This window comes from Rattus norvegicus, chromosome 14, assembly GCF_021556685.1.
Source record: "Rattus norvegicus strain SHRSP/BbbUtx chromosome 14, alternate assembly SHRSP_T2T, whole genome shotgun sequence".
NCBI lineage: Eukaryota > Metazoa > Chordata > Mammalia > Rodentia > Muridae > Rattus > Rattus norvegicus.
In genome coordinates, this window is record NC_141547.1 from 10,531,730 (window position 1) to 11,685,162 (window position 1,153,433).

The window sequence follows — 1,153,433 nt, forward strand, 5'->3', positions numbered from 1 at the left end:
ATGTAGGTTTATGTATGTAACAGCATACAGGAGACTCACAGCCTCTGGGGAGCTGATACCCCTAGGGAGTCGGGATCTAACGTCCTCTGGATACAAATTGAAGAATAGACCCTCACTGTACCACTCACTCTGCAGAGAAACCGCCCTTGTCCTTGTGAATCTGCTACAGGCATTCCTCTGGGAGGAGGAAGAACTTGTTATAGGAGATCTCGCAACACCAGAGCACAGCAAACTGCGGTGGGTGAGTGGATCTATTTATATTTAGAAAACCATAACGCATGCCTCGGGATACTGTGTCTAAAAGGCCACAGGAGAGTATTAAATTACCTGCTTGAATAACCAAGAGAGCTTCCTGCTAAAGCCTCAGATTCAGGAGGTACAATCTCTGTCCCTTGAAACTCGGGTTCAGCCCCTGTCCCCAGCATGCATCACGTACAGTGGACTGACTAGATGAGAGTTAAGGCTCCAGAGTCCTGGAAGAGCACGCGGCCACGCAGCCCTTGGGTCACGTGTCATGTAGAAGGGCACCGCTGTGACACCAGAGAGCATGGCCAGGATGTGTGTGTGCCCCTTTGCGCTCTGGAGGGGAAGGCAGGAGAGAGACCCAGCAAGGGAGATTAAGAGCCTGCAGTGAAGCAGGCTGGAGGCACAGGGGTAGAGAGGGAAGGCGATGATGAATACCCCCTCAACTTTCCTCTCCCTCGGCCCACACACTTGAAATAGAAATAATAACACAACCAACCACCCGCTAGCATCCACGATGTTATCGCCCTACTTAAGTTGCCTCACTCCGGAGGTTCGGGGTATAAAGTGCAGACTGTCGCCGTCGCCGCAGGCCGGCTCCGGAGTACAGGTTCGCGCCGGCGCGGGTGACCCCACCTTCAAGGAAGAGGGCTCCCGGCTCTCCCACGCCACGCCGGGCTGACCCCCGCCCTCCTCCGTCCCTCCTCTCCTGCGAGCTCCCTCCTCCCTCCCGCGCGCCTCCTTCTCTCGGCGGCCCCCGCAGAGCAGCTAGGCGGCAGCACCCACGTCGCCGCAGCTCCCGCCCGCAGCGCGCCCGCCGCGTCCCCGGCTCCCACGCAGCGCGAGCGGCGGCGCCAGCAGCCCGGACCCCGCACGGTGCGCACGGCGCGTCGGGGCTGAGCTGAGCTGAGCCCGGCTGGGGCCGCAGAGGAGCGGCGTGGCGGAGGACGCCGAGACGCTGCGGCCGCGCGGAGGGGACGAGCTGCGCACTTGGAAAGTTACCCGGCGGCCTGGTGAGGCTGGGGGCCTCGGGTACCCGGGGGGCTCGCGACGAGGGATGGGACTGGGGACACGAGGGTGCCGCTGGGCGTGCGTTGCGCGTTGTGCACCTCTCCCACACCCAGCCGGTCTCTCATGCTGCTTGCATGGGGACATGTGGACGCGCGTTTCTTCCTCTCCCTGTGGCGCGGGTGGCTCTATACAGCAGTTGGGTTTAGAGCGCAATGGGGCTGCAGCGTCCTTTGGGCTGTGCTGGGACTGGGGGCTCAGGGGGGGGGTGCTGTCATGATGTGCCACCTTGGTTTGGTTCTCCAAGGTCTGAATAGCTGATTGCACACAAGATTCCAGCAAGGACTTTTCAAGTGCTTGCAAACTTGTTTGGGTGTCTTGTCACTCAGCACTCAGAGGCGCCTGCACATTTCTGCATATCCTCATGAAGAAGCAAAGAGAGCAAACAGACGCTATTAAAACAACAGAGCCACTTTGGCCCTGGGAGAAAAAGATGGGTTCAAGTATGAAGACAGAGCAGGGAGGCTAGAGCTGAGAACAGAACTAGTCTGGGGGACCATTAGAAAGGGTGACCCTCACTATGCTTATCTTGTTTCCAAAGTTCTGTAGGAAAGGGGCTTTTTTTTTTTTTTTCTTAAAGAGTGTAACATCCACCTGCTCCCTGCCACACCCCCATACGCACGAGCGCCTTAGAAACCATTTCTCATCTTAGCGAGTTTCTATTTAGCTCACGGGGAAGGCGTACATCCCACAGAATACACAACAGCTGCTGCTCGTGTTGCGTTTTGCACACCGGGCTAGTGAGGTGCTGGGGTGAGGAATTCCCTTTGGAGACTTAGGCTGTCTTTCTGCATCGCAACATGCCATAACTCAGAGTAAACAATTTGCAAGGACAATACCCGCGAACCCAGTGTTTACCAGTCCTTGACTCCAGGCAGGCCTCTGTATCCACAGGATGCAATTGAGAACTCTCTGTAGAAGGAGAGCAGGCACATGCTGCCCGGCTGTTGGCCAAGCCCTGTAGTCTCCTGTTGTCAGTTTCTCTGTGTTGTTTTCCGATTGTCCCCTCTTTTCCTATGTTTTCATTTTTTTCCAGCTTCCTCGGTTCCTTGTCTTGAACTTATCAATGCTTTTATTTCTACTATTGTAAAAAAGATCTCCGCATGCCCCTTTAATGCCATCCCGAAGTCCCAACTCTGGCTTCAGCTCTTTCCACAGGACTTTTAAATGCAGTCTATCTTCAGTCTGCCGAAATGTATAACCCCTGATCTTTTCCCTCCGATCTCCCTTTCTTTGACACTTCTGGGATTTGAGCTGTGGCCTGCCCATCTCTTGAAATGTCTATTTCCAAGCTGTCTAGCAGACTTCTGTCATTCCTACAGTGTTTCCTTATCCTTTTCTGTTTTGACTTCTCCCACAAATTATATTTTCACAGGTGTGGCATGTCCACACGGGGCCATGTAGGTATTTCTTTCCTACCCCTCTCCGTGGTCTCATCAGTTCATGTGAATTCAAATCCTAACCTCTGTAGAATTGGCCTGACTTCTTTTTTATTAACTGATTTATATATTTACATCCCAAATGCTGCTCCCCCTCCCAGTTCCTCCCTCAGAGAGTCTCTCCCCCCACCCCTCCCCTTCTCCTCTGAGAGGGTGGACCCCTCTGGGTATTTCCTCACCCTGGCACATCAAGTCTTTGCCAGATTAAGGGCCTCCTCTCCTGCTGAGGCCAGACAAGGCAGCCATGGAGACTGAGCTGTCTGCTACATATGTGCAAGGGGCCATGTGTGTTCTTTGATTGGTGGTTCAGTTTCTGAGAGCTCCCACGAGTCTAGGTTTGTTGACTTGGTTGATATTCTTGGGATGTTCCCTTCTCCTTCAGGGCCTTCAGCCCCTACCCTACCCTTGAACTCTTCCATAAGTGTCCCTGACCTCCATCCATCCAGTATTTGACTGTTGGTATCTGTTCAGTCTGCTGCTGAGGGAGTCTCCCAGAGGACAGTTATGCTAGGTTCCTGTATGCAAGCCTAACAGAGTATCATTAATAACGTCAGAGATTGGCGTTTGCCCATGGGAGGGGTTTTGAGTTGGGCGGTTACCGGTTGGCCTTTTCCTTCAGTCTCTGCTTCATCCTTGTGTTTCTTTTAGATAGGACAAATTTTGGGTCAAAAGTTTTGTGATGCGTTCATATCCTTATCCCTTCACTAGGGTCCTCTGGCCACAGTCCTTTGAGTCCGTGGGGAGTATCGTGGGTATTCTGTACTTTATGGCTAATATCCTCTTGTCAGTGAGTACATACCATGCCTATCCATTTGGGACTGGGTTACCTAACTGAGGATAATATTTTCTAGTTCCATCCAGTTGCCTGCAAAACTCATTATGTCCTTGTTCTTAATAGCCAAATATTATTCCATTGTGTAAAGGAATCACATTTTCTGTATCCATTCTTCGGTTGAGGGACACCTGGGTTGTTTCCAGTTTTTGGCTATTATGAATAAAGCTGCTATGGACACAGTGGAGAACATGTCCTTGTGGTGTGATGGGCCGTCTTTTGGGTGTATGCCTAGGAGTGGTATAGCTGGGTCTTCAGGTAGAACGATTTCCAATTTTCTGAGAAATCGCCAGATTGATTTTCTGAGTGGTCGTACCAGTTTGCTATCCCACCGGCAATGGAGAAGTGTTCCCCTTTCTTCACATTCTCACCAGCATGTGCTGTCTCTTGAGATTGTGATCTTAGTCATTCTGATTGATGTAAGGTAGAATCTCAGGCTTTCTTCTTTTCTTTGTATAGGCATCTCCATCTTGTTGGCCCATGACCAACTCCCCACATCTGAGCTGAGTTTCTTCTCAGCTCCTTCTGTGTGACTCCTCCCTCCTGTGTGACTCCTCCCTCCTGTGTGACTCCTCCCTCCTTCTGTGTGACACCTCCCTCCTGTGTGACTCCTCCCTCCTTCTGTGTGACTCCTCCCTCCTGTGTGACTCCTCCCTCATGTGTGACTCCTCCCTTCTTCTGTGTGACACCTCCCTCCTGTTTGACTCCTCCCTCCTGTGTGACTCCTCCCTCCTGTGTGACTCCTCTCTCCTTCTGTGTGACTCTTTTCTCCTTTGTGACTCTCTCCTCTTTCTTTGTGACTCTTCCCTCCTTTGTGACTCCTCCCTCCTCCTGTGTCTCCTCCCTCCTTCTGTTGTTGTCATGGAGGATCACTGTAGATGGTGCTCCATGGAACATGTATCACTAAGTGAATGAATAACGGAAGTCTCACCTTCCCCCAACCCGTCCAAAATTAAAACATTGGGACTGACTTGCCCCACTGTCTCCTGGGCAATTAGAGACCCCACCCTGAATTTGATTCTCAATTGCCTCTGTATTTTAAAACTATTTTTAAAAAATTGAGATTATAATATAATCACAACATTTCTTCCTTTTTCCCTTTCCAAAAGCTCTCATCTACCCTTCCTGTTCACCTTTAAACTCATGACCTTGTTTTTCACTGTTACTGCATGATAGATCATAAAATATAATATGAGACATATGATTTATATGATATATGTAACCTGTTCAGTCCACATATAGTTATATGTATGTGTGTTCACTTACAGTATGTAGATTTTCAGGCCTGGCCCTTTGGCATGGGACAACAAATGGGTATGCTCTTGTGGGGTGTCCTGGTCACATGTTCCAGGCCAGGTAGTCCGGCTGGGAACTGATTCTAACACCTACCATTCTCAATTATGAGATTTACCAGGGTTTTGAATCTGCTTCCCCCTTACCAGTTTTGTCTGGTGGCATAGGTCCACTTGCCCCCACGTGCTCTCCCTTGGGGAAACTCTCCTTAGTTCCTGTAGCTCTTTGTGTAGCTATCCCTCTTTACTTTAATAGCTTCTTACCACAGCTCCTTTCTCTCTAATCTAAGAGTCAGATTTTCAAGCTGCAGTTCCTGGTGTGTCACTAATCCCAGGGAGCCTGCTCAGTCTCCACTCCTCTGTTCACCACTGCTATGAGTCTTAGGCTCTTCCTTTCATTTGATTTCCAGTCCCTTATTACTGCTCACTGCACTTCTGTGCTTGTAAATGTACACAGGTTCTGAGCATGTCCAAAATTAAACTGGTGCTCTGTCTCCCAAGTCTACTCCTCATGCTGGCCAACGTCATCACCTCTCATCCGGTTGCCACAAGGTGAAGCATGAGGTCCTTACTCCCCTTCTTCCCTTTGAGTTCTATCTGCTGTAAAGTCCTGATTTGTGCCTGCCAGCCCACATGCCTGCCTTTATGGCGTATGTGCTTGTGAAGCATTCCCTCCCCACCAGAGGAGCTGAGTGGAGTGCTACTCAACTTTTCAACATACAGGATACATAGTGTTCATAAAACTCATGCTGTGGCTTCTGCTGGGGGATGGATTCTTCCACGGCTAGCTGGTAGTGGCTGGGGCATTGGAATGAGAAGCTCACATGGTTGTGAACGAAGAGGAAGGCATTCTCAATATCAAGATGGTGTGCATAGAAAAAACAGCAGCGGATTCCGTGCTGAGTCCCCATGTCCATGGTCACAGGGCACGGGGAAGAAGCTTGTAATGGTGGCTCTGATAGGGGACTTGGCTGTTTGTCACAGGGTCAATGCTGTATGGGTTGCTTCAGGGAAAAGAAGCAGGGCTTTAGGTACTCCGTGACGGTTACTCATTTTCTAAAAGATCTCTGGAGAGAAAGACAAATGGCAGGGTCATAGACCAATGTATCATTTTTCACATAACCTTAGAATGTTATCTAAGGAAGCCAGCACACCCCCCTCCTCCAACATCAAGCTGAACCGCCAATATGATAAAAAGTAATCTATTCTGCTTCTCATGATTTATTGAAGGAGAGGAAATTGCGGTTACCTGGAACCATCACTTCTGTGAAATCTTCTGTGGAAATGTCTTCCTCCTCCTAGTTACCATGGCGATGGTCTCTCTGTTCCCTAGTTCAAGAGAGAGAATAGGTCTGAGACTCTGGGCTGGCTTTAATCTCGTAAGCACTTCTCCCCTGGCTGGGTGCAGTTGCCTTTGTTTTACTCCCCCCTGAGCTTTCTTCGTTTGGTTTCATGGCTATTCCAGGAGCGCTGTCTTCTAAAGGACAGATATGACTATACAGCTTGAAAAAGAACTTGGCTTGCATTAAAACCCAGATACCATAATAAGGCATGTGCATCTCAGTTCCTTACTCCAGCAGATCCCTTCTTTTTAGCTTGTTACTCATTACTTTCCTTCCGCCCATCAGCCACTTAGCCCATTTCCTCAGTGAGTTAGGCTTCTGGTTTCCCTGCGTTTTATTTCAAAGTAAGTGCTCTAAGTAATAGACACTCTACTTGGGGAACACTTTTAGGTTTGTAGAAAAGTCCAGTGCCTCTATACCGCCCCCTTCAGTGGCCTTTGTTCCTAACAACATTAAAAACAGATTTAGAAAAATGTTTCAAGTTTGTTTTTATTGATGCACACGTGCCCGTGTTGGAGCGCATGTGTGCTGTACACGTGTGGTGCTCACAGAGGCCAGAAGAGGGCGTCAGAGCCTCTGGGGATGCAGTTGCTGCCCACGGTGAACTGCTTGTGTGGGTGCTGGGAACCGAAATCTGGTCCTCAGGATGCGTAGCAAGGGCTGTTAACCTGTGAGCCCTCATAACACCTTGCAGCAGTGTGATCTATATCAGTGTTTGTTACAAGTGATGAACCGATATGGATATATTACTAACTAAAGCCTATCATGATAATTGGGTCCATTTTTGTATTGTATATGCCATGGGTTGGGACAAAATGCACAGTAAGGCATATCTATCATTGTGGGAGCATTCAGAATCGTTTCAATGTCACAAGCGCCGTGGCGTTTAACTTGTTTGTTCCTCTCTTTCATGCTCTCCATGGGGCTTGACAGACATCTTTTCACTCTCTACACCTTTTCTATTTCCCATCATGCTGTGCAGTTGGACTCAGACAGTTTGTTGAACTGTCCCAGTTGGCTTCTTCATTTAGTAATGTTTCTGAAGTTCCTCTATGTCTTCTCTCTCCTCTCTCTCTCTCTCCCTCTCTCTCTCTCTCTCTCTCTCTCTCTCTCTCTCTCTATCTATCTATCTATCTCTCTCTCACATGCTGTTCCTTATTCTTGAAATTCTGGTAAATTGATGGACAATAGTTTCTTTGATAACCAACAGGACATGGTTGCTTCAAAGTTGCATCAACCTTGAACAAAGCTGACAGTTTTGAGGAAGCCACGTGACTCCTGTTGGGCAATCACAGGGAGGCTTGATTACCTGAGTAACAAAAGCCTACTCTGTCTTCCTAGGTGATTGTATCACCCTATGTGGCCTCTGATCACACCAACCTTCCTGTCAGTCCATACCCTGCCAGCTTCAGTGTGCTCTGTACTGTGGACTGTGGCCACCGTGTCTCGATATCTCCAGTTAGTTTGACATTATCTGATCACAGCTGACCGTGTCTCCTCCCGCTTTTCTTTGCTCTCTATGAACTTTGGTGAGACATCTGCTCTGGTCTTTCCCCATTTTCAGCCTTGTTTAAATTGTTGTGTGTTGAGAACACCTCCTTTACTTGCTCCACTACCCCATTCTCTTCTTTTGCAGAGTTTTCAGTTGTAACAAAGTATAAACATAGCAATGTCTCCTTTCATAAATTAATTGTAGAAAATTTTAAAAACTTTTAAAAGTTACCACTGAATCCAAGACCATCTGGACTCTTCTAGGTTTGAGAGTTCTGTGTTTAGACCCATGATCTACTCTCAGGTTAAATTTTGTAAAAGTTGTGAAGTCTGTGCTTAGGTGATTTCCTTCGTTGCCTGCATGTGGCTCTCAAATATGCCCTGTTCTCCATCCGATTCCCTTAGCTCTTTCTTCAAGGGTCAGATATGCAGCATTGGAGGTCACTTCTGGGCTGCTCTGCTCCATTGATCTCTGTGGCAATTGTCTCACCAGGGCTCTCACAGCCGCTCTCCTCTTCATACCCTCTCAATATTTGTAGCCTTGCTGTGAGCACAGTGTGGGCTAGAGTCAGCACTCTGAGTGCTCTCCTTTAACAGCTTGCTTATTTGGTGTAATTTTTAATCAATACATTTTGTTTTGATTGAGATAAGCCATTCCCTTGAGTAAATAATGCTAACAGCAATAGTGCTATTTAATATCCATTAAGCCATAATGACATACGCCAAGAACAGTGCTAAATTCTTATCATTATCTATGTCATATGACCCTCTAAGAATTTTATGTGATGTGCAAATTGTTTTACCTATTTGTCCATCTGTCTGTCTACGTGTCCATCTGTCTTTCTACATGTCCATCTGTCTGTCTATCTGTCCATCCATCTATCTCTTCTCTTCTTATCATTAAAGCCTAGGAAATGTTCTAAGGACCCAGAAAACTAGTTAAAAGTTCTTAGATATGGATTCTGGCTCTGCAGGCTGAGCCATCCCTCTGTGTGTGTGTGTGTGTGTGTGTGTGTGTGTGTGTGTGTGTATCTTTTATGTATATGTGAGTGTGAGTATCTATGTGTGCAGGTGTGTGACTCTCCCTGTGTGTGTCTGTGTATGTGTGTCTCTCTCTGTGTATCAGTGTGTGGTTGGTGTGTGTGTGTGTGTGTGTATCTGTGTGCGTATGTGTGTCTGTGTCTTTGTGTCTGTGTGTATATGTATCTGTGTGTATCTGTGTCTCACTGTGTTTATCTGTGTGTATGTGTGTGTGTGCATCTCTATTTGTGCTTGTGTATGTGTCTGTTCATGTGGATGCATTTCTATCAGACTCTAGATGAGTAGAGGGAGCAACAACTATCTAGACCAGAGCCATGCTTACGTTTTTTAAACTACTCGAGAGCTAAAGGAAAGCAGACAGCAGAGCCACATTTTGCCACACGGACTGCCAGGTGTGACTCAGCCCACGCGTCTTTGCTCTGTGAGTGGCTTCTTCTGCAGAAGGAGAATCAGGATAAGGATGGACACTGTGGTTTTATCCTCTTCTCTTGCTGAATGCCATGGCTTCCTCGCCTCTCTCTCTCTCCCCTCCGTGACTGTGAGGTGTATCCCCTCTCCAGTGCGTACTGTCGTGCCTTCAGAGGTAACTCAGTGAGCCTTTTTATTTAAAAATTTCTCTTCAGTATATGAGACTAAGTAGACTCTACACTAAGAAGTTGACGAACTTGAGGAGACCCAGAAATTATCGATAGGATTTTTTTTTGTCATTCAGACTGTTTTCTCACCTCCAGCCTTTTGGTAGAGCTCCTCTCATGTTTGATGTTGTTGTTTGTTTGTTTGTTTGTTCCATAATGTGTGTTCTTTTCTCAATGGGATGTAATGTGCAGGAAGAGTAAGGTCTCACTCCCACAAGGGAATATTTGTATCTTTAAGGACCTCTTGTTTGGAAGGTATCCGGTCCCTTAGACTTCTGCCCCGTGCACAGAAACTCAATTCTGTGTTTTCCTTCTATAGAGACATATAAACCCACCTCTAGCCCGCACTGCTAAAAGAGCCCTCTGTGTACCTCATGTCTCCTACATGTTTTGTATCACACAGGGATGCTTTGCAGTCTTCACCATGACCCTTACGGGGTGGAGAGAAATGTACTCATTGTATAGACACAAAGGTGAAATTGGAGATGCCATGTAACTTAGAGAAGGTTTGGAAAGGGTGGGTTTCTTCCTCCCCTTGCGCATCTTGAATCTGTTGCTCAAGTTAAACTGGGCTTTTAGTCTCTAAAGTCATTTCTTACTACGTTACCCACTGTCCCTTAAAGTAAAAATGATTTTAATAACCCGTAACTGCTAGACGGACGGAGCAACAGCCCACAGCTCAATTCTTCCCGTGGCTGGCAACCCGTGTTTGAGAAATTGCCTTCCTTAGTGACAGCTAAGGAGCGCACAGTGTGAATCTAATCAGGTTTTATGTGGCCGGAGACTCGAAACCTTGCTTTAGGGGTAGCAAAATGTAAGCAGGTGGAGTGGGAGCTCCTGCCAGCCTGAAAGACCTAGTAACTTGTTTAAGTCAGTGACTCGAAAGGTAAGCTCTGATTTCTTCTTCTTTTAGGAATTCTAAACACGCCACAGGGTTTTTATAGTTTCCGAGGTGACCTCAGGGAAACAGAGGAGATGGTACTGGGGATAGGACGGCTAATGCTCTATATTTAATTGTGCTTCAGGTTTGTAAAGTGATTGGATTGGTACTGATGTTTCTTTGTCCCTATACAGCAATGATTCTAGACTGTTCCGTATTTAGGGTGTTATAACTTTTTATTATTAATCCAAGTGTTAATATCCATGGATATACTTCGCAGAGTATATGGTACTCCGGGCTCAGCATACAGTTGCTTCACGGATACAGAATGAGTCATTTGTTCAATATTAGATTTAAATCTGTTTATGCTTGCCGCGTCCTCTGTAAGACAATTCTGTGATTATTCCCTTACCTCTCCCTGGCTGAAAATGGTTGTTCACAAACCACAAAGTCCGCCTAGAAAACGGCTCAGGGCCGCAGGACAGAAACTTGTACACATGCTAATTTCAGAGGCCTTTGGGAGTGCCTTTCAGAATATCACTCAAGGTAACGCTCAAGCCTCAAACTAGTCTGACGAATTGTTTATTCTGGATCCAAGTCCGTGCCGTCTCTAAATTCTTCTCTCTCTATCTTTCTATGTGATGTTAATGGGGAAGGATAACAAATGCTGCCCCACGAACAGAAGCTTTAGGGTTATGCCTGCTCCGTGCTTGCCATTGTGGAAGCAACTCTGCATAGACTTAGGTTTACTAATGGCTGCTTCCAGAGAGAATCCACTGTTAAAAGACGAACCACTTCCTGTTCCTGACTTGATCTTGTGCTGCTTCCATTGGCTGGCGGCATCTGTTTAAAGTCCGAAGACAGTTAACCTTTCGCGTCTTTGTCAGCCTCCGTAGAAGCCACGATTGATCTGGCGGAACTCGTGAAATCCAGTCAACATCTTTGTTTCTCCCTGAGCTAGAAATCTGAAGGGGAGAGCTGGAAAACGCGTATCTGTAAACTTCAGTTTTGATCCTCTGTTTCTGATTGAATAAGGTCAGAATTAATCCAAATGTTTTTCACAGTCGATGCACGGTTTCCCGGACTAAGGCATCCAATAAGGCAATGCTTGGCGGACAGAGAGGAGTCAGTTAGGACAGCATCTGCTGCACTTCAGCTGTGCGAATTCTGCTGTCATGGGATTTTTGCCCACATAGGTTTATGACTTATGCGGATGATTAACTCTTAAAAACGATTTTCTTTTTCAATCTTTAATGATGTGTAGGCTCCCGTGAGTGCAGTGCTAACAGAGGCCAGCAGGGGGCATTGGATCGCTGGAAGCTGGAGTTACAGGTGGTTGTCAGCAGTTGCTACTCTTAACTGCTAAGACATTATCTCCAGCCAGCCCTGATTTACTTTTTTAAAAAATTCACTATTATTTATGTGGAATTGGCTTGGTAAACCTAAACGTGCTACTTGGTTCCCATTGAAGTAATAGCATCAACGAAATAGAATGTTTGTTGCCAGACTTTTGGATTTATAGTGTATGTTAAAATAAATGCAAAGCTTGGAAAACCCCAGGAATCCCACTGCCTCTACCTTCCCAGCACTGGGATTAGAGGCCTAACTGGGTCTTCATGCCTGCACGTTAAGCACTTCCTCAATTATCTCCCCAGCCCTGCCGTGAGGAGATATCCCCATCTCTTTTGCAAATATATGTGGTATTCATATATGTGTGTGCATGTTCGTGTGTGTGTGTGTGTGTGTGTGTGTGTGTGCACTTGCAGGAATTCACATAACGTGTCTGGACCTAGGCAAGCCAGAAGTTGATGTTAGGTGTTGTAAATTTATTTCTACTTTTTTGAAGTGTGGTCTCTCACCCAAACTAGGAGCTCACCCATTTGGATAGTCTCCTTACACAACTCACTCCAGTTGTCTCCTGTCTCAGTACCCTGGACACTGGGAATACAGTCAGGCTGCCCTGTCTACCCAGAATTCATGTGGGTACTAACTTAGTGCTTCACCCACTGAACTGTCTTTCCCTCCATGAAGATATTCTTAAGAAAAGAATCGGAGCATCACAGCATGGGCTGTCACTTTTTGTACAACTTGGCTTGGGGACCCAACGTGAAGGATGAGGAAGAAACTTCATACTGATGTTTTCTTCTCAGGGATCGCGGTTCCAAGTTTTTAACGCCAGCATTGGCAGAAAGACAACACTTACTAGTGTACCAGGCAAGAGCACATTGCTAACAGAGCAACACGGGGTCTGTCTCTACCCTGTGAGGAATGCAGATGTGTGATTTCTAAATCAAGGGGAGCTTTAAAAAAAAAAACTGTAGCCCAGTGGATACGGTGGGAGTCGTGATATTTTTTTCAAGCCTCTCTCCATAGATGTGGCTGCTCCTTTGCCTTTAATTTCCGCCATGGTGACAATCCAAACTCAGCCCTGTTAGGAGGCTTTTGACAACTATCCAGAGAGTAGCACTGGAAGAGTAGGTGACGAGGGTCAGTTGTAGAGAATGCTCAAGTGTGACGCCTGGGCTGCTGAGAGACAGGGGAGAATGAACCCAAGTGCTAACCGCTCTCTGTAGAGGGATAGAGGAGCTCTGTCATTCGTTTCCTCTGTAGGAATGGAGGGTTTTATTGCTCACGAAGGGATGATGACTACTGCGCGTCTGGAAAGGAGAGGGCTGTTCGAAAGTGGAACGCCCCTTGCTCACCCCCAGTTCTGTGCCCTCCCGTAGGTTCCTGAGCAACATGGGAAATGGTTCAGTGAAACCCAAGCATTCGAAGCACCCAGACGGCCAGTCAGGGAACCTCAGCAATGAAGCCCTGCGGAGCAAAGTGGCAGAGCTGGAGCGCGAGGTGAAGAGGAAGGATGCAGAACTTCAGGAGCGCGAGTACCACCTGAAGGAGCTTCGGGAGCAGCTGGCTAAGCAGACCGTGGCCATTGCGGAGCTCACCGAGGAGCTGCAGAGCAAGTGCATCCAGCTGAACAAGCTGCAGGATGTTATCCACGTGCAGGGAGGAAGCCCACTGCAGGCCTCTCCCGACAAAGTGCCTCTGGATGTTCACCGCAAGACCTCAGGCTTGGTCTCCCTCCACAGCAGGAGGGGGGCGAAGGCTGGAGTGTCTGCAGAGCCCACAAGCCGGACCTATGACCTCAACAAGCCCCCTGAGTTCTCCTTTGAGAAAGCGAGGGTCAGGAAGGATTCCAGGTAAGAAGTTTCTATGCCCTGTGCATTCAAGTGGCCCTCGCAGTAGGAAAGACCAGCGAGGTGTCCATGAAGCTTGCTTCCAAAATGGCGGGGGGGGGGGGACGGGGAGCATGGAACCCTCAGTTGTAGGTAAAGAGAGTTTTGTGGAGAATGTATCTCTTATCATGCAGCTTTTACTTCAGATCTGGAATTGCCCCCTGGAAGCTGAGGTATATAGATTCTGAGACAGGTTCAACTGAGGGGCCAGATTTGGAAGATGCCATCTCTGTTCCCTTGACACTCCCAGAGAATGGAAGATCACTTAGGAAGTGTGCATGTGTCTTCCTAAGGATGCAGACTTAACAGTACACACAGTGCAGTGGGGGCCGAACACGCACAGCAAAGCTGGCTTCCTAGCCGCTGGTCTGTGAGAGCCCTGAGGACCACGATGGGTGCTCGAGGGAGGATAACCTCATCCATTCACTGCACAGTTCCTGTTGAGCGCTGCTCCTGCCAGCCACCATAATGGCTGCTTAAGATAAACAAACAGATCTGTCCATCTCATGGGGAGAGATAGCACAGAGAGAGACGGATGAGGACTGTATAATTATTAATTGGGATAAATGACAGTGAACAGAAGTGCTGTCAGAGGGGCTGGGAGGCGTTGAGAGAACTGGGCTTGTCATAGAGGCCCAGCTGATGGATGAGGTGACCTTTAGCTGAGACACAAAGGACAGAACTGGTGGAAATTAGGTGAAAAGAGCAAAGGGAACAGATTAAAAGTTGGAATTGATTTCTAAAACCAGACTGCTTTCCCTCTCGGTGTCTTAAATCAACATGCAGTAAGCATGCATATTTATATGAGCAGTATGATATTTTAACATAGGCATATATATGGTGGGGATTGACGAAATTGGGAATTTAGGGTTTGTGTGTTCTTATGATGTATTTATGTTTGGGGGTGAAATTTTGAAATTTTGAGAGGAGATATAGAATTTCTCCACTGCTTTCTTCTTAAGTGTTTGCCAGTGCGTATTTAGGAGTACGGTTCTGACTAAAGTTTGATTTCCTGATTAGGAGAGAAAGGTTAGTCATGATCTCCTTTTGTGTGGCCTTTCCATAGGCGCTCGTTAATTGACACCAACTCTTCGCCTTGGTGCCGTCTTGGGCAGAGCCTGCCACTCTGTGCAAGATCTGTGAAATTAAATCAAATTTTAATTTACTCACAGGCGCAAGTAACATAAATCAAGACGAAACACCCGACTTAAACAAATAGTTGACCGATCTTGACAACAGAATTAGGAAGGGAGGCTTAATTCCTCAGTTTGTTGACAGTAGCCGGAACAGTGACTGATCAGTAAATACCTAGAAGGGAAAGAGTCATGCTGTGTCATTAATCATAAAATTCCGTAGCTGAAAAAAAAAATCTGATTAATATCAGTCATTACAATGGCTTTGTGGATGGAGTCCAAAGTTTTATTATTAGTTGGTTTAGAAGGGTCTTATCTATTTACGCCTTTCAACATAGTAATTATTCTAGTGGCGTGGGTTTATAAGTTATAGTTATTATGAACATAGGCATATTTTCAGAACTTGTATATCACCTGCCATTGTTTATAACAGACTATGTGTTTTGATATATGAATGTACACTTATTGACTCTATACTGTGTCACTGTACGCATGCGGACGTTACGTGGGCATAAGTAATAGATTATTTACTGCCATCCCCAAATCTCCTCAAACCGAAGCTGGCTTTATATATAGGACAGTACTGAGCAAACTTAGAACAAGGCTGCCTTTGGCTTTCTCTCTACATAAGCCACTATGCCCCTCCTCTTGAAACCAAGGATTTGTTTATTTGCTTGGTCCAAAGACCTACATTCACCTTGAGTCAAAGCTAATCTAGAGCTGAGTGACGAGAGACAAAAGTGTTCCTCTGCGTTGCTGGTTAGCCCGGTTATTACGTGGTAAAAAAATTATCATTTATGCACGTACTGTGGGTGGCCCTGGCGCTGTTTGCATTTTGATGCTAATTGAGCTTCCCCAACAGGGGCTGCCTAGGAGGAGGAGTGAAAGGCTACTCAGGTGTCCTCATTTTAATTGTGAAACTAAGGCTAGAGCTTTTGATTGGGCAGTGGAAGGGAGGGTGGAGCTGAGGAGTTGGGGGAAGAGAGAGAGGGAGAAGGGAGAAGACAGAGGAAGAAGAGGTGGAAGGAAGATGGAGCTGAAGCACATGGCCTGGAGGAATCACAAGTTAGAAGGGATTTCATAGAAGGGAGTAGAGTAGTGCAGCCATGGATCTGCCCGGTTTAGGCAGGCAGCTTGCATTCATGCTATTTGAGCTGTGTTTTCCTTGCACAGGCTTGTCTGGGTTGGAGAATTCACCACAACACTTAGGATTTTCAAGCCAATCCCCTATGTATTTCCTTCTGTGCATCATGAAGGGGTCACAGAAAAGGCAAGGCAGTGTGCCTCTGAGTGAGGCTTATCAATGATTCCTCTTACCCCAGTGACAAGCCGGATGGGTACACGTCTATGTGTAGGTCAGGATAAAGAAGGCACTGGTTGATTGATTGATTGATTTTTGTGCAATACTGGAGATAAAAGGTGAATTGATTTTTTTAAAAAAAATGATTAGTCCTAAATAGAACAGCAGATAAGCCATGCACTAATAACTCTCATGTACGTTGACAGAGCCTTGAGGTCATAGGCAAGCTCCTTAAGAAGAATATGGGTCCACCATCCCTCAGCGGCCAGCTTGTGTCTCGGCTTTACTTGATAAGTGTCCAAAGGCATTCTCCTTCAGTCCGAAATAACCGTTTAAGCCCAGCTAACTCAGTTCATAGAGGTAATCTTATAGTGTTTCAGAAGTATTCACCAGTAACAATTCATTTTCCCATTCCTAAACACCCCGACAAATTCTGAACGTCTTGTAGGCAGTTTATAAAGATGTTTTATAAGAAACAATGTTCTGGAAGTCAGAGCGCTATGAATACAAGGGTGTTGCTCACTAATGGGCCCTGTATACACAGCCCATGGATTTGGCCACTTTCTGCACAGAACCTGCTAGAGATGTAAGACTGCAGTCACTTAAAATGGCTCCTCTGTTCACTCCTAGGCACTCACAGTTTATTCACTGAGCTTCTCTAATATTTCCTGGATGGACTGAAATCTAAACTCATACCTAACATATATGGATGGCTCTCCACGCATGCCCAGAAAGCTGATGAATATCGTGTGATATTTTCTTTTAAAAGAATACCTTTGTAAACAGAGGTCTCCCAAAATTAATAGCTTAGGGATCTATGAACCGCTATGAAAACCAGAGGATAAATTTTGATGGAATGACAAGAACTTCAAAGTTCAGTTTTGATAACCCACAAGGATCTGTCGCTCAAAACACCCCCCAGCCGGTGGCTTTTGAGATCTCTATTCAGCCACACTGTGACTGAAGAGGGAACATCACTGATTTCAAGGGGGTCTCAGCTCAGGCCAGCTTTGTTGACCTGGGTGTGCTAAACATAACTTTTAGAGTTTGAAGAGGTCTAGAAAGTTCAACGATTTGCTCTTAAGGATTAGGCTCTACAGTGGTTCAGTGCTATCTCGTAGGACTTGGTACAGTGACTGAAAGGCTCTGTAACCTGTGCTGTCCAGCGTAATAGCCAGTAGTCAAACATGGCTCTTGGTTGTTTGAAAGGTGGGTGACGCCTGCAAGGAAATGAAATTTTTCAACCTCCGTTACTTGTAGTTATGTACCTACATGTGCGTGGAGAGTACTAGTTGCTGCCATTCTAGAATATGTGTTTTCTGTTGCTGTCGTTGCCGTTGATGGAATTGTGTGACCTCTGTGGACTTTGGGAACACTTTATAGATAAAGTAAGAGCAGTTTTAGGCCCAGCCCCAGAAAATGTGAATGCTCCAGACAGACTGAGGTGATCACAGAGCAGAATTTCTGTGAAGCGGCTCTGGATGTGCGTGCGTGGTACTTTGTAGTCATTTGGCACTGAGCCTGTGGACCAGTTTAGATCTTCAAATGCAGACAGCTGAGTAGGCATGCCGTCTGTCTCTGCTGTAGGCACCCAGGTTTATCAGAGCATCCTAATTCCTGACTTAGACTATTAGGCGTTTTGGTCTCAGAGTCCAGTGTAATGTAAGTGAGCACCAGAAGACCTTGGAGCTCGGGGGAGCTTAGGGATTACCTCACGTTACTGGGAAGAGTATGGAAGGCACACGTCGACATTACAAAATATACCACAGTGGGCGGTGAACTCAGACTGGATTCTAGGATTGACTTAGAGACCTCTGATCTACCCACATAGGTCATTCCCTCAGTTCAGGTCCCACAATGCTTTGTAATAACTAACTCCACCGGTTAGTAATGGTGCCTCCTCCCTCTTCTGTGTAGAACTGAGTAGGACTTGTGCATTGCACCGATGATTATCATCAGCTACATCCTAAGAGAGGCCTGTGAGTAAAGGGTGTGGAGAATGGATTTGGCCCAGGCCATGTTGGACACGGCAGAGCACACGCGGTTCTGTGAATGAATCCTGTGCTTTTCAAGGCTGAAACCAGGAAAGGGCTCGGTATTTTTGTCCATGTCTGACTTGCCATGAGCACCAAGGTAGCTGTGCATGCAGAGGTCGGGCCAGTTACTGGAACGAAGTTTCCTGTTTCCGTAGATGTTGCTTAGCAAACTCCAGCATTGGCAGAGCAAAAATTAGAAGCTCATGCTGAATGTCTGGTGGAGCACAGGCACATTTATCAGAGACATCTGGCAAGTGGCTGCTATGAGCGCCTTTTGCTAAGAACGCTTAAACTATCATTTGAAACTATTGTTCCTCTGTGAAAAGGAAAGATTAAAACAAAGGCTTGCCCTGGGTTTCAGACGTGGATTCCAGTTTTGGGGAGGACAATTAGTTTTGTTTGTCACTCCCACCCCAGGGGATGAATAGGTAAAAGTGGAAATCACTGGTGAATCATACGCTGGAGCAAGATGGGGGACGGGGCGAGGGAGAGTGTGCCGTTCTCATTTGTACTTCCTTTCCGAAGGAGAACTGTAAGTGTGCATCAGAGACCCGGGCTTCCCTCACTCAACAGGAGAGTTCTTATGGGAAGAAATAATGGTGATCTATTAGCAAATGTGTGCTAGTCACCAGGCTGGTGCTTCATGAACATAGGGACACGTAATACAGCAACCTTTGTAGATAGTCGCTCCCCTACTTTACATACCACACACACACACACACACACACGCACGGACACACACACACATGCATGCATAGGCACAAGCACTTGCACACATGCATGCACACACATATGCACATGCTTGCACAGGCATAAGCACTTGCACACACTCATACACACACACACTATAACTATGTGCTAGTCACAGTCTGGTGTCCCCAAATAGAGACATGTAATACAGCAACCTTTGTAGATAGTCACTCCCCTGCTTTACATATTACACACACACACACACACACACACACACTCGTACACGCACATGCACACACACATAAGCACATGCTTGCACAGGCACAAGCATGCACATACACGCATGCACACACACACACACACACAATGTGTGCTAGTCTCAAGTCTAAACACTGCATAGTTGCAGAGAAATGTTAACGCTTGCAACAACTTCGTAGATCATCACAACCCACTTTACAGGTGAGAAATCTGGGCCGTGAGGCATGACGTCACTCACTTAAGGGTGCAGAGTTCTACATTTCCGCACAGGAATTCAAAGGCCCCAAAGCGGCTCCAACTTCTGCTCTGCCAGATCTTTTTTTCAAAATTAGAATTAGAAGAGGGCTTCCCATAGTTTGGTTGAAAATGCTTGCAGTAAACTAACTACCAAATAATAATAAATAGATTGTTTAAATGCTATAATTAGCAAGGCAACACAAAACACCACCAGGAAAATCCCTCTCTTTGTTTCTCCAAGAAAAATTACACTTGCAGCAAGGGCTTCTCTGAAATAAGTTCAGAGCACCAGGAATTTGTGTGGGATGAGGGTTGAGGGGCCGAGGTAGTAACTTAGGCGTCTTTATCCAAGAGCTTTCAACAAGCAATTACGAATGTTTGGGGTGAACTCTAGACTTTTACCTATCAAGTCTGGTAGTTAAAAAGTTGGTGTCTATGCTTAAAACAGTGCTAGCATAACCTCCCTATTTAGCGTAGCAAATGCTGGATCGCTCAGTCCAATGGGGGCCTGGGAAAACAGAAATCCAATTGTTTGATCTGATTGCTAGAAGCCATGGGTGATGATTGCCAAGTGCCATGTGTGCTGGAAGGCGTCCGTGTGTTTGGAAACAGAGGTTATGATTTATAACAATAATGCTTGCATAGACACCCAGATCCAAGCTAGCTGCTGAGGAATGGGATCAGGGAACAAAGCTATTGGTTAACTATTAGCCGCTGGTTCTTTCTCTTCCACACAGTATCTCTTGGATGCTTTGGACTTGCCTACTCAGGTATGTGTGCTTTCTCTGTTGTACCAAAGGTGAAGTTAAAGCTCAGGGTATTTGTCACTAGAATGAAGCTTGTAGTGTTGGCAGATTGTTGAAGCAGGTTTGCAGTGTGGGGCTACCTGATGTCTAATTATATTCTCAATCAGATGCAGCATGAATAGCATCCCGTAGGTTTGTATAACCAGGCTTGAGGGTTTTTACAGGGCTGGGGTGAATGAGGGGTACCCTTAAGTTTTATAGAAAAAGAAAGGTTAAGTACAGGGGAGTTTTAAATGTGTCTAGAATTCAATGCAGCTGGCTTGTCATCTAAAAGCAGTTAAATGAATGCATGACCTTTCCAAGAGCTGGCATCTGGCCTCTCTCACTTCCAGCCACTTCTCTCTAGGAAACCCAGGGCTCTGCGTGAGAGCATTCCGTCTCTTCGTCTCTGTCCTCAATGCTTACGTGCTCTGCTTTATTCCTTTCTACCCATTATTCCTTCTCACCACAACCCCGACTTCCAGCCTGTCAGCAGCCAGGTGCTAGGAAAAATATGTAACAGAGCCTCAGAAGATGCCCAGGATTTGAAACCTGACTGTTTTGAACAGTCTGACGTTGGAGCGCTCATATCTAAGCGCCGTGATAACCCTGAGGACACTACCCCACGTACCTCATTCTCACGATGAAACACTGTGTTATTTTTATACTACCCAGAAACCATATCGATTCTAACCAATAGCTTCTGGTTACGGCAGGCAGTGAGATGGCGCTGCAATCACACATGCGAATCAATCCTTATTTACCGAATACTGAATCAATGAAGCTCAATCCTTTAAATATAATTAAGCCACCGTTACCGTTGTGACCTCACAGAGTGCCTCACAAGGTCGTGGTTGTCACCTGAGGTTCCTTTTTAAAAACATTTTTACTCTTTGAGGATTTCATAGGTGTGTCTCAGTCATACTCCTTCTGTTTCCTCCCAGATCCAACCCCTCACCCTCCCACATCCTCCTCCTACAACCACCGCAATATCCCTTCCATATCCACCCCTACATCCACTCCTCCCCAAATCGGTTCCCTCTTCCTTTTTTCTTTTATTAACTCATAGGCTCCAGTCTGCACTGTCCATACACTCACGAGTATGGGACTGTGCACTGGAGAATGGTCAACTGACCAGGAGCCACAGCCCTAGAGAAAACCAACTGGACTCTTCCCCAGAAGCCACCACTACCCATAGCACCTTAGTTAAGAGTCGGACTCACAAGTCCCTTCCCACCCCATTCAAGAATGTTGGCTGGCTTCATCTGGTGTGGGCAGGCAACCATATCTTTGGTGAGTTCAGGAGGGCAGTAGTCCCATCGTGTCCAGAAGACAGTGTTTTGCAATGTTCCCCCCAACCCCCAACTCTTACAATCTCACTCTCCTTTGCGATGGCCCCTGAACCTTGAGGACATGGTGTATTCTAGAGGTCCCAAATGTGGATGAGCATCCCAAAGAAGCTTGTTCTCTGAGCCTTGTAGAATTCCGAGCTTCTGCATTAACGACTATCCGTACCAAGACATTTCCCTAATGAGGCCCGAGACCTGCACTCATCTGTGGGTAGAGAGGCACCCATCTGGAAGGCAGTTTGATATTATGCACATTTACTAAAATAATAGTACTCCACTCACTACTAGAGAGCTACCGAATCACAGCTGCTTGGCTAGACTTGCAGTACCTTGAGTCTAACCGAAAACATTCACATCACTATTGCAGCCATGGGCGTATACCTTGCCACATGGATCATTGTTGCACAAACACAGGATTCACAGCTGGTTAAGAGTCTTGACCCTCCCCTGCAACTGCCCTCGTGGCCTTCATGGCACTTTCAAGTTAACACAGACACAGCTGAATCCCAGCTATTTTGACACACATTTTATTTTGCCTCCTCGCTCCACAATCTGTCGGTTCTGTAGACCTTCTTGGTCATATGGGTTTGGAGCCGTGTAGGCCGGCTTAAACCCCTGTCTTGGAGGCCTGGGTAGGAGCTTGTAGCTAATCTTAATGACAGCTTTCCGTGTCTTCTGAGACAGAATGTGTTTTCCTCATACTTTTCCCCCCCTCATAATCAGTCTGTTCTAGACAGTGCATGTTTCCTGGCTGGGTACACATAGAAGACAACAGTAGAAACCATGCCGTTGAGGAGCCAGTACCCCCTGCACCAGCCTGCTCTATGGGTCAGAGGGAAGCATTGCTCCAGCCCTGGTCTCACAAACACTGTAGTCTCTGTAAGCCAATACCGCTCCCTGCCTGACTTCTAAGATTTAAACAGCAATCCAGGTCTGAGGCAAGAAGAGCTAAGTCAAGGTCAAAGCTCTCCGGTGTCTAGACTCCATTGAAGCACCTTCTTTGCAAAGCAAACCTTCCTCATCCTGTGATGACGCCTCCTGCTTCAAGGTCTCATTTTAAAATAATCTGTCTTTGAAGTATTTTTTAGTTTTAGTTATAAATATTTCAGGGCATTCTTAACTGGCAGGTGTCTTTTTCTTTGTCTAGAACCAGCTGGAGGATGCTTTATATATAATGTATATTAAAGTATGAGTGGTCAGGAAGTCCCATGTCCCTTTAAGCCTCCCAGTCTTAGGTTCTTTCATATCAGCTCAACGGGGGGCTGTGTGTTGGGGGATAATTTCCTAGCAGCAGTCTTGGCAATCTTTTCAGAAGTTTTAGACCATGCTCCCAGGTAGGAAGGAAAAAAGACACTGGTGCTCTCAACCCCCCATTCCCCTTTCCACATGAGAATAGGGACAAGGAACTAAGGAGACACCAGAAGAGGTTACTGCTTAAAACGTCTTGGGACTAGGGACTCAGAGAAATACAAGTAATAAATCCCCTCACAATTTGCAATGTAAACTACATGTATTTGCTACCTCAGAGCATTTTTCGCAGGTCACAAGGCTGCAGTGGAAGGGTCAGTCAGCTGTGCTTTTTTTTCTAGTACCTTCTAGGCCAGTGGTTCTCAACCTACCTAGTGCTTTGACCGCTTAGTACACCTCCCCATGTTGTGGTGAACCTCAACCATGACATTATTTTTGTCACTACTTCATAACTGCAATTTTGCTACTCTTACGAATCGTAATGTAAATATTTAGGATATCTGATATGCAAGCTCCATGGAGGTTGTGACCCCAGGTTAGGAATCACTGTTCTGGAAGGTTCTTTTCCAAGCTCATATAACTGTTGTAGAATTAAGTGCATTGTGGGTACTGGACCAAGGGCCTAGATTTCTTACTGGTTTCAGCTGAGGGCTGAGCCCAGCGACTTAGACCTGTTGAGAGGTCCCTGTGGTATGTGTCTCTCTCAGGCCTCCTTACAACAATTTCTTTGTGGCGGTTGGGGAGTCTCTTTACAGTTGGCTTAGATGTGCTCATAAAACCCTGGGGTGGCCTTCCACTATTGTGTGTTTTGTTGGCAAGGAAAAGGTCCTTGGATCTGCCCCACTGTATGGCAAGGTGTTATATAAGGACATGAAGTAGAAGCCACACTAAACTCTTTACTTCTTTGAGGTGAGACTCTCTGGTCAAAATGGCCCTGTGGGTGTATAAGGCACGTGTAAGAGGTTCAACATCATCCAGTCATACGTCCATGTTCCTGTCATCCCCAGAGCCAAATGATAGGAACCACTTAATATTTATCACTGGATGAAGACAGAAACAGAATGCAGCATGCAGAATCTTAACAAGACGTTATACCTCAGGCTATAACAAAAATGAACCCTTAAGACATTATACTAAGTGAAATAGATCAGGCTCAAGAAGGAAAATGTTGTATAGTTCCACTTATGAGCTATCCGAAGTAGTCAAAATTTAGAGTTATAAAGTAGAGCGTAGCGGGGGGGCAGAACAGAGAGATCGAGTGTGTAATGGGTGTGAGCTGGAAGCAATTGAGTTACAGACAATGGGAATAAGTTTAATGCTAATGAACTGTGCATTCAAGTAGTTCAGGGGCACATTTTACATAGTATGTGCTTGGTCACATCATAAAGACATATTCTAGGACTGATGAACAGTGTTCTCCCAAATGCCAGGGCATGCTGCAAGTTCCAGATGGGGGCTGGGAGGAGAGAGAAGGGAGTCAGGCTGTTCTCAGTGCTGCACCCATTTGTTATACCGTGAAAGAGAGTACAATATGTCAACGTGCTACAGTAAACATCGTATTAGTCAGCTACCTGATTGCTTACCTGACAAGCATATACATTTGTTACGTATCTTGTTGTTTTCTGTATCTTCCCCTTCCTCCTGGTCTTGCAGAAGGATAGAGGGAAGGATGAGATCCCGTGTTCATATCTAAAACACTTCAGAAGAAGATTTTTATATTATTTTTTAATGTGTGTGTGTACACATATGTGGGCAAAGCACCTTTAACCCACTGAGCCATCTCATTGGCCAACAGCTATAGTTCTCAAGTAGAGCTGTCGTCACTGGGGGGATTATTTTTAAAGGTATCTGGGTCTAGCCCTGGGAGAGGCTGATTAAATCGGTTTGAGGTGAGAGAGCCCAGGCTTATGATATCAGATTTATAAACACTGCTCGCTGCTAGCACTGAGAACCCCTGCGTTACGAGGATGTGCCCCCACCCCCACTGACTTCCAAAATAATCAGCTGAATGATCTAAGATCAGTGCTAATTAGATACTTAGAACTGTTTACCATTTATACCTAATTACCGTGGCGCATCAGTGCATGCATATCATCCAGTGCGTCATGCTAGCCTTCTTGTAGATTTTGGTTGTTTTCAACATTTCATTATTAATCTGTGTTCTTTGATACTCATGGGGAAAGAGCCATCTGCAGAGGCCCGAGAGAGAGCCCGAGAAGTGTTTGTTGTGAGCAGGAAATAACAGCTACGTGATTGACTTAGAACCTGGCTTGATTACATGGTCGGTAGGTAAGGGGATTCACAGGAGAAAGTCCCTGCCTGTTTTCTGGTTACTCCTAGAATGACCTCGTCCCTTCCTGGGCTGGTTTATAGTTTATAAACACATACGTTGATTAGGTATCTTTTTGCTGTTTTATCTATCAAAAATCTACGGTTCTGATACAAAACCAAGGAAACAAAACTGTGTACGTTCTGTTTATCAGTTGTATCCATTTATTAGGTGACTGAAATAATTTTTACCCATTCTTGCCCTCATGTCTATACTATATAAACAAAGGGAAGAAATTTGAATGTTTCCCAGTTTTCTCAGTATCATCAAATTCCTAGTATGTGCCAGGTACATCTTGAGAGGTTGAGGAATAGGTCGAGGGAGGAAAACGTGATGATCAAAAACTCCATGATCTGAGTCTCTTTAGGGAAATTAAATTTATTTCCCCCATGTGCGGCGGCGAATACTCTGCTGAAAGAGATAGGCATAAGGAAAGAAGGGGCTTAAAAAAATAGCAAGATATTTTGTTTCCTTTGAAACAAGTTCTCACCATGTAGCCCAGGCTGGCCTTGAACTCAGTAATCTATTTCTACCTCCAGACTTCTGGGAATACAGGTGTGCACCACCACACCCAGACTTAGTGGATGTGCTGCCTAAGGGAGCACACACCACACCCAGCCTGAAGAGAAGCTCTCAAGCTGGGTAGACCATAGGGATATAAAGTGGGCCAGCACATTTGGGAACAGCAAACAGCTCAGTGGGTGTGGATACCCCAAGATGGGAGGAAACTGGTCAAGCAGAGGGGTTGAACCGTCAGGCATTTTAGCAACATTTTGAAGTGATTTCTCTGAGAGTATATGGGCATAGCCTAGGTCAAGATTGTAAGGTTTAGCAGTTCTCAGTCTTTCCGTTGGTGGGGAGAAGCTGATTCACCCAGGTAATAGCTAACCCTTGAGTAGTATATTTTATGTCCCAGGTACTGTTCTTGCTGCATTATGCTATTAAATAATCTAATTCTCAGAAATCCTACGACCTGTGGACCGTGTTTATTGTTCCTTACAGCTTAGAGAATCCAAGAGGCAAGGTGATGTGCCAAGCTTCCAGAGTTCATAATGGGAGACCTTAGAGTCAAGCTCTGGCATCCCCGTTCACGATCTTGTGTCCATAGGAAGTGTGCCCTATGGATGACTCTTACTGGATTGGATAGTTGAGCTGTGAAATACAATGCCATACAATGTAGGATGTAGACACAGAGCTGATGCTTGTGAGAAAGACTTGGTGGGAAGAGAGCAGACAAGGGCTATTGGCCAAACCTCGAGTAAAGAAGCTCACTGGGTAACATGGTCTGACCAAACTGGAGAACAGAGGGCTCTGATATCCAGGGTACAGAAGGTGGCCTATGACCCCAGTAGTGAGAAACGTTGGGTGGACTTTGACAAATGGAATTACCTGGGCCAACTTAGACGCTGGGAGTTTATGGCTTCAAGGAATGTTGATTAAATAGATTGGTGCCATAAACGGATTACGAAAGGCTGTGAGGTGCCCTCAGATGGGTATGAGTTTGAGATCCTCCTCACCGGGGGAACTTTGGACAGAGCAGAATGTCTTAGGAACGCTCCTGTGGTTTGCAGAACCTTCCTTTCCAGAGAAACATGCTATAATTGCTCCTGTTGCCCAACTGCTGGTGCTGCTACGCATCAAGGATTTGCTGCCGTGTAATCAGACTTCATGTGCAGAATATTCCCGTGGGACAGGTGTGGGTGCCGTGCCCTAACCACAGGCGATCTACCCACAATTTAGAGGGTTAAGCAGCCGCTCCAAGGACGTGAAGTTGGGAGATGGCAGAGCTCACACACAAAGTGAGCGGTTTCTGGTTCCTGAGCCACGTACATTTTAAATTAGTTTGGGAGCAGTGGTGGTTCTGGGGAGATGGTTCGGTGGCTAAAGTACTTGTCTGGGAAGCTTGAGGCCATGAGTTCAGGTCCCTAGCACCCAAGTAACAACCCAGGGGCATGTTTAATATCTTACTCTAATGGAGCCATAGATCACAACTCGACAGGCTCTGAAACTTTTTTCTTTATGTAGCCAAACTCACTCACGCCCTATACAGTGGTGCTTTAGAATTATCGTCGCTGTGTAGTGACTTGTGTGACTCTACCTAACGGACCAATTCTCTACCGGACATTTGGCGTTACAACGCACATGGTCACTGCCGCCATGTCTTTTGTGCGTGAATGTCTGACATCTGGTGGAGGTGAACAGAGAAATAAATAGCTTGACGGTACGGTGTTTCTAAATTGGAATTTAGCACAGACAGCCATGTTTCCAAAATGGCTAAACAAGCTGATACTCCCCACCCCCATCAACCTAAGTGTACTATCTTTCTTTAAGTTCTCTGAGGTACTTGGGAACTTTAGCAATTTCCACCTTACTCGTTCTGGTGAACATGTTGCAATGTTCCATTGTGGCTTTCCTGTGCTCTTCCTTCCCAATTAAAACGGATGAGTGTTTTCTGATCTGTTTTCCACCAGTGTGTGTTTTGGCCTATCATAGCCCTGTATCATGGCTGCTACCCTTTATCATGTATTTCTGCACTTCTAGGCCGGTTCCTCGACTTTGAATTTTATACCAAACGTCTTTTGGTCCATCTTACATATTAGTTATTTTGATATATGGCAATTATTTACATAATGTTCCATTTTCTTTGATTTTCTGAGACCATGGTTTAACCTTTTTATAGCTATAAGAGTTTTAGAATCAGCTTCCCAATTCTCAAAAAAAAAAATGATTAGATTGTTATCAGCTAGGAAACAGTTGACATCATTAAGCATTTTATTTTAGGGATCAGTAAGACAGATCAGTGAAGAAAAGCACTTGGCCCAATGCCTGCTGACTTGAATTTGACCTCTGAAGCCCACATAGAGGTAGAAGAGAGAGCCAGTTATACAGAATTGTCCTTTGATCTCCACGTGGGTGACGTGTGCACTTAATAAGTTATCATCTTAGAAGGGTGACACACACACACACACACACACACACACACACTCAAGAAAGTGTCATTTTAACATTCAGTTTTAGATTAAGAACCTCATTATATGGCTCTGCTTTTAATATTTATCCTTCCTCCTGCTGCCACTTCTCTCTTGGAAAGAGCAAAGTCTTCTCTGGAATCCAGTGGGAAACGGGAGAGCGTGTAACAGGCTTTGTGTTTGTGTGCATTGTGAAGCCTTCGGTGACATCCCTCAGAGCTAGTACTCAGGTCAAAGGTCAAGAGTGCTGCGCCAGGCCATGCAAATGTTGCTTCCTCCACGGCCAGGGCGGATTTTTTTGTTTTGTTTTGTTTTGTTTTTTTCAATTTTCTACTCATGTCTTTCTTTACTTCCTTAACTTTCAAGCCCCAAACCTTCTTAGAGGAAATAGAAATAAACAAGTAGATGTTTTTTTTTCCTTTATTGTATACATATATTAAGTAGTGAAATAAGCGCTATGCGATTTATATGATTATCCATATCTATATCCATATCTATATGTATGTAACATATACAAATGATTTGTGTTTATTTTGTAATTTAATTTTTTAGTCTCATTGAAATTTATATTTTTTTGCATCTATTAAAAATCGATTTTTTCTCATATAATAAATCTGTATTTCGGTTTTCCCTTCCTCTCCTCCCTCTACAGCATGTTGCTTGGAGGTTTTCATAGGACCTGTTTGACCAACAATCAGATATAATTCATTCCCAGTGCTGGATGCTTCATTTGGTGATGAGAAGCGTCCAGTTGGGCGCTGTGTCCCCTATTATGTGGTGATTTCAGTTAGATCTCCCTCATGCATGTATATCTTTCAGGAGGCTTCTCAGACTAGGTTTCCATACTATCCCTCAATGGTTCTTTCTTTTAGCTGTCTCTTCCTGTATCGTCCTCTCTGTCCTCTGTCCTTCCTTCTGCACCTGACTCTCCCATTCCAGTCCCCCATACATACCCCCCGTTCATCCTCTACTGTCTCGATTCCATATCACCTTCCTAGCCCAATCTGGCCATTTTCCCTACTCCACACCTACCCTCTGTGGTTCTGTTTTGCAGATTGGTTACCTTTGACTTAAGAGCTAATATCCACATATAAGCAAATACACACACCTCTGTCTCCCTGGGTCTGTGACATCCCACTCAGGATGCAAATTTTGCAATGTCATCTTTTTTAACAGCTCAATAATACTTCACTGTGTAAGTGTGCCACACTTTCTTTACCCACGTCTCTCTGCTGTGGACATCTAGGTTGTTTCCAGTTCCTGGCTGTTATGAATAGAGTCACAGTGAACATGGTTTCACAAGTGACCTTGTAGAGGATTGACGCATCCTATGGCTTATGCCGAAGATGGCTGGGTCTTGAGTTAGATTGGTTCCCATCTTTCTGAGGAACAACACGTTGACGTCCAAAGTAGCTGTAAAAGTTGGTGCTCCCACCAGCAATAGCTTAATGCTCCTCACATCCTCGCCAACATGAGCTGTCATTTGTTTTCTCGGTCGTAGACATTCTGATGTGTATAAGATGAAATCTCAAAGTAGTTTTTATTTGCATTTACCTGATGACTAAGGGTGACGAAGGTCATTTTAAATGTTTCTCAGCCCTCTGAGTTTCCTCTTTCCACACTTCTCTTTTCAGATCTGCGCTCCATATTTCAATGGGGTTGTTTGTTTTCTTGGTGTCCAGTGTTTTTCATTCTTGACACACGGTCGGGATTAGCCCTCTGTCGGATGTGTTCCTGGTTAAACTCTCTTTCTATTCTGTGGAAGAGTAAGGTCTGTGTGACGGGCCCTGGAGAGGGGGCGGAGAAGGAGAAAAGGCTGCAGCAGCTGCCCTGCTGCTGAGCTGACTGGAGAACTGGAGGTTACTGGAGAATTGGGTTTGGAGGCAAGGAGGGAGGAGATCTGTAGTTAGCCTATTGCTGCTTGGGCCCGGTGTTCTGCTCTTTCTTTTAATAGCATGTAGTAGTTTCCTGTGTGGAGGAATTGTCTACCTTAGATATAATCCTACTAGCTTGTGATTTAAGTTCTATCTTCAGTGACGCCATTTTACAATTTTTATTTAATTGTTCGACTATTCATGGGATATGGGAATATAATTGAATTTATACCTTGCTTTTGTACGAAGGCAGACACTGTTGAAAGTTTTGGTTTCCCTTCATTTTTTCACTACCACAGCCATGTCTTTTGGAATGAGTGACACTTACTTTCTCCTGTTGCTATGTCTACATCTTTGATGTTCTCCTTTGTTTATCCTTTTAAAAAGAATCATCTATTTATTTTATGTATTATGTAAGTACACTGTGGCTATCTTCAGACACACCAGAAAGAGGGCATCGGATCCCTTTACAGATGGTTGTGAGCTACCATGTGGTTGCTGGGAATTGAACTCGGGACCTCTGGAAGAGCAGTCAGTGAGTGCTCTTACCCATCTCTCTGAACCATCTCTACAACCCTTGCTTATCTTTCTTAAGGGCCTTATAAAATTTACTCAAATGTCCAGTTCCTGTCAGACTTTAGTGTCACATTGCTGACTGAAATGTGGAACCTTTCAACCATTACTGTTGGCTAACATTTGGAGCAACCTCCCAAGGGTCCTCGGTCTAATACAATACTGCCTGTCATTGGACGGATGCTTCCAGTCCCCTCAGCTCACTAAAAAGTTTTCTTGCTTCGTTTATCAATACGTTCAAGATTCCTGTCCATTCTTGATTTGCTGAGAGCAGTTTTTTTTTTTTTTTTTTTTTTTTTTTTTTGGTTCTTTCTTTTTTTCGGAGCTGGGGACCGAACCCAGGGCCTTGCGCTTCCTAGGTAAGCGCTCTACCACTGAGCTAAATCCCCAGCCCCTGCTGAGAGCAGTTTTAAATTTAAAAATAATTACAGGTGTTTAATTTTATCAATGCCTTTAAAATATCTAATTAGATTTGGTATAATTTTTTTTGCCTCTTTGTTCCTTTCATGTGGCTAATTGCTTTAATTTTCTTGAGACAGAGTCTCCTCTGTAGCTCTGGCTGGTCCCAGACCTGCCATCTGACTCAGCTCTTGGGTGTTGGGACTGCAGGCACTGCCATTACACTGACTACATTCATTACTTTTCAACCTCAATATTTATCTGAAATACTTTGTTTTACTTTTTCACATTTATGTTTTTAGAAATAATTAATAAAAAATAATATTTTTTACCTTGGGTTATTAATATTATTTTTGCATCAGACTCTCTAGTCCTAAAATGAGTTGTGTAAAGTGTCTCTTTCCTGTCTTCTGGGGAAAAAATTGTGTGATAATATTATTCTTTCTTCAAATATCTGGGAATTTTAACGGTAGTTATTGGAATCAATAATTTTGAGGAGATAGGTTTTAATTTTGTATTCCATTTCTTTATTATTGAGTTTTCTATTTCTTGTTGAAGGGATGGTTCTCATTTCCCGGATTAGCCACATCTCCCCTGCGGCCGCCATCTTGCCAGCAATTTAGCCATTTCAGCTGTGCATTAGTCTAACAACAGATGTTTATATTGGCTTGTTGACTCCCTTCACTCTATAGCCCCCGTTCTCTTTCCTCCCTCCCTCTCCCTCTGTGTCCCTCTTCCTCTTCCTCCCCAACTTCTTTCAACTTGCTTTTCTTTCCTTGTTTCTCCTTTCTATGGCTTGTGTGCATGCAAACATTAGGGGGTCTTACTTTGTAATACCAACTTGCTTCGAATGGATGTCCTCCTGCCTCAGCCTCCCAAGTACTAGGATTACAGACAGGCACCATGGCCCTCTGTGATTTTCTTTGACATGGAGACAACTCATTTATAATCTCTAATCTTTTCTATTTCATACCTAAAGGTTTCTATCTATGCTCCATTTTAACTAGATTCCTTGTGATCGAACAGTATCCATGGCATATTTAAACTGTGTTGCTCAACTCTCACACATGTGAGGATTTTGTGGCTTTTTTGGGTTTTCAATTTCTGTGTAGTGTACAGGATTTAAAGAAGAGACTGTGTGGAAATGTGTGGAAGCTTTGTGTTTTCTCCCCCAGGGTTTAGCATGAGATTAATCTCCACGAAGGTTGGTGCAACACTTAAAAGGTGTTGCATTTGAATGCAGACTTAAAATATCAACGGACTCTAGAGCTTAAGTAAACTTTCATAGCCAATGGTTTAGATATGACTTCCAACTACTGTGTCTACTTGGCTTTCAGAGAGAGGTGTTAAAGTATCCAGATGTTTTTGTGGGAGTCTTGTCAATCTCTGTTTTGAATGTCGTTGCTGTGAGTTTGATGCAGTCTTCCTAGGTGCATGCCTCCCCAGCCTTTCAACCGATGCTCTCATCAGGAAACAGCACAAATTCTCTTTAACAGGTACCAACATATCCCATATCTTCCCATTTCCTGTTCGTGGAGCATTTGTTGAATGCATAACGTGCGTGGTATTGTTGTATGTATAGCATACATGGTATTGTTATATGAATAGCAAGCGTGGTATTCTTTCTGTTATCAGCTTCATAACTCTGTCTTCTCACTAAAATATTTGCTACACTGGCACGTCATGTAATTATACAACTGTTGATTTAAACCTAATACGTTACTGTTTGTTAACCTGCTTTCTTATCGTGTCGTTTCCTTGCGCTGACTAACTATATATATTCTATTGCAATATTTTTAGCATTTTATTTGAATATCCCCTGATTAATCTTGTAAGGAGTGTTCTAAATTATAGCATGCCTCGGTAATTTATAAGCGCTCCACGTTCCGCTTTTATTAATTTCTGGACCTTCTATTACGTTAACTCCTTCTGTCTCCTCTATGTCTTGTCTATCTCATATATTTATTTATTATATATTTTATGCTGCCCAAGGTATCCCTGTTTTATAAAGACAGCCTTTCTTTCATCACCCACACACTTAACTACTCTGTGGCTTTTCCTTCTCTGTAACATCTGTCGGTTCTCATTGGGCATCACATCCCTCATGTACGAGCCTTCCACTCTTACCCGTCCTTTGCCAATGGGAAAACAGTTTGAAAAGGCATTCATTTCGCTTTCACTCTTGAAGGCTGTGTTCAGGGCAGCGAGACTGAATGGGCTCTGTGGGGCATTCAGAGACTCTCTATTGTGCTCTGGCTTCCATTATTTCAGCTGAAGAGTAAATTAGTCCTGTTGTTGGTCATTTGAAGGTTATGTGTCTCTCTTATATGTGGCTGCTGGGTTTTTATTTTTTTTCACTCTTCCGATTGTATTTTGTTTTCAGAAGTTCAACTTTGATGGGCCTAGATATAGTTTTAATTTAAAATCTATTCTTAGCATCATCATTAGTGTGTGTGTGCATGCGTGTGTGTGTGTGTGTGTGTGTGTGTGTGTGTGGTGTGTGTGTGTGCGCGCTAGCGCATAGGATGTAAGGGAATAGGGGTGCATGGCATAGCTTGTTTGTACAAGTCAGAAGACTACTTTCAGGGGTCAGTTCTCTGCTCCCACATTGGGTTCTAGGAATTAAACTCAGTGCTTTTATTCCCTTTTATCTACCTCATGGCCTAGACATAGTTTTAATTGTATTTGGTCTGGGGTTTATAGGGCATCTTTTTTGTGGCTTGATGCCTTTTAATTGATCTAATGGCAGTATGGAATATGATCAATTAAATATAGTTGACTGTGCTGGCGAGTTTTAGGTCAGCCAGACACAAGCTAGAGCCACAGGGAAGAGGGAATTTCAACTGAGAAGATGCTGCCAGCAGATTGGTCTGTAGGCAAACTCGTGATGCATATTCTTAATCGGTGACTGATTTGGGAGGGCCCAGCTCACTGTGGACTGCGCCACCCCCTGGGCAGATGGTCCTGGGTTCTATGAGAATGCAGGCTGATTCGGCCATGGGGAAAAGTCTCTAAGAAACACTCATCCATGGTCACTACACTACTTCCCGCCTCCATGTTCCGGCCTTGAGCTCCTGCTCTGAGTTCCTTGAATGGTGGACTACAAGCCACACATAAAACAAACCATTTTCTCCCCAAGGTGACTTCGCTCATGGTGTTTTATTGCAGCAATAGAAACTCAACTAAAACACTGAGTTTCAATTGCCGAGGACAAAAATGCACGAGATATAAATGGACTAAAGGAGAAAAAGTTGATTTTGTTAAGTGTGTAAGAAGTTTCAGTCAGATAAGGCCATCCTCTGCTACATATGTGGCTGGAGCCATGGGTCCCTCCATGTGTACTGTCTGGTTGGTGCTTTAGTCCCTGGGAGCTCTGGGGACTCTTGGGAGGTGAGGCCTTGGTCCTATGGAGGCTCAATGCTGCAGCGTAGGGAATGCTAGGGTGAACTGAGTGGGTGGGTGGGTCCCTAATAGAAATAGGGAGGAGAGAGCTGGGATATGGGGTTTTTGGAAGAAGGGGGATAACATTTGAAATGTAAATAAATAGCCAATTAAAATTTAAAAAACAGAAGAGGTTTCAGTCAATGCCCAGCTGACTCTGTTTCTTCTGGGTCATCAGTGAGATAAAATATAATGGGGGAGGCCGTGGTGCAGCAAAGTTTCCCACCTCATGGCAGAGGAGAAGCTTAGAACATAGCTGAGATTAGTTCTGGTGAGTCTTTGTCCTATTACCATATCTCTGCTAGTCTCAATAGCGGAACCTATCGTCTGTCTGTCTGTCTGTCTGTCTGTCTGTCTGTCTGTCATCACTTACCTGTCATCTGTCTCATCTTTTGTTCTTGCTTTGTGGGAACAGAGAAAGTTGTGTAGATAATTAGTGGGTCTACCATAGTTGAACACCGAATTGGAAAAGTTTGTGTCCATGAGTGTGTGTGATGCTTGTGTGAGTTTGTATCTGGTCGTGCAGACAGATCGGAGCAGAAATCAGAGGTCACTGTGAAGTGGCCTCCTTGGTTGCTTTCCATTTTTACTATTTACTTGTTTAGAGACAGGGTCTCTTCTGAACCTGGGGTTTATCAATTCGTTTGGTCATGTCTGCCTATCTCCATCCCGGTACTGTGGTGAAGGACACATGCTACTCTACCTGGATTTTCCATGGTTGGTAGGATCCAAACTCAAAACTGTATGTTTTATGAAATATATAGATTACCAACTGAACCATCTTTCCATACTGCTCGCATTCTTTTTTTATTACTTAATTTTATTTTTTATTTATTCCCTTTACATTCTGCTCACTGCCCCCCTCCCGGTCACTCCCTCCCAAATCCTTCCCCCTCTCCTTCTCCTCTTGACCCCTCTGGGTATCTCCCACCTGGCAGTTCAAATCTCTGAGAGGCTAGGTGCTTCCTCTCCCACTGAGGACAGACCAGGCAGGCCAGCTAGAAGAATGTATCGCATGTACAGACAACAGTTTTTGGGATAGCCCCAGCTCCAATTGTTTGAACTGATATGAAGACCAAGTTATTCGTATTCTTTAAGGCTGCTGTCTGTGTCCTGTGTGTTAGAAAAAAAATTGAATAATGCATGGATACAAGTATACTGGGAGTAGGAAGGAGGATTTGTGAATTGGCTGACAACTCAGGACCTGGGAGGGACTTTTGGTTGATGGATAAGATATAAGTACCTTGAGAAGAAACTAAGCGAAGCTGGAGGAGAAAATGTCTTCTGCTCTTTAAGGCAAAGCTGACAGAAATAGGAGCTGATAATACGGAGTTCTTTCATAAAAGGATTGATTCAAGAAAAGATTGGTGTAAAAAAAAAAGACAATTAGTGTATTTTAAAATACTGATCTTATCGCTTCTCGGCCTTTTGGCTAAGATCAAGTGTAAAATACTGATTTTCCTCTAGACACAGGGTATTTCACAACATTTCTATAGGATGTTAACAGAAGTCAGTGTACAAAGAAATACATTAAAATTTTTTAATTTTTAATTTTTTAAATACCATTCTAACATATTTACTTACTGGTAGGCGTTTTTGAACTTTTAAATTCTGGTTTATGAACTTCCAGAGTTGGTTAAACTCAGGACACTTTGGCATCAGTGTTGTTTCTAAGAACACATGCTGGGCAAATGGGGTATGGGGGCGCAGAGGCAACACACGTGGGAAATCTGCACAGGCATCGGAATCTGTACAGGCGTCAGAACTCCACTGGTGTGGAACTTTTTGTATGATATCCATATCTTGTACTGGAGCCAAAAACCTTATCTAACAAAAGTTTACCCTTAGTATATATTAGCTGAGGGCTAGTTTATGAGTACATTTATTTATTTATGTTAATGGATAAAGGAGAGTCTGGACGAAACACCCAACATTTTGTTCCTAGCAAGATTAGTTTCATAATATAGTACAGGGTGACCTGAAAGGTAAGGCCCCAAGAAACTTAAATCTCAGTGAAGAAGCTGTTAACTTTATAGTCTAGAACCATAAATTGTTCTTATGCTAAAGGGACATCATTGAAATTAAAAATAAAAAGGGCAGCTGTAATTCTTTTGTAAAGAGAATTAGCACATCTAGATATCATAGTAACATACAATATACAGAAATTATATTAGAATATTCTTCAGTTTAAAGAAAAATGAAATCACTAACTTAGTAGGAAACAGAAGGGCATGCTGTAGAGTATCAATCAAGGTCATGCAATCCCCAAAGAAAAACAACTTAGATCCCCCTCATCCATGGATCAGACTGTCATGTATGCATGTGTGTAGAAACAAATATGTGTATGGCCACAGTGAAGCACTTAGAAGGAGATGCTAGAGGGTTACAGAAGTTGATGAGGAAGAATAGTGTTCAGATAAAGGGGACAGGAACACAAAAGATGCTACCAAGCTAATTGCTCTTCTAGTTCCAACTCCGGCATGGTGTTTCATGGCGGGTAAGTGCACAGAAACATAATTGCTACTGAAGGCCTGAAGCCCTAAGTGAAGCTCCCTGACTTCAGAATGACTATTCTGTCAACAAGTCAAGGGAATGTAGAGAGTCTGGATCTGGGGGGAGTTGAAATTCAAGAGTTCGCTTGAATGAATATTTTATTGCAGCTGCATGATGCTTATCTTTGTGGCCAGTAAAAGCAGTTTTTGTACTTGAAACAGAGTTGACAAAATTCTGTGATGGTTTAGATGAAAGAGAAGGGACTTCTTAAGGTGACCACTGGGTTTGGATGGCTCTGAGGATAGAGAAGGTACTTTAAAGAGGAAGGGGTTCCTACCGAGGAGCTTGTCTGCTTCCTTTCCATGGCTTCGTGATTTGATGAGGTTACGAGGAAAGTTACTCATTTCAGGAAGTCTTTAACCTGTGTTTGAAAACTGTAGAGGAAAGGGCTACTGGTCTCCTAATAGGAAAAAAAAACCCTACTGTTAAAAGGCACTGGAATGAATGTTGCAGGGCGGAAAAGACCATTAAAAGTTACACTGACAGTGAATGGAATATGTAAAAATTCCCACAGCGCATGAAGCATCTTTCCCTCCCGCTCAATACTTTGTAACAGCTAAGACAGAGTATGTTAATTAGAACATTTGAAACACATGGCAATTGAGTAACTATTTTGAGCTGCCTCCTTTCGCTAACAGAAGGCAGTGGATTCTAGGATTGTCAATAAGTAAGACTTTAATTTGGGCAGTGAAAAAAGAGTGTAGCATTGGAAACGGAGTTCTTGTCTGGTCCAGTCATGCCTAGAAAAACATCCTCAAGCAAACCCTGACGTCCACCCCCTCCAACCCATGTCAATCAAACCTAAGGAGCCAGCTTTTGTCTTCAGAAGGTAATGGGAGGAGGTGGACTTATCAGAGAGGGCAGATTAACAGACTCAGATTTAAAGTCTAGGAAGAGTAAATTTCTCCCTCCTCTTCTCCTTCTTTGCAAACATGGGAATAGTAACTACTTGAAGAACTAAATAGGATATAAAGGAGCACTGGCACTGGCACCGTGTGTGCATAGGAGCACCCATGCACCAGTGAAGGATTTGTCATCTCACAAACACAACTTCCTCCTGCTTTCCAGACCTGCTTCCATTCGACAACCGTATGGCATGGGAACTTTTCATTGAGAGATGGGATTATACATGATAATTAAATTGATATCATAACTCAGAAAAATATTCGAGATATTCTTAAGAGTTTGGCACATGATATATTGGTGAAGTTTTAGGTGAGACCAGGGAACAGATACGTCCTTGCAAAAAAAAAAAAATGATAAACACGTAGATCTGAAGACTGTCATCAAAACACAGAATGAAGTGCATCTTTCATGCTCTCCTCTTGTTGAAATGACCATTCGTTTTCTGTTCTCGTACAACAGTGAGAAAAAACTTATCACAGACGCCCTGAATAAGAACCAGTTTCTGAAGAGACTGGATCCGCAGCAGATCAAAGACATGGTGGAATGCATGTACGGGAGAAACTATCAACAGGGCAGTTACATCGTTAAGCAAGGGGAACCTGGAAACCACATCTTTGTGCTGGCCGGTGAGTTTTACAGGTTTTGTCCTTTTTCTTTTTGAGTTCCCATATGAATGTTTTGGTTTATTTTGGCTGTTTTGCAGACATCTTAAAAAACAAAACCAACTTGCTCTGTTTGTAGAAACTAAACAGATTGACTGTGCGTGAGGAGGACATTGATGATGTAGTCACAGCAGTGGTCGATGTCCACGGAATATACTGTGTGGATCACCCCACTGAGCACTTGATAAAAGAGGTCCCATTCCGTCTCTTATCTCTCTTAAAGCAGTGAGCACAGCTCTTTTCATGTAATCAGTGGGATCGATATCCCATCCCCTGGAGGTTAAATCGCATATCCAAGGCCTCACTGCGCAGAAATGGAAAATGTAAAGTGCAGACAGGAAGCCAGACTCAAGGCTCCACACTTAGAGGGCTGGCTGCTTATTGAAAAGTATTTCTTCAAAATGTAGGTGTTTGGGTTGACACGTTTGCCATGGTTACCAAGGAGAGTTTAATTTTTGTGGTTTCGGAATTCACTTGGGTTATAGACCAATGATTTCAAAGAATAATTTAAGTTTTTTTCTAACAAGCAGATCAAGTGCCCTATCTATTAAACTGTTGTTTTTATACCCATTTATTCTCCAGGCTTGATGATCATTTGAACACACACAGTTGGGAGATAGTAACAGACCCATGGATGAATCTTAAATGCTTGATAATTTTTAAATATAAAGAAGCAAGAAATTTGCCTGGTTAGGGATTAAAGTTATTGACTGTCATGGGAAGTTCTGAATTGCCTCAACTTTTTGAGTCTTAGGAAAGAAAGTTAAACTTCCTTACCCAGGTAGCATGGCATTCTGATTGATGCTGCAAACTTCTACCTCAAAGTGTGGTTCCCAATAATCTAAACAATCAAACCCCGTTACTTTCTCTGCTTCCCGCGGCCTTAAAAGTTGCCTACCTAAGCAAATTAATGAGCTTGTATTTTCCCGTCCGACACCCTCCAAGGATTGCGTTTTCGTACATTGATTCTAAAAGCCTATCTGTTTTTAAAATTGTTTGTGCATTATTTGTTACACAATCTTTAAAGGTAACTTCGACATGGTTCTGTCACTCCAGAGTGATTGTTCTACCCCTGTCGTGAGTTATAGTCTTAATTTAGTCCAGCCTTCGATCTTTACAGGGAGAGGTGACCCACAGTGGTTCTTTCTTCTCACAGCTTTTTTTTCCCTTGGCCATCGCACGTCTATTTTAGCATCACGAGAGCGTTTTGGCAGGAGAAGACAGGTCATTAAGTCAACAAATATTTATGGAACCTGCTGAGAGAGCCCAAGAAAGTCATGACAGTTCCATCCTGTTCCTTGCCAGTGACTCTGATGAAAGACTTGTGGAAAGAAGAGGTTAGACAGGAGTCAGTAGCACCACAGCTGTTGAGCCCAGGCAGACAGCACACATGGAAGCGAAGACTCAATGCTTTCTTACATGAATTAATTACGGTGGCATCGAAGGACTGAATTGCCTGCCTTAATTATCTGCCTGAGCAAATTAATTTGATAATTGGAATTCTCCCCTTTATAAGAGATAGCCTGAATGGCAAATACCACAGCATACTAAACTCTTGGTATTCCACATAATTCTTCAGTATTTCTCAAATCCTATGAGCCATAACCAATTAAGGAAAGAACCCAGACATGTATTAGGATCCAGGATTGCAACCCCAAGTGGTTTCGATGTAGCTAGAATTGGCTGTAATAAGAAATCCCTAAATGGTAAGTGTAATGAGTGGAATTTAGAACCAAAAGAAAAAGATTTTCTTTTCTGTTAGAATATTATTCTATCCCAGTAAACATCCTTGTTTCTCTGGTCTGGACCCTGCAATAGTTTCTGGGATAATGTCTCTTCTCATATCAGATTGGTTAAATTGAGTGGACGACACAGGATGACATAGTGACCCAAGTTTGTTGAGAGCAGGACAAAGACGGCCATTGCTTCTTGCCCCCAGATTTCTTCCTTTAATATAGCAGACATTTTAGAGGAGGTTTTGCTTGACGAGGCAAGAAAATGGTTTCCAGGACAAAACACCTGTAGGCAGTTTGCCTGGCACTGTTTTCTCCACCTCAGCTTTGTGGAGGTGCAGATGTATAGGCATATACGATGGTGAGGGGTTCAGCAGCTGAGGACCATCAAGTCACTTATCCAGGGTTACACAACCAATAGCAAATGCAAACCAGGTGTAGAATTAGGTGGCTTGACCCAACAGTCAGAACATCATGGCTCTGACGAGTCTTCCTTCCATGAAGTTAGGTCACTTAGGAATCTAGTTAATGCCAGAGTGGTTAAAAGATCAGGCCTGGAACCCAATCTGCCAATCACTGACCTCCAGAAGATTGGGTTCCAGGCCTGATCTTTTAACCACTCTGGCATTAACTAGATTCCTAAGTGACCTAACTTCATGCTCTGCAGGCTGTCTGGTTCTTTTCGTCTTCTTTATGGAACCCAGGTATATTCTGGTGATTTGTGTTTTTCTCAAACTCTGTTTGATAGAGGGTAGACTGGAGGTGTTCCAAGGAGAGAAATTGCTGTCGTCCATCCCAATGTGGACCACGTTTGGGGAGCTGGCTATTTTGTATAATTGTACGCGGACTGCCTCTGTGAAAGGTAAGAGGAGATGAGCTGCCCAAATTCACTACTGCGTCCACTGTTGGCTCCTGAGCCGAGCTTGTGGACTTTCTCTCTCATTTTGCCCCATTAAACTCTTGTTGATAAAAAATACAATTCCAACAAGAAGATTTATATGGGAGCTTTGATACAAGCGATTAGCTCAGAAGAACTTTTCCTAGGCTGGGGATGACTCAGTAGGGAAAACACTTGACTTGGCATCATAGGGAACAGAGGTCCATCCCTAGACTCTGTAAGTGTCAGGGTGCCCGAAGAGCCTTCAGTCCCAGTGCTGGAGGGGTGACGACAGAGGGATGCCTGGGCTTCATGGCCAGACAGTCTAGCCTAATTGGTGAGAACCAGGACAGTCATAATCTGATTCAGAGCAGAGAGGTAGAGTTATTGAGGATGACACCTAAGGCTCTCTTCCGGCCTTGCAAACACACATACGTACATGCACACCTACACAGGTGCAGGCACCCATCTGTGTGTGCACACCTGTCCCTGCACAGAAGCGCAGAAGCGAACCTACATAAGCGCACACACATGTCTGTGCATTAGAAAAGAGAAAAAAGAAAAAAAGAAAAGTTTCACCCCCAAACCTGAAGAATAACCAAACTGGGGCGGGGATACATTTCTTAAGCAAGAATATTGAATGACTGGTTCCATTTGACTCCGAAGCTTGGTGAACCATAGGTTTGTGTTATTATTCTTTTTATTGTGTTTTTAAAATCTTTTTAATACTTTTATTTTTGAAGTGTTTGCTTGTTTTGCTTTACGTGTATGAATGTTTTCCCTGCATCCGGGAACGTGCACCATGTGCAGTCTCCGTCCCTAGGCTTCTGGATGATTGTGAGCTGCCAGGGGATGGGGAACCACACCTGGGTCCTCTGCAAGAGCAGCCAGTGCTCTTAACCACAGAGCCGTCCCTGCAGCCTATGCTTTTACATCTTCCAATCATAATGTATTTAAACCTCTTTTTCCCCCCAAGATGTTCCCTATCAGTTTGGATATCATGCTGGCTTTTAATTCTCCCATATAAAAAAATCCCCCCCCCCCGAATTTTCTTTTGTTTTATCTTTAAAAATCGTTTGTGTCCATTGTATAGGAAAGTAACTGTAGAGATGTTTAGATGGCCTTGGCTCTCAGGCATCAGTGTCTAAACATCATAGGAAGACACGCATTCACACACGTGCACACAGACTTTTAGTTTCCAGTTACCTGCCTATGAACTCTTTATGGGTCTTTGCTGGCTGGTTGGCGTGATTCAAGAGCACACCCTGTGAAACGTGGTGGACTCAGTGCACAGCTAGAAATTGCAGACAAGCTATTTGAATATTATCCTACCTAAAATATCATCAGAAAAGAAATCTCCTACCCACTTCCGAGTCACGGTAGATTTCAGAACTGAAGTCGTAGGAAACTACCCACAGTGTCATTATTTCCTTTCATTCGTGTGCTTAATACTACATTTCCAATAAATAAGTGACTACTCACCGATTAAACACTTTGGAATGTTTTTGTCTGGCGCTAAACACTGTCGTATTGTTTTCTTGAATTTTCTAAAGCTATTACCAATGTTAAAACTTGGGCTCTCGATAGAGAGGTTTTCCAGAACATTATGAGGAGAACAGCGCAAGCCAGGGATGAGGAATACAGAAACTTCCTCAGAAGGTAAGAGTAACCGCGTGGCGGGTGAAAGTGCGGAGGTTGGTATGCAGGGTGGGTTTTGCCGCCGTAATGATTTCCTTAATGGCTTCCCTCCCATTTAAGCAGTTTCTATAGAGAAAACTCGCTGAAAAGGGCAGTAGACACTAAAACTTGTATTTCCTTCCTATTAGCTTGTATGCTGAATTATTTTCTTGCTGTTCCCTTTAGTTTTAGTATTGAAGGGGCCATAGTGTAAAAAACATGCAGAAACACCTTAAAAACATTCACCGGGTTTGTTCACTGGGCTTTGAAAAACATTTATGATCTAGGGCTAACTCATCTAACATTGATTTTAGTTACCTTAATTACATTTTGTTATTTATTTAATTGCATGCACACTCACTTACATGTGTGCCTCATCATGTGTTCAAGTCAGAGGACCACGTCCAGACACGCAGTTCCTTGGGATCCAACCCAGGTGATCAGTCCACGCCTCAAGCTCCTTTATACGCTGAGCCCTTTCACCAGCCCCACCTGGATTATTAAGATGAATTCATTGAACTTCCCTTACTCTGCAGGTGACTTTGTTTCTCTCATTTGCAAAGCCACACTACCTTCTGAGCAACCATGATTTGTAGCAGCTTAAAACAAAACGTTACAAGCTGCCACCCTGATGGCACAGATACTGGGACAGTTCATTTTGTAAAATGCTCTGTGCCTCAGCACAGTGTGTAAGGAAGCACATGTCTGCAAAATTTCAAAAGCGAGCTTAAGGAGATAGCCGTTTTTTGAGAGAGCACACTCTTCCATGTTCAGTAGTTTTGCATCCGAGAGTTTGGACAGCCTCTGCATTGGGGACACAGCATGTGATAAAATGTCCTTAGGATACGCGCAACACTAATTATGCATCATGTGACTTCCAGTAGTAGGTTTCCAGCTCTTCCTAAGTACGGTCTAGTGATGTGACCTTCCATACACAGCCTGAAAAGCCAGTTGTGTTCCGGCCGCCTACACCTAGCATTTGGTTGGGGATCGTAGGCACGAACACGTTGAATTCAGCAGAACATAGCCAGTGTGCAGAATCTTGCAGAACATCTCCCTGGCGTACGCCGGCAGAGACAATAATGACTCCCGACAAAGAGTTGCAATAATGAGAAGCAGATGTCTCATCTCTAGGCATCATGGACCTTAGCCGTCATGTGGTGGGATCCACCTAAATATAGGTGATCTCAAAATTCTGCAGCGGAATGTCACAGAACAGCATTGAGAGTAAGCCACACTTAGGGACGATTTAGAGAGAAAAAAAAGGTACAGGAATAAACCAATGGCCACAGGATGTAGGTGAACTGTCCGAGATAAAACCTCAACCATTCCACAGAGCCACGATCCCCTTGGAACCTAGCGTACTCTGAGTTAAAGGAGCCTAGAGAACCAACCGGCACCATTTCTTTTCTCAAACCTTCTTTTTGTTATTTTCATTCATCCATTCAACAAATATTTATTTCTGCACACCAAACATTGTGGATTCAGTGGTGAACAAGGTAAACCTGACCCCCGTCCACACGGAGGGGAAAGGAACTGAGATTTCGCCTCATCTGTTTACCTGCCACTCCCAAAGGTGACAGGCTTACTATTCATGGATCCCAGTTTGGACCAGAAGGGAAACTTTCATAAACTTGTGGAAATCGAGTTCTGGTTGTTTTTTGCCATTTCAACAGGGGGGCAGTACTCTGGAGTAATGCAGTTTTTTTCTTCTTTGTTTCATTATATATAATAGGCTCTTTTTATATGTGGAGTGTAATGTACAAGGACTGTAGTATACATGTAAATCACAAAACCTCATAAAGCTAACAATCCCATTAGGAAATACATCCAAAGGAAATGAAGTCAGTATGTTGGAGGAGACATCTGTGTCTCCATGTTCTTTGCAGCACCGTCCAGAATAACCAGGAAATGGATACAATCTAATTGACCATCAGCCATGGATGGATAAAGAAAATGTGGTACATAGAATGGAAGAATGTTTAAGCATAAAAATAAGACTAAAACTTGTTATTTGGGATGACTCAAAGTGGGGAATGTTCTGTTTATTGAAATGGGCTAGGCATAGACAGACAAGTAGTGCTTAATCTCTCTCAGATGTAGGCTGAGAGAGTTCATTGCGTAGATGCTAAGAGCAGAGCGGTATTTCCCAGATGCTTACAACAGGGGTGGGAAAAAGTTGACCAGCGGGTGTGAGGCTAGAGGTGGGCAGGAGTATGAAGTTGTGCTATTGTACCGTACGGTGACTATACATGATAACAATGTAATGCATATCTTAAAAAAGCTGGGAGGAAGAAGCCCGAATGTTTTTCCCATAAGAAAATAATAAATTCTTGGGGAGTATGTGTTTACCCGTATTTAAACATTGCACATATGTATATGTGTATAGAAACATTGCAAAGAACCTTATAAATATGTCCAATTTTATACATATATTCCAATCAGAATAAATTTAAATGAATGAATAAGAAGTATTCTAAGTGGATTATAACATTGTCCTTATATAATCAGTGAAGTTAGTGATGTCTTCCCCTCTCCTCTCCTCCCGAATTTGGAAGTTTAGTGACTATTCCTTAGCTATTCTTTGTGTTTGTGGCATGATTTAACCCATGTTGAACTTGATAAGAATGGTGTTATTTTTCCAACCCGTTCGTTCTTTACCCGTCTCCATGTATGTTCCCAAGCTGGGCTCACTCTGGCGTTCTGCGATTCCAGTGCACCAGTGTAGGCATTCTTACACATCTTACTCGTGTTTTCTGGCCTAGCCCTTCATGCTACATGTTGTGCATGAATCTGCATAGAGCTCCCTGCCTTCCCGAGATTTAGTCATGGGTTTCGGGAATGGCGGAATATTTCCTGCAAGAGTGTCAGATGGTAGATGGTAAGAAAGAAAAATGACGTCAACGGTCTCAAATAAAAATGTGTGAAATAAAAATGGACTCAGGAAAGCAGTCCAATCATATAGATTAGTTAATCACACTGAGGAAAATTTGCGATTTTTTTTTAAAAAGAATAATGGGTTTCAGTATTCTGTTTCAAATGTTCCCGTTACCTGACTCTGGAAATATTGGTTTAAAAAGACAGCACAGTAGGATTAATAATCAAAGAATGTGTCACTGGTAATTTTCATGTTCTCATGGATTCGGTTTTTACCTAATAATTGAAAGGAGTTAGATGAAAATCTGACCTTCGTCTTGAATAGAGTAAGTCATCTGGTCTATAAGAGACGTGGAGACGTAGAAGCCCACTTTTCAGATACGAGCCACTCAGCACACCAACAACAGTGTGAGCTGCGTCCCCTGAGTGGTGGGTGTGGCTGTTCCCTTTGTATCATGCCGACACCTTCATTTCTGCACCTATGGCAAATGCCTGGAATAGCACAGTATATATGAACCACTTCCCACTGTTATTTATGTGATTTTAATTGTTTGGATGCTTACATTGGAAAAACTGAAGTGCCTTGTACTATAATATTGTGCAAATATAAGGATTTAGAATCTGTATGCAATATATATATATATATATATATATATTTAAGACATAATTAGGTGAGAGCTAGGGGTGGTGTTGGATGGCTGTAATCTTAGTGCTTACAAGACCGAAGCAGGGGGATCATGAGTTCAGGGGTAGCCTGGACTACATTGTGAGACTCTATCTCGAAAATTTTTTTTTAATTAAAAAGAGATAATTAATTTAAAATTTCTTTTTAATTTTGAAGTGTCTCCTTGTTGAAGAATTTACCTGAAGACAAACTAACCAAGATTATTGACTGCTTGGAAGTGGTAAGAAATTTTAAATAAAAAGCAAGTACCATTAGCTCTTAGATCTAGTCATATTATTAGTACCGTAAATGAATAGAGAGGGAAAAATGGGAGAGCATTAAACTCCGGAGACCAGGAGCCATGTCCAGTCCTGAGAAATCTTAGGCCAACTCACACTGAGATAAGGGGCCAGCCAGTTAGGTAGCCTTGGAACTTGTAGGAAGAAATTTGCATGTGTAAAGTGAAATTTGATTTACATATTTTAATCTTTTTAGTACATTTCATACAACTAATCTGCCTTACTCTAGAGGCATTTGATTTTCTCCAATTAACATCACAATCCCTCGCTGAGTTTTCACAATATAAAGGAGTCAGCGAGGCGTAATTAGGAAGCAGGGTACAAAAAGGGCGAGCTGGTACTGTGGGGGAGGTGCCCAAAAGCCAGACCCGGAAGCAGTCTATGCTCAGCGCTGGGGGCCATGGGAACAGATTTGAAGAGCTCACGCTTGAGTACTTTACCTATTTCAATATCTAGAGGCAAGTGGCAGATTGGAAAGCATTCAAAAGCTTATTCCTGGCATCCCCCAGATGGCTGGTTTTAGTTTAAGATTCATCAAGCCTTATTGTGAGAAAATGATTTTATAATGTACCTTGTTTTTTTTTTTTTTTTTAATGATACACGTTTTATATAAACCTCTTCAGATCTCAAAGATTTCAACCGAAAGCAAATAGCCTCTTTCGCTTTCTTGGGGGGCCCGTTTCATTGAAACCAAAACGACCTTTCAGAAATTAAGAGGAGGTAGGGGGTTGGTGGCAATATCGTTGCTGGGTGTGAGGCTTATAAAGAGCTGCTTTCAGTGGCAACAGAGTTAAAAAAAAATCACGCCCATCTGTTGACAAATTCATGCCCCTGTCAATCATAACATACAGTGCAAACACCTATGTGTTGAGAGAGAAGCTGGGGCTATTTTATTCTAAATTTAAGCAACACCAGTAATGATTCCATGTATAGTCGCAAAGTCCAGCAAATAGTTTAGCAAGGGCAGGCCATGCCTTACCTCCTGTCCCCTAGGACTTCAAATATAAAGTCAGATTCAACAAGCCCCTGTACCCTGCATTCCTTTGGGATTTTTCCCAATGTAACATAAAACAATTACAGATGTTACAAATTAATAATTCATCCTAGTTTCTTAGGGTTTTTCCCTTTCAGCCCAGAGAAGCCCTGTATGTACATATTTTGTTGTTGTTGTTGACCAAAAGAAAATCTGTTTTTAATATACTACTAATAGAGTGGTTTCACCAGAGGGGAATTCAGTGCTTATATAGGGAATATGAGAACTTGGCATCATTAGAAATAAATGGTCAATTAGACATATTCATAGCGGCCATAGGCGGCAGCCACAGAATACATAGATGGGTCTCGATACAGTATTAATTAGCACACAGTTCAAGTTTGCAAGCTTCATCCTTTAAAACACCCTAGGAATGCTTGACTACCTCTCAGCCCCTGCAGACAGCAGCACCATGTATAAAGGGCTCTTTATTCACACCTGGGAAACAAACGCATCCCTGTGATGTGCGAAAATTCTCAGCTGTGGAAGTGATTAGCAAGGAAGTAATGCAGTCTGTTTAGTTCCGAGAAAAGTGTGCAACCCAGATCCTCACCACAGTCAACCCCCCTAGTGCCGAGAGTTGTGAGGAAGCACTGGCTGAGTTCCCTGCAACTCATCTCCGCGGTTTTTTGAGGAAGGAGGTGTCTGAAAGGCTGCTTAGAGATTGGTAGGGAAGCTGGTTTTTCTTTGTGTGTGGGGAAGAAAGGTGGAGAAAGGGGGATGAGAGTTTCAGGTACCAAGCTGTAGAGCTGTCAGGTTCCAAAGAAACTCAGTACTAACTGGTGCCTTTTAGCATGACAAAGTTCAGGACCACCAGTCACAGGGTGGATCCTTTCAGCTCTTCTCATTCCAGCCTCTAAACTTCTCCAGCCCAGCCAGGGGCAGGGCTTCCGGGGGCGGGACTTCCAGAACTTTCCCGTTCCTATGAACTTTGCCATTTAGGCAACTGGCTCTTTTGATCCTTATTCATTCCCCACCTGCACCCCACCCCATCCCCACCCCCAGTTCCTGGTGTGCCCTCTCTTTCTTATCCTCTTTCACTCTTCTCTCTGTTTTCATGACCCTGTGGTTCAGTTATGTCAGTCTCCTTCTGTCTCTCCTTGCTCTGGATTCTTCCAGATACCTTTGGCGCTACCCTCCCTCACATCTACAATAAAACCTGTCTCCTCTACCATACCTAGAAACGAACACATCCTCATTTTCATTCAGATCCTTTGTGCTTAAGACATCAACAGTGAACTCCAACACCAAGTGGCTCTGATAGTTCAGTTTTTTATCAGCCTTTTTGAACACATGTCTCCCAGAGCATTGAGTTTGGGAGGCAGCCATCTTCTGGAAGCCTCCGCTCACATTCTGACCAGAACGCAAGTAGGAATAACGGCACACAGTTACTGCTATGCTTTCGGATTCATCTAATGACAGTCTTAAAGGAGGAGTGGTGGTAACAGTGGATGATTAATAAAAACTCTAGTGTGCCTTGTATAGCTTGGGCAGTCAGTCATGAAGAAGACAGGGGAGGCAAGAATATCTGCTTCTATGTCAGCAACAGGGCAAAGCACGGAATTTGTGTAGGGCAGAGCCCTAGAATCTGACCCCTGTGGTCCTTAGACTTGACACCATGGTACCTACCTTTGCACCTTTCCTAGATCCCCTGTTGCGGCAGGGGAGGTGAGGTTTAGTAATGTGAATGCCTTCATCCTCCTGCAGATCTGGGTTGCCAATAGGAAGACAGATTCCCAGGGGCTGCCCCACGCTTAGTAAACCAGAAACTGGTAGAGAATGCCAATTTCACAATTTAGCGTTTCACCAACGGCATCCCTACGCTCATTAGGGTTTGAGAAGTACTGAGGGATGAGAAACCTGCTTTGTAGGGTGCCCTGGTGGTCTGCCTCTTCTTTCCCGAGATTCCCACTTTTAATCAGGTTTGGCAAAGCCTCTGCATGTGTGTGTTATCCGTACTTTGGGTAAGTGCTCTCTGTGTGTTATCTGTAGTGTGGGTGAGTGTGCAGGTGTGAACACAGGTGTGTTTGCACGTGAAAGGAGGTCAGAGGACAACTGTGGGTGTTATTTCTTGGGCGCCAATCCCCCTTTCTCTTGAACAGGGTCTCGCATTGGCCTGAATGCATAGATTACACTAAGCTGACTGGCCAGTGAGCCTTAGGAATCCACTTGCCCCAGCCTCCATAGTACTGGGATTACAACAAGCACCCCCATATCTAGTTTGCAAAAATGTAGACTCTGAGGGATCAAACTCAGGTACTCATGCTTGTGTAAGCACCTTACAGCCTGAAGTATCCCCCCAGGGGTGCAAACAAGTTTTTAGAATGAGTTGTACCTGTGTGCTTCTGTGTATGTATGTGCATGTGCGTATGTCACATCTTGCCCTTCATCAACACTTCTTTTCGGTGAAGGTTGGTAGCACCACCTCTATATTGTAAGGAAGTCTAGGCTTTGATTTTCCTCCGCCACTCCTGAGTTTCTTCCCAGTTATTATATTATGCTTTCTGTACAGAACCTCAATTTCTTGCCTTTTGCCACATCAGCACAAGAGTCATGTCTTCTCACAGTGAAAAGTCATGCCTGTAGGGGCCACTGTCCATTTGTATTGTTTTCTAGTCTGCTCTCAAATTCATTTCCTTCTTTTTATTTTTTTTTCACGTTTGTTATAGCTCTCTTCGGGCTCCTGGGTGTCTTCCTTTAAAGACTCCTTTTCAGGCCAGGGGCCTTGGGTAGTGGATCAACACTAATTCACGGAAGCAATTTGGTGGAACAGTTTTGCCAATATCAAAGGATCAAGTGTAGCTACGGTTTCAAAGACAGTTTCAATTTTACATAAGTGTCTATGTGTGTGTACCTTGATGGGTGTATCGAGCAAACATGTGAAGTGAATTCCTTATTACGGGGAAAATGCTAGAAAACCAACTTTGCACAGGGCAGAGCCCATGGCTTCTTGGTCTTCTAAGGGACCCTTTGCAACGTAACCACAGGACAGTCACCGCACTGTTTGCCCTTCTCTTTTTGGTTGTGCCCGGGCCTGTCTGGCTTCATTCCCCAGTTGACAAATACTGGGTAGTCTAAGACCACAGCCGGTTCTCACCGGTCTGACCTATTTCCACAGCCTTTCCTGATCCATGAGTTACTGTCCACACACTGGGAGGTATTATTTGCCTTCCTTCCATGGTTTGAGGTGACAAAGAAGCATTCCCGGGATGATTCCACTGGGGAAGCTGCCCTTTCAGAAATAATAAGGCTCTTTCTCAATGCCCCCTTTCAAGCTTGCCCCCTCTGAACTTGCTGGTTGTCAGGAATTAAGACCACACCTCTGCCCATGGTTTCCAAATAATCGAAGAACAGTCTGGTTAGTCCATCAGAAACTTCTTCTGTTGTTTTTGCTCCATGTGGGTGATGGGGACCAAGAACGAAATGGGGATAAGGGACATCGAGAACAGACCCTCAGCCATGAAAGGACACTGCCACTTTACTGAAGCGACTGGTATTTTAGTTGCAGAAGGAGGACATCTTGGATTGCAGGGGTGTGGTAATGGAACGTCTCCAGAGAGAAGACTTCTGAAAAAATATGAAATAAGAAAAAAAAAGAAGGAGCTGGACTAAGCAAAGCGAATGTAAAACCTCATTGTTTGTGTAAAAGAGAATTCGCCTCTCGTTCACAGACCAGTCTAGACGGCACGTTGGGGTCACCCAGACATCTGGAGATGTAAACTGGTGGCTACTTTGCCACCATCATTTAGCAAATGGTTTCCAAGGTCCCTCTAGGCCATGAAAGATTAAAGATGTTCACCTGGACTGGTTCATGTGTCTGGCTCAGAAGTGAGATAAAAACCTCTGCCTTATCCTTTAGGACATAGTTTAACCATGTGGTTAATAATAACAACAGAAGCATCACTTCCACTGGTAGCTATAGATGACTCTGAGAACCAGCTTGCAGTCTTGTCATGGAGATCAATAGTCGCTAGGTGCCTGGTGTGTACCAAAAATTCTACCGCGTACTTCATGAACATTTCTACTTTTTCCTCAGACAGTGCTGGGTGCAGTAGATACAGAAGAGCAAATTTAGGTCCAGAGATGTGACAGTAAAGCATATCCCACCGAACCTTTCCTTGATACATCAGTTATTAAATACATATTTACTGTGTTTAAGATGTCCCCAATGTTTCAGAAAACATTGTTGTATGGGGATATATAGAATTGTACTCACACATGGCCACACCCATTCCCTTGTTGTCTAGATGGGTTGAAGGCCTTGAAAGAAGAGAATCATTCTATGTAGAACCAGAAGTGGAAACTAGGGGAGAATCCATGAGTAAGAATCTTACATGCCATGCTTGTTCTAAGATGTCAAGGGGACTGCAGCAGGCAGAGGCCTCCAAGAGCTCAGAGAAGCCCGGCTGACTCCTCACTGACAGCCAAGAAGGAAATGCCATCTTCCCCACAAGAGAGTTCAGCCAGCCATCATAGGGAACTTGAAGCAGATTTCCTCTACCTGGAGGTTTCAGGATAGAACACACCCCCTCTAATACCTTCAACCCAATCTTAAAAGGCCTCAAGCAGCTGCTCTCCTCTGTCCTTGGGCTTTCTGATCTGCAGAAACATTGAGCTGACCAGAGGGAGTTGCTCTAAGGCCCTGGGTCTGTGCTTGTTAGTTTTAGAAGCTACCGAAAGCTCACACACTTCTATAGCTTTGAGGGTCAAGGTTCTTGGCTGATCTATTCATTTAAAAGCAATTCCATGTAGAACTGTGCTTAGGATCTGGTCCTTTTGGCTTCATGTGTCTTTCTGAGACATGTTGAAATGTCTAAATAAGTGTATACAATGCTATGAGAATAAAAGATGTATTCATTGATGTGAGGAGTAATAATCAGTCCATAAAGATTTGTTCTATTACACTTTGGTCATTTTGTTTAAATGACCAGGAAGGCTTTGAAAAGCAAATGTGTTAAGACAGATTTAACTTAGGACTTATTTTCCAGTCTAAAGGAGACAAATGAGGGAAATTATGTTGTCAATTTTGCTGCAGAAATCATTTTGCTTGTGGAAATCACTAAGAAATCTACCTTACTTGTCTGAATTGAGACAACGTCAAACTAAGACAACATAGAAGAGATTAGTATGATCTGTCTGTGTCCCATGATCCTGGGCTGCTCTTTTGCTCTGACAAGTGGATACTTCTCTCTCGCCAAGAAGTCTCAAATCACACAACTATGTGTGAAAGACAGAAAAAGTAATGTAAAAAAGAAGAAAGAAGTGATTTTGCACTTTCATGAGGATAAATCAACCCTAATGCCAGAATTTGCACACATAGGTTCTGATGTTGCTGGGACCTTTTCTGATGAAGATCTTTTAGAAGCAATGCACACAGCAGAGAGGTCTGTTGTGCACAGGAACTCTTTCTAGGAGTCGTTGTTCCACAAAGAGTTAGAAACAGCGACTGCCTCTCCGCATACCCACTGGGAATGTTTTCAAGCTATCATGCAATCATGTGTTCCTTTCTGAACCTTTGACCTACCCTTTAGACAGTTACTAGACATGGCGGTTCAGCCAGAGGTGAGGTCACACTGTATCTCTGGCTGTCGCCTTGTTCTCCCTTCTCACCGTATCTCTGCCCTCCCTAACTGAAAGTGAATATTGCAAGTGAAGGTTCTCTGATAAAAGATAAGAGTAAGCAAAGTGTTCTAGCTGATCAATAAAGCAATGCCCTTTAGTTTTACCACAGCATTAATGGCAGGTAGGGTAAGCTCACAGGCAGTCCACACTCAAAGACACAAAGGGTTCAGTTCCTGGGTGTTTTCAGTCATAGACACTCACTGGATCTTGTGTTCTGTTTGTTTTTCTTCATCCCAATAGGAATACTATGACAAAGGAGATTATATCATCAGAGAAGGAGAGGAAGGGAGCACCTTTTTCATCTTGGCAAAAGGAAAGGTAAATTCTAAGTCAAGTTTAAGTCATAAAAGCTGTGCTGGATTCAGTGTCGTGGTGCTCTATGTGGCTGTGGAGGGAGGGCTTTGAGATATCTCGGTTAGCATCTCTGGGTTTCTCTCAGAGGCCCAGGTTTGGAGATGAGCGCGCAGGATACTCCTGATTGACCACAGATGACATATGGAGGCCTCACTGTGTGTAATGTCTATGATGGCTGGTTTATTTCTAGAGTCCTCTTTTAGGAATGAGTATCTATCTGATTGTCAGTTGAGTGGGGCTAGAATAATGTTTTAATATAACAGATATGATGAAGAATTCAGGAGAACGAACTCAACGTGCAAAGTCTCACTCTTCGAGAGAATTTCAAAATATTAATTCATAGTGACATAAATGGTGTCATAAAATCAATCATGAACTCTAGCCAATGTGAAAGGGACTAAGGAATAATCCTAGCTCCAACAGAGAACATTGTTAAGTTTGAGTCTCTATGCCGTACCCGCCTAGCTTGTGGGTCCCTATGAAATGGGCACTGAGTTGTGAGCCTTTCCAAGGCATCATTGTTTTGGAGGTCCATATGAGATAGCCTACCTGTGGACAGACTTCAAACCAATTCTTGACTAAGTCATCAAGTCTGTTAGAATTTTTGAAGCAACAAAAATCCCTATAAGACTATCATCATTTGCTTTGAGGATCTCTCAGTAAGGATCACGGGATTTACATTCTTAAAATTGTCCTTTGGAGCCGGCCGTAGTGGCTCACACCTTTAATCCCAGCAATTGGGGGGCAAAGGGAAGCAGACCTCCAAGTTTGAGACAAGCCTGGTCTACATGGTGAGTTCCTGGACAGCCAGGAGAACACAAAGAAACCCCGTCCCCCCAAAACAAAATAAATAAAAATACAAATAAAAACTGACTTCGGGAGTTGATCTGAATGGTTGGTCTGGGAAGAGATTCTCCTGCTACAGAGACTTGTCTCATACCTGCCTGAACCAGAGCAGTGTAGTGCGTTGTCCTGACAACTGTACCACTAATGCGGCCTCTTCTTTTCCCTCTTTCCCATAGTTCTGCAAGTGTGCGTGATGGCTGTGCATTCAGAACCCTCATTTACTTTGGTCTCTGCTTTGATCTCTTTGTCTAGGTGAAAGTCACACAGAGCACAGAGGGCCATGATCAGCCACAGTTGATCAAAACACTGCAGAAAGGAGAGTACTTTGGAGAAAAGGCTCTGATCAGGTGAGTCCACGGATTCATGCATCATGCTCAGACACGAGTCTGTTCGTGTTTTCCACGTCAAAACTGCCCACACGCCAATTTTGCACAGGAAGAAACTGGAAAGTCTTACAACAAGTCTTAGATCCAAATGGTGTTAGATTGACTCTTAGCTTAAAAACATTAGCAAAAGAATGTAAAGCGAGGAAGTTATTAGCCTAACAACATTAGTGCAAGGTATTATGTTTCTGTGGTTTGCAAAAGTATCCTGCTCAACAATTTTCTTTTTTATTAAAATGTGAAAAGAGAGCTGGCAAGAAGGGCCAGTGGGTGGAGGGGCTTGCAGCCAAATCTAAGGACCTGAGTTTGATCCCCAGAAACAGCATGGTGGAAGGAGAGAACTGGCTCCCCTAGACTGTCTTCTGACTTCTCTCTCTCTCTCTCTCTCTCTCTCTCTCTCTCTCTCTCTCTCTCTCTCACGCACACACTAAATAACTTAACAGAATCTTTTAAAAAGTCACAACAGCTTTTCACACGCTGGGCATGTCTAAAACATCATGTCAAAAACAATTTTTAGGGACTTTCTTATGAGTTCGATTTGCAAGTCTTAGCATCAGCTCAGAATAGTGCCTTTGAAATTTCTGTGTGACCCATCTGTCTTTTGAACTATAGGCTTATTTACAATTGACCTAAGTTATGGAAATATGTTTTTAAAAGCTGATAAGTGGCTCAAGAGAAACCTTGTACTTCTTTAAACAAACGAACCCCCATGTATAAAGAAATATATATATATATATTTCCTAAATAAAAAGTAGCTTCATAAAATAACAAGATGGAGTTCAGAGAAAGACATTTTCGGAATAATGTGTTTTTAAGTGAATAATTCACAGTTATTTAGGAATCTCTTAAATTTTATATTACCACCAAATGGTTTTATTGCAAGTTTACGTTTGAAAAAAAGAGCTATTGAGGAACAGGTTCTTTCTGCTCCATGTTCTTCCCTTTCACCCATGAAATTCCTGTTCGTCTAATTTGCATGACAGGCTGCATAATTACCGCAGGAGAGAGAGAAAGCGCTCCAAAATTACCCAGAGACACATCTGATTATCTAAAACTCTTACATCTCTTATTTTTCAAAGAAAGCTCAAACAGTAAAACATAATAAATTGGGCTTTAGCTGTTATGCAAGCAATTTTGGAGTAGAATTTAGAGACAGGCTGATTTTTTCCTTTCTTAATTTCTAGCTGGTAATAAACTTACTTTGATAATAATGAGATTACCTCATTTTTCTGCGCTATCATAATTATCTTCCCACGTTCAAGCAAAACAAATAAGCCGTGCAGATAGGAAAGAGTCTGTAAATGGAGTATAGATATTAAGTTTCTCTTGAGAGCTAGTGTGCTCTCTGGCTTTGCTGGACCTGAAGCAATTTGTGCTGTCTGTTGCAGCTAGCCAATTATAGTTCTTTCCCTATAGGAAACACAAGGGTTTATGTTTAAACTAGACAGCTAGCTCCCCAATGCATCTGAAAAGCACAGAGCTAAAACGAATGGGAAGGAAATGTGGATACAAATATTTTTCCCTTTTTTGCACATTTTTATGACCCCATTCTTTAGAGTTGCTGACTGCAGCTCTCGGTCTTCCTTCCATTTATGTTTCCAAAATGACATTGAATGGTCTCGGGAGTTCTTTCAGAATTTTATTCATAAAAATAAATCCATGGCACTTAACATGCGGTTACTTTGAAGGCACATGTGGGACCCTGTTGTGGTGTGTGCCGAGAATGATCCTTGTGACATTCATGGAGTGCACGTGGAACTCGAATGCCTTAAGCATTCTCTTGCTTTGAACTCACCACCCAAGGCCATGTCCGTACCTACATCTGTGTGAGTCCACAAGTGCTTGGTTCTCTCTACTCTGCTTCTGTTTCTACCACTTACTCATACCTCTGTCTCTGGTCTGCTTTTAATTGCTTGGGTAAAACTGATCCAAAGCTGCCCTACCTCTGCCTAAAATTCCCTGAGGCTCAATTATTTCCACTGATAGATATCCTCTAGCAGGAACCCTATAACTGAAGACAAACTGTCAACTTTATAAGGTGGGTTTTGAATCATCTAGAAAGAAAGGGGGCTCCTTGGGCACACAGGAGATGGGCTGCACGGGTTTTCTCCGTGCTCCCACTAAGGGCATGCGAAGGAATACATGGTTGGCATTTTTAATGGAATTGTCTAGAGCTGTCGATATGATGTCCACATTTTGTTAGTACTCCTGAGTTACTCTGAGTCTCTCGGCACTGGATACTATGCCTGTGCCTTTCCTTAGACTCTAATTTCTAATTGTTCTTCGAACGAATACATTAGCCAAAGCCACTGAAGAAATACTTTACCTGATTCTTGACCCTTCAATATTACTTAGACATTTACACTGCCTTCAGATCCTATGTAATGACTCATTATATCTACGAGATCCGTGGTGAGGGTCTGTATTCCATTATGTACAGGAAAGGTAGCGGTGTTAATTATGCTATGGTTCATCCTCATGAGATACTAATTTTAGAGATTTTTCCTGAGGGGTGAAAAATATCCATTTTATATCCTATGACATGAAGGTGTTTCTGTATTCAGTTAATCTGTTTCTATGACTCTGCACTCACTCCTGGATTCCATCTTGACTGGTTTGCTGTAGGGCATGCACTGGACCATTTCCCAGTACATTTCCCTGATCTGTTGGTCTCTGTGCTGCCTCCTTGTTCACTCTCGATTCTCCTTTGATAGGGGAGAGCTTGTCTGACTGTGACAAACACCAATGAGATTCCGCATCACGGCTGCTGGTGATTCTTCCAAGCTCCCAGCACAGTTACCGTCCTTGAATTCTTTGTGTACATAACCTTCATTGGGACGCATTTCAAATCCATTTCTTAAAAGGGCTGGGTATAAAATACCATGCTATTAAAAAAAAATCCGCTGTAGTCTTTGAATGGTTTAGCTGCTGAGTGTGAATTCACATAAAGTTGCAGGTCCCCTAACCAAAACAGACTTTTAACTTCTAGTTGTGGTGCAAGCTGACTTTCTCTGTTTCATTTGCAGTGATGATGTCAGATCGGCCAATATAATCGCGGAAGAAAATGATGTCGCATGCCTCGTGATCGACCGAGAGTGAGTGTCCCAGTGTCAGAGAAGGCAGGCACCTGTTACTTTCCAAGACTTGGCATCTGTTACTCCAAGCCCTCTCTGTTTTCAGATCCATCACTGCTTGGAAATGCTGGCCAATGCTCAGCTGCACGTACATGCCATTAAAATTCATGAGCAGGAACCGGGCCTTCTGATCCGAGTCTGTCTCTGCAGTGGCAGATGCTGGCAGGCTAAATATTTTGTGTGCAAAGTTGATACATAATTATCAGCAATGGGCTGGTTTAAATTCTGTCTTTCAGGGAGCTCAGTTTGTGAGTGCTTTCATGGATTTATTTATGTGTCTGTGGGCACGCCATACGTGGGCAAGTCTCCAAGGAGACAAGAAGAGCTTCAGATCCTTGGAGCTGGGGCTACAGGATGTTGCGATCCACCTGGTGTGGGTTCTGGTAACCAAATATGGGTCCTTTACATGAATAGCTAACTATTGAGCCATCTCCTCAGTCCAGAATCTTCCTGTGAATTAAAAAAAAATTAGTCACTATTGTGGTAAAAATATAAAACAAGTGGAATCGTTCTTATGTGTACCCAGGCGGTCTCACACCCTCGCTAGCTCAAGGCTCCAGTGGGCCATCGGAACCAGTGTTAGTTTATCTCAGCGGCTCGATGCTGTCCCTGAGTACTTTCTGATCTGTTGTTCGTGAGCCATTCTAATGTGGCACCCTGTCAGGCCTCCCTGATCTCACTCACAGCTCTCTTGTCAGGTTTCCACCATGCCAGGCATACACATCCTAATTCTGTGTCCGGCCAGGTGCATCCTGCCACCATGCGTTCTCTTGAACTCAATTAAGTCATCACATGAAAGAACACATCACACAATATCCTCTGATCCAATTGATAAGATATAATTTGCCCATCTAGACAGCACACAATCCTGTACACATCCATCCCTTAAGAATAGTCATAATAACCTGTAACTATGCACAGAGGAGAATCTTAACGTCTGCCCCCATGTTCTCTCAGCTGCCTCCCCCTCACTCTGACTCCTCCCTCTCCTTCTAAAACCTCTGTTCCCGCCTCCCTTCCTTCTTGTCCAGTGACAGGTTTCATCGTTTCTTGTCTTTGGCTTCATAATGACATCAACCTACACTTTTAAGTATCATTCCAGAGAGGCAGGGCCAACTGTACTAATTTTGTAATAATATGCACCAATATTGATATCATTCTTAGGTTACTCTTTTAAAACAAGTCTCTCTTTCTATCCCTCTCTACTTCAAAGGCCATTTGAACCTGGCTCCTTGGACCCTTCATTAATCAGTTAAATATTCACTGGTAATATAGCCAAGCCAAAGAATAGAACTCACATAGACAAAAACTGAACCGTGTTCTGGGTACAGCCATAGTGTCATCAAAGAAATAAGACATACTCCTGTGACATATTAACTTATTCCATAACTTATCACAAAGCAGTTTAAAAGTTGAAACAAACATTCAGATAGCTTTGTGTGTGTTCCTGCACTGAGTAAAACTCTCCCGCTTGGGGGATGGTTCAGGGCTCTGTGTGTGTGTGTGTGTGTGTGTGTGTGTGTGTGTGTGTGTGTATGTGTATGTGTGTGTATGTGTGTGTGAGTGTGTGTGTTTGTGTGTGTGCATGTATGTGTGTGTGCATGTATGTGTGCATGTGTGTGCATGTGTGTGTGAGTGTGTGTGTTTGTGTGTGTGTGCATGTATGTGTGTGTGCATGTATGTGTGTATGTGCATGTGTGTGTATGTGTGTGTGCATGTGTGTGTCTGTATGTGTGTATGTGTGTGTGAGTGTGTGTATGTGTGTGTGAGTGTGTGTGTTTGTGTGTGCATGTATGTGTGTGCATGTATGTGTGTATGTGAATGTGTGTGTATGTGTGTGTGCATGTGTGTATATGTGTGTGTATGTGTGTGTGAGTGTGTGTGTATGTGTGTGTATGTGAGTGTGTGTATGTGTGTGTGCACGTGTGTGTATGTGAGTGTGTGTATGTGTGTGTGCGTGCGTGTGTGTGTGTGTGTGTGTGTGTGTGTGTGTGTGTGTGTATACGAGCATTTAGGAAATCTTAGGGCTTAGAGGATAGCTCAGCCAACAAAGTGCTTGCTGTGTAACCACAAGGACTTGAATTCTATCCCCAGAAACCACATACGAATTTTAGACACTGGGACATATGCTTATAACCCCACCACTAGGAATGTAGAGGGAGTCAATTTATCTCTGGAACTTGCTAGCCAACCAGCTGAATCTAATTGGCAGGCTCTAAGCCAACATGACACCCCATCCTAAAGGTGGACAGCTCTTGAATAATCACACCCAAGCTTAGGCCGCCACAGGTATACCCCTCCCCTCCACACACACACATAGAAACACACAGATAAATAAATGGGAACGGAGAGTGTCAAATTGTCTTGATACCTTCATGACGTACCGCTTTGTCTCATTCTATTTAGAACATTCAACCAAACTGTCGGGACATTTGATGAACTCCAAAAATACCTTGAGGGGTATGTGGCCACCCTGAACCGTGACGATGAAAAGAGACACGCAAAGTAAGTGAGACGAGGTTTCCCTGAGAGCGGTGACAGGGACAGGAGTGCTTGTCCATGCACCCTTGCTAGAGGATTCTGGAGACACTTTCCACTCTAGGATGGGGAGTTTTTAAGCCTCTTAAGTAAACACTGCGAGCGTTGAGTAGGAATTTGAGAGAATTTTTCTGATAAAGGGAATACTTTAGAATGGATTTTTTTCTTTGAAAGTTTCCAAGGATGTATTTGTGAGTAGGAAGACGTTGGATTGAGTTGACTACTTCAAATTAGTAATAGGGTTTTTTTTTTAAATATAGGGAACTTTTGTATATTTTTGTTACACTAAAATTTTATTGTAATATTTTTGTGCTGAGAATTAAACCTACGACCTCATACATCAAAGATATGCTCTCCCCCCACCACACACACACACACAATATGCTAACCTTAAGGCATATGAGGGAAGACTGAAGCTTATGCTCTCGAGACAGGCTTCTGGTGAGGTACACTCAAAATTTCCAGAAAGAGTAAATTTTGAGTTAAAGCATTCAATCAGCACTTCATTTCTCCCTAAGATATGCACCTTCAATCTCTGTGCCTACAGCCTTTTAGAATAACATTTCACCCATGCAGAAGTCAGAACAGTTGGCTTTAATTCAGGGACGAGACAGGTGTTTATGAACAGCAGCGCTTAGATGTAAAATGAGAAGTGCATGTTCTCATCTCACAAAGCAGTCGTTCTGCCTAAGGCACAAAACTCTTCACTGTCGAACAGCAGAAATTCTCAGTGTGGCCTTTGGGAATGACAAACGTGACTGGTTTCATTCTCTTCCATGGACTCCTCTGCTGGTTTATTGATTAACAGGGATTTTTTTTTTTGAGATGTGTTTCAAATGCTCCAAATCCCTCCATTTCACTCGCATTGAATTTGACTTTTGTCCCACCGAGTGACCCCAGGTCTGTTCAAATGCATCCCTGTCAAAAGTTGAGACAGTCCTATTGGCACCAATGGGCCGTGTGAGAGTAGACTTTGTGACTGGCAGGATACCGGCACCATCAGCATACATGTGTGTGTGTGTGACTTCTCGCTTCTCTCTTCAGGCGCTCCATGTCTAGCTGGAAGTTGTCCAAAGCCCTTTCTCTGGAGATGATTCAGCTGAAAGAGAAGGTGGCCAGATTCTCCTCAACCTCCCCATTCCAGAACCTTGAGATTATCGCAACACTGGGCGTTGGTGGGTTCGGAAGAGTGGAGCTTGTAAGGGGTTTACGTTTCAAGCATCTGAGAGAAGCATTTTGATTTTTTTGTTTGTTCTGTTTTATATCCCAGCTTAGGTTGGAGCAATATCTGAGTTATCATTGGTATCTTAAAGAGTTCTGAATCTGAGGAAGTAAACGTTTTCCATCTATTTGTGCTCGCAACTAGTAATTAAGTGATCTCTTACATCACATCCCGTGATGAATCCTTCTTGACAGTAATTATTGGAGAATGTACCAAATAGGCATTCTGAAAGATTATGAAGTGTAAAAAAAATGTATTTCATAACAACCACTCACATGTGCGTAGGTGTGTACAGTCAAACACAGTATCTCACTGCAGTGGCCAGCAGAAATACCCTAGGTGGGATCCTTAATATTACAGTCATATCCTTAAGCAACCCTACTTCTGTGCTTGGCTTTCATTACCATGTTTTGGGGTTGTGTAAAAAATTTCCATCAGAGAAACAGGAAAGAAGGAAAAAGCAAAAGGATGCTTGAAGAGCAGCCTTCCGCAGCACTCAACAGACAGCTGGGAGCCACGGCCTGGTATCAGCGAGCACCGCTTTTCTGTGCTAATAATAATATCCTAATAATCAGCTCCCAAGAAGTAGCAGAGGTCCTGGGTTAGACCAAGTGTTCTGAGGAAACCTTGGAATACATATCTGTGCTCTTGTGGGGTGCAGATGGCTCTGAGCCTCTGGCAATCACCAAGTCCTTCTTTGTCCCGGGGATTTTTAACAGTTCACTGTACAGTGACCTCCAGGAGCTACCTCGAGGCCTTTGTCTGCAGGATGGGTGGACATTAGCAGCTGTGGAATGCTGCTCCAGACCCCGAGAGAACAGGTCACACCCACTCCAGACTCATCTCTGAAGGAGGAAGGGAAAAACACTTCCCTCACAGGGCGAAGAATATTTGTAATGCGTCTTATGCCCTGTACAGATATTCTCCACCCAAGAGCCAAGCTAAAAGACTGAATTAACCATGCTGAGATCTTCTTTCCTGCATAACAACTACTGGAGACGTAATTCCTCCAGCCATTTAAAACTCTGTAGACATCATAAATGATAATTATAAATATGATGAGAATATTTTCTGCTTCTGGATTTTTATACCTATCAGAAAAAAATAGTTTTCAATCTTGATATACCCTAAAGAATATGTTCTCCTTTTTGCATACAGACAAGGCCCTCTTTTACTTTCTAATGCCAATTTCAACCATGATGGATATATACACTTCTATTACCTGATACGTCCGATGGACTTTGGAGATATGCATAATACAATCGAGGAAATGAATTTCTACTTTTAACTAATTTAAATTTAAATAACCTCATACAATTAGTAGGCTGGCCCACTGAGTAGGACAGACACAGAATTAATTTGATATGAGTTTTTGTGAAAATTAGAGGTGACTATTAAGAAGTCAGAAGCCTTGGCAATTCTTAGCGAAGTTGATCATGCTACACAATGAAAACTAAAGATTTCTGTCCATGAAATTTAATGAGAATCTGTTTTCTTACTTCAGTAGAAAAATTTTAGAACCAGGTTATATGAAGTATTTTGAAAATGATTAGAAGTGTATAATGTTATATAGAAATCAATTCTAGAGAGATACATGGTTAAAAGCTTACATACTCTTTAAAAGTAAATTAAATTAATTTAACTCTTGTTAATTAATAGGTTATCTTGCATATTGCAAATTGCTGTGATACATTAAGTATGAGAATGCTTCCATCTCTCACATAGGTTAAAGTTAAAAATGAGAACATCGCTTTTGCCATGAAGTGTATAAGGAAGAAGCACATTGTTGACACTAAACAGCAGGAACATGTCTACTCCGAGAAGAGGATCCTGGAGGAGCTGTGTTCTCCCTTCATCGTGAAGTGAGTGGGCAGTGGGCACTCCAGGACGTGCTCTCTGAGTTCTCCTATGGGATCTTGGGTAGGAGTTTCCAACTGGTCCTATCCTAAGGAAACCTTGCTAACGTGCACACATGTATACACGTGTGTGTGTGTGTGGTGTGTCTCTGTGTCTGTGCTTGTGTCTCTGTGTGTGTCTCTGTGTGTCTCTCTGTTGGTAGTGTGTATCTGTGTCTCTGTGTGTGTCTGTGCATGTCTGTGTGTGTCTGTGTATATGTGTGTTTCTGTGTGTGTCTCTGGGTGTTTCTGTGTGTCTCTCTGTATGTAGTGTGTATCTGTGTCTCTGTGTGTCTCTCTGTGTGTCTGTGCATATCTGTGTGTGTGTGTATATGTGTGTGTGTCTCTCTCTATGTCTCTCTCTCTCTGTATCTCTCTGTGTGTGTGTGTGTGTACCTCCCTACCCCTCCTCTCTCTGTGTGTGTGTCTCTGTGTGTACCTCCCTACCCCTCCTCTCTCTCTCTCTCTCTCTCTCTCTCTCTCTCTGTGTGTGTGTGTGTGTGTGTGTGTGTGTGTGTGTGTGTGTAGGGTATATTATAAAGTAGTTGAAGCTAATGTAGAGTTGGGAAGGAGGAAACAAGGATCCGCCCCGGGTGAGCAGATGGTAAACCTCTGCAGGAAAGGCATTTGGCCACACACAGTTACCAAAGAGGGCCATACCCGGTCCTGGAAGCTCCAAGCTCCAAAGTGCCCATCTCCTGGCAGTTATTCCCTTATGCTCTGTACCTGTGAGCAGCTTGGCAGAGATACTCTCTAGGCCATCGCCCTCTTCACTTGCATACCCATGGGCCACCCATATAACCAGTTTAAGTTTTCATCTACTTCTTAACGATCCCTAAGTGAAGCTTTGGTGATTTCTGGTGATGTGTAGCCTACTGGAAAGACCAAATAGGTGGGACATGTGGCATCTAGCCTGGACTCTAGCTCTGGGGCCCCACTCTGAAATGCTTTTACTCTCTGACAAGCCTGGTACTGTGCGCACGGCCCAGGATGACCCTGAACTCACAGAAACCTTCCTGCTCCTGAATGCTGTGATTGTAAATGTGTGCACCGTACCCAGCTCCCGAAGGATGACTTAGTGCAGTTCCCAGTGCTGTGCACTGTCTGTCAGCTGCTTCCCTCTGGGTCTGGTATACCCGAGACAAGTGTCAGCGCCTCCCCCTCTCCTTCTCACTTCCCACCATTCCGTCCCCATCCTCCTCCTCCTCTCTCTCACTCTTCCTTCCTTCCTTTTAGCTTATGTGTATGAATGTCTGCCTGCGTGTATGTATGTGTACTATATGCATGGCTAGTGTCCACCCAGGCCAAAAGGAAGGCGATGGAACTGGTGTTATAGATGACTGTGAGCTGCTCTGTGGCTACTGGGAACCGAACCTACATCTTTTGTGAGAGCAGCAAGGGGTGAGCCATCTTTCCAGCCCCTAAGACAGATTCTTCTTGAACTCTAAGCAACTGAAAATGTTTGCCCCCGAGTGTTGAATGCGGCATTACTGTCCAGGCACACCACTGCAGGTCTGAGGCTCCCCTGCCCCAGCTTCGATTACTCGATTATGGGGGTCTGTTCAGGCTCTCATACCTAAGCTTGGAGTATGGAGGCCTGTTAGGCATGCCATCTCTGTCCTTCTCATGCATCGTTTTTAATGCTCAGAATCACTATACCCACCATCTAATCTCCAGAGGTTGGCCGAGGGCAGCAGAGCTCCTAACAGACCGGCCTTTGTTGAACCCGGATCCTACACACACTCCTCACCCAGACTGCCCTTCACTTCTAGGCGTCCTTGCCAAGTCGTTCCCCACTAGCCTTACTACTTCAAAGTCTGTCCCCTAGTCTAGTTCCAATACTAGCTAACCAATTAGGGGGCATACAACATGCATATAATGACCTGCTAGGCAAGGTACTTATCATATGGACAGGCCTGTGGCGTTGGGGAAGGAGGACAGCCCCTATTTGAGAGGTGGCGTGACGAGCGTCTTTGTGGTGAAGGCGGTCTGGAAATGGAGATGAGGAAGTTCAGTGGGCAGAGGCAGAGCTGTGTGAGTACAAGATGAAGTCAGAGGTCCACGGAATAACCAGAGAGGCTTCGGTGAGACGCCCTGTGCAGCTGTTGGATGTTGTCTTAGGGTTTTACTGCCGTGAATAGACACCATGATCAAGGCAACTCTTATAAAGGACAACATTTAATTGGGGCTGGCTTTCAGGTTCAGAGGTTCAGTCCATTATCATCAAGGCTGGATTATGGCAGCATCCAGGCAGGCCTGGTGCAGGAGGAGCTGAGAGTTCTACATCTTCATCTGAAGGCTGCTAGCAGAAGACTGTTTGCTTCCCAGGAGCTAGGATGAGGGTCTTAAAGCTCACACCCACAGTGGCGCAGCACTTCTTCCAACAAGGCCACACCTCTTAACAGTGCCACTCTCTGGGCTAAGCATATTCAAATCACCACAGATGTCTGTGTGACAATGGAAGTGATTGTCCCTTGCGAACGTTACTGAAGTTAGAGCTCCTCCAGCCTCAAAGATTTTAGAGCTACATTTCTAAGCATTTGCTTACTCTGTCTCCACAGATTGTATCGTACTTTCAAGGACAATAAATACGTATACATGCTTCTGGAGGCCTGCTTAGGTGGGGAGCTCTGGAGTATATTAAGGGACAGGTAAGGAAAAGGTCTGCAAGCGACCACTCTTATCAACTCACATCTGGGCTGGGCTGTGAGGACGGTACTCTGGTACCATCGTAGGAGAATGTTCTCACTACACAGAACCAGGTAGTAATTGGCGTGTTCTGTTAGCTAACATTACAGAAGTAACATGCGGGTCTCGTAATCTGTCCTCCTGGTATATGGGCTGAAGGGTTTCAGGCATATGGCATGTACGAGCTATCTAAGGTCACATGGATGGGAAGAGGCAGGCTCAGGTTCAGAATACTAAAATGGGATGTGGTGGAGAGTGGTCAGGCCTTCACCGGACAAAGCAGAATGGGATGCCTACAAGGTTTTGGTTTCATGAAAGGAGTGATGTTGGCAGTCATAATGCAGATGGTACGAAGCAGCTTCTATGTAGAAGGCATAGTGGTAGAAGTTTGAAAGTTCCTAGACAATATGGGATTTTGCGTGTCGAAGGCTATAAGTATGAACTCTAGGAAAAAAAATAAGTTCAGAATTATCTGAAGGAAGAGGGTAATATTAAAATATCCCGCTAATTGGAAAGCTAAATAACCACAGAGAAGTTAGGAGTTTGTAAGGAGGTGGTAAATCAAAGGACGCCCTATGAATGACAAAGACTGACTCAGAAGGGCAGAGAGGTGTGGAAAGGCAAGGTGGGAGAGCTGTAGACTTTTGAGCTGCTGAAAGCAAGTAGACAAGGGCACCGGGAGAGCGATGTGAGGAGGGCATGCTGCAATAGATAGGAGAGTCGTTGACTGGCCAGCCCTTAGATAGCCTTCTTTGGCACAGTGGTTCTCAACCCCGTCTGGGGGACGCAATCACATGCAGAGCTCTTACAAGCCAAGAACGTTTTGTGATATCATCACATGTCGAGATTCACTTTCCTGGGGTGTGATTCAGTCAACTATTTGTTTAAAGGCTAATCAGTGCTCTCATGGCCAAGACCCACTGAGCTAGGGATGTAAGTAAATGAATGCCAGGTTAAGAATTTGTGCACACAACCACATGTAAATTACAATATGGTCTAGATGCTTAGTACGGCACCGAGGACATCAGAGTATTAAGAAGAGAAACTGTGTCATTGCAGAGGCAGCTTCGATGAACCCACCTCCAAATTCTGTGTGGCCTGCGTGACAGAAGCATTCGATTATCTACACCGACTAGGCATTATCTACAGAGACCTGAAGCCAGAGAACTTAATTCTGGATGCCGATGGCTACCTTAAGTTGGTAAGGCGCATCCTCTTACTCAGAGGAACATGTGAGGCATTTCCGCAACAGCATTGTGCTGTAGTGGCAATCTCTTTTTTGGTTTTGGTGCAACTGCTACTTTTTACTCTGAGGGACTTGGCCCTGGAATACTTTATGCTTAACCCTGTGAGCAATGCTATGAGTATATTCTATTTAAATATGTTTTATGTATGGGTGGTTTGCATATTTGTGTGTGCTGTGTACTCATGCCTGTGCCTGAAGAGTCAGAAGAGGGTGTCAAATACCCTGGAGCTGCCATGTGGGTGCTAGGAACTGACCTCTGCCTTCTGAAAAAGCAGCCAATGCGCTTAACCTCTGAGCAGTTTCCCCATTAACTATGCATACGTTCTTTTATGCCACAGTGCTCCAACCATGTCTACTACTCTTTCTGAAGATTCACATCATGGAATGTCTTTTGAATTTGTTAGTATCACTTAATCATTTTTTTTTTAAAATTTTTTATCATATATATAAGTTCACTGTTGCTGTCTGCAGACACACCAGAAAAGCACATCAGATCTCATTACAGATGGTTGTAAGCCACCATGGGGTTGCTGGGAATTGAACTCAAGACCTCTGGAAGAGCAGTCAGTGCTCTTAACCACTGAGCCATCTCTCCAGCCCTCACATAATCATTTTTTGTTTGGTGCTGCATATAGGAACTGCCTTGTGAGGAATAAAGAAGTGAGTGTGACTTCTGTCTCAAGGGATCCACTTTCTAAGTAGGGAGAGAAGGAAACATGTGGCCACTGGTAGCTATTTTGAAATCTTTCTACTTGTTCACATAGGAAGTCAGCATTCAGAAGCTACGAGGTCATCTTTCCTTGCTAACCATCTCTGTGGACCATTTATTCCTTGCAGACCCCATAAGACCATAAAAGGCATACACTTCTTTCAGGGAGATGCTAATAGAAATTGGTGTTCAAACTGAGGGAAAATAAAGCCACTTTGGATTTCAGGAAGAAAGCCTACAGGATGGGAAACCGAAGTGGCTTTCTGGCATCCATTTTGATAGCTCCTCAAAGATATCTAACCACATCTGAACTTAACCACTTGCAAAGATACTGCCACCTTGGGGCTTCAATGTGGGGAGATAACATTACTTACTGATCAGTTATCAGACACAGAGGCTATGTTAAAACTTTTAACAGTGAATCTGCTTGATAATGTATGAGATCAGTTTAATTGGTGTAATCTCGAAATTTAGCCCAAGTGATTAAATTTGTTATGTCTAGTTTCTAAGAGATCGTTTCCTATGAGATAAAATAAGAGGCCTTTCATGTGAAACCTGGCTCACTCCCAAGAGACATTTTGATCCATTCAAGCTTTATTTTGTCCATGAAAGACAGCTTTCAGAACTGGCAAGGTACGAACACAAGACTTCACAATTCGTCCATTGACTGTGACTCCCCCAAGTCTTTAGGGAAACTCTTTGGAATATTGTAGAAGAAAGAAAAACTATCATGAAGGCTGAAGACTGCTTATTAAATGTATCTCTTACTTTTCACAGTTGTTCTCCCAAAACTCTCGGACAGCATATTTAATATTTCTAGAACTAGATGGCAGTGACTTCCTCTTTGCTCTTATTATATAGCCTTCACATTTATTTATCAATAGGCAAAATAAACAGTTAGTGGTTTGAAAAGGTCAGTGTTGAATTTTCAATTACCAATTATATTTTGAACTGGATATCCTGAATAGACAAAATGTTTGGAAATACCAGATAAGACACGAAGAGGAGTGTTGGGAATGCACGGAGGGGTTCCACAGACAACATAGGAGTTCCTTTGGGGCTGGGGAAGAGGATAGAATAGTAGTGGGCGGTTATTACATTGCACACAGAAGTTACAGCAGTTACCTCATCTGAGCAAAACCAGTCCCAGTGCTGTCATCAAAGCTGCATGCTCAAGCAAGTCTAAATGACCTAGAATTCTGATTTAGTGGCCGTGTCACTGAGGAATAAGAGGTCAACCCTCAGATCTGGGATATAAAAAATTTGTGGGAAAATGAGCTAGAGAAGAACTCTCGTCAGAGGCAGGACCCAAACAGGTTAAACAAATATCAGAGTTATAAAGACGGTGCGCACAGACAGACATACTTACGTCATCATTAGCTCATGGGAGAGTAATTAAAAGAATTCTTGGCCACAAGCTGCTCTTAACGAAAAAAAATCCAAGCAAGAATTTAAATGAGGAGGGACCCATGCTGGAGCCATGCCCAAGGTCCTAGGCACCACTGCAGATTCTTTTAAAAAGAATTTTCTGTCAATTCAGGACACAAAGAACTCCTGGAGGTGACGTTCCAGGGAAGACACGCTCTTGCTAGATACATTAATAATAAATGGACGAGAAAAAATACTAAGTATCATGGGCATTAGTTGGCAAGAGAATGAAGAGCAGTAGATGTTTAAGCTCTGGGCTCTCAAAGAAGATCTAAGAAGCCTGGAGAAACTGTCTGCTGAGAAAATAAGACTATAATATTCATTAAATAGACAATGGGAGTTCTTACGTGTGGTGGAGTAGCTTGGGTCGGACCACCCTTGTGTGACTAATTTATGTATAAAATGTGAAGTCACTGGGGAGCCATCAAAGCAAATAAAGACCTAAGCCTTGATAAAGGGTGTCCTGATAGGTGAGACCCACGTTTTAAAATGGCTGCATAGCCGTTTATTGAGAATATGCCTCGGTATATGAGGGATTAGGATTAAGCCTAATTTAACATCATAGCCAATGAGCGACTTTGAACAGTTTCTCATTAGATTGAGAACAAAAAGATTATCTGATCTTACACTGTTAACATGGTAATAGGTTTCAGCAAATGAAATAAACCAAGAAAGGACAACAGAAGGCCCCAAGTCAGAAAATGAAATAAATGACCTCTTGTTATTTGACTGTAGCATGAATTTTTATTTATTATTATTTTATTATCATTTATTCATTATTTAGAGAAGGCTAAAAGCATCCAAAAAAGAGCTTAGAGTGTGTAAGGGAAGCACTGTTGGCCCCAAATCAACACACAAGTAAAATTCTCTTTTTTATATAGTAGCGATAAAAAGTTCTAAATGAAATAAAATGGCACTTATAAAATATTACACAAATTATAAAATGTTATATTAAAATGGTATCATCATTATGAAAAATTAACAAGGTTTATTTACACAGTATAATATAGTAGCTCTTCACTGGAAATCGTTAAATAATAAATAAATGGTAGTATAGAATATGTTCACGATTTGTAGAAAGTAAGAGTGTATCAAGAAAAATTTGTATGAAGATGTTGGTTTTTCCAAATTGATTTATGTGACTTTTGTGCCTGTGCAATCAAACCTGTCTTGTAAGACCTGCTCTTTGATGTCACGAGCTGGTACTTTACCGTCTTCTTTTGGTCACACAGAGCGAGTACTTGTTTTCTGTGGGAGAAGAGTCCCTGAATTCCAGGGCACCGTCAGGGTTCCCGTGGATATTGGCTTCTGTAGTAGGGAAATCCAGAATTTAGACAAAGTGAATCGTAGAAGAGAAAGGCCAGTAGGTATAAACAGAAAGAAATAAACGGGGCGGGGACATCAGGGAGTGGAGAGAGTTTCAGCTGACAACTTACCAGCAACAAAAGAAGCCAGAATTCAGTAGAAAATCATGCTAAAAATTCTGAACACGAATAACTGACAAAGTTTAATTCTAAGCCCAGAGAAACCATTTTTCAGAAAGGGCGCAATGAGATATTTAGACAAAGACGAGAGCTGTTTGCTACATAAAAAAGGATATGATTATGGAAGGGTAAAATATGATGTCCCATCCCCCAAAGAGAGTCCAAGGCAGCAGGAGTGGTGACCACTGGACAATGGTAAATCTGTCAGCTCGTCAAACATTAGGGTATAAATCGGCCGCACTGTAACGCATCACATTAGAACAAGAAAACGCAAGCTAACTCAACAGCGGTAGCATATAAACTTAAAGTAGGGGTCTCTGAAATTAAAATAGGAGGATAAAATGTCATCGTCAAAGAAGGCAGCAAGAAGAAACAGGAGAGCCGGGGGGGGGGGGGGGGAGCAAAGAATATAAATTAGGAAATTAGAGAGAAAATCCAAGATATGGGAATGAACTAAACTCTCCAGAATTAAAAAAAAGAATTGTCAAATAAAATTATAAAACAGAAAATAAAAAATCAGATATATGCTATCTGCAACGGAAAGGCTTAAACAATGAGGTGCAGGAAACTGGAATTAAGGATGAAAAAGATGTGTCTGGAAATGCTGAGTCATTCAAAATCAGGCTTCACTGTTTCTTTGTCAGGGAAGAAATATTCCTAAAGGTGAAACGATACCATATTATGAGATGGCGCACAGTTCATCGAGCTCATAGAAAAAGTCAGGTTTTTCAAAGTGTTTTCCAATTAGGTTCTTCAAAAGTAAACAATACACCGGCAGAATTAGGGGCACATACAGCTACAGACATTTTAATGTACCACTCAAAAGTTAATATCATAAAATACCACAGCACTAGGAGATGCATAGAACACAAGTAACAAACTTGACCTCGTAGGCCTGTGAAATGTTGTTCCCAGTAGGTTGATGAGTGCCCATGAGAGACATTTTAGCAACTGCTGGGTCACTAAGCATGCTTCATTCAGCAGAGAAAAATACAGGGACTGGGCTGTTGGCAGAAAGCCCTGTAGAACTGTATTGACTGAGGGTTCCCGAGGTGGTTGAATGGATTGGCAGTGGTCGGGGTACCTGCCATCAGCATGGTAGTAGTCACAGGGTCCTTGTAGCAATGACCTTGGCCACACTGAAAATTTCATGGGAAGTTAGGCATCTAATGAAGGTTAAGTAAGAAAAAAAGCATAAAATGAAATTATGGTCAAGTTCTTAGGACCTCCTGGTCTAGGTTCATTGCTAGATGTTTGTTTTGAAGCTAGTGAGTGGGAATGTTCCCACGATTTTTTCCAATGTGTTTTATTGTTTTATTGATTGATTTCTGGGTTTGTAAGTTGGTTTCGTATCTTACCACTTTGCTGAAATTAATTATTCCTAGAAGTTTTCTGGTAGAAAATTCGGGATCCTTTATGTATACTATCACATCATCTACTAAAAAGGATGGTTTGAGTTCTTCCTAGTCTGTGAGTTTCCTTGTGCTTTCCTTCTCTCGTCTTATTCCTCAAGCTAAACCTTCAAAAACTCTGTTGACGAGTAATGGGGTTGGCCAACCGTCCTGTCTCATTCCTGACTGGAAGAGGATTCCTTTCAACCTTTCTCTATCCAGGATGACGTTGGCTGTGGGTTTGTCATAGGAAGCCTTTACTTTGCTGAAATACATTCTCTTCGGTCCTGCTCTCTGGAACTTTTATCATGATGTCATGCTGCATTTTGTCAAAGGCCTTTCATACATTTACTGAGTCATACTATTTTTGCCTTCACAATCTACTTAGATGCTTCATTATACCTCCAAACTTCTGTGTGTTGAACCATCTTACTTCTAAGATGAAAGAAAAGACTACACTAGATGATTTTTTTAAAAAAAATATGACTGTTTTCAGTTTGAAAATGAAAAAAAAGGGAAGTAAAACATAGACACTCTGAGGAAAAAAATACCTAAGTAATAGAAAAGCTAAGATTCGGAGCTCCGTGTCTTAGAGTGTCGTAAGAGTGTGCCCGTTGCTGATAATTACAGACACAGCTGTGTGAAGAATGAAGACGCCATTCTGTTCTTCCCCCTCAGTCCTGAGTGAAATGGGCGTTCACTTTTTGTTAGTTGGTGTCGTTTCACTGAATTGTCCTTACCTAGATTCTACCTAGGTCCCAGTTGCCTTCACCAATTCACCACATTAAGTACAGATTGAAGAACCAGAGGATCACGGATATCTCACACATGTCTCTCCCTCACACACGCCATAGTTTATTTCTTCAGTCTTGTTTCCCTTTCCAAGCCAAGGAAGGCCAATGAAGCCAATACGTTACAAACGTACGTGTGCATGAAAGGAAAGGGATGCACTAGTGCACATTTCAACTCTAAGCTGGGTCCGGTAGTGAATACCTGGACACGGCTGGTGTCAGGAGCCTCAGTGTAGAGGGAAGTGTGTAGGTCATAAAAACATCAGCCGCAGTGTCAACATTGAGCATATCTTACATTTTCTTACGCAGGACTCTAAGTAAAACTAAGTCATTCTATTGTCCCACCTGTACAAAACAGAAACCAGCAAGTAATCTGGGTGGAGTTTTAAAGACATCAAAATAACTCAACAGTTAGTGGAGAAAATGTTAATAGTCTGCAACCAGGTGAGAGAATATTCTAATGAGGAGCGAACTAGAAATATCTAGGAGGACCAGAAGATAAATAGGAAAGCAGGAAATGCCAGTGAACAGGTATCCAACTTTAGAAGTTAAAATGATAGAAGACCATGAATGGAATTAAGAGGGAAATAAGATTCACAAAGCTAAAGCTGATTGAAAATATTGATAAAGTTAACAAATCTCCCGTTCATTTTAGTTATGTTTCTATCACTGTTATACAACACCACGACCAAGGCGACTTATCAAAGGAAGCATTTGTTTTGGGACTTCCATTCAGAGCGCTAGATGGCAGAGCCAATGCCTGGTGGTTGGGACAGCTGAGAAATTGCATCCTGTTCTACAGGTTGGAGGTAGAAAGAGAGAGACTGAGAATGCTCTCTCTTGAAACTTCATTGCCCACCCACAGTGATTCACCTCCTCCAACCAGGTCATGCCCCTCCCCTTTCCCAAACAGTTCTACCAGCTGAGGACCAAGTATTCAAATACACGAGTCTAGGTGGACCATTCTTGTTCAAACCGCATTGCGATCCCTGTCCCCCACAGCGCAAAATGCATTTAACCCAACTTCAAAAGTCCCCATGGTCTTTTAGTCTCTTCCCAGTTTAAACTCCAAAGTCACGTCTGAGACTCAAGGCAATGTCTTCATTCTAACCCACCAACCCCCCCTCCCGCCCCTGTAAAATAAAACATCGAAGTACATACTGGCAACGCACGGTGGCATAGACTATACATTACCATTGTAGAAGAGGGGAATGGCGGCCGAGTGAAGAAATACTGAACCAAAGCCAAGCCTGAAACTCAGAGGGGGCATCTCCAAATCCTCTAACTCCATGTCTGACATTGGAGGGCTTAGATGGCTCCAGCATGGAGGATAGAGAGACCCTTCCCCACCCTCCCCTGCTGTCCCCTGCTCCCTTTCCAGCTGGTTCAGTTCCACTCCCTGACCGCAGCTCTCCTTTTTTTTTTAAAATTTATTTAATACTTAATAATAATTCTTTGGTTTCCGACCACAGCTCTCCTTAGCAGAAAGGCTCTGGCTTCTGCACCATCTTGGGTTCTCCAATCAATCTAGGCTTTTGCTTTCACAGTTTCTTCACACAATGGCCCCTCAGGCCCTCCACACTCGGACTCCTCTGCCACCTACCTCCCTGTCCTTAGTGGCTCTCTGTGGCCATGAAGGAAGATTCCTCGACTCCATTTCTTGTGTATCTTTCGTGGCTCTAAAGGCAGAACCACATGTCCAGACCTGCCAAATCTGGTACCGCTTGAAGTGGAGGCTGCTTCTCTGGAATCATCCATGCAGGCGGAAACTCTCCTCTGCTTCTCTTTACAGAAGCAGAGCTTTCCTTTTGACAAGTTGGGGGCTTAGCTGGGTAGGGTCTTACACTGAGGATGCCCACATTTTGCTCGACTTCATATGAGGCCTTTCCTTACTCTTCTCATCTCTTTCAACATAAGCCATTAAATCCCTTGTGTTCTTTCTTACTTCAAACAGTCCGTTTTGTATTTCCGTTCACCTCACTTACTATTCTTCACCGTAGACCTTCATAGGAGTCTACACATGACCATGCAGCAAAGCCCATTGTAGGCTGTTTCGACATCTTCTTTGCTAAGGGAATACAATACTTTTCAATTTAGCCTCAGACAGGTTCTTAGGACAAGGACAGAAAGCAGCTACGTTCTTTGCGAAAATACCACAAGAACTGTCCCTAGCCCAGTTACTAGTTGTGTTTCCTCTTGAGACTGAGGTAGGATTCCACTGTCTATGTGACTGTCACGGACTTCCGGGATCCTGCTAGGATGTCTCACTTCTTAAGCCTCACTTAGTGAGTTCAACCCTTCCCCCGTCCAGAGTCCCACTGTCGTCCACATTTCTCCGAAAATTGGCATGGCCGGGCCTGTCACAGCAGTAGCTCACTTCCTGCCACCAATTTCTGTCATGGCTACTCTTTTATTGCTGCGATAAAACACCACGGCCAAAGCAACTTATAAAATAAAGCGTTTAATTTGTGGTTTAAAAGTTCCAGAAGGTTAGAGTCTGCGACAGGAGGGCAAAATCACAGTGGAAACAGATGAGTGCCTACGTCTTAATCCACAAATTGGAGGCGAAGACACTGGGAATGGTGGAATTCTTTTAGCATCTCAAAGCTGACCCCCAGTGATACACCATTAACAAGGCCATAATCCTCTGATAGTTCCAGCAACTAGGACTATGCATTCAAAGTACTGGAGCCTGGGGGTGGACATTCTCTTTCAAACCACCACACTGCCTCAAAGAAAATAGGGTCTACAGAAAAATTCTCTTATAGATGAATATTAGCAAGGTTTATGTGGGCTAGAGAGGTAACTTCCAATGTGTTGGGTAACTTTACACTGTATATGTAATCTCAGATGTCCATAAAACATATACAAAATATCTAGATAAAATGATCTAAGGAAAAATAAAACAGTCCTATTAAAATGTTATTAATTTAAGGGATTTTACAGTTCATCTTACAAGGATTCCTTGCAAGAACAGTAAAAGACCAGTTGCTCTCACTTTAAGAAGCTACTCAATGTAAATTTAATTATTCAAGGAAATCTCCTTTAAAAGCCAAATTGACATTCCCTCTCATTCATGAACCTAGTGCATACATTAAAATATTAGCAACTGATCATTAAAACAAATCACAAATTCATTACAGATACCATACCAGGTTAGATATATTTGTGGATTGTAAACACAGTTTAACCTGAGATGTTTCATAGAAAGAGCCTTTCGTTTTCTGGTTCTGTGTGTAAAGAACTTGGAAGTTACCCCTCTCTTGTAAGGAGCAGGTCAGACACGACAGTCAGCATCCCTTCTGGGATCTGTAAGACAGAGGTGACAAGGCACGTGTTTCTGAGCTTGAGAAGGATCACGGAGGTCACAGTGTGCAGGAGCAGGAGCAGAAGCCTCGGGGCTGGAAACCTTCGTGGGTACTCACACTTCATGGCTTTGTCCTACTGAGCTTGGCTGATTTTTCTCAGCAAACAGAACAGATTTCCTTAGGCTTCTTTCAAGGAGTGTAAGAGAGGGGCTGTTTTGAAATGAGACAGTGCACTTTATTCTCCCTGATGAGGAATGCCTCGGGAGAAACTCAGAGCCAGGGCCTAGCCTGATAGGCTATTATCAGAGCCAAACTGACCTGCGAGAAGAGAAGGGTACCAACTCCAACCCCACTCAAGCTATTCTGCCTCGCCTAAGGGGGAAGAAGTCAGGGAAATATTTGCTAAGTTCACATGGCAGAAACTTGGTTCACTAAAGAACCAGGGCCTAACTGCAGAGGCATCGAGGAGACTCTTTCTCCTTGGAACTATCACCCAGGACCATTCATAGTCGCTCCTTTGGCGATGCTCTCCATAGCTGGCTCTCCGGTACATATTATACGGTACATATGGATATGATATGAGGTGATTAAAGGACAAAATGGTAAGTTGAAGAGGCAGAGCCTGCCTCAGAACTAGGCAAGAATTGTCAGAATTTAACACAGCCACAGTTAACATACTGAAGGGTTTAAGGGACAATCCAGGTACCTTATAAGAACAGACGGGTAATGTAAGTAAAGATATTAATCCTAAAGGGAAAAAAAAACGACAAAAAATAGATAAATAATAAAAGTAGCTGTTATGAGACTGTTAGCAGACTAGGTAAGGCTGACATAAGGATCTCTGGATTTGAGGATTATCTGAAGAAATTTTAAAAGTCCAAGAGAGCAGATACTGTAAAACAGGCAAACCAACCAACCAACCAACCAACCAACCAATCAACCCAAAAGCAGACCTAGTCACGGGCTGTGGAACTGAAGGGTGTTTCCTAACCGGAGGAGACTGAGATGAGAAGGGAGAGGACAAAGGGGACAGAAGCCGTGCTGGAAGCAGCATGGGCAAAAGTCAGCTATAGGTCCACACAGATGCACAGGGTGGAGCACGTGAGGGAAATGGGATGGCGACAAGGATAGTTACAAGGACGGGAAAGAAGAGTCAGGGGGTGCTCTCATTATGCCTGTGAATGGCACTGTGTTAACTGAGTGTGTGAAGGCAGTGGTAGTGTGTGTTCACAACCACATGGTGATAATGTGTGCTCACAACCACACGGCATTGAACGGGTAACCGGTAGCAGAAAGACAAACTCATTTGGTGCAAGCACACTTACACACATCATTTAGGTATCTTTGTTTTGTTTTTGTTTTTGTTTTGTTTTGTTTTCCTGTTGGTGTGGTAAAATTCTCTTATGAAAGCAACTTAAAGGAGAAAGTTTTACCCTGGATCACAGTTTTTAGGCTTCAGTGAGTTATAGTGGGGAAGCCAAGACAAAAGAACTCAAAACAGATGATCATATCAGAACCACAACCAGGAAGCAGAAGTCAATAAACGCATGCTGCCACAGAATTCCCTTCTCCACTGATGTTGTCCATGATCCCAATCAGGGAGTGGTGCTGTTCACAAGATACAGGCCTTACCACAACAGTTAATGCAACCAAGACAATCCCCACATGCTTGCCCAGAGGCCCATATCTCAGGTGATTCCAAATTCTGTGTCATTGACAACACTAGCCACCACAATGGGTCAATAAAGAGGTCTCATAATTGTGTTTTAAAATATTCTGATTCAAATAAGCATGAAAACCCAAGCTATCGTAAGCTGTATAATGCTCCCCAAAGCACCGTTGATAGAGAGACATAAAGCATTGAATGCCATATTAAAAAGGAGAAGGATCAAAAAATCAACCATACACATTCCCGACTGAGGGAATACCATACCAAAACAGAAGCAAAACCTCACGTTCTTTAGACTGGAAGATAATTGAAAATAACCGGTGATCTTGCAATTGAAAACAGAAAATTCCTAGAGGAAAAGCTAATCATTTCAAAGACTGATGCTTTGATGTGATTTAAAAAAATCAATAAATCCCAAGATTAAACATTAAGGGAAAGAAGAGGAGACTCACAAATTAGTTTCTCAAAAGAATATTACAAAATGATATTATTGCATGGATATGGAGATGGCGATAAACAAATTCTGTCAATAGCCCATGGGGTCGAGAGCTTAGATTAAATGAGCAAATTCTTGAGAAGACGTTGTCTTCCAACTGTTAGGAGAAATAAAACATAAATAAGGAGAGCAAAGGTGATCCATAAACAAAGACAGTTGTTTAAAAAAAATGACGCTGTAGTTATGGTCCACCTAAGACCCACCCCAAGTAACCCACACATCGAACCCACATCCTGCATAAGAACTAGGTAAAAGTCAATCACAGAGATAAGCATTGCATAATAAATCATAGGGCCCCTGAAAATAACATAGCGTAACATCTGGATGGCCTTGAGAATGGTGAAGCCTTCGTAAACACATATGAAGGGCTATGATCTATGAGAGAAATAATCGGTAAGCTAGACTTCACTGAAATTAAAGCGAGGCCAAAGTCCAGAGAAAAACATTTTTAAGAGATATATCAGATAAGGGCTCATTGCAAAAAAAAATGTACAAAAATACTTAAAACAAAATTGCAAACAACTTGATTAAAGATAGACTAATGACGTCTATGGACAGCTTACCACAGAAAATTACAGATGGGAAAGAGGCATATGGGAAATATGAAGCTATAGATCATTGGGGAGTTAGACACTAAATCAGCACACCGCCACCACATGCATGGTATGGTGGCTAAAGTGTAGAACATGGAGGACCCCAAGCACTGAAGAATGTGGGTGGTTTGGAATTCTCATTCAGTACTGGAGAGTGTGAATGGTACCGCTCCCTTGACAGATAGGTTAGTTTCTTAACAAACTGGACACACATGGACCAATCACACAATTATATTCTCTGTACCTACTGAAGAGCGATAGAAACTATGATCACCTAAGGACCTGGACATAAATGTTTATAGCTTTACCATAATTGCTGAATCTCAGAGCAACTAAGATATCACTAGTGGGTTTATGGGTTTATCGTAGTGCTAAACTGGGAATAAACTATGGTAAAACCAGTTTAACCTGGATTTTTTTTTTATGGAAAACTATTCAACTCTAGAATCAAATGAGTTCTTAACTCATGAGAGGCCTTGCTGTAACTTTAAATGCTGTTAGCAAGGAAAGTAAAGCCCTGCTTGAAATGCTTCATGCTGTGTTACTTCAAGTGTAAGACATTTTGTAAAAAGGAAAATTATTGGAGACAGTGGAAAGATTAGTAGCGGCTAAGATGTAGGATATGGGAGAGGCATAAGTCTGGATAGTTTGGGATAGTAAAATTACTCAGTGCTGTATATAATGAGACACACATGATTATATATATTTTCAAGCCTACAAAATATACATCAATTATGAACCCTAATATAAAGAGGGGACATTTGGGAATGATGACTTGTTAACACTGGGTGGTTCCTCATTTGCAAAAACTGTCCTGCTGTGGACAGACAGACAGACAGAATATGAAGCCCAAGAAGTAGGGAATTTGGGAAAATCTGGGAAGAGTTGGGGGGGGGGTTTCCTGTGTGGAAAGGATATAATCAAAGTACATTGTGTGAAAAAAATAAAAAAGTTTTAAAATCATTACTGGACATTCTACCTAATGCAGTAAGATGTAAATATATTTAAAAGACACACTGAAAAGTCGCAACAAAATTTATCAGATTGATTGATTCTTTATAGAAGAATCCAGATTTTATAAAAGCAGTCTTTACAGTTCAATGGAGGGCTTGCAGTATGGTTGCAGGGCGTCTTGGTACACAGCGTACTTTAAAATAACCAGAAAGAGAGTCAATGGGGACACAAATGCCACTTGCAAAATGAAACAGTGTACCTAGGACTGAGTGTGGTAAAGTGTTCACAGCTTTACTGAGAAACTTGCAAAGTTTTATAGAAAGACATTTAAAAGAGCAAAACTAATAGATGGGGTGGTTCATGCCCTCTTCTGGGCAGAACTACACAATTTCTCAGCCCTCTTTCTGGGTCATTGTGACCAAGTGACATAGTTGTAGCTTGTGCAATCACAGCCATGCTGTGCACACCACTAAGTTCTGGCTTACAGACGTCTTATGAAGTCCGTACTCTTTCTGACTTGTCAACAAAGACAGACAACTAGAGTTGGCAGAGCCTTAAAATTGAAATCTGTGTCCCTGAATCATGGCTTCAAGATCCTTTTACGTCCCAGGAAAAGCCATTATGTGAGTAAGAATTAATTAATGTATAGTTGAAACTTAATGTCTTCCTGAATCTATTTTTATACTAGCCAGCATTACTTACCCCGACTCAGACAGATGCGTCATGTTTAAATACAGGAAGACTTCTCTTCCTTGAGGTACTCTGTCAGCTGATCTACAGTCTGATATCCTTCTAATAAAATTTCCACCAGAGCTTTTATGATTCTTGCTTGGCAAGCTGATGCTAGAAATTTATGTCAGGATACCCAAGCACTCAGAATAGCCAAAGTATTTATGAGGCCACATAAGGAAACCAAGGTAAGAAGAAGTTGTAGCCTCAGTTATGTGTGCTGATCATAGCTAGAATACTTCAGCAGAGGAAGTTCAAGTTGGAACTTCATCCTCACAGAGAGTAATTAATTGTCAATTAAATGGTGTTACAATGTAAATAGACTTGATTGTACAAATGCACCACTATCGGCTTGAATGAAAAAAAATCATGTTATCCAAAATAGGTATGATAATGCTGATCTAAAAATTAAAAAACTAGAGGCAGTATTGTATTTGCGATATCAAATGTGTGGTAAAGTTAGAAATGAACGGGGCCAATTGATAGGTATGTGTGTGTAAGCTTGGGTGGTCGCTTGGCAATGGGCAAGAACACACGGGTAAGGGTTTCTATCTCAGTTCTCTTCTTGTTACTGAACTGGTGGTGCACGGGGGGCCTCTGATTCTCTTGCATTTGTGTCCTATTTTTTTATGTATCAAGAATTTCCTCATGTAAAATATGAAAATATTCACTGGGCTCCAACCATTTTCTGCTGACACAGCATGACTACCTTATTTGCTGGTGGGACCAAGCTTGTCCCATCAATAAGCAGAGCCCATGCAGCTACCTCTCCTTCAAAAATATCTTCTGCCTTGACTGACCTTTGCTATCCAAAGGCATGTGATTCTGAGGTATGTTCAGTAGTAAAGAACGTGGAAGGAGAGAGACGTAGGCCCATGATTCAGGGTAACCTTCGAGGAGATGATACAAGGAGATGAGTCTCAACGTATTTTCCTAATTCAGCCTTGTGAATCAAGTCTTTCCCCTTCTCTTGCCCAAGTCAGCGCTCCGTTTCTGTGAATCTCTCCGCCCCATGGAGAAGTCAAATTTCATAAAAGGCTTCTCTACTTGTACCTCAGCCTCTCTTCCTGTCTCTTAGGGGAAAGCACCATTGCTGTCCATTAGAGGAGGATGTTAAATCAATTGCAGGAGTTGGCAGAAAGACAGAGATTCCATTTTACCTCATCTAGCCCGAGGTAAAGACGGTGCCCTAAACATGCCACATAAATACTTTTCTGGAATGTTACGTCTCCGTGAGTCATCTGTCTTAATTAGGCTAGTCACTTTGTGCCCATTTCTGTGTGACTGAAACAATATCTGAGAAATGTTGCTAACCCAAAGAGAAACTTGTGAGAGAAGGAAGGTCATTGTTAATGGATGCCAGTTCTGAGAAGTCCCGTGCTAATTTTTCTTTTTCTGAATGACACAGCCACAGCTCCAGGTTTGGAAGTATCTCAAATCCTTCTAGTTTATTTCAGCCACCATAAATATGTTTGAAACCTCTCAGCTCAATCCCATCCATCCTTAGTGGTGGAAATTTAATTCAGACAGTTTTTTTTTTGAAAAAACTGTGCATAGCTTTTCTAGAGATCCCTAAAAGTCTAGGTTTTGGTCTTGCAGAGTTTGAAAACAAAGGGAGAGGATCCCAACCTTTTTCTTCCCATGATCTCTTGAGGACATAAATCGTACCCTTTCTTCCAAAAGTCTTTTCATGGTTTTCAAACCCATGCAGACCTGTGTGTACTTTCTGCCTCCCCTTCCTCCATGGATGACAGTAGAGTCACGTTGACCTTGGCAGGATTTGAACTGCCTACCAGCATTTGCCTCTCAAGCCTTGGTGCTGTCTCTCCCTCCCTCCTGGCCGGACCCTCTCTCTCACATATTGATCGAACTCCTCTTATTCCATTCAGATACCTGTTCAAATCTGCTCAAGTGTACCTCATGAACTGTGTTTTCCTGGCCCTCCTAAGTATGGTGAATCCATCTTGTTCTCTGCACAGAAATCTTCTGTTTGCTTCTCCACAGAATGTCTTGTCACGTGACAATATATCATCATTATGATATGTTTCCATGATCGTCGCTTTTCTTTTCTTTTTGATACAAACTTAAGAGCTAAAGCTGTGTGTGTCCTGGTACCTGGTAGAGGATGGTCTTCACCGAGTGCCTCTGAATAAAGGAAAGTTGAACTTCCTCCCTGCTGCCCAGAGGAGTGTGCGGTCTCCTTGGTGCAGCCCTGGTACTGAGGTGGGGTGGGGGTGGGGCAGCTTGCTTCTTATAGAAAACGCACAGAACTTAACATAGAAAATCTGGATTCTTCTGCATTAGTGACACAACTTTGGGTAGCTCTGAATGCCAGGGTATTTTGGCCAAATGTATCAGATCAAAGTTGGTATGAACCGAGTAGATAAAGAAAGGGGTACAATTTTATAAATCTTGGAGTGTTAATATAATTATTACCGGTTTGTTGAGCCAATATACAAACATTGCAACACCATACTGGCAATTCAAATTAAAATGTATTATTTTAAAAATTAGAATAGCTCTCCTAAACAGCCAATGAGCTTCTAGTAATTCTTAAAAGGGAAATAAAATGCAATTAAAAAACAGTCTAGAAGCTGTTATAACCCAACTAAGTACAGCGTTTTGTGTGGGCATATATACAATTGCAGCTGTATTCGCCACTTTCTCACCTCTTAAATTTCCTTATAAAATTAGTCAGGACTTTCATTATTGCTTCTTTCTCTGAGGAATATGTAGCTGTTCTCATCTCAGCTGGTTGCAGACTTTAATTTTATAATATTCCCAGTCACCTCTCAGATTTAATTTTCGTGAGTCATGCTTCGTAGATAAAGGCAAACAGAAAAAGCCCATTTTGAGTCGTGTCATTTGCAATCCTTTCTTTCTTTCGCTAACGAAATTTTTTCTACTTCTGTGGTGAGTACGAGTCTCAGAAAAAAGGGAGAGTTTCTAAGGACTTCTTTAACGGAAAATGGATGCTTTAAACATGACTCTTTGAACAGGCAAATGAGTTAGATGGTTCGTGGCTCTTGCTTGTCAATGTGGGGGTCTCATTCTGATATTTGCTTTCTCTGTTTTGGATCATTGATATGTTATTGAAATTACCCATGTGCAACAAAGCTATTGAAATGGGTATGGTGAGCCCAGAAACAATGTCTATGCCTGTTACCTGAGGGAGGTAAAGAAGGTTAAAATGCAAATAGTGCACATTAGAGATGATTAACTCACTTCCCTGTGTGAAGAGGTGAGCCAATCCACAGGACTGGATTTCAGTTACACACACTACCTCATTCAGCAACAGGCTGCTGAATCCCTGGCCGCCTCCTCCTCTTCCTCCTCCTCTTCCTCCTCTTCTTCCTTCTTCTTCTTCCTCTTTCTCTTCCTCCTCTTTCTCCTCCTCCTCTTTCTCCTCCTCCTCTTCCTCCTCTTCCTCTTCCTCTTCTTCTTCCTCTCTCTCTCTCTCTCATCTGTTCTACAGAGTTCATTGATTAAAAGCTTGGAAAAATGAGAGACTAAAATGGGAACCCTTGACTCCTTACTACAGGAGAGTTCCTAACCTGAGTCAGGGACAACCTGGAGTGTTACCTCCCCGTGGTACCCACATTCTCCCAGCCCTACCTCCCAAACATTCTAGGATGTTAGCTTTTTCTTCTCACTATGAGTTTGTACTTTCTTCCCTGTTGTGTATCAGAGGATGTTGTGTGGACTTTGTGTGCATAAGTTGGCCCAGTACTCTGAGCTTCTCATGGTCAGCTTCATATGATAAGCATGAAGCAAAAATCTAAGCTAGAGTGGGTGCTGACTACTTTTTTCAGAACATGTAAGTTAATAATCTACCACCCTCCTCGCTAGTGGGGATCAGAAGTGTTTGGAGATCAAAGCGGACTAGGCAAAGATGCTGGGGCTGTGCCGTGGGATGCAGAAATAGTTGGTACATGCTATGAACACTGCATCTTTAGAACAGGCAGAGGTCTTACCCTCTTCTTAGCAATGAGCTCTTTCCCAAACTCTCAACTTTGCTATTATTTTAATCCTTGGAGGAGTTTTACAGATAACTGTTTCTATTATTTCCCCCACCCTTCTTCAGTCCATCAGATAAGCCACTGAATTAAAATAGGCTTTAGTCCTGTTTGCTGGAAGCCTAAGAATGAAGTTGAATTGTCTTCAAGAGTAATGTGGTACATATAATGGAACCTTTCCCAACAACTTGATTAACACAGGATCTACTGTGTGTGTGTGTGTGTGTGTGTGTGTGTGTGTGTGTGTGTGTGTGTGTGTGTTATGTTTTGAAGCAAAGTTTGGGCTTGTAATAAAGCTCATACAAATTAGCAGAAACTTAGAAGCAGCTAAGTTTTATAACATCCTCAGTTTTCTTTGATATTCTGCCTTAGGTTGACTTTGGATTCGCTAAGAAGATTGGCTCTGGGCAGAAAACGTGGACATTCTGTGGGACTCCAGAGTATGTGGCCCCCGAGGTCATTCTTAACAAAGGACATGACTTCAGTGTGGATTTCTGGTCCCTGGGGATTTTGGTCTATGAGCTTCTAACGGGCAAGTAAGTGTGAACCAGCGTCTTAGTCCAGTCTCATTCTGCTTCATCTTCAGAGAAAAATAATTCACTAATGATAAAAAATACACAATATGAAATCTACCTATCTGAAGATATTTTTAAGAATGTTGCTTTTTTCCTTTTCATATTGCTTCAAACACAGGGCTTGAATAGGAAGTTTAAAACAGAACGGAATCAGAAAGCCAAGGCAGAGGAGAATAGAGTTCTTATGGTTTACCCAAAGTGGCAAGTTTCATTGTTACAGAAACACATTCAGTGTGAGAAAGTTTCATAATCCAGAAATAGAAACAATGAAAACTTTGGGATTTGTTAGAATGTCTTTCTTTTTAAACAAATGATGAAAGCTGTTTTCCTAGTTCAGTAAAACTCATTGATCAGTCAAACTAAATTTAGCTGCCATCTTCCCCAGATGTCCTTAACCAGGAATGCTAAGGAGAAAGCTAGGATGCTGAATTTAAAATTTAAATCACCTGACAACTCCTTACAGGGTGCTAATGGACAGAACCAAGGCACAGCATGGGTTTCAGCAGTTAGGAGTGACTTGTCATTTGCCAAGAGATTAAAAAGCTGGGGTTACGGACTCTGCATCCCCAAATATTCAACACAGTACAGTGTGCGTGATCATCCACAAATACACATAACACATGTACACATGCAATACAAGAAAGTCCACATTCGTAAAACATTCCACTGCTACCAAGCACATATACGCATAACCTAGTTTAGTTTTCTAACACCCGTGAGAAAGATAAGGTAGGAATTTTTATTATTTCTGATTATTTTATGATTTAAAATTTACAAGCTAGACAACTAGGTCACAAAGCTAACTGCCTGAGATCAGTAACTTGATTCCAGGTCTCCTGACTCTGTCTGTGACGTACTTTTCCATGACACACGCGTGCTTTATGACCCTTTATAGCCAACTGTGTTCGACGTCATTAGTGCCAGAGACATTCGCACTAGGAATTGTGTAATTGCTGCTGAGATGAACCCATTAGTGTGGAAATAAACATCAACATGCATGTGAAAAAGACATTTCATAGAATCTTCTCGAACTTTCTTCTTTTTGTGCAACAGTAAGGACCTAACTAGGGCTTTACACGTTCTAAAGACGCAGTCTACCAGTGAGCAGTGTTCTTAACTGTTCAAAGTGCTGCAAGTCTCAATATTCAATAAAAAAATGTTAAAACACCCGTGGATCGCACCTCTGTCCACACACACTGGGGAAACAGATGTGAAAATCTGTACCTTATCTGGACCACTATTCATTACCTATAGCTGTGTTCAAATACTCATCCTTTGAGATTTAGGTGGAGGAATGGAATTTTCCAGGCAGTCGTTGAGAAGGACAAATCGTCTAAGGTGTGGAGGACCCTGTGCTGTTTCCAATATTTCTTTTTGCTCATCTTAGAGGTTTCTAGGGGAGAGGTACCGGCCTGGGGGTTCTTGGAGCTTCTGGAAAATCCTCGTCATCTGGGAAATGTGCCGTGCAAAGTAGCAAAATATATTGGGGAAATAACAAAGGAAGAGAAAGCACAGAGGCTTGGAATTGCTAAGGGGGCCTCAAACCATCATAAAGAAGTTAGGAAGGCAGTTTGCTAGACATCTTCAGGGCAGAAGACAAGTCCGTGTTTAGTGTCCTGATCCAGTGTCTCGGGATGTCAGGGAAAGAACACTGTGGAAATAACAACCCAGCTGCAAGCCTAAGTCGTATGCCTGCCTCTGTGTGTGGCGAAGATCCCGAACCAATGGCTTTCCCTCCAGCTTCATTCTCTTCACAGGGGCGGCATAGGTCGCTGTAAACGCGGTGCATTTCCTTTGCTTTAAGTCTTTCTTATTTTATTTTATTGTGCCAAAGGTGAGTATGGTTGGTTTCCAAGCAGCACAGGGCATAGACAACCGAGTAGTGAGATCGCATGTAATTTTCCAAACTTAAAACTTCTAAGACACAAAACTGTCTTAGAAATCCAGGCGATATATGAATTGCCATGCTACCTGCTTCGCTGGCCACATCTCACACACTCTTTACCCGGCAGGACATTCTCTCAAGTATTCTTCTCTTGGGTGCTTAACAGGGCCCCCTTCTCCCTCCTCATCCTCCGGTGACAGCTCCTTCTCTGTATTCATTTCTGAGTTTTCTCATTTTCCTGAGAGTTTCACATTGGACCGGTCAGACCTTGGCCTCTTTTCCAATTGACACTCATTGGGTCATACCCTCAAGTCCTGCAGCCATAAACCTTACAAGATGGCCCAAGTCATACTTCCTTAGTGTTTTTCCTCCATGCTGGGCTCATAAACCTAATGGCCTGCCTGTCAGTTCCTTGTGGCTCTGGGACATAGCCGTGACCCTTTCCCCTGTAACAAGCTGCACCACCACTGAGTCAGCCAACTTTCCATTGCTGTGTCACTAACGCAAGGTCACTTACGAGTAAGAAAAGATTTACTCTGGTTCCGCATTTCAGTCTCACTGAGCCTGTAGATTTGAGAACATGGTATAGCATGACAGGAGTGTGTGGCAAAGGAGGTCTGTCACTATATGGTGGCCAGGACACAAGGAGGAAAAGACGAGCACCCCAATATTCCAGTCAAGGTCATCTCTCCAGTGGCCCTTCTTCTGGCCTCATTCCCCAAAAGTTCCACTACGTCTCTATTCTGCGGGATAACCCGGACCCATATTACAACACTCACCTCTTCCCTAGTTTGTCCGTCTTAGAGAAAACGGTTCTAATCTCGGGCACTGTAGGCAAGCATCATTCGTGGTTTCCTTTTCTCGCTTCCCCCACCCCATTCACTACGTCAGCACATCCTGTTAGAGTCATCATTAGTCTTAGCCCAGGCTATACAACGAAATTCTACAAACTGGTGGCTTTTTTAGAGCTCATTTGTTTCTTACCGTTTGGGAGCTCTAATGAGGGCTCCCTTTTAGTCGTAGAGCTCTTATGGCATCCTCACCAGGAAAGAGCTGGACAGCCAGCATCCTGTCTCAGAAGCTCACCAATCCTACTCACAGATGGCCGCACCCTCAACCTAATTAGCTTTATAAAATCCCATGTGCCGTCACTTCAAGAGTATGGCTCCAACGTATAAATCGGACCAAGGGACATAATTAGTACAGCCCACGGACTAGGTAGAGCCATGTCTATTTCACTACCTCCAGCACTGCTTCCCACAGTCAGCCTGCCAGCTTCATCCCGTAGTAGATTTTATTTTTTTTTATTACAAAACAGAAGACCGGAGTGACTCTAAGTTCTACCACTGACTCAGATCCGTGCCCAGCCCCTTACTGTAGCCCATGGGATACACAGGACGCTGCTGTAATCCTTCAGGCTCCTAGAAGCTTACTCATTTTGCCATTTACACTGCCCACTCCTGTCCACTCCTGCCACATACTTCCTGTCTCAGAACTCAGTGACCACAAACAAGGCAACTCTGTGTCCCATCTGCTCCCTCTGTCCTCTGAGACTTCTCCTTTGTCAGCTTAGAGGGGAGGCTTTTCCTACTCACCTTTTTTTTTTTTTTTTTCCGGAGCTGGGGACCGAACCCAGGGCCTTGCACTTCCTAGGTAAGCGCTCTACCACTGAGCTAAATCCCCAGCCCCTCCTACTCACCTTCTTACACACACACACACACACACACACACACACACACACACACACACACACACACAGAGAGATGGAAATCACATCCACCTCCACCCCCCTTCTCCTTTTACCTTCTTTTTTAGGGCTTATGACTGCTTGACATTACCTATGCCTATCATTCAAGTGATGAGCTTGGAGGAAATTCCCTGAAGGCTTCTCCACAATGCACCACAATTTGTTGTAAAGTAACTAAGAAGGGAGGAGGTGATTGGAGGACAGAACAGAGTGGAAAGAGAAGTAGGAAAAGAGTAGTCTGTCCCAGAAGCCTCCTAGACTGTCGCTGAAGTATGTTTTATTTTGTGTCTTTTCCAGCCCTCCCTTTTCTGGGATAGACCAAATGATGACCTACAATTTGATTCTCAAAGGGATCGAGAAAATGGATTTTCCTAGAAAGATAACAAGGCGACCCGAGGATTTGATCCGGAGGCTTTGCAGGTAAGAATGACCGTGGGCGACACCTCTCTGTGGAGGAAGTGTGAAGGCTTCCGCTACCTGTGCAGTGAGTGAATGCTTCACAGTTAGCTTTTGTGTGTCCACGACTTGAACATCTTGTGTTGCTGCTGTAATTGAAGAAAGTGTTTTAAGTTAAAAAATATTTTTTGAAAAATGTTTGCATGTATGTATGTGCACGGGTGCGTGCCTGGTGCCTTTGGAGGCCAGGTGATGTCATCGCAGCTGGAATTGGAGCTATTAACGGTTGTGAGCTGTCATGTGGGTGCTGAGGACCAGGACAGTCCCTCTGGAAGAGCAGCAAATTCCCTTAACCAGAGCTGAGCCACGTCTCTAGCTCCACAGTATTCTTCATTCCTTTTCATTTTTTTAACAGCTTTCAAGAAAAGATTTTTATTTATTTTTATTTCGTGTTTATGGGTATTTTGCTTGCTTGTATCTCTATCTACCATGTGCATTCCATAGAAGACAAAGGAGGGTGCTGTGTCCTCCTGGGCTGGCATTAGAGACAGCTGTGAGCTGCTCTATGGGTGGTGGGACTTGAACTTGAGTCCTCTGGAAGAACAGTCAGTGTTCTGACCCACTGAGCTATCACTCCAGCCCCTTAATTGTCTTTAAGAAAATGTACTTTTGGGGTTGGGGATTTAGCTCAGTGGTAGAGCGCTTGCCTAGCAAGTGCAAGGCCCTGGGTTCGGTCCCCAGCTCCGGAAAAAAAAAGAAAAAAAAAAAAAAAAGAAAATGTACTCTTCCAATCTTCTTTTAAAGTCAGCCTTCGGCTCACTATTGAAAACATCATTTTTCTGGGAAACATTGGAGTCTCCCAGAGCTTTGTTTCGTTTGTTCAAACTGCTGTGCCCCTGCCCCACCTTTGAAGACATTTTTGAAGGATTTAACATCAGCAAATCTAGAACATCAAACCTGGTTTGGGAATTGCAACTAGGAAAGCCTACCCACTTCTAAGATTGCAGCTTAGGCATAGAGAAACCCTAACACACTTCCCAGGTTTCCTAGCAGAGTTTGCAGCTAGGTTTGCAGGCTAACATTTATTCACGGTGTAGCCACAGCTCGTGGGAAGAGCTGATATATCCAGACACACAGCTGCCGCTCCTCCATGGAAACCCCATGACTTTGTTTTCTCCCTGTCCTCAAGTGGCTGAGCTGCAGTAGGATCGGATGAAGGTTATTGAGTGAATGAAGTTAAACACAAACATTACCCTTTAATATAAAAACCACTCGTATCTTGATACTACAATCTTCTTCCATAAACTATTTTAGGCAAAACCCAACAGAAAGGCTGGGGAACCTGAAGAATGGGATCAACGACATAAAGAAACACAGGTACCGATTTTCTTTGTTGCTGGGATAAGCATAGAAATATATAGAATAAACAGGTGTCTTAGATAGGGTTTCTTTTGCTGTGATAAAAGCAATCTAGGGAGTAAAAGGTGTATTTCAGCTTACAGCTTGTAGTCCGTCATCCAGGGGAACTCAAGGCAGCAACCTGGAGGCAGGGGCTGATGGAGAGGCCATGGAGGGATGCTGCCTACTGGTTTGCTCATAGGCTAACATGGTGGGGAGCATTTTCCTCAGTTGGGGTTCTCTCTTCCCAACTGATCTTACATGGTATCAGGCTGACATACAGGCCACCCATCCGTATATAAGATGACCATGATGGGTTCTCTCAGGAGACCGCCATGCTCAGTTACAGGCTTTCCACTTTTGGGTGTTTCAGGGTTCAGGTTTTCTTTGTACTTTGCTAGTTATAGTTGCCCGAATAGGTCATAATATGCTTTCCTTAATACTGGGGTTCATGTCAAACATGAGCTAAGTTATTTTACAAGCTATAAAATCACACCATTGAGTCACAGAAACAGTTTTGCATCTACAGTTTATCATCATCATCACCACCACCACCATCATCACCATCACCACCACCACCATTATCATCATATTAATAACCTGGCTTCTGTAAGGGAACTAAAGAATAGTTTTGGCTTTGAATTTGTAAACAGAGCAGGGTCTAATTCTTGTAGAGGTGTAGAAGAGAAAGATGCAGCTTAACCCATTATTAAACATCACCGACTAATGCGTTTTTTACTTTACCGTGCTGTAACAATGTAGAAACTACTCAGTTACTATGTTACTATGTAACTATAGTAGGAACTATGGCAGGAACTATGTATGGCAGGATCCTACCCTGGCCTCACCTAGGTCCTCAATCCTTACAACTCCATTAAAAGAATTCACCAGAGACAAAGTATAGTATAAAAGATAGGGAACAAGTATTACCCTGTGAGGTGGCACATCAAGGGATAAGAGTGTGCAGCGGCCAAAGGGACCATTGCAAAGCAGAGAGCCTCGTGTCTCTGTGAGGGCAGACGGTGGGCAGCAGGATCACTGACTGCTTCTGCCTCTATGTGTAGGTATGCTCGATGCCTGTTTCTTAAGTCACGTGAACAGACAGATTTCCTGAGGGGCGTTTTCCTGTCCAGACTGACAAACTCTCTCGGGTTCTGTCTTACAGGAAGGGAAATGGGTTGCCAAGGCTCCTGCTGGCTAGCGATCTTACAAGGTTTGAGGCTTCTGGATCTTGTTTGAGGTGGTGTTAACTGCTTTCAGGGCAGTTCAGGAGGTCACGTCTCCAGGGGCAGAGAAATGACTCTGGTCATTTAAAAGTAATTGAAGTCCTACAGCTCTGGTCCTTGGCTTGACAGGCTGTGCACTGTGAAGCAGGAGTCCAGCTCCAGAGTCCTTAAAGCCTGCTAATGTCTAGACATCTCCTCCCTAGAAACCGTATCCTGACTCCTTAAAACCTTTTCTGCAGCAAGTGATGAATAACGTGCTCTCTCGATAAGATGTCAAACGGAACCACAGCACCCAAGACCAGGAGAGCAGTTGACTGTGGTAATACTTACCATGGTTGGTAGTTTTAGGTTGTTAAAACCTCTTTTATTTATTTTCAAATTACATCAGTTTCTGCCTGTGTGTGATTTATTGTAAGTCATCCCCAGCCCATCTCAGTTATAACTAAAACTACATATTCATTTAAAATATAGTTTCCCTTGAGGGATTCTCCAAGCTCTCCAAGTTTATTTTTCTGTTGATGTCCATTGATTTGCACAGACCCACAATTCGGAGTCATCTCATGGTGACCCAGCATTCTCCCTTAATAGCTTTTAGACCCCTGACAACTTCCTTGTCGTCCCCTCTAATTTGATCAAATATTCAAATGTGGCACTTTGAACCTTTAGGACTTGTGATTTCAAAGTCAATATTTGGCAGATCCTAGAGTTTTCAGGATGTTTTCATCTTGCTTATAACCAACAGAGAAAATAATCACCTGTGGCTGTGGTTTGATGGTCCACATATAAATGCGAGAATGTTATTATCGTAAGCCTTTGGATATGCCGATGTGCTCCCTTTCAGAAATGAAAACATCTCTGTTTTATTCCTCTCGGATTGGGGGCTGACGTTTCTGTGTGTATGTGCTGGGAGTCAAGATAAAATCTGGAGTCCCATGCATGTTTAACACATGCATTCCCCGAAAGCCATGCCCCTGTACTCTGCTGGTATAGTTCACTGAGGAATCAGGGGAGAGTCAGCAGCCTGGACACAAAAGGAGGCGGCTACTTGTTCTCCTTGGCTTCAGCTGCAAAATGAAAACTCCTAAGCTGCCAGTCTTGCTGCCTGATTTCATGATCTCCCTCACAATAAAGCCGTGTGTTCACCATTGAGAAACCAAGCTCCCCCACGGGGTGAATGAGAAAGAAAGGGAGGGAGGGAGGGAAGGAGAGAGACAGCAGGGGGAGACAGAAGACAGACTTATTTGGAACTTCATAGACAACAAACTGCTTGTAATACTTTATTCACTCTCTGGGTCGCCTTCCGTTAAAGGTAGAGAAACACTGTTCTAGATAAACGCTCATTATTTGTCTTCAAACCCCATTTATCTTCTGCTTGGACCCCACACTTGCTGCCAGTGTCTATTCTCATTACAGAATGACATATAAACACACCATTCATATTGACAGGCAGCCTGCCAGTTAGAGTGATTCTTATTCTGTTGTCCCCACGCCCCCCTGATTTTAATCTAGGAGTTGTCATGCTTTCATGCTTTGCTGTGGGGTGGTTGGAAAACAGAAGTGGTCTTAAGTGCTGATAAGCTCCGGTCTTAGCCTGTTCCTCAGTTCACCTGCTCATTCAGAAGCACCAGGTGCATTGTGGTGGGATAGGCAAGCACCTGACATGATTTGGCTTTTCCTTTCAGTGAAGTTGATTGGTCCATTCTCTAGAAAAAGGAGGCTTTCTTCTACCACACAGGGCTTCAGAGGCAGCGTGCAGGGGACAGTTGGCAAGAGACAACAGATCGCATGGCATTCTCTGAACTGAAAAACAGGATTTCATCCTAATTTTCTCTATTCCTGGAGCTATTTTTTTCTAAGCCACCGAGCTAGGGGATACGTTCAGGGTGTATGTGTGTCTTTGTCTGCTTAGGGTGTGTTGTGGGGGTTGTGTGTATCTACATGTGCCCAGGGTGTGTGTGGGGTGTGTGTATCTGTGTGTGCTCAGGGTGTGTGTGAGGTGTGTGTGTCTGTGTGTGTTCAGGGTGTGTGTGGGGTGTGTGTGGGGTATGTATGTCTATGTGTGCTCAAGGTATCTGTGTGTGTGTGTGTGTGTGTGTGTGTGTGTGTGTCTCTAGATCAGCAGTCTAGTCTCAGTCTTGGTTCATGACCCCCACAAAGGTTGCAAATCAGATATCCTGAATGTCAAATATTTACCTTATGATTCATAACAGTGCAAAATTACAGTTATGAAATAGCAACAAAAATAATTCAATGGTTGGGGGTCACCACAACATGAGGAACTGTATTAAGTAAAGGTTTGCAGCATCAGGACGGTTGAGAACCACTGTTCTAGATAAAAAGCTTTTTAAACTTCATGCAAACCTCCCAAGTCTATAGCTTTGTTACCACCCAGGATATTCTTAAAATTCAACAACAACAGTCTTTTAGGGGCTGGAATGGTTGAGAACACAAACCGCTCTTGCAGATGACATGAGTTCAATTCCTAGCACCCATGCCAGCAGCCCACAACCACCTCTAAGTCCTGCTCCAGGAGATCTGACACCCTTTTCTGGGCTTCTTGGACACACACACACACACACACACACACACACACACACACACACGCATGCACACACCCATCCACTCCCCACACACTTTAACATAATAAAGTAAACCTTAAACAAAATATCTTTAATGTTTGTGTTAGATTCTCCTACTCCTCTGTAAAACAAAATTAATTTTTAAAAGAAAACTTTTCATTCTGGCTTTGAATTAAAACCAAAGTATGCCTGATGCAGTAAAAATAAAAAATTAAAACAACAACAACAACAACATTTTTCTATCAGTTCCCGAGAGCCGGATTCGCTCGCTCAGCCTGCTACTCTGCCATGGGGTCCACAAGCCACCCATTCCCAGCCATCTCTTTTTTAGCCTCCCTTTCCACGAGGTCCCCTAGGCAGTAGTTACCACCCCCCCCCTCTCTCTCTCTCTTTCACACACACACACACACACACACACACACACACACACACACACACACACACATCTGGTTCTGCTGGCCCTGCACGTTCTCACTCTGGGCACATGGGCAACAGAACCAGATCCGCAAGCTCCAAACTGCCTCTCAGCCATTTCTTTCACACACTGTCCTCTTTAGCCTGGCAAAATCAAAGTTCTAGAAACTTGTAATTTAGCAATTAGATTTATATGTTAAATTCTCAATCCACAATACATCCACACAATAAATTTACAACCAATTGATAAGGATATAAACCGCCCACCTAGATAAGATAAATTTGCCTATGGAAATCCATCCCAGCTACCTTGGCAATTCAGGATCACCCAGATCTGGGTCATCCTTGATTCTCCTCCTTCCTCCTCTTTCCCTCCTTACAAAAGCTTTGTCCCTGCCTCACTCTCTATTGTCCAATCATGTGTTGCCTTGACATCAACCTACAGATGCCTAGGCATAGCATTTACTCTATCAATAAATATGCCTAGTTTGTGTGTCCTTTATTAAATCACCTTCTGTGTGTGTGTGTGTGTGTGTGTGTGTGTGTGTGTGTGTGTGTGTAGCTAACCAAGAAACAAGGCTTCTTTCCCAAAGACGAGGAAAGGCTGGGGAACCTGGGTGGATGTAATTATGCAATCCTGAAAGGAGATAAACCAAGCACCTTACCCTGACATTTGAGAACAGTGTCTGTACATCTCCCCAGAGCAATTTCTGTTGTGTCCCTGTCAGTGCAGCTCTGCTGAATGTTGCTCTCTTATCAGAGTGTGCCACACCCGCACTGCATACAACACAGCCTGTCTCCTGCATTGCATATGCTGCAGCCTGTCATAGGACACCGGGATTAACTCAATGGCCACTCGCCCTAAGCAAATGCTGCTGTTGGTCAGATTGCAACAAGCACCCTAAGAAGTGCAAGGCCATTTTCCTCGCTAGAACATTAATCACTAGAGATCCTTGGATTAAAAAGCGTTGTAAGTTGTGCTAAGAGTAGTTCCTGATTTGGGTGGCAAAGATGATCATCCTACAGAAATAGGTACCAAGAAATGTCTGCAGAGGGAGCCCAGCTCCGTGTCAAGTCTGATGGGATCATCTTGGAGAAAACCTAGGTGCTTTCACACAGGACAGAGGATAGGCCGACAGGAGCTAACGTCGTCGTCTGACCCCTGCGTTTTACTCTAGTAAGAACTTCTACTGATATGGTGCCTGAAGTGGAAGGCATGCGTTCCTACTCCATTACCAAACTTAGACTTGGACTGGGAAATCCAGCTAAGGGCTAAGCCAAAACTAACTCTGAAGTGAGGGAAGGCTGTGGAAGAAGGGAGGAGACTTGGCTTCTGGTATGGCTGAGAGAAGCCAGTGAGAGGCTCTTGAAGGTCTCCTGCCCTTGGCCGCCACCACTCACAGCGCTGCGCCCCCCTTTGGTCATTCTCCAGATGGCTGCAGTTACCTTTCGAGAACCAGATTGTACGATTCCTCGGCATTTTGTAATGGCTTTCTATCACGCCAAACTTACTGTGCCCTAAACTCCAACAAAGCCCCCTAACATGACCTGGCATTTCGCTGTGTCTTTGCTGTCTTTCGCCATCTTCGTTTTTACAATTTACTTAAGTTGTTTTTAACCATGTTTTAATTGATTCTTGGAGAACGTCATACCATGGATTTTGATCACATACACCCTTCAGGACCCCTCTTGAATCCACCCTTTTTACTCTCGACTTTACCCATCCGGCTTTGCGTTTTCCTCATCTTTAACCCGTCAACTCCAATTTGGTAAGACCTGCCCTGGAGCGTGATTGACTTAAGAAAACTGACTCTCTGTCCTCCCAGCAGCCACCATTTGCCAATACCTCCTTGAATGGGATGCTTGCTTCCCTCCCTCCCTCCTCCATGCTGGACTTCATCTCTCAAAGATCGTCTGCATGCTGTTACAATCACCATGCATTTCAGACAGACAAATCCTCTGTCACACTGTTTCCTTGAAGTTATTCACCGCCTCTGACCCTAATGATCTTTCCTCCCTATTTTCTTCACAGTTTGTATCTCAGCTGACTCCTGCCCCTTCCATCTAGGAGGTCCTTGCTGCAGAATCCTGCATGACTTCTCCCATCTCTTCACTCTTTAAACACCACCCCAACTGGAAGCGACCCTTCCGAGCTTGCCCCTTCCCACCACCACCTACCACTCTGTTCTCTTTCACCTTCCTGGAACTTACTAGTGTCTCGATTTAAATCTAGCAATTTGTCTACCGCCTTACCAAGATAAAAACATTAGATATTTTTTCATACTTGGGACAAGTTGTCGTTCCCTAGTGTTTGCTCCCCAGCTAAATCGACATCAGTAGCCTAATAACTAATGATCAGTATGCAGAGAGTAGCCTTACTCCGTGTTCTTTGTAAGATTCTAAGAGGCAGAGCAGTGGGTCTCTAGGAGAAGGGAGGCCTCCCAACGTCTGCTATGACACGTAAGACCAGACACACCTTTTTACATTAATGATATAACGTGAATAAGAAATTCCAGCCGTCAGCTTGACACAGTATCCCCACACGTCACTCACTGCAGCGCCTGGCTGCTGAGTCTGTAGACACTGGAGGACGTGGAGTGGAGGAAGCTGAGGCAGAGTGCTCAGGAGAAAATGGTCGGATGGACTGATGAAAGACTCCTGGGGCCATTGTTCCTCCAAAGCGAAGGAGAGGAGCAGGCTGAGTTGGAGAGGAAGTTGGGTCACAGGATGCGTTTTGTTGTTGTAAGAATGAAGTCGTTTCTGGATGATAATCGAGCAGCGACAGCAGTGACGGTGAAGGATGAGAGAACCACAGCAATAACCAGAGACAAAGTCATGGAGCCCGTAGCAGAGACACTGGCATTAGGAAGCCCATTCGTGGCTCAGGACAGAAGGCAATGCGGGGGTGGGGTGCAAGTAGACTGAAGATGGATTGCAGATGATTTTGTTTAATGGGCCTTCCCAGTTTTGCCCTGTTGTGCTTTTGTTTCTCGTCATAACTCTCAGTGAATTAAGAATCAAGAGTAGCATCTAAAGCAGTGATTCTCGATCTACGGCTCACAATCCACCCCCTTGGGGCTGAGCGACCCTTTTACACTCGCCCAAGACCATCAGAAAACACAGATATCTACATTACGATTCATAACAGTAGCAAGATTACAGTTAACAGATAGCAATGGAATAATTTGATGGTTGGGGGTCACCACAACATGAGGGACTATAGGAAAGGGTCCCAGCATTAGGAAGGTTGAGAACCACTGGGACTGGATAGCTCTGTGGTTAAGAGTATTGGCGCTCTTGCTGAGGACCTGGATTCAGTGCCCAGCACCCACACGGTAGCTCACAGCCTTCCATAACTTTGATTCAGGGGAACTTGACACCCTTTTCGGAGCCAAATATGCTCAGAAGAGGGTGCACGTGTTCATGAGCCTGCATGTGTGCAGGCAAAAAGGAAACCTGTACATGTAAAGTAGATAAATCTTATACAGATGGGAATGAAGTTCTGAAGGTCCAAGAAGGTGATACCCTATCTGCTCTGAACCCAAGTGAGACAGGGAAATGTCTAGGGTGGTTGCTGGGCAGTGGGAATGCCCATAGTCATGGGTTGAATATGAAATGGGTCAAGACAACCTTCCCTGTTAACTTCAGCTGCACTTTCGCAGGTAGGGAGTGACATAATGGATTGACAGATGTACTCTCACATGCTAATCATAGACTGTGAGTAATATCCTCTGTATTTCTCTCATTTTAGGTGGTTAAACGGTTTCAATTGGGAGGGGTTGAAAGCACGGAGCCTTCCCTCACCTTTACGAAGAGAGGTATGGTATTTGCTGAAACACCCCTGCGATTAGTTTCTAGGAGCAAGTTTTTTAAAATAAATTTTGAGGGGGGGAAGAGGGAGGGAGAGAGGGAGGGACAGAGGAGGGAGGAAAGGGGGAGAGAGGGAGGGAGGGAAGGGGGAGAGAGAGCACATACATAAGAGATTTTAGATTTTTAAAAAATACTTCTTATTAGGTGAGTTTGTCCTACTAATTTTTTTTTCGGAACTGGGGACCGAACCCAGGGCCTTGCGGTTGCTAAGCAAGCGCTCTACCACTGAGCTAAATCCCCAACCCCTTGTCCTACTAATTGTGATCTAGAGACTTAAATAGTGTGGTTGGGACTGGAGCACAGACTCAGTGGGAAAGGTGCTTAACACATGAGCATGAAGATCTAATACCTGCATAAGAAGGCGTGCACTGTAGTGTGTACCTGCATAAGAAGGTGTGCACTGTAGTGTATCTGCATAAGAAGCTGTGCACATAGTGTGTATCTGCATAAGAAGCTGTGCACATAGTGTATGTGTCTGCACAAGAAGCTATGCACTGTAGTGTGTGTGCATGCATAAGAAGGTGTGTACTGTTGTGTGTGTGCATAAGAAGCTGTGCACGTAGTGTGTGTGTCTACAATCCTAATGCTGGGGAGACAGAGACAAGTGGATCCTGGGAACTCACCAGTGATGAGCTCCAGCTTCAGTGAGGGACACTGCCCCAAAATGTAAGGTAGAATGTAATTGAGTAACGATGCCTGACATCAGCCTCTGGCATCCACAGGCAAGTACACACACAGGCAGTGTGCAGGATAACCCACACATGCATCCGCAAGCACACATATGCTCATAAACACACACAAATGAAATAATAGAATTGCCTGTGGGATGTTCACTAGGGTCACCTCTCAGGAATCAATGATATGCCAATATCACTTAAGTCCCAGAGCAGTTAGAAGCGCTCAGGTACACAGATGAAATGTAATTTATTGTTAATTACAATAAGACTCTTGTAATATATTCGCCATGTGACAACACATGCTATTAAAAAATGTAATTATAGCTATACCTAAGAGAAATACTACTGTTATTTCAGAAATAGAGAAAATAAACTGAAATATAAGGCACTTAAAGAAAGATCAAGAATCATGGTCAATTATAAACCTATTTTCCATTAAAAGGAGAATTAGGTGTTCTATAATTTGTTTTAAGTAAAGAATTTCAAACCATGGTTACAAATAGTTTAATACCACAGTCATTTAATTTTCCTGGTGACATTTCAGTACTGCTTAGATTTGGGCTTGTCCATTTATTTCCTATTTTGCATACTTTACAGGGATAGAGTAACTGTTCAAATCCAATACTGGCAAGAAACTTAAATGGAAGAGGAACTCTGATGGATTTTAATATTTAAAACCTTTTTTTGTTTTGACAACATCCCTTAACTTGATACAGGAAGGTAGATCGTATTCATTTTACCTTTTCTTTAGAAAATAATTCCTCCTGTTGCGTAGCTCCTGACGCATGTGACCAACAATAAAATCACGTGCTTCTAATGAGATGATCTCACTGTGGGGAGACGGTGACACGGTGCAGATGAGTGGCTCTCTTTTCTATGTCATGTGTGATGTGTGATGTATGTGATAGGCTCCGGTGTGAAGTCAGCACTCAGGTAGGACAAGCTACACCTGGATGTACTGTCACGCTTGGTCACCTTGGTCCTCACCTTTGTTCTGTCCTTTTTCCATTAGCTCAGTGGCCCCATAGATCACAGCTACTTTGACAAGTATCCTCCTGAAAAGGGGGTGCCTCCGGATGAAATGTCAGGCTGGGATAAGGACTTCTGACAGGAGAGAAAACGACGCCGCTGTGGAAGAGGACCGTGAGGATCGGTGACACGATGCTGATTATCCCTCTCTTCAAAGCATTGTTAGATCTCCCGGAAGACAATGGCAGAAAAGAAAACCCTGATAGACAGGGAAGGAGAGTGGCCGGATGTGGTTCTGAATGAGAATGTGTCCTTTAGATGCTGTGAATTATTCCTGTATTCCATTCCGTATTTGTCTAAAGATGTCAAAGTTTGTTCCTTTCCATTTCCATGGTCCAATCCATTTTCGTTGGCATAGCACAGTTTTCTCTCAAATCAGTTGCTCCCTCCAAATCAAACTCTCCTGCCTAGAATCCTAATAATATTAATATGGCTTTTGTTCTTGAGCACCTAAGTTATCCAGATAGAAGGAAGACTACAGAACAACGTTAGAAGAATCACTCCAGGGCTCAGCAGACACCAGGGACTTCCTCCTCCGATTGTGGTTTCCAGACATCTTGGAAAGTCAATAGAAGACCATGAATTTTATTTTCTTTCAACTTAACAGATACACTAATATATTTTCCGATGTTATTGAGGCAAAAGGAAACATTTGGATATTAATGAGTAGTGCCAGTTACTAAAGAAGGCCAGTCAATCAAATCAGATAATCATATCATTTTTAATAAAAAATAGAAAAAATAAAGCAAAAACCATTCCTTTTCCTTTGACCAGTTGCGATACTGCAGAACTTACCAAAAACTTTGTTAAAAATAGTTTGGAAAGTGTGGCTAAGTGATGGGCCTTCGGGAAGGTTTAACTTAGGTTAAAAAAAATATTTCCACTACCAAAGTTGAAAACTCAGTGGAATAAAATCCTAAGGACATTTCCTTCCCACCGAAGACAAAGCATAACGAACCCTGACAGCTAAAGTTGCTGACTCCTGCAATCTCTGAGATACTTCGTTCAATCCTGTTACTACTGCTATTAGTAAACCCAAAGTATAGAAAGACCACGTGGGATTTTTAACGAGAAGCCCATTGGCGAATGTTGAGACTCGCAATCACTGTAGAGGTAATGGTTTTGCTTGAAGGAGGCAATCAAGTCTTGTATATAGAGAGAACCCAGGATACTGAGGGTGTGATGGGATTTTAGAAGGAAAATGAACGCCCAGAAGCTGGCTTTGTCCTGTTGCCTCTTGGCGATCTTCCAATCTGGAAGTGAGAGAAAAGCTTCCAGTGCACTGGACTCCTGTCCCTGAAAGCTTTCCTGGTGTTTGTAGATGTCCCACTTCTCCCTTTCCTTCCAAACTGATGGCAGATGTCCCTGTATGTTCCTCGTCTGGAAGAGGAGAGACAGTATCGTGATTCATGTATCATTCACGCTTCTGATTGTATTTTCATATGATATATTCTATGTGAAAAGAAAACCGTCCATTCCACAGACACATCTCCATTCTTTAGAGAAAGTCAGCTGTCTGTCTCATGAAGACTGAAGCCAGAGAAGCAAAGCCCAGAATGAGAAAGTGCATCCTTAAGAAATTATATTTACACATTTAGAGTCCTATGCTGAACCAAAGAGTTTCGTTTCTCGGGATAGATTTTTAAAGATTATGTATTGTATATAGAAAAGCCATTTTTAATAGGGTTAATATAACATGCTTAAAGAATTTCTAAAGTCTAAAAGTATCTTATTTGCATTTGGTTTCTATGTACTATATGTTTTTCCATGTATATATTTTATAATTACCAACATATGCAGGTAGAAAACTGATCTATTCGATGGCCATTAAGACTGTACAGTTATAGTAACAATGGTTTTCTCAAGAGTGTCTCATTATTGTAATTGAAAAGACAAATCCAACATGTAGAGAGTTAAAACACACCTCAGAGGTTAATTTTTTTTTCTGAGTGGCCATACCATATATAATTCCCACACATGATTTAATGTGTTTCCTTTATAAAGAGGAGGATGTATGAGAATGAATTATCATTTAATCTCAACTTGATTTCTAACTCAGTGACCTGGGGAAAATGATTTGTCTTTGGGTACTAGCTTCCTACTTGTAGAACAAAGACTAGGTACAGTGGTCCCTACAGACAGATCCTGCTGGTATTTGTGAAGTGGTCCTTGCTACATCGGTGGAAGCTACTGTTACTATCTCTGTTGAAATTAAAGCGGCCTTAATAACTATTTAGTTTTGAACCATGTGTGTCAATGGTGTCTATGTGCAAAACTTTGAGTTAAGCCTCTGCAGTAAAGATGGTTGATCAAACTTTGGTGTATAGAAAGCATTCATTAGTCATCACCAAAATGAAGTGCTCTACCGAAGTGACTTACATTTAAAATTTATGGGTTAAAGATACACACACACACACACACACACACACACACACACACACGAATGGGAAGTTATCCCTATATGTGTAAAAGCCATCATATCTTTAATCATTAAATCATTTCTAATTTCTCTTTTCTAGGATGTTACTGTATTTTTTCTTCATCAGATTTTACCTAAGTATTGATATCTGAAGGATGGTAAAAATCCAGAAAAGAAAGGATGAGACCTAGATTTTTTTTAACCATAAATCGCATCTTTGCTCATCAGTCATTTTAATATATACACTTAAAATGTTGAAACATGAGACCTAAGTACTCGTAGTGGCAGATCCCTGAGAATAACCACTCAAAAATGTGTGCATGTGCTTCTCAACCTAATAATACACCCCAATCTTGCCTGTCAGACACCACACTAGAAGCACTTAAATGCACTGTCTCATGCACATAAGAATCTCCAGATTCTATCCCACACCAACTGTTGACTGTTCCCAAATCCCCATATTGGCCTTAAATACTTACTATGTTCCTAAATACTGATAACATTCCTAAATACTGATAACATTCCTAAATACTGATAACATTCCTAAATACTTATTACATTCCTAAATACTTATTACATCCCTAAATACTTATTACATTCCTAAATACTTATTACATTCCTAAATACTTATTACATTCCTAAATACTTATTACATCCCTAAATACTTATTACATCCCTAAATACTTATTACATCCCTAAATACTTATTACACTCCTAAATATTTATTACATTCCTAAATACTTATTATATCCCTAAATACTTATTACACTCCTAAATATTTATTACATCCCTAAATGCATATTACATTCCTAAATACTTATTATACTCCTAAATGCTTATTACATTCCTAAATACTTCTTGCATTCCTGATTTCCTTGTAATGCTTTTGCCTGGACAACTGCCCATTGATGTACATGTCTAATAAATTATCCCTAAACTTAGAGCACTCACCCAGAAGCATCATTTTGTCTCTTAGATCCTTCGTGCCAGGGGATGTAGACAGGTAGCAATGGAAGATGAGGGGTCTATACCACAGCATTGGAGGGCGCCAGAGTGCCTGAGCTGGACCTTCTCAATGGCCAGCACTGCACCAGTTAGCCTATGCTTGCTGCCTCAAGGATTTGGAGTCTTTAGGCTAGATACATCTATAGCAGCACTGGAATCCAAAAAGGAATGTTCTAGACGAGACAGAAGCTCTGTATGAAGTCAGAAGTAGTCTAAATCACTTCTGCTTTATTCTAGTGATGGAAATGCACGTCCACCCAGACGTGAAGGAAGAGTACATAGATGTGAATTCTTTTTTTTTTTTAATCTTTATTAACTTGAGTATTTCTTATTTACATTTCGATTGTTATTCCCTTTCCTGGTTTCCGGGCCAACATCTCCCTAACCTCTCCCCCTCCCCTTCTATATTAGTGTTCCCCTCCCCATTCTCCCCCCATTACCACCCTCCCCCCCAACAATCCCGTTCACTGGGGGTTCAGTTTTGGCAGGACCAAGGGCTTCCCCTTCCACTGGTGCTCTTACTAGGCTATTCATTGCTACCTATGAGGTTGGAGCCCAGGGTCAGTCCATGTATAGTCTTTGGGTAGTGGCTTAGTCCCTGGAAGCTCTGGTTGCTTGGCATTGTTGTTCATATGGGGTCTCAAGCCCCTTCAAGCTCTTCCAGTTCTTTCTCTGATTCCTTCAATGGGGGTCCCGTTCTCAGTTCAGAGGTTTGCTGCTGGCATTCGCCTATGTATTTGCTGTATTCTGGGTGTGACCCTCAGGAGAGATCTACATCGGGTTCCTGTCAGCCTGCACTTCTTTGCTTCATCCATCTTATCTAGTTTGGTGGCTGTATATGTATGGGCCACATGTGGGGCAGACTCTGAATGGGTGTTCCTTCTGCCTCTGTTTTAAACGTTGCCTCCCTATTACCTGCCAAGGGTATTCTTGTTCTCCTTTTAAAGAAGGAGTGAAGCATTCGCATTTTGGTCATCCATCTTGAGTCTCATGTGTTCTGTGCATCTAGAGCAATTCAAGCATTTGGGCTAATAGCCACTTATCAATGAGTGCATACCATATGTGTTTTTCTGTGATTGGGTTACCTCACTCAGGATGATATTTTCCAGTTCCATCCATTTGCCTATGAATTTAAGCAAGTAAAAGATCTGTACAATAAGAACTTCAAGCCTCTGAAGAAAGAAATTGAAGAAGACCTCAGAAGATGGAAAGATCTCCCATGCTCATGGATTGGCAGGATTAATATAGTAAAAATGGCCATTTTACCAAAAGTGATCTACAGATTCAATGCAATCCTCATCAAAATACCAATCCAATTCTTCAAATTTGCAAATTCATCTGGAATAACAAAAAACCCAGGATAGCTAAAACTATCCTCAACAATAAAAGAACTTCTGGGGGAATCACTATCTTTGAACTCAAGCAGTATTACAGAGCAATAGTGATAAAAACTGTATGGTATTGGTACATAGACAGACAGATAGACCAGTGGAATAGAATTGAAGACCCAGAAATGAACACACCTATGGTCACTTGATTTTTGACAAAGGAGCCAAAACCATCCAATGGAAAAAAGATAGCATTTTCAGCAAATGGTGCTGGTTCAACTGAAGGTCAGCATGTAGAAGAATGCAGATCGATCCATGCTTATCACCCTGTACAAAGCTTAAGTCCAAGTGGATCAAGGACCTCCACATCAAACCAGATACACTCAAACTAATAGAAGAAAAACTAGGGAAGCATCTGGAACACATGGGCACTGGAGAAAATTTCCTGAACAAGATACCAATGGCTTATGCTCTAAGATCAAGAATCGACAAATGGTATCTCATAAAACTACAAAGCTTCTGTAAGGCAAAGGACACTGTGGCTAGGACAAAATGACAGATCTTTACCAATCCTACAACAGATAGAGGGCTTATATCCAAAATGTACAAAGAACTCAAGAAGTTAGACTGCAGGGAGACAAATAACCCTATTAAAAAATGGAGTTCAGAGCTAAACAAAGAATTCATAGCTGAGGAATGCTGAATGGCTGAGAAACACCTAAAGAAATGTTCAACATCTTTAGTCATAAGGGAAATGCAAATCAAAACAACCCTGAGATTTCACCTCACACCAGTGAGAATGGCAAAGATCAAAAACTCAGGTGACAGCAAATGCTGAATTCTTAATGAAGTAAGTTTTCAAAACCTAAGTAGCAAGTCTTACAACAACCACAATCCACTTCCCGGCCAGGTACTGCATGACTTCCATATGCAAAACAAATCCATTCCCTCTCAGGAGCTTCTGTAAATATATCATCAGGCTCAGCATCCAGGATCTTGTCATCTGAATCCTTATTCAGGTGCGGATGGAGGCCCCCGGGTGCATCTCCTTGAGTATATTCTTTCAAGGCTCAAAGCCTTGCAAACAAGTAAATGAGCCATCTTCCCTGGACACTCACAGCACCCCATGGCGAAACGATGAAAGGCCACCTCTTTGCATCTTTGTGTAGGACACAGTGGATGGTGTAGGCTCTGGCTCACTCTGAGAGACGTATTCAACCTGCAGCCAGTGGGCTGCATCATCTCACAATAGCTCTTAGTCTGCCTCAGCACATGTGTGGGGGTCAATGTAGTGATCCAATATCAAAGGGTTGGACACCCCTGAATACCACAATTCTGGTTTCTGGGCCTGACTTGGGGTGCCATTTTGTGCTCTGGTGTTACCTAGGAATTGTTCTTCAGTTATTTGCCGTACGTGAATTCACAATGAACTCTATTAGACACATGTTCCGTCAATGACTGGACAGCACATGCTTGAGACATTTTAAAATCTATTTAAAAATGCTGTCTCAAGCAGCTTCAAAAACATCCCGAGAGCTCCTTTATTGTGATGTCTGCTCTTTCTAATACTCTCTTCTTGGAGATGTGTGGAATTCTCACACTGGGGAGGCAGACCTAATAGGACCAGGAATTCAAGATCACCATTGCCTACTTCGTGAGTTCAAGACCAACCAGGGTGTCATGAGACCATATCACCAAAAACTGAAATTATTCACCAACAAAAAATTCATTCTTCTTTAGATTTGCCCAAAGCTCCTAACTTCCTGTTAATAATCAGAAAGGAGAAGCAACAATAAAGCAGACACAAAACAGGGTCGTTGAGTTCTTGAGGGAAAACTGATAATTTGAACACAACACATGACCATAAACTGGAGCTTGCATCTGGCTTTCACAATGACCAAATCTTGTCACGTTAAGTGAACCACAGCTTATACAATACACAAACCTTTGTTACATCTTCCTTACTTGAGATTTAAAAACACTAGAGGCAGGGTGGGAATCAGTCTGTCTGGACCAAAGTCACAGGCCTGATGGCTACTTCTCCCAAGGTGAGCCCTCTGGTCACCAGCCCTGTGGCTTTGCAGCAGTATTGTAGAAAGGATGTCTAGAGGAACACACTTCAGCTTTAGCTAAGTTAACAGAGCACAAAATAGCTTGTTTTCAAAACCAGTAAATAGATAATACATGACTGTCCCCCTCTACATAGCTTTCTTATTTAATTTGCGTTTTTAACCAATGAGGCTTCCTTTTTTTTCTATCTAATATTTATTAACATTTGTGGAGGACATCAGCATCATATTCAGTAGGAAACAACAATAGTAAGTTGACTTAGGTGATCGACGTGCAAACTCTAAATTGAATTATAGCTGCGCCATTTTGAATTTTAGAAGGCAAAAGGAAGATCTTTTATTCAGTGTTTAGTGGATGGATTTGAATTTAAAATTATAAAGGGAAAACAACGTGAAATTTGTAAACTTCTTTGGTGAGGGATGCAAATAGACACGCACTGAACAGGAGCTAAGAGCTGGTGGAAATGTGTTGCAGTTAAGAAAGACCCTGTCCAGTCTTCAGTCCTGGGGCTCTATGCAGAAAATGGGGGCTTCCTCTCCAGGTGAGAAAGCTTGGGTGTACAAGAACACACACTGACTGGGAGACAACTACGTAACCCTGATATTTAAATTGCAAGAAGAGCCTTGGGTTGGAATGGATCATGAATGCTAGGGTCTGGAGCAGCCCTCTGTCTGCACTGGACTCTTCTTAATTTTTTTTTAAATTTCAAGCATGAATGCTGTATTTACATCATTTCCACTCTTCCCTCTCCTTACTCCAACTCCACTCATGTTCCCCCATTCTTGAGATGTGTGTGTGTGTGTGTGTGTGTGTGTGTGTGTGTGTGTGTGTGTAATACCTAATGAGTTCCACTAGTGTTTTCACAGAGCATGGTGGATGGGTTATTTACAGATGCATGGCACTTTACCAGTGGCTATACCACTGAGGAGACTGTCTCTCAACCATTAACTGCCTAGACATCTTCCAGGAAGGGTAGGGCCTTGTGAGCCCTTGCTCCTCCATGACAGGGTGTTCATGGGTCTACTTTAGCATAGGGCTTGAGGTAATCACATCTGCTATGGGTTCATGAGTACAACAGGAAATCTGCCCAGAGGACATTAGACTACCCAGTAGTCTACCCCTTCTACAAGCTCCCAGACTCTTTCTGATGTGACTCTCTCACCGGAGAACCTCTTAGACAAATGAGTAGTGGACATGACGAGAGAGGCTAAGCTGTCTTCATAGATTTTCCTAATAATTACTAAGAGAGTGCTTATGCTGCAGGACTTGTTCCAGACAGTGAGGATAAGAAGGGGGCAAAGCTCACAGTCCTAACACATGACTGTGTTTGTCAGATAAGGATACTCACGCAATGATCCCCCTCCATCGACGACCATAAAATCCCTTTATCTCGTGCTCTGTCTTACGCACTTATTGTATATTTTGTTTCAAAGAATAAAACCAACTCTAAAAAATTAACTTGCATCATAGATGTAGGCCAGATAGCAAATCCTTAAAGTAATAATTTAATAATAATAATAATAATGATAAATGTCTAATATCTTCAGCTTTCACTACAACAAATCAGTGTGTAGGCGGCTAACTGTGGTAACCTCTTCCATACCTGTATAACAACGGATTCCTTGATTTTTTTTTTTGAATCTGCATCTTAGAGTTAAATCTTTATAGACTTATGTTAACTTTGTTTCTTAGGTATCCTTACTGATATATATTTTTTAATTTCTTTGATTTATTTAAAATGTAATTATATCATTTCCCCTCCCTGTTTTGTCTCCTCATTTCTTCCCTGTCTGCCCTCTCCCTCCCAAATTCATGGACTCCTTCTCTTTGATCATTGTTGTTAAGTGTCCTGTTGATGGGTTACGACAAAGGTTGAAGTTGTACTTCTGATAGACTTCTGCTCTCCCACCTTCTTCCAAAGCCTGAGTCAGAGATCTCCTGACACTGCCTGTCCTCTGATAAATACGTAAGCATAAATAACGAATAGTTTGATAAACTGATATACGTGCTCAGTTAGTCACTCAACTGCACCAGACCCAGTTCCAGGAGTTGGATGGTCAGCAGTGAACATCTTCTATTTCTACAGTGCAGCACAGACTGTAATGGCTAGGACATGAGGATAGAAACAGTGAAGATTAGTCTAACACAGAATTTGTGTATAGAGAAAGACAGTACATCCTCGTTAGTGGACTGCACTCCTAAGTAAGGAGAATTTAAAGTCTTATCTTGTTTAAAAACAATTGACTCAATTGGACGAGTCCCTCCAGGGAAGTGGTTCTCAAATTTCTGTGTGGAAGTTGACAGACACATCTAAGCACAAGTTTCACCCCAATTGGCATGGGCCTGGCTCCATGGGAAATGCGGGTCTTTTAACTGTGAAGTCATGTAACTACTGCTCTATGAAAGCTTTCATCCCTTTGAGACAAAAAAAAAAAAAATCTTGGGTTCAAACTGAGTAGGTCTTTTCATTATACTCCTTACCAACATAGAGGAAGTGTTTAAGGCAACATGGCTGCAGTCAGCGTGATGCCCAAGTCTCTGACTGGAAAAATTTACCTCTTGTTTTCTCTGGTGGGCCAGTGCCTCCTTCAGTCATACATATTCCCCTTGGTTATTGTTGGAACGAGAGACGCTTAGGCCTAATTCTGTCTCTTTTAGCTCCAGATGAGGTCTGCTTTGCATTACCCTACAAAGCCACCTGCTACTCGCTAAGGGCACTCTCTCTGACGAGCTCCATAGCCAGGCCCCATGAGAGTTACATGCTCTGATTTTACAGGTTAGGCCCTCTCAGATCTACTGCATCTACCAAAGTTATTACACAGCAGTTCCTTCGGGAGAAGCCTATGAGGAACCCCAAGATAGAAAGAGGCCTGGTTTTGTTCATTTAATCCTTCAGTTCCCTGGGAGGAAGCATCCTCCTCCTTCTGCTCTGTTCAGAATGCCTTTACATACATAAAACTTTCAGGTCTTTTCTACAAAGTGTCATCATTTAAATAGTAAAGGAAGAGATAAGCAAATCTAAGGCAACCTCCCTTGGGACCAAAGCTTTGACTTCGACTTTCCAAAGCTTACAGTACCTTGGGGTTTTTCAGAGAGAGCCTTCCAGAACTGATGCCAATGGCCAATGGGATGCTTCTAACCAAAGAACAAGGATTATTTTCAAAATGGAAAACCAAGATCTCATTATTCATTTAAGAAAACTATTTCTCTTTTATATAAATATACCAGAGACTTTCATCACAGGGATGAATCCCATTAAACAAGATCTTAGGATACAGTGTGGATGAGCAGCTGGGAGACTGGAAGTGGTCAGGAGAGGCGTGCGTGGATGATGTCTGAGCCAAGCCTGAACGGTGAGGAGAAGCGAGGTTAGACTACCAAGAGTTCTGAGCCCAGAAACCAAATGCAGGAGCTGCAGGTGTTCATGAATCCACTGTGTTTCAGGAAGGAAGAGAAGCCTTGCAGGTCTCCAGTTGTGAGGCTTAGAAAAGCAGATGCTCCTGCTGAGAGCTCTCCTGACACCGAGAGTCCTGAAGGCTTTGAGTTTCACCCCAGATGAATGGGAAGCCATGTCATTTTTCCCATTTGAAGCAGAAGAGGAATCTAACTGGATATGTGTTTATTTCTTTTCTGAATCTGCTCATTTAAAAATATTTTAATAGTATAAATTAATGGGTGAGATGCGATAATACATGCACGTCACGGTAAAGTTTAAAAAAGGTTTCTTTTATCAGGCACTACTGTCAGCTTCGTAGGGCCACATGACATCTGTGGGACATCTTCATCTCAGTCAACAAAGCGTCTCACCCACTCTGCTCCATCCCGTATCACACTGCCGATGGCTTCTCCCTGAGCCTGGCAGCAATCTCTCTACTCATCTAGTTTCCAAGGCAGTTTGCCACCCTGCCAGACACACATCCCAATTCCATGGTGGCACAGTGTGTCCAGTCACCACACACTCTATGAATTCAATTAAATCGCCACGTGAAAGAACACACAACACAATAATCTCTGACCCAATTGATAAGATATAATTTGCTCATCGAGACGTAGAAAGCCCTGTACACATCCATCCCTTAAGAATATTCATAACAACCTGTAAATGTGTAGAGAGAAATCTTAACATCAGCTGCCATGTTCTCTTGACTGCTCCCTCTCCTCTCACTCCAGTCTCCTCCTCCTCTAAAACTTTTCTCCCACCCACCCTTCCTTCTCATCCAATGACAGGCCTTGTTCTATCCTGTACCTGCCTTCCCCTAAATAATGACATCAACCTACACATGCATACACGCATACGTACACATATACGTTCTATCTTGTACCTGTCTTCCCCTAAATAATGACATCAACCTACACATGCATACACACATACGTACACATATACATGCACACATATATACGGTATATACTTAACATTTCCATGTTCTTATCATGACTTCCTGTTCCACTTATTTTTCCCTAGTAAGTAATACAGTAGACTCTAGGTTGCTGTGGACTACAGTCCCTCCCTGTTATCTGGGAGGCTGGAAGTCACTGCTGGGCATATTTAGGCCCCTGCTATCTAACCCCCCTCCTTTCCCTCCTAATTCTAGCACCTAGTACCCCTGTTTTGCATTACTCTCTGCTTTTCTTACACTTCACACTTGAAGGAGAGTGTGTGGAATTTATCTTTCTCCTTCTGGTTTATATATTTAACACAACGCTTTTCAGGTGCAAGCATTCGGTACCATTGATACAATGCTATTTTTTATGCTTGAATAATATTTCATTATGGCAAAAATATTATCATTCTTATTTTTTACTTCTTAGTACAGCTAATGGTAAGGTTCAACCTAAGTTGATTGATAAAGTGAAATCTCTCACAGGTAATAAATGAACACAAGTCCTGGAAAATAGGCTACATTTTAAAGATTTTTCATATCTCTGCTTATTCCACCATTTCTTCACATTTATGTTTTTAGCGATCGCTGTGATGTGGTATCCTTCGGCAGGACATGAATGGGGAGTGGTGACAGCATTCAGGCTGGTCAGCTGTCTGTTGAGTTACTTGGTTCAGTGAGACACAGATGGACTTAGGACCAGAACAGAGCATTCAGTGGTCATGAACGAGCTTGGTGAGTGGGTAGAGCTCTACCTAGAGAGAGAAGAGAGAGGTGTGAGACTAGAAAAATGGAGGAGCTGGGTCTGTGTGTGGGGGTGGGGTGGGGTGGAATTCAGAGCTTTCAACGTGTAGGGTAAATATGTATGTATAATATATACTATATATATAGTTACTATATATATATATATATATATATATATATATATATATTGTTGTGGTTTGTCCTGAAGTTATCTGTATTTTGATGCTAATTCCACTGCTCCAAGGACAGCTGTCTAGTCACATACTCAGAACTCAGGTGACTTCACCAGAACCACCTCCCCATTGAATTTGTAAAGTACAGGTGAGGGGCAGGTACAGGATAGAAGGAGGCCTGTTATTGGAGGAGAAGGAAGGATGGGCGGGAGAGAAGTTTAAAGGAAGAGGAGGAGACTAGGACAGAGAGGGAGAGAAAGGAAGACGGAGAGAGGGGAGAAGCCATGGCAGGTGATGTTAAGATTCTGCTCTGTGTATTTACAGGTTGTTATCAATGTTCCTAAGGGATGGATGGTATCTGGCTTTGTATGTTTAAGTGGGCAATTATATCTTACCAATTGGGTCAAAGATTATTGTGTTGTGTGTTCTTTTATGTGAGGGTTTGAGTGTAGGAAAGTGTGTGGCTGGGATGTGTTTCCGCCAAGATATCTAGCAGATATCTTGGGACACCACGGTACAGGACCCAGTGAGGTAAAAGACAACCTTTACTTTTTATTTTTATATTTTTACAACAGTACACACACACACACACACACACACACACACACACACACATATATACACACACACACAACGCACATGTGTGGATGTGTATGCCTGTGCATAGGAGAGTCTTTCCCCTTCTAATAACAACTTGTAAAGCATGGCCTTGGCTACTTCTCAGATAGAGTTGCAGGATACTGGTGGCCATAACCGTACAATGTTACAGAGATAGAGACAGTGGTAGAGATAGACAGAGAGATAGAGATAGATAGGGAGAGAGAGAGAGAGAGAGAGGGAGAGAGAGAGAGAGAGAGAGAGAGAGAGAGAGAGAGAGAGACCCTTTTTCAGTACTGACTAGACAGGCAGTGTGCAGGGAGATGAGGAGGGGTTCTATCCGGTTTCCTCCTTTTGGAATGTTGCCTTGCTTCCACACATTTATTGATCCCATCGCTGAATGTGTGAAGAAACTTGACCCGAGGGAGAAAAAAGGAATTTCTATATTTCAAATGTGTGTAAGCTAATCATTTTAAATATCTACTGTGTGCTTAATGGTGATCCAAGGGTTACAATAAAGTTGCTTAGAAAGTTAGGCCACCAATACCACCGAAATGTACGTAGTGTACTGTTAGAAACTGAGAGACACAAAACCTTGCACCATAACTGAAGGCTGCTGAGAAAGTTCCTGCTAATGTCTATTCACCAAAATGAACCTCCGATTAGGTTTCAGACACAGAACAACAGAGAGAACACCATCCTACAAAGAATCATTAAGTCCATTTCCATATCAAAGAACCTGCCCCCAAGGGGCAGAACAAGGTGAAACACTGGAGCTCCACCTTCTGTAAGTCCTGATCTGCCTTTAATTCTACTGAACTCCGATCAAGACAAGCACAATTGGGCCAGGTGGGCAAGATGAAACAACTGTTCAGAAAGAACAATACCAATGAATTTGAATAGTTACAGCAACTTTTAGTGTGTTAATCTCCCATCTATCCAAGTAACAAGACTTGCCATCTCCAGCCTGTGCTTAAAACTGTTCAAAGTGTTGGGACTAGGATCTGAGGAAGATTTGAGGATGACACTGTGTCATTGTAATCCATAATCCATATATAAGTTAGAAAATCTATTTGGGAAGCCAGAGCCAGAGGCATACCTATTTTTAAAAGTGGTTTTCTTTATTAATCTCTAAGGTTTATTAATTCTAGAATATTCTGACTACCATAGGCTCATGACATCTCTGTCTAAATACAGTAAATACTCTTACTGTGACTCTCTTGTATAATCAAGAATCATATTAGACAATTCCAACATACTATGGCATATAATATACATTCCCATTCCAAAATGGAGGAATGATGGTCTAGCAAGGAAAGATTGGATCAAAACAAGACTGAAACTGAGCCCAAAATCTATCAAATCCTTCATGTCTGGTACCTGGGGATTCAAGTTCAAGGGGTTTATGTGATTCTGTGCCTTCAGCCTCATTGACCACAACAAATACTCTTTTTGGGGGCTGGCTCCACTCCCTGTAAGCAGCCCTTCTCAGCAGATGTTCCACTGGTCTGCCATCATCTTGTCACAACCTATGTGTCTTAGTCAGGGTTTCTATTCCTGCACAAACATCATGACCAAGAAGCAAGTTGGGGAGGAAAGAATTTATTCAGCTTACACTTCCACATTGCTGTTCATCACCAAAGGAAGAAGCCAGGACTGGAACTCAAGCAGGTCAGGAAGCAGGAGCTGATGCAGAGGCCATGGAGGGATGTTGCTTACTGGCTTGCTTCCCCTGGCTTGCTCAGCTTGCTTTCTTATAGAACCCAAGACTACCAGCTCAAGGCCAACACCACCTGCAATAGGCTCTCCCAACCTTGATCACTAATTGAAAAAAAATGCTTTACAGCTGGATCTCATGAAGGCATTTCCTCAAGGAAGGCTCCTTTCTCTGTGATAACTCCAGCTTGTGTCAAGTTGACACAAAAAACCAGGCAGTACACTATGCTACTAAGGACCAGCCTCAGCTTGGAGAGGGGTTCTGAGAGAAGGAGTGTCTGGGAGCAGCAAAACAGATGACTCAAAGTCAAATCGTGGATACAAGCTGACAGCCTATGTTTTGATCAAGATAGCTCTCTCTGGTTGAGACAACTCTCTACTTCTAAAAGCTCTCTGGATAGCTCATGGGTTTTCTGACCAAAGTCAGAAATGCTGCTATAAAAATTCTTGAATTTTTCTAACCATGTCAAAAATTCTGTTAGAAAAATTCTAAAAGTAATTCTTGGGTTTTCTGATGAAAATCCAAAAGCCAGAAACATTCTAAAGGAGTTGTGTTCAATCTTCAAATAACCTTCTCTGGATAACTGCTAGAAAACATGCTAAAAGAGCTGTGTTCACTCTCTAAGTAATTCTTGGGTCAGAAATCCTGTTAGAAAATTTTCTAAAAGAGCTATGAAAATTTCTAAAAGAACTGTGCTTGCTCTCCATGGTTTTTCCAACCAAAATCAGAAATACTGTTAGAAAAAATTATTGAAGACTTATATTCATTCTCCAAAGATCTCCAGATAGCTCAGCTCTTACTAGAAGAAATTCTAAAGAACTGCTATTGTCTGCTGCTATCTCATCTCATGAGACCAAAAGCCTACTTTTTAAAATTTATATATTAATTCAATCATTTATTCTAGGTTCCCTCTTGACCATCCCACAAATCAGGATTCTATGACCATAGCCTCTTAACTCAGGAAAAGGACAGCAAGTACATTTTTTTTACATTACAAAAGAATTCAGAAATCTATCTGCCTTTATAACTTAGCTGAGTGGTACCTTGTCCTGAGATTACAATTCCGACCATGCCTAGACCTAAATTTGTTCTGTCCCAGGCTGACCTTGAACTCATGAATCTACTGCCTTTGTATCTGCCTGACTTTGTATCTTTCTGACAAGCTGGCTCATAGTTGCCTCTGTTTTTTAAGGTCCAGAAAGACCCCCATATATTGCATCCTTATATTTTACATAGTTGAGAAGTTAAATATTCAAATTCATGTTTTCAGAGTTTTTTCCGACAGCCTTAAGGTCTGTCCTGAAGATCACAGCATTCTATCATTTTGCTGAGATATAGACACACCCTAACTTTCCAGACTTATGTTCTCTGATTATCAGGGAGTCATTAACCTTGGCAGAGAAGACATTTCTTGAAGGAGGAATGTGAAACTATATATTATTACAAAAATAAGACTTATGCTCACAGCAACCACCAACACTCATGGAGGCCCATACCCTGTTGGCTCTGCTCCAGGGTCAGGAAGCCATATCATACTGATCCCTATGTGTCCAAGCCAGACTCAGCACTATGCTTCACCTTCACAGCTCTATAAAATGCCCAGTCAGAGCCTCCTCTCAGAGACTCCAACCTTGCCACATGTTGCCTGTTTTCATCAGATCTCTAAAACCATGGAGACAGAATCTCATTTTGTATATTTTCAAGCAGTGCCTCATGGGAGATATTGTCAGGTTCCTCTAGCAGCTCAGGGAGAGCTTGCTTTCTTGGACCTCAGTTTAAGCAGCTTCTGTGTACTGATACTAACGAAAAGAATTCTTAGCTTCTAGAAACAGGGAAGGCTTCAGCTCAGGCTCTCCTCTTTTATGAATTGAAGCCATGGCTGGGGAAACATTCCTCTCAAGGCAGTGTTTCCTATTGGTTCAGTGCAGAACTGTTTCTTGGGTCTGTGGATTACAGCATGAACAGGAAGCTTCTCTTTAATGGTGATAAACTAACAGTTGCTGCCTCCTTTTTAGCATATAACTTAGCTGCTATATTTTTCTAGTGTTTTTTTCCCCTCTTTAAACCACATATTTGATTCTTTTTCCCCTTCACCTGTTTCTCTGTAGACCTACCTAGGAGCACTCAGTGATTAACTATGCTACAAACTCAATGATGTCTTGATGAGGTCTACTCTAAATTCCCAGGAGAGGGTTGGAATGCAGATTCCTTGCTACACATCACATAGCTGGCCACTAGCCAGATTGCTGATAGATTTCCTTGTGCTTACAAACCTCCTGAGATGAACTTCCACTTCCTGCACTATTCTAAGTATTCCTGTCTTACAAGCCCCCACATAAGAGCCTCCCAAGTTATGAAGTCATGCCCACAGTATTTAATGGCCTTTCTATCCAAAGTTCCAAAGACTTTGACATCCTCCAAAACCCAGTCACCTCCACAACTCTGCTTTCCTGGAACTTTTCTATATCAGCTACTTTTATATTGGTATGATAAGAAATGATTACCATTTAGGAGTCTCGATTGAGTGTCCCTTTTGTCTGCTAGTTAACAAATTAAGAGGTAGAAAAAAAATCTTGAGTACAACAGGTACGTCAATGAGAAATCCACAGATCTCATCTTAAAGGAAGTAAAAGTTTATTCTGGAGACAGTTTGGGTGAACACAGCCCAGGAATACAGATTTTGAATACCCCAAATTCTATGTCACGCAACATGGGAACAGTTCAAAGTTCCATAGAACAAACAATGTTATAATCAAGGCAAGTTTAAAACTCATTGGAGGATACATCATAATAGTGATTACTGTGGTATTGGAAAGTTTCTTGTTAGTCTGTGAAGATAATAGATTTCAAAAAGTTTTTATCAATTAGTCATTGGACATTAGTCTGACACAAAAATGGTTTAGGAAAGGCTGTTTGGTATGCCTGATGAAACTAACCCTAGATAAGGTAATTAGCCTGTCGACCTGCTGCATTCCAAACTCACGCAGTTATAAGCAGTCTTTGAAGACACAGCTTCTGTCCAGGAACTCCTGTTCAGAGGTATCAGTGGGGATGGAGTGGGGGGGGGGCACAGACACAGGAGACAGCAACGAGCAGAATCAGCCAGAAAAGAAAGGCTATCGGTAGGGTGAAGAAACACAGCACTGCACAAAGAGAAAACCCTCTGAAAAGCACAAGAGGGACTCAGGAAGCAGAAGGTCAGTCTTTCTTTAAGGGTTGGGGGCTCTAAGGATCTTTGAAGGTTCTTCCTCCTCTAATTTAAGATTTGAACAAAGACAGGGCAGCTGATAGGCCCACAAGTTTGGAGTGAACATGCCCTGGTCTGACCTTGAACTTGGCCTATCACAGGCCAGAAGGTCTTTCTGGCAGGAGAAAAAGAATGGAAACTTTAAACCAAAGCCATAGAAAATGGAGGGTAGTTGAGCATAGTACATCTCCAGACAGGAAACAGAGAAAGAGAACAGAAAATATAGCCAAGCTGTAAAACCATCTTTAGTGACAGACTCTCTGGCAATGCTCTACTTCTAAAGGTCCCATCAGCTTCCTAAGTAATCTCTCCATCTGAGGACCAAGTGTCTCAAACTCATCTTCTAACTGTACCTTTTAAATGTTCACTGGAACAAGACAGAACTGAGGATGTTTCACATACAAATGAAGGAACCAGCTTTAATTTCTAGCTTACTTTGCTAGTAAACATTTCTTACACTGAAAACCAACATTTATTAATATTTTTCAACAGTTTTAGCGCTAAAGCACACAATGATGCTCACAGCAATTGAAATGGATTCTACAGAATGTCTGCACGTTACAGATTTTCTTTCCAGGATTCTATTATTTTGTACAGAATCCCGATAAGTTGGCCTTCGTTCAGTATACTTTTTATATTATATAGGAATGTTATATATAATGTAAAGGTCATTGTATAATACTTGGAGAAAAAAGTCATTTTCACAACCATTCTGACTCACCTGTCACCTTAGGTGACACCTCTCTCTGGCTCCGGTCAGCATCCCCCTGATGACCATCTCTTTTCTCACCTGTGGCCATTTCTTATTCATCTTTTGGAGAAATTCCCCTTTTCCACTTTTTAATTGGGTTCCTGTGTTTTTCTATTAAGTAATAAGATTCAAATAATTAAACTCCAAATAAAAGAAGAGACCTTGCAACTGGTATCACAGAAATGTGTCAATGACGAACAATTCTATAAACTGAACATCTTAGAAGAAATGGATAAACTCTTAGAATCATATACATCATCCAGACTAACTCATGAAAGAATAGAAAATCTGAAGAAATAAACAATTGAAGAGACTTAACACAACCTAACACAAATCTAGACATGCGTGGGAAGAGGAAATCTATTGGGGAATTCTCACCGTCAGATTGGCCTGTGAATATGTCTATGGGGACATTTAATTGGTTGTTAGTTGATGTAGGAGGGTCCTGCTCCCCGTGAATGGTAATATCTCTGGGCAGGTAAGTCTAGGATCTCTAGGAAAGAAAGCTGAGTAGTTCAGAAAAAGCAAGTCAGTAGACACCAACCTCTGTTGGTTTTAGCTTCAAGAGCCTCTCTTGGCATCCCTTAAGTGTGGAGTAACATCTGTGAGCTAAAATAAAGCCATTCTTCTCCCAGCTGTGTTTTGGTTAGTGTTTTATCACAGCAACAAAAAGCGAACTAATACAGGGAGATTGGATTAACAATAAAAGCCTTTCGCTAAGGAAAGCCAAGAATCAAATAGTTTTCTGGTGATTTCGTCAGACTTTTAAAAACACTTAGCAGCAATATTTATCAAGATTGTCCAAAAGTTGATGATAAAGAGTAAAATATTTCCAAAATCATGTCATGGTTCAGCATTACTACCATACCAAAGCCAACCACACAAGACGAAGACAACTAGAGGCCAATATCCCTGATGGATATAAATTTAAAAATCCACAACAAGTTTAGCAAGCCAAATTTAGATTGGCTATATGTAAATTGATTAATATGAATCACCTTGTCAACAGAACGAAGGATAAAACCACATGATTATCTCAATAAATGCAGAAAAAGCATTACATCATTTGACTCCCTTCACTATAAACAAACCAACAAAAAGTAACTATTTATAGCTCGAACCGACTTCAAAAGCTACACATGACAGACTTACTGCACATCATTCTAAGACCAGGGACGATGTAAAAATGCCTATTTGTCCCACCTCTAATCCCAATAGTAGTAGAAGTACTTCTTAGCCAGAGCTATGAGGCAGAAAAAGAAACAGAAGACATCCAAATTGAAAAAGAAGGAGTAAAATTGTTTCCCTGTGCAGATGGCATGACCGTATATTCAGAAAACCCTTGGTACCATCAAGCAGGAACAGATATGTAACTAACAAGCACATTCAGTGACGTTTCTAGCTATACAGTCATGCTATTAAAATCATTGTTGCATAGTCAATCTTGAGTCTCTGCCCTCCTCCGTTTCCAATTACCCACTCCCATCCCATCCCCAGCTCCATAGCAGACCACATGTAGGAGATTGCCTTCTCTCCAATTTTACTCCCTATGGACACTGCTAAGTCTCCTTCCTGTGGACCCGTTCAAACTCACACACCCCAATTCTAGCACATTCATATATTGTTAAAATCTGCTCCCAATACCCACAAAGGACTCAGAAGTACTCCCTAATGTTGAAGTAAAAACAAAACAGTGTTTCTTTTATACCTCACCATAGGGCCATATGGCATCTGTGGGATATTTTCATCTCAGTCAGCAAAGCATCTTACCTGCTAAGTTCCACCCCATCTCACACTGTCCATGGCTACTCTCTGAGCCCTGCAGCAATCTCTCTACCCATCTAGTTCCCAATGAAGGTCGCTGCCATGCCAGTTTCATACACATCCCAATTCCATGGTGGGCTTGGTGCATGCTGTCACCACACATTCTCTTGAACTCAATTAAGTCATCACATGAAAGAACACAGCACACAATAACCTCTGATCTAATTGATAAGATATAATTAGCCCATCTAGACAGCACAAAATCCTGTACACAATCATCCCTTAAAAATATTCATATCAACCTATATCTATGTGTAGAGGAGAATCTCAACAACATCCGCCACCAGCCATGTTATCCCAGCTCTTCCTCCCCTGCTTCTCCTCCCTCTCTTTTTCTTTCTAAAACATTTCTCCCACCCATCCTTCCTTCTCATCCAATGAGAGGCCTCATTCTATCCTGTACCTGCCTTCCTGCATAATGACATCAACCTACACCCTAACAGGCAACACATACTACAGCATGTTCCTAAAATCCAGAAACCAAGGATCCAAACAAACAAAGACAAGACCACATATCATTACCTAGAATCACAATCATCCTAAACCTGGATGCCTAGATACCAGTTCAAAAACAATCATTTTCAACCAAGACAATATGCCTCTACCAAAGGCCAGCAACCCCACTACAGTAGGCCATGAGAAATATAATATACTTGAAGCACAGGGCAAGGGCTACAAATTAGCTATTATGAATTTACTTAATGACCTCAAAGATGATGTGAATAAATCCATTAATAAAGTCTGTGAAAATACAAACAATGGGACAAAATGATAAAAATGAAGACAGACAAAATAAACAAAAGCAGTTCAAGACATGATGGCAGAAATAGAAACACTAAAGAAAATCCAAACTCAGATAAATCAGAAATGAAAACTTTAGGAAGTCAAACAGCAACCTTTGAGGTAAGTCTCACCAACAGAGTACAAAAGATAGGAAACATTGAATTGAAGACAAGATAGAAGAAATGAATACTTCAGTCAGAGAAAATGTTAAATCTAAAATAATCCAGGCACAAAATATCCAGGAAATGTTGGAGACTAAGAAAAGGTCAAATCTATGAATAATAGAAAGGGAGGAAGGAGAAGAAACCAACATCAAAGGTACAGAAAATAATTTCAGCAAAATCAAAGAAGAAAAAGTCCTTAAACTCGAAGAAGAGGATGTCTATCAAGGTACAAGAAGCACACAGAATATCAAATAGAATGGAAAAGAAAAGAAATTCTCTTGGCACATAAAAATCAAAAAACTAAACATACAGAATATTAATAGCTGTAAGAGAAAAAGACCAAGTATCATCTATAGGCAGACCCATTAGAATGACACCTAACTATCTCAGTGAAGACATAAAAGCCAGAAGGGTCTTTGCTCATGTTCTACAAACTCTAAGACACTAGAGATGCCAGCCCAGATTACTATACCCAGCAAAACTTTCAATCACCTAAGATAGAGAGAGAAAAACATTTCATGAAAAACAAACAAACAAACAAAATTTAAGCAGTGTCTGTCTCCAAAGCCAGCTCTATATAAGATACTAGAAGGAAAACTGCAACTTAAAGAGGTTAATCACATCCAAGAAAGCACAAGAAACAATCCCAGATCAGCAAATTAAAAGATAGGGGAAGCACACCATAATAACAAAATAAATAACAGTAATAAAAAAAAACACTGCTCATTGATATTTGCGTTCCTTAATTCCTCAACTAAAAGAAACAGATTAATGTATTGGATTTTTTTTTTAAAAAAGGGAAACTTTCTTCTGCCGTGTCCAAGAAACATGCCTCAATAACAAGGATAGACATCTTCTCGGGTTAAAAAAATGGAAAAAGTAGTGCAAGCAAATGGACCCATAAGTAAGCCAGTGAAACTCATTTCAATATCTTACAAAATGTACTTTAAAACAAAACTAATCTGATTAAATAGGGAATTACTTTACATTCTCATCAAAGGAAACCACGAAGAGGAGAATATTACAATTCTAGCCACCTACTCCCCCAATACAAGGACACCCAAGTTTGTAACAGAAGCACTGCTACGGCTAAAATCACATATTGACCCTCATACAGTTAAAGTGGGTGACTTCAGTATGTCACTTTCTCTCACAGGTCACCCAGACAAAAACTAAACAGAGAAATTCTAGAGCTAACTGGCAAATGGACCTAGTAAATATATGCAGAACATTTCATTGAAACACAAAAGAATATACCTTCTTTGCACCAATTTATGAAGCTGTCTCCACAGCTGACCATATACTTTAATATAAAGCAAGTCTTAACAGACACAAGAAAATTAATGTAACACTCTGCATTCTATCCAGCCACCACAGGTTAAAGCTGGACATCAACAACAACATTTTGAAAGCTTACAAACCCATGGAAACAGAACAACTCATTACTAAATGAAAAATGTGTCAAGGTAGAAATTTAGGAGGGAAGAACCTTTTAGAACTGACTGCAAATGTAAACACAACTTACACAAGCCTACGGGACACAATGAAGGCAGCTCACGGCACTAAGAGTCCACATAACAGACTACAGAGAAATCATGTTAATAACTTAATGGCATACTTGAAAAGCTCTAGTACAGAAAGAAGAAATAACACCCCAAAGGAAAAGATGACAAGAAATAAACTCAAGGTTGAAATAAAAAATGAAAACAAAAACTATAAAAGAATCGATGAAATGAAGAATTGTTTTTTTTTTTTGAGAAAATCAGTATGATTGCACTTGGACATATTAACTAAAAGATGGAGAGACAGGATTCAACTTAAGAAAAACAGAGACAAAAAAGAGGATATAGCAACAGATACCAAAGAAATCCAGGGAATAAAAAGGGCATTCTTTAAAATCTGTACTCCACCAAGCTGGATAATCTAAAAGAAATGGATAATTATCTTGACAAAGACCACCTACCCCAAAATTAGATAAGTAATTTAAACAGATCTATAAGACCTAGTGAAATAGGTGTTGTAATTAAAAGCCTACCGACCCAGAACTACCAGGATGATATGGATTCAGTTCACAATTCTGTTGGACTTTCAAAGAAGAACCAATGCCAGCCAATACTTCTCAAATTGTTTTGAAAATAGAAAAAGAATGAACACTGTCTGACTATTTTTTTACAGGGCTGTAATTGCCATGATACCCAAATGACATAAAGATCCAACTAGGGAATTACAGGCCAATTTTCTTTAAGAATATAAATACAAAACTTTCTAATAAATACTCACAAAATAAATCCAAGAACACGTCAAAAAGATCATCCACTGTAACTAAGTAAATCTCATTCCAGAGACTCAGGGATGGGTCAACATATGCAATTGATAAATGTAACCCATATAAACCGAGTGAAAGACAAAAAACACACATTAATCTCACTGATACGGAAAAGGACTTTGGCAAAATCCAACACCCCTTCATGATTAGGGAGAGATTGGGGATACAAGACACGTACTTTAAAATAATAATGGGAGTTTACAGAAAGAACACAGCCAGCATCAACTGAAAGGAAGAGAAACTCAAAGCATATCCACTAAAATGCAGAACAAGACAAGGATGACCACTCTCTCTGTACCTATTTAGTATTAGCACTGGAAGTCTTAGCTAATGTGCTAAGACAACTGAAGGAGATCCAGGGGACACAATTTGGAAGGGAAGAAGCCAAAGTATCTTCATTTGCAGATGATATAATCTTACAGATAAACTCCACCAGGAAACGTCCACAGCTGATAAACACCCATTCAACTGCATACAGAATTAACACAACAAAACATTTGTCCTGTAGACAAATGAACTGAGGAAGAAGCCAGGGAAACAACGCCTTTCACAGTAGCCTCAGTATCTCTGGTTAATTAGAAACAAACAAGCGAAAGACTTCTATGATAAAAGTTTCGTGTCTTTGAAGAAAGAAATTGCAGAAGGTATCAGAAGGTGTAAAGATCATAAACATGGATCAGTAGGATTAATATAGTATGAATGCACATCCAATGAGAAGCAATGTTTCCATAGTATATCATTTATTGTCATCGTCATCATCGTCGTCGTCCTCGTCATCATCTAGATGAATGTTTTTCTAATGAGAGTGAGCAGAAGAGGTGTGGATTTACGTGGGCTTGAAGGTGCAAAGGATCTGGCATGGGAGATGGGAGAGGGGAGTTGTAATCAGAATATATCGTATGAAACGTATCTGTTTTCAAATTAAAAACGAATGATGTAAAAATAAAATTCTTTTCCCATTCGCATTAAGGAAGACGATTTAAAAAGGAATCAGGGGGCTGGGGATTTAGCTCAGCGGTAGAGCGCTTGCCTAGGAAGCGCAAGGTCCTGGGTTCGGTCCCCAGCTCCGGAAAAAAAGAACCTAAATAAATAAATAAATAAATAAATAAATAAATAAAAAAGGAATCAGGCAAGCCATCTCATTTTCAAATAGCGCCAAAACAGAAATTATTTGAGAATCAATGTAAATGAAGAGGTTGAAGAACTGTACAAGAAAAGCTACAGAACCCAAACTGAGGACAACACAAGTACACGGAAAGATAACCTGTGCTCGAGAACTGCTTGAAATGCCCCTAGTGATAGAAGCTACCCATGGTTTCTCTGCAACCCCCCCCCCCCCCATTGAAATCCTAAAGGGATTTTCCTCAGAAAGAGATAAGAAAATGCTTCAACTCACAGGGAACTATAGAAGACTTGAGCAAGGAAGTCTTAAGAAAGAAGAAAAAAATAAAAATCAAAGTAGCAGACTTTTGACTTTCAGAACCTCGTGCAGTCACATGGCTTACGGTGTATGCAAGCAGACACATTGATTGACGGAACCAAATAGGAAGCCTTAATAAACCACACCCACCAATCATCAATATTTAATAAGGGTGCCGATAATGCTTGGTCTGGAAGGATAGTTTCTTCAGCAAATTGCATTGGAAGTGCTAGACATCTGTGTCCAAAATTAGCTGCATTTTACCGCAAACACAAAAATAAACTCAAAATGAATTAAAGATTTAAGCAAGACCTGAAGCCATGTACATCCTTAAATGAGCACATAAGGAAAAGATTCAAGTAATGTGCCATCAAACTGAAAGCTTCCGAATGCTGCACACACAGTGGGGTGGGAGAGCAGCTCAGAATTGGGGAGAAATATTTGGAACTGCATATATGGTAGTGGGGTGCTATTCAAGATATCCGAACCAGGGTTCTCAACTTTCCTAATACTGGAACCCTTTAATACAATTCTTCACGTTATGGTGACCCCCCCAGCCATAAAATTATTTTTGTTGCTACTTCATAATAGTAATTTTGCTACTGTCATAAATTGTAATGTAAATATTTGCATTTTCTTGTGGTCTTAGAGACCCACAGATTGAGAACCACTGGTCTAATGGATTCAAGCTTAATAGTGCGGTGACACTAACATGTCTCCTCAATAGATATGTACTCATGTCATGTCTGTCTTTCACAGCGGTACTCAGAATGGTGAAGTTCTCACCTTGCTCATTGTTGAACTTCCCCGAATATTTTTAAGTCTAGTTGTCCCAAGCAAAAGTGGGCCAGCAAACTTACTTCCTACTTTCACACAGGGCTTACTGATAGTCCTGCCTATGTAGTTTCTGTTCATACATATAGTATGCAAATAAGAAAATGAGCACATGATAGATTTTAATAGATTTTAATGTTTAACACAGTATTGTCTTCTCAGGGAATATAGTCATGGCCAACCCGATTTCCCAGGCCAATCTTAAGACGCTGTGCTACTCATGTGCCAAATGATTGGTTTCTTGGCCAAGCCTGCCTTTAACCTCTTGATTATTCTAAAAGGAATTCATGTAAACATGAATTCAGGGATCCCTGTATCACTTGTTATGAAGTTGAGTTCTTTGGCTCAAGTACCGTTTAGATGTATTGTAGGATGATGTCATTATGCAGGTGAAGGCAGGTACAAGATAGAACGAGGCCTGTCATTGGGCGAGAAGGAAGGATGGGTGGGAGAAAAGCTTTAGAGAGAAGGAGATTGGAACTGAGGAGAAGACGGAGAAGCAGCAGAGAGAACACAGAGGTGGATGTTAAGATTCCTCTCTGTACATGTACAGGTTGTTATGAATACTTTTAAGGGATGGATGTGTACAGGGCTCTGTATGTCCAGGTGGGCAATTATATCTTATCAGTTGGATCAGAGGTTATTGTGTTGTGTGTTCTTTCATGTGGCGATTTAAGTTCAAAAGAGTATGTGGTGGTTGGAGACACTAAGCCACCATGGAATTGGGATGTGTATGTCTGGCATGGTGGCAACCTCTCTTGGGAACTAGATGGGTAGAGAGATTATTGCCAGGCTCAAAGAGAAGCCATCAGCAGTGTGATATGGGATAGAGCAAAGCGGGTGAGAGGCTTTGCTGACTCAGATGAAAATATCTACCAGATACCTTGGGGCACTATGGTGCTGGACCGAGTGTGGGGTAAAAGACGCAATTTTATTTTAATTTGTACAGCAACAATGTGTTATTAGAAATTTAATAATGTTGTGATATAAAAGTGTAAAATTTTTTCAATTCTAAGTCAGAAATAGGGTAACTTGATGGAGCCTAGACAATCTGCTTTTATACAGGTGACTGCTCAGGGCTGGAAGTGAAGGCCCATGCTCTCCCGGACCTTCTGTCTGTCACATTTCACTCGTGATTGGAGTTCGTAGCTCTGCATGATTGTTTTTCTTATTCTGAGAACAAGCCACACAGCAGAGAGACAGAGAGGAACATATTTTGTCAGCATCTGAGCACCACTGCAAAGCTTCACTGAAGACCTTCACCAACGAATAATTATCTCATGGTAAAGAAACCCAACCCTGTTGAACCAGGGCATCACTGTTTCACGCAAAAGCATGAACTGTGTTTGTCTCCATCTAATAACTGGACTCCCTCTAGTGGTACAAGAGAAAGCTAAGGTCTGGCTGCTCAGACACAGAGACTTCCAACCAAAGTAAACAGACTGGAGGGTGGTAAGAGTCCACTGCTGTTGTTGGAAGATCCGTGAGATGAACTAAATAACAGGATTTCAAACTTCCACACGAGGAGCTCCGACACCTCTCTTTTGTGACTGCTTTTGCTGACTTAAGCCTGCCCCATAGGAACAGCTGTTGTGAGGGGAGACTTTATTGTTGTTTGAATCCAGGAAGAATCATGAAGTGAATACAGGTGAACGTCAGGAGAAATGTCTACTGTTTGATCAAAGGCCCGGTCCGTTAATCGACGGGTGTGTGGGACAGGTCCAGGTCCCTGCTGTTAGAACTGTAAAGGCAAAGAACAAAGTTTTCTTCCTCTCCATCACTTAGTAACTGCCAAGTGCTGTACTAGGTGCATTGTGGGGCACCATGGGTTTACAGTTCAAGGGAATAGATAAAATTTTAATGTAAATATCTAAAACACATTAGAGGAAGTATTAAATTTCATAGCCAGATGGCCACAGGAGTTACTCCTAGAGCACTAAGGATGAAGTATTTACTTTTAGTGGTAGAATGATGAGACACCCTTCATACTGATCTGTAGCAGTGACTAATCTATTTGTATCCATGCCTGTGTCTATAACTTGTCTATGAGTGTATATACATATATAGGTATACGTATAAAATCAATAAGAGAAAAACCTAGTGCCCATAAAAAATTAGCTGGCCTCTTGGGAGCAATAGTTTTAACAAACAAAGAATTCTTATGTATGAAAACAAAAATACCAATCTCTTACTAACAATAAAAGAACTACAGATAATAATGTATATAGCAAATGCATTTCAGTTTACTAGAAATTACATAAATTAAGTATACTAATTAGTTAAATTAGTTTTAGTTACTATTTAACTATTCAGTTAAGTTAACCAAGTGCTGTTGATAGAGGGAACAACAAAGGGGTTCAATCTCTTCAGACCACAGAAGGTCTAGTTCACCAGTGAAAAATGCTCTTTTTGGACCCGCTAGGCACTGTAGTGAGGTTCCACACCTTAGGGGATAAGAAAGAAACATGTACAGACAGGAAGCCTCACTCAGAGGGACATACCAACACATCTCCATGGTAAGAGCACACACCCCCGTCTACATTCTAAACATGTACGTACAGGCTCCATAGGGCCCGGTGTTATTCAGGTTCAAGTGTAAGAGCTGAGAAAATGACTAAGGATCGCTGCCCCTACATAAGGAGAGGGTAGAGAAGGCACAGGAACCCATGGGCCTTCTCTCTCTACACCCGAAGTCTCTCTGATTCCATCCTGTCGTCCCAATCAATATACTAAGCTCTCGACTTCTCCGAGATGGGATTCTCTGTTCTTAATCTTGTGGCCAAAGTTACTGTAGTGGAGCCAGGCAGGATTGTTCTGGAATCCTAGTGTTAGCATTAGCCTTATGGCATTATGTCATTCTACTTAAGAAACAGACAGGATGGTTTAAGTATAATGCCTAGCACAGAGCCAGTGTTTCGGAATTGAAAAAATCAAACCATTCTCTGTATTGAAGTGAAGCAAGAACCATCCTCTATTAATCAGACGTTGGCTGGCTATATGATTTATTAAACAAATAAGATCATTTTTGACAGTGAACGTGTGTTCGCTTTAGTTATGCCAAGGCACAAATGAAATCTGGAACCGTCTCTGGGAAAGTTAAAATGGTCACGCTGGTTAGAAGATTATTAACGTAATGCCTTCAATAGTATGCGTATTTACAATGGCTGGTGCTTTAAGGTCAGATTGAATCTGGACAGTTTACTTAGGAGCAATGGTTTGGGAGACTCTGATAACTTTCTGAGTATGTGTATATTATACCACATCCCTGGGGCCTAGAATATTGTACATGATAAATAAACGTTTAGTGAATCCGTGTCCAGATGTCCCCAAACAATTTGTTCCAGCCGCCAGGAAATCAAGGAGGCAACTACTCCAACAGTCAGTCTAAGACAGCAACAGCCATCTCTACTGTCCAGGTGGGAAGGATAGCGTTTGCAGATTGCAATTCTCTACACAACATCCTGAGACTTTTTGAGGAAAGTAGAAAAACACTTGGCTTTCTTGGTTCTCTGTGGACTCTGTCTGCCTGCTGAGTCACATGTTGAATCTACTAGACAATGACCCTTTTAGGGCAGGCACCACCAGGGACTCCTTTGTGTTTGTATCCCGAGAGAGCACACAGCAGAGAGCCCAATAAATACTTGCAGAGTTAAGAAATAGTAATAATGAAATAATTGTAAAAATATAAACAATCAAAAAATAAAAGGCACACTGTAGTTTGCCATACGGTTTTAGAAATTTCATTTACCTTTGGGGCTCAACTTCATAGCCATAGGAAGATAGGTAATAAAACCCCCTGCATTTCAGTCGGCATCATAAGTCATACACATTACTAAGAGAGTACGTTTCTATCTCACCGTGTGCTTCATGCTGTTAAATTTGGGTCTGGAAGAATCATAGCTTAAATATAAATTTTGTGAAGGCATCTAAGTCTTATAATCCAGCACTGTAATGGCTAAACTCAACATTGTGAAAAAAATGAGTGTTGCCTACTGTCCAATGCATGAAAGACATCACCATCACATAGTTCATGTGTAAGATTACTTCAAGGATTTAGCATTCTGTTATTTTTTAGTAATGTTTTGTTTGATAATATCATAACACCGGAAGCATATTGTGGTTCCAAGTTCTATGATTTTTAAATTTCTAATTAAGTTGATAATGCTCATAAGATAAAAACATAGCATTCACATTCCTACTCACAATGAGGAAAAGAGAAAACCTTATGTGGTTCAGACTATTGGGCATGATAGAGAATTGGTAGATTAAATAAACAGAAATTGATACATGTTAAAAGCTACCTACTGATACAACACGCTTTCATAAACACAAAATGCACACCAATAAGAATAAATGATGGGTTGTTGTCATGTCTTCCTGAATTATTGTGAATGGCATTGGTTTCTTACCATGATATTTGGGTTCTCATGGAGGCTCATTATCTGGCTGATTCAAGAGGACTCTGATAGTCCAAAAGCTTCCACTCTTTCTCCACCAGAAAATCAGAATGTAAGTGCATCAGCCAAGATTGAAGGGATTGAATGAAAACTTGTCAAGAGTGGGACGATGCCTCTGGTAGCTGTGTGCTTGACTACATTTGGGAATGAAGGACCCACCTAGAAAGAAACACTAGACAAAGAGCCATCAGCACATTCTAAGCCAAGGAAGAAGTCAGAACATCTTGAAGTTGGTTGTTATCTTTAGAAGAGTTTCATTTTTTTTCCTCTTTAGAAAAAAAATTATCCTACAAAATGCAAGTTTCCTTATGTCATTTGCATACACATTTGCATATTGTTTGATCCCTTTGACCTCCTCCCTCCATTTCATGACCTTACCTCCAATCCTCACTCTACTTTTCTGCCCTCAGTGGTCCCCCTTGCACTTTCATGACCTTTGTGTCCTAGTGCCTGCCCTCCCCACGTGCCTCCTTTAAGCTCTCCTTGTCTGTCTCTCATAGGCCCTTCCCACACTTACTCCACTTACATATCTAACCATTTAGAAACTAGGATGCACATGAGGAAGCACATGTGGCGTTTGTCTTTTGGACCCTGGGTTCTCTCACTTAATATTTTCTAGTTCCATCAATTTTCCTGAAATTTACATAACTCCTTATTTCTTCAAAGCTGAAATTCCATTATTCGTTTGTATTACACTTTCATTATCCACTCACCTGTCAATGAATCTAGGACATCCCCTTTTCACAGTTGTAAAACGAGAGGCAGTAAACACGTGGGTGTGCGAGCACCTCTGTAGCAGGGTGTATTGCATTTCTAGCCTTTAGAGCTGCTTCCCATTGATTTACATGTAGCCCCACCAGACTGCCCTCCAACCACAGAGAATGATTTCCCTCTCCTCACACCCCTGCCAGCACTTATCCTTTGGGAGGACAGAGTCCCAAGGTATTTTTACCTGAGTTTTTCTGATTGACAGTGCCTTTAATTAATTAAAAATATCTTTGATCATTTACATTTCCTCTTTCATCCTTCCATGTATTGATTAGCAGTTTTTCTTTCTTTCTCTTTCTTTTCTGTTGGCTTCCCCCACCCCCACCAGGTCTTTACATATTCTAGATGCTAACTCTCAGATAAAGAGCTAGGAAAGAGTGTCTCTCATTGTGTAGGGCATTTACTCTACTGATAATCTCTTTCGCTGTCCAGAATGTTTTTACATTTCATATAACCCCACTTGTCAATTTCTGGGGCTATTCCCTATGCTGTTCATTAGCCACACCTGCGGTGGTTTGAATGAGAGTGGCACTGCTAGGAGGTGTGGCCTTGTTGGAGAAAGTGTGTCCATGTCGGGGTGGGTTCTGGAGGCCTCCTCCTATGCTCAAGCTCACCCAGTATTAAAGATCCAGTTTCTCCCCACTGCTTTTGAATCAAGATGCCGAACTCTCAGCGCCTTCTCCATCACCATGTCTGCTTGCGTGCTGCCATGCTTCCTGCTATGGTGATAATAGACTAAACCTCTAAACTGTAAGCCACCCCCAGTGAAATGTTGTCCTTTATAAGAGTTGCCTTGGTCATGGTGTCTCTTCATAGCAATGGAAACACTAACTAAGACAACACCTGTATTCCAAAGTGCTTTTCCCATGACTTCCTTTTGCACTTTCAGCATGTTAGACCTCAAATTAAGGGATCTGTGGTCTACTTAAATTTATTTTCATTCAGGTCCCGTTGGTCTACACATCTGTTTTTGTGTCAATCACAATTACCTTTGTCATTTCAGTTTTGTAGCATAATTAAACAATCCTAAGAATCCAGGGGATAGAGGAAGGAGCTGAGAAAATAAAATGCCTTTGTCAGCCTATCTAAACTTAGAGAGAGAAATAGACATTAAAACACAGAAAGCATTTTAGATGCAAAGCAAACATGAGAAGAAAAGAATCTCTATATCATATCATAGTAGAGTTGTCAAAAATACAAAACAAAGCAAAAATATTTAAAGCTGTAAAAGTGAAATACCAACTAGCATACAGTGATCAAAATGCTAAAATAACATTAGTTATTAATTATCTAACACTAAAAGCCAGAAATCATATACTTTAAAGCTTTTGAAATTAACTGTCAGCTAAGATTGATGCACCCAACAAGATTATCTATTAAAATAGATGGGGAAATTGGAATGTTTTAAGATAAATACAACTTAGGGCAATTCATGACAGTTGAGACAGCACTTCAGAAAATGCATAGCAGAATTCTATGTACAAGGGAAGAAAAATAATGGTTTAAGACACAAGAATGCAGGAAAGAATACATTCATGAGAGCAATAGACAGTAAGAGGAGGACAGGGAAGAAAACAATCAGGTCCAGCACAGCAAACTAGGAAACATCCAGCACTATTAAGAGGGAAAAGAAAGTCTACTAACTAATCAATCAGAGAATGATCTACCAGCTAACCAATCAGAGAAAGAGATATCAACTAATCAATCAGAGAATGATCTACCAGTTAACCAATCAGAGGAAGATCTACTAGCTAACCAATCAGAGGAAGATCTACCAACTAATCAATCAGAGAGTGGTCTACCAGCTAACAAATCGGAGAAAGATCTACCAGCTAACAAATCAGAGAAAGATCTACCAGCTAATCAACCAGAGAAAGATCTACCAGCTAACCAATCAGAGAAAGAGCTACCAGCTAACCAATCAGAGAAAGAGCTACCAGCTAACCAGTCAGAGAATGATCTACCAGCTATCCAATCAGAGAAAGAGCTGCCAGATAACCAATCAGAGAAAGAGCTGCCAGCTAACCAATCAGAGAAAGAGCTGCCAGCTAACCAGTCAGAGAATGATCTATCAGCTAACCAATCAGAGAAAGAGCTGCCAGATAACCAATCAGAGAGAGAGCTGCCAGCTAACCAATCAGAGAAAGAGCTTCCAGTTAACCAATCAGAGAAAGATCTACCAGCTAACCAATCAAAATGATAAAGAACATAACAAACTGCAGCCGATGTCTTCTGTTTACTTCCCTTGCCTTCCCAAGCACACTATGAAGACACCTCAACTTTGACATTTTACATTTACAAATCTATCTAGCTCCCCTCATTGCTCAGTATTTCCATATCAAACATCTTATTTATGTTTCTGAAATTTCACTCAAGACTCTAGTGGGAATACCGATAAATGAATCTTACTATATTATACATATTGTGAAAACAACTAAGACCTAGCCCATGGTGTAGGAATCCTGTGAGTTTCATTCTCAGTGACAGATACAGAAACAGTTTCAGTCAGCTGTCTTGTATGTTTTGTGCCTTTAAAAAGTTGTGTTGTTTTTTAAGAATATAGAGGAATGTAAGTCCTCGGAAAGCAGAAAGTAACTCTATCTCTGGGTAACTGAAGCTCAAGACTCCCCTTGTAAATCTGCGGCTTTCTGGGCAAACATTCAACCTCGCATGGAGAACCAGCTGGAGAGTTTAAAATGAACTGTCTTTGTTTAGTTTAGACTCATGATGTTCTATTTCTGCCTGGGAAATAGTTACCTTTCTGACCAAACTATTTGTAAGTGTTTATTATGTGTTTTGATATCCCCAAAAGAAGTAGATGAAAATTTGGGGGAACATTTCCCAGTTTTGTAAAATATACACTGAAATTGTATTTTACGTAATAATTTTACATACATAGGAATGCATATAGTATGATTTTTCTTGTACAACCTTTTACACTGTTGTGGCTAGCACCTTTGTGTTGTCCAGCCATTTGCCTGGATAACTAAGTTGAGATGGTATCAAAAATGGATTGAAATAACTGCTGATGAAAACCAGAGCAAAGTGATTTAATATTGGTTATCTATCTCTCTGCCTATTTACCTGCACGTATCATTTTTAAGACAGTATCTCAAGTAGCCCAGGCTGGCCTCAAACTCTCTATAGAATGAAGCATGACCTAGACCTGTCTGTCACTAGCCCTAGGGGGATAAGATTACAGAGTCTGGCCACCACAACTGGATTATATACATTCTCTTGTTGTTGTTATATTTCTTCTTGTTGTTGTTTTGACACAGGCCACTGTTTCGTGGCTCTGATTGTCTGTAAATTCCCTATGTGCACCAGATGAACTTGAACTCACGGCAGTCTTCCTGCCTTGGTTCCCCTAGTCCTGCTATTACAGATAGCATATATCTATGAATTGAAGTCATATATGTAATGATAAGTATGCCGAATGGTGAGATGTCCTTTATTCTGCCTTAGGAAACTGATTAAGTCAGTTGCATACACTATCACATTAAACCTCATCAAAACCACATGAGGCAGGCATTTAAAATAACATTTTTAATCAATTCTTTGAGAATTTCATACCCTTAGTTTGATAATGGTCACTCTCTACCTCCCACCAACTCCTCACAAATTTAACTCCACCTTACCACTTTAGTCACCATACAGAAGCAACCTACTGGTTAGTTAGAAAACTAACTCTGCCCCTTTCAGAAACTATCGATTGCCATTAACTCCTCAGCTAGGGATGGGACTTCATGCTTGCCCACCCCTGGCCCATGCTGGGATTTGGTCTGGCTCTGGCTTGCACAGGTCTTATACATGCTATCCTTAATATTGTAAGGTTATGCCTACAATTGTCCTATTGTGTCCTGAGGACACTGTCTCACTGTCATCGTCCGCCTCTCACCATCTTTTCTGCCCTCTTCTGTGATGATTCCTGAGGAGAGGGGTAGGATACAGATGTCCCATTTAGGGCTGAGCAGGCTGAAGCTTATTCTATGCACAGCGGTCAGTCGTGTGTCCCTTCTGTTAATCACCAGCCGTTACGAGCTGAAGCTTCTCTAATGGTGTTTGAGAGATGGTTGAATCTAGAGGTACAGCAGTAAGTCATTAGGACCTGGGTTCATACTATGTCCGTTTAGCAGAAGGATAGCACTAGGTTCTTTCCTAACCCTCACGGCCTGTCTCGCCTCACGTTCTCGGCCCTGATAGTGGTGCCAGGTAAGGGCCTTCTTGTGAATCAGGCCTTCAATCCAATCACAAAGTGCTCGGTGACTCCCGTAATATTTGTGACACTGTTGTCCAGGTGACCTATTTTGCCGGGCTAGTCTTTATTGTAGCTCCACAGGGTCCACAGCTGGATTATAGTGATGAATAGCTTTTTACTTTGGATGTGTGCCTGGCAACTTCCAGCACTACGAAAGCTGGGATGAACCTTCCAGGTAGGTACCAGCTTGACTTCTCCATGTTTTATGATTCAAGTGTTTGGTATCACCAGCAATGGGGTCTTGTCGTCAAGTTCTGAAGGGCAAACAAGAGCAATAATAGTGTAATTTAGGGGCATTTATGAGTCCCCAGTGACCTACGTTTGTTACCAAAAGAGGTAATCCACCTCTACCACTAGACTGTACTTTCTGGCATTGGTATTATACTTCTGTTATTTTGCAGAAGTATATATATATATATACTTGTTATATATATATAATTCCACCTATCTTTCAATGAAGAAAAGCAAGGTCTTTTCTCCCAAGAATTCCTGTGTTTTTCAAATTGCATTTTGTAATCTATGCTATGGAACACTGTTTTTTTTTATTTTTGTGTACTTTTACATATGCATTTCACAGAAATACACACACACACGCACACACACACACACACACACACACACACACACGCACACACACACAGAGTTTAGAATGCTTTTATAACCATAGGCTTTCATATGAGGTTTTTAATTTAGAGTTTGTTTCCTTTCCCCATGCTTGATCCTCTATTCTGGCCTCCCATCCCCCACCTCATTGAACCTTTCCTGCCCCATTATTCCACAATCCCCCTTTATATCAATGCATCCTATCTTCACTCCCCATAATCCCTTTCCAGTTTTCTGACATCTATGAGTTTTTCCACATAAAAAACCCCGCCCATCTAAAGACCCAAAGCTATTACCCACATGTGAAAGGAAACAATATTTGTCTTTATCTGAGTTGCTTTATTCAGGATGGGTATGTCCAGCTCCAACCATCTGCCTTCAAATTTCATTTTTTCTTAAAAGATGAATGTTTCATTGCAAAGATACAGTATGGTTTTATTGTCCCTTCATCAGCTGGCAGACATCGAGAGATTGTCTCATTATAGTGAATAGAGCAGTAATAAACATGGATGAACAAGTGCCCATGTAGTAGGACGATGGGATAGCTGGATCCTGGGGTATATTCCCTTCTTTCCACCTGGGAAAACTTTGCCAGTTTGCAATCCCACTGCCTCCTCTTTTCCACCTCTTCACCATTAATCGTCTTTTGCTTTTCAATCCAACCTGACTGGGGTAAGATGAAATCTCAAAGGGGCGTCAACTTTCATTTGCGTGATGACCTAAGCACTAAGTTCAATAATGTCTTTGAAAAAAATTCTGAGCATTTTTTATTTCGACTTTTGAGTGGAGTGCTCTCCATTTCCTTATTTGCCTTGTTTTTTTTTTTTTTTTTTAAACTGGGCTCCTCTCTCTCTCTCTCTCTCTCTCCCCCTTTTTTTAGTTTTTCAAGTTCTTTGTGTAATCTTAATTCTAACCTCCCTTTGGGAGGTTGGTAAAGAGTTGTAAGATAAATGAAGCTATGTGAGATCAAGAAATGCACTGAGAATCAGTAAGCGCCTCTAGTCCCAGCTGGCCGGGGATTTACTGCATCACAGTGCATAGGCTCAGACTGAAGGCTGAGAAGGGTCGGAGAGTGCATTTTATTTCACAACCTCAGGCCAATTTTTAATGAAAGAGCACTTTGCAGTTTAAACAGCATCACAAAGACCAGACTAGCTAAACTTAGACCTTAACATTCTACCATGACGATATGTGTTAATCACGGACGCAGAAACAAAGTTATCATTGAGATAGTAAGCCAGACAATTAGGGGGAAGAATTAAAATCCTAAATATCCATCACCTATGTAGAATTTATTGTTTAAAGAGGGAAGAAACCTTTAAGTGAATCAAGGTAAAGGCTTCTAATTGCAAAAGCTCAAGATCCCCCTTCGGGTGTGTCTGGATATTCTAAGATGCTGACCGTCTTTTATGCATTAGAAGTTAGGGATGCTCTGTTCATTGAAAACTTGATTCCTTTGAAAGATTTAACTTTGTATCTCAGTGTATTTCCTTTTTTTCCAAATGTCATACAGTGAGAAACATTCTTAAAAACTTTTCTCAGGAAAAAAGCAAAGAAGAGAAAAAAACGATCAATTAAGCAGTTTTTATTTTTGCAATATAGGATGAGAGGTCTTTGTTACTGGAGGAAAATGACACAAGTTCAATAAAGCGTAACACGTCGGTGGTGAAGGTCCCTTCACAGTTACACTGCCACGGCCTTGGGATGGCCTTGACTAAGGAACTAAATGTCATGTCCTCTCTAGGAACAATGGTAAAGAAAAGACTTTTTTCTCACCTAGTAAGGAAGAAAATCATTACCAATATAGAAAGGCAACAGTCATTAAATAAATTAAAAGCATCTTTAAACTTTTTCCATATACATATAATATATATTCCAATTGCCATTGACTGTACAAGCATTAAATTTCCAACTAATACATTTACAGAAACTTGTGTGAAAAGCTGAAGGGAAAGTTTTGTCTTTAGAAAGGGGAATCATTTTATCACTCAAAAGCTACATTAAAATACTGAGAAATCAGATTTGCCCCGGATTTCTTACTTAGTTGTTTATTCATCCTATGCGTCAGGAATGCATAGCTATTTTCTAGACCAACCTTGATTCAACATGTTTAGACGTTTGCTACTCGGTAGCACAGAGAAAGTGTAAAGCTTCAAGATTAACTGAATAGTGTAGTTACATAAACATTGTATAAGTCAGGCTGGTGACATTGTTACTCATGATTTTTTATGAAATATTAAATGGGCAATACAAGTTTTATACAGAGATAGTAAAACATTACCTTAGTGAATAAATGACCATCGGCTAATACGTAGCTAGGTAGGGTAGGATTTAACCTGGAATACTGCAATCCTGAGGTCCAGGCATTCAATCTTCCAGTTTCGTTCTACAACATTAAGTTCCTTAAATTATATATTATTCACACAGGTTACAATGAAGAATTCTTAAAATACTGCATGGCTACAGGGAATTCCCTCAGCTGGAATTCCAGAAGACAGTTATCAGGAAAAGAATGCATAGATTTGAGTCAGATGGAGTCTGCTGCAAATGGGAAGTGGACATGGGATCCTCCCCTAACCAAGAACCTGCCTGCAATTTATACCCGCCTGCAGAGGAAAAATTAGTTTGCTCCAATCGAGTGTTACTGGGTTTATTAACCACATTTCATGGTAAGTTCTATGCCTAGGAATAAATGGTCAAAATAAACCAACTCAGTGGGACTTTTGTAGACTTTAAAAAAAAAAAAGAATTATTTTCTTAAATGTGTGTTTGACTGTCTGTCTGTCTCTGTCTCTGTTTCTGTCTTGGTCACAGTTTCTGTCTCACTCTACCTGTCTGTCTGCTTCTCTGTCTCTCTCTGTCTCTCTGTCTCTCTGTCTCTGTCTCTGTCTCTGTCTGTCTCTCTCTCTGTGTTGTGTGTGTGTGTGTGTGTGTGTGTGTGTCTGTGTGTGTGTATGTAAGAATGTCTAGGACATGGTTTGAGAGAGAATACAGGAAGAATGATGTTGAGAAGGGAGAGAGACAGAAATAGAGATAAGGCAAGATGATTTTATTTAGGAAATAGCATTTCAAAATGTAATGCTTTTCCCCATCAACCCCAAAACTGTATGGGAGAGTTCTTAAGATCTTGTATGGAAATTTGTACCCAACACATTGCAAACTAGGCACTTATTTAATATTGCACTTAAATAAAGTCTTATCAATTAAAACGCTGGCCAATTTACTTTAATTCCCTCTGCTAGGAGTCATTCTTTTCCCATGTACATGTATGTCACTGTACCTCCGACTTAGAACACGCCGAGGTTGGCCGGCAGCCGTTTAGAGCAGTCAGTGACCTCTATCTGCCACATTGCCAAGAAGTTGTCACAGCTCAACGTACGCTGCTTTCAGCATGCTAGCCACTCATCAAAACGCAACATTAATTAGTCAGCACTCGAGAACTTTTAGCATCAAGAAGACTTGACCACACTGCAGGTTTAATACACACACCAAAAAAGTAGGAATTGATTTATTTTAAAAGGCAACAGAAATATGAATATAAAAAGCTGAGAAGTGAAACAAAGAATTGCTTCGGTTTGGGGCTGGTATATCGTTAGGAAAAGCCAAATTAAGAGTCTCATCAAATCTACTCAGGGAAGCAAATTTTATTTGATGAAAGACCCATGAATATGAAGCATGGTGTTTCTGTTCTGTATTCTGATTTCAAGTTTGTCTGGGATTTATTCCCCCACTGGAGTTTGAATCCACATTCAACTTTATGTTAAATCAACTTTATGTTAAATCAATCCTCCTCTGGAATGATCCAGAGGAACCCAGGAACTTTGGTCCTTGAACTCAGTCTTTCAAACCCTCTGTGTCTCATTGAGAGTTAGAACTATTCCCCACTATGGTATGGCCTTTCAAAGTGGGAAGAGCCTTGCCTGGCCATTTTATGTGGTAGCCTTGGGGTAGAACACCGCACAGTGCATTTGTTGACCTCGTTTGTGAACAGAGGTACTTGTAGTCGCTCCGTCTCTGCTTAATCATCACCCCTGAAAGATGATGTATGGAACAGTTCACCATCATCTTCAGCTCCCACTGAACCCATCAGCCTCCTGCTTTACTCATGCAGGTTGCAGCATTGCACACTCAACCAGTGTTTCATAATGACTGGGCAGCTGTAGACAGCTACAGGCAGAGATAGGAAAAAAGAAACCCATGTTTTGATCTCATACAGGCTCTGAAATGAAGTACTTATACCTAACCATCACATTATATCTAATCATTGTGTCAGAGTGACCTAAGATCAGAAGTGTCCTCAGAGACAAAGCCACCAGCTCTCCACAACCTGAAATCACTTCTATCTTTCAAGTAATCGCATTTACCAAAAGATCTTTAAAGGTTTTCAGTGTGTGTGTGTGTGTGTGTGTGTGTGTGTGTGTGTGTGTGTGTGTGCGTGTGTGAGTGTATATGTGTGTGCGTGTGTGTCTGTGTGTGTGTGTGTAGAGGTCAAAGGATAATTTGTGGGAGCTGGTTCTCTCCTTCCACCATGTGGGGTCCAGGAATGGTTGGGTAGCAAGTACCGTTACCCACTGAGATAAACAACTTTCAAAGGGAGAAATCAAAGATGGCGTACTTATGGCAAGTGGAAATAGAAATAAAGGGTGTCCAGGTTGACTCTCTTTCCTAGTGAATAATTTTCAGCAAGCCTTGATGGAGGAGAGGCTCCATGACTGAGGACAGTATCTTGATCTCTGTGCAGAAGAGACTAGACGTAGCTGTGGAACATGATATTCACCACAAGAGAGCAATTCGACCGGTCATTTCTAAGAACAGCTTGTGAACCCCAACATCTATGAACAACGTCACATGAAGACATAGCATAATAGCAAGAAAACTGGAAAGCCAATAACTTCAGGAAGCACTTCCTAAATTAGCTTAGAGCAAATGATGTTATGTGTAGGGGAAAAACAAAAACAAAAACAGAGAGATACAGAAAAACTACAACTGGAGTCTCAAAGATGAAGCCTCTGGCTCTCTTCTTCTGGGAGTCAAGGCAATGAAAGCATCTGCAATTCCAGTCAGTGACAAGTCCCTCTTGGCACAGGCTCTTGGATCATGCCATCGTTACTGGATGGCGCTGGCCAGAATATGATATTGACACAACAAAGGAATGCCGTGAGGATGGAGCCATCGAATCACATTAAGGAAACATTTTTTTTTTCCTACAAGAGGTACAGCGGGCTGGCACACTGGCCCTCTGCACACTAGCTTGGCTCACATGGTGATTGTGGAGAAAAATGGAGGATAAACAAGTCTCAGAAACCTTCCCCTTGAACACCAAAGTCAGATGGGCATTTAGCGGTTGCTCGCTTCTCAGGAGCCTAAGGCAAGAAACCTAGTGAAAGCATCCCAAGAATTCTATCTGCTTCCCTTTAGTCTTTATGTGAGTAGCGCAAATGATAAGTTATTGCTGTCCCTTCCCGCCTAGTCTTAAAGCCCAATACAAAAATAAGTCGATGTGTTCTCTAACACTTCTAAAAACAGTTTGAGTAATGATTTTTGTTATGTGATTAAGAAAAAACAAAATAGACGTCCACATTTACCAAAATCTTACTTTTAGTTACATTCGAAGGGAAAAAAAAGACAGTCCGGCTTTGTTTGGTGGAAATCTTCGATCTCTTTGTTCATTTTCTTTCTGCTATAAAACATCTTTTGGGACAAAATGCATTGGCAGTGCAAAAGACAAAAATAAAAGTCCATAAAACCCAATTAATGATTGAATGGAGCGTTTGAGTGTGTTCTCTGCTAGGTTATCTACAAGCACAAGAGTCTACTGTCATGTTAGGATAGACTTTGAGGACCACATTCTTGTTCTCGTCAAAGAACAAGATGCTGAGCGAGGACATCTTCTCCGGAACACAGCAGGGCTCAGGAATCCCAGAGACGACCCCCACGGCTCTCACTATGCTCTGGATGGTGGCGTGATTTGATGGCTTCAAAGACTGGAAAGAGAAATAAAAGCAAACATGTTAGGTAAAAACGTTCTCCTTGGTTCTCATCGCACACAACGGAACTGTTTGAACAGACCCAGAAAGGCCTACATCACTGAATATTCAGCCCAAACTCGTCTACCTCCAAGGATGTATCATCTATAAAGGGCCTCCTACGGTCTGGGGAATTTTGTAGGTGGAGCCTTTAATCTTCACAACAAATTGGTCATAATTTTTTTTTCCTCCCAGAGACTCAGAAAGCTAAATGACATGTCTTGAAGTCCAACAGCTGGTAAGTACAATGAATCTTTGAACTCCATTCTGTTTGCAGGAATCGTTTAATTAGAAACAACTTAGCCCCCAACCATGGAATTAATGTATTCTCCATGTTTTTAATTAAAACAACAACAGCAGCAGCAACAGCAACAACAACAACAACAACAACAAAATTGTCCCTGATCCTCTAACCTTTAAAGAACTCCAATAAACACACTGAGACGAACCATCATCAATATAAAGGGGAATTTGTACACTGTTATTAAAATTAACCTAGGTGGAATAGCTATTTATTTATTATTTATTTATTTATTTGTTTGTTTGTTTGTTTGTTTGTTGTCAAAAGGATTACTCTTTGGTTACTATTTCATTCATATTCAATTATCCAGCTCAGACTACAGACTGGGGCTGACAAGACCACACCATTGACCACTGGGAGGCGCTGTTGCTCCACGGGCAATATAAGAGGTGGCTTGGCAGTCGACGATGGAATGATATTCCCAAATATTCCTTTGGGAATCAAGTATGGGGGTCTGAGCTTTTCACATGGATGACAGAAGTTTGATCAAGGAAGCCTTGATTAAATCCCTTCCCTGAGAAAATAGGATGCGTTTTACTTAGAAAGCTATGTAAGCTTTCTAAGCTATGTACCCTCCCTAGAAGCATAGAAAACAGTCCCACTTGCAAGCCCAGAGTGGTCAGAAGTACTCCAGAAGAGAAGACACAATACCTGGAAACACAATTCTCCTGGTATAATTGTTCCTAGGTGGATGTACTTAGTTTTGATTTAAATACATTTAGAAACATAAATTTGAGGACTGAGGTTGGCCTGGGTTTGATTCCCCAGCTGCCATTCAAAAGAAAAAAAAAAGAAAGAAAGAGAGAAAGAAAGAAAGAAAGAGAGAAAGAAAGAAAGAGAGAGAGAAAGAAAGAGAGAAAGAAAGAAAGAAAAAAGGAAGAAAAGAAAGAAAGGAAAGAAAGAAAGAGAGAGAGAGAGAGAGAAAGAAAGAAAGAAAGAAAGAAAGAAAGAAAGAAAGAAAGAAAGAAAGACAGACTAACCATGTGGTACAATCCTGCAATCCTAACTTAGGGGTTCGAGGCCAGCCTCAGCTACACAGGTAACTGAAACTCATCCGGGATTACATGAGGTTCTCTGCTAAAAGAAAACCAAACAACAAAACAGGGCAGGATAATTTGCCAAAAGTGGACAATATTATTTCAGCTAAAACTCAGAGCCTTTTGGATCCATGAACTGGGGACTTGAATTCCCAGCCTGAATTCAGAATGGGAACATGGAGAAGCTGAGGGGGTTAAGGGTGCATCCAGGCCAACGGAGAAGAAAGTGATGTGGAAAGCTGATGTGTTTTCGGAAAATCAGAGCAAGTCAGTGAGAGGATGGGGCTGGCAGAAGAAGGGAAATCTGCATCACTCCATCTTTTAATTTCAGTGAAAATTACTACACTACACTTCGATTTCCGTGAAAGAATTTTTAAAAACTACTGTCAACAGTACAAGACTGTTTCTACTCTTGGTTCCTAGTAACTTGAAGGACGACTTTTTTTTTTTTTTTTAAATCGATTTAATTGGCTAATTAAATGGTTAAATGGTTAATCAGTTCTAATTGGGTACAAGACGAGGTATTCCCACCTTAACGTTCTAACAACGTATTCTCCTAGTGTTTGTACTTTACTTGTTGTTTGCCCTGTACTAAAATGAGTTTACTTTACTGGATGAAAATTATTAGGAAAAAATATGGGGATCAAAAGAGAGTTTGAGAATCTATGAAAATGTCACCGTGATTCCGGTTATTCCACATAATTAATATTTATGAATAAAAACAGAAGACCTCCACGAGTCCATGTAGTCTACAGGAATGGCGTCTAGCATTGTCACACAGCAGGGCACATGCTGGCATTAACATTATTGGTTTCTGTTGACTGAAAGCCATTAGAAAGATTCAGTCTTCCAGACAGCTTGCTGCTAAAGGATGAGAGGTCGTTAAAGCCAGTTTTTCTGTCATTATTCTTTACGGTTAATGTTTAATGCCCGGGTGTCATGTAGTATGGTGGCCTTAATTAAATGAGTGCATGAGAGTTGGTTATGACTATGCAGCCTCTCCCTCGGCGCCTAGAATAGTGTATCCAGAGGCCACAGCACTATTGTTAAATGGCTGAAATACTTAGAAGAAACAGTACAGCCTCCGTTTTACCGGATTGGGAGGAATAAATCCTATCAACAAAAATAAAAGATTCTGCGCAAGTGACTTGGTGTAGATATGGAAAAAATTCATGGGTGTTACCTAGGGAAAATTCCTGTCTTTCTTTTCCCCTTTCTCTCTTTCTATCCAAGTTAGAAATGAATATCTGAGTCCTTTCCAGTGGGCTCACCAGAATCAGGCCGTTGGTTCTGGGGTGTTTTGTATTAGGGACCTCTCAGATGACCAGGGAGGATCCTCTATTTTCTTGCTATGGGATTCTCTGATGGAGCTACCCTTACTAGAAACAGTCACATCATGCATAAACGATCCATGCTGTCATTTGCTGTTGTGAGGCATGCTGCCAGTAAGACTGGACGCCTTCCAGCTAGGATCATGTTTCTCGTGACTCTCTCTTCTAAGCTTAGAGCTGACACCAGTCAAAAGTGTAACTCTGAGCTCCTCCCTGCACCCATCACACTTTTTAACGATGGGGTGAGCCTTCGCCCATCATTCAGGTGCCACTCTGCTGAGGTCTGTCAAGTTTCGTGTTCATGGTGTCCATCTCCGTGACCGAGGCTACAACTGGAAGATCTTTAAGGGTCTATCATTTTGCATTCATCCAATGGGAACCTCTTTATATGGAATGCTCGGTTCAGTGATGTGTTAACTAACTCTGTGCCTTTGCTGTCCCCAGCTTTCACACAGTTCCTTGCAGAAAGAATTTCATTCCTATAACCCTTGTTGGTTTCTTGGATCTCTGTCAGGAACAATGGCTCAATCACTTTCATTGGAAATTTCTGTTTTCCACTGCTGTGAAGGTGGTGAGGGGAGGCGGAAGCACAGAACTTGGCTCTGCCCATCTGGTATTTTTTCATCATATGGCGTCCTTCCGAGAGTCCTTCTCAGGGAGAACAGATTGGTCACATAAGAGCTGGAAATCAGGGGGGAAAAAATCCTAACTGTTGTGTCTGTGAATGAGATCTACGGTGGCCAGGCTTATACACCTGCCAAGCTGTGGATGCTGTCCTCTAGTTAAATCTGATCACAGTACATTAGAAGGGGAGAGTATGTCATCGGCTGAGAGCTTCATTCCTGACCTGGGCCACGAGTTTCCTCTACACTATTTCAGTCCAGCCTGCATGGGTGTGATGGCCCAGAAACTATCTAATTGGAATCAGGGAAAGGGCAAAGCCTGGAATTCGGGAAAGGCAGAGCACAGCTGTTCTGAATTATAGAGCAGGTTGTCGACTTTTGCAGACAAAGAACCCCACGGTATAACCCAGGTTTTCGCCCAGGAGGCCAAAAATCGGGAGGCCCCTCAACAGAGGGATCTGGCCTGGGAGAACTTCCCCCTGAGGCAAAATGTATCTCTAGAGTCAGAGAGCTCTTTGGCTCTTCAGTCAGCCCACATGTGCAGTGCTGATTTGATGAGAGCCCTTCATTTTCCTCTGCTGCTGCTCTGACTACATTTTTATTTAAATACCCCATTCTGGGATGGGGCATCATGCTAGCAGTGCTACATATTAACCCACCCCTTCCTTTAAATCACATTTCCTGAACTCCCTTGTTACTGTACTGACTGAAAGATACAAAGTCACGAGAGCTTAAAGGGAACCCCTAGTGCACGTTAATTCTACACAAGGCAACACCAAACTTCCACTCTCAACTTGGCCAAGGGAAATCTCAACCTCAGAGAAAAGACCTCCACATGCATCCCTGCTACAGGCTGCCAATTTCGAGCTTCAATAAATATAATGAGTCTCATTACTACCACAGGTTCTCTTTTCATTCTGTTCTCCCCCAGGATGAAGACCCCTGGAAGAGCTCGTGGGCTGTTGAACCCAGGGGGAGAATCCTCTTTTCAAATTGGCGATGCTCGGGGGCTGAATGTTACAAAACCTTTCTTGATTCATGGCTTTCCTTTGCACAGTTGCCTTCCCTGCACAGAGCTTCCTCAGACACCAGTGTAATTAACTCGACTCTGCCACTTGGTCTCCTCAATGGCCACTCACTGGAGCAACAGCAGATAGTTACAGAATGCCCGCTCAACGGAGGATATTCTAGTACTTCATTTCTTTCTGTGTTGAGGGAAAATTAATATGTAGACTGTTTTATCGACTTGTCTAAGAGGCCGTTATTGTTCAGTCGTGTGGAACCAACATCCAAGCCAAAGGGAACTAACTACCAAGGCTGCTGCTGTTCCAGAGACTTCTGTGAACCAGCAACTTAACCTCGGACACCGTTAGGTGTGCAGAATCCACTGTAGCCTCCACGTCACATGCACGGCATCAGATTCTATGTAGTAACGAGATTCCAAGCAGCTTGACTCCCGATATGACCAACCATGATTAGTTAATTCTGCAGACGCTTTAACTGCTCTCCTTAAGTTTATCTCTGTGGTTATCAACTTATCCCCTGGTAACTTGAAGGTATGATTTCTTTTCATCTCTAGGAACCATCGTAAAGTTCTTCTAAGGAGACAGTGGGTTCACAAACAGCAAAAGGAAGTACATCGAAGCCAAGGGGCACACGTTGGGAAAGACTAGAGAGGTGGGAACGCCTAGAGTTGGGGGATGAGAAGCAAAGGGACCGGGCATCGCTATTTGTGTGGTTTCTGGAGCCTGGAGACTGGAGTGAGGAAGGAAAAAAAGACTTTTTTGTCTAAGCTACCTAGAAGAAATTCATCTTGTGGGACTAAGGGCAGATGGTTACTTGGACAAACCCTAAGACCTACCTAAAATCAGTCACTCTGACTTAAAGTCAACTTTGGATTACATCCCTGCTCCTCAGTGTCACAAAGCAAGCCACGTTGTAAGATAGGACACATCTCTGTTTTGTCCTTTCATCATCTTCGTTACACTCAAGATTCTCAGTGTCATCCCAGTTGAACAAACTTTGTCTGAGCAGTAAAGATCCTTTACGATTCTTTAAGTAAGATAGGACACTTGACATAGCTCTGAATTCATTATCCTTACTTTATATTTGGATTCTTTTTTAAAGAATTATTTATCGTTCATGTATATATATATATATTTATACATATACATATACACGTATATGTATATATATATTTATATACGTGTGTGTGTGTGTGTGTGTGTGTGTCTGTGTGTGGTTTGTTTGCATGCAAACCAGAGGAGGCCATTAAATCCCATTACAGAGGGTTGTGAGCCACCATGTGGTTGCTGGGAATTGAATTCAGGACCTCTGGAAGAGGAGCCAGTGGTCAGAACGGAGCCATTTCCCATTTCTTTACCACCCCTCCCATATTTGGATTTTTAAAATAAGACATCAGCACCTCCCCACCCCCACGGAAAGGACAGCTTCGTAGGGAATGTACAAAGCTCATCCTTCTGAGACAACTAATGAGGAAGATTGGATTTCGGATGGGTTGCTGGCCCAGAGGCCAACCTGGCCTTGTGAATAGCCCTGTCTACGTGCATGCCAGTTCGTGATTCTAGGAGTAGACCATAGAATATCACACGCTAATAAAGACCCCTGAAGTGAAACTGACAGTCTAAGAGGCAAAGGGACATTTTTTTTTCTATTTTTAGACAGCAGCAAGGAACTGATTCATATTTTATTAGAATCGTGCTTTTATTCCTTTTCTAAATCCGGTCCGTTTGGTCACTGTATGGCGCAGTGGAGATTTAAGCTGTCCTAAGCCGATATGCAAGCACAGCGCTAAGTTTAGCTGGAGGCGGGAGGGCGTGGCTAACTTTTGCCACGGGGTGTACTGTTGAGAGAAAGGGGATCTGCCCTGTGGACTTGCCTTGGAGGAGAGTTGTTGGAGACATAAGAACTGCTGAGAATATGCTGATATAAAATGCAGTCCCCGACGCTTCAGAAATATACAAAGGTAATTTCGGACAGGGCGAGAGGGACTGGAAAGAAGTTACCATTGCATCCTGTTTTGCCTTCGGCAGTCAAGCAAATGAGAGAAGCATCTGCTGGGTTTCAAGCCAATTCACCTGTCCAGACCCTGATCTTGACCTGCACCGGGACAGCTCAGTCCATGAGAAACCACTTATCTAGCAGTACTCTACAACAGAACGCCACACTCATTAGCCCCACCTCTTGCTCGCCACACCCATTAGCCCCGCCTCTTGCTCCCACAATACCCCTCCACCACTGGAACACCGCTCGCAGGTCAACTTCTGGCATCTGGGGTCTGCTCACTGTGGACAGGTGTATCTTTACAAGTGACCGACCACATGGCTGGATGTATGCCATGTTTGGAAACAAACAAAAAAAATGCATATCGTGCACATATGCTTTTCGTAGACTTCATACCTCGTATAATGCTTAATAATCATCAAAGAAAACCCACGCATAACCACATTGCCCATTTGGTCAGACTTTAGAATGTAGTAAATAAAGGTCAGAGTGGAGGTTTTTAGATGAAAACATACTCTTACACACTCTTCTACCCCGTGAAAAATAAAGTGAGCGCACGAGGAAGGACGGCGGCTACCTTTGGCATGGGGAACTGGCAGGCTCCGGAGCAATAGTAGGCATCAAATGACTTGGGGGAGATAATCCATTCGCTCCAGCCAATATCGGCAAAGTCCACTTTAAGGTACCTGCGGGCACAGTTCCGAGGCTCGATCCACTGCTTTCGCCTCGCCTTCTTCAGTGTCTGCTCATCAAACTGCAGTGTCTGTCCCTTTTGATGAGGCCCTTTCCTCTGTTTCTTTTTGCTCCGGCTCTTTTCAGGAGGCTGAGTCTGAAGGCTCTTGTAAGGCTTTCTCTCCTCCCACACTCCAGCCTCCTTGTACTGATACTCGGCCCCAGGGAGCTCGTTGTTCTGCAATGGCAACAAGATCCCAGTAGAGCGCTTCTTCCTCCTCTCAACAGAGAGGGCTTCTCTGACGTGGCTATCCAGTCTGGGCACAGTTCCTGCTGTGAAATCGCGGTGTCTCTGTAGGCTAGATACCACGCTTTCAGGCTCACAAATGGCGGCATCGTTGGCATACACCAAGATATAAGGTTCCGGGAAAAGCAGCATCCTCTTGGGAAGCTCGTGTGCTCTGGAGGTAATGTTAAATCCTATGAGAAACTCCTCGTCTTGCTTGGCCTTCCGTAAGAGCTGAGTGATGTCTTTTGACAGCCAAGACATGCTGTCTCTATAAGGTTTGGCCGTATCTACTGACAGATGACCCAAGAGCTGGCTTTGGTTGGATTGGAGGGTCCATGCAGAGAGGTCTATCTGGATGTGTTGTCTCTGGCTGTCATGGGAACAACCTTGGGATTCTGGACAGTTCACACTGGTGTTCACCAATTCTCCAATGTAGAAATACAGTGTGGCTGACAAAATGTTCTCAGACTTGGTTAGAGAAGTCAGATTAAAAGTGTGCAAGCCCTTTCTTTGAAGAGTTCCTAGGAGAGAAGAAAAGAGAAACAGGAACTACTATTTTATACAGCATTCAAAATTCAACTCCAAATAAATCAGAGCATGAAATGCAACAGCTAAAGCCATGAAATCCTCAGAGGAAGGGAACATGGGGGGAGAAAAATCTTCATGACTTTAGACTTGGTAAAAGATCTACTCATATGGATCCAAATGCATTCAGCAAAAGGGAAAATAGATCAACAAATAAAAGTTTAAAAGTAAAAGGGACTTTATTGAAGTTAGGATGTTTGTACATCAAAGTTAAGTACCAAGGAAATGGAAGGATAAGCTACAGGATGTGATAAAAAAAAAAGTTTGCTGTAAAGTTCTTGCTGTCTGTGTATCTAAACGTTTAGTAGCCAGAATACAATATGCTAGTAACAGTTTTAATTCAACAACAGAGATACGGATGTGTGCAGAGGATTTAGAAAGATATATCTCCTATCTATCTATCTATCTATCTATCTATCTATCTATCTATCTATCTTCTATCTGTCTTCTATCTATCTATCTATCTATCTATCTATCTATCTATCCATCTATCTATCTATAAAATATATACAAGTGACTGGTACGGGTGTGAAAGCATGTAGAAACTCATCAGGGAAATAAAACCTAAAACCTCAATCATGTGATACATACCATAGTAGTGTGGCTATCACAAACCACAACAAAAACCTTCAAATACCAGAGAGATTCGGGAAAGAAACTGGAACTCCTTCTAATTATTAGAGTGGCTATAAATCGATTCAGTTGCTGTTGAAAACACTTTAGTACTTCCTTTAAAAACCCAACAGGAAATTAACATATGATAAGACAGTTCCTCAGAAACCTGAGACAGGCAAGCACTCAAATAAGTGTCTTCTCAGTGGCCAAGGGTAGTAACGGTCCAAACGGTCATGATCGATACCTATGACTTCTCTAAGCTAGGTACCGTGCTGTCTGGCTCAGAAATGGCAGCGACATTGGTGCATACCACGATAAAAGGCTCCTGGCCTTCCGTAAGAGCTGAGTGATACAGCCAAAACACAATATCGCTACATGGGTTGACCAGACAGACAGATGACCCAAGAGCTGGCTTTTGGTTGATGGGGAGATAGCAATTTGTGGTGCATTTATGAAGCAGACCACTGTTTCTGTGAAGAAGGGACACCAGTATGTGTTAAAAATGTGGACGGGCCTGGAAAAGTTCAGCAAGACAGAGAAATCACATGCCAAAACTCAGCGAATGTTCAATTTCATTTGCACTCGTTACCCAAAATAGGCAAACCCATAATGCTAGGAGCAGAGGCGCTCACTCAGGGTAAAGGGGACAGGGAATGAGCAAAGCAAGTCCTTAAGGGTTCCGAGGCTTTTTTTCAGGTTTGGTGGAGATGTTGGGAAACAGGTCAGAGTTTGCAACAGTGCAGCGTCCTGAAGACATTAATTCCCGCTTAATCATCCGTTCCCTTTAAAATACTTAATTTCGTGTTGTGTGAGTTCGGTGCAGAAGAGCAAGGAGGGGTACACAGTAGTGTTTGGAGGGGGAAAACAGAATGGATTCTGTGCAGCTTCTTGAGTTTGGGGGATTTCTCTTAGGAAAACTCTCCAAGCTGACAGGAGTTAATTTAAAAGGCAGAAAAGAGCACAGCAAAGATCGATCAGCTTCTCTAGTTTGTTTGTTCTTTGCTGTAGCGCCACAAATGTGTGGAAACTATAGTACACTAGTAGACTTAGTGTGTGCATGGTAGCGGGTGATGTGCGAGCTCTGGAGAACACCAAGATGGATGTCTGTGGACTGTGCCCCATCACAGCTGCCTCTGTGATCCATTTCATCAACCTCCTAGTGCAAGCACAGGGTTTTGAGTTTGAACTGGGTTTAGTTATGGACTCGGTCCTTTGTTAGCTTTGCAATTCTGGGCGAGGTAATGTTCTCATTCACCAAAATGGAGAGACTATTACAACAGACACTTAAAACTGCTTTTGGATAAAGAACATGGACTCCCCATTGGGTCACGAGACCCCTGAGAGCGTTCTGAAAACCTTTGCATCAATGTTTCGTCTCTCCTTTACTCTGATCAGATTCCTGGCCAATGGGACCCAGGCTTGTTACTGGCTGAGGGGCTGTCAGCCTGAAATCTGGTGGTGCAGGTTGACAAAGCCCAAATGTACTCAACCTGCCTCATCCCCCTTCGAGTATGAAGGCACAGAGAAAAGAGTAAATAATGTGTTTCACTGCCAGCTTTTCCAGTGACACATTCTTAACCCCTTCTCCAAAGGGGCCTTGCAGGTCTCCAGTCAGAATCCTAGACATGGAGTCACATAGAATTCCAGCAACAGGGAAACCTTACAGGCCAGTTGAACTTTATGGTGGGGTTATCACCTAAAAACGGAACCATCGACTCACTGTGGTGGAGGCTGAAACTGTTCCTATACCCCTATAGGAGAAATCATTTTGGGAAACATTGTTGTCTGAAGGTCAGCATTGAATTCAAACTCTAAACGTAAATAGTTCAAGAAAAGTGACTGACGGTGATAAAGCACATTTCTCATTCTTATAAGTGAGAAATACATAACAGAAGGAGCGGGGAGCCAGTCCTCGAAGATCACCTAGTGAATTCCGGCTAGGCTGAGGCTGGACCGGAAGAATCCCGCCCCTGGGGTCTGTCTCAGAGAGCCCGCCTCCATGCACTTGTTCCACATACATACTTACTTCAGAAACACACACGCAATCATGAAATTATGTTCTTGATCAAAACCACGTTTCAGCAAAAACAAAACATTTTTATAAAGACGTGGAGACTTAAAATGAGTTCATCAGGTCCCCAAGCGTGGGGGAAGTGCAATGGGAAACATATTTTGTTCATTTTTAACATTGTGTGAAGCAAAAGGAGAAAACTTCCATTTGTACACATTTGTATGATCCATGACACTCGGGTAATATCTTACAGACCTCTGTAACAAAGCCACGGGCATCAAACTATCCAGGGGCTCTGCCCTTAATTCAGCCCAGCCACCACAACATATACTTTTACCCAAACCCCTCGTAGCTGAGGGGCATTTAAAATGCAAGCAAGAGAACACACCCTGTTTCTAGTACGTGGCAATGAAAAGGTTACCCACAAACACACTAGCAGGGGGGATGGACGAGCGCTCAAGGGTGGGGTGTCATCGTCTCACTTGGTAGGCTCATCTTGCGTCTTCCTGTCACATCCCATCTCTGAATGTTACATTTCTTTCAAGCACATTTCTCCTTGCCTTGTAACCTGCTGTCATTTATCCGCCACCACCCATCTCCGACCTTCAGTCCCGATTGCCTCTCGGAATTCTGTCGCATTGCCTTCTCCCACCTCCCTCAGTTCAGTCCAGTGCATTATTTCGAAGTCTCAGCCTCAGGACCAAGGCTCAGATACACTGTAGCCAATGCCTAAGCTCCCAGGGTGCTGGACTCTTCACCTCTAAAGCAAACGTAGCAGTCCTAACTAGAGAGCTATTGTGAGAATTGGTTAAAAGAACTCCCGGAAAGCACACAGTACGCAGGCTCGTTAAACATCAGCTAACCAGAACTGCACTGTCTGGGATGGTCGTGTCTAATTGATACACACTGGAAGTACGCCATACTCCCTGAATTTCAAAGCCCTCATACAAACAAGGATGCAGTGTGTCGCACGCATCTACTCAAGAGTTTCATGGGGTCAAACAAACGAGCAGATAGCAATAGTTCAGTGTCTTATAAATGCTGCTAAGGAATCTCCCACCATGGCCATGAAAGAAACTCTTGAAAGCTGGAAAGAAGAAGGGGGTTCAGTGGGAGAAAGAAGAGAGACAAGACAGAGTCACTTGGGGTAAAAATGATCGATTAAAATTCTTTCTATATGGTAGGAAATTGTGAGAGTAAAAGTTTGGAGAGATAAATGCTCCCTATGTGAGGTCCCAGGTGATTACTGAGAATTTATTTTCTGATTCTTTCTACTTTTAGGTCTTAAAGTAATTTAACTTTCCAAATAATTTTACTGCACTAGGATCTCAAACTCCAGCTCAGGCTTGACTGGAACTTAGTTTCGCACCGAACTCAAGCAGCAGGCCTCCTGCCTCAGCCTTTGAGATGCTGGGACTATAGACATGATCCAACTCATCCAACCTTCAAACAACTGCTTCCTTGAAATGAAAAAAAAATTAGGAAATTTGCGTGTGTTTGTGTTTATCCACGGTTCTTGCACACTTAGGTATCTAAGTTTAAATATCAGCGAGAGGAAAGTATTTAATATCCACATTTGTCTTCTTGCATACGCAGACACGTGGATTTAAAATGTCTTAATCACAAATTGAAAATGGACTTTAATGCTATTCTAAGTGTCAATAGCATTGCAATATGAATAAGAAAGATGGACTTTATCAGCTTACAAAATTAGCTCACGCACCCTCAGTCACCTAATAGCAACTGAACGCTGCACCTAATGAATACCCGGGCAGCAGTGTGCTTAATCCTGACACTATCATCTTAACCACTGATTAATTACTGGAGAGGAGTAACTGAGAAGGTGATGGGGATGAAGGGTTTGGGAAGTGCATCACAGCTTCCAGTGGAATAAATAAAGAGTATCTGACAGGGAGAAAGAATAAAAGGGCTGATACTCAAGGATTGTTGGCTTTCTTTTAATTTTTAATTAAACACATTTTTCAAATGTTATCATTTACTTAATTTTATTTTACGTGCATGGGTATTTTGTCTGTATGTACTCCTATGCACTGTTTTGTGTGCCTGATGCCTGTGAGTTCTGAAGAGGGCTTCAGATACCTTGGAAGTAGAATGGCAGACAGTTGTAAGTAATTCCCAGGTCCCCTGGAAAAGAACCCAGTTTTCTTAGCCACGGAGGTGCCTCTCCATTAAAATATAACTGTATCGCTTCTCCCCTGACACTTCCTTTCTCCAACCCCTTCAATGTCCCGCCTTCCAAGTCTTCTCAGGTGCTCTTAGCCTGGATATGTTTCTGTCAACTTGATCCAGGCTGGAGTTATCTGAGAGGAAGTAGTATTAATTTAAGAAAATGCCTCCGTAAGATTGGGCTGCAGGTAGCCCTGCGGAACATTTTCTTATTTAGTGATAGGAGAGGGCCCAGCCCATGTGGGTGGCACCATTCCCAGGTTAGTGGTCCTGGAATAAAGCAGGCTGAACAAGCCATGGGGAGCAAGTCAGTGAGCAGCACCTCTCCACGGCCCCTGCATCAGCTCCTGCCTCCAGGTTCCTGCCCTGTGTGAGTTCCTGTCCTGACATCCTTGATGATGGAGCCAAAATAAACCCTTTCCTTCCCAAGTTGCTTTGGTCATAATGTTTCATCACGCAATGGTAACCATGACTACTAAGATACCCCCTAACTTTCAAAATGACAGGCTCCTTCCCTTTGATTATGGACACACACACACACACACACACACACACACACACACACACACACCATACAACCTGCGGAGTCCATTTTTGGTGTGTGTGTGTGTCAGGGCAGCCCATGTTGTATTGGATAATGGGTTAGGGAGCATATCCCTGGAAGAGGTTTATTCCCCTCTCTCAGCAGTCATTAGTTCCCTATAGTTCTTGTCTCTGGGTAGGCCCTGCGACATGTTCTTCCTTCCATGTGAGCATATATATTGACATTGTTATTATTTAGCACTTGCATGTGCAGCCCACCTCTAATAGAAGACCCTACGGCCTTCTGGCTTCTGTAAATGTTCTTCCTCCTTTCCCACAATGTTCCCTGAGAAATGGGTGCCGGTCACGTGACATATGTATCCGCGGGCTTAGGAATCTCCACGATCTGCTAATCTCCCCTCTGTGTCTAGCTGTAGTTCTACAGTGGCCTCCATTTGTTGTAGGGAGGAGCTTCGTTGCTTAGAAGTGATAACTACATATTTTAAGAGGTATCGGTCCCCGCTGGAGCTAGGGGTTGTGAGGCGCCAGGTTGGAGGGGAGGGCTGTGCTAGGAAGCAAACTCTAATCCTAGCCAAGAGCAAGACGACACACTTTTGAGTCTCTAAGCCGTCTCCCCAGCCCCATAATTGTTTTTGGTTGTGAGAGGCTTCAGAAAGATCAGGCTGCGTCTTTCCAAGACTGTAGGTGAGACTGGCATCTGAGTCTTAGCTGAATAGGGGCTGGTTCCGAAGTCACGTAAGACACGACTCTGACTTAACTGTGAAGCGTCGATGGGGCATTCAGGGACGCAGTCATAAGTCTACTGCTATTGGAGATTCCTCACATTGTGGCAAAGGGTCTTCGGGAACCGAGAATGTCTTAGTACTCTTGCAAAATACAGTAAAAACCCAGCAGGTTTCTTTCCAAGGAGACTGGTGGCTGTTTTGTTTTTTTAATTAAAAAAAAAATACATCTACCAATAGGTGGCGCCATTCTCATTCTATTTGGTGGCAACTCGGAACTGCACTTGGGTCTGTGTGGCCAATTACAACCTTGTGTTCTGACTCTAAATCATATCTGAGAACCGGATGGTGGTTTCTGTGCTGGAGCTTGAACCTAGGGTCTTGAGCAAGCCAGGTAAGCCTCTCCACTGAGTGCCGGGATGTTTTTTGCCTCGAAAGCAAAGGCAGGCGTTATCTTGACAATCCATTCCCTTGTCTAGAACCTTGTCCCTGTGACTCCTTCCTGATTCCTTCCTGACAAGGCCGGTTCCTTACCGACAGGGTCATGGTTTGCTCTGTACTATCCTAACTTTAGGGTAGGGCTTGAACCCTCGGCAGAATTCATTAAGTGCCTTTTATCTTGTTGTGTAAAGGAACATACCAGGTTTTTTCACTCACTACAGATTGAAGGGCACAGCAGTCAGCTGTTGGAAGTGGGGCTGGGGTTGTTTGTTACTTGTAGAGATCATTCTAAGGGGGTTGGCCGTTAAACAAAGGTGGAAGATGCATTTCTGTTTTTATCTGAAAACCAAAACCGAAAAAACTGAGCTTAGGGGATGGACTCTTATTTGAGGGGGGTGGGGAGGCTTGTAATTAGGCTCTAATTTAGGGAGTCTCAGGACCATTTCTGTGCAGCCACCCTCTGTGACTAGCTGAGACAGTATCTCAGGAGCTGAGTAAAGGAAGTTACCGTTCAGACTGACCCACACAGACCATCTTCAAAGGGAATTAACAGATCCAATGAAAAACTTTCTATGAGAAGTCTGATTTTAAGGCAAATAAACTGAAAGAAAGCTTGTGACTAGTTAAATCCCCAGGAAGGAGGGAAAAAAATCTTTCAATCATACTGAAAATATGTAATTAGGCAGAGAATTCCACACCCACTCCCTGTTTGTTTCTCCAAAGGAAGTTGAGTTGCTAGAAAGGTCCAGTGCCTCGGGTGGGGGATGCAGGTGGGGGGAGTACACCGAAGTCACTGGTAACTTAGGTTGCCCCTCTCCAGGCTGCCTCTCTTGTTCTGACAGAGGCTCTGAAACAAACACAAATCATGGCACTTTGTGTTGTTTTGAGGTCTCAGTCAAATGAGTAAGTTTTGGGGGGGGGATCCCCAAACAGCCATTCTCTATGTCCTGAGCAAAACACCAGCCAAAGATGAGATAATGTATGTTTCCCTAGAATGGAAAAAATGTTCACTAATTGTTTACGTGCCCAGAGCCTTCACCCAAGGGTATTCCTAGACTGTGAACTCCCCAGGGAGCGGGGCAGACAGGTCCTGCAGCTCTTTGGAGCCTATTGCTTCCATATACAATCTGTGTCACCCACAGACTGGGGATCGTTGGTTCAACTTGTTACAAAGACAACTGTTAAATTTACCAAGTTCAAGTGTTTTCTACTTAACACCGAAGGGAAGAGTTTGTCAAGTTCAGATTCCCCAAAGCTGATAAAAACCGTACTTAGTCTGAACACCTCTACTTTTTCCTTCTTGTTCATCTTAAAAAAAAAAAAAAAGAATGACGTAAAGGAGATATTTTATGAAGTAGAATATGTTCTCATTTTCCATGTTAATGGTAACATGCCCTGGTGGAAGTTATTTTAAGGCTAATTTATTTTTAAAGATGGCGTTCTTGGAAGGTAGCTTTGCTCCTCTCTTCTCTGATCTTGCAACTTAGACACTGTGTTCAATTCAACTGTCAGGCTTACTGAGTTCAAACCAATGGCAAACTGTGGCAGGACCCCCCAAATCGTGAAGGCAAAATGAGATAGAAACCCTGCTTCCAAAGGCTGACAAGGTAAGTAAATCCTTGCTCTCTTCTCTCTCACTTTAACACAGCTATAGGGTGGGAAACCCTCTGCAGGTGTGAGAGAGAGGCCCGCCATTTGGATACATCCCTTCTGTGGAAGCCTCCGTGAGGAACAAAGTAGCCATTTTTCAAGGTAGAGATTTTTTTTTTCATCTCTAAAAGAGGCTCATGAGTGGAATGACCTTGGTGTTTGTCGGATCTTCCTTCAACCTACTTCATGGGCTTCTTCTCATGGCAACAGTAACCTTGGCTAGATCATTAGAAATACTATCACTTAAAGTGCTTGGGGAAAATTATCACACTGTATTACTAACTTCAGCTAATTCTCTTTATTTTCCTAAGTAAGGGGCTGTCAAATCATATATATGTGTGTGTGTGTGTGTGTGTGAGATGTGGTGTGTGTGTGTGTGGTGTGATGTGTATGTGTGTGATGTGGTATGTGTGTGTGTGATGTGGTATGTGTGTGTGTGATGTGTGTGTGTGTGTGGTGTGATGTGGTATGTGTGTGTGTGTGTGTGTGTGTGTGTGTATGATTTGTTGTTGTTTTTTGGCCCTCTCCTTTTAAACAGCTAGAGTTTGAAATACTATTATTAATTTTTCTTTCACAGCACCTTATAGTGACATTGCATGACTAATGTGAATATTGGTCTGAGTGTAGCTGCTGAACTCAGGCCTTAACTGAGCTAAATCATTTTCACCAACAAGAAGATTTTCTTTTTCAGTTGCCTAAGCTGAAGAATTAGATTTAAACCCCGGTCCTGGCTATCCTGCTAGTCCTTCTAACACTGCTAGTCTTCATTCCTCATCTGTGAAACTGGCAAGCCACGCTAGGGTCTGTTTCCCAGGAAAAAAAGAGGGAAACTCGATTGAAAAAGAAAAGTCTAAGAAGCGTTTAGAATCCTGGAGTATTCTTCATATGTTTCAGAAGCTTTTCTGTCCTAGCTTCCCATTAAAGCATAGCTGCAGCTCCAACGTTGGGAATAAGCATGCGTTTGTGAGCGCAGTGCATTGTGGGATGTTGTCAACACAGAGAACTCATCTTACTGTGCAATCCATGCTATTCCAAACCCATTTTCCAACAAGTGGCTAGTTCTGTCTTACCCCTGGTGGCTGAACAAAGCAGGGCTGTCAAGATTTTTTTTAATAGATTTTTTTGGGGTGCTGGTTAGTCTAATGGCGTGGGGCGTGGATCAACAGCATGGAGCTCATGGAGGACATTCTGAAGCAAGTTATGGGGCTAGAGATGGGGTCTGTGCTGTTGCCTAGCATGTGGGAGCTTCTGAGCCCCGAGGAGCACCGTTCTGCAGTGGACCCAGAATGCTCAGGCTTCACAGAATAAATCCTTACTGAAACGTGGGTCACTATTCTTTTTCCTGTCTTATTCAGCTCCTTAGATGACATTGCAGTGGACAAAGGGAATGCCTACGAGTGCCATGGTGAGCCTCTCTTTGGAAAGTGCATTATGCTTTAATGATAGGAAGGTTGTGAACATTGCATATCTGTCTTTCTCACCCATAGGGTGTTTGTGACTAATGGGTTTATTCAGAGGAAAGAGGCCTGACCAGTCAGCCTATGGAGGGCAGATGGTCCATCTTCTCAACACCCAGCTTGAGGGGATTTGACACCTTCACCTGGCTTCCAAGGGCACCAAGATACATCATGGCATTCTCTCACACAAACAACACATGCCTTCTCATTCTCTCTCTCTCTCTCTCTCTCTCTCTCTCTCTCTCTCTCTCTCTCTCTCACACACACACACACACACACATTCCATTTAATGACACAATTCATAACATAATCATAAGAATTCAAGCTTCCTCATACTATTACCACAGTAAAATGCTGAAGATACTAATTACCAGGATTTGCAAATTCAACGAAAGGGAAAACCATCAAATTTTGGGGATAAAAGTTCTGTACCATCGTGTAGCACAGATGTAGGGTTAGATCATAGCCGGTGAACATGATAGTATTTCTGTTAAATACAGCATACACTGGAGATAAATAAAGGACTTGCCAGAGGTCTTGGGTGGATGTTTCTTTCATCAAGGCATGAGTGCTGGCCCAGGTGCTAGTGAGGCAGTACATACTCCCCCTACTGTATTGCTCCCCAAATAAGGTAACTTCCCCCTGTCAAGCTATTGTGGAGGCTCTAAAACAAACAAAAAACAACTGCAGAGAAGAAAACCATGAGAGAAAACCAATCCAGAGGAGAAGTAGGAGATGAGATGAGATGCAATGACACAGACGCCCAGCTACAGAAGTTTATAACCTGGAGAAAAGAAGACATGGCAGTGACAAATGGATCTGCATCTAAGAAGTGATGCTGTGATTCCATACCCCTACCACCACCACAGTGAAGTGAGAGTCCAGCTTGTTTTGCAGAGTGACGGTCACTGAATTTTGTAGATCTACCTTTTATGGTGAGTCGGGAATGCTTTTAACCCAGTGTTTTTCCAACTAGACGTCCTAGGGCCACAATTCTCAGAAGGTTTGTTTGAGGAAAAAGAAAAAAAATTGTTCTTTTAAGGGGAGAACACCCATTAAGGGGACTGATAGGTTCCACAGTGTTCATTCTTTTCAACTCATTTGACCTTGGCACCCAGTTTTATACAATACCTTCCAGAGACCTCTTTCTGTAAAGTTTTCTTTTATAAAATAAGATTGGCCAAACTAGATAAGATGGATGAAGCAAAGAAGTGCAGGCTGACAGGAACCAGATATAGATCTCTCCTGAGAGACACAGCCAGAATATGGCAAATACACAGGTGAATGCCATCATTAAACCACTGAATTTAGAACGGGGCCCCCTGTTGAAGGAATCAGAGAAAGGACTGAAAGAGCTGAAGGTGTTTGAGACCCCATAAGAACAACAATGCCAACCAACCAGAGCTTCCAGGGACTAAGCCACTACCCAAAGACTATACATGCACTGACCCTGGACTCTGACCCCATAGGTATCAATGAATAGCCTAGTAAGAGCACCAGTGGAAGGGGAAGCCCTGGGTCCTGCCAAGACTGAACCCCCAGTGAATGTGATTGTTGGGGGGAGGGCGGTAAGGGGAGGAGGATGGGGAGGGGAACACCCACACAGAAGGGGAGGGGGAGGGGCTGGGGGGATGTTTACTTGGAAACTGGGAAAGGTAATAACAATTGAAATGTAAATAAGAAATAACCAATTTAATAAAGATGGAGAAAAGGAAAAAAAAACAAAAAACAGAACAACAACAACAACAACAAAAAGATCGGGTCACTTGAAACAATGGACTTTGAAATTAGCTTTGTACGCTGAAACTTTGTCCAGAAGATATAATACCCATTTCTGCTTCCATGAAAGGACCTGTTCCCTTCCCTCCATCTTTCTAATGCAAAAGTTTATCATGCAGAAATCCTTAAACGTAGATTTGTCCTTCATATTTCTAATTTAAAATATTTGAAGCAATTGAACAAGCACTTACGACCTTCCATGACTCGGCTAAGGTATGTCTTCCTCTCAGTCCCTTATTATGCATAGATTTTAGTGCAAAAAATTTAGGAAATCATCTGCTCGAATGAATTATCAGCTTAGGATTTTTTTTCACATTGACCTCCGTGGGTCTCCTGGGACCTTTGAGTGTGTGTAACTTTACTACAAAGGTACATTTGGTTTTTTTTTTTTAAATCTAATTCATTCTCTTTTTCCTTTCCACCCAGCATGAATAATCGAGAATTCATGGTATTATGGATTTTTTAAATGTCAGGGATTGTAAAGCTGTCTTGCCTATTACAGTAAAACTTCATTAGAGGCTATCATGTATTCAAAGTAGTGTGTAATTCAAAGCAGCTGCACGTCCCTGCTCCTCTCTTCCAGATGTGCTGTTGCCCTCTAAATAAAAACGCCATACCATCCAAGGATTCTACAGCTTCAAGCCTTGTTTCTAGGTGCCTGGAATCTTGATAACTGTATCCTAATAAAGTTACTGTATTCTATTGCCATAATACAACAACAACAGCAGCAACAACAGCAGCAACAGCAACAGCAACAGCAGCAGCAACAGCAGCAGCAAAGGGAAAGCACTTTCCCACTAATCCACGTATTCTTCAGAACGCTGGCCTCTAGTCAAGTAATGCTTTTTCAGGCCTGTACTATATATCAACTTTCCTAGAGCCTTATGGGTTAGCATTGCTCTTTAGAAATATGCCAAAATTACAGTTCTTTATATCGAAATGTTCTGGTTCACAGTAGGTAAGAATCCTCTGTCCTTTTCCGCTGGGGCCAAACATTCACTTGGGAGTCTGTGTTAGTTCAATATTTCCTTCTTTTATTCATGAAGGCAATATATATATTTTCTTAAAGATGGTGCATATACACTGGAGTGTAATCTTTTTATAGTTGCATATCATAAATAGTGATAGTTTTAAAATAAGAAAGCCAAGCTTCCATTGCTTTTCTTAGAGACGTTATGAGTAAGACAAGTAAGATCAAGTGACTGTGGAAACAAGAAGCACAAATTATGTACTGTAAAAGATCAGGACAGGAAAAACCCTCAGGAAAAATACTAGCCAATGATAAACTTAATCCAAAACTATAATAAAAGCTAATTCTGTGCCCTTCTGTCTCTGGATGATGTGTTTCTGTCAGCCTGGACGTCTTTGCCATCCCTAGTTGTGTGAGTCCCTTTTTACAAAGGAAATGATAAAATTCACTTTTACATAAACCCTTACATATCAGAAGAAAGCCTTATAAGGCTCCAAGCTTATGGTTTTGGCCCACCGACCTCCTGGAGCTGAGAGAGGAGAACAGAGGTTAGCAGAAAGTGTGTTTAGCTGCCACCCACCATCAGGGAAGTAATCAGAGGGAGACCACAGCAGATAAATTTCAGATATTCTAGGTTTAGAACAGTACATGATTTTAATCAGGTGTGTTCCAAGAGCAAATGGCTATGACTCAGATTGAATAAGCACTCTCTCGGAGAGCCTGGCAGACCCGTGGGCACTCCATATACAGAGAGAGCACAGGCACCTGACCTCCCACAAACCTGTAACGTCTTTGGAAGAGGAACTTAAGCATGTTGGACTGGAGAAACCAATCTAATTTATTAACCCCAAAGGCCTCTCTTACCTACCTCAACTCCGGCCACCAAGTGAAGGGTGTGTCTGGGATACTGGTACTGATGAAGGGAGAGGAAAGCACCAAGGCTTCATCACCTTCCCGGAGTCCTGCCTGTTACAGCCAGACAGGTCTTATAACAAAATCCTTCCACTGTGTGAGCAGCTAAACACTGTTGGAAAGAGTCCAACCTGAGCCACTTCTCCAGGAGTCTCCAAGGAGGTAACCTGATTTTCAGCTTACACACACACACACACACACACACACACACACACACAGAGAGAGAGAGAGAGAGAGAGAGAGAGAGAGAGAGAGAGAGAGGAGAGAGACAGACACACACACAGACACACACACACACACACAGACACATTTCACATAGACACAGACACACACACACACACAGACACACACACACACACACACACACACACGCCCCAATAACAACAGTGCCTACATTTGATGAATAAGTCATTAAGACAGTTTGCAGGATGCTAAAAGATTACGTAGCCTTGTATATATGTTCCAAGGGGTGATCTACCATTCCAAGGGAGTGTCTGGCCTCTGCTACAGAGTTTATCCGGTGATGGTATAAGACACCACAGTGGACACTGGAATTACAATGGGTAGCACAAGCAAAAGCCGGACAGTATTAAGTTCTTACCCAGGACTTCCTCAGTCTAAAATCAGCAGCTAAACGGTATGTGTGAAAGAGACAAAAAGTCCAGTTTTACTTTCAACCATTGTGACACACGCTAAACATAGATCTGTCGATAAAAAAATGGCTTGTCACTTGGATTTCTCAACTAGTCCCTGGGAGCATAAGCAAATAGAAATATCGAAGCCAGCTATTTTAAATCTTCCTTACTGCCACCTGCCTTGCCAACCCACCAGCTTCCTTCCAGATCTCGTTAGTCCCACACTGTTCTTTTGCTCAGCTCTGCCCTCGGCGATGCGTTAATGTAAACAGACGGGTGGGTCACTGGTGTCAGGGCTATGAGAGCCGTCTGTCTCTTCAAGTGGCTATGATGCTAAGTACCAGGCAGGATAGGTTTCGGTGTCCCCAGAAGAGGACAGCTCTTTTCGGATCCTGCCAGTGGTGGGTCTGTGGAACAAGTGAAATCTGGCTTAGCCCGGCTTCTAGCTAAAGACGTCTCTGCATTAAAAGCATAACTCACATTTATTGTAAATGGCCCTGTGCCCGTGAGCTCCAGAGTGAATTCGCAGTGGCGAGCAAGGGCTTTCCTTGATGGATATCCCCCTCCCCGCCCCCAGTCCCTGACTGGGTGAGGTCGGAAGAAAATTCATCTAGGGATTTGGGCAAACTGGAGAGAGCTCTGGAGACACAGCTAGAGACCCCCCTGAATATTCCTGACTGTTCCTCAACAAGTCTGGAAGGTAGACTTTGCCATCACCTTTCCCTCAATCCTGAAGGTAATGTACACACACCCTAGTGCATCCCTAGAGCACACCAACAGTGAGTATCCAGAAAATTTGCCCTCAAGCTGTTAGAGAAAGCTGTTAGCTTCAGCAACAGGAGCTGGCAGGCTTGGGCTGGGGTGGCGTTAAGCCATGAATTTCAGCCTCAAGGATCTGTGTTGAGAAAAAAACCGGGAAGATGAGATTTTCATCGCTGATACTAAGAGGTGTTTATCCTCCACCGGCGGTCCCTTCCCAAGCTAACTCTTCCCAGCTTGGACCACGCAAGACTTATTTGCCCAGATGGGTTAGGAATAATCTAAACACTCAAGCACCTGGTTTTGTTTGTGTGTTTGCCACTAGGGGACTATCGAGAGGAAAGTGTCAGATATAGCAACACAAAGGTCGCAGAGTTAAGAGTGAGTGCTGTGTCTGGAGTAGTGCCTGTTGAGTGCGCTTTTTCTCTCTAGGCCCAGGGCTGGCATAAAATAGCATTCACTTCGCTCTAAGCGCTGCCAAGGCCGGTCGGAGGGAATTTCCGCTGAGCAGTTTAATCATCAGCATAAGATCTCCGTTGGGTGCCCGGAAGAGGGCTTCTGGACACTGGGTGTCGTCCCTTCGCTTCTTCCCTGCCGCACCTCTCTAACTAAGCCCTGTCACTGTCCCAGCTTTTCTTCCACTTTCTTGTCTCAGCTGGGCTCAAACTGGGCTTATCCGGACCGCCCCTGGTGCATTCCGAGAGGGAGGAGGGGGACGGGAGGGCAGCATCCAGGAAAGGTCCCTACCGTGTACTGAGGGAGACGGCGGCGGAGTGGCACGGCGGGAGGAGCTGCCCTCTGCACCCCCGGGCGGGATGGGCTCCCTCTCCTCCCCACTCACCTGCGGCTGCGGCTCTGAAGCTACGAACCGTGTTACCGCCATGCAGGGGTTGGGGACCCGGGAGCTGCGAGCCCGGTGTCCGGGTAGCCTGGGCTCTGTTGCTGCCGCTGTACCTGTCATAGAGCCACAGCATATGCTCTGACACCTTGTCGTGAGGCCTCAGGTCCGGGCTCGGGCCACCACCTGTCATGCGGTCGCTTGACTCAGTCCCGCGGAGTCCCGGGAGGTGCAAATTTGGTCTCTGTCCCTGTGCCAGGTTCAGGCAGAAACAACCTAGCCACAGACACAGCAGCCCGCGAGCCCCAGCCATAGTCAAGTCCCGTTGTCGTGCCGCGCTACTTCGGGTCGCCGTCGTCCGGGACACTCTGGAGAAGGAAGGGACTGTAGTAGAGCCGGGGTGGCGCTCCAGCTGCGGAGCGGGCGCCGGGAGCCCGGCACAGCTGGCGCGGGGCCGCGACGCGAGGGTCGGCAGGTGGGCTCTGGGTGGCAGCCGCACCCGCTCAGCTCCGCTCACCGGCCGGTCCGAGGGCGGAAGGTCTGGGCGAGCGCAGACGAGTTGTCAAGCGCGGGTTCTCCCTTCCGCGCCACCTGAGACTCGGGAACACCCGGCCGCTATGGGGATCTGGATCTGCGCTCCACCAGCCTGGGACGCGCGCCCGGGCGGGGTGTGCGCGGTCGCAGCCAGCTGAGTTCTCAGAGGACGTGGTGTGTGTGTGTGTGTGTGTGTGTGTGTGTGTGTGTGTGTGTGTGTGTGTGTGTGTGTGTGTGTGTGTAGAGACACAGAGAGACAGAGAGACACACACACACACACAGAGACAGAGAGACAGAGACAGAGAGACAGACTGGTTCTGTTCCTTCTTGCCCTGATCCGATCTGTCTGGTCCGCCTGTGGCCAAGTTCTCCCTCTAGCCTCTAGCTGGACCTCCTAAGGCAGCTGGGACAGGACTACCTCCAGAAGAGAGAGAAGCCTGGAGCGAAGTAACCAGGGAACCAGAACCAGAAGGGTAGGGAGAGAGGAGGGAGGGCGCACGGGGAGGGGCAGGTGGCGCTGGTGAGAGGAGGATGGAGGAAGAGTAGGAGGGACTTTTTAAAAAATCTGAGCACAGTGGCTACATTCCTGCTAGCAAAAGGGCAGAGGCAAACAGAAGAGTTTCTTCCCATTTTGTTTTTTGTTTGTTTTGCTTTTGTCCCCTTTGTTGTGGAAATTTTTTTGCTATTGTAGTTTGCTTTGTATTCCTGTATTCCCATTCCAAATAAAATCACTGCTACATGAACAGCACACTTGGCTTCTTTGCTGGGATGCTTGGGAGGGCTGTGGACCCAGACACCTGTGCCGTCCTAGAGCTTACTGGTCACAGTATCTCTTCTTCATAGACATCCTCGTCTTCTTCAGAGGGGATAAGATGAAATTTCACCCCGTGTTTTAAAAAGATAAGCTAACTACCACAGGCCCGCTCGAGCTCCGTCAGAGCCCCCTCTCACAAAGGTTTCTTGAAGACGGCCGATGTGAGTATGTGTACCCGTCTTCAGGCAGAACCTGGTGTGCACACTTGGGTGTAACTAGTTCTGATGTCCAAGCTATCCCAGCAGCCTATGGTTCAAAGAGACATTAAACTGTTGTTAGCCAGCACTGTGGCTGCAAACATCATATCCTCGGTACTTGTCATCCCCAATGTCCAGACAAGGTTTCACTGTGTAGCCAAGGCTGGCTTTGAACTCAGACTCCTACAGCTTCAGCCTCCCCGGCGTTTGTGATATAATCATGGGCCGTAGGTATTGTTTTCACAGAATCATCAAAACAAAGTCCAAGTTGCAGACTGAAAGACTGACAGAAAAGGCGATACCAAACAGGTGGCAGAACTGAACCCCAAACCCTGGGAGTCTGACTTCCTCTCTGGGATCACCACACTCTTAAGGATGGAAGTTGGAAGTAGCATTTAAGTTGGCTTGACCCTTGCCATTGTTCCTGGGAGTAGGACTCTCAATCAATGTCCCATCTCTGGGGCATTGACTTTTTTTTTTTTTTTTTAAAGAAATAGGTTCGCGGGTCACACTGAGCCTTTAAAGTTTAGTTTCTCCTTTATTGGTGAATAATAATGAATCCTCTCAGACTTTTGTTGAAATAATATTAGGAATCAGTACTCGGTGAGGGGCACATGTCTAGTCTTTAGTAGAGACTCAATCCTTTCTCTCCCAAATTTATCCCAAGTGCAGACCACAGTCTCCCCACCCAGCCACTTCTCAACCCACTGTTCTGCTGTTTGAATTTTGCCCTAGGCCACCCCGGGAACAGCTCTGCAGATAATAACATTTACTTCACGAGTGGTCGAGAGGCTCGTGTGGGTGAGCTTCGCCTGGCATAGAACACATAATAGCTTTTGTGATTAATAATAAAAACCTAATTGCAAAATGCAATAGGCACTGGGAGCTAACCCTGTGATTTCCCCTGTGAGCCTTTGCGTTCCCGCCCCTTCCTGCTCTTTCTCAGTTGTGTGAAGTGTTCTCGAAGTTTCACGCTTTGCCTTGAAGCAATGCCAGATGAGGAAGAAAACCCTCCATTCTTCCTGCCTAAGGTGGTCACTGTGACCTCACAGTATATGGTTTCTTGCAGCCAGAGCCCTCAGTGTGAATGGTCTATCCTCTGTCTCTTGGTGTCTCCAAGGAACTGTCTCCCTCGGGCCTTTAACCCTGGTTCATATTTTCACTGCACAATTTGTTGCCCTATAATCTCTTTTGATTTGTACGGAGTGACAGCATGGGGACTGGAAATGACAGCATACCTGCATGCCTCCACCCATTCCTAACTGAATAAACTTTCACTTCTCTGTGTGTGTATTTTCTCCTTAGGCCTAATAAATAGGACACTGCTGCAGTCCTAGGACTCAGGAGGCCCAGTATTTGGGGTATTGTACAAAGGAAGCCAGAAAATGCTATATGTGAGTTCAAAGCCACACACACAATCATATATATATATATATATGTATATATATATATATGTATCACACACACATATATATATACATACACACAATCATATATATATCACATATATTTTATTATATATGTGTGTGTGTATATATATATATACACACACTTGCACACTATGTGCAATCATATACTAAAATCCCCCTATCAGAAAGGTTATTGAATACCCACTATGGCATGGCTAGGGCAGTTGTGATAACCCACATACGATTTTCACTAACGATTCTCTGTGGGTAGAGAGGAGGCATTTTGAGGAGCAGGCAGCCCATGAGGCCCCACCCTGCTCCCCGTGGAAATGTAAGTGGTTAGTGATTTGGGGGCCAGGCCTCTTCTTTGATGTAGCTACTTGTAAGTTGCTCAGGCTCTTGAAGATAGCCCCTTCCCCTCACTCCTATCCGTAACCACTGTTAGATGAGCTGGAGTGGACAGAGTTGTTTGTGTTGTTCTGTCACTGGTACCCTGAGGTGAACCCTCCTCCATTCCCGCAGCCCCAGGAGAGTGAACGTCCCGTCATGTAAGGCTGCATTTGCAGCGCTGGGGCCTGGCTCCTATCTCTTTCACGTCTCCATCTTTGTTTCATCCCTCCAGCAAACTCTTTAGCATTTGTTTCGATCGCGACAACTTAATTTAGTGTGGAGACTAAGAAGATGATGTCATAATGGTGTCTCTTCCTGGGAAGAGTCTTCCAGGGACGCGAGATATTAACTTTGCAAAAATTGATGTGATTTTGATCGACTGAGTGATTTTTTTTTTCTGTTAACCGTAGAAGACGCACTACGTGGAAAGGGTGACATTTGAACACTTTCAAAGTTAAGAAGGAGATTTTTCCAAGGAATTTTAGATAGCATATTCCACGCAGAGGAAGAGCCTCATCTACCTAGGGGTGGAGAGGCCATTCTTACACACTGCCTTTGCCCCTCGCCCAACGTCCTCGCCGCGTGTCCTCAGTGAGGTTACAGTAACTGTGCTCTCTTATTTAGCTATCAGGACAGCTATAAATGACATTGTTGACTTTAGCTTCTCTACAGGGCTTTGGTACCCACTTTGAATAAATTATTGGATACCCTGCTGATGCCATGAATTTTGCTATATGAAAAAGGAAACACATCATGTCTACCCCGGAGGCACAGTCCTGCTTGAAAACTTTTTTTTTCTTTTTTTCGGAGCTGGGGACCGAACCCAGGGTCTTGCGTTTGCTAGGCAAGCGCTCTACCACTGAGCTAAATCCCCAACGTGCTTGAAAACTTTTATGAGTGACAGTGTTCTTTCTCCATCAGTCACCCGGGTCCCATGTCCTGGTCTCTTACCTGACATTTCTTAGACCATCACGTGGAGTCCATAGAGAGATCTGTTTCAAACGTTTCTCCTATCCACTGTATCCACCTGATTTATTTCTGTTGCAACCTCTTTCATTGAGCTACTGGTTTATTTTAAAACAGATTAGTTTTTATAATCTCAGAAGTGGACCTGAGGGTTTTTATTTTTTATTTTTTATCTCAAGTGTACTTGGTTTCTATTGCTTTGTAAGAAATCAGCACGAACACAGAGGCTTACCCAATGCCCACTTATCACCTCATGGGTCTAGAGTGCAGGCTGGCGGGTGCAAGGTTGGGGTGGGGTTTTCTGCTCTGGGGCTCAGAGCAAAACTTAGTCATTTTGGAGTTCTCATTTGAGGGCTCTGGACACAAGTCTTTTTCTGAATCCATCTGTTTCCCAGCATTCTGTTGTGCTGGTATGTGATCAGAGTCTCATCCAGCTGGCTGATTGCCAGGGGTTGTATCAACTCTGGAAGGTGCCAGCCTTTTCCATGATTCCGTCCCTTCTGTCTTTGACAAGCGGTGAAGAGTTTCTTGTATGTTAACTGTGGTACTTCTAATCTCTTTCTACAGAAAAACAAACAAACAAACAAAACAAAAGAACAACAAAACCCAAAGTGAAACAAAAGCAAAGATAAAAAAATTCTTTTAGGGAGTTTACCTGAGGTTAGGCCCACCAATAGTCATCCCCATTTTTTAAGGACAACTTTGGCATTCGATGCAAGCCACTTACCTCAGTGAAATACTCTCATAGCCACAGGTTCTGCCCATTCAAAATGGAGAGCTCCCTTAAAGTCCCAGGTCACTAAGAGCTATTTTAGAATGCTGGCTGCTATGGTATCCAAGTAGCCAGCTACTAGATTTGTGCTCCCCTAACAGTCCATTCTTATTGTAAACTCTCTCCCAAAGGCAATGCAGGCTACACATGACCAACCACATTAAAAACAAAATCAAGTCAAGACCTCAGGTTTGTACTCAAGCCTTTAGGATTTTCCCTCAACTTAAGTTTTGGGCATTTCTCTTTCTTTTCTCAAACATTTCCACTCCCTCGGACCCAGTAGATGATTGTTCGAACTTTCTCCACTTGCTGGTGCCTTTGCCTGCTTTGTCTATGGGGTTTCATCTGTCTGAAAATGTGATTTCCTCCATGGAGCTCCTTCATGGAGTCCAATCCTTCTGTCTGAAGATGCGTTAGTGATCACATCCTCACAGACCTTGGTACTTCTCCTACAGTGCTGAAGAGCTGTTTGCACTGCCCATTTGCTTTCATAAAGCAAGACCATTTTCATTAAAATAATAATAATAATAATAATAATAATAATAATAATAATAATAATAATGATGATAATAATAATAATAAACATACCCAGCTCTCTCAGTGAGAGGTACCAGGATCTGACCACTGAATTTCCACCTGCACCACTGTTTTCTTGTGAATTCCTCTATGCACAGAATGCAGGGGGTGCTGTGCTGTGTACTCTGCAGGGGGGTACTACTGTGCTATGTTCTTTTCACTCATCCTGGCCCATGCTTAACACGCACTTCACCCTCCTTTGGGTCATAGCATTGTCACATTGGGATTTGCAAATTAAATTTACTAAAGGATCATGGGAATAAACACACTAATAGCAACATACAACTATCTGTCTTACATGACATTTCCCCCTCTGGTTTTCTGTCTACTAAAAATATGACAAAAATTTGTGTGTGTGTGTGTGTGTGTGTGTGTGTGTGTGTGTGTGTGTTGTCTGACTGTACGAGTGTATAGCATGTATGCAGGTGCCTGAGGAGGTCATAGGGGCATCCAGTCTCCTCTGGATTCGGGTCTTCCAGAAGAATCGAAAGTGTTCTTATCCACTAAGCCATCTTTTTGGCTCTGGTTTTCTGCCTTTGGGCGTTTTTCTTTGCACTCTCTGCCTTTTCAGCAGTTTTGTGATATTTCCAGATGCAGGACACGCTACCTGGTGGTGGCACAGCTGGGGACAAAGTGAAAACTTATGGGATTTTAAGTCTAGAGCCAAGACAGTAAGACAAGGAGACTCAGGGGCAGATGTTCCTCTCCCACTTGTTTGTAAATCTTCATTGAGCCCATGCTATGAACCATACACACAGTATTCTAGAAGCTTCCAAAGACTTCCTACATTGAGCATAGGGTCCTAAAACATGGAGAAGTTTCCTCAAATTAACAGAAAAGTCACAGAAACACTGTGAAGATAATAAACCAGAGTTGTAGGATCAAGGGCTGGGTGGAGAGTAGAGCACTGCTCTGTGATACTGAGGTCAAGAGAGGATTTGAGTGAAAACTTGGATGATATGAAAGGCAGGTGCAAGAAATCTGCTCAGACAAGCTGATCGATGAGCGAGTACGGCTTGCTAGATGTCTTCTAGAGACCAGTCCCCACTTTTGCCTACTAGCATCATCTAGTGACAATCTCTCACTCTCTAAAACTTGGCATAAAAGTGTTAGTCATCCTGGATCTATTCTCTGATTTATAGAGCAACATCGAAAGAGAATGGAAGGCAGTTTTGGGAGTGGGGAGAGTTAGTTTTAGCTTCGCATCAACTTTGGTTAATCTTTGATGTAGGGATTGATTGTCTAACTCTTCCTCTTGCTGCTTCCAACGGGGCTCCTTCTACAGGCCTGCCTTCTATGGGAATACTTATATATTCCATAGGGATATTTGCTGACTCAATAAGACTGAATGATGACACATGGAATGGGTGTCCCATTAAATCTGCCCAACTCATTTGTTTATCTTAGAAGATGCACTGAATTAAAATCATTTTCATGTTCTTATAAAATAAAACAATATGACCTCCCATGTGTTTACTTTCCCCGTTTATAAAATCCACTCGACTTGTTTTCAATTAAGGCATTCCTTAAAGTTTAAATGATATGAAAATTAAAGATGACTAAACAAATATAATAAGAAAGAAGAATTAGTCAGTTCCTCGAGGGCACGCGCTGTGTTTTATATATTTCTCCATCACCCATAGTCACGGGACTCAAACAAAACCAAAATTAGCATTTTAGAACATACTTTCCACTCACACTTTTTCTTTGCCTAGGGTGGAGACTATTTCTGTGTGTTGATTATATCTTTATAATCATATAGTATTTGACTTTTTCTAGTTAATTAAAAATAGAAATTAGGAGGGCAGTATGTCTCTTTATACGGTATTTCATTAACAAATCAGAACAACAGGCACACACAGTTTCATACCCGAGCGTCCTTCTTGACTGTACTTTTGTTTATGTTACCGAATTTTACATTTTCCAAGTCTTACTCCTAAAAACAGTGCTACAAGAGTTTATCGCAACGTCCATCAAAAACACTTGCACCAATTGCTGGTTCCCATCAATGACATATTTTGAGTCAAGCCTTAGTCATATTAAAGGGAGTCTTTTTTTTTGTGCTCAGTAACTCACGAGCCTGGAAGGATTAGGTTCGGAGCTGTTTGCACGGTTTTCCTCATGCTGCCTGTGGACTCTGCCTTCTGAATGCACTCACAAGCCTAACCGGTGTCTTCCCACAGACTGTTCAAGTGGTAGATTTTACCTAAAAGCTGTTCTTATATTCTCAACAGCCTCTGATAGGCCTTCCTTCAACAGTGGTGTTCCCCCTCCTCTCTTTCGCTCTCTCTGTCTCTCTTTCCCTCTCCCCATTGTCTGCCTGTCTTTGTCTCTGTTTCCCTGGGTCACTGTCCATCTGTCTCTGTCTCTGTCTGTCTGTCTCTCATGGCTGCCTCTCTCTCTCCTGTCTGTGTGTCTCTCCATATCTTATTTTGTCTTTTTTTTCCCCAGAGCTAAGGACTGAACCCAGGGCCTTGTGTTTGCTAGACAAGCGCTCTACCACTGAGCTAAATCCCCAAACCCTCTCCATATCTTTATGGCCAGTTCCATAAGTAGTTGTTTTAGTGTGTGTGTGTGTGTGTGTGTGTGTGTGTGTGTGTGTGTGTGTGTGTGTGTGTCTGTGTGTGTGTGTCTGTGTCTCTCTGTCTCTGTGTCTCTCTGTCTCTGTGTCTCTCTCTGTCTCTGTATCTCTGTCCTATCTCTCTGTCTCTCTCATGTGTGTCTGTCTATTTGTCTTTTCATTTCTTTATGGCCAGTTCTGTAAATAGTCGTTTTAGTGTGTGTGTCTCTTAACCTTAGAAATAGTAACTTTTAAAACGATCTTTTAAGAGCTCATCTCTCTTTTCACCTCATTCCTATGATGGTTATTTCCTGAAATAAGTTTCAAAACAGGAACATGTGATACATATTTTATAGGTGGCAATTGTGCCACACATGATTCAATGATCATTTCCATTCTTATTTCTGCTTTGGTTTCTCTCATGTGGGAGGAGCTGGAAGACTGTCTTTAAATTTTTTTAAAGATTTATTTATGTATTATATATAAGTACACTGTAGCTGTTTTCAGACACACCAGAAGAGGGCATCAGATCTTATTACAGATGGTTGTGAGCCAGCATGTGGGTGCTGAGAATCAAACTCAGGATCTTTGGAAGAGCAGCCAGTGCTCTTAACCTCTGAGCCCTCTCTCCAGCTCCAGAAGATCTCATATAGCTGAGTCCTGCAGTTCTCTCTCTCTTCCTCACTGTCTCCATGTTCCTCTCTTTAGCCTCTTCCCCATCTTCAGCCTCCCACACTACCTGTAAATGCTGTGGGACAGGGCATAGAGGAAGATACTGACCTCCTGGATCTGGAGCTGAGCCACTGAGGGACGTGATCTCATCCAGGATCCATTCATTAGCTTCTCAGCCTCTTGACTCCAGGGGTAGCTGCTCAGATGACCCACGTAAAACCTTAACAAGACCTGTTAAAGTTGCTGAGGAACGATGACAGCGGCTTTAGGTACATAGACGGATGGGGCAGGGAGACTATTTCACCTGTTCCTTTTGCTTCAGAGTTTCCAGGTAAATCTCTGGCATATCTTCCTTGAGGGGAGTCACTTGAAGCTGCCCCTGGATGTCTGCCCATAGAAAAGCAAACAGCTATCCATGAGCACAGATGATCCCCTACCTACAATTTTCCTGCCCAGTTTTTCAATGTTTGGACTCTGAGGTTAATTCTTGCCTTACAAAATTAAGATCAACATAACTCTGGCACGAGCCAGCCCATGCAAACAAGTCTCTTCTTTCTTTTGTGTCTGGGCAATGAAGAGTGATTGCATAGGCACTATATAAATATTTCAAGTATCCATGTTGTCAGTCCTGGTAACGATGGCTATAATCGGGGCAGAAGTCCTGAAAGGCACTGGGGGGAGCTCAGTGGGATCTGACCAGATGGGAATTACAATGAAGTAGAACTGAAAAATCCTACACAGTGTAGTTCACAGGAGAACGGGCTGTAGCTGGTCTGGTTCCATAATCCCACTATTTTCAACATGTGACACGTTTTTATTGAATTGTCTGTTTCGAAAGTAGTACAGGTAAATGCGATTTCCTTACCTTTGTTACTAGTTTGGTATATACCTTTGAACTCTGACACTTCAGGTTCGTCTGTTCAACTCATTGACAAGAATCACCCCTCACACATGTCTGTCCTGTGGTGGCTGTTCTTGCTTTAGCGACCTTACAGCACATTTCCCTGGAATGAGACCCAGGGGTAGAGTTCAACCAGAAGTACCAACCTTGTCCCGATTGGCCAGCCTCAGAGGCCACTTGTTCCATGGGGCTTACTGCACGACTCCAGATGGTTTTAATGGGATGCATAAGCATGTGAGAGCTAGTAACGGCATGAATGGGCAAACGAGTGCACGCACATCTCTCCTGAGAGCTGGCTTCCGAAGGAGTCCTGCCAGGAAAGCTCTTTGCCTGTTTGCTGTTTGGTGAATCACTATTGAAGGGTGGCTGAGAGGAGGACAGTCAGCGAGGACACAGTCAGTGAGTGATTCCTCTTCCATGTCAGGAGAAGGCAAGACAGAGAGAACTTTCTCTTTTACTCTTCTTCTTTTACCTGGTTGTAACTTTGTGCCTTGTGTCTATAGCAGATGTTTATTCCCTTTTAGCAAAAACAAACTCCATTTCACATCTCCTTCAGAAGAAAGAAACATCTTGGCATCAACACAGTGATTCAGGCCTGCTCTCAGCATTTCTCCCTCCAGGTTCAGTGGTTCTTTACAACGTAAAACTTTTCTCTAAATCACTGACATGATTGTCCTAAAGATGTGGAAGGGGTTCCTCAGACCCCCAACTTCCTAGTGCCAGCCTTTCTCTTGGATCATATATAAGAGACTTTTCTATTTAAAATTAATTAAGAACATCTACTACGAGTCACAGCCAAAGGCAGAGGCAACTAAGAATTTTCCTGGTGGCTTCAAATTTTTGTCTAAGAAGGGATTGTTAAATGTTGTCAATCTCCTTGGGGATACCACAGAAAAATGCCTATCCTGCAGCATGAGAGAAAGCCCAGCAGTGGCAGGGTTTGTATTGTGTTTCCAGAGGATATACCAGGAAACAATTCACTTGCAAACAAAAGGTGGGTACAAAAACTGGATCCATACAGTATTAGAAATCTTCCCTTCCTGCCAGGGTGGCACAGTCAGAAGCATTGTCCCAGCATCACACAAAAGAAGCTCCATTGTTTTCACTTTTCTCTTTAACTTAAAGTGAGACCTCCCATTCTGACTGACACAGGAGGAAGTTTCTTAGTGGAGATGGTCTCTAGGAATCAAGGTCCTGGGTGCAGAGCCCCTGGGTAGGACACTTTGTGCTTTCAGGACAGGAGCAAGTTGTACGTCAGAGAGTCAACAAGTTCCTTTTCTTTGGCTCTTGTCATGCATCCAGCCTTCAAAAGCCCCCCAATAAAACAGAGATATTCCTGGGAAGGCTAACACCTTGAGCACTATCTACTGGTATCAGTTAACACCTTATAGGAAACTTAGGAGTGTTGCCAAAACTTTGTATAGGAGGAAAGGGAAGTAGGAACCGTGCCCAGCATGGAGGATTGGCTCCTTCCGTGCTCTCAAGTCAGGATCAGCCTGGCTCAAGGTCTTGGAACAAGTGAACCCTGTCTTACCTCAGTGGCCTTGGACAAGTGAGTTCTTCAGCTAAGCTGGTTCCTAGTTTACCTGTTAATTGGAGAGCATAATTATTTTTTATCTCGTGAAGGGTGTTGGGAGAATTTATGGTCTATAAAACATTTGAGATTTTCTGTGTGAGGCAGTTCACAAGTACAAAGTATTATTATTTGTTTTATGATGGGACTGTAAACGGGATTAGGCAGCCTGCAGAATGTTGATATGTAGAGGAATTGCTTTACCTGTATTCTGCAGAGAGCTGGGTCTACTTGTATCTGTAACCAGGTCATGGTAGAAGTCCTACTAAATGAAGAGGAATGTAGGTTAGGTCCTAGTGTTAAAGCGACGCTGTTGGGTTTTATAACCCAGCGCAGGTGTTTTATGGCATTCCTTATCTATGAGTAATATCCGAATGTGAAGCCTAGCCCAGCTCAAAGTCAGTGTGAGGAGGAATTTTTATTTTTCAGTCCTGTGAAAAAGTGAGAAGTGTGTCTTTTCTTTCTCTGTAGTCATCGCTATCTCTGTGCTCGCTAGCAAGACATACTGACATCTATCTGAACTGGCTTAGACTTACTGCTCTTTTTCATCTTCTCACGAGGAAAGCCTGGTCTAGAAGACCCAAGATGACATCTTCCTCAGTAGTTACTCAGGAATCCATAGCGATTCCCCAGGGACCAACATTTGACATCTGAACTTCTCGTTCCAAAGGTTGAGAACGTTTATCAGTCTACTCTGTCAGCTTCGCTTTCCTTTCCGTTTTCCCATAAATTCAGAACATCTAATCTATTTTGTAACAAATAGCCCAACCTCTGGGGTCAGCCCCATGATTCCGACGGCAATCTGAGAACTTTGAAAAGCCTTTGGTGCATAGCGACTGCTGAGTAGGGCTGTTTAATGCATGGATAAATCATTTCAAACCTGAAATCCCTTCCCCACTTCTTTCTTCTAATCTGTATTTCTTCAGCTCTCAGAATTTGATTTCTCGGATGTCTTTCTGATTCAGTGGGTTAGATCAGTGGATACACACGTGTGCTTAATTACTGGCTCTCCCTGACCACTCCCACGTGAGTACTGTGCTCATCCTATTGTTCCTCTGATTTTCTGTTTAAAACTGCTTTTGACTTAATGTATACATGACCTGTCTTGTGTGAGAGAACAAGCTTAGATGTCAAATCTGAGCCTTGGATTTCTTCCAGTATCTAAATGTGATATTATTAGTTTAATCGAGTATCTCTCATTTACTGGAGAGAGTACTTATCTCCCTAAGGCACAGGTCCACTGTGTAACCCACACACGCACATGCACACTACCATGAAAAGTTAATATCATTTAACTTGTAATTATCTTGATAACTTGGACCAGAGATCATCAGAGAATTCTAAGAATCTATATAACACTATTATTCCCTCTTAATAGACAGGTGCTGCAGATGGCGCTACCTGAGAAGATCATGCCCAGTTTGCTTAGCATGTCTCACACAAGCAATGCCTTATGCAACCCAAGATGGTTGGTTGTTCAGTGTATATGTTAGGGGTGTTCTAGGGAATTGGAAAAAAATAGGAAAGGTAAGGAGACATGCGGAGGGGGTGGGGCAAACATATTTAGTCTGAAAATATGAAACTTCTCCAAAACCCAAAACTTTTTGAGTTCCAACAGATGTTAAAACAAACAAATAAAAAAAATTAAACAGAAAACTACCACCAACAAAACCTTTGAGATCCTTCAGTACTTACCGTTTCAGCTTTGGATTGGGGATGATCAGCTGGTGAGATCTACAAATATTTCAAAATCTAAATCCCCAGAAAAGTCTACTCACAAGCACTTCGTATAAGGGACATGCCGTCTCCATCTACCTATCATCTCTCCATATCGGAATACTTATATATCTATAGTCCCCTCTACTGTGCGCTCTCTCTAGTTCTCTCTCTTTCTCTCTGGTTCTCTCTCTCTCTCTCTCTCTCTCTCTCTCTCTCTCTCTCTCTCTCTCTCTCTCCTGCACTCTCCCCCCTCCCCTGCCTCGTTCTCTTTCATAAGGATTTGACCGTCATGGCTGCACGGCTGGCAAGTAGGCCAGTATCATGGAAGCTAGAGAAGGAAGTGTCTGCTGTGGTTTGAGAAAACATTGTTCTTTCCTCAGAAAACCTCAGTCTTTGCTCTTAATACCCTTTTTCTGGTCAGATGGAATCAGGGTAATTTGCACTATTGGAAGACAGTTAATTCTCCGTGTTAATCCCACTTACCAGTCATAAATAACACAGCGGTGTCTAGATATTGTTTCGATAAAACAAGTAGGTACCATGACCTAGCAAAGTTAATGTAACATTGGATGTGACTGAGTCCTATCTTTAATGGTTTTGTTTTTTTGTTTTTGTCTTTTTTTTTTTTTTTGGAAACTTGTAAAGTCTCCAACACTATGTCATGAGAAAATGGATGAGAACATATTTAAGAAGAAAATGGACAAAAATGTTGATATTCACAGTGTCCTTTACAGTGCCTGACATAGGAAGACGAGAACTATCCATACATTTGATGTAGAATTGTGTTTAAATAGCTGCCTTCCAATTAGACGGCACCCAGTTTATCTGAAAGTGTATGTCAAGCAGAGAGCTGTGGAGAGAGGGTTGCCATCTATGTACTGTGTATCTCATCCATGTGAAAGAATTGTCTTCTCAACCTTAGTTCTTAAGCTGTGTACCAAAGGACAGTTAGGGTAGAGAGGCAATTAAGGAATATATATATATATATATATATATATATATATATATATTCACACTGTGATTTGAAAGACTCTATTAATATGAGGTATTGCCATTTAAGTCTATAATAAACTTCTTTTTAAAATTGTTCATAGAGCCAGGTGGTAGTGGTATATGCCTTTAATCCCAGTGCTCAGGAGCAGGCAGATGTCTGTGAGTTCAAGGCCAGCCTGGTTTACAGAGCAAGTTCCAGGAGAGCCAGACCTACACAGAGAAACTCTGTGTCAAACAAACAAACAAACAACTGAAAAAAATTGTGTATAAGACCAAAAAAAAAAAAAAAGATGTGAAGAGACTAGAGTTAGTCAGGATCTCGGTTCACATCTCTAGTGCCTATGTCAAAGCAAGGCAGAGCAGCAAGTGCCTGCAAGCCCAGTACTGGGGTGGTGGAGACAGGAGGATATCTGGTTTGCCAGCCACCCAGCCCATCTAATTGTGAGCACCAGTTTTATTGAGAGACCCTATCTCTAAAGCTAAGGTGGAGATTGAAGACACCCAGTGATGACTTCTGGCTTCTGCACGCATGCGTGCAATCTACACACATATGAACACATGTACATGCTACCTCCAACGTGAAAATGATGCCTATTGGAGCTTTCATTCATACTGACGCATTTGAGGATACATGCATGAAGCTATTCCCTGAAGTGGTGGCCTATGTATGTTCTATAACTTAACCATTATGTATAGAAGTTTTCTCTCTGACTCTTGTATTGAAATGAATATTTAATATAGAGTCAATCCTCTGTCATTTCAAGTACTTAGCACGTTATTTTTATTAACTGATCTTTGTACACACAGCCAACTTTCAGATGTATTCATCTTGTATAGACTGTCTCTGTCTGTTGATTCATCTTATGTCATTGTACTATGATGATCAGCACCTTGACTGGCTCTCCCTTCTGTGTACCTTGTCCTGAGTCTGAAAGGACACATAGAATCCTGTGTTTCTATTTAGTGTTTGGATTTGGTTCTTATTTAGCCTGCGATGGCTACAGAGACATTAGTCACTTTCATCTGCAAACATTTTTACTGACCATGTAAGAGGTCTGTTTATTTCAGTGTCACCTGTGCTAGCCATGTCTCAATCCTTGGTGTCCACATTCTGCCAGTGAGGTAATCAGGCTTGGAGGAGTTAGTTGATATCTTAAGGGCAGAAAGAAAATGAGGCAAAGGTTATCTTTTGAACACAGCCACTCAGCTTCCAAAACCTGTGCTTCGAGTCCTGACGTCACACAATTTGCAGAAGGGTGTTAAGGCTAAAGACTTTGGTTATCACTGAGTTAGTTACTTCCTAGAAGCAAACTCCATTTGCTCTCTAAATCTCCATCTCTTTATCAACAGTAGCAACAGATACAATCTCAGTATTTGTCTTTCACAGATTCTGTGTCTGTAAATTTACCTACCTGCTGAAATTAATTGTGAATACTTGACCAAGGATGGGACACTTCTGAAGCCACTGGTGTGCATGCCCAGAGGGGTGAGAACTATGAGCTGTACACCAGGGGACATGGCCGAGGCAATCCTCTATTTCTTACTCAGCTGGTGCTATAAACAGCTGTCCTTTCCCACATGGTCTTTTGTGCTCTTTGTTAGTGCCTTTGTGGTTTAGAACAACCTCCAAGCATAATACTACAGTGCTGGCCAATGTGTTTGAGCCTGAGAGGGGTGCAGTGTATTAGAGAAAGAGAGCATTGGATACACTTCATTCAAGCATGAGGGACAGAGCTGCTGGCCGAGCTCAGCGGTAATGACTCAACGGCATATATTAGATAAGAAGCCTTTGAATAGAAACCCACATAAAATCAAGTCATATACCAATTGCTTGATGGAAATATTATGGCCAGAGGCTCCCTGTGTGATGAGGATTTGGTGGACACCAGCTCAATGTCCATCATAACTTTAGAGAGCAAAACTACTTCGAAAATGATAATTCGTTCTTTTGTCATTTAAGCCTCATACAGATTAAGATAACACAATGTGTTTTGCAAAACGTAAGAACTCAGTAAATTATTGTTGGCTGCTTTCTGACACTCCAGTATCACTGTAACTTAGAGGTCATTTAGTGCAGCTCTTACAACGGTGTTCCCTTTGCTACCCCCCAAAGGCGCCTTTATAAACACAAGTTGCAACTCTTCCAAAGAAGTCACAGATGTCACTGGAAGAGGAGAGGAGGAGAATATTGAGCACACCCTCCCCATCAGATGTGCAGAAAAAGGGGATGCACAACAGAACCAAGCCCCCATACCCACCTCCGTGTGCTTGCCGCTCTGGTTCACATCAAAAGGATGAACCGTGAATAAAATAAATCGGTAAGTTTCTATGTGTCCACACTGCAGAATGAGATCGTCTGTAGGTTTTAAAGCTGACTCATCAAGACCCTTTGAGAAGAGAAACCATGAATGAAGCACTGAGAAAGCCTAGAGGAACTCAGGCCCTGGGAGAAATCCTGATTTTACAGGACACTGTTTTAGAATTGCCTATATCTGTTTCTCCTTCTCAGAAATTCGTGTTAGGATGAAGGTCATACTTAGTTCTTTAAATCCCTTTTGAATTTCGCTTAAAATATTTCTTTTTAAGATGAGGACAATTTCTTGGTGTCTTCAATTCTGCTGCCTTCTTCTCAAAAGCTATAGAGACTGAATGGATGCTGCAGTGGTGAAGAGTCTGCTCTTCCAGAGAGCCGAGGTGAGTCCAAGCGCCCACCACCATCTGTAATTCCTATGTCAGACACGCTCTTCTGACCCCTGAAGGACCAGGCTCACACAAGGTGTATATACATACATAAACGTAAGTAAATTATCTAGACATTATTTGCTGGAAAAAGACTTTTTAATTGAAGATTTACAAGATCACTTTCAAATGAAAATTATCTTTCAGTGCTTTTTTAAAAGATTTATTGTTCTTTATGAGTATTCTTCTGCATGCATATCTGTGTGCCTGGTGTCTGTGAAGCCCAGAGGAATGCCTCGGTTCACTGGTACTGGAGGTATAGGCAGTTGTAATAAGCTTCTGTGTGGGTGCTGGGGAGTTGGGCAGGGATCCTGTACGAGAAGAGTCAGGTACCCTTAACTTCTTTGGTATCTCTCCAGCCCCTAGGCCAATGTATTTTACTGTGCTGACCATGAGTTCTTCCGTTACCACCCCACTGGGAAAGACAACCTCGGTAGATGAACCAAGCAGACGCCTGTTCAACTGGAGAGCCTAAGACTGGATTTGACTCTCTCCAGGAAATTTCCACAGCCCAGGAGGGATTTCTGGCCTTCTCTGGTGTTGTGCTCTGCATGCATAGATGTACTGTGTTCCACTGTTTTCAGTCTTCTTTCTTTTTCTGTCTTTCTCTCTTTCTCTCTTTCTTTCTTTCTTTCTTTCTTTCTTTTCTTTCTTTCTATCTTCCTATCATTCATTCATTCATTCATTCATTCATTCATGGCTATTGCTTAGCCTAAAGAACTCTTGTTGAATGAATGAAAAAATGAACAAGTTTGAGGCCCCAACTTTGTACTTAGTACAACATGGTGTCCTTTTCTTACTTAAGTCATTCAGCTAGTAGAACAGAGTTAGGAGAAAACAATTGCTCTTTGTTTTGTTTGTTTGTTTTATTTTTTTCCTTATCTGATATTACTTAAAGTTTATTTTTTGCCTTTTAAAGTCAGGTTTCTGATCCCTAAGGCCCAGCTGTGTTCTGAAACGGAGACGTACTCTGTGAAAGGGCCTTCTGGAGAATAAATAAGGGATTGGTCTGAGGGGTGTTGCTCTTATGATTCTGGCAGGTTGAGGCTGCGCTACAGGGGAGTCAACAGTAGGTAGCCCCCGTCCCACCTTTGTCCTCAGGGGCTGGGGAGCTGTGGTCCTTCTAGCTTGCCTTTTCTCTTACTGTTTGGAGAAAGACTGAGTGAATTTACTCTCTTGGCTTTCTCTGCTTAGAATGATTCATTCATTTAAACTAAGAAATTATTTCCTATCATGTAGACTTTTCTACAAAACCTTCCTTTCCATTTTTTTACTTTCTTTCCTCTTTTGTCACATGCCCAAGCTGCTTATAAATCTTGTCAGCTTGGTAAATACCTGGTCTGTTTATTAGTTTTCTACTACTACTACTACTACTACTACTACTACTACTACTACTACTACTACTGTTATTATTGTTATTATTATTATTATTATTATTATTATTATTGGTATATTTATTCCTCAACACAAATGGTCTACTGACCATTTCTTTGCCCTCAAGCCATGTTAACACAAGAACCGTAGATGGCAGTCTTCAAACCTCTTCAGTCTCTCAACCTGCCCTCCTACCCATCCACTTGATAAGCAGCTAGCCCAGTTCTCTCTCTCTAATGTAAACTGGTCATGACTTTACTCTGAGCAAAGCCACACTGACTGCTGGTCATTGCCCACTTCAGTAAGGAAAGAGGACCTCAGCACATCCGGGTGTCCGCACGGATGCTCTTCTGATCTAATGACAAAGTAGACACTGTGCCTATCCTTGCTCACCGCTCTGTGGTCAGGATTCAGCCTGGCCTACAGCATAGTGCTTATGGATAATGTTTGGTTGGATAAATCAATTTCAAAGAGTAAAACTGTCTTTTAACTGTTATTTGATTTAAATTTGATTCATACATAAAATATCTAATTCTATGAAACTTCTCATACCTATGCACTCACATAGACACTGTATCTACAAGGAAACATACATGCATTTAGATTTCATTCCTATTATTCCTCTATCATCTATTATCTATCTATCTATCTATCTATCTATCTATCTATCTATCTATCATATATCCATATATCACCTGTCATTTATGTATGTATCTAAGTATCTACTTATCATCTATGTATCTATTTAGCTATTATCTATGTATCTATCATCTATTGTTCTATCATCTATCTATCCATATATCATCTATTTATCTATGTATCTATCATATCTATGTATCATCCACTTATCTATCATCTATGTATCTATATCTATCATCTGTCTATCTCTATCTATCTATCTATCTATCTATCATCTGTCTATCTATCTATTTATCTATCTTAATCCATCCATTCATTTTTAACATTTTGCTTTTATCTGTTGAATGTTCAAGAAACAACAATGATGCCTAACGTTTCTGGATTCATAAGCCGGCCCGACCATTGCTTTTCTTCAGATTTCAGGAGGCTTTAGAGTAGGGAAATGATGTCAGGGTGGCGGTTATTCATTTTTTCTATCCCCTTTTCCCACAGACACACTGCTAGCGAAGTCTTTGGTTTCATCTGCTGCCGCCGTGTAGTTGGCAGGAAGACTCCTCCGTGTTGCCTCCGACAGCCATTTCTCTTCTGTTGTGTCCCCCGTGATGCTACTGTTCTGCTGCAGACTTCCCTGAGATTGCGTCATCTACAGGAGGAAGTACCAGACTCTTGTCCCAGGCACAGTGAAGATCAGCTCTGTCGCTGTTGCTTCTCCCAGTTCTCCACTGTTGACCGCTCTGCCCACTACAGCAGACTTTTTTCCTGGATGCTACAAAGCCGGGCTCAGCTGTGACTTTTTAATTAGCTCTCCTGGGATGAGCTTGTCGGCTTTTTATACTTCTTTTTGGTCCTTTTATTCCTTGTTCCCCTCTCTTCTTCATGTCCTCCCTGCATGTTTGTGGTCTGGCCTCACATCTGCCCTTGGCCCAGGGGGCAGTTTCCAGCTCTGGGTATTGTCTATTTTCTTTCTTTTTTTTTTTTCCTTTTGTTTTTTAAAAGAAGATGGCCCTCATGACAGAAAATACACATCTGCATTTCAATAGCAAGTCCTGGATATGTTTAGAAAATACCACCCACATGTAATGAATATTTAACCTAGGAAGTTCTGGTTATGCTTCCTGTCCGTCCACCCCTGAAAATCCTTCAGCTATGGGCAAAGGACCGTGTTTTTCAGACCCGGTCAGCCCGGCTATGAGGGCATGTGAAGGTTACAAGAGCCCTGACTAACACCGTGTGCTCCTTGCACTTTGACCCTGTGATGACTGCTCAGGGTGGTAACTGTTGGTTCACACCTTGTTCCACATGAACCATCCAGTGCTTGACCCACAGGAGGAAACGTTGACTCCTTCTTACTCCACACCTGATCCCGAGAGTTTCAGTCCCTCCAGAGAACGAGGAACGAAAACTCTCTTGCTTCTTCCTGTGTCCTAGGGCCCATTTCCACTCTGCTCTTAACTTCATCTGGCATCTGGAGACAGGAACAAGATTTAGTGGGAGAAAAACCGGCCAAATAGTAGGTTTTTTTTTTTTTTTTTAAGGAGTAAAACAAAAATTATGTATATGTTTGTGTACTTCAGAGATCTCATAAGAAAAATCACAAGGCACTTTGGAGTTGGAAGGATTGTGAATTCTTTTTATTTTGATAAGTATTTTTCTAAGGAAGAAACAGAGGTTCAGAGAGATTGTCATTCTTCTAACAAACAAAGCACACACCCAACCAATTATTCTGCTGTTTCTATCTACTCACTTTGCTCTTGGATTCGGCACGTTGGTCTCGTACTGTCGGCTTCTGGACCTATGAGAAGTCAATTTAATTATTTACAAACTATGCAAGTCTGTGAAGGGTTTTGTTGCAATGGCACCAAGTAGGAAACTCCTTCAGAAGGGAATCTTGTTGGATATTCTCTTTAAAGTGCTGCTGTTGTCCAGTGAGTCGTTCAGTCCCAACTCAATCATTCCTGTTTCTTTTTCCCCCTTTTCTGTGTATCTGATTTCCTGATGATGCACACGCTAGTTGACTGCATGCTTGGTTATCCAGCAGGACGGAACGTCTGAACATTTTTTCTTTTTATAGATAATCAACTTCGATTTAGGCTTGAGGCAATGTTGTAGCACATTTTACTTTTTAATTAGCATACATTGTCTGGGTTCACCAGAAAGGGGAAAACCGTTGACTGGATTGTCATTAGAAACCAAACATTAAGGGAAAGCAAAGGGAGAGGAGAGGGTGGGGAGGAGAGAAGTTCTTGTACCTTTAGTTTGTTTATTAAGCTAAGTCAAACATTTCAAGAAGAAACATTGTCTGCTTCCCAATGTTAACTGAGGTCACAGCAACCTAGGCCTTGGAAGATTCAAATCACATTGTGCCTGTAGCTCACAGACACCCAGTACAACACCAGGGAGCGAATGAACAGTGTGGAGAGCTCGGGCTGGGTGGGGCTTAAGGTCTTGATGCAACAGAGTAGACTCCATAGGCAGAGCTCTCTTCTCATCATTGCTGCTCTCGGCTCTCGCCTCCAGGTGACGTAGATCTTCAAGGCAATAGTTTAAAACTAAAATGTAGTAAACTACAAAGTGGAAACAGTAGAGTGCATTACCAGCCCAATCCTAATGCTCTGTCTTTTGCCTCTCTGTCCGCACCATTTTCTAATGTATTTTCAGTTGTAGGTTCATCCCTTTTCTTTGGAGCTGTTTATTATTTGGAGATTAAATTTTATTTTATTTTTCATTGAGGAATAGTTCATGGGGGGTTATAGTGTCCTGACAAAACTATTTGTAGCTATGGCTGGAAATTTTGCCTTAGTTGTCCAAGGAGCCATTTTTGTTTTTATTTTGATTATTTTTAATTTTTCCCCAAAGCAAACTGTATTCCTTTCTTTTGTTGAGAGTAGATGTTTTTCCACACTACGTATTCTTCTGATTACTGCTTCTGTAATTCCCTGTTGTGGCTCCCAAGTCCTCCCCTCCTCTCCCACCTGGATGCAGGCCCTTTCTGTTTCTCCTCAGAAAACGAACAAGCATCCAAGGAATAGACAAACAAACAAACAACAAATTAACCAACCAACCCAAACCAACCCAAAAAACAGATCAGACTAAACAACCAAACAGAAAAAAACCAAAGGCCCAGACTGTCTCCAATCTCTCCTCCTTTTCATCTCTAAAGCCTCTTCTAGGACCAGCGGGCCTTAATTCTGAGGCCTGGCTTCCATAGGGATGTTAATGCACATTAACACATTGGGGTCAGCCAGTGAACGTTCACAGTGGAAGGAATACCTGGCCTGTATACTATTACTTTTGGATTGAGGAGTTGGAACAAAAATGTAGTTTTCTTTTCCTCTTTGTATAAATCAAACCATTAGAGTTTCCTCGATGACCTGGGCAGATGGGATGAGTTGATAGGGTTACTTCAGATTTAAGAAATGACTTGAGACTTGGTTTGTGTTGACTGAAAGCTACAGGTAACCTTGGCTAAGTCAGATGGCTCTCTCAAAGTTTCACTTTAAGCACAGGCTCCCTCTGCCCCTTCTTCCACATTCACTCCTCACTGAATCATGCAAATGGACATTGTAACAGCCTTTCCCTATGCCAACCTTATAAACATTTCCATCACAATGGGTTACTTCTCTGAGGCAAAGCAAAGGTAGATTTCTCAAGGATATTTTGCAGTCTTCTTTAACAGCATTTGAGGCAGGATCTTTTATACACTTGTAACAACAACAACGACAACAACAACAACAACAACGAAATAACCAGATTATAGGTATTTATTTATTCAGTGTTTTTTAAAGAAAGTAGTGAGACATGTACTGTTTCTGGTAGAGATTTTTATAAGGTAAATTAAATTTAGATGCAGTCTATAAAGTAACATGAGCGTACTTTTGTAGGATAATTATATTGAAACAGTCTTGAAAGGCAAGGGAATACTACAAGTATAATTAATTAGTTTGGCATGACATCATGTGCCACAAGTACATACAAATTTCATTTATCAACTAAGACCAATAAAAACAGATAGTGGAACAACAAAATATGTGTGAGTTAGTTGGAAGCCATCTCTAGTGTCAGGAGGAATGTGGGAAGGGACCATATCCCTAAATAGGAAGGGTGACTTAAGTTTGTAAGTAATTTATCATAAAAATTATCAGGCAAATGTCAGATCGGGGTTGAAGTAACCAGGGAGACATGATATGCTTTTGTCCCGTGGTTCACTCAGTTGATTTAATATTCCCAAGTGACATCAGTGTTTAAGATTTGTATTATGTAATTTTAAAATCATCACTGGTTTAGAGTGGATTGCATCCTTTTGGGAATATGACAACCAGATACTTAAAAGCAGTTTAGTATTTCCATGTCACTGTTCTGTGTTTGTGAGTGTGTGTGTGTGTGTGTGTGTGTGTATTTATGTGTATGTGTGTGTATGTATGTGTGTGGATGTATGTGTATGTCTGTTTATGTGTGTGTATGTGTGGGTCTGTACGTGTGTGCACGTGTGCATGTGTGAGCTATAACATCAGTTATAACATCTAATCTTTAGCTTCAATTCAAAGTCTTTCTATAAAGTGCCACTTGAACGTAGAGGTTGGCTTTTCATTATTAAAAACCAAAAACTGAAAAAAAAATAAGCATATGGAACAGTTTTTAGAAGTACCGGGCAGGATGAGAGAAGTGTGGCCTGAGGCTCCGTGTTTCCTTCCCAGTCATTTACTAATGTCTTAGGGTCTCGGTTTTAGCATCTGTCACACGAGGGTACAGAGTGATGTTTCTCTCATTGCTCTGCTGTGAAAATTCACACAAATAATACAATCCAAGTTCTCAGAATACCAACAAGGTGGCCTCTGTAAGCGTCAGCCATTCATATCATCTACAAACAGAATACTATCATTTTCAGGTATGCTAAGTCATCGCGACTGTGCCTTCAGCGTGTGGAACAGGGTCCCTAACAGGTAGCTGTTCCACCTGCTCCTTTTTGCTCTCGAGGCCCTCTACTGAGGTCTAGGGTTGGTAGTGAATAGACTAGTCATTTTACCCAAGTGTTACAATGTTCCTGATATGTTTTATAATCTTTTTCTATATGTATTTTGGGATTATACCAAGTACTTGTCAATTTTACTTAGAAAGACAAAGTGCTGTTGTGTTGAACCTTGAATTGTGATATATACAACAATTTGCTATTTTTTTCAAATTTTAGATTGTTGTTCCCCATTGCATTTATAACACACACACACACACACACACACACACACACACACACACACACACGGGAGGGGTGTTAACAAAATATGGCCTGAGGTCTAGGAATGAACAGAAACATGCACCCTGGGGGATTCTTATATAGGCCATCCTGGGACCACACTATGTGTTAGAGTATCATGTAAAATGAGTTTTATTTAAGACACTAAGATTTAAGACCAATTCTTGTCTCTAAATGATTAGAATTTTAGAGACGTTTCCCAGCATGTCTGAGGCTCACTTTTCTTATCTAGTAAGATGGGGCTAATGTTGCTTTAGTGGACTGAGATGTCTAGGGAGAACAGCTACATCGCTGACGCCTGAAAGCTAGAAGCTCTGGTTAAGACACTCGGAGCTGGTCTCTCAGCGTGCAGCGAGCACGGGAGGCCCTGCCTCCTGGGAATTTACTTGATGTGTCTACATAGTGCGTTCTCAGTGGATGTCAACTCTCTCTTCTGCTCCATGTCTTTTGGAGATTTTTGTTTGTTTGTTAAGTGATAGCCTCCTCTGAGAATCTCTAAGCTAAGTAAAACTCTAATGCTTTCTCCTGTTTAGGGTAAATGACTCCAAAGATATCATACTTGTTGACTCTTTGCAGTTAAGACAGCAGGACACAGTAGTGATTTTGACCTGGAAATGACTTTAGGACCATCTGGCTCACATCTTGTCTGGTGTAAAAATGAAGAGAGTCCTGGAGGCTCAAGGGCCAGGTGTCCACTCTGCTTCCTGACGTCCCTGTCACTGTTTTATAAATGGTGCTGCATGCAGATTCGGATCTGCAGCCACTCAGGGGCAGGGTGCAGGGCGAGCACAGTTCAGCAGCAGCAGGTTTGTGAGGTTGGGTCCTGTTCACCGTGTGGGGACAGCTATGGCTATAGACAGCTCCGTGTTACTCTCCAGATGAGAGCCTGACAGACTGCAGGCCTGTTGGATGCGGCTGTGTGCTGACAAATGACTTGACAAATGGGGCGCATGAAGAGGGTGCTGGTGGATGGGAAAGGGGCCAGCTCTCCCCTGGGGAATACTTTATACAGCGTGGGGACGGCAAAGTGACTCTTGAGCGTATAACTTTTCACAGAAGAACTATTTGCTTTAACGGCACAGGCTTCGTTTTCTTTGTCATGGGCTGTTTATTAAATCTGATCTGCTGTGTCAATTGTGTTAATTGCTTCGTTCTATTATGAAGCGGAGTTTGAAATTAACAGGGTTAAGTGACATACGGGATGAATTCTCAACTGAAACAACAGGAGATACACTTAGTCTATTTCTCACGATACTCACTGGTCTTCTTTAAGATATTGGGGTCTGAAGGACCAGCAAGAGACTTTGTTGGATATGGCACTTGCCAGAGTAGCATAGAGAACTAAATTTCATTCCTGAAACCCACACAAAGGAGGAAAGGGAAAAACTTCACAGAGTCATCTTCTAACGTCCGTACACATCTTTCAGAATGGCGTGAACTCCCAGCCCCCGCCCCACATTTCATGTATACACATAGTCACACAATAATAATGCAGTTCAAAGAGGTACTGGAATGTGAGAATTATATACGTAAAACCTTGCATCGTGAGTTTGGAGTGTGTCTCAGTGACAGAGTGGTTACCTAGCCTGTACCAAGACCCTCTTGTTCAATCTTCAGCACTTCTAAAAATAATTAAAAATTGTGCTATAATTTCTGATCTGTACACACTGAAAAGAACTAAAATGCTTTGAATGTCTTAGAAGTGAGTTTTGTGTTCCATTCTGCAAATGGGGCTGTTGTGTTTTCTAGGTCTCTTTCCCTTCTATTAATAGATTGTGGCTCAGGATTCATTTTTTTCCTTCCATTTTCCTCCTTGTCCTCCACCCCCTCCTCCTCCTCCTTCTTCTCCCTCTCGTCTTCCTCCTCTTTCTTCTTCCTCTCCTCCCTCTTCTTTCTCCTCCTCCTCCTTTGAGACAGGGTCTCACCGTGCAGCCTTACCTGGCCTTGAACCAGCAATGTAGACCAGGCTGGTCTTGAACTGACTGACACGTACTAGCCTCTGCCTCCTGATAAAAGCATGTTCCACCGTTCCTGACCTTACCCGCCACTTTTTACCATTCTGCTTAAGTGCAGTCCATTTCTGACAGTCCATCATGAATTGTAGTGCAAAGTACAATGTCGGGAAACAGCATGCCCGTTGTTTTAGATTCTTCATAACCAAAGGATAACAATGAGAGAACACAAGCAGAGAGAAAGGATCAAAGAAGAAGAAAAGGAAGGGAAGAGAAAGCAGGGTGAAAAGGAAGATAATGGATAGACCGAAGGAACAAGGAGAAATTCACTATGTGCTGAATTAAGAGGGAAAAATGAGTGAGTATCTCTACATGGAGAAGGCTCGAGGCTCGGGCAGGTGTGTGGGAAGGCAAACAGCACCTTCCCTCCTCCTGCTTGTGTTTCGGATCGTTATTCCGGTGTGCTGTCTGAGCTCCTCCCTTTTCTGAAGCCTTCTGTAAGGACCTGTTTCCCATATGACTATTCTGCCGTTTTCCCCTCTCTAGAGTGGAAATGAAGGTGATGGAGGTTGTCTGTGTGCAAGTTCCCCCTTTCATTACCTCACGGATTCAGTCTAGACAGTGACCTCCAGTCAGATGAAGTTTGCGTGTAGTGTCACGAGTCTAGAAGAATGGCTTTCTCGTAAGCCTACAGTGGGATCTGGCCCATGCCCCAAAGCCACTTGGGCTCTCGCCCTTCTTATTGACTTAAAGAGAGAAAAATTGGCTTGAAGTCTGTGGTGGCAACCCTTCGGAGCCAGGACTGCATATTTCTTCTGACTCTTGTATTCATTTTCATTTCAAGGGTAGCTTGAAATTGAAATATTAGTAGTGAAAGTATTTACACTATATTGCCAAATGCTACACAACAGAGCTATGGGGCCTTTTCTTTTCAGAGAGATATTGTAGGTCACTTATGAGTTCATCTCCGTGTGTGTGTGTGTGTGTGTGTGTGTGTGTGTGTGTGTGTGTGTGACATAGTTATATATAGGATCTTTTTAATTGCAGGGAAGCTTTTGTCTTTAGAAGTCTGCTTCTTGAATTCTCTATAAAATGGCGCCTAATGTTGCATCTTATGGAGGCTCTTACTATTATCTCTGTTGTTCTTAGACAAGGCCTTGTTATGTGGCCTGGAATTTTAAATCCCCCTGTCTTGGAGATGACATGCCCTGATTGTAAATTTGACCATATACTGAATGAAGGCAAGTGTTACAATTCTATGAGTTACAAGGAGTTTAATATATAGCAGATTGTTTTAAAAAGGAATTTTGTGATGAAGATAATCTTTGTGCTCTTCTGTGAAATGTGGTCAGATACACGTGAGAGGAGAAGAAGAAGAGTAAGACTGAAGACTTGCTCAGTCGAGGAAAGGGTAAAACGTGGGATTTTGCTGGAGAGACACACATCGGTGGGGGACCTGGAACAATACTGGGTGGTCCTCCTGAAGCCACATTGAAGAGGCCATTTGTGGTTTATGTATGAGGCAAGGGATGGGTGCTGGAGTGTGGGATAGTCAGAGCCATATTTTATGAAGATTAGTTGAATAATGTGAAAGGTGACTTGGGGAGAGGAGGGATTGGACAATCTGTTTTTATTTTTTTGATTTGGTTTGGCTTTTGTTTTGTTTGAGACTGGGTCTTGCTATGTAGCCTTGGGGAGTCTCTAACTTACAGAGATCCCTGTGTCTCTCTCTCCCTGAGTACTGGAATAAAAGGCCAGAACCACTATGCCCCCACCCCACCCCCCCATGTCCCAGAAAGTCTTAAAAACCACTAGCCTCCCTGGGCCTCAGTTTCCAATACCGAATCAGTTATGACAATGGTTAGATGAACCCACATGCAAACACTGAGAACTCCCCAAGGCACAGCCAGGGCTGCACAGGCTGATCCTTTCATCCCAGTCTCTTCCAGAATGGCCTTTCATTCTCACAGTGACTCAGACACACCCAGGAGTTGATCCTGTATCACCAGGCAGAGACATGACTCCTGGAACCTGAGTAGAAGAACCAGATGGAACTAGTTCTTTTTCTGAGAACAGATTTAAGGAGGAGATGGGCAACGTGGCCAGGAGGTGGCCAGGCTATAGAAACACCGCCACAGAGCTCAGGATTGAACACATCTTGACCCAGTGAGAGCACCACCAAGCTTCACCCTGGGAAAGGGCAGAGGTCATTCACGGTGGCTGCTTGTGCCTGTGCGGTGGTACTCTTTCTGAGACCAGCTGGAGGACAGGGATCTCCCGGAAGAGTGTACAGTCAGTGACGAGACCTCCCTCCTTATTTATTGTAAACAGTGGACACTCTGGAAGGCACATCTGCACTTTTGCAACACATCCTGCACCTGGCTTTTTGTTTTCCTTCCTGAAGCACAGTTGCTTGGTATGCATGAGGAGACCCCATCTGCCTCACAGACAGTCACGGGAGCTGACTCCATGCCTTTATCTGAGAACCAGGAGCTCAGTCAATTCCCATTCCACAACAAAACTTTAGTACTATGACCCTTCAGTTGCAAATTCAGAAAATCTCTCTCTCTCTCTCTCTCTCTCTCTCTCTCTCTCTCACACACACACACACACACACACACTTCTGATTTTGATACTGATGATATACACACACACACACACAAGATCTTGGAAATGGCCTACTTTTTATCTGGTCATTTAATTAAAGTCTCACATGCTTTCAGACATCAAGAATTTTTGTCTCACTGCAGTGTGCTTCTGAACACTCCAAAACACATTACGGTTGTTACCTGGTAAAAATACAAGAGCTGCGCTTGCTAATGTCATTTTAGGAAGCCAGGGAAACAAAAGGGCGGAGAGAATTTAGCATCCTGTAATCCAACAAATGGTGGTTCCACTGCTGCCTCCTCAAAGCGTCTCAGTGTGGCTCAGATCTTTATGATGGTCTTCCATTCAGAGCCCTGAGCCCTTTCCTAAAGGAGGGAACAGCTTTGGATTGAGGGGCACATGATTGTCCTTTACTCGAGGAAAAGCCACAGTGATTTCTTGTCTGCAGAACTTCTGCCCAGCAAAGCATCTTCCCAAGAATGTGCCTGCCAGTGAGTAAAACGGATGTCCTACTAGAACTGAGAAAATTACAATTGTGTGTGTGTGTGTGTGTGTGTGTGAGAGAGAGAGAGAGAGAGAGAGAGAGAGAGAGAGAGAGAGAGAGAGAGAGAGGGAGAGAGAGAGAAAAGTTGAGGAAGACAGGATGGTAAATTGGGGAGGGAAAGCATGGATGGGGAAAGGTAAGAAGAGAGAGAGTGGGGTGATGGTGTGACTACATTTTAATTTTTAAAAAGTACAATTTAAATCTAACAAAGTTTTTTTTTATAATAGATAGTATACTTCAATTTTTTTTTTGGCTTAATTTTACCACAAAGTGGCAAATCCTCTCCCAGGTTCAAACACGGCATTGGTGACATAACATGGAAATTTAATCGAGCATCTCTGCCCATGATATAGAGACTCCGAAGCATGAAGCAATGGTGCCCTTCTGCCTGTAGTGAAGCTGGGGTGAGGTAGTGAAGACGCCATGTTGTTAAGAGATGAGGTGCTGTGGAAAGACTCACCATAGCTCTGGCCTCTGAGTTAACATCCATAAACGTGTGTCAGAGAGCCTCATTATGCTTCTCGATGACATTTTACTCAATTTTTTGGTCTAAGTTATCGTTATGGTTACGGTTAGGCATAATATATACTCTGTAATGGTATTTTTATGACAAAATGAAATAAGCCCCTATTTCAAGGTATCTAAGGGGATATATAGCTCCTTTAACAAAAACGGTTGTTTAAGAAACAAAAGTGAACTTTTAAATTATTTTATAAGAAAATAGATACTAAAAAATAAGATGCATAACTGAAAACACACTATTTCAGAGGTTTCTGCTAAAGCTTGACTGATTGTCTGAAAATAGAACTAGACAAGATTATATTAACACTCTTAACCTTGGGACACAGGTCTACTGTAAGTGAGAACATGGCAATGAGCTGGTTAGATTATTCTTCTCACAAGATGTTTGTAAGTTTTCGTCCTTATGACCATGAATATGATGAGATTCCAAGACCCACTAGCAACTCGATTATTATTATAGTCATTATCTCGGTCTATAAGGTCGATACACAGTCCACAAGCAATAGGGTCCTTGAGGTTTTAGAAAGCCAACTGTGGTTGAGTTTAGGTGAATCTTAGCTGTAAGGCAGATTGTTTTAAAGCTGCTGCCTCTACTTGCAAAACTAGCAAAGGAACCAACTGTAGGTCGATGAGATGGGGGGGGGGGAGGGAGATAACATCTGAATATAATAACCAGAAGGGGAAAATAGAGCAAAGAAATTTGCTGGGTTGGAGAAATAGACCTCTGCATCGAGCTGAAGACCAGTTTGTGGAACAGCACTTAGGGACCAAGACACACTTCCTGGCTTCAGCCCTGTGCTTCCTCACAGTGCAGTGTCTCTGTAGCTGTGGGATTAATTATATTGGTAAACAGGTCCCATCAAACAGGATAATTTTTCACACCTATAAATTTAGTATATATTTTTGTGTCTAAAATATAAATATATTATATACTATTCTATCTATCTACTCACCCCCTATCTATCTATCTATCTATCTATCTATCCATCCATCCATCCATCTATCCATCCATCCATCCACCCACCTATCCATCTATCTGTATTAGACACATAAATATCGCCTCAGAATGACTGGACCCCACTCATGTTGCCTACATGTATTCAATAGGCATGGAGTCTTAAAACAAGATGATTTTGCAAGAAAAGAAAATCTTTTCCTGGTCTCGGTTGGAGATGTACTCTCACCATTCCAAACTACAATGTACTTCGAACTCTTTTAGAGGCTAGACACAGACACTTCACTAACAAAATTCACTGGGAACAAAAGAAATAGAGGGCATGTTCCTCCCTAATAGGTTTTGAATTATTTTTTGGAATGATTATTGACTGTTCTCTATTTATGGTAGGGCTTTGAAATTATATAACTAGGCATGATTCACGACACACTCATTTTAGAGATTTCATATCATAATACTGAGTGTGCTTGGCAGTGCAAAGTTTATTTCTTCTTCTCTAACCTAATTAAGAAGCCTTGTTCCAGTCTCTTAGGACAGTAATGGGTCTAATTTTTTTGATCAGTGCCTCAAGCCATTTGTACCTCAAGAGCCCTGGTACATCTTTTCTATCTTGTTTCACTTCCTGGCTTTTAAGAGCATCTCTATTAAAATATTAGGTAATTAAATAGAGAATGGGGAAGAAAATAATCCTCCCTAGAGACAAATCCAGTTTGTTTCCTCACGTAAAAGACTTGAACTTCATAGAAAAAATATAAAACCATCTCCTTTTCATTTCCACTTAAGTGAGCTAGAAACCAGGTAGTGATTTCACAGCACAGAAAATCATGCAATGTAGCACTTGACCCATTTTATACATTCTTCCTCGACTAAATTATGCAGATGAGGGAGCTGATATCAAATGCATATAAATGCTTTGCTTTTCTGAGGTTCAGAGTCCCCTTAAAAGTTTAGCGTTCATAAGACAACAGTTTTACTTCATACACTGGACTGTCTAGAAATGTTCCCAGTCTGTGAGTGTGGATGTGCATCCTGCTCACTGACAGACTGGGTGAATAGTTAGAGCATCTAACCTACTAACACGGTGTATTCCAACTGTGTGGTTACCACCATCCCTGACTGCTGGGGCCTGCAACTTGTGGAGATAAAGCACTATTTTGAAGCAATATGGTTTGCCCCAGTGTCTTTCTCTAGTGCTGTCTGTCAGACTTAATCACACTTTGTCTCCTTTTCCATTTATCTTATTTTTGGGGAATCCTACAATTGGGAAGCTGAGAGCGGTAAAAGAAGGAAGGCTGTGGGGCATAAGTTTCTGTCATCCACTGACAGGAACATAAAGCATGTTCTTTCCAGAAGAGCAGGGAGCACCACTTCTAGCACTAGCTAAACAGGAGCCATTTTGACCTACAACAGAGGGATGAGAAGCCAGGAACATGTTTGGTGGAGTGTGGTATGGTGGGTGCAGGGGGTGCTGGCGGGGTGGGGGGTACCTTTGTGGGCCCATGCTGAGGAACTCCCCCTGAGGTACCAGCCACACAATGGATAAAGTATGGAATAGAGTTTATTTAGGGCATGGGGAGGGGAGTTGAGGGAGTAGAAACAGGGAAAGGCAGAGAAGGCAGAGAGAGAGAGAGAGAGAGAGAGAGAGAGAGAGAGAGAGAGAGAGAGAGAGAGAGAGAGAGAGAATAGTAGAGGCCAGCCAGCCATGAGCACATGGAAAGGGGAGTGGGGAGGGGAATGGGGAAAGAAGGGACAGAGGGGGGCAGAGGGGAAGAGAGCCAGAGAAGAGAGAAGGGGTCAAGCAGTCCCTTTTACATTTACTCAGGCATACCTACCTGTTGCCAAGTTGCTGTGGGGCAGAGCCTAGAAGAAACTCTAACGGCCATGATGCTACAACTGAAAATGGCCGATTGTGTCGTGAGTGTAGGAGTGGCCACTGTTAGAGGATTCTGGCTCAGTAGCTCTAGGAAGTAGCCTGGGAATGTGTGTATTGTAAAGTTTTAAATTAATTTTCATGTGTCTGTGTGTGCGAATGTCCGTGTGTGGTGTGTGTATGCATGTACACATGCAAATGTGGACATGAATGCACAACTGTACATATGTGGACTTGAATCAGCAGTCAACTTGGAGAAGCTGGTTTTCTCCTTTATCATGTGGTTCTGGGGATCAAACTCATGCTGTCAGCTATGGCAGCAAGCCACTCTACCCACTGAGCCATACTGTCAGCCCTTAACGTTTATTATTGTCACCAGGTTCAATGTAACTTTTTTTTTTTTTTTTGGTTTTGGTTTTTTGTTTTGTTAGTTTTGTTAGTTTTGTTTTAGAACCTGACAATTACCACCCTTTTAACATATGGTTTCGTTTGTTTTTAAGCTTGAGGACAATTTATTTAGAACTTCAAAGCAAAAGTCCAGGGAAGTCAACTTGTGAATCTTTAAAAAAAATTCTTTTTTAAAAAAACTATATTTGTAATTGAAGTAGAATTTTCCTCTCTGTTTGTCTTCTCTCTCCATTCTCTCCCAGCCAACTTCTGTTAAAACCTTCTATTACCCTTCAAGTTGATAGCTAGATAGGCTTTCTCTTTCACTATTGTTACACACACACACACACACACGCGCACACACACACACACACACACACACACACACACACACATGGACACACGCACGCACACACACAAACGCACATGTGCTAACTTCATGAATCTTTGCTGTACATGTTGGTGTGTTCACATGTGTATGTGAGTACATATACAGGTGTCCAAGTGGACTAGAAGGTGGTAGTGGGCCCTGGACCTGGGAGGAGTGGAGGGATGGGAAACCGTGGTTGAGAAGTATCACATGCATGAGAGAAGAATAAATACAGAAACACAAATAAGAAGGCCGTAGTTGTGTGGTTCACATACGGGAGGCTGCTGCAGTAGTGGGGTTTGCACTTGGATCTTCTACTCTGTTCCCTTGACCTGAATGTCTGTTTAGTACCATCCCATGCAGCCTTGCTTACTATCACTGTACATAACTTGAAATCAGGTGTGTGTGTGTAGCTTTTTCAAAACCTATTTTTTAATGGTGGTTCTTAAATGCTTTAACCTCCCGTTTAGCCCGGCACTCACCAGAGGTAGTGGGAAAGAAAGGATCCTGGGTAAGTGGACCGCTTTAGGTGGCTGCTCAATCCACTTGAAAACACTTTACAGATACACCAGTAGTCCAGTTTAGGAGAGTTAAGTTAGCAGCAGGGGTAACACAACACAGCAGGAGCAGCCAGGCCTCATTCTCATGAGTCAGCAGGAGGGACCAGGGTCAACAGGAATGCCAGGAAGAGATCCCAGCTGTGCTTCTTTTAGTGACTGGAAGATCAGGTAAGACTCTAGAACAGTGTTGCTCAGCTAGCTCTATAGGCAAGCCTAGCTTGGCCTCTGTCAGCATTACCGTAGAGTCCTATTTTTACCCTCAAAACATCATGTGTCCTCCTCAGGTCCTACCTCAGCATGTGCATCTGTCTCAGCTGACATTACTTTGCCAATCGGCCCAAGTCTGAGGAAGCGGCAAGATACTGTAGCACTCCACCAGAGGCTTTTCAGTGTATTTCTTTCTACGGAGTCCTGACAAGCACAGCTCAGCTATGAAATGTAAGGCGAACTAATACACGGGTGCTGTTAGCAAAGAATCCATCACATAACCTTTCACACGCTTGCTTTAGCAGAACAGCCTTTCTCCTGTGCCTACTTTAGCTAAATGGTCCTTCAAGAGTCTACATTAGCCTTTCACCCGTGTCTGCTTCAGCTAAACATTCCTCTACATGTTTGCCCCCAGGAAAACACCATCCAACCAACTTTCCAAAGAACCCTTAGGTTGGTACCACCATCCTTATACCTTTGCTCAGCCATGTGTTGATTTAGCTGTCATTGATTGTTTTGTACTTTCAAATGAATTTTAATATTGCTTCTCCAGCTTTTCTGAAGGATAGGATTAGCATTACTTGGCATTGCATTGAATCTACAAAGTGCACTGGGGGAGATAACTGCTTTCATGGCATTAGTTCTCTGATATTCTGAACTTTTCAGATCTAGTATCTTCAACCCTTTCTAGAGGGTCTTTTCTGAATTTTCAGTGTTGGTTTCTATGTCTTTGGTTAGGTTTATTTTAAGGTATTTTTGTTTAGTTTTTGAGGCTACTTTGAGTGGAATTGTTTCTGATTTCCACCTGCATTACTGGTGTATAAGATGGCTAAGTTTTCTGTGTTGATTCTGGATGCTGCCGCTCTGCTGAAAGTAAAAGTTCTAAGAGTTTTCTGGTGGATCTTCTAGGGACTCCGGACTCTAGACCTGCATATTTATTACCACTGTAATTTTACTGCCTCTGTAGATAGGTTTAAATTACATGTCTTGATTTAAGGATCTGCATCTGCATCTATAAATTCATTCATTTCTTTTAAATTTTCTGATGGAATGGAATCTGTATTTTAAAGGCACACCCAAGTGATTTTCTAAATTTTATTTTTTGTTACAATGCCATTTTACCACTAATTTTAGTGACTTGGACATTCTCTCCCTTTTGGATGCTTTGAATACTGGTTTGTAAATCTTACAGATCTTTTCAAATATCCCACTGTTTGCTTGATTTTTTTTCCCAAAGCCCTTTTGAGCCATGATGGTTGGAGTGGGATCCAGAGAGCAAACACTGAACTTCTACACTGTTGCATTTGGGTTTTGATTTGATTTGATTGTGATTATGCATTGATTCCTCTCTCTTTGAAAAAGAAAATATTTGTTATTCTACAAGAGCACACAGTTCAGAGACTTGAACTCTTAAGGAGAATATGTTTCTTTAAAAAGAGAATTTGGAGTTTTACTCTTTGGAGGGTTAGACAGAGTTGAGAGTTTTAGATAAGCTTTGAACTTCAAAAGAGACTTTGGATGTTTTAAAGAGACTGAAATTTTAAAGCAAACCTGTAGGTTCCGGGAATTTTAAAAGTTGGAGTGTTTAATATTGTGATATTGACTTGAAGATGACAGTAAAAAGTTACGGACTATCAAGTGGAGTGTTAGTGTGTCAAGCTGACAAGTCAACAATTGTGATTTTTGTCAACTCGACACAAACATAGGCATATCTGTAAATAGGAAATGTTAACTGAGACAATGCTTCCTTACGAGTGGACTGTAAGTCTGTGGAGTATTTACTTGATTACTGTGGACAGCAGCACCACTCATGGGCAGGCAGTCATGTGAAATGTAGGGAAGCAGGCTGAACAAGCCAGCAGAAGAAGAAGCCAAGAAGGTGTCTTTCTCCAGTTTCTCCCTCAGTTCCTGCCTTCAGATGCCTGCCTCGAGTTCCTGCCCTGGCCTTCTCCAGGCTCTAAGGTTCACTACTGATTTATTTATATGAGATCTGATTTCTTGATGCAAGCACTTAGAGCTATAAAATTCCCTCTTAAGACTTGTATATGCTTTGGTATGATTTTACTTTTATTCAATCCTCTGGATTTTTTAACTTCTTTCTTGATTGCTTCAATAATTCATTCTGCATTCATTAGTGTGTTCTTTAATGTTCACGGATGTGTGAATGATCTGTGGCTTTTGCTGTTTTGTTTCATTTCACTGTGATCATACATAACAGAAAGGATTTTTCAGTTTTCCTTATTCGTTGGGACTTGGTTTGTATCATAAGATAGTTATGGATTCTAGAGAAAATTCCACGCAGTCTTCTCAGTATTTGGGTGGAATATTCTGTAAATATCTGTTAAGTCCATTTGATCTAAAGTATCATTTAGTTCAGAATTTTTTTCTCTGTTACTTTTTGCTGGGCTCATCTGTCAGTTGGTGAGGGTGGGGCAGTGAGTTCTACATCTGGCAGCCTTTGTCTTAGGAAGTTGAGCACCCCTGTGTTTGGGGCATAGACATTTAGAATTCTAATATCCTCTGGGAGGATTATCCCTTAATAAATGTGAAGTACCTTTTATCTCTTCTGACTAGCTATACTTTAAATTTGATTTTGTCAGACAATCAAACTTCGACTCCTGCTTGCTCCTAAGCTTTTTGGTTCAGAATACGTTTTCTATCTTTCTACCCTGAGATAACATCTGTCTTTTCTGGTGAGTTGTCTTTCTTGGAGACAATGAATAGACAGGGCCTGTCTTTTAATCCATTCTGATAATCTATATGTTGATGGAAAGAACTGAGACCATTAATAGAGAATGTGAATTTCTAAAAGAAAATCCAAATTATATTACTATTGCACCAAAAGTTTGCAATATACTGGACATTTATGTGACGAATTCTGTGAATTTCATCCTGTGGCACTTGCCTATCTCATTGTTTCTCAGAAATAATAAGCAATCTAATACACTATGTGAGCTAACTGGAAACTAAGTTACTGCTCTGTTGTTGTGAAGAGACACCCTAACCAAGGCCACTCTTAGGAAAGAAAGCATTTGGTTGTGGACTCATGTATGGTTTCATAGGGTTATCTTCATGGCAGGCAGGGAGGCAGGCATGGTGCTGGGGAAGTAGCTGAGGACTTCACACCCTGATCTGTAGACTAGGCAGAGTGGAAAAACCCTAGTCTGCTGTGGGCTTTTGAACCTCCCAGCCCACTCCCAGTGACACACCTCCTTCAACAATGTCACACCTACTCCAACAAAGCCTCACTCCTCTAACAAAGCCACCTTTCCTGATTCCATGCCACAGTGATTAAACGTTCAAGTATATAAGCCCGCGGGGGCCATTTTTATTCAAACTACCACAGACACTATGTATAGCCAAGTTCAAACAGCAGCATACATAGTGACACTGTATCTCTCTTATTGCCCAAACCTGTATTGCTATATATATAAATATATATACATGTATATATTAATATATGTATATATATTTATATATATACATATATATATACTTACATATACATACACACATAAACACACATACACACACACACACACACACACACACATATTAGCTTAATAAGGACTGTCTTCATTAGAGTTTTACTGCTGTGAACAGAAACCTTGACCAAGGCAAGTCTTATAAATGACAACATTTAATTGGGGCTGGCTTACAGGTTCAGAGGTTCAGTCCATCATCAAGGCAGGAACATGGCAGCATCCAGGCAGGCATGGTGCAGGAGGAGCTGAGAGCTCTACATCTTCATCCAAAGAATAGACCGGGCATCCTCAGGCAACTAGGAGGAGGATCTCCAAATCCACCCCCAGAGTGATACACTTCCTCCAACAAGGCCATACCTTCTAATAGTGCCACTCCCTGGGATGAGCATATGCAAACTATCACAGGGACAGTGAGTTTGTTCAGGAACTGACAATCATTTATAGAAGACATAACTGCTCTCAGTATAACCATTGTAATAGTTGATGACCAGTAAAACACATTGCTTTCTGAGGATTTCTTTTCAGTTTGAAAAACAATCTTGAGTTAGGATTTCATAATCTTTTTTTAAAGATTTATTTATTTTATAAATATAAGTACACTGTACTTATAAGTAGCTGTCTTCAGACACACCAGAGGAGGGCATCAGACCCCATTACAGATGGTTGTGAGCCACCATGTGGTTGCTGGGATTTGAACTCAGGACCTCTGGAAGAGCAGTCAGTGCTCTTAACTGGTGAACCGTCTCTCCAGCCCCAGGATTTCATAATCTTAAGTGGATTCTCGTCACCTCTAGTTAAACTTACCAATCGTGTGGAAAGGCGGATGATGGCACTTGAGCGCTGAACATATACTGTGTATGTTTTTGGTTTGCCTGATGGTGATTCTATAAAGATGACTTGAATAAGTCCCTTCCGGCTTGACCACACGTCTCTGTAGCTCCCTGTTCCAAGTGATGAACTTCCTGAACTTCCCTCAGCTTTGTTGGTTGTATTACATTCCTGCTACTCTCCCTTATTGGCGTTCGTGCCATTGCCCTGGGAAATGGCCAGGTTTTTTGCCATGTGGATGCCTTCAGTGCTTTCCTAGATTTTATTAATAGTATCTTGTAAAAGCAAATCTCCAAAATCTCAAAGAAGTAAGAAAGGCATCCTAAGATTTAGTGCACGTAACCTCTGAGGGACCAGTTGCATTGTCTTCAGGAAGTTCTACAAATTCTAAGGTCTATGTCATATCCTTATACCTCTCAAAGCAAAGGGAAAAAAGAAAGGAAAAAAGAAAAGAAAGACATCAGACGATAATTGTATATTTGTTCTGTGGGGTACAGGAGGAAATGGTGTTTTCACATGAATTGCTAATCATGATCCTTTCTTTTCAACATACTTCATTCCCTTTCAGTCCTTGTACTAAAGTTCAGCTAGCCAAGCCTGTTTTTATCTCCTTCTCTCCCAAATTCCTGTTCTCACACTGTGCTTCTATAAATGGAATATAAATATTCCAGTTTGCCCAGTTCAGGGGCCAGTGATACATACGCACATTAGACGCATCCAATTCTGAATGTCTTCATCAGATGTGGATACTCCAGAAATCCTGAGGCTCCCAGTCCCTGTTGGGACTGACATTACTTGAATGTGTTCACATCCTTAATTTCATTATAAGAAAACTGAACTCAGCCCTCAGTCTCCTGGAGTTAATTTATTATGTATATTGTTCCCATCAAAGCTAATGTGATTGACCTAATGGGAGTGTTTGGATAAATTGACTGGCAAATTCAGCCAAACTGCCTTTTTTTTATTGGCAATAACATCTTACGTGGCTCAAAAAAAATACGAAATAATCAAATAAGATTTTATAAACACTTTGTATCTTTGACCCAAGAAATTAGAAAGCAACTCATTTGGAATATGGCTATCAGGTGTCCATGTGGTACATTTCAACCTGCAACACCATTAAATCAAATAGATTACTACTTTACCAAATAGGGAAAAGCTAAGTCCCTCATAATACCCATATGAAATAATAATTTATACACATGACCCATGTATGTAGTTCAAATAATGTCACTTATCTGCTACAATACTTATCTCACTTAAGGTAATTTAATTCTTATTTGTCCTGTCACATTCTCAGTTCAAATCCAAGGTTGGTGGAGGCTCTGAGATGTGTTGGTTGCTGTGATGTGGAAAATGAAATCCTAATGTAACCTGGGCATCCTATTCTCTGCAAGGCTTTGCAGGACATTGAGAGTCATAGTGAACAACTAGGGTTGCAGAAGAATTTGACAAATGTACCTTCAAGTGCATGGGTTAAACATTGCTAGTTTTACCATGGTTTCGGTTTCTTGTAAGCATTTCTATAAGCCCCTTCTACATGCGGTAACAATTAAAGCAGAGAGGGAGCACGGGGACACGAGAGGAGTTGGTGGAGGACAGTGAGAAGGTTGAGATGGTGTAACATAGGAGTCATGCATGGAACTCCCAAAATAATTAAAGAAATCCTTCCTGAAAGGACAAGTAAAAAGGAATGGTATTCTTCAAAATGACTGGTGTATTATAAGCTGGAAATTAGGATTACGAGTTCACTCATCTTTAATTGTTGACAAGCAATCATACGTAACGGAATAAATTCGTGGTTTTTGAATGATTGGAGGCCAGCAATGGAATAAGTGGAAAGGAAAAAAAAAGCAGCATTCACGTTAAATTTTGTTACTTACTGCTCCATCAGGCTAACAAATATTTACCTAACTTCCCGAGAGAAGTCAGAACCACATATTGACAATGTTATTACTTCTTAAGAGGGAAATTTTCTAATATTGGTCTATTACGGTTATGAGTCATTTCCAACCAAACATTAGTGTTTCTTGGGAATTAACTGTTTTTATCTTTAAAGTTAGATTCTATTAAACAAGGCTCGTCGGGGGCAGGAGGAGGCTAAAGGAAATCTGAAGCCGGTGTTATTTATGGATCCGTTTTTCAAATGTAAAATTAGAGAAAATGAAATGCTGGTGAAACCATGAGTCCAGCTGACCCAGCGGAGTTAAGTGTGTAGAGGGTGAAGGTTGGTATCATCAGTCAGCAGTGACTTCTTATGTTAGGTCTATTATGGAATGAGATAACTGCCTACATGTATGCCTTTCATTAGGCATTCTGAATGAGTGAGTAAAACCTTTAATATCATTACCTTATGACCTCAAGTTTTATCAGGTGATCCCATCAGAAGACAAAGCTCCTCTCACCTCTTTAAACACAAAAACAACAAGCGCAGGTTTGCAGAAGGAATTTCCAAGCCTGGCGAGCTTATTGAGTTGCATCCTTTGTGTTGATCTTAAAAGCAAAGTCATCAACAATAAGAAGATATGGAAAGGCCCAACAGATCTCCTATTATAGCCCCTTCCTTGGAAAAGTAATGTGTGAACTAGTGTCCTTCAGCTAGTAAGAGTATCATCAGCTGGGATCAGCTTGATTCTGTGGAGACAGAAGACACCGAAAAGAGTCTGCAAGGCAGATTTCTCCTCTGACAAAAGTTCTCCTCCTGTCAATAAATCACAGTCATACTGACTGGAGAGCTGGACAGGTGTCTCTCTTTTGCTTTGTCTTCCACTCCTAAGGTCTTTAATTTTTTTTTAAAATAATGCCATACTGTCCAAGTGAAACACAGTGGGGGCTGCCTGCTCTGGACTCTGAGAGCTTCTGTCTTTCTGCTTGGCACTGCCCTTGGAGATGGGTTGTTAAACTTAGACCCTAGAATTTGAAGAACAGAACTTCAAAAAAAGCACTGCTCTCTGGATGGCGGTGAACACAGAAACTCACTGGTAGACAAAGGGTGGGGAACAGTGCCCGTGGAGTGCTCAGCCACAAATGGGACTTCTGTGTCTGTCCTGATCTTTCCGAGTCTCAGGTACCATTGCTGAAGACGTGGTAAGAAAGATGGTAAGAGCAGAAGTTACGGAGGTCGGGTGCAAAACAGCATCTCCTAGCTCTGTCAGGACAGCTGCTCTCCTGGGTTCACAGCAGCTGGGCCTGCTTCACAAGATCCTCACAAAGGGAGGACGGTTAACATTTAAGCATGATAGGATGGCTCACCAGCCCTCCCCGCTAGCTGAGGAGCGATTGGCAATTCTATGAAATTCTCAAAGAATCAGAAAGATATTTTAAAAGCACCGTTCTCTAACATAAGCAAACTATCCTACCATTTCTCTGAAATAACAATGGTAGAATAGTTTCTTATTCAACTGTTTAGTAAGAGAGTTTTATATACTGTAGGAAAAATGCTGAGGTAGAGGAGAAGGGAAATTTGATAAAAGCACATTGTAACACTATTTTGTCGTGGGTTCAAGTCCCAAGTTGGGCGCCACCTGTAGCGTGAAATATTTAAAAAAAAAGGAACCATGCTAACACAGGGCTTGCAGGGCAGATGGCCTCTGCTTGTCTCCAGCCTGGCAGACAGACCAAGACGCATGCATTCTTTCCTTTTAACCAGAGCTCTTTCTTCCTGTCTCACTAAATTCTCATTGTTGGCTGTCGCCACACACACCCTGCACTTCCAAATTCCCGTGGACACCACGTTCTGCCATACCTTTTTCTCTGGCACCCAGTTGAGTCGCTGCTTGAACGAAAACACCACACAATCTTAGTTTGGAATCAACAGGTAACACGATTGCTGGTGGCTGAATCTAACATCCTAATTTTGTAAACTAATCGGTTATAAATCCTCGGGTGGCAGATTGCAGTGGATCGGTCACTTGAACTGACAGCCTCGAGCGGCAAACACTGTACCTCGATGCCCTCTCCAGTTCCAAACGAAGCTTCTTTCTCCTGCCTCCCTCTTCCTCTCTCCGACCCGGAAGTCCTGCCCACTCACCCAGTGATTGGTCCCTTGTAATGTTTACTTATTAGGGGAAGATCCTATCACAGTCCTGCATAGAGGAATAAGTCCTCCGCAGCAGAGGAAGCTATGCTGATGAGTCTTGAGGAGATATACACATTTTACAGGAGAAACAGATCTGAGTGGAAAATTAAAACAGTTACGGGTGTATCGGAATCTGTGGTAGCACACATAATGTTGATATTTTACTTCACTTGAGATCAAATTTATATAAGAAACTGAAATTTATCAAATGCTTATTCCAACGTAGGTATTATTCTTAGTTCTTATTCAATCCTTATATATTATTCTACCATTTAAAACATGCTATTAAGGATGTTATAAAGGCCATTGTGTGAACTATAAGAAATTGCAATGAAGATTTTTTTCCTAGAAGATTGAGATTTATCATAAGGGAATGTGAAAATACTTGGAGTTGACTCAGAAGTAAATAATGTACAAAAATCAGAATTAAACTGAAAAAGTGGAAGTCTTGATAAGTATAAGACTTGAAATGGAACTAAAAGGGGGGGGGTCATCACACAGTCTAGAAGGGCTAAATTCCAAAGAACTGACAACATCAGGTGTTGATCAGGCTGAAGAGCAACCGGAACTCTCATTGTTGCTGGTGTGAGTTGTGAAATGGCTTACTTACTGAATTACTTTCTTAGACAGTTTGAGATTTTTGTAAAAAAAAAAATACTAAGTATGATTTTATCACATAATCTAGCAATAATGCCTCTTAGTATTACCTAGACGAGCTGAAAACTTCTGTCCATACAACCCCCTACATACAAATATTTATAGTGGTCTTATTCACAACTGTGAGATTTGGAAATAACCAAGATATCTTTCAAGAAAATACTATTTGGTAATTGAAAATAAATGGATTACCATTTATATTTATGGATACAAGATAGTAATTAGCTTAAACATACAGAAATGAAATAACAAAGAGTGGTCTCAAAAGTCAACAATGAACTTAATTATTTCTCAATATTGGTTCATCAGTTGTGAATAATATGACTTTAATGCCAAATGTTACAGTAGAAGAATCTGTGTACAGAAGGGAAAAGGTATATGGATGCTACCTGTGCTTTGTGCTTTTTTTTTTTCCTGTAAATCTAATATTGCTCTAAAAAAAATAGGAATTTATATATTTTAATATTAATGAAAATTAATCTATTAACTGAAAAATACCTCAAGTCTAAGATTTAGGGCTCATAGGTAAAGTTTTGTTGGCAAGGAGGAAAAAACTATTTGTATAAAAGTATTTTCATACATACATTGGAGAAAAAACTCAAATATTCTAAGGACAAACAAATCATTTTAAACTTAAAAGTGTGTTTATCTGGAGTTATTCTCAGCCTTCACACACAGTGCATTGAGCAACTTAATTTTACTCATAATAATTCTAGTTCTTTGGATAGAATAATCTTGGAAGAAGATACTGACAGCCAGTCTCACTAAAATGTAGAAATAATATAAATAAAAAATTAAAATAAAATAGTATACTTCCCAATAAAATGAAAATTTTAACATTAACCTGAGGAAGTGTCATACTTGAACTTTTATAAAATATGTAGTGATTGCAAGGTATTTTATAGTTGAGATCTTTGGGGGTGGTTCCTAAGTCAGAATCATCACTTGGAGATGTCCCTAGAAATAAAGAAGGGACAGGGAGGGACCCCAGGAACTTTGTCTGATTTCTGACCTCTGACCTCTGACCCTAACCATTGTAAACAGATAAAGAATGCATACCTGAACCTGGTGTTGGGGATCAGATTAATCTTCCAGGATTTAATATATGTGATTGAGAGAAATTGAAAAGGAGGCGGAGCTTAGCTTTACTGCAGCTGTGCCGAACAGACAGACAAGCTCTACTATTCCTGTTTCAACCAACTTCCTGTCACTTAGATTATTTAATGGAAGAAGGTGTGTTTTGCATCCGTTTTGGCTGGTTCTATTGCTAAGGACAACATGGTTTGGAAAAGTATCGTGGTTTCAGGAGCATGTGACAGGCGGCCGTTCACCTCATTGAGAGCCAGGAATAAAAGAAAAAATAGTGAGGAAGGGGCCAGTTCATACCTCAGTTACAAACTCCCAATAATAATGTTATTTATGATTGTACCAGTCAGTTTACCTATTGATCAGGTAGAGCCCTCATGATACACTCACTCGACCAAACTATGACTTTCAGTCAGGCCTTCAACGCATGAGCCTCCAGTGGGGGTGGCTACTTCACATCCAAGTATGAACTCGTCTGCGTTTTCCCTGCTCACGTATGTGGGTATGGGCTGTTCAGATTTGCATACGTTCTTTTCTTCTGATTAAACAAGAGATTTGAGGCTTTATGTGGCTGTTACAGAAGCTAAGAATCTGAAACAACGTAGACACTGATGTATATCATGGTAGAAGTAGAGAGTAGGGTTGTGAGACCTAAGATTAAATGGGTCTGGAATATCCTGCTTGAAACTTCCCAGCACCAGCAGCGGGTCACAATGTGAGCCTCATGGCTACAGCCACGATTTTATACCTTTTTTTTAAACAACAGAGGATTTCCCCCCAGACATTTAGGAAAACAAAGACAAAACAAAACCCTACTAGCACTTTACAAAGTACCCATAAGAAAATACTTCTCTCAATGTATTAGCAATATGCCATCGTCGTCCCCATGACTTATGTGGGTCTAAAAAGTCTTGATTAACATAGTCCTGTAGAAATGGTATAACCAGAGAATAGGAGGAGCATAAATTGTCACTGTTTGTAGACGTGTACATTTATAAAATCAGGATAGCGACGAAAAGCATTCAGATCAGCTTCCATAATGAGCACAGATCCAATGTGAGTTCTCACAGCACTGTATGCCTGCTTTCTCTATACTCTTTTGGCAAATGTAACACGAGGTGAGGGATAATATTCAAGCACCATAATAGCAGCAATAGCCAAGAACAATAAAAGAATCACAAGATTCCTTAGATTCTATTTGCCAAACTGGTAAATTTACTGAGAGAACACTATCCTTTCTTGTGTGTGAGAAGTGTATCTGACCCAGCATTCGAACCTCTCTCAAGGGAAGGGGTAGATGCTCCCTGTAGGGAAGGGGTAGATGCTCCCTTGTAGGGGAGGGGTAGATGCTCCCTTGTAGGGGAGGGGTAGGTATTCTCTGTAGGGAATGGGTAGATACTCCCTGTAGGGAAGGGGTAGATACTCCCTCGTAGTTACTATGTGCTGCTTCAACTCCTATTATGCTTGGAGATTTAACAAGATAGAAAAGCCAGCCGTTTGTTGGGCAATGTTTTACTATACCTGTGCTTGCCTTCATCAGTTGTACTGGGGAATGAGAAACAGAAGAGAAACTTCACAGAGCCCCTCCTTCAGCTGTCTGTTTCATGGAATTACCAGAGGCATTGTTGACCTGGAGCCCCAGAATCCAAGCACAGTGCGATGGATTTCACCGTTGCCATATGGACCACCTCCCACTCTGTTGACCTATATGTTTTTTACCCCTGCCACCCCCACCCCAGAATTCCTCAATGTCCCAAAGATTCGCACCTGCTTATCAGCTTAGCAAAGTTTCTGTAATTACAGAAATGAGAATTCTATATGGTCTGTCTTTTAGGTTTTAAATTTTGCTGGGGGCTCTCTACCCAACTTTCCCTAGTTAAATGCCTCATCTCTGAGTTTCTGAGAAAAGAAATGGGAGAGAGAGAGAGAGAGAGAGAGAGAGAGAGAGAGAGAGAGAGAGAGAGAGAGAGAGCAAGCAGATTGAGAACATGTCTGTCACATTCAGGACTGCAGAAATCATATTTTCTCCCATGTCAAAAGCACAGGGGTTGTCTTATTGAAAAGGATGCACAAAGACACAGTACTGAGTTAGACCCCTGAGTACTGAGTTAGAGTTCTGAGTTAAAAGCGTGGTTTGATGTTTGATGGTGTTCATGTTTGAGTATTATTATTCCTCGATTCAGATGTATTTATTTTAGTGCTGGCTGTTAATCTCTATCATTTTATCACAGAGATTCAATGTAGACATCTGTCACGTCCATCCAGAATACACGGTAATCTAAATCATTGCTTGGAGAAAATGATAACTTGCAGTACTCTTCCCTTCAGCTTAGTCTATAAATAGATTAGAGAAACAGCCAGAAGAAACCATGGATGTTTTGGACTTTGAAGGCACCTCCGAGAGCCAAAGTCTGGAGAGATAGAGTGATTTGGCCAGTTACCGACCTCAGCTTGCCAAACAGTCTGGTTCCTGACGCTCTTTCTCCCGATACCTCTGCCCGGCTTCTTGTGTCATTTCCCCTCAGTTGGCGAGCTCAGGTTTGGTTCTGTGTCTTTGGCCCACTATCCTGTGTGCTGACCTTCTTTGCATAGGTCACAGACCTCATTTTCTGGGCCAACCACTAGCTTCAGTAAATTTACCTTCTAGCTTAACTTGGCTTACGTCTAACAGTACTTTCCCCCCTATTTACTGGGTGGTGGTCATCTTAACCTGCTTTCATGTAGAGATGTTCTAAGTCCCAATCATTCCAATAGTGAGATCTTAGGCTAGTGAAAGGTGTGTCAACAGTCAGGGGCCATTGAAATGTTTAGGAGCGTGGACCAATGAATAGAAAGAATCAGAATGTTCCTCAGAAATAGGAGACCGTACATGGATTCATCCTGCAGTAACACAAGGGAATTATAGAATATCAAAGTTGAATCCAGGGCCTGTGACACTTTCTATTTTAATGGCATGATATTCATTCTGTCAGAGATCTAGACTCGGTTTAGCATGGCATAAGAGACTATAATCTTAAAATAATGTGCGAGAAGCTCATTGTCCACCTTCTGTATTGTGGAGTGAATGGTGCCTACCCAAAATTTGTTGGCCACTCATATGTTCATGTTGGCTATGGCGGGAGTACTGAATGGGAAAGTTACTATCACTTTATTATGGTGGGCCCTCACAGATAAGACAGTGGATGGCTGCAGAGACAACAGATGTGTGCACGGATAGAGTAAGAGGGAGGGTACAGGGTGGTAACTACAAGGCAGAGAGTGAGGCTTCAGGAAATACAAACATGCTGACACCTTAGTAGAGCTCTGGCTTCTGAAACAAGAAATAACTGTTGTTTCAGCCACCAAGCCTATGGTACTTTGTTATGGCAACCCTTACTAATACTGCTTATAATTCAACTCAGGCCTCTGGAGAGTATTTATTCTTAGTAATGCCAGCTCAGGAGTTAATGGGAAAATTACTGGTGATGATAGAGTTGTTTCTCTAGTGTCTTAAACACTGGAATTAAATATAGGAACAGTCTTCAAATAAAAGTGTTAAAATTGAAATAGTTATGGTTACAGGAAACTCACACATTAGATGATTAGTATTTCAACAATAAACCTTTGCTATTTCTATTGAAAATGTGATGTTTGGATAATGAATGAACACATGGTTTTAAAATAGAAGCTTGTAGTGTTTTAAGACATTGTCGGACGCTTCCCCCTGCGGTGAGGTTCAGAGGCAGAGCAAAACTTCTTTGGGGAACCTAGTGTGAGTGCTGACAGTCTGTATATAATATGTGCACCATAGCTTTCCTCCCCCTGAATATTTGGAACCTGGAATCCTCTCCCCTACAGAGGCTACTTCTACTGAGATTAACTAAGCCTGGATCCTTGTTCCAGCTATGTACTATAAACCCTGCATCCTTGATAATCCCTATGTTATAACCCCTCTCCTCGTTCAGCTACATGCAATGACCTCATCTTTCTGTTCAACTCTATTTGATAAACAAGAGGAGTGTCCAGGTGAGCTACGACTTCTCCATCAGACAGCCCGGGCCACCGAACCCAGCTTTTCCGTCTGCATGGTTACACATAGGTCTTCTCTTCATTTCCTTCCGGCCTTAGTTGGGTATGTCACTGGTTCGAGGTTGGATATGGCAGAACATACTGGAACACTTGAGGAAGCATGAGAGGCACTGTATAAGACTTGATATTTGAGACTTGCAATATTTGTTCATCACATAGGAAGACTGTGTTTGTTAAAGATTTGAAATTCTTAGAAAATCATGTATCATGAAATTTTTGGGAATGAAATTTAAATATTTGTTATGGAAAGTTTTTATAAATATTAACCAAATCTATGAAGGACGTAAGTTAGAATAAATGTACATATTGTCTTAAGTGTACAGAAGCGATGTTACGTACTTGTGTGATACATCTGATGTTTACTTTGTTAGAAGAGCTTCAGGGGCCAGTGAAATGGCTCATTATGTAAAAGAGCTTGTCGCCCAGAGTGAGGGCCTAAGTTTGGTGGAAGAGACTGCTCCCTCAGATTGTCCTGTGACATCTACCAGCATGCTGTGGTACCTGGGTGTCCCATCTCCCATCAGAATGAGTTAACTAACACACTGACAGACTTTAGAATGAAAACAACCCCAGAGAAGTTGCCAGGATAGTACAAACCCTCTCTCCTCCCTCTTTTGTACAGCCGCCACACTGTCCCTTGACTCTCAGAGGCTTTAGTGTAATTGCCTACAGGTAAGGGTCTTGTAGCCTATAACCACAAAATGGTGGTCCTGAACAACGAAGAAACACTTTTACTTTACTGCTTTTTAATCTTTGTAAACTACTCCCTTTTCAACAGTTGTCCTCCAACTTCCTTTATAGGCTAAGACTCCAACTCAGAAACACGCTGTACTTGGGCACCATGTCTCAAGCCTCCTGCAGCCCGGGATGGCTTCTTGGTCTTTCTTTATTCTATAGTCATAGCATTTGAACCATACATGGCGGTTATTTTGCATACATTCCCAGAAGTTGGTTCTATGTTTTCTCTGGATTGGGTTGAGACTTTGCAAGGTGGACAGAACTGTTACAGCATGGGCGCAGACATCAGCAGCATCCATTGCATCAGATACGGCTTCCTAGTCATTCTGAAAATCTGATAGACAGCTCACTGCTCCAGGCATTGATCTCAACTGAAGGAGCATAAATGGTTGGCCTTATCACTGACGCTCATGGATCCTCTGCTGAGGTGATGTCTGCTGCTCATTTCCAGTGTTCCCATCAACACTGTGCATTCTGTGGGCAGGTTACTCTGCAACTTTCCTCATGAGACCTCTGCCCTATACCCAGGGGTTCCTATGCATTCCTACCGCTGTTGTCCTTTAAACACTCAGCTCTCCGTGTTCACTCACCAACCGCTCTCTGGCAAAGGCTGCTCCAGATTGTATTTTCTCTTCCTCATGCCTGAATCATTGTTTCATGGAGATCCCTGCTTATTTTGCTCAAAAGTTGTGTAAGCGGACACACTCATATGCACACATAGGCACACACTGTGCATTGTACATGCTGTGTATAGCGTATACACTGAGGATCGAGATTGCGCGGGCACATCCAATTCCAACTTAATACCAGTGCTAGTTACTTATTGTTCTGATTAAATTAGAGACAAAAGGAGCTCAAGAGGGTTTACCACAGCTCACAGTTTGGGTTTGATCACAGTGGAGTCGTCCCTGTACCTTGCAGCTGGTCGGGTCACATTGTATTTGCAGTCAGGAATCAGAGTCCAGCAGGTCTCTCTTTTTCAACTTGTGTGTGTGTGTGTGTGTGTGTGTGTGTGTGTGTGTGTGTGTGTGTGTGTGTGTGTGTGGTGGGGTATCAGCCCCCCTCAGAATGGCACCACCTATAATCCATACCCAGCCTGGGTCCTTCCACATCAGACAAACCTCTCTGGACACACCAACATATATATTCCTGGAGGTTTGTTTCCTGGACCTGAAACTTTCTCAACTTGACAATTATAATTAACCGTAACAGATCCAGTCCACCTGCTTGCTTCGGCTCTGTGAGTTTCATGCCTTACAACACTCCTGCCCCACTTGAGCTCTAGGTCTCTTCTTTGGGCTCTCCTCACTTCCACGGGAGTCAAGTTCCTACCTGCCTTGATTCCAATGAATTGCCTTGCTATGGCATTGATTAGAAGGTGAAAATAATTGAATGGGAATAAGGACCAAATATTAACTCCAATAAGAAGTGACTTCTCAGTAGTCTCTTCTGCACAGAGGTCATCGGGAGGGCACACTAGAAAAACACGTTAGTTTTTCTTATAGAGTCTTCATTCCCTCAAGTCATCCAGTTGCCCTTAGCTCTCATCAACTCGGGCCTCCCCATTGCCATGGGACTCAGGTCGAGCAGGCACATAGAAACGTCCCACCACTATTCGCCTTGTGGTTCTACAGTTGACGGGATGTGTCTGGTTTCATTTACTCAGTTGGCACGACTGAAAACCTTGTGAGGTTCTCTACTCTGCTCTTCCATTGAGGCCCCTTATCAATATGCAGCATTCTGAGGTGGGAGGAGCATCATTGCCGGCATGGCCACATGGCATCATGCGTGGCACACTAGGTTTGGCAATAGTGGGACCTGGAACATTTTTGTTTTGGAACATCTGAGCTACAAAATATGTCACCAATTAGCGCATCTTTGAAGTGGCAGCAAGATTCCCCTCCATGGACTTTTGCAGCCAGTCTATGTTCTGGGGGAGGCGGAGAGGGAGAGGGGGGAAGAATAAAAAGGAAAACCCAAATCAGAACAAGAGGTTATCAGTAAAACAAATACAAGAAGAAAAGAGAGCAGTCCAGATTAGTTTTCTGTCTTTGTTAACTTTTATTATTCTAATGTGCCTTCTAGCTATACAGCTCATTTATGATTCCACTTTGCTTCTGACCAAGGAATTCATTTAAATGTAGCAAACAATAAGGAAGCCATTTACTGTGCAGTGTTTAAGTCTTCCTTCGGGAAACGTGGTCAAAGAGAACAGCATGTGTGTAGAGGTCTGTCTGGATAGGGATCCGGGTCGAGTTGTCACCTGGATGGGCCTAAAATACACAAATCACGTTCTTAGTCGGGTCTATGTACATAACTGGCACTAAACGGCTTTTCTTTTTCTTTGATATTAAAGAAAACAGGATCGGAAAGGCTGTTTCCATAGAGACCATTACACATTCCCTCCCCTCCCAATTCCTTTTTTTTTTTTTTCAGGAGTCTTGAGGGTTGATGATTTCTGTCAGCAGTTTGCTGCCTCAGTTGGGCTGGGACATTATTGAAGTACCAGTGATCAAAGTATGTCCCAGGCTCCCGCTCGTCTACTAAACCCAGGACTTACTAACTCCTCAGAAATCTTCATAAAGGGCCCCACAAACAGATGTTAGTTTAGACTCCTAATTCAAACACAATCCTACTTTGTCTCTCTAGTGTATAAAGACGCCTAGGGTTTGAAGTTGATTTAGACCCTGGAAATACCTGCCCATGGTGGTTTTCACAAAAAGCTTCTTTCTCACCAGCTTTAAAGGGAACTGAACCGGATTATTTTTCCTCTCTAAAGTGAATCTGTGAGAAGTATCTGGTCGTTTTTCCTTTGCTCAGGCTTGTTGGGCATGACGATTGGCTCTGGGGAAACCATGGAAATAGTTACTTGCTAATCTTGTTACTGAGGGAGAAATGAAGAGTTTCGATGAAGCTGAATCTCAAGGGAAGAAGTTTTTTTTCTAAAATAATTTGCATGATATTCACTGTGTCTTTAGTATATTTAATACACAAAAAGTGCAAATGTAACTAGGTCATTTTTATTCTGTTGTGTATAGAAGTGAAAAAGAATATAGATCTGGTATGCAGCCAAGTTTTATATTGATTTTTCCCTGGTGACACTGAATTTCTTGCATTGTTTGTAAAAGGATATTTTGAGCCTATGCTGTATTAGTAAGAGTTGGGAGAATTGTAAAGTCCTTGTAAGAAACAAAGCAATGAACACACAATATTTCTGCTATTCTCTGATCTTATGTTGGTTACAGTTTTCAGACTGCATTAACTGCTGTTAATGCAAAATATATTCCTATGTCCAGAATTGCAGACTTTGGAGTGTTGTGTGGGGCACAGGTCGTATAATGTCGAGGGAAATAATTGCATCTATTTAATGTCAGTTTTCCTAGTTTCCTGTATGAGTATTTCTGCTCTTTGAATTTTCTTAATGTATCATTCTGGCTTCCTCTAGAATCTACAGATGAAGTACAACTTTTGGAACATTTGCTTTGCATCTGTCTGAGAGTTATGGCTACACCCTTTCCAGAAAACCATCTTGTAAACATTGCAGACATTACTAATATCCAGTAGGTTCTTCTAATGGTTGGCCAGCCTGTGCCTCTAGAGAGTGGTATAGCCTATCTTTCCTGGCTCCCAGAGGTGAATCTCCAGGAGCAGTGAAAGGCTAATTTACCTGATAGCCTGTTTCTTTCTATACTGATCTTATACTTTTAACTACTTTTGTGGGTTTGTCTTTGTCTTTGAAAGTTTGACAACTGCTCAACTCTCCTCCACTGCCGACAACAGTGTATATTCTTTATGGTTGACTTATCTTTGGTATCTCTGTAAATGCTGTAATGGAGGGAGTTCTCTTCTGTGTTAGATGAGGGACAATATGGAATCCAGAGTTTTCATTGTTCCTCTGCTTGCCTGTTTTAAGATTTAGAGTCTGGTCTTTCTCCCTGGGAAGGATGGTAAGTCTATGTATGGCCTGGTGAGTTTGCACATGCTTGTCTTTGATCTAGGACAGTGCTGGGATGTGATTTTTAGCCACTTCTGTGTTTCTCGTGCTGATGGTGATGGTATGGGGACTCCTTTATCTTTTTGTACAAACACAAAATATTTCCTCTTTCTAGTGTAGCTTGCCCAGTCTCGATGAGCCAGTTGTCCTGGTCTCCCTAGACTTTAACTCTGCCTGATATATCACAGGAATTTTTAAAAACCCATGTAACCAGGTGAGATAGAAAAGACACTCTGTCTTGACGGATTGTTGTTGTTGTTGTTGTTGTTCTGCTTTGTGTAGAACTTGTAATATCCTGGGTTATTTAGAATAAAACAATAAAATTAAAATAAAATAGATTCTTCATTTATAACTAGATAAGGCTCTTTACAACCATTTTAACTTGTTTTAAAAATAGTTTATTATTTAAAATTTTTGCTTAAATAGTTGGCTCAGTATTTCTCTGGCACACTGATCTTTATCAAATTCAAAAATACCTTCTGACAATACTGTATTTATTATTATTACTATTGTTATTGTTATTATTATTATTATTATTATTATTATTGCCATTTCACAATTGGATCTTACGTAGAGTGAAAAAATAAACAAAGTCTCCAGGATAACTTTTTATACTGAAACTATTTTTAAAATTTTCCTTGAGCACTCTGAGAAAAAGCCACACAAAGATTTAGTCTTTTATTTTGAAAAATGCTGGTCAAAACAATTACATCTGTCTGTGGACTCCTAGCAGGGGGCTCGTCCAATCAGAGGAGGTGCTCACCCGCCCCACCCTACTCTTGTTGGCAAAGCTGTACAGTGTGATGTCACATGGGTAAATCATGGGGGACATCCACAGCTTTATCACCACAGTCAGTGCTTTATCTCTTTTGATCCACAAGGAAAACACTGATTGCAAGTCTAGCAATACCCCACCCCCACCCATGGGTCTTCCTATATTTAACATATCTCTTCTGGTACTTGCCCAATAATATTAGGCGATAAAAGCACCATGGTATCAGTTATAATTCGATCTGTTGTTTAACACGCATGAATGTTAGGGCCTCGGTGTAGACTTATCAAATTTCTTTACTTAACACTCCTGGTATTTAAAATTATGTGTCAGGATATCAAATTATTCAGTTGAGTAAAACTTATTTTCATTGTGTTTTTGAACCAGATATACTATTCATAGAGTCTTTTCATTCCAGACTTCTTAGCCATTACCTGCGGTCTTGTCTTTGAGTCCCCCCACCCCAGAATCTCTTCCCCGAGGGAGAACAGTTCCAGACACTTGTGGAATGAAACAGTACCCACTGCCTTCTGCATCGGCACTTCATAGCTGAGCTGACATGGGCGAGACAGTGCGGACATCTCAAGGATAGACTAAGGCATGATTTCCAGGAGTTGTTACGGCTAAGGAAAGGCTGGTATGTGATGGCTAGTGTGGAGCCAGTGCAGTGGGAATTCACTGCCACGGGGCTGAATGAACAGAACTCTTGTGCACTTTACCTGCAACAATGCTGATGATAGTGTGATCCTCTGTTTTCTGAACATGGAAGAACACGCTTTTCCTTTCTTAAACAGTCAGTAACCCCTAGAAATCTAATAGCTTCTTTCTTTCTTTCTTTCTTTCTTTCTTTCTTTCTTTCTTTCTCTTCCTTCCTTCCTTCTTCCTTCCTTCTTTCTTTCCCTCCCTCCCTCCCTCTGTCCCCCTCTCTCTCCTTCCTTCCTTCCTTCCTTCCTTCCTTCCTTCCTTCCTTCCTTCTGTTTCTCCTTCGTTCTTTTTTCCTTAGGGTTCTAGGGATTGAATCTTTTGCTTTGGTCCTGTAAGGTGAGCTACAGTCCTAGGTCTTTCCTGTAAACCTTTAAAAATCTCTATCTCTATCTCTATCAATATCTATATCTGTCTGTATCCATATCTGAGACAGAGTCTATCTTAGTTCCCTAGACTGTCCTTGATCTTGCTCTGTAGCCTAGGCAGGCCTTGAAACCCTTCTGCCTCTAAAGTAGATGAAGGTAAATGTAAATCTCTCGCCACCAGGATTAAGTCCAGCTTCTACTATCATAAAGCGAAGCAGGACATTTACAAAGGAGATCTGGCTCTCTCTAATTCCTTTGTCGCTAAAGTTCTCAATAAGTTCCATTACTTTCAAAGGCCCTTTATTAATTTGTACAACAGCAATGAAAAACCATCATTATTTTTTCAAGGAAGTTTATACTTGAAGGGCCACATTTGAAACCAATGCTCTTAAACTATGTTTAGCTTTTGTGTGCTCTCTCTCTCTCTCTCTCTCTCTCTCCTCTCTGGAGGCCAAACCTCAGAGCTCTTTCTGGTAATTGATCTGTATTTTCACTTAAAGAACCCCAAAATATGTTTAACTAACCTAAAGATATTGTGGGGACTTCAAGCAGAGAGAGAGAGAGAGAGAGAGAGAGAGAGAGAGAGAGAGAGAGAGAGATTGATTTATCTCTCCATGGTCTTGGTTTACTACCATTGAGACAACAAAACAAACTTTTAAAAGTACAACTTGAGGTTCCTCATACAAATTTCTGGGAAGAATTTAATCTTATTCAACATTACATGGCTCTGAAAACTGGTTTTGTAAGCACTTGGAAGGGCACAGACAGGTGGATCACTGGGTGTTCAAGGGGCCAGCTTTGTCTAAGTAGTGAGACCTTGTCTCAAACACCACCACCACCACCACCACCACCACCAAGTGCCAGCTTGGTCTAGGTAGTAAGACCTTGTCTCAAACAACAACAGCAGCAGCAACAACAAACAACAACAACAATAAACAACAACAACAACAACAACAAGAAGTAAGACTTTGCCTGGCTTGCAGTTCGTAGAGCAGCTGCATTTGATTGTTGAGTAGCGTTCCCCTGGCTGAGTAAGACATTGTGGGCAAAAGATGTTGCCAGATTTGTCTGATGATCAAGTAGCTTTTTCATGAAATTATTATGATAACAGGAGGAGAGGGTCCTATTGCAGAAAACTGTGAGGAATTTTGAAAAAAATTCTTATCCCTAGTATAAGTCTTTTCTTTCTTTTTTCTCATATATATGCTTGATTAATATGCTTCCCTCTACTCCTCACAGTTCCTCCTCATCTCCCCTATTATCTGGATTTTCACCCTTTCTGACTCTCATTCAAAGTAAACAAGCTTCGAAGGGATAATAACAAAATATAATAAGATAAAATAAAAAACTAACACATTGAAATCTCACAAGCCCAAGAGAAAGCACAATGTGTTTCCTATGATTTTTTCTTCTAAAAATGTTTTTCTTTTTTTGCCCATATTTCTTTTCTTTTCTTAATAGAGAGAGAGAGAGAGAGAGAGAGAGAGAGAGAGAGAGAGAGAGAGAGAAGGGCGTGTGGCTGAGTGGGTGAAGGGTGGGTGGGGGGATCTGGGAAGCATTGTGGAGTGAGAAGGCATCATAGGAATACATTGTATGAAACTTTTTTTTCAGTTAAAAAATTAAATAATTCCTTAAAGGGGGATGGGTTTTACAGGTACAATGATTCCATACCTCACTCACTGATATTTTATTTTTATTAGAAATCAGGTATTGGACCAAAGGTTGACAAATTAGATCTATTTAAAAAGCTTCTGAATACAACAAAGGAAACTGTCACTGGAGTAATGAGATAGCCCATTGACAGGTGAAAATATTTTGCAAGCTGTACCTTGAAGAGAAGATTAACATCTAGAATATAAAATGAGCTTAGAAAACCTAAATATCAAGAAAAGAACACAATTAAAAAGGAGCCAACAAACACTTTTAAAATGCTCAGTATCATTAGCAATCAGGAAAATGCAAATGAAGACTACACTGAGATTCTGTCTGTCTAGTCAGAATGGAGGTTATCAAGAAACCACATGGCAACATGGAGAAGTAAGGGGATTTCCTATTTTTCTGGTGGGAAGGGAAACTGGGCACCACTCTTGGGCATATGCCCAAAGGAATTTGTATTCTATACAGAGATTCTTGCTAATCCATATTCATTGATTGCTGTCAGAATAGCTAAGGAATGGAGGCAGCTTAGATGTCCATCAACCACTGAGTGCACAATAAAGAACCATATTTGAAGTTATTATTTTGTAAGCTGAGTGGGGGAGGAGGAGGAGGGGGGAGGAGGAGGAAGGAGGAGGACGAGGAGGATGAGGAGGAAGAGGATGAGGAGGAAAAGAAGGGGGAGGAGGAGGAGGAAGAGGAGGAAGAGGAGAAGGATGAGGAAGAGGATGAGGAGGAAAAGGAGGAGGAGGAAGAAGAGGAGGAGGAGGAGGAAGAGGAGAAGGATGAGGAAGAGGATGAGGAGGAAAGGGAGGAGGAGGAGGAGGAGGAGGAGGAGAGAGGAGAAGAAGGAGAAAGGAGGAGGGGGAGAGGTATCCTGCCAGACTGGATAATGATGCTCACAAAAGACATGGGTTATTAAGCAAAACTAGCAGTCCTAGATAAATCCCTGCTAATGAGAAGCGGACAATGCAAGCTTTAGTCATTGTCCACCAGAACTGATGAGATCCTGTTGCTGAAGACATGTCATATCAGGCTTGCAAGGGGTAGAGAAGTCAAACTTGAACTGTGCTGCAAGTTTCCTTCCTATTGGCTTACTATAACAGTGCCACAGGGAAATATGGGCAACCGGGGAGAAAAGACATCAGTGGCTCTACCCAGGTGTGACTATGATAATCTATAATAGTGACATGCTAGGCAAATGGTGTCCACTGCTACAGTGGTGACGTGGTTGTTATGGGCTGATTTACCACTCTCCGATTGGGTTTTAGAGCCTTTCTACAAAAGTGAATTCATAATACTATACATTTAGTCCTAAACTTATGGCTGACGAGGTCTCAGGCCCTAGGGGTGAACTCACTACTGTTGTTGAACTAGATTGTCATGAATTTGAGCTGCCTGCTAACTATTTATGTATTTGCCTATAGATTAATGGTACTTGTGGCCTTAATCAGAGAAGCAGTGCATGGTGGTGAACAGAGAAGCATTTCTGTTGCAGGTATGAAGCATAAACAATGGTTGGATGATTAGCACTAAACAAGTCATCTGCATCACTGGCTCTAAGCCTCGGGGATCTCTGCAGATGGGGTGGAGAGAATTTATGGGCCTACCCCTGACTCTATTAATGATATTCTGTTATACATGCAGACAGAAGTCTAGCATAACTGTCATCTGAGAGTCTCTACCCAGCAACTGATGGAAAGATGTAGAGACCCATAGTCAAATATCAGGAGGAGCTCGAGGCAGAGGGAAAAGGATTGAAGGAGACAGAGAGGGTTAACGGCACCACAAGAAAACCCACAGATTCAATTAACCTGGGCCCATAGGGCTCACAGAGACTGAATCAGCAAACAGAGAGCACGCATGGGAGGGCCTTTATGTGGTACTCCTACTGGCAGAATCAGGGTCTATCTTTGACTGTGTTGCCTGACTTTAGATCCCTTTACCCTAACTAGGCTGCCTGGTCCAGGAGAAGGTGGGTCTGGTCCAACTGTGCCTTTCTCCGTGGGGGTCATTGGCTGTGAGTAGGACAGAATGATTTCCTCAAGCTTCTTCAGCGAGACAGCTCTATTTTGCTCTAGGGAGTTGAGGAGAATGTGTAGGACAGGGACAGTAGGCAGTGCATCACCTAATGGTTGAGCATCATCTAATGGGTACGCACAAGTGTGCTTTATTTGTATTAGGCAGCATGGTCCTATCATATGGAGGGGAGCACAATACCTAATTATCATATGGATGACAGGGAGAGGGTGTTTGCAGGAAACTATCATACTCCAGATAAGGTCAGAGACATCTTCCACATAATGCCAAGCAAGGAGTAGGAAGCCCTGCTGGGGAAAGGGAATCCTCCATTTTGTACCGAGCTTGGAGAGCTACCAGGACATGGTGGACAGGGACCTTAAACAGCAGGGTCCTCCAAGAGTTATTCATTCACTGCGGATCCCAGGAGGCTCCATTGGATAGTGCTAAACCTATGGTCACAGAGATGACGCAAGTCAAACTCAATCTCAACAAAAACAAAATGATTACAACAGTGAACTGGTCGTGCGCATGGGAGTGAGGGGTATAGGGAGACCGGCGGATTAGTGTGTGGGGGGGGGATTAGAGAGGGTCAGGAGTCTGAATGCATGACCTTTATACATGAAAACATCAAAAAGCAATCGCAATAAAAGTTATTTTAGAAAAGGAGAGGAAATCAGATCTTAGAATGATCATGGAAGAAATGTTTACAATGTTGTCTGTGCTTACCAAGTTTTCCACATGGTGGAAAATAACTCTCCCCTCTTCGTCCTGTTCCCAGCACTTGATAATGTATTTTGGGGAAAAGTGAACAAAAAGCTCTTGATCCTGGATCTCTGCCTCCCGATTTCCTGGGTCCAATTGGATCTAGCATCCTCGGCCATCATGTGATTGGGCTACTTTTGTAATGAGAAAGGTAGCTGGAAATTTTTCTTACTTTTTATTAGGACATGGACATTGAATATCATTGATGATATTCCAACTTAGATTGTACAAAGTTATCATTATTATTATTATTATTATTACCAAAACTGAGAGCTATACATAATTCAGTATAATAGATTTGATTTTTTCTTTTCTCCAGTTTGCCTTTCTTGGGTTATATACTTCGTATATGAGTTCATGCCTTGGACACTTAGCAACTTTTGTGCTTATCTCTAGGGCTTGTTCCATAAATACTGCATATAAAATTAAAATCAGTTTTCCCGGTCAAGAGGAGGACATGGCACTTAAGTTTTAGGAGTTTTAATTCATAAAGGCCAAGATCTATTATGCAATGTTTAATGGATTCCTTAAGGCCATTGATTTTAGTAGTAGTTGAGTAAATACTTAATTTATATGTGGTAGGCATTCAGTTCAGATATTCCAGGTGATTGCCCAAGGGAGAAAATGTTTAAAAGCTACTTAGTGTGTAAGTGTTTTAGGGCTATAATCAACCAAATATTCAGTAATTTAGGCAGCAAACCCAGAAAGTTGGCAACACCTTAGCTTTTCTTAATAACTGTGACTGTGCCATAGTTAGAAAGCAACGTTCACAGGCAGCCTCTTGAGGAGAAGCCAAAGACCCCAAGACGGGAGCTGTCGATTCAGTGAATGTCCTTTGCCCTCCTGGCCCGGGCCAGCCAGCTTTGCCCTGGAGTTTGAGGAGACATTCTTGAAGACTGAAGGAGCTGTGGGGCCATTTAATCTTGGGCTGTTTAGCCCCTCTCTCTTTTGGTTCTTGTTTGCAGTGATGGGGAGGAAACGCACCTGGCTCTTGTAAAAAGACAGATTGTCAAACCGAGGACTTTCCCCAGGGCATCAAGCTCCAAGATATTAAACTAGAACCATCTGCCTAAAGGGTGTAGGAATGCCACAGGCTTCCACCTAGGGAGCAGCAGTTTCAAGCCCATTAAGGGCTGGGATGTTTAGGTCTGGGTGCCAAGGAAATCAGAGTCAATGATTTCAGAGGCTGAGGCAGAGTGGAGGAGGCAATTAACACCTTTCCTACTAATAGCAAGAAGCACTTGGGTGGTGGATTCTGGGGCCGGGGAGAAAGGCATTAATGGTGCTGAAATTGTCATCCAAATTAAATTAAAAAAAAAACAAAAAACAAAAAAGCAAAACTGAGAGCAGGTGGTTTCGTTTGACACATTTACGTAACTCAAAATCTTGTTTACCTGGCATCCTGTTGTTCACAGAAATAAAAGTAGGGTTGGGCACATATTCAGCATTTATGCTAAAATATAATTTAATAATTTATATATAATATATAACATATAGACAATTATCTAAAACTAATAAGATGGTTGCTAATCTCATTCACGATTGAGATTCTAAGGAATTCTGAAGTCAGCCTCTAAAGGTTCTGAGGCTTCTTCTGGGCCTGTTCCTTATTGCTTTAGCAAGTATTTAATATCCGCAAGGATTCACTGCACTAGCAACGCCACTGTTGCACATGCGCAGTACGGCTAGCACCGGCAACACAAAAGAAAAACAGCCCGACTACGGTCCTGCTTGGCAGTTTCCACCTCTGATTTGCAGGTTTTGTTTCATGTGATCCTCAAGGCAGAGAATCTTCATACAGAGGCTCTCGAGGCGGCAAGAACAGCATGAACAGGTGCCATCCGGAATACTTTCCCCCTTTCCTAGAGTGGCCCAAACGAATAAGGAAAACCGTGGTGATTTATCACCCAGAAGCGTCAAGAGGATTATTCCTGTGAGGACTCTTGGAACAAGGATAGCACCTTTAACCGTCCTTTTGTGTAATTTTAGAAATTAAACTGTGAATTAAAACATTTAAAGCCCAGAATGCTGACTTGAACTATGTCACACAGGAATGAACGTGGTTCCTTTATCACGCACAGTAAGTGAGGCAGCAGCTAGTAAGACATTAGTGTGGAGAGTGGTGGCTTCTTGCTATGAATACAGTTGTGACCCGTCTTCAAAGGGGTGTAGGGCCCTCATGCGCAATTTGACGAGACCTGCCTCCTGCTAAATCAACACACAGGATGTATCTCATGAGCCTTCCAAATCGCTCGACTTGCAAAGGTCCCTGAAGGGCGGCCATGTCACGGTGCTCAGTGCTCAGCACTGAACGGAACCCACGTGCCTCGGAGTTCTTGCATGCGATGCTTGCTCTGGTCGTTTTGTTGCCTGTCGCTCGGTGAGCAGCTGTAGCCAACTTCTGCTCTGGCGCATGCGCACGATTCTTTGCAGAGGACTGGCCGAAGTGAGAGTTTCTGAAAACTTGCTTAGGTAAATACACATTCTCTAAGATGCACTGTTGCCCTCAAGATGGAGGCTAGTTGGAAAGCATCAGCCCGCAGATGCCTGGAACGGAATCCCTTCTCAGATCCTCTTGGCTCTCTGTGTGTACTGGTGACTGCCTGACCTGCGGGGTTTTCCTCGCAGGCTGCTCTGTTCTACATCCTCTAACCACCCTATGGCAGGACTTTCATCCTGTGATTTCTGTACTGGCCTTGGCATATTTCTCCATTTGCTATCAAGAGCAGAGCAGGGTCCCCATGGGTCCTCTGCGCTGGGAGCCTCATCATGATCTCACAGGGCTCAATTCACACTGTGCCGGGCCCAAAGGACGCAATGAACACTTTCATTTCCCGTTTCCGTCTTCTCTCTCCTGCTCTGCAAGTTCAATTCTTAGCCTTGTCCCAGGGCTAAGATCATCTCCTTGCTCACCATAACCTATCATTTCCTCATGCCTCTCGCTAGCCCTCCCACTAGCTCCAGCCCAAGGTCAAAGGTTTTTTTCTCCCTTCTTCCTCTGAATTATCAAGGTGCTAGCTCATAGCGCAGACTTTGTGACTTAAGTCTGTCTTCCTTTTAACTCACACTCTGTCTTCACATACCTGTTTCTCACCAAACAAAATCTAAAACAAAGCATTAAAACTAAGAACACTCAGAATTAACTGAATGGCAAAGGTTGAGGTTTTTTCCATCCTTCTCTCCCTTTTGTCGTCTCCTGATTACTGATTTAAGTCCATTGCTAGCCTCTACTGTGAATAGTGTCATCTTAGATATGTACTTGAGCTATGGGAGTGGGTTTAGAAGTCACAACTACATTCTAATTTAATGTTCTCACGGAGAACAACTTAAATTATATATTTCTCTGATTTCAGGAAAAAAAATCTGGAAGCATAGACAAAAATAAAGAATTCTCCAGACCTTCCCTCTGATGAGGATTCTTAAAGTTATTTTTGGCTCACGGGGTTGGTGGCTACACTAGTTTCCACTGTCATTGCTACACCCAGCACCAGTGGCATAATTCACCAAAGTCTTTATTACCACATCATCATTTTTTTTTTGAAAAAAGAACCATTCACTCATTCATTTCTTTAGGGGATACTTGCTGAATACTTTGTACACCTGTGTTGAGTATGGTGCCCATGTTCATGTGTGTATGAATCTGTGATGTGGGTACACGTGAGGAGAGATGAGAGGATGGCATCAAGTGCCTTTCTCATTTGTTCTCCACCTTATTGTTTGGAGCCAGGGTCTCTCACTGAGCCAGGATCGCAGAACTGGCTAGAATGGCCGGCCAGGGAGATCATCCCAAGTGTTAGAATTATAGACTTGCACCGCTGTGCCTGGCTACTTCTGTAGGTGTCAGGGATTTGAACTCAGGTCTTCATGCTTTCAGGACCAGTGTTTTACTGTCCAAGCTGTCTCCTTGGCCCCTTAGGTATCTATTAATTAAATTAAATAGATTTTGATGGATTCTTATGAGCCACTTTCGTCTGGGGGATGGGAAGGAGAAAGTTGGGGTGAAGTTAGTGAGTCTGAGAAAGAAAGCCTTTCCCCATTGCCATTGTCCGACTGCGTCTCCCTCACCTCCCCGGTGAAATATGCTTGTTTTTAGTGCACTCTTGCGATGGTGAGACTCAAGCAAACTGTCTTCGGCTCCTATTTTTTTTTTTTTAATACCAGAGGGAAAAAATGCTTTCCCCCTTCCCGTTTGCTCAGATAGTGCAGAGGAGCGAGCGCAAAGTGCTCCCACTAAGCCCCTCTAAGATAATATACTGGAAACATTTTGGTGGGTGTGAATCACTCAGACAAGCATTCTTCACTCAAAAATAGAAACTTGTCTTATTTGTTCCAGATGTTATACAGCTGCAGGGAGGTTAAAGCCAGTGGTCCTGTTTCCAATGCAACCAATCTCTTGACTCCATTTGGAATTTCTTAACCCATGAACTCATGTTGCTGGTTCTGAGAGCTGCCCCGTTTTCTTTTGTTCGGACTGTTTCCATTTGCCAACAACTGTGCTCGTGGGAACTACACTTCGGAATTAATGAGGCTACGTCTGTTGTGCAAAGGAAGCACATCCTGTTTTGCACTGTTCCCACCTTTCATTGATTGTGACCTCTTTAATTCGAGGCATCAAGTACTTCAGAGAGAGTACATGAAGGGAAGAACAGGACGGGAGAGCTGTGTTCTCACGATGCTTCCCCGCACCTGATCGGTCCGGATCCCAAAATGTTGGTTTTGGAAAAATTAAACTGAAGTGAAATGATTACGAGAAATACTAGATATAAAAATGTGATTCTTATAATTCCTAGTCATTAAAACAAGAGCTTAGTCATGTTTCTTAGTTCCATGGTAGGTCTACAAGAATTGTTATGTTGGCTCATGACACATCCGGGCACCTAGAAAGGGTGGCTACAGATTATATCGGGGACATAGATGCTCATTTAATGCCTAGCCTTCACCCTTAAAGTCTGTGTTCTCCCACCTCTGTTTGGGCAGAGGGTGCCAGATCTCTTAAGTTACTGCTTTTCCAGAGAGAGGCTTCTTGAACTACGGGTGACGGGCAAGTTGTGGAATCACTGTTGAAGTTTGGTCTTCTTGAGCTCAGTTGAGGCTGAATCTGAGAGGCTAGAGATTAATGAGACAAAGCAAACGCACACAAGCCCCTCACGCACACAAGCCCCTCACGCACACAAGCCCCTCACGCACACAAGCCCCTCATGCACACAAGCCCCTCACGCACACAAGCCCCTCATGCACACAAGCCCCTCACGCACACAAGCCCCTCATGCACACAAGCCCCTCACGCACACAAGCCCCTCACGCACACAAGCCCCTCACGCACACAAGCCCCTCACGCACACAAGCCCCTCACGTCCATCTGCTAACAGGGAAGGCGCTGAGTCTCTCAGGCAGTGCCCTCCAGTGAATTGCGCTCACAAGTTTGTTTCTTGACATTGAGGCCAGTGTTTAATTCCTGAAAGTGAATGTGACACTAGTTTTATCTTCCTGAAGATCAAAGAGATAAAATTAATCTGCAATTTAAACTTTTGATGTGAATAGTTCAGATTGCTCAAAGCCCATTGATGCTTTTTCTTGTCGTATATTCTTAAAATACGCCATTAACTAAAACAGAGCCCCAACGTACGTCAGATAGGTTAACTATTATATTGTTCAAACTTATTTGGACATCTTTTCCACAAAATCTAAGAGAAGCTGTTAATTTGAGGTTTTCCTTAAATACACATCGTAGCTTCTAAGAGAAAACCTCTGTGAATGGCTTTCTGCACGAACTCAGTCTAATTACATTTCTGGATTTTACAAAAGAAACCCTGCTACAGAGATGGCCTTTTACCAAAGCTATTAACTCTTGAGTATTGATGACCAATGTGGCCCCACAGAGCTTCCTGGTCCTTGTTTCAGTAAGGACAGACTTGTGACAAAGAAAGGAGTAGCATTTCCTCTAAGGACACAGCATTAGACAGAAGTTCCTTCACTTTTAATCCTCTCTCTCCTCTCCTGGTCCCAGAACCCACGGTTTTAGTTGGGTGCATGGACACCTAAGGAGAAACAATGCTGCTTCCCAGACTTCTGGGCTTCCTGAAGCCACATCCGGCCACACAGGAACCATGGGATATGAGAGGCTTTATGTACAGAAATTTCTGGGAAAATTTTTTTTGAAGGCAGTGGGAGCCTTTCTTCCATACGGTTTCATGTCTCATGAGGTGGTCTGCTTTGCCCGTGCCTGGACAATATCTGGGCTCCAGAACAGCTCACAGTGGTCCTGGTTCAGGTGACTTTGGATGCCACTGTCTAGACTGACATACAGGAGGGAGCAGTTTCTGTCCAGCTGAAATCTGTTCCTCCATTTGAATGTGACCACAATTAACACTATTTCTTGTACAGTTTCATTCATTCATTCTCTGGACTCTTAGTTATTGAGCAAGTTGCATATGATAGAATCTGTATTAAGCCAAACTAAAGGAGGTTTTGACTTTATAATTCTAAAAACTTTAGAAAAAAGATTTAGAGTGTGACCTTCTATACACTGCCTCTAACCTATGCCTCTTACACAATTCTTATGATTTTCCTTCTTGTCTTTGAATTTTAGGTCGATTTTGTAATATCAATGAACAGCACCAACAGCAAAATCAAGTAAAAACAAACAAACAAACAAAAAACAAAGCCAAAGGAGAAAAGCACAAAAGCTAATCAACATGCAAACAATTCTAGCAACAGTGTTACTCAAAATTCTAATCCCTAGACACAGAAGTGATAACCAAAATGTGATCTGAGCTTTTGAAACTACATAAGACCGAAACAGTGGACCTTGATGAAGTCAAGTATCAAAAGACATGTCCTTACAATATTGTAATGAGTATTTTCTAAAGTAACACTTAACGGGTGTATTTATTTTTCAGTTGCTCTTGGCCTTGTGACAGTGTCTGTCTTTGGCTAAGGCTGGTCTAGACTTCACTGTGTGCCTCAAGCTGGCCTTACCTCATAGCACTCGTCTGCTTCAATCTCCACGTTGCTGGGGTCATAGGTAAAAAACACCTTGATGGGCTTAGAAGCCACATTTTTTTTTTCAATATTAGTCATATATAGAGAAGGCTAAGAATTCTGGCTACAAATAAAAGATAAGGCTCCTTCTCCACTAATAATGTACCTCTACTGGAGAGACCTGATTCCTCAAGGATCAGAGCAGACTGTCTACCTGCTCTCAAGTCTAATTCTGCTCTTAGCAGAGAGGAATCTTACCTCTTGGAAGGGCTGCTTCAATCCTGCCTAAACTTCTTTCTGTAATCTACCAAACTTTGGGGGAATGCTTGCCTGGAATGATTGCCTGCCTCCCCTCCTTCCTTCCCTCCCTCCTTCCCTCCCTCCCTCATTCCCCCCTCCCTCCTCTCTCCCTCCCTCCTTCCCTCCCTCCTTGCCTCCCTCCTCTCTCCCTCCCCCTCCCTCACTCCCTCCCTCCTCTCTCCCTCCCCCTCCCTCCCTCCTGTCCCCCCTCTTCCTCCTCTGTTCCCTTTCCATCCTCATCCTGTCTCCCTTTTTGAATACCTAGGTGTCAAAGCCGTTTTTCACCTCAAAGCTATAAAACAAATAAAACTTCTAAGCCCTAAGGACGTTAAACATTTAAGCAATTTTTGACCAGGTAGGAGTGTAACACGTTTTGAAGAGACGTGTAAGTATAAATCATTATTACCTTTGGGTCCACATTGAGGATTTTTCTGTCTCTCTTATATTTGAAAAGTAAGCCTTCGGGGTTGTCAGCAATCACCTGGTAATTTGGACTTGAATTGCAAACAGCAATATGACTGTCCCAGTTGTAAAAGCTATAAAAATAAACATTATAAGTGATTAGGATTTATAACACATTAAAGTGACAGGCACTTCAGAAAATACTTGGGATGGTCTGTCCTCGTGATGGAAACCCATGAGGAACACATCTGAGATTTGAGTTCTAGCAGAGAGAGCATTCGGGTGACTCGCCAGTCATTTGGATATGCACTCAGAACGATTTTCCGTGATTTCCGGGTTTGGACACTGTAAGATTTAGGACTTAGTCTAGTATTATAGTCACAGGAAGTCAAGGAGAAAATTGATGCAATTTAAGATTATTTGTTCCTCTGAAGACTCTTTAGGGTATAGAGAGACTGTTTAAGGGAAGAAAGGGCAGACAAAGTCACCTCTTTCCATTCAAAACAAGTTCACGTTGATTTATTTCTACCATGATCTCTACTTCAATTCGTTTCCCAGGGAGCAGAGGAACTTTCGTTCGAGTGGTTACCATAGGACAGACATGGTTGATGTATTCTAAGAGGATATCCATATGAAATTGCTCTCACTCAGAGAAGGCCAGGAGGCTAGGCAAGGCGACTAGCATACTCAAGGTCTTGAAATTCATGTGTCATATGGAGAATATTTCAGCTCAGAATTGAGTGTTTCAGAGCAGGCATACGCTCTTTCAGCCATTCAACTATTCTAGCATTTTATCTTTAAAAACATTCTATGGAGGATTCCAAGCTTTTTCCACAGCTTGCTTTTCCTTGTCAAAGTTGAATACATAACAGCCCGTCGAACTGAAAGAAATCTCAGTATACAATCTTTACTGTGTCTCATTCTTATCGAGACATTTCTAATGTTATTCCTGCTTTTAAAATTACAAGTATCAAGGTAAGTGGTCACACACATACACACATACACACACACACATACACACACATACACACACACACAATTGACTTATCTGTCTTTAAAGTATTTGCAGTATTTTTTTTTAAATTAAAACAAGAGTTATTTGGTGTAAGTACAGGTACAAGCGTGGGCCAGAGCAGTAGTTACAGGTGGCTGTGACCTGTCTGACTGGGTGTTGGGAAGAGAAATGGGATTCTCTAGAAAAGCACTGCATGTGTTTTACTGTTGAGCCATCTCTATAGCCCTTGCTGTGTGCATTTGTAATTGGTTTTCCGGGATTCTGCTTGTGGGTTGTTTGGCCCCTTACTCTCTTTTCCTTCTGAAAGACACGATTTCATTGATTAATCCTCTCTGAATTGCTACATAGTTTAGGTGGCCTCAGTATCACCCATCACGTTTGTGTTGCTGTCTGAAAATGTAGTAAGTTACTGTGGTGGGCTGAAGGAAATAGGCCCCCATAAACCCAGGGAACGTCATGATTGGAGGTGTGGCCTTGGAGTAGGTGTGGCCTTGCTGGAGTGGGTGTGGCCTTGTTGGAGTGGGTGTGGCCTTGTTGGAGTGGGTGTGGCCTTGTTGGAGTGGGTGTGGCCTTGTGGGAGGAAGTGGGTCACTGGGGATGAGCCTTGAGTGAGCTTCATCTGCTCATGCCAAGCCCAGTGTCAGGTTCTCTTCCTGCTGCCTGCAGATCCACATGTAGAATTCTAAGTGACTTCTCTAGTACCACGTCTATCTGCGTGCCACCAGACTTTACACCATGCCGTGATGTACTAACCCAACGAACTGGAAGCCAGTCCCAGTCAACTGCTTTCCTTTATAGGAGTTGCCATGGTCTCATCACAGCGATAGAAACCCTAACTCGGACACCTCCCAACACTCAGGACTGACTGCACAGATCTTGTGCTTTTATTACTGGGAATACAGATCTTGATGAGCGTGGCCCTACCCTTTCTGAGGCAGGCTGAGAAAATGGGGCTTGCCACCAACGCCATGCTATCGTGAGTTCCCCAGAAAGCAGCAGAAGGATCTGGTTGGAAACTAAAATAAGGATTTGTGCATACCATCTCCTCGCCCACTCTTCGGTTCAAACTCTGGAATGACATTAAAAATGATAGGCTCAGACTCCAGTTCGTAAGAGCAGCAGGAAGAAGGCTGAGTTCTGGGGACTTAGTGACAGAAGCATAGCAAAGTCTTGGCAGCTCATTTGACTCTGCATCCTTCCAAACTAGGTCTTCTAATTCAGTTTCACCCAAAGATAGAAGATAGTTTGACCTCATCTTATTGACTTTCGGTTACAAGATCGCTAGATTAGAATGGGGGACATGATGTGACTTTCAACTTGACATATATGTCTAAATAATTATTTATGAGATACAAAGATATAGATAATCCCAGCATGCCGCCTGAGTCATAACTGTGTTCACAGTGGCATGGCTTATATCGTACATTCCTATCTTGTTGCTCAGACTTCAGGTTAAGCCTTATGGAAATCCAGTCAGATTTTATTAAAAATGCACTTCATATAAAAGTTGAATTTGTATAGTGCATGGCGCTTTTGATGAAACCCTTGTTTGTCAATACCTTTTCTTAAGTGGCTTCATTTTTCCACCAATTCTCATAGCTAATGCTTAGTTTTTAATAAAGAGGACCACGTAACAACACCTGCTGGATCCTGCTGTAAGCCTACTGAAGTATCACAAATTTTCACCAAGCCGGGGAAGCAGGGACACGATCTGCCACCTGTCCATGTAGGACTAACAAGAAAATGGCGCCTGTCGAGTTTTAAAGCCCAACTGCTGCTCACACACCTCCTGAGCAGACATCACACTTGGAGAAGCTCTGACACAGAGGATAACCAGTTTAACTTCTCCGTGGGCAACCTCCCAGACCATGGTCCAATTCTTTCTTGCTGTGCAACCATGGGGCATGCGCAGAAGTCACGCTTGGCCCTTTTCATCAGTCCCATACAAATGTCTACAGTTTGCTCTCCTTCCAGCCAGCTGAAAGGGAGATGACGGGAACCCGGGGCTGAAGATGTATAGGGTTTTATGAAACACTGGGACTAAAGAAATGAGCTGTCTGAGAAGATATTAGTGCAAATGGTTTAGCATGGCTTCTGTGTTTGAAAACGCAAAGAAGGAAATCATAGTCTGTGGCGCCAACATGATAGTTGTTTAGCATTGTTTGTGAACTCATTCCTCCTCCACGCGATGACCTGTCATGCATCTTTTCTCTCAAGAAATGTAGAAGTGATAAAGAGTATTGGTGAGCTTTTCATGTTCTGCTCGTACAAATACAAATTGGGTGCTTAGTCCAAATGTGGAGCATATCCAAGGTTTGACTAATCAAACCTGATGCCATTGTGAATCCTACAAAAATAAATATTCATCTAGTTTTCCTTCTTAGCATTATATCGATAATTTGAGATTAACTATATAGTCTGTTGCTCCATGAGTTTGATCTCTGTTTCTAAACTTTTCTGCCTACAACAACGCCTGGTGGAAAAACCAGCATGAATTAGTCGAATGGATGACTTCGCTGGAGGAATTAAAATTTCAAGGTATTCTTTGAAGTTTTATAGGTTATCATTGTTCTATGCATTATTATTACAAACTGGTTACAGTCCTTGCTCTGTCTTCAATATGGTATATATTATTTAAGGGTATATATTCTTATGTGAATATTTATTTTGCATACAGTATTCTGAAATAACTTTATTAGATCTATTTTTTCCTCACTTGATTCTTTGGGTCCCTGCTGATGGTTGTACTACCAATGATATGACATCCTCATTTCAAAAGTAAGTCTGCTCAAGAAAAATAATTATGTACGGTAAAAGGTTAAAAATTTATAGCTAAAGTAATAAAGAATTAAATGCTATTGAATGTTTCTTCAAGGTTTTCTGATTTTTATGTTTAATGTATCTTTGTAACAGATTTAACATTTTTATTTGCAAATATTATTATATACTGTAAAATTTGTTTTTATTTTAAATTATAAATTATTCGTTTCTCTCTTTCCTCTATCTTATCTCTCCCAAGTCCACGCTACCTCTCTCTCTCTCTCTCTCTCAAACTCATGGCCTCTTTTTCCTCTTAGTAGTATTGTTACATATGATGCATATTTATGAGTGCATATATAAATACAACCTAATGAGTCAATGCGATGTTCCTTGTATGTGTATGTCTTTACGGATGAGTACTTTGTAGTAGATAACCGATTAGGGGTCACATCCTTAGGGAAGACAGATTAGACAATTTTCATTTTGGAAAAAGATTTTAATGTCATTAATATTGCTCTTATCCTTAGATCTAAAACATTACTTTTTTCACATGAAGAATTTATTCTTCTTATAAAAATCTGAAATAAGAAAAATTTGTAATATTTTAGGTACCTGGTATCATCCTTCTTGGAAGAAAAACAGTATATGTTTAGATGTTAAAGATAAAGGAGATAAAAAATTGAAAAAACCCTCAATATTTTTAGTTTCATAAATTATTAGATTTGAGTTTTAAATTAAACATTAGATAACTAAGCACCCACATCAAATTGGCTCAAAACTGTAAGTCTAGTTTCAGGGGCTACCATGCTCTCTCCTGTCCTCCATGGGCATCAGACATACACACAATACATGACATACATGGAAGTGAAACACAGACACAATAAACACATGTAAATTAAACCAAAGTAAACCACTGCGTAACAACAATAATGAGTATAGGACTTTCCTACCAGGTCCTGGAGTTAATGCGTCTCATTGAAAAGAACTGTCTTGTGGACACAGTGACTTTCCACATAAAATCCGAGGCCTATGAGTTCTTTCTCATCAGAGGCACAGCCTCCTGTAGTCATCATGAACTTAGTACTCATCTGTCTTTGTTCTGGGGCCAAGTTAATATAATTTAATTAAGTCTTGTATAGGTTAGATCCTTATCTGCTCTGAGATTAAATGCAATATTGAAGTAGATTAAATTTACAGTTAAACTCCAGGCTTCTAGAACGTTTCAGCTTATATACTCTAGGGTCTACTGGACAGTTAAGGAAGAGGATCATCTGTGACTAAAGGAAGGGCAGAAAATGAAGGGGGAGAGTCCTTTCCCAGAATAAGTCAACAGCAGACAGGTGAGGACACCATGTAGGATTTGTGGAGGAGGCAAGAGAGCAAGCATTCTTCATGCCCAAAGCCAGGGGTTAGGAAGGTTTGCAGTGAAAGTGGGGCTTACAGTTAGCATTACAAATCGCACGCCAGGCTGTTTAGAAGGGGAAAGGCCATTTTACCCTGAGAGACCATGTGAAAAGGCATGGGCACATGAAACATGGCAGCACAGTTGTGAACACTGAGATTCGGTTATTTGGGTCATGTTAAGACAAAAACTAATTTAGAGAAGATGACGGTGGGGACAGAGACCCTGGTGTTCCTTCTGTGATAACTGGAAAACGACAGACCTAGGTGACCGCCACGGACAAAGATTGTAGTGATGAAGCAACTCGCTCAAGGTGTGCATTTGGAAAGAAGGATTTAGAAGTAGCGTGGATAACTATTTTGAGAGCTGGCCAGGACTAGTCCAGGCAATCCTGAATTATACGTAACGTTGAAATCAAAGGGCTGGATATGAGAGGCTACTCAGCAGGCATACGGTTGGACACACTGCCTATGTGAGTGACAAGGACAGGAGTCTACATATACTTTGATATTTCTATCTGAGTCTCCGAGGCGGAGTGCATTGGCTTGGATAGAGAACACAGAAGAAGGAGCTGATTGTAGACGGAGCCGTTTCAGTTCACTCCTGAACAGACTGAACTTTGAATTCCCTGGAAAACACCCAGGAAAATGGAAGCAGAGAGCTTGGCTTTTGTTGTTTCCCCTTCTTATTTCTGCCTCTTCTTCCAAGCTAACACCTGGCACATTATACATTCCAAACGCACAGTAATTGCACACACACGGTGTATGTGTTTCGGGAGCTTTAAGAAGTGTCTGTGATGAAATAATACATATGAAGTATCTGTGGGATCCAGTACAAATGTCTGAATTCCAAGGTGGGGGTGGCATAGCTGAAATATTCTGCAAAGGATGAAATTTGAGAACATAAACTTTATACAGAATAAAGAGGAAGCAGGATAGCAAAATGTGGCGATTTGATGCAGAAATAACCAGAAATCAAGAAGAGCCATTAGAGATTTCTTACGGAGGAAGAGAGGAGAAGAGAGGGAGGGAGGCAGGGAGGCAGGGGATATGTGAGGGAGGGAGAGAGGAAGGGAGGGAGGAAGGAAGGTATATCATACAAGGACAATAGAGAGGTGGAGGTCTCAGTGTCAGCACTTGCCTATCCAGCTGAGTCTCCAGCACCACAAAACCAAACAGTAATCAAACAAACAAACAAACACATCAACATATACAACAGTGAGAAATGGTTTAAAAAGTAGACGAAGTATGAATGTAATGAAGTATGAAGTAATATTGTCAGTTTGTTGAGATAATAGGGCGATCATTTGCAATGTTGTAATGGGAGAGAAGTCAGATAATAGAGAATTAAAGGGAAGACGAAAAAGATTAGGGGATAAGACTCACTTCTTAAGAACATGTGTATGAAAAAAATAAGAAAAGAAGGATAACACTTCACAGTGATCTGAAAATTAACGAATGGGTTTGTTTCTGTTAAGAGGGAATCATACTGACCCCGATGGTTCCACGATGGAAAAAATACTGAAAAGAAACTGGGGATCCAAATAGACAATGACCACGAGAAAGTTCTTGTCATAGCGAATGTTATGAAAATACATAATCCACATTTAAAAGTGCTATGCCATTTCTCTTTTTGAAAAGGTTTTGTTCTTTTATTTTGATATAATGACATCATCATTTTTCCCCTTTCCCCTCTTGGAGACGATTATAGAAAGCAGCAACCAAGCATAATTCAGAGTTGTGAAACCCAGTCCAAATGGATATATCGACAAAACACTCCCCAAGCTACAGCTCAAGGGACATTTCAGACAACGGGGCAAAAGGACTGTGGGAGCCAGAGGACAGGGGAGTTTGCTGAGGTTGCCCTAGTAATGTGAGGAGCTATGCCATAGCTCTACACATGCAATTATAATCAGAAGATTGTATATTTTTATTTCTATCCTTACAACATAGATGAAAGAGCTGGAATTGAAAGAGGATAATTAAAATTTCAAGTTCATATATCTAATGTACAGTAGAAAAGCCTCAAACACAGGCTGTAGATTCTTAGCCAACTGCTCCTTTCAGTTGCCATTCTTTGGTTACTTTTAGTTGGTATTTAGTAATTTGTATTAGTTTATCTACATATTTCTTTTACCTTACTTTGTTCATGGTTCAAAATTTTCTTCCGATTCATGAAACACTTGCCAATAACTCTATCCTTTGACTATCTTTATACTGAAAAATATTAGCTGTAGATTGATTCAAATATCTTCATCCCCTATGTAATTCCCATTAAAATTCTAATACCACTCTTCTCATAAATAAAAAAGTCAATCTTCAATTTCATATAAGACAATCCTGAACAAAAGAGGGGCTGCTGCTGGAAGTGGCACCATCCCAGCATTCGAATTATAGCATAAAGCTATAGTAAGAAAAATAATTAGCGCTGGCATGTAACAGACACATTGATGAATGGAACCGAAGATCTCACATATGTTCACACATCTATGGATGACGCCCCCCCCCCTTTTACAATGAAGCCAAAATGCACAGTAGAGAGAAAAAATAATCACTCTTCAACAAATGGCACATGTCAAACTGGATGGCTGCATGTAGAAGAATCCAAATAGATCCATACTTGTCACTCTGCACAAAACTCAATTCCAAATAAATCAAGGACCTCGACATAAAACCAGATACACTGGACCTGGTAGAAGGGAAGGAGAAGACTGGCCTGGAACTCAGTGCAGAGGAAAAGACTTTCTGAAGAAGCACAGGCACTAAGACCAACAGTTCATGAATGGAACCTCATGAAAAGGACAAGCTTCTACATGACAAGGAACAGCATCATCTGTAGAATGGGAAAATATCCTCACCGGGCACATAACTGTAGAGGGTTAGTATTTGGAATATATAAATAACTAAAGAAACTGAAGCTCAAGGGAAAAAAAACCCAATTGTAAATAAGGAACAGAACTAAGCAGAAAGTTCTCAAAAGATGAAAGACAAAGGACTGAGAAACACTGGAAGGAACGTTCAACATTCTTATTCAGTAGGGAAACACAAGTTAAAACTACTTTGTTATTTCACCGTACACCTGTCAGCATGGCTGCGATCAACAAAACAAATGACAGATCATGCTTGTGAGGATGAAGAGTAAGGGAAACATCTACCCATTGACGCTGAGAGTGAATTTGTACAGTCACTATGAAAATGGGAAAGCTTCTGTAAGGCGAAGGACACCATGAATTGGACAAAGCAGCAGCCTACGGAAGGGGAAGAGATTTTTACAAACTCCACTCCTGACAGGGCCTAATATTCAAAACACATAAATAACTCAAGAAACTAGATATTTAAAACCAAAATATCCATATTAAAGATGGCTAATCAACATGAATATAGAATTCTCAATAGAGGAATCTCAAATGGCTGAGAAACACTTTAAGCAATGTTCAGTGTCCTTAACTATCAGGGATTTGCAAATCAAAACTAGTTTGAGATTCCTTATTACACCTGTCAGAATGGCTAAGATCAAAACCACAAATGACAGCTCATGCTGGCAAGAATATGGAGCCCTGGGACAGTCTTCCATTGCTTGTGGCAGTGTAAACTTGTATAGCCACTATGAAAATCAACATGGTAGTTCCTCAGAAAGTTGGGAATCCATCTACCTCAAGACCTAGCTATACTATTCTTCAGCAGACACTGAAAGACACTCATCCTACTATGAGGATACTTACTCCACTATGCTCATTGAGGCTTTAATCATAATAGCCAGAAACTGAAAACAACCCCGATGTCCCTTAACAGAAGAATGGATAGAATAATATAGTACATTGACACAGTGGAACATTACTCAGCTGTTAAAAAGATGACACCATGGAATTTGCAGGCAAATGGATAGAACTCGGAACAAAAACCAGCCTGATTGAGATAACAGACCCAGAAAGAAAAACATACTATGTACTCACTTATAAGGGAATATTAGCCGTTAGGAAAGTGATAACCAAGATACAAGCCATAGACCAGAGAAGTTAAGTAACGGTCCAGTGGAAAGATAGGGATCTCCCAGGGAAGGAGAAATAGAATAGATTTTATGGGCAGACTTAGGGTAGTTGGGGACAGGAGCAAGGGTGGGATCTGGTGTGGGGGAGAGATGGTATGAAGGGAGAGAGTGCTGGGGAAGGCGGCTGAAATGGGGGGAGGGGGTGTTGGGAGTGGTATGCAAACCTAGTGCAGTGAAAACTTCCTGGAAGCTGTGAAGGTGATCCTAATGAGGACTCCTAGTAATGGGGGTACAGTCTCAACTGGCCATCATTGTAGCCAGGTGAACCTTCCAGTGGCGGGACTAGGGTGCATTCAATTGAGTTGTTGGCCAAGGGGTCCCATGAAGATCCCCAAACAACCCAGGCTGTTCCTAAGACAGAGGCCTGCTTTCCAAAATCTGACAGCAGGTCTTGGGTTGGGGGTTGGGTGGGGAAGTGAGAGGGTGGGGATGGCACTGCCTAGGACCCAGGCAACCGAGCAGGGTAAGTAGATCTGGAGCCTACATGAAGACCTCACCCTCATGTTCTAGTCTGTTTGGTGTTGGAAGGTACTCTGTAGGCTACTGAAAAGGATACATGGACATTAATTCACCCACCAAACCTTTGACCTATATTATCTGTCCTGACTGCAAAATAATGCTAGGGCAATGGTGGCACAGAACATGTGGGAATGGCCAGCTAATGTCTGATTTGATCTAAGGTCCACTCAATGAGAAGGACTTCATACATGACAATGCTTGAATGACCAAAAACCAGAGACCTAGGATAAAACCCAACACTACTGGTCTTAAAACATCACCAAACTAATCCATAATGACATCCTGCTATGCTCATAGATCAGTGCCTTATCCAGTCATCAACAGAAAGGCTTCCTCCAGCAGCAGATGGGAACAGATTGAGACACACAACTAGACTCTAGTTGAGAGAGAAAGTAGAAGATTACAGGTGTCTCCATCAAATCCCTTCTCTGAGAGCTCAGGGAATCCCATCGAATATGGGGTGGAAGGATTGTAAGAGTCAGACAGAATGGAAGACACCAGAAAAACAAGGCTCTCTGAGTCAACTAAGCAAGGTGCGTATAAACTCACAGAGACGGAAACAGCAAGCACAGGGCCTACTCAGGGCTGCTTCAGGTTCTCTGTGTATATATCACAGCTACTAGCTTGGCATTCTTATGGGACTACTGACTGTGAGAACGAGTGGGTCTCGACTCTATTACCTGCTCCCTTGTCCTCTTGTTGGGTTGCCTTGTCCAGCTTCGATATGATAGGTTTTGTTTCATCTTATTATATTTTACTTTGTCACATTTGTTTGATATTTCTTAGAAGCCTGTTCTTTTCTGAGAGACAGGAAGGGAGTAGGTCTGGAGCATAGATGGGGAGGAACTGGGAGGAATAGGAGGAGGGGAGACTATAATTCAAATACGTTGTATAAGAAAAGGATGCATTTTCAATAAAAGGAAAAAACAAAACAAAAACAAAAGAGAAAATCTATATGGAAACGTACTTCTATGGAAGCTTCCTAAAATACATATGAATATGAAAGGAATTCGTGGAATAATCACATAATAGGGGTGATGATATCCCAATTAGATATCTTATGTCACCAACTAAAACCTACAGTGACAGAAATAAATGACATCTCAGTGAGTTGTTGCCCAAAAGGGCCCATGGGAACCTTTAAACACCAAAGACTACTGACAAGAGTATTGGCTGCTTTTCCTATTGAAGACAATACTTCTCTCTGCATGTGTCCTTTTTGAGCAGTCTATATCCCTAAGGCTGGCCTTGACTTTCTTAAAGTTTATTTTATTCAGAGTTATTGAGTGTATATGATTATGTGTGTATGCACATATACCTTGTGGGGGTACAGCTATGACAGTCAGAGTAGGGTCTGTGTATTGGTGCTTTCCTTCTGCCTTTACACAGGCTCTGGGGAATCAAACTCACGTCCTTAGGAATACATGAGTGCCTTTACTGCTGAGCCATCCCATTACCTTAAAATTGTTTTTATTTTTGTCTGTCTGTTTTTGTTTTGCTTTTTAAATTAATGATTGCAGTTATACCAGGCTTGTGAAAGTAAGTTGGCATAAAATATGTATGGTGTCTTTTCAATAAGTCACATGGGAAGATGATGGATGTTCTTGCAAATTTATCTGTTTTCCACTTGTACACGATGAATCCTAATATCAGGGGAGATACTTTAATGACAGCACAGAAAAGCACAGTTTTGGGTCACCAAGGGTACCCAGAATACCTCAGTTACCTTCATTTTGTTTACTTTCTTCAAATGCTGTATTTGGGAAAAATTATAAAAGCACACAATGGGTGTCAGTAAAGATTCTCAGAATTTTCACAGGCCAAATAAAAGTTAAAAAACAGATCTATGGTGTGATCTAGCATTCCAACTTCACACATACGCACCCAAACAAGTTACTTGAATTTAAGTAAAAAATGGTGAACACATACAAGGAAAGTTTGCTCTGCCTTAAAAGAAGTAGTTTTAATTTGTGACAACATGACGTTGGGCATTTAAGGCTTCAACTCAGAAACACAAAACACTTGCATGATCTCGTACATACGTGTACTCTGAAATGTTCAGCCTCACAAAGAGTAGAGTGGTGCTTTCTGTGGAGAAGACTGAAGTGAAGGTAAACAGAGAAGAAACCGGGCTAAAACTTTACATCATGCAAGATAAACTCTCAGGTTTGGAGAGCTTAGCATGGCGAGGTGTCTGCAGGTAAAAGACGGTACTAGAGCTTTTACATGTTCTTGTCACGACAATAAAAAAAGGGAAGGAAGACACAGAGGTAACTATATGAGGTGACAGCTTTCTTAATTAGCTTGATTGTGGTGATGATTTCATAGCATATGCAAAAATCTCAAGTGGACATCTACACTATACATGATCATATAATGTATGAAAGTTAGAAGATTTTTTTTATCCCTCTGTTGTAGGGAGCGGCTAAAGATGGCGCCGACATCTGGTACTCGATTGTGGTAAACACCCACAAAGCACATGTGTTGGCATTTCTCCGGCAGCTATCAGGCTGGAGTGATATTCATGCTAATGAGGTGTTTCATGCTCCACCAATACCTAGAGGACAAGTATATAGCCATAGCCTGTTTTGTATATAAGGCTGGTGCCTTTGTTGCTCGGGATCCCCGTATCAATAATGAGGTGTTCCTACAATAAAGGCTGTTGAGAAGAATCCGACAGTGTTGCATCTTCCTTGCTGGCTGAGGTGGTTGTGACACTCTGTGGGTATTTAAATGTCACATTACTCTCTCTTTTCCCTCCTCTGTGTGGACAGACTGAAGGCTGAGTAGCCTTAGAATTGTATTGCCCAAACTAGGATCTTTTATGAGAATGAAATGAGCTGTACAAATTGTCGTTCCAAGAATGTGAGAATGAGTCCATAGACCATCCCAGAGCAAATAGTGATGTGTGGCCTCCACACCTACAAACCATCTCAACATTGTTGAGTTACAGTTGATTTATTCAATATTTATGAAAACTACTTCCAAACCTTTGCCATAGATTTGCCAAAATATGATAAAGATGTTTAAACAATGTTAAAATGTGTTTTCTTATGGTTAATCCTTTTTATTTTATTTTACTGCTGTGGAAAAATTATATTACATAGAATTGCAGTTGTGGTACAGAGACATAAAATTTAACCTAGAATAATAAATATTCCAGCTCTCCCTCCCTGTTTTAAAAATAATATCATGGTAGTAAAATATTTTATTATAAAACCTTTCTGAAATATCGTATTCCATGAGAAATATTTGTTTGATCAATTATTTTGCTTGGTAAGAACATGAAATTTAAAGTTTAGTGCTCGTATGTGAGTTAACTTGGTTCCTACTTATGACCATACATTGTGTCTTTAATTTCAATCAGCTGTTTAACAAATGCATATTCCTGTTTGGAAAATACAGATTATTGGAAAACTCTACTCTAAATATTAGAAGAATAGCTATGAACATAAAAATTCCCAGGGTTAAACACTCTCAGAGGAACAGTTTAATCAATCAGATTTTGAGCATCTACTCCTTGGCAGGAATGGTCCTGGTTACATAGCAGTAAAAGCAAACAGTTCTTATTTAAGGAAGTCACACTGTGAAGGAATAAAAAAAGTGAGTGAAGATTATAATATAGTGTGAAAAAATTGTGTCAGTTACTCGTAGAGCACAATCATTAAAACTGACATTTTTCTCAGCAATATCTATTACTAATGGAATTTGTTTTTGCAGAAAATACTCAGAAGCCTACATTTTAGACGGGAAGGACAGTGAAAGTTAGGTTAGGTAAAACCTAGGACTGCACCTCTGTCAGCACGGAGCGTTAATGGAGCAGTGCCCTCTGGGGTGAGGCAGAAGGTAGCTTCTTGGGAATCAAGAGCAAAATCTGTTTAGTCTCCTTCTGCTGTGACGGAATTCTGACTGGGAGTGCCTTGCTTTTGGTGTGCTCAGAATGAAGACAGCAGGAATGTCTAGTGGTCTGGCTTGTCGTTCCTTTTTAAGGCTGATAAACAGGAAGAAGATTCCATTGCCAGGAAGCCACCATTCCAAGTTCTTGTCCAGGTAAACTGACAGGCAGACCTCTTTGACTGGCTCACCATGCCATGCACTTGGAATAAAAGACTGTGGTGTCAGCAGAGGCAGGGTATTGAAGAAGAGGGAATGATAGGCCGTCAGGGCAATGACATGTGACAATTGTAGGACCCAGGGTAAAGAATAATGGACCCTGATTTATAGTTTTTTTTTTTTAGGCCACCTCCACAGATTTCCCTTTAGAAAGCTAGAGGATCTGATGAAGAATTCTGTAACTTCCTCCACACCCCTCACCTCTGAGCTGACTTCCTCACTAGAACTCTAGATCTGTGGTTGGACATCTGGAATGTTTTCTTGCTATCTCCAAACACCAAGGAAAAGAAGAATGGAAACAGAACGCATTCCCATTACCAGACTTCCTCATAGCTGGGCTGCAGATTTAGGACTTATGAAAGATCTTCCAGTGGTGCCACTGCAAAGTGTCAGGAAAATCCTGGATTACTTCCCAGTTGTAATCAGGGACTGAGAATTGCAAGTTCAACAATGAATGCCAGTACCTAGTTCTATAATAATCGTGTTATGTGGCCATTTATGGTCAAATACTAGGGCAGAAGGCTTGCTCAGAGCAGAGCCCTGGAGGAGGGTAATGCCAAGACAAGCAGGTGTCAGAGACAGTCAAATGCAGTGACACCCAATAGGCCCATCTAGGTAAGCATCTTGTCCACAGCTGGGGGTACCCTTTTAGGAAGGTTGCATACCCTTTGGGAGGGGGAGCCTTGGTAGTGGAAGTGAAGCATGGTGGGCATAACTTGACTGCTTCTCATCTACCTTCTTCTTTCTGACTCCAGAAGTCATGTGACCAGCTCTCTCAGCTCTAGCTGTCATGCCCCCCATGACATTATGACACTAAAGTACTCTTAAGCATTAAACTACAATAAACTCTTCTTGCTTGAATTGCTTTGCCAGCAGATTCTATCCCAGTAGACGGACACGCTGAGGGTGCCATTTCTCACAATCATTTTCCTGATTCGAGAATGCCTCTAGCAATTTAGAAGAAACTCTGACTTAGAAACTTGGAAGAGCACGCGAAGCAAGATATGTAAACATGCGTGGGTGTATTATAGTTATTACGTACAGACGTTAATATTGAAGTTACAGAAGAGGCTAGATGTATTAGGAGACACTAAAGCTAGGAATGGTCTAGCCCACGATTTTAAGATGCATATTGTAATCTTGCTGATCTTTGCTAATCACTAATGCATATCAGTTTAATCAAACTGGCTCACAAATTCTGCTTTCTTGTGGAAACTATAAATATATTTCTCTCAGAGTAAACCACAGGGGAAAGAAAACAGGGGGTTAATCCCAAAGGAAGGGTCTTGAGGCAATTGTCCCTTTACTGTTAAGAAGGCAGTCCTAGAAAACCCGTTGTCATTTCAGCCCAGGGAGGATGTGGGGTGACCTGTTTTGAAAATTAGGCTCAATTTACTACATGTATTAGAGCAAGGTTTGAAATTTTTAAGATTTGCTTGGTCTGTCAAAGTGAGTGAACATGTGCTTGGCATATTAAATTTAACTTAACTTTCCTTGCTAACGCAGAGTGGTGCGTGCACATTCTCTTTTTGTTCCAAAGCCCCATCTGACTTTGGCTAGATCTTTAGCACGGTATAAATACTGGAGAGTAGCTTCTTATAAGAACAATTGCTTCTGCGAGGCCCACTGGCAGAGTGAGACAGTGCTCTCCCTGTGTAGAGCGCCTACCAATGCACAACATGATCCTGCCAACTGTTAGCTTACATCCAAGGCAGCCATCCTTATAGCGATACCACTGCTCCTCAGCCTCCCACTCTACAGGGACAACTTAGTTCCAATAAAGAGAAATTTGAACCAAAACAGGCTGCTTGGAGGTTTTCTAGTTTCAGGTCCCCCCCCCCTGGCCCTGTTTTTCCTGCAGGGTGAGAAGAATGTCTTATGTAGAAAGCTGAGGGAAGTGTCCAAGAAGTTACATTGATTCATTCACTCATCCATCCACTTCCTTCTTGCCTGCTGATGTCATAGAGAGGGCACGCATTACACTTTAGCCACAGTGTTAGGTGTTTGTAATCAAATGAGTGATTAAGACGTAGTCACAGTCTTATGAATCCACTGTCTAGCAGGAGTAAAGAGACAGATCAGATAATAAAAGTAACCCCTGGGGTTCAGTGGGGCAGTGGAAGAAGGAAACCTCACCCAGACTGAGGGAAGAGTATCTTTGAAGGAAAAATGCTGGGGCTGGTACCTTAGCCTGGGGAAATGCTGGACTTAGAGATGAAAAAACACATTTTGGAGCAGCGAAGGCACAAGGAATCGGCTGACGAACTGAATGAGACCACTAAGGATGGGAGGCTAATGACTTAGTATCTTCGTAGTAGAAAGTAGAAGCAAGGAGAGCGATTGGATGTAAATCTGGACAGCTGGTTTCAACAATGCTGTCTTCACTCTGAGGCAATGGGAACATCAGAGATTACAGATGTGAAAGCAACAGGACTAGATGCACAGTTTAGCAAGACCAGCCCAGCAGTGGGTAGAGCGCTGATTTAAGGTTCCAAGGCTTGGAAGACAGGCGACTGGCCAATGTAGACACTGGTTTAGTAACTCAGTCTAGATTTTGGGCACATTCTGGGTTATGGTGTTGGAGAAAAAGCTACTTTGGGGCGTAATGAGGCAGCAGTGAAAGAGTTGTTGGTAAGAAGTGTTGTAGAGAACGTTCAGGATTTGGCTTGGATGGATTAGTCAGGAGGTTAGTGGGGATGCTTCTGTCTCTGCCTCTGCTTTCTTTAAAGGGGCAGTTTTCTGAAGGTATAGTACAGAACAAGACTGGGGTGATGAACATACACCAGGAGATATCAACTGTTTTATATATATATATATATATATATATATATATATATATATATATATATAAGTGCCCTGGAGTAACAGTTTTATAGGTCAACCATCATGGAAATAGAGGAGATAAGAAAGGATGGAAATTCATGGGGTCTCCATTGTCAAGTGCAAAGCAAGAAAGAGAAGATGAAAGCATACTAGGCTATGGGGCCACGGTGTAACCACATAACTATCATAAAGAAGACAATGGACAGTGCAGTGGACACAAGCGGATTTAAAATGTAGACTGCCGATAGCTTTAAGACATAGGGGCCATAGAACTTCAGGACTCCAATCCTTCCCTCAGCTGGAAGGCATTCACTTCTGCTCACAGCCTAAATGATACGATGAGGTGATTCCTCCTCTAGGCCCCTGGAAGAGGAGGTAGCCCTCTGCTGAGCTGCCAGACTTCCAAGATGGTGAACTGAGAACTGGCTTACACTAGGTAGGACCTCTGACATACAGCGCTGTGACATGATTAGTGGGTGTCATCTTCAGTGATGGGATGAGTGATGGCTTGTCACTCAGCAACAGACCTAACAAACAGGGTGTAGTGAAGGCTTCTGGATGACTTGAGGGAGGCTGAAGAGAAAGTGAACATTTTAGGGTGGATGGAATGCTGGAAGGGACTGTAGGCTTGGGATTTATTTTGAATATTGAAAGGAATGTGACCTTGGTTTATACTAAGGTTTGGGGAATCAAGAACAGGAGTTATAATTACAATGTAACCTGGGAGAAATAACAAAAGGACAATAAAACAACAGAGGCTGAAGGAGTGAGAATCAATATGGTAAGAAAAACAACCATAGGCCAAGAGAAAAAAGCTAGAAGCTGCACGGCCTTTAACTTCTCGTTGGACAATTCTCCATTTATGTGCACGATATGGAAAATTATCTTTAGAAACTATCCATCTGTTTGAGTTACACAGAGATGAGCCAAGGAAATACACATTGGTTCACTCTGAACCAGAGTTAAACTAGAAGCAGCTGCATTGGCCCTGCGCTGGTGACATGGTAAGACCCGGAGAGGGAAGATACAGAGTTAAAACTTCCAGGCCATCTGGCCTTTTGAAACTAGTGGATCTCCTCCCGAAGCTTCCCTTCACTCACGTAAGCAGCTATTCATGGTTTGATATTTATACACGAGGCTGTTGCCTACACTCGTACCATTTTGGAACCTGTTCGCTGTTATGGAGGGAGGGGCATTAAAACTTTTCCTCTGCAATTGATAACTGATTCTTAGCCCTACACATTTTTTTAAACAATGAATCTGCAAGACGCAATCTTATGTTTTGAGTCATAATTTGATGGATATGCTCATAATCAGACAGATAATCTACCATGGCATCCAAGTTTAAAATGTAGTCCATCCTTGACTTTTCTTTCTTTCATCTTGAGTCCTGTTCCCTTGTCAAGTCATACACACTCTGCCACCATCACCTCTCCTATGTCTATATACTTCTTTAGACACAGTATACTAAGAAACCAAATATTACATACTTCCTTAATACTATAAGCTCTCTTAGGACAAAGTCATAGCTCACAAACTCATCAAAACTTGAAGACTATCTCTATAGCCCACTCCTGCCCCACACCCATACCCAGTCCCCCATTTCTCTTTAGCTTTTCCTAGTATATATGTGTGGTTCAAACACTCCCTTCTAGGCTTTGCAATGCCTTTCTACTGGATGTGGCTCTCTTAGCCTGTACTGTCCATTCCACGATATTTTTGCATCAAGTTAAACCCTACTGGGCTGTTTTCAGTAACTGTTCCTCCCTTGTCTATGGATCAGCCATTGTACCAGTCACTGACACTGGTGTGAGTGGTGTGGCCAGACACTCCTCACAGTCTCAGCTTCTCATTCGCTCTTTTCTCTTTCGCCTTCTTTCTATTTTAGCCTCTTATTACATCACTAGGAGCTTAGGCTTAGGACACCGTTAGACACATGCACATAAAAACCTGTTTCCCATCTCCTTTGTGTGTTTCATCCATCTCATTGTATGGCACGTGCTCTGACCCTTGAAACAGGAGCTATCTTGAGTGAGTGCTGCAGAAGCGCTGACCTAAGGCTATGCTCAACTCTTTATTGGATACAAAACCCAGCTCAGTTGCTGGTGGGACAGAAGCATGAGATGCTCCACTGAGTGTGAATGGAAGCTGTCATTATAACTGGGTAAAAACCTTGTATTAAAAAAAATACTGTTTTACCCATAAGGAGCTACCTTAAGACACCTTACAACTTCACACTGATGATGAAACTTTAGAGATGAACAGAAAGGAAGGAAGACCAAGAGCATATGGATATTATATGAGCTCTGCAGGAAGCCAAAGGGGCAGTTCCTATGTTTAATGAGTACAATGTATTGTTTTGGGAAGTAATTTGATGATATACATAAAATGCTTAATAAGTATTCACACATTGGACCCCAAAGCAATGGAAATTTTTAAAGAGAAAGATAAAACTTCATAACAGCTAAGCCATTTTTGTCAAGGGTTGTAAGTAAAAGACAAGTAATAAGTGAACATTTATGCATAATACTCTTCATGTATAAGATTCTCTGATACAGTAATTTAAAAAGTTTTAGTGACTTCAACTTTTAAAGCTATGAGAGAACAATTTCAGATAGGTCACAGAGTTTAAAATAATAGCAATAAATGATTTTAATGAGCATTAATTTTGCTAATTATTAAAGAATCTCAAATAAAATGATTATGTCCTTTAAACTTAGAGATTATAAAAAAGATTATACATTCCACTAGTTTGAATGCAGTTGAGTCTTTTATCAGTAGTTTATGTGATGGTTTATATGCATGTATTAATGTATATATGTATGTATGTATGTATATATGTGTATGTATGTGTTCATGTGTGTTTGTACGTGTTCACATCTGTGCAGGTATATCTTGGCCACAGGTCAGCATCCTCACCTTGTTTTTTGAGACAAGGTCTCTTACCTAATTTGGCATGAAACAATGTGTCTCGAAGGCTGGTAGTGAGTTCCCAGGATCCCCCTGTATTTACCTTCCTAGCACTGGGGTCAGAGTTGCCATTATGCCTAGCTCTTACTTGGGCATAAGAATCTGAACCTAGGCCCTCCTGCTTGCATGACAGGTGTGTTACTAAGTGAGATATCTTCTTAGCCCACTCTCTGTGTTTAAAAGCAATTTAGTACTGGGTTTAGCAAGCTATCTAAGTCTTTATATAACAATTTCACTTCTAAGAATTACAAAGATATACGCACATGAACAATTACCATGGGACAAGGTCCCACTACTGTCTCTTCTCTCGACAGCACAGTTCCTGACTGTACTCTAAACTCTTACCCCCATACTCACAGTTAAGTGTGGCTCTCAACTCTCATCCAAGAAGCTTCTTTTGGCATTAAAGCAAGCTACAACAGGTCAAATGCAGAGAACACTTGACCATGGGGTGCACAGCCCCAGGTGGTCAAGTCTACAACACAATTCCTATACTTAAGGGTCAAGGCTCACCATGGAAGAGAGAATGAGCAGAACTTAAGAGCCCAGTGACCAGGATCTCTGCTGAGATAAAGTCAGCATGAAATCTCAGCAATATGAGTGCCTCAAGGTCTGACAAATGACAATACCACTTGACAAGTCAGCACAGATGGTTGTGAGTGAACTGAAGTCTTAGCTCAAGAAGTCCTTTCAAGGCTAAGCCTGCAGTCAGCAAGAAGACCCCCTGGAGCTAGGAGTTTGCTCCTTGGAGAAAACTGTGCAAATGCAGACGTTCTACAGTTCATGCCTTCAGACAGAAAGCTGACTATTGATCACACAGAATACCTTAGATCTAATGTCCCTGTCCTGGTGAATGTAATTTCACCCAGATAGATGTGGAAGTAAATATACATATATACATACATGTACAAATTTTATGTGTCTGTGTATGTTTTTCTGTGTGTGTATGCCCAAAGATGTTATTTATAGTACCTTAAGATAATTATAAAACTTTTTATATCTTGTTTATATCCTGAGCATTTCAGTCCTTTTAATGTTTGAAGATGTTGAGTTGGGACAGCAGGAATGAGTCAATGTTTTCTTTTATTCTTCATAGTCTCCTGTGGTTACCATAGTTTCCTAAAGATTCAGGACTCTCAGTAAACAGAGCTGTCATCAGCTGTATAGAAAACTCAGCCAGAGATGTTTCAGAGGAAGAGCAAGGGCATGACTACAGCCGCGTGCAGTTCGAAGGGTCTGTGGAAGGCGAAGACCACAGTGGGCACTTGGGCACGTGCATTAGTCTGGGGCATCGTTTTCAATCCAGAAAACATGATTCACTTTAATTAAAGAAAACAGAAACTTGTTTTCTCATGTCTTGATATATCTATCTAAATTTGAAATGCTTTGTAAGTTTATATTTAAAAAACCTTAAAGTATAAATGGTGGATATTTCAGCATCCTTTAAGTTTTTCTTAGTCAGTAAGGACTGGTATGACCTCCCTCTGTAAGCAGTGAGCAGTGAGTTATTTCTCTCTCTCTTTTAGTGCATGTGTGTGTGTGTGTGTGTGTGTGTGTGTGTGTGTGTTTGTGTGTGTGTGTGTGCATGCCTGACTTCTGTGGATGCTGAAGATCTGAACTCAGGTCCTCATGTTTGCACAGCAAGTGTCCTTAGCATGTGAGCTCTATGTAGTCCCCTATGGCATCAGCTTTCAGAACAGTATATAACCATACTCGTGATCTTTAGTTATAATAAAAATAACTTATACTGTCGCTTAAATACATGTTTCCTTACCTTTACAAATTTTAATTTGCAAGTAAAAGTTTAACTGTTTCTGTCCAGCTGTACATCTTAGAAAACTATGCAGAATTCATATATGTACGAATTGAAAACATGGCTATTCTTCACAAACAATGAGTGGGGCATTGCATCAGAAAGAAGAACAGCAACACTGATCTCATATGCATGACTCCATGGCATGTCCCCAAACCAAGCCAGGGATCTTCCTCTGATGCAGCTACCTGAGTGTCCCATGTCACCTTACATGATGCTTGGTCCTGGTTATTGAGAAACGTTGGTCTTAATTTAGCGTCTTCCCCATCCTCCCACTTCTGCCTGCTCACCAACTTAACACTGATATAAATCGCTCACATTGGCCTCTGGTTGCCTTGTCTGCTGCACTGCCCTGATCTAGCCCCAGTAGCAGTGTTTATTTGTCTCCTTGCCTCCTGATTTCAATCTGTTGGACCCACCTTGCACACAGCCCTCGGGGATGTTTCTCACATATAAATTCAGCCATCTTACTCCTCGGTACAAATCCCTTTCAGTGACTCACGGCCACCTATAGCATGCATTCCAGGCTCATCCTTTAGCTTACATGGCCTTTCCTGTCTTCTTGCTCCAGGTTTGAAATTTATGCTGTAGCATCCCCAAATTGCCAATAATTTCCCTTTTATGAAGCATGCTGTTTTTCAGGTTTATGTTGTTGTTTGTGCTGCTCCTTCTGCCTAAACACCACACCCCTGTCTTCTGTGCCTGGAAATGTCTATACATTCTTTAGAAATTAGCTTGGCTAATCTAGGAAGTCTGGCCTATCCCCACAGCAGTTCCATGTTCTTCTTGACACTTGGAAACAACCTGACTATGTCTATCACATTGGCTCTTCCAATCAGCTTCAAATTGTCTAAGCATTACTTTTTTCAAAACAATGTTCTCCTTAAGGGAGGGAGCCACCTCTTAGTTCTTGTGATTCAGATCACTTAATACTAGGCTCAAGACACAGCACAGTCGTGACTAAGAATTAAACAAGACATAAATCTGTGTAGGAGGGAAGAAATCCCTACCTGTTCCCCTTAAACCTTTGAGAGACTAAGAATGTGATAATCAGAGCTTGGCAAGGTGGAGCAGGCCTGTCATCACAGTCCTCTGAACCTACTGGCAGGAAGATACAAGAGTTCAAGGCCTGCCTGGTCTATGTGTGTTATGGTAAGACTTTGTCTCAGTAAAATAAATAAAATAAAATGGCTGAGGTATGTATAAGTAGTGAACTAAATATCTAGCATTTAAAAGGCCTGGGGCCTTATTCTGAGAGAGAGAGAGAGAGAGAGAGAGAGAGAGAGAGAGAGAGAGAGAGAGAGAGAAGAGAGAAGAGAGAACATGGGAGGGAGAGATATGAAAATTTAATAAGCAGATAACCAGGCTAGTTTTTGGGGCTGGTTCTTGTCTTTGTCAAATAATAAAGGAAAAACGTCTTTACAGAAATTAAGACCTCAAGAGAATACATGGACTTTAACCAGCTATAAAATGATTCTTGGTTTATAAAGAATAGACTAACAGTCAGATTAACTTAAGAAATGTTCACGGGTTGGGGATTTAGCTCAGTGGTAGAGCGCTTGCCTAGCAAGCGCAAGGCCCTGGGTTCGGTGCTCAGTTCCGGGGGGGAAAAAAAAGAAATGTTCACTTTTCATAAGGGCTATTAAGTAACCATCAGTAGGAAATTATTTTCATGTAGTGAATTTGGTTCCATATCAGGGGCAATATAAAATCAGTCATAACCAAACATGGAGCTCTCCGCCCATGCTTTAACTCATCTAAAGCTTTTTGTCCACATTCCCCCTCCTCATCTATGTCCCTTCATGGTAGTGGTAACTAATCAAAGCTCACTCCTTCTGGCCATAAAGTTATCTTCATTCAGGGAACGTGTGGATTTCCCTTTAGAAGAATCAAAAGAAACTGGAGGTTGAGCCATTTTTACTTTGTATCAGAAGGTGCCTAGCTGGAGCACGGGACATGTCAAGGGACTCAGTGGGAGAAATAGAATTGGAAAAAGGATAGAAATAAGAGAGTGAAAACTCACACAGTGTAGCCTAGAAGACCCAGGGGACCGACAGTTGATGTCTGGAGTGAGCGCTTCTGAAGGACTGAGCCCCTTCTGTGATATGAAAAGGAGGTGAGACGAGCCGACACATGCCCTGCCCCACATCATACCAGCCCCATGCTTTATTTACCTTGAGCTTCAATGTTCAGTTTGACTCATTTCAGAAAGACTCCTATGTTGAGGAGGACCTGACATTTACTCAGTGAAGGGAAGGCAGGGAACTCCAATTCTGAATGACAAACTGGAAGTGCGATTGCACGTCCATCTGATGGCTATGCCCAAGCTCCATTACTCCTATTTGTTGGGAAAGAATTTGAACTAGAGTTTCTTTCCTTGTCTCTTAAATTTGAAAGGGGACACAGGAAGAGTAGCAGTAACTCCAGTGGGAAAGTGGCATTCTGCATAAAAGAGGTTTAATTAGTCCACATTTTTACAAGCAGTTAAAATGAGATGTCAGGTTCTATAAACATAGGCTATTTTTGAGATGTATATTGTAGAGTTACATAGGGTAGTCCTGTAAGTTCTCATGTCTGAGGGCATACCCAAACCTTGTCTGTGCAAAGGATTTGAGGTATGTATCCAGACACTTGGGTTCTGACAAGAACTATGACTGTGCCTTTTGGTATGTTCTCTGTGGTGCTAACAATAATCCACAATAATCGTATTTAATGTAAAACTGGAATTAACAGACATGTAACAGACCTTACTTGAACAGAGTCAATGTCTGACTCTATGTGAGGCAGATAAATCTGGACTAAGACAAGAGAAAATGATGTTCATCTCATTATAAAATGATCCAGACATATTGAATGTGTGAGTCATGGACTTAGAAGAAAAACAGATTCTTCTGTAGCCTGGAAAGTGAGGGAGCCATTTAAGCTCAAGTAATGGATAATTCAATGTTACCTGAGGATCTCAAACTAAGAGTTGAAAATGGAAAACATTAAAATAGCCTGAAACTATAATAGAAAATTCCATCAACTGGAATTATAATGTGCAGATGACTGCATTTCTGCTGTAGACATGATTGTGACCAGAGGCTACATTCTTGAACTTCGTGTACCACATTTGTCCAATAAGTTGAATTAAAGAGTTGCATGGTAATTCAACATGGTTATTAAAACATATGGAGGCTAAAATACTGATATAATGTGTTGGATTATAACCTGAATTGTGGGATCTGGAAATCATTCTAAGTAGGAATATTCAGTTTTGTAATTTGCCCAACTTGTAGCCTGCTTTAGAACCACTATTAAGAACTAAATGTATATTTACTGAAATAGTAACCAGAAAATTAATTCAAGTTCTCAGTATTGTGGGTTCAGCACCAAACTTTGGAAAATACCGACAGTTGCTGGATTTTCCTCATGAAGGTTAGAGCTAGACATGCTGTTCTGCGGGGGCATCTTTCCTTGCCCTATTCAGGAAAGAAAGGGGTCTTGTTATTTCTGGACACCTCAGCTCCTGTCCCAACCTATAGAACTTAAGTTTAGCTTCTCCACAGGTGAATCCGGACAGCAGAGAACAGCATGGCTGTTCTTCATAAGTAAAAAGTAGGGCTGTCCGCATTACCCAGTTAGCTGGCCCCTGGGTATGCACTCGGAGAAAAGGAACTCAGGGAAGCGATGCCTGTCTGCCCTTGGGTGCTACCCACAAGAGCAAAGGTGGGGAATTAGCCTAATGGCTCATCACCAGATATGCAAATGAGGAAAGTATGGCACATAGGCACAATGGAACACACAACCATAAACAATAAAACCCTAAAACAACCGGGGAGTGGCATGTTAGAGAAATAGCGCAGCACAGAAAGAGAAGTCTCACACCTTCTCCATCCTGTGTGTGGTATAAAAGCAAAATCACCCTGAAGAGAGAACACTGATCTCTAGGGACTGGGCTGGGCACTGGCGATGAGCAGGAGAAGGGTTGATGGGCATGAGGGTGCTCCCTAAATATACACATGGAGAACCACTGTGAACTCCACCACCATGGAAAATCAATGTGTTTTCATACAATTTGAAAAGAAAAACAGAAAACTAGTTCCCTGGACTCAAATTTTCCCTGATACGGACAGCATCTGCTACTGAGGAGGCCAACGTCAATGCCGGTGTCAATGCCGCCTCCCACACGCACTTCTGTCTTTATCCACTGGGGCTTGGATTGTGCACACTGCGTCTGAGCTTACCAGTGGGGTTGGAGAACGGTTGTTATTGGCAACAAAGATTACATCATTCAAAATAGTTTAAAGTGCTGGTAGTGTAGCTCAGTGGGTGCCAAGTCTGATGATCTGAATTCAACTCCTATGACCCACATAATGGAGGGAAAGAATTGCCTCCTGCAAGTTGTCTTCTGACTCCCCTCACAAATACCCAGCATACCACATTCTATATGCACACACAAAATGATAATAATAATGATAAACTGAGTTAAAATATAAAACGTATATAAATCACTGTATCACATTACAAATAAAAGATAGTTACCATTTTAAGAGATTGCACACACACACACATACACTCAAAGTATAAAATTATATAAATAATATAAATAATACTCTTGAGAAAATATAATATGTGTTTCTAGTAGCCACCTTACAAACTCTGGAATTAAAATAAGATTTGAAACATTTGAAATTAGAAAAATTGTGGGGTTGGTAATTAATATCTCTACATAACCAGCTATTTTAAACCAGGATGTATTTATTTGTTACCTTTTCCCCGTTGGTTGATGTTGGGGGGAAAAATCCACTTTGTTGTTATTTGTAGCCATGGAAACTAGAAGTTTATCTCATAATCATAGTCAAGGCATGTAGTAACAAAAAAGATATAAGCAAAATGCTTGTTTTCAATGTGTTGTGAAATCAACTGAATCTTTGCCGGCCAATTGGAGTTTAACCAGGGTTACAGCTGCATCGTGAATAGAATAGAAAACCAAGATAGCATACGATACCGGCAGGGTGAGTAAACCAGCGAAACCATGCTTGGCTGGCATCGAGTGTCTTAAGAGGATTTCGAGGTGCTCACAAAGGAGCCGAGCTAACAGAGCTGCAAGCAGCAGTGAACAGAATGTTAAGGAATTTGTTCCAGTTCGGGGCCAGTAACTGGGAAGGCTATTGCTTCCTTTCAGACCAGCGACGTTCACATCTGCCCAGCAAGGCAAGCAAAGCAGCGGCCGCTCTCTCACACGCCCTAGAACGTCCATGTATGCCTTCGTCTTACGATTAATTTTGAGCAGTATCATTAAATAGTTTTCGGCAAACTGCAGAGAATAAAGGAGAGAGAGATGTAGTCGGCAGCTGGCGGGTCAATAAAACGAACAGAAATAACAATCTGCTGTGCTTTGGGGGCATGTTTCTGCTTTATGAAAACTTTCCTCAGAACACAAAAGGCTCAGATACTTTGGGGAAAGCGGCATGGAGAGGAAATGAAAGCCTTAGTCTGGCAGCGTCCGGGGTGACTGGTGAGCTATTTGGAGGCTGTGCATCTGAAGAGTAGCCAAGGCTCTGGTACAGAATATGGTCTGGAGTGCCCTCAAGCACAACAGTTCGGGGAGGCGTCGATGCTTATGTAAGGAGCGGCACGGAAGAGCCGCCTCCTTTGCATTGCTCTGATATTTCTCAGTCCTTTCTCCATCTGGAAACCAAAATACACGTAAAACAGAAAGTAGAAAATGTCCTTACTTGCTTTTCCTTTATTGGAGTCTGATAGACTCGAGGCTGGTATTTGAAACCCAGATAAATTCAGTCTCATTGATCCTGTGTTTCCCTAGGATTTAAATCTCCCTGCCCAAGTCTGTTATCTGTGAAACACTGGGTTATCTTCCGGCCAGGAGACATGGATGTGCCTTCTGCATCGTAGAACTCAAATCGAACTTATCATTTATTTGGAAGTAAGCTTAATTTCCTCTCCACTGCTTTTGCAATCCCCAACCTAGGAATCCTGGTGTCTTCTTATATTTTTCCTCTCCACCTCCAGTATCATCCTAGCCAGCCTGCCAACATATTTTTTCCCTCCCAATATCATCCATAATGATTTTACCCTCTTCCTCCAGCTAGCTTTAGACTTCCCCTAAAGGGTAACTTCTAGATTGCTTCATCAAAGTCTTGGTTGACCGCTTCTTTCTAGATTATTTTTTCTTGAATATGTCCAATAAATTACTGTGCTTCAGATTTTATTTGTGTATTCAATCGCACACCTTCTTAGTAGTTAATACTTCTGTCCGTACTCATGAATCAGATTGTAACACTGCAGTTTTTTTGGCTTCTAAAGTCTTTTATAACTTATGCCACTTATGCAATCCCAGAAAACCTATTTCCTTTTCATTTATGGTTCTCTGGAATGCACTATGACTAAACTCAAAGGAAGACTTACAGGCACTTGCACAGGGTGAATAATAGTTCAAGTTTCCACCAGCCAATCACAAAGACCTCACCATACATGGGCTACTGGGGAAAGGAAGGAACAAGCTTGGCCTACACTGAAGGCTGCTTTGGACTCGCTTAACATAGCATTAAGAAGTGTCAGCGGGACTTGACTCGGTTAACTGCCTTTTAGTACAAAGATCCCTCCAAATTCTCTAAGAGGACTCGTTACCAAGTAGAAATGATATACGGTCTATAGTGCATCCAGCAAATGCCCCACACAAAGAACAACAGATATGTACCTGGAAGAAACCACTAATTACTGCATATCCATAAGATGCACATTGGCTGTTTACCACGTGCCTGCTGTTCTTAGTGCCTTGCCATCTGTGTCTATTTTATTAATATACCGAAAGGTATACCCTTAAAGAGATAGCCTAGCAGCCATGAAAATATCAAATGAAATGTGAAAGAAGAAATTTAGCACCTGAAATAAAAATATCTATTTGTTGGGTTAGGCATTACGGAAAGAGAAATGTCAGTGAACCCGGATGCATGTAAATAGAAACAATTACAGAAGGGGAGGAGTGTCGGAATGAGCTGACGCGTGTGCAATGGGTGTCCAGAAGCAGAGTAAACTGAGGCATGTGCACCGGTGTGTGTGTGGGGGGGGGGCGTCCTAGAACCAGAACTGTGAAAAGGATCCAAAGTTTGTTCATTGAAAATACAGAACATCTGCGAGAGCTCAGCCACACGGAGCGAGCATGAAAGAGAAACAGCAGTACGCCGTCTACAGACTGCAAAGTGAGGAGGGGATGTTGTGGGCGACTCTGCTTTAGAAATCAATGAGTTTGACAAGCTGTCAAACTCACTGAAGGATACAGTCTGCTAAAGGTAGGAGCGGATGAGACAGCTGGATGGGGTCTGCAGCTAAGCGCACTGGAAGACACACGCTGTCACTTATTTTAAAAGTGGATTATGAATCAACAGTAATACCTCACTGCACTATGGTTCTCAGTCGGTCAGGCTCACCTCAGAGAGATTTCTAGCAGCATCTGTGTGTGGCATTACTGTTACTAACACTTAGTGGTCTCAAGTGCAGGATGTGTCTAAGCATAGTGCAAAACTGAGACACACACAGACTGGACCAAACTGTCATTCAGAGTGAGGCTGAGGTTAAGAAATCCGAACCACCAGCCAAAGAGGATGAGGGGCTGGACCTGGTTCCACCCAACGTTTAGAGCACATTTACAGCTTTGTCTTCATGTGGGTCCCTAACTATTCAGTGAGCACTGTCTCTGACTCTGTTTCCTGCCTTTGGATTCTCTTCCCCCTATTTGGACTGCCTGGTTGGGCCTCAGTGGGAGAGGATGTGCTTAGTCCTGCTGGAACTTGATGTCCTAGGATGGGGTGGTACCCATGGGGGCTTCCCTTTCTATGAGAAGAAGGGGAGGTAATGGGGGGAAGGATTTTTAAGGGTGGGACTGGGAGGACAGAAGGGAGGGGAGCTGAGGTTGGGATGTAATGTGAATAAAAATTATGAAAAGAAAAAATCTCTCACATGCATTCTTACTCTCTCTCTTTTACACACACACACACACACACACACACACACACACACACACACACACACACACACAGACACACATGTGCCCACACACAAATGAATAGAATAGCTAAAATTAAAATGACTTGCCGAACCAATGAGGAACAGATACTCAGATATTGGTGCTGGGATAGAAAATGCTTCAGAATCTTTGGAAAACATTGAGTAGTTCTTTCTTTCTTAAACATGGGCTTATATCCAGTAATCCTACTGATAGATATTGGTCTGAGAACAATGAAAATGCATGTCCACGCAAAGACTTTTGTGTATTTTCCTGGCCATTCTGCTAGTGTTTGACATAAACTGTGAATAATTTGAGTGTTTATTATTGACAAGTGAATTAGTAAGCAGACCATAGTGCGTGCATACAATGGAATTCTACTCAGCAATCAGAAAGAATATTGCCAGTAGGCACGCGGGCATTGACAGATCAGTACTCAAAAGCATTGGTTTCATTGAAAGAAACCATTCCCTGAAGACTCCATATTGTTCAGCTCCACTTACATGAAATTTAAGAAAAACATACACCACAATATTAAACAGTAAATCAACAGTGCCAGGGTAGGTGTGTGCCTGTGCAAAGAAAAAACAGAGGCATATCTTTTTTGTTTCGTTTTTAATTAACTTCTTTTCAGACAATGTATTTTGATGACCATGTCTTATGGTTCATCTCCTCAGCCCGATTCATATCAGGTATGCTGATTTCACAGCTCACTAAAAAGTCTAAAGTCTAGATAGGACTTTAGATTTTTCTATAATATTATGATCTTTCTTGATTCTTTTAAAATTTAATTTCTTTCTTTCTCTCTTTCTTTCTTTCTCTCTTTCTTTCTTTCTTCCTTTCTTTCTTTTTTTACTTATTCACTTAACATCCTGCTCACTGCCCCCTCCCTGTAACCTCTTCCCATAATCCTTGTCCCATCCACCCTCCCCTTCACCTCTGGGCAGGTGAGGGTCCCCCCTGGGTATCCCCCATCCTGGCACTTCAAGTCAAATGTGGTGTATCTTAAGACATAACGAAAGTGCTCTAGATGGTGACGACGGGCATTTCCATGAGTGTCTATATCTGCTGATCATCCTTAGAATAAACCCATTACAAATATATAAAAGGAAACACAAATGACAAATTAGGGGACTCGTTCTGAACCACCCGGCCTCTGTCCAGAGCCTCCGACAGGACAGCTGTGGTGTGCTTCTCCCTACGCATTACATTTGAAAACGCGGAACTTACTTCTCAGCCTGATGGAATCTGGGTGACCCCAGCCTGCAGCTTCCACAGTGCACTATGGCACAGTAAATACAGCTGGTCCCCAGACCAGGGAGAATGTCCAGAGTGTCTGTGATGGTCAGCTCTCTTTCCCGTTTCCGCTCCATGTGCCTCGTGTGGAATATTTTCACTTCCTACTTTTCTATTGGGAATCGTTCCATTAAGTCTCCTACCTTTCCCTCTGGCTCACCATCAAGTCTTCCTATTTCCTGTGAGAACCCTTGCTTTAAAAGTCCCCTTTCAGCCCCGTCTTTAGGGCAATAGTGTCCTTAGACCAAAGGAAAGTGCGCATCTTTAGAGAATACTTGGGATGCCTCTGTAGGGATTTCCTAAGTACCCCGAGTGGTCCATAGAGCACGGCTTTCTGTCAGTGCTATTTGGATAAGACAAGACTGGACAACCCCTCTACCCCTGACATTACCTTCTCAAGTCCGAGTGCTTGTTTTTCTTCTTCCCGTCACTCTTGCCTATGCACCCCACCAAAAAAGGCCAGAGTTCCTCAGGATCTGGAGCTTGAGCTCATATTCCAGAAGGGCTATGGAAGTCTTGCTTCCATTGGCTAGGACAGTATTTCTCCCAGAAAACTATAGGAGCCTGTGCTGCCAAAAAGAGGCTGGAGGTTGATCTGAAGCATTTTTTTTACTTGTTTGAGACCAAGATTGCAAGTTTATAATTCCAGATTACTATTGATGTTTGGACTTGAGTCACATATCTGGACCAGGCCATCAACTCTTGCCTGCTTTCAGCCCTACTAAGAGCTACAAGTCTACCCCATAAAAGAATGGTGGTCACCTTCTCCACACATATACATAGTCTTTGCCTTGCCACACAAACTGGACCTTGTTAGGTGGTAAGAGGGTGCATATGCTAACATGGTATCCCAGGGGTACAGGGCTGGGACCTCACCTTCCACTCCGTCCATAGGTCCCCTGTCTGCCCTTCTGGTGTAACATGGACAGCAGGGGATGGTGAATATCTGATGGCGACATAGGCCTCAGATGCAGCTTACGGGCCATTTCTAGAGGAGTTAGGGTAAGAAGATAGACACTGTTTTATGTTCCCTTAGCATATTCCCCCGTACTTAGATTTCCTTCAGATGCTAACATATGACTAGGTTTGTCTGCTTTTGTCTGAGACACTGAAAAGCCCAAAGAATATGCAACCTTCTCAATGGATCAAACATTTCATTTAGCAAACCAAGTGAGTGCTTTCTAAGTATTCACCTTAGAGAACTATAATGGTTACTTCTAAGAAGGAGCTGCTATGTATTCTTTAGGTATAAGGTCAGCATCTGTAGGCTCTCTCTCTCTCTCTCTCTCTCTCTCTCTCTCTCTCTCTGTGTGTGTGTATACACTTTGGCAGTAATTTCAAATTTTGCTTCTGAAACTGATTTCTAAGTCAAAGGCCAAGCCATCCTTTCTCATGGTATATTAAGAAGTAAACAGACACACATATTTCAGAACAACTTCCCCTTTCTTTTTTGTAACTCACTTTCCCTCCCACAAGTGCTTCTTAGAATGCTGGTCTGAACCTGACAGAAGCGATTCCTTTCTCTGGTATGTGGTATGGCTTTCAGAGGTCCATGTGATGGATGGGCTTTAGCAGGACATGAAAGTTACCATGAAATTTATGGAGTTGACCAGGATTTTATTGGAGCCAGATTTTTCCTAATAACTTAAGCCTGACATTAATTTCGATGACGAACACATTCAATTTAAATTTCCTTTTAGCATACAGACAAATTAATAGAAGAAATCATGTTAAAAAATAAACCCATCTCCATTTGGAAGAGATACCTGGTTCTAAATCTATCAAAACCTTGTGTTTGTAATAAAAGCTGGCTTTATACTTTTTTTTACTTTCTTGATCAATGATGTCACCTAAAGACTTAATAACTGCTCATTTAGGAAACAGATGAAATCGATGCTATTAATGAGTCCTCACATGTGAACTTAGCTGATCACAATGAGAGGAGCGTATGGTTAGGAAAAGGGAGGAGAGGGAAACGTGTAAAATCCCAGGACAAGAACGCTGAAAAGTGAGTAAGTCAAATATAAGAGAATGAGCTCATTTCACTGTAAGGATGCGAGGCCCCTAGAATTCATTTGCCGAAGTCTTATGAAGATCAAACCAAATACAATTAATAAGAGAAATTAAGTAGTGGGAAATAGCCCGTGTACGATCAGTGAGATAGATCTGAATTGTTATTCGTGACCAATACTGTAGATATTTGAGTAACAGATTACAGGTTTTGTATTGTTAAACTTGAGAGAAAGGTGAGATATAATAAAATGGCCTGTTTGTACCACAGAAGACAAAGCTTCGACCCAGCCAGACTTTCCCAAGGCATGGTGACCCAAGCTCCTTGGGACCATTCTATTGGTAAAACCCGGGGTGCGTCATGGACGTTGACTGACACACTTACTCTCACATCTCTCTCTCACGTCTCTGATGCATGTAATCTGTAGGATTTATCACTACCTGAAATCAAGCTGCCATTCCACAGACGTGTGGTGAACCCCAACACGACAGTTCACTCTGCATTTTCCAACTTAACGAGTATCTCAGATCATGGGGGAGATCAGAAGAGGAATTATCGAGGGCAGAGAAATTCAATCTCTGAGGAAAAAGGCACTTTAGATTCTCTGAGCTTGAGCGACGTTTGAAATCACTTCACATCAGTCTATAAATCGTAAGATAAAAGTGTGATGGCCTTAAGGAATGCCAATGGGCACTGAGATGAAGGAGTCCTCCAGTGCGGCAACCAGGTTTGGGAAGAAGTCCTCAGGATCCTGCCAGGTCTCTGGAGGAGGACTCAATGCATTTCTCACAGCACTCTTGGCCAGGGAAAGTCACAGTAAAATCATTGTCAGGTTTTCTTAAAACACCAAGAATATTGTTGCTAATTATTGACAATTATAATCCCTAGTGTTACTTATTTATTTTAAAAAATGGTCCAAGGAGCTGGAAAGAATGCTTAGAAATTTTGAGTGCTTACTGATTCTGCAAAGGGCAAGTTCAATTCCCAGCCATGTTAGTGGCTCATAACTATGTGTGATTTCAGCACCAGAGGCTCTGACAACCTATTCTGGTATCAACAGGCACATACATGTATGTGAACACACAGACACAGACAGACAGACAGACACAGACAGACACACACGTAAATATAAAAGTAAGTTAAATCGAAAAGAAACACCAGTGTTTTAAGGAGGAGTAGTGAAAACTGGCCTGGTAACCTCTGTCCAGGAGCAGGAATTTAGGGAGAGCTCCAGTTAGGCATCAGACTATGTGAAGGCCAGCTCCTTGTATTTGCTTCTTTCTCTGGTGAACCAGAGCCCAATGTATAGACCACAAACTTAAAGTGCTACAAAGCAATAATCAGATTCTTGAAATTAGAAATTTCCAGCAAGACGAACATCTTTCCCACTGCAGTTGGAGAGTCTTCGACTTCATTATTCAAGCTTTTGCACCTTTCCTTCTGCTCAAGAAGTGAAGATCTTTAGAAGTCATCAGGAATGAAAGGAGTACCTTTAAAACTGATTTATCTTAACAGAAATTTTGGAACATGGTTTTATTACAAACTTTTCTCACATAAAACTTCACTGGCATTTCACAGTGTTTTAAATCGCCCCAAGTCTGGGTGTTTGAAGATAAGCTTAGCATAGTGCAAAACCATGTTTTCCCATCTGCCAAGGTACACTCCATTTTCCCTAAGATTAGGTGCATGCTTCCATTGCCTCTGACCAGGCTGAGGACATTTGTTTGCTGCCTATGACAGATAGCTGGGAATCCCCAAGGAGCAATGTCGCCTTGCTGAGCGCCAGACAGCTCGGCGTTCCTGTGCAGATGGGAAGGCAGCTGTTTCTAATGACCTGGCTTTCCCCACAGAGCCCAGTGTGTATGCCTTTTCGCAAGGAAGCTGAACCACGACGGGGAAACTCCAAGGACCACTTTGCCTAAAGCGACAACCCAAGACCCACACCAACTATGCTGAGCAAATTGTTTTGAAAGGTCATACAATATCAACTCCTCTGGATCTTCCCTTAAATTCTGCAAGGATAGCCAAACCCCTCCAAGAGCCCTTCAGGGAAAGTTAAAGGGAAGAAGAGTTATTTTTGCCAGGGTATGAAACAAAAGATGTACATAACCCAGTGTGGTCCTTTTTCTTTCCTACACTTGTGAAGGGTTTCGTTTAGTTGAAGCAAAAGGAATGTGTATACACGAGAATTGAGACAAGAGAAAATGTTGGTCCAGGACTAACGAATCTACAAGAATCAGGACTTGGAGAAAGCAGAAGAGATCACCTAAACATTTTTAAAATTGGAAAAAAAATAATAACCAGATAAAATCCCTACTGACATGTTAAGAGTCACCAGTCTTGCCTTGACTTTAATTGAATGAGAAAGCTTCAGCCAGTTACTCAAGGGCTCCTCATATACACTTAAGAAAAGAGGGGGACGGCCCTGACTGGTCCCCATGTTGCTAACTATCTCCCCCACATATTCCTAGATTCCTTAATTATTTTTTCTTTTCTTTTGTGATTATAGTTACCATCATTTCCTCATTCCCTTTACCCTAGCCCTCTCACATATACTCCTTGTCCTCCTCGAATGGCCTCTTTGTGTGTGTGTGTGTGTGTGTGTGTGTGTGTGTGTGTGTGTGTACGGCATGCTCAATCTTCATAATGTTACCAGAAGGTCCCACACCCCCACTTTGACGTCATTACTGGAAACAGGTAACAATCACCTGGAGGTATTCCGCTAATGTCTGACATTGCTCCTCTGTAGCCAGGTTACCAGCTGGGTTCTAGAAACCCCCCAGAGGGAGCTGCAAATCTACTTTAAGCATGCAAGAAAATTATGGATGGAGTGAAACAATAGTTTTAAGTTAGGAACCCATTCAATTTAGTACTAAGAACCCAGTCTGGTGAACAGTGTGTCCTGGAGAGAACATGGGCCGTGTAGTTTCTAACCACATTCAAAAGTTTCATCAGAGACTGGATCTCCTCAAGGCTCAGGAGAAGAGGCAACTTTCAGAGGGTTTGTTACTAACTGAGCCTTTTCTACACTCCTTCCTGAGAGCAGTAGGTGAGGAAACATTTTCTAAACTAGTAAACGGAAGATGGACTTAGTCTGTCCTCTGGAAATGGCTGTCTACTGATTAACACATATTTCTTTTTTTTTTTTTTTAAAGACACTCACACCACCACACACATCTCAAAAGGAAGAAGGGAAACAAAACCAAACAAATCCACAACAACAAAACAACCCACCAAACCATCAGAACCACCACCACAACAAAAGCACCGAGATGCCACCAATTACTCTAAAATAGAGCCCGGGGCCGCTTTGACTATTCCAATTAGTCACATAAAGGCACCACAGACATGCCTTGCTTTTAAACAAAACAAAAGATCTGGGTTTCTGAGACAATAAAACAAAAAGTCATCCCTTTTCTGACAATACATAGTTATTCTAAATGAACTAGTGCTGAGATGGCGGAGGGGACGGTTCACACCGATCTTTTGGGAATGGCCAAGTGTGGTGCAGGCCTTCTTTAGAAACACTGCTCTCAGCACTCCTGGTTGCCTGAGGTTCCTCACTTAGGCCCCAGGCCTCCGTGGCTCCCCTCCTAATCCACATTAGCAGGTCTGTTGGGCTTGTTCGGCCCATGCTTAGGCAGTCCTATTGGTGAGACTTTCTGGGTGTAGCTTCTGAGATCAGGAGGAGGAGGAGACACATCCTGATCATGATTGCTTACAACCTTTCTGCCCGATGCTCTTCTCTGATGTTCCCTGAGATGTGTTGTAAATAGATCTGCTGGGGCAAGGCTCAACAACTCTGCACTCTGGTTGGTTGTGGTTTTCTGGTATGCTCTCCTGGGTCTTCCTGGGGAAGGGGGAGGGGGAGGGGGGAAGGGGTGGGGGGGAGCAGGAGGGAGAGGGGAAGGGGAAATGATGCTATTATATTATAATCTCAAAAGATAAAAAAAAAATTGGAAGCAATTTCCTAACTCACTGATAATCATATGTATCCTCGCAGTTCCCCATTCAGAATCCCCGTTCTTTATCACATTCTGTGGGTTAACTTTCTTAGCCTTATTCCAGCCCATACCTCACTGTGCCTCACACTAGCACAATGAAGTCAGTATTATCCCTGATTACCACACATAGAAACTAAGTCACACAGGTGAAGGAATTTATGCTACATAACCAAAATAAATGTTTGTTGAGTATATATATCTCCACTGATTTATTATTCAACTGTCAAATTTTGATACCATTAGCTTTTTGTTTAATTTTGTCTTTCTTTCTTCTTTTTCAAGACAGAGTTTCTTTGTGTAGCCTTGGCTGTCCTAGAACTAGCTTTGTAGACCAGGCTGGTCTTGTACACACAGAGATTTGCCTGCCCCTGACTCCTGAGTCTGGGAATTAAAGGTGAACACCTGGCTCTTGATTCAGGTTTTAATCTTGATAACCTGTTTGCTCTGGTAAGTACTGGCCTGTCTCCTTCTTTATTCAGGTTGGTCAAATAACACAATACAACACACAGTAATACAAAGTCACAGTGTGACAAGGCATGGCTGTTTCAGTACCATCTCTGTTAAACTCATTGCACGGTCACTGTAAGGGAGCAAGGAGAAAGCGTGAGGGTTGATTGAGAACTCGTGGGGATGGGATGTCTCCTGCCTCCTCTTCTTCCTTCTCCTAACCTATGGCTTCCTTTCTTACTCCCACTCCTTTGTCACAGACAGCAATCTGTCTGGTACCTTCCCCAAATGATTAATCACATCTTAACTTGTGTGCCTGGATGGTTTTAAGATATTTCAGTACAGCATTTTTTTTTTAGAATAAAGGATTGTATTGTAACGTTATGTTACAGCTCCTAAGTGAAATAAAATCTGTAGGTTACAAAGCATTAAAAGGAACAATACTTGCTAAATTATGTCATAAGATAGATTTTGCATTAGTATCTTTCCTATTACATTTAGCACCGGAAAATAGTGATCACCCAATCTTGCCTCTCTACTAGGAAGTGCTTGGATATATTTCACTTCTTTTGATTCTGAGGTCTGACTTGCTTCACGTGTGCTGAGATATTTCTAAGCTTCTGGGAACAGAGGGTCAAGAAGCCTACCACCCCCAAAACAGACATGACTATGTGGTTGATAAGAATGGAAGGCTCTCTCGGTGCAGCATCTCTGAAAATAGATGACTGATCCGGTTTAGAACTGGTCATTCCAGTCCATCTTTTCAAAATGATGTGTAAGTCACTGTCTTAATTTTTCCTCTTATTTCCTTTCAAATGAATTTAAAACCACGACATCCATGTAGTCATTTTGAAGATTTTAAAGACAGTTATTTCATGTTACTTGGTGATTAGTATTTAAGTAATATATAAGTAAGTACTTATGATTTACAATGTTTGCAGGTTTTATTCAAAGGTAACAACAGACCTGTAAAATAGCAATGATATTTTGAATTTTGGGCTATCAGTATTTATATTTGACTTTTACAATTTTATATACCATATCTATCCACTTATTTTGATTTTGATTTTAGTCAACTGAAATGTGCAAGAAAATAGAGTAAGAGGAAGGAAGCAATATTCATACCAAGCCCAAGCCAGGTGTGTAAGTGTGCTTGGCTAGAAGAAACATTTACTGATTTAGCAGGAAAGGCCCTCCTCCTCACTTTTCCTGTCTGTTGTGTTTGAACAGATTCTGGTTTCTCATCCCCCTCACCCCATTCTTGTCCATCTGCCTCTTTGTTTACTGACACTGATCTCTCTTTCTTGCCTTGGTCTCTGGGCAGCTGCTTCCTGGATGCTCTAAGAGATTCATGTTCATCTTCAGGAAAGATAAATTGGACAAATTCTACATGGTATTCATAGGAGGTGTGACTGAAGCATCCTTAGGAATGTGACCATTGCTACGTATCCCCCCAACCCCCCAATGCAGAGCTGAGGACCAAACCCAGGGCCTTGTGCTTGCTAGGCAAGTGCTCTACCGCTGAACTAAATCCCCAACCCCTGCTACGTACTTTTTTGAGTGGGAGTTCATGAGAACTTGAAGGCAGAAAAGCTATTGGTGTCTTCTAGCTTGGTTTCTTTCAAGCATTGTGCACTCATTGAAAATTAATGAAGAAAAAGCCCAGGGTTTTGAAAATTATAAAGAAATATATTTGCTTATTCATTCACAAAACAAAGAAAACTGGTTTTCCAACAAATTGAAAAAGTTCCTATTATTTTTCCCTTGATTAACCAACCTCTAAGTTAAAGAAATAGAGCAAAGGCACCTTTTTTTCTGATTTCATCCAGATGTAATTGACAAATAAGACATGAAGACATGTGTGTGTGTGTAATATTGATGTGATATGTGAAATATGTCTACATTAAGATGTGCCTAGAATTATGATCCAGCCACTTAACACAACCTTAAACTCACCCAGTTAAGAGTGTAAACACATGTGTGCTGGAACATAAAGGTCTACTGTCTTTACAAATTTCAGGCATAACATACAGTGTTATTGAGTAGAGTGCAGTGCCATTGACTGTAACTGTAAGATCTCAGATATTTTTCTCACATATCTGAAACTGTGTGTGTTTCGACTGTCATTTCTCTATTTCCCCTTCCATGAGCCCCTAGAGACCACCACTGCACTTGGTGGTTCTATGAACTTTACTTTTTAAAATATAATACTTAAACTTTTATCATGTTGCACTTTTCTTTGTGTGTCTAGCTGTTCCAGTTAGCATTGTGTCATTGGTTTTCATCCACGTGGTTGTAAACATCACAATTTTCTTTTTTTTCCGAGACAGAATCATTTTTCTTCACTCATGTACATTTGTCTGTATCTTGACCGCTGTGAAGAATGCTTCAGTAAACAAAGGAGTGAAGGGATTTTTATTAAGCTATGATTTCAGTTTCTGTAGAAATAATGCAGAAGTAGAACTGATGGCTTACATAGCACTTAATTTTGGTTTTTAAAGAATTCTACATACCATGCTCAATAGAGGCCATACCAACTTAAAGTCCCACTAACTTTATACAGTTTGTCTTTTCCTCAGATGCTTGCAAACACTTATTGTGTGTCTGCTACAGTAGTCATTCTAACTCTGGAGGAATTACCTTCTCCTGCTTTAATTTGCATTGTCTGATGATTAGACATGTTGAACATATTTTCATATATCCATAGGCCATTCATATATCTTTCTTGAGTAATATCTGTTCAGATGACTTGATAAGATTTGAATCAAGAGTCTTGCTAGGGGTTGGGGATTTAGCTCAGTGGTAGAGCACTTGCCTAGCAAGCTCAAGGCCCTGGGTTCGGTCCCCAGCTCCGGAAAGGAAAAAAAAAAGAGTCTTGCTAATTGTTCAGGTTCCTTGTATTTCTAAGATGCTAATCTCATGTGGCACATGTTGCTTTAAATACTGTGTCCCATTCTCTAGTTATTTCTTGGCTCTGTTGACCTTTTCTTTGTAGTACAAAGTCTTGGTTCTATTGTCAACTGTTGCTTTTGATGCCTGTGTTTCAGTCTTTTCCAAGACTATTGCTAGGAATTTCCTCTTATGTTTCTCCTACTAGTTTAGCAGCTTTAGGACCAATATTTATGTAGAATATATTTTGGGTTGTTTTTAAAATAAATTCTGCATGATAGATTCCTTATTTAATCTCTTCAGCATGTGTATATTCAGTTTAAACAATATCATTTGTTGAAAAAATGATCTTTCCTTCACATATGTGTTCCAATGTTTATAGAAATTAACTGATATACAATGTATACACGCTTTCTTGAGTTCTCCATTCTGTTCCATTTATTCTAAGTCTTGATAGTATACTTGACTGTGTTGTTAGGTTAATTTTTACGTTTATATAGTTTTGCATATTTAACATCATACCTAAAGTATATAAAACATATTCCTCAACTAAGAAGTTGATGCCTACAGCTTTGTTCTTGTGTAAAACAGCTTTGACTCTTTACAGCCTTTTGTAGCTCCAATGTGTGATGGTTAGCACTGCCAACTTGGCTCAACCCAGAGCCCCGTGAGGAAAGAGTCTCAGTGATAGATTGTTTACATTGGGTTGGTCTGTGGGGCATGTCTTAAGAAGATTGTCTTAGTTATGTGAGAAGACATAGTCTACTTTGGGCAGCACCATACCCTATGAAGAGTTCCTGAGCTGGACAGAAGTGGAGAAATCAGGCTGAGCACAAGCTGACTACAATCACACGTGCATTTATTTCTCCCTGTTCTTAACTATGAGATGCTACATGCACATGTCTTTCAGATGTCTATGCTACATGGGACTTCAACCCGGGATAGTAAGTCACATAAAACCGTCTTCCAAGTTGCTTTCTATCAGGGTGTTACACTGCAGTAACAGAATGAAACTGGAACATACGTAATTTTAGGATTTCTTTTCTGTTTTGTTCAGATGAACATGAGAATTCTGATAGACTTTGCAGCAAGTCTTTAGAACACTTCAGTGAGGCCATAGTTTCAATCTGAAATGTCCTCCAGGGACCCATGTGCTCACAACTTGGTCGAGTACTTGATGCTACTGGAAGGTGATGGGGAGTTTAAGAAGTTGTTAGAAGGAGGTTTCCTGTCATTAATGGTGTCCTTCTTACAGAAGATTGTGGAACTTTGGCTTCTTCTCTCCGAATTTTCAGACATCAGGTGGAAACTGTAGTCTGCAATGAGCCTTTGTCCTAGTTTATTGTCTAGCTACAGGCCCAGTTCACAGGCAAGCCTGAATGGGAAAGGAAACTTCCAACACTTGGAACCAAGATAAACCTGTTCTCTAGAGTCGATAATCTCAAGTATTTATCATAATAACAGAAACCCAGCAAGCACAGAGAGTATTGACAACTTTAACAAACAAATTATTCAACACATGAACACTATTTTAATTCAATTTCTTTCATCAATGTTTGAGAGTTTACAATGTATAACTCATCCATTTCTTTGGTTAAATTTATTTCTAAGTGTTTTATCTTCTGGTAAAAGCTTTTATTTAATTCTTCTTCAGATAATTTATTGTTAGTATATGTACTTGGAACTGCTTTATTGTTGTTCTTTCTACCTAACAGTTTTAGTGAGTTACATTCATGTGTAAGCTCAAGCATTTTTAGTGGAGTCTTTAGGATTTTTCTAAGATCATGATGGGGCCTGGGAAGATGACTCAGTAAGGAGCCCCTCACACAACCACAGGGACCTGAGTTTAGACATGCAATTCTCAAGTCAAAAGCTGAGGGTGTCCACACATGGCTACAATCCCAGCAAAGGAGATGTTGAGGCTAGAGGGTCTCTAGGGCTCACGGGCCAGCCAGTCTAGCCAAATAATTAAGCTCCATGTTCAGTGAAAAAACCTTATCTCAAAAACTATGTTGGGGGCTGAAGAGATGTTGGCTTAGCATTCCTCTCTCGTGGGACCGTCGCTGTGTTCCCAGACTTCAGTTCAGACACCGTATAGCTGCCTTCTACTGCAGCTCAGCTGATACTCTTCTGGCTTCCACAGGTACTGAACTCACATGCACATACCTATACACCCACTTACATGTGATTAATTTTTAAAAATGAAATCTTTATTAAAATGTGGAAATCAGTAGCAGAATACACCTGACTTCCACCTGTGGCCTTCATACGTGTATTCACACCCATACCCTGGTGCACATGAATATGTGAAAACATGTTGTCTCAGGTAGGGTTTTATTGCTGTGAAGAAACACCATGATCAAGGCAACTCTTACAAAGGAAAATATTTTATTGGGACCGACAGTTTCAGAGGTCCAGTCCATTACCATCATGGCAGGAAGCATTGTAGCTTTCAAGCAGATATGGTGCCAGAGGAGCAGAGAGTTTTATATCTCGATCTGCAGGTAGCAGGAGGAGAGTATGTGCCTCACTAGGTGTAGCTTCAACATAGATCATCTCAAAGCCTGCTTCCACAGTGACGCACTTCCTTCAATGAGACCACACCCACTCCAACAAGGCCACGCCTCTTAATAGTGCTATTCCCTATGAGGCAAACATTCAAACATGTGCGTCTATGGGGGCCAAACCTATTCAAGCTACCACCTATGCATGAATACACACAACCGATCAATAAAGTAGATGTCTATCATGATGTCTTTTTAGTAGAGACATTGTACTTCTTCCTCCCTGATTTGGATTCCTACCTTTCTTTTCCTTCCCTTATTTCTCTGGCTAAGATTTCAAATACCATGTTGAACAGAATCGATAAGAATGAGCATTCTTGTCTAATACTTGAGCTTTGAAGAAAAGCTTTCAGTTTGTCACTTCTGAGTGTGATGTTATTTATGCTTTTTTTCTATACCTACTTGTTGAGAATTATGGGTTGTTTTTAAAATAAATTCTGAGTTTTGTCAAGTGCTTTGATTATATATCAATATGATAGTATACCTTTATCCTTTCCTTTCTGAATGAATCTAATGTGCTACATTTTTATCTGAGTACTTTAAAACTTTGCACGGTCACAATTAATTCTACTTATGTGTAGCGTGCTCCTGCAGTGGTACCATTACGTTCCAAATGCTAGTATCTTACTGATGGATTTTGCATGTGTATTCATCTGGGAAATTTGTCTGTAGTCTACTTACAATGAATGTCCTTGCCTGGCCTTGGAATCAAACTAACACTGGACTCATAAACTGCCTTTGGAGGTGTTTCTTTGGCCTAAAATTTTGGAAAAGCTCAAGGAGTACAAGCAATTCTTCTTTACTGTTTGATGGCCTTCAACAGAAGCCATGTGTCCTGAGCTTTGCTTTGTTGGAAATCTTTGATTCCTGATTCAGTCTCCTAACTGGTTACTGGTGTATTTAAAATTTGCTTTAACTCATCTTTCAAATCCTATGCGTGTAAGAGTTCATTCACATCTCTACTATCAGAATCGTTGGCATATAATTATTTATCTTAGCCCATCTTTATCCCTTGTACTGCTGTGGAATCAGTTGGCACATTTTTACTGTCATATTTTTCTCTTTTCTAGTGAAGGCTTGTAAATTTTATTAAAAGTAGTGGCTGTTTGTGTTTTCTTTATAATTTATTCATGTGTTGATATCATTTTCTTCCTCATGCTGACGTCAGGCTTAATTTATTCTTATTGTACTTTTAGGAGTAACAGTAAGACGTAGGTGTTAGCACCATACTTCTTTAGAGTGTTTCCTAAGTGCCCTGAGTTTGGTTTCCATGAAAGTTCCATTTACATGGGTACAAAGATATTTTTATTTCTCCTTTGATTTAATCTTTTCCCCAGCGAGTATTTTTTTGAGAGTATGTAATTGAATTTCCAAATATTTGTGAATTTTCTCAAGTATCTATTGATTTCTATTTTATATTATTGTGGTTGGAAAAAACTGGTTATGGTTTCGTTTTTCTTAATTTCTTGAGAAGCTTTTTTGACTTATCATATGATCTGCCTTGGAGCATGCTCTATACGCATTTGGTAAACATGTGGATTTTACTACTTTGGGGTGGAGTTTTGTTCAGTCTGCTTTTCATGTTGATTCTTTGTTTAGATGATTGGTTCACTTTGAAAGTGATGCAGTAAGGCTCTGTTTGAATTGCTTTTTTTTTTTTTTTTGTCTTGCTTCATATATTTTTATATACGTTTTTCTGTAGATGTTTTTCTAATTCTTTCTTTTTGATAAGTATGTATTCTTAAAGCTAAACAAAACTCTACTAGACATCATATTGTTGGATATAGTCTTTACTACCCAATCAGCCATGGTCTTGACTTGGGGAACTAATTCAATACTTACATAATATTTACTGATACATGAGTTGTCATTTCTTGTTTACTATTTTTCTTCTTTCTTTTTTGATGTCTTTAATAATTATATGGTTTTATTATTTTTGTAATAGTGCACTTAGATTCCTCCTCTCTTTGTTTTATCTGTCTCCTATGTATCTTTCAGCTTGTTCACTAGGAGGCTGACGTGAAGCACCCATATTCTATTTTTAAAGAAAAGAATTTAACTTTGATCATATGCAAAAGCTCCGTGCTGCTAATTCCTGCTCCTGCAAAACACTGTGTCACGATTGTCACAGATATAGGACTTACAACTGTAACCTAGTAACAAGTGTACTGCTGATTGCATTACCTTTTAATTCCATAATACTTTTTTGAATTATTCGGCACCAACACAATTGTATTCACTTATGATTCTATGTATTTAACAGTACTATGATTTTACCGTTTATGTAATTATCAGTCTTTCATTTCATTTGTAAGAGTTAACTTTAACATTTCTACTGTGGAAGATGCAGTAGCAATAGCTTCCCATTTCTTTTGTTTGACTGGAAATGTCTTTATTTCTGCATTTTGATGGACAGCTGGTATATAGCCTTCGATGTCAATACTTCTTATCATCTTTATCACCTTCATCATCTTTAACACTGTTTACTCTGGTCCTTTTCTCCTCCTCTCCCCTTCCCAATTCTTTCTCCATCTCTGTATTTTTGTTTTGTTTTCTTGTTGCTAACACACGGCCTATTTTTACCTATTCTAGTTTTGAACTTGAAATCATTCGGCCTCATTTCCCAAGGGCTAAGATTACATATATGAACCATATGCCCAGATGGCATTGCTTTATTAATATGGTATTAAAATTTTTATTTTTGTGTGCCTTTATGTTTGTATACCCATGTGTTCAGGGGTCTGAGGTCCTGGAAGAGGACACAGTGTCTCCTGAGACTGGAGTTATAATTGGTGGGGAGCTACGCAGTGTGAGCGCTGGGAACCAAACTCAGATCCCCTGCAAGAGCAGCAGACACTCGTGATGGACAAGCCATCGCTCCATCTCTTCATTAAACACCACTCCTCACTCTGTAGCTACTGCGCTCAGGGGAGTTCTCTTCATGCTATCCTACTATTTCCTTAGTTTTTTCATCTTTTTTATCCTTGTTTTCTTTCCTATTGTTCCTGTCGCTGAAAATTTTTCATAAATTTTCTAAAGTTTGGTGGTTTGTTTTTCTGATTTGACAAAAATCTACTGTTGAGCCCATCCAGAGAAAAGTCTCATTTCAATGATTTTGTTCTTCAGCTTCAAAATGTTAGTTTGAACTTTAAAAAGACCGTTTTTATATCTTGTTTTTACTCTCATTCATTAAGATATCATATGATTTTGTCTTGCTTCATAACTCACTAGGCATCTTCAAGATGATTATTTTCAATTCTCTGGCAACCCAACTTCCTCTGTCAGGGTGTCAAATTGCTTTTTTGGTCACTTGTGTCATTATTTTCTTGATTCTCAATGTTCTCTGTATGTTTGTGTTATTGACTTCACATGTGAAGAAACAGTCATCTTTTCCAAATATTCTGGAGGTATCTTGACATGGACACACACTGCCCCAGCAGTAATCTGTGGCTGTGTAAGACCGTCGTCAGGGAACACCGTGAGATTGAGAGAAAGCTTCCTTAACTTCCTTCAGTTCCTCCTGTGGGAATCCTTCATTTCTTTCTGCAGTTTTTAACCTGTTTCAGGGTCACCTATGAGAGGATGCATGCCTCTTTTTCCTGTATATTTTTACAAGTTACTTTGTCTATTTAGCATGCTATGTGACTAAAGAGGAACTGGCACCCAAAAAGGGACCAGGATATAAGGTTCCTTTTGCAGCCTTCCCTCCCTTCTGGAAGAAAACCTCCTCTTCATACACGTTTCCCTTTGGTGGAGAACAATGTTGGCAAAGAGGATTCTTTCCTCATCTTTTTTCCCTTCCTTGTCACTTAGGACAATCAGTCCCACAAGTTGCTCCGGACACCGTGTGAAGTAACATGAAGTCAGCTTCATGGAAGGCAGGAGCTAGGCATCCAGCACACATCCTGGTCTTTCTTTCCTGTTCTAGGGTAAATTACAGGGTTAGACGTTCTGCTCGGTGCCAGGCTAAACTAGCCTTGGAGAGATTCTGAGCTGACAGAGTGGAATTGTTCTTACCCAGGTGAGGTGACTGCTCTCTGTTGTGCTCCACTGGATGTCTCTACTTCGCTGAATTATGAATTTTTTCAATGGTATTTGTACTGATATCATTACATTGGTTGGTCAATAACTATGACCTCCTGTTGTGTCATCTGACTCATTTAATTAACTTTGGGGTATTTATAGAACTTACTTCCCTTGTATCTCCTCCCTACTTCTTTGAACAGAATCTTATCTTCATTTTCCTTAGCAGTGTTCTTTCCAGTTTCTTTTCATTTTTTTGGGGGGGGGTGTGTGATTTTTCTGAACTTTCTTGACAGCATCAGAGTCAATTGCTTTAACACCAAGTTTACAGTAAAATCCCCAAACACTTTGAAGACTTCCTCATGTGTGCATTAAAGTCAATGTGAGATTAGAGATTAGTAACAAAGTATTTCAGCATCCAAGTGATTATCTCTCCATTGTTTGGGCTTGCTTATTGCCTTATTTATTTAAACATGGAAGATGAGAATGAAAGTTGAATTGTTATGGATTGTTATAGAGGATTCTTAGCCATAGAAAGCCTATGTCACTATAAAATAGCACAGTAGTGGAAGCACATGTAACTGGATGTAAGGTTTGCTCAGGAATCACTACGTTGCTTCAAGGCAGACCAGTCACACTCTTAAAACATGATGATATGAAAGTAAAAGCAAATACATCTCAAAAGAAAGTTTTACATTCTGACCATTAAAAGAATAAAGATAGCAGGAGTAGCAGGATTGGATTGTAACATCCATTTTACCAACCAAACCACTTCCTGCTTCACCTTTACAAGTTTGAGAGTGGCTGGGGGAGGCAACTGAAGAGGTATATTTCTGGCCGACAGTACTCAGGAGAGCTGCAGCCAGACGTACCTACTTTGGCCCGACATGCTTGGCATGAGAATCTTTAGCTTGGGTCTGACTCTAGAAAGAAGCAGAAGTAGTGAGTGCAGAGCTGGGCTTCTGTTTCATTATTCTCCAGTTGGCTCCTGGGCCCAAACTAAGAGCCGTGTATTTGAATGGAATTATTTAGATCTTTTGAGAGATCTAATGCTTTTATTCCTAGAAGCAGAGGGGAGTAAAGTATAAAATAGTCTACAGGCTGTTTTGTTTTCCAAAACAAAATCTTTAAGGGAAATTTGGCGTCACAAGTTATTATTCAGATTTTGAAATGAATTTTTTATGTGACAGCTATTTTGTAACTCGTGAAAATAAAGTCCTATCCTTTCAAAGAGACTGATTGCGTGTTGCAGCATCCAATTTTATAAATTAGTAGACGTGGAACTCACATAACTTTGTAAGTAATTTAGCCATGGACTGCACAAGTTCCCGTAGACGCAGTTCCTTTGTCCTCAATTACTACCATGCTCCTCTTATTTAACAAACTAAAACCAAATAGCAACTTGATAATAAGAGGCAGGTTCATTTCTATGCCAGCACTGAGAGAAAGCTAAATGCTTGTACATGCCAGTTGCTGCACATGGGACATGTATGAAAGGAAATAAAGGCATCATTGTGCTAAAATTGTCACAATAACAAATAAGTACATAGCGGAAGACATGTAGAGAGACATGTGCAGGAGTGGATGTGCACATGTAGATATGTACACAGGACATGGGAAGGACTGAATGTGGACATGTAGAGTTGTGGGCAGGAGTGGATGTGTGCACGTAGAGGCATGTGTAGGAGTAGATGTGTACATGTAGAGGCGTGTGTAGGAGTGGATGAGTACATGTAGAGGCGTGTGCAGTGTGTCTTATGTTCTATCTCCTTTGGGAAGGACTTCCTTTGTCTGCATCTCTACTGTCTACTTAGTGAGTCCTCACTGTGACTTTTAGTTTAGCTTGTGGCCACTTGAGTCTCTAAAGACAAAGCACCACTATGTGTCACCCTGAAGCCTGCAGTGTCATAGCTGACCTTATGCTCTGTAGTTCACAGCAAAGCATGGACACATCATGACTGATGTAAAGACAAAGGATGACAAAGGGACAGGGAACTGCATGCGGAGGCAGGCCATTCGGGGAATGGCAGTCCTGGAAAAGAAACCTCACTTGCCTTGTGTTTGTTGTCATGGAATGTGAGGCCTGGCACTTTGAGTAAAGGGAGGTGAGACAGCGGGGCTATTTAGAACCCATGAGCAGTTCTTAGTAGTTAAACCCTAGGGAGAGTGACGATGTGCACACATGCCACAAGACAGCAGGACTGAGAGGAATCTTTTATTTCAAATAGAAGTAATGATTATCTGAAACCTTAGAAAGAATTTATCTCTAGGCATTTAAATGGAATCATATAAATATTATTAATTAGGTCATTACCCAGATTCTTATCATTGTATTTCATTTTTTTCCACTGAGGCCCTAGAAACATGAATATCATGTGTAAAGTTCTTTGCTGTCTGTAACAGTAGTGTGGTACAAAATGCACTGCTTCTTTAAGATGACACACTTACGTCTGTGAAATGCATCTATGTACTTTAACAGGAAAAAGCATAAGCTTTTGAAGTTTGTAGCCTAGAACAGTTTAAAATAACCAAACTTGAAGCGAGGAAAGAAAGGAATCCCAGGGAGACCCGCTTTCAGTGTGTTGGCCACGTCTCTGGACCAACATGCTGTCACTACAGATTTGCCATATTTGTGAAGTATAGCCTGGCGGCTCTCCTGCTTCCTACCCTCTCGAACACCCTTCAATCATTTGAGCTTTGCGGGGGGGGGGGGGGGGAATGCTCTCCAAGCCATTAACAGAAGTTACAAGTTCACGTGGATATGGGATAATTAGAACCACACTGATAAAGACTACTCTAGGTTTATAATCACCCCTGGGAGGTAAACAAAGGTTGGCCTCATCTCATGCTACCAAACTGTTTTCTACAATAAAGTTTACTCTCAACCAAACTCTTCCTAAGTCATTTTGTTAATTACTGTGTGAACTGTTGTTTATATATCTCAGCTGGTGATAAAATGTAGAATTTATATTAATGCAAAACAACTTGTTATTAAATACATAAGCCTTGTTTGGGATTTTGAAAGCAAAAAGACAACTTTAAAAGAATGTAAAATCTCTGTAATAAAAATATGAAATTAATCCTATCACTTGGGAGGTAGAGTGAGGTGGATCTCTGTAAATTCAAGACCAGCCTGATCTGTAGAGTAAGTCTAGGATAGCCAATGCTAGTTATACAGAGAAACCTCATCTTGTTAGCCCGTGTGTGTGTGTGTGTGTGTGTGTGTGTGTGTGTGTGTGTGTGTGTGTTGGGCCTATGTGTAAACATGTTTGCATGTGTGAGCTTGCATATGAGTGCAGGGACAGAGGGATATGTGGGCTCAAATTTGACTGTTTCTTTCTAGATGATAACCCAGATGATGCTGGCCCTGGATGATGTAGAGAATGGCCAGGATGATACTGGCCCTGTATGATGTGGAATGATGTCCCACCACGGATTCAGCACAATTAATAATTCCAACATATTTGTGTTTTATAGACAGGCAGGGCATGTATCTAAAAATGGTGTTATATCATTTCCTCTCTATTCTTGAGCTTATAAGGGAGAAAAATTATTATTGCTCATCTTTGGATAAAAAAAATGCTAAAAGGAGCTAAGTATTTGGAAATCAATTTATCTGTGAAGGAAGTCCAAGTAGATATTACAAAAAAGAAAAAAGAAAAAAAAAAGGAAAGACGTGAACCACAGTTCAGAGGATATGAATAGATTCTAAAAGTATCCTGGGACATAACTGAGGTTCAGCAAGTCACGGCCAATTTTCCCCTGATGACTTTTTGGCTGAAGCCATAATTACAGGCCACTTCTAGTTCTGTTCAGCTTTCTTCCACACACAAAGCTGTGGCACGCGGTAATTTTTACTCTCAGGGACTGAAAATGAACTCCTGGTTAAGTACAAAGGGTTGTTTTCTGCCAAGCTCAATGAGAGGAGGAAGTGGCAAGGGTGGGTACAGGAAGGCCGAAATTCTCTTGTCTTAACTGTGGACAGTAGGATTGCTTAAGGTTTCGAAAAGCAACCTCCAATTAGGCTTTGTTAAGTGAGACAGACATCTGCAAAAGAGGCCTATGACCTGACAGAGAGCAATGGGGAAAATGACATCCTAGCAGGACCAGATCTAAATAGAATAGAGCATTGGTTTCATGTCTGGCTTTGTACTTTTAGCTGTGTGCAAAGGTCTCTGTGTAACTTTGGGTATGCCAGTTAATGCTGTGATGACTCTGATTCTCTTTATGTTAAACTGTAGCAGAAGCTTCTAACATGTACGGTTGTAGGAAAGAGTAAATGAAACGATAAATATAAACTTGCTTAGCAGAGCGCTAAGATAATTTTGATCCTTTCTCTAATTATCTCACACTTTTCCTCCAACTGTCCTTGTTAACCATGATGGTGTGACACGGGCTGAGAGAGCCCAGAAGCTGAAACTAAGGCAGCCCCACGTGGCTGGATCAGAGGATTTCATGGCAGAGCTAGTAAATATGACTTTGGGACAGTCACAATGTAAAGTCCCAGAGGACCTGATAGCTCCTTGGAGAGAGTCCCTTGGGTTGACGGCACCTGTGCTGTTGGGTGAACAGCCAATGCTGTGGGAGTGTGGTAGAGCAGATTTCATACTGATGATGGTTGGGATGAGAAAGATTAGGTAATATGATGAGTCTTGAGTTTCTAGAAGATTCTTCAAATTTCAGGTATTGTACATAACAAGGTGTCCTTTTTCAGAAATAATATAATTTAAAAATACATTGTGCAGTACAAAAAAATGGTTATATAGCCAGATCTGGTCCAGACAACTAAGTTTATATGACTTCTGACAAGACAAATAAAAATATAACCCTTTGATAAAATGGAGGCTGGGGGTGGATTTTAATAAGATATTTAAAAGGAAGAAATTTTGAGCAGCCAATAAAGATGTCAAATCTGGTCAGCCATCATGATGATTATTGCCTAGACTATCTGGCTTGCCTAGCCACCTCCAGGGAACCTCTGACTTCTAGTACAGAATGTATTACAGCTGCATGCTGCTATACATGCAGCCTGTGTGTGCATGTGTAACATGTAACGTGTAATGTGTAACATGTAACATGTAACGTGTAACGTGTAAAGCTGGTTAGTTCTACTGTCTTCTTGAGCATCTACCCTTACATCTAAGATGAGAATGAATAAAATCCTTTCTTCCAGTGCTTTGGAAGATACACCCTATTATTTTATCAGTAGTTACCCTATCATATGGGAAGTAGCACGGAAGACATTTTACAGGTCTCTAACCATAGCTTAGTACCTATGGACCATACCTTTCCTCAGCTGTGCCAGACCCTCCGTAGCCTACAGTAAGCAACTCTGGATTCTCAGCATGTATGAGGTCAACTTGTTTGGATACCATATGAGTGATATCATGGCAGAATCTTATAATTTTTATGACTGAATAGTACTCCACTGTATTTATGTAGATTTTTTAAAAAATTCATTCATCAATTCAAGGATGCTTAGATTGTTTCCGCCATCTGGCAATTGTTGTGAATAAATAAATAATAATAAATTTGGTTGTATCGATGCCTCTTTATATGGATTCTATTACTATTGGATAAATACCCAGTGGAAACATCTTCTTGTTAGCTTTACTGCCATTCCCAGTTTTACTAGAGGAAGATGGTATCTCCCTGTGGTTATGATCTTCACTTCCCAGATGATTCCCAGCACTGACTGCTATCCATTGCCGGCCTCACACCTTTATCCTTTGTGAATTATGATACTGGTCTCAACATGTAATACACGATAATTCTATATCCCTTTCCCTGAAGGTACAAGAATTATGTACAATTTACCTCATGTCCGTGGTCCTTGGAAGAAGTCTTCTTTTCCCATTAAAGTAGACTTCAAAATCTTCAGATTTTAGTCTGTGAGCATAGTCGATATATCCTGACACTTCCTGCCCATGAGAATTTTTGTCACGAATGAAGATCACCGTCTGGTAACAATGAAGAATGGAAAAGGGACATGAATAATGTCACTTGGGCACTTTAAGAAGCTGTGGCTATGAATCACTGCATATGCCAAGGGCTATTTCAAGTGCTGTTGTGTGCTTCACCCTTATGATTCTGCCAGGTAGACGCTGTTATTTCTTTCCCACAGGAACTGAAGGAACAAGAAGCCTTATGTGTAGATGGTACATTTATAGTAACTTTGCATCTCGTTATAAATGGTTCAGACCAGTATTCCTAACAAAAGCTTGTATTAAGTGTTATAAATATTTCATGTTATTTTGTATCAATCGCATCTTCTTTGTGGTTGTTTGTGTATAAAACTGAAACTATATAATAGAAATCTGAGACAGGCAGAGGCTGAGCCACTCCGGGTTTCCCAGCTACCAAATGGCAAAACTGTCTTTCAACACCACTCCTTCTTTCTCCAAATGAGCTTCTCCATGTCTGCTAGTAGAGATATATAAATAGATTCTTAGTACCGTGGCAGTCAATCTCTAATTTACGTAGTCAGAATATGTATATTAAACTTACAGAATAGGTTGTATTCTCTCATCCACATTAATCTCTTCACAAACTCTATTGACCACTTTCTATAGGTTTTTAAGAGTAAAGGGATGGGGTGAACCATGAGAATGTTAAAGTCCAGGTATTCAGAACTTTTGTTTTGCTGATTAGAGACATCTAGACAGTAGACTTGGGACACAGAGAATCACCAGGGAAAGACGGTCACAGTAGAGCTACACACACACACTGCCTAGATGTGCAGTTAAGGGTAATCGAGGCTGTGAGCAAAGGTGGGAAGGTGGGAGGTAAGCAGGCTTCAAGTGGACGACTTGGACAATGGAATCAAGCCACGGGAAGAAGCAGGTGAAGCCCTGTCATCTAACTAACTAAATACATATATTTGCTTTTAAAGTTAAACCAAGTAGTAGGACTCTGTGGTAAAACTCACTGTTTGGACAAACTCTGGAGACCGCCTTTTTCTCTGCGTTCAGTCACTTGTTGGGTCTTTGAGGCTATGAGCTAACAGAGTTGACTTTAGATATCAAGCTTTTCAAAAGAATAAAGCTATAAAATTGGAAGGATTTTTCCCCACATTGTTTCCGTTGCTTGTCTGTTTTATTTATTTGGCTGCTGAGTGCAGCAGACACTATGTTGAGGAGGATTCTGAAGCAAGTTCTTGCTACAAAAAGAGAGAAGCTATCTGATAAAGTAATCTTAGAGCCCAGAGAAGATCAGGATGAACTAACACTCACTATTCCTGTCTCGTAGGTTGACATTGTTTCAACCCTTAGTCCTTCAAGTTCCTCCACACAGGCCCTTGAGAAATCAGAATAGATTTATGATTATTTTTAGTTTCTTCATCATAAAGTTTGAATGGACATTGATCCGAAGAGACTTCTGGAGGCTCTTATGCTACGCAACCAGTAACGTGAGTGGCTGCTGCTCCTTAAGCAAGGCCATGAGCAACAACTGCTTGAGTCATTAGCATTTCTAGAGGTGCTGGGCCTGTCATCATCTTCAACACACCCCCAAGGGAGTGCCAGCCACATGGAAAGATGTTCCACTGTTCTAATGAAGCCTTCTGTTTCAGAATAGAACTCTACACCAGGAAAAGAATCCCCCTTCCCTGCTCTCTCCTTATTTCCCTCTCTGTCTTCCTCTCCCCGCCTCTCTCTCTCTCTCTCTCTCTCTCTCTCTCTCTCTCTCTCTCTCTCTCTCTCTTTCTCCCATGGGAAATATTTTGACAGTAGATTGACAGGCTAGATATATTACCCATCTTTGTGGTGAAAGCAAATGAAATTCCTAGGCCAAATCAAAAGCATAACTTCTAAAATACACTCATAAGAAAATGGCATTCTACTTAGAGTGCAAAGACCCAAAGAAGAGAGCACAACCCTGAAGCCAGCTCTGGCCTACGGGCTTCTAAATCACGACCTTGAGCCTGACAGAGCCAAAAAGCTCACAACTCACATTTGCCCCATGATAAATCTGAGAGATAATAAGACTAACTACAAATACTACTTGCTCTCCATAAGAGGCTAAAGTATTGGGTGACTTCTTCTCCTTACCTTATACAATCCTCTAAAAATTCTATAATTTGGGTGTGGGCAGTGGAAGTGGAAAGGGTGGGAAAAAAGTACCCAAGGGGAGGAGAAGAGTGGGCTAGAATACTTGTGACAAGAACTCAGAAGAGACTTATTTGGAAGGAGAATCATCAGCGAGAGCTGGGTGAGGAAGGGGAGCAGAGAAGCGAAGGCCCACCAAGGGCAAAGTGCATATGAATGTGCTGTAATGAAGCTCACTAATCTGCACCTTAATCCTAAATGATTCATTAAAATTGTATAAGGTACAGGCAACATTCATTTTTACCTCTATTTTATGAATGTGGGTGCTAAGCCCACTGTGACGCTAAACAAGTGCCCACAAATGTGCAGACAGAATAAAACACCCTAGAGTTAGATATAGGTCAGCTTCCTGTGATGTCCATGTTCTTATGTGGGTGTACAGTGCACAGACAGATCTGATCTTGATGTTTTGAAATTTAAATACAAATATACCTGGTTTGCTTTATATTGCATTTATTATGTTTATGTTTATGCCTTGAATTCCTGATCTCTCCAAGCCTTTTAACATGGAGGGATGGCAAACCCCATAGGAAGAACAAGTGTCAACTAACCTGGACCCCTGGGAGCTCCCAGAGACTATGCCACCAACCAAAGAGCATATATGAACCACCAGCACGTAAGTAGCAGGGGAATGCCTTGTCTGGCTTCAGTGAGAGAGGATGTGCTTACTCCTGTATAGACTTGATGCCTTGGGGAGGGACGATTCCCCAAGGGGGGCACCCTCTCAGAGGTGAAGGAGAAGGGAGATACGATGAAGAACTCTGTGAGGGGGCATCAGGAGGGAGGGCAGCATTTGGTATGTAATAAAATAAAATAATTAATTATATGTGTATATAATTTTATGCATACATATATATTATATATTATTTTATTAATTATTTATGTATACATATACATATATAAAAGAAAGAACACAAGTTGAAAAAGAAAATAGCTAGATTTTGAAACACACACACACACACATATATACATACATGCCTTCAATATTACTATACATGTATAGAATAGACCCAGTTGAAGCCATCACACCTGGCTCTTAAACAGCCAGAATAGGATATGACAGCCATCTTAGGCTGAGGGTGTCTTCTCCCAGACTGTAGCACAGAAGATCAGTAACTGATGATTTTGCTATCCTGGAGGCTTGTATCATTTGAGAATAGTTGTTTAGGCTCCTCTACTGACATTAGTTCCTATTTTTATTCCAGTGATACTGAGGGTACATTTTACACAGCATCAAATTCTTCCTAAATTGCAAATGCACAACTCAATAATTTCTCAATAAATTCACAGAGTTGTGGACTACAGTCCAGCTTCGGTGGTTTCCATGACACCAAGGAGATCCTAAGGCCAGACTCACTAAGACCCCCACCCCAGCAGCCTCAGAACGTCCTGGACCCACTTGCTGACTATCAGTGGCATTTTCTGCATTTTTCATATAAATGAAATAAAAAAATTAAGAAATAGATTTTTCACTTTAATACTTTTTTTAACTCACAGTTAATTTCCCAAAAGATATGTGAAAGCTATAATTTATATAGTTAAGGGTTCTTTTAAGACATGCTACATTTATTTAAAAAACATCCCAAAATGCACATTTTCACCATTTCCTTAATTCTTCTCTTTAGAGTCAGATAAGGCAGAACCAAGAATGCATGGGGGTTAAAATGACACATTTGTTACTGCATACCAACCTGCACTTTCCAGTCACCTAGTCAGAGAGAACAGGCTTTGAATTAACCACTAATAAAAAGCAGGGTATATCTATCCACTGTGACAAAGCAATTGAGATGTATCAGTGCATGTTTACTGGTGATATAGGAGTGGGGTTTGAGGCACGGAGGATTGTGAAATCTGAGGTCAGTGGGACAGTCTGTGACCTCAAAACCAAACAGGTGTTAAATGAAACGACTTCTGGAATGGAGAGTTAGGCCCTCCTGGCCTTTTGTGTATTGGAAAAAGATGAATTAAAGTAGAATTTAGTCTGTTAATGTATCATTTAGATCTTTGGCCGCTTTTCTTTTCCCAGAAGTGGATTAAAATACAATCTCATAAACTTGTTATAAGCCTGGGACATGTGTTGCCTGGTTTCTCCTGCCAATTACTAATGAGGAGATATGAACCTGATACAGTGAAATGGGACTGTGTGAGGCCAGGGGAGCCAAAGTCACAGAAAGGGAACAGAACCCCGAGAGCGTTCAGCAGCAGGCTGCAGGGCTGACAACCAAGGAGGAGTTCAGAACTGAGTGTCTGTGCTGCCCCTAGGAGGCCATCCTGCCCCTCAGAGGGGAACGGAGGAGTGCTCATCTAGAATTTTACAATGAGGAATGTGCTAATGAATTCTTAATTGAAGGGAATAATATCTAACTATATCTATATATAATTGAGAAATGGTTTTGATGATAGGGTCATGATTCTTTAGGGAATCAGCGCTGTTTTTAAACATTTCGAAAGGAATGCCAGGATAAATTACTTCAAAAATGATTACTGTATGAAATTTCTGTGTTGATAATTGTTTTTTAATTCCACGTTCTCTGATTCTCTCGGGTGGATACGTATAGTCTCATTACCCACACACATTTCGGACTGTTAGCAATTGCTCTTTGTCTTCTCTCTTGCACACAGGCTCAGGACCATACTGTTTTCTATATCCAGTTGGCCAAAGTAACTCTTGGTCCACTCTGATTTCAGAGACAGGGAGGGTGACCTCATCTTCTCTTGGCAGGAAAGCTGCTGGGCAGCTCTGTGAAGGGGAGAGGCTGCAGGACCGTGGCCATTTTACAACTAGTGGGATTCTCTGAGTGTCACATGTAGTTCACTTGTCCTTTTGCAGTAATTGAAGAGTTGCTTTCTAAAGGAAATCACTGATGTTAGTTTTTTCCTTCTGGTTTTTAAGCTATGTCTGTATTCAAAATGGTCGAGGTAAGTTCTTATGCTCATGTATTTTGCAGTGTCTGCAAGGAAAGGAATAATTTCAGATCATGTGTCCTCATCATTAGAAATAAAAATGGTCTGAAGGTTTGAGTGAATGAAAGTAACATGCAAAAACACATGCAGGTTTTATTTATATAAACTCTGAGTGTTAGAGAAAAAAAAGAGATGTTCAAAGTTATATATAAACTGAGATTTACTTTTAAAACCCAAAATATACACTCAAAGTCTCCCAATTCGGTGTGTTAATCCAACCCAACATGCTTATGCAAAAATAAACTTTCCTTCCCCAAGTCAGAATCATTAGCTGTTGTATAGGCAGCCTTTACCCCCACTATGCTTGTCACTAAGATTTCTCCAAATATTTTCATGAAAGGCTTGTCTAATGTTTCCCAAGCTAAAGAGAGGACATTACTAAAAAAAAGTTACTCTAAAATGAATATTGACATTCTAAGTTCAACACCAGTGAAGGATTTTTGATTATTTAAAGTTTTGCCTCCGAGAATAAAGATTTACAGGGCTGACACATGGTTCAGTGAGTAAAGTGCTTTGTGCACTAGGCTGTCACCATGAGTTCAGAGCCTCAATGCCCATTTAAACTTCAGGCAAGTGAGGAAGACTCTCATAATCCAGTACTCTGGAGGCAGAGACAGAGTTTCCATGGGAAATCTGGCTAGCCAAGATTGGCAAAATTGGTGAGTTTTTGGTTCAAATATGTATCCTGCCTCAACATATGAAGTAGGGGTCAATTGAAGAAGGCACACAAACACCCATGTGCATGTACCTGCACACACATGCATCACACAAATGCAAAAGACATACACATGGATGTACACCATACACACAACAGAAAATTGAGAAATAAATGGTTATGAGTAAAAAGGCAATTATGAAAATAGCAAATAAAAAGTAGACCTTGCATTTTGCAAAAAGAAGAGTGAATAAAAAATTAAATATCGTTACAAGGATTGGCAGACGGGTGGCATGCACACATATGGGTATGAATATAGGATAAATGCTTTTCAACAGGGCCACTTTCTGCCTTTTATGGGTTCCTACTCTTTTGTAAAGCATGCAATTCCAAAATCTTGCCTTTAATCATACCACATTATGTCTCACATCCCCTTGATTTCTAGTTAGCATACCCTAGAAACTCCAAACTAAGAATCCTTTCAGCACCTTGAGGCCACTAATCCATCAACCATATGTTTTACCATGAATCATTCTATGTACTGTTTCCTCTTGTTCAGTGTAGATGCCATAGTGCAGCCACATTTTTCATTTGCAGGATGTTTCCAATCCGTTGAGCAATCCTGAACACCCGCTGAAATATTTCCAGCATCATTTCCACCCAACTTTCCCTTTATTCTGTTTCTGCACAGAATAATTAAGATAAATTTGGCTAGAAATTATTATAATTGTTCTTCCTGAAGTTCAATAATCATAAACTCAAATGGACTCCATAACCATTTATAATAATTAGCCATAATACATTTATCCTCTCTTACATCTTGAATTTTGTTTTCTCTCATCAAATTTTCTGCAATGTAATTTCTTAAGATCTTTATTTTCTTGATGAAATAGAAGTTAAATTAGAATCACCTCATTCCCCCCCCCCCCCTATAAAATCCAATTGTCACCATCCCTGCCTGGCCTCAAGCTATATTACAGAGCAATAGCAACAAAACCTGTATGGTATTGACATAAAAACCATCCAGGTTGATCAATGGAATTGAATTGAAGACACAGAAGTAAACCCACATAATTATGGATACGTGACTTTTTGACAAAGAAGCTAAAACTATACAGTGGGAAAAAGAAAGCATCTTCAACAGATGGTGCTGGTCTAATCGGATGCATGCATGTAGACATCATGAAAATTGCAGTGATCTACAGCTATCACTCTGGACAAAACTCAAGTCCAAGTGGATCAGTGACCTCAACATAAAACCAGATACACTAAATCTAATAGAACAGAATGTGGGCAATAGCTTGAATGCATTCGCACAGAAGACAATGTCCTGAACAGGACACCAACAGCTCAGGCACTAAGATCAACAATTAATAAGATCAACAATTAATAAATGGGAACTCATGAAACAGCAGAGCTTCTGTAAGGCAAAGGACACTGTCAATAGGGCAGAACAGCCTATGGAATGTGAAAGATCTTTACCAGCCCTATATCTTATAGAGGTCTAATATACAAAATATATAAGAAAAACCTCAAGAAATTAAACATCAACAAAAAATAAACCAATTCAAAAATGGTTACTGATCTAAACAGAGAATTCTGGATAGGGGAATCTATAATGGCTGAGAAGCACTTAAAGAAATGTTCAGCATCCTTAGTCAGCAGGGAAATGCAAATCAAAACAACCCTGAGATTGCATCTTATACTCATCGGGATGGCTAATATACAACTTCAAAAGATAACACATACTGTCGAGGATGTGGAGCAAGGGGAGCACCCCTCCATCACTGGTGGAATCACAAACTTGTACAACCACTTTGGAAATCAATTTGGCATTTTGGCAGAAAACTGGGAATACTTCTACCTCAGGACCCAGCTATACAGCTCCTGGGCATAGACCCAAAAGATGCCCCGCCATCCCACAAAGACACTTGGTCAACTAGGCTCACGGGAGCTTTACTTGTAATAGCCAGAAACAGAAACAACCTAGATGCCCCTCAACCAAAGAAGAGTTAAAGAAAATGTGGTATTTACAGAATATACTATTACTCAGCCATGAAAAACAATGTCGCCATGAAAATTGCAGGCAAATGGATGGAACTACAAAAGACCACCCTAAGTGAGGTAACCCACACCCAGAGAGGCACCCATGGTATGTACTCACTTCTAAGTGGATATCAGCCCTAAGATAAAGGATAACCTCGCTGCAACCCACAGACCCAAAGAAGCTAAGAACAAGGTGGGCTCAAGGCGGGATGCCGCAATCTCACTGGGAAGGAGAAATAGAATGAACATCAGCGTATGGAGGGAGGGGACCTGGATGGGTGCAAGGGAGGGGACAAAGGCAGGAGGGATCAAGAGGTGGGAGGACATGAGCGAGAATACTGGGCAATACAACTGGAATGGCGAGTGGGCCTCTCTGGGACAAGGTAGGAACCTAGGGCAATGCAAGCTTCAAGGACTCTATGAGGTTGACCTTAGCTAAGACTCCTAGCAGTGGGGGAGATGGAGCCCAAAATGGCCATCTCCTGTAACCAGACAAGACTTCCAATGGAGGCCTGGGGACACCGACCCAACCACAAACTCTTCAACCCACAACTTGTCCTGCCTGCGAGATGTGCTGGGGTAAACATGGAGCCGAAATGAAGGAAAGGCAAACCAGTGACTGACCCAGCTTGAGACCCATGAGAGGAAGCCCACCCGACACTGTTAATGATATCCTGCTATCCTTGCAGCCAGGAACCTAGTCTAACTGTCATCAGGAGACTTCACCCAGCAACTGAAGGAAACAGAGGCAGACTCACAATTAAACCTAAGGTGGAGCTTGGAGAATCCTGCAGAAGAGGAGGAGGGGGATTGAAGGAGCCAGGGAGATCAAGGACGCCACAAGAAAACATACAGAATCAGTTAACCTGGCTCCAGAGGGGCCCGCAGAGCCCGAGGAGCCAACCAGAGGGCCCTGATGGGGCGCACCTAGGCTCGCCGCACACATGTAAGAGTTGTGTAGCTGGGTCTTCGTGTGAGACTCTTAACAGTGGTAGCAAGGCCTGTCTCTGACTCCGTGCCTTCCTTTGGATCCCATTCCCCTAACCGTAATGTCTCATCTAGCCTCAAGGGAAGAAGATACACATACTCTTCCGGCAACCCAGGGGAGACCTCCCTTTTTTGAAGCCAGAGGAAAGATGAGTGAATTGGGGAGTGGTGAGGTGAGAGGGAGGGACTGGCAGGAGAGGAGGGAGGGGAAGTTGGGGTTAGAATATAAAGTAAATACTACTACTACTGCTACTACTACTACTACAATACTACTACTACTACTACCACCACCACCACCACCACCACCACGACCATCACCACCACCAATCATCATCATCATCATCACTATCATCATCATCACTATCACCATCATCATCATCACTATCATCATCATCATCACTATCATCATCATCATCACTATCATCATCATCATCACTATCATCATCATCATCACTATCATCATCATCACCACCACCACCACCATCATCATCATCATCATCATCATCATCATCATCAACATCATCATCATCATCATGATGTACCTGTTCACCCACACCTAGTTTTGTGTTCATCCTTCCACACTAGTATTAGGCTGAAATGTGTAAGTGTTTTAAGTACTTTTGCCTCCGTTTTTTTTTTTTTTTTTAACTTGGTCACATTTCTTCATTCTTTTCTCTTGAATAATAGTTTATTTCTTCTATGATTTTTTTTCTATTGGTACCTAATATGTAACAGCTACTATTTGAAAGAGACAGTAAGGGGCTGGGGACTTAGCTCAGTGGTAGAGCGCTCACCTAGGAAGCGCAAGGCCCTGGGTTCGGTCCCCAGCTCCAAAAAAAAAAAAAAAAAAAAAAAGAAAGAAAGAGACAGTAAGTTATAGTTCCAGATGTGTTTTCTCTTTACAGCAAAATACCTATTTCTGAGCTATAGAAACCAATCCTCTTTTGACCACTCTGCTAAAATAGTTCTAACAACATTTATGCCTTCTTTAAAAGTCATCATGATAGTCAAATCTCAACTTTTATTTGACTCAAATTCCATGGCCTGAGGTACACCTGTTAGCCCTACCCCTATGTGAAACACGTCATGTAGGAGTATTGATGTGTTTCCAGGTCCCCGTGAGGGTGCTATACTTTATCTACCTCCTCTTTATTGGTTTCTCCTGTGCTTCCTAATTTATAAGGGTTAGAGTTCCCAAGGCTTGGGTCTCCGTTTTCTGTGTCATCTACTAACCGATCTGAGCTAGGCTCATGACTTTGAGGGTGAGCTCCTTTTCTTCATGTTGTTTACGCTGGACGTTTCTCTCCTGACACTATTTCACCATCCTGGTCAACTCTTCCCCTCTAAGTAAGAGGCATTACTGTACCTAGTTGTTCAAGCCCAGAGCCCGATGATTCATTACTGCTCATCACATTCTACATCCATCCAACTGCCGGCAAACTGCACCTCTGTCTCAGTGTACAAGCATACGATGCTACTCCATCATCTCTAAACCTCGCTCTGTTCTAGGTCCCATCGATGAAAAGATCTCTACTGCTGTGCTTTTTTATTTTTATTTTTATTTTTATTTTTATTTGCTTGTTTGTCCATTAGGATAGTTTCCATGTGCATCCCAGACTAGAAGCCCTTTACGTAGTTCAGCCTTGCTTCAAATTCATGAGCCAGCCTTAGCCTCTGAGTGCTAGGAATGCAGGCACGCACAGCCATGCCTGATTTGGAGTGCCCTTTTGTGTTGTGTTTCCTCAGACAAAACCCAGTCTTTTGGAAAGTTTTTCAAATTTGACCCATCACATCATTCTAACAAAAATAATGAATATGTTCTAGGCTCTGTCACTTTGCTGCATGTTGGTTTCTGTCACAGATTCATTAATCTGGTGCTCACTTTCTCAGCATTGTCATTTTTCTTTATTCCTCCTTTGATTGTAGGGCCCATAAAATAATTTTATTGTATTCTTTATTCTAAACTTACTGAATAGTACCCGTTGTATACCAGCTTCTCAGGAAAGACTTGCTAAAAGAATGGATTTGCGGGATTCCCAGCATGCATATACTGGTGGAATAGCCAACTGCGCTCCATGTTGCTGAAATTTCAGTACAAGACAGAGCACTACCCTGAGTAGTGCCATACCATCAGAAGCCTTTCAGCTGTGACCAAGTCGAAGGGGGTTGGGAAATGAGAAAAGCGGTTTTTGGTTTGTTTGTTTGTTTGATTGTTTTTTTTCCTCAATTCTGATAAATTTACCTGCCTATAGCAATAGAGAATTGAGCTTTCATTTGTGACAGGACCTTGGCACTGGGGGAATTCTAAAGTGCTTACTTTGCTTTGGTTAGTTAAGAATCAGAACCAAACATTTATCATGAATGCAGCTTTAATGCCCAAGCTTCTCCATCCACCTCCCACCTTCCCTCCCTTTATTCTCCCTCCTCCTCTCATTTCTTCACTTTACTGGGTGGTCCCTGTATTTCAATTAGCATGGGTTAGGATCACCATGTAAAACGGGTTGCTTTGGCCTGCCCCAGAGAGTGATGACTCAGCGGATGAGGATGGTGACCCAAAGTCTGCTCCTCTAGCAGGGTCGAGTCTGCTCCTCCGGAGCACCCTGAGGAGCACAATGTGCTTTCAAGGGACTTGGTCTCAGTGCTGACCTAGAACAGGAAACCTAATGGCCCTTGTCATCAGTTCTCAGATGAAAGAGAGATGTGCAGCCTCTACAGAGAAGGATTTCAGAGATCTCAGGGACAGGCAGACTGGCCTCATCTTCTAGGAGCTTTAATCTGCAAATGCCACCATATATTGTAAAGCCTTTGCACTGGTCATTATACCAAGAGTCTTGACGCAGTCAGTGTCCTTGTAGGAATGGCAACAGGAATTTAGAAACATGTGCATTGTTAGCACGTTGTTTTGGAAACTGGCAGCAACCAGAACCATGAAGATATTTTTCTTGTAGTGTAAAGTACATATACCTGCTCTGGCTCCTTTTCAAATATAACAACCTTCCTTTTTCAGTGAGTCGAAATACAACCTTTTTTTTGTGAATGACATTTAGACAGCCAGAAGGAACATTTTGTAATGTGTCCTCATATGACTATGACAGCCCTTGCTCATGGTGTTTTTTTCCTTTTAGAGCCTATCTATTACAATCCTGAAATTGACTTAGCACTTGGTTCTAAGCCCAATGTCCTAATTTTACATCAGCTTTTATGCATAGTTAATTATACTATTCAATTTATATAACACTTGGCTACAGTGAATATGGGAGTCACTCCAGAATATATGCAAGTAACTGAAATTTCTTACTGAACTTTCTTCTATTTGAGTTTAATGAATTGGCATGAAACTGCCAACTTAACAACAATATGGCTTTTACCCTAGGACTGTGTAAGTCAGTAAATGGGCATGGATCTTACTACGTTAAAGTGGAAGTGTCATGGCCAAATTTCTGCGTCTGGCTACCTGAGGGACACCTCCCTTTTTTCTTATCTAATTCCTAGAGGTGCTCACATGCTTTGACGCCTGGATGTTTTCCTTTGCATTTAGAGCCAACATCGCTTCGAAATCCCTATTTCTAAGGAAGATGGCATTCCCACAAGCAAGGTTACCCTCTGAGCAGCGATGAGAGGCACTGCTTGATATCTGTTCAGTTCAGCAGGCTGAGGTTGATGATCTGAGAGACTAATGTTTCACGCATAACCTAACAGAAACTCCCAAGTGCGAGTAAACTTAGATTTGTTTCCTAGTCCTTCAAGACTTCACTAGCAGTCCAGACATCTCAGTCACCAAGGTGATGTCTCCTCTAACACAGATGCTTGCAATTCCTTCCTTATATAACACACTGGAGAAAGAAAGGAAGGGAAGGAGGGAGGGAGGGAGAAAGGAAGGGAGGGAGGGAGGGAGGGAGGCAGGGAGGGAGGGAGGGAGGAAGAGAAGTTAAAATGCTTGTAAAAACCTGGGCAGCTCTTTGTGGCTACCTTTAATTAAACTTTGACAACATTCCCTAAGAACCAAATGGTTTATGATGTGCTTGTTGGCACTCTCTATCAACTGTCCTCTTGAATAACCTAGGTACTAAATGCCCCAGCTTGGCGTCTCACAGGGACATCACAGCCACAGTGTCCTTTACTCTCTGTGCTGAGACCTTACAGTCCCTAGGAAACCACCAAGAAGTGACGGTTCTCAGAAAGAAACCATAGTCTTCCTCTAGAGCTTGACACAAAGGATATCTTGTCCACTATACAGAGCTTTTGTGAGTTGTAAATGAGGTATTTTTATTAAAACCCTATTGTGTAGGCTTATTAAATTTAGTAGCTCAACTCAACAGCCTTGAAAATGTTCAACAATGAGTCTCTCAGCTTTGTCAATGTTACTAAAAGAATTGTTTTGATGAAATATGCATATATTTGACATTTAGTGTGTCATAGTGAAAATACGGACTGGATGGTATTTATTACTCTAGTCTGTTCAAGTGTTGTGCTAATTCCTTTGCTAACTCTGTACATCTGTCAGTTTGGCCGGTGTGAATGAACTGGGTTGACAGATCACTGAGGAAGAATGGACTCACGATGGCTTGGTATTTCAAACTGACATCCTTGAAAGTACAAAAGTATTTGGCCTTCACGATAAATAATACAGGGCTACTTTGATTTAATTATCGTAGTTAAGGACAAAAGCGTTTTGCATGAATTATTGTAGTTAAGGACAAAAGCGTTTTGCATGGGTGGACAAGAAAGATAAGTATTTTTTTTTCATCCTTAGGTCCCATTTTGATATTTGCCTATGTCCCTTCAGCCACAGCCAGCCTGCTTAGGATTACTGAGACTTTGGGGAGAAGCCTGGTTCTTTTTATCTGATGTGGACTCTCAGGGATTATTTTGATTGTTTTGTTTTTCACTAGCATGATGCATACGATTTTCGAGTTGGCTAAAGATCCTTCCGGACTTAGGAGCAAAGGAAAGAGGGGATTAAGATGATCTTACTTTAATTTAATCTTTATTAAGCACACAAGTTATTCTAGAATCATTGGGAAATATCAAACTAGAATATCCTCAGGACAATTGGTTTTGCTCATTTTTTTTCCGAAGGGGAAAAAAAATCAGTGTCTCAGAAGTCCTGTTCCCTTATAAATGGGATGGTTGAGTCTCACTGAGGGCAAATATTCACTGCTGCTCACACTGGGTTCACAGGAAAGCGGGCTGTGGTAGACACTGGTATTTGATTCCCACCTTGTCCAGAGTCTTTGCACTCACCAAATTGCCATTCACGATAGCTGTGTATCTCTGAGAATAATGATATCTAATCACATACTAGACTGTCAGCAGGTATAGAGAGTGCCTTGTTCCTATGTACTTACACCACTGTATAGCATGAACAGTTGCAATATTGGCTGGTGCTCATTTCACTCTTTCATACAATGAGGAATCAGCACATCTTTGAGAGTAAGCCCCTCACCTAGAGGTCATGTGATTCGGTGTGCCTTGAGCCTGTACCTTCACTGGCAAGGGTTTGTCAGACCCAGCAGGAAGCGCCAGTGTTCAGAGGTGTGGAGCCTCTTGATGTTTGGTGTGCTCATACCAATTTCCCTGGACAACAGTTGTATAACGGTCCCTTGATTTGATGGTGCCACACCACTCCACTTTCTGTTGTCATTATAATTCAGTTACACTGACCTTTCTGCTTCAACAGGCTAGACAATTTTCCATATTGGCACTATTTAAATTTTAAAACATCAGTGTTGGGGGCTGGAGAGGTGGCTCTGGGGTTAAGGGCACTGACTGCTCTTCCAAAGGTCCTGAGGTTGCTGGTTCAATTCCCAGCAACCACATGGTGGCTCAAAACCCTCTGTAATGTGATCTAGTGCTCTTTTCTGGTGTGTCTAAAGTCAGCTACAGTGTACTCATCTAGATAAAATAATACTATAATCTTAAAAATGTAAAAATAAAAAGCCATCAGAATGTGTGCATGCATGTGTTTGAATATGTGTTGTGTCCTGTGAGACATGTGGAAATCAGAGGCCCACTCTGGGGGATAGATTTTCTTCTTCTACCTTTATATGGACACCAGGGATTGGACCAACACTTGGCAAGCACCGTTCTCTGTGAAACATCTCACCAGATCCTGCCTTAGTTCCACTAAATATGCATTTCCCTATACTTTTCCATGGTGGTCACATTATTCAAATTTCAATAAAAGCACGTCCTCCTGTGAAAGACCTGGCTCCACTACACGTTTGTTTATGTTCTTTCTCTTCGGTGTCAGCTTTTCCTGACTATGTAGTCTTCACCTTCGAGCACCTGCATACTTTGGTGTTGGGGTTCGCCCTGGAGTTATCTGTGTTTTGATGCTAATTCCACTGCCCAAAGGACAGCTGCCTAGTCACATACTCAGGACCCAGGTGACTTTGCCAGAACCTTCTCCCCATTGAATTTGTAAAATACAGGTGAGGGCAGGAGAGAAGGAGGCCTGTCATTGTATGAGAAGAAAGGACGGGCGGGAGAAGAGTTTGAAGGAAGAGGAGGAGATGGGAATGGAAAAGGAGGAGAGAGAGAGAGTAGCCGGTAGACAACCTGGAAGGTGATGTTAAGATTCTGCTCTGTGTATGTACAGGTCGTTATTAATGCTCTTAAGGGATGGATGTGTATTGGGCTTTGTGTGTTTAGGTGGGCAATTATATCTTATCAATCGGTTCAAAGGTTATTGTGTTGTGTGTTCTTTCATGTGTAGATTTAAGTGTAAGGGAATGTGGGGCGGCTGGGCTGGGCCACCACGGAGTTGGGATGTGTGTTTCTGGCATGGAAACCTGCCTTGGGAACTAGGTAGGTAGAGAGATTGCTGACGGCTCAGAGAGAGCCCTTGGGCAGTGTGATATGGGATGGGGCAGAGAGGGTGAGAAGCTTTGCTGACTGAGACTTAAGATATTTAGTAGATATCATGGGGCACTGCGGTGACAGACCTACTGGGGGATAAAAGACAGCTTTTTTATTTTTTATATTTTTACAACAACACTTTGGTTCCCTCTTTACCAGTGGAAAGGAGTCTCCTGAGTGAATGCAATGTGTCCCATTACTGTCTGGAACAGAGACCTTTGCATGGACTCTCAGTAAGTGTGTTAAACAGAAGACAAAGGCAATGACTGAACCCTCAGGCTTTCTTTGGTAGTAGGCAAACTTCAGTGCTAACCATCTAAAGCTCTTCAGTACTGGATGAAATAATGCCAGAGACCTTCCTTCCTATAGCAATTCTCTGGTAACACTGAAGCCTTCCTCTCCATTTGCTTACTGATTGCTAGATGAGGACTACAGTGGTTTGAATGAGTATGGTTTCCACAGGCTCCTGCATTTGGATGCTTAGATAAAGATGAGGATATATTTGCATCCTTTTCAAACTCAAGTAGCTGTAGCTGCTATGTGGGTTCATTACTGGTTCTTGGATTCTATTCCATTCTTCTCCTCTTTTTTTTTTCTTTTTTGACCACTAGCATTCTATTTTGAGTTCTATGGTTCTGTATTGTAGCCTGAAGTATTTTGATAGCCCCGACATCATTGTTTTGGTTCAGGATTGGTTAGTCATGCTCCCATATGAATTTTCTGATTGATTTTTCTATTTCTGTGAGGAATGTTCTGGAATTTTGTTGGGGGTTACATTGAATCTGGAGAGTATGTTTTGTACTATAGCAATTTGCAATATTAATTCTGTTGACCACAGTTAAGATGGTCTTTCAATCTAATATCTTCTCTAATTGCTATCTTCAACATCTCAGAATTTAAACCTTTCACTTCCTGGTTAGGTATTTTCTGTGTTGTTAGATGCTATTGTGAACAGAGTGACTTCCCTGATTTCTTTCTTAGCATATGAGTCACTAGTAATAAGGAAGCTGCTATTTCTGTATGGTGATCTTGTTCCCTGCTACCTTAACAAAGTGTTTATCAGACCAATAGCTTATTGATGGGTATGTCAGAGCCTCTTAGTGTGTAGGATGATATCATCTAGAAAGTAAGAATAATGTGACATCGTCTCTTCCTGTTTGTGTATCTTTAATTTCTTTTTCTCATTTTATAGGTTTCACTAAGATTTCACATAGTATGTGGAAGAAGACCCAAGACTGTACATCTTTGTCTTGTTCTTAATTTTAGTGAAATAATTTAGATATTTTCTCCATTAGGTGTAATGTAACTATAAATATTTATCGTTTGCCACATAAACAGACTTTACTGTTTTGAACTATGCTCCTAGTTCTTCATCATTTTATCTTCAAGACTCTTTTCAGGGACCTTTCTCCACCTAGAGAAATGATTTTTGGTTTATGCCCTTGGGTCTATTTATATATGATATATTATATCCATTGATTTGTATATGTTGAACTATCCATGCATTCCTTGAACAAAGCTGGCTTGGTCCTTGTGAATTATCTTTCCATGTATCACTAATTCAGTTTGCAAATGTTTTATTGAGAATTTTCATATATGTGTTCATTGAGAGGATCCAATAAAGATTTGGAAGAATTATAGGAGTGGGCTTTTCTCACTTGGGAAACATTTTATCATAGATTTAACCTCTTTGTTCATTATTTATATCCTATTGTCTAAATTTTCATAGGTCATAGGTATTAGGTCCAAAGGGGAATCTGTTTCCCCAATCTCCACAAGGAGGACTATAGAATACTTTCTTATAGCTCTTATAGGAGACTCTAGGAGAATTTCTGGTGGTTAGATAAAAGTCAGCATTCCTCAGGAACTTGTTAAGCACTTGTTCCCCTTTACTGAAAGGAGACACAGTCAGAAGGGAATGAGGCTATGGGTCCTGAGGTGCCTATTAGCATAGCGAAGCTCATGCTGGACTCCAGCCTCCTTCAGCATCACAAATGCCACAAAGGACTAGGAAGCTAATCCTATGAGCACATGCTCTCAGGACACCAGAGAGGATCCTCAGTGCTACTCTGAGTGTAAACCACCTAGTAAGCCAACTGCCACTGATTCCTATGGCCACCAACCAATTAAAAACAACTACCTGATTTACTCAGTTTGGAAATTGAGAAAACAGGACGAAGCAGTGTGTGGTGGGTGTTCATTTGTCCCAGTTTAGAACAGAAAGAAAACAACTGGAGTAAGATGAGCGATTAAAGCACCAGAGGAAAATTACAAGAAGGGAGGAAAATAGACACGGAGGTGGGGGTAAAGACACAGGAGGAGATAAGACAGTACCTAGGAGGGAAAAGAGAAAAAACAAAGCCAGACAACCTAAACCAATCCCGGCCTCCAGGAGGCCCCGAAGCAGGGAGACTCCCAGGATCAAACTAGCTCATACCCTCTGAGACAACTTGCCTCAGAACAGGAAATGACAGAGAGACTGAGAGCAGGCAGAGATGGCCCACAGCACTAGGGACTAAATAAGGCAAGTGTAAGAGTAAAGGAAGAGAACAGGGTACAGAATTTTTCTTTCTGTCGTTACTCTCTTGGGTACAAGGGGAGTCTGCCGTCACTTTTCTTAATTCCTCGGACTACTTAAGCTGATGATGCTCCATGGGAGGTGGCTACTGTGCCTCTCTCATTTCCTCTGTTGATGTTTGTGTAATTTGCCCAGCAACCACAGATGCAGAGTTTGGGTTGGGCAGTGGGTGTTTATTACTCCAGGCGTTTTCCTCTCTCTAGGTACTGCAAAGAGCTTTTGGCAACTTTTCCACTGGCGTGCCTTGGACTTAGGCACCTGCAAGTTCATGTCACTGCTCATCTGTGCTCTAGGGAGATAGTGTGTCTCCCTCCATCTGTTGCTCAGAGTAAACGTCTACCGCGTGTCAACAACACAGATGTCTAACTCCATGTTTCTGGCTGAGTTTTTTTACCTTCTATCTGAAAGGTTCTTCAGACCAGGTTTCAGAATGCCACCCTCTGCTCTGGCATTTGTCTTAGGCTCCTAGAATGGACCATGTATGGAGGGACCTTTCCATTTAGAGTCACCTACTGGCTGATTCAGTAATGGTTTTCTTAAACTGACTCTCAGCTCCAGCCACAGCCACATGCTGAGGAGAGAGGATAGTATTGGGATTCTATGATATGCAGATAGAAAGTTTCTAGTTACCCTGGACTTAGACCTGCTCAGTGACCAGTCCACTGTTTGTCATATTGTTGAGTCGCCCTCCCTACTGTATCTACCAGACCTCTGCTAACACATTTGTATCTGGCTTTTCCCTCTTATTTGTATTTATATTCTCATCTCTTTCCTTGACCCCGTATTTTCCCCTCTTCCTCTCCCCCTCCATTTTTGAAATACCTGATACTAGGGTTTAGTGCTTCTCTCGGGTTGTTTTAAGCCCTCAGCAGATGCACTAACTCCAGGCTGGGAGCTGAGGACTCCCTATTAGCGGCTGAGACCGACCATACATACTCTGGAGTCTCTCCCCTTCTGCTCTGCTTTCTAAAGTTTCCATTCTTTCTTAGCTACAAAACCAGTGACTTTCCACCATCACAGGATGGCTGCTCTCCAACTCTCCTTGGCTTATTCCCCAGAGACTCGAGCTGTAAATGCATGGCTGTCGTGGACCGTCTTCCAAGTCCTGACTTTATTTGTAAGGTTTAAATTTTTATGTTGTGATTAAGTTAGGCATGACATATATGGATTTTGATGTTCTCAATTAAATCATGAATTTCTCAATACCCTGTGGTTCCCCCCCCCCAGTAATTATTGAAGTAAACACACTGCTATGTGCTCATATAAACACCACAGAGATGTAACAAGGAAGTGTCGAGAGCATTTCCTGTCATTTTTTCATTTGAAAGTTTTCTTATAAAATGCAGATTAACATTAAATGTTATCTTCATTTCAGGAACGGCATGGTTCTCCACGCATGTGTTTCTCCTGAACTCTAAACAACTAAATGTTGTTTGCAAATTCAGATTTGTTGGCAAGATCTAAGTGGGATTTCCCCCAAACCTAAAGATTCTTAAAGTCTAAATAATGTCATAGGAAAACATTAGTTACTCTGATCTCTAACATAATTATATGACGGGCTTTCAAAGTTCATTCCAATTGCTGAAGTAAGGAACTTACTACAGTAATCAACAAGCTATAGAAAAAAAATAATCTGTACTTTGAATAGGAAACCCAAGTAATTAAATAGGGAAAACAAAATAATAATTTATGCTATTCCTTTATTGTATACACAGTCTTGTGTTAAGAATCAGTGTAAGTTTTCATAAATCTACTAGGTTTCTACTCCGCACACTGGACTGCGGACGTGTTCCCAGGGAAGGTGCTCACTATCAAAGTAACAAGTATACAACTTAGTTGGAAATGATTTTGCCCATGCATATGGAATTGAAAAATTCATACTGGTTGCGTCAAACAAAGACTTGAATTAATAAATATTCATTGCTCTAATTTGACTACTCAGTATAATGCGAGGTCTTGGCCAAATGAATTTTATGTTTTTCTTATGGGATTAAAAAGTGGGAATAAATCTATCTATCTTAATACACACAAAGATGCCCACCACAGCATGGAGCATTATCAATAAACTATGGTTTGTTAATTATTGATTTATTGCTTATTTAGTATTGGTTTATTACTATGTCTGGCCTTTGATCTTGTGACTCCTACTCATTTTAAAATATGAAAAGTAGTAAGAGAAAGATATTTTGTCTTTTTCCTTACTCGTTCAGTGAACATTAGTGTATTTCTCTTTATATGCAAAGAGAAATAATCTTTCAGATGAGAAGCAGTTCAGGTAGGTATGAGGCCACAAAACAGTGGAGAAGCAAGTAAAATCCAATGTTACTGACTCTTAGGAAAGACCTAAGAAATGGGTCTTGTGGAGATGCAAGAACAGGTCCAGAAGATTTTCTGAAATGATAAATTTCAGAATAAGAAGAAATGGCAGATGGTGAGAGAGAGGAAGTTTCTTCTACGATTCTAGACGCAGTGCTGGTCTCTCTCCATCAAGAGATGATAGAGCCAGTGGTCAAGTTCATACTTTCCTCACAGTTGCATTGCCACTCTGAAGGACAGGACTCTGTGCAGAACACTCCCAGTGAGCACTGGAGGAACTCGTCTAAAGAAAGGACGCTCTCCTTTACTCAAGTGCCATATTAACATGCATAGCTTAATGTTTTTTAAATTAAGAGTTGTAGAAAGAATGTTAAAGGACCTTTGGAGATTGATGGAGTTTAGAACAGTGAAAACCACAAAGAATTTTCTATACATTCATTCATATTCAATGAATCTGAAGACTATAGAGTAGGCATAGATATCTATGTTTACTTCCCTTTCTTTATGGGTACCTGCCTAGGATTTCATCGCTGTTAAATAATGCAAATGTTAATGATAGGTTACTATTGTAAGCACCCTTTAAGGCTCAGCTTGCCTTCAAATAAGCTAAGTTACTAGATGTTTGGCTGGTTTAACCTCTGACATGTCCCTGGTGCCTGGCAGCCGTGAATGTGGAAGCTAACAACTGACGAGCCTCTCTTTTGGTGACTGGATGGCTGGAATGTTAGCATGGCTTTCCAGCTTCTTTAAACATTATGGATGTTTGCATGAAACCATACTCCAATGAGGGGGGCAGATCACTGTTGCTACCACCACGCTGAGGACATCTTCCTCAAGAGGACCCTGAAAAAGAATCTGTCTTTAAGAGGGCTAAGCCTCGAGACTGTCCTGTGTAGGAGGAAACATCTATAAATTAGCACAGAAGAAACCTATGAACACAGTGGAGGTGGAATCCTGGACCTCAATGATGTGGATCGGCTCTAGGTTTAGCTTAGAAGCTGTGATTTTTTAAATTAAAATATAATCATATCATTTTCTCCCCATCCCCTCCCGGATACACGCCCCCCCTCCAACCCAAGCTGCGAATATCAAAAAGCAAGATAAGGGCTCATCACAGATTTTGCTCTGAATCCTGGCCTTTGCTCTGTTACTTTCTGGTTCTTCTTCCTTCAGACTTCTTGGGGGTATTTTGGTTTTGTCTGTTTTATCTTGCTGATGGGCTCTTCCTGTACCCACTTCTCTTATTTCACCTTCCACCCACCCAATGCCCTCTGTACCCATTCAGTTCAGTCACACAGAAGCCTCTCAGCTCATCTGGTGCTAGGCTGATCAGGCTCTAGACTTACAACAGTCAGGGGGGTCAGACGGATACCTCATTTCCAAGTCCCCTCTCTTACTGTGAGCTGCTGCTCTACCACTTCCTCTGCTCTGCTACGGTTCTGAATCACCATCGTTTAAGGTTATAGACAGCAAACCTGGGAGCCATGGTCTCCGAGACTTACCAGGCCTTTGAGTTTCTAGGATCTTAGTTTCTGTAACTGGATCACTTAACCAACAAAACAGGCTTGCTTGCTCTCTAAGAGCTCTGCAACAGTGGCAATAAAGTAGTCAAGGTGTTCCAGAGAGCCACCATAGTCAGAAGTGTGAGGTGGGGTCACAGCTGAGGTAATGGACTCCGGCAGTGTAGAGGTGAGATGAGGCAGAGAGAGAAGGGACGAATATCTTACTCACTGGGAAGGTCTAGGAAACTGCCACATTTTATGAGCTGGGGACACCAACACCCAAAGCTAAAGACCTATGTTGTAGATTCTCTTATGGGCTAGGGGTCATGGCACTCAAGACCTAGAAGAAACGAGTACTGATGGCTTGCTGATTGCTGGTACTGGAAGCTATGGTTTACACTCTCTGCCATGTGGACTCCTGTCACTCAAGGCCCAGAGCAACAAACCTCAGACCTGAACATCTAGAACTATCACATCTGTGGAATCCAATCCTGAGCTAGTGAGCCTTTAGTTCCCCGGACCTGGAGCTATAAGATCTTAATCCTACGCCTTCAATAGCCAAGGGTCCAAGGTTATCAACACAAAGGGGATATCCCACCTTTATCTGTAATGTCCAACAGAGTCAAACCAAAAAAATTCTAGCCAGCTGGTGATGCTGGGTAATATTTTAATCTTTGGTGTAGCCATGGCCATCCTAGAACTGACCTCTAATTCACAGAGATCTGAGAATTGATGGCCTGTGCCTCTAAGTCCAGAGTTGGTAACCATTTCAGACCACAGTTAATCTTACTCTTCTTTGGCTCTATCACAAGTTCTATGGCCTCAGGTTGTTCCTATTTCATCAGAGTGACTGACTATATTATTTTCAGACTTTCCTATTGTTTCTAATGGCTTTTGAGAAGATCTTGGATACAAATCAATACACTGAGACGAGCTGAATGTTTTACTTTCTGCTACCAGAAGGATAATGCCCACACAGACTAACAGTCCCCAGGGAGCCAAATTTCCAAATTTTATCTCCCTCCCTCCTAAACAATCATACCTCCCTGGAAGAGTAATGCCACACCATTGCAGATGATAAAGAGGAAATCAAATTTCTTTGATGAGTAGAATCACCTTGTTTCTGGAATGCAGTCTCATAAAAAGAACCTACCTATTCAGCTCTCACTTTAGCTTTCTCCTCTACAATATGAATTTAATGACGGTACCCACATGGCAGCTCTTGGGTTAATAGTAAATGAGAGAAAAAACTTAGGAGAGAGGGAACATTCAGTAAATGCTATCCGCTGATCCCAGCAGCAGTCTGCTCCACGAGGGCATGCTCTAGGGAAAAAACAGCAGCAGTCCCCAAAGTGATCTCGATGGCTTTTTGTTAATCATCCCAATCCCAAACTGTGTGTTACACACATCTCATGAACTGGAAATCAGAAGGCATATTAAGGATACAAGCCAAACAATGATGTAGGATCTAATCTGCAAGGGCCCCAAAACATACAGTAATTATTACAAATATAAAGCAGAATATTTAAAAAATCTATTATGAATACTAGTTGGATTATGATGGTTATGGAATTCCTCAAGGTAATGGTCTGTTCTGTTGGAAGCCTAGGAAGAATTAAGTACAGATAGAAAACAGTGACCTACAGGGGTACATCGCAAAGAGAAGAACACTGCAGACTACCGATTCAGAGAGAAGACTTGAGGACCATTTGGAATCCTAAATCCATTACTGTATGCAAAGATAAAACGAAAGGAATAAAAAGGCAACATGAAGAACAGGAGAGAAAAGATGCTTCAAATATGGGGAAAAGGACTACAGTGGGGAGAACAAATACTTTGCTCTTCCTGATCCTATAGTTCAACTATGCCCATGAATACTATTTAAATTATACTAAAATGAAAATACTGAACAATCATGCACTCTAAAACTATAACACAGCTCTGTAGAGAGGCTGTGGAAAGACGAGTTTAGAAACTGGATAAAATAAATAGGAGTATAAAATTAAATTCATTTCTTTTGCCCAAAAGAAATTCTACGAAAGAGGTGAATAGTCATGTAATGTTAATGTGCTGTCTGTCCATTCTCCAGTACTGAAGAGTTTACATCTCACAACTTCATACAACACATAAAACAAGACGGGCCATAGTTAAAGATTGGTAGAGCAAGGGTTGGACAGCATTTGCGAAATGATATGCTAGTCGTGCAGAGCTATAAAGGGTTTGAAGTAAGCTTCTGTTCCAGGGGTTGGAGAGGTGACTCAGAGGTTAAGAACACAAACTGAGCTTTCAGAGAACCAGAGTCTGGTTTATGTACCCATGTTCGGCTGTTCAAGACCCTTGTAACTCCAGTTCCAGGGGATCCTATGCCCTCTTCTGGCCTCTGTGGGTATCTACTTTTGTGAACACACACACACACACACACACACACACACACACACACACACACACACACATATACACCTATGTTAAAAAATAACAAAAAAGATGGCATGACTTGATAAATCTTTTGAAGCTAAAATAGTCAGAATTTCGTGGTTAGATGTGAGAGGCTAAAGAAATCCAACTTAACAAAGGCAGCATAACTGTGAACAAACATACAGAATGGAGTGGGTTTACACACGAAGTGACTTGGACTACGTCCATTTGGAATGGTGCAATATAGGTTTTAAGACGTATAGGAAATCTTAAGGCACAGTTAGAGGCTTGTGCCCTTAACGTTATAGAAGAGGGTGATCTGCTACTTGTAGGCTCTAAAACGTCTTTTATAGAACTTCCATCAGTGTTCCTTTATGGTTCCTAGGAAATTCAACTTATTCGAGTTTTTGGTGCTTATAGAAGAAAGCCATCTCTAGATGTTAGTATTTCAGGATCGTGGGATCTTCACTGGGGAAAATTTAAGGGAAGCCCATTATTTTAAATGGAAGGTGAGCGAAGAGTCAGAAAGTACAGCTGCATGTAAAACTGAAAGGTGTTACTAGGTCTGGGTGCCAGTGCCATCCCAGTGCCATGAACTGAGCTGAACAGGACAAAGCAGCGGTGGCTTCACGTTCTTGAGTATCCGCTTAGAGCAGCAAACCTGCCAGAAAATTAAAGGGAGCTGTTGTCACAGGTGATGATTCCAGTGAGATCCGGGGTGTGATCACTGGGAAGGGCGTCAGGCCGTCACTGGTAGCGTCAGCTAACTGTGGTTCGGATTGAATAGGAAGCAGCACATTGACACACTGACTCCTGTGATCTCTGCATAGGATCCAGGGGACTCACAGTCCACCGAGAAGCTTTAGCTGGTGTTTAGTTTAGGCCAGAGAGTGAACATTGTGTGTTGGCCTCTGCAGGGATGAACTGGACCTCTTTGGACAATTATGAGAAAATCAAAGAAGGTCAAATGAGAACATCCATTTCTGTATCTGGACCCACGTAGAAATATACCTTTTTAGTCAGCAAAATATTTTCTAATGCAGCTTTAAAACCCCTTCCTGCCTCTTTTACCTTCTTCGTCTCTTTGTTTTTGTTACTTCCTTTCCCTTCATTTCTCGCTTATTTAATTAAAGTACATATTTAACCAGTAGTTCTTTATCATAGTAGATATTTCTGCGGGAGAAAACACATTTTCTACATAAGGTTTAGCTCTTGTGATAACAAACTTTTATTCTAAAAATGAACTAAAAATCATCTTGAGTGCTGAAGGCTGAAATATAAATATAATATTTACACTCGAAATGGAAATAAAAAAATCAAAAGTTTTATATTTACACTAAATCTTACCATTATTTGAAGACGATGTAAACCCGCTGTAACTACTTGGTACAGTCTTTACCATTTCTTTTCAAAACAAAATCAGTAATGACCTTGATTAACATATGACTTATGTTTGTTTACTATGCCACTGATAGATACTTTTTGTGGAAATACACAAAGTACTTATACATCGTTTTTGAAAACAAACTTGCATGCGGCTTTCCCAATAGTGGGTATGTTTTCCAATGTGCTGTGATAGGAAATAGATAAAAAGAAGAGAAGGAGGGGGAAGAGGAGGAGGAGGAGGAAGAGGAGGAGGTGGTGGGAGAGAAGAGTGGAGAGGAAGAGGAGGGGGGAGGAGGGGGAGGAGTGGGAGAATGGGGACAGAGAGGAGGACTTATTTAGAATTTTAGACTCCCTTTGAGGTAGACTTACTGGTCCTGAGCAATGTCACTGGGCTATGCATCATAGACCACAAGACAGAAGTCACCCCTCAGGTGCTATGCTGTGCATATCTCACTACTGACAGTCCTAGCTGATTGTCACAAGGGAATCAGCTCCAGTTAAGACTTAGCAGCCCTGAGCATTTGACAGTAAATATTTGGAGCATCAAAGGTATATTACTCCATTCCTCTTGTGTTCAACGCTCTAACACAAAAATACTACCTGACACATGTTTTCTACATGTGCTTTATTTAGAAGGATATCTTTTGAATAGGCCATGGCCTGGATTTATTATGAATGTCATAGTAAAGTTCTGACATGCAAAAATACTTGAAACGGTATTAACAAAGACTCGTCCTTAGGATTCAAGAGTTCATGTTCTCAGAACTGAAGACCCAGAAATGAACCCACACACCTATGGTCACTTGATTTTTGACAAAGGAGCCAAAACCATCCAATGGAAAAAAGATAGCATTTTCAGCAAATGGTGCTGGTTCAACTGGAGGTCAACATGTAGAAGAATGCAGATCGATCCATGCTTATCACCCTGTACAAAGCTTAAGTCCAAGTGGATCAAGGACCTCCACATCAAACCAGATACACTCAAACTAATAGAAGAAAAACTAGGGAAGCATCTGGAACACATGGGCACTGGAAAAAATTTCCTGAACAAAACACCAATGGCTTATGCTCTAAGATCAAGAATCGACAAATGGGATCTCATAAAACTGCAAAGCTTCTGTAAGGCAAAGGACACTGTGGTTAGGACAAAACGGCAACCAACAGATTGGGAAATGATCTTTACCAATCCTACAACAGATAGAGGCCTTATATCCAAAATATACAAAGAACTCAAGAAGTTAGACCGCAGGGAAACAAATAACCCTATTAAAAATGGGGTTCAGAGCTAAACAAAGAATTCACAGCTGAGGAATGCCGAATGGCTGAGAAACACCTAAAGAAATGTTCAACATCTTTAGTCATAAGAGAAATGCAAATCAAAACAACCCTGAGATTTCACCTCACACCAGTGAGAATGGCTAAGATCAAAAACTCAGGTGACAGCAGATGCTGGCGAGGATTCGGAGAAAGAGGAACACTCCTCCATTGTTGGTGGGATTGCAGACTGGTACAACCATTCTGGAAATCAGTCTGGAGGTTCCTCAGAAAATTGGACATTGAACTGCCTGAGGATCCAGCTATACCTCTCTTGGGCATATACCCAAAAGATGCCCCAACATATAAAAAAGACACGTGCTCCACTATGTTCATCGCAGCCTTATTTATAATAGCCAGAAGCTGGAAAGAACCCAGATGCTCTTCAACAGAGGAATGGATACAGAAAATGTGGTACATCTACACAATGGAATATTACTCAGCTATCAAAAACAACGACTTTATGAAATTCGTAGGCAAATGGTTGGGACTGGAAAATATCATCCTGAGTGAGGTAACCCAATCACAGAAAAACACACATGGTATGCACTCATTGATAAGTGGCTATTAGTCCAAATGCTTGAATTACCCTAGACGCCTAGAACAAATGAAACTCAAGACGGATGATCAAAATGTGAATGCTTCACTCCTTCTCTAAAAGGGGAACAAGAATACCCTTGGCAGGGAATAGAGAGGCAAAGATTAAAACAGAGACAGCAGGAACACCCATTCAGAGCCTGCCCCACATGTGGCCCAGACATATACAGCCACCCAATTAGACAAGATGGATGAAGCAAAGAAGGGCAGGTAGACAGGAGCCGGATGTAGATCTCTCCTGAGAGACACAGCCAGAATACAGCAAATACAGAGGCGAATGCCAGCAGCAAACCACTGAACTGAGAATAGGACCCCCGTTGAAGGAATCAGAGAAAGAACTGGAAGAGCTTGAAGGGGCTCGAGACCCCATATGTACAACAATGCCAAGCAACCAGAGCTTCCAGGGACTAAGCCACTACCTAAAGACTATACATGGACTGACCCTGGACTCTGACCTCATAGGTAGCAATGAATATCCTAGTAAGAGCACCAGTGGAAGGGGAAGCCCTGGGTCCTGCTAAGACTGAACCCCCAGTGAACTAGACTGTTGGGGGGAGGGCGGCAATGGGGGGAGGATGGGGAGGGGAACACCCATAACGAAGGGGAGGGGGGAGGGGGATGTTTGCCTGGAAACCAGGAAAGGGAATAACACTCGAAATGTAAATAAGAAATACTCAAGTTAATAAAAAAAAGAGTTCATGTTCTCTTTTGTAGACAATACTGAGTAATGAGAGAGAAATGAGAATTGAAGTGCTATTGTTTGTGAAAGAATTTTGTTCAAATGGAAAGTTGTAAGCTACAGAGTGGAGCATACAGAATGGACTCTGTGTGTGTGTGTGTGTGTGTGTGTGTGTGTGTGTGTGTGTGTGTCACACACTAGAGGGCCAATAGCATGGCTTTTTACTAAGGTGTATTCATAATATGAATGTAGATAAATATCACAGGCACAGAGCTGTCAATATTTATTTTTAGTGACTTGCTTGAGGGTTAAAATACCATTTCTGGATTCGACTCTCATAGGTTCTAATTTAGAAGCAAGAAAATGGCTGAAGACTTTGCATATTAAAGAATGCTACTGGATTGCTCCTAGCACCCACAGTCCTACCTCCCATCTGGAGAAGCACGGCTGGAACTCAGTCAGAGCAGTTCACTGTCCTAGCATCTCTGAGAGGCTGAAGTTAAGCAGAGGGGGTTGTCTCTGCGCTTGTTGGCTGGAAAGGACCAAGTGCTCACTTTCACATTCTTATCTTTTCACAGATTACCTGATCCACAACAGGGCTGAGAACTGTTGCTAGGTAGAATTAACTTGCAGTTGCTGATAAGTCTTCCTTCCTTTCTGCCACCACCTTCCTTCCTTTCTGTAGTTTCTGGAAACTACAATGTCTTTCTCAACAGCACCATTTGGAAACTACAATGTCTTTACAGCACCATTTGTGTTCTTTGTTTGCACAAAGGCTTCAGTTTCTCCATGTCCTCATCAACATCTAATCATTTCCACTTTCGATGTTAACCGTTGTCCTGGATGCTGGTCGACAGCATTTATGCCTGTCTGCTCTCATTGATGGCGGATACCAGAGTCTTCATGGGTGCCGAGATTACCTCGTAGTTTTGGTTTGCATTCCTCAAGTCGTCAATGAAGATGTAAGATTTTCATGTGTTTATTGTCAACTTGATTATCTTCTTTAAAGAGACAGTTCAAGCTCTGTGTTCTGGTTTGCCTGGTATCCAGGTTAATTTCTGTCTTTGAGTTTTAATAATTTACTATCCATTCTGGAAGTAAAGTTTATCTTAATATGTGGATCACAAATCCCTCTCCTCATGTTTGCAGGCTGCCGTGCCAGTTTTGACGCTGTCAAGTGATGTGTGGCACCTCTAATCTTCAGGAAGTTCAGGTCTACTTTTGTCTACCTGTATTGCTTTTCATGCTTCATTTGGTCTATTGATGATTCCAACATCAAACAGCTTGTTCCATATTTTTCTGAAAATGTTATTACTTTCCTTTTTACATGAGATAGATTTCAAAATTTACACACACACACACACACACACACACACACACACACACACAATGGGGTGTGGTTGTCTTCGTTGGCATTGACTTTGTGCACTTATTTTCCAGTGTGGATATTTGGACAATATTCAGTCTTCTACTCCATGGACATTAGATGTCTTTCCTTTCCTTTATGCCCTTCGTTTCTTTTGCCAATGCTGTGGAGATCTTAGTTTTACAAGTGCTTTCCCCCTTGTTTAAGTTAATTCTTCATCATTTGATTCTATTTGATAGTATTGCAAAGAGATTGGTTTCTTAATTTCCTTTTCAGATTGTTCATTGTTGGAGAAACACAAGCCAACTGTGCATCATTGTGTGTGTGTGTGTGTGTGTGTGTGTGTGTGTGTGTGTGTGTGGTGTGAAAGAGAAAGAAAGAATGCACTTTTAGGAATTTTAATATTTAAGGTATTATTATATTAATTATCATCTCCCTAAAATGAACAATTTTACCCTTTCTTTACAATTTGGATGCCTTTCTTAAAAGACTTCTAGTTGGCAAAAGGAAGGAAATTGGGTATGTATGCCTTGTTCTTGATCTTGGGAAAAAAAATCAATATTTCTTTTACATTTGTTCAGTTGGGTCTTCATATGCCAGAAATGGAAGGAAAGGCCATCCGGAGACTGCCCCACCTGGGGATCTATCCCACATGCAGCTACCAAACCCAGTCAATATTGCTGATGCCAAGAAGTGCTTGCTGACAAGAGCCTGATATGGATGTCTCCTGAGAGGCTCTGTCAGAGCCTTACTGATACAGAAGTGGATGCTTGAAGCCAACCAATGGACTGAGTATGGGGACCCCAATGGAGGAGTTAGAGAAAGGACTGAAGGAAATGAAGGGGGTTGCAACCCCATAGGAAGAACAAGAATATCAACCAACCAGGTTCCCCAGAGCTACCAGGGACTAAACCACCAACCAAAGAGTACACATGGAGCGACCCATGGCTCCAGCCACACATGTAGCAGAGGATGGTCTTGTCAGACATCAGTGGAAGGAGAGGCCCTTGTTCCCAGGGAGGCTCGATGCCCCAGTGTAGGGGAATGCCAAGGCAGGGAGGTGGGAGGGAGTGTGTGGGTAGGGGATACCCTCATAGAAGCAGGGGAGGGAGGATGGGATAGGGGTTTTCCGGAGGAGAAACTGGGAAAGGGGTTAACATTTGAAATGTAAATAAATAAAATATGCAATTAAAAAAAGAATGTTTTACCCTTAAGTCTATGATGGGTGCTTTTAATCATGAAGGAGGCTGGATTTTGTTAAATGCCTTTTCTGTACCAATTAAGAGGACCACATGATTTTACCCTCATTTATGAATGCACGGTGTAACAGATTGACTGATCATTGTATATTGAATCACATTTGCATTCTGTGAATAAGCCACATACAGTCCTGAGTTTCTGTTTGCAGTTGTGTCAACAAGACACAACCTAGAGTCACCTGGGAAGAAGGAATCTCAGTTGAAGAACTGCCCAGATCAGATTGGCATATGGCAGTGTATGTGATAAATCGTCCAGTCTGATGATAGGTGTGAACTGGCCCAGCCCACTGTGTGTGGAAACACTCCAGGCAGGTGTATCTGGACGATACATGGAAGTTAGCTGAACCTGAGCCAGTGAGTAAGTCAAAAAACAGGCTCCCTCAGTGGTTTCTGCTTGAATTCCTTTCCTGACTTCCCTCAGGGATGGACTGTGAAGTGTAAGCCAAATAACAAAACACAGACACACAGACACACAGACACACAGACACACAGACACACAGACACACACACACACACCCCTGCCTTTGACCAGTGTTTTATCAGCAATGGAAAACAAAGATCATACGTAATCCCTTTGGCGTGCTGTGGAACTCAGTTCTTTAATGTGATGTATGTATTCGTGCGTATGTATCTGTTTGTAGTTTTCTGTTTTCATATCGTCCTTGCTTGGTTTGGATTTCGGTTTTGGACAATGCTGACCTTGTGATGTCAATCTGGAAGTATTCGCTATTCCTAAAAGTCTTCTTTAAAAGGTTTGCGATGGGTTGATACTACTCCCAGTGCTTGGTAGGAGTCTCTGGTGACTCTGACTCCAGACCGTTACCTGTTGGGAGTTACTCTGAACAAGGATGCAATGTCTCTGCTACGGGTCTGCTCAGACCTGCTTACCTCTTCATGATCCAGTTTTGGCCGGTGTTTCTAGAGAGATTAGTCCCTTTTTTCCCTAAATTGTCAACAATGTTAACCTATAATTATTTATAGTACAGTCTCATGGTTCACTTTTTACTTCTGTAAAATTTGTAGTAAATTCACAAGTTTGCTGTTTCAGTTAGAGATTTTCCCCCTTAATCATTCTAGCTACTGAAGCCTGTCCTTTTGTAAATGCATTTTTGTCACCATTTTAGTGTTCCTTATCTCCATGGTTATGGATTAGTTATCGATCCTGCTGTCACACTGATCGCTCTGTCCTGTGCTCCCTCTGGTTTGGTTGCTTATTCTTTTCCTGACTCTTTATGATGCCTTTGTTTGCTGCTCGAATTCCTGGAATTTCGTTTATACCATGCAATTTCTGCAGAGCGGTTAGACAGTACTAGACACGCAGTAAGGTCTCTCAGTCCAGTATGAGAGAGATCAGCATTTGTAAAATAAAGGAAACCACAATGGGTCACTGCAGATGTACCTGGGGAGCCCCGCAAACTCAGCGTCAGCTGCTGCACATGGACGAGCAGTGTCTCTAAGGAATCGTGTACAGAAGAGTGTGGACAGGGAGAGGATTATTGCTTTAGTCTTCACATCAGAACCAACAATATCTACAAAGAGTTGGACCAGACTCTTCCATATTTACGGCTCTGCTTGCGTGCAAGGAAAGATAATCTCCAGTATAACCTTTAGGTTTCTTTCACCAAAAGACAATATGGGGAAGGGATGCAGTTTATCAGTGTGTAGCATGATAACAAGTTCCAGTTTTCTATTGCAGCACAGAGGAAAGCGAATCAGGGGCCTGCACTGGGGAGGCAGGAAACAGAGGAGGCCTGGAATAATCCTGCCAACAGGAACCATGTCCTAATCCTCGCGCTTTTCTGGTTCCCTGCTGTCCCTGAGGAGGGCAGGGGCCTGTGTTAGGTTAGGGCAAGGGAGGTGGGTGCTAAGTAGGTCCAGGTGGGGCTCTTTAAGACAGGCTGGCTCTGTTCCAGCCCCAGGTCTCGCGTGCGTGCTTTCCACAGCTGTGTTGATGCTTAAACCACCACAGCTGGTGTGTTTTGTCTTGTCCAAGAATGATTCGAACTACTAAAACGAAGTGACTTTAAAGACTATCAGGAAGATACTCTGTTAATGCGAAAAAAAAAAAATGAGCTCCCCTCCGCCCCACCAAATTTCAATACGCTGGGATCTCTCCACCATAATTATTTTAGAACTAGTCTTCCTTGTATGTTAGTTCCTCGCTATTTTCTTGTAGAATCTTTATATACATTGAAAATATTTTACTCTTTTGTGTGTTCTGAGACCGGGATGTTGACCCAACCTGTCAAAAAATTATCTGTAAAGTGTCCATTATATTACAGCCTTGAAATCTAACTCTGTCCCTCTCTTATGCAGCCTTTAGTAATGTCATCTTATATTTTCAGGTTCCATTTTTTTCTGTCTCTTTCTCTGCTCTCTCTGTATGTCTGTCTGTCTCTGTCTGCTCCCTCCTCTGTGTGTGTGTGTGTGTGTGTGTGTGTGTGTGTGTGTGTTTCACTCTGTCTCTCTTTCTGTCCCTCACACACTGCTTTCACAGTCACAGCATGCATGGGATATGTGTGTGTACTGAATGAACCTGACAGCTATAAAATTTCAGCTATAAAGGCAGCTTTTATTTTATTTCGTCATGAATAGCATAATAAAAATGCTGTGTGTACTGAACATATTGAGCAAGGGCTTCTTAAAGATGTTAATTATTGCACATGAATATACTTGAAATAAGTTACTTTTATAATATGGTGAATGTTTATGTACCCAGTCCCATCAATCCAGTAGCAATCTCAATGACATTCTCTGAATTATTTAGATAAAACTTCTAGCTTGAATTCACGGAATAAAAAATAAAGACCTTTGTTGTCAATTCCAAGAAACTCAGTTCTGAAAAGTTTTCAAATGCCAAAGAAGGCTTTCAGGTTACTTCAATGCACCTGCTTGATCAGGCCTTCGACAAAGTATTTTCATTGGCAAATGCGGAATTTATGCATAAATAAGAAGTTGGATCCGAGAAACTGGAGTAAAAAGCTCATTGCTTTAAGGGCCTTGTGCAAAGGCTCGCTCACAGCTCCTACCGCACTTTTGCAAAATTAATTTCATCAAGTCCAAGTGCTGGAGACACACGGCCTGACTGTATACAGAGGCCTTTTCACACCCTGTTCCCACAGCCAGCGGTTCTTTTCTAGTAGTTGTCTTGGCAGTCCAGCGGGCCTCAGGAAGGCCCTTGGTAAACTTCTTTTGGGGTGTGTGTGAGTGTGTTTATGTGTGTGTGCGCGCATGCTCCCCTGTGAGCGTGCCCGAGTGTGTTATGAGTGGATGGTCACCCATCTGCCCCTAGCAGAAATGTTTCCCCCTGGGTGAACAATCCGGCACTGTGAGAGCTCTGCAGGTGTCTCGGGGTGTCAGCTGGCCTCTGTTTATTATTCGTGTGCTGTTACAGGGAGGCAGAGTTGGCCATCAGTAACAACTCTCTGCAAATGGGTCAAGGAAATGAAAATGAAGTCTGTGGAGAAGGGACTTTTAGGGTCTGGGGTTTTGCTGGCTAACTCTGCCCAAGCTCCTTTTTGGGTGCTACTTTAAAATTGCTCCGTGTTTGACTTGGCGGAGACTTCACATGGCGAGGGAGGCCCTGCGAGATCTGCTAGGGGAGGCCAGCTGCAAACAGGTGTGCTGGTTTTGCTTTTACATGGCTACCAGAAGAACGCGGCTTCTGCTCGGTTCCGAAGCATTTCTCTTCTTCAGAGGCTTGTTTGTATAATGTCTTTTCCAAAAAAACCCGAGAGCCGCTGGCCCGGTGTTACTGGGAAAGGAGGTGGAAAGTGTTTGCATGATTCCGAACTCCTTGTTTTTCAACTTTATACTCCTAGTCGCACGAAAGGAAATGAACACCTTTCAAAAGTGAATTATTTTCCTTCTCAGTAGCTCAAGGATAAGAACGGGACCTTCACTTTTTTTTTTTAATCAAGTCTGTTCTGTGATGCGTTCACCGACACCACACATCCAAAAATGTGGCAAAGGCTGGCTTGTTCACAGTGAAGTGTTCATTGAGTTTAATATCTTAATTAACAATGTTCAAAATTGCCTTCCTTTGAAAATTTTAATTTACAGAAATTACCAGAATTATTTTATGACCCATTAGTTCTGTGATCAGTTTTGCAATGTCCCCAAATGATTAACAATATTTTGAACTCTGTTCACTATATTTGCAGGAATCTGGTTAATATTAATATTTGTCATATTTGACATATAGCATTTAGAGCTATTAGTCTAAGGATCTAGTCACCAGTTCTCTATGCATAAAGTCAGTCTGTAACTTTTATTATCCAAGGTGGTACCTTACACTATTTGAGAGATTTGCTTTTATTAAGTTCTTAAAACCTAATGATCCATAAAACATATTCACCCACCATTTCTTCACATCACAATTTATGGAACCATGTGTAAGTTGGAAAGGAGACTAGATAAGGCTGGAGGTGCCTGCTTTGGTTGGAGTGTGAAGTGGCCCCACAGAGTCTCCTGTCTGAGGCTGCGATGCCCAGCAGGTGGTACTGCTTGGGGTAGGCTGTGGAAACTCTAGAAAGCAGGGGCTACACCATGGATGAAGGAGGCCATGGTGGGGATGAGGGTGGGTCTCACAGGACTTGCCCTACTTTCTACTCACTCTCAGTTTTCTGAAGGCTGACCCTGAAATTGGGTGTCAACAGCTGCCTCAAGCTCTCTCTGCCTCTAGTCCTCTACTGCTCACAGCCTCCCTGCTGAGCAGGACTGCAGGCCTTAGCCCTGCAGGCAGGCGGGTCAGTCCTTCTCTGACTTGTCAAATAGTCTATCAAGGTGATGGGAAAAGCAAAGCCCTTGCAGCCTCCTGTCTCCCTACCGCACAGAGGATGCTTTCAAAACAGAAGTCAGCTATTTCTTGCTGACAGGAAATGAGTATTATCTCCTTTGAGGCTTTATGCAACACAGGAGCTACTCAGGCCCTCTCAAGTCCTTCCCCACTACTGCTCATACCCAGGTCGAGCAACACCACCCTTCTGGCTGTTCCTCAGACACAATGAGCAATGGCCTGTATCCACCCGTGTGGCAGGGTAGCTGAATCCCTGTCTGTTCCATCCATCTGTCCCTTGCTTTGGCTTTGGATCCGAGCCTGTTTACAGCAATCTACAGCTTAAAGTTCCTTAAGTTTCTGAGAGACAGAGTTTCTCTGTTGGGTTTTATTCTTTCCCTCTGTGCTTCTTGGGGCTGGAGCATTCTTCATATGGTAGAAATCTGAGACACATTCGTCGGGAGGATGCATGTATAAAGACCTGCTTGTTGCTTTTATTAAAGGACCTTCAACTATTGAAAAATGGGGTCTAGATATATAATTAAAAAACTGGAAAAGCAGATGGAACAAGGGCCATTGAACCGGGCTGTGATCACCTTAACAACAGCTAGACATAAGGCACCAAAAATAGTGACATTAAAATGTCACCTAGGGCCATGGCAATATACTATTTACTTCAGAATTATTTTTCAGTCTGCTTAAAGCACTCTCTGTAAGCATGAACAGATACAGACCATTTTAAATTGCTGACGTACATTAAAAGGAAGTAAGCTGAGTATTTCCCCCAAGGGGAAAAGAAACCTTGACCTTACAGTGTTGTAAACTGTGTTGAAAATCACGTGCACATAACTTAGAGATACGGATAACTACTTAGGAGGACTGACAGACACATGCAATCTAAAGGGGACAGGGAAAGTGACATAATGGGAAGAGAAGACTGCCATGGTTAACATGTCCCAGCTAGAAGAAAACACACAGGAGATTTAAGCAGAGAAGTATCAAAGAATTCACAGAATGAAAGCCAACCACGTCTGTGATCTTAAAGCATGCATGTGCACACATACAAGTTTGTGAACACACACACACACACATGGTGGGGGGGGAGGGAGAGGGATAGGGAGAGGCAGGGAGGGAGGGAGGGAGAGAGGGAGATGGAGAGGGAGAGAGAGAGAGAGAGAGAGAGAGAGAGAGAGAGAGAGAGAGAGATATTTAGCTATAGCAGTCTATAACACACAGATCATCAAAGGCCATGCCCAACCCAATAAGACCACTGCAAGCACCTGAGAAGTTCTAGTTAGGAATGTTAATAATAGTGTCGTTAGCAAGAAGAGATGAAATTAAATGGCCTACTTTGAGATTGTCTTGGGTCCTACACACACACACACACACACACACACACACACACACACACCCCTGTGCATACAAACACACAAAGAGAAAAAGAATTAATTGAACATACATGAACTTTTCACTAAACTATGCTGTTTACCAACCTGCAAAGCAACTCCATTGCATTACCTCTCACACGTGATTTAAAGCGTCCTAGAGGATATCCACAGGTTAAGTGAAACACCGTGCCATTTTACAGAAGGCGCCAGGTGCTTTTGGAATCCAGGGGTTGTGGGTGGTGAGGACCTGGAGTGGCATCAGAAGAGACTGGGAACCAAGGAGCATACCAAGCAAGGCACTGGAGCATTAGAAAGCAAAACAACAGTCACTTTTCATTGCAGCTTTGGTTTTAAAAGTAAATAAAGTTATGATGCAAAGTAAAATGGCAAAAGGGCATTCTGGACCTATAAACAGAAATGCTTTTATAAGGAAATAATTCTAAAACTCTATGTGCCAGCTGGTCCTAAAGGACAAGGCACAGAGATCCGTGATCTCAGGAGGCTTCTAGTCTAATGATAGGACATAGGGAAAGGCTGGAAGAAGCTGAGGAGGAGGGCGGCCCCACAGGAAGCCCAGCAGTCTCAACTAACCCAGACCCCTGAGATCTAGACACGGAGCCACCAACCAGACAGTGTACAGAGCTGTTGGAGGCCCTGGACATATATACAGCAGAGGACTGCCTCATCTGGCCTCAGAGGGAGAAGAGGTGCCTAACCCTTGAGAGACTTGAGGCCCAAGGGAGTGGGGAGGTCTGGTGATGTGGGGGTACCCTCTTGAAGACAGAGGGAGGAATGGGATGAGGAACTGTGGGAGGGTATACTAGGAGGGGAGGGACGAATGCACTGTAACAAAGTAAAAGTAAAAAAAAACCAACAATGCCAAAGGGATTCAATTTATACTTTGAGATCTGATCACAATAAAGTGGTCACATTTGTAAGATAACTTCCTGCATTCCTATTCATAACATAGACCAATTAAGTTATTACAACTATTTATTAAAATAAAATATGATGTTTCATGCAAAATGTATTATGGTTTATTCATCATTTTGTAGATCCATATACCATTTCTCAGATAAAATTCTTATTTTGGAAAAATAGGAAACCCAGAAGACCAAATAGGGAAGAATGACTGTGTGGCTCATCGAAGGAAATCCATCAATAATCAATAGACACAGGAAGTCTTATTTTACTTATGAAAAGATGTGCCTTGAGATTATACATAGCCTCGTGTTTTAAGTCTATGTAGTAAAAGATAACTTTCAAGGAAACTCATGGAGTGTCTCACTGGCAAATTAGTGCGATCTTCCTTGATGGAAAGTTGCTAAGGGTTGGGGATTTAGCTCAGTGGTAGAGCGCTTGCCTAGCAAGCGGAAGGCCCTGGGTTCGGTCCCCAGCTCCAAAAAAAAGAAAAGAAAAAAAAAAAAAAGAAAAGAAAGAAAGTTGCTGAGTAATCTTACCCTTGAGCGAGATTGTGCTCTAGCCATTTGCTAACAAGGAACAGGTCCTAAGGAAAACACTCGTGCATCTACACTAACGTGAACCACGTGAGGGTATCTGCTGCAGAAGCATTTTAATTAATAGTTTTTCTTCTGTGAAGGAAATCCAAACCTGTACTTTGACAGTGCCTTGTTTCATTGAAACATTACACAACCGTGCCAAGGGCTATGGTGTCATGTAATTCACATTGGAAAAATGAAATGCAGGATCCAAGCATTTCTGCTACATGAATCTAACTTTACAAGCAAATAACTAGATATGGAAAATGATTATGTACCTATTCATTTTTAAAGTATTTATAATTTTCTACCATTTTATATATTATTACAAACATTCACTACTTTAGTAAAAACGTTACTTTTAAAGGAATAGTTACTTATAAAATTATAAACTATTGTATATAGGATGGAATTAGAAGATAGAGCCTTTTAGGTAGGTTGCCCTGTAAGTATACTTGGGATAAATACATGGAGGAGACTCTTTGGAGACATGCTCTAGGAATCAGTATTTGTGGAAGGGAAAGGAAACGGGATTATAAACGTTGAGCTATAGTGCCATTGCAATAGACGCCACAATTCGTCATCTGGGGGACTGTGGAGCTGAGATGGCCCTCACAGTTGTTCCGGTAAGACAAAGGAGTTGGCTTTCTTTATTCTTTTTCCCAGGATGGTCCAGACGTTGGATATAAAAAGCAAACCAACCAACCAACCAACCAACAAACAAACAAATAGGACTTGGCAGAGGTGCTGCTTCCACTCTGATAAAGAACCGTCCTCTAGGGCTGACAGATATGGGTGACGATGCCTCTGCTTCAGTTTGGGAATAAGGGAGATTGAGGTCTTTGTCAGCTAGCAGATCGTGCAGCTTCCGCCATGACGCATACCAGCAAGCTGGCCCACAGGCTGCTTCTATTTACTGAAGAGGCCCGAGAATAGGCAGACCCTCAGCTCCACAGGGAAGCCACGTGCCTCTTGATGGCACCAGCCAAGGACACAACAGCCCATTAGTGTGGCCTCCAGCCAACCTGTTCTGAGAATGTATATGGACTATTTGCCCAATCTTATTTTTAATTTTGAAGATTTCTACTTCTTTTTACCATCGCTAAAGTTTGTTTTATTGATACCGTAGCTGCTGCCCTGCTAAGCACGTCACACGCCAGCTTAAGAGTGTTTCTGCTTCTGTTGTTAACACTTTGGCGTGTGCTTCTGTTTGCTGAGTTATGATGGCATTATTTAGTACTTAGGCTAAATCTATTCGTCACATATCGGACGTTTTGTTTATTTATAACTAGATTTGGTAAGTCCACTTTTCACTTGGTGACTGCAATAAATAACTGTATTGGTCAATGTGTATTCTCTCTCCCCTCCCTCCCTCCATCCCTCCTTCCTTCCCTCTCTCTCTCCCCCTCCCTACTTCCTTCCCTTCCCTCTCTCTCTCCCTCCCTGCCTCCCTGCCTCCTTGTGTGTTTTATATACACCTGTGTGTGTATGTGTATGTGTGTGTGTATGTGTGTGTGTGTGTGTGTGTGTGTGTGTGTGTGTGTGTGTGTGTGGTGTACATAAATTCATGGGTAGAGGATGAAGGTATATGGAGGCACATGGATGTCCCCTTTTCTGGATATTGTACATTTTAATTTTTTCTTGTGATATCAAAGTCAGAATTTTCAATACAGAGCTTACCTAGAGCACAAGCCCTGTCCCTCGGGCTTTGTCCCTTGCCTCTGTGTGTTGACTGTCCTCCAGAGGATGAGAGCTCATGCTAGGCTGAGCTGTGTTTACTATTCTAGTCTCACTATTCACTTGGGAGCTCAAAACTAAGTTGTTGAAAAAGGCAACCAAGATGTTTTTAACCTTTATTTTAAATTAATAGCCGAATTAAAAGAATTAATTTTGGTAAATACTCCAAGGAAGTATTTTAAATCACATAACCAGTATTCAAATTAGCCAGAGATTTTAAAATTACTCCCAAATTACTGAGAGTCTCAGAAAAGAAAAATGGATCATCCAAACAAAAAATTCACTGGGGATTTAATTTCTTGCATATTTTTTGTGGAATGTATGTGCTGGTTCAAGTATTCTCTCACTGGAACTATCTGAAGGCCTTTCGAAATCTCCCCTAACGTAACAAGAGGCCTCTTTTATGGGTTTACTAATGACATGACATTCATGTCCATCTGGGTTTGATGCCATGAGCCAACAGCCAATGTATTTCCAGCATAAGAAAACACACACGTGCTTTTAACAAGTTGGGGAGGTTGCTGGGCAACACGTGTGAATGTCTCAACAAACATTTTCAAAGGGAAGACCATAATTAGCTCACATTTTAAGGGGAAATGATGAAGTGTAATCGGGTTCAACCTGTTCAAACACACTTTTCAGAGCTTTAAGAAGTAGCATTCTACCCAGAGCTTGGGAAAGAGCAGTGACAGAACATAAAAGAGAAATTATTATGCTAAGTAAAACTTTCCAGTACTTTGAATATTAGCTACCATGTAAACAATTACAGAAGGTTGTCCCGCACAGAGTAAGCACATTAACTTTTAAAATGTAAGCCATTAATAACCAAAGAGAAGGAAGGGCAGATGTACTTTGCCTTTATTTTGCACTGGCAATAAATTTAAATGAATCAATTAAGTGATTTCCCCATCATCTAAGAAATTAAAAAAAAACTTCTTCAAATTTTAATTTAATTTATCTTTCCTTCCAGGCAAGAATCCATTCCAAAATTTTGACTACATCAAGGCTTAGCATCCAACCTACCTTAAACTTCTGCCATGACTTGAATGATCTGGATAATGTCACTTTATTTGCCAATTCCTCCAAATATTACAGCTACCGACATGGATCATGGATATGGTGTCTTCTTCTCCTTCTCCTCCTTCTCCTCCTCCCCCTCCTCTTCCCCCTCCTTCTCCTCTGCCTCCTCCTCTTCCTCCTCCTTCCTCTTCTTTGTCCTCTTCTTTATACTCTTCCTCCCCCTCCCCCTCCCCACCTCCTCCTCTTCCTCCTCCTCCTTCTTCTTCTTCAAAAATAGATGTTTAAATGATCTCTTCTTTCTTCAACTTCTAAATTCTATGTGAAAAAACCAACACCTTTATCCATGTAAGTTCTGTCTCTTGGAGACAAGGTCTCCTAAAACTCTGGCTGGCGGCAGACTGACTATTTGGTGCTATATAAGTTTGTGACTTTGAATTAACGATCCTTCAGTCTCTGTCTCCTGAATTCAAGGATTACAGGTGGGTGAATCTACACACAGTTTATGTAGTGCTGAGGACTGGACCCAGACCCTCATGTAAGCTCTACAAATTGTGTCACCACATCTCCAGGGTACATACATAGTTGATGAGCCAGGGCTTCATTCATAAGCCACCAAAGGCTCACTGTTTGGACAGTATGCATAACCTCAGATAATTATACGAGAATGAGGAGAAAAATATACTTTTAATTTACATACAAATGAAAAACCACACCCACCTATTGTTTAATTCTTCATATACAATGCCCTTTTATTTTTATTAAATTTCTTGAGGAACTCCAGGAAATGTATTTGTTCTTAGAATGGGGTCCTTTATAGATCAAATTGTTGGAAGGTAGACAATTTCTTGTAAATTTACTGTTATAAAGACACAAGATAAGTTTTCTTGTATTCTAAAACATATAAACTCTCTGTCTGGAAAACACAGAAACTACATAGATTTCTGCATACACAGGACCACTTGTTTATCCAAGGAGAAAAGCATTTTAAACATCAGCGAGACACAGTATCTTACTACGTAATGCAGTATTGAAATATATTCAAGTCCTAACATGCCACAAGCCAACCTCTTAATGTTCTCTGAATTTACGAATAGCATGGGGAATTTTAATATTCTCATATAGTAATAAATGGACATCAGCTTCCTTGAGCCTTGGGAAGATATTTGTGATATTATCATGAAATTTGAAATCAACATGCATTACAGTAAATTATTATAGCACTCAGGCTTTGGGACAAGGTGATCCAAGGGTTATTTATGCAAATAATGGTTAAGCATTTCTCTGTTGCTATTTGGTTTTTAATACAAATACTATACTTTTTCCTTAAAGGAACAAATTTTCCAGTTGTAATGTAACTACTTATGCCAAATTCAATTACAAAGTTATCTCTATAGACTGCGGGGTTATGGTTAGATGAGAGTGCTACGTGCTTTCTTACTCTCTAGTGCCTCGGAAACAATGGGTGGTTCATTAAAACCTAAATAAATGAGTGGAATAAACAAAAGGAAAATTCCATGGTAGACGCTAGTGCTCCCATTGACAGCTGTTTAGAGCCGCCGCTGCTGCAACCGCCTCCTCCTCCTCCTACTCTTCCTCCTCCTCTTCCTCCTCTTCCTCCTTCTCCTCTTCCTCCTCTTCCTCTTCTTCCTCCTCTTCCTCCTCCTCCTCCTCGTCCTCCCCATCCTCATGTGTCCCAGCATCCGGGCAGCTCTTCTTCGTCCATCCCAGGATGTGGGAGGGACTCATTTTATGTGCAGCATTACCCTTCCGTATGCTGCAAGCCTCCTTGAGAACATTTGCCACCGTGTCTTCAATAGGGCCAGTGTATATCTACCCAATGTGCAGTCTCGGGAGAGGCAGTTCCTGTGCCTGCCAGAAAAGCTGCGACACGTAAGTGGAGATCAAGATCCAAGATGGGAAGGCAGCTCATGCCAGCTCTGACTCACTGGTTCTCTGACTGGGCATAGATCATAGACACATAATTTTTACTACTATTCCAAACTTTTTAGAAGCTTCGAACGTATGAATATTTCTCCTCTTTTTCACTAAGAAAAGACTTTACTTTTCACTCTTGAACCTTGCAGTCTTTCACATGATCCCTTTGTCACTGAGATTCCCTTCACCTAAAGATTAATTCAGCCAGCAGAGTCAACTAAGTTGGACCCTTGGACCTCTCAGAGACTGAACCACCAATCAAAGAGCATGGATGGACCCAGGATGGACCTAAGCCTTTTGCACATATGTAGCCAAGGCACAGCTTGGTCTTCCTGTGGATCCGCTAACAACTGGACTGGGGCTATCCCTAAGGCTGTTGCCTGTCTGTGTAATCCATCACCCTAACTGGGCTGCCTTGTCTGGTCTCAGTGGTAGAAGATGCGCCTAGCCCTGCAGAGACCTGATGTGCCAAGGTGGAGAGATATCCAGAGGGTCCCTCACATACTCACAGGAGAATGGTAGGAGGGATAGGCAGAGAAAGTGTGTGAGGGGAGGACCAGGATGAGGGTCATTGACCAGAATGTAAAGTGAATAAATAAATAAATAAATAGAAAAAATAAAATAACAGCATAACCTAAACATTCTAAAATATTAGGCTGTAGATTTGACATAGTACTTGAGAGTTTTTTAATTTTTCCACTCCCTTTAAAATCATAAACATCATTAAACTTAAAACAACAACAAAATAGTTCTTCAATCTTATGTATCCTCGTCTTGCATTTTTCATATTTATTACCTCCCAAAACATCTTTATTTAACCATCGACTTGCCAAATTCTCTTCTGTGTACGTTTCCTTTGCTTTCACATCTGCTATCCTGCATGTCTATTTCTGGAGATGAACTTTCAGTTTACACCAGGAACTCCCAAGCTCAAGTGTCAGACGCCTTCTCACCTTGTCACCCAGTGGGGGAGCTTCTCTACCCACCACATCACCAAGCAGCAGACACAGCAGACCTAGTGCTGGGGGGGGGGGTCATTTCTGTAAGTAACCACAGATGTATGACCCAGTCAGCCCTGGTGAAGAGGACAGATTGTAGCTAGAAAGCAGCGTAAAATTAACCAGACCATGAGAGATCCAGACCACAGACTCGACTGTAGTCTTTAAAGAACTAATTATTAACAACCAAGTGAAACGTTCCTAATACTACACCATAGTAGGCATTGGCAACATCAGGTTAAGGTTTGAAAGCATGCAAATGTTTTCATCTACTGAATAGAAGACTAATATGAGAAAAATTCTTGCTATCTCTGATATTAATGTATATACGCCAAGCCTAATTTTATACAATAGCTACATGCATAATATGTGTGTGTTTGTGTGTGTGTTTGTGTGTTTGTGTGTTTGTGTGTGTGTTTGTGTTTTAGGAGTGTGTTTTTCTGATGGTTATTGCTTAGGAAATGCTTCAAATCCCACGTTGCAGAGGTATCACTCCAAATATACAATTTATGCATTAGAATATGTTGGTGAAGGACAATTAGCTATGTTGCTTCCATGACAGATACTCAAAGAGCTTTCTAAACGTTATTCCAAAATTCAGGAGTAATTTGGAGAACTCAATGATCATTCAACAGCTCCTAGTACTGAAATTGCTATGGTCTATAAAAACGTGTACAGTTAGATTCCACCCTTACAGAGACTTCCTAGCTGAGGAAATAGACTTATGCTTGTCAAGACAACAGAACAGGAAGCTGAGAACAGCCTTGAGCAGACAGCATGTTCTGGTGAAGGTTCAGAGACGGAACAACTGTGTTGGGCTGCAGTGACAGGTCCACCACCTGGCTGGCGACTAAAGTGAGTTTTGTGACAGAAGTATGTTCACATATTTGTTTTCATTGGCTGCTATAGCAAATGGCCACAAACTGTATTTTGTAACAAAGCAGAAGTTCATCGTCCCACATCTCTTGTGGCCAGCAGTCTGAAAAAAGATTTGGGCAGAGGCAGTCCCTTCTGGAGGATCTCCATATAAAGATATCCCACTTCACCCTAGCTTCTGGTGGCTGCTCGAGATCTCGAATGCTGCCTGGCTTGCAGAAGTGTTGCGCACTCTCCCTCTCTGTCTTTAAGCTGTCATCTCTGCTCTCTCATATTCTAAGAAAGACAATAGTCAACGGATTAAAGGCTCACTCTAAACCCCGGAAGATCCCATCTCAGGATTCTTAACTAATTGCATGTGCCAAGACATTGTTTTAAAGTAAGCTCACACTTTGAGCTTCAGCATAAATCTGAACTTTGTAGGGCTAGGAGTAAAGTAGGGGGTGGGATTATTCAGCCCACTGAAGAAGAGTGGGTTAAGGTTCACTTACTCAGAAAACCCTGATGGAAGCCTTTAGAGGTAGGGAGGTAACGCAAACACAGAGACACAGGGATACTAGATACTAAGACCAGTCTGTGCACATGGCATTTTTAAATGCGATTCAAACATGGGCGGCTATCAAATCCTTCCCCGAGAAGGACTCAGTGAGAGGAGTCCTTATGTGTCCACAGACGGAGAGAGGACAACAACAAAGAACAAGACAGCTTTCAAGAAAAGCTGTTAATTTCCGAGTTCACACTGATGTGCCAGAGGCTACTGGGATTTGCATACATTATCATCTTACAGCTTCATGAAAACTCCAAGACGGATGCTAACATCACACCCATTTTACAGGCAAAGTAATCAAGACTGAGTTTCTAAGCCACTGTCCATGGGATGGAAACTAGAAGAGTTTGAACTGAGACAGGAGGATGCCCTGCATCCGTGCAGATACAATGGTACAGGAGGCAGTACCAGAAAGGAGAAGGCAAGAGAAGTCATGGATGCCAGGGTAGCGGACCTGGTGTCCAGTCTGACAGGGGGTGGGAGTCCTGAGCCTTTGAAGAGAATATACAACAGAAGCTGGAGAGGATGCCCATTGGCATGAGGCAGAGTTAGGACTGTGCAACACTGCTTACTGTCCGGATAGCATAAAGGATGGGGAGGCTATACAACACGTCAGGGAGCTTTTGCAAGGATATTTGTTTTGCCCCAACAAATCATCTGGAGGTGATGAGGGGCTTGGCTTGCACTAAGGTGGTGGTGCATATGACTCCTTTTAAATGTGCAGGAGGAGTTGATCTTGTGTGTGTGGACATCCTCTTTCTCTTCTCCCTACTCTCTTCTACAGAATGTAAGGGCAGCAGTATAAAACACCATTGTACTGCGTGCATATGGTTTATTCTGTGGATGATCTTACTTCCCTGAGAGTTGCGCGATTTGTTCTGTGGATTGAAACAATTCGTTTTTCCTGTTCCCACCCAGAGGACTTAGTTATAATACACTATCAACAGAATCATGAGTGATCCCTTCCCATATAATTACAGGGTGTGCCACAGTGCAGATGTCTCCATGCAAAGCAGGAGTAGCCTGCAATTAGTGAGGAGAATTCTGCAGCAAATGTGGTTAGAGGCAAAAGGTTTGCTCTACGCTTGAGCTATAAATAGATTGTTGGCTTCTTTTTTTCTTTGTCAAGGACAGCTTTGCTTCTTCTGAGGACTTGCTATAAAATAACATTTTAGCTATGGATGCCATATGGAAAAGCTGGTTTCGCTTTGGATCTCCCCTACAAATGGTCTGAATCATCCATTATGAAAATGTCTCTGCATTTCCCCTGCATCTGGAAGGTGTGCATATGAATTTATAATGCACATGAGAGGCAGAAGCCGGTGCGTGGTCCACGTGATTGTAAATCACTTGATGATGGACACTGACCACATTACGACTGAACCACAGAAGAAAAAGAAGAATGGGTTCTAACCAGTAACTGGCTTTCAGAATCAAGACCCTCACAGGCATGCATTCCTACGCGTGCTGTATGGAATAGTTGCTTGAGAAATCACGTTAGTTAATGCCAGCCATATACAGAGCATGGGGTAGAGGGTTTGAAGTAAGCACTACCTTTGAAGCTTCATGAAGGGACATAACAGGTCACTGTACACTTCAGACAAATATACTGGGACCGAACATGAAATCGGACTGAAGCCAAAGACCTCTACTCCAAAGTTCAATCGATCCCCAACATGTCAAAGTGGGGAATGCACTGAGGGCACTGGAGTAAACAACCGAATTCAAAGTGCTGTACTCATGATCACTACCTTGCTCTACCATCACCAGAGAAGCTTCCTGCAGCAGACGGCAATAGATACAGAGACCCAGGGCCAGACATTAGGTAGAGAGTGAGAGATCCTGGAACGTTCACCTCTAAATGGGAGGCTTCCATCAAATCTTTCCTTCCCCTCAAAGCTCAGAGAACCAGGTGGAGAAAAGAAAGACTGTAAAGCCAGAGGGATGAGGACACAAAGGAAACAAGGCCTTCTGGATCGACAGATATTTTGCCAAAGCAAAGTCCAACCAACACCAATTTTTATTTCAACAAGATACATTTCAGCTAAAGTGCTGAGATGCGTAAACATGTATGTTTTCACAAGTGCAAAAAAAAAATGTGATCAGTCAAGGAAATGTAGGGAATCACTACCAGAAATTTTTGAACGAACGGTCATTAATGTATCTATCAAATATGAGAGCCCCTCCTTACAATCCAGTCACTGGAGTGGTCTGATGGCTTAGTGCTCAGAGCACTCACTCTTCTTACAGAGGACCGGGGCTCAGATCCAGTCACCAGCATGGCTGCTTACAGCTCCAACTGCAGGGTTCCTCCTGGCCTCCTCTGGCTTCTGTTGGCTCCTGCACACATGAAGTACACATACACTAACACAAGCTCACTCACAGACAAGGGAAGGAAAAACAAAGCAAAGCAAACAAATATTACCAGCCAAGAAGTCCGGCATCGGGGCCTCATGCTACAACCTCTGATCTTGGCTAGGAAGGCGGCTGGAACCTTCCTGAAAGGCAGTTTTAATATGACATTTTCCAGTTCAAGGGTAAGCACATGGTTCTGTATTGCATTTAAGTAACTGAACTTTTTAGGCATTAAATGTAGGTCTTTGGATAGTGTCTGATCCTGCTTCTGGCATTTCTTTGTCATCTAAAGTTTGTAGGGCACAATATAATACAGCATTTGTTACCTAGTTCACATCTGGAAGATACAGGGTGTGAGTTCTGCATCTATAATGTATCGTATGTCATGATGCATGAGATTATTCTACATTTGCGGCAAATATCAAATTATTTTGAAAATAACTTTATTGGAAATATTTGCCTCTGTGGACAGGAACAAGGAGCGTTAGAGTGGATTATACTTGTCTCCTCCTCCTCACAATCTGTGCTGTTTTCTAAGTTGAGATATTTAGAGGGAACAGTTGAGAATATTGAGCCTCATTGTTTTAGCCAGATAAGTTGCTTTCAAGGGGAGAGGTATCTCTCTATCAGAACTGCTATATACCACCATGTCTTTAAGACACTGTCCCTCAGCTCACATCCTTGGGAGATCAAGAGTTCTCTAAAGGTAATTTACTCCCATTTTCGAAGCTTAATATAATTGGTTTTGTATTCTTTCAATTACTTGGAGAAAAACTATGATCTCCAGATTGCCAGCAATCACCATGGTGCATCCTCCGATTGTCCTGCATTTGCTAACACAGTTTAGATTTCTTCGTTTTCTGAGTAAGTACAGCAAAAGTGAACACTCAGTTGCCCCATCTGCTCTCAGGCCTATAGGAATCCAGCCATTTCTAAAGTGTCCACCAGCACCTTCTGGTTGGCAACACCAAATCCATGTTCATTTTCAATTATACATTTTCTCTGATGTCTTTGTAATCACTAGTATTAACTACCTGTCACTGATGGTCCATTGGCACTGCAAGATGGATTCCATAGGCCATCTCTGCTGATTTCAGAGGTCATGTAGCTTTAAAGTTAAGCTCTAGAGTTCTGAGTAGCTTAATAATAACAATCAATAAATATTTGCTAAATGAATCCTTTATAAGATCTTTAATTGTGCAGGAGTTTCACAGTGTATTTTGTTTCTGTGCTTGCCCGTCAAGTTCCTGGAGGTTACCTTTGCAACGGCACATGTTTTGTAGCAGGTGTTCATTAAATATTAATTAAAGTTTATATTTAGTAACAAGGAATTATAAAGTGAGCTAGGTGTGTTTGTTGAACTGGGCATATACCCAAAAGATGCTCCAACATACAACAAAGACACGTGCTCCACTATGCTCATAGCAGCCTTATTTATAATAGCCAGAAGCTGGAAAGAACCCAGATGCCCTTCAATAGAGGGATGAATTCAAAAAATGTGTTACATCTACACAATGGAGTACTACTCAGCTATCAAAAACAATGACTTCATGAAATTCATAGGCAAATGGAATGAACTAGAAAATATCATTCTGAGTGAGGCAACCCAATCACAGAAAAACACACTTGGTATGCAATCATTGATAAGTGGATATTAGCCCAAAAGCTTGAATTACCCATGATGCAATCCACAGACCACAGGAAGCCCAAGAAAAAGGATGACCAAAATGTGGATGCTCCCACTCCTTCTTGAAAGCTGAACAAAAATATCCATAGGAGGGGATATGGAAGCAAAGTTTAGAGCAGTGACTGAAGGAATGGCCATTCAGAGCCTGCCCCACATGTGGCCCATATATATACAGCCACCAAAACTAGGTAAGATTGATGAAGCTAAAAAGTGCATGCTGAAAGGGACTGGATATAGATCTCTCATGAGAGACACATCCAGAGCATGTCCAATACAGAGGTCAATGCTAGCAGCAAACCACTGAACTGAGACCAGGACCCCCTTTCGGGGAATTAGAGGAAGGATTGAAAGGGCTTGCAATCCCATAAGAACAACCATGCCAACCAACCAGAGCTTCCAGGGACTAAACCACCACTGAAAGACTATACATGGACTGACCCAGGGCTACAACTGCATATGTACAGAGAATAGCCTTGTTGGGGCACCAGTGGAAGGGGAAGCCCTTGCCCTTGGTCCTGCCAAGGTTGGACCACCCCAGTGCAGGGGAATGTTGGAGCAGTGCATTAAGGGAGGTAGATGGGGGGAACACCCATATGGTGGAAGGGGTGGGGATGCGGGCTTATGGACAGGGAACCGGGAAAGGGAATACCATTTGAAATATAAGTAAAGATATATATCTAAGAAAGAAATAAAAAAAAAGAAATGGTAACCAGTTGAAAGGTGGGTGGAAATGTAGATAACTCTTCAGAAGAACTCTTTATAAACTTATAACCTGTGGAGCGTGTTCACCCTTGCATGGCCTGTGAAGTGGGTTTGTTAACTTCAAAATTCAATTATAAGATGAGTCACCATAAATATTGAATTTTTTTAATTCACAGAAAGATATGCATCAACAGTCTTTCTAACTCACTATTGAGAAATGATATTCCTTCATTAAACTAATTATTTTATATGATTATTGCTATGATTTTGTACAATGTATTATGAAATCTTTGTGTTCGGTGATAAACTCTCAAAGACAAATTTCTATTTTATGTGCTAAATACATCTTCACTTTAATTTAAAGTAATTTATATTAAGAATGCACGAAATACAGCTGGAAAAAGCCCATTTCACCTTCTTCTGGACGTTTGTAAGCATGTGGTGGATTAGGTGAGGAATTGAAAGAAAATAGGGGAAAATATGATTGTATTTGATTATATATATCATATTTATACTTATCATACAATCATATACACATATCATTATACTTATCATATAATCATATATACATATCATATATCACACCCCCCCACATATATGAAATTCTGAAGAACAAATAAAAGTGTAAAAGAAGAAACATATTGGGAAACTTTCATCTTCTCAACTGACATAGGAGGCCACACAAACAAAGTACATTCCATGCAAGTTCTTTCTCTACCCCAATTTGACCTCTCTGAAGAGAGGCTTTCCTCCTCTCCACACTCATGACGCTTAGCCTATTGGTTGACTGTGTCAAATGCATAATAAGTATTTGTTGTAAAATGAACATGTGTGAGGAAAGGCATTTATTCAGAAGAAGGTCAAGCACAGGTGAGGAAACACAAGGTCCCTGTGGTGTCGTCTGAGAGTGTGTGGAGCTTTTAGCTGTTTATGGAGGAGGAGTAAAGGCAGAAATAAAAATGAAGGAAGAAGGGGTAGCAGTGGAGGGGACAAACCGAAATGATGGTAACTTTGGTTCTACATACTGCTTGTAACATGATTTAAAACACTGATACATCTCAGGAATGATTGGTTTGTATGTTTAGTACACAATATACAAAGGGGATTTTGTTACACCATTAACCAAGAAGTTTATGGAGTCATAAAGGAGCAGAGTTCTTATGTTTTTTTTTAAAGTTGAGCTAGTATAAATACGAATTACAGTGTTGTCTTGTTAAGATGTTTCATCTCATGCCCATGGTAACCATAAAGAAAACAGCTACAGAATATACACAAGAAGATATCATAAAAATGTAAATATTTTTGTTACAAAGAAATCAACTAAATGCAAAAAAATAACATAGGAAATAAAAGACATAAATCTAGAAGAGCTAGAAATTTTATATGATGAATAGAAAAACTGATAGAAATAGGTCCTTATTTATTAGTCAGATAATTTTCATCGATTACTCATAAAATACAAGATATATATATATATTATAGATCATAAAATCAACTTTTCTGACTTTTGTTTTTCTAGGCATTTCTCTAGATTGATCTTATTTTATTTGTATGAATATTTTGCCTTTGTATCTATCTGCCTGGGTTCCTCTCTGAAGCCTGGTTCCTGGCAAGACTTAGAAGAATGCAGTGGATCACCCAGAATGTGGGTGACTGAAACTGAACCCGTAGCTAGTAGAAAACTCATATTGCATTTATAATGGGTTCTATTATTGTGGACAGGACTGGGTGAATGAGTTAATCTTTTTAGTAGAATAAGCAAACAAGTAAAAACCTGTGCTCTAGCAATCTGTCCCCTGTAAGACTCAAATAGAGCCATTAAATACAAAGGCAAATCGATTAACAGTGAAATTGTGGAAAGGAGATATTCCATTTGTATAGCTGTATATGAAATACCCCACCTTTAGTTTGTTTTAGATTTTTATTTTTTAATTGATTTCTCTATGGGTGATAAAAGTTGGACCCATGGCAGGGAGTGGTTCACTTTGAATATGTTGTCACTTTGTGTATCATCCCTTGACCATCTTCACCTCATCTCTTTCCTCTTTTCTTACTACCACAAAATAAGCAGCTTTCCTCTACCTTGTCTTCCATAAAAGTGTTTGTTTTCTAGCTATTTGGCAGAGATCAGCAATGAGCACGGCTGAGCAATCATCTGTGGGATGTTATCGTAAATCCTTTGGGCATATGCCACGGAGTGCAACAGTGATCAGATGGTGGACTTACCTATTGATATTTGAGGATCCTCCACACTGACTTCCCGAATGGTCATACCCATTGGCATCCCCACCTTCAAGGGATGAGGATGCCCTTCTCCCCAAATCCTTTCCAACATTCATTGTCAATTATTGTGTTGGTCTTTGCCATTCTGACAGGGGTAAGAAGAAATCTTAAGCTTTGTATTTTCCTAATGCTGAGCATTTTTTGAGATATTTTCATTTGAGCCATTTTTATTCCCATATTTGAGAACTTAGCAAGTGATGAAATGTGTAATGGAAATGTACTGCATGTATACTATGAAATACTATTCTACATATCCCTTCTTAGACCCACAAAGAAGTGTAGCTCTCACCCACCAAGAGAACTTCTCAATAGATGAGAACCACAAAAGGAAACTAGAACTAATCGAAATGCAGGGCTGTGGAGCCCAATGCCAGTGAGTGCATCTATAACATGACTTCTCCACCTAAGGCTCAGGGGATACTGTGGGAGACCTAGGTGGAGAGATTGTAAGAGCTAGAACAGGGAGTTTGCTATGAGATTGTGTTTCCTAGAAATGTCAGAAGGTAGACCCATGATGTCTACCAGTAGGACTTCCTGAACAACCTGAAGAAAGACAATAGCAACAGACATTCTAATGTGAGAGAAGGGAAAGTTTATAATGCTTTAATCCTAGAGAAAGTAACACAGGTGACTCAGAAGTGCTGAGTAGGAAAAACCATCTTTTTCATGGAAGAACATTATACTTGGTTATCCAAAATCAAATGGTCTGCCCTAAAAACATATATACAAATAACATTATATGAACTGAGCGATGTGTGTGTGTGTGTGTGTGTGTGTGTGTGTGTGTGTGTGTACATATATGTCACAACAAGTAAAGAATAAGATCCATGAGTATGAAAGAGAACAAGGGGATTCTGAGAAGGGTGAGAAGAAGAAAACAAACGTAATGGTTATCTTAGTTACTGTTTTCTTGGTGTGAAGAAACACAACTTCCAAGGCAACTTATGAAAAACAAAAGGCATTTAATTCTGGGCTTGCTTATTTTTTCAAAGTGTTTAAGTCCATGATCAAGGCTGGATGTAGACATAAATGGTAATGGAACAGTAGCTAAGAGAATTGTAGTCTACAAGCAAGAGCAGCAGGGAGACATGGGGTGGGGTTGGTATGAAATTTGAAACCTCAAAGCTCACCCCACCTCCCACTGACATGCCTTCTCCAATGAGGCCACATTTATTCCAGTATAGCTATGCCATCCAATCCTTCTCAAACAGTTCCACTAACTGGAGACTGAAACTTCAAACATACCAAACATATAAGCCCATAGGCCATTCTCAGTTAAACTGCCACATTCTACTTCCTGGTACCCATAGTCTTATAATAATGCAAAATACATTTATTCTAACTTCAAAAGTCCCCACAGTCCCTGACAGTTTCAACACTGTTTAAAATTCCAAAGCTTCCTCTGAGACTCTGTCTTAACTGTAACCCCCTGCAAATTCAAAATCAAAAAGCAGATCATATATTTTCAACACCCAATGGCACAGACTATTTATTATCATTCCAAATGGAGAAAAAGGGGCCATAGTGAGGAAATAATGGACAAAAGCAAGACTGAAACCCAACAGGGAAACCTCCAAATTCTGCACATCCAAGGGTAATGTCAAAGCACTCTACAGAACTACAACTCTTTCCAACTTTATTGACTACAACACACTTCTCTCTTGGGCTCTTTCCAGAGCCATTACCAGCTCTTCTTGTTCCCATGTATCTCATGGCTCTGGCATCTCCAACATTCTGGGGTTCCCAACATAACCCAAGCTTTACTTTCCTAGCTTCATGCAATGTCCTCTCCAGGCCTTTGTGCAGTGACTCCCCTCTTTTCTTAACACTAAAGGCAGAACCAGATGGCTGAAGATGCCAAGCTCTTCAGCTTCCTGGGGCTGGAACCTGGTTCCCTTCTTGAATTATATTTGTATGAGATTTCTTTTGTTGTTTAGGCCTAAGAAATTCATCCAGTATGTTACCTTCACAGATTGCAGGATTACTTGGGTGGGGTCTTGCTCTGAGGTTACCACACTTTTTATTCCTTTTAGCACAGGTCTTTCCTTTGAAGTTCTCATCATCTTGAGCATAGGACATGGCTCCAACCTTACATTTCCTGGTGGTCCTTTGCTCCTCAAAGTGCACATTTTGTACTTTTTCTTTTTGCCCTGTTTGCTCCTTTTATTGTAGGTCTGTGTACAGATGGACACTTATAACCATTATGACACAAGTCTAACTGTCTTGAAATAGTCTCTGCAAATGGGATTAATTCAAAACTCTTTAATTTAGCCTCAAGCCAGTCTTTAGGACAAGGGCGGGAGCCCTGTTCTTATTACAAGAACAGTCTCTAAGTCAAGCCAATAGGATCTTTTCTTCAGAAATCTCTTGAGTTGGGCCTACTAGTCACACAGCACCAAGTACTACTGCTTTCTGTGTTTCTACCAGGCTATCCCATTAAGACATCTCTTCTTACAGAATAAAACCATTTTCCTAAGTTAAAGTCTTATCTTCCACATTCTGCCAACAGCATGGTCAGCCCTATCCTCGTCCCATGTACCAACCTCTATCTTAGCTACCATTTTATTGCTATGAGGAGATGGCATGATGAAGACAACTTATAAGAGAAAACATTTAATTGAAAGCGAATGTAAAGTTTCCGAGGGTAAGTCTATGAGCATCCTGGCCAGAAGTAGACATACACGGTGCTGGAGCAGTAGCTGAGAACTTTACATCCCAGTCTGCAACCAATAAGGAGGGGGAGAGGGAGGGAGGGACGGGGGAGGGAGAGAGATAGAGATAGATAGAGAGAGAGATAGACAGATAGAGAAAGAGACTAAGAGAGAGAGAGAGACTGAGAGACAGAGACAGAGACAGACAGACAGAGAGAGACACGGAGAAAGAGAGACAGAGAGACAGAGAGAGAAACAGAGAGAGAGACAGAGAGAGAGAGAGAGAGAGAGAGAGAGAGAGAGAGAGAGAGAGAGAGAGAGAGATTGGGATGGGCATGAGCTTTTGAAACCTCAAAGTCCACCCCCTAGTGACATACCTTCTCCAGTAAGACATCTACTCCAACAATGCCACACGTCCTAATCTTTGCCAAACAGTTGCACTAACTATGGATTATGTCTTCAAACATGTAAAATGATGGTGCCCATTTTCATCCAAACTATCACATAGTTTACTTACATTATAATCTTCAATAGTAAGTTTATATTTTTTTAAAGCTTAAGGAAAACCACACAGTAAACCACTGAGACAATTTCTAATAAGGTTCTGTTCCTCAATGGACGTTGGGAGTAACTACAAGACAGTAGGTGTCTATCTGATATCAGGGAACAATGGACTTTATACTTGGAATGATTTTCGAGGACAAAGTAGTCATATGTTGAAAACTAGGTCATAGGTTATTATGACAACTGAACAAGCAACCATGTTTATACCATTATTTCTTACAATAGCCAAGACACTTAAGCATCCCAGGTATCCCCTGAAGGATGAACAATATGTTGAATATGACTTTTACCAGGAGGAACACCAGCCTTGTAAAATGAGATTCTGATATATGCCTTACCAGAGATAGAAGTTTACGAAAAACATAGTCAGAGAATAACTGTGCAATTTCAACAGAATGAGGAACACAGAGCAGTAAAATGCAGACAGGCAAAAAAAAAGTAGGATGGAAATTGTTAGGTAGTGAAGGGAGAAAGACTAGGAAATTGTTGATTAATGGGTTTAGGACTTGAGGTTAACAAGATTAAAATGCTACAAAGACGAATGACAGAGATGGCTTTAAATCCCTAGAGGATAGTGTAAATGTGCCCTCCAAACTCATGCTGGAACAGTATCTAATGTACTAGGGTGAAGTAGGGTGAGCAGGTCACTGGGACTCCTCCTTCACAAGCACAACAAAGGCCTTTACAATAGGCCCACATAGGGTTCTGCCCTTTACCTCTTTTGCTCTTCACCATATGAGGGTACAGGAAGACTCATACAAGAAAGCCCTTATGCTTTATTGATGTGGGAGTCCCGTATCTTTAAAACCGTGAGACATTTTGCTACGGTAACACAAAGGCCTAACTGAACTGCACACTTCAAATGGTTATAAGATGATCAACATTTATAAGCTTTTGCTACAACAACATTTTGGAAATATAAATACGGAATCTGAATGAAATGTTTTCAACTGTTATTTACAACACACGTATTTTCTATGTGGAATACAATACAATTAATTTCCCTGATTTTCTTCTCTAATGTTGCTAGCAGAAAAATCAAATTGCACATATAGCAGGTGTTAGATTAGTACTACAGTTAGATGAAGAGCTCAAGAAACTCCACTTGGCTCTAGCTTTCCCCTCACTGGCCTTTCAATGGGGCTGTGGTTCTACCACTCATCCAGTTTGCTGTAAACTACCTGTTCTGTGATGTGAAATGGTGTGCTAATGAAGTTACAGGCTTCTACATACCTCTGTGTCTTGGATGGAAATCCATCCTGAATTTCCTTGGGAAAATACTAGTAGTATTTCAAAGTTGTCCATGCCCTGTTGTTGAGTCTGCACCCTTGCTTCTATGTCTTCCTAAGCTGTATTGTAATCGCTGGTCTACTTTTATCCCCTCACAGGTTGTGAGTTCTCCCGAAGATCAAGGGTGACCCAATAACGACACTGAGTAAGATAACACACAGGAACTTGTGAGCCCCAAAGATTTGGTCTGAATTATGTCCTTATTGCTGAGTGTGTGTGAATTCGAAAATGTTATTTGCATGTTAATATGCAGGTTATATAAAAGATTGTGCCATATCCTGACTTAGTCTCTTGCACATCATTTTATACAGCTTAAAAATACACCCTTAGGTTAGAAGAGCTGTCTTTAAAATGTTTTGGTGATTAAATAGAGGTGTTTCTATGGAATTCTAGATTCCATAGAAAGGCGTTACTGAACTTCACACAGCTTAATTATGGAAGGACTATATTGTGATGTTATCACATTTTTATTTATTTAAATTATACCATATCTCTTAACAATAGAATTAATTATCATTAGTGGGCAGCGAATGCTTACACTTTAAGAAAACCAAGCCCAAGATAGTAAGCACTCTCCGAGTGTACTTAGTGAGGAAGATGTGGGAAATGGGGCTTCCCCTTTAAGGCTGATCATTTTCCCAGAACTTTTCCTACACAGGGAAGGTTTCAAATATCAAAGAGTGTTTGCATGCAGCAAGAGTGGGGCGCATCAGGAGCGAGCATCTCAGGTGGTGGGGATGCCAGCACATTCACAGATGGCTGCTGCTGAGTGACAGGCATGGATGGGAAAGCTCTCAATTCTTTTATTCTTTTATGATGAAATAGGATAGAATGGGAATAAGAGGTAAAAAATAAACAGTAGGATAATCACATAAACCACAACTAAAATTACTCACCCACATCAAAACCATATATTTTTGAATGCCAGGCCTCAAGATGAATATTCTCAACTATTCCGAAACCTCTCTGTTCCACTGCAGTGTGTGTGTGTGTGTGTGTGTGTGTGTGTGTGTGTTATATATATACTTAGTTACTACTCCCTTTTCCCACCCTTACAAGTTAGCACCTAGTTTCTTTTAAAACAAGTCATGTGGTTGTGATAAGACTATTTTCAAACATTTGAATTAAAGTAGTGAGGGAAACAGACATACTTAAACAAATTTTAGGGTTAATTCTCATGGCTTAAATCATGTTTTGAAAATATAATATTTTGTCCTGTATGCTAATTTGTGACTTCCTGCTTCAACAATAACAACAAAATGGCTTAAAAGAGACAAAAACCATGTTTCTCTGACATCAAAACATGCTTGCAAAATATTGTTTTCCTGAATTAGCTGAAATGACTGAAAGACATAAGGATTGCATTTCTATTTAACTTCATAGGCCCCAGAATGTGAGAAAACCAAGAGTGCTCTGGGCAAAACAGGCTTGAGATCCTGCGTAACCCAGCCTTGTGAGAACGAGCCACACATCTCTTATGCAGGAAGTTTGTCTAGCCTGATTTCAACGATTGTCTTGGTTTGCTCTCCTGAGTCCATCTCTCGGTTGATGTAATGACTGACTGAACTGAAGAAGAACAGACAAACAATCAACAAGGGGCAACTGATTCATTTGGCATGATTTCTTCTGAAAACCACCACCCAAGAGTACACAATTAAGCTTAGTAGTTCATAAGAGTGATTTGGACCACAGAAGGCATTTTCGTTACTTCTGTATATGAATTTATTGGGCACTCTATCATCTTGCCAACTGTTTTTCTCTAGTGATGACTGACAAGGTATCTTTCTGTTTACTAAACTTCAGTTCGCAAGGGACACATCAGAAGCATAGTGGTAGAGAAAAATTACTCACTTTATTGATAAAAGTCAAAGAGTATGCCACATATTCATAGGTATCACGCTGTCATGGAGACACATTAGCAAATGATTTTCTGCACCTCTGTATATTTCTTTTGCTTTCTGTTGCTTCCTATTCCTCTGGTAGAAGAGAATCTTTGTCTATATTTGTGGAACCAAGATGACCTGTAGAACACCCTTCCTTAATAACTAGCCAGAGAAGGTCTAAGTGCACCACCAACCATTGCAGTGCTCAGGAACACGGCATCTGCTATCTGGTGAACCCTCTGCACAGTCTGCCTGCCTCATTTCACCCTGAAACACCATTTCCAAATCTGAAACAGAGAAGACAGAGCTTGAAAGAGCTAGTCTGTCTTCTTCCAAGCTGACCCTGAATAAACCTGTTGAAACCCTACAACAACATGTCTCCTAAATATTCATATTCAAATGGTAGGTAGTCAGGACATTTGCATCTAGTCTGAAAATCACATGGTTTTAGAGTATGGACAATCTACTGCTGGTAATAAGTTATCAAAACCATAGCTTCAAATTTTGTCTGTTTAGAAGCTCAAAATTCACTGTTTTTTTAGTTGGACAATAAATACAGGTTCATTAGTTAATAGAGGATATAATTATCCTACTTTTATGTATACAGTACCCACTGCCCAGCTGCTCCCAGACTCCTTTCCCCCTCAACACTAGATAGGGCTTCTCGGTTCTCATTCTATAGGCCTGCCTGGCCTGTCTAGGATATCTTTTCCCTGAATCACCACATCCTCCCTGCTCCACCTTACCCCACAGTGCCTAATCCTGCTCCCTGGAACTCACCACTTGGTAGAGTCTGCTTCTTCTCAGCCCTTAGGCAGTTTTGTTCTGTGATCTCCCTTCTCTGAGTCTCTGAGTAAGAATCGCTCTGCCTCACCCACAGGTCTCTGGCTTCTTGTCCCCAAGGGATAGCAGGCATCTTGGATATCCTGGGATCTCCTGTCTCCACACATAAAGGTTCTACTAGAAAACTCTAACTGCTAATACACACATTCACCAAAGTTGCAAAATCCAAAATTAAAGAACAAACTTTAGTATATGTTTTACATAGTAATGACAAGTGCTGAGAAATAAGTCAGAAATAATCATATTTACAACAGTCTCAAAAAGTTTGGAATATATCCAAGGATATGAAAGATGTGTCTAATGAAAACTTTAAGACACTGAATAAAGAAATTGAAAACTCATCAGTAAGGGAGCTTATGTCTGGGAAATCGGGAAAGGGAGTAACGTTTGAAATGTAAAAAAATAATATCCAATAAAATGAAAAAAACAAAGAAAGAACAAGAAAAGAAAACTCATCAGTGGAAAGATCTCCCATGCTCATAGTTTGACAATTTAATATTGTGAAAATAGACATTCTGTTAAGAGCAATCTACAGATTCAGTGTAATCCCCATCAAAATCACAATGAAACTCTTCACAAAAATTGGAAAAAATAATCTCAAAATTCATGTGGAAATACAAAAGACCCAGGATAGCCAAAACAATCCAGAATAATTAACATGCTGTGAAGGCAACATGAGCCCTGATTTCAAGTGATAGTGACAAAGCAACATTGGACTGGCATGAAAATAGGAATGTGGATTAGTGAAACAGAACTGAAGACCCGTGTATGAGCCCATGCACCTAAGGCTACCTCATTTTTGACAGAGAGGCCAACAATGCCCATTGGGATGAAATGACAGCATCGTCAACCAGTGTTGTGTTCCAACTGGGTAGCTGCATATAGAATTCAAGTAGATTATTACCGCCTTCTGTGCATAAACTTCAATTCCAAGTGGATAAGAAAAGAGCCGGCACCATGCATCCGTTGGCAGAGGAAGAAAGGACAGGCCCCGGGAGCCCTTTCTAAACAGACCTTGGTAGCACAGGCACCCAAACCAAATCCTGGCAAACAAGACCTCAAGAACCTAGGGCAACTCTGTACAGAAAAGGACACCGTTATGCAAGGAAAAAAGGCAATGTACACAGATGAAAAAATGTCTTGATCAGGCACACATGAGGCAGAGGATTATTATCTAGAGTATACATAGAACTCAAGAAAACTAAGCACCAAGAAAGCAAGCCATGTTCAAAGAAAATAAAAATGTAACTTAAATGAGAGTTCTCAAAAGAAGGAATACATCTGAGAAGTAGTTTTTTTAAATATTCAATATACCTAGCCAGAAAGGAAATGCAAAATATGTCAACATTTTATCTTACTCTAGTCAGAATAGGTTAGAGTAAAAAAATTAGAACTAAAGATGACGTAAATGTGGAGATGTAGAACACTTACCCATTGTCGGTGGGAGTGAAAATGGAGAGGAAACCAATGTGGTGGTTATGTGTCTGCTCATCTGCATGTTACTTATATGTATGCATCTAGGCTAGCCATGTAATATTTTACAACCAATTGTTGTGTACTAAAGACTTAAGAGAAATGTGGAAACTTACTACTGTAGAAGCTTTCTAAGGAAAAGCAAATATATATATATATATATATATATATATATATATATAATGTTTGTATGCTTAAATACCTTATAATGGGGAGAGAATGCCTATCATAATAGTAAACGCTGTCAGATGAAAAGACTGGTTCTAGATATGAGCTACCACTGCTCAAGTTATTTGTCAGTACTGTTCTGTAGATGCCCCATAAGACATTACGGGCTCTTGTCATTGTTCTTGATTACTCTCCAGAAGTTGAGGACAAGACCTTACTGCTGAATGCATTATATACTTGAGTTGTTATTTACATAGGATGAAAGAATTCATGTCAACCAAAATATTTCTACAAAGAAGACTAGAGGCAACACTTTGGAATGAGACAGGAATATGTATAGCCAAAGCCAAGACAATACATGAAGGAAATAAATAAAACTATAATTACTGAAACACAAAGTAAGAATTAGAACAATATACAGCAAAACAGCAACACATGACGCTCAACACACCCTTTTCAGTCATGATTTTAAATATTAATGAACTTATCAATCAAGACACAAGTTAGCTGAATGGATTAAGGAACAAATATACTTTTGTGTTGCCCATTAAAAACTCAAAGTAAGAGCCACCTTAAAATTATAACAAAAACTTCCTTGCAACTGGCATTGGGCAACAAATAGGAGTTTTTGTCCTATTATCTGACACAGTAGGAAACAAATTAAAACTAATCAGAGGAGATAAAGAAAGGGTACCTCGATCAAAGAGAACAGTTAATCATGAAGACACTAATACATATATGCGCTGAACTCTGGCCCACCCAATTCCATATGAAGTGTGTTTCTGGGCTTAACAAAACACATTAACTCCAATTTAGAAAAAGTGGGTGGCTTCATTAGCTCAGTTTTTTCTAGGACAAAGGTCATATAGACAAAAATGAAGTAGAAACACATTAGAGCAAAATGACACCATACATCAAATGGACTTTGCAGATATCTTAGAATATTCTCTCAAAATACTCCAGAATACGTATTCTATTCAGCAGCATGGGGCTTCTCACAAAGAATCCATGCCCAAGGGCATAAAACAAATCTTAACAAATTCAGAAAAAATGAAATAACTGTGTCTCCTATCTGACAGAATAAAATGAAACAAAATTGAGAGCAAGTTAATTGCTACTAATGACACAAATGCATGGAAATTAAACAAGACGAGGTAGAGCAGAACAAAGGAGAAATTAAGAAAGGAATAGAAAAGTGTCTGGAACTAAATGAAATCAAAACCACAACATAACAAGACTCTCCGGAAACATTAAAGGCCGCCCCCAAGAGGGGAATTAAAGTGTCAAATCCCTACATTAAAAACTCAGAAAGAGCAAGAGAAACTGACTTAACGATGCAACTGAAGAGTTTGGAAAAACAAGAACAATCCAAACCTAGCTCCAGTATATGGCAAGAAATAATAAAAATCAGAGAATCAATGAAATAGAAATAAGAAAACAGTACAAGGAATCAATCAATCCAAGAGCTGGTTCTTAGAGACGATTGATGAGACTGACAGGCCCTCGGCCCAATTAATCAAAGGAAAGACAGAAAGAACTCAAATTGATAGAATCAGAAATGATCAGGGAAACATTAGAATAAGTAGATACCAAAGAAATTCAGAATATTATGAAGAAATAGTTTTTAAAAAAACCCAGTTTATTAAATTATAGGATCTCAAAGAAATTTTTACACTCACCTAAATCACCAAAGTTAGAAAAAGAGATTGACACTTTAAACAAACACATAAAATTATGAAAAATTAAAGTGTGATAAAAAGATTTCCAACTTAGCAAAAGGACCTGATGGATTCATAGCAGAATTCTATCAGATTTTCAACAAGCTATAATCAGTACTTCTTAATTTATTGAAAGAACTAAACTAAGACGAGACATAGGAAATATATCCCAATTTCTTGTATGAAGCCAGATTCTCTAAAACTAAAATGAATTTATTTTAAAAGGCCCCAAAGTATAAACCAGTATTGCTGATGAATACTGATACAGCAATTCAGAAAGAAATACTTGCAAAATGGTTATTAACATATATACATAAGATCATTGGCCAGGATCAAGTCAAATTTTTCCTGGAAATATTGTGGGTGCTCAACACACATTTATTGTAATACATCATGTGAATGGACTTAAAGTGAAAATCATGTGATCATTTCAGTAAATCAGAAAAGACTTTTGATCAAAACTAAACATGCCTTTATGATAAAAGTCATATTGAGAGAAGATCTGGAGGGACATTTGTCAACAGAATAAAGGCAGTAGATGACAAACCCACAGCCAACATCACCTTGAATAAAGAAAAAAAGTCAAAGCAACTCCTTTAAATTCAGGCGTAAGAGAGGCTGCTCCAATCCTTTTCAATATAGTGCTTGAAGACCAAGCTAGAGCATTAGTCAGAGTAGAAAATGAAATGGATACAAAGAGGGGAAGAAGAAGCCAAATTACCACCATCTTCAGATGATATGAAATGATACGTAAAAGATCCCAAGGATTCCACAAAATCCTTATAAAAATGATTAACATTTCATTAAATGACAGTGTAAACACCAACTCATAAAATTTATAGTCTTTCTGTACATCAAAACCAAGCACGCCGACAAAGAAATCATGAAACTGTCCCATTCGCAATATCCTCAGGTAAGTATAGCTCTCACCCTGTATCAATCTCCTTTTTGCAGTAGCTAGAGACCATTACAGAAAGCCTTGGTTCCTTGAAATGCAGAGACCAACTTATCATGAGGTTTCCCAATTACCACATCTAAACAACTAAGGCTCAGTGAGCATTGTGGGATAGAAGGAAGAGAGATCATAAGAGACAGAGGACCAGGACATCAGTTGTCAGATAGTTGTCTTCCATATATGACAGGGAAACTGCACCCATGAAATCTCAACACTATGGTTGCCTGAACAAAACCTAAAAACTTACATCACAAATGGAGATTTAGTATAGATGGGGGAAATGCCATAGGAACCCATTCCAAAATGAAGAACTATAGGCAATGAATGGCTGATGAGAGAGGGAGGATCAGTCTTCTTTCGGGATGAGCCCTTAATACATAATCTCATCCCCAGTGTTCAGCCTTGAACACAGAGACACATAAGCAGTATTAAAGGGTTAGAAGTAATTAAAGAGGGAGAGATGAAAGTGTAGTCACGTGAAATGTAGCCATCTCTAAATTTGCATTTAGACTTTGTCACAAATCTGATCCTTAAAGATTATTTTCCTGGGCTTACCTCTTCTTTTTGCTCTGTGCTTCTATTCACTTATCTCAAAAGCAAAGACAGAAATGAACCGTATAACAGTAAGTGTGTCATACATGGTATATGCCAGTGTTTGGCCTGCAGTTTACAGATACTAAAATGTATGAGAAGAGTAACAAAATCAGTTCCTACAAGTAAATTTTCATCATTGTGAACCCAGGCTCCAATTAATAACATTATTAAATTAACTAAACTGGGCAAAATTCTAACTGAAATAATCAGTGCATTAAAAAGTATCACGCTACTCTTTGCCTAAGGCGCCAACTGAATGCTACATCAGTCTCTGGGTGTGTAAGACACAGCAGTATGGGAATAAGATACTTAAATAGGCTGGGCTCTCGTGAGTGTGGTGGTAAGAAAGGACATGAAGTCCCTGCTGTGTTGGACTCACGTTGGACTTGTGCACCCATTCCTGTTAAGTACTGACCACAATACGGCCAATTGTTCATTTCGATGAACATCAAAGCTATTCATGTTTGCTTCCTAGAATTTGGATTTTTTCGTAACCCAAATCTCTTAGTATTTTAACTTATCCATATGTATAAATCTCCAGATGGAAAAATAACTTCATTCTATGTGTTAAATCATTATTCAAGAGCTGTATTTTAGCAACCCTCAAATGACTTGGCACTGTTCCCTCGAGGGCAGATACAGGAGATGGAGAATGTATTAGATGTTTGTGTTAAGCCAACCACACTTAATTTAAAGGCTTGCCCATTCCAACGAAAACCAACCCTTTGAAAACCCAAGAACATATTGTCTAGCCTTAAACCACTTTTAATAAACAAAGACTTGCTAGCTACCACAGAAAATTTTGTTTAAAAAACCACTTATATATCATCCTGTCCTCTCTATATGGTGTTTTTTTCTTCCTTCTGGTCTCCTCGACTCCCATCTGCATAAAATGGACAATATAATGTATGTCCTTAATGGTGTTAAAAGAGAGGTGGGAGAGGGGAAAGAAATGAAGGTGAAAGAGAAGAGGGAGGAGGAGGCAGCGAAGGAGGAGGAGGAGAAAGAGAAGGGGAAGGAGGAGGACAGAGAAGAGCAGGAAGAGGAGAACGGGGAGGTGACAACTGAATTTTCAACTAAATTTATCTTCAGAGAACTTAGTAAGCACTTACTAAGAGTGAGACAAGTATGTCACTATATGTCACATTATGTCACTATATATTTGGGTAAATTTATACAGTCAATCTAAGTATATATTTATGCATAATGTATGTCACTGTATGTAATTCAATCTCTAAATAGTCAGATATAATGGGAACTATTACTTAATTCCCAAATGGTGATCAGGAAAACACATGTACATCTAGTGACTGAAGCTTTACTCTATGGCTACCGGTGTATTTCTGTATAGCCTCTCGGCTTATGAGCTTGAATTTGCAGTACTGCTGACTTATTGTTTGTCCAACTGTGTCTGAGCACGAATAGTACATCTAAGAGGAGAGAGAGAGCCGTGTCATTGGACCTTGAAGTATTCACGATTGATTTGGAGAAACCTTCTTTGTGTTGTTTTCTACATTTAATCAAAACCAGCAGTATGGACTTTCAAAGCATGGTCTTCAGAATACCAGCACCTGTGATGATTTTCTAGAAATGCAAGCTCCCACACACTGAGGAGTGTTGTTATGACAGTTTAGGGTCAATGGCCTAAATGCAGGAGAATTGGAGGGAATCAAAACTTTTCTTAGTGTGTTGTACAGAAGCCTCCTGGAATCACTGGATGAGACGTGGGGAGGATTTCTGTTTGTCTTCAGATGAGTTTGTTATTCTGAGGACTCTTGGACATGATGGTCAGAGTCAGAGAGTTGAATTTGGCTAGAACTAATATTTTAAATATTTTGATCCTTTTCTCATACAGTAGTTAACATAGGGGATTTAACAAATAACCACAAAGAACTATGCAGAAGGTGCCTACTCCAGGGAGAAAGTAAACTCCCAAGTGGATGTCTGCTGTTGGCATTGGAATAGACATGTCCTTCCTCCAATGCCTTAGAATTATGGGAGTGGTAAAGATTTGTCCAGTTGAGATTCAGTGAGATGGCAAAACCTTTCTCTGTTCCTAGTGAGAATGTTAATGGTGTGGGCATAAAATGCCCAATGATACATTATGTAGGCAGGTTTCTGTTGTGTATTTGTAGCTGGTGATACTGAACCTTTCTTTCTCCTTAGCATGTGAAGAGCTTTACAAGCCACAAATAATACTCAGTAGGGGTAAGGCGTCTAGTTGGGCACCAGCTCAATTTCTCCATGTTTGATGACGTGAGTAAGTTGTGTTCTTGGTTATTATTATTTTTGTTTTGATTTTGTTTGCCTTTTGTGGAGGGATGGGAGGATCTGGGAAGAGTTTAGATGAGGTAGGGAAAAGATTACGATAAAGATATTGTATGAATATTTTTAATAAAATTGTTTTAAAGTCACTGCCCTTAAAAAAGAACGAACATCCAAGGAAGTTTAACGCCTCCTGGATGTTACTTGCTTGAAGACTACCTTCTTAAAGAGACTCTTCCTAACAAAACTAGCTGCACCTGCATCTTTCTTCATATGTAGACAATAAGCACCTCCTAGTTTTTCAGTGTGCGAGATCTGTGGCTATCAGGGCCAGCAGAGTGAGCTCTGTGTGAGACAAAAGGAAATCCAATCAATGTGACTCAGTAGCCAATTTTAGTTCGACCTTCTGGGGTCTGACAGCGGGCACTTTATTATACAGATATTTAAGAACAGCAACATTTGGGAGAAAGGTTCCTGGTGCAACACAATCCCCTGTGCACAATGAGGCACAATTGCACTGACTCTCCTCAAGGAACAAATCAGTTCCTCCATGGGAATGGCTCCCAGAGACAGGCCTCGTGCGTTACCTTCACTGTCTGTGGAAGGACCTGCTGTGCTCTGTTACACCATAGCATAGAGGTCATGTGGCTCCCAGAGACAGGCCTCGTGCGCTACCTTCACTGTCTGTGGAAGGACCTGCTGTGCTCTGTTATACCCATAGCATAGAGGTCATGTGGCTCCCAGAGACAGGCCTCGTGCGTTACCTTCACTGTCTGTGGAAGGACTTGCTGTGCTCTGTTATACCATAGCATAGAGGTCATGTGGCTCCCAGAGACAGGCCTCGTGCGTTACCTTCACTGTCTGTGGAAGGACCTGCTGTGCTCTGTTATACCATAGCATAGAGGTCATGTGGTTCCCAGAGACAGGCCTCGTGTGTTACCTTCACTGTCTGTGGAAGGACCTGCTGTGCTCTGTTATACCATAGCATAGAGGTCATGTGGCTCCCAGAGGCAGGCCTCATGTGTTACCTTCACTGTCTGTGGAAGGACCTGCTGTGGTCTGTTATACCCATAGCATAGAGGTCATGTGGCTCCCAGAGACAGGCTTCGTGTGTTACCTTAACTGTCTGTGGAAGGACCTGCTGTGCTCTGTTATACCCATAGCATAGAGGTCATGTGGTTCCCAGAGACAGGCCTCGTGCGTTACCTTCACTGTCTGTGGAAGGACCTGCTGTGCTCTGTTACACCATAGCATAGAGGTCATGTGGCTCCCAGAGACAGGCCTCGTGCGCTACCTTCACTGTCTGTGGAAGGACCTGCTGTGCTCTGTTATACCCATAGCATAGAGGTCATGTGGCTCCCAGAGACAGGCCTCGTGCGTTACCTTCACTGTCTGTGGAAGGACTTGCTGTGCTCTGTTATACCATAGCATAGAGGTCATGTGGCTCCCAGAGACAGGCCTCGTGCGTTACCTTCACTGTCTGTGGAAGGACCTGCTGTGCTCTGTTATACCATAGCATAGAGGTCATGTGGTTCCCAGAGACAGGCCTCGTGTGTTACCTTCACTGTCTGTGGAAGGACCTGCTGTGCTCTGTTATACCATAGCATAGAGGTCATGTGGCTCCCAGAGGCAGGCCTCATGTGTTACCTTCACTGTCTGTGGAAGGACCTGCTGTGGTCTGTTATACCCATAGCATAGAGGTCATGTGGCTCCCAGAGACAGGCTTCGTGTGTTACCTTAACTGTCTGTGGAAGGACCTGCTGTGCTCTGTTATACCCATAGCATAGAGGTCATGTGGTTCCCAGAGACAGGCCTCGTGCGTTACCTTCACTGTCTGTGGAAGGACCTGCTGTGGTCTGTTATACCCATAGCATAGAGGTCATGTGGCTCCCAGAGACAGGCCTCGTGCGTTACCTTCACTGTCTGTGGAAGGACCTGCTGTGCTCTGTTATACCCATAGCATAGAGGTCATGTGGGTTAATTAGCCACCTCCAGTCCTGCATGTGGTAGACAGACATGGCCTTGCCTTAGAGGTAACACAGATTATCAGGCTACTAACAACCAGTATTCTGTGTGGAAAACCAAGTTACATATCTCTTCTACTGAAGAGACAAACCTGTGTGTTTAACATTCCCGGTTTCCTTAGCATTTATCTGTGAGGGCAAGGACCTTGTGTTCCTAATATCTCGCATGTAGTAACTCTGCCTCTGAGTCCTACTGTATATAATAATCCCACTGAGCGTCCAGGTGCCGCAGCTTCTCTATCAGAGAGCCTAGGCCACCCAGTCCAAACATTTCCATGCATATGTGTCTGTCCTTTCTTCATTTTCTTGATGTGCCTAGTTAGGATTCTTGGACCCAAGCCATGCACAAATTTGGCAGATTTGAACTCATATTTCTGCATGGGTGGAGTTTGTGTTACAAACTCATTTTCTTGCACTTCCTTGGGATATTGTGAAGTGATTTCAGGAGATGATTTGATGCCCCAGGAAGGGGTACCAAGAGAGGAGGATGTAAGCAAAGGAAGCCTTAAATTCAGATGCTGCTCTGAAGGTCTAGAACCCAACAAGGTGGCCAGAGAGGGGGGCCAAAATGACAAAAAATGGAATTAAAGGATGACAAAAAATAAAATTTCAAGTTAACTTTATTTTAAATTAAAAAAAACACCACACAATGGCAATAAGAACCACCAGAAGGAAACTGAGAATATATATATATGCACATATAACATCATATAACACATGGATCTTACACATTTTCTCCTCATTGAACAGAAGATAGGGCATTTTATGTCGATGTCAGGGTCAAGACTTAGCATTGCACATTTCCAGTTAGACCTTCTTCCTTCTTTATAGCATTTTATAAAGATTATAAGTCTGGAAATATTATTTTCTAATCATAAATATATTCTATGTTAACAGTTTCTGCATATCTTATTTTTTCATTGGTATGCCAGAGGTACAAGTTTGTCTGTTCAGACGATATAAACATTTCAAACACTGAGAAACTCAATTTAAAGTAAATATTTAGCACTGATCACTGGGGACCTGGACTGAAGAATATGGCTGACTTCAAGAATTAGAAGCATGCTAGCAACCACAAAAGCACTCTCCATCTCCAGGATGTCCAGCGACTGAGGAACAGTTATAAATTTAGCATTCTCTCATTGTAAGCATTTAAAATATTTCAGTGATTGTCTTGATAGAATTCCAGTAAAAAGCAGCTGTCAAAATGTATCGTATATTTGCAAACCTCCTACACTGTTACTATAATCGGCTGAGGTTTGTTTTTGTTTCATTTCACTTAAAAAGGTTGTGTGAAGCATAATTCAGGCTTGGTCAAACTTTTACTAATATTCACAAGAGAACGATTACCCATAATTAGACTTTAGTTTTTTAAAGGAGTTCATATTTGAAAAGTAATAAAGTATCTAGGTGGTAATTTGTCTTTATAGTGTCATTAATCTGAAAGTCAAACTGTGCTGGGCTATTGTGTATACACTCCAGTGGTGCAAATAACTGTTCTGTCAGATTGCCAAGGTAATGTGGCCCACAGTGTTTCCATTGATTTTAATATCTTCTCTTATACTTCCTTTCCACACCAAACTATGATTTGATTGCTCCAAGATTCATTCTCCTTTTAAAAATATGTCAGGAAAACAGCCTGAAGGAATACAGCTCCTTCTGCAGAAAATGTAGTCCACCAAATAGAAAACCCATTTGTACTAGTCACCCATATATCATAAATGTGTTAGAACTCAAGCTAACTAGTTTACTGGCTAAAAAGAAGCCAAAGAAAATATCAATTATGGTTCAACATTATTTAAAAATATGTGGATGTATTTTCTGTGATTAAAAATAGAAAAAATAGTATTACATGTTCATCTTTTTGTTCTGTGTGGTCCTGCACATAGAAATTTACTGCCAGACTCAAGAAGCACACAAATGGATCCAACAACATTCCATCATGGATGGGGTAAAGTCTTGTGATGCCCATCCATCCCTGAGGAGATACCGGCAGTTAGTGGTTGTTGGAAAAAAAAAAAGGAGTCACAGCCTTCAGTGGTATAAAGCCACTGACTGGTAAGCTACTCTCTGTGAAGTAAATAAACCTCCTCTCATGGTCATGCAAGGAACACTTAAGTTTATAGAACATGCATGAAATGACATAAAAGTAGTTGTTAAAAAGGAGTTGAGTGTACAGGTGATATAAGGAAATGGGAAGAATATGATCAAAGGACATGATACACAGAGAAACACACACAGATACACACACATAAATGTACACACACATAAATGTACACACACACACACACACACACACACACACACACACACACACACAGAGTTTCTCAGCTACTTGATGTCCTTTGCCTTTGTAGATTTGGCCCTTTCTAGCTTATCCTCTTCCATAGCCTGAGAACTCAGCCAACTTCACCATCTAAGCCCTTCTTCAGTCCACAGTATCTGTCCTTGTGCTATCTGGAATTCTTCAGCTACCTTGTAAATGCTGCTTCTGGGTATACTGGTGCTGGCAGGCACAAAAGTTGCCTTCTCTTCATGTTACCAGATCAAACTGCTCTATACATGCTAAAGTCACAGCAGGTCATAAGTACTCAGATGGTGTTTACCAAGGGGCTAGGCTGTACTACCAGGAATTCAGAACATGGAAGGGAGGTCTCTCAGATGGCTCTAGATGTGGGATAGAAGAGAAACCTGTCATTCTTGGGCACAATCTCTGTTAGTAGCCACAAACTTTCTACTTAGTTACTCAACCTATGCAGGCATACTAGGTCTGTCTGCCTCAGTTATCATGCATAGAGGACATGCTTCTATCTAACTGGACTAAGGCTAGACCTTGGGTGTGAATCTGGAGGCTGGGAGATAAAAGGTACCATCTGGAGTCTTTATGGGTCTTCAAGAAGCCTCTCTTGGCTGTTGCTGGTAGAATGGAGCAGCCATGGCTGGCACTAAGTCTCTACCACTAGAAGCTGTGGCTTCAGTGGCATCCATGAAGCCTGTGATGGTTCCTGTGATTCAAATGGAAGGTCCTTAAGGACACTGAGACTAAGCTAAAATCCTCAGGTTATGAGCTGGATCAGAGTTTTCCTGTGCAGTTGTGAAATGTTTAAAGCCTCAAGCATACCATAATGACTGCTCAAGGAATTATGTAAATAGCTACTTGGTTGATATTTCATGGGCCTCAGTAAAATTTCAAGGTTGCAAGTTGTCATTTCTGGTGTCCTCTGAACCTGGAGCAGCAGCAATGTGATCTGCAGCTGTTCTAGACACAACAATGGCAGATGCAACAGGAGCAGTTCGAATCCAGCTTCTGCCTCTCATTGGCCTCAAGCTGTGGGACTTGGCCTGGGCAGCTTTTGCTGAGATGGTAGTCATGATGGGGTTAAATACTAAGTGCTAAAAAATGTATTATTTGTACAAACTCACACAAAGTATGATCTGTGGGTTTACCTACACACGTAAGAAAACATCTTGATTAAACCGTTCCTATTCTAATGGACAGAGAACTGTGTTTTTCAGTAAACCGAGGAAAGCTGAAAAGGATGCCTAGTTACATCCAGGTGCAGATACTGGTTTGACATTACATTGTAGTTTTATATGATAAGGAGATCCATATAAGCAATATTATTTCATATGGGGTCATGTCTAGACTTAACTTGAAATAAAAAGTTTAATTTGAAAAAAAAAGGTGAATTCCATTCTCTGTCCTTTTATAAATATGTAGAGGTTGCTCAGTAGCTCGTGTAAAGAAGACTATCATTTGAAAAGTCAAAAATGGATGTCTTTACACCAATCTTTATCAACAGTGGCTGTAATGGGACAGGTAGGGAATCTATACTCCCTTATGGAAGAAAGAAAAATTCATCTGATGTGGCTTTAGAGTCTGTAGAATACAGCAAAGAGTCAACCGTGAGGTTATCACATGAGTGTCTGTTTTCACTGCACACTGGCTTTCAGTGGCTGCATCTGCAAGGCTAGAGCTGATACCGAGAACTTAACACTTGTTTCCTTCAGAGAAGTGCACACTTTCTCCTTCCATTCACAAGCAGAAGGGGGTGGAGTTCAATGGGACCTTACAGGAGACTCACTTCGCCTCACAAGGCCTGAAAAACACTCTGTGCACAAGTAGTTTCTAAATAACTGTTATACTGCAACTTAAATGGCTTCACCTCCATAATACAAATTAGAAAGTAGAAAAATGAGGAAGAAATGATCTTATATTCCTATAGGGACATAGAAATTTTGAGGGCTAGAATTGTGAAGTATTATTTTTACCATCTTTGAGAAAATATGTGGAACCTGCATATCAAATTAATTCTACACCTATAACATTTTAAAGGAAATACAGACATCTGTAGTAGCTAAAACTAAACCTTTTCTCTGTTTGGCTTTATAAACACAGAAACACTTCAAAATATAATTTTAGATAGAATAATACAATTTATTTCCTAGACTTATTGATAGGATTCAAAAATTATCAACATGGCATATCTTGTTTCATCTATCTATGTAGTAGCAGGTTCACTGATTATAATAAAAACAATTATACATAAGTTGATATTATACACATATAATTAGGATAGGTATTTAATAGAAAAAAATCTTTAAAAATAGTCAAAAACAGTATTACCACACTAGATTTCCTCCTATTGTTGCATAAATATCTTTAAAATTGTTGGAAATACAAGCTATAGCATTGTATTTAGCCAATATGCATTTGAAACAAACTCTTTTATTAAATGCAGTGTGTATATAAGAGTGTATATGATGATGAAGCCACCTGTCAGCAAGAAGGAATTGAGAAAATAGGAGTGCTCAGTGAGGAAGATAATTATAGACGAGTATTATACATGACTTTTGAGATTAACACATGTCCTCCTAGAATGTTTGAGGAGATAGAAAAGCAGGAATCATTATTGTAGTACCTATTTGGGCCTGGTTTTTAATTGTTTGAGCCTTTAGAAAATGGAATCTGTTTTATTTACGTGATTCTTCTTTTGGAGTCAGATTTACATATGGACTTACATAAAAAACTTTTTTATATATCTTCAGTTATGTAATCCCTGAAAGTCATTTGGAGACTTGGGTGGCATCTCTGACCTAAAGTGTGGAATCCCCAAGAGACTAAAACTTCTTTGCTGAAAACCACATGAAAGCATTATCTGGCCACTGCCATGGTGAGAGTCCACAGAGAAAATGGAAACACGAAAGGATGAGCTTCTTGATGGTGATGGACCTAAATCACTTGGAGAGTCAGTTGTGGGGGCTCAGTCCTATAATCCTAGCCTTCTGGGTGGTGAGGCAAGAGGCTTAATGCAAAGGCAGGACCATAATAAGCTATAGTATAAAACCATATTCACTCCCAAAAAATTATTTGTAAAAAAAGCACCAAATTTGCATAATGCATTTGCGTATTTCCTCTTTGGTCCACTTGTACAAGCATTCCCTTGTTTCCCAAGGAGTTGTTGAAGTAGCTGAAAACATCAAGTCCAATTCATGTCTCAAAAATTATTAACTTTTAATTGCTACAATAATGATAGAATTGGCCACAGAGTGCTTCGAACAGGGTAGTGATAGCTCCATTGGTGGGGAGGAGGAGGATGCAACCTATGCCAGAACCATCACTTGCTCTGTGTGACAATTTCTTTCATAAAATGCCAACATCCTCAAATAGCATCAAATTGTCATATTTATTGTGTTGACTCAGTTGGTTCCCAAATTGCAATTCAAATCACTTACTGGAACACTGCAAAGTGTTAAAAATAACATGGAGGCAAACGAAGACCCAGGCCTTTCTCACTTTACGCAACCGTTTTGTTTATGCATTTGCATCCCAGAAAAATAAGTTTTATTTGGATGGCTAGATTTTTCAAAAATATTCTCCAAGATGTTCAGAAGCCTAAAATTTTAAGGCTTTGTACAAAAATATTTGAACTGATTTTCCTCCTCACTTTTAGTGTTCGGGTGTCTCTTGTGATTAATATGCAGGGTTGTCTAGGGCAAAGAATATCTGCTTGGACTATGACTAGTGTCCTCTTTTCATTCCTCAAGCTAATTAACTATATGATAAATGTGTGTTAAATAAACCAGCTCTCAAGGAAATAAGTGACAGCGCACTGTTTATTGAAAAGTCCTGCTCAAGATTCAGTGAATATAAATCATACATAAGGGTGTGTGTGTGTGTGTGTGTGTGTGTGTGTGTGTGTGTGTGTGTGTGTCTGTCTGTCTGTCTAACTCAGTATAAAAGCTACAAGCACTGATACCTGAGTTCCATAACCAGGACATATTTTTAAAACCTAAATTTTGAATTAAAACTCAAGCCCTAAACAATTTTTCAAATACACTCAAAATAAGTATCAGTTGGAAAAATATTCTATCCAAAATTTCATTATTTAAATATTCTAAATACTTAATGAAGGTGAGTATCTGAAATATTAAGAGAATCACCATTTCTGTATATTTCTTTTTAATAATCTAGTAAGGCTATGATGAAATGGATACCATATTATTATTGTTTGCATTTCTATATTTTTAGGAAAATTATTCACCAACAAAGTCAGTAAAGTGATCACTTCTGTTGAATCAAAGTTTCTGAGTGGTTCGCAGGCAGGGGGCTCACTTCTGCTGTTGACATTAAGGGAAATTCTAGGTCACTTTGAGTAATTATCCAGCCATGTGTGAATTTCAGTCCACACCCTACAGATGGAATCATCCAAGAATGCTCTCAATTTCAGGAAACTGATCAGAGATCATCCTTTGTCTGATTCACATCAGTAGCCTCACGTTCTAGATCCTTCCCCTGAGTCTATCACAGTTAATCTGGCCTGAGCTTCACACTAGACTGAACGACCTTCAAGTTCTTTCTCCTTGGTCAATTCTCAAATCATGGATATTTAAATGATATCTGATCATACTGTTTTATATCTCTCAGAAAGTTCATTTGTTCTCTGGTTAAATCACAACAATCACATTAATGGTGATAACACAGGAAACAGTGATTTCTCAAGCAGTTATGGAGGAATGAAATTCAGGGGATGTCAGGGGTTTCAGTTTAATGGTTTGAAAATCATCCTCCTTCTATTTGCACATTGAATGTGTTCCTTGCCTTGGGACTACAGCTTGAATCAGTGCTAAATAAAATAGTACTCTTCCCTGACATACTGTTACATCCCCCATATTCTACATGGTAGGCCACATCTCCTTTTCTTCCTTTTCTATATTTTGCTTTTCTGGAACCATGATCCATTTTTGTCGCATTTATCCATGTTTTACTGATGTTTATCACATACTTTGCTAATCAGAAAATATCCACTGAGCTCTTTTTGAACTCTGATCCTTACCATCTGTATCCTTGCCTGGTATTTTAAAAGTGTTGCTGTGCTCCATTCCAATAAAAACTTCATATTTTCATATCCTGTGAGATATTTCTGCATTTTTATTCACATTCCTCTGATTAGCCACAAATGATAAGTAAGAATTGCCCATCAGAGCGTTAGCCAACAAAACATTGGGTAATAATTGTAAAATGTGGGCAGTGAGTAACAGTGGTCCTCTGCTCTCTATTTCCCTTCTAAATTCTACAATAATAAGCATTTTAATTTGTATCTATTATTGCTCAGCCCATGCTTTATTTCTCAATGAAAGTTTCAGAGTGGTTCGCAGGCAGGGGGCTCACTTCTGCTCTTGACATTAGGGAAATTCTAGGTCACTGTGGGTAAGTGTCCGGCCCTGTGTGGATCTCAGTCCCCACCCTACACATGGATCAGCCAAGAGTGCTCTCAATTTTGTAGACTGTAGTGACTTAACCAGAGAACAAATGGACTTTCTGAGACATATAAAATAGTAGGATCAGATATCATTTGAATATCCATGGTTTGAGGAAGGAGTAAGAACACGAAAGTCTCCAGTCTAATGCGAAGCTCAGAGTAGATTGCACCTAGGAAGGGACATTTCAGTGTCTATAAAAAGGGAATGGGCATAGGAGGAGCTTCCTTCACAACTTCCAGGTATTTTCTTGAAGAGATGTCTCTATTCCTTCCCTGTCCTTCCCTTTTTCTTTGTGTACTAATTTATGGACTGTGCTAGAGAGGCCACCTTAAGGCACATGCCAGAGAGAATGTGCATATGATGCCTGAACAATTACAGAAGGAGGTCCAGGTACAGCACAGCATCTTAAGGCGCCCACACCAGATGCTTGTAGTCATCTTGTCACTCGGTGTGTGAGAAAATCCATTATTCAAGCCAACAGTACTTTATGATTTATTATTGTTGACTAGAATTCTAAGTGAAAACATGAGCTAAAAAGGTGCCTAGTGCTATAACAACCAAATTTTCCTTGTTTATGAACATAATAATGATTGAATTTATTGAGTTGATTCTGAGGAAAAATATTAACTAAGCAGTCCTGATTAGTGGTATAATTAATGTTTATATAACTAAAAGTTTTGTATCAAATATATTTATTTCTAAGAAGAAAGTGATTTTCTCTGAATTAGAATGTTTCTTAACTGAAAGGATGGTTAATGCAAGAGATGGTGTCTGGGAATAAAGAAATAACATTTTTCAAATGCTTGCGTAGAATTATCCCATGACATATGTCTTTTGAGGCTGCTGTTACATCTTTGTCTTCCGTTGCTGGGATAAAACACCAAGGCATTTTGTAAAATTATTTAATTTGGGACTCACAGTTCCAGAGGGTTAAAGCCATTACCACACGGCTGTAGGCAAGCAGCATAGTGTTGGGGCAGTAGCTGAGAGCTTACATCTCAACCCACAAACAAGAACTAGGGTCTAAGCATTCAAACATATGAACCTATGTGGATGATTCACATTCAAACCACCACATCCACAGCTTGCTTCCCATAAGCTAATGACCATATCATAATGCAAAATTATTTAGTTCAACTTAAAAATTCTTTCAGTCTCAAGTTTGAAAGTCCAAAGTCTTTTCCTGAGAGTTAAGGAAAATATTCTCTCAATTGTAACCCCCTGTAATATCAAAATGGAAACTACATATTCGTAATACACAATTTCAAAGAATATGCATTACCATTTCAAAAGAAAGAACAGGGTCATACTGAGGAAATACTGGACCAATGAAAAAACAAAACCAACCAACCAAACCAACCAACCAACCAGACAAACAAAAGTACCCTACCTCAGGGCAAACTCCAAATACTGTACCTCTACACCCAATGTTAAAGGGCTTAGATAGCTCTTCATTTCAAGCTTTGCTAACTGCTGCACACTTCTCTTTTATAGGATGTTTCCATTTCCTAGAACATGTCCCCCTAGCAGACATCCCATGGCTCTGGCTTCTCCAACATCTTGAGGGCAGGGCTCTAGTGCAATCCAGGTTTCACTTTCTCACTTGACACAACAGCCTTCAGAGCCTCCATGCAGGGACTCCCCTGCCATAATCTTGATCTCAGTGGCTTCCCTTAACTGAAGAGGAAAATTCCACATACTCTTTGCTTTTGTATCCTCTAAAGTCAGAACTCCGTTGCTGCAGCTTCCAAGTTCAATTCTGCTATTCTTGTAATGGAGCCTGGCTCCCTTCTGGATATGCATAGGGCTTTCCTTTCTTGCCTAAACTTTCCTTTGTTTTGGAAACAGATAATTCTTAAAGCCTTTTCCTTTCACAGCTGCAGAAATCGATAGGTGGGCCCTTTCAGGAGGACACCTACTTCCCTTACTCTATTTTAGATCAGACCTTTCCTTATCTCTTTCAACACAAGTCTTACCTCCAATATTAAATTTCCTGGTGCTCTTTTTCTTCTCAAATTGTACATTTTAAAATTCTTTTTGCTCTCCTTGGTCTGTTTCATTGTATATCGGAATAATAGTGATTACTAATAACCACATGACAGGGTTAATACTAGGCTGTCTTGAACTCTCCTCTACCAACAAATTTTCTCCAAAACATTTCAGTTTAGCCTCAGCCAGATTTTTATGATAAGATGGAAAGCACCTACATTCTTTGCCAATATGTCACAACATTAGTCTCTAGCCCAGGTGCTAAAACATTGTTCTTCTCTGAAATCTCTTGAGCTGGGCTTCCATAGTCCACATTTCTCATAGCACTACTGTCTTCCAGGGTCCTCCAAGAATGGCCCCTTAAGCCCAACTTGGAGTATGCAACTGGTTTCCTAGTTTAAAGTGCCAAAGTCTTCCATGTTTTTCAAAAACAAAAACAAAACAAAACAAAACACACAAAAAACCCAGCCTACTCAGGCTTGTTGTAGCAGTAGTCCATGCCCTGGAATTAATGTATGTCACAGCTAATTTTCTAATTCTATTATAAGATATGACCATAGCAACTTACAGAAGAATGAGTTAATTTGAGGGTTAGAGCTTTGGAGGGTGCAGCCATGGCCATCATAACAGGGAGCATGGCATTAGAGAAGTAGCTAAAACCTTACATTATGATCCACAATCTCAAGGCCGCAGGGGGCAGTCAGACAGACAAACAGACAGAGAAGGGCATAAGCTTAAGAAATCTCCAAGTCTATTACCACAAGACACATCTAATCCTTCCCAAACATTTCCACCAACTGGAGACCAAGCACTCAAATATGGCCTATGAGGCCATCCTCATTCAAACTACCACATGTGCTGTTTCCTTTAATTCTTTCTCATTTATTTTTATATGTAGGAGAAAATGCAGGCATGGCCTGGTTGTCAGCCTACTTGGCACACTGTGATTCTAAGAAGCACGACAAACCATGCTTCTGAGTATTCCTAGATGTCGCAACACTGAATTCTGAAGTAACTTGAGTAGCTGGTAAGTGGCCTGCTGGTGTGTGTGCATGCTTCACTTCTCCTTGTGCTTTTCCCCCAGAGAGATGTGTGGTATGAGTATTCATTGTCTTATCCCAGGTAGTGTGCTAACCAATCACAGTCAACAGGCTTCTACTATATAAGTAGTTGTTCACATGTAATATAACAGATGGTTTTCCCTGAAACTGTCTCTGGTGTGGTTCATTTCCATGCTCTTTGCTGGCCCATAGGCATTGTGGTCTTGTTGGGGGAAAGCCACATAACAACTGCAATGGCAGTTTATTTACCATATCTATTTTTAAAAATACAACATGGGGTACCCACTATGTAATGGCATAAGTCTTAACAAAATAGCCTACTACAGTCATTGGGAAAGCAGAACTTCGAATTGATAGACTTTGGTGGACAGTTAAGATTTCCTTTCTGAGGAGAAATAAATACCAAAGGGTGCTACTAGGTTGGTTTTTATTGCTTACAACGAAGAGTCAGAGTAACTAGCCTCATGAAGGCAGTTTCAAATGAATAAGAATTGTACAATCTTCTCAAACCAGTGGGTCTCTAGGAAGAGGGTCGAAATATAAAGAAATTATGGGGGTTGGGGATTTAGCTCAGCGGTAGAGCGCTTGCCTAGCGAGCACAAGGCCCTGGGTTCGGTCCCCAGCTCCGAAAAAAAAAAAAAAAGAAAAAAAAAGAAAAAGAAAGAAGAAATTATGAGGACATGAGGACATTTCTAAATGGGACTTTTGTCTGATGGAGTGAATCCTGTGGATACTCACAGAGGGTCCATGGAGCCCTTGAGTAGACCACATTTGCTTTACTTAACTTGGCAGGAGCAAACGAAAGGATACTATTTAAGAAAAGTCCAATTATATTGGTGCTGTCAGTCAGTCTTTCTGTCATTTCAACAAATTATCGAGAAAATCTATTTATAAAGAGGAAGGGTTTATTTTGGCTCACATGTTAAAGATTTCAGTCTGTGGTCAGTTGGCTCTCTTGTTTTGGAACATGTATGCAAAGTAGCTTACTCCATAGCTTGACACAAGAAAAATGAAAAAGACCAGAGTGCCTCAACTCTTTAAGGACATACCCCCAAATGACCTAGACAATCTCAGCAGTCACCATCACTTAAAATACTTTACCACACTCCAATAGTACTATTCCAAGGAGCAGTCCTTTTAATACAAGAGTGTTGGAAGGCAATTACGCTCAATTTAAGGCATGGTGATACAACTTAGTGTGCAGAGTACTAAGTTAGCATGTGCAAGGATCTCAGACATTAAGATTGAACAAAACAAATTTAGAAAAAAAATTACAGCAGGCAGGAAACAGACTAATAAAGGTGGTACGGCATTTCATTAAAGCACAGGTGACTTTGAAAGGCACTGAGAGAAAAAGAGTCTTAGAGATTTAATCCCAACCCTTACAGACAAACTGAGATGCTCCCATTCGCCTAGATGGGATGCAGACATGCTTTGAATTAGAGACCCCTTTTCATCTTTCGTTCCCATTTTGAGCAACCAGAATTCTTTAATGTAGTCTTATGATTGCATAAATATTTTATGTTGGGGGTATTGTGGAATAGGAATTTGTCTCTAATTTTTACACATCCGCAGAAAAGAATTTTGCCTCAGGAATGCTGTGAATAAATTACATATAAGGATGAGCATGTGTACTTGATTTAGATGATGGGATTGTGAGATACAGCTGAGACTGTAACCAGCGAGACTTCTGTGGACCTTGAGACAAGGAGGAATATATCTTGTGATAGGAAGGGCAGATCACAGTAAGAGAAGGCCTTCAAGATTTCTGTCCCCCAGCATAGATGTCTTATTAAATGTCCTATTCACTATGCAAAGACCATGGAAATGTGAGGAAGCTAAGAGTCATGAAAAGGGGTGGGATGGTCACTCAGTAATTATGTCATATTGAATTATAGCTTAATAACCAGCAGGGGAGTTTGGAAGATGGAGATCAGCTTTTCCAAGTTTGAAAGAAAGGAAACTACTAGGAAATGGGGTCAGTCAACAACCAAGTGTGGGTGGCCTCTAGTTGGTAACAGTCATTCCTAGTTGACAATTTTCAAGGACACTGAGAGCTTAGTCAGAGCCAAAGGAAGCCCTGGTTTGTACATATCAATGTTTTATAACCGGAAGATCACAAGCTTCAGCTTGGTCAACACCTCAGTCTCAGCTTGGAGAGGCCCTGGCTTTGGGAGAGCAGCTGGGCTCCTTCACATCTGGACTTCCAGCCTACAGAACTGTTAGATAAATAAGGAGGAACTGTTGTAAGACACTGTGTATGCTACCGAGTTATTCATCAGTAAAATGAATGAGGCCGCAGTGAGCCCTGACACCTTTAGTAAAACTCTAGCCACAAGCTTTCTATCTCTCAGTTTCTCTATCAGTAAATGCACCAGGATAATAATGCCTATACCATGACATATGCATTAAATGACATAATTCTTGCAAAGCTTGAAGTAGTAGGTAAAAGTCTGTTTTGCTTTACCATCCATTAAGTTGTAGATGACATTGCAAGACCAGGACACTGGCTGATGACTTTTTTTCCAACTAATTTCTGTTGTCATTTTTAAACAACTCTATATAAGTGTGTGTCGCATTTACATAATTTCTACCTCCTTTCCATCCATCTCCTCCTGTGTTTCCCCCACTTTGCCTCAAACTCATGACGTCTTCTCAATTATTATTGTACAACACTATTTTCAAGATAAGTATATAAACTTTAATTTTCCTTTCAACAGACTATATTGGAATCTCTCAAAGTTTGAACCCCAAGGGAATCTGCTATGTCCTGCTGTTCTTTGGACAGCATCACTGTTCCTGTCACATCAAATCCAAATGCCTCCTTCCCCAACAAGCTCTGCTTACAACATAGCTGGCAAGATGAGTGTCTGTTCTCTCGGCTACCACTCGGCTACCACAGCAGATGCTGTTTGCAGTTCTATTTAAGGCATGCTATTTCACAGGTCGATTGCATTACTGTTTTTCTTCTAAAAGTGAATGCATTTCAATCCATTTTATTTCCTTTTCTATCTGAGTCTTAAGACTGTAGGTCTCAGAATCTATCCAAGTATCTGGTATAGAGTAGCAATAATACAGTACATGCTATGTATTGAACTTAAGTGAACCATGAGGGAAAAAAATCCCATTTAGCACATGATGCTAATGCAATACTTTACATGTTCTGTGTATCTTGTAATGGTTAATGTTAAATATCCTTAGGCCAATCAACACAGATTAGATATGGTTAAAAAATAAAGATATTTCTGTGCTTTAAACATGATTTGTCTTTAAGACTATGACATTTTTATGTAATACAGAGCAACCCAATAGCTTACAAAGTTCAGCTAAAATCAAATGCTGTTCTATTGACAATTACAGAATCTTTCTGGTAGACTTGTCTTTTCATACTTCCTCTGTCCCCCTCCCCATGCCTGTCCTGTTGCATAATATTTAAGCTATTGTCTTTGGAATGATCTATTTATAATGAAAAGAGTGAGCAGACGCAAGTAACTGTCAGTTAATAGCATTCTTCTGTGCAAATTCCTGGGAACGTCTAAAGCCTTCTGAAGATTTTAAAACCTGTGCTTAGAATTTTCGTGTGATTAATCTTTGTTTACGGATGAGTCATTTTTTCTGAGGGGCAGAAAGCCAGTGCCAATAGCACTTGTGGACCATACCTGTGAAAACTCTCTTAGTTGCAAATCTGAAGCACACACAGGTTTTCATACCCGAGGCAAGCAAATCACAACCCCACCCAGAAATAATATTGTAACCTATAGGGAATGTGTGCATTAGTTGTTAAATTTTCAAGACTAATCTTAAAGTATTAGAAAAGGTAGTATGGAGGGCAATAACATCTTTATCTACTGAAAGAAAAACTCTATTTTGATAGAGAATAACTTATATCACATTATCTCAATCCTGTAGGAAAGTAACATGATTCATATCTTGTACAAAATAGTGTTGCTAAAGATTCTTAAATATGAGAGTTACATAATACACGTGTGGAAGATAGTTCAGAGGGCATATGTACTATGGCTTGACTATCTGAGGTGGATGTGGTGGCATCATCTATAATCGAGGATGCTTACAATGAGATAGGAAGTGGAGACAGCCTGGGATGGGCAATTACAACCACAGAAGAGGCTCTGTCACACGGGAGGAAAGGAGAACTGACTCACAGAACAAGACTTGTCTCTGACCTCCATACACTTACACACACACACACACACACACACACACACACACTATATTATTTATATATATAATATAATATAATATAAATATAGACACACACAGAGAGAGACAGAGAGAATTTCATAAAATAAGATCATGATATCATAGAAATTTGAAAGTTAAATTATTTTATACCTATTATGACAGGGTTTTTTTTGTGCTTAATGATTATAGCTATAGCAGAAAGCATTTGCTTTTCTCTGTTTGGATTTTGTCCTCATGTACTTGATGGGTGGCAATTTTAATGTTTCTAGCTTGGGCATTTGATTCTCAGGTAAAGTGTATTCATGTTCTCATTTTCATACAAACGTATCAACATTTCAGATTTTCAGAGTGAAGTTTATCATTAGACTCACAGATTTGCTCTGTTAATAAGTCACAGGAAGTATGCATGGTTGAGGTTTCTTTAAGAATTAAACTGTAAGCAAAATTCCATTGTATCTTAGTTTACAGTAGAGTCCTCCTATATTTTCTTTTGTTTAAAAACAAATACTGCACTAGTGACCACCCAGAAGGAATAGACATGTTACTAAATGGATATGGGAAGAGAAAAAAAAGTTTGGTTAAACATATGTTCTTGTTTATATTATACTTTTAGACACATTGAAATGGAAAATTTTAAATAAGATGCAGTTTTTGTCAGACTTAATTATTTCCAAAACATCTGCTGTGAGACAATAATACCTATGAAAACAACTCCTAAGATCAGAGGAAATTCTAAACATGGCAACTTGCAGATGACTAAAATGCTATCAAACTGAGTTTGGAGCACAGAAAGAAGAAAACCTGCATGTGACACTTATTAAAGGCTCTGTTCATCGGTGGATACTCATTCCTCTGGGAAGTCAGGATTCTGCTCACGCCGACCTGTTTCCAGTTCCTTCCCTGCACCATTCTGTCCCTACCCCCTGGACATGAAAGACATGGCTTTCCTTCCCTGCTTTCCCAAGATCACGTTCACCAGTTCATCAGTTATTAGCTTAGATGTCTCGTTGCTCAGAAAGGCTTCCTGGGATCTTTCTAATTCACCTGTATTTTATTTATACTTTTAAGAATTAAAATACTGCCTATATTTTATTTCCTTGAATTCTGAGGAGAAAAGACAGTCTTGTTTAGGTTGGTGTCCTGAACACTGAGTGAGAAGACTAAAAAGGAGTAAGAACTCATTCATGTGTAGATTAAGAGGATAAATCCACAGACATTTTAAAATAGAAATATGTTAGCTATACACTATGGCTGAAATAAAACTAGGGTTCTTAGAGTTCATTTCCTGGTTCACTTCCTAGTTTATGTTAGCGATAAGAGAAACCTGCACCAAGTTTGCAACCTAGAAAGTAAGCAGTAGCCACGAGGAGACATGGTGGGAGAAGGGATGGAGAACCGGTGTGTACCCTTCATTAGTCTTACTCCCTGGCTCTGTGCTCAGCTCTTCCTCTGGACCTCCCACTCCCCAGCTTCTTTCACAGATGAGAGGCCTTCTCGGTCATCAATGCATTGCTCGCAGATCTTCCAGAGCAAGGAGTTGTGTTTCTGCTCACACTCTGACCATCACAGTGGTCATAGCCACTGCCCAGGACTCATATTACTTCATATCCACATCATGTTTGTTAAATAAAACTAAAAACGTTAAATTTCAATGTCAAAGTCAGTAATTTCTTGAGAGAGGGGAACACATACAACATCGCACTCCTGGCTAGGAAGATATTTGAAATTGATCTCTGCTGCCAAAAGAAACTCAGTTTTCACCAACGGAAAACTCACACTATATGTCACACCGTACTTCAGGGCAGGCTCCATGCCCAGAAGTAGCTGGCTGCCACAAGACGAACTCAGTGATATTTTTGTGGCCCTTTTAATTCATTTTATATTGGGGGGATTGACTTCTTTTTTCTTATTGGTCTTTTGCTTGTTTGTTTTTTTCAAAGAGGCAGGGGAAAGCATAAAGTTGGGTGAGTAGGAAGTCAGGAGGATTTGGGAGGAATTGGGAGAGTGGAAAAATATCACTAAGATATACTGAATGAAAGATGCTTTTTAATAAAAATAAAATGAAACTCAAGAGTCTAGATTTGTGAATGAACGGTGGGAAACTTATTCAGTAATAATTATGTTACTAGACATCAGAATAAGGATCTTTGCTTTTTGTTAGATCTCTATAAAACTGACATTAAATAATTTCAAGTTCTTTGGTTCAAGTCTGCTGAATAGTCTAACAATAACAACAAAACAACAGCAAAGAAATAAAATAATATTGTCAAAATTAGCAGAATCAAAATAGTTAACACTATTCATTTGATTTTCCCCTGTATTTCTTACTTTTTTCTTCTATAATTCCTTCTAACTTATCTTACATGAAATTATGTAGAATCTAAGAAGAGTTGACCCAGAACACTTAATTAGGTTTGGTGAATTATAATTATCAAAACAATTTAGATTTTAATGTGTTGTTTGTCTGATAATATAGTTACTTTTTTAAATCGTGCTTCACACAAAGTTTTGTAATTCTTAAGTATGTTATGTGCATATGGAAGAGATATCAGGATTAACTAAAAGCAAATACAAAGGTTGAATAAACTTTTCATAATTATATATTATAATTAAGATGTCACTATTCTATGCTAAAAGTAGCAACAGGCATTCCTTTGGATTGTTACTACCTGGCATAATATTTCCTTATTGAAATATTACTCATCATGATTTATCTAGATGCTATTACTTCCTTTATGTAAACAGAATCCCTTGAAGTCAAAGCTATTCTGAAGTCTGATGTGTAAAGGAGGGTGTCCTTCAATTCTTGATCCTCCTCCCACATAGGCACAAAACCTTCAAGGCTGGTTTAATGAGATACCTTTTCTGTATTTTTAAAAAGAACTTTGTGATTGTGTGTGTGGATGCTACCTCTCTGTAGGTGCACATGTATGTGAGTATGTGTGCCCGTGTGTGTTTGTGCCCGTGGAGGCTCCAAATCCTTAATCATTTGCCACTTTATATACTAAGGGAAGGTATCTTAGTGGAATGAGTCTGTAATTTCAGTTCAGCTAGTCAGCTTGCTCTGGGGATCCCCCGTGTCTCTGCCTCCCAGGCACTTGGGTTGTAAGGAACCATCATCTTACTGCATGATTTTTCTGTGCATTTCAAGCACCTGGACTTCAGAAATGCTCAGGGTTTCACAGGAAGTGTTCAGACTTTGAAGGGAAGTGCTCTGGCATTCACAGGAAGTGCTCTGACTTTCACAGGAAGTGTTTAGATGTTCACACCTCTCTATCCCTTGATATAGATGCTTTTTGGGTTCCAGAAGTCAAGAGATGTTTCTTTAAGTGAATAGATAGTAAGTGCTCTAGGCACTGGAGGCTTATAGGTCTGTGGCATCTAATCAACTTGGCTACTCTACCATAAAAACAAACCATTAGGAACTCACAGCAGAGGACAGCAGTGGTAATTGAGTAAAACTCTGCTTATGTGCATTGAGACAAGGATGTTAGGTAGTTTTCGTGTGTCAGGAAATAAATATTATGCTTCATAATCATTAGAAAATGCAAAAGTCATGCTTGGCTCCAAGACTAGATTCAGCATGAAGGTCACAGCTTATCACCTTGAACGTAAGTTATAAGGAGCCTGTCCACTGAGCTCAGCTGTTAGTTGACAATTCAGTTTTTGATGGTGGCTAAAGACAGAAAAATGATCACCTTAAATAGACTTACATACTTACAGAAAAAATTTATTGTATAAATACAGATAAACAAAAGCAGATATCTCAGAAAGTCTCAACCAATGCCATATTTCCTTCATAGGAGAAAACAAAGAGCGGGTAAGGATTTTTTTAAAATAAAATTAGCATAAACACAGAAAATCTCTCAGAAATACTTTTTGTTAAAAAGTTATTATAATCTCAATATAATCTCAGGTATTTTCTATATTACAGGCATCTAAAAATCAAGTGGAGGCATAATGACTGCCTTTGAAATAATGAGTGTGAATGTAAAGTGATATAGTCCAACAAAGCCCTGGACACACTTTCCCTTAGTTTCCATAAACCATTCTCTCTAGGTTAGAAAAGGCAAAGTCCACACATTGTAGCTCTCAGAGGTTTCTGATGGAAGACTGTTACATAACAGTAGTGTCAAGAACACTGATGCCAAGAACCCTTCATACCAAGGTACTAGAGAAAGGAATAGTAAGAGGTAAGTCAGGCCCATCTTATTTATTCGTGTAAAATATAAAAATACTCGTCAGTTAAATGAATTAAGTATATGTTGCTGCTGGTTAAAGAAATGTAATAAAAACTATGTTATGTCTTGCACCACCAATGGATAGAGAGCATTTATTCCCTGAGCAGTGACTAGTCCAGTGTTGACCAATGACTGGATTATGTTGCCTTTCTACTCTCCATGAAACTTCAGTCACTTCTTTCATTGGTCACTGGCTGCCCCGATGGTTAAGGGAACTTAATAATTGCATGGTAGAATCTTTTAAGCCTTTCTTCTATATGAATTATGGCCCTCTAATTTTATTCTCAAAGTATTTTTCCGTCATTTATAACAGAGGAAAGGTTGAAGAACATTTCAAAGTCAATCAAATGAAATGGGAAGTAGGAGTAAATTTTCATGTCCTACAAAGAGCTTAACACTTTTCACTCATGATTTTGGCTTTACTTCCTTTGTTTTGTTAGATCTGATTCCAAAGAAACCAATTTTGCATCTACCCTTGTGTCTTTCAGTCTTTTTGATGTCTCTCAAACAGCAGAATCAATCATGTTACATTTTCCCCCTATAACATAATAGAACAAAATAACCATTGGAAAATAAGACAACCATTCATTTATCTATCTTTTTATTGTACTATTATAGATTTGATTTAACTTGATTATTGTTGGCTTAGATCAACTTCAGTCTACCCTTTTACTAAACCCCATCTCTTTAATAAATACTACAATGACATCCCCTTTCATCTCAGCAATGACAACTGAAAATGAGTATCCGTTGCCACATAGGAAGTAGGAAGAAGAGCATTGTTCCCCACCCTTCAAATAACAATAATGGAAACAATATTTTTGAGCAATCTATAAACACACTGACTTTTCTGGACCTCACTGAAGAACTGAAGACCCAAACTGATTACCCAAGATGAACTTTAAACGAAGGCATGAATTTCAAAGAATAGACCAGCGCATATTTACCTGGGGCAGGTATCTACCTATGAGCACAGGGCAGAAGTCAGTCTGGCACAGAGATGATTCGAGTATAGAAAACTTGGAACTGCATCGTCATGGATGTCATACTCGACAGCCTTCAAGTGCTTGCAAATATATCATCTGAAGCCATAGGAAGTCTCTTAGAAAGAACAGGGAAGTCCAAATTGAATAGCAATCACTGTAGAAGAGACATAAAGGCTGGGGTGAAACCTTCCTCTCGTTTTTTTCCATGGGAAGAAGCCTCAGAGTGTTAGGATGAAGAACAAGGAGTCATACTGTCCTTTGAGACATGATAAAAACCAGCTATATCCAGGAAAAGGACAAAGAACATATATCTAGTCCAGAATGAAGTCCAAGGCTAGAGCAGGCTTCCTGAGAATGCCCTACTTTCACATCCTTGACAAAGTGTATGCCTGAGACTAAGCCTTAGTCTCCCTTAGTGAGAGAAAATAGTCTCCCTCTCTTGCCTGGAACAGGCTATCAAACTGTGAGAGACTTTTCATTCTTTGGTGAAGACAGAGATTTTTGGGAACATATTAAGGATGTTGTAAGGGGAGAGTCCAAAGCCAAATGTGGATTAGCTGTGTGATTTCACACTCTAGGAAACCAGCCCCCGTCTTACAATCGAGGTAGAACTAGAAGGAAGATCATGATGTACAAATGAAAACCAAAAACAAAACCTCCCCATACTATAGGACCAGAGCAAAGACAGATATCTAGACACAAAATTTATTTATTTCTGCTTTGTGTATTGAACAAGATTTAGATATGATGTTCACATTGAGGCTATGTGCTCAAAGGTTTTACAGTATTGTTACTGATTCACCAAACATCCTAGTAGCAAAGAGAGATTGACAGTAGAAATAGAGGGATCATTTCAGGAGTGAGCGAGAAACCAGAAAATGCTAGAACTGAAGTAAACATGCATAGCCTTAGATGAAATGTGACTTCAAGTGGCTCTCGATTAACCTTGACATAGCATAGGAAAGAACAGTGAACTGGAAGACAGTCCAGTAGAAATACCCCAAACAGAAGATAGAACAAAGGGAACACAGAAACAAAAGAAAAAGAAATGACAGTATAGAGCAGCGGCTGATGTAAGCAGTTAGTGTTGCGCACATGAAATGGGACATTTAAAAGAAGAGAATGAAAACAGACCAAAAACAAAAAACTTTTGTAGAAAGACTGCAAGTTTTCCAAAATTAATATTGCACACCCAGTCACAAAGAAACAGAGAGCACACTAAGCGGAATAAATTTAGACAAAACAAACAACCCCCACCCCCAGGGATATCATATTCAAACTGCTGAAAACCAAAGACAGAAGGACAATCTTGATGACAACTAGGAGAAAAAGATGCATTACATCGAAGGAACAAAAATACAATTTAAAGCAGAATTCTCAATGGTAACGTGGTACTGTGAAGTCTTTAAAAGTGCTCATAGACAGAAAACCCCACAGCCTTGTCCATCTGAAAAATTAGTCAAAACTATTCAAAAGTTAGTAATGTTGCACACCCTTGTCTGGAAGAAGTGACAGAGCCATCACAACCATGAACAAACTACTCCAACTGTGACCACCTGCATAAGTCACAAGTACACACACACACACACACACACACACACACGACATACATGCACAGCAATGTGCACACATAGGGGTCAAGTATAAACACACATCACACACATGCACAGGCATGTGCATAAACAGGGAAGCACACACACCCGCATTCACATAAGCACACAGACTCACACATACTCACATACACATGCACAAGCATGTGCAAACACACATAGGCAAACACACACACTCAGGCATGCACACACACATAGGAACACTTACTAATACACAGGAAAGTATGCGGACAATGGCTTGGGAAGAGGAAGGAATCAGTGAGAGTGAAAGGGAGAGGGGAAGGATTCGATCACAATGCATTATTTACATGTTTGAAAAAATAAAAATGTATGGTTTTCAGACAAATACATGAAATCCCATTGCCAATACACCTTAGTATAAAAATAAAAAAGAGGACTCTTTAAATACAATATGGTTTAAGAAAATATTTGATCCACAAATATTAATAAGTAGGAAATTAAGTGAATGAAAATTAAGTAGAAAATATATATTTTTACTATTTCTGTCTTAATACATCCTTATTATAGGTGATCCTACTCAAAGGCATTGGTTCAGGGGAGATTAGGGCATATTTTCAAACAGAGAGCCCTTAAACCTACCTCCATGCCAGGAAACAGCTCCAAAGTACTTTGGTGATTTTCTTTTCCTTTTTCTCTATTTATTTATTTAGTCAATTTGATACACGCTGCAATCAGCTGGGAAGAACAACCTCAGCTAAGAAAATGGCTCCCTCAGAGGGCAGTCGTCAAGTTTTCAGGGGTCTTTTCTTGGTTAACGATGGTGCAGAAGAGCCCAGCCCAGTGTGGGTGGTGCGATCCCTGGACGGGTGGTCCCTCAGCGAACAGTGAGGAGCAAGCTGGCTTCTCTCCGGAGTCTCTGCTCCAAATTCAGCCTCCAGGTTCCTGCTTACGTTCCCACCCTGACTTCCCTCAGTGAAGAGTTTTGATCCTAACTTCTAAGCTGAATAAACTCTTTCCTCCCCAAGTTGCTTTTGTTTTATCACAGCAATGGAAAGCTAACTATGGCAGCACGTGAATAGGGAAGTAGGAGTTCTCCCATTGAATGGGATGTTCCTTAGCTGTAAGCACAGGCAAGGGCCTACTCCCTATACTGCCGTGAATAAATCAAAGAAAGTATTCTCAGCAAAAGTAGCTAGACACATGAGAGGACATATATTGTACGGTTCCGTGCATGTAAAATTGATAAAACTAATCTAATTAACAGCAGCAGCAAACAGATCCTTGTCTGTCTGACTAGGAAGTGTCACAGTGGCACTTCTGGGCAATAGAGATAGTCACATTTTGATTTCCACATGCATACAATTTTTTGTTTTCAAAATTTCCCCCAACATATCAAACTAGAGATCATAACGGCAGATCATAGTAAAACACACTTATACATTTTATTTATTTCTGTGTGTGTGCTTCTGTGCACAAACATGTGCACACATTGGGGACTGTGTGTGCTAAGTCATGAGTGGATGTCAGAGGACAATTCTTGTAATGTGTTCTCTCCTCAGTCCATGTGGGTTCCTGGAATTGAATTTAAGTTGTCTAGCGTGTGTGTAGTTAAATATAGGATGTATTTATAAAATACTTGTGAGATGCAGCTAGATGCGTGCTTAGCTGAATAGCCTGACATCCATATATTTAGTCAGAAAGAAAGGATGAAACTGAAGGTTGTCTAAGCACTCCGACTACAGGATAGAAAACATCAGAAGTTCGATGACACAATGTATGATAAGACAAATACAGAATTTAAAGTCTTAAAACTCATTTTTTATATTAGCGGTGTTCCTGTTGGACACTGCTCATTGAAGAAAAATTTTAAATATTGCAAAGTGAAAGCTTAACTCCGTTACTAGAGATGGACCGGGAATGAGCTGCAGACATTAGAGAACATAAAGTTATATTACCAAGTAGTTTATGGCAATAAAAAGCAAAGTCCATGAAATATAAAAATTCCAGAACAATATATCCTGCCTAATTAGCATAAGAAAATAACTTTCTTGGGTCCATAAGTAATAGTTTGAATATATAAATTACCTTTATTTAATATAATCCCAGCTCAGATAGCTTCATTAATAGACACTTAAGGAAGAAATCATGTTAGCCATATAAGACACATCCAGAATATACCAACAAGGAAAATAAGACATAAGCTGCTTTATGGGTCCATGGTAACCTTTATGTCAACACCTTAGAATATTGCAGGGAGGGAGAATTACAAGGCTACCTCACTGAAGAGCAGAGCTCAACAATGACTGTATAAATGTAGTAATATATAGGAGGATAACGTGTCATCGGTTAGGTCTCGTCCCCTTAGATAATCAATTGATGTAATCTACACATACAAGTACAGAGAGAAAAGTAAATGATCATGGCGGAAAACACGCAGAACTAAGTGCTAGAAAATTGTCGGGTGTAGACTCTCATCAGAATTACAATTACAAGGAAATATTCTTCTTCTGTCAAATGGCACCGACAAAATAATCTAAGCAAATCCCAGAGTTAGTGGTAGCATGTCACAATCTTCCCTCGGGATAGAACAAAGAACATGAGACCCACCACTACTCAAACTTAGCACTTCTACTCAAACTGTAGTGCAAAGCCTTATCAATAGGGCAAAGGGTGGGCAGGAGAGGAGGAGGAGTAGAGAGAGGGGAAGGGAAGGAGAAAGAGAGGAAGAAAGGAAGGAAAGAAGGAAGGGGTAGGGAGAAAAGAGGAAGGCAAAACAGAGCCAGAGAAGGAGGGAAGGGAGAAGAGGTAGACTATAAATTTGGGGAAGAAATCATAATAATTTATTAGGACATCATATAATATGTGCATTAAACACAAAATAATTTTTGTGTTCAATAAAAAGTTTATTTTGTATCTATTTGGATTTGTAATATATTATTGTACATATATGTATATGTTATTATTGTAAATGTAATATACATATTACATTTATAATAACTACAATGTGAAATGCTTAGATTTAAATAAATAACAAGTTTCAAATACTATTTTAAAGAATAAAATCCTAAATAAGTGGAAGGAAATGGTACTTTTGTGAAATGAAAAAAAAGTTTTTACAGGTACCAAATGTCTGCAGATATTTCTGTAGTTAACTGAAGTAAAACTCCATTTGACTTTTTTGTGAAAACCAATAAAATGACACTAAAGCATCTACAGCTTTATGCAACTAAAACGGATAACCTTGAAAAACTCTGGAGGAGACACCTGAAAATATAGACACCATGTTAATCTAGATCTGTTTCTTTGCACAAGGACAATTATAACAATGGGACAGAGGACAATAACAGAGCAACAAAATATCTCATTTACAACCAAGACCCCTAAAATTCCAGCAATAAAGGTAAAGTGCATTTGCTTTAATAAACGATGCTTGTCAGAAGGAATCTACAGCAGGAGTAGATATAGCCACTGAGCCTGAGCACTGTATCTCCTGGTAAATGGATAAACAGATTTACTACCTCATGGTACGTGGATAGGTAGATTCTAGAGAATTGGTAGACACACATTTGAAAGGTAAAATGTTTTTAAATGGGGTTTTCTTTCTGAAATCACAACAGAGAAACATTTTACACACATGGCAAGAAATATCACAACTCAGTGTACAGAAAGAGTAATGAACCAGACCAAAATCACACTGGGATCCTGTAGGCCATATTGACATTGAGAAAGGAATCAAAATATAACAAATCAGTACACAGAACATTTACAATTTACATGAATTACTCTATTAATATATTTTTACCAACCAGGTGAACTAAAATAACACAAACATGTTCCTTCAAAGTTTTAGATTCCAGAGGTCTGAAATTAGTACCATTGGGACAAAAATCAAAGTGTCAACAGGCCTTGGGCAGAATGTGTTCTTTGCCTCTTCTTGCTTCTAGTAACTGCATTTATCCAGGCTCTAATTCCCTCGCACCTTATCTCTTGTATACATGCCAACTTTTCCTCTGATTCTCTCTTCTACTGATATACCCAGTTGCATTAAAAACCCACCTAGATAATCCAAGTTAATGTGTTTATCTTAATTAACATCTTTAGTCACATGTGTAAAATTCTGTACCATATAAAATAGTATTTGTAGGTCCCAAGGATTCAGACCTGTTCTCCTTAGGGGGATTCAATTAGGAAGTCACTATTCTAAGAATTCTTTACAGTATAATTGGCAAACGGATCAAAGGTAAACTATGCAAAGAACTCTTACAAATCATTAAGGTAAAAGCAATCTGCTGACATTTACACAATGACTAAAAGATAACTTCGAAAAGGAGCGTGCCTAAATGGGTTATAAGCATATGAAAATATGATTTTCCCCACGAGATATTGAGAGAAGTGCAAAGTAAGACCATACTGATAGCAGAAAATCAGGCACTCCTGCCAACTTGCTGGCATGGTTAAAAGCGAGACCAGCAAACTCAAGTTCTGACCAAATTAAGCCTCGGTGAGTCCCATACATTCTTGCTGACACAACAAACTGTTAAAAGAATTATCATGAACTGTTGATACTTTTAACTGAATGGGAAGTAAATAATGTATGGTGCAGCGATTATATTTCCTATTTAAATGTACGCAGAAATGTCAAAATGTTCACAACGGTGCTCTTCATAATAACCTAAAGCCAGAACCGAGCCCAGACGCCCGTCAACAGTGAGAGGAGTACATGGGGGATGATATACGATGTTTACAACAGATTTTCTGGATATATTCTCTCCATGTCCAGGGAGAACTCTCTGCCATCTTCATCCATATACTGTTATTTTCAACTGTCAACATCTCCATCTCTACCAACGATTGTCCTGAGACTCAGGGAGCAAACTTCCACTTTCACCTAAAGAGGGGTTGACCTTAACCAGTGAATGGTATGTGCAAGAACAGATGCCCAGTTCTGTTCGCCTGATCCAGAGGTCCATGAAAAGCAAGTTCTGCCCTGTGCAGCACTCGTGATGTAGGAAACATTCCCCACCTGGGAACACTTGATTAACTTCTGACATTTTGGATTCCAGTCCAATACTCACATCCCACCCGAATTTCATTAAAAACAATGAAATAATTTTAAGAACAATACTTGATTGGGTAAGGGACCAAGTCAGATGTGAGACTTGGGCTGTTTTTTTATATTGGTTAGAGAAGCTTCTATTTTACCGTAAGCAGCAAGCAAGCAATGATGGCGTATGTAATTGGTTAAAGTACTGAGGGACAGAGATGAGAGCTCTCAGCTTTTTGGAGAGTCTTTCTCACACACCCTTTCCAGGTGTGGTGGGGAATAACAGTAAAGAAAAAAATAGATATAGGAGCCAGATAATGGAAGGAAGGCTGAGGGATGCAGACATATAGGCTACCCGTGGCCATGGCACTCATGAACTCATACTAGCTGGGGCTATAAGAAAATAATGTCAGCCAAAAGTTCTGCATAGGTAAGAAAAATGAGTGCACTGCAGCCCTTGCCTTTTACTTAGGAACTACTGGCATAAGATCGCTGCTTTCTTCTCTCCCTCTTTCCCTTCCTTCATGTTTTAAGAATGAATGGCCACTGGCAAATTTCCTATATCCATACATATGCACAGCCTTAACTGAACTTAGTAGGCTATCACACACACACACACACACACACACACACACACACACACACACACACACACACACACACGTACATCAAGAAAACATGAAGTTAGGAGGGAGCTATGTTAAAGGGACTTAGAGTTGGAGGGAGGAAATCTAGGCTGGATGAAGTGTCATTGCATATTTGAAATTTCCAAGAATAACGCATAATTATTAATTAAAATGCTTATCCTCACTGCCCCCCTTTGGTAGATACAATATGAGCCACATTCATATAAAAATAAAGAACCTATTCCAAAGTACCATAATATGGATTAATCCTACAATAGTTTTCAGGAAAGTAAACCAAATGCAGAAAAAGTACACATCTCTTTGCTTATTTATGCATTCGATGGTAGCAAAATGTTTAATTCATGCATTGAGGAGTTGGGATATTAGATATGAACAGAATTATGTATGAAAACAGGGCTTAAGAGAGATGCTCCTGGGTCGCCAGAGAGCTTCACTGACACCCTTGGGGTACCTATGTGCACGGATCCTCCTTTCAGTATTGTGAGCTATAAACTTTGATTTGTACACACTTTTAAAATTTAATATACTAAATAGGTAAACACTGAGAAAAATGAAGTCATCTGTTTAACTGGCATCAAAGCTATATATTCAGAACTAATCATGGTACATACATTTCCAATCTGTATCAAAATGACTTTAAACTTAAAGTCAGGCAATAAGACAAAAAATATTATATCACATGTTGATAATAATTATTTAAATAAAACCAACAGTTACATTCTGGTGAAAACTCTGTAGGGGAAAAAAAGGCAAACTTAGAAAATGACCTGGTTTAGATATACCTCCTTGGGCTACCTTTAGCATACTATTAATGCTTGTTCGTGTTACTCACAGACACAGTCTTATAATGTATCAATCTAGCATTATTGAGATAACATAATAGAATTAAGAATTGTATACATTGATTATATTTATAACATCCCCATCTCTCCTTCTCCAATTCCTGTCATATTCCAAGTTCAAATCTCAAGTTTTGTAATTGTCATTAACATGTGTGCACGTGCACACACACAGACACATACAGACACACACACACAAACACAGATAGTAATACACACTATGATAAATATATCAGCCTTCACTGAAATCTAATAAATATAAAATGTATTTATTTGTAATACAACTTATTAGTAATTTTAGTAAGAATTTTTGCATTTAGTATGACAGTAATTGATAAAGAGTAATTGATACTGAACTGTATCAATTGTAATTGATACAAACTGAAATTTTCAATTAATGTGCTGCATAATAAGTTCAGAACATGGAAGACAACTGATTCTTTGAAACGAATCCGAAAGAGCCTCCTGCTATCTTATCTCCATCACATTTCTCAGGCCTCTGTTAACATCTGACAAATAATGGGACTGCAAGGCTTTAAATCGAATCTGCTTTGCAACTTTGTGCTTCGGAAAGGAAGCCAAGAGCATCTCATGATCCCCAGCATAGGTTGTCTCAAATGTCTTTGCTCCATGATCAAACCAAGACACTGGCAAGGCTACTAACAGATAGGCTGCGGCTTCAATATGACTTCAACCAAACAAAAACACTGCGCTGTCAATAACACTCTTGGTTCCAAGACTTCGACACAATTATAGATGGAATATAATTGATGGCTAAAAAGTTTCCTTATTTGAAATAGGGTTGAGCTCTCATGGCTGTTGAAAACTCATGGCTGGAGGTCAAGACCATAAAGCCACAGTGGATTCCTGTTATCCAGGACTTATGGTTCTTACTCGCAGTGCTCATTGTCACCATGCATTTTGTGAATTGATAATGGCACTCTCCCAGAAGCTAAGGTGGTAATGGTAATGAATCATGCCAGAGTGTTACAGAGGCAAGCACTGGCACAAGTAGCAGTGGTTGAGTCCTCTTTCCATTCATGCACTGCAAACATCAATATATGGTCTATATGTTTTTATTTTCAAAGAGAATTGCATGGATGGCAGACTTTTCATTATAAAACATTTTATACAATTTGAATGATTTATTATGCATTTATATTGTGAAATATCAAAGTCTATATAGTAGAAAACTGGCATATGATATATATAAAATATAATATAAAATAAAAACTGAATTCCAAGTAAAGGGCTTATCTTTCCAAGTTTTACCTTAGTAATTACTAACATTTGGTTATTGCTTACCAAACATCACCTACTAGGCTAGGTAGTAGTAGTTTTAATTCTTACAACAGACATGAATGGTGAAATGCTATTTACCTGTGAATCCAAGGGAATCAAGACAAAGAAACATCAAGTAGATGGAATAGATATTATGTGGAAAAAAATAAGAATTCAAATCCAGGCTGTAGATCCCAAAGTTTTATAAAGAGTGTTCAATATTGATATTATATAAAATATCTAAAAATAAGTAGATGAATGGATTCCTTTTATGAAACGAGGTATAAAATCTCATTATACACACACACACACACACACACACACACACACACACACACACACCTAAGTGCTTTCTATGAAGCAATGCTGATGAAAGGGTTAAAGAAAAAATAACATATGAAGATAAAGAAGAAATTTACACCAAAGGAAAATCTATGTTATTTACCAAGTTGTTGGATATATAGACAGATCATGTTTCATATTTGATTCAGATATTTCAAAGGAAACAAATATCCCTGTCCATTCTTTCAGTGAGTTAATGAATACTGAACAAATGGGCAGTATATGGGAAGATATATTGCCTAGTAAGTGACAAAGCCAGTCTCAGACTTACATGCAGATGGTGGCAAGATTCTAGACAGAAAATTGAAGAGAGCTCTATTGAGACAGGATGACTGACAGTTGAACTTAAATGAATTTGACTGAATTCCAAGACAACAGTGGAAATAACCATCTTTGCAAACATAATATCCTGTAAATGGAGACGTACAGAAGGAAGCCAGTGTGTTCCCATGAAAATCATAATCAAGAAGGGAAGACTGGCGCTCATGTAGGAGAGCCATAGAAGGTGAAGCTGGAACTCTGCAAGGACGGAGTCCTGTTGTGTGACCAGTCAACAGCGTACATATTTTACAGGCCTAAAGGCATTGAAAGTCACTGAATAGAACATCATTGATAAAGATTTTGCTTGCGAGATTTGCTTTGACCAATCCTAGTAGCTAATTATAGGCTACTAATTTCATTCACAGTGACAAATCCTTATTAGCCAACCAATGTGGTAAATAGGTAGGTACTGTCCGTGGACTAGTGGAAGCAGCTCCATTAAGCCATCGATGCCCCGATGAGACCAACTGGACAGACTGCACAAGAGAAAGGGACTCCACAGTGCTCAGCACTGACAGCTTCAGCTCTTCCTTTGTCTTGACACAGGAGCACTCCTTGCTAAGGAAATGTGGTGGGTGTTTAAATCATACTCTATTTAGTAGGCACTGCTTTATAATAACAGCTAGGGGCCAGGGATTTTTTTCCCCCAGATGCATGTATCAGGGCAAACCTAGGGTGACAAATCAGTAAGAGTCATCCCTAAGTAGCAGATTTATTGTAAACTAAGGGCTACTATTTCTTTTCTCATTGATTAATTTCATTGAGAAATTATTTACATACGAATCTCTGGATTTGTTAGTCTGAAATAAAACAAATTTTGATACTGATAAATAAAAGACATAGATCTCCTTTTATACATGTATTTATTCTGCCTCCTATATATATTTCCATCTTGATGAAATGTGCTTAGGGATAGCATTTATATTGGAAGCTTTCAATGTAACAAACATAATGGTGCTTTTTTCTCACAAAGTGACAAACAGGACCATGAATAGGGCTGAATTGCTGCAACTGTTAATTATTAACACGGACATGGGTTCAGGTTTACTGCTAAGAATGGATATATCAGGTTGGAAGAGCACACCCCTTAACAAAGGCATAGGTACTACTTGGAACTTTACAACTTCTTTTGCCTTTTATTTGGAGCTTCAATTAGATTCAATTAATTTGCATAATAATAATATTACTTGTAGAGAAAGCAAAGCCAGCTCATAAATGACACATGTAACAATAGCTTGTGCAAAATAAACTTAATTCTAACCAACAAATCTTGCCGGAGTCCAGGACTCTAGCCATAAATACCTCTTTTTCTGTTGAGTTCAAGATTTTGGTTTATACTCATTCATACTCTTAATGTATAACACTGTACAATTTATCCTGTAATCATATAATATACTGATTAGTATGTAAGAAACATTGTTTTTATTGCTAATTATCTTTGCATAATCAGTGCATGACTTCTTTATTAGTTTTTATTGCTGTTTTAGTTACTGTTTTGTTGCTGTGGAGAGAGAGAGAGACAGGCAGAGACAGACAGACAGACAGACAGACTGACCAACTAACTGATCCTCACAAGGTTTTTGAAACCTTAAGGCCCATTTCTGTTGACACGATTCATGCAATAAGGTTCCACTTCCTAACCCTTTCCAAATAGTTCATCAGCTGGTGATTAAGCAGATATGAGCCCACGGGAGACATTTTCACTCAAAACACCACTGTTGTTTTTATTTTATTCACAAGATCCTTTCCGTTAAAAAAACCGGCAACTCTAATGCTCACTTTGTGCCCACCATGTCCCTCTGTGTCTAACACTAGTTAGGACTGTTTTGTGCTCTTATTTAAAAACAAACAAACAAACAAACAAACAAACAAACAAAAAACTCTCACTTTTTAAATGCTATTTAAATGCATCGAAAAACTGGAGTCACAAAGGAAGTTTGCAATGTACACATAAAAAAATATGTGCACCAAACTTTAAAGTTCCCGTTATCTCTCAGATTTCCTGATTCTTCTTAGAAAATGCTTAGGACATATTTAGTCCCAACTGCCATGCATAAACGATTTCAATGTACTTTTTGGAAAATGCATTTTTATTGTTATTTGATACACTCAGTTATTTCTTCCCATTCCATCCATCCAAAAAATACTGTTATCATTTGAATTCATAGATCACTATCCTACTGTTCTGTTTCTAAAAAATAAGGTGGAGTTTAACACAACAGGCTTTCTTTATATCTTGGTACATTTACTGAACAGAAGGAAGGAAGGAAGGAAGGTTGAGCAAATTAGAGTATGTAAATTCCTTTTTGAAGATTATTGCAGTTGTTGTGATACAGCAGGACACATGGGGTAAGTTGTGAATAAATACAAAAAACTCCATGTCCAGCTGTCCTGGGGGAATTCGCATGCCCCACCCCACAGCCAGGCTTCCACAGTCCATGCCTCCCTTCGAACGTTTCCTGCTGGTAGCATTGCTTTTCTCTTCTACTCTTCTTTGCTTTTCCATTTCAGAAAACTTAAAAGCACTATCCACCTGCTTCAGATAAACTCAAGATTGTCTCACAAACAGACACTTCTTCCAAAACCAAATTAAATCGAAAGCAGAAAGGAGACACAGAGAACATTCAATTTCCTTTAGGCTCCTTGCCTAATTCGGCTTGGGCTCAGAGCCCGATTTCCATTGAACCTATTCTCGTTTCTTTAAAGTCATGGATAAAAAGACAGTCCTGGTGATCATGATCTCTCACTCACTCTTATCTAGCTTATCATATTCAGAAAGGCCTTTCCTAGACTCTGGCTTGGTTTCATGTGTGCAAGTTTGAGTGGTCTTGATTAGGTGATTCTTCACTGGGAAATTAAAAATGCATTACAATAAGACTACATAATGTCTCCCATTTTCACTATCTACTTGAATACAAGTTTGTGAAAACAGCTGTCTGTCTCCAGTATTAAAGCATTTTCATTAAACAATTAACTATTGTTGGACTATGAATGTGACTTTAATCTGAAATTGCTTGAGGGTGATCAGCCACTCAAAAGCTATCCCAGATCTATTAACTGAAGAAAATCAAATCCTGATTGATACTAGCCTTTTAATCTAATGACAGCAACATAGGAGAAAGCGTTCTTAAAGCTGAATGAATAGTTTACCTCAAAATATCACCGTTCTAGTGAGGCCACATACAAAACTGTTATGTCACTTAGGAGAATATGTATTCCCAAATGAAATATTTTCATAATTAGAATAGGCCTGCTTCAGACCTATCATTCTAGACAAGTTTTTATTAGATTCTATTTTGTGCCACCATTTTTTTGTACATAGAGCCTACTAATATTTTCAGCCTTTTACTTATTAATAAATTACTATGTCCAGAAAGTACGCCTGAAACTTAGGCTGATTAATTTATTTAAATATTTATCAGTCCCTAAATTACAATGTATGGCTTTAATTTTGTGGAAAGGAGTTCTGGGAGCTTGTTTGCTCATGTTTAGAAATCGGGTAAATGGTTGCACAAAGATTCGCCTCTGTCATCTATGCTGGCTGGGATTTTGGCTGGATTGATCTTGTGCCAGTAACCACAGGCAGTGTGAGTGCATGAGTGTGAGAGCTGCTTTGACCCTAGAGTTTTGGGTTTCACAGCACTCCTCTCTTGTCCAGCTCTCACATCTCTCTGCCTCCTCTTCTGTGATGCTCCCTGAGTGCAAGTTGTTGAGGCAGAGTTAAGAATGGTGTTTGATTCAGAACCTAGCACTGTAAGAATAGTTATGGTTTTAGGAAGCATACTGGGCATGGTATGGCTCAGCAGGAAAGTACTTGACTATTGTACATGAAGACTTTCTTTGGACCCCTGTACCATATGAAATCTGACACAGTGGTGAACATCTACAATCCCAGCATTCAAAAGGCTGAAGGTGGAGGATGAGAAATTCAAGGTCATACATAGGAAGCTTGAGGTCAGCCTTCCCTACATGAGACCCTGGCTATCTCAGTGGAGTCTCAACTAAGACAAGTTGTGAATAGGACAGCAGATTGGTTCTCCTAAACACTATGTGGGTCTTTAAAAGTGACTAATCTGAGGAAGCAGGATAACTGAAGGAAGGAGGGAGTCTATGTGCAATCTTAGAAAAAAACTTAAGGAATATTAATAATGTATGGACTTTAGTAACTAAGAATTTATCAGTTTGGCTAATTAGTTCTCACAAATGAACCCAAGCAATGGAAAAGAAGAAAGGCATAAAGTGAGTCTATTATGTATGTGAAGGCTGTAATGCTCACTTCCTGTAAATCTAACTAACTTCCTGTGTATCTAATTGTATTCTAAAATTTAAAGTTCTATTGAAGAGGTAAAACAGAAGTCATTCTATAGTTCCCTGAACTGAAAACCTGCAAATACAGTCCTAAGTTACAGTACAGTATTTCTGGGGAAGCCTTGGCGAAAATGAATGCAATTTTATTTGATCGAGGCAACTTTGTAAAACCAAGATTTATCTCAGGTTGTATTTCAGTTACCTTCTGACCATTTTACACAAGCTAGTGATTATTTTCACACTTACCATCATGGCAAGACTATTCCCAAACCCTTTAACAGAGGCCTATATGCTTGGTGATGTTTAACACTAGACTAATACTCGACTAACTGTGAGCCCAGAGCTGACAGTAAGATGGTGTGGGATACTCATCAAATTCATTGAATTTGTTGCATGTAAGCTTTCAAAAATGTTGCCACTTTGTTAAACAACCATCATCCTCTAAATATAAATAGTAATTTTTTTGTTTTGTGTTGCTATTTTTTAGCCTTGAATTAAGCCATTCAACAACTTCCCATGTACCCATGTTGAGTGGATTAAAAATACTCCAAGATTTCAATGTAAGTCACAAGCACTGGAGCGACTCCCAAGCTGAGTAGTAATGTGGACAGGAGAGCTATGGGTAGTCATGCTTCCCATCCCAATTCAGAAACCTTTACCCAGCACCCCTGCTCTGCTTGGGACGAACACAGATTTATGTTCTTTTGCTGAAAGTCAGTTTTTAAACAATACAAATTTAATTACATTACTATAGTTTTTATTTATTTTAATTGTCTTTGCAAATTTAAGTTTCCTTACAAGTATATGTTGTATATTGAACAAATGCCTTCCCCAACTCCCCACCTTTCTTTTTATCTCCCTTAATCCTTCTAAAATGACTCATATAAATAATGTTATTGTATACTTGTACAGATAAATGAGATTATCTAATCTTTGGTTTATAGTAAAGTAAAAATGATAGGGTCTTGGTGGAAAACTCACATCTGTAAAGAGTTGCAAACAGACTGAGCCAAATTTTCCTAGGAACAGACTGAGACCATATTGACAATCTGGCAATAATCATATTTACTATAAATGATGAAAAAGACCACTTGTGTTATACACGCTGGCATGAAAGGCCCTTGGATACAATTGCTTTTATAGTTTCTGACACGTGGCAAATTAAGTCATATTTTATAGATTTCCATTCTGCTCATTCTTAAATACCACCGTGCAGCTAAATAATATTTTCTTTGTCTCCTTCCTTCCCTCCCTCTCTCCCTCCCTCCTGGCCTCTTTCCCTTCTTCCCTTCCTCCCTCCCATACTTCCTCTCTCCCTCACTCACTGTGATACTATCTCACTAGTTCTTTCTTGAGCTCCTGTGGCTCTGGCTGCCCTCAAACTAACTATGGAACTTAAGATGGCATTGCCCTCTTCCTGTGTCCACCTCCAGAGTACTGGAAATACGGACACAGTTATTTCAGTATCTGGGACCAAAACCAGGGCCTCAAGAATGCTGATCAAGCACTCTGCCCACCTAGCTATACCCTGACCCCTAAATAATACTGAAAATATTTCTTTTATCTTTTGAAAGTATAATTACATCATTTACCCCTTTCCTTTCTCTCCCCCTAAAAGCACCTTCAATAAAACCTTCCTTGTTCTCTTTTAAATTTATGCCCCCATTTTGTAATTAACTGTTGACAGCCCCCGATCCACAAATGTATTTATAAGATATTTAATGTTCATGATACAACTTGTATGTATGTTATCAGGGCTGACCATTTGGTTTGGATAACTAATTGGTGTGCTCGAACCTGGGAAAAATGGCTTCTCTCACTTTCAGCATGCCTTTGCCTTACTTGTCTTTAGTTCTTTGCATATTGTTGAGGCCTCATGGTCTTGCCCAGTCCATTTTAGCATGCCTATATTTAAGACCCAAGAAACAAGAGGGAACTCATACCTGGTACTGTAAACTGAGCATACTACCCAGGGCTGGAGAAGTCAGGGATCCTGGAGGACAACTTAGAGCAGCCACTTACTAGACCATCATAATCTGTAACTACACTCTAAATGTTTGTCCTTATACCCACAGTCAAGTGTAATCTTCACCTCTCATCAAGGAAAATTCTCTTTGAAAAGACAGAGACCACATACAGAAAACCACAACCAAGCAAGGCTCAGAGTTATGGAGCACAATCCCGACTGAGACATCCACAATGCAACCCCTACACCCACGGTTCTGGGAACATGGTACGAGAGAGGACAGTGATGGAGAAAGAGGATGGGGAATTTGCATATCACAGGGACTTCAGAAACGATACCTGCCAAGTCACTACACGGGTACCCATACTTCAAGACCCTTACTCAAAATAGCAGTAATCATAGTAAAATGGTTATGAATTAGATAGAAATGGACTCTAGATTCATTTACTATTATTTTTTGTACTCTAGTCATTTACCCACCTATTAGTTCCCATCATCAAGTGTATGGGGTATTTTATAACACACACACACACACACACACACACACACACACACACACACACACATGTATATATATATATATATATATATATATATATATCATATCTGTGAATATAGGTATACGAACGGGTTTACATGAAAAATAGTATGTGCAAATTCACATTTTTTGGTTTTGAGCCTAGCCTTTAACAGCTGAGCCATCTCTCCAGCCCAAAATTCACATTTTTTAAAGAAGAAAGGTGGGCTATGACATTAAAAACTTTGTATGCTGTTATTTTGGCTGTTGAAGTTACAGGCACTTCGCTCTTAATGACGAAGATAGTGGCTATTAACCTTTCTCATTTCTTGAAACAAAAATCTCTGAACATAGCCAAAGCTGGCCTCGGGTTTGAGCTTCTCTGATGGCCGTGTTCTGGGTCCTAGTACTCAGCCAAGCACTAACACAACCATCTGGACAGCTAGTCTTAGTGGTCAAACTGACTGGTTTGAGGAATGTGTATGGTTCAGTAAAGCAGATTTCTCAATGCATGTCTGTGAGGGTGTTTCTGGAGAGCACTAAATAAGGTGGAAGGATGTATTCCCGGTATGGCTATAGGAGGGAATCAGAGAAAAGAACGAACTCCTGTGAGATTATTTCCATTTGCTTCCTGGCTGCCATGAAGTAAGATCCCCTCTGCAGGCCATGTTACAGGACTAATGGGTGGATTTCTAATAATTATAGGCTTAAAATGGCACAGTGGGTTTCACTTGGGAATGCGGGTGACCTTATTGAAGTCAGCTGTATCCACAAACTTAAATGCAAAGATAGTGATTTTTAAATTATAAATGAGACTTTCTGGCAAATATTTATGTTTGAAAAAGTCTTTGTCATTGTTACAAGGTATCTGTGAAAAGCACTCAGGGAGGTGGTTTATTTACACTCCTGGCATCAGACTTTCCTGTCAGTCAACTGAATCCATGGCTTCCAGGCCTGGGGGAAGGCAGAGATGTCAGGAAGGAAGGATGTTGATGAGGAAAGACGTTTACCCCAGGGCATCCAGGAAACCCAAAGGACTAAACAAAAGGAAACAACTAAGACAAAATCTTTAAACATTTGCCCACAGTAGCTTACTTCCTCACTGGGCTGTACCTTCTACTAGTCAATCACTTCCTAAGTCACTAAATTTCTATAACCACAAATGGATAAATTATCCATTATGTCAAGGCCATCATGGTCAAATCTTTGAAAGCACCCTCGCAGACAAACAAAGCATGCTTTTCTTCATCTTCCAGATGTCTCAATCCAATCAAGGCCAACTATCACAATTAAGACTTCCTTTATGAACAGGAAGTGAAAATCCTATTGTTTTTCTAGACTTGTGCCTTCCAAAACTAACATGCACTTTTTAATTATGTGTTTTTATTCCAAATGTTCCCAAATGAAAATAGATTGGATTACTTTTAAGGGTGTTGTGTTCCTTCAAGTCTATTTGCTAAAGAATGGGGTTGGGGTGGATCCTTGTTTGAAAATGTAACCAGCTCCTTGAACTTGAGAAATTAGGACTACTTAAACCAGACCACTAACTAGAAATGGGAGTAACATTCTGCTGTTTGTTATTAGCCCATCTACCTCAGAATAACACAAAACCAAATGGCTGAAACCTTTCTATGCAAACAACACATTCTTGTGTAATTCAAGTATATGTTTTCTGTATAAATATAGATGTGTAACTTGAAATAACATGTAAGATGAATATTAAGTTCAGGTTATAATGTATGTCAGTGTTTAGAGCAACCAAGTAAACTATTACATCAACTTTCTGAATTTCCTAACGTATCTAACCTCTTCTTTTTCTGAAACAACATTGACTACAAATATATCTGGAGTATATTTCTTACAAGAATGAATTTCCTACCTGAGTGGCATTTTCTATAGGATATAATATTGGATCTATTTCTAAGGTAAATTAATATTGCCTTCAACTTTCAAACACAGGGCATGGAGGCCAACACATTAAGTTAAGAGCAATATTTAACATTTGATCTTTTCTGGTTTACATCTAGAACAGTTCTTCCTCATATGTGAGGTTTTATAATCTTTGAAATGAACTCATTGATAGAAAAACAATTTATCTTTTGATTATCGTTCATATATCATTCACTGATCACCTACCAAAAAGCTACTTCTATCTACATACTAGACTATATCTGCCATTTCAAAAACTGCTTTACATTACCCTATGAGCTAGCAGTAGAGTATAACCAGTAATCACTTCTGTAGGAATGTGTGATTAAATGTAGTATTTTTTACTAGGCACTGCTTACTTTCTCTAAAAGAATCCCCTCTTTGAATCCATTGTTTCCTGCCCCATGTTTGCAGAGACAATTATGTATTTTCTAATATTAGCTACACATTAAAAAGTTAGTCTCGTGGATCAATAAAAATCTTTAAGCCACAAACAAATTCATAGGTTTTTGGCTTTGGTTCAATATTGTAGATATATAACAAAGTATTAATAGATATGATAGATATATACATATAGCTAGATCTGAAATTAATATATAAAATATACTCTATCATCTTTCAAATTTATAGCCATCTCAAGATGATAAAGAACTGTAGTTCCATTGTGCGTGGCAGTACACTTCATTTTGACTCATATGCATATTTCTAGCTGTGGTGATAAGCCATGAAAAGCACTTTTATATTTATGGTCATCAGAAGTCAAAAATCAACACTAAATTTTATTTCAAGGCTTCAGCAGACAATAATTTTATAAGTAGCACTGCTATTGGCTTATTCTCCTAACCAACATCTGTTGAGTCTCATGCATTTCCAAAACAAGGATTGCAGAGTAATGAGCTCCAAGTCATGAGCCCTACAAAACACTGAGTAGAAAATAGACCAGCAAATGTGAGGGCCCCAGAAAGAGTAGAGAGGAAGACTTTCCCTCAGGAGGTTGACCTTGAAGGTCAAGGAGGGGTTTTCCTGGTGAAAAGCAAAGAAACTTTAGAACCATTTGGGACAATTTCTTCTCTGCTTCTCTAATTTCAACCGGAGTGGTAAGAACCAAGGTCCGTACAGTCAAAAGGGTTCCTCTGTGGTTCCCACAGAAGAGGAGCTTAGGTGAGCTTCTCCCTGACCGGTGGGTGCCAGTGCTGACTGTATTTCTAGCCAAAAGTGAAGGCTTTTTAAAACCTGAGGGATAAAGGTTAAAGCATGATAGAAATCTAGTCTTCCTGTGCACCTGAAAACAGTGGGCAACATCCCATACTGAAGGGATATGATCCTCAAAGCTAACTCCCAGAGTACCTATGGCACGTCTCCAAGTAAACAGCCAGATTTACTAAGAAAAACCATGAAACTAAATCATTTCCTTCAAATATTCCACCCTCTCTGGAACATTTCCAATCAGATTGGTCCTTTTCCTGCTTAGAGTGTCCACATTCTAAATACACAATTGTGTTTTTTCAACCCAGAGAAATCTCTGCACAGCGTTTTAAGGAGAACTGGCCTGGGAGGACTGAAGTTTAGAAATGTTTTAGAAATACAGCAGGTCAGTCTATATCGTTACATAAGCAGACAAAATGATCACTTAAAAACTTAATAATTGGGAGATTACTCTAGAATCTAGAACTCATGGAATGAGCAAATGATCGCTGTGATATAATAAGAAGCAATGAAGAAAAAGGGCAGTGAGGAAAATCTACCCAGCCATGACTAACCCAGAAAACTGCAGACAGTTAAATGCAGAATCACTCATTGTTTGAGTGTGGTAAAATCGGGAAATCTTGTCCTTTCTCTGAGAAAATTGAGTGTGTTTACAGAGCTCAGCGAGTGAGCTGATGGGGGGGAAGCAAGCAGGGTGAAAACAGCTGCACCTGCACCCATTCAGAAAGTGGAATGCTGGGGCTGTGTGCAATTTGAAGGTTAGTTTACAAGCCGTTATGGTGTATTTCCGCATTCATGCCTTTCCTCTTATTGTCAATGGGGGTTGGGGGAAAAATTGCCAGTGGGCATTTTGCAAGCTCAGAAGAGCTGGGTGACCACTGTGCCTGTGTTTGTTTGCCGTCATCTTCTCCGTTGAGGTTCATTTTAGCAGCAGGTAATTACCACAGCTGTATACCATTTTCAATATGCAGTTTGGTTTGGTAGGAAAGCTCCCCTGAGAGAAGAATAAATAAATAAACAAGTTGCCTGGGGCCTTCACCGGGTAGAGTTTGGGAGGGAAGGGGTTCTTTTCTTTTCCATAAGGAAACAGTGGGAAGCAGCACACAGAATTAGTGCTTGTGCTAACTCTATGTCATCGCGTCTGTCCGGCAGTTACCAGGTAGTATCTGATGGCCAAGAGCCAGTAGGTCTAAAGCACTGGAGAGATAAAAAGAAGGTGCTGTCTAGGGTTCCATTTTCAGGAAGCCTTCTCCAAGGGGTTCATGAATGCAGATGTATAGAACGGGGGCAAAGGCATCCTCAGTAGAGGGAAGAGGTAAAGCAAGAATTTCTCCAGTCTTTTAGCTGTGTGTTTAAGTGACGTCAGTCAACACAAAGCATGAAGGCTTGTGAGGAAAAGTATTCGTCAGTTGTTCTCAACCTCAACACTTGGGTTTAAAACAACAAACACTTACAATCTCACAGTTTCTGAATCAAGAATCAGATCCTGGCCCAAGTATGTGTATTTACCTACAAGTCTTTTTGGGTTGGGGTTTCTCCATGTGACTGCAGCAAGGATAGACCTGAAGGACTGAAGGACCCACAGTCAAGTACACTAGAGATGCTGTCCCCAAAGCTGCCTGGAACCTGACCCCAGATTGCCTCTTAGAGTGAGCTACAAGAGTGCCCAGCAAGGAAACCATAGTCATTTTATGATCCATTATCAAGCCTGATAAGACATGTTTTTCTGCTATACATTTTTAGAAATGAGTCACAGAATCCAGGCTGGTAAAGAAAAAGTGTTCCCTCTGTAGAAGGATATTCTTCATATGTAGAAGAATCACTGGGAGCTACTAAGAGAGCTTTCCTAGTACAAGTGGATGATTTTATTTATAGACCAAGGTTAAGGTCATATCACCAAAGCAGGGTGGTAAGGAACTGAAAGGACATATGTAGCTGGCAGCAGTACTGGAAAGGCCTTTCCCACACAGCACCAAAGACCACCCTTCCTGTAGAACAAACTAGTGGCTTTACGTCTACAGAGAGCAAGGAAATCTATAACAATCTTTGCAGCTATATCAAGGCCTCAGAAATTTACTTAGAGTAAAAGTACAGGATGCACTTGTATTTCATTATTTCAATTTTTGTAAACCCTACCTATCCATTAGACGATATAAAGCAACAATTAAATCTATCTACCCACACACAATGAAATCCTGGCTTGGTTAACCCAAATTATGCTGCCTCATCAATGCTGAGGGGGTTGGGGGTTGAAAGTTTTTGTTTGTGTGTGGGTTGCAGGGAGCTATTAGGCAGAACATATTAAAAATCTGGTGATGTCACTGGTGCCAAGTGCAAAGTGTATCCTTGAACAGGTCGGTACAAATCTCAAAGGCCAGGCACCGCACTGCTCATCTCTCACGCAGAAGGGTGTGAGTGTATGCTGTTAAGGATGTATTTTCTAGAAGACACACTGAATAAATGTGGAGAGTTTTATAAGGGCATGGGGCAAGGACAGCTGCTTCTCCAAGTCCTTGTTTTCTGTACTTATGTAAAAACTAAGGTATAGGCAGGAAAGATGGAGAGAACTAGAAGTTTCTTGAAAAGGAAAACCCATCCATGCAGAGAGGGGACTGAAAACAATCTGTGGAAGAAGAGAGTGAGGTTGGCACCCAAGCTCCTAGCTGTGTTGATGAGATCCATCAATAATGGCTGTAAGTTTAAGGAAATCAGACATCGCAGTTATAGCTCTGAAGCTTAAACATGAGATCAAAATTGAACAGAAAAATGACCAAATAGGGTTCCGAAAGTAACTTTTACTGTAAGTTAATCTACTGTAATATTCGTCTGTTTTTATCCCTGACAAAATTTCTAGTTTCGAGATTTTGCTTTAGCTTTGGAAATTGTGAAAAATGTAAAAAGCTAAGTTCTATTTGACTTGAAATTTAAAAATCAAAGCTCCAATCATTGATTAAAAGTATTCTAAGTTTTGATGCATGAATGTGGTGGTGATATTACTCATTATTCTGTGTAACAATTCCTATTAAATTAATAAGTTTTAACAATAGAAATACTGGTGTAGTTTCCTTCCCAACCCCAGTGTGGCATTTTTCAATGTTTAAGTTGTAATAAGTTTAGAGGGAAATCCATGAAGTTCACCGTTTCAGAACAAGAAATCATGTTTTGCTATTCAGTTGCTACATGAATTGATCTGAATTTTAATTTGGCTACAAAATTAAAAATATCAACATATTCAGGAACTTGGTTATATTTAATTTATGTCATCAGTTTAAATTCTCACATATAATAATATTGCTCTCACTTTATAATAATAGGAATAATGTTCTAGTATTTCTCACCAAACGTTTTATTTGTTTTCTAGACTCATTTCTGAAAAACATATTATCAGGGACTTCTGAAATCAGAAGTTGAGATGTAAAAATGTTTTTGTCCTAAATATAACAACAGACTATATTTGGAGAACAAATAAAGTCTCTTAGTAATAATAATGGAGTGGTATGGTTATGGTAATAGTTAATAGAAACATTTAGTATGTCCTTACAAGGTAATGACCCTATGCTTGATGCTTCCCCCTCCCACAAGCCTGTTAGATGTCTTTTTTTTTTCCTCACATAAGTAATATCAGCTCTCCGAACAGTGCGGAGCCCAAAACCAGTGTCTTCAGTAAACAGGAAATGGTGGAATCAAGACTGGAATCCATTCAGACAGCTTGCTTCAAGTGTATGTTATTGTTGAGGGTCTTTGCATGGCTTATTCAACTCTATATTTCTCTAGCATGTGTTCAAAACAGTTCACACAGTACTCTGTCCATACCTTTAGAGGAGTAAAAGGAAAAATAATATAGTTAATGGTTTTATCAAGGTACTCTAGTTATTCTTTTTAAAAATGTCCAAGAAAAGAAAAAAAAGGAATGTATATATGTCTTTATTAAAAGACCCAAAATTTGGGACTCTGTTATAACTTATGAATGAGCTGAAATAAAAATATTTTTTCTAGAAAGGATACATGGACTTCCTGTGACATTGGAAACAAATATTTCCCTAATATATTTTCATGTTATCTTATTATATTTAGATTATTAGCCCCGCTAGTGAAGATGAGTTTCTTTTATTTGGGTTTTACTTAATTTACTGTCCAGATGAGGTGGAGAATAGAGAGGAAAACACAGTTTTCTTCTCTGAACTAAGTTATTATAATGAAAGAAAACTGACACTACTCATGAAAAGTCCTTATTGATGAGTAAAGACGACTTTGTAAACAAATACCTCTACCCCATTGATTAGATAATGTCTCCTGGGGATTGTGGCAACACTGCAAAACATGATCATATCTTTCAAATATCAGACTTGATTTAAATCAACTGCAAAGCCAACAGCTTATCCCACCAGTGGTGAGTAATAGGGCAAGTCTCCACAATGTGTAAGGCAGAGAAGAAGTGGAAAATCGGAGGGAGACCATATGCTTGTGTGGCTCTGCTATGCTCGTGAAATGCCAAAAACATGACAAAGGAAGATGGCTCAAAGTACACGCCAGTGCTCACTTAGCATGGGAGAAAGCTCATTTTCACTTGATGTGGCTTATTTTCCCTTTCCTTTCCAGGCTCAAATGTGTCTTATTTTTTGTATATGTATATGTATATGTATATGTATATGTATATGTATATGTATATGTATATGTATATGTATATGTATATGTATATGTATATATATGTATATGTATGTGCATACACACACACACATATATACATGTGTGCGTGAGTGTATTCATTTGTGGGAGGGTGGGCACAGATGTATTAAAGCCAGTGGATAATCTCGGGGTTAATTCTTACCTCCCATCTTGTTTAAGACAGGGTCTCCTTTGTGCTAGCTGAGGCCTGTGCTATCACCATTCTTTCTCCCCCCTTAGGATCGCTGAGATTACAAATGTTCACTAGTTCACCCAGCTCTATGTGGATTAATGGGAACTGACCTCAGGCCCTCACACTTGTGTAGCAAGTATTTATCTACTAGCTATTTCCCCGGTGCTTAAGTATATTTTAGTAAATATAAAATAAATGAGGCTTTTAATACATTTTTTTCTTTCATTCAAAGCAAACAATTATTTATCGAATGCTAGTAACCATTTGACAGGAGCAAATGAATTAAACAAAAACAAAGTTTATGAATACTGGAAAAGTATGGGTAACTTTAAGATATATGTCACAATTCTAAATGTGTCACAGGGTGAGAGTCTAAGTTCACTTATGTGGAAGAGTATAAAAAGATCCCTTTGCCCCGATTCCTGGAAAGACGAGAGAAATGGCAACCAAGGGACAAACGGTATAAACCCATCTGGGCAATGAGAAATGGAGCATGTGAGAAACCAGAAAAATATCTATAAACCTGTTGAGTACATAAAAGAGATTTCAAATCTTATGCAAAAGAGCAGAAAACAAGAAGGCCCAAGTGTCATTCAAAGGGACACAGAGTCATGGCACCAGAATCATGCAGATGACCACAAGCTGGGGCCATACTCTTAAAAATCACATGAAAGTCTGTGGAGAACTGGCTAGAGCTAACCTCTCTGTCTCCCTGCCAGCGGGAAAATGTCCCCTCTCCCACAACTGAGGCATCCCAGGAGCCAAATCTAAAACAAGAGATTGGAGGAGCTAGAGGTGGTTCAGCAGCTAAGAGCACGTGTTGCCTCTGCGTTTCTTTAGACAGAAACAATTTTGGGTCAAGGTTTTATCCGTGGGTTGGTGTTCCTACCCCTCCACTGTCTAAGTACTGGAGGCAGTTTCTTCAGGTTTCATCTCCACACTGTTGGGCATTTTGTCTACCACATCCCAGGTCTCTGGAACTTTCTAGAGATTTCCCCCACTCCGCACCCCAGCAGCTGCAGATTTCCATTCATTCTGCAGACCCTCTGGGCTTCTCTCCTGTGTCCCTCACATACCTGATTCTGCCCCCTTTCCCCCTCCCTCTTCCCTCTTCCACCCAGGTCCCTCCCTCCTGCCGCCAGTGATTATTTTGTTCCCTCTTCTAAGTGGGATTGAAGCACCCTCACCTGGCCTTCCTTCTTGTTTAACTTCGGGTCTGCTGGAGAGAGTGAACCTAGTCCCATAGAGACTTGATGGGAAGGGGATGCCTGGGGGACGAGGGATGAACTCTTTGAAGGGGGATCTGGGAGGGCAATGTTTGGGATGTAAATAAATAAAATAATTCGTTTTTCCTTTTCAGAGAGCACTGGTTGCTCTTGCAGAAGACCAAAGCTCAGTTTCCAGCACGCACATGACGGCTCTGGACGCACCCACGTGACGGCTCTGGACCAACCACAGCTACAGTTTCCTGGACGTGGTCTCCCGCTCCTGCCCAGCTCCCTTCCAGTTCTTGCACGCTAGTCTTCCTAGTTGCTCACTAGCTCACTGACACTACATACATTTTCTTCCTTTTGGTTCAGCTTTTAATATTTTTTTTGTTATTCTGTAAACCCACTCTTCCTTTTTCTTAATTCAATATTTCTTAATTCCATATTTCTAACCTCCCCCTTTTCTTCTGTGAGCTAGCACATTTTATGTATCTATTAAATTTAGATTACAAGTGAATGGACTTTTGATCAACAGTTTATAATTATAACGTTTTAATTAGAAAGTATGCTTTTGCAGTATTTTTATTTCATGAGACACACTGATATTTTGTCACTTATTATGAAATAAGCTTTTACAAGATATTTTAAGTGTGATTTTAATTTTGTTTTCATTGCCCTCCCGATAGTCTATTTACTTCCATTAAACTCCTTCAACTTCCCTACTTACCACTGCAATGACTCTAAACCACTTTATACAGACTACACTCCTGAAAATGATGGTGTTGAGAACATTTCTTACCCCACGGGCCCTTCCTGTCCTGCCTGAACATGCTTTAATTCACTCACAACTTATTAAAGACAGTTGCATACTCAGGGACCTTGTCCTACAGGGAAGATGGTGGGCTCTGGTGTTTTCTGACGTGAGGTTGTATGGACCCATCATGATTTGTTTCTGTGCTTTCAGTTGAATTCTGTAACAAGTTCCTACTGCCAGACACACGCCTCAGAATCCCCAGAGAGCTTCCTCAGAGCATCTGTCCTACCCACTGCCAGTAGCAGAAGATGTATCGTCTCAATCCTTCTTTATTCTTTCTCACCTTTTGCGGAACAGGTAAGGTTTCAACTGTTCAGGCATCCATTCTCATAGGCCAAAAATTACAGAAAATGCAGGGAAAGGAATATACATCTGAAAATGGCAGTACATAACTATAGTTGCAATGATGAAAGAGATCATAAAATTACAATCATCAATGATAAAAAAGGTTTATAAAAATGGGGACATCCAATGTTGCAGTTAGGCCATATCTTCATATCCAATGTCTGTAAGAATAAACTTTATGATGGAGAAATATAAAGAGAATTAGACTAGCTTCCCTTTAACTATCCTTGGACGTATATGAAATCTGGATAACTAGCCTTCTTATTGCGCTGTTAAGACTCAAACTAAAAATATTAAGTATGTGTAGCTACTATTTAAAACAAAACATTAAAATATATTGAAGTTAGTGAATATGAAAAGTGTTCCTGGCACAGCTCACATTAGATATAGAGAGGTTCTGTCAGTATCAATTTAGGTCAGTACTTCAATATCATATTGATACATTTTTATACAAAAATGGGCTTTTTCTATATTTTTCAATAATGATCCTAAGACATACTCCTATAACTTAAAAATCTTTCAATCATATAGTTGTGGAGAACTGAGGCCTTCAGATGTTTTGTCTACCAGCACTTGGAATAGAAGACTGGTATCTGTGATTTCTCCTGACCTGAATTTATTTCCAGTAACACACAGTGGTCACAACAGAGCATTCAAACATGACTTTGTATATCTCAAGTGTCATGGGGGAAGCTGGGAGTACACAGGAGACAATCACTGCCAGACACTCTGGCGCTCTTCATTTAAACATCTTAACTCATCGTCTAGTTTCCTGCTTGCACATGCTCACTTCCAAACTGGTACCATTCCCATTAGTCTAGGCTAGACACTTTGCTAAGAGTTCTTACGCCATTCACTCCAGTTTCCTCTGTCATCCCATATGTCACATATTTGCATTGTCTTTTTTTTTTCAGTTTTCAAACTCGATAAAAGAGGCATGTTTGTCTTATTCATTTCGATATCTTTAGGATTAAGCATGTGGTTCAACGCAACACTGACTACTGAAGAAATACTGAGTGAATGTATAAATTCCATGATGAATGTGCCAACTTAAATGTGGTCTAGAGAAAGTTAGATCTTGCATTTGTAGTAGACACCAGAGAACAGGCAGCCTCATACCTTCAGAGGTACTGCGTAAGGTTGTGAGTACATTTGAAAACTCTTGTCGACTCTGTCATTGACATCCCCACTGGTGCTCAAGAATGTTTCAAGTGGTCATGCACTGGGATCCATTCCTATCTCTCTACCTGGTATGTTCTTAATGTTCACATATTCAGAGCCAACTAAGCTAGGTTGTAGAAAACCAATCGCATAGAGGCTGGGTACTTTTTTCAGGTAATTTCAATCCATCAAAAAGAAGTGCAATACTCACTTTTGGTATAAAGAAATGGCCTAGAGTGGGGTTGGGGATTTGGCTCAGTGGTAGAGCGCTTGACTAGGAAGCGCAAGGTCCTGGGTTCGGTCCCCAGCCCCGGAAAAAAAAAAAAGAAAAAGAAATGGCCTAGAAAAGATGTAACCAGAATCAGTTTGTCAACGTAAGAGCCAAAATTTCATATAATATTGATAAGCCTATATATCAAGGAAAAATGTTTGAAAGTAGGATGGTGGCATTTTACTGAGGTTCTAGTTGTTTTTCAATGGATGAAACCTTTAACTGTGGCCAATGAATGACTAACATTGAAACCCCAAATGACATGGATTATGAGTTAGTGTTGTGTTTATTGATAGTTACTTGCTGTCAGGCATCAGAACATTTAAGTATTAGTTCCCTTGTACACAAAATGAAAATACCATGTGCCTTACATCTCTCTGGGGACCCCTGAGGAAGGCAAATCACATACCCACACACAGGAATGACTAATAGCATGTTAGCAGAACATTTCAAAACTTTTGTTGACACAGCCATTGCCTTCAATACTGTTCCTCTTGAACTGAACTATGGTTTCTCCTCTCTGTTCTCTGTTTTATTTTCACTGGGAATGGCGCTAGAGAACTTACAGGTTAAGACTCATGTTTTCTATCAGTCCAATTAAATTACATTGCATTCTGATTCAGACATAATGAAATGCAAGTCAGGTTTTCAGAATAGCAACAAGTGCTGACATTACATATTGTCATGACATGGCTGCCATTAAAACTACATGGAAACCCAAGAAAGGCTTCATGTTAAATGGTATCAGACTTGCCCTTTTACACGGAGCTTCAGATTGCTAAGCTCTAAGATTCCTGGTTGGACACTGCCCTCAATTAAGTGAAGATCAAAACCTCAAATAGTCTCAAACCATGCCAATAGAAATGCCATAGTGTAGTCACTTAAAAAATATTTAGGTGAAAAATTCACTTAAAATTGTGTACTTTAAACATTTAAGATCTGTTTCATTTGGTTCATAAAAGCTGTTTTATATTGGAAAAGCTCACACCACATTAAATAAATTGATGACCATTGGAATGTGTTTCTTTTACAACACAAACTATTGACTCATTTCGGTTCCTCTGAAGTGCAATACTAGTGACAGTCTTTGGGAAAGGAAAATGTTTGTTATTGCCACATCAGAAACAAATGAATTTAGGCCATCACAAGATACAAAGTAAATGCTTTGGTTGAAAGAATTACTGGGTCTGTAATTATCAGCAGCACATAAGCATTGTCAGGATTTGCAGAGAGATCAAAACATCGGAGGTCAGCCCACATGTCATTCTCTCCTCACTGTTAAACAAGACTGGGTAATATAGAGGCAGCAAAAGGCTTTCTGTTTCTTCCCTGTCTTTCACCCAATCACATGGTCAAATTTCCAGACCATGATGTTTATACAGGGAGCTTCAAACCCCTATTTCTTCATTTGGACTGACCAGAACATTTTCAAAACATCTGTCCAACTTGGTATATGTTAGGAAGCCTAATAACCCTTGAGAAGAAAGAAAGTGATTTACTGGTAAGACAGGAGCTGCCTGTGCAATGACAAACGTTAGTGACATTATCAGTTCTTCTAAATTTGCCACAAGTCAGGACTGGGCAATGCAGTAAGAACTGTGCAGCTTTAAAACAAGATATTCAATCAATTGCAACTGTAAGACATTGTCAGGTGTCAGAATTGATATTTTCCTTGGAGTAAAGAACAAAACTGTCAGTGTCAGAATTTTGCTCAGTAGATTTCCAAAATTGGCCTGATGTGACACAGACATAATGAAAGCCATGCCTTTTCAAATTGTATCTCCTTTCCACGGCTCAGGATGATTGTAGTTTCTTTCTAAACAAGTTCTAGACATGTCTGATGGGAAGTGACACATTTGTAGATAAGGGCGTAATGCAAGGTAAGAAAATGACTCACTGTCAAACATTGTTGAGCAGAGCAGGAGTCCAGGTCTTCCCAGTGATTCAGACTAAAATTTTATTGCAAGCATTCTGGAAGCAGACATCTGCTCAGGAATTGATTCAGCTAGCCAAAGTTCATGGGAAGAGAAGAGATCTCTGGGTATTTCCAGAATTGGTGTGGAGAGCTCAAACTGCCCATGAATGTTGGTACTTGATCTTCTACTTAGAGTACTTGATCCAGGCAATCTGACCACAACAGAAGTTTCACAGTCACCTGCATGGAAGAATGGGGTTTGGAGACAACCCATGGATGGTGAGATTTGACTGCTCATTCTAGAAAGGCCATTGATGGTGAGGTCTGACTGTTCATCACATCAGTTACTTTTTGAAGAAGAAGATCTTTTCAAAAGGTGATGGTTTCCATTTACTTTAAAAGCCTCTGTCTGGCTTTGCCTCTTGACTCCTCTTGGCCCTCATTTTTATATTAAATCAATCCCAGAGGGATAGCCATTGGCAGACAAACAAACAATTCAAAGAACTACCTAACTGTCTATTTGAATCAACTTCAGGTAACTTGTGCCTTAAAAGAATTCAGGGAGACACAAAATAAATCAACAAAAATTAAGGGGGAAGTAGCAAGATGTATTGGAGGGAATCTTTTCTTTCATCATTCTAATACTGTGTGCTGAGTGGCTCACTTCTAGGGCTTGAGCAAGTCCCTTCTTTGGAGTTGAAGCCTGCATCGAAATAGCTACAAACTGAAAACTTAGAAAACTGACACCTTCCTGAAGCAAAGGCAATATCAGTCATACAAGCCACATTCTTTTAGAAGAGAAAAACACTCAAATCATATTTGAAGACTATTTCTTTATTGTATTGTGAATGCTTAAAGTTCTGAATAAAATAAGTTGTAAGTCAAGTAAACTTCGCTGCATAGCATAGTGGTTAAAATCAGAGCTCTGAAACAAACGTCTGTCTCCCATGGGCTGCTTAGTTCTGAGTTTCTCTAAGCCCGGGATAACCAGAGGACCTGTATCACATAGTCCAGCTGCACTGGAGCATGGCCGGAACCTGGTAGGATGCCTGGTGCAGAGCAAGTGCTCCATAAATTCTTGTTGCTACTGGTCCTGACACTAACATTGCCGATGGTGATATTTTTGTGCAACTCCTCTAGGGCCTTTTCCCCTATGTAGAAAACAACGTGGATTACAGTGAAGTAAGGATAGCTTAGCTTGGACCATCCCCATTCTTCCTGAAATCTTGCTTTAAGGTCTGAGAATTAAGAAAACTGCACACTGAAACCTGAGGCACAGCCAACAAAGCTCCATATGCAGTTCTTGAGGGAACGCAATTCCTTGGCCCCTTACAGGACTCAGTCCAGTAACCAGGGTCCCTGTGCACCAGCTTTGGTCCAGCTCTCTGGGTCCTCTTTCTACATTAAGACCCATTAGTGCCCATTCATCTACGGTCTTTTCCGAGGACGCTCATTGCTATGCATTTGCTCCTTTGTCTCTACTCTGCTGGAATGCAACTCGTCTGGTCTTGGACTCATGTGCACACATCTTTACGACGCCAGCTCCTACACTCCCTGGCTTCCTGCTCTGTTATTGCTCACCACTGCTCCCTCAAGGCCAGCACACAACCCTGTACTGGTACTGAGGAAGCTTTCAATGTTTGAGATAATGGAAGAACACCCCTCCCCCACCCTGTGATAGTCTTGATTGTCAACCTGCTGGGCTTTAGAGTCACCATGGAAACAAATCTGAAAGTCTCTTTAAGGGAGTTTCTAGATTAGATTAACTGAGATGGGAATATGTCCCTTAATTGTGGGCGGGATAATCCCCGTGGGCAGGCTTCCTGGACTGACTGAAAAGGAGACAGTAACCCGAATGGCAGCATTCGACTCCCTGTGTACTGACGCAATTTGACCAACTGCTTCATGCTCCTGCCTCCGTGCCTTCCCCACCATGATGGGCTACACTCTCAAAATACACCTTTCATGTTGAAGGTGTTTTCCTCAGGTATTTTGCCACAGCAGTGAGGCAAGTAACCCCACTGCCCATAATTTTGATAGAATTCAATAGATATATGGCAGTACTTATGGTTGACATATGGTAGAACTAATGGCTGATCTGTGATAGTACTTATGGTTGATGCATTATGGTACTTACAGTTAATACATGGTAGTGCATGTGATTAATATTTGGTATACTTATGGTTAATACATAGTAGTACTTTATGGCTGACATATGTACCATATGTACTTATGGTTGATATATGGACATTCTTATGGTTGATATATGGTAGTCCTTGTAGTTAATATATGTTGGTACTCTGAGTACAAATTTTGTTGAGTCTGTTTATAATTTAGCATTCATTAATTGAACAAACAAAATCATTATAGTAATAATACATATCATACTAAACTGTGGCTTTGATTCCAAAGAAACCTCTTTTAAAAATTTGCAAACAGAGTTTCTGGCATAAATCATTTATAGGTCTGATTTTAAAACATCTTCAGATCTATTCTAGCGTATTTAGGTGCTGACTTGGAAGTTTGTAGTTTTCCCATGTTGATGATGGAAATAATGTGAAACTGGTATGGATCACACAATTAGTCACTGTTATAGATTTACAAAATTAACTTGCTCAAGTCAAAACAAGATGCTTTCCATCTTGCTAGGGCTTCAAGCCTAAGCTAGCAGTAGAGCGATGCTGTCATTCAAGTCTTACTGACATACAGAGTGAGGCTTATTGTTGGGGACTTGCGCCTTAGTCTCCAATAAACTCTTAGCCTATCAGGTAACCTTAGCAAACTAAGCCTGCTCCTAGCTCACCAGAAGCTGACCATAATTCAACTTTTCATAGGAAACCTTGATGGCACAATTTAAGCTAGATAACTATCTCCTCATTAACATAAGAATTGAGCAGAAAGGATTTGAAATGCAAATAAAAATTTAATTTTATATTGATAATTCCAGCTACAAATTTTAGTCTATTTAGAGAGCAGAATCTTGAACATCTTCACCTTGACCAAGGTGCATAATCACAGAATGTGAGACTCTGGATTAGACTATCACCCAGAGCAATGTGTCCTTCTGCACAGCTACATTTTAAAAGTTCAAGTAACAGAATAGATTATATGACATAGGAAGACATTTTGTCTTGGTGATTCCATGTTGTCCCTATCACTTACAAGCTTAGTGGGTTTTGAGAAACTATTTAATATCCACAGCCCCAGTTTCCTCCTCTGTAAGAAATATATAATTATTTTTATAATTTAAAAGTTACATAAAATCCTATATATATATATATATGCACACACAACTATAATATATAACCAGATATATATGTATATATATGTACATATATATGTGTGTGTATACATATACATTTGGTTATATATATTATATATATATTTAAATATCACTGTTTATCACTGACTAAAATAAAAAAAACCCCACTTCCTCTCCCTGACTTTGACCGAGACTATACCAGGTGTTGTGTGTGGATGCACATACCTGTGTGTGAAGGCCAGGGGGCAACCTAAGCTGTTATGACCTTTCTATTTTAGCTACCCTGTATTCTCTAGATAAACAGAACTTATATAATGTGTGTGTGTGTATAAGGAGATATTTGTTACAATTATATATTACATCTATAATTCATTATTTATAATATCCATAACATATATCCATAATACATATTTTTCATAATGTATCTTAAATATATATAATTATATATCCCATATCTCTCTCTGGAATTTATTACAGTCTATAGGCTGTAGTCCGAGTACATTATGTACTGTGACGTCACATAGGAGTGCCCCTGTTTTTAATATTAATATTGTAATCAATATTGCCAGAAGTAATCTTTAACAAAAGATCATTGCACTGTTCGAAGTTAAGTTTACTTATAGACCTAAAAAATTGTATATAGTTTTCAGAAGTCATGAAGTATTCTTCTTCCTTTGATTTGTATTCAACAATTTCAAAATATATATTCTAACAATGGTCCTTTCAGAATTGAGGAATATGCCATATTTAGCTCATAACCTATAGGTAGGGAGCCCCGATATAAAATTCACATATTTGACAACTTAAAAAGTAGTTGATATTACATTTGTTGCAATACAATTCAAATTAAATATGAAGTGTGAAGAACAAAAAGTGCTCATTTCAGAATCATCGTATTTCATGAACTCCACATAATATACAGTTAAGCATTCTAACATAGAGTAATTCCTTTTATGGAGACACGTTGCTCAGAATCTGTTGTCAAGCCTGTCTTGAGGTCGGTCTCTGGGACCCACACTGTGGAAACAAAGAGCTGACTCCCAGATTGTCCTCTGGCAGCCACATTAGTAGATGTGAATATAAGCAAAGAAATACTCAGTTGTGTGCCCACGAGACAGCATGTCTTGTTGTGTGACCCAGGAGCCAAGCTTATAGGAAATAAACACGCACTGAGTTGAATATATATGTTTTATTTTATTAGGAGTACAAACTTAATAAATCTTCCATATTATCCTTGTATTTGTGAAAATTCAAAATTAACTTTCTTAAAAGGATGAGTTAATATATAGTATGAATGGCCATGTCAGGTTTATGGTCATATATATCCCACCCAAACCAAAGCATTTAAAAAATTAAATGACAAAGGTTTTGGAAGAAAATGAAGTTTACTATCAGATTTGATTCAGCTCTCTCACAGAATAAATATTTTCCTAGCAAATTCATGGTAGGACAAATCCAAAGTAAGAAATCAAGTCTTACAGGTTTGTTAAATAGATGCAAGCAATGTATACACACTCACACACACCCCAAACACCCCTCACACACATGCACATGCATACACACACTCACACACACCCCAAACACCCCTCACACACATGCACATGCATACACACACTCACACATACCCCAGACACCCCTCACACACATGCACATGCATACACACACTCACACATATCCCAAACACCCCTCACACATATGCACATGCATACACACACACATACCCCAAACACCCCTCACACACATGCACATGCATACACATACTCAAAAAAACACTAAAACATACCTCACATACATACACATGCATACACACTCTCACTCACACACACTTTTCTATTACTCAGTATAAAACTACATAATGTGTCTATTGACTTTTTAAAATTTATTTTTCTCTCACATGTTTATACCAACCAAGCATGGCATATTAAGTTACTATAAAATTTGATACCATCTGTGTATTAAGGCTGGAGAAGGCAAACCAGTGTGATGAATGGGTCCCAAAAGCAGGCAAAAGAGCCCCGGCTCCCACAGTTAGTGTCTCAAAGAAGAACACACTAACATATGTGCAGATGGCCTAGTTAGACCCATGCAGGCTCCCTGATGGTCAGTTCAGCCTCTGTGAGTCTCTGTGAGCCACGCTTAGTTGAATGTGTGTGTGTGTGTGTGTGTGTGTGTGTGTGTGTGTGTGTGTGTGTGTGTGTGTGTAGTGGTGTAGTATCCTTGTCTTTTCTTGCTCCCTGCAATCCTTCCTCTCCCTCTTCCACCGGATTCTCGGAGCTCTGCCTAATGTTTGGCTGTGGGTCTCCACATTTGTTTCCATCAGTGGCTGGATGAAGCTTTTCTGATGATTATGCTAGGCTTCTGTCTACGAGTATAGCAGGATGCCATAAAGAATAATTATTTTATTGACTTTTATTTGCAAGTCCTGTTTGGTTCTATCCTAGGTATCTGGGTTGTCTAAACTCTGGTTCCTGGCCTAGTATGAAGAAAAGGGTCCCAAAAGGCAAAAGAGTCAAAGACAACCCCTGCTCCCACTGTTAGGAATGTCAAAGACTGCTTGAATGTTGAAGTTTTTTTGACATTACAAAGATGAAATGTCAAAGTTGCTTGATTTTCAATTCCCTGATAGCTAATGATTTTGACCACTTTTTTAAGTGCATTAAGGCAGGGTCAGGGGTGGGGTCCCTCTCGTGGTATGAGTTTCAACCATACCTGCCGTGGATTGGCCACTTTCTAAATTTCTGGGCCATCTTTACCATGACATCTTGCAGGCAGGGTGAATTGTAGGTCAAAGGTTTTGAGGTTGGGTTTGTGTCGCAGTCCCTCTACTAGAAGTCTTACCTGGTTAGAGATAACTGGTCCAGGCTTCATATTTCCGCTTACTAGAAGTCTTAGCTAGGGCCATCCTAGCAGATCCCTTGGAGTTTCCATTGCCCTTGGTTTCTACCTCACCCCTGTACTCTTTCCCTCCACCCCTCCCCACCTGTCTCTATTCCCATCCTTTATCCTCCCCTAGCCACTCACACTGTTTCTTATTCTATTTCCCCATCCCAGGGAGATTCATGCTTTCCTTCCTGAGCCTCATTGCTACTTAGCCCCTCTGGGTCTATGGGTCACAGCATGACTGTCCTTCACTTTATACCTAATATCCACTTACAAATGAGTGTGTACCATGTTTGTCTTTCTGGGGCTGGGTTACTTCACATGGGGTGGTTTTTGTTCCAGTTGCATTCATTTGCCTGAAATTTTTATGATGTTTGTTGTTTTGTTGGTTTTTGTTTTTGTTTCTTGTTTTTCAACAGCAGCATACTACTTCATTGTGTCAATGTAGCACATTTTCTACATCCCTTATTACGTTGAGGGGCATCTAGATTGTTCCCGTGTTCTGGGTATTATGAATAAGGCTGCTATGAATTGTTGAGTAAGTGTTCCCGTGGCAGGATGTATTATCCTTAGGGTAAATGCCCAGGAGTGGTATAGCTGGGTTTTGAGATAGACAGATTCCTAATTTTCTCAGAAACTGCGATACTGATTTCCAAGTTTGAACACACACCAACAATGGAGTGCTGTGCCCCTTAATTCACATCTTCACCAGATGAACTTTTCGCTTGTGTCTTTGAGTTTAGCCACTCTAACAGGCATAGGATGGAGTTTCAGAGTTGTTTCATTTTGAGTTCCCTGGTAGCTAAGGACCTTGAACAGTTTTTTAAGTGCTTCTAGGCCATTAGAGATTCCTATGTTGAGAATTCTCTGTTTAGATCTGTTCCCCATTTTAAAACTGGATTACATGGTTTATTGAAGTCTAGTTTCTTGACTTTTTCTTTTTTCTTTTTTCTTTTTTTTCTTTTTTTCAGGAGCTGGGGACCGAACCCAGGGCCTTGTGCTTGCTAGACAAGCACTCTACCACTGAGCCAAATCCCCAACCCTTGACTTTTTCGTGTACTTTGGAAATTAGCCCTCTAACAAATGTGGAGTTGGCAAAAATCTTTTCCCATTGTGTAGGCTGCTCTTTTGTCCTATGGACAGTGCCTTTTATCTTACAGAAGCTTTTCAGTTCCATGAGGTCCTATTTATCAATTGTTGACCTTGGTGACTACATTGTTGGTGTTCTGTTCAGGGAGTTGTCTCCTGTGCTAGTGCACTCAAGGCTGTTCTCTATTTTCTCCCCTCTAAAGTCAGTGTATCTGGTTTTGTGTTGAGGCTTTGGATCCTCCTAGACGAGGGTGATAGATATGGAGCTGCTTTCTTCTACATACAGATATCATCAGACCAGCACGATTTGTTGAAGTTGCTTTCCTTATTCCACTATATAATTCTGACTTCTTTATCAAAAATCAGGTGTTCATAGGTGTTGATTTATGTCTGAGCCTTCAATTCCATCGAACAACCTGTCTGTGTTTATGCCAATACCATGCAGTTTTTATTATTATTGTTCTGTAGTACGGCCTGAAATTAAGAATGATGATACCTCCAGAAGTTCTTTTATGGTATAGGACTGTTTTAGCTATCATGTGTCATGAGTTTCTTCTTTTTCTGAATGAAGTAGAGAATTGTTCTTTCAAAGGTCTATAAAGAATGATGTTGAACTTTTGATGGAGATTTCATGGAAAATGAATGTTGCATTTGGTAAAGTGGACATTATTACTATTTCAATCCTACTGATGCATGAGCATAGGTGATCTTTCTGTCTTCTGATATCTGCACTATCTTTATTCAAACATTTCAAGTTTTCATCATATGGTTACTTGTTTTGTTACAGTTACCTCAAGATATTTTATATAATTTGGGGGTGTTAGAAAGAGTTTTATTTCCCTGATTTCTTTCTCAGTCCATTTCTCTTTCATTCATTCACCCATCCATTCATTCACTCATCCATCCATCCATCCATCCATCCATCCATCCATCTTTCCATTCATTCATTGGTTAATGTGGTATTCAGTCACTTTGCTGAAGGTATTTATTAATTGTAGCAGTTCCATGGTCGCTTATATATATTATCAGATCATCTATGAATAGCAATACTCTGAATCCTTCCTTTCCATTGTGTTTCCTCTTGATCTTCAGTTGCCTAATCGCTATAGCTAGAACTCCAAGTACTAAATTGAATAAATGAGAGAGTGCACAGCCTTTTCTTGTCTCAGCTTTTAGAGGAACTGCTTTGAGTTTCTGTTTAATTGGATATTGACTGTAGGCTTGCTGTAAATTGCCTGTATTATGTTTAGGTTCGTCTCTTGTACTGTTAATCTCTCCAAGAATTTTATCATCAGGGAGTGTTGTTGAATTTTGTCAAAGCCATTTCAGTGTCTAATGAGATGATCGTGTGTTTTTTTTTTTATTCAAGTTTGGTCATATGGTGGATTACATTGACAGATTTTCATATGTTGAACCATTCCTGCATTTCTGGGATGACACTATCTTGGTCATGGTAGGGAATCATTCTGATGTTTCCTGGGATTCCATTGATATTTTACTGAGTGGTTTGCATTAATGTTCATGAGAGAAATTGGTCCATGAGTCTTTTTCTTTGCTGAATCTTTGTGTGGTTTACTTATCAGGGTGACTGTGGCCTAATAAGAGGAACTTGGCAATGCTCTTTCTGTTTGTATTTTGTGGAATAATGTGAGAAGTATGTGTATTTGCTCTTCTGTGAACGTCTGCTAGAATTCTACACTAAAATGATGCAGTTATGGATTTGGGGGGTGGGTAGGGAGACATTTTAATGATTGATTTTGTTTCCTTAGGGGTTATAAGTCTATTCAAATTGTTTATCTGATGTTGATTTAACTTTGGTAAGTGGTATCTGTTAAGAAAATTATCTATTTCTTTTAGGTTTTCCAATTTTGTAGGGTATTGGTTTTGAACTATAATCAAATAATTTGGGGGATTTCCTTAGTGTTTGTTGTTATGTTCCCCTTTTTGTCTCTGATTTTGTTAATTTTGATGTTCTCTGCCTTTTAGTTGGTTTGGATAAGAGTTTGTCTATCTCGTTGTTTTTTTTTTTTTTTAAAAAAACCCACCCCCACCCCCAAAAAAACCCAGCTGTTTTGTTGATTTTTTAAATTGTTCTCTTTGTTTCTATTTTTTTTTGTTTCAGCCCTCAGTTTATTTTCTGACATTTACTCCTCCTGGATGTTCTTGCTTCTTTTTGTTCTAGAGTTTTCTGTTAAGTTGCTAGTATGAGATCTCTCTAATTTTGTTATGAAGGCACTTAGTGCTATGAACTTTCCTCTCAGCATCGCTTTGTGTTCCGGAATTTGAATATGTTATGCATTCATTTTCACTGGATTCTAGGAAGTTTTTAATTTCTTTCTTTTTTTTTTAAGTTTTTAATTTCTTATTTCTGCCTTGGTCCAGTAGTAATTAAGTAGAGTGTTGTTCGGGTTCCATTAAATTTGTAGTCTTTCTGTTGTTTGTGTTGTTATTAAAATACAGTTTTAAACCATGGTGGTCTAAATGGATACAGGGGATTCTGTCTCCAAAAAAAATTTAAATTTTCTTGTATTTGTTGAGGCTTCCTTTATGACTGAGTATATGGTCAACCTTGGAGACATTTCTGTGAGATGCTGAGAAAAAGGTTTATTCTTTTGTGTTTGGGTGAAATGTTCAATGGAAGTTTGTTAGGTCCATTTGAGTCATAACATCCATTAGCTCCATTATTTCTCTGTTTAGTTATCTGAATGCTCTGTCCATTGGTAAGAACAGGGTATTAAAGCCTTCCACTATAGATGTGTGTGGTTCTAAGGGTGATTTAAGCCTTGGTAATATTTCTTTTACAAATGTGTTTTGGTATAGATTTGAGATGCCACCATGCTGTATTTTTCCTTTGATGAGTGTGAAGTCAAAAGGTACTACTCTGAGGTAACATCTTCCTTTGACGCTGAGGTGTATTTTCAACATGCAGCAGCAGGGTGGATCCTGTTTTCCCATCCACTGTGTTACTCTGTGTCTTCTTTATTGGGGAATTGAGTCTATTGATGTTGAGAGACATCATTGTCCAATGATTGTTGATTCTTGCTATTTTGTTGTTGTTGATGATGATTAGAATGGTGGTGGTAGTGTTGGTGGTGATGGTGTGTACATGTGTATGTGCACATGCACTTGAGTGAAAGCACTTCCCTACTTTTGGTTTTGCTGATATAAGAATATTTATTTCTTGTGTTTTCATGGTTGTAATTAGCCTCCTTAGGTTGGAGTTTGCCTTCTAGTATCTTCCATAGAGCTGGATTTGTGGATATTGTTTAAATTTGACTTTGTTATGCAATATCTTGTTTTCTCCATTTATGGTGATTTAAAGTTTTGCTGCATGTAGTAATCTAGGGTAGCATCTGTTATCTCTTTGAATCTGTAAAATATCTATCCAGGCCCTTCTAGAATTTAGAGTCTCCTTTGAGAAGTCTGGTATAATTTTAATAGGTCTGCCTTTATATATTACTTGGTCTTTTTCTCTTGTAGCCTTTAGTAGTCTTTCTTTGTTCTGCATATTTAGTATTTTTAACTATTATGTGGTGTATAAATTTCTCTTCTAGTTCAATCTACTTGATATTTTGTAACGTTCTTATATTTTTATAGGTATCTCCTTTTTTAGGTTGAAACATTTTTCTTCTATGATTTAGTTTAAAATATTTTCTGGGCCCTTGATCTGGAGATCTCCTTTTATCATTATTATTCTTAGGTTGATCTTTACATACTTTCCTAGATTTCTAGAATGTTTTGTGTCAGGAAATTTTAGATTTACCATTTTCTTTGACTGATACAACAGTTTCTGCTATTATATCTTCTATGCCTGAATTTCTCTCAGTTGGTTTTAAGGTCATTTTCTTGTGCTTCAGCTGGTTTTAGGATATTCTGGGGTTGCTGTAGTAGGATCACTATGCTCTGGTCCTTGGCTATTTTTGATTGTGTTCTTACACTGATATCTAGGTATCAGGGTTTGGGATGAATACAGGTCTAGGAGTTAATTTCCGAGTTTATTTTTGCTGCATGGGTGTTTTGTTCCTTAGTTTCTGTTTCCTCTTTGGTCTTCTGGTTTTTATGGTCTGTACTTCTGCCAACCAGTATGACTGGCATAGCAGGAGTCTCCATTATTGTTGGAGGGCTAGACTTTGGCTCAACAGGGGATCTCTGACTGGGTGGCTAGCACTTGAGCAGCAGGTATCCACCTGGGTAGGGGTGGAGGCGGCAATTGGAGCTGCTGCTGCTGGTTAAGGGCCTGAGTCTTTAGGCTCTGGATGAAAGAAGTGGGGGGGAGGGTCAGAAGGCAGGTAGTGCTCTTACCCATTCTGACTTGCTAGACCTGACAACCTCCTGTGTAAGGACAGGGGTGTGGTGGGGTGGGGTGGCGGACACAGCCTGGGGAGGGGGCACTGAGGCAGGAGCTTTACTGAAAATTTAAAACGTTCTCTGTGTATGCTTTAATCTCAGGTGTTAATGTTCACAGTTCTTAAGTGTTTTCATATTTGTGTATAAGAAATTTATTCAGTGAGAAAAAAGTAAAAGTTTCAAATAGGATTAAATATTTTGTTTTTTTCCAAAAGCCTTGTGTTTGATAAAAAAAAAACAAAAAAACAAACAAACAAACAAAAAAACCACTAAAGATCTTCATTCTTTGAAACTTTGAAGTTGAGGGCAAGATTAACATAAACGATATTTTCATTTAATCCTTACGTAATGCATGAGTTTGAAAAGCAACATATTTTAATTAAATTTTCAATGTTTTAAGGTGCGTTTACATAAACAATAGTAGCTTAAGACACAGTGCTGGCCACAGAACAATCCACGCGAACAATGATGATGAATTTTAAAGAATGCATCTGGCTGTAATTGCTCACAAGAGTCTACATTCTGAAATCAAATTATGATCGTGAGGAAAAGAAATACTGAGTTTTGGACCTTCCTTCCCAGCTGTATTCTACATTACCATACCTTAACATAAATACTTAAACACATAGGGGAGCTCTGGGCTCTTGCTTGAGAAGGCAGGTTTTACCAATTGCCTAAATAAGATCCCAGCAGTAACAAAATAAAAAGTAAAAAATGTGAAAAATTCTGTTTATCAATGATATTTCCATGTCTCACAATCCAAACACACTCATTATTTTCACAGTTGCCAGTTATGTGGAGATGGAGTTTTGTGCCCTGTATTAATCACAAGACATTTCCATGTCACACAATTGTGTTTCTAAATGTCATCTACACTAGTGACAATGAGAGGGCAGATTCTAATTAAACCACTTCCAATTGCTGGCTATTGAGTTAGTTGAAGTTTGTTAAATTAAAAATGCACTCAAATAAAAGTTAACTCGAAGGAAACCGGTAAGGGTTCACAACCCATTTGGTGGAGGCTTGGACTAGACAGAGGTCAGCTTTGCTAGGAGATCTATTTGTGACTTGCTGTTGCCACACTGCGTGTTAGGAAGTCGGGGCAGTACGGGTTACGGAAGAGAGTCTTCCCAAACCCTTGGCACATGAATAATTATAGTTTCCATTTTCTTTAAAGTTATATTTGGTCTGAAGATGCCGTGCTACACAATGGACTGTCAGCACAAACGAGTGAGACGCTTCACAGGCTGGCCCATCGAACTTACTGTGTGCCACTCGCCTCAACTTCAGGCTGTCACTGGAGGGTGGCAACCATGTGATATTGGCAGCTGTGTGATAAGGATGAGACTCTGTTAATCAGGGTCACTCAGTGACTAAAAACAGAGCATTCTGCCGGGGTTGCTCAGAGGGTATTTGTGGGCAGATAACTCAACTTTTGTGTGTGCGTGCGTGCATGCATGCAGTGTGTGTGTGTGTGTGTGTGTGTGTGTGTGTGTGTGTGTGTAATTTTTAAACAATTTAAAGACTGTTGATTGGTTTGGTATATAAATTTTTGTGCCTGGATATGCATGGGTACCATGTATGTGCTGGAGCTTGTGGATGTCAGCATCCCTGGACTGGAGTTACATGTAGTTTTGAGCTATTGTGCGGGTGCTGGGAAGTGAATTTAGATCCTTAAGAACAGTAGTGCTTTAGAAAGCTAAGGTATCTCTCTAGTCTCCAGTTGTCTGTTTTAAATCAATGCTTCCTCAATACAGAACTTCCTATAGTCCAAGGTCTTCTTTAGGGTAGGATGGCCTTGAAGTCCTGATTCTCCTGACTCTGCTCAACCCTATTCAACTGTCAATGTTGGGATCGATTTGTTTATGCAGTTATTATTACTACTTTACTTAATGCAGTTGGCAGGACACATGAAGAAGAGATTATGGTTCTTCCTTCCTTATGAAGTGAGACCACTAATATGCTGTCTCCAAAGCCCACACCATTCCTAAGAAGACTGTCATCCCCAGGGTCTACTTGAGTCTGCAGTGAAGCTGAAAGGCAATAGCCTTGCTTTAACACAGAAACACAGAAACCGAGCCTGATCCAGTTTCCCCATCACTCAGAAACTGGTAAAATGATTGTTCATCCTACAGACTTAATTCTTCTTGATTGACAACCCTCACAATACAAAAGCAGGCAGGTGAATGTTATACGAGACAGAATAAACGAGAGTAGACTGAAACCTGAAAAACTCTTACTTCATTTGAAAATGGTATTCAATCTACAATAGTTGGAGCGGCTAGACGCTGAAGACGTGTGGTGACCAATATCCATCCATTCTATTATAATTACTGGTTTGAAGGCCTACGGTTTCTGCAATTTCAGGAAGGTTAGGTCATCTTCCAGACTAGCCCTGACATGTCACTGGGCATATTATCTGCTAAATCTATCAAAAACTTGCTTATAAAATGCAACTGTCCAGCAGTGAGTCTCTTTTTTAGAAAATGAACAAAGCACAGGGTTCCTTAAGTCTCTGTAAGCGTCTGATTACAACAAGAGGCTTTTCCACTTAAATTACATTCCTTTAATTCCTTAGACAACTTTTGGGTTCCCATGATCTCTCTTTTTCAGAATGTTTTCCCCTCTTCCCAAGGGTCTGCCACCAACCCTCCATTTCTCCGGTCAGTAGTTAGCCCCTGAGAACACGCAGCACATTTACCTGAGCTCACTGAACATCTTCCCTTTCACCTGTCATTAGAATGATCTACATGCCCCTTGTTACTTCCCTCACCAGAAGAGCCTCTCTCTGTTGTTTCTCAAGCCGTACTGTAGGTCATCGGACACCAGGTGTGCATTCATGCATACTTCTAGCTCAGATTCCCACTTCCTCCGGGTTCACACTACCAAGCTTATTTTTTTCTTAACACATACACTGCTTCGTTTCTTGCTATTAATTTGGTTTTCTTAGTGTATAGCAAAATTGTGTGTACTTATTGGATGTTGGCGTTGTGTGTGCTTCCCAGATCCAGGCTCATGAACTCAGTTCAGGGACTTGCTTCCCTTTCCACACCAGCCACTTTCAGATACCGTGTTTAGTGACTGAAAAATAGAGCAATAGAGATGCTATTTTGTACAAAAAGGCTAAAAAATTATGCTGATTTTCACTGTGACTCCGGGAATCTAATGGCTGTGCTAGCATTTCATTCTCTTTAAGCTGATATACATGGAAAAGTAGGCCATCCTTTGTTTGCCCTTTGCATCCTGAGATTTTATCTGCGAGGTGACAAAGGGTTTGGCTGTAGAAGCCAATGCTAGGAAGGCCAGACCACGCAAGGCTGATCTGATGGTCAGAAATGTTATGTGCTGCGAGCAGGAACAGTATGAACGTTCACTGATGCCCCCATTAGCCTAAGCCCATTGGTGTCTGTAAAAGACAGCCATGGGGTGCAGGGGTTGGTGAGCCCTCTCAAGTCTAGCTAAATCAGCAGAGTGGAAGGGGGAGCTGGCTGCTGGCTGCACTGCGAAAGATGTTCTGCCCAGTCTGCTTCCGGCATCTTCCTGAAGGCTAAGTTCTTTTTCTTACATTATGCCATCCTTCCCAGATGACTCCAGGAATGCTCCATGAATCAAAGTGTAGGCTCAGCTCCATTGGCAGAGTTTTGCGTTTCACTGAGGTTTATTTATTAGTAGGACAGAAGGCTTTAAACGGTGCGGGCAATTAACTAAATTGAAATGACTAATAGAAGCAAACTTTACAGAGATCAACCTGCCTGCGTTTTAGAATGTATGCCATTTGCAGGGACCCCTCCCATTTTTCTTTACATGTTATATCATATGAGGCAAATGGGCTGGAAATATATTCAATAAAATTCCAGAATTTACTTAAGTAGCAATAATTTAACAGAGATAAACAAAAATATGTGTGGGGTCTTATCTGAGAAGGTTTTGAGACTAACCTAATTCTCACTACAGACATGCAAATTAGCCTGCTCCTGTGGCAACTTTTCAGACATTTGGTAACAGATTTTCCCCCCTTTATTTAGAAAACAGGTCAGACCTACATGGAAAGGCAGAGAGCTTACATTACCTCTTAAACAGTCCTGAGAGAATTTTTCTGTGCTATACATTTATTTAACTAATAAATTACTTTTTAACCAAATAAAACACCCCAAATAAACCAATAAGTTTTTAAGAAATAGATGTATGGAGTTCACAGAAGGTCGTTATAAATGCTGAAATTTCTTCCATTATGTGAAGTATTATGAGAACTCCCTAATTTATTTGGACAGATGAAGAAAGTTTTAGAGGAATTTTGAAATAATATAATAAGAATAAATCTATTTCTGTCTCCTCTCCTTCACTGTAGAGTTTTTTCCACCGCACCTCATTTCCCACCTGTTTGGAAAGACATGCTCTGGCAGAATGTCCAGGACTTAATATCATTCCTAACCACACACAAATTGAATTCCTGCCTCATAGCATCAAATCTCCAGGGAACAAAATCTGGCCACATAGAAAGAACATAAACTGTTCCCTCCCAACATGGCAGGTACTTGGCATACAGCTGGGGGTTTCCTTAAACAAGTTGATTAGTAGTGTCAGCTTGGCACAATCGTTGTTTGAAATCATTCTATGTCACTGGCCTATAAAAAGTAGAAGTGCATGTCTTGTGTTATGAGCCTGGTTTGAGTCAATAGGGACTTCCCTGACATGACTCAAGACAACACTGTGTGCCTGCAAACAAGGAGGAAAAAGATATGTGCAAGCATGTTTACATGCACCAATATTGCTGGATGGAGGGCTCTGCTCAGTTACCCTGTTAAGGGTACTTAAAGAAGAATGAAAGAATGAAATGAAAACTCTTACTGTGCTTCCTGTCTAAACTCAGGGTGGTAAGTGCATCATGAGATCATTACTTGTTTTCTTTATTTCCTTGGCTTTTTCTTCTGTTATTTTGTTTGTTTGTTTGTTTGTGTCTGTCTGTCTGTCTGTTTAGAGACAGGGTTTCTTCTGTGTAGCCCTGGCTGTCCTGGAACTCGCTCTGTAGACCACAGTGGCCTCGAACTCACAGAGCTGAACTCACAGAGAATACCTCTGCCCCTGAGTGCTGAGATGGGAGGCACGTACTGCCATGCTAGGCAAGCTCATTACTTTTAAATACTTCTTACCAGAAGCAATGTAAGTGACATATTAAAATATCTTGGAAAAGGCAGTAGGCTAACTAATCTGGATTGATGGTAAGTGTTTGATAATTGAATGTTAGAATTCCAGTGGTTTTGCAAAAACAAGTTTATGTCTTTGTTTCTAATCTAGTGCAAGGATTACTTAATCCTCCTGGCTTTATGTGTTCTCAATTCTCCCCTACTCTCGCTCTCTTAAGAGCACAATCCCTTATCCCTTTTATCCCAAGCATTGGAGGCAATGCTTAATACTGTGAATCTGGGTGTCCTTTGGTGCTAGATTCTAGGTGAGGTATGAGAGCTTAGCCTCTAACAGCCAACGGTTTACCACCAGCTTACATGGATTCGAAGCCCATAGCACATGACTGGCAGACACAGTGCATGTGTTTTGTATTAGCAAATCATTAGTGTACATTATTAATAATTTCCCTCATTTGCTTTGCTTTGACCTCACTTTGGGCTTTGTGTAAACTCACTCTACAAGAAACAAATACATAAGAAATGATTCTGAAGAGAAACACCCTCTTTGTGCCTTCCCTATCTTGCTGTCTTTTCTACATGTTTGTGAAATGAAACATTGCTTCACGTTTGCCTTCCTGTGCTGGTTCCTGCTTAGAAGCCGTGGTTACTAATGCTGCTACTGCCGTGACCCTTGAGTAAATCCCTCATGTTGACCCTCTACCATAAATTTAATTTTGTGGCTACTTTATAACTGTAACTTGGCTACTGTTATGAATTATAATGTAAGTATTTTTGGAGATAAAGATTTGCTGGAGGGGTCATGACCCACAGGTTGGGAACCTGCTCTAGAGTTCTGGGGCAATCTTCATGCTGGGTTGGGATCTTAATAGCATTGGCTCTTAATCCTAAATTAAGTCTAATAACCCATCAGCTTTTGGCTTTCCTATCTCTACCCTAGTTAGACGAGTCACTATAATACTACTAATAGTATTAACACTACGGTTTAATTTCAAATAACAGTAATTACTAGGACTAAGTATTTATTATGTGCCATGCACTGACAAGTAATAACTCAATATCACAGTAACACCCTATCAGATAGTTACCATTATGCATGTCTAACATAAAAAGGCTCACTGTAAATTGCCATGGCTACATAGCATCAAGTGGGTTTTTTTACCTTGGTATCTTTTTTTCTTTTCCCGATGGGATAGGATACATTAATATAATAAAAGATTTGATCCACTAGTTTGATATAAACTTACATTCTATTTATTTGATGGTGTATCCTTCAAAAGACAAAGCGAAATGTTACAAGGATATGAAGAGAAGTGTACACATTTACCATTGTACGAGTTTGTATGTAACAGAAGGAACAAAACAGATACATAATTCAATAAAGTATTCTGATAAGCTGATCGATATAAATACCCATTTTTACTATTTTTACTACTTATTGTTCTCTATATGAATATCCATTTCTCTGCCATCATGCACACAAAAAGAGCTCTGAATATTCAGATATGAATAAGACACCAGCCGCAGACCATCTCCTTTCTACTCTGTAGATACGTTCTTTGCTGGGATGACTTGCTCCTTCCACGTGCACGGTTACTTTCGAATTACAACAGGAGAGTTAAAGGTTATGTTGGGGACCTCATGGCCCAACCATGGGCTCTGGGTTTCTCCTGCTCCATCATCTTGGTTTCCCATGAAGCACTGTGCCCACCAGGGATGCTAAAACATAGTTCTACTGAAATCCTAACTGACCTTACACTTGGCTGCACACAGTCTTCCTCACCAACAAAACCATTTTTTTAATTGGATATTTTCTTTATTTACAGTTCAAATGTTATCCCCTCTCCCGGTTTCTCTCTGCAAACCCTCTATCTTTTTATCTTAAATATTTACAACCTTACTATAAGAACTGTACCTTGGCATCCAGAAAGGGAGTCACCTCATCTTCCCACCCTATCACCTCTTTTACTGCATTAGTGACACTTTCTGCTCTTTTCAGATCTCCTTTCCCTTTCAACATGACTTCCTCAGGTTCCCTTTGCCTCACCTACATGGGTGTGGCATCCTCAAGTGTCTTCCTGTCTCAGTTCCCTAATCTGGACCAGACCACTGCAGTGGTGAATTCTTCCCAGTTCCTTGTCTGTTTCCAATGTTCCCAGTTACTTCCCAGGATAGAAACCTGAGTTCATCACAGACACTGCCTTCCCCATCAAAACCCACTCCAGTCATCCTTCTCTCTACACAAATGGCCAGCAGACTAGAGATCCAAAATTAAGCCTAGACTATCTAGAGCTAAATGTCAGTAGTAGATTAGGGTCATGAGCAGAAAAACTAAGCCTGGTCACACAAAATTAAGAATGTGTAAGTTTCCAAAATATGACAATCAATTATACTTTGGAAATATTGTATTTAGGAAGCCAGTAAGCATCTCAACATTTTAGCAGAAGAATATGACTTTGTTAAAAACCTCTAGTTAAAGAGAGCTGGGGGGGGTGGGTGTTGGGGATTTAGCTCAGTGGTAGAGCGCTTGCCTAGGAAGCCCAAGGCCCTGGGTTCGGTCCCCAGCTCCGGGAAAAAGAAAAAGGAAAAAGAAAAAAAAAAGAGAGCTGGGCAATTCTGTCAAACACGGCACAGTGGGCATCTCTTGACCTGCTCTTGTGAACTTGATTAACTACCAAACACTTCTTGGGACTCTAATCGTAAATTAGCCGGACACCACCTCCACCTTGTTTGTTTAACACAAGCTGCTTCAGACTTGGGTGATGAGGAGAATCATGAGACTACCGTTCGGGATCCCTGTGACTTCTGCATCTGAGAGGAATGTGTCATGTGACAGGCAACTGTGCAGTCAAGAAGGGTGGCAGCGGGTAGTGTGGTGTGTGCTGGTCAGCGATGAAGCAATGCTGAGCAAGTCGTCTGCAGACTCTCACAGCTTTATAAAACAACCCGTCACGCAAAGGACGACCCTTTCTAGAATACAGACTAAAAGAATACTTGACATTCAGTCAGCTACATCTGACGGAACTATTTCTCTGTGTGGTTTGTCCGTAAAGAAGAGTGCACACATCTTGAGACGCTGTTCAGCAACTTCACTGAAACCAATGCCTTTACAGGTGCTTAGAAAGTGCAAATTCTGCCGGAAATAGTAAATGCACTGTAGTTTTCCATGTGGGAATGACTTATTACTGCACTGCTAACTCTTATCTGTGGTGGAAATATTTCATGGCACAGGTAAAATTCTTTAAAGGCAATGACTGTGCAACCTACAGTAGTCTTCAGTATACAAGAGACACCGAGAAACCATCACTGTGCCGAACACGAGTGGAAATGAGAGTCACGTTAAGTCGTTCAGGAACTTATCTGCAGTGAGTGAAGCTGTCTATCTGTCCATCTCAATTAGTTCAAAACACACGCTGATTCCCGACATGGGGCAGGATTCCAGGCATGTAATGTTAAACAGGCTCATCCTCAAAGAGCTACTGTGTTTGAAACAGGGTAGCAATATTAGGTTGCAGTGTTTTTATAACTCAGACACTTTTGTCAGTGTCTCAAAATGAATTATCCCTCATTATGAATTAACTTTCATAATGTAATAGTACAATTTATGTTTTTTCTACATTTGATAAGAAACTGAATCTCAAAGATTAGTGTGCTTTGCTAGAATCACATTGACAAAATCTTGCAAGGCTAGCATTTCAATTCTGTAATCAACCAGTGATATCATTCTTTAATCTTCTACAATTTGTCTAAGATACTGGAGTTTTTAAATATCAAATCATGTTCTTTTACAATTTTAAATATTGGCGTGGACTTCTGGAGAACAAAATATCTATAATCTCTTACTTGCTCATTTAAAATAAGTACATGTTACTTGATACCCATTAAAATTAATATGTCTATGTCAAAGTAAAAATTTTGCTCCTAGGATCTCAAATTGTTTTGGGTGTCATCTTTTATAAATTGACGTGGTTTAGTCACGACTCTATTCCGTCAGCAACTTTTCTGTTTTCTTTTTTTAACATCTGTAAGATCCAGAATACAAAAGGTGACTGAGAGAGGAAGAGTCTGTGTAGAAACCAAATGAGGATGTGTACAGTCTCAGGTTTCTAGAGACCTTGCGTTCCTCTGCTAAGTTTCCTGCTTCTTAACTGGCATTTTCAGTCCGTCTGACATGTTTCACAGGGTGTGCAACCACCATGTGCTGTGGAAAGACCATACTTACATCATCTCTCCAATGAATTCTCCAAACAAGTGACTTGGAAATAGTGTGTTTGAGACACTGAGGTCTAAATTCTTCTCACTTTAAAGTTTGATATACGTTAGGCTCGCTATTTATGGTAACACATTATAGTGTTTTAAGAGAATTGAGCTACTATTGACAACTTATTAGACAATAGATTAGATTTAGTTTGCTCTGGTTGATTTCTAATGCATTCAATTCTAGTGATACCAAGAGAGTGAATTTGGACTTGTTGGGGTGGGGGATAATTCAAACATTCTCTGTACTGATGCTCACATCTAATTGAGCATTTTAATCTTTGTGTTTTAGAAGTGGTAGACGTGATAGGTCATGACTGTGTCCATCTGGGTAATAGATAGGACATCTTCTGCAGAAATAGCACAAATAGATATGGTGCCTTTCAAATACACAGGACACTTTTTACTGAGTTACATGTAAGAAAGCTATTCCTATGATAGGAATATGGAAGAAGCTAGATCCATAAAAAGCAAAGAGAGATCTCTAGCACTTTCTTGAAAACTGAGATTAAAGAAGAATATAATACATGTTTTAGAATATGCAGAAATATACAAAGTACCATTTTAGTTCAAACATTAAAATTTTCATAAACAAAATGTGAGGCATGAAATACTATGTGCCCAAATGTGAAAATCATGTGCACATATGTATCTACCTTGGCTTTTAAATATACTTACTTTATTTTAATGATGTGTCATTATATAATGTCAAAATATTATATAATATATAACATTTATATATTATATAATTATATATATATCCCACCTTGCAAGAAGATCAACCCATGAACTTCATCTTCTGTGTGACTCTAACAATAAGTTTGATTATGGATCAAATTTATATACAATTCTACAATAATGGTTTCTCAAACTACCAAATTCGGGGACACATTCAAAATAAACAGTTTTTGTTCCATGCTGTAATTGATACGAAATACCTAACGGTTACCATGAATATTGTCTACAATTGATATTTTTAAAAAAGGTTTTAAGTAGAATAGATTTAAATCACTTTCCCATATTTGCCTCCCTTAAGCCCTTCCCAACTACCCTCCTTAATCCCCTCTCATGACCCCTGACACTCAAGTTCATAGTGTCCTCCTTTTCTCTGACTACTTTTACATACATACACATATGTTCATATATGTATATCTATATATCTATCTGTATATATGTGTATATATATGTATATATACATATATATATATATATATAATTTGCTGAGTCCATATGTTTTTGCTAATTAAGACTGACCACTCTGCAGTGGACAACCAATAAGAGGGTGCACCCCTGGGAGAGGCTTCCTTCTCCCAACAGTCGATAGTTGATTATGGCTCTTTGTTTAGGGGTTGGAACCCACAGAATCAAATACTTTCACATTGAGATGCTTATTAATACTTGCATTTTTCTGGTTATGTTTATTCAGCCATTTCTAGGAGAGACTTTCACAGTATACTTCCTGGTATTCCGCCTCTCGAAATCTTCTCATCTCCTCTTCTGTGATGTTCCCTGTGCCACAGATGCCTAAGGAAGATGGATCTTCTGGGGCTGGGCTCCCTACAGTCCGTTGATGTCTGTACTATGTCAAGTTCTAATTTCCAGTTGCCATAAAGAGATGATTCTTTCAGGAGGTGTGGTAGTCAAATGACATGTGACTTACAGCGTAGAACAGAATGATGCTGCTCTAGCAATGTTATGGTAGTTGATTCCTTTCTAAGGTCCATGGCAGAACTAGGGCTGGCTGCCTAGGTTTCCCTCGTGTGGGGCGGTCCTTACGTTCAAATACACAGCTGCTGCTGCCCGCAGCACACAGTGCCATGAGTTGCACCTTTGTGCATTCCCAGCTATGCTTGCCATTTTCATGGTTCATAGGTGTTGCAGCTGGGTAAGCCAGTTCGGTTGCTTGGTTCTCTTGGGAGCCTACACAGTGTTTTCTGCAACTGTAGAAGCTGGACAGAGGCTTTCGGGTCAGATCCAGCTTGAATAATCCAAGTCCTCAACAACAGAGACCTACTCTCAACCGTCAGAGGCAAATGATGGCTTAATCAATAATCCACGTTGTTTTGGGTGTCACTTGATCTACCCTGACCTTGCTCCACAGCGCTCATTTACTCCCAAAAGCGGGAAATAGAAACTATCTAAATGTCCATCAACAGGAGAATAGATAGCAGAAATATGACACGTGTGTTCAGAGGGATACTCAGCAATAGGAAAAAGGTGAAATTGTGGAATTTTCAAGAAAATGACTAGAGATTATTACACTATAGAGATTATATTATATGTTATATATAGATATTATGTCATAGAGATTAAATTATAAAATACATTATATTATTATATAGAGTGAAGAAGTTCAGATCCACAAAGACAAACAACACATGTTTGCTCTCATCTCTGGTCCCTAGCTGCACATCCTCAGATGAGAGCATACCAAATAGACTAATTGCAGAAACCAAGAAAGCATAAAGGTACCATGGAGGGAATGTGAGACAGGTGCCTAGGAGAGAAAAAGAAGGATGTATATGGTATGAACTGAGAAATGAAGTAACCCAGAGGAGGCTCTATTTAGAAAGGAGGAAGGGAGGTCAATATAGAAGGAGAAAAAAAAACAACTAAAAAATAATACCAAGATTGTTTGATGAGGCAAAAGTAATCCATTATTTTATTTTATACTTAACCTAAAATTATACATGATACAAATAAATTTATGTGCGCACACACACACAGAGAGAGAGAGAGAGAGAGAGAGAGAGAGAGAGAAGTTTAAAAACTTAAGCTAGCTACTTGGACTGACAATGCTACTCACCAAAAACCCCAGTACCAGAAAACTCTATTCAACTGACATATGAATATGTAAATATGACTTTTATTGAAAGTTAAACATTTGAAAGAGTGCTTCAGCTGAGTTATAATTAACCACATCCATTTAATTCCATTTCACTTTGAAAACAATGGGATTCGGAACAGTATGCAAAATGGCACCCTCCTGTACACCTGTTAACAATAATGAGAAAAAAAGTCAGAGTGCTGGGCAAACATCTGCTCTGAAACTATGTTGTTAATCAAAGCAGGGAGCCGGAATACAGATACATATGGTTCTTCCCTGGTAAGAGAATTAGGGTATGTAAAACTGCCAATGACTAAAAGCTAGCCTTGGCAAACAGGACAGAGAATAATAAAACAGAGCTCTCCACTCTCAGCAAGGTGGCAGGGGGCGGAGCCTTTCCTTTTCATCAGAATTGGCACAAAAGCCTGTCCTGTGAGATGTATGCACTGACCTCAAAAGGTGAAAAGCAGGGCTGTATTTATTCAGGTGGAAATACAAAGCTTGCGTGTTGTGCAGTGGAGATCAAACAAAGAAGATTCCAGAAACTGTTCTCCATTGTGCGGCTTGCAGCCCTCGACTGCTGCATTTCCAGAATGTTGTGGTAAGCCAGAAATGACATGGATTTTTAAGGTCACTGACAAGTTTACACCGAATAAGTTTTCAAGTAAAAGATATTTATAATATTTCTATATGAGTAATATTAAGAGGAACTGTAGGAATGGTTTCTTCAACAAGTAATTTGACTTCATGGTAGTCCCAGGGCAATAATCTACTAAATTAATTGAGTGTATTTTTTTATATTATTTGTGTTATAACTTTCCTAGTGATAGGATCTAATGCTTTAGGTTCCAGATAGATGATTAAGTGGTCATTGAGTTCCATTTTGTCAATATCATTGGGATAACATATTCAAATTATTTTTAAACCTACTGCATGCTGTCTAGGTGATAGATATAAGACTCAAACCCAGAGCTCATGAGTTTGCCATAGTAACTCCCACTAAGTGTGAGTTCTTGCCTTCTTATAACTTCCTTTAATAATTAGCTGGTAATATGATCTTGCAGACTGGCTTCTAGTCATTGGCAGTTTTACATACAATAATTCTCTTACTGGGATAGAACCATATGTGTCTGTCTTCACCTCCCTGCGGTGATTAGCAACATAGTTTCAGAGCAGATGTTTGCCCAGCACTCTCCCTTTTTTCTCATTATTGTCAACAGGTATACAGGAGGGTGTCATATTCCCATGAAATGAGGAAATTAAAACAGATCACTTACAAACCTCCTTTGAGGTATGAAAGTCTGGGATTCCACAGTAAATTCCTTCAGGAGTTCCCAAGTTGAGAAGATCCTGGGTGGCAGAGCCGAGTTTGACATGGAATGTGAAATATGGAGTTTGAATAAACAGAAAGGAGGGAGGGGCACATTCCAGGGCAAAGGGATTGGGCGAACTGATGTAATGCTTTCAGAGGGACCAAGCTTCTAGAGAGGACGCATGCTCAGAAGCAGCGAGGGAGGAAGCTGATTGGTAGGCTCGTCCAGCAGGGGTTCAAGTTTTATTTTAGAAGCAAAACTATTTCCTAAGGAGAATAACTTTTACAAGGTGTTTCTCATCGCAATTAACGAGAATGATAAATCTGGGTATCTTAAGAGAGATAAGCCTCACGTGTACATTCTAGTTATAGAAGACTGAGCTGTAAAGAGATTCCTTCGAGTGGATTCAGTCAGAAATGTAAAGGAAGGAAAAAAGACCATCTTCTTGGTCAAGTAGCAAAGTGTCAGGAGCCATTTTGACTGCTTCTGTGACAGCCTGCCTGTCAGGCAGAGTCAAGTCAGGCCAGGATCTGAAAGATCACATGAAAGAGGGGATACACTTGAAGCTCAAGGTGTTAATCTTGGAGGTAGGGACAGGAGGAATAGGAGGCCTCCAGATGGGTTCAGATATCGAATGTCCGCCAGCCATTCTCTCTGTGGTTGTGACTTTTCTTCCCATGATGCTGTAAAGTACGGAAAGCCTAAGAGAATTAAACCTGGGGCTGCCGCAGCACTGACAGCCTCCTGATTTCTAACCTTTGTCTCTGAGTCTTCTGTCCTGACTCTCCTATAACCATCCTCACCGCCCCCCCCCCCAGAGGACTGCTCGACTTTGCACCGGCTGGGCCAGTATAGCAAAGACATATTCGATATTTATATTTCATGTAAACATCCTCTTTCCTCGGGATTGGGGGTTGATCCATGTACTTTCTTTTTTTTTTTTTTTTTTTTTTTTTTGATCCATGTACTTTCAATGCACCGTAAGCCCAATGGTTATTTAATACTGCTAACGCACAACACGGGAAGGGCTGCAACAGCTCTCTCCGTGTTCTGTACTGCGACAAGTCGTTTTAATTCACATGTATTATATGCTACAGGGAGTTAAAGAATGACTTAATTCTTATGATATTTTCTAAGAAGTTAGAGGATAAGTTAGAGGACAAATAAAAGCAGCTTAGTAACACAGCCTCACAAAGGAGACAATGAGTAACCGAGGAGAGCAGGGCACGGCCAGAGTCACTGGAAAGGGAAAATGGTGTGAGATGGGGCAGAATCTAAAACATTCTCCTCCGGTTTGATTCTAACAGTGTTAAAATACAACGGCCATCAAAGGCACCGTGGATGTACTTAATCTTCGACATGCAGGCTATCCTTGCTTGCTTAGAATAAATCTGCAATTAAACCGTAAAAATGGTTCTTTGCGCGTTACCTCTGGGGTCCTTTATTCGGAGTTGGTTCCCACACAAAGATGAAAACTCTTAAAAAGCTGAATCACTCAGCATTCCGTGCGCCAGGTCCACGGCGGAGATCCCAAGGCAGGCATATTTAATGAGGGAGTCAACTGCTGCTTCAGTTCTCATTTGGCCTTTCCCACTGTCCAATACATTTCTCTCAAATGAACTGGTCCGTAGGGAGCGTCAAAACCTCGGAGTGTGTGAAGAAAAGGAACAGGAGGGGAAAGCAGCCTTATGACAGTTTCGTGTAAGCTTCATTTTTTACAAACTTCTGTCAACTGAATTGTTATGGCTTAAGTTAACCAGAGCAGAAGCACCTTAATTAATCAAAAAGCTTCCCCTTAATACCCAGTATCACACATTACGGTGGAGTGGCGCATTTCGGCACTGTCCGGCATATGGTCCAAATTAGCACCTGCATAGTTCAGTTCTTAAATGAGAAACAGCTCTTTACTTGACCCTCAGCGTTTTCAGATACAAGAACCTACCCAACAGCATTGTCTCCCCTTATCAGATGTGTGTGGTATGATGTCATGAGTGTAACACTTCAGCACCACTGGCAGGCCTTCAATTCCCTAACACGGGGTCGGGTTTCCCAGTTCCTTGTTTTGAAAGCAGACATTATGCATTGGGTAGCTAATGTTGAAGGCCTGGACTTTTTCCCCTCGGAGATCTCAAACCAAATCTGAGAAACTAGTAACCCAAATTTAATAACAGTTGGAAAATTTATGTGCTGAACAAGAACTTCTTAGATTAAGTGACGAGAACGCCAGAGGAATGCTGGGTGGCCGTGGGGGCCAAAGCAAGGTCTCTTTTATCTGGAAAATGTGCAAAGGTGCATTGTAATGCTCTGAGCATTAGGCCTTAGTCTTAAAATTTATTTTTATTTGTCGCTTTTTATGAGGTACCATTGAGGTCCAAACCCAAAATGATTTTCCAGCACTGTTTGAATTATAATAAAACAAACTAATGTGTACCAGGGTAATTAAGAAGTTAATTGATGTATCCGCTGTAGTTTGTCTTTTCCTGGGAACCAACATGGGAAATTGCGTGTGTGTGTGTGTGTGTGTGTGTGTGTGTGTGTGAATTATACTATTTTATTCATCCTGCTTATTTTCTATTGCTACTCTCTCTCTCTCTGTCTTTCTCTCTCTCTTTCTCTCTCTCTCTCTCACACACACACACACACACACACACACACACACACACACCCCTGAAGTTTATAAGACAGAGTGTTGAAAGTGTAAATAGACAAAGAGAAGGGAAGAGAGCCCATCTACTGACTTAGGAAAGGAATATTATGGTGGTGTATATAATTTGTTCCTGTGCCTTTGTGTATGTGTGAGATATCATCATTATGTTGCTTCCTGTAGTTGCTCTGCACACTTACGTGTTAAGGCAAGGCCTCTCAGTGAATGGGCATCCAAACTTATGGAATGGCTTCCGAGGAGGCCCAGGCTCCTCCCTGTCTGCCTCTCAGTGCTGCCTCTCAGTGCTGCCATGACAGCCACGCCTGCTGCATCCCATCAGCACCTTTACAAAGGCCGGGTATCAGCTCTGCCCCTCTCCTTATGTGCCAAGTCCTCTACTATCTGAGCCATTTCCCCAGCCCCAGTAATCATTGTTTATGGTGTCAAAAACTAGTACTAATAATGACAGATTGTGGATGGGTATACTTAGTGCATTGTATAAAAAGCTAGGTTGTAGATTTAAGTTAAAGGGCAAGATTTTTTTAAAGTATAGAATAGAGTTTATTCAGGGTATGGGGAGGAGAGTTAAAAGGGTAGAAGAAGTAGAGAAAGGGAGAGAGAGAGAGAGAGAGAGAGAGAGAGAGAGAGGGGGGGGGGAAGGAAGAAGAGGAGGAGGAGGAAAGGGGAGAGGAGAGGAGAGGAGAAGAGAGAAGAGAAGAGAAGAGGAGAGGAGAGGAGAGGAGAGGAGAGGAGAGGAGAGAAGAGAAGAGAAGAGAAGAGAAGAGAAGAGAAGAGAAGAGAAGAGAAGAGAAGTAGAGGCCGGCCATGAGCCTGGGGGGGGCGGCGAGAGGACAGAGCAGGAGCAGGAAGGCAAGAGCAAGAGAGGAGAAGAGTAAAAGGCAAGATTGAGATTACATTATTATAGTGTTCTATGAGATTATATATTATTATATATTATATATTATAGTGTTCTATGAGATTGAGATCACGTTATTATAGTGTTCTATAACACTACTAAGATACTAGAACTAGTGCATACTCTTTAAAAGTTAGAAAAAGAAACTATAATACAGGAAAGGCAAATTACTAGGATGACACAAAAGCAATTTAAATGCCTATTTATTGAGTATAAATAACATATGCTTCATAATACTCCAGAAAAAAAACTCTCAAAATATAAAAGTGTATTTAGGTCATCTAGTAAAATACTACTTTTATTGAGTTAAACTAGTTGTATAGTTGGTAGGGAGATTCTGAAGTAACCATTTCAATGTAAATAACAGGAATTAAAACAAGCATGCACACATGTAAGAAAGTTCTGCAATGGCCCTAAACAAGGAAGACGCCACACAAACGTGCGGGCTTATATCATGGCAAACCAGGTGTACAGTAGAAAGATAAAAGATAGAGCGTGTTTTGGCAAATGTTCAAAGATACACAGCTACCCTGAACAAGATTCTGTGGGAGGAGCTCTCAATGAAGATAATACTTTAAGATATTAGAGTCACCATTTAGAAGGCAAAATTTGAGTACAGAGGTTTGAAATCAATGATAACCAAAAAGTTATAAAAATTGACTTATTGGCCAAATACTAGAATATTATAATGAATGAGCACTCTTTACAACTGAAAGAGGCCTAATAATACAGCAAAGGAAGTGGACTAGATTGTTATAACAGCTATATGGAGCATTTGTGACATATAAAGGGCAATGTAGATAATGCATGGTTATTAAATCTCAAACATACCTCAAGTCCAACCACATACTTAGAAATACAAAATTATACATATTTAAAATGCAATGCAATGTTACTGTGTTTCACAACAGGCACTGTTCTTATTTTCCAAAACAGATCATACATAAAGATTCTAAGATACTTACTATAAGCAATTAAATAATAAAACATCGGATTCATTAATTAACAAGTAAATAAATTATAAATATAGTTAAGAGATTTCCTATTAAGTTATTTGTTGTTAGATCTACAGTAATTGAGTAAAAGAACAGACAGACCTTCCACGGATGCCTGTCCATTTAATGTCTTAAAATTAGCATCAGTCTTCTCTCCAACACATCCCTTAGAAATGACAAAATAAGAAAATATCATATAGAATAACTAAATGAAGACGTTCTGACCTTATAAAAAATGTAATTGCTGGGAACTAGGTTGGGTCTCATAAAGTGTGAGGACGGATAGAGGAATGGGAGTTGAATAAAAATATCAATCTGCGCACTTAGAAGAGCGTTCATTAGTAGAATGTCTGAGACATGTTTAGTCCCAACACTTACATGGTATCCTTTACAGACTTCCACTCCTACCTGCATGGCAGTATCAACCTAACCCAGAGAGAATCCATTCTATAGAATTAGTGAGATGGAAGTGTTATAGAACAAAGAACTGACCGAATCTGTAGACCAGAGGGAGAAAAGAGGATGAGTGCGAGGTAGACCAGATGGAGAAAAGAGGATGAGTGCGAGGTAATTCACAACCTATAAATCAGTACTGATGTCAGCTGACCAACTACTGCAGTACAGAGGGCTGTGCGTGACAATGTGTGCAGCCTTCCCAGCAACAGGAGGGATAACTACGCTGGAGGCATTGATCATGCGCAGTGATCATGGCCTAGCATTTCCTCAGAGCCAAGGAAGCTTCAGCTTCCCTTTTCCTTATCATGTAATGGAGATGAGAACCAAATTTTCCTAAGTGCATCATTGTAATTCTAGGACGAGCTACAAAAGTAGAGCACAGTGGCCAGGAAGCAACCTTTGCTGGACTCAGGAGGACGGGTGAGCATAGGAACTCATAGGGCTTGTGACAGCTTGCTTGAGGCTTGTGCAGGCCTACAACAGACCAGCAAGGAAAAGGGAGTTGGGCATGATGACCCATGCCTAGTCAAGGGGTCCCTGGCAACTGTTAGCTGCTGGGGAAGAGAGTTTTCTCTAAGAGCACAACTCCTGGCAAGTCAACCATTCTGCAGCAGAAGGCCCTATACCTAAGAACATTTGGGTGGTAGTTTCTTGACTGTTAAGGGCTGCTTTGCCTTATGGTACTCAGAGTTAGGAGTGAGATGTAGCCACTCATCCATCTACGTATGTCTAAGTCTTTCCAAACTAAAGCCCTGGGTTTGTGGAACTTCCTGGGGTACAAGGGAGTCACTGCCCAAGATCCCATTTTGGAATTTACACATTTGTAATCTGCTAAGTTATTCTTGGCAAATTAAGAGGACTCTAGCCTTTCTCTCTCCCCTTTCAACACTTCAGTGACAATTCTTTCTTTCTTTGGTTTTCTCTATCTAGGTTCCTGGGCAATTGAGACTGTGGGTAGCCCTCACTTTGGTGCTGACATGCACCTAGTTCCAAGATTTTATATGTTTCATAACATGTTGGAGGTGAGACATGTCATACAGACAGTCCATTTTAATCTAAAATGATGGGACATAAGCTTTGAAGAATTGCACAGCTTTCTCATGGTACAGCTTGTTAGAATTCAGGACCAGATTTCTAACATCTTTCTTTTCTTTCTATTCTTCTTTCATACAATATCCCCTGAGCTGTTTCTCCTCTCTCTACTCCTCCTAGTTCATCTCCCCACTCCCCTCTTCTAAGATCCATTTCTCCTCCCTTTCTCTTCAGAAAAGAGCAGGGTAAGTATGAGCTTGTTTCCATTGCATAATAAAACAGTATCATATGGTTTTGATATTATTAATGTCTTTCATAATATATAATGTTAAACCGGCATTCTGTTGATAAGAGAAAGGATTGGAATACTAATTGTGACTATACTTGTGAACCTTTAATGGCTGAACAAGGGGAGAACAAAAAATATGCAACTAATAACCAAAATTCATGTGGATTTTAAATATCAGAAACAATGAGGAAAAAGAAGAAATTCTGAGGTCATAATGTTCTATATTTCGGTGCTTTTCAAAGGCCACCTTCATTTCACCAGTGAGCTGCGCATACACTGATAGAAGTGTAGGCACACGAATGAGTTAGCCAGGAAGTAAAATCTCATGTGGTCAAACAACTTTTGAAAAGGGTAACCAGACTATCCAGGGGAGATAAAATCCAGTCATTGCCATCATTACTATTGGTGAATAGGATGACTTCCTCCCCATGTCTCACCCTGGTTTCTGCCAAAGATCCTATAAAAGTCTTCAGTCCAATAAGTTGACAGCTCCCCCACTTTCTGGGTACTTACTCCTGCAACACTGGAGCCTGTTTTCTCTGCCATCTTCTGTTCTCACCTCCATAATAAACTTCTTTCTAAAACTCACCCTCTATGGTCTGTAATTTTATTGTTTGAATTTGTGAGCAAAGAATTCAGATGCCATCAAATCAGTAGACATTTTATAGGATCATGTCTGCATAAGGTACTTTAACTCCTGGGTTAAAATCCATGTTATACAAGAAGAGAGGTCTCTGTAACTCAATATAAATAATTAAAAATGGCTACTTGTTGCACAGATTAATGTAAGATTTGCTAGTGTTCTCTTGTTTTCACTTTAATTAAGTGTTCTCATTGGCAATTTTATACACATAAAATGCATTCTGTTTAATCTCACCACTACTTCCTCTAATTTTTCTCTCACCCCTGTCAACCCTACCCACTCCCCAAATCCCTTTCCCACATTCATGCCTTTTGTTTTGTCTTGTGACCTACTAAGGTTAGGCATCTTACCAACACTCCCTTCACCCATGGCTTACCTGGTACTCCTAGCATCCAGACTTCCACAATCTATTCTGAGCACCTCAGTTTACCCTAAGTGTAGGTTCCCAGCTGCACAGGTAGTTTCTCCATCCAACACAGTAAATGAAAACAGCCAGGTAATTATCACCTGAGACTTTCTAAAAAGGATCAAGATCATATTTCTTTTGAGGTCACTACCTTGCTGAAAATGCCTTTCTCCTTAAAATTTGAATTTTACATTTTCACTGCAGAAATCTCAGACCTAATACATAATTTTATTCTTTCTTCCTCCCTTTAGCATCTTTCAGATGCTCACTCATAAAGGTAAGAGGAAATCATTAAGTTTCAGCCATTCCTTGTCCACCTCTAACTAGAAGCCATATTTGTTAAAGAGACGTTTGGTCCCGTACATACTCAAAAAGGTAGAAAATAAACATTTAGTGCTAGCTTACAAGATATTGTGAATGTGGTGTAGAAGTCAAATATTGTGGGTTGGGATGGAGAACATGCTGAGTTGCACGTATAGGAGAAAGTGTTGAGAGCATTTACAAGTAAATTAAGATTTGGTCCAGAGGCTGCCTCTTGCCGTCAAGAGACTACAGAGAATGAAGGAGAGTGAAGGGCACTGGAGTAGATCTTCAGAGAACACCTAACTGGGAGATTTTGTAGAAAAAGACTAGACAGTAAATGTCACTTAGGAGTAGTCCAAGACAAAAATAACCAAAATAAAGTCTCAGGGACCATTGTGATTGTTTAAAATGAGGACTGACTTCTAGTTCAGACAAGAATGAAATACAAGACACACATATCCTTCCCTTGTCTTCACTTTAAATAGAGATCACTGGGCATAATGTGAGAAGCAAGTACAATGTAAGGTTAACAGAGAACACTAGGAAAGGAGAGAGGAAGGAGGAGGAAAGGGAGGGATGGAATGTGGGCTTAAACAAGTATGTATTCACAGTGAAAGCAAGGGGCAGAGAGTAAGGAGGGCCTTGCAAAGGTTCTGTGTGGGACAAAATGATAGGAATGTCTGGGTGAGACTAGCCAAAGAGCAGGAGCAGGAGGAACTACAGTAAAATCTACTCAGATTAAGAAGAAACAGGAAAGACTACCAGGGGAAATTTACTCCTGGGATAGAAACTGTGGGTGAATCTGTTTTTCTGGAAGATGTAAATTTAAAATTTTCTCAACCCTATTTTTAATAACAGTTCTGAAGTGCTTTAAGCTCCCTTCTGGCCCACCACCCATGAGAGGTAGAAGAAAAGAAAGGTTGTTAGGATATGGGGGAAGTGAACCTGTTTAGAAATTGTTCTTTGGAGCAAATCCCATCTGTGTTATCAGGAAATCAGCAGTTCCGTTCACAGGATTCATCAGTGCCAGCCAGATCCACTCACAAACACTTCACCAATACACCAGCCGTCCAGTCAACTAGAGTCAGGATAGCAAAAATCAAATCATCAGTGGTGGCACAACCTAACAGAAGCAGCCAGGCCTCAGCTGAGTTGGCATGAGTCAGCAGGAGAGAACAGGACCACCAGAGACACTAGACGTTCTTGGCTTGCTTCTCTCAGTGAAGTGGAGATAAAAAGCATTGCAAAGCTAGCTATGCAAACAAGACAAACCCCCATCCCTGTCCATTGGGTCCTATTTATACTCCCTGGAAACAGCACGTGTCCTCCATGGGTCTTGCCTCACCGGGTGTCTTGTGTCAGCAAGTGAGTCTGTTTTAGCAAAACTCTGTGAAAGTCTGTATCAGCTGATGTCACTCTGTCAATCAGCCCAAGTCCACAGAAGCAGCAAGAAGCCACAGGTGCGTTCCTCTCTATGGAGTCATGACAAATGGCGTTCAACCACACACACACACACACACACACAAACCAGTACATGTGTGTTATTAGCGAAGAATCCTCGTCCCATGTCCTTTGCTTTAGCAAAGTATCCGCTCACCTGTGTCTGCCTCAGCGAAATGTTCCTTCATGCTTTAGTAAAACATCTTTTCACTCGTATCCACTTCAGGAAAACACCCCTTCATGTTTTTGCCCCAGCAAAACACCATCTGACACAAATGACGTTCCAAAGAACCCTTAAGTTTTCCCTTCAGCTGTTTCACTTGGCTGCCCAGCTGAGCAGCGCTGAGGCTCTCTTGAATTCTTTAGCTCACCACCTCTGCAAGGCTCTGCTTTGGAGAGCAGAGTCGCTGCACAGATTCTCACTTCCCTTGCTCACTGGAACAAGCAAAGAGCACCTCTTAAGGTCCACTGCTTGTGCCTTTCTTCCGCTGCACATTTAGAAGCAGCTACCGCTGCTTGAGGTAGGGATGAAGGAACTGTTCCACACACTGACGTAACGACCAGTCTTCCGCCAACTTCCAAGTAAAATGAGTAGAGGAGAAGCAGTAACTTGAAAGCAAATAGGATTTGTTCATTATTGACGGAGACAAACATGTTTGGGGGAGAGAGGAACGGATTAAAATACACGTAGGTGAATATGAACAAAAAATTAGCAAACCAAAATTAGCATTGTACTAGTAATGAGGAAAGTAAGGGAAAGGGCACAGTGTCTCAATGTGTTTGAGAAGAGCAAATGACCATCTCCCATAGCCACAGCCAGAGCTGACAATTTGAAGAAAGTAGCACATAAGAGAGTAAAAACAATTGCTAAGAAATTTTGCAAAGGCAGGGAATTCTCTAGCTTTCTTCAGAAGTGTCTAGAAATCTCCAAAGCACTAGGAAGTAACCAGAAATATATCTTAGAGGTCCCAGGACACAAATATTCTGTCACATTTAGCATCACAATGCAACCAATTTGTTAAAGCCTTAAAAGTACTCAACATAAAAACCTACATGGCCAAAGAGATAAATTACACATTTTATTTTCATTGGACCTGAACATCAGTCTTTGCATAATCAAAATGATATGGAGCAATTAGGTGCAGCTGCTCATTCATGAAGTTGGGAGATCGTTAAGGCAAGTTCCAGCCATTCCACTTCTACCTCAAACCCAGAAACACAGAGAACCCCTAATCAATCAGATCAGAAGGGGAGGGACTGCATCCCAGTAAAGATGGGGGGAGTCCCAAGCTTCTCTGTGCTATCCATGAATGGGTTTTCTAAAAAGGAGCTATGGCAGCTTTCCAGCTCTCATCTCCGGGACCAGTGCTGGAATTCCAGTGGCTAACACATAATTATAGTCTCAGGCTTGCTTTGAGAATATTGTCGGGCTTCTTTTGTGTCTGGTCTTCTTAACAGCTGTGTCATCAGGCTGGAGTGCCTACTCGCTGTTTCAAACATTTCAAGAAAATAACAGGGATATCTAGTAAAAGGAAAGAAACCTGTTTCCATGCCCTTGGAAGAAGAAGGATTGGTCTCCATTTGCTCCTCAAGAAGAAAATATTTATGAAGCCAACACAGCTGCAGGACCCACTCACACCAGTTCTGTTATAACTGTCCTCCTAGTTGCTTCAAGCTTAGTGCACAGGAAGTATATTTCCTGGGAAGATTCTGGAACACTTACTCTTAAATGAGTTTTTTTTTTCACCAACACTGACCAGGTGTGATGGGAAATGGTTTACCTTCAAAAATTTTTTTTTACTTTACAATAAATTCTTTCTGTCCCTCATACTAAAGAGATTGCTCTGCAAAAAGTTAGGTGACTGTAAATTTGGTGGAAAATGCTCACTCAAGAAAATCAGCTTAACTGAAGACTTTAGTATAACATAGAAACTGCAAGGGTGTTATTTTTAAGACAGGCTAACAACTCGGAGAGAGTTTCTGATAACAATGAACAATTTTATAAACTATATGAACATATTGACAAGAAAATAATACTGTAATTTGCTACTTCTCATTTGATAAAAACAGTATCCTAGAGGTGCAGTCTAGTTGCTCATGCTTTAATCCCAGTATTCAAAAGGCAGAAGTACACAGATCTCTGTTAATTTGAGGCCTTCCTGGTCTACATAGACTATTTAAGCCTAAATGGGGCTACATAGTGAGGCCCTGGTCCAAAAACCACTCAGTGTACTTAATTATAAGATAATGTTTCAGTATTGAAGTTTAACATCAAGAGAACACTGAATGGTTTTAGCAAAAATGTTTTAAAACATTGTAAGCTTCAAGTCCATTACAAAATAGTGAAAATGTTCTTAATAACTCTTGTTTTGTAACAACACTAATAGAAAGTGCTGTGAAGAAGACTTACAGTCAACCATTAGAAACAGAAATGCTAATAGTTTTACAGGCACTCTGCCTGTGCACCTGGCCTGCTCTGTGAATTATGTGCTGTGGATAACATTGCTAGAACGTCAGAGGACACAGTGATTTTCAGCAGGATGGTATAGGCCATCATACATTTGGTCTCTTTGCTCTGTATAGAAAGGAGCTGAGTATGTGACAGAGAACAAGATATAATATATCCTTAAGGACGGGTAGGGAAGGGACCTAAATAGGAGGATTAAATTGGGAGGAAGAAGGAAGAGGAGCCAAGGAAGGGATGGGAAAAGACAGAGCTTTCGACCACGGAGGGGTCATCTGGAAACTAATACACTAGAAACTTCCTAAAGCATATACATGTGTGAATGTGATCTAAACAATATCACTAAAGAACCAAAGAGAGAAAGTCTTGCTTGGCATCTCTTGTAACCAACTAAAATCTCCACTTATTGGAATAAATTACGCCTAATCGAGTTCTTGGGCTAAGGGGACCCATGGGACACCCAGCCAATGGAGACTACTACCAAGGCTGCTGATTGCTCGCCAAAACTGACAGCAAGGCCTTATTTCTGAAGTTAACACCTACATAACTTCTTGAACAAAGAGAAGGCAAGCTGGTGCCTGCTTAGTTAGGCCTTCCAGTGCTATGAACTATGTCCATGGTACTTAAATGTATAACGCATGCTATCAATAGAAAAGGTCTTTGATCTACAATGGTGCCCTGCCTGGAAGATGTACCACTGCAAGTGACAAAACCAATCAGGAGTAACCAGTCAATATCTGCTTGCATTTAAGACCCATTCCATGAGCTAGAACTCATCCCTGACATTGGTGGGTGGCCAAGAAAAAGACCATGAGAAAAACCAAATAATACCGGTTCTGCTAAAAGAACGCAGCTATATAAAGACTCCTAACAACCTTCTGGTATACTCATAGATCACGTCTCCCTCAGCCATCATCAGAGAAACCTCTTCCTGCAGGAATAAATACAAAGCCACAGCTGAACAATGTGCAAAGATGAGAGACCTTGGAACACTCAGTCCTAAGTGGGAGGTCTCCATCAAGTCCTTCCCCTCAAAGGTTCCCCTCACAGAGAACACCGTGGAGGAGGAGGGATGGAGAAGGAAACAAGGCTCTCTAAACAGCGGGCCACACACGTATGAGCTCCGAGACTGTGGAGGTGTGCACAAGGCCTTCATGGGTCTGTGTTAGATTCAGTCCCGGTACCAAGAGGAGAGGCAGGCAGAAGCCTCCATCCCTAGCCCAAAAGCTATGCCCAATTGGTAACCACTGGCAAATGAAGAAAGCAGCTCTCTTCAGTGTAGTCTCACTGAGGATACAAACTACTCTGAGGCCAGGCCTCATGTCTGTAGATGACGAAATGAAATCAATGGCCTCTTAGAAGGTTTTTTACCACATAGGAGTTTGATAGAGCATTTCCCCTTCAGGTCTTTGTGTATCAGGGCCTCCAGTTTTACACTTTTAAGCGGTTCTGCTGACCCCTTATGAACACGTGTCTCTACATCTACATTGTATACTGCGTTTCTTCTGTGTCTCTTTTTCCTTTGTTTGTTGGTTTTGTCCCTTTAGACAAAACAAGCTTCTTTAGATCCCCATAGTTTTCTAAGGAGAGACAGAGAGGGTGAGGATGCCAATGGGAGAGGAAGTGAGTAAGCTGCAGTGCAAGAGACCTTGGACTGCTGAGTAGGAAATGCGCTGTCTCCAACAAACGCCTGAGTGGCATTGTCTCAGGGGGAGGGGAGCTGTGATCAGAATACATTGTATGAAAAACATTCAATATTTTTTTATCTTCAACAAAAAAAAAGAAAAAAGACCAGTGAAGGTGTTTGTTCTTGTTCTCTCATGCACATAATCCAGTTACTCAAAATGAGGTCTAGCAGAGTAAGAGGGGGGAAAAGAGATATAGGAAGCAAAAAGGGCAACATGGACAAAAATAGGGAGGTGTGGAGGCCGGGGAATGGTGGTATGAGGGTCCTGATCTCACTTGTACCGCTGAGAAGCAGTCCTGGCATTAGCCACCACCGAGAGCAGAAGGGGTTTAGTCACCGTCTGTGAGGCAGCTGAATGACGGACGACACTTGGAGCTGAGAACTGAGAACTCTAAAGAAAGGAGGCAGCATCTTGCTTTTGAGAGGTGAGGAAGATGTGGGTGAAGTTATCTGTACAGATCATTTGAAATCGTGGAACATGGATACAGGTTGTTAAAAGAAGGCACAGGTAAGTTCTACACTGGAAACAAAGTGGAGCTGGAGTCTCAGCTCATTGGTGTGCTGTGTGGAAATTCTGTGTTCTGTTGTCATCGTCATCACCACCATCTTCACCATCACCATCACCATCATCGCCACTGTCACTGTCAGAGCTGAGTAAGTGAGCAGCAGAGACACAAGAGGGGCTGGGGACCACAGGGAATGGAATCGCTGGAAGGGAAGGGAACCAAGGCTCACAGGAAGTGCATAAGACCAGAACAGTGTTTTATTCTTTTCGACACGAGTTATTAAAATACTGTAATATCTCATTCAAACAGATCTGATACACAATGTCTACTAGAAGCCCGAGGGAGCATATTTCTGAAAACCCATGTAACCCCCACCAGTCCCAGCCTTCCCAGGGCTGTTCTTGCCCCCACTTTGCCCTCCCCAGTTACACCCACCTCCTTCTCTCCCAGAGGTAACTACTGACTTGAAATTTATGTTCTTCATTTACCGCCTTTCTCTATAGTTTTGCCAAATATCAAAATATATGTTCTATAAAATATTGTTCATAAAAGTTTGAAACGTGGTGAAACTTTACCTCAGGCAGAGAATCTACTTGATGAAGCTTTTCTGGCATGAGCGAGTTTCTGCATCCATTACCAACGTGGTTTCATCATCGAAAACGAACAGCGTGGTTTCTAATGGGAAACATTTACTGGCACCCATGTGCACACAGCTTCAGTTCTCATCAGATAAAAATGCTGCGACAATCACAGCCTAATTTGTCTCGAGTGTCTGAGAGACTTAATGATAGTCCTGGTTTTGATCTTCTGGTGCAAATGTAGCTTTTTTTTTTTAATCATCTGGGAGCTGTTTCCTCTATGTTTTCAGAACCACCTACATACATTTTTGGGGGATAAGATATGTCTCCTTTCCCCCCCCTTTTTTGTTCACATATTGCTTTCACTTGTTTTAACACGCGAAAATGAGTTCAATTTTATTTTTCCTACACGTGTATCACTGCACTTTGCTCATACTCACTCGGGCCCAGCTCCCCCATCTTCCCCTCCCTCTCCGGGTTAATCTCTATCCCCTTCGTGTCCTGCGTGTATCTGGGTAAATACGCAGTAACATCTAGATCCCACAAATTAAAGGAGCGTGACACTTTGTCATCTTTATTCCTTCTTTTGAGAACTATCTGTTTGATCCATTTCGCCTAGTTTTGAGTTTTATTAATTTGGGGTGTCTAATCTTTTAGTTCTGTGCAAACTACAGGTATTAATCTCCAACCAGGGATTCAGTTTACACAGATTTTTCTCCCATCCTGTAGGCTGTTTCCCTCTACTCCCATACAGAAGGTATCTAACTTTCAGGTGCTGTTTAAAAGTTCTTGTGATTATTTCCTAGGTTTTAAAGTCCTTATCCAAAATCTTTTCCTGTGCCTATATCTTGAAGTGTATTATCTATGTAAGTCTCAGGTTCAAGTGTATGTCATATTCTGAGGTGATTTGTGTGTGTGGTCTACACATGGAAATCCAGTTTCCTCAGCACCATTTGTTAATGAGTCTGTCTTTTATCCAATACACATTTTGGTGCCTGTGTCAAAGCCAAGGTGACTGTAGCTTCGTAAGACTGAATATGGGCTTCGATGTTTGACCCTCCTGTCCCCGTCTTTGTTTTTACTCCTGGATCATCGTGCTTTGTTATTATGGCGTCATGAAATGCATGGAAAGCTGGAGGGCAGGCACTGGGATGCTTCAGGCACCCCTTTCTATTAATGATTGTTCACTTTCTATCTGAGGTAACCCATGCTACCACATGAGTATTACAGTTGTGGTATTCTGAATCAGTGAAGGATGTCATTGGAATTGCAATAGACATGAATATTATTTTCATTAAAGTAGTCATTTACATAAAATTAATCCAGTTATTCCATGAACATAGGCAGTTTCTCCATCCTCCACTGTCCTTTCCCTAAGTGCTTCTGAATTTTTAATGTAGCAGTCTTTCACCTTCTTGACTGGTTTAGCCATAGTGTTTTAACTGATTGTAAGTGGGAGATATTTACTGACTTGTGAATACTTTCAATTGTAGTATTGGGAACATGGGGCCTGCACAAGTAAGGCAAGTGCTCTACACAGACTCCAGAATCCCAAGCTGGAGAAGCGGCCTGTTCAAACCCGATGGCAGTGGTACAACCAACCCTTGTCCCTTCTGGGCTATTTGGACCATATGTTACTTCTCTGATTTTGTAACTGTTTATTCAATGTTTTTTAGGTTTAATTTGGAAAAGTATCAAATAAGAACACTTTATTTGTGATATCAAATTTTGTAGTAGCATACACATCTATAGTGACTGTGATCACATTCACCTCCCTCTGCCTTTCCCATTCCCCCTTTCTTGTCACCTCACCCTTTCCCAGCTAATCTCTTCCCTTCATAGAGCCCTTCCCCCTATTCTTCCCTTACTTCTGTTTTCACTTTCTACTGCTTAGCCTCACATGGGCAAAGATAACTGCTGTGTTCATGATTGCAATGGATGGGCAGAAGACATATCCCACCCTGTTCCTCTCAGTCCGTCAGTCCATCAGTCCTTCCGACATCTCTTCCATGGGCAAGCACTCAGCCCTCACTTCTTCCCAGCACCCTGACCTATGGTCTAGTTGTGAAGAGGCTTCTTTGACTAAGACAATTTAACTTCATGTCAATTTGGAAAAAAACACATATCAGTACTAGAATCCTCCTTAACATCTGTGACCTTCTAAGCAATGGACTTCTGGCAAATTCCTACAGTACCAGGAATGGGTTCCCTCCCAAAAATTCTCAAGTACCAGGCATGAATTCTCACCCGTGGAGCAGGTTGCAAATGTACTCAGTGAGCAGTGCCCAGAATTTATGATAGTATTTCACAAGTGGACACGTGTCTCACCAGGTCACTCACTATTGGCACACAGGGTCTCCAGCTGAGATGATGACTTTTTCCCTCTCAATGGCCTGAATAAAGCCATCCAACACTGAAATGTAGCCAACAATGAGAAAGATTCCAGTTCTCCGAGTTCTTTACTTAGAGTGTGTTCTCTTCAGCAATATGGCCACACTGTCTAGTTCTTCTAGACATCCATGCGTGATCCCAGTAATTTTCACTGTCTTGGGGCCTCTGAGAGTTCCCTGGCCAACAACTCAAGGAGGGAAGGGTTGATCTCCCAGCAGTCTTCAGTCTCACAAGTGCTTGCATCACATGCACAAGCCACCATATCTGGCTATCTCTCTTTTCCTTGCTTAGTTTTATTTTAGTTATTTTGAGACCGAGTCTCATAAAATTTAGGCTTGCCTTGAATTTGTTATGCAGACAAAATTGAACTAGAGTTCTTGAACACACTCGAAGCACTAAGCTTACAGTGGACCAATCACACACAGCCAAGTGTGATGTGCTTATAGTGTGCATCACAGATGCTGCATTAAAACACTTTCAGGGCCTCACAGGATTAAAGGAAAATGTCCACTTAGCAGACACCTTGGCTGAGCTAGAAAAACAGTCACTTCGCAAAAACTGGTATCTCTTGGGTCTGCAAGAATCTCCTTTCACATTCTTCAGTCACTTTTTAAATCTTGGCCGTGTAGAGGGAACAGTCCATGTGGTTCACATGATCTGCACCAGTTAGAGCCCTAGAGCTTAAAGGAAATGTGGGCACATACCTCCCCTGACTAAGCCAGAAACCATCTCCAACGGATAGCCACGTTTGAATGAAATTTTAGTTTCTTCCAAGGGAGTCTTACAGGGGATAACAACCATCCTTAAGGGTAGGATGGCCCAGCAGTGGATGGCCAACAGAAAATTAACTCAGTGGGTGGTGTTTTCAGAGGGTCCTTGTCTCACAAGGCCAGGCCAGGGTTCGTCCTTTTGTCTCCCTTTTCTCTTTTTGAATCATATTTTCAAATTTTCATTTCATTCACATATTAATTTCTTTTTTCTTTTACCCCAGAGATCCTTTGAATGTGTATTATTGCTTCCAGTTTAGTGTTTTTATGGGATTTCTGAATGTGCACATAAGTGGGTCTCTGCTTCCTGTGCCTTCCTTGGGTGCTTATGCTTCTGGTTTCTTTTTTTCTTAATGAAGTGTTAGTTTATGTTTTATCTTATTACATTTTATTTTATTGTTATTCCATAGAAACCTGTTTATTTTCTAATGAGAGAAGGGGAATACATCTGGATGGGACGGGAGGTGGGTAGAGGTAGAGGGAGGAGAAACTGAAATTAGGACATATTGTGTGAGAAACAAACTATTTTCAATAAGAGGAAATTAAAACACCTGTGCTTCAAAGGGCCACACTTGAAGCGAACACACAGCCCAAGACACAGCCCCAGTTGGAAGTTGCTGAAGTCATTGGCGGCCTCTGTGTTTGAATGTAATTGCAATGTCTTTCTCATGGGGGAGATTCGTCTGCTTTAAAATTGTGTCAAAGTCTCCCTTACTCTGTAATGAAAGAGAATCATACATTTGTAAATGTGTGAATTGGCTTCATTCTCAAGTAGAAGGATTAATGTTCCATACATTCTAATGTTCCGTATGTCTCACTCTTCTGGATGACTGGACACAGTCGCTGTAGTTGATGTTTCTGCCCTTTGTAAGTCACAGAGTAATTATAAGTTCTTGATTTAACAAGTAACAATTGTGACTGTTTAAACTGTTTAATTCTTGGCAAATACTGGCCTTCTTAATCACTTTAACTTATTTTGATGAACAGGGTTCTTATTTTCATATTGCATGTAGATAATATAGTTATTTCTCTACCATGAAACTATTTTGTAGTTGTTTTGCTTACTTAGAAGTAGGTGATGGAGGAGTGTTTGTTCCTCTTTCTCCACATCCTCACCAACATGTGTTGTCATTTGAGGTTTTGATCCTAGCCATTCTGATTGAGTAAGTTGGGATCTCGTTTTGATTTGCATTTCTCTGATCACTAAGGACTTTGAACATTTCTTTAGGTGCTTCTCAGGTCTTCTCTGTTTAGTTCTATACCCAATTTTTTGATTGGATTTTTGTTTTGGGGTTTTTTGTTGTTGTTGTTGTTGTTTGTGGTTAGCTTCTTGAGTTCTTTATATATTTTGGATATTAGCCCTCTATCGGATGTGGGGTTAGTGAAGATTTTTTTTCCCAATCTGTAGGTTGCTGATTTGTTTTATTGACTATGTCCTTTGCCTTACAGAAGCTTTCCAGTTTCATGAAGTCCTGTTTATCAATTCTTGATCTTACAATGTGAGCCACTGGAGTTCTGTTTAGGAATTTCACTCCTCCATTGCTGGTGGGACTGCAAATAGGTACAACTACTCTGGAAATCAATTTGGAGGTTCATCAGATAATTGGAAGTAGACTTACCTAAAGACCCAGAAAACCACTCTTGGGAATATACCCAAAAGATGCCCCACATTGCCACAAGGGCATGTGTTCCTAGTGGCCTTATTTGTGATAGTCAGAAGCTGGAAACAACCCAGATGTCCCACAACAGAAGCATGGATACAGAAAATGTGGTTAATTTACACAATGGAATACTACTCAGCTATTAAGAACAAGGACATCCTGAGTTTTGCAGGCAAGTGGATGGAACTAGAAAATATCATCCTGAGTGAGGTAACTCAAACCCAAAAGGACATGCATGGTGTGTTCTCACTAATAAGTAGAGATTAGCCAAAAAAAAAAAAAAAAGGACAGAATATCCAAGATACAGTCCACAGAACTCAAAAGGTCAGCTGAAGGGCTCAAGTGAGGATCCCTCAGTCCCATTTGGGAGGGAGAAGAAAGCAACTACAAGGGGGGAGGGAGGGGCAGAGGAGGGAAAGGGAATAGGAGTCGGGGGGGGGGGAGAGGAACAAGATCTGGTATTGGGTGGGGGAAAAGGACTGAAGCCCTGAGGGCTGGAGGAAGCCCTGAGGGAAGTTTAGAGGGAAGTTTAGGAAGCCCTGATGGGATGGGTGGGGTGGATGGGGTGGTTGGACATCCTCCTGGATACAGGGATGGGGAGAAGGGGAAGGGGAAGGGGAGGAGGGATGAGATGTGGAACAGTTGGAGGGTGAACCTGGAGGGGAATAAAATCTGCAGTGCAAAAGTAAGTAAGGAAATAAATAAATAAATGTAAAGTTGAAAAACAGTAGGTAAACCTCCCAATCAAATGCCTGTACAGCCCTGGATAGATGACCATTGAGCTTCTTCTTCCCAATATATTATGAATGAAATTGAACGTACATTTTAAAATGAACACATTCTTCAATGATTCCTGGAAGAAAATCCCTAATGCCAAATAAACACATTTTTTTTCGTAAAGGCACATAAAATTGAAGCATAGGACAACAATTTAGCATCTTCAAAAATATTTTAAAATCCAGTTTTAGTCCCCTGTTAATGACAATACAATTTGAGCAAACATTTTCTATACAGTAAGAGGAAATTGTTACTTTACTCTCATATTTTGTTTAGGAATTGTTTCTAGATTTTTAACTAAAAAGCTAATTTTTAACTTAGACGAAGATTTTTTAAAGGCCAACTCAGTGGTGGAATTTTGATAATAAGGGAGGCTGACCAATGGAGCACTGAGTGATGACTTGTATATTATAAACTTCACAATTTACCTCATAACTCAACAATAATTTTACTTAAAAGAATGTCTCAGTATATGAGACACCTCCAATCCCCTCACCTCCAATCCCTCTCTATCTTTTTCCCTTCCAACTTCATGTGCTAATAAAATCTAAAACCCACTAAGGCCATTTAGGGCTACTTGCATGTAAATGGATGTGGAACCATCTACTTACTGGAGCTTGACCCCTCGGTGTTCTCATCCCTGCAGAAAACAGACTCTTCTTGCCCAAGTGCCATCAGTTAAAAAGCACATCATTTTTGTTTTTTGTTTGTTTGGGGGGATAGCGTAAGATTTAAGTGATAGTTTCTTATATACATGTATGTGTACATGTGTGCACATGCATAGATGTCAGAGGTTAACATCAACCATCCTCCTTAGTTGCCCTCTGCTGTACTTGCCAGGGAATAGGTTCTCTAGTTCTCCCTGGGGCTCACACCCTTGGCTACCCTGGCTAACAACACCCATGAATCCTCCAGTGTCCATTTCCCTAGTGTTAGGATTTCCAGGGCATAGCGCAGTGTCCATCCTTCATGTATGGACTGAGGACTGAACTCAGGTCCTCAGGATTGCACAGGCTTGGCTGGTCTGTAGTCTTAGCCCCTTAAGCATCAGTTTCTTGGTGGGGTGTCCTTCAGCCACTTAGTGGGAACTGAGCTCACCACATATAGTCATATATTGTATAGGGGGCATCTTTAATATTGTTTTTTCAAGCTTAAGGAAAAGTCATTATCACTTTTATATGTCCTCAATTAGAAAAACTGAAGCATTTTTGATAATGTAATTATTTAAAGACGAATATTTGTGTAGGTCCTCAATATAATAAAATACATCTTGAAAGTTTTTGGATAGGTTCATCTTTATTAATTTTAAAAAGGTAAAAAATTGAGATACTATATAAGACATTTGAAATTAGGATATCAGAATAATTGTCTTCTTGATGACCAACTGTACTATTTTACTCTTTTCCTTAGGTATGAAGTTTTCCTACATTGTATAATAGCAAGGCAAAAAAATAACTGCTCAGACAGTAAAGTAAGGAATGATAAAAGGATTTTAAAATATTGTTTTTCAGTCCTAGTACTTTTTAACTGCATCGTCCCAAAGCATTAATGATTGCTAAGCCAGACAAAACTAGACTTTGCTGAGTCACATTCTTATAAAAACAGTCAAAGAGAGGACCTTAAAGTATCTATAAACAATGGTTTATGTAACACAAGCAAATGTAATTGAAGTTGCATTTTTTACATGATGGCTATGACCTTGTTTTAAGCATATTAAAGAATGACCATTCTTCTGAATTCATTATCTGCTTTACACAAACTGCAGTCTATAAATAAAAAATGAAATCTACCCTTGTTTCCTTGTGGTATATAATTAGCGAATCAGAAATGACTTAATCGAGATGTGTATATTTGTATATACATTTACATATATGTATATGTAAATGTGTAATTTATTGAGATATGTACAATTTTTGTCCCTCCACCCAATGCAATCACAATTCTAATAAAACATTTTCTAATATTCAATTGGCATCTATTCATCTACTTACATAACTCATTACATATCTGATTCATTCATATGAATAATTAAGCCTGAACCTTAATAGAAAAGTAACAAGTGCATCTATTACAGGAAAACATTGAATACAAATACAAATGTCTCTTGAGCATGCAAGCTGATGGCAGGAAGTCAGAGCACATGGATGGGAAGCGTGCATCACTCAGTGTAAGCCTCTATGACATGGACATCAGAAACTTAGATTCAGAAATCACGAACCATTTCATAGGTCAGCAAGCCACTGAGTATGGGTTTCTAGAATTACTTACAAATTTATCATTTGAAAGTATTTGACTTTCTCTTATAAATACAAAATGTAGAATAAACTTAAATAACTTTAAAATTGTAAGATATCATCTTAAGACTTGTTATTAAAATATTGCTTGTTAACTGATGTCAAAATCAAACTTAGGAAATAAAAGACTTAAATTGATGTTAAAAAAAAATTGTTGTTTCTGTTTTTAACTCTGGTTACAAAAGCATGGGCCGAACAAATGTGTCTGAGATGTGACTGTTTGATTGAGCTCTTTGAAAGTACGGAAAGACGGCCATTGACTAATTTAATAAGTACTTACTGGTTTTCCCAATTTGTAACAAATGGCACAAGGTCCAGAAGCATAATGAAATGATTATCTCCTTTATGGAACATGTATTACTCAGTAGCAGACTCTAAACATTTGTTTATATATTTCTACAAGTAAAGCTTACTTGAGAAATATTAATATGTGTATCTTTATTTATATATTTAGATATATGTCAAATTGCTCAGCTAGACACATATATCTGCATACTCAAAAGGAAGTTGGATATTTACAAATTTTATACACATATGTATACATTAAAATGTATAGAATCTTAGAATGTATACAGTCTAAAATATATAAACTCTAAGTTTAGATTCAGTGGTTTATAATACAATCTATTTTTTCAAAAAATTTACATAAAGGAAAATGGACAGAAGTGAATTTTCCTTTTCATATTATGTTAGCACAAAGATACAGTTTATCCATTTAGTAAAAAACACTGAGTCCATCAACCATGTGCACAGCACAGCAATTAAAAGAGAAAGTTTACTTAATGGTCTAACTTCTCCAAGAATAAATATCTCTTCTTCACAAATGCAAAATTGTTTTGCAACACATATTTAAATTTTTAAAATAATACTTTATAGACTGACTATCTATGTCATGGTTTGAAGATCAGCCTTTGTAAACTGGACACTGAAACCAAAATCTTGTACTCAATGTAATTTATTACATGTTTGTATCACTTTAGGAAGCAACGTTCATAATCCTTGAAAGCAAACTTTGTTCTTACCATTTTTCTTCAACTAAATACACACACACAGAGGCACGCACACACATGCACACGCCCACACATTTTCTGATTCATTTTTTAAAGAATTGGTAACTGAGGTAATCTGTTCAAATTTTCCCTTTGATTCCATATAGTTCAAAACCACCCTAGTGGTATCATATTAGAGAATAAAATATAAATTCTAATCAATTTCAACAAGTTTTGCATTGATATTTGATTGATAGAAGTAGATATAATTTATGTTTTAAAGAAAGAAGAAAAGTGAGAAAAGGGGACAAGGGACAAGAGGACAACGAGAAGTTTTGAGAAAAGGAAAGTGGGAGGTAGAAAGAACAAAGTCCCACGGAGACTTCCTATAGACTGAAGCTGGACTGAGAGAAGACAGTGGTTTCTACCAAGAAGAACAAATGTGTGTTGGTTTGCAAAAGTAAATATGATCAGGTTTTGACACATGACCTTGTCTTCTCATAAAAGTTGAAAAGAGATTTGGGGATTTTCTTACCCTTTAAAAATATTTACAAACGCCTGTGGCTCGTGGAGGAGCAGTTATTAAATGGGATTTTGTGATCATGAAACAGAGAGCAAAGCTTCCATCGAATGTAATGTACCGCTCTTGTTCTGCACAGTAGGTCCATGGTAATTAACTGATTAGGAATCTGGATAATAAGTCACCAGCAATCATCGATTTTAATTGGATGCAGGAGGCCAGTCCTGGTGACAAGAAAAGCAAGGATAAGAATGTCCAAGCTGACTAAATATCACATCTGGGTGAAGCATGCCTGCCTCTCTCTTTTCCTTTTATTTAACAAATATTGCATGGGATGAAGGAATGTCCAGGCTAACCTCTCTAATACAGATGCAAAACACATGCCTTTGCACCAGCTCAAAGCAAGATGACAGACACTGGAGGCACTGTTGTGGTTTGGCAGTTAAACTCCTCCATTTTCATTAACTTGGGGTTCAAAGACGCCACCACGTTTAGGAAGGGTGCTGCCTTCGCAGTAAATAGTGTGTTCAAAAGCTGTGTCTTGAAAGCTAAACGTTTAAAGAAGCATGCGTGTCAAGGTCCAGCTAATTCTGGCCACTTAACAGAGAAATCACTAGCACTCCAGCCACAGTGAGCACACACAGGTTCTGAGGAAACCTTTTGTGCACACATTTGCACTAACCATTTGTCCTAGCTTCACCTGTTCCTGTTTATGAGAAATTGCACAAGGGGCCCTTGACCCTGAGTCACAGAGACCATGGAAAGTACAACACGTAAGAAAGAACGCACGTGACAGAACCAAGCACCTCTTCCTGACCTTACAACTAACGTGGGATGCAGCAACTTCCCCACTAGCTGCTAGGGTTTCTTTAGCCTCCAAGTCATATGACAGCCAAATTAAAATCCTAAATTCGCATCTTCTGCAAATTGTTACCAGAAATTCTAGGGGCCCCAACCTGGAGTACCACATGTTACCATAGAAATTAGTGACCCCTTTCAGGGCTCTTACTCTCGACTTCCATGAAAACAGTTTCACAATCTCTTACAATATTTAAAAGATGAAAATTCCTTTGTTCAATTTCTTCTGTAGAAATGTATACAATGGTTATGTACTCATAGTATAAAGGGACATATTTACAACCAATTTCGTGTCACCACCAGTAGGTACAAATGATCATACAGCCATATAATGAAACCATAAAAATGATTAACTTGGTGCATAGGGAGAAATATGGAATATTTTATGTCATATGAAAAGCATTATTAATTTTCAAAAATGAATGTATTTGTGTGTGTGTGTGTGTGTGTGTGTGTGCTTTCTGTACATGCTATAGATGAAATGTTTCTTCCCTAAAAATTTATATATTGAAAGGCTAAGCTGATACTTGGTACTAGGGTCTTTGAGAGATAATTAGCTAAAGACACAGGGTTTGGCCCCAGGATAGGATTAATATCCTTACAAGGAATCCCCCTGTTCTTTGGCGACATAATGGAAGCCAGTCATTTGAGACATTCTCTCTAAGAGCCACCCACACTGGCACACTGATGTCAGATTCACGTCTTTGAGAACTGTGCCAAATAAAAATTGTTTAGCTTACCCATTCATGGCATTCTATTAATGCAGCAAAAGACCAGGACAAATTATTGTCAATAAATGGATAATTTCAGAAGGCTTCACATGTGTCTGATAATGATGTCTTTTACACGTGCAGTCTGCCTCTCAGGAAATAAGAGACTTGATTTTGGGTTCAGTTTTGAATTTTATGTCACTTTCCTACAGTGAGACTCAGAAACATATTTTTAAAATAACAAATTATCAAAACAAAGTAGCATTTATACATCAGCATACAGAGATGATTATGAAGATGTATATAAAATTGTCTATGACAACATAGATAGAAATATACATAATTAAAGACTAGAGAACTGACAGGCATGAGTGGTCAATGTCAAATGCTTCATCTCGAAGAAGGTCAACATTCATCCTTACATTATTACTTTAATTATTAATCTAAGTATCTGAGTGACCACTTTTCTCAATTTGATAAGGTGAATGTAATCAAATGGCAAATTATCAAAAGAATATTAATAAACTTTAGAATCTCCATGAGCATCGATCTCTTCATCTATTTATATGTATCAAACCCTTAGAGTATTCTTGGCTACAATCACTACAAATACAAGGATGAACTAGTTGTATTTCTGCTATACAACAGAGAAAAATCAACTCATAGAAATTGTAGCTGCTCTTCCTTACCTTGTAGGCTCTTCTTTTTCCCATCCTTTATCCCCACCTGCAATCCCGGGTTTCACCCCTACCCATTACCAGAGAGGAGAGAGGGCAGGAGAGAGAAAGATCTATGAATCTAACTTCTTTACCTTTGTTTTTTCTTTGAGCACAACTACTAACAAACCACAACCAAACTCCATAAACAGCCAACATCCAACAGCCAACAACTCCACCTCGCTGGGCTTTATTAGCATTTACATTCATTCTGAAAAGTTCCCAGAATTCCAAATGTCACGCAGTCTCAAAAACTGTCTGTGTGCAGCTGGCAAAACTGCTCCTCTGCTAGAGCACAGGGTGAGGCATAATCAGCTACTACAGGCAGTGCAGAGCCGCCCATCCCCACACCCAGGACAAAGACATATTGATAACATTCCTGTGGGTTTGGAGGAACCAAAATTCCAGTATTGTCACTACAAAGAACAAATGTTTATTTTTATTTATTGCAATAACTAAGGAGAAGTATTTGGTACAATAAGAACTAAAAGCAAATTTGTCTAGTCTGAAAAGGTTTTCCTGAAAAAATACTGGAACTAAGATCTTAAGGTTTAGCAATTGATACAGTGATGAAACAAGAAAGTAGGGATAAGCCAATCCCAAATTGGAGATGTGTGTGCCAAAGCCCAGGCATAGGGGAGAGGCTGCCCAGCTTAGGGTGCTCCTGGAGGTATTATGCTAAGACAAATGAGAAATGAAGATAAAATTTAAAGTAGTGATGAGGTTGATTTTATGACTTTCCAAAGAACAGACTGGGAGAAGGGACTGGAGGTAAAAAAAAAAAACAAGCAAACAAACTACAAACAAACAAACAAACAAACAAACAAACAAAAAAGGCCTGATAGAAGACAGCACAAACCATGGGGGTGAGAGTGCACTGCTGGAAACAGAATTAGCCTAGCACATCTGGAGGAGTGATTATACCATTCACTGAGGTGGCAGATGTCGGAAGGGAGTGGTGGAAAAGAAAGACCAGGAATTTTGCTTTACCAAGGCTTGCTGTGAATCGATACAGGAAAAAAATAAAAAGGATCTTATTAATCAGATCTCTCTGAAACCATGGAAGGAGAGGCAGCGTTTCTGAAGCATGGCGAGCATTACAACTGAGGGGAGAGAGCAAAGCAAACTCACGATTGCTACTGAAGAGAGAAATAATCTGCATTTAACATTCTTTCTTCCTTTTTTTCATCGAATGAATTACGTTCAAAAATTAATTCATTTCATATTGAAGCCTGAAACTATTGCCTTGTGAAGCTGGGCAATGAGCCCCGAGTCACACATTGAACCATTACAGAGAAAGCAGCTGTTTGGAGCTTAAAAATTTTCAAATACCATTTCAAATACACTCAAGGAACAAGAACTGGAATGCCTTCAGCGTTCTTCCCATCTGACCTATCTTCATAAAATGCTTATGACAAGTGCCTGCTTCCCCTACTGCTGTTACCAACACATCTGAAATTATGTGAGGAATCAGGCAGAGGAAAAAGAGCCCTAGGAATAGTGAAGAAAATGCATAGTCAGATAAAAGATTATCCTTTTTATTGGGAAGAATCACTAAGGAGAGTAATTGAGTCTCGAGTCTAAACTCATTTATTCTTTAGTTTTTAATATGAAGTAACTATGTGTATTCATTATCACCAATGGGGCAGTGGAAATAACTATAAAAATAGAGATAATAACCCTTGCATAGTAATTTCACTCGGGCCCACCAACAAGTGCACTTAACTCATCATAGACATTTCTAAATTATATTAAATCGTAGTAATGGACCATTCACAGCACACAGGTTTCGTTTGGTTGTATAAAACTAAGACCCGCAGTGGGCACATTAGTGTATCACCAGCAGTCCTCACTGGACAGTATATGATTAATTTCTAGAATGTAATAGATATAGTTAGATAACTCATAGTTTTCCAAATCCTGATATATTATAATTGCTCAACCACTTTCTGATTGTTGGATGTCCAAGATAACTAATTCAAATAATAAAATTACTTTAACTCGTGGAATATAATATATTAAAATCTATACCGAGAGTGATATTATTATCTAGACTAATTCAGGGACATGGAATTTTCTTAATTTATTCCTTTAACACTTGCACTAAAATATGCAATATTTTCATCTGGATTTGATTGAGCAAAGTAAATTGATATGTTTTCCCATGATAAACTGCAGATGTTGTCATTTCCTATCCACAGGGGACACTAATTAATCTCGAGTAACCCTCTGAGACAGACCATGAGCAGTGTACACACAAGAGGGAGAAATAACCATAAAATACACACAGAACAAAAATAGACTAGAGTCAAGGAATTCCAGTGAGTACTACAGGTGATATCTAATGTCACCACTGGGTTCCATTTCCAGGAATTATGAAATTCCCAGGACTAACCCTGAGACATGATGGTGTGAATTCCTCACCACACACTGAAGAATGTACGTGAGGAGGACTTGGAGCTGTTATTCAGACAAGTAAACAAAGGGACTCTGTTGAGAACTGTCGTGTTTGTGTAGACTGACTGGTGTCAGGTCCCGAGAGAGGTGCACCTGGACGCAGGTGAGCACTGAAGGGAGAAGGGGAAACATTCAGCCAGGGAAGCCAAGCCATCGTGGGAACAGCCTCTCACAGGCTTCTGCTCCAGTTTGCATTTCCTGCCAGTCCTTACACACCCACGGAATTCCCTACACCGCTGTGGACTTATCACCCCCACAGCTCCCTACAAATCAAGCAGGCTTAATGGACATGGCTATAAGGTAGTTACACAACATACTGAACCAGAAGGATCTCATATCTGGTCCACTGGTTTTTCTTCTTTCTATCTTTTTTGTTTGTGTGTTATTCTGTCTTGGTTCTTAGTGTGATAAAAGAGTCACGATGTAAGCTTAGCATACTTCGGTGTCAAGTCGCATGGCATTAAGGACTTCCCACGCTATTTGCCGCCATCACCGTATTTTGGCCATCTCCACAATGCTCTCATCATCCTGTACTGGAAATCTGTGCACTAACCCGTAACTCCCCCTTCCTTTTCCTCACTCATCACAAGGCTACCTCATATAAGTGGAATCATGCTTCGTCTGTTTTCCCCTGTTGATATAAGAGGCTAGGAAATGGTTTTGTAAAGTTTCCTTAGTGAGGGACCACGTTGGGAACCATAAACCAAAACCCAAATCATCCTTTTTAAGTCACCTCACATGCAGAACTGTCTGGGGCCCACAGGACCTACCATTAGCCCTCTACAGGTCTTGACACCTATTTCTAACGACTCATGAGAATCTACCTCCAAAAAGCCATTTCACTTGGAATGCAAAGCTTCCACCACCTAAATCCGTCTTTATACACACGAAGTCATGCATTCATAGTGATTTCCTCACTGGACCTCAAATGCAATAGAAACTATGGGAGAAGAATAAACTTTTCCATCTGGAAATGGGCTCATTTTGGTAATCCAGAAGCTATAGACTTCATCTGCCAGGGACAATGTGAACTACAATGCTGTCTTCATGCCCTCCAGTCTAAGGCAAGTGTTTTAAACATTCCAACTGGTTAGTCCCATTGTTTCTGATTCACAAAGTCTCTTCTCATCTCTCTTTGAAATGAGATTACTTCATTTGCTTGCAAATTTCAAATCAACCTCTGTCTTTATAGAGAGATCTATGACAAAACCTGAAACGGCTAAATTGGACTCAAAGTTTATAGCATTGAAATGCCTGAATTATAATCATTGAATGTCTCAGGGATTTCCTTCGTTGGAACGCTGTTCTAAATTAACTCCTTTCAACAGAACACTTAAAGTGAATTAAAAAGTTCTTGGAAGGTATGTGTGTGGGGTGTGTGTGTGTGTGTGTGTGTGTGTGTGTGTGTGTGTGTGTGTGTGTGAATCAGGCTGGCCCAGACAAGAAGCCAGTGACAAGAGACTGATGGCGGTTGTTTCTAGCCAGGCTTGATCACAGTTTGCTGCATGGATTTGGTAACATGCCTCTTTTCCTTTGGCGCCCTAATCTGTCAGTACAAAAGAGATTTGCTGAGGCTCAGCCCCTGAATTATAAGCATACCAAAATTTCCTCACATTTACTCAGTATACATTAATTGTTTTTAAATCATTGTTATAAACAATGGTTTTTTAAATTAGACACAGTCAACCTTGTAATTCAAAAGAAATAAAGGGGGCTTATTATACACTTTAAAAGTGGCTTGTCCAGGGAGGTCCTACAGAGTAAGACACTGTGACCTTTAGTTGAACTTCTGGAACTCGTGTTTTTAGAGGACATGTAGAGGTTACCTGGCATCCATTATTACGTCACTATTAGTCTTGTTCTGGCATTTCTGTCCTTCTCTGTTCTGTGGAACGAGCTACCTTACCAGCATATACCTTTCACATCAACCTTGGGGTCTCATTTGCATATGTATGACATTTGAGCTGGCCTGGCTGGATGAGAGCTTTACATGACACGAAATGTTATAGTGCTGGGAGTCCTTCTTTAATTTTGACTTTAAACTTGATCTTCTGATTGCATGACTGACCACTTTCTTGTTACCTGGATAGGAGAAGGTCCCATCAGTGGGGAATGTCCTAGGTCCACAGACCAGAGACAAAGCTGCCATTGTGGAGCACAGTATGATTTGTCAAGGGAAGGCACAGTCACTGACAGCCATTTCTTTCCAAAGCAAGGGCATTTTCAGGGGAGGGGAAACACATGTCCATCACCTCTCCTTTTGACTGTACATTCAATTACACCCACACATCTTGCTGACAATGGCATTTCCCCCCTTATTTCTTTGAGGAGCAATTGAGAAGGTATGATCTGTTTCGGAGACCTTTCAGCATTTTACTTTTTAATGAATACAGCAGGTCTCAGGTACCTGATCTTTACAGAACAAACAAGTAATTTATGACATAGCCAACTGTACTATCTGTGGATGACCACATTCTTCATTATCGTTAGGAGGCTATTAAATTTTCTACTTTTGCAATATATGCCTGTGCTTAATTATCTGTGCCTGCTAGACAGTAGGAATACTTTCTCTATAAATAAATAACGTATGAAGATATTTTAACTTTCCTACGAAAATGAATAGGCACGGCTCTGGGTTACCTGATAGTTTCTGCACTGAAGAGCAGGCTGACAGGGTGCGGCAGCCATGCCTGCCTGCCTGTTGCTTTAGCACATTGCATAGATGGTGTTATGTAATCAGAAGCACAGTTTGCCAGAATCTACTGATGTCGAGCAACCTTTTCTACTGAACCATTTCATGCATCTCTCTTAACTTACTTCAGCCTAAGTTACAATACAACGAGACTGTTCTAAGTGAGTTTGGTCAAACCCTGATACCTCTGCAGCCACTAGGGAGTAACATTTGACTATTTACGAACAAATATGAAGCTTAATGCTAAATCTTGGGAACAGATTTTTCCCTTCAAATTTTCCATTTGTAACCTCTCTTCTTGCTTTCCTTTGACAAGTAAGTCTTAGGTCAGTCAAAAAGTTTCCAAGTCATTTTGTATGAAATGCTTCATTCACTTACAGAAAGAATTTTAATGGCAGACAGGAAATTTTGGGGCCAGCCCAGCTATGGCATCTAACAAGAGATTAAATTCCGTATTAAGGTCAAGGACATGTGAAGGATAAGGCAGCTGATCAACTCTGTCAGCAAATGCTACTTCTCTTCTTCCCTCATTCCTATCTGTACCTCTGAAGGAACGAAATTTCAGGATGAGCCCGATTTCTTCCTGTCTGTCTGTCTGTCTGTCTGGGTTTTATTCTTGTGAAGACACCATGGCCATGGCAAGTCATATAAAGAAAGCATTTCCTGGGTGCTCATGCTTTCAGAGGGTGAGGGTTGGGCACTTACCATAGGGCAGCATGGCAGCACCCAGGTAGGCATGATGCTGGAGAAGGAACCGAAAGTTCTACATTTTGATCAGAAGGCAGCAGAATGAGACTGTGTACCACACTGGGCGAAGCCTAAACATAGGAGATATCAAAGCTGTCCCTCCAGTGCAATACTTCCCCCAACAAAGCCACAGTCACCCCGACAAAGCCATGCCCCTATAGTGCCACTCCCGATAATCAAGCATCCAAATACGTGAGTCTGCGGGGACCATATCTCTTCAAACACCACACTACCTGTCTGTCTTGTCTGTCTGTCTGTCTGTCTATCCATCCATCCATCCATCCATCCATCCATCCATCCATCCATCCACCCACCCATCCATCCATCCATCCATCCATCCATCCATCCACCCACCCATCCATCCATCTATCCATCCATCCATCTATCCATCCATCCATCCATCTATCCATCCATCTATCCATCCATCCATCCATCCACCCATCCATCCATCCATCCATCCATCCATCCATCCATCCACCCATCCATCTATCCATCCATCCATCCATCCATCCATCCATCCATCCATCCATCATGTATCTACAGTAAGAACTGATCAATGCCAAGACTTTCCAGGATGCATGTGCATATACTCTACCACTGCACTATATTCTCAGCTCTTTTTATTCTTATTTTGAAACAGAGTTCTGGTAAGTCACCTACTTGCCTTTCAACTTCTGGTCTTACTCTCTCTGACTCCTACGTAGCTGAAATTAGAGGCATTTGCTATTATGCCTTTATTTCTTGAACCTTTTGAGAAATGTTAGTATCATGGTTATATGACTACCGTCCTCGAAAGACTTGCCATTTTGAGAATAGCATGGGGTTTGTAGTTAATTGAACGAAGAGTGCTGATAAGATTTACTTCTCATGGTTTAGCTACTAGTGAGTATATGTGACAATCCTTCTAGGCAATGTCATTTTTATTACTATTGAATGTGTAATTTCAAAATTATCAATGGGCCATAAGTGGTATGGTGTCCTAAAGAAGTGAAATTCAATGAGATCAAGACTTCTACAATTCTGTATGTCGCAGATGAGTGCTTGCCACTATATTCAACGCTAACACGTGTCACCCACACTCACTTCTATCAAGCTTCAGTTGCATTATCCAGAAAAAATGGAGACGAATATACGAAGATAACTAAATGTTAGAAAACAAGAAGATAATCTGTTGACTGTGTATTTGTTTCACTCATTAATCTCGCGTACAAGAATAAGTTAGAGAAAATGAGGAGACGGCAGCACTTCAGAGTTCATAGAAACGTGCGAGCAGTTCTAGCAGGAGCTGTGCCATCGCTAGATCATGACCACTGCGGAGACCAGACAGTGGAGGCCAGACTGCAGAGGCCAGACTGCAGAGGCCAGACTGCAGAGGCCAGGCTGCAGAGGCCAGACTGCAGAGGCCAGACTGCGGAGGCCAGACTGCAGAGGCCAGACTGCGGAGGCCAGACTGCAGAGGCCAGACTGCAGAGGCCAGGCTGCAGAGGCCAGGCTGCAGAGGCCAGACTGCAGAGGCCAGACTGCGGAGGCCAGACTGCAGAGGCCAGACTGCAGAGGCCAGGCTGCAGAGGCCAGGCTGCAGAGGCCAGGCTGCAGAGGCCAGACTGCAGAGGCCAGGCTGCAGAGGCCAGATTGCAGAGGCCAGGCTGCAGAGGCCAGACTGCGGAGACCAGACTGCAGAGGCCAGACTGCAGAGGCCAGGCTGCAGAGGCCAGACTGCAGAGGCCAGGCTGCAGAGGCCAGACTGCAGAGGCCAGATTGCAGAGGCCAGGCTGCAGGCACCTTTGTTTTGAGGAATTCACAATGGAGTTTTATAAAATGGCACATTTTCACACAATTTAAGTTTTTAACTATTTTCTTCATTAATAATTTCAGTTAATAATAAAGGAGCCAAAGTAAGAGACTGCAATTAGCTTCATACTCTAGAACAGCTGTTTACATCAGGAAGAAAAAGAGAAAAGTTACAGATTCTAGATCCTTAACTCACAGGGAGATTTCATTGTGCAGCCCTCAGAGGACCACTTCACTGACAGAGTCCGTGGAAACTGTCTTCAGCTTGATTCTACTTCAATTAAATTCAGTATAACCAAGAACTAAAGGACCTCAGGCATTACACACTAAAAATAAAATCTATAAGCAACACTAAAGTAATTTTATACTTTATAATTTTAAGTCACAGAACTTTATGGATTACAGATAAATTAGACCACATCATGAGGCTAGACCAGGATATACTGCATATATTAACAAAAGTACAATTTGGATTAGACATTGTATCATATACTTAATTCCTTTTATTGGATTCCTCTGGGAGGCAGAATGAAAATGATTTATAATGACCTAAGTGAACTGCATACTATCATGTTTATTTCACTAGGTCCAAATTGTTTATTTCACATTAGACAAAGGGTCACATGTTTTACATTTCAGCAAATTCTACTTAGTCTGGCAAACACTAAGTGAACCCTTTGTCAATCAAAATATAATGAAACAATTAAAGAGTACTGTAAGTTCATGATGCTATCTTCCAAAACCACAATCCAATCTCTAAATGCAATGTGAGTGCATTTCTGAGTATTTCCATGATCCAATCATTGCAAATCATAAAAAGCGTGGTTTGTCACATGCATCTTCAACCTCAAGATCAACACCCCAGACAAGATTCCTTTACTCTAGCTGAAGCTTAGGTAGACTTTTTGAACATTAACAAAATTAATAAGCATTTATGAAGTAGATCATGCACTTTTTTAATTGTGTCTTCAAGCCATATATGGTGACACAGTAGTGTCTTAAATTTACCCATAGTGGAACTGACAAGTAAAAGGGTTAACCCAAGCAAGAAGTTGGCAACAGCACTCACTGGATCATCACCAGGGAGAGGTGACACCCCATGCCACCCCCTTGTCACATATGGCAGGCAGCAGGAGAGCAGGTCCCAGGATCATCAGAGTAGTAGAGCTGACCCTGTCCCTCACTTGCTGCAGCACTTAGGAGAGCAGTCCCTGTGACTGGCCTAGGTAGCACAGTAAAGCTGGCTCTAGATGCAGGGGTTGACTGTGAACCAATCCTGAGGGTGTGAGCATGGGAGAGCCAGCCCTGTCTCTTGTCTGCTGGGTGATGGTGCAGATGAGAGTTATACCATGTTTCCTTCCCTCGTCCTTCATCATCTATGATGTTGGCAGGAGAGCTGACCCTGGGGTCATGAATCGGAGAACTGACCATGTCCCTCACTGGCTGCAACACTTGGAAGGGCAGGCCCTGCAGCTCAGCTAGGCAGCAGGGTAGAGATGGTGCTGGTGTCGGGGGTTGCTTGTGAGACACCTGAAGATCAGAGAGCAGGAGGGCCAGTGAACTGACCAGCTCAGATAGCACTCATGCCCAGATTGAGGACAACCCCAACATCTACCCTATCTATGAACTGCTGTAGTGAATGGAGGAGCTGGTCCTACAGATCCATAACTGCAGGATCTCCATGACCCAGACGTGGCCCCCAGTGGCAGCACTGGCCAGACCCTCCGTAATCTCACTATCCTCCAGTCTCTGGTTCTGCCTCTCTTCCTTGTGCCCACAACCTTCTGTTTCTCTTTCTCTTCCATTTCTCCACCATTTACTTGCTTTCCTTAGGCCCTGGGCTCTCTGAGTATCTGGGGTCATCTCAGCAGTGGTCTTAGGAGTGCTATGCCCTGCTGGTGCACCTGGGAAGGGGTCATCTCATCACGGTCTGCCTCTCCATCCCCCGGAGGCCCATGTCCCAATGGTTGTGGTCTCAGGCTTGCTATCCAGGCCCCTTGGCGCTTGCAATCTTCAGGGAATGCTGGGACACTAATTATTCAAATGTTTAAAGGTCAGAACATTGAGCTTAGATGTAGCCTCTCTCCTCTTCGTCACCTACTGATGCACATGTGACAGAGCAGCCATACCTGTAATGCCTCTATAGGTACCCTGTAGTCTTAATTATATGCAAAACCAAACAAAAACAAGAAACTGTCACCTGCTGTAATAGCATCTTGTCAATATAAAATTTTAGCTGCCATAATTATATTTTCTTTGGGGGAAAAAACGTTCTCAAGAATGGGAATTTATAGCAAGCCATAAAGGTTGTTAACATTGTTATGACAATGTTTAGTTTTAACTTTCAAGGCAGCCATCCAGATATTTTGAGGATCAGAATGGAGAGGCTGCATGATGAGAGGACCGGACAGGCCACTGCTGCCTGGACAGCCTCAGTTGAAGTTGAAGCCCCAGGACTGAGGGGGTCAAGGAGAGAAGGTGAGGTTTGGTACCATGTGACAGGTTCCGAGACCCTGAAGAGATCCCAGAAGAGGCAGTTGGGGAAGGTGTAGCCCAGTAGCAGGGCAGACCCCAGTATCTTGGAGATGCCAATGCCATGGGATGCCTACCAAGGACAGTAGCCTAGGGGCCAAAATGTGCGTGCTGCAGAGAGCAGCGTTAGAGAACTGGCTGAAGTCCTTTGGAACTCAGAGGACTGTGAGTGGGACCCAGACATCGAGCACTGAAGGTTTTATGCAGTTAAGGTTGGCTTGGCTTGGCTTTGATTTTAACTATGTCCTGATTCCACCCCTATTGAAATAAGAAAATATGCAACATATTTTTTATTGGACTCTGAAGTTTTAGAGAGGCTTTGCATAGTTTAGAGAAACTTGGGATGTTTTAAAGAGACCAAAACTTTTAAAGCACTTGTATTTTCAAGAACTGGGAATTTTTAAGTTGGGAATACTTTATATTGTTATATTAGTATTAATATGAGATCGGGGGTAACCAAAAGAGAAAAGGGTAGTAGATTAATGGTAATTTATTTGTTTGTTACTGTGACAAGGAATCAAGTCTGCTGCCTATTTTTTATGGCAACTTGACATAAGCTAAAGTCACTTCCAAAGAGAAAACCTCAGCTGATAACATGGTCCTTCAAGACAGGACCGTGGTCAAGCAGGAAGCACCTTTTACTGGTTAATAATTGATGTCAGCAGAGCCAGCTCACTGTGGGTAGTGTCGCCCTTGGGCTGGTGGTCCTGGGTGCTATAAGCAAGCAGGCTGAGCAAGCCATGGGAGGGAACGGAAAAGCAGCCCTTCTTCAAGGCCTCTGCATCAGCTCCTGCCTCAGTGTCCCTGCCCTGCTTCAGTTCCTGACTTGACTTCTCTCAGTGAAAGGCTGTTATCTGGAAGTGTAAAATGAAATTTTTAACAAAAATATTTATCAATTTTAAGAAGAAAAAAGATAAAGAAGGAATTAATGGTTGTTTAATTGGTTTTCAATATCATTTTAGGTCATCACTGTGATGTTAAGACACTTATGTGATATTGTGTATTCTTTATTTTGTGTCTTTTAAAACAATATAGATTATGTTTAATAATGTCACATTATTTCACTCCTTCTTTAAAAGGGGAACAAGAATACCCTTGGCAGGGAATAGGGAGGCAAAGTTTACAACAGAGGCAGAAGGAACACCCATTCAGAGCCTGCCCCACATGTGGCCCATACATATACAGCCACCAAACTAGATAAGATGGATGAAGCAAAGAAGTGCAGGCCGACAGGAGCCGGATGTAGATCGCTCCTGAGAGACACAGCCAGAATACAGCAAATACAGAGGCGAATGCCAGCAGCAAACCACTGAACTGAGAATAGGTCCCCTATTGAAGGAATCAGAGAAAGAACTGGAAGAGCTTGAAGGGGCTCGAGACCCCATATGTACAACAATGCCAAGCAACCAGAGCTTCCAGGGACTAAGCCACTACCTAAAGACTATACATGGACTGACCCTGGACTCTGACCTCATAGGTAGCAATGAATATCCTAGTAAGAGCACCAGTGGAAGGGGAAGCCCTGGGTCCTGCCAAGACTGAACCCCCAGTGAATGTGATTGTTGGGGGGAGGGTGGTAATGGGGGGAGGATGGGGAGGGGAACAGCCATATAGAAGGGGAGGTGGAGGGGTTAGGGGGATGTTGGCCCGGAAACCGGGAAAGGGAATAACAATTGAAATGTAAATAAGAAATACTCAAGTTAATAAAGATAACAAAAAAATGTTGCATTATTCATTTAGCAAAATGCGTTCTGAACTATTTAATTCACAAATGAAATAAACTGATTTTGAAACCCCCATTGCCGCTGTTCTTTCAATACCCTATAAACATGTACTTATCTAAGCACGGATTTTCTTAGTACTGTTGTATGTAAATGTTGAACACACTCACAGAAACTTGAAAACTAGTGCTAAAGATTATTTTCACATATGAGAAGGAATGATGTCCTTATATATACCTGTGTGTGGTTATTATGTAACATGTACATACCAATGTTGTCCTCCTGGGCCTGTGTGTGTGGTTATTATGTAATTCACACACCAATTTTTGATGTTGATTTCTTTCAGGTTAGACTCACACTGTTTTTTAATCTTTTTTCTTACTAATTGCAAGTCTTTCCCAAGGGTCTTTAATTTCAAGAGTGTCCAGTTACTTGCTGACAGTGTGCAAAGTTTCATGAACAGCAGGTAGCAATTGCCTAGCATACAGAGTTTTTGAGAACAATAGTTTTATCTAATGAATGAATCATTTGGAAGGAGAAATGAATGAGTTTTACTGATAAAGATTACATAGAGTTGTCTAGAGAAAATACTTTTTAAACAATATGAATATTAGAGAATCACAAAATATTTATATCATAATGAAAAGTGTTACCCTATATGTTTGGGCTGTTAGGATAAAATATCACAAATTTGGTGACTTGAAAACCAAAAGTATATATTCTTAAAGGCTGTAAGCTGGTAATGCAGAACCAGACTGTGAGCAGGCTCAGGTCTAGCAAGGGATTTTCATCCACGAGGCAATATTCATACTTCAACACTACAGGAAAAAATTAAATTCATCATGAATAAAACACATACTCTTGAATTCTGCAACTACTAGGATTATAATAGACGAATAAAGGCGAAGATACTTGCTTGATAGTAAACGATTACAGAAGAAGAATGAAGTTAGTCAGGAACCACACAATATGCATTTCTCTTTTACACTATTTAGTTCCATGAGTATCAATGTTTTATTTAGTGTTATTTTTCTTTTTAGATTAACTTTGCAATCTGGCAGTTCCAGACACTAAATATCTTTTGTCGCCCTGTCTTTTCTCCCTTCAAATCTTATCTCCTCCCTTCCATCACCACCAGTCCCCTCCCCAGAGTCATGACTCTAGATGGTATGGGATACCCTGTGCTAATGTCCTTCGTGCCCCTTTCTTTAGAGGTAACAACCACGCACCACACTGCCTGTGGCTGGGTGGGGATAAAGAGTGTGACATAAATCTGTCCTTCCTATACCTTCCTCCCAGTGCGTGCTACTAAGTGTTGTGACACTAGCAGTTTTTCCTTCAGCCTTTCTGCAGATACTCACATGCACCTGGTACTTCTGAGAGGAGACAGACAGACAGAAGAGTCTATTCTAACATCTGGTCTAACCTATTCTCTCCTCAACGCTATCCATGCTGGATTATTTTTTCTTTTCGGCCTGCCCGTTTTACTTCATGATTTTTGAAATGTTATTCAGAAAAACTATTCTTTCCCATAAGATTGATTTCATTTTGTTTGTTTGGGTTTTGCTGTTTGTTTGTTTTTGAACAGAGTCTTGCTATCTCTGTAGCCCAGGCTACCCTTCATTTTTCCTAACTTTGCTCCCTAGTGCTGGAGTAACGGGCATGTATGGACATACAAGGCTCGGTAAAGTTAGTTTGACACTGAGGTTTTCTCCTTAAGATTTGAGGTTTGCTCACATGCTTTACAACATAAATTACAAGCCTATTTCCATGAAAGGAGACTTTCCTCCATCTCTCAGCTATCATGGGGCCTTGTAACTCTTCAGAATTTTGGTTATACTTCACGTGATAAATAAATTTATAATCAAACGATTAAAATATTCCCTTCCTCATTATGTTACATAGCCCTGACAACAAATTGCATCACTAAATCACTGGACAACATAACCAAGTTTCTATGGCTACACAAGGACATCTTGGTCTTCTCATCTCCTCCGTACCACAGTATTCTATGAGGTAATAGTCTCAGACCACAGTCAGACTGTAAATCTGCAATCCTTGCATGTGATGAACTACATTGGTTAAGAATAATTTCAGCTCTTAGACCTCACATATTAATAAGATGACTGACTATTTCCAAGTGTCCCATTCAACATTTTTAGGCCATGTCACTGCAGCCAGATTGTAGTTTTAGATATTTGCAGTTTATTGAATTGTTTTCAAGTCCGACATCTCTAACACTTTTAGCCTTTGCTTCTAGTGTTGGGAGCATAAGTTATCATTTATACGTGAATCCACCATGCTATCCCAACCAAAACCATCGGTCCATATTGGTAAGAAAATTTATAAAGGCTATTGAAATTAGTATACTTTAAAACAAATGATTTTGAAAAAGATGTCAGTATATATTTTTTAATCCAATAAAGGACATTTTGTCATAGCTAAATCAGACATAATGCTAATCAATGTCATCTGGCCTGACTAGCCAGAAAATGGATATTGATTATATTAGGCAATAAATAGAAAACAAGACAAACATGAAAACAACAATATGCATGTTAATCTGAAGGAGGAAAAAGTCCTCCGTAGAGTGGAGAGTTCATCATACAGACTGCCATGTTCCTCCTCAGTGACCGCCGCGTGCCCAGATCCTCTATTATTCACGTTATCACATTGTTCCAGTTGTTCCTCTACCCTCTTCTGCTACAAGAAATATCACTTAAAAGTGATAATCATGGAAGACCGTTGTAATAAACAGTCCTGTAGATTGTGTTTATAATGATGCTCATGTCTTGGCCTTGAGAGCACTGTGATTTCGGCCTAATCTCACCTTGATTTCCTGGAGTTTACCTGCCTTCTCTGTCCACCATCAAACCTGAAAAGCACAGCACTTGATGACTAGAGGCCTTTCATTCTGCTTGATCCTCCAGCCAAAATATTTTGGACTTTTTTTCTTTAGCGCTCCCTACTTCCTCAGTGGTATGAAAATGCCTAACTTTTTAAATATTCAAGTTAAATATCTTCCTCTCTGGATGGCCTCGTACTTGGTTCATGGAAAGGTTGAAGAATTTAACGTGCTGCATTATTTTTGTTGTTTTTAATTAATTATAAACAGTTTTATATAAACAATTAAACCTTTCTGAAAAGCATCTGGTCTTACTCATCCCAGAATTTTCAATGTGTGGAACAGTGTTTAGCTTGCATCAGATGTTCAATCCATGTTTATGATGCTCCATCATTAGATTTAATAAAATAATGTTCTTCTAACCTCTGACTAGAATATTTATGTTAAAACAAGAGATGAGGTTTTTTTGTCTAGAAAAAAGGAATGGGATGGAATATTTAAAAATTACCCCCAAAGAGCCTTAACAATAAGATACTTATTTTAAATATGACTGGATTAAGACTGTGGTTTTTTCAACTGATAAATAAATATTTTATGTGGTGAACAGAAGGCATTTTGAAAAGAATCTTATATTTAATTCTTCTTTTAAAAAATATAATTACTCATTTGAATGTGTCTAATAGCACAAGCCTACACATTGGGAAAAGGTAAGAAGTTTTCTTCAAGTGGGAAAATGAATGTGGCCTTTCATTTGCACTGAACATCTATTTTCAAAGTTTCTGTTTTTTTCATGGAATACCAATTATTTGAGACAATACTTGAAGGAGAGAAAGACTCTACTGGAAATTCTCCACTAAGGAGAGTTACTAGAAGAGCCAGCCTCTGTAGAGGGCCTGTGAAAGTGTGTGAAAGGTCACCGTGGTGATTAAGAGATTAATGAGAGAATTATTGATAAAGGCAGAGCCTAGAATATGCAATCATAGAAACAGAAGCTTCAAATACTCAGGGTCTGCTAGGCGCTCCACACACTGTTTGTTTGTTTGTTTGTTTGTTTGTTTGTTTGTTTTTAACAAACAAGCCCTAGAAGTAGAATAAAAAAATAGACTAGGTTTACAGATGTTTAATTGATGCCAATCTTATGGCTATACAGCCTGCTGGATAAAACTAGAATTTGAAACCAAATGTACTTCATTCAAGAGTTGGCGCTCTACATGCCTTCATGGGGCAACAAATTTAAAGAGGAAAAAGGACCTGGAGATGTTGTCAGTCACTGTACATTTCTTTACTTTGATCGCACAGCGTTAACTAAAGCGATAAGTATGTTGGCGGGAATAAAGATACTGAACTGCATTAACCAGCATGGTGTCACACGTCAAACCACTATGCTAAAATAATCATAACATTGTTTAAAGTTACATAACCACTGGGCAAACAGAAAACCCAATATAAAACTTTACTAGATTCGATTCAAGGCAGTTTCTGTGAAGGCACATCTGTGACGTCACTGCCATGTCCGGTTATGGAGCCTTCAGAGAATCTTCATCAACTACGTCAGAAAGCAGAACACCTCTCTCAGAATCACGCCACCCTGACACTGCCGTGAGCATCCCGTCTTAGCACATTGCTCCTTTTGTCTTCTCTGGAATCACCCATTGATTAGCTATTCATAAACAACCACACAAACAAGAGCAAACAAGTGTAGCAACACGTTCAATCCTGAAGACCCTGGGTGTGTAAATGTATGGACCAGAGGCCTAGCTACTGTGTTGCACGTCCAAGTGTTGAATCAAAAGTGTGCAGATGGATGAATTACCTTATGCATCTTTTCCCATAAATGTAATTAATTTAAACGTCAGACATCCCATCTAAGCATAATAACAATGTCAAATTAACTAGAGTGCACGTCACATATCGGAAAATTGTCACTACACACCTTTGCCATTTTATTATCTCAACATTTTGGGGGTATTGTGCCATTCTATGCTTACACAGCAATGTGTTCTTATGGGAGCTGAAAAGTAATAATTGAAATGGGTCATTTTCACGATGGAAGATGAACAACCCAAGAACATGGTGGCCAAGTCTATCTATTATATCTTACTGAAGAAAGAGAAGGCAAACCATCATGCTACAATCCCACATATGTCTAAAGAAACAATGCGTGTGTAAACCTACTCAAGTCAGCAAATCACACAAACTGCCACAGCCAACAACAGGTGTCTGGAGCAGAGCTCTGAGGTGGTCGCTGCTGAATAGATTCTACTCGCGCTAACGAATGTGGGTGAAACACAGCAAGTGACGCTCTTCTTGATTCAATAGTTTGGAGGTACAAGTATGTTACACCAAAGTGTCAGTACCGCACGGCAGGCGTTTCTGTAACCGTCCAGTCCTTCAGTCTGTGCACTAATTCAGGCTGCTTCATTCCTATGGCTTCGAGTCTTCTCATCCCAGAGACGTTTATTGTACATAACGCTTGTCTTTTAAAATAATGGGATGGGCAAGATTCAGTTGATAACTGTTGTATATGTGTTAATGGTGCTATAAAAGCAGTTCTAGGCAAACATAAACTAGATCACGGGAACTGCCTGGCAAAAAAGGACAACAGCCTTTCTCAGCCCTTTCTTTCAGAATCGATTTTCTGTTATGTCCCCAGAAGGACCCACCTGATATACGCAGTTCCATGATTTTAAAAATACCGAATCAATGGTGAGCTATGTAGCTAATCTCGTGTTTTTTACTTTTGTCATGTTATTTTCTAATATTCTTATTTATACATTCCATGAAATTACTTTTCCTATAAAGGTCTGTAGTGGGAACTGCTATATCAAAAACTGCACATAATTGAGTTTGTATAAAAACTGATAACTATCCAAACCATGATGTGAGGGTTTGCTTGCCACGACAGCATCACTGCCAGTACTGTTAGCTTATTAAACAAGTAGTGTTCAGCACGCTCCGGCAACATACTACACCCACTACACATGTATGTAGGCAGACCTTATTTCACATCTCCAAGATGCGTTATTAGTGGTCTGTTATCTTGACATTGCATAGAATCATCCAAAGCACTATTTGTATTTCTTCTTTGACTCATCTGATGAAACCGTGAGCACCTCACACAGTTTGAGTTGGATGAACACATGTGCTCAGGCCTCCCAGGAAAGCATAGCAGAAGCTGGGAAGAGTGGGACCTGGGTATAAGGCCTGCCTATGTGACTTGGGTTCTTAGGAATGTCACCTTGCTGTAGTCAGTGTGATCACCTTAGTGGAAAAATAAAACTGTGCTTGAACGCATCAATGGTTCCTTCAGTTTGAGGGTATTTTCTTGTATAATATGTAAGATTCAATGTAGAAAATGTATATAGGTAAACTTTTTGATGATTTTAGTCATTTATTGTACTAAGTTTTAGTATTCATAGTCTAATAACTTCTCCTGTCTGTGTGAAGGCTGAGTGAAGGTCCACGGTTCACAAAGAAGAATTGCTTTGGTGTGGTTCTGGCCCACTGTCTAAATATACACAGATAAAACTGTAGTTTGCTTATGAAGACATGTAAGTGAAATATCTATGTAGAAATAAGATATGATGTATTTGTAGAATGAGGTGATCTGCCACTGGGGATATAATCAGTCCTCTAAGAGCAGAAGGAAAATAGCTAAAGGTGACGGTCGGAGAATACTTTGAAAGTTGAGGGTCCAGAAACTCCCTATTATATAATCAAGATTTGTAATGCAGCTTCATTCAATAAAGGTGACTTAATAATGCCTATAGTTCTGGTAGCAGTTGCTTACATGAAAGACATAAAGCACTTCTGAGATATCGTTGCTGGAAGTGATGCTTGCCTCCAGCCTGCTGGGTAACTGCCAGCCTCCTAACCTTGCAGACACACCTATTTAAACGCTGTAACATGCTCAGAGCTCTGCTCTTTAAATATGCACTCTAATAATCCAAGATAGTTTTTTATAAATAAACACAAGTATTATGAAAAGTAAATGTATTAGTATTTACGTTACATTTCTATCAGTCTACTTTCATATGACTGTGTGTCTAGCCAATGAACACCAGTGTTTGTCAAATACACCCTACACAGCCACTCACTGGCTACGATCTCCTCAATGATAGTCTGAGGAGACAAGGCAGAGCTCACAAAGTCTAGATAACCAAGTCTATCTTGCTAAATGTTAGCATCTTCTGTTCCCAGTATTAAAATGTTGGCTACAGAAAAAGCAAGACAGAATTATTGCAATAAAGAAAAGTTTATCAAGAAAGCATGCCATTAAAGTATGCTGAAAACTTAATACACTTTTCTACTGATAAAAATCTGTAATATAGGGCTGGAGAGATGGCTCAGCGGTTAAGAGCACTGACTGCTCTTCCAGAGGTTCTGAGTTCAATTCCCAGCAACCACATGGTGGCTCACAACCATCTGTAATGGGATCTGATGCCCTCTTCTGGTGAGGACAGTGACAGTGTACTCATATATATAAAATAAATAAATCTTTAAAAAAAAATCTGTAATATAATGTGTTATTTAAAATGGTATTTATAATGTGGACATTAATTTGTTTTCTAGTGTACATGTGTGTGTATCTGTATGTGTGCATACTGGTATGTGTTTATGGAGGCCAAAGGTCAGCATCAGGTGTCTTCTATTGCTTTCCACATTACTTTTTTAACTTGCCCTTATTTATTTTGTGATGTGATGGGGAGGGCAGAGCATGCCATGGTTCCATGGATTTCAGAGGGCAACTCATGAGAGTCAGTTTTGACCTTCAACAGTCTGCTGTATGGATTTGAACTCAGGTCGTAAGACTTAGCCACAAGCGCCTTCACCTGCTGAGCCAGCCCAGCAGCACTCCAGCTGATTTTTGAGACTGTGCCTCTCTTGGAGCCTAGAACTCACAGATTGACTAAACTGACCTACTTGTTTCGAAGATTCCCCACTCGAAGTATTGGCATGACAAACATGGGCTTTTCCACCCAGTTTTTCCGTGAAGCAGGGTATGGAAGTCACGTTATCATGCTTGCGCTGCAGGCACTGTATGGACTGGGCCACGCCCCCAACGTTAGCAGTTAACCTTTGAGTATAAGGATGAGCAAAAGGGAGACTTGGGGCTATAATTAACCAGGCTGATTTACAATGTTTTGGTACAAATGTATCCAAAGGTGTCTCCCACATGTTGATTGATGTTAAGATCCTATTTTGGGCTTCTGATCAGATACTGTTTCAAAACATTTCAACTTCAAACAGTATTTTACCAGCATGTGTAAGCAACGTTTGCACAACATTTTTAAAAACTTGAACCAACTCTTTGAAACTCAAGACTTGTAAGCACATTCTGGAGGACACGTTACTGGCAATTGTTAGTATTTAATCTTTCGGTAAAAGGGAAGAAGGAAAGTGAAAAGGCGGAAGGGAAATGAAGGGGAAATGGGAAGGAAAATGGGGACAAAACATAATGTCACCTAAACTACCTGAGCTTTGCCCCCCCCCGGCCGTTAGGAGACAACCAGACTTCCTAAATCATTCACAGCACCGGCTTCTCCAGTGCCCTACTTGGTCAAGGTTTTTTCCCTGTGGCTCCCACCAAATCAGAGCCATCTTCCCTAATTACAGAATCTGCGATGTGCACTGGTCAAGGCCTCCTTTCTACAGCAGTTTTGGACTTCCCAGTCTCTGCTCTGCTGCAGGAGTCGCCTGTCTGTCAGCTCTACTAAACATAGTGAACTCCCAGGAAGGCCCCGCCCAGACGCAGTCTTTCAGGAGTAACAGTTCCTTTTGTTTTAATCTTTTCTTAAAACTTACACTGTTGGCTGCACCTAATTGTAATCACAATGTCACCATAGCATCAAAAGAGTAAAAGTCAATGTCAACCTTCTGTGGGAGGAAATTTAACACAAAGAGGGGTTATTGATCACATAGAAATTAAGGAGAAGTGGGGAGGGCAGTAAGGGGGTAGGATGGGGAGGGAACACCCATATACAAGGGGAGAGGGAGAGGTTAGGGGGATGTTGGCCTGGAAATGGGGAAAGGGAATAACAATCGAAATGTAAATAAGAAATACCCAAGTTAATAAAGATGGGGGAAAAAAAGAAATTAAGGAGAAATGAAATACAAATTCTCTTTAATATAAACAGTAGGGGTGTAAAAACTACAGCTTTGAATAACAAAGCCCAATTCCATAGTGATTACAAACCAACCGTGATCTCCGAGATACACTAAAGAAATTGGCTCAGATGTGCTCCTGCCTGTACTTCTATGCTAAAGGGAGAAGGACGGCTAGGGCAGAGTCCTGGGAGTTACAAATGGAGGAGCGATGCAAGCTTTACCAATGTCTGTCTCTCCAAGCACGCATGGTTTGTCCCAGCACGACCTTTAGCCGAGATGGCTGGAGTGTGAAAAGCAGGCAGCTGCAGAGCACTGCCCTCCTAACACATGAAGGACGATGACGTCTGAGGGAAAGGTGGCTCCTACACTTCAGCAAACCTGAGGCCCAATTCCGTACTTCAGGGTTTAATCTCCAGAGGCAGCCTGCATGACTTCAGTGTGGATGATGAGACTGCATTTCTCCAAGCCCTGCTCTTCTGGTACACAGGCACGTCAGTAGAACATCAAACTAAAACCACATGCATCGGAGGAGCCCACCAGTCTCCGGTGGATAGTTCTAAACCCATGGAGGATGCCGGTTAGGCTTAGAGGGTCTCAATGAAATAATAGAACAGTGACAAAAGCACACTGATATGAAGGGGAAGGGACTTGGGGGCCTTTGGGCAACAGAGGGTATGGGGTTGTGAGGGTAGATGCTAGAATTTAATGCATATAAGGTAATGTATAACAACGGTATATGTGCAGGAAGTGGGCATAAAACAAACTCACTTAAAGGGATTTGTTTGTTTGTTTGCTTTTTAGGTGGAAATTTTGGTGGCAACGAGGGCATGTGCTTTACCTTCAGACTGGCATTCCGTCCATGAGCTGGCTTTAGAGGAGGAAGGAAGGGTGGGTAGGCTTTGCTCATGATGTGTTAAATGAGATGATAATATATAATATATACATATACATATATATAAATGAGATGATAAATATATATGTGTGTGTGTGTGTGTGTGTGTGTGTGTGTGTGTGTGTGTGTGTGTGATATGATGCAGGCTACATTGGTTTCCGTGTTAAAGGATTCAGGAAAACAAAAAAATAAAATGTGTTTAATAACATTGGGGAAAATGTCCGATGCTTCAGTTATTGGCGTTCTGTATATTTTAATGCTCTATGGAGTTTTTCTCACAATAAGTCCTTATGTATTGCTATAACATAGCACATTGGGCAGGACTGAACTGGAGTGGGAGACACGTTATCCCTGTTGGTCCTCGCTCCCGAGTTAGCCCTGCCGCTCAGTAACCTGGTGGGAAGGAGCGGTCATCTGAGCCTGGCTTGCCTGCATGGGAAACTGAGGCTGCACTTCAACTGAGGCCGTGTGCGCAGCAGCCAGAGTCCACACTGGTGAGTGGACGTCGGCAGCAGGTCACCATGGCTGCTGCCTCTCTCTTCTGGGCGGTCCTCCTCTGCCTCACATGTCCCTGCCAGTATGCTAGTGCCTGTCTTCTGAAAGTAAATAAAATATCTAGATAAGCAAGCCTATAAGGAACCATGAGGTGAGTGGGCAAAGATCTGAAGCAAGGCTATACTCTTAAGCATCCAGAGCCTGTTTTTTTTTTTTTAAGATTTAATAAAAAAAAAAAAAAAGTCGAGAGTGCTAAGTCCAACCTCTATGTAGGCAGAAGCAGTATTAGAACATTTTTAATAAAAACACAGACATTTATTTAACATAAAGACAATTAGAAAACAGAATAGAGGCTCTCTTGCTCTCTTGCTCCTCCTCCTCCTCTCCCCCATTCCCCTCCCCCTTCTCTCTTTCTCTCTCCCTTTCTCCCCATGCTGTGAATAAATTTTATTCTATATTTTAAAAAGAATGAAGAAAATTCATTTCACAAGCTGATTGTAGATTTTGTAAAACAATATTAATAATAGTAATCCGTGAATTCAACTGCAATAAAGATTTAGGCTCTGCCTTTCAGTTAACTGGGAGGATGGGAAGGGAAAAGTATGAAGAGGCCAACGGGATGCCGCATCATAAGAGCGCTTGATACACTGCAGAAGATCTAAGTTTCAACTTTTCAGAACATGAGTGTCATGAATTATTTTTAATTTTTCACTGACTCATTTAGTTCAGTTGTGGGACAGTGATCAAATATGTGCTCTGAAAGTTAGGTACATCAACCCGATTAGAGAGTCTTCTGTTGGGGATGATGGCTAGGATGGGCAGTAAAGGTGAAATTCATTCCGGTTTCTTGGGTTGGCCCTACCCAGTTGGATGGCTGTATCAATACACACTGCCTTAAGTCCTTCTGCTGCCTTCCTGTCATTGACTTTGGGGGCTCACCATGGCGAGTCCTCAAATCATTCAAAGAGAATTTGCTCAATGGTGTTCAAGTACCAGTCCAAAAAAGGAGTAATTTTGACTTGAACTCAGCTTCCTGCTAATGTCCTGACCCAGGTGTGGCCTGGGTTTGATAAAAGATTAACTTTGTTCTCTATGTAAATAAAACAGTGGCTGCACAGGTGTATGGTGTTCTGGGCAACCATGAAGTTATCAGAGTGTAACACAGAAAAAATAAACAGAACAAGTATGCTAAAGGGCACTGGAGATTTCCGTTGGAGATTGTGTATAGTGTTAAGTCTTTAGTCAAGTAAGTCTTATGCAGTTATTAAATATAATGGGCCCCTCACATGGAGGCTAACTTTCCCATCATGCCCATATGTCCTCACACTTACTGAATAGTTTAAAAGTCTGCACAGTTATAGAGACAGAAGGTATTGAAAAGTGCTGTAGAGGAGGGGCAAACACTGGCTAACTGCATATGGAACAGACTATCTAGTTCCTTTTAATTTCTTTTTGTGGAATGATGGAATGACAGAGAGCACTGGGGACATTCATTACTGACAGGTGTAATTTCACCCTTGCTTGAAAGGCCATGACTTTAAAAGGAGATGAAAGCTTCAGTCTGATGAATGAGGGCAGATGTGCCTGACAGGAATCACGACTCTCTCCAGGGAGTTGAGTCACATGGCCCTGCTGCTTACCATTCCACCATGGCCACGAAGTTACAAAGATTTACAGTGTGCTCTGAAGGAGGCTGGGGACCCATTGACTGGCATTTGCTTGATGGGACATCTTAGTGAGAATACAGCGTGATGCGCCCATCCCCCAGCTGTAAACCGCAGCACGGTTCCAGGCCACCCGGAACATGGCTGATGAAACCCCCCTGACAGCATGTTTCTGGGCTAATAACAAACTCGGAGATAGTGATCTGGGTATGAAAAGCCTGTCTTATTACCAGTGAAGAGGAACCACAGGTTTGCATTTGAGATCCCAACAGATTCTTTAGCTATTGGTCCAGTTTGATTAAAACCTGAAACCTACTTTCGAAACCAACATGCGTGCTGTACAACCATTTTTAGGTACTCCGCCTAAGAAAACTACAAGACCAGTTGTAAGCAGAAATTCCTAGTACATGAGTATCATAAGAGGGGCACATAAACAGGGAGGAGAAAGTAAATGTGGTTATTTCTACACAATGAGTAATTTACATAGCACTTTTGTTTCAGTTAACTCTTTTCTTTTGAGATTATGTTTTTAACTTTTTATGTGTGGAGGTGTTTTGCTAGCATGTCTGTCCGTGACAAGACAGGAGACTCCCATGGAACTAGATTTACAGAAGGCCGTGAGCTTCCGCATGAATGCTGGAATTTGAATCTACGTTCTCTGGAAAGTAGTCAGTGCTCTTAGCCTCCGAGCCCGCTCTCCAGCTCCAACCTTTTCATTTCCTATGAATCTTATCTGGAAGGTCCCTGAATGAATCTTATCTGGAAGGTCCCTGAATGAATAAGGAAAGCACTGACATTGACATTGACTCCAGAAATATGCAACGTGAGCCAAGGCAGGCCAACGGCTAATCTGCACGGTCAACTCGGCTGCATTTAAGACGGCCTAGTGACGAGGAGCCACAGTGCTGGGGGATCCTTGAGGATGTTTGCAGAGGTGATTAGCTAAAGCAGGAGACACCTCTGAATGCAGACAGAAACTTTCCCTGGGGAAAGTCAGGAAAACGGACATGCCTCCCCATATGTCCGACTCCTGGCCTTCCACCATGTGAAAGGTGCTGCTCTGCCAGCCCTCCCTGCTGTACAAACCGAACCCCCTGAAACCACGAGCAAACACAAGGATTCGTTCCTCTGAGAGTTCCTGGCAGGTATTTGGTAATAGCATCAGGGAAAGTAATTAATAAAATAATTCCCTCTTCTCTTCCTTGGGGCCATTTATTTCTATTAGGTCCTATATTAAATTTAAAAACTTGTGAATATAATTAGGAAAACAAAACAGAAGAAACAGAGGAATTGGAAAAGCATCACTAATAAAACCACCTCAAAGTACAAGGATAAGTATATAAACTTCCTCAGCAGGTTGTAGACCCTAATGGACATTATTTAGTCATTTAAAGTATCCTGAGAAATTTTCTACAGGTAAAACAGTGCCCACATATGATTTCCATGCAGAAGGACAGAACTATTAAAGCACAATTATTTTTTCCCAAACACAGTAAGATTTAGTCTTCATTTCCTTCTATCATTTTGAGAGTTGTTCATGGACTACTTGGGTAAATGATTGTTTCCCCTTATAAATTCCATTAGGAACATGAGCTCAGAAACTAATACAATGTGGTATATAAAAGTTCAAATTTATAGGTGGGCCATTTATCAATGGAAAACTAAGAAAAACATAGATACAAGTAAAAAGGAAATTGTAGGCTGGTGAGTAATCCTGTAATCCTAAGCCTTTGGTAGACAGAGGGAGGGAGGGTGGGAGGAAGGGAGGGCAGGGTAGATGCAAAGATAGGGAGAGAGGGAAGGAGGGATGGAAAGAGAGGGAGGGAGGGAAGAATGGATCAAGGAATCAAGGAAGGGAGAAAATAAGGTAGTTCTGTAAGTGTCAAAAGTCATCAGGGAAATTTAAATCAAAACAACCTGAGAGTCCACCTCACACCAGTCAGAATGGCTAAGATCAAGAACTCGGGTGACAAGCTGCTGACAAGGATGTGGAGAAAGAGGAACACTCCTCTGTTGTTAGTGGGATTGCAAGCTGGTACAACCATTCTGGAAATCAGTCTGGAGGTTCCTCAGAAACTTGGACATTGCACTACCTGAGGACCAGCTATACCTCTCTTGAGCATATACTGGAAAGATGCCCCAACATATAACAATAACACGTGCTCCACTATGTTCATAGCAGCCTTATTTATAATAGCCAGAAGCTGGAAAGAACCCAGATGACCTTCAACAGAGGAATAGATACAGAAAATGTGGTACATCTACACAATGGAATATTACTCAGCTATCAAAAACAATGACTTTATGAAATTCATAGGCAAATGGGTGGAACTAGAAAATATCATCCTGAGTGATGTAACCCAATCACAAAAGAACACACATGATATCCCCTCACTGATAAATTGATATTAGCCCAAAAGTTTAGAATACCCAAGAAGCAATTCACAGGTCATATGAAGCTGAAGAAGAAGGAAGACCAAAGTGTGGACGCTTTAGTCCTTCTCAGAAGGGAGAGTAAAATACTCAAGGGAGGAAATCCAGGCACAAAGAGTAGAGCGGGGACTGAAGAAAAGGCCATCCAGAGACTGCCCCACCTGGGGATCCATCCCATATGCAGCCACCAAACCCAGTCACTATTGCTGATGCCAAGAAGTGCCTGCTGACAGGGGACAGATATGGGTGTCCCCTGAGAGGCTCTGCCAGAGCTTTACTGATACAGATGAGGACAGTTGCAGCTAACCATCGGACTGAATACAGGGACCCCAATGGAGGAGTTAGAGAAAGGATTGAAGAAGCTGAAGGAGTTTGCAACCGCATAGTAAGAACAACAATATTAACCAACGAGACCCCAAAGAGCTCACAGGGACTAAACTACCATTGCAAGAGTACACATGGAGGGACCCATGGCTCCAGCCTCATATGTAGCAGAGGATGGCATTGTCTGGCATCAATGGGAGGGGAGGCCCTTGGTCCTGTGAAGGCTCGTTTCCCCAGCGTAGGGGAATGCCAGGGTGTTGAGGTGGGAGTGGGTGGGTGGGAGTGCGAGCATCTTCATAGAAGTGTGGGGGATGATGGGGGGGAAGGGGATAACATTTGAAATGTAAATACATAAAATATCCAATAAAAATAAATTAATAATTTTAAAAATGGGGAAAAGGTGCAAACACTAATAACTATGTTGTGTAAAACATCACTGCGTAGTCCATTTTTGCACTGGACGATAGGAAAACTAAGGAAAATGGCATTTGCACTTGTCACACTCGATTGTTTAAAACTCATCAGGTTAAACAAGCCCTCCGGAACTCACAGAGCTCAAAAGCTCTTTCCTCTTCAGTGAGTTACAGAAACCAAACCTCCGTTATCTTCACGAGGACAGCTCTCCACCTCCTATAGAGTGTCTTTCTCTTAGCATAATGTCCAGATCTTAAACATATTCGCATGAGCATTGTAATATCATCATCAGGATCCTTTAATCAGCGAAATAACAACTAATAAAATCCCTTTGATGCTGTGAAACTTATTTACATTGTATGTTAATTTGCTTGTATAAAAACGCACAAGGCTAATGTCCTAATGTCCTACTTGAAAACGTAACATTTTTAACATGATGTGAATTATTTTTTAAAAACTTATGACTGGGAATACAGCACAGAATTCAAATATCAGGCATATGTATATTAAAGTCCTTGGAAATTTTTCGAGGGGGATAATCCATACTCAGTGCTTTAGTCTGGGTCCTAGGTACAGTCTTGGAAACTAAGATTGCCTAAATACACAATTAAATCATATTTAAGTGTGGGCAGCCCTCGGCCCGTATGAAGTGTTTCACACGACACTTTCTCCATTTCGTCTGATTTCTTCATCTCTTTGCACACACAACACACCGTGAGGTTCACTGTTCTCCGTTCTAACCCACTGCTCGCCCTCTGCAACACTGCTGTCTTTAACTATTTTTCTCATTAAACCTCCCAGTTCCATCCAGTTGTTAACATCTGTTCTCTACCAATGCTAAGGGAGACAGGTTCCTTAAACAAACTAACTCTAAAAAGTAGGAATAAAATGTAAGTTGCATATAGAACTCTCAAAAGTAGAAATCTAAGGGTTTTTTTTTCTTACTACATCCAAAATGAATTTTTTCAACATGAAAGTCCTCTACTTACTCCAAGAAAATTATGGAAAATATCAACATCTATACATTGCAATAAAAACACTATTGCAACTGCCATTCATCAAACCAGTGAGTAATTCGGGAAACAGTAGCAAGCAGCCTTCATGTGGAATGTATGTGCAGAATGGAGCCAGCATGTTTTTCTAACTTGTAGAAGAGAGTTTTCCATGAGCAGAACTTTCTGTTAGTTCCCTTGCCCTGTGAGCAACATCAGACTCCTGTCGCTTTAGCATCAATAAATTAAGTGAGGAGATCCATGCGAGGTGCACTCATATGTTAGTGAGCCCTCCTGCTTTCAGCCTGTGTGACAGTCGCTCTCTGGTAATGCTAGAAGCATGTATTCGCTGGTCACACTGATCGGTATGACATATGAATAGTATAGATATAAACATGCAACTTCTTTGCTTGGATTTCAGGTGTTCATTCATGAATGTGCTTTCTAGTGTCTGAGCAAACAAGAGACAGGTATAAAAACGAGAGAGCGAAATGAAAAAATAAGTGTATGACCAGAAGTTTGTAATGTATTTCCAAATTATTTGTTTGACATCCATGAATTACTGTAGAATTAAGATATCTTGAATGAAAATAGCTTAATATATTAACTTATATGAAAACAATTAAAAATCTGATTATGAATTGTTTATGTTGGACCCAAAATGAAAGCAACCTTTTTCACAGAATGTTCATATTGTTTTACCGTGGGGCTCTGGTGTAATTTCCAAGCTGGCCCATCATTAGAGACTCATTACCATGGTTTCTCCTTCCTACCTCACCTCACCGGACACATCTCCCAGTCTTGTTTGCAGTTTCAATTATAAAACCAGTCGTCGGACAGCAATTCTTATCCCACATGTTTGCCCTTGCAACCCTTCCTTTCCACAGGTGGAAAATGCCCCTCCCTCCTTTCCCACACCCCCCATTCTCCATTTTTCTCACTTTCTGTTTTTGATTTGTTCTTGTTTGGGTGCTAAAAACCCTTTTCTTTTCATCTCCTACTTCCCCTCTGTTAATATATATATATATCTCCATAGAGTATGTTTTGATCATATTCTTTCCCTTCACCAAGCTCCTCCAAGAGCTCACTCAGCTTTACTCACCCAACTTCCCCTTGTTTTTCTAATAGGAGTCCCTGAGCTCCATCCAATGGTTAACTCTAAGTATCTGAATCTGTTTCAGTCAACTGCTTGGAACCTCTCAGGGGACCGTTATGGTAGACTCCTGTCTGCAAGCGTAACAGAATTTCATTAATAGTGTCAGGGACTGGTGCTTGCCCGTGGAATGGGTCCAAGTTGGGCCAGTTAGTGGTGGCCATTTCTTCAGTCTCTGCTCCATCTCTGTTCCTGAATTTCTTTTAGACAGCACACATTTTGGGTTGAAAGTTTTGTGAGTTGGTATCCTTATCCCTCAACTTGGGGTCCTGTCTGGCTATAGGAGGTGACTTCTTAAGGTTCCATATTCCACTGCTATGAGTCTCAGCTAAAGTCACCCCATAGACTCCTATGAGGGTTCCCCATCCCAGGTCTCTGGCACCTCCTAGAGATGCTCCCCACCTCAGTACCCCAGCCAGCTGCAGAGTTCTACTCATTCTCCTGGCCCTCTGGCCCCAACTTCTCTGTCTCCCTACATGTACCTGATCCTACCCCCTATTCTCCTCCTCTTCCTCTCTCCCACCCAATTCCCTCCCTCCCTCTGCCTCCTATGGCTATTTTATTCCTCCCTTCTAAGTGAGATCCTTGCTTGAGTCTTCCTTCTTGCTTAGCTTCTTTGGGTCTATGGAGTGAATCATGGTTATGGTGTCTTCATGGCTAATATCCATAACATGCCACGCATGTCCTGGGAAAGGATTGAAAGTCCTGAAAGGGTTGGCAACTCCACAGGAAGACCAACAGAGTTGACTAACCTGGACCCTTGGGGGCTCTCAGAAACTGAACCACCAACCAGAGCATACATGGACTAGACCAAGGCCCCCTGCACATATGTAGCAGATGTGTGGCTCAATCTCCATGTGGGCCCACCAACAACTGAAGCCTGGACTATCCCTAAAGCTGTTACCTGTCTGTGGAATCCTTTCCCCAAACTGGGCTGCCTTGTCTGGCCACAGTGGTTAGGATGTGCCTAACCCTGCAGAGACTTGATGGTCCAGGGTGGAGGTATACCCAGAGGCCCTCACCCTCTCAGAGAAGAAGGGGAGGAGATAGGAGGGACTCTTTGAGGGGGGACCTGGAGAAGGCAGCAATCGGGATGGAAAATTAATGCAGTTAAAGAGAAAAAAAAAAACAAAAACAAAAACCAATCATGGTGCCTCTTTTGTCATGGCCAACTAGCAACACCTGGGCATAAGTCCTGCCCTGAAGTATGATTGATTTATTCAGTGTGTTTTTCCCCATTAAATTGATTTTCCCTCTCACAGCAGCTCTCAGTTGCAAATAATTTTTGGATAGGGGTGGGACTTTGTGTCCATTTCCCTTTCTCTGAGCTGGGATTTTGTCTGGTTTGCACTGTGCAGATCTTTGCACGTTACCGCAGTCTGTAGTTCCTATGGACATCGGCTACAGTGTGCACTGATGTGTCCTTACAGCCCTGTCTGTCATCTCTGGCTCTCACGACTTGTCCTCCAATTCCACAGTGACCTCTGAGTCTTGAGCGAAGGTTTGATAAAGACATCCTACTTAGGTGCTCCAAAGTCTCAAACGTTGTGCACATTATCTACATTGTGTCTCTGTGTTAAGACATGAGAAGAAACTTCTCAGATGAGGGTCAAGTGATGCAGTGGACTGTACCTTCTTAGCAGAATAATAGTAGTAAGCTTTCCCCTAAGGCCCACGTGCTACTCTCAGGTTTTTGCCTTAATCAACAGCAGTATATTGGGTTCCATCTCATGCAGCAGGCCTCGAATCCAATCCAAAAGTCATTGATTAATCCTACAACATTTGTGTCACTGTTGCCCTAAAGAGCATATTTTTCTAACCTTAATTTATTTTGCACACATGCAAACACACACACACACACACACACACACACACACACGGGGTGGGGGAGATAACATGTGTAATAATTTTAGGTAAATATAACACAATATGCTGTCTTGAGGCTTTATCAAATTACCTTGATCTCACTTGCCCTCCTCCCACCAGAGGACTGAGGACTATATCTTGTAGGCAAGTTGTTGTGGTAACTTCCAGGATTTGTAGCTGAGTAAAATGATGATTAACTTCCCACTTTAGAGGTGTGCTTAGGACCCTCCAGCACTATGAACACTGGCCAGCAGTGGGGAAGTTTCCTGCTGGAATCCACCTCTATTTCTCCATGTCCTGTGCCATGAGAATACAGTGTCATCAGAAACTGGGTCTTACCAGCAGGTTATGGGAGGTAACTAGTAACACTGAACATAGTCTGGAATTTTGGGGTCCTATGGGAACACTTTGGTCAGCAACTCAAAAAGACGTAACCGATTCCCCCTATTGGTGGTTTTAATTGGTAACAAATGATGACTAGTTGGAACACTGTCTCCCTCATTATATGATAACTTCATTTAAATCACTTTTATATGTATTTATAAGTTTCTAATTGAGTAGGTTTTGATGCAGCTTTACAGGGTCTCGCTAAATAGCCATGACTGACCTCAAAGTTGTGGTTCTTTTGCCTCAACTTCCTTAGTTCTGAGGCTATAAACATAACCCAATCCCTGCCCCTTCTTCCTTTAAACAATGCTAAATATCTAGACATTTTCCTGCAGAAATAATACATTAAATAACAAGACAGATCTTTGATGGTCTTTTTATTGCCTATATGAATGATAAAATCACTTCTAGTGTGATTGATAATTTAGGATATCATAAGGATACTCCACAAAATAATTAATATGCTATTTTTAACATTGTTGCTAGGAAAGTAAAATCTAAACTGATTTCCAAAGACACAATAGAAGACAGGTGGAAATGACATTTATAAGAGGCTTTTATGTTCCATTACTTTCCTGTAAAACCTACCCGGACTTTATTCCCTTCTGTTCTTCACTCCATGCCTTCTATTTACCAAGTCCCGGAACTCCAAACAGTCCTTTTCAAAACCATTCAAGAATTATCATAAATTAAGTGGAAAATCCGCAAGAATCTCATGTCACATAAATCTCACTCAAGTGGAAAACACACATAGTAAACACTATTTTAAATTTTGTAACAGTGGAAGTAAAAGAGAATTTTTCATTAGTAATTTGTGGATTAAAAAGTTATTGCTTTTGTATGAGTAAATATTATGCAGCCTTTAAAAAGACCGGGGCAGATTTATTTGAACAAATAACATGCTAATTGATATATTGTTGCATAGAAAAAGCAAGCTGAGACCCAGAGGCACAATAATCAATTAGGTAAAAATGGAAAAGGCCTTCTAAATTAGTATTTTAATAAGATTTTTAGTTCAATTTCTAGAAATATTGGACTTCTGCATCAGTGTGAGTTATTGATGTTTATCACTGCAGTGGTGACTACTCATCTTGGATGGAGAATGTTTCTGGAGTTATTTATGAGATGCCATTAGTCACAGAGTGAGGCAATGAGACTGAAGAGTAGGACTCCCACTAGTAACATTTACAGCTGTTACTAGGATTTATTGTTGCCTAACCCATACATGCATTCACTCGCTCGCTCGCTAGCTCGCTCACTCATTCACTCATTGACATACTTGCAAGAATAGCTGAGACCTCACTGAGTCCTCATAGAGGGCAAGACCCTCCTGGTAATATGAAAGTCAGGTGTGCTGGAGAGAGGTCTCAGAGGGTAAAATGCTGGCTGTGTAATCATGAGTCTCTGATTGTACACATAAAAAAAATGAGAATGGGTAAAGATGCATACATTGATAAGCTCAGATCTGAGGGTCACAGACAGAAAGTCTTGGGTGTCCTGCTGGGCAGCCAGTCTAGCAAAGTCAATAAACTCCTGGTTCAATAAGAAATACAAAACAAAGTAGACAATGATAGAGGAGAATCCACACTGTACATCTCTGACCACTACATGTGCATGCATGGATATGCACGCATGCACACCCACACATGCACACACACACACATGCACACCCACAAGCACACCATGTAAATAAATACATTTAACAGCCAATTTAAAGCATTGCTAAAATGATAATCAAAACCAGGTGAATCTGGGCCAGGGACTCTGATGTTTCACACATTAGTTCCTAAGAAATAGATCTAAAGCAAAAAGAGGAGACTGGCGTAATAATATTACTAACTAAATGACATACAAACTATTTTGTTTTCAAATACATGTCTTCTTTTAGGGCTAAAGTCACATAAAATACAACAAGCTACAAACTCATTTTCGAAAACACACTCCTGTCATCTGTTTCTGTTCCTTTTCTTTGAAAAGATGCAGTGAAGTCGGAGGGAGCACGTCACCACCATTTCCTCTTGGCTGTATACTCTACGCTTTCAGTTTTCCAGTCTGTAGTCAGAGCAAGATGTATGGGTGTAATTTCTTTTATGTTTAAGGAAAAATGATTATTGCAAAAAACACTTTAGGAAAAATCATTTCTGGCATTTTCCCTTCTCCTCCCAGTAGGCTGCTTTTGCTTTGGGAAAATGAAGTTGCAGACATTCATAGCTTGCTTCTGGTTGGAAGGGAAATGCCTGGGAGAAAACCACATCAGCATGGAGGCATGCTCTCCACAGAAAGCATCGCACCCCTGCTCTCCAAAGTATGCGGGAACTGTCCCAGTGCGACCTCAAGTACAATGGCGGCCATTTCTCTTTTAGTTGAGGTAGGCATTTTACAGACCTGTGGTATGAAAACTATCTTCAAGACGTTCTCTGTAACTTACCTGGGAGCCTTTTTCACTGGTGGCAAAACACATGATTATGCCAACGTAAAATGAACTCAGTTCCATTTTTTTTTAACTCGACAATGTTTAGTCAGTTCTAAATTCTCTGCTTCATCCTCCCTCTCATCATTCTAATGATAGAAGTTTCCTTCCATTATTAAACAGATCTGTAGGGCAAGTGTTTGAGCCAAGGTCATGAACAGCAAGAGCGCCTACCTTTGCAATGTGCAATATGATGTGCACACCGTCAACGTTTCAATGTTCAAGCGTTGTCTCTGAATTAATGTGATGTGCCCTTCACCATGCTTTAGTGTTCAACGACTGTCCCTGCATTCACCTCGACACACACTGGTCTTTGCTTTGGAATTCTGACCCTAATGAGTTAACTGTGCCTCTGAGTCATGCATCTTTTTATGTGTCTGATGAAACTGACTGTGAGCCACTTGCCCAGGCACCATATTCATTCATGCTTCTTTCTAGAGACTGCTTAAAAGAAGGCTTTTCTTCGGCCTGTACCAAGGCTGTACTTTGGAAGGTAGGTAAATCAATTCCTGCTCTGGGATTTCATAAGTGACATCTTCAGTTTCAACTGGCATGACTTGGTGCCATAAGTCAAAATGTGACAAGAGAGTGGGACACTAAACTATTTCCCAAGGTTCCTTGAGGTCGTATATTAAGTTAAGGGCACATCCAATTCTTTTAGAGCCAGCTGGCCAAACCGGTACTGGGTGTGGTGTATCCTTGGTCAGTGGTTCACTAGTTTGCATTCTTTGCCCTCCAACTTTATAATTTTCTATAAACACTTTTGGTTCCTCACATTTTTGATAACTAAATGTTATTTCCTTCCCAGAAAATTCTGTTTTTTCAACTATGAAGTTTTGTCATCATCGCCTTCGCCACTGCCACTGCCACTGCCACTTTTGCCTTCACCTTAACCATTACTTACTTAGACCAACCTCTCTCTCCTTCTCCTGCTCTTCGCCCTGTCTTAGTGGGTGTCCATGTTTACCTGCATACATATCTGTGCAGCACAGTGAACGTCTATGCTTGAGGCCAGATGCAAACACTTGACTCCCTGGAACTGGAATTACAGTTTTGAGCTAGCTAGTGAATGATGGGAACTGAATCCAGCTCTTCTGGAGAAGTGGTGCTCTTAACCACTAAACCATCCCTTTAGGCCTGCTCAGGCAAACACCTGAAGGAAATAATTGTGATTAGTCTGAGGATAATGGCTTTAACAAGAAAAATCCAGGTTTCATAATCCCTAAATCTAAGGACAATAGAAAATTTTCTTTTCATGTTTGCTTATTAAGTGAACATTATTTTTCTGTAGTCATTTGATCATCCAATGGCTGGGCAAAAGAGAGAATAGAGTAGAAGCTTTAGTCAGCCAGGAGGAGGAGAGGGTGGAGATTCAGATTGGCATGAGGGAGGGAGGGTCCAGAAAGACAATAACAATATTTGAATGTCATGGGATAGGGCTAGGAGGTAGCCAGAGTAGCACAGAGGTTAAGATAGATCATTTAACTGCTTAGCTACCTAGGTGCAACTTGAAATAAATTTTAGTTTCTCTATGTGGTTATTGGAGACTAGCAAAGAAAGAAAAGTACAGATAACAGATTAATCATCTGGTTACACTTATATAAAAATAATTAATTTTATAGGGTTGTTGTCCCAATCCCTCCACTAAAAGTCTTGCCTGTTTCAAGAGATCGGTTCCATATCCCCCTCACTAAGAGTCTTAGGTAGGGTCATCTTCTTAGATTCCTGGAAGCTTCCCAGATGACTCAAGTTTCTATCTCAACCCTGTTGATGTTTGATCTTTTGCTTGAATTGTAATGCTAAATATTATCCACCAAGGCCTGGTTGCCTCCAGAGATGTGAGAGTCCGCATGTGCCCAAATGACATAATATACCCAAGTGATGCAATGAAACCTTGACCCCCAAGTTATCCTTGATTGGTGCATAAAGATAGCTACAATCAACTGCTAAGCAGAAGAGAGATAGGTGGGGTCTTGGGCTCCTGGAAAACACCACTGGTTAAGGGTCAAGAAACCATGGCCATGAGGGCTGTCCAATTGTAGTTAACAGAAGCCCAGATGAAACATAGTAGGTCATAACTTGGGTTATTGATAGTAAATATTAATACAACATAGAAGGCACATATCTCCCCAGCATAGTGCCAATAAAGGCTTATTATAAATATAATGGTTGATGTGTCTTTGATCCAGTAACTGATTAATCAAAGGCAGAGTGGAATCTACTGATTGGGATTTAATATTTATTAAAATATATTCCAACTTTCCTGTCTTTAATTACCTAAGGGTAGGTTTTTTATAAACTCATATATCATTAATAATGTGATCTTGGATATTCTCTTTTAACAGAGTACATCCACACACTGACACAAACTCATGCACATAAACACAGACATGTGAATTTCACTTCTTATAGCAGAGCCTATAAAATGTTGGGGACCTGGGTATCTGTAATATGGTGTCTTTTTTTAAATGTTTAAATTTTAGATGCATGAAGAGAACTATAAAATTTCATTGATCGATATAAAACACTTTTTCAACAAATGGAAAGAAAAACTTTGTGTATAGGATAACTACAATAAAATATCAATATTTTGGAAAAATAACACATTCCAGAGATGCCCCCTAATTCTAGTGTCTCTCCCAGTACTCTTTCCTTCCCCCACCTAATCCCTCCTGTCTCCATCCTAACCTACCCCAGTCAACCCATGGTATCTAGTCTAGTTCCTGTTTCCAGGGAAGTTTATGTGTTTCCCTTGAGCATCTCTGTCTGTGGGATTGTAGCATGAACAAACTTACAGCTAATATCCACTTCTAAGTGAGTACATACTATGTTTGTCTTTTTGGGGTTGAGTCATCTCACACAGGATGATTTTTTTCGAGTTCCATTCATTTGGCTTCAAATTTCATGGTTATTTTTTAAAACAGCTGAGTAATACTCCACTGTGTAAATGTTCCAGTTTCCATTCTTTGGTTGAAGGACATCTGGGTTGTTTCTAGTTTCTGGCTTCTGTGAATAAAGCTGCTATGTACATAGTTAAGCAGGTGTCCTTGTCCTATGGTGAAGCCCAGGGATGATATAGCTGGTTTTAACGTAGAACAATTTCCAATTTTCTGAGAAACCACCATATTGATTTCCAAAGTGGCTGTGTAAGTTGACATTCATACCAGCAATAGATGAATGTTCCCCTTCCTCCACATGCTTGCCTGCATGAGCTGTCACTTGTGTGTTTGATCTTAGCAGTTCTGACATGCGGAAGATGGACTCTCATCTCCTTGATAACTAGGAATGTTGGACACTTCTTTACGTGATTCTAGGCCATTGAGAGCCCTCTGTTGAGAATCTCTGTTTAGACTTGAACCCCATTTTTTAATTTGGATTATTTGGCTGATGTCTAGTTTCTCAAGTTCTTTATATATTTTAGAAATTAGCTGTCTTATTCGATGTGAAGTTAGTAAACCTCTTTTCCCACTCTGTAGGCTGCCATTTAGTCCTACTAACAGAGCCACTTTCCTAAGTTATATACAGATAATTTTTTAATGTAAACACTACTTAATTTATAATTAGATTGCAATGAGCAAAAATTAGTGATTAACAAATAAGAGAGTCTAAAACCATGAGTGTTTCCTAACATGTCTTTCATTCCTTCACTTTCATCCAGTGTAGCTTTATCTGTTTCAGAGTCAAGATCATGTTCTCATCCAATTTGACTTTGGAATCTTTTTCAATCAAATGAAATTTTAGGTCAGAGCCATGAGAAGACATAAACACATGACATGTGTGTTCAAGGACAATTTGTTATATAAGGAAACATTTTAAATATGTAAATCAGTTATATTCAACATTTAGACAAATGTACATCACAGAAGCTCAAAATTTTAATAATGTCAAGTAATTAGACAATAAGATTAAAATCCTAGCACTCCAATTTTACATAGAGGAAAGTCAGGATGGACAGAAGGCTCCAGACAGGATGGACGGAAAGCTCCAGCACATGTTTTGAGCTTCAACTTCATCCGCTATAAACTAAAAGTAACAACATTTCAAAACTTCATCTAATTTTTCTTGTGGAAGTTACTATTTCATATAATAATCTAGCGTGTCTTACTATCTAATATTTGCTGAGCATTCATTAAATAGAGAAGCCCCACTGTGCACATCACGATGAATTGTTTAAGGCATCCTATAGGTCACTAAGTGGCTGTCATCATCACTGTCACCCAACACCTAAAACACAGAACAGAGGCTTCCCCTAAAGTCTTCTCAAAGTACCATGAATCTGAGATATAACTGCAAGGCCTGTTATCCATAGCATAGCATAAGTCTGTATCTAATTATCAGGAAACAAATACAGTAGCAAAGAATTTTCATGAGGGCCATGGTACAAGACTTGATGAAACATTTTTTAGGTTTGCCATTTTGGGTACCTAACAACGACTTTAAGACAGCAGCTGATTTCTCATAGAAAGCTTCACCAGCACAGGGATTCTCGTCTGTATTACACTATTCTTGCATGTGGAAATAAACGTCTTCTGTCAAGGGAGAAAGCAGCCTTAAACAGAAGCTGGTTAGATGTTTGAATAGAATTCTGGGCACTCACTGAAGTGGTTCCAAGAGTGACATGCTATGATATAAGAGCCCAAGCTACATCAGAATCTCCAGGACTAAGTGAAGGGGTGGTAAGACGGGGTTTCATTCATGTGTGGGAAGAGAACATTTACTTTGGATTACTTATATCAGATAATATGTTTGTTTAAGGAAAATTAAACAGGTGGGGGAAAGTTCTGTATACCCAGTGGAAGGAAAGAATATCTGTGCCCACTCTACTTCAGCAACTGCTTCAATACCACTCAGTCTTTCAAAACTATCACCCTCATTCAGTGGCCAAGGTCTCTTCAATGGTTGGTAATGTGCTATATATAAGTGCAGATCATATATATTAAACTGATGTCATAAGTATTTGACACCCTGCCTTTTAAAAATATTTCCTCTGTTTATTATTCATAGATTTTTAAGTTTTCCCTTTGAGATGTAGTGAGCTGTAGCTTTTTGGTTTTTTTTTCCTCATACCCCAAAATCAACTGTATAGCATCCAAGTTTCCTACTGATAGTCAACAACTCTCATTACTTCATTGCTTAAAGCACACATTATGACTTGGTCGCATGCCTTATAAAAACACTATTGGTAGTGCTTGAGGAATAAATGAACGCTTGCACCTGAAAAACAAGTTTCAGACCTGAAAGATTTCCTGAGGAAGTAACAGGAGTAGCCTGCAAGACGAAGACTACTGGGGCCTCGTTTTATACACAATTGGCAATGATGCAATCATGAAGTACAACCAAGAGAGTTTTGAATATATACTCGATGTTATTGTGTGTTTGAATTCATTGTCTCCAATGATTCCAATTTTGTAGACAATTTTAAAATGCACATACATTACCAAAAGTGATTGGATATTACATTTTAGATCCTTTGGTTAACAAACAACATGGCTTAACTCCAGCAAGTCTCCACACTCTAGTCTAGCATTCTCACCAGTGGGTCAGAGGGGAAAAATTGTTCACAGGATGGGAGTGTAAAACACATAACAAAGACCCGCGTGGCGGCACTGCTGCTGAGGAGAAACTGAGCAGCATCCTGGGGTGGCCCACAGGTGTCATAAGGAAGAGCATAACCCCAGGATCTACACTGGACGTGAGTAACACACAAAGCAAAGAACTGTATGTTCAGTGGAAATACAAAGGACTGGCCTAGCAACAGATATGACAGGAGAGGACAGAGATCCACAGTTCACATCATGCCTTTAGCACACCAAAGAGCCCCTTGAAGGAAAGTGTAATTGCAGTTGGAATCAGTGAATACTTCGGCTGGAGTTTGCTGGTTGTTTCCTTTTAGATTTGTCTATGAATGCCGCTCTACATAAATCTTTTCTTCTCTCAGAGTAGACATGGCTCAAGTATGACATGTGGACATACAGCACATTACCCTTTGGATAGTCTTTTACACAGAGGTAAAACAAATCTACTCTGGAGGTGACTTACTCTGAGAAGAATCTAAGCTTCTGTGAACAGGGATGCTGAGAGGGATAAGTCTAGAGTGCCCAGCCCTGACTGTCAGTCACTTGCTGATCAAACTTTCTGGTACTGCGTGCACAGCTAGGGACAAATGCAAATTCTAGCTTTCTAATTAATTCCACTGGACCATAACAAAAGAACATGGCTTTTTAATCATTTATATAGGGTCTGATATAATTCTTACTTGAAACGACACTTTAGTTGCAGTGTAGCATAATGTAATAGAAACAATGGCTATAATCACAGAATATACTACGTAAAATAATATCCGGATTATTAGAAGGTATAACACAGTCAATTCAATAGCATTGCACTGTAGAATACCGAGGAAGCACCAAGTACCAAGTCGAGTTTGGGACAACATAATCAAAGCTGCTGGCTTTAACCAGAATGATTCTCCTCGGCCTATGGCCACAACTGAGCATGTGAACACACAGGGTTAAGTAGAATGTGGACACGAGAAACTTAAGTTTCAACTTCTACCTAGACTTTCTGTTTCAAAATCCAATTTCACATAGCTATACCTGTCTGACATCCTGCAGAGATGTTCAGCCTCTTGGTTTGTCATGATTCCTGTTTCACACCATATATTTCCTGAACCATCTCAGGTAGATATACATCCCAATGGTGCATATGGCACGAAAGGAGCACAGATCAGTGATCTGAGACAGCAAATGTGCCTTCAGTGGGATAGGAAATGTTCTAGCCACAAAGAAAAAAATGGATTTACCTTAAGATTCCGTTTTTCTCTTCACCATCAAAAGGAAAATAAAAACCCTCAACAAATGAAATCATGCGCACCACACCTGCATTCAGTAACATGGTGATTCTTCCAAACAAAGCATGGGGTTCGAGAATGTGGAAAGGACTACTGTATTTATAACTGTAGTAGTGTGAGAGCGACTGTGTGGAATGGCAATCTCGGCAGAGCGTGAGCTGTGACTCCTGGGAAGTGGGACAGCTATGACTGAAGGGGCATAAATAGGGTTGTTTGCTGTCCATGACATCCGCATTCTTATTCAGGGTCACGACCTCATTTGTGAGTAGTTTATGAAATACAGAGATTCATACACACTTATGAGCTACACACTTTAATATGTATGTTATACTTTAATTATTTAACTGGAGATGGTGCTTTTCTGTTTTGTTTTGTTAAGAAACAATGAAATTTAGGAACCACCAGGAAGTTACTTAGAATGGCAAAGGTTTAAATAATGACAGAAGGAACTGCTCCTTTTTAGCCTAAAATGACCGAGAAAACTTTTAAAAAGATGATCTAAATAGTCAGGCTTCAATAACCAAAGTTAATGAATACCATTTACAGCCCAATTCTAACCTAATTCTAGCTTAATTCTGCTGAAATGGGAAAGACAATTTACAGAGGAATGAGTTTCCTATCACTGAAAATATTTAAACTATTTAGGAAGAGGCTGAGAAGCCATCTGTCAGAGTACAAAGGAGATTCCCATATGGGAGAGCTGCAAATCAAGATAAACTCTGCTCCTGTCATTTCTGGGACGTAAGGGCTTAGGCTGAAGCTGGCATCCAACATGTATCAGTCTACTCCATTGCCCCTCCTTGGCCCCCCTTCCATAGTCCTCTCTACTCTCCTCTGGCTAAAAACTTAGGACAAAAGATGTAATTTTGCAGTTTCTCTGCTCCTCCCCACTCTGGAGAGTTCCCAAGACTTGGGGCTATGGTGGAAGTCCTTACTGGAGGTCAGACATAAAATATTTTATGTTTTATACCAACTCTGCTTACCCCAAATTAAAATACTTGGAACTTGATGCTTCTCCTCCCCCAAATAGTTTTTCAAGAGTCTGGAAAATGTAGCCACTTCAGAAAACACAGAAAGTATGTGTACAATTTCTCTTGCTAGATAACTTAATAATAACTAACACCTGATAAGAGATGCAGCACCCTCTAAATGGCATCCGCAGCTCTTGGGTACAAAGAGACTGACACAAAGGTGGCTACCATAAGCTATTACATTCATTTGGACATATGCACTCGCAAATAGTTGAAATGCCTTTTTATCTGATTTGTTTTCAACCATTTTAGCAAGATATGAAGCCATTGAGAGAAACAAAGCACCTTGCTAATATCAAACACAGCCCATTGCATATTAAACGGTCCATACAGAAGTAGATATCATTAATAAAAAAGCAAGGCAGTCATCAATGAGTTTACTTTGTGAGAGAAGAAGGATTGATGTGGGAAGGAAGAGAACAGAGACTTCATCCAAGAAGGAAACCTATCTTATAAACAGAACTCTGGCAACTCAAACTCAATAAATCAATAATTTGGAAAACACTCAATTTAAAGTAGGTCTAAGACAAGAAAGTCAACTGAAAATATACTCTACCCTTAACAGAATTATCAATAGACAACCATTTCTCTCAGATGAACCAGCTAATGAATTACATAGCTGTAATACTTAAACAAATGTTATTAGGAACTTTTTTTGTTGCTTGACCAAGTCAAGGAAGGTACAGTTTAATCTTACCATTCCAAGGGTTACAACCATTGTGGTGGGGAAGGCACGACAGCCCGAGAGCAAGCCAGGTGCCAACAGTCAGGGTGGCAATGAGAAACACGTTCCCAGTAGGAGATGACATGTTCAGATGGGCCTACAGGATACTTTCAAGCCACAACAAAACTAAGCAAAACCCCTAAAAAGACAGAAAGATACTTTGGGTCTTGGTGCTAAGTGGCACATCGTGACTCTGCCTAGTGACAAGCTCTCTGGGCAAACATGGTAGCCCAAAGTCTATCAGTTACATCTAACTAGTGTTCCCCAAGTGCACAGCATTTACTGCCAGCCTTTGTGTTCCTATTTCCTTAAATATGCAGGCCCAAAGGACTCTACATACTTGAGAAGAACAGTGTAGTGTTACAGAAGCAAATACAAAAAGAAAATTTTATTTTGGAAACAGAAGTGACAAAGAATGGAAGAAGAGTAATAAACAAAAACTACAATCTCCTCAGAAGTCAAGTAACACAATAGTAAGGTGAACAAGCATCAAACAAACAACGAGTGAGACATTTTTAAAATGCAGAGGCTAATAGGGTTCACACTGTGGACATCACGTGATCATCCACAGAGAGCACACAGCAGAGGAACTAAGTGTGTTCAGTGAACTCCCAGTGCATCTAAGTAACAGCATCACAACTCTTATGGAAAAATGGAAACATAATTAAAATTAATGGACTAAGTAATCTCAGAGAAATCGGTGAAGTCCTGGATGCTAGAAAACACACAAGTTCTTAGAAACGAATTAACTTGCAGATAACTATAACAATGTTCCCACTAAACACAGAGGCTAACGAATAAAAGCCCCAGGCCAGAAATGAGTCACTTATTCTGGAGTGATTGGCTAATAAGTTCCCAAAGTCACCAAAGTATTATCTTGGTTGTCCCCCAGGATTTGCTGATGACACCACAGACTTGAATCACAGAATACGGAGACGTCAAGAAAGTTTGACCTAGAAGCTATAAAACAGACCAAAAATAAAAAAAGACCAATGAAAATACTGATTCTTTGAAAAGATCAAAAAATTAATCATCATTAGGAGTACTGCTCAAGAGGGTAGTAGTGAGCAGGATGAAGAATAAAAAGTGTGAATCCATTACAGAAAAAAATGTTAATGAAACTTATAGTGGCTTCATGCAAGTATGTGTCAAATTACAAGTGCTCTGCTCAGTGTGACTATTTTTTTTCACAAATAGGACTTTTTATTTGTCACTATTAAAAATCTGGATTTTCGGCAGCTCCTTGGACTGGTGGTTCACGTCCATCAATTAGTTCAACTTTAGTTCCTGCCTTGTCACCAGTTGTGTTGCCAGAACTACGCCTTCACCATGGAGCTCCATGAGCTTTCCCAACTCAAAGCTGGGTTACTTCACCATTATTACTTCTGTAATAAAGACATCATGGAGAGGATATATGGACTGTCAAGCCTTCTCTATGCCTTTCCCAATGCTGTCTGCAATCAGTTTAATAACTGCTTCCTTCAAGTCATTTGTCTGCACTTCTCGGGTCATCATTTCCACCATTTTCTTCTGGATCCGGCGGACCTGCTGGTGCTGTGCATATGATGTCTTTCTAATCTGGTTGTTGCATATTTTAGTGACACCAACACAGAAAAGTTGGAGCAAACACCCATCGGTCGTCTTGACATCAGCATGAGCTTCAGTTGTGGTCTGGCACTTTTTGACCATGGCGCACATTTTGTCCCGACCAAGATCCATGCCCTGGGAATTAGTCAGACATTTTCCCCCTGAACATTCTCAGTACTTAGCTTGAATTTTCTAAAGGCAACTTCATCATTCTGTAGATCGGCAAGGCTCACTTCAAACACACAACCCTTCAGGTCACCAGATGCAATTTTGATTCCTTGAGTCCTTGTGACTAAAGTTTTTCCTAATATTGAACATTACTGGAGCAGTCACAGCATACCAGTCTTTCTTAGAAAATGGATCAACCACTTTCTTCTTAGCTCCCTTCTTGCCACCTCTCCTCGGGCTCACTGCGAAAACTTAATGCAAACCAGGCAGGAGTGCCGTCTACATGACCCTTGCTCTTTAGCCTTCCTGCTTTAATGTCTATTTTTTAAGTACAATCTTTTTATTGGACATTTTATTTATTTACGTTTCAAATGTTATCCCTTTCTCAGTCTCCCATCCACAAACCCCTATCCCATCTTCCTTCCCCTGCTTCTGTGAGGGTGCTCCCCTACCCACCCACCCACTCCCACCTCCGCACCCTGGCAGTCCCCTGCGCTGGGGCATTGAGTCTTCACAGGACCAAGGGCCTCTCCTCCCAGTGATGCCCTTATCCATGTGACTATTTTAACTGTAGTTGTAAGTACTGATACTGAAAAGCTCCAAAGTTGGCCAAATATGAATGAAAACTAGACACTTTAGAGGGGAAAATATGGAGAAACAAGCCTTAGAAGGCATTCCTTCATCTTTTAGGAACTAAAGCAATTCAAGGCTCCCCTGAAAATTCACACAAGTATGTTCCTGTCCCGACTGTAGTGAAATCTTTGGTTCAGAGCCAGCTCCCTTGGCCTTTTCCACCCACATGACTAAACATCGAGACCTGTGGTCTGAAACTGTTCCAACAAAGAATGCCTGTGAGTACTGACATGATACTGGTTCAGAGACTACTCTATCAAGAGCACTTCCTGAAGTCTCCACTTATCACAGCTTATCACACGGAGAAGGATCATGGCCTGGTTGCTGTGTCCCTTTGTTCCTGATACTGACAGCTAACCTCACCTGTAGATGGGATCTGGACTCATCTAGCAGTACCATGTCTGGATGGATCTCGAAGGTCACTTACGGAAGATTAAGTAAGGGAAAGACCTGCTGCTCATAGATGTTGAGCCAAAATACAAAGAGGTCTCAGAAACATGCAATGTTACCAACCTACCTTCCTTTTCTGAACATTGTATCTATTGCTGCAGCTGCTGATGCCCTCTGCTGATCTTATATCATGTATTATGCATTTAGTAATATATTAGTTATATATGTAGTTATTCATACATTTCACAAAATACAATAACCATATACTCCAGCTGCATAACCCTCCACTATAGACTCAACACAAGAGACTCTCCAGGAATCTTCAAACTTCTGCCATGATTAGGGCTGCTGAGGCACCTAACTTCAACAGACTCTTCATTTAGCCTCGCACCATGGACTGAATGCCATAAACTAGGCACCAGAATGAGAATGCTAAGAGATCCATCCTCACAAACAGAACAGCTACCAAGTTCTCAGACTCTTCAGAAGCCAGGTGGCCATGCTGGTCTAAACAGACTCTGTAGTTTTGACCAAGGTGATACATCACCTTTTTTGATACTTCCTATTGGGAGAAAAGCCTCTGTAATGTATATGCAAATACTACTGACACTGTGTAAACCAATCTCTTGTGGTATTAAATTATATCCAACAGGAAACTCAGAAGAAAATCTTTTGAATATAATTTAATATACTTTTTCCTATTAACATAAACATCAAATTAGAAGTGTCTTATAACTAAGTTATTCTGTCACATTCATCGCTATATTTTAATATCGAATTAAGTAATTGTTATGCATTTCAAAGATAAACAATTATTACATCCTTCTTGTTGCTTTGAAAGCTATCTTTTTATTGTTAGTACCAAACTTCCTGATAGGTGATATTCAGCAGAATTCTCCTATGAGTGCTATTTTTATCTTTAGGAATTGAATCTATTTGTAGGCTGAGTAGACATTTAATTCGTTCACTTCTAGATATTTATTTCATATGGTTTTATATTTTGATTTCTTATTTTGTATCATTCACAATATGAAAGCCACTACAGGTAACATCAGGCAAGCAGACATTTCCTCCAACAATTTGTGAATGTGAAGAAAGAAATATTCATACTGCACAAAGTAAGTCATGGATGTATTTGGCCCTCATTTCACATGTCCCAACTGCAAATAATACACAAATGTCTTCTATAATAGAATGGCAGCTTTTATAACTTAAGTAATAAAACACTAAAAGTCAGTGTCTTTTTATATCATGGAAGCAACTATACCTACTAATTTTAAATGTTATGGACACACTCTATATTGCCCTGCATTTCCCAATGTTTGAAGCATTTTCAAGTTGAAGGCTAATGTTTGCACAAGTTAAAGGACATTAAACGGGTTTAGATGCAGAATATTTTTTACAAATGCACATAAAACATGCCATCGTGTAGATGTGCAATATCTACCTAACACTTCCTCTACAGAGCAGCACTGCTGCCAGGGGACCTGTGCTTGGAGAATGCCTAGCCCCCGGAGGGGACTTGTTGGAGTAGGTGTGGCTTTGGTGTGGCCTTGTTGGAGTAGGTATGCCACTGTGGGCTTGGGTTTTAAAACATCTCATCCTAGCTGCCTGGAAGCCAGTCTTCTCCTAGCTGCCTTCGGAATAAGAGGTGAAACTCTCAGCTCCCCCAGTCCCATATCTCCTGGATGCTGCCATACTCTTGTCTTGAGGATAATATATTGAACCTCTGAACCTGTAAGCCAGCCCCAATTAAATGCTGTCCTTTATAAGAGTTGCCTTGGTCATGGTGTCTGGTCATAGCAGTCAAACCCTACCTAAGACAGGACCCCTAACTGGAACTGAACTGAATGATGCCTCCCTGAGAACTAGCTTCCACAGTGCCAGAAGGTTCCCTGAGAACTAGCTTTTGCAGGACCAGACGACTCCATGCAAGCTTCAGAAGGATGGAAGCAATAAACTGTGCTGTCAGTTTTGATGCTGATGAAACTCACCAATGACCAGTATGGCATGGTAACACTATGTGTACATGTATGTTAGTGACTTGCCTGTCTTGGTGGTAACCAACAGCTCTTCAACTGGTCTTAAGAGATACTCAACAAGAGGAAAACTATGTCCGATACTGGAAACTTATCTAACTATTCAGTGGTAGTGAAATCACAGTTATTGGAGGGGAATCTACAGACATTACTCTACTAAACTAGCAAGATCCTTAACAACAATATGTAAATAGTGTGTCTTTATACCCATAGACAAGTGTAGCCTTTTCCTCTAATCAAGGAAACTTCTCTTTAAAACAGATGGAGAGCTGTACAAAGAACCACAACCAATCAAAATGCAGAGTTGCGCAGCCCAGTCCTGATGTATATACAAACAGGACAGCTTCCGTGCCTAAGGCTCAGAGGACGTGGCAGAAGTGGGGGAAGGAAGATTCCAAGAGCCAGGGGATCAGAGACTTTGCTGTGAGACTGTGTCTGCTCATAATATCAGGAGCTATGCCTGTTAAGTCACCAAGATGACCACCCAAACCTGAACTGAATGAGGAGGATGACACCAACGAACGTGCCAAACTGCACAGGGAAAAGGCTATTAGGCCTCAACCCTACACAAAGAACTACAGGCAACTGAGTAAAGCTGGGAGTGAGAGAGGCAATCCTACCCACGGAAAAGCACATCAACGAGTTGTCCAGTGCTAAACAGTCAGCCCTGAAAACATAAATGCAAGAGATAGGTGGACTCAATCGTTACATTTAGGAATGTGCAAATATGTAAACACACATATGCATCCAATAACAAAGAAAGGAAAGGCCATGAATCTGAAGGAGAGCAGGAAGTGGTACAGGGGAGAGCTTGAAGGAAGGAAAGAGAAGGGAAAGAAGTATTGTAATTAAACTATAGTCTCAAAAATGAAAGCAGATGAAAGGTTATCATTCCTACTTTGTTTTGGTTTCTAACTCCTTTCCTACTTTTTCAAATGCCCATCTTCCCCATTTTCTTTATTTTTACTTGGTTAAAGCCTTTTCTAGTTTTTCAAACCAGATGTTTAATTCATTCATTTGATCGTTTTTAATGGTTATTGTGAGTTGAATCTAACACGGTCCCTCAGGCTCATATAGAAGGGGACTTATTATCGGCTTTGGAGACTAATTGCATCCTGAGGGTATGTCCCTAATCAGTGACCTTTTAACTATGATTAATCAATACAAATTCTTTTGGAGATCATTGAAGCTATAGTGCGAGACCTAGTTGAAGAAAGTGGGCAAGTTGTTGTTTACTTGTATGGTCATGACATGCTGAGCTTGTAGTCTGTGTTTCTGTGTTCTCTCCACTGCTTGCCTAAGGAGAGCATCTCTGCTCCACTCTCCTGTTCCCCTGTGACTTTTTGCCTTTTTACAGGCTGAGGAGCAATGGAAGAGCCAACTATCCAGGGACAGCACACCTAATCTCTGATCTCAGAAGCAAATAAAAGTTTCTGCCATTAAACTGTTGCTTTTTTTTTTTGTATATTTTACAATGATGGGAAAATAACATCTGGCACAATCTTTTGTTGGTATTTAAATGAATGAAATTAGTGCAATAGATTTTCCCTTTAAGTAATATATTAGTGAAATGAAATATTTTCCCTTTGATTTGCTGTAAATATTTTTTAAACTTTTCTTATGATTTCATATGTGATACTGAGCAGTTACAGTATTACTCCTTTTGATTTTTAAAAAGTGTCTATTGTCATTGTTTCTTATGTATAAAATTCTTATGTAAATACCAGTTAACACTAGCTTCATAAATGATAGATATACTTAAGAAGTAAATATCCCATGTTTTAATTTATTTATTTCTAATGGAGGTAAAGAAAAGAAATGGGAATGAAATAAACTCATGGTGGGAGCTCCAGAGACTGTGGCAAATGATTTCATTACTGGATCCCTGTCCTGGGACAAGCACATATGGCACGTGCTAATCAATAGCTAACCTTTCCTTCCTTCCCCTTCCTGAAATGGACGCATGACTTCTGCTGACCTCCCATATCGGTGACAGCCATTGGCTAACTGACAGAGGGGAAGTGGAGCCAGCATAATGATGTCATAGCTCCCTTCCTTTACAGCAGAACAAACTCTGCAGCACAATTCAGTTTCCTATGTGATCAACTAAGAGTGGGATCTGCTGGGGTCACCTCTCTGCCACCTGTTCTACCTACATCATCCGGTTTTCTCGGGCCCTTAGAGATGTCACAGTAGAGCACTAGGCTTTGCCTCTAGAGACCCTAACCATCTAAGCATTACACACACACACACACACACACACACACACACACACACACACGCATACATACATACATGCTTTATACATTATGTTGTTTTAATATGGCAATGTCTCATCAGTGTAAACATCTTTACATTTAGGTAGGAAAAGTAGGGCTGTATAAAGTCAAAATGCATGTGTTTAACCTGAACTAAGTGGTCAATTCAAAAACTAAACACAGATGCTATGGCCACATAACCTCCAAATGTTTTATGTCCATATATCCTTTTTTATCCAAAGGGATAATTGATATGCATTTCCAAGTGCTGAAGAAACCGGTTTATAACAAAGGTAAAACTTTACAAATAATATGACTTCCACAATGGGTTACAGTGGACAAGTCCATACTTGTCTATTGAAAAAGAAGTAAACATCTTTCTGATACCTTTGTTTTCTGAAAGGGGACATGTTAGAGATGTTGTAAGATAGGAAGGAGGGAAAAGAGTGTGTCAGCACAATGTAATTGGTCATATGCAATGCAATCTTATGTTTCATAAAGATTTCAACACAGGAAATAGGTATATTAGAAGTTCCTAATTCATAGGTTTTCCCTGTCCAGGTTACAGTGGCTTCTTTCACTGGTCATGAATGGACAGCTGTAAACATTGTTTTTAATGTCAGCTTTGATAACACATGTTTCAAAGCTCAAACAAGTCAGCCATGTGCTGTTTACATACTCACCATCTAGTGGGAAAATAAGTTTCATTAGGCCCTGCCAGGAGCACCATGCAAAATGTCATCACAGACTCATTAGACTCTGATTGGATAGGAAGTGTTTTCTTTTTTTCACTCATGAAATCAATAATCATGAAAAATCATTTAGCTATGTGTCTACTTAGAAGAGTGACATAAACCTGTGACAACAGAAATGTAGGGAGAGCCTATATCTTAACCATGTTTGTGAAAAAAATAAGAGAGATTTGCACAAAAGGACAAGCATTTCCTATAGCAGCAGTGTACTCTATAAAGTGTACTATTAATATTCTGATTGTATAGAATCCCACCAGTGATGAATAATATTTAGATCCCTAATAAAATTTACAATCATCACAAAGAACTATCTTTTCTAAGGAGCTATTCAAATTTATATTCTAGCAAAACTATGTTCCAATGTTGTTTATATAAATTTCCTCCATAATTCTAATTTTAGTACTTATAAATATAATTTGGATAGCATATTATTATTTAATAAATGCTTAAAGTATCATGCATTATGCTTAGTTTGTTTCAAAACTTAATCAGTATTAAATGGAGAATATTTATTTAAATACCATATTAAGGTGCAGGACACCATAGCTTAGATAAACAGAAGAATAGGTCTAATTTATGAGTTCTCTTTACTTAGAAACCTTTTTATTATCTGTTATATTGATCCTGACGGTAGTCACTCTCTACCTCCAGACTATTTTAACTCCTGAGCTGTATCAAATGCTTTACAATCTCTAAACTCAGCACCACATTTCTCATTCCATAAGCTACCCGCTCTCTACAGAATATTCCAAACTGGATTATGGAAATGCTCTTTCACAAATCCTTCCATATCCCTCTGAAGCCCAAGTCTCAGCAAAGCGCACACACACACACACACACACACACACACACACACACACACACACACACACAAATAATAAAATAAAAAAAATGTGGGGTTAAGGTATTCAAAGCTGTGTGTGCTTACTCATTCTACTGTCCAACTGTGAAACACATTTGAGCCCTATTTTGGATCTGCTGTGCATTTCCTTATTGTAGGTAAAAATGACATCAATTAAAAAAAAACTGTTGTAAATTCATTGATTACCTTTCCAGTCCACATGGTGCTGAGAATGACTTAGAATACTGTCTGGTCCCAAGAGTCTATATATAACACGGACTGCATGAAAGCACAGTTTTCTGCATTGCTCTCTCCCTTCTAAATACTACTTCTATTAATAATCAGACAAAGTCATAAATTTTCTATTACAACTTACAGGACCCTTCAGAGCCTAGTTTTGATCTATATTTGTACTTTGCTTTTTGAAAAATCTCTCCCTGCTATTCACCTTCAGTTCTCATAAAGTTTACTTAAAAACAAACAAAAACAAATACTCATACTGAAACAGTCTTGATGACTGAGTTACAGAAAATAAACACAAGTGGTATAATGGAAATTTTAGAGTCAAAGAATAATTATAAAAGTGTCTTACTTTTCCAGTATTGTCTCCGGAAAAAAAGATTTCCTTTACTATGAAGCCTACTAGTAATTTCACGTGCAGACAAGACTCGGTGTACCATTAACAGACAGAGAGGAAGAATAATAGTCTTATCCTGATTAGAAAACAGAATTTAATCTAGGCTTTCAATAGAGGTACAAATATAGATCAAAACTAGGCTCTCAAGGGTTCTGTAAGTTACAGTAGAAAATTTATCAGATTATTAATGGAAGTAGTCTCTAGAAGGGAAAAAGAAATGCAAAAACAACATGCCATTTTCCTCTTTAAAATTGTTTAGAATCTTATCATTTTTACCATTTTGCTACTATTAGAAACAGAAATAATCATAAAAAAGGAAATCTACACATGCTACTATAATATGTAAATGTCATATTTTATTTCCAGACAATGTCACACTACAAGTACTCATTTTGTGGGGATGGGGAACACATGGGCGGTGGCAGGCATGCAGAGATCGGAGGACAGAGCTGGACACTCAGTTGTTCTTTCTACAGGGTGTGTGCTGGTGAGCTAGGTTATCAGCAAGTGCCTTTCCCTCGTGAGCCATCTGTCCCTCCCCTACCTGAACTCCATCTTATGGAAGGCATTATGGGTCGCACCATCGATATTAACTGTGTTTGAAAATCCACTTTAATTTGGTGGTAAAACGTACTCACGCTCAGTTTCCCGGTGCGATTGTCCTCTTCCCTCATGGCCAGGGCTTTCAGGAAGTTATCGTGCAGGTCCTTACCAGCACTTGTCAGTGTCCTACAGAGACACAGAACCACAATCATACCGTAAGGCCACGTACCTGAGATTTTTTTTAAAAAAGCTTTTGAAACATTCTGAAGTCAATAACTGTGTTCCTTTAGTCTAACTGACAATGTAGTTATAACATGGAGGCCCAATGCACACAATTATCATACTCAGATTTAAATATTTACAGTCATTGAGCTTTATTTCCAAATACTTGGAACCAGGTTTATAAATAAAATAAAAATCCATATTAAGTCTCAAGCCATGCAAAATTTATTTCATTTCCATGTCCATCTTTTTTTAATCTATGAAAAGTCAACATATTTATACTTCTTGCTTTCAATAAAAAAGTCTATAATTTGGGTATTATTTACTGGTTGGTTCTATAAAATCAGTATGACAAACAACAATTTTTCACCCATAAATAGAGGTTCTCAAGATAAGAAAGAAAACTACTCTGGTATATTTTTATCCGATAAAAGGAAATATCAAAAATCCAGAGAGAAATAGATTTTAAAAAATATTCATAAGAAAGATGACTCAAGATAGTAGTTAACCTAGATACCATAGGCTACCAAATTATCCAAAACCAGAACTAGGTTCTATTTTTTTTCCAGCATTGCCAAAGAGGTCAATATAGACATCCCAAGCATTGAGGGCATTGCCTTGCCAAAGCTCTGTTTCTCTTTATAACATGACAGTAAGACCTTGTTGCTGAAAATAACAACACATTCTTGTGATACAGAAAACTAGACCACTGACCAGATAATGACCAACCTGCAAGAGGTGCCCATGATGTCACAGTGATATGATGCAACAACTTTCTAATTGGATTAAAAGCCTTCCATGTGAGATGGGACCCATCCTTGATACTGTTAAAGAGGTCATGAACTTGAGATTAAGTAGGCCACAGGCCTTAGGAAGACCTAAAGAACATAGTGTAACAACAGAATGTCACTTTAAAAGATAGTAAATGGAATCCCAGATCTGTACTCCATTACCCAGGCCAAAAGCCCTCCCTGTATCCATAGAGGCCTAGTATCACCTGGGGCAACTATATGACACTCCCACGGCCCAATCCCATGCTTGCTTTGTCCCCTGGCAAGCACAGCAGACATGAGGTTGGCCCTGTGCCCTATGGACTCCAACTTCCTGTAAATGCCTCTACCTACAATCCTGGAAGACTACAGCTATCAGGGACCATGAGTTCTGCCTGCATCCCTGGAGGCTGCTGCAGCCCTGGCCTATGAACACCAGGGACAACTACATTTCTAAAGACCAGTGTAAGAACATAATCAACAAAAGTAGGGCAATAGCTGGGCATCACCAGAACTCAACTCTCCTGCCATAGCAAGCCCTGAATACCCTAACACAATTGAATTACAAGAAAATGACGTTATATATAGTATTATGAAGATAGATGCTATTGAAGAAGAAATAAATAATTTAAAGAAATGAAGGAAAATACAATCAAACAGGTAAAACTTTTAAAGCAGTAACAGAACAATAAAATGAAAGAAATACCGGAAAGTATAATCAATTGGATAAAGGAAATGAGTTAAAGTACTCACAACCTGAAAATGGAAATAGAAGCAATAAAGAACATACAAACTTATGAAAACATGGAGATGGAAAACCTAGGAAAAATAATTGGAACCACAGATGCAAACATCACCAACAGAATACAAGAGTTGGAAGAGAGAGTCTCAGGAGGATAAGAGACAACAGAAGAAACTGATACATCAGTCAAAGAAAATTCCAAATCTAAAAAGTCTCTAACACAAAACAGCCAGACCAAACCTAAGAAAATAGGCATAGAAGAAGGAGATTCCAAGATGAAAGGCCCAGAAAATATCTTCAACAAAATCATAAAAGGGAAGTTTCCTGACCTAAAGAACAAGATGGCTATAAACATACAAGAAGCTTAAGAACACCAAATAAATTGGACCAGAAAAGAAATTCTTCCACCACAAAGTAATCAAAACTCTACACTTGATCTTAGCAAAAAGGCTGAAAAGCGATATCATCAAAATACCAAATGTACAGAACAAAGAGAAATATTAAAAGCTGCAAGAGGACAAGAAACATAAAGGCAGACCTATCAGAATCGCACTCACTTATTAAGCAGACAGTCTAAAAGCTAGACGGGTCTTTGCAGATGTCTTGCAGACCCTAAGAGACCACAAACATCAGCCCACACTGATAACCAGCAGATTCTCAATTGCCACGAATGGAGAAACCAGGACAAAACCAAATGTAAATAGGATCTTTCACTAATCCTGCCCTACAGAGGGTACAAAAAGGAAACCTCCGGCACAAAGAAAATAACTATACACAAGAAAATACAAGAAATGAGCAATTGCACACCAGCAAAACCAAGAGAATCATAAACACACACACACACACACACACACACACACACACACACACACACACACAGAGGCTACTATCACCAACATCTAAATAACGGGAAATAATCATTGCTAATTAGTATCTCTAAACATCAATGGACTCCATTCCCCAATAAAAAGACACAGGCTAACAGAATGGATCCATAAACAGGATCCACCATTCTGCTGCATACAAGAAACGTATGTCAGCAACAAAGGTAGACATTTCCTCAGAGTAAAGGGCTGGAAAAGGTTTCCAAGTCAATGAACCCCAGAAGCAAACTGGAGTTGCCATTCTAATGTCCAATAAAATAGACTTTCAACCAAAATTAATCAAAAGAGACAGGGAAAGGCACTATATACTAGTCAAAGGAAAATCTACCAAGATGATATCTCAATTCTGAAATCTATGGCCCAAACACAAGGGCACCCACATTTGTGAAAGAAACATTGCTAGACCTTAAATCACACATCAAACCCCACACATTAATTGAGGTAGACTTTCACACCAGACTCTCACCAATCAACAGTTCATCTGGACAAAAACTAAACAGAGAAATAGTGACATTAACAAATGTTATGAATCGAAAGAAGTTAATAGTCTCTTCACCCAAACACAAAACAGCACACTGTGTCTCAGCAGTTCTTGGCCCTTCTCCAAGATTTACCATCACAGAGCCTCAGCAGATATAAGAAAATTACATAATGCCTTGTATCCTATCAGACCACTATGGATTAAAGCTGGATTTCAACAACAACACAAACACCAGAAAATATACACTCTTCTGGAAACAGAACAACTTTGTGCTCAAATGATCTGTGGGTTAGGGAAGAATTAATGGACAAATTTAAACACTTTCTAGAATTGAAAATGAAGGTACACATACCTAAATTCATGAGGCATAATGAAGCAGTGCTAAGGGGAAAGCTCACAGCACTGAGTCGCTCCATAAAGAAATCAGAGCGCTCCCAGATCAGCAATTTAAAAGTACACCTGAAAGCTCTAGGAAAAAATAAAGAAGCAAACGTAGATGGCAGGAAATAATTGAAATCAGGGCTGAAATCAATCCATTAGAAACAAAGAAAACAATACAAAGAATCAATGAAACCAAGAGTTGGCTCTTTGAGAAAATCAACAAGATAGACAGAAGTTTAGCCAAATTAAATAAGAGGGAGAGAGAGACAGTATTCAAATAAATAAAATCAGAAATGAAAAGGGAGACATAAACAATGAGGCAGAAATTCAAAGATTCATTAGGTTTTATTTCAAAAGCCTGTACTCCACAAAATTGGAAAATTGCAATAATTGACTTCTAGACAGATACCATTTACCAAAGTTAAACCAAGATCAGGTAAACTATTTTAAAAGCTCCATAACCCCTAAGGAAATAGAATCAGTAATTAAAAGTCTCTCAACCATAAAGAAGCTCAGGGCCAGATAGTTTTAGTGCAGAATTCTACCAGACTATCACAGAAGACCTAATACCAATCCTCCTTAAACTATTCCACAAAATAGGAACAGAAGGAACCTTGCCAAAGTCATTATATGAAGCTACAGTCACCCTGATACCTAAACCACACAGAGACACAACAAAGAAAGAGAATTACAAAGTTCCCCTATGAACATTGATGCAAAAATAGTCACATCCAAGAACACAACAAAAACATCATCCTCCATGTTCAACTAGGCTTCACCCCGATGCCCCAACATACAAAAATCTATCAATGTAATCTACTATATAAACACACTGAAAGGAAAAATTCCACATGGCCATCTAATTAGATGCTGAAAAGGTCTTTGACAACTTCCATCACCCTTTCAAGCAAAAAGTCTTAGAAAGAGCAGGGATACAAGGCACATAGTTAAACACAATAAAGGCAATATATAGCAAGCAATATTTGACATCAAATTAATTGGAGAGAAACAATGCTATTAAAATCAGGGACAGACAAGGCTGCCCACACTCTACATATCTGGTCAATACAGTACTTGAAGTTCTAGTTAGAGCAATAAGGCAACTAAGGAGACCAAGGAGATATAAATTGGAAAGGAAGAAGTCAATGTATTGATATTTGCAGATAACATGATAGTATACATAAGTGACCCAAAAAAATTCTACCAAAGAGTTCCTACAGCTGATAGACATGTTCAGCAAAATGGCTGGGTAGAAAATTAACTAAAAATAAAAGTATCCCTCCTTTGTACAAAAGATAAATGGGCTGAGAAATCAGGAAACAACACTCTTTACAATAGCCAGAAGTAATAGAAAGTATCTTAGTGTAACTCTAACCAAGCCGGTGAAAGGCTAGCATGATAAGAACTTCCAGTCTCTGAAGAAAGAAATTTAAGAAGATAACAGAAGATCTTCCATACTCATGGATTTTCAAGATTAACATAGTGGAAATGACCATCTTACCAAAAGCAATCTACAGATTCAATGCAATTCCCATGAAAATTGTAACACAGTACTTTACAGAACTAGAAGGAGCAATACTCAACTTCATATGGAAAAACCAGGAATGGTAAAACAATCGTGTACAATCAAAGAACTTCTGGAGCATCCCCTCCTGACCACAAGCTGTACTACAGAGCGATAATAATAAGAGCTGCGTGATATTGGTACAGAAACAGTCAACTTGGTCAATGGAATCACATTGAAGACCCAGAAATAAGCCCACACACCTAAGGACACTTGATTTTTGACAAAGCAACCAAAACCATACAATGGAAAAGAGGAAGTATCTTTAACAAATGGTGCTGAACTGGAGTGATGGAACCACGTGCATTCTCACTCGTCGAGGATCCGCAGGAGCCACGCACTCCAGTTGTTTCTCTGCCAGCCACTTTCACACACTGTCCCCCTGGCGGGTAAAATCAAAGTTCCAGAAACTTGAAATTTCGCAATTAGATTTATATGTTAAATACTCAATCCACAATGCATCCACAGAATTCACTGCCAATTAATAAAGATAGAAACCGCCACCCACCTAGACAATATAAAATTGACCTAGACCCACTGGGTCGGAATCATCTTCCTCTGCTGTCTCCACCTTGATTTCTCTTGCTCCTCCTCCTGCCTTACAAAAACTTTGTCCCCACCCCATTCTCTACTGTCCAATCATATATTGCCTTGACATCAACCTACACATAGCCAGACATTAGATGGAGCTTGGGAAGTCCTGTGGAAGAGTTGGGGGAAGGATTGGCGGACCCAGAGAGATAGGAATGCCACAGAGTCAAACAACCTGGAGCTTTGGAAGCTCCCAAAGACTGAACCACCAACGAAGGAGCATACATGGGTTGGATCTACCCCCCACCCCACACATATGTAGCAGATGTGCAGCTTGATCTTCATACAAGTCCCCCGACAACTGAAGCAGAGGCTGTCCATGACTCTATTGCCTGCCTGTGGAGTCTGTTCCCCTAATTGATCTGTCTTGTCTGACTTCCGTGGGAGAGCATCTGCCTAGTCCTACAGTGACTTGATGTGGGTGAAACCAAGGGAGGCCTCCCCTCCCTCAAAGGAGAAGGGAAAAGGGGAATGGGGAATGGAGAACGGTCTGTGAGGGCAGACTGGCAGGGGAGGTGGGGGCTGCAATCAGGATATAAGTAAATAAATAAATAAATAAATAAATAAATAAATAAATAAATGAATGAATAAATGAATAAATAAATGAATAAATAAGGAAAAGACACTACATGAGATATTGCTAGATCCACAGTGGAGCACATCACTCAACCCTCATCAGAAGTACCATAGATGGGAGATGCACCATTGGAAAACAGGTAGAAAGTAAGAAACTGGACGATCAGCTCCAAACTGGATGTCCAAATCACACCCCTACACTCAAAGCCCAGTGATCTATAGAGGATGGGGCAAGAAGATGGTAAAATCCAGAGGTGGTGCATGACTACAGGGAACAATAGTTTTCCAGACACAGTGGGCAGATGCACATGCTAACTCACAGGTACCATGACAGCATGCACAAGACCTGAGTAAGCCAGAAAGAAATCTCACTGTAAAGGAGGAAGTGGCTCCAAGACCCAGCTCTGGACAAGAAGCTATTCACAACTCAGTTTCTAAAAGAGGGAAATTCAGTGTTAGTTTTTCAATGTACTGTTAATTGGTATAATAACCACAGGCCAGGGCAGGTCGTAAGACTATAGGCATTTGACTCCACTTTTTTTTGTGTGCATGGCTGTTTAAGACAGAGAAAGAATGTGAAGTTGGAGGGGTAGGAATATGAAAAAGAATGTGAGAGTTTGGGGAGGGAAAAATATGATCAAAGTATATTGTATAGAAAGTATCAAATATTAAATAAAATATTAAAAATGGAAGGACAAAGATCACTGAGGGCTGGAGAGAGTTCAGCTGTTAAGAGGACATTTGCTGCTCTTCCAGAGGACCCAGGTTCAATTCCCAGCACCTACAGAGTGGCTCACAGCCATCTGTAAATCAAGTCCTTGGGTAGTTTGATGCCTTCTGGCCTGCCTTGGCACTAGGCACTCAAAGGCTACACAGAAATACATGCAGTCAAAATACCCATATACAAAAAATAAATTTTTAAAGTTGTACCAGCACTGAATCAAATAGTAAAAAGTTGAACAATGTTTTATAAAATAATAATTCTGTTTTCACACAGCAATTTTCTGTTTATTCAACAAATGTTTGTATTGTGTTTCTGTCTTTAATCAGGAGCTTTATCAGGGCCCAGAGGTCAGTAAAGCACAGTTCCGCTCCTAGCTTGCCTGTGGTCTCATGGAGGTAGGCAGGCATGTAAACACAGCAGTGACAACTCTCGGGAGAAATACGGAGAGAGCATCAGGGAAGTTCATGAGAAAATATTCTATCCTATGAAGGAAGATAATTTATACTCAAAGTCGTTATGCTTAAACTGGGAGCTGAAAGATAAGCCTATTAGTCATTGCGGGTGGTGGTCCGGGAAGAAAATACTTGTAATTTCAAAGGCAAAAGGAATACAGGGGTCAGTTTTTAAGGTAACTTCGGGTAATGCCAGGGCAGTCAGAAAGTAAATGCAAAAAAAGGAAGGGGAAACTACATGACAATAATAAATGACAGCAGTTTTGAAGACTTGTAAGGATGTCCTGAAACCCGGCACAAACACCAGCAGTAACATCAAGCTCCACTCAAAGAAGGCTTCTGTCCTTCACACAAAGAAATAAGATAATTTGTGTTTTAGAAAGAATATTCAGCAGCTTTTGAGAGATGTAGAAAGAAAAGGACAACTCTAGAGGGATTCACAAGAGGCGTGATACAGGTCCAGTGGGAGAGAAGCAGCATTGGCTGTAAGGCAGGGAAGGGTAAGCAGGAAAGGATGGGTCCGTGAGTTTAATAGATATGGTGGGACCTGTGAGACTGATTGGCAAGTGGGTAAAGGCATCTGTAACAATAGCCTGTAGCCAAGCCGGAGGACCTGAGTTCAATCTCCGGGACTCACAGAATGGAAGGGAAAAAAAAGAGCTCCCAGAGCTGTCTTCTCACCTATACACTTGGGTGGTAACACAGACACACACAGACACACACACACACACACACACACACACACACACACAGACACACACACACACACAGACACAGACAAACACACACACACACACACACACACACACACACACACACACACACAGGGGTAAAAAGAGTGCAAGAACCCGAGGGTCAAGGAGTTTGCAGTGAGGCTGTCAGGAAGTAATATGAAAAGCTACACCCATATTGTGTCACCAATGAGACTTTCCAAACGTGATTTGAACAAGGACAAATGTAACAGAATAAAAAGTAATGACAGAGCACTGGGAATTGTCTGAGAAGCCTCTACAGTTACGCTTGCAAGTTCATCAGCCAGAGCTCACCAGGTCTTTTTACCGAAACAAACCAGCCAACCTCAGTGGGTCCAATTATAAGAAATTATTCTAAGAACACTGCAACCACCTCCACTTTTCCTTTGAATTTCTAATACTGACACTCTATTAAATCGGTTTTAATTTAACTCATTAGAATCTGGAACTATTACTCATAAATAAAATATATAATCAGTAAAATGGTTATCCGGTTAAGATACCCCACAGTGACTTCACAGTGCTTGGGCTAATAAACCCCACCATGATGTCCGAGGTCTCATCTCCCTCCCATGCAGATGAGCGTTTATTTGTTACTATTTGTCTTCCTTCTGAGCTCTTCTGACAAGGACGATGGAACCTCGGTGTGGGTTTAATTTTCACATCAAGATGGCTCAGGATGTTGAAAAGGTTCTCTATGCTTACTTTCCACTTACACATCATCTTTTTATAACTGTCTGCACATTTAATCAAACTAGTAGAGGAAAGAGGAGGAAGGTGGAAACAGAGGACAGTCTAGGGAGTAAATGTTGTCAGGATACACAATGCACTAGAAAAATAAAATTCTTTATGAAACCTAGCACTGTGTAAAATAAATATATACCAATAGGAAAATTTAAATTAAAAAAGGAATGGATTCCATTACTGCCCAAAAACATTCCCGAGTTCCCAGACTTCCATATGGTAAATCTAATAATCCTTCCTTTTGTTACTTCTTTGTCATATCTTGTTTAATTGTAAACCCTCAGACTTTCACATGTCACTTTAAAGTACAGTTTGATCACCGATCTAAGTCCTACAACACAGCATATAAAATCATTACCGGTTTCACGTGCACTGTTCAAGGTTATTTTTATAGGATATAGTTGAAATAGATATCATTGTAATATGAAAATATCATATTTATACAATGTATTTATGTTTATATAGTGTATTTATATTCATAATACTTTAGGGAAAACTATTCACTTGATTACACATTTTGCAACATTTTGAACAGGAATGGCCCCCACGGACTTAAGTGTCAGTGTTTGGCCCAGAGGAGGATCAGCCTTGTTTGAGGAGGTGTGGCCTCAGGGGAGGAAGTCTGTCACTGTGGAGGAGAACCCCGAGGTTTCGTACACTCAAGCTAAGTCTAGTATGGCGGTCTTCTGCCACTGCGTGCGGGTCCTTCTCCAGAATATGTCTGTCTGGACACTGCCATGCTGTTCTGCCTTGATGACAATGATGAACCATCCAAACTGTAAGTCAGGCCCAGTTAATGTTTTTCCTTTGTAATCATTGTGTGTTCATGGTGTCCCTGCAGAGCAATAAAGTCCTAGACAGCAACTATTTTGTTTTTCTCTCCCCCCGTTGGACCAGATATTTCTGTGAATGAAAAGAATGACCTGCGTTATGTATGTCCAGATTTATGAGACACAAAAATGTAGAGAAGATCTGTAGAACAGGGTACCTACCATTCAGGGACATGTTGGAATAACTAGAAACTACTAAAGGAAAACGAAAGAGAGAGGAGTGGGGTTTTGGGTACCATGACATCGACACAGCCTGGACTGATCCCATCTGGACTAAAAAGAATGTATAACTTCTTTTATCTATTGTCAATTTTGCTTTGCTCTTTTTATTAATTCTGTGGTGTTTTCATACAATGTATTTTGATTATATTCACCCCCAACCCTCCCAGCTCTCTCTCTCACCTTCTTACCCACCTCCCAACATCTCATCCTTCTTAAAACATTCTACCTTTATCCCAGAGATCTCCCAGTTGATTCAGCTATATCCATTGCTTCTGGCTGCTTCCCAGAATTGGTGGTAAAACCCCACTGTCAAAGACACTGGGGTCACTGAGCATGGATAAATCAAGTCAGTACAGACCAAGAAGCTTCCTCCCTGGTGACTAGCTTCCATAGCAGTACAAGTTATGAGGCAGGCTGCTGAGGGGACAGTGTCTTCAACTGTCTTAACCAGCTACGATCTCTGTGAACTACAAAACAACCAGTGTGACAAGGTGTGGCCACTGGTGAAAAATGGCCATCAATGTTACCTATTAATTCACTACCTGAAAAGCCTTACCTATTTAAAACAAAGGTATCTGGTGATTGGTTGGGAGACCAAACTGAACTTTAAACTCATATTTAGTGTTAATATTTTAAAGATTTCCCAGGAAAGTGTTGTTTAAAAGTTTAACTTATATTTGACAGCCTACAGTTAACCATCTTAAGAGGAAGCATGAGATAATGGAAAATAAACTGAAATCTCACATGGGCTAGCAATCTTTAATGTCTATTCCTCTTCCAATTTAGTCAAGTCACCACATGTTCCTAACCTGGGTTCATGGTAGGCTAATAATCTCTAAGCCCCTTCAATCTATAAAACTTGTGAAAACAGGCATACAATATTAGCAAGCAGAATTAATGCATAGTGCATTACAGGGGGAGAATAAGGGTCTACAGTTACAATGCTATACACAGAAGAGAAAAAGATTACATAGCAAATAGTTCCAACCCCATCCTGAAGACTGAGAGCCTGCAACTCCTCATCAAGAACAAAAACGCAGCATGGAGAGAGGGTTCCTAAGACCTTAACACACACCACACTTAAATACCTAGTGTTTTTTTTAAACAGTCAGTGACCTGAGAAACTTTGCTTAAATAAATATTACAAAAGAATTTACTTCCTCAAGAAGTGGGTATGTTACAAAACCTTAGTGTTGAGTTTTGTAAAGGTAAATACCGCATTTCTGTTTACACGCCACACTGCACGCTCAAATGGCCTGAAAGCTATATGCTGATGAGTTAATTTTTACCGACTGTGCTTAATCATTAGCTAAAGGCATTTATATAATCTGGCGTGAGTGACTATAAAAATATTTTTAATCCTCAACAACTAGGCTACTGGTTATAAAGCTTAAGCGTTGTTTACATGTCATATCTCAGATACACACATAACGAGCACTTGCAGAAGAATAAGTAACGAAAGGAACAAGTATGGAACAATAAAGAAGAAACTCGCTTTGGAGAGCTGATTGCTGAAACAGTTTTAGCAAGTGTGACTATTTTATTAGCTGTCTTATGATATGTAAAACTTGGAACGTTATAATAAGCAAACTTAGATTAACTATTGAGATGTATTTCCATACAAAGGTCCTAAAATTCATTAAATCAGACCTAGTGACCAGTCTGTTCGAATAGGAGTATTTTTAGCTGTTGAGTACTGTTCCAAACACCACCAGTTATTCACAAGTCAAGGCTTAAAGAAGACATACTCCAGGCTGGAGAGATGGCTCAGCCATTAAAGGCTAGACTCACAACCAAAAATATAAGACGATATACTCCTTTTCCTATCAGATGAAATGAGACTTAATATGTTTGGGTAACTTGGTCATCCTTTGACATTCAGCTTTAAGCCTGCATCTCTCTGACGAAGCATGGCTCTGGTACACTGTTATCTCCCATTCTCTTACACAAGAGAAACAAAGAGTCCACTGGAAGAGACCAGTTCAGTTGGAGGGCAGAAGTGCTAAGGTATGCAGAATTAACCGTTAGGTCTACATGGAAGCTTAGTCGTAATAATCATTCCAGTCGAATGGGGACTGTGATTTACTACTTTGTCCAGAGGAGGTTTGATTGGTTTTAAGCCAGTGAACTACAACACGGCCTACATTTATAATTTCTAATTCGATAGCATTTACTTGAATATAGAATCAAACCTCTCTATACTTCAGTTTCTTAAAATTGAATAGAGAGTAATTTTAAAATAATGAACGAGTGAAAGTGTACTGTAAAAATTTGTCTCTCTTTTTTTTAATTAGCAAACTTGGACTGGAGAGACGAGTGGTGCATAAAGTGAGCTGCTCAGATAGCTTGAGAACCTGAGTTTGGATTTCAGGATCCGTTTGAAAAGCTGGACCTCCCATGTCTGAAACCCCAGGACTGTTTTTTTGTTATTATATCACAAAATACAGTACTAAAACTAATTATAGATATCCACATGCACGAGGTACATGTAATCTAGAGATGTGTGCATTGTAAGTAAAGTGCCCAGTCCTGCGAGTTTGCTTTGCCACTGTCAGGAGCTCAGTAGGAAACTGAGTACGGAAAGGGTTTAAGACAGTGAAAGAAAGAGGATACCAGCAGTCTCAATTGCAACTGTATGAGACACATTTTCCTTTATCCTAGCTAGCTCCCAAATAGACAAGAAAGAGACTATAACATTTACGTAATCAAGTTTACAGCACAGTATCTGAGCAGTTATTAATTGATTCTAATCCTCTGAGCTAATCTGGCTACCTCCTAGCCCACATCCCAGGCTACCTGCACTGATCTCATGCTCTCTTCCCTATGTGTGTTCTCCTGGTGTCCCTTGAACCATCTCCAAATGAATAGCGTGCCTCTCTCTCTCTCTCTCTCTCTCTCTCTCTCTCTCTCTCTCTCTCTCTCTTTTCCTCCCTCCCTCCCTCCCTCTCTCTCTCCCTCTCTCTCTCCCTCCTCCCTCCCTCCGTGTTCTCTCTTGCTCTCTCTCTCTCCCTCCCTCCTCCCTCCCTCCGTGCTCTCTCTTGCTCTCTCTCTCTCTCTCTCTCTCTCTCTCTCTCTCTCTCTCTCTCTCTCTCTCTCCCTCCCTCCCGTCCTCCCTCCCTCCTGGCTGGGATCAGTTCAGTCCTTTTCTCTCAGCTGCTCAGTCACTGACTCATCAGCTTTTATGACAAACCAGAGAATAACTGGGGAGCAATGCTTGCACACACTGAGAGGGGAGCTTCTTAGACTAAGCATTACAGTGCCATGTCCGAATTGCAACCAGATATGGGCACAGAGAAATCAGCATTTGAAGAACACAAGGATAATCTTTACAGAGTGTCCAATAACATTATGTCCACAATAATGAGTTATGAGAGAGCATTGGGATGGTAGAAACACAGAAAGAAGCCATAGGAAGGAGACCTTACTGTTCCCATCTGGAAAACATGAAGAGGTTGGAGTGACGTTATCCGACCTATAGCCTCAGCTATAGACCTGTCCATCATGACTGGCGACACATGGCCGCCTGTTTGTCACCATACAGCAACTTTCCCTCCTCTCCTGTCTTCTTCTATCCTGATGGAAGGGGCAGGGCTCAGCCATCTGCCTACAGAGACAAGACCTTTCCTCCTGAGTCAGAATTAGTCTCTGGGCATTGTAAACCACTGACAAGTTATAGTTTTATATCTTTGCCTGCCCTCAGCCGTAGTCGGATTCTTCTAGACTCTAGACTGTTTTCTCCCATATCCCAAAAATTGTAGGTACCGCCTCTTATGAGAGGAGCTTCTCTTTACAGCAAATGAGGACCATGCAGAATCACACCAGACGCAGTGCAGTAACTGACAGATCATGCGAGATCAGTCCTAACGGATAAATCTACAGGATAGCTCCTGCATTTGTGGCTATGAGGACATTGGGACAGAAGAGGGTGGACTGACCATACTAGGCAGAATATCAGGAAGACTGTTGTGAAACAGTATCTTCTAGAAATGGCTGCATGAACATGAACAGAACACTAGCAGTGTCTATGGACATGTTACCATGGAAGGGAAAATGTTGTCAGGTCTCACCCCTAGACAACTGCAGGCTGAGGGGAGGGTCGCTCAGAGAGGCTGAGGACAAAAGCAAGGGAGAAAGTGGTATAATTCTATTTCAATTAAAAGCACATTAAAAAAAAACTCTATATTACACTTCAAAATCCTGACCCTGGTAAATAATTCCTTTCTTTCTGACCTTCCTCTTTTTTCACTATTTTTTTATGGACACACGAATCCCTAAAAACTGTATGTACAAACTGTTACCTGATGTACAATGAATGTTGCTTGAATTACTACTACAATATGCTGCCAGTCTATGTACCAGGAGCTAATCTCAGAAATTTGTGGGGTTGAGACACGAACTCTCAGATGATCGATCCTTCTTGAAATAACTCAGGCACTTTATTCCTTTTGGATAGGATGTTACAAACATTTTGGGGTTGCTTGGACTCTAAAGGCAGATGCTTTCTATTGGGTTGGTCTGAGAAGTTAGGGGATGCCTGATCTTCGTGTAGAAGGACTTCAGGTGTTGTCCCTCTGTGGCTGATTGTGACAGTCCTCTCCATGGGGTGTCGAGGTCACATGTTCCAGGACAGGAACCTGGTCAGGGACAGATTTAAGCACCTACCACTCTCAATTATGAGAACTGGGGTTCCTGAATCTGCTGGACTTTATCAGATTTTCTGTCAGGTGGCATGGTCCACTGCCCCACAATATATTTTAGAAAACCTATATCAATTCATTCTACAATGGATGTTAGAAAGGAAATATTAATATAGTCAGAAAAAATAAACACTGGAAATGTTTGCATTTAAATAATTGTTTACTTTAAAATTTTACAGTTGTTGCAACTGTTTTTGTTTGTTTTCATGGAAGGGAACATAGAACTGATTCAATCTGCGAAACAGTGTGATTTTTCTACTGTTAATATGGGAGGTAGGATAATAGATGGACTTGATATTGTGCTTCATTAAATTCTAGTAATAAATTACTCAAGTCCAAGTTTACATTTTATATGAGCTTCAAAATAACTCAAATGGAATGCCTCTGCGCCATCAAAATGTAGGACCACTGTCAGCGGTTAAATTCTTCTGCCTTGACCCACTGAGCTTGAAAACATTAATTCACAAAAATGCTTAAAATTTAATTTTTAAAAGATTCATGGGACAGTCTTTTATTATTTTGGACTTTTACATCCAAGCCTTTAAAGCTCGCTCAGAGGCTGACACTGGTAGCTCCTGCAGAGGATGTGGGTTTGAATCTCAGCACCCACATGGTGGTCCATGGCCATCCACGTCAGGGGATCTGTGAACATGTGCAGAGCACACATGTGTATATACACCATGTGCTCTGTGCACTTTCTGTGTTAGTTTTGTTTGCTACTTTTTGTCTGACTGGTTTTATTTATTTATTTTTTGACGGGGGGGGGGGAGGTGAAGTTGTGTGGGTAGGGATGTTGGGAGTATCTGGAGAAGTTGAGGAGGAAGAATATGTTCAAACTGTATTGTATGAGAAAATAAAAAGAAATCTTAAAAAAATTAAAATGCAATTTGTTTTTTCTTTTATCCTTTTGTTTATTCTTTTCCAAACAATAACACCCTGACCATAATTTCCCCTCCCTTGGCTCCTCCCAGTAACCCTCATACCTCACCTTTCTCCAAGATCTACCGCTTTTCATTTTCCTTTCAGAAAAGAGCACCTCCCCAACTCCCCAGGAGTATCAACCCAACACAGCCTAACAAGATCCAGTAAAACTAGACAGAGACCCTCGTATCAGGTGGACAAGGCAATCCAGTCAGTAGGAGGAAAATAGTATCAAGATCAAGCAAAGTAGTCAGAGACACCCCCAGTCCCACTGTGCAGAGTCCCGCAAACACTCCCAGATAAACAACCAACGCATGTTTGCAGAGGACCTAGTACAGACCCACAGGATCATCATGGGCGCTTCAGTTTCTGTGAGCTCCTGTGTGCCATGCTTAGTTGGTTTGGCGGGATGTGTTTTCCTAGTATCCTCCACCCCTCTGGCTCCTACAGTCCTTCCACCGCCTTTTCCTCGATGTTCCCCAAGCTCCACCTAATGTTAGGCTGTGGGCCTCTGCATCTGCACAGATCAGCTGCATTTTCTCCATTTTCACTGGAGGAAACATCTCTGATGACATCTGGGTTAGGCACTAATCTATGTAGCCAAAGACCATTAGGAATCATTTCATCGACTTCATTTTCTTTTGGTTTTTACCCCAGGTCTCTGAACCATCCGGCTTCCAGTTCCTAGCCATCCAGGCAGTGTTAGGCATGGGCTCCCTCTTGTGACTGGGGCTTCAAGTGAGGTCAGCCATTGGTTTGCCACCCCACAAGCTCTGAACCACCATGTCTCGGCACATCTTGCTGAGAGAAAGCTCAGAGGTTAAAAATATAATTTTTATATCAATATCCCTTCCTTGAAAGTTTCTGAGTTATTTGCTGCATTAGAAAATAAAGAATTTATTAAAAAAGCAAATGCAGTAACATTTTAAATACAAGCCTTTCACTGCCTAAATAAAAATGTATATTACATTTTGTAGACTCTGATTTACATTATATTAAAACACTATGAACTTTATAAACACTGTAAGATATATTTTTCATATTCTAACAGAAAAATACTGCTTTATTTTACTAAAACTTAAGTAATTTTTACAAGCATACATTTATGTACGTGTGTCAAATAATACATTTATATATGTACTCAGTATGTTCATATTGAAATAGCACTTTAATCCAAAAGATTGAATATTAGTTTAATAAAAAATTACACCCTTAGCCTCTAAAGGAGTGTTTTTCTTAAAGCCCTAAGAGAAGCAGAATGAAGGAAGCAAACTGTGATAGATTTCTTGGGGTTTTGTTGTTGCGCTTTTTTTTTTTTTTAGAAGCACTCTGGTAGCTTTTCTTTTAATATAATATACTTAACATAATGTGCTGTAAGAGTTGTATCAGAATTGTTATGATATGTCCTATGACCTCCGTCTAGCTTCCACAAATCATAAATCCTGTACTGGAGTAAGTTTTAGATTCATTTATTAGTAATAAATAAAATTAGTAATAAATAAATAAATAAATAAATAAATAAATAAATAAATAAATAAGAGTCAACCTTCCACTGGAAAGGAAAATGCCTCTTTTTCCTTTGCCTCTCAGTGTAGGCATGATCAAATGAACATGGTAACTTCTGACATCTCAGAGAAACAGTCGACTGCGGGACACTCAGGGATGAGGGGTGTTAATGTGCACACTACACAGCTGTTTCTCTTCACTAAGAAACCCGAACGAGAGTCTGAAGATCTATGGATCTGGGGGAGAACTGTCATCAGCTCACAGCAGCTGTGATTACCTACAAGACTGGGACCTTCCCTCTGTTGGGGAAAGGGAGGGTTTCAGGGATGCCACTCCTACCGCAATGAATGAGAAAGGGACAGACATTTTCTTCAGTGGTAAATCAACCAGAATGGTTCCCAAGCTCCTGTAAACTGCCCTAATTAAGCTTGATAGGTCACAAGAGACAAGAGGAGAAGATATAAAATTAGAAGGCTGGTTAGTTGGGAATCGGTAGGGGAGAGACTGTGCGTAAAAGGAGGGCAATGATCAAAGAACATTCTGTACATATATGAAAACGTCATGGCATTCGTTTTATGCAAATGCAACCTAGTAATGTTTTAAAACAAAGCCTGCTCGATGATGATCTTTTACTCTGTTACTTTAGTAAAAGTTATTTTTAGACCATGTAACACAAGGAACAATAAGACCAATTTAGGGGTAAGAATGATCAGAGAACATTGCATACATTATGGAGATGTCATAGCAAAATCCATCACTTTTGTAAAATTAAAATAAGGTAATAAAACAAATAGAATTTTTTTAAAAAATTAAAATTGAAGCTTGGGTTGTAAATCTGGTATCTTACTCCAAGGCATGGAGTAAGGTAAAATATCAATGAAATAGAACTGGGCACAGTGTCAGATGCCTGTCATCACCCAGCTGGGAGCCCAAGGCAGGAACGTAGAGAGTTCAAGGCCTTCTAAGGCTTCATCATGAGCCCATGTCTCAACAAAACAAAAGGAGGGATAGGGGCAGATAAAGACAGAAATGGCAGCATGCCACAGAATCCTCAGCAAAGTCACGTAGGAGAGCTTCAGCTAAAGACAGACAATAAGAAGTAGGTACTCCCCAAGAGAGGGTAATAGAACATCCCGTCCCACAGAAACCTGTGGAACATGTGGCCTCCCTGCAAACTGGGTTCAATAGTAAACTTGTTCAAGTTTTGTTCAACTCTCTGTAAAGTTGCCTTTCATATTAACAAAAATTTTCCCTGTTTCATTAATGTCTTTTGTCTCTACGGGTTTTACACTATTCTGTGTCATTCAACTACTTAGGAGATGTATTAGAAGAAATACTCAGAAGCTATACATGACATCTAGATAATAAAACGAACCACTGTTTTCCAATAAAGAACACTACAGCTCATGCTATTCCAGTAAGAATTCCATCTGGTTTGGTCAGGGCGAGATACACAGTCACATCTGTACCACGCAAATATGTAAAGATCAGGACAAGGAAAGAAATATTTTTCTTTTTCTTTTTATAATGTTTGCTTTCTAGAACTTAACAAATATGAATAGTGAAAATAATTACGAATTAATTATTTACATACCAAATGCTGCCCCTCCCTGTCCACCCCCCACAGGACTCCTCCCCCTCTCCCCCTGCCCTTTGTCTCAGATCAGGTGCCCCACCCCAGAAATCCCCCTTCCTGGGGCATCAAAGTCTCTATAGAATATTTCCACTTTATGGCTCTGTGCTCTTCAGTAAAATTAAGGTCTATTCAATTTTCAAACAGGTATGAAGCTCAGTTAAGTAGCACAGGATTTCTGACCTAAAGCAGTGATGTATAGTACTATTTAATAAATGACACTCCATACAGAATCCAGTCCTTATGCTGTATTAGGAAGAAACCCAGTTTCTATTCTTTGGCTAGTTGTATCTAGATACTTCCTTGAATGCTAAAAATAATTTTTGTCTTAATCAAATAAATGATTTGAAAGTATTAATGGTCATGTACATTACCTATACACAAAATAAAGCATAAGACATAAGAAGAAATCTTAGCTTTATCATTGGAGGTGCCATACATATAAAATGCACTTCATGGGGGAAAAGCCTAGTTAATTTTTGCAGTGCAATGTTGTTTCTATAGTTGGTAATTTTTGTGGCTAATTATTTATACTTAGAACATATATGAGTTATGAATATCAATGTATATGTCATTGTAATGAATATATTTTAGTTATGTGTTCTCTATCTTCCCATTATATATTTTATATCTCAATTAAAGAGCAGAAATGTATGATCCTTTAAAATAAAAACTGGGATTAGGGAATCATTTTTAAAGCATGATTTTAATCTTTTTATTTTTCTGGACATTTTTAGAAGGTTGTCCATTAAAGCCTTTACTATAAATTTTTTATTATAACCTATATAATCTAATGTTTGGGAAATGCCTTTGTACAGGCCTTAATACCACATATTTTATTGCTGAGTAAAATGAATAGGTAACAGGAAAAACTGCACTTACTGTTTGAGATCTGAAACTCTACAGAGTATGTGATTGAAAAAGTATTTCTGTTGTTCGAACACTTCAGCTGAGGTTCCTATGGCTATCAGGGTTTTGCCTTACACTGAGAGTCCACACCTGATCATATATTAGCAGGAATCTTTCAGGGAACAGAGCTACCAGCAACAGGGCTCATGCCCCTTGGCCAGCATTAACGATACAGTTTTTAAGGGTTTTGTTATTTAAGTAACTTTCTATTAAGGCTGATACTTCTAGAAAGAGGAAAGGCAAGGTACCTGAGAGCATTTAGTGTGTGTGTTCACAGCAGAGTTTGCAGTGAATGGAAAGGTGGGGTTTGTTCGTCACATCTCATATCTGAACACTTATGTATGTGTTGGTGAGAATGCTTGTGAGTTCAGTTGCACTATTAAGCATTTGGTATTTTTCAGACACTTAGTGTCTCCCTGAACAATATGGAAAGTTATGAAAAATGTGGCTATTAAGGTAAGAAGAGGGGAGATGGAAAGGGAGCAGAACTGGATTCAAGCTGTGACATCATTTCAGAAGCAAGAGCGGGAGCAGACTACTCCTAAGCCCAGGCAAGGAACACAGACATCTGAGCACAGAGATCTGACCAAGGTCTCAGCATGTGTAAGTTACTCCTCTCAAACCAGCCAAGTATACTAAACAATGGTATATTAATGTAGGAAAGAGGAATTAAAGAGTTAAATATGGTGACCTGGGTCCAGTTAACTCGACCAAACCACAGAGAGGACTCTGAACATAATTCCAGTCAACATATATTATATATGAATGAATACATACTAGATCTAATGTTATTGTGGTGTTTTATTGATCATCTCATATGCAGACATTCTTAGTGCAGATTAAGAGCTCACCAAATAATTTTTGAATATATCAAAGAACTATAGCAACAGGCTGACTGGAGCAGCACTGTGTGAAAAGTAAGACCAGATATTTATTTCTGTGATTATATATGCTAATTATGATCATAACTCACACAGAAGTCATATATAATATGAAAGTTGATTGATTATCTAGTGATCTGATAAACTATTTGAATTGAGACTGTGAGAAGCCCACTAAAAACCTAAAAATAATATGATTTCACTTTCACACTCCAGAAGTCCATAATATAGACTAGCAAGTTAAAGGCACTGAAAAACTTTGCCTTGATTTTATTTAAGCTGTGCTTTAGAAATTTGATTATAGAATCACTTTTTATATTTTCAAAGAGTGTCCATTAACACATGTGTTCGAAGACTACTCTTAGAGACACCATCATAAAGATTAAAACAGTTTAATCCATAAGGCCTTCTCTTTTACCCTTCACTGAGCCTTGGGAAAGTAGTCTCTTCATATGTAATGACGTGTGTCAAGCCATTTGTTTCCTCTGTCTTCGCTACTATTGTAAATGCAAAGCCCAGGAATCATCTATGTTCAACTCTAGCACCCCTGTAGTGTGTGTGTCCCCTTCTCCTCCTTGAGCGATTCTCCTCAGTGAAGCCAGAATCCACTAAGTATGTGTGTATACCTGCATGCACCTGTGTGACTATGAATGTGTGGAGGTGTGTTATTTAATCTTCTTAAAAATTTTAACTTAGAATAAAATATAAAAGCATAAACATGTACTACCCAACTATGACTGAGGACAGTTTTAAAGTCTATAGTCACTTCCTACTGCAAGTCTCCCTATAAGCTGATTTTTTTGGTAGAAAAAAAAAGTTCAGAATTCTTTCCCACCCTTCCCCTTTCTCTTCTTTCCTCTGCCTTCCTCTTCTCCTTCTTCTTCCTGTTCTCCTCCTCCCCCTCTCTAAGTTCTGTTTATCTATAATTGCATGTCATGGCCTCAGAGAACCCTTGGTGGCCACCATTCCACGTCAGGTTGCGTGGTACACCATTGTGAAATTTCAGAGGAAAGAGTAAACAGAGCACCTCAGGATGACACTACATGATTTGCTATAGAAGATAGAAATGCCAGTTGGCAAGTGAATCGAGCAAAGTAGTAGACTCCTGCCTTAGACCCATGGACTCACAGAGAAGAGAGGGGACATGAAGACCCTCCATAGGTTCACAGACTCACAGAGGACAGAGGGGACATGAAGACCCTCCATAGGTTCACAGACTCACAGAGGAGAGAGGGGACATGAAGACCCTCCATAGGTTCACAGACTCACAGAGGAGGGGACATGAAGACCCTCCATAGACTCAAGACTCACAGAGGAGAGAGGGGACATGAAGACCGTCCATAGGCTCAAGACTCACAGAGGAGAGAGGGGACATGAAGACCGTCCATAGGCTCACTGGGATGAGAGAACCAGAGTGGAACTGACCTTCCTGTTTGGCAAGTTCCACAATCAGTCATGAAGACAGACATTTTAGAAGCTGGTTTTTGCTTTAAGCACTCTCTGACCCTGCCTATGAATACACCATCTGTCCCTGATTTCCTATCTGTCCTTGGTTGTGGCTCAGCAGTGGTCAAGTACCATGATAACAGGCAAATAACTTGGAATTCCCATCTCATGACACGAGTGTTCCCATAAACTCTAGAAGAGACTTTTTATTTTTTCTCATATGTACTAATTTGTGTTTTTATTATTAAATATCCATTAGCCAAAGTTAAATCTAGTAAAAGTAAGAATTTTATCTTATTTAACGGCATACATGCTGAATAGCAGGGCATTTCAATATGTTTTGGGAAACTTACTGTGTCAGTTACTGCAATAGACATTAAAGATAGACATATGATACCATGCAGGCCCTGTACTAATAGAGTCAAAAGCACACTGGGGAACAAGGAACACTAGACGGATTCCTAGCGAAATGTTTCCCAAATGGCTGTGAGGTAGACTCAGTCCCAAGTCTCAGAAAATGGTGTCTAACACTATACCAAACTAATTCATGGTTCTTTAGCTAACATGCAATGCTAACACATTTACAGCTTTGATTGAAGTAACCCATCTGTTTCTTTGAAGAAATGTTTCATCCTTACATTGGTCAGAATTACCAACCACAATGAAGCAATGTGGAAGCAAGGAATTCAAATAAAATTAGCCATGTTTATATGAATTACATATAAACAGAGAAACTGCATTGTTGTAATGCTGAGAGAGAGAGGAGGAGACAGGGGAAATACATGTAAAACATCTCTCACAATTTGACTGTGTATTATCATGTGAAATATTTATTTTCTGTTAATATTATGTCTAAATCATATGAAATCGTATGTCCAACGTATTTCTTAGAAAAGGGCAGGATATATTACAAAATGTCTCTGTGGAAACAAATTTCTCTTTGGTAGCAAGGTTTTGATTTGACTATGAGAGAGAGATCAGAGCAGGGATGCATCACTGGCTTCCTGACCCCTCTGTGTGGTTGGAAGCTCTGGTGATTATCAAAGGGGCAGATGACATTCAGCACAAGCTGAAAGGCCTTGCTACATCGTTCCGGCAACTCAGTCCAAAGGTAATTGTACACCACGAGGGAAGTTACTGGGCGCCGTTTTCAGTGAAGTTCATGGCCTCATTGCTCCCATACTTTAAACCTACAGTATGACATCTGCTTCAAAACCGGAAAACGGAGCTGGCATACAGACAAAATGGACACTTTGTGCCTCCTGTGTGAATAAGAAGACTCTAAGTTGCTTGCTGAGTATGTGTCACGTAAGCTGGTGTCTAACCACTGTCTTCCCTCTCACCGCGCTAAGGCTTTGTTTGAGTTTCTAGCTAAATTGTTCTTTATAAAGAGTCTATCTCTGAGACACTGCCTGTGAATATAGTCTTAGGGATCTACATTTGTATTTGAGGGTTACAAGTTACCTACAATGCTCACCATTGTTTTATGTTATTGGGGGGAAGCTATTAGAAACAACTGTAATATATTATTTAAACTATTTCTAGTAGTGTGTGTCTGTGTGTGTGTGTGTGTGTCTGTGTGTGTGTCTCTGTGTGTGTGTCTGTGTGTGTGTCTATGTGTGTGTGTCTTTGTGTTTGTGTGTCTCTGTGTGTGTCTCTGTGTGTCTCTGTGTGTGTCTGTGTGTATGTGCCTGTGTGTGTCTGTGTGTTTGTGTGTGTGTGCCTGTGTGTGTATGTGTGTCTGTGTCTTTGTGTGTGTGTGTCTGTGTCCTTGTGTGTGTGTCTGTGTGTGTCTGTGTCTGTGTCTGTGTTGTGTGCACCTTGTAGGGGTAGAGGCTTGCATGCAAGCCTGACACTGTGTGGAGGTCAGAGGATAACTGCTTCGAGGTTGTACTCTCCGTCCACCTTTAAGTGGGTACCAGGGATCGCATTCAGAAGCTGACTTTTGCATGGCAAACACTTCACTCACTGAGGAGCTCGCCAGCTCCCATTTGTAATTCCTTCATTTTATTTTGTTGGAAAGCAGCTACGTCTGCCTAAAAGCAGAAATACTAATAAATATACAAACAAGATAATTTTAAAAGATTTTCCTGCTTTTTTGTGTCCTGTTTTTTTGTTTGTTTGTTGTCTTTTTTGGTTTTTTTTTCCAATTTGGGAACACTGCAAATGTTTAAATTCTACTTTCCAACTTAATGTATTTAGTTGCAAACAACAGAATGCAGTCTATGTAGGGAAAGCATAAGTAGAATGTGTGGGAACATCTTAAGAAGCTCCCAGAAATCACAAAAAAAGGGCAGAAAATGAGTCATAGTCAATTTTTAGGAAATGGTCATTCATAGTAGAGTTTAGCTTAGGAAGTGCTCTATTCTCCTTGCACTAACCCCAGACACCCCAGGGTTCATGAACCAAACAACTGAAGTGAGATACCGTCTTCTATGTAAAAATATCACACAAGATTATGGGAATTTTCTAAGCCTTAACAAATGTATAATACAGACATTGCATTTGTGTAAAAAATAATACCTATTTTTAAAACTATTTCATTCATCATGGCCTGTATTAAAACATTAACCCCTTCAACTTCTTGAAAGTTTTATAAACAGAAATAAATAAAGATGTGTGACTCTGGTAAATGGCTTAGGGAGTAAAAGCACTTGCTATGTAAGCCTGAAGACCTCCAATCCCCAGTATCTAGCTAACATCCGTGCACAGTTAGCACGCCTGTAACACCAGCTTTGGAGACAGGGACAGACAGATTCATGGGGCCTCACTGGCCCAAAGAGAGAGACCTCAGGGGAGTGAGGCTGGGAGCAGCAGGAATAAGACATCTAGTGTCATCCTTTGAACTCTGTATGTATGTGCACAGGCAATGTGTACCACACATTGCCATTCCCATGTCTACACAACGAGAGGGGGGGGGAGGGAGGGAGAGGAGGGAGGGGGAGGGGGAGGGAGAAGAAAATAGTGGATCCCCAACCCTTAGAAAAAACATTGCACTTACTGTTTGGGCTTTTGTGGGGGCTTTGTGGATATTGTTATAAAACTAGGATTAAGCATATTGGTATCCTTTGATTATTCATGGGATATCTATATTAAGTCATAGAACTATAGTCTAGTGATTGTAGTACTTCCAAAGAATAGCACTGAATCACCATCATAATCTTACATACTATTTATACATAATTATATAGCCACATGGTAAATGTATTGTTTATATATGACATCATTCAATGTGGGCATTGGTTTTGGTTCTTAAGAAACCCAGGACCTGCTCACACATTTGAGGAGGCCTTTCATGGTATCATTTTAAGAGATACCTTAGTGGACGTGGGTTCTATATCTCACTACAGACTTTCTTGGGCATTTTGATTTTTTAAGAACTTTGTGGTGAACATCCTTGAAGCAGACAGACAGAAGACTGAAGGTTTGCATTAAAAAGCTTCTTAGATGTATTGCTAAATTGTAGGTTTTAAGTTCTGGTCCTTTCTAGTGTTCCAAGTCTCTGGGCAATGGTTGTATCTTGGTGTATAGTGCACAGAATCTTGCAATTTTCTGTGAAATTTTCCCTGAGGCAGAAAACTAAGTGGCTTTACTTTGCCAACCTTAGAATTTTTCTATAATTAAACTCTGAAAGGTGCCCATCCTGAAAAAAAAAGAAAGAGGTTTAATGGCAAAAACCTTCTTTTGTACCTTGAATAAATAAGATTAAGAGAAGAAACTTAGACATTCCAGTCAAAGAATTTATAAATAGAATCTTGGAATTCTACACCTGTGTATACTAATAAACATTAACAACATTCACTCAACTTCTTAAAAAGTGAAAGGGAGACAGATTTGGGGGCTTGGGCTTCAACATGGTGGGTTTACCTTTTGTGTTTGGCTGGGCACCACTGACAGCTTCAATTACCCAGCCGTTATTACGCAAATGTAGCCGAAGCCAGAAGTCCTGCACCTGGGCTCCCCTCCAGATTTAATATTTCTAATGAGCTCTTAAATCCTTTTCTACAGACACGCATGCAAGATTGCTGCACTCGGATTACAGCAGTGCAGGAGAAAGCTTCTCAGAGGAAGACAATTGATTTCAAGAAATTCAATAGGACCTAATATATATATGGGTCAGACCTGTCAGGTGGGAAAAGACACAACAAAAATACAATAAATTAAGATGCCTATAGTATTGAGATGCTTGGCCTCATGGCATTAAAGTAATGGAATCCAAAAGGCAAGGCAAAGCGCTTAGCTGTCCGTCCACCCAGCCCTCTCCCCGTGGGAGGTCCTCTGCACTTTTGGCAGCTGCCCTCTGAGCATCCCTATCAGATCTACTGTGGTTGCCCCTGGGACTTTGAAGTTTTGCTTTCATTTTTTTTTCTGTAAACAACATACAAAACTCAAACTTGATTTTCCTACCATTTCATTATACCATTCTAATTACTCACAGACCTGTGATTAGCAGTCAATGGTGTTAATCACAGCAGTTAGTGGTAACTGTCTCTTAACAGAGCTAGACGTGGGTGCCAGGAATTCTGTGAATTATCTGTAGTAGATCATCTAGTCCACAAATAATAAAAGGGATGGTGATCTTAATTGTTAAAATGAAGACAAGACAGAACAAACAGCAAACAGCCTGAGACTTTTCCTAGATCAGTTTTGGGGCCACCTGATTAAAGCACAGGAGCCAGCCCTTGCTGTTTGACACTTTGGAGGCACACACACACACACACACACACACCACAGAGAGACATGGAGATACAAACAGGGCATGAGAGGAGATGTATTAGAATGGCTTACAGGCTATGATCTAGCTAGTCCAACAATGTCTGTCTACCATGGGAAGATCCAAAAACCCATTAGTTATTTAATCCATGAAGCCAGATGTTTCAGCTGGTCTTCAATGTGTACCAAAATCCTGAAGAAACTGGCTCTAAGGCCAGCGAAGGAAGAGAGGAGAGCAAGAGAAAGAACAAGTAGGCAGGGAGAGCAAGCTTCCTTCTTCCACGGCTTTTCTATAGGCTGCCAACAGGTGTGGCCCAGTTTAAAGATGAACCTCCCCTTCGAAAAAGCTCTGGATTTCCACATGGATCCTCCCACTTTGAAGGGCTTCATTAGGAAAATGGAATCCCTCACCAGGTATACCCAGTCTATTGGGATTTAGTTAATTCCAGATGTAGTCACATGGTTGACAACCAAAAATAGCCATCACCAATCACAAAGAAAGAAACAAACAAAAGCCCCTAAATTAAAAAAAAAAAAGGTTTTGCTGAGGATATGGAGAATTTGAAACACTTGTACATTGTTGGTTGGAATTAAAAGTGGTCCACTTGGTGGAGAGACAGTACAGGAGTCCTTCAAGCAATTAAAAGATCTACCATATAATCTACTCAGTCCACAGTTCGTGTAACCCGTCTCCCAAAAGACACATGGAAAATAGGGCTGGGAAAGGTGTTTGTACCACCATGTGCATGACAGGTTAGTCACAGGCTAAGAATGAGAAACAATCTGAGAGCCCACTGATGAATGGGTAGACAAAGGATGTGGATAGTGTGTGGAATATAATGGACTATGATTCAGTGTTGAAAAGAAAAAATCTGCAACTTATATGACTGAGTTTGGAGACTAAGTAGCCAGCAACAAAAGAAGTAACAGTATCAGTCTATGTCACAAGATAACAAACGCAGTCAAAAATACTAGAGCAAAATAAACAATGGTGTTTGCCAGGGGCCTGGCCATTAGGATAAGGGGAAAGCTGTTCATTTCAATGAGTATAGAATTTCTATCATGCAAAACTAAAATGTTCTAATGACCTTCTATTCCATATGTGCAGTCAGTGATACTGTGCTCTATACTTGAAATCTGTCAAGCAAAGAGATTTCATGTGGGTGGTTTTTAACTACAGCAAAAAAATCAAAATCATTCTCTTATGTTTATCATAGCCAAATATTATGGCATAAAATTAAAACAGAAAATTATTATTGTACTTTTTAAAAGTAAAATTTATAAATAAATAGTCACATGTTCTACTTCCATTGATGTGACAAACGCTGTGACTGAAAGGAACTTAGGGAGAAACTGTTTTATTTTGTTTTGTTTTGTTTTATTTTTTATTGGTTTGTGCTGCTAGGTCATAAACCATCACTAAGGGAAGTCAGGGTAGAAGAGGGATGCCGTCTGCCTGCTCACTCAGGCTCCTCCAGCTTTCTTATGCAGCCCAAGACTACCTGCCTAAGGGTGGTGCTGCCCACAGTGGACTTGGACCGCCTGCATCATTAACGATCAAGACAACCCCCTACAGACTGCCCTCAGGCTAATCTGATCTGGACAATTCTTCAATTGAGGACTGTCACCTTTCCTCAGGTGCCTGTGAAGTGAGTTAAGGTGTCAATTAAAGTTAACTAGGACTTAGAACAATCTTTGTCCACTTGACATGAAAACACATCACTTTCATAACAAAACCTTTCATTTTCCCCCTGATATCATAGTACAAAGCAATACAACAACAACAACAACAACAACAACAATAACAATAACAACAGTAACAAAAACCCAGCCTTTGAAAATTTAAAAGTTCAATGTCTCTTTATGAACCCAAAGTCACTTAACTGTGGTATACTGTAAAATAGAAACCAAGTTGCAAACTTGGTTTGAGGCACCCAGCCTCATCTCAAAGCCAACCCTGCAGTGTACCTCAGTCCTCTATATTAACGTTCAACATGAGTCTCCCTCACTGTATAGCCTTCTGCCTGAAGAGGCTTTGGTAGTCCCCCCTCTCCAGCTCTGCCACATGCAGCATGCACAGCGCATCTCGTGGCTTCAGGCTGACTCCATTTCATACCTCTCACTGAACATGGTGATGTCCCATGACATTAAAATCTCCAATATCCTGGCGTCTGTCCTGCAACTGAGGCTGCATGTTCACCAGTGTCTCTCCTAGAATCTCTTTAGGGATGCTGATCCCCAACACAGTGCCAGGTACCAGGCACTTTCCAGGTTCCATCCATCTTGGCTTTATCCCACCTTTAAAAGAGGCACTGCATAAGGACACATTGTCAAGATGGCCTAGCTGAGTTGCAGCTTTGGAAAATTTGGAGCACAGATTCTCTATGTTGACCTTAAGTGAACTTTGTTACACTTCGAAAGATCTCATCTCAGTGACACTCATGTCACAGTAACCACAGCTGAGCTTTCAACCCCAGCTGAGCAGCACACGGAAATTCTAAGTGAGAACATCACAAAAATGGCTCCTAGCCCAGTTCCTTGATCCCCTCTGAGACTTCACAAGCCAAGTCTACACTGCCCACATTTCTCATACAACAGATGTCTTCCACACTTCACTCATGGAATGGCCCCTTACGCTCTGAGCACTCCACAGCCTTTTCAGATTGAACTTCAAAACATGGCAATGTTGCTCAGACAAGACAGCCCTACCACCAATGCCCTATCATAGTAACGTCCTACCTCTGCAGTAAGTTCCACTATAGTTTCCTTTTTGTTCCTGTGATAAACTATTCTAACCCAAAGTTACTTGTGGTAGGAAAGGGGTGGTAGGGCTTAAAATCCCATGTCACTGTCCATCACCAGGGGAAGTCAGCCCAGGGACAAAAACAGAGCCAGTGAGGGACGTCTGTCTGTGCACTCACTCACAGGTTCACCACACTTAACTAGTTTTCTCTCACAGTGAGGGCCACCATACTTCACTAACTTTCTCTCACAGTGAGGACCACTATACTTCACTAGCTTTCTCTCAGAGAGAGGACCACCGGCCCGGGATTGGTGCTTTCCACAGTGGGCTCTCCTCATCATTTAACAGACAAGGCAATTCCCACAGATGTACCCACAGGCCAATCTGACCTGGGCAATGCCTCAAATGGACTCTTGTCTGATGACCCTAGGCTTCATTACATAACAACTGAAGCTAACCAGGGCAACATGTATGAGTAGACCCAATCTTTCATTGTACCTACAAAAACACAGAGCTTTACTGGCATGATCTGCAGCGTGTTCTACAAAACAACATATATAAGTGATTACTGTCAGCTTAGTTCTTCAGAAAACAAGCCTAAAATCTCCATCATTTTAGTTTCTTAATACCTTTAATTACATCACTATGCATGTTTTTCAAGTGATACTGAAATTTCATCTACATATTTGGATAATTGTCTTACTGATAAAAGTTCCCTCTTCTGTTATCAGCTTGTATCACTTTCCTCACTACAAAAAAGCAATGAGTACCTTCCTGATCACATGTCTAGCACTCTGCCTACAACCTCAGGGAACTCATGTTTTATGCTCCTGTCTTCTTTATTACCTTATCCCTTATATTTATTGTTCTAATTTGCATTTATTTTCTATACATTTCCCTAAACTATTTGTAGAATAGCTTCAAATATAATTAACTTAAAACTTTTAAAAACCAGGAAAAAAAACTTGATGAAATGTATATAAACACACGATCCCAAGGTTTTTTAATAGTCATTTTTACTATCAGTAAGCTAGTTTTTCTTATATATAATATACAGAATTTATTATTGCTTCCCCCACATTTGCCTAATTAGAGAGACTCAAACCTCTTTCAATATGCAAAGCTGATCTGAGTGCACTGTAAACTGTGCTGCTGGGGCATGATTTGATGGAGCTGCAGTGCAGGTGAACTACTACAGAGGAGGGTTAATGACGACATTAGGGGAATTCATGGCCATTTCCATGATAAAGAAGAATGAAAGTATAATGATGATGATGATGATGATGATGATGATGATGATAAAAATAATAACCTTAAACAAGAAGTGGATTATTCCAGGAATGAAGGTAAGCTATAACTGTGTTGTGTCATGGGACATGTCCATAGAAAGCACTCTGATAGAGAACAGCACAGAGTAACACTGACTTACTGCCACCAAGCATATCGCACCTTGGGCTGAGCAATGCTAGCCCTGGCGCTAAGCATATGCTCTACTGAGGGTCACTACTGCTGAGATGAAAGGCTGTGACCAAAGCAACTTGGGGAAGCAAGAGTTGTGTTTCATCTTAGACTTATAACTCATGCTCCATCACTGAGGGAAGTCTGGGCAGGAACCTGGAGGGAAGAACCGATGCAGAGGCGATATAGGAGTGCTGCTTCTAGCTTGCTCCCAATGCCTTCCTCAGCCCAGGACCACAAGCCAAGGAATGACACCACCCACAATGGGCTAGGACCTCCCCATCAATCACTACTTAAGAAAGTGCCCTACAGCTGGATATTTTGGAGGTATTTTCTCAATTGAGAGTCCCTTCTCTCTATCAACTATTTCTTGTGTCGAGTTGATATAAACCACACAGCACAACTGACCCTTGTAAACTTCACATAAACATACGTCACTGTTAAACCACAACCTTTCCTTTTATGTTCATTCCCAATAGCACACATAATAAGAACATCACAATATAAACTATTTCAAGTTGCCTTCTGTCTGCTTCTCCACTCAGTCCAGAGCAGCAGACTGAATATCCGTCCACACTCCACAGCCTTCCTATCTCCCAGGAGGTCTTCAGTAATCAGGGACACGGTGAGACACCCTCCCAAATACCTGCACCAGCAGGGATCCCACAGAGACTAGCTGATGGGGGAATCTACCCTGCCTACCTGAGCTCCATCTCCCTTTTGGTCTGCTCCTCCACTAGGCCATGATGGCAGGGAAATACCTTGCCACACAGCACAGCCCACGCCCTGTTTGTCCCCCAGGAGGTGTGCTGTAACAAAGGACACAGGTGTGCCCAGGGGCACAATCCTTCTGGTTGGCACTTCCATGTGCAACTGGAGCAGACACTGCCCTTGGAACCAGAAGCCTTTGTCTCCAGGAAACATCCTAACCAGGAAAATAGGAAGTCAGCCCTAACCAAGAACACAGGAGGCCTGCTCTAAACAGAGACACAGGAGGCCCTCTACGGAAAGACAAGACTGCCAGGAGAATGACTGTACTTTATGTCACAGAGTTCTACCTGCCTCTAGGGAGGCCAGCTCCTGTCAGAGACACCCAGGCCTGTTAACACCACAGAGAACCATATGGCCAGAGGCAAGCACAAGCAAAAAAAAAGGGGGGGGGCAATGCAATTTGGCACCATCAGAACCCAATTTTTCCATCACAGGAAGCCCTGAATATCCTAACACACTTGAAAAGCAAGATTCTGACCTAAAATACCATCTCATGAAGATGGCAGAGGTGATTTAAAGGGATATCAATAAGTCCCTTAAAGAAATACAGGAAAACACAGGCAAAGAGAACCCCTTAAAGAGGAAACAAATTAATTCCTTAAAGAAATACAGAAAAATGTAAATCAAGCGGGTGGAGAAATTGAACAAAACAGTCCAAGACATAAAAATGGAAATAGAAACAATAAACAAAATACAAATGGAGGCAAATCTGGAGGTGAACAACTTAGGAAAGAGATTAGGAGTTACAGATACAAACACTCAAACAGAAAACAGGAGATAGAAGAGAGAATCTCAGGCATAGAAGATACTGACACATCAGTCAAAGAAAATACAAAGTGTAAAAAGCTAACTGAAAACATCCAGGAAATTCAGAGCACAATGAAAAGATCAAACATAAGAATAATAGGAATAGAAGAGGATGAAGATTTCCAATTCAAAGGGCCAGAAAACATCTTCAACAAAATCATAAAGAAAACTTCCTAAACTAAAGAAAGAGATGGTCATAAATGTACAAGAAGCCTAAAGAACACCAAAAAGATTGGACCAGAAAAGAAAATACTCATGTCACATAATAATCAAAACATTAAATGCACAAAGAAAAATATTAAAAGCTGTAAGAGAAAAAGGCCAAGTAACACATAAAGGCAGACCTATCAGAATTACACCAGACTTCTCAACAGAGACACTAAAAGCCAGAAGATCCAGGACAGATGTCACTCATACCCTGAGAGAACACAAATGCAAGTTCAGGTTAATATACCCAATAAAACTCTCAATCACCATAGATGGAGAAACCAAGATAGTCCATGACATTACCAAATTCAAACAATATCTTTCTACTAATCCAATCCTACAGAAGATATTCTGGAAAGAAAACGCCAGCACAAGGAAGATAACTGCCCCCAGGAAAACACAAGAAATTAAACATCTCACAAAAAACCCATAAGAAGAGAAACATACACACACACACACACACACACACACACACACACACACACACACACACACCTCCAGCAACAAAAATAACAGGAACTAACAATAATCAGTCTTTAGTATCTCTCAACATCAATGGACTCAATTCCCCAATAAAAAGACACAGGCTGGGGTTGGGGATTTAGCTCAGTGGTAGAGTGCTTGCCTAGCAAGCGCAAGGCCCTGGGTTCAGTCCTCAGCTCCAAAAAAAAAAAAAAAAAAAAAAAAAAAAAAAAAAAAAAAAAAGACACAGGCTAATAAACTGGTTGCATAGACAAAATGCAACATTTTGCTGCATACAAGAAACACACTTCAGTAACAAAGACAACTAAATCAGAGTAAGGGGATGGAAAAAATGTTTTCCAAGCAAAAGATCCCAAGAAGCAAGCTGTAGTAGCCATTCTAATATCCAATAATTTAGACTCTCAACCAAAAGTTATCAAATGATATAAGGAAGAACACCATATTAATAGAAGGAAAAATCCAACAAGAGGAAGTCTCAATTCTGAACATATATGTTTCAAATGCAAGGGCACCCTCATTTATAAAAAAATTTACTGAAGTTCAAAACATACATTGACCATCACACATGAATAGTGGGAGACTTCAACAATCCACTGTCACCAATGGACAGGTCATTGAAACAGAAACTAAACAGAGACACAGTGAAACTAACAGAAGCTGTGAACCAAGTGGATTTAACAGATATCTACAGAATATTTCACCCCAAAATAAGACAATATACTTTATTCTCACACATCATGGAGCCTTCTCCAAAACTGATCATATAATCAGAAACAAAACAAACCTCAACAGATTTAGAAAATTGAAATAGATAGCCCCATGCATTTTAACAGATTACCACAGAGTAACACAACAAAAACCACAGAAAGTCCACATACTCTTGGAAACTGAACAACTCATACCTAAACATAATAAAAGCAATATACAGCAAAACAACAGCCAATATTAAATTAAATGGAAAGAAACAAGAAGCAATACCACTAAAATCAGGTAAAGATAAAGCTGCCCACTCTCTCCCTGTCTATTCAATTTGGTACTTGAAGTTCATTCTAGAGCAATTAGACAACAAAAGGAGATCAAGGGAATACAAACAGAAAAGGAAGAAGTCAAAGTATCATTATTTGTGGATGATATGATAGTATATATAAGTAACCCCCAAAATTCCACCAGAGAACTCCTATAGCTGGTAAACATTTCAGCAAAGTGGTGGGATATAAAACTAACTCAAACAAATCAGTAGCCTTTCTTCATACAAATGATAAACAGGCTGAGAAAGAAATTGGGAAAACAATACCCTTCACAATAGCAACACATAGTATAAAATATCTTGGTGTAACTCTTACCAAACAAATGAAATATCTGTGTGACAAGAAGTTCAAATCCCTGAAGAAATAAATCGAAGACCTCAGAAGACGGAAGGATCACCCATTCTCATGGATTGGTAGAAGTAACAGTGAAAATAACCATCTTACCAAAAGCAATCTACAGATTCAATGCAATTCCCATCAAAATCCCAACACAATACTTTGCAGACATGGAAAGAGCAATTCTTAACTTCACATAGAAAAAGAAAAAAAATCCAGCATAGCCAAAATAATTCTCAACAAGAAAAGAACTTCAGGGGAATTACCATGCCTGACCTCAAGTTGTATTACAAAGTAATAATGATAAGAAAAAAACCACATGGTATTGGTACAAAGGCAGACAGGTCAATCAATGGAATAAAACTGACGACTCAGAACTAAACCCACATACCTAGGGACATTTGATCTTAGACAAAACAGCCAAAAATGTACAGTAGAAAAAGAAAGCATCTTCAATAAATAGTACTGGTCTAACTGGCAGTCTGTATGTAGAAGGAGGAAAACAGATCCATATTTATAACCTTGAACAAAGCTCAAGTCCATGTAGATCAAGGACCTCCTTGAGCAAAGCTCAAGTCCATGTAGATCAAGGACCTCAACTTAAAACCAGATACACTGAATCTAAGAGAGAAAGTGGGTAAGAGCCTCAAACTCACAGGGAGAAATTTCCTGAAGAGAACACCAATGGCTCAGGCTCTAAGATCAACTGTAGACAAATGGGATCTCATAAAATTAAAAAGCTTCAGTAAGGCAAAGGACACTAGTATGACAAATCAGCAATCTACAAATTGGAAAAAACAAATCTTCACTAACCCTACATCCAACAGAGGGCTAACATACAAAATATAGAAAGAACTCAAGAAGTTAACCTCCAAAAAACCAAATAGCCCAATTTAAAAATGGACTATAGAGCTAAACAGAATTCACAACAGACAAATGTCAAATGGGCAAGAAGCACTTAAAGATGCGTTCAAAGTCCTTAGTCAGCAGGGAAATGTAAATCAAAATGACCTTGAAATTCCACTTTACACAAATCAGAATGGCTAAGATCAAATGGATGTGGAGAAAGAGGAAAACTCTTCCACTGTTGGTAGGATTGCACACTGGTACAACCACAGTGGAAATCAATATGTCAGTTCCTCAGAAAATTAGTTCTACTTAAAGACCCAGCTATACCACTCCTGGGCATATACCCAAAAGATGCTCTATCAAGGACACATGCTCCACTATGTTCATAGCAGTCTTATTTATGATAGCCAGAAGCTGAAAACAACCCAGATGCCCTTCAACAGAAGAATGGATACAGAAAATTTAGTTAATTTACATAATGGAATACTATTCAGCTATAAAAAATGAGGATATCATGAATTTTGCAGACAAATGGATGGAACTAGAAAATATCATCCTGAGTGGGGTAACTCAGACACAAAAGGACATACATGGTATGTACTCACTGATAAGTGATATTAGCCATAAAGTACAGAATACCTAGGATACAACCCACAGACGTAAGAAGTGTAACAAGCAGAAAGGCCCAAGTGAGGATGCTTCAATCCCACTTAGAAGGACTAAGAAAACAATCAAGGGAGGGACCTGGGTGACAGAGGATGGGGATAAGAGGGAACATGATTAGGTGGGGAGGGGGAGTCAGTAGAGAAGCTCAGAAGGACAGGAGAATGAATGGAAATAGGCAGCCTCTGGGCGTTGGTGGGGGGCCCTCTAGAAAGTCCCAGAGAACTGGGAAGTGAGAAACTCTAAGGACTCAAGAGAGGGGACCTTAGCCAAAATGCCCCACAGTGGGGAGAAGAAACTGGAAGATCCCACCTTCAGTAGATAGACAGGGTCTCAGGTGGAGGGACTGGGTTACCAACCCACAGTCAAAATTTCTGACCCAGAATTGTTTCTCTCTAAAATATATGAAGAAAAAAATGGAAAAAAGATTGAAGGAGAAGAGGTCCAGTAACCAGCCCAATTTGGGATCCCTCATGGGGCTGGGGAACATCGAGGATTGACACTATTACTGATGTTATGATATGCTTACAAACAGGAGCCTAGCATGGCTGTCTTCTGAGAGGCACTTCCAGTAGCTGAGACAGATGCAGACACTTATAGCCAACCATTGGACTGAAGTCCAGGACCCCTATTGTTGAATTAGGGAACAGATTGAAGAAGCTGAAGGGGAAGGTGACCCAGAAAGACCAGCAGTCTCAGATAACCCTGACCCCTGGGAGATATGAGAGACTGAGCCACCAACCAGGCAGCATACATGTGGTGGTCCAAGGCCACTCAACGTATGCATAGCAGAGGGCTGCCTGGTCTGGCCTCAGTGGGAGAAGATGTGCCTAATCCTCAAGAGAATTAAGGCTCAGGGAGAGGGGATGCCCAACAGGATGGTGAGGAGCACCCTCTTGGGGGAAAGGGGTGAGGAATGGGATGAGGAACCATGGGAGGAGTAAAGGATGGGGGACAACAGCTGGAATGTAAATAAATAAAATAATTTTTTTAAAACAAGAAAAACCATCAGTTTGAGAGGAAGTGAGAGGGGACATGGGGGTGATTTGAGAGGGCACAGGGAAGGAGGGAAAGAATATATTTTAATCTAAAATTTTAATAAAAATAAAATTTAAAAAACTAGATCTGAGAGAAGTCGTGTAGTATTTATTTAAAAAATCAAAATCATGGGGCTGGAGAGATGGCTCAGTGGTTAAGAGCACTGACTGCTCTTCCAGAGGTCCTGAGTTCAATTCCCAGCAACCACATGGTGTAATGAGATCTGATGCCCTCTTCTGGTGTGTCTGATATACTTACATAAAATAAACAAATAACTAAATAAAAACAATTTCCCAAGTCTTAAAAGTCCACATTCTTTACGAATTCAAACATTTTAAAATCCAGTCTATTTTTATGAAGTTCCAAAGTCTCTTTTAACACCTACCATCTTTAAAACTCAGTCTCTCGACTGTGGGCTCCTATAAAATCAGAAATAAAGTGCTCCCTTACTTCCAGAGGAAGAACCAGAGCAGAGTCACAACCTCACAACTGTGCAGATAACTCCACAGCCAGCGTGGGGTCCACTCAGGATGGCTGGGCCTATCCACAGGGCTTGCTCACTTCTCCGGCTCTGCGTGCAGATTGCCTCCCACACTCAGTCCGACTCCAAGCCACACACACTGCTGTCCGTGCTGGTTTCACCATGACACTGAAATCTCTAAAATGCTGGTGTCTTCTGCTGCAACTGGGCTGCACTTTCACCAAAAGCCTCTCCTTGGATCTCCTGAGGGACTCCAGCCCTACCACACAATGCCACACCTCAGCTGCTCTCCAAGACCTCTTCATGCCTGCAAAACCAGCAGTACCCACTTAACCACCAAGCTCGGCTGCCAACAGAAGGTACAACCTTGACCCTTTTGAAACAGCGTCTGTGTGCTGACCCTGAGTACACTTTCCAAAACTTTAATCTCAATGACACTGGTCTTAACCACAGATGACCACCATCCATTGTTCCCAGCAAGGTTTGACTTTAGTGGTTTTAGTCTCTGTGATCACATCTGATTCTTCAGTTCCAGCTGACCAGATACCATAGATTCTTCACACAAAAGTCCTGACAGAATCTTTGCTCTCCTCTGGAATTTCACAAGCCAGGCCCCCATGGTCTGTCTCTACTGCTCTCAACATTCTTATCTTACATGAGCACACCCCACAGCCTGTGAGCTCTCAACACTCAATGACTTTTATAGCTTGTAATTCCACAGCCCTTCCACTATCCTCCCCAAAACAACACAGTCAGATCTATCACACAAATACCTCATGATGCCAGTTCCAATTTCTGTACTAGTTATGGTTTCCATTGCTATGACAAAACACCAAGACCAAAAGAGCAAGTTGGGGAGAAGAGGAAAGGTTTTCTTTGACTTAAACTTCCATAGCATTGTTCATCACCAAAGAAAGTCAGAACAGGAACTTAATAAGCAAGGCAGGAACCCAGAGCCAGAAGCTGATGCAGAGGCCACAGAAGATGGCTGCTTATTGGCTTGCTTTTAATGAGTTGCTAAGCCTGCTTTCCTACAGCACCTAGGACCATCAGCTTAGGTATGGCTCCACCCACAATAGCTGAACCCTCTCCAATCAATCACTAATTAAGACAATGCCCTACAAGCTTGCCTACAGCCTGATTCATACGCATGAGAATGGAGGCACTGTTTTTCAATTGAGGCTTCCTCAGCTCTGATGACTATACCTTGTCAAGTTGACCATAAAACTAGCTGGCACAACATATCACATGGGCCCAAGTGAAACTAACAAACTACCACTAAGTAGATCATACCTGGAACCTAGTGGCACCATCACACATACCCGGCCAGCAGAGTTAATATTTGGTTGCCCAAAGATATACAGCGAGTTCAAGATGGCTCAGCAATAAAACTATTTTAGCACCACTAAGTTCTGATTGGTCATAACACACACTTCAATGAAACAACTTATGTCAGGCTTAGTGGCAACACAGCACAATGAGGCTAAGCACACTGGAGCAAATACAAGGCCAGCATATCTACATAACAAGACCCTATCTGAGGCCCAGAGAGAGAGAGAGAGAGAGAGAGAGAGAGAGAGAGAGAGAGAGAGAGAGAGAGAGAGAGAGAGAGAGAGAGAGATATTACATGAACAAAGAATAAATAAATAACTAAAAAACTTCAGAAGTTTTTGTTAGATTTCCCTATGCTACTTCCAAGTATCTATTGCAGGCTCTAGCAAATTTTAAATACTATTTGCTTAAAATACTGATGGAATAGGCAAGAAAGATGTGCAAAGACTATCATTTCACAGCACTTTGTCCTGTCCAACATTAACTAACTATGCTTGCAACGTAATATAAATTGCAAGAAATTCTATGCCCAAAACTAAAAGTGATGGCCCAGGTATATTGTGACTTGTATGGCTTCCAAGTTCTTATGCAAGATACATTTATGTGTTCAAAATTTTGAGGCAGTCCTACAATAGTGTGTCCTGAGTCACCAGGCTCAACTAAAAACCCTTTGTTTCCTAGCACTGTCTGCTTTTAAGACTGGTCATCACCAGGATCCAACTGCTATCACACACGTAGGTGACAGGCTTCTACATATGAAAAGATGTTATATTGCACACATGTTGACATGTATCGTATTGCCTGGGCATACTGCAGGTTGTCATCGTGTCTTAAATCCAATCAAAACACAAATTAACCTGCAATGTTAAAATCACTGTATCAATATTTGTTCAATAAATATCAACTGGGTGCCTTCTCTGTAGTGAGTTACACTGATGAAGAACTTGTTTGATTTCAGGAGGCGGTCCCCAGCACCTGTGGATGTTCCTTTTCCTTTTGTTTCTTTTTCTTCCTTTTTTTTTTTTTTTACTCCTCTATTCTCAAATCTCATGGTCCCAGCCCAGCATTCTATTTCATAAGTCACAGTTCATGTTGCACACTCGTGTAATTTTGGGACTTGTGCAGTTGAGGGTACACTTTCGTTTTGCCTGCCATAGTCTTCACAGTCTCCCATGTTTGCACTAGCAAACTCACACTCACTTCAAACCCTGCTTTTAAAGGTAATCCAGGCCATCCAGGCCATTGCTGTTCCTCACTGGGAGGATCGCATAGACCCATTTAGCAGCCAGTGGAGCCTGAGGGCTAAGAAAGCCAGTGAGCCCCTCACCCTGCTTTCTTTGCCTGCTCACTGCCAGACACACACATTTGTTCAGACATTTTATTGTCTTTGAATTTCTGTTCCATCTAATTCTGCAAATCTCATCTGAGCATGTTTTTCCCCCCAGATATTTCTTTGTTCCGTGTGATGAAAAATAAATCGAACTGTTCTGGCTTCACTATTTTTTCCAGATCCTGTCTCAACTGAAAACTTATTCTCTCATAAAGAAGTAGCAAGTGGGACTCAGTCATTTTCTTATGTATTTTTTAAAATTTTTATTGGATTTTTAAAATTTACATTTCAAATGTTATACCCTTCCCCCCACCCAACCACCCACCCCTTTCCACCTCCCTGCCCTGACATTCCCCCACACTGGGGGTGGTGGGAGAGGGGATCTATATTCCATTCTTGGGAGTCAGGTGAGAGGATGGCATTGTTATAAATCCTCAGTGATGTCAGAAGTTGGTTATTATAGAATTCTCCATGGACTATTGATATCCAATGTTTATCACTTATTGCAGTTTTTCTCCCAACCCACTTGTTATCTACCAATCTCTCCCAATCTCTAGGTCATGTCCCCACATCTGATGAAGGATTTTGTTCTCAGCCTAGGTTCCTGTACAACTAATCAGATTAGCCAGGAGTGTTTAAAGTTCATACAGACATGTCCGATTTTCTCAGGTCTCCTGTGTTCTCATCTTCAGTGAGATTTAGTCCTCTACATAAATGGCCAGTGTTGTGTCCACATTTGTCATTATTTAGTATTTTCCACTCCTAGAACCAAATCTCATCAGTGTACCCTGAATCTGGTTCTGGCCTGCTACCATGCTTTTGTATTTTCCCAGATATAATCTGTAGTACCAGGCAATTGTGTTTCAATTGTTCTGTCCTGAGAAAGTTCTAGAAAAGGGCTGCCCTGTTAATATTTAGCCTGTGCCTATTGCTTTCCTCTCAGCCATAATGTCACCAGAGCTACTGCATTCAGACCTGTTATCTAAACATAGTCCATGTGTTCCTCAACAAGATCTAAACCTAGACATTTCCCTGAAAATCCCAATCCCATCCAAGTTACAAGTCACCTGTTTATTGTCAAGCTTGGTGGCAGCTGCTCCATCCTTATCTGCGTCCAATTATTCAATCAACAAACACTTACTGAGCTGTTACTAAATCAAGATTGAATTATGAGCTAAGATAAAGTGAATACAGATTATGAGTATAGGCTATGCCCTAAACAATACACTTCGGAGCATGTAGACTACATAGGCTGAAAGGATGCTTTTCCCCTGCACTCTGCTGCTTTTCTGTTGCTGTGATAAAACACTTTGATGAAAAGGAACACAGGGAAGGAAAGGGGATAGCACATTGTTGAGGGAGGCCCCCAAGGCAGGAACTCCAGCAGCTAGCTGCGTCATATAAACCCGAGAGCAGAAAAACAAATGCAGCCCTCAATCCTCCTTATGTAGCTAGGTCTCTTCACCCTCAGCCAAAGTACAGTTGAAGAGTTAAATTTCAAAAAGTTAGTTTCAAACAAAGTCCGGACATGCCTGAGAGAATTTGAGATAGGGCTCACTGGCCCGACTATCAGCTCCCAAGGACACTGGCCATCTGGAGCCACCCCCTCCCCTTCCTTCATCCCCTAAAGATGAGTCATCCCCCTGCTGAGTAAGATAAGTTACCCTACCCACATTGCTGAGCTGCTAGATTACACGTACTCTTTGCTGATGTAATTCTGTGCCAAAAGTAACTGTGTACCATTTGAATCAGCCAGTTGTGTGTAACCGTGCGAAATCCCCTGGCTTTCCCTATATAAACCCCTGCCTTTAGAGGCTCGTGGTCGACTCCTCTATCTCCTGCGTGGGATACGTGTCGGCCCGAGATCTCGTTAATAAAACTACCTCTTGCTGTTACATCAAGATCGGCTACGCGTGTTTCCTGGGGCACGCCATCCCGAGACTGGAGCAAGAGTCTCCCCGATTTGGGGTTCTTTCACAGTGCCAACCACAAAGGGATGAATTGAGTAACAAGCAAAGTAATCCCTAATGACATGCCACCGGCTAACATGCTCTATATGGCCTCTCTAATGAGACTCTCTTCCCTGGTAAGTTTAGGTTGTAGCAAGCTGAAATGCACTCATCCATTCCCAAAAGACTTTTACATCCAAATCTTCACCAATTACTTTTAAGTGTGTGTGTGTGTGTGTGTGTGTGTGTGTGTGTGTACATATTAGTGCAAGTCCCCACTGAGGCAAGAGGTATTAGTTCTCCTGGAGCTGGAGTTACTCATTTGTAAACCAGCTGGCAGTGCTGGGATGCACTTGAGTTCTCTGGAAGGGCAAAAGCTGTTCTTAATCACTAAGCCATCTCTCCATCCCCTAAAACATCTCTTATATTAACAAAGGACTAGGTAAATAGATACACACAAGAAATTCAAACAGAATAAAAGGTTCTATAGTTGCTACACCCAGTGGACATTCCCAGCAGGACTGCGCACAAGTTCGTCTTTCCTCATTTCTTTCTCTTGTCCTGAATTAAGATTTTGATAAACGAACTGAATAAAAGTCATGCCCTTGTCTCATCCTCAGTTTCAGAGCAAATGTTTTCAGTTTTTCCACATTTAGTATAGCTGCTATAATTTGATCAGGAATGGGCTTTGTTTCTTTGTTTCAGAGATGAGCCACTCTATTGTAGCCCCTCAGAGCTTTCTAGAAGGGAAGGATGCTGAGCTTTGGCAATGGGTATCTCTGTATCTACTCAGATGGGGCCATGTAATTTCTGTCCTTAAGTCTATTTACCTAGTAAATCACGTTTACTGGTTTGTGTATGCTAAAACACTCTTGCATTACTAACTCTGAATGCAGGCACTGGGCAGTTGGGTGCTTATGGAGTATTCAGGTGGTTTCTTTTCTCTGCTTTTGTGCATTTTCTAGCTTTATGTAACTGGTGGGATAAATGTAACCCTAGACATTGTGTTTTCCTACTTTCTGTTTTTGTTGTGTTTTTCTTATGTTGTATGAGTCTTTCTGTTGTTTGCCATTGCTTGGGTTTATGTCTGTCAGTCCTGGGAAGGAGGGTGTTAACGCCTCAGTAGCAGAAACAATGACTCAGTGTTACCAAGAAGCCTGATAAGGTTCAGAGGCAGGGTCTGAAGTAACTCTGAAGAGATGTAGTTAGTAGGCTTATAGAGGTAAGAGTGTTTATTGCTATGTGAAAGGAGAAATATATGGGGAATGAGGAACAGAGAGAGTTCAGTCTGGGTAAGAGGGAAAAAAGAGCTATAATAATAATAAATAATTATTTATATTTATATTTATATTTCCTATTCTGGAAAGATACAAGCTATAACAAAGTAAAAAAAGCAATTGAGGATACATAATATAACTTTAAAGTTCGGAATATATAGTAACTTAAAATTATTAAGGGTAACAACTAAACAAAATGTCTTGGGACATATCTGAGGCAGTAGAGTGACTGCCAGTGTCCACGAAAAGCTGGGTTCCGTCTAAGGTGACCTATGGTTGCCAGTACATGCCTGTAATCACCCTGACATGTGTAATGATTTCGAGGCCAGGATGGATAAGTGAGACACTACCACAAAGGAAATCAAGTCAGATGGTAGAGTGCTTGCTTAGCATGTGCGAAAGTTGGGTCAGTCTCCAACACTGTACACACTGGGCATGATGACGACACATGGTTGTAATCTAATCACAACACTTGGAAGTGGAAGCAGGATGATCAATAGTTCAAGGTCATGCTCAGCTCCATGGCAAGTTTAAAACCAGCTTGGACTTCATGAGACCCTGTTAGCAGCTCCCCAGTACACACAAAAAACAATCAGCCACCATTTCTTTCCTCGTGGGATAAACAGCCTTTCTTGCTCAATGCCTAGATTATCTTTCACAGTTGATTCTGCAGATGGAGACAGGGTTCATAGTCTTCATAACTCAACAGGTTAGGTCATTGCTCTCTATAGAAAAGAGATTTGGTGTCTGACTTGGCTCTCTGTGGGAGTTTTCCAGTCTGCAATCCATTGCCTACCAGGGACACTTTTCCCTCTGGTTCCCAGTCATTGCACTTACCAGGGAGGACTTTCAGTGTCCGGGCTGTGAGCAGCTGTGGAAGGGACATTTTTATTTGAGTTTATTTGCTGTTGGATGATTTCCTCTTTCCTAGATCCAGCTGGGTTTTTGTTTTTGTTTTGTTTTTCACCAATGCCCCTCAGTTCTTGCCTGAGAATGTCTGTGCTCATTATGTGTCTGTGTCACATTCAACACACATCTTGTGGCCCCTTGTTCTCCCTCATGTTGGAGTAATGTTCGTAGTGTCTTCCGTATAATCATCATGCAAGACACTTCTAGACTGACTCCTAAAGTACCGGGAAGATTCTCAGATTTAGATGTTCGTCCTGCACCTTTCCAGGCCTTCTGCAGGCAGGGCTGGCCCAGTCATCTCCTGTCACCTCCTCAGTCTCTCTGCAGTTCAGGTTCTCTAAAGATGACTGGGACCAAAAGGAGGAGATATGGGGCCAGAACCAGGAGCAGCAACTCCTAGCTGCTGCTTCTCGGAGAGGCTGGGCATTTTCACCTCCATGGGCTTCAGTTCTCCCTAGAACATTTACATAAATAACAGTATCACAACTTGTATTCCCATTTGCTGAGACATCAAATTTTCTTTTCACTCCAATAAGAAAATTAAACAGGAAAAACCTTAATTTCTCCTTTTCACTCTTGACATAGAACCTAACCATACTTATTCTGGGTGGGAAGGAGGGGACTGTGCCCAGAGGGATGCCATAGGAATTATGAGGTATTTCAGCTCTTACAGAGGACTCAGCACCCACGTGGCAGTTCACACTCCAAGTTCCCAGCTCTAGGGAACTTGATGCTGTGTTCAGTCCTCCGTGGGCAACAGTGACATGCGTGTGGTCCACACTTACACATGCTATCAAATACCAGCAGAGAAAAAACAAATAACAACAAAGACACACTCTTAAAGATTTAGGTAGAATGCTCTGGATGCCACAGAGTTTCTCACTCCGCTGCCTATATGGACTAAAGGAAGTGAAAAGAAAATGAAATGACTGTCTTGGGAATTCAAGAAAGCTAAGATGAGCTCAGCTGGCAGATCTTCCTGGTTGCTGCCGCTGCGGAGAGCTCGTAGGCAGCACCCCACGAGCAAATTTGAGCCTCGGGACCACAGGTAAGACCAACTTTTCTGCTGCAAGCAACCTGCCTGGTGAACTCAGGACACACGGAGGCAAAATTCCTCTAGGACCGGGCACTTCCGGTGGTTAGCGGGAGTCCCAAACCCACGGATCCCTGCCCACAGCAGCTCTCTGCTCCCAAACCCCGTGGGAGAGAGAGCTCACCGCCTGATCAGGTGGGCACTCCTGAGGCTTCAGAGCGGAAGAGACCACCAACACTGCCCACCCCTGCTCAAATCCCTGGCCCAAGAGGAAACTATATACGACCTCTGGGTTCCCGTAGAGGAGGGCCCAGGAGCAGCAGGTCCGCTGCGTCTGAGACACCGCCAGAACCTGAAGGGACCTACCGGATAAACAGTTCTCTGCACCCAAATCCCATGGGAGGGAGAGCTAAACCTTCAGAGAGGCAGACACGCCTTGGAAACCAGAAGAGACTGCACTCTGCACACATCTCTGACGCCAGAGGAAAACACCAAATGCCATCTGGAACCCTGGTGCACTGAAGCTCCCAAAAAGGGCAGCGCAGATCTTCCTGGTTGCTGCCGCCTCGGAGAGCTCATAAGCAACACCCCACGAGCAAACTTGAGCCTTGGGACCACAGGTAAGACCAACTTCTCGGCTGTGAGTGACCTGCCTGGTGAACACAAGACACAGGCCCACAGGAACAGCTGAAGACCTGTACATAGGAAAAACTACACGCCCGAAAGCAGAACACTGTGTCCCCATAACTGGCTGAAAGAAAACAGGGAAACTGGTCTACAGCACTCCTGACACACAGGCTTATAGGACAGTCTAGCCACTGTCAGAAATAGCAGAACAAAGTAACACTAGAGATAATCTGATGGCGAGAGGCAAGCGCAGGAACCCAAGCAACAGAAACCAAGGCTACATGGCATCATCGGAGCCCAATTCTCCCACCAAAGCAAACACAGAATATCCAAACACACCAGAAAAGCAAGATCTAGTTTCAAAATCATATTTGATCATGATGCTGGAGGTCTTCAAGAAAGACATGAAGAACTCCCTTAGAGAAACACAGGAAAACATTAATAAACATAGAAGCCTACAGAGAGGAATCGCAAAAATCCCTGAAAGAATTCCAGGAAAACACAATCAAACAGTTGAAGGAATTAAAAATGGAAATAGAAGCAATCAAGAAAGAACACATGGAAACAACCCTGGATATAGAAAACCAAAAGAAGAGACAAGGAGCTGTAGATACGAGCTTCGCCAACAGAATACAAAAGATGGAAGAGAGAATCTCAGGAGCAGAAGATTCCATAGAAATCATTGACTCAACTGTCAAAGATAATGTAAAGGGGAAAAAGCTACTGGTCCAAAACATACAGGAAATCCAGGACTCAATGAGAAGATCAAACCTAAGGATAATAGGTATAGAAGAGAGTGAAGACTCCCAGCTCAAAGGACCAGTAAATATCTTCAACAAAATCATAGAAGAAAACTTCCCTAACCTAAAAAAAAAGAGATACCCATAGGCATACAAGAAGCCTACACAACTCCAAACAGATTGGACCAGAAAAGAACACCTCCCGTCACATAATAGTCAAAACATCAAACGCACAAAATAATGAAAGAATATTAAAAGCAGTAAGGGAAAAAGGTCAAGTAACATATAAAGGCAGACCTATCAGAATCACACCAGACTTCTCGCCAGAAACTATGAAAGCCAGAAGATCCTCGACAGATGTCATACAGACCCTAAGAGAAAACAAATGCCAGCCCAGGTTACTGTATCCTGCAAAACTCTCAATTAACATAGATGGAGAAACCAAGATATTCCATAACAAAACCAAATTTACACAATATCTTTCTACAAATCCAGCACTACAAAGGATAATAAATGGTAAAGCCCAACATAAGGAGGCAGCAATACCCTAGAAGAAGCAAGAAACTAATCGTCTTGGCAACAAAAGAGAAGAAAAGCACACAAACATGACCTCATATCCAAATATGAATATTACAGGAAGCAATAATCACTATTCCTTAATATCTCTCAACATCAATGGCCTCAACTCCCCAATAAAAAGACATAGATTAACAAACTGGATCCGCAACGAGGACCCTGCATTCTGCTGCCTACAGGAAACACACCTCAGAGACAAAGACAGACACTACCTCAGAGTGAAAGGCTGGAAAACAACTTTCCAAGCAAATGGTCGGAAGAAGCAAGCTGGAGTAGCCATTCTAATATCAAATAAAATCAATTTTCAACTAAAAGCCATCAAAAAAGATAAGGAAGGACACTTCATATTCATCAAAGGAAAAATCCACCAAGATGAACTCTCAATCCTAAATATCTATGCCCCAAATACAAGGGCACCTACATACGTAAAAGAAACCTTAATAAAGCTCAAAACACACATTGCACCTTACACAATAATAGTAGGAGATTTCAACACCCCACTCTCATCAATGGACAGATCATGGAAACAGAAATTAAACAGAGACGTAGACGGACTAAGAGAAGTCATGAACCAAATGGACTTAACAGATATTTATAGAACATTCTATCCTAAAGCAAAAGGATCTACCTTCTTCTCAGCTCATCATGGTACTTTCTCCAAAATTGACCATATAATTGGTCAAAAAACGGGCCTCAACAGGTACAGAAAGATAGAAATAATCCCATGCGTGCTATCAGACCACCACGGCCTAAAACTGGTCTTCAATAACAATAAGGGAAGAATGCCCACATATACGTGGAAACTGAACAATGCTCTACTCAATGATAACCTGGTCAAGGAAGAAATAAAGAAAGAAATTAAAGACTTTTTAGAATTTAATGAAAATGAAGGTACAACATACCCAAACTTATGAGACACAATGAAAGCTGTGCTAAGAGGAAAACTCATAGCACTGAGTGCCTGCAGAAAGAAACAGGAGAGAGCATATGTCAGCAGCTTGACAGCACACCTAAAAGCTCTAGAACAAAAAGAAGCAAATACACCCAGGAGGAGTAGAAGGCAGGAAATAATCAAACTCAGAGCTGAAATCAACCAAGTAGAAACAAAAAGGACCATAGAAAGAATCAACAGAACCAAAAGTTGGTTCTTGGAGAAAATCAACAAGATAGATAAACCCTTAGCCAGACTAACTCGAGGACACAGAGAGTGTGTCCAAATTAACAAAATCAGAAATGAAAAGGGAGACATAACTACAGATTCGGAGGAAATTCAAAAAATCATCAGATCTTACTATAAAAACCTATATTCAACAAAACTTGAAAATCTTCAGGAAATGGACAATTTCCTAGACAGATACCAGGTACCGAAGTTAAATCAGGAACAGATAAACCAGTTAAACAACCCCATAACTCCTAAGGAAATAGAAGCAGTCATTAAAGGTCTCCCAACCAAAAAGAGCCCAGGTCCAGATGGGTTTAGTGCAGAATTCTATCAGACCTTCATAGAAGACCTCATACCAATATTATCCAAACTATTCCACAAAATTGAAACAGATGGAGCCCTACCGAATACCTTCTACGAAGCCACAATTACTCTTATACCTAAACCACACAAAGACACAACAAAGAAAGAGAACTTCAGACCAATTTCCCTTATGAATATCGACGCAAAAATACTCAATAAAATTCTGGCAAACCGAATCCAAGAGCACATCAAAACAATCATCCACCATGATCAAGTAGGCTTCATCCCAGGCATGCAGGGATGGTTTAATATACGGAAAACCATCAACGTGATCCATTATATAAACAAACTGAAAGAACAGAACCACATGATCATTTCATTAGATGCTGAGAAAGCATTTGACAAAATTCAACACCCCTTTATGATAAAAGTCCTGGAAAGAATAGGAATTCAAGGCCCATACCTAAACATAGTAAAAGCCATATACAGCAAACCAGTTGCTAACATTAAACTAAATGGAGAGAAACTTGAAGCAATCCCACTAAAATCAGGGACTAGACAAGGCTGCCCACTCTCTCCCTACTTATTCAATATAGCTCTTGAAGTTCTAGCCAGAGCAATCAGACAACAAAAGGAGATCAAAGGGATACAGATCGGAAAAGAAGAGGTCAAAATACCACTATTTGCAGATGACATGATAGTATATTTAAGTGATCCCAAAAGTTCCACCAGAGAACTACTAAAGCTGATAAACAACTTCAGCAAAGTGGCTGGGTATAAAATTAACTCAAATAAATCAGTTGCCTTCCTCTATACAAAAGAGAAACAAGCCGAGAAAGAAATTAGGGAAACGACACCCTTCATAATAGACCCAAATAATATAAAGTACCTCGGTGTGACTTTAACCAAGCAAGTAAAAGATCTGTACAATAAGAACTTCAAGACACTGAGGAAAGAAATTGAAGAAGACCTCAGAAGATGGAAAGATCTCCCATGCTCATGGATTGGCAGGATTAATATAGTAAAAATGGCCATTTTACCAAAAGCAATCTACAGATTCAATGCAATCCCCATCAAAATACCAATCCAATTCTTCAAAGAGTTAGACAGAACAATTTGCAAATTCATCTGGAATAACAAAAAACCCAGGATAGCTAAAGCTATCCTCAACAATAAAAGGACTTCAGGGGGAATCACTATCCCTGAACTCAAGCAGTATTACAGAGCAATAGTGATAAAAACTGCATGGTATTGGTACAGAGACAGACAGATAGACCAATGGAATAGAATTGAAGACCCAGAAATGAACCCACACACCTATGGTCACTTGATTTTTGACAAAGGAGCCAAAACCATCCAATGGAAAAAAGATAGCATTTTCAGCAAATGGTGCTGGTTCAACTGGAGGGCAACATGTAGAAGAATGCAGATCGATCCATGCTTATCACCCTGTACAAAGCTTAAGTCCAAGTGGATCAAGGACCTCCACATCAAACCAGATACACTCAAACTAATAGAAGAAAAACTAGGGAAGCATCTGGAACACATGGGCACTGGAAAAAATTTCCTGAACAAAACACCAATGGCTTATGCTCTAAGATCAAGAATCAACAAATGGGATCTCATAAAATTGCAAGGCTCAGAAGCTTTGAGGCAAAGGACACTGTGTTTAGGTCAAAATGGCAACCAACAGATTAGGAAAAGATCTTTACCAATCCTACAACAGATAGAGGCCTTATATCCAAAATATACAAAGAACTCAAGAAGTTAGACCACAGGGAGACAAATAACCCTATAAAAAAATGGGGTTCAGAGCTAAACAAAGAATTCACAGCTGAGGAATGCCGAATGGCTGAGAAACACCTAAAGAAATGTTCAACATCATTAGTCCTAAGGGAAATGCAAATCAAAACAACCCTGAGATTTCACCTCACACCAGTGAGAATGGCTAAGATCAACAACTCAGGTGACAGCAGATGCTGGCGAGGATGTGGAGAAAGAGGAACACTCCTCCATTGTTGGTGGGATTGAAGACTGGTACAACCATTCTGGAAATCAGTCTGGAGGTTCCTCAGAAAATTGGACATTGAACTGCCTGAGGATCCAGCTATACCTCTCTTGGGCATATACCCAAGAGACGCCCCAACATATAAAAAAGACACGTGCTCCACTATGTTCATAGCAGCCTTATTTATAATAGCCAGAAGCTGGAAAGAACCCAGATGCCCTTCAACAGAGAAATGGATACAGAAAATGTGGTACATCTACACAGTGGAATATTACTCAGCTATCAAAAACAATGACTTTATGAAATTCGTAGGCAAATGGTTGAAACTGGAAAATATCATCCTGAGTGAGGTAACCCAACCACAGAAAAACACACATGGTATGTACTCATTGATAAGTGGCTATTAGCCCAAATGCTTGAATTACCCTAGATGCCTAGAACAAATGAAACTCAAGACGGATGATCAAAATGTGAATGCTTCACTCCTTCTTTAAAAGGGGAACAAGAATACCCTTGGCAGGGAATAGAGAGGCAAAGATTAAAACAGAGACAGCAGGAACACCCATTCAGAGCCTGCCCCACATGTGGCCCATACATATACAGCCATCCAATTAGACAAGATGGATGAAGCAAAGAAGTGCAGGCCGACAGGAGCTCCTGAGAGACACAGCCAGAATTCAGCAAATACAGAGGCGAATGCCAGCAGCAAACCACTGAACTGAGAATAGGACCCCCATTGAAGGAATCAGAGAAAGAACTGGAAGAGCTTGAAGGGGCTCGAGACCCCGTATGAACAACAATGCCAAGCAACCAGAGCTCCCAGGGACTAAGCCACTACCTAAAGACTATACATGGACTGACCCTGGACTCTGACCTCATAGGTAGCAATGAATATCCTAGTAAGAGCACCAGTGGAAGGGGAAGCCCTGGGTCCTGCTAAGGCTGAACCCCCAGTGAACTAGATTGTTGGGGGGAGGGTGGCAATGGGGGAGGATGGGGAGGAGAACACACATAAGTAAGGGGAGGGGTAGGGATTAGGGGGATGTTTGCCCGGAAACCGGGAAAGGGAATAACACTCGAAATGTATATAAGAAATACACAAGTTAATAATAAAAAAAAAAAGATGAGGTCAGCTACTGACAGCAGCATAACAATGTTGGGATGTTTACAATAATTAATAATTTTGACGTATGCTAATGACAAAGTAATGCAATTCAGATATGTTCATGGACATGATGTACAAATATATTTCTATATATTTCCTCAAGAAATCAATGCAGACCTGGAGAAACACTGTTCATAGCCAACAGGATGGTTCTGTGGGTAAAGGCTCTGGCCACCAAACCCGAGAGCCTGAAGATGCTCTGGGTCACATGCTGGGAAAAGCGAACTAACTGCCATCAACTGCCCTCGGATTTCCACATGTGCGCTACGATCTGAGTACTCACACCCCACCATACCCTGTAACACATAAAACAAACAAACAAACAAACAAACAAACAGATTCTTTTGAAAGCTGATTCTGTCAGTGGGACAGAGCAATAATTCTTGGCTGGGTATAAATATTCTTTGGGTATTAAAGCAAATGAGCTTAAGAATTATAAAATTGGGCTGGAGAGATGGCTCAGCAGTTAAGAGCACCAACTGCTCTTCCAGAGGTCCTGAGTTCAATTCCCAGCAACCACATGGTGGCTCACAACCATCTGTAATGGATTCTAATGCTCTCTTCTGGTGTGTCTGAAGACAGCGACAGTGTATTCACATACATAAAATAAATAAGTAAATCTTAAAAAATATAAAATTATTCATATTTATTTCTCCATAAAATAAACATGTTAAACTTCTGTATGCAGGTTTTGATGTTCGAATGTTACATTTAACTAAAAGAATTTACCTTGGAACAGATTTGTTTTTCTCTATTGTAATTCTCAAGCCCTGCGTGAGCTGAGGTAGTATTTTTTTTAATATTTTCTACACTTTGCATTAAAAAGTTGTTATATCAAATTAAATTTAGAAATGAGTCATCCTGATTTCTTAAAAATGTGTGATATTAAAATGATCTTTTGTTTATTCCAGCAGTTCCATGACATCGTTATCAAACACGGCTGTGACCTGCTTTTGTCTCCATCTGATTCTCTTTTCCTAAAGGCTGCGGAACGGTGTTCTTCCTTAGTAACAATCTACTCTAAGGCGTGAAACCAATAGAAAGGATTGAGAAAGGCAGAGAAAAGCATGCTTAGGAACAACGGAAAGCTGTAAGGTCAAGTCTTCGATGTGGGAACTGTAGCATCAAATAACAGTGGATTCTCGCAATTGTTTTCCCTGAGTAAAGGCTGGTCAGGCACCTGTTGGGCCATGTTTTACACCAGTCCATCTTCTGTCAGGCTGAGGCACTGGAGTCTCATGACTGGGAGCCACTACTGCCTTTCTCTGCTCATCAGACAATCACAGGCACTTTCAATTTCATTGTAATTATTGGTTCCCTCTGAGTTGAATAAGCAAGATGCCCCCAGTCTTATTAAATTCCTGAAAGATTAACTGCACGATCAAAGAGCAAAGCTCATCTTTTATGATTTGAAAGGTCCACAGTCTTCTCCAGGCCCTCCCACTCTGCAAGGCTCTGCTGTTTGTTCCTGTCTTGATTTTTCCTGACACTTGAGTGAAATCACAAGTCAGCTTTCTGACAGTGAAAGAGATTAGCTTTGCAACATAGCATGAAAAGACTATTCCTGAGAGACTCCATAATAATTAGTTACAGGTTTCCGACTACAATTTTGTAGCAGAAAGTCATTATAGCATTGTTTACCATAGCAAGACCTTCAGTTATCTCACGTCATTCACTTTTCCATAGCGTCTTGGATTTGCTGTTGTTATTCTGGGATTTTGAGGCGGGGTCTCTTTGTGTGGTCCCACACACCTTGAACCTGGGATCCTGTGGACTCCACCATGCAATTACTAGGATCATTGTCATTTCTTCATGCTTAAATATATAATAACCTTAATACTTATACACTTAATGCCCTGCATGAGATGACTTAATTAATTCTTCCTTAGTTATATCTCGATGTTATATAATCAAATAAATTTTGATCATAATGATGGATAGCTCTTGAGTAAGAATTTTGTTATTTTATTATAGGTGGGATGGTCAGAAGAAATATCATTAACTCATAATATTCAAATTAATTTCTGAAGAAAAACATTAATTTTGTGATGCCTTCATCTATTTACCACATGCTTGGTGCTTTCCAAATAACAGTCATTGTGCTTCTTCAAAGAGCCCTTTCAAAGAACCAGAGTGAACTCTGGGATAGAATTACCCAATACAGGCTTAAGTTCTGAAACCTCTTTCCTCTAATGAAATAACACAAACTCTTGAGTTATGGATAGATTAAGGTGTTAACAGGAATGCCGTACAACTGGAAAAAGTACCCTAGATTTAACACTACCTGAATTGACATTGCTAGAATGAATGATAAAGGTTTTTTCTCATACGAATATGTAATGAAAAACACCTTGAGAAAAACATCATACAGTAAATTGTTACAGTACAGTTAAATGATGCTTGCTCTGATGAACATTTATTTAATTACTTGCACATCACTCCAGCTGCAGCTGGAGACATGCCAGGCTTTGGGGGGCTATAACAGCACCCTATATAAATACAATATATTCGATAAGACATGGCTACTCTTCTCCAACCAAAGTAAGACACTTTTAAGAAAAAAAGGGGTGTTGTGAACCAATCTATTGGAAAACTGATAGACGGAGCCACGCAGACTGTGTACATACAACCTCCTGAACATCTGGGGATCTAAGAAGGTACCCTGCATTCATATTTCTCCCTTTAAATAGAAACTGAGCAAATTAAAATGTGAACTCAACTTAGATTACAATAACATAATCTTTACCTATAGATTTTATGCTTTCAACAAATTCCTTTTGAATTTGCTTTCCAATACATATTTTATTTTCGTCACTATCATCAATCATGTAACGTGGAAACTGAAATTCAGGGAAAAAAGATACAAGAAAGTTTCAAACGCTTCAGCTACAGGACTATGTAATTGAAGTCAATTTCACAGAAATAAAAGCAAAACTTCCTTCTCTTCAACATTAGCACCACGTAGGCATCTAGGGTTTCTTTTTCAATGTTTGGTCTTGGCAGCTTGAGATTCACTTTATACAGGGCTCTAGAGCAATTTCTCCACAGCTGGACACTGAGGAGTTACAAATGGGTGGAGAGCCGAGCAAAGACACATATCAGAAGACTGCATTGCCACTCCAACATCTGCTTAGAATTGTTTATTTATTTAGATTCCACAGCACAACTGTTCTACCCTAAAAATAGCTCCTCATAGGTGGTCAGGTTTCATGTGTTCTTTGAAGGAGCTCAGGGCATTGCCTAAGCCTGCAGATTTCAGAGGAGCAAGGACAACACATCTGTCAGGAGATAGCAGGGAGAGCATTTTTGGCTCTCTCTGGTCATCTCTTAGAGGTGTGTCAGCCTGGTTTCCACACTCTCATCAACGAAATTTCTCTTGACCAGTATGACTGTGGCTGTAACCAGTACACTTGCATGGTTAGTAGAGTTTGGAAACTCTAGGAGTTGTGATTTTGTTTGTTTGATTTTTTTTTTGGTTCTTTTTTCCGGAGCTGGGGACCGAACCCAGGGCCTTGTGCATCCTAGGCAAGCGCTCTACCACTGAGCTAAATCCCCAACCCAGGAGTTGTGATTTTGAAAACTGATTCATTTGTTATGGAATTGCATTTTAAAATTGCTCAAATTAAACTATTTAAAAATAACCACAAATGGTCCCAAAAGGTATCACAATGAAATAGATTCATTTCTATTTCTTATATTCTCTATGCTTTATTATGAACTGCTATAATTTCTACTTCCCAAGGTATGATTGAAGATTTCATTTAAATGGTGGCACAACTGGGTGGTGGTAGAAATTTTAAGAGGTGGAGAATAGTAGATTCCTTCACGTCCTAGAGGAGGCCTTCACAGGATGTTACTAAGCACTGTTTTGCCTGCTTTGGTTTGAAATCACACACACACACACACACACACACACACACACACACACACACACACACAAACCCCATATACAAACATACACATACATACGTACACACATACACATTCACATACCACAGTGTGTTTACTGTCTGCCATTTTACCTAGGCTATGCTAATGCTACTTTTTCCTCACCCTAAAACTCACTCCAATTATATTTCCTATAGTAAGATAACTCTATATAAGAAAATGACATCTGCAATTGCTCTCTGTTCCAACATTTTTGCCTCTTAAAAGATATCCCAATAAAAGTAATGGCTTAGGTCATGACCATTGGAGCTGTTAAGAAGATAAATAGTGATATGAAGTCTCACCCTCTAAATAAGAAAATTGATTAGACACTTTTATCATCAAATGGTATCACTTTTTACTGGAAACATAATGGCTGGCTTGAATTGTTCACTTGAAAGAACTAAGAAGCACCTTAAAAGAAGATTTCAGTAAATGATTATCTGCATTGGATTGCCCTGTCTGTAGGGGACTGTCTTACTCATTAATTGACATGGGAAGACACAGCCCGCTGTAGGTGCACCATTACCTAGAAAGTCCTGAAATGTGAGTGGAGAAACAGAGTTGAGACCAAGCAAGAAAGTAATTGTGTACTTCTCTCTGTTCGTAACTGTGAATATGGTTGACCAGATGTCTAAAGTTCCTCCTGCAGTTGTTGAACTGCGGTAATGGATTATAATCTAGAATTGTGAGCTAAGAGTAACTCCTCTCTACTGAGTTGCTTTGGTTAGTATATTTCTTCACAGCAACAGAAATGAAACTGGGACAGAAGCTATTCATTATTCTTTTTGTAAGTTGAATGTAAACACAGAGAAACAACACAGACGAGAAACACCACTAAAATCATGTATTGGATATAACAACTCAGAAATGTGCAGTGTATAGGTGGAATATATGAGAAAAATACTACAAACACCATTTAGTTGCTGTCAATACAAATTCACTTTTTAAAAAAATATCTGAACATTAAATATCATCCAGAAAACTTTACAGGTTTATTTATAATTTTTATAGAGGTGAATTGTTGAAACTTACTCATTGAAATAATATGACTAGCATTAATGCTTTACATACCACATTTATATTAAAATTTTATACACAAGTAAAAATGGACAAGCTACCTGAACCTGATTTCTGTCTCCTAATATTCCACTTGCAGTGAGCTAATTGGGAAGCATGTAACATTCTGAGCTACTTTATAAGGCTGGCTTAATTAGCTTAATATAATTTTATCTACTTGTCCCATTTTTCTGAAAGCTACATGATGTTATTCTTCATGAATTAAAAAAATTCATTGTGTATTTATACCACATTTAAGCCATTCCTCTGATGTTGAACACCAAAGCTCTTTTCATAACAACTATTATGAATAGGGCTACAATAAAGACTGATATACAGTGCCTTTGTGATATATTAACAAAATAAGGATTATTTTGAGGGGGAGGGGTAAATATCCGGGAATATGACTTGCATGTTTTCATATGTATATAATATTATATTTTAAACATAATACGTAATAGTATAATACATCCACCCCCCTCACTGCTTCTCCTCCGACATTACCCTGCACTGGGGGTCCAATCTTGGCGGGACCAAGGGCTTCCCTTTCCACTGGTGCCCCAACAAGGCCATCCTCTGCTACATATGCAGTTGGAGCCCTGGGCCAGTCCATGTATAGTCTTTGGGTAGTGGTTTAGTCCCTGGAAGCTCTGATTGGTTGGCATTTTTGCTCTTAAGGGATTGCAAGTCCCTTCAGCTCTTTTAGTCCTTCCTCTAATTCCCCAAAAGGGGGTCCTGTTCTCAGTTCAGTGGTTTGCTGCTAGGATTTGCCACTGTATTTGACATGTTCTGGCTGCGTCTCTCAGGAGAGATCTATACTGGTCCCTTTCAGCATGCACTTTTTAGCTTTATCAATCTTATCTAGTTTTGGTGGCTGTATATATATGGGCCACATGTGGGGCAGGCTCTGAATGGCAATTCCTTCAGTCTCTGCTCTAAACTTTGCCTCCATATCCCCTCCTATGTATATTTTTGTTCCCCCTTTTAAGAAGGGGTGGGAGCATCCACATTTTGGTCATCCTTCTTGAGTTTCTTGTGGTCTGTGGATGGCATCTTGGGTAATTCAAGCTTTTGGGCTAATATCCACTAATTAGTGAGTGCATAGCAAGTGTGTTTTTCTGTGATTGGGTTACCTCACTCACAATGATATTTTCCAGTTCCATCCATTTGCCTATGAATTTCATGAAGTTATTGTTTTTGATAGCTAAGTAGTACTCCATTGTATAAATGTACCACATTTTTTTAATCCATTCCTCTGTTGAAGGACATCTGGGATCTTGCCAGCTCCTGGCTATTGTAAATAAGGCTGCTATGAACATAGTGGAACATATGTCTTTGTTGCATGTTAGAGCATATTTTGGGTATATGCCCAGGAGAGGTATAGCTGGGTCCTCAGGTAGTGCAATGTCCAATTTTCTGAGGAACCTCCAGACTGATTTCCAGAGTGATTGTATCAGTTTGCAATCCCACCAACAATGGAGGTGTGTTCTTCTTTCTCCACATCCTCACCAGCATCTGCTGTCACCTGAGTTTTTTATCTTAGTCATTCTGACTGGTGTGAGGTGGAATCTCAGGGTTGTTTTGATTTGCATTTCCCTGATGACTAAGGACGGTGAACATTTCTTAGGTTTTTATGTTCTTATATTTCAATATAAATATATAGGAATGTTACAAAGTTAAAAATTATTTTAAAATGCTAAAAAAGACAAAGGGGAAGTACAATAGATTAAAAAATACAATTCATCGGTCAGAATTCCTTCCTTAGTGGGACAAGCTTCTCATTCTTTCCCTCTGGGTGGTTCCATGTGGCAAACTGAGCTGATGAGAGGATGGAAATTTGTCACTCCAGTTCAAACCTATAAAAGCAGATCTGGGGTGTGATGTGCTCCAGTTGAGTTTAAACACATTTCCTTTGGATAGGGTTTAGGGGAGCAATTGAATTATGAGAAAAGAGTATTAGTTCTCAGTTTTCATGTCCTGTGTTGTTGGTCTACAAGGCAGTGATAGGATCCTCCACAAAACCTTGGAGGTCACACATCTGCTTCCATATCTACCGCCTGCACTGGTTTCTAACACTGAATTGTACGTGGACAGGTCATCTCTCTGGCTGTGAGGCTCCTAAAGGTGGGCATTTCTTTCTGCACATGACATTGACTATAGAGGGAAGAGACAAGAGAGCTCTCTGCCTCAGCCTCAGGTTCCACAGCACCAAACCCAGACCTCAGCTTGTAGCAAGGCTTCAGTTCTACTTCTCTCTGGCCATTTGAGGGGTACACATGTCAGGAGGGAGAGGGTGAAAGCCTTGTCTGGTCCTCCCACTGAGCTCTGCTGGAGCTGGTGTGTTGGTTCTTTAGTGCTTGGGTGTCACTAACCAGCCCTTGGTCACCAGATACTAACTGTTCCTGCAGCACCCACATAGGGTGAGGAGCACTGCCTTGGCAATGCCTACTGAAGCACCATGAGATGGCTGTGTCCTCATGGTACTGTTTGAGTCCTCCCTGTTGGTTTCTCTATAAAGATGTCACCTAGATCAATAAATTCCCTTACAACTATAGCCTCTTGTCAGAGAACAGTATTGTGTAGCATCCTCTCTTCCTTCACTGAGTCTCACTGCTCAGCTTTTAACCCCTTATTTGTACCTGGAAGGCCAATCTATTGTTCTTTAGCATGTGCTGTTCTAAAAGGTATCATTACTTTTCCAATTCTGTAAATCCATTGAAAGCAATGAAAATGTACAACTTCAGTGTTTACTACCCCATGAGAGGGAAATATTTTTGCATCAAAATCAGACACTCTGCACTTGTTTGTAAGGCTTGGGGTGTTACATGCCGACCACTTCACATGAGAGATCTGAGGAGATAGGGAGAGTGGAATGACTCAAAAGGGTGAGAAGCCATTATTTATCTTCATGGTAGAGTAGTGACCAGGAAAACTAGTGAAAAATCCAGACAGGTCATTTTAAAGCAGCTCCTGGTTGAAAACTGAATATTGGGGGGGGGGGGAGAATCACGCCAAAAGAGAAATGGGATAATATATAAAAACAAATCCAAACAGCTATAATATTTCACTCAGCATGTACCAAGAAAGGCTATTGAAAATACTGTTATTCAATTACGTATGTATACATATACATATAAATCATATACACACATAAATATACACATATATGTATGTTCTCTTCCCATTGCACACGTCTCTGATTGGTTACCCAAATATTGACTATACCTTCATTGACATGTACTGAGAAAACTACTATAGCTTCAAATCTGTTCCAATTTAACAGAAAATATGGATAATGAGTCAAGCAGATACAGATGTGGCCATTCTCTGGGCACCAATGAGCTCGCACATGCACGTGTCAGTAACACTCATCTTCCCGTTAACTCCACAGTTAGGACTAGCATAAATCTTCCTGAAGATAAGGAAAAGGGAGTGGAGAGAAGGTAAGCAGCACAGAACAGAGTCGCACAGGCAGCAAGCGAGTTGGGATCTGGGCACGTGGCGTCTAGCCTTGGGGTCTGAGCCCAGGCCCAGTTGCGCAGTAGGCATGCATGCTGGTGCTGAAGATGGGACCCCAAGGAAAGGACAGATGTGTTTATACCAGTTGCCATCCCTATCTACAATTTGATTCTCAAGATTATACTTTATAAACTGTAACTTCAAGTGCACCCTGACTGAATCTAATAAACATTTTAATTACATTGAGGATGTTGCTTCAAGTATTCAACTTTTTAAGTAAAAACATACAGTACAAACCAACCAATATTACATTTTGTTTTCACAGGCTGGCTTTGGCACAGGTTTAAATAGTAGAATTGTGTTAGAATGTGAATCTGGCCTTCCTTCTGGGCTAACTACATCATGTATCTTGCCATTACAGTAGTTCTGGGGAGCTAAATATTTGTGACTGTGTTTAGTTTAAAAAATCTGTGCTTGTGCAATGACTTTGAAGCCGTATATTACAGATTCATCACATCTGGCTCCTGTTTACAACTTCAGCCTTCCACATATATTTATGAGAAGCATAATGAAGTAAATTGGATGTTTATAAAGTTATTTTTACTAATGCAATTCTGCCTGACATAAGATCCCTCTGTTGAAGAATCATATATACTATAAATTATTTCACATTCCCTATTTTTAAATAACAAAGTTAATATGTGAATAGGTACAAAAGAACAACAACCAGTGAAACATTTTTGTAACACTAAACACTCATTAACAGAAATTTTAAACAGAGGGATGTCCTAAAATCATCATGATAAAGTAATAGAAATTAAAACAGTGAACACAGTATTAGATTGCTAAGTGCTCAATATTATTGTATTAATTACATCCTTACAAAACTACTCTAAGGAGTTACGATGACCATTGTTTGAGGCAAGAGCACAAAGATAGAGAAAGAAGTTAAGAAACTCTTACAGAGTCCAGTGCTAGTGAATTGTAGAGAGGGGCTTTGAGAGCAGACCGTGTGCCTTCCTACACCTCATGTGGAAACCCTCATCATCATCATCATGGCTCCTGCCATCTTGTAAGTAGCACAGACTGAGCGAAGACTGCCTTCAGATGGATTCAAAACACCTGTCTGTCTCTTTACCGAGGGCTAACCATCTCCTGTGTTCTCAAAATGTGTTTGCTCATGAGCTATTTTTCAATAATTAGTTATTTTTTTTCTTTGTTGATACACGTTTGTCTTAGCACAGCATGTCTTACCACTTTCTTCAGTCTTATTAGCATCCAGGTAACCAATAAGGGAGAGAGATGTTGAATGGAAACAGATGTGTTTCTGCTACTGTGTAGACGGTATATTGGCAGTCTGTAAGACACGTACTATAGTCTTATGATATATGTGCCAAGTTGTATTTTTTAAGGCAAAATAAATGTAAGTGGAAATTATGTGTTTCCAAGGTTATGCTTAACAGTCATTTTAACCTGTTTGACACATGTGAAAGCGCTGGAAGATTCTGAAACTACTGGAGAAGAGTCGATAAAATAACTCAATAATTTTTGAAACTTATTAATTTTTAAAAACCAATTTCTAGACATGTATGAACCTCTCACATTTTATATGACATCTTACCTTTGGAGTCATGATTTTTATAATGATTTTGGGAGACAGCAATATTAAGTTAATATAACTTTAAAGAGGGCCTGTTATTTTATGCTTGGTTTAACTACAATTGCACATGCCATAAGAAGACATAAAGATTCCCTTTAGTCAAGCTCTAGGTCACATGATGGGCCTCGGGTCAATAGATTTGGAGAATGTCATGTTATAATTTGTTTGATGACTCTGGACTTTAATAACAGTCAAAGGAAATAAACACATTCTGTGTGCTGTACTGTGGCCATTGTCTCTGTGGTCATTACTCCAACAGAACAACCCCAGCACCCACGCTCAGATTCCTCACACTTCTCCAACAGAAATGACACAAAGAATTAACCCAAAATCCAGATACCACTGACAATCCACCCCCCACGACACCCCCACTGGATCTGGGATCTGTTTTTCTTAGAGAAATACCAAATTCATCTTTATAAGCTGGCCAGAAATAAAAAGCAGAAGAAGAGAAAAATCAGAGGGATATAGAGTGACTGACTCTCTGTCAGAATAAAATAGGGAATGCCCACTTTTCCAAAGTAACACACAATGGGTCGGGAGACCAGCAGCCAGTGACCTAGCTCATGCAATTTCATATCCAACGCCGTACGTTTTAGAATAAGCAATAATTGGAGTGGGGTTAGTTTTGCAGGGCTTGATTACTATACTTGTTTTGATTATCAAACAGTACTACCTAGAGTAACTCCCTGTGTACAGGAGACAAGCATCGATGCTATTTTAAGAGCCCATGAACACTTGTGTACTTGTTCCAGAGTATCACGTGCTGCCCCAGAAATATGGACAGTTTTTAAATGCCCCCTCTCCCTCTCACCCTCCCCCATGCCTTGGTCTCTCCCTCCATTAAACAGAAAACATTTAAAGAAAGAAAATTCATCACACAGACATCATTTCAACCATAGAGAGCCCTGTTCAACTCTGAATCCATTTTACTCCTTTCCCTTGCTCTTGTAAGCACAGTGAGTGGTCACAAGCAGGGATTAAAGGCATACATCCCCCTTTAAAGAATCGCTCTCATTCTTGTGAACAATGTTAGCCCAGAAAAGGACAAAGATTCTACTAGATTCGTCAATTCTGTGCCAGGATTCTGGTCCAGATACAACAAAATTTCAGTTCTCAAACCTAATTAAATAAAGACCCATGTAAATTCTTTTAAAAAAAAAAACTTTCTGGTTAACAACACCAAGTCAAACACAACTGAAAATCACTGCACATGCCCACACTCTAAATCAACAGTCATATTTCACAGGGAAATTTTATAATTATTTTAAAAATCAATGTTCCACTTCTTAAAACAAGATGTACATAGTTTAAATCTTAGTCTGCTAATTCAAAGTAAACATAGTGGTGGGGGTGGGAGTCGTGAGCGTGCAGGGCGTTTTTGAACAAGAAGCACAATCAGCAGAACTTGGTTCTCTCCTTCCGCTGTGTGTGTTCCAGACATCAAGGTCAGGTTCAGAGCCTAGACAGCAAGTACCACTAAGCTGTCTCAGAGCTCCCTCCAAACTGGATATTAACATCGATACAGCCCACAGTGTTCCAACGTTCACAGTCACATCTGTCCACATTTCTGTGCATGCGTTATGAGTGCTAGATGGGGTCAATTTTCTAGCCTGTTTTCTTTAACAAATGAGGTATCTTTACATTCCATTTTGCCCACTTTGAGCTCATCATCCTGTGAGTGTGCCAGGAGGTACAGGTTGAGATTCTCTCTGAGGTTGTGGTGATAGCTGTCCAGCTAGGCTGGCCCCATTTGCTGAATTACCTTTGATTCTGCTGCTTGATTACCTTCCACTTCCACCAAAGCTGACTGGTGCTCATGTCAGTATAGGAGGTGGTAATGATTAACCTGGATGTAACTTGATCGCCTACGTTGAACAGGTGTTTCTGAGGGCATAAAAGCAGAAGGAAAAAACACACGAATTCTGTCTAGCGATGTTGGAAAATGCTTCCCACATAATTTGTGAGACCCTGTAAAGACTGAAAACGTGGAAGAGACCCTTTTAACAGCAATTAAGAATCATGCCCTTGCAGAGAACATGGTTTTGGTTCCTAGTACTTATATGGTGGCTTGTAACTGCCTATAACATCAGTTCCAGGGTGTCTGACACCCTATTTAAACATCTTTGGACACCAGGTATACATATTGTGCACATACAAGCAATATACCCATATAAATAAAATAAAAAATACAAAATTAAATCTTCAAACAAAAATGAGATGATGAGAGCACTAGGTCGAGCATGGGGTCCTGCTAACTGTGGGAGAGCATTAGGTCGAGCATGGGGTCCTGCTAACTGTGGGAGAGCATTAGGTCGAGCATGGGGTCCTGCTAACTGTGGGAGAGCATTAGGTCAAGCATGGGGTCCTGCTAACTGTGGGACAGTCTGGAGCTGCACTTTTGGCTCTGTTGAAGCTCAGCAGGAAAGTGATTAATCTGTGCCCAATGAGAAAACACCAGTTTTTGAAGTAGATGAGGTAAACGCTCTGGTATAGGAATAAAAATGATCTCTATGAGCAATGCACAGAGATGACAAGATCAGACAAAGCCATGGCAATTTCTATGCAGGTCATGGCCTTGGTTCTTATCTTGATGAAACAAGATGATCAAAAGTGGATGACCGTTCTGTCCCTGTCTATTTAAAGACAGCAGTCACAGTTGACAGCATTACATAAATAAATAATTATGTATCTGAAATTAGTAAAGTTCTTTAAGTTATGAAAATTCTTCTGCTAGTAATTATACTTTAGAAGAGTGTGGCTTTGTAGGAGCCTAATATAGGATTTCAGTGTTCACACTGTGTGGTCAACCTTTGAAGACTCAGCTAAGGAAAACCCCTAAATGTGCATGATAATACATTCTTGATCATAAGCCACATTTGCACAAGGAAATTAAAGATTCTGATACTTATTAAACTTACACTTTATTCCAACTTCACTTTAAAGAGCACACATTAAAAACTGTGCTTCCTCTATAAGCAGAATCAGCTGTCAATAAATAATGTAATTTGACCCTCTATTTTTAAGCCTATCCTAAGGTACTTTCAGAAAAATTAGAGAATCAGTGATATATTTTTAGCATGCTACGACCTAATAAAACATAGAGTGCTTGCTGTTCATTTTTATAAAGTGTTTAAAACTAAAATAAAATAATTTCATGTATTTAGGATACATGCATAAATCCTGCATTTAATTAACACCAGCCATACATAGCTATCTATGTCCAACTACACTACATCCTGTGGTTTAAAACCTCATCCTCTTCCTTAGTCACAAAAACCATGTCTGAGGTCAGGGAATCATCAACAGGGTTAGATGCAGCAAAGGATAAACAATTCGAGCTGACTTTCAGCTCTAGAATGCCATGCTTCTATCTAAAAGGCTCTCAAGCACACACCATATAGTTCTGTTGGCAGCTTGTCATTTGCCCAGCTCTGGGGTCTGGAGATCTGCGTTCCAGAATAAACCTATAAACCCTGGGAGGAGGCAATTCAACATGAACATGGGAATTACTTGGTGTTGGGTCTGAAACCCTAGAAATCTGTGGATGTTACTTTTATCTCATTCCTAGACAAAATAGACAGAAATGTAGTCACTCCTGGTATTATTACATGATGATGGAGTGTGTGTGTTATTCTTATACTGGTCTCAAGTAACTGCAAGATCAAAGGAATTTCATTTCCTTGGTCCATGAGGAAGATAAGTTTGCCAGTTGGAGCCTCATAAAATGCTGCCATGTGTCATACAACTGGTCCCTGGCATTCAGCTGAGCAAGTGTGATCACTCCTCTCTCCTGTGACTGTTGCAGCTCCCTGAGCCAAGAACACACATTAGCTAAGAATCTCGATGTGTCCAAAAATGTGCGAAAGCTCCAGTCACAAGTTAGTCTATATGAAAAAAATAACACTATTTACAGTAATGTAATTGCTGAGCTCATTTGAACGCTAACCACTTTTGCTCAGGACTTAGTCTAGATGGACTAGTGGGGCATGGGCATGCCTGCCATCGATGCTGACATCGTCTGAATCACCTCAATGTGTTCTACTGAGATCATGTATCTGCAAACTAAACTCTCATCTGTAAGATCATGAGTGTTCTCTCTCTCTCTCTCTCTCTCTCTCTCTCTCTCTCTCTCTCTCTCTCTCTCTCTCTTTCTCTCTCCATTTGCATGTCTAAGGATTTGCTCAGTCACTGCAGAGTAAGCCATGCAATGGAAGCGTTTGTGACCAGCCTCAGGCCAGTTGCCTAGACCTGCCACAATTTCTATGGTGAGTCTCAAGCTCTCCAATGGAAGTAAGCTCTAGGTTGCTTGAATTTCAAAGCTTATGATGTTTCTCTAGGTTCTCACCTGAAATTCAACTAGCGAAGAGAGGCAGGTAGAGTGTGTGAGTCTTTATTTCAGGGACTCCCTAAGACTGGGTCAAAGCAAAAGCGTGTGCTGATGAACCTCCTTTCTCCTGTCGCCTTCCCAACACTCATCAATCTAGACATTTCCTTGGCTCTTTCCCTCAGTGCTTTCACAACTCTTTTAGAGCTTTCTAATAAGTTTTATTCAGAATTGAATGAATTGAATTGAAATGAATTGAAAACACTTGAAAGTATAAGCAGACACACAATATAATAAGCATCTTCTAACATGAGTGAGGCAAACAGAGCTGATGTAATGAAAATCTTTTTTATGCAAGTTTCTTCCCTATTGTGTTTATTACATTGGAAAGAAAAACACCAAGCAAAAAGTTATGTATAAGGGACTCTGATGACTACTCTTAATAGTCAGGTTAGCAGAATCTAGAATCACCAAGGAGATGAGTTTCTGCATACACTTTTGAGGGACTTCTTGACTAGATAAACTGAGGTAGTGAGAGCTGTTTACTGTGTGGGGCAACATCCCTGGCGGAGCCATATAGTGGGGAGAGGGAGTGAAGCCATGGTATGCATTCTTTTATTGCTCTGATTGTTGACTAAGGATGTAATATGACCAGCTCCCTCAAGTTCTTGACACTGTGACATCTTTGCCATCAGATCTTACCCTGGAAGCAAGAGTCAAATAAACCTTCTTTCCCTTGTTTCTTTTGCAAAAGTATTTATCACACTAATAAGAAAAGGAGATAAGGCTATTCCATGGCAGTGACTGATTGTAATTGGGAAAGAACTCAGCAAAGTTATGGAAGAATATGTGTATAGAGAGACCTAATGTTACTTACCATCTTGTGAAGCAATTTACAGTCAGTGTATTTAGTCATTGTATTCAAAAATTAAATGTAAAAGTGGAAATTGGGCTAAAGAGCAACTCACCGTTAGAGTGCTTACCTGACACGCTTGATGGGTTTGACCCCATCACTATCAAAAACTTGGGGGACAGGATGACCAAGTCTATAAAGTGTCAAAGTGGAATATGGGCAGATGGCATGGTGGGTAAGTGCTTTTTTTGTAGACATAGGCTCCTGAATTTGAATCCCCAGCACCCACGTAAAAATCGGTCATGATTACACATGGTAACACCAGCTTTGAGGAGCAGAGACCGGCAGATCCCAAGAGCATGTTGGCCACATAGTCTAACTGAAATGCCAAGCTTCCAGTAACACGGAGAATGATAAAAGACACTTACCTTCCTGCTTTGGCTCCTACATGCAGTCACAAAGCTGCATACCCACTCGTGCATGTTATGCACAAACACATACACACATATGCACTCACGCACATGTGTACACTGCATGAACACACACATACTCACAGCTGTATGACTAACTTCAGAAGGTAAACGCATTAATATGAAAAAGGCAAATTCATACTAACTCTTTTCCTCTAAAGAAATAACATACCTGTTTCAGTATACTCTAAATATAGGTAGGATTTTTTTTTTCAATTTTTCTCTGGGTACAGTGGACATGACATAACTTGTAAGGTTTCAATTATGGATTATTCTTGCATACCAGCTGAGACCAACTCTTGGAATGTGTCTAGCTAGTATAATTAGAGTTATTTTGAGCCTGAATAATTACAGTGTATAGTATAAGGATACAACGTAGTTTAAGTGTCATCTCTCTTTACATGGAAATCAGTTAAAATTTATCATTTTAAGGGAAGGAAATCCAAGGAATAGAGCTTCTAGACCCTAAGAGCCTGGGCACTAAGACATAGCTTTTTCATCTGCTATTTATTTTCATCTTAAAAAAAAAAAAAAAACAGGGTTGGGGATTTAGCTCAGTGGTAGAGCGCTTGCCTACCAAGCGCAAGGCCCTGGGTTCGGTCCCCAGCTCCGAAAAATAGAAAAGAAAAAAAAAAAAAAAACAAAAACAGCAGCGAGAGCCTGTAGAGAAAGCTGGGGGAGGGGCAAGTAGGGGAGCACACAGACCACCATTGGGGCAGATATGATACTCAAAGTAGAAATTAGATTAGATTAGAACAGGCAGATAAAGCAGAGGGGTATGTGGGCTTGGCATCTCTTTCTGAGGTGTAGTCGACATGATTTTACTAACAGGTTGGATTCTTCGATTAAATGCTAACTTTCTAAAAGATTTGCCTATTGCCAAGGAAGCAATGCTGATGTCAAAATCCAATGTGCTGCATTGAAAGTTGCCTTACCTCTTTTTATAGGACGAAGCTACAAAGGTTCCCAAATGCACTGACTGTAATAACATTCCTTAGGAACAGAAAGAGTAGAAAGACTCTATGATGCTTAAAGAATATCAGCCCTGTCACAGCTGTGTAGATGTCTGTTACTGAAATCTCGCCTTGAGGCATCCGAACAACTGAGTTGCTGTTGGTCTCCCTCCATGAGGACCCAAACTCAAACAGGCACACATGCTGGCCATAAAGGAAGAAAGAAAGCCAGACTCAAAGAGCCACATATGCTCGCTATAAACGAGGAAGGAACCTTCAAGACAGAAGTTGAGCAGGTGTGAAAAAGAGGAGAAGCGGCATGAGATTATCCTGAGATGATAAAACAGACTGGGATTCTGGGAAAGCTGTTAAGGAATAAACCTGAAATAAATCCACTTCTCAATTCACATGCAAATAGCATGAGTGAGTATAACATTTTCTCATGTAAAAATCAAAATGTCCTTAGAACTTAGTCCATGGGACTCATCTATGGGTAGGTGCGTGACTAGCATTTCTTTTTGTATATTTTACTAAAACTCCATGAACTCAGCAATGAATTCAACTACTCTAGCACTAACCATAACTCTATAAATCTGTTTGCTATGTTTCTTATCACCTGGACTTTGCTTGTCAGAAAACTATGAATAGAAGTTTACAAGACAAGAGTAAACAAGAGATTATTAGTTAAAAGAACTTTGAACCAAATAAAGAAAAATTGTGAGCAAATATCAATTTTGTCTGCTTCACGATTACATAAAAATCATCCAGATTCTTTACATTGTCCTTTCAGTCAGTGCGATGTCAATCACTTTAAGCCTTAGAGCAACTAAAGCTTCCTCCCCAGCTTCTCTTTCTCCAAAACCATGAATGGGAATCAATACGAGCAGAGTTCTACAAAGCTCATCTGGAGGATTTCTCAGAAATGGTGAGTCCTGGGCTGTTACTTAGCTAGTCCACCCTCTCCACTGACAGACACGATACCTGGGTTCCAGTGTTATCTTTGCATGTATGCAAATCCCACTGACTGCAATAATTTCCACATGAATTTTTAATTTGTCCCCACACCCAGGAATCTCTTGCTCAGACATGGGTTTCAGATAGCCTCATCTGGATTTAGTGTTACAAAAACTTCTTAAAATAATTTAAAATAAAAACGGATGTTAAAGTGCACATATCAAACTCAGTCTGGAATTTATGAATGCCAGCGTCTTATATTTAAAGCTGGAATAAATTATGATGTCATTCTTATCTCTTACATCTGAATATCATCTCTCACACCAATGCAAGGAAGACAGTACCAAATGAACACGCATGAATTCATCTCCAAACAGAAACCACCAAGCAGAGACTTCTGTTATTAAGATCCTGGAAATAACATCACAAGAAACTCCTTTGGAAGCAATAAAATATTCCTTTCTACATACAACATGCATGTTAATCTTTTAAATATGGTATCTCCTGAGATCTTATGCTAAAGAAACCTATTTTCAGTTGCACATGAGTATCCATCCTACTGCCTCAGTAGCGCTTTACTGCATTGCTTAGAATCCAGATGATTGCCTACAAGAAAGTGTTGAGTCTACTTTGGTTATTCATCACCACCACGGTAAGAATGCCACAAACCACCCTTGGCAGCATTAGACAAACTTTAAGTTACATAATTAATGAATGTCTGTTATTGTCAACGAAGGGTGCTGAGGGTACCTGGAAGAGAATGGGGGACAAGAGACGTGAAGAAGGACGCCAGGACAAGAGTCTGATCAAGGTGACAATTTTATTTTTCCCCAAGACTGTATTTATACCATAACAGGGGCAACAGAGGGAGGGGGAAAGTGTGAAACATTTACGCAGGCCAAGGACACAGTACTCATGTGGTCAGCTGATGTCAACAGGATGTTGGTTTTTTCAGAAAGGTTACAGGTCATCACATTGGGTATCTTGACGTCAGATGTATTTCTCAGCAAGGTCTCAACTTTATCATATCATTATTCATCTTGACCACCAGATTTGTATTAGTCTTCTGCAGCTGGCTGGGGATTTTCCATGAACCTAGTCATACTTAATTCTAACCATAATAATAACATCAATAATGGAGGGTTTCAAGGGCATCCCTCCCAACATGTAATCACCAACATGATGTAAAAATTTGTAAAGCTGTGCATGCTATGTTCGTGCACAATGATTTATCTGTAGTTCCTAGCATCATGTCTGGTATAGTGAATAGCACAGTAAAGATTTGTTGAAGGGGATGTATGGGCCTAGTGCATGAAGGAAATATCACTCCATGGCCTAACTGCATCTATAACCCCAGTGTTTTGCCATCCCTCTCAACTCATTATACAGGGTGGGTTTTTTTTTGTTTATATTTATAACCATACAGATGAATGTACTAATTCCTGCCCCAATCACACAGTCTGACAGTGGTGTATATGCATAGCATTTAATATTTCATTGCTTCCAGAATATGAAGCCCTGTGAGTGTTATGCTAAAGGATTTACCCTTATTTTGTAGAATATTAGCTAAGATTGAAGGATTTTGATATCAGAATAATGATGTTTTTGGTAGAATGTACGAATCTCATTTGATCTTCTGCCTCTCTAGGAAATTATAGCAATCACTGATTTCAACTCTTAGTTCCTACTGGAAATCTTCCCAACCCACCTCTTGTCATGGAGATTAGAATCTTCCTTGGTTTTAATGTGTGTGTGTGTGTGTGTGTGTGTGTGTGTGTGTATTTATTATTTTAATAGTTCTTCTGAAACTCTACTCCATTACCCCCAACAGCTTGTGATTAACTGTGCTGAGTACAAGATCGTGTGCCAGGAAAAGGTTGGATCATACATAAAAGGGAGAAAGGGTACTTTGCACACAGTTCTCTGAGGATCCTTGCTGGCTCTGACCTGTAAAAGGTGCCATGAAAGCATCCAAGGGAGGGAAGCGACCAATAGTCCTGCCCAGCTACGATGCCTGAGACTAAACATCGGCTAGCCTGGGCAACACCACAAGGGTGCAATCGAGACGCACGTACTTGGGAATTAGGAGCACCAATGGGACTTAAGACCTGCTCAATAGGAGGGAAATATTGCTGGATACTGGATGTCTACGCAACTCCCTCAGACTAGTGAAGTGATGAGTCTTAGAGGAGAACCTACAACTTCTCCATTATCAAACTAGCATAATTGGTAACTACATTCTAAATATTTATTTTTACCCCCATAGATAAGTGTCCTCACCCCTTCACCAAGGAAATATCTCTTTGCAACCTTCAGAGACCATAGACAACCACACCCAATCAAAATGCAGAGAATAAGAGATGGTGTGGTGTCTAGCCTCAATGGATACAACAACATAAGTCCTATACCTAAGGCTTGGGGATCATAGCAGAAGGTGATCAGCGAGACTGTAGGAGCCAGAGGAACAGATGGTCGCGATTTTATTTTCCTAGAAAACTCAAGAGAAGCCTCACCATGAAGTCTGCCTATAAAAGACCTGAACAAAGGATGACACCAATCAATGGCAAACACAGAAGTGGGAAATGTCATGGTGCGTAAAACCTAATTAAGGAACCACAAACAACTTGAGAGGAGGTCTTTCCTAGAGAAGAGCTCCTGAACTGTTTATCCAATACCACAGAGTAACCCCTAAAATCATACGCAGACAAGTAACTTCATAATGATCGAACAAGTATGTTTGTGTGTGTGTGGGGGGGTGTAGTATGCAGGTTGGTGGTGGTGTGTGTGTATGTGTATGTATAACAACAACAAAAAGTAGAAGATGAAAATGATGTAATTATATTTTAATTTTAAAGAATAGAAAAATTTTTTCTAGTTGGTGTCCTTCTAAAGTCCTAATGAAATACAACAAGGAAAAATCTGCCCATTAGAGAACAAAGAAGCAAACAAGAGGATGTGAGGTAGCTGTAGGATAGAGCAGAGTTAACAGTGGCAGATTCTGTGGGCTAGCAGATGTTTCAGAGGGTAATGGTGCCTGCCACTGAGACCGAAGGCCTGAGCTTGGCTCCTGAGATGACAAGGGAGGCGAACTGACTCCTGTTAGTTGTCCTCTGATAGCTATAAGTGCTACCTAAGATGCATGTACCCATTCCAACACAAAATACATTAAACATAGAATAAATGGATTCTGGGACCAAATTATCCTACAAATGATCAGAAACACCGATGGCTAATGCACTCAGCTGGATATGCTGTGAGTGCCAGGTTATAAGCCTCAGTGGACTTTACTAAAACCCTGGCTATGATAAAACAATTGCAACAATCTTAGAGAGCTATGAGTTTAGCAGATACTTATCTGCATTTTGTCTGAATGAGTGCACTCACCTTCCACTCGGTTAACCCAGCAATTTGGAGGACTTTAAGAATCCAGTAAATCCAAAAGACCACATTGAGCACGTAGGAGGCTGATGAAGGGGGAAATTGTTTTAAAAAAGAAATAAAATCACTTCCTGTGGTTAACATTTTAGAATCTGGTCCAGAACAGACTGTAGCAATATTGCGAGATTGTTGGTATCTTATTCATGAGTGTCAGAAACAGACGTGCGCTGGTGCCACGCTGAGTGGAACGCACGCACGTGTGAGACAGATGAACGGGCATTTCTATCAGACACGATTAAAGATTATTGAATGCACTGCCAAATACTGCAAACATTAAACCACCCCAGAGTAAATTTACTACTGCTTGGACAGCCCTTTCAACAAAAACAACAGGTTACCCCCACAAATGAGAAGATTAAATACATGGAGTTAATAGAAGCACTGTGGCTGAAGACTCTAACTTGGAGACTAATTTTATGAATGTGGTACAGTTTACACACATTTGAAGTTACGGAGTATGTTTTAATAAAAGACACGGGGCTCTTAAATGTGAAAAACTAGGCAATAGCTTTTAATAAGCTCTCTCAAGTAGAGATTAATAAAACCTAGACGGGAAGGAAGCTGCTCTCTGTGTGTGCATATAGAGAGAACAGAAAAAGGCAACTCTTTGGGGCAGGGTCCCTCAGTACTCCCACCTCCTTCACTTGTCACTTAAGAAATGGCCGACCCTTGGGAAACACTGCTTTGCTTGAAGCAGGGAATCATGTTGCTCTAGCTGACCTTGAACTCCTTACAAATCAAAGGTTAGCTCTGAACTCCTTCCCTTTGTGCCTCCACGTCCATTAACAGTGCGATCACTGATGTACAAGCCCCACCCCCAATGACTCCACCCACTGTCTGCAGTCCACCTTGAGAACTTTTGACAGAGGAAGTTCTGATGTGACTTGTAAGATTACTGCTAAGACTGAACCCCCAGTGAACTAGACTGTTGGGGGGAGGGCGGCAATGGGGGAAGGATGGGGAGGGGAACACCCATAAAGAAGGGGAGGGGGGAGGGGGATGTTTGCCCGGAAACCGGGAAAGGGAATAACACTCGAAATGTATATAAGAAATACTCAAGTTAATAAATAAAAAAGATTACATAAGTAGAAAATGGAAGAGTTTTCTCTGAACAAAGAGAAGACTGGCAGCTATGACTTTTAGCTCCCATTGAACATTTTACAGTGACCAAGAATCAGCTGCTAAATGTGTCTGTAATATTTCTTTATGGGATTTCATAAAAGCTTATTTTAATAGAGAAGCAAAATTTGTTCTCGCTGTAGAGCCCGTTTGCTAGCAAAGTAAATCCTGTAAGCATAACTCAGGAAAGAAGGGAGAACATCGGCCAAATTAAACAGTCTTCCACCCTTCTTCCCACCTTTGTTATAAAACATAATACTGAATTAATCATCTTGAAAAATATTAGATCTGTATAAATGTTGTATTCTACAAATTCCTCACCACAAAAAAAATAACATATACCATATAAATTTGGATTTTTCTCTTATAAAACATATACAGTAAAATGGATACATCTCTTTGTAAAAAGAAACATGTTGGACTGGCATGGCAACAGTGTTGGATAACAGAGCTCAGGATAACTGGAAGGGCTTGAGATCCATTTTGAAGGTAGAGCCTGTGGATTTTCTGATGCATCGATGTGAGGGATGTAATTAAGGGGGGATCTAGAGTCTCTCTAGGACAGAATTCAGCTCATCAAGAATGCTGACAATACTGAGTGAGGTAGGAACAACAGAAAGAAAAGATTTGGATGAAGAACAAGGTAAGAATAAAGTAATCTGCTACGTTCAAGAATATGATATATCCAGGTACAAAGACTGCAGTACCAGTCTTTCCTCTTACAGCCATTGTGATATAAAGTACAACTTACAGAAGTTAAGTGTAAATATATCCACTTTAACGATTGATAGAGCACATGCTTCCTGGTATGTTGAAATCCCAATACTTCAGTGATTTTCCCTATCATGGGAATTGCTAAATAAAGTTAAAAATAAAAACAAAAAACCTCATATGAAAATGCCTACTTAAATGCTAAGCCGTCAACACAGAGCCTATAAGCCTCTAAACAAGTCCAATTTGATTGTCCCAGAAAAGTCACAAATCCTCTATTTCCTAGCCAAAGAGCCCCAGAGAGAAATCATTCACGCTACCAAAGAGCTGTGTTATCCTGATGGGCTACCATGTGCACACTTCTCTATCCATATCCCTCATTGTTCTTGACACTGGATTGTCAAAGACCTTACACCGTAAAATTTGGGAACATAAACACAATAAAAAGAATGTTTTTTGAAATCATTTCACAAACTACTGTGGTCCATAATAAAGCTATTACTTACATAGAGAAGGAGGCTATCTAGATTAGTTAATGTCTTATTTATTGAACGGTTGCAGTATTTGTGTATATACATACACACACAAATATGTGTGTGTATGTAATAGGTAACAATAAGAATACACACACACACACACACACACACACACACACACACACACACACACACACATGAAATCCAAGCAGCAGGTCTAGAAAGGTTGGTACAAGCAGACATAGCCAGTGTCACAGCTTGGGGACAGAGAGGCTCTGCACTCAGTGCCAGATTCAATGCTGAGTGTCTCCTTTCCTCTCGCAGTTTGACTAACTGAAGGACATGCCCTTGGTTTGTTACTACCCCTTCACCTGGCACAGAGGTAAGTCATAACAACACTCATGACGTTGCTTAAACTTTCTTGGTTGCAATCAGAATTAATCCAGCCTTACTTGTTTGAGACAATATCCGGTACCCTTGATTGAGACCTTCGTTTCTGAAATTTCTCATGATTCAACTCTACACAGCCTCTTACCTTGTTCTGCAGGGTGGTTTGTTTGGTCTACTTCTGACACATCATAAAATTCAGAGGGAAGGATCTAATAACCAGGATGCTTAGCTGTAAGACACTTTAGCTAGGGTTCTGCTATGACTTTGTGGCACACAGAAAGTGTCTGATAATACTACAGGTGAGAACGCATTGCTAATTTTCCCCCAAATTAGTGATGCATCAAACCAAAGTAACTACAAAGTAACTATAGACCACCATTCTGGTTAAAATCAAACTAATAGTGACATTCATATTTGAGAAAAATGTCAGAAATATCAAAATTTTTAAAAATCAGAAACAATCTTTGTACAGTAAGAAACATTTACAAGCTCCAGGTAGAAGAACTGGGGTGGGAGGGTGGGCATTTTCACATTCTCTACAAAATTGAGAAGGACAATTTCAGAGATTTAAAGGAGTTCTCATTAGAAATGAATGTTAAATTCTTCAATAGGAATGCCTATTCAGGAAGGTAAGATATTTATTACAAAGTCTGAACACTTAAAGATGGGGTTGATTACATTCCAATAATCTTGATTATATTATTAAGCTATTCATCCAACCAAATTAATGTTGTATCCAGAAGTAAGGGAGTTGTGAACTTAGGCACACCACCCAGAGAAATTAACCATGTCCCATACAAGGCCACCTCCTACCTTGGACTCTACCTCTGTATATACCTGATATCTTATATCAGACCACCTGGGACTACTGCAAAAATCTCAAACTCAACTAATGATGGCCCTAGACAATGCAGAACAATGGATGGAATATAGTATTTTCGTAAATGGGTCGATGGATCAAATTTGCCTCATAAAAAGCCAGTAGAACATGAGTAGAAAAAAGAATTAGAGCTAGCCAGGCTGAATATTGGTCTAGATAAACATCTCTTGCCAGCCAAGAGCTCTTCAAAGTTCAGGCCTGTGGTTGACAAGAGGCATGGGGATAAAAACCTGAGTCACTAAAGTGCAGACATGAACCCTGGCCAAGCAATTTCTTGTTCATTACACTGCATTTGTGTACATCAATCCAATAGGTGTATCTTCTCTGAGAGATGAATAAGGGCTAGAACTTTCATTTTTGGCAGTCGAAGGCAAAACAGCCTGCAGGCCTTAAAGTCCTTAAACAGTGTCAGAGCTGTGGTAATTCCCTTAGCAGTCAGGCCTGGGGCACTTTCCAACCTAACCTGGAAAGGGGGCTGAAGGAGAACCTGTGCTCCTTGACCTTTACATCTCAGAGGCACTGTCTAAGCCTGTGGCAGAATCTGCACCACTGAACTGAATGGTTATGGAAATCAACTGCACCAGATGTGGAAGCCACTGGTACTGGAAGATCTCTACTATGTAAATAAGAAATGAGAGGTACCCAGCGCTCTCCTTGACAGGGAACTCCATAAAATATCTCCATTCCCACTACTGGCTTGAGGATACCAAGTACCAAAATATTGCTTTAGACAAAGCAAATAGGACTTAAAGTCACTAATCTGCTTATGCTTCAGCTAAACTAACGTGTTTTTTTTTCTTTTTTTGGAGCTGAGGACCGAAACTAATGTGTTTTGTGCCAGCCACTTGTCATGTAGTTGCACTGAAGAGGAACGTTTTCTTGGGTTCAGAGAGCTTAGCCCACTGTGATGGAGAAGGCCTGGAAGAGCAGCTCATAGCATGAGCTGGAAACAAGGCTTTTTGCATCATGGCAGACCAGAATGAGAAGAGCAGGATAAGATACCCCCAGGACTCACCCCCAATAGCCCTGCCTCCTAAAGGTCCATGGCCTCTAAAATAATACCATTGGGTGAGAAACAAGCAAAACAGGAGCCATGGTGAGTACTCTGATTCATGGGGTGTTTCACATAGCATGAGGCTGTAGTGCTTCATCACAAGAATTAAATTTACAATATTATCACCTAAGGCATTACAGTAGAGAGGAAAAATGCACTCTAGGAAAGAATGATTCCTTACAGCCAGGCATGAGCATTCATGGAATCTCAGACCTCATGCAAAAGGATGGTGAATTCAGAGCCAGCGTGGGCTATATTGTGATGGCAGGTGGGTGTGGGACTACGTCATTTAGAAATTCTTTATTTTGATGAATTAAAGTGTATTAAAATAAAGATTAAAATGTTTTGGTCACTTTACTGTGTTTACCTTGATATTCCTTTTTCTTTTTCCTTTAATTTTCTCCATTTTAAAATACATTCTTCAAATAAAAGCATTTTTATCCTGAAATATTTCCAGAGATGGGACAAAAAATGCTTAGTTACATCATCTAATACTACAATAATGTATTGGTATTGTGGTGGTCTGAGTGAAGTTAGCCCTCACAGGCTCATGGGGAGTTATTATTGGAGGCGAGGCCTTCTTGGAGGAAGTGTGTCACTAGGGGTGGGCTTTGAAGTTTTACAAGCTCAAACCAGGCCCAGTGTCACTCTCTCTTCTTACTGCCTGCTGATCCAGATGTAGAGCTCTCAGTTAACTCTCCAGCAATATGTCTGCCTGTGGGCCACCAGGCTTCCTGTGATGATGATAAGGCGAACTCTGAATGATAAACCTCAGAACCGAGTCCCAATTAAGTGTTGTCCTTTATAAGAGTTGTCCTGGTCATGGTGTCTCTTCACAGCAATAAAACCCTAACTAAGATGCTTTCATACACAATCATCCTAAAACATGTTTCCTCCCAATTGAGTCACACAGTACGACATTTGATTTCATCAGTAACGAGACCCTCCTACACCACCCGCTTAGTGAGACTGTTGACCGGGAGAAATTGTTTGCTCTCAGAGAACACAGTATGTTATGAAGTGCTGCCATGATCTTTGTTCTTTTCTATTCTTATCTTTTCTCTATCACAGGTCATGAAAGATGTAGCTGGAGCTCAAGGCCCTCTCAAAGCAAGTTTAGCTTCTCAGCAAGAGTAACACATAGGAGGGAAACAGAGTACTGTATCTAGAAATACATGTCGCCCCACTGATTCAGTTTAAGGACACTGAGTTGAAGTGAGGACGGCCAGTCCTTTCCATTGTGAAATCCATTATCAGGAGCCATCCTTCCACTGACTTCAGCACTCGCTGGCGTGACTGACTCAATGTGTCATTCTTACTAGGATTTTAAAACACGGTTTGTTAATTACTGCAATCTTTCTACATATTTCATCTGGGATTATTTTTGTAAAGAAGGGGATCTCATCAATCTGAACACAATCTGGATTGATATATCCTGAAATGTAGTTTGTATAACACTTACTGGTTAAAAGTGCCTCTTCTTCTAGCATAGATACAGAGAGGTACACACACTGAAACAGAACATTGGTGTTTTCAATGTGGCTAATTTAGTTGAAAATGAAATTTGTAATTAGTTTTTCTACAATACAGTTCTATTCACATTGACAAAAATAAACGCAAAATTGTTTTATAAACTTTTCATAGAGAATGTGGCAAACATTGCAAGGAAAAGTTCCACCTGAGACTGTGTAAACAATTTTCATTAATACTTAGTTCAGGTAAATAAACTATTCTTAATTTATAGGGTACATTGATACATCCTATGATATACACGCTCCAACAATGTAGCTTACTGAGTAAATCCATAAATATGATTTAGATGTCTTAGTTAAATCAATCTTTAATACATGACCTCTCCAATAACTCAATGTATTGGGCCATTGTGGTTACACAGTAACTGAAATTAACAGTGTGTAACACAGAAAGTCTAAACAATAAAGGCTTTGGCACTGGCAATTAATTGCCTTGCTTTGCCAAAACGAAGACAATGACACCTCGCAGACGTGTGAAAGTCCACTACGGAGATGAGCAAACGGTGGAAAATGTCCGCTACCACACAGATGAGAGCTCCTTCTAACTGCAGCACAGGGAAGGCCAAGTACTGTCCCCTGCCCTGTTCTTTATGACTTTACACTGGAGCACTTGCAAAGTGCGCATGTCACTACAGTCTGAATGCCAAGGATGTTTATTAAGTAAGTTTTCTAAAACTTACACTTCTTGGATGACGTAAGAGATTTCTTTGGAGAATAATTTCTTTGGTGGTATTTTAAGCATTCCAAGAATACTTTACGGGTAACATAATCAGAGAAATAATAGGAACATCACTCTGCATTTCCTCTCGACCTCTGATCAAGGACAGAAAGGGAGGAAGTCAGAAGGAGGCAGTTACAGTGTTGCCACAATGGACAGAGTGAGCACTTTCTTATTGGTCTTGCACACACCTCCGGTAAGAAAGATCTTAAATGCATTACCTTAAGCTCTATATCCCAGCAGCAATGACATTTGTGCCGTTCCAGGGCCATTGTGCATCTGATGCCTCTGTTTGCCGACTAGCTCTCCAGTTTCAGTGACACTCACTCACAGGGTCACTCAGAGCCCATCTCACCGTATTTTGAAATTACCAATAAACTGGGGGAAAAATTACTGTTTCTTCATTTGCCAGGTGGTTCTCCTGGGAGTTTTAGTGTTAGCTGTAAGCTAGGTCTTAAATGTAAAGTAGGCACCAACTGAAAACTTCTGTTTCTTAGGATAAACAAAAGGAAAATACAGGGTTACACTTAAGAATATATAAACATGGGATAATTCAGATACTTTCTATTTTCAAGTTTATGAGTAGGGACATCAAATCTTTAACGTCAGCCCTGTAACTATTCAACGTGTGATTTTTAAACAATTCAATTTATAGCCCTTGGGGTCATGCATGGTTTCATTGATCTGTAAAGTAAGTTAAAATGTTTTTTCCACTTTTAAAATTTGTTATCAGCATTGGTGGCTGTAGTCATTCATTTAAATTCTTTCAAGAAAACGTTTTGCATTAACAAAATCATATCATATATGCTTTGGAACACTAATAAAAGAGCTTACTCAGTCAGGTGAGTTTTAATACATGCTTTTAGCTAAGTTATATTCGAGTTTGAAGTCACTTTCAAATCTGTTAAGTTGAAAATCAATATTTCTCCAATATACATAGACCCTGGAAGCATCAGACTATTTTCTATATATTTTGGGGGGGGGGTTCTGGTGATGGTTAATCATTTCACCACATTATTTTAGCTTTGAGGCATAGGAGAATATCCCCAAATCAACCTGCTGTGAATTTCACAACTCCAGCCTCCTTGATAAAAGCACATTGCCTGGACTCTGTATTTACAGGCTAAACCCAAAACCCACACAAGTGGCTACCTCTACAGACGGCAAGCGTGTTCCTTAGTGCTGACTCCGGCAAGCAGGGTGAAGGCTGGGTCAAACACGACGCTGGGTCATGAAGAAACATCATCTGTGCTCACACAGCTTACAAACTAACAGTCTGAGAAATATGGCTGTTTGGCTTGGCGATGTCTCTCTGGGAATAGTGAACACAATCTTTGGGTATCTCTTAGTCTTTAGCAATAGCAACTACTTGTTTAAAGGATTCATGACTTAAATTAATGTGCTATGGTTTTATTTTATTTTTTTCTTTTGAGACAAAGTCTCCCTTTGTAGGCCTGACTGGGTGGGAAATTACTATGTAGACTAAGTTGGTACCAAAATCAGAGCTCACCCAGCCTCTGCCTCTCTGGTATGGGGATTAAAGGTGCATGATGCTGTGTCCAGCCCTATAGATGGATAACTATCTTTAAAGTATGTTATAGGCATGAAAGTAAGAGATACTGAAGTTAAGCTATTTCTTGTAAATGTTTATATTAGAGGGAGACGAATCCTCAGTTCAATAACTCGGAAGAAGACACCTATCTATACAACTAGTGGTTTTCCCATAGGAAAGAACCACAGAAGGGACATCCATACTTGCAGCCATTAATCAACCTCTGAAGTTTACTTCTGTGTCCATCCCACTGAGAACCTACTTTTGTACATCCCTAAATCACTTCTGATTTAGAGCTGCCCAGTTTATAAACTGGTGTTTGCTCTAAGAAACCAATACCATTTCATTCTGCCTTAACCCATAAAACAATGGCTGGCAGCATCTTCACAGCCATTGTAGGTGCTTTTAGTTGAAAATTGTTGATGCAGTACCATGAGGGAGCCCAAGAAAAATTGAAGAAAGAACATAAAAGTTTTGCATTAACTGATTTTTTAAAAGCAAAATGCCTTAGTACATACTTCAGAAAAAAAATATACACTAGCTAGGCATTTCACTGCACACAGTAAAATGGTACCTCTGGGTATAACTGTTTTAAAAATGGGATAAAACCGTTAGCAGATACTTGGCCTGTGTAAATCAGAACATGTGTTTTAATCTTGTGGCAATAGGCTGTGAGATTTTTTGGTCTCCCAAGGCGCCCCAGAATGCGTAAACATTCCAGGTGTCCATGAAATTCACTTACTACCAATACAAAGATTTTTTTTCTATCTAAAATTCAAATATTTAGGCCAATTTTCTTGAGTTAAACAAGTTTATATACTAAGGTGATGACAGAGCTCTTTGTAATGTTGGAATAAAGGTTTTATATAACTGCTTAAAATTAAAATACCTAATTTTCACTAATTTAATGAGTGGACATTTAAAAATGCTTTGTAGACAATTATTCAAAATGCAACAATGTTCATCTGGCTTTGATTGCATTGTAAGTGTACAGCTTTGGAGTGTAAGAAAGACCGTTTATCATTAATCGTGTTTAATATTAAACACAGTTGTTAGGGAAAAGGAAGGTCCCCAGAAGGCACAGAGACATTGCAGGGTCCAGGTACGGGTGCTGCTTCCTCAAAAAGATGCAGAATTAAGACATGCTTGAGTGTAGGCACAGGTTCCCTGTCTTAGTTAGGATCTCTGTGGCTGTGACGAAACATGACCAAAAGCAAAGTGTTTCCTCTTGTACCTTGTAGTTCATCGTGAAAGGAAGTCAGTACAGGAAATGAAGACAAAATCTGAAGGCAAGAACTGATGCAGGGCATGGATGAAGATTGTCTACTGACTTGCTCCCCAGGACTTGCTCAGCCTGCTTTCTTAGACAACTTAGGACCACCTGCCCAGGGACAGTACCACATATGGCTGTGGTCTTGATTAATCAACCATTAAGCAATAAAATGCCCTGGAGGCTTGTCCAGGGTCAGTGCGAGCAGGCACCTGTCGACTGAGGTTCCCGAGACTAGTTTTGACAAAGACTAAGTGATCCTGTGTTAGTGAGTCATCACTGTTTGTGATTTGGACCAGAAATGTGTCTTGACGTTACCTAGCAACTGAAGATCAGTCAACAGAGCACCGATTTAAAGTCTGAGTCAAGTATGTCTCTCAGCTTGCACGACAGAATAGGAACATCTCTGTTCTCCCACCTTCTCCTCTATTTCTCCTCTTCCTTCTCTCTCTCTCCTCCCATCTCTGTGATGTGAATGCATAGGTAAGCATGTAAGCAGGTATATTGTGCATGTGTGGATGTGTAACTGTGGGCATGTGCTGCCACACTGTCACTGTCACAGGGGTTTTGGTTGTCCCCTTCCCACCTTACTTAAGACAGGATCACGTCAGCACTGCATGAGTCCTAGTAAGTGGCCTTGAAGATTCTGGACTCCCCTGTCTCTCCCTCCCATCTCTTACTGGGTGTGCACTGGGATCATACATGCCTGCACTACTGGATCCTGCTTTAACGCAGGTTATGAGATCTAAACTCGGTTCTTCAGGCTTACTCGGCCAGAGCTTTACCCACTGAGCCATCTCCCCAACCTCGAATTCTCTTCTACACATTAACTGGCATTAAATGGTCTGAGAAATATTGCAATAAATAAAGCAGTTTGATTTTTAACTCAATGCTGCCTAAAGTCAATGGACCATAAAAATCTTTCACTCATAAAAACTACCATCCTCATTCAGAAAATTCTTTAAATGCTCTGGGATAAAAATGAAGAACGCTGAGAATTTTTCTATATTAAATTTCTAAATATTAAATTATTTACTTGCATAATCTGTGAATTCCAATTTTTTGCAGCTCTAATTCCCCCCACTCACCTTCTCTTTAGCAGAGGTCTGGATAAACTGGCAAACTCCAGTACAACCTTTGTGTAGCCAGAAGAACACAGTCAGGTTCACAAAGGCACTGTGTGGGGCATCATCAGAGGTTGCTCTGTGGGACATCTCTTCATTGTTAAAGGCAAGTTCTACTATTTTTATCATATAAATCACAACTGATATCTATTTCTGGACCTCTTGTCTGTCAAAAGTGTCTGTAATTATCTTGACCTAAGATATGCAACACTGGGCATATTTGTCTAATTCTTATAGCCTATGCCAAACTCAAAATCAATGTACACTTCTAGACTTGTCTTATATGACTGCTATACATTCTCTTGTGATGGCGGAATTCTTTGCAACTAATATGACTTAACTCTATTAACATACCTCTACACCACAGTGTGGCCTTTCTGTCCAGGGCACCCCACTGTAACAATGATTTTCACAGCAAAGTACAACTTCATTAAGACAATGAGTTACATTTTCATCTAAGAAGCATGTAGGGAAGCAGAGTCAACTTGGAAAACCTGTTGCACTCAAAATTACAATGGCTTCTCTTAATAAAGCATCTTAAATGAAAAATTAGTTCATTTTCTTTTCGACTTTGAAACTCCTGCATTCAAAGCAAAACAAAACAAAACAAAACAAAACAAAACAAACAAACAAAAAAAAAACCCCAAAAACCAAAAAAAGCCTTACTGGCTAAAGAGCCAACAGTGAAGGCCCCGGAGTGGAAGAGCTGGTAGCCAGGTGAGCCAGCTAGGCCAGTGACTGCCCATGCCCTGCCCCGCCACACCCTACTGGGGGCTGGATGATGTTTGTGGTACATCGATGATGTTAAGTACCATCAAAGGCTATGAGGACGTCCACAGTGTATGCTGAAGCCTGAAGCCACATCAATGTCTATACGCTGAGTTGCAGCTAGGTGCCATATTGATGTGGGTGGCCTAGCTGTCACCTGAGGCCATGAGGATGTCCTATCATCCTTGCTGCCTTGGAAGTCCATATCAGGGCTGAGGCCCTACTGCAGCCAGGGTTTATGCTGATGTCTGTAGTCTGAGTTACTACTGAAGAACATGCAGATGTCTGTGGAGTGTGCTGCCACCAGGGGTCATACTGATCTGAGTGGCCTGCACTGCCACCTGAAGCCGTGTTGATGTCTGAGATCTGGGCTGCCTGCCTCCGAGTACCTCTTTTCAGCCTGTGGTCCTACTGCAGCAAGGGGCCATGTTCATGGTCTGTGCTGGAGGCCCATGATCCATGCTCCTGCTGACTGGGAAGACTGAGGAGGCTACTTTTGCTGTGATAGCAATGACTACATAGAGAGATAGGGACATGGAAGGCTTCTCTGGCAACCTCTACCCTATCCCTATTCCTTTGCTCCTCTCCCAAAAATGTAGTTTCAGTCTGGAAAGAAAGCCACAGAAGAGAAGTCCTAAAGGTGTGACTGGGATGCCGAAGAGAAGTTTTCCACACCTCAGTTGATGGCTTCTGGCAGAGATGTGGGAAGGGAAAGACTTGGGTCTTTTTAAGATGCAGTCCACTGAGAGTTTGACCAAGCTCCAATGAATACATAAATAACACGAATTGAACTTCATTGTTTTATTTTTATTTTTTACTTTTTTGGCGGGAGTCACAATGAGGTGCAGACATGGAAGGACTAGGAAGAGACTGTGATCAGGGTGCATGATTTGAAATTCCTAGAGAACCAATAAAACTGCTATGTAGAAAGGAAAAGTTTTACTATGATTTTTCAGACTATATACCAGACTTTTAAATTTCATCAGTGGCTTAACAAAATGATAATTTATTTCCTACCTTAACATCTAGAAACATGGCAAAAAGAAAAAAATCAACTTATTTTCCTTTGTTATAGATACATATGTTAGGATCATCAACAAAAGACTCAAAACATACACACACACAGATATATATATGAATATATATATGAATATATATATGAATTCCATGTGATACATCATTTGGAGGGACACTAAAATATATAAAGAACTCAAAAACTAGACATCAAAAAATTAATAGCCCAATATAAAAATGGTGTACAGATTTCTAAAGAAGAAACACAGATGGCTAAGAAGCACTTAAAAAGTGTTCGCCATCATCAATCATCAGGGAAATATGAAACCACTTTGAGATTTCATTTTACACCAGTCAGAATGGCCAATATCAGTGAAACAATTGACAGCTCATGCTGGCGAAGATGTAGAGTAAGGGGAACAGTTTTCATTGCTGGTGGGAAGAAAATCTTGTACAGCCGCTATGAAAATCAGTGTGTAGTTCCTCAGGAAGCGAGGAATAGATCTACTTCAAGATCTAGCAATACCACTCTTGACCAAATACCCAAAGGACCTACATCCGACCACAGAGACACTTGTTCAACTGTGTTATATACACAGATCACCCATGCTTGTGAGACTGAACAACGAGACTCTTGGATTTTCTGTTTACAGCAAGCCATTGTGGATAGCTGGGGCATAGTCTGCAAGTCAGTCCATTAAATCAGAGATAGATAAATAGGTAGGTAGATAGATAGATGATATACAGATACATAGATAGGTAGGTAGACAGACAGACAGATAGAGATGATAGATAGTCTTATTCCATAAGTTCTGTGATTCTAAGAACCATAACTAATACAGTCAAAAATAGGAAAAAAGCCTAGATGGCCATCAACAGATGAACGGATAAAGAAAATATGATATATTTATTTACTCATCTGCTTAAGAGAGAAAGAGAGAGAGAGAATGAATGAATGAATGAATGAATGAATATGAATCATAAAAATCCCAAGAAAGTGGATGGAGCCAAAAGAGTCTCCTTGAGTGAAGTAGCCCAGATCCAAACAGGCCAATAAGTTGTGCATTCGCTGTAGGTCAGGTCTTCACTGAGCAGGCTACAGTCTGCTTAACCACAGAGGTTAGGTATAAAGTAAGCGACTGGAGAGAGCAAAGCATCTCAGTGGGGTTGGAGGGACTGGGATGGGAGAATCAAACAGGGAGAGGGAGGGAAGGGTACAATGGATGGAACATGGGGATGGACAGCCAAAGGTAAGGGCCATTTTAGGGGTCATACCACAGAAACTTCTTAAAATACTTGCAAATATGAAAGAAATCTAAATGGCACAACCATATAATGGGGGAGACAAAACCTCAACTAGATATCTCTTGACACCAAATGAAGCACCCAGTGCCAGGATCACAAGCACAAGTTCAAGATTAGCCCAGGCTACAGAGTAAGTTCAAGGACAGCCTGAGTGCTCAGTGACAAACTCTGATAAAAAGGGGCTAGGGACAGATGTAGCTCAGCAAGGCCCCAGGTTCAATTGACTGTGGCTCCTAAAATAAAGTAAAGATGGTGGACTCTGTAAGTTAAGACTGCGTGGAACTGTCACTTCAAGGTCTAGGATCTCATCCCAGCTGAGAACAAGGAAAGCTGTTGCACCAGCTTACAGGAGAAACGGAGGGCAAGCTGCCACGTGACCATGCTGAAATCTCATTCCAGACACCCGAGTTTCTGTATAACCACAAGCAGATAAAGAACACAAAGTGGTTAATTCCACACTACTGTGAGGACATCAAGGATAGGATAAAGGTCGTTAATGTGAGTATTTGGGCTGAGAATGGTGCTGTAAGGAATCTTACTTGAACTACCTGCATCTGACTGAAGGAGAACCAAACTAATAGGCTGGCAATTAACACCAACGGCATGGAAGCTAGAAGGTTAGGCTGTCTATTCACAACAGTGTGAAAGCAGGAAGGGTAGGTTGTCCACACACACCGCTGCAGTGAAGGCTGTCCACTCGCTCAGGTGAATGGCAGGAAGGCAGAAAGGAAGCCTCAGAGGAAAGCTACACACGTTGACAGCTCACAGCTCCCTGTAGATCCAGTTTCAGGAGATCCAATGCCCTTTTCTGGCACAGTGGGCTTCTGCACACAGGTGGTGCAAATAAACTCACCCAGGCTCCAGCACATACACGTAAACTAAAACCAAATCCTCAGAGTAGAAGAGATAGACAGAAAGATGGTAGATTGGGGGAAGGATCAGCAAAACACCGTTTGCATAACTAAACCCCAGGCTTTGTATGCTAAAATGTATTTTATTTATAAAAATAAAAACGTGAACATTCCAAAACAGTGTTTCAAAGTTTACCACAAATAAAAGCATCGGTCATTTTATTACTCCGTATAGCTTGTGCCTAATGAAAATGATATTTAATATGGAATTGGAAAAGCTAGAGACATAGTAGAAGATAGAAAGAGAAGTAACATGCGAATTTCATGTTACAGTCAAAGAACAGGAAGAGTTAGTTAAGAGCAAGCATTTTTGATACTGAGAATAATTCTGGGGTGCTATGGATGGAGCCCCGGGCTTTGCACTGACTAGGGAAGTGTTCCCCATGTGAGCGTCAGCCTTGATACTTAGTTTTTGACAGTCTTACTGTACTTATATGCACAGAGTAACATGAAACTCCAGATCCTCCTGCCTCAGCCCCCTGCATGCTCAGACTACCACCATGCCCATCTAACAGTGTAGTAGTAGTAGTAGTAATAGTAGTAGTAGTAGTAGTAGTAGTAGTAAAGTAATAATAATAATAATAATAATAATAATGAGGAGGAGAAGGAGAAGAGGAAGAGGAGGAGAAGGAGGAGGAGGAGGAAGAAGAGGAGGAGGAGGAAGAAGAAGAAGAAGAAGAAGAAGAAGAAGAAGAAGAAGAAGAAGAAGAAGAAGAAGAAGAAGAAGAAGAAGAAGTAGTAGTTGGTTAGTTAGTTTTAGTATGTTAAAATCTAATCAATCTCTTTTGGGTTATTTGCTGACTCAAGCAAACTTTCTAATCTTAAGTAGCCTAATTCTCTATTTTATTTATAAGTAGATATTCCATAAGGGATGCTTCACCTCTTCAAAACCTATACTTTAGAGTTTTGGGTTTTAAGTATAGAGCCACTCAAACACATCAAAAACTATGAAAATACACTTCAGGACCACTTGGGAATGATGAGTGATAGTGGCCCATGGGCTCATTTCTCTCTGTTTGCCTTGAGAAATGCACCGTTGGCTACAGAGATTGACGATGGCCTGCCCTTTATAGATCGCTTTACTATCTTTACCCTGATGCTCATCCGACTGTCTCGCCTCACAAGTAAGCTGTCTGCCCGACCACACACCCTCTACCCAGGCTTCCCGATCCACATCAGTGCTGGCATCCTCCCATGGAGTCACGAGTGCCGTATGCATCTCTTCTTCATGTACTGACGACGTTCTTGTTTCTGTCTGTCTAGTTCTAGTAAACTCCAGATCAGGAGCGGGTTACCTTTGTCAAGGCTCCTGTCTCAGAAACAGAACAGTTTCTTATCCATTTTCCTAACAGTGTCCAGAACACTAATGTTTCCTGTACTTAAATGTGGCCACACTACCTTGTTAACTTTTCAAAAGGCCAAGAGGATGATACAATCCGCTATTCCCCAACCAGGGTATGGCACATACCTTGAAAAAACTGATTATGAAGCAAGTTTTGTTTAAAAAGTAGTATCCAATTTATTTTCTCTAGTAAATTTTATTATTTTTTATTTGTGTGCATGTGTATGTGTGTGTGCGTGCACACAATGTCAATGGATGCCAGAAGAAGGCACTGGATCCCTTCACACTTCATTTACAGGTGGATGGAAGCCACCTGACATTGGTGCTGGAATCCAACTCTGGTTTCCAGGTAGCGTAGCGGGCATTCACAATCACTGAACCATATCTCTAGCCCCACATCCAAATCCCTTAACTGGGCAAACACAGTTTATATGTGTTCGTTGCCCATTCTTAGTATGAAGCTAAATTTAATTAAATAAGTGCACTTACTTAATTAAATCGGATGGTGCTGACCTAGGCCTCTCACCAGCAGGAGACTTGTTTGGTAAACAGGTAACATGAATTCCAGAAGTACCCTAGCTCTGACGCATTGGCCTTCTCTCACCTCCCTTCTTCCTCCTCCTGGGCCTTCCTATTTCTTCTCTTCTGTCATGTGCTTTCCTGGAGAAGGCATCCTCAGTATTTTTAGATTGTGCTTTCCTGTAGAAAGCATTCTCAGTATTTTTAGATTGAAAACATTGGCCTGCTCATAGTGCCAGTCCTCCCCACGAGAGAGCTCTGTTTGTTAGGGGAGAGCTGTTTTACTTGCTTCACTTTCTGGTCAGGTACACGGAGATGGCAGGAAGCAAACCCATAAAAGCCAGCAACACAGAGCCCTTCAGAGAGAGCCACGCATGCTCTACTTGGAGGCTGGAGGTGCTTAGGACTCTGAGCAGTATATTGTTTTATGCCCTTTTCTTTAACACAGCAAGCCTGAAACCTAAGAAATCTCAATGAGGACCATTCTCCTCCCCTACCTTGCTAAAATAGTTAACTTATGTCAAATCCCAGGGATGCTAGTTGGGGAAGACATATGAAGTAGAAGGCTAGGTGAAAAGTGCCTCTCATCCGACAGCATATACATGGAAAATCATTCCCACTTCAGGGTTTCAGAAAATGTCTGTGCAACATTCTGAAGTAGAAGACTCAGCAAGACAGATTTCCACTAAACTCTGAGCTTAGAACTGCTAAGTCAACAGTGTGCGAGCTGGTGAAAGCATAGGGGCGGTGTTGCCTCGGCTGAGAGCGAGGCAAAGCTGGGAGAGAAGGATTGCTGCCGGTCAGGAGCTGCCAGGGCCTCAGTGTCAACACAGATGTGTGGAGTGGCGCACGAGCCCTCCCATGCCCTGGCTGCAGGCACACTGGCAGGTAAACGGTGGAGTCTGCAGGCCAAATTCTGAATGTGTCACTTCTGTAAACCTGGCACGTCTCATTTCACATGCACTCTCAATCTGCCTGGCTCCGAAGGAAGACCTTGCATCACTGTTGTTCAAGGAGAAGTTGAAAGACCTCAAAGCAGATTGTTAGACACCCCCTTCTCTCCTCGATGAGCAAGTCTACAGTTCTTACCACCTCATTTGCTGGCACTGAGCGAAGGACCCTTTTCATGTCTGCACGGAATTAGTGCCACTAACAAAATCTGTGAGTGACACAGAAGCACTATGTTAAGTTCTAACATCTAATGACCATGCCACACTTTTAGCAAGAAGCTCATTAGCGAAATTGGTTTAAAGTTCTGGTTTGAAAGTCTTTTGCTTTTGTTTTAAGGCTTGGTTTTCCTGAGAATTGTTTGGAGGTAATTTGGGGTTGGTTTTTATTTTGAATGGGTTCATCTAGTTTCCTGACATCTCTACAATCAAAGCTGCATTAGGTCCATGATCAATAATATCAGAGTGGCCTTTGACCCAATATTCAGGCACCATATTTTGTTGAGCCATCTACTGCTACAGTTCCAGAGCAAGCTCTGTGAGCCCTCAAGCTTGCATCCTTCTTGTAAAGCAGAGACAGTGGCGGGAGCGCTCTGCTGGAACTCACTTCATGGACTCCATGACTCAGTACACGGGTCCTTGAGAAGTTACTATTGATGTTCTTCTTGCCCCCTTGGTTGTAGCATCAGCTTATTTCATGTAGAACTTAACTTCATGTAACAAGGTTTCCAAAGTTCTTCAGTCCATAAGTTATGGAGTAAACTGTAAACATATTTATAACTAACTTCTAAGGAATAGCTCCCTGCATTCATTCATTTTAAAAATTTCTCCTGATGGAGGGAGGTTAACTGTCCTATGACATGTAAGATGGCTCTTGGGCTTCGTTAACAACAGACACGCTCTCAGTAGTCATTTATAACATAAGACAGAAGCAGATCAATGCAAGCCACAACTTCCACACCCTCAGCACTTACATAAAAAAAGAAGAAAGCAGAATGTGGAGCATTAAATGGCATCAAGTAACTCAGTAATGACATGTAAAAAGTCACATTCACAGAGGTTTAAAGCAGTGCCTTTCCATTTAAGGTGATATCTAAGTGAAACCATCACCTAAGGGGCAGTGAACTTGATTTCTTGGGACATTTTCTTAATTAGGACTCTGGTGGCCTAGAGAGCATCATACACCATGAGAGAATGGGGAAGGCACAGTGAAAAGCCACACATTATTTTTCAGTGTCTTCTGGAAACACTATCTCTATGACCAAAGGTTCCAGATGTGTCTATTGAAACTTGTCTGATGGGTTATTATTTGTCAAGCGATTCTAACAGGCTTCCAAGGGCTACGGCCATGGTCCCTGGTCTCAGATCATATATCGAGAAGCACTCATATAGGATTTTAATGTGTAGATGATACATATGCCACCATTTTAATAGTATATTTCTAATGATTGCTTTTTTTCAGTGATCCAAATTTGTTCGCAAATATAAGTCTCAATATAAAGCTTGTCACTGAGGAAAAGGATAAGAGATCAGGGCCAGGGGACACGGTACTACTATTCCTTCTGAACCTACATTTGCCAAGAGTTCTCTGAAGCCAACAAAAGAATTGTGCTTACCTGGGCTCTCACTGTTTTGATTTATTGAAAGGCATTAGAGTTTGTTTACTCTTAAAATGAAAATTGTTGGCCTATGTCTAGAAGCTAAAACAAAATATAACAAGGCAGGCGACAGACATTACCCCTATGAGCTATCAGTTTTTCCCTTCTGTAAGGTGACTCTCACCCACACCCCTGTCATATCACTTAAGACAGGTACATTACTTAAACTAAATTAGATACTCTAATTTATCTAAATTTCATATTCCATGCAGTTTTGATAGGTGAAGCTCTGGCTTAGAGCTCTGACAGGTGGAGCCAGACAGGAGCGAGCATTTTCAAGAACAGGATTTGGAAGGAAGTTAAAGTATAGTAAATGTAGAGGGGGAAAAAAAGTAGAAATAAAGAAGGTGGATCAGTCAGAGAGGAAGGTCAGAGCCAGCTGAGAACGAGAGGAAGAAAGCAGAGGTTAATTAAGACTGTAAAAGTAACTTTCATTCACCAGATGTCATTGTCTTGGAGCCTTGCTGCTGAATAAGCTCACCCTTCCTAGCTCTTTCTGAACTCTGGCTGGCGGGTTCAACTCAGATGTTCTAACTCAAACTCCTCTCCCGCTGACTGATTCAATCTGGCTTCTCTCAGCCTCTTATTGAATTACTTTGCTTGGCCTCAAACTAACTTAGGCAATTTTTTAATATTCTGGCTTATTCTTATTCTCTGGTTTCCACTGCCTTAAGAACTCACAAATGAACTCAACTCCACTGCACTGACTGAGCAAACTGAAAGAAACTCAACTTCACTGAATGGAACTGAGTGATTCTCCCTGCACTGCTCTTAAGTAGCCTCTCTTTCCCATGTTTTCCTGAGAGTAGGGCGAATTCTATCTCTGGTTCATTCTGTCAAGTCTTGTGCTGATTTGCCACTTTGCCCCTCAGTTTGGCATTAAAGATGTATACTAAAGGATTCTATCCAGAGAGATTAAAGGTGTGGACTAAAGGCACCTCTACATTCCACCCAGATCACATAGACCTACAATGTCTGTAGATGTGATCAGAGCAGCCATGTGGCTGGATTAAAATTCCTTTACAAAGACTGTAGTCAAAAGAGTGGTCACATTTACTCTCCTCCAATCACCATCAATATGCATGGCAGGGCTGGGGCACAGTCTAATAGGTAATATTTGCAAAGCGTTGATCGAAAAATGCCTGCCTGACTTGCAAGTCTGTTAGTGTTTGCTTTTGCCCCTCAAGGGCTCCAGATACACTTTACATGAAAACATAACCTACGAGAAAAGATCAGCTACCTTGATGGCTACATATGACAAGGGATGAACCTGTGATATTAGACTGGGTGGGAGAGAGATGGACAGCATAGGAAGAATGAAAGTCAAGTGCACGGTGCTTGGGGAAACGAAGAAAAAGTAAGTTATAGGATTCAAGGGCTGAGGTGCTGAGTTGCTGACTCTTTGTGGTTTGAAGTAGACAGGTGAAAGCCAGCTTTTGTGGCTGGCTTCAGGGGGACTGGAAGTAAAGCCAATCCCATTTGCATTGAAAAGAAAGGGCTAATCTAATGGTCCTCTACCATAGCCCTACCGCTGACAAATGTACCAGCAGATGACAGGGTTTTTTTTTTTTTTTAATTTTTTTTTTCCGGAGCTGGGGACCGAACCCAGGGCCTTGAGCTTCCTGGGTAAGCGCTCTACCACTGAGCTAAATCCCCAGCCCCGATGACAGTTTTTATCATTCAGTTCCCAGATGAAAGACACACAACCTTTATATTTAAAATAAGCCTTAACTAATACTATTGCTTTGTAGAACAGCTTGAGGTCAGGGATGGTGATAACCCCCAGAAGTTCTTTTATTGCTGAGAATTGTTTTGGGTATCCTGGGTTTTTTATTTTTCTATATGAAGTAGAGAATTGCTCTTTCCATATCTATGAAGAAGCATGTTAGAAATTCAAGATTACATTGAATCTGTAGGTTGCTTTTGGTAAGATGGCCATTTTCACTAGGTTAATCCTACCTGTCCATGAGCTTGGGAGATCTTTCCATTTTCTGAGGTTTTCTTTGATTTTTTTTTCTTTTTCAGGGATATGAAGTTCTTGTCATACAGATCTTTCACTTGCTCAGTAAGAATTACACTCTTGGGCATCCACCCAAAAGATGTGCCACGATAACACAAGGACACATACTCCACTATGTTCATAGTGGCCTTAAGCTTGAAACAACCCAAATGTCCCTCAGCTGAAGAACGGACACAGAAAATGTGGTTCATTTACACAATGGACTACTATTCAGCTATTAAAAAACGAGGACATCATGAATTTTGAAGTCAAATGGATGGAACTAGAAAATATCATCCTGAGTGAGGTAACTCGGACTCAAAAGGACATGCACAGTGTGTACTCACTGGTAAGTGGACATTAGCCAAAAGTACAGAATATCTAGGAAACAACTGCAACAAGGCCCGAGTGAAGATGCTTCAACACCACTTAGAAGGGAGATAATCATGGGAGGCAGAGGTGGGGAGGGATCTGGGCAGGAGAGGAGGGGGGAAGAGAAAGGAGGAGCAGGATCAGGTACGGAGGGGCAGGACAGAAGCTGAGAAGACCAGGAGAATGAATGAGGATAAGCAGCACCGGGTGTGGGAGGAACCAGAGGCCAGGGAGGTGAGAGACTCTCAGGACTCAGTGGGGTGACCTTAGCCAAAACGTCCATCATTTGGGAGAGGGAACTGAAAGAGTCCACCTCCAGGAGACAATCAGGGCCTCAACTGGAGGGACTGGATCACCAACCCACAGTCAAAATTTCTGACCCACAGTTGTTCCTGCCTAAATGAACTACAAGGACAAAAATGGAGAAGAGGCTGAGGGAAAGGAGGTCTAATGACCTGCCCAAGTTTGGATCCAACTCATGGTGGAGCACCAAGGCCTGACACTGATACTGATGCTATGATGTGCTTAGAGATGGCAGCCTAGCATGGCTGTCCTATGAGAGGCCCCACCAGCAGCTGACTAAGACAGATGCAGATACTTACACCCAATCATTGATCTGAAGTCAGGGACCCCTATAGTTGAATCAGGGGAAGGACTGAAGAAACTGAAGAGGAGGGTGACCCCATAGGAAGTCCTAGGAAGTCCAGCAGTCTTGACTTACCCAGATACTAGAGATCTCCCAGAGACTGAGGCCACCAATCAGGAGCCTACACAGGCTGACCAGAGGCCCCTGACACAAATATAGTCTGCCTGGTCAGGCCTTAGTGGGAAAAGACTCACTTAATCCTCCAGAGACTTAAGGCCCCAGGGAAGGGGAAGGCCAGATGTCAGGGAGCACCCTCTTGGAGACAAGGGGGAGGAGGAACGGGATGAGGTACTGTGGGGGGGAACTGTGGGGGGGTACTGGGAGGGGGGAACAACTGGAGTGTAAACAAATAAAATAATTAAAATAAAAAAGTTTAAAATGTAGAAATGACAAATTCTATTTTCTTTTCTGACATTAATTTGTAATAGGTGAGGTCCAGTAAATATAATAAAAAGACTAATAACTTAGCAAAATAATATTGACCTTTTAGATTCCACGCACAAGAAATAAACTGTGACTGCATCAGAATTAGAATTTCTATAAACTCTCTTCTGTAAATGAAGTTTAGTCAATATCTTGAGATTAGTTACCCAGGGTAACACAATCATAACTGTGATTATGCTAGAATTTAGCATTTTTATGCCATTCTTAATTTTGAAAAAGTTTTATGCTCATCACAGAAGAGGTAAAGAGAGCTGGCTTTTCTTTTTTGCCAGAGTAAAAAAAAATTTTTTTTGAAAACCGAGAAAGCAAAAGACATAAAGGCACGGTCTGGACGCGGCAGGAGCCTTGTTTTTCTACTAATCTTGAATATTCCATGCACTTTTCATTATGAAGCCCATGAGAAGATCAAAACACTGACAAGACAGAAGTCACGACAGCTCCCGACGGACGGAACAGTGTATGTGACATTTGGTGAAACTCCCAGAGAGCTTAGCACAGTGAGAACAAACTTAGAGTGAACGATTTAAATACTACAAACTTTATCTGCCAATGGCGAATGCAAGGAAGGCTGTTTGAAAGAAAGGTTAGAAAAATAACAGAAGGAAAGCAAAAACGAAAAGCTTGTTAGCTTTGCCATTCATTTTTTAAACCTTTGACGTTTGGAGTCCTGGATGACCTACTCTGTGTGCAAAGCCGGGAAATGTTAGGGGTAAAGTTTGCTTTAAATGCTGAAAAATTGTTTCCGTTTTCTTGACACTTGTTTTCAAGTTACACAAAGGCCTTTAACAGTACTGCCCTGTTTTCCATGCCCAATGAGCATCATCCTTTTCTCTTTCCGCTGTGAGAATATTCTGTTCTCTTAGAGAATGCTAACATGGAGTAAAGCAGAAATCTGGTACACCGATTAACATGGCAGCCTGTGAGGCCGCACTTGGTTTCAGAACCAGTGATGAAAGGAAGCTGCCGCATGCTCTGCGAGGTCGGATGGGGAGAGAAAGATCTACCAACCTCCCACACACTAAGGAAGACGTAATTTGGTCTTAAATTTTTGCTCCAAAACTTGGCATAAGATTTCTTAATTATACTGTACATTGTGTGCATGTGTGTGTGTGTATGTGTGTGTGTGTGTGTGTGTACATGTGTTTCACAAAAGTTAAGATTATTTGTCTTGTTATTTAGTCAAAGTCAGTCAAAAAAACAACAACATCGTTTTAGCTAAATATAGATACGATTATGCCCTTGTGATTTAATAAGCGTTAACTGGGAGGTGAGATGTTGCAGACATTTGTAGCTGATGCAGACCAGGCCCGGTTGGCAATACCTCAGTGTTTGCGCATAGAAGCCCGCACAAATACCAACACTACAGAGTGAGAAAACACCGCCTCAGAGACTCTCTACCCTGCCTGAAATCATGTGACCGGTTGTGCTGTAGCCCGCCGAATCCTGTACTAAAGCTCTAACCATGGCTGACTGTTCAGAGATAAGAACTTTTTAGATTATGGATGAATGAGGTCATGGGTGCATGAGCTAATCTGCTAGGACCCCTGTCATTATCAAAAAAAAAACAAAAAAAAAAAAACAAAAAAAAAACAAAAAAAAAAAACCAAGAATACCCTTGGGAAGGAATACAGAGGCAAAGTTTAGAACAGAGGCAGAAGGAACACCCATTCAGAGCCTGCCCCACATGTGGCCCACACATATACAGCCACCCAATTAGACAAGATGGATGAAGCAAAGAAGTGCAGACCGACAGGAGCCGGATGTAGATGGCTCCTGAGAGACACAGCCAGAATACAGCAAATACAGAGGCGAATACCAGCAGCAAACCACTCACTGAACTGAGAACGGGACCCCCGTTGAAGGAATCAGAGAAAGAACTGGAAGAGCTTGAAGGGTCTCGAGACCCCATATGTACAACAATGCCAATCAATCAGAGCTTCCAGGGACTAAGCCACTACCTAAAGACTATACATGGACTGACCCTGGACTCTGACCTCATAGGTAGCAATGAATATCCTAGTAAGAGCAGCAGTGGAAGGGGAAGCCCTGGGTCCTGCTAAGACTGAACCCCCAGTGAACTAGATTGTTGGGGGGAGGGTGGTAATGGGGGGAGGATGGGGAGGGGAAGCCCATATAGAAGGGAAGGGGGAGGGGCTAGGGCGATGTTGGCCTGGAAACCGGGAAGGGGAATAACAATAGGAATGTAAATAAGAAATACTCAAGCTAATAAAGATTAAAAAAAAAAAAAAGAACAGACCACGTGAGACTGAATTTCAAAGCCATCTGTCAGAAAGGGGTCTTCCTCCAGAAAGCAATCCTGACCACAGCTTAGCTTTATACTTTGGCCTAACAGAGCATACAGTAAGTTCCGCTCTTTAACCTGAGCTGTTGCGTTTTGTTCTGGGAATCAGAACGGCAGGATTATCTCCATTACCTGTTTGCATTCCAGGACTTCATTTGGAAACTTTTAAAATTTGTTCTTTCAAACTGTCATGTACTTCACACACATGCTCTCTGACCATGTCCCTCTCATGCTATCATATCTACTTTATCTCCTTTGCTTTCCAGAATAAGCAAGCCTTTTCTTTGCAACTAATCGCTCTCACATTCCCATGTCTTTTGTTGTTTGTCTGCAACTGGCTGAGTTCAACTGGGATTGCTCACAGGAGTGTGGGTGGCGGTAGGGGGTTATTTACTTAAGCAAGGGTAGCTTCCCAGCGACTACAGCACCGAGGAATATAGCTCAGGTCCCCTTTCCCAGCAACCATTAGCTGACTACAGTTCTTCTGGAAGGAGCGTATGATCACAAGGGAATGCTGATGGGCCCACGCTTGTGCAAGTCATGTATAGGCAGCCATGGCTGGTGTGCAGTCGCGGAGAAGCAGACGTGTGAAATCCATAAGATTACAGGTCATAGCATACCTTCCCATTCGTTGGCCCTGACGTAATCTCCCCCTCTTGTGATCCTTAGTAGGGTAAGATAATCGCCATGTGTAGGACTAAAGCACTGAACAGTCATTTCTTCTCATCACTTTGACCAGCTATGAGTCCAAGCACTAACTGTCAAGCATGGCAAACAGAAACATCTTCTGCCCGAGGCTGAGGGAAACCGTCATCTGTTGGTGGAAAGGATATTTAGAAGAAAGATGGAGTATGTGTCACAAAGCAGCAACTGTCAGGCCACCTCACAGTCAGACAGTGAGCTCCAGGCTTACAGCTTTCATGAGCTCTCATCCACGCAGGGGAAGGCTTTGGGGGTGCACTTGTGAGTTATTCCCTCTCCTGTCAGCAGCCCCTCCTCCACTCTCCTGTAAGTCACACCAATAAACTGGTTAGATCGTGGAGTGGGTCTGGCTGTTTTCCCTACTTTGACACCATTGGTCCTCCAACTGGGATGAGTGATTTTCTGTTCCCCAGGCACAGCGTCACAACAAAGACAGACAGACAGGAACAGTGGTTCAGAAGATTGATAAGTAGCCAGAAGCCCTGTGTGACGTGAAATGAACAGGCTCTACTTTAGATGAATGCTAAACAGGGAAAATAAAACTGTGCCTTCAACTGGGGATTTAGCTTTATGTAGGACGAAGGAGGAAAGTGGACAATTCTGTTTAAAATGAGTGTGAGGTTGGAATATGGATAGAGAGGCCTGGAGGGCCTTAGACAGTGACCTACACAAGGGGGCGGGAAGTAGACCGCAAAATAACGTTGGCTCAGAAGAACTGCCTACCAAACTCGAAACTTGGGCCAGAACCTTGGCATGATACATCACGGTGTCAAGTAGAACGTGTGTGTCATATACATACATATATATATATATGACCAACAAACATGTATGGAATGAGGTAATTTACTACACACCGACATTTATAATGAATCAAGTTCAAATAGCACTTTAGGTACTCAGAGAATATATTAAAAGAATATTTCCTAATCCTCTGTGAATCTATGCAAGCCGAAGGGACTTAGTGGATAGAACATCTGTCACTCATTTAACTTAGTAAGTGTGAAAACACAGAAGAACATATTTCCAAGTATCTACAAGGCAGCTTGTTTGACTGTCTTCTCCAGGCAGGAAAACTACCGTGACCAGCTTTCCAAAGGGCCCCAGCAAGGATTCTAGGTTGTGGTGATGTTACCAAGACTTTGGGTAGCAAGGAAGTTACTCAATGCACGTGATTTATTGCTAATGGTGAAGAAAACACTGTCTGCAGATTGTCAAATATTATGACTCCTGACTTGGCAATTGAATGTTTAATTGAATAATTTATTTCTATTGTGTTTACTTCAAAGCTGTATTTGAAGTGGCTCCATTTTGGTATAATGTGAACTATTTGTACAGTATAACTTCCATTTTATGTGTTCTAATAGTTTCATACAATAATGAGAACTTTACCATTATGCTTTTACAAACAAAAAACATATTTTTCTTTATAAAGACATCTTTAAAATACTTCCTTTTTTAACTCAATATATCCTTCCTTCTTTAGTATTTTGCAGCTCTTTGTCAGCTAAACCTGTTAACATTGCAGGGCTCACACATGCTACATAATTTTAAATTCCCTTATACTTTTATGACTCAAAAATCAGTAGTTCCAAGCAAACCTCCCTACTGAGTTCCTACATGGCCATCTAGCTGCCGTCTGTCTTCACTTGAATTTCCTAATGGCGTCGACATTCGTTGGTTTTCTGTTGCTAGGTCACAACACCTGGGCTTGAGTTTCATATACAGAGCCTCGCTTAGCTCCCGGCTTGGCAGCTGGAAATCCACACACACTTGGTCTCATTGTGTGGCCTCTGGTGAGGGCCGCATGGTGGGAATCTCAGCAGAAGGAAACACATGGCAGAGCAGCAAGCAAGGCGGAATAGGCAGTCAGGCTGGCTTGGTTTTCTTTTATGTAAAACTCACACTCATGTGAACTAAGTGGGGTCCTGCAAGAACTACCACACCACTTCTGAGGACCTCACTACTTGGCAATACACCCCCTCTTCAAATTTCTACTGCCAAGCATCACCACAACGCTAAGAAAAAGCCTTTCCAAAGGACACTGTTACTAAGACAGAACAGCAGCCTATAGATTGGAAAAGGATCTTCACCAACCCTACATCTAGAGCTAATATCCAAAATTTATAAAGAACTCAAGAAACTAAACACCAACCATTCCAATAACCCAGTTAAAAAATGGGGCACTGAACTAAACAGAGAATTCTCAATAGAGGAATCTTGAATGGCCAAGAAGTACTCAAAGAAATATTCAAAGTCCTTAGTCGTCAGGAAAGGCAAATCAAAACATCTCTGAAATTCCACCTGATTGCTGTCAGAGTGGCTAAGATCTAAAATTCAAGAAACTGCCCATATGGTGAGGATGTGGAACACTGGGAACACCTACATTGCTTGGTGGGAGTGCAAACTTGTGCAACCACTTTGGAAATCAATTTGGGAGTTTCACAGAAAACTGAGAATACGTCTACCTCAAGACCCAACTATACAACTCCTGGGCATAGACCCAAAAGATGCTCTACCATAGCACAAGGACACTTGCTCAACTGTGTTCACAACACCTTTATTCATAATAGCCAGAAACTTGAAACAATCCAATGTCTCTCAACAGAAGAATGGATAAAGAAAAGGTGGTACATCTTCATAATGGAATACTACTCAGATGTTGAAAATGAAAGGATAGGGGAAGGGTTGTGGGAGGGTTGACTGGAAGAGGGGCAATGAGTGGGATATAAAGTCAATAAGTTAAAAAAAGAAAACAAGGAAAAACTTCCAATACACGAACCTTTGAGGAGACACACTAAAACAGTATCTACAATATATCGCAATGTCAAACCTGACACATCTAAAATATGAACTGATTCTAAGTCTCCTCACCGCCTTCTCCATTCTTCATCTTATATCCAATGATCAGAAAGGAATTTTGGTTTTATCTTCAAAAGATCTCAAGCACTCTTCAGAACATCAAATGCTGTTGTCATAGTGAACAAGACATCAGGAACTATTTAGCTAATTTCAATAATTGCTACCTTTGCTCCCATTCTTATTCAAAGTTAAAACTGTCGTGATTGTGTCAAGAAATGTCTTTTTATGCCAGACAGTATCACCTTTCTGGGCAAAGCCCCTCATGCTTCTTATCTCAACGATGGCCAGTACAAACCAGTCAGCCCTGAAAACACGCATGTACATAGCGTTATATGGACAAGAAGGTTATATTTAGAAATATATATAAGCAAGCAATTACATTTGGTGAAAAAAGAGACCATGAATATGAAGAGAACCAGGCAGGGGTGTATGGGATGTTTTAGAGAGAGGACTGGGAAAGGAGAGATGTTGTAATTAAATTATAATCAAAAGAAAAAAGGTGGAATCTCCATAATGACCCACCATAAATCTGCCCCATTCTTCATTTCTGTGATCTCATCTGCCTTTAGTGCACTTCACTTCCCTCCCTCAGTACAGGTTCATCATTGTTCTACAGCAGAATGCCAGCATTTTGGCTGCCACCTGAGGGTGTCTATTCCTGTCCCCCCACCACTTTGAAATACTGTTTGTCCCACACTTCCTCTAGTGCTTGCTATCTTCAGTCTTTAAATTTTTGTCTCACACATCAAGTTCTAAATGAACTCGATCATTCTTTTAAGAACAATGCGCCTACCCCTCACACCAATCTATTTCCTCAATGGGTTTAACTTGTATCTAAATAACAGATCACAAGCTTTCATATTATATACATTATACTTTATTTTCTATACTACTTTAAAACATAAGCTCTGTGGACAGTGATTTTTGTTTGTTCTAATATTTCTATATTCTCAGATTTGGAGCAGTGATGGCTATCTAGCTGGTACAAGTTGGGTACAAGTTGGACCAGTTATTCTTGGTTGGCCATTCCCTCAGTCTCCGCTCCATCCCCAACCCCTACACTTCTTGTAGACAGGCTAAGTACTGGGCCCAAAGTTTTGTGTGTAGGTTGGTGTCTCTATCAATCCACCAGAGTTTCTTCCTGGCCACAGGAGGCAGCCTCCCCAGTCTCAACCTTCCCAATCCTGTGACTCACAGCTAAGGGCACACCCATTGATTTTTGGTTGCCCTGATGCCAGGTCTCTGTCTCTTCCTGGAGACGTCTCCTAACTCCCCAAGTCACTTGCAGATTTCCATTCATTCTCATGGCTATCCAGCCATCCCTCTGCTCTTCCCGACCCCTGGACACCCATTCCCCTCTTATTCCCCTCTCCCACCCAGTTCCTTCCCTCCATCTGCCTTCTATGACCATTCCATTCCCCTTTGCAAGTGAGACTCAAGCATCCTTGCTTGTGCCCTCCCTCCCATCGAGCCTCTTGGGTCTGTGGAGTGCAGCATGAACATCTTGTGTTCTATGCATTAGATAGTAACAGACAATAAATGGATAAAGTCCAATTCCATGATTGTGAATTGTTGATATTATATACTGGTGAGTACCAGATTTACATGTAAAAACGTGCATGCCAATCATAGGAAGGCATCAAAGAAGATGCTTAGGGCCTTAGACCACATGCTGCATTCTTACATCGTTCATCCATACCTCCTTCTTTTTCGTGGTCTCTAAGGTTTACCCTCACCTTCTGTGGTCCAGTTTCCAATACGTTTTATTGCACATTTATGATCACTCATGCTTGTTTTTTATCTTATTGCTTTTGTTTGTTGTAGGCAGTGTTAGAGGTTGAAGCCAAAGCATCCTACATGCTAGACAGATGTTCTGTCACTAAGCTGCACCTTGGCTCTCCAAGCTCTTACATGGATGGACTTCTTGCTTTTGAGAATACTAATCAACAAATAATGAAAAATCGAGGCCAGGAACTTGAGAGAGAACAAGCTGGGCTGCATGGGAGTTTGGAGGAAGGAAAGGGAAGAAGAAATGATATAATTATGCTAATTTTCAAAAAAAGTAAAAGAAATGACTTTTTAAAAGCATATTAAAAAGAAGTAACTCCACCCATAAAGTGCTTGCCCTGCAAGCAGCAAGATGTAAATTCAACCTTCAGAACCCAAATGAGAAGTTGGATGTGCAAGTGCACACGTGGAAGTGTGGGAAGTAAATTTGAGAAACCCTGTCTCAAAACAACATACATACATACATACATACATACATACATACATACGTACATATATACATACATACATACGGCCATCCATCGTGAAGAACAAAATCCGAGGTTGATCTCTGACCTCCACATGCATGTGTGAATAGAATGCAAGAATGTAGGAGAAAGATAACTGAAAATCCAGGGTATTGCTCTCCCGCTTGTCTCTGTGTGAGCATTTACAAGCAGTTTTTTACATGTGTGTCTTACATTTTAAGCTTTCACACTTAAACTCTAGGCACTTTTCATACCTGCGAATAAAGCCACAGAAATACCTGTGCTTGGGAGTTACTGGGATATTTTGGTGGGGATCTGTTCTTTATTTTGTATTATTCAATCCTAATACATGAGGTGCTTGCCCTAGATATCAACTCCAACAGCAGCTGTCCCCCATATTCAACCTGAATGCTCTGTTCTGAAGACCTGGACATGCCCGTGTTTTGTCTGTGTGTTGCTGCCCCTGGCTGATACCCTTTCATCTGGAAGCCTCCAATTCCTCTTCTTTCCAACCTTCTTTTCACTTCTGGTTTTCATCACACCTGGCATCTCTGAGTCTTGAGCCTCTCTGGGATTCAGAGAGCAGATCAACCCACACCCAGATCCTGGAACCTTCTAGCCTGCCTCTTCCAATATCCCTTTCCAAACTGCATTCTATGTAGCATAAAATTCTGGAAAAGTGCCAAGCCCCAACAGCCACTGCCTGTTATTTTAATCATTGTTTATATTTTTCATCCTGTTCACTGAGGAGTCTAAATGGTAAAGGGCACAACACGATGTGTTTTGTGTGACACCTCCAACCAAACTTAATCTGAGGTATGGTAGATGAAAATACTGTCTATTATTTAAGGAAAAAAAAAACATGTTAAAAGTTTAGATAACTGGAACATACTGCTGACCAAATGGATTAAGACTCAGAAGAAGGGATGTTCACTCTAAAACTTGAGAAGCAATGAAGCAAAGCAATGGTTGGCGAGGAGGCATGTTTTAGGTTAGGCATTCCCAAATATACTTAGAGACATTTGCCTGAACAGAGAAAATTCTGATGACTCTTGAACCTAGAGTGTTTATGATATGCAAGATTCACATGTGAATCACAATGTCTTCTAATAGTTTTGTTATTTGAAATTGTTCTATAAATATAAATAATGGAAAGATGTTGGGCACTCACGCCCCACCCTATGGGGCTATAGAAGAGAAGCAAAGGAGGGCCTCCTATCCATCACACTAAACTTGGTAGGTGTGCAGTGCCTTTGAGATGTCCGACATGGACACTCTAAGTTGGGCATGTTAATAACCCGTGCCCATTTTAGCATTTCATCTTCTCCCAGTCTAGATGCAAATGCCAGGCAGTGCTTTAATGTAAACATTCAAAGTACCACATGCATCATCCAGCCATCTGTTTTCACTCCCGTTCCTCATGGTGTCTCTGACTTCAGCTAATAATGCAAACATCATTTTGAAATTAATCATCAACAGAAGAGTGTGAATTGTTTTAAGTTGAATTAACATCTCTGAAGATGACTAATGGAAAACACCAACACGAACAGATGTTTTCATTTGGCGAAATGTGTTACATCCCTTCAAACAAATCTCATAATCTACCCCCACAATTTCTACTGCTTAACAAGTAATCAAGTAAAATATAATCGTTTAATTACATTATTTTTCAAACTTATTGTTGTACCACATTGTTCTCACTCAGCTTAGTTTGACAGCCTTTCCAGAGTTAAGGATATTAACAATAGTGGCTTTAGCTCCAAAAGGCATTAAATTTCTGCCATGTAAAACAAACCAACCATCAGATAGATTTTACAACAGAACTGACCCTAATAGCAGCATGTTAACATGACTTAGCTAGTTCCATATAGAATACCCATGGCCTTTACAAACCTAAGAGACCAATAAATTTCTCAGAAGAAATTCTAAAAGTAATTCCATCCTGTCTGTTTCCCAGAAATGGCAGTAGCCAGGAAAAGCTAATTTGGATCCACATGTCCTATAATTTATCCTGTGGGTGGGTATGAAGAAAGGCGAGTATGGAGTAAAATGAATAGTTGAAGTTCTGGTGGTCCCGACAGGATGACGTAACTGACGGAAGGATCTCCACAGAGCCAGGCGAAGGTTACATGTTGCTTTAGCGAAAGTGTAGAACCAAGGTTGTAACACGCATTCTACATAGCGTGCGCACCATCATTTCAAGGATGTGCTCCCAGCAGTGGAGCACAGGTTTTGTTCTCAGGACCTAAAAGGCATGAACTACCAGGATAGCACTTGTTTAGGTTAAGATGTGCTAAGGGCTTCTGGAAATCACTGCTTAGTTCTGCTGCCGCCTTATGTTTTCCAGTCTAACGAGCTGGAATTGTGTACCTCCCTACCAGAAGACAGAAGGTGGCGGGAAACACAGGCACACGTCTATGTGTGTTCTGCGGGATCTAGTAAAAAATCAGTTTTCCAGGCAAACTTTTTCAAGATGGCGGCACATGTGTTAGAGCTACTGGAATCTATTCTTTCTCTGGCTCATCATCCTGCAGGTGTAGTCAGCTCTTAATTAGCAGGTGTATAGGTTTTGTAGAGTAATGAAGAGACGTGAGGAGGGTACTAAGCAAGCTGGAGCTTCCATTCTCTTGACTTCGGTTGTGTAGAGCATTATTAAAAGGATGAAGACAAGGACAAGTGGTTCCAGTGGTTAAGAGTGAGAGTGCTTCTGGGTAGGAAAGACCCTAATACCCCATCAGGCAGCTCCCAACTAATGTTAAATCCAGCTTCAAGGGTCTAATATATTCTTCTAGACACCAAGTGCACATGCACTCACATAGGCACATATAGGCACACATCTACCCATACACGTACACAGACACACACAGACACACACAGACACACAGACACACAGACACACACACACACACACACATACACACACATGACTAAAATTAAAAATTAAGTCTTTAAAATGTAGAAAAATTATTCTATGCTGTTAAACGATTAAAAGCAACCTTAAATCAAACCTTCAATTTGAGCAAAAATGTTCTCAGTAGATAATATCATCTAAACTGTGTATCAGAGAGGATTATCAATACTGAATTTATCAGTAATAAGTAATATAGAAATCATTTTTCCACTGGAGAAAGAATAACTAAATATTTAATGCAGTAACGCTTGACTGTACAAATAGACCCCTATTATACACCGACTTGTGCCAAATTATGCTAAGTTCTTCTTAAGCCCAGAACCTGAGTATGCTTAGAAATAGACATGAAACCAGTTATAGACACTAACATAATCCATGTACCAAGAGGAAACGTGGACACATGGAGACACATGGAATGAGAGTGCAGACAGGAAAGACCACGGCCATCTGCAAACCTGGGACAGAAACTAATCCCACGGATGCTGTCCTTTTGGACTTCCATTTCTAGATGTAAATATTATTTAAATGGCTTAGAAAGCCCCGCCTTGATGAAGAAAGCCTGTTTCTAAAACCTTGCTTTTGTTGTCATTGTCACCCTACCATTTCCTGCTCGTTGGTTTCCCCTGACAATTTACAAAGAAATTCATTCACAGCCTTTGCTGTAACAGTACAGGGACTCTCATCACAGTGATAAAGTTATCATAGAATGATCTTTGATATTATCTTTTTGTACTTAATTAAATCCAATTATTACTATATATAAATATAGTACAAAAATGTCATGAAAGACTTTATAATATTTAACACAAATGAGACTTTTTCAATTTTTCAGTCTTTTACAAAGAAACATGATCCAGGCAGGTGTTCATTAAGACTTTGTAATGAACACCTTCAATTTTTCATAGCATAATCACTCCTTCCAACGAGCAGGTGACCACAAACGTTTATTTGTTGTTGGAAATATTTTTCTTATAAAATTATCAGAACTCAAAACTTCCATTTAACTTGTAATTTAAGTTTTTCATGTAACTATAAATACCCTTATGAGAGTTTGAGCTGCACTTGTCCATTCACTCACTCACTCATTCACTGTGAGCAGTGCACATATAGAGGTCAGAATGACTTGTAGGATTCACTTATGTCCTTCCTCTGTGTTAGCCCCAGAGATGGGGCTCAGGTCGTAGAATTAGCAACGTGTGTTTGCAGCCACCGAACCATGGCACTAGACCTTTAACTGTGAACGTCCTTGTGCTGTTGCTGATATCAGGCCTCCGTGTATTAGAAATCCCTGGAGCTAATCGCCAAATGTATCCAGTCATTGCTCTCCTCAGCTCAACAATGGTGAGAATAAGGAGAGAAAGCACTGGTGGGCAGGCTGACCCTCCTGCCCTATCAGTACCTAACAGACACTTAATTAAGCTGCTTGGAAGCTAAAAAACGATGTTATTCAAGTATTATATTCTGAAAGCCAACAGCACTTTCTTTAAACTTTGCAAATATACAACGCATGACGTCAGACTCCATCTTTGTCTCTGTCTGTCTGTCTGTCCACCCGTCCCTCTCAGATATCACTCATCAATTATTAATTCCATAACTAGTCAACATTGTATCTTAGACAACCAATGTATCTCCGTGTAGAGTGTTTTGATCTGGGTTCTTAGAAAACCATTTAACAGCTTGGCTGTTTCTCTGGTTTCTAAACTTTCCATGTTTCTAAACTTTTTAATGAGGAACAAGCCACACATCTTGATGGACAAATACTGACTCACAAAAACACCTCATAATTCTAAAAAGGACATTTCTGAAATCCAGGCTTTAAGAAGATCTGAAGTAAATCTTTAGATAGATAGATAGATAGATAGATAGATAGATAGATAGATAGATAGACAGATAGATTGATAGATAGATATAGATAGATAGATATAGATGGAAGGATAGATAGACAGATAGATTGATAGTAGATGTAGATAGATATAGATGGAAGGATAGATAGATAGATAGATAGATACATAGATAGATACATAGATAGATACATAGATAGATACATAGATAGATACATAGATAGATACATAGATACATAGATACATAGTTACATAGATATCAATCCAGGGCTGCTTGGTCTGTGCTCTTACAGGGGCACCAGCTTGGCTAGGCCTGCAACAAAGCCTCTGTGCCCATGAAAATCAGATTCAACAGTTGCAAGGTGCTCCTGCTTTGAAATTACAACTGAAAGAAGAAAAGTTTTGTCTGTCTGTATGTGGCTACTGCATGTTTACTTCCAACCAGTCTTCAATGTATACGTTTACTATGTTCTATATGTCTTGGTTTTAAATTGTTGGTTTATATGTTACTGGGTATGGGTTAAAAAAGTCTGTAACATAACATCTATAACAAAAAGTTAGATTAAAACCTGTAACTCAGGATTGGAATCATTCTGGGCAAGATCACATGTTGTGAGCCAATTCAGGGATATGGGATAATATTTTTATGCAATTCCTGTCCTAAAAATCAGACTTATAAAAGATAATATTTAAAACAATGTTTCTTTAATGAGGTATTAAAACTGTACCTTCATGTGTTTGCATACTAGAACTTTTCCTTGCTGGCAGCCAGACTTTGAAACATGAAAACAAATGCTGTAAACTCTCATTGGATGTTATTTAAATATGGATGATTTTGAAATTGTTTCAGACTGTTCTTCTGCCATTTTAGGTTATTTGACCTCATTGTTAGTTAGGAACATGTGGTACCGCTCACTCTATTCAGAGTCAGGCATGTTCTTCAAGTCCAGGGTCAAAAAGGATTATTGACTTAGAAACTGTTGGATAAGATTAAAACTCACAACCCAGGGTTAGTAACTGAAAGCCTATGCTCAGATAATCTTTTTTTTTTTATTAACTTGAGTATTTCTTATATACATTTCAAGTGTTATTCCCTTTCCCGGTTTCCGGACAAACATCACCCTCCCCCCTCCCCTTCCTTATGGGTGTTCCCCTCCCAAACCTCCCCCCATTGCCACCCTCCCCGCATAGTCTAGTTCACTGGGGGTTCACTCTTAGCAGGACCCAGGGCTTCCCCTTCCACTGGTGCTCTTACTAGGATATTCATTGCTACCTATGGGGACAGAGTCCAGGGTCAGTCCATGTATAGTCTTTAGGTAGTGGCTTAGTCCCTGGAAGCTCTGGTTGCTTGACATTGTTGTACTTTTGGGGTCTCGAGCACCTTCAAGCTCTTCCAGTTCTTTCTCTGATTCCTTCAACGGGGGACCTATTCTCAGTTCAGTGGTTTGCTGCTGGCATTCGCCTCTGTATTTGCTGTATTCTGGCTGTGTCTCTCAGGAGCAATCTACATCCGGCTCCTGTCGGTCTGCACTTCTTTGCTTCATCCATCTTGTCTAATTGGGTGGCTGTATATGTATGGGCCACCTGTGGGGCAGGCTCTGAATGGGTGTTCCTTCAGTCTCTGTTTTAATCTTTGCCTCTCCCTTCCCTGCCAAGGGTATTCTTTTTCCTCATTTAAAGAAGGAGTGAAGCATTCACATTTTGATCATCCGTCTTGAGTTTCCTTTGTTCTAGGGATCTAGGGTAATTCAAGCATTTGGGCTAATAGCCACTTATCAATGAGTGCATACCATGTATGTCTTTCTGTGAGTGGGTTAGCTCACTCAGGATGATATTTTCCAGTTCCAACCATTTGCCTACGAATTTCATAAACTCGTTGTTTTTGATAGCTGAGTAATATTCCATTGTGTAGATGTACCACATTTTCTGTATCCATTCCTCTGTTGAAGGGCATCTGGGTTCTTTCCAGTTTCTGGCTATTATAAATAAGGCTGCGATGAACATAGTAGAGCACGTGTCTCTTTTATATGTTGAGGCATCTTTTGGGTATATGCCCAAGAGAGGTATAGCTGGATCCTCAGGCAGTTCAATGTCCAATTTTCTGAGGAACCTCCAGACTGATTTCCAGAATGGTTTTACCAGTCTGCAATCCCACCAACAATGGAGGAGTGTTCCTCTTTCTCCACATCCTCGCCAGCATCTGCTGTCACCTGAGTTTTTGATCTTAGCCATTCTCACTGGTGTGAGGTGAAATCTCAGGGTTGTTTTGATTTGCATTTCCCTTATGACTAAAGATGTTGAACATTTCTTTAGGTGTTTCTCAGCCATTCGGCATTCCTCAGCTGTGAATTCTTTGTTTAGCTCTGAACCCCATTTTTTAATAGGGTTATTTGTTTCCCTGCGGTCTAACTTCTTGAGTTCTTTGTATATTTTGGATATAAGGCCTCTATCTGTTATAGGATTGGTAACAGATCTTTTCCCAATCTGTTGGTTGCCGTTTTGTCCTAACCACAGTGTCCTTTGCCTTACAGAAGCTTTGCAGTTTTATGAGATCCCATTTGTCGATTCTTGATCTTAGAGCATAAGCCATTGGTGTTTTGTTCAGGAAATTTTTTCCAGTGCCCATGTGTTCCAGATGCTTCCCTAGTTTTTCTTCTATTAGTTTGAGTGTGTCTGGTTTGATGTGGAGGTCCTTGATCCACTTGGACTTAAGCTTTGTACAGGGTGATAAGCATGGATCGATCTGCATTCTTCTACATGTTGCCCTCCAGTTGAACCAGCACCATTTGCTGAAAATGCTATTATAAATAATAAATATTTTTTCCATTGGATGGTTTTGGCTCCTTTGTCAAAAATCAAGTGACCATAGGTGTGTGGGTTCATTTCTGGGTCTTCAATTCTATTCCATTGGTCTATCTGTCTGTCTCTGTACCAATACCATGCAGTTTTTATCACTATTGCTCTGTAATACTGCTTGGGTTCAGGGATAGTGATTCCCCCTGAAGTCCTCTTATTGTTGAGGATAGCTTTAGCTATCCTGGGTTTTTTGTTATTCCAGATGAATTTGCAAATTGTTCTGTCTAACTCTTTGAAGAATTGGATTGGTATTTTGATGGGGATTGCATTGAATCTGTAGATTGCTTTTGGTAAAATGGCCATTTTTACTATATTAATCCTGCCAATCCATGAGCATGGGAGATCTTTCCATCTTCTGAGGTCTTCTTCAATTTCTTTCCTCAGTGTCTTGAAGTTCTTATTGTACAGATCTTTTACTTGCTTGGTTAAAGTCACACCGAGGTACTTTATATTATTTGGGTCTATTATGAAGGGTGTCGTTTCCCTAATTTCTTTCTCGGCTTGTTTCTCTTTTGTATAGAGGAAGGCAACTGATTTATTTGAGTTAATTTTATACCCAGCCACTTTGCTGAAGTTGTTTATCAGCTTTAGTAGTTCTCTGGTGGAACTTTTGGGATCACTTAAATATACTATCATGTCGTCTGCAAATAGTGATATTTTGACCTCTTCTTTTCCGATCTGTATCCCCTTGATCTCCTTTTGTTGTCTGATTGCTCTGGCTAGAACTTCAAGAACTGTATTGAATAAGTAGGGAGAGAGTGGGCAGCCTTGTCTAGTCCCTGATTTTAGTGGGATTGCTTCAAGTTTCTCTCCATTTAGTTTAATGTTAGCAACTGGTTTGCTGTATATGGCTTTTACTATGTTTAGGTATGGGCCTTGAATACCTATTCTTTCCAGGACTTTTATCATGAAGGGGTGTTGAATTTTGTCAAATGCTTTCTCAGCATCTAATGAAATGATCATGTGGTTCTGTTCTTTCAGTTTGTTTATATGATGGATCACGTTGATGGTTTTCCTTATATTAAACCATCCCTGCATGCCTGGGATGAAGCCTACTTGATCATGGTGGATGATTGTTTTGATGTGCTCTTGAATTCGGTTTGCCAGAATTTTATTGAGTATTTTTGCGTCGATATTCATAAGGGAAATTGGTCTGAAGTTCTCTTTCTTTGTTGGGTCTTTGTGTGGTTTAGGTATAAGAGTAATTGTGGCTTCATAGAAGGAATTCGGTAGGGCTCCATCTGTTTCAATTTTGTGGAATAGTTTGGATAATATTGGTATAAGGTCTTCTATGAAGGTTTGATAGAATTCTGCACTAAACCCGTCTGGGCCTGGGCTCTTTTTGGTTGGGAGACCTTTAATGACTGCTTCTATTTCCTTAGGAGTTATGGGGTTGTTTAACTGGTTTATCTGTTCCTGATTTAACTTCGATACCTGGTATCTGTCTAGGAAATTGTCCATTTCCTGAAGATTTTCAAGTTTTGTTGAATATAGGTTTTTATAGTAAGATCTGATGATTTTTTGAATTTCCTCTGAATCTGTAGTTATGTCTCCCTTTTCATTTCTGATTTTGTTAATTTGGACGCACTCTCTGTGTCCTCTCGTTAGTCTGGCTAAGGGTTTATCTATCTTGTTGATTTTCTCAAAGAACCAACTTTTGGTTCTGTTGATTCTTTCTATGGTCCTTTTTGTTTCTACTTGGTTGATTTCAGCTCTGAGTTTGATTATTTCCTGCCTTCTACTCCTCCTGGGTGTATTTGCTTCTTTTTGTTCTAGAGCTTTTAGGTGTGCTGTCAAGCTGCTGACATATGCTCTTTCCTGTTTCTTTCTGCAGGCACTCAGCGCTATGAGTTTTCCTCTTAGCACAGCTTTCATTGTGTCCCATAAGTTTGGGTATGTTGTACCTTCATTTTCATTAAATTCTAAAAAGTTTTTAATTTCTTTCTTTATTTCTTCCTTGACCAGGTTATCATTGAGTAGAGCATTGTTCAATTTCCACGTATATGTGGGCATTCTTCCCTTATTGTTATTGAAGACCAGTTTTAGGCCGTGGTGGTCCGATAGCACGCATGGGATTATTTCTATCTTTCTGTACCTGTTGAGGCCCGTTTTTTGACCAATTATATGGTCAATTTTGGAGAAAGTACCATGAGGAGCTGAGAAGAAGGTATATCCTTTTGCTTTAGGATAGAATGTTCTATAAATATCCGTTAAGTCCATTTGGCTCATGACTTCTCTTAGTCTGTCTACATCTCTGTTTAATTTCTGTTTCCATGATCTGTCCATTGATGAGAGTGGGGTGTTGAAATCTCCCACTATTATTGTGTGAGGTGCAATGTGTGTTTTGAGCTTTAGTAAGGTTTCTTTTACATATGTAGGTGCCCTTGTATTTGGGGCATAGATATTTAGGATTGAGACTTCATCTTGGTGGATTTTTCCTTTGATGAATATGAAGTGTCCTTCCTTATCTTTTTTGATGACTTTTAGTTGAAAATTGATTTTATTTGATATTAGAATGGCTACTCCAGCTTTCTTCTTCTGACCATTTGCTTGGAAAATTGTTTTCCAGCCTTTCACTCTGAGGTAATGTCTGTCTTTGTCTCTGAGGTGTGTTTCCTGTAGGCAGCAGAATGCAGGGTCCTCGTTGCGTATCCAGTTTGTTAATCTATGTCTTTTTATTGGGGAGTTGAGGCCATTGATATTGAGAGATATTAAGGAATAGTGATTATTGCTTCCCGTTATATTCATATTTGGAAGTGAGGTTATGATTGTGTGCTTTCATTCTCTTTGTTTTGTTGCCAAGATGATTAGTTTCTTGCTTCTAGGGTATAGCTTGCCTCCTTATGTTGGGCTTTACCCTTTATTATCCTTTGTAGTGCTGGATTTGTAGAAAGATATTGTGTAAATTTGGTTTTGTCATGGAATATCTTGGTTTCTCCATCTATGTTAATTGAGAGTTTTGCTGGATACAGTAACCTGGGCTGGCATTTGTGTTCTCTTAGGGTCTGTATGACATCTGTCCAGGATCTTCTGGCCTTCATAGTTTCTGGCGAAAAGTCTGGTGTGATTCTGATAGGTCTCCCTTTATATGTTATTTGACCTTTTTCCCTTACTGCTTTTAATATTCTTTCTTTATTTTGTGCGTTTGGTGTTTTGACAATTATGTGACGGGAGGTGTTTCTTTTCTGGTCCAATCTATTTGGAGTTCTGTAGGCTTCTTGTATGCCTATGGGTATCTCTTTTTTTAGGTTAGGGAAGTTTTCTTCTATGATTTTGTTGAAGATATTTACTGGTCCTTTGAGCTGGGAGTCTTCACTCTCTTCTATACCTATTATCCTTAGGTTTGATCTTCTCATTGAGTCCTGGATTTCCTGTATGTTTTGGACCAGTAGCTTTTTCCGCTTTACATTATCTTTGACAGTTGAGTCAATGATTTCTATGGAATCTTCTGCTCCCGAGATTCTCTCTTCCATCTCTTGAATTCTGTTGGTGAAGCTTGTATCTACAGCTCCTTGTCTTTTCTTTTGATTTTCTATGTCCAAGGTTGTTTCCATGTGTTCTTTCTTGATTGCTTCTATTTCCATTTTTAATTCCTTCAACTGTTTGATTGTGTTTTCCTGGAATTCTTTCAGGGATTTTTGCGATTCCTCTCTGTAGGCTTCTACTTGTTCTCTAAGGGAGTTCTTTATGTCTTTCTTGAAGTCCTCCAGCATCATGATCAAATATGGTTTTGAAACTAGGTCTTGCTTTTCTGGTGTGTTTGGATATTCCGTGTTTGCTTTGGTGGGAGAATTGGGCTCCGATGGTGCCATGTAGTCTTGGTTTCTGTTGCTTGGGTTCCTGCGCTTGCCTCTCGCCATCAGATTATCTCTAGTGTTACTTTGTTCTGCTATTTCTGACTGTGGCTAGACTGTCCTATAACCTGTGTGTCAGGAGTGCTGTAGACCTGTTTTCCTGTTTTCTTTCAGCCAGTTATGGGGACAGAGTGTTCTGCTTTCGGGCGTGTAGTTTTTCCTCTCTACAGGTCTTCAGCTGTTCCTGTGGGCCTGTGTCTTGAGTTCACCAGGCAGGTTTCTTGCAGGGGAAAAATTGGTCCTACCTGTGGTTCCAAGGCTCAAGTTTGCTCGTGGGGTACTGCCTAAGTCCTCTCCGCTGTGGCAGCAACCGGGAAGATCTGTGCCGCTCTTTCCGGGAGCCTCCGTGCACCAGGGTTCCAGATGGCGTTTGGTGTTTTCCTCTGGCGCCTGGATGTGCACAGAGTGCAGTCTCTTCTGGTTTCCCAGGCGTGTCCGCCTCTCTGAAGGTTCAGCTCTCCCTCCCTCGGGATTTGGGTGCAGAGAACTGTTTATCCGGTCTGTTTCCTTCAGGTTCCGGCAGTGTCTCAGGCGCAGGGGTCCTGCCGCTCCCGGGCCCTCCCCTACGGGAACCCAGAGGCCTTATACAGTTGCCTCTTGGGCCAGGGATGTGGGCAGGGGTGGGCAGTGTTGGTGGTCTCCTCCGCTCTGCAGCCTCAGGAGTGCCCACCTGATCAGCGGTGGGGTCTCTCTCCCACGGGGTTTGGGAGCAGAGAGCTGCTGCGGTCCGGGATCCGCCAGTGTGGGACTTCCTGCTCAGATAATCTTAAATCATGATTCCATTCTGGGATGTAACCAACGTGGCCAGACGCCATTTTGATGAATGGTTGACCCCTGCATGCTGCTTGGTTCTGCAGAATAAATACTCTTTGCCTTGCACACTTTTTGAGTCTGGGGTCTTCTTCAGTGATTCTCAGACCCTAACAGGCTTTTACAGACAACACTGGAAGGTGTGTGGTTAGTACACAGGACACATTCTTCAGAGCCTAGGGCTGCCAGCACAGGAACTGTGCAGAATGTGCAGGAACAGGTCAGGCTGCAGAGATGTAGAAGAACTGCAAAACAGACCATCCTGGGTGGCAGGCCAAGGAGGTAGAACACATCGCTAGACACCAAAAGGGCGAGTGAGTTAGGAGACAGTCCTCACATGACTCATACTCAAAAGAAAAAAGACTATAGAAAAGTGAATAGGAAAATGGAAAAGGGAACAGGAAGAGAGGGGGGAGGGAGGTACCAAAAATGTAAGTAAGAACTGTTTGAACTACGATCAGCAACCAGCATAAAAGGGCAAAACCCTACTTAAGAAGAGCGTGAAGCTATTTACAAGGAAAGTGTCGATAGGTAAATTAATAGAACATGGTGATTAATTTTATAGAGTGGCGTTATGTAAAATGAAGTAGTAAATTAAGGCATAAATAGCTCAAGACTTGAGAAATTAGAAAAACCACTCCACTTAAAATAACAAGAAGAAAGCTTAAAGGAAATGTTGAAATGTTATTATTATTCTTTAACTATGTAATGAGAAACACGACAAAAATATTCCAGTGAATATGCTGACAAGCCACAGTCTTACAAGAGATGAGGTAATGTACCTGCCAGTTTCTTAGATATCCAGGGGAGAGATTAAAATTCCCTGAACTCTGCTGGAAGCGGACATTAGGACCATAAATGTCAGTCAGACTGATAAGAGGAGACTAGTCACTTCTAACAAGAGGAGTTATTAAAATTAAATCACCTTGTGGGTTGATTCGATTAAAAAAATAACAAGAGAAACAGAAGAGTGAAACAGAAGGGAGTAAGTGAAATAAATAATAAAATAAAACCTAATCCAGATGGGGATTTATTTCTAGGTGAATGACTTTTCCAATTTGGTAAAGAAACAAGTGGAGTAATTAATAAGTTGCCTTTTTTAAAGGAAAAGAAAAAAGGTAAGTAAAGAATTTGAGAATTCTACACACACACACACACACACACACACACTCACACACATGGGAAGGGCACAGTGTAAGTACAGCTTAGGAATGACCTGTAGAAGCTGAACATGAAGCACATAAACAAGGGTGTGGTCTGTTCCTCAGGGGCACCTAGCTCAATATTCAGCCAGTCCAGCGAAATCTGTGAACTCAGGTTCAATGAGAAACTTTGCCTCAAAAATAAGATAGAGACCAACTAAGGAAGACAGTTATTACTGAGCTCTGGCCTATACACACACACACACACACACACACACACACACACACACACACACACATTCACACACACACACACATTCACACACAGACATACACAGACACACAGACATACATACAGACACACACTCACACACAAACACACACACAGACATACACACAGACACACTCACAAACACACTCACACACAGACACACACTCACACACACACACAAACACACACAGACATACACACACATATACACACACACACTCACACACATACACACAGGCACACACACATACACACACATACACTGTCACACACACATACACACTCACATACATACACTGTCACACACACATACACACTCCCACACATACAGGCACACACACATACACACACATACACACACACACACACACACACACACACACACACACACACCTTCTCTCCCAAGCTGCACTCCATCAACATCACAGACATTACTTCATCTTCACCATGTTTACTTGCGATAACTCAACTAAGGAACAGAGGCCAACGACATTCTGGGTATTTGGCTTCTGCCATGTCCTATCAGTATAAATTACATTAAGACAGACTAACCTGCCAATGTGCAAGTGGAGGGCTATCTCAGACCATTTACAGTTTTGAGAGACCTTTATACATTTACATCAGTACTAGCAACGTAGTCGTCACCCATTTCCATCCAGGGCATCATTAAATAACACCTTAGAAAACTCATTTCCGCTTCTCTTCAACGAGGTGATATTTATGTGCATCTTTGTATGCTGACTCACATTTATCTGACATTTGTCACAATGGTTAGCTCCTGACTAGCCCTGCTGTCCTAGGAAAAAGAGAAATGTGTGTCACAAAAGTTACCAGACTGTGTGAAGATGACATAGAGATTTGTATGCAACCAACGAAATCAGTGTAAGAAAGACATGCTAAGTTTTCCCTGATCCCAAGCATTTAACAGCATTTGCTATGCAATAGCTGACAAATAGAAGCCCTGAACATCAACACCTTCATGTGATAAAAATGGCCCCAGGGTGGACCAGAGAAACATGCCCAAGTACCCATTCCAGTCCCGATGTGAGAGTCACTACCATGAGTGAATGTGTGATGGAGAGATGAGAAAGAGAGCACGTGGTGGAGAGGTGGGAGAGAAAGCAGAGTGGTTTCTGCACTGTAGAGGCAGATGGAGCTAGAGGCATGATGGTGTTGAGGAATGAGAGGATCTGAGGAGCCTGGGCAACTACCTGAGGACATGGTGATTGACACCTGAGGCCATGTTGATGTCCAAACATTGTGCTGAACTAGCCCTGCCCCTATATGTCCTTCCCTGTATCCTGCCCCTCACCAACTTCAAGAAAGCTGGTCCCAAGCTCATAAGAGCAGGAGCTGGCCCCACCCCTCACCTATTTTAGCACTTGGGAGAGTGGGCCACACACCTTGCCTGTACAGAACAATAGAACTGGGTCTGATGGTACAGGGGCAGGCTAACCAACTCAGCTCCCACCACACCCATATTAAGGACTTGAGTTGGCCCAGCCCAAATCTACTCCGTGCATGACCTGCTGGTGCATGTGAAGGGACCAGCCCTACAGATCCAAAGCTGCAGGATCTCCATGACACAGGCAACAACAGAGTACCTGAGAGAAGCCAGTATTGACAGTAGCAGAAATCAGAGGCCTTGAAGCAGACCAATGACTCATTACAATGAACACTGGCAGGTAAAGGTGTTTGGGCAAAAGGATACACTGCGTGATGCACTGACACATACTAGCTTCCACAGCAAGATGATATTTTTGTTTGTTTTATTTTTACTTTTTGTTTTCTTCTGAGGGGGAGGCTACAAATATGGAGGGTAGATGTGAAGGGACAGGGAGGTGAGTGATATGAAATTACATGATATGAAATTCCCAAAAATCCAATAAAAAGATTTTTTTAAGTTTATGCTGCACTTTATAGGGTGGGGATTGTGGCACTGTCCAGTGAAGTCACCCCAGCAAAAGAGAACTCTTAGCCAGGCATGGTGATAAACACCTTTAATCCCAGCACTCGGGAGGCAGAGACAGGCAAATCTCTGGGTTCCAGGCTGGGCTAGGTCTACAGAATGAGTTCCTGGGACAGCCAGGGCTGCACAGAGGAATGGTGTTTCAGAGAGGGGAGAGGAGCTCTCGTCTCACCTCTCCATCACCTCTCATTGCAGACCACACTCTTTCCTATGACTGTTCAACATCCTTGCTTACATTCTTACGTTTGGTTGTAAGCCTAGGCCTTAATGGCTGAACTGTCTCTCCAGCCCTCTTATGTGCTTAAAAGGGGGAAAGGTGAGGGAGGGGCATAATGGCAGCCCCTCCCCTTTAAAGACAGTTCAATTGTGCCCATCAGACTTCTCCGAGTGCTCCTAACCACTGTAATGTGGTCACAGGAATCTCAAGGGAGTCAGGAAAACTTGCTGTGTTCAACTACAACTCAGGACCCATAGCACTACAGAAGGGGCTCAAGTAGAAATCTGAGGACAACCTTCATTCTTGGCTACAGACTGTGGTACTTGAAATATCCATGCACAACCTGGTAGGGAAATGTCAATCTCTTCTACAAAAGAGGAACACAAGAGAGTCCCATTAATGACTACCTATAGCCAAACACCCACTTCTGGAGATACACAGCCCTTTGTAGTGAGGATAGACACAGAGGCTCTTGGTCTGGCAAACTATACACTAAATTGTAAGCTTATCTGTCTGTCACCGTGGTAGATACCAGAGACTTTTAAAGATGCCACATATGGCCATCCAAATGCCCTCAGAAATGGAGGGATTGGGAAACACATAGTCACTGGGCCCTGCAACACTGCATCCCCTAGGCAGGGCTCTCTACTATGACCTGGTCTAACCGTGGTGAAGGCCTCTTCATTTCTCCTATCTGGAAACCCCTGATTTTATTTGGAAGAAATCTCCTGTGTCTTCCAAAGACCTTATTTCTCTCCTTGGCATGGCATTTTCCTGTATTTTCTTCTCCCTGTCATTAATCAAGCAGTCATTATAAAGATCACTCCTTTCGGGGACTGAAATGCTAGTAGCCTGCTTCTGGCTGCTCCAGGTTTGGAGGCCCAGGAATTTTTCCTTAGAGGTTGGACAATTATAGGCTTTTGCAGGGCATATTGTTGTTCTCTATCCATACAACTCCTTCACAAACTCGGTAAGCTTCTAGGCAATTTGTTTTGGATTAGATCCATATGTAAGAAACTGTAGCCAAAGATCTAATCTCGATGCAGTTTTTAAACCTAAAGGTTCCTGTCTTTTTCTTATTATCTTGCATTTGCTCTCCCTCTCTTTGGGGGAGGCTACATGCAGGCTACGCAAACCACTTTGTTTGGGTGGGAAGGCAATACCCTTAATTTGATTTTGCCTCTGGTCTGGCTCCCAAATTTGGCAGAGCCTCAAGCTTATCTCCTACTGAGGCAGTGGCTTTGAAGCCACCGATTATAACTGCTTTGGTTTGGAGTACAGGAGTTGACTTTTTCAACCCTTAAGGACCTCATATTATAGGTCTCTCAGTGAAATTATTTTGCTAACCCAGCACAAGGAGACTTTCTTAGCGGTTCTGTATTCCTTTCCACGTCTGGTTGTCTGCTGGCTGACTGTCATCTGGGTCCAGTCTTGTGATAGGATTTTGCTGGAAGAGCAAGTGGCAGTCAACACACATCAAAACCCTGTCCCTCCACGCCTGAGATCTGAACATTATGGTCTTGGTTTTAGCTTGTGTCAGCTGTGCGATAGGTAAGGCTACAGTTTGACTAAGTCTCTCCTCAGTGTCCTTAAGAGCAATCTATTCTTCAGATCCCAGTCCCCATGTGTCCTCATCCCATCTCCCAAATGGTACACAGCACATGTCACATACCTAGGTTCTAGGTTAGGCCTTTGAAGGCATCTTACTTCCGGGAAAAAATAATCTGTTAGGATACAGGTTTGGAATGCAAAACTGTGATGCCAATGAAGTAAGTAAAGAAGACAGACTTAGAGGCCTTTTCTCACTTCCATCTCCTCAGGGCATTTATGGGGATGCTGGGTTCTTTGCCCAGCAGCTCTGTCATTTCTGGGATCATGCTCTTCTCTAGGTAGTTCTTGATAAACATGGCCGGAGCACTTTGCAAAGCAGCAAGATTGAAACAAGTGACACAAGGAACAACCTTTCTTATCTTTAAGGACATGTCTGAAGGAAGCACAAGTCACATCCAGAGGCACTTAGAAAAGTGATCTTTATTTTGTAGACAGACACAGACCCTGTTACAATAGGGTCTCCAATTATCAGAGAATGAAAGAAAAACAGAGTAAGGGGAAGAAAACTGATTTTATGGATTCAGGCCAAGTGAGTTGCTTATTTGTATCTAACATGTGAACCAACAGCAAGTAATAAGCTGACTAGGTCATCATTTGGGGAGCAGTTGCTATTCTAGTGATGTCATTGCGATCAATGTATGAATGTAAAAATATTAGAATAAGTAAAGTATGAACTTTACATTTTGCACTCACTCGACACTTAAGATACAATAGACTTGAGCGAACGAACCACTCAACGAATATTGGTGGAGCAACTGCTGCTGGACTCTGCTGCCCAGACTGGCCTGGAGCAGTGCACGCAACATTGCAAACCTCCAGAGACCTTCCTGCTTTTGCCTCTCACGTACTGAGATGACAGATATGCACCACCATGCCTTCATCCAGAAACTTCAAGTGTGACAAGAAGTCCTCTTAACCAAAGAGGCGCACACAGCTTACTAGTGGTAACCATAAAAAGGAAACACTAGGTACATTTCATGACTGTCATGACTGTAATAATCAGGAAATTTCAACAAAATTCCAGGTGAATTCAGAAAACAGATCAAAATATTTTCAAAGAATTTTATAATTGCAAAGAAACCATACATTTAAGTTATCCTTTTTACCTTATTAAATAAAGCAGCTATTCCATGAGAAAAGTAAATAATTGGCTATTGTTTTATGTTTTATTTATACTAAGTTTGTAATCAAATATTCCTTATCTAAGATTTTCTTTTTTATATACAACAATCCATTCATTTATTAATGGATTATGCAAATATCACATGACTGACTTACATACATCAAGCACTGCAGTACAGTATTGTGGTATTAGAATTGAAAATCATAATAATGGGCATTTTTCAAAAAGCTTAGAGATTGTGCCTCCCTCCAAATTTTGCCTTAAGACCGATACTAGTAAATAAGATTAAGATTTTCTTAAAAGAACAGGTTATATGAAAGTGAGACATGTAATGACTTGCTGAAGTTGGGTTTTTTTTTTCAAGTAATTCAAATGAATAGAAAGAAAATATTTGTTGGAATCATCAACACTATTCGTGCTTTACTTTTTGAATAAAACAATGATTCATTCATCATCCTCAAGAGCTGAGAGAAACAGAACTCTGAATATTAGTCTTCAAGGCAAATCCTCTCAGTTCTGAGGCTTTCCTCATAAAGTGGACATCACCACAGATGGTGTTCATGTGTGTCAAGAGCGGTTGTGATGCATAATTCAAAAGGCTTTATGCCCAATGAGGGAAGTGATATGTATGCACCTACATAAAGTGTGTGCTATAGTTAGTCAGTGGTCCATGTCCCCTGACGCCTTCTGTAAATTAACATGGCACACCCGCTGCTTCCTGGAAAGAGCATCTCTAAGGGAATCGCACAACTTTGGCTTACATGAGCTCTCTGTATTTGAAAACAGATGAGCACACTAAGGTCCGTGCATGCCGCAAAACAACTGCCCCATTCTTGTGTCGTGGGAAACTTGTTACCAGTCTATTTGATGATAGTGTTTGCTCTGTGAGAGTGGGCAAAGCCATTTAATATTCTATCATCAACATGAATAAAGAATATAAGAATTATCATCTTACATGTGCATGTGTGTGTGTGTGCTTGCACATGTGTACACACAGTCATGTCTGTAGATGACAGAGGTCACTGCTACACACCTTCCTCAGTCACTCTCCACCTTCTTTCTGAGAGAGTCACTGGCTAGACCTGGAGCTGCCAAGGTGACTAGAGGAGCTGTCCAGCAAGCTGGGGATTCATGTGCCCGGCGGCCCAGCACTGGAGTCACAGTGCTGGGTTTTCTTGGGGAAAGAGCAGAGGGGTGGAGCTAGAACTTCAGATTCATGGACTTGTACAGCGAGCACTGACCAACCAAGTCATTTCCCAACCCTAGGTGTTATCTTTTATTATGAATAAGACTTATGAAAAGAACCTGGGCAGATACCAAGCCGAGTATCTGTGCTCCCTACTTCTCAGTTCCAACGCTCACCATCATGTGCACATGTATCCTAAAGTAGATTGTCCATTGTAAGAGAAATAAGAAAAAGAGTACCATGCTTTCTTACATAAGCATTCTTATAGATAAAACAGATGAGAGGAAGAACTGGCGGTCACATCCAGCACTCTATCATCAGAACGTGGCTTCCACTGGAATCTTCTCTTACATAGACTTGCCTATAGTTACGGGTGAGATTCAGCACTTATTCATTTATTTATTCATTCAAAAAGTACCTATTATGGTCTTCCCCTGAACTGGGTACTGTTCTAGGCCTTGGTATTCAAGAAACATCCCTGTGATCATCGAGCTTACAGTGTAGTAGCACAGAGAACGTAAGCCATACTATAACCGCAACCCAGCATCAAAAGACATAACGGGCGCCATACAGAACCACAGCAACCCACAACTCCACTAAAGCGACGAGCCATTCTGCAGACCATGACTGTTTTTCAGGGACACATATCCCAGCATTCTATGACTACTGAGCTGCCAGCGAGTGAAGCTTCTAACATCTGGAGAAATGAGTAGGGTCCCACCAGGTAAGGAGGCATCTCTAAGAAGTCTCAGACAGTCAAAAGCTCTGGGAAACTGCAAACTTTCCCACATAACCTGGTGACTGCCAACCCAAGCAGAGAGCTCCAAATGAAAACCTGGCCCTAACTCAAGGGGCTTCTTTGAACCAGTTAAGAGAAATAAGACGGGGGTCGGGGGTTAATAATAAAGAGATGGAGAAGTGAAGAAGGGTGAAGGGGAGCAAGGAGCTATAGGAGGAGGCCAGAGGGAAGACAGGGGTGAGGGAGCAGAGTGGGAAGCAGAGAAAGGAGAGAGGAAGGAACAGTCTGAGGGGTGTTCTCTGGGTTATTGGGGTCCCCCACTACATTAAAGATTTAAGCTCTGTCTTCCAGGTATAAACAAAAAATGGATGAAAACTCCTTCACGTAAAGTGCCTGTCTTAGTGGGGTTATGATCCAACAATAAATATAAAGTGAAATATATAGTTAATATGGATAAATGCAATTAAGTAAACATGTGACGGTGAAGGGGATGAGGTAGGGCAGCTGCAGTGGGGGACAGAAATGCACCTTTCAGTGGATTATTCCACTGAGCTGAATTGAGAAGCCAACGCTAAGAATGTGAGGAGTAGACCAGCAGAGTGTTTGGGAGGACCGAGTTCCAGGCCAAGGCTCAGGGTCTGGATGACTTCTGGAGTACACGAGGAATGGGAAGTGGCAGACGGGGCTGGGGTCCCAGAAGTTAGGCTGGTGAGCTGAGAGGCACTGGCTGGACAGTGTGCTGGGAGAGATGTGAGTGAGCCCCAGTGCTTGCCTCTGATCTCCATTTGCTTGCCTAGACAATCTATAGGCTGTGCAGATTTGGGACGGACGCTCAGAGCACAGGCGTAGGTGTGGTCAAGTGGACTTGTAAGCAATCTAATAGTGAATCTGGACAGGAGGGAAGAGATCCAAAGTAGGAGCTACCAAGTAAATGCTCGATAAAAGTCATATTTAATTTCCAGCTAACAAGAGGTGGCACAAAGTCAAGCCGCAGACAGACAATGACTTGGCTGCATAGGACTTCAACATTGAGGAATTAAGAGGATGAAGAGGAGCAAACAAAAGATGCTGACCATTGAAGGAATCAGAGAAAGAACTGGAAGAGCTTGAAGGGGCTCGAGACTCCATATGTACAACAATGCCAAGCAACCAGAGCTTCCAGGGACTAAGCCCCTACCCAAAGACTATACATGGACTGACCCTGGACTCTGACCTCATAGGTAGCAATGCATATCCTAGTAAGAGCACCAGTGGAAGGGGAAGCCCTGGGTCCTGCTAAGACTGAACCCCCAGTGAACTAGACTGGTGGGGGGAGGGCGGCAATGGGGGGGAGGGTTGGGAGGGGAACACCCATAAGGAAGGGGAGGGGGGAGGGGGATGTTTGCCCGGATACCAGGAAAGGGAATAACACTTGAAATGTATATAAGAAATACTCAAGTTAATAAAAAAAAATATCGAAGAAAAAAAAAAAAAAAGAAGAGCTAGAGGGGGGAATAGCAGAAAGAGGGGGAGGGGAGGGAGAGGAGAGAAACGTGAACGCCAAGTGAAGGAAGGAGAGTGGGGTAGAGAAAGCAGTCTGCTTGTGTTCAGGGCTACAAGACAGATAACAGGTAATGACTTACTGCAGTCGGCCACTGGACTTGATGTTTTGTGACTTTGCTACCATATGCATTTTCCTACTTAGTATTTAATGAATTATCGGGCACCAGAACAGTGCCTAGCACATAGTTCATGTTCTATAAAAAGCAATAATTCAATTACTCTCAGTCATTAATATAAAGTTAAAATAAAGCGGCAACTATGCTGTGATGGTACAGTTCTCTGGGGCAGTTAGGATAAAACTGTGAGGGGTATCCAAGCTTCGTGTTCTAGGTGACACTGACATGACTTCCGAGAGTAACTGTGTAAGGGAAACATGGAAATACGACATAAAATGTGCATTCCCTGCCGCTCCTTTAACATCCAGATTAATTATTTTAACCAAAACTCCACTTCTTTCAAGTAGTATTTAATTCTATGAAAAAGATATAAAAGACTGAATCAAAATCTTAGTAATAATAAACATTTCATAGCATGCTCACATCCTTAAAATCCAATTTTACCTTCATGCCATCAGAGCCAAATAGAGTCTTCACTATCTAAATGCCATTTAAGATGGTAATAAAGCTGAGTTTATCATTTGAAGTGACATAAAATTTCACCACCATAGTCACAAAAATAAATTAATAGGTGAAAAATGATGCTGCCATAGTAGGGATGCAAGAGAATCACGTGATTAATGACACTAAAGCAGGGATACTCCAACGTCTCTATCATGATTTTATACTTCGTACGCTTAAGTATGTGGTCGTATATTTCTATGTCTTAACTATAATTTTCTAAGATGATTCATATACTTACTGGCAGGCATGCAATATTTTAGAACAAGGTGTTCATACCTGACTTGTTCAGTTACCATGCCTTTATCTTTACCAAAGCTAATAGGACTCATCTTACTCAGATAAATAGCTCCAGAGCAATTAGTCCTATCTGATTTTATATCAGTTGACTATTGCGTGCAATAAACAGAAATATTCCAGAATTTTCCTAGGCCATTTGCCAGAAAGAGTTCAACAGGGAAACAGTACTGTGATTTCAACTTTGAACTCTGAACTGTACACTGTTTGAACTTGTCAAGCATTCATCCCACAAATAACCTCATGCTCTTTCTGCAAATATAATTAAATGGAATTGAGCCTAATTTAGAGGGAAAATGTTTAAGGCCAAGAAAAATAGCCATGCTGTATATGGAGTGCAAATAATTCTGGAAATATTCATTTATGTCCATTCATGATTTCACTTTAAAAATGTGATGCTGCTTTGTTTAAATATTTCTGGTTTTTTGAAGAATTATTTGTTTATTTTATATATATGAGCACACTATAGCTGTCTTCAGACACACACACCAGAAGAGGGCATAGATCCCATTACAGATGGTTGTGAGCCACCATGTGTTTGCTGGAAATTGAACTCAGGACCACTGGAAGAGCAGTCAGTGCTCTTAGCCGCTGAGCCATCTCTCTAGGCCCCCAACTTTTATTTTTTATGTGCATCAGTGTTTTGTCTACATTTATGTCTGTGTGAGGGTGTCAGGTTTTGGAGTTACAGTTGTGAGCTGCCATGTTTTGCTGGGAATTGAATCCGGGTCCTTTGGAAGCACAGTGAGTGCTCCTAACTCTCCAGTCCCTGGTTCAACTTCTTTTTTTTATTGGGTATTTTTTATTTACATTTCAAATATTATTCCCATTCCTGGTTTCCTGTCCATAAGCCCCCTATCCCAACCCTTTCCCCCTTCCTCTATAAGGGTGTCCCCCTCCCCAACAACCCCCCTTCTCACCTCCCCATCCTGACATTCCCCTACACTGGGGTGTCCAGCCTTGGCAGGAACAAGGGCTTCTCCTCCCATTGGTGCCCAACAAGGCCATCCCCTACTACATATGCAGCTGGAGCCATGGGTCTGTCCATGTGGACTCTTTTGGTAGTGGTTTAGTTCCTGGAAGCTCTAGTTTGGTTGGTATTGTTGTTCTTGTGGGGTTGCAAGCCCCTTCAGCTCCTTTAATCCTTTCTCTAACTCCTCCAATGGAGACCCAGTTCTCAGTTCAGTGGTTGGCTGTTAGCATTCCCGTCTGTATTTGTCGTGCTCTGGCTAAGCCTCTCAGAAGATGGTTATATCAGGCTCCTGTCAGCATGCACTTCTTGGCTTCATCAATATTGTCTGGGTTTGGTGGAGATATATATATGTATATATATATATATATATGTATATATATATGATGTGCATTAGTGTTTTGTCTACATTTATGTCTATGTGAGAGTGTCAGGTCTTGGAATTACAGTTGTGAGCTGCCATGCTGTGCTGGGAAGTACACAAACACACACACACATACACACACACACACACACACACACACACACACACACACTAGATCCCCAAGTGGGGCAAGCTCTAAATACTGCTTTCAAAGAAATACTTTCCATGTTACTTCATTTATGCATTATTTACCTAAAATAATTAATTCTGTTGGTAGGAAGCGAAGCTGCTGTTTAGAACAGCAAGAGTCCAGAATCTGTGCCTCCAGCCACTCCCACTCCCACATGGGTCGCTTAAACTTAGACCATCGTGCCCTGGAACTTAATCCCAGTCACAGCATTTCATGGGAGACAGGCCAAAGGCCAGTCCTAATCCATGTTCAAGTTAAAGTGCAAATTCTAAGATTCTGAATGGGTAGAAATGGTGACGGCATGGATGTAGAAACTCTATAGAATAGAGAAATAATAACAAAGCCAAAGGCATCCGCTGATGAGGGAACCCAGCAGACCCAGGAACGCCATCTGGATGGAGGCCATGAGGAGGAAGCGCTGGATAAGGCATAGGACCACTTCACAATCACTGGCCAACAGTCATGCGTTCAACTTCTGCAGACTTTATTTGGCAACGGTTGGTCACTGCAGTAGCTTGATGTCTGTAACGCTTCTTTACCAACTGTCCCCTGAGCAATGGAACAGTGCAAATTCAAATTAATATTGCTTACTAGTATAGTTTCTTACTTTTCAAGATACCTAAGTGAGAAACGATGAGTAGGCAGCATTACGATTCAAGACTAACAGGCAAAAGTAATAGACGAATCAAGGTCTGAGTGCATAAAGAAAAATAAACATTAAATCTTCTACTAAATATCTAACACTGCAGTGTTTAGCTTGTTCTGCTTTGTATATAAATTCTAAGAATTATGAGATGATTAACTAAAAACAGAATGTCCTAACGTACCATGAATTATGATGCACTCAGCATCTTTTGTAGCTACCTGAACACTCTTTCGTGTGTTCTTGGTTTGGGGAAGTCCCAGCAAGGCTGATGGTACAATGATCTAAAATGGAATGGTCTAAATCTTTCAGGAGTCACATTAGAACCCAACTATCTTAGGACTTTAGTGCTGTGAACAGACACCATGATCAAGGCAACTCTTATATAGACAACATTTAACTGGGGCTGGCTTACAGGTTCAGAGGTTCAGTCCATTATCATCAAGGCAGGAACATGGCAGTATCCAGGCAGGCATGGTGCAGGAGGAGCTGAGAGTTCTACATCTTCATCTGAAGGCTGCTAGTGGAAGACTGGCTTCCAGGCAGCTAGGACTAGAGTATTGAAGCCCATGCCCACAGTGGCACACCTACTCCAACAGAGCCACACCTCCTACTAGTGCCACTCCCTGGGCCAAGCATACATAAACCACCACATTAACATTGAAAATATGGTGCTTTCTCCAGAAACGTGCACATCTAAGAGTGACACGCTACTCTGAGACCATCTGTGCTGACCGTGCAAACCCTGACAGCCCAGGCTTGTTAGGAACACATCTTGCAGGCAGATGAGCAGGACGGCTACAGAAGGCCAGGCAGAAATGATAATGTACTGAGCACGGTAGGCACCAAAAATTCTCCTTCTCGCCGAAAAATGTTTTAGTAGATGTTAATACTCTAGAACTACGGTGCCACACAACGCAAAATTAAAATGTTAGTGAGACAGAGTTTTATGGCTAAATATCCTCCAGAAAGTGGGGCTAACCAAAGTTAAGCAGGGGCTTGTCTTCCACAGAGCTTTCCTGGGCTGCTACTATACATGTGCACAAACCCAGGACAGACATTTAACAGTTCTTCAGCTTCTTTTCAGCATGAAGTCCCCTTTCCCTCCAAATATGTCATACACTCAAAACTGTCTTACTTACTAAATAACAGTTACCGATGTTTTCATCAATAATCCACTTTAGACAGAGGCGAAATATACTGTACGTTCTGTCTCTTCTGTAAGAAACTGAGATATCAGTATAAGGGAAAAACAATGGCAGAGTAGATTCACAAAAAATTAGAACAGAACATGCAGTATCATGTGCCAACACAAGTAGTGTTACTTCTTTATGACCTGCCGGTACTGTGGGAGGTGGGACGGGGCCATGTTCAAGAATGAAGCCGTTTAAACCCAGCAGAAAGTGTCCTGCTATGGAGCCAAGCATAACCCACCTAAGTCACACACATCACAGGGCCACAAAAGGCTGAGAAAGTGGCATGTCATTGTAATTGTTACCCCAAGGGGATAGTTTCTCCTGACGGACTGAGACACCATTTGAGTTTGAGACCAAGTGAGTTTGAGAGGTCAGCCTGGGCTACATGGGAGAATCCTTTCTAAAAACCATGTATTTACTGTTGGAACCCATTTTGTACTTCATCAAATAAGAATATTAACTTTCTTCTGGATTGTTATAACCAGGACAAAATAAGAAAGTATGAGGAAAAACAACTGAAAAAGGAGCTTAGATAGTGCTCTGTTCCCCCGAGACCTGACTCTTGTCCTCCATCCCGGTCCTGTGAGCCCTGTGAGGAACGGTAACTATTTCATATTTGCCGGGTCTCCTGGAGTACAGTCTCGGGCATCCTGAAGGATAAGTGTGCCATTCAAACCAACAGGCTTCAAGGAAGAAATACAACAGCAAGTAAACATTTGAACTTTGAAACAAAAGTTACAGTGGTGTCAGATATGGTTCTGAATACATGTTAAGAATGTATATAAAACAATGAACACTTAACTTTAAGGAAAGGGTCAACGTGGAATTAAAATTTTTATGCTTCGTTCAGATTAGAAAAGTAATTAGACAAACAGCTTTTAATGAGTTTTGTATGGGGGTATGTGTGTGATGTGTGTATAATTAATCCCTAGAGCATGAGTAAAAATTATGCAAATAGAGAGACTAACAATAGATAAATTAAAATGAAAATTTTAAATGATCTGAGTGCTGGACAGTTTATGTCAACTTGACACAGGCTATTGTCATCAGTGATGTTAGAACCTCCATCAAGAAAATGCCTCCGTAAGACAGAGCTGCAGGCAAGCCTGTGGATACTTTCTTAATTAGTGACTGATGAGGGAGGGCACAGCCCATCAAGGTGGTGCCATCCCTGGATGGTGGTCCTGGATTCTGTAAGAGACCAGATGAGACAGCCATAGGGGCAAGGCAGTGAGCAGCACCCACTATGGCCTCTGTGTCACTTTCTGACTCCAGGTTCTCCAGGTCTTGGTTCCTGTCCTGTTTGTTGATGATTGATGAAGTGTGACTTGGACCAGTCCTTTCCAAGTTGCTTTGGTCATGGAGTTTTATCACAGCAATAGGAACCCAAACAAACGAAGGCAACTTTGTAAATCAATCCTAAGACAAGAGGAAGAATGTAAAGAAACTAAGTAAAAGCTAAAGTAAACAAACAGAATACGGAGAATAAGGCAGTGCGCTACGAAAGTAGCATAAGAATACATTACGTTATGAGTGAGTGCATCACAACCTATCGAACGACTTCGATTTAAAACAAAGCAAACCGGAATTTGAGGAAAGCAGGTAGGCAAACGGCCGATCCTCAACCTCTCCCTCTCCTTCAAATCCAATCCTCCAGGATCACCCCCAGTTCTGTAGCAGGCCTGAAGGTGCCTTCCTTTCTCCCTGCCCCATCTCCAGCTGATCACACAGATCTTCTCTTCCAACATCCTTCCACACTTAGCCCTTTGTCTCGGTCCCTGACTCCAGCATGAGTTCCCTGGGAATCCACTGGGCAAGCTTTCCAGAAATGCAGTTAGGCCCAGGAAGCAGGTAGGCAATCTCCAGTTCTTCACTAACAATCCCAGACCCAGAAAGTCATATGTGGGAAGAATTTGCTTACTAGCTATAAGTCAAGGATAGGCAAACTACAATTCATAGGACCACAGAAGTTGAATATGGAGAGAGTAAGAGACAGGTGGAAGAGATCTCCCTAGGAAGGAGAAATAGCACAGTTATGGCTGGACTACTGTTTGGGAGGGAAGACTGGAACAGAGAAGTCAAATGAAATGAGGATGGGAAGGGAAGAGAGAAATGAGGGAGGTAATACAAATAAAGAAAACTGAAATTAAGGACCATGTGAGGGATAGTATGGAAACCTAATACAGTAGAAGCTTCCATACACACAAACAGACACACCACACACACACACACACACACACACACACACACACACACACACACACACACACACACAAGGAAACCTAAATGAAATTGTCAAATGAAGGAGACAGAGCTCCAACTGGACATCTCTTGTCCCCAAGCGAAGCTCCTGTACAGGTTGTATATCTAAGGGCTCCCATGCAAACCGTCAATAATCCAGCCTGGTGCCACGTCTGTAGCTGCTCTCCACAAACTGGCAGCAAGGCCCTACTGCAGAAGACAGCCCTCACACAGCACACTGAGCACCGAGAAGCTGATCTGGTGCCTACCTAGAGCTTTCACACTGTAGGCTAGTGCTCTTAGTACGAGATGGAGCTCTGGACCCTACCAAGAGAGAAATGGAAATGCCAGCCTGGCTATAAACCCTCAGTCTACACTGGTGTCCCGCCTGCAAGGTGTGTTGATGCAATGGTGGCCTGAAGCTTGAGGGAGTAACCAACCAATGTCTGAGTTGGCTTAATGCCCACTCCAGGAGATGAATCCTATGTCCAACACTACTTGGATGACCAAGAACCTGAGACTAGATAGCCCGGGGACCTAGGGGGTAACCAATTACTACCGCTGCACTAGAGGAAGGTAGAGATAAAATGATCCTTCGGGACACTGCTCTACTCGTGTTGAACGGGTGCCATCTTCAGAGAAGCTTCCTCCTGCAGCAGAAGAGAACAGATGCTGAGATCCAGAAGATGGGCAGAGAGCAAGAGACTCAGAACACACAGTGCTGAAGGAAATGTCTCCACCAAAGCCTCAGGATTCAGGGAAGCCAACGAAGAGGGTGCGGAAAGAGTGCGAGAGCCAGAGGAGACGGAGGAAACCTCAGAAGTGAAAGGCACCGAAAGCAACGCTCCAAACTAAAACACGCAGACTAGAGAGCTGAAGCAAAAGCCACAGTCTCTTCTGTCATACATGATTCAGCGGCCACAGAGTCCTAACTTCTCTACTCCATCCATGCAAAGATAGAAACGATTGATGATGCAGGGCCCAGAACATTGTAGGTGGTGCCAACACTGGGCTTGTAGTTCTAGGCTCTAACAGAAATCAGGCTAAGCAAGCCACAGGGAGCAACCCACAGTAGGCAGCACCCCTCACCTCTGCATCTGGTCCTGACTCTAGGTCCCAACCCTGTGTGAGTTCAAAGATGTGGAAGTGTAAGTCAAGTAAACCCTTTCCTCCCCATCTTGCTTTAAGTCATGGCATTTCACCTGTTGCCATAGTAACCCTGACTAGGACATCACTTCTCCCTTCTCTTTGTGTTCTCTCTCTCTCTCTCTCTCTCTCTCTCTCTCTCTCTCTCTCTCTCCACCCCCTCTCTCTTAATTTTTTATAGGATAGTTTCTTTATTTACATTTCAAACGTTATTCCCTTTCCTGGTTTCCCCTCTGCTCCATCTGCCCTCCCCCTGCTTCTATGAGAGTCAACAGCTGACACACCTACGGTCTTCTGCCTTTTCACAGTACCTTAAAAGTACCTGGAATTACTGAGTGAATATGCAGGGTATAGAAAAGTAAATAGATATAGATGTATTTAAATGTTAAATATCAGGCCCCTGTTTTATGAAAATCAGATAGCATTAAAAGCGAGCGAGCCTAAGGCTCTACCTGAAGCTCATTAAGCTGTCATTGGTGCTCAGCATAATTAAGTACAAAGAAGCTAATGATTAAATGACACTTTCCTTTTGTGTACTTGGACAAAACCCCACCGGCCTCCACACAGATAAGCACATAGCCATACATCTGACTGGTTTCCGGTAGCTCCACTGTTGTGGAGATTGCCTGTCAGACTTACTCACGTTAGGAAAGATTCTGCTATTTTTACAAGACACTCTAGTCATTCTAGTCATTCCCCGTGTAAAATCACTCCCTGAGCCATTGGGTGGCTTAACTACCAACACTGCCCTTTTTTACTAACCACTGCACAATAAAGGAAATGTTTTTAAATGGTGACTGTGTAACAAGGCAACAAGTAATTAAAACGCAGTCCATTATCTCTTGAATTTTATTGCTGCAGGTGCAGAGAACAACTGGGCAGGGGCTCGCTGAGGGCAAGGTTCTCCCTGAATGAAAACAAGTCTGTTTGTACACCTGCGCTTGCAAACACTCAGAGTGAAAGACCGAGGACAGATAATGGAACATAAAAACAACTAAGCATTTCTTCACAACAGCCTGACACAGGCCTTCTCCAAGAAAAGACAGGGTAAGAATAATGCTTGATTTCACAAAGACATCCCCAGAGCTCTTTGTGTTCCAAGAAACCGTGTGCACTAAACTGTGGTAAGGGGAATATGTTTCTCATCCCCAATTAAAGACATGGTTAATGGCAGCACTAGGAACTGAGTGTGGTCCATGTTGTCTGTTACACAGTAACGGCTTACAACTCAACGTCATACAATAAACATCTATTGTTCCTTCCCCATACTTGCTGACAGCCTACGGTAAGTAAGACATTGTCCCTGGGATGCAGTATATATGAAAGGAGACCATAGGATAGACTATGAGGTAATACATTCAAAGCGTAACAAAATGACTAATAACTAGAAATATCAAGGAACATTTAAAATCCAGTTCCTGCCAAAACAGCACTAACCCCAGCCATTGTGGGAGGGGGGGGGAGGGTGTAGAGAGCAATGAAAAGTCAGAGAGAAAGGAAAACACACTGATTCTAGATTTACATTCAACATGTCTGTTGCTGTTTAAATATCGGCCTGCACCCGGATAAAGCACACCAAGCCAACACGGTTCCACACGGAGAGATTTAAGGGGAGAATGAGACAAGGGGAAGGGATGAGAGGAAAAAGAGAAAAGAGAGAGAGGGCAGAAGATGTCTGCCTTTTATTTGGATTATGATGTAACTGCTCCCAAGTAGAGTTGGGAACTGAGCCAAAAGGTATACTGGGAACGTATGGCCATTGCCATGGTAACAGTGACCAAATGGTGTTGCTGCTAGACGTGAAGGCAATTCCTGATACCAACGATGTCTATGTTACATAGCAATTCATTCACTGTGTGCATATTACATGAGCCAGTACAGAACAGTACAGTCTTTGCTTCGCCTGGCGCTACACGTCAATTCATTCATTTGCATTTTCTTAATTTAGAAATCTAAGAGGCATGGAGAGTATTATAGTACTGCCCAGGTACACTACTCAGCTTCCATAATTCTTCCAAGTAATCCGATCTTCCTCTTAAAGGGCTAGCAACTTCATTTGATGTCATTTTTATAGGGACTTTGCTTTAGAACTTAGTTTAGAATTTCTCAAGGACTGAAACAATGACAGATCCCCTCAACCCCCGCCCTTTTTTTTTCTTTTCTAACTTACATACAGAGAAAAAGAGACCATTCCTTCCCATACCTCCACCACATTTCAGGTATCCATGCAGTCACCGTTTATTGTGTTACTCTGAAAAAAGGGCAAAAGTGGGGCAGTTTACAGTGAACAAAACAACTGTTGTCTCACAGTTCCAAAGTCTAGGAGTCCAAGATCAAGAGGCTGGTGAATGGCAAGAAACTTTCTGTAGCATTGTCCCACAGTAGACAGGGTAAAGACAGGCCAAGAAACAACGGGGAATTGGACTCTTGTTCTATGGAGCCCACTCCCACAGCAGAAGCCCTTCATGGCCCATATGGCCCAATTGTCCTTTATTAGCCCTTACTTCCCGACACCATTCCATTTGAAATGAGATTTCAACACTTGCATTCAACCAGAAGACACGTGCAAACTGTCTAAGGCAGCATATAAACTCTTGGGCAACTTAAAGACATACTGTCTCTCCACAGGTAAACAAGTGATGAGCTGTCTTCTGACAAAGATGAACATCATTACCCCTGGGCAGTTGATAGACTAGTTCTGGTTGGGCTCATCTAGAACTCAGTGGCCCTTGTCCACATTAATAATTTTATTTGATGTTTTTGTTTTCTTATTTATTAATTTTCATATGAGTATATATTGTAGGTTAAATACATCCTGCCCATATCCCATCCCCTTCTCTCTCCCTCCACAATGGCCAGCAGTGTAGGCTATAGGAAGAGGCATGGTCAGAAAGAGAAGAGTCCCAATGAGACAAGAAAAACCTCTTCCTCTTTCAGCATGGATTAAGATTTAGTGGGAGAGTGCACCTGGTTCAGAGCGATGACAAGGCTGTCAATATGGAGGAACACTGGTGTTATGAATAAGAGCAGAATGGCAGACACCCTTGGGTGGCCTGAGGCATGACCATATGAAAGTACCACGTGCAGAGGTGTGAGTGGCATCCATTAGTCCTGAGAGTAGAGGGGGCTAAAATCTATCTTTTCAAAGCAGAATAAGAGTAACAAACAGCCTCACTGCTGGAGGTGGCACATGAATCCTCCAAGTACCGTAAACTCGGGTCTAGATCCACCCACACCCTACATTCACTCATTAGTCTGAACTATGTATTATTGCCTGTAGCCAGGGTGTGAAAACCATTCTGGTGGCCCAGTGTGCTATAGACCATAAGGAAGAATAAATGTATCAGACAGAAATCTGTTCACTACACCCAACTCTGGCGTGGCGAGATAGACGCTACTGGTGGGGCGATCCAATGGGATCCAAGGACATTACTTGTCTCCCTGAGTGGACAGATAAAAAAAAATAATTCCTGCAAACATACATATGAGTGACATTGTACAGATTGAGCAGGGTATGCTTATGTGTCTAGGATGCGTGTGTGTGTGTGTGTGTGTGTGTGTGTGTGTGTGTGTGTGTAAAACAATTAATGGAAGAAAGAGGCAATGAATTTAAAACAGGGCAAAGGAGTGCTTGAAAGGAGGACTAGAAAGGGGGAAGTGATGTAATTACATTAGAATCTCAAATTAAAAGAAAAACTATTGTAAGACAGCCAATGAATAAATGTTCATTATTCCGAAACCCTCCGTAGTGAGACCACAGGCCATAACAAAGTAAACATTGTTTTCCTCATTTCGCAGTGTTAAAATCAGTTTGGATTTGATGAGTTAAAGTGTAATGCTTGTCATTTATTCCATAAAAACTCTTGAGAACCTGCGTGCACTGCGCTAGAGATTCTGGAGGAAGCAGTGGGACTGAAGTGAGAGATAGGGTTTTAAATTAGCTCAAAACTCAGCAACAGGATCTGACTCAGGAAGACAGATTGTTAAAAATGCAGGAGAACTGGTTCAGAGACACTGACCCTCCCGCTTATCACCGGACTGAGTAAATGAGTAATGGGTTTTGTTCTGCCCCTGTGAAGTTTGTTCAAGCCTCCATTGTGCCCTACAGATAATGTTCCAGCCATTGTGTCCTGCAGAGAGTATTCCACGAAAGGGGGCCAAAGCCTAACCAGATGTGTTTCAAATGCAGATACCTCGTCAACTCTGACAAACATTTACCCTAAAGGACAGGAATCAAGATCTGTTCTCAGAAGAATGAGGGCTTGACCTTTCCCCTGATTTAAACCCTAGAGTCTTAAGAACAATCCTGTGACTTTGAGAGTTTCCCCTTATGAAATTTTTGGTATTTCCTTTTGACATCCCCGCATTTCCTAGGGCTTGTGACTTCTTCCTTTAAAAAGCCCTTCTCCCAGCCACTCGGGGTCGACACCTCTGTCTCCTGCGTGGGATACGTGTCGGCCCGGAGATCTCCGTAATAAACCTCGCCTTTGCATATTACATCAAGATGGTCTCTTTGTGTCTGGGGTCTGCGATTTCCCGAGACTTGCGTAAGGGTCTCCCTTCGGGGATCTTTCAGAAGCAGCACCTATCCCCTCTGTGAGACTGTATTCCAATGGACACATAGAAAGGCCTCTCATGTTTGGAGAGGAAAATGTGGCCTCAAGTGTCCAGACCATGGATATTTTAAGGATGGACACGTTATCCAGGTATCTTGCACAGCAGCTGTGGGGGGCAGGGGCAGGGAGCTTTGCATAGGAAGCAGTCCAAAGCAACCAGTTTGAATAGAGGCTAAGATAAGCAGTTAGCTGAAAGAGGTTCTGTACAAACAAGCAGTTTTAACAATGGCTAAAATATGTTGAGTAGAACCTAGGATAGAGTTGGGTAGTTTTCTACGGGGTTCTCCATCAAAGAGATCAGATTCTAGCTAAACCTGGAAATAACCTCCACAAAAATCCAAGATGGTGGAAACTTTGTATTGTCTTGCCCCATCACAAAACAGAACAAGACAAAATGATAATATAAAATCGTAAAGAGTACCTATCATATAATGTTGTATCATAAGACCTCAACAGAGAAGAAAAGTAAGCCTACTATGGTATATTGAAAAAGACTTCCTATCATATGACATTAGTCCATGCACAATGAGTAGATTAGGGGCTGGAAAGAAGGTGTGACAGATTGGAGCACTGGCTGCTCTTCCTAAGCACCTGGGTTTGACTCCCAGCACCCGTGTGGTGGCTCACAAACATTTGTACCTCTAGTTCGAGGATATCCAAAGTCCTTTTCTGGTCTCTGTAGGTACAAGGCACATATGTGGAACACAGACGTGCAGATAAAACATCCAGAAGCATAAGAAATATTTTTTCTTTTACATTTTAAAATTTAAACTTAAAATGTGTAGGATGAGGTGCAGAAGAGAGAGAGAGCATCTTTAATGAAAATAATAAACAGTCCCCGGGAGAGAGTTACTCCATGACACAACACGCAGAGGACCTAAGGCAAGAAGCAGACCACCAAGACTTCTTTCTGTGAGGCAGAGTGGGCAGTTTCTCATGATGGAAATAACTGTGAAGGAAAGCGGAGAAAGTGAGCTGGGGGAAGAGCTGGGGGAAGCTGCTGGAGATCTGGAGCTGTGAAGTCCCCAAAGCAAGCTCTGCTTCAGTGGGAACAACATCAAGTCTCAATGATGGACAAGACTGCCCAGGGTGACAGTGCCCGCCTGTGACCACAGTCCTCCGGAGAGTCCTGTCATTGTAGAGTCTGCAGGGCTACAGGACGAGACCCTATTCCAATAAAACCAAAGAGTAAATTTAAAAAAAAAAACTAATAAATAATAAAACTGAAGAGAAGAGATGAGCCCTGGGGACCTTCCAACCATGAGCTGTCCAACCTTCCCCAAAAGACTATGCATCGCCCAGAATTTGAAGTAAGGAGCCCTGGAAAGACTCCAAAATTAACAGAATAGAAAATATAACTATATTTCAAATGGACACCTAATTGTGAAGCAGCTGTCTCCCAGTTAATCCTTGTCACAGGACAAATAGCCTATCACCACCAAAATGAAGGCTGAAGACAGAAAGAGCACACATTTCCAGGAAAGGGGACATATCACGTGAGAGCACACACAGGGGAGTGTTTCCTGGTGGTGAGCTGCCGCGGTAGGCCTCCGGCCCTGCCCCTGCTTGTTCTCACACACTACTGCTTATCCATAACGAACTACACTGCTGTGGTAGGCCTTCTGCCCTAGTGTTCACATCGAGAATAACAGTGCCAAATATTCAGGCTTCAGAGTTTAAACTCACTGTAAACTATTCTTCAAGTTAGCATTCTTAATTCAGTGATTTGCAAAATACACATGGAGTCTCTGTCTTCAGCTGGCATCATGTTGAGAGTCACCTCCTTTGGCCTTAAGTCAATGGCCTAATAGTAGAGTGGAACTCATGGATGCAAAAACATGTATGGACATAGGAGGTAACAAAACACTTGCCCCTTTGCTTTACATCTGTGATGAAAATCTTAGCTACACCAGCTTTGAACATATTCTAACCCATGTGCTCTAAATTCTAACCTTCACAAAAAGAGGATAAGGTTTGGTGAAAACCCCACAAAAATACATAATTCATGTAAAAGTAAAACCAACAGAATATATGATGAATAAATCCTGACTGGGACACAGAGTCTCCTGTTTGCTATAACAAAGCACAATTCTAAACAGTAAAATCATGCCCACCTTCAAAAGACACCCCCAATCACTGGCATTCACACTGACTCCCCCTTGAGCCCTGAGGTGTCAAGACTACACACAAGGGAAGGAACCAACTGCCCTTCTGGCATTTCTGCTAATGACAGTTCTGAATTATTCACCCAACTTACTCATAAAACAATGGCTCTCAGAATACCATTAAAGTAATGTCATTTTCTATTCTTGGTTACCGCAGGAATTCTCTGTACCTTCCTCCTGTCTATAGGCCACACTCCTGTCCGCTCTACTCTTCTGTTCTGTGGTTTTGTAACTATCTTTGTGGACATCAAATAAATTCCAAAGTAGACCTACCAGTGGATCCTAAAACTTTCCAAAATGGTTCTGCACCGTTTTTCTGAGTTTGAAGAATCACACTCGCTTTTCAGCTTAAAAAAAAAAAGAATGTTGCCTACACTGTGACCTAAAAGTCACATCAGACAGCAAACTGTTGAATTTTATCAAAGGTATTTCATAAACTCCAGTTGCTGATGCTTTACTTTGTAATTGTTGATTAAATCATACCAAATGGACCTACTGTCCACAGCATAAATACACACAGTAGCTTTTCACAGTGATAGATCTCAGACTGCAACAGTATTTTGAGACATGCATTATTAATATACATTAATTTTATATAACTGAATTACCAATTCAACCACCAGAATTTTAGAAAAAAATGAAAAGTTCATTTCCCTCAGATTCAATGTATTCATATACACTTTGGTAATTTTCTCTACAAGAGACAGTCATTTTTATGCAAGTAGCAAATATTTGCAGGATACTTTTATTTTACTAATTTGTAATTCAAATTTGAGGAACAGATCAAAAACATAGAACCTTACTAGCAGTTTCAGAACCCTTAAGTCACTTCTTAGGCCTGAATCACACATTAGCTAATCCTGAAAGCCTGCCAGATTGTCGTTAGACACGAGGCCAGAGACAAGGCTAGGATCTTACCAGGCAGTGTTAGTGACAGAAGCTTCATTTTCATCCTCAACTCGACACTTGTTCGCACAATCTTTGTTAAGCTGTGGCATCACCTCTGTCTATAGACATCGTACATACATGTATGAACACATATGTATGTGCATACGTGCATGTAAATTATTTTTTATTTCAATTTTTTCCTACAATATACTGTAAGCATCTTCCTTCCCCTCCACAACTCATCTCAGATATTCCTAACCTCCTTCTCCACCAAATTTCTTTCTTTCTCCCTCTCTTCAACAAAAGAAGCAAGAGTCAAAATGAATCAATAAAGTTAAAATAATAAAACAAAAAGTAGCAAACAAAGCAAAAAGTGCACACAAAAATCTGGAGTGCATTTTGTATTTGCCAATTACTCCTGAGTGTGGTCTATAAATCCAGCAACACTCCACTGGAGAAAGAAAACTGATTTCCCCTTTCCCACTGGATATCCATTACAAATGGCTTCTTGAATGGAGATGTCCCTTTGTGTCTGCCTCCCCTTCTCCTTGCTGGGATTTCTTCTGGTGTGAACTTGCTTGGAGGCGCTGTCACAGTCTCTGTGAGTGTAGGTGTATATCAGCCCTGCTGAGTGTGGAAAGTGCTCTTTCCTTGGTGTTTGGTGTTATCTATCACCACTGGTTCTTACAATCTTTTCTCTTCCTCTTCCACATCGACCTGTGAGCCCTGGGAAGATGGGGCGGCCGGGCGGGGGGGGGGGGGTAGGTACAAAACCCCATTTGTAGATGAGGCCTCCAAAATCCCCCACTCTCTAAACATTGTCCAGGAGTAGTCGCTGTCATCTGGCACAGTAAGAAGCTTCTCCTCTGAGGGTTGAGTGACAGTTGAGTGACACACTGACCTATGGGTACAGAGTTCTCAATTTATCCGTATTCATTCCCGAGGGCCACTGACTCAGCACTTCTCACGTCAGAGAGCAGGTTGTACAGGCAAGGCCATCATGGTGAACCAAAAAGGCTAAGTCCCTCCTTTCACTGAACTTAATATGGATATGTACAAAACTCACAAAAATCAAATGTGTGAAAATAGAGAACACAGATAATTAGATAAATATATCAAGAAAGATGAAATTCTCCCCAGGATAACTCAGGTAGCTCTGTAGGAATGCTGTGAGAAGAGGGGGGTTAGGACAGAAGGGGAGTGGTACCTACTAGAGAATAGCACACTCTCTCAGAGGGTGGACACTGGCCATCCCATGCATCCTCTCCGTAATCCTGCTGCCACATTTACACCAATCTGTTTATCTTATGACATTGGCCATGGCAGTTCGTTTGCCGAAAGCCAAAAAAAGAGAAAAGAAAAGCTTTGAAAACTGATGACTAATGACAGTGCTTCATTTTATCTCTTAATGTAGATGAAAATCTCCTTAGATCCATGTAAACAATATTCTGATACTCTGAAATACTTTAAGCTGCCCTCTAATTAAAATCTGGAAATGGAATTGTATTATTCTGTACTGCATTTTCTAGACCTGCCACATTACCCAGGAACTGCCCAATGACCTCCTACATGACCCTCCCCTCCTCAAGAACTCAGCTGTGTCGGCCGCCCAGTCAAAGATTCTATTCACACTTAAGATGACTCTGTCTTATTAGAAGAGTCTGAATTTGGGTCAAACACATGTTTGTTTGTTTTTCTCCTGGAAATGTAAAGTGTGATTCGAATTTTATCAGTTCTGAGTGCTAGGACAAAAACATTTTACAAGATAAACACAGAGATGGAGAAACAATTTAGGCTAAGCGCAGGAATAAATGAAGTCTAGGAACACAGGGCACATGAAGAGCTTCTAGCTAAGATCCTGGGTTCTGGTGACTCATGAGTCTCGGCTGTAAAATGGACACATGGTCTGTTCCTTCCTCAGGAATCAACAAGACAGATATTACCATGCTTCCAGTTTCTCGGTCACTTTGCTCCTAGATTTTAGTTCCTCTTCCTTCCCTCACATTTCAGCTCTAACAACTGTAGTGCAAACAGGGTTTCAGTAGAGATGGCAAGATGCAACTGGGAATGTTGATCCCTGGCTAGAGAATGGTGAAGAGCTCTGGCTCCCAGGTCCTATCCTGAAGCAGGTCACAGGTGAGTCCATACACAGTACTTCTGGACCTCGTGGAGTCTCTCCGGGATGCATGCTGCTTCACCAGTCACCTAAAGACCACGGACAACTCCACAATTGATGCCCAAATAAAAACACCACCAGGGTCCGAGTCTACATGTGGCTCTGTGTTTGCTGTGCAACTTCATTCTTCTCCCTCTTGATTAAACACTTCCCAACTGAACCAGTGCCCACACTGTTGCTGTACAGCTTGCTCATGGGCACAAAGATAACCATCACTGTCAGAGTGAATTAACGTAATTTTAATCAGTATTTCAATGGTGCGGTGAGTAAGTAGATGGATGGGTAGATATGCAAGTCTCCAGGAGCTGCTTCCTCGTGTCATAATTAAAGAGCTGAGACACATTTCTATGTGGTGCTGCATTCTCCCACTCATCTTTGATGAGGAAAAGCTGCAGGAATAATGATATTCCCCATGGTCCCCATTGTCAGTGTCCACATTCTCATTGTTACTCCACCGCAGACAAAGCCTGCAGCTCTGCTCTCTGCGGTAAGGCTCACTAAGCATGCTCGTTTGGTGGTCCTGAGCCTCTTGCTCCTTCCTGCTTCTCCTCTATGCTGTCTGTGTTCCTCCTCTCTCACGTAGGACACTCCTGTTCAAGACACACTTACTTGAATGTCTGAGACAGTTCTCGGAACTGTAAGGTCCTTAATGAGAAGGACTATCTCTTGCTTAATTTCTTATCCAAAAACCTATCAGGAAAAATACACATTTAGTAGTAGCACGTGACAAATACATACTTATTTGAATGGTAAGAAGTACGTGTTGGTTTAGAAACAAAGTATGGCCGCTGGGAGCTGTTGGAGCTACCACGAGGGTACCGCATGGTGACAAAGATGATGTAGCCAAAAACACAGATGCCAAACTGCCTGGACACAAATCCCGCCTCTTTCATGGACCACCTGAGTGACCCCAAAAAGCTACCTAATGCTACAGTAATTGCATCTGACCCTCTCTAAGAAGTGTCTGGTAAAGGCCACAGTCCATAAGTGATTGTAAATGTTCAAGAGACAATGTGTGCAAAGTGTTTACATAACACTCGTCATATAGGGAGCCATGAAAATACAAGAGATGATGTTTTCAGGGGGCACTCAGATTTATTATTGTTATATCAGAAATAACTATTCCCTTAGTTATCAAGTAAAAATTATATAATATAAAAGAAAACTAAGGAGAAATCTTACATTGAAAAATAACACTGGGTGTTAGAGAGATGGCTCGATGGTTAACAGCACTGACTGCTTTTCCAAGGGTCCTAAGTTCAATTCCCAGCAACCACATGGTGGCTCACAACCATCTGTAATGGGATCCGATGCCCTCTTCTGGTGTGTCTGAAGACAGCTACAGCCTAAATAAATAAGCTTTTTTTTTAAAATAAAAAAAAAAAGAACACTCAAGGGAGCTGGAGAGAGAACTCGATCCCCAAGGTGCTTGCAGCACAGTCTGAGGGAGGACCTGAGATCATTGCCCGAAACCCACATGTCATGGTGCACATTCACAACCCCAGCACTAGGAGTCGATAGGGAGTAAATCTTTGGCACTTGCTAACCAGCAAGTTGATCCTTATTAGCCAGCAAGGTCATTTTAGTGCTTCATGACCTTCAGTCCAGGAAAGGATTCTATCTCAAAAACTGATGTGTATGCTCCCACAGAATGGCATCTGAGATTGTCCTCTGGCTTCTGCATGCACACACAAACACATGCATGTGCATTGTCTCACACATGTGGGAAAGCACAGACATGAACATGCACACACACCAAACCCAGAAAATATCACTGAAGACATCCTAACCCGTTTGTCTTATAAGCACCCCAAGAACCAATTACCACACTCAGCAAATAGTAAAAATGATAAAGAATTCACAGAATTTATGCTAGGTTCAATACCTAGCATAAATAAGGAAGATACCATTTTACAACAGTAAGGTAAGTGCTCTGCAGTTTAATTGTTGAATCTCACTGAAAATTGGGCTGTTTACATTTGTTACATCCATCTGGATTTTTCTCAGATGTACTGTTTATTTTGAGTGCAAGGACTCTAAAGTTTGGGAAGTAATAGAGGGAAGTAAAGGGTGAGAACAATTTCATATCGAATGAAATACCCATTTCTGCATGTAGACTAGGACTTCTCTAAAATGGCCATAGTTCACCATCATTTAAAGTTTCACCAAGCTGTGGGTGTTTTCCAAGTCTCAGTTTTCTGATGCCTTTCAGAGGTCAGGATGTTCAAATTCTAGAACACATACAAATTATAAAGAGGCCCCCAAAGCAATATAGGCCATTACCCGTGGTTGCTCCCGAAATGTGAAGGGAAGACTCCCTCACTGACGGCCTGACACACTTCAGATTCAGGACTTGGAGGAATTAATCTGGAACTGACATGGAACCTCATGTCTGAGGACTAGCTCTCAGAGTACTAGAAGCTATTCGAGCTGCCAAGGTTAAAAGGCAATCGTAGTCCTACCCAGATGTGAAGCTTATAGAACACAACAATCACCAGAGCAACACGGTATGGGAAAGGTACAACAGAAGCATTTCTGTCCCATGGGTAACCAGCAACTATTTACTTGCTGGACATAAGGCCCAGTCAATAGAAGGGAATTCATGTATGGTATCAGAAACACCTACTGAGCTCTGTGGCTGGTAAGGCTGGACTCTGGAGGAGAACCTACTAGCATTCCTTCCCTGACCCCAAATCATCTCTAGCTGAATTCTAAATAACCATAGGCGAGGACAGCTGTTGCTTGTCATCAGATAGGCTTACTTTTGCAGCATATACCATAACGGAAAGCTGCGACTAGTCAAGAATCAGAAAAGAACTAGTTACGTGAGAACCAATTCCAAATGATGTACCTGCAGCATAACACTGCACTGAAGGCTCAGAAAACACCCCAGGAGGGACAGCAGAGTATGAGGGTTGCAGGAACCGGATGCCTGCTGTGAGACAGGGTCTTCTACATGTGTAAGGGAAACCACACCCATGAAATCTTAACAATTTTGTTATCTAAACAAGAGCTGGAAAAAATAACACCAGTTGGCATGCCAATGTGGCATTAATGACTACTTAGAGGAGGGAATCATTCCTCTTCTTCAGAAATGAGGACCCTGAAAGGTTATGCAGTCCCAAGTGGTCAGCACTAAACCTACATACATATGAACAATGCTAAACGAAGTCAGAGGTTGTATTTATAAACATTGTGCATGCATGCATGTGTGCGCACACGCGTGTGTGCTTCTAAATGGAAAGAACTTCTGAGGATAGGGCAGGGAAGACGTACTGCACGCCAAGTTTGTAACTCTTCATTAACTTACTGAAGGGTTCCAGGCCAATAACTAAAGTTCTCTAAGCCAAGTCCTTCTTCACCTGTGAGAGGGGGAACACATTCCCTCCCCATGTGCAAACAAAATCATTTAAAGCAATGTCTGATCCTAAATATGAAAGTAACTGCTACAGTTCCCCAGAGTACCGATGCACAAAGTTCAGGGGGAAGCTGGGGGACCACAGACAGTCCTACAAATGCACAGGTGAGAAACATGCAAGATCCCAGACCCAGCAACTAAGAGCCCTGCAACAGAGATAGAATCAGGGTCAAGTGTCAGCCCCTGGAACCCCGGCGTCTTCAGTTCCAGCTTCTATGCTTTAATAAAGGCCCCTGGTGGCTTTCTAGATAGCTCCGTGATGGTGACAACATGCTCAGAATGTCAGAGACCCAAGTTTCAAAGGCAGCGGCAGAAGGGCTCCCTGCACGGAGGTGGGAGGACACTTAAAGCATCCGAGGCAGATGGTTATGTACTTCTAGTTTTAAAGATCTCCAAGGACTGAACTTCTCCATATTCCTGAGTTACCTGTCTCGGTGTCTAATCCCCTCTTTCTACTTATGTCCGTCTTTATAACAAACTGAACTTTTTCTCTTGCTACAAGTTTAAAGTATTTCCTTTTATTTGGTCTCCTGCGAGAGTAAAGAACATCTGTTCTGCATCTTCTATACAATAACCTTTCAAATACTTGAAGACAGTTAAATCACCCTTCGTCTTCCCTCCTCCAAGTTAAACAGTTCTGATCCCGCGAAGCCCTCTCTTAGGACCTGGTCCCTGTTCCTTACATCACTTTCGCTGATCTTCACTCTGGACTTTCTCCAGAGTCTCCACGGTCTTTGCCAAATGCAAAGACCAAAATCGAACACAGCACTAATGCCAAACAAAGCAGGACCGCTCTTTGCTTCTGTCTCACTCTCTCGATAAAACGTTCCAAGTGGTGTGGATGACTTTCTTTTTTCAAAAAATATATTGCTCTTTCTAAACCTCTTGGTCTGTAATCATGAATGCTACCATTTCATGGCACCTTTCTTTAAGGCTTGTATCAGATTTCAGGGGCTTCAAATAATTTCTGTTAGTGAAGACGGAGTTTAGAAGTGTACTAGTTCAGAACATTTTTCTACTGACTATAAAAACTAAGAGAGAAAAGCTGTCAAAACAAAATCAAATTCACACAATCCATAAAGTAACCATCATATCTACATCCTGGTGATGCTTTAGGACCTATTTTCTTCATGCTTTTATGTGCACTTAAAAAATCCATCTTCTAGTTCAAGTGTCATATAATCTAAGAATCTCTGTGAGGGCATCTGAAAAAGTTTGTGAAAAACAAATTAAAGGGCTAAAATTTGTTTTTAAATTTATTGACAAGTTCATGAAAAATGGTGAGTCTTAGCACATTTGAAATTTTATTTGAGCTTTTCTCTTTGAATCTGCCATCTATAATACATATTAACACAGTCTCTCACAGCTGCATTGATTGTAAGTATGTATTTATATGTATTTATCTGGTGGCACATTTCTAGCATTTGAGGATCTGGCAGTAACTGAAATACCTTATAGTCAACTGTGAGAAGTAACAATATCTGAGAACAGCTTATGTCTCACGTTTCTCTTCATGTTTATAATCGTGAAACTACCAATATCCAAGTTCCCAATTCATAAATACTTTAAACCATAGTTATATCAGTTGATTATCTTTCTCAAGGTAGTACAAAACCATTATTTTTGTTTGTTTAGAAAAGCTGAACTAAAAAGATTTTGTGTCACAATGTTTTCATTTTAGAAAGTCATTACTTTCTGAAGTACAGACTTTTCTTATCTTTTTCGCCCTTTTCATAAGAGCCCCTCTGGCTGTCTCCTCTGCCTAAGAATTCCCTCCAAAGGCAGTAGACAGTTCTAAGTGGAGGCCAGGTTTGACTTCTACTCTTCACACAGAAACATAACCATGCACCTTACACTGAAACACTAGATAACCTCAGGACACCATCATTACCATCGCCTAACTGAGGAATACATCTCAAAACAAAAGAAAACTGCCAGCTAGCAGAAGCTACTTCAAGTCTTCATGACTTCAAGAAACAAAATTCCTCTACAGTGAGGAACTGAAATCATAGCTCCATGAAAAGCTACTGTGAAAATGGCTGAGCAGCAAAGTTAAAGCAAATTCTGACAAGTGTTAGATGAGAGGCAAAGCCAAAGTCACTCTATTAACATGTAGGGTGACAGGAGCCTCTGGCTATAAGGTATGGTTCCAGGTCTGAATCTACCTGCATGTTAAAAGAAAACTCTACCTTGTATATATACCGTGTGTGTGTGTGTGTGTGTGTGTGTGTGTGTGTGTGTGTGTGTGTGTCGTCATTTATACAACACATTATATATATTTTTTTCATTTTAGCCAGAATTGGGGTGAAAGAAGTTCTCAGAATATCTTTTTCTGTAACAATGTTAAAAACCTATGGATGGTTGAAACAAAAGCAAGAAAATATGCGCATGTGTATTAACTGTGGACCCTTGTTACCAGAAATGGGAGAGTAGACTTTTCTCTTGGTATCAGGATTAGCACATGGGGGATGTCATTTTGACTTCCAGCATGATATTTCTTGTAAGAAGAAGATTCTAGAAAGGACTCCTTGAAACACATCTTAAATCCTAGGGCCATCTTACAATAGTACAGTGGCAAAAATGGTTCAGTTATTTTGAAGGTATGGTAAAATATTCACATCCCACACCACAAGTGACATTCTAGTGCCTACTGTATGCCCCAGAGGAGTCAGCCATGTCTACAATAGGAGGCATGGCTAGAGCAACTCTTGTTTACCATGGCAGAATTTTTGAGGAATTAAAATTCTGAAACACATCAGAAACATTTAATACTCCATGTCTATAGATGATTTGATTCTATACATAAATAACCATAAAGACTCCAGGGATCAGCACATTCAACAAAGTAACACCATGCAAAATTAATGCATAAAAATTGGTAGCCTTCATATATAGGAGATAAAACACCTAAAAAGAAATCTTATTCACAATAAAAATATTTTGGAATGAATCTAACCAGGTAAGTGGAAAATTTAAGACACTGAAAAAATTTCAAGATGATACCACACTCATGGAATGGAAAGATTAATATTATAAGAAAGTCCATCAACAAAACGCAATCAACAGAATCAATGTATCTGTGATGATTTGAATATGCTTGGCCCAGGATGTGGCAATATTAGGAGGTATAGCCTTGTTAGAACTGTGTGGCCTTTTTGAAGGAAATGTGTCACTGACGGGGTAAGGGCTTTGAGACCCTGTTCTAGCTGCCTGAAGACAGTCTCTTCCTAGTTACCTTTAAATTAAGATGTAGAACTCCCAGTTCCTCCATCACCATGCCTGCCTGGACGCTGTCATGCTCCCTGCCATGATGCCAATGGACTCTAAACCTGTAAGCCAGCCCCAATTAAATTCTGTCCTTTATAAGAGTTGTCTTGGGGGGCTGGGGATTTAGCTCAGTGGTAGAGCGCTTACCTAGGAAGCTCAAGGCCCTGGGTTCGGTCCCCAGCTCCGAAAAAAGAACCAAAAAAAAAAAAAAAAAAGAGTTGTCTTGGTCATGGTGTCTGTTCACAGTAATGGAAATCCTAACTGAAACAGAACTTGGTACCAGGAGTTCAGTATTGCTGTGATAGGCCTGACTGGAGGAATGTGGATTTTAGGACTTTGGATTTGGAAAGAAGTGGAATGCTTTAACTGGGCCTTAATGAGCCATCTTAGAAGGAATAGGGAAGACAGTGGTCCTGACAGTGATCAGAATTGTGGGGGTCTGGCTAAAGAGGTTTCAGAGGAAAGGAATGTTAGTATGTGGCCTAGGAACTGTTTTTGCAATATTTTTGTGAAGAATGTGGCTGCTTTCTGCTCTCATCTGAAGTGTCTCCCTGATGCTTAGGCTTAGGTGAAGAGAATAAGATAAACTGCATTGATAAAGGAAGTCTCAGATAAGCCCAGCATAGATGGTGTCCTCTAGTTTACTCTCATGAAGAGCATTTTGATTAAGCATAGCAAGCTTATAAAGGAAAAATACAAAATGTATGGTTCGAGTAATAAAGAGACACCAGGAAGTGAAATGGAGCCGAATCCTGTGATCAAGGAGATAAACAGATAAGGGAGTGGTGACGGTGACCTCTGGGCAAGATCCCACCCAGTTTATTGTTTGTTTATTCTTTGCATTTCCCATTGAACAAGGAATACTTATGTCATGTTAAGCATTATTATTTATTGGTTATTGTTTTCATCCAGACTTTTAATCTGGAATGAACTACAATCCAGAAACGGAGGACATGGGCTTTTGATCTGGATCTTGAGGCATAGTGGCCATGAAAAGCTTAGGCCTAAGCATGATTGTACAAGCCTTTAATCCCAGGAGACAGAGACAAGCAGATCTCTTGAGTTCAAGGCCAGCTTGATACAGAGCAAGTTACAGATAAAGAAAAGCTTAGGCCCAGGCATGGTATAGTTAGTATGCACCTTTCTGTAACCAGGGCGCTATAGAGGGCAGTGCTGGAAAGTGACCCAAGCTCTTCAGAGAACCCTAGAAGATTGCGTGTGGATCCCAGACAATGGAACAAGAAGTGATAAAGATGAAGTTGCCTTGGATGCCACAGATGTTAGAGATGTCAGAGCCATGGGATACGTGACAAGGAAAGCTGCTGACAGGGAGTGGAACCAGCTCAAAAGAACAAAGTTTGTTGCTGGTGAATGCCAGATCTGCCAACAGCAGGCAACAAGGTTGAAATGAGTTGGAAATCTGAAGAGCGCTTTGACACAGGACAAATCAAGAGTATGGGGTTTGCACAGATAGTCTTCTGTCTTGCTTTGGTCCAGTATCTCCTCACCATAACATTTCGGAATGGTAATATATATCCTGCACGATGTTGGAGGTATGTGATTGAATTTATGATCTTGATTTCTTAAAGGATATACTCAAGAGATCACATAAACCTCAGAAGTGACTTTGAACTTTGGACTTTTAGCATTGTTGAGACTGTTATAGACTATGGAACTTTGGAAGTTGGACTAAATGTATTTTGCATTATGCTGTGCCTAGGTCTGGCTCCCATAGAATCTTGTGTTTGAACAAGCCAATGGGGGTCAGGAAGTGGAATGTGAGCCTATAAATGTGCTTGGTCCAGGAAGTGGCACTATTAGGAGGTGTGGTTTTGTTGGAGGAAATGTGTCACTACGGGGTGGGCTTTGAGTCCCCCCTCCTAGCTGCCTGAAGACAGTCTCTTCCTGGTTACCTCTGGATGAAGATGTAGTCAGCTCCTTCAGCTGCCAGGCTTCCTGCCATGATGATAATGGACTGAAACTCGGAAGCTGTAAGCCAGTCATTAAATGTTGTCCGTACAAGAGCTGCTTAGGTCATGGTGTCTCTTCACAGCAGTAGAAAACCCTTTCTAAAACACCATCAAAATTCCAAGTCAATTCATTACATAAATCTTTAAAATGATGTTAAATTTCATACATACACAATCATACACTCACACACAAAAGACTCATCCACACGCACACACACACACACACACACACACACACACACACACACACGATGACAAGAACAAGCCTGAGCATAGCCGAACTGCTGGAATCATCACCATTTCTAATATTAAGTTATACTGCAGTGCTATAGTAATAAAAACCAGCATGACACTAGCATAAGAACAAGACATCTTGATCAGTGACATAGGATTGAGGGCCAGGATTTAAGTCCACAGCCCAGTAGATGCCTGATTCCTGGCAAACATGACCAAAACACTCACTGGAGAAAAGTGAGCATCGTCAACAAACAGTCCAGGTCAAACTGGATGTAGAAGACTAAAAATAGCTCCTTATCTCTCGCCCTACACAAAGAGGAAACTCCAAATGGACCACGGACCTCAGAATAAGCCCTGATGCCCTGACTCTAAAAGAGAACAAAGTGGGCTAAATGCTTGAATATATGGGTGAGGGGAGAGATTTAAATCACTACCCTAGTACTGCAGGTGTTAAGACCAAGCATTGATAAATGGGACCAAACAAAACTGAAAAACTTCTGAACAGTAAAAGACAGTGAAGTAGCAGCATACAGAATGGGAAAAAATGATTTACCACCTATACATATGGCAAAGGGTAGGTGTCTAGAATATACAAAGAACTCAAAAAAATGAAAACAACACAATTTTGAAATGGGGTATGAAAGTGGAATGAAGCAGAGCGTTCTCAAATAATGGAGTACAACTGACTGAGAAACTTTTATTTTTTCAACATCATTAGCTTTCAGAAAAATGCAGAAAAAATTAAAAGTATTTTGAAATTTCATCTTGGCCAACTTAGATGGCAAAGCACGAAAGAAAGAAAGAAAGAAAGAAAGAAAGAAAGAAAGAAAGAAAGAAAGAAAGAAAGAAAGAAAGAGAGAGAGAAAGAAGGAAAGGAAGGAAGGAAGGAAGGAAGGAAGGAAGGAAGGAAGGAAGGGCGGGCATATGCTGTGCTAGCATGTATGTCAGGAAAGATACACATTTATGCACTGCTGGGGAAGGGGAAATCTGGCACAGCCCCCATGGAAATCAGTGTAGAGGTTCCTCAATGGCTAGAAATTCACCAATGTGACCCAACTATTCCACTCTTGGCATACTCCCATAGCAGTCAAGATCCTGCTACAGAAATACGTGTTGGTCCCAAGAAAGCTCAAAAATAGTTGTCTGAGAAGATCTTCACAGTGACAGAGTTGACCTAACGCCCCAAGTATAGATGAAACGTGACAGGTAGTTTACGACTGCTGAGAGAGAGAGAGTCAGCCCTGAGTAACACGTACCAATAGGCAACACTAAATTATATCTATGCAAATCAGCAACGTTTAAAGAAGAGGTAACATAGTCCAGAGTCTGTGGGGAGGACACAAGAGGACTTAGAGGGGAGATGGAACAGTGGAAATGATATAAAAACATCACTCATGTATGAAATTCTCAAAAATATCTAAAACAAATTCTTTTAAAATAACATTCTAGATGCCCAGAATAAACACAAATAAAAATCCTTGTGTATATAAAACCACTCATTCAGGAATTTCACCCAGGAGCACTGAAATAGCAACTGAAATTGCAGTGTTGTTGTTTCACGGCAAGGTTTCTCTGTGCGGTCCTGCCTGTCCTGGAACTCACTCTGTGGACCAGGCGGCCTCAAACTCAGAGATCTTCCTGCCTCTACCTCCCAAGTGCTGGGAGTAAAGGTGTGCACCATGACCACGTGGGTAAGAAATTACATTTTAAAAATATGCATTTTATACATGCACCAACTGCCACTCTCGCACCTGAATAAACCGTCATTTATTCAACTGTGTTGGTCACCTAATATTTCTCAGGTGTGATGACTGCCTCTGATCAGGCAGTGACGAAGGGCAGAAGATGGCTGCTCATACAGAGCCCATCTGTAGTTGAGGAGAAAGACATTACATAGCTAAGGAAAGCTCGCAGAAAGATGCAGCAGTTCGCAAAGCCTGGCTACTCAGTTCAGAAGGGCAGAGTTCAGATGGACAGTGGGGAGACCTCTGTGAGAGCCCCTACTCAGGGGTTAAGATGTAGAGCAGGTTCCAGACAGAGTGTTGCATGAGGCAGAGAGAACGGCCAGCCCTAGGGGTCTGCTTCAGGATGAGACTTATGCTCCAGAGGAACAGAATCAAAACTGACAGTGGTGTGGGAGTAAGGAGAAAAGTTAAAAGGCCAGAATCACTTTTAAACCTTGGAATCTACAAAAAATAAAATAATTGCCCATATTCTAGCCGTTTTTTAATTTGAAGATCATTAATTCCTCACAAGGAGTAATCTCCATGAAAGGAAATGGTTTTACAGCACCTATGTAAACAAATTTTATTTATTTATTACTGTGGTTTTTTCCAAAACTATTTATAATTCAAATATTTTTAAATTACAGAAAAAACTAAATGTTAGTCTTAATTTATTCTTAGCTTGAGAAAGTTTGTTATCACTGTCCAATTCCAGGTGCAAAAACATTTTTGCTAATGTTACAAATTAGCTACTTAGAGAGAGCTACCAAAACACACCTGCACCTTTTCAAAACTGATCTAATACTGTGAGAGAGTAAGCACGCTAAGGTCATGGGTGCTTAGTCATCAAAACCCCATTGTCCCATCTGCCATGAACTAAGCAATTACTTAGATTCTCCAAGATGAACTTGCATCTCATCCCATTCTCTCCAAAGGTCAGGAGATACTCAATGTCTACACCTCCCACAAATGGTGGTTTATTCCTGTGACTTACTGACTTTGACTAGAGGGAATGGGGTCTAAGGAGGAGCCCGCATTCCGAAGCTGTAGCAGGTAACATCACATTTTAGCATTCAAAGCGAAAGAGTGTAGTTGTTAAGAATTTAGGCTCTGTCACCAGCTGCCCAGAGCTTTCACCTTGCTTCTGGCCTCTCTTAGTATAAACTCCATGTGTTTATGTTTCCATCTCTAAAACAGGGGTAATAGTATGTACAACGACCAAGATGGCCATGAGCAGAAAACAAATTACAATATGTACAGAATTCTCCAGTCCAGAGCGTCAGCAAACCATAGCTATAATATGACCAGTGCTTAACATTACGTCACACCAAATACACTCATGTTGGTCTTGTTTTTCACAATGAAGACTTTTACAACTATGTCCACCATTTGTCTATAAATCTCAACAGTCATGGGTTAAAAAAAAAGACAATAAATAAATAGTTGAAAAAAGCCATAATAGGGGGTTTGGAAAATTAATCTAAATATGGAGATTAAAATTTAATGACAAGACTACTTGAGGAGTGGCAAGACAGCTCAGCGTGAGACGCACCTGACTGCAAGCTGGGGGATCTGAGTTCAATCCCTGTGGCCACCCTGGTGGAAGAAGAGAACAAACACCTGCAAGTGGTCATCTGATCTCCACACCTGTGTAATGGCGCATGTGCACGGTGGTTATAAACACACACACACACACACACACACACACACACACACACACACACACACACACATATTAAATAAGTAAATAAATAAAGGTAACTTAAAATCCAAGTCTAGTCAGGCATGACGGCATGTGTCTCTACCACTGCAGTGTGTTGAGGCTTTGTCTTTTATTATTTCTTGTAAAGCTAAGTGCAGGACCCTAGGACCTGGAGTCTGCACATGACTCCTGGGACGCTGTCCCCCAAGTCATTGCTGATTGGTAAATAATGATGCTGACAGCCAGTGGCTGGGAAGAGGAGACATAGGTGGGGTTTAGGTTTCCAGGGCTCGGGGTCAGAGAGGAACCATGAAGCAGGGAGAAGACAGGAGGAGGAAGGAGAAGTCAGCACAGGTTAGGAGTAAAGAGGTGTCCCTGTGGGCTGGTCAGCTGGAGTTAAGAGTAGCTCAGATGAAACACAGACAGTAGTAACTCAGGGTTATCAATAGGATGTAGCTCTCGACAACATACGAAGTAGCATCTGCCCAGCTCTTGGCTGGCTAAGGCGTATCGTAAATATAAAGGTTCCATCTGCTTTTTATCTGGGGACTAAATGGTGTAAAGGTCGGGTAGAAACCCCAGGACTAAATAACTTCTACTACACAAGAGATCAGTCTGGGCAATGTAGAAGACTTTGTCTCAATAAAAAGAGAAATTATGGCTCTCTGCTCCTCCCTGCTCCAGAGACAGCCACATCTTCTCCTGCAGTGCCAGCCGCCTCCCATAGACAAGATGGTGAAGGTCAGTGTGAACGGATATGGCCGTATTGGGCGCCTGGTTACTAGGGCTGCCTTCTCCTCTGCATCTGTCAAAGTGGACATTGTTGCCATCAACAACCCCTTCACTGACCTCAACTACATGGTCTACATGTTCCAGTATCACTTACCCATGGCAAGTTCAACGGCACAGTCAAGGCTGAGAATGGGAAGCTTCTCATCAACGGGAAGCCATCACCATCTTCCAGGAATGAGATCCTGCTAACATCAAACGGGGTGACGCCTACCTAAAGACTATACATGGACTGACCCTGGACTCTGACCCCATAGGTAGCAATGAATATCCTAGTAAGAGCACCAGTGGAAGGGGAAGCCCTGGGTCCTGCTAAGACTGAACCCCCAGTGAACTAGACTATGCGGGGAGGGTGGCAATGGGAGGGGAACACCCACAAGGAAGGGGAGGGGGGAGGGTGATGTCTGTCCGGAAACCGGGAAAGGGAATAACACTTGAAATGTATATAAGAAATACTCAAGATAATAAAAAAATAAAAAAATAAAAAAATAAAAAAAAAGGAAAAAAAAGAATTAAAAAAAAAAAGATAGTAATCAACTCATCTGAAATGTAAAAAGAAACAAACTGATCATTTGCCATATAAGTGTAGTTGATGTAAGGAAGTGAACTTAACTTTGTATTGAGAATAAAGGAAACAAATGTTTGGTTTTTTAAAGGCAGTATATATGGTCCCTTCTGTTGTGTTGCAATAGTAATTAAAACTATTTTGAAATTCTCATTCACATTATGGAAAGAAGGTTATCAAGCTTATAAGAAGCGATTACCATTATTTCCATTTTCAAGGAAGTTTATCTTATCAGACATTGGAATTAGAGGTTTCAGGTTCAAGCATTTTTTGAGAATTTTGGTTTTTATATATGCATATATGTACATTTAGATGTTTAAATGGTAAATATAAAATGTAAATATAAATGTCTCATTGTGTATATGTATATCTTGAAGTAAATGTTACATGATGGCTTGTATTTGGACTATAAAAAAAAAAAAAAAAAAAACAAAACGGGGTGACGCTGGTGCTGAGTATGTCGTGGAGTCTACTGGCATCTTCACCACCATGGAGAAGGCTGGGGCTCACTTGAAGGGTGGGGCCAAAAGGTTCATCATCTCTGCCCCTTCAGCCAATGGCCCCATGTTTGTGATAGGTGTGAACCATGAGAAATATGACAACTCACTCAAGATTGTAAGCAATGCATCTTGCACCACCAACTGCTTAGCCCCCCTGGCCAAGGTCATCCATGACAACTCTGGCATCGTGGAAGGGCTCATGACCACAGTCCATGCCATCACTGCCACTCAGAAGACTGTGGATGGTCCCTCTGGAAAGCTGAGGTGTGAAGGCCGTGGGGCAGCCCAGAACATCATCCCTGCATCCACTGGTGCTGCCAAGGCTGTGGGCAAGGTCATCCCAGAGCTGAACGGGAAGCTCACCGGCACGGCCTTCCATGTTCCTACCCCCAGTGTATCTGTTGTGGATTTGACATGCCGCCTGGAGAAACCTGCCATGTATGATGACATCAAGAAGGTGGTGAAGCTGGCATCCAAGGGCCCACTAAAGGGCATCCTGGGCTACAGTGAGGACCAGGTTGTCTCCTGTGACTTCAACAGTAACTCCCACTCTTCCACCTTTGATGCTGGGGCTGGCATTGCTCTCAATGACAACTTTGTTCATTCCTGGTATGACAATGGATATGGCTACAGCAACAGGGTGGTGGACCTCATGGCCTACATGGCCTCCAAGGAGTAAGAAACCCTGGACCACCCACCCCAGCCCAGCAAGGATACTGAGAGCAAGAGAGAGGCCCTCAGTTGCTGAGGAGTCCCCGTCCCAACTCAGCCCCCAGCACTGAGCACCTCCCCCACAATTCCATCCCAGACCCCATAATAACTGGAGGGTCCTAGGGAGCCCTCCCTTCTCTCTTGAATACCATCAATAAAGTTCACTGAACCCCCCAAAAAAGAAAGAGAAATTGTTTGAGGGCCTCTGGGTCCCTGACCAACTCCTGGGCCTGTATCTCACACCTGGGATGGAGAATGGTCTAGTAGTCCATTGTTTCCAGGACGGGTGTTATCTGGCCATGTAGGGTAACTTATTTAGACCTCTTGTGTATTGTGAAGGAGCAGAGAAAGGATATATGAGATTTCCATTCATTCTTGGTTTCGGTGACTCCTCCTCCTGTCCTCATGCCCCAACCTCTCATGCCTTCCCTGCTTAAAGCTCTCAACCACCATATTTCCTTCTCTACATTTCTTTCCCCTATGCTCCACTGTCTGCCCTTCTTGAAGGCAGTTCTGCCCCTTCCCAGTTTCATGGCTTCCAGGAATACCCTGGAGTTAAGCGAACTGAAGAGTGAAAGGTGGGATCCCTCAAGCAGGGGCTCCTTCTGGACCTGGGTCGCCTTACTCTGTAAAGTCATTTTCCAGCTTCGTCCATTCATCTGAAATTTGCACTTTCATTTTTCCTTACACATGAACAGAATTCCATTGTACATATGTGTCACACTTTTACTTCCTGTTCAGTAATTCATGGATGTCTATGCTGATTCCACTCCCTACCTATTGTGAAAAGGATTTGCAGGGGCTTCTGTGACATAATGAAATCTTTGGTTATATGCCCAGAGGTGACAGAGCTGGGTCACATGGTAGCTTTGTAATTATCATTTTATTGGTGTAAATATGTGTTATAAATGGCCTAGCAAGATAGATCGGTAGTCAAAAGCACTGGGTGCCTTCCCAGCATCCACACGAAGGCAGATAACAATCTGTAACTTCAGTTACAGGGGGCCTCACACCTTCTCCTGACCTCTATGACACAGGCATGCACACGATACACAGGTATATATGCAGGCAAAAGCACTCATATGCATAAAACTAAAATTAAATAATACTATATAGGTGTTCAGTTTGTGGGCAATGACTCAGTAGCTGTGAGCGTATTTTAAAAATAAGCAAGGATTGCAATTCCCATCTGGGTATTTTATCGCCCACAAAAGGAACCTCACTTACTTTAGCAGACATCTACAGTCCTGCATCCAGTCCTCTGACAACTATGAACTTACTTGTCTCGTGGATTCACCTAATCTGGGCGTCTTTCATAAGTTAAATTATACAATTTATGGTTGTATTTGTTGCTCTTCTGTTGCTGTGATAAAAACACTGTGATGAAGGACAGTGTTTATCGGGCCTACAGTTCCAGACGGTTAGAATCTATGGTGACAACCTGAGGTTTGCAGGCAGGAGCAGTGAGCCGAGGGCTCGCACTTTCGACAGCAATCATGACACAGAAAGTGAACTGGAAATGGTGGGAGTCTAACTTCCCAAGGGGCTGAATTAAGACTGTGTTCCGCCACACCTAGCAACACTTAATAGTTTTAAATTTTCAGTTTTTTTTAAAAAAAGACATTTTAAATCATCGCAGTTGTTTATAAATAACCAAAAGCTAAAAGAAAGGTAATCATTATTTCTGCCTGACACAGGAGGATAGCTTCTCCAGTACGGGGGGAGGGGGGCTAATTGTTATCACATTTTCTGTATTTACAGTGCAGTGGAGGGTACATGCCAAGGCCCTTGTATGGAGGTGAGGAGAACTTAGAGAAGTCAGCTCTCCCTTCTACCCTGTGGGTCTTACGGACCATACCACAGTCAGTCTTGGTGGTAAGTCCCCTACTTGCTGAGCTAGGTCGCTGGCTCTGGTACTTTGGCCTTGAGATTGGGTCACGTGACACCGCTCGGGCCGTTCTCGAGCTGATGGGCTGCCCTTCTGCCTGTCTTCTGCACGGCTGGAGCTACGAGTATACGCCACACCTTGGCTTTTCAGTGCTTAGTGAGACAGAAGCCGTGTGAGCAGGCAGATGTGTGAAATAACATATTAACAACAATGACAATAGATATGAGAGGGGACGGGCATATTTACAGCTTTGATGACCGCGTCAGGACTCTCTCCCAGTGCCACATTTCCTCCACCAGGGCCACAATTCCTAAGCCTCCACATAGAGCGCCCCCGCTGGGAACCAATACCCAAATGTCGGAGCCCACGAGGCCACCTCACTCAGGACAGCGGACTTCTGTGTGCCGTTCCTTCCCTTGGCCCCTTAGATCTCATGGTTTATCTGTGCTGGAGCACAGAAAAGCACATTACATTTTATAAGTGAATAATGCCCAATCATACTTGTGTGCCACATTTTAATATTTATCAGTTACTAGACACTTGGATTGAAGTCCCCCTTAGAAGCGACTATGAAGAGTGCTGCTTTCAACAGTCGTACGTGAGTACTTACCTGCCCGTGTTTTCCGTTCCCTCGGGTATAATCTTAGGAGTAAAATTGCTGGGCCATATGGTAAGAATCTGTTTAATTTTTTTTTGAAAAATAGCCAAGCTGTTTTCCATTTTCCATTCCAACCAATGATTTAATTTTACTCACCTAGCCTGCAAACTCCTCCAGAGCAGTAACCAAGCCTTGGGCTCACCATAGTCCCAGAACCTGGCATAGGGCCTAATGCAATGGCTATCTATGAAGACTTGCACATGATTAAACACTCAAAATTCTTTCCCAAGGTTTTCCTTCTTCTGTAACTCCCCTCACAAAAAGAATCCCTTCCCGTTTATTTAACTTCTATCTCTCCAGCTTCTTTTTTCCATGAAGAACTATTTTAAATGAAATATTCCAGCACATCTACAAATGGCCGCTCTACAATCGCTAAACCAGGAGAACTGTTAGAGTGTCTCATCTGCAGGGTAGAGAAGTGAGCATGCCACATCTGATTTCTAACTCGGTACAGCGTGCAGTCAAGCAGAGCCTCAAGCATATTTCCAAGGTGATCATAAGCAAATATTCTTGGCTCTCAGACGCCCTCTGCTGGCCGTGCTGTCAACAACACTAAAGGGCAACACTTGGGACAGGAGGCAACATATGGGACACATCCTTAACAAAGACAGCCAGAAGAGATCTCAGATGAAAGGACCTTCCTTTCCTAGAAGCTCTGGGTGGGACTGGCCTCCCTCTTCCCGGACTGGCACTCGAGTACCCTGATGACTTCCAGCTCCCAGCAGTTAAAGAGACAGCATAGAATAAGCCCACTTTGGTTGTCAAACACAAAATGGACATGTAACTTGGACAGAACTTAAACTTTAAACACGACTAATACTTCTCAATATTAACTAGTTTTATATCTTATAAAAGGACACATAAATGTAAATAAATTCTCTGCCTCTGTCCGTCTCTCCAACGTCTTATATAAGACATACACAACCCTATATATAAAACTTGCATAGTTACAAATTCTAAGACTATAGGCTAAGCGGCCTACTGTGCGTAAGTTACTGAGGGTTGTAGGAGTTTCCTACAATGGGCAGAACTTTCCCTCAAGGATGACCATTCCCTACTGCTAAGAATGTGTTACCTCACAGACCTTACATGCATGACACGGGTTAGACTCTGAAACCTGAAGATAGTCCTCCATCATCTAGCTAGGCCTACTGTCATCAGACGAGTCACTAAAGGAGAGGACTTTCCCTACCAGATCAGAGAGGATCTCACGGAAGAGAGTGGGAAGATTTAAAGGGTGAGCAACTATGGCTGGAGGAAGAGAACAAAAGAAAAGGACTACCTCTTGTGGCAAAAACCCATTCCTAATGACAAATGACAAATGACAAGGAAATGAGGACCACAATACAAAAAGTCACAAGCTACGAGCTGACTGACTGGGCTTCAGCCTTTGAGCCTGGTCCGGACAAGCTTTCAGCCCAAGCAAAAGCAGGTTCCAGTCCTGCCACACTGACGGTAGGAATTATGAATCCTTCTATATTATGCCTCCTGAGGCTATGCATTATGGACACAGTAGAAAGCTTGTCCTGCAGAGTACGCATGTGTTAAAATATAGGATTGTGTGGTTCGGAAACACAAGAACCACTCAAATGGTCATCTAAAACTAGACTTTCCCAGAGCCCATTCACTTCCTGGTCCAACCAATTATCTATGAGCATACGGGAAATTTCTAATGATAATGAGTAATATCTAAGAAAAATTCAGTGTTTTCTAAGTAGTTATCATCTCCAACACTTAACATTTAAGGACTTTTTAAAATGAAATAGACAGTTGTTTCATCAACTCCTTTAAACGGTCTTTGCAGTTTGACGCAGTTCAGCCTAGGACTGTCTTCCCGTTACCTATCTCTGTCTAGGTATGCATGTGTACATGTAGAGGCGTGTGCTCACATGTGTGCAGGTGCCCCTGCACATATGGACACATGCATGTGCATGCCAGACGGCAACCTCACATGTTGCTCTTCAGTCGCTTACACCTGAGTCCGTGAGACGGGATCTCTCACAGGTTTAGGACCCGAGGATTAGAATAAACTGACTTTCCAGTGCACCTCGGGGATCGGGTCTGGCCTGTCCCCATCTGCCAACACTGGTAGCACACGCACACGGCGCATGGCAAGCTGTTCACGTGGGCTCTGAGGATCTAACTCACGTCTTCATGCTTTTACAGCAAGTGCTCCACACAAGACCAAATGAGCTGTCTGCCCGCTCCTGATTACCCACCTTAATGCATTTTATTCAGTGCAGACTTCGTATGAACTTATACCGGTCACATTAGCAGAAGCCAGTGACAGTTATCGTCTCCACATGAATTAAGGTTTGGCAAGTCCGAGAGTATAAGCAATGCCAAGGTTTGCTTGCCTCGAAAGGACAAAGACTTCTAAGGCAAGTGTCACATACTTTTCCTGTGTAAATGCATAAAACTGGTACTCGTGGGTTACTTTATAACGTGACTTTATTGACATAATGACCATATTTTGGAATTTGCGTTCCGTAAAGGAGTAGGTCCAACTCCTCCCGTATAGCATTACTGCAAGCATGACAGCCCCTTGCTTCGTGAGTGGGTTCAAGGTTAGGGCTTCTCAGCCCTACTGCAGGACTTCGAGGCTACCCTAGTGAAGAGAGGCTACACCTTACCGACACTTAGAAGACAGCATCCCGATGTGGAGCATGACACTTACTTTTTCTGCGTTCTTTCAGCCTGTCTCGCAATATCAATGGCTGCCTTTCTCGCTTCGAAGTCTTCCCTTTTCACGATTTCCCCTGTCCCACGGTAGCCTAGCTCCACCAATTGTCGAGCCAGGCCTTCGTCCTGAGGGAGAGACCAACCGGCACATGTGTGGGTGAACTGTTTTCAATGCATACAAAACAATTGTTTAAGCTAAGTGCCCTTCTTTGAAAGAACACAAGGGCTATTACATATACAAAACTGCCTCCTGACAGTACAATTAGACACAGTCGGGCCTTTTTTAACCACAGATAGATATACAATGAGAAGAGAGACAAGAACCACCAAATTTTCTCCAAGGGATCAGAGAGCAAAGATCTATTGTTTTTTTTAAACAATTTATGCAAGCAGCAGTAGACAATTAACAGTGTATCTTTAAAGAAAGATCATTAGAGACACTCGTGTGAATACAAGAAAGCCGTTGACACTTAAGTGCACACAAAGAGAAGGGGGAGCGTTCAGACGGCCCAGTGCTTCAGACTGACTTAAGTCAATTAATTAGCTGATGACCCAGAATTGTACAACTTCAAATGGGGCTAAAGAGGAGCAGATGAATTCCTACTAAACTGAAAAGGTACTGCTCCTCAACACTGGCGGTGCCAATAAAAACAGAAAAGGCTGCACCCAAAAAGAGAGCCACAAGGTGCCCGGAGTAGACAGAAGCAAATTCCCCCACAGCATTTTAAGCCTGTCATATTTCAGTTACTTTAAGAATTGTGTCATAGCTTGAAGGGGTTAGACCCCAAATGAACAACAACGCCAACCAACCAGAGCTTCCAGGGACTAAGTCACTACCCAAAGACTATACATGGACTGACCCTGGGCTCCAACCTCATAGGTAGCAATGAATAGCCTAGTAAGAGCACCAGTGGAAGGGGAAGCCCTTGGTCCTGCTAAGACTGAACCCCCAGTGAAGGTGATTGTTGGGGGGAGGGCATAATGGGGGGAGGATGGGGAGGGGAACACCCATAAGGAAGGGGAGGGGGAGGGGTTAGGGGGATGTTGGCCTGGAAACCGGGAAAGGTAATAACATTTGAAATGTAAATAAGAAATACCTAATTTAATAAAGATGGGGGAAAAAAACAAAGAAAACCCAAAAAATAGAAAAAAGAAAAAAAGAATTGTGTCATAAACATTGTTTGTGTGTGTGTGTGTGTGTGTGTGAGTGTGTGTGTGTGAGTGTGTGTGTGTGTGTGTGTGTGTGTGTGTGTGTGTGTGTGTTTTCCCATGGCTTAAAGACGTATTGTTTTACATGATGTTACTAATTCAAACTATTAAAAGAAATTTATTTATCAACAATTATCACCTTAATGACATGGAAAGCATTCAAAATACAATGAAAACAGCATATATTATATTTAAACAGTAATAAACAAAGACTAACAATTAGATAAATACGTGAAAAATGCTAGATTACTAATCTGCTCTGCCCACCAAATAACGTTCACATTATCCCTGTTAAAACTCCTAACTCCACAGGACGATGCTCGAGCTCCCCAGGCCCTGACAGTGCAGGACTCCAGGCCCAGGAGCACAGGAGGCTTGTTTCAGACACTCTGCATAACAGACTTCCCTACTGCTGTGTTTAGAGACTGTGAACCACAAAACTGGGCAAATGCCTCCACCTAGTGGAATTAATCTTTAATAGAAAGAGCAAGACACATTTAAGGTTTGCTTTCAAAACTAATTTGAGTATAAATCACCTTAAATATTCTTCTAAAATGAATCTGTGCATAGAAATCTACTCGCCAAGACAGGAAGACTCCTCCAAGACAATATAAATTTCTTGTGATCAATTACATGCTGAGAACCTCTGATATTTTTTTGTATTTATTTTACTCTCTAAATTTTGCATGCCTTTGTGTCTTAACTTGGTTACACAAATTCATCTGGATAGTTCTGAAATTGGCAATGCATATATATATATTATATATAAAAATGTATATTTTATATATAGTGGTAATTTTATATTAAATACATGTATGTATTATGACATTTCTCTTTTCTCTGGCTCAGGATTCAGAAATGTGCTATTTAGACCATGAGAAAGATGACGTAGTCACAAACTTCACGATGTTAAAACTACAGCTCTCTTCCTCACAATCGTAAAATGATTGCTGAAGAAAACGTCAAGACATTGGACAGACACATTGCCCCAATGGTAAATTCCAGATGACTCTGCCACTCAAAGACAAGCACTGACGCCCTGGAGCATAGACTTCCAGTCATTGTTCTTGGCATGTGTATGACCATCCTAGGTTTCTGTGAACAAAATTAAATCATGTCGAGCAAAGCTTCTCATGCCCAATTCTTTAAATTTAATACCTTATCTTGGATGCCTTTCCATGAAATATATGATACAATAAAAATTAGCAATTGTATATATTCCATAACTCTGAGTACAGATATTATACACAGTTCACTGTGTTTTCAGTTTGCTGCCCTCTGTGAAGGTTACCACCGAATATGATGCCGGTTCCCTTGACTTCTGTACCACTCAGCACTTTAAAAACACCATTCTACTATTTGGTGGTGTGCTCTGCTACTGAAATGGTCCAGTCGTTGTCTTTCACTCTGTGGTCTGTCATCTTGACTTGGCTGCATTTGAGACTCGTCTTCCTTACTCATTAGTGATTTCATGAAGCCATTCCCTACTGTGGGTTTCTTTTGTGTTTATTAAGCTTAGAGTTTGTTGAAGTTCTTGATGTTTTACATTTATAATTTTCATAAAACTATTATCTAGGGCTAGAGAGATGGCTCAGCAGTTAAGAGCACAGGACAGAAGAGGTCCTGAGTTCAATTCCCAGCAACCACATGGTGGGCTCACAACCACCTACAATGGGATCTGATATCCTCTTCTGGACAGGTATACATGCAGATAGAGTACTCATACACAAAAATAAATAAGTCTTTTTTTTAAAAAAAAACTCATATTTTCAAATATTTCCCTTTCAGCTCTTGCTAACTCTGCCATCAAGCACATGAAGGTGTTTGACAATGCTTACGCCAGGGCTTCTGGACTCGATTCATTTCTGTCTACATAACGTCATCTGTTGAGATCACATTGTCCATTGCTAGTGAACGAACTGTTTTAGCTCAACCCTTATTTGCTTGTTAAACTTGTTTTTTGTTCTTAAAAAATTTCAGCCAATTTTATCGCATTTTAACCATAACCATATTCTGGTTCCTTCTAAATATGCAGGGCATTCTCTTTACACTGAAGCATTGCATTCTATTGGCTAGACTGCCAACAGCAGCTACAGTCATAGGCTTCTAGCTTGAATATTAATTAAGCTTTGAGACTTAAATAGTCTATAAGTGTTTAAAATAGTCTATCACATTATTAGGGTAGCTATAGAATTGAATTTCTTCAATGCTTTTTCTGTATCTACAAGAATCATAATTTTTCTTCTTTCTTTTACTTTTGACATGTTAATGCTTTAATCTGGTTAATTTATTCTTTATTTAGTTTCATGTCATGTATATATTGGTCATATCCATCTCTCACTGATTAGATTAGATTAGATTAGATTTCTAATCAGAAAGCCGTCAATTACTCCCATAACCATCATGTACACCTTGTCCTGCAAGTCAGTATTGCAGTGTTCAGGCTTCACTGCAGGAAATCCCACTGATGCCTCTCCTCTCCCATCCCTACATAGCACCTTCTAGAACTACCAAAGGCAGCCAACAGGAAGGAAGTTTTCAGGTGAGATTCAGCTTGAATTTCTCTACCTTCTGCAATTGTAGGTAGGTAGTGACTTTAGAAAGACCAGTATTGAACCATCTAGTTATAACTGTTGTCAGGGATCCACAGCTTTTCTGGCCAGTGACTGGGACTAAGAAACCTCACAGGGGCTGCACTTGGCTAGTACACTGGGTGGACAACAGCCACCAAAGACCAGATGAGCCCCCACCCAACAAAGACCACACAAGATAGACCAAGAAACACTTCAAACTCCACAACTCCAGACAATTAAATCTCAGGGCCAAATCATAAACATAAACAATCAAATAATATGCCTCCTCCAGAAGCCAGAAACCTTCTGTAATAGGCCCTGAGAAAAGCAATTTAGGTGAAGCACAAACCAAGAACTACAAAATAGTAATTATGAGCATGTTCAGAGTCCCTGAAAGGAGTGTGAGTGAATGACTTCAATGAAGACCATGAAAACACAGTTAAATGAAATGATGGAGACAATAAAAGAAATTAAAGTAAAATTTAACAAAGAAATAGAATCACTAAAGAAAACTCAAACTGAAAGAAAAATCTGGAAATGAAGAATTCAGAATATCAAATGAAAACTCAGCAGTAAGTCTCTCTAACAGAATAAAAGTCATGGAAGAAATAATTTCAAGTCTAGATCACATGGTCTAGAAGAAATGGGTATCTCGGAGAAAGAAAATGTTGAATCTCAAATTTCTGGGCACAAAACATCCAGGATATCTGTGACACTGTGGAAATATTAAACCTACAAGTAACAGGTATAAAGAAAAAAAGATCAATGGCACAAAAATATTTAAACCTAATCATAGGGGGGAAATTGCCCAATGTGAAGAAAGAGATGCATCTCACGGTAAAAAGCATACAGAACAAGAAACACAGATGGGACCAAAACAGACACTCATCGTGACACATAATAACCAAATGACTGAATGTACAGAACAAAGTAAGGATATCAAAAGCTTCTGGAGTAATAAACCAAGTTACATATAAAAGCAGGCCTATTAGAATAGTAACTTATCTTTTATAGAATTTCATTTAGGTTTTTTCATGCAATATATTTCTTAATCTGCATCCAGACAAGTTTGTTTGGTGATTTCCCTATTGTGAGGAAACGAATTTTTCATTCTTTCCTTGTTCTCCTCTCCAAATACAAACAGTATGTTAATAGAATGCTTTTATTATTTTGATTATATTCTTTGCCTCACATTCTGTTCAGGTACTCCACACCTCCATTCCTTCCCCAACTTCATGCTTGTTTCTCTCTCTCTCTCTCTCTCTCTCTCTCTCTCTCTCTCTCTCTCTCTCTCTCTCTCCTCCCCTCCCCTCCCCTCCCCTCCCCTCCCCTCCCCTCCTCTCCTCTCCTCTCCTCTCCTCTCTCTACCCCCTTTCTGCTTCAGAGAAGCACCAAATAGCTCCTGACAAAGTAACAACAACAAAAACGAAAAACAAAACAAACATGGAGTCCACTTAGGGTTGACCCAATACCTGCCTTGGAATGTGGTTTATATAAGGTACCTAATGGTACTTCATCACAGAACTGATCTTCCCTTTTCCAGCGGGTATCAAATGCAAATAGTCTGTTGAGTAGAACTGGAACTTTGTGTCCACTTCTCCTTTTCAAGTGCTGGGATTTTGCCTGGTTCACACCTACTCGCGTCTTATGCACACTGTCCCAGTCCATGTGAGTTCACAGGTGTATCAGTTCATTGAGTCTGAAAGATGCTGTCATTTTGGAGTCCACCACCATTTCTGACCATTAAAATCCTTCCTCCTCTTCTTCCACATCATGTAGACCCTTAAGCCTTCAGAGACGTTTGATTATGCCATCTCACTTAAGGCTGAGAGCTCCAGAGTCCTTCACTGTGTGCACACTGTTCAGTTGTGTGCCCTATGTAAATTACTATCAATGAAAGAAGACGCGTCTCTGGTGATGATGGATGCTCTGATCGATTGGTACAGTAATACGCCATTAGGAATACATGTATTGATGTGCTCCTTTAACAGCTGACTTTTCAAGTGGAGACTGTGAACGCCACAATGGCCTGAACAAAAGCTCAAAGAGACCACAGATGGCATCACAAGCTATTATTTCCAGCAACTAACAGTCACAATCAATGGAGAAAGCAAACCAATTTAATATAAAAATTAATCTAAGCAATTTCCACCAACCAGCTCTTCATAAGGCACTCCATAGAAGAAAAACTTGAGTCTGAAGAGGTTATCCAGGAAGACACAAGAAATAAATAATCCCAGAACAGTTAGTCAAAAAATGGACAAAAGTAAAAGACAAACACCCATACCACAACATGACAGGAATAACACTGCTCATTAATAACTTTCAAGACTAATTATCTCAACTGTCAAACAAAAACGTCATAAACTGACAGATCAGATTAGAAAACAGGAGCCATCTTCTGCTACATCCAAGAAACATCTCACCATCAAGGACAGATATCATCTTGGGATAAAGGGGATTAAAAAAAATTCCAAGTAAATGGAACCAAGAGGCAGGCATAGCAATTTAAATATTCAAACTAATCAGAAGGGATAAGGAAGGGATACTGTACAAGCATTAAAGGAAAATCAAAGAGGATATTGCAATTCAATGCACTAAACACATGGGCACTCAAGTTCATAAAAGAAACAGTTCTATAAATAAAATAATATATCAAGCCACACACAGGCATAATGGGTGACTTAAATACCCAACTGTCACCATTACAGGTCATCCAGACAAAAATTAAATGGACATGCTTGAATTACATGAGTCAAATGATCCAGCCAACATCTATAGAACATCCCACCCAAACACTAAAGAATATACCTTCTTCCCAGCAGCCCATGGAACCTCCCCCAAAATTTACCACAAATTGGTGCACAAAGAAAGGCTCAAAAGAGATTTTAAAAGTTGAAGCATCACCTTACATCCTGTGTGGCCACCACAGATTAAATCTGGACATCAACAACAAAAGATACAATAGTAAATTTCCAAACTCATGAAAACTGAACAACTCACTATTGAATGAAAACGCAGAAAGCAAGAAGAAAATTTAAAACTTTTTAGAATTTAATGAAAATGAAAACACAATATATCTAAATCTAGGGGATACAATGAAGGCAGTTCTAGAAGGCTTTCACAAAAATATTGGAGAAAATCATGTTACTAACAACACACTTGTAAGTTCTAGATCAGCAGTTCTTAATCTGTAAGTCACAACCTTTTTTTTTGGGGGGGGGTTCAAACAACTCTTCACAGGGGTCACCTAAGACCATGAGAAAAGACAGGTACTGCATTACAAATATTTGCATTATAATCCATAACAGTAGCAAAATTAAAGTTATGAAGTATCAATGAAAATAATTTTATGATTGGGGGTCAGCACATCAGGAACTGTATTAAAGGATCATAGCACTGGGAAGGTTGAAAACCACTACACTAGAAAAACAGGAAAAGTAACCCAAAGAAAGATAAGATAGGAAGACATAATAAAACTTAAGGATGAAATAAACGAAATAGAAACAACAAAGAATTACAAAGGATCAGTGAAGGAGAGTTAGTTCTTTGAGAAAATCAACAAAATTGACAACTCTTTGGCCAAGTCAACTGAAAGACAGAAAGACAAGTTGCAAATTAATGAAATTAGAATTTATATGGGAGACATGACTATAGACACCAAGGAAATCCAGAGAATTACAGAGAAATACTTTTAAAACCTATACTTTACCAAACTAGAAAAATTGAAAGAAATACAGATTTCTTGATGTAAAGTTAAATGAAAATCGAATAAGCAATTTAAATGATCCATGTCCCTCTGTATAATGAAAACAGTAATTAAAAGTCTTCCAGCAAAAAGTGGGGGACGGCCAATGGATTCAGTGCAGAATTCTACCAGACCTTCAAAGAGCAGTACTCCTCAAAACATTAGATAAAATAAAAACTAGAGAAACATTCCCTACTCATTTTTATAAAGCCTCTTTGATACCAAAACCATATCAAGACCTAACATAGAAAATGAGAGACCAATTTCCCATATGCAAAATGCCACAGTAAGCTGGGACTACAGTAAGACCCGGCTACACCAGCTTGGACCATAAACTGAAAAGACTCCATATCTTATTACAGAGATACATGCTTATTCCTCTACTCATAATAGCCAGAAATCGGAAACAGCCTAGATGTTCATTTGTGGTACATTTACACAATGCAGTGATTACAATTCAGCTGTTAAGAAAAAAGAAAGTGTAAGTTTGCAGACAAATTGGGTGGACCTAAAAACACTCAGTCTGAGTGTGTAATCTAAAGTAAAAACAACAACAACAACAACAACAACAACAACAATAACTGCATCTTTCTTTTATATGTGGATATTGGCTTTTAATCCTTATACGTGTTTGTTTCAGTCCAAATAATCACAGAGGTTAGGTAATTAGTAAGGGATTGGGGGTGGCAAGAAGGGGATTTTCCAAGAAAGGAGAAATAGACTGGAGTGTTATAACATGTGGAATTGGTTCTATTGCTTTGTCTTAATTTGGTTCCCAAAGCCATGCTTCCAGACCTGAGGGTCCTGCCCCCAGCTAGGTTCATTTGGTAATAAAGAATCACCATGTAGCCAGTGGCTGGTCAGGGAGACAGGGAAGGACTTTCAGATTGTACAGGCAAGGGACAGAGGGAGAGACGGGGAGGAGGAAGGAAGGAATCCATGATCAGGGAGCAAGAACAGACTTAAAGACCTGATGACATGTAAGGTTCCAGGAAAATGGCCCTAGAAGTAATCCCATGATTGTGTCTGTGGTAGCAGAAATGAAATATAGATTTAGCACTCTTTACCCAAATCCCATAGGGGAAAGATCTATATGCTCAGAAATGCAGACAGTCCTGAAAGCTCAGGAAAGACCATTGCTTCTGCTCACATTCCTGGCCCAAGAGGAAGCTGCCTAGAGCCCTCTGGACACAGGAACATAGGAACAGTCACAGAGAGGATCCTTCTCGTCTCTGCCTGGACCCTGAGCTGAAAACCAGTCAACAAGAGCACTGATACACCTGAGAGCAAACGTAAGACCAACACATCTGCTCTGAGGGACCCACCTGGAGCCCTCAGGACACACCAACCAAGGAGCAGTCTGGGACAGGACGCTTCTGGTTTCTGCCTGCACCCAGAGGTGAACCAGTCCTATAGCGCTCTCTACCCAGATCCAGCTGAAAGAAAACAGGTCTCCAGTAGTGCTGACACACAGGCTTAGAGAAGGGTCAAGCCACTGTCAGAGACAGCAAGACCCAGCTGACACCAGAGACAACCAGATGGCAAGAGGCAAGAACAGGAACCTAAGCAACAGAAACCAAGGCTACTTGGCATCATCAGAGTCCAGTTATCCCACCAAAGCAAATACTGGATATCCCAACATACCAGAAAAAGCAAGATTCAGATTTAAAATCACATTTCATGATAATGATAGAGGACATTAAGAAGGACATAAATAACTCCCTTAGAGAAACACAGGACAAGACAGGTAAACAAGTAGAAGTCCTTAAAGAGGAAACACAAAAATCTCTTAAAGAATTACAGGAAAACACAACCAAACAGGTGAAGGAATTGAACAAAACCATCCAGGATCTAAAAATGGAAATAGAAAGAATAAGAAAAGCACAAAGGGAGACAACCCTGGAGATAGAAAACCTAGGAAAGAGATCAGGAGTCATAGAATCACCAATAGAATACAAGAGATAGAAGAGAGAATCTCAGGGGCAGAAGATAACATAGAAAACATTGGCATGACAGTCAGAGAAAATGTAAAACACTAAAATCTCCTAACCCAAAACATTCAGGAAATTCAGAACACAATGATCAAACCTAAGGATAATAGGTATAGAAGAGAGTGAAGATTCCCAACTTAAAGAGTCAATAAATATCTTCAATAAAATTATAGAAGAACACTTCCCTAACCTACAGAAAGAGGTGCCCATAAACATACAAGAAGCCTACAGAACTCCAAATAGACTGGACCAGAAAAGAAATTCCTTCCATCACATAATAGTCAAAACACCAAATGCACAAAATGAAGAAAGAATATTAAAAGCAGTAAGGGGAAAAGGTCAAGTAACATATAAAGGCAGAATTACACCAGACTTCTCACCAGAGAATATGAAGGTCAGAAGATCCTGGACAGATGTCATACAGACCCTAAGAGAATACAAATGCCAGCCCAGGTTACTGTATCCAGCAAAACCCTCAATTAACATAGATGGAGAAACCAAGACATTCCATGACAAAACCAAATTTACATAATATCTTTGCACAAATATAGCCCTACAAAGAATAATAGATAGAAAATTCCAACACAAGGAGGGAAGCTACACCCTGAAAAAAAAGAAAGCAAGAAAGTAATTTTCATGTAACAAATCCAAAAGAAGACAGCCACACAAATATAATTCCACCTCTAACAACAAAAATAAAAGGAAACAACAATCACTATTCCTTAATATCTCTTAACATCAATGGACTCAATTCAATAAAAAAACATAGACTAACAAACTAGATACATAAAGAGGACCCGCATTTCCGTGCATACAAGAAACACACCTCAGTGACAAAGACAGACACTACCTCAGAGTTAAAGGCTGGAAAACAATTTTCCAAGCAAAAGGTCCCAAGAAACAAACTAGAGTAGCCATTCTAATATTGAATAAAATCAACTTTCAACTAAAAGTTATCAAAAAAAGATAAGGAAGGACACTTCATATTCATCGAAGGAAAAATCTACCAAGATGAACTCTCAATCCTGAATATTGATGCACCAAATGCAAGGGCACCTACATTCATAAAAAAACACCTTACTGAAGCTCAAAGCACACATTGTACCTCACACAATAATAGTGGGAGACTACAACAAACCACTCACATCAATGGACAGATCGTGGAAACAGAAACTAAACAGAGACATAGAGAAACTAACGGAAGTTATGAACCAAATGGATTTAACAGATATTCATAGAACATTTCATCCTAAAACAAAAAAAAAATATACCTTTTTCTCAGCACCTCATGGTATCTTCTCCAAAATTAACCATATAATTTGCCATAAAAGAGTCCTCAACAGATACAAGAAGATAGAAATAATCCCATGCATCCTATCAGATCACCACAGACTAAAGCTGGTCTTCAATAACAACAAAAAAATGACAGAAAGCCCACATACAAATGGAAGCTGAACAATGCTCTACTCAATGATAACTTGGTCAAGGAAGAAATAAAGAAAGAAATTAAAGACGTTTTAGAATTTAATGAAAATGAAGGCACCACACACCCAAACTTATAGGACAAAATGAAAGCAATGTTAAAATAAAAAAAAAAAAGACTCATACCTCTGAGTGCCTTCAAAAAAAAAGTGGAGAGAGCATACAGTTGCAGCTTGACAGCACACCTAAAAACTCTTGCACAAAAAGAAGCAAATACACCCCAGAAGAGTAGATGGCAGGAAATAATCAAACACAGGCCTGAAGTCAACCAAGTAGAAACAAAGAGAACTATACAACGAATCAACAAAACCAGGAGCTGGTTCTTTGAGAAAATCAACAAGATAGATAAACCCTTAGCCACACTAACCAGAGAGCAAGACAAAGTATACAAATTAGCGAAATCAGAAATGAAAAGGGAGACATGACAACAACAGAACCTGAGAAAATTCATAAAATAATCAGATCCTACTACAAAGGCCTATATTCAACAAATCTGAAAAATCTGGACGAAATGGACAATTTTCTAGACAGATGCCAGGTATCAAAGGTAAACCAGGGTCAGATAAACCATCTAAACAGTCCCATAACGCTTAAAGAAATAGAAGCAGTTATTAAAAGTCTCCCAACAAAAAATAAGCCCAGGATCAGATGGATTTAGTGGAGAATTCTACCAGACCTTCATGGGAGACCTGATACCAATACTCTCCAAACTATTCCACAAAATAGAAACAGAAGGAACACTACCCAATTCCTTCTATGAAGCCACAATTGCACATATACCTATACTACACAAAGACCCAACAAAGAAAGAGAACTTCAGACCAATTTCCTTATAAATATCAACACAAAAAATACTCAATAAAATTCTCACAAACAGAATCCAAGAACACTCATCCATCATCAAAACAATCAAGTAGGATCAAGTAGGCTTCATTCCAGGGAGGCAGGGATGGTTCAATATATGGAAATCCACCAATGTAATCCACTATATAAACAAACTCAAAGGAAAAAAAAGCACATGATCTCATTAGATGCTGAGAAAGGATTTGATAAAATTCAACACCCCTTCATGTTAAAAGTCTTGGAAAGATCAGAAATTCAAGGCCCATACCTAAACATAGAAAAGCAATATACAGCAAACCAGTAGCCAACATCAAACTAAATGGAGAAACTTGAAACAATCCCACTAAAATCAGGGAATAGACAAGGCTGTTCACTCTCTCCCTAGTTATAAATATAGCACTCGAAGTCCTAGCCAGAGCAATCAGACAAAAAAAGGATGTCAGAGGGATACAAACTGGAAAGGAAGAAGACACAATATCACGATTTGCAGATGATATGATAGTATACTTAAGTGACCCCAAAAGTTCCACCAGAGAACTATTAAGCCTGATAAACAACTTCAGCAAAGTGGCTGGATATAAAAGTAACTCAAACAAATCAGTAGCCTTCCTCTACTCAAAGGATAAACAGGCTGAGAAAGAAATTCTAGGGAAAGGACACCCTTCACAATAGTCACAAATAATATAAAATACCTTGGGGTGACTTTAACCAAACAAGTGAAAGATCTGTATGACAAGAACTTCAAGTCTCTGAAGAAAGAAATTGAAGATCTCAGAAAATGGGAAGACCTTCCATGCTCATGGATTGGCAAGGTTAGTATAATAAAAAGGACCATTTTGTCAAAAAGCAATCTACAGATTCAGTGCAATCCCCATCAAAATTCCAACTCAATTCTTCATAGAGTTAGAAAAAGCAATTTTCAAATTCATTTGGAATAACAAAAAACCCAGGATAGTGAAAACTCTCCTCAACAATAAAAGAACTTCTGGGGGAATCACCATCCCTGACCTCAAGCTGTATTACAGAGCAATAATGATAAAAACTGTATGGTATTGGTAGAGACAGGCAGATATAGCAGTGGAATAGAATTGAAGATGCAGAAATGAACCCACACACATATGGTCACTTGATCTTTGACAAAGGAGCTAAAACCATGTGGTGGAAAAAAGATAGCATTTTCAATAAATGGTGTTGCTTCAACTGGAGGTCAGCACGTAGAAGAATACAAATTGACCAATTCTTATCTCCTTGTACAAAGCTTAAGTCCAAGTTGATCAAGGACCTCCACATAAAACCAGATACACTAAAACTAACAGAAGAAAAAGTGGGGAAGAGCCTCAAACACATGGGCACTGGAAAAAATTTCCTGAAGAGAACACCAATGGTTTATGCTCTAAGCTCAAGAGTGGACAAATGGGACCTCTTAAAATTGCAAAGATTCTGTAAGGCAAAGGACACTGTCATCAGGACAAAATGGCAACGAACATATTGGGAAAAGATATTTACCAATCCTACATCTGATAGAGGACTAATATTCAATATATACAAAGAACTCAAGAAGTTATACTCACATAACCCTATTTAAAAGTATGGTACAGAGGTAAACAAAGAATTGTCAACTGAGGAATATCAAACGGCTGAGAAACACCTAAAGAAATGTTCACTATCCTTAAGTCCTCAGGGAAAGGCAAATAGAAACAACCCTGATATTCCACCTCACACCAGTCAGAATGGCTAAGATCAAAAACTCAGGTGACAACAGATGCTGGCCAGGATGTGGAGAAAGAGGAACACTCCTCCATTTTTGGTGGGATTGCAGACTGGTACAACCATTCTGGAAATCAGTCTGGAGGTTCCTCAGAAAATTGGACATTGAACTACCTGAGGACCCAGCTATACCTCTCTTGGGCATATACCCAAAAGATGCCCCAACATACAACAAAGACACGTGCTCCACTATGTTCATAGCAGCCTTATTTATAATAGCCAGAAGCTGGAAAGAACCCAGATGCCCTTCAACAGAGGAATGGATACAGAAAATGTGGTACATCTACACAATGGAATATTACTCAGCTATCAAAAACAATGACTTTATGAAATTCATAGGCAAATGGATGGAACTAGAAAATATCGTCCTGAGTGATGTAACCCAATCAAATAATAATAATAATAATAATAATAATAATAATAATAATAATAAAAACCCACACACATGGTATGCACTCACTGATGAGTGTTAGCCCAAAACATCGGATTATCCAAGATACAATCCACAGATCACATGAAGCTCAAGAAGGACGACCAAAGTGTGGATGCTTCAGTCCTTCTTAAAAGGTGGAACAAAAATATCCATAGGAGGAGATATGGAGACAAAGTTTGGAGCAGGGACTAAAGGAACGGCCATTCAGAGGCTGCCCCACCTGGGGGTCCAGCCCATACACATACATCCACCAAACCCAGACAATATTGCTGATGTCAAGAAGTGCATTCTGGCAGGAGCCTGATACACCTGTCTCCTTGAGAGACTTAGCCAGAGCATGACAAATACAGAGGCAAATGCTAGCAGCAAACCATTGAAGTGAGAATGGGGTCCCCATTGGAGGAGTTAGAGAAAGGATTAAAGGAGCTGAAGGGGCTTATAACCCCATAAGAACAACAATACCAACCAAGCAGAGCTCCCAGGGACTAAATCACTACCCAAAGACTGTACATGGACTGACCCATGGCTCCAGTTGCATATGTAGCAAAGGATGGCCTTGTTGGGCATCAATAGGAGGAGAAGCCCTTGTTCCTGCCCAGGCTGGACCCCCCAGTGTAGGGGAATGTCAGGGCAGGGAGGCAGAAAGGGGTGGGTGGTTGGGGAGGGGGAATACCATCATACAAGAAGGGGGAGGGGTTAGGATGGGGGTTTATGGACAGGAAACAAGGAATGGGGGTAAATAACATTTGAAATGTACATTAAAAATATCCAATAAAAATAGAAATAAGCATCTAGCAAATATTAACTCAAGACTACTGGCAGGGGTGTGTGTATGCTAGCCACGGGGACAGTTAGAAGTGTTCAACCCTTGAGCTGTCAAGGCATATCAAAATTAGCTGGGGTGTGTGTGTGTGAGTGTGAGTGTGTGTGTGTGTGTGTGTGTGTGTGTGTGTGTGTTGCTTTGTCAATACTGGGGATTAAACCTAGGGACTCATGCAAGTCAGCAATCACTCTACCACTGAGTATTGGGGGGGGGGATGTTTTGAGTAAAGCATTGTGTCATTTATATCTGTAAATAACTTATCCATGACTGGGATCCATTATCCAGGAAGATCTTTACAAAACTTTAATATCTCTTCATCCCTTCCCTGAGAAAAGCAATTCAACTGGGACTTTTTACTTTTCCAGTAGTCCACAGGCAGCCACCAAAGAGTGTTTGGTCAGAGGGACAGACGACTGGAAAAGAATCTAAAACCCATAGCTTAGCAATTTTGCTGAAGCTTTTCAACAACTTCTCCACTTGCTGAAGTGATTGGCTTTTTTAGATGATACTAACTTTTAGAATAAAAATTGTTGATTTGCTGCCACTGCAGTGCTGTTGTTTTAGTGTTCTGTCGTTATCTAGTGAACACAGAGAATAGAGGATGGAGACACACTACTTCCGTTCTGTCAACCACACTCCTCATGCTCTGGCTCATCACTACTTCCGGTCTGCCAACCATGGGCCAACCACGCTCCTCATGCTCTGGCTCATCACTACTTCCGGTCTGCCAACCATGGGCCAACCATGCTCCTCATGCTCTGGCTCATCACTACTTCCGGTCTGCCAACCATGGGCCAACCACGCTCCTCATCCTCTGGACTCACCCTTTTTCTCCTTACCTCCCGGTCTCCCTTAACAAGCTTCTTGTAACATCTATTGTGATAATCACACCCATGTGTTAACTTGTCTGTTTAATGTATGTTTGAAGTGTTAGATGGTGACATAGAGATTAGGGCTGTGTGGAGGCAAGTCATTGGGAAAACTCAAAAGCGGGTGGCTGAAAACAAGATAACACTCATAGTGACACGGACAGAGTTCATGGAAACCCACAAAGAATGAGGACCAGCCCTGGGACAAGCAGCACTCGGAAGCCATAGTTACACGTGACCCACGGCAGGAGACTGGAAGGAATCAATCCCTGGGGCAGCAGACACTGCCAGGACCTGGAAACAGGGCTGGACTCACGCAAGGGAAGATGGCCAAACCTAGGGGATGCAGCTGATTCCACACCACAGCCAGCAGAAGAGAGGGATACATCCTCTATCCACTGTCTAGCAACCCTCCCATCCCTCCCGGTGTGTACTGCTGGCTGAAACCGGCACAGACCAGCGGCCCTAATAAATAAGAATTATTGCTAGAAGTTTTCATGGAAACTAGCAGCAGGCTTCGTAAGAGTGGAGCAGCAGATAGTAAACACCTGGACGACAGCATACTTATAAAATGTTTACAGAGTCCCTCAGACAGCCCTGTGCACACAGAGGTGGGGGAGTGGGAGAGAGTCTAGAACCCTCCAGGCCATTGTAGCACAGAAGACTGGTGAGAGACATTGGTTAAAAGGGTAACCAATAACTCATATTTTGGCTGAAATAATCTGTAGATAGACTTTGAGCCTGGCTAATTTTACCATGCGGCGTTTTAATTTGTAAGATGTTTATAATAAAGTTTTAATTTTAAAAGGAGTAATGAGTGTTTCTTAATCCAGCCCCTTCGCTTTCTTCAGATGAAGAAATGGGATTTCAAATCGGCTTAAAGTAAGTCTCAGAAGTCGCAGCTCTCCTGACTACAATAACTATCTTTAATTTACCGTTGAAAATTTGCCCCATTCGAATGGGCCCAAGAGATCTTTGCACAGTACCGTACCTATAGTTGATAACAATATAGTCTTGAAAGTGCTAAGAAGTATATTTTAAATGATTTTACAACATCGGTGATAACTGTGAAGTAGCATGTGTTAATTGTCTCTATCTTAGTTGTCCTACAGTATGTATATTTCAAAATACCACATTATGTGAGGTAAATATAATTTCCTCATTGCAACCTGAGTCAGTTTCCAATGAAAAAAAAAAAAAAAAAAAGGGGTTGCTTTAAATAGCATGATCTGTGAGCAGTTTACTTGTGGTACCATTGAAGGGACTCTGAGGATTCTACTCTCTATGTGAGTTAAATGGCCCATACCTGGCAGCTACATTTGAGAACCTACCAGTCCACAGATGATAGCACTTTAAATGTTGTCATTGGAGCCAATGAGTTGATTCAACTAACAAAGGCACTGACCTCCATGCCTGGTGACTCGAATTTGATCTGAGGACCCACGCAATGGAAGGAAGTAATAAATTCCCCTGAGCTGCCCTCTGACCTCCACACTGGCTATGTGCTGGGACACGCCCACCAGCACACAAGCACACACCAACACATATTTGCTTTAGAATCATTATTCAACTACTTCTTAATCTTTGGTGAATGTTAAAAAGATCTAAATAATTCCAAATGCGAGAGTGCATAGCATTTCCTCAGCAGCGTTACCGTTCTCTGTTCTGACTGATGGAACTTTAGTTATTTCTCAGCTCTCATTTGATCTGGCAATAACACAACAATCTCTCTCCTGAACATGGACATTTTTAGTTTCTGATCTGAAAGATCCGTCTTTAAAAAAAATATTAAAATCTGTCCTAATACGATTAGCCTTAAGTTTGGCAATGTCCCACCTAGGCCACAAAGATGACCTTAGCTATTAAGAGATTTATTACCCACATTTCGTCTTCTGCGGGATTCTTTTTAATGTTCAAAACCTTGTGTGCAAACACCAACAAGGAGCTTTTTTTTTTCCTTCCTTCATTTCAGTGGCTTAGATACAAGGATTTAAAGCAACTTCCGTGGGTTTAAAATACTGCCTAACAGCTGGAGAGATGGCTTAATTGGAAAGGTACTTGTTGCCAAACTTGAGTTCAATCCCTGGACCTACAGAATACAAGTTCAGAAGCGATTCCAAGTTGCCCGCTGACTTTTTATGCGTGTGTGCATACACACAAACGGGACTTTAAGTTACCCAACAAATAACCGTAAAAGCCTGGTGGTGGTGGTGGTGGTGGTGGTGGTGGTGGTGGTGGTGGTTAGAAATCGTCTTTGTTAGAAACCACTTACAACTATTTTAACAGATTATTTCAAAAAGAACAAATTATCTTCATCTAAGATTATTTTCATACCGTGGCACATAAAAAAAAAAAAGGAGTGTCTATATTTTAAACTGCCATGTGCACAAGAGAAATGAAGGGAATTGCAGGATTCAAATCCTTCCCAGACTTCCCAGACCTCTCTATGGATAATTCCCCCAGAAAGGTGCTTGTTCTGTCTGTCCTGAATAGGGAGATGCCCTCTTGTCCTCTGGTGACAGCCTGGGCTGGTCTGTGAGATTTGCATTTGGGAGTTTGCGGTCAGGGACTTGCAGACCCCCCCCCCCTCCAACTGCGTTTTCCCGCGCTTCCGGGTCCTCCCGCTGCCCTGCCCCCAGCTGCCCACAGCAACTCCTTCCTACTGGTTTCGTGATTACCATTTTACAGTGACCAAGTCGACAGCTGCCTGTGAGCTGAGGACTCCTGCAGCCTGCGGAGGAGGAAGCTTCTCGAAGCCAGAGACCTGCGGTGCGCGCCGTCCCCGCCAGGGGGAGACCAAGCCTCGCCGCGGTCCCCAAGGCCGACCCGCGCTTACCTCCAGGTAGTACAGGTCGACCGTAGTGATCTGCGAGTCCAGGAAGTCTTCGTAGGTGTTGAACTGCGTGACGATGTTGTCCAAGGCCGTCATTCCATCGTCCTGATCCATCGCGGCTACACCGACGCGTCCCTAGTAACCGGTGTGGGCGGGGCCGAACGCGCGCCGGTTGCGGGGGCGGGGCGAGGGCGCAGCGCTGGCCCCTCCCCAGCCCGTTCCCTGGGCGGTTCTAACCCCTGGAAGCTGTCAGCCCCGCACTGCAAACCCAAACTTTTGCGGGGTAAAAGCCTTAGCGCAATCCGAATGTGCCTGCTCAGTGCTTTCAGTAAGAACCTCGAAAGAAGAATATCTCAGAAATCTAAGAAATAGTCTTGCTGGGTACTTCAAAATAACACGCGATTTGGGTCAGTTTTATAATTACAACTTAAAGGCTTATGGTTGCATCTGAGTGCCAGGAACAATTTAGAAACTTCCCAAACGAAGCAGCCTCAATGATCTCCTACGTCCCTGAGTTCTGCCTTTCATCTTCTTTACTTTGTTATTTAAAATTCAGTAAGTTGAAAATTACTTGAAAAATCTTGCCTCCTTGAACGTCCTTCTTAAAAAAAACGGGGGAAATGCTAAGCATGGTACGATATATCCCACGGAAATACTGACATTGCCGCATATTCCCATTTACTCGTTTCTTTAAAATCCTATAGTCTACAGCTGAACCTGAAACATGTCTTATTACAGTCGACTTGGACAACCGCTTCTGCCCTGAAAGCACAGATGCGTGCGTTAGGCCAAAGGAACTTAAAACCATCCCTTCCTTTGTAGAAATCAAATCAGATTCTGCAATGAATCTTTTCCATCTGTTGGTGGAGGGAAACGTAGATACAAAGTAAAAGCCAAGACTATTTAGGACCCCAAATTGCACAGTAAATTATATCTTTATTAAAATAAACAGCTACCAACAATTTATATTGTATAATTATCTAGATAGCTATAGAAATTAAACTCCAAAAGTAGAAGGGAAAAAAAAAATTCATGTGACTTAAAACATTGTCCCAAGTAGAGAAGTCTCTGTACTGTCAGGTCCAGCCTTTTATGTCTTTTAGCATTCAGAAGGGCATGGTGGCCTCTAGGCTGTCAGCATTTCACGTACCTATTACAGAGTCCAAGCTGACTACAGGCTCCTCTTAGCGACCCTCACACTGCCCCCTACCCTGAACTTCTCTAGCCCATGAGCTTCTGGTCCTACAGCTTCCGTTCCTATGTAACCCGGATGTTTCCACCCTGTGCTCTCTTGCCTCACTGCCCAACCCCTCCTGTCCCAGAGACATTACTGCGGGTGTGTTCAGCACAACAGAAAGCTTAGAAAAGTTTCTGCCACTGGGGTCCACAGAATAGGAACCTTGCTTTAGCAAGGTAACTAATTTGACTTTACCACATACCAGCCCTGTTCTAAATACCTTACCATCATTATTTCCTTTACTCACAGCAACAAACTCACTAGAAACCCAGCATTGTTTTTACCCTCAATGTGGAGGCAGGATTCGAGTTTCAATGACTTGGCCGAAGTGTCAGGTGCAAAAACAAACAATGCAAAAATAACAATAGTCCTTTTCTCTCGTGGTGGGAATGCACGGAGGTTACAAAGAGCTGTATAAAGGCTTGTTTCTTAGAAAGAAAAATAAACATGTGATAACGAACAGGGATTGAGACTAAGCCTAGGAGTCATCGGGCATCTTCCAAATGGTGGAGGCAAGAAACAAACATTTTATGCAGAATGGAGGGACAGTTAGCCAGTAGGGTTAGGAAAGACTTGGAAGGAGGAAGCTGAGGAGACAGAGAAGGAAGCTGATTGAAATTGAAAGCTGCATTAAAAGAAATTTCAAAAGAGGCCAGCCATGTCCTTGAACAGGAGAAGCTGGGAAGACCATGGCTTCAGAAATGGAACCCATGCTATTACACACTGCACACTGCTCATCTCGGGAGCCCTTGGCTGTGCCTGTGTGGATCACGATTGTTTCTGACATTCTCCTGCACCAAGGTTTTATCACCCTCTTGAAACAAGGAAACACCCAGGGAATGTTTGAATTCATGACACTGGGGCACTCTGGTACCAAGGACTATTTTTGCCTTCCTTGTTCTAGTACGATCCATTGTCATTGTATGTTTCTAGGGATGCTTCATTAAATTGACTACAGTCAGTAGCTCTTTGGTGAAATAATCCTGAAAGCATAGGGATGTAAACAACTTGCAATCGATGACCCGAATATTGTCCAAATACTTTTAACAGAGAGCAGTGTCTTTATTAGTAGTGAAAGAAATTTATAAATTTAGCCCATTCCGCACAGAAAGGTTAAAGTTACACTAAGCCCAACAGCAAAGTCTTCTAGATTTTCACTTTGCCTCAGAAACACGTTAGACCAGAGCCTGAGAAACGACATGAAGGAGAGGCAACCATGAAATGCGTAAGATTAAGCAAGTCTCTTTCCTATGGTGAGGCCTTTGTTATGACGAAGAAATACTTTATTTTGGAAACCATAAATTCCTTCTTCAAGTCTGGGACTTTTAAACATTGAATCCAGGAATTTAGCACCAGTCCCAGAAATTCTATTCTTTGTCAAAAGACGGGGATTACATATATATTCACAACAAACTGCAAAATGTAGGAGAGAAGAGACATATGGAAGGGTAAGAAAATAATGCCCCACTTAGCTTAGTTACTGGATACAGAAAGCCATACTATAGAGTAAAGGTCATAGGAGAAACCAAAACCCTAGCCTTTCTTTGAAACAAATGGGCTTTCTTCTATTCACACTAGAGAGAGGTGAAGTCATTCCAAACTAAACTCTATCTTTTTCTATTTCCAAATAATAATACTCTATGTTAGCTGATAAAGTAAGTAGAGAATATAATTTTGTATGTGGACATGTTAGGAAAGGGGCACTGTGCTAATTATGCTAATAAATGCTAAACACTATGGGTAAGAACTGGAGGTCCCATTAGGAGGGACTTAATGCATTACCATAGAGTAGGAAAGAAAAACATATGCTCTCTCTAGTAAGATAAGCGATTTGTGTCTGATGTTACCCAACCTCTTATTAAGTGTCTGTGATTGCAGGGGAGGGCCGTTGCTTAATCGTGAGCCAACAAGACTTTGTGTGTGTGTGTGTGTGTGTGTGTGTGTGTGTGTGTGTGTGTGTGTGATGTAGTGTGTGTGTTTTGTAATAATGATGACACTAAATGCAGTTAAACTAATTCTTCGGGTGAAGTCACTGGATTTCCACAGTCTTGTAGCTTAGCATGCTGAACTTCATGTTCCCCTGCTTGTCAGTCACAGAGACATAGTTGTTCACATGTCGTAATTCATGAACCCTCCATTCTTCTTCAATACCTGGCAGTGTGACAGAGTCCAGAAGAAAGACAATAGAAGATGGATTTGTTCCCAGGTTTGAGATTAACGAATATCAGCAGATGATTTAAAAAAAAAAAAGCTAGTGTACTATGTGTTAAGATCCCCTAGTTGCCTGTGGTTCTTTGAGTAGGGATGGAGTCCAATAACATTTCTCTCTGGCCTTAGCATTGTCTATTGGCGTTGTCTTTGCTCAGGGCTTGTTTAGACAGACACATTTTTAGGTATTCTGGGTGAAGCTTCCCCGTTATTTCTAGGAGAACACAGTCTCACAGCAGACTTCCTGATCCTCTGGCTATTGGGATCTCCCTGCCACCTCTTCCAAATACTGCTGGAGCCCTAGGTACAGGAGCTGTGTTGAAGATGTATTCATTGGAACCAAGTACCCCCATGAGCTGTCTGCATTTGGACCAATACTGGATTCTGCTAATGGTTTCTTGCAAAGAGAAGTTTCTTTGGTGAGGTTTAGGAGTATTTAGAATGCAGTTGTGGATTGTTCTGGTTTTGCAAACTGGCACCAGTAAGTTCTTTCCTAAGGTCCATGGCATCACTAGTCCCCTGGTTAGGTGGCTAGCATTCCTAGTACCTAGCTTCATTTCCCTCCTGTGCTGTCTGGTTCTGTGTGTCAACTTGACACAAGCTGGAGTTATCACAGAGAAAGGAGCCTGCCTCCCTTGGGAAAAATGCCTTCATGAGACCCAGCCGTAAGGCATTTTCTCCATTAGTAGATCAAGGGTGGGAGGTCCCATCCCTGGGCTGGTGGTCCTGGGTTCTATAAGAGAGCAAGCTGAGCAAGCCAAGGGAAGCAAGCCAGTAAGCAGCACCCTCCATGGCCTCTGCATCAGCTCCTGCTTCCTGTCCTGCCAGAGTTCCAGTCCTGACTTCTTCCTTTGGTGATGAACAGCAATGTAGAAGTGTTAGCTGAATAAATCCTTTCCTCCTCAACTTGCTTCTTGGTCATGATGTTTTGGGCAGGAATAGAAACCCTGACTAAGGCACCTCCTTTTGAGCAGGGCTTAAGTCCAACTAGACAACAATTGGTTACGACCAGGCAACGATTAAACCTTCAGGAATATCTTGCCATACTGATCTTCATGGTGGTTCATAGGTATCACATATTGGTAGGACTCCAAAGGTTGCTGCCCTCCCTCCCTTGGCAGCTTGTACAGCACCTTTCAGAGCTAGGAAAGTTCGTCTTTAGGCTGGAGAGATGCTTCACAGTTAAGAATACTGGATTCTCTTCCAGGAGACTCAGGTTTGATTCTCAGCTTCTACAGTGGAAGTTCACAATTGCCTATTAACTCCAGCTCCTGGTGGTCTGACGCCTTCTTCTGGCCTCTGTGGTCACCAGACATGCAAGTGGTGCATAGACATACATGCAGACAAAATACCCATACATGTAAAGAGTAATAAAATAAAAATAAAGGAAAATAGCTCTCATGGAGGAGGCTTTCTGGTCAGATCCAGCTCACATCCTTCGAGTCCTGTGTCTGAATGGTGTCCTCATCAATGGGGACTTCCACATCCATGGTCTTGCTTACTACCCCATGTGTTTGTGGGTCTCTGATTTAAATAACCGGCTGTGCAACTCTCCCGAGCTCCAAACCTCAGATCCAGCCATCTATTAGACAGCCCTTGAATGTATACCATGTATAAAGGTAAATTTCCCCTCCCTTCCTCAGTGTTCTCTCTCTCTCTCTCTCTCTCTCTCTCTCTCTCTCTCTCTCTTTCTCTCTCTCTCCCTTCTTTCTCTATACTCTCTTTCTCTCTCTCCTTCAACATAATGTCCTCGCTCCTCTCGGTGATGGGGGGAGGGCAGGACGTATGATCAAAGCCCGTGTGAAACCCTCAAAGAATGAATTTTTAAAATGTTTTAAAATAGAGGAAAAGAAAAGGAGCTGTAGGGTAATCTCTCTACAAACCCAGTGTTCAAGAAGAGGTATTTGAGCCTCAGAGGTTACAATGTCTCCCCAAACTCACTGACAATGTTTCTTTGCCCAAGCCAAAGCGTGACTGCTTTTTCCAGGTTTGTCTTTGTCCCTTTCTCTCATCCACTCCTCAGAAGGAAGTCAGAGTAGTTGCTTGAAACGCCAGTTTGTATGGGAGAGGAAGGACTTAGTTCTGTCTAAGGGGCAGCCCACTGAGAGTTTAACCATACTCCAGGTGAGAATATAAATAACACAGATTGGAACAGACATGGAAAATCCAGGAAGGAATTGCGTTTGGGGTGCCTGATGTGAAGCTCCCAGAGAAGCGATAAGAACGTTATGTGGGGGAAAAGGAAGAAACGAAGACACTAGAAATAGGACTTTGTGTCTCGCATCAATGTTGCAAAACCTATTTTTTTCCATAAATAAGAAATAAATGTCTGATTTTTCATGAATAAGAAATAATAGCAAATAAAATAGAATTTGTACTCGAACTCTAATTTAATTATATACCTTTCAATAAAATAAAAATATGTACGATAATGATGAAACAAACAAACCAACAAAAAACACCAAGTTGGAGCTGGGAAGGTGGTTCCGTGGTTAAAGACACTGGCTGCTCTTGTGGAAGACCTGGATTCAGTTCCCAGCACCTACATAGTGAACCAAAACTGTCCTTCACTCCAGTTCTAGGAGATCCAGATCCCCTCTTCTGGCCCGCAGGGCTCCAGGCATGCACATGGTGCACATACATACATACATGCAGGCAAATGCTCACACACAAGGGTTTTTTTTTTTTAAGTTTAAAAGAATACAAATTCAATCTCATTATTCCCTTTTTAAGACTTGGCGCTGGCTCCCTGTTCCAATCTGTGGTTATTTCATTAGCATGGCTTGCCAAATAGTCTACATTTGACCCTCACTTGGCACTTGACATGCTACTTGTTTCAAGGGCCAACCGCACCAGATAGCTTGGCGTTTTCAAAAGAACCACTGTATTTCTAAGTGGTGGATATTGAGCCTAGAACGTGCTTTCACAGTGTGCCCTTTTCCCATTATACATCCAGGTATGCAGAGAAAGACAAGACATTGAGGTTAGCCTTCGTGTAAGCACATTCTGTCTGCCTACTTGCATACCATCTCTTAGGAAGAGTTTGCCTGGGAATAAGATAGTGCTACGTTTCATAGATAGAACCTACACACATCAAGATCAAGGGTGTGCCAAGTCTCCTTACTAGACTCACTGCAGGTGACACCATGCCCGAAACATGGTCATTCCTCAAAATTATTTGCTAAGTGAAACTATCTTCTTTCGTGTTCCGTTCCCTTGTTTTAGAAACTGCTAGGTAAGTGTCATTACTTGTAGTGTAAAGAGAATAGGCGTAAGCTTAGTATTAGCACCCAAGTTCTAGAATAGTACTTAGCTATACCACTGTAATTTGAAGTAATAGGCAAATTTAGAAAGATAACATTGGGTTATAACTGGAGGGAGTCAAGGAGAGCTTGCTTAATAAATGAGGAATAAATGGGCAAGGAAAGGAATCATGTGCTAAAATTGCAATGGCAGGCGACAAATGATGTTTAGGGAAGACGGAGTGTGTCAATTTGATGACCCTGCAGGACAGGTACAAAAGAGAAGAAATATAGGACTGGAATCAGAAAGCAGACCTCACTGAGCCCTGTCCACTTAACAGCTCCCTGTATGCTCCAAGCAAGAGAAATCCAAAGGAGGTCTGTGGAAAAAAACTGATCATCACAGCTGCGCTTAGCAAGAGTTTTCTGACAGCCATGAGTGGCTGGAGGGGAGGTAGAAAGACATCTTACATCAGAAGGCAGGGCAGAGGAGATTCTCAATTTGAAAGAGGCCGCTGGAGATGTATCCAAAGACTCTTTGGGAAGGAATTGTGCAGATGCAGGACCAATTTCAAGTCCAGTGTGAGCTTTGCCCTTAAGCAAGAATCAGTTCTTCGTTCAGATCAAACTTTTGCCTGCTCAAAATAAGATCTACCTTTGCCTTTTAATACGAAGTCACAAGTACTTTACTCACTAACGAGGCACCGACTTGACGGTAAGAAAGAAATTCAGATGAAATTTCAGCAAAGGGTAGAAAGTTACATCTTTCAAACCCCAGAGACAAGGTGGAAACAGGCTGCCTCTCCGAGGAGTATATTTAGCCCTTCTAAAACACACAGTGGCCCCTATGGGAGTTCTAAGAGGAGAGGTTTGGTGTAGTTTAAAACCAACATCTTCAATTGAGCCTCTGAGCACATTGTCAGAGGTCATCAGATCCTCAAGCTCTTCAACAGCCCTGGTAACGGGATAACTTCAGCACAACTAAGCCAAAGCAGAAAGGAAAAGCAAAACTATGAAGATCACTAGACCACGTGAAGGCAGCACCAGAGATGCCAATTCTATTAATGGCTAATTTGCCCTTTTGGACTCAGCTCTGTAGTCCTAGGATACCACACATTCTGTCTACATATTTATTATCCTTCTCTCTGACCACCTCTAATCCACTCAGACAAACTTACTTCAACAGTCATGTACGGTAATCCAAGAGTTACACTCGAATGGTGCTAGTCACTCATTATGCAAGAAAAATAGTGTCCGAGCCTTCCCTTCAGGGCTATTCTATTTAGGCCTGGAAGAAGGGAAGCCTGTGCTAGTAGCCGATTGAAAGAGGAAAAAGAAGGAAAAGACCAAATACTGTGAGGAGGTGTAATGAGGAAATCTTGTAAATGATCGAGGTGAAAATCTACAAGAGTTGTGATGACATATATATATTTTATATATATATATATATATTTATGCGTGTGTGTGTGTGTGTGTGTGTGTGTGTGTAGAGGATAGGCTTAACACAGAGTTCAAAGATGATAGATGCGTTTTTGGAAGTCAGTAGTGGGAAGTGGAATGGCTCATCAGGTAAAAACAGAACCTGAGTTTAGTTCACAACTATAACTCTAGTTTCAGGCGATCCTATACCTTCTAGCCTCCTCAGGCAATGGTATTCACATGAACAAATCCCCCACACACACACACAGGTTAATATTTTTTAAAAGGGCTAAGAAATCAATAAAAATAAATTTTTTTTGGTTCTTTTTTTTTTTTTCGGAGCTGGGGACCGAACCCAGGGCCTTGCGCTTCCTAGGTAAGCGCTCTACCACTGAGCTAAATCCCCAGCCCCAAAAATAAAATTTTTAACCTGGAAGAAAAGTAAATTAAGACACTAGGTGGCTTCTGAGGTCATATCTAACTTGAGAATTCTGGGACAGTATTTTAATATGTTTTCACTAACTTTTGGGTTTGGCTCAAAGGAAGTAGCCAAGGAAAAAGAGACAGCATGCAGATGTTTTCCTAGCCTGTGCTTTGACTGGGATAATGAACTGAGTTTAACTAAGAACCCTATCTCAAGCATTCGAATCGTAATGTGTCTAACAGCCCTACAATCCTGCCTTAGTGTATTTACTTTCTTTCTTACAAAGCAAAATTCCCTAATCCCCATGCTCACTCCTATTTAAAGTTGCTGTCTTCCTTCCCTTTCCTCCGCTCCACCCTGCATGGCCACCTGTCGCACTCCTTTGCGAACACGTGTTCCCAAGTGATAATCTCAGCCCGTGGCTTAATTCCTGCCACCAGTCGGTCCACCGGACTTTTGCATCTGTGATGATGCACCTCGCTTTTTCTATAGTTATGAGGCGTGCTCTGACAGGATGCCGCGGGTGCCGGTCATCACTCTTGACGCCCATCCTATCTCCTCCACTCACAGATTCCTCCTGCAGCCGCACCCATTCCCTCTGACTTTGGTCATCTCTCTGTTATTCCACAGTTCATTCCTGATCATTTATCCAGACGTGGCACGGATCCCATATCTTAAAAAGACTCCGGCTCTTATTTTCAGTTACTGTTACTTCTTTTCTTCTCCCAAAAATAACCTCCCGAGAAGAGGAGACCATAGATGCCATCACCCCTCTCTCGCCTCTCCTGAGTTCTCTGAAGTCAAACTGTGTCCTGACTAACACTGCTCTTTCCCAACCCACCAATCACTTCTTTGCGGTCTGATCTAGGATGTGGATCTGCTATTAATGTGCCTGACCTTTGGGTGGCGTTAAGCAACTGACTGGTCCTGGTCTCTCTGTTTTGAATGCTTTCTTGTCTCACTGTCTCGCTGTATTCTTACCACACTGCCTCCTCCCTCTAAGCTTGGGGATCCCACTACCTTAGATGCTTCAGAGTTTATCCTGGAGAGCCATTTTTAATTTACATGTTCTCTCTGGGTTATCTCATCTTATCACTTTAAATCCTTTCTCTACACTGGGAATTTTTTTTTTTTTGGTTGTTGTTGTTTTGTTTTGTTTTTGTTTTTGTTTTTGACCAATTCTCAAAATTCTGTCTGAAATATTGACTTTTCCACACTGATACAATTAGTCATCTCAAAATTTCAACTTGGCCACACCAGCTAAACAAACAAATAAATAAATAATAAATAAATTCCATCGTAGTCCTGTCCCTCATCTCAAAAAAAAAAAAAAAAAAAAAAAACCACGAGTTGACTTGATTCTGTTTTCGCTCCCATCGCCCATATCTAATCTGTCAGGTAGGCTTAGCTTGTCTGGCCCTGCCCCAAAGTCATTTCAAATCCATTCAGTTCTTTCCAGCTCCACTTGTGTCATCCCAATACACACTAGCACTTTATTACCATCATCATTATCATCTATTTAAACAACTGCCTTAATTTCCTAAAAAGCCCTTTTTATTTCCCCAGTGGACCTCCCTTAAGCCTCACTCCACATGAAGACGCACGACCATTTCATTTTAAAACCATATCAGGCCATGTCGTTCCGCTAACGTCATCAATGACTTCCGCTGCAATTAGAAAATTTTCTGAAATAGTTCTCCTGTTTTATAGAGTCCTACCTCTTCACCTTATGAATTTCCTGGCCTTTCCTCTTACTTCAATAAACCTTAGTCCCCCACTGTTGAATCCCTAGTTCTGGTTTTCTTTGGTCCCTGAAATCTATTGTAGTCATGCTCCTGTAGCCCATCCTCCTTCCTCACCCCAGTCACTTGGTCCTTCTCATGTCAGAGTTTCAGATACAAATGACATCGGATACTAAATATCCGGTTCAATGTAGCCAAATATATTCTCTGGTTCTCCACGCAGTGATCACTGGTATCTTTTACACTTATGTGTTGGAATGTAGAGTTGGTGCACGAAACATGTCTCCTCAGACTTGGTTTCTATATGCAAGACACCAGAAGCAATGCCTAAAACTTGCTAAGTGTTGAGTATGGGTTTAATGATGGGAAAACTCCAACTTATAAAGTAACCAGACCTTACAGGTTTCATAAAACTAATTGTCCTAGTTAGGGTTACCATTGCTATGATGAAATACTATGACCAAAAAACAAGCTGGGGAGGAAAAGTTTTTTTGTCAGCTTACACTTCCACAATGTCATCATTACTGAAGGAAGTCAGGACAGGAACTCAAACAGGGCAGGAACCTGGAGGCAGGAGCTAAGGCTGAGGCCATGGAGGGGTGCTGCTTTCTGTCTTGCTCTTCATGGCTTGCTCAGTTTGCTTTCTTACAACACCCAGGCCCACCAGCCCAGGAATGACACCACACACAGTGGGCTGGGCCCTCCCCCATCAATCACTGACTAAGAAGATGCCCTACAGCCTTGTGTACAACGCAGTATTTTAGAGGCATTTTCTTGACTTAGGCTCCCTCCTCTCTGATGACTCTGGCCTGGGTCAGATTAACACACATCTATACTACGGCACACCAATCGTTAGATATTTTCTAAAAATCCTCACAAAGGAATTTGAAATCAGATATGGTAAGTGAAATAAAACCTCATTCACAAAGCCATTTGTTCTAATGAATGTCACTGAGTCAGTGGAAACTCGTAAGAAATCAGTGCCTAGAAAAACTAGAATTAAACACTGCACTCAGAGGGGGATACAGGCCAGCTATGCACAGTGCACTCTGTGCTGTGATTGGTTATCCCAGTAGAAGACTCTTGATTGGTTTGTTAGCACTGGTTCTGTTCAAAGCATTCTGCTATCACCACAATAGACATTGTGCCTTAGCTTATCACAAAACATCGGCGTGATGAATCCAGAGGAATTTTTACTTCTAAGCTCTTTTCTTTGGCTGTTTTGTTTTGTTTGAGACAGGGTCTCACTGTATAGTCCTGGCTGTCCTGGAACTTCCTATGTAGACCAGGATGGCCTCTGGAGCTCACAGCAGTTGTGCCTGCCTCTGCCTTCCAACAGCTAGGACTAGAGGCCTGTGTCTCTATGCATGGCTTTGGTTCTGCTTCATCCTACTAACGTTCCCCCTGTTTGCCTCTTTCATTTCCAGACTTCCCAAGGATTTGAACTTCACAAAGACAACTCTCCTCTTGCAGGGCACACACATGGGAATGCACTCATGCACGCGTTCTCCTGTGTATGCATGGGTTCGTGCTTACACATAAGCAGCATAGGTACGAAAATAAGAGTGAGAATGCAGTTCCAGAACCATCGTTCACAACTATGAGGACACACGCTCTCAAAGGAAGGGAGGAAGACGGGGATGACAGAAAGAATGAGTCACCTTCCTCGCTGACATTGGCAGTTTCAGAAGGGACTCTTTATATGCAGCTAATTAGAATAAAGAGGAAACTCAAATACTAATGATAGTATAGAATAGTAATAACTAAGAAGTTGGGTCTTTTTATTTTTGTTTTTAACGAAGACTACCCAATAAAATTGCTTGCCTCAGTACAGCCTCTGTACAATGACTATACAGTCTTCATCTGCAGGCCGTTGCAGCTAGTAGGACTGTAGGTAACTGGCTTCCTTTTCCTTCCTTCCAACTCTCCAGTCAAGGCTGAGGGTCCTAAAGTAATGCACGAAGATGCCTCATCCTTCATCCAGAGACCTAAGAGTGTAGGACTATTTTCTGCATGCTTGCTCTCAAAGATGCCTTTATTAAAATATCCCTCTACAATATATGCCCAGATGGCCGGCCAGTCACATTAGAAGTGGAATGAAATTTGCCGGCAGTATGGCATGATTTGTAAGCAACATTGTGGCAATGAAACTGAAGTGCTAATTTGGAACAAGGACATTACTTTATCAAGAAACTGAAAGTGCTTCAAATGCACTTAGGACATCAGCTGCTGCCATTAGAGGAAAACAAATGTTTACCCTCAGCAGTTTAATTTCCAGATGACAGAATAGATCAGAGATATCATTTTTTAGGATAGTTCAAGTATTCCAAATGACAGCACTCCCCAAATAAATTGAGCACTAAACATATTGGTATTTTTTTTTTCTTTTCTTTTTTTCGGAGCTGAGGACCGAACCCAGGGCCTTGCGCTTCCTAGGCAAGCGCTCTACCACTGAGCTAAATCCCCAACCCCCACATATTGGTATCTTAAGGTGTTATTTATAGGGAAAAAAAATGAGGAGCTTCTACAAAGTCAAACGCTTCTGTTGTCAGTAGCCAAATACAAGGCGATATGGATTTCAATAACCAAAAATGGAATCTTGGTGAAAGGGGGAATAAGAACGAGGAAGAGGAAAAAATGCAATGCCAAAAGTACCCCTGACTTTTCACTGCAGGGACAGCCTTTGATTATGCCCAGGGCATGAAGCCATTCAGAAACTGGTCTGAAGTGTAGTAGCAATCATGGCTTTCAGGACCATCTCTGAAGAAGGTGTCTTGGATGCCTCTGGGCTTCCCAAGCTGAGCGTGAAGCTTCTAGATCACAGGAACTGCAGCACCCACAGCTAGGTTATTAGGAATTGTTTTCTCAAGCAGGGAAAGCCTGAACAGCCTGGTGCAAAGCTGGTGAAAGAGACAGGGTCCTTAAGGCCTAAAGAAAGCCTGCCCTATGAAGGAAAAGAAGAGAGACTGGAAAATGTGCTTTTCAAAAGAGGGTGAGGCTGGAAGAAATAGTTTGACTACAAAGAGTGCTCACTCTTCTTCCAGAGGGAGTTTGGAGGGGGCCAGAACTCTCAAATGCTTCTAGTTCCAGAAGGTTCAACACCTCTTCTGGCTTCCTTGGGCCACCCATATGTGTGTGACGTACATATATATATATACATTAAAAAAATCATTTTAAAATGAAAATCGTTTTAAACTCTTTATATTTCTACTGGGTCTCATCAGTAAACACTGTGAGTCTATACTTAAGGAGAGGTTAACAAATATGCACTTATGTGACCACAATAAAGGACACACACTTATTTGCATCACAACCATTGGGATCTTCATGCCTCTGATGGTCTAGCCTTTTTCCCTAAATGTATGCATTTCCGTGGCTACTCAGAACACTTACTGTCATATTCATAGTTCCTATGTACTCGATGTGATGGTTTGTATATGCTCCGCCCAGGGAATGGCACTATTAGAAGGTGTGGCCCTGTTGGAATAGGTGTGACCTTGTTGGAGTAAGTTTGTCACTGTGGACTTGGGCTTTAAGACCCTCGTCCTAGCTGCCTGGAAGACAGTATTCTGCTAGCAGCCTTCAGATGAAGATGTAGAACTCTCAGCTCCTCCTGCACCATGCCTGCCTGGATGCTGCCATGCTCCCGCCTTGATGATAATGGACTGAACCTCTGAACCTGTAAGCCAGCCCCAGTTAAATGTTGTCTATATAAGACTTGCATTGGTCCTGGTGTCTGTTCATAGCAGTAAAACCCTAACTAAGATACTCACCATAAGATATATTATATTTTTTTATTACTTCTACCCTCACAAATTTTCATTTCTTTGGATATGGCTTTCTCCCAGGCACATCAGTGATAGGTATCCTTGGGTTTGCATGACAGTCAGGGCAGCTACATAATTGTAACCACTGCAAGGGACAATGTAACAAAACGAAGGCCAAACCTTTGAGTAGGGCTGTTTGTGTGAATATCATTAATACATTAGTAATGATAAATTAGATCTTACTCTATGATGCAGTGTAATGAATCATGGAGTGTACATTTCTTCTTCTCTTTTACAATTTTGTTTAATAAGACAAGTATTAGGCTTTGTGGTACTTTGTGAAGAGATGATATAAAAATGGGCAGCATCATACTTTAGGAGTCTTTCTTAATGTCCACTCTAAAAAGCAAAACAATTATTTGTCCTTGTTTTTTTAATAATGTCTCCAATTCCACTATGTATTTCAGAAGCGCATGCAGCATAGTCAGCTTTTGAACTTTTTAAATGTATTTTCATAATATTATCTCATCGTTCAACTAATTCCCTCAAATCATTGTTAAAATAGAACTCATCTGAAGACCATGACTGTTGACAATCATTCTAATTAACCTACAGTGTGTAAAGTTTCCAAATAATTACTGACACATGAGGAAGAATCTAATTGCTAATTTAAACCAGCCTAAAACATAATTAAAGATAACATTAATGCTTGGGCTGTTTTCTGGAAGTTTGGCCTGCATAACTATTCAAGAGTGAAGAATTATAATAATTCTATGGAATATTCCAATGCTTTCATTATAGGCTTACACGATTTGTTGACTATCTTAGTTACTTTTCTATTGCCGTGATAAGACACCACGATAACAACAACTTATAGAAGAAAGAATGTATTTGGGGTTTATAGATTCTCGGGGTTAGAGTCTATGACCGGCATGGCTGGGAACATAGCGGGAGGCTATGGTGTTGGAGGAGCAGCTGAGAGCTCACATCCTCAAATACAACGACAAAAACAGAAAAAGCTCACTGGGAATGGAGCAAATGTTTTCAAACTTCAAAGGCCACACCCAATGACACACCTTCTTCTAACCCTTCCCACGTACTTCCTCCAACTGGGGACCAAGTATTCAAAAAGATGCATCTATGGGGCCATTCTCACTCAAACCACAACACTGACCATTACACTATACATGATTATACACCTAACTTTCTTCTCCATAGTTATCAGTGTTAGTTATAGCCTTCTAAGGTTAATGTGTGTGTGTGCGTGTGTGTGTGTGTGGTGTGTATGTGTACATACGTGTTCTTTTGTGTATTTGCATGCATGTGGTGGCCAAGTGTTTTCATTAACTACTTTTCACCTCATTTTTAAAGCAAGGTCTCTCACTGATCCTGGAGTTCACCCATCTGGCTTGGCTGGCTACCTGCCCTCCCCAAGGAACCTCCCACCTCTGTCTCTCAAATAGTGAAATTACAGACAGACACTACCACACTGTGCTTTTAGGTGGATTCAGGGATCAGACTCCGGTTCTTCCTGCTTTGCTGGCACGTACTTACTGGCTGAGCCGTGTTCCCAGACCCTAGGTTAATATGACTTTCATGTATGTCTTTGGTCACTAAGAGAAAGATACATTTAAGGCAATTATTAAGTGTCTAAGCGATTTATACAATCCTAAGTCAATATTTAATAGCTACATGGTTTAGACTCTTAGAAAAATCAAGGCTTACATCTAGTTCTTCTATCTATTTGTTTAGGACCGTAACCAAACTGTAAGCTCTTTACCTCTTACTTTCTTGGCTGACGGTCTTTCCAATAATTTCTAAGTCCCTTCAAGCCGTGGTTAAAGAACTGACGGAAATGGGAAGAAGCAAAAGCATAAAACAGAGGGCCTGCTTTCTCCTTTCCCTTCGTTTCCTTTACGCTATATTGCTCTTCAGACTTCGAGGTCAGCACCCACGACAGGAAATGACACCCCATCCAGGACCATAGTCCAGAGCCAAATGAACAGGTAGCTTCTAGCCTGTTACTTTTGTTTCTCCATATGAAATGGAGAACTGCTCTTTCCATGCGTTTGAAGAATTGTGTTGGAATTTTGATGGGGATCTCGTTGAAGCTGTAGCTTGCTTTTGGTAAGGTGGCCACTTTTACTGTATTGTCTACCAATCCATGAGCATGGAAGATCTCTCCATTTTCCTGAGGTCCTCTTTGATTTCTTTCTTGAGAGATTTGCAGTTCTTGTCATACGGATCTTTCACTTGCTTGGTTAGAGTTACCCCAAGATATTTTACAGTAATTGTGACTATTGTGAAGGGTGTTGTTTACCCATTTTCTTTCTCAGCTGATTCATCATTTGTATAAAGGAAGGCTACTGATTTGTTTGAGAGAATTTTATATCCACCCACTTTACTGAGGTTGTTTATTGGCTGTAGAGGTTCTCTGGTAGAGTTTGAGGGGGAGTCTCATATATACTATCATATCCTCTGCAAGTAGTGATACCTTGACTTCTTTGCCAATTTGTATCTTCTTGGTCTCTGTTTGTTGTCTTATTGCTCTAGCTAGAACCTCCGGCACTATATACTTTTGAAGTCTGCCTTTGTCACAGGGCTTGTCTGACCCCGTCCCAGCTACTGCTGTTCCTCCTTTGGATGGATGTCTTTGCCCATAGGCTGAACAGCTTTGCCTCTCAGAGAAATGCATTTATCCCAGCCTCCTGTGGGTGGTGCTCCTGCCTGAGTCTCCCCAGTCAGAACAGGGCGTCCAATCTCTTCTGCTTTGCCCCAGGTTCTCTACAGGATCAGCTTTTCCCACAGGTGCAAGGTATCCTATGGGATGGTTTGAAGGGCACCAAGCCTGCCAGCCAAGAGCTCACCTGGCAGCCTACCAGGAGTTCCAGCCAAGGATCATTAGGGTTGCTCCTTAAAATAACTTTGTTGTTTTGCATCTGAACTCTTCAAGCCCCTACTCCCACCTATTCCTACTGAAATAATTGTTGTCTTACATGATTACTGAAAACTTGGGTTTCTTAAGATTTCAACAGCTGTGTGATAGTGAAGCCATACCCCTGAGCAAACCGTCTGTGTTGCTTTTAATCTGTTTGTCTCCCTTTTGTTAGACTTTAGCAAATAGGAAGGAAAAAAAGGCGTATTTTTTTTAAAGTTGGCCTCATCGGTAGGGGGCGAGGACCCGGAATGCTCTGTGGGGAAGGCAACAGAAACTGTAACTGTAATCAGGAGAAAGATTCCAGCAGAGTGGGCAGGATCAAGACCACCTAGAGATGAACCCTCCAAATATCTGCACAGTCTGAAGTTCTGTCTAACTATGGAGGCTGTCTTTCTGTTAATTACATTTCGAATGAGTCTGTATTTAAATATGACTGTGACTCTTACTGTCTATAGGGAAGAACATTGGATTAGAAAATGTATCATGAGAAATACGGTCAATCCACTCATTGACTACTTATACAAACAGGGAACTTCCTGGGGGTTGGGGGAGGAATGGAATTCTTGTTTATTTGGATCAGGCAGCATGAAGAAGACTCTGGGAACAGGATCTCGGACCAGGTGGAGTACCCTATGGGATTAGAAGCAACCAGGACGGACCATGAGACCATGATGTGATGTTTTAGATTATTAGAATTGGACTCTCATAAGACTAAAGGACACGGGGTTGGGGATTTAGCTCAGTGGTAGAGCGCTTGCCTAGCAAGCGCAAGGCCCTGGGTTCGGTCCCCAGCTCCGAAAAAAAAAAAAAAGAAAGAAAGAAAGAAAGAAAAAGAAGACTAAAGGACACATAAAGGCAGGGGTGGGGTGGAGGGACCCAAGCTTGATTATAACTTAAAACATTTGCAGTCAAATTGATCTACAGGTGTCTGTTTTATACCTTTGCATCTTCCAAATGTGGGGATGGGGAACGACCACAAAAACATACACGATATAATGAAGAGTTAATACAGACTCCCGGGCTAGCTCTATATCAGCATAATCTGGAGACCATGCCTCTTTTCTCTCATCTACATATCAGATACCTGTCCTCCTCCTCACACACACACACACACACACACACACACACACACACTCACACACACACACACACACTCACACACACACACACACACACCCTTCTGACCATCCCTCAGCCAGGGTTCATACACCTGCATGGGATGTGCCTCATAGAGCCCATGTTGACAGGGATCTCTGGGGTTCTAGGTGTAGGCTCAGGGAGAAGAAAGGAGGCTGAGGTAGGTATGGCCATTGGGCCACTTACATTCTCAATGGGCTCCGAGGAGGAAAGAGAGTCGGGACATTTCTGGGCTCCATCTCCCACCATAGCAAAGTGCATTGGCTCTGAGCAAGGCTGCAGCAGACACAAGTGTTGTAGAATGGCTCATGTCAAATACTATTTTTGCACCTGCAGTCAAGAGCATTTGCCACTGACTCTCGGGCAACCTCAGAAACCATGTGCTTCTGGACATTGCTTTCTTCTGCAAAGGAGAAGAGATGGAATAAACCATAGAATCAAATACATTTTTCATTATTAAAAATAAATCCCCCATTACGCAAACTAGAAGGAATTTCCAAACACTGTGGAATTACAATATCATACATTGTCTAATACTCTATCTGATGATTAACTTGTTATCATGGGGACCGGAGAAGAGATGACTCACCAGTTAAGAGCACTGGCTGCTCTTCCAGAGAGGTCCTAGGTTCAATTCTCAGTAACCACATGGTGACTCACAACCATCTGTAATGGGATCTGATGCCTCTTCTGGTGTGTCTGAAGGGGGCAAGGGTGTACTCATAAAAATGAATAAATCTTTAAAATCAACTTTCTATCATGCTGCACAAACCACACACACACACACACACACACAGAGAGAGAGAGAGAGAGAGAGAGAGAGAGAGAGAGAGCTTACTTAAAACCATTTTCAAGCTGTATCAGTTGAGATAGGCCCATCCTGTAATTCCTGCTCCCTGGAGAAACGATGCAGAAGAATGGCAAATTCAATTCCAGTGTAGGCTACAAAGTGAGTTCAAGCCTGCCCTAGGCTACCAAGTAAGTCTAAGATCAGCTTACGCTACAGAGTGAATTCAAGACCAGCCTAGGCTACAATGTGATTTCAAAGCAAGCCTGAGTAGCTTAATGGGAGGGCTGGAGTAGAGCTTCCCGGTAGAATGCTCATCTAGCCTGTGCGGGGTTCTCCATATTGCAGAAGAGGAAGAGAAAAAAAGCAGAGCAGGGGAGAGAGCAAAGAAGGGAGGGGAAAAGAAAAAAATGGCTTGGTTTAGTTTAGGACAGGGTAGCCCTGATGCTCATCCACACTATAGAGCAGTAGGGAAGACTGGAAAATACGATAAGAAATCCCTACTGGGGAGTAGATGGGCGTTATATAAGCAAAATGTGTTAGTATCTGTTCTCTGGTTCTTACCACACTTGTCACAGCTTTATTCATGTTTCATTTCATCTATTAGGAACCCAGGACATCTAAACAGTGTCATTCATATACTACGTAATGAAAATTATTTGTTCAGTGAGGGACGTAGTATGAGAACAGAAGACGACTGCAGAGGAGAGCCAGTGGCTGAGCCAGTGCTGAGCCTGGAGACCTGACTCCTGGCCACTTGCTGGTCCAGCTCTCATTACACTCTCCCTGTCCTCGTTCTGTGAGGGGCAGAGAGACAAAACTTAAAGATGAAAGAACACACCGTCCATCCCAGCAGCGCGGCTGCGTGCTTCTGTGTGGGCCCGTAAGTAATTGCAGAGCTGTTCTTTATAAGGTAAGGAAATGCCCTGCCTCATGTTGTGTAGGGAGCCGACCAAAGAGGAAAGGGTCATTCTCACCTTCTTAAGGCATCAGAAAAGTGCTTTCACATCGCAGGCCATACTAAACAAACAAATAAAAAATCCTATTCTGACATATACAAGGGCTCAGATTCTTCCTCCTCTTAAATGCAACTTTAAAAAAAAATAAATAAATTCAAGCCTACTAAAAACGACTGGGCTCCTAGGCGGATAGCTGATTTATTTGATTTTTATTTTACGGCATCACATATCTTCTCTAAATACAAAAATTAGGATAGAAAACCATATTCAACAAACTTTCTGTTAACAGTCCATCTTTTTTTTCTTTTTAAATAATACTGGTGCACATTTGCTAAAAGCATGGGGCCATTCTCCACCAAGCCAATGATCCAGCTGTAACTCTATCTGCTTGATACTTTGACACTTTGGGTCTGGAAAAGCCTGGGGTGAAAGACAGCAAAGGAAAGGAGAAGCTCAGATCAGCAGTGCACAGGCTCACTGCAAACGCAGCATTAGGAAAGCAGACTCCAAACCTCTGTGACTAATACATTTTTCAGATTTATTAACCGGAAAGGCTCACCGGCAGGGGAGACAAGAGGCAAACAGAATTGGCTTTCGTGCCAGCTCCTGAGGATTCCAGTGAGATGCCCTACGACTGTTGTCATAGCTGGGTAAGAATAATAAGTTGTGAATGTATAATTCATTAGAAGGGAGCACGTTCTGAAAATAGACTTTTCTACTGACAAATCAACACACCAAAAAAAAAAAAAAATGAATCTACTACGGGCTGCACCAACTGTTTCTGAGGATAGAGTGCACCTGTTTTTAAATGAAAAAAAGTCCAAAGAATGCGATCTCCTATTTCAAGCCTTTTGACCTTTCCAGGCTTCAGCCTCATGGTGCTGCTAAGTGACAAGTGAAGCTTATGCATCTGTATTTTAGAAGTGAACAGGGCATTTTTTTCATCCAGACCAAATGAAATCCCCTTCTAAAATGTAGTCTGTGACCTCGCCTTATTTGCACAAGCTTCTCCTAATGCTGAGGGCTGGACTCCTAATTCTAGAAGTATACACAGACAATACTGTATCTTCATCAGCAACAATGTTACTGAGGTATAACTCAAGCATCTCATAATTTATAAATACGGGGTATATTGTATCATGGGTTTTAGCAGAGGAATACTGTATTTTTAATCAGCAATAATGTTACTGAGGCATAACTCAAGTACCTTATAATTTGTAAATGCAAGGTGTATTGCATCATGGGTTTTAGCATAGTCAGGCATTATCCAGCAGCACCATCAGTTTCAGAACATTCCTGTAGCCCCTGAAGAAACTCTGCACTCTTCAGTTACCTACAGCCATCTCCCAATATTCCCAGGTTCCCATCCCTACCCAGGGCACTTGCCTATTCCAAACATTTATATAAAGAGAATCATACGGGATTTTATCCAAATTCTCTTAGCATGCTTTAAAGCTTCATCCATGTAGGTGGAGAGATGACTCATCGGTTAAGAGTGAGAACACTGGTTGCTCTTCCAAAGGGCTGGTGTTCAAATCCCAGCCCCCACATAGAAGTTCACAACTGTCTGCAATTCCAGTTCCAGGGATCTGACACCCTCACACAGATATACATGGAAGCAGAACACCAATGTAAATAAATTTTAAAGATTCAAAGAAAAAAATCCATCCATGCCATAGCAAACCTTCATCACTTCATACCTATTCTGGTAGCATGGTGTTCCGTCATCCACACAGCCCCCATTCTGCTGATTTACCAGACGGAAGGCACTTGGATTATTTTCATATTTGGCTTTTTATGAATGTCATTGCTATGATGTTGGACAGGATTTTGTGTGGATATTGGTGCACTTTTCTTCACAGAGTCCCAAGAGTAGGAACTCTCTGTTAGACGGTGCTCCCCATTAGCTTCCTGGGGAACTACCACACAGCTTTCTAAACTCAGTGGACTGATCCTCACTCTCACCTGGTAAGTGATACAGGCTTGTTTTCTTCTCCTTTCGTCCAGCTCCTGACAGACATTTTAACTCTGGCATCTCTAGTGAACTGAAGGGGTGCCTGTGTGGTTTTGAATTGCGTGTCCTTGGTGAATAAACACAGTGAACTTTTCTATCCACATACATGTATCTTTTTTATATTCTGTGTTTATTTTAACAGCATTTGCAAGTCTTGTAATTAAATCATAGGAGGTTTTCCATATTCTACATACAGTCTCTTTAACAGGTGCACATACAAAAAATTAAATCATTCTGAGAGTCATCTTTTTATTCCCCTCCAGTATCTTCTCGGTGGGGGGGGGGTGGTTGCAAAAGTCTTAAAATGGTAAAAAAGGTCAACTTACCTTTCTGAACTCTGATGACAGTGCTTTAGGAACTTGTCAAAGAAGCTGCTGAGTCCAGTGTGCTCCTGGGTTTTGTTTGTTTGTTTTGCTTATTTCTAAGGGCTGTATATTTTACCTTTCTAATTTTAATCTTTCTAAAACAAAAGGTAGAAAGCGACTTCTATTGATTATTTAAAAAAAAATAAATTCAATATAAGGGGAAAGAAATAGTATATAATGGTGTAGTTCTCATTTGGAGCATTTGCCTTTATCGCTTCCCTTCTGGGGACACAGGTTCAGTGTCTACTAGAAAAGCCCTCTGGATGTGATGTAGCTGTTCATGAACATGGGTCGCCGGTTACATTTCTCTAAGTCTCCCCCAATGCCTAGCACACTTCGTGATAAAACCATGTGAAAATTGAAGCCCTAATTTGAAAACCGCAGTTCGTATCTAAAATGTCTTTACTTTTATCTTCCACATTCAGTTTCTTGAAGCATCTCAGGCTGCTTTTCATTGGGATGAGAAACACAAGAGTCCAATGTCATTCTTTTCTCCTGTGTCTCTCCACTTGTCCCAGATGTATTTGTTGAAAACATCTTTCTTCGAGTAGTCTTCTTGGGGTTTTATTGAACATTGATTGGATTGGATCTTGTGGCACGGACCTGTAGATACAGCATCCGGGAGCTGAAAAATGAGGTTCTCAATCCACAGGCATCCTGAACTTTGTCTCGAAAGAAAAGGGAGGAGAGGAAAGAAGGGGAGAAAGGAGAGGAAAGGAGAGGAGAGGAGAGGAGAGGAGAGGAGAGGAGAGGAGAGGAGAGGAGAGGAGAGGAGAGGAGAGGAGAGGCAAGACAGGGGAAAGGAGAATGTGGAGAGAAGAAGAGAGAGAAAGTAGAAACATTCAATGGACCATATTATATAAGAGTATTTCTGAACCTTTGATCTTATACTACGGTGGTATATGTCCACTCGTTCATATATAAAATATATTCATATATAACTCACATGTTGATATATATCTTATACATATACAGACATAACTAATAATTGACAGTCGTGGTTACTGCCGCTTTATGGTAGGTTTGAAGGGTAGAACTTCTTCTTAGATATTCTTTTCTAAAGTGATTTGGCTGGTAGGTCCCTCCAGTCTCCACAGTCATTCAATGATATCTGTCTGTATCCAATCTTCACATTTGTTCAATGATAGTCTCCATAAACAAGCCAACAAGAACTCTGTAGATCTGCTACATCGTTAAATTATAGGACTTTCCTACATTCTACATGTCTTTGTCAAACGTAATTTTCAAGTAAACCTTATCATTCTAAGAGCTGGATTTTAGCTTTCTGACAGTATCCTTTGATACTGTTATAAATCCAACTTATCTTTTTAAAAATTATCCTCAACAATAAAAGAACTTCTGGAAAAATCACCATCCCTGACCCCAAGTTGTATTACAGAACAATATTGGTAAAAACTGTATGGTACTGGTACAGAGAAAGGCAGGTAGATCAATGGGATAGAATTGAAGACCCAGAAATGAACCCACACACCTATGGTCACTTGATCTTTGACAAAGGAGCTAAAACCATCTAATGGAAGAAATATATCTGAGGTCCACATCATAATCTATGCACTGCATGCTGTGATCCTAGGGAGAGATGTTAGGAATAGTCTACTTTTACATGGAGATTAAATATAGATTAAAGAAAAATTTGGGCATCGTTTCTAATAAGACATAATTCCATAGCAATAGTGCTAAGCATCTTTACCAGTTAGTATTTCAGTTAGAAGCAATGACAGAGGATTCCCCATAAGCCACCAAAAATGATTGACAATGTTCCTGCTGACTTCAGAGTCACGGCAGCTTGATGTGTCAGGAGGGAAGAAATATTGCATTTTCAACAAATGGTGCTAGTTCAACTGGAGGTCAGCATATAGAATATTGAAAATCAACCCATTCTTATCACCCTATACAAAGCTTAAGTTCAAGTGGATCAAGGACCTCCTCATAAAACCAGATACACTCAAACTAATAAGAGAAAAAGTAGGGAAAAGTCTCGAACACATGAGCACTGGGGAAATTTTTCTGAACAAAACACCAATGGCTTATACTCTAAGATCAAGAATGGACAAATGGGACCTCATAAAACTGCAAAGCTTCTGTAAGGGAAAGGACACTGTCATTAGGACAAAATAGCAGCCAACAGATTGGGAAAAGATCTTTACCAATCCTACATCTAATAGAGGGCTAATATCCAATATATACAAGGAACTCAAGAAGTTAGACTTCAGAGAATCAAATAATTCTATTAAGAATGGACTACAGAGCTAAACAAAGAATTCTCAACTGAGAAATACCACGTGGCTGAGAAGAATCTAAAGAAATGTTCAACATCCTTAGTCCTCAAGGAAATGAAAATCAAAACAACCCTGCGATTCCACCTCACACCAGTCAGAATGGCTAAGATAAAAAACTCAGATGATAACAGATGCTATCAAAGACATGGAGAAAAAAGGAACCATTGTTGGTAGGATTGCAAGCTGGTACAGCCACTCTGGAAACCAATCTGGAGGTTCCTCCCAAAATTGGACCTATTACTATCTGAGGACACAGCTATACCACTCCTGGGCATATACCCAAAAGATGCTCCAAAATATAACAAGGACACATGCTCTACTATGTTCATAGCAGCCTTATTTATAATAGCCAGAAGCTGGAAAGAACATAGATGTCCCTCAACAGAGGAATAGATACAGAAAATGTGGTACATCTACACAATGGAATATTACTCAGCTATCAAAAACAGTGACTTCATGAAATTCATAGGCAAATGGATGGAACTAGAAAATGTCATCCTGAGTGAGGTAAGCCAATCACAGAAAAACACACATGGTATGCACTCATTGATAAGTGGCTATTAGCCCAAAAGCTCAGAATACCCAAGATCTAATCCATAGACCACATGAAGTTCAAGAAGGATGACCAAGTGCAAATGCTTCAGTCCTTCTTAGAAGGGGGAACAAAAATATTCATAGGAGGAAATGCAGTGACAAAATTTGGAGCAGAAACTGAAGGAATGGCCATTCAGAGCCTGCCCCACCAGGGGATCTAGCCCATATACACACAGTCACCAAACCCAGACAATATTGCAGATGGCAAGAAGTGCATGCTGACAGGAGCCTGATATAGCTGTCTCCTGAGAGGTTCTGCCAGAGCATGACAAATATGAGGTGATGCTCACAGCAAACCATTAAACTGAGAACAGGGCCCCCATTGGAGGAGTCAGAGAAAGGATTGAAGGAGCTGAAGGGGTTTGCAACCCCATAAGAACAACAATACCAACCAACCAGAGCTCCCAGGGACTAAATCACCATCCAAAGAGTACACATTGACAGACCCATGGCTTCAGCTGCATATGTAGCAGAGGATGTTGGGCACCAATGAGAGGAGAAGCCCTTGGTCCTGCCAAAACTCAACCCCCTCAATGTAGGGGAATGTCAGGGTGGGCAGGCAGGAAGAAGTGGGCTGATGTGTGGGGAACACTCTCATAGAAGAAGGGGGATAGGATAAGGAGCTTATGAATGGGAAACCAGGAAAGGGGATAACATTTGAAATGTAAATAAATTTAAAAATATCCAATAAAAATTAAAAAAATTTCATACCAATAATTTATCCAAAAGAAAAAAAGAACATTTGGCAAATTGAACGTTGGCCCACAGGAGCAGACAGTGTCTGTGTGCTTAGACTTTTATTTGAGTGCTAGTTTTCTATTGACTTTGTTAAAATCAGCAATCATCGTGAGTCAGTGTTTTCTCAACTTTTTAACTCATTCGTTGCAAGAGCCTGGAGCTACAACCGATTTTACATTTTAATCTTACAGCCACAACCTTGCTGGTTTTACTAGTGCTAGTCAGTTTTTCGTGGATTGCTTATAAATTTCTGTCCATTTTATAATGTCTTCCCAAATAAAGATAATTTTTACTTCTTAGGTACACGTCTGAAATTTTCATCTCAGAGAAAGTCTTTATACAGGTAGATTACTGTATCTGATAAAATATTTCTTTTGTCTTCCCATTTCCTGCTGTTATTTACTATAAATACCATTTATTTGTCCTCCTCCTTTGATGACTCTATTCACAGCATAACAGCTAAAACAAATGTTATGATTCTAAAAAGAGTACATATTTTTTAACCAAGCACAAAATCATTCAATAAAATGAGACACATTTCTTTGTAAAAAAAAATTTTTGCATGAAAAATTACAGGGAGGCACTATTTCATTCCAGTGGCAGTAAGTTTGTGTATACAAGCAAACACACACACACACACACACACACACACACACACACACACGCGCGCACACATATGTGTATGTATATAGGTATCTGTCTGTGAAGGCCAATTCGGTTCTTTGTCATCTATCATCAACATCGTTGTCTCGAGCGGTCTATCTGAGACACTCATTGAGCAACTTAGGTGAGGAGTTAGTGGTTTACAAAACACAGGGAGGGCTGAGTTCAGACACAACCTTTCGACCTCAGGTATGCAGAACCAGAGCATGTAGCATGGAGGGCAGATACGTGATCTTCCTCCATGAAAGTAATTTCTTAGAAACAGTTTTAGACAAAATCAAGGAAAGATATTCATGGACAAAGTTTGGGAAACAGACAGTGGAGTTGCTCCCAGATAATGTGAATCCCAGATAGAAGATTAGATCGATTCGTGGTGCAGCTTCATCCCTCTGTTGTGGGTTTTTTCCATTTGCGTTTCTTTAAAGGGAGCATGTGCAAGCAGAGGAAAGGCTTGAGCAATTAGTCTTATGAGCTGGACAGTTGTGTTCACGTTTTTATTAACTAGGTACTCATAGATTTTTAAGACCCCATTTTCAGCCGTTATGAAAATAGTTATTTTGTGTTTATTAAACTTTGGCAAAGTTGATATCTCGAGCTATCATTAATTCCTAACAAAGCAAACCACAAGAATGCTCGTTACAAGTGACGTATCTGAACATGCCCCTTAAGTGGTGCTTAAATACTGCGGGTTTTAATCTTTGCAAAGCACTGTCCACATTGGTGCAGAGGTAGGAAACAGGTCTCACGTCGGCTCAGCAGACATCAGCTATTAACAGGATGATCTGCACTTGAAACCCAGATCTGCCTCCCGTGACTGTCATACTGGCCAATCCATACATTATCTCCTGTGCCTGTTTTATTATGTTTTTTAACCGAGAGCAATAAAAGTGGCTGTTTTAGGAGATGTCTTAGAATGACAGATAAGAAAATGTATATAAAAATAGCACATTATGTGGTACATTATTCTCAAAATGGCTTCGAATTCTTTTCCTGATGTTAGCCTATTTCCCTGAAAATATAAATCATTTATACATAAATTTTCACAAATTCAGGTATAATTGTAACATAATAGGAATATGTTATGAACTGTATTTGTTGACAGTGTCCATCATTGATATTAATGAAACACTTTAAATGTAATACATTAATACATATATGAATATACATATACACATATATATACACACACATATACATACACACACATATATATACATATGCACATATGCACATACATATACATATGCACATACGCACACATATATACATATACACATATACATACACATACATATATACATATGCACATATATACACATCCATATGTACATATACACACCCATATATATACATATACATACACACATATATACATATACACACATATACATACACACACATATATATACATATGCACATACACACATACACATCCATATATATACATATACACATGCACACACATATATACATATACACATATATATACACATATACACACGCACATACATACACACACACACACACACACACACATATATGAATGCCTATCTACTTCTGTAAGAATATGGAGGTTGTTTTCCAACTTTCCTACCTTAGTATTTGATTTCCTGGATGCTTTACCCCTGGTTGGCCGTACTCTATGGGTGGAAGAGAGGAACATTCCTGCATTAAAACATAAGACTAAATTATATTTTAGCATTCAACAGTGGTGTCTTTTGCAGAGGCATTAGACACTATGATTGTGACCGTCTTGCTTCCTGTGTCACCGACATAGCTTAGCTCAGCACATAGGGCTCTGTGGAGGTGCTCGGGGGACTGTGAAGCAAATCTTGGTTGTCAGCTGTACTGGATCTGGAGTCCCCTAAGATGCAACTCTCAGGGTAAACCGATAAAGGATTTTCCTGATTATCTGAGGTGGGAAGACCCACCTCCATGTGGGCAACACCTTCCAGTAGCGGCTGCACAGAAAGAAGGAGATCCGAGGGGAAGCTGCAGCTCTTTGCCTGCTTGCTTTTGATGCTTGCTGTCCAGTGCATCGACTTTGTTGCTGTCCCTGTTGCCACTGTCTCCATCCTTCACTGACATTGGAACCTTACTTCTTGGTCTTCTAGCATGGGCTGAAAACCAGTGGCTCTGCAGGAATCTTCCAGACCTTCTCCACTGAGTAAGGCTACTGAGCCACCCTTCCTTATGTGGACCGAGCAGCTACGGGTTCTCAGCCTTTCCAGGGTAAAATCAACTTTTGTCTTACTGCCCGGACTGGATTGTGTAAGCCAATCTAACACTTCCTTTTAATATATATTCTGTTTATTGGTTCTGTTCCTCTAGAGAACCCTGACTGATACAGTGACTGAGAGTCACTGCACCTTCTAATGAAAAATACAAGATGGCAGAGTAAATTCAAATGCGACAATCAAAAGGAAAATGTCTTGTGAGGTACAGCACGAACGAATATCAAACATTTTGTCTTTGAATATTCATTGCTGATAACTATGTTTCTTTCCACAGTAGCGTGTGTAATTTTATAAGCATCATGTGTATAAGAATTGAGGGTGTTGCATGAAATACTTGCAAGTTTTTATTAAATTTACTGTGTGTGTGTGTGTGTGTGTGTGTGTAAGTGTGTAGTTGACTTTGAGTGCTGATGACCCCAATACTCTAATTTATCTACTTAGAATCCTCTTCATTTTCTGTTATCAGTTACTCAGTGACAAGGTAGTTTTTCCCTTATAAACATGAAATATCACTAACTATGTATGTGACATACATTTATACCTAAACGTGAATTAAAATACAAATGACCCAAAAATTATTAAGTAAGATAGTCTATTTTTAAATAATTTTTAGCAGTAGCTAAGAACCCTTTTGCCCTTGTTCGTGTTAACATTCTACTGAGAGCAATGCGATTTTATAAACTCAGTTGTTCTGCTCGTCACGCTTCAACAATTGAAAGCAGTGTTTCTAAATTTAGTATGTCTCAGGGTGATTTTAAGTGTCCTCACCAAAAAGTACTCTTTGCAAAATAATACATCGATCCAAATGAGATCGATTCTGTTTACAACACTGACATCTGCATTCCGTATCCCTGTCATACAAGCATCTCCTTTCCACCTTATACTCACAAAAAGCACTTTTTATAAAATTTCTCCCTTCCCTGAGAACCGTCACTTACTTTTTCGTGCTAATCAAAAGGCTCTGTGCTCCTTTGCGTGATGGGAGCCTTGTCCTACCCGGTCACATGTTTGCGGATTAACTCTCTGTCGCCCTGCTTCTGCTGAAGAGAAGGGGTTATCTGCTACAGAGGCTGCAGAGACATTCGAATGTGCATCAAAATTTGTTTAAAAAAATCACATAAATGAAAATGGTTTATGGATTGGTTTGTTCTTCTCTCTTCGAGAAGTTTGTGAGAAACTTTGAAATGGGCTTACGTCAGAAACATTAACAATGTAAGAGACCATGAGAGAGAGAACATTTACATGAACCGTAAGCGGGAGCATGTGCAGCGGTGGTAAAGTTAGAGGCTCTATCTGTCTTCTGGCTGAGGACTCCATTTAGAATCTGATCCTCGCGTGGGTTTCTGGAACCCGCAGGATGACCGGCGCGTTAACGATTGTGCGGTACGCTTCACATGGTACCTTACAGAGTCGCATCGAATCTGGAGCATCATTTATGAGAGAGAGGGAATATACAGCAGCCAAGCCCTCCCTGGCCTTCACTTCTAAGTTGATAATAAAAACAGATCATGAAATCAAACAGTAGGAGAAAAAAAGGCTTGAGAAATGTCTTACTTTCTACGAGCAGGGCTATTCGTTTCGTGAAAACTTGCTTTTAGCAGTAATTTGATGCTCCTGCTAGCTCTGGTGGGTTGTTTCTGTTTTTTCTGTTGGAAGCGGTGAAGTGGGGCCTCTCGGTTCACAGTGTAATTATTACTCTGGCCACTTCTAGGTTTGCCCTGGGACATCAGCATCACGTAGGGAAGAACGGAGGTCTAACTGTAATAGATGCGTAAGCTGAAGGAATAAGAAGCGAGATCTATCAAATGCAGTGAGCTGTGCAGTTTACCTAAGGTACAACATACATACGTCTATTGAGACACGTGCACCTTTAATATATAAGCCTATGGTGGCCACTTCACACAGAACGAAGGGGACAAATTCTTATTTCAAATTGCACGGCACAGATTTGGAAACAGGCGCGAAGCATTCATGTTACTTGACCCAGTTACAGAGCTCCATTAATGGAACGGTGCGCCCTCCGACGTTGACGTTCTAACTCTGAGACTCAGACTTCTCTCCATGCACGCTACTCCTCCCCCTCTTCCACAGAGGAGAGGTATGGGTGGAACATTTGGATTACGTTTACGATGAACATCTGTACCCATCAGTTTTATGAGGGCTACGTAACAGGTCATCTAGGAACAATGAGAGTCGCTTTGCCGTCTGGAGAACTCAAACATTGCTTCAAGAACCAATAAGAGCCCCACGCTCTCTGCTGGATGGACAGCTACCTTCCCATACTTAACAAATTTATACCTCAAAACAAAACAAAACAAAACAAAACAAAACAACAAATCAAAAAAACACCTTTAGGGGCTGGAGAGATGGCTCAGTGGTTAAGAGCACTGACTGTTCTTCCAGAGGTCATGAGTTCAGTTCCTAGCAACCACACAGTGGCTCACAACCATCTGCAATGTGATCCGATGTCTTCTTCTGGCATGCAGGTGTACGTACAGATACTTAAAATTTTAAAAAAAAGAAAGAAGAGAAAATCATCTGTAACTTTTTCTCATGTCCCAGTTCAGAAGCATCTACAGCAATGACTGTCAAACTCAAGACACGTGAGTCAGCGTAATTGCAGGTCCTCAACTGAATCTCTGAACCTCTGAAAAATGCGGAAGTCTGGGGTGTTACCTTAGGACAATGAACTAGCAGTGTCTAGGAAGTGGCCTGGGATGGGACATTCATGAACCAGCTGAAGGCATTAGGGTTAATCACAGACTGCATCTATGGTAGTCTCATAGTTTATAATGGGGCTGATGACATCATAGCAGTCACCGAGTTGACCTGCAACTCTTCACTCAAGCGCTATGACAACACTCATGCAAACAAATGTACTGTGCTGGCCCTTGTATAAAAAGGTAACAGGGACACTCATGCACGAGGGATAGTATTTGGTGATAAGACTAAGCAACTGTGTTATTAGTTTATGTATTAATGATACACTGTCAGTTTCTTTTTAAGAGAGTTTTATTATTTTTTTAATTGTACTATAAGAGATCACGGCATGTTATAGCTGAAGAAGCTTTAAACCACTTGTGTTTACCTGGTCTCTTTATAGCATAACTTTTTCTTCAGTTTCATTTTCCTAGGGTTGATCATCTACTGGTCAGTCAGTCTATTCTAGGCAAGCGCTCTATCACTGAGCTAAATCCCCAACCCCAGTCAGTCTATTCTAAACAAGCTATACCACACTTATGCACACAAACACACAAACACGTTGGTGCCCCACTCTGATGTACTCAGTGTGATAGGCTATACCATCTGGGTTTGTATGCATGCATTCTTTACTGCTCTCGAAATGACAAAGTTGTCTAATGAAGTATGATTTCTAGAATTAAACGATATGTTTATCAATGTAGCACTCACTGTGGTAGCCTTGGCTATTCTGAAACTTAGTATGTAGACCAGGCTGGCTTCAAACTCATGGAGATCCAACTGCCTTTGCCTCCTGCATGATGATATTAAAAGCATGAACTACAAATTCTGGTTTTATTGTTCTTGTTTCAAAAACAACAGTTGAAAGGGTTTGCAACCCCATTAGAACGACAATACCAACCAACCAGACCTCCCAGAGCTCCCAGGGACTAAACCACTATCCAAAGAGTACTCATGGATAGACCCATGGCTTCAGCTGCATATGTAGCAGAGGATGGCCTTGTTGGGCACCAATGGGAGAAGAAACCCTTGGTCCTGCTAACACCCTGGAGGTTAATTAAATGCCAATTACATTTTCCATGTGGTCTGAGTAGGGTCTTTGCATCTTTCCTTGTCTATATGTTGGGTACCTGCCTAACAGATTCTAGGAAGATGTGAGGTGTAGACCCTTGATAGAGTCACACGCCGCGGTCTGTGGGAAGAAATGTAGCCCAATCTCACACAACTGTAAGTTCCCACATCCCTGTGCGAGCTCGACATGGGGGTCTTAATACTCGAAGACTTGATGAATGCCATTGCTTTCCACCCAGAGTGAAGAAACGAGATCTCAAAAGATCTCAAGCACCAGATGCAAGATGGGTTTTCCCGAAAATCCGAAGTTCTGAGAAAAGCCTTGCCATCCAAATTGCTGACAGTCATGTGGCTTTGTAAGCTCACTGTAATGGACAGGTAGCTCAGGACTGGGCTATTTCACTAGACAGGTTGGCATGGGAAACCTATGGGGAGAGGGTGGTAGGCTCCAGCTTCACTTTCTTGATGGCATACAGGTGGCGTTCCCAGGGAGCATGCGTACCTGCAAACAGGACAACCCTTTAGGAAACATAGCTGTGTTTCCGGCTCCTTTTCTGTGTCATCTTACAAAAGGACAAGAGCCGAAAGTTCGGTCAAAATGAGCTCAGTATGCACCACAAAGCTTTAACCACAGTTCAAAGCCAAAATATGACATATTAATAGATGAAAAAATATTGTGAAATAATAATATTGTGAAAAACAATAGTGAAAAAATTAGCAACAACAAAACGTACGTGCACCGTGCATTTAAAGAACCTTCACATAGTTCTGGCATGCAGTCAGAGTTGAGACTCACTGCTCACCAGAGCAAAGCTCTCTGGAGCTTCAGTTTGCTCTCTGCTAGACGTAACGGGGCTTGTCGACAAGCATCACAGCTAACGTCTTAAGTCAAATGTTTAGTTTCTAATCTTTCTAAAAAGTTACATTTTGTTTGTAGTATGTGTCTGTGTGTGGTGTGTGGTGTGTGTGCGTGTATGTGTGTGTGTGCGTGGTGTGTGGTGTGTGTATGGTGTGTATGAGTGCTTGCTGTGTGTGTGTGTGTGTGTGTGTGTGTGGTGTGTATGAGTGCTTGTTGTGTGTGTATGTGTGGTGTGGTATGTGCCCACACACATCCACCTACACAGGTATGGGCTTGGAAGCACATATGTAGCACGCTGTGCACATAGAAGTCACAGAATAACTTCCAGAGTCAGTCCTCTTCTACCAATCTGGGTGCCAGGAACTGAACTCAGGTCATCGTGTCCTTCAGGAGACCCTTTCACTGGCTGACCCATCTCTCTAGCCCTCCATTGTAACCTTCGGATACTTCCTTTTAAAAAGTTGTCACAGGACCTTATTCTTCAACTTCCTTCCTCGCCAGAACCCTCTGCACGACTTGCTGATTCCTAGGCCTCCTGCCCACAGGTTCTGATTGAGTAAGTCTGAGAATTTGCATTTCCAACAAGGTCCCAGGTACTTTCCAAGTTGCTCCTGGGATGGGACTTTGAGAAGGGCAGTCCATTGATAAAAGCCTAGCAGGTTCTTTCCATAAAGGTCTTGTACCACAGAAGACAAGAGTCCTCTCTCTAAGTAGCTCCCAAGGTTCCACAGGAATGACTAACAATCAGTAAACATCAGCAAGTCTGTACCGAGAGGCCCTGTCGTTTCACCTTCGTTCTTTAAGAGTGAAATTCTTTGAAATAAATCTTTATCCTGCACGTGAGGGAAAACGAGTGACAGTTGCTCTTTTGAGCCTGGTTTACTACCTTTAGCACAAAGGACTTAGGAAAAGAAAGGTCTCTGGAGTGAGGGGGTAACAGAAGGCAATGTAGGGTGAGAATGGTCAAAGTCATATACACATATGTGAAGGCTTCATAAGGAAACCCATTGTTTTGTACAATTGATGTGTATCAATAAACAGATAATGGGGGATTATCTAGTCTAAGGTAAAAGGTATTCAAATGCCCTTGCTTTGGAAAGAACAGCAAACATACTCTGACCTTTCCTGAAGAAAAATGGTTAAGGGGGAGCAGCTGCCCAGGGAACTCAGGGTGGGGGATGCCGGGCAATGGAATCAGTGTAGAAGACATGGTGTTATGATTTGTATCAAGCACATATACCTGTGCCCTTTCCTGAGCACTAACAGGGCAGAGTCAGCCAAGACACCTATCTGGGAAGTAGAGCAGAGGTGTTTGAGACATAGCCAGACCGGTGGCTTTCTGGGCCTTTATCCCCAGAAGGGTTCCACTAGTCTGAGTGTTCACAGAACAACGTCAAAGGCATGTCTAAATTATATGTGAATCCACAGAGTTAAGAAGTCAGCTTGTGGGGGAGGGAAGAGAGTGGGGATAGAGGGAGTGCAGCCTGAGTCAGAAGGTTTCAGACTTAATCCTGATAGTCACTCCCTAGCTGGTGATCTCAGGCAAATTACTTAATCTAACTCTGGTTTTGTCCTTATCTATAAAAGGGGATAATCATACCTACCTCAGAGAATTGTTGTGAGGATTAAAAGAGGTAATGACGGGCTTGGCACCCAGTAGGAACGCAATTGTCCAGAAGCAGCTGGCAGCCCCAAGCTCCCTCGGGCATAAAGCGAGTCCTCCTACCTTCCTTCATTAAGTAGAAGCTTTTCCGATGGTTTTATTATCTGCTTTGTGTGGAGAAATGACCAGAGAGAAAAGAGTGTTGCCCTCCTGGAGCTGCTTACCTGTCAGCCCTGTTTCCTCTCCCTGCTCCCAACGTATCCTGTCCTCCCACCCCACCCCCACCCCAGCTCTGGTGTGGGGGTGGAGGAGGAGGTGGGGAAGCAGCCCGGGGCAAGTTAGATATCCCCTCTCCAAGCTCAGCCCGCTCTGCTCTGCTGGAGAGGCAGCCTTAATTAGCCATTTGCCTGGTGTAACTCAGCAAATCTCCGTTTGAAGTAGGAGGACCCTGATTAGAGTTTGATTTCCCCATTTTCCATACCGTGTCCAAAAGGTAAAAGGGCGGATGCGCTCATAGGTTTTGCATCTCTCTTGACCTGCCTTCTCTGCATTTACGGAATTTAGGAGTAAATCCCTTCTAGACACAGATGAACTCTGCATGCCAGCTACCTGTCAAGTGTAGCAAGTATTCAGCCAGCTACTGCATTAGGTTTTGGTTTAAAGCCACTCTAAATGATTTATTGTTTTTAAATTATTTACACGGTGTTATTCCTTCCTTGTAAAATACAGAGGCACTGTCAGGAGCAACATCGCGGCAAGGTTATGAATGGCAGTACAAGTAAATCAAGGTAATTAAGGCTTCATGTTGCAAATACTGACACATTCTCCACCAGCCACCACTTCACCGGTGATAATAAAATTTGCATGATTTCCTGACATTATATTCACCACATATTTTCGCTGCATGCTCACTGTAATTACCTAGGGCGTGATCTCATGCTCAGAGCAAGCAAAACTCTCCCTGAACCCAGCAGGGACTATTACAGATGCTTGGAAATGAAGCCTCTGGAATTAAGGAGAGAGTTCCCTACATAGCTTTAGGGATCTGTGATGGATCAACTGAATCTTGACAGCTAAGAGCAATATTCTCAACTACTGCTAAAGTAAGACCAGGTCAAATTATAATGAGAGGAAGGTATCTCAAAGATAGGCTTCGGGGGCTGTGCTTCTGCCTGCGATTTGTTTCCTGGTTCTTTGATGTTAAAAGTAAATGTGATCTGAATGACTGTTATAAAAGCATATGTAAACATAGTTTTAAGTAAAAGTTTGGAAAGGGACATTCACACACACATATACATATATGTATATATATATATGCATATAAGAATTCAGTACAACTAAAAGGCTCATTGCAGAGTACACAGGAAGTAAGAGTCACTAAGCAAGTGTCCATGATTCATTTGCAGCCTTTGATTGAGTCCATCCTCAGTGCCTGGGGCATCTCTTCTATACGCAAGCTTGCAAATCACATACGTTCTGTGTTCCAGTTCAGCTAACCAAATTTACATCTAATACCCACTTCTTTCTGAACCCTGGTTAAAAAGCCTTCCCTCCTCATAGTTGTCTCAATAGAAAAGGGGGAAACTAAGGTTTTACATGGTATGTACTATGGAGTCTTAAGGATAAGCATTTTATAAAAATTAAAACAGAAATGAATGATTACCCCTGTGTGGCATTGAACTAGAAGACAGAGCGGGGGAAAAAAAACCCAGTTTCTAAACTTGGCCTCAAGATCTTGGGAGGTTGATACAGTATTTCAGTCTCATGTCTAACCTGAAGGAAAACCACATTCTGTGGTTCTGAAGTCAAAGCCCCTAGCATGCTCTCTGGCTTATACCAAACACCACCTTCATGTGATCGAAAGACAGGACATTCTACGAATGGCTCTCTCAGGAAACCCTTGAGGAACTGAGAGCCTTGCTGTGGTATGAGTGCCCGAGTTGAGAGCACCTTTGGACAGCAAGAAGATGATCCTTATTTTCAAGAGTTTAGTAACAGTCAGTCAGTCCCAAAAAGAAGAATTTGGGGGATGAATCATTGCCTTCACCACCATAGAAAGAAGCTGGTCACACATCGATAAAAACACTGTTGTTGGAGCAGTCGGGGATCTTAGGTGTTGCATGCTCCAGATCTTAGTCCTCCTACCCCCAGAGGAATCTACCTGGTAAACCTTAAAATAATGGAATTTGTGAAGCATTCTCACGTCTCTGGCTGGTGCTAGGCGAAGTAAACAACTAGGGTTACTGAAAAGATCTCTTCTGTCTAACCCTCAAGGTCAGTCTCTCCTTTCTGGGTCTCGGAATGCTGGGGAGGGGGGCCGCTTTTGTAATGGTAAGGTCTATGAACTTGTAGTAACATATATGCAATCTTTAGAAGATCGGAGTAAACGCCTGTTGCAAATAGTTTGTGTTAATTAGCTTAACGATTGCATCAGGCTCTGCGGTAGGTTTGCTCAACCTTAATTATATCCATTTTTAGAGCAGTAGTAACTTATGAGATTTCTGGAATGTGTTTAGTAATCCACCGCGGAGGCTGACTCAGAGTCCTAGAAGAAAGATATCTCGTGTGTCCAATCGTTGACTGTGGTTCCCTCACTTGTTATGCTGCTTTAGCACGAATAGAAATGCATCAAAAGCACACAGTTCGGTGAGAACAATCGCCATAGCAGTCTGTTATGCAGATGTGACACATTTCACACTGAATCATGAGTGGTCACAACTTCAGCTAAAAATACACACGTCCTTGCTCAAGTGACCTTTCCCTCGCCTCTGGCTGGATTTTTAAGACAAAACAAGCCATCTTTTGTAGAGTTCAGCAGTCTCGCTCATTTTTATTGTTGTTGTTGACAATACAGCCCTCAGTTTTCCGACCTTTGAAATGTCAGAAATGAGTCTGGCCAAACCACTTAGCGCCAAGACCAAGTTTTCTGTGTGAATAACTCCTTATTGAATGTGTGTCATATCGCTGAACCATTCAGTGTTAAGGTCTTAAGGTCACATAGTAAGGTCAGTTCTAAGTATGATTGCCGTGGTTTTTCCTCTGCAGTGAGCTTTTGATTGAGGGCTTTAAATAATGATTAATGTAGCAGCTGATCCAGTCAAGGTGTTTACAACCAGCGAGTCCATTTAAGGTGGGTCTTAAAATTATTTTATTATTTTTTTGAGAATTTCACACAAGGCATTTTGATTGCATTCACACCGTACTCTTCCCCCTAAGTTCTCCCAAATCCAATCCCATGTCCTCTCCCCCACCGACTCTGTGTCCTCATTTTGAAACTCATCACATCATTTTGACCTACCAAATACTCCAGGGTGTGGGGGCATCCACTTGAGTGTGGTCAACCTACCATGAGCTACACCCTTAAGGAAATCTGCCCTGCCCAGAGGCCATCAACTGTCCATAGCTCCTCTGGTAGGAATGGAGGCTCATGAACCCCTAATCTAGAATGTCTACTGGCTTGGTCTTGTTCAGGTTTCAGACAGACAACCACAGGTACCGTGAGCTCATGAGTACAGGGGTCCAGAAGACACTGCCTTGCTGCGCTCCTCAATTTCTGGCTCTTAAAATCCTTCTACCCCTTTCTTTAAGATGGTCCCTGAGCCTTGTAGGGAGAGGGTAATATGGGTGTCCCATATGTGGCTGAGCACAGCACTGACACTTACTTTCATGATAGTTTTCGAAAGCCTAGGTTTAAGGAGTATGGTAGCAGCAGTCTAATCCAACTTCCTATCTGTGAATGTGTTTGTACTTTGTCTTGTTCGTGGTCGCATTTACAGCTGTTCTATGATTTGCTGTCTCCCTTTTGTTAATTTAGAAAAAACTAATTGACTCTTAGAAAGACTAAAAGGGTTTTAGAACTGTTATGACTGTCAGTGACAGACGGCCTATTAGAATGTATTATGCAGCTCACTCAAGAGACTCAGGATGAAGGCGAAGTTTAATCTAGTAGGAGAATTTAGGTTTCAGTCAATTCCAAGTCACAATCGTTGATTCCTGGAACCCAGAGTAGAATGTTGAAAGACCTCCGAGAATTAATAGTACAACAGCAAAGGGGGACGAGGAAATACTTGTTACTCTTCTCATTCTTCAATTAGCTACAGTAATTAAGCTAACAAAGTTTGGTTAGCATTCTCCCCTCCACCAGAATAGTCTGTTATTTAATGTTAAATATTTAATACCTAAGTATACTATACTCATAACTTTCTCTTAATCATGTCTGTTTACCAGGTCCTTTCTAACGGGAACCTGCAGATACCTGCAGAGTTAGGAGAGAGGGCTGAGGCTTCCCCACAGTAGATGCACCCCATGACTAGAAATGTCAGCATGACATGTACCCAGTTTAGAAACTGTCTTGAAAGATAACTAACAGGAAAAATAATAGTAGCTCAAACTTCTAGAGAGTTCTATAAATTATCAGGTCAAACCCCAACAAAAGGCCTAGACCTTCTGAGTTAATTTACAGCAGAACTACTTCAGAGTCAGTGAGTGTTTTCAGAACAAGGGAGCTTAGATACTCCAAGAGGCCAGACAAACACAGAAATATAGCAGAGGAACCCTGAGTCCCCTCTAGTCCCTTTTGCAAGTCTTCATATGGCAAATCGAATAAATACTATCTGATAAAAAAAAAGACACTCTTTTTTTTGTTTTGTTTTGTTTTATTAACTTGAGTATTTCTTATTTACATTTCGAGTGTTATTCCCTTTCCTGGTTTCCGGGCAAACATCCCCCTAATCCCTCCCCCTCCCCTCCTTTATGGGTGTTCCCCTCCCCATCCTCCCCCCATTGCAGCCCTCCCCCCAACAATCTAGTTCACTGGGGGTTCAGTCTTAGCAGGACCCAGGGCCTCCCCTTCCACTGCTGCTCTTACTAGGCTATTCATTGCTACCTATGAGGTTGGAGCCCAGGGTCAGTCCATGTATAGTCTTTAGGTAGTGGCTTAGTCCCTGGAAGCTCTGGTTGCTTGACATTGTTGTACATATGGGGTCTCGAGCCCCTTCAAGCTCTTCAAGTTCTTTCTCTGATTCCTTCAACGGGGGTCCTATTCTCAGTTCAATGGTTTGCTGCTGGCATTCGCCTCTGTATCTGCTGTATCCTGGCTGTGTCTCGTTTTTTGAAACTGTGCTTAAAGTTTAGCACGGTGAGACCCACCCATAATCTCAGTTCTTGGGAGATGAAGACAGGAGGATCAGGAGTTCAAGGCCAGCTGAAGATGCATGAGGCTGTCTCAAAAAAAGAAAAAGCGTGGTTATTTATATATTAATGTATTTATTTTTAATTGCTGCTGATCTATACAACTTGAAACTGAAATGATTTAATAATTAATGTGTGTGACCTAAAATAAAATAAAGTATGCATTAGGAAATTGTTAACTCAATTTTTTGAACCCAAGAACAAAGATGTATTACCAAATCCATTTTAAACTGTACAGTCTTGATATAAAAAAAATAAATAAATAAAAATAAAAAAATAAAAAAATAAAAAAAATAAAAAAAATAAATAAAAATAAATAAATAAATAAAAATAAAAAAACTGTACAGTCAATTGCAGGCTTTGGGTTTAAATCATCTAAGTCGTGTGCTTTCATTCCCTTTGCTTGGTAAACTTCACCACAAAGAAGATAACTTTAGAAACGATTGGATGAAGGCTGTTCTATAACCTTAAATGAAAATTAATGTCAGAGGGTGCATCGCAGAATATATGCATTAAGGTGGTACTGACTGGGCCTTAGGCACCAGTTCTCTGTGCCGTGTAGAGAATGAGGGTAAGTTTTTCCATCAGAAAGCAAAAAGACCATAGTTTTTGTTTTCTACAGAGTACAACATACCACTTTCTTCGAGTCACCACTACATTCAAAATTGCTCCATAAAAGTCTTAGGACCTATAATAGGATTAAGAGCACGAAATTTAAGAGGATGGGGACCTACTAAGAATAGTGATAAAGATTTTGGATATGTCAAATAATGAAAGAAAAAAAACCACGAAATGCTATAATAAATATGACAAAGACAAACCCTTTATGGTAACAGTGAGAAAAAAGAAAGAGGGCTGGGGAGGTGGCTAAGAGCACTGACTGCTTGCGAATGGCTGTAATCGAGCTTTGCCCCACCCCCAATGCCTTTACTCAAGGCAGCAAAGGAAGCACTCTCTCTCTCCTCCTATATATCTTAGGACAGGAGCCCTCTCCAATTAGGACCCCGCCTTATGACTTCATTTATTCTTAGTTGTCTCTATGATGTCATTATATCTACATTGGTGGTCAGGGCTTCAGCACACATGAGTGTTAGAAGGCACACGGTTCATTCCGTCCACCACAAGGCTGAAGCAGGGAGACAGTTGTGCTATCAGAAGCGGGCAGATATGGCTCACTGGTCTTGTGCGGAATACGTGTACATGCAGTGCGTCTTCAGCTTAGCCCAGCTGAGGCTGCTAACGAGTCTCACAGATGAAATGGGACAGGGACGACTCGCTCTATGCTCCAACTGCTCTCTTGCACATCAAGTTGGGAAGGAAAGAGTATTTTCAACACAAACGTTACAGCAGAACTGACTGTGCCTGCTCAGTTTATTCATCCACAAAGTTTGGGTACCTCCGTTGTACTAAGTATGTTGCTCGGGACCAGAAACCCTGCCACCGTGAAGAAACCAAGTGAGAGGCAGACCACTTACATTGATGGAGTAGGTGGAGGACACACTTTAAACAGAGCCATCAGGGCAGACATCTCTGGGGAGGGGGTGCAGTGGGTGAAAGACCAGAGGAGAGGCATTCTAAACATCTGTAATTCAAACAGAGCTCCTGACACCAAAGAGAGACATCACAGGAGAGTGAGGTAAGGACCCAAACCATCCCAGGAGGACCTACTAAAGCCGCTGAAGATGTCTGAGCAGAAAAGAAAAGTAGACAACTCCTATGCTAAAAATTTCACTTTGGCTAAAAGTATAAATAGGAAGGCAAACCAGGTGGGAGGCTGAATCAATAGATCAAAATAAGAGTATTGTAGACTCAGGTATAAAGGCCGGACAGAAGGGATGGGATTTGTTTATTTTGAAGGTTTAGATGAAAGGTGTCACAAGCAGCTTGAATGAGGGTTATGAGCAAAAGAAAAAGACACAAGAATGATCCCAAATGTTGTGCTCAAATTCCTGAGTCAGTCATCGTGCCATGGACTGGACTGAGTCTTCTTGAAAGGGATCCCTGCGTGTCCCATCCATCTCTCAGATGCAACAAATAAAAACGAATTATGCTCATTCTGTGTTTACATTAAATTCGCATTTTTAAAAAATTGTTTCTAAGGATTCCAAGGTGTCTGCCTGTCAGGAAGTGGAAAGGGGCAGACAGAAGGACAATGAGACCTAGGCGCTGAACCTTAGCTCACCCCATGGCTACGTGGAAGCCGCTATGGCTTCACGGTAATGGGGAATTCTGAAACCAAGACTGAACCACTGTAGCTCTGAATCAGTGGATCTGTGGCTTCAGGGTGCTCTTGTGCCTTACCTGGGCCAAGTAACTTCCCTAGTGTTGAAAGACACACCTTAGGACAGTTGTATTTTCAGCCACTGGGGGCGCTATGTCACAGGACTACAGACCACACCCCCAAAGGATCAAAGGTTTGAATGCTAACACTGTGGAAACGTTCCGCCTCCCTTGGGTGATTGACCCACCTAGTTATTAAGGTAACTGAATGTATTCGGAAACATAAGAGCACTGAGCCGGAACTAAAAAGGGCTGTCCAGGTGTGAGGTGGCAGTAGCAACCTTCACAGTAGGAAGACTAATACTAGCATTATTGCCCACAGAGGCCGGCCCCTCCACACAGCAGAGCTTCATGGTATCACTGAAGGTCTTCCCGACGTCCTTACAGGCTTGCCTGGCTGGTTCTGTGTGTCAACTTGACAGCAGCTGGAGTTATCGCAGAGGAAGGAGCCTCCCTTGAGGTAATGCCTCCATGAGATCCAGCTGTAAGGCATTTTCTCAATTAGTGATCAAGGGTGGGAGGGCCCTTTGTGGGTGGTGCCATCCCTGGGCTGGTGGTCCTGGGTTCTATAAGAAAGCAAGCTGAGTAAGCCAGGGGAAGCGAGCCAGTAAGCAGCATCCCTCCATGGCCTCTGCATCAGCTCCTGCTTCCTGACCTGCTTGAGTTCCAGTCCTGACTTCCTCTGGTGATGAACAGCAGTGTGGAAGTGTAAGCTAAATAAACCCTTTCCTCCCCAACTTGATTCTTGGTCATGATGGTTTTTTTATACAGATATAGAAACCTAGACTAAAACATGGGCTTCTAGATGGGAGACCATGTCTTACTTATTTCTGTGCACCCCAACAGTTAGTGCCTCATTGGGCATGCCATTAGTCCCTACTGATGTCTGTAGAAAACAAACAGGGAACAACTAATCAAGCTATTCCAATTGTAATGCATTCCATGCTTGCCTCTGTCAGGGCAATGGGTAGCTCAGGCCCTCAAATCAGTGTAGGCTGTGCAACATCACCTCTGTTCTCTTCTGCCTTTGAGTCTTTTCATTAGGCAACCCAACTCTTGGCCAATCCTTGTATTGCTCGGTTTGCTAAATGCTCTCTTGTATTGTCTGATGTAGAGCCTGTGGCCTATATTAAGGAACCGAGGAGAAAGAGACCCTTTCCTCCTTTGAGTACCTTTGAAATCACTCGAAAACTGAGAGTCACCTGCCTAAACGCAGGAGTCGTGTATTACCTAGGGAGGCCTCTCTTTCTTTTTTTTCTTTTTCTTTTTTCCGGAGCTGGGGACCGAACTCTTTTTTAACCCGAAACCTCACCTCTTATGAATGTCTCCTTCCATTAGCCCTTCCGTGAGTCACCCTGACGCTTGATGCTAATCCTCTGGTGGACATGCTTCTCCTCCCTGAACAAGTGTTGGCACAGAGTAGGCTCCAGATTCCCTAAAGCCAGACTAGTGACCCCAAACTTTAACCGCATTGGATCCTGCCTGCACCTCCTGCCTCCGGCTGCACACCCACTCACCGCTCACGGCATGAAGCTGTGACCACAGACCCATATACTTGCAGGGTGGTCCTCTGAGCACAACCCCCGGGGGGAAAAGACATGAAATATTTATTGACAGCAAGCCAATGTGAGAGGAACGCTGGCGGAAACCACGGACGGTAAGGGTGCTTCTAACACCCACGGAAGACCCAGCAGCATCTGCCAGCCCCCTCACATGGCCTGGGGGAGGTTCATTTGCGCTCACCCCAGCGGTGCAAACTGCAGCAGCTGTTCTCAGAGGGAGTCTGATACATAATCCCTTGCCTAAGACCAGCAGTGGGAGGTGATGTTTTATTTAAATTGTTAATTTTTAGCGCAAGGCCCTGGGTTCGGTCCCCAGCTCCGAAAAAAAGAACCAAAAAAAAAAAATTGTTAATTTTTTTTTTTTTTTTTCCTGGAGCAAGCAGGTACATAAGCAGCTGGAAAGTTGCAGTAGGTTCTGGGCCAGATTCACTTCCTGGTGTTTTCATTCTCTACCTGTTTCTGCGACACAGACATCTTCATCTTGAAAATAGCGAGACTCTGGAAAGCACGGGTCATTTCTTTTTTCACTTTCTGAGAAATCCTGGGGTTTGTTTGTTTGTTTGTTTGGTTGGTTGGTTGGTTGGTTGGTTGGTTTTTGTTCTGTTTTTTTTTTTTCCTAATTCTTGCTGTCAATGTTTGCTAAAACAGATGGACTTTGAAGTCATCCTTTTAAAGGCCATGTACTATTTTGCCTGGTTATCTTTAAATGGGCATAGGACAGTCTTATGCCCTTGATAATATCCTGTAAGTCAATAAATGTGGAAAATATGCTATGCATTCTTAAAAGGGGACACCAAGGTCACTTATGTACTGTTTCCTAGATAGGTAGCATAACCTACAATTTAGGCTTTGGGTCTATCATGGTACACAGTATCTTAACATTAAACGACTTACGCAAAAATAAAGATTTTTTAATATATATATACTAAGAACTGGATATAACATTCCAAGGCTAGGATTCACTATCACAAGAATAAAAGCAAGAATGTAAGCTTCCCTCAAACAGGTATTGTGTTCAATTTCATCCCTAAACCCTCACAGTAATGCTGTGAACTGGGCACTGAGTGTTTGCGTGAAATGTATTGGTGGTGCCTACCATATATTATTGGCAACCATGAAGTCATTATTCATCTAGTTGGCACTGACTCCTTTGGACCTGGGAGTTTTGTTTAATGGAGTTGATTTTATAGCATTAAACATTAAATTGCCAGGACTAGAGCCTGTGTTCTGCACAATGAGCTGCCATATGTATGTGTGCACTTATCTCAGTTATCTATTTATCTGTGTCTGTCTGTCTGTCTGTCTATCTATCTATCTATCATCGTCTGTCCATCATCTATCTATCTATCTATCTATCTATCTATCTATCTATCTATCTATCTATCTCCCCCTCCATATTGTAAGCTAAGGATTTTAGACATCATTATTTCCAAGGTAAAAATGAGCTTCTGGGGCAACCCTATTTTAATCCTCAATGATACAAGCAGCATGGCTTCCCTTCCTAATTATCATTTGCAGGAACTCCAGCCCTCAAAGGATATTTGTGGATCCCATGTGGACAGCTTAAATTATGTTCACTAAACAAAACCACACCTTCACCCCATGCTAATGCATGCTACATGAAAAAAGAAAAAAATCAGAATTGACGTTAAGGGAAGATATGCTACTTGTATACTGTTTTCTTCTCCAAAATTTAAAGGCATTATGTCACATGCTCTAAGAGAATAGGGACTGTTGCAGGAATATATATATATATATAAAATTACCAGGGGCCCTCAGTGGAGGTAGATGCAGGACAATAATCCAACTTTTACAAAAATGTAAGAATGTCGCATGGGACAGCATGTGAAATGCACATATTCTACTGAAAGCCGTCATAAAATGCAGGACTGCAGGCAGACGCACAGCCATAATTGCTCTCCCGAGAGTAAAAGCAGTCAGGTTGCCTCCTCAGCAGAAATTCACCTCCCTGTATGAAAATCTGATAAATTTTCCAGTTTCCCGCCGAGGGAACGACAGAGAATTTAATGAGAAACACGTTGGAACAGGACCTGTCACCGTGTGATTGTGCAGTCACTAATCTCTCACTGTAGGGGGACAGAAGAACTCAGGCCTCTCTAAGAGAGTTTATCTGAGAGAGGGGAAAAACGCATTGAGAAATAAATTACTGAAAGAGAAATGTCTCCACTCCCCCACTGATACCTACGGACTGTTTGACTAGACAGCTTCTTTGGTTTACAAATAGCGGAACATGGGGATTTGCCTAGTGACCTAATTTTATGATGATCAATGGAACTGAGGAGTCACATGCTAACTAATTAATGTATTGGTGTATTGGTGCCAAAACAAGCTCATAAGTGCCCTGGCATCACAATTTGTGTTTAATTATAGTGCCAAGAAGAGTGGGTGTCCCGCTCATATTGAAGGGGCTATCTTACACCTAACATGAAATCCATTTACCTGGGATAGACTTCCTCAAATACATCCTACTCACCAACTCATTCCACCCTAAAATTTTCGAGCAGCTAACATATGCCAGGGACCTAGACCTATATGTGTATATTATGCTCTGTGGATAAGTCGCATTTCCGCCCATCTCTACAAAAATATGTCACAGAAATGTATTCAAAATTACTACCAGCTAAGAGAATTTCACAAAAGCCTTCTGATGAAAGACTTGCCTAATGTCAGATTGTAAAGTGTAACGAGTGCAGATAAGGCCCTTCCAAAATTTAAGGATAAGAGAGCACAAAGAATACATTGAATGAGCATTGGGCAAATCAGAAGGCCAGGAGAATGAATAGAAATAGGACGTCTGGAAAGTACCAGAGACCCAGGAGGAGAGAGACTCTCAGGACTCAGTGGGGGTGACCTTAGCCAAAATGCCCAACATTGGGAACAAGGAACTTGAAGAGTCCACCTCTAGTAGATAGACAGGGCCTCAAGTAGAGGGACTGGGTTACCAACCCACAGTAAAAATTTCTGACCCAGAATTGCTCCTTTTAAAAAGAACTGCAGGGACAAAAAATGGAGACTGAGAGAAGGGAAGTCCAAGGCCTGGCCCAATTTGAGATCCATCTCATGGTGGGGCACCCAGGCCTGACACTATTACCGATGTTATGGTGCGCTTACAGATGGGAGCCTGGCATGCTGTCCTCTGAGAGACCCTACCAGCAGCTGACTGAGAAAGATACAGATACTTACACCCAACCATTAGACTGAAGTCAGGGACCTCTATGGTTGAATTGGAGGAAGAATTAAAGAAACTGAAGGGGAAAACCACCCATAGGAAGACCAACTGTCTCAACTAACCCAGACCCCATGGAGCTCCCAGAGACTGAGCCACCAACCTCACGCATACACAGGCCGGCCTGAGGCCCCTGGCACACATATAGCAGACTCTGCCTGGTCTGGCCTCAGTGAAAGAAGATGCATTTAATCCTTGAGACCTTAGGGAAGAGGGAGGCCTGATGGGGGAGAGCACCCTCTTGGAGGCAAGGGGGAGGGGGAATGAGATGAGGAACTGTGGGAGGGGAGACTAGAAGGGGAGGACAACAGCCAGAATGTAAATACATAAAATAATTTAAAAAAAAAAAGAATTGTGCAAATCAAACGTATCTCACTAGCTGAGTGACTTGTGCAAGTTAGAACTTTAGAGAAAACTTCCTGAATGACAAGAAAGAAGGGAAAAGATGACTGTGTGTTTGTGGTGAAGTCAAGAAAGAGCGGCTCCTAGCCCTTCATACATTTCTTGAAGGCTTTCAGAGCACAGAATTATCGTCACAAAAGGAACATTAAAAGATGACTTGGGGTGTGAGAACTATTTACTGTGACCAGTGATACCACTCCAAGCATTGCTCTCTGTAATAATTCACACTTCCCGTGTCTTCCATAGAATACCGGACTCCCAGGATAACCTCAGTGTTATGAGTCTATTGATCCTTGATCCAATCTCCGTCTTGGCTGGTTGTTAAGTCTAGGGATCAAACACAGAGCTCTCTGAATTCTAATCAGTACTCCCCCACTGACTTCTATCTCCAGTAATTTTTTTTAAACTAAGAATTCGTCTTTTAAAAATACATGTATTTCCTTGCAAGGACAGGGGATAGAGCAGAGACTGAGGGAACAGCCAACCAATGACTGGCCCAACTTGAGACCCATCCCATGGGTAAGCACCAATCCCTGACACTATTAATGATAGATACTCTCTTATGCTTGCAGACAGGAATCTAACATGGCTGTCCTCTGATACATTCCACCCAGCAGCTGACTCAGATGCAGACACCCACGGCCAAACATTAGGTGGAGCTTGGGGACTCATGGAAGAATAGGTGGAAGGATTTCGGGCTCCTAAGGGGATAGGAACTCCACAGGAAGACCAACAGAGTCAACTAACCCAGACCTTGGGGCTCTCAGAGACTGAACTATCAACCAAAGAATGTACATGGGCTGGAACTAACCCTCCCGGCACATATGTGCAGACGTGAAGCTTGGTCTTTATCTGGGTTCCGAACAACAGGAGTGGAGGCTATCCCAAAAGCTGTTGCCTGAACCTGGGATATGTTTTTCTAGCTGCCTTGTCTGGCCTCAGTAAGAAAGGATGTATCTAGCTTCACAGAGATTAGATAAGCCAGGGTTGAGGAATAGTGACTCTACCAGAGAAGAGGAGGGGGGATCAGGGAAGGATTATGGGAAGGGTTGACCAGGAAGGAGGCAGTGAGCAGGACATAAAGTGAATAAGTAAAAAGGAAGTAAATACATAAATAAGTGCGTATTTCTTACCTCGTTGAATTTTTCTCCCCAGTGATTGCACTATTTCATCCAGATGCAGATTACTAGTTGGATCTAAACCAGAGCCATGTCCCTCTCTGAAACCTAACTAGGACTGTTCATATTTTAAAGGTCATACAATTTATTGCGATAAAGCTGGGGATGATGTTAACGATCAAATGGCAGAGGTCATGCTAGTGACTTGTAGTGTCTACAATAAGAGTCAAAGGTGAGAGGGGGAGGCTGGAAGGTGATGAAAATTTGTCAACTTATTAACTACCATGTTCCTTAATTCATAGCCATCTGAATGCCGGTTGATGACTTGAAGCACACGTGAATGTACTGTTGAGACCAGTGGTTCTCAACCCCGTGGGTCACACACTTTGGGGAGTGTTAAACAACCCTCTCCTAGGGATCGCCTAAGATCATCCTGCAGATCAGATATCTACAATGGGGATTTATAACCGCAGCAAAATTTCAGCTATGAAGTAGCAGCAAAATAATCTCATGGTTTTGGGGGTCACCACGACATTCTTAGCATTGGAAAGATTGGGATCCGCCGCCTTTGACTATTAGGTCTACACACAGCCTCCACTGACCTCTGTCTCTTCTCTCTCCAGGACTTTCAAATAGAGCAAAGAGCTCAAGGCTGGAGGTAACATTGTCTCTGCTTCCATAAGATGAGAATTTTATTTCCACCACGGTTTTGTATAATTAAGCTACACAATGAAAGAAAATTGAGAGCCGTCACACCTTACTTTTAAAAAGTTTTAAGCACTTCATGAGTAATTTATATAATAAATTTGCCAATCTGATCTGTGCTCTCTTTTCTGTTCCCAGGCTGTGTGTTCTTTGGAAATGACTCCGCTGGTTCCTTTCTTTTATTATTGTCACGCACTTCCCAGCGCAGGGACCACTGTAATTCAGCTAAAAGGACAGAGGGGTTGTATTCACAGTTCTCTATTCACATAATTGGTTTCTTTAGAAGGGAGCAGAGGTTGATTGGGGGAACTATCATGCTGTCATCTTATTTAGACTCCTCTCTTATCTCCCTGTGTTTCAGACAACAGATAGAGCAAGCTAATAATCAAACAGAAAGCAGGTTGCAAAGCTGTTGCACCCCATCTGATGTGTTTATGTCTGTTTGGCACAAATTAGCTCCCCAAACATTAACACTTTGGGGTGGACAGGATGTATTCAGGCGGCTTTGTTTGACTGATGACACGGGCCAGGTATTTAAAAATAATCAGAAACCACATAGCCACCTATGTGTCTCCTAGGAAGTTGTTCTAGGAAGGAAACAGTACATAGGCATATCCCATGTACATGATTCCCTTAACTTAAGGAGCGTTCTGTTCAACTGTGCATTAATAATTAATTAACCGCATAGTGCCTGTAAATTTCAGATCAGTGTAATTTAATTTCTTTTCAATTTTAGTATGGCTTCAAATTCTGAAGTTAATGAATCCTGACTTGTATATACTACATATTCGGCTGCTCTCCCGACGTAACCTTGATATGTTAATTAAACCAAACTCAAAGTGCAAGAAAAGCTACACTTAGAGCAGAGTGGTATTTAGCTGACTTGATATATACTAATATGTTAACTATCATCTGTTCCTTATTTATTAACAGGATGAGGAAGATCTGTTTTTTTGTGTAGCCTACTAACTTGATAAATACTTCACGGTTTTCAACATGACACTTAAATCCACCAGAAGAGGATTTATAGCATGGTCCTGTGTAGACAGGGTCATGGGGTAGTCATATAGGAGTTTGACATAATCTGTTCTTGCAGAATACCATTGTCTCCTCGAAATCGGGAGAATTCTCAGGTATATGCTAATTAAAATTTGCAGCAATTCATTTCTATATGTGTTACGTGTGATATTCGGTCAACTTACCGACTTTAATTCTGAGCATATTATATATAACAGATAACAAGTAGCTTGTTCCCATTCAAATAATGCAACTTGTGTGTTTGTGCCACTAAGTCCAGTTTTGATGTGTCTTAACTGCATTTGTGTCCCAAAGCAAGCCATAGTTCATTTTATTTAAAGAGTTGATCAGTATCGCATGAATGCTTTTTGCTCTACAAAAGGCACACATCTAATGGTCATCTCTGACTTGCTCTACGAAAGGCACATAATATGTAATGGTCATCTCTGACTTGCTCTACGAAAGGCACACATGTAATGGTCACCTCTGAGTCTTTATTGCAACACTTAGGAACATAAGGTGAACACTTATACTCCATAGATCTCCATAAAAAAATGATTATCCAAGAAAATAAATTTAGTAACTCTTCATAAGTTAAACTATTTGTGAAGTCCACCCAGCGTTTGGAATTCCGGTTGAGGATGAAGTGTCATTCTCAGTTCATCAAATTCCCAAATTAAGCTCCTGCATCACGAGATGCTTCTGGGGCGTGTCAGGTTTTCTTAGAGCAGAGCGGACCCACTCATCGAGGTCGTGACCTTTAGGATAGAAAGCTCAACAGGTATTTGACTGAATAATAGAAGTGTGCTTGAGCATGAGACTTGACGTGAAAACCTGGTTAGTGATTCTTCTCCTTCAGCTACACACACACACACACACACACACACACACACACACACACACACATGCGCGCACCCTGATTAGCTGCTCCCTGTGGGTTCATACAGTAAGGATGACTGGAAGTCGTAGAAGTACTTTTAAGCACTCCAGTTTCCTCCAGTTTCATAGTGTATGCTTGACGGACAGAATAAAACTTATTCTTCCAGCTGTTCTTGAATGAGGACAGGGCGGGGGGGCGGGGCACACATAAAAGGAGAGGAAGCCAAAGACAGAGTCAAATCTCAGCCAAAGCTTCACACTCAGCCTGTGTTTGCCTCCGTCCTTCTTTATACCCAACCTTTCAATCCATCAAAACGTCCTCAAATTTTCGTCCTTCCAATCGAGAGCCCAGCCGCTAACGTGGCCAGATTCCACGTAGAATGCCATGACTTTATACACAAATAACACACCTCCACGCCGAGCCTCTGGCGCTTTGAAAGCACATTTTCTAAAAAAGTCTTAAAACGTAGAACTAAACCTATACGATTTGAGGTATCGCTAAAATAAAGTAAACAATGCTGTAGAGAGAGAAAAACTCGAAGGAGATCCAGATCCTACCACACAAGCTACCAAAATGTTTACAATCGGCGAACGGCAACAAACCAACTGCTTGTGTCACATTAATTAAAATAATAGAAGTAAGAAAGTATGCTCAATGTTGAGGTACCTTTAAAAAAAAAACCCAAAAGTTTATAAAATATTTTATCTGCATCAAAATATTCTTTGGAGAACAAAAATAAAAATGTATCATGTGTGTTCTTCCCGGTTGATCTGTAAAAGTCAGAAAAATACACAGTCCGGGGTATTGAACGGTCTGAAAATCCATGATGCTAAACATCCTCTAATCTCGAAGCCTTTATAACCTTAGTGATCCGTAGGGATGTGCTCCCTGGATCGCTACGGAGAATCCCACTTCTGTTTCTATTTAAAATTTAGAAAGCAGTTTAGTTCCAGTCAAAGCAGAACAAATGACCTGACTTCCACTCGTGCAAGCACAGCGGATGGACACTGTGTCCGAAATTTCCTTCAGGGCTCCGAGGATGCCTGCAGAAGGTCCTGAGGAGAAGAGTGGTTTCCCACAAGGCTCCGGGCGAGCATCATCCGAAGCGAAACTTCAGTCTGTACTTCACTGGGCTGGGGCTTCTGCGAGGTGGCGACAGGGGAACCTTTGGTTTCACGGGGCTGGGTGGCTTTTTCTTTTCTGGAACAGTGACGGTGAAGGAAAGTTCCGGTTGCTCGGACTGCTTGAACCTGGGTAGGAAGTGGGTGGAGACGTGCTGGGGTTTGACCCGTGGGCTGCAGCCTCTTTTGGCTTTCCCTCTCTTGTTCAGGGCCACATACCACTCCCGGCCTGTCTTTTCAGTTCTGTGGATCGCTGACGCATAGGTATTATAGCTGTTTTCTTGGAATCTCTCCCTGAACTTACAGTCATCTGTAAATTTGGCCTAGAGGTGGGAGGAAAGAGAAAATTTAAGTTGTGACAGTTTTTCAGCATACAATAAATATGAAGTCTTGAAAAATCCAAAAATTGTATGAATCTGGATCCTCGTACTCTGTTCCCTTTAAAGTTAGAGTGTGTGTTTGTGTGTGTGTGTGTGTGTGTGTGTGTGTTACAGGTGGGTTCTATATTCCTAAGCTGTCTCTGTAACACAACTTTTATTCATTATGTTTAGGTGGTGTCATTGTGAACACAAAGACTTGGAACTATTAAATTTAAGCATTATGGACTCTCATTTTTATTACGTATAAATGTTATTACTCTTTTTCAAAATACTTTGAAATTTGTACCTAAAGTTTAACTTAACATTTTCCCCTGTGAGTCAGGAAAAAAAAATAGAACTATATTCCTCAGAAACAATTGCCCAATCAAACGTGCTTTTGTGTACGCAGAGAGCCATGCTCCTCCTAGGGATGCAGTTAGCAGAGTCTTGTGAGTCTTTTCAAACAAGCGTACATTCTCAGTGTTATCGGTGTGATTCTTGATGCCAAGAAAGGGGTAGCATATGGCTTTATTAATATGGCGTGTGTTAAAGTTCTTCAGGAAAAAAAATATATTCACATATGTGGTTCAAGAAAGTACAGCTGATTCCAGGAAGGAAAAAGTCATCAGCCACGTTTCACCTGAGTCTTATCCACACCCACACAGTCAAGCTCGCTTTGATGCACAGAAAGGTAGATTGGAAGGGTCTGTCTAGGTGCAGCTTATGATAAGAGGTCATGTGACCTCCGTGCGCTGGGAGTACAATGACAGCAGCAGAGGTGGTAGGTAGGAGCTCAGGACAGCCAGCATTGCAGCTGTGTCATGTGTGAGACAGTAAGAAGGTATATATGTGCATGAGAATGCATGTGGGAACCCTTACAAATGCTGCAATGTGACTTGGGAGCTTTGTAGAAAAGAGAAGTGACGGGACTGACAAAGCAAGCCAGTGCCACCCCTAAAACAACTTGTCTCCCAAGCTGAGCAATCTGGAGGTATAGGACAGAGGGACAGTGTGGGTGGACTTCGGTTTCCTACCATGGCCTGGGACTGCCATCTAAGCTCTTATCCTTCCGTTCCTATGCAGAAGCCTGGCCTATATGGCCACTATGAGGACCAACACATTTCCCAAGATAAGGATCTGTAGTTCTGATCAAACATAAGAAAGCCCAAAACCTTGAATGATTTAGGAGTTCCTGTGCTAGTCCAGACTAACAAGACTCACAATTTCAGAGAGTCCCGTTTGTACAAAGTTCTTGCGTCTGAGAATAACGGGTGGTTTTTCCCTGCTGCGGTATGCTTCTGTGTAGAAAATGTTCTGTTCCTTGCTTTTTCTAATAATACCAAACTTTTCTCTGCAATGAAGATCACACACTGAAATCTGAACGTCTGGACCCTCAAGGAAAATCACACAAATCCATTAATAAGACTCCCCTAAAGAAGTTATTACCTCTGCAAATCCAAAAACACAACCCACCTTAGAGTGTTTTCAACATTTTTACCTATGTTTCACAGTTTAGTTTTTTGGGGGGTAAAGGGACAGGAAAAATCCAAACACCTTTCTCTGTGAAGCCCCTGGCTGTCCTGGAACTTGCTCTGTAGATCAGGTTGACCTCAAATTCATAGAGATCTGCCCGCTTCTGCTTCTGCTTCTGCCTCTAGAGTACTGGGATTAAAGTCATGTGCCACCACGACCCAGTGGTCTCCTTAGTCTTTCCCCCAAGTTCAGGCAAGCTTCTTTGCAATGGCTATGAAGAATATATATATGTATATATGTATATATATATATATATATGTATATATATATATATTCTACACACACACACACACACACACACACACACACACACACACATTCTTGTCTTTAATTCCCAAACTGCCTGCCAGTGTCTGCAGAGAAGGCTCTGTAATGACCCTTATAATAATACCATTAATAATATACATAATTTGCTCCTGGTTTGTCTTTGTAAATTCAACATATTTTTATCTATAGTTGTTTAGCTCTTTAAAAGGCTTTCAACTTAAATAAACACACCTATGATTTTAATATTCTGTTGTTTGTTTTGCTTTGTGTGAGACAAAGGCTTACTATATACCCCTTACTGGAGCTCTCATGTAGACCCGTCTGGCCTCAAACTCCCAGAAACTGTCTCCTGGCAGAGGGCGGGTTTGGTTTGTTTGTTGCTTTTACTTTACTCTTTTATGAGACAGGGGATCTCTACGTGGCCTTGACTATCCTTGAACTCACTCTGCAGGCCAGGCTGGACTCAAGGTCACAGAGCTCGGCTTGCTTCTGCCTGGGATTAAGTGTAAAGGTGTGTGCCATGCCTGGCTTCCAGTCACAGTTTTAAAATAAAAATGTCACCGTTTCAGCTGTTTGCAGCACCATAAAAAGAGAAGCCTTTTAGGAGGACGAGGTGCATCTCATTAACAAGAATAACAGGCCAAAGCTGCAAACAGGTCCGAGTTAGACTCTTGGTATTTGGGAGGGCCTGGGTTTAGTCTTTAGCATCTCAAACAATAAAACTCTTTTCATTTAACAATGTTGCCAGATGACAAGGGCACTCGGGCTTTCCAAGGGCTGCATTTAGTCTTGTTTATTCTCATGGTAAAGACACATAGTCTTTCTAAGGACATGTCTGGCACATGCTTGTACATATGCACATGTTCATATGTGATGGCCAGGGAGACTGTTCCTCCTTCAGAGGTCACAGGAGAGATGGCACTGTGCTGATGCCCTGTACGCCATGTGCAGTCCCCATTCCCTCCACATCCTACGTGAAAGCCGGAGTAAAGAGAGTCAGACTGTTTGGGTTTTCTGCATTGACGTCTAATTTGTGGTTGGTCTGAATATTTCCCCCATCTGTGATGTACCAGAGCTATTTGAGCAAATCTTTTCACGGCCTTCTTAATTAGGAAATCTAGTTTCATCTCGAAGGACTGATGGTTGCTATCAATACCCTCCCCTTCTCAAAGGTCTAACGGTGACTAAACGGAGGATCTCCAATGCAATGGTCAGTGTGGAGCATCTCGAGAGCGAGGGACCAGGGAAACATGGGCCTAGCACAATATGCATACATTTACCAAGTGAATACAATGACTCTGTAAAAAACGTTTGGAGGATGGCTTTCTAGAGTGATTTGTTTTTTTTACCTTTTTATGAAAAGTAAATCAAATAACATATTTTGATTACTTAGCCCTCCCTCATTTCCTCCAATATCCTCCATCTCCTGCCCATCCAACTCGATGCCATGCCATGCCATGCCATGCCATGTCTGTCTGTCTGTCTGTCTGTCTGTCTGTCTCTGTCTGTCTGTCTCTGTCTGTCTGTCTCTGGCTCTGTCTCTCTGTCTCTCTCTGTCTCTTTCTGTCTCTGTCTCTCTCTCTCAAACAAACAGGGAAATAAAACAGACCAGGATTTAAAAAAGAAAAAAACACAAGGAACACATGCAGACAAAACCCATACAAATCACAAAATCAAAAACCATAAAATACAAGCAAAAGACCAGTGATTTTTTTAAGTGCCCAAAGGAATATGAGAAAAATTACAAAAAGAAACAAATAAAAGCAAAACAAGCAAGCATTCAAAACCTACAAAAGCACCCCGAATTCATTTTGTGTCAGTGTCTACTACGGGGCACCGGGTCTGCCCTTAAATGTGATTTGTACACCAGTGAGACTCCACAGGAGGAAACTGACTCTTCTCGGCAATCAAGCTGTCGTTTGGATAGCTTCTGGGTTAGGAATGAGAGTGTCCAATTTCCTCTCACTTCTGGGACCCCATCTGGCTTGGACCTGTGCAATCCTTATGTACACTGCCACAGTCTCTGTTGTCCTGTGCACATCTGCCCTGCTGACTCTGGGAGACACCGTTTCCCTGACGTCCTCCAATCCCTCCATCTCTTACATGATTTCTGCCTCCTTTTCTTCTGCATCTTTCCCTGACTCCTGAGGGGGAGGGGTTTGATGATGACATCCTATCTAGGTCTGAGTGTTTCTAGGGGGATTTCATGCCACATTCTCCTTTAAATTACGAGATTTTCTAACAAAGTATATGTTTTTTAAATCATTGACATGCATCATTTCCCTGGGGGGAAGAGTAAAGTTGGCATACGTGTTTTCATCTATCAAAGGTGTGATATAGACAGGTAAATCAAATGCTCAATGAGCCACTGAAACCAGCCATAGCTTTAGCATTCACACACTGTCTGCCACTAGGGCAGCAGGGCCTCCGATCTCTGTCTTTGCTGGAGGATGGCACACCTGTAATCTTAGCACTCGGGAGGGGAAAACAAGAGAGTGACGAGGAGGTCAGTGAACATTCGTCTCAGCAAAGAAAGAAAAAATCAAAAAGAGACTTCTCCCCTATCTTTGTTTCAGTATGTTTGAATTGATTTGATAACTCTTGCTGACTGTGTAGCCAAATGGCATGGCATCTTCAGATTCTATAGAGAAAAACTATATAGGGACATAAGCCCTTGCCGTCTCCCATAATGAATTAAATTATCTGTGTATTTCTCTTTCATTTTATAAGTGTCTGGACAAATTACAATCAAGAGGCCCTGAGTTGAACATTAAAGTGAAATATTTAGACCAACTAATTTATTGTAGTTTACTATTTCTGTCAAAACAAGTAAAATTTAACCAATTAAATTATGCATGCTTAGATATCCAATCATTACGCAGAGGGAGGGGATACATGGGCTGCTAATGAAAGCAAGAACTTTTTACTGCCCAACGGCTGCGATTTCGGGTATGACTACCTAATATTTGACAAAGGGATCAACAAACAGTGCTGGTGAAACTGACCTCTGCCTACAAAAGAATTGAGTTAGAAGCTCATCTCTCACACCGCATAAAGACACGTGAAGTGGATCAAAGACCTCAACTGAACACCCAAAGTGTTGAACCTACCAGAGGAAAGCAACAGGCAGTGTATTTCAAGTTCTAGCTCCTGGCAAGTGCTTCCTGACCAGGACTCCAGTCGTGCAGGGAATACCCCAAGAATCAACGGATAGAATCCTTTGCAATTGGAAGGTTCCTATGCACAAAGAAAACTATCGGAAAGCCTGCAGAATGCCGCAAAGAGGTCCTATCTAGAATACACAAAGACCTGTAAAACTTAAACACCAAGAAAATCAAACTGCCAGTTGATAAGTGGGCATGAGGAGGCAACTCTCCACAAAGGAAATACTTGTTTCATATTTTTTTTAGGCATTCAACATCACTCAGCCATTGGGGAACTGCACATCAGGAAACTGCAAATTAAAACTACTTTGAGTTTCATCCAATTCCCCATCAGAATGGCAAGACCAAGAAATGAAATGTCAGCAGGTGATGGTGGGGATGGAGGAAGGAGGGAAGTTTATGCACTACTGACGAAGACTTTAAAGCAGTGTGGACACCATGGAAATCTATATGGACCTACTATAGGACCCAGCTATATCAGCCTGGGCATCTTTGGACACCACTCTAGCCCACTGTAGAGACATTTACACACTCATGTTTATTGTGGCATTATTCATAAAAGAAGAGAACTGCAACCATCCTAGATGACTATCCAGAGAAGAAATGGGTAAGGAGAATGTGGTACTTATACAAAGTAGCAGTTTATTCTGCTGTAAAGAACAGTGAACTCACAAACATTTCAAACATTTGGTGGGGAGTATTGTATCAAGCTAGGTAAGGGATACATAGAAAGACTAACCACGTGTTCTTTCGAGTCTTTCGGTGTTTTTATTAATGCAGGTGAGAGGTGAAAGTGGGTACAGGCCGTGACGTTAGAAAGGAGGCCAGAGGAGGGGGAAGGGAGTTAAAGAAGCTGATGCCGAGTTTGGTAGCAAACAAACGTGAGACATCAAGTGGCTGTTGGAGTTAGCATAGAGGGGTCGGGTTGAGGGAAAGGAGACAGAAGATGAATAACTACAAGCTGTCTTTGAAAACAGTGAAATCTATTACTTTGTGGGCTAATTTATTTATAAATAAATAAATAAATAAATAAATAAATAAATAAATAAGTCGTGCTTTTGATTCTACCGTGTGTTCTCACAGTGTGGAATCAATTCTAAACGATCTGTGCTTTTTCAAAAGTTCTCGCTGCCCACCTGTAATCTCTGCATTGGAAAAGCTGAAGCAAAGGATCTCTGGGTCCAGGCCAGGGCTACGCAAACAGCAGTGCTCAAAGTGTACACGACAAATGAAGATGCAGTTCATGAACGAGGTGTCCACTGGAGCGAACTTGGATAGATGGTACCTAACACACAGGGTTTATACGGCATTTCATCCCTCTCTGTCTCTCTACCCATCCATCCATCCATCCATCCATCCATCCATCCATCCATCCATCCATCCATCCCTCTATCCATCTATCTGTCTGTCTGTCTGTCTGTCTGTCTGTCCGTCCGTCCGTCCATCCATCTGTCTGTCCATCCATCCATCCATCCCTCTATCCATCTATCTGTCTGTCTGTCCGTCCGTCCGTCCATCCATCCATCCATCCCTCTTCCATCTATCTGTCTGTCTGTCTGTCCGTCCATCCATCCATCCATCCCTCTTCCATCTATCTGTCTGTCTGTCCGTCCATCCATCCACCCATCCCTCTATCATCTATCTGTCTGTCTGTCTGTCTGTCCGTCCGTCCGTCCGTCCGTCCATCCATCCATCCATCCCTCTATCCATCTATCTATCTATCTGTCTATCTGTCTGTCTGTCTGTCCGTCCATCCATCCATCCATCCACATCTATCTATCTATCTATCTATCTATCTATCTATCTATCTATCCATTTTACCATGTTTGCGTTGGTTGCCTTCTTTCTCCTAAAAATTATAAATTTGAGAAGAATCGACTTAATCTCAATAATTAACATGTTATTACATACTGGAATAAAAACAAGTATCAGCCAAAGTGTGCTGTAAGCGGTTGCCGAACTGCGTGGATCCCAGCTTCTGGCTCTACCTATGTTCAGGAAGGTTGGGCTCCCACCTTTACTTTCACTCATGTTGCTGTGTACAGCTGTGTCCTGGTGTAGGGCAATGCGAGCCCAATGGAGCTGCCTTTACCCTTTACCATGTAAGTCATATGGAGGTCCATGGAAACCCTGTTATGCTATCCCAGCAGGGCCACAGCTCCTGCTGGACACTGAACATCTTACCATTCTATATTTCATTATTCCTATGGACCAACAGAAGGGATTATTGGGTTTAATAATAACCATTCCAGTAATACAGTGGCAAATGCCAACTAGGAATTGTCCTAAAAATCAGAGAGCAGATTTATATTTTAGTTCTACATAACCTCGGAAGGCTTAAGAACTTTATACAGATATTTAAATGGCTTCAAAATAGACAACTTAAAGGACGTCGATATAACTTTTAAAAAATTAATCTTAGAGCAGATTTAAGATGCCTATTTCCCTGTCTGTATCTCTAGAGATTCTAGTTTAATAAGCGTGAGATGGGAGTCTGGACTTGAATCACCAGCAGCTAGAGAGCGGTGATGGAGTCAGGGTAAGGGTTGTATATGGAGACCGGGGGTAGAAAACAGGTCTTGATTTCTGGTGCCTTTAATAGCCCTGGCAAACTGCACCACTCCACACACGTGATTCCCCTGCAACCATCAAGATGCTATTACTTGGCCCTAAGTCCAAATAAAGACACTGACCACCTAAAGTCCCACATTTTCATGTACCAGGTTGGCTGCATAGCTCTCATCTCCTGACCAAGACTACAGTTCTTTCCATAACTCAGACTCAAGACTTGTCTCCTCACATTTGTGCAGCCCACTCACTCTGAATTTCTCCCATATTCAAAGAGTAATAAATGCTAAGTACCATCCCCCAAACCATCAGACAAATGACACACTATTCCTTGCTTTAAGCAACTTGGACTTTGAATCAATAAGTCCACTCGTTTTGCCCACATTTCTTCAACAAAGTCCTTCTCACCAACCTGACAGAAGGAAAACTTAAGAGTCTGATACAAGAATTAACTGCAAACCCATTCTGGATGGCAAATTACTGGCCCTTTCCTTTTTCCATATAAATGAGCTCTTACAATGCTAATGGCATTTCTATACCTCGATCCCATGATCTTGACAGGAAGAGGACCTCATAATAGGCTATTTTCCTAAGCGACAATGCTGCTCTAGTTTTTCTGTTTCCCCTTTTACTAAACACGCTGAGCTTGGGGGGCTGTTGGCTCCTCATTCACTGCCCCCCAGCGCTGGACATCCAGTCCAGAATCTCCTCCTGGCTAGCCAGCTGGCACACTCTGAACCCAGGAAAGGAGAATCTTCTAGTCCTCACTTGGGGCTGATCAGCACACATTCCAAGCCTGTTTCGTAAACTCTGCAATTAGCCTTCCTTCCAAACATGATCCCCTAAAACCTGGAGACATAAGAAAATAACCATTTGACCACATGCCTTTCTCTGGATAGCTAGGCCAACACAGTTTTTCCCAGTGCATAACAAGCTATCATGCATACTTCATGAAACACTTCATGAAACATACTTCATGAAACACACGTGCTATCCAACTTTCCCAACATTCGTAATTTTCCTTTCTGGGTCTAAGATACTAAAATGGACTGTAGGACTCCAAAAGGACTAGAATACTATGAGAACAGGGACATCACCCTCCCTGCCCCCCACCTCCATGCCAGTGTGAGCCTGAGAACCTTGCTTTAATTCTGATTCCTTGGCAAAAGGAAAACCTAGCAGATAAGAGGCCAACAGTGGTGTCCCAAGGAACAAAGGCTAATGGTGTGTAGGATTTGGGCTAATCTAAAAAAACTGAGGAACCACAGGTACTTGACCTTGAAATCAGAAGGAGACATTGGCGATCGCCCACCAGCTACCAGAGACCATTCCGGAAGATAGTAGAGTAGTAATAATTTCTAGACACTACAGCAAAAATTCTGTACATAGTCTTGTGTAAAACACCACTGTCACTACTGCAGGTAGCAGCTGTAATTTTCCTATTTGTTTCTACTATAAAAGCCAAACACAGGGTATTCGATAACTGTGACAGTGTGGAGTGGAATTGGTCTACAAGTGGTCTGCGTGCACACCCAGAGGGATACACACTTCACTCCTCAACTGTGTAGAAAAAGCCAGAAAGGTCCTCTGGAGGGCTTTCCGTAAAGACCTCGAACATGAAGAGCTGAAAGTCTGAGGAGGACACATAGCCTCAGAAAGGGCCTCCATCCAGAACAGGTTAAGACAGAGAACAGAGCCATGGTGATGCCTGACGAACCCTGCTGGCTCTCTAGGAAGCAATCATTCTCCCCTATTCTCCAGAGTTCCTCACACCTTTTCACCAAAGGACCAGACACACTTTCAGCCCATAACACCCTTCTCTCTTGCGTGCCACAGAGAAAGAGTGTGGATTTGGGTGAGTGGGGGAAGTGGGGACGATCTTTCGAGGAGTTGCAGGAGGGAAAACCATATATTGTATGAAGGAGAAAAAAAACCATTTTCAATTAAGTTCTTTTAGAGCATGCTGGGAATTTCACACAGTGGGGAGGTGGCTATCTTGTGCGTTTGGAATCCGTGGATGGTTTTGAGGAGAGGTGGATGTGGAAGAGGGGATGGGGTGTGAGCTTGCAACACCACCTGTCCACTCGAGGTTCGAGTAAGACTTCTATTGTGAAACTGACAAGCAGGACAATTTCTGTCAGCACCAGCGCCACCTCACTCATGCTGCTCAGTCAGGGCCGGGCTGCTGTAGTACGCCATCTTTGTCTACACCCATAAAAATGCAGCATTCAGAGCATGAATACTTTTAGGAACGCAGCAGTTCCTTTTTGTTTGACAGTTATCCTTGAGGGGTTCCCTAAGCAATGCAATGTCACCCCGGATATGTCTGTGTAAAGCTCTGTGGCAGACACATCCCCTCCCCTGCAGACTAAAATAAAGTACTGGAGAGTTTGAGGGGAAGGCTAGGGCCGAAGTAAATGTTTTGAATCCAAGGGAAGGTGAGAAGGTGGAAAATAATTTACAACTTTACACATCTAGTCTAGGATTCTCCTCTCCTCCGCTAGTTACCAGGGCCCTGTAATGTTCTTAACAATCTGCCGGTCTTCACCTTTTATGTATGGTGTAAGACTATGACTTAATCAGACACTGACTAATTCCTATAAGCACATGAAAACAATGCAATTCATTCCCAAACACAAGGCTACATCTTCAACTATCATATGCCCGCAAACCATTTGGATATCTAAAGAGGGAGTTTGAAGAGGGCACAGTTTTCCTTCAGTCCTACAACTGTGTAACCTTAGGAAAGTAACTACCCCTCTCAAGCCTCTTTCCTTGCCTCAGAGTCTGATGAGGTCATGGGAGTGGAAGGTCCTTTGCAGAACCCTGAAATTACATCACCGTAGCCTGGTGACCAGCCTTAGCTCTGTGATCGGAACCGAGTTGAAATGGACAACCCACTATTGGGGGATTATTTTCGACAGTTACCTGGCTACTTTACACATCTAACTCACTTTCAGTTCGGATGAAGAGGCCGAGAGGTGCTCTCTAAGGCCACTGCAAGGTTATGGATATGAAGCAACTCACAATCTCTGCGTTACTGAGTGCGGGGTCGTGGTTTGGGTGATAATACGGTTCTGTAAATATCAAAACCAAGTCAAGCAAACACATTGAAAGTTAGAGGAATGCCTCTTCATCGTGCTCCAGTACAGCGAAAACAGGAAACAAAGCTAGGCATAAAGCCGATAATTGCTATGATTAATGCTGTCTCTAAGCTTGACTTCTTTAAAAATAAATCACTTCATAATTTAATTAGGTTTCCACCTAGAGAGAGAAAAAAAAGCACCAATAGAAGCTCAGATAAGAGAATGGAGGTTTGGACACAATCTTGGGGCTTAATTTTTTTATCTACAGTTCAGCTCAAAGTCATCAGAATGACTTTTCTATCTAAGAGCCCCAATGAGTGACAAGACCAAGGCTTGCTTTGTACTGTTTAAAAGTCATTATTCCATGAAATAACTTTGGCCTGGCAGGATGAAAAGAATAACAGATGCTGTTTTTGCGTTATCTGCATTATTTCTCCCAGTCATCCGTAGACATTTGGGTCAAATTTCTAGAAATTAGTTACTTGCATTTGACAGAGGAATCATGTATCCTAACCTCTCGGTTTGACCCTTCTAATTGGCATCCACTTATAATACTTGGCTTTCTGCGGCAATTATCCTCTCGCTGGCCCGAGTTTCGGCTATTTTTGTATGCACTAGTACACAGATGAGAATATTTTCAGTGTTAGGATTTTACATCCCTCAGACAAACCCACAAGAGGTGATCTCCTGTCTCGTATCTTAGGGCACTGAGGTTCTGAAGGTTTGACAGCCTCAAAGCGGAACGATGGAAAGTCATTATTTTCCAACCTGGATGTGAATTTTTTAGTGACCAAAGATTATGCTTAACAAAACGAGAGATGTCTGATCCCCCCCCACCACAGAAACAAGTAAAAGGTTACTTTTACTTGTCCAGCCTTTATTTTGAAAAATTGTTAGTCCTTGCTAAAGTAAAACAACCCAGAAATGAAACAAATTGCTTCTGTAATTCTTGAAATTAATGACTAAAGAGTCTAACAAAAGGTTTCCATTAGTCCTAGATTGCAGTGGTTTGCTACATTGTGTTTAGCTGAGTGCATTTAATAATGCACACTGTTTATGGAATACTTAGAAGGTCCCAAAGGCTGCCCCTAAGGACTTTACGTGAACCATCTCACAAAATCCCAAGTAGCGACAGTGTTCTTCAAGAAGCTATTAATTCCTTCCATGCAGAGGAAAGGAAATTGTAAAGTTTCCCCATATAGAAATGTGTGGGATTCTTACTGGCTACCTAAAGGATCCACAGAGTAAAAGGTTAAGAAGCAAGCATCAGTTTATCTCATCCTTACGTTAGACTTTCAGTATGCTTTGAAAGTTACAAAAGAAATATTCAGCTATTCATTTCCTATTAGTTAAAGAACTACCTTTAACAAGTAATTGCCTCTTAAATTTATTTGGTGTTAAAAAGACTCTTCTGTCATAGAAAAATCCTAAGTAATTTTTAAGTGTGGTACATAGACACTAAGACAAATAAATTCTAGGTATAGTGCAAGCTAAGAGACAAATAATTTTTAAAATGATTATGAAATGTGTAAGTCATCTGAAGAAAACTTTTGAATGCAAGATTGATATTAAGTAATTATAGTTGAAATGACAAAAATACAAGAGAGAAATCCCCCTGCTTCATCGAGCACGGTTTCTTTCTGGGAGGTGAGAGGCTCTACAAACTTTGTCTTGTCTTTTACTTCCTTATATGGAAATACATGACAGCACTTAGACCCGAGTTCGATATCATGAATGACCTGTTGAATCAATTAAGAACTCCCCTATCTATCAAACACACATGCCACCAAATGTAAAATTTATGTGATGCCACGGAATGGCTCATTGCTGTGACAGTTCTCTAAAGAACTAACCAAGGGCTCTCTAGAAAACTAACAGTGTCCATTCATGTGCAAAGGCTGTGTACAAATACATTTGCCCTTTACAGTCTCGGAGACTTTGTTCTCAAGACAGTGAAATATCCCAGTGATTACTTACAGATACATACACATTTGATTATTCAAACATATAATTTTACCAGAGAAAAAAATTAAGTTCCTTAAGCAAATTGTCTATCTTATCTACTCATTTTGAAAACAATCACTTCACTTTGTTACAGACGTAAAAACCTGTGGAGCACTTTTTAACAAACACGAAGCGGTTTCTACTTACACTTGCATGGAGTTTTCCTTTTTTTGACATCGCTAAAAATTTGTTGCTGAAAACTCCTCGTATTCCTACAATCCCCTGAGACACAGCAAATATTTCCAAAATACCTAGGATGACAAAAAAATCCCAAAATAAAACACAGACTCTTCTACACAGAACTGTGAAGAATTCAATGTCTACGTCGGCCGTTCTCAGTCTTTACTACTGAGACCAAATAAAAGAACACGTGATGACCTTTCGCGAGATTCAGTATGTTAAAGAATGGGTAGCACTGCGTCTCCACTCGGAACGACTTATTTCAAGATTCAGAGACTTTATTCTGCTTCCTCAGTACTTCTGTGTTTGCAAATAGCAGGTTGTTGGAGGTTTTTTGTTTGTTTGTTTGTTGGGTTTTTTTTTTAATTTGACAATCGATTCTTTCCAAGCCCTAAAGGTATTGAAAGAGGCTTTTAAAATATTTTTTAAAATATTCTAATTTGTTGCTACTTCACCAGCAAGAAAAAGTCAAAAGCCTGGGAATGTATAATTTCTTACATAAAACAATCTTTTTAAAACTGTAAAAACCACACCTAAGGTACTAAAAGATATAAATGACATTACTTCTGTGAATGGTGTAATGAATTACGTTTGGAGAAGGATTGCACTTTAAGTCATGCCCTAGAAAAGAATGTCATGATCTGAATAGTGTTGTGACCGTGAATTGTGCAGTCTGTGTGCCAAGACCCTGTCTCTTCATTTCCTACAGTCATTTCACGCAGCCATGTGCCTAACTGTTCACGGCAATTCATTGAGGGCTTTAAATAAGATTCAGTGTGCATTCTGCACAGAGCTAGAAAGCCTGCCTTTCCAGTAATAAAGTCACAAAGGAATTTATATAAATACGAGTAGAGACAATATTCTTGTTAGTTGTACTTATGATATTGTTAAAATATATAGTGTATTTCATTAGGGCTGAAATATATTAATATAGCTCATCAGAGCTGAGGGAAGAAAAACCAAAGAAAACACAGAGGAGGAGAAAGCAGATCTCAACACTTGGACAAAACTGTTTCAAGATTGTACCCTGATTAAGGTATGTGGTGAGAACTCTACAGAGGGGACATTTTCCTCAGGTTTCCTTGAAAGAGCAATGTCCCCTGCAGGACTTGACCCATGTGCACCACGGTTAAATTTGCCAACAAGGACGCTGAGTCCACATAGGTGAATCGACTTACTGAAGACTTACATGGCACAGTGCAAGCTGGGCACCTGTTATTCTCACAAATGCACCGCAGTGTACTCGCTCAGCTCCGCCTGTTCAAACACTTAGAAACTCCACAAAGGAAGGGGAACACCCAGGAAACTGTTTTGTCATTGTTGTTTTGAACAGTCTTAGCCCAGAATGAGAAAAACATCTTGGAAAAATTGCAGGCATCACTCTAGCATTGTCGTCTTTTCGTGAGAATTAAAAGAAACAAAAAGAAAAAAGAAAAAAACAACCAAAAACAAACTAACAAAAAGAAACAAAACAAAACAAAACTCACCTAACAAGGATCTTGTGTTAGAGGAGTGTTAATAGATGCTAGTGTCCTGCATGCCATTTCCTCTCAAATATTTCTAAAATTTAATTTGTGTAGAACTTAATATAAAAATGGTTTGATTGTGATGCGCGTCCGAGGAGTTAGAAGCACCATCACGTTACCAGATCCTGGCGAAGGACACGGAATACTTTGTAAAGGCACACGCACCAGTTTATATAGGGTATAAGAGGTTTCGCACACATGGTGCATTTAACCTTCTGAAATTTAAAGTATACTTCACACGTATGTTATTTAACTTAATAAAATAAATTATAAAGATGTTACACATTATTATTAAAACAGGACTGTCATATCTGATAAAAAGCTATGTTTGAGTCAGAATTTAAGAATGATATTGGGGGGTTGGGGATTTAGCTCAGTGGTAGAGCGCTTGCCTAGCAGGAGCAAGGCCCTAGCAAGGCCCTGGGTTCGGTCCCCAGCTCCGAAAAAAAAAAAAAAAAAAAAAAAAGAATGATATTGGAAGCATCAGTAAAGAGTTCCAGCCTTTAGCTGGTTGGGGATGAACGTGTGAACACTACACATGTGATCAGAAGCACGGAAGGGTCATTGTGAGAGCTCTTCTTTGTAGAGTGATTGACGCAGGAGGGCAATAGGGCTGGATGATGAGCTGTTCATGGTTGTCTTCAGTGAACTCGTGGTTCTAGATGTCTGGGGACGCGTTAACTCACATAGTTATGCAGCCCAAGAAACATTTTTCTGATGCCTTTTTAAATTCAGTATATTCTGTATCTTAATTATTAGGAAGCCATGACAATGAACTTGAAGAATGTTCTGTTCTTCGTATGGATGTACTCAGCTTTATTAATGTAAACTGGTCATATGTTAGTGAAAATATACAGCAGGATCAAAGATCGAACTCTCGCACTTTCAGTCTAACTTTTGAGATGTTGAAATTAAATAATTTTATATTTACTTGGTTTACAAAACATATATGTCCTTGTTTAACTGAACAACTGCTTTCTGACCTAAGATCTTTTTTTAAGAACTCGTTTCAGCTCACTTGTATCTCAATACACTGCGTATTTTATTCTATTTGTGTTCATTATATACATTTTCATTGCAATTAATTTTAAATATGGGGAGATGATGAAATAATGCCTATGAAAGTGTTGTTTTATTACACATTGCATTGTTTGTATGATAAATTTTATTATAAAATGCACATATTGCCCTATAATGGAAAGTATGTAATTTTAGGATTTAATGTTCCTGAAAGCTTAATAATCATGTGTGTATGTGTATGCATGTATGTATGTGTGCATGTGAATATGTAAATGTGTATATAAGAATTGCAAGTTGGTAATTAATCTTTTAATCCTTAATGTAGTTTTTACCTGATATTGGAATTATTGTTAAAATCATAATTTCTAAACTAATATCAATAATGATTTCACACAGTCTGGTTTTCTAGAATACCAGCCCAATTCTGCACGACTCACAATGGGCTTTCTTTATCTGTGCTATCTGCTTCATAACGCAGATCTCAGTAACTCATTAAAGAATTCTAGAAAATACTGTAAACCCATGTGCATTAAATCATGAATTAACGCCTCCCAAGAAACATTTCTCTAAAGCTGACTTTAAAAAATTCAGTATAAACTTAAGGGAAATTTCGTGTTCACCCTGTGGATGTTAAGACAGTGTCCTTAAGCAAAATTGTGGAAGGCAATTGTCTTACAGACCTGCCAGTGACTATCTGGTATGATCTACTGTCTTGGGGACACCCCAAGGAGACTCATGTAGGGGCCAGTGACTGCCTTTGATGTTGCACTGTGTTGGGGACAAACCCCTTGTAGGTACATGTGTTTTGAGCTGCTCTTACTATTTTCTGTGTCTCTCTCCTGTTTGGGAATGGGTGTAGAGAACTCAGGATAAATTAATTCATATGTGGGTACTAAAGATGGTGTGTTATCTTTCCCAAGATGCTTATGGTTAGGAGAAGAGAAAAGGAGAGACAGAGATGGAAGGAAAAGGCCTTTCTTAGTAAAATAATCAAGGTTGATATCAAGATTGAAAGAGACAAAGTTTTTGGTGTCTCTACCATTGGTCCTTAATCCACTTACTTCAAAGGATGTCTACCCTTTAAGAATAAGTTTACCTTAGTAAGGAAAAGCATGCACAGCTCCCTTCCTGTTCTTCTTTAGCTCTCTTAATATCAGAAGGTGCTATTGATGACCGGGGACACATTATTACAGGAGAGTGCATGCTAGAACAACATAGACAGCACATGTGTTCAAAGCTTTCAATAAAGCATTTGAAAATTCCCAAAGAAAAAATATGGAGAGCCGAGGTTTCTCTACTCTCACCCATGACAACAGATATGCTCTGCCAAGTTATCAAATCTTCGTCTTGAATGATTCAATTTAGCACAGTCTTTGCTGATTAAATTAGTAACAAAATTTCCCCTTGAATTTCTCTGCACAGTAAACTCTGGTTTATTCAGCCTGGGGAAATGTCTGATGAGTGTATGATACCAAAATGGATAGTCGAATCAGACTTTCAGAACAAAGTGTAAAACTGAGGACTGTCTTAACCAACATGTGAATGAAATCTTCGTATTTTGTGTGGCTACTTTGTACATCCTTCACCTAAAGTTGTCCCTCTGAACTGCTAACTATCTAATTTCATAGTTTAAGTGGCTCAAGGAAAGCACTGTCTGGAAGCTAAACTTGACAGCTTATAAGTTAGAGCAGCTGATGTTTTCTCTTCAAGGTCAGAGCTCATAACCCCTCGTCTTGTCTGTCCTTCCTCTTTCCCCAGCATTTCCTTCCTACAAGGGTTCATATGCAAGATGCTAAATACCACAGTCTGCCTTTAAAACATGGTACCACTATTGAGGGAGGCAAACCGGGGCCTTACTAATTCAAGTACCTAAAGAGACATTTTAGTATCTGTGGCTGGAGCATGATTTTGATAGTCAAACTAAACAAATCTTCATGATTGGCAAGTACACTGATTATCAAGTAAAAATTGACATCTTATTTGACAAAAAAAGTCTTATTGTGACATCTAATAAAAAATAACTTTTATTCTGAGGGTGTTTTTTTTTTCCCTCAATGCATTTTGGCCTTTCTTATGAGACACAAACATATAGTCTAAGTAATACATAGTCCAAGGCACATGCATATATATATATATATATATATATATATATATATATGTATATACATATATCTTCAAAGTGCCCTACAGTAGTCAATTGCATGTAGATGCTTCCTTTTCTTCCGTGGCTACCTAAGTGTAAAGAGACATTTTAAATTTCCAAACTCCATGCCTCTCCCACTGCACATAAAGTCATTCACAGAGGTGTGTTGGGAACTCCTGACATCCAAAGGGCTACGACTGTGAGATTTAAGTTATGCTTTCCTTTGAGAAATTCCTGCGGAAGGCAAAGCCAGAGAAAATGCAAAAGGGAAAAGAAAACATAGCAGGGAAGTAACCAGAGCAAGCATGGTGAGGCAGGTGCCCTACATTGGGTGAGTGAATGAATGAGTTAATGAATCAATGGATGGATGAATGCCAGTCTTTTGAAAGATACAAATTACATTCCGAACGGTTGTGTAAAATCGCAAAGTTGGGAGTTAGGAAAAGGCAACTTACAAAGTTTTATTACTCTCTGCCTAGGATACATCTCCTGCTGGCTTGTGGCCACCTTTCTATGAGGATTTTAAAATAAATTAGCCCCTAGAAATAATGGGTAGCTGGCCAGTTTCTTCTTTGGATAAATGAAATCTGTTTATCTGTTCTCCCTTTTTTCCATTTGTGTTTCTGTAAATGTCCTTCTAGTGGGGCCTAGACTGTAGTCACATTCAGCGTCACTGGGCTGAAGTGTTCTGCTTCCAGAACTCCCTAGTACTCCAAAGCTACCCCAGGCAGGGCATCCCACCCTACTGCTGGATCCCTGCAACCCGGGCCTCTCCTGAGCAAGCACAGGTTACACGCAGTTGTTGCTCGCCCACAGCAGCAAACTAGAGAAAGGCTGTCTCTCGCGGGAGAACTGAATCCTGCCAAACTAGGAGAGTGAGTAGAAATACTGAAACAGAAGTAACATCTCCCTGAAGCATCAGAAAATCCACCCTTACTGGAACAGATAATTCCTCTCATACACAAAGACCAACGTTCTTTCGTGAAGAGAGGAGGTCCAGTGTGGACCATATTGGAAGCTCTGTGACTCTAATAGGATGAGAGAGAGACTAGGGCCCTTTCTGCTGGGCACAGCCTCTCCACTTGCACCTCAGCCAGCTGAAGGAGTGCTCTCCAAAGACAAAGCACGCAGCTTGCAGGCGGCACCTGTCGGGACTCAGGAGCCGGATCCTCTTAACTCACTGAAAGGGGCTGGTGGGTCAGCCGTGCCACCTGTATTTGAATTTCCAAACCCTCTCCACAGGCCCCAGCCGATAAAGTCCGTGGTTCTTGGAGCTGAGTAAACAGTGTTCTAGTTTCTGGGGACACTGGTCTAGTGAGGTGTGCCTGAGAGTCACCAGGAAAACCAGAGGGGACAGGTGACCACACAGCACTCTCTCCCGCCCCGTTTCCGCTCTCCACGGTTGTCTGAGCGGTCCCTGCTGTGGCTTTTATCTGGCGGACTGAGCCCTGCTGGAAACGCGAGGTGAACCTACTGAGAAAACACCTCGCTGGTCTACCCTGCCGAGACAGCTCCATTCACACCGCTCGGGAAACACCGCTCACCTCGGCGGCCTAGGAGCTGCGAGGGGAGTGCGAATGGCTACTGTGATGGTCAGAAAGGCAGATGGAGTGGAGGGAACGCGGGTGGGAGGGAGTGAAGGGGACGCGGGTGGGGTAGAAGCAGAGAGGAAAGGAGAGAGAACTCAGAAAAATTTCAAGTTGGATTGTCGTTTTTTTTTAAGTTGTGCTCAATTTACAACCATTTCAACCTCCTCTGTAGTTCTTTTAAAATTAAGAATTTCCATCTGTCCCTGGAAACCAAAAGCTAGCAAAGTATTGTCAGGGTCTCAGCCTACTAAACGTTGATAAACCCAGCACCCGACTTAGTTACCATCCGTCTGTCCAGTTTTCCAGATAGTGTTGCTTTCTTGCAAGCAGAACTTTGTTCTCCCGATGTATGTCCGCATAAATCCTACGTAGACATATGTAGTTGGTCTGTGTGCCTATGTATGTATGTATGTATGTATGTATGTATGTATGTGTATATGTATGCACACGTGTGAAAGGTGCCTGTGCATAGAAAGTTACATACTCATATTCATATAAAAACATAATATGGGCTACATGGGATATTTGCAGTTGGAGACTGGAAGTACTCAGATCTGTTCTTTTCATAAACTAACGTAAATTGCGTACAGGGAATTAGAGATAGACTTTGACGCTTAAAGAAAAATGCGCTTCTGGTTGATAAGTAGAAAGAAATTGTACCAGGAGGAAGATTGTTACTTCTTTCATTATGTTTTTTCCTCCAGCTATGGTGCGTGGCTGGTATTTTCGGCCAGGGCATTCTAGAAAGGAGCTGCTTGTCTCACACAGCAACCTCACCTGGGGTTAGCCATGCCTGCTACCACAGAGGGGTGCGTCTGCTCGCCCCGAGTAGACGCATCTCCGCGGAAACCCTACCGGACTATTTCCAGAACCAACTGAGTCCCAGACGCTGGGGTTCCTAGAGGTGCCCCGTGGCCCAAAGGAACACTGACCGTCCCTCCCAGAACAGGTTCTGTTGGAGAGTGAGCAACTTACTTAACACACTGGCTTCGTGGGATCCATTGACTTTGCCATCCGGGTAGATCTGCAGATGGAAACCGATGCCCACTCTGCAGTACAGGCTGCCGGTCCGGCGCCCCGAAGGGCTCCACTGGAAACTGCTGTGCTCCGAGCCGCTTCCTTGGCTGCCCGGAGAAGCTGCGACTGGGGAAGAGGCAGAAGACGAAGCAAACGTCGCGCTACTTCTGCCCCGGCTGCCGCTGGAGTCTCCCGGGTTCCTAGGAGGCGCGGGTTGCCCTTCGGGAGTGAGACGCTTCTCCCCTTGAGCCGGAGCGCTGAGGATCAGGTGGCTGCAGAAGATGAGGAAGAGCAAGGACAGGCTCATTCTTCCGGCCGCGGGGGTCCTAAGTGCATCTTGCAGGGCTGGCTCCGGGCTCCGTAGCCCCCGCGCGGCTGCGAGCCTCTGGCGCTGCCTCCCTCGCCGCACTGGGTGGACATAGCCTCGGGGAAGGGAGAGGGAGAGGGGGAGAGAGAGAGAGGGGCCACCCGAGCTGATCTCGGCGCTGGCACCGGGATATTTATAACGCCAGTGATCTCACTGCTCCGTGCACGCCTGGGAAGCTTCCCCTCACCCGCCGCTTTGTGTACTCACTGGCCGGTGCGGGGAGGGAGCGCCGTGGTCCTGGGGGCGGGGGTGTGAAGGAGGAGGGAGATGCGATCCCGGGAGTGGGAGGAGGTGTCTTGCCCTCAGAAGCTGCCCCCTGGACCTTGGCTGCGACCACGCACGGGCCACGCAACCCGGAGGGCCACCGGGTCACCCCACCCCCTGCCCGAGCCAGCCGCTCCGGAATCGGCTCCGCGCGCGCCGCTCTCCACGCAAGGGGCACGGACGGACGGCAGGCAACGTGGGCACGGGTTCCCTTCCTCTGTGGTCACATGTGTCCCACCCAGCACCCGCTTTCCAGCGTGCTGGCCCCTGCCATCTGGAGCCTGGGAACCACTTTCCGAAGGGAACCAAAAACTGATTGGCCACAGAACTTGGGAAGGCTTTGGGGTGGCCCAGGTGGGAAAGAAGACTGGTTTCTTGCTGTTACTGATTTATTAAAAAACTAAGATGGGCGTTTATTTCTCCGTTAGAAAGCCACCCTGAATCTTATGTCAGGACTCAGGCTGCCCTGTAAGAAACTCTGTCAATGAACGACATGTCTTTCTTTTTCTTCAGGAAAACCAGTTTCTGTGTTGAAACAGGTGAAAACACACACACACACACACACACACACACACACACACACACACACACACACACACACTTGAACTCCAGGCAAGGATGAATTGAGTCTGGATACCAGGACTGCCCAGTTGTCCTCTCTGACCCCATGATCCCTTGCCTAAAGGAATCAGCCAACAGCACTCTTCAACTTCCACTGACTGGAAGAGCGACCCCAATGAATGATTAATGGCAGCCCCTGAATCCCAAGCTAGGGAAACCTGAGAAGGGAGAGTTTCCCTGTATGTAATGCTATGGCTGCTATTTATCTGAGAAATATACCTGACTTACATTCTTGGAATATTTCTGTCTGAAGACATATTTGAAACTTTAAACTACACTATGATATATCGCTCATTGGTCATTTCAATGAAAAGTCAATGAAACCGGCCACCACCGGGGGTCAACTCACATCAATCATGCTTGATGCTAAGACATGGCTTTATTCATTACTGAGTATCTGCTTCGGATTTCCTTCCTGAAGAGTGCAAACCTACAAAACAGATGTAGATTTGTTTTCAGAATTGCAAATCTTCCCTGGACAGGGCACAGAGTATGGGGCAGCAAGGCAGCTTTATGACAGACAGCCGGTCACCTGATCAACACAGGGAAGTCACCATAGGCAATAAAGGGGATATCCAACACAAAAGATTGTGACCTGAGGCTGTGTCCCTGGTACAGAGCTCTGTAGCATGAATCTCTAGCTTGTGAACGTTGGGAACAACACCAGGTTCCTACCAAAAGTCCCATTTGAAGAGTCACTTCTTCAAGGGTGGATGAATTTAGCATGCTGAGATGCTGTGTGTGTGTGCCTTCTGAAGAGGAAACACTTGGTCTTACATGGTTTGGGCCTCTTTTGGTGTCTCTGGATGACATCAGTAAGACACAATCCACTGCCTATGACTGACTTGGGTCACTGGCCACCATCGTAGGAGTCTATGAAACGAGTAGTTGAGTAAGTTCTCTGTTAGGTGTCAGATCATGCCCCTTGCTGCATGGTGTGTAGGTGGGGAGTAGGGGAGAGCAAAGGACTCTGGGACTTTTCTAAAATGGAAACTCAACCTCTTGACCTTTTCCTCTTTGAGCTCTGTCTCAGCTGAGGCAGTATTTCTGTGTCACTCTTGTCCCTGGAAAGAGCCAAGTTGAAGGTCAACTCTTATCCAAGGGTAACCTAGAAAGGCTAACACTTGCTCAGGCTTTCGACTGTCTCAGTTCGGGGACTGGCGAGGTGAGCTTTTTCTGGCAATCGAGAGTTTGGGTGGGGCTCCCTAAAAAGAGACAAACCCCAGCTGCCTTGGAAAGCGATTAAATTTGGCAAAGCAACTTAGCTCTCTTCTTGGAAGGCAGAAATGTCTACGTGTGCCTCTAAGACCCTCTCCCTGCTGTGGCATGTAAGCAAGTAGCGAAGTTGCCGTTAGTTTTATATTGATGAAAAACTGTTAAACTGGGATTGCATCTGTTTTAAGGGGTGGGGGCTGCCGAAACTGAGCCAAGGAACTGAAGCTATGACAGCATGCCTGTCACCTGCCAGTGAGCCGAGTGACCAGCTTTTCTCTGTGGTTAATACTCTGCACACCAGTGCTGTGCAAGCCCACAGTGCTCACATCCTTTCTCACACATGACTAGCTGGTCTCAGCCAGAGCTGGGCTCAGAGGAAATTCACTGTTGGAGGTAAAAATCTCTCATTTCTATGTTTTGGCTGCTCCCAAAATGAGTGAGACACTATACCACATTCACTTACTCACTCGGGTGGCTTTCTACAAGGCTATCACGCTAAAGTCCCCTGCTGGGGATAGTACCCCAGTTGCTATATATGAGCCACTGAAACCTGGACACAGTTCCTAAAAGCCTGTGCCCATAGCCAGCACCATGGTGTCATCCCCCAGTCCCTACTCTCTCAGAGCTGAGAAGCTGGACCTGGAGAAAACCCATGCTGTCTGCATTGCAAAGCTCGTCGTCATTCTGGAAGGGCAGTGTGCAAGTACTCACTGCTGCCTGAAAAGCTCAGGAAGCTGATAGATTCCACCAATCACCTAGGCTCCAGGCTAGGGGTGTGCAGTCTGTTCCACCCTACCCCATCATGGTGGCCTTCTATGGTCCTATTTCCTCAGGCTCACTTGCTGTCACTTTATTGATTTAAACCTCACATTTGGAAGCCCTAACATCTCAGACTCCCTTTTCCTTGGCCCTAGTATCTAGACCCTTCCAGGCCTCTCCTAATTGAGAATATCAGCTACATCATTGATTCAGTTTCTAGCCCCAAGAATCATCTGTAAGGAAGACACAATATCCTATCCTCAGCTTAGACCTCAGAAGTCCAAGAAGACAGGGTAAAGGCTTCAGGTTCAGGTAAAGGCTTCCTTTTACCTAAGGAACAGGTTCACTGTTAATGTTGCTCCACTGGTTGTAAGCCAAGGCCTAGCTTCACCGAGGCATCCCTCCTAAATGTGTATCATGCTAGGACCAGGATGTAGGCAAAGATGCAGATAATGGCTTAGGGTGCAGCACCCAAGGCAGTGCAAGCCGTGCTAGAGGCCCTCCCAGCTGGAAGCAGACTCCAGTGCCAGAAGCTTGCCTAGACCTCTGCCCCAAAGCTTCATTTGAGTCAAATCTCTGCTCCCAGAGATGCAAGTGCTTGGTCGGTTTGAATGTTTGAGGGTGTGATTGGAAGGTAAGGCCTCTCCTTGATATGAGGAGACAATCAGAATTTTTTATTTCCTACAAAAGCTGTCTTAACTCCATTCCTGTCTCCCTTTCAGATTCAGAGAGGTCATGTTCAAAGAGCGACACGCGTCATATTTGGCTAACCAGGTTCTCAGGGATGCCATACAACTTTTCAAGAAGTTTGCTGTGGATCTCAGGTGTATGTTGTCTTAAAGTTCACATTGGAACCCTAAATTCAAGCATGGTGGTATTCGGTCATGGAACTCTGAGGAGTGTGTGGGCCCTGGTGATGGGTCCCTCATGAATCAGTTCTTATAGGAAGGGATAGAAAATACCTAGTTCCCTTCCCACCCCTGCCTCCGAGTAAGAGCCTGACCGTAAGGTAGCTTGATCTGAGAATTCCCAGACTGCCGACTGTATAGTCAGCCTCATGCTCTCTAAGCCATCCTACCTTATATACTCTTGTTGAAACAGCTGAAGACAAAAAGCAACAAGGTTGCCTTGTGGGAAGAGTTTGGAGCTGACCTGTAGGGCCCTCAGATCATGCTGTTGCCATGACCGTCACTCACCTCCAGGCCTGGCTTCCCACCAGCCAAGTTGGCAGCCACCACAGCAGTAAAATTGCCTGTGGCTACCGAAGCAGGCTGAACAGGTTGAGAAGGGTGGGAAGGGCCTCCTGTGGGAGAAGAAAGCCAAGGAGAGCACAAGAGGAGGAGATCTCTTCCCTCGTGTTCAGAGTCCATTGGTCTCTCTACGAAGGGGTGATGGTTGGAATTGGTCACCACCCTCATCGACGGTTGTGGCATCAGGTATAAAGAGACCTTCTATAACCTGAACAAACTCAACAAAGTCAGCCATATCTTTCTCAGTATAGCTCAGTTCCTAGGCTTCCGAACTAACCTAGTGACTGTTCACGTTTGAGCTTCTGCTAAAGTTCATGCAACAATTCCCCCAGAACACTGCCAAATTATCTCAAAGCACAAGATCCAATAGTGGGAGAAATCACGAGTCTGAGAGTATTCGATGGTCAGGAGTAGAAGATGAGATGTCTGGAGGATTTACTTCATATGGATACCAAAGTCATAACTCAAGCCCTCCTTCAATACAGAGGCCCCTGCAACCCTGTGCAAGATCCCCAGACAATAATGTGACAGATTGTTGTTCTGGGCGCTATCTATCTCTAATCATGTCAAAGAACATGGTGTGTGCATGTGGGACGAGTGCAGTGTCCTGAGTCTCAGCAGGTTACCATGGGACGTTGGGTGGGAAACCATAGGCTTTTCACATATGTGAAGGAGAAGGAAGAAAATCAGCTCTGTTCTTCAGATCGGTCCATCTAGCACTCTGAATAGTTTATTTGTACCAAGAGAGGCAAGACAGGGCAAATGGGAATGCAGTACAGAAGATGGGCAGAGGGTAGGAAGAAGAGAAGTGTTGTCACCTGGGAGATTCTTCTCCTGTCAAATGGAAAAGGTGGGAAGGAAACAGGAACCACAGGCCCTAAGCTGACGGGGCTGCTGCTGCCAACCTCACAATGTTGTCTATTCACCAGCCTTTGTTCAGGAAGGGACTCTGAAGATGTTGTCTCACACTAAGTCTGTACACTCGGGTGGTAAGCTGTTTTCCCATGTGATCAGGAAGGAGGAAGATCTAGATATAGGAAGGAGAGGGTATACCAAATTTGAAAGATGCTGTCAACAACAACATGTGGGTATTTACTTAAGTTTGGTTTGATGATAGTTTTTGTTCTTCCAAGGAAAACGAATACATAGTATTTATTTGTTTGCTTATTGAAACAGGATCTTACTACGTAGCCCTGGCTGACCTAGAATTCTCTATGTAGACCCGGCTGACTTTGAACTCACAGAGATCTACCTGACACTGTCTCTCAAGTGCTGGGATTAGAGGTGTGCACCTGACACCTGGTTCAGGCAAAACATTCTAGAGAAAGAATCGCTGCGTACTTTCTTTTAGAAGTTGAAAAAAGTGATTTTAGCTCAGCCAAAAGATGCTAAGGAAAAAATAAAACAGTGAAGGAAAGAAAGAGGAAAAGAAAGGAAGGACAGAAGGAAGGAAGGAAGGAAGGAAGGAAGGAAGGACAGAAGGAAGGAAGGAAGGACGGAAGGAAAACATCTTCCTGCTGCAGTCTCTACAAGGAGGATTACTGGACAGTCCTTCTGGTTTCTTCAAGCCAGTCTTTCCTAACTAGGCAATAGCTAATTTAAAAATCCAGACTGTTTATTCAAAGTGGTGTGTAAATTATTGATAATCCATAGTCTGAGGAGTGTGTGGGCCCTGGTGATAGCTGGAATGGAATTTTACCCAATACCCCCAATTCCTACCATTTGCAAACCAAGAAATCTAAAGTAGAACCAAGGCCTAACCTACGTGGATCAGTTTGATTATTATGACCATAGATACACAACCAGAAAATCATGTTACTATAATTCCTGCCTGGGTCATTCCTGTAGCTGACTGGGTTCGAGCAATGAAAGGCTTCCAGCCTAGCTCCTAGCTGGATGGGAGACCAGGGGAAGGGGGAGGGGAAGGGGAAGGGGGAATGGGAAATGGAGAGAGGGAGAGAGGGAAAGGGGGAGGGGGGATGAGGAAGGGAGATGGAGAAGGGGGAGTGAGAGGGAGAGGGAAAGGAAGAGTGGGAGGGTGGGAGAGGGGAAAAGGGAGAGGGAGAGAGAGAGAAGGAGAGAGAGGGAAGGGGAAGGAGTTCTGGGCACAGCAGTCAGTAAGACTTGCCTGCAGTTCCAGCTCAGTGAGGAGGTGGATCACGTGGAACCCAGGAGTTGGAGAGTGGCCTGGGCAACACGGCAAAATCCTGTCTAGTGAAGAGAGGGAAGAGGGAGGGAGGAGGAGAAGTAGGGGGAGGGTTTACCTTTTGTAAATCACTCTGGCTGCCCTGTCTTGGAGGTTTTTGGGCAATTCTGATGGAAAGAAGTAAGGAGCAGAGGAGACATCTTCTCAAGAATGGAAATTTGTATTGCTTATAAATGAAGCAGTTCTGGAGGTGAGCAGAGGATACACAGTTTCAACTGGGTGTGGTGATACAGTCACTCCCGAAGGAAAGGACATACAGTTGCTCTCTCCTTAGTATCCAGTGTCTCACTTTTCCTGAGATACACCATTGAAAGCGAATCCTGGGCAGGTTCTCATGGGAAATGTTTTCAGTGGTGCTGAATAATTGTTTAAAGATCTCCGCAAAAGTGATGAGCACTTTTAACATTGGGAAGTTAACATTTAATGGTGCTGGCTAATTTACTCTCCATCATTTCCTTAACCAAGTGGCCCGAGGATTTGGGTGACTATGATGCATGAGTATGTGTGCACTCATGTGTGTGTGTGTGTGTGTGTGTGTGTGTGTGTGTGTGTGTCTGTTTTCATCATTTGCATTACCATAGATCTTAATTATAGTAATCATTTTCAAATAATGCACTATGGTTTCTAGTCCAGATTCCCTGGCTTTTGGCAGGCCATTCCAGGCTAACACCTGTTGTCTGGTTATTCAGAGGAACACCTGTTAGGAGAGCCACTCAGGGCTGTCGCAGGGTCCTGGAAACCTTTGCAATTGTCAGAAGGAAGGATGAGCAACTGTCTAGGGCCCCCGGGAGGAACAAATGGCGGCTTACTGACTTCTAACAGAAGATGTCCACGAGGCTGCTGGCCTATCTCTGTCTGCCCCAGAGAAATGCAGCCTGGGGCTGCAACATCTGCTCCTGAGCAAATGAAGGAGCTCAGAGTCCAGGAGAACTCCCTTTTAAAGGAGGCTGTAGTTCACCACCATGTAGGAATGATTTCCTGGGTAATCATTCACCTGATAATTTAGAAGGAGGGGTATGAAAGGAAAGGAAGCAATGATATTAACAGAGAAGCCTAGACAAACTTGTTCTCCATAGAAGTCCAGAAAAGGACCCTTCTGAGGGAGTTGGTGGCACAGAACTGGTGTTGCGAGGGGACAGTCAAATGTGTTGTACTAGACATCACTGGAAAAACCATAATCGATTTCCTAAGTAATCAGTATTTCCTGGACAGGTTAGAATTGACAATAGTCTCTCTCCTTATATGGAGAAGGGAAGGGACAAAAGGGAGCAGGCATTGAGGAATGAGAAGGAGCAAAAATAAAACGCTCACGGGTCTTTCTTTTCCCAAGAGATTTCAGCACCACTGTTCACTCTCAGATGTTCTAACCTTTTCTTCCCCTGGCTCAATATGTATAGAAATTCATACTGGCACCGGGAAACTTCTGGAGCCCGCCTCGTGCTGTGAAAGACTGCCCACAGAGCAGGGACTTCTAAGGATCCATCTGCACCTGCTTGAGTTGGAACAGCTCCCCATGATGCTCTCTGATAGGAGCTGCCAGCCTTCCTTCTTCCTCCAGATGGGTGTGCTTCCTGTCTCTGTCCTATTGTCCCTCATAACACCGAGATCCCCTCCTTGCACTGTGGTCCTTCCTACTCTCAGCAGAACACTCTTTGCACTTAACCCCAAAGGGAAATTTAAGGTAGGTTAAAAAAAATTATCACGCACGGGGAAGAGGGACAACAAAAGAATCATTTAGAGGATTTTACTCTTGGGTTCACTGCTGGGTTTTCTCTTCTTGCATGTTCCATATTCAATTCATCAAGAATCCTTTTATCCCTCTGTCCCCCCCCCCCCCATTGCACACAGTTGGAACAAAGCAGCCATCACACCATATGTGAATGTTCCCAACCTCAGATCTCCTTGCTTTGGGCCCTGGGCGATTGCAATTTGGTCTCGTCGTCATAGAGTAGCTAAGTAATCTTTTTGAAAGTTATCCTCAGCTCATAACACCCTCCTTAAAACTCCCCATCGTTTCTCCTTCCATTCAAAGTAAGTGTCATCAGTGACCTTCAAGCACCAACCTGATAAGGTTTTCCCCACTGAGGCCACACTGGCTTCCCCTCAGGAACCACATCCTTATCTCCGGTTGGCCACCAGGGCTGCTTCTTCTGCTGAGTCTGGGCTTTCCACTATACACGTCTGACTAACTCCATTACCCCTCCAAGTCTTTCCTCAGATGTTTTCCTCTCAAATCTGAGCAAGTCAGTATAAAACCCCTCTGTGATATCCACGCTGCTTTCTGGTTCTTTCCCCGACAGCGATTGTCTTTTATTTTTATTTTCACAAACGGTGTGAAAGGCTGTGCTGTAAGGCAAGCCTTCTGGTCAGGTACTAACTTACCAAATGCTCACAAAAACTTTTCAGAAACAGGAACCATCCTCTCGTTTCTTTTAGGTCACTAAAAACACATGAGGGGCAAAGAAGCCGAGAGACACCCTTAATTTGTGTAGTTTGGAAGGCTGAGGTTCAAGCTCAGGAGTCTGTCCCAGAAGCTAGGCTTTTGAGTCTTTGTGGTAATTAATCACCTCTAAGCTGCTGTAGGAGAACGTCAGGATTGTGAGAGCCAGCTGTGTCGATCAGTTGCTTAGCATGTAAGCTCGATGGAAATCAGAATATTTCCTCTGTCCAAAGTTAGACAATGTCCACAAATCACGCTTGACAAACTGTGGGTACCCAGTAAGTATGTGGAGTGCGTAAACAAATCTGACTGGGTCATGCCAGAACCAATTCTCAAGTGCCTTGAAGGGGAGGATGGGGTCAAGCATTCCCTTTCATGGTATCCTTTGTGAATGTGTCAAACTGCCCCAACGGTGCCGTGAAGTTCGCTTCAATTCTACATACGTGGTAAATGGGGTAGGCATCTGCGACAGGGACACAAGACAGACAGACACCTCGAGCCTTCACTCTCGCTCTTGTGCACACACACTTCGCAGCACATAAGCTATGAGACCTCACTCCCTATGGGGATTTCACTGGAGCAACAAACGCAGTTGGATTCGGTACCAGAGGACAGGGACGGTGTGAGCCCAGCTCTTTGTGCTACCTACACGAAAGCAAAGACATATGAGCGGAGAAGGATGGTAGTGCTTCAAAACGAAGGACTTGATAACAGGAACCAATCCTACAGCCCACCCCAACACACAGATACTGACGAGCCTCCATCAACCCTCAGAACTCAATGCTCCTTCTCTGCAAGATCACAGGACAATTTTTATCTTCCTGTCTTTTGCTGTTTTAGGAGAAAATGAGAGCCTGAGTGTCACCGTGACCGTGAAATCATTGCACAAGTACAATCTTTGCATTAAATATGTCTAAATGACAGTTTCCAAATACACAAAAAGCTTAAGCACAGTGATAAGAAGGGCCTCCATTCATCCATTTGACTCGGAGAAGTGCGGACAATAAAATAAGATCATTGATTTTGAACATTGTGATTTACAGTAGAAGGGGATGACCTAGCATCTTTTGACAAGCGGGTGCAGCCTTCTGGGCAGTTGATTGGCTCAAGGCAATTCCAGTGAATATGGGAGGGTTGTAGCTGCCTCTCTTCCCCCTCGCCCCAACAACGCCAAAGAGAGGAAGGTAATGACTATAAAGACCCACGTGTGCTTTCCAAGGTCTTCACCAGCATCGGTTTCTGCTGCTACCATTATGTAAGAGTTACAGCAGACCGCCATCTCTTCTAACGCAGAAGGAAGCCCCCAGCAGTAGTTTGCAGTGTGGGGGGCCTGTGGATAGACATCTGGCTACTCTTTAAAAACAGGGATTTCGCTTCAGGTCTCCACCTTAGAATATTTTACACCAACCGCTCTCGCGCCGGGGTAGCCCAAAAACAGAAAACCTTCACGATTGAGCGGAAGAGCTTCATTCCTTTCCACATCGGTTTCTCCATCCATTCAAAACCAAGAGACAAATCTGAAGCTTAAAGAATTTTACTCAGCTAGAGTTGCAAAGTACTTTAGGACCTTTTAACCACACCACTTGATACGGCCTGGGGTTTGTTTGGACAGACGTTTCACACCGCCGCGTGTCTAAATATAATAGGCATTTTTTTAGTGAAAAAGAATTGAACATATCCAAGTTACAAATTTGAAAGGTCAGTGTGTTTTAAGGAAAAGAATCAGACTGGGCAAAGCTGGTGGTGGCACCAGACAGCTACAAACAAAAGGAGCTAAGACGAGAATTAAAGGAACGGTCTATGCCAGGGTTAAAGACCGGATTAGCACTGGTTTGCCACTGACATTTGAAATTATTATTAAGAATTTCTATTACCTTTCTGATCATTGACAGGAAGGAGAAAACATTTACATCCTGCCTTCGTAACTCTCTGACATTTAATACACCACCATCCCTGCTAGGATTGTTAACCAAGCAAAGCCTCTTTGCTTATAGCTCCTTAAAGCTTTGGTCCTTGGCAATGGTGGGAAAGGATCTGTACTTTGGTACCAGCATGAGCTGACTCAAGCAGGAAGAAATCAGCACACACGTAAACATTACAGTTCCTGACTAAAAGAACTTCAGGGACAAAAAAAAAAAAAAAAATGGAGAAGAGACTGAGGGAAAGGAGGTCCAATTCACAGCCCGTAATTTGGATCCAGCTCAAGGGGAGGCTCCAAAACCTGACACTATTACTGATGCTATGTGCTTACAGACAGGAGCCTAGCATAGCTGTCCTCTGAGAGGCCCAACAAGCAGCTGACTGAGACAGACACAGATACTTACACCCAACCAATGGACTGAAATCGGGGACCACTGTGGTTGAACTAGAGAAAGGCTGAAAAAAGCTGAGGAGGAGGGAGACCCCATAGGAAGACCAGCAGTCTCAACTAACCTGGACTCCTGAGATCTCTCAGACACTGAGCCACCAGCCAGGCAGCATGTACCAGCTGTTCGGAAGCCCCCAACACATATGCAGCAGAGGACTGCCTGGTCTGGCCTCAGTGATATGCCTAACCCTCGAAAGACAGGAGGCCCTAGAGATGATGATGATTAGGATGAGGAGGACTGGCTGGATGAGCTGTCCTACAGTGTTTCCTCCAACAGCCTGGGAGCAGGAAACACACAAACTCTATTAAGATAGGTTTCCCGTGCGCGTGCGCGTGTGCGTGTGCGTGTGCGTGTACATGTATATTAGGGTTTAGCAGAAGCACACAATTCCGCTTACCCTTCCGTGGAGCTTTCATTGTGAAGCTGAGAAAGGAACTGGATGGCAGTAGCCAGCGGCACGGTTAATTTGCATTTTGATTTGATTTTTTTTTTTAAACATCCATGTGGTAAAACTCATCTTCTGAAGTGCACTTAACTGAGTTCTGATGAACTCATGGCTGTATAACAATCACCATAACCGAGACTGTCCCTTGGTTTTAGTCTGCTCTAGCTATGTAAGGCCGGGGAGCTATCTCGGTGGGTATAGGCACATGTCAACTCAGACGCTTCAACCACGGCAGCTTCCGTTTAATTTTCAGGACGCAAGTAAAGTGAGAGGCGGGAAACCAAGTTGTTAGCCCTGACCTCTCTACGCATGCGCCATGACACCTGTAAGCTCCACCCATAATCCGTGGCACCAGTGCCTCCCCCCACCGCATTAGTCACTCACACACACTCGCCATAAGGAAAAATGACAAATATGCAACCTAAGGAGAAGCCATATGAGATTTGATGCTTCATGGAAATCGTGAGAAACTGTGAAGGAAGATTAGAGGAAGGTATTGGGTTTCTGAGTTTGAAAATGAACCCTCCACAAACGACCCATTTTCTATGTGCTTCTTCATTTCAATCCTTCTGTTTAAAATCTGCTTTCTAAGAAGGATTTCCAGACCTACCCCATATCTAGATTAGGTCCTCCCAGGCTGCATTTTCAAAAGTTTCCATCCTTGTAAAACTTTTCCTTTGTTGTGTCCAAACAGAACCTTTTCTGCACAGCTAAATCATTTTAGTGCTGTCTCCCCTCACACCTAAGTGAAGAAACAGACCGAACATGTGTTAGACACTGCTGGTCTCTTCCCAAAACAACATTTGCTTTCATGTCCTCTTCAAGCACTGGACTAAAATTAACAGACTTTTTTTAAATTTCAAACTCAACTACATTTCTTCCAATGATCAGTCAAACTCTGTGTGCATTGAGAGTAAAGGGCCTGGGGGTAGGGGGTGAGGGTGGGGTCAGGAGTATGGTGAGGGCAGCAAAACCTATCATCATCCACATGAAGCTTAAGAAGGATGACCAAAGTGAGAATGCTTCAGTCCTTAAAAGGGACTGAGTAAAAGTAAAAGTATTCATAGGAGGAGATATGGAGACAAAGTTTGGAGCAGGGACTAAAGGAATGGCCACTCAGAGCCTGCCCCACCTGGTGATCCAGCCCATATACATACAGCCACCAAACCCAGACAATATTGCTGATGCCAAGAAGTGTGCGCCGTGCTGACAGGAGCCTGGGATAGCCGTCTCCTGAGAGGCTCTGCCAGAGCATGTCAAATACAGAGGCAAATGCTAGCAGCCAGTCATTGGACTGAAAATGGGGTCCCCATTAAAGGAGTTAGAGAAAGGATTGACAGAGCTGAAGGGGTTTGCAACTCCATAAGAACAACAATACCAACCAAGCAGAGCTCCCATGGACTAAACCACTACTCAAAGAGTACACATGGACAGACCCATGGCTCCAGTTGCATATGTAGCAGAGGATAGCCTTTTGGGGCACCAATGGGAGAAGAAGCCCTTGTTCCTGCCAAGACTGGACCCCACAGTGTAAGGGAATGTCAGGGGAGGGAGGCAGGAAGGGGTGGGTGGTTGGGGAGGGGGAACACCCTCACATAAGAGGGGGGAATAGGATAGGGGTTTATGGACGGGAAACTGGGAAAGGGGATACACTTGAAACGTAAATAAAAATATCCAATAAAAATTAAAAACCCATCATCATGAGTCAGTGAAGCCAATGTAAAACCTTTGTCTATCTTTGGTATGAGCTTACCTCCTAATCAGTAAGTGACACTTCACCTAGAGTCAGATGGCTTCTTGTAGACCACATTGGGCACTAACTCTAAGCTAGGCTGCACCGTTAACAGGAGGCCGCCAGGATACTACCAGGACAGCAGCAGGCAAACTGTCTTTGCGGGACACGAGAGGACCAATGCATGCTGAGCTCATGCCGTGACTACATGGGCAGGACCTACACTAAACCAAGTCCACCAAAAACCTTAGCATGGATTGGGAGGGCTCATGAAGTCGGACCCCTACCTACCTCAGGAGCTTTCAGTAATGGGTGGTACCTGAGGACAGAAAGCCAGGGATGCAGCCTCTAAGAGACTACCCCATGTTCCAGGACATGGTCCTACACATGGTGTACCACTAGAAGGACTCAGGAGGTTAAAAAGGGGAGTACAGGAAGTTGGGATGGAAAGTAGAAGGGATAGGGGACGAATTTGAGGGGCATGGGTTGGGCGATGGATGTCATCAAAGCCCATCATACAGATGTATGAAATTCCCAACTAATTTAATTTTTAGAAGTGTGTCTAGCGTTGAAATATTGCAAGACGAACACTCAGATGTTTACAAAGTTTGGGTTCTCGTAGCTTTGCTACAGGGTAGACCAATGGGGAGGGGCAACGGGACATAGAACAGGAGCGCTCAAGAATGAGGTATATGTGTCAGTCAAGTTTTCTAGAGATAAGCGGACTCAAAGACCATGAGTCCTTTATACACTTAACCTCCAGGAACAGACCAAGGCCGTGACCCGGGGCCCTCAAATATGTACTACCAAATTCTCACTCTTATGCCACAACTGAATAAGCACCAGCCTACAGATCCACTTAAGCTCACAGGGGTCAGGATTCTATTCTTGCTCCTTGTTGCATTGAGTCAGCAGGGAAGAGAGTTAAGAAACACACTGACCGGGCCTTGGCTTATATATGCTACTCCAGCATTTTGGAGGTTGGGGTAAGAAGATTACCATAAACTGAAGGACAGCATGGACTTCAGAGGGATACCCCAACTTAAAACTGAAACAAAACCTGCACAGTTCACATAGTGCCTGGATAAGGGTGTGATTCCCAAAGAGTATTCATGTGGCTGGGCAGGTCTCGTCCCTCTCTCGTGTATCTTATAAAATATAAAATATTGGGGTGAAAAAAAGATTAGATGATCACTAAACTCTAGTGACTCTAAAATACAGAACCTATGACATAAATACAGGCGCATTAAAAAAAAAGTCACATCTGTTTTTGATCTCAGACTTCAACCACATTATACACTGCTTCAATCAAACTTCCTTGAAGGGGAGAAAGAACATACCAGAGTCTTGAGCAGGGTGGTTGTTGGTGCACAGCTTTCTATGTATCCTAAGGATGTGACTCTCTATTTCCCTGTGAATTGATGTCAGAGAGCACATGGGTGTTCTCGGTCTTTTACAGCCAAAACTCTAAGGGATTTTAGCTTCATGCTTTAAAGTACTACTGCTTTAAGAAAAAATTCTGAATTGATGCCTTTTAAATGACATTCAGTGTCCAGCAATTCTCTTTATTTTTTTTATTTTTCCCCTCTCTCATCACACCTCCCGCCTCTCTCTGTTTCTATGAAGATGGTCCCACTCCCACCCACCCACTCTCACACCCACTCCCACCTCAACTCCCTGGCATTCCCTATACTGGGGAAATGAGTCTTTACAGGACCAAGGGCTTCTCCTTCTATTGATGTCAGACAAGGCTGTCCTCTGCTGCATATGCTGCTGGAGCCATGGGTCCCTCAATGTGTATTCTTTGGTTGGTGGTTCATTCCCTGGAGCTCTAGGGGTCTGGTCGGTTGATATTGTTCTTCCTATGGGGTTGCAAACCCCTTCAGCTCCTTCAGTCCTTTCTCTAACTCCTCCATTGGGGTCCCTGTGCTCAGTCTGATAGTTAGCTGCAAGCAACCTCATCTGTATCTGGAGACACCGGTGTCAAACTCCTGTCAATAAGTGCTTCTTGGCATCCACAATAGTGTTTGGGTTTGGTGGCTGTATATGGGCTGGATCCCAAAGTGGGGCAGTCTTTGGATGGCCTTTCCTTCAATCCTTGCTCCACCCTTTGTCCCTGTATTTCCTCCCATAAGTATTTTGTTCCCCCCTTCTAAGAGGGACTGAAGCATCCACATTTTGGTCTTTCTTCTTCTTGAGCTTCATATGGTCTGTGAGTTGTTTCTTGGAAATCCTGAGCTTTTGGGCGAATATCCACTTATCAGTGAGTGCACATCATGTATGTTCTTTTGTGACTGGGTTACCTCATTCAGGATGATATTTTCTAGTTCCATCCATTTGCCTAAGAATTTCATGAAGTCATTGTTTTTAATAGCTGAGTAGTACTCCATTGTGTAACTTTGCCCCATTTCCAAGATATCTGGTAAATATCTCCATCTCAGTCAGCGAAGCGTCTCACCCGCTCTGCTCCATCCCATATCACACTGCTGATGGCTTCTCTCTGAGCCTGGCAACAATCTCTCTACCCACCTAGTTCCCAAGGCAGGTTGCCACCATGTCAGACATATGCATCCCAATTCCTTGGCAGCCCAGTATCTCCAGTCACCACATATTCTCTTGAACTTAAATCACCACATGAAAGAACACACAACACGATTAACTTACAACCAATTGATAAGATATAATTGCCCACCTAGGCACACAAAGCCCTACACATATCCATCCCTTAAGAATATTCATAATAACCTGTAAATGCGCAGAGAGGAACCTCAGCATCAGCCTCCACGTTCTCTCCACTGCTTCTTCTGCTTCCCTTCCAGTCTCTTCCTCTCTAAATCTTTTCTCTCACCCATCCTTCCTTCTCATCCAATGACAGCCCTCATTCTATCTTGTACCTGCCTACACCTGCATGATGACATCATCCTACAGGAAGGATGCTTTCTTTAAAAAAGCAAGAAAAATTAGACATAAATCTGAGACAGGAAACATGTTACAATGATGCCTGGCATTGGAGCTTCTTGTTCTTACAGGATGATGACCACCAGAAAATGTGATCACCAGTGTTGACACATGAAGGGGAGAACACTGTCACTCAAGGACAGATTAGGCTCACTTCATCCTCTAAATCTGTCATTCTTTGAGAACAGAGTTTTGCTTTAATGTTTTTAAGAACGTATTTCTCCCAGGTTGCAAACACCTTTCATTTCTTTTAGCCTTTGGAAAAGTGCCAAAGGTCCTGGATTTCTCCAGATTTCAATCCCATTTCTGACTTCATGCATCAAATAGGATGTGACACCTGGGCAGGATGGGGTCCTACAAGCCATGAACCAGCACAGAATCCCTCTTATCTGTGAGAGGTGCAAAGATGAAAACCCAACAGAAGTTAAAGTCTCTTTTTGCTATGTTTGTTCTCCTTTTATCCAAAACCTCTATTTTGCATTTTAATAAAGTAAAAGTATGAGGAAGGTAGAGAAGATTCCACTGTTCACACAAGATGGAAAGCTTGCAAAGGCAGAAGAGTCCCTGAAAGAGTCCAGAGCTGTATCTGGTCACCGCAAATTCACTGGAAGAAGAAAAGGAATGAAGTATAGTTTCCACAGTCCATGTCCATGCTCATTTCTGTGTGTGTGTGGGGGGGGGGGTGGAGCGAGTGGGAGAGAGAGGGAGAGAGAGAGAGAGAGGGAGAGAGAGAGAGAGAGAGGAACTGAAGGAGGGAGGGAGGGATTGAGGGAGAGAAGGGTGGAGGGAGAAAGGGTGAGAAAAAAGGAGAGGGTAATGGGGGAAGGAAGAGGGGGAGAGAGGGAGATAGAGGGAAGGAAAGAGGCACTGAGGGAGGGAAAAGGAGAGGGAAGGAGGGAGACAGGGAGGGTGAGGAAGAGGAGAAAGTGAAGGGCAAGAGGAAGAGGGAGATGAAAGAGATGGAGAGAAGGGAGAGGGAGAAGGAGAGGAGGGTGAGAGAGGGAGAGAGACTGTGGAACTGGCTACCAGAGTCATCATCTAAGACTCAGATGCACTGGAAACATCTCAGGGCATTCTTTATAAACTACCTCAACAACTGACTCCTAGGAGCATGGGAGGTCAGAACATGCCCTACCAACTCTGCTTCCTTCCACAGGAGGAATACACCCATGTGCTCCTTGACGATGCTAGACTTGATGAGAGACACCTGGGGAGAAACTGACTATATTTTCTGAGCCGGTAGCCTTGCCAGCAGTGTGGAAGCCATGTATTCCTGCATGACTGAAAGCATTAGGGCAGAAAGGAGAGAAGTACCCTAGTATCTACAATAATCTCCAAGCCGAGCTCTTCGTCACACCCATTCATTTATACAGTTACCTCCTGCCCAAGCCAAGATCCTCTACACTATCATATATTTCTCCACCTTTCTATCTCCCACATCTAATATGAACAATTTTTGCTTTTTGTATACTTTTTTAATTATTGGGAAAATGCTTCAATTAATCACACAATTTATCATCTGCCCTCCCTGCTTTCCATTGCTCTGACAAAGACCACGGTAAACATCAGCTTGGAGGAGGAAAGGGAAATTTCGTTCTGTTTTGTTTACGTTCCTCAGTCATAGTCTAAAGGAAAGTCAAGACAGGAACCCAAGCAGGACAGGAACGTGGAGGTAGGAACTGAGGCAGAGACCATGGAGGAGTGCTGCTTATTGACTTGTTCCCTGAGGTTCCTATTGAACTACCTTTCCTATCGATACCAGGACCACCTTCTTAAGGATGTCACCACCCATAGTGGGCTGGGCTCTTCTACACCAGTTGCTAATCAAGAAAATGCCATACAGACTTGCTTATCCCCAATCTGATGGGGATATTTTCTCACCCATGGTTCCCTCTTCTTGGACGACTCCAGGTTGTGTCAAGTTGACATAAACAAACAAACAACACCAACCAGCACAGCGTCTTCCCTGTTTTTTGTACGTACGGTGGTTCGGTTGTGATGAGTTTATTTATATTGTTTTAAAACATTTCTCTCAGACTTTTTTTTAGAAAACTGAAACTTCATACCAACTCAACGATTTCCACTCCCACCTCCACACAGCCTGTGCTCAACACCCATACTTTCTGCACATGCATGTTCAACTGTTGGAGATGTCTTACTAGATACAAAGGTAGAGTGTTTACGTATTTCATGACTGGTTTGCACTCAGCCTAAGTCCTCAAAGTTCTCCAATATGTTGGTGTGTGGTGTGACCTCCTTGATTCTTGCTCTTGGTTGATTTCTTGCACTTGGTCATCCAGTGAGCTGTTGGCCGTCCTTGTAATCCTTTCATCCTGGCTGCAATGCCCTGGATGCAATACCTCTTTAAGGCCATACTTTTCGATTATTTTGACTGCAGAATTGGGATTGCTGGATTATAAGACATGATTACTGTGCACAGAAGAAGGGAGAGTCCTCAAAAGCTTAACAGCGCCCCTTACAATCTTCTCACTCTCCTCTCATCGCCACGGCCCTGACCTTTCCCATGGCTGACAGCACGCCATTTCTCCACTTGGCCTAATTGATGGTCACTGCTCTCACACCCCAGCTCTGCTCTTGCTCAGTACATTCCTCTTAATGTCACCGGGGTTATCACGTTGCAAATCTGACTATGTCATCCCCCTACTTAAGATCCTTCAGTGACTTCCTATGACATTGAGCACATAATACACAAATTCGGATCGGAGATCCAGGCTAAAAATACTTTCATGAGCTGGCCTTCACTTATTTCTCTTATTCGCTGCTTCGTTCATAATAAACTAAGCATAGATTCATGAGTCCCAGGCCACAATCTGTCTCTCCTTCTTGACTTTCACACTGACTGTCTCTTTGGCTAGAATACCTTTCTCAATCTCCCAAATGCCACCCCTCCCCCATTGCTTGCTTTCATCTTTCAAGATTTTTCCCGATTGTGTTCTTTCCAGAAGCACTGTTATTTCTCCGTTATTTCCTTGAGGTGTCCGGGTGCTGCTGCACACCAGGTGGAGAAGGAAGAGGAGCCTGGACCCCATGCACACCAGGTGAAAAAGGACTGGACAGGTGGGTCTGCGGCATCCTTGTCTGGTAGCGAATGCTGGTAAGGGCTGTGTCCTCTGGAGATTTCAGTGTTACGGCTCTTTAAGGAAACAGCTCTCTTAGACGACAAGACATCTTGTGCTCATCCACTTCACTGGGGAGAATCATAGGCTATATACATGAACCTTGGAGGGTGGGGAGGGCTTCTTCTTAGGCTGAAATTTCATTGGCTGGGGTTTAAAGGTCAGGGGACTACCTTATTTTCATGAAGAGGCATTCCGGGAAGTTCAACCTGTAATTTCACCAAGGATTACGTGGCATTCCTCAGGTAGAATACTAGGGGGTCGGGCTCCCCAGATCAAGTGGAGAAGAGAAAACCCGCACTTAAAAAAAAGGGAGTCCTCCATTTTGTGCTAAGCTCAGGAACGCTGTTGGGACATGGCCGATAGACTACACCTTAGCAGTGAGGGGCAACAGAGCACCATCTAGTCTTCTGTCCCATTGGGTTCCTGTCACTCCATCATGTGTCACAAGTGCCACACTGCCTGTAGCTGCGTGTTGATGTTGTTGCTATGAGCCGCTCTACTCTGCTCCTTGAGGAAAAGCGATTCGGTTAACTCCACAGATGCGAATACAGATGCTCCCAGCATGGCACTTTCGGGGTCTCTTGAGTAAGCATATTGTGAGTACCGCGAGATATTTATTAAGGTTTTATTAACAGATTTAAAGTCACAACGTGAGAGTGGGTGTCTACACTTGGTTTTCCCTCATTTATCAGTCTAGTCCAGCAGTCACTTTGTTAACCATGTTTCTTCCTGATCCAAAGCCTGAACATGCAGCTTATCCACTGAAGGACTTTCATCGAGACTAAAGAGTTGAAAGTACTTTGTTCAAACAAGATAAAAGTTATTTTGCTCAATGAATATGACTTTTCATTTAAATGTTATTAAAGAAAATTGGGAAAACCATCAAAAGAAGGGAGGGTCAAAATTCCCACATTCTAATACCTACCCCTAATAAAAGAAGCAATTTTACTGTTCAAGTTTCTTTTTATTATAATAAGGCAGGTATTTTATTTACACAATTGTAACTATAACAAGTGTACAGTATAGCCTTATCTTCTTCACACTAACATGGCGAATAGAACAGAACTGACAGTAGTTGAAGGTGAGGCACTGCTTGTAGGATGAAATGTTTTTTTCTAAAATATGATAGATGAGAGACAACACACAGTTTGCGTTAAAACATTCAGGAACACAGGTCGCAGACATCTTACTTGGTAAAGTTCCTACCACATGAGCATGAAGACCTGAGTTTGGAATCCCCAAACCCATGTAAAAACCTGGGCATAGCAGTAAGAAAGTATACATAACCCTGAACCCAGAAAAACACCGAGATAGAAGCGACCTCCGAGGCTTGCTGTCTAGACAGGAAATGGTTGACAGTTGCTGTAGAAGTCATTGTCATCAGTACGTAGCCACTGGGGACTTATCCATGGGTCAATGGGTGGCCTTTGTTCACCCCATGGGTCAAAGCAAAGTCAAAAACTATAGGAAAGTAGGATGGGGACATGTCCGGAGGAAGGAAGTGGGTGGGAATGAGAAGAGGGTAAGAGTGGTGGAGAGATGAATGTGGCTATGATAGGAAATTGTGTGTGCACATGTATATGCATGCCTGTGTGTGTATGTATGTGTGCATGTGTGTGTGCATGTTTGTGCGTGTACATGTGCATGTTCATGTGCATACTGTTTATATGTTGAAGGAAAAACATCTTGCAGAGTTAGCTTTCTCCTTCTACCATAGGGGTCCGAGGTATTGAAGTCCATCACCTTTAGGCTTGGGGAAGGCACCTTTACCTGAGTACCTGAGTCATAGCAGTGGCCCCAAGTAAAAAATATGAGTCATATATTTCCAGAATGTGTTACCTTTTTTATTAGTAAGTTTTAGTTTCTTGTTGAGCAGTATAATTTAGAGAATGAGTGTTGTTGGACGATACAACCTTACGGTCTCAGACTCCTTTGGTATAAAGCTGTTTACTGTTAGGGGTATAGCTCAGCTGTATTCTTTGGGGGTATTTATGTAAGAAACTCAACCTTGTTGTTTATTAATTTACTCAAAGAACCAATATATGCACTTACTGTTCCTCTGATGCTCAATGAAACGTTAGGCTTAAACATCAAGGTGCTTTGTGCAAAGTCTGTGGAATTGTACAATCCGAATTTCCTGTGTGTGTGAGAGTTTGGATTTTTCATGTGACGTTTCAATTTGTTCCGTCTTCTCCTCCAATGAGAGCTACTAAAGATTCCTATAAACTAAACCGTAAACTAACGTGTACTTAATTTGAACTATTACTAGTAGAATTGTAGTTCATAGTTGAAAATCATAAATAAAAATGTTCAAAACTTTTTACTCACTATTTTTTGTTATAACATTCACTTCCCCCATACAAAATAATTGTAAATATGTTTTAGATAAGATATCAATAATCATAAAAATGTTGATATGGAACCCTGTTTATATATCATGACTTGTGCATACATGAGCCTGGATGTTTTATTTGTTTTCTCTTTCATAAATGAAAGCACAAATGTGAAAAAAACAAAAAATTTTAAAAATAAGATAGAGAACAATTAAAGACAGCAACCTCTGTCCTCCTCATGTACATGCACATACGCATTTGTGCACACACCGACATGAGTGCATACCTATGTCACATACATGTGCACATACACACATACATACACACACATCCACGACACACACATGCACATGCATACACACATACACAAACACACACATGCACAGAACACACATGTCCACGTGTGTGCACATACACACAAACATATGCACATATACACACATGCATACACACACGCATGTTTATTAATGCATTATGACAGCGATCCATCACAGTCTTAATATAAATCTCCAAACCTTGTAAAAGTCTACTGAAGTTCTTGCATATGTCAAAGATACTGGGTAAATGTTTCCAAAGCAGAATGATGAATCTTAACACAAAAAAGGAAGAAGAGCGTCTCCAAGTCCTAACACGTGGTTGAAAGGCTTAGGAACATTGAGCATAGGACACAGACGAATTGGGGAGAAAACATTGAATTTTGGAGCTGAAACAACTCAGACATAAGAAGATGTATACTTCAAAAGAGACAAAGAAAACCAAGGCAAGGTAGCACGTACTCAAAATTCCAGGACTTCTGAGGCCAAGGCAGGGAGAGCTGAGTCTAAGGCAAGTCTGTGCTACACAGTGATACGGTCTCAAAAATCCAAGCCAAACAAAGCAAACAAACAAAATAAAAACCAGTTGGAGATGGTTTGGTGCTCAACAGCACATCTTGCCCTTGCAGAGGACCCAGGTCCAGTTCCTAACACCCACATGGTGGCTCCCGACCATTGTAAACTCCAGTTCTAGGCAAACGGATGCCCTCTTCTGATCCTAAAGTGTACAAGCTTCAGCCATCCTCCCAGGAAGGGCAGATACTCCTACACAGAAAACAAGAACAAGAAATGCAACCGAACAAAACAAAAACAAACAAAAAGTGACAAAGGCCTTATGCCGTAGCTTATTGAGTTGAACAACTACTTATGAGATGATAATAATTCATGTATCTCAGCTCCCAGCACTTAGGAGGTAAAGGCAAGGTAGATCTCTGTAAGTTGGAGGCAAGCCTGGTCTACGAAGTGAGTTCCAGGACAGCCAGAGTTATATAGTGAGACCCTGTCTTGAAAATACACACACACACACACACACACACACACACACACCCCGAAATTAGGGTGTGGTTGTGCATAAATAAATAGTCAGTGTTGACTGGGGAAGTGAGTATGCAACTCCCAAACCAAAAGAAACACTAACAGTAAATATGACTTTTAAAAATGAAAACAAGTTTTCAAACAAAGTGGGTATTTAAAAAAGATATCTATTGTCAACAACATGTAGAATGTTTTTTTTTTTGCATGAGCCTTCAATGTTTTAATCTATGCCAAAATACATGTGGATGAATTTGTGTCAAGAACTGGCATTATGTCAATATGGTTGTGCTTTTACAGATAAAAGAAAGGTTTCCTAGGCATGGAACTAATTCCTTCTATGAAATGTTTGCTCTGCGTCACACATTAGGATAAACCTCTCTTATAGCTACTCAAATCATTTCCAATTTCACTTGATCATTCATTTTAAATGTGTTAAATAAACCTTGAACTATAACCAATGATTTTATTCTTGTAACAGTGTTATGGGGGCACTTTAAAGTTTTTACTACACATTGCCAAATTAATTACCAAGAACTTGAGGGACTCTCTCTAACTCCTTAAACAATATCGCTATTTCCAAATGGGATCTCACAACACAGACCAGGCTGGTGGGCTTCAGGTCATCCTGCTTTGGCCTCTTGGGTGTTTGAAACCCTTACGTGTTCACTTGTATAAACACATGGTTGTTGTGAACTTCTGCATTTTTACAAGAGTGCGTTCGATTATTGAGGGCTTTGAAAGTGCGCTTAGGTTATTCTGCCCTATGAAGCATGGAAATGTTGATGATGTAAATGAATCACAGTACACTTTCCCTGCTGCAGTCTTTGCACCCATTAGAGGGCCCTGACGTACAGAATAAACCTTTTCGTCACAAGATTAATTTACTGCCCTGGGAAACTGTGCTTTGGAAAAACACAGGCCCCATGTTTGTCTAGTTTTGTCATTCACAGCACAGCCATAAGCTTTAATGCTCCTTAGTCTTTGGATCTAGATTAACTTATTATTCTATGAGTATGCAATTTTAAAACAATCTTCCTGTGATTTGTATTAATGTAATTAAAAGATTATAACCCCAAATACAATCCCCAACTCCTTCTCCTCTTTTCCTCCAACCCTATCTTCCCTTTGGCATTTTGAAAAACTATGGTATAGGTTTACCTACAAACATTCTAATTAATTATCTGTACACCTCACTTACCAGAATTCACTTAAGAATCTAAGCGTTTCCTTCAAGACTTATTTATCAACATACTAGAGTTCTTCACTGTAGACTTGTGTAATTGTAGTTCATGTCAGTGACGTGGGGACCAGCTTCAATCAAAGAAACAGTTCCTTCCTTCTCCCCACAAAGTTCGATGGGGTAGTCAAAGATGAACTACAAAATCAAGACTGACTGGAGTGATTTTTAACTGAAGTTTAGGATTTATTTTGGTAGGGGGTGGAATTCCTAGAAAGCCAAAGGAGAGAGTATTCTAAGGACAGTGGACATTGCAGATCCATGAACTGAGTGGTAAGTGGTCTTGGCTGTGATACAAGATGCTCCCAGTCTCAAGGACAGGTGACTTGGTCTTTCCCAGATGTCACTGTGTAGTTGTGTGGCTGTCGAGAAGCAGCCACTGATCAGCAGGAGTCCTTCCTCCTCCTGACAGATCCGTGGCCAGCAATGAAGGCGGTAGGGGAGATGCTGGCAAGGTCCAGGAGCAGGTGGCACCAGCAGGTGTGATAGGGTAGAGATGTCAAGGGCACAGAGCGTGTCGCTGGCAAGCTGTCAGAAGCCAGAGTTCAGGAACCACTGATAGAGGAGAAATTGTAGCTATGATCACACATGGAGGGTAGAACAGACTGCCGTAGCGGGATGACAGGTACCCCCTGAACACAGAAACAGGGACCGTGATGAGAGTGGAAATGGTGGCCCACAGCCCTGAGTGGCTTGAGAGGATCACACCACAGTGACAGTGAAGCCTGCAGAACTGCAGCAGACCTGAGAGTCGCCCAGAGCATGCGTGCCAGAAGGCAGCTGGTCCACTACAGACGCCATAGAGAAGGCAACAAAGAGAAATGAAGCTTGGAGGCATGTGATTTTCATTTATCATTTATGAAAGCAACAACAGTCCGGGAGAAGCCTTTGAACGTGGTCTCCTTCTCTAAGGACCCAGAGCTCTTACTGGCAATCGGAGGTGGCATGAACTTGATTTTAGCAACTCTGTAGCCATAGTAAACACCAACATCAAGATGGTGGTTATAAACGATTGCAAAGTTCTCCCTTCATATGACTAAATGGAGTTAATATTTACTGATGCCAGATTGCTGCATCAAAGTTCTAAACAGTGGATCACCCTGAACGGTTGCTGGGTGAGACTGCGGTCAAGCCTTGACATCATCATGTAAAGACATTCTAATTCAGTGTGATAGAAACCCATCAATGTTTTATCATGTTTGCTTTAGCAAACTTTCTCATACAAGAAGGTAGTCTGCTAGGAGGGTGGTAGTCAGTCCCACTCAGGGCAGAATTGAGTTGCAGGCACAGTTAATTGAAGAATATTGCAGTGTGTAAAGCTCAGTATTTAATAGTCTCTGAGACTTAGTGAGTGTTAAGTGTGGTCGTTTAAAATGTGAACCTGTGTGTGTGGAGAGATGGCTCAGCCAGTCAGGCTACTGACTGCTCTTCTGGAGGAACCCCACGGAGGCTCTGCCTCTCACCTTAGTTCCAGGCACCCAACGTCTTTCTCTGACTTCACAGGTACCCGGCATGCACATAACGCACGCACACACACTTTCCGATGAAACACGCAAGGACATATTTTTAAAATGTAAACTTGTCGTAGTGGCAAAATGATCGAATTTCTTAGTTTTGTTTTAGTTTTTACTTTGTACTGGGTGTCATTCTGGTTGTACTGGTAGAATAAAAAGATACAACACCATAAACATATATAACCACCATGTAATTATAAACAAAATAACACCCACAAAAGTATATCTGTGGGCCTTTCTCCCAATGCAAGGAGAAAGGTAGTAAATGATTCGTTAAAAGATAAAATTTGGATGGGATTAACGGTGCTCACTCCCCTTGCAGAGGATCTGGGTTCAATTCCCAGCACCCACGTCAGATGATTTACAACCCCTTGTTACTCCACCTTTGGGAGTTAACCCCTTCTGCCTTTTGTGAGAAACTGAACCTAAACCCATCTAGGTACATGCACATAAACATAAATAAATATTTAAAAATAAGTAAAATAAAGGCATTATCTATGGTAGGACAGAGACATTGGGCTATAACAAGAAGGGATGTTGCTGGCTTACAGGGATGATCAGAGGAAACTTTCAAAAATATGTTCAATCTTTAATTTTTTGAGAACTTCATACATTATATTTTACTCATGCCTACCTTCTTTTCTCACTCCTCCCAGACCTCCCCAACCTCTCTACATACCTGTGCCCTCACTTTTAATAACTTTAATAACTTCTCCAGTCCCATTTGTGCTGTCCAGATGCTCTTGGCTGTGAGGCCGTCCCCTGGAGCATGGTCAAACATCCAAGGCTCACACCCTTAATGAAAAATGACTCCCCTCTCTCAGCAGCTATCACCCGTCAGTATCTTTTCAGATGGGGTGGAACTTCTTGCCCCTCTCCCACTCCCACGTCGGTATTCTCTCTGGTTCGTTCTTGAGCAGGTCTTACGCAATGTGCCACAAGCACTGTGAGTTCACTGCTCTGTTGTGTCTGGAAAACACTGTCTCACCTAGTCATCCGAGTGCTCTGGCTCCTACGATCTCTGTTCCCCCTTCTGTAACGATAGCCTTGGAGTTAGGAGGTGTGACACAAATGTTCCATTTAAACACAAGCACTCTGCCGTCTCTTGTTCATCCATCAATGCACGGTTGTTGGGTTTGCTGTCAATCATCATTTACAATAGGAGCCTCCTCAGATGGGGTTCGAGAGCCACACTAATCTACACACATAAGTTACTAGGAGTCTGTTTAACACTACATGCATCTAGAAGAAAGACACAGTGGACCCGTGACTCATCTAGCCATTAGCCACACATGATTGGGTCCCAATAACAGTGACAGTTATATATGGGTTCCATCTCAAGGTGTGGACCTCTGCTGCAACCACAAGATGTTTGGTTAGCACCATAACGCTCGATGCACCATTGTGTCACTGGACATACCGTGCCAGGCCAGTCATAATTGTAGCTTGTGGGTTTCACGAGTTGGGAAGACTTAGTGGTTCTTCTTTTTCTCCTCTGGTGGCTTGCTTAGCAACTCCCAACACTATGAAAGCAAAACCGTATGAATGAAGCTTTCAGATCAGTATCAGCTTATTTTTCTCCACATTCTCTCTCTCTCTCTCTCTCTCTCTCTCTCTCTCTCTCTCTCTCTCTCTCTCTCTCTCTCTCGTGTGTGTGTGTGTGTGTGTGTGTGTGTGTGTGTGTGAATTCAAATGCACATCTGAATAGTGGTGTCTTCAGAGGCTAGGAGGGGTTATTGGATCTCCTGGAACTGAAATTGGGGGTGGACGTGAGCTGTCAAGCACAGGCTCTTTAAACCCAAATGGGACCCTCTCCAAGAGCAGTACCTTCTCTTAAATAGCTGGGGTGCTATTTCTCCAGCCTCCAAAAAGAGGACTTTTGGACAGAGACATGGAAAAGGGGAGAGGAGACAAACCGTGGGGATACATTTAAAAACATAAGAGAGATATCCCGGAGGAGAAAGGAACTGAAGGAGTAATGGCAGGGAGAGCCAGTGACTGAAGCACAGTCCTAGAGCCTGAGAGCGGTAGAAGAGGTCAAAGGAAAGGGATGCCCGCCATGTGTGATATCACGGAGGAGGGGGAGAATTTTATTCCAAAAGATAAGAGATATGATTGAAGGATACTGAGCAAACTTACCTGGGCTGGCAACTTTCAAAAATATCACCACTGTTAGTACACAATATACCCGGAATAAGGAGCGTGAAAGACGTGAGAATAGAGTACGGGACCGAATACGGGGAGGAATGACTGATATTAGCGTCATATGAAAATCTATCACTATAAAGAGTTCATAAAATATATGCATATGCATGCATAAAAGTAGTTTTAATTGAGTTACATTGCATGAAAGGAAAATAACCCTCATGAAATACCCCATTTTAGCAAATAAAAATACAAGTGCCAGAAATGGGTGGTCTCCTTTTGAGTAGTTGGCAAAGGAGATCACAGAGACTTCAAATATTGTGGGCCACCATGAGTAATGCCCTTCAGAATTTGATGGCAAGACCCTATTGCTGAAGACACTATATACTTGAGTCACGTATATAGAGCTGGTACTCACCTTGCAAGTTTCATCTCTACTGGCTAGCTTTCACAGACGGTGCTATGCATGCTACCAGAGGAGAAAAATAAATTCACCTGGCTGGAGACCCTGAAAATCCACACTAACAACTGGTCTGGTAAGAAGGCTCACTCATGCAATAGCACCACAAATGCTTCAGAAGCAACCGAACATAGTATGATTAGATCACTACCCATTTCTTGAGATGGAAACCATACCTATCACGACTAAAGAGACCAGGAATCATGGCTTCATAGGTCACAGGAACAAGGGGAGAGGACTCAACATGAATATCCTGCTAAGTGGACATAGTATTAAAATAACTCCTAATGATTTATTGCTATAGATCAGAGCATTTCTCAACCCTCATAAGGGAAACTTCTCTTTGCATTAGATGCAGTTAATATAGAGACTCCCAATTGGTCAACATACAGGAAACATAAAACTTTGGAGTGCTCACACTTAATGAGATAGTCTCATCAAGCTCCTCTCTCCAAGGCTTAGAGATCACTGAGGAAGAGTGAGAAGAAGGACTTTTAGAGCCAGAGGTGGTAACATCAAGGAAACAATGTTTCTCAGGCACAACAGGGAATAGGTATATATGAACTCACAACAATGGTGAAGGCATCCACAAGACCCAACCAAGTGTCTGCGAGACAAAATCCCAGAATAGAAGGAGAAGAAGTAGGCATGACATCCTATTCCTATCTTAAGAGCTATTGGTATTTTGCTGTTGCTGGGGGGAAAGAGAGTCAGCCTTCCTTAATGATGTGACTGACCCCTGGTAGGGTGACTACACAACATAGCAGACTCCAATTCAAAGACGAACTACCAGCCCAAACTAGTCTCAGTGTGGAAAGATGAAGCCAGAAGAAAAGAGAAGGAAGGGGAAGTCACAGGTTGGATTGGAAGGGATGGGAGGGTTGAAAGGGTGGTAAGGGTAAGGGCAGAGGGAATGAAATGTTCAGGATATACTTGGATGGACTCTCTCAGAGTAGATAAAGGCTTTAAAAGGTGATGTAAGGGGTTTGCTCACTTGTTTGTAGGAGATCATGGCAATCTGTCTGCGTGGAGATTGAACTGGTTAGGGAAGAAGCCAGCCTTGAGGCAAAAAGAGAAGAGGCGAGCTATTGTGAATGGGAATGGTTTAGTGCATTAGCGAGGCCTCAGTCGCCTCAACTGTGATTCTCACCGGCTGTGCTGGGAGAGTGAGTGGTCGAAGGCAGTTGAACTGCCAGGGAGCGTTGCAGGTGATGGCAAGGAATTCAGAGTAAAACCTATCGGTATGGTTAAGACGTTAGTCCACAACTGTGAGTGGAAGAAGAGAACATCACGGGAACGACCAAGGGGCTAAGCAAGAATATTAAAAAAAATAAATAAATAAAAGAAAAAAGCTATGAAAGGCAACGATTCATGAGGAAGTGTCTGTAAGGAACCAGGTCACCTGAGTGTCTTTAGATGTTGCCAACAAATTGGGTAGCCAAGTGGTGCTGTGTGACCACGTGAGCTGTAAAGCTGGGTGCTTTAAGAAGTGAGAGGCCATGGTCTGGAAGAACACTTAGCCTGATTGGGACACAAAGCACTTAAAACATCAGGAAAGAGGGTAACAGTGGCAACTTGAGATGCCGTGGGGGTGGGCACTGGGGTGACTGAAGATAAGGCTAACGCCAGAAGAAAGGAACCGTATTTTTTTTTTTTTATTAACTTGAGTATTTCTTATATACATTTCGAGTGTTATTCCCTTTCCCGGTTTCCGGGCAAACATCCCCCTCCCCCCTCCCCTTCCTTATGGGTGTTCCCCTCCCAACCCTCCCCCCATTTGCCGCCCTCCCCCCATAGACTAGTTCACTGAGGGTTCAGTCTTAGCAGGACCCAGGGCTTCCCCTTCCACTGGTGCTCTTACTAGGATATTCATTGCTACCTATGGGGTCAGAGTCCAGGGTCAGTCCATGTATAGTCTTTAGGTAGTGGCTTAGTCCCTGGAAGCTCTGGTTGCTTGGCATTGTTGTACTTTTGGGGTCTCGAGCCCCTTCAAGCTCTTCCAGTTCTTTCTCTGATTCCTTCAATAGGGGACCTATTCTCAGTTCAGTGGTTTGCTGCTGGCATTCGCCTCTGTATTTGCTGTATTCTGGCTGTGTCTCTCAGGAGCGATCTACATCCGGCTCCTGTCGGTCTGCACTTCTTTGCTTCATCCATCTTGTCTAATTGGGTGGCTGTATATGTATGGGCCACATGTGGGGCAGGCTCTAAATGGGTGTTCCTTAAGTCTCTGTTTTAATCTTTGCCTCTCCCTTCCCTGCCAAGGGTATTCTTGTTCCCCTTTTAGAGAAGGAGTGAAGCATTCACATTTTGATCATCCGTCTTGAGTTTCGTTTGTTCTAGGGATCTAAGGTAATTCAAGCATTTGGGCTAATAGCCACTTATCAATGAGTGCATACCATGTATGTCTTTCTGTGATTGGGTTAGCTCACTCAGGATGATATTTTCCAGTTCCAACCATTTGCCTACGAATTTCATAAAGTCGTTGTTTTTGATAGCTGAGTAATATTCCATTGTGTAGATGTACCACATTTTCTGTATCCATTCCTCTGTTGAAGGGCATCTGGGTTCTTTCCATTTTCTGGCTATTATAAATAAGGCTGCGATGAACATAGTGGAGCATGTGTCTCTTTTATATGTTGAGGCATCTTTTGGGTATATGCCCAAGAGAGGTATAGCTGGATCCTCAGGCAGTTCAATGTCCAATTTTCTGAGGATCCTCCAGACTGATTTCCAGAATGGTTTTACCAGTCTGCAATCCCACCAACAATGGAGGAGTGTTCCTCTTTCTCCACATCCTCGCCAGCATCTGCTGTCACCTGAGTTTTTGATCTTAGCCAATCGCACTGGTGTGAGGTGAAATCTCAGGGTTGTTTTGATTTGCATTTCCCTTATGACTAAAGATGTTGAACATTTCTTTAGGTGTTTCTCAGCCATTCGGCATTCCTCAGCTGTGAATTCTTTGTTTAGCTCTGAACCCCATTTTTTAATAGGGTTATTTGTTTCCCTGCGGTCTAACTTCTTGAGTTCTTTGTATATTTTGGATATAAGGCCTCTATCTGTTGTAGGATTGGTAAAGATCTTTTCCCAATCTGTTGGTTGCCGTTTTGTCCTAACCACAGTGTCCTTTGCCTTACAGAAGCTTTGCAGTTTTATGAGATCGCATTTGTCAATTCTTGATCTTAGAGCATAAGCCATTGGTGTTTTGTTCAGGAAATTTTTTCCAGTGCCCATGTGTTCCAGATGTTTCCCTAGTTTTTCTTCTATTGGTTTGAGTGTGTCTGGTTTGATGTGGAGGTCCTTGATCCACTTGGACTTAAGCTTTGTACAGGGTGATAAGCATGGATCGATCTGCATTCTTCTACATGTTGCCCTCCAGTTGAACCAGCACCATTTGCTGAAAATGCTATCTTTTTTCCATTGGATGGTTTTGGCTCCTTTGTCAAAAATCAAGTGACCATAGGTGTGTGGGTTCATTTCTGGGTCTTCAATTCTATTCCATTGGTCTATCTGTCTGTCCCTGTACCAATACCATGCGGTTTTTATCACTATTGCTCTGTAATACTGCTTGAGTTCAGGGATAGTGATTCCCCCTGAAGTCCTTTTATTGTTGAGGATCGCTTTAGCTATCCTGGGTTTTTTGTTATTCCAGATGAATTTGCAAATTGTTCTGTCTAACTCTTTGAAGAATTGGATTGGTATTTTGATGGGGATTGCATTGAATCTGTAGATTGCTTTTGGTAAAATGGCCATTTTTACTATATTAATCCTGCCAATCCATGAGCATGGGAGATCTTTCCATCTTCTGAGGTCTTCTTCAATTTCTTTCCTCAGTGTCTTGAAGTTCTTAATGTACAGATCTTTTACTTGCTTGGTTAAAGTCACACCGAGGTACTTTATATTATTTGGGTCTATTATGAAGGGTGTCGTTTCCCTAATTTCTTTCTCGGCTTGTTTCTCTTTTGTATAGAGGAAGGCAACTGATTTATTTGAGTTAATTTTATACCCAGCCACGTTGCTGAAGTTGTTTATCAGCTTTAGTAGTTTTCTGGTGGAACTTTTGGGATCACTTAAATATACTATCATGTCATCTGCAAATAGTGATATTTTGACCTCTTCTTTTCTGATCTGTATCCCCTTGATCTCCTTTTGTTGTCTGATTGCTCTGGCTAGAACTTCAAGAACTATATTGAATAAGTAGGGAGAGAGTGGGCAGCCTTGTCTAGTCCCTGATTTTAGTGGGATTGCTTCAAGTTTCTCTCCATTTAGTTTAATGTTAGCAACTGGTTTGCTGTATATGGCTTTTACTATGTTTAGGTATGGGCCTTGAATTCCTATTCTTTCCAGGACTTTTATCATGAAGGGGTGTTGAATTTTGTCAAATGCTTTCTCAGCATCTAATGAAATGATCATGTGGTTCTGTTCTTTCAGTTTGTTTATATGATGGATCATGTTGATGGTTTTCCGTATATTAAACCATCCCTGCATGCCTGGGATGAAGCCTACTTGATCATGGTGGATGATTGTTTTGATGTGCTCTTGGATTCGGTTTGCCAGAATTTTATTGAGTATTTTTGCGTCGATATTCATAAGGGAAATTGGTCTGAAGTTCTCTTTCTTTGTTGTGTCTTTGTGTGGTTTAGGTATAAGAGTAATTGTGGCTTCGTAGAAGGAATTCGGTAGGGCTCCATCTGTTTCAATTTTGTGGAATAGTTTGGATAATATTGGTATGAGGTCTTCTATGAAGGTTTGATAGAATTCTGCACTAAACCCGTCTGGACCTGGGCTCTTTTTGGTTGGGAGACCTTTAATGACTGCTTCTATTTCCTTAGGAGTTATGGGGTTGTTTAACTGGTTTATCTGTTCCTGATTTAACTTCGATACCTGGTATCTGTCTAGGAAATTGTCCATTTCCTGAAGATTTTCAAATTTTGTTGAATATAGGTTTTTATAGTAAGATCTGATGATTTTTTGAATTTCCTCTGAATCTGTAGTTATGTCTCCCTTTTCATTTCTGATTTTGTTAATTTGGACGCACTCTCTGTGTCCTCTCGTTAGTCTGGCTAAGGGTTTATCTATCTTGTTGATTTTCTCAAAGAACCGACTTTTGGTTCTGTTGATTCTTTCTATGGTCCTTTTTGTTTCTACTTGGTTGATTTCAGCTCTGAGTTTGATTATTTCCTGCCTTCTACTCCTCCTGGGTGTATTTGCTTCTTTTTGTTCTAGAGCTTTTAGGTGTGCTGTCAAGCTGCTGACATATGCTCTTTCCTGTTTCTTTCTGCAGGCACTCAGCGCTATGAGTTTTCCTCTTAGCACAGCTTTCATTGTGTCCCATAAGTTTGGGTATGTTGTATCTTCATTTTCATTAAATTCTAAAAAGTTTTTAATTTCTTTCTTTATTTCTTCCTTGACCAGGTTATCATTGAGTAGAGCATTGTTCAATTTCCACGTATATGTGGGCATTCTTCCCTTACTTTTATTGAAGACCAGTTTTAGGCCGTGGTGGTCTGATAGCACGCATGGGATTATTTCTATCTTTCTGTACCTGTTGAGGCCCGTTTTTTGACCAATTATATGGTCAATTTTGGAGAAAGTACCATGAGGAGCTGAGAAGAAGGTATATCCTTTTGCTTTAGGATAGAATGTTCTATAAATATCTGTTAAGTCCATTTGGCTTATGACTTCTCTTAGTCTGTCGACATCACTGTTTAATTTCTGTTTCCATGATCTGTCCATTGATGAGAGTGGGGTGTTGAAATCTCCCACTATTATTGTGTGAGGTGCAATGTGTGTTTTGAGCTTTAGTAAGGTTTCTTTTACGTATGTAGGTGCCCTTGTATTTGGGGCATAGATATTTAGGATTGAGAGTTCATCTTGGTGGATTTTTCCTTTGATGAATATGAAGTGTCCTTCCTTATCTTTTTTGATGACTTTTAGTTGGAAATTGATTTTATTTGATATTAGAATGGCTACTCCAGCTTGCTTCTTCTGACCGTTTGCTTGGAAAGTTGTTTTCCGGCCTTTCACTCTGAGGTAGTGTCTGTCTTTGTCTCTGAGGTGTGTTTCCTGTAGGCAGCAGAATGCAGGGTCCTCGTTGCGTATCCAGTTTGTTAATCTATGTCTTTTTATTGGGGAGTTGAGGCCATTGATATTAAGAGATATTAAGGAATAGTGATTATTGTTTCCCTTTATATTCATATTTGGATGTGAGGTTATGTTTGTGTGCTTTCATTCTCTTTGTTTTGTTGCCAAGACGATTAGTTTCTTGCTTCTTCTAGGGTATAGCTTGCCTCCTTATGTTGGGCTTTACCATTTATTATCCTTTGTAGTGCTGGATTTGTAGAAAGATATTGTGTAAATTTGGTTTTGTCATGGAATATCTTGGTTTCTCCATCAATGTTAATTGAGAGTTTTGCTGGATACAGTAACCTGGGCTGGCATTTGTGTTCTCTTAGGGTCTGTATGACATCAGTCCAGGATCTTCTGGCCTTCATAGTTTCTGGCGAGAAGTCTGGTGTGATTCTGATAGGTCTCCCTTTATATGTTACTTGACCTTTTTCCCTTACTGCTTTTAATATTCTTTCTTTATTTTGTGCGTTTGGTGTTTTGACAATTATGTGACGGGAGGTGTTTCTTTTCTGGTCCAGTCTATTTGGAGTTCTGTAGGCTTCATGTATGTCTATGGGTATCTCTTTTTTTAGGTTAGGGAAGTTTTCTTCTATGATTTTGTTGAAGATATTTACTGGTCCTTTGAGCTGGGAGTCTTCACTCTCTTCTATACCTATTATCCTTAGGTTTGATCTTCTCATTGAGTCCTGGATTTCCTGTATGTTTTGGACCAGTAGCTTTTTCCGCTTTACATTATCTTTGACAGTTGAGTCAATGATTTCTATGGAATCTTCTGCTCCTGAGATTCTCTCTTCCATCTCTTGTATTCTGTTGGTGAAGCTTGTATCTACAGCTCCTTGTCTCTTCTTTTGGTTTTCTATATCCAGGGTTGTTTCCATGTGTTCTTTCTTGATTGCTTCTATTTCCATTTTTAATTCCTTCAACTGTTTGATTGTGTTTTCCTGGAATTCTTTCAGGGATTTTTGCGATTCCTCTCTGTAGGCTTCTACTTGTTTATTAATGTTTTCCTGTGTTTCCCTAAGTGTGTTCATGTCTTTCTTGAAGTCCTCCAGCATCATGATCAAATATGATTTTGAAACTAGATCTTGCTTTTCTGGTGTGTTTGAATATTCCATGTTTGTTTTGGTGGGAGAATTGGGCTCCGATGATGGCATGTAGTCTTGGTTTCTGTTGCTTGGGTTCCTGCGCTTGCCTCTCGCCATCAGATTATCTCTAGTGTTACTTTGTTCTGCTATTTCTGACAGTGGCTAGACTGTCCTATAAGCCTGTGTGTCAGGAGTGCTGTAGACCTGTTTTCCTCTCTTTCAGTCAGTTCTGGGGACAGAGTGTTCTGCTTTCGGGCGTGTAGTTTTTCCTCTCTACAGGTCTTCAGCTGTTCCTGTGGGCCTGTGTCTTGAGTTCACCAGGCAGCTTTCTTGCAGCAGAAAATTTGGTCTTACCTGTGGTCCCGAGGCTCAGGTTCGCTCGTGGGGTGCTGCCCAGGGGCTCTCTGCAGCGGCAGCAACCAGGAAGACCTGTGCCGCCCCTTCCGGGAGCTTCAGTGCACCAGGGTTCCAGATGGTCTTTGGCTTTTTCCTCTGGCGTCCGAGATGTGTGTGCAGGGAGCAGTCTCTTCTGGTTTCCCAGGCTTGTCTGCCTCTCTGAAGGTTTAGCTCTCCCTCCCACGGGATTTGGGTGCAGAGAACTGTTTATCTGGTCTGTTTCCTTCAGGTTCTGGCGGTGTCTCTGGCAGGGGTCCTGCCGCTCCTGGGCCCTCCCCCACGGGAGCCCAGAGGCCTTATACAGTTTCCTCTTGGGCCAGGGATGTGGGCAGGGGTGAGCAGTGTTGTTGGTCTCTTCCGCTCTGCAGCCTCAGGAGTGCCCACCTGACCAGGCGGTTGGGTCTCTCTCTCACCGGGTCTGGGAGCAGAGAGCTGCTGCGGGCCGGGATCCGCGGGTGTGGGACTTCCGGTCGGTCTTCAAGAATCCGGAAACAGAAGTAGGATGGCCATTAGGTGGTTGTTGCGGAAGTGTCGGAACCGTATTTTAGAATGCAGTTGGAAATATAATGGAACAGGAGTTCAACAGGAGTTCCACGAGGCACCATGGAGACTACTTAACCAAGAGAGGAAAGAGTGTGAAGGGCAGAGGAGAGTAACGTCCTCTGTGCTTGTGAGGAGGGTGAAGGAGGTAGGGTGAGGGATGAAGTAAGTCTAACAGTCTCTTAGGAACTCATCTTTAAAAAGATTTCATCTCCAGTACAAGTACAGTCATGTGGCTTGCATTACGCACTTTCACCAAGCAATACTTAGGTTGGACTCGGGTGGCATTGCCATTTTCTTTTTTCTCATCTGAGCTGCTAATTTCTAAAAGTTATCTTCACATCTCATCAATACTTAGTCGGTTGAAGGGGCTTAAGCAGCTTGTGTGCAAATGAGATTGTAACTGGTTCCTGAGAGCAGGTTTTCTCTGAACTCCAGGGTTAAGGGGCAAGAACTCCTCCTCCTGGTTGGTTTGAAATTGGAATTACGAACAGCATAGGCAAGAAACTCAAATGCATATATATGTATGTGTGATATTATGAACACACACATATATTACATATATATTATATGTTATATATGTATATATAATGTATTATTGTATGCATTGTATAATATAATACATACACACACACACACACACACACACACATATATATATATATATGTATATATATATATATATATATATATACATACATATATAATGACTGTTTGTTTCTCATGGTCCCCATCATGCCAGATTTACAAAGCATTGAGAATGTTATTCTCTGCTTTTTATCTTCTTGTCTGTCTTTGGGGCAAGATTGGGATAACTCAGGAGACCTTAGCCACGTGTTCCCCCAGCACTCCCATGGGCTAAGCCTCGTTTTCGGTATTTTGTGTGTGCAGTCTCTAAACCCTTCCCCCTGACAGTGCTACAGAGCCTCACGAACCCAGCTGTTCCCTTCCTAAGCACACATCCCCACCTCACGGGACCTTCCCTACATGATTGGTAGGTTGTTGTCCCTTCAGTCTGCAGGTAGGAGAAAAGTATTTCCTGGAGTTCAAGTCTCTGAAATATCTTGCTGACTACCGAGAATTCTCTGCATGCCCTCGCATGCATCCACAAATCCTCTGACCCGACAGTGTTCTGCATGCTATTTCTACCCACTATCCAGTCACTGATTCAGAAAGAGCCACCTGTCTGGATGAAAACCAGGGAAGCCACCACACAGAGAGAAAGGATGTAATCATTCAAACCCTTATTCGGACATGTCAAGAAGCTATTTATGGAGATTTCTAACAGTGGCATGCATCGTATTTTTGAATCATATTTTTGAAAGTTATAGGTGTCTGATATAATATGACGATTATTGAGCGTACACTAGGTGTCAAACAACTCGAAAATGGAAGGATGGTCAAGATATGACAGAAGACAGGACGAGAATGAATGAGGCAGTGTTTGACTTCTTACACGTGAAATGGGATTAGCCAGCAGGACTAATTGGGATTAGCTTCGTAAAGCAGAAGCTGTCTTGGTAGACTCAGGTGTGTCACCCTCAGGAGCACTGCAGGCATTTGAAAAGAGGAATGCTCTGTTGTGGGGGCCTGTGCTGTGCATTGTGGGACACCCAGCAGCCTCCGTGGCTCCTGGCCAAGTAGCCTGCCAATTCATATTGTGACAAGTAAAACTGTCTCCGGATTTTGCTAAATGCCTTCTAGGGAACAAAATCACCCTAACTGAGGACAGTGTGGTGGGAGCTTTCATAAGTTCCTGCATATCCTGTGTATATCAGGATGACTCTGAAGAATGCCCATGATAGAATCTCCCTCAGAGAGGAAAATGCTCCTGTCACTCAATGTCCCTAAGCCACAGGCAAAACATATAATCTAAATACAGGGGAAGTGTACAGTTAGTACATCATGTATGTGTTATATTTGTTATAGTAAGCATGCTTTTGACCAATTACCTTTCTCTGGCAATAAATTTAATCAATTAATTACTATCCTATTTAATAGCCTATCACTTATTGGGAGGCAAAGGTTATGAGCTTCTAGTTCTTGGTCTAATCCATGTTTGTATACTTCCTCGTGAATAATTTCCACATGATATTCTTTTCACAGCATTGTCAATGCAAATATGAAATAGAAGGGAGGAAACAACGTATTTCATCCTTGAATTCTTAAGCATCTTACATACAAAATATTTTCTTTCCAGCAAAAGCAGGGAATACCCTTCTAGCATGGATATCGGCAGTGGTGAGCCAGGGTCCTCCATAATAGGGCACATTATTGAAGAAGTGAGTCCTGGCTATGCTTGCACAGGGCATGGAGGTTTCTAGTCTCCAGTCTCCAGCAGTGACTGCCAGAGTGAGCCTCAGCTAGTCACATCGAGACCAGATGTTCCTTCTTTTTATCAGTAAGCTGGACACGGTGACTGCCTTACGAAGGCTAAGAAATAGCTTAAATAATGGCTGGAATTTCCACATCAGATACAAGAAATGATTATAAGAGGAATGATAAAAAGAATAAATACACCAGGAAAGAAAGGTGTTAGCATTCACATCGGGGAGCATGGATTCTGGGCAGTCCAAGCAGACACAGCTAGTAGCAGGAAAATGCTGTGTAGTACAGGACAAGAATACATGCTTCCTCCCCTTATGGGGACCTGAAGACTCTCAGGGACACATAGCAGCCCAAGGGCAGGCAGGAAGGGGGCAGGGGAATGAGAGGACCTGGGAGTAGAGAAACTGAACACCTGCGCGAAAGGAAAAGGAAGTAAGATGAAACCACAGCGACAGGAAGTGTGAGTGTGAAGAAGTATTCCAAGGATTGGTGTGTCCAGCTGAAGCCATGGACGGTTAGCAGGCGAAGGACTCCGAATCTAAAATAGAAATTAGTCATCAGAATGCAGTTACCAGAAAGCAGTATGTGTGAACTTGGGTAAAACTTAGGAGCACTCTCAGAAAGATTTCAATAGGTTTGTAAAGCCATACATTTTAGGCCATGTAAGCATAAATGTTGTGCTACACGAAGATGTTTCCTAAGAAATTTAAGCTACTGATACAATAAGAATGAGATGAGGATTCTTTACGATTCAAGTAACAATGTTGCTATGCACCTTGGAAACATGGATTCATTAAGACTGGGTGGTTCTCAAATCCTTTGGGAGTATAGTAATAGCAAGAATATTTTACAGCGATTCTAAGCTCAAGGACCTTTGTTCCTAATTCAAATTTTTGGAGAAAAATAATACATGAAATATTTTTTTGCTGGCCATAGCAGGTGATGATTGTTAACCCAGCATTTGAGAAGGGGAGGATTCAGAGTTCAAGCCACCCTTAACTATAAGCTAGCTGAGGGCCAGCATGGGCTAGTGAGAACCTGCTTAAACAAATAATAATGAAAACTGGGTACGGTGCCTATAATCTCAGTACCTGGGAGGTGAAGACAAGACAACTGCCTTAAGTCCAGTTTAGCCTGGAACACCAAAGAAAGGAAGGGAAGTTGGCAATGGTGGGGGAGGGGAAGAGAAAGAGTTTTGAAGAGAACTGTAGGGAAGAGATTAACATACATGGGAATTAAATTGAGAAATTAGAGAGCAGCGGTCACAATAGTCAGAATGACCTCTATAAGGTCTAAAATTATCAACAACTATTTAAGTTAAGGTTTCTATGGCTGAAACACCATGACCAAAGCAACTTGTGGAGGAGAGGGTTTATTCAGCCTAGCCATCACTGAAGGAAGTCAGGACAGGAACTCGAGCAGGGAAGGAACCTGGAGGCAGGAACTGATGCAGAGGCCATGAGGGGTGCTGCTCAATTGCTTGCTCTTCGTGGACTTTCTCAGCCTGCTTTCTTATAGGACCCAGGACCATCAGCCCAGGGATGGCACCGCACGCCATAGGCTGGGCCCTCCCCCATCGATTACTAATTAAGAAAATGCCCTACTGGATCTTACAGAAACTTTTTTTTCAATTAAAAGCCCCTCTTTTCAGATAACTCTAGTGTGTCAAGTTAACGTAAGAATAGTCAACACAGAGAACCCATTCAATAGAAAAAGAGAGAGTCAACTTCCCACAAGTTGTTCTCTGACCTCCACATGTCCACACACATACACAAACAAATAAGCAAAATAATAAATGAAGGAAGGAAGAGAGAGAGAGAGAGAGAGAGAGAGAGAGAGAGAGAGAGAGAGAAGGTCTGGAGAGATGGCTCAGCCATTAAGAGCACTGGCTGCTTTTCCCGAGTTCCTGAGTTCAATTCCCAGGACTGGTGGCTCACAACCATCTGTAATAGGATCCCGTGTCCTCTTCTGGTGTGTCTGAAGACAGCAATGGTATACTCGTGCATAAAATAAATAAATCTGAGAGAGAGAGAGAGAGAGAGAGAGAGAGAGAGAGAGAGAGAGAGATTTAAAAGAGATACAAGAAGGAAAAGAAAGAAAACAAGACAATGGGTGGTATGGTCCAGATAGTTGTTTTTACCAATTTTGACACTTAAATGCTACTTTTGCTAACCCCACTCTCCCAACAGAAGCACAGGGACTAAATGACTGAGCCTACTCTTCCACCGTGGTCTGTGAGGCCTGTGAAGTAACTCAGTGCCCATTAAAACATATCAAAATGAAGACTCACTGCTTCTAAGGTTCTTCAGTTACCATTATACTACATGTCCACCACTAACCTCCTCAGCTATCACAACCCCAAATAGCTTTAAAAAAAAAGACAGGGTTTTCCTGTGTAACAGAACCCTGTCTACCATGGACTCACTTTGTAAACTAGGCTGGCCTGGAATTCACAGAGATCCACCTGCCTCTGCCTCCTGAGTGCTGGGATTAAAGGCATGTGTCACCACACCCTGCCTCAATAGCAACTTCATTTATTTCTCACGAAGACATATTTGAGGATTTTGGAGGAAGGAAATATATTATATATAATATACACACATATATGCAAAATGTTCTAATAATAATTTAAGTTCTAGGGTAGGAAAATAAGTACATTAATCTGCTGTTTCATGTACTGATTGTTAATTTTAACACGGAAATACATTTGAAAGTCATTTGCTCTGGTTTCTATAGAGGCCAAGTAAGGAAATACGTGTAAAGCTCATTGCTATCTATGAAATACTAAAATACTATTCGCCATATTTCTTCTCATCTGTACTTCACAGATGATTCAATGGAACCATAGCATTGTGTGACAAAACACATCTAAAGAAAGAACTCAGTTCTGCACATTTGAAAAAAAAAACTGACACTTTGAAGAAGTTACATCTGAAAGAGAACTCCAAGGAATGTTGACAATGTGTCAAGAAGCAAGTATTTACAAAAATTGTTCTCCTACCATGGACGACAAGTGACTTACTGGGACACAAGAGACCCAGTCTCTTTTAAATATAGAAAAACTATATTTTAAAAAGGCATAATAGAAACAGCCATGGACTAGATTTTTGTTTTATTTTGATTTGTTGAGACAGGGTTTCTCAGTGTAGCCCTGGCTGTCCTAGAACACATTCTGTGGACGAGGCTGGTCTCGAACTCACAGAGATCTGCCCGCCTCTGCCTCCTAAGTGCTAGGATTAAAGGCATGAGCCATTATGCCCAGCCAAGAAATAGATTTTTAAGTCAGGAATTGAATCTTGTTACCATGGGCAAGTTGGGAAATTGTTCCCATTTTCTAGCTGAGGTTTCTCAAATGCAGTAACCAAACTGGACGAGTTTAGTTATGCGGAAAATGTTAGACATAGACTGTATTTCTGAGGTACTGAGACACAGGAAAAACATCTCAATACACCAAAAAAAAAAAAAAAATAGTGTTGCTGTACTTTTAAATACAATTGAACGACAATTTGAATAATAAATGGCTTTGAAAAGACGACGAAATTCATGTGAAAAATGGTAAGTTATTTGACTGGTGTATAATGATGTCAAAGGTAAATGAAGCCAGACAATCTAGATTAATAAAGGCTGGGGACTAGAAGCTGACTGTCAGGCGTGGAGGTAGAGATCGTGCACAAAAGATGCTCGAAAGAAAAGTGAGAGGGGAAGAGAGGAGGTGCCCCATTAGAGCAGACGTGCCAGGTGCCTGACGGGAAGTGGAGTCCGTTTCATGACCTTGCACCTTGAACCTGCGCAGATTCAGACTGGCTTCATGATTTGCTAGTGGCGTCTTGAAATTCTTATCAGCTTGGTGTGGAATTTCCCTTTGGAAATGAAATCTAATGGCGGTGTGGCTCGTGGGGGTGAGCAGAGGACCTAGGTACAATGTCGGTGTCGGCCAATGCTTCTTACTGTCCTGACCTGTGAAACATCCCTCCTGTGCTGTAGGACAGCACAGAGGAAGTCAGCGAGGCTCACCGCGGCAGTCAGACCCGTGGCTGCACTTAAGAGTGACTCAAGATGAGGAGGGTCTTGGTGAACGTCATAGAGAACACGTTCTCAAAACTTACTTTGAATGCAGAAGGAAGGGAATAGTGTCGGACTCTTTTCTGTGTTAGACAACCACATCTGCTAAAGATCGCTCCTTGTTTATTAGGAACCTAAAAGTAGTATTGAAAAGCAAAAGTGTCTCTCTATAATTATGATTCTGTATTGTGCATGTTTTCACTGCCCTGTAAGGACAAAATTCATACAAGGAGAGAGAGAGAGAGAGAGAGGGAAGGGAGGGGAAGGGGAAGGGGAGGGAGAGGGGGAGGGGAGAAGGGAAGGGGTAGGGAGACATAGACACACAGAGTGGTAACACACAAAGAGAGCTACCAATAAAGTTGTCATTGTGTGAATGAAGATAAACGATAGAAATATGAATTGAAATTTAAAATTTTAGTCTCTCTTATGCAACATTGTGACTTAAAATCATGAGGTTTGAGATCCTCAAGCCTGTATATCTGAGTGTCTTTAACAGTATTGTCTTCACTTCACAAGGCTCTCTAGATCATGGAATCAGAGGGGTCTGGGGCCTCCACGCTACCTCCTTACTAGAGTCCTCTTGTCTTTGTGCTTATTTACTAGAGCCTCAGATTCTGTCAAGACGACGACAGTCCCCAATCACCAGAAGCTGGCAATGGTAGAGGGGGTGTCACATAAAGAATCACCGTGGACTTGAGTTTCAGTCTTTCAGGAACTGAGTCACCACGTACCTTGGGGGAAAATTAGTTATTTTTTCTAGCTAAGCTTTTTTAATTGCGAATGATTAAGTTATCTATATGTAACTTTCAGACTCAAAGAAATAAAATCCACGTTAAGCTCCTTCTTTATTAGGAACCTAAAAGTAGTATTGGAAAGCAAAAGTGTCTCTCTATAATTATGATTCTGTATTGTGCATTTTTTTCACTGCCCTGTAAGGACAAAATTCGTACAAGGAAAGAGAGAGAGAGAGAGAGGCAGAGACTGTAAATGACTGGATGACTACAGCTGTGGAGAGCTTTTCATATTATGGAAGAAGAGGATAGAGCTGTCTGAAGCAGGACAGAATGCAAGCTTCCAAGCATTGCTTCATTTACTACAGAATCAGTTCAATGAATGAATCCCTCCAATAGAAGTCTAAGGAAGAAGTAAGTCGAGGCTAGATGTCATGCCTATCACGTGAGACAGACCTACTGAGTGCCAGGCACTTCTGCTCTTTCTTGCTATCACAGCAGGCACATGGGGGCACATCTTATAACTGTCATTTTTTAAAAAGCAGAAAATTTGGCTGGGGTGAGGAAAACTTCTTGAAGCCATACGACCAGAAAAGTGATAATATTTTTTTTTTTTTGGTTCTTTTTTTCGGAGCTGGGGACCGAACCCAGGGCCTTGCGCTTCCTAGATAATATTTTAAGCCTAGGCATGGGTTCCAATGAAGATATATACTTTTCTAACTATAATAGAGAAAAATGTAGCATGGGTAAACTAAAGGAAATTACTAGGAAAAAAAGTTCAACTCTGTGCACATGGAAAAGGTAGTCCTCAGTATTAAAATGTCATGAATCCATCTTTCCTTAAATATGATTTTGTTAATCTGAGGATCAAACTCAGGGCCTTGCTCATACCAGGTAAGTATTTAACTACTGAGCTGTCCTTGTGCTATCTGATTGATTGACAGCATCCCTCTGTGAAGTACCAGTTGTCTTTAAACTTTCTGGATAACTCAGGATGGCTTCAAGCTCAGGTTCCTCCTACCTCAGCCTCCAGAGTGCCAGAACTGCTCACCTAAACCATCCTTGCCTGCTCTTATCTCCAATCCTGCAAATCATTTATCTTTCTCAGCCTGACCTTACTTAGAACACCAGAAGTCAGGCTTTCTTCCAGCTTTTCAATTCTGTGTTCAACTGAAAATATAATTGAACAAAGCTAAACTTTTGTTTCGTAAACAACCGGATTTTCTTTGTAGTCAGGCAGAAGGAAAATCAGTCAGAGATTAAGTCTGAACTAAATTCTCCATTAAAGCCAGGAACAGGCTTCCAAGTGTCATGTTTCTTGTATTACATACTCTGATAGTTATTTTTGCTTGCTCATTCCAAGCCCAGCTATATATCCTGTGACCCAATCCCAACTACTTGACATTCAGAATATTCAGGTGTGCCAAATTAGTGATAATTAAACGATGTTGTGCATGCATGTGCTTTGACTCACCCTTTCCTTGTGTCCACAGCAACCAACTGGTTATTTACAACAGACTGGTTATTTGCAACAGACTAGTTATTTACGGTGAAGCCAAACAGCCTTACCTCAGTGCTACTTTGTAGCCACTAATGTTTGCAAACTTCAGGAAAAGCTTGGTTGCTTCTTCACGGATTAGAGAGATAGGTACTGCTCACCCAGATTAGTTCATTGTGCTGTCCTGCTATGTGAGAAAATGACGTTTATAAACAATGTAAGAGTTGCAAGTCAGTCTTGAGGAATTAACAAATTTACAAAGCTTACAGTCGCACTTAAAAGTGTGTGGTTTCTATAACGTTTCTGGTTTCCATTAGTTGACAGGGATTAAAGTGGGTATTTTCTTAACTTTTTTTTTTTTCAGAAAAAGTACTGGAAGATGAGGGCAGCCATATGCAGTTTATAGCTCTTCCACTCTCTTTGCCACCTGACACAGCTACAGTCATCTCCTGCCTGAATTATTGGAACGTTTCTTAATTATACTGTTTTGGTCTTTGCTTCCTCACCTATATTTTGGCATGGCTACCAGAATATTGATTTTACAACTTAAATCATGCCAATTCTCTAATGGCAGAAGGCACTAGTGGTGTGGGGGTTCATGACTTTAACACCAGTGCTTGGGAAGAAGAGAAACAGGGACCTCTGAATTTGAGGGCAGCTTCCTCTATAGTGAATTCTGAGACAGCCAGGGCTATGCAGAGAAACCTTGTGTCACAAAGACAAGACAAAAACATGCATCCTATCAATGCATGACCACTATGGTGTGGGCTAGTTAGACTCGTAAGGACTGAAATAATGAGGTGTGGGCTATATTTTCTGATGTGGTATATGTAGGGAAAATCAGTGAACTGTCTGTGAAACTGCAAAAAAAAAATTACAAAAGTCCAGTTACCTTTGAGGTGTATTTTGAATAAGAAGCTGTGAGACTAGAGTTTATATTGAGCTGCTGTGGTGAAGGACAGTATGAGTGAACCAAGCTAGGGGAGGGGTCGAGAATTAAGACCCATGTCTGGTATTCTATGGCACATATGTAGGTGAGGGACAGTAATGACCTTAAGAGACAAAGTAATTTCTGCGTGTGATTTTCTTTTGAAGCTAACACTTTTCTGTTGTTTTAGTTAGGTTTTACTGTTTGGAACAGACACCATGACCAAGGGAACTCTTATAAGAACATTTAATTGGGGCTGGCTTACAGGGTCAGAAGTTCAGTCCAGTATTAAGTCAGGTGCTTGCCAGCATCCAGGCCGGCTTGGTGCAGAAGGAGCTGAGAGTTCTACATCTTCATCTGAAGACTGGCTTCCAGGCAGCTAGAACAAGGGCCTTAAAACCCATGCCTAAAATGACACATCTTCAACAAGGCCACGCCTCCTAGTAGTGCCACTCCCTGGGCCAAGCATATTCGAACCATCACATCTGCCATAGGAGAACACCAAGTTTAAAGGTCCATTATTTTGACTGAAATTTCACATAACTGAGAAATATTTGAAGATCAGTAACTATATTAATTCCGTGGGTCCAGAGGCTCTTAGTCAATGTACAGTTCAGGATTCCTTTCATGTACAAGTTGTGGCATTGACATGATAGAAGCTTGTGAATGTTTTGATGCTCAACTTTAAGGAAAAATAGTTTCAAGATGTCTTTTTGTTGAATCAGACATGTTAGGAATTTTCAGCTTGTGTGTGTGTGTGTGTGTGTGTGTGTGTATGTATGTATGTATGTATGCGTGATTCCGTGAAGTAATCCTTAGTAATACATCTAGGCTTCTTCACCACCAAGCTGAGCTAAGCTCTCAGCCCCAAGCCTTTTCCTTTTCACTGGGTCAAAGTCAAATTTAATAAATACTGGGGGAAATCAAGAAGGGTGGGATTCTTGTCAGAGCTTCAAGCCGATCGACAGTGCTTGTGTGGAAGTGGTGCTGTTTGTAGCAAGAGAGGTAACTGAATGGGTGCCTCACAGTCTGCAGCCCTTCCTTGTTCATGCAAACCCAGCATTACAAAGTTCACTAAAACTTCAGGAGATTAGCACAGCTTGTTTGAGTTCCAATAGTGGCATTTAACAATCAGAAGTAGCATGGAATGAGTAAGGTACCCAAAACAATCATCAGAAATGTCACGACAGATACCTTACTTGAAAAGGAACAGTATGCAGCCTCAGGGGAAAATCACAGGCTCTTTAGTAAGAGCTTCTAACCAGATGTGCAGGGAGGGACGGGAAGGGAGCTGAAACAGTAGCTAGAATCAAGACTCACTTAGAATCAGTTATTTGGAGAAATGAGTTGAAAAGTGACCTCTAGTGGGCTTTTTCTTCACTGGGCATGTTGGCCCTTTTGTTTTGAAAAAGCAAGTTTTTCCTTGCTTCCACCATCACCATTTTAATTTATTTATTCACTCCGTCACTTGTGTCAACATTTAAGCAAGTCACTCAGGGATAGCATTAAAATCAGACTTAGTAGCCCATTTATTTCAATTGCATTTAAGTTCTAAAATCAACATTTCAAAGGAAACTTACGAATTCTACTGTTCTGGTCTAACATGTTTGACATAAGGTAAACTTTAAAAGACCGGTTTGTTGTTGTTGCTTTTGGGGGTTGTCTGGTTGTTTTTGTTTTTCTTTGGCTTGCACGGCATCGTGTTTATCAGACAAACATTCGTGTCTGGTCAGCCCATGACATATACAGCTTGGCACTATGAGCTACAACCCAGGACAACCCAGTACATAGACTTCTGGACCTGCCCCAGACATACAGAACTGGTCTAGAGCATTCCACAACTGACCAAACAGCTCACACTGGCCCCTTGAATTCTAAAAGAAGGTCAACCCTCTGCCCTGACCTGGAGCCTCTGCTGGACGATTTGAACAAGGGCCATAAATCAATATCAGTTGCTTCCTGCTTTAGGATCAGGAGTTAAATCCATTTAAAAAGCATATGTTGAGAACATGCATAGTGCCGATTAATGGTTGTATAAGGAAACAGAGACAGTGAAAGAGATCTTCACCAAATTAGAGACACCCATCTCTCAGGTCACATTACGAGTTCTATTTTATTTTAAAAGTAAGGGTTTTGATTTCCAGAAGGGAAGAGAAGATATAAAAGGGAAGCTGTTTCTTCGGCCAGATGTTTTGTTTTTTGAGACAGGATCTCAGTATGTATGTATATCACCGTGGCTGGCCTGGAGCTCACAAAGTAGACCGGACTGCCCGGAAACTCACACAGATCTGCCTGTGTGGAGCTGAAGGGGTGTCCCACCATGCCTCACCAATAAAAGGAAAATTTAGACTCTGGGGATATTGAGAAATGAATAGTGGAAGGGGGAAAAAGAAATGTATTCAGAATATGGTTTTTCTGCTATTCCAGAAACACACAAGATTCAAACAGCATGTGGGAATGGCCCAGTCTTCCTCCTTCCCCTTCCTTCCTTCCTTCCTTCCTTCCTTCCTTCCTTCCTTCCTTCTCCCTTCCTTCCTTTCTTCTTTCCCTGCCTTTTGTTAAGACATACCCTCCCTCTGAAGCCCGGCTTGGCCTCAAACCACTCTTCCTCTTGATTAAGCCTCCTGCATTCTAAGGGCAAGCATGTGCTACCCACAGTCACTTGGGTTCTCTCATCTAGAATATTGTAATTGTACTAAGCTTAGGGAACTTTAGAAGCTGAACTCCGTAGGCCTTCCCTAACGCACACAATGCCATCTAACAAGACTAGAGAAACTTCACTGACCTCAACCCTCCCTCAGTCTAGCCTTGCTCTGCTCAAGAGAGCAAACTTAAAACAGGCTGTAGAAAGCTTGGTCTTACTGATATTCTCTTTTCACACATATTGAGAACTACTTAAATAATGAACGAATTAAACAAAGACAGAAGTCAACCCTCTCTTCCATTTTTAGAAATGTTATTCAATTCATACCAAAATTGAATTTAGGATTTTCTGGCTCCCAGACAATTCGGTAGAGGCTAAGAGCTATTTTAAAGAATCAAGTGGTTACTTTTCGAATTTGTATAAATGATACAAAGTAATTTTAGAGAATCATTGCAATGATTTTATAAGGTAATATGCCAATACAATACACGGTCATATTCTTTTTGACTAGAAACATCTTGGTGACCATTTGACAGCCTCACCAATATACACAAAAGTTCAGACAGCCTCTTGCACCCTTCCGTAGCCAGCTTATCAGGACCTCCCACGCTGTTCACTCCAGCAGGAGCAAGCAAACAGGTCTGGCCATGTGCCCTAAAGGCCAGCATTCCTGGGCTTCACCAGACCACCAGGGAAGGGAGCTGGGGAGTACTTAACCTCCAAGACAGTCTTGGTGGAATGATTTCTTTTACCCAAGATGTTTAGGGAAGATAAGAAATCTACTCTGACGAGTGCAAGAGGTGATTTGGATTCAAACCGGACTTGGTCTTCTTTAATTTTCCTTTCTCAAAGAAAAGGAACTGTGTATCCCTTAGACATCTTCTCAGCAACATCCTGTTCCAGAAAGAAGACGAGAAATGCCTCTTTTATTCATAAGTGAGAAAAACAGTGTTTACTCCATTAAAGTTGAGAAGCCATAGGTAAAAAAGAAATCACAAAAATCTGCAAGGGAGAATTATAGAACTGCTAATATTTATGTTATCCAATGTGACTTGGATTTCCACGGCTCATCTCCACTCTTTACTACAACTCCAGAGAGTTTTCAGTGTTTCCGGTAACAGAGGAGTAAACAGATTCCAGAAGGTGACTTGCCAACAGTTCATATAGTCATAGAACACAACCCAAGTAGTAGGAGTCACTGGAGTCTTTCTGACTCTCCTCCATCTTCCAATACAGCCCAGAAGTATAAGCAGGGCCTACAGCCATTCCTTCGCTCACCAGAGATCTGATATGTAAACATTCGGTTTCATTCGCTGCCCATCTGGGGCTTCTGAACCCTTACCTAACTTGTATGTCACCAATGCATGAGAATTAAATCAACAGCAAAAACAAATCGAATAGAACACACACTTCGACTAGTCTGGAAGCCAAAATACATCCACTCAAGTACATACATGTATTGAAGGTACCAGGCATAATTCTTAGGTGGATGCTCTACTGTTAGTAGGCAGAGAATACATCCGGGCAACCTGGCAACCTGTGTCGCTTGTCAATTAATACACTCTTTACAATGTAGCAACAAGAGGATAAGGAATTGTTATGCTCTGCAACATTGAAAAGGAAACAAAGACTTTGACTCTCTGAGGCATTTGCTTGACTCTTAGAGTACTAGAATATTCTAGGCTGCTTGCCAAAAGAATGTTTCGTTGAATATAAATAAGCTTATTATCATGCATATGTAAACTTGCATTCGATAGAAAAGAGGGCTAATACAACGTTTTAGACCCAAGCAGAAGAATATTTCAGTAGAAAGAGTCAGTGTTGGTTTACACATGCCTCATAGAATTTCTCCTAACTTAATACTCCCTAAATTCTGAGAACAGCAGCATTGCCAAAGTCTCCCCTTTCTCTATGACTTTTTTCTTTCTACTAAGCGCTAAAGAAAATGCCTGGAATTTAACACGTGTGACTTTAGAAATCTCTTCTCATTTATTATGATAAGACGTTTCAGCCTCAGCTCTTCTGGAATGTATATTAAAACAACATGCATTCCAATAATAAAGCACTTTATTGTGGAATGATATTTGATTAATTATCAGTTAATACTAGCAGTAAATAGTGCAGTCAACGGAAGTTACCTTTTAAAATATCCATTCCAGGGCTCTGCACTTAAGAAGGCTGCTCGAAATGAGGGGTTGTTGTTGTTATCTGATACTACTTAATTTCAGTGGAGGGGAAACGTTATCTTACAGAGAATAATGGTAATGACTTGGCAGATGTATCTATTCCTGGAACAGGCATATTAAATTATACTGGAATTTGAGTCAGATCAACCTTAATGCTTTTTTTTTTCAAATGTATAGAAAGTTTGCCTAATGAAATGTGTGTCAGGACCTTTAATTTGTCCTTGTCACTTTCCAAATGTTGCTTCAGGCATGCAGTACTCATTTCCCATGTTTTGTTGCTGAAGCCACCTGCCTGATCAAAAAAACTGCAGATGGATATGGATGATATAGAGATAGGAAGAGACAAAGACAAACACAGAGGCAGACACCAAGATAGAGATGACTTGTAACTCGGAGAATGAAAGCAATGGGAGGCAGCTTTCAAAGCTGATAGAGGGAAAGTACTTTACAGTGTGTACTGGCTGGTTTGTGTGTCAACTTGACACAAGCTGGAGTTACCACAGAGAAAGGAGCCTCCCCTTGAGGAAATGCCTTCATGAGATCCAGCTGTAAGGCAGTTTCTCAGTTCGTGATCAAGGCGGGGAGGACCCAGCCCACTGTGGGTGGTGCCATCCCTGGGCTGGTAGTCCTGGGTTCTATAAGAAAGCAAGCTGAGCAAGCCAGGGGAGCAAGCCAGTAAGCAGCACCCCTCCATGGCCTCTGCATCAGCTCCTGCCTCCAAGTTCCTGCCCTGTGTAAGTTCCTGTCCTGACTTCCTTTGGTGATGAACAGCAGTGTGGAAGTGTAAGCTGAATCAACCCTTTCCTTCCCAACTTGCTTCTTGGTCATGATGTTTTATGCAGGAATAGAAACCCTGACTAAGACACAGTTTAAATGGACAGTCTAACCTCTGACATGAAGTGAACCTATGTCTAGATTACTTCTAAAGGAAACACAACAGGGGCTGGAAAGTTAGCTTAGCAGTTAAGGGCAACTTTTACTCTTGTAAAGAACAGGGGTTTGATTCTCAGTGCACATGTGGTGGCTGGAAACCATTTATAACTCCAGTACGAAGGAACCCAGAACATCCTTCTGACTTTTCTCAGGCTGGTGTCACACATGGTGACATGTATGCAGGCAAAACATTCATACACATAAAACAAACAAACCTAACAATTTTTATATAAAAAGGAAAAGTACAATAGGCAAGTAGGTAAGACTTTTTAGGAGGAAGGGACTTGTAGTTTCTCATTCGGGATAAACAAGCAATGCCAGAAAAATTCGTCTAAGAATCAACTATTTCTGAAGAGGATGTATTTTAAATGTTTCTGGGAAGAAAAATGAGATCCCATTTCTCTTGTTCTTTGTAGCTGATTTGTAAAACTTGTAAATATAGTCAGAAATGGGGTATTCATGGACACTTGGTACTCCTGTAAGAGCCTGTCTTACCACAGACCAGGGAGTGAGGGAAGTTTAAAAATAAGTCCCTTATAAAGTAATTATTTTAAAGCTAAATAGTAATTCCCACTGCCTAGCTAAGGTATTTCATGACTTGCTATTTCCCAGACTTGATATTCTCATAGGAGGCCCATACTACTTGAAACTATTAGAGACTCCTTTTAGTCCAAAAGGAAATCCATTCAACTATTCGATACCTTAAGCTCCCTGCCTCACTGTATCAGCTGAACTAGTGCCTGTCAGAAGCCATCCACCTTCTATGGCTAACTAAGGATTGTGATATTCTCAGGACATACCACAAGCTACCGAAAGGAAACTATTTTTAAACCCTCCTCCCTCCATGGTCTCTGGTAAGAAAGGCTCTTACAGAAGTACCAGGTAATTAACACCCTCCCCCCTCTCCATACTTGTTAAAGGTCAGCACCAGTAAATCAGTTAATAAGCACTTCCTTAAAGTTCGGAACAGGAAACAATAAAGGATGCTATATCCAGATAAAAGCTCTGAGGATAACTTAGCTGGGTGGAACGTAATTTCTGAAGATAAAATTAGACAGGTCACCTTACTCTTATGGAAAAAAAAATACCTCTGGGAACCTGGCAACCAAGTAAATAGCTAGGGACTTCCTTCCCACTCATAAGCTCGTTCGGCTCTGTTCTGAAATGTTGTTCCAAGACAGACACCCATTAACTCGTGAGCACTACTTCTGAAAAGAACTCGGGAGGGCAGTTACTTAAGAGCAAAAAAGGAAACAAAACCAAACAAAACAGAAATACTTGATACTAAAAGGAAGAAAACTTTGCACGGTCTAAGTATGTGGTCAGATCTTAAAATTGAAAGCTTTTTACAAATGGAGCAATCCCCTTCTATTAATTTATTACTCACTCACTCACTTATTTAGGAGGGTGAAGAAACACACCTAGAGTTGTGACTTTTCCAAGATAAGTCAACCGTAATTACCCTAGCTGGTCACCATACTACGTACTGGCTTTCTGTAATGGAAATTGTTTTATATTTTTCTGTGAATTGTCTTACTGTTTCGGCTAAATGCCTTTGAGGAAAACTGCTCTGATGTGTCAAGCAGCGCAGGGCAGTAGCAGATTCCGGTAGTGGCTGACAGAGACAGTGATGACATCCTGCGTGAAGGTCCAAAAAAACGACATGACAGGCAGGCCTGGATCTTGTTCTCTGACTTACAATGCATGCATATTCATTCAGAAACACTTCCCCAGTACTCATTTTGTGGTTAAAACCCAGATTACACAGATATTCAGCCTATTTTCCACTAGGTGGCAATATATCTTTTTTCTTTACAGTTCTGGTAAAACGAAAATACCTATTTGAGTCCCCCCCCCCCCCTTTAATGGAACCAACTGAAAATTAAAATTAAAAGTTAAGGTTAAAGAAACCTTCACATAGAGAGGCAGGAACCTGTAAATATATGATGACATACATATATTTCCAACATAAAAACTCAAATGATAAACTGTGTTCTCATATGGTCATATTCAGGATTTGCATTAACTCCGAAAGGAACATATTAAATATTTGATAGTGATTTATTAAAAGAATTAGGAGTATTCTTGTTTATACCAAAAAAGTATTGCATATTTTCTTTGTTCTATTTTTTTCTAAGTCCAATTGCTTAGTACATTAGCCCCGGAAAAAGACTATAGCACTATTAAATGTATTTATTATTTTCTTGGCTCATGTTAATAATCACTTTGCCATAAAGTCCTACTAAACTCATTATTTTGAAGAGTTAGGTGTCTTTTAGTCCATTTGTACTCATTTAGTAGTATTTTGTTCCCGGACAAATAAGATAACTACTGTGTTTGCTGAAGTCCCGTGGGTTTAGTAATCTGTTTCACTGTGTATTTGATAAATCTGCCTTAAAGCAAATCGCCAGTATGACTTAAACAACGGTTCCCAGTTTGCTTTCTCACTGTCCAGTCTGACAGACGATGAGTTCACAGTGTATCACTGTGTATCCTAAGGTTTTCAGGGAGTCTTTCTCTGAGACCTCTCTCCTTGACCCATAGATGGCCCCCTTCTCATTGTCTCTTCTTGTGGTAGTCCCTTTGCCCGTGTTCTTGTATTGGCATCTCACTTCCTAATAAAACATCTGTCCTGTAAAGTAGGATCTATGCCAGGAACTTTATATAACCTTAGTGACCCAAGTAATAGCCTTCTCTAAATGCAATCATATTCAAAGTTTTCGAGTGTTAGGACCTCAGTGGGTACATATAGGAACAAACAATTCTGCATACACAATAGTAAATCTGTTGGTACAATTCAGTTCACTTACACGCTGAAGTACAGAGGCAGAAATCTAGATGAGAAATTGGTGTTCAACGTACAGGAAACGTAGCTGAGTCCTCCGCACTAGGGAAGTCATGGTTACTGGAGGAGACTCTATAAGGACGAATTTACTAAAGCAGCATAACCCCTAGCAACAATCTGTAAACAGTCGTCCTTATACCGTTATACCCACAGTCACCCCTCAACAAGGAAATGTCTCTTTAGAACAGAGACCACGGCAGAAAACCACAGCCAGTCACATTACAGAGGCGTGGATCTCAGTCCTAATATATCTATAAAACACTCCCACACTTAATGCTCAAGGAACCCTGTGAAAGAGGGGGCAGAAGATTGGAAAAGCCAGAGGAGCACTGTTTTCTGTGAGTCAGGGTCTTCTGGTGACATCAGAAGCTACACTTGTAAAGTCTCACCAACAGGACCACCCACTGAGCTGAACAAGGAACAACAATAGACAAGCAAAACTCCAGGAGATGCGGGGCAAAGCTGTCCGGAGGGGCGGGGCAAAACTGCCCGGAGGGGCGGAGCAAAACTGTCTGGAGGGGCGGGGTGTCAGGACTGGGACCCAGGGGTCCTCAACCTCAAAGAACTATGGGCCACAGAGTAAAGTTCGGAGTGAGGGAGAGGAGATCCTCTCCAGTGGAGAGCACAAGGATTGGTTATCCGGTGCCAAATGGTTAGCGCTTAAAACACGCACATAAATACATTATATGAGCTCAAGAGGACATAGCTAGGAATATATATGTATATGCTTATGAGTGTGCAATAACAATTAGCAAGAAAAGGGCCATGTTTTTAAGGGGGAATTAGGAGGGGTATATAAGAGGGTTTGCATGAGGGAAAGGGAAGGGGGAGTATTGTAATTAAATAACATTTTTTTTTTTTAAAAAGCCTAAGAAAACCTCTTAGCTATGACCTAACCCACAGACTCTTTGCTGCAGAACAAAATTTTTCTGCTCACTAGTACACGGGCCCCAAACCCAGACACCGAATAGTCTTAGAAATTTATTTGAAATGGAAGTGGTCATAAGTAATTTTTAAATTTTTCAAAGGTTTCTAATAGGAGACCACAATGGAGAACTACGGGTCTAGATACATTTCCAAAAGGTGACTAGGGGATAATCTGAAGCTTCACTAAAATACAGATCTCAACAGACTCTAGCCACTCCCATTCTTCTTCTGAATTTCCAGAAGTACAAGAAAGCCCGGGTATGAACCTTGCAAATGGTTTCTAAAGTCTAGGAAGCCGTGATCTCATCCTTCTTATTTTATAGGTGAGAATCCCGGGGCTTAGAGGCCTTGCTTCACTCAAGGTCTCACAGCTAGGAAACAGCATAGCCGAAACGGAATTAGGTGTTTGATCCTCTGACACATGAGATGATTTTCTTTTTTAGCAGAATTCTGAGTGTTTATGGATAACTCGAGGAACTTTGAGGTGATCTATTTACCACCCACTGTCAGAGTGAACCTTCCCTTTTGTTGGGGTATCCTGACCTGTCCAGAGACCTAGAAAGGCAGGATTCTCCCAGCCAAGTTTATGCAAAGGATACGTTCCAGGAACTCATTCTGTGCTCCAGGGCCATGGGCAGCATAGATCTGATGGGTGCTCGAACGTTCTGCATGCGTTCTACTTGGTACTGCCAAACTCTTCTACCCTGCCTCCTGAGACACTGCCCTGACCCTTACATAGCAGGAGAATACAGCACTCCTTTGCGCAATGACAGGTAGAAAGTGGAGACCTGCCTTGGCACCAGCCGCAGAAGCACAAAGACTTAGACCCACTCCCCCGTCAGAAAATGGCAGTACCTATGAAAGCAGTTGCTGGCAGAGACAGAACCAGGGTTGGCTGGTGGGCGGAATCTAAGGGCCTTCTGCCATTAGCTTTTCAAAAACACCTGAACTCAAGAGAGTTCCTGGGAAGTTTGTGTCAGATCCTGAAAAGGCACACATGGGAAACAGCTGTGGATTGATGCATGGGTGCATTGACGTCTTCAGAGTGAAATGGAAACCACTGAGCCGGTGCTGACATATGAACATCTAAACAACTTCTTTTGCTTAATTTAAAGGTGCTCTTGGGTTGGAGACGGCTCAGAGGTTAAAAGCACGGTCTGCTCTTCCAGATGTCCCGAGTTCAATTCCCAGTAACCACAGGTTGGCTCACAACTATCTGTAATGAGATCTGGTGCCCTCTTCTGGCCTGCAGGCATATGTGCAGGCCAAACATTGTATACATAATAAAGAAACATTGTATACATAATAAATAAGTCTTTCTTTCTTGGTACTCTTCAGGGGCTTTCTCACATCCTCACAATCTAAACATATTTTAAATTATTTTCTTTTTATTTGTGTAGGTGTTTTACCTGCTTCTACGTATGTGCAGCGTACTACTAGTACATGCTTGGTGCCCATGTAGGGCAGCAAAGGCTATCCAGAAGAGGGAGTCAGATCCTCTGGAATTGGAGTTGCAGAAGGCTGTGAACAGCCTTGTGGGTGCTGGGAATTAAACCCAGGTACTCTGAAAGAACAGCCAGTGCTCTTAACACCTGAGCTGTCTCTCCAGTCCCATTGTCGTAAGTTTTATTTACAGAATCTCCTTGGACTTGGGATGAAAGCAAAGAGCAAAGCGTTGCCATCTGAAATGCAGAGAACAGTGCTGAAGTATTAGGAAATTGTATTTACATCAATATAAAGCACATTGTGTCTCAGGGACAGAGCTGTTCTCTAAGATGGCAACCCCGGCATTTCCGGCAGTTGTCAGGCTGGTCCTAACCTCCTCTCTAACTTTAGCTAAGGGCAGATACAGCACCTCTCCAAGGTTCCTGGTCGACTGCCGAAGGTAAATAGTTCTGGCCCCTGTGAGAGTTCTGCCAGGTCTCTGGTCACGCCTGTAGGGTCTGCATCTCTAAGTTAACAGTGACAGGAGTGTTCTCTTCCTGTCGGACGGCTACAAAGTCCTTTGGGTTCTGTTCTTGTTTCTTGTTTGAGTAGTGGCTAATGCCCATTGCTGTTCAAAGTGAAAATTCCTGGGCTGGTAAAATGGCTCCAGGAGTAAAGGTGCTGGCAACCAAACCTGCTGGTCTGCGTTTCATCCTCCATACCCATATGGCGGAGGGAAAGAACGGACTCCTCTGACTTACACACACACACACACACACACACACACACACACACACACTATACAAAAATGTACATAATAATAGTGCTGATGAGAATTTTTATTGGATTTTTTTTATTTACATTTCAAATGTTATCCCCTTTCCTGGTTTCCTGTTCATAAACCCCCTATCCCATCCCCCTCCCCCTTCTTCTATGAGGGTGTTCCCCCATCCAATCACCCATTCCTTCCTCCATTTCCCCCAACATTCCCCAACATTGGAGGGTCCAGCCTTGGTAGGACCAAGGGCTTCTCCTCTCACTGGTGCCTAACAAGGCCATCCTCTGCTACATACGCAGCTCGAGCCATGGGTCCCTCCATGTGTACTCTTTGGATGGTGGTTTAGTGCCTGGGAGCTCTGGTTGGTTGGTTTTGTTGTTCTTATGGGGTTGCAAGCCCCTTCAGCTCCTTCAAAGAATCTCATACAGATTTTGGTTTCCAGCATGTGCTATCCATGAGACTTGGATGTCACACCTGCACCCTTCATTTGATTTTCTAGTTGACTGTATCCTGCATCCCCGAGGAGACTCCTACAGAAAGCTAAGAATGACAGGCACTCAAACAATACAGCACTATGCTTCAGGTCCCCCTCCACCTAGTAAGGTGGCCCATATCTGTCAGCTCAGCACTTGTGGGGATGAAGCAAGAGTTTTGAGTTCCCAGCCCGCCTGGGTTATGCATGAAGGTTCTGTATCAAAACACCAGCCAGAATAATAGCAATAAAACAAGAGGCTTCTTTTGAAATGTCTGTAAAAAGAACCCCTCCCCGGATCTCCTGGAGAGAAGCTGGTGGAAAGCATATGCCCCGGTGACTTACATAGATGCAGAAAATCCCAACCCTCTAGATTTCAGTGGTTAAAAGTAAGTGTATTTTTGAATATTCAAAGGATTTAAGAAGTTCATATATGAGACTATGCCAATCATATAACCTGTTGTGACTTGTTTTACCGTGCTCTTCTTCCCTGGGTATGGAATTCGGATTTTGAAGGCTGCGTTTTCTAAATGCCTTTCCTGGTTTTAGGTTTAGGCTTGTTTGGAGGCCCAATAAGCCAGACCCTCACAATCAAATACCTTTGAAGCATTATCACCCTGGGTGGAGAGGCACCTCCACATACTGGTGCTTCCTCTTTATTTAGATGTTCCAAACTTAGAAATTAAGTGGAGGGGGGAAGGCCCTTTTTTTTTTTTAATAGTCTAATGTAAATTGAAACTTTCATCCTGGCTGGTAATGGCACTGATCAGGATTTTAGAGGCTACCTCATTGCTTGAGGGAGGAAAAGGAGGAAGGGGATGTTTAAAAGCTTAGTGATATGAGCAATGGAAGATGGTGTGGGGTGGAGATAGGATTCATCAGCTGATTAAACCTCCCTGGAGATCAGCTCTCACACACTCATTATTTATCCCTGCCTGGTCTCCCTTCTAAAGCCAGTAGTTAACTCTCACTCTCCTTGAAAGCATTGAATGGAAACATAATTACCCTCCCGGAATGCTACCTTTAATCTTCCTAGGGCCGTACCCCTTTTACGTTCCTTCTTCCCCGCTGTTTTGAGCCTAGAGGAGAAGCAAACTAAGACTTCTTTTCTATCTGAGACTCCCACGGATTTCTGGGCTGGGTGTCGCTGTTCGACCACATTTATCTTTCTTAAAGATCCAGGGGAAAGCCATACCAGAGAGGAAAAGAGACCTTAATTTATTTTGATTTGAGAGAAAAAGAAGCCATCAAAAACTTTTGGGAAAAAAAAAAAACCACTTCACTAGGGGGAAGAAAAACAGAAAAGGTTACTTGAGTTGCACAAGCAGTTTCCAATTTTGTAATACTGGCCCAGCTGCCCAGAGATGACCTCAGAGAAAAGGTGCAGCTCTGGAGAAATAGTGCAGACTTCAACCCTGGAAACAGCCCACACAGAGCCTCACCACTACCACCACCACCAAGGATAGAAGTGATGTGTGCATTTCTCTTCTGAAACCTGGGAAATGGGGACGGCATTTAGAGTTGGTGGCTGAGCATTTTGGGGAGAAGTGAAGAAACGAAGAACTGACAGTTACTTTTTGGTTCTTTTTTTTTTTTTTCCGGAGCTGGGGACGGAACCCAGGGCCTTGCGCTTCCTAGGCAAGCGCTCTACCACTGAGCTAAATCCCCAACCCCTACTTTTATTTTCTTTTTGACCAATTTCATATACCAATGTCTCTTAGTTTACAGAAGGTGAACTCCCCATTTCAATCAAGTATCTGTTCCCCAAAGAGCAGGCAGAAAAGAAGAGATGTGATGGGTGTTCTGAGTCTCCATTTTTAAAAGTAGTTAATGATAAAGCTAGAGTCCTGTAGCTCACAGCGTACCTTTAAATACTGCAGAGCTGAAGCCAAAGTGGGGGGGGGGCGGAGGGGCTCCCTTTGGGTGACATGAACAGATAAGTCAGCTCAGGAGACATCACGAGCTACAGAGGGAACACTGGCTCAAGTACTGAGCACAGCAGGCCTTCCCAAGCAAGGAGCTGTTGGTCATATAGCCACCAGGAAGAGGAGTAATTTACTCTTCTATGTTCTCAACACTGTCTATGACAGGATAAATTACAGTTTGAGATTTTTATGATCTGTTTTACCTTTATAATCATGGTGGCTTATCACTTATAAATACCTGACTTTAGTCCCATTGCAGCTAAGGAAGCTGAAACTATATGCAAATGAATGGATCTGAACTTGGCTTGATTTGTCTCACATCCTCCCCCACCCCCACACCCCCAGTGGCTCCCTTGTAAGCTTCAGATACTAGAAGTCTTAAAAGTGATTATGTGTGTACCTCCAAAGTCAACCAGTGATCGCTTTCACCTATGATTAAAAATAAACAAAGACCTTTAAAGAATATTAAGGCCACAAAAGGCACCTGATAGAGGTACTAGAGTATCTTGATCATCTAAGGATGATAAATAAAGAGAGACTAAAAGGCTATGAAGGGGGTGGGGGGGTCTGGAGAGAAGGCTCAGCAGTTAAGAGGACTGTCTGCTCTTCCAGAGGTCCTGAGTTCAATTCTCAGCAACCACATGGTGGCTCACAACCATCTGTAACGGGACCTGATGCCCTCTTTTGGTGCATCTGAAGACAGCTATAGGGTACTCATATACACAAAATAAGTAATTTTTTTAAAAAAAAAGTCTATCCTGCTCACCAATAATGATGTCCATTGTATATGACAGAATGGCAAACTTCTACATACATGACTTTAGTTCAGTTTTAAGATATCATTTCAGGTAAATGCACAGGTGGTATTACTCACACTCTAGAAAGGTAGCATAAACAGCTAGGCCACAAGTTTTCAGCATGTCTACTGACTTATGACCACTATTCTTTATATTCTACCCAATTAAATACCCACCTTTCCGCCCCAGAGTGACAGCCATACTGCCATGCTGAGACATGAGGGGACAGGCTCCTTAGTTGTCATCCTCTTGGGTAGGTTGTGAGGATTAAACTAAGTCAATATAGGAAGAATATTTAAAATATTTCCTGCCATATGCCACTTGTATACATACGTGATGCACGTGTTTGTATGTAGGTGGACATGTGTGCAAACTTACATTCCTGTATATATACAAAAGGAAGAGGATGGTGTGTGTGTGTGTGTGTGTGTGTGTGTGTGTGTCTGTGTGTTGGATAATCCATCTCTCCCAATCCCAGAGTGAGTACTTCGCAGTATAATCTTCATATGGAGTTACAGGGACCAGTTGCCTGAAGGGCAGAGCTTCCAAGAAGACTATAAAACTGGGAAGGAAAACCTCCACAAAAGCTTAGGAGACTGAGAGACAGGAAGGTAGCTGGAGTGAGCGGCAGAGACACTGCAGAATCAGCTCTGTTCATTCCAGAACCTGAGCCTGAGCCACTCAGGAATAAAGAAGGGAAGTCGACACTTGAACACCCCACACCACTACCACAGCTGCTGGCCTTCCTGCTGTGAGCTGGGCTTGGTCTGAGGCTCTGCCCAATCCCTGAGGCCTCTGCCCCAGCCTTGAAGCTTACAGCACACCCTGGGCAGGCAGGAGAACCTGGCCTACCTCCATCTAAGAAACAGAATGAGTGAAAAAGCAGAACCACCCTCCTCCCAGGTGAGGCTGTTCAGGGCCTTAACTCTCAGAATAAGAGCATGGAGGGGGGGGCGGTGCTGCACCCTTTTCTGGACTTTTCAGATCCTTGTTTGTTCAACAATTTCCCATTAGAAGTAACACTCAACTGGCAAAAAGTCTAAATGATTTAAGGTATCTGGGACAAGTTTAACAGGATACAGGAAGCCGTAGTTCAGAGATCCGACACAGGACTCATCCCTCAATTTGGATACCAGACCACAGCCTGCGTTTGCAACTAGTTCCTGCCCACCATACTGAGACTGCCACGCTCCAGGCTCGGGGAGTACAGTACTCAGGCTGCAAACTCAAGGCTGCTAGAACTTGAACACTTTCCCAGATAAGATTTCGTTTCGGACTTAACTCTCCCGTACATTCCAGCAGATACACGTGCGTCCTTTCATGCCCCCTCCCTGTTCTGCGGGCCTGTGGGTGCACGCTGCACCCCATAAAGACACCCTGTAACGTATGGGCTCCTCCATGCGCAAATGCCTGGAGAAGAAGACCCCAGATGCCAGATCACGTCTGGGCGTTATTCCAGTGACTCCGGTAGAACAAATGCTGAGACGCAACTGGCTGACTTTGTGACCTGCTTTTCCGGCAGGACACTCAAAGCTCAGGCCACCTGCCTGGCCTGGAAGCTTGGGACACCTGGCACCGAATTTGTGGAACCAGCTTGTCACGGAGTCCCGTGACCTTGTTTCCTCCGCAGCTGCGTGCAGGCATTAGCACAGCTCCAGCCAATGACCTCAGCTAGGAGAGATTCGGAATTCTAGAAACCCTTTTCTGGGCTTTAGACAGGGGAAGGGATCGCAATGCATCTGACAGTGCCCCGTTAAAAGAGAACATTACAGAGTTTGCCTTGGCTAATGGTAAAGCTAGCGTTGGGCATCCTTCCCCTACTACTCCCGCCAAAATGCTCTGCACAGAATGGTCGGCATGGCGAACCCCGGAACTAAAGTATCTGCCTACCTGGATCGCCTAGGAAATAGCTCAGCCATTGGGAGGCTTTCTGCTTGATGGTGTGTGTAAGATAACAACCAAAGCAAAGCCAGTAAAGAAGGGACTAATATGTCTGCATATGCCCTTCGGAAACCCCTTTCCAGGAGCAGTATCCGCAGAACTTTTCTCAGACAATTCAGTTCCGTCTGAATCCTCACTGCTAATGGAGTTGTTTAGGTGAAAGCTGAAGTTCCAGAAGGATCAGAGAAAAAGGAAGGCAAGTTCAATCCCCCCCCCCCCTTGGAGGTAATTCCCAAGACGGCCTGTTTGCTCATTTTTAACAGATTTTTTCCCCCAGTAGTACAGTGGTGTCCCAAGCACAGAGAGTTCCAGTCAGTCGGACACCGTGATTTAAGCATCACCTAAGGACCGTTTTCTCTTCACACCTAAGTATCCTTCTGCGTTCCAGCTGTTCGGTTTTTCCTCACAACTAATCTTAGCCTTTTTCTAGAAATCTCTTGTTAGGTTCAATTATTTGTTTCACTGGGAAACAAAAAAAACAAACAAACAAAAAAACAAACAAACCAAAGACCCTCTTCGGTGCTAGAAGTAATTTGAAGACACCACTGGACCGACCGTGCTTCACTGGTTTTATAGGAGACATAAATAATTCACAGGTACACCAAATGATGTCAACAAGGAGAACACTAGTGGACATTAGCAGAGGTAAAACCGGGGAAACTTGGGACCATTCTTTTTTTTTTTTTTAACATTTTGAGCAAGTTGAGTGTAAAATCATCAGACTATGTGGGAAAATTGAAAGCAGGCCTCAAAGAATGATCATACCAAAATAGTATTTGGATGACGCCAAGGTAGACAGACAGCTTTTTCACCAACTACTCTTTACAGGCTCCCTCTTCTAAATGCTGTCTGGTGGCCCTAAACACAACGAAGGCTTTGAAGTCCTTTAGGGAAAGTTTTGGGAAAGCCTTGAAGATGTGTGTGCAGTTCTCACTAGAGATCAACTCACAGTGTCCTTCAGATATAAGGGGGAAATCAACAGAAAAGGAGGGGGAGGTTATAGTTCCATTGATGGAGAAATAGGTTTGTTCCTGGGAGAGGGGGAGGTGTGGGGGGCGGGAGTGAGGTTGCTGCCTAAAAGGACTCATTGGTCACTTGGTGTTTAATGGAGAGGCTTCAGTGTACACCAGACATGTACACGATGTTTTCTAAGAACTGAAGACAGTAGCTGAAGGTGACAGTGACTTTTCATAAAGAACAAGTCGGTTCCTTGGCATCTCTGTCTTGGTATCACTCTCAGATGTACAGGTGTGGAGGCTGAGCCCTTTGATACACTGTCATCAAACCTTGATCTTTCAAACTGTACTATTTGACAAATTCTCCATGGTGTCCTTAATGGAGGACAGAAAGCTGAAAGTTCTAGAATGTAGGACGCCCTTTGGAAGAAGCACCACTACTAGATCCTAAAGTGGGCTTAAAAAAAAAAATCTGTTATTCCAGATGCTGTCCAAAAGGCTGGTCACTTGTGTGGAGATTAATTGTTTCCTTCTGGAAAAGACACTGACATTGTCCTGACAGGTTACCTGCATGGTGATTACCGTGCCTAAGTGATTTGTCCTTAATCATTAAGCCCAACACCTTTCAGCTTAAGAATCTTCAAGTGACAATCAACACCCTTAGGGTCAAAACTGGCTTGTAGCAAATGCCTGTGGAGGAGACTGTGGTCTCTTCGCTCCTTTGCAAGGCATTGATGAAACTGCACTAACTACACAAAGTATTATACTGACCTAAAAATATGTTTGTAAACTTTCCAAATATTTGCTTTGAGGAAAATAGTTATTTATTGTCAAAGCATCCAACATACCTGGATAAACTATAAAGTTTAATAAATCTTTTAGGGATAAAAGAAACACATAACTATTCAGACTCCATTTCACTGGCACAAAATTACACTTTGTATTAAAAGGAAATACATATTTACATCATCGATGACATTCTTCACTGAAGTCCATAATCATTTCATGATACATGCACTTCCCCCTGGAAACTTAAACTGAATGGTGACCCCCTTTTTATTCATTTTGTTTATTTTTGTAAGAACACAGCCGTCATCAGGAAATGCAGAAAGCATTTCATCTTCCTTCATTACTTTATATCTAAAATAAACTTTGCCCTTACATATAATTATTACATCTAAACCATAAGTGCTTAATAATTTAAGTAGAAACGTATGACAAATGCATCAATATGTTGCAATATATGACATTTTTTAAAATGTACCTTTGTTTTTGGGAAAGTGAAAATTCGTGCATTCAAAAGAAAACCCCCTCAAACAACCCACCCAATCCAAAATCCACCATCCTGTCTGTGTGTGCGCGCGCGTGCAAGCGTGCGTCCGTGTGTGTGTGTGTGTGTGTGTGTGTGTGTGTGTGTGTGTAAAATTAAACATTTGGATGATGAGGCTCCTGGCGAGGGGAGGGACCTGTGTGTGCACATGTTTGGTTGCAGTGTTTGGGGGCATAAGGTAGTGGTGGATGTCCTCGCGTGTCTGCTCCTGCAGGTGGCTTGACTGTGCGTGCACACGCGTGGAAAGCCGGAGTCTTTTACGCATCAATTATGCGAGGTCATGTGCCTGGACAGGTGGTGACGCTCCCTGAAGGACTCGTTGCAAATGGGGCACTTGAGTTTCTCCTCCCGCCGCCGCTTCACCAGGGGCTCCATGGCATACTCCTTTTTGTGGTGAGACCGCATGTGGTACACTAGGTCGGAGGTCATGCGGAAGGAGGCGTTGCACTTGGCGCACCAGTTCTGCGCGGGCAGACACAGCGAGGTGAAGGAGGGCGGCAGCAGGGTGAGCGCCGAGGGCAGTTGCAGCTGCAGGGGCCCCGCGGCCGCTGCCGCCGCTGCTGCAGCGGCAGCCGAACTCTTGGGCCAGAAGGCGGTGGCGTAGAGGAAGGGGCTCTGCTTGGGCAAGCCGCCGCCGCCGCCGCTCGCCAGGGGCCCGCAGGCTCCGTTCAGGTCCGCGGCCCCCTGCAGCTTCACAGCCAGCGGATCAGCGGCGGCCGGGTAGAGTCTGGTGGGACCCACGCCGTCTCCCGGGTGACAGGGTTCCAGCGCGCCCAGCTTCTGGCCCAGGACCAGCGGGGACAGCTGCGAGAAAGAGCGCGCGGGCTGCGAGAAGGCGCTCTTACGCTCGTCCGATGCGGCCGCTTGGCCGCCCCCGGAACTCCCCGCGGTCCCCGCGGTCCCCGCGCCGCCACTGCCGCCCAGCTGCGACACCGAGGTGAATGCGCTGCCGCGCGCCGGGCTCCCGCCCTCCAGCCGGCCGGGCAGCGCGCCTCCAGGACGCGGGGCCAGCAGTTTCTCGGCAGTCCCGGGCGACCCTGCCACGGGAGTGGACGAGCCGTTGCCGCCACTGGCGACACCGCTTCCCACGTCCGGGTCCTCGGCCGTGCCCCCTGCGCCGTCTGTCGCCGTCGCCTCCTCCTGCAAGCCCGCAGTGCGGGCCGCCTTCTTCACCTCCACGAAGGCGCTGCGCTTTGCCTCGCCGGTCTCGGGGCTGGGTGGCCCGAAGAGCCGGCCGTTCTCCTCCAGGCCGAAGTAGCTGCCCGCGGTGCGGTACTGCTGCGGCGTGCACACCAGCTCCTCCTTGGAGGTCGCCAGCGGCCGCTCGGAGAAGCGCGCACGGCCGCCCGCCAGCCCGGCGCCGCCGCCCTCCGCCGCCACCTCCTCCAGGAACCGCCTCTTGCCCTTGCAGCCGCCCGCAGCGACGCCATCGGGACTCAGCTCCGCCTCCTGGTGGCCGCTGCCGCCACCGCCGACGCCCGGGGCCGCCGAGCAGCTGCTGCCTCCCCGGGCGTTTTCAAGTTCCCGAGCCAGGTTGTGGAAGTCCGTGGACGGCTTGGCGCTACCGGCACCCGCGGCACCCGGCGGGTTGCTCGCCTCCGGGGACGACGCGGGGTAGTGGTGTATGGGGCCGGCTTTGCAGAACTTGGGGCCCGGGATCAATGGCGTCTCCTGTTGCTGCTGTTGCTGCTGCTGTTGCTGCTGCTGCTGCTCTTTACCACCACCGCCGCCTTGGTCCTTGGTGCCCACGCCGCCCCCTTGCTCGCTTTGGGGATTGGCATCAGTGCTGTGAAGTCTCTTGGGGCAGCGGAATCGCAGATGTGCCACGTAGGGGAACTCAAACTGGAAACGTTGGCTGCATTCCAGGCATGTGTAAGGAGATGACCCTGCTTAGTGAGCAAACAACACACACACACACACACACACACACACACACACACACACACACACACACCAAGGTTAGTTAGCATCGCCCCCAGGCCACTAAGCCACCATTCCCATAACAAATCCACTTTATCTTTCGGTTCTGAGTGCCTGTGAAAAGAATACGCTATTCTACTCGGTGAAACTTTTCTTCTTGATTTGCACATTTATCAAGCTAGGCGTTTCCTTCCCTTTCTGTACCAGTTCCATTTTGGACAACACCTCAGAAGTCTCGTCCAGCCTATGAGGAGCCCAAGGAAAGCAAAGCGCACCCAGGCACCCTGGTTAGTCCCTGCACTTCTCCCCAGCTAGCGAAAGACTCACGTGCAGGTCGCGAGCCAACCTACCGTTCATTTTGTGAGATCTAGACGGGCAGAGCAAGAGCAACTCAGTCAGTTCTTTCCCATACCAAACTAACAACTCTTCATCTTTGGCAATCCTGCGGAGAGAGCGGTAGAACAGCTGTCCGTTTTTTATATAAGCTTCGAGATTCTGCTCTTCCTTATCTCGGGCTGATTGGACCAGCCGCAGCCACATGAGACCTTCAGAGGAACCGTTTGCCGCCGAAGTGTCTACCTACAATATTTAAGAAAGACAAGAAGGGGGGGGGGGTCATCCACGTGAAAGACAGAAACCAGAGAAACCAGGGATGTGTCTTCTGCTTGGTTTTTGTTCCTAACAAACAATGATCTGAAACCAAGTTTGCAGAAGTTGACCAAAGTCGGACTGCATCCCCGGGCATGATAGCTGGCCATCCTTCGCAATATTGAGTCAGACTTACAGATTAGCCTCTGTAGAATTTCCTTTTCCGTTGCCATGCATGACAGAAGTAGGGGCAATTTCGTATGTTTCAGAAGTAAAGGGTAAGTTTGGGTCTTCGAAATTATTTATAGCTCTCAAAGCCCATCTTTCCTAACTGAGGCCTGAAGGACTAACAGGTTTTCTGCATGAAGAAAAACTAGGAATTCTGGGAGGGGGCTGGGGGGAAAGGACTGGGAGCAACGTTTGGCATGTAAACAAATAAAATAATTAATTAAAAAAAAAAAAACAACCAAAGACCAGGAGGAGAGAGGCCTGTTACAAACACAAATGTGGATTTAACAATACTTTGCTAGCAAAACATTTGACATTTTTATTTAAATGCAAACTCTGAACACTAGCTAATGTTAGCTAAAGACAGCAATAATCAGGCAATTATTGTGACCTCCCAAGTTACAAAACAAATACACTCGATACTTGTAAAAGTACCCCCAAGGACAACTTAATTCGTAATCGTGGCCGTCCTAGCAAGGTCTCCTTAGCAATTGAGGGAATCCTAATCCAGGGAACCCAGAACCTGGGCAACCTTGGTGTTGTCTTTTTTTTTTTTTTTTTTTTTTTTTTTTTTTTTTTTCCTCAGAAAAGGACCTGATCGTTCGAATCTACTTTTCCTTTTCTAATTTTTGTTGTGTCCGCTCTGCTCTGACCGGCTGTCCTTAGGATGGCTCCTGGCTCGTTCCCCACAGGAAATTACCCTCACACACCCCCAGCCTGCTTGCCGAGACTCACCCGGAAGATGTAAGGTACCGTTCTCTTGTCCGTGGACTTGAGGGCTACGAAGGCTATGCTGTCATACAGGGAGGTATGGCTCAGAACACAGGGACCGAATATGGCATTCTCTGGGATATCACAGGTTGTATACACACTGGTAAAAATGTCTGTCAGACATTGTTGGACAGCCTTGGCATCTCCTTCCCAGATGCCTCTCTGGATGCCTGAATCCTCCATCACTGGAGATAGATACCCAGGACAAGAAGAGAGAGTTGTTATTCCCTTTTCTGCTATGAACCTCCGCAGAGCATTTCCGCTACCAGACATATTTTCTTTGCACTTGGGGCTTTTTTTCTTTTTTCTTTTTTTTAACCATAGCTCCTATTTTAAAAATAAAGCAGATCAATCTGGCTTGTTTTAAAGATGCCAACTTCAAAGTATTATTCCTCCCTTTTGAATAACTGGAACGAGCATGAGAGCACACTTCCTGCTTGAGAATAAGAGAATAAAGAGCTAGTGAGGGCTGGAGCAGGCTGTGTCTGTGTTAGCCTGGGATTTATAGCGTGGGCATCGGGGTGAAGGGAGGGCTTTTGCAGGTTTGTTTGCCCTTAAACTAGCATATATAGCTTTTGTGACTTTATATACCCCTCCTCACCCAAACTTTTAATCTTCGGAGGACAGCCTTGTCCTATGTACTGAACTCGATGCGATTTCTTTTCTTCTAACAAGGGGAGCAGCCTTAGCTAGCAGGCGGGGACCACAGAGCATGGCGAATGGATTTCAAGTGGAGTGTCAGGGCCACTAATTCTATGTCAGCTAACCTTTCTTTGCAGCCTACAAGAAGGGACGCATGTCTGCTCATTACCATAATCCAACAGTGTCCCTCCGAGGCTTTAATTAAAAGCAGCAAGCAGAGGTAATTATTTTCTCTCGACATGCTTATTTATGGATGAGGCTAAATCCCAGTTACCTTGTTATACAAGAGGGTGGATTGAGTCGCCTGTGGCCCATGAAGCGAGCAGGTATAGGGCAGGCTTGAAGTGTCCCCTGTCTGAAATACTGTGTGTAATGACTGGTGAATTCTCACTTCCCTGGATACCACTGTTTGGGCAAGAAGGGGCAGTCCTGCTTGAATGGTCCTCAGTGGGCCCTCCAGCTGTTTAATCCGCAACAATTTAGAAGTAATGCCCCAGTGGCGGGCTCTCTATTAAGCTGTCACACAGGGATGGCTTCCTTCCTCAGTCACTGGACACCCCCTATACTACTTAGAGAAAGCAATAGTTGAAGGTATTTAAACTAGCTCTTCCTTACCCATGTCATTTTTCTTGGGGAATGTAACAATTCCTCTAAGTTGATTTTCCCCCAGCAGTTTCGCCAGTGACGGTGATTTCTCTGTATTTATACGCCTTAAGTGGCAGAGGGAGAACAATCTTATTCTTCTCTTGCTTGGCTAGCTTCTCATTAAAGAACAATATTGGTGATGTGTATTTTTTTTAAATCGACATCTACTAGCCAATTAGTCTTACAAATGTAAGAAAATGCAATGCCCGTAGCTTCAGCTAGCCTCTTTCCTGTTCGTTCTCCTATATGCCCCAAATGGCAAGTGTATTTTCCGAACAGTGGGCATAAGGGAAATAGCCACAAAATAGAAAGTTTACGATTACTACTTTCTGTTCCTGGACCTGTCTTGTTCCCTTCTGATTTCCAATTGCAAATCAAATACTAGGTTGCAGAATACACGTTCTCTTAGCACCCTTTCCGTATAAACCCACTCGCTCTCTCTTCCCAGTTGCCTACATTTCAACGTTTTGTACCTTGATTTCTGCCTCGCTTTTGAAAATATCCTTCACAGAAGCTTTTCATTGTGACAGGAGATCGCCCTCCACTTCGGCAACAGCAGGGACCCAGTCATTAAAATGCAGTTCTATCTAACAATACAGCAAAAAGGTCCCAGAGCCGGGCTAATAGCGGTCCGTGCTGCCACCGTGGCCACTACGACGCAAACCAGCCACAATAAGCGATAGGCAGGACCCCGGGCTTTAATATCTAGTCTTTCACAGTCCTACGCCCATCTCTAGGCCCCGGGTTCTCTTCCTCCCCAGATCCTCCGGGGAAACCCAGAGCCAGCTGGGCTCGCTGAAAAGCGGGCGCTACTGCCGAAGCTCTCCCTCCACTCCCGGCTGGCATTGTCTGGTAGCCGCGAGCTCCCTAGCTTATCCAGCAAAGTGCTCCCACCCGCTCCTCCCTTTGTATAATCTTATTGGCAGTGGAGATAACATTTCAGCGATCGTTTCCCTCCTATCTTCTAGATAATGAGGAAAAGGGGGGCAAATTTTTCACTCCTTCTACTCAACCTGTCGTCTTCCCATCCCCCTCACACGTCAATGCAAATAGACTTACCAGAAATAAGGTCAGGACCGAGTCGCCCAAATAAGGCCACCTGGAACCGACGGGGTGCAACCCAGTGTTCCTTTCTGCCTATTACATTAGTGTATTTCCATGTCAAGAGGTGTCGGTGTCAGTCTTGTAGGTTCTGTCCAAAGAGAGAAGAGAGATGCAGCTAGATTAGGAGAGAGAGAGAGAGAGAGAGAGAGAGAGAGAGAGAGAGAGAGAGAGAGAGAGAGAGAGAGTTGTACAGATGGACCCGATGCAATGACTGACTGGCACGCAGACACACACTTTTTGTTTGCTGCACATAATCTGCCCAATGACGCGTGACAGCCCACGTCCCCTCCCTTTAACTCTTGCTGGTCTGGGAGCTCCCTCCGGCGCCGCAAGCCTGGTTTTGCTGGCCTGCCCGCGCCAGGCAGATTCTGAGCTCCTTCCCCAAGTGGCAAAGCTTCCCCCAGAGCATCCTGGCCTGCTTCCTTCTGCAGCTGGGTCCCTCTGGGACTCCTGGGTTGGCAAAATCCGCTTCAGGCTCCGGAAGGAAGGTGCCAGAAAAAGCAAAGCGGCTCTTTTCTCTTTTGCTAGGCACTCGAGGACCTAGGACTAGGAGTTGAATTGGCTACGCTTCCAGCGCGTGAACTACTTGCTTATGTCCCCAGAGTTTGAGTGGTATGCCCCTCCCCCCGGGGGGGGAAGGTGAGAAATTTCCCCGCGGGATTCTCTGGCCATTGAGCTGTGGCTGGTCTATAAAGCTAGTGGCCTAGGAGGTGACAAACAGACTTCCTTGAATGCATTTACGCTACCTAGCAGGGAGTCCCGGGCAAATACCGGCAACCGGGAGTGTGCTTTGGTGGGAACTTGGCTTAGCCATCTCCCGCCCAATGGGGTGGGATTTGAAGATAAACCTGGAAGGCTGCCAGACCCCTAAAGGGACTTCGGTGGTTTTTAGGTCCCCGGACAAGGGTCTGTGCGTGGGTATGGGCTAGGAGAGCTTTGCTGGGAAAAGCCTGGGTCACTGGACTCAGGTGTTAAAGCTTTTCACCTTCTGTACTCTGTACTATGTGGTTCCCAAGAGGTTCCCATAATGGGAATGGCGGCCGAGATTCTAAGACCTCGGGATAAAGAAAGGATGGTTCAAAGTTAAAAAAAAAATACTGAGAAGGACTCTCAAAAGCCTTTCACATTCAGCGGCTGATGGAGGAGCGGATGGAATCACAAGAGTGAGGCTGTCTCGGGAGCCTCGTTTGTGCGCTAAGCCACTTAGAGGCGCTGGCTGGTCCTTTGGAGCGGCAGCTGATGCTAATGACTTGAGGTCTTTGACAGCCAGCCGGAGAGTTTTCTCCTTCTGCGGGGGCCACAAAACAATGACGCTAGGGGCTCTGGGGCTGTTTTTCTCTGGTAGGCTCTCTATTCCTAAGGAAAGAAAGGCCTTTGAGTGGCACGGGCAATCCCTCAATCCCGACCCCCCACTCTCCCTGCATTCAATTGAGCAATAGGTCAGGTTGAGTATAAATCCAGTTGTACAGTTTACTCGCTAAAGGGCAAGAGGCAGGGCCCAATTTTAAGGAGGAGACAATCTCTGCCCTTGCCTCTTGGGGTGAGCATATGACGGTTGGCAAATCTGTATGGAGCTCTGACTTCTGTCCTGAAGCCTGGAGGTCAGCAAGACATCAAAGTACCTTGCAGGTACCTGCCATCAGGGAAGAATTGGCATTGAAGAAATGTTAACAACTTTTCTCCTCCTCCTTCTTCTCCTCCTCCTCCTCTTCCTCCCCCTTCTCCTCCTCCTCTTCCTCCTCCTCTTCCTCGTCCTCGTCCTCTCCCTTCTCCTCCTCCTTCTCCTCCTCCTTCTCCTCCTCTTCCTCCCCCTTCTCCTCCTCCTCTTCCTCCTCCCCTTTTCTCTCTCACACAGCATCCCCATATTGATTCTTTGGACTGGAGCGTTAGAAATGTTGAAAGAGTTGTCTCAAACCTGGAAACTAAGCACCTGGGTAGAAGCATAGAGGTGAGATATTTATGTGAATTAAGAGAAGGAAGAACAAGAAAGGCCAGAAGGCCCAGTTGTTAAGAATAGAAAGGCATGATAGCAAATCCGTTCTAAGGCTAGAGATGGGGCTCAGCAGGTCAAAGGCTAGGCCCCCAACTTAAAATATAAGCCAATGAGTTCTGAGAGAGCTGTGGTTGTGCAGTAACCAAGGACTGACTCAGTGATGCAATGGAATTAAGGCCTGTTGGGGCACCTTCATTCATTCAGAGTTGAACAAAACAGTGCTCTGTGTCACTTTGGTTTCTCTTTAAAAGAAAACATGAAGCTTGTTTTTCTCAGAAAAACATCATCAGCTAATGTATTTTTAACAGTCTTTGTACATCCTGTAAATACCCAAACACTCATTGTTCCACTCCAGAAGGTAGGCTTCTAGAAACCTAATCCTAAATGGAGGGTGTTTTTCCTCATGTCTGACTTCTCTTCTCCTACTATTACACCTTCTTTCTCTTTACGTAGTTCTGCTCAAGGGCTGAATTCTTGTTTCTACCTTGTGTGGAATAAGAATGTTTCTTGCATTTCAGATAGGAGTTCACCAGCTTGACTTTCAAGGGCAAATCTAGAGGGAACCTAGAGCTCGATACATCAGAAATAAGGGAGCCTACCTTCCTCAAGTTCCCTGTCGCCAAGTAACCTTCCAGCCCAAAGGAGACACATTGTGATCAACTGATGTTTTAGCTCATTTTTTTCCACCCTCTAGATCAATTTCAATTTCTGATCTTAGGTTAAATATCTAAATTTTAAATCCCTCACATTTCATGAAATCCCAGTTGCTCTTTTGTTTGAAGACCAAATGGCTGACACAACCAAACAAAGCAAGTGCTGAAATTCTTACTTCCGGAGGTCTCCAGTATATTAAGTGGTGCACATTTTATTTGGTCACATAAATGCTCAAAATGACAATCATTAATAGAGTGTTAATCAACTCCATAGATAATTTTTTAGTTTTCTAGCCATCTATTGACTAAGATAGTGCACAAGCAGTTGAAATCAACTGCTGGATTTTACTGATGCTAAACAAAGAGTTAAGACACTTAATTCAGCCTTAGACAGCACTATAAAAATACAGTTCACCCAATAGTTTTATACAGTGATGTAGAATGATAGGTTTATGAATGTATTTGGAGCTCTTTCCAATTAAATGACCAGAAGTACAGTCATAATGAATAAGAATAGCCACTCTGATCTGGTTTAGCAAAGGTTCTCGAAGCTGTGGCAACCCTCTCACCCAAACAAACAAACAAACAAACAAACAAACAAATAATCCCATGCCCATATGTAGACAATAGCAGTGTTGTTTTGGAAGAAAAGGCTAAAGAGAAGTTGATGAAGGATTCCTGAAGTGGTTCTTTTTATGACCTAAGAGAAGGGGTAAAGGAAGGATGAGAAAGGAAATTTGGTTCTCAGTGAATCTCTCCCTTGGACTTCAGAAGCAGGGCCTCAAGAAGTTTAGCTACTGTAGCAGGAGTAAAATAATGACTTCTCTGGGAAGAACTCACTTAAGGAATTATCACTGTAATAACACCCTGTTTGTCTGTGTCTGTCTGGGTCCTGTTTTATATCTCTTATTTGATTGCCAAAGCAATCTACCATCACAGTCTTGGTGATGAAGAGTTTGGCAATGAGTAGCAAACAGAAATTATTCTGAGATAATAAGGGAGAATTGTTCTCAGAGATGGGAGGCTATCCACAGTCTTCCCAAGTTTCTACAAGAAGAGGTTGTCAGACTCAGAGAGAGCAAGAAAAACTTCAGGGGTAGCATATAGTACTAACCTTATCCCTTGGAATAAGGCACTTTCTAAGGGGAATTGACTTACCATCTCTACTTGGAAGCAGAAAACACTTGTCAGATACCAAAGCTATTGATCAGGATGATTTTTAATTCCTTCTTTTTCTTCTTCTTTTATTGGGGGTGGGAGTGTAGTGAGGGGATGAGACAGGGTCTCTCTGTGTAGCCCTGGCTGTTGTGGAACTCATTCTGTAGACCAGGCTGGTCTCGAACTCCGAGATCCACTTGCCTCTACCTCCTGAGAGCTGGCGGTCAAGGCATGGGTCACCACACCTGTTTTTGTTCTATTTTTCTACTTTTCTTTTTTTAAAGACGTGTTTATTTTACTCATGTAAGTACACTGTAGCTGTCTTCAGACACATCAGAAGAGGGCACTGGATCCCATTACAGATGGTTGTGAACCACCATGTGGTTGCTGGGAATTGAACTTAGGACCTCTGGAAGAGCAGACAGTGCTTTTAACCACTGAGCCATCTCTCCAGCCCTCTATTTTTCTTTTTAAGATGTATTATTTATTTAATGTGTATGAGAGCTCTATCTGCATGTACATCTGTACACCAGAAGAGGGCATCAGATCCCATCACAGATGGTTGGGAGCCACCACATGGCTGTTGGGAATTGAACTCAGGACCTCTGGAAGAGCAGTCAGTGCTCTTAGTCACTGAGCCATCTCTCCAGCTCTTTGTTTTTCTTTTATCCTGAGAATAATACTTGGTGGATTTAAAGAGAGTATGGGAGGTTAATCTGCGTGTTTGTTTTATATCTTGGTGAGGACAAAGATTCACCAAGATTGAGGGCACAGTTTGTACTTTACAAGCATACATGCATGGTAAGGTCACTTTGGGTGCACCCCTCCCTTGTTAGTTAGTTTACTGGATGGTTAATAAAAACAATAAAAATAAAAAGTATGTGCTTCTTGGCCTGATCTTGGGAAAACCAGAAACCCATGAGATATACAGTTTTATATCCTGTCAGGAGGAAGCTCATCATATTCCTGGGTCTTTCCTCACCTACGTATAAGGGGGAAAAAAGGGAGAAAGAAAAGAAGGGGAAAGAAGAAAGAAGGACCTTTTTCCTTTTCCTTTCTTTTTTCCCTCAGCTGTCTTTCCTGCTAGACACTACCAGGGTTGGTGTCATTGTTATTACAATCTACCTTTCTAAAGTCTGTATCTTCCTCTGAGGGATTCTGAGTTCCAACTGCACTTTCTTTGAGGTTCACCCGAGAGCTAGCTGGCCTTTAAAATTGTGTGTAGTGCTTCTCCTGCTCCATAAGCAACTTCTTCACAAAGCCAAGAGAAAGACCTTATCCTGCGTTTAATGCCTGAGGCCCATTGCTCATTTCAAGCTGTGACCCTAGAGTTTTAAAAGGAGGCACTTATTGGCACCGAGACAGGCTCATTCCCTGGTGCCTAATTCCACCCAACCTTCTAAGCACTTACCCTGCAAGAGATCCTGTTGCTGGGAGTGAGCAGGAGAAGCACTATCTTCTCTTGGGAGAAGGAGACTAGCCAGTCCACTCACAAGCTCCTGGCCATTCTAGCTAGGAATCTGCTAATGGTGATAGACTTTCTTGAGACTTTGGGGGATGGGGACTGATGTCAACAGTAACAATGGAGAGCTCCACATTGCTTTGCAAGAGTTTTAGAAGTCCCCCTGAAACCTAACTCACTCCCTTCCTTCACTTGCCAATTGAACTGCACAAGTCAGGCTTCCATTATTTCAGTGCAGATGAACAACAGGTGTTACATAAGCTAATTGAACAACAGTGGAAGGTGTTTTCTCAAATGTTCCGTGGAAAGCCTGGAACTTGTCACAGAATTTCAAAGGTACGCAAAGCCACGACCAAACGTGGTTTTCGAGGTGAATATTTGGAAGAACAATACCCTTAAAACTTTAAGGATGGAACGTTTTTGCCACAAGCCACAGTGACATCTTAGGAGTTACACACCGCAGTGAAAGAGCTTTATGAGGTGGAAGAAACACTAGACAGTAGGAGCTGATGTGTATGATCTTTTGAACGTATTCGATGAGCCTCCGTAACATTTTAATAAGAACTCATGTTTTAAAGGATGGATGGCGTTTGAAATTGCCAAGTGGATCTTTTGAAACATTCCTAATAACCAACATAATTGACTATGATAGAGTGATAGCCTAGGCCTCAAGTTCAATGTAGGCCAAAATATCTGTGGATTTCATTTATTCATGGTATCCTCCCCACCCCTGCCTCCCCACCCCCTACCCCTTCACACATACCCATCCCTCTCTGGAGAGCTGTAACATTTTTTAATTTTATTGAAGTTAAAATTCAAATATCAAGGAATACACACAGGGAAATCTTCAATTGAAGGCCAAGTTCACCTTAAGATCTGCCCATATCAGCCAGGCGTGGTGGTACATCCCTTTAATCCCAGCACTCTGGAGGGAGGCAGAGGCAGGTGGATCTCTGTGAGTTCAAGGCCAGCCTGGTCTACAAAGCAAATTCTCAGACAGTCCGGGCTGTTACTCAGAGAAACCCTATCTCAGAAAACAAAACAAACAAAAATCTGCCCATATCTTCCATTTTCTCTTCCCCCTTTGGGGTTTTGCTTCTCTTCAGCGGGATGTGCTGTGTCTACTGCTGGAGTGTATTCCTCTCTTGCCTTTGGAACCTGTGGTAAAGCAGCGTCACCCTGCCCCTCAGGTCTTCCCCTTCCAAGAGCCATAACTAAACACACACAGAGATGTTCCCAATGGGTAGGAACCTACCTGTGCTGCCCTTGAAAGCCTGGCACTGAGAGGGACCAACCAATCTTGGTGCTGGCTTTCTTTCTACTCCAGGCTGACTCTTTGTTTCCCTGACATCCATTAAGACAACAAGATAATAAACACTTGTTAACGCTTTCTCAGTATGCTTGTGCATTTACAATGGGGCGTGAAAGTTGCTGAGATCAGCAATTGAGAAAGATGACGTCCTGTCTTTCCCTTGGCTTTCTATCTATAGGGCACTCAATGCTGTTTTGAGAACACATTTCACTGGAAGTCCTATGATAAAGCCTTCATCCCCAGAGAGAAGCCAAGCGGTAGAGCTAAGAAGGACACAATTTCTCAATACACTCTTACTGTGCGGTGTCTGTGTCTGAGCAGGTGCCCGGTGGCATCATACATTCTCAGGTCTATCTGTGGTGCTAGCATATTGTTTACACGCAGGTAGGCTTCCCCTGAACCTGTGGAGAAAGCCAGTGCATCTTGACTGCAAAAGATTCCATCTCCTCCCTAGAATCATTGGGTTTAGAACCGAATTTGAGCTCAGAGTTTGGGCGGCAGAGAAAAGCGTGGACAGTCCTTCTGGGTGTGGGAAACTTCTGCTCCTTGGGTGTCCATGACTCAGCAATAGTGATGGCGGCGGCGCTAAGAGTCTTTCAGAGAAGGCCACCCAGCCTTCCCTGAAGGGAGGGCACCCAGCTGGATTTCCCAGACTTGTAAGTAGCAAGGGCTCCATGACATTTGCGCTAATTCATCCGAATGCAGAGCTGTTGACCGAAGATGCCACCTATGGAAGGTCAAACAACATGCCACCCACTGCGAGTGGAGGGGGTGGTCTTTAGAAGCAGGGAGGAACCTTGAACTTAGAGCCGGACCGGTTTGTTTGGTGCTCCTGTTGAAGCACACTCGGCAGGAAGTTCTAAGGGTCTGTCACTTTCCGCAGGCTCCCTAACCTTCCAAAGGCCTCCTCTCAAGGCCTTTTGCTAGGTGTCAGGCGATCCTTGTAGTAAGAGGTCTCCAGGGAGAAACCTGCTCTGACAGAAACACTCCTTTCGCCAGCATCGCTCCCCACCTGCTCCTGGCCACGACCTTGCCCTGGCAGGTCTCCCAGCTTTTGCGAGCGAGCGCGCCGCCATGAGTTAGCACTCTCACTAGCTAGGCAGACAGTGACCTAGCTCAGGCTCCATTTTCCTGCAGTTGAACTAGCTGGCAAGAGCTGCCTCAGGGATCGCAGTGAGGGAACCAGGGCGAGCAAGTTTTGGAAAGCCAGTTGCTGGGCAGATGGTAAGGGATTACTTCCAAGAGCCAGGGCTAGTTTCATTTCAGTCTTTGACATTCTGGGGAGGTCTCAATGCCTTCATTAATGAACAAGTCTCCTTAGCTAGAAGCCTAGAGCTCCGACCCAAGGAAAACCAGCACTAAGCACACACACAGGCAGACTACTGCCCCAAACAGAGAAGATACATTGGGTTTTGTGCATGTGTATTTCAGCCTCATTTACTAATGCAAGGCAATACAGGAGTCCTTTTATGAAGTTACTGTGAGGGCTCTGTTTGACTTAAGCGAGCGCACATAAATGCCTAGTATAGGGCAAGTAAAAACTTATGCCCGTGATACCTGAGGTCACTAACGCTGTCTTTGTTTCCTAATCGGGAAAGCTGGAAGTGTATCGTTCACCCATTTTTCCAGGGGTCTCAGGGAAGGCTGAGGACTTCTGAGTGGAGTCACTGGAAGATATAGTAGGCAAAACCTGTGATCGCTTCTTCCTGTCGCAGATGCTGGCTGCCTCTCCACCCAAAGGCCCTCAAGAATGTGCAAGAGGGCAGGATAAATGGATAAAAGAATAGACACGACCCCCCCCCCTTCCATTCCCACTTATGGCCTGTAAGGTGCCATGGGTCACAGTGCCACATTAGATTCAGTAGGAAACGGGGTGGGATTGTCAGAGGTAAGACAGGCTCCGTAGATGAGAAACTCTTGGATGTGATACAGGTTAACTCAAGTTTTACAGTCAAAACTGAGGCCTGTAACTGGTCACAGTCTGCAAGCCCTGGCTGGAAAGAAGAGTCTAGCCTCCCCACCCCTGTACCCCAACATACTCAAGCAGCTGGGTCTAGAGCAGCAGTCTCAGGGCCCTGGGGCAGAGAGCACTGCTAATTTTCCTAGGGATGGTTCACAAGTCACGCCCTAAGCCCCGTGCTCCTTGGGCAAAGGGCCAAGTAAGCTCTTCTTCACCCTCAACCTCTCTCTCCCCTTTCCCCTCCCCAGTCCTGGTACCTACTACTAGCCCAGCTAGAATCTGCTTCCTCCTATTGTACACACTCCCTGAAGCTAGAACTTATGCTTGTCCTAAGCTATGATCTCGAGCTATTGTCTCTGAATCCAGGAACATTCGTGGATTCCCAAATTCCTCCTGAAGAATAACGGAGACAGGAGTTAAGTGCTCTTTATTTGGGACACTGGACACCTATGTCTGACCTCTGAGTCTTCAGTGAGCTAGCCATGTGTCTGAGAGAACCTCTTAAGCTCTCTGAACTTCCAGTACACCAAGAGCAGACTTGTGTTAGGATCCCAGCTCTGTCACATGCTTGGGTTAGGCAGCCTCTCTGTGCTGCTGCTTCCCCTGAAGGAAGAGTAAAACTATGGTGATAAAAAAAAAATAGTTAATGTGTCAGCATAAGAATTAAGTGTGGGGCTGGAGAGATGACTCAGCCATTAAGAGCACTGACTGATCTTCCAGAGGTCCTGAGTTCAGTTCCCAACAACCACATGGTGGCTCACAACCATCTGTAATGGGAGACAATGCCCTCTTCTGGTGTGTCTGAAGACAGCTACAGTATATATGTATAATGTTTTCTCCTCTCTAGAAACAAGATGTAAAGATGCCTGTGGGAATGTAGGGTAGCAGTGCTCTTCAGAGACGTAGAGGTAAATTTGAGGTAGAAAACTGTGACCTTTTTGGAAGCTGCCCTGGTCATTTCAGTTTCTGGGGTCAGGTTAAAATGTGAAAAGCAGGATAAAGGGACTTTGGAACATGAAGAAGGGTCAACAGTTTCTTAAAATGGAAAACTGGCGGCATTTTCAAGGTCGGGAAAACAAGGACTACACCTGAAATAGAAAGAGAGCCAGCACTGAGATAGGTTAGCCTGTTTTAAAGCCAGACTTTCAAGGCTGTGCATGTTAGGAACATGTCTGTGTGCCCTTGGGGGTGGGTGACACTGCTTTAGAACAGCTTCTAAAGGCAAGAGGAGTGGTGCACACTACAGCAGCAGAGGCAGAATACACCTGACTTAAGCAAAACTCAGGAGAGGTAAAGAGAAGGTGAAGAAGGACAAGGGTACAGGTTGAGGTGAGTTCGGCCTCTAACAGAAGGCTGCACTGTGAGTACCCCTCCACAACTGAATTTGAATTTTAGTCTAAAAAAAAAAAAAACCCGCTGAGTTCACCGACATCCCTTAAACTACCTTCCACCTCACACCCTTTCAAAGTGATAAGCACACCCGCCTCTCCGTGTTTGTCATTTTTCTCCCTCCTTCACGATCAGTGTCCTCCTCTGCCTCTGGCTGTGGGAGCATCCTTCTTCTTTTGTTCCTTACGGATAATAGGATAACCAGCAATAAAGCCTCTCTCAGCAAGACATACAGGAAAACAGGGCCTCAAACAGCCTTTAAGAGCATGTCCTTCTGCTCCTCACCCCGGGGTGAGACCGTGTTGAAGCAGCACCAGCAACCTGGGGTATTTCATAAACTTCTGGCTCTCAGTGCTCGCTCCACACAGATCCTGACTAAAAAATGCTGTTAGCAGAAAGGCGAATCAAATCAAATCAAACCAATTCCTTAGTGTTTGACCCCAGGGGCAGAGGAGACACTGGTGAGAAGAAGCCACAACTTGGAAAAAGATTTATTTTTCCTGGCCATAAATCTCACCCCCCTTGTTCCTCTGCCCAACCAAGCATGATAAAGTCCTTTTCCATAAAGTATTCAGCATTAGAGCCACAAAGCTCCCCCAATCAGCAGCCATCTGCTTCTACCATAACTGCTGCTACCGAACCAGGGAAAGCAGCCGCAGAGAAAGGGCACCGCTGCTAGGCTCCTGGACAAATGAGCCTGAATAGCTCTGGTTTTCCTTGTGTATCCGTATCTATAGAGACAGGAGAAGAAAGGCCGCATTATATTGATACAACAATTGTAAAACAAAACGCGGAAGAGCCATCTAAAGGGCAATATCGCATGCATCAGGGGTCTCCAGATAAAAGGGGAGCTAACAGATTTATAGAAACCTTTAATTGGTTTCCAATTGAAAGCTAAAGAGGCTGGAGCGAAGCCGTGAAGAGCCGCAAAGTGCTCTCTCCTTTAGCCGTCTGGAGGCGTGAGCGATTTCATGGAAGGAGAAAAGGGGCGCAACGGGCCTTGCCTCTTGGGCCTGGAAGCCACGGGGCGGATTTTTAGATTCTCTCAATCTCTCTCAGTGAACGCAGAGGAAGAAAGAGTGCAAGATCCAACGGTAACTTTCAGAAATATTTTCAACAGGAGCGATTCCTAAACCTGGACCCACTAGCCAGGCTTCAGAAAGAAAGGTGAAGCCCGCCCTCACTAGCCTCTCTCCAAGTGCAGACTCAAACTCGAGAAGGGGTCTTTCAGCACTCGGGGCAGAGAGTGGTCCTACCCGATGCATTTGAGGCCCGGACGGGTGTATTTCGCACCCACCGCGGCCGCCGCCCCCCTTCTGCAGCGCCCACCCACCCAGCAAGCCTGGACGTCGGTCCGTCTGTTCTTAAAGCTAATTTATTGGTCCAACCCTCCATTATCATTTTCAGTTTCCTAATTAATCAAAGATAAAAGGCAATGGCGCAAATTACGATTATGAGGGAACTGGAAGACGGATTTGAATAAAATAGGAGAAGTGGAATATGATTAATTGAACGACATGATGGTGAAATATCAAGTGCGAGCAACAAGCCCCAGAGGGGCAAACCCTGATTCTCGCAAGCTGACTCAAATGAGGGGACAACGCCTACGTGAGGTCACGTGTGTTGAAGCGCAGAAGGAAAAAAAACTGGCTTCCAACCCCGGCTCCCAACCTAGACCAGCATTTCAGTTCAGGCAACCGCCCCCACTCCCCGGCAGTGCTGCGGTTCCTGTCCAATCTCTGGGCTCCAGGCTAGGGTTACTCCGCAGAAATTAACCTGTACCCCAGTTTCCCACTTGTCTCCCCTCACTTCTTTTCTCCACTTTCATATCCCTTTACTTTGGCTAAGGCTTCGTGAAATTTCGGGAAAGCACGCCCGGTTGGGATCAACTGAGCCTGTCCCCCGCTGCTTTTTCAGAAGACAGAGGGAGGGATTAAAGGGCAGACACCGGGCGGGCTCACGGTTTGCACTTACGGGTCGCTGTGATTAATGTTTCCAAGGGGATTTATTCTGAGAGCTTATGGAACCTGCTTCTGCCGGAGGGCACTGTGGGCACGCGCTGGGACACTTGGGGATTAGAGGGGACGTCAGATGGTCGCGCAGGGGCCGGGCACCGCGGCCTGTAGTGTCTTTCCTCCATCCCCACCCTCAGGCCCGGCTTTGGTGGAAACAGAGAGGACTGGACTTGAAGGTTGACTTAGGGATGTCTCCTTTAAGGGAGGAGTGTACGGAACGTCCTGAGTGCTTTGGGAGGAAGGAACTCAGTACCAGGCCACTGAACATCACTTCACTTATTCTGTCTAGGAGTGGGAACCCAGAGCTCCACATTCCGGGGATGTGCTGCTCCCCACCAAAACACTCACTCCCTGATCAAATACCCCATTTCCTCCAACGGGATGGGAGGAAAACCCCAACTTCCCGGAGCTGTCATACTCCCAGCTGATTGCTGGACTCAGCGCCCAGGGAGGGATCATTCAGAGCAACAAGTCTGGGCAGAAAACCCATCGCCTTCCGTAGCATCTCCCAGGGGCAGACAAACTCCTCCTGAGCCTCTGAGGGCTCTAAGAATAGGAGTACGGGAATGCTAGGGCGGAGCAGACAGTAGAAAGACAACTAGGCAAGGAGGGGAAAGGAGGGGAGAGGGAAGAAAGGAGAAGAGAGGAGGGGAGAGGCGAGAAGGGAGATCAGAGGAGAGGGGAGGAAGGGGAAGAGGAGGGAGGACAGTGAGAACAGTAAAAAAAATAAATAAATAAAATAAAATAAAATGGGGAAGTGGGCTGTCACGCTCGTAGTGGTCATTTCCACTCTCGGACGGAAGGGGTCGTCCTTCCGGTTGAAACCTCTTTCCCCTGCGCCGGGGCGCGGCGCCCAGACAGCGAGCTTCCAGAGCGGGTACTAGCGTCTGGGCGCCCTCTCCCGGCGGCTGCGCAGCCTCTGTTGGCTGTCCCACGGGTGGTCCAGCCCCAGCCCCGCCCTCCACGCTTGGAGGAGGGGTGAGGGAAGGAAGGTCAAGGGAGAGTGCGGGTGGTCGCCTGCGGGCAGGCTCCCGCTCGCGTCCGAGTGAGCATCCCCTGCTTCCTACCTGCGGAATGCGGGGCGCTCAGTCCGGGCGAGCCGACCTCTGAAGTCCCGCGCTCCGACACGGGTTCCTGGGCCCAGATCCCAGCCGAGGCTTTGCGATCCGTACTGGGCTCTTCAGCAGCAGCTGGGAGGGAGGGAGCGGCTGCCGGCTGCTGCGGGGCGGCGTCTGGGGTACCGCAAGCAGAGCGCAAGGAACCGCCATCTGGAGTCTGACGGCGGGCGGGGCGCGGATGACAGGGACTGGCCCTGCCTGCGGGACCCTTAGGCCAAGGGCAGTGGCCGGCGCGTGGGAGCAGCGCCTGGTGGCGGCGGAGCCTTGTGGCCTCAGAGTTAGTAGCGGTTGTGGGAGGGCGAGCGTGAGGAAGGTATGGGTCTAGGGGGGATTTGAGGTCTGCTCTCCTCAGGTAGCCTAAGATTCGGCATCCCCTGGGGTAGATGTGGCAGAAGCAGAGGGACTAATCTAGCATACCTTGAGCTCTCAGTTCTCCATCTGGAGTGGAGACCGCCCCCCCCCCGCCACACACACACACACACACACACACACACACACACACACACACACACACACACACACACGGGAGCGCAGACACCTGCCATTGCTCAAAAGTGGTCTATCTAGTTCCTTGTGCTTCCCACAGAGTCCACCCTACTTCAGGAAACATTCTCACCTCCATAACTTCATCCATAACTTGATACACACTTTGGACAAGGTACCTTCCCTAGGGGAAACACTGCCGACTGAGAAGGGAAGAACCATGGGGTCGCCGAGGCGTGCAAAGCTCATTCTTGCTCATTTAACATGGGCTGGGGGGGGGTGAGAAGTTTGGGGCCTTCCCTCCCCCATTTAATACCAGATATCCCAGGTGCTTGCGATTCTTTCTATACACTTCTAAGCGGTTTCTCTAGGGATGGCAGCGGAGAGGCAGAGAGTAAGCGGGCAGTAGAAGACGGGCTATTTTTGTGCGTGGGAGGTCAGGGGACATATTCATTAAGCTCAAGTTTCTTCAGTTTAGAGCTGTCTCTTCGCCATCCTCAACTTTATAGTCTTTAGGGCAGCATAATGGGAACTAATTGGGCTTATGGACAGTAGAGGGTAGCCTGAATAAAAAATGACAGAAAGGGAAGGCAGACCCACTCGTACTCCAAGGCATTAAAAGACACCCCCACCCCCAGCTGTCCCGTGTCCGGCAGAATGGCATTATGTAAAAGACCTGGCATGTCACCCAGTGGCACATCTGGTAGGTGTAGATGGCATTCATTAGCACGGGGCTCCCACTCTGCGGCATGCCAAAGCTCTGACAGAGATGCCCGCTGCCAATCATTCATTCGCTGCCAATCCCAAAGAGGGCCGGGTGGGATGGCTGCCTTCCACGCTGCCATCAGGACTGGAGGAAACAATGTGTTGAGACACGGAAAGATGAAAGCCGAGCTGAGGAGGCTAGGCATCCAGCAGATGTATCCCGTGAGGAGATAACCAGGGAAAGGGTCGTTTAGCTTGAAAGCATATGCAGGATTGCAGGAGGGAGGCTTGGGCAGGGGTGTGCGCCATGTCTGCGGTTGAGTCCTGGAGAGGCAGAGGAAACTCCTGAGAAAACCTGACTGTTGGGGTTGCTTCTCTGAAAACACACAGAGACCCACATTCCACCCTTCACTGCAAGAATACCTTCTCTGTAGTCTCTCTTGTCTGCCTAGAAACCCGACTAGGTCTGAAAAAGATCAACTTGGTGGTGGGCTTTGAGTATCTTGACAGAGCGCCTTCATGTGGAAGTGGGTTGTGGGGGTAGGGGAGGGGTTGCTGGGTTAACTTTACCGTAGTGACTCAAAGGCCTTTCTTCAGTTCCTAGATTTTAGCCAAAGATAGAGCTGGACAAACGAAGGAAGCTATTTAAAAGGAAAAGGAAAACTAAACACAACCTAGACAAAGATAGTCCTGGACTAGGTGGTTGCTAATGCCGTCATTCTACTGTTTTTCTTTTTGACGCGCACATTTTTATAAACATTGTTTTATCCATTTGATATTTGATACAGTTAATAACAAAAACGGGAAATTTTTAAAGAGTGTGGCTCTCCGTATAAAGTTCAGCTGAACAGCATTCTTAATTTTATTTTTAAAATGCTGGTTCTTCTTCACAATGTAACTAGTATACGTGTTGTACTGACTGGTTTTGTGTGTCAACCTGACACCAGCTGGAGTTACCACAGAGAAAGGAGCCTCCCTTGAGTAATGCCTCTATGAGATCCAGCTGTAAGGCATTGTCTCAATTAGTGATCAAGGCGGGAGGGCCCAGCCCATTGTGGGTGGAGCCATCCCTGGGCTGGTAGTCCTGGGTTCTATAAGAAAGCAAGCTGAGCAAGCCAGGGGAGCAAGCCGGTAAGAAACATCCCTCCATGGCCTCTGCATCAGCTCCTGCTTCCTGACCTGCTTGAGTTCCAGTCCTGACTTCCTTTGGTGATGAACAGCAGTGTGGAAGTGTAAGCTGAATAAACCCTTTCCTCTCCAACTTGCTTCTTGGTCATGGTGTTTGTGCAGGAATAGAAACTCTGACTAAGACACATGCATATTATTATCTACAAAATTATGCTTTTAAAATATACACTGTAAACATTTGGATCATACTAATGCTTCAAATTTTCTAGTGATTTATAAGAAATTCAAATTTAAATGGGCAGCTTATTTACTACATAGCTGTATAGAAACGTTATTTAACAATTGTCTCATGTTCACCATAATACCCCTATAACTCCAGGTGTCACATTATTATTTTAAGGTTAAAGAAGGGATGGGCGAAGAGATGGGCTATTTCTTTTCATCCATGAAGGGACTACTTTAAGTTTTCATGACTTGGCTCTGAGTCACATGGCCATAGATACCAGCCAAGGGGTCTGGGGAGATTAGTCTTCAAGGTGAAAGAAAAAAAAGGGGGGTGATACAGGTTTTGACGATAGTTATTGGGCTACAAAGAGAACTCTCTCTCTTTTTTTAAAGATTTATTTATTACGTATAAGTACACTGTCGCTGTCTTCAGGCACACCAGAAGAGGGCATCTGATCCCATTACAGATGGTTGTGAACCACCATGTGGTTGCTGGGATTTGAACTCAGGACCTCTGAAAGAGCAGTCAGTGCTCTTAGCCGCTGAGCCATCTCTCCAGCCCCAAAGAGAACTTTTTTTTTTTTTTTAGGGGACAGCAAGCATGTTTATTTTTGGTTTTTAAAAAGAGAACTCTTAAAAATGGAAGGATAAAAGAGAGGAGTTCATGCTAGCACCAAGCAAGACTACATTATCAAGTTTTATAGGTGGATATCCTAAACAAAAATATTTAAAAATTAGATCATTAGAATTATTAGATTATTGGATTTACTTTTTTTGCATGTGACTATTTGCCTGCATATGTGAATGTGCTTCACAGGCATTCTTGGCTCCCTCAGAGGTCAGAAGAGGGTGTCAGATCCCCTAGAACTGGAATTATAGATGGTCTTGAACCACCACATATGTCTTGAGAACTGACCCTGGGATCCCTGCAAGGGCAACTAGTGCTCTTAGGTTTAGAGTCACCTCTCCAGTCCAAATAAAAGTTTTTTTTTTTTCCTTGAAGGACTAGTATATTACACAGCAAGCTCTAAGCTAGTCTGGCCTATATAGCAGGATCCTGTCTCAAAACATCAACCGAAAAATGAAAAGTCAAAGACAAAACAAAACAAGACAGACAAATAAACAAAAACAAAGACAGAAAAACTAAAAAAACACCAAAAAACAAAAACATAAAACAAAATCAATCTAACAAAAACCCAACAGTGCCCCCCACCTCTCGAAAAACAAAAACAAAACCCCCAAAACCCTAGCCTTTATAATAGGGGCCTGTAATCTCTAAACTTCTTAGTGCTTGGTAGAGGCAGAAGGATCATGAGTTCAAGGCCAACCAAGGTGTTGTGGAATGAGAAATTATCTATCAACTACTTATGTGCCTGCACATACTCTTGTATTTAGAATTATCTTTGTGAATTTCATCAGAGTCAGGGCACACAGAGTGTCAGAAGTGCAAGAATACAAAAAGAATACAAACAGGACATAAGGTCTACGGCTGGAATGTGCTTTGTCCCTTCTGAAGTTCACATAGATTCCTAATGTAATGATATTGAGTGATGAGGACTTTTAAGAGGTGACTAGATTGTGGGGCACCATACACATGAATGGGTTGCTCAAGCTTTAGTGCTTTGAGCTTAAATGTAGGTGAGTGAGTTGTTTCACAGCAAGCCAAGTCCCTTTTGCCTCTCCCATTCATCACACTTGGGTTTTCCTCTGGCTACTGGGCATCTGTTTTGGTTTCTTTTCCTGTTGTTATAATAAAATATCCTGACAATAACAACTCTGGGGAGAAAGGGTTTATTCCAGATCACAGTTCAAGGATAAGGTCAGGATTATCCAACTTTCTCCCTTTTGTACAGCCCAGGACTTGAGCCAAGGGAATGGTGCTACCCACTTTTAGTGTGGGTCTTCCCACTTTAATGAACATAATCCTATTTAATGAATCCAATGAACACTTTAATCAACATAATCCTTTACAAAAATATCCAGGCCAGATAGTGCCTTACAAATGTACCTGGGTCGCTTGTCTCTAAATGATTCCAGATCTGGCAGCTCTGGCCCTCATGCTTTTGCAGCAGCAAGTACTTTAATGATTATAACTTTCCAGCCCCAAGTATTCCATTCTTTTTTGTTTTTCCCCTCCCTCCCTGAATTCACAGTTAAAGAATCATTTCTGAGTCATTTGGCTGAAGGGCTCTTACAGCTCTCAAGAAGTCTTGGGAGGCCTTGCAAGTCAAGATCAGGAAGATTGGAAAGATTGGAAGGCATACCCTACTGTTTTCCTTTCTTTGGGTACCCCTGGTGCTTCTCATCCTTTTGTGGCTTCCTGTGATAGGACCAGGTTTGCCGTATTTGGTTAGTCACTTGCTGACTCTGTTAGTCACTATTCTCAAGACCAGCCAGATTTCAGTGAATGACGATCACTTCTTAACAAATCAGTCTCAGGGCAGAAGACTTCCATGACTTCCTCTGAATTCCAGGATGCAGAAACTTCCTCTTCCCAACTTCCTATTCCTGACCTCTGCTCCTGAATCTGCACTAACCCCCAGACAAGAGAGTAAGAGCACAGTGGTAGAGAAACACTGCAAACTTAGGGGAAAAAAAATTACAGGTGGTTGGGTACTCTAGATCTTATCACAAACAGAGCTTCTGAACAGTTTTGTAAACAGAAAATATAAGAGAGACAGGTTGATTTCTGAGCAATAAGGTGTGGAAGTTACCTATGAAACAGTGGGGAAACCCTGCTAATTGAGCTCGCAGTCTACCAGGACTGCCTAGATTTTTCTGAACTTGGTATAAACTAGAGAACTCCCTTCAGCAGTAAGGTTCATCCTTCCAGCCCAATGTGCAGTGGCATCTGGACACCCTCCAAGGGAGGAAGCAGAGGACTCGGAAGCACTCGAATATAACAATGCCCTCAACCCACATACCATACAGAACAACAACCATTTGGATGATCAAAAAATGACGATAGAAGCGAAGACCAAATAAGACAGCATACATTCAAAGGGACTTATGCAAATTCAATGAGAAAAGCGGGTTTGCAGTGTTTGCTCCAAGACTATCCTGCTCCAGTTCTCTCCCTGGTCTGCAGAAACAGAAGTAGCAAGACAGAGAGTACTTTAGACTGGCTGCCCATCTCAGCCACTGGACTTTTGTTACAGGATGGGCAGGCAGTGGTCTTTCCTCATTCTATTCCCAGCTGCCTGGTGGTTAAGGCTAAGCTTCAGGGGAATGGTGACGGTGGTGGTGGTGGCGGCGGTGGCTGTCTCCTTCCACCTAAATCCTATTTGTGTCCCTAGAGAGTCTATCTTGAATATGGTATATTGGGACTTAAGGGGCCTTCCCTTGGTCTTTGAAGGTCAGGATTACACATCATGAGAGGCAAGCAGAGGGGACTTCTGGCCTTTACCCTTTCAAATACTTCTACCTCAACCACCCAGCCCTGAAGGCCTAGAAACTGGGTGCCACCCAGAGGAACTTGTCAACTGTTTCTATCCCCCACTCCCAGAAACCTGCTCAGGAGTTTGCCTGGGAAGAGAAGCAGGGCATCTTCAGACCCTAAGGAAGCTCCATTTCCCCAAATCTGCTGTGAGACAAAAGTGAGCATGTTCCTCTGGAACTTTTGTTTGTTTGCTTTTGCTTTTGTTTTACTCTTTATTTTTCAACTAAATTATTTTATTTAATTTCAAATGTTGCCTCCATTTCTGCCCCTCTCCCCCAATGAGTTCTTCAACATATCCCCCTCCCCTTTGCTCCTCCCACCCACCCACTCATTCCCACCTCGCCCCACTAGCATCCCTCTTCCCTGGGGCATCAAGTTTCTACAGGATTAAGCATAGCCTTTATCACTGAGGCCAGATAAGGCAGTCCTCTGCTACATATGTAGCAGGAATGGGTGGTGGGTGGGAGAAGGGGCCAGCCTATGTGTGCTCTTCCGTTGGTGGCTTAGTCTCTGGGAGCTCTGAGAGGTCCAGGTTAGTTGACACTGTTGTTCTTCTTATGAGGTTGCCATCCCCTTCAGCTCCTTTAGTCCTTCCCCTAACTCTTCCTTAGGGGTCCCTGACCTCAGTCTGATGGTTGGCAGTGAGTATCTGCATCGGTCTTAATTAGACGCTGGTAGAGCCTCCAAGAAGAAAAGCATGCTAGGCTCCTGACTGAAAACACAACATGCCGCTGTAACAATGCTGGGGTTTGGTGCCTGCACATGGGATGGATCCCAAGTTGGCCTGGTTGGTCTCTGGATGGCCTTTCCTTCAGTCTCTGTTCCGTTATTGTCCCTGCATTTTCTTTAGACAGAAATGATTTTGGGTCAAGTATTTTGATGATGGACAGGTGGGTGGCGCCATACCTAAAATGAGGGTCTTGTCTATATACTGTAGGTGGTCTCTTGAGGTTCCCTCTCCCCACTGTTGAGCATTTCAGCTAAGATCATCCCCATTGGGTCCTAGGAACCTCTCACGTCCCTGCCTCCCCTCTATTACTGCCTGTTTTCTATTTATTCTCTGGGTCCTCTGGGTTTCTCTCCTGTCTCCACCATACCTGATGCAGCCTTCTCTTTTCCCTTCCCTTCCCTTATCCCATCAAGGTTCCTCCCTCCCTCTGCCTCTTGTGATTATTTTATTTTCTCTTCTAAGTGGGATTTAAGCATCCTCACTTGGGCCTTCCTTCTTGTTTAACTTTTCTGTGTCTGTGTATCATGGGTATTCTGAACTTTTTGCTAATATCCACTTTCAGTGAGTACACACTATCTATGTCCTTTAGGGTCTGGGTTACGTCACTAAGGATAATATTTTCTAGTTCCATCCATTTACCTGAAAAATTCATGATGTCTTTGTTTTAATAGCTGAGTAGTATTCCACTGTGTAAATGAACCACATTTTCTACTATATCCATTCTTCGGTTGAGGGACATCTGGGTTGTTTCCGGCTTCTGGATATTATAATTAAGGCCACTATGAACATGGTGGAGCAAGTGTCCTTATGATATGGTGGAGTACCTCTTGGGTATATGTCCAGGCAGGTATAGAAAAATTTCCAGTTTCTTCTTTCTTTTCTTTTATTGGAGTTTTAAAAATTTACATTTCAACTGTTATCCCCTTTCCTGGTTTCACCGCCAGAAACTCGATATCCCATCCCGTCTCTCCCTGCTTTTACAAAGGTACTCCCGCACCCATCCACCCACTCCTTACAGCCTCCCCGCCCTAGCATTCCCCTACACTGGGGCATTGAGCCTTCACCAAGGGCCTCTCCTCCCATTGATGCCCAACAAGGCCATCCTCTGTTGCTTATGTGGCTGAAGCCATAGGTCCCTTCATGTGTGTTGTAATAGAATCACAGCTCATGTCTGGACAGACCACACCAGGCCAATACAGTCCTGTGTGGAAGAGGTGCATTGAGGAGACAGTAGGTGGATGTGGGGTGGGGAGAAAAGGAAGAGAACGAGAAAGAGAAAAGGGACAGGAAGGGTCTGCCATTTATTTACACTGTGATGTAACTGCTCCAAGGTGAAGGTGGGAGCAGAACCAAATGTATGCTGGAAATGTATAGCCATTGCTATGACAACAGATGTGCCTGCAGGTAACATCACTGCTGGAGGTGAAAGCTGTCCCTGATACCAACACTGTGTTCTCTTCAGTTGGTGGTTTAGTCTCTGGAAGCTTGGGAGATGGGGGTCGGTCTGTTTGGCTGATATTGTGTTCTTATGGGATTGCAAACCCCTTCAGCTCCTTCAGTCCTTTCTCTAACTTCTCCACTGGGGACCCCATGCTCAGTCCAATGGTTGTCTGTGAGCATTTGCTTCTGTATTTGTCATGCTCTGGCAGAGCCTCTCAGGAGACAGCTATATCAGGCTCCTGTCAGCATGCACTTCTTGGCATTAGCAATAGTGTCTGAGTTTGGTTGGTGTATAAAGGATGGATTCCCAGGTGGGGCAGTCTCTGGATGGCCTTTCCTTCAGTCTCTGCTCCACACTTGGCCTCCATATTTCTTGCTGTGAGTATTTTTGTTCCCCTTCTAAGAAGGACTGAAGAATCCACATTTTGCTCTTCCTTCTTCTTGAGTTTCATGTGGTCTATGAATTGTATTTTGGGTAATTCGAACTTTTGGGCTAATATCCACTTCTTATTAGTGAGTGCAAACCATGTGTGTGGTGGGTTTTTTGTGTGTGTGTGTGTGTGTGTGTGTGTGTGTGTGTGTGTGTGTGTGTGTGTGTGACTGGGTTACTCACTCAGGATGATAGTTTTTAGTTCCTTCCATTTGCCTAAGTATTTCATGAAGTCATTGTTCTTAATAGCTGATTAGTACTCCATTGTGTAGATGTACCATATTTCCTGTATCCACTCCTCTGTTGAAGGACATTTGGGTTGTCTCCAGATTCTGGCTATTATAAATAAGGCTGCTATGAACATAGTACAGCACGTGTCCTTGCTGTATGCTGGAGCTTCTATTGGGTATATGTCCAGGAGGGGTATAGCTGGGTCCTCTGGTAGTTCTATGTCCAATTTTCTGAGGAAATGCTGGACTGATTTCGAGAGTGGTTGCACCAGCCACCAACAATGAAGGAGTGTTCCTCTTTCTCCACATCATTACCAGCATTTGCTGTCACTTGAGTTTTTTAGTTTAGCCATTCTGGCTGGTGTGAGGTGGAATCTCAGGGTTGTTTTGATTCGCATTTCCCTGATGACTAAGGATGTTGAACATTTCTTTAGGTGCTTCTCAGCCATTCGGTATTCCTCAGTTGAGAATTCTTTGTTTAGCTCTGTAGCCCATTTTTAATAGGGTTATTTGAGTCTCTGGAGTCTAACTTCTTGAGTTCTTTGTATATATTGAATATTAGCTCTCTATGAGATGTAGGATTGGGAAAGATCTTTTTCCCAATCTGTTGGTTGCCGTTTTGTTCTAATGACTGTGTCCTTTGCCTTACAGAAGCTTTGCAATTTTATGAAGTCCCATTTGTTGGTTCTTGATCTTAGAGCATAAGCCATTGGTGTTCTGTTTAGGAAAGTTTCCCCTGTGCCCATGTGTTCAAGCCTCTTCCCCACTTTCTCTTTTATTAGTTTCAGTGTATCTGGTTTTATGTGGAGGTCCTTGATCCACTTGGACTTGAGGTTTGTACAAGGGGATAAGAATGGACCAATTTGCATTCTTTGACATGCTGACCTCTAGTTGAACCAGCACCATTTTTTTTTAAATGCTGCCTTTTTCCCACTGGATGGTTTTTTAGCTCCTTTGTCAAAGATCAAGTGTTCATAGGTGTGCGGGTTCATTTCTGGGTCTTTAATTCTATTCCATTGATTTACCTGCAACAATACCACCATATAGGTTTTTTTAATTTTTAATTTTTTATTTTTTTATCACCATTGCTCTGTTAATAGAAGCAGAGTTCAGGGATAGTGATTCCCACAAAAGTTCTTTTATTGTTGAGAATAGTTTTTACTATTCTGGGTTTTTTGTTATTCCAAATGAATTTGCAAATTGTTCTTTCTAAGTCTAGGAAGAATTGAGTTGGAATTTTGATGGGGATTGCATTGAATCTGTAGATTGCTTTTGGCAAAATGGCCATTTTTACTATATTAATCCTGCCAACCCATGACATGGGAGATCTTTCCATCTTCTGAGACCTTTTCGATTTCTTTCTTCAGAGACTTGAAGTTCTTGTCATACAGATCTTCCACTTGCTTGGTTAGAGTCACACCAAGGTATTTTATATTATTTGTGACTATTGTAAAGGATGTCTTTTCTTTAATTTCCTTCTAAGCCTGTTTATCCTTTAGAGTAGGGGAAGGCTACTGATTTGTTTGAATTAATTTTATATCCAGCAACTTTGCTGAAGTTGTTTATCAGGTTTAGTAGTTCTCTGGTGGAATTTTTGGGGTCACTTAAATATACTATCATATCATCTGCACATAGTGATATTTTGACTTCTTCCTTTTCAATTTGTATCCTTTTGACCTCCTTTTGTTGTCTAATTGCTCTGGCTAGGACTTCCAGCACTATATTGAATAAGTAGGGAGAGAGTGGGCAGCCTTGTCTGGTCCCTGATTTTAGTGATATTGCCTCAAGTTTCTCTCCATTTAGTTTGATATTGGCTAATGGTTTGCTGTATATTATTTTTAGGTATTATTATGTTTAGGTATGGGCCTTGAGTTCCTGATCTTTCCAAGACTTTTACCATGAAGGGGTGTTGCATTTTGTCAAATGCTTTTTCAGCATATAATGAGATGATCATGTGTTTTTTTTCTTTAAGTTTGTTCATATAGTGGATTAAATTGACAGATTTTCCTGTATTGAACCATCCCTGCATCCCTGGGATGAAGCCTACTTGATCATGATGGTTGATCATTTTGATGTGTTCTTATATTTGGTTTGCAAGAATTTTATTGAGTATTTCGGCAACAATATTCATAAAAGAAATTGGCCTGAAGTTCTCTTTCTTTGTTGTGTCTTTGTGTGGTTTAGTTTTAAGTACAATTAAGGCTTTGTAGAAGGAATTGGGTAGTGTTCCTTCTGTCTCTATTTTGTGGAATAGTTTGGAGAGTATTTTTCTCAAAGAACCAGCTCCTGGTTTTGTTGATTCTTTGTATAGCTCTTTTTGTTTCTACTTGGTTGATTTCAGCTCTGAGTTTGATTATTTTCTGCTGTCTACTCCTCTTGGGTGTATTTGCTTCCTCTTGTTCTAGAGCTTTCAGGTGTGCTGTCAAGTTGCTAATGTATGCTCTCTCCAGTTTCTTTTTGGAGGCACTCAGAGGTATGAATTTTCCTCTTTTTTTTTTTTTCTTTTCTTTTTTTCGGAGCTGGGGACTGAACCCAGGGCCTTGTGCTTGCTAGGCAAGCGCTCTACCACTGAGCTAAATCCCCAACCCCGAATTTTCCTCTTACCACTGGTTTTCATTGTGTCCTATAAGTTTGGGTATGTTGTACCTTCATTTTCATTCAATTCTAAAAAGTCTTGAATTTCTTTATTTCTTCCTTGAGTAGAGCTTTGTTTCGCTTCCATGTGTATGTGGGATTTCTGTCTGTTTTTGTTATTGAAGACCAGCCTTTGTTTGTGGTGATCTGATAGGATGCATGGGATTATTTCTATCTTCTTGTATCTGTTGAGGCCTGTTTTGTGACCAGTTATATGGCTAATTTTGGAGAAGGTACCATGAGGTGCTGAGAAGAAGGTATATTCTTTTGTTTCAGGATGAAATGTTCTATAGAAATTTGCTAATTCCATTCAGTCCATAACTTCTGTTAGTTTCACTGTGTCTCTTTTTAGTTTCTGTTTCCATTATCTGTCCATTGATCACAGTGGGGTGTTGAAGTCTGCCACTATTATTGTGCTAGGTGCAATGTGTGCTTTGAGCTTTAGTAAAGTTTATTTTATGAATGTGTGTGCCCTTGCATTTGGAGCGTAGATATTCAGAATTGAGAGTGGATTTTTCCTTACCTTTTTTTGATAACTTTTGGTTGAATGTCAATTTTATTTGATATTAGAATGGCTACTCCAGCTTGTTTCTTGGAACCATTTGCTTGGAAAATTTCTTCCCAACCTTTTTCTCTGAAGTAGTGTTTGTCTTTGTTACTGAGCTGTGTTTCCTGTATGCCTCAAAATGCCGGGTCCTGTTTAGGGATCCACTTTGTTAGTCTATGTCATTTTATTGGGGAATTGAGTCCATTGATGTTGAGATATTAGGGACCAATGATTGTTTCTTCTTATTATTTTTGTCGTTAGAGGTGGAATTATGTTTGTGTGGCGATCTTCTTTTGGGTTAGTTGAAAGATTACTTACTTGCTTTTTCTAGGGTGTAGTTTTCCTCGTTGTGTTGGGCTTTCCCATCTATTATCTTTTGTAGGGTTAGATTTGTGGAAAGATGTGTAAATTTGCTTTTGTCATGGTATATCTTGGTTTCTCCATATATGTTACTTGAAAATTTTGCTGGGTAGAGTAGCCTGGGCTGGCATTTGTGCTCTCTTTGAGTCTGCATGACATCTGTCCAGGATATTCTACCTTTTCATAGTCTTAATTGGGAAGTCTGGTATAATTCTGATAGATCTGCCTTCATACGTTATTTGACCTTTTCCCCCTACTGCTTTTAATATTTATTTTGTGCATTTGGTGTTTTGACTACTATATGATAGGAGAATTTCTTTTCTGATACAATCTATTTGGAGTTCTATAGATGTCTATGTATATGGGCATCTCTTTCTTTAGATTAGGGAAGTTTTCTTCTGTAATTTTGTTGAAGATATTTACTGGCTCTTTAAGTTGGGAATCTTCACTCTCTTTTATACCTATTGTCCTTAGGTTTGAGCTTCTCATTGTTTCCTGGATTTCCTGGATGTTTTGGGCTAGGATGTTTTTGCATTTTGCATTTTGTTGACTGTTGTGTTAATGTTTTCTATGGTATCTTCTGCCCCTGAAGTTCTCCCTTCTATCTCTTGTATTCTGTTGGTGACGCTTGCTCTATGACTCCTGATCTCTTTCCTAGGTTTTCTATCCCCAGGGTTGTCTCCCTTTGTGATTTCTTTATTGTTTCTATTTCCATTTTTAAATCCTGGATGGTTTTGTTCAATTCCTTCACCTGTTTGGTTGTGTTTTCCTATAATTCTTTAAGGTTTGTGTGTGTGTGTGTGTGTGTGTGTGTGTGTGTGTGTTTCCTCTTTAAGGGCTTCTACCTGTTCACCTGTGTTGTGCTGTATTTCTTTAAGGGAGTTATTTATGTCCTTCTTAAAGTCCTCTAACATCATCATGAGATGTGATTTTAAACCAGAATCTTGCTTTTCTGGTATGTTGGGGTGTCCAGGACTTGCTGTGGTGGGAGAACTCAGTTCTGATGATGCCAAGTGTCTTGGTTTCTGCTGCTTAGGTTCTTGCCTTTGCCTCTTGCCATCTGGTCATCTCTGGTGTTAGCTGGTCTTGCTGTCTCTGACTTTGGCTTGACCTTCCTGTAAGCCTGTGTATCAGCACTCCGAGACCTGCTCTCTCCTGAAGGGATTTGGGTACCAAGAGCTGTGGCACAGGTTCAGCTCCAGGCACAGACGAAAACTGGAAGAGTCCTGTTCCAGACTGTTTCTAGGTTCCTGTGTCCTGAGGGCTCTGGCCAGATTCCTTTTGGGCCCTGTATTTGAGCAGAAGTGGTGGTCTAACCTGTGCTCTCAGGTGTGTCAGCACACTTGGGAGACCAGCTCTCTTCTGGCGGCATGTGGGTACAGAGAGCTCTGGCACAAGGCCAGCTCTGGGTGCAGACAGAAACTGGAAGCAGACAGAAATCTGAAGAATTGCCGGATAGATTTCCAGAGTGATTGTACCAGTTTGCCAGCCCATCGGCAATAGAGAATTGTTCCTTTTCACATCCTCACCAGCATGTGCTATCACTTCAGCTTTTGATCTTAGACATTCTGATTGGTGTAACGTGTAGGGAGTGGTTCGGTAGCTTTGGTCAGGACTGCCTGTGGATGCTGAATGTTCTGTTTCCCAATTGGTTCTTGATCGATCAATAAGGATTGCATTGGCAGGGCAAAAGAGGCAGAACTTCCAAGTTCCTGCGGTCGGGATAGGAGACACAGGAGGAAAGATTTTTCTGCTATGCTTCAGAGGGAGAGAGAGGCACCAGCCATGTGAGATCTCATGTGGAGTGTTCATTGGCTGCTTCCCCGACTGAGCCTCGAGTAGCAGGTGGGAGATTAGAAATGCAACTAAGCTGAGGGCAGATTTAGGGTGCCGAGCAAGGAGAAGGTAACGGGGTTCTCAATTCAGAGCAGATTTAGAGATGTTGGGCTGGGGGTGAAGGTAAGGACATGTTAGCTGTGGGAGGCTAGAAGTGCCTGACCGTTTAGCTAAGAAGTGTATTGAATATAAGCTAGTGTATGTGTATGGATGCGTCTTTTAGCCCTGGATCCAAGGACACCAGTGCTGTGGCTGGTAGCATGGTGTACCTGGAGTTTGAAGTGGGGTAGTGGAAACTACACGCCACAGTAAGATGGACTGTCAGGGTCGCTTTGATTTGCATATCCCTGATGACTAAGGACGTTGAACATTTCTTTAAATGCTTCTCAGCCACTCACAATTCCTCATTTAAGAATTCTCTGTTCAGCTCTGTACCCCATTTTAAAATCTGGTTATTTGGTTTTCTGAAGTCTAACTTCTTGAGGGTTTTGGTTTTTTTTTTTTTTTGTTGTTTTTGTTGTTTTTGTTTTTTGTTTTTTGTTTTTGTATATTTTGGATATTAGCCCTCTGTCAGATGTAGGGTTAGTGAAGAACTTTTCTCAACCCGTAGGTTGATGTTTTGTCTTATTGCCAGTGTCCTTTCTAGTTTCATGAGGTCTCATCTGTCAATTGTTGATCTTAGAGCCTGAGCCATTGGTGTTCTATTCAGGAAATTTTTCCCTGTGCCCATGTCCTCAAGGCTTTTTCCCACTTCTCTTATATTAGATTCCATATGTCTGGCTTTATTTGGATGTCCTTGATGGGTTTGGACTTAAGCTTTGTACAGGTAATAAATATGGATCAATTTGTACTCTTCAACATGCAGACATCCAGTTAGACCAGCACCATTTGTAGAAGATGCTTTTTTTTTTTTTACTGTTTGGTTTTGGTTTCTTTGTCAAAGATCAAGTGTCCATAGTTGTGTGAGTTTATTTCTGGGTCTTCAATCCCATTGATCTACCTGCCTGTCTCTGTACCAATACCTTGTGTTTTTGTTACTATTACTCAGTAGTACAGTTTGAGGTCAGGATGGTAATTACCACAGAAGTTCTTTTATTATTGAGAATTATTTTCGATATCCTGTCTTTTTTTTTCTTTTTCCATATGAAGTTGAACATCACTTTTTATTGTCTGTGAAGAATTGGGTTGGAATTTTGATGGGGATTGCACTGAATCTATGGATTGCTTTTGGTAGGATGGCCGTTTTCACAATGCTAATCCTACTTGATCCCTGAGCCTGGGAGATCTTCCCATCTTCATTCAGGAGCTTGTACAGCTAGTTCTCTCTACCCAAGGAGCCTTTCCCTAATCACTGGCAGAAGGGACGAATGGCTATCAATGGATTCCATAACCCAAAGCTCATGCTGGTCTCCAGGCTCTCTCAGTATTGAAAGTACCTGTTACACATTTCAGAGTCCAGGCTGGCATCCATGCTCTTCTCAGCAGTTATCCCCTCAACCCCATCAACTTCCTCCAGCTCAGGAGCTTCTGTCAACTCAGCTTTTCCTTATAACTCTACTATCTCAGCTTTGTACTGTCGTGGACTGTTCTTTGTCTTCATCTCTCTCCCTCCACTCCCTCCCCCACCACCTCTGTTCTGCTCCTTCTTCTCTCATGGCCAGGCCAGGTAAGCTGGCCATATTCAGTCTACTTTCTCTCTCTGCTCTACCTTCTTCCAGAGGCCTCTGGCTTTTCTCTCTTTCATATCTACAATAGAAACCTGCCCTTTAAGCAGACCAGAGAGTTGTCACATCATTAATTTATACAGTCATAAAGCAGATTATCACTTCCTCCCCAAGATACTGTCATCTGAAACAAAATGTAGAGTTTTAAATCTAAGAGCAATCTCCAAAACAGTAAATGCCATTCAGAGAAAGTAACTGCTAGAATATTAGAGATGCGAATGAAGAAGATACGGACCGGGCAGTAGGTCATCTAGTTTGCAGAAAAGAATTGGTAAATAACACAGCCTAAAGGAGTTGTTAACAAAGATATAAACAGAAAAGAGGGAATCAATACTTATATCAATACTGATTCCAGAAAATAGTCCATTCTAGGAGCCATGGTAGGAACAGATCAATCCGGGAGGAATTTACTTATCTACCTTTATTTCTTTTAAGTTTTATGATTTTAATTTCTGAATATCTGTATACATAACCCAACTGTTTTTCGGGCTGCAAAATGCAAAAATAACATTTTACTTAAATACCATCACTGCTTAAAGTTTAGGTAGTTTTAACAAGTTTTTTTTTTTTTTTTCTGGAGCTGGGGACAGAACCCAGGGCCTTGAGCTTGCTAGGCAAGCGCTCTACCACTGAGCTAAATCCCCAACCCCTTAACAAGTTTTAATATAGACCACATACTTGTAATAAAAATCTCGCATTTAAAAATTTAAAATTTTAACCCAGAATATTCAGGAATGAAATGATGTTCCCCAGCGTGTGCACATTGACACATCACGGGTGATGTCACAATGTTTACCTGTTCTCATGAGCCTTGGTAAATATAAAGCCCAAGAAATGACTAAAACTAACTTATAAAGTAAGTGCACAGCGGCCAAGTGATTTGCCACAAGCAAAAATGCACCTAAGTGTGATCCTTAAATTCAGGGTTGTTCTTTACATAAAGAACAGAGAGGAGAACTGCCTGGGAGGAGCTTATACATCACAGCTCTGCCAAGAAACAATGTGGCCCAGAACTTAGGAGCCTCGCAGCTGGAGGAGACCAGTAAAGGCTGAGGAGAAACCTGCAGCATTATGGGTATCTCAGGATGCAGTGCAATAGGGTCAAAGCTGTGTGTCTTCACAAAACAGCATCAGAGGCTGACTGCTCTGGACGAGAAGGATGTGGAGAGAACAGGATGCAGAACAGACCTAACGGAAAGGAAATGACCCTCCATTTGCTAAACACGTAAACAAGAAAACTGTAGTAACAAGCCTTAAGTGGGGACAAGTTCCCAGAATTACTTAAATATATTATCAACAATAACCATTTTCCGGCAAAAATCATGAAGCATACAAAGGAAATAGGAAGCATGAGACACACGCTGGATAAAACAGGCACAATAGAAACCTCCTGGGAGAGGGAACTTAGCAGTTAGATCACAGCCAAGATGCTTAGGAAGGGGTTTTAAAGAAGGCGTGACCCAACCATTCCTTGTACAAAGGGAAGACACTCTAGATAGAGAGATGCAGATAGACTCAAAGTCAAAGAATTCAAGAGCACCAGTCACCAACTAGAAAAGTAGGCACAGCTGAGAATTAGGCAAAGCAGTTTTAAGAGCAAAAAATCGCAAGTCATAAAGAGGAGGCTTTCTACTTATAAATAGGTCAACCCTCCAAGGAAGCTATAATTCTTATAAACAAAGATGTATTTATATGTGTGCATATATACACAACAAATGTACTCATATATATGCATACACATAAAGATACATATATGTAATATATACATATATAACATATAATATATAATATATATGTCCCTAATATGAGAGTAACAAAAATTACATGATGCAGAAAAGTAAGTAAATAAAAGGAGAACTAGAAAATCATCATCATCATCATCATCATAATGATAATAATAATAATAATAATAACAACAGCAAAAACAACAAAGACTCTGATATGGGAGCAGAGGTTCTTGCTTCCCAGATGTAATATAAGGTGTGGTCTACAAAGTTAACACTGGAGAATCATGCAAGGGAGTTACCAAGAATATCACATAACATTTTTAATAAGTATGACTTTCTGTGGGCTGAATTCATAGCTGTCCTGAAGTATGTGCAGCCCATGGGCCGCACACTCATGTGTGTTTTGGGGTTTTCTGTTTTGTTTTCTTTTGTTTTTTTTTCTTTTGTTATTTTTTCTTTTTTATTTTTTTGTCAACTTGATGCAAGGTAGAGTCATCTGGGAAGCAAGAACCTCTGCTCCCATCAGATTGCCTACAGGCAAGGATTGGGGGGCACTTTCGGGCTGTGATAGATGTAAGAACTCCCGGTCCACTGTGGGTGGTGTCATCCCCTGGGCAAGTTGTCCTGGACCATATATAAAAGTGGGCTGGCTGAGCGAGTCATGATGACCAAGTCAGTAAACAGCACTCCTTCATGGCCTCTGCTTCAGTCCCTGACTGTAGGTTCTTACTTTGAGTTTCTGCCCTGATTTCCCTCAGTGATGGACTGGGACTTGGACATGGAAGCCCAATAAACCCTTTCTTCCGCAAGGTGCTTTTGGTCATGTGTTCTAGCATGGCTAAACCCTTTCCTCTGCAAGGTGCTTTTGGTCATGTGTTCTAGCATAGCAGTGTCAAACAGAGAATTGCACAGCTGAGATTCCATACTCCGGTGCCTGTGGTTGAGCCACTGAGTCATAGCTCTAGTCCAGATACGGAATCTGAGTAAACCTGTTGAGGCTTTTACTCATTAATGATTGACGTGGGAGAGCCCAGCCCACTGTGGGTGAGATAAAACAAAGGAAAAGGCGGAGTCAATAATGAAATTATCATACTAAATGATAACGATGTCAGATAATAGTCAAGCCAACAAGGTTGACTTAAACCGTACCACAGTGAATACTCACATCAAAACATAATGTGGGGTACTGCAAGTGCCTGCAACATTTTATCATTTATGTTGTGTCAACGGCCTGTAACTCCAGCTCCAGTGGATTCAATACCCTTGTCTGGTCTCTGCCGGCCCAAGCACACATATCCTCCCCATCGCAACATACATATGTGATTAATTAACAAGACATATTAGAAAACAATTTGCATTAAACTGCAGAAAAATATGGCTTTGGAAACAAAGAAAAGTTCACATGGTATTTGAGTGAGGCAACTTTTGTTCTTGGGTAACTTTGTAGCGTTGACTTATGGAAGAGTTGTCCCAGTGGGTGGTATACACAGGAAATCCCATCACTTTCCATTTTGACCTATTTACTTACTCATTTATTTTCTATCTCTGTTTGTGGTGCTGGCAACCAAGCCAATGCTTTGCCTATGAGCTACATCCCCAGCTCAGTGCTGTGTTCACTAAGAAACAGAAACTATGCAACCCCAGCACTATCTACTTTACTTTTTACATGCTCTCCATCTCTCTCTCTCTCTCTCTCTCTCTCTCTCTCTCTAAAGATTTATTTATTTATTTTATTATATGAGTACACTGTCACTGTCTTCAGACACACCAGAAGAGGGCATCAGATCCCATTACAGATGGTAGTGAGCCACCATGTGGTTGCTGGGATTTGAACTCAGGACCTCTGGAAGAGCAGTCAGTGCTCTTAACCACTGAGCCACCTCTCCAACTTGCTCTTCATCTCTTACAGCTGGCAATTTTTATTTACTTTGTAAATAAATACCTTGTTAAAACATAAACGGCTTTAACATAGAAAGTTATCCACAGTAAAAGCCTAGAAGAAAGGTCTTAACTACTACTATCTCATCTACATCATTTCATATTCAAAGTTCAACACAAGAGAACCAGTCCCCACTAATTTTCTATTTTAGCCTGATTACACAGTCAGAAAAATATATCAAAAAATAGAGTGGAAAGTCTGGATTAATATTGTTCCATAACTAACATAAATGGGAAGTCTTTAAGAAAATAACTATGAATGTCATCCATCATTTAAAAAGAAACACACATTAGGACAGGGAAACATATATTATTAATGCAAAGTTTACCTCAGAGACCCAGCTTTGGCTTAATATTTGAAAATCAATTAAATATCAACAGGGCGAAAATAAGTGAAAGAATTTTTTTAACAGATCCATAAGAAGCGCTTGACAAAGCCAACACATTTTTTTTTAATGATTGAAATGTCCGCAAACCAGGGATAGATGGCTTCCCCAGTCTGATAAAGGATGCTCACAAGAAGCCACATCGGATTTAATGACAAGAGCTGGGCGCCTTTCTGCAGAGATCAGGAGCAAATCAAGTATGTCTGCTGCGCAGCCTATATTCCGCACTGGGCTGGGAATCCTAGCCACAGAACTGAGGCAAGAAATAGAAAGAGAAGACACCCGCCTTTAAAAATAAAGCTAAGCAGTATCTGTGGGAGGCATGATGTGATACAGAAGAATCCAGGAAAGCTATTACATCATTATCAGAGTGAATACATATAATGGGACGACACTATAACAATAAATGTGTAAGAAGATAATGTATTTATTATGGGCTTTCAATAATCAACCTGATAAAATTAATAAGACAGTTATTCAATTAATATTTTAACTACAAATTTTGCTCTGCTGTGTGGAACATTAACACAAAACAAAACAGAACTTTAAACTACACAGAAACATGATAAAGATAAGTCAAAAATCATGAGGTAACATTTCCAGAATGGCTATGATAAGACAAGACAGTTACCAACAACAGCAAGGTCATGACAGGGCCTCAGAAACGAAACAGCATTTACTATATGATTTAGCACATAAAAAACGGCAAAACAATCCCAAATAAGTTGGAGAGGGAGAAACAGAAGTGTGAAAATCACATATGTGGAACAAAGAGAAATAAAAATGACAGCTCGAAGTGGAAGCGAAAACGTGCTAATTGCATTAAGCGTGTTTTGTTCTAAACATACCAAAGAATGGGTTCAGGGGAAATGTCACCACCAATCAAATTGATGCCATCCTTGAAAACTGTTACTTCAAATGCAGTGATAAGGGTAAGCTAATATGGAGACGTAAAAATAGTCACACGAGAATGCGATCATAGCTACATACAACGGCTACAGCACTGGCAGATGCAGATCTCACAGCTAAAGGAAATATCAGGGGGGAAAAGAACCAGCAACAACCACACTTTGAATCATAACTCTGATAATCTACAGGTGCGAGGGCAGGAAACATGGGCGGAGTCTCAGATGTTCCTTTCTCTGTAATGGGAGGAAATCAAGATGTGGTTAGCTAATAGTATTGCGAGTGTGAGCAAAGGTGACTCAAGGGAGAAGGAGTTAACCTTGGCTCCCTCTTCCACAGGGTCCAGTTCGTCACTATGAGACCACGGCACGGCGCAACCCGGTTCTCATCACGATGCACGCTGATCTAGATGGTATCAGATACGGTCAAGCTGGCAGTGACGACTAACTGTGCCTAGTCTACCCCTTGTCAAATGGACACCGAATACGTCACTTTAAATAAGAAAATCCCACCCACAGCCCACCAAAAGCCGTAGTTTCATAATGAAAACCCGTCCAACCCTTATCTATGAATCCTCAATCACTTAACAGCTCCAACATTGTTCAGAAGTATGAATTTATAGAAGCTTTTGAGACTTAGGAAAAGCTCTCTTTTTGTTGAAAATAGGTTCCTCTCTCCTACAGTTTTTCCCTTCATCCATTCCTCCCGGGTCCACCTCTATCTCTTCCACACCCCACCTCTGGAGATCAACACTTGGCCCATCTTCCATGAGAAATGAATAGGCCTCCGACAGCCAACAACCGAACATGAGAACACAAAACCCAACAAGACAAGGCAAATTCCCTCATACCAAAGCAGTACAAGACAACCCGTCAGGTGGAAGAGTCCCAAGAGCAGACAAGAGTCAGAGTCATGACTGCTCCAATAGCTAGGAGTCCCACAAGCCAGTAGCCAAAACATATATGCGGAGGACCTGCGCAGACCCATGCAGGCTCTATGCTTGCCAACAGGAGCCCTGCTTAGTTGGTTGAGCGAGTCATGTTCTCCTGGTGAAGTCCGTCCTCTCTGGCTTCTACAGTCTTGGAATTGCCTCAGCAGATGGTCCGTATGTCTGCATTTCCTAGGGTCTCCAGTGCCTTTCAGTCCTCCCTCACAGTTTCTCAGCCCTTTCTGTGGCTCTCTGTTAGGGATTAGCCATATTATGTACTGTTTGGTCTCTAAAGCGTTCGTTAGGAATCTAGGTGTGCGCCTCTGTAAACTCAGACTTGGTATCATCTTGAGGTCCGCTGAGCATTCTCTGAGCCCCTTAGGCTGCATTAGCTTCTGGGTGGCCCTGTGCCAATAGGACACTCTAGCTGTATTCTGCGCTCTCAGAGGAAGCCTTTCAATTCGTTTACAGTTTTACAACTTGAAGCTCGTGACAGGTGGGGTCTGGACAGTTTCCTATTTGTTCCAGTACAACGTTCTTAGCTTCTTGTTAATAGTTCAAATGTCATTAGTAACGGAACTCCCATGGTTCACCATTCTCCTTTGCTATCTAGCCAGAGGGCTTTGGTGTTGAAACCCATCTACTCTTCTCTTCATTCCTGTCTATCTCTGTAAATTCAGCCACAACCCATGAGTAAAATCTGTGACACAGCCTTGCTGCTGTTATCCTGAAATAGCCTCCCCTAATTCACCTTTCTCGTTTAAAATTGACCTCCTCTAAAGTTTCAAGACATTGAGAAAATAGAGAAAATTATTAGCCAGCCGTGGATGACCTTTAGCCTTATTACCAATGGAATCTGGGTTCTCATCTATGACTTCCCAAGTGTGCAGCTTTTTACTGTCTGATCTTCCATTAACATTTTTTTGGTCACCTGAGTTCCCATCAGGTTGGCTGTTGAGGGAATTGGAGGACTTCTTTGTCCACATCTGCAGTTCTTCTAAGCTACAAAGGCCTAAGAACCACACGGTCAAGGCTGGAGAACCCCTCACTCCTCTGTGGCCAGTTTTCCATTGTTCTTAGTTTTGCATCTTTGTGAGAAAAATATCTGGCAGGAGCAACTCATGAAGGAGGATCGATGGGCTTTGGCTCATGACTTTTAGCCTGTGGCACTTGAGCAAAAGACCATGGCGATGGGAGCATGGGTCAGAGAACAGTTGCTCTTGACAAACAGGAAGTGGAACCAGGAATTTCCCAGGGATATGAATCTCCGTGGACCTATTGACCTTTCCCTATTTCTCCACCTAAGCCTCAGCTTCTTAAACTGCCACCCCCTTCAAATAGGGACACCACCTGGGGACCAGGTATTCAGAAGAACAAGCCAATGGGGTTTCGGCACACGTCTGATCCAAACCATAGTTTTGTTTTCTTTACTGTTGTAGACTTGTCCTCACCATGTAGCCTAGGCTAGCCTGGGACTTGCTATGTAGACTATATACACAGATCTACCTGCTTCTGTGTCTCCAGTGCTGGTGTTAGAGGTGTATCTCAGCATTCCCTGGCTTGTGTGTGATGAGTATATGGAAAATCGGGCTGAAATGTTTTCCTTTGCTTTTGAGAATTTCATACGTGGATACAATGAAATATGATCACATTTATTCCCATCTTCTTCCAATCCTGCCCACATCCCCAGAGGGAGGGGTGCTCTTCTTCCAACTTTATGTCATTTTAAAAATAATCTACTGAGTTCCATTAGTTATACTGAGTGCCAACAAGTGCACGGGTGTGGGCCATCCACAGGAGCACGGGGAATCTATGGGGAATCTATACATCCTTATAAGAATGATCTTCCCTTTTTATTAGCAATCGATTGTCAATAGCTCCTCAGAAAACCCTGAAGCCTGGCTTCACCCACCGCATCTAAGCTGTAAGTGTGATCGGCTTGATCTCGTACAGGCAACCCCAGCCTCTGTGGGTTTATGAGTTCAGTAACCATGCCGCAGCCTGAAGACGTCACTTTTGACAGCACCTCTCCTCGCTTCCTTCTACTTCGCTTCCACTATGGAGGAAGGGGTCCGTACAAATGCTACACTTAGTGCTGAGCCTTTTGTCTCTTAGTCTCAGGACTTCTGCTATTTATGCATCCCTCCGTGGACCTCCCCATGGACTGCTTGTTGGAGATAGAAGCCTCTCTGACTGAGGTTGAGATCAGCCCAGCTCCATGGCTCTAATCATAAACACTTAGAAGCATCCAGAGAGCATGGCCATTCAGCAAATGGCAATGGCAGGCTCTGTGGGTTTATAGCCTCCCCAGCCGTGGCTTTTGAGCAGGTTACAGTGTCAGGCGTGAACTGTCCTCCTGTGGAGCATGTCACAGATCTAATCAGAAGGCAGTTAAGTACCCTCCAGAGATCGTACCACAATCACACCACTGGGCACATGTTGTCTGGCCTGTCAGTATTGTAGCATGCAGAATCCAGTGCTGGGTAAAACAATTGATTCCTTCTCCCCGCCCCCAGCAGCCTCCATTGCACTTTCTGGCACCATGAAAGCCAGTCAACAGGAAGAAAACTGCTTAGCCAGTTTAAGATTGACTTCTTTACTCCCCACAGCCAGCGTGTGATTTCTTCTGCCATAGGGTCTTACGATGTAGTTATGGTTGGTAACCAAGGGCCTTAGAAATAGCCTGTTGTTGTTTGGGAGACCCATTGGGTCTTTCTGGTCAACAATCCATAGGGAAGGCTTCCATGCCTGGCACTGCTAATAACCCACGTTTTCTGGGAGTGGAATTGTCAACCCAGGTAAGGCAATCATGCCCACACTCTTAAGGTTATATTTCACTCTCCAGTGGCTTTCCAAAGAGCCTTTCCATACATCCCAGTTTCAGTTAACCTACCCACTACTCACTTCTTTTCCCATCCCACATCCTCCAACCCAACACTTGCAGCTGCAACAAATTCAACTGCACAGTACTTTAGGGCTGCCTGTGGTCCATGCGCCGGATCTGTTTCAGAACTTGGTCCTGCTTTGTCACTAAACTCAAACACCTCCATCCTCGTCTAGCCCTGCTGACCACTGTTCTAGCCTCCTCTTCTTAGAGTTCAGCCTCTACATTCCTTGTCTGAGTGACATCAGGCTCCTGCCCACTTAGTTTACCGTGCTTAACAGAACGTTCTTGGGGTTTGTCTACATGGTCGCAAGCGATGGATTCTCTCCTTCAGCTCCGGTCTTACCCTATTGTATACATGTTCTTCCACCCTTTCCCTTCCTTTTATTCTTTCTGTTTGCTTATTTGATTTTGTGGCGGAGGATCGAACCCAGCACCTTGTGCATATGACACAAATACTGTTCCACCGGACTTCACTGCCTTCTTCAACCTTCAACATTTTTTTATCCGTTTATCTATCAATGGACCCTTAGTTGCTGACATACCTTACTGTTATAAATAACGCTCCCGTGAACATAAATGGGCAGAGACTTTTTTCACACTGATTTAATTTATTTGAATATATATATACTCAGAAGAAATGCTGGATCAGGTGATAAAATTATTTTACTGTTCTTTGAGAAAACCTTCCATTCTGTTTTCCATATGGCCCCTGCTTATTTATGCTCTGACTAAGAGTACGCAAGGGTTTCCTTTACTCTGCATCCTTCTTAATGCCTACCTTCTGTTACCTTCTTGATAAAATTCATTCTAGAAAACTGAGATGGAGTCTCATTATAACTTTAACCCTTTTCCCTGGATAATGGAATTTTTATTTGTCTTTTGAATACCTTTTGGGTGTCTCAATTCAGATCTTTCATATATTTTTAGTGGAGCTGTTTTTCTACACGTGAATTGTCTGAGTACTTATGTACTTTAGACATTAACCCTATATCCGATGCATGATTTGTAAATATTTCCCCCCATCTCATAGGTTATCTCTTCCCTTTGTTGTTTCTTTTGTTGTGCTTAAGCTTTTTTTTTTTTTGTTGGATATAATTCTCTGTCTATTTTTAATCTTCTCCTTGTGTTCTTGGAAGTATGTCCAATTATTTTGTTGTTGAAATCACTGCTAAGAAAATTTTCTTTTATTTCTAAAATAGCAAATTTACATTCTGAAATCTTACATTTGAGTCTGTAGCCAAATTCGAGCTTATTTTTACAAGTGGGGTGAAGTAAAAGTTCAATTTCATTCTTTTTCATGTTATCAACATCCATTCTTGGTTAAAAATGCTACCCGGCTAGACTGGGCATCTGAATATTTGGTCCCTGATTGGTGATTCTATTTAGGGAGGCTTGGGAGGTATGGCCTCACTGGAGGAAGTGTGCTTTGAGGCTACAAAAGCCTCTTACCACCTCCAGTTTGCTCTCTGCTTCCTGTGTGTGGCTTGAGATGAGACCCCTCAGCTCTCGGCTTCCAGGCCCAGTCACCGAGTCTGACTGATGTGATGGTGACGAAATCTTATCTCTCTGGAACCATAACCTCCAGATAAACGTTTCCTTCTATAAACTGCCAAAGTCATGGTGTTCTATTACAGCAAGGGAGACCCTACCTAAGATGTCAGAGGAATGGGCATATTGTTTATTTATAGAGTACTTGTTTTTATGAAGGAGGCTCTAGGGTTGAGCCCCAACAGTGATTATATCTATATCTACATCGCTACCATCTCTCTCTCTCTGTCTCTCCAAGGGAACTGTAAAGTAAGCCACGTAAAATATCATAATTCTATATAGTCAGTACACAAAAGGATAATTGTTCTATATAGAGACAAGGTGCACATTGATACTAATTATTTTGATAAAAATTGCAAAAAAATTTTACAAAATGAATATCTAACAGTGAGCTTGACCAATCGATATGCTGACATCTCTAAGGAAGTACAAATACTGACAAGACTTGGCTAAATAAATGTATCAGAGCGGCTAACATGGCCAACTTGTCAACCGACCCCCGATTCATCTATGCATAGAACATCTCCACAAAGCTCTCACAGGAAATAAAAACGGCTGATACGTTAAAAGTTGTTCAACGTCCTCCCAAGCAGGGAAGTGCGGATTAAAGCCCCTTTGAGATTTTTATCTCACTCCAGTCAGAATTGCTAAGATCGAGAAAACAAATGACAACAAACGGTGGCAAGAATACGGGGTGGGGGGAGGAATTTTTATTCGCTGTTGGCAGGAGTGAAAATTGGCACAGCTACCGTGGAAATCAGTGCGGAGAAGCCTCAAAAAGCTAAGGGTAGACTTGCCGTATGACTTGGCTGTTCTTCTCTTGGGTGTTTACCCAAAGACTTCATATCCTGCTGCAGACACACTTGTTCATCCACACTTGGTACTGTTCCATGCACAGTGACTAGGGAATGCAAACGGCCTGCATGCCCATCGGGTGAAGAATGGGCAATGAAATTGTGGTAAACAGCCTGACACTATTACCGATGCTATGGTGTGCTTACAGATAGGAGCCTAGCGCAGCTGCCCTCCGAAATGCCCAACAAGCTACTGAGTCAGATAAAGACATTTACACCCAACCAATGGACAGAAGCTGGGGACCACTGTGGTTGAATTAAGGAAAATCTGGAAGAAGCTGGGGAGGAGGGCGACCCCATAGGGAGATCAGCTGTCTCAACAAATGGAGATCTTCCAGACACTGAGCCACCAACCAGGCAGCATACACCAGCTGATATGAGGCCCCGACATATATGCAGCAGAGGACTGCTTGGTCTGCCCTCAGGGAGTGAAGATGCACCAAACCCTAGAGACTTGAGGCCCCGGGGAGTGGGGAGGTCTGACCGGGTGGTGGTGGGAGGGGGATGGGGACATTCTCTCAGAGAAGGTGGAGGCATGGGATGGGAACACTCAAAGGGTAAACTGGGGGCGGGGATAACGACTGGACTGTAAAAAAAGATTAAAGAATAAACAAAACAAAACACCAAAAAAATTAAAAAAGAAAATGTTATAAATATACATGGCAGAATTCTATTATGCAGTAAATAAAAATAAAATAATGATAATTGAAGGTAAAAGAATGGAACCGGAAGTGAGGTAACACATACTCAGACAAATGCTCTGTGTTCTTTCTCATACGGAGACCCTATCTCCTAATCTTTAGGTTTGAGTGTTTTATTTATAGTAACTGTACAAGTCAGGAACTATAAATGTACCAGTGAGGTGGGAAGGGGAGACATCGAGAGAGTGGATACAGAGAAGAGCCACTCTAACGGGAAACAGTGCAATGAAGAACAAGGGAGAGGGGCATGAGAGTGTGGTGTAGAGTAGGGGGTAGGTAACGCTAAGGATGCTTGAACAAGACAGACATAAACTACTTCATAAGCTTTCTTAGAAACATTTATGAAAACTGTAGCTAATTAGAATTACCCTACATGGGGAAAAAACGTTCCTTCAAGAAGCCACACACTGCTGGGAACCATGGAGCTGTCCTGCGAGCTGCCTTGAGAGGTTTGTGTCATAGGATTTTCAGAGTAGAGTCAGAAGTTCTAGGTGCACTGTGTTCCTTTCAGTTTCTTCGAGACCAGTGCTCTCCCTCAGGCAGTGAAGTGTTCAGGCTGCCGTGTGTTTTTCTCTATGTTCCCTTAGATGTCAAGGAGGTGTGGAAGCTGTATGTTCCCTTAGATGTGGACGCTTGATAGGACACATGGTCTTGCGTGCCCTATATAGCTTGTAAACTTCATTGCACCCAGGCAACCACAACTATATTGTTCCCAGCAATTGCAACTATCTTCTGTTTCTGACAAGGGTATAACAAGTCTGATTGCTCTGAACAAAATTGTCATAGCCTGAGTCTTGCCAGCAACCTGAGCCTGGTTTAATTCTTCAACTGGCCATACCAGGTAACCTTGGTCTAGTAAGTAAGTGTGGGTACCTACAATACACCATCAAACAAAAGCCCAGGGTCAGGTATAGAATATCTTTTTCAACTTGTAGGTCAGGAGGTCCAAGAAATCCCAAACAGTACGGGCTGTTCCCATTGTTCTTGGTTGATTGCAAGGACTCGACTTAGTCGGAGTGGTACTGAACTTATGGCATATGTTGCCTACGGGACTCAGAGAGGTCTGGAAGACTGCTCCTGGCGGCTAGCTCTTGTAATACTGGAAGATGTTGTGTGGACTCTAAATTCTGACTATGGCAGTAATGTCTGGTGCTGCAAAGTATGCCTCCTGCTTCAGTGATGCTCTAATATCTCAGGGTGACAAACGGATGCCAGACTGCACTTGGGGGAGCACTCAATGGTCAAGAACTCATGCCTGGTACTGTAAACCTAGCCAAGAACTGGTGAGTAGGAAAGTCATGGACACGATAGGAGAATCCGAAACCATTACTCTCTATGACATCCTGTGATATGGCATCCGCCTGCCTTCTAAGTGCTCAGCCTGATAGGCATAGATTGGCGCCGCCCTCGCATCTTGTCAAAGAAGTGTCCTTTGCAGGAAACGGAGGCTACTACAGAGAACCACAGCTGGGCAAGGTACAGAGAATAAGTGGCTGGGTTGTGTCCAACCCCAGGTGGAACCTCTGTAACACAGTTACGATACCTAAGGCTCAGGAATCATTGTGGAAGAAGATTGAAAGAGCTGGCAGACCAGGGCAACCGCCGCAGGACTGTCTTTTCTGGACACGGTGGGGATGTTGTACCCATGGTCTTTTCAACACGGTTGCTCGCACAAGGCCTGCACAAGATCACACCAGTTGGCGTTGCAGTGTGAATTGGAAGAGCCCACAGGGCCTTGTCCTTGTTTGAGGTATACTGTATGGTTACAGAAAAGGGAAGTGTCAATTTTCTTTAGGGTTGAACCCCAGTGGTTAGCCTCACACCTAAGTGCTGACTAATTGGACTCAATAGACTTTATGTATACAATAATAATAATAATAATAATAATAATAATAATAATAATAATAATGATAATGATAATAATAAAAATAAAAAAACATTCATTTAACAGAAGTTGAGGGGACACAGAAGGGGTTAGAGGGAGGAAGGGGTAGATACCATTAAAATGCATTGTACTCATGTATGAAAATCTCAAAAAGAGATTCAGAGGGGTTTTGTTGTAAACACAGGAAAGCTCATTCTTAGACTGGAAATATATTTGCTGGGGTAGGAGCTTTGCCTATTAACTTGAAAAAACTCGTTAGCTGCTAGTAGCATCCGACTTTTGGCTACAGTGTTTAAGCAGTGACGTTGGCAAAGGTATTCATTTGTAGTTCAGTCCAGAGAGATCTTGGAACAGAATAATTAATTAAAAATAGGTTCACATACACATACACAGTTGTAATTTTATAAACGCATAAAATACACGTTTAAAAATATATCTATTATTTATGTGTGTGTTCTTTTTAAAAGTATGTGTGCACCAAGAATATACAGGTGCCCATAGAGGTCAAAAGAAGGTGTTGGGTTCCCCTGAAACTGGAGTTACAGGCTGTTGGGAGTTGTCTGATGTGGGTACAGGGATTTGAACCTAAGTCCTCAAAATCAGGAAGTGTTCATAATTATGGAGCTCTCTCTCCACCCCAAGAGTTCTTTTGGTTAACTGTTGTTGGAACAATTAGACATGTTTATGCAAACAGAATAAAACAATGTAGGGAAATTTATATCTTATATCAATATTAACTAAAAAAAAACAAAAAAACAAAAAACGAAACAAAACAAAAAAACAAAACCTACCACAGATCTAAATGGAATGTCTGAACCTATAGCATTTGGAAGAACAGATAGGTGTGTGACTTGGAATTAGATACGATAGCAAAATGTTCTTAGACACAGTATCAAAGTAACAAATCATAAAAATAATAGATTGAATTTAATATCAAATTAGGACAGTTTGTGGTAAACATGATTTCTGCCAGGAAAATAGCCCAGTTAACCCAGGAGGGAATAACTTAAACAGACACTCCTCAGGGAGGACGGGGAGGACAGTGAAGGATTGGAGGCTTCCTTGTGATTTCATGAATGAAATTCTTAGACTTGCTTGAAAGCAGTGGAGGCTCTCAGAGTTGATGAGGCCGCCTGGGACGGGGGATTCACAGTCACTGAGCATGGCCTGTGAGGGACCTCAACTATTTTGAGACAGCTTGGTAATTATTTTTTTAAAGAGCATATGCCCTATACCCCACAAGTCCCACGTGTTGGGTGTGTACTTTGGAGAACGGAAATGCATTCACAAAATCTTATCCGCTGATGTTCACAAATGTATTCGTGATTGCCTGAACTGATAGCAACTGGATTATCCTCGGTTGGTTCATTCACATAGTAAAACACCGTTTACTGAGAAAGACGGGTTAGTTTGAGGGGTATAGATGGATGCCGAAAGCATCAAGCTGAGTGAGAGGCTCTGAAGAAGTGGCACAGGGGTGCTTGCACCTGTGTGACATTGCTAAAGAGACAATATCATTGCCCTGGAAAGTGGAGGGATTCGGTGACAAATACCTAAAAGCCTGGGAAACCTAGTTCATCCTCTAGTCTGTAGAGAGGTGCAAAAATTATTTAAGAGCTGACCAAGGAAAAGGTACGACCAAGGAATAGCAGGGGCACACCTAGACACCATCAGGCTGAAGGGCAGAGTTGCGTATGACGGGAAGTCCTCACAATGGGACACTGTCTAAAAGTTTCCATGCAGCCCCCTCAAAGGGGAGCACCTGTTGAGATGTCCCTTACTACCATAGCAGAGATTCTCCAGTTCTAGAAGTCACCTGCAGCTTACACTCCTCATGGTTTCAGACTGTCTTTTATCCCCAGCTAGCAGTTAGTTTACCAAGACTGCAACTTAATTTCATGGGACTGTGCAAAGGAGACGGTTCTGAAGTAGCTAATGGTCTGCCTCTTTGGGTCCTGTTGAAAACAATTGGACATTGAATGTCTGGATTTGCCGGTGCCAGGCTTTTTAGTTAATGGGAAAGTAAACAACCTGGGAGCTGATACAGTGAGGTCGTTACTGGCTTATTTATATAACAAATTAGGCAATTAGTAGAGGCTGCAAGAAATTAAAATACGTAGTAGAAAAGCCTGTTGCTTTGAAGGGATTGATTAGAAATAAAGATGCTAAAGGGATACTCCAATAAGAACTCAGATTGGAATGGGAAGGATGAGGAAAACTGAATGGATTTATACACTTAGGTATTGTTAGGCAGCGGGAGAAAACTTGACTGATTGTTCTACGGGAATGGGGAGAACAGGAAGTAATGTCATTGTATCCAGGGAGGCATGGAAGGCATGGTACACTTCCCCCTTTCCTTCTCTCTTTCCTGTTCTGTAGGAAAGACAGAATTTAAGGAACCAAACTGTCAGCCAAAAAGAAATCAGTACGTGGTGGTTTGGAAGGCTCTTGCCTATCCAGATTGTAGAGTGTCCTGAGATAAACAAAATCATGATCACGCGAGTGCTCTCTGGAGAGAAGCCTGGGGTACCGCTGGAAACACTTTTACTCAATTAGGTTTGTGAGTTAAGGAACCATTCGGTTGTCTGGATAGGTACCTGAACAGAGACGTGGCGATCCAGAGGAGCTCTGTGAAGAATTCTCTCGTCTAGTGCCATGCGCGGCTCTGCTGTATGCGTCCTGTGTGGGAGAATCACGAGAGTTCTGATAATATTGTGTCATCACGAATGCTGATGGTTTGAACACTGAAAGATAAGGGCCAAAATGAGAGAATGAGACTGAGCCTTCAGAATTACCCAGGAAAGAGACTGGAAGTGCAGTTCCTGAGAGAGGAGAGGAATGGAGACTCAAATGTGAAGCCTGGAAGGTGAGAGAGGTCTATTCATGGTCCCAGCCATCATGAGATAAGAACACAGAATCTTACTCGCAGACAAACGCATGGGATTCCTGCCGATGCCTTTCAAACCTACTTAGAAACGGTGATCCCTTTACTCCCTTCAGTTTTTCTTTTGGAATGGGATTCTCTCTTTTGTCTATATCTCGTGCCTGCATCCCTTCCACTACTGAAGTTAGAAAAATACATTTTCCTAGTTATTGTATCTACATAAGGGGGACGACTTTGTCTTAGCATAGACCGTACCTAGAGTCTAACACATACCTAGCCCACATAATAAACTTAGGTATTTTTTTTTCAACTGATGATATTTGTTTAAAATTTTGTACCTAGACATTGCTATTGTAGTGGCTTGAGACTTGGAAGCTGCTAGGGCGATAGGAATATGATTTTATGAGTGCGGCAGATGAGAATGGGTGGACAGCGGAGGGTGGACTGAAGTGAATTGGACAGGGTCAAAAGATAAGCTACCTTTTAGTTCCCAGAAATGGAAACCCTATCATGGCTTTCTTTGGAAATATTGTCTCAGCTAATGCAATCAAGCATGTCAGATGCTCTTGACATGAAATGCATGCGTTGCCAAAGCTAACAAGACACGTCCTAAAAAAGACACAGGAGAATGGCTCAGATAAAGAAGAGAACTTCACTGAAAGGCAAAAGCCGGAAACTGGATCCCCACGGTAAGGCAGGATGCTCTTCTGGAACTTCTAGGGAGATCTTTGTGTTGTGGGGTTCAGAGTGTGACTTAGTCCCGGATGCTGCTGCTTTAAGCTCTAAAGTGCAGGATCCGTTTGCTAGGGTGGCTCTCCAAAGCAAACATATCTTTCTTGCTATACTGTAGCATTCCAGACGGGTGGCTAACACTAGCACATGCTCCACTTGGTTTCCTCTGTAGACTCGACAGCTTGAGGTCCCTGATTTCGAAATGACTGAAGTGTAGAAAACACAGCTCCAAGCTCATCAAAATCCATAACTCCCATGAGTAAGCTTTTGGGAGAACCTTAGGACTGTGTATCAAACGCAATTTTGTGCCATACTGGACAGTTCCTCTGCGAGCATGTCTTGCTATGAACCTCTTCCCAGTCTTTAGTGAGCTTAGTTCTACACTGTAACACAGTTGCGGTATACAGAGGACACAGGGAGAGGAGAGCAACATTTCTGGCTGGCTTTCTTATCTGTGAAATGGGAAAGCACTTATGCCTTGTTCCCACGAGACAGACTGTGAAAGAGCTCTTTAAAGCTCTAAAGTATTATACCAGGGTAGCTTCAAACTAATGGCTTTGTTAAGTGATTTAATGCTAAACTATTACAACACATGTGCTTTATACAAATGTATTTTCCCCCATACCATTATTCCACGTTCCTTCTGATTTGTGCGTTCAACCACAGAGACCACGGAATCAATGATTCCAATACTTTTTCGTGTACCACTGTTTTTGAACTGCGTGTTCATTTCAATCACCATGCACATTTCGGCTGGGTAGTCTGCACTGGAATTTTGGAGTTCTTAAAGGGAGCAAACTACATTTGGAATGCTGCTGAAATATGTAGTTCCCCCTCCCTCTTCAGCGATGAAAACATTCCTCTTACATACCAGATCTATCTGGATATCTTGGTATTTTTCAAATTGGTAAAAGACTGGCCTGGGAATTTTGTTTTCTTGTTTTGATAAAGCAAAATATTCAGTCACGTTGATTTTGTTTCAAAACTTCCTCGTGTAAAACAACAAACAAAAACAACAAAGACCACCACCAAACTACCTACATTGTACTAAACGTCTCTGTTAAAAACCTGAATAAATATTGGGAAAGTAACTCCTGATATTTAAATCGTTCTGCCTTAACCTGCATTTAAATGTGCCAATTGTATTCCTCTTCCTAATTAACTTCAATCAAATGGAGATTTGATTTTAGCAAGAAATGTCAGACAGAATAAGGTAGGGAAAATATGTTACCCCTCAATCTTCCTGCTGTAGCTCTTAGCTTCAAACACAATGGAATGAAAAGCTATGTAAATGTGCTTCATGCAAAACAATTACTTCCCATATCTGACTCATTACCATACAGTCATGTTAGTTCATGATAGATTCATTTCCTTTATTTGCTTTCTCTGAAGGCAATTTTTTTCCACGTTCGTGTTTACTGCTTGTCCAATATTTTGTTTTTTTTCCCCCTGACTATTCTTTGTTCAAACTGCAAAAATCTGAAATAAAAATATAATATAGAAGTATAGGCATCAGCTAGCATTTTCTATGGCATATGGTCCTTCAGATGCCATATGTACCAGTGTTTAGTGATTCTGGCAAAGAGGCGTAGACTGGTGAGATCCAACTGCTGGGATTGCTGAAAACAAATATGTAAATGCTGCAGGGCTTTTGTTATTCATAACATACCTCTAGCATAGCACATACAATATGCTGTTCATTCTGCAACGACTGTAACTTAGAAACCACACTTTCCTTCTGCACTCTTTCAAAGGCCTATCCAAGTTTGTGCGTGGTGCCACCTCTCTCTCACCTTGAGCCCTGCCTCCGTTCTCTATATTTCAGGAAATTTGTGCTAATGGATGAGGATGTCAGATGAGGGGGACAGGGACACACCGCTATCTTTTCTCAAGGGTGCCTATTTATTTTTCAAATTAAAATCCATACTCTTCTGGAGGCCTCTTCTGCGGAACAAAGAAAATGCATTGGGCACGTTCTCTAGACAGCACACAATCTAGGGGCACAAGCAGAACCCACTAGGGTTCACCAAAGAAGACGGGATTTCTTTTCTGTGAGGCTGGTGTCTCCCTAGTACTGATAGTTGGCAGGATACCGTGTCTGGGAAGAGTTCTGTGGTTATAATTACTGCAAAAACGGGAAATAGTGGTCATTTCTATTGCTTTCCTGCTACTGAGAGTATAGGAGCCAATGTATAAAAATCACAGTTCTGAGGGAATCACAGTTTGGGGAGTAAACGCTAACTTTGGTTGGCTTCATTTTCTCTGCTCCTTTGGATGTCGCTGACGGTGAGTAGCCCTCAGCTCCCTGCTTGTGTTTTGCAGACAGACAGTCCACGCAAAATGGAGAGGACAGCAGGAGTACTCGGAGGTCATTATTTCCCACTTGTCGTGACACAAGCTGTTTAACCTCTTTGAGCTTGTTTCCATATGTATGATGAAGATAATATCTTCCCTGGGGATATTACTGTGAGGATAATATGCTATAATCGTCGTGAAAGTGCACTTATCTGGTATTATTGTTATTAAAAAGAAAGCATCTGTAGACGTCCTCGTGGTCTAAAGACCTAAGGAGGTTTGTACCCTTTATCCCCGAGTGTTTTCTCTGCATGCAAAAACCTCTGAGGGATATTAGAAAATTGTGAGGTGCTAGTGAGCCAGAGAGGGATAAAATGGAGTTAAAGGAAACTGCCATTGTCTTAATTCTAAAATTATCTAATATAGGGAAGTCCATTTGACTTTCTCTAGCTGATTTGATAGCTTTCATTCCCTCCCCACTTCTCCTCTCCTCTCCTCTCCTCTCCTTTCCTCTCCCTTCCTTCCTCCCTTCCCCTTCTTTTCTCTCTCTTCTCTCTCTCTTTCCCTCCTCCTTCCTCACTCCCTCCCTTCTTCCTTCCCTCCTTATCTCTCTCCCTTCCTGCTTTTTTCCCTCCCTCCTCTCTCCTTTCCCCTTCCCTCCCCCTCTCCCTCCCTTCTTCCCTCTCCTCTCCTTCTTTCCCTCTCCTCTCCTTCTTTCCCTCCATTCTTCCCTCTCTCCTCCCTCCTTCCCTTCTTCCCTCCTCTCTCCCTCCCTCCCCCTCCCCCTCTCCCTCCCTCCTTCCCTTCATTCCTGCCTTCCTCCTTTCAATTTAATGAAGTTAATGAAGAACTAGAACACCAATCAGATCCCATTTTCGTTCATCATCTTTCCTTTCAGAAATTAATCATAGCGATTAGATTTAATTTTGACTGTGATCTTGAACTATTTGTCCAATGTGAACTTTCTAGGTACTGATTTCGTGCTAGGCTTCTCGAACTATTTTATTTACCACACATTACATCTACTCATTTTCAGGGGCCACAGCATGGGTTATTTAAGAGCAGCTGGAAGGGGAGTGAGAATCTGGCCAGGAAGATATTTCCAGAGTTTGTTTGAGATCCGAGGTATGGTCTTGGACAGCCAATAAGAATATTTAGGACAAACAATGTTTGTATACCAACTGCATTTCTTGTTGAAAAAAAAACCCACAAGGAATGGTTTGTTTTACAGTGAGAAGCGGCAGTCCATCTCTGTGGGGAAGGAATGGTACCCTGGGCATCTCTAGCTATGGCTGCTGGAGTTGTAACACAGCTGGCCAGAAAGCTGTAACACGTCTACCTTTTTATCAGCTCTGGGTCCCAGACATTGAAGCGTCATCACCCACATTCAGGGGGAATCTTCTTGTCTCAGTTAAATCTTTCTGGAAATGCATTTATAGCTCACCCTGATGTTTGTCTCCTAGGTGATTATAAATCTAGGGCTGGCAATCACGAAGAGCCATCACATTTAAGAAAATGTAGCTGAGATCTATTCCAAAGAGGAAGATAAAAAATTACAAGTGCTCTGGTATAAGGTAACAGGACTTTCATTAGAACTGCCACTAAAGCTTCCCAGCGACCATATCTGCTGTTGAAGGATAAGTCTTTTCTTTGCCTGTTTCTTTTCTTCTTTGTTTCTTTTTCCCTTTTGGTTTTGTTTTGTGAGACAGTGTTTCTCTGTGTTAGTCCTGACTGTCCTGGACATTGGCCTCCAAATCTCAGAGATTTGCCTACCTCTACCTCCTGAGTGCTGGGATTAAAGGCATGTGCCGCCCCCAATCCCCCAGTGTCTTTTCTTAAATACAAGGAAAAAAATGTCTGGACAGACGTATTATTTGAGACAGTTTAGTACTTGAATTGGACTTTTTAATTATTGAATCCAGTTCCTTACAAAGTCTAGGCTGGCTGTCAGCTCTCAATGTCTGCTTCGGCCTTAGGAGTATTGGCCCCAGGTGTGTACCACTGAGCCCAGTGAGGGCTTAGACTATAGCAAATGCAGTTGGAATTGTTATGGCTGGTCCTATGGGGACGTTCTAAGCTGGGGTCTGTGGTCTTTAGAACTCTATTAAATACTAATAATTTTCCCTCCATGGCTACAGATGGTACTGAAGATTTCTGTTTTTCTTAAACAAGGCGGCCCAGGGCTACTGAGGTATTTTTAAATAATATTCTATCACTGAGTTGAAAAAGAAAGTGAATAAATGTTTCTCATGAAATCTCATGGATTATGGGCTACTCATGCCTTGATATGTTTCGATCCACCTTTTAAGTAGGGTAAAACTTGTCTTTGGATGTCAAGCAAGACTAAAGGAATTTTTGGACAACTTTCACAACAGGTAAAATAGAGGCAAAGAGTTCCTAGGGAAATAATGCCTGTAAGAACACTTGCTGAGCTTCCAGACACAGTAGAGCAGGGAAACCTTCAGAGATGGCTAAGAAAGATCAGCCTCTGACTGTGGACTCCAGCAACTGAGAAGTGATGCTAATCCGGGGACATCAGACTAACAGGGCAGAAAGTTGCTATCCTGACTTTACCATTGCCCCGGGTGATCTGATGTACCAGAGAAGTCCGTCAATCACAAGGAAGAAAATTAACAGCAGTGACAGAAGCTTCTGAAACAGTTTGTCTCTAATATCAGAGGAAGCCAGCGCCATTCAGAGGAGACCAGGCCTGTTCAGGCGCTGTGGCCATGCATGAGCCAGTGTCAATCACGTGTACCCATTCACGTGCCCATCCACCGTCAGTCACACTGTGTAAGGTTGAGGCATTCACAGACTTCAGGAGAAGTACAAAGTCACCCCAAGAATGATGACTGGACACAGTTTGATTCAGACAGGACAGAGACAAATATTCCTGGATAAAATAGGGCTCTGAGAACTATAGAGACATCAAGGCAATCACATTGATTAAATGGATCCATGAATTGAATAATCTATTAAAACCCAGTGCCAATTTCTACGAGGCATTAAGGACAAAATGGAAATATCCTACACTTTCAGTTTTCCAGGGACTTCCAGTCTAAGAAAGGAGGAAAAGACATTAAAAGGTCATGCAAGGCTCCTTAATGGTGTGAGGGAAAGGGACTCACTTTTCCTGGCTTCCCAGAGGATCTCACAGGGGAATTATCTAAGTTTGATCCTCAGAGCTGCTGTTGTGGAATAGAAGGAAAAACATACAGAAGGGAAAGAGCGTTAGGCGTGTGTAAATGGCACGAAGGCACGCACAGGCAAGGCAGAGCATAAAACATGTGATTATGAATGGAAAAGAATGGGTCCTGGCAATAATGAAAGGATTTAAAAAAACATAGGGATTTTGGAGCTGAGAATCAAAAATTACTGAATTTTATATCAAAAATGAAGAACAAGGAAGTCACAGACGTTTGAATTCTTGGGCTGAATTGATATGTATGTAAAGCATAATTAATGTATGCAATATATATGTACAGTATAATTGTAAAGTATAATTTAATTTAAAAGGAAACATTGGTCAATTTCCAATGACACATATATGTATTTCATGAATCTATGAATCTGAATTTGCTTCATGGTCTTACGTATTCACGTTCTTCATCCCGCGACAGTCATCTCACCAAATGTCATCATGGTCTATAGTCTATGTGACATTGACTTTCAGAGTAGCAACATCATTACAACACCACATGAATGACTACAGGGTCGACACTAGAGGCATTTCTTGGACCCCAGAGTTGCAGGGTCATGTTCTCACTACACCATGATTTTTCTGATTCTTGCACCAGCCAAAAGAAGTGAATATGCAGATGAAATCTGATCAGAGCGAAATATGAAGGTAGACCACGGCATTTCTCCTTCAGATGTAAAGAGAAGCGGATAGAATAAACTTTTTGGTCATCTCCTAGAGTAGAACATTGCTAATACTTTTGCGTTTAGAATATATTCTTCCCCACTGTGACTGTTGCTATTCTCATGGGCTACCTTCTTCTAAGGCACACAGACCCAATGTGCTTCTTAAACATAGTTGAGTTCTGTGATGATGAGGAAGGCTTGTAGAACCATTACATCATATGACACCCTTTAAAAGAAAATTATCTATGGTCATATGGCAACCAAAGCACAAGTGTTGCAAGAATGTTTAAGAAAGTATTTATACCCATCCGTGTGTGTGTGTGTGTGTGTGTGTGTATGTGTGTGTGTATGTGTGTGTGTGTGTGTGTGTATGTGTGTGTGTATGTGTATGTGTGTGTATGTGGTGTGTGTGTATATGTGGTGTGTGTGTATGTGTGTGTGTGTATGTGGTGTGTGTGTGTCTATGTGTATGTGTATGTGTATGTATGTGTGTGTGGTGTGTGTGTGTATGTGTATGTGTGTATGTGTGTGTGTATGTGTATGTGTGTGTATGTGGTGTGTGTGTATATGTGGTGTGTGTGTATGTGTGTGTGTGTATGTGGTGTGTGTGTGTCTATGTGTATGTGTATGTGTATGTATGTGTGTGTGGTGTGTGTGTGTATGTGTATGTGTGTGTATGTGTGTGTATGTCTTCTGTAGCATTAAGTGTAAGTGCTTAGTGTAGGAGAACTAGTCAACTACACGGGGCTAGTGAAGTCACAGGTCTTGGAGGAACGCTTAAAACCCACTGCTTCACCAAAACAATATCAACTGCAATTACATTTTAAATATTTGTCCTCATGCATACTACCCAAAAGTGTTATTCTCATCTCTCTTCTTTGAAAGAGACCGAGACTATCATAGAAAACCACAACTAATCAGGATATAGAGTTGTGGATCTCGGTCTTACTGGACCCATCTACGGGACAACTTCCATACCTAAGGCTCAGGGATCATTGTGGAAGAGAGGGTGAAAAGATTGTGAGCACTGGAGGATCAGGGATGTTTTCGTTAGATTGTGTCTCCTAGACATGTTGGAAAAGCTATAGCTATGAAGTATTACCATCACAGCTGCCTAATCATGACCTGAACAAGGACAACACAGACAGGAGAATGTGAAGGGAGAAGCTCACAAGGCCTGGTGTCTACATAAACAGCTACAGCAGCTAAGGAATGCGGGGCACAGGAGAAACGGCCTTCCCCAGGGAAGAGCACACCAATTGGTTATCCAATACCAAATTGTCAGCCTTGAAAAGAGGTGCACATAAGTAATCTTATACAGAGCAAATTGTATTTGTGTACCGTGTTTCTGTATATGTGTGTTGGTTACGAGTATGTATGTATGTATGTATGTATGTATGTAACAACAATTCATGGTAAAGGGGACCATGGTTTTGAAAGAGAGCAAAGAGTGAGGTTTAGGGGAGGATCTGTAGGGAGGAAAAGGAAAAGGTAAATGATTTAATAATAATTTTTATTATGACCTTAAGGAATAAAAAATTAAATATGTACATGAGGATACACACTCACAAATACTTTGAAATAAAGAGACACATTCTTTAATCAAAACCTTGCCAGCAGAATAAGCAATCTTGGAAATAGCTGGAGCTTGCCAAGTCTTGTCAGAAAGCCCTTGTGGCTCAACGCAGTTTTTGAGATGGCGAAGAACAAGTAAAGTAACCCCTTCACTCAAATTCCCGTGATTCCCTGCAGGGAGCCTTCGCTGCAGTTGTCAGCGTGCAAAAACTAATGTAGCATATAGACACAGAGAGTGCAGGCACGTGAGGGCAAGTATCTGTTCTCACGCCTGTGCATATCAGTGCAGGAGAACTGCCGGCATTTTCCTCCAACAGCGCCAAGCATGTGAAGAATTGGGACCAGAGGTCTCATAGACTCTCAACGACATTTTTTTTCCACCCACCAGAGTTTAAACTTTTACTGAAGATAATGAAGGTTTTCTTTTAGTAAGTTCATAGTTTTTTTTTTTCTTAAACTCACACTCCGTCAGACAAAAATCACGAAGAGCAGTATTTTTCAAATGATAGGGTGCGATCCATTAGGAAGTTAAAAATTTGAGTTTGAGGGTATGCGTGACCAGTATTTTCTGGAATTGACTAGAAGAGGGAACTATAAGGCTGTGTGTCAGGTAAAAGTAATTATTTCTATTTTTGGCTCTTTTTTTTTGAAAAAATTATTAGATATATTTATTTATTTACATTTCAAATGTTATTCCCTTTCCTGTCCATAAGCCCCTATCCCCTTCTCCTCCCCCATATGGGTGTTCTCCCCACTATCCATCCCCCTTACCCCTCTCCCCACATGACATTCCCCTGCACTGGGCAGGGGATCCAAGCTTAACAGGACCAAGAGCTTCCCCTTCCACTGGTGCCCCAACAAGGCTATTCTCTGCTACATATGCAGTTGGAGACCTGGGTCAGTCCATGTATAGTTTTTGAGTAGTGGCTTAGTCCCTGGAAGCTCTGGTTGGTTGGCATTGTTGTTCTTATGGGGTTGCAAGCTCCTTTAGCTCTTTCAATCTTTCCTCTAATTCCCCCCAAGGGGGTCCTGTTCTCAGTTCAGTGGTTTGCTGCTAGCATTGATGTCTGTATTGGACATGCTTTGGATGTGTCTCTCAGGAGAGATCTATATCCGGTCCCTTTCAGCATGCACTTTTTAGCAATTATTATCTTTTATTTAATCTGTGTTGTGTAGGTACATGTGAATGTATGTGTGGAGACTTCGAGCTTCACTTTAAAAATGTAGATGGTAATAAAAGTAGAAGCTTACTGATGTAGAATCGATCCCTTGCTTTATTCTTGGTGAAGTATTCCTCATGCTGTAGACAGTGAGCTCCCTGAAGATAAGTTTGGATGTGAATTATTTTATACCCGTCCCCCAGTCCCCAGAACCCCATGCACTTAGTGAACTATCACTAGATAGCTACCTATAAAAGAACGCCGAACGCCTGCATTTAAAAGGGTATAAAATGGCGGTCTGCACTGATATGGTGCTTATTCCCTTTGAAAGCATTTCCATCAATGGTCTCATTGATAATTCAGAACTACTGTTGAAAGGAAGCATACAGAGTATTACAGCATTAATAAATTTAATTATCTACTAATGCACTTCACCGTCTAGTGACACACAAGACATTTTTAAGTAGATCTCAGAACTGTGTTTGGGGAGGAGCCAGATATGGAGGGGGAACTGGAGTTTTAGACACCCTCTTTTGGGGGGAACAATATGAAATGAATAGAAAATTAAACATGATGATGTATATTTATCAGAAAAACGATATTTCAAAATGTACGGGATTTGAAATGTTGATAGATGTCACGAAATCGAGAAAATGAATAATCTGGTTTTAAATGCCTGGTCTCTTGATATTATTATTATTTTTTATTCCTTTTACTTTCTCATGAAAATTGATTTTATTTCTTACGAGAAAAGTTATGTTGGGCAAATCATTGATTGATTGATGATTGATTGATTGCGTGCGAGTTATTTCTTGTCTACTACCTTATGGAGGCAGCGTCTTCATCTTTTGTTTTCATTTACTTATTTTCTGTGTATGGGTGTTTTGCCTGCATGCATGTCTGTTCACCATATCCATGCCTGGTCCCTCAGAGACCAGAAGAGGACATTGGATTCCCCTGGAACTGGAGTTACAAATGGCTGTGACCTACCATGCAGGTGCTAGAAATCAAACCCAGGTCCTTTGGAAGAGCAGCCAGTGCTCTTAACCACGGAACTTTCTCTTGATCCCTGGAAAGGGTCCTTTTTACTTTATCGTCACTCTACACATCTAAGGCTAGCAAGCTGGGCTGTTCTACTTCTTCTGTACTCTCACAGTAGGCTCACTGGCTTGTAGGTGTGCACCATTGCCCCTGGCTTTTTACGTGGGTTCCAGGTAAGGAACTCAGAGCTTTAGGCTTCCAGGGAAAGTGCTCTCACCTGCTGAGGCTTCTTACTGGCTCGAGGGCCATTTCTAATAAAAGAAACAGAATGCTTCATAGGTAGAGACTTACTTCCTGAGAATGATTGGCACCTGACGGCAGATGTTGTGTTGAACCAGAGCTCTTTCTTGCCTCACGTGATCATGACTGTGCAAGCCGTGGCATTTGCAGAAACCCACAGAAAACATTTGAAACCTTTGGCTATCTGATAATCCCTAAAGAACAAGGACATCACAAGAAAACACACAGAATCAAGTAATCTGGGCCCAGAGGGGCTCACAGAGACTGATCCACCAGCCAGGGAGCCTACACGGGACTGACGGAGGCCCTCAGAATATGCTACAGCTGTGTAGCTTGATCTTCTTGTGGGACTCCTAATAGAGGGTCAGGGTCGGTGTGTAATTATGTTGCCTGCCTTTGAGACCCTTTCCTCCTACTGGGCTGCCTTATTTAGCCTCACTTAATAGGAGAGGAGGTACCTAGTCTTATTCCAACTAGATATGCCATGGGTAGTCGATATCCACAGGAGGTCTGCCCTTTCATAGAGAGAAATAGAGGAGGAGTGGATGGGGGAGGAGAACCTGTGGTCAGGATGTAGAGCAAACAAACAAACTGATTAATTAAAACAGAACTGCTAACATTCTGGCCTTTGTAAGTTTCAAGTAGAAAGATTTGTCGGCGAGTTACAGAAAACGTGTTATAAATTCTGTTAAACTGTCCGCAAATATATTTGTTTACATAAAGAAAAGTACTCACTCTATGATACACTGTCTCTGTTTCTGCTTCTCAGTGATTTTTTTTTCAGTTTTTCATTAAGTATTCTCTGGAAGAGAACGTAATGAGCAAAGTTCACAATCCATTAACATAAATAACAACCACAGAATGAGTATTTCTTTAAAAGTGTTTCTGGGTACCTTGGAGTGACTGTCTTCCTAGAACTTGAGAGGCCAGCCTGGGTTACATAATGAAACCCTGTCTCAAAAATACACACAAAAATATTTTCATATTTATGTTCAATTTGCCACTAAAATGATGTATTTTACTTTATGAATGCGAGTGTTTTGCCTACGTGTGTGTCTCGTGTATTTGTGTGTCTGTATATACCGTGAGCATGCCTGGTGCCTGTGGAGCTAGGAGAATGGAGTTGGATCTCCTGGACCTCAGTTATAAAAGATATCATGTGGGTGCTAGAAACTCAAGTCCTCTATAAGAGTCCACCCCGTCGCCTCTCAAGCCTCTACTTAATGCTATTTGTGTGTGTGTGTGTGTGTGTGTGTGTGTGTGTGTGTGTGTGTATGTGTGTGTGTATGTGTGTGTTTCCACTGTTTGATTTTTAGCACAGTGTTATTCATATTTTCTTATTTACAAAATTTACTTCATATTATTTGTTTGTTTGTTTCCCCTTTTGGAGTGGGCAGGGTCTCTCTATGTGGTTCTAGTTTTCCTAGACCTTGCTATGTAGACCAGACTGGCCTCTAGCTCACAGAGATCCCCCTGCCTCTGCCTCCTGAGTGCTGAAATTAAAAGCTTGGGCCAGTGTGCCCAGCTTACTTCATAATTTATTAGGGTTGGATATTATGAATTTACATTGTTGGTCAACGATTCATTAATTATTTGAAGTCTTGGATTTTGCCCAAGTAGCACATTTAGTAGCACAGTTGCATCCACTCAGTTTTAATATTTTAGGCATAAGGAACACATGAACCAAGGACTAAGTCATTTCTGCTGCCTTCATAATGTATTTGTGAGACTTCCACCTGACAAGCGTTCACTGTTAGATCTTCCCACCCGCACGGACAGGAGTCAAAGTGTTCCTAGCTCTCTGATGTTCGGAAAACATTTCTTTTCTTTGGCGTTTCTATTTTCTTACCTTTTTGAGAAACAGTAGAAAATTCAGATATCTTCAAAGTTGACCGTTCTATGAATAGGAAGTGAACTATTTTAAATTAGAAACTCTTGTCAAGGGCCCGGAATTACCAGCTTAGTGGGCAGAATCCCTGTTTGAAGTTGATCTATGTTGGACTCCAGAGGATCTTGAAGAAGGGATAACTGGCTTGGTAGGTGCCATAATGATGTAGTTCTCTACTGCTCAGACCAGGTTTGTAATTTAAACATTCATCTCGATTCACTAGAACATGCGTGGTGGAATGCACAGAAGCCTTCTGGGAAATGTCTGGCCCTTTCTTCTCTATGTACTTTCCCCCTGCTCTCATACCTATATATACATGTATATGTATGTTGGTATGTGCTCCTCAGACCTATACATGTGTACATATGCATGTGGGTGTTCCTCATACCTATACATGTATTTATGTATATGTTTCTCACACCTATATAGGCATATGTATATGTGTGTGTTCCTCATACCTATATATGCTTATATATGTGTTGTGTGCCTCAGACCTATACATTCACACACATACACACATATATGTATGTGCATGTTCCTCACACCTATATAGGCATATATGTGTGTGCCTCAGACCTATATGTGCATATATGTATGTATGTTCCTCACACCTATATATGCATGCATGTATGCATGTTCTTCTTTTCCTCCTGACCGTGTCCATCTAGCTCTGGGCAGTGACTTGAATCTAGTAGAATATGAATGATTATTGTGTTTCTTTGACGCGTCTGTAACTTTAGGGCCACATTTGCCTTCCACAGTATTTGGCTAATTCTCAGTAGTTACAAAAGTTACCCAGGACTGCATAGGCAGCAGGTGGCTGAGCCAGGATTAGAACCTACAGCCACCTGGTGGCAAAGCCGGGCTTTAGTTCATTTATTGTTGCCTCCTGGGAGTAGGGTGGTGAGCTCCTGGATCCTTTGCTCCAGCATTCGATCTGTTTCCCAGCCTGTGAAAAATATCTAACCCTCGTCCTTGTCTTTCCCCATGTTAATTTTGAAAACAGGGAGTCTGTAAGGAAATTTTAAGTGTGGTGTTACCTTTGTTTGTATTTTCATATACAAATTCATATCTGTTTGCAGAACATTCTACCGCGCCATGGTTTGATGTGCTTTGTCTAATACTGACATAGATTTGGGACTCAGATTATATTCTGTGGGGTGAGTAACCTTGAGATTCCATTTCTTTCTTTCCTTGCCTGTGTTGGGACCCATTCCATAATTTAGAATCATTTCAGTGTACCAAATACTTCTGAACACACTTCTTCAGGGTAGTTGGAGGTTTCCTTTGTGTGCTATCACCTAATAGCATTTTGGTTCTGGGTAGCCAGATTGTCTAACGACACAGTACAGATGTAAAAGCAGCCAGGAATGGGGCAAGAGTTTTCATGGAGAAGAGAAGGGAGAAGGAAGGTCGTTATTTGCCCTTTGGCTTGCCTCCATGTTCCCTGAAGTCTGGAGTTTCCTAGCCACAGTCTACCTCCTAGTCCTGTGTCAGTGGGACTGACAGCATCCTGAAGACTTTCTGGATTAACCAATCCGCTTGTCTTTTCCTCTCTCCATGCTCTGCAAGGCGTAAATGTTAGTACGGACTTCTTCATGTGAGCTAGACAGAGCGGCATCACCAAAAGTCATTTCCCCTTAGCAAGTGAGGGAAAGGTAGATTTACTTATGCTTGAAAATACTAAATTTATGTACAGTGATATGCTATTCTGATGTCTTAGAACACTGGGTAACTGTCCAGGCAGCCAACTGTCTGTTACTTCTATAATTTTGGAAGTGCTTTCTGTACTCCCTGTATACTCAGAATGTTTATTTTCTTCTCAAGTCTCTGATGGGGTTGAAGACTAGATAGTTACAGTCTCACATTGAAGCTTAAATTGCTTAGGACTTGAGAAGATGTTTTTTAGACCTAAGAAGATGTTTTAGGGATGATAATACAAGTTAGGATTAAAAAATGATTTAGATGTGGAACTCTAAACTCACCAAGATAGGATAAATGATAAAATATTTTAGGTAAAAAATTGCTAAATACAAACAGCCTGGACTTTTTGGATGTAACTCTTATCTAATAACTTTATTACTGTTTCATAATTGTTCCTATTTTATGTCAATTATTATTATCATAAGAGGAAGAACCTTTTTATTTAGACAAAAGATGGGCAGGGGAGGAATTGTTAAGGTTTAGTCTGTTACTATGTAACGTAATGTTCAGTTCTGTATCCCAAGGTCTAGTTGTCTCAAGATGATTAAATCCTCATGTATGTTAGCTTTTGCTGGTCAAGCCTCGCTTCTCGATTTAAAACTATTGGTTGAGTAAAGATGTCTACAGGCTGTAGCTGTGCAGAAGAGAGGTGGGTGGGGCTTCAGTTCCTGAGCTTGGGGTCTGAGGCAGAAAGCATAAGAGGGAGGGACAGAAGGGAGGCCTGTGAAGACATCGCTAGGAGAGTAGGTAGGGAATCAGAAAAGCAAGAAATATATTTTTTCATGCAACTTACGGCATGAAAAAGAATGGAGCTTAATCAGTGGAGTTCTCCCACCCAAGGGAGAGGAAGTTGTATATATGCAAGTCTCTATATATGGTGTACTATAAGCAGGGCAGGGTTGGGCCACAGAGAATAGTAACAGACAAAGAGGAGAAAGCGCTGTAGTTCCAAGCCAGGCTAGCACCAGCAGATGGTTGTGGGTGAGTGGCTATGGCTGCAACGCTGGTGGCATCTGCCATACTCCCTTCTTGGCACCACTTAGAAGCATTCTTGACTTGAGATGAGTTCCACTCTGCTCTGTTACGCATTCTTCAGCTTCGTAGGTCCGGTTGCAGTGCTGGAAAAACAGAATACCAAAGCCCCCAAATAAAAAAGAACCCAATCATTTACTGCGAGCGAGTCAGTGGGACAGAGGGTGGACCCTGTTCTGGTCGTCAGTGCTACTGTTGTGAATGAAGTTGGTCATCTCTCCCACTGTTATGCATCCTAAGCGCACTTTACTAATAGTTAGCGCCTCTGCTGGTCTAGGTTACCTACTTACTTGCTTCTCTCAGACCTTCCCTATAAGTTGTTTTTTTTTCCCTTTATGGTTATCTGAGTCACACCTGCTCCAGGTACTTCTCCAAAAGCACTCACGGCAGCAAAGTACGACTGATAATGATCTATAGGCAGCCATGTTGCCTTCAGCGGATACAATCAAACTGCAGCTAAGTTTTATCGGAAAACTTATGCCACTTTCGGTAGAGGCACCCAGTGTCCCTTTTGAGCAACGTGAACTGACTCAGATATGGAACCCGGATAAAGAATCCTGAATTCTCACTCTGCGGCCTGGTATCAGTCTTCTGCTTAGCTTACTTTTGGTCTTCTGTGGTTATGGATGTGGTTGGTACCCACATGTGCTCTGCATCTAGATTGCTTCCCGGAACCTCAAGATCAGCCCTTGCTATGTCCCTCTAAGGGTGAAGATTGCTTGTCGCTCCAGCTCTGACTCATGCCCAAGTGCTTCAACTGTGAAGTCATGTGGTTTTGTCTTTATTTTTTATGTACATTGCTGCTTTGTGTTTGTGTCTGTGTAAGAGAGTCAGATCCCCTGGAACTGGAGTTACAGACAGTTGTGAGTAATGTGGGTGCTGGGAATTGAACCCAGGTCCTCTGAAAGGGCACCTAGCACTCTTTAACCACTGCCATCTCTCCAGCCCTGTCACTTTTTAGTTTTGAATCCTATCTTTTCTACTGAACCCAAGGATCCCAAGTTTTATAGGAACATTCTCTCATGTAGTCTCTGACTTGCAAATTGTGTATATTGACCTGGCTCCTTCCTTAATAAAAGAAGTTTGTTTGGGTATGTTCTGGAGGGCATAATTGGTGGGTTTTCTGGTCATTTATTCCAAATTGCTTATAACATAAGCCTCTGAATACATTACCACTGTGATAGCAAGGCCATTTTTAGGCATTTCTACTTTGCTTAAGGCAGGCTCTCATAATCTCCCTGCTCTAGAACTATCACAGCAGTAAGGTGAGATTGGCTCAGGTATGTGGGTTTTTAGTCATGGGAGAATGTCTGAAGATTTGAAGTTAACCACTTAGCATCCGCCTCTTTTCCACTAATCAGATCCATTCTTGGTCATGGTTAAATATTTAAGTTCTGTGACATCTGCCTTAGTTTGAGCTGAAAGAGTTGTCTTGATCACTTTTCTGCATTAGCGGTTCTGAAAGCATCTTCCATGGACCAGTTAGAAATGCAAGTTCCAATATTTTGTCCCGGAACAACAACAACAACAAAAGTCTCAAAATGTGAGACTTTTTGCCCATCTGTGATGTGACAAATCCTCCAGGCGACAGAGATGTGTGGTAATGTTTGGAAATAGCCTACACAGAAACCATGAGCAGTGCAGAGTGTGGAAGCAGGTGATCAGGTGTCACCTTGTGGGGAAACTGTTTCAGGTGAGACTTTCTCATGGACCAGGCTACGATCTCCCATCATGGAGGATGGAGCAACGTTTTCATGGCTCAGGTTATGATCGTGAACATCAGAGTTGGTTCTGCTAGTAAGGAGTTTTGAAACACGAGTGGTTCCTGATTTTAATGTGGACGCACCTAGTCTCTCTTAGTCTAGACGTTAGGTATGCTTCTTTCCCTATCGGGATCGTGACTTTAGCATGGTGAATTCCCAATAGTATATTTTCAGCCTTGTTAACGGTCACATCACCACCGGATCTACAGACTGGTTTAATGTATGCTGTCTGCCTTTTGCCTGCATAAGAAATCAAAGGCTTTCTAGAATTCGATAAAAATAGAGACACAACATACCCAAATTTGTGGAACACAACGAAAACAGTGTTAACAGGAAAGTCCATAAAACTAAGTGCCTTCATACAGAAATTGGAGAGATCTCACGCTAGCAACTTAACAGCACAAACTCTAGAACAAAAAGAAGCAAACACACCCAAGAGGAGTAGGCAGCAGGAAATAATTAAGCTTATGGTTGAAATCAAACAATTAGAAACAGAGAGAATAACACACACACACAAAATCAATGGAACAAAAAGCTGTTTCTTGGAGAAAATCAACGAGGTAGACAAACCCTTAGCCAGACTAACTAAAAGGCAGAGTGACAGTATCTAAATTAAGGAAATCAGAAATGAAAAGGGAGATAAAACAATCCTTACCAATATATAAACATCTAGAGTTATCACCATCCCAGATCTCAAGCTGATAGAGCAATAGTGATAAAAGCTGCATGGTATGGTATAGAAACAGACACATTGATCAAGAGAATCAAACTGAAGAGCCAGAAATAAACCCACACACCTATGGACACTTGATTTTTGACAAAGCAGCCCAAACCATATGGAAACAAAAACAATGGAAAAAAGGAAGCATCTTCAACAAATTGTGTTGGTTTAACTGGATATCTGCATGTAGAAGAATGCAGATGCATCCATATTTATCACTCAGCACGTGGATCAAAGACACTATGTCATTAAGTTATCAACACAAAACTTAATACGCTAAAGCTAATAGAAGAAAAAGTGAGACATAACCTTGAAGGCTTTGGTACAGGAGATAATTTCCTGAAGGAAACACCAATGGCTCAGGCTCTAAGATCAACAATTGATAAACGGGACCTCATAAAACTGAAAAGCTTCTGTAAGGCAATGGACACTATCAACAGGACAAAATGGCGGCCTAGAGATTGGAAAAAGATCTTCACCAACTCTACATCTGGTAGAGGGCTAATATCCAGAATACATAAAGAACTCAAGAACACCAACAAATCACTTAACCCAACTAAAAACGGGATACAGAGCTAAACAGAATTCTCAACAGAGGATCTCAGAAGGCTGAGAAGCACTTAAAGAAATGTTTGACATCCTTAGATTATCAGGGAAATGCAAATCAAAACGACCCTAAGATTCCACCTCACAGCAATCATAATGGCTCAGATCAAAAACTCAAGAGACAGCATACGCTGTGGAGGATGTGGAGCAAGGGGAACACTCCTTCCTTGCTAGTGGGAGTGCAAACGTGTACATCCACTCTGGAAATCAATTTGGCATACACTCAAAAGATGTTCCACCATACCACAAGGCCATGTGCTCCACTGAGTTCATGGTAGCTTTATTCATAATAGCCAGAAACTGGAAAAACCTGGTTCCCCCTCAACAATAGAATGTAGTTACCTTTACATAATGGAATGCTTTTAAGAAACAAGGACATCTTGAACTTTGCAGGCAAATGCATGGAACTAGAAAATCTCACCCTGAGTGAGGTAACCCAGACCCAAAATGACATGATAAGTGGATATTGGGCATAAAGCACAAGATACCTACACTATATTCCACAAGCCCAGAAAAGCTAAACAAGAAGGAAGGCCCAAGAGGGGACATCTTCAGTACATGCTAGAGACCTAGGTTGGAGATGGCTCTCATCTATGGGGATGGTTTTAGCTGAGACTCCTAGATGTGGGGATGTGGATCCTGAAGTGGCCACCTTCGATAACCTGGCAGGAATCCCAGTGGAGGGATAAAAACACCAACCCGCCCACAACACTTTCAACCCCAAAGTTGTCCTGCCTACAAGCTGAGACAAAGGTAGAACAGAGACTGAGGGAATGGTCAATCAGTAACTGGACCAACTCGCAACCCGCCCTATGGGCAAGCACCAGTCTCTGATGCTATTGATGATATTCTGTTATGCTTGCAGACAGGAGTCTGGCATAAATTGTCCTCTGAGAGGCTCACCCATCAGTTGCCTGAAACGGATGCAGAAACCCACAGCCAAACATGGGATGGCGCTTATGGAAGAGATGGGGGGATGAATTGAGGACCCTGAAGGGGATAGGAATTCCACAGAAAGACCAACAGAGTCAACTAACCTGAATCCTTGTGGGCTCTCAGAGTCTGAACCACCAACCAAAGAGCACACATGGGCTGGACCTAGGGTTCCAGTACATATGTAGCAGATATGCAGCTTGGTCTTTGTGTACAGCACTGGCTGTCCTTAAGCTGTTGCCAGACTGTTGAATCAGTTCCCCTAACTGGGCTGACCTATTTGGCCTCAGTGGGAGAATAAGCATCTAGCCCCACAGAGACTTGGTGGGCTAGAGTGGAGGATACAGGGAAGAGAGGGCTCCACCCTCTTAGATGAGAAGGGGAGGGAGGGTTGGAAGAGAGACTGTATGAATGGGGAGGCCAAGAGCAGGGACAGCTGTAAAATGTATAAATAAATGGAAAAAACCCATTACTTTGAATGTAATTAAAACCAAACCTGATTCAAATATGTGGAAGAAGAAATAAAAGACAAAAGAAAAATCAAGACCAATCAAATGACAACCACAACAAAGCAGTTCTGAGAAGGCAGGGACTTAGGCCAGTAGAGTGTCCACATAATCGGACACCAAGAAGCTGCTAAGTCACAGAGAAAATGACAACGGAAATTCAGAACTTTATGAGAAACAGGGAGTTCTCATAAAGATTGCTCAACACTGTTTATTGACCTGAAGCAAGTTTTACAATGTTGCTGGCATGGTCCGCTGGGACTAAGTCAGGAAGCTTTGTGCTTCCTCATTAGGAAACTTGGAAATATTTGGCTCACCTGCTAGATTGCATTTCATGTGGCAGGACTTGCTTGATGCAAAATGTCATTCCAAAAATTGATAAAACAACACAGTGTCAAACGTAATTCTAGATTAAAATGTCAACTTGAAACTTGACCCTAAAGAGAAAAGGTCATCCCGTGTCATTCTCAGACATTTAGTAGCTACTAACATTCTCTCCTACAACAGGACCAGTATGTGCATCCCTGTAGGCCAGACCCCTCCTCCTTTCCCTCCTCCTCCTCTTCTGTCCTACCATTTTTTCCACTGGACAGACTCTTGTGTTCTCAGAAAGCAAGCATTTCACTATGTGGAATTGGGAGACAGTTAATGTGAGGAAGAAGCATACAATTTTGACAGAAGAAAAGTTGTTAGGGATGTCACAGGAGGAAGAGTGTGATAAGGAGTCTGCCTAGGAAAGGATCCACTGTTCAAACCAAGAACACTTAGGTATAATATAAAATTATAATTATTGCTCATTGGTGTACATTGAATGTGTGAAAGTCTATGAATTCATAATGAAACATAAACAAGAAATATATATTATATATCATATATTATATATTATACAATATAAAATATATGATATATAATATATATATTTCCTGCAGATACTCCATTTTCTTCTTGTCCAAAAGTTTCATTGTGGTGTTTTTCATATGTGTATACAATATATCCATTTGTATACAATGTATCCATTTGTATTTACATTTTATGGCCTTGCCTCCTCCCTCTCTTTGGCCTGTATTACCACCAATAATCTCTATTTTTCTGTTATGTCTTCATTTTAATATGAATTTTCACTTTCTCTAGTTTATGTGCGTGAGTGTTTTTCCTGCCTGTGTGTCTGTGTTCCTCAGGCATGACTGCTGCTTTAGGAATCCTGACATAGTGTATCAGATCCTTTGGAAATGAAGTTATAAGCTACTATGTGGGTTCCAGAAATTAAAAATAGGTCCTCTGGAAGAGCAGACAGTGCTCTTATCCCTTGAGCCATCTCTTCAGACCCCTGTCATAGATTTTTAGTCTGTGTATGAGAAAATATGCGATATTTGTTTTTCTCAGTCTGGTTATTTAGCTTATTACAATGCTCCATTTCCTTCCCAGTGATATCTTTGTTCTCTGTTATGGCTGAATAATACATAAACACACATACACACACACACACTCACGCACGCACACATGCATGCACACACTCACGCATGCACACATGCATGCACACACTCACGCACGCACACATGCATGCACACACACATGCGCACATACATACCACCTATAGCGTGTACACATACATATATACTTCAACATTTTGTGTTGCTAAGGACCTAGGCTTATATCAGCATTTTGGTATTATAATACTGCTGGAATAAACATAGTTTTGTGCAGGGCCCTTATTGTGTGCTGATGTTGACTCATCCTCATGAACATCAGCAATGGTATAGCAAAAGCAATAGCTGTTCTATTTCTAGCTTCTTGAGAAACCTTCACACTGATCTCGCAAATGGTTAGACTAATTTTTCTTTTAAATAGGGGCATGTTTAAAGACATTAAGAATAAGAAGAAACTTTTGTGGTTTCTGTTAAGTCAATATAGTTTATAAGTTATAGCTATAGCATTTCTCTCTGGCAAAGCAAAAGAATAGTATAAATAAGAGTGAATAAAACAAATGGTTTCTGAAAAAGTAGCCACGTACAGAAACAGTGGTCAACACTGCTGGTCACCCCTAAGGGGGAATCTGTAGTCACACACAGTAGCAAAGTTGGGTATAATGAGGTAGATTATCCAAATATATTTTAAATAATACTTTTAAATTCATTCTTTGAAGGTGAATTGAGACAAACATATGAGACTAGATTGAGAAATGAGTGCATACAAAGTATTTTGATCATAGCCATCCCCCACTTTCCTCTTCTCCCTTCTCCAGACCTTTAACTCTCTATGTGTCCCTTCTAATTCTGTGCCTCACCTTTTCAGTCTTATGGATTCCATATAATTTATTCTTTATCGCTAAGGAGAGGGGTCTCTAGACCTACTAATTATAATGAGATGTAGAGATGACATCAATATATTTCCATCTGTGGCAGGCTAATCAATCTTTCTAGTACCCATACCCTCATGTGTTCCCTCCCCTTGAATGACGGCTCTACTTAATCTCTAACATCCAGTGAAGAATGCGGGAGCTGTAAATGATTTCCTAGGGTTCCTGTGCAGAAGTTATGGGTTTGACGTTCTACTGCACCTCTCTGAGTCTGCTGGTTTCTCATTCTCAGGGCTCATGTCGTGAGTGGCCCTGTAGAAGCCCCCACAGCAGAGAGACAAGGGTGCTTGCATTATAGCTCCATCGACAAATAAAAACATATATAGTCAATGTCTATAGCATAATGTTATGATACACACATATGCATTATAGCATTTACAATTATTCCCATGATCAAATTAATCATCACATCACCACATAGTTATTCAGACAGAGAAAGAGAGGGAGGGGAAGGAGGTAGAGGGAAGAGGGAGGAGGGGGGGAAGGAGGTCAGAGGGAGTACATTTTTTCTTGGGTGGCGCTAGTGCCAAGAGTGTGCTATAACTTTGATTTCGTGTCATAGTAAGATCTATGTTGACTGCTTGATAACCTCACGGAAAAGAGAAGTGGAAGCAGCAGGAGTTGTGGGAGTCTGCTAATCCAGACAGCACAAGAACCTTAGCAATTGCTGCCCTACCTGGTGGCAATATCCAGCTTGCTTTGTCCCAACTCTGAGGCTTTTTATTAAACCATCAGAGGGAGATTGACTGGTGGAATGTTCATGTTCATGGGAAGGAATGGCATTTGATGGTTGAATTTGCAAGGAGAAACTAGACGGCTCCTGGACACCTTGTCTCTATTCAGTTCCAGCTCCATGGAGAACACAGGCTCATGCACACACACATGCACACGGTTGGGCACATAATTCACTCATCGTTGTCTCATTCTGACACCAACATCCCAGACACAGTGAGTCCACAGGGACAGCCCTTGGTCTGTAAACTAGACTAAGCCATAAAGGTAATATCTTAGTAACTATCTCCTTAATTCCCCTGCCTTCTTCTTAATCAATCCAAAATAAAGTTATAAAGGCAGGGTGGTTTAAATCACAGGAGCACAGTAAAATATTTACTCACACACTTTTCAGTTTTGAGTATAGTTACTTATAAATGAAGGTAATTTTCATGTCGTGTAACTTCTTGCCACAAATGGAGTTCCTTTTCTTCAGACCTGTCCATTTTCCACATCAGGTATGAATGTCACACAAATTTTGGTGACATTTCGGTATAGTTTTTTTTTTTTTTTTTTTTTTTATTAACTTGAGTATTTCTTATATACATTTCGAGTGTTATTCCCTTTCCCGGTTTCCGGGCAAACATCCCCCTCCCCCCTCCCCTTCCTTATGGGTGTTCCCCTCCCAACCCTCCCCCCATTGCCGCCCTCCCCCCATAGACTAGTTCACTGGGGGTTCAGTCTTAGCAGGACCCAGGGCTTCCCCTTCCACTGGTGCTCTTACTAGGATATTCATTGCTACCTATGGGGTCAGAGTCCAGGGTCAGTCCATGTATAGTCTTTAGGTAGTGGCTTAGTCCCTGGAAGCTCTGGTTGCTTGGCATTGTTGTACTTTTGGGGTCTCGAGCCCCTTCAAGCTCTTCCAGTTCTTTCTCTGATTCCTTCAATAGGGGACCTATTCTCAGTTCAGTGGTTTGCTGCTGGCATTTGCCTCTGTATTTGCTGTATTTTGCCTGTGTCTCTCAGGAGCGATCTACATCCGGCTCCTGTCGGTCTGCACTTCTTTGCTTCATCCATCTTGTCTAATTGGGTGGCTGTATATGTATGGGCCACATGTGGGGCAGGCTCTGAATGGGTGTTCCTTCAGTCTCTGTTTTAATCTTTGCCTCTCCCTTCCCTGCCAAGGGTATTCTTTTTCCTCATTTAAAGAAGGAGTGAAGCATTCACATTTTGATCATCCGTCTTGAGTTTCGTTTGTTCTAGGGATCTAGGGTAATTCAAGCATTTGGGCTAATAGCCACTTATCAATGAGTGCATACCATGTATGTCTTTCTGTGATTGGGTTAGCTCACTCAGGATGATATTTTCCAGTTCCAACCATTTGCCTACGAATTTCATAAACTCGTTGTTTTTGATAGCTGAGTAATATTCCATTGTGTAGATGTACCACATTTTCTGTATCCATTCCTCTGTTGAAGGGCATCTGGGTTCTTTCCAGCTTCTGGCTATTATAAATAAGGCTGCGATGAACATAGTGGAGCACGTGTCTCTTTTATATGTTGAGGCATCTTTTGGGTATATGCCCAAGAGAGGTATAGCTGGATCGTCAGGCAGTTCAATGTCCAATTTTCTGAGGAACCTCCAGACTGATTTCCAGAATGGTTTTACCAGTCTGCAATCCCACCAACAATGGAGGAGTGTTCCTCTTTCTCCACATCCTCGCCAGCATCTGCTGTCACCTGAGTTTTTGATCTTAGCCAATCGCACTGGTGTGAGGTGAAATCTCAGGGTTGTTTTGATTTGCATTTCCCTTATGACTAAAGATGTTGAACATTTCTTTAGGTGTTTCTCAGCCATTCGGCATTCCTCAGCTGTGAATTCTTTGTTTAGCTCTGAACCCCATTTTTTAATAGGGTTATTTGTTTCCCTGCGGTCTAACTTCTTGAGTTCTTTGTATATTTTGGAAATAAGGCCTCTATCTGTTGTAGGATTGGTAAAGATCTTTTCCCAATCTGTTGGTTGCCATTTTGTCCTAACCACAGTGTCCTTTGCCTTACAGAAGCTTTGCAGTTTTATGAGATCCCATTTGTCGATTCTTGATCTTAGAGCATAAGCCATTGGTGTTTTGTTCAGGAAATTTTTTCCAGTGCCCATGTGTTCCAGATGCTTCCCTAGTTTTTCTTCTATTAGTTTGAGTGTGTCTGGTTTGATGTGGAGGTCCTTGATCCACTTGGACTTAAGCTTTGTACAGGGTGATAAGGATGGATCGATCTGCATTCTTCTACATGTTGCCCTCCAGTTGAACCAGCACCATTTGCTGAAAATACTATCTTTTTTCCATTGGATGGTTTTGGCTCCTTTGTCAAAAATCAAGTGACCATAGGTGTGTGGGTTCATTTCTGGGTCTTCAATTCTATTCCATTGGTCTATCTGTCTGTCTCTGTACCAATACCATGCAGTTTTTATCACTATTGCTCTGTAATACTGCTTGAGTTCAGGGATAGTGATTCCCCCTGAAGTCCTTTTATTGTTGAGGATAGCTTTAGCTATCCTGGGTTTTTTGTTATTCCAGATGAATTTGCAAATTGTTCTGTCTAACTCTTTGAAGAATTGGATTGTATTTTGATGGGGATTGCATTGAATCTGTAGATTGCTTTTGGTAAAATGGCCATTTTTACCATATTAATCCTGCCAATCCATGGGCATGGGAGATCTTTCCATCTTCTGAGGTCTTCTTCAATTTCTTTCCTCAGTGTCTTGAAGTTCTTATTGTACAGATCTTTTACTTGCTTGGTTAAAGTCACACCGAGGTACTTTATATTATTTGGGTCTATTATGAAGGGTGTCGTTTCCCTAATTTCTTTCTCGGCTTGTTTCTCTTTTGTATAGAGGAAGGCAACTGATTTCGGTATAGTTTTTAATCACCATCTTCTGATTTCGCTTCTTCACCAAACTGCTCTCAATGAACAAATGTTCCTTTTCTTTTGTTTGATTACGGCAGTCATGGTTACTATTGCTAAGTGCCATTGCTGTAACTTGGCATATTTTCAAGGGTAGTAAAATAGTCTGTTCAATAAGGGGCTTGTTGAGCCCTAAGTGTAGACAAAGTGCTGACTTGAGTTCCTTTAAGACAGGTCTGGAGACACAAATGGTGGGTGCGTTACATGTGTTTATTTGGTGGTGGTAAGAAATAGTTCTTTGGCTGAAAACAAGAAAGATGAGGGGGTGGGGGGAACGCGTGTGAAGTGAGATGGTGATATATATACAGGAAACTCAGTCCCATTGTGGATCCCCTGAGGGTCTATTGCAGGGTGACTCTGGGAACACCTTCCCAAAGGACCAAGACTCTGGGACTCAATGCCACATGGCACTGACGCTGTTTAATTGTGGGAGTGCTTGTTTTAGGAGTTGGGGCTTGAGTAGGTTAGGCAGTTTGCAGCTTGTATGAGATGTCCCATAACAGCTGCTCCTAACACCCACGGGGAATCGAAAGGATGTGCTGCAGGATTCAACAATCTAATGCTTCCAGTTTGAACCAGAAACTGTCTAAAGTGCAACATCCCCTGGCTGCATACATCTACCTACCAGTAAGTGTCTTAACTACTGACCTGGAGTCTTAGCTTCTTTTCTGGCTGATGTGATAAGGTACTTTGACAAAAGCAATTTAGGAAAGAAAGGGTTTAATTTGGCACAGAACTCGAATTTGCAGTCCATTTTGGCAGAGAGCTCAGAGCAGCAGGAGACTGAGAGAACTGGTCAAATTCTATTCATATCCATGAGCAGCGAGCAATGAATTAATCGATGTAGGATACTGTTCAGATTGCTAGCTCTGTTTTTTATAGTCCAGGATCTCTCACTCAGGAGACGACTCCATCCACAATTAACTGTAGGGTTCTGGTGCCAGGGGCTTCACGGCAATCTCTGGCCTGGGTGGTGTGCGGGTTCGGGTGAGGGGGAGAGAACTCAGGCAGGGAGTGGGGACTGCTTCCGCTGCCACCTCAGCTGCAGATTCTGCTCCTTTCCACCACTGCTGATTTGATTGCTCAGACTGGACTAGGCCAGAAGGAGACTGACTAGCCAACGAGGGGTGCAAGGGAGCTTCTGGTGGCCATCTTGAGAGAGCAGATCTCTTCCCCAGGCGGCGTTGTTACAGCTCTTATGACAAAATTCTCAGACGATGGAATAATTCCTGCACACCTTTAATTATGAACAGGATAATTAAATACAGTTTTTGGATGGGTCAGCATCTGACAGCAGGCACTTCCTATTGGTTTGGCTTGAGAGCTTGGGAAGAACTCATCTACATATTTGAGGGCGTGGTCCTGTTTCTAAGACGACTGCTCTGTCTGGAGCCTACATGACCTGTGGAGGAGGGGCTTGGGGCCTTGCTCTACATGACTGGTCTGTCTTAAACCTGTCTACAGGGGTTTGGGGGGAGCTACAGCCAGTGAGGCCTTGATCTGGGAGACCGAGAATGTGCCTGCCATTCCTTTTAGGGTCCCTGGGGATTCAACCTATCTCGACCAGGAATCAGGGTACCTTTCACAACTCACTGCCCCACAATTAACATCTGCCTTCCCACACTAATTATCTAATGAAGATACACCTAATAGATATTCTCAGAGACTAACCTTAATCCAGACAATGCTCTTACCTGGGGGTCTGCCTCCTCGGTGTCAAGTTGACCTGGTGTGGGTAAAAAACAATATGTGCTTTATAACAAGGCAAAGTTGCTTGGAGTCCTTTTAGACCCCAGAGCTTCCAGAAATATTTATGTCTATATCTCTGCCTACTCTTCCTCTACTGATCAAGGTATTGACCTTGAGGGCATCCTAGGGAGAACACTAATTGGAAAAGCTTATGTTAGTAACTGAAGAAGCCAACAAGGACCTACTGGGAGGGAAGAGGTAATGCACGCTCTAAGGAAAAGAAAACTAAAATATTTATTGGTCACAGGTCTGAAGATCTACATTTCCTTCTGTGACTATTTTCTTAATACAGCAAGCAAAACTTTTGAAATGTTCTGGTCTATTCTCTGCCACGGAGCCCATGGATATTTAATAAAACACTTTGTGCCTGCAATTGGTTGTAGATGTTAAGAGCCAATGGCATACCAATGGTCTAGTCCAGTAGCTTTTGAGGAAGAGCAGATTCAAAAGAGATCATAGATTTACACTGTAGGGATCGATTATTCTTTGCCTTTTTTAAGGTTTCCTATGGGGCCTCCCTGTGGTCCCTATAAGTTGCTGAGTTGGTTTAATTCACTCATTTCCTAAATCGTGTTGATTCAGAACTGAGTTATGTGCTCATTGAAAGAATCATGTGGTGTTTTAATTCCCTTCTGTGAATTGTTGCACTTGAACAAATGTAGTCAATAGTTCTGTGTCAGGTCAGTCTACAAGCTTGTCTTGCTACCATCTTACAGACTCTGTGGAAAAAGAAGTGTCCATGATAGAATCCCCGAGCTTCTCACTGACCCTAAACTCTTTTGGATAAGGCACTGCCAAGCAGGAAATGTAAGCCATGGTGCACGTCATGAAATGGAATTAGTGGTGGTGGTGGTGGGAATGGAAATGAGCCTCAGAGAGAAAATAAAGAGACTATGCATTTGGAAAGGAAAGAATCCTAAACATACCGTGCACATACAGGCTGGAAGCTCTTAACTGCAATTCAGAAGCTATAGACTCCAGGGGGCAGTGCTGAGTCCACAGAAGGTAGATGGAAGTCTAGCAACCAGGAGGAAGTCAAGGAAACCAAGTACATCCCAGAATCCTCCTGTAGGAAATCATGGGTCACACATGACTATTACCTAAGGTCTGGTTATGATATTTACAAGAATAATAGAAAGGAATGTTTTTAAAGAATAAGAAATATGAACTAATTAAAAAAAACTGAGAAGACCAGCAATGCTGCCTTGTAAGTGTAGACCGAAAAGATTTAAACTCTAATATGCCATGGTGAAATTCGAAAGGAAACAGAGCTCAAGCCTTCAATGTCAAGGATTAGGCAAGGCAAAGACCAAACTGAAGCAATTTTAAATCAACAGGGATGGCCTTGACCAGATTTGTCATTTACTGAAGAAACGATATTTTATGAAACTACAATTTCCCCAAGCAAAATGATAACCTCAGCATACATTAAAAGGAAAACAATATTTTAGACCTATTTTTAACCTTTTCGGCTGGGTATCAGTTATCTTAGCTAAGTATGTTGCTGTCTTAGACCTCTACTGACTGAGAAACTTACAAGAAGTTTTTATTTCTCATAGCTCTGAAGTCTGGAAGTCAAATATAAAGTACTGGCATTTGGTGAGTGTGTGTGTGTGTGTGTGTGTGTGTGTGTGTGTGTGTGTTTCTCTACAACCACTATGGCCAGAAGACTTACAATTTGTATGAAGCAAGAAAGAAGTTCAGCTCAACCTAACTCAGTATCAGGTGTTGGCTCAAGCTTTGAGAGGGTGACACATGCATTTTATTTTAGGCATTTTTTTGAGTACAATATAACTCAGAACCAAGTTTCCTAGTGTAACAAAGTCCCGTGTGCACAGTGAGGCATAGCTACATCGAAGCTCTTCTCAAAGCACATAGCACTTCTTCCATGAAGAAGGCTCTAAAGATAGGCTGCATGTGTTATCTTAAGGGCCTGGGTCTGATGTGGTCTCAGTCATACAGATGGTGCCAAGGTCACTTAGATTATTAATCAATCCCCAGTCCTGTTTGTGGGAGCCTAGGAGTACCCCTTGTCATACAGATAGCACTAGACTATTAGCCTCCTCTGGCCCTGCTTGGGGGAGCTTGGGGGAACCAGACATGGCCTGGACCTACAGATACCACAGAGGTCACTAAGGCCCTTAGTCACATTCATTCGCAGCCTTCTGGGCAGAAAACAGGTTATACATCTCTTGTGTTGAAAAGACAACCTCAAATGTTTAGTCTGGTTTTCCCAGTACAAGGACTTTTGTGCTCCCAGTAGGTGAGACCCTTCTTTGCTCTGTCATCGAGTGACAGAAGGCAGGGTGATAAGAATGCAATGAGCAGTAGCACACGAACTTGCTCTCATATTGGTCTCGATTTTACTATTGCCAACCCACTTTTGTGATAATGGCATGCGTCTCTTTATAGGGCAGAGACTAGACTGCCTTCATTAGATTGGGATCCAGGGAGGTAACATGGAAATAAAAGCAAGTGTTAGGCAACCTCTTTCACAACTGTTCTTTAACCAGAATGGAGAAACTCCAGGATCTCCCTAGAAGTGAGTCACAGGAGGGTCAGGGTTATCTAGGACAGAAAAGATGACATTTCGGCATGGGAAATTCCATCTATGGGTCAGTTCCCCTGCAATCTCAGAGTGGTAAATACCAGTAAAGGTGGGCTGATTGTCTCATCAGAAGCTTCCTGGAGCCTAACAGCCTGCTGTGTTGTCAGTCAAGTTAACTTCCCTGTCTAGAGTTTCTCAGTTCACCAGAGGACCTTAGATCCTTGGCCCTTCACCATTCATGTACTCCCTCCTCCCAACACATGGCATTGAGGATTAAATTTTCACAAGAGCTTTGGGGGACAGAAATGCAGAATGTGCACGTGTGTACACACACACACACACACACACACACACACACACACATTCTTTTTCAACACAATATATTTTTACTTTACTTTTCCCCAAGCTCAAAAGAAATAGTGAGACCAGTATAAATCAAAGACTAAGTGTATAAAACACTTGCTATCAAGGAAGGCTGGTTAGTGATAACCAAGACAAGGACATAGTGACATTGAATTCAGAATAATATTGCTTATGATTAATGAAATTAAATGTTTACATAATATCCAAAAACTCCATGGAAGCAAAATCAGACTTATATATGCATCCTCACTTATTCTCTCAGCTCCATAGAAGCTAAGAAAACGTAAGTGACTCTTTAGGGCCAACAGTTTCATTAGTGGAGGAAGATATATGATTAAGACACGAGTTTCTCCAACATCTGCCTCATCAGACTGTTTAGTTAATACTGAGACAAGGCAGTGAACATCCGGCAGATTCGAGCTCTGTGAAACATAGAAACATTTCTCAATATTTTTTCTTTCTTAAGCAAATCGCTTAATTCCTGTCTGGAGGAGACTAGCAAATATCAGGCAAAAAAAAAAAAAAAAATCTCAGCTGTAAACAACCTGGAAACTGGTTGAGTTTATTTGAGATGGCTAGAGGCAACTTAACTGTTTCAATGCTTTGACTTTCAGTAACTAATACAGAAGACTCTTTCGTCCCCTGAAGAGAAATGGTCTGGCACTTGATGTCATTCAAGAACCACCTGAAATGATTACTGTGGCAGCAGGGCGTGGACACAGTCTGCTTAGTCGGAAACCACCATTAGTTCAAGCCATGGCCATGATGAGCTTAAGGTTCACTTTATATTCAGTTTTTTATATGTTAAAAAAACACACCAATAAAATAGACAGCTAGGGGACCTAAATCCATGCCCTACTTGTACGTTTGACAATGGCGTGACTATGAACTTAGTTCGGGCTTACCTTCTCTGAGTCTCAGAGCAGACCTACTGCCCTGATGGTATGTGGCAACCAAATCCTATGGGTGAAACTAGTCTTATGAAAATCAACTGTGGATACCGGTTACAGCGATCCCTACTCTGGGTCACTGGCTGACCTTGCTGCTTCCTGCTCTGTGAGCATCCTCACGGGCTAGCTCTGTGCAGCTTCCCTAAATGAGAAGTAAGTTAATCTAAGGGAGCTCTAGGCGCATTAAGCTACTTACTTGGTGTAAAGACTTAGACTACTCAGCCATCACAAGGATTGAAGGAGTGTACAATTATAAAGGAAAATAAACTTTAAGATATGCAAAGGGAAAGACGTTAAGAGGACCTTCAGCAGTTGACGGAAATGTTAACAGGTCTAGAAGAAGAGAGGGGTGAGAAACTGGAGAAAAAAAAGAATGAGAAGAGGAAAGGTAAGTCAAGGAGAAAGCTGCACATGTCACCAATGCTTGGAGTTGAAGGGGGAAACTGGGAAAGTTCCTAAGGGTATCTGGGCCATAGACAACGCACTCAACAGGAAACTTGCCTGCCTGGCATAGCCGTCTCTATTGCCAAATTACATTTTAACCTCCCATACTTTGCTTTGGCTACGTGTAACAATCTATCAGCCTATGAACTTGATTTTACTAGTAGACTCTTCCAGAGAAGCAGTTCGGATAGTAGCTCTCAGCTCTACTGGTTCTGACTTTCTAATCGGAGAAAGCTTGAAGAAAGTGACGCCCGCCCGTGTGTCTTGATTACAAAATGAGTTGAGATAAATAACAGACTTGCTAATAAGGATTTGGGGTAGACTTAACTTTTCACAGTCCATTTTTCTCGCGCTCACGCTCTCACTCTCCCAGGCCTGCGTTCCTGCTTATACATTCTCACAACACACATCCACACCCACACACGCCTGTCAAACTTTCTCTACCCAGATGGATAAAACGGACTGAAGTTGGGGGGTGCCAATGTCTCCTTTATAATCAGTATTCACTGCCGCAGAGTCAGACAAATGAAGAGGAAAAGGCACGCTTAAAGAAAATCCAAGGGGCGCAGCACAACCTCCTTCTGTTTCTTACCCTGTGAGCCATACTCTACCTGGGCACTGGGTTCCCAGTCATGATATACAGTTCTACCAGTGGACAGAGGGTTAAAACAGGATTGTCTAAGAAGAAACAAACAAGAGGGTTTTTTTTTTAAATCTCCCATAAAAGGTATTTAAAACATGTCTCCCTACCCTCCAGTAAGGCTATTTTCAGTTTGCGCGATTATATATGGACTTGGTTACAGGCAGCAGAAATATAAAGCCACGCTTATGAATTGTATCCCTTGTTAATTTGCAATTTTAATGGATTTTTACATTTTGGACTTGCTAGAAAAGGAACAGCTAGATCTGGAGACCAAGTGGAACGGGGTTGGGGGGAGAGGAGGCTTTAAGAGAAAGGGACCAGTTGCTTTAAAGAGATTAGGTTTCTGAATTCTATGGGATGTTCTTGATAGCCACTAAAGCAAGAACATCCTGTTAGGAGAAAGAAAGCACAACCCAGCAGTGGTATTCTCAGTATTTATCTACACATTGAATAGGAGGGAGACTGCCTATGTGAAATTTCCTAAATACCCAGGAGGGATCGTGGTTGACCTTGTCTTTAGCAATTCAGGTGTTATCCCCTCATGAAAAGCAGAATTTATTAGACACTTCTCTTTCTTCTAAACCTCCTACCTTAAGAACAAAAAAAAAAAAAAAAAAAAAAACACCCAACATCACCATTAGGAAGAACGAATCACTCCATTCTTCTTTTATAGAACTTGCCCCATTTTCTGAATCTGGACAACTTTCCCTCCCCTTTTAGCCACGAAGTCTAAAGCATTCTGGGACTCTGATTTTAATCCAACCAGGAGGAAAGTGAGACGGAAACGTGTCACAGGGTCTCAGAACTCCTTTGTCCTCCGATCAACTGTGGACAACTGTTTCTGTTATGAAGTAGAACTAGACAATACAGGTCCACACTTGGACCTTTTCGTTTGACTTTAGTCGTATGTTCTTGGCTTTTCTTCATTACTTCAACCCTGTGCTGGGGGCACTGTTGCCGAGCGGCCCAGAACCCTCATCTTAACCAGTCGCTAAAGGCATGGAGCCTTGAGGGAATGACCTGAATTGGGTTGAGATTGGTTCTATCTCCATTGCTTTTGGATAATTATAGGTACCTGAATCAATCAAAAGCCTGGGCTTAGACTGTGCCGAGCAGCTGCTCAAAGCCTGCTTGCTCAAGAATTCCCTGCTTTTGCTCTTTTTTAAAAATTCATTACAGAAGAAACATTCTACTGTGGTAACATATGAAGAAAGTGACACTGATTCAGAATGTAAATATATGCAGGGCTTTAGAAGCCGACAGCATTTTGTATGCAAAAATACTTAAAAACGTATATACTATATCTGAAATTTAATTGACAGAATAAAATAATAATTATTCTACCCTGAGTTTTATAGTGTTCATTGGAAAGTATATCACACAGGATATAGTTTTTTTGACTTGTAAGAAAAACAGTGGGTCATTATACTTTAGCACTTGGCAATAAAACAGAGCTAGATGAAAAACTGATTGCTTTTAGTCAAATTATGAAAAAAATATTGACATTTGGTTTTATAAACCTGTAGAGAGGACAATTCCTTCTATGGCTTTTCTAAAGAGAAATCTCCCTCCCATAAAGATACTAAAACAAATTAGCAGAATTTTATGTTTTAATCTGTTTTTAGTAACATTTGATGGCTTGCAATGTCCAAATAAATTCTATGCATTCAATTTCTCAGTACTATTTTAAAGAAATTATTGGGAGGGGGATGTCTGGAGAGATGGCTCAGCAGTTAAGAGCACTGACTGCTCTTCTAAGGGTCCTGAGTTCAATTCCCAGCAACCACGTGGTGGCTCACAACCATTTATAATGAGATCTGATGTCCTCTTCTGGTGTGTCTAAAGACAGCTATAGGGTACTCATATACACAAAAACCAAACCAAACCAAAAAGAAATAAATATTTAAAAAAAAAGAAATTATGAGGGAACATTTGAGGTCCAGTGTGGATTAATGTCCCCACCAGTTTTCTGCTTTATATTACTCTATGATCATTCTGTTTGCTAGGACGATTTAATGAGCCTTTCTTGATGTATCCCTGAGTATCTACCACCACATTCAAATTGTAAACTATTTCTCCCATCAGAGCTTATGTGTCTTATATCCACATCTCCACATTCCTACCCAACAATTGATCTGATATCTATCAGTGTGAATTAACTCTGCCATGTTAAGGTCTATAAATAGAATGATACAGTAGGCAAACTTTCATTCAAGACTTCAACCAGTAGAATGAGATATAATAAGCCTTGACTTATGTATCAGTAACTTAAATTTCCTGCCATGTTATACAGGACCTCCACTATAGTAGTGCTCCACTATATGCATATATAACATATATAATGTTAGTTTTTTCACTAATCTGTTGGTCCACATAGGTTGTTACTGATTTTGAGTTATTATGGAAAAGCTCCTGTATGCTGACTTCTTACGTATAAATCCCATGTTTCCTTTCTCTTGAGAATGTACCTACGCGTGGAATTACTGGATCTTATAGCAATTGTGTGTTTGGCTTTTAATAAATTATCCCATTGCCTTTTGAAGTAATGATACCTTGATTTTTGTTTCATGGTCTTTCTATTAATTTTCTTGTCCTTGTAGTGAATTAGTGCATATTAACTGATCCAAACACGTTTCTTTTATGAGTTTAGGATGTCAGAAGCACAAAGAAATAAATTCAGCTGGCAGGCTTGTCTCTCGTGAAAGCTCTGAGGGAAGATTCCTTTTCCTTCTCTCAGTTCCTAAAGGTTACTGTGGTTAATCCATGACCACCGTGTTTTGTTGTTTCTGTCTTTATAACGTGCATATGTGTGTGTGTGTGTGTGTGTGTATGTTGTGTGTGTGTATGTGTGTATGTGTGTGTATGTGTCTGTGTGTCTGTGTGTGTATGTTGTGTGTGTGTATGTGTGTATGTGTGTGTATGTGTATGTATGTGTGTGTATGTATATGTGTATGTGTGTGTATGTTGTGTGTATGTGTGTGTATGTGTCTCTGTGTGTATGTGTGTGTATGCTGTGTGTGTATGTGTGTGTATGTGTGTGTATGTGTGTATGTGTGTGTATGTTGTGTGTGTATGTGTGTGTATGTTGTGTGTGTACATGTGTGTATGTGTATGTATATGTGTGTGTATGTTGTGTGTGTATGTGTGTATATGTGTGTGTATGTTTTGTGTATGTTGTGTGTGTATGTGTATGTGTATGTATGTGCATGTGTTGTGCAGATATGTACATATGTCCATCCATGTGCATGCAGAGCCTAGAGGAGGGTACTCCCTTGAGACAGTCTAACTGAATCAGAAGCTGACCAGTTGGCTAGGTTGGCTGACCAGTGAACTCCCAGAATCTGTCTCTTCTTCTCCAATTCAGGGGTTACAGGCATATGTGGCATGTCTATCTTTTTATCTGGATGGTAAAGGTTGGAACTCAGGTCCTTATGCTAGCATAGCAAACACTCTTGCCCACCCAGCGATCTCCCCAGTCCTCATAGCCCCTTTTATAAAGACGCTGTGATTACGTGAGAACCATGTATATGGTCTCTTTTCTCAAAATCTTGTGTTTCTTTGATTGAGAGATGGTCTTGCTGTGCAGGCCTAACACTCATGGTCCTCCAGCTTCAGCTTAATGATCAATCATGCATAGCTTAATACCCGTATCTTAATCATAGTTACATTCCTTTTTTACATGTAAGGTAAGAGTTACCATTTTTGCAGCTTTACAGCGGGTAAGAGCGCTTGCTATGCTAGCCTAAGAACCTGGGTTCCAATCTTTACCCTCCAGGTAAGAAGCTAGACATGCCACCTGTGCCCACAACTCTCGAATTACAGAGGAAGAGACCGTTGCTCTGGTGAACCAGGTGTGAGTGTCTATAATTGACCATTTCAGCTACCACAGCCTCTGACTTTCTAGTCAAAGGATTTCAAGTAGAATGATCGGTTTAGCCCAAACTCAGAGATGCATGCTAATAATGACTGTTATATACTAGGTAGTGAGGTAAGCATTTCTGTTCATATTTCAAATTCTCACGGCCATTGTATCATAAAGGTAAGCATGAGAAGAGCACGCAGACTTTTGCCCAGGTCACAGCAGGATAACTTGAGGTTTAAACCTGTTGTGGTTTGCTTCAGTGACAATCTTATTTAACAATAATCTTTTCCCCATTTACGAGTTTAGCACCTCTTGCAGTTTTCTGATCCAATTTATCTACATTTCGCACACATGGGTTTATGAGTGAAATTGAACAGCATCTGCTTATAACCCTTCACACATACAACATAATAGACATTGTCAGCGAAGGGGGATAAACAAGACTCAATTATGCAGATGGTGAGACTGGACAAGAGAAAAGGTCAAAACAATGTAGTATATAAGGAGATAACGTCACAAAGGGGACAGGGGTGGTTAAGAGACTTGAAAAGAGAAAGACCATATGCAGTTTTATGTGAGGTGTGGGAGGAGCTCGTGAGGTGCAGTGATAACTAAGACGGAGCTTATGGGGTAGGCTGGATTTTGAGATAAATGTTTATTTTAAATGTACTGAATATAAATATAGATATAGTTGAAAAGGGTGATCCTGCTTTGGCTGTCTTAGCTGTTTCAACAACTTGATTAATGTTCAGTATGATCTAATTGCCACCCAATTTTGATTAGAAATGTTGAATTGTAGTTACTACAATGAGAGCATACATTGATTTTCCTAATGTAGGCTGAGGGTCATTTGTTGCCTTAGGATGAACAGCATGGAGCCAGGGGCCTTAGTAGGGCTTATGCTTAACTCTTGACTTTTGGCTTCTAACCAATAATAATTTTGATGACTTTAATAGTAAATATAATTACTTACTGTATGCCAGACACATTTCTGAATAATGCATACATGCTTATTTAATTACTATAGCACTTTCTGGCAAAAACCTTTTTATTATGACATTATTTTCTGAATTAAAAACCTCCAGAGAGGTCGTTGTATGTAATATCAGATAGACCATAGTAGGTATTTACACTGAGATTTCAGTGTGGGCTTTCAGGCTCTTAAGACCAAGTACCTAGCAACACTGTGTTGATCATTCTAAGAGTGGACTGTATAGACTATGATTAATTTGTATCAGAAACTAGGTACTTAAATGCTGGTGTTTTTGATTTATATGAACTTTTGAGGGGAAGAATTAAGCTCAGATAAGTTGATGGGAAGAAAAACAATGGAAAGTTTCTTAGTGGAGCATTAGTGGGTTCCAGGAAAGTTATTGCTTACTGACATTCTGATGGGTTCTGATTCTCAGAGCAAAAGTGGAAGAGAGCCTAGTATAGTATTCTTTGATCCCAGGGACAGGGGATTGTGATGTCATCCACAGGTGCAGCAACTACACTAAGTCCTCAGGTGTGACTCAGTGGCTGGTCAACCATGCCAAAAGAAATATTTGCCAATCAGTTCAAGGACAGCCTTTCACAGATGGTCCTGGGTATCCTAGTGGAGCATAGGCAAGTAATCTCACAGAGGACTGCTGGTTTGTAAACTGGTGGGCCCCAGACCACTATAGGGTGTGGCTGCATGCCAGGACAAGTACCAAGAGGTAGAATATTACTCAATGGTTAAGGGAACCAAACAGTATTAGCCAGTGTGGACCAAGGACGGCAGATTTCGTATCTATGATCGGACCCTGGAGAATAAGCATCTCAGAATTATCCTCATGGGAAGGGAAGGGGACGAGCTTGACATAATAGGTTTCTAAGCCCAGAGAGACTGAGGCACATCTAGATCTGACTGAGATGCCTTGAATTAATGAATTAAAATTTCTACTAGAATAAATGTGAGCATTCAATAATAATTTATGGAAGACCAAGTAACTACACCTCAGTGACATTGACTTTTGTTTCTCTTTAGAGAGGAAGAAAAGAAAAGCCCAAGAAGGGGATCAAGAAAATTACAAGGCTTCATGAAGGCCATATATTGTGTCACAAAATCTTCCATTGGGATCTTCTTGAGTCTTTGTTCTTGGGATCAAGAACATAAGACCATATAGGATACTTTTATAAAGGTTAACCTGAGAGGATAATTTGCTTTAAGATCACTGAGAAATTAGGTGTGTGAAATTATGAGGATTTTCTGTAGCTCAAACGCTATATATATATATATATATATATATATATATATATATATATATACATATATATATGTACTTTTTAAAAATGGCAACAGCATGGATTTTGAGAAAAGCAAAGCATGTATAGATTGCATTTCATTTCTTTTTCCTATGATGTCATGAACAGAGCCCTTCGCGTCACTGGGGCAGTCCTCTAGCTCCATTCCCACCATTAAAAATGGCAGAGTCAGATGGTAAAGGAAAGCACACGGGTCCATTGGCCTTCAAGTCACAGAAAGGCAGGCAGACAGGTGTCTGAAGAGTTGTTGATAACAGTTAGAATGTGTGGCTGTCAGTGGGCTGTATTGTCTGAAGTTTACCATTTTGGCATTTTAGTGTGAGACACTTTAGAGGGAAGGAAGGGTGGGGGACAGTGTAGAGTATCTAGATTCCACTTCATGCGGGCTGTAATCGAGTCTGTCAGTTACCTGCTTGAACTGCTGAAGCCCTTGAAGAGCATGACTGTAGACGCCTCCTGCTAAGTGAGAAAGCATTGCTATTTCCTTGTCACAAATCAGGGAAAGCATGTCATCCCCTAAGAAGATGGGGTCAAGTTCTGAGTATCTGAGTGTCTGATGAGATCCTTTTGATTACAACGTCTCATGTTGGTCCAGTAGTGAGGAGGAGTTGTCCCTTTGTTTACTCCCAGGTGTCGGAGCCAGGTTCATGCACGTGCTGGAATGCGGGGAGAACTCCTCGTGAAGCATATAGAACACAGTTAAACACATAGGCATTTTAGTCTTCTTCTAGACCCCTAGCATTTTATACTAGGATGTCTCACTGTTAGGATGGTGGCTGGAAATTCTGAAACAGACTAAATGCAGCCTGAGATGCGGTTAGATCTGTCCTTCTGCATGTTTGCAGCACATTTTCGTGAAAAGATTTGTTTGGCTGGATTTTCCTTAGCACATTCTCAGCGTGATGGTACCGTTTGGTATGAAGGATGAAGGCTTGGTGTGCCTCTAACGATTGCCTGCGGTGGAAGGTAGCAGAAATTGTAAATGTTGATGATAAGAGAAATGCAATTACTGTTATTATTCTAATTATAAAAAAAATAAATATACCAGCTAACAGCCACAAAGACACTTAACTAAGCACCAAAGTTCTGAAAGTTTCCACAAAGCTTTTTCAGGTCATACAACAACCCTGAGGGGTAGGTAATCCAAGCTCCCTCGTTTTAAAGAGGAGACTGAGCAATCGTGGCAGGGGAGACTCCACTGCTTGCTCTGGGCTACGCAAACAGCGAGTGGTCTGGGCAGTTGGTGGAGTTCTGCAAGGGCACTCAGTCACTGGGTGAATTCCAGTCTACTTTATTAGTTCTCTCATTTTGGTTTCCCCTTTTCCGCATTCACCTCCTAGCTTCCCTTTGCTCTCCTCCCTTTCTCTTTCCCCATGTGGCTACCACCTCCGTTCTTGGTTTTTATTGGCATTCCCTTCTTTCTCCCCTTCTCCCATGTTCTCCTCACTATCTCTCCCACTTATAGTTATCACTCCCCAAAGTCTCTTCAATGCAGAATGAATGACTCAAGCAATGTAAGCATTGGTGCCCCAGGTTTTGACTCTGAAGCAAGGCATGGGTCAGGCTTGGGGTTGTAATGAGTGAAAAACTGAGAGCAGATTGTTCTACCAACAGGTCCACAGGAGTTTGATGAGGACATTCATGGCAAAATTTCCCCGAGTAACCACTGTTCTGATCTCAAAGGCCTTGGTTCTTTCTTATTTTGTTTTCCCAGGGGAATTAGAGGAAGTTGCTAAGGGAGAGGAACAAACTAACGAAGAGTAGAGAAGTGATTCACTAACCATCAGGAGGTTTGAAATGTGAACAAGAAGGAGAATTGACGTGACTCACTGAGAGGTCACCCAGGGGGAAAAAATCTACCAGGAAAGAGTTGAAAGCTGGGTAAGTTTTAACACAAGGCCTCCAGTAATCAGGTTGCCACAGAGCCTTGATCTGGGCATGGAAGAGAGTTCTGCTGCTTTCAAACAGCTCTCTGATCAAACCAGACGTTTGTAAATAGCTCCTTCTTTTATTAAAAAAAACTTTTAATGAAACATAAAGTATCAATATGTAACAGGCAATTTTTATTGTTTTCTCTTCATTATAACCTCATCAAATAAACACACATACCTGAATTTTTTTTCAGGTGGTAAACCTGAGTTGATTAATCCTAATAAGGACACTGCAGGGCCCTTACTTCCCAGAGTCCACCAGCCCAACCACTTTGCACCAGGGTCTCCCCTTATGCAAAGACCCTAATGTTTTCCTGATGGATAATATAAGGTTTGCACTCTTCCCTTCTCATTGAAAACCCCACTGAAAGCACACGGAGGCACTGACTAGAGAAGAAGCGATAGTAACAGTTGAATACAAGCCAGAGTTGGATTCTAAAAATAACAATTCATAATGCCATTTCTTCAACATTTGCTCTCTGCCAGAATGTTGGTTAGGTAAAGATCTACACATTTGTAATGGTTCTATAAACTATCATACTAAATCTTGTAGATGTCTATGTATACAGAAACAGACTCATCTGTGATAGAGCAAGGATCTGAACTCAGACCCAAGGACCTCTTCTAACATCACCATACTGAGGGGAAATTAAAGCATTTTCCTGATGATCATGTCAGGAATAGAGATGTCCCTGGGCCAAGGCACCAAAGTGATCATTTTCAAGTCTTCGAACCATTATTTGTCCTTAACAGTTACAGTCTCGATGATCTGTATCCCTTTCAACATTATTATTGAGAATCACAGGGTTAAACCTAGATCAGGAGGTCTGATGGAGCTGTGTCTAAATTTCACCAGAGAGCTCCTAACATTTCTAATATTTAGGCAGCCTAAATCACTGTGGTCCCTACTACTGCTCAAGACAGTGTAATGGAAATACTTAAATGACTGGTGAGAGCTGTGAGTTGAGAGTCAAGAGAACTGCTTTGCTGGAAAGCGGAAAATAAAACAGAACAGCATAACAAGATTTGGAGGGATTGTTTTTTTTTTTTAATCTTTTGAGATTAAAGGTGTTAGAAGCAGAGAAACTTCAAAGCTTAGAATGAGGAAGGCCTGAATTTGGGAGGACAGGAGCTGTTAGTAGATCTAGCTACCATCTCATAATGATTTCTATCCAAGTCACATCTTCATGTTTATCTGGTGCCAAAGATGTATTCCCAAAGGCCTAGAGGGTGGCAAGTCAAAGGCAGTATGTTAAGCAAAGCTGGACGTGGAAACCCAGTGATCTGCAAAGACTCTGAATTGAATTTTGTTGTCTGGGGTTGAAGGGGCAACGACCTGTACAGGTTGAACAGATTCTCTGCATTTTAGCAGGGGCTTATGTCTTATGAGATGATTAATTCTGATGGCCTCACAGGATCATAGTTACAGGTATTCAAGTTAGTCCCAAGAGTCGGCTGCAGAGATCCACCTAATTCAACACCGATTCAACCTATTTGTTCTCTCTTACAGTATAGTTTTCGTGATGCTGGGTTCTGGGTATATGGTGAGTGGAATATTAAAACATACCTTCACTCTCATGGCATTTGCTATCTGATAGAGAAGATGGCAATTAAGGAGATAAATACACACACAAACATATGAAATACATTCTGGTCATACTCACTTCCCCGCCCTTTTGATTCCCTTTATCTTCATTGATGCCCCTATCCTCCTACTATAAAAAAACTTTGTCTAGCAGGCAGACACTGGGCCTTCTCGGGCTGCCCAATTCAGCTGCCATCCAGATTCAGATCTAGTGCTTTGAGTAGGTCTGCCCCAACATCTACTCAATCTATCATGCATGGAGAAGCCAGTCTTGCGGAACCAGATGTCACTGGTGAATAGGGTTGGCTCTAGGCCTGCCAGCTGGCCTCCAACATGGAGCCGCTGTGACTGTAACCAGCTCTGTTTGCCCTGCTGAGAAACAGACCCCAGAAGCTCCAACAGTGCTGTTACCTGGAGGCTGCAAGGACAAAGTCAAGCTCGGTAAGTCTGGGGCAGCTGACATTGAGGGCAGAGAGGTATGCAGCGGACAGGAACTCCTAGTTGTCCATAAGATCGCCCTGACTCTGGGCAGCAGCAGGACATCTGAGACAAATCTTAGCAACGGTCCAGTATTTATAGTGCTTCAGAAACCAGAAACTTTGAGCCAGCCCAATGACTCCTTGCAATAAATATTTGCATGTCAAAAGCTGTCTGGGCAAAAAAAAAATATACTGTATGACACACTGTGGTTTCCAGTGCCACCAGGACACATGAATATGAAATGGAGAGGTGGGAAAGATGGGAGGAACAAAGGGGTACGTGCTTGACAGAACTAGAGACCTGTTGGGGTGACAGACATGAGAGATGGCTGGGTCAAGCTGGGACAACATTGCCAAGCAGGGTCGACAGTGTAGTGAGCAACAGTCTAGAGCTTGCTTTAAGCAGTGACAGGATGTCCAAGATGAATAGTTCGTTTTCTGGATTAGATCGGAAAGGTTGGTATCTGTGGTCCCTGCTGCTACCCTGGGCCATGTTGAAGCCCCAGGTTCATGTGGATGTCTATGGTCTGGGCTGATGCTCGAGGCCCTGCTGATATTTGAGGCCCATGCCGTAGTCTGTTCTACTGCAGAAAGCCACGTTAGTGTGGGTGGTCTGGTGCTGCCAGAGGGCTGTGTTCAGACCTGGGGTACTGCTGAAGCCATGTTGATGATTGTGATTCATGTTATGACTGAAGACCAATTGGAAGTCCATGGCTTGTATTGTATCTGAGACCATGTTGATGTTCATGACCACAGAAGATCATGCTGATGACCATCGGTTATGCAGACACCCAGGGCCATGTTGATGTGAATGGCCTGTGTTGTCTACTGCCACCAAAGGCCATAATGTTGTCTGTGGTCCATGCCACAGTAGAGAGCTGTTGACATCTGTAGTCTGTACTGCCATTGGAGAGCCAGTCTGAAGCCTGTGCTGTGTGCTGACTCTGAAGGCCATGTGGGTATCTGAGGTCTGAGTTATGTGAAGAGAAAGCATGTGGAAGTCCATGATCCGTGCTCCTGCTGACTATAGAGAGTGAGGACACTTCTGCAGTGGTATTGATGACGGCAGACTAATGGTTGAGAAAGAGAGTCACAGAAGGCTTCTGTGACATGCCCTACTCCTAGCTGCCCCCTCCCCCAGCAAAGTAACACCCTAAACAGGAAGTCTTCAAAGTGGTCTCTTAAAAATTTTGAGAAGGATGGTGGTGAAGTGTAGCTCTCCATAATTGCTGGCTTCTGGCGGGGGTGTGGGTGGGAGAAGGACTCAGTTTTCTCTAAGGGTCTGGCTGCTGGGAGTTTGACTGTGTTCCAGTTAGTATATGGGCAACAGAAATCGAATGTATGGTTTTTTCTTTCTTTTTTTCCTTCCTTCCCTCCTTTCCTTCCTTTCTTCTTCCTTCCTTCCTTCCTTCCTTTCTTTCTCCCTTTCTTTCTTTCTTCCTTCCTTCCTTCCTTTCTTTCTTTCTTTCTTTCTTTCTCCCCTTTTCACTTTCTCTCTTTCTTTCTTTCTCCCTTTCTTTCTTTCTCTCTCTCTTTCTCCCTTTCTCACTTTCTCTCTTTCTTTCTTTCTCTCTTTCTTTCTTTCTTCCTTTCTTTCTTTCTCCCTTTCTTTCTTTCTTTCTTTCTTCCTTCCTTTCTTTCTTTCTTTCTTTCTTTCTTCCTTCCTTCCTTCCTTCCTTCCTTTCTTTCTTTCTTCTATCCATCCATCCATCCATCCATCCATTCTTTTTATGTTTTCTGGGTGGGGGAGCTCACAAAAGATAGAAGGCGAACCTGGGAGGACTGGGAAGCAAGTGTGACCAAGGTGAATTATATGATGTTTGCAAATAATCAATAAAAAATATGTTGGAAAAAAAGTATTTTCACCCTACCAAACCTATTAAATTATTTTAAAGCTATTTTGCATATAGGGCTTTAAAATATTTTTGGAGGATCTATTATTTCCAAAATAATGTAATTTAACCAACTTCAATTAAATCTCATTAAATTTTTTACTCTTAAATGTTAGGTTTAATACACTAATTTTCCCCAAGAATAAATTTAAAGATAGTTTTAGGTTCACTGTAAAATCAAGATGAAACAACAGAGATTTTTCATTCCTCCATCCCCACTGTGCTCAGACACACAATGAGGCCAGACATTTGTCATTGTTTCTCATTGGAGTAACGCCTGTGTGTGTGTGTGTGTGTGTGTGTGTGTGTGTGTGTGTGTGTGTGTAGACCACAGGACAACCTCTGATGTTGTTCCTCAACTCTCATTCATTTTGTTCTTAGAGTCAATTTCTTACTGGTTTGGAGCGAACCAAGCATGGTAAGCTAGTGACATCAAGGCTCAAGGCTCCATTAATCTCCCTGCTTTTTTCCTAGAAGAAACTGGGATTACAAGTGCATTGCCACAACGCCTGGCTTTGCCTGCTGATTCTGGGGCTAGAACTTAGGTCTTTATGTTTCAAGGCAAGCACTCTACCCTCAGCGCTACCATCTCAGCCCCCCAAGAGTAATGATAATCTACACTATGCACTGGGCTAGACTTCACTCTTGGTCTTAGACATTGTAGAGCGTGGACACGGGTATAATAATGTGGACCTGCAATTACAGAGCATGAAGAACTCTTTCCCTGCTCCCAATCCTATCTCCCACCTGGTCACATCTTATCCCTTCTAATCCTAGAAACCGTTGTATTTTGCTTGTCTGTTTGTTTTTCTTTACCTATACTCTTACCTTTTTCAGAATGCCATATTTTTGGAATTACACAGTAAGTAGTCTTTGTAAATCAGCTCCTTTTACTGAGCGTTATTTATGTAGGTTTCCTCTGAGTCATTCCATAGCTCGACAAGCCAATTCTTTTAGGATATGGAATAGTATTTTGTCATCTGGCTTTACCACAATTGACCCATTTCTCTACTGAAAGGTATCTTGATTGCTTCTAACTTTTAGTAATTATGAGCACACCTGTTACAAACACCTGTGTGCAAGCTTCGTGTGAGCTTAAGTTTTCAACACAGAAGGAAAAATACCAAAAGCCATGATCACTCCATCACAAACCATCACAAACCATCTTCCAAAGCAGCTGCAACATCTTGCAATCCCTCCAGCAACAGAGCACAGGCCTCACTCAAGGTACTCACCAAGAATAATTACGTTTTAGTAGAACAATGTTAAAAGAAGTCGACCCTATTGTTTTTCTCACTTTGCTCACATTTGGTGAATAAATTTGCTTTAAAATTTTTTTTGTTGCTATTGCTGTTTTTTTTTGTTTGTTTTGCTTTTTTTTTTTTTTTTTTTCCGGAGCCGAGGACAGAACCCGGGGCCTTGCAAGTGCTCTACCACTGAGCTAAATCCCCAACCCCATAAATTTGCTTTTATAATGTAAGAACCATAAGCAAAGGATTTGTTGTAAATTTTTTGGCTTTAGTCAAGAATCAATAAAATAATTAGTTTTATCTCTCAGGGTTCATAGGAACCTGTTTCCTCTGGAAGAATTCTCATCCAGTTAGAGGATGCCTTGGGAACCTAGATATGTCCAGGATTCACAAGCTTTTAAGGAAACTGTGGAACAGTTTAAGGAAACTTAAAGCAGATTTGTATTATTTTGAGAAACTAATATACATATAGCTTTTATGTATAAAATCTTCGGGTGTGAGGTGAATGTGTCAAAATGCCTGCTACGAGAGAACAGACACCTATCTGGAAAAACAAACAATGCTTTGACGTTATATTAACACCGCAGCCAGTGAATATTCTTGCTAAGTAATGTGTGAGGAGACATTACCCAGAGAAAGTGGGTAACGCTGTAAGCTTGATTGCAAATCATGGCTCCACTAGACACAATGACATTTGGATAGATCGAGAAGGTTGAGAAGATGAGAACTTGGAAGGCAGAGCAGAGCGTTCTGGGCATGGCAACATTGGCACAGAAACGAGAGAAGAAAGGCAGCCGTGGAGCGCCGAAACCTGTTTTCATAAAGCAAAACTACATTTTGAAGAACAGTAGAGTGCAAGATTGGAAGGGAGGTGGAGGCTTCAGTCAAGAGAGAGTTCTGAACACTGACCCTAAAATGTGAAATTTAAGTTCTAGACAAATCAGAGTCACTGAAGATTTGGGGCAAGCAGATGGAATGGATATGTGTACGCACTATTGTGTGTATGCACTATTGTGTGTAAGCACTATTTAACACTTTTAGAAGAACGCCAACGGTGGCTGAAAGAGTCAAGAACCCTAATAGTCCATCCCAAATTTCTCCAATCATGCCTGAACTAAAGCACTGAAGAGTGCTTCTAACTCAGAGAAACAAATGCATTTCATTTCTGGACAAAGTGCCCATAGCATCAGGGATTCGATGATCTCCATGGTGCTTACATAAAACATTTTAAAGGGGAGTAAGAGGAAACAAACACCCAACCAAAACTAAAACTATGAGAGTCAAGAAAATCACACTAAATTTCTCACCTCTAGTCCTGATCAATTAACATTAAGTGAAAGGATTTGAGACAGTAACCTTATTCTTGAACATGTAAGAAGACGTTATAAGGAAAATATTGTTGTGGCAAAATTAAAAAAAAAGTTTCTTTTATCCTGCACTAGTGCTGGCACTGTATGTTGGATATTTTCATCTCAGTCAGCAAAGCGTCTCACCCGCTAAGCTCCATCCCATATCACACTGCTGATGGCTACTCTCTGAGCCTGACAACAATCTCTCTACCCATCTAGTTCCCCAGGCAGGTTGCCACCATGTCAGGCATACACATCCCAATTTCTTGGCGGGCCCAGTGTGCTCCACCTCCACCCACTCTCTTGAAGTCAGTTAAGTCACCACATGAAAGAACACACCACACAATAACCTCTGATCCAATCGATAATAAATAATTGCCCATCAAAACAGCACAAAATCCTGTACACATCCATCCCTTAAGAATAGTCATAACAACCCTCCAATGACAGCCCTCATTCTATCTTGTACCTGCCCTCACCTGCATAATGACATCAACCTACAAAATATATCTGAAATTTAAAAGTCAACAGAGGCAGTTAGGACAGGTCATGGAGTGTGTGGAGAAAGTAAAAGAACTAGAAAACAACATAGAAGGGAAAGAAGATTCAGATTAAAGTGTAGTCAACAAAGCAGGGAGAAGAGAGACACTAGAAGCTCAGAGGAGACACGGAGGAAAGGCACTAGTAGGTGTTGTCAGAGACTAATGAAGAAGAAAAAAGAGGGAATTGGGCAAGATGAAGAGAAGTGGCGGGAGAAGACCACACAGCAGCTCCAGACTAATGGAGGAAAATGATAGCCCACCCGAGATTTGACACTGTCATACTCTAGGAGTGAGTAAGCTTATCTCTAAAGATGAGTCTAAACAGAGAATTTATTTGGTTCCACACTGAAAAAAATTCTAAATGCACTCTTGGGGCTGGAGGCATGTGGTATCAGATATGATTTTAGAGCAGCAAGAAAGAGTTTAAGTGTTTGTGTGTATGTCTGTGTATATGTGTCTGTGTCTACCTGTGTGTGTCTGTGTCTCTGTGTATGTCTCTTTGTGTGTGTCTATGTATCTCTGTGTGTCTGTGTCTCTGTGTGTGTCTCTTTGTGTGTCTAGGTGTGTCTGTGTCTGTGTATCTGTGTATCCACCTGTCTGTCTGTGTGTAAATAAATATTGAGTATAAACTAAGATCTTCTCATGTTGATCTCCTCCACGGATCTGTCATTCTATTTTCTTCCTCAGAAACGTTTACAAAACTGTGGGAATCTGGTAAGTGTAGAGACATTACCATGGACCCTGAAGGCAGGTAAATCCTCCATCGTCCATGGTCGTTCAGGATGAGGTTCTGGAGGAGTCAAGCTCCTATCATCTACAATAGTCTCCTAGATTAGGACACCTTATGTTGGCTTTCTATCCCACATTCATTCCTGCGTCCAGAGGCCACCTTCCATATGAACTACCTGAACTGCCTTATCTCATACTATGCTTTTGAGTTAAGGCTGTTAGTTACTCTCTGGATGAGTTTGTAAATGCACAACTGGAGCAGTGGATCTAATGGGGGCTAACTGCTGTGTCCTCAGGCCTGTATTGGAGATGCTGCTGGAAACGAAGGAACGTAGAAAGCAAAGAATCTCTCCTTGTCCAACCTGGGTACCACACGGGTCACAATCATGTCCCCAGAGACTTTCTGGAGTACCATGCGATGAAGCACAGTAGGTATGAGCGGGGAGAAGATTACTGAGAAAGATCTGCAGGTCAGGTTGGTCCCTGAGGCAGAGGAACCAGAATTGGTTGCTGATTCGAAGAACAGCAGGAAACTAGAAAGAAAGAGAAATAGTTCCAATTTGCAAAGAGTTGAAGACTGAATTATTCAGTGTTTAAAAAAAAAAAAACAAACAAAGCCACTGAAATGGTAAAGAAAGGGCAACGTTTTACTGCCCTGATTTGACCTTTACACCCTGCATCCATTCACATGCTGAATCATGTTCCTGGACACCTTAGATTTGTACAATTAGAAAACAGTAAGAGTTGGTGCAGGGCATCCAAATTCAAGAGTTCTTGCATCGTTATTTTTTTTAACAAAGATGGAGTCCAGTTAATAAATAGCTATTTTCCAGGAGCAGTACTGCCAGCTTCTAATTGTCCCACTCAGAGGGCTCAGGTAAACTACCCAGGCCAGGCCAGGGTGGGCCACATAGTGAGACCCTGCCTCAGACAACCCCCAAATAAATAAACAATATATATTTGTTGAGCACTGTATATGTTGGGGTTGAAGTCTTGATTGTTCTGTTTTCTTGGATTCTGTGATTTGATCATTTGTACTCATTTCTATAGTTCTAAATAAGGATTGTAGAGTACTGGTCTCATAGGATTACCATGCAGGATAAATAAAGGATTCTGAGGGAAATAAACATCTTAAATTGTGGGACAAATGTGAACATCAGTTATGGGTCTGGAATATAGCAGCGTACATCTACTAAAACCCTCACCAGCAAAGCCTTCTTCACGGGTACAAGGAACACATGGGATATTTAAGGTGACCGTGAATCGCCCATCTTCTGCTCTTCCTCCCACCACAAACTGTATAATTGAGGTCTAAGCACTCAAATGACCAAACCAGACAGTTTGTTACTTCATCATCTTTTATGGGTTACATCAGTGTGTGTGTGTGTGTGTGTGTGTGTGTGTGTGTGTGTGTGTGTGTGGTGTGCACATGTTTGTATATACTTGAGTGCACATGAGTATGTACATAAGCGAAGTGTGTGTGTATATGTATAGAGGCCAGGGGTCACATCAGGTGTCTTCCTTTCTCACTCTCCAGCTTATTTTTGGAGACAGGCTCACTAAACCTAAGGCTGACTGATTTAGCTAGGCTGGCAGGTTAGCAAGACCCAGGGACCCTCTGGTCTCCAGCACTGGAATTATAAGTGGCACGCTACTGCATCTGGCTTTGACATGGCTGTCTGGGATTGAACTCAGGCCTTTATGCCTGCTTGCATGGTGGGTCTTTTCCTAACCAGGCCGTCTCCCCAGTCATCGGCATCAGTTTTTCTACAGCAGCTGAGTCACATAAACAGTGCTGAGATTCCGTGGCTGACGACGCTGTAAATGTCAGCGTATGAAAGACCAAAAAAGTGGCCCTTTCAGGAATTGCGTTTAGCTGTATTTGAAGCTGTAACAATCCATGGGGAGTCTGTGATCAGCTGATGTTAGGTCCTGTGGCTATGTCACCATGCACACTTTTTTCTTTTTCTTCCTCTGGGCGCACTCGAGAAGATCAAATTAAAGAGTGGCAACCGCATCCACATGAGCCATGGTCCTGGGCACTGCCCAGCAAGCAAATGAGTGTTTCATGGACCGAACGTGACGATAAATGACACGTCCGGAGCAGGTTGTGTGTATGCTTTAGCAAAACAAAATTAAGAGTCATTCTAGGGAAGGACACTGCCACAGCTTTGGCATAATTAGGAATCATCATAATCAAATACAGGAAATTGGCACATCTGCTTTTCAGGCTGTTGATCCAACTGTGAGGCTGCCTGTGAGGGAACAGCTCTGATGCAGCTCGGTGTGCTCTGCAAAGCTGTCTTTGCATAAATATTTACATAATTGTCTCCAAACACCACTCTAAGCAGTTGTTTTTTTATCACATTTTCCTCCCTTGGGTTACTCTTTCTTCCCATGGCTGCTCCCGGTGAAGGAGTGATCGCTTGTGATTCCCAGGATTCCTCCCTTGTCAAAAGAACTCCAGAGGAAAAACCTTCAACCTGAGAGCCTTGTAAAACAGTAAGGAGAGGAGCAGAACTTTCTCAGGAAGCTGTTAGTATCGGTCTCTGGAGATGCAGCGATGGATTATGACCATGGCAGTTAAGGAGAAGGCAAGGGAGAGAGACAGAGAAGATGGAGAGGGAGGGTGCCCTGGGGTCTGATAGCAGTGAAGAAGGGGAAATCAAGGCAGAGAGGTAGAACTTGGAAGAAACGGTTTCCATGCCAACCATTGCCTTCATGGAATAGAGGTCCCTTCTCCCTTCAAGTCAGACACATTGTTTTTGTTTCCCCGTTCACTAAAGGATCCAAAGACCAGTTTTCAGGTCTAATTTACATTGCTGGAACAATAGAATATTCTTATGTGATACATATTTTAAAAATCAAATTATGCAAAATCTTGTATCTTTTCTACTCTCTAAGCTTGTTTTGTGTATGAGCATGTCCAGGTGTCCTGTGTTCAATATTATAACTTTGGGAAATACATCTGAATCACAGGAGATGCAGTACTAGATTGAAATGGAACTTTCTGGTTTCTTTAAAAACTCAGTTATGCCATGTGATGTTTTTCTGGAAGCTGTCTTGTGAGAGGGCATGTGAGGCCTTGCTGAAAACAGACACTTGAAAGGGCTCGTGATGGTTAGAAAGAATATAAATGGAACTTCACAAACAGTGAGAGGATGTTCTTGTACTGGGCAATGCTTTGTTGGTCTTCTCTTGTCTTCTTTGGTCTTCGCTGGTTTTCTCCATTCTTCAATGGTCTTCACTGGTTTTCCTTGGTCTTTATTTACTTCAAGAGAAATAAGCCAGAGAATTTCTAAGGGCATTCTGGCTGATTCTGGCCACTTCTAATCATGCTGTGGCTACTAATTCATGTTTGGTGTTTGCTATTGGACTGGTCTGCTGGTATCCTGACAATGAAGAATGGAATTGCTCCAAGGGACTACTTCTAAACAGGTCTACAAACTCCCCTTTCCTCTGAACCTCCTTTCTCCCCTACCTGATCTTGGTAGCCTTGGAGGTAAGCATTTAAAAACCCTAAATAAAATAGGTTTTGAAAACTCTAAGTCTACACTTGATAGTATTCTAAATGTTTATAAGGGGGATCTTCAGTGTGGAAGGTGTGGATTTTCTACTTATTAACTCTGTTATTGGTGTTGTCTTTTGTAATATATTTTTGGGATTTGTGCTTTTAAGGGTGACAATAGATACATTGTTATAGGCAAATAATCCATTTGTTTACACAGAGAAAGACATGCCCATTCATCCTTTGAGATGCTTTGGAAGGAAGTATTCAATATAAGAAGAGAAAGGCATCTATGTAGCTTTTGAAGACAATGGAAACTTGATTTCCCCAGGACTTGACCATGTCTTTCCTCCAAATTTCAATTAACCTAGCAAACTAGGAAGTGTTGATAGATGCTAGTTATATGTGGTCAGCTATCTGTATATACAAAGCTAGATTCAGTGGCTGTCAGTATACAGTGCTTCCAGAAAACATTTAGTGAGCTTTATATAGCTTGACTTCAGAGTACACATTTTCTGTTAGGGTAGGGACAGTGAATCAGAAAAGTCTAGATGGTTCAGAAGGCCATCTCTCCCTCCTCTTTCCACCCTGACACCCACAGAACATCAGCACCTGCTCTCATGTTGTTTCCTAGGAGCCCCAAGTGGCTGCTGTCACTCTAAAAACTATAAAATGCAAGACAGAGAACCAGGCTCCTGGGTCAAGGAATCAATTCTACACCTCAACTCTCTCTTTCCTTAGCAAACTGTCTTACCCCATCTCTAAACTTCAGTTTTTAGAGTTAGCTAATTATGGCTATCTAGAAATAATGGGTTTTTATTTGTTTGTTTATCTATTGGGTTTTTATTTATTTGGCTTATGGAAGATTTGGGGATGTTAATAACTAAAAATGATGAAATGAATCATTCATTTGGGAACAAAGTTATGTACTCTCTGTTGGATTTTCAGTCATCCCATTCTGAAGACTCACTCTATCTTCTGTAGCTTGAGATTTTGTATGGACTGGATTTTTGTGTGTATAATTAATGAACATAGGCATCTGCATTACATTTTTAAAAAATGTCTTTGCATATATGGTTGTGTGTGTGTGTGTGTTTTTCCTACACTCCTGCCCATGTTTCTCTAAGGTAAGTATTTATCTTTCTAGGAAAGTATACCCAGATGTTTGAAAGCTTAAAGCCATTCTTCCTTGTAGGTCTGATAACTGAGTTTCTAGTCATTGCAGGTACATGTGTGTTTGCTTGCATTTAGCTAGGACAGTTTATTTAACCCCACATGCACTATCATTTGTCCCATATACCAATTACTGACAACTATAACTTTATTTAAAGTTCTTCTTGGGATAACACATTCCTCTGAGAAACTGTGTTGTTGTTTGGATGGTCTCTTCCTAGGAAGTAAGCTATATGTCCAGAAGTCCAGACTCATCTGGGATGTGAAGAAATTGGATTACAGAAAGGTTTAGCTAGCATTTATTGAACAATTATTATGTGCCAGGAACTGCTGAGGATACTGGTGAGGAAAAGAAACAGATTCTCAGTTTCAAAATATGGTTTTGGAAGAAGAGTGAATTCATAAGTGATTCCAGTAAGTTATAGAAAGTCTACTAGGAAAGGCATAGAGCACTGTGCCATAATAGCTTATACTGGACTGGAAAGGGAGTGTTTGTCTTTCTCTAAAGGAAGTGGAGAGAGATGTCATATAGTACATTAGGCTAAGGATGCATGCAGAGAAGTAGCTATAAAGAAATTTCTTACCCCCTCCTTCAGCCATATAGAAGCTAAGCACCCCAATCCTATAGTCCTCTCCACTTTTGTATCTCAGAAGAACTGACATACCCGAGGCCTGGAAAAATGATGCAAAAGCTACAATGTACACAACGAACTGCCTTCATTCAGATCCAGCAGCTGCACACAACCTTGCTTGCCATGTTACTGGAGCACTCACACTGCATAGACAGGAACTTGAAACATCAGCGTCATCTGTACCCTGGGTCCTGTTCCCTGATGTAGGGGCAGATGTTGATTGAAGGAGGTGATGAAGTCTGGGGTGATGTGGTTAGTCAGAACTACTCTCCTGCAACTTGTACTTCCCATGCGGCCTGTTGCTGGTGTTCTGCATATTAAGGAACCAGAGAAGATACAACTGTGCTTGTCAAGGGCAGCACTGCTGCAGAGAGGAGCTGAATAGGGGAGCCATTCTCAAGATCACTGTGGCTGACAAGGGCTTTTGCAAACTGGTGGGAGAGGGAAGGACTTACCTGGTAAAGGGCTTAATTCACTTCAGGTGAAGGAGCAAGATCTTGACTTCTTGGCAATAGGTAAGGAAAATGGTGGCTCCTTGGAGAACAAAAAGGATGTGGACCTTCCAAGTGCTTCTGTGGATCTTGCCAGAGAGGGTCATCCAGGATCTGAAGTTAGGAGTTAGCAAGCTATAGACATGGTGTCTGCCACTTTCATCTGCAAGGCAGTTGATGTTCTTAAAGAAGGTCCTGAGAGAGAGAGAGAGAGAGAGAGAGAGAGAGAGAGAGAGAGAGAGAGAGAAGAACATCAAGACTGTCAGCAAAATATAGAATACAAGGGAGGTCATAGGTGTGATGAGATCTGGGAGAGCAGTCACAGGATTATGGCAGCTGTGGTGACCTAAGTAAGCACCGAGAGTCTTCCAGGGGAGGTCTTCCTTGCTTGGAGGATGATGATCAGGTGATGCATCAGAGCTGGGAATCCTGTTATCTGCTCCACACAGATGCTTCTGAGCATGGTCAAGAAACCCTGTCCCACCTGGGCTGAAGGCTAGTGATTCAACCATTGTAGTTGTAGGTGAAGTTCATTGCATGGAGTTGGAGAAGGAGCCAAAGTGGATTGATTACCTTCTGGAGGCTGAGTGTAGGACCTGGTTGCCTATGAGGCACAGGCTGGCATATATCGCTTGCAACTCATAAGGAACTCTGTCACTGATGCCTATTCCTAGTGACCCATAGAAGCCAGGAGGCTTCATGAGGGCCTCCTTCAAGTACTGCAGTGAAGCCCTTATGATCCTCAAGTTTGTCAGGAGTGCTCCCCATGTGTTTACATATCATCTACGTGGTTCCATCATTGATGTGACACTTGATTCCTTGGGTACAGATAGCTCACCACATTCATGTTTTTTATGGTACTTTCTCTATGCTACATAAGGTCCTGCTCAAGGCCTGGGTGGAGGATGTAGACCTCAGGTGAACTTGGCCATGAATATTGGAAAGTTCCAAGGCTTTCACAAGGAGAGAGGTGGTCATTGTGCTGGCCAACTAGTGTCCAGACTGTTCTTTCATTAGCACCAGGAGGGTAGTACTGTGATGCCCCTGGAGACTTTCTTCTAGCCCCTGTCTCATCTCCCTTCTCCAATTCATCAATAGGGCAGAGACATTTGAGGCTAGTGCTCACTCTGGGCTGTGTGGCTCTGGTGATATGGAGCATCAGGAAGATTAATGCCTTCATGAAACACAGTGCACAGCCTAGTTGTCCATTGTGGATCTATTTGATGAAGAAGGAGCACAGGACCGGGGGCCCTCTGGTTTTATCACAAGAGGACAACAGCAGCTCTGTACTTGTTCCTATCGAAGGTGTTGCTTCGAGGACTCATCTGATCAGATGACAGCAAGCAAGAGTTGGGGCTTAGAAGTGGCCCTGAAGTTCCAATGTAGATGGCCTTTGGCCCTGGCCCACGCTTCCCCAGCTGCCTGACCTCTCCCCCTCCTCCTGGTGCAAGCTGCTCTTCTGTTTCCGCACTCCAATCAGCACCATTACATGATCGTAGTGGCTGTTCCTGGTTGTCAACTTGACTATATGTGAAATAAGCTACAGTCTAGAAATGGAGGGCTCACCTGTGATCCTGATCTTGAGGCTGGGAGATACAAATTTCTGACCCGGATCTTGGCATGGAGATCTTGAGGCATAGTGGCTATGAATCCCAGGAGACTAAGGCAAGGAGATCTCTGAGTTCAAGATCATCTAGGACAAAGCAAGTACCAGATCCGGGCATGGTGGTATACAGCTTTAATCTGGGCCACATCTTCTGTCTTTCCAATAAGGACATTGGAAGAAGGAAGAGCCTATCTCTTTTTTTGCCTGCTTGCCTTGTGGGACTGAGCAACTGCTGGATCCTTGGACTTCCCTTCCCAGCTGCTGCTGACCATTACTGGGAGTTGGACTATAGACTGTAAGCCATCAACAGACTACCCATAAGTTCCTTGACTCTAGAGAAACCTAATACAATGATCTACCCTCTACTTCCACATCCTCTACTACTGCAGCCAGGCTTGTTGCCATAGAGACTACCTGCACGTAAATAAACAACAGCTGAAGAAATAAAGAGAGGCGAAGAGGCTCTCAAGAGAAAAGCTCATAGTGTTACAAAAGTCTTCCTGGGCTATTTGAATGGCTGTCTAAGCGACCAAGAGAATAGGATTATTTCTCTTTCAAAAATGTGGAACTTTGGGTTTGATCATCACGGTCATCATCTCCTCATCCTCCTCCCCCTCCTCCTTCTCCTCCTCCTCCTCCTCCTCCTCCTCATTCCCCCCCCCACAGAGGAATCTGATAATTAAACTCTATAGCTGAAATGCTAGCACCTCCAGGTTGGAACCTAACGAACAGAACCACCCCCAAGTTCTTACAAGTGCTTCCTGGCTGAGTCTGCAGGACTTATGGTTTCTGCTTCCTGGCTTGTTGGTGGCTCAGACGTCTTTGGTTCTACTTTTACAAGAGTGTATACGGAGACATCTTCTCATTATACTTCACACCTCTCCCCATCCTCCTTAGATAAAGAGGAATAAGGGTGGACATAAGTGGAATAGGTTTTGTGTGTACCTGGCTTTGTTCTGTTTCAGATTCTCTGGTCAGCAACTTCACCTTTGGGCTGATGATGAATTTGTTTTAAATATGTAAAAATGGATACACCCATTTCTTTGCTTACTTCAAAATACACGGTGATACTGATGGTGTGTCTATACTGATATTTTAGTTTAGTTGAGAAATAAGTCACCAAATTCATCCCCCCTTTTTTCCTAGTAATGCTTACTCTCTGGTATTCTCTTCTACACCACAGAGCTTAATCAATATTTACGCCAATTTAGTTGGCTAAAATGATAGTAGCTGGGTTCAGAACCCAGCATAATTTTTGTTTAATCGTGAACTTTGGATTTGCAAGTTGTTCGGCCTCAGGGATGATGTAGTACCACTTTCCCTTGTCATCTTGCTTTATTTGTAAAACAGAGATGAGATTGTCCTGTGGGTTTAGAGAGGCAGAGCTCAGAAAGTATTCACCTTGTGTCAGTTATTATTATTTCCAAGCCTTATAAAAAGTTAAATGTTCTCAGTAAAAACCATGGTCATGACGTTTCCCCAGAGACACTGCTTGCAGAAGCACCTGTCAGAGAAAAATGAAAACATTTACTTTTTATAATATTTGCAGAATAGTAGCAACCAGTCTGGATTTGATGTTCCCACTGACGCTTCTGGAAAACAGCTCTAGGTCTCAGGTCCTGGCTGCCAGATGAATGATGTAGAGCTCCGGTTTTGTATCAGGGGGCCCCTCGTGGTTCCTGGGAGTGTCCGGAATTCGAGTGTGTCACTGCTGCGGATCTCTCTCCCTGCCAAGAGCGATGCTATCTGGATTGCTTGGCGCAGTCTGGCTATCCTGCCCACTGGCAGCAGGAGAGCTATGAAATTGTCTGACAGAAGAAAGCAGCCTGGGCCAGGTGCAAAGCCCCCTGGGGCTTCTGGGAGAAGGTACTGGAAGCATTCGGGAAGGCAAACAGCAAAGTAGTTTGCACGGGGATGAGGCACAGTTAACGTTTCAGCATCAGAATCCAGTTAGCAAAGCTTAGATGAGATACTAAAGAAACGTCTTTGGGATACTCAACTCATATCACCCTTCCTTCTGCACTCCCCCTCTCCCCTCATCCTCTCATAGGCTGAGGCTGGCTGGTATATCCCATGAGAGTGCATGATACTGAAGCCTGCTTAAGCCTGTATCTCCCCACTGCTCACAGCATCTATGCTGCCTCAAAGTACAAGCCCTCTAGCTTTAGATGCATATGTGGGGAAGAAGAATAGGGACCTGACGTTTGACTGAGATTGTTTTGGTCACACAGAGACTCTCAATTCTACCAGAAATTCAAAAGCAAAACTTGAGTATCTTTATTGTTTGGTGAGATTCAAATGTGAGGCAAACACACACACACACACACACACACACACACACACACACACACACACACACACACACACACATTCTTTCTCCTTGAGTTGAATCTCCAGATGCTATAGATGAACATGTTTTCCTACACTTTGTATGCTGAACTCCCCATCTCTGAGGAGGGTCTTTTTGGGGTTATTTATGTTACAAGGAGGAGCCATTGTGAGTAGACTTTTGTTTTTAAGGCAAAGACTCCACAAAGCTCTCTCATCTCTGCTGTCCCATGAAAAGGCGGAAATAGGAAAATGAGGCATGATGGGATATCAAGTCTCCCAGTGCCTTGTTTTGCATTTCCCCACCTCCAGAAAGCCAACAACAAATTTCTGTTACTTATAAGCTACTCAGTCCATAGCGTTCAGTGTTCAAATGAGCTAAGCAAACAGTTCTCCATCTAAAGTAGAAACTAAGTGGGACATCTGTAAGAGGACTCATGCTTTTTGTGCGGCTCGTGAAAATTTCTCGTAAGGGTCTTCTACCAATCATCTGCCAATATTATAAGCCACAACCTCAAGTTCCTCATGCTGAACTGAATTAAACCTTCTGCGGGAAAGATTGATTCATCCAACAAACATGGCTGCCGTGGTGAGGATTTATTGCCAAGAACCCTGTATGGTCTAAGAAGAGGGTTTCTATGTCAAATTAAGATTCTATGCGGAAGAATGCGGAAGGGCTAGTAGTGCTTATAAGTGATTTGTGCATGAGGTTATTTAATTATAGACTCAAATGAAGTTGGATAATCTGTAATTTCCTCTCCCAACCAGTAGACTGTCTCTAAATAGCTTTGGACCGCCAGCAAGTGTAGAATGCTGTGGGTGAGTGGGTTTTTATCAGTTGGTCTGGCTTGTTAATGCAGAGAAGACCTCACCTCTCAGTCACGGATTGTAACATTCCAGTACATTTTGGGACCCACTGATAATTTTGGAAGCTGTCAAACAGATGGATAAATGATAACAGACTTAACAGGTCTGGGGAGCTAAAATGCAAGCTACCAATAAGCAAATTAAGACTGAACTGAGCGTCAGAACTAGCTGCTCAGAAACAGAAAAAAAAAAATCCGTCCTTTCAGAAGGTGAGGAGGAGGGACAGAAGCAGAAGGGCGGGGCTTTGGAAAGTGAGGAGGAGGAGGAGGAGGGAGGCAGCAGAAGGGCGGGGCTTCTGAAGGTGAGGAGGAGGAGGGAGGGAGGCAGCAGAAGGGCGGGGTTTCTGAAAGTGAGGAGGAGGGAGGACGCAGAAGTTCAGGGGAGGAAGGTATGAGGAAACCACCCTCCTCTTCTCTAGCCTCCTCCTTCCAAGACAGAAGCCCCAAACTTGTCTGCTTGAACCAAAGAGACTGCTACTCGTGGAGAAACCTAGGCCTACACCCTTGGTTTCTTTTGATTATTACATAAGGTGATATATTTAAGTAGTTAGTATGTTAGAATTAAAGACTCAAGTGTCCTCCAAAGGCCTCTAAAGTGAAGATTTGGTGTTGAGGGAGGTGGATAAGCTTTGATGAAATTTGGCTTTCCCAAATGTTTTCAAATGATTGGGATGCATCCCTGAAGGGACAATAGAATCTAGCCCCTTCTTTCTTTGGTTTTAACTCCTGCCATACATTTCTGTGATGTGCATTCCCTACACCAGCAAAAGCAATAGGTCTCTCTAGTCACGGGCTGTAATCTCTAAACCTGTGAGCAGTTTCTCTAGCATTTGTTATAGTAATGGAAGGCCGTATTGTGTACTATACTTAGTGGACAGTTCTTTATGTTACCACAATATGTGGTTTCTTCCCTCCCATCGTCCCTTGCTCCTTTACCGTGTTGGACATTCCAAGGCCTCAGACATACTAGGCAGCCATTCTATCATTGAGGTTTTCCTTCGGCCCCAACGTGGCAGTATATTTTGAATGAGGGTGGGGACATTTGTGTAAACACATATTATACGTATAGGTATATATGTATAAGTGGGGATCCAGTGAGAAGCAAACACGGGAAAGCTTCTGAGGGACAGTGATCTTTGCCTTTGACATTTAAGCTAAACAAAATAAATTAAAATAATGTCGGCCCTAGTGACAAAATTATACTCAGTAACCCTTGGTTGACTTGCTTTAATTCTCTTGTGGAACAGGTGTCCTATAAATAAGTCCTAGGGATTTAGTGAGTATCTACGATGTGCCCAACGTTGGCTAGGGACTAGGTACAATTACAAACCTGCCTGATTGTCACATGAGATTAAAGCATTTTCACCTATGCTTCTCCATGTCATTTCCATAACTGCCCTGCATAACCAGTGCATTAGCATTTTAGAGCCACTCTTGTTAGGAGGCAAGAAACTAGGAGAAGTTGCAAGAAAGAAGCAAGGTGCAACTTAAGAGTTACACATGTGAACCTCCAACAATCTCAAAACTGCAAGGCGTTCGCACAGCTGTGGAGCAAGGCAGAGGTAATGATTTGCCGATGAGGAACTTTTTACATCTCAGTGTGGGGATACTGACATTTAATTTTCACTAGGAAGTGTGTGACAAAGAAGCTGAGCTTCCGATGTTGCTCGGTTCTTGCATTGTCTTTTCTATCAAGGAATTAAAAGTTTCTGGGGAAATTGAGACCTCTTGGCATAAATGCAACTGGAATAAAGTTGTAGGATGGTTTTGATGATGGAGGTCATCAATTTTTACATGACGACCCTCAGGACCCTCTAAGGCTTCCTTGCCAGGCAGATGGATGACCAACTTTCATTCTTGGGTCCTGCTGTAACCAATCTAGTAGAACTGCTTTCTCTGACTTGATGTGACCATCTGCTGACACTCTTTTGAAAATAGGGTAATACCTCAAGCTCATTCTTTGAGAGCTTTACACACATGTACAGTGTTGATTGTATCTGCCCCATTTCCTCCTTTCAACTCCTCTAGAGCTTGCTGGTTCTCACCAACACATCCTTTCTCCAAATTTCACATCTCTTTTTTTTACTTATATTTTTAATCTCACCGAGTCCATTTAGTATCACACACATGACGATTGGTTATGGGGCCATTCACTGAAACATGGGCAACCTACCAGTAGCCACACCTCTAAGAAGCAATAATTCTCTTTCCCTCAGCGGCCATCATTTGCCCGTAGCTCCTTAGCTAGGGGTAGGGCTTCAGTGACCCCTCCTCCACCTATGTTGGAATCCTGATTGGCATGACATTTTGCAGGCCTCTTGCAGGTAACCCTGAGTGCAATGATCTTGTCAGGTAGGGAAGGCAGCCTGCCTCCTCCCATCCTCTGACTCTTAGGTTCTTTCTACCCCTTCCTTGATTACGTTCACTGGGCTCTGTGGTGGGGTTTCTGTAAATGTCTCATTTAGGTCTGCACACTTAAGAGTCAGCTAGACTCTGACCAATTATGAGTCTCTCCAACTATAACCCCTGCCCAGTGCAAAAAAGAAACTCCTTTGATAAAGGTTGAAAACACCACAGAACTATTTTAGAAAGTTTGACGGCATGGACATCGAGTAAAGTATCAATAGTAGGCTGCCCCTGAAGCCTATAGCATCCTGTTTTATGGACTTTGACCAGGATTAAACTACCAGCCCTAAATTTCTTCCTATGCAGTAGGCTTCACCTCCAATCTGAATGCAGTTACTTCTCCTCCTAATAGTCATGGCACTATTGCACCAATGGGACACCTAGTCTTCGGCTTCATCTCAGATACTGAGGCAAAGGGTTTGTGTTACACCACATTCCAGGCATATTTTCTTGATAGAGATTTTAAAGTAAAATCTGACCTCTTCTGGGATTACAAAATTACTATGAATATTGTAGTCACATGGTTTTCTGATACCCCTTTCAACTTTTTGATTTTAGATTTCCGTTCTCAGCTCTTGTTATACAGGGCAACTTGCCCTAAAACTCTCTGTGCAGCTCTGACTGCTCTCAAACGTGTGATCTCAAACTCTGGAGCACATGACCTCATCCAGCCCGGCTTCTAGGACCCTCAGAAGTGCCCTGCTGTTAAGGTTGCAGTCCCTCAAGTCCAGATGACTCTAAGAGCTCTGTACAAAATGGAGAACTCTCTTTCTCGGCCGGGCTTCCCTTTCTCTGCCTGACCTTGTCCGGAGGGTGTCCCCGAACACAGGTGCTTGGCCTTATCTGAAAAAATGACCTGTGCAGAGCTCTCTGTAAGAGCTCCATAGCTTGGCACACCAGTCCCACATGGGAATTAGGTACGGTACTATGACCAACCAACCCTTCCTGCCTGCATGATAATTAGGTATTATGTTATGACCAATGAGTCCTTTCTACTCATACCCCTAAAAGCTCTTATATATCCTGCCCCTATAGAGTAGCATCGTTGTCTCATTACAGTGACTGGAAGTGCTTCTGTCATACTCATGGCTGTACGAATCCTGTTCGCTGAAGTGGCCAGTGAGGTGTCGAGGGAGACCCACATACATTTAGAACCTCAAAGTAATTAGAATGAACTTTATACCATTTTGATAAAAAAAAATGAAGCTAAAGGCAATTAGTTTCAATTAAACTAACACCGAGCTAGAGACAGTGTCAGAACACGGGAGTGCGTCGTCCTTGGTAATTTCTTATGACGTGTGTACATTTCAGATACCATCAAAACCCTTTAATCACTACCCTTATGTTAGATGCTTTATTTGTCTTAGCTAGTGAAGTGTCACTTCAACAAAACCAAAAGAATGAAAAAAAATAATCCACATGCTTACGGAGCAGAAAATAGCAAAATGTGGGGAAAAAGTCATCTTTGCAGGGAAAGGGCAGCAGAAACATATGGATCGCGAGTGAAATTGAAACAAGGTTTCTGTATAGATACAGTGGCAGACAGCGTGCCAGAGGCCAGACAGAAGGTTCTCCAGGCCCCAGGCAGCTTTCTTACTTCAGCTCAGCTGAAGACTTTATCCAATGCTGTCTGGTGATAACACTTGTTATACATCCTCTGGATCCTCAGATGCCAAGTCGTTCTGTAATAGACTGCATCCAGGAAACCTAAAGGCCAGCCATATTTCATCATTTCTTTTAAGTCTCCGTGATTTTAAATCGCCATCTGTACATGTCTGGAAGCACATTTGTATTTGGGTTATAATTTGATAATATACAGACAGTCCAATCTTTGATCCGCTAATATGTCTGTTTCTTCTAAAAGTTTTAACATCTTTCATAGAAAAATTCTGTGTTTTATTTTTTTTAAATTCCCATTTTATTTAACGAAATAGGACCTTATCCGTATTAATTAGGGTGAGGAAAATTGGCTATATAAAGCAACAGAGAACATTTTTAATGAAAAATATTATTTTTCCATACCGAAGTTTTTAAAAGGTTTATTTATTGATTAATTGATTGATTTGATGTATATGAGTGTGCTATCTGCATGTACACCTGCCTGCCAGAAGAGGGCATCGGATCCCATTACAGATGGTTGTGAGCCACCATGTGGTTGCTGGGAATTGATCTCAGGACCTCTGGAAGACTAGCCAGTGCATTTTTTTTTAAATCTTTATTAACTTGAGTATTTCTTATTTACATTTCGATTGTTATTCCCCTTCCCGGTTTCCAGTCCAAAATACCCCTAGCCCCTCCCCCTCCTCTTCTCTATGGGCTTCCCCTCCCCATGCTCCCCCCATTACCACCCTCCCCACAACAATCATGTTCACTGGGGGTTCAGTCTTTAGCCAGTGCTCTTAACCACGGAGCCATCCCTTCGGCCCCAATATTGAATTTTTAAAAGGTAGCCTTCCTATGAGTACATGCCTAAGAGACTACACGTAGGCATTCTGTGTAGGAATTTCTGGGCATCAGCTGTGGTACTGCACGCTGATCATACCAGCACTTGTGAAGCAGTCAGGAGAATTATGAGTTCAAAGCCCACCCCAGCAGGCTAAAAGATCACAGTTTTAGCAGCACGAATGAAGCAGAGGGAGTGAGTTGGAGGTTCAGAGTTTTTAAACTATCCAAGCCAAAGCCTAGTATGCTAGTCCTCCAGCAACACCACGCCAAAACAGCACCACCAGCTGAGAAACAAACATGCAAGTACAGGAGCCTGTGGGAGACATTTCTCATTCAAATCACCACCCACAGGGGCTCTCTCAACGGACCTGGATCTTACTGATTGGCTAGACTGGCTGACCAATGAGGCTCCAGGGAACCACCTGTACCTGTGTCTCCCATACCACCTCCTCTCTCCAGTGCTAGGATTGCAGATGTGTGCTACTCTGCCTGGCTTTTATGTGGTTACTGTTGCCTGGGACTTAGGTCATGATGAACATGTTCTGGTTACATGAACTCTCTCTCCTGAACTGTGGTAAAGAGTGTGAGTGTATGCGTGTGAGTATGAGTATGAGTGCGTGCGTGCGTGTGTGCGTGCGTGCGTGCGTGTGTGTGTGTGTGTGTGTGTGTGTCGCGCGCACAGTATCATGTTGTGTTCTCCTTATGAAGAGCGTTCAAGAGCTGGGGTTGTCTAGATTAAGGAATGGAGAAACATGGCTTTAATGGAAGCAAGGAAGAGTTGAGAAGGAGCAGTGCGGAAATGGGACCTGTGAGTGGCAGAGCACAGGGTATGCTCAGAGCTGGGCTGTTTCCGCTCGATAGAGTTTGGAAACACTGCAATTGAATAGTTTAAGAAGTACATTTCGTTTTATGTGTATGGTGTTTTGCCTGCATGTGTGTCTGTGTCCCACTTGCATACCTGGGGCCTAGAAAGCCTGGAAGAGAACATCAGAGCCCCTGAAACCGGGGTTACAGACAGTTGTAAGCCCCAAGCAGATGCTCGGAATTGAGCTCCGCAAGCGTGGCTAGGGATAGTAATGGCAGAGGCATCTCTCTAGCTTCTCCATTGGATGACTCAATGGAGAAGTTTTTGTAAACTACGAGGTAGGAGTTCTTAGATTCTGAGCAGTACTCCACTCCCTATTTTTGGGAATGCATTCTGCTTAATAAATGGCCTCTCTCTGACACTCTGGATGGTCTTATTCTTCTTCTGAAGTTCACGCTATTGCCGGCATGCAGCGTCCTGCCCACTTCCGTTTCTGAGCCTCCCAGAGTCCCTGAAGTCTAAGAAGACGAGGCTTTCCCCTCCATCTTTCCCCTCTTCCTCCTCCCAGCAGCTGCCACAACGTCCAGCTCGACCATACGGTAGTTCTCCCCCTGCACTCGAATAAGATGTACCTTGAGTTTAAAATCATATTCTAGATGCAGAGAACTGATTCCCAATAGATGCTGTGACCTTTGATGGTGGGGTGTCACTGCCAGTCTGGGAAGACTCTGAAGAACATGGAGAGTAAGGACCAAAGAGGACACACTGGGAATAAAACCACACAGAGCATTATGAAAAGACTTGGGGGCCATGGGCTGGCTAAGTCTTGTGACAGTTTTTCTCTGTATTAAGGATAGATCAAACATTTCTATCTATTAACATTATCTGCACTTTACAATGCAGATTAATATGATTTATTGTGATATTTCTATAAACACACTCTATCTACAGCCCCATTCTACTTTCTCACTTCCTCTGTGTTCACTCCCCTCTCCTGTCTCTTCTCCTCCTCAGTTCCTTTCCCTTCCCAGCTTATAGTAACCACTCTTCTGCTTGAGGCTTTCTGTCTGTCTACATATTTAAGAGGACACATGATTTTTCTTTTTCTACGTGTGAGTTAAGTTTACTTAACATCAAGTCTTCCAGTTCTCTCCATCTCTGCAAATATCAGGATTTCGTTATAATTTATAGCCAAATATTGTTTTCCTTTTTTTAGAAGATTTATTTTGTGTACGAGTGCTCTATCTGCATATGCACCTGTAGGCCAGAAGAGGGCATCAGATTCCCATTACAGATGGTTGTGAGCCACCATTGGGTGCTAGGAATTGAACTCAGGACCCCTCGAAGAGCAGCCAGTGCTCTTACCCACTGAGCCATCTCTCCAGCCCTGCCAAACATTTCTTTATTTTATATGTGTGTGATCATTTCTTTGTCTGCTTATTTGAGAACTAGGCTGGCTTATTTGAGACTAGCTATGAATAATCTAATATGGCAATAAACATGGGAATGCAGATATTTTCTTGATATATCCATCTAGAAGTGGCACAACTAGATCCCTCTATAGTTTTCTTCTTTTGGGGGGACTCCCCAACTGATTTCTATAGAGGCTGTTCTTACTTGCTGCCAGCAGTGTGTAAGAGTCCCCCCACCCGACCCCTGCATCCTCACCATCACTTGTTATTTCCCTTTTTAAATTATAATCATTCCATGGCTTCAGAGATTAAGGGCATGTGCTAATTTCATATCAGACTTGAGTTTGGTTCCCATGCCTGGCAGCTCACAGCTGTTGTGAACCCCTTCAGCTCCAGTTAATTTATTTTTATTTATTTGTCTTTCACTTTTTATTGATTCTTTGCGAATTTCACATCACGTATCACAAACCTCACTCATCTCCCCCTCCCTCCATATCTGCCCTTGCAACCTCTCCCTGTCCCTGCAAAACAAACACCAAACAAACAATATCTCACCACGGAAGCTGCAGTGTATCATAGAGTGTCACATAGTATGGCTGCAGTGTGCCACACAGTGTCCCCTTTTGCCCAAACAGCTTCACCTGCAAATGTTTATTGCAGTGAGTCATTGGTCTGGCTCGAGGCTTATTGGTTCTTTGACTGGGAGATGTTTGATTTCTGTGTTTAGTATTGGTCTAGTGATCAGTAATCAATACTGAGAATGCGCTCAATCCTCTTGCCTCTATTGTGGTTGGTCATGTTTTCAGAAATCTGTCCATGTCTTCCATATTTTCCCATGTGTTAGCAAATAGTGATCTGAAAGCAATTCACGGTTGCCTTTTGAGTTTCTGTCCTATCAGTCATAATGCCTCCTTGTCTGTAACTGCACTAAGGGGCTAATGAGGCGGCTCATTGGGTAGTGCTGCCTACCTCCAAGTCTGAGAACTGCAGTGTGTTGTCCTAGACCTGTAGGGCGGAAGAAGGGAAAAGACTCCCAAAAGCTGTCCTCTGACTTCAACAAAGATGCTGTGGCACATGCACAGACATAGACATATATACATGCACACACACACAGACATAGACACAGACATAGATACAGACACAGACACACACACACACAAAGACAGACAGACAGACATGCACACATGTATGTACACAAGCACATGCAAATTGTAATACATTTTTTTTTTAAAAAAAAGAAACAATTTCTGCAGAGCGAGTCTTACTTGACAACCGTTGATGAAGCCTGAGAACTGGAGAATAGGCAAGTTTCATGACGATATTTTTAGTGAGATAGGTCTCATTATAATATGTAGTCTTAGATAGTTTGCCCCCCGCCTCCAGACAACAGAAGCTGTTGGAATGCTTGGGGCAACCCTGCCATGCTTCTATGGTTGAGGAATAGCAACTATACAGTCCTTTCCATACCTGAATGATGACAGGTATTCATGCCTAGCACTGGGAGACGGATGGCAGAAATTGTGTGGGTGACTGCCTTCTTTCCTGGCACCCCTGTGAAATTACAAATGTCTGGGCCTTTCTCTGGCCTAGAAACTTGGGATCCCCATTTTCCATTTCATGAGTATCTTAGTCAGAGTTTCTTTCCTGCACAAACATCATGACCAAGAAGCAAGTTGGGGAGGAAAGGGTTTATTCAGCTTACACTTCCACATTGCTGTTCATCACCAAAGGAAGTCAGGACTAGAACTCAAGCAGGTCAGTAAGCAGGAGCTCATGCAGAGGCTATGGAGGGTTGTTTCTTACTGGCTTGCTTCCCCTGGCTTGCTGCTTGCTTTCTTATAGAACCCAAGACCACCAGCCCAGGGATGGCACCGCCCACATTGTGCCCTCCCACCCTTGATCACTAATTGAGAAAATGCCTTACAGCTGGATCTCCTGAAGGCATTTCCTCAAGGGAGGCTCCTTTCTCTGTGGTAACTCCAGGTTGTGTCAGGTTGACACCAAACCAGCCAGTACGGTGAGGGTGGCATCCATTCATTTCATGCCACAATGCTTTATGATATACTGTTCTCAGCAGGTTCGTGTCAGTTAACCTAAAGTTCTGCTGAGTCCTGTTCAGCTTATGAGGGGCAGTTAGTCACTGAGCCACTGCAGTAGAAAGTCCCTGGCATTCTAGAGCCACTAATATGAAGCTGTTTTAACTCCCTAGAACAGTCCACCTATGCACAGTGCATCTCTTGTCAAGGTGGCTCCTGGCTGCAATACTGTGTTTGTTGGGAGACCGTATTTTGTGTGTGTGTGTGTGTGTGTGTGTGTGTGTGGTGTGTGCATGTGTGTGTGTATATGTGTGTGTATGTGTGTATGTGTGTGTATGTGTGTGTGTGGTGTGTGCATGTGTGTGTGTATATGTGTGTGTATGTATGTATGTGTGTATATGTGTGTGTATGTGTGTGTATGCGTATGTATGTGGGTGTATGTGTGTGTATGTGTGTATGTGTGTGTATGTGTGAGTGTGTATGTGTGTATGTGTGTATGTGTGTATGTGTGTATGTGTGTGTTCATATGTATGTGTATGTGTGTGTGTATATATGTGTATGTGTGTTTGTGGTTTATGTGTGTGTGTATGTGTGTGTGAGTGTGTATGTGTGTGTATGTGTGTATGTGTGTATGTGTGTATGTGTGTATGTATGTGTGTGTGGTTTGTGTGTGTGTATGTGTGTATGTGTGTGTATGTGGTTTGTGTGTGTGTATGTGTGTGTATGTGGTTTGTGTGTATGTGTGTGTGTGTATGAGTGTGATTGTGGTGTGTGTATGTGTGTGTATGTGTGTATGTGTGTGTGTATGTGTGTGTATGTGTGTCTATGTGGTGTGTGTATATGTGTGTATGTGTGTATGTGTGCATGTGTGTGGTGTGTGTGTGTGTGGTTTGTGTGTGTGTGGTTTGTGTGTGTGTATGTGTGTGTGTATGAGTGTGTGTGTGTGGTGAGTGTATGTGTGTGTATGTGTGTATGTGTGTCTATGTGGTGTGTGTGTATATGTGTGTATGTGTAAATGTATGTATGTGTGTGTATGTGTGTGTGTGGTTTGTGTGTGTGTATGTGTGTATGTGTGTGGTTTGTGTGTGTATATGTGTGTACGTGTGTGGTGTGTGTGTGTGTGTGTGTGTGTGTGTGGGTGTGGGTGTGGGTGTGTATGGGTGTTGTAGGAGATGAGACTACTTCCTTTTCTATTGTGAGATACTATGTGGATTTCTGATTTCTTGTCCCATTAGACTGCAAGGCGTTGTTGGTTGTCAGACATCCTGGCTGGGGTTTCTGGTATCCTTACTGATATAATTTGCTGGCATTCATTCTCTCTTCATTTTTATCCCCGTGGAATGGAGAGACAGCCAGGGTCATAGTTGTTAGAATATGTTTTTTTTTCCCTCTTGCTATATTTTTATCTTCACCTTCAGACTTCACAAGTTTTAAGTTTTCTTTCTGGTGAGTGCAGCACCCCCTCATGTCCACTCACCTTAGTGTGGACGCTTGCTGCTGGGTCGTCCGTGGAAGAGCAGGTGCCTGACCCATGCCTCTGATGGGCTATCCTCTTCTTCCAGAAGTTAGTTTCCTTTCTTAGGTTCCTTATATTTACTTTATTTCCTTGCATGTTTTTGTGTGTTGTGTATGGGAGTGCTGTGCCCACACGAGTGTGCACGTTGCTGTGCACTTGCATGAGGAAGCCAGAGCAAAGCTTGAATGCTTTCCTCTTTGCTTTCTGTATTGAGAAAGTCAGCCATTTTGTCGATGATGTCTGGCTGGACACCTTTTGGTGTCTACCTTTCTCTACCCTTCAATGCCAAAGTTACAAGAATGTACAGCAGTGTTTAGCTTTTTATGTAGGTGCTGGGGATTTGAACTCAAGTCCTCATGTCTGCTGAGCAAATGTTCTTATCCATGATGCTATTATCTAGGTTTTAGATGTACATTAAAGCAAAAGGAGCACACACACAAACACACACACACACACACACTACACACACATACACATACACACATACCACACACACGCACACACTCCCTACACACAAACACACACACCACACACACACACCATACACATACCACAAACACACACACCACAGACCACAATACCACACACACACCACATACACACACACACACACCACAGACCACAATACCACACACACACCACACATACACACACACCACACCACACACAAACCACAACACCACACACACCACACACACACACACCATACCACACACACACTACACATACATAACACACACACCACAGACCACAATACCACACACACACCACACATACACACACACCACACCACACACAAACCACAACACCACACACACCACACACACACACACACCACACCACACACACACACACCATACCACACACACACACCACACACACACACCACACAACACACATACCACACACACACACACTACACACACATACACTACACACACATACACACACACACACACACACACACACACACATCTTAGAGAGAATGGGTCCTAAGACATTATATACAGCTCACATTCCAAGGAATTATTTTCTGGCTTCTGTGGGCCCAACATCCTCCCTCTGGTTCTTCCAGAACTTGTGAGAGCCACATAGTAACAGATGCTGAGTTCTCTGAGAAGGTAACAGAAACTTAGAGATAGCTCCCAAGACAGCTAATAGCATCTTGTTCAGAAGTAATTTTCAAGAACAAGAGAGCATCACTTACACAGAAGTTCCCAGAAACAGAGCCCCCAAGACAGGGAAGACAGAAGAAACATTTGGTCTGGATGGGATACAAAGACTGAAGACAAAGGAACTGTGAAGGGGCTCACTGTGTCAAAGCACTTACCCTGCTCCTAGCAATCTGCAATGGAAGACTGAAACTCCCTCCACAAAGTTGTCCTCAGAACTCAACATGCAGGCCTTGGCAGGTATGCTTTCCCATATCAGGCTATCCTGCATTCACACACAGTAGTAGTAGTAGTAGTAGTATAGTAGTAGTAGTAGTAGTAGTAGTAGTAGTAGTAGTAGTAGTAGTAGATGTAGTAATGATGATGATAATGATGACGACGATGACGACGACGACGACGATGATAATAATAATAATAATAATAATAATAATAATTGGAACAAGTGAAAAGAAAGGAGGGCCTTATAGTTCTAATATCCGTCTTCCAGTTGTAAGGCACAGGGCACGATTAATCTGCATGTGTGATATATGATGCCAGGAAATAAGTAAATTTAGGAAGAAGGGGTTGCAGAGGGGGAGGGAGAGTGCAGCAAAATCAAATCTAAACTTTTCTTTGAATCTTTAGAGTAAAAGATGTTAGGTGTAGACAGACACAGAATAGCTCATGACTTTCAGCCAGGGCGTGATTATGCCTATTTCAAAAATGTCTCTTTAAAAATCTATTTTTTATGTACGCTTGTGTACATTTTAGTCTGGCTGTTAGCATTCTTATTAAAGCACAAAGACTTGCAAGCATATCATTGCCTGTATCTCTACAGAGGAAGCTTTCAGTTTAAGTCCCAGAACGCGGTGATGTGTGGAGATTGTCAAAGTGCTCTATCTTTGACCTGAAAACTTTTTCCTGTTAAAAAACAGAACAAAACAAAACAGTAGTCGAAAGGGATGACGCATGTCTTAAGTCAGCTTCAGGGGAAAAGGAGATTGCAGGTTTGACCTCAGCAGCTTGGTAGTGAATTGTGTTACCGTCTACCATGAATGAATTTGAAATCTATCCTGTTTCGACTGTCAGTTCAGGGTAGGAAACCATTCCCACAGAAGTCAAGCTTAATATTTTTAGCTGCTTCACGATTCATCTTATACACTATCACATATGAACCAAAACAAGTGCTAATTCAAAGGCCAGAATTCAGGGTTTGAAAACCACCCGAAGGTGTGTGTCAGTGTTCTTTATCTGTTGGTGTTTATGTGCACTTGGTTCCTGTGCGCTTAGCTTCCACGGTTTTCATTCCATATTTGTGCCACAGAAGGAAGTTCTTTAATGAATGACTTCAAAGTGCAAATTCGCAAGGTCCAATTCAAAAACAGAAGATTGTCTGGTTGAACCTGCACTGAGCGATTGCTCCGTAACAGTTTGCTAGATTATCAATCAAAATATTGACTCAATTTTTTTTCTACGAATTCCAAAAGTCATTTTCTGTCTTTGTCTAATTAAGCTTAATGAGAATGGAAATCCTTTCGGAGAGAGGAGAAGGAATATGACAAGCGCAAACCATCTACATTATGATTGTCAGGGGAATGGAGGTGTCCCAAAGAGCTCTACCGTAAACAGAAAGCAGAACCTTGCCCTAGTGACTATCAGAAAGGGAGGTCTCGTCCAAGTTCCTCATCTCTAGAGTTCTCTTTTCAGCATTCGGGCTAGGGCTCTGTCTGGGAGTGTTTGGCTACCTGAGAATTCCTTGGAACTTGAGATGTGATCAAGAATGACCGTCTGATCTAAGCACTTCAACATGTCGGAGCCCTCTTCCTGGAAATTTGAACTTGAGACCTGCTCTTTCCAATGTATGAGCCTTTAGAGTTTTGCTTCCAGGAGACATGTCGTGGCCTGATGACAGGTTTCCCTTTAGTTTTGCCCAGTTCTCATTTTTAAACCAAATTCTAAACTCAGATATATTTTCTCTTTCAGTTAAGCCCTGTGGCTTGAAGTGGGTTACTTACTGGCCAGGTCTTCCAGATGCATAAGAGAGAGGAATTCCCACATGCTGCTCTCCCAGCTGCTTTCCCAGGGAGAGCTCTCTGCAGACCACAGGATTTACCTGAGGCATAGATGCACTTTTGACTTCCCTGCTCATAAAAAAAGTCATTGTTCTGATCTTACTGTTAAATTTTCAGTGTCTAATCCACTGGGCCTTCACATTTCCCTAAATCAAAATAGTATGCAACGTTAGGGGTTTTGAAAGCTGTAGCAATGGCTTCAGAACTCCGTCTTCCCTTTTTATAATCCATCTTGTTACAGCAATCGGGCAATTCTTGAAAAGTCACCCTGTCCCACCTCTCTGATGCTTAAACTTTAATTTTTCCCCCTTGTTTTGGCTCCACACACATTTAAACATTTAAAGCGGTGGGTGGTAAGGTTCTCGACCAGCCATTCTGCCCCTGGCCTGGCACAGAAGTCGTCATGACATGTACGGGCACAGCTGTATTCAATAAATCTTTATTTATAAAACCGTGTGGCTGGCAGGAGCCACAGAAGCTCCTACCAGCTGGGCTTTGCTCAACTCTGCAGCTTTGCTTTTCGGACTTTCCCCTCTCACACAAATTCTGAAATCAATTTCTCTCTGTTCTGTTAGGGACTGTTACCTCTACCACTCTATATTCTGTTGCTCTAATGCCCTGTTGCGGCATGCTGTTATTTTGTTTTAAAAATACATTTCCAGAAGCAATATATCCATGTAACTTTATTATACTATGCTGTCATAGTGTTTGTTAAAATTATTGTGAAGATTTACTGGAGAAAGCACGCTACAAATGAATAATCAAAGCACATCGATGCAGGCAGAAAGGGTCAAATCTGTAATGGGACCTATCTTTAAAAAAAAAGCAATTCTCTGTCCTTTAACAAAGATTATGATAACTCAATTCTATGAGACAGGTAGAAAGTAGCCTGCATCATCTTCAATTTTTATTTTGTTACCTTCATATATGAGTATCTACATTACCCCTGCCCCTCCCTCTCCTGCCTCTAATTCTTTGGCATCTCCACTGTGACAACTATGATCTCTACACTAATTACTGTCACTACATGTGTGTGCTTCTTGCACGAGTGCACGTGTTTATATAACTTAGTCCGTTTAGCTTTGCCTGCATGTACCTATGTCTGAGGCTGACTGGAGGAGACTTACTTTCTCTCTAGGAGGATCCACCTGTACCTGTAGCTCTTCATCTCGGGGTAGGACCCTGGGGACTTTCTCATATCCACATCTTCATGTACAGTGTCCATTACTGTCGTCATTATGCCGACCCTGTGAATCTTTAGATATAAACACAGCTCTCATCCTTATCAAAGGATCATCTTTTTGGAACAGATGGATGCTGTTACAGAAATCCACATCAGAACGTAAAGAATAAGTGACTGTGTGGTCCCTTCCCCCAACAGACATTTCTCCAGTGCAATCCTTACAGCCAATGCTCAAGAAAAATCATGGAAGAGGGGGTGGAAAGACTGCAGGAACCAGAAGACCAGGGCATCTGCTGTGAAACGGTGTCTGCTGTATATGAATTGGAAGTTACCCCCGTGAGCTCTCAACAACACAGACTTTGAGAAATATATGCATATGCTCGCTCTTTTGCTAGTTCCAACCAGTGACGCCATCTTATCCTCACTTCATCCTGAGGCAGAAGCTGCTGTTCTTTTTCTTCCTTTCATCCGTGCCAATCTTAAAACCACTACCCAGTTTTAAACACAGAGACCAACCCGGGTCCTGCCCTGAACTGTGAATAAGTTCTCCCTCACTGAACTCCAACTAGACTGACTTGTACTGTTTTAGTCTTCATCTACTCACTTTGAATGTAGCTTGGTTCAGTAACTAGACTATCCAACCAGGTGTCTGTCTTAATGGATGTTTACCTGTTCCTAACAGCACAGATCAGTTTGCTAAGAGTAGGTATCATGTGATTGATTAATAAGTTAAAGAATTGTAAAAATTTATAAAATGATGCTTCCTTTATTCGATGAAGGAGTGTTTATTTTGTGTTAGGATCAGGGTCCCAGGCAACTCTCCCCTCTTCTGGTTTTTAAAAATGTCCTCACTCATGAGTGGTTTAGTGTTACTGAACTGGAACCGAGGATTTTGCTAGCCAAGTTTGTTACATATGAAACCTATTGGCCATTTGGAGATTGACAACTTTCCTACTGCTCCTTCAGAGAACTTCCCTGGGGAAACTGGGTGGGTAATCTAGACACCATATGTGCTGCTAACATAAAGTTAGATACGCGTTAATCAAGTGGTTTCCATGAGAAACACGAGGCTTCCAAAACATGAAAAAAAAAAAAAAACCTCTCAATTGTACTCCTTACAGTAGTCACCCCAACGAAAAAAATTACATTTCAAACTTTTCATTTTTTTTTTAAAAGCAGTTTACTATCCAAAGCTGAAATATCTTGGAGTAAAAACACTGTGGCTGTTAAAAATGTTACATAAACAAGTTAGAAGGATTAAAAAGAGCTTTCACGTTTTTCAAGTGACTCTAGAAAGAGAGAGAGGGAGGGAGAGAGAGAGGGAGGGACGGACAAAGACAAAGAGACAGACAGAGAGACAAACACATACAGAAAGGGGGGTGGTCTGGCACAGACTTTTGAAACCTCAAAGCACACCTCCAGTGACATATTTTCTACTTCAACAAGGCCACACCTCCTAGTCCTTCTAATCCTTTTCAAAATGAGCCACTCCCTGGTGATTAAGCATTCAAATGTGTGATTCTATAGGGCCTTTCTTTCTTTCTTTCTTTTTTCTTTTTATTATTAACTTGAGTATTTCTTATTTACATTTCAAGTGTTATTCCCTTTCCTGGTTTCCGGGCAAACTATAGGGCCTTTCTTATTCAAACCACATTCTATTCACTTCCTCTCTTAGGCTTATAGCCACAAATGCATTTAGTTCAACTTCAAAAGTCCCCCAAATCTTTCAGTCTCCAGTCTATTTAAAAGTCCAGATTCCAAAATCTCTTCTGAGAGTTAGGGAATCTCTAATAATCCAATCCTGTAAAAGCTAAAAGTAAATGACTTACTTCCAACCTATGATGATACAGAGTATACATTAACATTCCGCATGGGAGGAAACAGGCATATCGAGAAAATACTTGACAGAACATCAGCAGGGGCAGCCTCTCGTTCTGTAACTACGTGGGTGAGATGGAAGGCCTTAGCTGGTTTAGGCCTTCCAGCTTTGCTGACTACAGCAGTCTTTTCGCTCTTTGGCTGGCTCCAGTAGGCCTCTCATAGCTCTGCTATCTCCAACATCTTGGGGTCTTCAACACAATTAAGGCTTCGTTTTCGCAGACTGACGCAAGGGCCTCTCTGGCCTCCAACCACAGACTCTTCTGCAGCGTGCCTGGTCTCAGAGACTCTTCTTAACCTTGGAGGAAAAGTCCACTGCCCCTTACCCCTGTATCCTTCATGACTCTAAAGCTGTAACCATGTATCAGAAACTGCTAAGTTCTGATGTCTGCTTGGTTTGAAACATTGTTTCCTCCTTGAATTACAATGGCAAAGGCTTTGATAATGTTATTTATGTGGAGGAAATACACGGGAGCCCTTTCCTTTCACAGGTTACAGGATTACCCGGTAGAGTCTTGCTCGAGAACACCATTCCCTTTATTCCATCTCTTATTTCTTTCAGAATAACCGTTGTTCCAACCTTTCATTTTCTGCTGTTCTTTTTTTCCTTTAGCTGCATGTTTTGTATTTCTTTTTTCCACTCTTACTCTTTCATTGTAGACCTACATAAGAGTGAGACCATTAATAGCCATGTGACAAAGTCAGTACTAGGCTGTCTTTTTTTTTTTCTTTTTAAACATCTTTTTTGTTTGTTTGGTTTTTATTTTATTTTTTGAGACAAGGTCTCACTATGTTGCCTTGGCTGTCCTGGGACTTGCTATATAGACCAGGCTGGCCTCAAATTCACAGAGCTCTGCCAACCTCTGGCTCCTGAGTGCTGAGATTAAAGCCTTGAACTACTGGCTACTAGGCTGTCTTGAAATTGTCTCTGCCAATGAAATTAACTTAAAAATTTCAATTTAGTCTCACACAGAATCTCAGGGCAAAAGTTAAAGGAATCAGACACATAAGCAACCCACCCCCAAATAACACAAGCATGATCTCTAACCCAGTCGCTAATATTGTTCCTCTCTGAAATCTCTTGAGCTGGGCCTCTACAGTCCACAGAGCTCTTAGCACTGCTGTCTTTCATAACTAGGATGCCCCATTATGCCCTGCTTACAGCGTTCGACTACTTTCTTAGTCTAAAGACCAAAAGACTCCCACATTTCTCTAAAAATCAGCATGGCCAGTCCTATCACAGTAATTCCCCTACTCCTGATACCAACTTTTGTCTCATTTTTCTCTTGCTGTGACAAAACCACAACCAAGGCAACTTATAACAGGAAGTATTAACTGGGGGCTACAGTTTCAGAAGTGAGGCCATTACTATCATGATGCTAAGTGTTGCACCGGCAGGTAGACATGGCACTGAAGCAGAGGATAAGAGCTTGTATTTGATCCACAAGCACAAAACACACACAGACACACACACACACACACACACACACACACACACATACAGACACACACACAAACACACACACACAGACACACACAGACACAGACACACACAGACACAGACACACATACAGACACACAGACACAGACACACACACAGACACAAACACACAGACACACACACACACAGACACACACAGACACAGGCACACACACAGACACACACACACAGACACACACACAGACACACACAGACACACAGAGACACAGACACATACACACTTACAAAGAGAGAGAGGGAGAGCACACACTAACTGGGGATGGCATGTGTTTTTGAAACATCAAAGCCCATCCCAGTGACATATTGCCCCCAACAAAGCCACACGTCCTAATCCTTCCCAAGTAGGTCCACCAACTGAGGACTAATTAATTATTCAAGCATATGAGCCTCTGTGGACTACTTTCATTTCATTTACCAGTTTGGTAAATTCTTTTTTAAAACATCTCATAACTTTTAGTAAATCACACATTTTATCCTTTAGAAATTAGTAAGGAGTTTTTAATTATACCAAGTAATTAATAAATAATAATGTGGGTTGGGGATTTAGCTCAGTGGTAGAGCACTTGCCTAGCAAGCACAAAGCCCTGGGTTCAGTCCTCAGCTCCGAAAAAGAAAATAATGTACTACAAATAAAGCAAGAGGTATAATGGAGGAGAAGTAAGGATATTAAAGAAAAATTAATGTCCAGCATTACTAGGAGTCAAGAATTTTTTTGTGTGAGTAAAAGAAAACCTTTGAAGTGAGCCTAGCAAATAAATAATATTTTGGCTATATTGAATATTTTGCTATATTTTTAAAATTTCAAAACAATCTTCAAGTTAAGAATTAATTTTACATTTGAAAGCGTCACATTGGCATAGAATTCCTATACCTCATTAACCTGTGACATAACTAACTTGTATTTATATTGTGTCAGAAAAATAAATACACACACACACATATATGTATATGTGCACATCAGGCCGTATGAGATACTCTGATTTTATGACTGTGAATGTGGAGACAGAGTTTGGCATTTGCATGTGGAGGTCAGTGGTTGACATTAGGTGTCTTCCTTGATTGATTCCCACTTTAAATTTTGGTACAGGGTTTGTAGCTGTACCTGGAGCTCACTGATTGGTTAGATGAGCTGCCTATTACTAACTAACCAGCCTCTTACCTGGCACAAGCAGAAAATTTGAATTGGTACAGTAACGTTAATAGTGTTAGGTACCAATTGATGCTATTAGAAAAATGAATTCAGTCTAGTTCCACCAAAGTCTGTAGTAACAGTTATATTCTGTGCTGGGATAAAATGTAGCATACAATGTTCTGTATGGTTGTCATGGCTCCTAAGTCTCATCTTCCTACATGAACTTCGAAATGATCTCAGATTTACTAAGGAGTTGCATATACAAAGGGCCGTTCGTTGTCTCCTGAACCACTTTGAGAGTGAGTTTTTGCCACAAGCCACCATATCCAAGGGCTTCTGTTGTACTTCCTTAAGTCCGTGTGCTCTTCAAGAGAGGCACAAAGTTTTTCTAATCACTCCAATAAAGTTCTTCTGAGCACAGTGGTTCACTTACAAACTGCGTATTTCATGTGGTTGTCATATCTCTTTGTCTTTGATGTGTAACAACAGTTCATAAGTCTTTTCTTGATACATTTCAAGGATCCAGGCTTGTGCAGTTGTAGAAAGTCCATTGATTTGGTGCTGTATAATGGCTTTTCATGATTTAATTCAGGTTATATGTCTAACACAGTAATACCACCTAGTAATACAGTATTCTTTTCATTACATTCAATGAAATACAAAATTTAGTTCTCTCTCTCTCTCTCTCTCTCTCTCTCTCTCTCTCTCTCTCTGTGTGTGTATCTGTCTGTACAAGAGCACGAGAACACATGTGGAGGACAGATGTTGATTGCCTTCCTCAATTGCATTTCATCCTATTTGTTTAAATGTGTTTTTAATTGGAATAGAATTACAACATTGTCTTCCTCCCTTTCTGCCTCCAGCCCTTCCTGGCTGGCTAGCTTTGCTTGAGCCCCTCACATGTGCCCTTTCACTCTCAAGATGAGCATCTCTTTTTCTTTTATTATTACATACATATATGTGCGCGCGCGCACGCGCGCACACACACAAACACACACACACACACACACACACACACACACACACACACACACACACACTGTTGAGTCTGTCTAACTTTTTGAGAGAAGGTATCTTACTGAACCACACCACTCCAGCACACCGACTGGCCTACAAGCTCAGGTCCCCTGTTTCTTCTTCCTGGCACTAAGATTACAGGTGTGGGCTGCCACAGCTGTGTTTTACGTGCATCGGGCTATCACTTCAAGGCCCTCATACTTTACTGAATGAGTCATTTCCTCAGTCCCATAAACTTAAGGTTTGTGTCATTGCTGCTGATGTTGACTTTGATAACTGAATAGAGAAAATATCTGAGCCATTTATCTATACAAAGTTACTTAGTTTTTGTCATGTATAAATATTTTGTGGTGATCACTTCTATAAATGCTGTTTATATATACACATTGATATATTTATTGATACTAGTAGGGACTCATGGTCTCCTATCAAATAAATTGTAATGGTTTAACAGCATTCATTTAAACAAATTTTTAGTTAGAATTAGAAATTCATAGGTGATAAAAACAAAAAGAAAAACCCATGGAGGTTCTCTTCTCTGTGTGCTCCGTCTAGTTTCCCCTGATTGGCTTATCCAGGTCTTGGTTTTATTTGCATATGTTGTTTTCTGTAATTTCACACTTGTGTGTCTCACATAAAGGCTTGTGCAGTAGAGACACAGAACTCTTCCATGAACACTGGGCAGCCTTGGATTGTCTCTTCTACATCCCTTCCAAGCCTTCTCCCCTTTAATACCAAAGTTTCAAGAACGACTAATCTGTTCTTAACTTAACTTTATTTCAAGAACATATTAGTGGAATAGTAAAGGGGCGTATGTCAACTTGACACAAGCTAAAGTCATCTGAGAGTGGGAATCTCAGTTAAGAAAATGGCTCCAGCAGATCGAGCGGTAGGGAAGTGTAGTGTGTTAGTTCGATGGTGCTCGTATTCAAACTAAATTCTCTACCCCAAGATCTGCCCGTTCCAAGATGGACAGATCCTCACGCATACCAGCTTTTGTTGTATAAGCTTTGCACCCCCAAGTTATTTGTGCTTAATAAAGATGCCCACAGCCTGTGGCTGGGCAGAAGAAATGTAGATGAGGCTTCCGTTCCTGGGCTGGGGTCTGAGGCAGGGACCCTGAGGAGAGGGAGGGGAAGAAAGAAAAAGCACCACAGGAGTAGTACATGGCTGTGAGGGCTGGCCTGTTGGAGGAGGAACAGTCCAAGCGGAACATGGCAAGTTATACTTTAGGGTTATTGACAGAGAAATACAGAAGTAGCATGGAGGGTTGATATCTGCCGAGATATAATGCTTTTAGGCTTATTATAAGTATAAAGGTTTTGTGTCTTTTCTTTAGGGACCAAATGATCTAAAGTGGGGTAGAAACCCTCAGATAATATATACAGCAGTGTGCTTGTCTGCAGGACATTTTCTTAATTAGTGATTGATGGGTCCAGTCCATTATGGGTAGTGCCATCCCTGGGTTGGTGGTCCTGAGTTCTACAAAAAAGCAGGGCAAGCAAGTCATGAGGAGAAGCAAGCCAGTCCCCCATGGCTTCTGCATCAGCTCCTGCCTGTAGGTGCCAGCCCTGCTTGAGTTTCTGTCCTGAATCCCTCCAATGCTCTGCAATTGTCAAGCCAAATAAAGCTCCCGCCCCCAACTTGCTTTGGTCATGGTGTTTTATCACAGCAGTGATGACCCTAACTAGGTCAGAGTGTAACGATTTTAGATTGGGTTGTTTTTTTTTTTTGTTTTTGTTTTTTTTTTGTTTTTTGTTTTTTTAAACGTCAGTACACTTTGGTTGAGAGAGAACCAAGCACCTTCCGTGTTTCAATAGTTCACTAGCCTTAGTGTTGGGTGACAGTGTATGCTGTGAATGTAGCCACTCGTTCAGCCTGTATATACTGATTTGAATGTGCAAGCATCTCTAAAAATTCACAGGTTCAAATGTAAATGCCCAGGTGATGATACTTAAAAATGGGACTTTGTATGGTGACTGGGCCATGAGGATTTTGCCCTCCTGAGAGAGATCAGTGCCCTTGAACAAGGACTGTAAGCAATTCAGCCCGGTAGAACCTTTCGCCTTCTTCCACATGAGGATGTTGCAAAAGAAGTCGCCTTCAAAGTAAAAGCTCTCCTCAGATCCTGAATCTGCTGCCTTGATCTGGGGTTTCGCCAGTTTGCAGGCACCCCAAAGCAGGCTTTCCCACACCAAAGCCTTTCTCCTCTTTTTAGGCTCAGACAGCTCAGTGCTCCTTTTTGACTCCAATGGAGCTTCAGTGTTAGCCTTAGCTTATGGCTCGTGAAGAGACACCACCTTCTCATGTGGTATCCTCCTCACCATTCCCAGGTTCTGATACCAACTCTGGGCCACCTCTCTCTGCCCGTGGGGGCAGCCTCACTCTGCTCCATCGCAGCCTCTTCTGAGCTCCTACACCTCCTCTTGGTAAGCAAACATTCACTTGGCATTCTAGAGGGTTTGACCGAATCATTCAGCAACGGAATGGGAGGGAAGAGGAGAGAGCACTGACATCCGGAATGTGTATAGGAAAATGGACATTATAAAATGAGCTAAGACTTGGATAGGCAATAGCACGTGTGAGGGGAGTGGGTCAGATCCTGATTTTTCTGGTGCATGAAGTTGGTAAGGAACTGTGTTTGGTAGAGGTGAGAGCTCAGCATCAAGGCGATACTGTTGCTGGGAGTCATGAATTGTTAGGAAATGGTATTCCATTGGCAGTGTAATTTTTGCAATTGGTTTTACACTTGAGAAAATTAAATACAGTTGGAGAGTATAAGAAGCATGAACAGAACACATGGGATACTATTAGACTAACTCCACTGAAAAGTGAGAAACTGACCTAGAACAGGGCCAGCACAGAAAGGCACCATAGAAGAGATATACTCATATGACTCTTTCTCCGGTGTGTCAGTCTATCCCTGAACTGGTTTGTGAAGCCCCAATTTCATACAAGAGAAGGCATTCATCAAAGCAAGTTCAGTGCCCTGGCTTGGGATGTCCTGGACGCCATGACTATAGATGCTACAGTTGCACGGTCTGATTTATGCTTCAGGACTGGGACAGCCCTCTTCCCTAGAAAGTGGTCAGTGACAGTCACAGCCGAGTTCCTGATAACTGTCACTAGCCAAAGGAAGATTTCCTGCCAGAGGTTATGGCCCTGGTTTTGAGGGGCAGTCCAAGTTTGGTGACTTTTCTAAGGATAAACACAGAACCCAGGCTTCTGCCTCTCCCCTCGGTTCGGAACAAGTGTGAATGATCATTTCAGCTCCAGAGTTACTTTGGAGGATGCCCGAGGCTTCCTCTGTAGTTATGTCCTTCTTGGGACCATTTCTGCATCCTTCTTCTCCTAGGTTCCTCCTCTGAAAGGATGCCCTGATTCACCTGTGGTCTTTGTTTCACGTCTCCTTCTAAGAACTTGGGTTTTAAGCCTCTAGTCCCAAATGCAGACGTTGATAACTTTCTTATACTATAGACTGAAATCCTAAGTGGCCTCATGCACAGAGAAGCTAGTTGACGGGTAATCATACTTCCCCAACACATTCACAGGAACTCGTTCAGACATAGGGGAAATTTAGTTCTTTTATGGCCGTGCCTGGTAAAAGCTGAAGTAGGCTTTATCACCCGTAGGTATGGGAGATTTATTTTCTCCCTCTGAATCACTTTAGATACGGCACAATGAATCACTTCCGACGTGATGAGTATATGAATCATTTCTAGTACTAGACACCCCCAGAGAGTCATGTCCGTCACCGTGGATGCCAGGCAAGGAAGCCTGCTTGTAAGTAAGACAGATTTTTTTTTCTTAAATTTTTCAAACCTGAAAGATGCTTTTAAAGACGCTTGCCTTTATTGTTACTTATTTGCCTAGTTACTTCTTATTTGTTGGTAAGGTTAGGTAGAAATGAATTCATTTCTATGCAAATCTCTTGAGATCAGGATGTACAGCATTCTAACCTATTTTTTAATTTTGTGTATATGTGGGCATTTGTTTGCGAGTATTACAGTTTCAGGCTGCTCACAGACGCCAGAAGAGGGCTTTGCATACCCTGGAGCTGAGTATCAGAGGCAATGAGCTTCCATACATAGGTGCTGGGAACTGAAATCTGGTCCTCTGCTTAGAATGCTTGCTCTTAGCCACTGGACCACCTCTTCATGAGTGCGTGTCTTCGTCTTTTCCTTTTTCCTTCCTTTCTCCCCCCCCCAACTCCCTGGAACTCTGCATTCCCTTTCCCATTCTTACAGGGAAAGGACACTTTGGTTTGAATCTTTGTGCTCACCCAAGCCCTTACAGTTCCCTTGGGGATAGAAAAGGAAAGTGGTGCTGTTGTCTCAGTCCAACATGGCCAGGAGAGAGAATTCCAAGTGTACTCTGGCTCTCATCTCCTTCATGATTGCTTGAGAAAAAGCGTGGTCAGCAGCAGCATTTGCCAGGGACACTCCCAAGGAGGGACTGACCTAGTTTTAGCTTTAGCCCATGTCCTTGGACTCCCCACAGTAGGCAGTGAATCAGGACAGCTGGTTACCCTAATAACCAAAAACTAGTAAGTTTTTTTTGTATGCGAAAGTGATTTGGTTGACTATTGATCTCTGCTGGTTGAGGCCATTTCCTGGTTTGTGGTCAATCTTGCATGAGCAAGCTCATGAAATGCAAGACTTCTAGTCCTATGCTGTACTCATCACCTACACAAACCAACAAAGAACCATGAGCAACATGGTTAGTGTGTCAGTTACTTCTACTGGCCTTGTGATCTGGGAAGCACCGAGGACAGAGTGTATTTTGCTATAATTTGGGTGTAAGAGAAGACATCAAAGTCTACAGGATGAACAAGCAACAGGTCAACAAACCAGGGGCAAAGGGAGCCAATTATCTCACCAACAGGCAATACACTATAGCACATCTCTTCCAATTGCTTCTTGAAAACACTTTCGCAGTTCTGGGAGACTTCATACACCCCTGATTTTTATTAAGTTATATATACTGCTATGGTATTAGTTGGTAAAAGTACTCAAAGTGTAATTCTCTTTTGATTAGGATTAAAGTTGAAGATGGAGACTCAACTGCAAGTCTCCTAAAAGGCATTTACTATATGAACTCCGGGCATTAGCTGAACAGTTCCTAGTTTGTCGTTCATCATAGGTAGTCAATAAATATTTTATAAAGTGGCTGTCTCCTGCCCTCGAAGAGCTGACATTGACATATCTGGCTGTAAATCAAGAGCATAATAAATAAAAAGTTAAATATAAATGGTGACAAACAATACAGATGCAAAAAAAAAAAAGGCAGCCTGTAAGGACCACAGGAACTTCTTATTATGAAGCACTGACTTGTTCAAACGTGAGGGAGGAGGGGCTGCCTCCCCTCAGTCATCCTGTGTGCACCGGTGACATTGAAAGCTCTGAAAGCTACTTGACGAAGCAAAAGCGGAAGTCACAGGTGGCAGTGGTGGAGAAAAGAGGAAAGAGGAGGAAGAGAGCAGAATCTAAGCAGAAATTTGCACACAGACTTCAGCTCCTGTAGGACTTTGGCAAGAGCAGATAAACTCGCCCCCAGAAGTCTTGTTATTCAGTTTCTTCTTTGATGCAAACATAACCATAAAATTGTACATGCTAATATACACATTATACAATGCTTACAAGTTGCCCAGATTTATCTCCTCCACTATCTAGCCCTTTCAAGGTGAAGTTCTTGATAGCTAGGCTCAGTGGAAGTGGGACAAGATATTCCGAGGTGCTTTTCTCTGCTAAAGAAGTGATTGCCGGCCCCTTGCTGGGAGAGATGGAAATTAAAAGCCCAGTGCCAGGTGAGGGATAGATAACCTTCCTTTAAGTTGTCAGTTACAGGTGTCCGAACGAGTCCCTAAATCAATACAGGCTATTAAAATTACTCTTGGTTGCTTACCAGAACTTGATGTCAAGACCTATTGCTGTAGACACTATGCATTTTGGACACAGGACTTTGAGGAATCCATCTGTAACTGACCTAGATGTAGTCTCTCTGCAGTCTGGTTCTTATAGTCTTAGAATTATTATGTAAGCGGCCAAGAAAGAAAAGCAATCAATAGTCCCGCCTACCAGTGAGGCTTGCGAGCCACAAGAATGACTAGCATGGCAAGCAAGATGTGACCATTTCTACAATAATGGTACAAAGGCTATAGGGTAATAACCATTTTCTGATTGTGTTTCAGACCCGCTACACAAAAAGAAGCATATCTGATACTCTAAGTCTGGCCAAGAACCAAGTCTGGCTGTGTTGCTCACGGGTCACAGAAGTGAGTCTACTACTCTGGGGCAAATAAATGGACGTCAAAGCAAAGGGCCCTCTGAATTCGTTTATCTCTACTTCGTAGATCAGCACAACTCTTAGATCCCGTCAGACAAGTTTCTTGGTGCAGGGGATTGCAGTTAACGCAGAAACCCACAAATGGCCAAATCAAAGAGAATGCCCATGGAACGTTCAGCCACAAATGGGACACATAAATCATAAGCCCTCCTTAACATTCTGGGACAATCCAGAAAGGGTGGGAGTAGGGTGAGTGAAAAGATTCCAAGAACTTGAAGTCAGGCACCGGAGCAAAGCGCTGTCCTCAGGACAGGACAAGATTGCTGTACGCATGGATACTCAGCCGCTGAAACTGTCGCATAAGACCTGCAGAAGATCAAGCCAGTCCACGTGCTAGCATGGATGGGAAAACTTTCATGAGACCCCACCCTTCACCCTCGAGCTATGCACAGTTGATGCCTTCTGGGCTGGACTGTAGTTTTCCTTAAGAATTAGCTCATTGGGGTTGGGGATTTAGCTCAGTGCAAGGCCCTGGGTTCGGTCCCCAGCTCCGGAAAAAAAAAAAAAGAAAGAAAGAAAGAAAGAAAGAAAGAAAGAAAGGAAGGAAGGAAGGAAGAATGAATTAGCTCTTTGTATGTCAAACCTACTCCGGTGGGTGGCCCTGTGGACCAGGTGTATATGGACTACTCAAATTGGAGTCTATGGGTTCTGGAAAAAAAGGAAAAGGGACACCAAGGTGAGGGTTGTGTGTAGGAAGGGTTGATGCCAGAGGGATTAGAGGGAGGTGTTGGGGGTGAATATATATGATCAATACATGTCGCATGAAATTCTCAGAATTAATGAGAAATGGAAAAAATATCAAGTAGAAAAAAAAAGAAAGAATGGAAGAAAAAGAGGAAGTCTCCTTTCTTAAACACGAAGGCCTGTGTCACCAGGTCGGTGTGTGATGGATAAGGGGTGCGGAGGGGTGAGGTGGAGGGATGAGGCATAAGGCCATCACTGTCCACAAGACAGCTGGTCTTGAGTCTCTAAACCGCGCGGAGGGCTGTTCCAGCACAGCTGGGGAAACTAGGCCGGGCCAGGCTTGTGGAAGAGTTGGGTATGTTTAGTATCTAGAGGACGTTTGTTTTTCAGAACTCCTCTCTCCATTCCGAAATCGGGCAGGCGTTAGTCATCCGCCGCTCAGCACGAACCCATAAGTGTGCTTGTGTGGCTCGGCGGGCTTCCTCCCGTTGCTCCGCCCTCGGGCTCGCACGAGCAAACCGGTCAGCGCCCACCCCCCAGGCCTGGGCTGCCCCGGGTCCTGCGCCTCCCCCGGGCGCTCTGCATCCCCAGCTGTAGAAGCTCGCCCTGCGGCACGGCGCCAGGTTCCGGGCAGAGAAGAAAGTTGTAAAGTGCTGCGAGGAGTTGGGCGGTCTGAGGAAGAGAGGCGGAAAAGGAGGACTCGGCTGAGTTTCCCTGGCGATCGTGGAGTCCGCGGGCATCTGTCCCACTGCTCATCACGCCAGCTAGACGCCAGCCTCTCTACTCCCGGGTGGGCGCTGGAGACTCGGCGGGAGGCTGCGAGGAACTTGTCCTGAGAGCTGTCGCCGCGGGCCTCATTGTCTGCAGCAACTCTCCGGAACCGGGAGTGGGAGGACTGGACTCCGTCCACTGGGATTTGCCCAGAGTTCCGGCGGCAGCTGTGGCGGCCGCGGAGACTCTCTTTGTCCTCCCAGGACTTCGCTCTCTCTCCTCGGTGGCAGCTGTTGGGTGGCTCTGAGCTTGGAGCGGGCATCCCAGCCCCGCTCAGCCTCTGACCCTGGGGTGAGTCCCCAGTGACTCCGCCTCTTTCTCGTCTTAGCTCTGAGAAGCCCAGTAGCAGACCCCGGAGCCCGAGGGGTTGTGAGACGAAGGGAGCCTCTGGTCCCGGGTCACAGGATGGTGGCAGGTCGGTCCCGGGCGCGGAGCCCTGGGAGCTGGCTGTTCCCTGGCCTGTGGCTGTTGACTGTGGGCGGTCCGGGGTCGTTGCTGCAAGCCCAGGAACAGCCCTCTTGCAAAAAAGCCTTCGATTTGTACTTCGTCCTGGACAAGTGAGTGAAGGACTGTGGGGTCAGGGTCTCCTGGGAGGGAGGACAACGCTGGGTCAGCTAGGACTGAAGTTGAGGTGTGTTTGCGTTCCGGGGAAGGCAATGGGCACTCTCCTTAGTGTGCATGTGGCTGGTTCATCTCAAAAGCAAGCTCGTTAGCTGTAGAGAAATAGTCCAGGGGTACTTGGTTCTCCAGAGGAGAGGCATGCTCTGCTTTCTGCCCTGGAGTCTCTTGGGAAATGGGAGTGTGGCCACCTGCAGCTTGTTTCATCCCAGGGAACTTTTGTGACTCTTTGGCATCTTTATCACACTCCCCTAGACCCCTATAGACATTCTAAAGATTGCCAATTTTATCCGGCTAACAGAGCTTTCATGGGAGCCAGGGAAAAAAAAAGCCTTAACAAACCCAATGTGGTTTGCATTTCCTGAGAAATGAGGTCTTGTGTTTTTATTTTGAAAAGCCAGGTCTCACTCGTATCAGTTGCCCCCAAAGAAGTGTGGTCTTCCTGGTTTCCTTGATTCATCCCAGACACTAAAGTTTCAGCTCTGGATGTGAACAACCCAAACATGCACTTCACTTTGAAGAGGGGAGCCAGGCCCCCAGTCCACTTCTGTCCCCATCATGTGCCTTGTAGAACTGAAGAAATGTTTGCCATTAAGGCCCACCCACGTTTTGTCTTTCTGATCAATTTATCTTCCTCTTTCAGGTCTGGGAGTGTAGCAAATAACTGGATTGAAATTTACAATTTTGTCCACCAACTGACAGAGAGATTTGTGAGGTATGTCTCCCCATTGTACCCTTCTTGGCATTGGAGGGGAAACCGAATAAACAGCCAGGTTTCCCTGTGCTGAAACCCTTTGCAAGGAAAACCTTCCCCGAAATCAAAATGCTGAGTTTTACAGGTCCCAAGGTGGCTCTCTCACGAATGGTGTTCTGTCGAGCCTTTCAGCTTAACTTTTGCAAGTTCAGTTTATCTGGCTCCTAGAAACTTGGCACAAGGTGTGAGGAGACATCTTCAACTCTTAATGTCTTTTCCTCTTTGACCATTCATCTGTTTTGAGTTTGGGTTATGCTTTCTCATAATTTACCACATTAAAAAATACATTTTTATGCAAATAGTATCCATACCATATTTTTCAATTCCACACGCTTAGCTCTGTAAACGTCCACGTTTAAAAGGAGAAAGTGTTGGGAAACTTTAAATGAATGCATGCTAATAACCCATGAGCCGAAAAGCACTTGTGTGTGTGTGTGTGTGTGTGTGTGTGTGTGTGTGTGTGTGTGCATGTTTAAAGAAATGAGTTGTGTTCACACAATGCATGGGTGCATGGCTGGGTTAAAACCCAACCCCACTATATATGCAGGAGGCTTCACTAGCAAACACTGACTGGCAAACACTGCTTTCCTGGCCTATAAAAAGAGTAGCTGCTGGTAAATCCAGCTTACTCTTTTATTTAGAAGTAACTAGGAATTAGTGGCAGTCCCTATTTAAAAATAACCCTTGGATATCATGTTCTTTGTGGTTCCCCTCTTCTTGTTTTTCTCTCTTTCTTTCTTTCTTTCTTTCTTTCTTTCTTTCTTTCTTTCTTTCCTTTCTCTTTCTTTCTTTCCTTCCTCTTTCTTTCTTTCCTCTCTCTTTCTTTCCTTTCTCTTTCTTTCCTTCCTCTTTCTTTCTTTCCTTCCTTCCTTTCTTTCCTTCCTTTCCCTTTCTTTCTTTCTTTCCTTCCTTCCTTCCTTCCTCTCTCTCTCCCTCTCTCTCTCTCTCTCTCTCTCTCTCTCTCTCTTTCTTTCTTTCTTTCTTTCGGAACTAAAAAAAGAAAAATGCCAGGAAACAAGTGCAAGTTTATCAGGATAATGGGAAGGACAGGAACAGGAGCTGTGTCATTAAATATTGCTTCCTTCAGTCTCGTTAGCCCAAATGTTTTCTGTAAAACAGGCTCGGATGATCAAAACATTTTGAAAGTCATGTTGCAAGTAACTTCAAACAGTCTGTAGAGGCCTAGGCAATCCCCGCTTTGGTTATTGGCAGCAATGAAGCTATCCCTATAAAAAATGTATGCCTGTCCAGGTTCAGTCATCAGTCTCCTACTTCAGGAGGAGCCAAAGAGAACACTCTGGTTTCCGGACAGGGTCTGAGGTTAAAAAACAAAACAAAACAAAACAAAACAAAGAAACCATCGAGGAAAGAGAAATAAACAAGAGCGTATATCTGTAACTGTCACAGAGGAATAGACAGTTGTTGATAAGTTTCTGATTCAGTCACAGAATGTGCTGTGAGTGTCATACAGTGTTATTCAGAAGCAATGGATTATTTCAGTGTAGCATCTGAAGAAAACGAGGCTCTTACTGACTCTGGCTTGCAAGTTGGCTTTCTATACCATACACCGTTCTCTGGCTCAAGTATAGTTGCTCAGTTACTAATTATACATTGTGGGAAATGAATCGAAGATGGCTACCGACAAGCACAATGCTCACAGAGGCTAGGGGCTTCGGAGAGAATTCTGACCTTTCGGCTTGTGTCATAGTTTCATATCTGCGGTTTCAGACCTGAGCAAGATTAGCTTGTGCTTTTGTAAAAACGACCACATTTCAGAGACATTCGTACCCGAATCCTGGAAGATAAATTGGGAAGTTCCAGTGCCAAATCAAAAAAAGTGATTTCTTAAATGCTTGAAGTATTAGGAAATGTAATTATTAAGTATTAAGACATTTAAGTATTTACGGTATTTACGATGAATTTTTTCTGGACTCTGGTCATAACAGTGGCTTCTAAGTTAAATTGGCTTCTCTTCAGCCCTAAGTGAAGGGTGTGGCCTCCTGCAAAGAGATGTAGTAGGAGATCAAAGGAAGGAATATTTTTCTAGGGAAGAGTGTTGTAGCAGTCTAGAAACTTTCCAGTTATTCTTTCTAGATGTAAACCCCAGTGATTCATGGAGGAGTGTTTTGAGAGCCGAGAAGCACTGCTGGCATAAAAAGAAATGCAGTGCAGACAGGACGACTGAGTGGAGTTGGTTGATCTACTTAGAGAGTTCCATTTAAGGGAAGTGAGGACTGTTCACTGACACTAATTTTAAATGAGACTCTCTGGCTCTGCTTCTGTATTGGACCAATATTTCTTTTAAAAATGTTTTAACTGTCTATTTCCTTATTTTGCAGTCCTGAAATGAGATTGTCCTTCATTGTGTTTTCTTCCCAAGCAACCATCATTTTGCCATTAACTGGAGACAGGTTAGTGCATTATCATTTCAACTCTGGGCTTTTAGGAGAGATGAGTCATACGGGCGTGATTGATATTGCCGTGTGGTGATCCAGGCCTCTCAGTGGGCTCGAGCAATCACACAGACAAGTCAGTGCTCTGCAATAGACAGGGGGTGGGGTGGGGTGGGGTGGGGTGGGGTGGAGGCAGCGTGAGTAATGTGAAGGTGTAGACCATCTGAAAGTCAATATCATTCATTTTGGATGTAGAATATATTCTACACTTCCGGTCTTTCTCTGAAGTTCAGTGATGCTCAGTTTGTTTACCTTTATAAGAACACACACACACACACACACACACACACACAAACATATACACACTCATGCACACAAGACACACATACACAAGACACCACACCCATACACGCACACACAAACACCACACACATACACATACATACACACACATGCACACAAGACACGCACACATAAGACACCATACACACACACACACACATGACACCACACACATATACTATACATACACATACATGCACACAAGACACACACACACATAAGACACCACACACACACACACATAAGATACCACACACACACATACAAGACACCACACACATACACATATATACACATGCACACAACACACACATACACACGTAAGACACCACACACATAAGACACACACATACAAGACACCACATACATACACATACACACACATGCACACACATACACATGTAAGACACCCACATAAGACACCACACACACACACACACAAACACCACACACATACACATACATACACACACATGCACACAAGACACACACACATAAGACACCACACACACACACATATATATACACACATGCACACACAACAGATACACATACACACATAAGACATCACACACATAAGACACCACACACACACACACACCCTGCTACCTCTCAGTACTTTGAAAAGGAGTGGCCTTCCTGTCCAGTGTCACTCTCTTTCTTGTGACTCTTTCTATGCTGTGTGGTCATCGTATATCACATTGGAAGTAGCCATCCACATATCTAAATCACGGCTGCTTTTCCTGGAGTTACTTTGGCTTGCTCGACTATGAGTTCTCCAGTCAGAAAGGGGATGCTATGCTGCATTTTCACTTCCCTAACACACAGTGCGTAAGTCCTTGGTTTGTGACTACTTGTTGACTGAAGGAATGAGGTAACATCATGTTGACATCACTTCTTTCTGATCTACAGTTTAAGCAAGGGTGACTGCAGCTCTTTGGTTTGCAGAATGTGTGAATTTTTTTTTAAATTACTTATTTTTAAACTCCAGATTTTATTCCCCTCCAGGTCCACATTCCATACCCCCCCCCCCATGTCTCCACAAGGATGTCCCCACTCCTCCCACCTCACTAGACCTCTACACTTCCTGGGGCCTCCAGTCTCTTGAGGGTTAGGTGCATCTTCTCTGACTGAACCCAGACCCAGGAAGTCCCCTGCTGTATATGTGTTGGAGGCCTCACCTCAGCTGGTGTATGCTGCCTGGTTGGTGATCCAGTGTCTGAGAGATCTCAGGGGTCCAGGTTAATTGAGACTGCTGGTCCTCCTACAGGGTTGCCTTCCTCTTCAGTTTCCTCCAGCTTTTCTCAAATTCAACCAGAGGGGTCAGGAGCTTCTGTTCGTTGGTTAGGTGCACATATCTGCATCTGACTCTTTCAGCTGCTTGTTGGGTCTTTTGAAGGGCAGTCATGATAGGTCCCTTTTTGTGACAACCCCCCACCACCACCTCGTAGCCTCAGCAATGGTGTCAGGTCTTAGGGTCTCCTCTTGAACTGGATCCAACTTTGGGTCTGTCACTGGATCTCCTTTTCCTCAGGCTCTTCTCCATTTCCATCCCTGCATTTCTTTCAGACAGGAAGAATTATGGATCAGAGCTTTGACTGTGGGATAGCAACACTATCCCTCACTTGATGCCCTGTCTTTCTGCTGAAGATAAGTTCCCTTTCCCCACTGTAGGGCATTTCATCTAGGGTCCCCCTTTTGAACCCTGAGACTCTCACTTCCCACATCTCTGATACATTCTGGAGGGTCCTCCCAAATTCCTTCTTCCCCTTTTCCATTCTTTCTGCTGGCCCTCAGGGCTTCAGTCCTTTTCCCTCACCCCAAACCAGATCATGTTCCCTTTTCTCCCCAGCCCCATCCCCTTCCCCTCCCCTATATCTCCCTCCCTCCCTCCCCCATTGTGGTTGCTTTCTTCTCCCTCCCACGTGGGACTGAGGTGTCCTTACTTGGGCCCTTCAACTTGCTGACTTTTTTGAGTTCTCTGGGCTGTATCTTGGGTATTCTGTACTTTTTTTTTTTTTTTTTTGGCTAATATCCACTCATTAGTGAGAACATACCATGCATGTCCTTTTGGTTCTGAGTTACCTCACTCAGGATGATATTTTCTAGTTCCATCCATTTGCCTGCGAAACTCAGGATGTCCTCATTCTTCATAGCTGAGTAGTATTCCATTGTGTAAATGAACCACAGTTTCTGTATCCATTTAGTGGGACATCTGGGTTGTTTCCAGCTTCTGACTAATACAAATAGGGCTGCTATGAACATAGTGGAACATGTGCCCCTGTGGCATGGTGGGGCATCTTTTGGGATATTCTCAAGAGTGGTATTTCTGAGTCTATTTCCAATTTTCTGAGGAGCAAACTTGTGAATTAAAAAAAAAACCTGAAAATAGTTTTTCGGTTAATTTTGTAGAACTCAGTCAATATACTTTAACAGTTATTTCTTGAGTTTCCAAAAAATCAATAAAGCATGCTATTTAAAAGGGCGAAGGGGATAACTTGTTTACAGTTCATTGACTCAGGAAAAATTTATATATATTATACTATACTACATCATACTATGCTATGCTATGCTATACTATGTGCATTTGCATGTGCATGTGTATAGATATGTAAAGCTTGTGTAAAGTTTTTCTTTGCCTGAAGAGGAAACCCTCTCTAGGCTGTCAGTCCTGCTTAGAACCTCAGTTTTCCTATTTGTATTTTGCTGGCTTAATTTATTATGAACATGCGGTTCTCAACAATTACAGTCCCTTGTAACCCATGATCATAGTTTCCTATGTGCATCAATATAAAAAACTTTGGCTTTATGAAAAGGACCCATCTTTACTGTCCAGTTTAATTTCCAAAGAGTCAAGCTCGGATCTAGCATGTCAAGGAAGGAAAGCACGGTTTTAATATTCATGACATTCATATATACATCGCAAAGCACTTAGCACAATGCCAGGCATGTCAGGGGCTCGGTAACTGACAGTTGCATACGTGTGCCAGGGTTTCTGCTAGGCACTTTGCATATGGGTTCTCCATCACACTGGAGATGAAACATAGTCACTGGTCGCCCAGACTGATAATATTTAGACATGTGTGAGGGGATTTAAATCTTTTAAGTAAGCTCAAAACACATCCTTTGTCAACGGTTAAGTCCAATGCACAAGTGATGGAAGTCGGTGGGAGAAGGGGCTGTCCCTCAAGAACGTCATGACACACTCAAGAGTTACTCATGCAAGTCTACTTGAGTTTAAATCCCACCCCTCTAGGTTATTAGTTGAGTGACTGAGGAGGATAACTTGCTTCATCACAAGCTTCTTATGACTCAGTTTTCTCATGTAGAGGCTGCTCCTAATGGTGACAAAAGTAAACCTTACCTTATAAGGGAGTTGTAAGGACTGAAGTTGATGAAAAGAAGGAAAGCTATAATCGGTTTGTATTCATGAGATAAGAGCTTTGGACATGGAGAGATGGCTCAGTCAGCAGAGTGTATGCATGCAAGCTTAAGGACCTGAGTTTAATTTCCAGATACTACATAAAAATAATAACAACAACAAAACAAACAAACAAAAAAACTAGACATGGCAGTGCACACTTATAGTACTAGCAGTTGTGAGACAGAGGCAGAGGGATTCTTTGAGTTTGCTGGACAGTCAGCCTAGCCTAATTAGGAAACTTCTGACCAACAAGAGACCCTGTGTCAAAACAACAGCAACAAAATACCAGCGGATGTCTTCTGAGGCTTGACACCCATGATATTCCTCTGACCTCCACGTGCATGTGCACACACAAAATGAAATGAATCCCTTACTAGTGCTACCTTTTCTGTCTATAGAACACAGGTGTACAATCTGCCATAGTTTCTTGGGGTTATTGTGCAGGTCCAAATAAGATAATGGGCAGTGTGATATTTTTATATGTCATAGAGCAATTTCCATTAAAAAGGGCTACTTCCTTTGAAGCTATCATTTTACTAGTTCTATTAATTGAATTGGAATCAAATTAACTGTGATTCTCCATCTTTGGATATAGAATCACTCCACAATTCTAAATTTAGAGAAATAGCTTTCTTATTGAGATGGCAGATCAGTAGGCAACTGTTTCCTAGACCCCTGTGGCTTTCCGTAGTAAAACCTAGTAACTGGGTTACTCACTGCTTATAAACTTTCCCAAGAGTTTGTGTGCATGCATGCGTGCATGTACACACACACACACACACACACACACACACACACACACACACACACGCAAATAGATCTAAGCATATGATACGAGAGCAGTATTTAAGCAAAAGAAAAGTACAGAGAGTTTCACAATTTTGGTTGTCTTACTCACAGTCTTGCGTACCTTGGCAAATACAAGAAGTTGTTCTTTTGTATTTCTCAGGGGTTGCTAAAGTGATGAGGCAAGACGGGAAGACAATACGTATTTGCACCAGGGCTGTGTCTTCTGTTAGGACCTTAGCACGAAGTCTAGCGTTATGTAAATCCACAGACTCATAATCATGGTAGACAACTTTTGGTTATACATTTTAGATACCCATTGCTTAAAGTTTTGTCACATTAAATACTTTAATCTGAAGCACATCCACCTTTCTCTTGTTCCCATGACTTCTGTTGTCTATGTACCTGCTAAGCCTCTGATCCACTTACTTACCTGTCTGCTTTATATATGGGATTTGGAGTCCACAAAGATAGTACTCTAATGTGTGTGTGTGTGTGTGTGTGTGTTTCTGATAGAGATAGATAGATAGATAGATAGATAGATAGATAGATAGATAGATAGAAAGAAAGAAAGAATGAATCAGGGCATGATTGTGTATATAAATAACCAAGATTCATAGTTGAGCAGTGGTTCTCTACCTATGGTTTGTGACCTCTTTGGCAAACCTCTGTCTCAGAAATTATTTACATTGTGATTCATAACAGTATCAAAATTACAATTATAAAATAGCAATGAAACAATTTTATGGCAGGAAGTCACCACGACAAGAGGAATTGTATTAAAGGGTTACGACATTAGGAAGGTTGAGAGCCACTGCATTAAAGGGTCAGGCATGCAAATATGTAACCTCTCAGAATATGGAAAAAGAAAGAATTTTGAGGATGTTAGAGAGTCTAGTTACTATTTCACATAAATGTGAATAATTATTTCTGCCCAATTCCACTCATAATTATTTAATTCTGTGATAATGATTTAGATAAAAAAATTGCTGAATGATTCTTACATGTCCTATAATTTGTAAAGTGCTTTCTATGCATAACCTCTGTTAAGTCTATGTAATAGGTGTTGTAATTGACTTGTACTTTAAGATAGGTCATCTATCTTGTCTAAGGGCTCCCAGTAGCAAGTGCCAAGCAGTGAATTAGCCAATGTTTAATAGACTATGTCATTCTAACGCCTAACCCAGTCTAATGACTTAGAAGAGAAACAAATGTCTCCAAAACCCCGTCCAGCTGCCGGCCAGTCTTCCCCCATATCCTATGGTCTTCTTCACTTCCCACGAATGGGCCACGCTTAGTTAAACAGTAGGCCCTTTCTTCCTTCTCTATCCCAGGTCTTCTCTGACGTCCTGTATCTCCAAAAACACTGTTCATATTTTTTAAATAATCAATGAATGAATGAGTTTGTATTTCCCTGAACCTAGAGTATATGAAAGTACAGCGTTCTTATTTTTCTTGTTCACTTATATATCCAACCATAGATCAGAGCCTGGTTCATGTAGAAGTTCAACAGTCTAGGTTGAATGATGGAATTCTTCTGATGCCAGAACCTAAGTCAATGCTTAGAGCCACTACAATAGAGCAAACTCTAGTTAGGCCCACAATATAAATTATGCCAGTGTAATGTAAACACTGACTTGTTTTTTGCTACGTACCCTTCCTATTCTTACATGGCAGTTGTAAACATTCCCACTTCCTTTTCACTATCTATATTTGCCTTAAGTTAACAAAGACTTGTCTACCCAAACCGGACTTTAGATTTTGAGCACAACATGACTTAAGTAAAAATAGTCCTTACGTAAACATATAGCGATGACACAAGTCATTTAATTAAGTTTATACAATGTATGCATTTTTATTGTTTGAGTGGGTTCCTTATAATTATTTAAAAAACAGAGTTAAATATTTACTTGTGGGGAAATAGTTCTTGATAAATGGTTGATAACTCATAAATTAGCACATAATTTTTAGGAGGAAAATTGTCAGTATCTATAAAAGTAGCAAGTTTCAAGTAAGAGATTCCAGTTTTTGCACAGGCTTAGCAGAGACGGATATAAGGTGCAACATCGGACACTAAAAAACTATGTTTAATAATGAGAAACTATATCCAAATTCTATGCTCGTCAATCAGTTGTATTTTAATCATGGTACTATATACTTAGGATGAAATATTATGCAGCCATGGTAGTTGAGTAAATCAAACTACTGATATAAAACAGGCATGTGATATAGTAAATTAATAACCACATTGCAGAAGTACTAACATGAATTTCATTTTTTTCTGTAAAAGAGATAAATTTTTTTTAATGCATTTTATGTATTCTAAATCACATGGAGTAGAAGGCTGGAAGATAAACAGTAAACTGTTAATGATTCTCTTATAGGCAGAAGACTACATATGATGAGCATCATCATAATCTCAATCTTCGTGTATTCAATAGGGAAACATGTAGAAAAGTCTTTAATTAAGTGCTTGAATTAAATGTCGAAACCTTACAGAGTTCTGTAGCCGTGGGGTTCAGGCGTGTAATCAGAGTGGAATTGAAGGATTGAAAAGAGAAAGCATGGAGATCTAGAACACAATTAGCTTGGAGGGCCCATATTCTCCTTGCTAGTGAGGAGACAGGACCTTGGGTCAACTAGGCATGGGAGCTCTGTAGTATCTGGATGACATGAGTCGAGCCCAAGTTTGGCGCTCCACAGAAGGCGCTAAGTGTCCCAACCATTGAGCCGTGTCTAGGTGACTGAGCGCCGTCTCTGAGAAGCTCTAGCGAAGGATTTAACACATTCTGGGTGCACCAGAAGGTCTGTGCCTGCTTGCGTTTTGCTCATTGCTTCTGTCACCTGTCTGCAATTATGACCTTCAGTTACTGTGCATATTTTCATAGTCTCTTCCTCCTTATGTTTTAATGATTAGCTAGAAAGGCACTAAGGTGGAGTTGAAGGTTATCCCAGGTTTATCCTGTACCACATTGCTAATGGAAGATCAATGATTTCAAGTGGCCCTGTTTGTCTACAGAGGCTCAGGTTGGTAGTCAAACTCACCCTGGCCTGACAGGACACAGGAACACGTCAGTGTGCTGTGCTGACTCAGGGTACTCATGTTCCCCTTCTGTACTCTTCAAATGAATCAGAGTCTTTCACAGTCTGAAAATATCATCTTCTGTATTACTCTGTTCTTACAAGCCAGTGAACTAGGGATAGGAAATGGCCAAACTTGGCTTGTTTTGTTTATTGACATGATTTATTTATTAACAGGAATTCTACTAGGAATTCTACTAGGGAACTGTTCTGTTTAGAAAAGTCTGCTTTGGCCACAGACTTGGCCTCTGGATGGGCCTGGCTACCGCAGCTTCTGTGTTCTGATGATGTATGTACTAACAGTTACTTTGCCCTGTGGACTTGTCTTAGAAAATGACAAGTTCGTTACACTTTTACTCATGCTTGAGGAACAAACCTGAACACACAGAAGTAGTAAAATGTAGGGGTCACTTCCAGTAGCACAGTAGGACAGTGAGTGAGGAAATGAAGCCATAGTATAAAAAGGGGAAGCCGGGATGAACTTCAAGGCCAGAGTAGTAGAACATGCAGGCTAAAATGGAGAAACCTTTCATAAAATCAGACTATCAGGGGATTTGGTGGGCAGGTATTTTCAGATCCTAGACTGCTCCTTTGGATTTATTGGTCTGGATTCCATACCAGAAATGTAGGCCTTAGAGGAATATTCGGAGTAAGCAACAGGCAAGATTTTATGTGAATTATAGTGAGAGTCTGTCATGTCCTAGATGATAAGACATCCGTATGTTCACATGGTTTCTAAAGTCTTCCCTGGGTCTGGAACTGACTGGCCACAACGTTTAGCAGACATGAGTATGAAATGCTGTTAGCTCCAGTTCCAGGTCCATGACTCAATAAGGCATGGGAGCTTCCTCTGTCATGGTCTTTGAAGACTTTCACTGAATGAAATTGTGACCACCTTGACAGCACTGTGCTTGAGCAAAGCCCAGCCTACCCATGAGCAATAGAACCATGGCCAGCACTGGAATCAGTACTAGCTCCACTTTGCCAACCCTGTGAGCAAGGCCATCCACCCTCCTAGTTTCTGCAGCTTCCTCAATGACCACCCATACCTGACAGAGTCAGACCTGCCCAGTCAGTGAGCAGCATGGTGAGAAGGGATCACATCTTTACCCGAATTTTTGGGTCATTTGAAGAACAACCTCGATGTCATTTGTGCTTTGTTCCCCACTTCCTTCTGTATTGCTCTCTTTTCTCTCAGCTATCGTAGCTATCGTATTTTCCACGTCATGTCACCTATACCCTGCTTCTCCCATCCCAAGCCACCCAACTGTCTCTTTATATATTCCATTTCATCCATGTTGCCCACTCCTATGCGAAGATCCCGAGGTAGGAACCGCAGATGAGAGAGGACATGGCTTTCTGAGTTTGGGCTACATCACTCAAGAATCTTCTCTAGGTCGATCCCGTGGTTTTAATTTACACTGATCACCGTGACCAATTAGGAGTCTCCACATTAACCATTACCTGTTGACAAAAGGATCTCAGGCTGATGTTGAGATCAGTTCTATAGGCATAAGTGTGAATATTTTAGAATGCACTAGGACATCATGATCATGTGGAAAACAATTATTGCTTCTCCTAGTACCTATGCTCCGCCCACTCACGAACTTTTGACAAGGCTTATAGTATCAGACATAAAACCCTATGAAGCAGGCTCCATAGCCAATCAGAGAGGAGTTTATTAATCCATAACTATACATCACTATTGTACCTGTGAACAGGTTTTGCTGGGTAGGCTGGTGGTGTATAGCATGTAAGCGATGGGTATAACCGTTGATGTTTTTCTCCCCTGACATGATGTAAACTAGCCATTAGGATAGAGTTTCCTGGAGAGTTCTAGATTGGCTTCTCTGTCTCTTACATCCAAAGTGACTGGTGTCTTCAGCAGTAGGGTTTTGTCATCGAGTTATGGTTAAGCAGCCAAAGGCAATGACAGTAACTCGCACTGCTTTGGTGCCTCTGGGACCTGAGTCACTAGGAACTCCTATGGAGTCTGTCTTTTGCTTTCTTATTAGTTATTCACCCTTCTCTTGTCCCTCTTTGCCTTTTGCTCCCTCTAAAAAGCAGCACATTCTTCTTTTGTTACTCTTCCTTTGTTGCCTTGGGTTATAACAGACACATTTCCCCTTCCCTTCTCCAGTTCGGATAATGCCCCCAAATTCAAACTCCCAAGGACTTAAGCACAAATAATGAGTGAAAACTGGTAGTAATAAGCGACGCCGTGGAGTTTTATGCTTGCTAGAGAGTCCGCGGTTTCATAAGGTATTTCTGAAGCTGTATGTTTTGTGATTGTTCATCTTTATTATCCAAGGGAATGTAGAAGACGTTGTGCATAGTATTTGTAGTTTGCAGACTTACACAAAACTTACCAATCCCTCTTTGTGTGTTCTGAAGGATGAATAGAAGGTGTGAGAGGGTTGCAGGCCGACTCGGATGAACTAGGCTAATCAGCTCCTCCATTTTGTCACAAGGAGTCCAGACTGAAACACCATTTTCAGATTTTCTAGAACAGTATCACAGGAGTCTAAAGGGAAAATGGGAATTCTGCTCTGGGCTCTACTCCCACCGAATCTCTTCAGTTATACACTGTGTCTAAGCCCTTGCAATGTTCTGAATGCTCAGGGCTGCTGAATGGTCTCATGCTTCTCTAGTCTTAATGAAAACAAAAATCCAGATAGACATTACTATTTATATTTCATTGGTATAGAAACAGGATTCAGGAAGGTTACCCAACTGCTTACGGGTATACAGTGTGTCACTCGTAGAACCAGGGTTTCAATTCATCTCTGATTTACTCCAACCCCCCGGGTCATCCTACCTCATTAGATAGCTTGCCATAACAAACTGCCCTCAGTATGTGTGGAGGGGATTGCTTTGAGTACCACTGTCACATACCAAAACCCACACATGCTCAAATACTTTGAATAGGGCACTAGTATTTGGATGTAACCCACAAGTATCCTCCTCAGTGCCTTCAACTATCTGTAGATTACTTACCATATCTGACACAAATATGTCTATTCAAATAACTGTTATGCTAACCAAGAGTTGTTACAGGGCTAGTGACAAGAACAAAAGCCAGCACCTGCCCATTAAAGATGGATTTTAACAGATGTACAAGGTTGTAGACACTGTGACCTAATACACCTGGAGTTTAAGGCAGGAGGATCACGAGTTTGAGGCCAGGTTGAGATATGAACGGTGTCTCAAACCATGAGTTTAAAGTCTGCAGTTGGTTGCATTTGCTGTTGTGGTACCCTTTGAATTTGGGGGCAAGCCATGGTTCTTCTCTGGTACCTTCCCCTTGTCAAAGCTTTGATATAACCGCTCACATTTTTCTCTTATTTCCTCTTTTGTCTGCACTTCCCCCCTTGGTCTCTACTTCCTCTTTTGATCTTTGCTTGTCTGAGCACTGCTTGAAATCCGGAAGAGCATAAACAAGGTGAACAGAGTCATCCTAATAGGGAAATGTTCTAACAGACCGTGATGAACAGGAGCTGGGACTCAGTGATCTTAATTCCCTTAAGGACTTAGCATCCGCCATTCATTCCCATAAAGGCTCCGTCAAGAAAATGTTTTGCAGATGAGGAAACAAGGTTGGCTTTGAAGGTATTTTATATTCTTTCTATCAGTTTATGTCCACCTTGATCTCAGCCATTCTAGAAACTCTAGCTATGGTTTAAGAGACTCCCCTGTTTAGTTCAGATCCCTCCAGGAGCACTGAATGGTAAACTTGGCTCCAAAAATATGGTCAGTGTTAAAATTAGGTAAGCTAGGAAGTTCTCAATATAATACACCTTTCCCCTTCCCTTCCCTTCTCTTCCCTTTCCTTCCCTCCCCTCCCCTTCACTTCCCTCTCCTCCCCTTCACTTCCTTCCCCTCCCCTTCACTTCCCTTCACTTCCCTCCCCCCTTTCTTCTCAGCAGAGTCATTTGAGTGACCCTGCTAGACCTCAATGTTTCATGTCAGAGTCAGTGTTTAGGTTCTTCTCTGTCTCCCCATCCCCCCCCTTCCTCTTTGTCTCTTCCCTCCATCTTTCTTTAGTTGATTATGGGGGTTTGTTCCGTGGTTCTCCATTAAAAACAAATAGACGTTTAATAAACACTTGTATTTATTTTAGTCCTGCCCCATTCCAAAACATACTTGAGTCTTCTTAGGGCATAATCACATTAATAAACCACGTAAAACTAGGTAAGACCCTAGAAAACAAGATTAGATAAGTAGGTAGCTATAAAAACTTAACAGAATTTTGTGACTAAGACATTCACTGCAGGCTTCTTGTCAGTCCGGGCAAGCTAAGAGTTGACAGAAGAGCTCCTAGAAACCTTTTCTCTTCTAATGAGACCGAAAAGGAGTAGATATGGATGGGAAGGGTGGTGGGTAGGAACTGGGAGGATCAGAGGGAGGGTAAACGAATCAAGATATATTTTATGAGAAAATAATCTTCGTTGATAAATGCGAAGAAAGAGGAATAGACATTTGGGATTAATGAAGGGTTGACACAGTTGTAAAAAGCAGAAAGGAGGAAGTGCTTAGCAAGTACTCAAAGGTGACAGCAGCTGTGGGGCCTCATGGGCTTTTGGGTGATAGCAGTATCCTAGGCAACAGCTTCAAACAAATACTGATGTGGTTTCAATATTACCCTTCCCAGTAGTTGACACAGCATTACAACGAAGCCCAAGGAAATGGAGTTTTCAAGATGACCTGAGTGTGGGCGTCTCTTCACAGCCCCCCACCATTTCCTACCCTGTATTTCTTCCTACTTGTCCCCAGTCTCCTTTACAGTCCTCTGTCCCAACATCGTGAATGTACATAAGGATTTCTGTCCTTCATCTACAGCATCTCTTTACTTCTCGATTGCTGACTGAGAGACAGAACATTTACATGTTTGAAGCCCCTTGTTATCTGGCCCGTCTTGGCTTGGGTTCCAGTTTCCCTAAAACGACTGACAGACTGGATACATACTGTTGTAGGTGGACTACACCTGCCTCATGTATACCCATATCTCTGGCTCTGGGCAAGGAGCACTTTACTCCTGTGTTGTATAACACAAACATGATAGACCACTGTGCCGTATGGAGGGGCATGCTGGTGGTAGGCATGTTAAAGATGGAAACCCTTGATGTGTTTGCTCTCTGTTACCCTATTGAACTAGCAGTGCCTGAAAAAGACTGAATTCCACACTAGTGGGTTCCTTCTACTCTGCCTTGCTCATGCTTCAGGCTTTTACATGCAGTGGTGAGTGGGCCTGAGCCAATGGGAGGGCTATTTTTACCACACAGATTCTGTTTGTGTAAGCTTGCACATCAGTTGTCTCTCTCCCTTTGACAGCAAACATTAATGCTTGAGGACACACTGCCACTCATTTCGGAGAAATACCAAGTATTTGATATTTATCTCTACTCAGACAGAATCAGTTTCAAGTTGTTTCCCTAGATCTCAAATATAAATATTTACACAAAACAAACTTATACATTATGGTAGTTACTGAGTCGTCTGGGGAACTGTGGTTGTATCCTATGGAAAACTGAAATTTTATTAGGCATTTATTTTGCAAGAGGCATTATATTAAGTAACAGGTTCAGAACAAATGATTACATCAGCAATAGAAGGCAGAGGCAGCTGTACCAAACCTCTGGTCTCACCGAGATGTGAACAGTTAAGCTAATTAGTTGGGTGAAACAATATAAGAGACTATGTTTTATCATAGTAAAATTTGAATATAGCTACAGATAGAAAGTAGAGAAGAGTAAAATCAGCTAAAGGCTTTGAGTAGGTGGCTTTTTAAGTCAAGCATTAATGATGTTAAAATACAATTAGTGACTTTTGAAATGTGTGAAACACTGGTGCATGGCTTATTGAAACATTTAAATATATTTCCTATTAATTTTATGTGAAATGACCACACGTTACAAACAAGTACATACATACAATGTTCACGTGGAGTTCTTTGTAAGACCCCACACAATGGCCTTTGATGTTAGGATGATATTATTTTTATAATCCACCTCTTTTGTCTGTCATCCCCAGTGATATGGATACTATAAACTGTTTCTTTAAAGGATATTATTGACGCTATTCATAGTTCCAGATTTACATTTAAAGCATTTTTTGCTTCTATTAAAAACTAAGAGTTGAATTGTTTTTAAAACGAAGATCTTCTCTGAACTTTTAAAATGAACATTTCAAGCTGAGTGGTGCTGGTAGGCACATGCCTTTAGTCATAGCACTTGGGAGGCAGTGGCAAGTAGATCTCTGTGAGTTTGAGGATAGCCTAGTCTACAGAGTGAGTTCCAGGACAACCAATGCTACACAGAGACACCCTATCTCAAAGAACAAAAGCAAAGCAAGACAAAAGGTTTTCTGCAAAATTAACACCAGAATAACTAGGTATGGTTATCACATGCTTGTGATTCTAGTACTCAGAAAGTTGAGGGTACTGAATTCAAGACCAACATAGAGGGCATAACAAACAAACCCACCAAAAGCAAAAACAAAAAACAAAACAAAACAAAAACTCAAAAAAATTGAATATATTTTGGACTATTTTTGTAACAATAGTTTATCTCTTAGGATTATTAGGTTTTTTTAAAAAAGAGATTTTGATACAAATACTTAAACCTCTAAAATGGATCCTACTCATTCATATGAGATAGCTTTTATTAACTTTATAGAATACTCAATTTAGATATTTTTCACTGGTGCAATAAATCAGTTATGATTAAAAAGACTCTTTGCCAGAGATGGTGATCTGTCAGAAGCCATCTAAGAGAGGCTAGGGCTAAGGTGACTTTCCTGGAGATGGCCCAACATTTTTGCATGGTCTACAGTGGGTGAGCTCTGAGAGGTAAGGTCCCACGAGACTTTATCTTGCAGCTGATATACCTTTCTTATCACTATTCCCTAGTCTAAGGATTCTTGGGCATTCGTCCACCCTATTAAACAAATTTCCTGCAGATCAATATAAAGATGAACTTTCATGAATTAATGCTGCTTAGATGAATTAATGATTTTATGGATTTCCTGATTTGATTCAAGTAATTTTAGGAAGAAAGTTTTAAGAGATGGTTTTTGTTGTTTCACCAGAAAGATGTAATAAAGTTAGAGTCAAGAATAGAATGTGCCCATTCCTCATAAAATATTAAAGGCTGCAATGAGCTTTCATTATTACACTAAAAAGAGAAATAGGGTTAGAACAAATTTGTGATCAAGGGAAAACATTCATTCTAGGTCAGGTCCAAGGATGAAGCCACAGGTGTGTACTATGCGAAAGCAAGGCCATGTGAAAGTGTTGTTCTGAACTTATAATGAGCTTATGGAATGAAACACTGCTTTGAACTTAATATCACTATCCTTCTGCAACTCCCCCTTTGTGTAACATTTTATCTATGAAGTATTTTCTAAGAACTTTGTCTATAAAAAGGCCAGAGAAAAGAAATTAAGTGTGGCTTTGGGGCCTCTACCCCATCCATACATCCACCAAATACAGATGTATGGTATTTGGCTCTCAGTTCCATCCACCAAATATATATGTATGTATATGTGTATGTATGTATGTATATATATATATATGTGTGTGTGTGTATGTGTATGTATAGTAGTCTGTTTATCTATCTATACATGTATATGTATATGTATATGTATGTAAGCATGCATAAATACTTATGGAGTTGATTGAGTCCAATGGTCAGGGCCAACCAGAATGTATGTATGTATAAGTGTGTGTGTGAATCTGTGCATATGGCCCGTATAAAGGATTTTAGTTCTTTTTTTCCTTTCTTTTCTCTCTGATTCACGAAGAGTTAAGGAGTCCAAGCCACTTGACTGCCAGGGAGAGGCTCAGGGCAAAAGAGAAAGGAACTCTTAACAATTAATCCTTTACTTAATTCCCCACTGCTACCAAATGTGTATCTGTCTGTGTGACTATATGTATGCACACATAAGAGTTAAAGGAGTTCAGAGATTCTTGCTGGGCATTCTTGTCAGCCTCAGATAATTAAGATTTGTTCTATCAGTAGTATTGACCCTGTAATTTGCCCATCGCTGTCACTGGGCCCAGTCTGTTATCAGCTTGACCCCAGTCACTACAGTTGCTTCTATCTGCTGCCTTCCAGAGAGAACTGGTGCTGGGCAGGCTCCCATCAGTGATCCATTCCTTTAATTCTAGCACAACAGCGGTAGAAGCATGTGGGTCTCTATGAGTTTACTAGCCTGGTCTACACAATGAGTTCTAGGTCAGCCAGGGCTACACAGTGAGACTGTGTCTAAGAAGAAAAAGAATGAGAGGAGGAAGAGGAGGTGATGAAGGAGGAGGAAGAGAAGGAAAAGGAAAATGTTTATTTACTTATCTCATTCACATTATCTCTAACAAGAGTGCATTGTCCTCTTGTCCATCCACCCATCTATCTTTTTACTACCCATCCACCTATCCATTGATTTATTCACCCATTCACCCATTCATCTATCCACTCACTTATTCCTTCATTAGTCAAATCTGTATTAAGTTTCTACCACATTCAAAAGAATATTCAGGAGCCGGAGTGTGTGAACAGGTCGCCCTAACAGTGAAATCCTGAGGTTGTAAGACCTGGTGAGACTGAAGTAGAACCTTTCGCTCTCTATGTGGAAGGGTAACTACTAGTCTGTAAGAGTTCATAGGAGTTTATAAGGCAAGGAGGCAATGTTCCCTTTCGGGGAGGTGGGGTGAGCGCGACCAGTAGGGAGGCTGAGATGCTTGTTTTTGTATTTGTTTGTATGAGAGGAAGCATGTCCCTTCTCACGTGAGAAAGCAGGTCTCATCAATAGTTCCTGGATCACCAGGGTATGGTGTGCTTTGATTCCACGACCTGTTACTGCCTTTAGGATTACATGGTTAAAATCCAGAAGTCACCACATGCCCATGAACATGATAGAGATTATGAGGAGTGTATGAACTCCAGGCCGCATGCTTTCCTTGGTTTCCTACCAATGGGGACAAGTTATTCGGAAAGCGTTTGTTAAGGTCTCTGCTCAATGCCCTTCTTTCCAGATACAAGATCAGCAAAGGACTGGAGGATTTAAAAGCTGTTCAGCCCGTGGGAGAGACATACATCCATGAGGGGCTAAAGCTTGTAAGTTACCGTACATTTTGAACTAGGGGAGACAATGGTTTCTTGTTATATAAGGAAAAACCCCTCTCCATGTATATGTCTACTTTTCCAATGGTTTAGTCCATCCTAGACACAAGACTGGTAGAAAACACCATTTTCTGAGTGTCAGTAGGCAAAGTTTCTTTGCATCTTGTCTCCTAACAAGTCTGTTTCCCTCTGGGGTTAGTCTCAGATTAATCAATCAATCAATCAATCAATCAATCATAGGTATAAAAAAACTGTATCATGGGAACCCGAGTGTAGTGACTCTTTTATATGAGTACACACATATTTCTAATAAAAATGCTAACAGAAGTGCCTGGTTTTGTACATTAATTCACATAAGTATATATTATTTTGTAGCCCTTAATATCTTTATTTTGCCAGACCTAAGCATTCAGCTCCACAGACAGCGCTGGTTGAAAGTGAAAATGCAATTGTCAGTTGTGTATTTACTCTTCATTTTCAGGCGAACGAACAAATTCAAAATGCAGGAGGCTTGAAAACCTCCAGTATCATAATCGCTCTGACTGACGGGAAACTGGATGGCCTGGTACCATCATATGCAGAGAAAGAGGTGAGTGCTAAGCTGAAACTGTGTACACTCCCTCTGTTGCACTTTGCTGCCTGTGCACGCGTAGCTCATTTGAATCTCTCTCTCTCTCCTCCATCTCTCATGCCCTCCCTCCCTCTGGCTCCCCCTCCACCTCTTTTCTGTTTTTGTTTCTTCACAGGCAAAGAAGTCCAGGTCACTTGGCGCTAGTGTTTACTGTGTTGGGGTCCTTGATTTTGAGCAAGCTCAGGTGAGTTATGACACACCTGCAGACTGGAACTCACCTGCTCACCTTAAAGATATTTAAATGAGCCCCTTGGCTGTGGCTTTACCGCTTATGCTTACCGGAGATGGAGATTTTGCATAACACGAGCTCTCCTAAAACGGAAAACTAACTAAAAATAAATTTACCGAATATGTATTTGGTGAGGACCTTAAAAGAAGAAAATGCTTAAATCAATACCATGTGAATATCCCCTTACCTTAATTGGTGAGATGATGGTAATACCTCTATCTAGAATTCTCAGCTTGATTTGAAACTTTTCTCTTGTGTAGGAATTTGAAGAATTCATTTAGAAACCTTTAAGATTTTTTTCTATATAAACCTTTTTTTTCCATGAAGTTTTTTTTATTTTATTAATTTTTTTTAACAAATCATCCTACTTTTACAAGTTTGTGTGAGTAAATGTCTAAAATTCCAGACTCTCCTGCTATTGGATAGCAATGGGATGTCTACACTCCTTTGGCTTTGAGGCCACTGATTTTAGTTCATTTCATGGTTGTATTTCTGGAGTGAAATTTGCCTCTTCACCACCAGTTCTAGTTCTTGAGTTTTAATTGTTTATATTTGTGTGTGTGTGTGTGTGTGTGTGTGTGTGTGTGTGTGTGATCATTAACACAAACATCACAGGATGAATGAGTTATAGGCAGTATGTTTTTGGATGAATGTCACCAAAACAATTTGCCATGTGAGTTTAAATTCATAAAGAGCTGTGTGTCTCAGCTTCCCCTTAAGTCTTCATCTTCTTTCTAAAGCTGGAAAGAATTGCTGACTCCAAGGACCAAGTTTTCCCCGTCAAAGGCGGTTTTCAAGCTCTTAAAGGGATCATCAACTCTGTAAGTATGCCCCTGAGCTCCAGAGGGCTGGCAACCTTACACGTGTTTTAAGCTGTAGGAGCAATTTCCGCAAGTGGAGCGGGTGGGCAGTATGTAGCAAAAGGAGGGTGAGCCTTGCTCGTTGCGCCAACCGGACACACGATCTGAAGTTCTTTGTTGGTGAGATTTGCCACTATCCTCCGCCTGTACTTTGTGATCCTGGGCTGGGATTTCTAGTTGAAGATTTTCGGAAATCACCTCCGACATCTCCACGGCCCTTCATCGAGGAGTTAACCATCTTCTTCTACCTTTAGAGTTTCGGCAGGCTTTATAGGAGAAACATGAAATTAAAAAAAAATGATTGGAATACGTGGTGACGGCCTCCTCCCGTCCTGTTCACTGATTAGACAGGCAACTTGATCTGGTGGCTCAGGCTGTGACTGTAGTTGTTCCTCCCGTTTCCGTGATTAATCGTTTTCCCGGGGCACATAATATCCGTGTTTGGGATTCAGCAACATCCTCCCTGGTGACTGTTAGACTCTGGGCTCTCCTGAGCAGGGTCTGGCGGGGAAGGCGAGGAATGAAATTTGGAGTCAAGCTCTAGCTCTTGCTGTTGAGGTTTATGTCTCGTTTTACTGCCTTTTGCTAGAAGCATGAGGAACAGTCGCTATTAAGTATTTATGATATTTGGTAAACATCACCCTAAACTGCAAGTGAATATATGTTCTCTAAGCAAAATCTTTCCCTTTAATCTTTAGGCACTTATAAAGGGGAGAAGCATCTCACTTCCGACATTTGGCTCGGGTATTTTAGATTTCCCCTTGAAGATCGTTCTCAGGTAGACAGGGTGAGATTTATCGGCTCTGGTTTTAGTAGTTTGGGGGCTTTACAAGAACTAATGGGGTTTTTAGAGAAGACACGACTTGGTTCAGCCACATCTCGTGGACATCTGAAATGTAAATGCAGTATAGAACAGAGATGAAATCATTACAGGATTTTTTTTTAGTAGATTATTAGTTTTGATTTTTAGGGAAAAATTGCAGTGTGAAAAACAATTAGATTTTATGGCTCAGTTCGGGGTAAATAACAGTGTGATGTAAAATTTTAAAATCCAAGGAGAGGGATGAATAATTGACTCCCAGTAAACTGATCATTGGTGTGTATTTTTTTAATAGATTTTTATTGTGCTTAGGGGTGTGGGCATAAAGATCTCTCTGGATTACTGTCTTTGGTTTTTATTTTTGTTGTTCTATGCACACGAAGATTGATTTAGTCTTCTGGATGACAGCCCAGCTTTCCAAAACTATTGTTGTGGGATTGAAATACAGTTATTTTTTCCCTCCAGGGGAACTTTAGAATGTGATTTAAGTCCGGTGCAGTTCTTGGTGGATATTAGCTTGGGTAAGTTATATGGAAAGAATCAGCAGGAATTAGAAAGAATCACATATTTTAGGCACAAAATTTGACCCTTGAGTTACATCTGGAGGATGCTGAGGGGTGCTGTGCTAGGCTAGCACAGGTTAGCTCCAGCTGTTTGTTATCCCAAGGGGTCAGGCCTCTGGGGAAACCTTATAGGACCTTCAGGTAGAAGCTCGAGTGTTTATAGGCTGTCTGGACCCACTAACGCCTAGTGTGTTCATCCAAGGCACAATAGCATGGCGTTGTGGCTCTCTTTGTAGAAATAAGTTGCAGCACAAATCCTTCATCTTATTTTTTTAAGGACAGAAGTCGCTCAGCCCCTACGAATATATAAGAACCCCTATGTTCACTTAAACTTGAATTGTATAAGTATACATTATTGCCTTATTTGGAAAACACGTTTGCTACAGCATATCTTTCACAGACTGAGGACAAACAGAAGACGTTCTTCTATTCATTATGCTTTGCCAAAAACAATGGTTGACATTGTACTGTAGAGTGTATTTAAATAAAGCCCAGCAAACGGGACCAATAAGAACGTGTAAGTCTCTCAGAAGAGTGAGAGGAGAGGAGGTGTAGCTACCTCAGGGGCGGAGAGGAGACCAAGGTTACAATTCGTGTCGGATGCTACCATGGATGCAGTGTACGCTGGCATCAAGACGAGACCGTTTAGGTATGTGATGTCAGAGACAGCGTTCCTTGGTGGGATTTGACCTGGGCTCTGACAACAGGAGTAGCTGTAACTCTGAACAAAGCTGGCATGATGGGAGGAGTGGTCTGAGCTCAGTAATTTGGAGAATACACATCTCCAGGAAACATGGATTAACAGTATGAATGTTTACACAGATTTGGATGGGTTTCATTTCACAAGTGAAACGGAAGGTTGTTTTAGAACCCGGGGTCTGCTGAATGGTCACGAAGGTTCAGGCAGGACCTCCAACAGTAATGGGTAGGGTGAATTCTAGAAAGGGGTCATGTGCTTGCACTCTCTTAAAGCTGTCCTTGTGAGGGATGGTGAAAGAGTGGGGACAGTCTGATGTTGCAGTAGGAGGAGCCGGCATAACTTCCCCCCTGTTGCAGTGAAGCCCACGTAGTCAATCACGTGTTCTGATTGATCCTGAGTTTTAAACTTTGCCTGTGGAATGGAAGTGATGAGTTGTAGCTCATTAAATGATTAAGTAGTTTGGAGAGCAGATAGACTGGGATTAAAGACATTTATTGGGAAGCTAGGGAGCCACGATCTACAACCATCGAAGATGGAGCGATTGATCTGTCTCTGAGGCAACCCATAAGGAAAGATGTTCAGCAGTGCGTATGCCAAAGTCTTAGGGACTAGTTTATAGTTACGGCTACTCCTGTTGTCAGAGCTCAGTTCAAATCCCACCAAGGAAAGCTTTCTCTGACATAATTACATGAGGATTGGATTCAGCAACATAACACCATAACCAGGATTTCTAGATGGTGTGTTAGTCAGCGTGAAGTGTTTGGCCAACACAGCTTGCGAATCTTCAGCTCATGGGATTAGGACTCAGTTTCATCCTGGGTAATGAGAGCTGAAGTTTCTATTTCAAAGTTATACGGAATTTCAGGACCCCACAGTCACAAAAGGGACACAGTTTCGTTTGAGGAAGCTTCATTGCTACTTAGAGCCAGGTATCATAAGGAAAGAATATACTCCTTTGAAGGTAGGGACTCTCAGAGTCCCCAAGGGTTGGTTTCTTTTTAGCATGTTCAGAATAAAACCAAATCAAGGAAGCACCTAACAGATGGTCTTCCCTGGTCAGAATGAAGTCAAGAATAATTTTTAATTCATGCTGCGTGGGCTCCCAGGAATAGCGACCCTTCCAATGCTGTCATCACGGTGTCTGTGCTAGATTGCTAGTAAATTGATAAATATGGATAGGGTAAAAGCTAACAAAACATGACAGGCCACTGATTCATAGGACTAGAGAAGCAGAAAGAGAGTCAAATGTGGTATCCTATCGGCATTTGACTCCAAAGATGGGTAACTAGCTGAAGGCAGAGTGGAAACTTCTTATACAGAGGGGGCAGAAGTTTACTTAACCAAACAAAAGACATGGGCAGAGAGAGGGATCCAACTGACCTCGAGAAAGGAGATCCAAGTGTGGATGTTCCTTAGAAAATGGCAGGACAAGTTAAATGTTAAGGTTGGGAAATTTGAAAATTGAGTCATTCCACCCTTTGGTTACTTCTTCCCCCCTACATCAACCACAAACACAAACACATGATTCTTTTGTTTTTAACTTAAGGTTGTTTAAAAAAAATCATAGTCATTAAAATTGGTTTGGTCTCTTGAGGAAGTGATTGCAAGATTTGTACTTGAAGATGAAATTTTATTTGAACTACCAAAAGTCAGTCTGGCATGTGAGTACACCTCATAGTTCAAGGCTGATGATTCATTATGTGTTGCTGGGGAAGAAAAGATATAGATAATAAAACAAATCCACAGATTGAAACTCACAGCATAGAGAAAAATATAAAAATTCTTCGTGGAAACTCCCTTGGTTTTACTTTTCAAAATAGGATCATGGATGCTTCCCTACTTGGAATTGTTTGCACGCGTTTCGTTTCAGTAAGAGTCACTTGGAAAAGATTAAAGGGATGGATCCAGTGCAAAGCTAGCTTCCTAGAATAACTGTGTTCCACCACTCATGTGCACTGCATTCAGGACGACTGTGATTAAAGAGAATTTGTTTGGAAAAAGACTGAACGTAAAGGCAATGGTCCGGGGCAGGATATTGCAAAGATGTTTTCTAAGAGAAACTATACAGCTTAGATTTAAATACCACTTCATTCATAGTGTTGGGAATATGAAGATTGGCGTTGGGAGCCAAACTGTTCTTAGTAATGTTCGTTCCTCAGTCTTTACAGCTGTAAAGATTGAGGAAAGATGAAACCAAGCTGACAAGTTTTATTCAAAACTGGAAATGGAATTTCGGGATGCTGGTCAGTAAGCTTGTTGGGAAGTAACTGGTTTTGACAGCGCCAGGATCACAGGTCCTGGATCGGAACACTGTCCTAGTTAATTGAGGTATTCTGTCGGTATTATTTAGGTCAGATATTCACCTTTGTCCGAGTGGCCTGAAGTTTAGGTTAATAGGGAGCTATCATGATCACTAAATTCACTAAGGGCTATTTGCAAGAGTAGACAATTTCTCCAGTAGAAAGGAGGCATTGTCCACAGAAAAGAAAGATGAAAAAAATGTTCTGGGTAAGAAAAAAAATCAGTAAACAGCACAGACTTCTGTAATATTTGGACATATTTAAGTTGTTCGAAGATACTCTAGACAAGACAACACAGTTCTCCTAAGTTCTCTCTACCCAACGAGGAAAATGAAGAAATTGAAGTGTCCACTTTATGAAACACTCTTTTGTACTTTGATGCACAATACGTACATTTAACATTTTCTTTAAGAAAAACCTTGGTTGGAATTTCATTTTTTTTTTTTAGAAATTAAATCCACGCTGAATAATTAACTAATTGCGGCTTTATGATAGTCCGGGAGAGAACTAAACTCATGGCATTAGGTAATCCTAACAGAATCAGACACCAATCTGTTTGCTAACACGAACGTGCAAGCACTGGTTACACGTTGTATAGTTGTGTATGCTTGTCTGTGTGTATCCTTGCTTGTGTGTGTGAGTGTGCGTGGGCCTGCAGAAGTCAGATGACACCACGAGTGTTGGGTTTGACTCAGTGTCCCTCTTCAGCCTAGAAGTTCAAGTCAACTGGGACACATGGTCAGGGAGCTCCAGGAATCCCCCTGTCTCTGCCTTGCATCTCACCATGTTTTTATTAAGAACACATACCACCATAGCGCTTGGCTTTTTATACGGGCTCTGCGACCAGCTCAGATTCTTAAGCTTGCAAAACCTTCTCCTCAGGCCCGGGGTCCATTAGTTTATGAGAGAAGATTAGTTTACTGAGTAGAAGGTCCGGGGGCAAAAGGGAAGGCAGAGAAAGTGACTAAAATCTACAGGCAATCAGTGCACTATGGAGTATAAACTATAGTGCCAAGTGGGATCTCTTAGTTATATCTTGTTTTCCCCCAAATCTGATTGTTTTTCCACGTGTGTGTGTGTGTGTGTGTGTGTGTGTGCGCGCGCGCGCGCGCATATGTACGCATGCATGTATATGCATGTGAGTATGTAGTTTTCCATGTGCATGTGCACCTGTGTATTTGTGCATGCATGTGTGTCTCTGTGTGCATTTCGATGCTAAGGATGTTTTTTTAAGCCCAGCCCTCTCAAACATTTCCAAGTGTTCTACCACTGAGCTGCGTCCCAAGCCTCATCCTAGTTTTTGAAAGTAGCGCTCACTGAGCCCTCAATATGACACTTTTTCTGTGTTCTAGATACAAAGATGGGCCTGCCCCTCAGACTTGTCCAACCTCACCGTTTTACTTGAGAAGTAGGAAGTGCTAACGATATGATTCTTCAAGCACTGTTTCTTAGGAAAACGCTTTATTTACCGGTTTTATGTTTGTGTAAACTCAGGTGGAAGGGATAGAGAGAACACTTTCAGCGAATAAAACCTGGAAGTGGGCAGTTCTGGGTACAAAGAAATAACAGGTGCATCACTGTGGAAATGGGCTACGAGTCGGTTTCTTTAGGTTCTGAAGTTGATAGTCCAGCTACCGATACCCGTCTCATGATTTCAAAGCACAAGTGATAGGAAGCCTGTGGATGTACTAAGGTAGGATTCGGTGATGATTCTGTGTTGGTATGTTAAGTCGCAGAAAGAGAAATGAAGTAAAAGAGTGTTGTGGTATAATAAAAAGAAAAGCGGCAGAAATGGTTCCTGGGAGTTCCCACTCTGGCTACGAGCGCTCTAGCTGTTTCTCTGTCAGCCACTTTCACACTGTCCCCTTGACCGGTTGTTGCCATGCCTGACACACTCATTGAGTTCCTTGGACCGTGTTGCATGCCACGCTAGCCCCAAGCATTCTATAGCCTAGCACGGCTCCTGTCACGGACTCTGCTCACACTCCCCACAACCCAATGAAATCATGACTCCGAAACCTATAACCCCATAATCAGATTTATGTGTTAAATTCTCAATATACAATACATCCACACAATAAACTTACAACCGATTAATAAGGATATAAACCGCCCACCTAGATAAGATGTAATTTGCTCATCTAGACACACAAAATCTTGTACACATCCATCCCTTAATAGTCACAACAACCTGTAAATGTGTACAGAGAAATCCTAACATCAGCCGCCATGTTCTCTTGACTGCTCCCTCTCCTCTCGAAAACTTTTCTCCTGCCCATCCTTCCTTCTCGTCCAATGACAGGCCTCATTCTATCCTGTACCTGCCTTCACTTGCATAATGACATCGACCTACAAAAGACAACCTTGTTTCAAAGTCCGCTCCCTTTTCCGTGCCTTGGTGAGATGGGTAGTCCTAGGAAGTGCTTTGGTACAAAGCCCTAGCTATGTGTCCCAGAGAAGCCTCATGTCTCTTGGCCTTTGGCGTCTGGCCTCATGCTAACTTACAGTTGCTTTAGCTGTAACTAGGACACTGGTAGGGTTCCCAGAGCACCTACAGAAGTGTCTATGTCTTTAGGTTCCAGAACAAATAACTGCACTAGAGACCATGGTTAGAAATAGAAATGGTGACTGCTTAAATGCATGCTGGAGTGGGTTAGTGAGCAGGGGAGAAAAACCCCTCAAAGTGTTGGCTCTTCGGGGCATGGCCCCTTATAGTACATTTACATTACACCAGCTCTCCTAAGGCTGCCCCCTGCCTCATATTCTGTTCCTGCCATGAAGTCCAGCCTCCTGGACAACCAGGCTCTTTGATCCCACTCTTGGATCTCCAGTCTCCAGTCCTTACTTTCCAACAGTGAAGAATCAGAACTGTGGGCATACGTCATTCTCAGTTGAGAACAGTGAAAGGCAGGGATTCTAACCTAGATTTCCCAGATAAAAATTACTTAGCGTTTTATCTCTTAGGCCTTTGTGACTGGCTAACTTGTTAGAGAAGAGAGAATCCGCACTGAGGAACAGGATAGAGGGTTGTATGCTCTGCTGAGGAGTGATGGATATTCGCAAGAACCTGGTGTCTTTAAAACACCCAATGCATGTGGTGGTGAAGAACATTGCTTTTTATTGAAATATTACCTCTTAGAGAAAATATAATTGGTAGGGATGCCTGGAAACCATAGAGAAAACATCAGTCACATATCCGGATCCTAAAACCACAAGGACAGAAGGGAGGAGCATAAGTGAGCTTGTCCACTTGTGTGACTGCTTGCCCTGTGCACACGGATTGCTACCTATCAAAGCTTCACATTGCTGGGACTTTAAAACCGCTACCACTCAGTGATATTTATTCCCTCTTGCAAGATTTGGTTTTAACCTTTAGTATTTGGGATCCAGCCTTATACCTTCCTTCTGCTCAGCAAGTCAGAAGGTTAAAATGCTTGCTGTTATAAGCTCTGTTATTACCCTTTTCTGATACTTGGTGGCATGTGTTTGCCAGGAGTAGTGGTCAGTCGGTTGTGATCATCCTCTGTCAGTGAGTTCTATGCAAATCAGCTAGATGATTATTTTTAGGGTGTTTTTTTTAAAAGATATAGTTATGTATTTTATGTATAGAGTACACTGTAGCTTCAGGCACACCAGAAGAGGGCATCAGACCCCATTATAGATGGTTGTGAGCCACCATGTGGCTGCTGGGAATTGAACTCAGGTCCTCTGGAAGAGCAGTCAGTGCTCTTAACCTCTGAGCCATCTCTCCAGCCCCTATTTTTAGGGTGTTTAATAGAAGTATGAGCATGTTGGAGAATGCGGGTCATATGTGAATTTAGATCTAAGGGAACAGTTTGGGCAGGGAAAAATCTGATTATGTGGACATGATATTTTAAAATATGGGGATGGAGAAATGGCGTAATCAAGATGGTTAAGAGTGTTTGCTGTTCTTTCAGAGGACTAGGATTTGGTTCCTGGCATCCATATTTAGCAACTCAGTATTGCCGGTAACTACAGCTCCAGGAGATCTCATACCCTCTTCTGGCCTCTGAGGGTACCCCCGTATGTGTGTATGTACACACCATAGCTCCCCTACGCCCAGACACACACACGGACAAACACATGAACACATACATACACATGCACACACCATGCACACGTTATTAGAAAAATTAGCTCAGAAAACTGAGCCTGGTGGTACGTTCTTGTAATTCCACCCCTTGGGCATTGGTCTGCAATACTCAGGAGTTCAAGGTCATTCTCAGGAGTTCAAGGTCATTCTCGGCTTCATAGCCTAGCTTGGGCTTCAGGAGACACTGTTTCAAGACAAACAAAACAAACAACAAACGAACAAGCAGCAAACATAGCATCAAAACAAAACACTACAGAAAACTCTGCAAATAGGATTTAATACCCTTTCTCTTTTTATACATCCTACCTTAAAGACTCTCTTCAAAAGATAGCATTAGACTAAATGCATGATTTTTTAATGTTGCTATTTTATTCTTTTTTTTTTTGGTCTTTGATTTATTATTTTGCATTTGAGCCCATGACTCATGAGTACTACTGAGTAGAAATTTGAATCCGTACAAATAAATTTTCACTACATATGACTTCAAATGACTTGAATATTTCCAGGAACACAGCGCCATATTCTGTGCTGGCTACTTATACGTCAGCTTGATATAAACTGGAGTCACCTGGGAAGAACTAACCTTGATTGACAAGATGCCTCCATCAGACTGCCTGATTGATAAGATGCCTCCATCAGACTGGCCTAGGGAAAACCGGGGAGGCATCTCGGTCTCTGCATGCTGCAATCTTGGGGACTTTCTGCATTATGATTAATTTTATGTCTTTTTAGGAAAATCCTAAAATTTACTTTATCTGGCCACTATTTAGCAGTCTTCCCCATGCCATGAAGATCATTAAGCACAGGTACGCACAGAGCCAGATGAAGCCATTACTCTAGGAATCTGCTTGGGGTATCTGTCCCTCAGCAAACCCAAGCAGTATAATTGATGCAGGGTAAACAGAAGCAATCAACAAACTCTGACTGGCCAGGAGAGTAGGTTATAGATGGAAGGTCCTGCTCAATTATAGGCTTGGAGCCCTCTGAAATGCAGTTCAAAGATAAGGGGTTGTTATACAAGGTACACCCCTGGAGGAATAAAACTCGGGAAATGAGATAGATGGACTAAATAAACCTTTCCTATTTTATAGCATAGACGATGAAACTTATAGTAATGGGGTTAGGTACAAGTATTTGCTATTTATAAAAAGACTGGTTTAGGTGTTTTCTGCTTTTGCTTAAAAACTGCAAACGCTGGCAGCCTAAAAGAAGACTGTCATACAATGAATGTATTGGTTTCTGGAGACATTCTTTAGATTCTTTAAATCAGAGTTCTAGGTCTAATGATGAGAGTAAAATCTGTTCTGCTTGTATTTTCTAGTTGGAACTGATCTTGTAACCCTGGACATGTAACGAAAAACCAAACACATAGCCTGTACCACTTGGATAATCATTTGTCTGTGTTTGCCCTGGTTGTTAGTAAGAGCTGCAGAAGAGGCCTGATTGCTAGCCATTCAGAACTGCTAAATTCCCCTGACTCCCGCCCTCTCCTTGTTGACTCCTTATCTCCTTTGCCTACCCCTGTCAGCAAGGACCCTAAGCCTCTAGGTGAGCAAGCTCCTCCCACCCACCCCACCCCCTCTACCTCCTGCAGCTGTTCTTAGTACAGCAATGGAGAGCAAACTGGGAAACTCTGTATTCATTTACTTGTCTCAGAGCCAGAACGCCAGTGCTTTTTATTGGGAAAGTCCTGGAACTCCATGCCCAGCAATGTATTTGCTTTTGGTCAAGCTTATTTAATATTAATCAAGCAAGTGATACTTACAACAAATTATTGTATACACTTTTTTACATTAGGTCACAGTTTAAACATAGGGTAATCCTGTTTGTTTAAAATTATTTGGCACATTTTTATGGAATAGGCTATTTAGAAACAGGAAAAATATATGGGCTTTTAAATCTGCTCATATTGGTTTTTTGAGAGGTGGTGATTTTTTTTAATTCCCAAACTGGATATTTGATTTTCAAATCATAATGTACAGAGCCATTTCTTACATTGTTATCCTGTTTTGAAGACACCACAGGTTGTAAGTAACGATTTGACTTCATGCTCCGTATTAATTTATTTCATGCTTAATCTTTATCTTGGGTATCTATCCCAAGTATAGCTTGTCACGAACAGCCCAATGTTGTCCTAAATACCAGAAAAAACCAACTACATCATATATAGTTTTCAGCTCATAATATGGTCTTTGCTTTATGTGTGTCCTACCAGATACTACAACATACCTCTAATATATAGACTTGTTCAGGGAGTTAAATGATCTTAATCAAAATATGCAGAACGTCATATATACAAGACATATTTTGGATATGTCATAAGAGCTATTTTTTCCCTCTGAAAGTGACTGTCGCTTGGCAACAGTGTCATCATGTTTGGCTATTTTGGGTTATTAATCGGTGGCTATAAAGGCCTGAGTGTCAATAGGATACGAGATAATGTGCTCATTGTGGGCAGTGGAGTTCCTGGAATGGCTGGGCTCTGACTAAGGCCTGGTTCCCAACCTTCGGTTCTGTGCCAGCTCTACTCTCAGGGAACATGTCTGCCCCTTGGTAGCTAGGGAAGAACCTGGCCTATATTAAAAGTCTGCAACCTGACAGTGCATGAGGAGGAAAGGAAGTTTAATCCAAATTAATTTGGAACCTGCCTGTAGTGCCCAGGGAGAAAGATCATTCCGACAGATACTTCATCCAAATTGGGTCACTGAGAAGGGACAGTAGTGTCATTTGCTTTCATGTTCTGCCAAACATCTACACCCTCAAGGAGGCCAGCGGGTGGCTTCCACAGCTGTCTCACCGCACTGCATCTGGCCTTGTTACTCACCCTGAGCAGGGAGTGAACAGCCTTACCTGATTCTTCCATTTGACCTCCTCAAACAGAGAAATTCCATAAAATTAATGTTTGCAATTTCGCAAGCTATGGATAGCATTCCGACTTTTGAATTGTATGAGTAGTGTATTGAATTTTTATGAAGCTAGTTAGAATCAACAGAAAATCAGCAATTATCATTTGTAAGGGACATTGTAAGCAGTCCATCAGCAATTTACATCTCTCATCCATCCATCCATCCATCCATCCATCCATCCACCCATCCATCCACCCACCTATCCATCCACCCACCCATCTATCCATCCATCATCCATCCATCCATCCATCCATCCATCTATCTATCTATCCATCCATCCATCATCCATCCATCCATCCATCCATCCATCCATCCATCCATCCATCCATCTATCTATCTATCTATCTATCTATCTATCTATCTATCTATCTATCTATCTATCTATCTATCTGGTTTCTCAAGATAGGACTTCTCTGTGTAGCCATGGACCAGTTATTCTGGACCAGGCTGACCTAAACCTCAGAGATGCCTCCTTTGCCTCTCAAGTACAAATGTCTCTCTGGTATGTAGCCCTGGAGTCCTTCATGCCATATATCCAGGAGTGGTGTGTCTGGGTCATGTAGTAGTTCTGTGTTTAGTGTGTCTTCTTAAGAACACATTTTAACTTGTTACACGTGTGCACGTATACGCAATCATGCATGCATGTGCGCACACATGTGTATTTGTGCGTGCAGGTGTGTGGTATCTAGGACATAGAGCGGAAAGAAGCTGGGTTCTGAGACCAGCAAGGAAATATACAGCAGCAGTAATGACAGCGGCAGGGCAGATGCGCTTGACTGCAAGAGTGAAGGGACAGTTAGGCAGCAGGCACTGGTTCTTTCTTTCCATCCTCTCTATTGTGTGTTCCCTGTGTGCTTGATGACAGCCATTCTAACTGGAGTGGGATGGAATTTAAACTGCTTTTAATTTGTGCTTCCCTAATGGCTAAGGATGTTGAGTACTTTTCACATTTATTAGCCACTCGTATGTTCCTACGGAGGACTGTTTATTCCGTCCAGGAGCCCATTCATTGATTGAATGAGCTGATTTTATTGGTGCTCAAGTTTTAAATTCTTTATATAGACTGGATATTAAACCCATGTGAGCTGTGTAGTTTATGAAGATTTTTCTCATTCTGGTGATGCTTTCCTGGGATGTGCAGATGCTTTTTAATTTTTTAGAATCCCATTTGCCAATTCTTGGAGTTCTTTTCTATGCTGTTAGATTATTTTTCAGAGGGAACTTGCCTGGGCCTACGTCTTAAGGTTCTTCTTCTTTTTTTTTTTTTTTTCGGAGCTGGGGACCAAACCCAGGTCCTTACGCTTGCTAGGCAAGCGCTCTACCACTGAGCTAAAATCCCAACCCCTGTCTTAAGGTTCTTTATCGGTGTTTTCCTCTAGCAGTTTCAGGCATTCAGGCATTAAAGTCCATGATTAATTTTGAATTTATGTTTGTGCAGTGTGAGAGATATGGACTGAGTCTCATTCCCTGATAGGGATAGATAATAAGGTAGATATTTGGTTTTTCCAGCACCATTTATTGACGGGTGCCATTTTTCCAAAATATATATATTTTAATATCTTTGTCAAAAATTCGATGACTGCAGCCAGCTCTGCAGAATGTCTGTGCTGTCCTGGCCTTCTTGCATATTTGTCTTTCTTTTCATGGTACTACGATGCAGCTTTAGCTCCTAAGGCACTGTAGTACATTGGAGTGTTGAGACAGAGCATCGGGGTACTGCCATGGTTACTTTGTGCATTAAGCATTGTTCTCAATAGTCAGGGATTATTCTAGATCGTTCCATAGGAATTCTGGAATTAATTTTTCTATTTTTGTGAAGAATTTTATTGGGATTTTGATGGGGTTTGCAGTTAATCTGCAGATCGCTTTTGGCTGCATGAACGGAAGTCTTCACAATGTCTACTTCCTTTCCGTGAACATAGGAGCCCTGGGAAGTGTCTTCTTCAGTTTCTTCCATGGCCGTCTTAATAATTTTAACATAGAGGTCTTCACCTCTTTTGTTAGGTTTATTTCCAACATTTTGCTTTCCTTGAAACTATTGTGAATGTTCTATTTTCCTTGTCTCATTCCTGGGAATGCTTTTATTGGCACATGGAAAGGCTGCCGAGGAGTCTGTGTTCCGTTGATACCATGAGACTTTTCTGCAAGTGTTTATAATATCTAAGTGTTTCCTGTTAAAGTCGCTAGGCTGTCATATCTACAGGATCATGTCATCTGCAAATAGAATACCCCGGTTTCTTCCTCTCCTGTTTGTATTCCATTTTTTTTCTCGCTCTCACATTATTGATCTAGTTCAGACTTAGAGTACTGTATCGAACAAAAACACTGAGAATGGACACTTGTCTCATCATTCTGATGTTGGGGAAAGTGTTTTCTGTTTTTCTCCACTTAGTATCATATTGTCTGGAAAATTATTGTACATAATCTTTAGTATATGTGAGTCTATCTTTTTTATTCCTGTTTTTAAGAGCTTTTATCAAGCTGGAAGATGAACTTTGTCAAGGCTTTTCTATATCTACTGAGACATTGATATAGTCTCAAAAGTAGTTTTGCCTTTTAAGTCTCTCTGTGTTTCATTAATTTATTGAACCAATCTTGTATTTCTCACCTGGGGTAAGACTGGCTCGGTCATAATACATTTGTGGGTTTTTTTTTTTTGTGATAATTTAAAAAAAGTATTTACTTTTGTTTCATACATATGAATGTGTACCTGCATATGTAACATGTGCATATCTGGTGCCGGCAGCTGCTAGAAGAGGGCCTCCTCTTCCCTGGAAGGAGTGTTATAGACGCTTGTGAGCCAACATGTAGGTGCTGGGAAACTGGGTCCTCTGTTAGAGCAGAAAGTGCTCCAACAGCCACTGGGACATCTCCCCAGCCTCATATGTGTGATTCTAAAACTATTCACAGGAGTATGGTTGTAAGAATTTTGTTAGTGTTCACCAGAGAAATGGGTCTACAGACCTCTGTGTCTGTCTGTCTGTCTGTCTGTCTGTCTGCCTGCCTGCCTGTCTTTTCTGTCTCTGTCTGTCTGTCTATCTGTCTGTCTGTCTGTTTCTTCTGTCTCTGTCTGTCTGTCTATCTGTCTCTTCTGTCTCTGTCTCTTCTGTGTCTGTCTGTCTGTCTGTCTGCTTCTTCTGTCTCTGTCTGTCTGTCTGTCTCTCTCTGTGTATGTGTATGTGTTTTATGGTCTCAGAGCAATACTGACTTTGGAGAGTGAATTTGGCACTTTGCTTTCTCTTTCTTTTCACTGAACATTTTTAGGAGTGGGTTTTTGATTTCGATGTCTTCAATCAGTAGTTGAAGAATTGTGTCGAAGGGGTCCCGATGCTCTGCCTTTTCGTATTTATTGCGTCTCTGTGCCGTGTATCAGTTGTACTTGGAGATGTTCCGATTGGGCGTTGTATTTTGGGGGTCTCAACTTTCCAGTTGCATGGTTTCCCTTCTTTTCATAGCAGTGCCAGGGCTGCTCACGCTTTTGCAGTCTGTTTGTGTAGACTCCCTCACCCTTCTGAGCGCTACAGTTCCCACTGCTCTCTAAGGTACTCAATGTTTTCTCTTGGTGTTTCCCAGATCCACCAGGGATGGGAAAAGCTACACACTGAGATCTGTACAAGTGGGATGATCTCCTAAACATTTTATCTACCCTCCACCCCCTGGGTGGCTGTAGGGGACCAGAGGAGCTTTTAGGGTTTTAGGTTCTACAACAATGACTAGCGGGTAATTGGTCCCAGTGGTGGGTTGTTTCCACTGCGCTTCTAGGCTCCAAGGGACCCAAATTCGGAGTATTTGTAACTAATTAGACCTGATCCAGGAAGCCAAGAGGGGCAGCTACCTCTCCTCAGCGCTCTACTTCCTAAGCCCAGCTTCCTGCTGTACTGTTTTTTGGCTTTGGGGCTTCTAGTCCTCCAGCTGCCTACAACCCCATCCAAAAGCTGTACTTCCCCTGGGATTAAATTCCAACAGCAGATTAAATTCCAACTCCCTGTCCTGTGAGTGTTCCCCATCCTCGGTCCCTACAGAGAGTTTTCTTTCAAATATTAGCTTTCTCTCAAGATGCTGCCTGGCCCACCACCTTCTCTCTGAATCACACCGAGTGCAAGAGTAATGATTCTGTGTCTCTGTGGAATCATCTGCCGGAGGAATTGCTGTCTCATCGAAATCATCTTGATTTTTAGGCCTGCACATGTTGGAATCCAAGTTGCGTTTCCCCAGGGCCCCGAGTCTCATGCTTTGGAGAAACTTCTGCCTTTCCTCTCTCCGTCCCCACCAGGCATCTCTGTGACTGCAGGGTGTAGTCTGAGTATTTTCCACGAGCCACTGCGTTTTTATCTATACTTTTTAGATATCCCATCCACAGTCTTGAAGGTTCCCTGCTTTCTTGTTCTCTTCCTTTCTTTGGAACAGAGCTAGTGTTTTCCCTATCCTGCTTCTTCTTTACTAGCTCATGCAGAAGCAACTTTTAGTTGACCACCTTACCCAAAAGATCTCCATTTTAACATCTTTGAGCTTCTCATTGGTCGCTTCTTTTACAGTGGATCTTTTAAAAATGAACCATTATGCTTTAATTGTGATTACCGATTAAAGTATTACATGTAAACTACATCCCAACATTAAATTTGGTGTCTGGTTATTGCCGTCTTAGTATAGAATATGGTAATTTCTAGATGAGGAAAACAAATTTACAAGTCATTTTTATTTCTAAATCTGTACTAACTCTTTCATTCTTGTCTACTGGCCCCTTGTCTGACTGTTCGCCATTTGGAAGTGATCTTGGTAAACTTTGTTTCAAATTATTATATCATCCCGAGTTTGTAAAATTCACAATTTACAGAAGGGCTCTTTCTTAAAAGCTGTCTTGACTTTATATGTGTACTAATGTGGCTTGATGACTAGGGAAACCTTTTTAGCGTTATTTCTAGTTTATTTTTTTCAACCTAAACCGTTTTTGGTTACATTATATGTACAAAGCAGTATGTTCATCCTGGGGTGGTTCTGCTCTGGAATCTGATTGATTGATTGATTGATTGATTTTTAATATCTTCTCATGGATGAAGCAAGTTCCATTCTCCACATAAGGTTCAAGGTCTGGAGAAGGGAGGCAGTATTCAGCAAATTCAACTGAGTTCTGTTACATGCTGTTGCCAACTTTATTTTTTTAAACTATATCAAACGGGTCCTTTTATATTAGTTGGAATGTTTTTACTTTGGTCTTAACCCACAAAAGTTTTCTCCTTTAGAGTCTGTTATCCAAATTCTGTGAAAATATTTAAAGGTGTTATTCACTAGAAATTCCACCCCTCCACGGTGGGCATATTGGATTTTATCTTTGGTGCCCAGTGTTGTTATCCAAGAGTTTTGGTAGCTTTCTTTCAAATATAAAATCTTGTGAGGTTTGTAATCACCGAAGACTCAGTCCAATTGTTATGTGAAAAGTTGTAGTCATTGGGAAAAAAACTTCCAAAAGTTCAAATGAATGTCTCCTATTCAGATGCACATTCAACCCGGATAGGTCCGTGATTTTACAGGTTTTAGATGCTGAGTGTCTGTATTTCCTCTGTAATTAAAACACACAGGAAAGGTTTGCATTTTTTTTTTTTTTTTTTTTTTTGCTGCGGGCCTTCCGTCCTGTCTGGTTACAAGAAGGGGATGTGACCACCACTGCACTTCGTCTGTCTTCAAGTTCCACGAAGAGCGCGGAATGCTGATCACAGGCCATCTGGACTTTGTCTGACTTTGATAACGCAGCGCAGAGGAGTTCTAAAAATAGAGGCAGAACTCTGGTGACCGACCGTCAGGCACAGCTTACTTCATTGTTTCTCAGTTGTAGCTTTGCGCCTTGTGCCATAGTTTCTGTGTCTCGGAGCGCCTTAAGTGGAGCGGTTCTGATTCAGTGCTTTGCGCATGCTTGAACCCAGACCGCGTTGGAGAATAATTGTTTAGCTTTCACAAGGGATCTGCGTTCTGCAAGTGTGATGTTTGATACAGGCGAGGAAGTTGTGTCCCCTAGGAGTTATGCTTGGGAAATGGACTAGGAACACATTGTCAAATAAAGAAGCTGTTACGGTTGGGTTGGTGATCTTTGAACTTCCAAACGGAAAGCATAACAAACAGCGGTTTGATTTGCTGTCTTGTTTTGGCCGGACTGGGAAGGATAGCGTTGGTTTTGATAGGAGGAAATTTTAGTTCTGTTCATACTCAAGGCTATAGGACTCTGAGACAGTGTTCAGCTTTTATGTGTTTGTCTGGATTTACTTTGATAAAATAGGGATTTTGCCATGTACAATGTTAGATTAGATCCTGAGACAACATGAGTGCTTACACAGAGTTTTGTAGCTCTGTGGGTAGTGACGAATTGACTTTTGTCTGACATATTTTGCTATAGGGAGCTGACCTCGAGTAACTGCAGGATTCACATTCGTCTCCTAGCTTATTCTTACATTTTTGTTTATCTTTTTCAGATACTAGCTCAATCATGTACCGAAATCCTGGAATTGAGTCCTTCAAGTGTCTGTGTAGGGGGTAAGTGTTTAGAATTTAAAAATACCATGTAAGAAATTATTTTTCTCCCCCGCCTCAGCTAAAAGATATGATTTGAAACTCACGTTGGAAGGAGAATAGCAAAATTAACTTTTTTTTTTTGGCATCTTTGTGTGTGTGTGTGTGTGTGTGTGTGTGTGTGTGTGTGTGTGTGAAAGAGAGAGAATTTTTAACTAATTCCTTGAAATATTTCTATTTTAAATTCAAATTTTTTTTGAGATTCGAATGTTATTTTAAATAATGAGCATATTGTGTGACAGGCTTTTTACCATGTTCTGTGGATTCAGTTCGTGTCTGAGACCTTTTCTATGGCAAAGGAAATAACATATAGAACCCTTTACCTGATTGGGTGGTATCTGAAACTGTGGAGCTCCATGCTCTAATGACCTGGTTGTGTTCTCGTAGCTGCCAGCTCCAGGCACAGACGGAAGTGATTTAGGGGCCGAGTGCAGGAAGGAAGCAGGTGGCTTCCTCAGCTGCTTCTCAAAGCCGGCTCAGGTCCCCACCTCCTTTTGCCCAGGTGGTCTGCTTGTCCCCAGCTGATTTCCTTCCTCAAGTTGACCTAGAGTTCATTGTAGCACAGCTTTATTTAGAAAAGGAAAGAATGTCCCACCTGAACAAGGAGAAGGGAGATATATTGTGTGATTTGTCACAGAACATCTCGGTTAACGGAAATCTCTAGCCCGGCATCCCCCAGCTCCCTAAGACGTGATCACATGAGCAGGACACATGTACAGGGGCATTGCAGAGCGTTGGGGCCTTTTCTAAGGATGGGGGTCATTAGTTTTCTAGGAAAAACGTAGACAAGTAAGCTGAAACTATATTAAAATAATAGGTTTTCTTGATGACACTCCTTTTTGAGCCTTCCAGACTGTGTTGTTTGAATACAGAGTCTTATCTAGTCACCTTAACATTGCTATTCCAGGAGTTGTATAATCCCATTTTGCGGATGGAGAAAGTGAGGCAGAGGCAGGTTCACAGATTCAGTATATGTAAGTCGTTGTCCTTTAGATCCTGTTCATCTGACAACAGTGCTATGCTTTTACTGAATTACGTGTTAGGTTTCCATGCACATTATTAGAACATACAAGTAAATCTCCTTTGATGACATGGTGAACAGAGAGTGGCCTGTAGGCTTTGCTTTAGTAGCTGATGAGAGTACATCAGGGAGATAAAAGTCTGGAAAGAGAAGGGTCTTGGGGTGAATTAAACTGAAGGAACTCTGAGTATAAAAGACCATTTAGGCATCACAAGTGACCTTTGCCTGGTCTGGAAACCTCAACAAAATCTGAGCTTTGCATTTAATACATGTTTTAAAATAGGAACAAAACAGAAGACCCCAGAACTGAAGTTCAACCAACAGAAGAGTAGGAGCTTTCTCACAGGATCTATGATGTGAATGTGTGGGCTTGTGTATGTGTATGTGACAGTGTGTGTGTGTGTGACAGTGTGTGTGTGTGTGACAGTGTGTGTGTGTTTGGTGTGTGTGTGTGACAGTGTGTGTGTGTTTGGTGTATGTGGTGTGTGTGTGTGTGTGTGTATGTGTATGTATGTATGTGTTCATGAGACTGTGTGTTTGGTGTTTGTGTGTGTGTGGTGTGTATGTGTGTGTGAAGTTTGTATGTGTGGGTGTGGGTGTGGGAGACAGTGTGTGTGTGACTGTGTGTGTTTGGTGTGTGCATGGTTTGTTTGTGTGTGTGTGTGTGTGTGTACACGTGTATATAGGTGCATTATTTCCATGTTTTTTCTAGAAGAGCTTTGCTGATTTTTTTTTCTTTCTTTGGATGGGGCTCCCAAACTACCTTTTGCTTGGAGTTGCCCAATTCCTAAATCATAATTTGTTCAGATCAACTCTTTAACATTTCTCTTGCTTCAGTTAGCCTTTGGAACAAGAGGTCATCCCCATTGGGGTCACTAACATACTCTATTGTAGTCAGTCTCTGCCCATCCAAAGATCGGGTCTGCCAACTTTTCTTCTAGCGTATTCTTTCAAATTCATTCATCCTCTAAAATTCAGTGCCTTTGGACATTGTAGATAGGGAGACAGTAGAGCAGCTTCCTCTAGTCCCTGTCCTGGCTGCCAGTAATCCAAACAGTAGAGCATCTGTTGTATTGTAGGCTTGTAGGCAACAGAAGACAAAACAGGTTGACAAGTTAGTTCTTTGATTTTGTATTGAATTCCTGAACTCAATGACTGAGAATGGAAAGAAAAAGAGCACATTCTTGTCACAAGCCTGTGACAAGAGAATTGAGGGCATTGAGACGACCAGATAATTATTGATATATTTTAATTCTAATGCCTGGGTTCCCATTAGAAAATACTCTTAATAAAAAAAACAAAGTAGCAGCTCCGTGTGGCGATGAACACCGTCTCCACTATCCTCACCTAGACAGTCTAAAGGAGCAGGCTTGACTGGAGTTGCATATTCATGGTGATTGGTGGAGAGGGTCAACTGTGGGAATGTGTGCTCAACCTCTCAGTACTGTGGCTGTTTGTGGTACAACACTGGTTACAGTGCTCATCTTTTCCCCTTCTTTTTTGTTTTTTTACCTCTAGAGACATTTCAAGTTGTTCTGAGTGGAAGAGCAGTCATGTCGATCAGGGATGACGGCAGTGTCCTCTGTACATTCACTGCGAACAGCACATACACAAAGAGTGAGTCCCCAGGAATGCCAATGTCACCCAAGTGTTTTTCTTTCTCAGAATCTTGAGTATCTTTTCTTCTTTAAAAACTATTTTTATTTTATGTGTATGGATGTTTTGCCTAAACACGCTTGTACCTCCTGAACCTATTGCCTGCAGAGGCTGGAAGGAGACATCAAATCCTCTCAAACTGGAGTTATAGTTGGTTACAAACTGTGATTTGGGTGCTGGGACCCGAACCCATCTCCCCTGAAAGAGCAGCAAGTGCTTTTAACCTCTGAGTCATCTCTGTAACCTAAGGTATTCTTCCTTCATTCCTTCCTTCCTTCCTTCTTCCCTTCCTTCCTTTCTTCTTCCCTTCCTTCCTTCTCCCCTTCCTTCCTTCTTCCCTTCTTCCCTTCCTTCCTTCTTCCCTTCCTTCCTTCCTTCCTTCCTTCTTCCCTTCCTTCCCTCTTCCCTTCCTTCCTTCCTTCCTTCCCTCTTCCCTTCCTTCCTTCCTTCCTTCCTTCTTCCCTTCCTTCCTTCCTTCTTCCCTTCCTTCCTTCCTTCCTTCTTCCCTTCCTTCCTTCTCCCCTTCCTTCTTCCTTCTTCCCTTCCTTCCTTCCTTCTTCCCTTCCTTCCTTCCTTCCTTCTTCCCTTCCTTCCTTCTCCCCTTCCTTCCTTCCTTCTTCCTTCTTCCCTTCCTTCCTTCTTCCTTTCCTTCCTTCCTTCCTTCCTTCTTCCCTTCCTTCCTTCTCCCCTTCCTTCCTTCCTTCTTCCTTCTTCCCTTCCTTCCTTCTTCCTTTCCTTCCTTCCTTCCTTCCTTCTTCCCTTCCTTCCTTCTTCCCTTCCTTCCTTCCTTTCTTCCTTCCTTCCCTCTTCCCTTCCTTCCTTCCTTCCTTCTTTCCTTCCTTCCTTCCTTCTTCCCTTCCTTCCTTCCTTCCTTCTCCCCTTCCTTCCTTCCTTCTTCCCTTCCTTCCTTCCTTCCTTTCTTCCTTCCTTCCTTCTTCCCTTCCTTCCTTCCTTTTTCCCTTCCTTCCTTCCTTCTTCCCTTCCTTCCTTCCTTCCTTCTCCCCTTCCTTCCTTCCTTCTTCCCTTCCTTCCTTCCTTCCTTTCTTCCTTCCTTCCTTCTTCCCTTCCTTCCTTCCTTTTTCCCTTCCTTCCTTCCTTCTTCCCTTCCTTCCTTCCTTCTTCCCTTCCTTCCTTCCTTCTTCCCTTCCTTCCTTCCTTCTTCCCTTCCTTCCTTCCTTCCTTCTTCCCTTCCTTCCTTCCTTCTTCCCTTCCTTCCTTCCTTCCTTCTTCCCTTCCTTCTTCCTTCTTCCCTTCCTTCCTTCCTTCTTCCCTTCCTTCCTTCCTTCTTCCCTTCCTTCCTTCCTTCCTTCCTCCTTTCCTTCCTTCTTCTTTCCTTCCTTCTTCCCTTCCTTCCTTCCTTTTTCCTTCTTCCCTTCCTTCCTTCCTTCCTTCTTCCTTCCTTCCTTCTTTCTTTTCTTCCTTCTCATTAAATTAAAATCAACTATGCTACAGTTTTTCCTTAGAAATGAAATGAAATCTTCCATAATAATGATATGAGTAGTGATAATTATTTAGCTAAGGCAATACTTGCTCCTGACTTAGTAAACACTAGACCCTGTTCTCGGTAACTTCATTATTCAGACAATGGTCTTTGATGTATGAATCACCCTCCTGTGGGGGAAACAGCTAATAGTAATAATAATAACAACAGGGAGAGCTGAAAGCTGAAATACCTCAACCTAGGGTTTGGACTAACCACATCAGTCATGTGATCAAATCACCCTTTGTCCAGACTTATACTTCACTACTCTTTCCGTAAAATGCAGTTGTGTCAGATGACTTCACTACCTGTTACCTTAGTGTTACTGTTGGGTTTTTCTATCTCTTCTCAATACTTAATGTCAAGAAACTTTTCAGTGTCTTGAATTTTTTTGGTTGTCATTTGGTTCGTTTCTTGTGCTCTTGGCCTTTTATGCCTCCAGGGTTCTCCAGAACTGAGTTGGGTGGTAGTCAGCCCATCAGTGGTTCTTGCTTACCTGAGTATGTTGGTTTGATAGTAAAACCTTTTTTTTTTAATCAATGGTTTTTTTTTTTTTTGCCTCTGAAATCTATGAGCTCTGGTAGAGCTGTTTTAAAGAGATTAATCTATAACTCTGCTGTTTGTTTGATGGCATTAGCATAGTTTTGGCCACACAGCAAACTGTCAGTATGTGCTTGTTGGAGTAAAGTGATGAGAATTACAGCTTAGTGAGTGTGGTCAGCATTCTCTCTTCTCTGTATGAGGAACACCATTTGTCAAGCCAAATGATATTTGTAAAAATTGCATAACAAATCACACAATTGAACAGGGAAGCCTTGCTTTATTTCTGTTCAGTAGTTATTAGTATGAAAGTGCTGGATTTATATGACTCCTTTTGATTGTCCATTTGGCTTGATTACAATACAGACATGGATAAGATTCAGTTTATTGAATTCAATTCTCAAACACACGGAGGTGGAACAGTGTTTTTGCGCCTCACATTCTGAGATGATTCATTTGCTTATGTAAACTTCTCCAATAGTTTCAGCCTTTGATGAACTTTCACACATACTGTTAAAAATCTAAGGGAGTTTAAGCATCCGGCTTGTTAAGGTGTGTTTACATGTGCTTGAGACAGCTATCTTGACAACCTACGAGATAAATTCATTTATACTTAGGTCCTAGTCTTCCTTTGTTCATCCAATCTCAATTTTTGTTTCTTAGAAGTAATATCTAACTTATCCTTGAATGGCTGAGGTATTCGAAATGTTCAGGATAAAAAGTTATATTTACAACTCTATATTACTATCTTAGCTAAGAAAGCTAACTTTCGATTTACCATATTTTTGTACCAAGATTTTGTAACTCTTCATTTTCCACTTTTCTTTCTCTTGCTTTTTTAGCTAGAGTTTAAATATTTGTATATACACTCTTGACCTTTCTCCTATTCCCCACTCGAGTTCTTATTGTAGTTTGTGTGGTACTTAAAAAAAATGAGACTGCATCGATGACGTGTGACTCATTATTCACTGAATGATATTCTATATTTTAGATGAAAAACCAGTGAGTGTTCAGCCCGGTTCCATCCTCTGTCCTGCCCCTGTCCTGAACAAAGCTGGAGAGTAAGTACATCACCAAAGAGAATTCAGCATGGAGCTCTGGCTCCCGAGTGACTGGTGACTGCTCTGCTCTGTTAGGGTCTCTTTTCTCTCTTCCTCCTCTCTCTCTGTGTCATCACATGAAAGCCTTCCTTCACTGATCAAAAACAAATGGCAACCAAACCAAGCCAAAGATTACTAATGCAGCAGATTCCTATAAAACAACAATCGCTCGTTGTTGCTAATTTTGTTTTCTTATTTTGCGTTTTGAGTACAAGGTTTGTCACAGAGCCCAGGTTGGCCTCAAACTTCCTCAGTGGCCTGCACATAACCAGAGCCACGCACCCATTATTTTGAACTTGATAGAACTGAATGTACACTCTCACAAACACGTACAGGGGCTCTGAAGTAAGATTGTAAATGCTTGCTATAGAAATTAATAAATATGTAAGATAAAAGCAAGTGGAAATAGGCTCACGGTACATATTAATTTGTGCTTTATTTCCAATTTTAGTTAATCCTATACTCCCTCTTTCTTTTGTGTGACAGTAGACCATGATGGTAACTTGTTAAAATAAGAAATATTTAGTTCAGAAGAAGGGCTGATATTGAAATCCCCAGTGCACAAATAATTTTAATAGTAATAGTATTCCTATCTGATTTTTTCTTATACTCTTCTTTTCTTTTCTTCTTTTTTCTTTTTTCTTTTTTCGGAGCTGGGGACCAAACCCAGGGCCTCGCGCTTGCTAGGCAAGCGCTCTACCACTGAGCTAAATCCCCAACCCCCTTATACTCTTTACTATGCAGCAAATAATTCCAAAAAGTAGAGATGTTCTTTACTTTGATATTAATGAGTACAGTTGTTCATAGTGTTGACCTAATTGATGGAATTATTTAATGCTGATATTTTCCATAGAGCATAAACATAATAAACACTAAAAGAATAATCTCCAGTCAAAAACAGGGTTCACATAGTGAACCCTTCATGGAATCAAAGAGAATAATTTTTTTTGTTGTTGTTGTTATCAGCATGAGTACTTGTTTTTTGTGAAAGTGTTCAATACACCCATTGGACAGCATTTCTGGTTATACAAAAAAAAAAATCAAACAGTATCATTTTTGTATTTTATATAGCTAAAAAGGGCTATATTACATAACTTCAGAACCAAGACTATTATTTATTTTTGTGTTCACCCTCATATAGCATCAGTGATGACCTGCCCATGATTGATTTAGACAGGAATTGGGCTTTATCACAGTTTGGGTTTTCATGACATCATCTTGCTCAATCTATCCCCAGTTATATCTTCTAGTCTTCCCATTGATTATAACATCTTTTCCTTTTTTTGTCATTCAGATAAATAACCCTTCGAATTATTATTGATTCGGTCTTTGTCATTCATAGCTTACCTTCAACTCTCTCAGCACTAATTTCAGACCATAGCATTCAATATCAGCCAGCTCCCTCTGGGCCAAGTCCACATTACCTCTCGCCAACATCATTAGTCTCTTCCTTGGTCTTTCTACCTTTGGCTTCAGCGATCCTACTGAAATAGATAGGCTTGTGTTAGCTACCCTTCCAGGTAGGATTGTTGGGAATAAGTTCCTCATCCCACAGAAAAGTAAAGGAGAACTGACATTCTGCCTACGGTTCTATAGGACCCTTACTCCTCCCACCTCATCTCTCCATTGCCTCTCTGCTCAGCAATGGCCACACCACCGCCCTTTCTTCTGTCTTTTAATCCATCAGTTTACACTTCTGTCAGTACTGACCCACTACTTGCTGGCCCCTCTGCTTGGAGTGATGATCTCTTGTCTTGTTCACATGTCACCTTCTGAAGAGGTGACCCAGCAGCCTCTTCACTCTCTTTGCTTCTCATTTTTCTCCAAAATCCTTAATGAGTACTGTGTTTCCTTTTCTGCTAGGATAAATGCTGTAAGTCTTGTTTCTTGTAGACGCCCTTGCGTCACCCAGTGCCTGCCATAGTATAAACTCACTAGCACTTGACTGACTCACTAGTGGTTAACCTTTCCTCAAAGAGATATTTTTTTAATCAATCAATATAAAGTGTTATAGGAGATCATTCAATGATTGATGGAATGGGCCTTTTATCAGCTAGGAGAAAATGGTGAGAGTTTTATTTTAGGGTGAACAAATTGGCAAGAACAGAAAATCATCAAACTTTAAGCGATTATTAGAGAAGAGAGGTCACTCTCCTATGCAGTTAGAAAGTGAAATTATGTTTAGCATGTGCCATATATTAGTTAAACTTTTAAAAATGTTTACTTTGACTTTTTGTGTACCTGTATGTGTGTATACTATGCATATGGCTCCATATGTGCCTGTCATGCTCATGTGGAGGTTGAAGGATGGCTTTTGGCTTTCCTTTTATGATAAGTATCCCAGGGATTAAACTCAGGTCCTCTGGCTCAGTAGCAGGCCTTTCTACCTGCTCTCTCCTGGGCCCCTCCCACTGCATACTGTAACTCAGCAACTACTGACATCCTTTAATGCTTTGACCAACAGGGTAAATACGTCACATACGTGAATTTTACAAACATCACACATAATGATAAATGTTGGATGTGAAAAACCATCATTTATTTAGCTTTGGGTATTGATTGTTTGTGGGTACGGAATGTTTGGGGGACAGAGATTCCTCCACAGGAATTGCTTTTGCACTGTTTTGTTTTATTTTAGTGTCAGGCTCTAGCTAATCACCGAGGCAAAGTTTTGTAGGATTCCGTAAATATGCTGGGTGCTGGGGAATACCGTTGTACCCTCTGCTTTCTATGCTGTGCATAATTTAGACAGTTTTCTTTGCCTTGCCTTCTCTTCAGATCCTTTTCGTAGGTGACCAGTTCTTACAAGGTTGAATTGAAATCAGAGGAACCAAGACAGTTCAGCCTTGTAAGGCGGCTGATGCTTAATATGTTTGCCTAATTACCTTTTGGCTAAGGATTCAAACCCATTAAATAGCTAGTTAGTCTGTGTTTCAAATGAACACATCTGGCCCATCAGTGGAGGGAGGCTTGTGCTGTGCGAGGGTGACAGATGTGGTGATGGGTCCCCCTCTTCTCACCTAAATAATTAACAACGCACTGGTGAAGAAGTCCTAGACACAAAGCCTCAAAGACAGATGCATGGTCTCAGAGCTGACCCCCACACACGTGCCTCAGCTCATTAGCCTGCTCAGTTACTTCTTTTCTCCTCTTTGTGATGCATTTTTTTTTATAAAAATGTGCTTGTGGATTTTGATTTAAATGAGGGCAAAGACGGATGTTTTTTGGGAGGTGGGACTAAGAGCCTGCCTTATCAGAATAGCTAAGGTGTCTTATGTTCAAATACTGATATTTGAACTCGAATGTGGGAAAAGGATATGTAGAGCTGACGTGGGGGAGAATCATCAGAATGCATTCTATGTAAGTATGAGTTTGTCAGATTGCAAATTTAATTAATGAACAAGTTTCAAAGCAAAGAAATTTAGAATGCTTGTGCGGCTCCTGTCTAGGACTAACCCTGCTGAACAGATGTGGGGTCCAGCTTCGAGCAGCTTTCTTTGAAAGAGATCAGTGTTTGCCAAATTTACTTGATAGAAATTTTGGCTAAGATGAACAACATCTTAGGATATGGGAAAGAAAGTAGATGTGGAAGTTGCTGGGTTTTCCCAACTCTTCTCATTGGACACCCTTTCATTTCAAAACTTCATATACTAAAGAAAATTGTCTTAGCGAAATTTTTGGTAGGTTTGTTTATTTGTGTGACTTGCTCATCGATAGCAAGATGCCTTCTTTGACTTTACATGGGCCCTCCTAAATGTTCGTTGATGGGTACCTACCCCAGATGGCGGGCTCCAGGTACGCTATGCCCTCAGCACACATGCTTGCAACACAGAGGTTGTTCTCCGACCTTGTTCTGGGAGACAGCAACAATAGCACAGCCGCTCTGGAATACGTGAGGTTTCAAACCTGCAATTCGACAGAAAAGAACAGAGTAAATTGGGCAAACACACATAAACACATCGTGAGGAAAGAAAAGTGGAACAGAACCGAGGCAGAGCCTTAATCTACAGCTTGCTTGATAGGAATGACTTTAGGAGGCATATGGTATAGTTAAATGTGCTTTCGAAAACATTGGCCAGAATCTTCTGGCAAATATGAAATAAATATCTAAGTCAGATGAAAGTGATAGCGTGATCCCTCTTATAAGGCAGCGTGGGAAGCCACAGACAGAGTCCTTGGAGTTAGAGATGGCAGATGCAGGGCATTTCAAGGCTCTGATACAGGATGTACAGTGACTTGGGGTGAGGGCTGGACTTGGTAATTTGCTAATTTTTTTTCCTGAACATTGTTACTTTTCAATATTAAGCCTAATTTATTTTGTCTGGCATCCAATTGACTAATTCCATTTATTTTTTTCTTGGTTGGCTGAATTTTGCTTTTTATCAAGCTTCTCTTTCTTTGCAAAAACATACCCACATATGTGTGTGTATCCATATCTGCGTGGTCCTCAGTTCCTTTGTGTTGGCAGCAGGTGATACAAACATTATTGATTCAATCTGTTCTTTCTTGTAAAGAGTGAGACTTGATGATTTAATTTGCCATCCTGGAAACCAGGACATCAGTTATGCCTTTATTTGGATTATAACCACTCGAATCTTGATGAAGGAGGTCAAGCTGGGGATCTTTTTTGCTACTCTAATCCTCTCCCACCATGGGACGCTCACCCTTTCTTTTTGTAACATAGTGTGTTCTAATCATTCCAGTCAGCATGCTCTGTTGTATTTGCTTGGTCAGCACTGTTCTCTTTTTCCTGAGTATCTGATACAGCCACGGGCACTGTCCTTTGACAGGAACAGTGGTTATTTTGAACACATGGATGTCTTTCCCTCAAGAGGTTGTCCAGTTGAAAATGTTAAATCACGTGCCTCCAAGTCTGAGCAAAGGCATGACTCCTGAGTGATGGACACATGACCTCACCAAGCATCAGTCAGTCTATCACCGGAAGGGTTTGACTTACCTTTTTCTGCTACAAAGAAAGGAGAAGCAAAAACTAGCCTGTAAAGAGAAGCACTACACACCACACACACACACACACACACACACACACACACACACACACACACACACACACACACACGTAGTATTTTACTAAAATCCTCCAGCTTATTAAAGAGGAGTTGTTGCTAATGCAACATCAGAGGCATCTGCAGTGTGTCTTACATGGGAACATTCACACAGTACCGAATATGAACTGGCTTCTCTCGAAAGCTGTCAATCTTGCTGGCTATAGTTTTGTTTCGGTCATATACATATATAACTATAGAATTAAAAGGAACTTACTTAAGTCCTTTAATTCCTTTAACATCTTTAATGGACACAGTTAGACAGAACGCTAGCTTACATCTGTACCTATAAGTCGAAGTGGCTGATTCCGACTGCTCATGAACCTGAGACCGCACTTTTCAACTTAAAATCCGCACCATTCACAAAGCTAAGGCAAAGAACACTCTGCAGAGTCTTAAATGGCAGTGCTTGCTTGCGTTCTTAAGATCTGAAGTCACCACAATTTTAATAGCTTCAGTGGTTGCCAGTTTAATTTTCAGTGTGTGCAAATTGGAGGTAAATTGTTTAGTGCTTCCAGCGAATGTCTTCAACATTTTCAGTTCCTTTAAAAAAAAACCTTGTTAATGGACCATAAAATGGAAATCCTTCACAGAATCTATGAGTCTGTCTACCATCTATCTGTCTGTCTGTTTGTCTGTCTATATGTTGGGAACAAATGCACCTATTTCAATTAGGTTACTATGGGTTGAAATATTAACCAGCTATCATGAAGCATGACATTTCTTAGATCAGAGAGGCTCTAACTGATCTATTTCGGATTACTCACATGTCTGTGGGTGTACTAAGGCACCGTGGCTATCAGGTCAAATTGATTTTATTTAGTCAACAATAAGTCAGAACGCTGTATACCAATTTCTCCTGTAAAATAGCTTTGTGTGTTTGAATTTAACTTTATCAGCCATTAATTGAGTACCAGGGTCCATGAAAATATAATTAAAAAATCTTCATACTGTGATAACATTGTAAAGGTTTCTTTTTTTTTTCTTTCTGTCTTTTACTTTGAAAACCTGTTTTCGGGGTGGCATGAACAGCTTATTGAGATGACCAGGAAAAGTACAAAGTATCTAGTTCTGTCTGTGGTGGCCGACAGAGCCCAGCACTGTTTGGGCCTTGTCTTCCTGAGCTGTCTGCACTGGGCCAGTCCTTGAATGTGTCCACATTCTCAGGACTTCATGCTCTTATGTCCGCCTTCAGATATTGCATCTGCATCCAGTGCCTGCTTTCCTCTGGGTCTCCTAACTGACAATTTTCATCATGGTTGGATTCTTGACCTATAAAATCACCTCAGAGGCTTTTTTCTTGCTGCTCAGCTCCAAATCTCCAGGCAAGATCCCACCTTTGCTTCTATGTATCCCATGTATTCACTTCCCAAATGCCCACCTGACTTTCCTGTCAACATGAAGGTTGCAAAGAACTCATGCTTGGTCCTTCTGTGCTCCCTATGCAAGTCCATGTACCCACTTGTAACATAGAAATATTGAAGTCAGCTTTTTCCTTGCTTGCCTCCCGCACACACTGAGTGTCCATGGCCCTTTGATTCCAGCATAAGATCTCTCAGTTTCATTTGCGTGCACCCTTGTGGCCTCTATTTTAGTTCAGTGCCACATTGGATTTCTCCTGAAACAGACTCAGATCTTTGTAACTGGTCTTTGTACTCTAGAAACACATTCTCCAGATGTGTGCCCCACACTTAGAAATATCAAGGAGAATGACATTTGCAAAACTTAATTTTTACAATGTTTTTATGATGCTCTTTGCCTCTTCAAAGAGCCTTTTCTTAGTTCCTGGAGATATAATTCCTCACAGAGGTCCTTGTTACTGTCTTTTCCAGCCTAAAGTTTTCTCCCAACTCTCTCATGTGTCCTACCCACTCTCTCAAAGGTCTTCAACACTCTCTTACACAGTCCTCTCCCCACTCTCTCACAGGTCCTCTCCACTCTGTCATAGGTTTTCCCTATTCTCTCACAGGTCTTCCCCACTCTCTCACAGGGTCCTCCCCACTCTCTCACAGGTCTTCCTCACTCTCTCACAGGTCTTCCCCACTCTCTCACAGGGTCCTCCCTACTCTCTCACAGGTCTTCCCCAATCCCTATATAGTCCTCCCCACTCTCTAATAGGTCTTCCCCATTCTTTCACAGTCCCACCCACTCTCTCACAAGTCCAGCTCGACTGTCCTCTGCCTCTCTTGTCCTTCAGGTCTCCATCGGCAAGGATTCCCTTTTTGGTCTTACTTTCCAACTCCCAATCATTTTTCAGGGTTTGTCTTATAGGCTACTGTCTTCAGGAAACTTTGATGTTTTGTTCACAACAAATCTGAATTATCTGTGCCTCGGTCATACAGAAGACCTATGCTCATGTCTATTTCACCTTACCTCAGCCACACTCCATTGTAAAGTTTTCGTGTCTTCTGTTCAGTTACACTGTGATTCATTTTGTTATTATAATCACATTAATCAAACCCCACATTGGCTGTGCTCCTTTTGTGACAATTATTGGTGTCTGAGTCAATTCATGCACCACTGTTGCTTTAACTCGTCAACCAATTTGGACCAAGTTCTGCAGAATAAGCAATTATATACATCCATGCATATAGTGTTGGGTTTAATAAGCTGTTTTATAACAGGAAATAGAACTGCAAACTTTCTTTACATAGTCTACATGCAATTAGATTGGAGGAATTTTTAACACTTTAGCTGTCAATATTTTTGTGTAGACTAGTAATCCTTTAGGGAAAAATCTTGTTTTCTTCTATATTGTGTTTATTTGTATATTCAATATTGTCTATGCTGTTTTTCAAGTGTCTGTAGCAAAATTATAAAAGCACATCGATGCTTTGAAAACACTTCTAACATCTCATTGGATATTAAAAGACTTCATCGAGCTCCTGAGTTTCACACACTACAAGGAATATCTCTGTATGTTGTCAATTTCTTCCACGGAGAAACTCTGACATAGGTGTAACTCCCTATTTTTATAGACTAGGGGCAGTGTATTAAGACTGGATTGACACACATTCAAGCTTGGGTCTCTAGATTCTCCAACATGTTTCATTAATATGTTTGCTTTTTCAAATCTTGTTCACATGTGGGACAAATAAAGATGATCTGTCCCTTTGCAGCCTATTTGTGTTTTTGTACATTGCAACCTTGGGACAAAGGAAATTCCAAGTAACAGCTTTAGGGTGAGGGTGGCTTTTAGCTACCTTTGTGCTTTGGACCATCATTAGCCAATGATAATGATAAATCATGATAATGATAATCATGATAATGCTATACCGTACTAGGAATTTCAGGATTCTCTCTAAAGGAACAACAGAATTCAAAAGCAGGAACAACTGTGTTTTTCATGTTTGCAACAATTTTGAAATTCTTCTCTAAAAATTATAAATATTCATAAATATATTTTCAAGAATAAGTATCAAGTTTGTAGAAAAAATGGTGCTGTAGTTAAGCATGAAAAAACATGATTATAGAAAAAAAAACAGATAAGGCTTCCTAGGCTAATGTTTATGAGGTAAATTTAAATATAAGTCCCTAAATATTTTATAGGCATGGAGGACTAAGACTAGGTATGCTGGAGAAGGGAAGGTTCTTGGATTGCAAAGTCAGAGAGGTCTGACCTTCTGGTCAACCTTTTGAAACTTCATTTTCTTGACTTGGACAATGGAACCAGTGCCAATGGAGTACGGTGAGCATACACTGATGTTTCTGGATGATTGGAAGAACTCAGTTTATGACTACTGTTGCTGACTGTTCTGCCTGGATCCTGCTACTACATGTGTATTTTGTTGGCATTTTGTCTAGGCCCCACCAACCCCACAGTTAACAGCCAGGTGTGCCTGACTCACTACCCCACCCCTTCCCCATCTCCCCTCTACCCTCCTCTCTCTGAGCCTTTCTCTGTCTCTACTCCCTGAATTCTCCTCCCCTTGCCCTAAATAAATTCTATTCTATACTATACTGTGGCTAGTACCTGGAGGGGTGCACGGTAGGAGGGTGTGTGGGAAGAAGGGGTGCCTCAACATGGATCCACAGAGGCACCCCTCCCCCCACACCTTACCATACCTCGGACAAGCATATCCCTGGCTTCTCTCTAACTTTTTTACAACACAACAAGAACCATATATTTTTAAAAAAGGCTTCTGGCGATTTCCTTATCTGTGTACCTTGTTTTCCCTTTTAGTGACCTGGACCTATTATACTAGAATGTCATTTGAAGATAAATAGTTACTTTGGATAGCTAAGGACTCAACATGTGTTTCTTCTACAGGAAGGCATGGACTTAATTTTCAATCTTTCATTTTGGGCTCTTCTTTCCCTCTACTAAGTGCTGAAATAGTGAATATTTTTGCTGGACTCCAAGTGCTGCATTATAAACAACTCCAGCCAATTTCTGCTCATCTCTTAAAGTGGAGTGAATGAGATGACCCTGACAAGAATATGTTATTATGAATAAAAATAATCCTTTCTCCAATTAGAACTAAGTCTTCCCTGTCATCTGACCTCTCCGGTGAAAGCATGGGAGTTGGAAATTAGGAAAGTTTGTTTTGGATTCAGTCATGCTCAGTCATGAAAACAGAACAAGTCAACACCAAGTTCTGCAGAATAAGCAATTTGATTTAACAGCAATGAAAGGCCATTTGGCGTTCTACTTTGAATTAGTGCGAGCATTCAGTTAAATTGAAAATCCCCCTCCTTTCTGGCTTACACTGTCTTCTTAAGAAAGAGTGTTTGAGGGGTTGGGGATTTAGCTCAGTGGTAGAGCGCTTGGCTAGTAAGCGCAAAGCCCTGGGTTCGGTCCCCAGCTCCGAAAAAAAAGAAAAGAAAAAAAAAAGGAGTGTTTGAAGTGGGTATGTTAGAAGAGATATTCTTAACAGGGATATTTGTGAGTTTTGAGTAAGATCTTAAGCAGTGTTATCTTTCTCTGTGCCTAAATTTCTGTGTAGAGCAAAGTTATCACATCTAGGGGACACATACCGTAACAGTGTTCATGGTGTCTTTTCTCCTCTTGCCTCAGTGTCGATAGAACAGGTTTGAAATCAAGTTGAATCCTAGATCCAAGACTTTCGCCAAAGCAATTTGCCTTGAGTCTCCTGTGAAACTATAAAAGTCCTGATTGCTTAAAAAAGCTGTGGTAATGATGAAGTAGTCTTCACCTCCAGCATCCCCTAGCTGACTTAATTATTGCTTCTTCACTCTTTTTGTAGAACTCTTGAAGTTTCAATCGCCTTTAATGACGGGAAGTCTGCTGTCTCAAGATCCTTAACAATCACAGCCACAGAATGTGTGAGTAAAAAGCTAATTACCTTTAAAATGATTTTTATCATGAGATCAAACCTAGAGTTCTATTAAACATGGAAGCCATGAGCCAAGAGAAACAACAGGACAAGGAAACTTTTGTAGAATTTATCTTCATTTTTTTTCTGTTTTGATCTCTTTTAAAGGCTATCTAAAATACATCACATTTTATTATTTATGAAATCTCTCAAAGTAATAGTTTTAGATTTAAAAAAGTAAGAAAATAGAAACAAAGCAGTCTTCTGAGGAGGTTAACTATGCAAGTATTTTTTTTTCTATTGTGAAGATAGAATTTACTAACCAAAATGCTGATCAAGTTTTGAAATTACTAGTGAGTGTTTAAAGGTGACATCGTCATTTTGTTCATGGAGACTCAGTCTGTGCCTTCTCATGTAAGTAAGAAATCTCTTCTGAGAGCTTGGTAATGGCGAAGTTTGAAACTATGTTTTGGTTGAGTTATTTATTTGCATTACCTAAAATTCAGTATTTTAAAATATAAAATCCACTGAGACAGTTTTTCCCCTACTAGTTAATTTTGTATATAGACAGAAACCTTTGATATTGGTTTGTAGAACATAAAAACAGGACACACTGTATTGACTGCCCAGCAAATAAAGAAAACACAAGAAATCCTTTTTTTCCTCCAAAAGTCCAAATAGCAAGCTTAACATTTTCCCACATCATGTTTTTATGCATGGATTAGGGAGGCATACACTGTTGCCCCTTAGGGATATCTGTTCCTCACTGTAAGACAATGTTGTAGGAAAAATGAAGTATCCACACAGGCCTTTGAGCCTTTTGAACTCTCTGGATAATTTTATTAACATTTCTTTCTGTTCTGTAGACAGCAATCCTTTTTTGCAACTTCTAGGTTTTGCGGATGTTGAAATCTTTTGGTTTTCTCATCTCAGGATGTGGTTGATTGAGGTTAACAAATATTTGTGCTGTGAAGTTAGTCGCTCGGGTCTTAGCTCACTGAAATGACACTCTTCCTCTGTCCTTCTCACTCTTCTTCACACCCTCCTCCCTTTTAAAAATCTTTCTTCCTTGCAGGCATGGAAACAGGTATTTGTTTCTGTCTTGCAGTCAAGAGCTAGTTGGCTGTATGGACTCCGAGATAGAATGACTCTGAGCCTGGTGGGTTCTTAGGAGACTTGTTCCCAAGGTTGTTGAAGAATAAACTGTTTGGAAAGTGAGTACTGGTATGTGAGAAGTGTGGAAAAGCTGGAGATAGAAGTATTAAACATTGAATAAGGGATCAAGGTGAGTCTCATGGAGACAATGACGTTTGAGTCAAGGCTGGAAAGGTGACAGAGTGAGTTCTCAAGACCATGAGTTACCGGAAGGTTCTGTGCAGATAGGCCAGATGGCCAAAGCCTGAGGTAGGACAGTTTCTAAAGAAGAGTTGGTGGTCAGCGCTGGAGTGGAGACATGTCAGGAAAACTGGGGTCTTGATGAGGAAGAATCTGTGGTGTACGGGGGTGTAGGACATTTGATCCTGTGTGAGTTACTGAGAGGCTTCGAGACTTTCTTCCCAGTTATGGAAAGAAGCTTGAACAGTGACACACACTTAATGCCTACAGGGATCCCCTCTGGCCAGTGTGTGAAAAACGAACAGGATGAAAATATTGACACCAAGTCTCTTAGCAGCCCTGTAGTCGAAGACGCATGGAAAGGAAGTAGTCCTGTTGGGGTGACTGGTGGTGGAGATGATTAAGACGAGATTAAATTTCAGTAGATTTTAAAGCTCTAGCATTTTGTCAAAGAGCTTAATTCGTGGGAGTAAGAAGGATATTTAGAGTCTTCCCCCCCCCTTTTTTTTGTTGAGGTGTGGGAAAGATAATTAGTTATCTTGTAGAATATGAAGAGTTACCTTTTGGTACTGTTGGGTGACAGATGTGTCCGAGTGACAGTCGTCATTTGGTGGTGATGATATGGAAAACTCCTGCCTGTCCAAATGTTAGTGCTTTGCAAAGTGATTCTTGGAGTTGTGTGCAACACCAGTCCCATGTGATGTTTACCAGAGAACGGGCCTCAGCCTTCCAGAGGTTTCTGTTGTCCCTTCAAGTGCCACTCACTCTCTCAGACCCTAGGCTTCCACCACAGTGGCTTCTCTCTTTTGAAAGGCTGTTTGTTATAACTCCGCAGTTCCCCCACTTGCTCCTCCTTCCTCAAGCACTGCCTGCCAGGTTCTCCCATGCATCTATTAAGCTCCCTTCCTCAGACTTCACAGTGCCATTATTTTGCTCAAGGTCCATGTTATTACCCAAGGGCTACATGAGTACACATCCAGTCAGTGGACTTGGCACCCATTTAACACTCTAGCAAATAGTACTGGCTCCTCATATATGGTTTAGAAGTATTTTTAGATTTCTGTTCTGTATATAGAACCCACTTAATCCAAGAGAAGTGACAACCATGGGTTGAATATTTTTGAGGACTTTTCAACTGGATGTTTACGGATTGCATTTCTGAGTAAAAGTGAGGAACTTTTGGTTTGTGATCGTGACAAAGATTTAGGGATAACAGGACCAAATTGCATAAGCTTCCTCATCTGGCTTCAAGTCCGCACCATGGCGTCAGCTCACATGCTTGGCCTTTTCTTAATTTGTTTATGAAGTTATACGAGCCATGAGATTACTTCCTCTACCACACCGACCGCTCTGTGCTCTGATGTTAGCTCTGACAATGAAAACAGAGGAAACGGAGAAGCTGGGATTTGTACACAGAGAGTCGAGCTCGTGTTTAGGACAAGTACAAACAGACTCAAGGTCAGGTAGCTTGAGACCATCGCTTCCTCCATTCTATTTCCCATCATGCTTCCTAACACAAAGGAAAGTGAGATTCTTAGTCCTTTAGAACACACGTAGTCTAGTTTAAATTTTAGCAGACAGTCTTTGGAGTCAGTTGGGATGACAGCGTCACCACACTCAATGTTTATTTCTTTTGTGGCGACGCTTTGCTTTTTGTCATTCTTACTAATAGAAGCCCTTGATTTTGAGGGAAACAAAAATCAAGAATTTTAAGTGCCCATCTACTTAGTATTTCAAAAGTCAGCACAGGTTTGTGAGTTTCTTGTTCATTGAATACCCATAGGAAGAACAAACGGACCACACAGTTTTTGCTGATTCATGGCCTTCAGTTGCATTTCCTCATCTGTGAAAAGGGTATAGATGTGGAAAAGGGGGGAGATTTGGATGTTCACAGAGTTCTCTGTGAAGTTGTATAGCACAGCCACATCGAGAGTATATGTGTGAGTTGCTAGGCCTAAGCTGGGGGATGAGGATCTCCACAAGATCCCGCTGTTGAAGGTAAGACCAAGAATGCATAGGGTTCTCTCAGAGTATGTTGCAGTTTCCCATGTAACCACTTCTTGGAAGTGCTTTCCCATATATTCCTGTCTACCTAGTTTGGCACTTACTGTAAACTGCCTGTGGGGGTGGTGTGGTTTGTGTCTTAAGTGTGCAACTTGTGGGGAAGGATGACCAGCTTCCTGTATTTTCCTCATCTATACTCAGTCGTCTTCTGTTAACTTTAAGAAGACAGTATTTAGAAGTTTGTCTAAAATTCTCCATCAAGTACTTCTTTCTCTTTGTTTTTCTTCCCTGAGTTCTTTCTGTTTTTAAAAACAAACAAATCTGACAAAAGACGACCAATGAAAATGGTTTTCCTGGGGATCCCAGAGATGGTGGGTTTGGAAGAGACAGTGTTCTCATGTAAAGTCAGTGCAAAGTTCTGTTTACAAAGCGAAAGTGTTGATATCCGTTTTGACACTCGTGTCATGTGGAGTCCGGTCGATTTGGAGTTTACTTTCTTGGTATATAGTTTGTAAATGTCAAATAAGGAGGATCGAGAGGTAGGCTGATTAAAAATGGCCTTGACTTCCTCAGAGATGCACAGTCATGACAGAAACATGGAATTAAAAAATCCAAACCTCACAGTTAATTCCATTTAAAAAACGCTGCCTTTAAAATGTAGAGAAATTCTTTCTAAATTTGTGTCTGATCCAGTGGGCATTTGGAGAATCCTAGGAAGGGTTCTTGCTAGAGACAGTTGGCCTGAGGCCTGGAGGATGACTCAGTGGTTGCTACAGTGATGCTCACAGGCAGGGCCCAGAGCAGGTGCCCAGAGGGTAGAGGGACTTGTCGGATAGACAGTGGAGAAATGTAAGCACAGGTCTTAACCTGTGTCATATGTGAAGCATGACCTGAAGTCAGTGGAAGGAAGGACTTATCAGACTGAAGTCTCACTGAGACACTCATAGCAACAGTCATTGTTTCTCTTATCGACCTGTGTTTTATATCTACCTCACCCTCCAAGTATTGCAAAGTAATTACTGCTGAGTCATCATAAAACCTGGGGAAATTCTGCCCGGAAGAAATTGGACTCGAACCAATGAAATTGTTGCCTGTGCACAAAAGTCCCTAACGGACCGTTTGCTTAATCTTCAAAAGCTGTGGTTTTCACATTCTTTTAAGACATATTTAAATCAGTCTGCAGCATGTTGGAAGATGTTGGGTTTCTTGCTAACCATCTTCACACGACGTAACATGCAAGAAGTGAAATAGAAAGGAATTAATAATTAAAAAATACATTAATAACTTTTAAAAGAGTAGAACAGAATCTCAGCTTATACTGTTTCGCCATTTTTCTCCTTCAAAGGATAAAAAAGAACATGTACGTTTCGACCTTAAACCTTTCTTTCTATTGTTTATCTTTTCCCTGTACAGTCCAACGGGATTGCAGCCATCATAGCTATTTTGGTGTTGTTGCTGCTCCTGGGCGCTGCCTTGATGTGGTGGTTTTGGCCCCTTTGCTGCAAAGTGGTAAGAAGAATTTTCAACTCCTATTTTCTTTATAAAGCACTATGATACCAAATAAGGCCTGGTGTACGAATAAATGTCACATGGTCCAGCAAATCAATTAATTAATTCAGCGATTAAAACAGAAAAGTTTTAGTTGGCAACCTGAATCTCGATTATTTTACAACTACAATAAATTCTAGGAAACACGTCAATATCCAGCATGAAGTCCACGTCAAAGACACTTTGGAACTCAGGTTGGTGGAGAGAAGTATAGAAAGGTTGGGGATGGTTGGCATGAATGTCCTTCCATTTAAGCTCAAGAATAGTTCTGGTAAACGGACGCCATTTTCTACCATCATCATGAGAGTTGTGGGCCTGTGGCTGTTCTACATGCTCATGGAGTGCATATCTTTGAAGATCTATGACACAGGATGTTCTTTTATCTTACAACTGTAACATGTTTTAGAGATTAATCCAACGCAGAGGTTAGGCTCTCAGTTAAACAGGTATTTTTAGACACAGACAGACAGCTTGTACCATGTTCAGGTTCACAGAAAGCCCATCAAAGAGTTTGGTACTGTGGAGTCCCCCCCTCTCGTTGTCCTAGCAGGTCACCACCCACGTAACACATTTTTTACCTAATGGTTGTTTCTCTGCAGTCTCTTGTAGGGTTCACTGAGCTGGTAGGCTTCCCTGGTGCTCCTCACCTCTCTGAGGCTCTGGAGCCGAGTCTATATCCATATCACTTGCTGTTTAAAGAGGCACCTTACCTTGTGACCTCTTTTATCACCCCTAGAGCCAATACCTCTGTGTTGTATGTTCTCTTCACTTGCATATGGTCTGAATCCAAGTGGGAAGGCTGCCCCATGTTAAAGACCTATAGATCCCAGTTGGGGCCGTTATCTCAGGGTTGTTAATCATCACAACCCCTTAACTATGTAAAGTTCTTTATTCACGGCACCAGAGATTAAGTTACAGGCATCCCTACAGAGGTATTATTCAGTCTTCTACGCAATAGCATAACATACACACATATACACATATGTTAATACACACACACACATATATATATATATACATACATATATATATATTAGTATATTTTACTTAATCCCTTTTACCTAGAGTTTATAGAGCAGGTTATTCCAGAAAAATCTGTCAAGTATGTTCAGCGTATTGTTGTTTTGAGAGGGTTACTTATGTCAGTACACTTTCCATAGCCCATGACACAGTAGACTGACTGCCTTTCCCCCTTCCCCCTTGCCAACTTCCCACAGTGTCAGGCCATGCTTTGTATTCTGTCTATGCTTCTTACCACCTATCCCACAGTCTGCTTTCACCAGGCAGCCTCGGGATCCCTTACCTCAGGGTCCCACAGAGGAGGCACAGCATTATTAACTCACACATCAGGACTCTTCCTGTCTCTTTGCTGAACTCATCAAGTTCCTGCCACAGTGGTTTACGCTCAAAAAGTTCCCTGATACAATCTTGATGACCTTAGCTATGGCTATTTTGGGGGTGGATGGCATTCTTGAGTCTCAAATTAAAAAGCAAAAAGGTGCCCTAATGCGATTTGTGCTCCTCGCATTTTTAATTTAAATTTCACGGTGGCAGATTCCTCCCTTCATTAGTTAGTAATTTCATTTCCTATTGGTCACAGGGAGCAAAAGTATCAGACTGTGTGATTGTTCCCTTAAAGATACATAAAAAAATACTGATAAGGACAGATTTCAGGAAGTTGTTATTATTGTAGAATGTAGTTTTAGAACATCAAATTTGGATATTATAAAGGAGATCCTATCATCAGCTGGTGATATAGGTCCATTCTTCCTTGAGGATCAGCAGATAACCAACCATGAACCTGTGATATGCAAGGCGTGAAGAAGTCCCTTCAGTTGTATTACAGGATTTCAGAAGGAGCTCCTAGCTTCAGAAATAGCATGGCTTCTCACTAGGTCCGAAATGCGTTGGACAGAGCAACCACTTTAGCTTTCTGCTTAGAAACAGAATGAAAAGCAGCCGGACCTGAGTGTGAACTCATATAGTCACACCTCGGTGGGAAGTGAACTGTAGCAAATGTGTTCCAATGAGGTTGAAAAGCTGGTATAAGGCGCAGGCAAAATTCTTCGTTCAGCCTTTGATGAATATGGGTGTGGTCATGTAGAAGGTGGCAACTACTAGGAACTGGAGAATCATACATGCCTTCGATACGATATGAAATTTCATATTTTAATACGGAAGCAAAGAAATGTGGGCTAGAAGTGCAAGTGAAGATCCCTAAGTACTCAGTAGCAACATCCAAAGAACGACAGCCTCAGAGGCACCTGACTGTCTTATAATCTCAAATATGTTTTGAATAATAAAGAAAATGTGCAGTTAGTGAAGGACATTTTAGGGGTGTGTGTGTGTGTGTGTGTGTGTGTGTTGCACTGTGCTTTGAAAAGTGCTAAGCTGAGACCCACTGCAGAAGACAGTTTAGGTTTTAATTAGACCCTCATTCAAAATGGTGTCCTATGTCTTTTAGAAAGTTTGCACTCACTGGAGAGACTTGAGGAGCTTTGAGGACTGAATTATTTAGGCTCTTGCAATAGAGAGATCGCCTGGAATGGTTTAGTTAGGCCCTATACATAACCTAATAGTTATGAGCACAACAGAGACACATTGTAACCAGCCAGACCTTAAGACCAGGAATGCTGAAGTGAGCAGCAGCTGGGAGAGGCCAGGGACAGTCTCCATGACAGCCGGCAGAAGGAAGCTGCTAGCAACAGCTGACTTTTCACTCCCTGCAAACTTGTGACTTCCAGGAGTGAATGGATAAAAATCTTTAGTGTTTTAAACCACATGTTCTTGATGACTTTTTGTCCAAACACTAAGAAAAATCATATCTCTAGACTGATTCTTATATTCCCAAGTCGGAAACCATTAAGGTTAGGGCTATGGATTTTGGAAAGCAGGAGATGTGGCTCCAGGGGTAAAGGTACTTGCCACCCAGCATGATGATCTGAGTTCAGTAGCTGGAACCCAACATGTGCAAAGGCATAACTCGCTCCCCAGAGTTGTTCTCTGTCTTCCATATTTCCATCATGGTAATAAATAAATAAATAAATGTAATGAAATTAAAAAATAGAATAATCCATTTTTTTTTGTTCATTATGGTTAACCGTCAAAACAAGATGCTTTATGTACCAACTAGGTCTGACTTCCAGTTTCCGAGTGAGATGAAAACAGTATTACATTATAATTCTCACACAGGGCCTAGGCAGGTATGACGAGCGTCATCAGAAAGCAGGGACCCATGGACAGGTTCTTCAGGATGGCGCTACCTCCAAGAAGTTCCTAACGTGGCTTCTTTCAAATTTAGCTGTGGTGCTGTGACTCTTCTGAAAGCTAGGGATTGGTGTTTTACCCCGCAGAGAGTAGCCGGCCTGGCACCTTTTGATGAAGAGGGTATGGATGAAGTCAGCACGTGCCCCCGTTAGCTGTACCAGCCTGATTCCAGAACACAAGGCACAAATGAAAATCAGAAACTCTCCTTCTCAACTGTTTTGCACTGACTCTAGTCCAAATGCAAAGGGTGACGTGGTGCATTTTATGTACAATATGTAAGTAAGCATAAAAATAAGCAATGAAATAATAATCGGTTAGTGCGATTACTTATTTGAAATTTATCTTCCCCAATAGCTCAGCAAGTTTATGAAAGCAGGCAGCACCATCACTCTTTATTGTAGATATGCCCACTGCTATAAACATAAACAAATAACAAATAAATGTCCAGTAGATTCTTCTGGGGCATCTTCTTGAACTCGGCCATCTCAGACACTGAGAGAGGTAGTGTCTGTATCAACTTTACAGTATCAACCCACATCAACTTTAAAATAGAGCGGTCAGGGGCTCGTTATAAAATAAGCCCTGTTGGCTGTGGAAACATATTGTGCTGGGAGGAATTTCTAGCTTTTACCCTGTGTGCCTGGTTCTTTTCGTTTTCACTGAAAACTTGTCCTTAAAAATGAATACACAATAGAAAACACGGTTAGTATTTCTGTCAAATCAGAATCCTTCATTGTAATAAAATCTTAAGGAGAATCAATTTAGCTCTTAGGAAGTTGCCCACTTAGATGCAACCCTCAGGGGTTTTCTAACAGGGGGATTAGGCATTTGCATGGAAAATAAGTCTTTGTATCTACTTGTAACGGAAATCTATCATTTGCCTACATTCTTTGCTTATGGTCTCTGAAGGTCCTATGAGTTCTGAAGATTGTCCCAGAAGAAAGCACGGTTTCTATAACATATCTGTAGTTCAAGAAATTTTGAAACATACTGTACCTGCATCCCTACTGTACTGGCTGATTTCACGTGTCAACTTGACACCAGCTGGAGTTATCACAGACAAAGAACCCTCCCTTGAGGAAATGCCTCCATGAGATCCAGCTGTAAGGCATTTTCTCAATTAGTGATCAAGGGTTGGAAGACCCATTGTGGGTGGTGCCATCCCTGGGCTGGTAGTTCTGGATTCCATAATAAAGCAAGCCAGTAAGCAGCACCCCTTCATGGCCTCTGCAACAGCTCCTGCCTCCAAGTTCCTGTTCTGTGTGAGTTCCTGTCCTGAGTTCCTTTGATGATGAAAGGTAGTGTGGAAGTGTAAGCTGAATAAACCCTTTCCTCCCCAACTTGTTTCTTTGTCATGATGTTTTGTGGAGGAATAGGAACCCTGACTAGGACATACTTCAAAGGTATGATGGGCACTGTGTCTGTTACTCAGTGTCATTATTTAGTAAGTTAATAAAGAAGCATTTCTGTCCTTGCTACAGACCTTTAATAGATTTGGCAAATGGAATATATTTGTAACTATAATGTAATTTCACCATTATTCAAGTACTCCAATTCCATGCATTCACGTTTTTGTTAGTATGAGAAAGTTTCTGTAGCTTCACCAGCTTATTAAAGTAGATCATCAGAAACAAAAGGAAAGGCCAAGGTGTCTATTATAGACTGACCACTCCAGGTGTTTTTACTGGACTGTTTATACCTTTCCATCTTGCTATTCATTTTAAGGAGTACTTTTTAAGAATGAAAGAGAAGGGTGATTGTGGTTGAAAATGCCACAGCTTGTGTCCTCTGCATGTCTGGCAGAAACAGGAGCCAATTTCGGCCCAGGAGGCTTTATCTATCTGTATTTTCACAAGAGAGCTCTTACAGGAAGCTGGATGAATAGGCTCTACCATTCGTCATCTGGAGGTTGCGTAGTGTTTGTGAACTGCTCACACAGGAGAATAAGGGATCAGAAAATGTGGATGTTTTCATTGCTGTATTAGCTTAGAGGATAGGTCGTGTTTACAGCAGATTTGTTTGACTAAACAGGACAGCAGAAACGACAGCCAGATAGTAGCATCATTTGGGATAGCCAAACACTCCACAGAATTACAGATGTAAGGCTAATGAGGTGGCAAACAGAGGCTCTCTGGATTATTGTCAATGAGCATGGTACACAGCTGCAAATACCATTGATTTTATGCTGGGAACAATGCAGTCCGTGTGGGTCAAGTGTCCTCAGCCAAAGTTCTCCATCCTCAAGAAAACACTGTTGCATTCATTGTGTCTGTAGGGCACTCAGGATGTTACAGAAAGATTCTGTGCATCTTAAATTCGAAGGCAACTTAAAAGTTGCCTTTTTAAAGAACAATTTACTTACAAGTTAAACTTCATGGCTACGTTTCCAGCCAGAGCTCTGTAGAATAATTTTCTTAGCCAGCAACAGCTGTGCTGTTCCCTTTACACGTAATAACGCTTCTCTACTACACTTGCTTTTTATTGCTGAGGAGGGCTCCTGGTACATTTATTGAGTTACTTTCAGAGAGGCCCGATTTTGGGGAGGAATGGGCTATGAAACAGAAGTAATTTAAATTTTAATATGCCTTCCTTGCACCATTAATTAAAATGATTTATGTCCGGTTGCCTCATTGAAATACAGTGTGATAGATGCTAGGATGTTGCTTCCATGGTGACATTTTCCAACAGCATCATTTTGGAAAGGGTATCAAATTCTTCCTGGTCTTTAACAGCGGCACCTTTCCTAACTCCTGGCGGGATATACATTTATACTGTTCTCCCTGTGCCCCATGTGACCTATAATAGGTTGTATTTACTGTGTAGATTTCTGGCTGCTGGTTTTTTCGGTCCAAGGTAAGATTCTCTGAAAACTAGTGCATTTGCTAAGAGAGAAAAGAAGGACAAACTAACTGGACTGTTTTCAGTGTCCAACTGAGAGATTCTGAAGAGGGCTTTCCAAGTATAAATCTAAGGGAACCTAAGCTTAAGTTCCTCTAGGGGGGAAAAAAGCACTCTCCTTGATCAATCGTTTTGTCAAGGAGAAGAGAGAAAATAATATATATATATATACATATATATATATTTAAAAATTCTGTAAATACCTAGTGTTTTCTGCAGGTTCATAGCACTTAGATGGCTTTCTTGGAGTTACTGGCAGAAATTACTTCTGAAATACTACTTTTCTGCAATCATCATACTGTATCTTTTTTTAAAAAATCCAAAGCAGTTCAATGTTGACAGTTCTTTCACTATTTTTTTTTCTGAGTATCAGAACATATGATCGCATCAAGCTGGCTGCAGGCTCTCGTGCTGACATTTCCTAGCGCAAAGATGCCCACATCACTCGAACATTTGAAACGTGTTAATGAGCCGACCAAAAGGACTGTTGCCTGAAGCAGCTAACTTTTTTTTTTTAATTTTTAAGAAATCGGCTCTCCTCCAAACTGAAATCTTCATTCTAGCAGCTAAGTAGATGAGATGTAATCCCCCCCCCACCCCGATGATGATAATAACAAACGGAAAAAAAAATTGGAGAAGACTCAAACTCTCCATATGGTTCATAAAGTGGTGGAAGTGTTTTCCAGAATTTTCAATACAGATCTGAAGGATGCTAAGTGGAAAAAAATCCTGGCAACTAGGCAATATTATGCCTTTTAAAACCTGCACATTCTCATGAAATATGGTGCACATGAATACATTCTTCTCTGGAGTGAATGTGCTCTTGCACTATTTAATATAAGAACGGGTTTCTCACGACTGTTATTTTTAATGCTTTTGGACCGTGCTAAGTTTTTCTTTCTCTCCTCCAAACTAATTTTCCTGGCGTGCAGGTTCCTGCTTCCATGTAGACTCCTGTCATTTTTTGGCTTTAGGGACCATTGGCGATGCATTTTTTTCCTTTCCTTTCCCTTTTGTTGCTTAGCAGGCCACGTGGTAGCATGGAGAGGGATAGTCTCAAATGTAGTAAGAGAACTAGTTTATTTCCTGTCCTGAAATTTCTAAGTGACACTGGGTCTAATGGCAGATGTGCAATGCTTCTCTGAAATGGTGTAAGCCTCATCTCTAGCACACGCTGCATGTAACTAATTTCCTAACATGTACGATTTCCTGGTAACACTACTTGGGAAACAACTGGTCTACCACAGACTTTTCCTTGGTCTCCCGACTATTACTTTGAATATCCCTCATATAGTGGAGCTAAACTCGGTGTTTGGAGGTAGATTGTTTTAAGTGATGGACTTGGGTCTTAATTTAGTCTTTTCTCATTGCATATACGTGAAGGGGGATGTTGGAATCAGAGCTTTCTTTTTATGGAATTAGAGCTTTCTTTTTTGCTATGCTTAAAATGGGCATCAGCAGAGTAATCTTATAGGATCATGAACACAAAAGAGGACAAAATGTCTACCCCATGACAACACAAGTGAAGGACAGGCACTGTTAGTGAGAAGAACAAGGTCCAATCTCAGTTCTGGGGGTTCTGGGGGCTCTGGGTCCTGCCTTGAAGCTTCCTACCATTGTGACCAAGGGCGTGTCTCTCAGTAGACTGAGACTTGACTGAGGTAAAATGTAGGGCTTCATTTTCATTATTAACCATGTGTACTTTCAGACTTCAAAATCTCCCTAAATTTAAAATTTGTCCTACACATTGATATTTTTATATTGGTTGAAGAAATAACCTCTGAAAGAATCTTTATTGGAATGAGATGAATACAAAGCGTATGCACATACATATATAATTATACATATGTAATTATACATATGCAATTATGGAAAGTCAAAAAAATAAGAAATCTATCAAAAATGTTGTGATGTATGTATTTTTATTTTCTTATAAGGCTTTTCACATTGGAGAGGACCTAATATTAATCCAATTTATTCCAAGATGTTGAAAATGGGGATGATCGTATGTATCTCTTACTCTTGTTACACTCACTAGTTCTCTAGTTTCATTGAGAAAAAAATGATGATATTTCATTGAAATTGACAGTATTTTACTTCGATGGAGCTCTTTCTATATAATTTCATATTTTTGTCAATATTTCACTTTCTATGTAATTCTTTCTATATAATTTCACATTTTTGTCAATATTTCACTTGGAAATTGATCATGACCTAAAACACTAATGGTCCGTATATTTGAAGGGAGTAGGGGGATTATCAGTCTGGCTGGAGTAAGATACATGTGGAGAGAATGTTGCAACATAGCTTTGTGGAGACTGATGACCGATCACAGAGACCTTAGGACTCTGACCACAGAACACCTGGATTTACTCCAAAGAGGCTTGGTACAGCTGGGTCATGCAGATCTACTCCAAAGAGACTTGCTAGTTCCATAATATGGTTTGCACTCAGTAAAAGTTTTCCAGTAAAATGGAAACACACAAATGTAACTCTTGTCTTGGGTGAGTTAGATAGAAGTGATGACACAAAAAATTTTAAATATAAAATTATTAATGTGCGTGCATGTGCACTGTGCCTAAGTATATGCTAGTGTGCCACATGCATAAAAGACTCTACAAAGAAGAAGGCATTGGTTCCCCGAGAACTAGAGTTGTGGGTGCTTGTGAGTCACCATGTGAGTTCTGGCAAATGGGTCTGGGTTTCTGCAAGAGCAGTAATTGCTCTTAATTCCTGAGCCATTTTCTGCAGCCTCACAGAAAGATCTTCATTTGAAACTCAATTTTTCCTCTATTACTGAGCATCTAGGAAGTGAAAAGGAGGAGTTAGTGATGGGATTGGACAGTGATCTTCAGGATGCTGGGATCAGGCTAGAGGTTCTGCTCATTTTTTATTTCTCTGTGCAAGAGGTACATGCTATAAGAGTAAATTTGAAATCTTTACTATGAACGAAAGTGATCTAAGATATATTCAGTCTTAGTGGAAGAGTAGGGTATATTTTGATCTTCCTATGGTGAAAGAACTCCAGAGAACACGTGAAATACCAAGTGAGATGCAAATTCCAAAGCCTTTCAATAAAATCTAATACTTTCTGCATTTGAGCTGTGTGCATTGGAATTCACGTTGACTGGGGAGATGATTGATTAAGCCTCTGTTAGAAGGATATTAGCTTAGTTACATGAGTTAGAATGGAGACTCACTAAAGGTACCAAAAGAAGCTAGTTGTTTAATTTTTACCACAAGAATGGCACGTAGCCGCTCATGAAAATGTGAAAATGTATTGTAATGATAGACTCCAAAGAGTGTGGCTATTAGTAGTAATATTTTTCTCCTATGAATTTTTACTTTTTTGAGTAAAGTAATACATGCTTATAATATGCTCTGATGAAATCTACCATCCCTGACCCTTCCCCTCCAATTTTTCCTCTCTCTTACTGCTTTCCCCTGCCAACCTTGTGTGTTCTTTTTTTTTTTTTGAAACCCATCAATTAAAATGCTGAGAAGAAGCAAGGAAGCATGAGACCCTAACTACCTTGCCCCAAACGACATTGAGTATAATCGCTGAGCCTTATTTAAATGTTATTTTAGGTTAAGAAGACTGTAGTTGTGTTAGCAACTAATAAATACATTCTAGAGAAAAATGAACACAATAACCCAGGTAACACATAACCCTTTTATTAAAAATGGGTTATGTCTTTAGCTCCCAAATAGAAATGCAATAGAAATTCAATAATTATTATAGCCTCCAAACCAGGAATTTTTCTTCATGAGGAAGAAAAATTGTGAGTATGTGTGTGTGTGTGTGTGTGTGTGTGTGTGTGTGTGTGTGTGTGTGTGTGTTTGGTGTATTGTGTGTGTGCTTGCATGTGCTTCCAGACTCCAAGACCAGAGCTGAAGAGTGGAAACTGTTAGAGAGAAGTTTTGGCTTTGTGTGGGGAAAAAACTTTCAGATGATGAATTTCTTGCCAGTCAAATGATGCTTTATGAAGCAGTGCATTTTTCTATTGCAGCATTTAAACATAATTGGAACCATTACGTAGGGAATTTTTTAGAGTATTCAAGTTTTAGTTGTGTGTACTTTGCTTGAGTTGAAAAATGTGTTTGACATCTTTAAAGTTCACGGAATTCTAAGTCCTTGATTTTGAGTTGTGACAGAGAGAACAGAACAAAAACAATCCTTTCTTATTTCTTCATCTTTCCCCTTTCTGTAGTTCCCCCCTTCCTTCCCTCTTTATTCTCTTACTCCTGCTTCCATTCTTTCCCTTCCTCTCTTCCTTTTCCTCCTCATTTTCTTTCCTCTTTCCACCCATTCACCTTCTCCTCCTCCTGACTTCCCCATTTCCCTTCTGCCTTAAATCCTTAAAAGAATATTTTGTACCAATTCCACTGTGGGAAGGCAAGGCACACATGAAGCTAATATTGACATTTGCAAGGAGATTTGCTTTTAAGCTAGATAAATTCAAGAACTCTGATAAATCTTGGGCAAGAAGATAGAGCTCTCTGTGAATACCATAAATATGTCAGAGAGAAGGTAGAGAAATATTTCAAGAAATCTGATGGACCTGGGAAGGATTTGGAGAAGGTACTAGAAAGAAGAAAGAGATTATAGGTTTCTTCTGCCATTTGTAGTCAGCTTCTGGAAAGAGTGAACTCTAGAATGATACATTGGAAAGAAATTTGGGTTGCTTTGATCTTACTGAATGAAATGCTGACAGTAGTGTTTCCTTTGGATATGCAGATTGGTAAAGATAAAAAAGGGGATATATACTTCATAACCTCAAGTCAGCATCATTGAATACCGTTTGTCATAAATCTTAATCCCCATCTGTGGAGTTGCCACAATCGTCATTGTTTTGTACACTCTTACTTTTTCTTGTGCAGTGGAACATTTTACACTTTATTTTGTTCTATTTTGTGACAGGTTATTAAGGATCCTCCCCCACCACCTTCTCCACCAAAGGAGGTAAGTGAGTACCTGGGAAAGTGATGTGGAGTTGTTTTATTTTTTTATATAAATAGCTTTCCAAAACTGGACCAATTCTATCTACATGACAGCTAAGTATCTACTTTTTAATTTGTGAAAACCAACTGCAACTTTTTATCCTATGATTTCTTTAATGTACTAGAGGAATGGGACCGTCTTTGGTAGATATAGTCAGACTGGTTGCGGTATCGGAAGTACACGAAGGTTGGATGTATTTTTAGAATTTTGTATTAATGGTCCTGATGACACTTATCTAAAAATTGTTAAAATATCCAATCTGGTAGCTGAAAGGCGCCACTATTTTCTTCAGAGTGATAATTGTTATTGTATTACTCTTTTAGCTGCACCATCATAATAGCAATGTAAGGGAAGGGGTGTTTCAGTATTGTGTGTTTCCAGGGCCTCTTTAATGTTTGTCTTTTCATTGTAAGTTTATACTTCAAAGTTACATTTATACAGAAACATGAAGTCATTGAAATGCGGCCCCAAGTTGAACAATCCTTTAAAGTATGAATTGATGAGCACATTTGCTTTAAGCACACAATACTTGTAGTTCAAAAGGCAACTTCTGTTAGCCAAGGGGTGATAGAGGGAGAATCTGCTGGAGGGGAAGGTCATCCATACCTTGTAGAATGTTGTGTGAGATTATAAATATACCGTATATGCCACATATGATTTTTGCACTTTCCCATAACAATGGAATAATTTAAAACATCTCAATGTGACCGCATCTGAGTAAACAACATTTTAATAAATTAATTATATCCACTTTTAAAAACTGAATCTCCACAGGAGGAGGAGGAAGAGCCTTTGCCCAACAAGAAATGGCCAACTGTGGATGCTTCCTACTATGGCGGTCGAGGGGTCGGAGGAATTAAAAGGATGGAGGTTGGTCTCTTAAAGCAATAGAAAAGCACTGATCTAAAGTATACATTTGTAGGATTCTCAAGCCACAGACACCGTGCTTTTTTATAATTGCACCCATCTTTAGTCATCACTGCGTCTTCTCTGGGCACATTTGTTCTCTGTGAAAGCATCCTAGCTATGTCCAGAGCTGATGAGGAACAGCAGGCTCCATCAATCAAAAGACTGCATTGATAGGATTTATGAATGCTAAGGATAAAAATAGTTATGGGCTTCCTCGCTGCTGTGGAAAGAAATACCCCATGAAACATCAACTTTAGAGACGTCAGTCACTTACAGTTGCAACAATGTTCTTCTTTGAAAAGACCTAACAGTTAGTAACTATTTGAGGGAATTCGTTTTTGAAACATTCAACACCATGGATGTGACTTTATCGCAAATACAGAAGATGCACATTTAAAATTTTCAATAGCTTTTACTTAACTAATTACCATGGTGCTTCATATCATTTATTATGTTGAACCAGTTTTTGTTAGTCCAGTTATCCAGAGATGGAGGTTTTTCTAAAGAAAAGAGTAACACAAGGCAGGGAAGGATCTTGAGCAAAAGGATCGTGATTTTTATGTTTTAGTAGGTTTGCATTACAAACACTTCAGATAATCAAACTTACAAAGGAGGGATTTTACTTTGGCTTAGAGTTCTAACTATGGTTCATAAGCCTTCCTGGTTCTGGCCTTGTGCCCAGGCTAACCATGGGCAGGTAAGAACCAAAGCAAGAGGGGTTGGGGATTTAGCTCAGTGGTAGAGCGCTTGCCTAGGAAGCGCAAGACCCTGGGTTCGGTCCCCAGCTCCGAAAAAATGAACCAAAAAAAAAAAAAAAAAAAAAAAAAAACCAAAGCAAGAGAGGGAAGGTTCTGCTATCACCCCTACAGGCACAAAATACAAAGGCCATAGTCTAAGAACTCTTCCTGGGTCCACCTCTTACAGGTGCTCTCACCTTCCGAAAGAGCCTTATCAATAGCCAAGGTGTTAATACTTGTGTCCTTAGGGGACTTCCATATCCAAACTGCGGCCATTTCTTTATGCTTCAGAAAGGACATGCACACTTTCTGCCAGCCTGGAATTCAACGTTCAAGAGTCCTTGGATTCCAGTGTGTAAAGTCGCACCACCTGCCTTTCCTTTTCAGTTGTGGAAAATTTTTGAAAAAGAACGAGCCAGCTTTCATTGAGTCTGTGTCCATTAATCTTGTACATTTTGGCCACAGTACTGCAATGTCCTATTGTCTCAATGGTGAAGTGGATGGCAACGAGTGTTGAAATGACAACCTCCCCCAAAACCCACAGATATTTACAATGAAGGAATTCAATATATAAATAACCGAAGGATAAATAATAAACTGAATTGAGTATTAACTATTATTAAGACTTATCTAATATGAATTTAAGTTTGCAGTGGGAAAATCAAGTCCATAATAATGCTTTTATCAGCACATTTGTTCGAGCCTGCCAAGTACATAAGCTGGAAAAAGTAAATTAATTAGAGATCTGAGATCATCTGAATTGCAAAATAAAACTTCAGAGCTGAGGTTCTGATATGTTAAATCAGATACTTGTAGTAGTAGTAGTAGTAGTAGTAGTAGTAGTAGTAGTAGTAGTAGTAGTTGTTGTTGTTGTTGTTGTTGATTCTACAGATCTTACTCTTTAAAAATTTTTTATTTTTCTTGGATATTTCCTATATTTACATTTCAAATATTATCCCATTTACCCCCTCTCTCAAACTCCCCTCCCCCTGTGCTTCTAGGAGGATGCTCCTACTTGCACCCACCCGCTCCTACCTCAACTTCCTGGCGTTGCCCTACATTGGGAAAATGAGCCTTCACAGGACGAAGGGCTTTTCCTCCTATTGATGCTGGACAATGCCATCCTCTGCTACATATGATACTGGAGCCATGGATCCCTCCATGTGTACTTATTGGTTAGAGGTTTAGTCCCTGGGAGCTCTGATGGGGTCTGGTTGGTTGATGTTGTTGTTCTTACTATGGTGTTGCAAATTTCCTCAGCTCCTTCAGTCCTTCCCCTAAGTCCTCCATTGGGGTCCCCTTGTTCAGTCCAATGGTTAGCTGCAACCATCCTCATCTATATCAGTAGACATATCTCAGGAGACATTCATATCTAGTTCCTGTCAGCAAGCATTTCTTGGCATCAACAATAGTGACTGGGTTTGGTGGCTTCATATGGATGGATCCCCAGGTGTGGCAGTCTCTGACCTTTACTTCAGACTCTGCTCCACTCTTTTTCCCTATATTTCCTCCCATGGATATTTTATTCTCCCTTCTAAGAAGGACTGAAGCATCTACATTTTGGATTCTTTCTTCTTGAGCTTCATACAATCTATGAATTTTTTCCTAGGTATTCCAAGCTCTTGGTTAATATCCACTTATCAGTGAGTGCATACCAAGTGTGTTCTTTTGTGACTGGGTTACCTCACTCAGGGTGATATTTTCTAGTTTCATCCATTTGCCTAAGAATTTCATGTAGTCATTGGTTTTAATAGCTGAGTAGTAGTCCATTGTGTAAATGTACCACATTTTCTGTATACATTCCTCTGTTGTAGGACATCTGGGTTCTTTTCAGTTTCTAGTTATTATAAATAAAACTGCTATGAACATAGTGGAGCACGGTATATGTTGGAGCATCTTTTAGATATATGCCCAGGAGTGGTATAGTTGGGTCCTCAGGTAGTACTATGCCCAATTTTCTGAGGAACCTCCAACTGATTTCCAGAGTGGTTGTACCAGCTTGCAATCCCACCAACAATACAGGAGTGTCCCTATTTCTCCACATCCTTGCCAGGATCTATTGTCACCTGAGTTTTTGATCTTAGTCATTATGACTGGTGTGAGGTGGAATCTCAGGGTTGTTTTGATTTTCATTTCCCTGATGACTAAGGATGTTGAACATTTCTTTAGGTACTTTTCAGCCATTGTCTATTCCTCAGTTGAGAATTCTTTGTTTATCTCTGTACCCCATTTTTAAATAGGATTATTTGATTCTCTGACATCTAACTTCTTGAGTTCTTTGTATATATTAGATATTAGCACTCTATTGGATGTAGGAGTGGTAAAGATCTTTTCCCAATCTGTTGGTTACCATTTTGTCCTATTGACAGTATCCTTTGCCTTACAGAATCTTTGCAATTTTACGATGTCCCATTTATTGATTCTTGATCCCAGAGCATTAGTCGTTGGTGTTTTGTTCAGGAAATTTTCCCCTATGCCAATGTGTTCAAGGCTCTTCCCCACTTTCTCTTCTATTAGTTTCAGTGTATCTGGTTTTATGTGTGGAGGTCTTTGATCCACTTAGACTTGAACTTTGTACAAGGAGATATGAATGGGTCAGTTTGCATTCTTCAACATGCTGACTTCAGTTGAAACAGCACCATTTATTGAAAATGCTGTCTTTTTTCCATTAGACAATTTTAGCTCCTTTATCAAATATTAAGTGACTATAGGTGTGTGGGTTCATTTCTGAGTCTTTAATACTAATCCATTGATCTATCTGCCTGTCTCTCTACCAATACCATACAGTTATTTTTAATCATGATTTGTTTTGTAATACAGCTTGAGGTCAGAGATGGTAATTCCCCCAGAAGTACTTTTAATGTTGAGAATAGTTTTTGATATTCTGGATTTTTTTGTTATTCCAAATGAATTTGAAATTGCTCTTTCTAACTCTATGAAGAATTGAGTTGAAATTTTGATGGGATTGCATTGAATCTGTAGATTGCTTTTTGGCAAAATGGCCATTTTTACTATATTAATCCTGCCAATCCATGAGCATGGGAGACTTCAGAGGCTTGAAGTTCTTGTCATACAGATATTTAATTTGCCTGGTTAGAATCACACCAAGGTATTTTATATTATTTGTGACTATTGTGAAGGGTGTCATTTCCCTAATTTCTTTCTCAGCCTGTTTATTCTTTGAGTAGAGGAAGGTTATTGATTCGTTTGAGTTAATTTTATACCCAGGCACTTTGCTGAAGGTGTTTATCAGGTTTAGTTCTCTGGTAGAATTTTTGGGGTCACTTAAGTATACTAGCATATCATCTGCAAATAGTGATATTTTGACTTCTCTTCCCAATTTGTATCCCTTTGACCTCTTTTTGTTGTCTAATTGCTCTGGTTAGGACTTCAAGTACTATATTGAATAAATAGGAAGAGACTGTGTTGCCTTGTCTTGTCCCTGATTTTAGTGGGATTGTTCAAGTTTCTCTCCATTTAGTTTGATGTTGGCTACTGGTTTGCTTATATTGCTTTTACTATTTGTAGATATGCATCTTGAATTCCTGATCTTTCCAAGACTTTTATCATGAATGGGTGTTGAGTTTTGTCAAATGCTTTCTCAGCATCTAATGAGATTATCATATGGGTTTTTTTTTTGAGTTTGTTTATATAGTGGATTACCTTGATGGATTTCCGTATATTGAACCATTCTGGCATCCCTGGGATCATGGTGAATTTTTTTTTTTTAACTTGGATTCAGTTTGCAAGAATCTTATTGAGTATTTGTGCATTGATATTTATGAGGGAAATTGGTCTGAAGTTCTCTTTTTTTGTAGTGTCTTTGTGTGATTTAGGTATAAGCATAATTGTAGCTTCAAAGAACAAATTGGTTAGTGTTCCCTCTGTTTCTATTTTGTGGAATAATTTGAAGGGTTTTGGTATTAGGTCTTCTTTAAAGGTCTGATAGAATTCTGCACTTATCCCATCTGGTCCTGGGCATTGTTTGGTTGGGAGACTTTTAATGACCACTTCTATTTCTTTAGGTGTTACGGGATTGTTTAGATGGTTTATCTGATCCTGATTTATCTTTGGAACTTGGTATCTGTTAGAAAATTGTCCATTTCATCCATATTTTCCAGTTTTGTTGAGTAGGTTTTTGTAGTAGGATCTGATAATTTTTTCAATGTCCTCAGTTTCTGTTGTTATCTCTTCCTTTTCATCTCTGATTTTCTTAATTTGGATACTGTCTCTGTGCCCTCTGATTAGTCTTAGGATTTATCTATCTTGTTGATTTTCTCAAAGGACCTGATCCTGGTTTTGTTCACTCTTTGTGTAGTTCTTTTTGTTTTTACTCAGTTGATTTCAGCTCTGAGTTTGTTTATTTCCAGTCATCTATTACTCTTGGGTGTATTTGCATGTTTTTGCTCTAGAGCTCTCAGTTGTGCTATCAAGCTGCTAGTGTATGTTCTCTGTAGTTTCTTTTTGGAGGCACTCACACTTATGAGGTTTACTCTTAGCACTGCTTTCGTTTCATCTGATAAGTCTGGGTATGTTGTCCCTTCATTTTCATTAAATTCTAAAAAGTCTTTAATTTCTTTGTTTCTTCCTTGGCCAAGTTGTCATTGAGTAGAATATTGTTCAACTTCCATGTGTACTTGGGCTTTCTGTTGTTTTTGTTATTATTGAAGACCAGCCTTAGTCCATGGTGATCTGATAGGATGTGTGGGATTATTTCAGTCTATTGAGGCCTGTTTAGTGACCAATTATACAATCAATTTTGGAGAAGGTACCATGAGGTGCTGAGAAGAAGGTATATTCTTTTGTTTTAGGATGAAATGTTCTATAGATGTCTGCTAAATCCATTTGGTTCATAACTTCTGTTAGTTTCACTGTCTTTGTTTAGTTTCTTTTTCCATGATCTGTCCATTAATGAGAGTGGTGTACTGAAGTCTCCTACTATTATTGTGTGTGGTGCTGTATATGTTTTGAGCTTTAGTAAAGTTTCTTTTATGAATGTGGGTGCCCTTGCATCTGAAGCATAGATGTTCAGAATTGAGAGTTCATTTTGGCAGATTTTCCCTTTGAGTATGAAGTGTCCTTCCTTACCTTTTTTGATGAGTTTTGGTTGAAAGTCGGTTTCATTCAAAATTAAAATGGCTACTCCAACTTATTTCTTGGAACCATTTGCTTGGAAAAATTTTCCAGCCCATTACTCTTAGGTAATGTCTGTCTTTGTCACTGTGTGTTTCCTGTATGCAGCAGAATGCTGGTTCCTGTTTATGTATCCCGTCTGTTAGTCTATGTCTTTTTTAGGGGAATTGAATCCAATGATGTTAAGAGATATTAAGGCACAGTGACTGCTGTTTTCTTTTCTTTTTGTTGTTAGAGGTGGAATTATGTTTGTCTGGCTATCTTCTTTTGGGTTTGTTGTAAGCATGTTCTCTCTGCTGCCTTCCCCAGCTCTGGCCTCCTCTGCCTCTCTAAAACTTTTCTCCTGCCCTTCCTTCCTTCTTGTTTAACGACAGGCCTTGTTCTAGCCTGTACCTGCCTACACCTGCATAATGACATTAATCTACATTGGACATTTTACTTTAGGAGCTTTTTGCATTTTGCATTGTCTTTGACCATTGTGTCAATGTTTCTATGGTACCTTCTGCCCCTGAGACTCTCTCTTCTATCTCTTGTATTCTGTTGGTGATGCTTGCATCTATGACTTCTGATCTCTTCCCTAGGTTTTCATTCTCCAGGGTTGTTTCCCTTTGTCATTTCTTTATTGTTTCTATTTCCATTTCTAGCTCCTAGATGGTTTTGTTCATTTCCTTCACCTGTTTGGTTGTGTTTTTCTGTAATTCTTTAAGGGATTTTTGTGTTTCCTCTTTAAGGCCTTCTACTTGTTTACCTGGGTTCTCCTGTATTTCTTAAAGGGAATTATCTACGTCCTTCTTAAATTCCTCTATTATCATCATGAGATGTGATTTTAAATCCTAATCTAGCTTTCTGAATATGTTGGGTTATCCGGTATTTCCTGTCATGGGAGAATTGGGTTCTGATGATGCCAAGTAGTCCTGATTTCTGTTGCTTAGGTTCTTGTGCTTGCCTCTTAACATCTGGTTAGCTCTGATGTTAGTTGGTTCTTGGTGCCTTTGACTGGAGCTTGTCCTGGGCCTATGAGCCTGCGATCTTAGGAGTGAGATTCTCCTGGGAGACCAGCTTTCCCTGGCAGATTTTGGGTCCAGAGGGCTGTGGTATAGCTTTAGCTCTTGGTGCAGATGGAGACCAGAAAGTATCCTGTTGCAGCCTGCCCTGTGGCTCTGGTGTCCTGCGTGCTCCTGACAGGTATCTCTTTGAATAGTCAGTGGAGACAAAGTGGGGTCTTACCTGTGGGATTTGGAGTGATAGCGCTCCCGGGAGACCAACTCTTTCTGGGCAGGTTTTGGGCCCAAGGGCTGTGGGTGCAGATGGAGACAGGAAAAGTCCTGTCCCCAGATCTCACTCTTTTACATTAAGTGCTTATTTAAACTTTTTGGGGTGAAGTTTACAGAAAGTTAGCTGAGCTTTGTGATCTCTCTTAGTACAACAGATCTACTTACCACAGTTGCTGATAACTTGTGGGTGATTCTGTCACGTTCTTGTGAAACTGACTTTTTAAACTTTCTGAAACTGTTCCTTAATTTTATAGACTCTCAGTTATGCAAATATACTCTGGAAATTATGAAACTCGCTGTTGATGATAAAAGGCAAGTGTGATGGGAAGAAGTCAGCTCTGAAACGTGTGCTTATGCATTTCTGCCATAATAACATGAGGCTAGGGATAGGGACTCTGCTGAGACTTTCTCTAGCAATATATTTTTGTTATTTTTTCTTCCTTCCTTTTAGGCAACCTCAATGTGTTCAAGTTAAAATATTAAGATTTATACATGTGTGCACGCATGCACACCTGAACAAGTGAGTGTATGCACGCACGCACACACACACACACACACACACACACACACACACACACACACACACTTGCACATTTAATTCCTTTGGGGAGTGGAAAAGAACTTCCAAAAGGTGTCTTCTAGTTTTAGACCTTGAGATTAAGCGTGGGTTGTGTTTGGTGATGGTTGATGATAAATCAGAAGCTCTTTCATAAAACAAAGACAGCGAACTTAGGAAATCTCTTTAGGCCTCCATTACTGAAGGCCATGAGTATAGTCATCAGAGCCTGAGCATACCACACTGGATGAAAAATCCAGTTTAACCAGCTTTTACTTTTTTTTTTCTTTTTTCTTTTTTTCGGAGCTGGGGACCGAACCCAGGGCCTTGCGCTTGCTAGGTAAGCGCTCTACCACTGAGCTAAATCCCCAACCCCGCTTTTACTTTTTTTTATGGTTCCAGTGATATTCGAGTCTAATTATCACAATATCTATGGTTTTAACTATGAATGCTAGGCTAAGGAGCTATTTGTGTTAAATCTACTTTTTCTAAATGACTCGAAATTTTATCTGCTTACTGCTCTATTCTGGATTGTTTCTCTGAGTTGAATTCACTAAACAATCTGTCTCTCATTTTCTCTTGCTTTATTCTATAAAGTTGTGATGTTACAGCTGCACGCAATGAATACTGGTTTTAGAGTTTTAAATTCAATTATGTCCAAAGATTTTATTCCCAGCGTTAGCTTATTGAGGCAAAGACTGATTTGAAAAAAATATATATTTTTTTTAAAGAAAGCTCCACTATCTAGCTCTAAAAGGTTTAGTATGTTGCAAACAGATTTAACAACTTCATAATGCACTTTCTTGTCACTGGTCACATTGAAAGATACAAACATATAAAACTCAACAGTATCCACTTGAAATGGAAAACCAGTTTAAAGTTGTACTTAACAAGGGGTAGTAATGGTAAAAATATCTAAATGGCGTTGTCAAAAAGCTGTGCTTTACCATTTCCTCTCATGAAAAGTAGCCTGCCATCTTCTTACTCAGCAGTTCTGGTTAGTAGCTTTGGACTTCTCTCCGTGACACGGCCTAACAGTGCATGGCAGCATGTATTGGGTTTGTCTGCCTTTCTCTTCGTACACTCTACCTGTTATCTCTGTCCTCTTTGGTAATGTCCTGGGATTCTCGCACTGCTCCTGCCTGGATAAACTGCTCCAGAGACCACTCCCCAGTCATACATTGTCGGTCTCCTCTTTGGCTCTTCTCTTCTGTTTACTGAAAAGTCAAGGAAAACAATAACCCAAATCCCCATTGGTTTTCATCAATACCAAGACTTCCCAGAGAATGAAATTACCTAAAATCTGTGGGATTCCATAACTGTCTGTGTTTCCCTCCCCATCCCAGCCAAACAATTTTTCCCAATTCATGTCTCTCAATTAGGAATTTGCTTATTAAATGACAGTATTCACTCAGATGAGCTAAAGAACTCAAGACAGAAAGCTATCTGGCAAGTAAATTGTTGTAACTGGGAATTTATACTTTGCAAATCAGCTAAATATTATGAAATCATAATTTTCAGAAAGATTAATTATGTTTATGTAATATAAATTCATTCAACTCAAAAAATCCTGTAAAACTTAATTCACTTATTTCTTATTGCTTATCTCCAAATCTTTACCCTGGACAGTGCATACCACACCTGTGGTGGCTTTGCGTGCATGGCTTAAATTATGGCGTAGTTCCCTCCTCTGGAACAGAAACAAATAATATCTATTTCTCTGCGTTTTTAGGGATTGAATAAACATGGATGCGCTGAATAAAGGCTATCATTACCATCTTTGTGTCCCTTGTGGTAGAACTGAGCCACACAGTCTTGCATAAACCACAAATTGTCTCCTTATTTGAAGTGGTATAAAGACCGCTGCACCAAATTTAACTGATGTCATGATTTCCAAGAGTTAGTTTGTACTAGGGTCATACTATTATAATAAAGAATGACGACGAAGCAGGAAGGAAGATACTTGGACTGTCCTGTTGGGCCAGCCCAGTCTAATGGTCTAGCTCCAGGACCCTGTGAGAGACCTTGTCTTAAAGTACAGGACGAGGGGCACCTGAGGAATTGACATCTGAGGTTGACCTCTGGCACACACACACATACACACACACACACACACACACTTGAGCATGCACATATAGACCACCACAGACAGGAAAATCATAATAATGAGTGACAAGGAACCCATTAAAACTCAAAAAAAGGGAACTGGAATTAGTGTACCAATTTATCTTCTTACATTGGACTGGTGCATCCAAGAACCGTGGACCACATAAGAACCTGCTTCTCTGGGACACTTTGTTTGACAGCAGCGCCTCCTTCATTTTAAAGGTCCGCTGGGGAGATAAGGGTTCTACGGAGGAAGGCGCAAGGCTAGAGAAAGCAAAAAATGCGGTGGTGATGATCCCTGAAGAAGAGATACCTGTCCCATCGAGACCACCTCGACCCAAACCCACACACCAGGCACCTCAGACAAAGTGGTACACGCCAATTAAGGTATGTTCCAGAGTTGTGTGTGCTATAGCTGAAACCTAATGGGAACTTAGCTTTTAGAATTTCTCCTGTCCCCGGAGGAAGACTAAGGCCCATAAAACCGCAGACATCCATTTTTATGCTCTAGCGACCGCATATTTTCTTAGCACAAGAGCCTTTGAGTTTTTAAATGTATTTACTTGGTTAATTGATTAATGTAATGAAGCTACCCAAGTTTACAAGTCCAATATCTCTTTAGGGTCGTCTGGATGCACTCTGGGCATTGATCTTGAAGCAGTACGACCGGGTGTCCTTGATGAGACCCCAGGAAGGCGATGAGGTACGTGATTTCTTGAGAAAGTTGGTGGGGGGCGGAGCATATAACGGAAGTAATTTAAAACTTCCTGTTAGCATGTGGGGTAGAATTGATGCTGACGGCTACACGTTCTTGTTACACTGGGTGCTTGTCTAACTGTGTTTTTTAGGATGCACTTTTCAAGCCAATTTCATACCACTGCCTTTCCAGATAATTAAGTAAAGTCATAAGCACGCTCATTGCTTCGGTATTTGACTTTGAAGACATGTGTTCTGAGTTATCTCCCCTTGGAAGAAACAGACAGGGAATTAGCATCTGAAGTCTTTCTTCTAGCATTTGTAGCAATGGGATCTGGGGAAAACACCTCAGAAACGTTTTCTTTAGATATAAACCTGTTACCTGCCTTCGATAGTTGCAGCAGTCACAGTCTAGTTTCTGAAATAGGTCAAGGTGCCCTGAGGGCTTGAAGCTCTGTAGAAATCTGTAATAGTGATATTTAGATACATATCCTTACCGGTGTGTGTAGGCATGGTTTTTCCTTACTTCAAGCTCTCATTCCAGAAATCTGTTTAGAATTACTCTGTTCTTAGTAGTTTTCCTAATAATTTGCACTGCTTCCTGGTGCTACAATTTTAGGAAAATTGTTCAAAGCTTCCTCCTAGGTCTGGTTGAAGGACCAGTGCTGTTCAGGAAAGCTAGCAGGCTGCTTTCCTGGTGTGAGTGCGACCCTTCCTTTTCTACTGAGGAGAATGCCAGGCACATCTCGGAGGTGTTTTGGCTTTGACATTTAGGTCTGACACTCTGCTCTTTAAAGCTATGGAGTTATCAGTCAAATTAGTATTTGTGCTCTAAAGCCACGAGAAGACGCATTTGGCATTAGCGAGCTTTTAACTTGGTGGTTAAAAGTTTAAAGGAATTTTAAATTTGTATTGTTATGTTTATTTATTTATTTAATCAGCCTAGGAACATTTTGAACTTTCTGAGGTCAGCCAGTTAGGGTACACGACTTGAGAGTATGCAGCTGAACGTTCTCCCATGAGGCCGGTACCCTTTCCTATGACCACTGGGAGAGAGAACTATGTGCCATCCTCTTCTATAGCCAGGCCATTGGCAGATTATCAATAGAAACTTCCTTTATATGGAAATTCATGCGCCAGGGTAAATTCAGATGTGGGTTGGAGTTCCGGTTCTGGAGCCGGGAGTAACGCTTCTTCCTCTCAGGCACACTGGTGTTTCACTTCCTCACGTACAGGGATTTGCATGCCTCATCTCAGCGTGCTCTGCACCACATCAGATGCCCGTTTGCATGTTTAATAAGTTCCATCTTGTTAAGTGCTGAGTATTGAGTAAATACTGAGGATTGTGGGTGGGTTGAAATTTCAGTTCTCTTCCTAAAATTTCATGTGCTCTTTAAACTATTAAGGAAAGGTTTGGATATTTGTACTCTAAAATCCACCAATTAAACCCGATTAAACTGAGTTATACATTAAACCCTGACTAAATTTACCTATACATAGTTCATGTAAATATGAACTTTACTTATGTGTATGAGATCTTCATTGTCATCTGATTATCATTTTGCTCTAAAATTTTGCTTTCCAATAAACCATCCTATTAAATGTTAGGATCTCTGTTTCAGCACGGATAAGTATGGTAAATTCCTCTTGAAACAGTTTGGCTATCATATCAACTAACCCATTGGAACGAATGTTACCTGACATTAAGGTTAATATTTTTTTTAAAGAAAAAACAGTATTTATCAATTTGTAAGTTGGCGTCATTACTAATTTTATTTTCCTATGTCTCCTGTGGTCGTTAACCTTTGAATGCACACCTATACACAAACACATTTGTTTACATTGGTCTATGAAGTATTTGTGTTGGGTACAGAAGTGGGTGGGTGGGAGAGAGAAAGAGAGAGAGACAGAGAGAGAGAGAGAGAGAGAGAGAGAGAGAGAGAGAGAGAGAGAGAGAGAGAGAGAGAGAGAGAGAGAGATTGTAAAACATTTTGCTCACTTTCAGCATTAGGAAGGCAGGCCAGGATTTAGATGACTGTGCTCATTTACATCGTCAGGGCATAAATAATACCTTTTCATCTGGATACTAAAGAGTGGCATCCTCCCAGGGTGGACTGCGAGGCTGACTGTAAGCTGCATGACAGATAATAAGGCACAGGTTTTCTCAGGGCCTGACTAATGGCTCCAAGGAACACAACCCCAGTCTACCCAGCAGCTTGTTTTGTGCTTTGGAAAACAGCCTTGTCATTTCAGTAGGAACAGTTTATTGCCGATTCTGCCTCTGGAGAGCTCTGTCTGATAAACAAACCGGAGAGCTCAGCACTGCAGCGGGTCCCGCAGGTGGGGCGGCGAGCCCTTCACGGTGCCTTTGGAGCCAAAACTGTGTTGGGGCGCTGTGGCCGCAGGGCTCCCGGACTGAGCTCTGCGCGGCCCGGGGGTCCTTGATGCTGAAGCTGGGGCTGGCGCGCATAGTATCAAAGCGGCGGTCGGGGCGGGCGGGCTCCCTGCGCGGGGCTGCGGGCGGGCGGGCGCGGGCTTTGATGCGGGCACCGGGTCCTGGGAGTCGCGGGTTTCGCGGCCAGGTGCGAGCTAGCAGGTTGTCCCGACATCTGCTGGTGGCCGGGGCGGCCGATTGTCAGCGGAGGAAGTTGAGAGCGGCAGGACCGTTTTGGTCTCGCGCGCGCTGCCTGGAGGCCCCAAACTCCAAAGGTAGGAGCGGGGTGGACACAGCTGCGCTCCCAAACTTGCCTGAGGCACAAATAGGAGATCTAATGCAGTTTGACTCCGCGGCGGTGGGGAGACAGGACAGAGAGCCACTTCAGAGACAACTTACCGCTTGCAACATCTGCCGCCAAGTTTCCAGGGAGTGACAGGGGACAGCAGGTACAGATCGAAGTCTCTGCACAAACAACCTCCATTCCGCCCTGGACTCTTTTGAAGGGTCTCCATCAAACAGGCTGGGGTCCGCAGCAGGAATTTGTTTGGTTTTTCAAAGCAGTGTGTGTGTGTGTGTGTGTGTGTGTGTGTGTGTGTGTGTTTTCTCCTTCAACAACAAGGTAATTTATAAATGATGCATTACCATGCGTCCTCTTTTTTCCCCCCTATGAAAAGAGAGTTAGAGAAGCAGAAGGGCAAAGAAGAAAGAAAACAGGACAACTGCAGCACTAGTCTGGAGTTGTTCCACAAACCAATTAAAATCTCCAAAGACCTTCTCGACCGTGTTTGAGGTTATGCTAACCTTCAAACGCTCCTCATTCACCGCTGAGCAGACAGCAACTTACACACACGACGCAAGAATCCCAGAATATGCCTGAGGTACACGGACTTCTGCTTGCACCCCATGTTCTATGGAGTTAATCTCACAGATGTGAAATTCAAGGTTCTCTTTTCAAAAAAAAAATTACTGGTTTGGCTTTCTTGGTGGTGGTCCCTCTCCCACCCTCCAGGAAAACAAAACCATCTAGAAAACTGAATTCACTTCAGTCTGTCAGGACTCTGTCCCTGCAGTACCTCAAAATAAGAAGGCTTTTTTTTCCTCTTGCGAGGAGAACACCTCTTCTATTACCTGCATTTAGCTGAGAAAATAATTAATCAATTAGTTTAATTTTTACCAAAACAAAATAGCAAAAAACCAAACCAAACCAAACCAAAACAAAACAACCCCCAAAACCCTCATATTAGCGCACAGGTGTATATTTATACAGTGGCAACCGGATGGGCTAAAACACTAGCCTGAAAAGTCAAGGCTGCGCTCCCCTGGGATTTACCCATGATGCAGTGAGGTGGCTGCATGATCATCCTGAGAGGAAAGCGAGCAGTCATATCAATGTGTGCTTTGGAGCAAAGGATTGGCGAAGGAGCAGTCAAGGAGCAGGGCCTGGGGGTAGAAGCTGGAGTTGGCAGTGCCGTCATAGCACATGTGTATATAGTGAGGCCTAAGAAAAGCCAGCCCTCCTATGTGGAGGACACTTATAAATTATACAGCCGGCCTCTATATTGCTTGAAATGACTCATGTCCACACGGATAGAACATCATTCTTCCACTCTTTAAAAGTTCATAGCAAAGAAAAGACAGGATGCATCAAGATCCTAGGGCGCTCAGGTTTATTTCGAAGGCATCAAGAGAGCTTTGTAACTGTAGAGGCCAATGGCTGAAGCTCACTTCCGGTTTATAGCTCCAGTTGCGGGTTTACGTCCATACCCCTATTACTCCTGCTCCTGAGTTCTCACGCCCAAACAAGCAGGCCCTTTTTGAATGTCACCTTCATCAATGACCCTGGCGTTTTTAAGTGCCACTATGAGCTGCCCTGCGTTTATGAGTCACACAGTGTTCACCACGGTTTAGTCCCTCCATCCGCAAACTGACCGATGCTTCACATCAGGGCTACCCACACCACCCGCTTTTGTTGTCCACCATGTTGGCGGCACAAACCTCCTGTGGGTTTTCTTAGAAGACTGATCATTCACTTTAATGATTCTATATTTATGATATTTTCAGTGTACTGTGAATGACTTCGGGCTTTGGAATAAATTTGCCAAAGTCTTAAACTTAAAAATGTATATTTTGGGGCTGGGGATTTAGCTCAGTGGTAGAGCGCTTACCTAGGAAGTGCAAGGCCCTGGGTTCGGTCCCCAGCTCCGAAAAAAAGAACCAAAAAAAATGTATATTTTATCCTGAGCTTCTCAATAATATTATTAGCTATTGTCATCTTTTCAATGACTGCCTTCGAATGCTTTGATTTAAAAATCAGTGTATGTATTTTGAAGCATATGGGTGAGCTTTATAATAGATTTTATGGGCTCCAGAAAAACCTCCTATTTTAGCCTGAGCTGATCCTACCTATCACAATACACTCATACTTTGATAAACTTCTTTTAGTATTTAAAATGAAAATATGGAGAAAGTCCAAAACTGTTAAGAAAAAAACAACCCTAAACTGATTATCATCTAAGACATCTACAATTAATTATTGTCCTTTAGGCCAATTAAGATCTGATAAACACTTCCCAGAGAGCACTGCCAGCCAGCTCTTTGCCCCTCAGGTAAGCTTAGCATCTTGCTTCTTCATTATTTCTTGCTGACCAGCCCACTCCGTGTGGACTGTGTGGACATCGGATTACTATAGACTTCTAGGGTTAGAGAACCTCTCAGGGGCTCCTCTCTGGAGGAGACCGATTCTCTCTTTCTCAGCAGCCGTTGGTCACTGATAGCTCTTCGTCGAGGTGTGGGGCCTTGTGAGATTCTCCCCCATCTACACTGGCGTTTCAGCTGGGGCTGCCATGCTGCAGGTCTTGTTTAGGTGAACGAAGAGCTGAGATTTTTATGGGTACAACTTCCCTGTCCAACCTTTAAACTCAGGACATCTTTAAAAGTGCTATGTCATCCTCTCTCGCTTTTCTTTTCTAGGTCATACATTTTTTAATTGGATATTTTATTTATTTACATTTCAAATGTTATCCCCTTTCCCGGTCTCCCTTCTGGAAACCCTTTATCTCATTACCCCTGCCCCTGCTTCTAGGAGGGTGCCTCCCCCAACTCCCACCTCTCCGCCCTGCCATCCAGCGTGCATATAGGGGTTTTGCCTGCATGCATACCTATGTGCTACATCTGTCCAGTGCTGGTAAAGGTAAGAACAAGACATCAGATCACCCGGAAGTTGAGTTAAACACAGTTGTAAGTCATGACGTAGGTGCTGGGAACGACGTCTGGGTCCTCTGGAAGAGCAGTTAGTGCTCATAACTGCTGAGCCAACTCTCCAGACTCCATTTCGCCCTCTTAATAGACAGAAGTACCTACCTTTGGTTGATACTTGTTCGAATGATAAAATTTCTACTAGAATCATCCTGGCCATGAGCTTGCTATTATGATGGCAACATTGACGGCTACAATGTTGTGTGTCTGTATAGATGGGTGTGCGTTTACACTGTAGTTACAGAAATGTTTGCAGTACCTTGGAATACATTTGCTTTTTATAAAAGTTACCAGCTAATGACTCTCGCACCGGAAGTTAACATTCACAAAGAATGTTCTTTGGGTACCATTTCTTAGCTTGAATTCACCTCTGAATTATGCAATAAACAGGCATGTGTTATTTCATTCTGGTTTCCTGAAGTAAGTTACAGGATATGCAAGACATAATTAGCATAAATTACTAAGATAGATGAATTTTTTCAAAGAACCTATATATAGTAATTAGATATTTAATGAGCACTTTAATAATTAACAAAGAAAATTATTTTTAGCACAAACACCTCTTTTTAGATCAATACATTGCTTTTTTAGAAATATAAATTTTCTTTCATCTATAAGCTCTGGCACAGTGAAAGAATGCAAATTTTTTTTTAAAAAAATGCAAGAGTCAGTCTTCCCCAGGGAAGAACACACCAATTGGCCATTCAACTCCAATTAGTCAGCCCTGAAAACATATAGACTAGCAATGGTCTGAGCAGGTTATATTTAGTAATATATACAGGAGTATATACAGAAATATATACAGGAGTACATACAGGAATATATATAGGCATATATACAGGAATATATACAGGAGTACATACAGGAATATATACAGGAGTACATACAGGAATATATACAGGAGTACATACAGGAATATATACAGGAGTACATATGGGATTATATAAAGGAGTATATACAGGAATATATACAGGAGTATATACAGGAGTATATACAGAAATAAATACAGGAGTATATACAGGAATATATATACAGGAGTATATACAGGAATATATACAGGCATATATACAGAAATAAACACAGGAGTGTATACAGGAATATATACAGAAGTATATACAGAAATAAATACAGGAGTATATATAGGAATATATACAGGAGTATATACAGGAATATATACAGGAGTACATACAGGAATATATTCAGGGTTACATACAGGAATATATACAGGGGTATTTACAGGAGTACATACAGGAATATATACAAGAATATAATGTATCATATACATATACATTTATGTATATATTTACCTGTACGCATGTTATAGCAGTTAAATTTTTAAAAAGACCATTAATATGAAAGAAAGGTCGGGGTTTATATGGAAGAGTTTGAACGAGAAGGGAGAAATGTAATCATGTTATATTGTCAAAAACAAAGCAAAATCACTTTCTAAAAGAGGCCAAAAGTTGACCTCAGTTTTCCAGGGTGGAGCACATTGTTTTCATAAGCCCAGTCTGCGCTTACGTGGGATCATATTGAGAACATCAACAAACACATCATCCCTCTGGGGACAGAAATAGCCTCACGGATTTACAATTTAACATTCCCCTCTGCCTTTAGAAATGCTAAATACAATCTTTTAAAAGCAGGATTTATTTATTTTACCTGCATGTGTACAAGTGTATGTGTGCGTGTGTGTGCGCGTGCGCCTGAGTGTATGTATGTGTAGCATAGGCATGCACGGGACAGTAGAGCCGGAAGAAGTCGGTAGATCCCCTGTAACGGGACTGGCCAGCAGGTGTGAGCCATCATGGGGACTGGATCAGGCTCCTCTGCAAGAGTGGGAAGTGCTCTTAACTGCTGAGCCACCACCATCGGTGTTTAATCTTGATATCGTATTTATTATAAAGGAGAAAATACACCTCCACTCAGTCACTTCACAACTTTTATAACATAAAATTGTATTTTTACCATGTTCACTATTCGATTTTTACTTTGGAGCTCAGAGTGCAATCTAAAGAGAAAGAAAGTATTTTGAAATAGGTTACTTACTCTTTTTAAAAGAATGCATTATGATTGTGACTTGAGCCCTGCCAGGTGCCCAATTACAAGTTTAATGTAAAAAAAAAAAAAAAAAACCTCAGCAAAGTTGTTGAGCAGGAAGTGTTTATCGCTCTGTCCTTTTCCTTCCTTTCCCAGGGACAGAATCTTGCCCTGGAGGTATGGAATGCCTACACTCACTATGTAGGTCTTGAACTTGCAGCAATCATCCTGCTTCTGCCTCCTGCATGCTGGACGACAAGCGTTGTGCCAGCATGCTTGGGTGTATTCTGATTCTCAAAATACGTGCTACCCATTTCAGCGCATTCTATAGATACATGCGTTTCAGATCTCGCTTACTCTGCTAAATACTTTAAGGATTATTACTTTTATTTTTGAGAGTATAATATGGTTACAGTCTCCACTTCCATTGTCTTCCTCCAAATCCTTCCCCATACTCCTTTTGCTCTCTTTCAAATTCATGGCCTCTTTTTCATTAATTGTTACACACACATGTCTATACACATGCAGTCCAAAATGTAAACCTGTTCAGTCTGCCTGGTGGTGCTTGTATGAATGTTTTCAGTTCCTAGCATTTGGCGTTGTGTGCTTTTATGCTGAGCACTTGATACTGTGAGCTGTTCACTGGGGAAGAGTATTTCTCCCATTCCTTCATTGCCTGAAGTTCTTTGTTAAATGCCTTCTGTTTCACTTTTATTTACAAGTAAAACCTAAGATCTCTGATAATGTATACATATAATCTCTTAGTAATTTAACCTTTAAACATTTTTCCACATTTACATTTCCACTATTTTTACTTTGAATAAAATTCAATGTCCAATAATTATTTTGAAACTGATATGATTTTCTTATGTAAAAATAATTTACTTTTCAACCAAGCAAACAGCACAGACACACACAGACACAGACACAGACACAGACACACAGACACACACACACACACACACACACACAGACACACACACATACCCTAATACCCTTAAATTTGTTTACAATTTCATTTCTTCTGGTTTTGAAATAATAATTCCTTTTAATCGATTATATGAAGTTATCTTTGTTTCTCCTTATGCTTTTCAAAAACAACGAAATTGAATATTCAAACCCAATTCAAGTTAATTTTACTCTTTGATGTACTTCGTGTATTTCTGTTCCCAGATCAATCACAATAGTTGGCAGAAGTAATACATTTCCTACACTTTAGATTCACATGATATTTCTTAGCAAGCTGGTTAATGTTGCGCATGCTAAATATGTAACTTACAAATATATATATTTCATAGACATACACATACACCTACATGAAATTTATACTTCATAATTTGGTTGATTACTAGGCATATTTTGTTTTAAATAAAAAATTACGGATTTGAAAGAGGCTTTTAAAATAAGGCTGTTTCCTTCTTAAAATAAATGTTCTACTAAAGCTCTTCATGACACGAATGATTTCTTAGCAGTTTATTATAAATTCACTGTGTTTTATACCATAAGTTTAAAGTCTACCCGAGGGAGGATCAGACACACAAATAAATCCTCTTCGTATTTAATTGCCTACCCGAGTTAGGAAGTCTGCAGAGCATGGCGGTAGAATATTCATATAGGATGTTTATGTCCGCAGCATACCGACAAGAATTCTAGAGCATTAGGACAAAACGGCAACCAACAGATTGGGAAAAGATCTTTACCAATCCTATAACAGATAGAGGCCTTATATCCAAAATATACAAAGAACTCAAGAAGTTAGACCGCAGGGAAACAAATAACCCTATTAAAAAATGGGGTTCAGAGCTAAACAAAGAATTCACAGCTGAGGAATGCCGAATGGCTGAGAAACACCTAAAGAAATGTTCAACATCTTTAGTCATAAGGGAAATGCAAATCAAAACAACCCTGAGATTTCACCTCACACCAGTGAGAATGGCTAAGATCAAAAACTCAGGTGACAGCATATGCTGGCGAGGATGTGGAGAAAGAGGAACACTCCTCCATTGTTGGTGGGATTGCAGACTGGTAAAACCATTCTGGAAATCAGTCTGGAGGTTCCTCAGAAAATTGGACATTGAACTGCCTGAGGATCCAGCCATACCTCTCTTGGGCATATACCCAAAAGATGCCTCAACATATAAAAGAGACACGTGCTCCACTATGTTCATCGCAGCCTTATTTATAATAGCCAGAAACTGGAAAGAACCCAGATGCCCTTCAACAGAGGAATGGATACAGAAAATGTGGTACATCTACACAATGGAATATTACTCAGCTATCAAAAACAACGAGTTCATGAAATTCGTAGGCAAATGGTTGGAACTGGAAAATATCATCCTGAGTGAGCTAACCCACTCACAGAAAGACATACATGGTATGCACTCATTGATAAGTGGCTATTAGCCCAAATGCTTGAATTACCCTAGATCCCTAGAACAAAGGAAACTCAAGACGGATGATCAAAATGTGAATGCTTCACTCCTTCTTTAAATGAGGAAAAAGAATACCCTTGGCAGGGAAGGGAGAGGCAAAGATTAAAACACAGACTGAAGGAACACCCATTCAGAGCCTGCCCCACAGGTGGCCCATACATATACAGCCACCCAATTAGACAAGATGGATGAAGCAAAGAAGTGCAGACCGACAGGAGCCGGATGTAGATCGCTCCTGAGAGACACAGCCAGAATACAGCAAATACAGAGGCGAATGCCAGCAGCAAACCACTGAACTGAGAATAGGTCCCCCGTTGAAGGAATCAGAGAAAGAACTGGAAGAGCTTGAAGGTGCTCGAGACCCCAAAAGTACAACAATGTCAAGCAACCAGAGCTTCCAGGGACTAAGCCACTACCTAAAGACTATACATGGACTGACCCTGGACTCTGTCCCCATAGGTAGCAATGAATATCCTAGTAAGAGCACCAGTGGAAGGGGAAGCCCTGGGTCCTGCTAAGACTGAACCCCCAGTGAACTAGACTGGTTGGGGGAGGGTGGCAATGGGGGGAGGTTTGGGAGGGGAACACCCATAAGGAAGGGGAGGGGGGAGGGTGATGTTTGTCCGGAAACCGGGAAAGGGAATAACACTTGAAATGTATATAAGAAATACTCAGGTTAATAAAAAAAAAAAAAAAAAAAAGAGGATGGAAAAAAAAAAAAAAAGAATTCTAGAGCAAAGGCGCTTTCTCTCCAGTAGGGCCCTCTTTCACATCAATCCCTTCACAGCTCTTACGACCCTGGTGTGGTCCTAAGTTCGAATCCTTGGTCTATTTCTCTGCCCTCTCACCTTTTCTCTGGAGAGCATGGAGAAGCTCCCTGAGTAGTAATCACCATTAGGAGTACCATTCACGGACAGCTCTGCCCTCCCTCCCGACTTCCACCTACATGTCTGAGAGCTTATGTGATTTTCCGCTTGGATGCCCGGTTGTCATTGTGTGATCTGTGTTTAACTGGACTTAACCACATGACTCACGGAGGCCTTCAGACTTTAGTTATATAATTCTCTCAGTCGTTTGTACTATTCTTTAAGGCACCTCTAAGGAGAGACCCAGTAGACACAAACACACCTATGTGGTTCCTACGACGTCAGTAAGGAGCTGAAGCATTGGCCATTCGAAGTCTGGGTACAGAGTCCTAACACTCTGTTAGATGCATGAGGTAGATTTAATGCACAGAATTCTTTATAGAAATGTCACTTCTGGTTTTGTTGTACTTTATAAAAGTAAGCGATTGGGGAATGTATGTGTTAGACCCTAGTGATGTGTGAGAAATAGACCATTTGACTTTGTAGATTTAAATGTTTCTGTGATCATTACTTCTTATTTTACCGTCCCCCACTTTTCTGAAAATCCACTCCTGGGAATATGGAGACAAAGCAATTCTGATATTTGACAGGTTGGAATAATTTCTCATTAAGGTGTGGTAGAGAATAGCGGAACATAAAATGTTATTTTATGGAGCTAAGATTTGTTGATTTTTGTGTGGTGATCAATTGTAAGTTACAATTAACTCTGTTAAGCATTTTCCTGAATTATACAGATATGACACTATAATTTCCCTTTAGGTTGAATTCTGCATAGATGAAGGTTAGTTATTTTTATTAATTCCTTTTATTACAGTATGATTCTTTTTTCTTTTTTGCTTAAAGTAGCAGTTCTTTCTCTCTTTTTCCTAGAAAAGTTTTTCCAAGAAAAGTTTTCAGTGATTGAAAATGTTCCAGAAATGTATTAGTCCCTGCCTAACCATGGAGATTCTTGTCCATCTCCTAATTCCTCAATCACTCACCCAGAGGGCCAGCACGCAGCTTATGTGAGCTCTGTGTCTTCTTGTTCCAGTTTATAGAAACACTGGGTCTTCATGGTGAGACAGTTGACAGTCTAATTCAGATCCTACTGCCCAGAAAAATGGCTTAAACTGTCCTCCAAATCCAGATTTATGAACTAGTCCTAGGTCCTAACTAGATTAGTGCCTTTTCTATTAACTGCTAAGTAAGGCAGCTGTCTGAGCTGCTGGTTGTAAATTTGCTCAGGCTATTTTCTCTGACTCTGCTGCAAAAAGCAGCAGAGAACGGGGTCACAGTTTCCAGACCTCTGTTTTCACAGCCCAAACTGAGCCTGAAAGGGGCGATGGGAAGAGTTTGAGGAGGTGTAAAGGAGCGTTTGTTACCTTGAGGGAAAAGGGATGGCTCTCGTCATTAATCTTAATTAATTGCCAAGAATTTTAAATCTGAGTTATTAATACTGATGTTAAACCCTTAATTTGCCATTCATGCCTTGGTATCAAATAGTGTTTTATGAGATAAGAATTTTAGGAGGCAAAGAAATGTGTGTGTGTGTGTGTGTGTGTGTGTGTGTGTGCACGCACATGCATGCACTCATGTACGTAACTTATATTTTTTCCATTTATATCTTTCAAGTATTCACTTGGCTTAATATTCAGGCCTTCACCTTTTGACAGTTGCTGTGAGCCTGCAGTAATGATGGGCAAGTCACAATAAATCCAAATAAAAACTCGAGATACAGCAGTAGCAGTAAGTCTGAGTAACTGAGTAACGTGACTTCCGTGTTTACCTGCATACTAAGTAGCTCACTGATGTCAGGATGGATGTCAGATTGTGACAGAAGAATGAGACTCAGAGCTGGAATAAGGAACAGAAAAAGGACAGAAGAAAGCTGGTGAAGACATAGAAAAAAATAGTATCTCTCTGAACAAAATTCAAGAAATCAAAACATGACAAGCTTGTTTCAGTCACAGACAACAAGTGATGTAGTTTTAACCATTGCAGTCCTGATCGTATTTGAAGTAAACTAATTTATTCTTAAAACCCCCTCTCTCCTCCCCTTCTGAGGCTTAGCCTTAACTCTTAACTCTTATCCTTTAAGTCTGTGGCAGTCTTTTCAATGGGAAGTTATAGCTACTCATATTACTTATGAGGATTTGGAAGAATTTCCAAAAATGGCTTGGAAGTCTTCGAGGGAAAAATCTTTTAAAAATAGATAAGGCTATGAACTTCTGAGATAAGTTTTCAGGATTATACTACATGTTCTCCTTGTGTTTGGATAAAAAAATTAACCAGTGGCGCACTACATATATGTATATATATACATATATATGTATATATATATAGACATTCTACATTCTATATTATAATGTGTATGTGTATATATATAATTTATGGAATTATTGTAGCACCTAGACCTTGAGCTGATAGAAATGACTCAAACTTTAGAAGTAGGGTTTGTTCAGGGAATTGTTTATTATCAACAGATTTAGAGCCACAGATTAGACCTTGAGGTCTATGCTATTCTTTTGCAGTGTTTTCCTTCTTTTTATGAGCACTTTACGCGGCATGTAGGAAAAAAAGTACAGAAATGAACTACTCTATCTACTCTATTCATTCATCTGCCTGCTTAATGTGTATGCAGCAACCATTGCAGATGTAAAAGCCTGTGGATGCCAACAGTGTAGACTTAATTTACAGGTTCTGAAGAGCCCATGGGGGTGTGGAGTGGTCAGGAACAAGACACTACCAAGGAGGTTAGGACTCTGCTCTTGGAAGCCTCTCAGACTGTGGCGTGCAGAGGAAATGTTTTTTGTTTTTTTTTTCTCTGTAGCTCAGCCCCTGTGGATGGGTTCTGCTTCCATGTGCAGTCGTTCATTATGAATTAGTAGCAGAATGGCGTGAAGCTTGTGGTCCTGCAGCCCTGCTGCTTTAAGACTTCAGCCGATTCTTGTACAAAGCAACAGGCGATCTAGGCCTTTTTTAGAAGCCCCGGTTTTGCTTTATGAACCTGGAATATTGTGGATTCACAGTCATACACATTTCTTGGTGGTTAGAGGCCCCTTTCCTTGCTTCTTGGGGATACTTGGGTAGATCGTTAAGGCTGAGAATTTCAGTATTGCCGACTGCTCGTGTGAAAAGTGGTTGGGTATTTAGTAGAGGGAAAGCAGGCGTTACAATTCTTGAGGGAATTTACGGCTTTCTTTCCATAAGAAGGACTTAGAACCCCAGTTTAGCCAGCAGCTAAGTATCTATGACTTCTTTGGTTTATCTAATATTTTTTCAAGTGTTTTTTATTTTTTATTTTTTATTAAATTGGGTATTTCTTATTTACATTTCAAATGTTATTCCCTTTTCCGGTTTCCTGTCCATCAGCCCCCTAGCCCCTCCCTCTCCCCTTCTATATGGGTGTTCCCCTCCCCATTCTCCCCCCATTACCTCCCCACAACAATCCCCTGCACTGGGGGTCCAACCTTGGCAGGACCAGGGGCTTCCCCTTCCACTGGTGCCCCAACAAGGCTATTCTCTGCCACAGTTGGAGCCCTGGGTCAGTCCATGTACAGTCTTTGGGTAGTGGCTTAGTCCAATATTTTATCACATTTTTGTCTTAATTGTCTCAGAGTTAAACATGATATCTGTCCCATTTACGGATGGAAATATCAAGATTCCGATATTTAGCACATTCTTCATCTCACTGTTGGAAAGTAGTCAGGCTTAATCAAATCCGGACCCTTTGATTTCTAGTTCAACAAGTATAGTATATTTCCATACTGATTTTATTTGTTTGTTTTGTTTTAGTTTTGTTTTATTGTTGTGTAATCCAGGCTAGCTTTGAACTCGTGGCAGTCTTTCTGCCTCAGCCTCCTAGGTTTACAAGTGTATGCCACCACATCCAGTCCCAAGCCTTCATTTTACAAAACAATTATTTTGTATTCTGAACAACAGGCCGGATGAGGACCACTCTACAGGTGGGGAGGCGCATCTAAACGTTTGGTTTGATTTGAATTTGATTCTCCTGCCAACTAAATCATCATCATTGAGAAACTGCCTTTGTCGTGTATTCAGAATGCATGTGTGTTACTCCATGATATACCTATATGGTATTATTTAATTTGTGTTCATTGTTTAATAAAATTTGATGCATCCCAGTGGCAATGGACTACACAGAAAGTTCACAGGCGGCAGAGTAAAGAAGAGTTGGACCAAGTGGGGCTCAGCAGTTGTGTGATTCGATCTCTTTGACTTGGGTGTGCTCCCTACTTTTCATTCCGTGCCCCGGCAGAAAAGAGGGTGCAGGCTCCCAAGGGAGAAGGAGGGCTAGTGTATCCAGGAATCACAAGATACTTTCTAGGTAGGCACAGAAAACTGGGAGTTGGGAAGGAGGTTGTTAGAAGAAGGCAGAATTAGTGCAGGTTCTAACACCATAGGCAGCTGGAAAGATGACATTCTGGGGGGCCCAGGGGTGTGTCATTTCTATACTGTCACTGATTTGCATCAGTGTAACACAAGTTTTCTAATCCTGCTGGCCCTCCGGTTTTTCATTTGTGTAGAGTCTGAAAAGACCACGCACGCACGCACGCACGCACGCACGCACGCACGCACGCACGCACGCACGCACGCACGCACGCACGCACGCACGCACACAAGTTCACATACACCTCTTTCAGATGTGGATCTGAGCTTGTCTTTTTATTTTATTTTTTAAATCGAAAACTAAACAAGATAGCTCTATGAAAAAGGGCCCTTTCCTGTTTGGCACATGGGGTTGGGGATCCCTAAACCCTGTTCACCACCCCTCAGAAAGGAGGCTTTTAAGAGAATTTCCGTTAGCGAAATCCAGTTTACTATCAACAAATCTTTGTTTACAGTAACACATATTTACTTATAGTAATAAAGCATTTCCTATGCTATCCATGATTAAGAAAAAAATAAATAAACATTTTTTTCTCGCAACATATAAGCCTGAAAAATGGCATGCGCTCTTCATAATCTGCCAAAATCTGGTAAGCGACTCTCGCGAAGCCACAATTCTAGCTCCATGGTGGCCTTTATCTGCCACTGTTGTGCTTTAAGATAAATTGAAAAGAGCTACATATGGAAGGAAGTTAAGGGGATGGAGATTAGGAGACCTATATCGCTAATTGTACGCCAGCGTTCTATTTTTATAACGTCTCTCCTTCTTGATGATTTTCCTCTAAAAAAGAGAACCGAATATGTGATATTGGGTTATTACCACAGTTGCTGGATAGGCTGTGATAGTTTTTCACAGAAGGACACTAACATATCCCTGTCATACTGCTCTCCCGTCAGGCCACACTAAAATTGATTTTTTTTTCTTTCAAGCAGGGCTAACAATACTAGACAAATGTTAAATGAAAATCAATTGCTATGATTTAAATCAGATAAATACACTTCTTTTATTAAGTGGTCTTCCTCCATACAGCTAGCTAGATGACAGATAACATTCATGTGGCCTGTGACCTCTGGCCCCAGGTTTCAACTAAAACTCTCAGGAGAATGGCTTGCTTGTGATTTTATTCTTGCATCATGCTTACCTTACTGGTGATCATTTAGATGAAATGTGTAGTTTAGATTGTCAGTAGAAAAATACCAATCGACTATAATTCCCCAGACATTTAATGTGTTAAATACATATAAGGCCTCATTAAGAGTAGAATACAAAGAGGGTTTTATCAAGGTGTGAAACTTTAGTTTTAAGCAAGCCAACAATCTGAAATTCAGAAATTACCATGGCATTAAATGCAGGGAATGATAATCATATGTATGCAGAGGCACTGTGAAGGCTGAGTTCAGAGGTCACAACCCTAAGAAAGGACTTCGAGAAAGTTAGTCCAAGGACACGTTCCAAGGACATTAGCAAACACAGCCGTGGTGACCATGGTCATCATCACTGCTAAGAATCAAGGAGCTTAATCTCAGGAGTTTGTTGTGCCAGACAGATACTCTTTTGGGGGGACCTTACAGATATTATTTTAACTCTTAAAACAACTCACGGCAAAGGATCTTATCCATGTTTTAAAGCTAAAGCAGCCAAGGTGGGGGAAAGTCAGGTGAGTTTCCAAAGTCTTGCCAATGGGTATACAGTGAGATGAGTGAACTAGACTTCACCTGGGTGGGAAAAATGTAAAAAATGGATAAATTTTGATTTATATTTCAGAATGTATCATTTGCCTATACATAAATGAACCCAGTGGTTTGCTTCTCATTATTGTCCTATGCATTCAATTAAAAAAGTATAATGAGATGAAATTTAAAAACAATTAATTAAACAATCAATTAACAAATGAATGATAGGCCATAGTGAACTGTTTCTATAATGTACGATGCCCCACTACTAACTGTCAGACATCTGAGATAGAAACTTTAAGTGTCTTCACCTGTTATCCAGGTGTAAATATTTGGGCAAGAATATTGACTGTAGACTTTGGGATTACCTATGGGTATCTAAAGGGGTCACAAATCAAGATAAGACTTATGCATTTGCTTCTTTAGAAGGAATAGAATATAATAAATCAATAGGTTACTCGATATAGAGTGATCAAAATAGATGATTTGCTCCCAATCTAGAACTGCAGAGAAAGAAGGAAGAAGTCCACTTGCAGGCTTGGCTTTCCATCCCGGTTACAGTTTTCAAATAGCAAAGCTCTCAAGCTCACTCAGAGGAAATCCCTAAGTTTTTGTTCGGATAGTGGTTAGCAGCATCACGTAACTTATTTCTTATGATTCGTCCTTAAAATCTGCTTGTCAGAGTATTTCCTCATCATCGGAGACTTCGATTAAATTCACAATGAGTTTACAGCTTATTTACAAGGTCCATTCCTTCTGCAAATGTGGGCTCTCATTTTGACCTGAGGTGGAACTGATCGCACCTGTCAGATGTACCCCCGGATCTGTCTGATAACGGCGCACCCACCATTATCCTACAAAACTGTAAGTCTGACACGGTTACTAAAGGGTCCTTTCAGGTGTGTTCATGAAGAGGCCAACATACCATCAGCTACTCTTTTAAAGATGTATGTGAGAGTTCATGGTTGACCATAGGAATTCCAGTCTCCTCATTGGAGGATCAATCATTGATACACAACAATTAGAGTCCTGTGGTGAGCAGTCCATGTTTCTCCTATTCCATGGGTGGCCAAGAGTACCAAGTAATGGTACTCTTCCAGAACCTGTATTTTCAAGGAGCCACTTTGAAAATTTTTCACAGCATGGTATATAATGCTAATTATCATTGATGCTATTATTTTTGCTAAGGAAATACCTTTGTACTGGCTTATAGAAAACAGAATATAGAATGGCGTCCCCTGCTTCTAGGACGCCATTCTTGATGTTTTCTTGCATAGACACAATTGTATTAGTTTATCAGTAGCAATGATAAGATTGTTTAATCGTAGACACAAGAAAAAATATTTATGTCAGGCATGGTGGCTTATGTCTGTAATCCCAGAACTAAGGGGCTGAGGCAGAAGGATCATTGTGAGTTCATAGTCTGATTGGGTCACTCTGAGATTACTCAGTGGTTAGGAGCACTGACTGCTCTTGCACAGGACTTGGGTTCTCTCAGCACCCACGTGGCAGCTCGCAATGCACAGCTGTCTGGAACTTTAGTTCCAGGGAATCTAACACCCTTTTCTGGCCTTTGAGGGCACCAGGTATTTAAGTGCTGTACAAATGAACATCTCTCCATGAAAAGAAAGGACAGAGGAAAATAAAAAAAATTATTTACATCTTAAACTCAAGCCATTTTTGGTAAATACTTACTTTTCCTTTTCGTTACATAATCTGCTATTTTGTTTCCGTCTCTGATTCTCTCCAAGTGACTTTTGAGAGTGAGCCTGGAGCTCACCGATTTAACAAGGCTAGCTGTTCAGAAAGTGCAGGGGCCTCCCATCAGCCTACCCAGCTCCGGGGTAATGGAGAGACCTTCCATTTGCCTCCCCAGCTCTGGGGTGATGGGGGAACCCCCATCTGCTTCTCCAGCAGGAGGCCGATGGAAGGACTCCTGTCTGTCTCCCTAGTGTTGGGGTGAAGGAAGGGGCTTGGAGCACTGGGGAGGAGGTAGTGCCACTTCGCTCTGCTCTGCTTCTTAGGAAGACACATGGGGTTAAAACTCAGAACTGTAAGCCTGTGTGCAACCACTTTACCCCCTGAGATGCCTCCCCAGCCAGAAGTTCCTTTGTTTTGTTTCGTCTGTTTTTAGTTTAATGGAGACAGTGAAACTGAAAGATACCACTGATAGAATGCTGTGTCTGGAAACATTTTATGATTGCCAGCTATCTGCTTCACTTTAAATTGTGAGGGAAGATAATTTATCATTATATTTTCAGCACTTATCACGTTTTCAACAAAATACCTAAGAGTGGTACAGATTTACTAACGGAAAGCACTCTTAAGTCGCGCCTTCGGCCAACTTTCCCAGAAAAGAGCTTGGCTTAGGAGAGGATGGAAATTTATTTCACACCTGCATGCCACTCCTACCTTCTCTCACTGGTGCCTCATGGGATGAAGTTTTCATCACGCACTTGGGAGATTAGTAATGACCCAACAGCCAGCAGGTGGCAAAGGCTACAATCAGAGAGCCCCAGATAGCAAAGCTTTCCTTTACATGGGTTTAATAACTCATAATTTACCAAGGAGCAGCCTCGAGGCACTGAGATTTCCTGTGTCTGTGCACAGCATTTGCCATTTACATTTTTAAAATACACTGCACTAGTCTAGGAAATACCTGTAAGGATTGTGGTAGTGTGGCCACTGACCTTGGATGGTGACAGCTACTGCAGTGGAGTCCAGCAAGTCACCATTATTGACTTGCGTTTGACACTCTATCCCGGCCATCTTTGCTCAGTGTACACATATGTTCCTTAGACAGTTCCTACTCATTCCAGACATGTGACTGTCATGGAATAATGCACCAAGCCCATGTGATTCGCTCTTTTCCTGCTGTTTGTGGGCCATTCTTTCTGCTCTCTTTCCTTCTAGTTCATGAGGCTGAAGTACGTTTCACAGCTAAACTGAGGAATTTTCATTTTGCCTCTCCTACCGAGATGATCTTTCTTAGTTTCAAAGTCATAGCCTGACATTTATTAAGGTGTAATATTTTCTGAACATAAAGCATGGTGAGTGGAGTTGAGTCTCTTTTTTATCCTGCGATAACATCCTGGAGGGATAGAGGAGAAATCAGAGAACCAGCAGTCGTGCTAACTCAGGAAATCCAGATTGTAAATCGTCTGCAGAACCTTAACGTCTACACCAAACCTTTCCTCCCAGCCAAACGTTTCCCTTTCCTCCCCTTTCTTCTTTTTGCCTTTCTGCCCCTTATCTCTCTGCCTCTCCCTTCATCACTTCTCCTCCACTCACTCAACAGCCAAAGTGCAAACGGAAGCAATCTCCTTAGTGGTTCTAATCGCGCACTGGAGTCGTCATGAGAGCATGCCTTCTGGATTACATTGATCAGTTCCTGTGCTGCTGCAGATGTTGGCATCTGATAATCTGACTTTTGGGTTTTGCCTAAGACCCTTTTTGTTGATAGGTGTTATGGGCCCTCCTTTCCCAGCATAGGAGACTTATCTGGACTTAAAAAACATACACACGCACACACACACACACACACACACACACACACACACACACACAGTTAGTTGGTGTGGGTGCATGTGTGTGTGCATGCTCCTCCCATGTTCCTGTGTGCCGCAGCGTGCATGGGGAGGGCAGAGGACAACTTTTGGGCAGAAGCTCTCTCCTTCAGTCCTGTGGGCTCTAGGGATGGAAGTCAGGTTGTCAGGTCTGGCAGCCGGCACATTTGGCCTCTGAACCATCTTAAAGGCTCCAGGACAGTAAATCCAGAGTGAACTTTTGAATTTTTGTGTGTCTTAGCTTGACACACTAAGAACACAGAATGTGGTGCCTGAAATGTAGAACAGCATGGGTTTTGGATGTGCTGTGGTTCTCCCTGGCTTTGCTGTCAGAACTGCAGAGTCACGTGCTGCCTTCCTAATTTACTGATTTAGCGATGAGCCTAGGGCAACTCAGATCCTTTAGAACAGACTTTGTCAACTGAAGCTTTGTCTCTGAACCCCAGAGCAGAGGCAATGTCCTAAGAGATTCTTCTTGGTTTTCTCAGAGATGCCACATGGCCTTCTTGAGACAGTTTCTATACAGACGAGACATCTTTGGGCATCCAGTTTTTAAACACTCAGGAATATGGCTTAGACAGGCTGATGGGGACAAATTTTATTTTCTACCATATTCTTTCTGCCACTACTTTTTCTCATACATTGAGAAAAAGATTCAGTCTTGCAATATAGAATTGTAGACAAGTGGCGATTTCTTACTTTTAGTTCCTACTTTAGTAACTGGATAACGACAAGGTGTTTTCTATGAAGCTAAAATTATTTCTTCGAATATCTATTTGTATAAGAAATTTTTATAGTAATAATGAATGGATATTTTAACTTAGACTGACTCCTAAGTATATTTCTGAAATTAGGCCCCTGGATACATTATGCTTGGGGAGAGAGTCCCTTTCTGAGTTTTATTTTCAGGCAAGGTTTTTTGAAAGCCGATCCTGGTTATTGTGCATGCCTGGACATCCCCCTTAAATTGTATCCTCACTCAGAAATGACCTTGTTAGGCGAGGAGGAATGGCAAGAGAGACATACTGTGCCTCCTGAGAACAAGGGGAGCCATGCGTATCAGGAGAAGACACTAACGATTTATTATCTGTGGCAAAGGAAACACCGCTCTCTGCCTGTGCAATGTTTCTGACACCACTCGTGGCAAAGGCTGAGTGGAAGCTGTGGGCTAGAGAATGTTCTGCTGGGCATAGTAATAAACACTCTCATTTGATTTTGTTTATATTAAGTGCGTCTTAATGTTTAGTCTTTGTAACATTTTAAGCAGAGATGATGACACATCAAATCTGTGTTACAGAGAGAACCTTGCTACCCAGTTGCCTACTATGGTAATCCCATTGCACTAAAGTTTATAAACAGATCTGGCCTGTTTCTAAGAGGAGATAGCAACATCCGGGACAGTGAGATTTTTCTTCTAGTATCATGGTTTACTTATAAAAACTTCCTCTCCTTCCTCACAGGAGCTAGTTTAAAGGAGCAACCTGTGGATGATTTAGTCACAATCTGGAGAAGGCACGGTGGTTATAATGCAGGAACTTGCAATTCTGGGGCAGCTACACAGAGTACCTTGGAACGGTCCCATCACACTGGGAAATGTGGACTCAGTCAGCTGTTACAGTGGGATTTGTGTTTGCTTCTGTATGGAAGCAGCCCATAGCTTATACACTGGAGAGATTCATAGTAATTCTCAATATGATCTACATGGACACTTTTTTGGTAAGAAAACAAATGAAACATTGTGACTTTTATTTTCTGTTGTATCCAGACACTAACGGTTCAGAATATGAAATATAAACACTATTGCTTTATGGTATATTTCTTTTTCTGACTTCAGGTGGTAACAGTCACCCTGAACAAATGCAGGCCTCCAATGGGGGAAAACAGACAAATGTATAGAGGCTTGTTTTTATTCATAACCTAATCCATGTACTTACCTATTTTTTAAAGTTGGATACTTAGTTAGCAATATAAGGAAACTAAATGTCCCATGATGTCAACAAGAACAAACTTAGTAGATTCAGGGTAATGTCTTGTTACAGGCCATTGGTTCTCAACCTGTGGGTCATGATCCCTTTGGGGGATCAAATAACCTTTTCACAGGAGTCACATGTCAAATATACTGCATATCAGATATTCATAACTGTAGCAAAATTACAGTTACGTGAAGTAGCAATGAAAATAATTTTATGGTTGGGGGCCACCACATGAGGGACTGACAGTATCAAAGTGTTGTAGCATTAGGGAGGGTGAGAACTGCTGTAATAGGCCCATGGCCAGGTTAAAAATATCTGCTCCACTATGTTGCTGTATCTGGTTTCTGATCCTGATTCTTCTATCTCTGTTCCTAGGCAAACTCCCAATCTCCCCCAAGTTTCTTTTCTTATTTTTTTTTTTTTTACTGCATGAAGTGAGATCTTTTAAATAACATAATGGCAGTTATCTCACAGGTTGAAGACGAACCGAAGTAGGAAAGGTCCTACCACTGTGACTCAGTCTCAGAAGGCTCTAAATACTTCATATTTTTAGTAACGAACGTTTACGAGGTTTATTTCCATCCTCTTCAAACTTGGCGTCTGTTTCTCAGCTTCGTACCTTACGGTTTTGTATTTTCCATGCTGGAAGCATTTATTCATGTAGATTTCACCTTTCTTCTTTTCAAACCATCTTAAAGGGTCTGCAGGGCACACATCTAGAGTCCATAGTTATAGAGAAAGCAGCTATGTTAATGTATGGTATATGGATTTGTGTGGGTCAATCAAGTCTGACGTAGGGTCTGTTGGTTCAGCCCAGCTCATCCAGACTGCATAGGATGTCTCCATTCATGTTCATCGCAGCGTAGGTGAGACACCCAAATGTGCTAGAAGATGATGCCAGATGGACACCCCAGCAGCTGGAATACTGAGATACGTAATCAAAAAAATGTATTTTGGTCCCACCCTATTCTGAGGACATCAAATTAGGGAATACGGTGTTTATTAGGACAGAAGACTTAAAATTGGTTTCCCAGCTTTATGATGTGTTATACAAATATCCAGCTTCACTCGTTTGTTAAGGACTAAATGAGTTAAGACTCAGTGATTGTAGCCACCTTAGCCTTTGGGACTGATGCACTGGCAGAGAAAGCAGATGCTGACTGACACAAGGCTCTGGAAGTGGGAGTGATGAGAATTTTGAGGACACGCTTTCTCCATAGTCAAGTTCAATATTGCTATCTAATGATGCATTGGGAGAGTATCCTCCTAAACATAGAATTTATATACCGGTCCTGTTTTGCACTATGCTTTGTGTACTGAGTGGTCGCCTATGAGGCAGAAGTTCTCCGTAGATCTCGCTTTATTAGTGCCAGCACTGAGAGCTCTTCTTGGGGGTTGTGGCATGAAGGGGAAGGGTTGTGCCTCTCACCAAACTTGCTCTGGTCTGAGAGAATCTATTTGCAGTAAATAGCTTGAAATGAAACTGAGATTAGACAAACATGCTTTCAGTCAACACGTGTATGCTTCTAATATATTTATACTTGATTGTTGGAACACGCAAGGATAGAATGTTGTGAAATCACTGAGTGGCTGAGAGTGTAATTTTTATTCAATTTCTTCATCTTGCTGTTGGCAGTTCTTGCTCAGTCTCTAGGGACCAAACACTGAACTATAACTGAGAATCAGAAGGGCAGAAGGGTCTGCCAGCAGTGGTGGACATGCTTAATGTATTTAAAGGATTAATGGGCTATTCAAATTAAAACCTCCCACAGAAGTGCATGATGCTAGCTCACTAACGCAAGCGTGACAGTCACATAGACTGCACCGCTAGCCCTTGGCTTACTTCTGTATTGGGGGTGGGGGGCCCACAATGGTGACAGGATTTTCCTCAGATCTGGAAGGCTGAAAATGTTCTTTTGATTATCCCACAAATTAGAAATGTACATGTAGTTACAAAAGATCTCATGTCTATATGTTTACCTTAAGCAATGCAGTATATCGTGTGTGGGGTGTGTGTGTGTGTGTATGTGTGCGTATGCGCACGTGTGCGTGTGCGTGTGTGTGTTTCCAGAGTAGGATACAGTAAAAAAAAAACTGATCATTTTTCTCCTACTACAGCAGTTTTAAATGGTCTTGTGATTTAATGGTTTTTAATGAGGGCAGCAGTAGCAATCATTTCTATATGTAATGAAATGTATTAGCCTCTACAGATAAGCGAAGTAGCACTTCTTAAGGTAATATATGACTTTTTCAGTATTATTTAATTTTTCCTGTATGACCAGCCTTAGTAATTGAGAGTTTGACATGACAATACACAAGCACTCTGGGTTTACACACCAGGCTATAATTCTATAGCACTTTCCTCTCCCTACCTTCAGCTTAGCCTTCTGCAGTTCACACACATCTTGCTGCTGCAACCCTTTCATGTAGCTCTGCATGTTGTAGCGAGTCCCAACCATAGGTTTGTTTCACTGCTACTGTGTAACTGTGCTACTGTGTAATGTCGCTACTGTGATGAATCATAATGTAAACATCTGATGTATAGGATATCTGATCTGTGACTCCAAAGGAATCGCAACCCACAGGTTGAAAAGGACTGCTCTAGAGGTTTCTGTGTTGCAATCGGTATAGGCAGCAGACTCTGGCAAAGTCCACCCAGAGAACTCAGACAGAAACAAATGTATCTAGAATCAGCAAGAGAGCTTGCTGACTCAGGCCGTGTGATACTGTTTTGACAATGTCTGTCTGAAGACTAAGGTCTATAATCACACCCATGATGAGTCATTTGGGATAAATGGATAGATGAAAAATTGACCAGATCTCAAAACATTTGTTGTTTAAAACCAATACATTATTGGGTACTCCTAGCTGATAAGAAAACAAAATGAAACAAAATAAGACAGAAACCAACACCAGCAGTGTTTAGTAATAACTGATATCAATATGTGTTTTATCATTCTCGTTACTTAAGGACAAAGAGTACTTCATGGTTTCTTTATTCCTAGTTTAGACAACAATTCAAATCTATTCTTTGAGAAAGACATGATCAAGGCAGTATTTTTACTGCAGGGCAGTAAATTCAAATTAGAATTCAGAACTGGGACAACTGGGCCAGGAGAATGGCATGGCAGTTTTCCATGGATGTCCTACAGAGAGGCTTTCAATACAGTTAAGTAGAAGCCAGCCAGGTGAGCCTACGCTTGGCCAGCCCTTGCAAGCCATCTTCCAGAGAGCCGGCTCTGACTGACTTTCTGTTTTACATGGTGACGCAGAATTGGTTTGCAAGGAACTTACTAAGCCAAATCGGATCTTTTGCGATTTTCCTATGATGAGTAACTGTCCCATTAAGGATATGGAATGGGCGTCTAGGTTTTCTTAATGTTGCTGCTGTAACATGAGTGGTTGATTCCTTTTCCTTATTATATTTTTAAGATTAGAACATAATTACATTATTTCTCCATTTCCCTCTTCTCCCCCAAACCCTCTGATGAACAGTTCTTTGCTCTTGTTTAAAATTCATGGCCTCTTCTTTAATTGCATTTACACACACACACACACACACACACACACACACACACACACACACACACACACACACCTTACTCTGTCTCTATGATATTCCTTGTATGTATGTGAGGCTGACCATTTGGTATTAGATAAGCAGTTGGTGTGCTTTTCCCTCCAGTGACTGTTTCTCCTGCTCTCAACATCCCTTAGTGGCCTACAGTTCTTTGTCTAGGGTTGAGACCTCTTGAGTTTTCCCCCATCCACCTTAGCATGTCTCTTGGTGTTGTCCCCACTCATACTATATCTAGGCAGTCATGTTGATGACATGACATGTGTGTCACTTCACTGACATTTCCGAGAGAAGTAATATCACAGCAAACTTCTGATCCCCGAGCCTTAGGAACAAGAGTTGTGTGCTCTATATCAGCTGGGGCTGGGCTCCATAACTGTATACTTCTATCGTTTGCAGTTTTCTGAATGGTCTCTGCTGCGTAGAGATGTTTCCTTGATGTGGGGTAAAAACTATATTTCTATGTGAGTACAAGGACAAATATTTAGAGCGTAGTTAGGGATTATACTGTTGAGGTGGTGTTTGTACATCCTCCACTAAAAACCATGATTTTACTAGTCCTGAGTAGGTAGCTAGACTTCGGGTACAAGGCACAATCTCCGTCTTGTTGAGCATCATAAGTCCAACTAAGGACCTGTTGGTTACCCAGTGTGGGAATTCCACAACTGAACCCTTAGGGTTATCATGTCATGCTGGTCATTGCTGTCCTCATAGGTCAGTTGGACTGTTGCTTCCCTTCTGTACTTTGCAAACCTACTTGGCACCTTTTGGTACTGTGAAAGCTAGTCATTAGGAAAGAAGCTTTCAGATTTAGCGGGGAACCTCTGGGCCCTGTATATAAAGTGCATAGTATCTTCAGCAAGAAGGACTTACCTTCCATGTTTGGGGTAACCAATGGCAATAGTAACAGTTTGTAGTATTTTGAGAGTCTCTTGGTCAATCATGACCAATAGTTTAAAAGTAGGCCTCTCAAGCCAAACATTGGGGTGTTTGTTAAATAGTCTGTGACTCTTAAGGGAGCAATGTCAGCCCATTGGAAATTATAAATATATATTATATAATATTAATACATAAAATATGTATGCTATAATATATAAAATATAAATACTATAATATATAATAGATACATGAATAGATAGTTGCATGATTTATTATAACTTTTCAGACGTTATTGGTACTTTGCCCTCCTCCATCCCCCTGTATTTATTTTTCTCCCTCTCCCTAATTAATTTCTCTCCATTGTTACCACTTCCCCTTCCAGCTCACACAGCACCTGCTGTCTCCCTCTCTATTGCTTACCCTTCCACACAGTGAGGGGTTTCACATCCAGGTTTCTGCAGCTCCTCCTGGTTCTGTAGTCACATTTGAAGATTTGGAGCTAGGAGGCTCAAATGAGGGACAGCAGCTGACATTCGTGTTTCTGGATCAGTTACTTCATTGAACATTATCTTTTCTACTTGCACCCATTTTTGTTAATGGCTTCCTGTCTATTTAAAGCTGAATAGTATCCCATGGTGTGCATGTAGCAATTCTTATTATCTATTTATCAGTTGAAGGACATTTAGGCTGAGAGGACTTTTGCCAGCTATACATCTAACAGAAGAGTAATAATCCTGATTACATTTAAAATTTTAAACACAAAGGGTCAAACAAACAAACAAACAAACAAACAAAAAACCCCAACCAATGACACACTCAAAAATGGGCTTGGGATCTGAACTCAGTCCTCAGAAGAGAACATCAAAATGGCTAAGAAATATCCCCAGACTGATCTTTATTCCCAGCAATTAGGGACATATAAATCAACTTTGAGATTTCATCTTAACCCAGTCAGAACAGCAAAGACCAATAAAACTGTAGAAAGCAAATGCCGGAGGGATCCAGGAAAAGGAAATTCTCACTCGCCCTTAATGGTATTGCAAACTGGTGCATTCATCCCGGAGCTCAGTGTGGAGAGTTCTCTAAATTTTGGAAATAAATCTAGCATATGACCCGCTGCAGCACTCCTTGGAATACGCCGGAAGGACTTGGCACCCTCCATGTCTACAGCAGCTACAAGTACTTGTTCAACAGGATCCATTGTCACTCTAGTCACCATAGCTAAGAAATGGAAAAAATCTTCTAACTAATTTGTGGGAGGAAAAGCTTTATGACATTTATGTTTTTTTCTGAACATTAATAAAAATTAGAACTCATTGATCTACTAGTTTTCTCAAGGGTTAAAGCCAAAAAATTAATACGTTTTTTTTTATCTCTGTAACAAACATTAAAACAAAAAATAACCTTCCAGTGATTGGATGATCAAATTCTTCTCTCCAAGTAATTGCATCTGGTACCATTCAATAGTTTGAAAATGTAATAAGCATAATCAGGTCTTACCTATGTTTGATACTAGGTAGAAAAGTCTGTAGATTTATAGAAACCATTATTTTCCATGGTATAATAGCTAAGGAGAGTTTAAAGTGAATTTGCTTAAGGTTGTACAATGATCTTAGGTCGACTGCTTTTGAATTATTCTCCATGCTACTTTTTTTTTCTTCATGTGATGTTTTAGGGTTGCTTTCATTGCAGAGTCCTTAAATTTTAACTACTTCACTAATGGCTTCCATCAACAGTTATATGTGAAGGTTTTATGGCAAAATAAACTATCTTCAAAGGAAAAGAAAAGAATAAGAAAATATGAGGACATCATGGTGGTGGGTTTAGCCTTGGGCAGTCAGGTTCAGGGGAAGTCACTTGTTGGTTGTGAACAGACAGTGATCATGTAACAGTGGCCACATCCTGATGACAGAGATCTAAGAATAAGACTATTACATATCATCTAAAAAATTAATCTACATAGGGAATAGTTAAATCTCATAAAAAGGCCCTGTGCTTAAGTAACTATGTCATTTCTGGCACACATTTATTCTTTGAGAATAAAGTAGATGTTTATTCCACAGAATTTAAGCTCAAGATGTAGAGAAGAAAGGGGAGGTAACAATGAATACATTGCACGTTGCACATTGTTGGGAAAAAGTTTGGGAACTGATTAAGTTACAAAAGCAATCCGGGAAGCTCAGGCAAGATGTTGCCACACAGAATAAAAGTATATAAGACTCAACAGAAGGAGACATCAACTGCTGGGAGGGTGAAGGAAATGCACTCAGGTAGAAAAGTGTTTATTGTAGAGCCCTGCTGGGTAGTAACGAAGTCAGAAGACCATTGGTGGTTGATTTCAATTTGCCAATAGAACATATATCCTAACTAATTTTCTCTAAGCAGTATATGTTTCTCTTACTAATAGCAGAGGAATATAAGTTAGCTCTTTATCATGAGAAATTTTAGTGAAATAATTTTAGAGTGTGTGCTTCAGAGAGAAGGAAAGGAGAACATTTGAGAATTGGTAAATTCCACAGAAGAATCAAACAGGAGAGTGAAATTAAGACAAGGAGGCTTTGCTAAATAGTACTGTCAATGAATCCAGCATCTTTATTTTATAAGTGTAGATGATGCTGGCAGAAAACCTGGTTCATTTTATCGGTATTATATAATCATTTACTAGCAGAGAGGGATTTACAGTTAAGAATACTGATTCGTATATATACCTCATGATTAAGTCTCTGCCTCTGTAAATTAAGGGCTCAATGAACAGACTAGTGAAAATATAAAATCCATTTCACAAAACCAGTAAGCTAGAAGACAGACAAGGCAAAAGATTATCAGAGAAACCATTAGGCTAAAAAGTCAGGTCCAAGATTTCTGGACCCAGCATCAAACTACCTAGGTGAGGGAACTGGTGTTTAGTCTCTTGATATTTCTGACTCTAGCTTCATTTCTGCAACTTCGTAATAATGTCCGTGTCCTGTGCTGAAGTTACCATAAAGAGAAACTGCAGAATGGCTTCAAGACCAGACAGAATAAATGCGAGTAGCTCAACCCTTCCAAGCACTGAATGCACCTGACCTTCCCAGTTCACGGGTGGGAGACTTCTTTCCCAGGTGATGGTATTAAGAGGTGAGTCTTCAGGGAAGTTTTATGGGGCAAGATGGAGCCCTCATTGATGAGGTGGACAGTTCTGTGAAGGAGGACCCACAGGCTTGGCTTCTTCTGACACATAAATATGCAGCAAAAAGAAAACAAAAAGTGACCATTTATAAGTCAGAAACCTCATAGTGTGGGTCAAGTCAACTGACTCCAGGAGCCCTGATTTTCCACCTCGGTGATGGTGAGGAGTAAAATTCTCTAATTTATAGATACACAGTAACTGGTCTTTGTTAACTGGTCTTTTCTAATGGCTACCTTAAGGGACTTGGACACAATGTTTATCTTACTCATCATTCAACACTCATGGGTACTTCAAAAACTGGAAGAGCCTGACAGGAAAGGCCGGCACCATGGACAAGAGCAGCAACACATGGGAAAGGAACAACTCCCTGTTTCTCTTCTTACAGTTGTATGCCCTATCTATCTATCTATCTATCTATCTATCTATCTATCTATCTATCTATCTATCTACTTACCTATCTATCTATCTATCTATCTATCTATCTATCTATCTATCTATCTATCTATCTACTTACCTCCCTATCTATTTATCTATCTATCTATCTATCATTACTTATTCAATTTACATTCTATTCACTGCCCCCCTCCAGGTCACCCCTTCCCACAATCCTTTCCCCATCCCCCCTCCCCTTATCCTCTGAGCAGCTGTGGACCCCCAGGTTATCCCTCTACCCTGGTACATCAGGTCTGTGAGGCTAGGCACACATTTAGCATTGATGGTGGATGAGTCTGAATGTTTCTGCAGAATGCCATCAGTGTAGTTCTGGGGCGATGTGTTTCCCCTCCTGTCTTTAGAGCAACCGATGAGATTGCGGAATCAGACTATGCCATCTCTAATAATCTCTAATCAGGTTGTACTTAGGCCACAGTCTCCTTACAATTATGGAATGGCATGGCTCCTAACACTTGATGCTTTGGTTTGGAACAGCCTTTCACAGACTGAGAAAGTCTCCTCAAACCTACCAAGACTTCTCCTGAGAGCACGTTACCTCAGTTGTTATTCTCTGCATTATCTTGGTAATGCTGGGCTGCAATAAGAATGAGCTATACATTTCCGCAATGGAAGCAAGGTGTCAAGTGTGTCTTCTGAGAAGAAATTGACAACTTTAGCAAACTAGGCACAGCCTCCTCATCCCGTTCATTTAAAATGCCCAAGTCCATTCATGAAGCCAAAACAAATAAAATGACCTCACTTTATTTAGATAGTTATAAGAAATGTAAGAAACAGTGGCTTGAAGTTGGGCTTCTCTGTTGCTTCCTTGTCTTAACGATTGACCCCACCTCTACCTGACCTATTTGTTTCCAGGCGTTTTCCTTTCCTGTCCGGGTTGCCTTCCAGCTTTTCCTTTGATGTTCAGTATTTCTCTTACATGAAATCTGCCAATGTTTCATTTATCTATAATCCATGCACACAAAGACAGGTAAAGAATGTATAATTTCAGGAAGGCTGTCCATGATAGCACATGTTATATCCTGCAGGAAACCAGAAATGGGGGCGGGGCACTGGCTGTAGGATACGCTGCAGTTCAACCCTCTGTGTTCCACTAACCTACAGAGTAATGGGTTTTGTTCTAGTAGTGAAATTGCTACTTTGGCTTTTTTTTCTCACTCCATACCCCTCCCCTTCTCTCCTCCTGACCAGTTCTCGCTCCTCTGCTCTTATCTCTTCTCTCTGTCTCTTTCGTACTTTATTTTTTTCTTTAAAAAACAAATCAGATTCATAAAACTGTCACACTTTCCACACTGCAACCTAAGAGTTGTCCCGCATACCTATCTAAACTTTCGTTGCTCCTGATTTCTGTCCTAGTGAAGTGAAGAGGCCGATTCTTCGAGAGTAGGATCTTCTTGTGCAGAGGAGTGTGTGTCTCTCAGGAAAGGGCTGCTGAACGGATGTTTCCTTTGTTGCAGCTTCACTTCCACAGCCTTTTGCAGCTTCCGCTGCACCATCTACTTTGAAGTTTGCTTTGACAGCAAGTTTATGTATCAAAGTATTTCAAGCATGTTAAGTGGACACAGTAGTGTAACACACGGTATTTCAGTGTTCACCCTGCATGGGCATTGAGTGTCACATGCATTTCCACATGTGCCCAAGTATCCCACATGGTATAAATAAATGGTAGTGAGAGATGAGGTCCTTACAGACAAGCTATATCATTGACTGTTCTTGTCATCATATTCAAAAGTGTTGGCAGCCATTGACCCATATTGTTCCCCAGAGCTTCCTTTACTCTTTCTGTGTGGAAAGCTAATAACCTAGAGCTTACCTTTTATTGTTGAGAAACATACCTCAAAACTACAAATTTGATTCCATTACATATTACATGCTTCAAATTTAAGGCGTGTGGGGGAATCTGGTAAGAAGTATTGCTGGGTAAAGGTACTTGCTGCCAAACCTGAGGGTCTGTGTTTGATTAAGCACCACATGGCACAAGGAGAGACGCGACACCATCAAGTTGTCCTAGAACCTCCCAAGGTTACTGTCACATAAGCATACATGCATTTACTCAAGCATAAAAGGACTATGAGGGGAAAAATGTAACACATCCACTGGTTATATGTTGTGTGTGTGTTCTGTGTGTAGTATGTGGCAAATACCTTTTCTTTTTCTTATTAGAAAATAACAGTGTATTAAAGGGCAAATTTATAAGTGTCAGAAGGGTTAAGACAAAAAAAATACATCCTCTACCAAGCTGCAAAGAATTAAAGAATTATTGCATTTTTCCCTCTCAGGCTATTTTTAAAATCTGCTTTAGACTATGCTACATAAATACTAATTTCCTTTCTGTTTGTATACTATATCATTATAGCACAATACACACACACACACACACACACAGGTTTCACAGTGAATTCCATTACAATATGCATAACTAAATGAAATAAAAATAAACTACACTTTCTTTATGATATGTTACATCCCATTTGCAACCACCATGTTGCGTTTACTAAGCATGTCTATGATTGCTTTTTTGTCCGTTCTCTGGATATTTAATATTTTTTTCACAGTAGGGATGGCATCTTTATATGTGTCTCCTTTCTACCAGTGCACATATTTGAAGCTAACTGTATTATTCATATATTAAATGGAGAGCTTCAGGAACCAACATTTAATATTTGAATTTCATACTTTTCTGAAGTGTCTACCATGGACATGCGTCATTCTTCCATGCAGTGTATCCACACTGTATATGCTACCTCCCTGTTCCTCACCTGACATGCTATCAGATTGGCTGTCACAGTGCTTGTGCTTGGTTGACCTTATTTTATGTGGTATGGCCCCAGGTGACAAGTAAGGACCTCTAAGGTACTTTTTCAAATTGAAAATGTTTACGTTTTCCTCTTCAGGAAGGACTGTTGTATGCTGGGGATGCTAACATCTGCTATCCAAATGATCCTTATGCCCACCAACTGCTGAGATAGGAAGAAATGAGTGTTATTTCTGCTGTGGTACCTACCACAGAGGCAGAGTACTCACCTACGCCCAAGGGTACGGTGCTGCTTAGACAAGGTAGAAACACAGCCTCTGTAGGAACACACAGGAAACCGTTAGCACCTCAGCGTTTAGTGCTACTCATGGTTAGGCATTGGTGGTCATTTAGGACACAGCCTTTGTGTATTTGAGAGGGTGATGTGAGAATCAAATTCATGTGTTTACCAAGAAGACAAAAAAGGATTCTCTTTTTTCAAGCCACGTAGATCACTTTATCCAGTTAATGCTAATGAGGATACTTTAATTAATTGTTGTGGATAGCCTTTCTTACCCTCCCTGTTCTCCTTCCTCCCAAGCCACCCCATCACCTATCTTCCTAGTTTCCTGGACTAGGTATTCTGCTGAATTTATGTTCCCACCTCCCTTTTTTGGGTAGCAGTCTTCAGGAACAGGGGCAAACAAGATTCAAACAAATTTAGCCCTATTAATCTTTTGCTTGTATTTAACATTTAACAAAATATAAGTGTTAAAGGTATAGTTGCATTATCTTACATACAATGGATATTTGGTGGGAATTGCATGCTTAGAGAAGAGGGGAGAGAGAAGAAGAGGCAGAGAGAAAAGGCAAGACAGTGTACTGAGCATCCTTACCCTTGGTTTGCAATAATTTCCAATGTGTATCCAAGCAATGCTAACTAAGAGTATGAGTTTCTTCGCATGTTTTTATTTCACTTAATATATACTTACTGTATGATTTATTACAAAGCCATAGAAGAATAAATGAACAGGAGTCACATTGAATTTTTCTTCTTATGGATTTAATCTCTAGCTCATAAGGCAACAGTAGGTAAATATTCAAAATTAGTATGAGATATTTCCCCACAAATGAGCATATCCGTGAATGTAACTGAGGGCGGTATACTTTGGCATGTCCATAGGTAAACAATGACAGTTTTAGTCAGTGTGAAGAAAAAACATAAGCAAAATAATAGGAAACGTTTATAGCTATTCAGCTCAATGTCTGGATATGTTCAGACAGCAGCAAAGAGCGCAGTATCTTTATTTAATGTTATTTCTTATTAGCCCATACCTGCGTGTGACACCAGCTACTATATACACGGAGGCAGGAGGGATGTGGCTGTGTGTCTTGTGTGCATTCCTTGTTATTTGTAAGGATGGATCCTTTCTGTAATGAGTGCACTTGTGGTACACACATGAGATGTGCTCATTCACTTGAGGCTTTCTAGTGCCGCTCTGGGAGCAAACAGTGAGCCCTCACTGTCGCGGCGTTAACCTTGCCAATCACAGACTTCCTGTAAGTGCACTGCAGTTACTTGGAACCTTGTCTGGCTTGGCGTTGGCATTCTTTTGCTAGATTACATTTATGCATTAGTACCATCTGTGCCTGCTGTACCTTCTGTGAGTTAGCCCAGTCCAAATGAGTGGCATTTATCTGGAAACAGAGGAGAGAGCAAGAGAGAGAGAGAGAGGGGGGGGGGAGGGAGAGAGAGAGGGAGAGAGAGAGAGGGAGAGAGAGAGGGAGAGAGCAAGAGAGAGCGAGAGAAAGAGAGAGTGAGAGAAAGAGCGAGAGAGCAAGAGAGAGCAAGAGAGAGCGAGAGAGCAAGAGAGAGAGCGAGAGATAGAGAGAGTGAGAGAGAGAGCGAGAGAGAGTGAGAGAGAGCAAGAGAGAGGGAGCGAGAGAGAGCGAGAGAGAGCAAGAGAGAGAGAGAACAAGAGAGAGCGAGAGACAGTGAGAGAGCGAAAGAGAGAGAGCAAAAGAGAGAGCGAGAGAAAGAGAGTGAGAGAAAGAGAGAGAGTGAGAGAGCAAGAGAGCGAGAGAGAGAGCAAGAGAGAGAGAACAAGAGAGCGAGAGACAGTGAGCGAGCCAGAGAGCGCGAAAGAGAGTGAGAGAAAGAGAGTGAGAGAAAGAGAGAGAGTGAGAGAGCAAGAGAGCGAGAGAGAGAGCAAGAGAGAGAGAACAAGAGAGCGAGAGACAGTGAGAGAGCCAGAGAGAGCGAAAGAGAGAGCGAGAGAAAGAGAGAGAGAGAGAGAGAGAGAGAGAGAGAGAGAGACTTACTATCCACATAAGCGAAATTTGATAAGGGAGACATATAAAACCATCTCTATTGACTCATTGTCTCTTGGAAAATTAAATATAATAATTATTCATTTTTAGCCTCTGAAATGCAAAGGAAGTTACAACCCAGTGTCTAAATAAGGGAATACAACAAAGTACACATTTTGCTAGATTTTTCAAGTCGAGAGAAATTCTGTGCCGTTTGAATACGAGGGCGCCTCTCATGTGAATATACATAGCATGGCTTCGGTGTGGCTGAGCAGATATGGTAGATACTCCAACTGAGTTCTATTTTAATCAGTGTGTTGAAGTGTAGACTTAATTTCACAATTTTATTTAGGAAACGATAGCTCTATATCCGACATATAAATCAGATTGCTGAATTATTCCGTAGACTCTCTCCAAGACGTTATTATTTTAAGCCATATGGTATTGCCACAGTTCTCATACCTCCAACACACCCTAAGCTGTGAGTGGAAATAGATGAATCGTTTTTCTCATCAGTAAAAATAGATGTCGAAAAGTTTCAGCTCATTTACGCTGTTTATTTTTAAATTGCGCCTATTTTCAGATGCTCGATCCTCTGGTTCCCATTCTTGGGGCAGTACAGAGGTGGTGAACTGGGGGTAAAGGAGGCCCCTATCGAGAGATAAAACACAGTGAGGAGAGGTGGTCGGCTGAGAAAGAGAAGGGAAGGAACGGACATACAGGGAACTCAGAGAAGCACACAGTACAGAACTGCTCACTGGGAGGAGAAACAGCTCCCTGAAACAGTGGAGGACAGTAACCTTCAGGTCTAGCAATGACAGCCACTTGAGCATGAGGACCCTGCACACAGCTCAATCTAGGAAAATAAACATGTCAATACGTTCTTGAGAGGACTCAACCCCAAATGGAGAGCATATAAAATCTTAGAGGGTTAACGAGACAACTATTCCAGGTGCTAACCTGCATTGTTGTATTTTAGGTTCAAAGAGTCTCACTATGTAGCGCTGGCTGGCGGAGAACTCCCCTGTTGACAAGGCTAGAGTCAAACATGTATCCCTCTGCAGCCCTCTCCCTCAATGCTGAGGTTACAATGTATCACATTGTCCACCCTCAAATTTACCGTCAAGAGATGCTTGCAACTAGTAATCCTGATGTACTGTTCTCTGACTATTCGACACTGTTGCTTTGGAAAAGTCTTGAGCATAGTTCCTCTGTTAGCTTAAGGAGAAGAGGCCACTTAGACTCGCTCAAAGATCCCGGCACATCTTGGTGCTGGTGGGAAGTCAGTGGTTGCAGCTACATCATCAACAGCTAAGCACAGCAGTACTTGTTCATTCACAAGTGTTGGGCTTTTCATTGATTGTTTTTCCTGATGGCCTAGTCTATGAGCCTGGGTGTATTCATCTTCATTTGCCAGATGGTTGGCAATGACAGAAGCCCTCACAGTGTCTACTTACTGACCGAGGGCAGGCGTAGGATGGGCAGGAAACCAGGCTTCCACCCCCTCCTCTCTCAACTGTCAGGGCAATTGCTCTAGTTTCAATCATTGATTTTCTAGCTGTTATGCAGAATCAATAGTTTTCCAACTCCATTAAGCGTCCTATTTAGATCAAGTCAGTAATATCTCTACTGAAAACTTATGTAGTAGTATGCATTTTCTTGAATATTTACCTTGTAAAAATACATATTAAACATCAGTTGTGTTATACTTTAGTGAATCAACTGCATGATAAATAAGACAACCATGGCCATATTTATAAATAATCATGTAGCAATAATTTGTAATGGAAGGCCATCATGTCTTTAAAAAGTTGATTGAGGGAATTAATTTAATAAAAAAAAGTTTTATTTTTACAGCCAAAGTCTCACTAACTGTAGGGAAATTAATTCTCTTTTTGCTCAAATTTATTATATTCCTCACTTAATTTTCTTTTGTTTTGACAATTTCACACACACACACACACACACACACACACACACACACACACACACGGTGAGCTCACTTAATGTTTCACATATGTCTATGTGTTCAAGGCTGAATGCTGGTTTGGACAAAATATCAGGAGGCCCATCCCCGGGGAAGACATATTCTCCTTATCTCAGAAGCCATTGACAGCTTGTCGCTCTTCATCTATTGGTGGGGAATCGTTAGGTTTCCTCTATTCACACTGGCGTGCCAACTTGTATTGTCATTAAGTGGGTGTTTCTTAGGGAGCCATGTTGTTGAGAGTCCATGGGTGCAGCATCCCTGTCATGCCTAGAAGGAACTAGCAGCTGACATCCTGGTCTTGTGGTTTATAGAATCTTCCCAAACCCCATCTCCCACAGTCATACCTGAGCCTTAGGTATAGAAGTCGTCTGCATCACAGGTCTACAATTTGGGGCTGGCTGTTATTTGAATTCTGACCAGTTACAGATGTCTGTGATGGTCTCTCTATGTTGAAAAAAGAATTTGTTGGTGAGAGGTGAGAGCTGCATTTTTCTCTCCATATAAAGATAAGTATATAGAACGCACTAAGGGATTCTATTGGTTGAGGAAAGTGGCAGGAGTAGACTCGTGTTTTGAAGACTGGCTAGAATAGCACACCATATTCATATATCTAGTTTTAAAACTGATTGGTACCTGAACAGACACTCCTGTTCTGCCCCTTTGTCTTCTGTTTCTTGTGAATAATGTTACCATGGATACAGGAGTTCTTGGTCCCAGGTCTTTTAGAGCCATATCAGAAAGGGCATTTCTGGTGCATACTGCAATTCTATGGTTATTGTTTTTGAATACTTCCATAAAGACCCCATAAATTTTCATTTTCCATAAGACATTCACATCAATTTGCGTTTTCTATATCTACTCCAAACTGTTTTCTTTTTCATTTTTAGAAATGATGATAGCCATCCCAAGGAATGATGATAGATTTTTTTAAAGCTTCTATTCCTTCCTTCCTTTTAATTTATAGATAATTTATAGTTCTTATTTTAATATATTTGTTATATATGTGATAAGAAATGATTTATATAAAATATAACTACTAAAATCAAACATATTCACCTTCCTTCTTCCACAGCAAATGTTCTTTTTTATTGTTTATTTTATTTATTTCCATTTCAAATATTGTTCCCTTTCCCGGTTTTTTCTCCACAAACCTCCCATCCCACCTTCCCTCCCCTTTGCCTCTAAGAGGGTGCTCCATCACCCATCCACCCACTCCCGCCTCACTGCCCTAGCATTCCCCTTCTCTGGGCCTCCACAGTATGATGGGCATTTCCTCCCATTGACGCCAGATAAGGCGACCTTCTGCTAAATATGTAGCTGAGGCCATGGACCTGTGCATGTGTACTTATTGGTTGGTGGTTCAGTCTCTGAGAGCTCTGAGGGGTCTGGTTAGTTGATATTGTTGTTCTTCCTATTTCTCTCTCTCTCTCTCTCTCTCTCTCTCTCTCTCTCTGTGTGTGTGTGTGTGTGTGTGTGTGTGTGTGTGTGTGTGTTTGGTTGATGATTTAGTCCCTAGGAGCTCTGAGGGGTCTGGTTAGTTGATATTATTGTTCTTCCTATTTCTCTCTCTCTCTCTCTCTCTCTCTCTCTCTCTCTCTGTGTGTGTGTGTGTGTGTGTGTGTGTGTGTGTGTGTGTGTGTGTGTGTGTGTGTGTGTGTGTTTGGTTGATGATTTAGTCCCTAGGAGCTCTGAGGGGTCTGGTTAGTTGATATTGTTGTTCTTCCTCTCTCTCTCTCTCTCTCTCTCTCTCTCTCTCTCTCGTGTGTGTGTGTGTGTGTGTGTGTGTGTGTGTGTGTGTGTGTCTGTGTCTGTGTCTGTGTGTGTGTGTGTGTTGGCAGCACCAGACGTACTTTTCACTCACAGCTTGCAACCTACTTTATCATTTCTCCTCTGCCTTCCTGTCATCGGTCTCCATTGCTAGACATCACTCCATTGGTCTGTCTGACTTTTAAGAAAACGTTTTGTTGATATGTGTAATCATATTGCCCTTGTCTTTCTGTGTTTGGCTTCTGTGACTTTGCCTGACGTCATCCTGATTCAATCATGTTGTATTCTTTTTAAATGAAGAGTAACATCTTTTGTATATACCACATTTTCTTTTCCTTTAAAATTATGTTCATCTTAAAGAAATAAGTTGTATAAAACTGTTTTTCTTCCTTTTCTTTTAATCCACTGGTAGACACAGGTTCCTCCTATCTTTGGTTATTGTGCCTATTTCTGCCAGTATTTCTGTACACACAAGAATGCTGTTTTTCCCCACTCAGGCATGTGGATTGGCATAGGACTACAAATACAAAGACTTTATGTTGGATAAGACACAGTAACTTCACAACAGATTTTCTATATAAGAAATGTAATCGGACTTAGTTCATTTAAAAATATCTATAGACATGCTATGTGCAGCTGTCTCATTTGATGAAATTGATGTATTTTTGCAACGGAATAGATACTTTAGCATGCAAGTCTCTGCAGAGCTTTATAAATCCTCCTTTCCCTTTTCAGCTCAAAGTCAGAACTCGCCCTTTGCTTCAGTGTGGCAGTTTCTTCTCTTCCTGACTTGTGAGCACACATGCCCTTCAACCTGTGTAGTTGACATGTAGTCTGTGGGACAAGAACTGGGAACTCTTAAGATCCAGTTGGGTATGTTAGAAATGTGGTATAGAAAATTGTTTTATATAAAAGTGGTTGGATTGCTCTATTTTGATCAAATAAAACTTCCTGTTAACCCATTAACTGAAACCCTGAAAAACGTAACAGAAACGTGAGACTGGCTGGGTTGTCCATTGCTCTGTATGCTGTATGCAAATTCTCATCTATAAGTGTTTGTCACTTACGGTTGTCTAGCAATCGGCTTTGATCCCATAATCTTGGCAGTCGATGCAGCCATTGTTCTAAACATTATTTTTTTTTAACCTCTCCCAATTAAAACAGATATGACGTTGAAGCCATTTATCTAAGGACATTTTGATTGGTAATACTTCCTAAGCCCATCTGCTCTTAGACATAACTTGCCTTTCCCTTACAAGTGAAGGGCGATAAAGGAAAAAACTCCTTTTGAGATTCTCTTTGTCTGAAGAACTGCTGAATGATGCCGAATTGTATGCTAGACTCCGGCTCCTTGGGGCTTTCCTGTCCATAGACACTATGTGATCCAGCAGCCAGGTAGACATAGTTACATCGTTACCCTGATGCTGCCTGTCCCCTACAGCAGTTACTCAAGGGCTGCTTTGTAAAGATGCGTTGTTTTTGTTTGTTTTTTAATGCTGATCAAGGAAAACCAACTCCAGCCATATATAAAAAGCTCTGATGTAATCCCTTTGACTGTGGGAATGAGTTTCACAGGAAGACTGAGATGTTACCTATAGACGTGAATCCCTACAGGATGGTGAGATTGGAGAAAACCATTGTGCTCCCATTGGCATCTAGTTTTCTTGATATGCACGATTCGAGATCACTATAAAAGTAATAGGTTTGTATGGTGTTATCTTTTTAACCAATATTTGTGCCTGGAATTCAGATTTGCTTTTTCTTATTTCCATATGCTCTGTTTTAAACATATGTTAAGATGTTATTTAAAACTAGAAGCACTGAAAAAAAACCCACATAAAATATGTTTTCTTCATTATCCGAGGCTATGGTGCCATCATCGTTTGGAGTGGGAAAGAGAACGTGAAGTTATGTCTGTAAAACAGATTTTAGCAGCGCCAAATAGAATGCACAGCTGGCTGGCACTCTGCCAGGGGCACTGGCGTTCTCGGAAGAGATTGTTTGAAAAGGCGGATATAATTGGCCATTCTTGGGGGGTGCCAGCACCATAATGTTCACCCAGTGCTTTCCAAGTTCCAAAGATTAGTGTTGATTTTGCTGGAAAAGAATGTGATTAAAAAAAATACATTCCACATTTCAATCTAAAATGTATGCTGTTGCTGTTGAATTTCCGTATAGGTGCCGTTCAAATAAAACTACACTGTCATTTCACACAGCCTTTCGGTCTGTGTTTGGCTGTTTGGTGGAGTATGGCCTCCCAGTAACAGGTTTACAGTCATATTGTAAGGTCACATGACACATAATGCCTGATTTATCTGCTTCAGTCATCAAAGGGATATTTTCAAGTGATAAGTTGTGTGTGTCTATATGGCTGTGTGTGTGTGTGTGTCTCTCTCTGTGTGTGTGTGTGTGTGTGACTGTGTGTGTGTGTGACTGTGTGTGTGTATGTATCTGTGTGTATGTACATGTTTGCATATCTGTTGAGACCACAGATAAATCTTGAAATGTCTTCCCTTAAGAACTGTGAATCACAAACTGGGACAGGACCTCTCACTAACTTGGGGCTCATGAAAGAGGCTGGGATAGTTGAACAGTGAGTGGCCGTGACCCACCTGTGTCTCCTTCCCCAGGGCTGTTATTATAAATGTATACCACCAAGCCAGGCTTTTGTTTTAAATTTGGATTCCTGGGTGCAAATTCAGATTCTCTTCCTTGTACAAGCACTTTACAAACCGTGTCATAACCCCAGACTCTTCAAATGACAACAAGGCTTTGAAATTCAATCCAAAGAGCATGAACCTTACAAACTTTAGAATTTGTACCTTGCATTAGTTAAGACACCAAATGCACAAAACATCATCACCATCATCACCATCACCATTGCCGCCCCCCCACCATCATCCTTTAGTGCTTTTTTGTCTTTTATGATCCCAACTCCAAAGCCTGCCTGTGTTATGTTCGTGCTATAGATTACTAATGACTCTAGTCTTCCACTTCAGACAGAATAGCTCTGTTAATGAAATACAGGTAGGCACCTTCCTCATTCATTGTTAATAAGTACTGGTAATTGAAGTTAGTTTACCGAGTTAGGTTTCATTATTTTTAACTAATCGATTAATTGTGTGTGTGTGTGTGTGTGTGTGTGTGTGTGTGCATCTATGCCTGCCCTGAATGTGTATGTGTACCATATGCGTGGGAGCCTGTGGCAGTCAGAAGAGGTATATGATATCCTATAACTGTAGTTACACGTGGTTTTGAACTACTGTGTGGGTGCTGGGGACAGAACCTGAGTCCGATGTTAGAGCGGTAGGTGTCTCTACCTATTAACTCATTTCTTCAGCTCTGGGTTTCATTATTTCAAGAATAGTTTTGTTATTTTTTTAAATCCAAAATTAACGAATGTTTATAATTGTTAAAAATTGCTGTCAACTCTGAGCGCCTTTTGAAAACACTTGTCTCTGAAAAAAATCTGTACCAAGGGTTCTACATTCCCACTTTCCTATTTAATGACACGGATGAGAAACCCCTGATTCATAGTTTGGTTGCTGGAATTTTCACAGCATATGTGGCAGGGCTAGGCTACTGTGTCAAGGAGTGTCTTTCAATACTGATTAAATAACATGGACAGAGAGGGGAATAAATGCTCTTGCTAACTGCACCCTGTTAAGCCTCTGCATCCTGCCGTGAACAGTGGTGAGCTGTCCCTCATTTGCCCAGGTGGGTTGTACGTGGGTTTCAGAATTGCCATGAATCTGGAGTATCTACTTCCCTCCATTGTCTGTCTGCTGGTGGCTCCCACCATGAATCAGACCCAACCTCCTGCCATCTGCTGTGTGTTCAGGACTGACATCAAGGTCAGCTTCTCTAGGATGCCTGCTGTTGCCCGGTTTAGAACATTTGCATCCTGCGATCCCTCCATGTCTCTGCTGTGCCAGTCGCTGGGCTGCATCTGAAAATCCATATGACAAAAGAAAGCAGGAAGACTCTTGCCCAAGGGGTGCTGGTAGCTGTTGATTAATTACAAGGTAGTGAGTGGGCAGTGGCATGTAGGTCTGTAGACATGATTTTAGGCAAGCCGACCACTGCATGTTGTTTTATAGCTCACTAATCGTTGTGTTAGACAGAAAGTTTCAATATCCCTACCAAAAAAAAAAAAGATCAGTTATAGGAGTGAGAGAATGTTACTAGATAATTTAAATTTCAAGGCTGGTTTCATATTTCTCTAATTAATTAATTAAAGAAATTAATTCATATATAATTTAATTAATATTAATTTAATTAATAATTGAAATAATTAATTAATTAATGGAGATAGGTTCTGTCTATGAAGTCCTGGCTGCCTTGAAACTCATGATGTAGGCCAGGCTGCCTGAGAACTCACAGAGATCCACCTGCCTCTGTCTCCAAAGTGCTGGGATTACAGGCGTGTGTCACCATGCCAGCCTGTGACGTACACTTCAGCAACCACTCATTCATCCAGCATTTTATCAGCTGTACTACAGGGCGAGCACAGAATTGATACTTATGAGATAATAACAAAACAAAACAAAATATGCAAGCAAAATGAAAATGGAAAACTTTTTCATGGTGTTTGTAGTATATGAAAACAGGATGGGCAGGCTGGAAAGAAATACCCAAGAAACTGAGTGGGGATCCACTTTGTATGGAAGCACGAAGAATTGAGTTCAGATCTCCAGGGCCCATGTCAAAGGAAGACGTGGACACTGCTCCTGAAATCCCAGCATTGCAGGGTTGTAGAGAGAGCTGGGTCTCTGGGCTTGCTGGCCACCAGCCTTGGTGCAGGTTCAGTGACAGTCAGTGTCTCAAGGGAACGAACGAGGCAGACAGTGATGGAGCAGGACATCCAACACACGTGCAGATCTCATTCACACACGCACACGCAGACGCTCTCCATTATAATGTGCGTGCACATATACACTCACTCCTCTGTACTAAAATGTGAAAATAGTAGGAACTAGAAGAGTTATTATAATGCTTAGCCCACTGAACTAGCATCTAATTACAGTTTTTGTTTATTTGCTTTCAGAGAATGTTATGTTAGTAAATAACATTATTAGTAAAAATCATGTTTGCTTAAGATATTAGATATATTTCTCTATACTAACCTTATATTGATAATCATATCTTTATTTGTTTTGCTATTTTCTACCTATATGTATATGTATCTTTATATCTATCTATCCACACATCATACATCCATACATTCATACATCCATACATTCATACATGCACACATATATACATCTACCTGTGTATCCATAAATCTCATGATATGTCATTAATTTTATGCAATGTTTGACTGGCAGATAGGCTTGAACCTTAGGATCTGGCTTTCTAACATGCATAATTACACTGGTGTCACACCATGGTCAAATGTGTGCTGTGTTGTCACATCCAGTCACTCTTCATAACTTGATTTGACTTTAATCTCTTTGTTGTTGTTTTTGTTGTTGCTGTTATTGACATTTTTGAGTTTGTGGCAGATAGAAAACTATTCTTTGTACATAAAAACGTCTCCATACATCTTAATATTTAATTGCCTGTTATTGTGAAACATCCTTGTATCACGTCTCTAGTCATATGAATGTACCCATATACCACATAAACTCTTTAAAGGTTGAACATTAAAACTTTTCATTTTGTTGAGACTAATTGTATCTCCTGAAATGTTTACTATTTTCATAAACTTTTTATAATTGATACAAGTTATGTAGATTAGTGATAACCATGTTAATCCAAGGGTAACATTCATGCACATTTAGTTCTTTCAAAACTGTAACATGAAATTCCCTTTAAATGCCACTGTAGTGTCATTGCTCAGAGAATGGCATGTGTGCCACAGTGGCTGCCATCTTCCCTTGCAACAAAACCTCCATGGCTTGTTTTCAACGCTTATTTGGAACCTGTAAGCTGTTCTGCATACAGTCTTCATGTCTTACTAGCTCTAAGTTGGTGTACACAAAGTATTTAAAGTGTTGTTTGGGGTTTTCTTCTCCATGATCTCAACTTAGCAACAGACACAAAAGTTATCTGTCTGTTGCTCTAAGAAATTAGACCATATTAATCTGCATATATTCAAAATTAAACTCTGACCTTAGGAATGTGGATGCTTAATTATTAAACATAAAAGTAAACAGTTATTTAAGCTCAAGTTTCTCAAATGTGCTGAAAGTATTAAGAGCAAACATTTGCGGTCTCGTGGTTGAATTACCTTGTCATTACTATAAGACTATGAATCTTAAAGATATTTACTGAGACCTTACTGGATTGAAAGCAAACAGAATCACAGCAGCTAATTTTCCAGTTAAAGCTTTAGGAAGATCTTTCACATGACTAGAGAGATGTTTCGGCAACTTAGAGTGCTCCCCACCTCCCTAGTGACATGAGTTCTGTTCTGTGCTCCAATTTCAGATGGTTCACAGCTCGCCATTTCATCTCTAGGGGATCTGATGTTTTTCTAGTCTCTGGAAATGTCTGCAGCTACGTACATCCACCCACCAACAGACACAGACACATACTTTAACAATGTTGCTAATCCTTTACAAAGCAGTCCCCAGCTGTTCTTCAGATAGAAGCTTTAAGGTCCCATACACTCTGTAGCATTCTTCAGTGTTATTATTTATGAAGCATGTTTTCAAGCCTGTGTAAAATTTCTGTATTTGTTCTTTTGTGGAAGATCCTGCTAAATAACCAATACCATTCAAAACTGGGTAGAGATTTGGTTGTGTGATAAATAGTCAACAAGAGATGATTATTCTTGGAAAAGTTATCCTTGTAGAAAAGTCAACAGTCATAGAGAGCCTGGGATGAAGAGTCCCTGCTGGTCCTGTGGAGGAAGAAGGGATACAAGAAGAACAGAGAGTGGTGAAGAAATTGGGTTATGAGATCAGACAGGAAGCACTGGCTTTCAGTGTGGCAGAGGCACTTGGTCACCGGAAACCTTACATCACTAACTACTTATGTCCTCATTAAAAGCGAAGTTGTTTCACACAGAGAGGACATCCGCTTTCCTTCTCTTTAAGAGCAAATTGAACCAGGATGTTAAGTAACTTACATTAAAACAAAAACAAAAACAAGACAAAGGAGAATGTTTACAGACCTTAACAGACTAAAATACCCAAACTCCGAACATAAAATGTTACCCTCAGTTTCCACTCACCTTCTCGGATGTCTTTATTTCACTTAATTTTCTATAAATATGTGAATTATAGTTGATTTTTAAAAGTTGATTAGAACGTTCCATTGTCAGGCGCCTCACATTGTTTTGAAAAGCAGTCTGCTGTTACTGTTTCATTGTGCCCTTTCTCGCATTTCAGAGGATGAGAGGAAAGGAAAGCACATAGAGATGCTCTTATGATTTACTCTTATGTTCTGAAATTTTGCTGTAGTTTCCTGCATTTCTGTGCATTTATTCCACCAGGATGCAAAGAGCTTAGATTGTTCACAGGTCCTAGTGGACCTCAGCAGTTATTTCCCATTCGCTTCACATTTATTCCTCTTGGAGCAATGATTTCTCAAAGGATAGTAGTCACACACGTCTTAGAGATCCTGCACTAATTCTTATCTTGTTTTTCAATTTGAAAAAAACTGAAATTTCAAAATCGGCAAGCCTTTCACTGTGTCCAGTTTACATGAACATCAGTCAAGAATGCCAATTTTCATACGGTTTATTATTTGAAACTTATATTTCATTTGAAATACTCAATAGGCATACTATCGATTGTTATCAGTAGATTTTAAATAATTATTATAGTTATTGTTTGCTCATTTTGTTAGACTGTACTGTAAGCCACCTGTATTGGCTATGTTTCCTGTTGATTAAGGGACACATTTTCCTATTTCTTTATAACCATCATTATCGTTTTATACGGGACATTGTGAATATGTATTATATATATGATATATATGATATATATATAATAGGTGTCTCTGTGTATGTGTATATCTATCTTTTTAAATTAAATTAATTTGTTTTTACTTATTTACTTTACATCTTACTCACTGCCCCCTTCTGGTCACCCCATCTCATAATCCTTCTCTTCTTCTCTGAGCATGTGGGGGACCCCTGGGTATCCCCCCACCCTGGCACTTCAAGTTTCTACAAGGCTAGGTGCTTCCTCTCCTGAGGCCAGACAAGACAGCCCAGCTAGTAGAACACATCCTACTCTACAGACAGACAGCAGCCATTGAGAGAGCCCCCACTCCGGTTGTTCAGGATACACGTGAAGGTCAAGCTGCACATCTGCTCCATATAAACAGGGAGGTTTAAGTCCCACCCATGTATGCTCTTTGGTTGGTGGTTCAGACTTTGAGAACCCCAAGGGACCAGGTTATTTGACTCTGTTGGTCTTCCTATCCCCTTTGGGACCTGCAATCCTTTCTCTGTTTGACTGTTAACTACCTTAATTCGAGGTAAACTTATCTGCTTGCACTTACAGAGAGAAGAAAGAGAGGCAGGCGGATGACACTAACTGACATATTCTTTACCCGCGGAGTAACATGTATCACGCTCTCTGTCAGATTGTTGATAGGTACCTTCTCTGAGCTGCAGTCGTCTCAGACTTCATTGCTGGTTCCAACAGAGAACTGCACAGTAAGGTTAAGAATTTTCTTCAGTAGGCCTTTTCAATATGTCTCCTTTCTCTCTCTCTCTCTCTCTCTCTCTCTCTCTCTCTCTCTCTCTCTCTCTCTCTCTCATTTAGAGCCTGTCTGCAAACTTTTTGGATTGCAGGGCATGTTTAACAACTATGATCCTCTCGTACTTCATGCTGACCTTTTGAAGTTTTAAAAGCTCAGTCTCTCTCTATAAGGTATACGGACCCACGATTGCAGCCTTGCAATTTCCTTAGAGTTCATGTGAGCTTAGGAAGGATCATTTCAGTCCTTCAGTTCATAATTTGCACAGATATACCCTGGTGGCTGGGGAGACATCTGAGTACCTGAGGCTCTTATCCTCCTGTCCTTTTCCAAATTCTCAGTGAATGGCTTCTTTTCCCAGTGTTTCCCTGATAAGAAAATAGGGGAGAGTTCATCACCACATAGGTTTCAGTTGACTAATTCCTTTGATCTGTGACAGGGTATTTCCCACATTTGACAGGTTCAATGTTACACTTAGTGACACTGTTTTATTTGCAGAATGTTTATTATTATTATTATTATTATCATCATCATCATCATCATCATCATCATCATCATCATCAAGTAACTCTACCTCCAAAGTAAATTATTTAAATGTTTGAGTATCACATAATAAAGAGTGTATCCCCTTCTTTTGCTAAACATATTTCGGAGGCAATTAATCTCTTAAAAATATAGCCATATATGAATACAAATACATGCAATAACATTTTTAGAATAATATTATTTTCCTGTTGCCTATATTTTAGTTTATTAATTTCCCTCACAATGACAAACATTTGGATTATTTTACATTTTGTTTGCATTTTGTCTTGCATTACTTTTTTTATTTTTCTCTGTTTGTTTCTTCCTGTTGCATCGAGTGTATGCACATTTTGTGCATACCTTTGCACATTCATGGAGGCCAGAGGGTGACCACAGGCCTCTTCCTCAATTACTACCCACCTCAGTCTTAGAGTCAGTCTCTCACTGAAATTTGGGCTTACCATCTGATTAGACTACTGCCTAGTGAACTCCAGAGGTCCACTTGTTTGTGTCTCTTGACCCCTGTCCCCCGGCTCTAGGGTGGTGAAATGCACTACCAGACCAATGTTTTCTAAATGTATCTTGGGGAGCCTAACTCAGGTCCTTATGCTTGAGTGGCGAGCACTTTACCGACTTGGCCATCTTTCTCTACCTGTATTTTATATATAGTCTATTGTTTTAGTGGTGCCTTTTTATTTTTAATATTAACTAAGTCATAATCCAAGATCTAACTAAAATTAGGGAAATGTAAATTATTGCTATACTACCTATGATATAGCTAAAAAGCAAAGAGTAAGATCCGCAGAAATCTGTTTTGACTGCATACGTATGTAGTGCATCTTCTGGGTATCTACTCCCCACTATCATTTATTATGAAGCATAGCAGGGGCTTGCCAATAAGGACTTCCAGAAATCTGTCAAAATCATATCTATATCTACACGTAAACACACTCCCTCACACACAGAGATATTCTCTCTCTCTCTCTCTCTCTCTCTCTCTCTGTCTTTTTCTCTTACACACACATCTTGTGTTGCAATTACTAGCCTAGAAGGATCATCTCATCTCTTACTATGGCCGATGGTTTAGATGTTTCATTCACTGCCAACTACATGCTTAAATTTCAAAACCGTCACTAAACAAAACATTTGCAAAGTAAGTATTACTTATATTTATAGAGTTACAAAAAAATTTCACAGGTACCATGACAGAATGAAGAGACAGTTCTGAAGGTAAATTTTGGGCAAACAGAAATTCCTTTAGTAGCATAATTATGGTCTATATTAGATGGACATTTATAGATGGAACTTCAGTTAGAAAACTGTAGAATTGTTTTTCAACTCAAAATTCTTTCAGTTTTAGGCAACCTCATCTCTAGTTCATATTCTCTTTATGGGGAAGGGGTATATTCATTTTTCTTCAGTGTTGTATGACCAGTTACTCCAGGAAACTGGCATTTAAAGGGTCTTTGTGTTCTTTGGTCCCCCAAACATTAGTGCCTTCCTGAATGTCCCAGCTATGATCTCTATGTCTATGTGTCTGTGTGTTTGTGGTTTTGTTTGCTTGATTGTTTTTAATCATTTAAAATTTGGAATGGTGTTTACTATTGCACTGTGCATGGAGGTCTAGGGAGGTCTGTTTAGAAATGGAGATAAACGTAAATCAGCGCCTCTCCTTTGAAAAGTCTCACTAAAGTGCAGTTGTTTGCGTTGGCTTGTCGATGGATGTTTATGAGGCAAGCATAATCCTGTTATGGTTACAGCGGTGAAATACATCCTGTGCCGATAGCCAGTAAAGGGCCACGCGAACACTGACGCTGGTGGAATTTCAATGCTCCAGAGATAGGAAACACGGTGTCTGCTCTTGTAAATGCTGTGGCTACTGACCGCAGTGAAAATGGAGGTGAAATCAGGTTTTAAATACTTCGAAGAAACCATATCTCCTGAGACAAACACGCGGGTTCCCACTGCTCTCCTGTTCTCCTGTGTTGCTTTAGCTCCCTGTAGAACAGTTACGTTTCCGATGTTTTTCTTTTAGATTTCTTATTTATTGGGAAGCCCAAGAGAAGGGGTGTAGCTAATAATGATTTCTGGGAAAGTGTCAATAAGATAGGTCCTCACTCTGGAGATTTCTAGTTATTACCTGAAATATCACTTGAGCACCATTAAAGCTGTCAGGTCTGACTGCAAGTTTAGCCTTGTTACCATTTGTTGTCACTGGTATTTTATTCACGGTACGTTCTTGCTTGGTTCATTCTGTTCCTTCTTATGGTAAGCATTTGTAATAGAGTAAAACTTCACATGGACTCTGCTTTAAAGGGCAAGTTGAGAGAGAATGTTAACACATTTCCAGATTAGTTTTTGAGGCAGAGTATCACACACCCTCGATAGCAGCTGTACAATGGGTGCGTCTGACATTGACCTTGAACTCTTGCTCTTTTTGCTCTACCTCCAAGTTCTGGGTTACAAGTGGGCACCACCAGCCTTGCTATATTCCCAGTTTGTGATATTCGTATGGGGCCTTCTGTTTCCTAAAATTCAGTACAATTAGTCCATGTTCATTCTTCTGAATCAGCGGACGTATTTTCATAGAAGAATAGCATGGCTTCAGCATTCTGCATGTCTAAATGTCAGGTTCATGTTATCTGTGTCTTTGTAATTCAGGTTCAGTTCACATAAGTCATCATTTGGCATCTACATAGTACTATCTGGTACTTAATTCAAGGCTTCCAGAACAAAGGAGGGAAAGTAGGTGTGATGGGGCCTCTTAGAGGTTAAAGAGGTCTGTTGTTGGAGGGTTGTGAAGCTTAAGTTGCACTGGAATATTCTTTATGATTCTCTATGATTGGGAAGTGTGAGAATGAAGAAGTGTGCATTAGTTTATGCTTGCCTAACCTACACTATTTCTAAAGAAGTATTGAGAGAAAGTGTACACTAAAGCTTCAGCAGAAGAAAAATAGGGCAATGATTATGAGCCAAATTCAAGTTCAATCACATCAGAAGATGCACTGTAATAATAACTTGTTATTTTAAATTACCCTGCCCAGGAAGAGCTCCCTACAACCTAGGCAGAAAGGGAAAAGGACTAAGTTATATGGTTGTCTCTGTGTAACAAAGGGGAAGCCTGTGAGCTTAGCCTAACCTTTTCCCCAGCTCCAAGAAAACTGATTCTTTAATATCATCATCATTAACAGTAATTATCTAAGCTCCAGTCTTCTTCCTATATTCCCAATGGTCATACAGACTCTTTATGTTAATAAAACTTATAGAGATAATGTTGTAATATTGGAGATCTTTGAAGACATTTGTAAGAACTCTAAGGATAAAACAACATAAGGTCTGGTTAAATTTCTGTATTATTAGTCACTGCCTTAGTTAAGGTTTTATTGCTGTGAACAGACACCATGACCAAGGCAAATCTTACAAGGACAACATTTTATTGGGGCTGGCTTACAAGTTCAGAGGTTCAGTCCAGTATCGTCAAGGTGTGATCATGGTAGACTCCAGGCAGGCATGGTGCAGGCAGAGCTGAGGGTTTTAAATCTTGAAGGTTGCTAGTGGAAGACAAACCTCCAGGCCACTAGGAAGTGGGTCTGGTAACCCACACCCACAGTGACAGACCTATACCCACAGGGCCGCACCTTCAAATAGTGCCACTTCCTGTGTCAAGCATACGCAAACCATCACAGTCATCAAAGTCAAGTTTTAGTACAAAAAAATCTTTTGTTATAGACTTATAAGTTTCAAGCCTTGGGTGAAATTGTGTTTGAGACCTTTAAATGGACCACCCAAAGCCCTGGTGTCTACTGGGTAAGTGTAGATTCCACAGTAGTTTATGAACCACAGGATGAAAACACCACTGATGGAGAGAAACAGTTGGCTAATATTTCACTTAGTGCCTCCTCCTAAAAGAGAGTTTTGACAGTTGTACATGAATAACAGATTCTTAAACTATTTTGCTATGTACCTTTGAATATTTTGCATTATTAATTGAACAGAGAAACACATGCCTTAGTTAGCAATGTGGCTAAAACATTTGATGCATAAAAACTGCAGTCTCCCTCTTCCAGATAGCCATAATGAAGCACCAAGGTATAATTAGGGTGACCATGTATTTACGTTCATATCAACAATCATATAATCTTGCTAGATGCCTCAACAGCCTTCTTATCAATGATATTTTATCCTGATATTTAGGGTAAATATGAAGAAAAACTCAAAAACGAAGAAAAACTCTAGATTGTAGCTATTGCAGTGTTAACTAGAGATCATACATTTACAGAACATGCTGAGTGTAGATTACAAGATTTACTAGTCGATCAGCTGATTCCACACACCTGCACCCTTGAGCTGACATGCGATTCAGACAGGTTCACCCTGATGTTAACTGTCAGATGCAACCCAGACAAGAGAATGAACCCACCACATGTGGGATGATCTCTGACAGAGCAGTTAATAGTGGTTTCCAAAAGCAAAACATGAGTAGATGTTGGGGTTGGCTTTTAACAACCTGTAAACAAATAGTACTGTAAAGAATTTTAATCGTAACTGACCTTATTTTGGGGGGGCTGAATTAATTCTTTGAAAAATTAATATTTCTTTTAAAGTGGCTAAATATACAAGTGTACAGAATGTGTAGTAATGAAAAGTAAGAGGCCATGGACAGTCCCACTACTCACAGCTGACTGGTAACCTGTCTGCTAGTCTTTAACTTTACAGACACATATTTGCACGGTTATGATCATGTATACATAAAAGTAGGCATTCTCTTTTAAATACAATTTTCTTCATATTTTAAAGATTCTTATTTAGTGGCCATGCGGTATTGAGCTAGATGAGTCATAATTTGTTTTCTGAATGGTTGAGCAGAAATACGAATTGAAATTATCGCTTTCCTGTTACAAAAGTCCTATGGCGAATATGTTAGCCATTTTGCTGCTTTGCAGTCCTAACATGAGAGCCGAGGGGTGGTGGTAGTTGTCCCGAGATAAAGTATTGTTTTCAGACCATTTTTGCATAGTCGCTTGCCATATAGATTTTTCCAATTTATACTTCTATTTAAATGGTATGTTTGTGTCCTTGCCATAGATACTCAGTAATTAGATAATGTGTTCAATATAAGGTAGCGAAGAACAGTATGCCTTAAAAGAACGGCGGTTTTATTCCTTTAAAATTACACCTTTTATTAGATAAATAATGCTGACCTAGAAAGATCGTACAATATGATGTCAGTTATCGACATAGAAACACCTTCCTTACATGCTAGAAACATTTATTTTAGGTTGATTGGGAATGGTCTGGTTTGGAATTAATTTGCCTAATTGATTTCAATTTATTGAGAAACATCCAATGACTTAATATCTGAAATATCACATTGAATTTATACTGTAGCGTTTGAATGATCACAGTGAATTTATAATGAGATATACTGTAAAATACTTGCAGAAGGTCTAAAGGCCTAAAGTCACTGGTAAATTTTTGTTTGTCCTCCCCAGATTTGGTTTCTTCAAATATTTGGAAAATTCTACCTTTAATATTTTCCCATGCAAAATGAATAAATTAAATCACAGCTCCCTGGATTTCAAGGAGTTCTATATCCCCAAAGCAAAAGAAAAAAGTGTATTCGTAAATCATGTTAAAAATAATGAAGTGTTATGACATGAATATAACTTAATTTTTATTGACAAGTATTATTATCACTTAAACAGGACTCAGTCATTCGTAGGTCATCAAATTCAAGTTGGTTGTATCAACACATAAACATAAAATATGGGTACTGTCCAAGGCATCAGAAAAGAATATGTGCATTTCATGGACTGCTAGAGGATGACCCCAAATCCAGAAAATTAGTTAGATAACTATTGACACAGAAATTCAAAAACCAAGAAAATTAAGTTATGTGCTCATAGTAACAAGAATGATTTATGATATATGTCATGTACTGTTATCTGAAACTTATTCCACCTCATTCAGATGCTAGGCACAAACCAATAAAATTAGCATTTGAAGATATATTGTTGCTTCCGAAATCATGTAGAGGACAAAACTTTGATGGACAATTGCCTTTTAGCAGACATTGTGAAAAACTCTAGTTCTTTTCGTTCTTTGCTGTTTTCTGTTTTCAAAAAAATGTCTGAAATCCCTAAATTTGTTGGGCAGTTGTGTTCCAAAGCAAAATGGACAAAACCCCAACCTTTTATGTTCTAACTTCTCTTCTTCCACAATATTTTTTAAGTTTTTTGAATTTCCCCCCATTCCATGTATTCCAAATAAGTGCTCACATTATGGGAAACTAGCATGAAGAACTTTGGAGAGCAGATGTAACAGCAAATGGAAGTCTTAATTGCATGATAATTCTGGCCTAAACAAGGAGAGAGTAGGCTAGATTTGGCCAGTGGAGGACTCTGGACAGAAGTCACGTGTCACAGTCAACAGTTTTATAGGAAAGGGGGAGGGGAGAGTCTTTATCAACAATTGGATGTTTTGTTTTCAAATAATTATTGGGTTAGTAGATTATTCTATAAATCAATGTATCTACATGACCTTCACTCAAGTGTTCAGAAACTGGGCTGGCAAATACTCTTTAAAAATACACAACCCAAGTAAATAGTCTTAATATCTATAGAGGTGTGAGAGGTGGGTCAGCAACCTAGGATGTGATCCAGAATAAGGTACAACACAAAGAAAGCATCTATATTCAACCTCAGGTTTCCTTGCCCTTGGTTTTAATGACCTCTTTAATATGCTCCTCATGTATACATTTTAGAATCGCTGGATCGCATAGGAAGGTCCGTCCATTTTACTTCATCATAGAAATGTACAAGGTGACGTTATTGATACTTTGATTTCTATGACAACAACGCCACATTTCAGACAGCACTCTGGATGTTTGAATTCCATGTTGATTTTCTTTTTTGGCGTGGGTTTTAGCATACCATCAAATAAGTAAACTTTCTGGACACAATAAATAAAATAAAATGAGATAAAACCAGCCATATCGTCTTGAGCCAGGGAGAATGATATGACTTTGTGACGGATGTGGACATTGTTCTGGGCTTGGGTACCATTAGCTACAGCTTGCTATAGAAAGTAGATGTTCCTTGACTTTTAAACACCTGCTTCATTATTTCACCATGGATTTCCTTCTTCCCTCAGGGACGGTGCATAAACTTCTCCCGAGTTCCACATCAATAAGACGGGAAGCAAGAAGAATGAGAAGAATGAGAAGAAGACAGCGTTTCTTCATGATGCTGATTTCCAACAGAATGGACAGTCTAGTGCATCTCGGAAGCTCTTGGGACAACAGCCCATTTTCTCTCTGTCAGGAAATGTTTCCTCTGCCTTCTGCTTTCTGTACACCAAACATTTTCAAACACTTGTTCTGCCATCGACAAGAGAGTTGATGAAGGTCGTCGGGGATAGCCCATGACTCACGACACTGAAAATCCCAAGGAATGTTAATTTGCATGCTACAGTTTATGCAAAGCTCCTTTGACTGTGTAGGAGGACAAAGCAGACACTTTGACGATGTGAAGATACCAAAGCCAGAACTACACATCTACCAGCCACGAAGGTTTGCAATGGAGAACGGTACTTTGGACATAGACGTGTGGCGCATGTGCTTTTGTTTGGCCCAATCTTTAGCTACAAGCAAAACATGAAATTTCCCACCAGGCTAAACAGATAATGGAGCCCACTGCCTTGTAGCTATGTCAGCGAGCAAAGCCCTTCCAAGTTGTCCTCCATTACTTTGTGCCTTACAGGAAATTTCTGACTAGAAGATCTTGTCACCGTTACACTGAAAGTGCTCACGCATGACAAAATGTAGGCGAGACGCCCCAAGGTACTGGATGCAAGCAGGATTTTGCCCTTTAGTTTCCCAAGACACCTTTCTTTCATTATGCACTTGAGACAAGAGAATTAATAGAGCGTTAATTCAACAGGAAGACCGCCTCTAACCATAGACCTGGAGCACACAGCATAAGGACTTGTGATTCAAGACCTTGTCCCCAGCCTGTGTAGATCCCCCTTCTCAGCGTTTGGGTGTTTAGCCGTGCGTAAAGCATTAGTATCTGTAAACAAAACACCTAGGTGTTTGTTTGGCTTTTAATTTAAGGAAGCTGTATCCACAAAGCTTCCGCTCAGGGTTTTCTCCTTCCTTCCAGTCTCCGAGGGCTCTTCAGCGTCACAAGCCAGCAACTCTCTTTGCATGAAAATTTCAAAGTTTAATTAATATAATTAAAGGCAACAGCAAGCACCAGCCTGTGAAGATTTTGCTCATCTTTTTTATGCCTTTTGACATTGAATGACCTATCACTGTGTGCATGTTACTTAGCGATCAAGGAGCCCCGCACCTCCGTTGTGATTCAGCCTGGGAAAGAGACCTCCTCCCTTCAGTTTATAAATTAAAAGCAGGAGGGGCGCCATCAGAAAGCGTCGACAATATACATACTATAAATTTTTTAGAAATATCAACATCGTGTCACATCAGCGATGCCAAATTATGTTAGCGTGAGCAGAAACACGGTGGGGGAGGAAGCGGTAGCAGCTGAAGGAAATAGCTCAGATAATCCAGTCACTTTCGATACTGTACTTCAGATGCGAAATGGATATTCGACTGGAAACCTGACAAAGCGCGCCTGCTTTGATGTGAACTGGTATAGACAATGACCAGCGGCCGGGTCAGTGGGATGTCTCTCTGTGAGCACGAAGGCTTATCAAATGACACTAAAAATAAGTTCAGCCACCGTCACTTGGGAAGGGAGAAGGCGAACATTTCATGTTTGGCGGGCATGTGTGTGCACAAGATGGAAAGAGCGCTTTAGAGCATCCTCATCTAATTACCCACGTTGTGCTCTCCATGGTAATTTCCAAGGACCGCAGTGATCCTCTTCACTGGCGTCCGGGTCTGTGGCACTGCTCCAAGAAGCCTTACGCGCACACACAAATAAACAAATGCACACACACACACTCTAGCTTCGATCTTTTTGCGCTACCTTATTTATGTCACCGACTGGCTGGATCCAGAAGTCACACCTCTCCATATTAGTGAATAAAAATTTTACCCGTGTCTCTGGTGATTGGTTTCTTTAAGCTCACATAGAGCTGACACTTTCTTGGGTTGCACACACAACTGTCCTGGTTAGTCACAAGATGGAATTCTATTCCATTGTAAAATGTCCAGTGCGTTCACAGTTGATTCACGGTTGGTGCTATGGGAATAATCTGTCTGTGCACACAGAAGGCTGCTAAATCTACCCAACTCTTCCTGTAGTGAGCCTTCGTAGACATTTGTTCTGTGTCTGCCTCGAAAGCAGGACCTATGGCCACTTTCCCCAAAAGGCATTTTATTTCTGATGCGGGCACACCCATTGGAGATATTTTAAGAGCCTCAGAAATTACTACAGAAGTTCTGTCTGTGTTTCTTTGGTAACCACTTCAAATTTCTACAGAATCGTGTAGCATATTTGCACCACGAGGGATGTAAACAAACCTCTGCCTTTAAATGGCAAAATAGCTTTCTTGGGATTCGCTGCACCGGCTGGAGATGTGCAATAAAAATACAACAAAGAGCTGTAAATGGAGAGGGCGGGTCGCGCGTCTGTTTTTAAAATTCATCTTCTTGGCAAAGGACATGGAGAATCTCTACGCAACACTATTCATACTTAGCAGTAGCTCCTGTGGGATTGATCTGGACACGGTGTCAGTTGAGATCTCCTCCTCTGTGTAAACACATGAGTCTTGTCCATCATCCATTTGTGTTGCATAAGGTTGCAGAAGCAATTAAGTGGGAAATGACTCCTAACTTATGTGTCTCCTCTGCCTAGAAAGAAAGTTTTGAAGGCATCTATATATATTTCATAACAATGTCTGTTCTTTATGGATTTGATCCATAAATATTTATCTATCTGAAAACTTTGATACTTGGAATGTTTTCCGTAAAGCATTTGGTGCTCCAAGAAGAAACATTTGGTGCTAAAGAGTCGCAGCTCTGATGCCTTCCCCCAAGTTAATTCTATTTTAAAAATTTGTATTTCCTTCCCAATGAAATGCAGAGTAAAACTTGAGAGTCTCCATTGACTAGGGAGCAGCATCTGTCATCTATGGCTAATTACTATTTTGTTCAGAGTATATAAGGCTTAAAACCTTATATTTCACATTGTTAAGAACTTTTTCTTATATTTCCCATGAACTTTGTCCTGATGATTTAAAAAACAAACCACTCACTATTTTTTTAAAAAAATAAATCCTTATCGGATGTAAGTCCGATGAGTGTCTCTATGAACTGAAGTTCATTAGCTGAGTGCCTCTGACTCGTACTTACTGTTCAGAGGTAGACTAATTTCTTTAAGATTGAAACACTATCTGTATTGCAGTGAGCGATTTGATGGAGACATTCCTAGTTGATTGGCTTACTGATATTATGTTTGAAACCTCAGGAGACAAAGTATAATAAGGTTCTAATACAAGTATTACAATTTCTTCCCTTTTGTATTCTGGGCAACTTTTATTAATTTCCATTCCTATTGTATTAGGAAATTTATTACAATTTAATTACTACTCTCAAGGTGGTGTGTATACACACGTAGGGAAGATGTATAACACACACACACACACACACACACACACACACACACTTTAAGTGCTTAGACTAATCAGTATATCGGTCGTACAGTTAAAGCCGTAGGCTCACAGAGCTAGAAAGTGCTGTCTGTCGTCAGCGTAGCTACAGTGAAGTCTCATTAGATTAGTGTTGTCTAGTCAATTTCTACGGAATATTCTGAGAACGTTTTAATTTTAGTATATTTCTATATTTACTAGAATTTTATTCAGTCAATTGGGTAAAAGAATGAATAAATTTATTGAAAACTCATAATGTGGCAGGCCTCTTGCTGTTTTGTAAAATATATTTTTGTACTCCTGCCAGAAGAAAATTCCAATATGAAAGTACAAGGTATAGCACGTACATCTCTATATAAATGTTCTTGTATACATCGCTCTACTCATTTCTCAGATTGGAAAGCAGATAGGGAGGTTCTACAAAGACACCTAGTGAGCAGCTGACTGGCTTGCTTGAGAGGCCAACCCTTCAGTCATACCAAAGGTTCCTCCCAGTTCTTAGGGTTGCATTAAAATGAGGAAGTTTTCAGTATTTATATGAAATTTGTCATGAGTGCCTTCTTCCTCGTAAAGTTAGGTAGTATTAACTCTGTAAACTGCCAGTTTAGTTATGGAAAAGACACTGAACTATAACGTATAACTTGACAATTAGTCATAATGGAGCAATTTCTTAGTTAATATTTTACAGGAGAATTTGTTAGAGCAACTGGTGCTATAGTCAATGTATGACAAAAGTCTCTGAAGAGGAGCAAAACATCATCGACAAATGTATTAATACAGTCCGTTCTGGTCTTACGGTCTCACTGGGTGTCTCAAATGCTCACATAAAGAGGCAAAAGAAAAACCCTGTTTTGAAGTACTCATGAGATAGTTTATGTATTACAGAAATTTAAAATGTACACTTTCCCCCAGTCAACACTGGACAAAAGACAAAGCAAAACAAATAAAGATCACACTTAATCAACAATAACTATGCCCATGTTGTGTTGCCCATAGCACATAGTGGGAACTGTTTTGTTGAGTGATTTAGTGTCTGGGATCTGTGGTCCATTCACATAGTGAGCCTTGCACAGACTTGGCCTGGTTTTAATGCAGAGGATTATTGTAAGAATTCCATGCCTGCTAAATCCTGTGTTTTGTCTTCTAATCATTGTAAAGTTATTTGTATCTCCGATGAGTTATCTTTGCAAGATTGCAAACCTTAGTCATAACGTAGACTAACGTTTAAACATGGCTAAAATGTATATTTAAGTATGGTCAACCTAACTAGAAATATTAGAAACTATTAAAAGTAAACACGTCTCCTTCAAGAAGGAAATGACACGATGATGACAACAATTTACATGTGAATGAAAGGGACCGAGGACTTTCAAAGCCAGAGTTGATTAAGGAAGCTGTTGAGTCATGTGCTTGATTAGGACCAGGTCTAAATCTCATGGCAGGCTCGTGGGTTCCACCATCTGATTTGTAACAGTAACCAGAGAAAAACTCAGCATGTGAAACTAAACTGACCAGTTCTAGCAGATGACATCCATGAACGAAATTTTGACTTGAAACATTTTCTGATGTGAAATCAGACAGTTACCATGATCACGCTCAAGTTCTCTTCAAGTTCTTTTACTTTTTAAAACATCTTTTTAATTCTAAAAGTTTCTGCTAATTAAACAGAGCAATGACAGACCTTCGTTTTCTTTAAATACTTTGTTTGTGTGAGGCTGTCACACAGAAGGAAGGATTACATTTTAAACAATATGCTCAAGTGTAAAAATCTTCAACAAATTCTTAATGTTTTTTTGCCGGAGAAATTTTGAGGAGTTTTGTAATAAGCATCTTGAGCCTCCTGTAAGGAGAAAGATATTTCAGGAAATTGGAAAGAATTGTAAATTAAAGAAGCTATTGGGGACTGCATCATGACCTATAGTGTACCTCTGAGGAGATTCAGTCGCATACAGCACAACACTAAATAGAAATTTATTGAGGCCTCCTGGTTGCCTAACATCACCAGACCAATGCTTTCAAAATGGAAGTTCTCATCAAATGACAGGGAAAAGCTGATTCACTGGGCTTCCTGGATTCATACAGTGCATTTCTCAAGTTCCTCACATAGGGCCTAATGAACAGGCTGGGGGTCAATTTTCTTTAAAAATATTTCCCGTAGCTTCAAATATCAGTTGATATATTTCACCTCAAGGTTATAGTCACATATGCTTATAATTTCTGGCTTTGAGAAACTAACTCTCCATATCGACTAAACTGAGCAGAGATGGCATATTTCCCTTACCCATGGCTACTGTACTAAAGTTCTACAAATTTAGTGTTCCAAATAGAACACGAATTTATTTTCTCCCTGACTTCCTTTCTTTGCCCTCCTCAGCTTCTATTGCCGCCTACAATCTTTGGCTTCATCTGCCTCAAAGCACCTCACACCAACCTCCTACAGCCATCACAGCAGCAGTGTCTCTGATCTGCTGGTGCCATATGGAGACCATTGCAACCGTCCTGTGTCTAGTCATCTAGTTCAGCATGAACGAGCCTATAGGCTTCCCCTCCCCATACAGAGACACAATCATTAGCTCCAGGAAGACACGAATGTTGGGAGGGTCATTTTTTAGCCCACTGCAAATTAAAAAAAGTTTCCTTTTTAAGTAAATTATTACTTTTTACCCATCACCATAAGAAACATACAAGCTAGGCTCAACTTTCCGTTTTAAATCCACCCCTATGCAAATTCATTATCTTGCTATGCCAATATTGGAGCCAGGAGAGAACTCTATTTGTCCCCATTCTTTGATTCTGTGCGTTTTGTATTTTACTTGAGGCTTCATACAATGAAATGGAGCTAAGGGTTACACTACTGGAACATGTTTGCCAGATGAGAGGTCTCCCAGGAGATGCAAACATGTGGTCAGAGTTTTGTTTCCTTCAAAGCTTTTGTGCAATAGGCCCGTAAGTTAACAAAGTTATTCCTGGAAAACTCTGTGCTGTCACTCTGAAAAACATTTAAGAAAGTATTTAAATATCACCAAGAGACTATGGACGAAAATACATTGATATTCTAATGCTAACATCAGTAATAGACATATGGACTTAAACAGAACGTCCTCCCACCTGTTAACTGTTTTTAATCCATAATTAAGAATGTTCTCATGAGAACTTGTTTTAAAATCGAAGCACATCTATATCAAATATTGGTAAGCAGCAATTATAAAGATATTCAAAGGAGTGATAAAGTATAAAGTAGCAAAGGTAAGAGGAGTAAAAGTCTAGATAGATTGAATTGCTAGAAACAAATTATTAATTTTGATCCAGGCGGTAGGAGTCATTTTTGCATATTTCAGATTTTATGTCAACACATGCACACTTTTAAAATAGTCCATTTACACGTTTTACAATATTATGAAATATTCAGAACATGAACTTTTCTATGCTTTGAGATCCTAAGACTTTGCCTGTATCTATAGGGTACCTGAGAGTTTTCTAATGTCCTTATGCAAACATTATTCTTTTTTTGTTCAAAAGGTATATACTAAGTGCATACTATGTGCACTCTGCTAATTTTGCTAGAACCCATGGAAATGTTGATTTGCATTTTAAAAACATTCATAGAAGGGTCTTCTAATGATACTCAGTTAAAAAAAGTTATAGTCTGAATCCTGAGTGGTCCATTTAAAACATAAACTCGATCATGTAGGATGAGATTTCATGCTCGGTGTGACCTATTTTATGTGGCCAAGCATAGATAAACTCTGTGCCAGGGCATCTCATTCTGCCACCACACAATTTTCAGTGTATGTGAAGTCTTACCGATGAATCACGGGGCCTGTAAACCATCCCATTTGTTGCAAAATATTACATTTGCTTAACTTACAGGAAAGTTAAGCCACATAAATTTAATATCCTCCAGGGGAAACAAGGCCTGCTGGGACAATGGAACACACTGTCTTTAGGACATTTGAAGACTATTTGTCTAACATCATTCAGAAGCAGTTAATATTAAACAGAAAAAAAAAAAAACCAAAGAGAACCCAAAACACTGAAGGGATAATTAATTAAGAATATTAATTTTAATTTCTGAGGAATGTGTGGTGAAGTAGTCCTTCACAACAGAATACCGAAGAAAGATGACTATGTTTTTAGCTTGTGATAACATCACGTTCCAGGCATCTATTCCAGTGCGTCATCAATACTTCACGTTCTGACCCACACAGTGCAAGGAGAACAGTGATATTTCAGGGAAGCCAGGAAACACCCTCTTACAGTGTCCCCTGCATTCATTTCTTCCTAGTGCCTACTGAATGGTAGAAACAGTGTTGGGGGCGGAGTCCTGAGGGAACAGGAAGTTGACTGGGCTTCCTATCTACAGATAAAACGGACTATTTGAAGGATTGAAAGGTAGGAGGTCAGTGAGTTTCATTATGAAGAGAAAGGAGCCCAAAAATTTCCAAGAAAGAATCCAGCCAATTCTGCACTGCTGCAGAACACAGGAGGAGGAGCAATCTTGGGAGAAAATCTCAAGAGGAAAGGAAGTGTCTTAAGGCTAAGCTCTTGTCTGCTTCCTAACGTTAGCAGATGCCTATCTCATGCCGGTCTCAGCAGAAGACAATGGCATATCGCAGACGAAGCGATCTCTGCATCTGATTGTCTAATGGAGACGGCCACGGAGCAACAATAGAGTGTCAAGAGTTTTTCAAAGCGTGCTTCCGTCATGCAAGAGGAAGCGGCTGACCTAGCCTGAGCCAAGTAGTACAGTGTTCGCTGAGAGACGCGGCAAGTGGTCTTCTCTCCAAGGGAACCCCCTTGAGATGGAGGACACCCCGCAAGACAGAGTATATATTATCTCTTGAGCTCGTGATTAATAACATAAATTACCAACACGAAGCAGAGGATTTCAGAAAGGCTCCCTTGTCATGTACCCTGTGCTCACAGCATCCCCACCTCACCCACCCCTGACAGGCGTTTTTTTTTTTTTTTTTTTTTTTTTTTTTTTTTTTTTGTTCTTTTTTTCGGAGCTGGGGACCGAACCCAGGGCCTTGCGCTTCCTAGGCAAGCGCTCTACCACTGAGCTAAATCCCCAGCCCCTGACAGGCGTTTTTAGCTCGCTCTTATCATAGTCAGAAGAGAGCTTAAGACGGGGAGAGCCACACAGTGTGCTTTGGCTCCTTTCTGGCGTGCCTGTTGCAGCATATGTCAGCAGTTCATTTATTTTTATTACCAAGTCATATCCCATTGTACAGTCGTACAAGAGACAATTCATCTGGTAACCTGTGGATAGGCATTTGGGTGATTTTCAGTTTTCAGTAATTATGATAAGTGTCTATAATTATTTGTATAGAGGTATTTGGATGTTTATGCATCCATAAACCACACGCATCTTGCTTGTTCAAATATTTAGGAGCTATTGAGGACAGCTGTGTATTTAACTTTATAAGGACTGTATATTTATTTATACACAATCCTTCAAAAGAACGGTAGCATTTTACATTTGTAGATTGACTATTTCCGAATTTTAGCCCTTCAGCCATTCCACTTTGTCCAGTAAGTTAAGAAGTTTAAGAAATTAGCATGACAGGTATGTCAGTCAAATTTATAGAAATGAGTAGGAATAGTTAAATTAAGGAAAATGATATGAAATAACTCACACATGATTGTTTGGTTTTGTGACTTGGGCAACTGTCTTTGTGGGGAAGATAAAGAAAAGGAAGATAAAGCCATTGATATGGACGGACTCTCCACATGAAGGTCTAAAGTGCCAAATGGGGAAGCTGTCACAGATGCAGGGTGGTTTGGAGTTAGCACTACGAGCGTTCTACAAGACCAGTCTGGTGAACAGAGTGCTACAAATCACTAGTCTATGCCTGCCCCTTACATGCACGGTGAGGTTGAATTCCTCCGCATGGGTGAGCTACAGATGATGTTCAAGCACACATGTGACAAAGAACTTGCTAAGGCATGGAATTCTATGTACCCGGGTTCTTCATAGCTCGATCAGGAACCGCTTAGGATCTACATCCAAGTCAAACACAAACCAGCACGTGCTTAGAATTGCTGCAATATTTAAGGACTTTCACTCGTTTTATAATTTTTACAAATCTACTTATGCACATTTTCCTGGTTCTTTTTTGTTTTGGGGGGGTTGTTTTGATTTTTTTGTTTTGTTTTCTGAATAAAGCAGAGAAGTTAAGAGTACCTAACAAGTGCTGTATGTGTGTACTTTCTTCTTAACTGTTTTAACTTGATCTTCTGATTTTGCATTAATAGAACTCAGGTCCACAGACATAATGAGACTCGATTTTGGAGGCCATATTGCTACAGTCATATGCTTCCCGCTGTCGTTCAATACTTCCTCCAATCAAGCAAAAGGAGATATAATAATTGCATTGGGAGAGCCCAACCCCGTTATTCATACAGTTAAGTAGAGCTAATAACAGAAGACACAAAGATTTTCAGCAGGGTTGATTTGCATTTTTAAACTAGCCAGAAGTCAAAGCCTAATTGATGTATTCTATTCCTCTGCTAATACCTAGTGGGACCAAGTCACGCTAACAATGTAACCTTATTTGGGTATTAGTGAATTTGTTTATTTATTCAATTAATAGACATGTACTGATTACTGACTTTGTATTTGGAACAAAGGTTAGTCACTTACTAATGGCAGTGAGAAAGAGAGAAATACAATCCTTACTTAACAGAACTTTCCCCTAATAGTAGGAGGGCCTTTTTTGTTGTTGGTTTTTTTTTGTTGTTGTTGTTGTTGTTTATTTTTTTTGTAGCTACTGAAATGAATTACTAAAATAGGCCTAGCATCTTTTTTTTTTACATTTTATTTTTTTTTATTAACTTGAGTATTTCTTATATACATTTCGAGTGTTATTCCCTTTCTCGGTATCCAGGCAAACATCCCCCTCCCCCCTCCCCTTCCTTATGGGTGTTCCCCTCCCAACCCTCCCCCCATTGCCGCCCTCCCCCAACCAGTCTAGTTCACTGGGGGTTCAGTCTTAGCAGGACCCAGGGCTTCCCCTTCCACTGGTGCTCTTACTAGGATATTCATTGCTACCTATGGGATCAGAGTCCAGGGTCAGTCCATGTATAGTCTTTAGGTAGTGGCTTAGTCCCTGGAAGCTCTGGTTGCTTGGCATTGTTGTACATATGGGGTCTCGAGCCCCTTCAAGCTCTTCCAGTTCTTTCTCTGATTCCTTCAACGGGGGTCCTATTCTCAGTTCAGTGGTTTGCTGCTGGCATTCGCCTCTGTATTTGCTGTATTCTGGCTGTGTCTCTCAGGAGCGATCTACATCCGGCTCCTGTCGGTCTGCACTTCTTTGCTTCATCCATCTTGTCTAATTGGGTGGCTGTATATGTATGGGCCACATGTGGGGCAGGCTCTGAATGGGTGTTACTTCAGTCTCTGTTTTAATCTTTGCCTCTCTCTTCCCTGCCAAGGGTATTCTTGTTCCCCTTTTAAAGAAGGAGTGAAGCATTCACATTTTGATCATCCGTCTTGAGTTTCATTTGTTCTAGGCATCTAGGGTAATTCAAGCATTTGGGCTAATAGCCACTTATCAATGAGTGCATACCATGTATGTCTTTCTGTGATTGGGTTAGCTCACTCAGGATGATATTTTCCAGTTCCAACCATTTGCCTACGAATTTCATAAAGTCGTTGTTTTTGATAGCTGAGTAATATTCCATTGTGTAGACACGTGCTCCACTATGTTCATTGCAGCCTTATTTATAATAGGCCTAGCATCTTAAAACACAAAATATTATATTATAGTTCTGCCAACCAGATTCAAAAGGGGAGAATCTCTTTCCCTCGAGTTGTTGGCCCCTGTTTGGAATGCTTTTGCTGGTCGTTACCTGGAACTATCTTTAGTTACCAGGGCTGTCACATCTCTCAGTCATAATTCCCTGACTCCAGCATCAGCAATGACCAGCCTGCACTTCCTTACTTTTCATCTCTTTATTCGACTCTTGCCCTGCAAGCTGAAGTGGATGATGGAGACTTGTCTATACCCACGAAGGAGCAGACACAGCGCATGATTTCTTGTGGGCCATTGGAACACTCTAAGATCACCCACTGTGGGAACTGCACGTGTCAGCATGAATCAACCCCAGAAGGAGCACTGAGGAAACTGCTGGGAAAACCTATATGACAATTCACGTAAATTTTTGAAAATGAAACAAATATAGTTTATATTGCAGTTAGGGACTAAAAGTGTAAACGTTCACGGGAGTAGCATGTGTCACCTCGGTGAGCTTTGTAAATGTAGGTAGGAAACTCAGGGCAGACTCATGTCAACATTGTGGAACCAGCTAAGAAGAAAGAGGTAAGGACCCAAAATATATTGATTCTTCTCCTATTGCTCCGTGTCATTACTGCTCAATCGCCCAATGCTGTGACCCTTTAATACAGTTCTTAATGAAATGATGACCCCCGATCTTAAGTTTACTTTTATTGCTACTTCATAACTGTAATTTTGCTACTGCTATGAATCATGGTGTAAATATTTGTATTTTCCAATGGTCTTAGGTGAGCCCTGTCAAAGGGTCATTGGTCCTCGAAGGGATCGAGACCCACAGATTGAGAACAGATGCTGTATATGTCCGTACTTTCTTCTTGCCCTATTTTCACTTTTTTTTCCTCATAAGGCCTCATGAATATTGTATGTTAGAAATAAAAGCATTTGGGAATATTTCCTATTTATCTAAGGACAGTAATAATAACTTACAATCTAATAAGGTTATTTTAATTTCAACATTTTGAGGAGCAAGTTCTAGGAACCAGTGGCCAAATGAAGAAAATCAGGACAGGAATTAGTTATAGGCTATTTGGGTGAGTGACAAACACACACACACAGAGACAAATACACACATGCACATACAGAAACACACACACATACACACACACAGACACACACACATGCACACATGCACATATAGACAGACATACATACATAGACACACACACATGCACACACACAGACATACACATACATGAACACACACACATGCACATACAGACAGACACACATACATAGACACACACACATGCACATACAGACAGACACACATACATAGACACACACATGCACACACACAGACATACACACACATGAACACACACATGCACATACAGACACACATGCACATACATAGACACACACACATAGACACACACACAGACACACACACTTCACCTACAGGCACACAAATATGCACATACACACACTCATGTGTGCACATGCATACATGCACACAGCAGTCTCCTCTCACAATAAGCACCAATAACCTCCTTTACATACTAAGGCCAAGTGCATTTGTCTCTCCTCTTCATCTAGAGAATTCTTCAAAAGCAAGATTGTGTCCCTTTATATTCTGCCAGCACATGGTGAGCACCCAATAAATAATAATTAATTCTGTCTCTTACTAAATATTCATCCATTTAGTCAATGAATAATAATTAAAGATAATTAAATGATGGAAAAGAATACAAAACTTAGCAAAAAAAATAAATGAGAGTATTTGTTTATTCCTGATTAAGTGCAATGTGGTAGAAAACACACCTGGAGCTTGAGTTCTGCCTGTTTGGTATAGTTTTATTTGCCTTTAATTTTAATTCATATTGTACTGTGTCTCAGTGGTATTCACATGAATTTGTAGAAACTTACATGACACACTGTGTAAATTTATATGTTTGTGTTAGTAACTTACTTGCATGTGTTAAACTGTTATCAGCAAGTTTTCTCACCTTGATCTATATGTTTTCAACTTTAGACGTATCTGCATGAAATTTCATTCACTTCATGATGTGTGTGTGTGTGTGTGTGTGTGTGTGTGTGTGTGTGTGTGTGTTGTGTGTATGTGTGTGGGTGGTATGTCTGTGTGAGCCTCAGTGTGAGTGCATGTATATGTCTGTGTAAGTGTGTACAAGTGGATGTGGGTGTAGTTCATGTGAAGAGTGGTACTATGGTGGCCTATCTGTTCTCTGTATCTTCATGCACTGTAAGTGTCATTTTATTTCCTCAGATAAAGGGATGAAATGAGAGCCATACCCCAGGTGTATGGATATTATCACTTGGGCTGAGCCCAGAGCATTTCTTTCTATGTGCTAATTATTCCTAGGTCTAGGCCTGGAAGAGTTTAGCCTCTGTGCAATCCAATTTTTCAAGCTGACTGATTTAATCTGGCTTCTCTTGGCTTCTGACTGAATTGCTCTGCCTGACCTCATACTAAGTTTGCCAAAAAGTTTTAATCTTCTGCCTTCTTCTCATTTTCTGTCCCATTCTATCCTCACCTGTGTCAAGCTCGTTCTTTTTGTAATCTGTCTCTGTAAAACCTGCCAGGTAAAACTGCCATACATATATATCACCTCTCTTTCTCCCTCTCTCTTTTTTCTCTGCTCTTAAGTAACCCCTCTTTCCTACACTCTTCTCATGTGAGTTGCTCATATTCTATCTCTGACTCATCCTGTCAGATCTTTCTCTGATTTATCACTTTGTCTGCTCCTCCATTAGATGTCACTTTCAAGCATGGCTGCTTCATTCTACAACCTAACCTTACCTTCATTGTTAGGGATTAAAGGGGTGTATTAGGAACATGTTTGTAACCATACTGTCATCCAGGGCACGTCTGCATTCTGGTTGGATTATATAGATCTTGGAGGTCTTTGGATGTCAACTCTTGCCAGAGCAGCCATGTTGCTAGATTAAAATTCCTCTACATTGCACTAGACCTTCAACGATCATAATGTTTTTGTCTTTTTTATAGAAGGATTACAGCACAGTGGTCAAGAACACAGGTACTCTCTGGCTTGGAGATCCAGTGCTAGAAATTTCCCTAAGTAGCTTTTAGTTCAATCTGCTTCACTCCAGCTCAGTTTCTACATATATAAGAATGGAGGGAAACAAATGACAATACTCTTTATTTCCTCACCTCAAATGATATTGGGAAATTGCTTACTCCTGTGAGACAGAGTAAATTCCTCCTGTATTACCTGTCACAATTACTATTAGGTTAATATTAGCTAATTAACTTCAGAGCTACTTTTAATGAAGCATCAATAACTTGATATATTCTTTTCTTACTTCAACAATGATATTTGATATTTTATTCTGAAAAAGTATTAATAGTTAAAATTGCGCCTATATCCGTAAGCCAATGTAAGTCACAATAAAATTCGATGAGGTTCTCTATTTTTCTCTTCTTTTTTTTTTCAGATATAAACATAGGGACTTTATTCTTTTAATTGTTTTGTATGTAGTAATGTTATTTCAATGTACAAAGTTTGTAATGCAAGGGCTGCAGTGGTCCTTTTAGAGTGTTTGCACCTAGGTAGGCCAACAGGAATTCTTCTTGCCTAAGAATTCTTCTGAGGACACTTCATTCATGTGCTCAATGGTCATCCAATCAGAGAAAATTATATTCTTCCTTTTCTTGAGCTTGACCTTCGATTCAGACATGAACTCAACTACGAATCTCTTCACATGTTCCTTTTCAGTTTCCACAGGCATATTTATCCCCAGTACATCAATCTTCAGGGCATTAAACTTTTGTTTTTAACAAGCCAGCTTTGGCCACATTGGGCTGTAGTAAGTCTAGACCTTCACTAGGAGTTTCTCAGACATAGTAGCTAATTTGTAGAGGATGGTCTCTTTCAGGAGTTTGTGATTGTCTTGGTTTCCATATGATCTTCCCACAAGCTACCCAACCAATACCTTTTGGAACAAATTTAAGCCCATCCATTTTGGGATCCTTCACCCACCTTGGCAGTGTGCAGTAACTTTATTCCTTCTTTAATAGGCATTTGTTTGACAAGTGCATGTATGAGTACTGTATTTATACAATTTACTCCTCTTTCTCTTCCTTCCAACTCTCATGTGTCATTCCCACTGCATTTTCTTTCAAATTCACAGTCCCAGGGCTGCAGAGATGGCTCAGTGGCTAAAAGCATTTTTTTTTCATGCAAATGACTCAGTTTTGATTCCCAGAACTCACACGGTGGCTCACAAACATCTGTAACCCTAGTTTCAGGGAATCTGACATCCTCTTCTGTCCCACTTAGTTGTTCACGTAGGGTATAGGCATACATGCAAGCAAAACACTTATATACATAAAATAAAATAAATAAATTAATTTAAAAATTCATGGCCTCTTTAATTATTATATATATATATGTTTGCATATATAATGTTATATAAATACAACTTGCAAGGTCCATTTAATCTGGGTCAAATGTACATGGTTTTAGGGCTGGCCACTTAGTATTGAATAACTAATCCCTGGGGAAAACTGACTTCCCCACTTTAAGCAATCATTATTTGCCTATAGTTCTTCATATAGGTATGAGACCTTGTGGGGTTCCTTTCATGCATGCTGGTGTGCCAACTGGCATTGTTATTGCACATGCCTTGTTCAAGCAACCATATTGTTGATATTTCATGTGTGCAAATTCTCTTCCATGGGGATTTCTCAGATGACATTCAAATTATGGCATTTTACATTCCTGCCATTCTTATTTCAGATGACAAGTAAAAGAGTCACTTGGCCATTTCTCTCCAAACACCCAGCTTTTTCATCTAGCAGAGAACACCATTGCCACTTCACCTTACCGTTAGGTTGTGCAACAATAATAGTGATGACGATAATAATAATATCATCTAAGTAATTTCCAGAAGTCCATTTAGTAACCAGAGCATCATATGAGATGAAGTGCTACAAATCAGTCTGTACGGACAGGGCCACAATCAGCTGCAAAATTTCTACTTTGCTTTTTAGCTGAAAGTCTTATCTTAGACTGTTATTTCCTTCACTATTCTCTGTAACTGCAGCTGGAGCTAAATTATGGTCATGACAGTTAGGTCCCAGGATTCACATCTGATGAACTCTGATGAGTGCCTGTCCTTTCAGAGATGGTGGGATAGAGTAACCAAAAGGAGTAAATGCCATATGAAATTCAGGCAATGTTTTTATTGATAACAACTGTGATAAAACCTGAGAGCATTAAAAAAAACATTATATAAGAAATAGATGCAATAAAAGGAACGAGTCCTGTAGATGACAACAGGGTGATGATAAGCACTCAATGTTATGCTTATGAGTTTTGTTCTTTTCACCTAATGGCCAAAGGCCCTTTGATTGTCCAGATGATATATGTTATGTGAGGATAAGAGTGTCAATTGTTTTCTTCCATTTGACTTTAAAATAAACTCCAAAGTCTATAAAAACTTTTTGAATCGTGTTGGGTTGTTCAATGATATGCCTCTGAAAGGTGGGGTTTTCATATGCCCACTGTTTTTATATGTTAGGGCAATTCTCTTCCTTGAGAGTTAAAAACTCATAAATAAATGCCTTAATTCAAAGGAAATGGATGAGACCTCTAGTGGAATGACAGTCAATTCTGTCTTTAAAGCCCACCTGTGTTTCTGTTGCCTGAGCCTTCACTGAAGATTGAAGGCAGTATTCAAAGAGGGCAATTCCTCATACTTTACCTGCTCATTACATGCCATGATAGTTTTTTATTCAATTATACATCTGCCAATAAAAAGAGTGGGCAAAGATAACACCAAGGCCGTGTTTTCATTTCAATTACTGTTCCGTAGTGAATTACAAGGTTGTGGGTCTCCTATAACAATTTATACTGACCCAGGCCCCATAAATCTGGTACAGCAGAGAGAGTTGCTCAGCTGTATGTTGTGGTCATGTCTTTCTCCTAACAACATCAATCTTTTGCCCAGGAGGACAGCGTAGTTCACTAGTGCTTTATCTGCTGTTTACATCATAAAGGTCTTCTTAAGTAAGGACTGTGTTTCTTTTGCCTCTTGCAGGAGTACCCTGTATTGGGCTTGAAGGTCTGATCAATATGTTAGCTTAAGTTAGCCAATGTTAAAGTGGATGAAAAATTTCAAAGAATGGTTTCTATCTATCTATCTATCTATCTATCTATCTATCTATCTATCTATCTATCTACGTATCTATCTATCTTCTAGTTATTTGTAATATATGACATAATTTCTAAAACTTTAGACAATAAAATGATTTTGGATACATTAGACATGAAAATGATATTCCTATGTTTATTTACTCAGAGTTGGATGTGTTATTTGAACTGAAATAAGTTAGGTTCATTCTGTCTCAAGGGTGGACTGCTTCTAACTCATTTTTAAAGTGAATAATTTTCTCCTTAAGGAAATAATGAAAGTTAACTGGACCCCAGCCAACACATCTGTCTCTGAAATGTTCCAAGGCAAAGACGTTAACTCGTCAGGCAGGTTATGCATGTGACCACCAACAGTTTTTCTGGAAAAAAAATGAGGCTATGACTAATACACAGGAAACCATGTTATATGATACCATATTGCATCAGAGAACAAATAAAACAGAACACAAGCGAGCAATAAGGATATGAAGTAAATGAGGTTATTAGGTTAGCATATTTGTAATCATACCATTTTTCCTGTTGTTTCAATACATAAAGCAGAGCTAAGCATTTATTATCAAGGGATTACTAAAAGTAAATATGTTATAGTCTCTTCCCAATCTGATGTTTAAATTACCTACTTAGTACAGTTACTGTGATTTTCATGACCTCTGCTTTAGTTTATGTACACAGTACTTTGTACTGGAGTTGGATGAGTCATTTTAACAATAAGGTGTGCTTAGTGACTCACTCTTTATGGAACTACTGGCTAGTTTGAGAAGCATTTCTTGCTATACTTTAAAAAAAAACTTTTATTTCTTTTTCTGTGGAGAACAGTGCTCTAGGGAAATACTTCAATTTTCAGTGAACAGCAAACTTGGTGGGAAGAGAAAAATGCTAGAATTTTCAGGCTGTGTTTTTATTTTTACCAGAACTGAGCACATGTTGCAGGTCCAGAATGCATTCTAATACTTCATTCAATCATCTGTAAAACTTTAGAAAACCAATTTCTAAAAGACTTTGAGTGCATTCATTTTATCAGAGTGGTTTCTTTCATATTGAGGGTAGTTATAATTGCTCTTGGTAATATCAAAATGCCAGTAAAACCGAGTCTGTAAACAGGAAGGTCAACTGTGTTGGCTTGTTGAGATCTAGAAATAATGATAATTTTTCCAGTTCTTTGAGAAAAGTTTTAATCTCATTCCTGCCACTAACAGCAGCTTGTAATACCACCCATTCTGGTAGCTGTTATCTGTGTGATTAAAGACTATTTTGAATGGTACAATGGATACAGAACCAGATTGTGGAAAAAAATCGTCCTCTGATTATTAAGTCGTCTTGAAACCATCTGCCCTTGGACTATGTTTTGCTTATACTAAAACTAAAATGAGTCTCTGCGTAATAAAGGATTTAAAGAAATGCTGGATGACATAATTCAAGTCAACAAAACCATACCGAAGCTAACAATATTTTGTATTAACGTAATGCAATATGTGAGTCAAGTTACCACAGCAATATTTGTTATGTATCATAAAATAATTCACACGTCAAAAAAGCAAAAAGAAATATGAGAAAACTAGCCTTTGATTTTAGCTACTTAAGTGTTTCTATCCTGGAATGTATCCTGGAATGCTCATGCTATATCCTATTCATATACAACCTTGACTTGAGTCATGGCACGTCTGTCTCTGAAGTCTTAATCTTAAAAAGAAGATTGAAACAAATGTGAGTGGTGAACATGCCCGCATGGGTTTGTTGCATCAAATTCCTTGGAAATAGAGTTACGGGAAGCTATGGTTTATCACATGGGTGCTGAACTGAACCTAGGTCAAAGTCAGTAATTTCTTTTACCTTCTGAGCCACTGTGGCCCCTAGATCCTGACCTTTATCGAGTATGCTCTCACCCTCTTCGGACACACCAGAAGAGGGCATCAGATCCCCATTGCAGATGGTTGTGAGCCACCATGTGGTTGCTGCTGACCTTTATCGAAGGAGGTCAATAAACTGTTCTTGCATACATGAAAATAAGTTAAATCATAGAAATCATTTCAAAGGTAATTCAGTGAAGTGTGTATTTGTCATGATCTCTACTCAGCTGTAACCATGATTGTTGCACAAAGTGAGGATCACCATGGTATTGCAATACCAACACTTCTCTAGGAAGTCTAGGAGGGAGGGAGTAGTTAAGTAGGGAGTCAGTGACTATAGCAGTCATTTTGAAGTTTGCATGGGATTTTATGTTTGCATGGCAATTACCTCAGTATCAAAGATTTGAGTTGATCTACCTTCAATGAGATTATCTAATTAGGAAGTCCAGAAATAGCTGACTTACCAACTTGAACTTTATTCTTAGTCGATACTCTTTTTTTTTTTTTTTTGGTTATTTTTTGGAGCTGGGGTCCGAACCCAGGGCCTTGCGCTTCCTAGGCAAGCGCTCTACCACTGAGCTAAATCCCCAACCCCCTTAGTCAATACTCTTAAAATAACACCCACATGCAGAAGGAGAGTTTTACATCTGTCCCTGAATGTGGTCTCTAGCCTCATTGTTTAGTCTGACTGGACTTAGAATCACCTTCAATACTGAGGAAGACTTGTGGTATTCATGTCGGGTTTCCCAGAGTGGGTCAACTCCAAAGAAGGAAGAAAGGCATTCCACAGTCTGAGGGGCTCAGGGAAGATAAGCAACACTGTTAAGCGAGTCAAACACTGATGCTTACTGTACTGGCTGATTTTGTGTGTTAACTTGACACAAGCTGGAGTTATCACAGAGAAAGAAGCCTCCCTTGAGGAAATGCCTCCATGAGATCCAGTTGTAAGGCATTTTCTCAATTAGTGATCAAGGGTAGGAGGGCCCATAGTGGGTGGTGCCGTCCCTGGCCTGGTAGTCCTGGGTTCTATAAGAAATCAGGCTGAGCAAGCCAGAGAAAGCAATCAAGTAAGCAGCACCCCTTTGTGGCCTCTGTATCAACTCCTGCCTCCAGGTTCCTGCCCTGTGTGAATTCATGTCTTTTGATGATGAACAGCTGTGTGGAAGTGTAAGCTGAATAAACCCTTTCCTCCCAACTTGCTTCTTGGTCATGATGTTTTGTGCAAGAATACAAACTGTGACTAAGATACTTACCTTCTTCTGGCTTCCTGGATTAGATAATAAAGCTCTGCTCCTCCATGACTTTCCTGCCAAGTCTCACTGAGCCCTCTAAAAGCACAAGCCAAAAACAGTTCTTTCCCTCTTATTTCCCACCAGTACTTTGTCACATGGACAAGAAAAGTAAGTGAACACCCTCTAAACCAGGGCATTCAACCATCCATGTATGTCCATGTCACCCAATTATCCATGTTTATCCATGACACCCAGTCATCCACGTATCTTCAAACCTTTCAATTGTTCATGCATGCACATTGTACTCAGTAGTCTGTGTATGTTCAATTATCCATGTACCTTCATGGTACACCCATGGCAGCATCTGTTATATGATAAGACTGGGTAGTGAACTATGGCTCATAGAACCCTATAAAGTATTTTGAGGACATGTGAGTGAGTATCTTAAGTATTAAGCCAGCTTTCTGTCAGTTTCTTGAATGGATTCAAATCAATGTTTACTCGTTAAGATTTCGTATCCCACAGGTGCTGTCCAAGACCAAGAATACAAAGATACATTACTCACAAAAGCCATTGTTTTTGTTTTTCCCAGAAAACCTACATATAGGAATCACGTGGTAGAAATAAGTTGATAGGAAAGAAATATTTCAGCAATGTGTTTTGAAATAATTTTGACACTTACCTCACCATCTACCCACAAAAAAAATCATAGATAGATATACAGCCTAAACTTACAAAATTTGTGGAAGAATATACAGACTATTCCCAGCAAAAGTATTTTTAGGGAAGACAATGCAAGACATAATGCATTACATGTAATTTCAATGTAAACAAAAAGTATTCAAAATAGTGTGCCTTACACTTATGATAGCTTGTGGTAGAGTATAAATATAATATCTATTATTTAATACAAGAATTAAAATTGAAACAACATAAAACTAATAAAAGAATGACCATTGAAATCCATTGTAAAAGTGAAAAATAACAAAGATATAATATACAAAAATTGGCAAATACTTCATGGAAATGTACCTGAGAAAAAATTAGCACACGAGAAGTTAGCTGACTTTAATTTTCAGCAGGAAAATACAATATAAAAGCAATAAGAGGAAGTACCTGAAGCTCATCAGCTTTAGCATGTAGAAAGCCTAGATTATAGGGGATCTACCACCATCAAATCAGAGGCAAGAATGGAGTGTCAATCATCAGTTGCTGGGAGTCATGGGTAAGGGGAGGTACTAATCAGTAAGTGCAAATTTCACTTAAAAATGATTTAGTTCTGTAGAACTAATGTACGGTGCTATACCTATATCTAATAAAACTGTTGGATACTTCAAAATCTTGTCAATAAGGTATACTTATTATTAAATATTTTGCCATAACAGAATTAAAATTGATAAAGGACTGACCATACTAACCATCAGTATTGAGTAGAGCAAAATTACACTGCTGGTAATTTGCTTACTACTGTGAATATTTAAAAAGACTCATGACTTCTTATCAATTTATGCAATCTAAACTTAAAGCCACAAAATAACCACTGGCCTTCCACATGTGGTTAACATTAACAAGCAAAATCATAAACTAAGTGGAACCCCACCCTCCCCTGAGAGACTGCAGAGGAACCACCCATCTCACACAACCAAACTGAGCATGAGCATGTGAGGCCAGCTCTGTGGCCTAGGGGTCATTCTTAAACTGCAGGCACAGAGCAACAGGAATGAGCTGCAAAGCTCAAGAACATCCACCCTGATGGCCGCGTTCAAACTCCCACAGATGGGTTGAAGAGACAAGAGCCCCGATGATTCATACGGGATTGAAGCTGTGCTTTTCACAAGGCCAGATCCTCCGGGAAGTTCCTGGATATCTGTGTGATGCATGTAGGTAGGGGCCTCCTTCCTGATGTAGATTTACATCATTTTCTAAAAACACCTGCTTTCTCTCATCTACAGGCTTGTGTGGTGCCCGCCTACTGATTTTATGCACTAAGAGCTCAATTCCAAATACTAGCAGAACACTTCTGTGAATGCATTGTATCTTTACCACAAGCAATGGGGTACATGAACTAGGCACAGAGTTGCAGAGAAGGTCATGGTTTGTCTGAAGTTGGGAACGCTGTGAGAATGTTGGTGGAGTCTAGATCTGGAAAAGAACTGAAGTTGAGTTGGAAGACATTGTTTCCTTCGTGTTAGCCGTTTCCTCTCACTCTTAAAATCTTTCTGCCTCCTTTCTAGGCACAAAGGACTGTCACACTTACAAACTCAAGGAAACTGTGGGAGCATGAACAGTTCCTGCATAGAGTCAAGCCATGGATACAAGCCCTCCCACCCCCATCTCCAAACAAGAAGTTGTCTCTAACTGACAAATGTTTATTAAGAAAAACGATCAGTGTTCTCTAGTGAAGTTTCCCTAGGTTTATACATAAGGATAGTTGTTTTGTGTATGTGCATTCCCTGGGCCTTTCATGATGATTTTTTAAAAATTTTGTTTGGTTTATTTGCTTTCTAAATTTTTCCATGTTTGTTAGAGAGAGAGAGAGAGAGAGAGAGAGAGAGAGAGAGAGAGAGAGAGAGAGAGGGCACGAAGTTGGATGGGTGGGGAAGTAGGGGAGGAGATGGGGGATGGGAAATACTGATCACAATATATTTTATAAATTGTCAGTAATTGAAAACAAAAAAAAAAACCTTTAAATTTTCTAAGCTTAAGAACAAAAGGTATTTTCAGCTCTTAAAAACGAAAATATATCCTAACAGTGATAAACAAGTCTAATGGCATCTACCTACGTGCATGTGAACATACATCACTAAACCTGTGTTCATGAGCATTCATAACCACTTAGCATCCTAATACTCCACAAACAGGAAAGCGAAGTACAATTGGTGATACCTGAGAGGAATTTGATGATGGAAACTAACGGTACATCAGCGTCATGGGTAAATCGCAGCGTGTTCTCAATAGAGGACATGCAGAAGGACATGCTTCGCTGTCACTGTGTTCACGGGAACCAAAACACAGGCACAAGGAGGGTTGGGGTTCTCAGGTAGGTAGTGATGGACAGGAATTTCTGAGGGTGTGGATGGCCCGCGTGTCTTCTGGGTGACTGATAAATATGTATGTCACTTTATTAAAACAGCGAGAAAACTAAAACTTTTAATGCATGTAAAATTATAGGACCAACATGAAATCAGTGGTAAATTACATTGTGAAAGAGTAGGGATGGGGGTTAGCTATGCTCCCCCTTAAGAATCTAATCAGGAAGAAGTCAGGATGAGGGAAGTGATTTTAATCTGACCCTTGGAAATCTGTTGGACCACATGCCGAGGAGGGTGGCCCTCAGCAGTGTTTCTTCTTGGCCATGGACCTAGGTCAACCAATGCAGAACCATTTGTCTTCTTCCAGGACCTCTTGATTAGGTTCACACAGACAGCCAGGAACTTCCCGGAGGATCTGGCCTTGTGAAAAGCACAGCTTCAATGCCGTATGAATCATCGGGGCTCTTGTCTCTTCAACCCATCTGTGGGAGTTTGAACGCGGCCATCAGGGTGGATGTTCTTGAGCTTTGCAGCTCATTCCTGTTGCTCTGTGCCTGCAGTTTAAGAATGACCCCTAGGCCACAGAGCTGGCCTCACATGTTTGGTTGTGTGAGATGTGTGGTTCATCTGCAGTCTCTCAGGGGAGGGTGGGGTTCCACTTAGTTTATGATTTTGCTTGTTAGTGTTAACCACATGTGGAAGGCCAGTGGTTACTTTGTGGCTTTAAGTTTAGATCGTATAATTTGATAAGAAGTCAGGAGTCTTTTTAAACCATCACAGGAACTAAGATACATATAGGTAGGGGCCTCCTTCCTGATGTACATTTACATCGTTTTCTAAAAGCACCTGCTTTCTCTCATCTACAGACTTGTGTGGTGCCCCGCCTACTGATTTAGCAGAATGCCCTGAAGAAAGTAATCTCTCTCTCTCTCTCTCTCTCTCTCTCTCTCTCTCTCTCTCTCTCTCTCTCTCTTGGCAACCATAGTCCTCTTCCTTATCAACCCAACCCCAGAGCCAGCCAATCATGGACTAACTTCCAAAACTGAGACCTCAAATAAACCTTTTCTCCCTATAAATAAGCTATCATGAGGATTTTAATGGATATTTAAAAGCTAGCTGACTCACATGTCAAGGTTTGAAATTGAAAATAAAAAACTAACATGTTATATAATGATCAAGCTAAGCTAAATGACTAGCACCTTTCTATTCTTTATTGCTCTCACTTTTTCTCTTCTTTTATTGGATATTTTCTTTATTTACATTTCAAATATTATCCCCTTTCTTATTTTCCACCGAAGAAATCCTCTATCCCATGCCCCTTCCCCCTACTTCTGTAAAGGTGCTCCCTCACCCATCCACCCAATCCCTCCTCTCTCCCAACCCTGATATTCCCCTACACTGCTGCATTGAGCCTTGACAGGACCAAGGGCCTCTCCTCCCATCTATGCCCAACAAGACCATTGTCTGCTACATATGCAGCTGGAACCATGGGTCCCTCCATGTGTACTCTTTGGTTGGTGGTTTAGTCCCTAGGAGCTCTGGGGGGTCTGGTTGGTTGATATTGTTGTTCTTCCTGTGGGGTTGCAAACCCCTTTCACTCCTTCAGTCCTCTCTGTACCCACTTTAATGGAAACCCTGTTCTCAGTCCAATGGTTGACTGCAAGCATCTGGTTCTGTATTTGTCATGCTCTGGCAGAGCCTCTCAGGAGACAACTATATCAGGCTCCTGTCAGTATACACTTCTCATACAGCAATTCTCAAATTTATTTGGAACAACAAAAAACCCAGGAGAGCGAAAACTATTCTTAACAATAAAAGAACTTGCAGGGAATCACCATCTCTGACCTCAAGCTGTATCGCAGAGCGATCATGATAAAAACTGCATGGTATTGATACAGAGACAGGCAGGTAGATCAATGGAATAGAATTGAAGACCCGGAAATGAATCCACACGCCTATGGTCACTTGATCTTTGAAAAAAAAGCCAAAAACGGGGAGAGAGAGAGAGAGAGAGAGAGAGAGAGAGAGAGAGAGAGAGAGAGAGAGAGAGAGAGAGAGAGAGAGAGAGAGAGAGAATGTGTGTGTGCGTGTGTGTGTAAATATACTTCCATACCTGCATATGGGGAGATTGATACTGGATGTCTCATTGACTCGCTACATTATTTTATAGGATGCAAGGTCTGTAACTGAACCTGAAACTCATCTCTCTGTCCAGGGAGCCCAGAGACCTGCCCTCCACCCCAACCCAGTGCTAGAATTACAGGTGTGCCTCTTCTCCCCATTAACTCGTAAGCACTTCATCCACTACATCATCTCCTCTGCCCCCAAAGCAGCACTCCTAACCCTCCCGGCAACTTCCGTTGAGCTGAAATGCTTTCCGGCGGGTTTGAGCGTATGAATGAAAAATACAGAAGAAAACCAATAGCCAGTTGACATTTCTTGCCGTCCTTCCAAAGCTTTCTGGCCCAAAATAAAGGTGCCGCGGAGGTGGAGAACCCGATTTCCATTCTAAGTTTTGCACAGTGCACTTCAGTCAATTAAATTTTCTGTTTCTAAGATACAGTTGCCTATGAAGGCAAGTAGCTCCAGCATTTTTGGAAACAATAAACTTGGTTCGGGAGCGACTTTCTTCGCTTGATGCCTGTTCAGGCCTCAGAGATCCCGCTTCGTCTCCGAGAGTGTCTTGAAGCCTGTGTTATTTTTACAGGCCCCAACGTCTTCCCATTACCTGGGTTCTGATGCCCCTAAAGCAGCACAAGAAATATCTTGGGGGGGGGGTTGGGTAGGGAACAACATGTTTCTTGTTCTTTTTTGTCCTCTCTGTTACATTGGAACTAGGCCATCTGGCTGCCTTTGGGGTAAATCCATTTTATAACAGGATTTTTTTGGTGATTCAGTAATTAAACCCCCTTGGATAGGGTTCAATATGGACCTGCCTTATGCTGAATTTTGCTTTATAGCAAACTGTTGGTCACAGGTGCCAGTGAATTTATAAATGAGAATGAAAAATCTTTTTTTGGCTTTTAGAATGAGCACCATTTTCCCATGATTCATCACAGACTAGGTACTCCTGTAAAGTCTCCATTGTTACATGGACTCTCTGTGTATGCATTCAAACATTAAGAAGCAGTTTGAAACAACACACATCAGAATATTTTCTGAAATCAAGTTGTTGGTTTTGAGCCATTTGTGTCATGTTCTTAAACTCAACAAACAATGAAACAATATGAAAATGTGTTCAAAGGCAAATGATCACTGGGTGTGGTGTTACATCCCTAGAATCCCAGCTCTCGGATTCTGGGGAAGAGAAATAGAAAGCTTTGATTCCAGTCTAGTCTACAGAGGGAGTATGAAAAAAATTAAAATCAAATGCTAAGTTATGTTTTTCTTGATCTCATATGGGGAATTTTCAGTGACTTGAACCGTGAATTGTTAATTAGAAATTTAAGAAATTTTGGTTCTTGACTCATAAAATGTCTCGTTTTTTATTTATTTTTTTTTTGTACAACATTTGTAACCTGAATCATCGCTATTTTAAAACATTCAAATACTTTGTATTTGAGAGCATTTTTCTACAAAATTAAGAATGAGGTTTGGAGATTTTCCACATGTCCCACACCATGGGGATACTGTTATATTGTAGCAAAGACAGTCAGCAGTTGTCCCAGTAGGTCACATTTGGCTTTGAGTGGTCCTGTGTCTTTATTACTTGAGAGGTCTCAGGTACCCTGCTGGAGTCTCTGTGTGTGCTTCCCTCCGGGTAGCCATGCCGTTTGCAGTTTACCTAGCCAGCTTGCCTAAAGCTTATTGGGAGTAAGTCATTTGAAGGTTTCTAAAAATAAAACATGTCAGACAACATTGAAGGCACGAATTGACACATACAGCCCTCAAAATTGACATGAAAATATGTAGCCCTTCCTTCTTAGCCCAGCATCTTGCACAGTTGTGAGCAGCAGATGGTGAAGGTCAAAGTGACGGAGGGTGGACAAATGTTAGGATTCTTCATGGAGAGAGTCTGGGAAGGCTTAGTCTATGGCAGCAAGGCTTTTTGTTGCTTTTTTTCCTTTTCAGGAGCTTCTCTCACTTTCCAATGGGAGCATGGCATGTTTCAGTGGAATTTTCTTGGGTAGTTATTGTTGCTATAGGCAATAATCATTCATCACCCCATTACCTTAAATCACCTCTTGGATTCTGAATTCTACCCTTCTTGATACCGTCCACTTCATACTTTCCCACTGGAATAAAATGGCTCAAGCTAGAATCTTCTTTCCCCTGCATTAATCATAGACCTGTTTAAAATAAAAATTGCTTTCATTTAAACAAATGTCAAGGCATTTTACTTCACAAATGAGCTAAGAAAAATGGGAAACTATTACTCATCTCCTGAATGTGAAAAATAAACATATTCTAAGAATTTATAAAATATTATTTAGCTTAAAATTATTTCATGGACAAGCATTAAGGGAGTGAAACATTTCAGCAAGCAGGCAGGCCGTTAATAAGAAAATAAACCTTATCATGACTCATGTACATTCCCGAAGGCTTGAATTACTGCACAGCCACAATCCTTCCAGGACCCCAGCAGACAGACAGTGGAGCGCAATAATCAGGCAAGAAAGAAGGAAGAAAAACAAGCTGTGATCTTTATGAGGTAAATCACAAGACAGAAGTCATGAACCATTAAACGAGATAGCCAAGTGACACACAGTATTTCCACAATTTCCGCATGACTTTTCAATCAAAGTTAAGAAAAATAAATTCACTTTTTAAAAACAAGTTTTCATGAATTATTTAGTAATTTAAAATATATATAAATCAGTAAAACTTTTCTTTTTTTTTTCCTCATGGTTGTATCTTGCCTGTTATGCCAAAAAGCCTTTTAATTAGCTGATAGCCACTAAGTAATTTGTTCAACATGTTATAGACTATCTATTCGTGCGGGATGGAATCAATGAGGTCCTGCAGTTTAAAGATTAACAGCAGAGGTGGGCAACAGCATGGCACCACCAGATGAGTTATAGGAAGGAAAAAGGCCAATGGTGCAGGAACGCAGAGCAGCTAATCCTGCTGGAAGCCTCTCAGAGTGTGCAGACAGGAAGAGCAAGTGCGATAGATTTGGATGAGGAAGGTGTTAAGAGAGTCTTTCCAAGGAGAGGAAGAAACATATGAAGCAGGATAAGCTTGGCTCACACCAGGAATTCCTTGTTAAGTATAAGTCATGTGTGGGTGCACGGGCTAGGCAGGCAAACTAAGGTGAAACTTATGCATGAAGTCACTGTATCAGTACTAGACACAGGAAGACCAAGCTGGTGGTACAGTGACACATGGGTTAACTAGGATTGGAATTGAGATATGAAGAGCACTTGAGAGGCTGTTGGAGTAGGACAGTTAAAAACAAGGACGGTCCCAAAGCAAGAGAGCCAAATCAGTGTAGGTGAGGATAGATCAGTGTTAAAGTGAGGACACTTTGACATGTGTAGGGGAGAAAGGGAAGAAAATAGGTCAGAGGTGACCTTCAGATCTCTGAGTCCAGCAGTAAGTGTGATGCTGCTATCCTCCTGCATGGAGGAGCCAACGGAAAGAAAGTGAAGGGGAAGTGGGATAGAACATGCAGCTGCGATTGGTCTTATTTACAGCATCACTTTAAGACTTCCAGTGTTGATACCCAAAAGTAGTCTCACGTAAGGGTCAAAGGAGCCATCTCTGCTAGAGCTGTGCAATTGACAATGACAGCAGTTGACACCCCCACCCACCCACCCACACATCCAAAAAGACTGGATTAATAAGACCAATCCTGGAGTGATGCTGGACCTTCTAAGCAGTTGGAGAACTGGAGGTTACAAAAGAGACTAAGAGAAATAGCTGGTGAAGGGTGGGGCTGAATCCTTGGAGTCAACGGAATTGAAAGAAAGAATGAGGGTGGTGGGCTACAGTGCTGGGAGGTAATGGGGTTAGATAAAAAAAGAAAAGAGATTGTATAAATTGGCATTTAAAATAGTATAGATGTGAGAGTTAAAAAGTGTTGTTTTTAGTGAGTTTGACAGAAAGTCAGATAGAATCTGAGACAGTTTCCAGCAGGTTGGGATGCCTGGCCATGCTATCTGTGCATGCAGTGCTGTGGTATGAGTGGTGAAATACGAAGTTCTTGGCTGCAAATCCTTTCTTGACTATTTTAAAGAAGAAGAGACTAGTAGGTAGTTAGGGATGAATACTGAGAGAATATTTTGCTCAGAAAGAGTGAATAAATACTCTATGTGAGATAAACAGGGAGAGCAGAGAGAGAGAGAGAGAGAGAGAGAGAGAGAGAGAGAGAGAGAGAGAGAGAATATAGTGAATGTGTGGGTGGTGACATGTAATTTTCATGGGATTGTAGCTTTTCTTCTTCCTTATAGAAGGTGAGCTGGGACCTCTGGCTGAGAGTGAAGGATGAGATTACAGCAGAAAGGCTTTCAGAAAGCAGTTAAGAATGGCTAATCTGTAGAGGGAGAGATAAGTTCCTTAGGGACCCACGACAGGATTTTCTGGAAATGTTAAGGGCCAACAGGTTACCATTAATTGTAGGGATACAGTGAAAATCAGTTTGGTGAGATATTCCCAACCTACACATTTTGAGTAGGTGGGCTGTGGTGTCACCCACACTGAGGCTACAGTAAGAAGGTGTGGCAGGAGGAGACAAATAAGGGAGGAAGAGTCAAAGGCCTGACTTAGGTGAAGGTTATTGTGCATGTGAGAAACAGGCACAACAGGAAACTGAGGGGAGGCTAAGAATGCAACAGTCAGTACATTTCAAGTCACGGGAGGGTGAGAAAGAAAGTTATCAACAACAGCAATGAGATGGGTAGAAGAGGAGAGAAATGCCTGGATAGACAGAGCCACGTCTGTAAAGTACAGCTTTTGGGTCTCGTCTATTAGGAATTTGTGTCTGTTAGACACTTATCTTACCTAAACTTACGACTTTATCTCAACTCTGGGTTTGCCCTGGGATTTTGTGTCTTAATGGCTCTTTGACCTTCTTGGCCTTCTTGGCTCTGTATACCTCAACTAACTCATAAGGAATTCAGGAAAATCACTGTCAAACCTTTTACCCTTTTGCCTCCCCATCCTACAACTTTCTAAGCTGTGATCTTAAAAGCATTCTTTTCACTTTAAAATTGCAGAATTTTAAAATTTTAAAATTGAAGAATTAGCTCTCTTCCACCTAAATAACTTTCCATGTAAGTCATCAAAATCCATTCCAGTACTGCCAGATGTGGGAGGTGACTTGAGTCCTTCCATTGTTGGGAAGGACCTTGTCATCCTCTGTTCTCTCCTTTCTTCCTCCTACCCACCTTCATCAAATGCATTTACAAGCTTTCCTGAGGATTTGCTCTGATTCAAAGAACTTTATGGTTGATTTATTGCTGTTTGATTTTTCCAAATGGTACAGACACTCAACATTTTACCAGAGCAGTCTTGAATCTCACATGCCTGCTCACTATGTCAGATCGTACTGCTAGATACTGTCGGCACCCTCAAAGCCCAGAGGTCTTGACACGGTGATGATGACTATGTTGCTATGGTGATTCTGCAGCTGGCCAAGTACTCATCAGTTGATTTTTCCCAGTTGGAATTTTTACAATGACTTTGCTAAGAGTGTAATGCATTTTAGCATTTCCTCCTCACACGAATGCCGTAGCAAAGTTGAATCAGTATGGAATTTTGTATTAAACAACCCTGAGGAGAAAACAGGAGAAACATGAGAAAGCTTGTGGGTAGGTAAAGTCTCTGGAATCTTAAACAACCACTAATATTTTTATAAGGTGGAAGAGTAGAAGACAATAAAGCTAAACTTTGTCTGTCTTTCATAGAATAGGTATTACAAGTTTGGGAACATTCAATGAATATGTGTGTATGCACAAATGTATATAAAACTATTTGGTTATGAATACCTTTGTTCCTTAACAGGTTAGAATGTAAGAAATAATATTTTTTTCTTCTGTTGCTTAATGTGTTGCTCAGGGTCTTAGTTCCTTGTCTTGTTGCTGTGCCAAAACCATCTAAGGGAAGAGTGTTTATTTTGGCTCAAAGTCGGAAGGTATAGTCCATGGTAGGGAGGAAGTCTTGGTATGACAAGCATATTGGTCACGTGAACGTGATAGATGCATTGATCACATGGTGTCCACAGTCAAGCAGCAGAGAGTAGTGAATGCTGGTGTTCAGCTAGCTTTTGTCTTCTTACCAAGACCAGAGGCCAAGCCCATAGAATGCTGCCACTGCTGCCCAAGTTTCGAGTAGGTCTTTCCACGTCAGAGAATGCAATGAGGAAAACTCTCACAGTCATAACAGTGCTGAGCCTAATCTTGATCATTTCTCATAACTGTGCCTGGAGTTCTCCTCCCAGATGATTCCAGATCGTGTCAAATTGGAAACCGATCTTAGCTGCCATACTCAGGGCCCTCACGGTCACAAATATTAACCTATAAATGAAATAGACAGGTTGTCAGTAAGTGTGGACCACACCTGTAACGTCTATGGCTATTTAAACATAGCTGGAAGGTGATACTTGGGTTTCTTCAAAAGAAAATTTCCTCACTGGCTGGAGGGTAGAATTACATACAGGCACACACATCTTTTCCTATGCTAATGAGTAGTAGATGGATATTTAGGACAGTAGCCATAAGAGTGTCATGTATTTAAAAAATGGTAGAAATTTCAAGAGTCCTCTCACAAGAGCTTCTATTCTTGAATGTTAACTGTTTGGGGAACACCTGATAAATAGAAGAAAGTGATGGCCGACTATACATGTAATATATACAGGGGATTATGTCTGGGACATAACTTTGTCTGAAAGACTAGTGCAGATTTCTTACTTTACTATAAATTCCTACCCATCTTAGTAGAATGAAAGGTAATGGAAGGCTTTCTTCTTCCCCAAAGTTTGAGTAAGATGGATTTCCAAGAGGGTTGTGTTCAGTTTCTGTACTATGATTTGTGCAGTGCCTGTCATGTTGTCCTGCTGCCCTGACATCATGGGACATGACTGTGACCAGCAATAGCCACACAGGAGCCTGGGCCTAACTGAAGATTAGTTAAACCTGAAATGTTGGTGAAGCTTCTTAACATTGTTTTATTTTAAACTCTTTCCAGTTGGCATCATTGCTTGTATAGGGCTAAAAATTGTAGCTACATATTTGCTACAATTAGGGGCAGGGCCATTTCAGACAGTGCTCGCCATTGCTTTGATTGTCACATCACGTCTTTCTTTGAAAGGTCTAAATTGTCTCACTGGAATATCTCAATACAATTGACATGGTCAATTGTAATATGATTACAAGGGGTAGAAGCTTGATCTTCCTCTAAACACAGGCTGGGTTTGCAGCCATGTGGCCTCCTAGAGACTGCTACAAGCTATACAACATACAGTTGTCATTCTGGACTCAGTAGCAGAACCACTTCTGAGTATCTTAGGTGCTGGCTTTTGTTTCCTTCAAAATGTCTCCGGTAACTTTCTGTATCCGATGAAAATTTTAATTTGAAAAAAAATATCAAAAGTAGTGTGGTTTGGGGAACAATTTAATAATTGTAACTTTATCATTTTGACTTTGACTTTTGAAGCCTCACCAAGTTTTTTTTTTTTTCATGATATTTCCAGTATTTGCTAAAGGGTGGCATCTCTCTTGCCTTAATCACGTGCCAGATTACCCGTAAACCTGGACCATATGCCACTGCAATTTGCTGATGGGCCCAAGCTGTTTTGGTAGATAAAAAATCCAAGGGGATTAGCGTGGCCTAGAGTTGCTGTGAAAGGCAGCAGCAGCATCCGTGAGGCATCTATAGGTCCTGCCTCACCCCTACCCACACAGAACTCCTTTCTCTTAATGAAGGTTATCCAGGACTCCCATCAGAACAAACCCAATCCACATTTCACTGGAAATAAAGTTCTTTAGACACTTGGACCAAATTTCAGACAGACACATTCGCATAATTCAGGGGTAGAAAATGTTTCCCATTTGGGATTCAGAATAATCTGAACTGTAAGGTGGGGGCACATTTAAATTAGGAGTGCGACAAGAGTCCCTTTGTCCTGAGCTCAGCGCAGTTAAAGACGCTGCTTTTGTCATTGGTGTTTAGTCATTGGCTGACGACAAGGTTTTACTTTTAGTAAAACATGAATTTGCCCACCTATGGATACTTCTAGCTACTCAGAAGGCCGAGACAGAAGAGTCTGCCGTTCAAGGACAGCTTCAGCTGTGGAGAAGGCACATCTTCGAAACAAACAAATTAATGAGTAAACAACTGAATGGAAAGTGGCACTGTTTCCTGAAGTAAAATAATTAACTTAATTATTATTAGTGCGACCTTTTGGAAAATATAATTTACTGGCGTATACTTGTATACTTTCCCTTGTTCATGCTTCTTTCTCCTTAGAAAGTGAAAAAGCTTTCCCACATGAGTCATTGTGATTTATCCATTGTGTCTTGAGACCCGTTTTCTTAATAGATGCCTATTTATTCTAAACGTCTAATAAGCTTTCTTCAAAGATAAAGCGACAAGATGTATTGCTTTAACATATTCTAGTGATTAATAAATACTACTGCAAATGTTTAATGTGAATGTACAGTGGAGAAAACGGTAATTATCCAGCATTCCATGCTACTCTCAGATAATTTGCCGGCTGCACACTTACTGTGGATCTTGGATAACACAATTGAGGTTTAATGAACTTTTGGAATCGTCCATAACCTCAGACTGCATTTAACTGTCTGTGCGCTGTCTTCCTTCTGCTTACGGTTTTAATGTCCCATGTAGACTCATGTATGTGAATAATTGGTTCCCAGTTTTTGCCACCATTTAGTAAAGTCTTGCAGCCTTCAAAAGGTGGAGCCTTGCTAGAGGAAATCCATGGAGGGAGGGTAGAGACTAGTCTCACCTGCTGTTCTTTGTCTCTCTACACAGTTTCTGGGCCAGACCAAATGGGATCTCCCTGCTTTCCAACTGCCAGGCCAACCTTACATCCTGCCTCCATCCAGGTAACCATTGACTGGGTCTCTCTAGAGATGTAAATCCAAATGAACACTTCATTATGTGTGGTTTTGTTTGTTTGTTTGTTTGTTTTGGGGGAGGGGGCAGCCAGGGTATCTGATCACAGCAACAATAATAATCAAGACACTGTCCAGCTAAAAAAAAATCCACTTTCCAATTCTTATTTGAAGCTAATAGTGATGACAGAAGTTAAGAAAACTTTTCTTGCAATTAAATTTAAGTCTTCCTCAATTTTCCTGTATGGTCATACAGAGAACTCTTTTAGTTCTGTTTTCTCTGTAATAATGTACTTTCATGAGAGGTCCGTGTTTATTATGAGGAATTTAACAGTTAAGATGGTTGACTTCCCTTTTTCTTCTAATGTGATTATAAAGAAAACTCAGGATAGCTAAAAACATCAGAAATAGAGGTCCAGGTTACGTGGCTATTTGTGTAAATAATTAATATGAAGTTATAAAGTTAGGATTTAATTTTCCCAGTGAATTCTGGAATTCTGTTAATTTTCAAAAATGTTTTTGAAATAGTGTACTATACTTATACATCTGTTCTCTATCCCAGGAGTGTCCTAAAATGCAAATATATTTATTAAAATATTTTTCACTCCATTGACAGTATCTTACAAGGACATCTGTCATACAGAAATAGATACGATTATTCGCAATGATTAGAAAGCATGGATGTATTCTTTAAGTTCTGTGTCGTAAGTATTGTCTTTCTCTTGCCACCTCGAAGATTCATAACACCCTTTTGTCAAATGTAAATTTAGCAATGTCAGACTGTATAAGAAGATATTTACGCAGTTCTGGTGGTTAAATGAAACTACCAATTTTTTAATATTAAAATATCTCAAGCAGTTTTGTAAGCAGAGCAAAATGATGTGGGAAGTGTGAAATAAAAAAATGTTTTCACTCATTAGAGATGACCTTACATAGTTTCAGTGCTTATGAGTTATCAGGACATCTGTAACTTGTGAAAATCATTTTAAAAACTATACCCAAATATTATGTATTTTCTCTTTATTTTTAAAAACATGTAAATATGCAATTACACATACTAAATGCTGTATTTGTATGCATTTTGATACACTAAGTGCTTGAATGAAGGGTTTGCAAATTCATTTGTTAACATATCCCAACAAAGGCATTAGATACTACCAACGTTATTTATGTCCTTGCTCCTTCAGAGGAAAGGTCACCTTTCCAGAGGCGTAACAAACTGGCACACTGGGATGAGCGGAGCATCAGTAACGTCAAACACGTTCTCACTTGTGTACTGAAAGTAGAGAGAAGGGAGCATAAATTAAAAGAAAAATGATGAATAGAAGATCAATGGCTCAGGTAAGGGATTGTGAGCGAGACGTGGGAATCTGTTTTGAATCTGTTTCCACACAATCACTTCAAAGGGACTCAGAGAGGCACTGTATGAAGAACATTAGATGTGTTGCAAAAACAAAACGAGCTTTTCGTTTATGAGCAGACCAACTTCCCTGTGTGTTGCGCATGCCTTCCCCGTCACATCTTCTTGGGTCACCTTTTTACCCTAGTTGTTGTCACAGGAGGCAGAGGTTTGCAGCATTAGGAACTGGTTTTGTAGCCATAGTCCATGAACTATGTCCTCTTGTAGTGTAGAGAAGGAAAGTGCTTGCTTATATTAAGTGCTGGGGGAGGATTTAACATAAGCCACAAATGAGTGATGCTCATGGGAAACACATGTTTTTCTGCTTATATGGGGCTATACCAGATAATTCTATACTAAGTTAAAAATAACACAAGTACGCAAAACATTTAGTACACCTTACCTAGTAAATGTCACAGCATGGAGCATAGCCTTCTGTGGAATGTTGGCATGCTGGCATGGCACTACGTGTTTGACAAGAAACTGATGCTCACTCCTATTGCCCCACGTTAGCAAAGAATATATAACCACCTACTTGTCTGACAAAAGAACACTGATTCAAGTGCATTGAAACTGGACTTGAGAGTTTGAGGGCAAATGTAGAAGGAGACCCACTAGTTAGGAAGGGAGTCAATAGCAGAAACTAATGCATGGGGAGGAAATTGGAATCTAGAAACATTACAAAGACAGAACTAATATTCTCTAATAACATACAAGGTACAAGATGTCACCGAGGGAGGAGTGAAGGATGACTTCAAAATCTTAGTCAAGGATCAGGAAGAGAAGGTCTCCAACTCCCAGAGATTGGGAGAGAGTCAGTTATAGGGGTTAGATACTGTGGTACCCATAAGACAGCAAAATAAAAATAATTATAGATTAGCAGTAGCCCAGTATAAGTTGCACCACGTAGATTATGTTTCATATCACAGACTGATGCAACCAAGAGGTGAGGGGACGACTTCAAGGATTGAGCTCTGGGTTCTCCACGTGTTAGAGGTGGAGGAATCAACTACACGGATGAGTGGGAGAACATGACATCTTCTCAGCCAGATTAACAAAACCTCAGTGTCAGCCTGGTCAAACCCCCAGGAGAGCAAAGTGAGAGGAATCTTGACAACTAGTCATTGAATTTAGAAGTACAGGTATCAATGGTGACCATGAAGGGTTCTCCTGGAGAGTAGGGAGGAAGACATGAGGGGGAGTTCCAGGGCAAGGGACAAGAAAATTGCAAATATTGGATGCAAGCAATGTGGAGTAGGGTAGAAAAGCACTGGTGAAGAAGGTGGAATTGCAGGGGTGTGACTATGTCGAGGGACAAAGTCCCAGTTGCTAGGAAACAGATGGCATCATGCATGCAAATTATAAAAAACTGGAAGAGAGAAAAAGGTGGTAGTAATACAAAAAGTGAGGAAGATCTGCAAGACATTGGCCTTGAGAAGACAAGGGACTGTGGGGCCCTTTTTTAAAGACCCAGGATAGAACCTTTAGTAACAAATGCTGGGACAACACAAAGGAAGGAAGAATGTAGGACATGGGTGCACAGCTATGGTTATAAGCAGAGATGAAAGCTGTGGACATTGTTTTTCACTTTGCTTTAATTTATCCTTTAAAATGGAAATTCGAGTCAACAGGTGAAGTGAAATGAAGTGTTCTGTGTGTAATATTAGAAAAGGTTTGGAATGTTCTAGAAATGCGAGAGGATATATTATTACTTTTTGTTGTCATGACAAAATCCTTGAGGTAAACAACTTAAGGGAAGGAAATATTTTTTTCAACTTATTTTCAGAAGGGACTGGTCATCATGGTGTCATGAGAATGTATCGCAGAGATCTCACAGTGGCAGAAACAGGGCGAGGAGACCCTATTGGAACTGCAGATGGGTGTAATCAATAACCCTAGTGAGCTATGCTCACTGGGATTTCTGTCTCAAAGGACCCACAACCCGTTAGAATAGTCCCACTGGCTGAGCCCACATGAGTTTGTGTTTCATGTCCCTTCTGGGGACATTTTATCTTCAAACATATCAGAATATGACTCACAATGGGGAAAGCATGACACAAGATTCCTGAGGGCCAGTGGGGTTCATGCATTTTAAGCTTCATGCTTTTCCCAGAAAAGTTCAGTGAGTCTAGTGCCCAAGAAGTGGATTTTCCAGTCTAATATGATAAGTGATAAGTTCAAGGTGTCTTGGTTAGGGTTTTACTGCTGGGAACAGACACTATGACCAAGGCAACTCTTAAAAGGACAACATTTAACTGAGGCTGGCTTACAGAGGTTCAGTCTATTATCATCAAGGTGGTAACATGGCAGCAACCAGAAAGACATGAGGCTAGAGGAACTGAGAGTTTTACATCTTCATCCAAAGTCAAACAGGAGAAGACTGGCTTCCAGGCAACTAGGACAAGGGTCCTGCACCCACAGTGACACATTTCCTCCAATGAGGCCACACCCACTCCAACAAGGCCACATCTCCCAATAGTGCCACTCCCTGGGCCAAACATATTCCAACTACCATACAAAAGAACCGAGTTACTCAAGGGAGTGTGTGAAGGTTGGATTCACATTAAGTTGATTCCTCTTTTCTATCAAATGGTATCCTCACTTGACTTTAGGCTTCCCGTGACAGGTGTCTGTAAAAGATCTATAGTAATTTTGTTTCTTTTTTTCTGCTCAATGTCCAAGTCACTCATTATCTAAGCAGGGACTCTGTTTCCATAAGCTCCACCCTCCCTGATCTCACTGCCACAGATGATAAACACAGGAGCTGGCAATGCAGGAGAAAATAGAACAAGGGAGGGTGATAAAAGCAGGCTAGAAACAGGATATGGAAGTTTTTAAAATGTGTGTTACAGAATAGTATTCTTAATTCAATTAATGGCCATGGGTTTCTTACACCATGGCAAGTTTTCCCAACTGCAAGGCCTTTTGTGATCTTCTGATACAAGCTCAATGCACTGGTCAAAGTGTAGTATTACTACTGGCATATGTCACTACTGGTGTTCTTTTCACAAAGGGACCCTCAGAATCATATCTGCGCTATGGAAAAACTTACATATCAAAATAAAGTGATATTAGGCAATGAGTATTTATGAATAAAAACAAAGTTTTCTCATTTGTCCAAAATAAAAGACAGTCTGAGTGGCATTCAACTAGCAGAAAGGGTCAATGGTGAAAAGATAATTGCAGAAATGATGGATGGACTCTTGATCACTAATCAAATGTACGAAGGCAAAAGAAAGAATTTTTATTCCATCATATTTTATTCTTGAACTTGTGGCTGAAAGTTTGGACGTTTTGTGGGCTCTCTCACGCATTGTTGCTCGATAAAGAATGGGAACACAGCCACTTGAAGACGACATTAACTATGAATGATAGTTCATTTACGATCCGGCTGCTGGCTGGGCACTCAACCTGGGCCCTTGACTCCTTTAATGCTCACATGCAACCTCTCTTGGCTAACTGAACTTCTAGGGCAGCACCTTCCACAGAGCAGACACCCTGAGAGAAGCAGGGGGAAGATGAAGACCTTTGCCTGACCTGACCCAATGAGTTATGCTACCTTGCTTCCACATTTTTGAAACCAGTGGTAAAGTCCTCTTAGATCCCTCCCTAAATCACAATAGGATAACTTGTCAAACCTGTCTATTTTGGTATCTTCTCTCGAAGTTCAATTTATGACCTCAAAGCTTTAAAACCAGGTTGTGAAAACTACGGCAGTATAGCTTTCAAAAAGTGACACAATATATTTATGCCTCATATTTGTTCACTGGAAAATAGTTCTGTGGTGATGCCTACTTGATAGGATTGTTATGACTGGCAAAAAGGATAATCTTAAATGGCATTTGCTTCCCACAGCAGACACTCACAGCATGTAAACTGTTCTCTCTCTCTCTCTCTCTCTCTCTCTCTCTCTTTCTTTCTTTCTTTCTTTCTTCCTCTCTTTCTTGTATCAATGTCAAGTAGATCCTAGTGGAGGGCTTTTGATGGAACAATATTGCAATGGTTTGTTACGTCCTACATGTGAAGAAAAGTTGCACATGTGCTAAAACATGTTCTCAAGTCTACAAGATAATCGTGCAGCCTGGTGCTTGTCTGCTTGTTTGCAGGTTGCCGGCGTGACTCTCAAGAACACCACTGTATACTTTCCCACTGCACAATGGCAATTTAGAAATTATCAAGTGGTTTATTAATGGTTTTCAAAATTCCTTTTTCTAAAGGTCGGCAAACTCTACCTTCGTGTTCATTTTTGTAAACGACTTTTGCTGGTATACAGTTATGCTTCTTTGTCTGTGCTGACTTTCCTTGGCAGTATGCAATGACTGTGAAAGAAACCGGATGGCTTACAGTGCTTGGAATATTTGACCTCTAAGCCTTTGTGGGAAAAGTTTGCTAACTCTGTCTCTGAAGCATGACACATCCAAAGCAGGAACCTTTAAAAATGACCAGTAACGCAACCTACAGTGGAAGTCTACATTAGAAGCAGGGATAACTACCCAAAATTCAAAGGTCTCTATGCATTACAAGGGCAGCTTCTCCCCCTCATTCCCTGTCTCCAGAGATCTTCCTCCAAGACAAGACAAAGTACATGAACTGCACCCAGATTTAAACATTAATTTTGGGATGTTTGCCAGAGCAGATGGTTAGAAGAGTTAAATACCATTGATTTATTTCTTGCCCTTTGTGAAACAACATTAGAGACAATGGACCTTATCAGCACAAATGAGAGCGAACAGCAGAATGCGGATCGGAGGAGAATGAAGAACAAATGCTATTAAATTCGATTATGCTGTAATTAATTCCTGTATGTAGAAAATTATCAGCAAACTGTGAAGCACACCAATCCAAGCTCTACCTGCTGGCAGCTGGGTCAGGAAGGGCCTTCCCGTCTCAGAGATGTCACTTTTCATCATGTAGCATTGTGAGCGTTCTTTCCAATACCCTTTGCTCAACTTCATTTCAGTTCATCACTCATCCCGGATCTCTTGAGTATTTGGTGTCATTAGAGGCTCAGGATACAGCAATAGTAACCCTCGGTTCCAGTGATAACATTGCCGCACAATGACCGTTTCTGCCCTGCAGCTACAACAGTGGTTAGTACACTCACCAGGATCACAGACCCTGTTGATAATATGATCAAACCCAAATAGTTCATTTGGAAAAGCAAAACAAACATGATACAAAAATGTATGAGGCTTTGGGCTGCCCAAAGTTCATGGAAGCCATACAGAAGTCCACTTTGTCTCCAGAATCTTTGTGCCGTGCCAAAGGAATAGGTGGAGGAACAAACTGGTGCATGTGAAGTTGCATGTACATGAGTATTTGCATGTACATGAGTATTTGCATGTACATGAGTATTTGCATGTACACGAGTATTTGCATGTACACGAGTATTTGCATGTACACAAGTATTTGCATGTACACGAGTATTTGCATGTACACAAGTATTTGCATGTACATGAGTATTTGCATGTACACGAGTATTTGCATGTACATGAGTATTTGCATATCATGTGTGTCTTGGGAAGATGGCTAAGGCTTCACAAAGTTGCACCTTAGCTTCCTCGGGAGATTAAGTTGGGAAAATATTTTCAGGTTCAGAATAGCTTATGTGAAAGGGAATATGGTTTGGCCAGGGAATTTAGGAAGGCAAGGCGGTTAGAGAGCAATGATACACCTCTGAGGTGGAAGAGTAAAGTCTTGGATGAGGAACTGGGAAGAGATCAGAAAGCAGACAACAGAATCTTTTCTTCATGACATCAGAATAGATCGTGGATGATGTCTGTTTTGGATGAGGAAACACACAGCAGTAAGGGGATGCTTACCACTGGCTGTATCACTCATTAGAGAGCTCTTAAGCACAAAAAAAGATGCTTCTGCCAGGTTGCCAACTGCTTATTTTCTCTCCCTCATTTTCACTCGTCTTTCAGAACCTTATGTGTATACCACTACACAAATTCATTCACACATATCTTCATATACTATAGAATTTAATTTAAACCACTTCATCTTTGTTTTAAATGTTTTGTGTGATTTATGTGTATCAGTGTACCACCTGAATGCTTACAGCACCACTGTTGGATTCTCTTGGAAGTAGAATTATAGACATTCACTGAATAACATTTACATACTGGGAACTGAATGGAGGTTCTTTGCAAAGACTAGATAGTGCCCTTCATCACCGAGACATCTCTCTAGGCCCTTACTTTACTTTGGAGTAATCTTTTTATTCATAGAGCTGAGGCACAGAGAGAAACAAGTTAATCAAGCCCACACTCTACACGAGAAGAGTTGAGGACTGAGCCTCCCATTGACTTCAGGTTCTACGCATTTCTTCTTAGGCTTAGATTCTGAGATGGATACTTCATTTTTTTCTGAGCCTGATTATTTTTGTCTCATGTAGAAATATTCCATATTACTAATTAAAGTGAAATTTTAAAAAGTTCAGGAGTTTGGGGGAAATAGAATTTGCTTTTCTCAGTGTTCCAGTCTTTCCTGTCTTTTCTTCTGTTCTCAATGTGATAAAGGGAACATTGGAAGAAAGAATGGAGCTGGAATTGACCAAAGCAGAATGGACAGCTGTAAAGGACTAGAAAGGCTCTGACCTGCATGAGTTAGTGCTGGGAGTTACTGCTCAACAAGACTGAGTTGTGGAGCTACAAAGCTGTGCACCATATGGTAAAATGACTGATGCATTAAGGACTTTGCTTTCCAAGTATCTCCATGGGTCACAGGAATATATGATGCCATGCCTAGGTGTGGAGAGATGGAGAAAACCAGCACTTCTTTGCAAACCGGGGTTGCCCCGGAGTCAAATATAGCTTGAAATCTTCTCACCTAATTTTGATTTTTGGCCTAAAAAATTATTTCTGAGTTTCCAAACTCTAAGCTTAGTTAGCCTATTGACTGTGAAATACGTCCCACCTACAGACTAGATCCTACGGTGACAGAACAAGATGTAGGCAACAGTACTATGTTAATTTTGGCTACAGTGAAATTCAGAACACTAAGTCATGAGGGTTAAGATTGGCAGCAAGATGGGATAACTCCACATAGTTGAGGATGTTCCAAACCCAATGGTGAAAAAACAGTAGTGTTGAGCATTAAGGCTCGGACCATACCTAGTTCAAAGCCCTGCCCTGATCCTATTACAAAATGCATTGTTGAAATAATTTACCTCATTAACAAAAAAAGCCTCCTCCTCTGACTGTTTTATGGATGTGTGCCCTCTCTGTGGGGGACAGTGCTCTTCTTGCTTTCCAAAAACTAAGCATAGCATTGTTTACATGAGTTCCTGTGACCCCTGTCAGCACAGTTCCATTGCTCAACCTTGCATCATCTCCATGGACCACAGCCAGGTGGAGAGGAAACAGCTGGGAAGACATGATCTGTGAAGATCACCAAGGATCCTACGGAGGCACTAAGAAGTCCTTTTTGGTGGAGTAAGCTTGTTGACCTGTTCATGACGACCATGTGAGGCACAAGAAATGAAATGAGATGCAGCTACTAGTAGTATGACCTGACTGCAAAGCAGGAAACATTTGCAAGAGTGCTTCAAGTTCTGTGTACTTTTTAGCATCTGGCAAGGCAATGGCAAGCACGTCCGCTAAAGCCTGCAAACATTTGTTCTTGATATAATAATACGGCATAAACTCTAGCAGAAAATAAAGCTCTATTTTAAACATTTACATACGCATATGAGGGTCTGGTGTCAATGCTCACATAATGACTCATTCTAGTAAAATAACACCTTACAACTACCAAAAGGCCCTTACAATGGACGGAAATTAGTTTAGAATATCAACTGATATTATTTCATCGTACTTCATCGGAAAGACACAATTACGGTTATACACCTCAGAGAAATATGAAGCAATTACCCTTCTATCTTGGTTCTTGGAATACATTTCATCACTGTTCTGTGATTTACAAGCTGGACATTATTTTGGAAGCTTCTAATCTCTCTGGGAACTGAATAATTGCATTTACCAAACAGAGATAATATCAGAATCTAGCTCACACAATCATGTGAAATTAAATAGAATACTGTATGCAAAGCATCAAGCAGAATGCTTATAGCACAGAAAGTGGTCGATAGTGCTAGCCATAATAATTTTCACTATTATCATTATTTATTTATGTTTAGGGCTCTTCTATTGAATGCAAATAAACAAATTTTAGAGTGGTACATGTAGGATTTAAAGTGCTAAAGGTAGGATAAAATTCCTGATTAATAATTTTGCATAATTATCAACAGTGTCTAATGTGTACAAAATGCTTTGCATGCTCCAAATTTCCTTGGTAAAGAAGTCACACATATGTGGAGTTCTTCTTAAAAATTGTCTAAAGCCATAAAAATTTCCAGGCATTAATACTGACTTGTGACAAGTCTGAAGACATCAGTGATTAAAATTTGTTGATAGTCACATTTGCCTCATATATTTTGTCTAATTTCTAAATCCTCTATGCCAGAGCTTTGAGATTTTATAACTTGTTTATCAGAAACAGAGCTATGTCACACACAGGAATCTGTAAACAACATCTGTGAACCCCAAATACATATTGTTTGTTGTTGTAGAGCGCCCTACAAAAAGAACTGGATGGATTCTCAAACTTTGTTGAGAAATGTTCAGAGGTTATGAGAAAATATTTTTGAA

General features: G+C 41.5%; 6 protein-coding genes, 3 long non-coding RNA genes, 1 other non-coding gene and 1 pseudogene across 18 annotated transcripts; 3 read left to right on the forward strand and 8 right to left on the reverse strand.

Moving 5' to 3' along the window:
- Nucleotides 1-984: 984 nt before the first annotated feature.
- Nucleotides 985-103,008, forward strand: Prkg2 (protein kinase cGMP-dependent 2). Of its 2 annotated transcripts, none has more exons than XM_087582359.1 (19): nucleotides 985-1,256; nucleotides 12,991-13,464; nucleotides 38,040-38,206; nucleotides 40,724-40,837; nucleotides 42,406-42,511; nucleotides 46,248-46,311; nucleotides 53,265-53,342; nucleotides 54,477-54,571; nucleotides 57,634-57,702; nucleotides 60,148-60,246; nucleotides 61,324-61,390; nucleotides 63,227-63,363; nucleotides 65,958-66,047; nucleotides 67,144-67,285; nucleotides 85,271-85,434; nucleotides 89,403-89,525; nucleotides 90,816-90,878; nucleotides 98,870-98,936; nucleotides 100,678-103,008. In XM_087582359.1, the coding sequence occupies exons 2-19, from the start codon at nucleotides 13,004-13,006 to the stop codon at nucleotides 100,771-100,773; spliced, it is 2,202 nt and encodes a 733-aa protein (XP_087438485.1). In that variant the 5' UTR covers nucleotides 985-1,256; nucleotides 12,991-13,003; the 3' UTR covers nucleotides 100,774-103,008.
- A 39,198-nt stretch (nucleotides 103,009-142,206) lies between these two features.
- Bmp3 (bone morphogenetic protein 3) lies at nucleotides 142,207-166,893 on the reverse strand. Its single transcript, NM_017105.1, is given in 3 exon segments — nucleotides 142,207-142,545; nucleotides 149,481-150,385; nucleotides 165,972-166,893. Coding segments are annotated over 3 exon segments (1,407 nt in total). The 5' UTR covers nucleotides 166,282-166,893; the 3' UTR covers nucleotides 142,207-142,353.
- Nucleotides 166,894-170,325: 3,432 nt separating this feature from the next.
- LOC148001225 (uncharacterized) lies at nucleotides 170,326-208,264 on the reverse strand. The gene is made up of 4 exons (XR_015637304.1): nucleotides 208,077-208,264; nucleotides 177,537-177,597; nucleotides 177,294-177,345; nucleotides 170,326-170,839 (listed from the first exon to the last, which is right to left on the reverse strand). It is a non-coding gene; the product is annotated as an uncharacterized LOC148001225 (long non-coding RNA).
- An 8,731-nt stretch (nucleotides 208,265-216,995) lies between these two features.
- On the reverse strand, nucleotides 216,996-691,575 carry Cfap299 (cilia and flagella associated protein 299). 5 transcript variants are annotated; one of them, NM_001432873.1, is made up of 6 exons: nucleotides 691,416-691,553; nucleotides 672,837-672,967; nucleotides 509,360-509,450; nucleotides 285,439-285,581; nucleotides 232,922-233,051; nucleotides 216,996-217,231 (listed from the first exon to the last, which is right to left on the reverse strand). In NM_001432873.1, the coding sequence occupies exons 1-6, from the start codon at nucleotides 691,524-691,526 to the stop codon at nucleotides 217,136-217,138; spliced, it is 702 nt and encodes a 233-aa protein (NP_001419802.1). In that variant the 5' UTR covers nucleotides 691,527-691,553; the 3' UTR covers nucleotides 216,996-217,135. The 5 variants fall into 5 exon arrangements, with proteins under 5 accessions (NP_001419802.1, XP_087440475.1, XP_087440473.1 ...); XM_087584349.1 differs by lacking the exons at nucleotides 672,837-672,967; nucleotides 691,416-691,553 and adding an exon at nucleotides 543,847-544,017; XM_087584347.1 differs by lacking the exons at nucleotides 672,837-672,967; nucleotides 691,416-691,553 and adding an exon at nucleotides 543,718-544,017.
- Nucleotides 466,535-466,668, reverse strand: LOC120096815 (small nucleolar RNA SNORA17). Its single transcript, XR_015637790.1, has one exon. It is a non-coding gene; the product is annotated as a small nucleolar RNA SNORA17 (small nucleolar RNA).
- Rps3a-ps3 (ribosomal protein S3a, pseudogene 3) lies at nucleotides 500,592-506,233 on the reverse strand (annotated as a pseudogene).
- Nucleotides 691,576-742,411: 50,836 nt separating the features above from the next.
- On the reverse strand, nucleotides 742,412-764,868 carry Fgf5 (fibroblast growth factor 5). Of its 2 annotated transcripts, NM_022211.2 has the most exon segments (3): nucleotides 742,412-744,261; nucleotides 757,067-757,170; nucleotides 764,353-764,868. In NM_022211.2, coding segments are annotated over 3 exon segments (801 nt in total). In that variant the 5' UTR covers nucleotides 764,702-764,868; the 3' UTR covers nucleotides 742,412-743,913.
- A 24,377-nt stretch (nucleotides 764,869-789,245) lies between these two features.
- On the reverse strand, nucleotides 789,246-807,706 carry LOC148001226 (uncharacterized). The gene is made up of 3 exons (XR_015637698.1): nucleotides 807,631-807,706; nucleotides 792,014-792,116; nucleotides 789,246-789,634 (listed from the first exon to the last, which is right to left on the reverse strand). It is a non-coding gene; the product is annotated as an uncharacterized LOC148001226 (long non-coding RNA).
- A 21,257-nt stretch (nucleotides 807,707-828,963) lies between these two features.
- On the reverse strand, nucleotides 828,964-849,174 carry Prdm8 (PR/SET domain 8). Of its 3 annotated transcripts, XM_087582862.1 has the most exons (5): nucleotides 848,959-849,174; nucleotides 835,905-836,037; nucleotides 833,523-833,743; nucleotides 832,322-832,550; nucleotides 828,964-831,937 (listed from the first exon to the last, which is right to left on the reverse strand). In XM_087582862.1, the coding sequence occupies exons 3-5, from the start codon at nucleotides 833,739-833,741 to the stop codon at nucleotides 830,316-830,318; spliced, it is 2,070 nt and encodes a 689-aa protein (XP_087438988.1). In that variant the 5' UTR covers nucleotides 833,742-833,743; nucleotides 835,905-836,037; nucleotides 848,959-849,174; the 3' UTR covers nucleotides 828,964-830,315.
- A 119,852-nt stretch (nucleotides 849,175-969,026) lies between these two features.
- Antxr2 (ANTXR cell adhesion molecule 2) lies at nucleotides 969,027-1,110,768 on the forward strand. The gene is given in 17 exon segments (NM_001398916.1): nucleotides 969,027-969,771; nucleotides 970,476-970,547; nucleotides 972,926-972,997; nucleotides 989,641-989,722; nucleotides 990,210-990,317; nucleotides 990,475-990,543; nucleotides 991,329-991,409; nucleotides 1,009,313-1,009,373; nucleotides 1,011,949-1,012,047; nucleotides 1,015,098-1,015,167; nucleotides 1,025,477-1,025,555; nucleotides 1,030,298-1,030,393; nucleotides 1,041,519-1,041,560; nucleotides 1,042,374-1,042,469; nucleotides 1,052,537-1,052,701; nucleotides 1,052,937-1,053,017; nucleotides 1,108,854-1,110,768. Coding segments are annotated over 17 exon segments (1,464 nt in total). The 5' UTR covers nucleotides 969,027-969,619; the 3' UTR covers nucleotides 1,108,893-1,110,768.
- A 20,202-nt stretch (nucleotides 1,110,769-1,130,970) lies between these two features.
- LOC148001227 (uncharacterized) lies at nucleotides 1,130,971-1,131,824 on the forward strand. The gene is made up of 2 exons (XR_015636875.1): nucleotides 1,130,971-1,131,210; nucleotides 1,131,565-1,131,824. It is a non-coding gene; the product is annotated as an uncharacterized LOC148001227 (long non-coding RNA).
- The last annotated feature ends 21,609 nt before the right edge of the window (nucleotides 1,131,825-1,153,433 follow it).

What these genes read in the sequence shown, in the direction of transcription:
- Prkg2 (XM_087582359.1), top strand. Translation starts at nt 13,004, where the DNA reads ATGGGAAATGGTTCAGTGAAACCCAAGCATTCGAAGCACCCAGACGGC. An exon ending in TACAGAAACTTCCTCAGAAG is followed by an intron (nt 42,512 to 46,247) that starts GTAAGAGTAACC and finishes TTAATTTTGAAG; the next exon opens with TGTCTCCTTGTTGAAGAATT. An exon ending in GGAGAAAAGGCTCTGATCAG is followed by an intron (nt 54,572 to 57,633) that starts GTGAGTCCACGG and finishes TTTCATTTGCAG; the next exon opens with TGATGATGTCAGATCGGCCA.
- Prdm8 (XM_087582861.1), bottom strand. Translation starts at nt 833,741, where the DNA reads ATGGAGGATTCAGGCATCCAGAGAGGCATCTGGGAAGGAGATGCCAAG. An exon ending in CGGTACCTTACATCTTCCGG is followed by an intron (nt 832,551 to 833,522) that starts GTGAGTCTCGGC and finishes TAAATATTGTAG; the next exon opens with GTAGACACTTCGGCGGCAAA. An exon ending in TAGATCTCACAAAATGAACG is followed by an intron (nt 831,941 to 832,321) that starts GTAGGTTGGCTC and finishes TTGCTCACTAAG; the next exon opens with CAGGGTCATCTCCTTACACA.
- Cfap299 (NM_001432873.1), bottom strand. Translation starts at nt 691,526, where the DNA reads ATGGATCAGGACGATGGAATGACGGCCTTGGACAACATCGTCACGCAG. An exon ending in GCTGAAAGAACGCAGAAAAA is followed by an intron (nt 509,451 to 672,836) that starts GTAAGTGTCATG and finishes GTGTCTCTGTAG; the next exon opens with GACACTGACAAGTGCTGGTA. An exon ending in ATCGCACCGGGAAACTGAGC is followed by an intron (nt 285,582 to 509,359) that starts GTGAGTACGTTT and finishes CATTGTTACCAG; the next exon opens with ACGGTGATCTTCATTCGTGA.